Here is a 1,153,433-nt window from a genome sequence, read left to right on the forward strand (position 1 = left end):
CATTAATAGCAGTTTATAGTGTGTGTGTGTGTGTGTGTGTGTGTGTGATATAGTATATATGTCCTTGCTGTATATATGAGTGGTTGATCTATAGCAAATATTTTCCTTTCATTCCATTTCATTCTATTTCATTTCATATGGGCTCCCTCCTCCTTGACAGGTCAAAGTTACAGTATACTCTACATGGGTATAAATTAATTTCACTATCAGCTTTAGCAAAAATTTTTTAAAGGGTAAACATAAAAAAATTGCATTCTCTATATTCTTGCAATGTAATAAATATGACAAAATTCCTTTTTTTAATAAAGATTTATTTATTTGAGAGACAGCACAAGCAGGGGATAGGCAGAGGGAGAAGCAGACTCTCTGCTGAGCAGGGAGCCCTACATGGGGCTTGATCCCAGGACCAAGATCATGACCAGGGCATTTAACCACTCAGATGCCTCAATTAAAAAAAAATTCTTGGTTTGTGTGTGTATTTCTCTGACCCTCTCTCTGTTTGTCTCTCTATCCTTACAACACAGAGAGCCATCTATTTCACTGGAAAGAAGATAAATTACCACATAAAATAATATTTTATTCTAGTTCTGCTACTTTCTGACCATGTGGTTTAAGTATTTTGGCCTCCTGGCCTCAAAATTCTTTTTCTGTAGCTGTAAGTGAGAGGTCTATGGTGACAATTAACTGAAGTAGTGTATACATATAACCAATCAGTAATCCAATTGAAAATCCCTCATTTTTGCCAAAAGTTCATTGAAATTCACTGAACATATATCTTTCACAGTTTCAAAGAAAAACCAGTGTCTTTAAATGCAGCAAACTAAAATAAATAAATAAATAAATAAATAGATGCAGCAAACTACTAGATTAGTTAAATGGAATATATTTAAGATGTTGAATTTAGGAAGTGTCTGAACCTTAACAATTTTTCATCCAAAACAAATGTCAGGAAGTGATGTCAATAAGATGGCTGAGTAGGAAGTCCTAGACCCTCCTTCCTGCCACAAACACACCAGTTCAGCAACAATTCTTGGGAAATTTTCCTTTGCAAGAAATCCAGAAGCTATCTAAAGGGCTCCTGCATCCCAGGTGAATGTAAAACCAGACTCTCAAAAGCTGGTAGGAAGGGTCCCTTCCCCAGGTGCAGTGCCAATCAGGGAGACACCTCTCTCCCAGCTTTGCTCAGAGCAAGAATGGGGTTGGCTCTCATGTCCAACATCTTAACATTTCCCAGAAGACTCTACCCAGGACTGGCTTCTGTCTTGCCACTCTTGGAGCTCTGATGGACCCAGCAGGTTAGCCACCTGGGGGTGGCTGGGGCTGGTAGATACCATAGATTATCCCTTCTTCTCAGCAAAGAGTACGTGGATGAAAAAAATCCCTGCTTTCAGCTTTCTGTTGAGGAGGGAAAGAGTTGATCTAGGTGTCCTATGACCCAGTATCTCCAGGGCTATCTAAAGAACTGGCATCAGACTTCCATCTTAGATATGGTGTCTGAACTGGCATCTACAAGTTGTTAGGCATGGTGTAGACTAGTCATTTGAGGAAAAACAGATGGGGTCTTGGGGGAAACATAGATGGTGCTTTGAATAGGCAGATGCCATAGGCTCCCAACCTATGGATGATCACAAGACTGAACAGAAAAAACCACAGCTACCTGCTTCTTTCTTGGGAGGGAAAGAGCTCAGAGAAGCCCCCCACAATTTCTGTTAGGGCTGACTGGTGGAGATAGCCAGGCCATGATTGCTGACAGAGGTGCCTGCTTGGTCTAATATGCAGACACCAATGAAGAAAGTCGAGGAAATTGAAGAGTCAGTAAAAGATGTTACAAACAAAGGAACAAGATAAATCTGTAGAATCCTTCCCTAATGAAGCAGAGTTATATGATTTACCTGACAGGAATCTTGGTATTTTTCCAAAGAAGACAAAGAGATGGCAAAGAGACACATGAAAGGTGTTCAACATCACTTATCATACGGAAAATGCATATCAAAACCAGAGTGAGAGGTCACTTCACACAAGTTATAGTCCAAGACAGCAACATAAGACTATCCTAAAATCACGTCCTGCCATAAACATACAGAATCTAGTCATGGAATAATTCCCTCTGAGAGAAATCTAGAAACTACCTAAAGCAACAACTACATATCTGTTCAGTGAAAAAATACCACATCACCCACATGGAAATAGATAGGGAAAACTGAGATGCTCACCATTAAACCCCACTCCCAGCACATGCCATACAATTGAAAGTGAACTCCCAACTCCAAGCCTCTCTCTGAGGAGTTTGGACCTCACAGCTAGTGCCCCAAGTTCAAAAAATCCCATCTGAGGAAAAGGACCCCAAAACACTTAGCTCTGAATGCCAGTTGGTCTTACATTCAGGAGACTCACAGTATTATAGCAAACAAATTAAGGGTTTTTTAAATTTTATTTATTTGAGAGAGAGAGCATGAACAGGAGGGTGTGGGTGGAGAGGGAGAAGTGGGGCTCAATCCCAGGACCCTGGGATGATGACCTGAGCCGAGGGCAGATACTTAACCAAATGAGCCTCCCTGGTGCCCCACAAATGGACAGTTCTTAAAGGGCTCTCTGTGGCTGTCACCCCAAGGCTCAGAGGGAGCAAGCAAAAAACACCCACTCCCCAGTGTTTCCCTGAATACAGCTTATTTGCATCCCTTAAGTGCTGCCTGAGGGTCAGGCTTCTCATATGGCAGATACCTGAAGGCTAAGTGTGATACTCCCCAGAGACCAGGGAAGCCTGTGGACTCCTACCCTGCCCTCTCCATCTAGCCCATTCCAAGTCACCACTATCTCCCCAGAAGAAGCTTATACACACATCTGTTGCCCTAGCTTTTGTGGACATATACCCAGAAGTGAGATTATTGAATTGTTACGCTTACTGAAATAAGCCAGTGACAGAAAGACAAATACTCTGTGATTCCATTTATATGAGGTATCTAAAATAGTCAAATTTGTAGAAGCTGGGAGTAGAATGGTGTTTGTTCAGGGCTGAAGGAGGGGGGAATGGGAAGGTGCTATTCAAAGTTTATAAAGTTTCAGTTATAGAAGATGAGTAAATTCTAGAAATCTTGTGTATAACGTGCCTATACTTAGCAATAATGTATGTGCACTTAAATATTTGCTAAGGGAGGGGGTGGTCTTGAGATAAAACTCTGCACCCTTCTTGGTGCTCATCAGAGAATCTGCTTACAGATTCTCTCCCTCTGCCCCTACCCCTACTCGCATGGACACTCTCTCTAAATAAATCTTAAGAAAAAAAAAATCACTAAGAGGGTAGGGGCACCTGGCTGGCTCATTCAGAAGTGCATATGACTCTTGATTTCAGGGTCATGAGTTCAAGCCCTATGTTGGGTGTAGAGATTATTTAAATACAAACTTAAATACAAAACAAACCAAAAACAAACAAACAAACAAACAAGAAATGTGACTGAAGAAATGACAGCAATTATTTACGCCATTTATTCAGTTAAGGTTTTTATTGATCCCAAAAGTACCAACTGGAGGGCTAAAGTTCAGTGTGACTCATAAATCTGGAGAAAAGAGGGGGCATGGGAATGGATTTCAGGGTCAACCATGGAGGATGAGTCTTGGAAAAGACCCTAGACTTTTCACTGGAATCAGAAGTAATCCACTCTGAGATTAAGCGTATAAACCTCAAAGCTTCTCAATTCCTGATTGGGTTAATGTGATTTGAACCTCTGGCTCACCTCTCTAAGCTGGCTGCTCTAATGCATTATTTTTTTCCTGGCATTAAAAACTATTTCCAAGGTCACAAGTTACTTCCGGTGCTGTGGTTGGCTGTGCATTTCACTAGCCAAGCTCAGGAAATATTTCAAGTCTTAACCCATTACTAGACTGAAAACAAAAACTAAGGAGAGATATGTACAATCTTATCATTAGACATAGTTTTCTAATAAATTTGATATAGAGATGTGCAAAATTGTTAGAATTCAATTATTTAAAGTATACTGTTGATAATTACACTGACACATTCAGTGCTTATTGTGGTGTATTTTGTTTTGACATTTTTTATCTTATGGTGAGATGATTTCATCTTTCTTATTTAAGGAAAATTTAGTATTAACACTTATTCAACTTACTGAATTTATTTTATGTGTTTTTTTTAAACAAATTATTTATTTGAGAGAGAAAGAGAGAACAGGGGGCAGGGACAGAAGGAGAGAAAGACTCTCTAGCAGACTCCCCGCTGAGTGAGGAGCATATGTGGCTCCATCCCACAAACCCAAGGTGAAATCAAGAGTTGGACACTCAACCAACTAGGCCACACAGGCACCTCTCAACCTAATGAATTTAAATCTATTGTCTGAACTGAAACAGGAAATGTAATTAAGTAAAATTTGGCCTGTTGAATTTAAAGTATGTATATTTTAACATAAATGTTATCCAGTGACATGCATCTCTGGAGGGCTCAACTTATGATCATTGTGTGCTCAGCTCCAATGCAGAGAGCTTGTGGCTCTCTAAAAGCATAACTATATTCATTTCCCAGCTCTGTCACCATTTGTGCAAAGTTGAACAAGCACATTAAGATCTTTGAACCTCAGGGGGATCTGGGTGGCTCAGTTGGTTAAGTATCCAATTCTTGATTTCAGCTCAGGTCATGATCTCAGGGTTGTGGGATTGAGCCCCATCTCAGGCTCTATACTCAGCAAGGGGTCTGATTGTCTCTCTCCCCTTGCTTCACCCCCCCACCCCCATGCTCTCTCTCTCAAATAAATAAATAAATAAATTTTAAAAATCTACAAGCCTCAGTTCCATTTTCTATAAAATGGTAAGTTGCATTCCTACCTCCTACGGGTGCTGGGGCAATTTTGTGTGTGTGTATGTATAAAATACCTGCTGCAATGAAGATAACAGAATAGATAGTCAATAAGTATTGGCCAACATTAACGTATATGGATGAAGAAAATACAAGATTTAGTCACTGCTCACAAAGTTTATATAATCACACTGGGAAGGTACAATGGGTTGAAAAGTGACCCCCCCAAAAGATATACCCATGTCAAATTCTGGGAACCTGTGCATTTTACCCTATTTGGGAAAAGGGTAATTTGACGATGCAATTAATTTAAGGTCTTTAGATAAGGAGATCATCCTGGGTTATCCCTGTGGGTCTTTAATACTATGAAAGTCCTTATAAAAAATTTTGAGATAGAGGAGAAAACACGAAGAAGTGATAGAGACAGGGTGACCATGAGACAGAGATTAGGGCAATGGAGACACAACACAAGAAATGCCTACAGCTGGGGCACCTGGGTGGCTCACTGGGTTAAAGCCTCTGCCTTCGGCTCAGGTCATGATCTTGGGGTCCTGGGATGGAGCCCCATGTCGGGCTCTCTGCTCGGCAGGAAGCTTGTTTCCTCCTCTCTCTCTCTGCCTGCCTTTCTGCCTACTTGTGATCTCTATCAAGTAAATAAATAAAATCTTAAGAAAGAAAGAAAGAAAGAAAGAAAGAAAGAAAGAAAGAAAGAAAGAAAGAAAGAAAGAAAAGAAAGAAAGAAAGAAAAGAAAAGAAAAGAAATGCCTGCAGCTAACAGAAGCTGGAAGTGGCAAGAAATTCTCCCACAGAGCCTCCGGAGGGACTATGACCCCACTGAGCCCTTACTGCTGGCCTCTAGAACGGTGAGACAATAAATTCAGTTGTTTTGAGACACCCAGTTCGTGGTAATTTGTTACGGCAGCTCTAGGAAACTAATATAGGAGATGAGAGAAGGCTACGTTCCTAGTGGCAATTTATCAAAGAGTACCCATTATAATAAGTTATATCCTTATTTTCTTGCTTCAAATTGCAAAATAGTTCTACCCTTTAAAATTTCACAAATTAAGTCATTTATTCATGCATTTAGATGGTAATTACTTTGTTCTGATTATATGACAGATCAGTGCTACGGGAACAGATATGAATTATTATTATCTTGAAAGAGCTTATAAACTAGCAAAGGGCATTTTCATGGAATAAAATTAAATGCAGCATACAAATAATACCTAAGCCATTTGTGGACTTTGAAGTAGCAATAAATAATTGGGCAATTAATTTCAAAACACATAAAGTTGATTATTTTACTATAGTAATTGAATCACTCATGTGTGTATATACACACATACACATACATAGGTCTGTGTCTTTTCAAAAATAAATGCTAAAAGAGCACCTGCCAGCATTTTTTAAAAAGATTTTATTTATTTATTTGACAGACAGAGATCACAAGTAGGCAGAGAGGCAGGCAGAAAGAGAGAGAGGAGGAAACAGGCTCCCCGAAGAGCAGAGAGCCCGATGTGGGGCTCAATCCCAGGACACCGAGATCATGACTTAAGCTGAAGGTAGAGGCCTTAACCCACTGAGCCACCCAGGTGCCCCCACCTGTCAGCATTTTTAACTTAAATTCCTTCTTGTTCTACAAATGGGTGCTATGTGATCTTTGGAAAATTTAAGTGAAAATTAATTTTCATTATGGGAATTGGAAAGCTCAATTTTCTTGGTATGATCTCATTTGGTCCTATTTTTTGTTCTCAAAAAGTGAAATTTTTAAAAAGGTGAGGGCAAAAACAAAAATTTGGTAACTATTTAATTCAATATTCAATAAGGCTATTATTAGGCAGGAATCATTTTAATTTTTAACAAGGACCAGATATAAATGAACACATTAACATAATAAATGAAGAGTGGCCATTTCAGGTATAAATCAGAAGTAGTAATGGATGCAATTTAGAACAAGGGGATATTTGGACAATTATCATATCACATTACAGAAGTAACAAGACAGCTTTCACAATAAGGTGGTGACGGGAGAGATATTCAGAAAACATACCTTCAAAATGGCCATTACAGTTTGGTCGGTGGTTGTTTCAGAGGATCTATCTCCAGAGAACATGAATACTCAGCACATAAATAAATGAACAAATGGTCCATTTGACAACATTTAGTCAAAAATGACTACAGTAGTTATAGGAGGTATTAGAAGCATGGACTCATAAGATAAATGTACACTTAGAGAACTACAGTAAAATATTCAATGCTCATAATTACAAAGAAAGAAAAATAAAAATGTAAGATTTGAAACACTGCACAATGACTAATTTCCTAGTCAACCTAGCATACTTTGTAAAACTAGTATAGGAGTCAGCCTCCAAGGAAGTTGTCAATGGCCAGACAAATTAACAACTAAAATACAAAGCAATATGCCAGGATGACAAACATTGTCAACCATTTATTGCCCTAGCCATTAGTTCTAGTGTAATACTTTCACCACAGATCAGAGTAATTCATTCTACATCATGATCTAGTCCATATACACATACCTTTGAAAAAAAGTATCACTAAACAATTCCTAACCTTACTACATGTAATGTTCTCTGAGGTTTTTTGTTTTTTTGTTTTTGTTTTTTGTTTTGTTTCGGTTTTTTTTGTTTTTTTTTGTTTTTTTTTTTGTTTTTTGGTTTTTTGGTTTTTTGGTTTTTGTTTTGTTTTTGTTGTTTTAAACCTCACTACATGTAATGTTCTCCGAGGTTTTTTGTTTTTTTGTTTTGTTTTGTTTTTGTTTTCGGGTTTTTTTGTTTTGTTTTGTTTTTGTTCTTTTAAACCTTACTACATGTAATGTTCTCTGAGGTTTTTTGTTTTTTTGTTTTTGTTTTTTTGTTTTTGTTTTGTTTTTTTAAATTCTAGTTATTTATTTGTCAGAGAGAGAGAGCCCAAGCAGGGGGAGCAGCACACAGAGTAGGCAGAGGGAGAAGCAGGCTCCCTGCTGAGCAAGGAGCCCAATGTGGGACTGATCCCAAGATCCCGGGATCATGACCTAAGTTGAAGGCAGATGTTGGCCAAAAGCATATGAAAAGATGCTCAAAATGACTAGTCCTATGAGCAATGAAAATCAAAACCACAATGAGCTATCACCTCATACCCATGAGGGTGGCTACTATTGAGAGACAATAACAAATATTGGCAAAGATGTAGAAAAACTGGGACTCTTGTGCACTAATACTAAGAATGTAAAATGGTGCAGCCATTATGAAAAAAACTGAGGCTCCTGAAAAAAATTAAAACTTTTTTTGACCATATAAACCAACAATCCTACCTCTGGGTATATATCCAGAAGATATCCTAAAGGAGGATCTCAGAGGGATATTTGCACACTCATTTCATTGTATCACATGTCCATCAAGGGATGAATGAATAAAGATAATGTGGTATAGGGGCGCCTGGGTGGCTCAGTGGGTTAAGCCTCTGCCTTTGGCTCAGGTCATGATCCTGGGGTCCTGGGATCGAGCCCCACATTGGGCTCTCTGCTCAGCAGGGAGCCTGCTTCCCTTCCTCTCTCTCTGCCTGCCTCTCTGCCTACTTGTGATCCTTCTCTGTCAAATAAATAAATAAATAAAATTCTTTATAAAAAAAGGATAATGTGGTATATGCATACAATGGAATATTAAGTAGTCTTTGAAAAAGACAAAAATCCTGTCCTGTGCTACGTGACTAAACCACAAAGACATTATGCTGAGTGAAATAAGCCAGTCACAAAAGGACATATACCAAATGACTCCACTCATATGAAGTATCTAAAGTAGTTAAAATCGTATAAACTGAAAGTAGAAAGGTCATTGCCAAGGACTAGAGGAAGAAAATTAATATTTAATAGATACAGAGTTTCAGTTTTAGAAGAAAAATTCTAGAGATCTGTTGCATAACAATGTAAATAAACTTAAAAATACTGAACTGTATACTTGAAAATGGTTACAATGGATGCTATGTATTTGTCACATTTACAATTATTATGTGGAGCACAGGATGGCATATGGTGAGGTGTGGTTCAGTAATAAACTAAGAGAATTCAAAGAGACCTTTTTTCCTCACAGGTCCTGCAGGAAGGAACTGACCCACTCGTTAAGGCAGACTATAGACACACACTGGATGTGAATGGGGCACAGGCCTGAAGTATGGGTTCATAGGTAGAGAGCTTTGAGGATTTCCAGCTAAGACCAGACTGGCCAACTCAAACCAAAGGAGCAGGGTTTTGTAAGCCCCATGGGAGGGAATCTTGAACATGGGTCACATAAGAGGTAGACACTTGGAGGCAGGGGAGATCACAAGGATTGTTTGTAAATTTATACCAACAACTTCCATTTCCTTTGACTCAGCCAGCAGCTAACTAGGGCATGCACCTGCAAAAGGGGCAAGTGTCAGTTTAAGGTCCCCGAAGTCGGCTTGGCCAAAAAGAATGGATGCCAAGGCAATAATACCATGGAGTAACTTAACTAAATGCTCAACAGTGGTGATTATAATGTGTTTTTTACCAAACACACACACACACACATACATCCCAAAGCAAAACCCACTTTGAACTTCTAATTAAGCAAAATGAATATCTACAAAGTTAAAAAAATGTCAAACAGAGGTACCTGGTTGGCCCAGCCTGAAAGGCATGTGAAACTTGATCTTGGGGTCGTGAGTTCAAGCCCCACATTGGGTGTAGAGATTACTTAAATAAAATTTGTTTTTAAGGGGCACCTGGCTGGCTCAGTTGGTAGAGCATGTGACTCTTGATCTCAAGGTCGTGAGTTTGAGCCCCATGTTGGGCATGGAGCCTACTTAAAAAAAATTTTTTTGTTGTTTTTAAAAAAACCTTGAAAAATAAATAAATGCCAAACATACCTATACCATAAGAATAATTTCTAAATTATATAATTTAAATATTATTTTCTTCCAAGCTTAAATATGGGTATCTAAATCATATCTGTAAACCCCCCGCCAATTGGAAAGCCCAACACGGCGCTTGATATTGTGACCCTGAGATTGTGACATGAGCCAAAATCATGAGTCCGACACTTTACTGACTAAGCTACCCAGGTGTCCCGCTAAATCATATATTTAGACCATTTCTATATGAATAACTTTTATAATAAATATCCATCTGCCAAAATACTCTCACTTCAAAGCTAATTTACACAATTTGTTTCCTAACAATATTTTTAAGGCTAATAAAATAGATCCATTTTAAAACATTAGACTCAGTAAGTAAATAAACATTGCTATTGTTTGATGAGATGGCCAAAAATAGGTAGGTTCATTCTCAGAGCATCTCCCTTATGTTAACTGTATTATTCCAGAAATGCCTAAGTATCTGGAGCAAACAACACGCAAAATAAAATTTACAAACAAAAATCGTGTGTGAAAAGTTTATCTTGTTGTCTAAGGTATTCTGCCCCAATTCCATTTTATGATAAATGGTTATAACACAGGAAGTACAAGGATAAAGCCTTTTGAGTTTCTGTGAATAGTTCATATATAATATGTTCAAGTATTTGGCTAGTATCTGGCTTACCTTTGGCTCATTCTTCTGCTTTCATGGATGGACTTTTATTGTTAATTCATGTTTATTGTTATTTATGTCAATGATTTCCTGAAACACAGTGACTCCATAAAGTGTCTTTCATCTACACAAGGAGTCTTTTTGGTTCAATGGTAGAGAACATTCCTTTATAAAGTGTCCAATATTTTTCTCCTGCTTGTACCAAAGAATAGCTTACCAAGCAAAATATTCCAACACTCTATATGAAAGAATTTCTGCCTATTTAAAGAAATTGCTTCCATCTCTTGTAATATTTTGTGAAAGGACTGTACTATGTATATTTAATCTTGTTGAATAGGAGTACAGATTTTAAAATAAGGATATTTTAAAAATAAAGCCTGAAAAGATGCTGAAATTTAGAAAATTGAAAAAAAAAACAAAGACAAAGTAATCAAAAGACTGAGATAGTATTTTAAAGTATGAACAAACAGATGTATTGAATCCTATAAGCTATAAACCTTTTCAGGAGAAATGTAAAGATCTATACATTTTCAAACAATGTAAGGTATTTGTGCCAATTAAATATATAATGTTTATGTTCATTACCTTCTTACAATAGGAGAAACATTTGTCAGGTAGCAGACTCAGACTCCAGATGCATACTGAATTGAATTACTCAGCTACAATTCCAGGGAACAGTTTAGGAAATAGTGTCCAAGTATACCTATTAGAAAAAAAAAAGTTGAATTCATTTTAATGGAGAGAACTTTCAAGAAAATGACGTAACTTCAGTTCTTTCACATTGCAATTATGACGCACACAGCTCCAACTAGTTAATGATTTTATGTTTTCCAAATACCAGTGATACTGGTTTCTGGACTTATAGGGCTAGATGTTTTATTCCTTTTTCTAAAACAACTTTACCAATTAGAAGTAAAATTTTACTTCCCTTTGGAACAGTAGAATTAGGGCATGCTTTAACTGAGCTTCATGTTGCCTCTGTTCAGATACTGAAGTCTTCCTTTTAACTTTTAAAAAAGGTTTGTTTATTTATTTGAGAGAGAGCGCACGCACAAGCATGGGGCAGAAGGTCTGAGGGAGAGGGAAAGTCTCAAGCAGACTCTGTGCTGAGTGAGGAGCCCAAAACAGGGCTCGATCCCACAACCCCGAGATCAGGACCTTACCCAAAACCAAGATTCAATCACTCAACCGGCTATGACTCCTGGGAGCCGCTGAAGTCTCCCTTTTAAAAGTTGGCCAAGAGTATATGCTGTGCAAATCAGGAGCAATACAGAAAATGAATCATCAGTAATACAAAATAAAGAGAGTTCTAAAAACTAAAGCAAAAGTTTGGAGACAAATAAAAGAATCTGCACAGGAATCTCTTCATATACTATACATAAGCATTAATCAGTTATGTTTAAAATGAGTCTCTTTAGCCTTCAGTTTAGAGGACTGGTAGACATGTATAGAGTTTCATATAATAACCACGTAATTTAACTTCTTAAACCACTCCTCTCTCCAATTCTTACGTAACCTATGTGCAATTTAACCTATCTTCCATTCCCCAAGTTCATTCTATGGGGGAAAATATCCTTTAAGTCCTTTATGACACCAATCATAATAATCTATTGTGTGAAATTCAGTGAATTCTTTCCTAGCTCTACTTGACTGTAGACGTTCTAAATACTTCAGTTAACCTTAGGTATTCATGATTTTTTGGAATGAATTTGCTTATTGTGATCTTTTTGAGAATTCTGTGTCTATGTATGTATAACCACTGTTTCATATATTATTCATTTATGAGTGCATACAAACATTTGCACTTGACATTCCTGAGATCATATCAAACACATTACTTTTATCATGGAAACCCACTTTATTTTTTGCTTGTTTTTAGTTATTAATCTTCTCCATGCCATAAACCAAAACTCATACATCAACAGAGTACTTTTAATCCCCTTGCAGTGTGCTTTTAGTTCCATACCATGAACTAATATATACTTCCTATATATACTATACTAACTATATATATACTATACTATACTATACTATATATATACTATACTAACTATATATACTTCCTCTCTCTTTCACTACAGAATTTGTCAACACTAGAATACTTTTTTTTTTAAAGATTTTATTTATTTATTTGACAGAGAGAAATTACAAGTACACTGAGAGGCAGGCAGAGAGAGAGAGAAGGAAGCAGGCTCCCTGCTGAGCAGAGAGCCCGATGCGGGACTCGATCCCAGGACCCTGAGATCATGACCTGAGCCGAAGGCAGCGGCTTAACCCACTGAGCCACCCAGGCGCCCCCACTAGAATACTTTTTAATTGAACTTTTAATAAATTACAGATTGGCATGCAGTTGTAGAAATAGATCTAGATAATTCTTTACCAGTTTTTCCTCAATAGTAACATCTTGCAAAACTATGGTGCATTAAAAAAAAAAAAAAAAAAAACTATGGTGCATTATTAGAACCAGGCATTTACACTGATGTAATTCAACAAACTTATTATTCAAATTTCCTATTTTACTTGCAGGTTTATATGGCCCGTTTATAACTATACCCATGTCCTTCCCACCCCCAACCCCACAATTCCTGACAACTGACAGCTAATCAGTTCTTCATTTCTAAAATTATTTATTTGTGGGGGGGCTGCTGGGTGGCTTTCAGTGGGTTAAGCATCTGCCTTTGGCTCAGGTCATGATCTCAGGGTCCTGAGATAGAGCCCCACATCAGGTTTTCTACTCCTACTAATACTCTCTGTGTGTCAAATAAATAAATAAAATCTTTTAAAAAATTCTTTATTTTCAAAAATGTTAGATAAGTGAAATTGTAGAGTATCTAAACTGTTGGAATTGGATTTTTACACTCTGCATAATTCCCTTGATATTCATTCATACTGTTACATGTATTAATAGCTCATTCTTTTTATTCCTGAGTAATAACATGGTATGATTTATCATTATTTGTTTACTCATTCACCTGCCAAGGACACTGGATTGTTTCCACCTTTCAGCTACTACAAATAAAGCTGCTATGGAACATTCACGTACAGGTATTTGTGTGATACATATCAGATATTGAGGATAAGTGCTCAAGGGTGCAATTACTAGACTCTGTGGTAACTGCATTTTTAGTTTTTAAGAAATGACCAAACTGCTTTTCAGAGAGGTTGTAATATTTTGCATTCCAACCAGCAATGTATGAGTGGGCTGATTTTTTCCTATCATCACCAGCATTAGGTGCTCACACGATTGTTTTTTAATTTTAGTAATTTTAGTTGTTCTTATAGGTGTATAGTGAGATCTCATTATGGCTCTAATTTGTACTTCCCTAATGGATAACATGTTAAAATATATTTCCACGTGTGTATTTGCCATTTATAGATCTCATTCAGTGAAATATCTGTTCAGATTTTTTACTTTTTTTAATTACACTGTCTGATTTTTCATTGTTAAGTTTTAAAAGTTCTTTATATATTCCAGATACGTGGTTTGTAATTATTTTCTCTCAGTCTTTTTATACTCTCAACAGGGTCTTTCTGAGAACAAAACTTTAAAATTTTGTTGAGGTGGAGTTTATCAAACCATGCTTTTTGTGTGAAGTTTAGAACTCTGCCTATGCACAGATCCTGAACATCTTCTCCTATATTTTTTTTTTATCAAAGATTTTGTATTTTGGGATTTAATATTAAAGTTGATGATCTATTGATTTAATTTGTGTTTAAATGTAACACCTAGTTAGAGTCTCTCCTTCTCTTTTTTGTAAATTTCCAACTGCCCAAGCATCATTTTTTGAAAAAATAATTTTTCCTCCATTAGATTGGTTTTGCACCTTTGTCAAAAATCAGTTGAGTACATTTGTACAATCATTTATTAATGTTTATCTCTGTCTTATAATCTGAGCTGTAACAAGATCTTCCGAGTAAACTGAACATGGAACTTTAAGTCCCCAGATGTTAGAGCATCTTGGTAAATACCTTTGGCTTTTTTTTTTTTTTACTTACCTTAAGTAAGTAGAAAACCATTTGTGTGCAGGTTCATAGTGAGCAGCCTACTGGACTGCTTACTGGAACAAGAGCCAATATATTTCAGCTGAAGACAATGGAATGAGTTCTCTATTAGGTATTATTCAACCAAAATGGACCAGATACACAGAAATACATAAATGTTATAAAGAAAACTGTTCTCTACAATTAAGATCAAAACAGTAAGTAAAATCCAAACCCCAAAAGGTACAGATGTTAGAACTGGAAGAAAAAGTATTTTTGTAAACATACTAAATGAACTAATAGGACAGAAATTTTATAAAGGTTGGGACAGGTAAAGGAAATTACACTTATATAAGGTTATTAAATTTATGAAGTAATTTGTCAAATGACACTTGTAAAGTGGGAATTGAGAAGCGATACAGTAATGACTAATTAATAGTGAAAAATTGAAGGTTTCCCTTAAGATTAGAAATAAGACAAGCATATCCAAACTCAACATTTCTATTCAGTTTTGTAGCTAAGGTCCTCATGAGTACAGTAAGACAAAAAGAAAGAGAGAGGGGTGCCTGGGTGTCTCAGTTGAGTAAGCATCCGACTCTTGGTTTCAGCTCAGATCATGAGCTCAGGTCATGATATCATGGACCATGAGATCAATCCCAGGGTCAGGCTCTTCATGCCTGCTTCAAGATTCTCACCCCTGTCCACCCCCCTCCAATAAATAAATCTTAAAAAAGAAAAGAAAAGAAAAGAAAGAGACAGAATGGAGGGAGAGAAGAAGGAAAGCAGGAAGGGAGGAAGGTCAATGTATAAAAATCCATTCCATTTCTATATTTTAGCAACAACAAGCTTAAAATTAAATTTAAAATGTTCTTCAAAAAATATGTTCTTCATAATAGCCTCCAAAATTCTAAAATACTTCTAAAAAATTACGAGAAATATGCAGTACCTCTAAACTGGAAAGTACAACACACTGCTGAGAGAAATCTAAGATGTATAAAGATTGAGAAATATACCATGTTCTGTGAGCAGGAGACAATATTCCTAAAATGCTTATTCTCTCTATTTGACCTCTATATTCAATGTATCCCAGGCACAATATCAACAAACATTATTTTGTGGAAATCAATAAGCTGAAACTAAAAATTTTACAAAAATGAAAAAGATCCAAACTTTTTTAAAACTAAGCAGTTGAAGGGGGCGCCTGGGTGGCTCAGTGGGTTAAAGCCTCTGCTTTCGGCTCGGGTCGCGGTCTCAGGGTCCTGGGATCGAGCCCCGCATCGGGCTCTCTGCTCAGCGGGGAGCCTGCTTCCTCCTCTTTCTCTCTCTGCCTGCCTCTCTGCCTACTTGTGATCTGTCTGTCAAATAAATAAATAAAATCTTTAAAAAAAAAAAAAGAAAAGAAAAACTAAGCAGTTGAAGAAGTTACAATATCTGAATATGCTGTTTGAGAAAGTGCAATTACATGTACCACTCAATGGAACACCAGAAGCTATAGAATGAGACATATTTAGAGCCAATTGATTTTTGATAAAAATCAAATATAATTTAATAGGAAAAAGGTAGCCTTTTTTGACACATGGTATTAGAATAGCTGTCATGTAAAAAAAACATGCAAAACAACAAGAAAAATTAAGTTACTAACTTAAGCCATACAAACACACCCATATACACACAGAAAACCCACATGGATCAGATATAAATGTAAATGCTAAAACTGTAAAATACCTAAATGAGAAAATGAGCGTATCTTCACAGCCTTTCAGCTCACAAAGGTTTCTTTGATAGGACACCAAAAGCATTAACAATAAAATAAAAATATTAAAAATTGGCCTTGGGCACCTGGGTGGCTCAGTTGGTTAGGAGTCTGCCTTCAGCTCAGGTCATGATCCCAGGGTCAGGCTCCTTGCTCAGCGGGGAGTCTACTTCTCCCTCTGCCTGTCGCTCCCTTTGCTTGTGCTCTCTTTCTCTCTCTGACAGATAAATATATTTTTTTAAATTGGCCTTCATCAAAATTGCTAAAATGGACTTTATTAACCTCAAAAAGTTACTCTTTGAGAAGCATAATTAAGAAAACAAAAGTAGGGGCGCCTGGGTGACTCAGTGGGTTAAGCCGGTTCCTTTGGCTCAGGTCATGATCTCAGGGTCCTGGAATCAAGTCTCTGCTCAGCAGAGAGCCTGCTTCCCTCTCTCTCTCTCTCTTTCTGCCTATTTGTGATCTCTCTCTGTCAAATAAACAAAATTTTTTAAAAAAAGAAAGAAAAAGAAAACAAAAGTACATGCACAACATGTGAGAAAGCATTTACAATTTATGTAATCTGAAATGATAAATATGCAGATTACAAAAGAAAGGATGTATCGCTGTCATTTCTCACTTGAAATTCACAAGGTAAGTATTTGTCTTTGTTAGGCTCAAGATAAGAAAGCATCTGGGCCCAACACTTCCCCTGCAATGTGTATTCTTATGAAAAACTCCTGAAGAATAATAATGGCTAGAAACTGGAAACAATCCAAATGTGCAGCAACAGTAGAGTGGGTAAACAAACATCATATTCTTTTTAAAGATTTTATTTATTTTTTTTATGAGAGACCAGGAGGGAGAGGGAGAAGCAGGCTCCCTGCTGAGCAGGGAACCTGATTCGGGACTCCTTCCCAGGATGTTGGGATCATGACCTGAACCAAAGGCAGATGTGTAACCGACTGAGCCACCCAGGTGCCCCAAACATCATATTCTTAAAAGAGATTATTATACCGTAATGAAAATAAAAAAACTACAGCTACATATAATAGCATGGGGAGTCTTGCCAACATAGTGTTGATATAAAGATTCCAATTATATGAATTAAGAAAACATACAGAAGTATACGATATGATTTAGACATATATCATTTAGTCCTAAAATTATTTGAAAAGTAAATATATGGTTAACATAAAAGGCAGAATGAAGGCTATGGGGGCTCACGCATGGGGAAAAGACACCTGGGTAATGTTCTATTTCTTAGAGTCATGGTTAAATTATACATTTATGTTTTATATATGCTTTATGTATATTAGCTTATCTCTAACTATTTTGGAGGGGAAAAATAAGAGTCTAGGATTTTCCTAGCCAGACGAATTCTACTCTTCTTCTTTAACACTTCCAATACACTCCAGATGTACATGTTTTTGCTATGATTTGGTCTTATTTTACATTTCTGTCTTCCCCCAAGTATGAGCACTAGTGAAAGGGGCCTGGGTCTGTTGTTTCTCTCCATTGCGAAGAGTTAAATGCAAGAAATATTTACTGAAGTGAGCTGTATCAATACAAGCAAGTGTCTTGTAAGGAGACAGAATGGATGACGCGGTACCTGTGCTGTTTTCTCCTTTTGCAGTTGAGACCAAGGTCCAGAAGTCGTAAGTGCCATGTCAAGTTAGAGTCACATAATAACACAGTCACCTCAGGACAGAATGCCAGGCCTTACAGGTCTGTTTCTCCTTTTCCACTACTTCATGTCATCTAGGAGTGGGGCAATATCTACTTGGGCTAGCTCTGATGAATCCAATTTTCAAAACTTTTATGTATGAAAAAGTTGTATGCTCATGGTGACTGAAGGAACAATTTCAGTGACAAACTGGCAGCTTGAAGTTCCAAATTGGCTCTCAAATGGGTTTTAATTATGCTGCTTTTTTTTTTTTTTTTTTTTTTTTTGCCAGTGGGTGGATTTGGAATGACACTGGATGAACTTGGTGCTCTAGAGGTCCCTGAAGTCACCACCACTGCTTGGTATACTCTTAGCTCAAAGGCACATTTATACTGCCTTTTGGCTGAGCAATTGCAACCTGCTTTACGCGCCCCCGCCCTGTCCTTGTTAAATGAGGTGAATTCCAGACTATGAATGTGACTTAAAGACCACATAGGTTGTTAATGCTGCTGCCAGATTAAAACCCAAGTCCCTTTCCTCCCTGGCCAGAGATCTTTATGCTTCTCTACCTTGTTTAAAACTTTTGCACAAAGAATTCTAAATTGTTAGGTGAGCAGATTAGAATTTTCACCTGTGACAAAACTGTTTTTAATGTTTCTCGTGTATTTCCTCCTAGTTTACCCACTTTAGTAATTACATGTAAATTGCACTATGATGGGATGATAAATGTTATATAACCATGCTATGGACATGTAATAAATTATAATTGTTATTTTAGATATATTTCATTTGTTTCTTCAGTAAATATTTATTGAATGTATAACTGCACATGGTGGTATGATAACCATTCAGAATATGGCAAATAGACTGGACAGGCATGGCCCTGCGTTAGTGAAGCTTGCATACAACCAAAAGAAACACAATGGCTAGCTTAATTATAATTGTAATTATTTAACTGTAGCAGTGCTAAATTACAAAGTGCCTGCTGGCATGAGAGTGTAGAAGAGGGAATACTTGACGTAAGATGCTGGGAATTAGGGGCACCTGGGGGGCTCAGTCCTTAACCATCTTTGGTTCAGGTCATAATTCCAGGGTCCTGCGATCAAGCCCCACATTAGGTTCCCCGTTCAGTGAGGAGCCTGCTTCTCCCTCTTCCTCTCCCTCTGCCTGTTCCCCCTACTTGTGCTCACTCTCTGTCAAATCAATGAATAAACTCTGTAGAAAGAGAGGAAGAAACAGAGAAAAGAAAGAAAGAAAGAAAGAAAGAAAGAAAGAAAGAAAGAAAGAAAGAGACAGACAGACTGGTCTGCGGACACCGCCACAAAAAACAGATGCCACAATAAACAATAATAGATAACGGCAGTTATCAACATGGACTGCCTGAATATTAGACCTAGCTGGGGAATGTCATAGATGGTTACACCTCTCATTGAGATGCATAATACTGACAACGATTTTGGGAAAACAAGTAAAAGCTTATACAATAATGACTGTTTTAAAAGCAAGCTACAGAGACAAATTAAAGATGTAACTGATTTTCCTTTATTCATTTTGCTATGAAAATTCTAATCAAGAAGCATATTATAAGGCTGAATAAACTATATTCCATAATAGTCTTAGTTTTAAAAGGAGAATCTTTCTTCAAAAATTTCTGCTTGCTTAATATTCACTTCAACTAATTAAACTAAGAGGGTATTTGTTTTCTAAAAAAGAACCTAATCATTTTTACACTAAAAATATTATGTCTATTATTGTTATGAAATTAAACAGTTATATGAAACCCTATTAACCACTGATAATTTAACAATGACTTTAGAGGTCACTAGAAAAGTCATTTCTAATTAAAAATCACTTGTTTACAAAATTACGGCATAGGACACAAAGAAAAATTACAGCAACTTTTCAAAATATTTTGATTTTAAAAATGAATTTTCTACTATTTTATCGTTTAAGAGTTTCATAAATATTTTTCCCTTTCTGGGATGCCTGAGTGGCTCAGTTGGTTAAGCATCTGCCTTTGGCTCAGGTCATGATCCCAGTCCCTCACTAGGCTTCTTGCTCAGCCTGCTTCTCCCTCTGCCTGTGACTCCCCCTCCTTGTGCTCTGCTACTCTGACATATTATAAAATCTTGGAAAAAAAATGTTTTTCTTCCCTTTCTAAACATTTATTTTCCTTAAAAATTCCAGTGTATATTCAGATAAATGTATGTTATCCCTAAAATAGCCAAACTGCAACCTATAAATATTGGCTAAATACATAAAATGTATTTTTATACTTGTTTTTTTCTCCTAATAAAACAGCAACACAAAAGTCAGTCACAAAGCCCGCACGAACCAGTTTCCTGATACCTATCTTTCAGGAACATTAAAATGTACATATCTTTACAAAATATTAAATTGTATTATCCATCCAGATGATTGAAAGGAATTGTACTCACTTTACTGGCATTAGTACTAAACAATCAAAGAGCCATTATTCGCACTCTAAATTATCACCAACTTTCATAGCCATCAAAAAAAGTAGTTATCGGTTTAAGTTCAAACAACAGCAGGAAAATCCCTTTGATTTTTGCATGGGTGCCTTGGTATAGAACGTTGAGCCAATAAGCTGTGACTCTAAAAAAATTAACAGAACACCTACATTCATTACCTGTTTTGTCTTTTTTAATTGATAAAGATCAGTACTAAGGATATGCTGTTCAACACTGTAGCCATACGCTCTTCTGAAAGCAAGACAATAGGCCCAAACTCAAGTCACTTATAGGAAAGACCCATGTCACCAAACTGTAACTCATTTATGGTTTTGGCTCTTACAGAAATCGAATCTTACACCCATAAATCATGAACTGCCTGATCAGAGCTGGTCAGGTCTTATGCTTGATAGACCCCTGCCTTCGCCTAGAGAAAAGAAAATAACCTTGCAGTAACCAGTCTGATTTTCCCTAGTGTAACTTCTTGGTTCCCTTCTGCCTCTAAGTCTGATTTTTTACAACTCGCCAGAACTTCTTCCTATCTGCTGGATTGGCTGCTGCCTGGTTCAAATCAATTTTTGCTCAAATAAACTTAAAAACGTGAATATGCCTCAGTTTATCTCATAGCAGTACTTAGCACTTGAAATTTTTATTGTCTAAATTGAGATATAAGTCCAAATACACACTGAATTCCAGACTTAATATGAAATAGGAATGTACAACATCTCAAGAATAACTTTTAGAATTGGTCACATGAGGAAATAATATCTTTTAATGTTGGGTTAAATAAAATGTTATTGAATTCAATTTCACTGGTTAATTTTTACTTTTAAATGTAGCTACTAGAAAATTCAAAATTACAGATGTGGCTGCCATTATATTTTTCTTGAAAACTCTTCTAGAGGGCACCAAGAACAACAAAATGAGGCCCATACTTTACTTCAAGCTCTGTCTTATACATCACGACCAATTCGATGTTTGTACTAACACTCTTGGGGAGTTTATATTCATATATTCTAAAACTCTTAGAAGCACAATAAATGCTTACATGAATTATGTTAATACCTAGAGACTTTTTTTTAATAAAAATGGTTTCTTCAAATTTGTTTTAATCCTAACAACAATCCCAACAGTTCAACATTTTTTTTCCCCAATAGTTCAACATTTTATCTTTAGATAGCTCCTTGATTGGAGATGAGATGAAATGTCAGGCCTACTTTTTTTCTTAAGACTTATTTTAGGAGGGAGGGGCAGAGGGAGGGACAGAGACAGAAACAGAATCTCAAACTAATTCTGCACTGAGCATAGAATCCAATGTGGGACTGATCTCATGACTCTGAGATCATGACCTGAGCTGAAACTAAGAGTGGGGCCCTTAATCAACTGAGCCAATGTTTAATCAACTGAGCCACCCAGGTCACCCAAGCCTACTTCCTTTTTACATGTCAAAGCTTTACATATTAATAATTCAAGATAACCAGAAAGAATAGGACCAAATAAGAATTCTGAAAAATGAAGATAAGAGAAGAAAATACGTAGCTAATAAATTATTTGAACATGTATTCTAATTAGGAGCCTTTGTTATAGCTTTTCCACTGAAGACTTCATTTACTTTTATAAATAATATTATTTATTTTATTTTTTTCTGACTGTTGGGTAAATAAATACTTGGACAAAAAATGTGATGGTAGAAATGTATCTGAAATCTTTTTTTTTTTTTTAAAGATTTTATTTATTTATTTGACACAGAGAGATCACAAGTAGGCAGAGAGGCAGGCAGGCAGAGAGAGAGAGAGAGAGAGAGAGGAGGAAGCAGGCTCACCGCCGAGCAGAGAGCCCGATGCGGGACTTGATCCCAGGACCCCGAGATCATGACCTGAGCCGAAGGCAGCGGCTTAACCCACTGAGCCACCCAGGTGCCCCTGTATCTGAAATCTTATTTGTATTTATTTTACAGCAGAAATTCATATTTTGAAAAAGATAAAAATCCATACTGGTTTTGTTAACTGGAATATCTACAGGGACTAGCAGCATTTACTGACTAATTACATGTTATTTTCTTCTAGCAAGTTGCTCTCTAAAGAAGTAGGGTGTTACTGAAGGATATTATTCAGGGGGTAGAATCCACCCACCTGCATCACCTCCATAAAAATCCTTGCTCCAATTCCCCATGACTTCATGTCTCTCAGAAGTTACTGTTGGAGCGCCCGGGTGGCTCAGTGAGTTAAGCCTCTGCCTTTAGCTCAGGTCATGATCTCAGAGTCCTGGGATCCAGCCCCGCATCGGGCTCTCTGCTCAGCAGGGAGCCTGCTTCCCCCCTCCCTCTGCCTGCCTCTTGTGATCTCTCTCTCTGTCAATAAATAAATAAAATAATATTTGTTAAGAGAACATAAGCAGTTTATGAGCCTTTAGAGTTTATATATAAATCTAACTATTGAGAGGCACCTGGGTGGCTCAGTTGGCTAAGCGTCAGCTCTGGGTGTGATCTTGAGGTCCTGGAATTGAGCCCCATGAAGGGCTCTAGCTCAGCAGGGAGTCTGCTTGAGAGTCTCTCTTAAATCTTTTGGGATGCTGGGGTGCCTCAGTTGGTTAAGCATCTGCCTTTGTCTTAGGTTGTGATCCCAGGCTCCTTGCTGACCAGGGAGTGGGATTCTCCCTCTGTCTGCCACTCCCCCTGCTTGTGCTCCTCACTCTGGCTATCTCTCTCTGACAAATAAAATCTTTTTTTTTTTTAAGATTTTATTTATTTATTTATTTGACAGAAAGGGATCACAAGTAGGCAGAGAGACAGAGAAAGAGGAGGAAGCAGGCTCCCCGCTGAGCAGAGTCCGTTGCGGGGCTCGATACCAGGACCCTGGGATCATGATCTGAGCCGAAGGCAGAGGCTTTAACCCACTGAGCCACCCAGGCACCCTGACAAATAAAATCTTAAAGAATAAATAAATCTTTCTTAAGAATTTTAAAAAATAATCTAACTATTGATAGGCTTGATATTCTGGATAATTATAACTTCTAACTAAATAATAAAGTAAGCATATAGATAGAAATATGACTCAGGAGGAATTTAAAAATCTCAACCCAGGTTCCCCCCTGCTTGAATTTTTTGGGGTAAGGACAGCTACTTCAGGCAAAGCAAGATAGTGGGTTAACGTTATGACTTGGTTGCCAGTCACACCTTCTGCAAGCAGGACTGATTTAATTCATTCTATATTTGAGCTGAAAACCTCATCACTTCCTGCTTTCCCAGGATCAGAGTAAATAAAGATTATGTTTTTGTCTATACAGAGCATAATTTATTCAGTCAATGGCAATTCAATATACTAGCAGGAAATATTTTTCACTGTATCATCTCTCAGAAGATCATTCTGAGTTCACTCCAAAAGGATTATTTCTGAGATCCCAAACACACAATAATATTAAGACCTGTAATTGTGGAATCTTCTATTTTAATTTTATTCTGTTTAAAAACATTACTGAGTCAATAAACAAACAGTACCAAAGGATGTTTGTCAAGTATCATATAATTTGGAAGAAATAACTATAATCTGTCTCAGTGTGAGTGCCAGCAGTTCAGAACTCAGAGGAATCAGGTTTGTAATTGTAATTAGAAACACCACTGTCATCTCTCTGCTACTGCCATCTGCATGTCAGTGCCATCTACACCTACAGAAGTTATGCCTCCCACCACCCCCATCTCCAGTCCTCTGCCATCCAACCTGAGACATACAGAACACAGAGGTGCAATCAAGGTGGGTTGCTAACACCAGACTGGGCTGGTGTGGGGGGAGAGGAGGCATCAATCAGCACTGAAGAGCTGTGAAAGAGCTAGAAACTCCTCTAGGGTCTGTAGGTTTTGTTCATGCGTATTCAGCCATTTCCCATAACATTGGGGTGGGGGTGGGTGGTAAGAAAAAGCAGTCACAGATAGAAATACATCTAATTGCAGGGGTTTCTCCCTAGGAAGTACCTTCTTGCTTAGCTGTTGTTGACAGGGGCCATTGAGACACAAATGGCTCAAAATACTCATAAGTCCTCCCCTTACAAAATTCCCATAGCAGAGCATGGGTTTTAAAAAGCTTCCTTTAAAAAAAATAAAAAATAAATAAAAATAAAAGCCTCCCTTATACACTGTTTAAACAGTGATGTCTACTTTCCCTCAAGTGTGACAGCATAATTTGTCATACTAACTCAGACCCCTCTCCTCCTATTGCCCAGTGCCCTCTGCTGCCATCTGAAACTCTTCCTCTCCCTCTTATTGCCTCTCTCCCTCACACACACACACCAATTTCAAATTGCAGCCAAAGTTTTCTAAGCCCATTGGCCTGGGCAGGTGTCTGCTACCACCTGAATTGAAGAGAACTGTTCCAACATACCTTTTGTTTATAGTTTTATTTTGCATTGATCCTAATGTTCCGAGATAAACTTTGCTTTTAGAAGGACTTATACTTTATACAGAAGAAATTAAATTTTCCTCAGCTGGGGATAGTGAAAAAGAGAAGATACTTTTTCTGACACTTCAACTGCCTCATCAAGAAAAAAAATCCATCTCTGCTACTTCATAGACTTTTTCAGAGGCATTTAAGAAGTTTTGGGAATGCTCTCCAGAGCCTCTGTAGAACCATGGGAAATCAAGGCGGAGAGCACAGGCCATTCTCTAACAGAAGAAAGGGTTGAATAACTATGCTGAGGGAAGTACAGTATGCGATTTGGACTCCAGGAACACTTGGGATCAGAGAATCAAAGGCCAATAGGATACCGTCTCATAGTTTTGTTCCTTTGCATCTGTTTTCTTCTCTCTGTTCCTCTTCCCTCACTAATCCTCTTGCAGCTCTATTCTTTCTAAAATCAGCTCAACTTTGGGGTGCCTGGGTGGCTGTCAGTTAAGTGTCTGACTCTTGATTTTGGCTCAGGTCATGATCTCAGGGCTGTGGGATCAAGCCTCACACCAGGCTCCACACTGGGCATGGTACCCGCTTAAGATTCTGTCTCTACTTCTCCCTCTACCTCTTTCATCCTTCTCTCCCTCTCTTGAGAAAAAGAAAAAGAAGAAAAGGAAAGGAAAGGAAAGGAAGGGAAAGGGAAAAAAAAGTCAGCAGCTTCCATCATGGGATAGAGAAGATAGCAGTCAACTGATCCAACATTTTACATCCATGGCCAAAGAGGAACCCATTTTCTTTCTCAGTATTCGGTGTTGCAAATGCCAAGAAAGGATGCAAATGCCAAGAAAGGATGCTTATTGACTTAGCTATGGTCCCATATCCATCACTAAAACTAAATCAAGAGAGGGAAGAGGGCATGTAAAGAAAAAAAAAAATGACAAACACGTTATACTGGCAAAACAAAAATTATCTGTAATACAAAGGAAATGACACATAGTCTAGAAATTTAGGGACTGTCTAAGGATGTGAAGCAGAACTGCAGATAACCTACTACTCCAATACCATTATGAACTGAGGGGTTAATATCCAAAATACAGATCATGCAACTCAGTAGCAACAATCTGATTAAAAATGGGCAAAGGACTTAAATAGACATTTTCCCAAAGACCTACAAATGCTCAACAGATACATGAAAAGATATCTGACATCACTGAGCATCGTGAAAATGCAAATCAAAACCACAAGATTATCACTTCACACCTGATAGCATGGCCATTATCAAAAAGTCAAAGATAAGTACTGACCTCGCTGTGCAGAAAAGGAAACCTCTGTGCATTATTGGTGGTACAATAAACTGGTACAGTCATGGAAAACAGAATGTAGTTTCTTCAAAAAATTAAAAATGGAAGTACCACATGATTCAGCAATCTCAGTTCTGGGTACATATTCAAAGGAAATGAAATCACTTTCTTGAAATACTATCTTTACCCCATGTTCACTGCAGCATTGTTCACGGTAGGTAAGACATAGAAACAACATTATTTTCTGTCAACAGATGAATGAATTTTTTAAAAAATTTGATACACACATGAATACTATTGATTGAGCCTTAAAAAAGAGGGAGATCTTATCATTCATTACCTTTCGTGGATGAACCTGGAGGGCATTATGCTAAGTAAAATAAGCCAGACACAGAAGAGCAAATACATGATCTAACTTACATGCAAAATCTTAAAAAAGAAGGTCAAACTCCTAGGAAGAGAGAAATCTCTGTTCCAGATTACATATTGAGGACCAGCTTTACATAACAATCACTGTGCACTTTTTGGATGATTTTCTCCCAAAAAATTCACTGGTTCAAAGGAATTTAGGAATTTTAAGATCTTAAAACTTACTGGAAAACGATAACATTTAGAACAAAAGAGATGGCAAATAAGTTGTTCTTAATACCATACACATGTTTATAAATGATATACGTATGATTATATGCATATAAACATATACCGGTTATAGTTTTTTTATATAAATATATCATATCTTTATCAATGTTGCTGTGATGGGAGAGAAGAAAGTCTGATCCTGGAGTCAGAACTTTGACAGAGCTAGGATTCTACCAAATATTAATAACATGATCTTGGTCAATTTATTTGACCCACCTGAAACATTTCTTAGTTACTGTCTTTACCTCAACAGTACATGGCCTCTTTCCATGCAAAAATCAGGGGACTTTCCATGCAGGTAATGTTATCTGGGTATCTCAATTTTCGTAATGGAATGTCAAGCCTATATTTGGCATAAAATTCTTCAATAAGACAGAGAAGTCCCTATCAGGAAGTACCTTCTCAAATTCACTGCTACTTGGCTCCCATATAAAGCCTGAAGGAAGGTAAAACTTTGAGAATCTTATCTAAATAAGTACCACTTTTCAACTACATATATTTTATGAAGAAAACAGAAATTATTACTCATCGTTAATAGCATGCTTTAATACTGTTGATATCTATTGCTAGAATTATTAAACAAAAAAGTGTTGTCCCCTGGGAAGTTTTTAACCAAATTCACAGCCTGTAGTTTTACTCCTATTTACTACTGAAGGTTATTGTTAATATGCCAAAATGTATCATGGTAGGAAAGATTAGTAGGAGCTAGAATATTTTTTCTTTCTGACAATGATAAACCTTCTTCTGATATTGACGAATTTGGTGATTCATTATTTCTATTAACTATATAATTGAGTGATTCTGTTTTCTTTGACTCTTAGAAATATCAATACGAATTTGATATTCATAACTAAGTTTACTCTTAGGTTTGGTGGATGTTCCAAGTACCTATTGCTGCAAAACAAAGCACCCCAAAGCTTAGTGGTTGAAACATTATTTTTCAGCGTTCTGTGGGTTAATTTAGGATTGTTCATGCACCTACAGTCAAAAGGCTGGGCTGGAGCATCCAGAAGGCTCAGTTTGGCTAGGTATCAAAGATGGCTTCTTCACTGACACATCTGGCAACTTAGCTGGGATAGCTAGCCCAACTTTGGGCAAAGTAAGTGCAACTTTCTCTCCTCTCCAAGCTCCTCCCCCCTGCACCCTCTCCACATGATTTCGTCACAATATGGCAGAACTTCCTACAGGACTGCTGGCTTTACCTTGAGAAAATATCCCAAGGAAACTAGGGGATAGCCACAAGGTTTTTCTGACTTAGGCTCACAACACAGGCAGCATCAGTTTCACCACACTTTATTGGTCCAAAGCAATTTGCTGACTCAGCCCCAATTCCAGGAAAGGGAAAGCCAAGAACACATGCATACCAGGAGGTGTGATTTATTGTGGACCACCTTTAGGGATTATTTATCAAAGTATCAATAGATTTTCCTTTTTCTTATAGTAGGTTTTCTGTTTTATCACTTTTTTATATGTATTTTTTATTAGAAGGTACTTTTAATTTTTATGGAGAATCCAAATAACAATAGGTAATGTTTGTACCAATGGAATAATATGATAGAATACTAGGTATATTGAGAATTGCTTGTTAAAAAACATGTGAACAATTTTTTTATTAAGATCATATTATACTAATGATTAAGTATAAAAATAAAATTCCAGTTTTTGTTGGGCTTCTAAGGATTAGTGCTTCCAACCAGTGTTCTCAAGTCAATCAAATGCTCCAGGACTGAGACAAGAGAGAGACTTAGTGAACTGAATGCAGGTAAAGGGAATTATGTCACAGTAACATTTCTTAAAGTTCTCTACATAGTTCTATTAAAATGTCATCTGCAGAACCTATATAATAAACACTTTATTACTTAGAAATATCTCCTAATTAATACAACAACATATAAGTGTGCATTTCATTTCCACAGTTAGAATTTGATGAAAAGTGAGAGTAAACTAAATAATCAACAAGGTGTCTTTTTTGACTATGATTCTAAGATTCTTCTCTAAAGATTTGATTCTCCATTCCCACTCCCGGCCAATGCACAAAGTGTCACCAAAAAATTCACACTGAGGTCTCTTCCTCTGTATTTCTGTATCCCCTTCTATCATTCAATTTTTGTCACACGGTATAGTAAGGACTTTACCATGGTGTCCTTTGGTCACTTCTCTCTCTTTTTTTTTAAATTTATTTTTTATTTTCAGCATAACAGTATTCATTATTTTTGCACCACACCCAGTGCTCCATGCAATCCGTGCCCTCTTCTCTTAAAACTATTCCAGCTATTATTGTTCCTAGAAACCCTTCTCTTAACCAAAGGGCCCTTTATCCTACTGATTTTGAACTACCCAGCTCTTGGCTATATTTGGCAAGCTACAGTGCAACCCTCACATAAATTGTGCTCTCTCTGGCCTCTAAATCATTAAATATGCCATTTAATCTGCCCAGAATGTCATCCCCCCTCTGCAATGTCAAATTCTCTGCCTCGCTCATTAAAAACCTTCCCAAGGCCAATGATCCTAATTACACAATGCAACCTCTTTAGCTAGCCTTTTTACCAGTCTAAACACTTAGGCACTTAATGGGAACATCTATAATTGGCTTTATAACTCTTTTCTACATATGCATAATTTTCTTCAGTTCTTTTTTCTCTCATTAAATCAAACAACTGATTTCAGCAAACTTATCTTTTATTTTCCTTGAAACTCTTCACTGCATCCAGCCAAGGGTCAGCATTTAGTAGATCTCCAGCAAGTACGATGACTAAGAAAATCAGCACCAGACCTTGGTAAACTATTGCTTCCTGCACTTCAGATTTTTGCAGTTTACAGAAAGGAATATTATGAAGGTAATTTACCATTAGAGAAGTGTTTTGAAATCCTTGAACAGGGAATATTCTTCAACGATTGCATGAAATACTGCCACAATTATGATGATTTCTGGATGCCACTCTGCTATAAATCTGCCACCTAGAAACAAAAGAAATTGCCACGTGAAGAAAACCAGTTAACAAAGTGCTGTGCAAGGCCAGAGTCCTACCTATTCTACCTTACATCAAATGAGGGAGTTTGCTTTAATTTCTTGATACTAGAAAAAATACTTTTAAGGTAATTTCAGTTAAGGAAAACTCTGAGGAAATGAAAAGACCATCCAAAGAACAGCTCGGTTCCAGCCTAGCACGCCCATTTTCTTTTATCTACTTAACCTGATAGAATTCGGTTCTAGGAGATGGACTCTCTAATATCTATTTAAATAAATGGTCACTTAACACTATAGAAGTATGCAAAATTTTTTGAACTACTAGCTAGTTAAACATTCTGATCTAATGACATGGATATAATCAGAACATTTCATTATTAAATGCTCATAACTCAAAACTGAACAAATGATATAATGAGTACATTTGAATAAGAAAGCCAAAAATTTTATGAAAAAATGGGGCACCTGGGTGACTCATTTGCTTAAAGCATGAAACTCTTAATCTTGGGGTCATGAGTTCAAGACCCATGCTGGAAGCAGAGGTTACTTAAAAAGATAAATAATCATCATAATTGTACCATATATATTATATAATAGAGGATTGTTCCTTATTAAGTTATGTTGGACAACTGGAATCCCTTTCACAATATAGCTGGTAGTAATTGTAAGGACCAAGGGCAGGGTGTCCCAATATGGGCCCCTCTGGCATATTATTTGGAATAAGTTACTTAAAACACATCCTGTATAAGGACACTCAGATCCTCCTGTCCCCCTGAAAGTAGGAAATAAATCTCTCATATGAAACGTACCCTCCCTGTAAGTAAAGACATCCTTATCACCAGATAGGAACTTGAAAGCTGAGAAAGCTATAGAAGCAAATCTTGTTATTTTTCTAATCTACTAATTCAGCACAAATTCTGTTTAGAATTCCCTACCAAATAAAGTTCCCAAAGTTATCTTTGTCCAGATGATCCCTCAGATGGTGTCTTTGTTTAAAAAGTATAAAAAACTTCCCTGGTCATTTTTTTGGGTCTCAATTTCATAAGTGGGCCATGGTGTACATGTAGTAAAACTTTACTTTTTCCTTCTGCTAATCTATCTTATGTAAATTTAATTCTTAGTCCACCTGGGAGACCTTGAAAAGTAGAAAATAATTTTTCCTTCCTTTCAATGCTCTTTTCAAAATAAGAGAATATGAAAGCAATATATTTACAGTATTCAATTCTAAGATAGTTTCATTTAGGTTCAAAAAGCATATGGTCTGACATATATAAGGATTTCACTCAGTTGTTTACAAATGCATTAGTTCTAATTTGCTCATATTTTTATCTTAAAATTAATCAGTGCATTTACAAGAAAAATTTTTTAAAATATTTATTTATTTGTCAGAGATAGAGCATAAGCATGGGGAGTGGTAAGCTGAGGGATAAGCAGGCTTCCTGCTGAGCAAGGACCCTGATACTGGACTTGATCCCAGGACTTTGGGATCATGACACTTAACCAACTCAGCTACGAGGCATCGCTGTAAGAAAAACTCTTAAGCTCTGTACTAGTATAGACCTGTCCTGAAAGAGCAGCCCAAAGCCACACATGACTATTTAAATTTACTTCTGGGGCAGGGGGGAGGGGGAAAGATCAAGAAGGTAGTGGAGTAGACCTAAATATCATCAGGCTCCAGGAGTTCAGCTAGATAGTTATCAAACCATTCTGAACACCTACAAACTCAACAGGAGATAGAAGAGCAGCAATTCTATGTACAGAAAATCAACCACTTTCTGGAAGGTAGGACATGCAGAGAAGTGAATCCAAAGCCACGGGAAGATAGACTGCGGGGAGCAGGGGGTGGGGGTGGGGGGTGGCTCCTGGCAAGCATTGGAGCAGTGGAGCACAAAATCAGAACTTTTAGAAATCAGCTCCACTGAGGGATGTTGCTCCAGAGCCTAAATGGGGGTGGAGCACTCACAGGGACAGTGTGGTCTCAGGATCTGCAGGGTCACAGAAAGACCAGGAGTGTGGGAGTATGGCAGAGCTGCCAGGTATTGGAGCAGGGAAGCCAGTTACAGAGACAGAGCCGAGCAGTGGGCTCTCAACTCAGGATTACCTTAAACCATGATCCAAGTCACAGTTGAGCCACTGCTCTTCAAGCAGGGCCCCACAAGTGGAGATCTGGAGAGATTCCCCTCCTTCCTGCTCTGGGAAGGTGGTGCAGGAGTGCATGGCAGGAATCTGCTGGGTTTGGGCACTCCAGATGGGGCCATGCCCCAGAGATAAAAGCACTTGGTCACGGGCCAGGTGACCTCAGAGCACAGCCAGAGAACAGAGAGATGGGAGTGATTGAGCGCTTTTCTCTGAGGGCACACTGAGGAGTGGGGTCCCAAGCTGTCAGCTCCTCCAGGGCCAGAGACTGGGAGGCCACCATTTTCATTCCTGTCCTGCAGAACTCTATGAAAGCATTCAGGGAACAAAAGCTCCTGAGAGGGAACCTGAGCAGATTGTTTAGCCTGGCCCCTGGCAAGGGCAGCACGATTCTGGCTTGGGCAAAGACATTTGAGAATCATGATAACAGGCCCCTTCCCCAGATGATCAGCAAGAACAACCAGCCAAGACCAACTTCACTGATCAACAAGAACTACAGAACTCGAGAGTAAGGGGAAAGCAACACATAGAATTCATGGCTTTTTTCCCATGATCCTTTAGTCTTACCAAGTTATTTTGATTTTTTCTTATTCTATTTTTTAAAATTTACCCTCTTTCCTCTTTTAACATTTTTCAACTATTTTATCTTATCAGTATCTTTTTAAAAAAAATCTTTTTAATTTTTCTTGTTATAGTCATATTTTATCCCTTCATTGTATTTAACCTTATTTTTTGTATACATATAGGTTTTTTTTCCTTTAAAATTTTGGGATACAATTTCTTCTAATAGATCAAAATATACCCTAAATTTAGCTCCAGCCTGATCACTCTTTTTTTTTTTTCCTCTTTTTCCAACCAACTTATCTTATCAATTCCTTTTTTGGAATCTTTTTAAATTTTCATCTTTACAGTCATATTCCATCTCTTCATCATGTTTGCCCTTATTTTTGTATATATATAAGTTTTTCTTTCTTTAAAATTTTAGGAGGTAGTTTCTTCTAAGAGACCAGAATACACCCAAAATCAAGTGGGTGGCTCTGTTCTATTCATCAGTCATATATATATATATATAATTTTATTTTTATTTTTTTTCCCCTTTCTCCCCCTAGTTTCAGGTCTCTTCTGATTTGGTTAGCTTATATTTTTCCAGGGCCTTTGCCACCCTTTTAGTATATTACTTTCTCATTCATATATTCTTATCTGGATAAAATGACAAGGTGGAAAACTGCATCACAAAAAAAAAAAAAAAAAAAAAAAAGAACAAGAGGCAATACCAATGGCTAGGGACCGAATCAATATAGACATTGGTAATATGTCAGAACTAGAGTTCAGAATGGTGATTATCAAGGTGCTAGCTGGGCTCAAAAAAGGCATGGAAGATATTTGAAAAACCCTTTCTGGAGAAATAAAAGAACTAAAATCTAACCAAGTTGAAGTTTTAAAAAGCTATTAATGAGTTGCTATCAAAAATGGAGGCTCTTACTGCTAGGATAAATGAGGCAGAAGAGAGAATTAGTGATACAGAAGACCAAATGATGGAGAATAAAGAAGCTGAGAAAAAGAGAGGTAAACAACTACTGGACCATGAGGGGAGAATTTGAGAGATAAGTGATACCATAAGATGAAAGAATATTAGAATAATGGGGATCCCAGAAAAAGAAGAAAGAGAGGGGGGGAAGATATATTGGCATCTGAATCAGAAAGAAGTCAAACTCTCACTCTTTGCAGATGATATACTATATGTGGAAAACCCAAAAGACTCCAGTTCAAACTGATAGAACTCATACAGGAATTCAGTAAAGTGTCAGGATATAAAATCAATGCACAGAAATCAGTTGCATTTCTATACACCAACAACAAGACAGAAGAAAGAGACAGTAAGGAGTCAATCCCATTTACATGTACACCCCAAACCATAAGATACCTAGGAATAAATCTAACCGAAGAGGCAAAGAATCTGTACTCAGAAAACTATAAAGTACTTACGAAAGAAACTGAAGAAGACACAAAGAAATGGAAAACCATTCCATTCTCATGGAATGAAAGAACAAGTATTGTGAAAATGTCTATGCTACCTAGAGCAATCTACACATTTAATGCAATCAAAGTGCCATCAACTTTTTTCAAAGAAATGGAACAAATCAGTCTAAAACTTGAATGGAACAAGAAAAGATCCTGAATAGTGAGAGGAATGTTGAAAAAGAAAGCCAAAGTTGATGGTATCACAATTCCAGACTCAAGCTCTATTACAAAGCTGTAAGCATCAAAAGTATGGTACTGGCACAAAAAACAGACACACAGATCCATGGAACAGAAGAGAGAGCTTAGAAAGGGACCCTCAACTCTATGGTCAACTCATTTTCGACAAAGCTGGAAAGAATGTCCAATGGGAAAAAGACAGTCTCTCCTACAAATGTGTTGGGAAAATTGGACAACCACATGCAGAATGAAACGGGATCATTTCCTTCCACCACACACAAAAGTAGACTCAAAATGGATGAAAGACCTCAAAGTGAGACGTGAATCCATCAAAATTCTTGAGAAGAAAACAGGCAGCAACCTCTTCGACCTCACCCACAGCAACTTCTTCCTAGAAACATCGCCCAAGGCAAGGGAAGCAAGGGCAAAAATGAACTATTGGGACTTCATCAAGATCAAAAGCTTTTGCACAGCAAAGGAAACAGTCAACAAAACCAAAAGACAACTGACAGAATGGGAGCAGGTATTTGCAAATGACATAACAGATAAAGGGCTAGTATCCAAAATCTATAAAGAATTTACCAAACTCAATACCCAAAGAACAAATAATCCAATCAAGAAATGGGCAGAAGACATGAGCAGACATCTCTGCAAAGAAGACATCCAAATGACCATGAAAAAGTGCACAACATCACTTGCCATCAGTGAAATACAAATCAAAACCACAGTGAGATACCATCTCGCACCAGTCAGAATGGCTAAAATTAACCAGTCGGGAAATGACAGATGTTGGTGAGGATGCGGAGAAAGGGAAACTCTCTTACACTGTTGGTGGGAATGCAAGTTGGTGCAGCCACTCTGGAAAACAGTATGGATGTTCCTTAAAAAGTTGAAAATAGAGCTACCGGGCGCCTGGGTGGCTCAGTGGGTTAGGCCGCGGCCTTCGGCTCAGGTCATGATCTCAGGGTCCTGGGATCGAGTCCCGCATCGGGCTCCGGGCTCAGCAGGGATCCTGCTTCCTCCTCTTTCTCTCTCTACCTGCCTTTCTGCCTACTTGTGATCTCTCTCTGTCAAATAAATAAATAAAATCTTTAAAAAAAAATAGAGCTACCTTATGACCCAGCAATTACACTATTGGGTATTTACCCTAAAGATAAAAATGTAGTGATCTGAAGGGGCACGTGCACCCGAATGTTTATAGCAGCAATGTCCACAACAGCCAAATTATGGAAAGAGGCTAGATGTCCATCAACAGATGAATGGATAAAGGAGATGTGGGGTATATAAATATAATGGAATACAACATAGTCATCAAGAAAGATGAAATCTTGCCATTTGCAATGATGTGGATGGAACCAGAAGGTATTATGCTAAGCAAAATAAGTCAATCAGAGAAAGACAATTACCCTATGATCTCTCTGATATGAAGAATTTGAGATATGGGTAGGGGGTCGTGGGGGGCAGGGAGGGAAATAATGAAACAAGATGGTATCAGGAGGGATAAAAACCATAAGAGACTCTTAATCTCAGGAAACAAACTGAGGGTTGCTGAGAGGTGGGCAGGAGAGGGATAGGGTGGCTGGGTTATAGACATTGCGGAGAGTATGTTCTATGGTGAGTGCTGTGAATTGTGATTGATGATTCACAGATCTATACCCCTGAGGCAAATAATACAATGCATATTAATAAACACAATACATGTTAATAAAAAAAAATTTACTTCTGACACTAGCTATTCTTACAGAATTTCTTTATCCATTGGTGCCTATGGTTCTTGGTCATGCCACTTTGAAGAATGAAGAGGTAGACCAAGCAGACTGGTGGGCAGCAAAGCACAGTTCACTGAGTGACAACAAAGTGATGGTACAAAGCTCCCCAGGAGGGAGGGGACCCTGGAGGGTTGCCAGTGGAGTTTCTAAGTCTAAGGGCTTTTATGGGCTTGTTGGCAGGCTGTTTTCATCTGATGAACCCTCCTGGCACTGGTCATCCAATCAGGTTTTTGTCACCTATCTATCACAGGTGGAGGGCTCCTTCCAGGGTGGTGTAAAATCCTTTTAAGGGTGGTTTCCTCTTAGGGTGGAGGTTGAGGGGAGCCCTTGTCCCTACCTGCCTGCCTTCCAATTATCCTTCATCGGTACCAGAAGATAGCACCAGTGTCTACAGCTGAAGGGTTCAATTCTCCAACACCCATTCCCCTGGCCCCTTAGATGCAACTTGAAAGTCCACATTGTTACTTGTACTTCTGACAAAGTGACTCTAAGCCAGAGTTATCCCAACCCCCTCCTTGGGTTTGATTAATTTGCTAGACTGGCTTACAGAACTCAGAGAAACATTTTACTTACTAGATCACCAGATTATTATAAGAGGGTATAACTCAGGAAGAGCCAGATGGAAGAGATGGATAGGACAAGGTAGGAGGAAAGAGTGGGGAGCTTCCAGGTCCTCTCTGGATGTGCCATGATTCACAAATCTCCATGTTTTCACCAACCCAGAAGCTCTCCAAACCCCACCCTTTTAGGTTTCTAGGGAAGCCACATTACATTGACACAATCAATTAAATGTTTGGCTGTTGGTTGATTCAACCTCCAGCCCAACTCCACTCACCTGAGGTCTGGGAGTAGGACTGAAAATTCTAACCCTTGATTCTGGGTTGGTTCCCTTGGCAACCATTTGAGGTGCTTTCCTATAACCCACTAATTAACATAAACCCACTAATTAACATAAACCCAGTTGTGGTGGAAAAGAGGTTGTTATGAATAACAAGACACATATTTCTCACCTTTAAGGCTCTGCAGTGGTTTCTGGAACTGAGAACAGGAGACCAAATATGACAAAAGATACTCCCATTGCTCTGATTGGTCAGGAAATTCCAGGGTTTTGAGAGCTGTGAGCCAGGAATCAAACTGAGGACAAAGACCAAATACATATTTCTTATAAGTTAAAGTATGGCAATTGCAAAGTAGAGAATACAAAAATTTCCATTACTTGGGAAGTAAAATTTAATTTTATTAAATTATATAAGTTTTACACAAGCCCCTAATTAGTCATCAAACTTTGTTATAAATATTCTGGGAATCTGGATAAAATGTATTTATTCTTATAAATATATTTATTCCATCTTACATCTTTAAGAGGTTTAGGAAACTAGGTATGGTCTTTCCAAAGAAGTTAATCCATTTTTAGGACCTGTACCTACATAACCAAGGACGGCAATATCTCAGGTATGCAGAACTTTCAAGATACTAGTAAATCTGAAATCAGGAACTTTGCAAAAGCTTTACTAAAGCACAACCGTCCAAAGCTTCACTAAAAGTAACCTACTGTCATACATTAATTTGGATGATTTTATAGAATTACAGCCATAAAACTGATAAGTGGAAGGCTCCTGAGAACAAAACACAAACTGACACCAGGCAAACCACTCCCCCTCCCCCACTCCCAGGTGGGATGTGTGGTATTCCTCAGGCATTCCTGGAGGACTTACAGTCCAACAGGATCTGAGTCTTCCTCGGTTTACAGGTGTGTTAGTGATTTACAAGAAAAAAAGCATTCTTATCAATAACCTGACTTCCAGAAGGAAACTCCCAAGTGTCTTAATGTTAATGCTTTACCTGAGAGAGAAAAAGAACCTTAACTTGACAATGGGAAAGGCCTCTAGTATCTTGTTGGGTTCTCTTTAGTGTAAGAAAAAGTTCTTTTGAAAATCTCCCTTTCTCCTTACTGCAAACTCCCAAGTATATAATCAGCCACTCCTCACAACCCGAGGGTAGCAGCTTTTTCTGCTCAAGGTCCTATCCCTTTGACTTAATAAAACCACCATTTTAGACTAAAGACATCTCAAGAATTCTTTCTTGGCCATTGACTCTGGTCCCCACCAACTTCATCTATGTTGGGGTCCATTATCAAAGGAATGAGACTGAGACAAAGTGAAAGTTATGCAAAGCCTTATTCTATGCCAAGCATTAGAAGTCAGACTGACTGGCCAGGGCTGCCTCCAAAGAGAGCGACCCCCTCCCGATCTCACAGGCTGGTTTTATAAGGCATAACCGCAGACCCAAGGTATGTGGCTTCTATTGTTAAGGCCTTTACTCCCAGAATCAATACCCGGAACCATACCAGGAACTACTGGGGCATATATTCCCAGAATGAAGTCTGTGAACAACAATATGGCTACCTAGGCAATATGGAGTTGCTCTGGCTAAGCAGGCCCTAATAGTTAAACAAGTTTTAACATTAAACTGGCCCTAACAATCTACATTCCAAAAACTACATCAAAACCATAGTAATAAATATACTGGAAGTGTAGTGGTGAATAAGTTATATGGATCTGGAGAACAATAACAAAAATAAAATAAATATTTATTCTAGAAGACTGAAAGTAAAAAAGCAGATAGCTAGATGGCCAGTTTCCAAAATGTCTCATGAAATGTCTTCAGCTTGGTGAATCAACCAAAATATGATCTATGCCTCTTGTTTTTACAGAATATAAATGTTTAGATTCATTATAGAAATACTTAAAATCATTTAGATTTTTTAAAAATAAACAGGCCCAAAATAGTCACTAGCCTCCACAACAGCAAACTAAGACTTAATTGCGTTGCAGCCACTTCCAGGAATAGGACCTTTAACCAGCTGATCAGGACTAGCTTGATCAGCACTAGGGAGGTAAACTGCCAGATAGATCCCCACCCCTCCCCCAAGGAAGGTTACCTTGCCTGAAATAATCCTTGCTTTGGTTTATGACGTTCTTGTCCTACCCCTTCTTCTTTTTTTTTTTTTTAAAGGAAGTTTTATTTTTTATTCAAGATTTTATTTGGGAGAGAGACAGAGAGAATGAGAAAGAGGACACAAGCTGGGTGAAGCACAGAGGGAGAAACAGACTACCTGCTGAACAAAGAGCCCAATTCGGGGCCCGATCTCAGGACTCCAGGATCGTGACCTGAGCAGAGGGCAGATGCTTAACCAACTGAGCCACCCAGGTGCCCCTCCTTTCTGTCTCTAAAACCTGCCTTTTTTTTTTTTTAAGATTTTGTTTATTTGACACAGAGATCACAAGTAGGCAGAGAGGCAGGCAGAGAGAAAGAGGGGCAAGCAGGCTCCCCGCTGAGCAGATAGCCTGACGTGGGGCTCGATCCCAGCACTGAGATCATGACCTTGTTGGGTCCCCCCAAAACTGGGTACCCCAATAATGGGTCCATGATTAAAGGAGCGAGACTGATACAAAGCGAAGGTCAAGCAAAAATTTATTTCGCGCCAAGCATCGAGAATCAGACTGACCGTCAAACAGACCAGTTGGGGCTGCCCCTACAGAGAGGACGACCCCTCCATGCTTTCCAGACTAACTTTTATAGAGCAAAGGCCATGTGGTTGGGCCTGGCCACGCACAGGTAGCCAATGAGATTGTAACACACACAGGAAACTCCACAGTGATGCTAGGTGACCAATTGAATTACAATCTACCCTAGTAGACATTTGAGCCAGCCTATCACCTAGTTCAGAATTGGCGCCCAAAAGGTGCCCAAAGGGTGGGGCCCATACTCCTTGGTAGCTAGGATACAATATGCGCCCCCACTGATTGAATACCTCCACCTGGCTTGACTGACCCTTGTATTTGGACTTTGTTATTTGGGACTGGTTTCCTGGACTTGCTTTTAAGTAAGTTCCCCTGGGGGGGTGGGGAGTCAATTTAAGTTTTACAACACAATGGCAGTTCAACCAGAGTGGGGCCACTCTGGCTGAATAGGCCCTTACAACTTGAGCTGAAGGCAGAGGCTCAACCCACTGAGCCACCCAGGTGCCCCAAAACCTGCCATTTTATGCAGCTCCTCAGGTCCTCCTCATATTTATTACATGGGCTGCTGCCCAATTCATGAATCATTGCAATTAGGTCTTTGTTTACTCAGTTTAATTTTTTTTTTAAATAAAACTAAATTTGCTAAGAACACTCACAAGAGAATAATATTATGAGAAAGAAAAAGTTATCTACTATAACAGACTTCCATGAAACGATCAAATCAGCACATCCCCTCTCTTTAGATGGAAGGCAGTTGTGATCAGGAAAGGATCAAATGCAAGAGAGGCTAGTGGCTTGACACATGTTAAATGACATCAGACTCCTAGAATAACACACACATCTTCAATCAGACCACTGGATCCACTCGCTGGTGAGGGCACCATCTCCCTGTGCTTTGCTGAATGCTTAAATTAGGACCATCTGACTCTTGTCAGAGTTCTTGGCCTTTTAAAAGACAGTCTTTACTGTATGCATGTGAGCACTTTCTTTTACCTTGGTTTTCACCAGGAACACCTTTCCTTTTGCAGAACTTTTTCTATTGTTACGAAACCTGAACTGGATCCTGGCGGAAGAACAAAGTGGCACTCGGAGATTTTGAAGGATCAGGTTTTATTTACCACCAGTGAACTCAGAGGAGGTTGTTCTCCAAAGGTCTGACGGAGCCCAAGCACAAGCAGAGAGGGGAATTTATATCCTTCTACTTCCACATACTTGGTACTTTTGGCACATGGAGTAGGAAAGAAGAACCCAGAATGGCTTTGAGACAAGGACTGGAATTCTCTTGCTGGTTTGGTCAGCCATCTTAGAGTACAGTTTTTCCCTATTACTATCTCTGATTTGCTTGCATTATATATTGACTTGATGCTACCTCTCAGATAAACAAATGTGTAAAACCCCACTTGTGCTCTGCATACACATAAATCCAAATCCTACAAAGAAAATTATAATTAAAAAAATAAATGCTGCTCATAAGAGAGTTGTAATTATAGAATCAATATCAAATTATAAAATAGACACTTTCAAAAAATTTCCCTGAAATTTGGTATTTAAACTAAAATGAACAATCAGTATTTTCTTAAGTTAAATATAAAACTACATTACTGATGTTTACTCCATCACCTTTGATGAGGGAGCAGAAGCCTAGCTGAGGACAAAGCACAAGCTGACACCATTCCCCCTGCCCCTCTCCCGCCGTAACAACCCCCCCCCCCCATCCTGGGTGGGATCTGTGTGACATTCCTCAAGGAAGTTCCCAACTGTCTTTTTTTTTTTATCTTAATTTAATTTTATTTTTTCAGTGTTCCAAGATTCACTGTTTATGTACCAGACCCAGTGCTCCATGCAATACATGCCCTCCTTAATACCCACCACCAGGATCACCCATCCTTCTACCCTCCTCCCTCCCCAAATCCTCAGTTTGTTTCTCAGAGTCCATAGTCTCTCATGCTTCATCTCCTGCTCTGATTTCCACCAACTCACTCTTCCTTTCCTTCTCCTAACGTCCTCCAGGTTATTCCTTATGCTCCATAAGGAAGTGAAACCATATGATAATTGCCTTTGTCTGGCGAGGCTGCTGGGAACTCTGTAAGCAAGGTATCAGGCCAACAGTTCCAAGGGGCTTTATGGCTCCAGGTTTCATAAAGTCAACCTTAGTTCCTTAATGCTGTCTGGTCATATCTTGAGTCTTTTCAAATATGACATTCCAGTCAAAGCCTTGGTAAAATAACCAGTTTCCAATGCTATCCTGAGACATGCGTGGGAAGATCTGGAGTGGAAGGGGTGTTAGGTCCAGGGGCTGCTCTTCTTGCTCCTTGACAGTGAAGAGAGAAGGAGACATGGTGCACGATCTAGAGGCTAGTCATGCAGGCTGCATGCACGTTGGTGCAGAAACAGGAGAAGGGGAAAACAGAAGAAACAAAGTGCTGCCAGGAGGCAGAGAAAGGATTCCCAGTTTTAGAGCTCATAAGCCCCAACAGAGGAGCAGATGCCATGCTTTCCCACCAGCAAGGGGGGAGGGGTTAAGCAGTCCAAGTTGGGCCAGAGAAGACAGGGAAACTTCCCTGAAACAAAGAGAGTTTCGGCAGCTGCTTGGGAAAATTCCTTATGGTCTCTGTCTCGAGTTAGACTAACCCCAGTTGGCTCCAGTTATAGCCATTAACAAGGGAAGTGAGTGAAGGGAGAAGCCCCCACATCTATTAGGAGAAACAGAGAGAAATAAGGTCAGAGTCCCCTTTGCTAGGGATGGCCCAGCAACCTGGGTTTATCTGAAGTCCTACTAACATAATTATCATCCAGTAACTAGCTGACTCATTTGGGCAAACACATTCCGCAAAAGCCCCTTAGCTTGGGGTCCTGGTGTAGAGCAATGAAGGCCTAGGTATGAGCAGTGAAGGTATCCTAGGTCCATTTGCTGTGTTTCCTGCAGAGGAAATCTAACTGATAGATCCCACTGAGGCCATGCAGTGTTACAGGAGCTCAGTCCTTTCCTAAATTTTGCAATCCAAATTATTTCCAGTGGGTTAAAAGGCATCCTAAGGTGGAGTCCTTGGGAACTAAAGAAACTTACTGAGGCCATGCTCCCAGAAAAGTAAAGAAGGTCCATTACCAAATTCCCCCTGACTCCTGGGTGGCGTCCCACGCAGGATATGTCAGAGGTTCCAGTGTGTCAAAAGCGACCAGAGCCGTCCCTCTGATGAGGGAGCATGAGGCTGGCTGAGGACAAAGCAAAAGCTGGCGCCTTGTACCCCCCCCTCCATCCGCTTCCCCTCAGTCCTATGTGTAGCATCCCTCAGGCAGCCCCGACTGCCGCGAACAATAAGCAAATAGTTAACTTGCAGAGCTCACAATCCTGCTAGACAGGAGTCTCCCTTGGCTTGCAAATGTCCTAAAATCTCACTAAAAAAGACGATTGATAGCAGGATTGTGACATCCCACCAAAAAGTCTCCCAACTATCTTAATGTTAATGGCTGGTCTGAAGACAACATTGATCAAGCCGCAAGGGCAAGGCCTGCAACGGCCTCCGGTAGGCCTCTGATATCCTGGCACCTTGTAGGCCCTCTTTAGCATATGAAAACTCCCGTTGAAACCTCCCTTCCCCTCACCTTCCCCCAACCGCAGGGTATATAACATGCCTACCCTCACAACCCAGGGCAGCAGCTCTTCCTGCCCACGGGTCCTGTCCCCATGCTTTAATAAAGCACCATTTTGCACCAAAGATGTCTCAAGAATTCTTTCTTGGTCATCGGCTCCGGACCTCAGCCCACCGAACCTCACCTAGGTTCTAGAACTTCATACCTCAACAAATACCGCCTTTGATCACCATCCTGCCTTCCCTGAGAAGGCATTTCTGCCATAAAAGGCCCTGGAGGGGTGCCGGTGTCCCTCCTCTTCCCCATCGCATCCTACGCTGCCGATGGGTGCCTGGTGAATGGACCAAAACACTGTGCCATGCCATGCCATCTTCTGTCCTGAAGACTGCATACTGTTCTGCCATTTTAACCCATGGAAATACTAGAAAGGCTTTGCAAGGGGAAATTACCCAATTTCGTAGTTTTGAGCAGTTTGTAGAAGTCACTGACAAGAAACAGTAAAGACTGAAATCCATCATAGTCTATGCGACATTCCAACACATGTGGCCCTTACAGCCAACTTCCCTAGGAAATGGTCCCCATGGTCCCCGGCTGCATTTTAATTCAATCGAGTACTGGTTTCGGCCGGCTCCCAGTGGAGGTCTCTCGGCCAGAAGTGGCTAGACCAGGGATGTGGAGGGGATCACATTAGATCAATCAGGAGGAAATCTCACACGGGAGTCTTAAGATTGCCAGCCGTCCTGGTGCCTTAGGTGGCTGTCCCGTGCCCAAGAGAGACAACTTTGTATAAGAACAGGAATAAAGAGAAGCCATCAAGTTTCTGGGTCTTATTGCCATTCTGGCCAGGGTACTAACTTACAGCCAAAAGGCAGACGTTCTCCTCCCCGTAGAGTAGCCACGGGCTAGAGGATTACAGCATGAGCAGTTGACATGCAAGTGTTCCAATAAGACCATACTCCTTGAAAAGCCCTGAAATGAGAGTAAAGGAAAAGGAGAGAAAGTACTCACCAATTTTGCACCGAAGCTCAGAGTCCAAATGTAAAGACTCACAGCCCCACTTTCGGGCATCATATGATGAAGTTCTAGAACCTAGGTGAGGTTCAGTGGGCTGAGGTCCGGAGCCAATGACCAAGAAAGAATTCTTGAGACATATTTGGTGCAAAATGGTGCTTTATTAAAGCACTGGGACAGGACCCGTGTGCAGGAAGAGCTCCTGCCACTCCCAACTGTCTTAATGCTACTGCCTTGCTAGAGGGAAAAAACCTTAAGCTGACAATAGCAAGGTATTCAGTACCTTTTAGGTCCTCTTTAGCACATGAAAGTTCTTTTGAAAACCTTTCTTTTCCTTACCTCCCCCAACTCCCAAGTATAGAATCAGCCACCTCTCACAACCATGGGGGCAGCAGCTCTTTCTGCCCATGGGTCATATCCCCATGCTTTAATAAAGTACCATTTTGCACAAAAGACATCTCAAGAATTCTTTCTTGGCAGTCAGCTCTGGACCTCACCCCACCAAACTTCACCTATATTCCAAACTACATCATCATCATGATTAACATTTGTGAATATTTTATTTAAGAATATATTTTAAAATATAATATTTCCTTTAACCAAGGAGCTTATGTTGGCAGAGAAACATGTCAAAATCAATGAGAGAAGATGTTTATTGGATGGGTACTGGATTGGAAGCAAGGAAAAACAGTAACTTAAGCTCTCAGGGTTTCTGTTTCATTAGATGTAAAGTGAGAAAGTTGGGCTTTATTATTTTTGTCACAGCTTCTGAAATTATGATGTTATCACCCTAATAAAAAAATGAGGCAACCACAAAACACAAGGTTAGAAAATCAAACTCAAATCAATAAAATAAGTGTTACTGCACCATTAAATAATGGTGTTCCATCTTGGGGATTTTAGTCTTTGTAGTATCTCCGAAATAAATCCCAATAAATAAATAATGCTTCTCCCATACAAGCTAAGTGTTCTGTTCAGTATGTTAATCTTTTTTCAGAACTCTAGAGAATCATTTATTAAGGAAAATAATGTTCTAGGAGGATAAATGGTATTCTAGTGGCCTTAATTTGTATAAACAAATTTCTTTAATCTAGCCTAAATGTGGAAAAGTGTCATTGAGGCTTAGGAAAACAATTAGAGAAAGAATTTCTAAGGCGGAAAGCAATTTTTTTTATTCTTAAAAGAATATATAGAAAAGCTGTTGACAGAACAATAAAATATCTGGGTAGTTTATTTTAGAAAATCTAAATGCTTTGATTAGAATTTTGTGCAAACAAGAACACTGACACATGAAGGGGAGCAGAATCCACCACTCCATAAGTGTTACTTTTTGGCATATGGATTGTTTTAAGCTGAAGGCAGTTAAGACCCAGGACACTCGGGGAAAAGCTTTTTACCTCTCCCTAAGTGCCTGAGAGAATTGAGATGGGGAGCCTGAGCAGCAACAGAGCTACTACCAGAGAAAACTTTTTCTATCAGAAAAATTTGGCAGACCTGTCATGGCATCGCAAACACTGGTTTACCAAACACCGGCTCTTCTCATCTTCCTGTAAATTGTCTTCCTCCCCTTTGAAGCTCAGACCCCTACATAGGCCCCTTCTCTTTACCTCAGGTTGGTATGTAAGCCTCAACTGCCTGACTGCCTGGGAGTCTTTTCAAGGCTCCTTATATTTGGACTTAACTTTTGATTTCTCTCCTGATAATCTGTCTTATGTCAATTTAATGACTAGACCAGCCAAAGAAACTTGAAGCATCGAAGGGAAATTTTTTCCTCAACATATGTTATAAAATCCTCAGATCCTCTGGGGGCGAGGAAAGTTAATATGGAAAATAATTCCTTCTCACAGTTTGACCATTAGGCTGGCTCAGCACTAGAAACTAGAAAAATTCTTCCCTGACTGGCTGTACCAAATCCTAAGTCTGGTGGAGAATTTCACTAAACTATGAACTGGCCTAATATTTACATATTCTTTGGATGGACATTTTTGTTGTATCTCTCTGATTGGATGGAGCCCCCAAATGTGGAGCACCACTGGGTGGAAGGCGGCTGGGTGGGTGGTAAAAGAATTCACCTGAGACAGAACAAAAGAGATGGAAGTTTATTGAGTACACCAGAAAGGTGCAGCAGGCAGGATGGGCTTAGGAGAGGCTGTCTGCCAGGAAGCAGTGACAGGGTTTTTTTTTTTTTTTTTTTTTTAAGATTTTATTTATTTATTCATTCGAAAGAGAGAGATCACAAGTAGGCAGAGAGGCAGGCAGAGAGAGAGAGAGAGAGAGGAAGCAGGCTCCCTGACAAGCAGATGGCCTAATGCGGGAGTTGATCCCAGGACCCTGAGATCATGATCTAAGCCGAAGGCAGGGCTTAATTAACCCACTGAGCCACCCAGGCGCCCAAGAGGGGGTTGTTCCTAAAGGGGGAAGGTGAGGAGGTATGGGGATGGATGGCATTTTTCCTTTTTTGGTAACTGTGCCTGGTTGTAAGTAGCCCATTGGTTACTTGGGACCTAAGGCTATTTCGGGGTGGGATGGACCTGTCAGTATTCAGCCAGGGTGTGGCTCTGTGCCCTTTCCACATTCCCTAAAAGCCACCTCTGCAGTTATTCTCTGCTGGCTTTCCTTTTCTTTGTGATTCAACTTTCCAATGAAGAGCAGTACTCCAAAACCTCTTAGCTCTCATTGGTTCTCTTCGTTGTTTACAAAAGCCCTTCTAGGTCACACTGTCTCCTCATTGAAAGGACTGTGACAAGGACTTAAAAATCTTAAAAGGTGCATGAATGCATCCAGAGGCAACTGGGACCTAAACACTTAAATAGTCGTATAGAAACAGGGATGAAAAACAACCCTGAAAAGCATATTTTACAACCCTCATCTTCAGATTTATTCCTTTTCTTAAAAAATATTTTATTTATTTGAGAGAGAGAGAGACAGAGAAACAAACACCCTGCTAAGTAGGGAGCCTAACGTGGGATTCAAACCCAAGGCCCTGAGATCATGACCTGAGCCAAAGGCAAATGTTTAACCAACTGAGCTACCCAGGCAACACTTTAACCTTTATTTCTAGTGACTTTCTTGATATATGAGTTGTATGGCTGAGTGAGATTGGATTTGAAGGTTTTCAAGGCACTGCTAGTAGATAAAAAAGCTGACTTCTGACATCAGAGCCAAGTTTCCTAAGTTTGAATCCAGGCTTAGCCATTTCCCAGCTGTGTGACACTGATCAAGTCACTCATCTCCCTGTACCTAGTTTTCTCATCTGTGAAATGAGGGTAACAGTGTTACCTCAGAGGATTATCGTGAGAATTAATTGAAATACTCTTGGTGAAACATTTAGAATAGAGTTTGGCATACAGTTAACCCTGTATACTGCATATTCAATAAAAATTTTAAAATGGAAAAAATACACGAACATTTCCTTCTTTGAATATAACTTGAAATGGGGCAGAGTTTGATTTTGTGATGCCAAAAGGCATTGTGAGAACAGTAAAGCATCCTAAAATTGAGCGTGCCTAATATTGATTGCCTTTTATTGGATACCATAGAACATTAAAGGATGATGGCGGTAGAAAACCCAAGGTGGGGATTGAGGAAATGATTTGGTTTTATTAAAAATGTGTATTTTAGATTAGATAATATTTTTACAGAGAAAATAAATTTCACTCCAACACTTACAAGTTATCACAAAGCATAAATTGAGTCCAAATTAATGAGGTTTAGCTGAAAGGTTGAAGCCAGCAAGATCTGACACATTAAATTGAAATTATACATGGAATTAAAGCACACAGAACTCATTTGGGAAATGATTCATTCTTTTTTGTGTGTTGCCAAGGTTCTATTTAGCACATCAAAGAAGATTTTGCCACTTATTAGCTGTGTGACTTTGGGAGAATCACTCAGATTATCTAAAGACTCTTCCTCATTAGTAAAATGGAGTTGACAACAACTCCAGAACCTGTCCCCCACCCGCCACCGCAACCCACTTCCTTCTGGGACAACTGGAAGATGAAACAGTTTTGTATTCAGTAGAGCTATATGGATAACACTGAGTGTGTATCTTAGTTTGGGTTTCCCTGACAGTAGAGCGCATGGCAAGTGTTTGGAAATGGGGTATTTATTAGACAGGTTATCCATGGAAAGATAAAGGAGCAACTGGGAGTGTCCAACTGCAAAACCAGTAAGAAGCCAGTTTCCCCTCTGGACAAATAGGCTCAGTCTCTATGAACCGTATGAGGAACTGCACAGAATTCCCTGTGGAATTGGCTCCCCGCCATCCCCAAAGGGGAGGAGGCTGGAGCATTTCTCTAGACTGCCATCCTCCATTGGTTGATGTTCTTTTCTGAGTACAAGAAAACCCTGATTAGACCTATTCGCAGACAGGAGAAAGCCTTGAGATGGAAAACTATAGTGCCCTTAAATTGGCACCACGGGAGTGTGCAAGGTACTGTTCATGTTAGCTGTACTTGAGGTCGGAGGTGAACGGAGGAGGTGTGGCATAGACAGTAAGGCATAGGGAGTAATAATTCACTCTGGTCCATCAGTGCCTTTTTGTTCACTGGGCTGCGCTACAACAGAGTACTTACTCTATTCTTCAGAGCAACGCCTGACTTCTCTCATCAGCTCTCTGTAATCCTTTAATTCCCCTATTTTCCCAGCACAGATTCTTCCAGCTACACGGTGGGAGGCAGAATTTAACAAGTCTGCATCCGCCATTTGCCTTGCTCTGACCACCATTATTAAAATTGGCATTTTGTATTATGTATGTCCCTAGCTTTTCTCTGTTTTCATGTTTATCATATTCTGTTGTAAAGGTATTTGAATTTCTACCTTTTCTCTCCCTACCATGATTTATATCACACTGTAAACTACAAGTATGTAATATCAATTAATTTTCAATGCAAATGATTTAATTTTCTCCAACCTTCAGAACATTTTAAAAGTTTATATGGTGGTTAATTTTAACTATCAACTGGCAAGTGCCCAGATACTGAGTTAAACATTATTTCTGTGTGTGTGTGTGTGTGTGTGTGTGTGTATAGGTGGGTGGGGGGTTGTTCTGTATGGGATTAACATTTAAATCACTAAATCGAGTGGGGAGCCTGGGTGGCTCAGTGGGTTAAGCCTCTGCCTTCAGCTCAAGTCATGATCTCAGGGTCCTGGCATTGAGCTCTGCATTGGGCTCTCTGCTCAGCAAGGAGCCTGCTTCCCCCTCTCTCTCTGCCTGGCTCTCTTCCTACTTATGATCTCTATGTGCCAAATAAATAAATACAATCTTTAAAAAATAAAATAAAATAAAAAATAAATCAGTAGACCAAGCAAAGCAGAGTGCCTTCCCCAATGTGGATGAGCAGTATCCAATCCATTGAAGGCCTGAGTAGAAAAAAAAAAAGTGGAGTAAAAAAGAATTCTCTCTCTGCATGACTGTTCTTGAGCTGGGACATGGATCTTTTCCTGCACTGGGACCCATACTTGGACTCAGACTGAACTTACACTGTTAGCTCTCCAGGGACTGGAATTCTGAGCCTCCATAATCAAGTTAGCCAATTCCTCAAAAAAGAAAAAAATACACACACACACACACACACACACACACACACACACACACGGTTCCGGTTCTATTTCTCTGGAGAACGTGACAAATACAGTTTATTTTAGTTTCCAGTGAAATTTAATAAATTCCTCACTGGCTTATAATCTTTTATGGTTCTGGTTTCATTTCGTGGGGAAAAAAAAACCAACAACAACAACAACCCGAGGGTACTTTAAGTAACTCTGCTTGTATCAAAAGAAAAAAAGAGAGAGACTCCTTTGATTTTGTATTCTTTTTCCCCCTCAAAATAGCCCATCCAAAATAAATAGAGGGTTAGGGTTGCTCTTATACATTGCCTTAAACTCCCAGCTCACAACTTTATTTCTTTAAATAAATAAATACCTGGGGGACCTTTAGCAGGTAGATGCAGAATGTGTTCCTTCTTTTAATATTTTCATAGGAAGAAAATTTTTTTAAAGATTTTATTTATTTGAGAAAGAGGGGGAGAGAGAGAGAGAGCTAGAGCTTGAATGGGGGTAGGGGAAGAGGATAGGAGAGAAGCAGACAGCCCACTAAGCAGGGAGCCTAATCCCAGGACCCTGGGATCATGACCTGAGCTGAAGGCAGAGGCTTAACTGACTGAGTCACCAAGGTGCCCTGCACAATAGTCTATTTAAAAGGCATGTTAAAAAAAAATTTTTTTTTCAAACAAATAGTCTAAATTTTTAAAACTCATACTGTAAGTATGGATAGAATTACAATTTGGAAAATTACTAAATAAAATACAGTTATTGGTTGAAACTATTAACAGACATCTAAATAAAAGTAGGGGTACTAATTCATGTATTCATAAAAATGAGATTCCTAGATGGCGATTAAAGTGAGTTGAAGGAGAATTATGGATGATCAATGTCTTCTTTATCTAATTTCAATATCTGTATTACACATTTCAAAGTATTACAGAGAAGTAACGTATGTTAGGACCAAAATTATAAATATATTCCTGGAAATTAAATATCAGTTTCTCTTAAACAACAAATGTCATATTTTAAAAGCATCTTCAAGACACATGTTAATGATGAAGATCACAATATTAGCTATACCCAGTCAATAATTTTCCTTTGAAAAATTATCAGATATTTTAGAAAGTTTCATCAAAATAGTAAAAAAAATTCATCATCAAAATATAGCTAAAGGTAGAGCATGTTTTTAAGCTATCTTATCCTCCAACAGTTATGCAAAGTTTATAAACACTATAAAGTATAGATTATTCTTATCTTACTATAAACTATGATAATTTTAATAATTTTAAGCATATAAACATGAGTGAAAAGATGGATTAAAAACCACTAAAATACTATTATCATGGATGGTGAGGCAAGTAGAATAACATCCCCACAAATATGTCTCTGGCCTAATTCCCCAAACCTGTGAATATGCTCTTTTACATGGCAAACAGACTTTTCAGATATGATTAAGCAAAGGATCTTGAGATGGGAAAACTATTCTGATTATCTGACTGGCCCCAATGTGATCACAAGGGTCCTGAAAAGACGGAAGCAGAGGGTGCTTGGCTGGCTCAGTCAGTAGAACATGCCACTCTTTTGATGATCTCAGAATTGTGAGTTCAAGCCCCTTGTTGGGCATGGAGCCTACTTTAAAAAAGAGAGAGAGAGAGAGAGAAGCAGAAGAGTCAAAGTCGAAGAGGAGGGTGTGATGATGGAAGGAGAGACTGAAATGATATTGCCAAGACCTAGGAATGCAGGCAGGCTCCTGAAGCTGGAAGAGGCAAGGGAGAGAGTCTCCCCTAGGGTCTTTAAAAGCAATAAATCCTGCTGCCACCCTAATCTTAGCCCCATGAGACCCATTTTGACTTCTGACCTCCTGAGTAAAAGAATCAATTTCTTCTTTTTTTTTTTTTAAGATTTTATTTATTTATTTATTTGACAGAAAGAAATCACAAGTAGATGGAGAGGCAGGCAGAGAGAGAGGGAAGCAGGCTCCCCACTGAGCAGAGAGCCTGATGAGGGACTCGATCCCAGGACCCTGGGATCATGACCTGAGCAGAAGGCAGCGGCTTAACCCACTGAGCCACCCAGGCGCCCCTCTTCTTTTTTTTTTTTTAATTAACATATAGCATATTATTTGTTTCAGGGGTACAGGTCTGTGATTCATCAGTCTCACACAATTGACAGTGTTCACCATAGCTCATACCCTCCCCAATGTCCATCCCCTAGGCACCCCATTCCTCCCACCCACTTCCACAATTTTTATTGTTTTAAGTAACAAAGTATGTGATCCTTTGTTACAGCAGCAACATGAAACTAACACAGATGGATAAATTAGACCTCCTCTGTTATAATAGTACTTTTGCATACTTCTACAGATATCTTGCTTAGCTTAATTCAAATGCTGTGCAGATATGAAATATATAATTGGTATAATTCTAAGTAGCAATCACATGGTTATAAGAAACAAAAACTCACTCAAACTAGTTCAAGTAAGTAGAGAATTTATTTTATTCTCTAGTAGGAGGAGAATCTGACAGGGCCCAGCATTTGGAAGTGTAGCTGAATCTTACAGAAACTAGAAAACCATCAGGCATATGGTCTCTCGATTTCAATCTTTCACTCTCTGGCTCTTGTTCTTTTTTTTTTTTTTTTAAGTGTTTATCGTAGGGAAATTTCTTACTATTTTTTTTTTTTTAAGATTTCATTTATTTATTTGACAGATAGAGATCACAAGTAGGCAGAGAGGCAGGCAGAGAGAAAGGAGGAAGCAAGCTCCCTGCTGAGCAGAGAGCCCGATGTGGGGCTCGATCCCAAGACCCTGGGATCATGACCTGAGCAGAAGGCAGAGGCTTTAACCCACTGAGCCACCCAGGCACCCTTCTGACTCTTGTTCCTTGCTCTTATGCTCTCCAAACCCTCCCTCTCTCATTCACAGGGTGCCCTACATTTGTTTTTATTCTGCAAACCTACCCCAGCTTCCTTTCTGAATTTAATGTTCTCTGAAGATACTTAGGAGTTACTAACCCATAACTTTGATTTGTATAGAGCTTTAAACTTCTGGAGTGCCAAGTATAGCACTGATACATTAGGCATCAGATCAGCTATCTGCAAATACAGCCTAACATGTCCTTACTCCAATTCCCAAGAGAGGTGTTCTGATTGTCGAGTATCCACTCTTGATCCAGTCAGCCATAGCACAGGGAATAAAAGCATCTGCCCCCAGTATGGCCACCAGGCCCAAAGCAGAATCTCTTATAAAAGAATGAAACTGGAGCCAATGGCAGAAATTTGACCTATAGACATTTTATAAATATATTTACACGGCAACTATATTTTTATATGTCAATGTGTTCTGTGTTTTACTCAGTTACAGCTAATTCATTGAATCTTAATTATGTGAATTGATACTAAGTTCTTATGAAGAGCACCATGCACTGTACTGCCAAAAATAAAACAGCAGGGCTATAAATCTTTTACTACAGAAGCTAAACATGAAAACAATGGAGCAATTTTAATTGCTTATCACAGTACAAGCCATTCTAATTAGATGATCTTGTCAAAATGTCTTCAGTGGTAGTATGACATAAAGCTATTTTCTGGGACAGAGTTAAAAGAATTATTTGATAGCTTACAGAAAGCAAATCTTTGTTTCGACCTGGAAGTAGAGACATCCCAGCTCTACAGATAGAGAGTAATTATAAAATGACTCAGTAATTTTCCTCAATGGAAAGGATCTCTGGTAATAACAATACCCAAAATTCTCTACTTCACTGCCCATCATGGCTAGGAGCCAAATATTGGAATCCTCTATAAAATCTCTTTTAAAATTCTCAACTATTCATCAAGACAGCTATTTTTAATCCTCATTTTATAGAGAAGGAAACAAAGGCTCAGAGATAGAACAATTTGCTCAGAGTCAAATAAGGAAGAGGAAGAACCAGAGTTTGAACCAGATCTGTCTGATCCAATGCTAATATTCTATCCTCTGTATTAAACTACACCACGTTTTTCACTGTAGTGATGACAGCACAATAGATTCTCTTTGTCAGTTATAAACAATATATACAGCTTAAAATGTATACAGTGTCACTCAATGCTATTATAAACATATTATAAAATGGATAAAAGAAAAGAGCAAGGTCAATATTTTTACAAGCTTTATTATAGTATCTTTACATTCTTCACAAGTCACTTACTTGAATTGGAGACTTAACTACATCATCCCTCATTGCTTTCAGTCTAGGTCCATCTGTGTACCAGCAGTGTTGACAAAATAGCTATCTGATGAAAAAGCACAGTATGTATCTGGGTACATTGTCAGCTCTGTTTAAGAGGCTTCAGTATGCAGCAGATGTTACACCAAAGGCAAGACCGTTCTACTTGTGATATGAGGCACTTGTTCTGGAGTATGGGGGTCTTGAAGGTTACCTGATTTATACAGCTCATTAAGAGAAGAGAATATTAAATTAAAATTTAAAAATTAAAGGGGTGCCTGGGTGGCTCAACCAGTTGAGCATCTGACTCTTGATTTCAGCTCAGGTCATGATCTCAGGGTCCTGTGACCGAGCCCTGCTTCAGGATCCCTGCTGATGGGGGAGTCTGCTTGTCTTCCCTCTGCCCCTCCTTTTGCTTGTGAGCTCTCTCTCTCTCTCTCAAATAAATAAATAAGTAAATCTTTAAAAATAAATAAATAATAAAATTTAAAAATTAGGTTTGAAAAGGACTATTTATTGGGGGTTCTGGCTGGCTCAGTCAGTGGGACATGTGACTTTTGATCTCAGTCTCACACTGGGCATAGAGCTTATTTTTTTAGAAAAGATTAAATGAAAGAAAAGGACTATTTATTGAAAATGGGAAAAGAAATAATAACAAATTATAAATTTTGAGAGCTGATATATATGGTATGCACCAAAAGCTGGCATATTGAAAGGTATTTTGAAAGCTGGTATATACTGAAAGGTATATACTGTAAGCTCAAAAAAATCCAGGAAAAATATATAACTTAATTAATTGCTTGAGATATCTGTGAAACATTTTTATCCCTGATATTTCTTATCTGTATACTTTTCTATTCCCTTTACACATTGCAAGAATTTTATAGTACCATTTTCTATACATAAATCACTTTATGATGGTTAATTTTATGATGGACTAAGGGATGCCCAGATAGCTGGTGAAATATTATTTCTGGATGTGTCTGTAAAGGTATTTCCAGAAGATTAAAATTTGAATCGGTAGAATGAATGAAAGAAATCTCTTTCACCAGAAAGAGGTATGATCCAATCCACTGAGGGCCTGCAGAGAACTAAAAAGTGGAGAAAGAAATGGGCTCAGAAAGAAATGGGAGAGAGAAATGGTGGCTCAGTCGGTTAAGCATCTGACTTTTGATTTCAGCTCAGGTCATGATCTCAGGGTCATGATCTCAGGATTGTGAGCTGGAGCATGGTGTCAGGCTCTGTTCTGAGCATGAAGCCTCCTTAAGAATCACACCCCCCCCACCCCCCCACCCCTGCCAAAAGATTCTCTCTCCCTCTCCTTCTGTGCCACCTCCCCCCATTCTGCTCTCTTTATTCTTTCTCTTTCTCTCTCTCTTAAAAAAAAAAAAAAAAGAAAGAAAGAAAAAAGAAAAAAGAAAAGCAGAGGAAGAACGGATTTGCTCTGTGCTTGAGCTGGGATATTTTTCTTTCCTGCTCTCCAGTATCAATGTGCCTGGTTCTCTGGCCTTCCTCCAACTAGGGTTTACACCTTTGGCTCCTCTGGTTCTCAGGCATTTGGGTTTGGACTGAAACTCATCACCAGCTTTCCTGGGTCTCCATGCTGCAAATGGCAGGCCGTAGGATTTCTCAGCCTCCATAACTGCATGAGCCAATTCTTCATAATAAATTTCTTTCTATGGGCACCTGGGTGGCTCAGTTAGTTAAGTGTCTGCCTTCAGCTCAGATCATAATCCCAGAATCCTGGGACTGAGCTCCACATTGGGCTCCCTGCTCAGCAGGGAGCCCACTTTTCCCTCTCCTTCTGCTGCTCCCCCTGCTTGTGCTCCCTGTTTCTCTCTCTCTCTCTGTCAAATATATAAATAAAATCTTTTTAAAAAATAAAAAAATAAAAATACATAAATTTCTTTCTATAAATCTACATATATCTTATTGATTCTTCTTCTCTAGAGAACCGTGACTAACACATCAAGTATGTTTCACAAGTGTCGAATGCAATTGTACTCATCTATTTGGATCCATTGCACTGTGATAGTGGATTTCTAAGCTTTCATATAAAGCCTCTAGTTTTAAAGTTTCAGAATTGCTCAAGAATCTTCTCATCCTACTAATTCCAATAGGTTAGTTTAATTACTCACATATTAGGAAAGCAGTTGTGAAGGGTGCTTTGAACTTGAAATCGAGTTTCTAAAAAAATGCATGATGTATAAATAAATAGCTTATGATAAACTCCTCTATCTGAGATTCTTACATAAATGCCTTACATGAGAAAAGCTTGTCAAATCACCTTTTCATCTGAATATAAGTAACCACTGACAACATGCACAAATTCTTTCTGATTGCCCAAATAGGACACACACACAGACACACAGACACACAGACACACACACATGCACACATGCATGCATACACACAACGAATTTTATCTTCTCAATATAAATGCAAAATATATTCTGGTTGTTCAAAATTCAGATACAAAGACTTTAAACAAAATGTCAAGAGTGGTTTCATCAGCCACTAGAGCCTTCTTCCTAAAGCGACCTGAATTTATATTCAGTAGAGCATCTACAGCCTGTCTTGCACTGCCAGGAAGAACTAAGTCTCTAACACATAATCAAGAATGCAAATTAATGTTGTGCCAATTAAGTGTGGACTTAATGGTAAACGGTGGAGTTGCAAGAGCATCTTTTCCTCGGCCTGACAAGGTAGATACAGTTGTCAAATTTATGCTTTCCTTCAGTTGGTATATCTTCCTTGATAGTGTTCATGTTTAATTGCACTCCTATTATTATATCACTGAATACATTTTTTTTAAAGATTTTATTTATTTGTTTGACAGAGAGAGATCACAAGTAGGCAGAGAGGCAGGCAGAGAGAGAGGAAGGGAAGCAGGCCCTTGCTGAGCACAGAGCCCGATGCAGGACTCGATCCCAGGATCCTGAGATCGTGACCTGAGCCGAAGGCAGCGGCTTAACCCACTGAGCCACCCAGGTGCCCCTGAATACATCTTTTAATATTTAGAAACAATTTGGTTTTTGAAGGGTATTTCTTCCTCCACTCACTACTGACAGGATTCCTGCTGTTGTATGTCAGGTATTGGTCTGGAGGCCAATGCTGCCTGAGTAGGTAAAGGACAGATTGTCTTATGCAAAAACAGAAAATACAGAATACATCATTACTCACTGATTCACTAACATGAATGAATTTATCTAGCCCATCATCTGGGGCTACAATTAGAACATATCTTGGTGTATCTGGGTGGCTCAGATGGTTAAGAATCTACCTTCAGCTCAGGTCATGATGTCAAGAGTCCTGGGATTGAGCCCCACTTTGTGCTCCCGGCTCAGTGGATAATCTGCTTCTCCCTTTCCCTCTTCCTCTCCCCCTTCTTGTGCTCTCCCTGTCCCTCTCTCTCAAATGAATAAATAAAATCTTTTTTAAAAAATGAAATTCTCTTGATTTGAACGATGAGAGCAGGAAGAAAAGGTCAATCAGTCACCAGCCTTGGAGGGTAATATCATGAAGGTGGCTGGAGTTATCATGAACCATCAGAGCCACCTGGGGAAGCGGAGACGGAAAAAGCAAAAGCAAAGAGGAGAGTCCAAAGGACCATGACAAGACCCAAGCAAAACTACTCTCCTTTCTCTAAGTACCTCAAAGCCCTGATTTTGCAATTAATTCCTCTCCTCTAAAAGAGCAATGAAATGGTTTGTAGCAACCATTTGAGAAACTGAAAAACCTGGGGCCAGGGCACATGGTGGCTCAGTCAATTAAGTATCTGACTTTGGATCAGGTGATCATCCGAGGGTCCTGTGTTCAAGCCCCAAGTCGGGCCCTCTGCTCAGCGGGGAACTTGTTTCTGCCTCTCCCTCTGCTGCTCCCCCTGCTTGCGCTCTCTCACTCTTTCTCTCTGTCAAATAAATAAATAAAATCTTGAAAAACAAAGAGAAAGAAAAAACCAGTGACACCTGATTGGTTTTTATGCTTCTACATCTATGCAGCAGAGCACACTGGTGATTGGAACAGGACAACAAAATACAAATGCCATCTCAGACAAACTTACACTGTGCTTCCTGGCTTTCTCAGTGAGACAAACTAGAAGACGGTGGAAGACAGAGTCCAAAATCCACCATATACGCATATCATGTTAGAGAGTTCTCAAAAAAGGGATGTATAACCATCTGGCTATAATTTTTAGGCATTTGCCTGCCAAACTAAGAAGAGAACAGTGAGAAGAAAGAGAAGACAGAAAAAGCAAAAAGCTTACATTAGATAATACCTTAGCATTTTCTGTGATTCTATGGTCACAAAGAAACCTAGTTTTCCTTCTTTCTCTCTTCCTCCCTCCCTCGCTTCCTCTTTCTTTCTTTTCTTTCTCTTTTTCTAATGGTAGCACTAGGATTTTTTTTTTTAAGATTTTATTTATTCATTTGAGAGAGAGACAGAGAGAGCACAAGCAGGGGAAGAGGCAGAGGGAGAGGGAGAAGCAGACTCCCTGCTGAGTGGGGAGCTCCAAATGGTGCTGGATCCTAGGACCTGGAGATCATGACCTTAGTCAAAGGCAGACGCCCAGTCATCTGAGCCACCCAGGCACCCCAGCACTACAATTTATTAAGCTGTGTCTTAGCACAGGCCCTGGGCCTTGCCCCTGGTGCTCTTAATGTATAAAGCCCAGCCATTTTTCCAATTCTTCTTGAGAAATGACACCAGAAAATTGACAGCTAAGTGGATGTACACAAGCTCATCACCTATCATCTTTATGTGGCCAATGGCCACTGCCAGACACAGCACCTTCCTCATCTGGAATTTGATCATGGACTTCACTTCATCCACTTTGGCCACTATGTTCTCATTGTGGGTCAGCAAGGAAGGGAAATTGCCAGCCTTATTCAGGCCTGGGCCCACGATTCATGGGATCTGCTTGATCGGAGATTCTGAAGCCAAAAATGGCATCACAGCTTCTTGACTAATTTTTTATTCTTGGTGAGTTTCTTCAGCCTTTGATGTCCATGTGGGGACTATCCACAGCCTTGCCCTCATCACAGTGCTGCTGGTCCCCCAAAACACATATAGACAACTTGGGGCCAGGACTTAAGCCTGACAGTGCCTGAGAAAAGTTGATCCTTCTGAGGGACCAACCTGCAGCTCCACTGTCTCCAAAAACTTCTGGCACTTGCACTGGTTCCAGTGCAGGACTTCCCAAACAGTCTAACAGAGGGTGTCAGGGGAAACTCAGCTGTTCTTGTTGCCATGCCGCAATACCCACAAAAGAGCATCACTAGGTTTCTTTCAACATTGAAGAGAGACAGTATGGCACAGAAATACAAAGTTTTTCCAAAATATGAGGGTCAGAGATAGGGTGGAGATGGGAGTTAGCATATTAAATAAGAGTGACAAATATTAATTGAGCCCCTATTAGATAAGCACATTAAGCACATTTCATTTATTCTTATTTACTGCCCATGCCTATCCCAAAAAGTTAAATATTATCTATCTTGCAAATAAGAAACCAGATATTCAGTGAGGTTAAATAAATAACTCAAGGTTACACAACTGGACAATAATATAATTGAGACCTGAAGTCACATTTATCCAATTGCATAGCATAATGGGGAGACCTAATATTTATTTAGTACCTCTGCATGTTCTATGTTAGGAGCTTCACGCACTATCAACCACTGATGGCCCAACAGCCGATTATGTAGGGACTATTTATATTATCATTCCAAGGGTGAGGAAATTGAGGATGGGAGGGGTAGAGTAACCTGACCCAGATCTCAGAGACAAGAAGTGGTAGGTAGGAGATTCAGAGTCTGTTTCTCACATAACATGAGATTATAGGAATCAATCATATTTTGATGATGAGCTTTGATTTTTAAAAAATCATTTTTGAGAAAATATTACATATTCTTATGATACAGAAAATAAACTAAAACTAGTGCTTATGTAAAGTGATTCTCAGTTATTACAATATTGTTGGAAGCCCTGAAATAGCTGCACATCATTTAACTGACAAAAATGAAAGGATGGGTTGCTCAGTATGTAACATGTAGTTTGGCTTATATTCAAGAAGGAAGAGAAATCTCAAAGATGTCTCATTAAAAAGAAAGAGAAGGGGGTGCCTGGGGGCTCAGTCGGCTAAGCAGCAGACTCTTGATTTTGGCTCAGGTCATGACCTCAGGGTTCTGGATTCAAGCCCCCATCTAGGTTATGCTCAGCTGGGAGTCTGCTTCAGGATTCTCTCCCTGCACCGCCTGTCCCTCCCCGCCATCCCCACTTCTCTCTCTCTTTCTCTCCAAAATAAGTAAATAAACCTTTAAAAAGAAAGGAAAGGATTTCTCCATTTATTAAAATGTTAGAAAATAATATTTAAAATATATTTTATAGAATTTAAAATGGAATAAGCTTGTTATAAAAGCTTTATGTTTAAAAAAAAAATGTTTTTCCCAGGGGCACCTAGATAGCTCAGTCAGTTGAGCTTCCAACTCTTGATTTTGGCTCAGGTCATGCATGATCCCAAGGTGGTGGGATTGAGCCCTGCCTCTGTTTCCCTGCTCAGTGGTGAGTCTGCTTGTCCCTCTCCCTGTGCTTCTCCTCCCACTCATGCTCTCTCTTGCTCTATCTCTAAAATAAATAAGCAAATGAAATCATTTTAAAAAATGTTTTTCTCAGGTCAACTATTATGATTATAGGATATTGTCTTAAGAACAAGGATAATGCTAAAAATCAAGTGAAATACATAACTTTGCTTTACCTTGAAATGTTTTCAAAGGGATACTTTAAGGAAGCATTGAAAACCAAATTGTTTGGCTTCTGAATATGTTCTTTTTGCAATAGTAGTTAAATAGAAAATTGCAAAGTATGAGGCATGCCATTTTGCCATTACAATGTGGTGGGTAACATAAATATCCTTCCGAAAGTTAAATGAAAATACAAAATCAAATGGTAGTACTTTTGTTCGGCATCACTTTTTAAAAATGTACAGGGCAAGTGGCATTTCTCATTACACATAGTATTAGAAATCAAATTTTGAACTGAATTTGTCATTTTAAAGATGGCAACTGGTAATAAATATCTTTCTGGAAAGTGTATCATTTCAGAGAATGGCAGAATGTTGACTATAAAAACTATTTCCATCTTGCTTTAATGTAGGCCTAACATAAGAACAACTTTATTGTGCTCACATTAAACATTTTATTTAGACATTAAACAGAAGTTTTCTGATGTCAAGTCTTTACCAAAGCTGAATAAAAGCTTGTTTGCAATTGTTTGGATGAGGCTTTCTTGTGCCAATGTCATAATAGATCTCTTTCCAGTGTGCTAACTTCTGAATTGCAAATTTTCAGAAATGTGTTGTAGCTATAATTCACACTTGCGAGAACTAAATGAATACAATCACTTTTCAGCAAGTAAAAAACCACTTATAGCTCCTATTGAACAAAAATAGAAGGTATTTGTTGATTATGTTAAAATAGATCATTGTTACTTATTTTCTGGAGCTACAAGCTTAACTGACTGTTTCTATCAAAGGTCATGAATAATAGGATTGAATTTCAGACTACTGTTATTAAGGATGTTCAGGGTAGGGGCCCCTAGGTGGCTCAGTTGGTTAAGTGTCTCCCTTCAACTCAGGTCACGATACCAGAACCCTGGGTTGGAGCCCCATATCGGGCTCCCTTCAGGGGTAGTGTCGCAGCCAGTGCAATGAATCGACCAGGGAAACCGTAAGGGCTAAGAGGATGGTGAAAAGAAATTAAGAGACAAAGAGATGGGGGCAGGAGGGACACTGAGGATGATGTCCAACAGTGCCAATTTTATTCCACATCTTACAATCATTTATAAGGCAGACCAGAATAGGAGGAGCTAGTCAGATGACTGCAAGTTCCTATAACAAGTTTACATTAACTACAAGCAAACCTCGTGATGCCAGGTAGTTTCTGCTAAAGCCATTAGCAAGACAATCAACCAGGGAGTGGGTTATGGGAGGTACAGGCACATCAAGGACTAACTAAGAATTCAGGACCCTGGCCACATTGTTCCCTACTGTAGGGAGAGTGTGTGGGAAGTCACGTAGGCGAGCGCATGACACATAGCACAGACCCTTTCTCAGTGCACTCAACTTTCCCGTCCTTAACCTTGTCAAGGTGTCTGGACTTTGAAGGAGACACAAGTCAGGGCCTGGTTTGATCCTCGACTCCAACCGTGCTGTGGCCAAGGTCAACATATTAAATTTTCAACAGCATAATTTTTCCAAATAATCTACAGATTCAGTATAATCCCAATCAAACTCAATCAAGTTATTTTGTGGATATCGATGAACTGATTCCACTTTATGCAGAAAAGCAAAAGAGGGATGCCTGGCTGGCTCAGTGGTTGAACATGCAACTCTTGATCTTGGGGTAATGAGTTCAAGTTCAAGTTGAGCCTAGAGCTTACTTAAAAAAAGAAAAAAAATAGTGAAAGATACAGAATAGCCAATACACTATTGAAGGAGTAGAACAAATTTGAACGACTGACACTACCCAACTTCAAGACTTACTATCAAGCTATAGTAATTAAGACAGTGTGGCTTTGGTGAAAGAAAAGATAAATAGGTGGATCAGACAGAATGTAGAGCTTGGAAACAGACCCACATGAGTATCAACTGATCTCTGACAAAGGAGCAAAGGAAATATAATGCAACAAAGATAGTCTTTTCAAAAAAAAGTGTGCCAACAACTGGAAATCCACATGGGAAAAATGAATCTAGACACAGAACTTAACACTCTTCACAAACATGAACTCAAAATGGATCACAGACCAAAATGTAAAACTCAAAACAACAGCGAGAGAGTCACTATATACATATTAGAATGGCCCAAATTTGAAACACTGACACCACCAAAATACTGACAAGGATGTGGAGCAATGGGAGCTCTCATTCAGCTGGTGGAACAGCGAATGTTACAGTCACTTTGGAAGACATTTTGGCAAATTCTTTCTCTTTTTTTCCAGCTTTATTGAGACATCATTGACAAATAACACTGTATAAGTTTGAGGTGCACAACATGATGATTTGATGTGTATATTGCAGAACAATCGCCACAACAAGGTTAGTTAATACATCAATCTCCTCCCATAATTATTATTATTTATTTTTGTGGTAAGAATCTTTGAGGTTGGGCCCCTGGGTGGCTGAGTCAGTTAAGCGTCTGCCTTGGGCCCAGGTCATGATCCCAGGGTCCTGGGATTGAGTTCCTCATTGGGGTCCCTGCTAAGTGGGAGTCTGCTTCTCTCTCTGGCCCTCTCCCTGCTTATGCTCTTTCTCTCTCAAATAAATAAAATCTTGAAAAGGAAAAATATCTTTGAGATTTACTCTCTAGTAACCTCCACATATGTCAAACAGTATTGTTAACTCTAGTCGCCATGCTGTACATTCTGCCCCAGACTTGTTCATCTTATAACTGCTTACCTTATGAAACACTATACTAGTACTTTGTCCTCTGTGTTTAGGGGTCTTCTTTCACAAATTCTCTACTCCTCCTCCATGTAGCATTCCTCCAAAGGTTTGTTTTACCTCTCTGCTCTTCTCTGATACTGCACATCAGTATCTCACCATACTCATAACTCCATATAGCATCTTGTTACATATCATTCCCAGCCTAGATCTCCAGCTCAATCTCCCACCTTCAGATCAAAATGAACAAGTGTCCAGAGAGAGAAGCAGACTCCCACTTAGTGGGGACCCCAGTGAGGAACTCAATCCCAGGACTCTGGGATCATGACCTGGGCAAGGTCATTGCTTCAACCACTAAATCAAAGAAATAACATGTCTTCCTCAGGCATATCTAAACTTCTCATTTCTTTGCTTTTGTTTGTATTACAACAACTTTCCTATTTACCTCGCCAGGAAATATTATCAGTGAGAGTTTTGACACTTTATCCAAATTCCACATTAATCAAGTCCTGGTAATTCATCACACTGCCTCTTAATTCATTCTTCATTCTTAAGATCAGGACAGAGCCAGTGATAACTCATATTTCCTCCTTGTGTTTACTCAACCCTGGCCTCTGTTGCAAGCCATCTTGTTTACCACTAAGGGAGTTTTAAGGATAAACCCCTGCTTGGATCACACTGGCATATTATAAGAAGAGAATTGGAGGCTGAAAAATGTCTATGGATTCAAGTTTAAACATCTTGTTCTAAAATTTACATTCCTTCACCATCTAGCCTCATTTACATCAAAGGAATGCCCTCAAGGGGAGGATTTGAAATCGATGGTGCAGAGGGACCACTAGACTGACTTGTCAACACCAAATCCACCATGAGATGTGGCCCTAGCAGAAGGTAGTACAGCAGGGTCTGCCATTGCTTTCCAACCCAACATTCACAGTCTGCACCCCTGAGGTGCCCAGGTATAGGATTCAGAGGATTTGAAAGGAAAAAAATAACATTTATCTTTTCACTAACATCTCACTGAAACGTATCATTTTCTTCAAGTATGAATGTGGGCAACCTAACAAGGAAGAAGTATCTATGACTAGGTCACCAGTAAACATTCTGGGTATTCTGAAATCACGTAACAGTTACATCACACATCTTGAAATGATAAAAATTATGGGACCACTCTCTATATCATGTTGTTCATTGTGTTAAGGCGGACATATACTATACCACAAATGCATTTCATTTTTATTTTGATAGCACTGTTTCCAAATTATTGTTTTCCTTTGCTATTTATACATTTGTGTTTATATACAAACAGTATTCTGAGTCTGTATTTTTTAGACTGCGAAAGGGATCTGTGTCCAAAAAATAGGCTCAAAACAGCTACACTGTACACAGCAGGTTCCAGAAGTAGGGAACTGATAACACAGAAATGCGGTCCTGAAGGTGGCCCTATAAGTTTAAGCACTTACCTGCTTATTGTTATAAGAATTTTCCTTTCTAACGTATATTATTGCCCTGATACTCACAAGCTGAGGGCATCGAGCTGATAGGAGTAACATCCTCATAAGAAATTCAGAAGTGTCATGCCAGAGACACACATCTCAGACTTATGATCTACTAGAATATTAAAGAATAACCAGAGAAAATTATCAGAAAAATGATGTACTGGTTATACCACATTGTACAACCTCTAGCTGGTTAATTTTCATAATACTGCATTAGGAGTGAGCTCTCTCTATCTTATGAACATGCATCTTTTATAACCATCTTTAAATTACGTTTATGAATCATATTATGTCATTGCAATCAAAATAAATTTAAGGATTGCTGTTACTAAAGCACAAGTTAACCACTTAGGCCCAATCATATTCACTTAAATTTCTGTCTTGTGCAAAACAAACTTCTTCCTGACAAAAATGGAAATCTACTTGCGTATTTCACTACTTCAAGTGAGTAACGGGCCATAGTACTACATTTCTACAGTTTGTTCTGTATCAATTATGTAATAATGGATAGGAAAATAAGCTTTTCAAATTACAATTCATATCCACACCAGTGAGGTCACTTTATTTATCTTTATTCAAGAGAATCTTAACTTTTATCCTGTCTTAAAGTGTGATATCATTAACATCGTATCTGCCATGGCCTTAAGAAAAATGAACTTCACACACAGTGTTTGCTTGCTTGCTTTGATTTGCTTCTCTTTCTCTCATTGAGATAATGTGGTATTTGTGAAATTAGCTTTCATATTTTCATGTTGAGGACAACTTATTTAATATATTTTCATTTCCTGAAATGTGTTGTTAAAGAAAAAGTAATTTTGACCTCTGAATATTTTATTCAGAGGGGATTTAATCCTCTGAATTTTTTTTCCCTCTTTAAGTTAATGGTGTCACCTTCCTTAGGGTCTTTCAGCACCATTACCATATTTGGCTCTTTTTTCTCCCTCATCTTTCCCTATCCAATCATCATCAAATGTACCTGTGGTGGAAATTGTCAAGTAGCAACCAGGAATATTCCCCCAGCTGCTGGGGTCTTATGGGGTCCTTTTGGCTATAAACTTTCTCTCGGGTTTCCCTCAGCTGAAGAAAATGGCTTCTTCCAATATCATGCCTCCTTCCAAAGCAAACCAACTTCCAGTGACTGATCAACACAGGACTATAAAGACCTGACCCATTTGCCCTGACTGGAGCAGTTCTGGAGGGTGACCTCGGCTTTAGTGTTCCCCATGAGGCTGAGGCCTTTGTTGGGATTGTATCACAGCTCAACATGAAACTTTCCCACTTTTATTTCATACCCTTTTTGCACACCCCCCACACTTGATGATACCAACAGCAGTTTCTAATAAGCATCTTGCATGATAAACCCCATCTTCAAAACTGCTTTCTCTGGAACCTAACCTGTGACAGACCATTTTACCTTTTATTTCTTTTAAAACTGTCTTCCTGTTCCTCACAGACCTAGTTCCATCTACCATTAACTTTCATTTTGAGTACCCATTCTACTTTTATTCTATACCAAGTCAGCTTTAAAATAAATGTTCCTCCCACAGACATGTGGATCTTGATTGGAGGTCAGTGAAGGAACACATTTCACCTTCACCTTCTCTTAAAAAAGTTTCCTTACTGGGGCACCTGGGTGGCTCAGTGGGTTAAAGCCTCTGCCTTCGGCTCAGGTCATGATCCCAGGGTCCTGGGATCCAGCCCCACGTCGGGCTCTCTGCTCCACAGGGAACCTGCTTTCTCCCCTCTCTCTGCCTGCCTCTCTGCCTGCCTCTCTGCCTACTTGTGATTTCTCTCTCTCTGTCAAATAAATAAAATCTTAAAAAAAAAAAGTTTCCTTACTTACCTATACGCTGTGATACCCACTGAAGCACATAGTATTCCTAGCCCACCTGCTCTCCACAACGGTTCCCATACATACTGTTTTCCTGCATCTCTCTGTTTGAAGACATTCTTTGTCATGGGAGCATACGTAGCCTGTTTATGGCAGAAATATCTAGGGGATAATATCTCAAGAGAGTCCCTCAGATAATGAAGCATGAGATATAGTGAATACATATCCAGCTTCTTGACTCCACAGAGTGACAATTCTGAGGGGTATTCTACATAGTCTCTGATAATGCCCCTAGTGAGGTAGTCCAGATTTCAGGAGTAATCTGTTTCTAATATTGGCTTTCACTCTTCAGGGTCCTACTTGCCCACTTCAGAGTGTTTCCTAAGACCAGCTTCTGAATAAATTATATGCATTCAAATCCCTATCTCAGAGTTTGCTTTATGGGAAACTGAAAATAAGGTACTTACATTAATAACTGATGATCTAGAACAGGAGTCAACAGGCCTGTGTGCCAAAACTGGCTTGCCAACTGTTTTTGTAAATAAAGTTTCAGTGGAACACAGTCACTCACATTCACTTAGGTATTGTCCCTGGCTGCTTTCGTGCTATATAATAGGGGAGTTCAGCAGCTGTAACAGAGACCAGATGACCTGCGGGCATAAAACATTCACTCTCTGAACCTTTACAGGAAAGATTTTTGTTCCATGATCTAAATCGGTACAAAAAGCCTTTAGATGATCTCCCAGATTTAACTGCTATACCTCTCCCTGACCATGTGTTTTACATATTACCTCCAGATTTCTAAATTTATTGACTCATGCCTCTTGACTCCTGAATCTTCAAAGGCTCCCACTGCAATAAGAAGCTAAACAAAATCTCTGCCCTACAAATTCTGCCTGTATGTTATCCTACATTCCTTCCACACACCCTCCAAACATTCCTCTCTATTCATTATTTACAGAAATTGTCTCTTCTGTGTTTAAATTAGGGTTGTTTCACCTGCTGGAATGCCCTCCTGCACCCATATTGGCTGATAAATCCCAGATCATCCTTCAAGGTTTGAATAAAACCTTATATCTCCTAAGACCTCTCAGATCCACACTGCTGTGATTAATCTCTTTCCACCATGCTCCCCAGCACTTTGTTTAAATTTTCCATATATCAGAGTGTACCTTGCGCTGAGATGATTTATGGATATCTATTTCCACCACCAGATAAGAATTTCTGGGAGGCAGGAGCCATATCATATCTATCTTTCTACCCAGTAATAATATTAAATATAATTAATAAGTATAGATAAGAATATTTTTTATAAGATCTTATTTATCTATTTGAGAGAGAGCGCAAGAGAGAGTATGAGAGACAGAAAGCACAGACGGGGGAGGGGTAGAGGGGAGAAGCAGACTCCCTACCCAGCAGGAAGTGTGACACAGAGCTCGATCCCAGGACCCCAGGATCATGACCTGAGCCGAAAGCAGACACTTAACCAACTGAGCCACCCAGACCCATAGATAAAAGTTCTTACCAATCTGAAAGGATGCCTGAGCAAGGTTCTGAGGCCCCCTAATGCACTAGGTATTAACTCCTTAGTTGTTACCAGATTGCTGGGGGATCCAGAGGGTTCTGTGGGAGGGCCTGTGGTGCTTAGAGTGGGAAGGGTTATGCTACAGTAAAAGCAACTATTATAATAACAAGCAGAGCTTAGTTGGTTGAAGGTCAGCCTTATTCAGAACTACTGTGCTTATCAAGGTTTTCATAATTATAGAACCTCAGTAAATAACTGTTTTATACTTACGAACAATTGAAAATGACCACAACATTTTTTTTAAAGACTGTTGGTACGTGCAGACACATACACACACTCGCTGATACACATCTTTGAGGAGAATAGGGAGATTTTCATGTATTTGTCAAAAATTTATTGTCTAGTTTTCTTATGTCATATTAGTTAACAGCTGTTCAAAAAACAATTATACTTAGTGTTTAAAAATGTGTACAAGTCTTCCAATGGTAATATCAATAAAAATGGAATTAGTCTTTCCTTGACTAGCTCAATTTTTCCAGAGCATAATGACAACATTAATTTAACTGTAAAGGAAAACTCTGGGCAAAGCTATCATAATCATGTTTTGCAAATATTTTTCAAAATAATGAGACAGGCAAAGCCTCTTATGTAACCAGCAACATTTACGGTATTCTGCCCTCACTCTGCACTACACCCTGACTTGCCTTTACTCCCCTAAATTCCTTCTGAAATTTTCTACACAAATATGTCAAAAGAGCTTTTATTTGATTATTAGCATGTCTTGAAATGTACAGCCTTACAAATGCTAATGAGATGAATACAAAAAAGGCTATACAAAGGAAAAGCATATCAAGTGTAATTATTTAATTATTCTGTTCATTTCAACAGCTACTGGCCCAGGAGCTTCTTTCAAGGTTGTCATAAACATTCTTAATCAACAATGCACAGTTCACGGTGCCTCTCATATTCCTTCTCATAAGTAGCAGACTTTGCTGCCTTGTATACAGCAGGACACTGAGGTTCATTATGTTTTGTCTAAAAATAGTCATGCTAATTCTGAGGGACTTGGTGCTCTTCACAAAAAGAATAGTTCAATTGCAGAGCTGTCATTTGGTGATTAAAATTGAAATACAGGGACTCCTAGGTAGTTCAGTTGTTAAGCATCTGTCTTCAGCCTGGGTCATGATCCAGGGTCCTGGGATGGAGCCCTGCATTGGGTTCCTTGCTCAGCAGGAAGCCTGCTTCTCCCTCTCCCACTCCCCCTGCTTGTGTTCCCTCTCTTGCTGTGGCTTTCTCTGTTAAATAAATAATATCTTTAAAAAAAATAAAATTGAAATTATTTAATCAAATTACATCCCCAGATTACATGCGAAAATGGTGGCTGAAAGCTTTAGACTAGATTTATTATACTCTCTTGTGAATCCTCCCCCCTCAATGTTATAAAGTAAAAGAAAAGGAAAGCAATAGGTTACAAGTAGAACAAATAAGCCAGAATTCCAGATGAGGACACATTAAAGTGAGACTCAGGTAGTGTTCATAAAACACTCCTGCCAGCCGCTGTTGTTACTTTACCTCATAGAAGCCATAAACGAATTTTTGAGATGAATATTTCTATTCTCTTTTAGAATATGGAAACTGGAGATGAAAAATTTAAACATCTTGTCCCCAGAATGGGTATGAAACCTTAACTCAGGTTTTCCAAGACAAATACTCTATCATAACTGGGTTTTGGTGGAGGTTGGGGGGGATTGTGGAGATTTTTTTCATGTAATTTTTTTAAAAGACTTTTTTATTTATTTGAGAGAGACAGCATAAACAGGAGGGACAGAGGTAGAGGGAGAAGAGAATCCAAGCAGACTCCGTGCCAAGAGCAGAGCGGCTCAATCTCACAACCCTAAGATCATGACCCAAGCTGAAATCAAGAATAAGACGCTTCACCGATTATGCCACCAAGCACCCCTTTTTTTTCATAAATTCTTAATGGACTGTGTAAAACAAAATTCTTAACAGTTATGTTAAGTTCAGAAGATGTTAATGAGGGATTGGGAGGGAGACAAACCATAAGTGACTCTTAATCTCACAAAACAAACTGAGGGTTGCTGGGGGGAGGGGGTTTGGGAGAAGGGGGTGGGATTATGGACATTGGGGAGGGTATGTGCTTTGGTGAGTGCTGTGAAGTGTGTAAACCTGGCGATTCACAGACCTGTACCCCTGGGGATAAAATTATATGTTTATAAAAAATAAAAAATTAAAAAAAAAAGATGTTAATGACTACTGTGGTGGTGCCATTTGATGGGAAGCACACCAGAAGCTAAGGAGTAAGCCAGTGGACATTGCAGTGTGTTCTGTTAGAGTGGCAAAGGATGATGGAGTGAAGCAGAACTCCAACTTTATACCATGTTTAGGTCTTTTTAAAATTTCCCTCCCGCTCACTGATAATATTTGAATTAAGTCTACTATCTTTGCACTTCCTTCTTTGCTCTAGTTTTCTACACCTTCTGTGTATGGACCTTCCCATTGAACAATCTTTTGTTCTACCATTCTTACCCAGTCTAGTTCTTAATTCTCTGATGTCTTCCTGCCCATCCTACCCACTCTACCCCCTCACTGGTTTCAAATTCACCCATATCGTCCTACCTAAACTTGAACTGCTATTTCCTTTAACATTTTTTCAGTCATCTCCAAAAAAATGATCTGTTGTCTATTTCTCCAGACTCAAAAGAAGGCAAACAGGACATGAATAGAATATCAGAGATAATTTCAGACCAGTATTCTTCTACTGTCATTCATCATAACTTCATAACTTGAACTTGTCTCTCTGTATCATCTATTTACTTCTTGATCATCATGTTTTAATATTTTTTTAAAGATTTTTTATTTATTTGACACAGAGAGAGAAATCACAAGTAGGCAGAGAGGCAGGCAGAGAGAGAGAGAGGAGGAAGCAGGCTCCCCGCGGAGCAGAGAGCCCAACGCAGGGCTCGATCCCAGGACCCTGGGATCATGACCTGAGCCGAAGGCAGAGGCCCTAACCCACTGAGCCACCCAGGCGCCCCTCGATCATCATGTTTTAAATACAATATCCAGGGGCGCCTGGGTGGCTCAGTGGGTTAAGCCGCTGCCTTCGGCTCAGGTCATGATCTCGGGGTCCTGGGATCGAGTCCCGCATCGGGCTCTCTGCTCAGTGGGGAGCCTGCTTCCCTCTCTCTCTCTCTACCTGCCTCTCCATCTACTTGTGATTCCTCTCTGTCAAATAAATAAATAAAACCTTTAAAAAAAATAAATAAATACAATATACAATCCCAGAATCAAGTTTTTCTTTTACTTGTCTCTTGCCTTTATCCTCGGAAATTTAAGGTGATGTCTTAAAAATGTCTGACAGTCACCTTGGTAATTAGGATAGAGCTTATGGACAGTTATTCCCTTGACTCTCTTACTTATTTGACTTCCCAACTCTCGGAAGTTATCTATCCTAGGTTACCCTTACCCCTACTATGTATTTTTCATAATTCCTGCAAAAAGGTAAGGAAAGCACACATATGGGTTAGCCCTAAAATTTTGTGTGCTCTCACTGTCTTTTTTACCCTTGCCTTGCTGTACTTTCATCAATTTCATGTTTTCCTAACATGGCAGTTTCCAAAGGACTCTTCAGATCTTTCCAAGTACTTTAATTCCCAAGCCTCATCTCTTCTCCTTATGCTGAGTAGATGGCCTCCTTTCCTAGTCTCTGTGGTAATCAAAGAGATGCAAGATTTTGTATGTGAATGTTTACCTGGCCCCAGCTCTGGATGATTAATTTAAAGAACAGAACATACATACATACACATTTCCATGGGCTACACCCGATCTCATGCAGAATGGGTTGCATTGACCTCTAAGCTGATGGAGCCTTGAAAACTATGGAAACCTTGAGGAATTTTTTGCCTTCATATTTATATCCTGAACCCAGTCAATGCCATTTGCACTATTTAACTTATGGAAAAGCAAAACAAACTGGGTTTGAGTAATTATTTTGAGAGTCTTTGTAATTGGAGTAGTAGTGTTTGTATGCTGGCCTGGCATACAAGTCTTACCAAATATGCTTCGATTTTTCTTTTGCCTCTGCCCCTATCTGTCCATATCCATTCTTATCACTCTAGTTCATAACTTTGTCACTTAATGTCTAGACTACTGCAAATATCTACCAAATTGATTTCATAAACCTAAAATATTTTCTTTCATCTTAGACTGCCATAGTATTTTTCCAAAACTATCTTTATGTCATACTTTCACATGAAAATTTCCTACGACTCCCCACTATTCAGTGAATGATGCAAGAAATTACTGACATGAATATACCTTTACAGCCTCAAGTCCCCAGCTTTCCCAAAGGCTCAGTGTCCGAGTCAATTTGGAAAATTCCCTATTCTGAGAATTTGCTCTTGTCATCCACTTTCCCTGGATTTATAACCACCTCCAAGTTTACTTATAAATGCACTAGTCATTCTCCAAGCCTCAATTATAATGCTAGCTCCTATTGATTGCCTTTCCTTAATACCCTAGCTTAAAGGAATCCATCACTTTATGGATTCTTAACATTCATCAGTCCTATGGCATTTTCTTCCCTCTAGGGAGCAGCTTCCTGAGCTTGGAGAGAACAATGCTCCAAAGGACTTTGGCCATTTATACTGGTGCATAAAAACAGTATTTGGACTTTAACAGATGTTTAGGCAAGTGGGGATGAAGAAAAAGCACTCACTAGGATCCCAGAATTGCTGCTAGTTTTAGGTTTCTCACATGGCAAGTTTGACGCTATTAACTTTTACCAGCCTTTGATCCCTAAAGCTCTTTCTAGATTATATGTTTGTTTATTGCATTACTCAGATCAGTTAACCAACATGCTTTCCTCTGAAGCCATCACTGGTTTAAATCCAAAGGAAAGATGGACATTTTAAAATCTATATAAGCATGGTGGAAAAATGGATTTGTACAAAGACATTTTGGCACCACTGATGTCACACCATATAAGCAGATACCTACTTAAAACCAGCTGTACTGAGGTTGATGGGCAGGAAAAAACTCAGTCAATTTTGGCACTTGAACTTTCTGTTTAGAAATTTAGTGATATCTATTTACTGGAGCATTAACATCCCTGAGAAACTTGTTATATAGTTCTTCATTTAACATAGATAAAAATTTGCACCTACTATTGAAATATTCTGAGTCAACTCAACTACTGAAGCCTGGGGGGAAAGCCAGCTGTGAAACTGAGGCTAAGAGCGGTTAAGTAGATTGTTTCAAATTATATAATTAGTATTCAACTGCAAAGTCAGTGCTTTGTAGTTTTTGGGATGAATCAAATACAGCACAGCATATAAGTCTTCCCTTTCTTTTCCTTCCTTCCCTTTTCTTCCTTCCTTCCTTCCTTCCTTTCCTTCTTTCTTTCTTTTAAAGATTTTTATTTTGGGGTGCCTGGATGGCCCAGTCATTTAAGCATCCAACTCTTGTTTTCTGCTCAGATCATGGTCTCATGGTGCCTGAGATCCAGCCCTTGTGGGCTCCATGCTCACTCAGTGCAGAGTCGGCTTGAGTTTCTCTCTTCCTCTGCCTCTGCTTCTGCCCTCCATGTTCCCTAAATAAATAAATAAATAAAACCTTAAGAAAATTTTATTTTATTTTTATTTTTAAGTAATCTCTACGTTCAATGTGGAGCTCAAACTCAGAAACCCGAGATCACAAGTTGTATGCTCCACTGACTGAGACAGCCAGGTGCCGCTAGGTCATTTCTTTTTAGTCTAATGAATTAGTAATACAGTAAAAACAGTAATAACATTTAATTAGCATCTATCATGTTGCAGATACTGGCTTAAGTGCATTAAATATATCATCATACATTCTTCATTGAACAATATCTGTCCCAAAATGAGAAAACTGAGTTATAGAGCATTTTGGTGACTTGTCCCAGGGATAGTAAGAGCGGGTCCTAGGGTCTGAAAGTTTGCCTAGTTACACTGTACTATCTGTCAAGTAAAAGGACACTTTATTGCTGTTTGTTTTTATGAAGTTAATGTTCTCCTTGTTTGCTCTCTCATTACATTATAAGCTTGACCCAAATTTTAAATGAGAACAATTACATTACTAATATTGCAAATTTATTAGGTTTCACATATTAGGTTCAATTATCTTTGAAATAAATTACTTTGTTCTTTCATAAGGTCAAGATTAATGACCTGTTAATTTGTAAATTATTATTTTCTCTGTTTTTTTTTTTTTTTTTTGTCGAGCAAAATGTTACACCTACTGGGGAATATTATTGTTAAGTATGTCTTTTTTTGCATATAATTAATCTTAATTAAACAATTTACCTTTAACGAAAATTCATGAGTGTATTTTCAGTATACTTGCCTGTATTCAATTTCATCCAACTAGAGAAATACAGGAAATACTGAACATGAGCACTATGCTCAAATTCTGCCTTAATATGTGCATTTTATTTTAAAGAATATATTTATGACATTATGAAATTCACCATGCTATGATATTGCCCTGTGTTTAAAAATAAGCATAAAGGGGGCACCTGGGTGGCTCAGTGGGTTAGGCCTCTGCCTTTGGCTAAGGTCATGATCTCAGGGTCCTGGGATCAGGCCCCGCATCAGGCTCTCTGCTCTACAAGCAAGGAGCCTGCTTCTCCATCTCTCTCTGCCTGCCTCTCTGCATACTGATCTCTCTCTATCAAATAAATAAATAAAATCTTTGAAAAAAAAAAGGAGAAAAAATTAGCAAAAGTTGAATGTAGTCAAATAAGATTAAAAAAAAAACATGTTTCAGTAGAAGAGGAAAAAATAGAAAATATCATTAAGTAGGTACAATGCAAGGGGTTTTTAAAAACTCCAAATGACATTTCCTTCCTCTCCAAATATGAGCTTTCTTCTTCATAGTCACACTCGCATTTCTCGGTATTCTTCTACCTAAATGCAAGAGGCCCATCTCTCACCTGGCCATCCTCAGTCTTTAGTTCCTCCTTTCCCTCAAGAGAATATCTCTTCTCAAACTACCAAGAATGATTTCCTATCCTTTACTGCTCCTGGATTAAGCTCAAAGTTACATAATTTAGTTTCTTGAAAATGCCTGAATTTTAATATGTTTAATTTTTTTTCAAGATTGATTGATTGATTGATTGATTTATGGGGGGTGGGGCAGAGGGAAAGGAAGAGAGAAGGTCTCCAGCAGGGTCCCTGCTGAGCACAGAGCTGCATTTCACAACCCTGAGATCATGACCTGAGCCAAAATCATCTTAGCTTACTGAGACATCCAGGTGCCCCATCTAATTTATTTTTTTTTATCTCCCATGTACTGAAAATTAGTTATTTCCCTAACACAATTTCTGACTCCCATTATTAGTCTTCATTGTTCATTTTGTCACATCTACTGCCAAACACAGACTGGCACATATAAGGGCTCTCCAACATTAATTGAATGAATGAATAAATACTTGATTTTCAGTATTTTAGCATGAAATTCGGAGATTTCTACCCTCTGGTCTGATCTTCATGAAATAATTTTCTTTCTTTCTTTTTTTTTTTTTCATTATACAAATTTCTAATTTGGACTTTGGCCCCAGGGGATTCTTTAGCACCTATCAGGTAAAAGCTTCCTGTTATGTCCTAGTAACTTCAGCACTGATTTCTCCTTTACTGTCCTGTTTTATCCTCACCATAATATCTTAGGAGATCTTACTTTTTTTTGCCTCCAGACCCCTTTTCTCCCTCTTAAATCTGTGCAAATTATTTTTTTGAGGCTGGCACATAAATAATTTAAGATGCAGTTTTATCCAACTGAGAGAAGGAGACAAGAACAATTTAATGGTTTTTTTAAATTATTAAAATGTGTTATTAACTAGGGGGCCTGGATGTCTCAGTTGATTAAGATTTCAACTCTTGATTTCAGCTCAGGTCATGATATGAGGGTTGTGAGGTCAAACCCCATGTCAGGTTTCATGCTGGGCATGCAACGTGCTTAAAATTCTCTTTCTCACTCTTTTTCTGTCCCTCCCCCAGCTCTCTATCTCTAAAATAAATAAATAAAAATATGAAGCGTGCTCTTAATTTTTTTAAGGAGAAACTGTATCTTTAAATTCATTTCTAGACCACTCACAGGATATCCACCCTTTGTAAGAAATAAGTATATGTATTCTCTCCTGCAAATATATTTAAACAAATGCATAACTTATATCCAGTATATATCCAGAGATACCCATATAAACTTATTTCTTCCTCAATAGTTTTTGTATTTTGTATTATCTAATTCCACAATAAGTAAAGAAACTTTCCAAAAGTTTATGGCAAGAAGCCAATTAGCTTCCTCCATCAGAGTAACTGTTATTTACCATCCTGAAGCACTGAGTAACATGCCTATTTGTTAAACTCAGCTAAGCTCCTGAGCTGAAATATGTAAAATGTTGAACAAAAGAGAATGAAGCCTATAAATTTTGTCATAAAAAGTATCTTGTTCACTTTCCAGTTTTCTTGAAGTCTAGAATCTCTATTGTGGACTATCTGTCCGTCAGAGATTATTGAATAACAATCCCATTCCTTTAAACATGGGAGTTACTACACGGAGCAGGGCATGTTGCTCAAGAGGGTAGAAGGCACTGGGTGCCTGGGTGGCTCAGTCGGCTAAGCGTCCAACTCTAGATTTCAACTCAGGTCAGGATCTCAGAGTCAGAGTCGTGAGATCAAGCCCCTCACACAGAGCCTGGAGCCCGCTTGGGATTCTCTCACTCTCTCTGCCTCTCCCCCAGCTTGTGTGGGCATGCACATTCTCTCTCTCTCTCTCTCTCAAAAAAAAAAAAAAAAAAAGGTTAAAGGCGCAACAGCTAGATAACATAACCATAAAGAATTACCCTTGCTTTATTGAATATTTTTGTTACCTCGCTGTTTAGTCAGGGAAAGCTTTGCTATTTCTTCAAGGCCTCCCACTGGCTGGGCAGGCTATCCTTTCTTTCACTGATCTATACTGGTCTTCCTTTTGAGCAATGTCACTTTTCCTCAAAGGTAATAATTTTCATAATCCTAATGAGATCAGAGCATTGCTTTTTTTTTTTTTTTGAAGATTTTATTTATTTATTTGACAGAGAGAGAGATCACAAGTAGGCAGAGAGGCAAGCAGAGAGAGGGGGAAGCAGGCTCCCTGCTGAGCAGAGAGCCCGATGCAGGGCTTGATCCCAGGACCCTGAGATCATGACCTGAGCCGAAGGCACAGGCTTAACCCACTGAGCCACCCAGGCGCCCCAGAGCATTGTTTTAAATATCTTTTCAACCCTAAAGTAGGATACAGTATAAAAAACAGTACAGGGCGCCTGGGTGGCTCAGTGGGTTAAGCCGCTGCCTTCGGCTCAGGTCATGATCTCAGAGTCCTGGGATCGAGTCCCGCATCGGGCTCTCTGCTCAGCGGAGAGCCTGCTTCCCTCTCTCTCTCTGACTGCCTCTCCGTCTACTTGTGATTTCTCTCTGTCAAATTAATAAATAAAATCTTAAAAAAAAAAAAAAACAAAAAAAAAAACAGTACAAATGTCTGAAATTGTTGAATCACTGGGATGCCTGGGTGGCTTAATCAGTTGAGTGTCTGCCTTTGGCTCAGGTCATGATCTCAGGTTCCTGGGATCAAGTTCTACTTGATCCTCTCCCTCTGCCTGCTTCTCCCTCTGCACATGCTCTCTCTCTGACAAATAAATAAATCTTTAAAAAAAAAATAAAATTGTCGGATCACTACATTGTACACCTGAAACTTTGGATGTCAACTGTACTTAAATAATAAATTAAAAATAATAATACAAATTTAACCATTTTACTCTTCTTTCCATTTATTGCCAATATATGTAAATAATCAATAAACAACAAATGATAAAGTGTCCTAAGCCCCAACTCTATATAAGGAAAATCTCTGGAAAACTAGAAAAAAAGTCAAGCATATTGATCAGACAAGTATCCATGACAGTGAAACTGACTGGCTAGAATGTTAATTCACTCAGAGAAACATTTAACACATAAAATATTAAAGATGGCAATTTCGTTTTCAAATACACTGAAATCTAATCTATGAAAATCAGTTCTTCCTGCAGGAGTAGTAGCTGCTTCAAGTCCTTTGTAAAATAAATTGAGCTTTTGTATATGTTTATATTATGTACATGTACTATATTTTAAATAAAAAATATTATACATATTAATTATATATTATATAGCATATATTATGTTATATGCTGATATATGCCTATACCATATTATAATTTAATATTACATATTAACACAAACTGGCAATGAACCACTGTTGGAATCCTTACTCTGTCTAACTAAAGCCCCAGCATTCTCAGCTGGTCCATGGGGGAAACAAACAGTTACTCTCAAAGGCTGTCAAAATATTGCTATTTTTATTCCATCCTACTCAAGTACGAATATAATTTTATTTTATTTTTTTTTTTTTTTTTTTTTTTTTTTTTTTTTTTTTAATATTTTATTTATTTATTTGACAGAGAGATCACAAGGAGGCAGAGAGGCAGGCAGAGAGAGAGAGAGGAGGAAGCAGGCTCCTGGCTGAGCAGAGAGCCCGACGCGGGGCTCGATCCCAGGACCCCGAGACCATGACCCGAGCCGAAGGCAGAGGCTTTAACCCACTGAGCCACCCAGGCGCCCCATCAAGTACGAATATAATTTTAGAATATAATTTTCTCTTGGCAAAAAAGGACTCCAGGCACATTTTATCATCTTTGTTCATTGATTACTTTCATTCTGAGAGAAGTATCTGGGTTGTGGCAATCTCATTAGAGCAAATCAGGAGAAAGAATTATTTGATCAAAGTGTGTTGTTTTATTAACAGATATCCAGAAAAAACATGCCTGCTTTTGCTCGCACATAAACAGATTGAAGTGAAAATCTTTAGAATAGAAAATTTATGTAAAATGAAATGTTTAGAATGGAAAATTTAAACATCGCAATAGTAATTATTAATGTTATTGAAGATAAAGAATCGAGCTATTTTACAGTCAACAAAAGTGGAAAGACACAAGTTAAAGTATAAAGCTTCTGTCCAAAGCTTTATGCTATACACCATTCCCTTTTCCCTAAAACTATTTACCTCCTAATGATACTGAGTCTGAAAGTGAAAGCCAAGGACATTTGTAAGTGTACATTTTCCAACTCATGAAATGTTCATGAGTAAAGACCCTAAGGAATGCCCGGTGCCAGCCTCTCTCCTTTGCCAGTCCCAAAAGGAATCCATCATAACAGTGGAATTCATGGTAAGATAGTTTTATTTTTGAAGATGTACTGATGAAATAACATGTATCCTTTCTTAAACATCTCAAATCATTCCATCTGAGTAACAAACATAAATACTCCTATTATCATATATTATAGATAAGAAGCCACTTCCGGATTAAGAGATTCATCCATCTGTATCCACATCCCTTCAGATGTAAAATAGCAGAGGCAGAAACCATTATTATTTTTAGGAACTGGGAAATTTAACTGGCCACATTATGCCATCATACCATCATTCTCTTTTAGGGACATGTTTTCTCAAAGTCCTTTTCTATTCTAAATAGGCGCAGATGCCATCCATGCCCTGCCAGTTCTCCTGGGCATTTAAATACTCCCTGTAGGTCAATGGCTTTGTTGGAAAACTTGTTTCTCCTTGAGAGCTTTCTCATAGGAGAGTGCTCAGCCCTTGCACGGATCAGGCCAGAAGTGGCAGTTAAAGCCTGCAGGAGCAGTTCTCAACTGATAATGGATGGGAATTAGTAAAGAAATCACCCAGCTTCCTTGCCCTTTGGTTAGAATAATTCTGAGCTAAATTCTTCCAGAGGTCCTCAGCAGGATTAAGCCCCAATTGCCCACAGTGATACCCTGCTCTTTTAAAAAAATGTTTCTTTAAAAATTTTAAATTTTTTATTGAAGTATAGTTGACATATAATATTAGTTTCAGGTGTATAATAGAGTGATTCAACAATAATACACTACACAATGTTTACCACGATAAGGGTATTAACAGTATTTTTGACTGTGTTCTCTATGCTGTACTTTTTAAAACTGATAACACACTTACTTCATAACTGGACTTTTGCACTTCTTAATCCCCTTCATTGAAATACCCCAAATTGGTCTCCTCTCTTCACTGTCTCCCACTCCCCTATCTATACTTCGTGAGATCACTTACTAAATAAACTATTTGTGGGGGCACCTAAGTGGGCTCAGTCAGTTAAGCAACTGACTTCAGCTCAAGTCATGATCTCGGGATCCTGGCATCTAGCCCTGTAGTGGGCTCCCTACTCAACGGGGAGTCTGTTTGTCCTTCTGCCTCACCCTCTGCCCTCTCTCTCTCAAATAAATAAATAAAATCTTATGAAATAAATAAATAAACTATTTGTTCTCAATGCATAGTCTCAATATCTGCTTCTGGGGGTATACAACCTAAGACATCCTTTCAAAACAATCAGGTGAGATCCTCGTCCTAGGTCTCATGCTTGCCAGGGCCTCTGTCTACCCTTTTGTCTTTGCCACTCCCCACAGGGCAAGAAGTCCAAGGATCCAATGGAACATGTCCATCCCCACCCACATTTCAGGCACCTGTAATACAAAGATTCCTTACTAAATGGCCTGACCCTGCTTTCAGCACTCGCACAGGACTCTTCCTGATGGTAGACTCTTAGGCCCAAGAGCAAATGAAGGGAGGCCTGTTAGAGGGAGCATGTGAACTGAGTTAGAGCATGCTGACTAAGATACCCATATAATTCAACATCAGGTCCCCCACAAAATGGGTGAGACTCCATAGTATCCCTCAGGTCTCTGAATGTCTCTTTTGTAGTTTTCACTTATGTCTTCTTATGCTGAATTCTGGATACTTTACTCAAAACTTTGTTACAATTCTCCATTTCTGTCACCATCTGCAAATATCTGCAACTTATTACATTCATTGAATACTTAAAAAAAATCAGTGCCTATATTTTTCACTCAGAAATTTCCAATTCTTCCTGTTATTTTTTTTAAAGACTTTTATTTATTTACTTGAGAGAGAGAGAGTGAGAGAGCATGAGAGGGGAGAGGGTTAGGAGCAGAAGCAGACTCCCTGCTGAGCAGGGACTCCAGGATCATGACCTGAACTGAAGGCAGTGGCTTAACCAACTGAGCCACACAGGTGCCCTTCCTGTTATTTTTTTTTTTTTAAGTCTTACTGGTCTAAAGATTTTATTTATTTATTTTATTTTGAGAGAGAAAGAGAGAGAGAGAGAGAAAGCATGCATGCACAAGCATGTGAGCAGGGGGATGAGCAGAAGGGGAGGGGGTGAGAAGGAGAGATCTCCAAGCATGGAGCCCTTCACAGAGCTCCATCTTATGACCCTGAGATCACAATCTAAGCTGAAACCAAGAGTTAGACACTCAACCAACTGAACCACCTAGGTGCCCATTTCCTGTTTTTTTTTTTTAAAGATTTTATTTATTTATTTGATAGAGATGACAAGTAGGCAGAGAGGCAGGCAGAGAGACAGGAGGAAGCCAGCTCTCCAAGGAGCAGAGAGCCCGATGCGGGGCTCGATCCCAGGACCCTGGGATCATGACCTGAGTCAAAGGCAGAGGCTTTAACCCACTGAGCCACCCAGGCGCCCTCCTGTTATTTTTAATAGGGTCATTTTTCATTACTATTTTTTAAATTATCGTTTCAATTTCATTTTTTCATCGCTTCACCATTTTAAAAATGCTTATATTTTATCTCACATTTGTGTAATATTTGCTCATGTTATTTGGGCCCTACTCCTTCTGAACATTCGATCCATGATTCTTTCTTTTGATAGACTGTTTCTTTATGAGCTTTTGTGTTCATTTTTTCCCCCTCTGTACAGCGTGGATTGTATGAGCGCCTCTCTTGAATTATTTTATGTTTGTTTTTACCAGTAATCCTAGGGGATATAGCAGTCCCTAGACTAATTTCTATGTAAAGTCCTTAGCTTGGGGTTCCTGATCCATTCAAGTGGAATAATACAAACCAAGAGTGCATTGGATGAACATACTGCCCATGTTACCTCTTGGGAAATGCTTTTTCTCATCTAGTGGTCAGATAAAGATGCACAAAACAGAGTGCTTATAAACTTTTGTTGGATTTTATCTAATCAATTATTTCACAAAGGAATACCTATTTTAAAGTTCCAATTTTATGCATAGTTTTCAGTTACAACTTTCATTTTCCCATGAAACCCAAGACCTTATCTCATGTTCTCTCTGGTCATGAGGTAAGCCATTTGACTGCCAAAACAAATGCCACCTCTTCCTGAATCTCTGCCCTGCCTTAGACATGCTTCTCTTGTTTCTATCATCTCTATTTTATAAATTTTGTTTCAAATCGAATCAAATATCCACGATGACAATTTTAATTATTTCATGTGAATAATGCAAATATCATTATAGCAATACATGTTCTATTTATCCAGTGCTACAACAGTGCCTCAAATATTCTAAGAATGTTAGCAACTTGTTGTCATTATTGTGGAGCGATTTTCAAGTATTGCTTTCCTCACCATTGCCTGTAATATAGCCAACATAATTATTTTCTCCATTTTACAGATAGTGAATATAAGGCTTACATATATTTTGTTTCAATTTTCAGATCAATAAAGCACATCAGGATTGTTAAAGATGATGTGAGGAAGGTTTCTATTAACCTTGTAATATTGTAACCACACTAATGTGAGTTTGTTCCTTGGTGACTTACAGATAGAAACTACACTTGGTGTGCACTTGGTGGTGGAGTTATCATACAAAGAAAACTTTATTTGCAGCAAATAAGGGGTGCATGGGGAATAAATTCCAAAGCCTGACTCCCCAAGCAAGGGTGAATTGGTTCCTTTTATTTAAGGTTAGGATGAATATTTAGAAAGGGAAGACTTGTCATCATATGTAGATAGGCAGAAGGCAGAAGGTCACTCAGGTGCTTTAAGGAAACATGCCTAGACATACATTGTATGTTATATAAATGAGGCTGAGGCTCCTCCTTGCATGGAGATTTTAATATTATAGTGAGGTAAAGGTAATTGCACAGGTCACTCTATGGTCTGCCTGCACATGAATGAGCTGGGTGTTAAGTTCAACTTGCCCTGGTTGGTCTGGACCCAAAGGAGCTCCTCCTCTGGGCACTTACTGCCTGAGGGTCAGTTTCAGTTTCATCAAGGGATGCTATGCCCAGGAGACCTTTTGCCCAAGTTAAGAGATAAGCTGGACAGAAAAGTTTAAGGAAAAATGTGGGACAAAGATTGGTGAGAACAAGCAGGTGGGCAGTAAAGTCAGGTCTTGGGGTCTAATGACAATATTTTAAAATCTGATGTGGCATCTATCCACTCCTTCTTAATGCTTTCTGTGTGTGTGTGTGTGTGTGTGTGTGAGAGAGAGAGAGAGAGAGAGAGAGAGAGAGATTATTCTCTGACTTGCTTTCATATGAACTTTAAAACTTCTAACAAAAGTAATATTTTTAGGAAAATCTATAGACTTTTTTAATATATATGAAAATAGATAAGAAGTATTCCACTCAAAAAGCTAGAAAAGGACTAATGTCACCAAGACAGTGAAGTAAGACACCCACCCCTGTCCCCCAACAAAGATCCATGATTGGGCAGCTAACCCCAAACAAAAACAGCTCAGCTCTGGGAGAGCTCAGGAGTCAACTTAAGAATCTTCAGCACATAGTAGAACAAAAGACCATGAAAAAGGAAAAAAGGAAAGTGCTTCCTTTTGTCTGCCTAACCCCATGCCCAACCCAGCACAGCTCAGTCCCTAGAGGGAACTTCCTAGCTAGAAAGGGAGAGCTGGGTGAGTGACCAGCTTCCCCAGATTTCCCAATGCTACACAAAGGACTCCACTGAGCTTACCTGCAGCTAGCTTCTCCAACTGTGTACCCGTACTTCACCAGCTTGATTCCCATCACCAGCCTCCTCTGCTGCGCATGTGCCCAAGGCTAGAGCTTGCAGTCACAAGTCAGAAGGAGAAAGACAAATAGTGTATGTTCTCACTTATATGTGAAATCTAAAAAAGCTGAACTTAAAGAAACAGAGTAGAATAGTGATTGCCAGGGGCTGGAGGTGGTGGGGAAAAAGAGGAGATGTTGACTAAAGGGTACAAATTCCAGCTATAAGATGAATAAGATCCGGGGAGCTAATGTACAGCATGGTGACTGTAGTATATACTTGAACATTGTTAAGAGAGTATATTTTACTGTTTTGTTTTGTTTTGTTTTTTTAAGATTTTTATTTATTTATTTGACAGAAAGAGAGAGTGAGCGAGCACAAACAGAGGGGCATGGCAGACAGAAGGAGAGGGAGAAACAGGTTCCCCGTTGAGCAGGGAGCCCGATGTGGGATGTGGAGCTTGATCCCATCCTGGGACCATGATGTGAGCCAAAGGCAGATGCTTAACTGACTGGGTCAGCCAGGTGCCCCAAGACAGTAGATGTTAAATGTTATCAACACACACACGCACACACACTGGTAATTACATGAGGGGACGGAGGTGTTAGCCAAACTTCTTGCGGTAATAAGATTTTATAATATATACAGGTATCTAATCATCACACCGTACATCTTAAACTTACATATATCAAGTCGGTAACATCTCAATAAAGCTGAAAAAAAAACATTAAAAAATGAAAAGGAGGGTATCATTAAGAAACAAGTTGGGATAAGGCATGAGGAAGACTGAGGTTTTCAGTCAGTGATGTCTCAGTGTCACTCATGTCTGTTGTTAGCTCTTTTAAACATAACTGAGCCACGTAGGGACAATCAAGGCTAGACTAACTTTTTGACTCTCGTGACTCCTGGAAATGGAAATGCCTACATATTGTTTGGATTTCAGCTTTCACCTGTGGAATTCTAGAGTGGCTTCTAGAAAGGGATGTTCTTGGTCACAGGGTATAATCCATTCCTTTCCAGGACCTCCCACTGCCTTTAACTCACTTGTAAGGGTTATTCCAGTTAAGATTGCGGTCCATGCTGAACGTAGAGACCAAAATTCTGTTCTCATCTCTTTCCTTTCACCACAGGAGCACATGTGATGTGAGAGGGAGGAAAGGAGAGATCTGGGCTTGAGGTCCCTTCTACTCCCAGGTAAAGAGTATATACGGAACAAATGAGCTCTCTGATCAAATTGGACTTAACTTCTGCCAAAACATGAAGCAGAGCTTGTTTGCATATCATTTCCTAAGTGCTGTTTAAATAAAGCAGCTGTTTCAATTAGTGATGAACATTTTGGGATCAATAAAACTGCTCAAAGCATTAGCACACAAGATTAGAAGATGATACATTTGTTAATGAAAGTATGGGTGACCCCAGCTCAACCTCGATATTAAAAAATACATAAATGCTACCCTCTGTGAAAGAATTTCATTACAAAGGGAACTTCACTACTGTTAGAAATTAACCTGTATATACACAGCAAAGGAGTCACCCATGAATCTTCAATTTGTTTTTTATGGACTATGTAACAGTTCACACTACCAGGTGTAATGGAAAATTTGAACTGGGAAATAAAGGACTGTTTTATGTACTCATAAACTCCTCTTTCTGGTGGTTTGAAAACATGGCCACAAATCTTTTGACATTGCCTGGAATGTGGTGACATGGTGGGCCGGGTTTAGTGATTTCATCCTAATGTAGTATGCTAACATGCAGCAGAAGGGAAGTGATGTAATTTCTGACACTAGATCAAGAAGTTTTACAAAATTTATTGCTTCTTTCTCTGTCTTTTTGACTCATTTTCCTTTAGAACCAAACTGCCATCCTGTGAAATAGGCTGGGCCACATGCAGAGGCCATCTGTAGGTGTCTAGGTCAACAATTCCATTGTCCTGTCCATCATTCTACCCATCTTTTCTAAATCTTCAGTGATTTCATGAAACAAAATAAAGCTGTGTTCTCCTTATAATTTTAAACATGGTGATACTTGTCTCCTAAATAGGTTTAAACAGTTCAGAATAGACCAAAAGTAATATAAAAGCCATTTATCTAAATATATTCATTGTACAGGTAAGGAAACTAGGACTCGCAGTGAGAAGAAAGATGTGGGCAGAGTCCTCCAAAGTTTCATGAACAGGACAGGCTGAGGACCAGCCTTTGGGCCTCCCACTCTGCCACTAATCCCCAGGGCTTGGCATTCTGTCTACTGTCATAACCATCTTTTGTTGAATATTTCATTTACTAGTATACTACACACAAAAGTCAGAGATGAAGGGGTGCCTGGGTGGCTCAGTCAGTTAAGCATCTGACCCTTGATTTTGGCACAGGTCATGATTTCAGGGTTGTGAGATGGAGCACTGCATCGGATACCCTCTGCCCCTTCTCCTGCTCTCTTCTTTCTCTCTCTAAATATATATATATATATATATTTAGAGAGTAATATATATATATATATTAATTAATTAAAATAAAATAAAATAAAATCTTTAAAATACGTCTAGCATGAAGACAAATGAAAGCTTTTGCTTGAGGTACTAACAGGTTCTTAAGGCATTTGGGGAATGGCAATAACCCTCAGCATTATCACACTCAGGGCTACTTCCAGCATCACTGTCATAAGTAAAAAGGTAAATAACTGACGACACAAAACTCAGAACACTTCTTTGTCTTCACTAAATCGTACAGATTCTTAAAAATTATGGCTACCTACTTGATATGCAAAGACCACAGATGTATTTCATATATCATTTGACCTTTTATATTGTTTTAAAGTTTTAAAACATGAGAAAAATCCAAAAAGGAAATTCACAATCATTCATATTTCAACCACTCACGTTTTCAGTAAAATGATACATTTTCACTTTCAAACAATGACGAGAAGAATAAATTTGATAATGTAATAATGATGATGGTAATAATAATAATAAACCTAATAGAAAGACTCAAAAGTAGGTGGTCAAAAGTTAGGACTGAATAGATACTCTCTCCAAAAATGATGCTTTCTTTTCTTTTAATTAATTACTTTTCTATTAGCATATAATGTATTATTTGTTTCAGGGGTACAGGTCTGTGATTCATCAATCTTCATAGCACTCACCATAGCACATACCCTCCCCAGTATCCATAGCCCAGCCACCCCATCTCTCCCACCCTTCTTCCCTCTAGCAACCCTCAGTTTATTTCCTGAGATTAAGAGTCTCTTAGGTTTGTCTCCCTCTCTGGGTTCATCTTGTTTCATTTTTTCCCTCCCTTCCCCTATGATCCTCTATCTTGTTTCTCAAATACCTCATTATCAGTGAGATCATATGATAATTGTCTTTCTCTGAATGACTTAAAGTAATCTTTAAGCCCAATGTGGGGCTTGAACTTACAACCCCAGGATCGAGAGTCATATGCTCTTCTGACTGAGTCAGCTAGGTGCCCCCCAAAATGATACTTTCTTTTTTTTTTTTTAAGATTTTATTTATTGATCAGAGAGAGAGAGGGAGAGAGAGCGAGCACAGGCAGACAGAAAGGCAGGCAGAGGCAGAGGGAGAGGCAGGCTCCCTGCTGAGCAAGGAGCCCGATGTGGGACTCCATCCTAGGACGCTGGGATCATGACCTGAGCTGAAGGCAGCTGCTTAACCAACTGAGCCACCCAGGCGTCCCCAAAATGATACTTTATTGAAAAATTCTCTTCTATTAGCTTATGTTTTCCACATTTTTTTCCTCATAAAATTATAAGGAGTATTCTGCAGCTGTAAACTCTGGTTGCATTTCTGAAAATTAATTAACAGATAACAACCTTAATAGAAGCAGCTATATCCCTTAAAAGATTCTTTGGTTTTAGAATCCATCAACTCCAGCCAAATCACTCTTCTCTTAGTATTTGTGATTGCTTTGCTCAACAAGTTGTCAATTAATATTTGGCTGCTGAGGCACTGTTTACCTGATCTATTTTATGAAAAAAGAAAAATAAAGAGAGAAGATCTGCTTACTCAGACATCTACTTTTGCCTGTATTTGGTTTTGTATAAATATATTGGCTATTTCTAAGAAAAATTCTTTCCACAACAACTTCTCGTTTTCTCCATTTGATTTTTATGAATAACACCATCTTTTTGTACAACATTCTTAATGAGATTATATACCCCAACTCATATATTATTCAGTGCTTTACTTCTACTTGCTGAGATTTAGGTTGGCAGTTTAAATAATACCTTTTTTTAAAAAAATTAAAGAATAACACCTGCTTTATGTCACCCCCCCCACACACATACTTAAATGTATTTTGAGGGTTTGATGTACACTTTACTTCAAGGCTTTCATCAACATAACAGTAGGATATTTTTGCATTTGTAAGAAATTTATCATACACAAAGCAGACAGAACAAAAAAAGAATAAAGATATTCTCATATACACACCCAAGTGGCTATCTAAAGGGTAATAAAAATGGGATATTTGCTACATTTTGTACCACTTTGCCTCTGGGAAATTGAGTTATCTTAAGCAAGGGGCTCTAACCTGGGGTCCGAGAACAGAGTGGGTATGTGAAATCCCATCTTTATTTTCACTGACTCTTAACTGCAATATAGCACAAACCACAGTGATATTAGTTGTGCCTATAACTTGGTCACCCAGAACTATAGACGTGTTTATACCACATTTCAGTTGTTAAAGATATCTTGAAATATTGTCTATATTTATCACTACTTTTAAAGTATGACAGTTATATTAGCCCCACCATAAGATCTTATTATGCATTGTGTTAACGAAGAAGTACACATTTTAATGTATCATAACATTTTTACTTTTTGATAACCTACTGGAATATTATTAGTTTTTTCTTTAATCCTTGCATCCCCCCCCCTTACTTTAATTAAGTAGACTCCACTCCCAGCATGAAGCCCACTGCGGGCTTGAGCTCACGACCCCGGGTTCAGGACCTGAGCTGAGACTGAAATGGACACTTAACTGACTGAACCACTCAGGCATCCCTATAATTTTTATATCTTACCTTATTTATGGTTGAACAACTTATTCTGGGAAGAGGCATAGGCTTCACCAAACTGCCAAAGAGGCTGATGGCATAAAAAAAGTTAAGAAATTCCGAACCAGAGGAAGAGGATCAAAGCAAATTATTACAACTCCCTCTTAAAAAAAAAAAAAAAAAAGTTGACTTATTTGAGAGAGAGAGAGAGAGAGAGAAAGCGGGGCAGGGTTGAGCGCCCGTAGCAAGAGGCGGTGTGGGGGAGGGGTAAGCAGAAGAAGAGGGACAAGGAGACTTCCGCTAAGCGCAGGGCTCAACCTCCACAACCCTGAGATCATGGGCCCTGAACTCGCCACGGCACCTGAAACCAAGAGGCAGAGGCTCAACCCTTTGAGCCACCCAGGTGCTACTACAATCCCCTTTTATCTGCAGTTTTGTTTTAAGCAGTTTTGCTTCCCCAGTTTCGGTTACCTGCAGTCTACTGGGAAGCAGATGATCCTCTTTCTGACGAATCATCAGAAGTCAATAGTAAACTGCTGCTACGTCACGATGCCTGCGCCGTTTTCCTCAGGTCGCCTCTTCGCATAGGCATGTTATCATCTCGCACCATCACAAGAAGGGTGAGTACATATAATAAGGTATTTTGAGAGAGAAAGACCACATTCATATTACTTTTATTATAGCATTTTAAGGTGGTTTGATTTTATTACTAGTTTTTGTTGTTAACCTCTTACTGCGCCTAATTTATAAATGAAACTATCCCGGGCAGGTATGTATAGGAAAAACATAGTAATGGGGGTGGTGGGATACGTGAAAGAGATGAAGGGGATCAGAAGAGGTACAAACTTCCAGCTATAAAATAATGAAGTCGGGTGCCTGGGTGGCTCAGTGGGTTAGGCCGCTGCCTTCGGCTCGGGCCATGGTCTCGGGGTCCTGGGATCGAGTCCTGCATGGGGCTCTCTGCTCAGCAGGGAGCCTGCTTCCCTCTCTCTCTCTCTGCCTGCCTCTCTGTCTACTTGTGATTTCTCTCTGTCAAATAAATGAATAAAATCTTAAAAAAAATAATGAAGTCACAGGAATGAGAAGCATATGGAATGTAGTCAATATTGTAATAACCCTGTATAGGGACAGATGTTAACTATGGTGAGCATTTAGTAGTGTACATAATTGTGAAACCACTATGTGTTACTCCTGAAACTAATATATACCAACCATTCTTCAATTAAAAAACAAAGCAAAACATAGTGTATATAGGTTTCAGTACTATCCATGGTCCCAGGCATCCACTGCGGGGTCTTGGAACTTATCCCTGGCGGGTAAGAGGAGACTCCTGTACTTAGTGTGTGCACTTGGCCTGTGATCTGCTCTAGTTTCCTAAGAGACTTGCCTAATTCTAATTGCTAATTCAGTGCAGTAAATGAAATATTTTAAAATCATGGCTCTCCAGAATCCAGCTTTTAGTGAGCTTTTACTAAGGGTCAGGACCCACATAAAAATCTTCACTGTAGCATTCTTTCATTTGACTGACTATTCTGGGCCAAGCTACTTTGGGACATGGGATGAATGATGAAGCCCCTAAGCTCATGTACCATTTCTTCCATAAAATGCAGGCTTGCAAGAAATAATTACAATGCAGAATGATAAACACTTCAACACCTTTTCAGCCTTCATTCATAACTATCCTCTGCCAACCCTGTGGTCCATATGCACAAACATGGCTTGTGCTATGGCTTTGTTGTGTTCCCATTGCTTCTGTTATTCTCTCTGTGTTCCCTTTCCTTGAAAGGAACATCTTTCCCTTCTTCTGCCTGACCATTAAGATCTTATTCATTTTTCAAAGCCCCATTTGTATATGATAAATAAAAGCAAGAGAGTACAGTATATGCATGAAAAAAGGGTTTAGTACCTCATAACTCTCCTTAAATATATTTTCCTCTCCCATGAAGTTCTCTATAATATCTAGTGATAGTCTTCTTTTATCAACTCATAGATCACTTCTTTTTCAACTAACGTATAATACTGAAAGCACCCTGCCTTGTGCAACTGCAAACATTTGTGTATTTTTTTTTCTGCTTGATGGTGGGTTCCTTGAGGACCAGATATAACTGACTCATTACAGTATTCGTCAGTACAAAAAAATGCTTGAGATACCACCTAGTATGGATTTGTTGAATGAGTACATAAGTCAATATTGCTGGAAAGAAGAGCAAATCATATTAGTATAGAAAATTATTTTCAAAAGAGTCATTTCTGAGCATAGCTGATCCATTGATCAGTTTTAAATTGTGTCTAAAATGAGTCCTTACCAGCCAATTCTTTTGGGATTAATTAGAATAAGAACTTGTTAACTATTCTTGCTTATGTGAATGCTTCATATTCTCATAAAGTAAAATGTGTGATGAATATAAAGTCTACTTCCAACACTATTTAAATTTTTTAAAGTTTATTTATTTTTTAGTAATCTCTACACCCAACGTGGGGCTCAAACCCACAACTGGAGACTAAGACTTGTATGCTCTTCTGACTACATCAGCCAAGTGCTCTTAAATTTTTAAAATATTTATCTATCACTTATAAAGAACAGTTTATAAAGATGTTTTAATTTTTTAAATAATATTTTCTATTATATTTTTAACAACACCTAAAAGGTAATATCAGTAACATAAAGCTCATTTGAGAAAATATATCCTTTGGGACACATCATGTTTCAGCAACAAATAACATAGAAAATTAGTGGGTTCACTTAATAGTTTAATTCTTGCTCATAGTACATGTTCATCATAGATGGAGAATGTACACTCAGAAGGTACATCCATGCTGAAAAAGGATCAGTTGTATATGTGGCAGGGAAGGAAAATCTGAAAAAGCACCCAATGATACTTAATTTGGAAATAATGTACAGCACATTTTCTCACACATTTTTGGCCAAAGAAGTTATAGATTCACATATAACCTCAACATTGGTAAGAAAATACAGTATTACCATGTGCCTCAAAAGAGAAGAACATTAATTTTTTTTAAAAGTTCTAATAGCAATCCAGTCATTTTATGAGCATTTTTTTTAACCTTTTCTTATTTCTTAGTGTTACCTTGTCAGTTAAACCTAGAAACCAGAACAGGGGTTTTTGTTGAGACAATGTAATGTTACTACATTTTAGATTACATATAAAAGTTAAATGTAGAGATACCATACAGAACTTCCATTCTAGTTTTGATTTTAAATATGCAATCTTACCTCTATTTGTACCTGGAATTTTCTTCAAAGGCAAATAATAATAAGAGCTTTAAGAAAACTGTGATCTTGTAACATTACTATTATTTTATTAAGAAATATTTAAAGATTGAAAGGCCTCATTATGCCAATGAAAGTGGATTGATGAAATATTAGATAACTTTGTGCTGTTTGTGATAAAAACTCTTTTTGTGTGCCCTTATGAAGGAGACTGTTGATTGCTTACCCCAATAACCATTTGTCCTTTCCTCCTCACTGACAAAACTTTTATTTTATTTAGTCATGTGGGGAGGAAAGAGAGGTTTCCCAGTCTTGGTTCTAGCTAGGTTTAGTCATCTGATTAAGATTTGGGCCCTGAAAAAAGAAAAAAAAAACAACACTTGGGCCCTGGACTATAAGCAGAAATGCTGTGTTGAATCTTTGGGAAGCTTTTCAAAATGGAGAGGGCACACTCTTTCCACGGTCCTTTCTCTTTTTCTTCTGCTGTCTGGAGTGTGGTTATGATGGTTGGAGTTGTGGAAGTTTTCAGTAAGTGAGTAGGGATTTTCCCGCTGCCATGACTCAAAGCCTGGAGGTGTCATAAAGCAAATAGTCAGGATCCCAGAAAATGAAGAAACTCGACCATTTCAGAGAAATCAACCTTTTAGTGAACTTGTGATTATTCTGTCTTAATTCGTCATAGGATTTGGGGCTTAGCCATCTATGTCAGTCATAAGATGACACACCAAGGACTTTTATGAACTAATCAGTCCCTTTCCCTTGAGAAATTTTGTGGCTTTGCCTTTGTAAGTCCCACCTTTGCATTTGATCTGGGTGATAGTCTTCACAGAGGTATATGGAATAAATCCTTAATCCTTTAAACCAATGGCTCGGAGTTATTCTTTGGGGGTCAGTCAGCAGGAGATTGACTCCACTGTGTTGGATCATGTTCTTCCTGGCTCAATGCTGGATCATGACTCCCTCACTCGATGTTTCACCAACTTTATGTTTCTTTTATCACAGGGAGGGTTGAGAGAACTGAGAACGTTCAGTAATATAAATATAAATGGAAGAGACTATATGAGAAAAAATAATGCATCTTGAGACCATGGTAGACAAACTTCTTAAGCTTTACTTCATGCTGACTTGGCAGTTATTTTAGATGAGTACATCTAAGGTTTCCTTTCCTGCCCAAATGAAATTATAAATATTTTTAAACTCGTGAATTCCATTTTATTTTGGGCTTGGCAAATGTAACTTAACAAGAAAAATACCTTTATTGTAACTTTAGTGTCTATGGCTTCAGTAACTTGGAAACTTTGGATCTAGTCAAATACATTCCAGAACATTACATAAAGAAGTAAACATGGTAAAGTCTGCGAGACAGAATTCTTTTTTCTTCTTCTTTTTTAACTACTCTGCTACAGCTTTATTAAGGATATACCACTTTCAGGGGTGCCTGGGTGGCCCAGTGGGTTAAGCCTCTGCCTTCAGCCTCTGCCTTCAGCTCAGGTCAAGATTCCAGGGTCCCTGGATCAAGCCCCCCATTGCATGGGGCTCTCTGCTCAGTAGGGAGCCCACTCCATCCCCCCAACCTACTTGTGATCGCTCTCTGTCAAATAAATAAAATCCCTAAAAAAAAAAAAAAAAGGATATGCCACTTTCAGTGTTGAGACGGAATTCTTATATTGCACCCCAAATTGTGAAAGTAGACTTAATTTTGCTGTTCATTAAACTGAGTCAATATTTTGTTACTTATGCTTAAAGATACCTACAGCACTGCTTTGAAGTTTGATTCTAGTTTAATATGTGATACTATAAATTGTTCAAAATTACAAGTGAAGAAAATCTTTTTAAATGATTCCGGTGAAACTACATCATAAAGCAACCATTTAGTAAAGAAGATGCAGGACTGAAAAGTTAAGAGTTTTAGATGAACCGTGTACTAGAGTGGCAATAATAATATTTGATATCTACAAATAAATTAGCATAAGCTATCTAAAATCTCCTGGTATGATATGTTAGAGTGTGATATATACTGTGGTATGGTATGATATAGTATTAAAGCTAAACAATAATTCATATTTTACTATTTACTAAAGCCAAATGAGAAAGCAAGGCTTTGAATACCCTAGTTAAGCATAACGTGAGCATTCAATAAAGCAAATGCACGGAGAGCAAATGGTATCCTCTTTAACAACTTTTCTCACAGAACAGCCGATAGAGAAATCAAACATTTATACAATCAATCTTTAGAATTTCTTTAAAAATGTGCTTAAGTACAATTTACTTTTGCAAATTAAAATACACTAATTTTAATCTTAGCAAGATTGGCCCAAGCATTGTAATGATTTCAGATGACTTTAACACTGGGAAGTCCCATGTAATCAAAATTACCCCAACTTTTACCTATTGAGCCACTTTTACATCCAAAAGCATCACACAGACAGAAACAAAGGATGTAAAATATACTAACTGCATAGAGATAAAGGCTAATTATCAGTCCATTTCATTAATATAAATCTACATTATTTTCTTTTGCCTTGCCATTCCATAATAGTCATATCAATACTTCTTAAACTATTGCACCCTTGATAGTTTTCTGTAGTTTAAAAGATACTAGAATTATGGAGCACCGGAGTGGCTCAGCTAGTTAAGCATCTGCCTTGGGCTCAGGTCATGAACCCAGGGTCCTGGGATCAAGCCCCACATTGGACTCCCGGCTCAGGGGGGAGTCTGCTCCCTCTGCCCCCCTTCACCCCTGCTCATGCTCACTCACACTTTCTTTCTCTCAAACAAATAAAATCTTTTAAAAAAAGATAATAGAATTATAAAGTAATTTAAGTTTTTAAAACTCTACTTCCATATTCAGAATTCAGTGACTCTTTCTAAACTATGAACACTGACTTCACAAATTAGAAGTTTAAATATTAATGTTATCCGTGCATAGTTATTCAGTTACCATGAACATGAACCTAGTAACACAAACAGATATATTTGAATAAAAGTGTGAATAATATAAATTATTTGAATAAATTAAATTTGTACATTTAGATTAAATTTATTTGATGCAAATTATACTGAATTCCCTTTGATAATTAACAGTTTATAAAATAAAAATATTTACCAGTGGTTCATGTGGTTAATTGTCCAGATTCAGTTTATTGTTATGGTAAAGATACAAATGTTCAGGGGGCGCCTGGGTGGCTCAGTGGGTTAAGCCTCTGCCTTTGGCTCAGGTTATGATCTCAGCGTCCTGGGATCGAGCCCCCATGGGGCTCTCTGCTCAATGGGGAGCCTGCTTCCCTCTCTCTCTCTGCTTGCCTCTCTGCCTACTTGTGATCTCTCTCTGTCAAATAAATAAATAAAATCTTTAAAAAAAAAAGAAGATACAAATGTTCAGGATTCTACCGAAATGACACTGAAATAAATGAAACAAGAATTACTTAGAATTCTGCTGCACCAAAATCAACATGACCACAAAAAATTCTTCCTCTTTTCCCACTATTCATAAAAAATAATTATAATCAGAATTATACAATTTAAAGTCTAAGTTGTCTCCTTCTGCCATTCAGAATATTTATGTTCAAAGAGAAAACACAGACTCCCGGGCCCCTCCTTGTGGAGAGTGTGAATCAGTTGATGCTAAATGGGTCCCAGAAATCCATGTATTAAAATAAATATCCCAAGATAGCCTGATCAGAGAAGTTGAGAAGAAATGAGCTAGCCTAAGGAGGAGATTTGGGGAAAGCCCATAATCTACCAAAGGCCACTTCTGTGCCTCTGTCAATCACTCCTCATATTGCCTTGCCCACTCATGCCAGAAAAAGATCTTAGGGTAAGTGGAGAGATTTCTTCTTCCAGCCAACTTTTTCATAATCATTTTGGTATTCCTCAAACCAATATTCAAAAAAAAAAAAAAAGAGGGGGGAACCATAACATGTATATTCATGATGCTGTGTTATATATATATATCTTCTCTTTTATCATCTTTATGCCAAAGCTTAATTTAAATACTTTATTCCTTATATCAACATTTTGATTGGGCATTCTTTAATAGCTGTACTAGGAAAAATTTAAAATAAGCAATATAGGACAACTTATGAATGTAGAAAAATTTAATCAATAAAAAGCAGGTCAGTAGTAAGATTAAAGTTTTTTTTTTTTTTTTTTACTTTTTTAAAAGATTTCATTTATTTATTTGTCACAGAGAGAGTACAAGCAATGGGAGTAGCAGGCAGAGCAGGCAGAGGGAAAAGCAGGCTTCCTCCTGAATAGGGAGCCTGATGTGGAACTCGATCCCAGGGCCCTGGGATCGCGACCTGAGCTGAAGGCAGATGCTAAACCGGCTGACCCACCCAAGCATACCAATTGAAGGTTGTTTTTGTTTTTGTTTTTTTACACTTTTTGCACAAATAGGTGCACACCTACACACACACACCCACATTCACACACCCATAATATTTTGACACTTGAAAACTAGCATCAGATTTTCTCCTCTTTTTAAAAACTTTTTATATATTTATTTTATTATAATAATAATTATTTTTTTTAAGAGAGGCAGACTGGTGGGGAGAGTCAGAAGGAGGGAGAGAGAGAGAGAGAATCTTAAGCAGGCTCCAAGCCCAGTGTGGAACCCAATGTGGGGCTTGATCTCACAATCCTGAGATCATGATCTGAGCTGAAATCAAGACTCAGATGCTTAGCTAATTCATCCAGATGCCCTTTCAGTTTTTATTTAAATCACCCAGTGCTTGTAATGAAAAGTGCCCTCCTTAATCCCCATCACCTATTTCACCCATACTCTCTGGCTGCACCCATGTCCTCGCAAATGGCAAAATTTTATTCTTTTATATGTCTAATTAATATTCCATTGTACTTACACCACTTCTTCTTTATCCATTCATCAGTCAGTGGACACTTGGGCTACTTCCATATCTTGGCTATTGTAAATAATGCTGCTCTAAACATAGGGGTGCGTGTATTTCATTGAATTAGTGTTTTTGTAGTCTTTGGTTAAATACATAGTAAAGAGCCATTGCTGGATCCCAAGGTAGTTCTATTTTTAACTTTTTGAGGAACCTCCCTACTTATTTCCACAGTGGCTGCACCAGTTTGAATTCCCACCAATAGTGCAAGAAGGTTCCTCTTCCTCCACATCCTCACCCACACATATTATTTCTTGTGTTGTTGACTTTAGCTATTCTGACAGGTGTGAGGTGATATCTCATTGTGGTTTTGATTTGCATCTCTTTGGATAGTGAGCATCATTTCATGTGTGTCTTGGCCATCTGGATGTTTTCTTTGGAGAAATGTCTGTTCATGTGTTCTATGCATTGTATTATTTTAATTTTTTTTCTTCTGCCCATTTTATAATTGGATTATTTGTTTTTTGGGTGTTGAGTTGTAGAGTGCTTTATATATTTTAGATACTAACATTTTATTGGATATGTCATTTGCAAATATCTTCTCCCATTCCAAAGGTTGCCTCTTAGTTCTATTGATTGTTTCCTTCACTGTGCAGAAGGTTTTTATTTTGATGTACTCCCAGTAGTTTATTTGCTTTTGTTCTCCTTGGCTCAGGGGACCTATGTAGAAAAAAGTTGCTGTAACTGATGTCAGAAAAGTTACTGTTTGTGTTCTCTTCTAGGATTTTTATGGTTTCAGATCTCACATTTAGATTAGACAAGAATTTAGTTTTTTCCCAATTTATAACTGAATCTTTATCAAGCATCTCTCACACTCTTCTACAGGTTGCACAGTTATTTTTTCAAGGAGATTACAGTTATAAATTAAAGATCATTGGAACACACTTTTGAAGATCAGTATGAACACATTTTCAACATAAGAATGAAATTTTTTATCCTAATAAAAGCATGAATAAGAATACATAGAACGGTTCGAAGAAAAGGAATGAACATGAATCAGAGCAAAGTTGTAAAATACTTATACAAAATAAGGTTATATCAGCTCACAGTGTGCTGAGAAAAAAAAGAATGGGGAGACAGATCTGGTTAATGACTTTATGAAAACTAGTAGAAGGGATAATCTTAGATAAATATAAACAATTTAAAATTGTATGCTAGAAAATATTTCCTAGGTGCTAATAAAGAGCAAATAATTTGAAGAAAAATGAGTTTAATGTAGCCTGACAAGATGTAGATAAGAATAGAGACAGTATTTCCCTACTGAAGAAGATAGTTGCAAACACTGATGTAATTCTATGTAAGTGTTATCAGCAGCACACTCAAATTTTATTTTCAATTTCTTCTGCAAATTGATAAATATGCAATTATACTTTCAGCAATTCCACTGTATATAAAAACATTTACTGGGAATTAGGTGATCCTGATCAGGAGAATTTTCAATTTTACTCCCATTTCTGTATTCTCATTTGAAAAAAATCTAATTGTGTAAATGACTAAAGAAAAGCTGAACATATTCAGATCACTAGATTCTCTTAAAGTGTCAGTCCTTTCATGTGTGAAATGAGTCTCAAGTAGCCTGAAGGGGTAGGATTTTCAAAAGTACTTAACTCTCATTTTCTACCTCCTCAAACTCAATTAATTTCATAAATAAGAAAGGACTGTGACCCATTGAAAGTGGTTATTATTATTAAGTATAAAATATTTCTTTTGTGCATAAATTTTGGGCCTAAAAGGGGCACATTTGCTAAGTCACTCATTTTAATAAAATTATACAGATAATTGCTGTTATTTTGGGCTTATAAAGGATTTATCAAAAACTTAAGATAGGTGATTAACTCACATTTATTTTGGTCCCAAAGGTATTCATGGCTGTCTTAGCACAGTGTCATATACAGTACAATGAAAAGACATCACTGTCTTGGAGACATTCTTTAGGAATAATTCATACATGCGGTCAGAAAGCATGAGCATTGGGATTGGATTTGGGTCACAAATGTCAATGACCCACTTTCAAGGAAGAGAAATATATATTAGAATATATACAGATTATTAAAATATATAAAATGAGTTAAAACCGTACATTTTTTAAAGAAGTTATTGTCGATAGCACTGACATGTAAAAAGAGAATATAGGAAAATAAAAGCAAATCAGAAGAGTGTGCCCTTTGTGCTAAAAGATTACTTAGAATTACTAGAAGATAAATCAGTTGTGTTCTAAGTAAAACATAGAACTCATAGCTTCAAAACTCTATAACAACCAGTCAGAGCCCAGAGGAATACTAGAGGCTGGAAATGTCTAAAGTGATTAAGATATTATCCCTCTGTTATAGAATCATAAAATGCAGGAGAATTTAAATGACAAGTAGACAAATGAAAAAACGATAGCTAGAGCTTTGAATGAAAAACACTTTGGGGGAGGTTGCATTTTTAAGAGTGCTATGATTTTAAAAAAAAGTGCTATATATTGACTAGATTGTGTTTGGGGTAAGGAAGATGGTGTATTCTATCAGAAAGGAAGAGCTGTGTAAGCTACTATATAAAGATGTATGAAACTGTACACGCTATATAAAGCACTTTATGGAAGGAGATAAGTAACAAAATGACATTCAAGAAAGAAGAATAAGTACAACTTGGATCATGCCTGAGATAAGAGGGGACAAGTAGTGGGTGAAAAGACCGAGTCGTGTTCAGGGCCACATTGTGGAGATATTGTATATCAGAGTAAAGGACTTGGTGTGCAAGCAAGAAATGACACAACAGTCAGGTAGATCAAACAGAAGTAGTTGAGAAAAGTACTTTTTTCAGGAAAGACATAGTATATTAAGATAAGAAAGAATTATATTGATTAACAAGATAACTTAAAGATGAGAGGTAAGAATAAATTTGAGATAAAATTCAGAACTGTAGAGGAATAACAAACACCATGGTCAATAAATGTTGCCAAAATATAAGTTGGAGTCAAAAGTAGGCTGCAACCTATGGGAGGACCATGTTCAGAAAAAGGAGGGGCTCTTTCTGTCAGTTTATTTATTTATTTATTTGATGGGGAGAGAGAGCAAGAGATCACAAATAGGCAGAGAGGCAGGCAGAGAGAGAGGGAAGCAGGCTCCCCGCTGAGCAGAGAGCCGAACACGGGGCTCAATCCCAGGACCCTGAGATCATGACCTGAGCCAAAGGCAGAGGCTTAACCCACTGAGCCACCCAGGCACCCAGGCACACCTTCTTTCTGTCAGTTTAGATAGTGACTAAGATCTCCTAGAAAAGGGTGTAGGTAGTTGGGGAGAAATATTCATAGCAAAGGAGTATTGAGGTTAGTGTGAGGCAGAGATTAAAAGACACACTGACACCAAGTAAGCCATCATTTTTCTGCACTTCCAGGAAGTGAAAATTTGCTGTGTCTTAATGGCACATACTCAAGTTAGCAATCGAAAATGACCTGGGCCTGGCCTAGAAATGCAGCTGGTAAAATATTAGAAGAAACTTAAGGTGTCATGTGGAAGTAGGTGATGATATTTGGCAGCATTTATTGGAGAATAGCACTATCCCCTCTGATAATCCAAAGTCCACACTTCCTTATAAACTCCTCTCCTTGGGAAGAAGGAAAGTTTTTTTTTGTTGCGGTAGTTGTTTTGGATTTTTGTCAATAAGCAGTAAGGTTTACCAATAAAAGTGCCTTGGAAGAGGATTGTTAGCAAAAATTAGGATAGCTGGTTTGCCTCTGCAGGAAAATTGCCTATGATTATTATTTGAGGAAAATTAAGAAATATATCACGACACCAAAGTTTCTCATCAATATCTGTGATCTCACATTTTTTCAATAGAGAAAACATTAGACAGTAGACACAGGGAAATGATTTCAGAGATAAACAGAATAAAAACAAAATTAAAGAATTTGATTCTCAGGTTCACTTTTATAGCCTAAGGAGATAAATTTCAAAATGAAAAATACATCCCTATTTGACCCTGTGTATGATGGACCAGCTTGTGGGTGTGAGATAAGAATAATATAAAATAAAATAAAAATAAAAATAAATAAAATAAAAGTGCTAGCTAGGGTACAGGAAATGTGGTTGTTGTTGCAGTTTGTGTGTTTTGTTTTGTTTTGTTTTGTTTTGAGAATGGGGAAAACTAGTAGCAGAATGCTCTAGGCTCAAGTCTGGGGTTAATACAATTTTTTGAACCCTTTCCTAGCAGACATGATTTCAAATAGGAAACAGTATAAAAGTTATTTCAAAAACTAGTCTTTGAAAACATATATAGGAGTGTAAGTATTAATAATCTATTTGGCAAATGAAAAAATGTTTATCTCAAAGGAAAAATATATTTCATAATTAAGACAATACAGTGGGAAACCAGATAAAAATAAATGAAAGAATTTTCATGACTTTCCTTATGATACAGTTAAGTGAAAAAAGCAAAACAAATTATGCCTTGCCACTCTTACATTTAAAAAGTGTTCAAATAAATCAGATTTATTTAAAACAAGATTCATATGTTAAATATATTTCAAAGCATAACGATTCCTCTGTATCTGTCTAACCAAATGAACTTCAGTTGTTTAGAACTTTGATTTCTTTCTTCTGAGGATCGTTTTGGACTACTGGACTAGGAAAAGAGAATTTAACCAAGAAATGGGGGGAACCTTTTAATAGAAAGGATGCTGGAGCAGAAATCAGATAAACTAGCTGCAAGTCCTGCTGCTACAGAGTACTCTGACCTTGGATTGGATAGTATTGAATTAGATTGCCTGGGTCTCATTTTCCTCATTATTAACTAGAAGAGGGGAGATGATCATGAATTTAATGATGGATTTAATATGCTATGATTTCATGATTTCCCCAGCTTTCACACTAAAGTAGCAGTACCATTGATATACTGTAACCCTAGATAGAGCACTTTGTTGATTGCCTTCCTAACAGTGATTTTTCCTTTCATCTTCACTACTTGTCCCACTTTTTGTGAATGTACCATTCCCTTTACCAAAGACTGGTTTATCCACAAGCATGGTATACCATTCTCTGTTATCCAAAATATAGAAAGAATTCTTAAAGCTCAACAAGTAAATAAAAAACTCCACTAAAAATGGGCTAAAGTCCTAAATAGATACCTTACCAAAAATGATAGGCAGACAGGAGATACGGATATGAAAAAATGCTCCATATCCTGTTATTAGAGAAATAAAAATTAAAACAACAGTGAGATTCCACCACAGACCTGTCAGAATGGCCAAAATCCTAAACACTGCCAACATCAAATGCTGATGAGAATGTGGAATGACAGTAACTTTCCTACATCGCTGATGAGAATGCTAAATATTAAAACCACTTTGGAAGACAGTTTGTCAATTTCTTACAAAACTAAACATGCTCTTATATACTCTCATATACGTATGATACCACAGTCATGCATTTTGGTATCAACTCAAATGAGTTGAAAATTTATTTTTTTAAAGCCTTTTTGTTTTTTTAAGTAAGCTCTACACCCAACATGGAGCTTGAACTCACAAACCTGACATCAAGAGTCGCATGCTCTAGGGTCCTGGGTGGCTCACAGGGTTAAGCATCTGCCTTCTCTTCAGGTCATGATCTCAGGGTCCTGGGACTGAACTTCATGTTGAGCTACCTGCTCAGTGGGGAGCCTGCTTCTCCCAGTCCCTCTGCTCCTCCTCCCTGCTCATGCTCGCTCTCTCTCTCAAATAAATAAATAAATAAAATCTTTTAAAAAAAGAAATAAAGTATATTTTACTGGGGAAAATGACATGAAAAGGAGAATATATAATAACTATATATTCCTTCTGGCAGTGTTCTGCAACAGGACAGAACATTGGCAGAGCAACTCATCCAGAACATAAGAAAAAAATTAAATATTAATAAATGAGCACAGTGCTGTATTGCACAGTATATTACTGTGGTACAGTGCTAAATATTAGTAATAATTACCAGTGGAGACATCAATTTAGTGTTTACATTTTAAAATTTAACTCTCTTTACTACCACGTAATGCAGTCTGTAAATTCAGCTGATAAAATATTAGGGTATTGGGACTGACTGGTAGAAGCCTGATTATTATCCACCAAGTTAACTATTTCTCCATTCACCAAATCTTAGACATCTGTATGTTTCTACCAAAAATATGCTCAAATTTTCAAATGTAAATTTCTGGGGCTATGCAATAAAATAAATGTATCTTGAGTCAACATGTCTGTGGAAATTTTATAAAAAAAGAGAAGAAGTGAATCACATTGTATGATACTTGCGATGAGTTTTATATTCCTCTAAGGGACAGCTTATTATATCAACGCATTAAAACAAAGTTTAAAAAAGGTTTAAAATACAGTTAGTATACAAAATATTTTAGATGATTGCAGTTGTGGACTGGATGTGAAAGCCCAAATGGAATTATAACTCAAAGGTTAAAAAAAAAAAACCTGTATGCATACAATTCTGCTCCTTAAATTCATTCACAGTGTTCTGGTAATGAGTTGTTGCTGTTGTTATTGTTTTAACAAGATGTGCTCTGAGGACTAAGATGAAACTGAGATACAAAGAATGACCAAGGCAGGAAGCTTTTGTACATTTCAGACAAAGAGCACAAATCTGTGAAGAGTGTGCAGGACAATTATGTTCTTACATTCAGGAGCTATAATTAGTAAGGAGTTCTAAACAGGATTTGTATATGTGCTGCTGAAGTGAGCACTAAATGGGATTTGAACTGGGTAGTAAATTAGTGAAAGTAGCAAGGTTTGTTTATACAGAATTCTTGGCCCTGAATTCCCTATCACTGACAATGAGATGGTCTCTCTACCTTCTGGAGTATGAGCAGGTAATATTCATGTGTGGAATTTATTTCCTCCTTTCTGGAGACAAAGGAAAGTCTTAGTGTTCTTGCACTGGCCATTTCTTAAGTAACTTTAATTCAAAATAATCAGTATGTCACTGTGGAACATTTTGTGGTAGACAGTCCTAAGCCCCTACAGTTCCCTCCTCTGAAACTTCCTTGGAAGCTTCACATACTAAGGGCTGATTATTTGTTCTCTCTCATAGAAGGAATCATGGTCCTGACAATGGATTAGTTCTGTTAAGCTAATTTCAGGAGGTGGTGATGCAGGTGTATTTCCAAAGGTAGGCCTCTGGTTCACATTATCAGGTATTAAACAAGAGGCATTTCTATGGAAATAAAAGAAAAGCAATGGTTAATGAGTGGAGAAATGATAAACCATTGCAGTGGCAATTGGAGCTATTTTCTGGTTTGCGTTTGGAATCTTTGGTGATCTTTTTGAGTGACCCACACAGCAATAGGCTCAGACATTGTCCTTATATAAGCTTTGTGGTGATTTCCCTGAAGCTTGTGTCACATCATTCACATTCGGTTTGCAAGTCCTCAAGAAAAAGTAGCTTCAGCAGTTCTGGTAATATTAATAATGCACTCAAACTTCGTTCATGTGTTTTATGACACTTGGACCTTTCAACAGAATGACTTCCTTATTATTTACAGTTGGGTTACATACGTATATATATAATGTAGTAGATTTCTTTTTTCTTTTTGACATGCTTCCTATTTCAGAATATTTTATTTTAGTGATGTTGGTATTATCTGGAGATGAATGCAAATAACCTTCTTTCAATATTTTGAACTAGCAATATTTTCGGTAACAATTACCACTATACTTTGAGGTAAAAATTAAGGCACATTAATGTTGCAAGAATATAAATTAATAATTTTATGTCCTATTTTAAAGGCAAACATTTTAATTTTTTCTTAATTTTTTCTTTTTTATAAACATGTATTTTTATCCCCAGGGGTACAGGTCTGTGAATCGCCAGGTTTACACACTTCACAGCACTCACCAAAGCACATACCCTCCCCAATGTCCATAACCCCACCCCCCTTCTCCCAACCCCTCTCCCCCCAGCAACCCTCAGTTTGTTTTGTGAGATTAAGAGTCACTTATGGTTTGTCTCCCTCCCAGTCCCATCTTGTTTCATTGATTCTTCTCCTACCCACTTAAGCCCCCATGTTGCATCACCACTTCCTCATATCAGGGAGATCATATGATAGTTGTCTTTCTCTGCTTGACTTATTTCGCTAAGCATGATACACTCTAGTTCCATCCATGATGTCGCAAATGGCAAGATTTCATTTCTTTTGATGGCTGCATAGTATTCCATTGTGTATATATACCACTTCTTCTTGATCCATTCATCTGTTGATGGACATCTAGGTTCTTTCCATAGTTTGGCTATTGTGGACATTGCTGCTATAAACATTCGGGTGCACGTGCCCCTTTGGATCACTACGTTTGTATCTTTAGGGTAAATACCCAATAGTGCAATTGCTGGGTCATAGGGCAGTTCTATTTTCAACATTTTGAGGAACCTCCATGCTGTTTTCCAGAGTGGTTGCACCAGCTTGCATTCCCACCAACAGTGTAGGAGGGTTCCCCTTTCTCCGCATCCTCGCCAGCATCTGTCATTTCCGGACTTGTTGATTTTAGCCATTCTGACTGGTATGAGGTGAGATCTCATTGTGGTTTTGATTTGTATTTCCCTGATGCCGAGTGATATGGAGCACTTTTTCATGTGTCTGTTGGCCATCTGGATGTCTTCTTTGCAGAAATGTCTGTTCATGTCCTCTGCCCATTTCTTGTGGATTATTTGTTCTTTGGGTGTTGAGTTTGCTAAGTTCTTTATAGATTTTGGACACTAGTCCTTTATCTGATATGTCGTTTGCAAATATCTTCTCCCATTCTGTCAGTTGTCTTTTGATTTTGTTAACTGTTTCCTTTGCTGTGCAAAAGCTTTTGATCTTGATGAAATCCCTATAGTTCATTTTTACCCTTGCTTCCCTTGCCTTTGGCGATGTTCTTAGGAAGATGTTGCTGCAGCTGAAGTCGAAGAGGTTGCTGCCTGTGTTCTCCTCAAGGATTTGGATGGATTCCTTTCGCACATTGAGGTCCTTCATCCATTTTGAGTCTATTTTCATGTGTGGTGTAAGGAAATGGTCCAATTTCATTTTTCTGCATGTGGCTGTCCAATTTTCCCAACACCATTTATTGAAGAGGCTGTCCTTTTTCCATTGGACATTCTTTCCTGCTTTTTTGAAGATTAGTTGACCATAGAGTTGAGGGTCTATTTCTGGACTCTCTATTCTGTTCCATTGATCTATGTGTCTGTTTTTGTGCCAGTACCATGCTGTCTTGATGATGACAGCTTTGTAATAGAGCTTGAAGTCCGGAATTGTGATGCCACCAACTTTGGCTTTCTTTTTCAATATCCCTTTGGCTATTCGAGGTCTTTTCTGGTTCCATATAAATTTTAGAATTATTTGTTCCATTTTTTTGAAAAAGATGGATGGTACTTTGATAGGAATTGCATTAAATATGTAGATTGCTTTAGGTAGCATAGACATTTTCACAATATTTATTCTTCCAATCCAGGAGCATGGAACATTTTTCCATTTCTTTGTGTCTTCCTCAATTTCTTTCATGAGTACTTTATAGTTTTCTGAGTATAGATTCTGTGCCTCTTTGGTTAGGTTTATTCCTAGGTATCTTATGGTTTGGGGTACAATTGTAAATGGGATTGACTTCTTAATTTCTCTTTCTTCTGTAGATTTCTATGGAATCATATTTTAATATGTACACCATAGCTACATCCAATGAAGTCTGTTTCAATTCAGACTTTTACAACTTATATGCAGTGTATTACCATAAAGAAATAAAGAAGCAGAGGATACTCATAAAAAGTTTATAGACTGCATGATATAAAGACATACACCTATGTATCTATGTCAAAGTAAAGTTCACACTGGGCATTCACAGGGATAATACAATTGCATAGATACTGTTTAGGACAGTTCAGGCTTGTGCATATATCTATAAAATGAAAGTTGGGGAAATATAATACTGAATCCTTTCATAATAGAAGGAAATCGTTGCCCCATTAGCTTTATTTGTAGTTTAACAAAAAATATTTAAATGTTAACATTTAGGTCATGTTAGTATATTAAGTGCAAAATGCAACATAAATAAAGCATTGTTGGCAAATCAAATTCTGACGTTTGATTAAAATTAATAAATTAGTTTATAGAAATATTATTTCAAATTTCAACAATAAAGTGATTTGCAATAGAAATTCTGTATAAAAATGGCTCTTACCAAACGTGTGAACTGTGTTATAAAAGTTAGGCCATTAAAAAGGACTTTGCCAAAATTTGTTATCCACATGTCGTAGAAAATACACATATTCTGAAAAGAAGTGAGATAAAACAAGAATCAGTTTTGTTTTCTAAACATCAATCTTTCAGAAACTTAAAAAATAATTACAGAGAAAATTTGCTTCCTATTAAGAAATTATATACACCTATGCATGTCCATATATGAAAATAATAAATTGTGAATAGAACAAATGCAGTGTAATTTCTGCAACTGTAAAATCACAGAAGTTTAATATCATGAAAGATATCTGTAAGATTTTATAAGTAACTCTGAGCAATAACCTTTATTTTTATCTGAACCACTTTAAGCAGTACACTATCATATGGCAGTGGAAGGGAAATCCAATATTTCAAAATTACTTTCTGGTGAGTACTATAGAGTACAAATGATTCATCAATAATCATCAAAATGAGTAAGAACTCTCAGAAAGGACAAATTACCTACCTGTAACTTTAAAGTTTCAGTATTGACTTCCCTCTGTTGAGCAAATGTTCACATATGTAGAGCCTGTATATGGAAGGCTTCAAATGAATAATTTTTTTAAAGATTTATTTATTTATTTTAGAGAGAGAAAGAGAAAGAGATCACGCACGTGAGTGAGTATGGAGGTGGGCGGAGGGCAGAGAGAGAGGGAGGGAGGGAGAGAGAGAATCCTGAAGCAGACTCCCCACTGAACCAGACACCAGATTCAACATGGTGCTGATCCCAAGACCCTGAGATTATGACCTGAGCCAAAATCAAGAGACAACCGCTTAACCCACTGACCCACTCAGGTTCCCCTAAATAAGAAAAATGTTATGGCTTAAGGAAGACAGAATTATTTAACTTATAAAATATAAGGCAAGGTGAAGTAATCATAAAAGGAATTCTTAATTACTACATGTATCACTACATAGATTGGAATTAAAAAATGAATACTAAATAAATATCTGAAAGATTATCTTATTTGGGGGGACGTGGCAGTGTTTTTTTTTAAGATTTTATTTATTTATTTGACAGAGAGAGAGAAAGATCACAAGCAGGAAGAGAGGCAGGCAGAGAGCGAGGGGGACGCACACTTCCCGCTGGGCAGAGAGCCCAACTTGGGGCTCGATCCCAGGACCCTGAGATCATGACCTGAGCCGAAGGCAGTGGCTTAACCCACTGAGCCACCCAGGCGCCCCAGTGGCAGTGATTTAAATATTGGAAATTACTGCTGAGTTGAATGGATGCATCTCAGTAATTAGAGTTTCCAAATTAGCCTAGATTCTCAATGGGATGAGATGATTTCTTTTATGAATGTGATGGAGACAAATAGGTGATCTTAATAAATCCACACAAATCCTGTGAATCCCATTTGCTTTGAGGAAAAATAATGACTGAATATACCCATCCCATGTTGTGACATTTTGATTTATAGTAAGAAATATATATTTGGTCTTTGTCCACAGTTATATTCCCGGATCACAGCTTGGAACTTCCTGAGCAATAAGAGCGATGGGAGCATTTTTGTTATACTATTTGACCACTTGTCTTCGGTTTCTGAAAATGCTTCAGAGCCATGACAATGAAATGAGAGTCTTATTCATACGAAGCCCCTTTCCAGGGCATGTGGGTGCCTCAGTTCATTGAGTGTCTGCCTTCAGCTCAGGTCATGATTCCGGGGTCTTAGGATCATGCCCCACATTGGGCTCTCTGCTCAGCAGGGAGTCTGCTTCTCCCCTCTCCCTCTGTAGCTCTCTATCTCTCTTTCTGTCAATTATATAAATAAAATCTTAAACAAACAAACAAAAAAAGAAGATGAAGCCCTTTCCCCCACAACTGGGTTTATGTTAATGAGGTGACTTTTAGAAAGCACCTAAGAATGGGGCCTGGTGTCTAGGGGAACCAACCAAGAATAGAGGGTGGGAACACTCAGTTCTACCTCCCTAACCTCAGGGGAAGGGGAGATGGGCTGGAGGTTGAATCAATCACCAATGAATGGCCAATGATTTAATCAATCACACCAATGTAATGAAGCCTCCATTAAAACGCAAAAGGACAGGGTTTAGAGAACTTCCAGACTGGGGAACCAGAATGCTTCCATGTGCAACCGTGCTGGGTCCCAAGCTCCACAAGAACAGAAGTCCTTCAACCAGGACCTCACCCAGCTCTTTTTCTGACTGTTGATTCGTACCTTTTAATATCTTTTGTAACAAATTGAAAATCTGTTGGGTAAATGGGTTTCTTTGAGTTCTCTAAGCCCCTCTAACAAATTAGTCAAACCTGAGTAGAGGATCACAAGAAATTCCAATTTGTAGCCAGTGAGTCAGAGCATAGGTAACAGTATGGGCTTGCTGTGTCATCTGAAGCGGAAGGCAGTCTTGTGGGACTGAACCCATAGGATCTGACACTATCTTCAGGGAGGTAGTGTCAATTGAGTAGAATTGTAGGACACCCAGCTGGTGTCTGATAACTGTTGGTGTGAGAAGACATCCCCCACACATTGGAAATTGGATGATCAGAGCCCTTACATGTATATTCACTTCACAAACCAGGATTGTTTTACGCCTGAAAGTCAAAGACTTAGATTTCTCTGGAACCACAACTGTCTCAGATGCTTCCCAGAAATAGCTCCTGGTACTTTTTCAAAATCTGAGGTACCACACCCTTGAGTATATTCATAACATGTCATTATAGAATCAGTCTATCAAAATATCACTAGAAGTTTATAGCTAATATAAAATTAGTTGAAACTCTACAGGTTCTGTATTTTTAAAGTATTTTTTCCTGCTGGAAACCTATTAATATTTTTTAAGTCTAAAATGCAATTCAACCGAAGAGATGAATTTTTTAAAAAGATTTTATGGGGGCGCCTTGATGGCTCAGTGGGTTAGCCTCTGCCTTTTGCTCAGGTCATGATCTCAGGGTCCTGGGATCGAGCCCCGAATCGGGCTCTCTGATCAGCAGGGAGTCTGCTTCCCCCTCTCTCTCTGCCTGCCTCTCTGACTACTTATGACCTCTGTCTGTCAAATAAATACATAAAATCTTTTTTTTAAGATTTTAAGATTTAAGATGACAGAGAGTGAGCACAAACAGGGAGAAAGAAGCAGGCAGAAGGAGAGGAAGAAGCAGGCTCCCCACTATGCAGAGATTTCCAGTGTGGGGCTCCATCCCAGGACCCTAAGATCATGACCTGAGCCGAAGGTAGATGCTTAACCAACTGAGCCACACAGTTGCCCCATGAGAGATAAATTTTAACATCCTTATTTCTTCTTGGCCTAATATCTAAAAACTAATTTTGTTTCTTTTAACATGCAATCAACATCCATGGTGGGTTTTTTGTTGTTGTTGTTGTTTTGTGTTTTTTGTTTTTGTTTTTTTTTTTTTTTGTCAGAGAGAGAGGGAGGGAGAGAGCACAAGCAGGGGGAATGACAGGCAGAGGGAGAAGCAGGCTCCCTGCTCAGGGACTCTGGGATCATGACCTTAGCTGAAGAAGACACACAGTGAACTGAGTCACCCAGGTGCCCAATGTCAATAGTTTTTAATAACAGTTAAGGTTCTCACTGTGTACCCAACATTCATCTTCTATGTACTGAAAACCAAAATGCCTTTTGATTTGAAAACAGTTTACTAGCTTTACACTTTTTTCACAGTACCCTCTTCTTTAAGAAGAGTAATAGCAAATTAGTCAATTAGCAGTGAGTATAGTGTGTTCTGAAAATATACCATCCCTATTTGCTGTCATCATTTTGTGAACCTAAATAATACTGAACCCAATTTTGTTAAGATGAGATGTAGGTCTGTAGATACTAAGCGGTTTATCCTCTCTCTTTTTCTCTCTGTGTTATCTCTCTCTTTTCTGAAAAATTGTTCTGTAGTCCCATGCAGTTGTTCTCATTGTATATTGTGAAGAGATATATATTTATTTATTTGCCTCCACTAGTCTCACCTCAGAGGAATATTAGAAACTTGATTATAAAGCAATGAAGTTAATTTTCAGTTATTACGTAGTTACTGTTAATGTTTTTTAATTTTTCTTATTTTTTATATGTATTTATATATATATTTTTAAGATTATTTCTTTCTTTATTTGAGAGAGAGAGAAAGTAAGAGAGAGCACAGGTGGAGTGAGAGGGAGAAGCAGGATCCCCACTGAGCAGGGAGCCCCATGTGGGGCTCAAGCCCAGATGCTGAGATCATGACCTGCACGGAAGGCTGCTGCTTAACCAACTGAGACACCCGGGCATACCATGTTACTCTTATTGTTTTGAAGTCACATGTAGTGTATTAATGTTGGTTTCTTTCAACATGTGAATCCCAGATTTCAAGGATAGGAACTGGTGATTTAACCATTCTTTCCAGAACCAAATCTTATCCTTTTGGTAGGGTTTTTCCTAGTACCTTTCTATCACATCACTGTCATGATGACCTCATTAATATTCCTAATTTACCCCACCATAGTGATTAATACCCGACAAACATTTTTGAGTGCCTACTATATGTCAGGCACTGTATGAGGCTCTAGAATTATACCTAACACTCTCAGTCACTGAGTTGCATATAGACTAGTGAGGAAGGCAGGTAAGCAAAGAGTTGTGAGTAAATTCTAAATGATTGTATGGAAAGTCCCATGGGAGCAGAGTGGAGGCATGCCCGATCTTACCTGGAACTTACCTGTGTTAGTTATCTGTAGCTGTGTAAGAAATTAACACAAATTTAGGATCTTAAAACAATACACATTTATTATCTCACGGTTTCCTGTCAGGAGTCCAGACACCACTTGGATGGGTCATGTGCTTAGGGGCTCATACATTTTCAGTCAAAGCATCGGCCAAACTTACCTAGTATACACATAATCATTTATATATGAACAATAATAGAGCATATTAAATAGGTAAAGTACAGTTTAATTTTACACATAGAATTATACATATAATGATGTTGTATACTAATAGTAAATCTTGTTTCTTTTCCCAATAAGGGGACATTGGATTTAACTGAATTCTCCTATATAAAAATTTCTGAAAAATATAAAATGCAATGTGATCAGTGATCTAAGGAAATCCTCTGAGTCCCCTTGTACTAACTCATAATATAGCCTTAGAAAATGCTAATACTAATTTATAATAGCATATGACAAAGTCAATTTTATTCTTTTAGTTAGACAATGGGAATGTTAATGTTTTACTCCATAATTTTACATTAGTTACTCAAAATATAATTGCACTTAATTTGGCATCTCAGCTTACTAAAACATCACTTTTGATTGCATATACTTTGTTTTCTTAGAGAAAGTGTTAGGAAAAACCTACAATCATGAAATTATATTGCCATCAAGTAAATATTGCTCTCAATCTAATAGATTATATTGAATTACAAACGCTTATGTAGAAATGGATCTATTAATTCATGCATTCAATTATATTGGTAAGTGTATTGAAAAATGGAAGTAGACGCTTAAATATGTAATCAAATCAATCTCTAAGCCCAACTATTTGGCTCTTGTTCTAATTAAATGTGCATTAACTGGGGTTCCTGGGTGGCTCAGTCATTAACCATCTGCTTTCAGTTCAGGTCATGATCCCGGGCTCCTGGGATCAAGCCCCACATCAGGCTCCCTGCTCCACGAGCAGCCTGCTTCTCTCTCTCCCACTTGCCATGCTTGTGTTCCTTCTTGCGCTGTGTATCTCTCTGTTATATAAATAAGTAAAATCTTTAAAAAAAATAAATGTGCATTAACTTCTTTGCCATTAAGAACCACATGTTGAAACCTACGAAGTAATTAGGCCTTTGCTTGATGGCTTTACATCTGTACAATAAAAACATTTCTACTAACATTGTTCAAGGAAAGGCCATTTGTTTCATTTTAGTTACTCAATTTGAAGTTTCATATAAAAATGAAATGATTTACGTAAAAGCTCTATGGAAGTAGAAACAGTTCTACAGAACTTCTACTGAGATTTGTAAAGATCCTAAGATTAAGGTAAATCCTCCAAAAGCCCTGAAAATTCATGCTGTCAAATACTAGAATCCAAAGAAATTTCTCTTTTTGTGTAGACAGGGGCAGATTAAGTCATAGCCCAGTACAACAGAAAATGTGTCTTCTGGGAAGAGGAGATAACAGACCCCTACACAAAGCACACAAACAGTGCAAAGTACAAAACAACGTCTTGTCATAACCCTGGGGCTCTGTCTTCACTGGGATGCCCAGCATGTGAACATCAGCTCTGCATGGTCCTGGATTCCCAAGTAGGAAACCACCTAGCACTGCTTGGCTTATCTGCATGGGACAGAAAAGAGGATCAAGTGTGGGCATCAATTATTATCTGTATGCAGTGGGGAAGATGGAATCCTTGAGCTTGGGGCTGGGTTAAGAGAAGGTTCCAATTTCAGCCACTTGCTGTGTCATAATCATCCCTCTCCCACTAACCCTTATGCCATTTTTTGAGGCAAATCTAGACTCCTCCTTCCCCCAGATAGATTTACCTGATTTACCTTCCAAGTCTTTTTTGTCCTTTCTTCTTTTTTTTTTTTTTAAAGATTTATGTATTTATTTGAGAGAGTGTGTGTGTGCACGTGTCGGGGGAGAGGGGCAAAGGGAGAGAGAGAGAGAATGAATCTCAAGTAGACTCCCCACTGATGTGGAGCCGACTCCAGGCTTGATCTCATGACCCTGAGATCATGACCTGAGCCAAAATCAGGAGTCAGATGCCTAACAGACCGGGACATCCAGGTGCCCCTTTTTTTGTCCTTTTCTGTGGAACATCTTGGTCAGAAACAATAGAGACCAAAGTCCAGGTTTTGCTGAGTTAAGGAAGCTGGGAAGGGAATCCACATTCCTGACAATTTACACAAACTAGTTCAGTCCCACATCAGTGTTCCACATACCAAAGAGTTTCAGCTTCACCACTGCAAACAAAAAGTTGACAGGACATGGGTGCCCACTCCCAGTTAGAAGACCCTGCACGGCCTTCTTGTTAATTTACGTCCTATAACAATTTGGTCTAGGCTATACTGTACTAGTTGTTAAATACACTGAACGTATACCTTGGCCCTCATTCTTATGTTCATCCATGTTATAGCATGTATCAGTACTTCATTTATTTTTATGGCTAAATAATACTCAATTTTATGAATATACCACATTTTGCTATCCATTCATCATTGATGATCACATGGATTATTTCCAACTTTTTGTGATTAGTGCTGCTAAAAACATTCGGGTACAAGATTTTAACACTTTTTTAAAATTTTTTTGAGACTATAACCGGGAGTAGAATTGCTAGGTCATATGATAAGTCTTTGTTTTGGCTGCTCAAGCTCCCTTGAAATTTTACATGAATTTTAGGATCAGCTTTTCCATTTTTGCATAATAAGGATTCTGCATATTTGGATTTTGAGAGAGATTGCATTGAATGTGTGGATTGTATTGAGTAGTATTATCATCTTAAGAATATTAACTGTTCCAGTTAATGAACGCAGAATGTCTTTCTTTTATTTGGACCTTATTTAATTTCTTTCAGCACTGTTTGCAATTTGTAGTGTACCATTTTTGTTAAATGTATTCCTAGATATTTTATTCTTTTTCACATTATTGTAAATGGAATTTTTTTCTTAATTTCCTTCTCAATTGTTCATTATTAGTAGATAGATTACTATCAATATTTGAGTTGATTGTGTCTCTTGCAACTTTGCTGAATTCATCATTAGCTCAAATATTTCTTTATGAATTCTCTAGGATTTACTGTACATTAGATAATGTTATCTAGATTTTGGATTTGTTTTACTTCTTCCTTACAAATTTGGATGTTTTTAATTTATTTTTCTTGTCTACTTGCTCTAATGTTCTAAATCGAATGTTAAATAAAAGTGGCAGAAGTCCCTAATCTTGAGGAGAAAGCTTTCAATCTTTCATTATTGACTGTAATGTTAGATATAGCATTTTCTTAAATGTCCTTTATTAGGTTCAGGAAGTTTCATTCCATTTCTCATAGTTTGAATGTCTTCATGAAAGGCTGTTGGATTTTCTCTTTTGCATTTTTTTTTCATTAATTGAGACGATCATGTGGTTTTTCCTTCATGCTGTTAATGTGGTATATTACATTGATTGCTTTTCCTATGTTAAACAACCCTTGAATTCCTGGGACAAATTCCAGTTTGTCATCATATATAATTTTTTTAATTTACTGCTGGATTTGGTTTGCTAGTATTTTGTTTAGGAGTTGTGCATCCATTTGTAGTTTTGTTTTCATATGATTTCTTTGTCTGGCTTTGGTATCAGAGTAATACTGGTCTCATAGAAAGAGTTAGGAAGTGTTCCTTCCTTTTCTGTTTTTTAAAATCTCTTTATTTTTGTACGATTTATTCATTTATTTTAGAAGGAGTGAGAAAGAGTGTGAGAGTATGGGGAGGGGCAGAAGGAGAGAGCAGACTAACTGCTGAGCATGAGCTTGACTCAGGGCTCAGTTCCAAGAGTCTGATATCATAACCTGAGCTGAAATTAAGAGTTGGTTGATTAACCAACTGAACCACCCAGGGACCCCTTCCTTTTCTGTTTTTAGGAGAGTTTGAGCATCACTATTATAATATTTTTTTAAATTTATATTCTTTGTCTACCATTATTATCTACCATATTCTCTGACTACCAGTTATTTGTTCCTCTAGCTTACAGGTCATCTATTTTTCTGAAACAGCAGTAGCCAAAAAAAAAAAAAATTATTTATCTGTCTAGATATCCATCCATTCATCCATCCATCCTTCCATCCTCTATCACCTATACCTTCCATTCTTTGCAGATTCCGTCTGTGCTGGAAGACTCATTCAGAGCTTCACCATGTTTTTTTACAACTCTACCATAGCATTCAATTCCTTTTTTTTTTTTTTAAGATTTTATTTATTTACTTGTCAGAGAGAGAGAAGGAGCACAAGCAGGGGGAGCTGCAGGCAGAGGGAGAAGCAGGCTCCCTGCTGAGCAAGGAGACCAAGGCAGGACTCTATCCTAGGACTCTGGGATCAACCTGAGCTGAAGGCAGACACTTAACTGACTGAGCTACCCAGGCATACCCATTCAGTTCCTTCATGCATGGAGTAAAAGTATCAGCCAATAGTGGAAGGTTATGATCTTCTTAGGTATTTTCTGAGTATGCCTCTGGCCCTGGACATATACATACACTTCTAGATTTCCCAACACATGTGGGAACTTTTCAAAGTTTCAGTTGCTCCAAATATCTTCTTAACTAGCTTGTTTCTTACCAGGCTTTCATTCTGTCTATTGTTTATACAGATTTTTGTCCTTTACCTCAGGTGGCTTCTTTTATTACTTTTGCATTTAAGCTTGGCTTTCAACAAATGCTCAGAAATCAGATTCAGCCCTGGGAATACTATATGCAGGTGAAACAAATGCAAGCACTTAGTTGGACTTTCAGGGATCCTCCACAGTTGAAAACACACAACCACTTTTCTTTGAGAATGACATATATATTGCTCTCTCTGGTACCAGAAACTTTTACCAGAAATGCGAGCTTTTGTTTTCATGGCTGCTGCCGAGATAGGGAGTAGGTTATGGTAAACAGTTAAGCTAAAACACCAGAGCATTTTCTTACACAAACTCAACAGCTTCTTTTTCCACTGAGTTTCCAGATTTTTTTTTAATTAGATCCCAGAATTTTTTTAAAAAACTTGATATTGAGAGTAAAATGAGCATGTCCATTACTTTTGTGAGATGTCAAAATTTTGAAGTTTCAACTCTGCCCTTTGTGATTATTTATAAAAGTTATTTTTCTTATTTATATTATTTATTTTTAAGATAGATTTATTTTTTAGAGAGATAGCAGGGGAAGGGACAGAGAGAGAGAGAATCTCAAGAATCTAGACTCCCCTCTGAGTGTGGAGCCAGACCAGGGTTTGATCCTACCACCGTGAGATCATGACCTGAGCACAAATCAAGAGTTGGATGCTTAACCAATGCCCAGGTGCCCCTATAAAAATCTTAAAAAACAACAACAACAACAACAAAAAACTGATCTTTTTTTTAGGATTTTATTTATTCATTTGACAGAGAGAAACAGTGAGAGGAGAAACACAAGAAGGGGGTGTGGGAGAGGGAGAAGCAGGATTCCCGCTGAGCAGAGAGCCCAATGTGGGGCTCAATCCCAGGACCCCAGGTTCCCGACCCAGGCTGAAGGCAGACACCCAGGTGCCCCAAAAGTCATTTTTATATCTAAAGGAACTGAGTATTATTTGATGGTAGTTTCCCTTTCCATAATTTTTTAAATTTAATTTATTTATTTAGTACTTTTATTAACATATAATGTATTATTTGCCCCATGGGTACAGATCAGTAAATCATCAGGCTTACACACTTCACAGCACTCACTATTTCACATACCATTCCCAGTGTCCCTAATCCAAACACTTTCTCCATAACCCCCTCCCCCCAGCAACCCTCAGTTTGTTTTGTGAGATTAAGAGTCTCTTACGGTTTATCTACCTCCCAATGTTATCTTGTTTCATTTTTTTTTCCCTACCCCTCAAAAGCCCCACTCTGCCTCTTAAATTCCTCATATCATGGGAGATCATGTGATAATTGTCCTTCTCTCATTGACTTATTTCGCTCAGCATAATACCCTCTAGTTCCAGCCACGTCGTTGGAGAGAGCAAGATTTTATTTCTTTTGATGGCTGCATAGTATTCCATTGTATATGTATACCAGATCTTCTTTATCCATTCATCTGTTGATGGACATCTAGTCCCTTTCCATAGTTTGGCTATTATGGACATTGCTGCTACAAACATTCGGGTGCATGTGCCCCTTCGGATCACTACATTTGTATCTTTAGGGTAAATACCCAGTAGTGCGATTGCTGGGTCGTAGGGTAGCTCTATTTTCAACTTTTTAAGGAACGTCCATACTTATTTTCCAGAGTGGCTACATCAGCTTGCATTCCCACCAACAGTGTAGGAGGGTTCCCCTTTCTCCACATCCTTGCCAGCATCTGTCATTTCTTGACTTGTTAATTTTAGCCATTCTGACTGGTGTGAAGTGGTATCTCATTGTGGTTTTGATTTGTATTTCCCTGATGCCGAGTGATGTGGAGCACTTTTTCATGTGTCTGTTGGCCATCTGGATGTCTTCTTTGCAAAAATGTCTGTTCATGTCCTCTGCCCATTTCTTTTTTTTTTTTAATATTTTTTTAAAGATTTTATTTATCCATTTGACTGATAGAGATCACAAGTAGGCAGAGAGGCAGGCAGAGAGAGAGAGGAGGAGGAAGCAGGCTCCCCACTGAGCAGAGAGCCCCATGTGGGGCTCGATCCCAGGATCCTGGGATCATGACCGGAGCTGGAGGCCTCTGTCCATTTCTTGATTGGATTATTTATTCTTTGAGTGTTGAGTTTGATAAGTTCTTTATAGATTTGGGATACTAGCCCTTTATCTGATATGTCATTTGTGAATATTTTCTCCCATTCTTTCAGTTGTCTTTTGGTTTTGTTAGCTGTTTCCTTTGCTGTGCCAAAGCTTTTGATCTTGATGAAATCCCAATAGTTCATTTTTGCCCTTGCTTCCCTTGCCTTGGGCAATGTTTCTAAGAAGAAGTTGGCTGAGGCTGAAGTCAGAGAGTTTCCTGCCTGTGTTCTCCTCAAAGATTTTGATGGATTCCTTTCTCACATTGAGGTCCTTCATTTATTTTGAGTCTATTTTTGTGTTTGGTGAAAGGAAATGGTCCAGTTTCATTTTTCTGCATGTGGCTGTCCAATTTTCCCAACACCATTTGTTGTAGAGACTGTCTTTTTATGATTGGAGGTTCTTTCCTGCTTTGTCAAAGATTAATTGACCATAGAGTTGAGGGTCTATTTCTGGGCTCTCTATTCTGTTCCATTAAGCTATGTGTCTGTTTTTGTGCCAGTACCATACTGTCTTGATGATAACAGCTTTGTAATAGAACTTGAAGTCCAGAATTGTGATGCCACCAACTTTGGCTTTCTTTTTCAACATTCCTCTGGATATTTGGGGTCTTTTCTGATTCCGTATAAATTTTAGGATTATTTGTTCCATTCCTGTGGAAAAAATGGATGGGATTTTGATAGGGATTGCATTAAATGAGTAGATTGCTTTAGGTGGCATAGACATTTTCACAATATTTGTTCTTCCAATCCAGGAGCATGGAGCATATTTCCATTTCTTTGTGTCTTCCTCAATCTCTTTCATGAGTACTTTATAGTTTTCTGAGTATAGATTCTTTGCCTCTTTGGTTAGGTGTACTCCAAGGTATCTTATGGTTTGGGGTGCAATTGTAAATGGGATTGACTCCTTAATTTCTCTTTCTTCTGTCTTGTTGTTGGTGTATAGAAATGCAGCTGATTTCTGTGCATTGATTTTATATCCCGACACTTTACTGAATTCCTGGACAAGTTCTAGCAGATTTGGAGTGGAGTCTTTTGGGTTTTCCCCATAAAGTATGATATCATCTGCAAAGAGTGATAGTTTGACTTCTTCTTTGTCGATTTGGATACCTTTAATTTCCTTTTGTTGTCTGATTGCTGAGGCTAGGACTTCCAGTACTATGTTGAATAGCAGTGGTGATAACGGACATCCCTGCCATGTTCCTGACCTTAGTGGAAAAGCTTTCAGTTTTTCTCCATTGAGAATGATATTTGCGGTGGGTTTTTCATAGATGCCTTTGATGATATTGAGGTATGTGCCTGCTATCCCTGCACTTTGAAGAGTTTTGATCAGGAAGGGATGCTGTACTTTGTCAAATGCTTTTTCAGCATCTATTGAGAGTATCTTATGGCTCTTGTTCTTTCTTTTATCAATGTATTGTATCACATTGATTGATTTGTGGATGTTGAACCAACCTTGCAGCCCTGGAATAAATCCCACTTGGTCGTGGTGAATAATCCTTTGAATGTACAGTTGGATCCTATTGGCTAGTACTGTGGTGATAATTTTCACAATGTGTTCATCAGAGATATTGGTCTTTAATTCTCTTTTTTGATGGGGTCTTTGTCTGATTTTGGAATGAAGGTAATGCTGGCCTCATAAAGTGAGTTTGGAAGTTTTCCTTCCATTTCTGTTTTTTGGAACAATTTCAGGAGAATAGGTATTAATTCTTCTTTAAGTGTTTGGTAGAATTCACCTTGGAAGCCATCTGGCCCTGGACTCTTGTTTATTGGGAGATTTTTAATGACTGCTTCAATCTCCTTACTGGTTATGGGTCTGTTTAGGTTTTCTATTTCTTCCTAATTCAGTTTTAGTAATTTATATGTCTCTAGGAATGCAAACATTTCTTCCAGAGTATCCAATTTCCTGGTGTATAGTAGCTTATAATATGTTCTTATGCTTGTTTATATTTCTTTGGTGTTGGTTGTGGTCCCTCCTCTTTCATTCATGATTTTATTTATTTGTGTCTTTTCTCTTCTTTTTGATAAGTCTGGCCAGGGATTTGTCAATCTTATTAATTCTTTCAAAGAACCAGCTCCTAGTTTCATTGATTTGTTCTGCTGTTCTTTTGGTTTCTATTTCATTGATTTCTACTCTGATCTTTATTATTTCTCTTCTCCTGCTGGGTTTAGGCTTTCTTTGCTCTTCTTTCTCCAGCTCCTTTAGGTGTAGGCTTAGGTGTGTACTTGAGACCTTTCTTGTTTCTTGAGAAAGGCTTGTACGGCTATATACTTTCTTCTCAGGACGGCCTTTGCTGTGTCCCACCAATTTTGAACAGTTGTGTTTTCATTATCATTTGTCTCCATGAATTTTTTTCAATTCTTCTTTAGTTTCCTAGTTAATACATTCATTCTTCAGTAGGATGCTCTTTAGCCTCCATGTATTTGAGTTATTTCCAGCTTTCTTCTTGTGATTGAGTTCTGGCTTCAGAGCATTGTGGTCTGAAAATATGCAGGGGATGACCCCAAACTTTTCGTACCAGTTGAGACCTGATTTGTGACCCAGGATGTGATCTATTCTGGAGAATGTTCCATGTGCCCTATAGAAGAATGTGTATTCTGTTGCCTTGGGATGGAATGTTCTGAATGTATCTGTGATGTCCATCTGATCCAGTATGTCAGTTAAGGCCTTTATTTCCTTGTTGATCTTTTGCTTGGATGGTCTGTCAATGTCACTGAGGGGGATTTTAAAGTCCCCTACTATTATTGTATTATTGTTGATGTGTTTCTTTGATTTTGTTATTAATTGGTTTATATAGTTGGCTGCCCCCATGTTAGGGGCATAGATATTTAAAATTGTTAGATCTCCTTGTTAAAGAGACCCTTTAAGTATGATCTATTGTCCTTCCTCATCTCTTACTATAGTCTTTGGCTTAAAATCTAATTGATCTGATATAAGGATTGCCACCCCAACTTTCTTTGCATGTCCATTAACATGGTAAATTGTTTTCCACCCCCTCACTTTAAATCTGGAGGTATCTTTGGGTCTAAAATGAGTTTCTTGTAGGCAGCATATTGATGGGTTTTGTTTTATTATCCATCCTTACACCCTGTGTCTTTTGATTGGGGCATTTTGCCCATTTACATTCAGGGTAACTATTGAAAGATAAGAATTTAGTGCCATTATATTGCTGGTAAGATGAAAATTTTTAAAAAATTCTAAAAATGAAATTGATAAGTTGGTTTGGGGCACCTGGGTAGCTCAGTGGGTTAATCTTCTGCCTTAGGCTTAGGACATGATCTCATGGTCCTGGGATCGAGCCCCTCATCAGGTTCTCTGCTCAGCTGGGAGCCTGCTTCCCCTCTCTCTCTGTCTCCCTCTCTGCCTACTTGTGATCTTTCTCTGTCAAATAAATAAAAATATTTTAAGATAAGTTGGTTGGGAAAAAGAATAAAGAAAAAAAGGGGGGAGGCAGAGAATGTGCTCAGGCTGGAGACTAGAACAAAGCCCTGTGCTAGATTAATGTATATTTTGATCTATTAGAAGAAATTGTATCCCAAAATTTTTTAGAGAAAAAAAAACTCCTATATGTATACAAAAAATAAGGTTAAATACAATGGATAAAATATGACTACAATAATGACGGTTTAAAAAGATTTTTTTACATAGGTATTAAGATAAACTAGTTAAAAAACATTAAAAGAGGAAAAGTTAAAAAAACTAGAATAAGAAAAAAATAAAATTAAAAGACTTTAATTTAAGTTTGCAAGACTCAGTGATCATGGGGTGAAAGCCATGAATTCCATGCATTGCTTTCCCCTCCTCTGGAATTCCGCTGTTCTCCTTAAAGGTGAGCATGGTCTTAGCTGGATGTTCTTGCTGATCTTCTGGCAGAGGGGCCTGTTGCCATGATTCTCAAATGTCTTTGCCTAAAGTGGAATTGCATCACCCTTGCCAGGGGCCAGGATAAGAAATCTGCTTGGGGGGAGGGGGTCAAGATGGCGGAGAAGTAGCAGGCTGAGACAACATCAGGTAGCAGGAGATCAGCTAGATAGCTTATCTAAACATTGCGAACACCTAAAAGTCCAAAGGGAAATCGAGAAAATTGCAACAATTCTAGAAACAGAAAATCGACCACTTTCTGAAAGGTAGGGCTGGCCTAGAAGTGAGTCCGAAGCTACGGGAAGATAGACTGTGGGGGGAGGGGCCGGCTTCCGGCAACAGGCAGAGCAACAGAGCACAAAATCAGGACTTTTAAAAGTCTGCTCCACTAAAAAAAAAAAAAAAAAAGTCTGCTCCACTGAGGGACATTGTTCCAGAGGCTAAACTGGGGTGAAGCCCACGTGGGTCAGTGTAACCCCAGGTCCCGCAGGATCACAGAAGGATTGGGGGTGTCTGAGTGTCACAGAGCTCACAGGTATTAGAGTGGGGAAGGCAGCTGCAGAGACAAAGCCAAGGAGTGAGCTCTCAGCTCAGGGTTACCTTGAACTGGTCGCAGGCTGTGTGAGCTCAGAGCATGGCCAGAGGCCATGGAGAAGGAAGCGATGGAGCGGTTTTCTCCAGGCACAAGCGACCAGGTGCTTTTCTCCAGGTGCAAGTGACCCGGTGCTTTTCTCCAGGCACGAGCAACTGGGCACTTTACTCTGAACGCGACCAGAGGCCAGGGAAACGGGAGCAATTGGGTGCTTTTCTCTGGGGGCGCACTGAGGACCGGGACCCCGAGCTCTCTGCTTCTCTGGCTGGAGATCGGGAGGCCACCACTAGTATTCCCATCCTCCGGAACTCTACAGAAAGCGTTCAGGGAAGAAAAGCTCCAGAAAGCAAACCTGAGCGGATAACTTAGCCTGGCTCCTGATAATGGCAGTACAATCCTGCCTGGGGCAAAGACACTTGAGAATCACCACAACAGGCCCCTCCCCCAGGAGATCAACAAGAAACCCAGCCAAGACCAGCTTCCCTTACCAAGGAGAACAGCGGAATTCCAGAGGAAGAGAAAGCAAAGCAAGGAATTCACGGCATTCTCCCCATGATTCTGTAGTCCTGCAGTTAATATGATTTTTCTGCTTTTTTCTTCTGCTAATTTTTTTTTAACTTTTACCCTTTCCTCTTTTAACTTTTTTTCATTTTTAACTAGTTTATCTTAACAATACCTTACCAAAATAATAATAATAATGGTAATTTTTTGAACATTCATTATACTCATATTTTATCCTCCATTGTATCTAACTATATTTTTTGTATATACATATTTTCTTTTTTAAATATTTTTTCCTTCTTTTTTTTTTCTTGTTTATCCCCTTTCTCCCTCCCACAATTTGGGGTCCCTTCTGATTTGGTTAAAGCACATTTCCCTGGGGACTTTGCCACCCTTTTAAAATTTTATTTGCTCCTTTATATATTCTTAATTGTACAAAATGACAAGGGGAAAAACTCACCACAAAAAGTACAAGAAGCAGTACTGAAGGCTAGGGACCTAATCAATACTGACATTGGTAATATGATAGCTCTAGAGTTCAGAATGACGATTCTCAAGTTTCTAGCCAGGCTCAAAAAAGGCATGGAAGATATTAGAGAAACCCTATTGGGAGATATAAAAGCCCTTTCTGGAGAAATAAAAGAACTAAAATCTAACCAAACTGAAATTGAAAAAAGCTATTAATGAGGCACAATCAAAAATGGAAGCTCTTATTGCTTAGATAAATGAGGCAGAAGAAAGAATTAGTGACATAGAAGACCACATGACAGAGGATAAAGAAGCTGAACAAAAGAGAGAAAAACAACTACTGGACCAGAAGGAGAGAATTTGAGAGATAAGTGACACCATAAGACAACACAACATTAGAATAATTGGGATTCCAGAAGAAGAAGAAAGAGAGAGGGGAGCAGAAGATATATTGGAGAGAATTATTGTAGATAATTTCCCTAATATGGCAAAGGGACCAAACATCAAAATCCAGGAGATGCAAAGAACACCACTCAAAATCAATAAAAATAGGTCCACGCCCTATCACCTGATAGTAAATTTTACAAGTCTTAGCGACAAAGAGAAAATCCTGAAAGCAGCCCGGGAAAAGAAATCTGTAACATACAAGGGTAAAAACATTAGATTGCCTGTGCACTTATCCACAGAGACCTGGCAGGCCAGAAGGAACCGGTATGATATATTCAGAGCACTAAACAAGAAAAACATGCAGCCAAGAATACTATATCCAGCTAGGGTATCGATGAAAATAGAAGGAGAGATAAAAAAGCTTCCAGGACAAACAAAAACTGAAAGAATTTGCAAACACCAAACCAACTTTACAGGAAATATTGAAAGGGGTCCTCTAAGCAAAGAGGGATGCTAAAACTTGTAGATCAGAAAGGAACAGAGACAACATACAGTAACAGTCACCTTACAGGCAATACAATGGCACTAAATTCATATCTCTCAATATTTACCCTAAATGGTAATGGGCTAAATGCCCCAATCAAAAGACACAAGGTATCAGATTGGATAAAAAACCAAAACCCATCAATATGCTGTCTACAAGAAACTCATTTTAGACCTGAAGACACCCCCAGATTTAAAGTGAGGGGGTGGAAAACAATGTACCATGCTAATGGACATCAGAAGAAAGCTGGGTTGGCAATCCTTATATCAGTTCAATTAGATTTTAAGCCAAAGACTATAATTAGAGTTGAGGAAGGACACTGTATCATGCTCAAAGGATCTGTCCAACAAGAAGACCTAACAATTTTAAATATCTATGTCCCTAACAAGGGAGCAGCCAACTATATAAATCAATTAATAACAAAATCAAAGAAATGCATCAAGAATATTAAAATAATAGTAGGGGACTTTAACACTCCCCTCACTGAAATGGACAGATCATCCAAGCAAAAGATCAATAGGGAAATAAAGGCCTTGAATGACACACTGGACCAGATGGACATCACAGATATATTCAGAACATTCCATCCCAAGGCAACAGAATACACATTCTTCTCTAGTACACATGGAACATTCTCTAGAATAGACCTAAAGTCTATTCTGAGTCCTAAATCAGGTCTCAACCAGTATCAAAAGATTGGGATAATTTCCTGCATATTTTTAGACCACAATGCTCTGAAGCCAGAACTCAATCACAAGAGGAAATTTGGAAAGAACCCAAATACATGGAGCCTAAACACATCTTTCTAAAAAATGAATGGGTCAACCAGGAAATTAAAGAAGAATTGAAAAAATTCATGGCAACAAATGATAATGAAAACACAATGGTTCAAAATCTGTGGGACACAACAAAGGCAGTCCTGAGAGGAAAATATATAACAGTACAAGCCTTTCTCAAGAAACCAGAAAGGTCTTAAGTACACGACCTAATCCTTCACCTAAAGGAGCTGGAAAAAGAAAAACAAAGCCTAAACCCAGCAGGAGAAGAGAAATCATAAAGATCAGAGCAGAAATCAATGAAATAGAAACTAAAAAAAGAATAGAACAAATCAGTGAAACTAAGAGCGGGTTCTTCGAAAGAATTAATAAGATTGATAAGATTGATAAGTCTGGCCAGACTTATCAAAAAGAAAAGAGAAAGGACCCAAATAAATAAAATCATGAATGAAAGAGGAGAGATCACAACCAACACCAAAGAAATACAAAACTATAAGAACATACTATGAGCAACTCTACGCCAACAAATTCGACAATCTGGAAGAAATGGATACATTTCTAGAGACATATAAACTACCACAACTGAAACAGGAAGAAATAGAAAACCGGAACAGACCCATAACCAGTAGGAGATTGAAACAGTCATCAAAAATCTCCAAACAAACAAAAGTCCAGGGCCAGATGGCTTCCCAGGGAAATTCTACCAAACATTTAAAGAAGAATTAATTCCTATTCTCCTGAAACTGTTCCAAAAAATAGAAATGGGAGGAAAACTTCCAAACTCATTTTATGAGGCCAGCCTCACCTTGATCCCAAAACCAGACAAGTATCCCATCAAAAAAGAGAACTACAGACCAATATCCTTGATGAACACAGATGTGAAAATTCTCACAAAAATGCTAGCCAATAGAATCCAATAGTATATTAAAAGGATTATTCACCATGACCAAGTGGGACTTATTCCAGGGCTGCAAGGTTGGTTCAATATCCACAAATCAATCAATGTGATACAATACATTAATAAAAGAAAGAACAAGAACCATATGATACTCTCAACAGATGCTGATAAAGCACTTGACAAAGTGCAGCATCCCTTTCTGATTAAAACTCGTCAAAGTGCAGGGATAGAGGGCACGTACCTCAATATTATCAAAGCCATCTATGAAAAACACACTGCAAATATCATTCTCAATGGAGAAAAACTGAAAGTTTTTCCACTAAGGTCAGGAACACAGCAGGGATGTCCATTATCACCACTGCTATTCAACATAGTACTGGAATTCCTAGCCTCAGCAATCAGACAACAAAAAAAAGTAATTAAAGACATCCAAATAGGTAAAGAAGAAGTCAAACTATCACTCTTTGCAGATGATATGATACTATACGTGGAAAACCCAAAAGCCTCCACTCTAAAACTGCTAGAACTTGTCCAGGAATTCAGTAAAGTGTCAGGATATAAAGTCAATGCACAGAAATCAGTTGCATTTCTTTATGCTAACAACAAGACAGAAGAAAGAGAAATTAAGGAGTCAATCCCATTTACAATTGCACCCAAAACCATAAGATACCTAGGAATAAACCTAACCAAGGAGGCAAAGAATCTATACTCAGAAAACTATAAGGTACTCATGAATGAAATTGAGGAAGACACAAAGAAATGGAAAAATGTTCCATGCTCCTGGATTGGAAGAACAAATATTGTGAAAATGTCTATTCTACCTAAAGCAACCTACACATTTAATGCAGTCCCTACCCAAATCCCTTCCATTTTTTTTTCAAAGAAACAGAACAAATAATCTTATAATTTATATGGAACCAGAAAAGACCTCGAATAGCCAAAGGAATATTGAAAAAGAAAGCCAAAGTTGGTGGCATCAGAATTCCAGACTTCAAACTTTATTACAAAGCTGTCATCATAAACGCAGTATGGTACTGGCACAAAAACAGACACATAGATCAATGTAACAGAATAGAGAGCCCAGAAATAGACCCTCAACTTTATGGTCAACTAATCTTCAACAAAGAAGGAAAGAATGTCCAATGGAAAAAAGACAGCTGCTTCAAAAATGGTGCTGGGAAAATTGGACAGCCCCATGCATAAAAATGAAATTGGACTATTTCCTTACACCACACACGAATATAGACTAAAAAATGGATGAAGGACCTCAATGTGAGAAAGGAATCCATCAAAATACTTGAGGAGAATACAGGCAGCAACCTCTTCGACCTCAACCACAGCAACTTCTTCCTAGGAACATCGCTAAAGGCAAGGGAGGCAAGGGTAAAAATGAACTATTGGGATTTAATCAAGATGAAAAGCTTTTGCACAGCAAAGGAAGCATTTAACAAAACCAAAAGACAACTGACAGAATGGGAGAGGATATTTATAAACGACATATCAGATAAAGGGCTAGTATCCAAAATCTATAAAGAGTTTAGCAAACTCAACACCCAAAGAACAAATAATCCAATCAAGAAATGGGCAGAGGGCCTTCGGCACAGGTCATGGTCTCAGGGTCCTGGAATCGAGCCCCGCATGGGGCTCTCTGCTCAGGAGAGAGCCTGCTTCCTTCTCTCTGTCTGCCTCTCTGCCTACTTGTGATCTCTGTCTGTCAAATAAATAAATAAATCTTAAAAAAAAAAATAAGAAATGGCATAGTACATAAACAGACATTTCTGCAAAGAAGACATCCAGATGGCCAACAGACACATGAAAAAGTGCTCCACATCACTCGGCATCAGGGAAATACAAATCAAAACCACAATGAGATACCACCTCACACCAGTCAGAATGGCTAAAATTAACAAGTTTGGAAATGACAGATGCTGGCGAGGATATGGAGAGAGGGGAACCCTCCTACACTGCTTGTGGGAATGCAGGCTGGTGCAGACACTCTGGAAAACAGTGTGCAGGTTCCTCAAAAAACTGAAAATAGAGCTATCCTATGACCCAGCGTTTGCACTCTTGGGTATATATCCTAATGATACAAACGTCGTGCTCCAAAGGGGCATGTGCACCGAATGTTTATAGCAGCAATGTCCACAATAGCCAAACTATGGAAAGAACCTGGATGTCCATCAACAGAGGAATGGATAAAGAAGAAGTGGTATATATATTCAATGGAATACTATGCAGCCATCAAAAGAAATGAAACCGTGCCATTTGTGATGACCTGGATGGAACTAGAGGGTATTATGCTTAGCAAAGTGAGTCAGTCAGAGAAAGTCAACTATCATATGATCTCCCTGATATGAGGAAGTGGAGATGCAACATGGGGGGTTTGGGGGCATAGGAAAAGAAAAAATGAAAGAAGGTGGGATCAGGAGAGAGACAAACCATGAAAAACTCAGTCTCAAAAAACAGACTGAGTATTACTGGGGGGATTGGGGACAGGATAGGGTGGTGGGGAAATGGACATTGGGGAGGGTATGTGCTATGGTGAGTACTGTGAAATGTGTAAACCTGGCGAGTCCCAGACCTGTACCCCTGGGGATAAAAATACACTATATGTTCATTTAAAAATTAAAAAAAGAAAGAAAGAAAGGAAGGAAGGAAGGAAGGAAGGAGGGAAGGAATCAATCTGCTTGGGTTTGCTCTCAAGAGCTTTTGTTCCCTGAACACTTTCCCTAGAGCTCTGGAGGATGGGAATGAAAATGGTGGTCTCCCAATCTCCAGCCCAGAGGAGCCAAGGGCTCGGGATCCCATTCCTCAGTGTGCCTTTAGAGATAAGGTTTCAATCACTCCTGTCTCCCTGGTCTCCTGCAGTGCTCTGGGCTTATCCAGCCTGTGACTGAGAGTTTCTGTCTCTGACTCACAGCCCCGTTTGGCATCTCCAAAGCCAGCAGATTCCTGCCTCCAGGGGAGGAAGGTTAGTCTCCCTGGATTTGCTGCTTGTGGTGTCCCTGCTCAAAGAGCAGTGGTCCACCTGTGCCATAGATCACAGTTTAAGGTAACCCCGGGCTGAGAGCTCACTCCTTGGCTCTGTCTCTGTAGTTGGCTTCCCTGCTCTGATACCTGGGAGCTCTGCCCCACTCAGACACTCCCGATCTTTCAGTGACCCTGTGGGTCCTGAGACCACACTGTCCCCACAAGAGCTCCACCCCCCCTTAGTCTTTGGAGCCATATCCTTCAGTGGAGCAGACTTCTAAAAGTTCTGATTTTGTGCTCCACTGCTCCGCCACTTGTTGGGAGCTGGCCCCTCCCCTGCAGTCTATCTTCTCATCACCTCAGATTCACTTCTCCACACATCCTGCCTTTCAGAAAGTGGTCAATTTTCTGTTCCTAGAATTAGTGCTCTTCTTCTCTTCGATCTCCTGTTGAGTTTGTAGGTGTTCAGAATGGTTTGATAACTATCTAGCTGAACTCCTGCTACCTGATGTCATTTCAGTCTGCCAGTCTTCCGCCATCTTGCCTCTCTCCTCTCTTATTCCATAAATTTAATGATAATTCCCGATCTATCTGCTCTCTGATATTGATTCAGTTTATAATTACTGCTCTTTTATTTTGTAGCTACATTCCTCTCCACATGTCTAAACTAGTGAATTACCTGTGTAAAATAAAGAAGAAATCTCATCTGGCTACCACACACCTGAAAACAATTATTGATTTCATCGTGACTGCTAGAATTTGAGAGGAGGCTACATGAAAGCTAAAGTATTAAAGCAGTAAATATTCATAAAATTACACATAGTATAAATCCCTTCTCCATGAGGTAGCCTCTCCCACATCAGCCATCATTCTTCCCCTTTTACCATAACTTACCCCACAGTGAGCAACTGCATGCTTCTTGAACAATGTGAGAAGAAAATCTGGAAATGAGATTTGTACTTAATTGGCATTTAATTATCACTGGAGATTGTGTCTGAGTTCCTATCACTGGCCCTATTACTTAGTCTATAAGATGCCACATGCTTTGAGGGTACTAATATTATAGCACAAACGGACATCTCCTTAAATGCCTTTTACCAGATAAAGAAAGAGAAAGTCCTGTTTTCCAATGTTGATGATGTTAAAAAAAACAAAACAGGGGGTGCCTGGGTGGCTCAGTTGCTTAAGCATCTGCTTTCGGCTCAGGTTATGATCCCAGCTCCTGAGATCAAGTCCCTCATCAGTCTTCTTTCTCAGTGGGGAGTCTGCTTCTCCCTATCCCTCTTCTGCTTCTCCTGCTTGTACTCTCTCTCTCTCTCTCTCTCTCTCTCTGACAAAAAAATAAAAATCTTAAAAAATAAAAATTAAAAAAACCAGAAGAAAACCATAGGCCCAAAATGGAGTCATTTATGCTAGGCCATGTCACCAAACATGGGCTTACTGTCAAACCTAATTACAGGTTTTGGGGGTTTTGTTTGTTTTTTTTTTCAGCAGGGTCCATTCCCAGCACAGGGCTTGAACTCACAACCCTGAGATCAAGACCTGATCTGAAATCAAGAGTCAGGTGCTTAACTGCCTGAACCACTGGGGCACCCCAATCTAATTGCAGTTTTGACCTCTCCTGGAAATGCAGCTTTATCTAATCACTCAGGAATTTTTTGATCAGCACCAATTACGTAATCTGTCATATGGACCCTCTCCATCCTCTAAAGGAAGATGAGGTAGTCCACCTAATAAGACCCTTTTGTCGCCCAAAGAAGGTGACCTCACCTTAAATAATCCTTTTTTTTTTCCTTTTTATGACTTTCTTGTCCTACCTTTAGAAACCTTTCCCTTTTGTAACCTTTTGGAGCATCTCTCTACTTGCTAGATGGGATGATGCCCAATTCATGAATTAATTGATATAGCCATATAGATCTTTAAAATTAACTCGGTTTAATTTTTGTTCTTTAATGATGTTAATTGTATGGACCCACTTACTTTTTTTTTTTCCAAACCCACTTACTCTTGAAGTAAACTGTAGAATATAGAGAAAGACTATAATAAATTTTGAAGTTTGCCCCCCTCAAGCCTGAATGAATGGATAAGAAAAGCTTGCTGAGCATAGGTCACATTTGAAAGAATTAGAGAATGCATTTCTTGCTTCAGTGAGTGCAGCCTTGCACTAGAACAACTTTGCCCTCAATGAGATGCTTCTTCCAAAGCATAGTTTTTGCTAGTATACATTAATATATTATTATAATATATATAATTAATTAATTAGTATACACTAATTTCTGTAATCAATTTAGACATTCACTAACAATTTCTAGAGTAAAGAATACATTTTTATATGATGATAGAGACAGGAATAATTGGTTAGCCAAAAAGCCTGATCAAGGAAGATGAGTACACATTTGCCAATAAAATAATGAAATGGCAAGGGACAAATATGCTTCAGAGAAGACTGCAAGAAAAACAGCTAAGCATGAAATTTCATGGATACTTGAGTGGTCAATTTTGAGAATGGTTTGTAGAAGGTGACAAGAAATTAGTTGCATGGATAAAATAAAATGATACTGAGAAGTCCAGTACATTTTAAGTTGAATAACTTAGGTTTTATTTAATTGAAGGTAGGAACTCAAAGGAAGGTATTGATCACTGGTAAAATCTGATTTCATCTTTGTTTTAGAAAGGGTCTCTGGAGAGTACGTTAAGAGTTGGAGATAGAAACCAGAGTCAGGCATACTGGCTAAATAGCTCTGGCAACTCATCTCTACTGCTTTCTGGTTTTCCTTTGTAAGGGCCTATTTAGCCAGAGCAGACACACATCAGTTGAACCACCATTTTGTTGTTTATGCAGTAAAACTTAAATTGACCCTGCCCTTCTCTCCCCGCCCCAGGGAACTATTTAAAAGCAAGTCCGGGAAACCAGTCCCAGGTAACAAATCCCAAATACAAGGGTGGGTCAGGTCAGGTAGAGTTAAGAGTTGAAAGAATTGGGTCTTTCTTTCTTTCTTCTTTCTTCTTTCTTTATGCAGGGATGAGTCGGGTCAGGTGGAGGGATGAGTCGAGTCAGGTGGAGACATCCAATCAGTAAAGCACGCATACTGTCTCCCTAGCTGCCAAGGAGTGTGGGCCCCATTTTTGGGTGCCAATTCTCACCAAGCTGATAGGCTAGTTCAAATGTCTACTATAGGGTAAATTGTAATTCAATTGGTCACTTATGTGTGAGCTAGCATGACTGTGCAGCTTTCTCTGTGTGTTACAATCTCATTCGCCACCTGTGTGTGGCCAGGCCCAACCACATGGCCTTTGCTCTGTAAAAGTTAGTCTGTGAGGCAGGGATGGGTCACCCTCTCTGTAAGAGGCATGGCCCCAGCCAGTGGGTTTGATTCTTGATGCTTGGCGTGAAATAAAGCTTTGCTTGACCTTCGTTTTGTATCAGTCTTGCTCCTTTAATCATGGACCCATTATTGGGGGACCCAACATTGGGGACCCAACATCTTATGTGATTCTGGCAATGGATACCCTACAGCCAATATTTGATTACTAATATAGAAACAGAAAGAAGGATGTGGGAAGCAATAATGAAAAAAGAGGTGACAATATTGCACTTGAGGGAAGGAGTAGGAAGTAGGAGTGGGGGAGGGGAGAACAATTATGATGAATCTGGATGTAAAGATCAATATTGATGATGGTTTTGGTGATATTCACCAAAGAAAAGCAAATTCCAATTTATTTGCAGAGCAAATTGATGGCAAATCTTTGAAGAAAAACTTTTCCAAAAAGCATAGTAATGGTGGGGAGAAGTGTTCATTTTATTGCCACAGCTCTAGAGTTTAGGCACAGCTTCCTGGTATTTTCTGAGATAATGTCGTATAGCACATTATATTTGTTTAGCAATCCATTTATGGGGAACCTGGGTGGCTCAGTTGGTTAAGTGTCTGCCTTTGGCTCAGGTCACGATTGTGAAGTCCCAGGATCAAGCCCAGAGGTGTTGAGACTTTCTGCTCAGTGGGGTGTCTGCTTCTCCCTCTCCCTCTGCTCCTCCCTGTCCCCACCTCGAGCTTGCACAGGCTCAACTGTGCTCTCTGTATCTCTCACTTACATTCTTTCCCAAATGAATAAAATCTTTTTTTTAAAAAATCCATTTATATGTTATTCTATTTAAATATATATTAGCTTTTCAAAATGTCTGTGGCATAATCTCTCAGGTATAAACATAAGATTATTTTAAAATGACTAAAACTTTCAGGGCAAGCATACAAATCTTTGAGTTTTTAACCCTCGCTAAGTTTTCTAGCCTATCTCTCTGACTTAATTGCTATCAGTTAGTCAATTAAAAAAAATTTTTTTTCGGGGCACCTGGGTGGCTCAGTGGGTTAAAGCCTCTGCCTTCGGCTCAGGTCATGATCCCAGGGTCCTGGGATCGAGCCCCGCATCGGGCTCTCTGCTCAGCGGGGAGTCTGCTTCCCACTCTCTCTGTCTCTGCCTGCCTCTCTGCTTACTTGTGATCTCTGTCAAATAAAAAAAAAATTTTTTTTTTCAAAATAACCGCAATTATTCTGCCCTGATCAGGTTATTATATAATTTTTAAAAGTCAAGTAATCATCTTGAATGGTTAATGACCTCTTTCTAGGCTATGCAATTTAGCATTTTATAATTTCAGTTTTGCTCCCTTTTGGGCTATCTAGACTTCAAACTCATATAATTTGCCTATACAGTTTAAACAAACAATTTACAAAACCTAACAGTACCTAGGCTCAAGATAAGAGAATAAGTCACATTTAGGATCTAAAAGACAATACAGATATTATCTATCTAGGTCAACATCTCTTTATAAGATTGAGGTTATTTGTATCTAGAGGGCATCCACGACATGTCCAAGGTTACTCAACTAATTAGTTACAGAGCTGGGATTAGACCTTTCCTGCCAATTCAGTTTTGTGTCCTTCCTTTCTGGGTTATATGTAGTTGGTCTTTTTTACAAAGTTGCAAGCAACCTTGCTATTTGAGGAATATAATTATCCAGATACACAGAATGAAGAAAATATTTTTTATAAGTGTTCTTAGTTTAGCCCTGGAAAATCTAATTAAAATTAATCATGTGTGCTGAAAACATGGAATTAAAAACAGAAAGGAACTGGTTCAGGCGACTCTTAAGAACACCTCACAGTAAGTGTCTGCTATCTTTCAGAGAATTTCATTTCTCTGGTCACAACCTCTTGACTTGAAAGTTAAGGAATTTCTCTTTTTTTCCAGCTTTACTGACATATAATTGGTGTAATATTGAGTAGGTTTAAGATATACAGTGTGGTGATTTGATACACGTATATATTGTAAAATGATTAACATAATAAGGGTAACACATATAACATCTTACATAGTTAAAATTGTGTGTATCTGTGTGTAGAGAACTTTTAAGATCTACCCTCTTAGCAACTTTTAAATGTACAACACAGTATTAACTATAGTCATCATGCTGTATATTACTTCTCCAGGACTTAACTCATTTTATAAGTTACAACATTCCTTATTGCATTTGCATTCTTTTATTGGTCTGATTTTATTTCAAAAAATAGAGAAAAATAATTGCATTAGACTATATACTGCAGATTATAGTGTCCTGAATAAATTCTCTGACATAGGCGAAATAAGAATTATTTTTAGTATTGTTATGTAATCAATAAGAGAACATATTCAAAGAGAACAAGTTAGATAAAATAATTTTTAGTCAAATGGTAATATACTGTCAGGGAGGAATAATTTCCTCTGTCCTTCAAGGTCCTTCTAGCTGGACTAAGAATTAAATTGATAATGAGACAGATTAACAAGAGAAAATCAAGTGCACCTGGGTGGCTTAGTCATTAAGCAGCTGCCTTGGGCTCAGGTCCTGATCTGTCCTGGGATCCAGCAGGGCATCAAGCTCCCTGCTCAGCTGGAAGCCTGCTCCTCCCTCTCCTGTTCCCCCTGCTTGTATTCCCTCATTTACTGTCTCTTCTCTCTCTCTCTCTCTCTCTCTGTCAAATAAATAAGTAAAATCTTAAAAACAAAACAAAACAAAAAAACAAACAAGAGAAAATCAAAGTTAATAGCATACATACTGATGGGACTCCACACAGCTATGGACATTCCAAAGACAGTGAGGCAGCATGAAGATTATATGAAATAAGGAGAGGAATAGGGTCTGAGGATACAAGGGGGAAAAGACCTGTAGCAAGAAGGTAAAAGGAGATGTTGGGAGAACGAGTCTGCCCTACCTTATGCAGATAAACTTTTTAGATAAAGAGGAGTCTCTGTTAATAGCTCAATTCCTAGTTTAAAAAAAAAATGGCAGTTGAGGGCAGGTAAAGACCTTTTTCTGAATCTGCTGGGTTTGGATTGCTTTTAACTCATAATGTTCATGCCAAAGTGGCCCATCTTGGGGTGGCCTGCCCTTGGTCACTACAACACCATCTGTGTAAGATGTAGAAATAAATGGAATTGAAATGGAGAGTCATTTCCTGATACCTTAATAAAAATTAGCTAATCAATACAGGAGGTACTTTTTGTAATTTATATTAGAGACAGATATTTTGGCAAGTAGTTTTCTTTTATTTTTTTTTATTTTTATTTTTTAGAGAGAGAATTTTTTTAAAGATTTTATTTGTCTATTTGACAGAGTTCACAAGTAGGCAGAGAGGCAAGCAGAGAGAGAGGCAGAAGCAGGCTTCCGCTGAGCAGAGAGCTGGATGAGGGGCTTGACCCCAGGACCCTGAGATCATGACCTGAGCTGAAGGCAGAGGCTTTAACTCACTGAGCCACCCAGGTGCCCCCAGTTTTCTCCTTTTAGGCTCTCATGGCACAGTACTCGAACTTCAGTTCAGGTTTTCCTTTCAGCCACACACAAAAACACTGAAAATTGTGATGATATTATAATCACTGAGTCTAATTGCTTATGAATACTATATTTGGGAGTGAAAATAAGGGAATCTTAAATTAAAATAAGGATACCAAGACAATTTGAATACAACTAAAAAATGATTTCTTGTTTTCTCAAGCCTCTGCTTTGTTGAGCTGATGCATTTTGTCCTCTAATTACTTTTAAAAATTTTCCATCATTGGCATTGATCACTCAGCTGTTACTTGTACTAAAAAAGTGGGGTTTTTTTTGTTCCCTCAAAATGCATGACTGCTTAGGAAATATACTATATGCAAATTATATAAAATATTATTTATTTCTTGGAGTAACTGAACTGATGACAATTGTGTATCTTAATTAATAAAATTCAAGGAAACTTTATCCTATGGAAGCAGACCACCAAATGAATTATATTATAAACAAATACCAATTTGAGAATGTTAAGGCCAATTTAATGTTAAAACCTGTTTAACTATTAGGGCCTGCCTAGCCAGAGCAACTCCATATTGCCTAGGTAGCCATATTGTTGTTTAAATCCACAGACTTCATTCCGGGAATAAACGCCCCCGTAGTTCCTGTTATGGTTCCGGGTATCGATTCCAGGAGTAAAGGCCTTAACAATAGAAGCCACATACCTTGGGTCTGCGGTTATGCCCTCTAAAACCAGCCTGTGAGATCGGGAGGGGGTGGCTGTCTTTGGAGGTGGCCCTGGTCTGACTTCTAATGCTTGGCATAGAATAAAGCTCTACATAAATTTCACTTTGTCTCAGTCTCATTCCCCTGGCCGGTCAGTCTAACTTCTAATGCTTGGCATAGAATAACTTGGCATAACTTTCACTTTGCCTCAGTCTCATTCCTTTGATAATGGACCCCAACAGAGAAGAAGGTAATGAAACTAGGAACAATATGACCTTGCAAACAAATTACTTATTTCTACCTTGTTTTCCTATTTAATTTTCAATTTCTACCATTTCACTTTTTATCTAAGGTATTTATATTCTTTGGAATATTTTACACATGATCCATTTAAAAATTGGTTGCCTACTTAAAGTATCTGTCTTAATAATCTCTCAGGCATGCAGTTTATATTGTTTTAAGGTTGTGGGCACTTTAAACTGTTACATTTCTTCTTCAAAACTGAATTTGATACCTTTGGTTTTCTAGTAGTTACCTGCATGCCTGTCACAAGCCCATTCTGTTGCAAGATTCTCTGACCCAAACCCAAATTTTCCAGCCTTTGTTTTCATTGGTTCTCTCAAGTCTTGATCTCTCTGGGTCTTTTGTGTCAGAAGCTGAGTCTCACAAGATCCTCAGGTGATGTTTATGCTCATGATAGTATGAGAAGCCCTGTTCCCAAAGAATGGTCCCACCGCATTTAGATGGATCTTGTAAGTGCCTGATGTCAAGGAGCAAGAATTCCTGTCCCCTCAAAGGTCCCTCTAGCCAGCCTAAGAATTAAATTGACGTGGGACAGATTACTAGGAGAAAATCAAATTTAATAGTATACCTGCAGAGAATCTGTTACCAAACTGAAACTTATCTGTGAACCTGATGCACAGTAAGCCAATGTCTGAGACACTACTTTTATTTATTTTTTTTTAAAGGTTTATTTATTTATTTTAGAGAGACAAAGAGAGCAGGAAAGCACATGGGGTGGGAGGAGGGGGAGAGGGAGGGAAAGTCTTTAGCAGGCTCAGGGCTGAGCACAGGGAGCCCGATGTGAGACTCAATCTCATCACCCTGAGATCATGATCTGAGTCCAAACCAAGAGTCAGATGCTCCACTGACTGCACAACTGAAAGGCCCTGAGACACCACTTTTAAAACAAAGAAAACCTTATTATCAAAAAGACAGCCCAACAAGAAGATCATTGCCAAAGCTGTCTTACTCTGCTGAGCCTAGGGACAGCTTATATACACAAGAGGATGGTGAAGTGTTTCTTGAAGACTTGAGACAGGGCGAGCCGAGGGTGGGGTGGGGGAGTGTGGAAAACTTGAAACAATCTGGAGGTAAACATTCTTCCAGGGGATGAGGCATTGTTTGGAACCTGGTATGATTAGATACCTCAAGGCAAATTTTATCATCCAGTCCCCATTAGGGTTCTATAATCAGTGGGTAAGTTGGGAAGTAGAGGTAAAAAGACGAAGTTAATGGTTGGTCTTGCATGAGGTTAAGAGATGCATGAAACATAATGAAGTAGGGGACAAAACAGAATGTGGAGTTAAGTTACTGTAACTAATACAACTATAGTTCTGCTCATGCTTTTAAAACAGGTCCAGGGGGGTACCTGAGCCCCTCATTGGGTTGAGAGTCTGCCTTCTGCCCAAGTCTTGATCTCTGGGTCCTAGGATTAGAGTCTCCCATCCCCACCCCAGTGGGGCTTCCTGCTCAGTGGGAAGTCTGCTTCTTCCTCTGCCCCTCCCACCTGCCACCCCACCCCCACTTGTGCTTTCTGTCAAATAGACAAATAAAATCTTACACACACACACACACACACAGGTCCAGGAACCAAAAATCCGGCCTTAAATTGACGTAGACATGGAAAGTCCAAAAACAGGCAAAATGAGGTATATATGTCATCCTGAACTAAGGAGAAAGGTATAGGGGTCTGGGACTTCTGAGGGAGGGAATGCAATTTACAAGGCAATAAGAATAGGGGATGTTTGGTAGTTAGCTGTTTACCCTGTAGCTCAGATAAAATTTAACTCTGCTAATAACACTTATTCTGGGAAAGACCCCCAATTTAGATTCTTCTCTGTAGTTAAGGGAGGGGAAAAACCTCTTGAGCCCACAGGGTCTCCATTGCCTTCAGCTCAAAATAATCTGCATGCCAAAGTAGTACATTCTGAGGAGGAACCCCTTCACTGGTAACTGCCAGGCAAAGGGTTAGATTTTTGATGTGTTGCCTCATGTAGTCCACACCACACCCTTACTATCATTCTGTTTCTTAAGAATTAAAAGATTTTTTTAGTATGGAAAATATAAAATGCATACAATTATAGCAATAAACTAACAATAAATCCTCCTGTATCCTTCTCCCAGGGTCAATAGTGCATAGCCAATCATTTTTATGATTATTTCAAATCAAATCCCAATCATCATGTTGGGTCCCCCAATAATGGGTCCGTGATTAAAGGAGCGAGACTGATACAAAGCGAAGGTCAAGCAAAGCTTTATTTCGTGCCAAGCATCAGGAATCAGACCTACCGTCAAACAGACCGGTCAGGGCCGCCCCTCCAGAGAGGACAACCCCTCCCTGCTTTCCAGACTAACTTATAGAGCAAAGGCCATGTGGTTGGGCCTGGCCACACACAGGTGGCCAATGAGATTGTAACACACACAGGAAACTCCACAGTGATGCTAGGCGACCAACTGAATTACAATTTACCCTAAGTAGACATTTGAACCAGCCTATCACACCTTGGTTAGGATTGGCACCAAAAGGCTCCCAAAGGGTGGGGACCCATACTCCTTGGTAGCTAGGAGACAGTATGCACCCCCACTGATTGAATACCTCCACCTGGCCTGACCCACCCTTGTACTTGGACTTTGTTACCTGGGACGTGTTTCCCAGACTTGCTTTTAAATAAATTCCCCTGGTGGGGGGTGGGGGCAAGGTCAATTTAAGTTTTACAACAAAATGTCAGTTCAACTGGGGTGGGGCTGCTCTGGCTGAATAGGCCCTTACAATCATATCATTTTATCCTTAAACAGTTCAGTATTTCTAAAACAAGCAGACTTTTTTTTTTGACACAACCATAATGCCATTACTACTAAAAATATTTTTTAGGCTATTCCTTAATATCATCAAACATGCAGGCATTGTTCATATTTCCCTAATTGTCTCCTAATTGTGTGTTTGCCATTTCCAAGTACCTTTGTTTCAATTTGCATCTAAATAACATTCATCCATTATGATTGTATGATATATCTTTTGACAATCTCTCTCTGTAATACTGTGATTTATAAGTGCTAAAATACAAAATTTAACTGAGTATATGTAAAGATCTTAATGGCTTTATTCAATGAGTCATGAATCGGGCAGCATCCCATTCGTAAATAGGTGCCCAGAAGAGCTGTACAAAATGGAAGGATTTTATAGGCACAAACAGGGCGGGACATGGAGGGTATTAGTAAAAGAAAAGAAAGGATTATTTCAGTTAAGGTTAACTTCCCAAAGGGGAAGGCAAGGGGCTTTATCAGGCAGATTACCTCAGTAGTGTTGGCCAGGGTTGATTGGTTTAAAATTCCACTTCTGAGAAAGGTTGAAACTATAATTAAGTTTTAGTTTGTTGTCCTGGGGGATAAGTGACTCCACCTTGGCCTTGTTATTTCTTTTTGTCTTAACATAAGGAATATATATATTTAATCATTGGGATGATCAAGATATATTTCTCATATATATTTGGCCTTTGCCCCCCATTTCTGGATCACAGCTCCCCAAACTGTTGGAACTCTTGGGTCTGTAAGAGCAGTGAGTGAAAGGTCCCCCAATAATGGCTCCGTGATTAAAGGAGCAAAACTGATACAAAGCAAAGGTCAGGCAAAGCTTTATTCCACACTGAACATCAAGAATTAAACTGAACACTTGAGGCCGCACCTCTTACAGAAATGGCGACCTCTCTGTGCTTCACAGACTAGCTTTTTAAGGGCAAAGGCCATGTGCTTGGGCCTGGCCATGCACAGGTGGCAAATGAGATTGTAACACACAGAAAAAGCTGCACAGTCATGCTAGGTCACACATAAGTGACCAATTGAATTATAATTTACCTTAGTAAATATTTGAACTAGCCTATCACCTTGGTCAGAATTGGCACCCAAAAGGCGGGACCCACACTCCTTGGTAACTAGGGAGACAGTATGTGCCCCCACTGATGGGATTCCTCCACCTGGCCTGACCCACCCTTGTATTTGGGCTTTGCTACCTGGGACTGGTTTCCGGGACTTGTTTTTAAGTAAGTCCCCTGGGGGAAGGGGGGGCAGGGACAGTTTAAGTTTTACTGCATAAACAACAAAATGACTGTTTAATCCAAAATGGAATCCCTCTGGCTAAATAGGCCCTTATAGTAAGAGCATCTTTTGTCATAATATTTGGTCCCTTGTCTTCAGTGCCTGAAATTACTTCAGAGCCATAAATGTGAATGGGTGTCTTATTATTCCTAACAAGCCCTTTTCCAGTTTATTAACATAAACTGGGTTTATGTTAATGAGGTGACTTTAGATTATATAAGACTGAAGAATCACAGACCTGTACCTCTGAAACCAACAATACATTATATGTTAATTAAACAAACAAAAAAAAGTGTGCTGGGGCAAGTAGAGCTATAGGGCATGGATCACAGAAACTATCTGGGGACCTAAAATGACTTCTCTTGTGTCATGAAAGCTATGTCTCTGGTCATTCTTTTTCTGGGGACCCTAATTCTTTCTGCTTACAAGTTCACTCTCAGATATTGTCTTTGGCCATGCCTCATGGGCCCAGTGTTTTTCCAGTCCAGAGATTCTATTTGTTCACTCTGCGAAACATTCCAGCAAGGCAAAGAACACACTACCATTGAACTCTTCTTAATAAACTAGACTTACTATGTAAAAAAGAAGAAGAAGAAGAAGTAGAAGAAGAAGAAGGAAAGAAAGAAAAAGAAAGAAAGAAAGAAAGAAAGAAAGAAAGAAAGAAAGAAAGAAAGAGAAAGAAAGAAAGAAAATGAAGTGGCTTTAGAAAAGTATCTAAGGATGGGGTCTGGTCGCTAGGAGAACCAACCACATATCAGAGGTTTGGAATTTTCAGTCCCACTCCCTCCAGTCCCCCACCCCTGACCTCAGGGGAGGGGAGAGGGGCTGGAGGTTGAAAAATATCACCTATGTACTATCACCTCCATTAAAAAAAGAAGACGAAGAAGAAAGAAAAAGAAAAAGAAAGGGGTTTGGAGAACTGGTTCAATGAACACCTGGAGATTCATGAAGAGTGGCACACCCAGAAAGGGCATGGAAGCTCCCCACCCTTTCCCCTACTTTGCCCTTAGCATCTCTTCCGTCTGGCTGTTCCTGAGTTCTATCCTTTTATAATAAACTGGTGATCTAGTAAGTAAAATGTTTTCTGAGTTCTGTGAGCTGCTCTACCGAATTATTCAAGCCCAAAGAGGGCAGGTTATTGGACACTCAGATCTGCAGTTGGTCAGTCAGAAGTATAGGCGATGACCTGTGGGGTCTGATACTATGTCTACGTAGATAGTGGCAGAATAGAGCTAAACTGTAGAACACTCAGCTGGTGTCCTGATCATTGATTGGTGGCTTAGGGGAAACCCCCACCAGACACATACACTGGAATTGGGTGCCAAGCTAAATACTCTCCCTAAATCTCATTTAAACTCTAGGTTTCTGTAAATGAGTGTGTTGTTACTGCACTTTACAAAGGAGGGACCTGGAGCTCAGTATTTAAGTACATTTGTTGAGACTAGGTAGCTTGTAAATGGCAGTACCAGAATTAAAGCCAGGCCTGTCCACTTCCATTGATTGTTCTCTGTATCATGTTACTGCCCTTAGGTTGCCCCATTTTATTTCTTCACTTTCATTTAGTTCATTGACTTCTTGCCTTCCTATTCATTCTTAAAGATTTTTCATCTTCACATGTGTCTACTTGGAAAGCCCAAAATTAAACTCTTAGACCCCTGAGGAGTCAGATACACCCCCAAATGATGTCACTACCCTCCAAGAATAATTTACTGAATGAGGAGAAACAGTTTTTCTTGCCTTTCTTATTTGTTCATTAATTTTAAGATGGCATTCTTTTAAAGATTATATGTAGCTATAAGGATCAACTGTTGTCAGTGCCATCCTGGGACTTTCTGAGTCTATCCTCATGTTCCAGCTATTTGCAAAGTTTCCTCCACACTATGATAGGGCTATACTTATGTCTCAGCTTTTCTACCCATTTTGGGCCTGTGTTGTACAATGTAGGGATATTATTGTAGTATGCTTAGTCATCCTTGGCAACCATTTAGTTCTCCTTTTAATATGGAAACAGTTTTGTTTTATGATTTAACACAATTTTTATGAACTTTAATAAATTTTTTGTCATTACATTATATATTGCAGAATTAATATACATTGTGCAAAGAGCAAATATGATACCCCTGCCTCCACCTTCCTTCCAATAAATTCTTTAAATCCATTTAACTAATCAGTATTCAAGAATAAGTTAGAGTATATACACATTATATTTCATTTATAATGCTAAGAAATGGGGCTGTTCTTTATATAATCACCTAACTATCCTCATAGTAAATTTTCCACTAAGCAATTGGATTTTGGGAAGCACCCCTTTAACTTTATTATGTGAGCATGTATGTAATATAGCAACATATTACCAACTAAAATATTGATTATGGTGCTCTTTTAAAAGTTTAACTTTCAGTTTTGAGATTAATATCAAAATTTGGTATGCAAAATACTTAGCAAAATTTTCGTTTCTCAAATGATTTGGAAACCACTATACTTTCATAATCTATATATCACAATATGATATGGAATTCTGATGTTTTATTTTTTTGATCAATAATCACTAAAGAATTATTAAGTGGTAAAGTTGTGACCAAGTGTTCGGTATCACCCATTACATACACTTTCCTTAGCTTAACCAGCCGTTAGTCAGGATTTTCTCTGCCCTACAGACTCCTTAATTTTGGCTTGCCCTCAAGTTTGATTGAACATTAAAATGCAGAACATCCTCCTCTATCTTAGCATGTCATCCTGACAATTAACTGACCACAGTGAGAAATAGCTCTGATCATGCAGTCTGCTCACTCCCTCTCATTTGCCCAATTTCCCTTCAGAATTTCCTGCTAGCCCTACTTATGTCTTCCTTTATAAGAAAAACATTTTTATTATTTTTTTAAGATTTTATATTTATTTGAGAGAGACCGAGAGTGAGAGAGCACAAGCAGTGGGAAAGGGAGCAGCAGAAGGAGAGGGAGAAGCAGGCTCCTCTCTGAGCAGGGAGCACGATGCAGGGCTGGATTCCAGGACCCCAGGATGATGACCAGAGCTGACAGCAGACGTTTAACAGACTGAGCCATGCAGGCACCCTTAGAAAAGTGTCTCTGAATTTTATTTTGAGATACATTCAAATCCTAAGGTCAGAGCATTCTCCCAGTTTCAATACTATTTTTGAATAAAGTCTCTGCTTATCTAAGTCCAGATTTGTTTTTTTTTTTTTGAACTTGTTAGTTTCCTGACATGATATGTTTCTGTGTATTTGCTTCTATTTCCTTTGCCTTCTAATGCATAAGTATAATGACCACTAGGGTGTTTGAGCATGTTGCTGTTTCTTTGAGAGAAACATTTGATCAGAAGACATATTTGATATTATCAGTAAAATGCCTCTTCTTGAATTCTTCCTCAATCAGTGAATTAGAGCAAACAGAAATATGTTGTCCATTTATCTTACCCTGTTTAATGAACTTTATAATTGCAGTTTCATGTTGCGTGTCTTCCATGTCCATACTGGATAATAAGGACAAGGACATGAATGATCATGGCAGCCATAAACGTTTTGGCTTCTCCTGGTGTTTCTTGAGGAAGACTTAGTTCTGTATCTGGAGTGCAAGTTCCCTTAAATACTGAACACTGAGCTCAAATTGCTACTGACTAAGGGAGCCAAGGAAAAGACTTCTGCTTTTCAGCACAGCAACAGTCCTCTGACCGATGGGCAGTGACAGGCCTGTGGAGAGCAGTAGCAATGAATGGTCATTGCTCTCCTGAGGGTGACCAAGGTCCTGGTGGGAATGGAGGACAGATGATGTGCTTAAATTACTTTCTCTTGAAATTTGTACACAGCTGTCACTACTTAGTACCAATATTTGTCATAGAAAATGTTGGGGTTTGCACTGAAGGCTTTTTCCCCCCTGGAAAGATGTATCACGATTTCTGTTTGTTTTTGTTTGTTTTTTTAACTTCACTAAATAATACATTTGAAATGAAGTGTGCTGCTGTGTAATCTTAGGCATTGCTGTGTTGCCATGATCTCACAACAGCCCTCCATTCTGACTGCACAATAGAGTGCCCTGGAGAACTTCGAATAATGGTACATCTGGGCCCTACCCTCAAACACTTAAATAAGAATCTCTGCAAGGGGTAGGTGGGGACAAGTCTTAAAAGTTGCCTAGGATATTCTGCAGCACGTCCAGAGAGGATTGTCTCTGGAATTAGATTACCAGGCTGAAAATCCAAGACTCTCACACTATTCTGCTGGCTGACTATGGCTGGTTACCTAAAACACCTGAAGCCTCAATTTTTACACTTGTTTTACAAGACACTGGGCATTAGTGAAAACTAAGCGAAATAATTATGTAAAATGCTAGCATACGAGCTGGTATATAGTAAGTGCTTTCTATATGTATGGCATTGTTGTTATCATTATTACTATTACTGCAGACTCTATTATAGCTTGAACTCTATTTTATAATTTAATAAGTGGCCAAAGTGATTCTTCTAAAATGGAAACCTGCTCGTGTTGCACCTCTACAGGCTTTCCAGCTCATGTCAGAATAAAAAGTAACATTCTCAGGATGGTCTTTATGACCTTCCTGGTCAGTCTTATCCCCTTCCCTGGTTTCCAACATCTCCTCTGAAAACCTGTTCACTCACATCTCTCCCTCAGCCCAGGCCTATTTGCTTTTTTGCATATATGGTGGGCATACACCACCAGGGTCTTGCTCACTTCCTTTATTGCTTTTCCCTAGATATTAGAAGCTGCCTCCCTTAATTACTTCAGGTCCACTAGAATGGTACCAAGGAGGTTCTGCTTTATCAATTTAATTTTATTTTTTGACACCTCATGCTTCTATCAGCCATTCTCCAAACCCTAAATTTTCAACTTCCTTTAAAATTGTATTTACTTCCTGAAAGGAATGCATTTATTTGTTTACTCTTTGTCTCCAACAAGGGAATTTGTGAGAAGATACTTGTTCAGTTAACTGTTATACCACCAGTGCCCAGAAAAGTGTGCTGTGCCAATGGTAGTCACTAAATTTGTGTTCTGTGGAACACAGTGTAGGAATAATTTCTTTTGTATTTGTGGGAATGCTAGAATCAATACAGAGGGAAACAAAAGGCTTCTCAGCAATTAGTGATGCGTTTTTAAGGATGTCCTCAAGTTTTAAGTTTGTTTTTGCACCAAAACATCAAGGCCTGAGGTTCTGATGCCCTCTTGATCATCCACACTGTGCTCCTAAGAAGTTGGTGGCTCTTTGCAGCTTATCTCTTAGGGTGAGTGCTCTCATTTTAAATACATTTTATCCATTCTAGAGAGAGTGTGCATGCACAAGCAGGAGAAGGAGCAGAGGGAGAGGGAGATAAGAAGACTCCCCTGCTGAGCTGGGAGCCCCACATGGGGCTCGATCCCAGGACCCTCAGATCATGATCTGAGCTGAAATCAAGAGTCTGATGCTCAACTGACTGAGCCACCTAGGCACCTCTTTATTAATATTTTAAATTCTCAAAATAGCAGTTCTTTAAAATTCGAGTTGTTCTATATAATCATCTATATTAATTCTTAGTTTTATTTATAAACACATTCTATATAAATGACTCGCTCTCAACAGCACTTATCCAGTTATAAGAGCTACTTACCTATGAGACCACCAAAGGGAAAACTATTGCAATTTCATCTTTTGGCCTAAGGGAATTGATGTTCAATAACGTCCAGTGAATGGTGGAATAAGTGAATGGTTTGGACTGACAATTCTCTGGGTTTAAAATACACAAATCTGTCTCCGTTTACTTCAAATGGGATTACAGATCTGTCCCAGCGCACCTGGGTGGCTCAGTACGTTAAGTATCTGCTGTGGGCTTGGGTCATGATCCCAGGATGCTGGGATCGAGCCCTGCATTGGGCTCCCTGCTCAGCAGAGAACCTTCTCCCTCTCCCTCTGTTGTTCCCCCTGCTTGTGCTCTCTCTCTCTCGAATAAATAGTCTTTAAAAACAAATAACAATAACAACAACAAAAAACAAAGCTGCACCCCCAAGATTCACTTAAAATTTTAATAGTGCATTTATAGTTTCAGGTCTCACATTTTTGTCCTTAATTCATTTTGTGTTTATTTCTGTGTATGGTGAGAGAACAGTTCAGTTTCTTTCTTTTGCATGTTGCTGTCCAGTTTTTCCAACACCCTTTATTGAAGAGACTGTCTTTTTTCCACTGAATATTCTTTCCTGCTTTGTTGAAGATTAGTAAAAATTGTGGGTTCATTCCTGGGTCTTCTATTCTGTATCACTGATCTATTTGTGTATTTTTGTGCTGGTACCAGACTATTTTGATTACTACAGCTTTGTAATATAACTTGAAGCCTGTAATTGTGACGCCTCTAGCTTTGCTTTGCCTTTTCCAGATTGCTTTGGCTATTCCAGGTCTTTTGTAGTTCCATATACATTTTAGGATTGTTTGTTCTAGCTCTGTGAAAAATACTCCTGGTATTTTGGTAGGAATTACATTAACTGTAGGGTTCTTTGGGTATTGTAGACATTTTAATAATATTTGTTCTTCTAATCCATGAGCATGGAAATCCATTTATTTGTGTCACCTTCAGTTGCTTTCATTGGTGTTTGATAGCTTTCAGAGAATAGGTCTTTCGCCTCTTTGATTAGGATTATTCCAAAGAATCTAATTGTTTTTCATGCAATTATAAATGGGATTTATTTTTTAATTCCTCTTTCTGCTCCTTCTTTATTGGTATATAGAAATGCTACAAATTTCTGTACGTTGATTTTGTATCCTGGTGCTTTTGAATTAATTTATCAGTTCTAGAAATTTTTTGGCAGAGTCTTTAGGGATTTCTATATATAGTATCCTGTCATCTACAAATAGGGAAATTTTTACTTCTTCCTTACTCAATTGGATGACTTTTTTTTCTTTTCATTGTTTCATTACTGTGGCTAGGAATTCTAGTACTATGTTGAATAAAAGCGGTGAGAGTGTATATCCCTGTCTTGTTCCTGACCATAGAAGAAAAGCTCTTATTTTTTCTCCATCAAGGATGATATTAGCTGTGGGTTTCTAATATATGACCTTTAGTATGTTGAGGTATATTCCCTCTACATCTACTTTGTTGAGGGTTTTTATCATGAATCAATGTTGTACTTTGTCAAATGCTTTTTCTGCATCTATTGAAATGATCATATGATTCTTTTTCTTTTATTTATGTGATATATCATGTTGATTGAATGGATAAAGGAGATGTCATATATGTAGTATATTCATATATCTTCATATATATATGAATATTACTCAGCCATAAACAAGAACAAAATCTAGAGAATATTATGCTAAGTGAAATAATATATTTCAGAGAAAATCAAACAACATATGATTCCATTCATATGTGGAATTTAAGAAACAAAACAAATGACCAAAGAGGAAAAAAAGGAGAGAGAGAGAGAGAGAGAGAGAGAGAGAAGCAAACCAAGAATCAGACTTGTAACTACAGAGGACAAATTGATGGTTACCAGAGGGGAGGTGGGTGGGGTGACGAGTGAAACAAGCGATGGGAATTAGGGAGTGAACTTGTTGTTCACTGAGTGATGTATGTAATCATTGAATCATTGTATTATATATCTAAAACTAATATTAAACATATTTTAACTAACTAGAATTTAAATAAAAACAAAAAAGAAAAAGAAAAAAATTAATAGCACATTTAAAAAGATTCAGGTCACAAAGATCAAAACAAAAATAAAAACAAAGCCAACAAAAACCAGCTGAAGATGAGGGAATCCCAAACTGGCAGCTGGTAAGCCAAAATTGGCTCATAGTTGTTTGGCTGACAAAAGCTTTGAAATTTTCATTTTATTTGAATATTCAGTCAGGGCATCTACTTTCTAAGTTGCCATTTGCCCATAAATCATTCCTTCTGCTTATATTAGACCTATTTTTAACATCTTTCTTATCTACTTGGCCACTTAGCATTTGAATCTGTGATCCCACTTCTCTAGGAAGGTCATGTGAATGAAGCACGGTGTAACTTAGAATTTGTAATCCTTACTCTTCCAGACTTAAAATTTATACTGTGGTTGGGGCGCCTGGGTGGCTCAGATGGTTAAGCATCTGTCTTCAGCTCAGGTCTTGATCCCAGAGTTCTGGGATCGAGCCCACATGGAGCCCTGCACTGGGCTTTCTGCTCAGCAGGGAGCCTGCTTCTCACTCTATTCCACTTGTGCTCCCTCTCACTATCTGCCTGTGCTCTCTCTCTCACTATCTATGTCACTCTCTATCAAAATCTTTTAACAAATTATACTATGGTTAACAGAAATAACCAATGAAAATTTAACAAAACCAACTTTAGAAAAAATAAAAGGAAGGAAGAAAGAAAGAAAGAAAACCTTATAATCCATATATATCCATATATACTGACTGTACTATACATTCAAGGAATAGCCTAAAGAAGACATTACATTCCTATTGTTATGCAGCCATTTGGAAGGAACCATAAGAAAAGAGGAAGGTAATTTGGAGTAGTTCAAAATAATTAGTCTCCTTGTTTATGTGTTATCACTTGTATTTAACAATATAAGTGCATTAATATTTATTGGCTATTTATCTGGCTTATTTCCTCTTGATCACAAAAACAGAACAACCGGACGCCAGGAGTCTCATAAATACTCAAAAATATGGGCTTTATTTGCTGTGGGTTTTTCATAGATAGATTTTATGGAGTTCTGGAATGTTCCTTCTATCCCTATACTTTGAAGCATTTTAATCAGGAACGGATGCTGGATTTTGTCAAATGCTTTTTCTGCATCAATTGAGAGGACCATGTGGTTCTTCTCTCTTCTGTTATTGATTTGTTCTATCACATTGATTGATTTGTGAATGTTGAACCATCCTTGCAACCCAGGGATGAACCTCACCTGACTATGGTGAATAATCTTTTTAATTTGCTGTTGGATCCTATTTGCTAGGATCTTGTAGAGAATTTTAGCATCCATATTCATCAGGGATATTGGTCTGAAATTCTCCTTTTTGGTAGAGTCTTTGCCTGGTTTGGGGATCAGGGTAATGTTGGCTTTATAAAAAGAGTCTGGAAGTTTTCCTTCTGCTTCAATTTTTTGAAACAGCTTCAGGAGAATAGGTGTTATTTCTTCTTTGAAAGTCTGGTAGAATTCCTCAGGGAATCCGTCAGGTCCTGGGCTCTTGTTTTTTGGGAGGTTTTTGATCACTGCTTCAATCTTGTTACTAGATATCAGTCTATTCAGGTTGTCAATTTCTTACTGGTTCAATTTTGGGAGTTTATAGTTTTCCAGGAATGTATCCGTTTCATCTAGGTTGCTTAACTTCTTGGCATATAACTGTTGATAATAACTTCTGATTGTTTCTATTTCCTTGGTGTTAGTTGTGATCTCTCCCTTTTCATTCATAATTTTATTAATTTGAGTTTTCTCTCTTTTCTTCTGGATTAGTGTGGCCAGTGGTTTATCAATCTTATTGATTCTTTCAAAAAACCAGCTTCTAGTTTCATCGATATGTTCTACTGTATCTCTAGTTTCTATCTCATTGATCTCCGCTCTAATCTTGATTATTTTCCTTCTTGTGTGTGGAGTTGGTTTAATTTGTTGTTGATTCTCCAGTTCTTTAAGGTGCAGAGACAGCTGGTGTATTCTGGATTTTTCAGTTTTTTTGAGGGAGGCTTGGATGGCTATGTATTTCCCCATTAGGACCGCCTTTGCTGTATCCCATAGGTTTTGGACCGAAGTGTCTTCATTCTCCTTGGTTTCCATGAATTGTTTAAATTCTTCTTTGATCTCCTGGTTGATCCAAGCATTCTTAAGTAAGGTGGTCTTTAGCTTTCAGGTGTTTGAGTTCCTTCCAAACTTTTCCTTGTGATTGAACTCCAGTTTCAAAGCATTGTGATCTGAGAATATGCAGGGAATAATCTCAGACTTTGGTGTCGGTTGAGCCCTGATTTGTGACCCAGTATGTGGTCTGTTCTGGAGAAGGTTCCATGTGCACTTGAGAAGAATGAGTATTCTGTTGTTTTAGGGTGGAATGTTCTGTATATATCTATGAGGTCCATCTGGTCCAATGTGTCATTCAATGCTCTAGGTTCTTTATTGATTTTCTGCTTGGATGATCTATTACTGAGAAAGGCATGTTAAGATCTCCTACTATTAATGTATTCATATCAGTATGACTCTTTATCTTGATTAATAGTTTTCTTATGTAATTGGCTGCTCCCATATTGGGGGCATAGATAGTTACAATTGTTAAATCATCTTGGTGGATAGTCCCTTTAAGAATGATGTAGTGTCCAGGGCGCCTGGGTGGCTCAGTGGGTTAAAGCCTCTGCCTTCGGCTCGGGTCGTGATCCCAGGGTCCTGGGATCGAGCCCCGCATCGGGCTCTCTGCTCCGCAGGGAGCCTGCTTCCTCCCCTCTCTCTCTGCCTGCCTCTCTGCCTGCTTGTGATCTCTGTCTGTCAAATAAATAAATAAAATCTTAAAAAAAAAAAAAAGAATGATGTAGTGTCCTTATGTATCTTTAACTACAGTCTTTAGTTTGAAATCTAATGTATTGGATATGAGAATCACTACCCCGGCCTTCTTTTGAGGCCCATTGGCATGAAAGATGTTTCTCCATCCCTTCACTTTCAGTCTGGGTATATCCTTAGATTCGAAATGGGTCTCTTGTAGACAACATATGGATGGGTCCTGTTGTTTTCTCCAATCTGCAACCCTGTGTCGTTTTATGGGAGCATTTAGGCAAAAAAAAAAAAAAAGAAAAGAAAAAAGAAAAATACAGGCTTTAGTCCAAATCACAAATAAATTACTCATAAGATACATACTGTTCTCCTCTGATATGATTTGCCATCAATATCCCTTCTTTCCTTTATAGTCAGCCTGAGCCTTAACTCCAGCTCAACTTCTGTAACCCAAGTTCACTATCAAAGCAAGAGCTCCCCTTTCTCAAAGTGCATTTATTGTATTTATCAGATAACCACTCTTTAACAAAGACATGTCTGCAAATTTTAGTACCAGGATTCAGCACCCAAATTCAGTACATAATTTAGATTACTGTGATATAATATGTTGCTTATTTATAATGTAAAATATCATTTAGTATTCGGTATACATGTAGCCAAACCTCTCCTCAATTACAATATGAATACCTTATTAGTAAGGATACTCTATTTTTTAGTACTTTGTAGTGTTTGGGACAGTGTTAGATAGTGCAGTACACATGTTACTAATCATATGTTTTATTTGAAGTTTACCTTCTTCAGATTGAGTCAATGTAGCTTGAATTTCTAGAATCTGAGGAATGTAGATTTTCTTGGGGATTTCAAAATATCCTAGAAGGCTGTGTTCTTTTATATATAAAATAAAATTGGTCTTCTTCAACTTTTTTAAAAAATATTTTATTTATTTATTTAACAGACAGAGATCACAAGTAGGCAGAGAGGCAGGCAGAGAGAGAGGAAGAGAAGCAGGCTTCCTGCTGAGCAGAGAGCCCAATGTGGGACTTGATCCCAGGACCCTGGGATCATGACCTGAGATGAAGGCAGAGGCCTGAACCCACTGAGCCACCCAGGCACCCCGTCTTCTTCAACTTTTGTTTTAAGATTTTATTTATTTTCTTTGACAGAGAGAGATAGAGTGTGTGAGCACATGCTAGGGAAGCCACAGGTAGAGGCAGAGGCAGATCGTGACCTGAGCTAAAGGCAGATGCTTAACCCACTGAGCCACCCAGGCACCCCTTTCTTCAATTTTTTTTTCAGATTTTATTTTTAAGTAATCTCCACACCCAACATGGGGCTCAGTTCACAAGCCCAAGACTAAGAGTCACATGCTCCACTGACTGAGCCAGCCACGTGCCCTAGTCTTCTTCAACTTTGAGGTATTAAAGAGCATAAACCACTGAAAATCAATAGAGTAAAATAAAAAGATAATTATCTTAACTTTTACTTCCAAAACACAAAAGAGAGCATTATGTATTTAGACTTTATATTTGGGGAAAAAGCCACCAAGAGACTGAGTTTATTTCTTTAGCCAAATTTTTATTTAATTAGTCAAGGATAACACAAACACATCTGTTCTCATAAACAGTGGAATCAGCCTTTATTGAGGTGAGAGATGCTTAATGTCTCCTGCTATAATGTTTATAGTGTTGAAGAAATCATTGTCTTGGGAAGAAACCATTGCACTGTTGAATATCATTGAGAAAATGCTTTCTTCCTTGGGTTGAAACTTATACTCCCTACCATTGATCCATCAGATATTTTCTTTCTGTCTCTCTTTTTTAAAGATTTTATTTATTTATTTTAGAAAGAGGTAGTGAGAGCATGAACAGGGAGGAGAAAGGGAAGAAGACCTCCTGCTGGGCAAGGAGCCCAATGTGGGGCTCAATCCCAGGACCCTAAGGTCATGACCTGAGCCAAAGGCAGATGCTTAACCAACTGAGCCACCCAGGCACCCCTGATTGGTGCTTTAAATAATAACTGATAAACATTTAAATTGGAGCTAGATAATAAGAATGTACAGGTGTTCAGTTTAGCACAGCCCAAAGTTTCCAATTGGGTTATCCAGATTTCCTACTGTTATGGAACAGTGTAACCTAAAACTCATCATCACAGTGATAAATAGTTTCTTTTTTCATTTGTAATTCATTTCTACTTTTCCTTAGACAACAGTAAAAGTTCAACATCAGCCTTGGCACTGACATGGGAGTTGATCATGAGAGGACACAAGGAACTTCAGGTGTCACAGGACAACTGCTCCATGCCTTCTAATGGAAGCTGGCTCTTCTTAGAGAAGGTGGAGCTCAGTGGTCTTTTGAGGTTGGAGCTGTTTGCTGGAGTGGAGTGTTTGATGGAATATGAATGAGGCTTTTTGTTAAATTCCTGGTCAAGACTAGACATACTTCTCAGATGTATGGCCACTCCCATCTCTGATCCATCCATTGAGGGCCTTGAAATGTACATCTTTTTTCTAGACTGAGTCTATGAAGAAATATTGGGTGACGCAGGACCTAGCCTGTCCTCCAGTGAGGGAAGCAAAACATTCAGACTGAGAGACATGGGGGCTTGCAGTTGATCAGCAAGCCCTGTGTGAGTCTGGTAGCTGAAATTCCTTAGGTTAATACAATTTGGAAGCTCATTTTGAGTCTTTCCCTCTCTCTCTCTTTGTGAGATTTATTTATTTATTTGAGAGAGAGCATGCGTGGGGGAAGGGACAGAGGGAGATGGAGAGAGAGAATCCAAGCAGACTCCCTGCTCAGGGCAGAGCCCAGTATGGGGCTCAATCCCATGACACTGAGATTATGATCTGAGCCAAAATCAAGAGTTGGATGCTTAACCAATTGAGCCACCCAGGCGTCTCTTAAACACCATTCAAACTCTGCTCACCCATGTTGTAATCCCTCTTGTCCTGGAACCATAAAGACAAATCACATTTGTGTGTCTGACATCTTTAGAACCATTTCAGGGAACTTGTTCTTAAAGTAGATTAAGCGTGGAAGCTCACAGTTGAGGAGATTGAGGATGCAGTAAGAGTATAGTGGTCTTACTCTTCTCAGCCCAATGATTTGGATTCATTCCATAGTCTTAACATCATTATAGTACATTTTAGTTTCTGCACACGTGACTTGTGAGTCCTTGTGTAATCCCATAAGGTTGAAGCAAAGCAAATATGTGCCCTTACTGAACTCCACAAAACAAAGGGCATCAAAAGTTTATAGAGACAAGAACATAACTGAGGGGCAACTGGAATTTACTAATCTTAGGGATTGCTCATCTTCATGGATGCTCAAAAAAGAGAACTGAGAAGGAGAGACAACACAGAGCTAAATTTTTGAACATTGCCATCCACTGTACAGTTCTTGGAGCTATAGTTTCATTGAACTTTCTGTAAAAAATTTTTTGCTTTAATGATTTCATAGCAAAAGATCAGGCATTTCACTTCTATGGACAGGTTGAAGAACTCTTCCTAAGTGCTGAAGTTACAATGAATAGACAGACTTTTATTTCTGGGAGCTTGATATCAAAGCCCCCTTCTACCCTCTCAAAGGAAGAATATGGAAAAAAATGGAGCATGGTCCCAGCAATCCCAACTATTCCAATAACAGAAGATCCTTAATTTTCTCTTTGGGAACAAGTTCAGTATGGTACACTTTCTTATGACCAGTAGCTTAAATGATCACATCACAAGTAATCTCTATTAAATACAGTTGTTTATTTATTTTTCTTAAGGATTTTATTTATTAATTTACCAGAGAGAGAGCACAAGCAGAGGGAGTGGCAGGCAGAGGGAGAAGCAGGCTTCCCATGAGCAGGGAGCCAGATGGGGGACTTGATCCCAGGACCCCAGGATCATGTGGTGTCAATGGAACAGCAGCTGATCATTGCTGCAGCTGAGACGTGTCTTGGCCTTCTGGATTTATGGGCATGAAAATTCATGGGGACACTTCTGGGTAAATGCTTTGACAGGAAATAGCATTAGCACAAGTAATGATGTGGGAAGTTTTAGGGTAGAAATATATCTTTTTTTATTATTTTGCTTTTTTTTAATTTTTAAATTTTTTAATAAACATATAATGTACTTTTATCCCCAGGGGTACAGGTCTGTGAATCACCAGGTTTACACACTTCACAGCACTCATCATAGCACACACCCTCCCCAATGTCCATATTCCCACCACCCTCTCCCGTCCCCCCTCCCCCCAGCAACCCTCAGTCTGTTTTTTGAGATTGAGTTTTTTATGGTTTGTCTCCCTCCTGATCCCATCTTCTGCCATTTTTTCTTTTCCTACCCCCCAAACCCCCACATTGCATCTGAAGTTGCTCATATCAGGGAGATCATATGACAGTTGTCTTTCTCTGATTGACTTATTTCGCTAAGCATAATACCCTCTGGTTCCATCCACATCATCACAAATGGCAAGATTTCATTTCTTTTGATGGCTGCATTATATATATATATAGTTTGACTTCTTCTTTGCCAATTTGGATGACTTTAATTTCTTTTTGTTGTCTGATTGCTGAGGCTAGGACTTCTAGTACTATGTTGAATAGCAGTAGTGATAATGGACATCCCTGCCGTGTTCCTTACCTTAGCAGAAAAGTTTTCAGTTTTTCTCCATTGAGAATGATATTTGCAGTGGGTTTTTCATAGATGGCTTTGATAATATTGAGTTACATGCCCTCTATCCCTACACTTTGAAGAGTTTTAATCAGGAAGGGATGCTGCACTTTGTGAAGTGCTTTTTCAGCATCAATTGAGAGTATCATATGTTTCTCGTTCTTTCTTTTATTAATGTATTGTATCACATTGATTTGTGGATGTTGAACCAACCTTGCAGCCCTGGAATAAGTCCCACTTGGTCGTGGTGAATAATCCTTTTAATATACTGTTGGATCCTATTGGCCAGTATTTTGGTGAGAATTTTCACATCTGTGTATGATATAGTGTCCTTCCTCATCTCTTATTATAGTCTTTGGCTTAAAATCTAATTGATCTGATATAAGGATTGCCACTCCTGCTTTCTTCTGATGTCCATTAGCATGGTAAATTCTTTTCCACCCCCTCACTTTAAATCTGGAGGTGTCTTCAGGCTTAAAATGAGTTTCTTGGAGGCAACATATAGATGGGTTTTGTTTTTTTATCCATTCTGATACCCTGTGTCTTTTGACAGGGGCATTTAGCCCATTAACATTCAGGGTAACTATTGAGAGATATGAATTTAGTGCCATTGTATTGCCTGTAAGGTGACTGTTACTGTATATGGTCTCTGTTCCTTTCTGATCTACCACTTGTAGGCTCTCTCTTTTCTTAGAGGACCCCTTTCAATATTTCCTGTAGAGCTGGTTTGGTGTTTGCAAATTCTTTCAGTTTTTGTTTGTCCTGGAAGCTTTTAATCTCTCCTTCTATTTTCAATGATAGCCTAGCTGGATATAGTATTCTTGGGGGCATGTTTTTCTCGTTTAGTGCTCTGAAAATATCATGCCAGCTCTTTCTGGCCTGCCAGGTCTCTGTGGATAAGTCAGCTGCCAATCTAATATTTTTACCATTGTATGTTACAGACTTCTTTTCCCGGGCTGCTTTCAGGATTTTCTCTTTGTCACTGAGACTTGTAAATTTTACTATTAGGTGACGGGGTGTGGGCCTATTCTTATTGATTTTGAGGGGCGTTCTCTGAACCTCCTGAATTTTGATGCTCGTTCCCTTTGCCATATTGGAGAAATTCTTCCCAATAATTCTCTCCAGTATACCTTCTGCTCCCCTCTCTCTTTCTTCTTCTTCTGGAATCCCAATTATTCTTAATGTTGTTTCGTCTTATGGTGTCACTTATCTCTCCAATTCTCCCCTCGTGGTCCAGTAGCTGTTTGTCCCTCTTTTGCTCAGCTTCTTTATTCTCTGTCATTTGGTCTTCTATATCACTAATTCTTTCTTCTGCCTCATTTATCCTAGCAGTAAGAGCCTCCATTTTTGATTGCACCTCATTAATAGCTTTTTTGATTTCAACTTGGTTAGATTTTAGTTCTTTTATTTCTCCAGAAAGGGCTTTTATATCTCTCGAGAAGGTTTCTCTAATATCTTCCATGCCTTTTTTGAGCCCGGCTAGAACCTTGAGAATTGTCATTCTGAACTCTAGATCTGACATATTACCAATGTCTGTATTGATTAGGTCCCTAGCCTTCGGTACTGCCTCTTGTTCTTTTTTGTGTGTTGAATTTTTCCTTCTTGTCATTTTGTCCAGATAAGAGTATATGAAGGAGCAAGTAAAATACTAAAAGGGTGGCAACAACCCCAGGAAAATATGCTTTAACCAAATTAGCAGAGATCCCAAATCGTGAGGGGGGAGAAAGGAGATAAAAAGAGGTTCAAAAAGGAAGAAAGAAAAAAAGAGAAAAGAAAAGAAAAGAATTTAAAAAAAGAAAACAAATAATAAAAATATAAAAAAGAAAAAATATATATATTGGATAAACTAGTTAAAAAACGTTAAAAAAGAAAAAGGTAAAAGTAAAAAAAAAATTTACCAGAATGCGAGAAAAAAAACAAAAAATGAAAAAGAAAAAAATTAAATTAACTGCAAGACTAAAAAAAAAATCACAGGGAAAAAGCTATGAGTTCTGTGCTTTGCTTTCTCCTCCTCTGGAATTCTGCTGCTCTCCTTGGTATTGAAACTGCACTCCTTGGTAGGTGAACTTGGTCTCGGCTGGATTTCTTGTTGATCTTCTGGGGGAGGGGCCTGTTGTAGTGATTCTCAAGTGTCTTTGCCCCAGGTGGAATTGCACCGCCCTTAGCAGGGGCTGGGGTGAGTAATCCGCTCGGGTTTGCTTTCAGGAGCTTTTGTTCCCTGAGCGCTTTCCGTAGAGTTCCGGGAGACGGGGAATACAAATGGCGGCCTCCTGGTCTCCGGCCCAGAGGAGCCGAGAGCCCAGGGCCCCACTCCTCAGTGCGCCCTCAGAGAACAGCGCCAGTTACTCCCGTCTGCCTGACCTCCGGCCGCGCTCCGAGCTCACCGAGCCTGCGACCGGTTCAAGGTAACCCCGAGCTGTGAGCTTACTGTCGGCTCTGTCTCTGTAGCCGGCTTTCCCGTTCCAATAGCCGCAAGCTCTGCGACACTCAGACACCCCCGATCCTTCTGTGACCCTGCGGGACCTGAGGCCACACTGACCCCGCGTGGGCTTCGCTCCGGTTTAGCCTCTGGAGCGATGTCCCTCAGCGGAACAGACTTTTAAAAGTCCTGATTTTGTGCACCGTTGCTCTGCCGCTTGCCGGGAACCGGCCCCTCCCCCCGGGGTCTATCTTCCCGTCGCTTTGGATTCACTTCTCCGCCGGTCCTACCTTTCAGAAAGTGGTTGTTTTTCTTTTTCCAGAATTGCTGTTCTTCTTCTCTTCGATCTGCCGATGGATTTTCAGGTGTTGCAATCTTTAGATAAGCTATCTAGCTGATCTCCGGCTAGCTGAAGTAGTCTCAGCCTGCTACTTCTCCGCCATCTTGACTCCAACCCCTGTTTGGAGATTTTTGATGACTGTTTCAGTCTTCTTACTGGTTATGGGTCTGTTCAGGTTCTCTATTTCTTCCTGGTTCAGTTGTGGTAGTTTATATGTCTCTAGGAATGTATCCATTTCTCCCAGATTGTCAAATTTGTTGGCATAGAGTTGCTCATAGTATGTTTTTATAGTTGTTTCTATTTCTTTGGTGTTGGTTGTGATCTCTCCTCTTTCATTCATGATTTTATTTATTTGGGTCCTTTCTCTTTTTTTTTTTTTTTTTTTTTTTTGATAAGTCTGGCCAGGAGTTTGTCAATCTTATTAATTCTTTCAAAGAACCAGCTCCTAGTTTCGTTGATTTGTTCTATTGTTTTTTTGGTTTCTATTTCATTGATTTCTGCTCTGATCTTTATGATTTCTCTTCTCCTGCTGGGTTTAGGGTTTTTTTCTTGTTCTTTCTCCAGCTCCATTAGATGTAGGGTTAGGTTGTGTACTTGAGACCTTTCTTGTTTCTTGAGAAAGGTTTGTACCACTATATATTTTCCTCTCAGGACTGCCTTTGTTGTGTCCCACAGATTTTGAACCGTTGTGTTTTCATTATCATTTGTTTCCATGAATTTTTTCAATTCTTCTTTAATTTCCTGGTTGACCCATTCATTTCTTAGAAGGATGCTGTTTAGTCTTCATGTATTTGGGTTCTTTCCAAATTTCCTCTTGTGATTGAGTTCTAGCTTCAGAGCATTGTGGTCTGAAAATATGCAGGGAATTATCTCAATCTTTTGATACCAGTTGTGACCTGATTTATGACCCAGGATGTGGTCTATTCTGGAAAATGTTCCATGTGCACTAGAGAAGAATGTGTATTCTGTTATTTTGGGATGTAATGTTCTGAATATATCTGTGATGTCCATCTGGTCCAGTGTGTCATTCAAGGCCTTTATTTCCCTATTGATCTTTTGCTTGGATGATCTGTCCATTTCAGTGAGGGGAGTGTTAAAGTCCCCTACTATAATTTTAATATTCTTGATGCATTTCTTTGATTTTGTTATTAATTGATTTATATAGTTGGCTGCTCCCTTGTTAGGGACATAGATATTTAAAATTGTTAGGTCTTCTTGTTGGACAGATCCTTTGAGCATGATATAGTGTCCTTCCTCAACTCTAATTATAGTCTTTGGCTTAAAATCTAATTGAACTGATATAAGGATTGCCAACCCAGCTTTCTTCTGATGTCCATTAGCATGGTACATTGTTTTCCACCCCCTCACTTTAAATCTGGGGGTGTCTTCAGGTCTAAAATGAGTTTCTTGTAGACAGCATATTGATGGGTTTTGTTTTTTTATCCATTGTGATACCCTGTGTCTTTTTATTGGGGCATTTAGCCCATTACCATTCAGGGTAACTATTGAAAGATATGAATTTAGTGCCATTGTATTGCCTGTAAGGTGACTGTTACTGTATATTGTCTCTGTTTCTTTCTGATCTGCTTTAAGGGTCTCTCTTTGCTTAGAGGACCCCTTTCAATATTTCCTATAGAGCTGCTTTGGTGTTTGCAAATTCTTTCAGTTTTTGTTTGTCCTGGAAGGTTTTTATCTCTCCTATTTTCAGTGATAGCCTAGCTGGATATAGTATTCTTGGCTGCATGTTTTTCTTGTTTAGTGCTCTGAATATATCATGCCAGTTCTTTCTGGCCTGCCAGGTCTCTGTGGATAAGTCTACTGCCAATCTAATACTTTTACCCTTGTATCTTACAGACTTCTTTTCCTGGGCTGCTTTCAGGATTTTCTCTTTGTCGCTAAGACTTGTAAATTTTACTATCAGGTAATGGGGTGTGGACCTATTTTTACTGATTTTGAGGCGCGTTCTTTGCATCTCCTGGATTTTGATGTTTGTTCCCTTTGTCATATTAGAGAAATTCTCTACAATAATTCTCTCCAATATACCTTCTCCTCCTCTCTCTCTTTCTTCTTCTTCTGGAATCCCAATTATTCTAATGTTGTATCATCTTATGTTGTCACTTATCTCAAATTCTCTCCTCCAGGTCCAGTATTTGTTTGTCTCTCTTTTGTTCAGCTTCTTTATTTTCTGTCATTTGTTCTTCTATGTTACTAATTCTTTCTTCTGCCTCACTTATCCTAGCTTTAAGAGCTTCCATTTTTGATTGCACCTCATTAATAGCTTTTTTTTTTTCAGTTTGGTTAGATTTTACTTCTTTTATTTCTCCAGAAAACACTTTTATCTCTCCTTAGAGGGTTTCTCTAATATCTTCTATGCCTTTTTCGAGGCTGGCTAGAACCTTGAGAATCGTCATTCTGAACTCTAGATCTGTCATATTACCAATGTCCGTATTGATTAGGTCCCCAGACTTTGCTACTGCTTCTTGTTCTTTTTTTTGTTGTGAGTTTTTCCGCCTTGTCATTTTGTCCAGATAAGGTTTGCTTTCTCCTCCTCTAGAATTCTGCTGTTCTCCTTGGTGAGTACAGTTGGTCTTGGCTGGGTTTCTTGTTGATCTTCCGGGGGAGGGGCCTGTTGTAGTGATTCTCAAGTGTCTTTGCCGGAGGCAACATTGCACCGCCCTTACCAGGGGCTGGGCTAATTAATCTGCCTAGGTTTGCTTTCAGGAGCTTTTGTTTCCTGAGCTTTTTCCATAGAGTTCCGGAGGACAGGAATGAAAATGGCGGCCTCCCAATCTCTGGTCCAGAGGAGCTGAGAGCTCGGGGTCCTGCTCCTCAGTGCACCCTCAGAGAAAAACGCCCAACCAGCCCTGTCTCCCTGGCGTCTGGTCGCACTTGGAGAAAAGTGCTCAATTGCTCACTCTTGGAGAAAAGCGCTCGGTCACTTCTGCCTCCCTGGCCTCCAGCCACACGCTTGGAGAAAAGTACTCTGTCACTCCAACTCCCTGGCCTCCAGCCACACTCCAAGCTCACCCAGCCTGTGCCCCGTTCAAGGTAACCCCAAGTTTACAGCTCACTCCTTGGCTTTGTCGCTGTAGCCGGCTTCCCTGCTCTAATACCTGTGAGCTCTGCAATACTCAGACAGCCCCGGTCCTTCTGTGACCCTGTGGGACCTGGGGTTACACTGACCCTGCATGGGCTTCCCCCCAGTTTAGCCTCTGGAGTGATGTCCCTCAGTGGAGCAGACTTTTAAAAGTCCTGAATTTGTGCTCCATTGTTCTGCCGCTTGCGGGGAGCCAGCCCCTCCCCCTCGTGGTCTATCTTCCCGTCACTTTGGATTCACTTCTCCACAGGTGCTACCTTTCAGAAAGTGATTGATTTTCTGTTTCTAGAATTGTTGTTCTTCTTCTCTTCGATTTCCTATTGGATTTGTAGGTGTTTGCAATGGTTAAATAAGCTATCTAGCTGATCTCCTGTTACCTGATGTCATCTCAGCCTGCTACTTGTCCGCCATCTTGACTCCTCCGAAACATATCTTTCTGAGATTAGAGTAGATTTGGTTTCTCCTACTAATAGTCCTCTCTTTGCATATAACCTAATGAAGTACAAAAGTAAGTATTACTTAACTTTACCCTACTAATAGTTCCACATTGTAAAGTATATGGTCCCCAAATGACAGCAGAAAAAGAGAAATATTACTAGGCTATTTATCTTTTATACTCTCAACTAGTTCTTAGATGAAAGACACTAGATTGGAGATGAAGTGTTATAGCTAGCATAACATTTGCCATCTTCTAACTTTGTTTTAAAATTTTTTATTATCAGTTTTAGGTTTACAGAAGATTTTCAGAAATAGTACAGTTTGGGGGTACCTGCATGGCTCAGTAGGTTAAGCCTCTGCCTTTGGCTCAGGTCATGATCTCAGGGTCCTGAGATAGAGGGCCGCATCAGGCTCTATGCTCCTCAGGAAGCCTGCTACTCCCTCTCCCACTCCCCCTACTTGTGTTCTTTCTCTTGCTGTGTCTCTCTCTGTAAAATAAATAAATAAAATCTTAAAAAAAAAAGAAATAGTACAGTTTCTATATCACTCACACCCAGTTTCCCTTCTTATTAGCATCTGACATTATGATGGCACCTTTGTTGCAACTAAGACATATATATTGGTACCTTATTTTTAACTGAAGTTTACACTTTTTTAATATTTCCTTAGATTTGCCCTAATATTATGCTCTTTGAGGAGCCTATCCAGGATATCACATTAAATCTAGTTATCCTGTCTTCTTAGGTTCAACTTGGCCATGACTGTTTCTCAGACTCAACTCATAATTTGAGAACTTGTTAGGTATTTTGAACAGTGTTCCTCATTTTGGCTTTGTCTGATGTGTTTCTCGTGATTAGACTTGACTTATGCTGGTGTAGAAGCAGAAGACCACTGAGGTAAAATACCATTCTCATCACATTTTATCAAGGGAACATGGTATCATCAGGACCTATCACCGTTAATGTTAACGTTGCTCACTTACCTGAGATAAACTGTAAGATTTCTCTACTGAAGTTATACTTACTTCCCCCTTTCTATACTGTACTCTTTGGAATGAAGTCATTATGCTGTGACTTCACTTACGGAGTTGGAAGTTATATGCCACCTCTTCAAGGAGCTTAGGTATTCATGTGCATAAATTATTTGGAATTGTCTGTTTTCTTCAGTTTATTTTTATTTAGTCAATCATTTATTTATATTATTATGGATTTGGGGGTATTTATCTTAAACACTGCATTATAATCTCATACTACTTTATGTATTTTGGTGCTCAAATTGTTCCAGTTTTGGCTATTGGGAACTCATGCTGTTGGCTTCTTTGTCCCTTTAACAATTCCTCATCTTTGTGGGGTTTTTTTGAGAATATCCATACTCTCACTACAATATGCTTTACAGCTATCATATATATATATATATATATATATATATTCCTGTCCCAATCCTGGAATTGGCCATTTCTCTAAGAAGTCCTAGTGCTTTTATTAGAGAATGGTATCATCTATTGGAGAATGGGTGCCAAGTGTGCTCATTGCCACTGGGATGTCAATACTTCTGGGCCATCTCAGCTGACAGAGCAAGGAAATATATGTGTGTGTACTAACTCCTACCCATACAAATATGTATGGGTAGGAGTATACATCCGTATCTATATTATACTAAAACATGAGTTCTTTCTGATTATCTCCTGTTCTAATCCAATACCACATGGATCATTCTAACCTTTCCCCATTGTTTTTCTGTAACCTCCTGAACCAACAGTGAGGGACCTGTATCCATCATCTTCCATCTATTAAACTGTTAAATTTGGCTTACATGTTTAGTGCTTTTGGTATTGGTAACCTGCAACACCATGGGAACTGACTTTATCAACTATGTTTTTATTGCTAATACATGATCAGCCTACTAAGAAATTTGTATAAAATTATTTTTAAATTGTACAAATGCATTAATTATATAGCAAAACTTTGATGTTTTAGTGAATGTTAATCTACATATTGTGTTCTAAATGAAAATCCAATTAGAGATGCACAGCCAGAATAATAGCACAGGGGATGTTTGGTAGATGAGTTTGAATTAAACTCAGGGCTGCGGTTCCACTGACACACAGTTGGCATATATTTGCCAGTGGAAAAAATCTTGAGATACTTCTTTGTTAGATGGTAACTGGCTACTGTCTTTGCTGTCCACACCTGATGCCAGAACTGTCTACCAATGCTCTCTGGACCTCATAACCTATTCAAGATATAGTAAAGGTTAATGCCTGACACAGGATTCTTCAGGATCCTGTGCTATCTATCTATCTGTACTTCCCTTTTATATTGTAGGATTCATTAGCAATGGAAGCCAATTCTTCTGAATATCACCCTTTTTCCATATGAAACATGATGGTGTTTCCAAAAAACACTGTTATTATATATATATTTTTTAAAGATTTTATTTATTTGACAGACAGAGATCACAAGTAGGCAGAGAGGCAGGCAGAGAGAGAGGGGGGAAGTGGGCCCCCTGCTGAGCAGAGAGCCTCATGTGGGGCTTGATTCCAAGACCCTGGGATCATGACTTGAGCTGAAGGCTGGGGCTTTAACCCAGTGAGCCACTCAGGTGGCCCACTGTTATTATATTTTTAATGACATCAGGAGCAGTTATTTTTAATAACATCAGGAGCAATCTATTAGGATTGGCTGGTATTCAAAAACTTCAGTGACATTTACAGCAAAGCTGTCACTGAAATGTCTCCTCTATGAATTTCTGGGCACACAAACTCCTGCATTGTGTCTGATTTAGTTAACCACTCTAAGTTAATATTAATTAGTTCTTTTCTAATTAGAGATAATATATGTTTTAGCAGAATTTTTTGGCTTTTCTTAAAAATAATTGGGCACAATCCTGTTTATTTTGGTGTTTGCTAGGTTTAAAGTACTAGATTATATAAATTTTTTCACTTTAAAACACACATAAATGGAATTTCGCACATGTATTTTAATATGTTAAGTTAATAGGAAGATTAAAGGATAATTAAATATAATTTATACCTCATTTGTTAATATGATAAGCACTCTACTGTAACTTTTTAATTTTTTAAAAGATTTTATTTATTATTTTTAAATTTAAATTCAATTAATTAACATACAGTATATTATTAGTTTCAGGGATAGAATTCAGATAATACCCAGGGCTCATTACATCACCAGCTCTCCTTAATGTCCATCACCCAGGTACCCCATCCACCCAAGATTTTTTTATTTATTTGAGAAAGGTTGAGGGAGAGAACATGCACACTAGTGGAAGGGGAGAGAGGGGGTTGGGCAGAGGGAGAGAGAGAGAAGCAGACTCCATGCTGAGCAGGGAGCCTGAGGCCAGGCTTGTTCCTAGGACCCTGAGACCATGACCTGAGCCTAAGACAGTGCTCAACTGACTCTGCCACCCAAGTTCCCCTCTACTCTAACTTTAAAGCTGGAGCAATGCTGAGTCTTTATCATAAAATTATGGAATATTATGCTGGTGGAAAATATATTTTAAAGTGTGTAAGTCCAATATTAAAACTGAGCATGTAAAACTCTGAATTATGTTTACTGTTTTCTTATATAGCCATAACATTTTATCAACCTTGTTATGGAATCCTAAAACTTTTAGATGCATAATAAACGTTCTTATGCTTATTTCATTAACAAGACATTGCTATATAAGTGGAAATTATGCTTTTTATTTATTTTTATTTTTTTAAGATTTTATTTATTTACCTGAGAGAGAGCAAGGCAGAGAGAATGTGAGCAGAGGGGCAAAAGGAGAGGGAGAAGCAGACTCCCCTGCTATGCAGGGAGTCTGATATGGGGATCAATCCCAAGACCCTGAGGACACTGGGATCATGATCTGAGCTAAAGGCAGACAGTTAACCAACTGAGGCACCCAGGCTCCCCAAGGAAATTATGCTTTTTAAAAACTTGCAATGTATATACTATGGTGTTTGGGAAGGGTACATCTGGGAATGTTGGACTGGTTTCTAGTATTTATTAAAGAATTTTAAGCATGCCTCTTCCAGATACCTTATCTTTGTTTTTGAAGGAGATGGAAACCTGCATCACATAGAAAAGACCAGCAGGAAAATGAGTCAGACCCAGAATTAAACCATTTGGAATGCACTTATGTTGGCAATAGTTTAGTAACTATAATGTAGATAAATTAATATCTGGTCCTTATATGTTTTCCTAGGATGAATACATTAAATATATATTTTTAAAAATATATAAAGTGAGTTAAATATAAGTAACAATACCATATAGCTAGAAACAACTTTTGAGGTACTCAAAGCTCCCTAAATGATTAAGAAGGGTAGCACTCTAAGACATTTTCATCTTTTGGAAACTTCATATGTAGTGTGAACTAAGCATATGTTGAATTTTTAGATTTGATTTTTTTAAAAGATTTTATTTATTTATTTGACAGAGAGAGACATGGAGAGAGAGAACAAGCAGGGGTAGTGGGAGAGGGAGAAGCAGGCTTCCCGCCTAGTAGAGAGCCCAATGTGGAGCTCGATCCCAGGACCCTGGGATCATGACCTGAGCTGAAGGCAGATGCTAAACCAACTGAGCCACTCAGGCGCCCTAGATTTGCTTTTAAATATACACTGGCTTCAAGGTTTGTCTCATCTGAATTTCAAATTCCTCCAGACACATTACCTGGTAATGTTGATCTATTATTTTAAAAAGTTTTGTTCAGATAGTTTAGGCAGGCCATATTGGGTTTTTCCTCCACTGATTAGTGAGATTAGCTTTATGTTGTCTATGGCTTTTGATTATAATCTTGGTTTAGGGACAATGTAAGGATATATTTATGCTATAATTTCCACATTCTGAACACCCAGCAGTAATTTCATATTTGCAAAGATACTTCTAATCACTTCTAAATTTATAGTTAGTGGAAGTCATACCAATTTTAACTTTCTACAACAGTGGAGTTTGAATTAAGGGCATCTTGATTTATTGTCAGTTTATTGAATGATTTTTTTTTGCTTATTTTTAAGGTTTTTTTCCCCCTTGAAACAACATAGAGAAAATGACTTAAAATGTATTTGCTTATTTTAGCAAATTACTGCAAGTAAATGCTCCTGTATCTATAGCTCTTGTCAAGAAATAGAACACAACTGGCACTCCAGATGTCTGATGTATATCCTTTCCCAGCAAACACATATTATAAATTCTGTAATTATTGGTTATTATCAACTATTGTTTTCTATAATGTGGGGCATTTTATGTAAGAGAGGTAATGTATTAAACAGGGTTTTCCAGCAATGCAGAACCAGTAGAATGTGTGTATACAAAACAGGATGCAGTTATATATCTATGTATATCTATACACACACATACATAAAGAAATTGGCTTCCACAATTATGGAGGGTCTGGAGTTCCTGGGCACCATAATAATGGATACATGTCTTGTATTTGTCTAAACTCACACAATATATAACACCAAGAATAAACTCTTAAGATAAACTGTGGACTTTAGGTAACTATGGTCAAAATACATTTATCAAGTGCACTAAATGTACTTTCTGGTGTAGGACATTGATAATGGGGGGAGGTTCTATATGTGTGGAGGGAGAGGGTATATTAAAAACCTCTGTACCTTCCTTTGAATTTTTTTGTTTCTAGTTTTTTAATTTAATTTAATAATTTGATTTAATTATTTTATTTATTTTAATCCCAGTATAGTTAACACACAGTGTTATGTTATTTTCAGGTATACAACATAGTGATTCAACAATTCCATACATCAACCAGTGCTCAACACAAGTGCCCTTCTTAATCCCTGTCACCTATTTCACCCATCCCTATACCTAACTCCCCTCTGGTAACCATCAATTTTTTCTCAGTCATGACAAAGGTGTTTCTTGGTTTGTCTCTCTCTTTTATTCTCCCCTTTGCTTATTTGTTTTATTTCTTAAATTCCACATATGAGTAAATCATATGGTATTTGTTTTCTTCTCTGACTAAACTAACTTATTTCTCTAGCTCCATCCATGTCATTGCAAATAGCAGATTTCCTTCTTTTTTTATGGCTGAAGATCCTTTCAATTTTTGCTGTGAAGCTAAAACGTACTCTAAAAAATCATCAATCAAAAAAATCTCACTGGTATTTTTGTGCAGAAATAGAAAAAAAAATCCTTAAATATATACGGAATCTGAAAGGACCTTGAATAGCCAAAACAATCTTGAGAAAGAAGAAGAAAGCTGGAGGCCTCACATTTCTAATTTCAAAACATATGGGAAAGCTATCATAATCGAACTAGTGTGGTACTGATATAAGGTTAGATAAATAGACCAGTGGAACAGAGCTTGCATATATGACCAAATGATCTTTGAAAATAGTGACATTACTACCCAATTAGGAAAGGATAGTCTTTTTAACAAATGATATGGGGAACACTAGGTATACATGTAAAAGAATGAAGAGAGATACTTACTTTACATCATATACAAAAAATAACTCTAAATGGATTAAAAACTGTAAGAATGAAAACTATAAAACTCCTAAAAGAAAACATAGGAGAAAGCTTCATGGCATTGGCATGGACAGTGGTTTTTGAAATATGACTCTAAAACACATACAGTAGATGCAAAAGTAGACAAATGTGACTACATCAAACTTCAAAACTTCTGCACAGCAAAGGTAATAATCAACAGAGTGATTACTACAAATCACAAATTATAAAGTGGGAAAAAATACTCACAAACCATATATCAGATAAGGGGTTAATATACAGAAATATATAAAGAACTTCTATATCCCAACAACAATGAAAAACAACAACCCTGCCTGGGTCCCACTAACACCACAGAGAGCAAGGATAGCCCACAACAGGCAGAGAAGCAGTGTAGATGACTGCATTGGAAAGAAGTGACTCACACATAACACCAGGGTGTAAATAACACACAGGATACTCTCCTGAAGTGCCAGGTTCTGGTGAACAGGGGACCCTGCACTGCAGGGCTGCCCAAGACTTCTTCATAAAGTCACAACTTTCAAGAACAGAAGACACAGCTGATTTTCGGGGTTTTTTTTCTTTTTTTTAAAATTTCTCTTTTTTAATTTTTTTAAAAGATTTTATTTATTTGTTTAACAGACAGACATCACAAGTAGACAGAGAGGCAGGCAGAGAGAGGGGAAAGCAGGCTCCCTGCTGAGCAGAGACCCTGATGCAGGGCTTGATCCCAGGACCCTGGATTCATGAACTGAGCCAAAGGCAGAGGCTTAACCCACTGAGCCACCCAGGCACCCCACAGCTGATTTTCTTAACACAGAAAAACAAACACAGAGAGGCAAACAAAATGACGAGACAGAGAAATTTATCCCAATTGAAAGAACACGACAAGGCCACAGGCACATATCTAAGCAAAACAGATATAAGTAACATGCCTGATAGATAATTTAAAGCAGTGATCATAAGGGAACTCACTGGACTTGAGAAAAGAATGAAAGACCTGAGTGAGACCCTTAACACAGGGATAAGAAGTAACACCACAAAGATAAAAGGCTCAATAAATGAAATGAGAAACATGCTTAATGGAAATAAACAGAAGGATGGAAGAAGCAAAGGAACAAATTAGTGACCTAGAGAATGGATTAATAGAAAGTAATCAAGCTAAACAATAGAGAGAAAAAAGAATTATACAAAATGAGTATAGACTTAGGAAACTCAGGGACTGCATCAAATGTAATAACATTCATATTCTAGGAGTTCCAGAAGACAAAGAGAGACAAAAGGGAGCAGAAAATTTATTTCAATAAATAATAGCCAAAAGCTTCCCTAATCTGGGGAGGAAACGAACATCAAGATCTATGAGGCACAGAGAACTCTCATTAAAATCAACAAAAGCAGACTCACACCAAGAAATATTGTAATTAAATTTGCAAAATGTAGTAATAAAAAAAATCTTAAAAGCAGCAATACAAAAGATGTCAGTAACATACAAGGGAAAGCCCTAAAGGCTAGCAGGAGATTCTTTAACAAAAACTTTGCAAGCTAGAAGGTGTGGCATGGTATATTCAACATGCTGCATGGGAAAAATTGGCAGCCAAGCATACTCTGTCCAGCAAGGCTATTACTCTGAATAGAAAGAGAGTTAAGGAGTTTCCCAGACAAACAAAAACTAAAGGAATTTATGACCCCTAAAACAGCTCTGTAAGAAATATGAAAAAGGACACTGTGAGTGGAAAGGAGAGACCAAAAGTGACAGTATAGAGATAGGAAACACAAAAGTAGTAAAAAAAAAAAAAAAAAAGAATATTTCTGTAAAAGAAATTAGTCAAAGAACTCACACAAAAAAGGATATAAAATACAATAACATGTGGAGAGGAGAGGAGAAAAGAATGTGATGAAACTTAGATGACCATCAACTTAATATAGACTGCTATATGCAAAAGAGATTATATACAAATCTGATGGTAACCATAGGTCAAATCACTGATAAATATGCAAAGAATAAAGAGGAAGAAATCCAAATATATTGCTAAAGAAAATCACAAAACACAAAAGAAGGACAAGAAAAGATCAGAGAGGGGTGCCTGGGTGACTCAGTTGAGTGTCTGCCTTTGGCGTGGGTCATGATCCCAGGGTCCTGGGATCAAGCCCCACATCAAGCTCCCTGCTCCGAGGGGAGCCTACTTCTTCCTCTCCCTCTCTCTTTCTGTCTTTCATGAATAAATAAATAATATCTTTTTTTTAAAGGGAATTTCAGAGAAAATCTTCAGAAACAACAACAAAACAAATAATAAAATGGCAATAAATACATATCTATAAATAATTACTTTGAATGTAAATGGCCTAAATGCTCCAGTAAAAAGACATAGGATGACAGAATGGATAAAAAATAACCTATATATACGCTGCCTAAATGGGACCCATTTTAGATCTAAAGACACTTACGGATGAAAGTGAGAAGTTAGAGGAAAATCTATCACACAAATGGATGTCAGAAGAAAGCCAGAGTAGCAATACTTACATTGGACAAACTAGACTTTAAAACAAACACTATAACAGGACACAAAGAAGGACACTGTATAATCATAAAGGGGAAAATCCAATAAGGAGATATAGCAATTGTAAATAGTTATGGATCCGACATGGGAGTACCCAAATATATAAAACTATTAACAACGAACATAAGGGAAGTAATCATTAATAATACAATAGTAATAGGGGTCTTTAACACCCCACTGACATCAGTGGACAGATCATTTAAACAGAATATCAACAAGAAAACAGTGATTCTCAGTGACAAACTGATTCTCAGTTAACAGAACATTCTATCCTGAAACACACAGAATACATATTCTTTTCAGATGTACATGGAACATTCTCTAGAACGAATTACATCTTAGCCCACAAAACAAACCTCAACAAATTCAAGATCAAAATCATACCATGTGTATTTTCTGACCACAACTATATGAAACTAGAAGTCAACTATAAGAAAAAAACTGGAAAGACCACAAATACACGGGGATTAACTAACATGCTACTAAACAATGAATGGGTCAACCAGGAAATCAAAGAAGAAATATAAAAGTACCTGCAAGCAAATTAGAATGAAAACACAATTGTCCCAAACCTCTGCGATACAGCAAAAGTGGTTCTAAGAGGGAAGTATATAGCAATACAGGTTTACCTCAAGAGGTAAGAAAAAATCTAGAATAAATGACCTAATCTTACACCTAAAAGAACCAAAAAATAAAAACAAACAAAACCTAAAGCCAGTAGGGGGAAAGAAATAAAAAAGATCAGAGAAAAATAAGTGATATCAAAAGTTAAAAAACAATAAAACAGATCAATGAAACTAGGAGCTGTTTCTTTGAAAAAAAAAATCAATGAAATTGATAAATGTCTAGTCAAGCTTGTGAAGAAAAAAGGAGAAAGGACTCAAATAAATAAAATCACAAATAAGAGAAGAGAAATAACAACCAACATTACAGAAATACAAATAATCATATGAGAATATTATGAAAAACTATATACCAACAAAATTGGACAACCTAGAAGAAATCGATAAATTACCAGAAACATGAACTACCAAAACTGGGGGCTCCTGGGTGGCTCAGTCAGTTAAGTGTCTGCCTTCAGGTCAGGTCATGATCCCAGGGTTCTGGGATTGAGCCCCATGTGAGGTTCCCTGCTGAATAGGGAAGATGTGGTATATATACATGATAGAATATTATTCATCCATAAAGAAGAATGAGATCTTGCCATTTGCAATGATATGGATGGAGCTAGAGAGTATAATGCTAAGCAAAATAATACAGTCAGAGAAAGATAAATACTGTATGATTTCACTCATGGAATTTAAGAAACAAAACAAAGGGAAAAAAAAAGAGAGAGATCAAGAAACTGACTTAATTATAGAGAGCGAACTGATGGTTACTAGAGGGGAGGCAGGTGGGAAGATGGGTTAAATAGATGATGGGGATTGAGGAGGGAACTTGTGATGAGCACTGAGTGATATACGAAAGTGTTGGATCACTATATTGTGCTCTTGAAACTAATATAACACTATGTTAAGTAACTGGGATTAAAAGTTTAAAAAGTGTCTATTGATAGATGAACATATAAAGAAAACCTGGTATATAAATAGAATATTATTCAGCCTTAAAAAGGAAGAAATTCTATATCCTGGGTGAAACTGGAAGATATTATGCTAAATAAAATAAACCAATTAAAAAAGACAAATACTGTATGCATCCACTTCTATGAGATATCAAAAATAATTAAACTTCTAGTACCAGAACATAGAATAGTGATTGCCAGGGAATGGCAGAGGGGGAAATGGAGTTATCCAATGGGTATATAATTTAAGTAATGCAAGATGTGAAAATTTTAGGGAATCTATTATGCAATACTTTGCACAAAGTTAAAAATACTGTAGTGTATATGTGAAAATTGCTCAGGGTAAATTGAAATTATGTGTTTTTATCACAATATTTAAAAAGTGGATTGGGGCATCTGGGTGGCTCAGTTGGTTAAGCGACTGCCTTTGGCTCAGGTCATGATCCTGGAGTCCTGGGATCAAGTCCTACAGTGGGATCCCTGCGTGGCCGGGAGTCTGCCTCTCCCTCTGACCTCTCTCCTCTCATGCTCGCTCTCTCATTCTCTCTCTCTCTCTCAAAGTAAATAAAATCTTTTTTTTTTTTAAGTGGGGTGAGGGACGCCTGGATTGCCTCTGCCTTTGGTTCAGTTTATGATCCCAGGGCCCTGGGATCGAGCCCCATGTCAGACTCTCTGCTCGGTGGGGAGCCTGCTTCCTCCTTTCTCTGCCTGCCTCTCTGCCTACTTGTGATCTGTCAAATAAATAAATAAAATCTTAAAAAAAAAAAGTGGGGTGATTAGTGTACCTCTTAGTGCCTCTTTAATGTGTGGGACAAGCTACTCAGCCATGTGGAGAGTGATCAGCTGACTACCTCTATTTGTCACCTCCTATAACATTTCGGCCATCTGGCTTGAGGTTAATCCTACTCATGCAACCTCTTCTCACAATTAGGGATTGAATGTGGCACTTTAGGGATCCATGCTGATGACTACAAGGCAGTCTTTCCTGGTAGTTCAAATGTATCTTGAATGGGGATGTCACCCTCTCTCCATCCACCCATCCATATATGCATCTAATTCCATATATGCAGTCGAAACTTTGAAGTATCTTTTGTGTGCTGTGCGCTGGTCTTTCCCTTTAAGGCACTTCCAACCAGATGAAAGTGATAAGAAATTTGTGTGAAAGTGGCTGAGGAAGGAGAAAGGGCAGAAGTCCAGAGCAGTAAATAAATTACCAGACAGATGTATGAGGAGGTGAGATCTGCAGTGGTGGGAGTTGGAAAGAATAAAAAGGGATGGATGGGAAAAGAGTAATTTTGGATGGAATAAACAACATGATGTGCAAACTCAATGCAGTATGTGTGGCCTCTAAAATCTTTTGAAAGGAGGGGCACCTATCTGGCTCAGTCAGTTGAGCATCTGACTCTTGGTTTCGGCTCAGGTCATGATATTGGGGTCGTCAGATTGAGCCCCAAGTCGGTTCCCTGCTCTGCTGGGAGTCTGCTTCTCTCCCTCTTGCTCTGCCCGTTCCCCCACCTGTGCACCCTCTCTCTCTCTCTTTCTCTCTAAAATAAATAAATAAATAAATAAACCTTAAAAAGATCTTTTGAAAAGAAATAGGGAAGGCACCATGTATACATGTGAATAGGGCCTTGTGCAATCATAAACCAATCTCTGTAGCTTGCTCCAAACACCTAGAAAATTTAGTCATTAAAACAAAGTTAAAGCCTTGATAACAGAAGTCATATTCTGATTGTAACTAGTACACAGTTATAGAATGGCAGGATTTTTTTCTTGTTAGTTTGTTGTGATTAATAAAGTATTTATTTTATTTGTTAATAACATACCCTCTATGTTACTCAACTCCCGGATAGAATCTTTGCCGAGCTAGTAAAACCTCAAACCCAATTATTCAATTTATTGAAACGGGCATGCACATTGATTTGATTTTATATCCTTTTAGATGCCTCCCTTTCCTTCCCCCTACACTGTTAACTTCTTGATAACTGTTGAATTCATTGTTTATTATATTTTGAGGAATTATTTTCTTCCAGTTTTCCAGTCTAGCAGTAAATCTTAGCTCCACAATTTTAATAACCTAGTCCCTGTAACCATCAGAGTCAGTCTCCAGCTGGATTTTGTAGCCATTACATGGGTGTTTGTAAACATTCAAATGTGACCTTTTTCAGTGAATTGTTAGCCGCACTTTTTTCTTGTTACTATGGAAAAAGTCGACGAAAAGAAGCATTAAGATCATGAAGTTAAATTCATTTCTCCCCTGCTGAAGTGCAAAGGGTAGTTAAGAATTCTACTTTTGGGCTTAAAGCTACACCTGTTTTCCGTGTACTTTAAATGATCTTCATTTCAGTCTTGCATATGCTAATGGATCCTGGTGTGCTCTATTTTAGATTACATTCAAACTGAAGAACAGTGGTCTCATACTTTTGAGTACTGCAAATTCTTTGAACACCAAACCAATTACCAGACCCTCTACTTGAGTGTGCTTCTATTTTACTGGTGTGTGTGTGTGTGTGTGTGTGTGTTAAAATCTAAGTTTTACTCTAAGTTCAGCCACTTTTACTCTAAGTTTACTCTAAGTTCAGCCACTTTTTAAGGCAAAAAGTTTATTTTATTAACTATTAGAGCATTCACTAATGCCAAAAAGATCATGTTTAAAAACATGTTAGGCAAACTATTTGTCAGATTGTTTGGTGTACATAAGGCAATACAGAACCTGAGCTGTTTCCTAGGTTTCTGCTGCCCCTTAGCTATCTGTAGCCCAGAGATTAGGAACCATTTTCAGAGATACTGGAAATCTTCTGGTAATGTTATCCTCACAAGTCTATAACTGATACTCAATACAGGTGTGTACGATGAATTTCACTGGCCTTTTTTTTTGAAAAGGAACAAAACGCACTACAAATATAGTTTGTTTTCCTATCACCGGATGTATATCCAGTGGGAATATTCTAAAAAAGCTCATCTAACTTCGAAATATTACATGAGATAGGCTGCCTTACGCTATACTTTGTACACTATAGTTCCTGGTTAATTTTATTTTTTGCTTCCCTTCTGAGCCACTCCTAGATGGTCAGGAGTCCCCAGGTGATACTACACCATGCAACCACATTTCTCCTGAAAGTGATGCCAGACAATCTGCTGGCTTCCCAAGCTGCTATGGTGATTTCATTACAACCTAGTTGATCTCTAATATCTGTTCTCATACTAAGACATCAATATTTTACCCTCAAGCTACAAATTTATAATCAACACTTGTTCTTCAGCTTCTCTCTAATCAGAGACAGCACACATTTCATGGTGGTATTTCAAGCATCGGATTGCATTGTCAGGGAAATACATTTTAATAAGAGTTTCTATCAGAGAGATTTTTATCATGATACAGAATTGATGACCTCCTTTAATAAACTTGTAAGGCCAGCTCTGAGCTTAGTTTCTATCTGTTTATAAAAGCCTCTTCAATGGAATAGTTTAAGTCCAAGTATTTCAAGCATAACAATGCCTCCTTTTTGTTATGCTCATTTAAAAAAATTCTTAAAATCTTCCTAGAGATAAAATGGGAATAACTTATAAATATTACCTAGTCTATGTTTTAGCTAGATCATGGCTGCCTTAAATAAAATGCATTAATAAATTTGAAGGAACAATTTAATGAAAATGAGCTTACTGTGCTCATATGAGTTTCTGTCATCACAGTGGGAGTTTTAGCTTTTGGTTACCAGCAGGATGCAGATGTTGATTCACATAATATATTTAATGGCTTTGCCTCTTCTCAAAATTCATTGGAATTAACTATTAAAGATGTAAGGATGTATCATACAGTTTACAAATAATTTTTAGGCTCAGCTTTACTAGGTATTTTAAGGCTGATCACATTATCAGAGCAATCTACCATATATCACATTCCTACTCTTTGGGCATTTAGACAGTGCTATTTAGTACTGTGTTAAAGTACTATGCATATCTTTCTCAATACTTAAAGATTAAATTTTACCTTTATATCTCTTTGTATTGATAGTTATTTACATACATCTTTGTAAATATAAAAATTTGTAAGATTTGTAAATTTAGAATATATATATTTATATAATTTTGCCCAAACATAAATATGTTTAGGGATTGATAATTTCTCTTTTTTTGGCACAATTCATTCCTAAAGGGACATTTCAGACTTTGTTAAGAATAGACTATAATGTTTTCCTCTAGGAACACTCTTGAAAATTTATATTGGTATATACTAATTAAAGGTAATGTTTTAAAATACTGAAGATACCCCCTATCAGAGATATTCAGATTTCTCAGATGTTTTGTAGAAATCACAGTTTCTGCTTATTTTACCAGATTATTGGATATCTAGCAAGTGAGTTGATTCATGTAAAAATAACATAAATTTAAGTTATTGCTAAAAGAACATACGTTTCTATACTAAAGAGTTCTCTGCCTTGGGGGTACCTGGGGGGCCCAGTCTGTTGGACATCTGACTTTGGCTCAGGTCATGATCCCAGGGTCCCCAGGGTCTTGGGATCTAGCCCCACATTGGACTCTGTGCTTAGCAGGGAGCCTGCTTCTCCCTCTCCCTCTGCCTCTCGCCCTGCTTGTGTTGTCTCTCTCTCTCTGTCTCTCAAATAAATAAATAAAATCCTTAAAAAAAAAAGCATCTTAAAAAAAAAGAATTCTTTGCTCTTATTCTCCTATTGATGTAAATCAATGGAAAACATTCACATAAGCAAATATTCCTATGGACTTGGGAAATTTTGGATTCAACCGAAAACCTATTTTAGGGCGCTAAATTAGTTATAGTTTCTGGAATTACTAATTTTCATATTTCATATAAATAATATCACAATTTTACAGTATATAGCATATTTCAGTAGGCATTGACCATAAGTCCTGTGCTATTGGAAAGCAATAAAATACTGTAATTACAAAGCCCTTTTTCACAGATATTTACTATGAGGATTCAAAGTCGCAACCCCTCCATAACTCAGAAAGATGAGAATAATGATGGGGAAAGTCATATATGAGATTTGAGTGTTAAGATGACCCAGTTAACAACCAAGGTGATGAATGGTGAGACTGCACACCTTCTCTAATGTGTTATACATACTCTTCATGTCATTCAACTTCAAAATTATGGTGCTTAAAACCATCATTTGCATTTACTGGTTATTCTCGAGTGTGAATTTAAAACTTTTTGAGTGATTTACATTGATTTTTTTTATTAAAAGGAATTTTGGGGTTTTTTTTTCTTTCCCCTTTTATAGCAGAGAGTAACTTTCCCCCTATAATTTGGCAAAGAGGAGAAGTGGAAACTTGAATTAAGATAATAATGTGTGCCTGGACATGGTATTTGGTATTTATATTTGCATACAAGTCTGTGTGTATGTATGTATACAGTGTATTAGGGAGATGGATGTATTAGATGAATCCAATTAGATTGCCATTTTTGTACTTGGCAGTTTCATATGGTTCAACCCAATATTTAAAAATTCTTCTGATGGGGCGCCTGGGTGGCTCAGTGGATTAAAGCCTCTGCCTTCAGCTCAGGTCATGATCCTAGGGTCCTGGGATCGAGCCCCGCATCGGGCTCTCTGCTCGGCAGGGAGCCTGCTTCCTCCTTTCTCTGCCTGCCTCTCTGCCTTCTTGTGATCTCTGTCTGTCAAATAAATAAAATCTTAAAAAAAAAAATTCTTCTGATGCAACCAGTTTTAGTAATGATCTAATAAGTGCCACTACAGCTCCAGGCATATGCTATAATTACACTCACACTATCCAAAAGTTATCATTTTTTAATAAGAGGAAATAGAAGCCTAAAATAACATCATGCAGGTATTAATATACAAGTGAGAATTACATCATTATCAGGAAACCTTTGAGTCTACTTTAATTCAATAAAAATCAATCCATATTTCAAAAATTCTACTTTATTAGTGACTAAAAAAATGAATCACAATGCCATCACAAGAGACTGAGACATGCTTGACTGTTCCAACATCAAAAACTACTTATCTAGGATTAAACTGATATACTCACTGAAAGAAAATATTAGTATCTCTACATTAGGTTTGGTTAAAATTTACACAGACATTAGAATGATACATTAAATAAACAAATGAAATTTGTACAAATAAAATTGAAGTAAATACATTTCCATTTCCATAATAGTAATTTTAAATAATTTACTAATTTACATAGCTGTTACATTTGATTCAGAAACTGTTAATGAAGTTTTCTGATCTGAAACAAATATGAATTATCATTCTTTAATTACTTCCCTGATTATTTATGTAAAAGAAACAACAGAACTCTCTAATATACATGGAAATTATAAAAGCAGTGTCCATAATCCTAGTTTTCTGTATTTAGTAGGAGATTGAAAGCATCTGTGCTGTGAAAACATAGTCATTATAAATGTTTGTTTTTAGAATCATGTTATTAGAACTGTCATTGCAACTGTGAATCAGTGACATCTATTGTATAATGATTTATACCAGAGATCAACAGATTTTTGTCATAGACTACTTAGCAAAAGTCAGACAAATAATTTTATTGAATAAACTAACTTAAATCCTACAAAATGTGGACCAATAAAAAAGTAATACACTGTGTTTAGAAATTAAATTATGCAAAAAGGATGCATCATATTAGAGGTATTATCATAAGAATAATTGGTTTATACTGAATTAGATCAACTATCTTCCTAATTCATAGTTTCTTGTGGCTCTGAAAGACTTATTAATTCCTTAGTGGAATGTGAAAGAGTTTATTTCCTATAGTTCTCATCTTGTGGACTGCATGCATGCCTGAAGTTTGTACAGAGGGCAATAATTTCTGCCTGTGTTACTTGAAAGGAGATGTACTAATTCTGTAAATTTGTACCTATAGGATATAAAACAAATTTATACACTTATTTCCTCATACTGTTGCAAAAGGCATCTGGTTTCTTTTTCATCTTTTGTTGCCGCTGTCCTGCCCTGCACTTTTCAGTTTGGGGATCTAGCTCATAGTTTTTAGCCCTGAGTACTACTGACCTAGCTGCTTGGAGTGAGTCCCTGCAGAAGGCTTTACACAATGCAAATACAGGACCACTTAGGGCAAGCTTGATAAAGAAATGGGTGTTTACATGGTTTCCGAGTCTCATCTATGGATTACTTATTAATCACCAAGGGAGAAGGATAGATTTAACGTGAGAACATTTGGTGGATACCACCATAAGCAAATGACCAAACTCAGCATTACTATGTCTAGGCTCTCTGACCTGCTATGCTTCTTTTTTTTTTAATTTTTAATTTTTTTTTAATTTTCAGCATAACAGTATTCATTATTTTTGCACCACACCCAGTGCTCCATGCAATCTGTGCCCTCTGTAATACCCACCACCTGGTACCCCGACCTCCCACCCCACCGCTATGCTTCTTAATGGTTCTCTTCCTGAGAACTATACTGCAGTACATAGAAATTTTTCTTGCAGAAAAAAATGTAAACTCCTGAAATCATGAAAGGACAGCCAGAGATTTCAGATAGCTGGCCTTGACCCTTAAAGTATGTCAATGCCATGAAGGACCAAAGAGGGCTGTCCTAGATTAAAGGAGACTAAATTCAATGGGTGGTCCCAGTTTGGACTCTGACACTACCGGGACTCTTGTGTATGTCTACAAATTAGGTAATGTTGTTATAGAATTGTTAAATTTCTTGGCTGTAGTGATGGAATTACTGTTATATAGGAGAATTTTATTTCTTAGAAGAGGCATGCTAAATATTTAGGGGTGTGTCTTTGTGCACGTACACGCACGTGCATGCACATGCAAGCATATACCTTAAGAAAATACATTGCAAATAAAAGAACAAAAATAAGAGGAAGGTATTGTAGGGGCCAAGGGAAGGCTACCCCAAGATGGGCCACTTTGACATGAAGAATATTCAGAGGTGAAGGCAATTGAGATCCTAGGGGCTCAAGAGAAACTTTTGCCCCTCCCTTAACTACATAAAGAATCGTTGGTGCGGGGGGAGGGGAGAAGGCTTAATTGAGAGTTCTCTTCCAGAATAAGGACAGTTAGCAGAGGCAAATTTTTTCTGATTGACCCAACTATATGGCAGGGCAAACATCTAATTACATCTGCTTTTCTTCTTATTGCCTTGTGAGGTGCATTCCTTTTCTCTGAAGTTCCAAACTCTTACCCTTAGTTCAAGATGATTTTATATACCTCATTCTGCCTGTGTTTGGAATTTCCATGTCAGTGTGGATTCCCCATATGTACACTATTTGATCTTCTCTTGTTATTCTTGACCTTGAAAGACCTCAAAGGGGACAAGACATTCTCTTTCCCCAACAGGAGAAAGCAGCTATGGCAAAATGTTAATTGGTGAGCTAATGCAGGATGTATATGTGATTATTATTCTAGTCTTTAATTTGTATGCAAGTTTAGAATATTTTAAAGTATAGAGTTAGGGGCACTTGAGTGGCTCAGTTGGTTAAGCATCTGCCATTGGCTCAGATCATGATCCCAGAGTCCTGCGATCAAGCCCTGTCCAGCTCCCTGCTTGGTGAGGGGTCTGACTTCCTTTCTCCTTCTGCCCCTCCCCTGGTTTATGCTCTCTCTCTCTCACTCACTCTGTCTCTCAAGTAACTTAAATCTTTTAAAAAAATAGGGGTGCCTGGGTGGCTCAGTGGGTTAAAGCCTCTGCCTTCAGCTCAGGTCATGATCCCAGGGTGCTGGGATCAAGCCCCGCATCAAGCTCTCTGCTCAGCAGGGAGCCTGCTTTTCTTTTCTCTCTGCCTTCTTTCCCCTTCTTTTCTCTCTGCCTGCCTCTCTGTTTACTTGTGATCTCTGTCTGTCAAATAAATAAATAAAATCTTTAAAAAAAATGAAAAATAAAAAAATAGAGAGTTGGGGAGAAGAGAAGAAATCATTAAGAAATATTGAGTATATCTGAACATAAAGAGGATAAAAACTAAATAGTTCATTCCAGATTTGTCTCTCTATGCTTTATAGTATTTTTATTTTTATTTTATTTATTGCACTGGTATATCAAGAGTTTGTACATGAAAATGACATGTGAATCAGCATTTGATAGAAATTGCCTAGAATTTCTTTTCTGTTGTTTCATTTTATAGTGTTCCTTAAGATTCAAGAGTATCTTTTTTTTTTTTTCTGTACAAAACTTCAAACTTTCTGCCATTGTAAGAACTTATGTGCTCCATAAAAGTATTTGGTCAAGTCAATTTTGTAAGTATAGGTTATTCTTTCCTTTAGGGAGCATTTAAATCAGATGTGTTTTTTCCTGAGAACCAGGGGAATATTTATAGCTTCCAAAAAGGCTACTATTTGAACTACTTTCTACTTGTGAATATATACAATTGCACATTTTCAGAATGGCTGGAAATTACTAAGGTGTATGTTAATGATATAAGTGAGAAAGTAAGTTAGTGAAAAAAGGTTATAAATGCCTATACTTATCATTGTCTATATGATTTTACCCAAACTTCCTAAATTTAAGCATTCATGCAGCAAGACAGATCTGGAAGCTAACCACTCCCATTCAGTGACTAATAATGTAGCTTTGTTTCAGTCAGGTTAAACTTGAACTTGGCCCCACATTTTCTAATTGTGTGACTTTAAACAATTATGACTATCTCAAGGCCTTATTATAAACAAAGTCTGAGAAAGATAATAACATCTACCATATAAGAGTATTGAGAGGATTTATTGAAAAGAGATAATGCATATTAGGTGTTCAACACAGTACCTGACACAAATAGTACAAACCCATTACCATCACTTTCATCAAAATCCATACCAGATCATCCTTACTATTGTCACTAAGAATGTCCATCCTCATTTATGCCCAGTGGAAACATTCTAAATCATTAATGTCAGAAGAGTGTTATTTAAATCCCAGAATAGAGTTGAAATTCATGGTTTCCTGTGACTTTTCATTTTGCTGTCACTATACTGAGTATTTTTAGAATAAATTCCTTACCACTAACTGTTCCTCTCTTTGTAGATTGTCATAGGGAATCCATAATATTACCATTGTTTCCTGATTAGGTACTACAAATTGTCATATATTTCAGAAAATGTTTTATTAAAATAAACTATTTTACTTAAATTTAATTTTTAAAACTTTAATAGTATTTATTATTTATAATATGTTATGGCCTTATATGTAAAATAGTTATAAATGAATTACTATCAGGGGCATCTGGTTGGCTCATTTGGTTAAGTGTCCAACTCTTGATTTCAGCTCAGGTCATGATCTTGGGGTCGTGAGATCCAGCCCCACATGGGGTTCCACGCTTGGGATTCCCTCTCTCCCTCTTCCTCTTCTTCTGCCCTCCCCCACTCCCCACTTGAGCACACATTCTCTCCCTCTCTCCCTCTCTGTCAAAAAAAGTAGTATTAATATCAAGTTATAATTTACTTAAAATTAAAATATTGTCAGGAAGCAAGAATTTACAGTCCCCCACTAAAGTCCTAACTTTTTGGCATGATACAACTTAACAGGAGAAAATAAAATTTAATTTCATATGTATGGAAAAGCCACACAGACATAGAAATTCCAAACAGAGTCAAGCAAAGTGAGGTATCCATACAGTTAGGTCACTCAGATAAAATTTATCTCTGATAATAACCATTATTCTGGACCCCTCCCCCAAATAGTCCTTCCCCCATAGATGCTTTTATGTAGTTAAAGAGGAGAAGAAACTTTCTCTTGAGCCCACAAGGTCTCAGTTGCCTTCAGCTCAGAGTAATCTTCATGTCGAAGTCACCATCTATGGCAGTCTGCCCTCAGCTCCTACAGTTTCCTCCTCTGAGACTTTCCTGAAGTTTACACATTAAAAGTTGAGGTGGTAGGTTGTTTTATCTTGTTCACCAATTTCTTAGTCCTGACAATAGGTCAGTTTAGTCAAACTCATTTCAGGAGGCAATGATGCAGGTGTATTCTCAAAGTTAGGCCTGTTACCAAATCCCAAATTTGGCTGACTGTTGCTTGAAAGTCCAATATTCAAGAGACAAGTGTTAATTGGAAAGGAATCTGAGCTTTATTCAGGAAGCCAGCCACCTAAGGAGAAGGCAGAATCTTTTGAAAAGCCACCTCTGCGGTTTCTGCCTAGCCAAGAGGGTTTTAAAGAGACAGGGTTTGTTAATCACTGAGGGTGGTGCAGTGGCCTGTTAACATTTCCTGACTTTGCCTCGATTTAATGGTGTCTGTTTACAGTTTTTAGATGTTATCTCAGTGCTTGAAGGTTGTGCAAGAGGTCTAATAATTCCCGTTCTGTGACTTGTGAGGGCTTTCTTTTCTCCTTCTAGAAAACAATATAAGATTTATAGATTCACAGGGAGGGTTGGTAAATCAATCAATCAATCATATGAACTTAAGAACACCCTTAAAGATCACTGTGCTCGTTATAAAGATCAAGGTGGCCTCAATTTCCTACTGTCCCCAATATTACCATCCCGTATCTATGGGATTAAGGATGAAGGTCAATCTTCTATAGCTTCTTCATGCAGTGCATAGTCAGGACCTTGGAATGGAATATGTTAACATGGGTTTGAAGCATTGCTTTGGACACAACTGATATGGCTTGCTTGTGTAGTTTTGCTACACACCTTATAATGAGCTTAATTCCTGTATATACACACACAATACCCCTAGCTTGAGGGTGAGTCTTAATTTTAGAATGCCTTCTAATATGGACCTAAGTCCTGATAGTATCCAGGATCAGAGGTTCCTGAACCACTTGGATCCTCCCTGGAACAGGGGATGACAGTCTAGGGTTTGCTGCACCCAAGAGGCTTGCTGTGTGATTTTATCATACTGGTTTATACCTCCAAGGAGGTATTGATATATGTGTGGCAAGATGAATTAGCAGCAAAACAAACTCCCCCTTGCTCAGCTTGGATATAGTCTAGGGCCATATGGTTATTTAGGACAACTTCAGGAAAGGAAATGATTTTTATAAGTTAACTAAAGATTTGGCAGTTTCATTAGTCAGGGTGGTTAGAGTTTGGGACAAGTTGCAGAGCACATGTTGGTGGGCAGCAAGCCCCCACCAATGCAATAACATACAACCAAAGAAATATTTATCCCCATCGGAGATATTGCTTGAGAGGCCATGAGTTGGTCTGGCAAATAAAGTCAGGTAACTGGCCCAATGTTTCTGATCGGGGAATACATGCCTGTTTTCTGTCTTTGAAAATAATCTCTTAGTACAGTAATTAGAGGGACTGTTACATAGGTATAGAGGTGCCTCGTGATCATTTTGAGAGAATCTAGCTATTCTAACCCTATACATTATTATTTGGGCCTTAGAAACCAGTAAACTTTGAGGATTTCTGAGGTGTTATAAACAGTGTGAACCAAGGGGTCTCTATGGTCCAGCATTGATTGGGCTTTTGGATGACATATCCAGTAATTGACAGCACATGCAACTATAGCTGAAGTCTGTTACCTGTACTAATGCATTGTCTTTCCGACCAAGAAAGAGGGAAGACATGGTTAATATAGATTACAGAATGAATATAGTTATAATAGGTTTCCTTTCATAAATAGGTGTTTTAAATCCTGAATAGGATGGCTTTCCCAGCAGGTGGTTTTATTAGCCTTTTTGTCATAGGTGGAGCCCTCTTCACTCTGGTATGGTATATACATGGCTTTATTGCCCTTAGTTTTAGTCAGGTGAGTGGTTAATAAGATCTCATAAAGCCCCACCTATTTCTCAGCCAACTGATGATTGGGTCCTTAATTTTTCCAGGTCTTTAACAATACTCTGTCTTCAGGCCTGAAAAGATGTACTGGCTCATCTGAAGGCTATGTAGACCTGGAGAGGATAAAGCAGTATAACACAGTTAATATTTGACTCAAATGTTGTATGTATTGTTTAATCCTATTATCATTTTCTAAGTCTAAAGGTGGTACCCTCAAGCCAAGGCCAAAAAGAGTTTCCCATATATCATCCCAAAAGGGCTTAATTTTTTTTAAAGATTTTATTTATTTATTTGACAGACAGAGATCACAGGTAGGCAGAGAGGCAGGCAGAGAGAGAGAGAAGGAAGCAGGCTCCCTGTGGAGCAGAGAGCCCGATGTGGGGCTCGATCCCAGGACCCTGGGATCACGACCTGAGCCGAAGGCAGAGGCTTTAACCCACTGAGCCACCCAGGCTCCCCCCAAAAGGGCTTAATTTTAACCTACTTTTGGAAGCAACCCTAATGGGGAGCAGGGCAATAGGTAGAAACTTACCCCATTTGGGCTTTGATTTTAGCTGAAGTCTTTTTCAGTATATGATTCACTTTTCTGTCTTTCCTGTCGACTGAGGTCTCCAAGAAGCATTCCAGTTGATATGTAAAGCAGCACTTACTTTTACCCTACACCAGATACAAAGCCCAGTCCATTATTACTCTGAATATTGGATAAACCAAACCTAGGAGTAATTTCCTTTAGCAAGCGTGTTACCATGGATGAAAATTTTTCTATTTGGGTGGGGAAAGCTTCAACCCATCCCCAAAAGATGGCTATGAACACTAGTAAATATTTAAAATTCCCTGTAGCCCTAGACCTTTGGGTAAAGACTATCTGCCAATCCTCAAAAGGACATTCCTCTTTATATTATGGGTGTCTTTCTTTTTTTTTTTTAATTATTCTTTGTGCATATCAGGCATCTCTGGGTGACTTTATGGACCATTTTCTTTCTTCCTTTTTTTTTTAAAAGATTTTATTTATTTGACAGAGAGAGATCACAAGTAGGCAGAGGGGGAGGGGGAGGCAGGCCCCCCCACTGAGCAGAGAGCCCGATGTGGGGCTTGGATGCGGGGCTCAATCCCAGAACCCCAGGATCATGACCTGAGTGGAAGGCAGAGGCCTAACCCACTGAGCCACCCAGGCACCCCCTATGGACCATTTTCTGTAGATATAGCCTCTTCTTTGTTGTGTCTGACCCCAACTATAAAGGCTACTTCCTGGGCATTCCATGTCAGTTTTAGTATTCAAGTATTCAAGTATGTGGCCCCTGTGTCTACTAAAAAGTTCATCGGTTGAATTCCCACTGTCAGTTGTACCCGGGGCTCCTGTGGGAAAATGGTCAATGAGGTGGTAGGGAGCTCCAGGGCCTTTTCATTCATTTCTATTGTTTCTTTCTATTTTTGGAGCTTTCTCTTTATGTCAGGGGTGCTCTATCCAATGAATGCCATGTTTACCATGTGGATTTTTTCTGGGGTCTCTGGGTTCATATCTGTATATTTCCAATAGGCTTCATAAATTATTTATTTGACACAGAGAGAGATCACAAGTAGACAGAGAGGCAGGCAGAAAGAGAGGGAGAAGCAGGCTCCCCATTGAGCCCCATGGGGGAGCTTGATCCCAGGATCCTGAGATCATGACCTGAGCCAAAGGCAGAGGCTTAACCCACTGAGCCACCCAGGCACCCCTTAGGCTTGATAAATTCTTTCTAACCAGGCTGCTGGGTTTTCAGTTGCTTCTTGCCTCAGTTCCTAAATTTTGTTCAAACTGTGTTTCTCAGGTACCCCTTATTCAATCCTTCCAAGACACGTTATAGGTAATGCTCAAGCAAAGGTAAACGTCCTAGGTTTAGGTCTCAGTTAAATTCAACCAGTGGGATGGCAGTACCTGGGTTTAGGAACTCATGATGCAGATGCTGGGCTTCCTCATATGTTTTTACCAGTATTAGCCATCTTTCATTGACAGCTAATATCATATTCATTAAGACTTATATGCCCACCCAAGTCAGCTGATGGGTCACAAAAATCCTCAAAAAGAGTTCCACCATCTCTTGGGGGTCATCTCAATAAGAGGAGTTGGCATTTTTCTAATTAAGTCTGAAGTTGAAAAAGGAGTATATGTCCAATACTATCTGAGAGGCTGTCCCTGAGCACCAATGCCCCATACTGGGTATTATCTTAATGGACATTGCCCAGCCCCCACAGTGGGTACTCCTTGACCAAATTGGGAGCCTTGTTGGATGGTAAAGGAAGAGGCTGTTTCAGGATTAGTTTGTCCCCTCCCAAAGAATAATGAGACCAAAGCCCCAACAGGAGGATGAGGAGGTAGAGGTAAGAGCCCTGGAGGAGGAGGTGACAGAGCTAGATTTGCCATATATTCTTTTTCCTTCTCTCTTTGTTTTTCATTTGCATCATCAGGACAAATATTTGGTTGTTCTTCTTGTCTCTGCACCATTAACTTTCTCTTTCCCCACAGCATCTTCATTGTGTAAGGACATGTAGGCCTGAATATAGGATATCTCATCATCCTTTCCTGCCCTTAAACGAAAGAACTCTAATTGTAAAATGGTGTAGTAGTTTAAATATCCATCTGGGGGTCATCTCATCTGATTCTAGATGGGACATTGGGCAGGCAGTAATAGGAAATCATCTTTTTCTTAACTAGTTCCTGGCTATATTCGTTCCATTTATTCAAAATTTGACCGAATGAGTTAGTCACTAGGATAGAGGTAGAACCTCCCATTATACCAAAGATGAGAAACACAAACATCCACCCACACACACACCAAAGACTGATCTGCCCCAAATCCCAAAGCACTTGACTGTTATTCAAGTTCTTACTATCTCCCAAATGCTGTGACTCTTTGAGAAGGAAAAAGTACAGACAACAAAACACAAAAGCACCTAGCCCTTCCCAAAAGAGAAACTGTAGATGTGCCCTTTTGATAAACTTCTATACCCAGTGTAAAAACTCTGGCCCCAAATGCTCTTTTCCTTTCCATTTAAGTCAAAAAGTGAAACTGGAAGTGTCAGTAGGGAATCAACAGGGAATTTCCTCTAGACAAAAGAAGCCTCAGCAGCTGAAGGGACAGATCCCTCAGATTCCCTCAAGACCAACTAGTCCTGAACAGCTAACCTTCTGCAAGTTACTCTCCAAGTTACTAGCCTTGGAAACAAACTCATACTGCCATGGCCAGCTGCTTCCTCTGCCCAAATATGGGCAAGCCCTAGTGAGCTGCCTTGACCAACTGCTCCACTTTGCTGATTCTCAGGGTAGCCAGACCCCACAGGGGCATTGGCTGCTGGCTGGCTGGCCAGAATTTGTTACCGAATCCCAAGTTTGGTTGCCCCTCACCCAAAAGGACAATATTCAAGAGACAGGTGCTCATTCGAAAGGATTATGAGTTTTATTCTGGAGGCAGGCCACCTGGAGAGAGGGCAGGGTATTTTACAAAGCCAACTCTGCTTCTGTCTAGCCAAGAGGGCTTTAAAGGAACAGGGGGTCCACCCAAAGAACATATAATCCAATCAAGAAACGGGCAGAAGACATGAACAGACATTTCTGTAAAGAAAACATCCAGATGGCCGACAGACATATGAGAAAGTGCTCCGCATCACTCGGCATCAGGGAAATACAAATCAAAACCTCAATGAGATACCACCTCACACAAGTCAGAATGGCTAAAATTAACAAGTCAGGAAATGACAGATGCTGGCAAGGATGTGAAGAAAGGGGAACCCTCCTACACGGTTGGTGGGAATGCAAGCTGGTGCAACCACTCTGGAAAACAGCATGGAGGTTCCTCAAAATGTTGAAAATAGAACTGCCCTATGACCCAGCAATCGCACTACTGGCTGTTTACCCTAAAGATAGAAACGTAGTGATCCGAAAGGGCACGTGCACCCAAATGTTTATAGCAGCAATGTCTACGATAGCCAAACTATGGAAAGAACCTAGATGTCCATCAACAGATGGATGGTTAAAGAAGATGTGGTATATATATACAATGGAATACTATGCAACCATCAAAAGAAATGAAATCTTGCCATTTGTGATGACGTGGATGGAACTAGAGGGTATCGTGCTTAGTGAAATAAGTCAATTGGAGAAAGTCAATTGGAGAAATCTCCCTGACATAAGAAAGTGGAGATGCAACGTGGGGGGCTAGGGGGGTAGGAGAAGAATAAATGAATCAAGATGGGATCAGGAGGGAAACCAACCATAAGTGACACTTAATCTCATAAAACAAACTGAGGGTTGCTGGGGAGAGGGGGGTCGGGAGAGGGGGGTGGCGTGATGGACATTGGGGAGGGTATGTGCTATGGTGAGTGCTATGAAGTGTGTAAACCTGGTGATTCACAGACCTGTACCGCTAGGAATAAAAATACATTATATGTTTATTAAAAATAAATAAATAAATACCAAAAAAAAAAAAAAAGGAACAGGGAGTCATTTATCAGTGAGGGGGTGCAATGGCCTGTAACATTTCCTGACTCCATGTAGTTTCAATGGTGCCTATTTACAGCTTTTAGATGTTATCTCAGTGCTTGAGGCATGTACAAGAGGTCTAATTCCTGCTCTGTGACATGCATGGACTTACCGTTCTTCTAGAAAGGAATGTAAGATTTATACATCCACAAGAAAGGTTAGCAAATCAATCATATGAACTTAAGAATACCCATTAAACATCACCATGCTAGTTACGAAGATGAAGGCAGACTCAATACTGTGGTTTAAGTACTCAGTCATTCAGTAAGAAGCATTTCTATGAAAACAAAAGGAAAACTGTGGATTAATGTTTGCTTCAGATGTCAAGCCAGTTCTGAGAGTAACCAGTTGAGAAGACTTCTAGATGTCAGACTCAAAGCATCTTTAGGCAGAGTGAGGGCAGGTAATGGCAATCTCATAGATCTTCCTGGTTTGTAGTTCGAATGCCTCTGGTGTCTCTGAGTGGCTCACTAAGAAACAAACATGAAGATTGCCTGTATATGAGCTATCGTGAGGATTTCTCTGAAGTTTACATCAAGTCATTTATATTTAGGGCTTTAGGAAAAAAGGCAGTTTTAGTTTTCAAGATTCCAAGTTAGAAAGATGAGAGAAAAATCAAAATGTTAGTTTGGAGAGTCATAGCCTGGCATTGGAGCACACTAGCGGAAATGAGGGTCTAGTCCAGTTTATAATGAATAGAATTAAAATTGAATGTGTACAAAGATGTGTTATTGAAACATATTTTCTCTCCACAAATCATTCTCATTATTACTAAAGATACCTAAATTAATATTAATTTGTTTGCAAAATAAGACTAGTTTCAAAAAAAACTTGGCCTAATTATTTACATTGTGTGGCAAGAATAGTGATTCACCATACAGATTCTTTAAAACCTGCTTTGCTGAAACTTTTCATAAGAAATCTCTAGATTGAACTTTTAACTGTTTCTCAAGGCCAAAAGTCAAGCCAAATACTTGCCATCAGACTTTGTCTGCAATATGCCTAGAGATTTGGGTCAATTCCTCTGTTTTCAAGATCTCCCAAATACCCTAGGTTCCTGCATGTGCCGGAAAGTGACCTTCTTTGCTAACCTGGTAAAGGGTGCTGGGAACTCTGTGAGCAAGGTATCAGGCTGAGATTTCCAAGGTGCTTTATTGGCTCCCCAATTCAACCTTAGTTCCTTAAAGCTCTTTGGTCATATCTGAGCCCATACATGTTTTCCCTAGGTATCTAGTCAAAGCCTTGGTAATATAAACAGTATTTCCAATTGTGTCCTTTCATAAGGAGAAGAGATTCTTATTGAACTTATAGAAATAAATATATTGCTATAAAAATATGAACATACTCCCTGAGAGTTTCTGAATTTTGGAGGGTTTAGATAGGAAGAAAAGGTAAATGCTTCAATTTGTTCATAATAGTATGTTTTATCAAATTATTATAAGCCTATTAGCTTAAGAGAAAAAATTTATTAAATCTGAAAGAAAAATAAGACATATTTTTTAAAGTCAGCAATGTTTTAAATAAAAAGTCATAAAAAGTATAATTATCTTCCTCAGTCATTCAATCCCATGTTATTAATTCTTGTTCTGCTTGAATCTGATTTTTCCATTCACTTTGGAAGTTTTTATCTAGGTCAGTTTTATGATCTTAAGGTTATGAGAAACCTGTACTCAGAGTTTTTTTCCATGAGTCTCATTGAAGATGAAGATGAAGCAAACTTGGAGGGAAAAGTGTAACTGTCTATAAATGATAAAAGACTTAAAAATGGACATCATTAAATATCTGATTAGAATGCAGTTGACAAGGAAAGTTTGTTGTTTCTGTGACACACAAAATTGCAAGACAATAATGTACTAGGTAGGACATCACATTTCTAGGAGTTTCATATAACTTTTAGAACACTTAACTTAAATAACATATCTACATAAATATAGTCTAAAAGAGTTTAATATCACTTATTTGGCAGTGCTTTTATAGGGGTTTAGGGAAGGCTGCCCCACAGTCGGCGACTTTAGCAAGAACATTATTTTGAGTTAAAAGCAATCCAAACCCAAGAGATTCAGAAAAAACTCTTGCCTTCCCCTCAACTGCCTTCTTTTACCAGGAAGAGAGCTATTAACATACTCTTTTTTTTTTTAAAGATTTTATTTATTTATTTGACAGACAGAGATCACAAGTAGGCAGAGAGGCAGGCAGAGAGAGGAGGAAGCAGGCTCCCTGCTGAGCAGAGAGCCTGATGCAGGTCTTGATCCCAGGACCCTGAGATCAAGACCTGAGATCAAGACCCGAGCTCAAGGCAGAGGCTTAATCCACTGAGCCACCCAGGCACCCAGCATATTCTTTACCTCAGAAACCTATCCACATAATACAGAAACTTTGTTTTCCAAACATTTTTTACCTTCCTGCTAATAGTCTTTCTCTCCTTTGTATCCTCAGACCCCTAGACCTCTCCTTAACATCATGTTGCTTCCCTATCTTTGGAATTTCCATGTCTGTGTGAATTCCCTATAAGTACATATGCTACCAGATTTGATTTTCTCCTATTAATCTGTCTCATGTCAACTTGATTCTTAGTCCAGTTAGAAGGACCTTGAAGGGCATAGGAAATTCTCCTTCCCCAACACTGTCATACCAAATTAACATAAGCTCAATGTCTTAAAATAATACCACCTATTTCTTAGTTCCGTATATCAGATTCCAATGTGGTGTGGCAGGGTTCTCTGCTCAAGTCCCACAGGCTGAAATCAAGGTATCATCCAGACTACAGTGCTCATCTAAGTCTTGGTTAGCTCCTTTTCCAAACCCAATGGTTGTTACAAGAATTTGTTTCCTTATGCTTGTGAGACTGAGGCCCTGTTTTCTTGCTGGTTGTCAGCAGCTGGCAGCTGGCTGTTCACACTCACAAGCCATCCCACAACATGGTGCAACCAAACTAAAGTGAGTTTGTTACTTGGTGAGTTACAGATAGACACTATACCCAGCGGAGTTGTCAATACAAAGGAAACTTTATTTCCATAGTTAAGGAGATCATGGGGATTAGTTTTCAAAGCTGTGACTCCCAAAGCAGGCATGAGTGGTTTCTTTTCTTTTCTTTTAATTTTTTAATTTATTTAGGGTTAGGATGAATATTCAGAAAGGGAAGTTTTTTCATTGCTGTAGAGGTGAGTATAAGTTCACACGTACATACTTAGGAAACATGCCTATACATGCATTGTATATTACATTAATGAGGTTCATGCTCCTCCTTAGGCAGGGATTATAACTTTATAATGAGGTGGTGGTAGCTGTCTAGTATTCCATCGTCTGTCTGTGCAGGTGTGAATAGGTGGCCAAGCTCAAACTGGTCTAGGCCAGCCAGAGCTCTTCTTCTTGTTTGCCTCTAAAAGATAAGGTTACAGGGGGCAACTGGGTGGCTCAGTCAGTTAAGCATCTGCCTTCAGCTCAGGTCATGATGTCAGGGTCCTGGGATGGAGCCCCATGCTTGGCTCCCTGCTCAGTAGGGAGTCTGCTTCTCCCTCTCCCTCCACCCATCTCCCTGCTCACGCTCTTGTGAGTTCTCTCTCTCTTTCAAATGAATAAATTTTAAAAATCCTTAAAAAAATAAATAAAAGATGAGGTTAATGGCACCTGGACAGTGCAGTCAGTTAAGCATCCAACTCTTGGTTTTGGCTCAGGTTGTGATCTTAGGGTCCTGAAACTGAGCCCTGAGTTGAAGATTCTCTTTCCTTCTTCCTCTACCCCCTAGACTCACTCTCTCTCTCAAATAAAGAATTTAAAAAAAAAAAAAAGGATAATGTTAACATTCCTATGAAGACAAAAGGGGTCAGTGAAGGTCTTGCTGGTGATACTTTTAACCTCATTAAGTATACAGGGTATCGTTTCAATGGTTCTTTATTCCTTCTTCCTATAGGCCAGCAAGAGCTGATCCCTCTGACTTCTACACATCCAGAGAAACTCAACTGTTTAGCTTCTCACTTTATTGAGTCAGGCCCAGCATAACTTAAGGTAAACTGATAATCTCCATAAATTAAGGTAAACTGATCTGGAACTTTTGATTACATCTGTAAAATTTCTTCCTAGCTTAGTGTTTGATTGAATAAGTAGGGGGCTGGAACCTTGGAGGAACATTTCTAGAATTCTGCCCATGACAGTATGTAATGCAAATTAACATTCAACAGGGCTTTCCAATGTATGTGTTTAGGCTACAGTTAATAGAATGATTGGTTTAGGTAAATGGTTTGAAAAACAAAGCTAATATGTGTATTTTGCATAAAATTTTGAAGATTTTTAGATGATAAATATAAATGAATAATGCACTCTGCAAGGAAGAAAGAGTGCATGTAGGACCATGAAAAAAATAACAATTTATATAGAACAGATGTGTAGGCTTGATATTCTTGAGAAGTTCTTATATTTGAGCTGAAATATTTATCTTGATTCTGTGATAAGTGAGTTAGTATAGTGGTCAGAAACCAGTAAGTTTAATTTAGTCTTAAGATTAATTAATAAAGCAGGCACCTGGGTGGTTCAGTTGGTTAAGCCGTTGCCTTCAGCTCAGGTCATGATCCTGGAGTCCGGGGATTGAGTTCCGCATCGAACTCCTTGCTTAGCAGGGAGTTTGCTTCTCCCTCTGCCCCTCACCCCACTCTTGTGCTCTCTCTCACTCTCTTAAATAAATAAACTCTTTAAAAAAAAGTTTACATCATTTTCCTTCTGCATTATGTGCTGTGACTTCTTTCCTCTTTTCTGCTACAGACATGCACCATTCATATGTACATGTGCACACAAGATGTGGACGCATGCATATATTTGCATACATATGCATGCACTAAGTAGAACACAAAGGAAGTTTCTTAATACATCAATTACACAGCTATAACAAGGCATCCAGTTGTAAGATCATTCAGTGAACTATTCCAATAAATACAGTTGCTTCTTTGCTCAGTTATAAAATCCATCAACCAGTGCTTGGCATAATCCAGAACTGGAAAAATAGGTTATGCTCATGTAAGGAAACAGAGGAATGAGAGGAATCAAGGAAATGTTCTGGAGGAGCAATGTGAACAGAATTTGAAATTTTTTGTCATGGCAACAACAACATTGAAAATACTTGAAAATCCAATGATGCTTTTGAAGGGGAGTAGAATATGCTGCTTCAAAGTATGCCTCTTTGGCATAATGATTAATTTGAGCTGATGGCTTTGAGAAACTGTAGACATAAGAAAAGCTCTGAACAGAGAAGTTACCTCTTCGTAGGAAAAACTACATTTATAAAGGAAATTTATATTAGAAAGGGGTCCTTACCAAAGAGACAGCTATTACCAGAGATAACTTTTTTATGTGAGATATTTATTTGCATGGCAAGGTAACCTTTGTGTAGCAAGTATTTCCTCCTCTAACCTTTCCATGAATTCCCCCCACCCCCAGCATCTCTCTTTTGTCTTAAGCTGAGAATGGTATTTAAGGTGGTGACTTGGGTTATTTTGGGGGAGTTACTCAGTTTTCCTGGATCTCTCCCATGTATACAGTAAGTATATAGGTTATTAAACTTTTTTTTGCTTTACTCCTGTTACTTTGTCTTTTATTATAGGGTGGGGTGGGGGGGGGCAGGGGGCGTCTCACTCAAGGACCTAGAAGGGTAGAGAGAAAATAATTCAGCAAATACTTCATTCACCAAAGAATTTATCAGCTTTGTAAGGGAGGGATAAGTTATTCCTCCTACTCCTCTTGAGTTCTTTTGGTTCTTCTAATAATTAATTAAACTGACACAAACAGATTAATAGGAGAAAAAAATATTTAATTAGTATGTATGGAAGTCTTATAGACAGGACCTAAGAAGGGACCAAAGCAGTCAGCTTTTATACATTTTAGACAAATAAATAATACATTTTTGAGGAATTAACAAAAGAAGAAATGTAAGCTTGGGTATTCATTAGTAAAAATCTAAACAGGGGTTGTTTATATAGTCTTCTGAGCCCTGAATTCCTTATCTCAGGTGACAAGGAGTTCTCTCTACCTCCTGGTGCAGAGGGTACCTTTCACATTGGGGATATATTTCCTGCTTTCAGGCAGGCAAAAGGAAGGTCAGAATATTCTTTTTGCATGGCTGTTTCTCAGGTAATTCAAAATAATCAATAGGCCAAAGTGGCACATTCTTCAGCGGCCTTCCCTAAATCCCATTACCTATCATCCAAAGAGTATGGAGACTGGCATGGAATTTTACTCCAAAATAAAGACAAATAAATGGCAGGGAAGCAACCATCAGTTGCTTGGAGGAGGGCAATGAAAATCACTAAAATCTTAGTGAAATGTTTTGATCAAATAATTATAATGATGAGAATCGGCTTATGAATCCTGTTTCATAATGTAAATCAGTTAATAGACTAATTGCTGTAAAATTTGATGGACTGGTAGTAATTGGGGGCGTTTAGAGGACAAATGGTGAATCAAAGATCTAAGAAAACCTTTTAGAATTCAGTAAAGCTATAGAAGAGACTTGGAGTTGGATTGTTAAAGAAAGAGGAGGCCCTAGAAAAGAAATGACTGATTTGATCAATTGTGGAAGTCTCTGTTTCCATGATCCATCATATTAACTACATTTTTCTAACCAAATTATATTATCTCATAAAATAAAATACAAAGTTCTCATACATTATAGCTTCCTTAAAACAGCTAAAGTAAAGATAAAGCAAGGGTGGGTAAATTTAGTTGATGCTAAAACAAAAAAATTAGATGTCATACATGAAAAAGAAATAGATACTTTGTGATGTAATAGTATCCAAACGTTATGATAGCAAAGGTCAGGAAGAGTAGATTTTCAATTTCTGCATTAATTCTAAAATGAGCAGTGTTGATGAGCACTCAGTATCCTGCAGACAATTAAAACACCAAGAATGAGTTCAAATGAATGGGTTTCAATGATTAGAATGTCTCCATATCCATCCCAATGATCATTAAGAAAGAAAAATGTTTTTATGGAGTACATGAGGTTGACTGGTCATGTTTATTATCTGATGGATGACTTAGACTATTTATATATTTATATATTTCATTATTTTTTTAAAATATTTTATTTATTTATTTGACAGAGATCACAGGTAGGCAGAGAGGCAGGCAGAGAGAGAGGAGGAAGCAGGCTCCCCACTGAGCAGAGAGCCCGATGCGGGGCTCGATCCCAGGACCCTGGGATCATGACCTGAGCCAAAGGCAGAGGCTTCTGCCACCCAGGCGCCCCAACTTAGACTATTTAAATCATCAGGATCTTTGGAAACTAGAAGTATGCAAAGAAAAGTCAATTAGGGTAACCAAAAGTCACAAATAATTTATGGTTTATTTTATATTTAGAAATTCAAAATATAACTCATTCCCAGTGTAATTTAAAAGTTCATATAGACTTTTTCCACTTGGATGTCATTTATCATATATCTCTATGTAGTTAACATTTGTTATGTCTATGGTTTACCATTGTTACAAGTCCCCATTGTATGTCCCCAGTTCATAGTTTTGTTTTGTTTTTTTTAAGATTTTATTTATTTGACAGACAGGCATCACAGATAGACAGAAGGCAGGCAGAGAGAGGAGGAAACAGGCTCCCCACGGAGCAGAGAGCCCGATGTGGGGCTTGATCCGAGGACCCTGAGATCATGACTTGAGCCGAAGGCAGAGGCCTTAACACACTGAGCCACTCAGGTGCCCCCCCAGTTCATAGTTTTATTCTCAGCTTTGCATACCTTTCCTTCTACATCCATGACGTACTTGGTAGGAATCAGTTAATTAAGTTTTCTTGCCATAAATTACATGCCAGGGCCCATGAACCTTAAGAACTTCCTACAGATAGTTAAGTCAACAATTTTGCTAAATTATTGCCAAGTTTTCTGGGATATATTCAGGTGTATGTCTGTATACATGTGTATTTATGTGATGGTTACATGTCTAGTGTATGACAGACAGGCTAATCAGAGTGTCATTCTAAACCTCTACTCCAACACTTAGTTACCTAATAGCTGTGGATACTGGAATATTTTTTTTAATGTTTCTCTGCTTCAATATTTTTAAACATGAGAAGGCAAAAAAGTTTATAATGAAGATTAAATATGAAAATGTACATAAAATACATATTCTTAGCATCTGATATATACTAAATGTTAAATAATAGATATTAATATGTCTATGTAACATGTCATATATATGTGTATGTATATATATATATATACATGTAATAAACACAGACATGTATATATATTTTTTCCTTTTTCTTTTTTTTTTTTTTTTTATTTCCAGCATAACAGTATTCATTATTTTTGCACCACACCCCGTGCTCCATGCAATCCGTGCCCTCTATAATACCCACCACCTGGTACCCCAACCTCCCACCCCCCGTCCCTTCAAAACCCTCAGATTGTTTTTCAGAGTCCATAGTCTCTCATGGTTCACCTCCCCTTCCAATTTCCCCCAACTCCCTTCTCCACTCTAAGTCCCCATGTCCTCCATGCTATTTGTTATGCTCCACAAAGAAGTGAAACCATATGATAGTTGACTCTCTCTGCTTGACTTATTTCACTCAGCATAATCTCTTCCAGTCCCGTCCATGTTGCTACAAAAGTTGGGTATTCATCCTTTCTGATGGAGGCATAATACTCTATCCCCAGGGGTACAGGTCTGTGAATCACCAGGTTTACACACTTCACAGCACTCACCAAAGCACATACCCTCCCCAATGTCCATAATCCCACCCCCTTCTCCCAAACCCCCTCCCCCCAGCAACCCTCAGTTTGTTTTGTGAGATTAAAAGTCACTTATGGTTTGTCTCCCTCCCAATCCCATCTTGTTTCCTTTATTCTTCTCCTACCCACTTAAGCCCCCATGTTGCATCACCACTTCCTCATATCAAGGAGATCATATGATAGTTGTCTTTCTCTGCTTGACTTATTTCGCTAAGCATGATACGCTCTAGTTCCATCCATGTTGTCGCAAATGGCAAGATTTCATTTCTTTTGATGGCTGCATAGTATTCCATTGTGTATATATACCACTTCTTCTTGATCCATTCATCTGTTGATGGACATCTAGGTTCTTTCCATAGTTTGGCTATTGTGGACATTGCTGCTATAAACATTCGGGTACATGTGCCCCTTTGGATCACTACGTTTGTATCCTTAGGGTAAATACCCAATAGTGCAATTGCTGGGTCATAGGGCAGTTCTATTTTCAACATTTTGAGGAACCTCCATGCTGTTTTCCAGAGTGGCTGCACCAGCTTGCATTCCCACCAACAGTGTAGGAGGGTTCCCCTTTCTCCGCATCCTCGCCAGCATCTGTCATTTCCTGACTTGTTTATTTTAGCCATTCTGACTGGTGTGAGGTGATATCTCATTGTGGTTTTGGTTTGTATTTCCCTGATGCCGAGTGATATGGAGCACTTTTTCATGTGTCTGTTGGCCATCTGGAAGTCTTCTTTGCAGAAATGTGTGTTCATGTCCTCTGCCCATTTCTTGATTGGATTATTTGTTCTTTGGGTGTTGAGTTTGCTAAGTTCTTTATAGATTCTGGACACTAGTCCTTTATCTGATATGTCATTTGCAAATATCTTCTCCCATTCTGTCAGTTGTCTTTTGATTTTGTTAACTGTTTCCTTTGCTGTGCAAAAGCTTTTGATCTTGATGAAATCCCAATAGTTCATTTTTGCCCTTGCTTCCCTTGCCTTTTGCGTTGTTCCTAGGAAGATGTTGCTGCGGTTGAGGTCAAAGAGGTTGCTGCCTGTGTTCTCCTCAAGGATTTTGATGGATTCCTTTCGCACATTGAGGTCCTTCATCCATTTTGAGTCTATTTTTTTGTGTGGTGTAAGGAAATGGTCCAATTTCATTTTTCTGCATGTGGCTGTCCAATTTTCCCAGCACCATTTATTGAAGAGGCTGTCTTTTTGCCATTGGACATTCTTTCCTGCTTTGTCGAAGATCAGTTGACCATAGAGTTGAGGGTCTATTTCTGGGCTCTCTATTCTGTTCCATTGATCTATGTGTCTGTTTTTGTGCCAGTACCATGCTGTCTTGATGACGACAGCTTTGTAATAGAGCTTGAAGTCCGGAATTGTGATGCCACCAACGTTGGCTTTCTTTTTCAATATCCCTTTGGCTATTCGAGGTCTTTTCTGGTTCCATATAAATTTTAGCATTATTTGTTCCATTTCTTTGAAAAAGATGGATGGTACTTTGATAGGAATTGCATTAAATGTGTAGATTGCTTTAGGTAGCATAGACATTTTCACAATATTTATTCTTCCAATCCAGGAGCATGGAACATTTTTCCATTTCTTTGTGTCTTCCTCAATTTCTTTCATGCGTACTTTATAGTTTTCTGAGTATAGATTCTGTGTCTCTTTGGTTAGGTTTATTCCTAGGTATCTTATGGTTTTGGGTGCAATTGTAAATGGGATTGACTCCTTAATTTCTCTTTCTTCTGTCTTGCTGTTGGTGTAGAGAAATGCAACTGATTTCTGTGCATTGATTTTATATCCTGACACTTTACTGAATTCCTGTATAAGTTCTAGCAGTTTTGGAGTGGAGTCTTTTGGGTTTTCCACATATAGTATCATATCATCTGCGAAGAGTGATAATTTGACTTCTTCTTTGCCGATTTGGATGCCTTTAATTTCCTTTTGTTGTCTGATTGCTGAGGCTAGGACCTCTAGTACTATGTTGAATAGCAGTGGTGATAATGGACATCCCTGCCGTGTTCCTGACCTTAGCGGAAAAGCTTTCAGTTTTTCTCCATTGAGAATGATATTTGCGGTGGGTTTTTCATAGATGGCTTTGATGATATTGAGGTATGTGCCCTCTATCCCTACCCTTTGAAGAGTTTTGATCAGGAAGGGATGCTGTACTTTGTCAAATGCTTTTTCAGCATCTATTGAGAGTATCATATGGTTCTTGTTCTTTCTTTTATTGATGTGTTGTATCACATTGACTGATTTGCAGATGTTGAACCAACCTTGCAGCCCTGGAATAAATCCCACTTGGTCGTGGTGAACAATCTTTTTAATGTACTGTTGAATCCTATTGGCTAGTATTTTGTTGAGTATTTTCGCATCTGTGTTCATCAAGGATATCGGTCTATAGCTCTCTTTTTTGGTGGGATCCTTGTCTGGTTTTAGGATCAAGGTGATGCTGGCCTCATAAAATGAGTTTGGAAGTTTTCCTTCCATTTCTATTTTTTGGAACAGTTTCAGGAGAATAGGAATTAGTTCTTCTTTAAATGTTTGGTAGAATTCCCCCGGGAAGCCGTCTGGCCCTGGGCTTTTGTTTGTTTGGAGATTTTTAATGACTGTTTCAATCTCCTTACTGGTTATGGGTCTGTTCAGGCTTTCTATTTCTTCCTGGTTCAGTTGTGGTAGTTTATATGTTTCTAGGAATGCATCCATTTCTTCCAGATTGTCAAATTTATTGGCGTAGAGTTGCTCATAGTATGTTCTTATAATAGTTTGTATTTCTTTGGTGTTAGTTGTGATCTCTCCTCTTTCATTCATGATTTTATTTATTTGGGTCCTTTCTCTTTTCTTTTTGATAAGTCGGGCCAGGGGTTTATCAATTTTATTAATTCTTTCAAAGAACCAGCTCCTAGTTTCGTTAATTTGTTCTATTGTTTTTTTGGTTTCTATTTCGTTGATTTCTGCTCTGATCTTTATGATTTCTCTCCTCCTGCTGGGCTTAGGGTTTCTTTCTTGTTCTTTCTCCAGCTCCTTTAGGTGTAGGGTTAGGTTGTGTACCTGAGACCTTTCTTGTTTCTTGAGAAAGGCTTGTACCGCTATATATTTTCCTCTCAGGACTGCCTTTGTTGTGTCCCACAGATTTTGAACCGTTGTATTTTCATTATCATTTGTTTCCATGATTTTTTTCAATTCTTCTTTAATTTCCTGGTTGACCCATTCATTCTTTAGAAGGATGCTGTTTAGTCTCCATGTATTTGGGTTCTTTCCAAACTTCCTTTTGTGGTTGAGTTCTAGCTTTAGAGCATTGTGGTCTGAAAATATGCAGGGAATGATCCCAATCTTTTGATACCGGTTGAGTCCTGATTTAGGACCGAGGATGTGATCTATTCTGGAGAATGTTCCATGTGCACTAGAGAAGAATGTGTATTCTGTTGCTTTGGGATGAAATGTTCTGAATATATCTGTGATGTCCATCTGGTCCAGTGTGTCGTTTAAGGCCTTTATTTCCTTGCTGATCTTTTGCTTGGATGATCTGTCCATTTCAGTGAGGGGAGTGTTAAAGTCCCCCACTATTATTGTATTATTGTTGATGTGTTTCTTTGATTTTGTTATTAATTGGTTTATATAGTTGGCTGCTCCCACGTTGGGGGCATAGATATTTAAAATTGTTAAATCTTCTTGTTGGACAGACCCTTTGAGTATGATATAGTGTCCTTCCTCATCTCTTATTATAGTCTTTGGCTTAAAATCTAATTGATCTGATATAAGGATTGCCACTCCTGCTTTCTTCTGATGTGCATTAGCATGGTAAATTCTTTTCCACCCCCTCACTTTAAATCTGGAGGTGTCTTCGGGCTTAAAATGAGTTTCTTGGAGGCAACATATAGATGGGTTTTGTTTTTTTATCCATTCTGATACCCTGTGTCTTTTGACAGGGGCATTTAGCCCATTCACATTCAGGGTAACTATTGAGAGATATGAATTTAGTGCCATTGTATTGCCTGTAAGGTGACTGTTACTGTATATGGTCTCTGTTCCTTTCTGATCTACCACTTGTAGGCTCTCTCTTTGCTTAGAGGACCCCTTTCAATATTTCCTGTAGAGCTGGTTTGGTATTTGCAAATTCTTTCAGTTTTTGTTTGTCCTGGAAGCTTTTAATCTCTCCTTCTATTTTCAATGATAGCCTAGCTGGATATAGTATTCTTGGCTGCATGTTTTTCTCGTTTAGTGCTCTGAAAATATCATGCCAGCTCTTTCTGGCCTGCCAGGTCTCTGTGGATAAGTCAGCTGCCAATCTAATATTTTTACCATTGTATGTTACAGACTTCTTTTCCCGGGCTGCTTTCAGGATTTTCTCTTTGTCACTGAGACTTGTAAATTTTACTATTAGGTGACGGGGTGTGGGCCTATTCCTATTGATTTTGAGGGGCGTTCTCTGAACCTCCTGAATTTTGATGCTCGTTCCCTTTGCCATATTGGGGAAATTCTCCCCAATAATTCTCTCCAGTATACCTTCTGCTCCCCTCTCTCTTTCTTCTTCTTCTGGAATCCCAATTATTCTAATGTTGTTTCATCTTATGGTGTCACTTATCTCTCCAATTCTCCCCTCGTGGTCCAGTAGCTGTTTGTCCCTCTTTTGCTCAGCTTCTTTATTCTCTGTCATTTGGTCTTCTATATCACTAATTCTTTCTTCTGCCTCATTTATCCTAGCAGTGAGAGCCTCCATTTTTGATTGCACTTCATTAATAGCTTTTTTTATTTCAACTTGGTTAGATTTTAGTTCTTTTATTTCTCCAGAAAGGGCTTTTATATCTCTCGAGAGGGTTTCTCTAATATCTTCCATGCCTTTTGCGAGCCCGGCTAGAACCTTGAGAATTGTCATTCTGAACTCTAGATCTGACATATTACCAATGTCTGTATTGATTAGGTCCCTAGCCTTCGGTACTGCCTCTTGTTCTTTTTTTTGTGTTGAATTTTTCCGTCTTGTCATTTTGTCCAGATAAGAGTATATGAAGGGGCAAGTAAAATACTAAAAGGGTGGCAACAACCCCAGGAAAAAATGCTTTAACCAAATTAGAAGAGATCCAAAATCGTGAGGGGGGAAAAAGGGGATAAAAAGAGGTTCAAAAAGGAAGAAAGAAAAAAAAAGAAAAAAGAACAAAAAAAAGAAAAAAGAAAAGAAAAGAATTTAAAAAAAAAGGAAAACACCTTTCAGAAAGTGGTTGTTTTTCTGTTTCCAGAATTGCTGTTCTTCTTCTCTTCGATCTGCCGATGGATTTTCAGGTGTTTGCAATCTTTAGATAAGCTATCTAGCTGATCTCCGGCTAGCTGAAGCAGTCTCAGCCTGCTACTTCTCCGCCATCTTGACTCCTCCAGACATGTACATATTAAAAGATCAGAGAGAAATTTACCACTTGTGTTAAAATAACTGTGTTTCTCTGATGGGAGTTTGTATTTTTCTTTATACTTGGCTGCACATTTCAAATTTTCAGTTTTCAGGTGCCTGGGTGGTTCAGTGGGTTAAGGTTCTGCCTTCGACTTGGGTCATGATCTCAGGGTTCTGGGATCGAGCCCCACATTGGGCTCTCTGGTCACGGGGAACCTGCTTCCCCCTCTCTCTCTGTCTGCCTCTCTGCTTACTCGTGATCTCTCTTTCTGTCAAATAAATAAATCAAATCTTTTAAAAAATTCAGTTTCAAATTTGTAGTTATCACATTTGCAATGTAAAAATAAAGATAAATATTTGTTCACTTTGAAAAAGATGATCCTAAACTGGCATATCAGAGAATGTGGTTAGCAGGAATAATTTTTCATAATGACAGTTTTTAAATAATGGAATAGGCTACTGTGAACAATTATGTATAGATTTTCTTTGTGGACATAAGATTTCATTTTCTGGGATAAATAATCAGTTGTATAATTTCTAGTTCATATTGTGAATATATATTTAGTGTTTTGGGTTTTTGTTTTTTGTTTTTTGTTTTTTTTACTTTTCACTAATATGCAGAGTTGCTGTACCATTTTACATTCCCACCAACAATGTATGGGTCTTCTAGTTTCTCTGCATTGTTATCAACATTTGGTATTGTTACCATTTTTTTAAAATTTTAAGTGTTCTGATAAGTATATGGAAGTGTCTCAATGTCATCCTTATTTTACATTTTCCTGAAGTGTAGTGAAGTTGAACTTCTTTCCATGTGCTTCCTTGCTATCTGCATATCCTCTTCAGGAAAATGTCTCTTCATATCTGTATAGGAAAAAATTCAATTTTCTACTTTCTTCTGTAAGGAAAAATCCATTTCTTCCATACTATATATTTCTGTCCCATGTGTCTCCTTTACTAGATACACAGAACACTCATACTTCTGACAATTCTGGTCACCAGATATATGGACGGTTTTTTCTCCATAACAAACAATTCTCTGTGACACCAGCTGGGTATCCTACAATTTAACTCAGTTCTGACACTATCCACCCAAAGATGAGGGCTCCGTTCCACAACACTGTCACCATCCACCACCTTGTTCCCCAGCCCCAACACTTCCTCCTCCCCCAGCAACACACATTTAGAACACCAGTTGCAGGCCCAGGTTGTCACCTATGCTTCTAGCCAACTTCAGAGGTTCCCAAGACCCCCTTCTTGGGTTTGATTCATTTTCTAGAGCAACTCATAGAATTTATTAAATGATACGATGAACAATATAGATGAATAGCTGGATGAAGAGGTCCATAGGGTGAGATCTGTTATTTGCCCTACTGGAAGTTCTCCCGACCCACTATTGGGATTTTATGGTGGCTTCCTCAAGTAGACATGATCAATGCCCCTCTCTCCCCTCTGGATAATGGGGAGAGAGGCTGATATTTCCAAGCTTCTAATCATGGCTTGGTTGGCCTTTCTGGTGACCAGCCCCCATCCAGGAGTCATCCAGGAGTCCACCCAGAGTCACCTCATTAGAAAAAATTATGGCCCTAGTGCTCTCACCACTTAGGAAATCACAAGGGGTTTTGAATCCTTGTGTCAGGGATGGGGTCAAAGACAAATATTACAACAAGAGATGTGAGATATTCCTAATGTTCTTATCATTTAGGATTTTAGGGGCTCTGTTCCAGGAATGGGAGCAGAGACCACTATATGTATTTTTTATTTCACGATGTCTTTAACTTTTTTTTTTTTTTAAGATTTACTTGTTTTTGTGTTAAAGCAGGGAGAGGGGCAAAGAGAGAAGGAGAGAGCGAATCCTCAAGCAGACTCCTACTGAGCACAGAGCCCAATAGGGGCTCTCACAGCAGGGAGATCATAGCCCAACCTGAAATCAAGAGTCTGACAACCAACTGAGCCCCCCATGCACCCTGTCTATTTCCTAATTAAATTGTTTCCTTTTTTAAATATTGAGCTTTCAGAGATCTTTAGATATTCCACATATAAATCTTTTTTACATAGATGAATGCTTAAACCGACTGACCTACCCAAGCACCCTGTTACAACATTTCTTTAAAAAATTTCATAAATTTGGGGTGCCTGGGTGGCTCAGTGGGTTAAGCCGCTGCCTTCAGCTCAGGTCATGATCTCAGGTTCCTGGGATCAAGTCCCGCATCAGGCTCTCTGCTCAGCAGGGAGGCTGCTTCCTCCTCTCTCTCTGCCTGCCTCTCTGCCTACTTGTGATCTCTCTCTGTCAAATAAATAAAAATTAAAAAATCTAAAAAAAAATTTCATAACTTTACATTTTACATTTAAATCTGTTATATTTGAATTTATTATTATTATTTTTAAAGATTTTATTTATTTATTTGACAGAGATCACAAGTAGGCAGAGAGGCAGGCAGAGAGAGAGAGGAGGAAGCAGGCTCCCCACCGAGCAGAGAGTCCGATGCGGGGCTTGATCCCAGGACCCTGGGATCATGACCTGAGCCGAAGGCAGAGGCTTTAACCCACTGAGCCACCCAGGCGCCCCATATTTGAATTTATTTTTATGTAAGATATCAAGTTTAGGTCAAAGTTTGTTTTTTCCCTAATGAATGTTCAATTGCTCCAACATCCGTTTTAATAAAATCTATTCATCCTCCATCTAATTACTTTTGCAACATTGTTGAAAATCAGTTGTCCATAGTTATGTGGGGTTATTTCTACAGTCTCTATTCTGTTCCAATCATCTATATGTCCATCCAACCATCAATATCACAGAATCTTGATTACTATAGCTAAATAATGTCTCAAAATCTGATAAAGCAGTTCTTCTCATTTTACTTTTCTTTTTAAAAATTGTTTTAGCTATTCTAGTTCCTTTGCCTTTCTGTATAAATTTTTAGACAAGATTATGTATATAAAAAATATTGCTAACATTTTGATAGGAATTGTGTTAAACCTATTTATTAATAGGTTTAATTAATTAATTGATAAGAATTGATACCATTACTATGTTGATTCTTTTAATCTGTGAACATGCTAAAGCACTCCATTTATTTATATATTATTTCTGGGTGCCTGGTTGGCTCAGTTGGTTAAGCGTCTGCCTTTGGGTCAGGTCATGATCCTAGGGTTCAGGGATTGAGGTCCAAATTGGGCTCCCTGCTTAGCAGGGTTTCTGCTTCTCCTTCTCCATCTGCCTTTCCTCCTGACTTGTGCTTTCCCTCTCTCTCTCTCTCTCATATAAACAAAAAATTCAATCTTTTAAAAACTGTATTTGGGGGCACCTGGGTGGCTCAGTGGGTTAAAGCCTCTGCCTTCGGCTCAGGTCATGATCCCAGGGTCCTGGGATCGAGCCCCGCATTGGGCTCTCTGCTTAGCGGGGAGCCTGCTTCCCCCTCTCTCTGTCTCTGCCTGCCTCTCTGCCCACTTGTGGTCTCTGTCTATCAAATAAATAAATAAAATCTTTAAAAAAAAATGTATTTGATCTCTGGATTTTGTTCTTTTCAGTAAACAAGGTCTGATGTTTTCTTAGATCTATACCTTTGTATTTCAGATTTAGGGGTTTTTTTGAGCAATTGTCAATGGTATTGCATCTGTAGTTTCTATATGTTTATTGATAGTGTATTGAACTTAAACTACTGGTGCCTGGATGGCTCAGTTAGTTTGGTATCTCCCTTAGGCTCAGGTCATGATCTCAGGGTCCTGGGATTAAGTTCCAAATGGGGCTCTCTGCTCAACAGGGACCCATTTCTCCCTCTGCCTGTCCCTCCTCCTGCTATCTCTCTCTCTCTGTCAAATAAATAATAAAATCTTAAAAAAATACAACTGATGTTTGTATGTTGATCCTATAGCCTGCAACCATGCTGCAATCACTTATTAGGCCTAGGAGTTGTTTTATAGATTTCTTGGGATTTTTTATATGCACAGTCATGACATCTTCAAAGAGGCAGAGGATTATCTACTCATATGTAATCCTTATGACTTTTATTTTCTTTCTTGCCTTAATGGGCTGTCTAGGAATCTAGCAGCATGTTAAATAGCAGTGGTGAGAGTGGACGTCTTGACCTTGTTCTCTATCTTAAGGGGAAGTCATTGAGTCTTTCACCATTAAGTATAATGTCAAAATAGGGATTTTCATAGATGTTCATTATCAAGTTGAAGGAACTCCCCTCTATTATTTCCTAAGACTTTTGTCACAAACAGTTGCTGAATTTTTGTCAATGATAATAACTATACTCATTCTTATCATTATTATTATTATTTTCTGTCAGTATGATGTTCTGTTCCTTTCAGACTTTAGTAACTTTTTTCTTTTTTCTTTGTCAGTCTTACTAGAAGTTTATCAATGTTACTGATTCTTCCTTTAAAAAAGCCCACAAAAAACACCAACTCTTTGTTTCATTAATTGTCTCCTCTTTTTGTTGCTTGCTTATACTTTCATCAAGTTCTGCTCCTTGCCATTTTTTTCCTTCCCATGCTCTGGGTTTATTTTGCTCTTTCTTATTTAGGTTCTTGTGGTATGAGTTTAGATTACAGATTTGAGAATTTTCCACCTTCCCCGCCTCCACTTTTTAAAAGCACTATCTTACTGCTATAAATTTTACTCAGCACTGCTTTAGCTGTGCGCACACAAATTTTGAAATGTTATATTTTTATTTTAATTCAGTTTGTGCATTTTTAAATTTCTTTAGAGACTTCCTCTTTGACCCATGGTGTATTTAGAAGTGTGTTTTTTAGTTTGTAAATATTTGGTGTTTTCTTGTTCTTCTGTTAATTGATTTTAATATTGATTCCATTATGGTCAGAGAGCATACTCTGTTATGAATATAATTATTTTCAATTTGTTGAGGTTTCTTTTATCAATTAGGATATGGTCTATCTTGGTATATATTGCATAGGATCTTGAAAAGAATGTGCATTCCCCTGGTTTTGTGTAGAATGTTCATAAATATTTTTAGAGTCTGTTGGTTGATGGTTCTTTTAAATCCTTGTTGATTTTGTATCTTGTATGTGTTCTATCACTTGTTGAGAGAGGAGTGTTGAACACTCTTCTTATGTCTTTATAAAATTAACATTTGTTAAGTGGAGCACAAAGTGCTACATAGTAAGCTATGTAGTTCAACAACGTACCACAAAAGAAAATGAAATTGAGTTTACTACTTACAGATCTTGGAGGAAGTACATGCCTTGAGGGACCACATAGGGAGATCAAAGCTGAATGTAGAAAGAGGCAGGACATGGAACACATGTCTTTATTAGTGTTCCTGGGTGAGTCCCAGGCTAAGGCTGGATTGGTCAATTCAAACCAAAGAAGCAGAGTTTTGGTGAATTACACAGGGATCTTATCTAAGGGGTACATCAAAGAAAAGGTTCTGGGAGGGAGGGGAGAAACTTGATCAAAAGAGCTGTTGGTGAAGTTGTATCAGGAACTTAACATTTGCTTGTGAGTCTTCAGGATGCTACCTAGTGCATGCATTTGCAGGAGAGGTTAATGTCAGTTTAAGGTCCCTGCAGGCTGCTTGGCCAAACAAAATGAATGCCAAGGCAAAAATACCATGGAGTAGCTGAGCTAAACTCTCAGCAACTCCAAACATACTTATAGATTTATCTGTGTTTCTTTTCAATTCTATCAGCTTTGGTTTCACATATTTTTCAGTTCTTTTGTTTGGTGAATCCACAGTAAGCATTGCAATATTTTCTTGGTTGATTGACCCTAGAGCTTGTAGAAAGTACTACAGTCGTGGCAACACAATGACCTCATGTCAGACTTTGTACCTGTAGAATTGTAAAATAATACATTTTTGTTGTTTTAAGCTGCTAAATTGATGGTAATTTGTTAAGGCAGGAAGAGAAAACTGATACGCTAGGATAAGCAATTCGTGCTATAAATTTTTTTGAATTACTGCCTTACCTGCATTCCACAGATTTTGATTTACTGTATTTTATTTTTTCATTTATTTATTTGAACACAATTTTAAATTTACCTTGAGAAATACTCTTTGCCTATATATATTTTAGAGGTATGTTTAATTTCCAATGGTTTGGAGATTTCCCCATTACAGCTCTGTTTTTGATTTCTAGTTTCATTCCATTATATTCACAAAACACACTCTGTATCATTTCATTCTTTTGCCATTGTTGAGGTTCTTTTATTACTCATGATATGGTCTAACTTATTGAATATTCTGTGTGTGCTTGAAAACAACATGTGTTCTGTTGTGTTGGGTTGTGTTCTATAAATATCATTGTATCCTGTTGGATTGTGCTACTGTTCAGTTCTATACCTTTATCCTATATTTATAACCTCTAAATCCTTGATGAGTTCCTTTCTATTACTATTGCTGATCCCTTGGAGAGAGGCGTTTAAATCTCCAACGATAAGCATGGATTTGTCTATAAATCCATTCAGTTCTCTCAGATTTTATATTATGTCTTTAAAGCTCTTCTGTGTGAGCATGCATATTAAGATTGTTATGTTTTTCTTGGGGGGGTCGGATGGGTTTCAGAATTGTCAAGTGTAAATGTCATGAAACAAGGAAGTTTGAGGTTTTGGAAACTGCCACTTCTTCAATGGGAGGTAATTTTAAGTTTAATAGGGTGGTGGGCCAGATAAAGCTCTCGGAGTGGTAAACAAAGGCCAAACACTCGGATGATGTATCTTAGAGTTGAGAGACTAGGCCTGGAATGAAAAACTGCTCACAAAAATTACTTTGGTATCTTAGATAAACCAGAGAGAATTTCCCCCTGCAGCAGTACTGGAAGGAGTTGTGCACTCATTCCCAGGCAGTTGAGCTCAGTACACAAACTGGGTGTTTTAGGAGTATTATGTCCCAAGAGGTTCTGAGAAATAAGCTAGCTTTGTTTCTTATTTTCCAATCCAAATCTCTTTGATTTATTTCCATTAGTTCCCTATATAGGATCTTCATTAAAATATTGAGTAGAAATGGTGATAGCAGGCATCCTCATCTCCTTCCCAGTTTTAAAGGCTCTCAGTGAATTGACAGCAAGCATAATGTTTACTGTAGAGTTTTCCTAAGTATCCTTTATCTAATGAGATAAGACATCTTTTCATTATGAATGAATACTGATTTTTATAAATCAGTTTAGCAACTTAGGAATGATTTTTTTTCATTTAGTATGTTAATGTGGTATACCCTTCGCTTACGTGAGTATGAAAACTGTCAGAATAAAAAGGTTTAAAATGAGTTTTTAATCTGCTTAGAACTAGAATTTCTATTAAGTGTAAGGGAGGATTTTAGTCACATTTGTTTTTAATATGAATATCAAAATATACCAGTGTGATTTCTTATTAAAAAAACAATATTCTTTCCCCTACTTCTCTGAGTAGCTAAATTTAATACACCAGGACACAAGATATAGTGCATCTGTTTTGGAGCATGGTATTCACTTCTTTTGGTCTATTTGTCTATGCCAACACCTATACCACAAACTCTTATTACTACAGTATTTAATATCACATCTTTCTTTCCAAGAGTGTATTAGCTATTCGTAGCCATTTGCAAGCCAATTTAAATTTCAGAATTACTCCCCACTCATCCTGGAGTCTGCTTCTCCCTCTGACCTTCTCCCCTCTCATGCTCTCTCTCTCTCTCAAATAAATGAATAAAATCCTTAAAAAGAATAAATTTTAGAATTATCTTGTCAGCATTCACACAGAATTCACATATATATAAACATTTACAAGTAAAAGCTATGTGGCTTTATTGAGGATGAGGGATTATGGTCATTAATAGGTTAAATTCAAGGAAAATTAACATGTTTACATAATTGAAACTTCCATGTAAAAACATATTTTCCATTTACTTAAGTCTTTAGCAATTTCAATAAATAATAGTTATATAATTTTTCCATAGTTCTTATATTTTTATTATATATATTTTTAAGAATCAGGTATTTATTATGATAATTTACAAGATATTCTTTAATTCATTATCCTACGTTGCTACCAAAAAGAAAGTGTCTCTTTGTTTATTGACCTCATAGCCAGTAATTTTATTTAAAGGCATTTTTATTGATTTAATAGTTTAACATTAGTATATTTTCCTCATATACACTTTATTCATGTTAATTATACTGACATTGTTTCTTGTTTTCTGGTTTCTATCTCTGTGATTACTACTGTTTCCCGTTACTTTTTGTGTGTGTGTTTATTAAAATATAGACTACAAATGGTGAAAGCAGGCATTTTTCTCTTCTTCTCAATATTAAAAGGTTTCAAGTTTTCCACATGAAATATGATTTTTACTCTGGGGTCAATGTGCAGAAATCAGTGGCTTTCTTATACACTAACAATGAAAATACAGAAAGGAAAATTGGAGAATCGATTCCATTTACTATAGCACCAAGAACCATAAGATACCTGGGAATAAACCTAATCAAAAAGGTAAAGGATCTGTACTTGAGGAACTACAGAACACTAATGAAGGAAATTAAAGAAGACACAAAAAGATAGAAGACCATTCCATGCTCTTGGATCGGAAGAATAAACATTGTTAAAATGTCTATACTGCCTAGAGCAATCTATACTTTTAATGCCATTCCGATCAAAATTCCACCAGGATTCTTCAAAGAGCTGGAGCAGATAATCCAGAAATTTGTATGGAATCAGAAGAGACCCTGAATCACTAAGGAAATGTTGAAAAACAAAAATAAAACGAGGGCATCACGTTACCTGATTTCAAGCTTTATTACAAAGCTGTGATCACCAAGACAGCATGGTACTGGCATAAAAACAGACACATAGACCAGTGGAATAGAGTAGAGAGCCCAGATATGGACCCTCACCTCTATGATCAATTAATCTTCGACAAAACAGGAAAAAATATACAGTGGAAAAAAGACAGTCTCTTCAATAAATGGTGCTGGGAAAACTGGACAGCTATATGTAGAAGAATGAAATTCGACCATTCTCTTACACCGTACGCAAAGATAAACTCAAAATGGATAAAAGACCTCAACGTGAGACAGGAATGCATCAGAATCCTAGAGGAGAACATAGGCAGTAATCTCTTCGATATCAGCCACAGCAACTTCTTTCAAGATATGTCTCCAAAGGCAAAGGAAACAAAAGCGAAAATAAACTTTTGGGACTTCATCAAAATCAAAAGCTTCTGCACAACAAAGGAAACAGTAAAAAAAACAAAGAGGCAACCCATGGAATGGGAGAAGATATTTGCAAATGACAGTACAGACAAAAGGTTGATATCCAGGATCTATAATGAACTCCTCAAACTCAACACACACAAAACAGGCAATCATATAAAAAAATGGGCAGAAGACTTTTTGGTAGATATCCTTTGTCTACTTTGAAAACATACCTTCCCTCATGAAAGAATAATGATTATTTTTATGAAACACATTTCTCTATCAATTGAAATACATTTTTAAAATTGATCTGTTGATATGGTATGCCAGTCCTTAACCTATTTGGCTTCAGATTCATTCTTCAGTCTTGTCTGTTCTGCACTTTTCTAAACACAATTCGTGGGGTGCCTTGGTGGCTCAGTGGGTTAAAGCCCCTGCTTTTGGCTCAGGTCATGATCCCAGGGTCCTGGGATCGAGCCCCGCATCAGGCTCTCTGCTCAGCAGGGAGCCTGCGTCCTCCTCTCTCTCTGCCTGCTTTTCTGCCTACTTGTGATCTCCCTCTGTCAAATAAATAAATAAACAAAGTCTTAAAAAAATAACTAAACACAATTCGGAGGCGTCAGGATGGCGATTCAATTCAGCCAACAGGAGAACTCACAGGAGATTGGACCCGAGGAGGATGGGAGTGCCCCAAATGTCTGTCCTTCCTATTCATCAGGTAGCTTCTGGTTTAATTACTGTATCTTGATTCCAAGGGGCGCCTGGGTAGCTCAGCGGGCTAAACCCTCTGCCTTTGGCTCAGGTCATGATACCAGGGTCCTGGGATCAAGCCCAGCATGGAGCTCTCTGCTCTGGAGGAAGCCTGCTTCCCCACCCCACCCTACCCGCCTGCCTCTCTGACTACTTGTGATTTCTGTCTGTGAAATAAGTATATCTTGATTCCAGCCTTCATCTCTGATAGCCCACCATAGATCCCCGCCCCTGCCTGTTTTGCGTTCCAGCTTCATTTTACACTGAGGCTGGGACGTGACCCATTCCACACCCGGCAAGGGTTTCAGGAGGTAAAGTCACCAAGAGTTTGCCAAGCTACGGCATTTCCCAGAAAGCCTTAAGTCACAAGAAAGGAGCCAAAATGAGAACTCCTAGGAAGGAGGACAGAAGAGGCCAAAATCAGAGAATGACGGTGGGTCACACAGACATGGGCCAGTGCCTACTTTGAGCCCTGCTGACCCAGGCAGGGCTCTCCAACTGAAGCATCCGCTCGATTTCCTCTTGAGGGTTCCAGGGGCGGGAGGACATATGCTGAGAGGCATGACACAGGATCACGGGCGGGATTAATTCCAAGGCTACAAGAAGTCAGCAGGACTCTAATGAGGGACCAGCAGCAACCACCACCGTGAAAGAACCTGGCACGCACAGCCCTGCCCTTGCTATTGGCCCGGAAGACCCCAGGAAGGTGTAACCGGATGTGACGCCCCTGATTTCCTCTACAAGACTGTCTGGCTGTGCGGCGATCCGTCTGGGGCTGTACGGGATTCGACCTGAGGTGCGTGGAACCACATCAGCAGAGGGAGGATTCCCAGGGTCTGCTTGGAGTCAAGTAAGATTCCAAATGAGAGCTGAGGAGACCCCGTATCACAGAAATGAGGGGACACATGAGCCGAGAGCCGCGGTCCAACTCCGGGTAACCCCAACCCCGTCTATCAGGCTGGTCTACGACACACTTCCTGTTTGCGATCTGATCGAGGTGACAGCGTTTCTGTTGTTGACCTCTTGGTAGTCCAGAAAAGGCCTCCCGAGTGAGTCCTGAGGGGCTCATCGACCCCAGACAGTGGCGGACTCGGTGAGCCTCGGCCAGTCTGTGAGCCCCGGGAGGGCTCGGGCAGGGGCGGTGGAATATTGCTGACTTCAGCCTCCAGAGTCTGAGGGAAGTGAGAGCTTAGCCTGAGGCAGGCTAGAGGTTAGCCTGAGGCAGGCGGTGTCCTGTGGGAAAAGAAGGAGCCTCAGGCCCCACGGGGTCTCCAGTAGGAGTCCCGGCGATGACCCCGAGTGAGTGCTCATGTTTCCCCAGATCGCGGGTAGAGGTTGTGGCACAGCTTTAAACCCCTGTGGTCAGGTCTTCCCTGTCCGGCAGATGAGGTGTTGCCACACTTCCCTTCTGAGTGTCTTAGACACGTGGGGCCTTGATTGGAAGGTGGAACCCCAGGTAATCGATGGCAGCGGGCACATCACCTACCAGTATTGGACTAGCACTTGTGAGGATGGTGGGACCGACCAACTGATTGATGGCAGAGGGGCTGCACAGAGCCCCTCTCCTGTTGTCAGCCCTGAGAGGCCCAGGGAAGGGATGGCAGGCAGAGGGGACTTTTCCTTTCTTCCTCTGGGGCTCAGGAACTTAAAGCATTTGTTCAGTCAGGAGTCCTAGACCCTGGCAGTTTTCATTGAGTTACGTCTGAAGGGCAAAGGTCCCAGACAATGACGGTCAGGAGTCTTCTAGTTCACTTCCTGCGCTGGGCACCTAGGGGATTGGGACATAGTCAGATTCAGCAGTGGACAGGGTGACCAGGCGGTACTGGAGTCCATGTGGACATACAGAGTCAGAACTGAAAAGGATCCACCCCAAAACATAGGGTCATCAAAGAGACCCTGGATCTTTATCAGTCCAGAGAACTCTGCACAGAGACTACAGGAGAAGATCCCCCTTCTTTGGGGGGTTGGAGACAGCTGGGATCCTTGGTGTATGTACCTATATCATAAGAGGTCATCAAGGAAAGGGATCCAGATCCTCTCACAGGTCACAGTAGGAACTTGAGTGAGATCCCACAGGCAGATGTACCCACCCCGGAAAAGAGGGACCTTTACAGTTTCTACCTCCTTCTGTCAGTCCAGGAAACCCTTAAAAGAGGGGGAAAGGAACCGCCCTTCTTCACTTCCTTCTCAGGAAACTCGTGAGGATAAGGCATTCTTAAATACAGAAGGGTTGACATTACATGGAAGTGTCAGACCTGAGACCCCACCAGTTGCCAAGTCAAGAACCCAGAGTGAATACTGAGGGTCTGCTGACACCAGGAGAGTGCAGATCATGAGGAATCCTGCCCTGAGCTGTTGTCAGCACTGAGAGGCTATGGGAGAGGCTGTCAGTAGACATGTGCCCTAATTACTCTCTACGAATCAGAAAGTGGAGGCTTTGTTCTGAAGGGACAATGTTAGGTCAGCAAACGAAGGGATCCCAGGACCTGCCTGGATTCAAAGTAAGCCAACAAAGTGAGAAGTGGGGGGACCACCACCAGCAGTATAGATAGCTTCCACACAGTCTTGCTGGCTTCATCCTCAGGAGCATTCAGACTCCTTCCTTCATTGTTCTTCAGGGGCATAGCAACCAAATGGTTGGGAGACCTGTGAGGCCCTAGAAGAGTGTTCCCAGGAGAAGTCCACTGGAGGCAGTTTTATCAGAGCCACCCCAGTGGGGTTGAGCAGCTGAGGCCACTCACGTCTCCTTCTTCCTCTTAGGCCGTGATTCCCCTTTGCCCACTCTCCTCTCCTCACTCCTGTCTATTGCTACTCATAAAGGTCAGCATGCCTCAGCACCAAAAGAAGCCACAATGCTTATATGATCAGTGCTTTCAGACCTGCAGTGAGATCCAAGATATGGAGGTTGACCAGGTCTCCAAGACTCTGCAAGAGACCCATCTCTCCTCTTATCCTCTGATACCTGGCAGTTCCAAGGAGGCTCCTGATGCTGGTAAACCCAGTACCCCTGAGAGTCATCAGAGTTTCTGCTCATCTTCCATCGCCATGACAACCACCTCATCAGGTGAATTGAATGAGGGCGCCAGTGGCCAAGAAGAAGAGGTTGGCACCTCATGGGCTGGGCCCACCCCCAAGAATGTTCCCATACGTGCTCTAGATGAGAAAGTGATTTCATTGGTCAATTTCATGCTCTTCAAGTATCACATGAAAGAGCCCGTGACAGAGGCAGATATGAAGGTCGTCATCAAAGAGTATGAAGACCACTTCACCGAGATCTTCCTGAGAGCCTGTGAGCACATGGAGATGGTCTTTGGCCTTGATGTGAAGAGAGTGGATCCCACCAACCACTGTTATGGCCTCTTCATCAAATTGGGCCTCACCTATGATGGGGTGCTGGATGGTGAAGAGGGCATGCCGAAGACCGGCATCCTGATCTTTATCCTGGGTGTGATCTTCATGAAGGGCAACAGTGCCACCGAAGAGGAAGTGTGGGAAGTTCTGAATTTGACGGGGATATATGCCGGGCAGAAGCACGCCATCTTTGGGGAGCCCAGGGAGCTCATCACCAAAGATTTCGTGAAGGAAAAGTACCTGGAGTACCGGCAGGTGGCCGACAGTGATCCGGCACAGTTCGAATTCCTGTGGGGCCCGAGAGCCCACGCTGAAACCACCAAGATGAAAGTCCTGGAGTTTCTGGCCAAGGTTCATGGGACTGACCCGAGCTCTTTCCCATCTTCGTATGAGGAGGCTTTGCAAGATGAAGAAGAGAGTGCCCGAGCCAGAATTTCGGCCTGGTCCACTTCTACTTCTGGGGCCACTGGGCCTTCTAGGGCCAAGTCCCGTCATTTCTCTTGCTCCTAGAGAAAAACCTGAGGCAGGTTTTTCACTTTGTGTTTGGGAAAGGGCAGTTAGTCTTCATAGAACTTAGGTCTGGTTTGGGGCTGAAAGGAATACGGTAGATATGCCTATGTGTTCCCAAATTATTGTGTAACTTGAAAATTTATTCTTTTTTAACATAATGTATTTGTTCAAATATTGTTTCTTTAACATAGATTTAATTTAATTTAGATTTAATTAGCTTCGAAATCTACAAGTTTATGGATGACATTGGTCACACATTTAGTGTTATAATGAATTTTTTTTATTTTATTTTTTAAAAGATGTATTTATTTGAGAGAGAGAGAGACAGACAGACAATGAGTCAGGCAAGGAGGAGCAGAGAGAGAGGGAGAGAGAAACCTTAGCAGACTCTGTGCTCAGCCTGGAGCCTGATGCCAGGCTCGATGTCACAACCCTGAAGTCACAACCCGAGTGGATAGCAAGAGTTGGATGCTCAACCAAGTGAACCATCCTGGTGCCTCTGCTGTAATGAATTTTAATAGCAAGTTTTGTTTTGTAAAAGAAATTGTGTAGACATTTATCTTATTTTGTCATCTGGAAGAACATGGCATTGCTATAGGCTATTCCTTTAGAAATGTGAACAAAATCTATATTCCGATAATTGCAGTCAGGAGAAAAAAATCTAAAAGATATTCAGATGTTGGCATTCCTATACTTTTTAATTTCTTGTTATGTAAAATTAAATTATATATGCATGGATTTGCTTAGCTTTTTTAAGAATGTATAAGAAACAGTGCTTAATAAATTAGAACTCATGTTCACTGGATCCTTTATTCCCCAAACTTTTATTGAATACCTAGTCTTTGGAAAGCACTGCACTACTTCTGGGAATGCTAGTATAATGACTCAGTACCTGTCCATAGGATGTTAACATATATGAGCAATCATCCCTTAAGGACAATGTGGGATCTTCAAATACCTAAGGAAAAGTAAAATGGAGGGGTGCATAAGTATAGGTGGAAAGTCCAAATGAGACTTGTCAAAGTTTTAATGCAGTTACATATGGCAGTTTTGGGCTTCTGGAAACTTTCAGAACTGAACTTTCAGAAACTTTCAGAACTGAACTTTCTTTCAGTGGAAGTTAATTTTACATGAAGCTAGCTGATAGGCCAGATGAACCTGAAATTATCATGAGCACAGACAGTTCCCTGAAATGGTGTGCCTCAGAGTTAAAACCCAAATGTCTGGAGTGGCAAACCGCTATTAGGTGTTACTCTTGGATCATGAGTAAGCCAGAGAGAAATTCTGATCTGGAATGTGAATGGAAGGACTTCTGTATTCTTGTCCTAGCACAGTTGATAACAGTGCATGCACCGGGCATTTTATGCACATCATTTGTAAGGAATTTCTGGAAATATAGATGGTGCTCCATTGAGATTAAACACACAGAAGCCACTGAGCTGACACTGTGCCATGACCTAGCCATTGCCCACTTCATCCAAAGCAAAATTAATTAAGCTGTCTTCACTGTAATTTGTCAATATTCTGAATCTCTACGGTGAAACAGTGAGTGAGTGGAAGAGTTGTTCCTTCACACAAATTTTAGGAACTGTGAATTACATCCACCTGGAGGAGATATTCCTAAACCCAAATTAAATAACACAAAATTTGAGGGGAAATTTTTATAAAGTTTTACTTGCTGAGGAACATTTTTGTCTGATTGGCTATAGCATGTCCTATAGCACTTTATCTTTTCTGAGAAGACATGGGTGGGGGTGGCAGAATTTGATATCTACATAATGACAGCACTAACTCTCATTCACCCAAGTTCTGAGATATGCCAGGCAATGTGCCATGTGCTTTATATACTCCATACACTTTCCAAGAGTCCTAGCAGGCATGACTTATCAAACCAAATTCACAAATTAAGGGGCGCCTGGGTGGCTCAGTGGTTTAAGCCTCTGCCTTCAGCTCAGGTCATGATCTCGGGGTCCTGGGATCGAGCCCCACATTGGGCTCTCTGCTCAGCGGGGAGCCTGCTTCCCTTCCTCTCTCTCTGCCTGCCTCTCTGCCTACTTGTGATCTCTGTCAAATAAATAAATAAAATCTTTTAAAAAAAATTCACAAATTAATATCCTGAGGCTCAAAGAGCTTGTAACTGTATTGCATTTCACATGTTTAGTGTGGGAAAGAGATGACATTAGACCTCTTCTCTGAATTCATCTAGAATGTACTCTGTTCCATTCTTCCCAGCTTGAGTCAGGCCTTCCATCTCCTCATTTATTATTCTTCTCACTACTCCTTAATGCCTTTCACTATATAGAAAGAAGGTTATTGTAACAGGAACTGAAAGAAGGTTTAAAGAAGGAATGTTAAAATAAGAAACACAATTGGGGGAATACCTGGGGGCTTAATTTATCCAAGGTTTTCTACCCTCTCCTCAAGATTCTTTGATTGATGATTGTCTCCGGCTGGCATTTTTATTCAGCTCAGCTGTCTGCAATATGGTGACCTTCCCCTGGGTTTTCTCCAGTGTGTGCTCTTGTCCAGACTGGAACCTGACCTACTGGTCAGTTCTTTAACACCTCTTCTAAAAGCTGCACATTGCTTCCAGAGGAGCAAACGGTCAAAAATCACCTACTCTGTCCTTGATTTAGAACATTTCGACTTCCTGGTGGTCCCATTTCTCACCATATTATCCCTGTGATTCAGGTACTACTGAATGAAGAAGTACTGATGTGATAACATCCTGTTGTCTATAAAAGGTAATTTTGACATTGAAATTTAAATCTGGCCACCCATTTGGGCATCTCTATCACATTCTTAAAATATTTTCCCAAAGAGGTGGTGAGTATAGTCATGTTTGTCATAGAATCTACTAGTTTGGGGATAGTATCCTGAAGTTGGAGAAGGGGTTTTGAGACCACCATAGTATTTGCAATATAATTTTTTTTAAAGATTTTATTTATTTATTTGACAGAGAGAAATCACAAGTAGATGGAGAGGCGGGCAGAGAGAGAGAGAGGGAAGCAGGCTCCCTGCTGAGCAGAGAGCCCGATGCGGGACTCGATCCCAGGACCCTGAGATCATGACCTGAGCCGAAGGCAGCGGCTTAACCCACTGAGCCACCCAGGCGCCCCTGCAATATAATTTTAATGAGCTTTATTTTCACACTGACCAATAGAACTCTGTGTTTATCTATGTGGTAATAACCAAAGTCTCCCTCATAATTGGTAGTTGAGGAAAGACTCAAAGATCACAAAAATTAGTGCAGAGTAAGCATCTACTGAGGATTATTTTCCTAAAATTCCTGGAACCCTTATAGGAGGTGAAACATTGTTTGACAGACATGCTATCTTTGGTTAAAAAGATAAAAAACCCACTGTCAAAAAAAGGCCCCCCCAAATAAACAAACGAAATGTTCTCCTAGTGAGTCTTATCTAGCCACTTGACTGAGGAGAAAATCTTGGTTTTCCCTTGGCCTAATGGCACCTGTACAACTGTTCAAGGCATGTTCGTACATCTTGAAGGGGGCAGATACTCACCAGTTTTGACAGAGCATTAACAGGAAGAAGAGAATTCTCACCCTATTATGAGTTTAGAAGTTATTGCATCAGTACAAGAAGTGCAGTTCGACCAGTGAACCGGTGCAGAAAGGTACTACTGAATGAAGAAGGCAGAATATTTCTGCTGATATGTTATAGGGTCTTTTGGAAAATTTGATGTGAGCCTGTGTTTGGAAGCAACTGACATCTAGCAGAATCTCAAAAGAGTTGGGGGAATTTCAAGGAAATTTGGCCTCTTCAAAACTCCCAAGAAATAAAGAGGGTGGCTGTCCTAAAAATTCTACTAGTCCTATCATATTGAGCACCTACTATGTAACAATTTATGGGGAGTTTGCAAGTGCTCATCTATATCTTCTCCTTCCTGGGCTTATGGAGCCACTATAATACCCAGTGCACTTTTTTTTTTTTAAAGATTTTTAAAAGAGTATTTATTTGACAGAAGGAGAGAGAGAGAGAGCACAAGCAGGGGGAGCAGCAGAGGGAAAGGGAAAAGCAGGTTCTCTGCTGAGCAGGGAGTCTGATGCAGGGCTTGATCCCAGGACCAGGGGATCATGACCGGAGCCGAAGGCAGATGCTTAACCGACTGAGCCACCCAGGCACCCTACACAGTGCACTTATAGTGGAAAGGATCATGTAACCTTTGCCATTGGTGAGCAGAGACCATATTTGTCATTTCCAGGCTAAAGCATTTGATATTAGTTTGCTACTTTCCATGTATTTTTCTTACATTCATCAATAAATACAGAAAGCATGTGTTTGTGGGTGGACCTAGAAGAAGCAAGCAGCCTGGATCTCTATGTCACCTGTTAGCCCAGAATGTCTACCAATTCACATAGAGAAATAAACTTTTATTGTATTAAGCTGTTCTTATTTCGGATTTTGTATGTTCTGTCATTTAACAGTAACTTTCTGGCTAAAAGACAGCTACTTTTTCTGGTGTTAGGCTTATTTCATTTTAATTACTAAGATAACTGTGTGTATATTCTTTTTTAAAATTTAAATTCAATTAATTAACATATAGAGTATTATTGGTTTCAAAGTTAGAGTTTAGTGATTCATCAGTTGCATATAACACTCAGTGCTCATTACATCAAGTGGCCTCCTTAATGCTCAGTACCCAGTTACCCCATCCCCCTACCCACTCCCCTCCAGTAACCCTCAGTTTGTTTCCTATAGTTAAGAGTCCCTTATAGGGTTTACCTGGGTGGCTCAGTGGGTTAAGCGTCTGCCTTCAGCTCAGGTCATGATCCTGGGGTCCTGGGACTGAGCCCCATGTTGGGCTCCCTGCTCAGTTGAGAGCCTGCTTCTCTCTCTCCTCACCCCCTTATGCTCTTTCTCACTCTCTCTATCACACAAATAAATAAATTCTTAAAAAAAAAAAGAAGAGTCTCTTATGGTTTGCCTCCCTCTCTGATTTCATCTTATTTTATTTTTCTTTCCCTTCCCCTCTGGTCATCTGTTTTATTTCTTCAATTCAACATATGAGTGAAATTATATAATTGTCTTTTTCTGATTGACTTATTTCACTTAGCTTAGTTCCATCCATGTTGTTGCAAATGGTAAGAATTTTTTTTTTTTTGATGGCTGAGTACAGTGCATATATTCTTGTTGCAAGAAATTCTACCCAAACTGAGAAATCATAATTGTCCCCCTTTACAACTCAAAAATTCTGCCCCTTTCTCAAAGGTGAACATAATTAATATCTGGTATATATTATTTTAAAGCTGATTCTAGTTTTTCTCCTTATGTAGATTTAGTATAAAAATATGTTGTGCTATTTTTTATATACATGGGTTCACTAATTTTTTTAATTCCTTCACTGTTCCAATCCAATGTATAGTTTTATCTTAGACATTGTGGTTTTCTTTTTTTTTTTTAAGATTTTATTTATTTATTTGACAGATCACAAGTAGGTAGAGAGGCAGACAGAGAGTGAGAGAGGAGGAAGCAGGCTCCCCGCTAAGCAGAGAGCCCGATGTGGGGCTCGATTCCAGGACCCTGGGATCATGACCTGAGCCGAAGGCAGAGGCTTTAACCTACTGAGCCACCCAGGTGCCCCGACATTGTGGTTTTCACCTCTTAAGTTTCATTTTGGGTCTTTTGTATCTTCTATGAATCTAACCAATTTATTCTTTCTTTGTGTTTCTTGAACATATGATATACAGTTACAATAGCTCTTTTGATGTCCTTGTCTACTCCTCATACCATCTGTATAATTTCCATGTCAGTTTTGACTGATTATTTTCTCCTAATTATTGGTTATATATTCCTGCTTCTTTGCATGGCTGGTAATATTTGATCGGATGCCCAACATTATGAAATTGTGATTTTACCTTGTTCACACTTGTCCAGAACAAAAACAGATTTTTTTTAAAAGTGTCAATACATCAGTATTCTCAAGGTCTATTCTGTAACGTTACAAAGTTACTTAGAAACAAAATAATCAGGGTACCTGGGTGGCTCAGTCGTTAATTGCCTGCCTGTGGCTCAGGTCATGCTCCCAGGGTCCTGGGATTGAGCCCCGAATTGGGCTCCTTGCTCAATAGGAAGCCTGCTTCTCCCTCTACCACTCCCCTGCTTGTGGTCCCTCTCTCACTGTCTCTCTCTGTCAAATAAATAAATAAAAATCTTAAGAAAGAAAGAAAGAGAAGAATCCTTTCATGTTTGTCTTCAAGTTTTGTTAGTTAGGAAAAGAGTGAATTTCCTGTGGTTTACTTTGCCTTGCTGTGGTGCAGAACACTTCTGAGTACTGTCCCTGATGCCCCATGAATGATAACAGTTTATCAGTCTGCCACCAAGTGCTCTCAGCCCTGTGTGGGCTGCACACTTCTTTGCTGGTGCACTTCTTTCCTTACCGGTACTCTCTTTCTTCTACTTCAACTTCCTCCTTGTCCCCAGATTCTCAACTTCATCTAGTCAACTCAGGGAGAACCACGGCTCCACCGGAGCTCCAAGCAGCAAAATGGGGCAATTACAAAGTCACGTCTTTTGTTTTCCATCTCTAAATGACCACTGTCCCATATGGTCTGATGTCCCTATATTGAATATCATTGTCGTATATTTTATCCATTCTTTTAGTTGTTTTAGGCAATTGGGTAACTCTGGTCCCTCTTATTCCATCTTCACAGAAGTAGAAATTGTCTAAATCCTAAGTAAAATCTAAATTATTGTAGCATGCAACTATCTCAAAATAACAAATGAATATTTCAAATGCAAAATGAAAATTAAGAGTGGGTGACTATGGCAAACACAAATATACACATATATAACTTTGTCCTTTTTGAGAATTTTATATAGATGGAATCATACACAGGTGAGATTGACCTCAAGGTTGGCTTTTCTTCACTCAGCATTGTGACCACTGAAGTTGATCCAAGTTGTCACAGGTATCATTTGTTCTACTTTATTGCAGTATAGTATTCCATTGCATGGATCACAGAGTTTTGTCCATTCTTCACTGAAGGATATTTGGTTTGCTTCCAGTTTTGGGCTATTACAAATAAAGCTTCTTAAACATTCAGATTCAGGTTTGTTTTGTGCAAGATTAAGTTTTCATTTCTTTAGGAAAATACATAGTAGAGGCCTGTTCAAACATAAGTGCAAGTTAGCTACATTAAGAAGTTCCATATGGTTTTCCAGAAAGCCTGGACCATTTTGTGTACCCATAATCAATGTTTCAGATTCCTTTCACTCCATATCCTCACCAAGACTTGGTGCTTTTAATTTTTTTCTTTTCTTTTTAGCTATTCACCTAGTTATATAGTAGCATCTCATAGTGGTTTAAATTTACATTTCCTAAAAGGAAAATCATATTTAACATATATTCATCTGTTTTTCAGATATCCATAGATTCTCTCTGGCAAAACCTGTGTTCAAGTCTTATGCTGATTTCCTAATTGAACACTGTTTATTGTTGTTGAATTTAGAGGGTTCTTTTTTATTTAGGAAACAAGCCCTTTTTTGGATATATAATTTGCAAATAATCCTTTCATCTGTATATTTTAATTTTGATTAAGCCTAATACAGAGATTGTATTTTATGGATCTAGAATCAGATGTAACAACTTTTAATAGTGAGGGGAGGGGCATGCCATGGAGTTATGGTGAGTGTAATTTACAACAGAAGACAGACGACAAGATAGATTGCAGGGAACATTTTAAAATTCTCTTCTCAGTTATTCCAAGTGTGCCTTAGTATAATGGATTTCTATTGCTTCATTGTAGGAATTTGAGGCAGCACCTCAAACCATAACTGCCATTAAGTAGCAATGGAGTCATTTCACAAAAGCATAAAAATTTGTGTTGCTTGAGACGGTATGATTCCATAGGCTATAATAACCACCTGAAACTTTTTAATGGGTGAAAACTGGCTTTTTATAAATTTTTAATAGAACATAAAGAATAGACTAGAAGTAGAATAGAGATTATCAGAGAGAATCACACATAATAAGACTAGGTATTTTTTCATGAAATTGAGACAATACATATATACAAACATATGTACAAAAAACTCTTGGTAGATAATATTAAATATGTTATATATATTTATTTTATATATAATCTTATTATGAATGATGGTAAAAAAAAAAAGTCACTAGACAAAATTCTAGAAAATGTGAAAATTTTAGGGCCTAACAAAATCTTGTCTATCATCTAGTAAGTACATCTTGAAGTACAGAAGATCCTCAAAAGACTAATTCTATAGAGTGAGTGGAAGAAATAGAACAGTGTGGGTTTTTTTTCTTTTTTTTTTTTCCACCAGTCCTCCCCCATCCTACAGCTGTTGCCTTAGGCTGCAGATTTTTCATTGTGCCTGGGGCCCTGACCCATTCTGTGTAATGGTTGGATAAAAATCTCAGAGCATATAGGGAGGAAATATTATACAGAGAACTGATATCCGGAGCCAGAATTTCAAATACAGGTATAGATCACCAAGAGAGAGATCTGAAAGGACCACATGCCCCAGAATATGGATAGTGAGGGACAAAGATAAGCCCTGCTGTCAGTCTAGAGAGGCTATAGGCAGCTATGGCTGGATGGTGTTGAGGTGAGATCTAGGATCTGGGGAATTTTCAGACTACTATTGTAGCTGAGGAAGAGTTCCACTACTCCTTCTCTCCTCTTTTGAAAGGTATTCCCCAGACTTGCCTCTTATAGAGACAGCTAGCACTCTCCAGAGCTCTCAGAGAGTCCCATCCACCATTACTACTGCTGCGACCATATCATGCACAAGAAGTAGTCAAGGTGCCAACACAGCCATGGAAGAAAAAATTCAAGCATCACATAGACCCTGCCTGACTGTGAGTGCTTGTGCAGAGACCCTATAACTAAGAAAGTGGCTTTTTGTTGTCATTTCTGTTGCTCAAATATAAAATGAAAGAGCCCATCATGAAAGTACTCATGCTGAAGAGTGTGAACAAAAAGGACATGACCACATTTCTGAAATTAGGAGAACTTCTGAGCAGAAGGAGCTGGTTTTGGCCATAGACTTGAAGGAGGTTGACTGCACCAAGCACTTCTATGGCCTGGTCAGCAAAACGGTCCTCATCATCAAATGGGAAGCTAGGTAATGACAAGGACATGCCCAAGGCCAGTTGCTTGATGGCTGTCCTGGTTATGATCTTCAGGTAGGGCAACAGAGCCACAGAGGAGGAAATCTGGGAAGTGCTGAATATGATGAGGATATATCTTGAGAGCAGTCACTTTACTGTGAGCCCATGAAGCTCATCAACATAGATATGATGACAGAAAATACCTGAGGTACTGGTGGGTTCTCAGCAGTGATTCTGCATGTTGTAAATACATGTGGAGTTCAATAGCCCATGCTGAAACTAACATGATGAAAGTTCTAGAATTTTTCACCAGGGCCCATACTATAGTCCCCCTGGTATGAAAATCCTCTAAGAGATGAGGAACAGAAATCCAAGGCCAGAATTGTAGCCAGGGATGTCTCTAACATCATAGCCAGTGCACATACAGAGCCGAGTGAAACAGCTTCTGAGGCAGATTTTTCACTTTATGTTTGAAGATGACAGTTAATGTTCTCAGTAGTTGAGGTTCAGGATAGGGTGGGAGGGGAAAAGTGTTTATTGTCTTTGTATTCTTGATTATAAGTTGGAGCCCCTCCTTCCTTTCTTCCTTCTCTCCTTCCCCCATTCCTTCCTTCCTCTCTCCGTTCTTTTTTCATTATTTCTCAAAAGGTATTTCCTTTAATAGAAGCTTTAAGCCCTTTTAGACTCTATGCTTAAGAATGATTTGGTTACACATTTTTTACTGCTTTGTATCAAATTTGAGTAGGAGTTTTGCTATTCTTTAAAACAATGTTTTCAGTCTAGAAGAAGACAGTGTGGTATTGCAATACATGGGGGTTTTTGTTGTTGTTTTTCGTTTTTTGTGGTCTTTTTTTGTTTTCTTTTTGAAATTTGAAAGAACTCAGCAGTAAAATTGTTTGGTTCAAGAAACTGATATAAATTAATTAAGAGATGGTCAAGTCTTGGCTTTCCTAATTCTTTTTACTGTGTATTTTTGTAAAATAAAAAATATCTACTTGTATTTGCTTACCTTATAAAGAATGTCAGAGAAATTAAATCTTCATAAATTAGATACCAACCTCAGTGACTCATATATTTCTAAAACACTGAGCATTCTTTCTTTGAAAGACACTGTACTATCACTCAAGATGCTCATATTTTTGTGTCTAGAAGTTGGAACTATGTGCGATTGCATGGTAAATGAGAGGGACAATTTTTAAAGAGGAGCAATGAAGCATGCGTGAGTCCAGGTGAGCACAGTCATCTATAAATGTCCCAAGGCATGATATTTTTGCATTCAACAAGCTACATGTTGTTTAGTGAGACTGAAGTTTAAATTTATTTGTGGAGTGGGGAAATCAAAGGTGTTGAATTGTTCAATAAAGAATTGATCCCTCAGATTGTGTCTCAAAGTTGAGAAACTAAAGCCCAAAATGCAAATTGGGTCTTAGCATGTACTCTTGAATCCTGGATTAACTAGGGAGGAACTTTTGACTGACTGAAGTAGGGCAGGTGTTTTGGTTCCTTGTCTCAGTACATTTGATCACAGTTTGCAAAGTAATTGTTTTTTACATACTTAGTTGTAAACACATGCTAGCTCTCATTATAAAGGAAAGATAACTCCAAAGAGGAAACAAGAACCCAACTTTGAAAAATTATTTGAAGGCATTAAAATGTACCAAGGAATTAACAACATTGCCCCACAGGATTTCACAACCCCCTGACCTAGCGGCTGCATTTCCCTTCCATTTTTCCTGTTATTGAAATGGAATGTCTATAGTTGTTGTACTATACCTGTCCCACTATTATATATTAGGCAGGTTGGGGTCAGATAATTTGTTTCTGTTATTTTACAGGTCCATCAATAGAGAAGCATCCTGCCTCAGTTGATAAATTAACTATGTATTCTCTAAGAACTTCATCTACAGATGAGTCTTATTTAGATGACAAGATTTAGTTTTTGAATTGCTGTTATAGTGGATTCAGATATTTGGGGATCTTGGGAAAGGTTGAATGTATTTTAGATGAGGAGGAAACTTGGATCGTTGGGTTCACAGCATAAATTGTGGTAGACAAAGTCTAAACTAGTCACCTAGACCCTGATCTTTTGGTGTTCATGCATTGTTGCCATTTCTTTGTTACCATTTCATTTGTTTAGGCAGGGCTCATAACTTGATTTAATCAGTAGAAATGGCAAAATGGATGATACATCATGCCCACAGTTATATTGCATTATATGTCAAAGAAGATTGAACATCTTTTGACTATAGACACTATATTTGATTTTGTTTTACAAAAAAGACTTTTTGTCATACTTCTGCTATTACTGAAGGAGAAATCTGATATGTTGAGAAATTTTTATGGGTGGACCACCTGGTTTAAAACTGCAGGCTACCATTAAGAAACATTAAAACCAATTTTGCAAGAGTTAGGAAAAAAATTAAGATAGTAGTTCTACAGACAAGAAGAAATGAATTCTGCCAGCAAACTGAATGATCTGAGTAGATTTTTTTCTAGTCAAGACGTTAGACTGTAACACAGCACAGTTAACACCTTAATTTCAACCAGGAGAGACCCTGAAGTAGAGAAGGGAGTTGAGCGAGCTATGCTGGGACTCCTGACACACAAAAACTATGAGTTAATAAATTTTCATGTATTTTTTTAAGATCTTATTTATTTATTTGACAGACAGAGATCACAAGTAGGCAGAAAGGCAGGCAGAGAGAGAGGGAGGAAGCAGGCTCCCTGCTGAGCAGAGAGCCCAATGAGAGGCTCGATCCCAGGACCCTGGGATCATGACCTGAGCCGAAGGCAGAGGCTTAACCCACTGAGCCACCCCCTCATGTATTTTTTAATAGGTAAGTTTACATTAATTTGAAATTCAGTTGAAAACTGATGCATGGGGTGCCAGGGTGGCTCAGTTGATTAGGTGGCTGCCTTTGGCTCGGGTCATGATCCCAGGGTCCTGGGATTGAGTCCTGTGTCAGCCTCCCTACTCAGTGGGTGTCCTGCCTCTCCCTCTCCCTCTGCCTGCTGCTCCCTCTGCTTGTGCTCTTTCTCTCTGTCAAATAAATAAATAAAAATCTTTAAAAGAAAAAGAAAGAAAGAAAACTGATGCATGAAGAATAATCTACAATATTTTCCCAGATAGTAATAATTCCTTTTTCTTTCTTCATTCTTCTATCTCATGTTTCAAACCTAAAGTGGCTACTGTGTGACAAGCAGAAATAGGTTCAGTAATGTTTGAATAAATAGTTGTTGCTGTCACGGGTGAGGGCAGCTGGAATGACATATATGGAGAAGATACGGATGTGTGTCTTGCTCTAGGCTAGTATGTACCTGTGATTGCAAGATGAACAAGATGGTGCCCAACTTGTTCAAGTTTCCCCTCAGCGTATGATCCTGTGGGCCTATGTCTTGGAGTGCCCTTTGACATTTGAACACTGACTGTCAACCTAAAGTCTTTTTTTTTTTTTAAACCTAAAGTCTTTCAAACCAGGAGCCCAAATTACTATCTGGATGGTAGAAGTTCCTCATTTAGTCACCTCCAAGATACATCCTGCCAAAAGTGGTGATAATTTACTCTCTGGATGAGGAGGCCTTCCCTCTGGGTTACTAAGCTTTGCCTGCTCTCTATGGAATTAGCTCAGGGTTCCTGATTCCTGCCCTCTTTCCCGTGAGACTCTCCTTAATCAAAGCAAGTAGAAAGACCTGTCCATTTCCCATAGAGACACCAAACCTGTTCAGGGGACTCAGCAACAGGGTCTCTGCCAAACAGCAGAATCTGCAAGACGCTTTCACTTGGGCAAAAAAGTAGAGAGGCCAGTCCCCCAGTTTCCTAACTCCCAGAAGGAACACTCGTCTTGGTGGTACAATAGGTAGGATTCTATTCACATCACATCTGGACAAACTGCCATGGCACAGCATCTGCTCACAACGTTCTGTTGGTGCTTAGTATGTATATAATTAACAAAATATTCCCTGATAATTGTTCTCTAGAATAGCGCAATCCAGATTATAATTATAGGAGGTACAGAGCAACACAAGTCAGTATGGGAAAGATGTAGTGGGAGGTGAGATGAAAAAAATCATTGGCTTAGGTAACATTCTCACAATCCAGCACAAAGTCCCAGTTCCTACTTTTTTAAGTGAAGGCACAAAAAGGAAAACTGTGGAGCATGGAGGAACAGAGCTGCCATTTTTATACTCCCCTGCTCATAACATCTCAAGTCCCTCTGTTATTGACCTGATAGATGTCCCCAGACTCTTTCAGTCTTTCTCCTCCAGATTTATTGGTGACCTAATGACCATTGCAGCAGGCTCTCTAGTTAATAGGATATATGAAGGTTCTTTGTACTGTTTCATCTCTTGTATAAGATCTATGTGACAGGTAATTTTATAAGTATTATCAACAACAAAAGAAAGAAGCTCAAAAAAGTGATATTAGCTAAATAAGACTGTACAAAATATGGGTGCAGGGGACATAGGATAAGAAAACACTAGAAATACATTATAACAATACCTCAGGAAAAACAAATAACAAGGAAAAGATTTCCACCTATAGAAGCTTTTGAGGCAATAAATTCCAAGAAGAAATGAGAAAATGAGAGAATTACAATTCTACAGCCTTAAATGGGGGGGTAGTGGGGTATATAATCATTATAATTACCAGAGTGCCAAGATTATCAAAAAGAAGACACGCAGATAGTATGTATCTCCTAATTAAAATATAAAGCACCTCCGGAGTGGTCTTGCCAAAGAACAAAATATTGACCAAAAAATACTAATCCAATCAGGCTTCTGCTTATACCTACTAATGATTATTAGACTGAGTGTTAGGTAAACAGGGTTCATTACACTGTTTTCTGTACTATACTACATGTCTAAGAATTTCTATGAATAATGATTTTTTATAAATATACATTTATGTTTGAAAACCTAAGTTAAATGCTATTTTGTAAGCAAAGCATAAAATCCAAAGGACACCAATTTAAAAAAGAAAATTATACTCTATAGTTATGAACTGGAATTCTAGGCCAAAGTCACTTAGATCATATTAGGTTTGAAGGCCAGTTGCATCTTATACTCAGGTAAAAACTAATCAACATCTTAAGTAAACTTTTCCAAATCACACAAAAAATTTTGAAATTACTCCCCATATCTAATCAAGCTAGCTCTTCTTGATACAAAAAACCTATAGATGAAGAGACCCTTAGAAGAATATTTAAGCCAAGCCCACTCCATTGTTCAAAACTGGACTACAAATCACACTTGGAGCAGTAAGAATAGCAAGGATAAGAATAGCAAGTAAGAATAGTAAGGATGAAAAATGCAAAAGACAGATAATATTCATATTCCACTTATGATTTCTGCATATGCAATATTGAAAACCTAAAAAATCAGAGGCTTTTAAAAACATTCATTCCAGTGTCCTCTTGTAGGATGTAAATATTTTAGAACAGAATTTATGTAAGACACTAATTCTGACTACTGAAAGCAGAAATAGTGTGCTTTTTCTCTGATAGCCCACCAGAGATCCCGGCCACTGCCTGTTTTGCATTCCAGCTTCATTTCACACTGAGACTAGGACGTGACCCATTCCACACTCGGCAAGGGTTTCAGGAGGTAAAGTCACCAAGAGTTTGCCAAGCTACGGCATTTCCCAGAAAGCCTTAAGTCACAAGAAAGGAGCCAAAATGAGAACTCCCAGGAAGGAGGACAAAAGAGGCCAAAACCAGAGAATGACAGTGGGTCACACAGACATGGGCCAGTGCCTACTTTGAGCCCTGCTGACCCAGGCAGGGGTCTCCAACTGAAGCATCTGCTCGATTTCCTCTTGAGGGTTCCAGGGGCAGGAGGACACTGGCTGAGAGGCATGACACAGGATCACGGGCGGGATTAATTCCAAGGCTACAAGAAGTCAGCAGGACTCTAATGAGGGACCAGCAGCAACCACCACCGTGAAAGAGCCTGGCACGCACAGCCCTGCCCTTGCTATTGGCCCGGAAGACCCCAGGAAGGTGTAACCGGATGTGACGCCCCTGATTTCCTCTACAAGACCGTCTGGCTGTGCGGCGATCCGTCTGGGGCTGTACGGGATTCAACCTGAGGTGCGTGGAACCACATCAGCAGAGGGAGGATTCCCAGGGTCTGCTTGGAGTCAAGTAAGATTCCAAATGAGAGCTGAGGAGACCCCGTATCACAGAAATGAGGGGACACATTAGCCGAGAGCCGCGGTCCAACTCCGGGTAACCCCAGCCCCGTCTATCAGGCTGGTCTACGACACACTTCCTGTTTGCGATCTGATCGAGGTGACAGCGTTTCTGTTGTTGACCCCTTGGTAGTCCAGAAAAGGCCTCCCGAGTGAGTCCTGAGGGGCCCATCGACCCCAGACAGTGGCGGACTCGGTGAGCCTTGGCCAGTCTGTGAGCCCCGGGAGGGCTCGGGCAGGGGCGGCGGAATATTGCTGACTGACTTCAGCCTCCAGAGTCTGAGGGAGGTGAGAGCTTAGCCTGAGGCAGGTGAGAGCTTAGCCTGAGGCAGGCAAGAGGTTAGCCTGAGGCAGGCGGTGTCCTGTGGGAAAGGAAGGAGCCTCAGGCCCCACGGGGTCTCCAGTAGGAGTCCTGGCGAGGACCCTGAGTGAGTGCTCATGTTTCCCCAGATCGCGGGTAGAGGTTGTGGCACAGCTTTAAGCCCCTGTGGTCAGGTCTCCCCTGTCCGGCAGATGAGGTGTCGCCTAACTTCCCTTCTGGGTGTCTTAGACACGTGGGGCCTTGATTGGAAGGTGGAACCCCAGGAAATCGATGGCAGCGGGCACATCACCTACCAGTATTGGACTAGCACTTGTGAGGATGGTGGGACCGACCAACTGATTGATGGCAGAGAGGCTGCACAGAGCCCCTCCCCTGTTGTCAGCCCTGAGAGGCCCAGGGAAGGGATGGCAGGCAGAGGGGACTTTTCCTTTCCTCCTCTGGGGCTCAGGAAGTTAAAGCATTTGTTCAGTCAGGAGGAGTCCTAGACCCTGGCAGTTTTCATTGAGTTACATCTGAAGGGCAAAGGTCCCAGACAATGACGGTCAGGAGTCTTCTAGTTCACTTCCTGCACTGGGCACCTAGGGGATTGGGACATAGAAAGATTCAGCAGTGCACAGGGTGACCAGTCAGTACTGGAGTCCATGTGGACATAGAGTCAGAACTGAAAAGGATCCACCCCAAAACATAGGGTCATCAAAGAGACCCTGGATCTTTATCAGTCCAGAGAACTGTGCACAGAGACTACAGAAGAAGATCCCCCTTCATTGGGGGGTTGGAGACAGCTGGGATCGTTGGTGTATGTACCTATATCATAGGAGGTCATCAAGGAAAGGGATCCAGATCCTCTCACAGGTCACAGTAGGAACTTGAGTGAGATCCCACAGGCAGATGTACCCACCCCGGAAAAGAGGGACCTTTACAGTTTCTACCTCCTTCTGTCAGTCCAGGAAACCCTTAAAAGAGGGGGAAAGGAACTGCCCTTCTTCACTTCCTTCTCAGGTAACTCGTGAGGATAAGGCATTCTTAAATACAGAAGGGTTGACATTACATAGAAGGGTCAGACCTGAGACCCCACCAGTTGCCAAGTCAAGAACCCAGAGTGAATACTGAGGGTCCGCTGACACCAGGAGAGTGCAGATCATGAGGAATCCTGCCCTGAGCTGTTGTCAGCACTGAGAGGCTATGGGAGAGGCTGTCAGTAGACATGTGCCCTAATTACCCTCTATGAATCAGAAAGTGGAGGCTTTGTTCTGAAGGGACAATGTTAGGTCAGCAAACGAAGGGATCCCAGGACCTGGATTCAAAGTAAGCCAACAAAGTGAGAAGTGGGGGGACCACCACCAGCAGTGTAGATAGCCTCCACACAGTCTGGGTCCCACTGTCAGCCTTGGGATGTCCCAGGTAGGCCTTCTGGAAAAGGTACCTGCATCAGTTGTCTCAGGAGATGTGACTTTGGTCTTCAGGGGGCCATCCCATATTAGGATAGGGGAGGTACATCAGGTCCTATCGAAAGCCAAGGCAGCGCACCTGAGGGAGGAATGATGGGACCACCCTCTTCAGAACAGAAATGGCTGTCTAGAGCCCGACCACCCCCTGCTTTCTGCGGTCTCTGAGAATTCTCAGCCAGGGTTTGCTGGCTTCATCCTCAGGAGCATTCAGACTCCTTCCTTCATTGTTCTTCAGGGGCATAGCAACCAAATGGTTGGGAGACCTGTGAGGCCCTAGAAGAGTGCTCCCAGGAGAAGTCCACTGGAGGCAGTTTTATCAGAGCCACCCCAGTGGGGTTGAGCAGCCGAGCCCACTCACGTCTCCTTCTTCCTCTTAGGCCGTGATTCCCCTTTGCCCACTCTCCTCTCCTCACTCCTGTCTATTGCTACTCGTAAAGGTCAGCATGCCTCAGCACCAAAAGAAGCCACAATGCTTATATGATCAGTGCTTTCAGACCTGCAGTGAGATCCAAGATATGGAGGTTGACCAGGTCTCCAAGACTCTGCAAGGGACCCATCTCTCCTCTTATCCTCTGATACCTGGCAGTTCCAAGGAGGCTCCTGATGCTGGTAAACCCAGTACCCCTGAGAGTCATCAGAGTTTCTGCTCATCTTCCATCGCCATGACAACCACCTCATCAGGTGAATTGAATGAGGGCGCCAATGGCCAAGAAGAGGAGGTTGGCACCTCATGGGCTGGGCCCACCCCCAAGAATGTTCCCATACGTGCTCTAGATGAGAAAGTGATTTCATTGGTCAATTTCATGCTCTTCAAGTATCACATGAAAGAGCCCGTGACAGAGGCAGATATGAAGGTCGTCATCAAAGAGTATGAAGACCACTTCACCGAGATCTTCCTGAGAGCCTGTGAGCACATGGAGATGGTCTTTGGCCTTGATGTGAAGAGAGTGGATCCCACCAACCACTGTTATGGCCTCTTCATCAAATTGGGCCTCACCTATGATGGGGTGCTGGATGGTGAAGAGGGCATGCCGAAGACCGGCATCCTGATCTTTATCCTGGGTGTGATCTTCATGAAGGGCAACAGTGCCACCGAAGAGGAAGTGTGGGAAGTTCTGAATTTGACGGGGATATATGCCGGGCAGAAGCACGCCATCTTTGGGGAGCCCAGGGAGCTCATCACCAAAGATTTCGTGAAGGAAAAGTACCTGGAGTACCGGCAGGTGGCCGACAGTGATCCGGCACAGTTTGAATTCCTGTGGGGCCCGAGAGCCCACGCTGAAACCACCAAGATGAAAGTCCTGGAGTTTCTGGCCAAGGTTCATGGGACTGACCCGAGCTCTTTCCCATCTTCGTATGAGGAGGCTTTGCAAGATGAAGAAGAGAGTGCCCGAGCCAGAATTTCGGCCTGGTCCACTTCTACTTCTGGGGCCACTGGGCCTTCTAGGGCCAAGTCCCGTCATTTCTCTTGCTCCTAGAGAAAAACCTGAGGCAGATTTTTCACTTTGTGTTTGGGAAAGGGCAGTTAGTCTTCATAGAACTTAGGTCTGGTTTGGGGCTGAAAGGAATACGGTAGATATGCCTATGTGTTCCCAAATTATTGTGTAACTTGAAAATTTATTCTTTTTTAACATAATGTATTTGTTCAAATATTGTGTCTTTAATGTAGATTTAATTTAATTTAGATTTAATTAGCTTAAAATCTACGTGTTTGTGGATGACATTGGTCACACATTTAATATTATAATGAGGTTTAATAGTAAGAGCTTTATTATTTTGTGAAACTAATTTTGAAACCTTCTTATTTTGTCATCTAGAATAACATAACATGGAATTGCTATAGGCATTTACTGGAAATGTGAGATTGATCAGCTTTAAGGTGGTTGGGTTCACAAAAATAGAGAACAAATTAAAGATTGCCAATCTGTGGCCTTCTTTTACCTTTTACATTTTGTTTTATACAATTAAATTATATACAATTTAATATGCTTAATTTGTTTATGGATATATTAAAATAAATATCAATAAATTAGACCCTATGCTCACTGTTTCTTTTATTCCCTGAACCTTCATCGAACATTTGCTTTTTGGAAATCACCATGTTTGTCTTTGAAATTATAGCATGAGCAATACCTATAACTGCACTTACAAATTTTACTTATAGGATCAGCCATCCTATCATTACAGTGGGATGCCTTCTAATATCTTAGGGGCAAATACAAGATGGAGTTAGCAGGTTAGTGGGGGTATTCCATATGAGACTATCAAGTGTAAACGGCCAGGGACAAGGGATTTTGGACATTGGGAAAGCTGGAATTCCTGTAGGCAGGGTTAATTTTTAACTTAAATTTGGACTTAGGGCAAGCTGAGCCTGAGGGGGTGGTGATCAGAAATCAGACCTTCAGATTATGTGTCTCCCAGTTGAGACTCAAAAACCTTGGATGGAAAACTATTCTTTGTAGTTAATTAGGGGGTATGGTTTATTAGCACCACGCTCTAACCAACTGAGCTAACCGGCCAACCACTAGGGGGTATGGTTTAAAAAGGGAGAAATCTTTAGGGCAGGAATGGATGTTGTCCTGTGATGGTATCCTTGTGCCACAGAACATAATTCACAAACAAGTTTTTATACACATGGTCTTCAAAGACTTTTCAGAGATAACAGTGATATTTTATTGAGATGAGACTCTGAGAAACCGTTGGTTGCTCTGGCCTAGGAGGGTAAGAGGCTACTCCATTTAAGGCATATTTTAAATAAGCTATTTTCAGTATAACTTGGCATAGTTTAAGAAATGCTTATATTTTTAAGGGTGTGAAATAAATGAGAATAGGAGTGTTCTGAATAGAACAGAAGCTAGGGAGGCAAGGAATATGTCCTTGTCACAAATTCTAGGAGTTCTGAATTGCATCCAGGTGAGGAAGAAATTCCATATTCTTTTTTTAAAGATTTTATTTCCTTATTTATTTGAGGGGGGCCAGGGATGGAGCAGAGAGGGAGGGAGAAGAATGGGGAAAGAATCCCAAGCTGAGTCTGTGTTGAGTGCAGAGCTTGACCCAGGGCTGGACCCCATAATCCTGAGATCATGTCCTGAGCCCAAAACAAGAGGAGATGCTCAACCAACTGAGCCACCCATGTGCCCCATCTACAGTGTCTCAGTTTCTGTAAATTCTGGAGTCCTTCTAGGACTCCATTTACCTTTGGATAATAAGACTTCTAGGACTCTTATGACCTTTGGGTAATAGATGATAGAGATAGACAGATGATAGATAGATAGGTGATGGATGGATAGATAAATAGATAGGTGATAGATAGATGAAATAGATGGAATAGAAAGAATTTTGGTTTTCAGTGTGCATGATTTTATTTGTGCAGATGTCTGGTGTTTTCATTTAGGTGATAGATAGCAGAGAATCATGAGGTAAAGTTTTATCAATGCACCAAGAGTAAGAAAATTGTCAGTGTACTGTGATCATAGTGCTTATTGAAAAGGACAAAGTGTAATGGTGCTTTTGAAAAAGTGAAGTATGGCAAACACTTCCTGCAAAGATTTACAAGGTCCTTTTGAAAAATATATGTGACTCTATTGGAAAGCACTTGTTAAATAGTAAGATCTCATGAAGTTGGAGAATTGCCAAGAACATTTTGCCTCCTCAGAAACTCTACCAGGAAATGAGGAGGGTCATTGACTGAGTCTAGAGAGTTCTAGAGATTGCTCTCTACCAGACCCCTAGTATATAAGAGTTTATGGTGGGGACTACAAGTGTTCATCCGCAACTTGTCTTCCACTCTTTCCTGGGTACATGGGAAGACCACACTGTCCAGTTTGCTTATAGTTAGAAAGGATCTTATGACCAGCCCTTGCTACTGAAATATGAACAAAAAGGATGTTTCTCACAGGCCAAAGCATTTGAAAGCCAAGATGCCACCATAATGTCCTTCCTTCCATCCAGCAGCAAACATGGGGACCCTATGTTGAGTTGTGAAAGGACAGGATGGAGGCAGCTTAGGTCTCTGTGTTACATGGTAGCAAAGATTCCCTGCCAAATCAATCAGATTTTATGTGTGCAAGAAATATACTTTTGTTATGTTAAGCCATTCAGATTTCATGTGTTGTCTCTTCCATTGGCTAGCATAAACTTCAATTCATACACAGCTACTAGTTTAGGCTTATTTAAATATTTTAATGATAAAGCTGATAGTGCACATATTCTTGATGCAAAAATATTAAAAATACAGACAAATCACAATCTCCACCTTTACAATAGTCCTTCATAATTCAGCCACAGTCTCAGAGACAGCCACAATTAATCTATATATTATTTAGAGCTAATTGTAGGCCTTCTCATACATAACTGTGTTATAAAATTATCTTTCATTTTAAAATATAATGGGTCATGATATACATGTTATTCTGCCATAAGTCTCTCACCCTTAACATGAATGCAAGATCTTTCCGTGACAACACATACAGATCTGCTTTACTTTTATAACTGCTCCCATAGCATGTATGTGTCATGATTACTTTAAACATGTCCTTTAAAAAAAAAGAAGATTTTATTCATTTCTTTGAGAAAGAGACAGAGAGAACACAAACCAGGGGAAGGGCGAAGCAAAGGGACAACCAGACCCCCAATGAGCATGGAGCCTGGATGCAGGACTTGACCCAGAGACCTCAACCTCAAGACCACAACCTAACTGAAAATCAGATGCTTAACTGACTGAGCCACCCTGGTGCCCCTAACCATGGCCTTCCAACAGGCACATAATTTGTTTCCTATTTCTTCTTATGACTTATAGAACTGAAATAATTTGAACATGACTTATTGGGCTAAAGTTTATTGGTCTGACAGAAGGTAAAAATTAGGTTAAAGTGAAAAGTATCTGGGCATTGTAAATTTTTATAAATATTGCCAAAATGTCATCTCCAAAATACTCTACCAATTCATATTCTCACAAATTAATGCATGTTAATACCATAAACACTCACACGTGTATTATTTTATAAATCAAAAGTACTTAATTTGAGAAGTAATGATTCAAAATGACCAGTTGACTAGGAATGTAGATAGACAAGACACTTAGATTTAGTGACAGATGAATATCCAGAGAAAGAGCAATGTCCAAGGTCCATGAGAGAGACTACATGGAAATTCAAGTCCAGAGAACCCAGACCTGGTTGGTAGTCAAAGTTCTGAATCCAGAGTTCAGTGTAGGGAAGAACGAATGAGAAAAAGAGATAGTGAGGAATCCGCATGGAGGGCCCAAGGCAATACACATAGATGGGCTTGGAAAATCTCTGAATCACCATTAATAGCTGGAAACTATATGGTTATCTAAGTGGGGGAAGTTACTGGATGAAAGGACAGAAACATCCACCATTCTGTAGAAGTCCTGCATGTACTGTTAGGCCAAAGATAGCTGTCTTTTCTGCATCATCCAATAATGTTACTAGTGGATTCTGGGAAAGCTTCATGACTTGACTACTCTGATGGCCCACTGAACCTTTGCCTATGTATCAGGGCTGGGATCTGTCTTGGGATCTGCTGGCAAGAGGCATTTCATCCTCTGTGCACAGTGCATCCTCTCTATTGAGGTCCGGGCTACATAAATCTTAGTGAGTAATGATAGGCAGCTGAGACAGACCAGAAACACCAAGGAGCAGTGGGAGGCAGCAGGCAAGAACAACAAGGAGGAGATTTAAAGTGGGTACCTTAGTACTAATTTCCACAGTTGCTCTTCAGATAAAAGGCTAGCTGTGGACAAGTCTCCTAAAATAATCTAGATGGTGTCCCCAGCACAGACTGCTTCTCATGTTTCCTGAGTTTGTGGCATCCACCAGAGAGTGGGTATCTTGTGACTATGGTCACTGGCCTGCATTGCCAACAGATACTGGCTGACAGAGAGGGTTAACCTAAGGTGCAGAGATTTGCAGATTGGATTCAGAACCTATGGAGATTGTACTCTTCGTTTTTGAACTGACTTGTTTCTGGCGATGTGAGGAGCCCAGTGCAGGAAGCATCACATACCATCCCGTGTAAGCGTTCCTAACTCCAAGACAGTGTTTGAGCCAGGTTGCCCAAATACCTATAAATATCACTTATAATGAGGGCAGCATTTTTTCTTTTGTTCTTATGACATCATATCATTTTAATTCTCATCGGTAATAACAAGATTTAAGTTGCTGATTTCCATTTTTAGGAGGAAATTTTTTTAAATGACAGTAGACTCAATTTGAATTATTAGTTGATAGCCTGAAATTTCCCTAACCAGCCCTGATATCTTAAGGAATCCACTCAGTCTAATTATGTGAAATGACACAAAGACATTGAACACATCTGTTCCACGAAAGTTTAGTATTTCATGGAGTGCGTAGAGGCAGATAGGGGAGAAGGGAAACTGTTCAAGAGAAGGAAAACAAAAAATGTGGTCTCCGTTCCTCTTTTGCAGTGAAAGACATTTTTATTTTTAACTACCGGGCTTCTGTGTAAATTTTGTCTTAGAAAGAGAAGATATATATAACAGTTCAGTTTTTAGAAAACCAGTATCAAAACCACTGAACAACGTGATCGCTAGTTTTTTTTCTGGGGCCAGCATTTTATATTTCCATTAGTAATACATTTGTACAGAAATACTTTTTTCAAATATAATACCTACCTTTTGAGGTTTTTCTATATTCTAGAGGGTTGAAAGGTTTGGTAACGACATTGTATGACTTAGGCACTATCATTTCATGGTGTTGGCTCACAGGGGCAAACTGCCTAACACTTCAGTTAGCAATTTCCCAAAAAGGTTATTTTTTTTTTAATGGGATTTAAAGTCAAGAGGTGCTAAAACTGATGCTTTATATTACACTTATTTTTTAATTTTTAAATTTTATTTCAAAGAAACCTACTCTACATTTGTGAAAAGTAAAAGCTGTATCTGTATAATCTCATCTCAAAATATTTTTGAAGTTTTTATTTTAATTCCAGTTAGTTAACATACAGTGTCATGTCTGTTTCAGGTTTACAATATAGTGATTCAATACTTCGATACATCACCTAGTGCTCTCATCAATAGTCTTGAAACCTAAGCATTATTTCTAGTAAAAAGGTAAATGGGGATGGAAGCCATGTTTCCACTTAAATATGCTTTAATTTGATTTTTAACATCACAGTTAAAATTTAAGTTTAAACATTAGCTAGCATTACTATTAAATTTTTTTTAAAGATTTTATTTATGGGGCACCTGGGTGGCTTGGTGGGTTAAGGCCTCTGCCTTTAGCTCAGGTCATAATTCCAGCATCCTTGCGTAGAGCCCCAAGTTGGGCTCTTTGCTCAGCAGGGAGCCTTTTCCCCCCCGACGCTTGCTCTCTCTGTCTGCCTCTCTGCCTACTTGTGATCTCTGTCTGTCAAATAAATAAATAAAATCTTAAAGACACTTAATTGACTGAGCCACCCAGGCATCCCAATATTAAATATTTTAACGATATAAAGAAGTATAAATATGTAGATAGCAACAGAGAACTTATAATAAATTAGCTGTAATAATATTTAATTTCTTATGCTGATCAGTCATCTCCAGTCACTTGTACATTTAAGAGTACTTCTAGAGGCCCCTGGGTGGCTCAGTGGGTTAAGCCACTGTCTTTGGCTCAGGTCATCATCTCAGGGTCCTGGGATCGAGTCCCACATCGGGCTCTCAGCTCAACAGGAAGCCTGCTTCCCTCTCCCTCTCTCTCTGCCTGCCTCTCTGCCTACTTGTGATCTCTGTCAAATAAATAAATAAAACATTTTTAAAAAGAGAGAGAGAACTTCTAATTCTGGGGCAACTGGGGGACTTATTTGGTTAAGCATCTACCTTGGGCTCAGGTCCTAGGATTGAGCCCACATCTGGTGCCCTGCTCAACAGGGAGTCTGTTTCTCCCTCTCCCTCTGCTTGCTGCTCGCCCTGCTTGTGCTCTCTCCCTCTCTCCAACTCTCTCTCTCTCTCTCTCTCTCTCTCTGTCAAATAAATAAATAAATAAATAAGATCTTGAAAGAAAAAAAAAAAAAGAATGCTTCTAATTCTTCTGAAGCATTCGTTTCAAGTCCAAAGTCCTCTGCAATGTAATTAATTGCAGCTCTAGGCCAGTTAGCCTGAGGACCCAAAGCCCTTAAACAGCACAGCATTTAAAGAATTATCCCAGGAAATGCTGTTGGAAAAAAATTCAAATAAATACTATTTCTTTTCTTCAAACTAAAATGGAAAAATAATTCAATACAAGAAAATACATCTTAATGTTTACTAGCAGAAAATCAGAAGGCAGTTGCTTTCTTTTCCTAAAGCAAACCCTTTTGAGACAAGAATGTTTTCTTTTCCAATTTATAACTTAAAACTTGTAAACCCTTACTCACCACCTCACAGACACTGCATAATTATTTTTGAAGAAGATGACAATTACAAATCAAAGATCATCAGAAAAAAAATCAAGAAGTTTTGCAACAAAGGTGTGAAATTATTTTCTTCCCTATAAAATATGAGTAAGAACACACAACAAAGCCTGAAGGAAAGGAATAAACATAAATTATATTAATGTGGTAAATTAATTATTACACAGAATAAGGCTATATCAGCCCATTCTGTCCTGAGAAAGCAGTACAAAGAGACCTACACATGTGACTGATGACTTTATAAAAACTAGTGAAGGGACAGTTTTATATATACAATTAAAAATCATGCTAGAAAATATTTCATAGGTGCTAATAAGATACAAATGGTTGGAAAAAAATTGAGATCAGTGTTCCTTGACAAGATATTTTCCTTCCCAAGAGAACACCTATAAACATGAATATATTTAGATAGAAATATTATTACCACTCACAAATTATACTTTCAATTTCTTCTGTGAATTGAAAAGTATATTTCTACAGTTAGCAGTTCCAGCACCTATAAAAACCTTTAGTGGTTAATTAGCCCAGTTTAAGAGCACTTCCATTATTTCCCTTTTATGTCTTCAGTTGAATCAATCCATTTGGATGTATAAACTACTCCTCAAAGAAAAATTCAGATTCCATGTTTCTGCTACAGTGTCAGTCCTCTAATGCATGAAATGGATCTTGAGTGGTCTTGAAGGATGGAACTTTCAAAATCACTGAACATTGATCCCCTGTTTGCCCAAACCCATACATTTCATGCATGGAAATGAAAGGATGGTTAATTTCATTTCAGGTGATGATTCTTATTAAGTGAGACATCTTCTTTTATTGTCTTTTATTCTTTTTGTGATAAGAACATTTAACATGAGATCTACCCTCTTAACAGATGTTACCCACTTAACAGATGCACAATACCACCATATTGGTGTTCATGGGCACCGGGCTATACAACAGATCTTTGGAACTTATTCATCTAACACCACTGAAACTTTATACGTGCTGGCCGTGGGGTATGTACCTTGAATGTTGTGGTGATATCACAGGTTTTTGCATATGTCAAAACTCATGAAACTATACACACTATGCAAAGTTCTTTGTATGTCAATTATACCTCAGTAAAGCTTTTTAAAAAAATAAAGAAGAAAACTTTCTTTCACACTTCTAAACCTTTCACCTAGAAGGAGAATCTTCTAAGTACTTAGAGTGAATTTGGGCTTATAAGAAAAAAATATAAAACCACATGTGTCCTTAGGGCCACACAGCTATACCTGTATCAGCACAAAGGTGAGAAAGTAAAATGAAAGGCTTTTCTTCTTGGGAACGTGTATAGGGAAAATTTCATAAATGGAGACAAAAAGCATGAGCATCAGGATTGGATTTGGGTCATAGGTATCAGTGGCCTAGTTTCAAAAAAGAAAAATATAAACTAAGAAGATTAATTAAAATATATTAAGAGTTGAAACAGGGGTGCTTGGGTAGTTCAGCTGGTTGAGTGTCAGACTTAATTTTGGCTCAGGTCACAATCTCAGGGTCCTTGGATGGATCCTCACCCCCCCGAGGGCTCCGCACTCAGCAGGGTGTCTGCTTCTCTCCCTATCTCTCCCCCTCAGTCTGTTCACCTTCTCTCTCTCTAAAATAAATAAATAAATCTTAAAAAAAAATAAAGGGTTGAAACGTAGTTGAAACATTGCATTTCTTTAAAAAGTAAGTAACTGGCAATGACAGTGAAATGTAGACCCAGCAAACAGTAAATTTAGATCAATCACAAGACCTTAGCCTCAGTGTTAAAAGATAAATCAGAATGGTTAAAAAAATGAATTAAGGGTGTTCTAAAAATAACACTGACCTCAAAGTCTCAAAGACCCCATAAAAGCCAGTTAGATGTCAGAAAGAATACTATACTCTATAAATAATGATGAAAGTGACTAAGACATCATCTCTGCTTTAAAGAAATATGTAATTAAATAAAAGGACAATGACAAGTAGACAAACTACTGTGTTATTAAGTAAAAGATGACAAGGTTATTTAAGCAAAGCCCATAGGAGGCTTCCAAGGGAGGAAGTGACCTTTAAGATAAGCACTGGAAAATGCTAGAATTTTGAGTAATCTCTGTGCCCAACATGGGGCTCGAGCTCACGACCCCAAGATCAAGAGTTGCATGTTCTACCGACTGAGCCAGGTGCCCAGAATAAGAATGCTAGAATTTTGAAATAGTTGTGTTTGGGGCAAGGGAAAAGGTGTATTCTATTGGAAAGGGAATGCAATATAAGGCAAAGAGATAGTATTTATTCAGGGGAGAAGCACCCTTTGACTCATGCAAAAGAAACTAAGAGACAAGTGGGTGATGAGACGGAAGTCACATGTGAAAGGCTTTGATGCCAGCACAAGGGACTTTGCTTCTGAACAAGGGATAGTACGACAAGAGCAACAATTCAGGCAGATTATACAGAAGTGTTTGGGGAGGTCCTTTTCCCAGGAGAAATATTATAATAAGGCTGAAAAGGTAATTATACTGATAAACAAAGATAATTTATATAGGGGATTGGATTTGAGATAAATTTTTAAAATGTGGAGGAATAACATCAAGGACAATAAATAGCCAGAATGAAAATTGCAGTCAAAAAGAGGCCAGCTTCAGAAAAAGGAGGTGTTCTTTCCATCAGTTTAATAAAGTGCCTAGGATCTCCTAGGAAAGGGTGGAGCTGGTGGATGGTAATTATAGCAAAAAAGCTTTGGGATTGATGTGAAGCAGGGATTCAGAGACATACACTTCATCAACTCTGTCTTTGTTGACATACAGGGAGCTCTCTGCACTTCCATGAAATGAAGACCTGTTATACCTTAATGACACACAGTCAAGTTATAAATTGAAAATAATCTAGGCCTAGCTTTGGAAACACAAATGGTGCAAGAGCTGAGGAGACCTGAAGTGTCATGTCATATATAATTTTCTAATCCCAAACTTCAACAACTTATCCACACAATTTCCTAAATGTGTATCATTTGTGCACTGTCTATATTCTAGCCACACCATTCCCTGCTAGCAAACACCTTCTGTTAGGGTCCATGATCAAAGGAGCGAGGCTGATACAAAGCGAAGGTCAAGCAAAGCTTTATTTCTCGCCAAGCATAGAGAATCAAACCGACCGTTAGGGGCCACCTCTTACAGAAAGAGCGACCCCTCCCAGCCTCACAGACTAACATTTATAGAGCAAAGGTCCCGTGGTTGAGCCTGGCCACACACAGGTGGCCAATGAGATTGTAACACACAGAGAAAGTTTCACAGTCATGCTAGGTCACACATGGGTGGCCAATTGAATTACAATTGACCCCATAGTAGCTATTTGAACTAGCCTATCACCTTGGTCAGAATTGGCACCCAAAAGGTGCCCAAAAGGTGGGGCCCACATTCTTTAGGGAGATAGTGATTGGATGTCTCCACCTGGCCTGATTCATCCTAGCATTTGGGCTCTGTTATCTCCACCTGACCTGACCTGCCCTTGTATTTGGGCTCTGTTATCAGGGACTGGTCGACCATATTTTACTGGTTTCCCAGACTTGCTTCTAAGTAAATTCCTCTGGGGGTGGGAGGAGGCAGGGTCAGTTTAAGTTTTACTGCATAAACAACAAAATCACTGTTTAGCTGACATGAAATTGCTCTTGCTAAGTAGGCCCTTACACTTCTCTCTCTACTTCTTTTTTTTCTTTTAAGATTTTATTTATTTATTTGACAGAGAGAGACAGTGAGAGAGGGAATATAAGCATGGAAGGCAGGAGAGAGAGAAGCAGGCTTCCCGCTGAGCAGGAAGCCTGATGCGGGGCTGTATACCAGAACCCTAGGATCATGACCTGAGACAAAGATAGACACTTAATGACTAAGCCACCCAGGTCGCCCCCCCCACCCCCGCCTTTTACTAATCAATCTAATACATCCTTGAAGAACCCAAATAATTCCTGCCTCATCAAAGAGTCTTTGGTTGATAAATTTAGATTAAATTGATCTCTTCCCTTATCTTAATTCTACTCTTTCTTCTGCATGTCTCCCAATCATTCTATATATACTTCAAAGGCAGGAATCATTTTTACATCATCAGATTTCCCCCAAAGAGCAAAGTGCTCAAAATAGTAAGCATAAAAAACATTTTTGATAATTGCTCTTAGCAACTTGATGTGAAAGGCCAAGTAGAATTATAGCAAGGAGGCCCAAACACAAGGATATGTGCTATTACTATGGAGTCTGACACACATATACTTAATTAAAAACTGACAAAAGTGAAAAACTTTCCTTTTACTACTAAAATAGAAAATGGTAATACTGTATCTATATGAATGCCATTGTGCTTTTTAAATTTATTCTTACAGCATGAGTAATGCTAATAAAGTGCTCAACCTTCCTTCTCTTGGCTTATGAAACCCGGACCTCTCACTAAGACTACTTTCTAATTATGCACACTTGGATGCACATACTTCTACGTATTTTTAGAAATGCAGTAGTTTTATATGGAGCCATATTTTAGTTTCCACTCTGTAATAATATCCCATGAAAATTCTTTTTCCAATTCAGACATTAAAAATGTATGAACGAAGCAATAATACAAAGAGGTAAAGTAACAAAGATTATTCATAAGATGGTTATAGAATGCATGTTATAAAGGCACCCAATTGTATATTGCCATGCTAAATACAATTTCATGGAGAACTTTTATAATAACTTGTCAATTATGCAGCATTTTTCGGGATTGTTCAGTCATGCACACACACACACACACACACACACAGAAAATGGGAATAATACTTGCTATTGTGCTTTTAACAATCATCTTTATTAATTTCATCCTGAATGCTCAAATGACATGTTCTGGATCAGACACAGACTTATCATTCATTTAAAACACAAATTCACTTAAATGCAAGTAATAATCATATTGTTTGTCACACCCTGATTCTTACTCCTCAAGTGACCTGCTAAAAGCCAAGTCGAATGTCCTATGCTTAGAAATTTGAAGCTATCCTAATCAGTGAAGAATGGAGAAAAATGGATTTTTTTTTCCTGCTTGTATATAGGAGCAAGAAGCAGCTACCTTTCTTTCCCTCTTGAAATGATGGAGAAATACCTTTGCTCTATGGAAATGGGATTAGAAAAAAAAAAACCTGAGTCTTCAATCTGACCTTTAGAGGATAAATAAATCTTTCCCAGGGCCCAACAAGCTCTGATGTCCCAAGATTCTACAACCTAGAGATGTATCCAAGGTCTCATTTCTTGTTAAAATGCAAATACAGACCTCTGGATTTAGCTAAATCTTTCTGGAGTTCTAACTTCCTAAGTCTTGCTTTTATGCTAGGATCCCAAAAGTATGGAAATTGTTTTCTAAAATCTCTAACTCTGGCAGAAACATGTTTTCTCTACACCCTATACTTATAGTATATCATAATAAAAGTCATCAGTACTCTTAGGATATACAAACTTAAAAAAAAAACACTATAGCATAGAATATTTGTATTGAAATAATGTGTCTTAAAAGGTTGTATGAACGAAGCAATAAACTACAGCCAGCATTTCTGGGGGTCAAATTGGGATATGAAGAATCCTCTGCACAAAGTGGCAATTGGGGACTGACGTGAAATGGGCCCTAATGCTTGAACCCTGGGATAAGATTTTCTCAATGGCAGAGCAGCTGGGTGGCTCAGTATTAACTACTGGCTTGGGGTCCTGGGATCAAGCTCCGTATAGGGCTCCCTCTCCCACTCCCCCTGCTTGTATTCCTTCTCTCACTGTGTCTCTCTGTCAGATAAATAAATAAAATCTTTAAAAATATATATTTTCACCAGTCCAGTTCACCTTTACTTCCACCAAAGATGTTACTGTCCTCTCTGGAGAGGGAGTGAGAAACACAAACACACAAACAAGTAAATAGAAATCTCAAATTTGAATTGAATTGAAAATTGAATTACTAAAATTCAAGTTTCATGGAGACATATATTGAAACCCAGGAAACATTGAGCAATGATACTTACCTGAAATCTAGCTTCTTACCAAAGATACCATTTTCCCCACACCTCTCCTGAGTGTAGAGAAAGATACTGTACAATCTTACTTCTATGTGAAATCTAAAATAAAATGTCAAACTCATAGAAATAGAGAGCAAAACAGTGGTTACCAGGGGCTGGGAGATTGAGGAAATGGGAAGTAGATGGTCAAAGGGCACACACTTCCAGCTGTATGATAAAGAAGTGACTAGTGTTAACAATACTGTGTTAGATACTTAAAAATTGCTAAGAGATTAGATCTCAAATGGTCCCATCACACACACACACACACACACACACAGTTGTACTTATATGGTGGTACCTGGGTTAACCTCATTATGGTGATCATTTCACAACATATATGTGTGTCAAATTATCACACTCTACACTTTAAACTTACACAATGTTATATGTCAATTATATCTCAGTATGGCTAGAAAAAGGAAAATAAAAGGAAAATCCAAGTTTCTATCCATTCTCTCATCTACTGTATATAAGCGGAGGAAAGCCTGTAATGCTGTTCACTTAATATTAAAAGTTGATGAATCATGGGTGGTGAGATTTTTCACGCAGGGTGATTTTTTTTTTTTTTTTACTTTTCTGCCATCTTTGAATTGTAAATATTGAGTGTGCATTGTATTTTCAGAGTTATTGTTCCAGTTTTTAAAATCACCTCCCATATTTTGTTCCAAGTGAAAACAGGATTGTTGCAAGACCTTACATAACTAACTGCTAAATAGTTAAGACAATAAATGTTACAGAAGATCAAAGGGAAGAGGAGATCATTTGGGGCTGCCTTGATGGGTATATAATTTTGCCAAAATGATAACAAACATTTAGGTCTATGTACATCATGGGGAATTCATTAAAAAATGGTAATGATATCACATTACAAGTATAAAAGATATAAACTACATAATTTATAGCAGACTTAAGTTATAAGGCAACCTATTTGCCCAGGACAGTGGTTTGCTACCCTCACTGTGCATCAGAATTACCTGGACAGCTTTTGGAAGCTACAGATGCTGAGGATACCCCTACCAATCTCAGTTGGTTTGGGATGGGTCCCAGGCACCTGTAATTATTTAATCTCTCCAGGTGATTTTTATATGACCCAGGTTTGACAGAAACGCTTCTGTGGCTGCAACAGGAAGAGGGTTTGTGAGAACTTCAGAGTAGCTTGTTCTAGTTATTTTTATATGTTTTTGCTATTGAAGTAGTAATTTTTATTAAATTGCCTATTTATTGGTGACATATAGGAGAGTTATTGATTTTTACCAGTTTGTTTAACAAATGGCAATATCACTAAGCTCTCTTCTGAGTTCGAATGGGTATTCAGTGACTAGTTCTGGGTTTCCCAGGTAGACAAGCAAATAATTTGCAGACCATTATAATTTTGACTTATATTTTCCATTATTTATGCACGTAGTTCTTAAATTTTAAGATGTTTTCATATCTTAACATTATTAAATGGTTTTAATATTTTACTATTTTGAAATAGTAAAGTCTTCAAAAGCCTTCTTTATATAAACGCACATGTAAATTTGATATTGAGGTCATTGTACTTAAAATTATGGATGAAAGGAAAATATAAAATCTGTACATTTCTATTTATGCTTTATGTAATCAATAGCAACTTCCAGTAATATATTCAGCACACTCAGGTCCTAAATAAATATTAACAGAGTTGAATTATATTTCTATTACTTCTGAAGTAAAGAAAGGACCCTCTTTTCCCCTATTAATGACTAAAAGACTTGTCTGCAGCACAGTAAACTGTGCTGTTACTTAAATAGTGTGTTGTATCTTTCATAAATTAGTTTTTAGAATTTAAAAACTAGAAAATTCAGGATGGGTCAGAATTTACCTGAGTCAAAAATGAGGTAGGCAATATTAGTCAGTGATGTCTCTATTAATCTTTCTAAATCATCAAGGTCACATCATCGTGAGTTACATTGAATGGGTTATACTCATCAGAGTAAAATCAGAAAACCTTTTTCTTTTTCCACTTCCCTTTCAAACCTGCTCTGTGTACTGGTTCTCTCTCTGTCTTGTGGTAAAACTTCAGAAAGTCCCATAAAAGTTTTTGGTAACTCCTAAGTAACAGAATGCCCTTGAACACTTTCAATTCCTGGAAAATCCCACTTCAGTAATTAAATGTGCACTCTAGTGTAATAAACACATAAACCATGATCTTATCCTGTGGAAATAATTTTCCTTCTCCTGCTCAGTTCTGCCTAGATCCTGAGAGCCTGAAATCTAGAAGGATCTCCCCTTTATCCTTTACTAGCCCTTTACTTCCCCATTCACCTCACTCCATCTCGACAGAACCCCTCCTAGAGTGACTGACTCTAGGTCTTCAGAGTCAGAAAAATAAAGAGTAGAGACTGAAACCAAAACCAAAAAACAAAATTCATTTCTTGAGTAGTCTAGAGAGAATCCCAGGGTTATCTGCAATGGCTGTCTGCAGTGTTAAGTTTGCTTTCCTATGGGAGTTTTGTGGATTCCTCAGAAGCACCCATCAGAAACTTCCAGTTATATTTTTCAAAGTATGGACAATCCATTTTCACTACCTGATCTCTTAGCCCATCAACCCATAGCCCCTGCATATTGGGTAGTCTATGATATACTGATTTTATATTGGGGACTCCTTGCTTCTCCAGGCAGTTCTCTTGGGAGGGATCCAAACAGCATGACACCAGTTTTCTCTGACATTTTCCACATCTGAAAACCCACTCAGGCATCCTGGCCCTACCATTGCTGGAATGTTGTTGCCTCTCAAAGCAGTCCTCCTCCTTTCCCTTTACTAAACCCTTTCAGACCTTCTAGCTATTTTTTTCTGGATTCAGAGTCCAGAGTGCTAACCATTACACCATGGAACCCTACCTAGCTATTTTTTCTAATACCGGTATTTATGATCCCCAGGTTCTGAGGACTGTTATGGGTAAGGTTCCCTATGTTGTCTCTCAAAGCCTCTTCTCTCACTTGGCTTAAGGTGAAATGGATGCCCCCTCTCCCACCCCCCATGGCAGCCAGGCATAGACAACAGCACACTGATAACTCCCCAAGCAGTCACCCCCACTCATCAGCTACAATCTTTGTATACCTTTGGGATGTATGGCACAATTGCTTGGTTCTTGGCCTTTGGATCCCCAAAATAAGTTTAGTCAGAAAGCATCCCATTTCAGTATTTGGTTACATTATTGTTATATTCTCATGTCTTTTCCCTACTCTGTCCCTGGGTGAGGAATTAAGATGCAAGCTGCAATTATTGGCAAAATTTAATGTTGGGCACTTAATATTAATAAATAAAGCTGATAATGTTTTTCTAATAATAATAGAAGCTCTTATCTCTTTTATTTTAAAAACTTTATTTTTTAGAGCAGTTTTATGTTCCTAGTAAAATTAAGGGGAAGGTACAGAGATTTCTCATGTATCGACTGCCCTCTCATTTGTTTAAAAATTTTTAGCGTTTATTGATTCAGACAGACAAAGTCATAATTAGAGCCCTCAATTCATTCTAGTTGATGATAACAGGTAGGTATGAATGTAAGAGAGGGAATGGTACCTGGCAAGTGGTCTCCTTTATAGGACACATGATTATTGCCTTCTTCATCAGGGCTTGTGGCCCCATGTCAGCAGTCCACTGGAGATGGTTTGCGTTTCTGTTTGGACATTACTTTGTTTCCTTGGCACTTCTCTGAATTTAGTGCTGAGCTTCACACTAATTACAGCATCTACCTATTGACTGATGGTCACACTACAGAAATACAAATGTAAACATGATGTAACAATATCAGATTATTCTATTTCTATTGTCCATGTGCATTTCAAGCTTGCAACATCAATGATAAATATTTAATGCTGAAATTTAAAGAAATAATTTGTAACATCTGAAAGAAACACACATTCTGTAAATAATAATTCCTTGCTGATTCAATGAAATTGAAAATTAGACACACTGAAATAACTCAGTGCATATAGATTTAAGACTTGAGCACCACATTAATTTTAAGAATACATAAAGTTACTAAAAGGCTATCCAATGACCCAAACATTTATTAAATATTCTTTACCTTAGAAAACTATTATAAGATTAGCTCTTAAATTTCATTCAGGAAGTAAAGGGCCTCTTTAGATGGTAGGTAAAGTTAAAAAGAAATGTTACCAAATATAGTGAAGTCTGGGTTCCTCTCAAAAAAATAGCAAAACAGCAGCATCTTTCATTCATAAGAACTCCAGTTATTAATTCATCAGTAGTGTCTAAATAGGCATAAGGTAAATGGTAATACTTTGTAGAACAGTAGTTTTTTGAACAGATAGTTCAAAATGCCCCAATTGCTAGATTTTGCTAAGACTGTAGCCAAGTGGAAATATTTAATTCTGTTAGAAATTCTACTCAAGTTTACAAAATGATCAGTTGTTGCTCTCAGAACCACTAGGTGATTCCATGATGACAAAATTCCCATTAGCAGTTCAATGTAGTAATTGAAGCAAAATGTCCCAAGGAATCACACAGAAGACATATCATAGCCATGACCTGTTGCAAATGATACTATCACTAACATGTAAGAAAATATTAATCAATGAAAACTGTTAACTATAGAGTTACTATTGAAAGGGTTTATGCATACACAATGCAATGAGCTCCTGGGAATGGAAGGATAAGTATTCAAGAGCAAGAGCTGGCAAGCATTACAAAGGTACCTTATGCACACAAGCAGGTGTCTATTTATTAAATGGAAAACATTTTTTTACTTTCACCACATTTAAAACAAATCATCACATGTTATGAATTTTCAAATACAGACTCAGCTTTTTGCTTTTGTTTTTTTAACATGGCTCCCTGCAACCATGTGGTTAGGGAAAGAAATTTCTCCAAACTGTAATTGACTCTCTGGTATCTTGCGCTCTTGGGCAAGCACAGAAGGCTCAGACCAAAGACATTTCAGTCAGTTCTCAGTTCTGCTGCCAGATCAAACGTTGATGTTATGCAGTCCCCACTTCATCCATCTCTCATCACTATTTGAGGCCAACATTTTAACAATTGGTTTTCCTTGTATGCAAGTAAACAGTGTGCTTAAAAGAACTGTAGGTCTGTAGGTCTAGGTGTTGGTGTTGCTGTTTAACATTTCTAACTACCTTTTTTTTTTCCTGGTTTTTTTTTTTTTTTTTTTGGCTCTACTCCCCAACACTTTTAAGAGACATCCTCTAAGCTTTTCCATCCCTGTGGACCATCCCCGTTCTCTGGATTTCTTTAGCATTTTTCATTTCTGCCACTTGCTTTAGAGACTCAAATATATACCCTTAATTGATCACTTAACTGTTTACTATGTATAGTTAAGTCCCTGACTGGATTGCAGACAGCAGAGATTATATATTAAGGTATTTTTTTATCCATCTCTTGGTGTTACTCAAAATAAATCTGAGATCAGGATTTTTGATGTGTTGCTCAAAATAAATCTGAGATCAGGATTTTTGATGTGTTGCTCAAAATAAATCTGAGGTCAGGATTTTTGATGCAATTGTTTTTAATAGTCACCTTCCTCAGCCTGTCATCTTCTTTTTTTGACACATTATCTCTTTACTTAACTTCAATGAGACCCTAGTTTTACCATGTCATCTTTTCTTTTTTTCTTTTTTCTTTTTTTTTTTTTTTTTTGCTCCTTTTTGGAATTATCCTTTCCAACTTCTCATCTTGTATGTTCATCCAAGAGTCTTTCCTTGGCCGTCATCAAATGACTCAAACCCATCTCAATAACTTCAAACTCATTCCCACTTTTCAAAGTGTCAGTACATGGCTCCATCTCCAATTTAACATGGTCAAAATGGAGCTCATTATCTTGACCACCAAGTCAATTCCTTTTTTTTTTCACTCTTTACAGGGACTCAGTTCAGATACCTTAAACATATCTTTGATTATCCTTCGTATTCTGCATCCAGTCAGTGATGACGCTCCACAGATCTGGACTTAAAACTACGCCCACATTTGTTTTCTGTTCTCCATCTCCAGTGCCACCATGAGCCCCACATCAGTTTATGTTCACTTATTCAATAGTTGTTGGTCTAGTTACTATACTCCCCCCCCCCCATCTAAATTCTCCTTCAGAGAGCCAGTGGACTAGTTACTCTGAAGTGCGACTAATCCTATGCCTTCCTAATAAGTTGTTGAAAAAAAAAATGATTCCATGATCCAGTCTTCAATGATTTCCATAATCTCCATAATATTTAAAATCTTATCTTTCACTACTTCCCATATTTATGAAATATCCTAGTCTGTATTCTGAGCTGTCACTTAAATACGATGCAGTTTACTCACCTCTTGCTCTTTGCTTATATTGACTTTTCTGCCTCAAATGATTTCTATGTAATCTGCACAAAATCTGAAGCAGCTTTCCTTTGATTCTTGAATTCTTTGTCCCCTCCCTTTTGGCATTCATTGTATTTTCCCTGTATTATATTTTTCAGGCAAATAATTTATACTGGGTTTTTCTTTTTCTGATAGAAATGCTTGGGGACAGGGATAAAACTCACTCATTTTTTCTAGACCCTACAGAGCTTTGCATAATTCCTCATATTGGAAGATTTTATTATGTTGAAATACAGGATAGGGAAAATATACTAGAAAAAATGGATGATAAATATCCTGTACTTCAAAAGGGAAATAAAAGTCTTTTTTTCAGAAGGAAGAATCAGAGGGAGAAATCAGAAGATATAGGGATATAAAGTTGGAGAGTGTCACTTGACCTGCTAAATTTGACATGCAGCTAAAACAATTATACCAGTATGTATTTAAGGCAAGTGAGACCCTATAAGAGAATCATGTAGTAATAGTAGGTTTGCTAAATATGGATGGTGCTTGGCTCCTGAGAACACACGTGTGACCAAGTGTTCCTGAGTTTTTTATCATTACAATTATTCCTTCTAAGCAGTCATATCTTGCCGTACAGCTCTAATCCTGGCTGTTTCTAAGCAAAAGTAGGTTCCAGTCCAAAAAATTTCTGCTGAAAAGGATACCTCTGTAGTGTTTTGTCCCCTATGACCTTTGGGCAATTAGACTAGTGGTTTCAAGCAACCATTCTTCTCCTCGAGAACTGTGTGAATCTGAGTTCATTTAATAAGAGTATATCAATGAGCCCCTTATTTTAAAGGAACGTTTAAACTCATTCTTCTACAATTATTCTGGTAAGGAAAAATATTTCCCCTTCTGCCATGATTTTTTTTCCCCTAGGTACTGCCATGAATTTTGAAACATGACCACAGATTAAGATAGATTATCAGCAGCAGAACCACTGGTAATATTTTAGTGGCTGACTGAGAATGAGGAGGGCATGCTGGGAGACAGAGAGAAAGGTGGTGGGGAAATAGAGAAAGAGAATGAGAGACAGAATGAATGCTGCCACGTCTGGGGCAACAGTGGTTCTCAAGGTTGAATATGCAAGGCAGGGCTGCCTGTGTGGCACAGTCGGTTAAATGTCAGACTCTTGGTTTCAGTTTGGGCCGGGGGCCCGGATCTCAGGGTCAAGAGATCAAGTCCCAAACCCAGCCCGGTGCTCAACTTGGAGTCTACTTGAGATTCTTTCCATTCCCTACCCCTCTGTTCCTCCCCCTACTCATATTCTCTTTCTCTCTCTCAAATAAATAATTATATAAAATCTTAAAAAAAATGGGCAAAGTAATGCACTTATAAATTTGTTAAAGAGCTTAGCTAGTAATAAATAAGTCCAGGATTTCTAATTTAGGCCATTTTGGGTAAAGCCTCAAATTCCATTTCAACAGGAATTCTTAGGTGGTTCTATGCCTAAGGTTTGGGTTCATATATACATTTTTTTAAGATTTTTATTTATTTATATATTTATTTGAGAGAAAGAGAGTGTGAGCATGGGAAGGGGCTAAGGGAGAGGGAGAGAAAAAATCTTTTTTTTTTTTTAAGTTTTTAGTTATTTATTTGACAGACAGAGATCACAAGTAGGCAGAGAGGCAGGCAGAGAGAGAGAGAAGCAGGCCCCCTGCCTAGCAGAGAGCCCAATGCAGGACTCAATCCTAATACCTTGGGATCATGACCTGACCTGGAGGCAGAGGCTTTAACCCACTGAGCCACCCAGACACCCCAGAAGAGAGAGAATCTTAGGCAGGCTCCATTCCCAGTGCAAAGCCTGATGTGGGGCATTTTTCCACTCTGTGTTCATGACCTGAGCCAAAATCAAGAGTTGGATGCTTACGTGACTGAGCCACCCAGTTGCCCCTGGGTTCATATTTTAAGTTAAATATGTTCTGGCTTTGCACTAATCTCATATCAGCACGACTAAAGTCAATGAAGCATATGTAAATAACAGAAGCTATTCCATTTACATGAAGATATATCTTGGGTTTAGTTTTTTAAGCTAGACTTCACTGAATATGCTGATGCCATATATTAAAAATTCCCAAACTTCCGGGTTGGTAAACATATGCGAAACTGGGGATGGTGGAAAGTTCAAAGGCAGTGTGGAAACTGTGCCCTGCCCCATATATCTCACCCTGTGCATCTCTTCCAGCTGGCTCTTTCTGAGTTAAATCCTTTTATAATAAACTGGTGATCTGCTTAAAGAAATTCCCTTCATTTGTGTCTGCTAAAGTACCATCAGTTATTTTTAAAAGGTTCTATGTGGTTACACTCTGGAAAGTGACAGATATGGCTGGTGTTGGCCACAGACCTGATTTGGGGTCTTTTACTTTGTCACGGGGACTATATTTGGTTTTTGCTTATGGAGAAATGTTCATAAAGAACCAATTTTAATGTCATTCCATAACATTTTAAAGTGCCCACTAAACAAGAATTTTGAGCTGTCTAATCATTTTATTTTGTAATGTGATCCAGAGTGTCTCCAGCTGGCATCTGGCCAACATACCTGGGGTCTTTAATTAGTACATAGTTAAATCTATTTTAATGACACATATAATGAAGTTAATATTATAAAATGTAACTGCAACAGTTCTGGCTGTGAACAAATTTTACCTAATATATACTACATAGCCTTTGTCAAAATAAAGCATTTGACATGTGATAAATGAGAGGGAAAGAAAGAGAGAAAGAGAGATTAAGATTTGTTCAAACTCCTAAGAAAAGGTCAGAGTTATTTTATTTCTAGCTCTAGATGGTAAAGTATAGATTTACCTCTTATTACATGTACTTACTTTTCTGCAAAATTTGTAATGATTCCATTTTTGTGAGGATAGTCATATTGTAAATAAACAGAGATGCTGTCAATGGCTCTGATAATGATTAGTCATCCTAATTTTATGTTAGCTCTTTTTATATATAAATCCACATTTTCAATACCAACAGTTTAAAATCTGAACTTGTTTGCAATATTATCCCATATTTCCTGACATTTAAAGATATTCTTAACAATGATGAACTATAATTTCATCATGGTGATGACTCCTTCCAAATTTACCTGTAGGAATCCCTGATGGGTCATATGGCTTAGTGCAGCACAAGACATGTCAACTTTTACTCCAATTTCTCCTCATCAAAGACCCTGTGCTGGTGCAGTACCTTGACAAATAATCGCAACTGGTTTGATCCTTGTTATTCTCACGGTATTTTTTAAATGAGAGACCCCCCATGATATATGAAATTGGTCTTTAACATTCTCTCTCTCTTTGTTTATTGAGATAAAATTCACCTTGCTTAAATCCACTGTTTTAATCATTTTAAAGGGTAAGATTAGTGGATTTTAGTTGTGCAACCATCATTGCCATCCAATTCAAGAATATTTTCATCACCGAGAAAAAATAACCCATACTCATTCAATAGTCACTCCCCATTCCTCTGCTCCCCTCAGCTCCCTCCAACCACTAATCTGTATTCAATATCTATGAATTTGTCCCTTATGGTCATTTCATATAAATGAAATCATAAATTATGTGTCTTTTTGATGTTCTAGATTCTTTCACTTAGCATAATATTTCCAAGGTTGACTCATGCTGTGGTATCTTTCAGTACTTCATTCCTTTTTGTGGTGAAATAATATTCTACTATATGAATATGCCATGTTTTGTTTATCTGTTTATTATTTGGCTATTTCTACTATTTGGCTATTATGACCAATGCTGCTCTAAACATTTGTGTACAGCTTTTTGTTCAAATTCCTGTTTTTAATTCTCTTGAGTATATACCTAAGAGTGGAATTTCTCAGTCCTAAGATAATTCTATGGTTAACTTTCTGAGGAAATTCCAAAATTTATAAAGTACTTCATCATATTACATTCACACTGACAATGTAAGAGAACTCCAACTTCTCTACATCCTCACCAATACTTGTTACTTTTTGTTTTTAATTACTATAGCCATTTTTTTTTCTTTTTTTAAAGAGAGAGTGTGAGAGAGAACATGAGAGGGGAGAACGTCAGAGGGAGAAGCAGACTCCCAGTGGAGCTAGGAACCCCATGTGGGACTCGATCCCGGGACTCAAACCTGGGACTCCGGGATCATGACCCAAGCTGAAAGCAGTGGCTTACCTCACTGACCACCCAGGCGCCCCTACTGTAACCATTTTAATGGATGCGAAGTGGGATCTCATCGTGGTTTTGATTATTTGCTTTTCTCCAATGACAAATGCTGCTGAGCATCTTTTTATGGTTTGTTTTTGTTTTTGTTTTTTGCCAATTTGTATAGTTTCTTTGGAGAAATGTCTATTCAAGTCCCTTGTTCATTTTTAATTGGTATTTTTTTCTTTAAGAATATCTTTATTGGGGCTCCTGGGTGGCTGAGTGGGTTGAAGCCTCTGCCTTTGGCTCAGGTCGTGATCTCAGGGTCTTGGGATCGAGCCCCATATCCGGCTCTCTGCTTAGTGGGGAGCCTGCTTCCCCCACCCCCCTCTGCCTGCCTCTCTGCCTACCTGTGATCTCTGTCTGTCAATAAATAAATAAAATCTTTTTAAAAAATAAAGAATACCTTTATTGAGGTATAACTGATATACAAAACCCACAGATATTTAATGTTTACGATTTGATCAGTTTTGGCATACACCTACACCCATGACACCATCACCACAATCAAGGTAATAGATAAATCTATTAAAAATCACTTTGGGGTTTTTGGGTTTGAGGGGATTTTGTCAAAAGAAATTAACATGATACCCACCCCCTTAAAAAAGTCTTAAGTGCACAATACAATATTGTAGACTGTAGGATTGTGCTATACAGATCTTTGGAACTAATTTATCTTGCATAACTGAAACCTTTCACAGGCATACCTTGGGAGATATTGTGGATTTGGTTCCAGACCCTGCAATAAAGTGAGTATCAAAATAAAGTGAGTCAAATGAATTTTTTTGCTTTTTCAGTGCATATAAATTTATGTTTACACTATGCTATTGTCTACTAAGTGTACAGTGGCATTATGTTTAAAAAGACATTGTATGTATCTTAATTAAGAAATACTTTATCGCTAAAAAAAATGCTATAATCTGAGCTTTTAGTGAATTGTGATCACTGATCACAGATCATCACAACAAATATAAAAATAAGGAAGAAGTTTGAAATATTGAGAAAATTACTAAGTGTGATACAGAGACCTAAAGTGAGCAAATGATGTTGGAAAAATAAACTTGCTCTATGCATGGTAGCCACAAATCTTCAATTTGTAAAAGCAAAGTATCTACAAAGTGCAATAAAGCAAGGTATCACTGTAAAAATTGAAGAATAGTTATCCATTTCTCCCTCAGTTACTCTCTACCCCAGCCCTTGGTAATTTCATTATTCTAATTTCTGCTTGTGTGGATTTGACTACGTTGGAATCTCCTGTAAGTGGTTCATGTAATATTTGTCCCTTGGTGACTGGCCTTTATTGTTGAATTGGAGGTGGTATTTATATATTCTGAATACTAGATCATTACCATATATAATACTTGCAAATATTTTTCCTGTTCTGTGGATTGTCTTTTCATTCTCTTGATAAACATCTTTTAATACAAAAAAAGTTTGATTTTGATGAAATTTATCTTATCTATTTTTCTTCAGTTGACTATGCTTTTAGTGTAATATCTAAGAATGCTTTGTCATATCCTTTGCTATGAATGTTAACTTCTGTTCTTTAAGAGTTTAAGAGTTTTAGCTATTACATTTAGATCTTTAATTTAATTTTGTATATGGTGTGAGGTAAGGGTCCAACTTCATTCTTTTCCATGTGAATATCAGTTTTCTCAGAAACATTTATTAAAAAGGCTATTCTTTCCTCATTGAATTTTCTTGTCACTCTTGTTTAAAGTCAGCTGACCATAGATGTATGGCTTTATTTATGGACTCCCAATTTTATTCTATTGCTTTATATGTTTACCTTATGCCAGGACCACACTGTTTCAATTATTACAGCTTTGTGGTAGGTTTTCAAAGTATATGTCCTCCAACATTATTCTTCTTTCTAAAGATTATTTTGGCTATTCTGAATCCTGGGTAATTCCATTCAAAATTTTAGGATCAGCTTGTCCATGTCTGCTTAAAAAAAAAAAAAAAAAGCTGTTGAAATTTTCGTAGAGATTGCATTGAATCTGCAGGTAAATTTTGGAGTATATTACCATTTTAACAATATTAAGTCTTTTAATCCATGAATATGGGATGTCTTTCCATTTATTTAATTCCTTCAGTTCTTTCAATACTTTGTGCTTCTCAGAGTACTACTCTTACATCTTCACTGTGAATTTATTCCTAAGTGTTGTATTCTTCTTAATGTTATTTTAAATGGAATATTTTTCTTAATTTAATATTCAGTTTGTTAATTATTAAAGTATAGATATAGTATAGAAATAAATAGTATAGAAATAAAGCTAACTTTTGTATGTTGGTCTTACATACTGCAATATATTATGTGTGTTTTTCCATTATCTCTAAAAACTTTTTTTTATTATCTTTAATTTCTTTTCAGTGGACTCTATAGGATTTTTTTTCAAAGATTATATTGATTTACTTGAGAGAGAGAGAGAGAGACAGTGAATGAGACAGAGAGAGCAAGAGCCTGAGAGGGCGAGGGGCAGGGGGAGAGGGAGAAGCAGACTCCCTGATGAGCAGGGAGCCTGATTCAGGGCTCCGTCCCAGGAACATGGGATTATGACCTGAGCCAAAGGGAGACACTTAACAGACTTAGTCACCCAGGCAACCTGGATTTTCTTTATATAAGATCATGTAGTCTGCAAAAAAAGATAGTTTAACTTTTAACTTTCCAGTTTGGATGCCTTTTATTTCTTTTTCTTGGCTTATTTCCCTGCTGAGAATTTCTAGTATAATGCTGAATAGAAATGGCAAGAGTGGGTGTCATTGTCTTGATTCTGATATTAGAGGGAAAATGTTCTATCTTTTATCATTTAATATGTTGTTAGCCTTGGGCTTTTTATAGATACCTTTTATCCAATTGAGAATATTCCCTTTGTTAAACAACAAAATTCAACCAAGTAAATTTGAAGATCTAATTAGCTTTATTAAATGATTCATGAGTTAGGCAGCATCCCATCTAGCAAATAAAAAGGAACTCCACCGAGCTGCAGAAAAGGAAAGGTTTTCAAAGGTAGAGAGAGGATCGAAAAAAGGAAATTATTAGTAAAGAAACTATTATTTTTGGCAAGTTCTTACTCGTAAGGAGAATGGAAGAGCTCTATGGGTAAATTTCCTAGTGCTGACCAGGAAATTCCAAGTTGACTGATTAAAAGTTACATTTGGGGTAGGGGTTTGAAACTGCAGTTAGGTTAGATGTTAAGTCTTGATTTGCTGAGGTAAGGCTCTTAATAGGAGTAACTCCTTTTTGGGCCTCTGGTTTTCTTATTAATGTCTTCTATTATTTTTTTTTCTTATCAATAAAGCATGTTGAATTTCATCAAATATGTCTTCTGCATCAATTGAAATGATATTTTTTCCTCTATCATATTAATAAAGAATATTAAATTGATTGATTTTCATATATTGACCCACCCTTATATTGTAGAGTAAATCCCTTTTTATCATGGCACATAATCCTTTTAATATGATGCTACATTCAGTCCTAGTATTATGTGGAGAATGTTTGCATCTATATTCTTAAGGGATTTGGGTTTGGATTTTTTAAATGATGTCTTTGTTTGGCTTTTGTAACCGGGTATTACTAACCTCTTATATTACTGAAGTAAATATTCCACTACATTTTGAAAGAGTTTGAAAAGGATTGCGGTTAATTTCTCTATAAATTCTTGGTAGAGTTAACTTGTAAAGCCAATTATCTTGTCCTGGGCTTTTTTTTGTGGGAAATTATTTGAATGCTGATTTAATATCTTTGCTTATTATAGGTTTATTTATATTCAGTTTCTTCAGATTATAGCTCTATTGAGTGGAGAGATATATCCTTGGATTTCCCTATTCCTCCATATTTGGTGGCATAATGCAATGACAAATTTTTAAAGTTACTTTAAAAATCTGTTTTGTAGGGGTGCCTGCGTGGCTCAGTTGGTTCAGCATCTGCCTTCAGCTATAATGATGATAACTGGAGTCCTGAGATTGAGCTCCACATCAGGCTCCCTGCTCAGTGAGGAGCCTGCTTCTCCATCTCTCTCTGCTTGCTTCTCCCCCTGCTTGTGCTCTCTCTCTCACTGTGTCAAATACATAAATAAAATCTTTTTTAAAAAAATCTATTTTGTAAATAAGCAAAGGAAAAAGATGATTTTAATCTTTGTATCAATATAGATCTCCACCTTTATTTAGACTATTTAGATATGTTGAAGAATAAAAATTCAGCTAAGTAAATTTGAAGATCTAACTAGTTTTATTTAATGATTCATGAATCAGGCAGCGTCCCTTCTAGTAAATAAATAGGCATTCTGAGGAGTCGTGCAAAATGAAAGGTCTTTTTAGGCAAAGGGAAGGTGGGGTAAAGAAGTTATTACCAAAAGAAAAGATTGAAAAACAGGCCAGATCATCTTTTGGGGGGAAGCAAACAGCAGGGGTGTTATGCAGATTGCCTCACTAGTGCTGATCAGGAAATTTCAAATTGACTAAAGGTCACATTTCTGAGAGGGACTGAAATTAAAAATGAGTATTAGCTTGCTGTCATGGGGGCTAATGACTCCATTTGGGGCCCATTGTTTCTTTTCTAACAAATAGCTAGCTTGATTCTGTGGTATTATCTTGAATAGTCTTACTCTGACCGGAAGACAATGATTAATAGTCAGTTTGTGACCTTTCTTTCAGACTTAGGGATGCCTGAGGGCTTGACATTTGTTTGGAATCTCTTTACACCATTAACTCAAGGAATTTATGGTAGTATGCCAAATACAAGTTAATTGAGAATCCAGTTGAGGATTATGTGCTGGACCAAAGTACCCATTCCTCATTGTCAAGATTGTTTACCGAGTAATGGGTAATTACTCATTACTGTGAGAGTTATGCTTGACTTTATAAGAACAAAAACTGAAAGGATCTAAGACTTGAAGGCTTTCTTGAATTCAAATAATAGCTACCCACTCAGTCCCATCTCTTATGATAATTTCTGACTTAGGTGTGGAATGAGTTAGACAATGGAAACTAGGCCTTTAGTTACACGTCCCATTTTTCACTTATGCACTCAGTGTGGTTTCCTATTCCAAATGTTAGCACCATAGGTCACTTAATATGGGTTCAATAGCCACAAAATTGTCAATTTTGGTAATTAAAACAAGAGTCAATGTAATTTTAAATAATAGGAAAAAGCACTATTATATAAACAGTGATGACAATAATAATGGCTTCATAGCAACATAGCAGTGGGAGGAATGATATTGTTAGAGTCTTAAAACATATGTATTTATCTGCTTGAATACATTGAATTTATAGAGCACTCTACATTTTCTTTCTTTCTTTCTTTCTTTCTTTCTTTCTTTCTTTCTTTCTTTCTATGATTTATTTATTTTAGAGCAGGAGGAGGTGGGGAGGGGCAGAGGGAGAGGGAGTCTTACGTAGATTCCACCCTGAGTACAGAGCCCTATGTAGGACTCAGTCTCATGACACGGACATCATGACCTGAGCCAAAATCAAGAGTCAGATGCTTAACTAACTAAGCCACTGAGGTGCTCCAAGCATTCTACATTTTCAATTGTTGATTTTTACATACTCTCTTTCTACCTATCATGAGAAAATGTAATTTCATTTTTATGGGTCAACAAGAATGGTGATTCTCTAAGATAGTTCTGGATATTCAAGTGAAATATGAAGTGAGACATTCTATTTAGGTTTTTCATGAAAATCTACTGTCCAAACTCTCAGATGCTAAGCTCTCCTGACAAACTTATTACACTTAAAGCAAAAGATTAAAATGACTTAACTTGAGATAGAATGGCAAAGAAAAATAATTTTCAGTGTTATTCTAAGTATTTTCAGATTCTGTTACAAGAACTCACTAACCTATACTGAGCCTTTGTATAAATTTTAAAAATATGTCCTCCTCCCATAAGAAAGGCATAGTTTGGATGTATATGGTTTTATGTGATGGTATCTGTGTAAAGAAAAATTCATCTGTTTCTTTAGGCAGGTACTATTTTGTATATGTTTATTGACTTAGCAAGTAGTATGTGTTAGGTCCCCCAATAATGGGTCCATGATTAAAGGAGCAAGACTGATATAAAGCGAAGGTCAAGCAAAGCTTTATTTCACACCAAGAACCAAGAATCAAACCTAACGCTTGGGGCCACACCTCTTACAGAGAGGGAGACCTCTCTCTGCTTCACAGACTAGCTTTTAAGGGCAAAGGCCATGTGGTTGGGCCTGGCCACACACAGGTGGCCAATGAAATTGTAACACACAGAGAAAGCACAGTCATGTTAGGTCACACGTAAGTGACCAATTGAATTACAATTTACCCTAGTAGATATTTGAACCAGCCTATCACCTTGGTCAGAATTGGCGCCCAAAAGGTGCCCAAAGGGCAGGCCCATACTCCTTGGTAACTAGGGAGACGGTATGCACCCTCTCACTGATTGGATGTCTCCACCTGGCCTGACCCACCCTTGTATTTGGGCTTTGTTACCTGGGACTGGTTTCTGGGACTTGTTTTTAAGTAAGTCCCCTGGGGGAAAGGGGGCAGGGACAGTTTAAGTTTTAAGGAACAAAATTATTATTTAACCGGATGGAAGCACTCTGGCTAAATAGTTCCTTACAGTATGTAGGCTACCTAGCAACATTTATAACCTCACTTGTGACTGAATGACATACTGATAAATAACAGTTATGTCCATTCAACATTTAGAACTTACAGCTATTATCTTCAGAGAAAAAATAAAAATATATAACTCAGTAGCCATTGTTGAACAATATTTGCAATTTTATTATTTTATTAACATTGAATGGAGAGGATAAAATAAACTGCTCATATTTCCTTGTTCATAAGTTTCAGTTGCAACATCCTTTATTCACAGACATCTCTTCCTTACTATTCCCATGGCTAATGTTGTGTCATACTTATTTTGAAGTCTCTTGTTTGTATCGTGAATTAATTTTTAACTTAATGACCAAAATCTCTACTTTTCTATCATGGGCTTTTAGTAATAAAGAGAACAAAACGCTAACAGGTAATTCACTCACATATATGTACCACACACATATAAAGTTACTGATACATTCTCTTTCTGATGTTTTATCCAGTGAAATGATGAATTGTTCTTCCACATCATGGGTTATCCTACAGTGACATTTAAGAAAATGCTTTCACCAGTTTTGTCATCTCTACAATCATATTTTGGAACGGCTATTGTAAGCTCTTCTCTAATATAAAATCCACATATTAATATTATTTTGTTTCATTTTATTTCTGCTGTATTTTCATATACCTCTCCATATGTTTCTGTAGTTTTAGGTCTCATTCCCTTATGTTTAGCAACAAAAAACATCAATTTAATTTTAAAAAGCATAATTTAATACTCCTCTGAGGAAACCTCACTGGTTTACCAGAGGAATCCCAGTTCTTTGAAAATGTCACACTTTATGATGGAACTGTGACAATATTTGATAAAACTTTTTAACAGACCATACTTGGAAGAAATTAATTACCAATCCAATTAAACCTACTTTTCAGATATCTATTACTATACTTTCTACCACATTTTTCTTTTTTAACTTCTTCTGTAAAATCATTATATACACAAATCTTCTTTAGTCACATACAGATTTATCTTTTCTATTCATGTAATAGCTCTGTTTACATTTGCATTCTGAATTGGAGTGTTTCTGTTATCCTTTTTTCATTTCTCTTGTTTCAAAAAACAATTTTTCAGCCATGAATATATTTTTTTCTTGAATTTTGGAATATAATGCAAGACAATAGCTACAATTGAATGAACAAATTTAAGAAGCAAAAATAACAAAATGACACAAAATCAATTTGGGTGAGATAAGCTATATCCTGTTAATATAAACTATTAACCAAGAAGAACTGACAAAAGCATTCCTGGAGTGTATGCATGATTTCTGAGAATGAGGCAATTAGAGCCTAAAAGGATTTATATGAAACAAAATTCTATTTTTTTCTTAAAGCCACTTTATTGAAGTATGATTGCTACACAAAAATTGACATATTTAACATATACAGCTTGATGATTTTGAAATATACATCCTTGAAATCATCACTGCAATCTATGCCATAAATATACCCATCACCTCCAAAAGTTTCTTCCTGCCCTTTTTTATATTTGTGTGATGAAAACACCTAACATATGTCCTACCCTCTAGCAAGTTTGTAACTGTACAATACAATATTATTAACTATAAGCATTGTGTTGTACACGGAATATGTTCTCTAGGACTTTTTTCATTTTGCCTTACAAACTTTGTACCCTTTGCTTCTCCCCATTTTCCCTCCCCCCCTTCCAGGACCTGGCAACACCCATTCTACTCTCTGCTTCTGTGAGTTTACTACTTTAAATGCCTTGTATAAGTTCTCTGTGGAATATTTGTCTTTCTATATCTGGCTTATTTTATTTAGCACAATATCTTTAAGATTCATCAATATCATGAAAGTCAGAATTTCCCTTTTTGTGGCTGAATAGTATTCGTGTGTGTGTGTGTGTGTGTGTGTGTGTGTGTGTGTGTGTGTGTGTATCACATTTCTTTATTGATTCATCTGTCAGTGGACACTTAGATTATTTCCATGTTGGTTGGCTATTGTAAATTATGCTTCAATGAAAATGGGGGATGCAGATGTACTTTACAATTAGCGATTTTCTTCCCTCAGATAGATACCCAGAAGTGAAATTACTAGATCATATGCTAGTTCTAGTTTCAATTTTTTTTGAGAAACTTCATACCTTTTTCCATAGTGGCTACACCAATTTACATTCCTACTAACAGTGCATAAGTGTTCTCTTTTCTCCACATCTTTGCCAACACTTGTTATATTTGTCTTTTTGATAATAGTCATTCTAACAAGTATGAGGTCACCACTTATGGTTTTAATTAAGCATTTTATCTTATTTAAAAAAATTTTTTAAAGATTTATTTAGGGGCACCTTGGTGGCTCAGTCCATTAAGCATCTGCCTTCAGCTCAGGTCATGATGTCAGTGGGAACTCTGCTTCCCCCTCTCCCTCTGTCTCTCTCCCTGCTCATGCTCTCTCTCTCTTTCCCTCTCTCTCAAATAAATAAAATCTTTTAAAAAAATAAATAAAAGTGTTTTTGTTTTTGTTTTAGTTTCCTGAGAGAATAAGCAGATGGGGGGAGGGACAGAGTGAGCGGGGGAGACAGAACCCTTAAGGAGACTCTGCTGAGCAGAGAGTCCAACATGGGGCTGGATCCCAGGACCCTGAGACCATGACCTGATCTGAAACCAAGAGTCAAGATGTTCAACTGACTGAACCACCCAGATACCCCTTAATTAAACATTTTATATGATTGTTTTTTCTCTCCTTTTTAGCAAATCAATTATACTTACTGGTTTGTTTGTTTTTTTTTTGTTTTGTTTTGTTTTGTTTCGTGTTTGCCCTAGACTTTGCCATACACATTTACAATTAACCCAAGTCCACTTTCAGGTGACACCATACTGCTTCATATTTAGTGAAGTACATTATAATAACAAAATATTTCTAATTCTTCCCTCTCATCACCTGTCTTAGGTAAAAACACACACACATAAAACATAACTGCACAAAGAATAATTTTTTGAATGAGACAATAAGTCACAACTGCTGAATAATGAATTTTGAATGCCCAATGAATGGCTGTCCCCCAAATAAAAGTAATTTATTAAAATTTACCTAAAATAGGTGAAATTTTCAATTAATCAAAATAAAATTCAAGTTAGAATTAATTGCTGAAAATATTATCAGCTTAAAGTAATTTTATAATGAAGTCTTTAAACTTCCAAGCTATCTGCTGTATTAAATTTCTCACTATATAGAAATCTCAGATATTAACTAATAAATTCTATGGAGTTAGGTTTGTTTTATTTAAAAAAATGAAAAGAATAATAGGTAACATAAAATTAGTTCAGTCTAGCTTGCTCCTGAATATAGATGAAGAAATTCTGAATGTAGCTTTTCTATTTACAGTGATCAAGACTTGCCTCTATTGTATTAGGAAATTACCCTAGTGATGAAGCTGATGATAGAGAATTTCTGACAAAATGCCATACCTGCTATGTTGTAACTATCAACGGATAGTTACATTAACATTCTAGTTAAATTAACAACAAATATACATGACTTGATATGGCCAATGAGATTTAATTATTTTTGGCATGCTGAGTAATAAAACATCACACAAATGGAGTAAGGTAAATGTATTGTCAAAGATGAGATTGTGTCAAAGTAAAGCAACCTCTCCCTGTTCATTAATACTACTATGTGTCTACCTGATACAAGTGCTAGATCTAAGGTTGATATTTTATTTATATATAAATGCATAACTTCTAAATTTTGCATTTATAAATAGACTCTTTGCTATCATTCAACTTTCTCATTTCATGAGGGAACTCAAGCTCAGAGTTTTCAAGTGCTTGCCTAAACCATCAAATGTTTAGAAAAAATGAAAAGTACATGTACTAAACAATTTCTTTTAGCAGATTTTTGCTCTTATTAACAATCCCTTCATAATTTACAGTTTAAAATAAAATATTTAATCTATTTTAATTATAAAGAATGCATTATATTTTATTTTTACATAAAGCAAGAGATTTGGGAAAGATGTAATATTCACCTTCTTATTATATCTGGAACACATATTCTTTTATGGGGCCAAAGTAACTAATGCAGGACCGAGCTGCATTTACAAGCTTCCAAAAGAAACTGTATGCTTTTTTATTTTTTCTTCATTCCTTCGTGGATCCAACAGTTTCTTACTTTCATGATGTATTTTCCTTCAAATTCAAATTTTCATTTACTATATCCACACCAAGTACTCATAAATGTTGGTCACATAAAGTTTCTTGAATATTGTAAAATATTCTGTTATTACTGTTTACACTCAAGCAAATAGATCCCATTCTACTTAGTCTGTTCTCTAAGAAGGAATTCTGAGTCCATTAACTGTATCTTGAAAGGAGTATATTTCTTTTCTAAGATATAACAGAAATGCGCAGAACACAGATGAATTTCCACAAGCAAAACAGTTTAATTTTTCTTATCATCCAAATAGTATGTAGAAACATTCCCTTTGAAATACTTTATTTTCAATGCATTTGAAACATCTTGAAAAAAAAAATCTTGAAAATTCTTAGCATTCCTAAGTAGCCTAAATAAAACTTAAGCTGCAGACATGATAGAAGCAAAAATGGCTTCAGATTCAAAATAATTTGATATCCAAATGAAACACTTTGGTTTGAAACAGAGCATTTCTCATTAAACAGTATTTTCAAGACCAACATATATATTGCATCACAAAGTATACACACACATGGAGAGCCATCTCTTCATAAGACAGGCAGTCTTCTGTCCAGCTAGATCATAGCAGCTATAAGGATAACCTTCTCAAACTCTCTAGAATACAGTTTCTTAATCTGTAAGGTGGGCTCAATAAGGTTCTGTAATTCAGAGTTGTTGGGAGGATGAAATGAAATAATGAATGTAAGTCACATAGCACAGCACCATATACCAGGAAAATACCAAGTATATATTAGTGATTACTATTACACATATTTCTAAAGATATCTTAAATATTTTAAGATATCTTTAGAAATATACACATATTTATAATATATAAATATATAATATATAATATATATAATATTTAAGATATCTTTAGAAATATGTGTACATAATATATAAAATGTATATAATATATAAATATATGTAATATAATGATGCACATCATTAGAAATATTTCCCAAACGGATGCATTATTTTTAACCCATAAACTTCAATAATATAAGAAAAACACAGATTTTACTCATATTATAATACTATTTATTGTACTGCAATTCCTCATTTGTTTTTGTGAAATGGTCTTATGAAAAAAAGGAAAACCGAAAGAAAAAACCAATAATAATGATAGCAGCAATAAGAGTGAGAGTAATAATAACACCTTCCAGGTATTTATAGTCTATGTGTCCTCACAAAAGCTTTCAAATAAATAAAACAAACATTATTAATACCTTGTTGTCCACTCTACCAATGTACACATATTCTTTTAATTACAGATAAGAAATTTGAGGCTCTAAGAGATAAAGATAAAATTACATGGCAAACTGGTGAGGTTCACACATGAAATAAAATTTTCATCCAGATTCTGTGACTTTTCATCTACTGCTCTTACCACTATGTTATGCTATCTGAAATCTTCCTTCTTAGTATATTAGAATACATTAGGGTTATTTAGAAAATACTTTTAGTTTTGATAATTTTGAAAAACTGTGAAATATATAGATATAGGTTCTATAGATAAAATTCTTATCCTGAAGAAACAGAAAATTGGGACACACTCACCACCAACAGTAAAATTGAATCAGTAATCAAAAAATCCCAAAAAACAAAAGCCCAGGACTAGATGGCCACAGCAGTCAGACAAGAAAAAGAAATAAAAGGCGTCCAAATTAGCAAAGAAGAAGTAAAACTTTCACTATTTGCAGATGACATGATACTATGTATAGAAATCCAAAAGACTCCAATAAAAAAACTGCTAGAATTAATAAATTCAATAAGGTCACAAGATACAAAGTTAATGTACAGAAATCTCTTGCATTTCCACATACTAAAAATGAAGTGGCAGAAAGAGAAATTATGGATTGGGAAAACAAATATTGTTAAAATATCCATATTACCCAAAACAATCTATAGATTCATTGCAATCCCTATCAAAATAGCAATAGCACTTTTCACAGAGCTAGGAAATATAATCCTCACATTTGTGTAGAATCAGAAAAGACCCCAAATAGCCAAAGCAATCCTGAAAAGGAAGAATAAAACCAAGATTTCAAGATATACTACAAAGTTGTAGTAATCAACACAAAAAATAGACACATAGATCAATGGAATAGAATAGACCCCAGAAATAAACCCACAATTACACTGTCAATTTATCTTGTGATGGGAAAAATGGTAATCTGGACAGCAGAAGTATGAAAGTGGACCACTTCCTTATATTATACACAAAAATGAACTCCAGATGGATTAAGGAGATAAATGGGAGTCCTAAAATAAAGAAATCCTAGAAGAGAGCACAGAAGGTAATTTCTCTGACATTGGCTATAGCAACATTTTTCTAGAGTTGTCTCCTAAAACACAGAAACAAAAACAAAAATAAACTATTGCAACTACATCAAAATAAAAAGCTTCTTCACAACAAAGGAAACCGTCAAGAAAACAAAAAGACTATGTACCAAATGGCAGAAGATATTGGCAAATGATATATCTGATAATAGGTTAGTATCCAAAATATATAAAAAATTCACACAACTCAATGCCCCAAAAACACAAATAATCTAATTTAAAATGGGCAGAAGATATGAACAGACTATTTCCCCAAAGAAGACCTACAGACCGCAATTATACACATGAAAAGATGCTCAAATCACTCCTTATCAGGAAAATGCAAATCAAAATTATAATGAGATACCAACTCATACCTGTCAGAATGGCTAAGATCAAAAATATAAGAAGCAGTTGCTGGCAAGGATGTGGAGAAAAAGGAACCCTTGTGTGCTGTTGGTGGGAATGCAAACTGGTACAGCCACTGTGGAAAATAGTGTAGAGATTCCTCAAAAAATTAAAAATAGAATTGCATAGGATCCAATAATTCCACTACTGGGGATTTACCCAAGGAATATAAAAACACTATTTTTTTTTAAAGATTTTATTTATTTGACAGAGATCACAAGTAGGCAGAGAGGCAGGCAGAGAGAGAGGAAGGGAAGCAGGCTCCCCGCTGAGCAGAGAGCCTGATGCAGGGCTAGATCCCAGCACCCTGAGATCATGACCTGAGCCGAAGGAAGAGGCTTTAACCCACTGAGCCACCGAGGTGCCCCTAAAAACACTATTTTGAAAAAAATGTATACACCCCTGTGTTCACTGAACTTTATTTACAATAGCCAAATTACGGGAGCAACCCATGTGTCTATCAATAAACAAATAGATAAAGAACAAGTAGTATATATATACAATGGAATATGACTCAGCCATAAAAAAGAATGAGATCTTGACATTTGCAGTGATATAAATAGAAATATAAGAGAAATGAGTCACAGAAAGACAAATACCATATAATTTCACTTACATATGGAATTTAAAAGACAAAAAAAAAAAGACTCACAGACCCTCAACTATAGAGAACAAACTATTGGTTTCCAGTTTGAAATAGAAGAGTACAACTCTCATGATGAGCACTGAGTAATGTATAGAATTGTTGAACCACTATATATACATCTGAAACTAATATATCATTTTACATTAATTATATTGAAATGTTTAAAATATAAAATGTAATAAATTAACCCCTTATCTTAAAAAATAAAGTTCCCGACCTGTCAACAGGATTATACAATAAATTACTTTAAAACCAATTATTCATCACTCAGAATACACTGTTCCACATAAAATCTACTCCATTATAAAATTGTATTGTTCCACTATACCTTCATGATGGTTCATAATTCAGACTATTCATTTTATAGTATTGATTGAATACCTTTTATATGCTAGGCACTGTGCTAAGCACTGTGGATTCAAGGGTGTAAAGGATAGACATGATTCCCATTCTCACTGATCTTATAAATTTAACATTTAAAATTAATATGGATAATGGGAAGGCTGACTCACAGTGTGGTTAAGGGCCATGCCAGGAGAATTGCAGAACTATGAAGGTACACCAGCAAGACATAAAATCCCTACATGCAAAGGCATGAATCTCCTATATTGCAAAGGCATGAATCTCCTATATGTGTGTGGGTTGTAGTTGGTGAAAATGCCCCAGTTATAAAAAAAAGATCATCGGCAAAAATATAGATGCTGGAAGAATTGAAAGAAGTATAATGTGGCTTTGATATAATTGCAGTATAGAGGAAGGGAAGTGAATGGATTTGACAGATATTTAGGAGACAAAAAGGATAGGAATTGGGAGACTGGAAGTGGAGTGTAGGACAGAGAACTCTGTTCAGGATGGCACTCAGGTTTCTTGTTGTATCCCGGGATAGATGGTAGGTACAAACAGAGAGGGCATTTGGAAGAAGATGATTTCAGAAAGGGGAGTTCAGTTTGTGTCAAGCTGTTGAAGTACCTGTGGGAGTCCAGTGAAAGATATACAGAAGACAGCTGAATATAGTTTTTCTAAAACTCTGGATAGGATCTAGGTTGGAGATATAGCTCATAGATTATAGTTGAAACTATGAACGGGAGAGGAGATAAGGAGCTAGAAGATAATTCTCTTTGACTCCATGAATTTTAGAGGACAGGTAGAAGAAGTGGATCCCACGAAGGATGCTCAAAAGGAACAGTCATAGATGAGACCCAAGGCAGGGTAATATGTGGAAGCCCAGAGAGTCTGAAGAGAGAATAGTCACAGTATCAAATGCTGTTCTGAAGTCAAGTTACAAGTATAATGAAGAAATGGTTCTTTCTCACTTCTGACCTTCCCTTCCAGTTAGAGGGAGCTAAAGTAATTTGCCTAATTTCTTTGGCTAGTTTTCTTTCTCTTCCTGGGAAGTGGAGTGATTTATCTGATTGATAAATTGGGAAGAGTAGATTGGGTGTGTATAGCCTGAATCAGCCCATTTTCCTGGCTGGGAATGAGCCTGTCCACTGAGAGAATAAATTCACCTCTCTCTCTCTCCTTTCTACTGCCGTATCTGGACACTCTCCCAAAGAAGCCTGGAGGGAGGCAGAAGGTTAAGGTCAAGAGTAAGAAAGGACATTTGAAATGAGGCCCCTGGATAAAGGTATTCATTCCATTAGGAGAAGGAATGACCTAGGTTAATAGCCTCCTACTAAGTGGCAGGTGCCAAAGGACAGATCATGGGTTCCAACTCGTGTTTGGTACTTGGAAGTTGAGAGTCTTCCTGCCCAGTGGTCTCTGTTTGTTCTAAAATTTAGAAAAAGGGACATCCCCACCACGCCTAACCCCAAGCTTGAGGCAGAGGATGAAATAGATTTAATAAGAGTGGTAAAGAGGGGCGCCTAGGTGGTTCAGTTGATTAAGTGACTACCTTCCACTCAGGTCATGAATCCTGGAGTCCCAGGACGGAGTCATGCATTAGGCTCCCCACTCAGCAGGGAGTCTGCTCTCCCTCTGACCCTCCCCCCTCTTGCGCTCTCTCTCTCTCTCATTCTCTCTCTCTCTCTCTCAAATAAATAAAATCTTTTTAAAAAGTGGTAAAGAGTGGTAAAGATTTGAAGGAGCAAGTATAAGACAATCAAAGAAATCTGCCTAAGAATATAGAGACCTTCCATCAGCACTGGACATTAAGGCCTTGACAATCTATACATATGGAATTTTCTCTCATTCTCAGCAGCTGGGTGAAGATCTAGATTTGCAAAAATCCATGGGTGGGGCTTTTTCAATTGGTGAAAAAAGATTGTGAAGCGAGTGGTCTCAGGTACTGTCAAGAGAAACAGTAAAGTGATAGATAATTAAGTCTAAGTTGGCAGGAAATGGCATTAGAAGCAAGAAACTAATAGATCACAGAGCAGGTAAAATGTGATTCCCAAGTATGAGAGTGAGAGGACAAGTGTTTGAGGTCACAGAACAGGCATAGGAATGTTTAATGTCAGAAGTGGAACAGTCTGGGTGGAGACAGAGTCTATGATACAGCCATGGAATTGGTTGTCAAGTAGAACATAGAGACATTCACAGTTAAGAATTTGAGGAAATGTGTTTAGAGTCCTGAAAATTGCAGTCATCCAGGGTATGATAGGAATCAGCATGAACATAACAAAAGTGAATATGGAGCTAGTCATTCAATGAATGGAACAATGAGATGGAGTTGGTTGAATGCAGAAATGAGATTTGCAGAGGGCAATGGAGCCAGATGGCTTAAGAGCAAATGTAGCAGGACAATTTAGATAAAAATGGAGGTGGAATAGTCTAGAAGTGTCAATGGAGTTTGGAGAAAAAGCTAATCTCATCTCTTGACATAAGATATCTGGGGTATAGATGACAAAATATTCACCTTCTTAGAAGGTGGCATGCATTCTTGTAGAGGATCCTGGGGGGAGGGGGAGTGAATGGAAGGAACTTTGCATAAAAATTTCAATGAGCTGGTTTAGATACACAAGTATATTTTGAATTTTGGTGTCTGTGTGTACCCATGGGCACTGTATAGATAGATAAGCGTACACAGAAGATAAATACTAAAATATTAACAATAGATATCTTAGAAAAGTAGCATTATAATGAAATTGTCCTCTATAGTTTTCTGTAACTTCCAAATTGTTTACGGTGGGTATATACTACTTTTAAAACCAGAAAAGTAATGCCAATTTTTTTAAGATTATATTTATTAGTGTCCATAACAATGCCATGAACAAGACCAGTGACTTATTTTAACTAAATCAAAAGTAATTGATTTGCATGTAAACCACATAAGGGTATATGATAAATGCTGTCCATATAGAACATATTTATATATGCTTATAAATTACCCAGGGAATGTATTACATTTAGTATTTATAATTATAAAATAGCTAAAATTCTTTGCATTTTTGGTTAATCTATTCTTTTTCTTTGCATACGTCTAATTTCCAGAGTCCTTAATTATTTGAATATCCTAAGCCATCCTTCAGATAATAAACATGACCAGTCCACTATAAGTGTTTTGTCAAAACATCCTTCTTTTTTTATGATCATCAGGATGGAGATGGGGATCCTCTCTAATGAAAACCATTCATTTAAACTCAATCTACATTAAGTGTCTGCTGAGTATTGAGTGCTAATGAACCTAGCTTATTACAGAATTAACCCAGAAATTGAAAACTTGTTATTCCTGACCTTTGCTCTCATGGCATCTGGATCCTAGCATTTTTATCACAAATTCCCTATTCTCTTTTTCATGTATGACATCTATTTTTTTTTTCTTTTTGGGTCAACTGAATTATATCACTCTGGATTTACTTTTCCATGAAAATTTTTCTTTTTTGAAGGAAGCTATAATGCATTAAAATTTAAGTTTGTATTTTATAGTATAATATACCTTGGTTAGAAAAATATAATTAAACTAATGGCGCACAGAAAGAGACTTAACCACAACAGATCAAAATAGTCAATTATTTTCTAGCTTCCTCTTCTTTTATCAACTGAATTCTAATGTTAGGGAACCTAGACTAGATCCTGACAAAAGAACCAGGCGGCACTCAGAGACTTTGGAGGATCGGAGGTTTATTTAACACTGGTGGGCTCAGAGAAGTTTGCTCTCCAAAAGTCTAAGCCCCGAGTACAAGTAGAGAGGGGAATTTATACCCTTCTACTTCCACATACTTGGTACTTTTGGCTCACGCTGGAAATGGGGTAGGAAAGAAGAACCTGGAAGGGCTTTGAGACAGTGACTGGAATTCCCTTGCTCATTTGGTCAGCCATCTTAGAGCACAGTTTTTCCCTATCACTGAAACCTAACCCTTCCTCTTGTATCCCTAATTCAATATTGTTCTCAAATCCTCTCCAATTACTATCAGTCCACTGACTTTTACAAAAATTATTGTATTAACTAATTGACATTAAGACATAGACTTGGAAATTAGCCAAATTTTTCACCATCATAATTATTTGAAGGATGCAGTTCACTGAGATTTTAGTGATCTCATTGCCCTCCTCTTATTAATTGAAGATTACTTTCCCTGCCATTTGCTTGTCCTTTGTTTGGAGACAGGTTCTATTTCATTCCTCATATTTCTTTGGATGACAGCTAATAAAAGTTTTTTCTTGTTGAATAAAGCATCATTAAACTTTCAAATATTTTAGGAGACGTGGATGCTGTCATGATGAAAAATTTTAAATTCTGTTCACATTGAAAACATACTTTAAAGGACTTAATTTCCTCTTTCTCCTCATATAAGCATAATCTATTTTGCCAGTTTTGGAGTATATCAAACACTGGTTGATGGATTTTATAAGTGAACAGAAAAATGATGTATTTGTTAAAATGGTTCACTGAGTGATTTTGCAACTAGATGAATGCTGTAGCTGTGTAATTAATGGGCTAAGAATTTTTTTGTGTGTTTCAGTTAGTATACACGTATGTATGTGCAGATGTATGTATGTGTCCACATCTATATGTATACATGTACACACAATTGGTGTATGTCTGTGAAAGCAAGGGGAAGAGAGAGTTCAGTATACATAATACAGAAGGAAAGTTATTTAAATGTATTTTAACAATTAATTTTAAAACGAAATTAATCTCACTAACTTCCTACCATTACACAAATTCACCTATCACAGAACTAAGAAAAATATTTTAGTTCAAACATAAGTAGTTCTCAAGAACATCAAAAATGCATATATCCCATATAATTGAGTTGTTATTTCCTCCCTGTTCCTGCATATATTTCTTCCTTGTTGAACTCACTATCCATTTATTTTCACCCTTTCAGATTATTTAGACTCTTTGCAAAATCCACGTATTTGGTTTTCTTTTTTTAGCCGGCTATCCAAACCAAGCATTCTATTCACTACAGCCTAAACACATGCATCAGATTTCCTCATTGAATGTTAATTTGCATTTGTCTGCTGTCATCGGCAGAATCCTAAAGATGGTCTCCCAAGATTCCAGCCCCCTGCTTCTTCATTCAAACACTGGAAAGATATTTTATAGCTGTAAAGTCCCAAGTCAGGTTAATTTAAAGTAAGTTTATCTGGGTGGACCTGACTCATTCAGGTGAGAAGCAAATCAGTTGAGCTTCTCTGGATGTGCAGAGGTCAGAGGAATCTGCTCCTGTTGGCCTAAAGGAAGAAGGAATAAAGTACCATGTCATGGGATGGCATGGCTTATGAGTGTGAGGCCTTTAAGAGCTGACAGCTGCCCCTGCCTGACAGCTAGCAAGACAATGGGGCCTCAGTGCAACTCACAAGGAAACAAATTCTGGCAACACCCATTGTGTTTAGAAAAAGACCCAAGTCTCCCATGAGCACTGTGCAGACTGATACCTTGATCTCAGCCTGTGGGAGCAGAGCTGAAAACACTGCCTGCCACACTGGACTTCTGATATACAAAACTGTGAGACAGTAAGTGGTATTGTTTTAAGCCATTGCATTTGGGCTAATTGCTAAGGCAGCAAAAGAAAAATAACACGTATGTACAATTATTTAATGTTCTCTCTTATTTACAAATGAAACTTAAAATACCTAGACAGCAGGAATTATTGCTTAATAAATTTGTTTGTATGTCAAACAGAGTGATAGATCAAAAATTCTATTAACCGACCAAGTGTGTTTAAATATTACCTTGATTATATACAACATTTTATTCACAGACACCATCAGCATTGCTATCATAGAATCAAAAGTGTTATTTTGGTTTTAACAATGCTTTTAGGAGGAGGGGAAGAAGGAAAAAGAAAGATAGACAATTTTAACCTTTGGGTCCATGGTCAAAGGAGGGAGACTGATGCAAAGCGAAGGTCAAGCAAAGCTTTATTTCGCGCCAAGCATCGAGAATCAAACTGACCGGCCAGGGCCATCTCTTGCAAAGAGGTGACCCCTCCCAGCCTCACAGACTAACTTTTATAGAGTAAAGGCCATGTGGTTGAGCCTGGCCACACACAGGTGGCCAACTGAATTACAGTTCACCCCATAGTAGTTATTTGAACTAGCCTATCACTCTGGTCAGAATTGGTGCCCAAAAGGCAGGGCCCACATTCTTGGGTGTTTAGGGAGGTGCTTTCCTGATTGGATGTCTCCACCTGGCTTGACTCATCCTTGTATTCTGGGCTCTGTTACCTCCCCCTGACCTGACATGTCCTGGTATATGGGCTCTGTTATCAGGGGCTGGTCAGTCATATTTTTCTGGTTTCCCAGACTTGTTTCTAAGTAAGTTCCTCTGGGGGGGAAGGGTCAATCTAAGTTTACTGCGTAAACAACAAAATGGCTCGCTCTGGCTAAGCAGGCCCTTACATTAACAAAAAATTTGATGCCCTTCTTTAGACCCTCATCTCCTGGCATCCAATTTATTTATGCTGGGCTCCCATCTTCTGGGGGAGCATGTAGGGTAGCTCTAACTTTCTTTAGAGACCTGTTGGGCCACTGGGGCTGCTCAACACCAGAAGTGCTAGGAACTGATGTCCCCTGGGACAGGCCCAGAATCAATGGCAATGTTGGGCAGGAGTTTGAAGGCTCAGCTCCCTTTCCTCGAACAGAAAAAAAAAAAAAAAAATGAATGAAAAACACTGGTGTCATTTCGGCTCCAGAGAACATCATGGAATCAGACTGGGGTGAATAACATTGACTAAAATCCCACACTTATTTAAGATGACTGATTCACCGTTCCGCTTTCACTACCCCTTTACTAACTTTCCCCAAGCATTTCCTTAATTAGTCACACATATCACTGAATCCTCTCCTAAAAGATCAGCTTATGGACCTTCCCACTGTCATGTGCACACTACGAAGGCGCCACAATGTTGTGTCTTTCCACAGCGTCAGCTTTATTCAATCATAAAGCAAAGTTAAATCACAATGGTAAAGCAGGTTCAGGATTCCAAACTCAGTGACAGTTCACCATGTGATCCAACTTGGCTTCTTACATGGCACACAGAACAGAACATAAGACAAGCCATACAACAAATGAGATAACAGAAGGGGGTAGGAAGTTAATGAACCAAACCCCAAGTCGGTCTGTGGGGGCGCAGATGAGATAAGGCCTCAGTATGGTCTGGGTCAGCTCTCAGCACTTCTGCTTCTGACATTGAAGCTGCGAAGGCTCTCAGTTCTGTTCTGAGATCCATCAGGCAGAGCCTTCGGCCGCAGCTGCCTTTTTTAAGTGGTCAGACATAGAACAGTCATGTCTGGAGAGTCTGACAGTTTGCTGCCAAAATCCTTCCCTTTTTTTAAAGGGATTGAATCGGTTTTGGGTCTCTGCAGCCCTGCTCTGGTTCTGCTGGTTATCGGTTCTGGGGCATCAGCTGGCATTGGCCCCTGAGATATTTCCTAGCTGCAGTACCTTAACTGCTTGCATCATTGCTTGACTCAGGCTCCTGCTTGACATGAGAGACTCCATTTTGCTCTCTATACCCACTCAAGAAAAATATAAAATGAGCAAACAAAAGAAGCATTATCCATGCAATTACTTACAAATAGGTAAGGGATTTATGATAATAAAGATGCAGTAAAATTTTATTCCAGAGGATCAAATGGGAATAAATATATGATATGCTGGGTTTTTTTTTTGTTTTTTACAAAATCATTTTTTGACAGTGGTCACATTTGATTTCAGATTCCTCTCAGAGTAAAGATTAATGGACATAGACAAAATTGGTCACATTCTTCTATGAAGCACATGATACAGGAAACATAAATTATATAGCATGGCTATATGGGTACTTCATACATCGGTATCATTAGCATTAAAATATATTTAAACAAATGCAAGACAAATACCATATGATTTCATTTATATGTGGAATCTAAAAAACAAAACAATAAATAAACAAAAGGTAGAAACAGACCTATAAATACAGAGAACATACTGATGGTTGCCAGAGGGGAGGGCAGTAAGGGGATGGGCAAAATGGCTGAAGGAGAGTGGGAACACAGGCTTCTAGTTATGGAATGAGTAAGTCATGGGTATAAAAGGTGCAGCATAGGGAATATAGTCAATGGTATTGTAATAGTGCTGCAGGGTGGCAGATGGTAGTTATACTTGTGGTGAGCATAACATGACTATAAAGTTATTGAATCACTATGTTGTAAACCTGAAACTAATATAATACCATGTGTCAACTCTACTAAAATAGAGATAGATAGGTAGATATAGATGAACAGAAAAGTAACCTGTAGTTGATAATAGTAATATTCTGAATTTTAATAAAAAGATTCCCTGGAAAATACAATACCTCATTCAGAAAACAGTGGTAATATTAATGGTTCTCTATGTTAATCCAAACAGAATGGAACATTAGCAGTAGAATCTTTAAATACTCAGCTTAGGGTGACAGTGAAATAAGAACACGTTCTGATATGGATTTCAATATCGTTCTGGAATTTAAATATCAATCTCAGGCATTAATGATTTAGAATGGTTTCACTGGGCATAAATCAAGATGGACATGCCTGGTGACAAGAGGGTTAAGGATTTGACACAGATGTTAATGAAATTTGTGGAAATGGGCTTGAGTGATTCATGCCAGATACTGTATTGGTTTTTGGGGTGGCTGGTTCTTAGGGTCAAGAAATGCATTATTGGTTTTCAAAACTGACAAGCACAGTGCAGAACAGCTGCATCACAAGATGAAATATGATCTGAATGTTTTTTGCAGCATTATGAGGAAGTGAATTGTTAACTTGTAAAACAGTTAGAAATTATTATTGCCCTTTTTGACAAACTTGAGTCTATTTATGCAAACCTCTCCAACTTCTTTTACATTCCTCCAAAGAATTGCCTAAAAATAGTGGTCTTTTAGGACCATATAGCCTAAGAATTGTAGTGATAATTGATCTATTTCTATGCAAATCAATTATTCATATGTTAATGCTTTTACTATGATGCATCCTTTTTGTATAGCTTCACTTCCTAATATATTAATATTTTACTGGTTTGTGTTTTGTAGGATTCAAGTTAGTTCATCCCACCAAATCACCTAGATAACAGTCTCCTAAGACTCTAATGAAAGAATCTGTTGGTTTCTGGTGTAAATCAATATACAATAAATGCCATTGATGCACAGCTGGGATGACAGTTCTAATATCATGATTGCAAAAATTTACTTTTATAATGCCTAGGTTTTCACAGCATGGATGTTCTCAATCTCCTATGAAACCTGGAAAGTTAGAATTAATGGATGCTGCCTTTAGAGCTCCCATGCCTTAGATTATTTTTTTAACTTAAATAATGTAAGAAGAAATTAAAGCATAAAAATTAAAATATATTTCAAATCACATCAGTAACACATGGTTACTGAATGAAATTCAAAAGCTGTATAAGTCAGTAAGTCATTTTACACTGGTATTTTGAAATTCTGATTTATCTTTATCTATAGAACTTATCATTTTTAACATATTGTACTAATGTCTATGCAAACCTTAGCCAAAAATTGTGTATTGGTAAAAACAGGACAACAATCTTTAAAAAAAAAAAAACAACCCTGAAGACTCCATCAAAAAACTACTAGAACTAATAAATGAATTCAGTAAAGTTGCAGAATACAAAATTAATATACAGAAATACAGTGCATTACTATTACTATAAACTATCAGAAAGAGAACTTAAAAAAACAATTCCATTTACAATTGCTTCAAGAAGAATAAAATGCCTAGGAATAAATTTAATTAAGGAAGTGAAAGACCTATACTCTGAAATCTATAAGATATTCATGAAAATAATTGAAAATGACCCAATAAATGGAAAGATATACTGTGCTCATGGGTTGGAAGAATTAATATTGTTAAAATGCCCATACTACTCAAAGCAATCTACACATTCAGTGCAGTCACTTTCAAAATGTCAATGGCATTTTTCACAGAATTGGAACAAATAATCTTAAAATTTATATGGAATCACAAAAGACTACAAATGGCCAGAGCAATCTTGAGAAAGAAGAACAAAACTGAAGAGATCATGATCCTGTCAGTGGCATGTCCCATCCCCACTGCAAACCAGTCCCCGCCCAACCCTTGGTCCCCTTCCCCAGCTTGGTTCTTGAGTTCATCCAAGAAAGAATTCAGAGACAAACTCGCAAGTAAGCAAGAGTTTAATATCAGTAAAAGCAAAGGTCCACTTTCAAGATGGGAGCATAGGCAGACACAGAGACACTCCAGAGATGGCCTGGAGGAGGATGTTCCAGAGTGGTCTTTCCATTTTATGCTTGCAAGGGTTATGGATCATACCTAGGGTGGTCTCTTTTTTAAATATTTTATTCATCTATTTGACAGAGAAAGAGATAGCAAGAGAGGGAACACAAGCAGGGGGAGTAGAAGAGGGAGAAGCAGACTCTCCGCTGAGCAGGGACCCTGATGTGGGCTCTATCCCAGGAAACTGGGATCATGACCTGAGCCGAAGGCAGACACTTAAAGACTCAGCCACCCGGGTTCCCCTGAGCTGATTATTTTTGTGAAAAAGTAGACACAGTAGAATCTCTAAAAACAATAAAATTGACTGTTTTGTAAGAGACCTTTACACAAAGGAAGTCTCCATTTATGAAAGTGTCTCCCTTTGTACCAGGAAGAAAAGGATGACTCTGTATCTCTAGCAACTCATTATTTGAAAAGGAATAGCCTTAAATCTGCATTTTAATTTTTTTTTTTTAACTCTGCTTTGCCTAAAAACCTCCCATAACTGCTTTCCCAACCATCTGTCTTTTGTTTTTAACTGGAGGTGGTATTTAAGGTGGTGGCTCAGGCCATTTTGAGAGTTGCCTGTTTTACCTATGTACTCTTATAGTGTACTAGTGGTATATATGTTATTAAATTTCTATTTGTGTTAATCTGTCTATTATTCCAGGAGATCTCCGCCAAGAACAATGAAAGGTAGAAGGAAAATTATTTTTTCCTCCTATATGCTATATCTAAAATATTACAGAAAACATGTAAAGTCTCCTTATTCATCACTTCATTCATTACCAGAGGCAATTTTCAAATGTCTATGCCTTTTGGGACATAGAGCCCCCATAGAGCCCCTGTAGAGCCACCTGGGTGGCTTAGTTGGTTAAGCATCTGACTCTTGGTTTCAGCTCAGGTCATGGTCTCAATGTTGTGAGATTGAGCCCTGCATCAGGTTCTGTGCTCAGCGTGGAGCTGCTTCAGATTCTCTGACTACCTCTCCCTCTGTCCCTCTCCCTCCCCCTGTTCTCTAAACAAACAAACGAATGAATAAATAAATAAATCTTTTTTTTTTTAAAGTCTAGTCCTTTCTCCGTCATTAGTGAAAATAAAAGACTTTTATCCTTGTCTTCACAAATTATTTTAGGGATGGAATTTTGAATACTTACATTAAATTTCCTTGATAAATGGCATTTCCAGTGCCATATGAAATACTGTGATGTCATATTAACAATCTGTCCAGTACCATAAAATTATTTTGTTGTGTATATCTTTCCAATTCTAACTAAGTTTATATGCCTATGTGTATTATTGGAAAACAGACCTTGTTTTCAAAAAGCAGTCCAGTTGGGGCACCTGGGTGACTCAGTGGGTTAAGCCTCTGCCTTTGGCTCAGGTCATGATCTCAGGGTCCTGGAATCAAACTCCGCATTGTGCTCTCTGCTTAGAAGGGAGCCTGCTTCTCCCCCACCCCACCTCTGTTAAATAAATAAATAAATAAATAAAGCAGTTCTGTTGAAAATGGCTATAATTCATAGAAACTGAGGGGACATGGCAGGGTGTCGTGGTGTGGTTTCTAGGAGCAAGTCTCTCTGGTCTTAATACAATTACCTACCTAAACCTTACTTTTCAACTCAGGTAGACCAAAAGTTACATGTTGGCAGAATTGGCTATGGCTATGAAGGGTTAAAGAAAGAGTTTACTGCTAACACTGCTTTAGATTAATGATCTACAGCTCTATTTGTAGAGCTGAATAAAGTGAAAAACAGGAGAAAAAGAAGAAAAGATGGTGGGTCAGCCCTTTGAAATTACTACTCATTGTAAAAGAGTACTACCAGCATAACCATCTAAAACAAGTGCTTTTTACTCTCCATCTAGTTTTAAGTAAAGACTTAAAATCAATGGAATGAGTTTGAGTGACTTGTACTTGCTTCAGAGAAAGCTATTACAGAAAACAAACTTCATTCAGCAAGCTTTCTAATGCAGCTTGTACTATTTATACCTATCCATATTTCTTCATTTAATAACTGGTAATAAGATTATTTGTATCTAACCTTATTGACACAAATGATTTAATTATTTTGTTTATTTAAATACCTAATGTTTATTATAGCTAGTATATTTTTGTTGATTAGGTCAATCTATGGGACAAGCAAATGTTAATACTGGTGCTGTACTTTATATATTTATGATAATAAAGCTTGTCAGGAGCAAGAATTCCTGTCCCCTTCAAAGAGGACTATCTGGACTAAGAATCAAATTGACATGAGGCAGATTAAGAGGAGAAAATTAAATTTAATACCATTCATATGTACAGGGATTCCCCACAAACATGGAAATTCCTAAGACAGTCAGGCAAAATGATGTATATATGTCATCCTCAACTAAGAAGAAGGTAGGGGTCTGGGACATCAGAGGAAAGGAATGCAATTCACAAGGCAATAAGAAGAGCAGATATATGGTAATTAGATGTTTGCCCTGCCATAAGATGGGTCACTCAGATAAAATATATCTTTGCTAATAAAGCTTATTCTGGGAAAGACCTCCAATTTAGATTCTTCTATGTAGTTAAGGGAGGGGCAAAAGTTTGTCTTGTGTTGGTAGGGTCTTGATTGCCTTTAGCTCAGAATGATCTTCAGGCCAAAGTAGCCCATCTTGGGACAGCCTGCCCTTGACCCCTACAAGCTCATCCATTATGTTGGTACACAGGTGAATGTGTGAGGACATCAAAAGTTTGTTTTTTAATCATCGATAAACTTCTAGAGCTTCAAGTTATTGATTGATTGATTGATTTCTAACTAATCAAAGATATGAGGTTTCCTATCATCATATAACTGTTACTCATTGTGTTTCAATATCCTTAAGAAAGGGGAACAGGACTAGAGTTACAACTAATCTTCTGGGCATTGCAATAACACAGACTATGTGTTATCTCTAGTCCTAAATGTCACTGTATTTATGAATATGAATATTTCTAGACTAAATGTTATTGAATTAATTTTGTGTACTAAAATGGTTTTTAAGTTTGATCTAAGTATGCCTAAATCCCTGCAAGTGAGTATCTTCCAATGATTTTATTACATAGCAAGATAATATCTTAGGACTGTCTTCATACTATGTGAAAGTCCATAAATATTCAACATGTATAGAAACATATGTCCACTTATCAAAACCATAAATTTGTATAAATTATTTTCACATAAATCATTTCACTTGTTGGATAACCAATAATCTGGTAAGAGAAACAGAGAATTCAATTTCTATAAAGCATTTCAGGAATTACAAAATTTCTATTAGGGACTACTGTCACAATTTTGTTTTAAAGAATTTTTATTTATTTATTTGACAGAGAGAGATATCACAAGTAGGCAGAGAGGCAGGCAGAAAGAGGGGGAAGCAGGCTCCCTGCTGAGCAGAGAGCCTGAATCGGGGATCCATCTCAGGACCCTGAGACCATGACCTGAGCTGAAGGCAGAGGCTTGACCCGCTGAGCCACCCAGGTGCCCCTACTGTCACAATTTCACAATTTTAAATCATTACCCTTGAGGGATGCCTGGGTGGCTCAGTTGGTTAAACATCTGATTCTTGATTTCAGTTCAGGTCATGATCTCAGGATTATGGGATTGAGCCCCCTGCTGGACTCTGTGTTCAGCATGGAGTCTGCTTGAGATTCTCTCTCTCCCTCTCCCTCCAACCTTCCCACCTTGTGCTATAAATAAATAAATAAATAAATAAAATTTTTAAAAAATAAATCATTACCTATAATACCTATCAATATATATTTTCTTTCCAAGAGAGTATACCTATAGAAAAAAAAAAATCTGTAATCGATTGTTAAGCACAGTTTAAAATACTATTTCTAGGAATGAACTGTGACAAAATTGAAAAGAACCATTCCCTAAATCTACTTAAGTTCAGTCAAAATCCCATACATATATGTGTGTGTATGTATGTACACTTAAATTTATAAATGTTTTGGTTTAATGAATATATCTATAAATAACTCTGATTACAAAAATATACAAGTACAAAACATAAATATCCAGAAAGGTATGCAGATTACAGAATAATAAATTACAAAATAGTAAATAGCACCACTAACAACCAAAGAGTAAAACTTTTATAAATGACCAATTACTCTGGTAATGCAATTAGCCTTATAATGTCTAATAAAGCTGAGTCAAAAAGTTATTTGTAAACCATAGGAACCATTAGCTGTTCTTCTGTTTACATCTTTAATGCTTAATTCCAGAGAATTCTGAGCAGAGGCAATAGTCATTAAATATATTATGTGAATCAACATCCGCAACCTGCTGATAACCAAAAACTAAAACTCCCACAGTGATGGCATGAACTCATACAAAACAGCAAGTTCATTTTCATTAAACCATTCTTTAGAAATATGTAATGTACTTATTTTAGAAGATAGCTATGAACTAGCTAAAACACAAACTAGGTAATTTTTGTAGGTTATTTTCATTTTATTTCTTAGAAGATTTCAGGTTGTTTTTAATGAGCATAAAGAAAGAAGGGGTAGATATGTTCTGAAATACTGGAACCAATTTATTGTAATTCAGAGGTTTTTATAAACAGTAACAGAAACTAAGGTCAAAGCTGGTCATGCAAGTAATTAAAGGAGGCCATTGATACTGCGTAAAGATGGAATTACCTCTGATGGAATCCCTTTTTAAAATGTATTTCCTTGGGGCGCCTGGGTGGCTCAGTGGGTTAAGCCTCTGCCTTCAGCTCAGGTCATGATCTCGGGGTCCTGGGATCGAGTCCCACATGGGGCTCTCTCCTCAGTGGGGAGCCTGCTTCCTCCTCTTTCTCTCCCTGCCTCTCTGCCTACTTGTGATCTCTCTCTCTCTGTCAAGTAAATAAATAGAATCTTTAAAGAAAAAAAATGTATTTCCTTAATCATCTGGTCAAATCACCATGAAATGTATATTCTCGTTGGTTAGAGCAATGCTAAAAAAAAGAAATTTGTTGGATTATAAATTATTAGCTTGAAGGTTAAATATTGATGCCTAAGCAAGGGAACAACTAAGCCATGATGAAATGACCACAGAGGTATGGAAAACCAGAACGTGATCTGGCCTTACTTTCACACACATTATGGTTGCCGAGGGTGGGGTCAGCTGGGAACCGTTGATGATAGAGCAATGAATCAGAAAGCAAGGAAAAAAGTAAATTAATCAGGAACTATCATGTACCAAGTACAGCATAAGACAGGCTTCGCTTATTTAATACTTCAAAGTCACATGCTCTCTTTCAGAATATTCCCATTGTATGTAAGTCCAGCTATAGGAAAATAGACAACATTTATTTGTATTAGATTGTTTTGTACATTTTAAATAAGATGTCAGTGAAATCTCTCCAAAATATTTCTACTCAATATCAATCACAGTCTCGCAATGGTAAAATTACTCACAGGTTTCCATAATTTATAAATAGGAATCCCTAACTCTAGGCTGAGGAAGGAAATAGGAGGGACAGCAGAAACATAAGCAGTTGAGGCTCTGTATGTCCTTATGCACAACAAACAGAAAAATAATTTGCCGAATACATATTTTTAAACATGATCTTACAAATGTCTGCTCTAATAGTTAATACAGTGAACATTTATTTTGAAGTGTTGATTTAGAGTCATATATCCTATCTAGTAGTGGGAAAGCAGTATGTCCCGCAAAGCACTGGAAAAGGTCAGATTCCAATACCTATAAATACCCTTGTGCTGGCTCCAAAATGTAGCTGGAGACTGATCCTCACAGTTACAGGAAATATGTTTTTAAGATCGTGGAGCTAACATTTGCTATAGAAATTAAATATTAGAAGATAAATCCCTTAAAATATGACAGATCTTGAGGTATACCATTATCATTGTAGTTCTGTATCTCCTTACAGTATCAGTTGGTTTATTTGCCATCATTCTTGTTTATTTATTTACAGATCTTTCTACTACTGCCCTTTCCCCTTTCGTAGTCAACTTGCAGGTAAGTATCTTATCTCTTCCATCTGGTTGGAAGCCCCTTAAAGTCAAAGACCAGTACATAACACATGAAAGATATTTAAAACTTTTAAATGCATATGTGGCTCAAAGATAGATAGATGGATGGAAAGAGTCTGACACCATCATTCAAGATAAATTTGAACTACCAGAAAAGCTTACTTTGTAACTATCAGTAGGGACCCCAAAATTATAATATTCAACCCCTAATTGTCACAAATTGAGTTTGTTACAAGCAGATGTTCCAAGGTATAAGAGATATATTAGGGATCAATTTCTGTATAAGGAATGGAAAGGAAGCAGATTTGGGCAGAGTAAGAAGTAAAATAGCAGGGAACCTGAGTGGATCAGTCAGTTTCATGATCCCAGGTTCCTGGGGTCAAGACTCATGTTGGGCTCCCAGCTCAGCAGGAATCTGTTTCTCCCCCCTCACTTTATGTCCACACTCACTCTCTCTCTCTCTCAAATAAATGAATAAAATCTTTTTTAAAAAAGTAAATTAGCTCTACAGGCCCCATGAGACCTTGGTCAACATGACAAGGAAATCTGAATTGCCCTTCAGAATTTTTGGCATTAGTCTAGAATGTCTGAGCCACTAACCCCGACTCAGTCAGAGGATGCAGGTTTTCCTGGTGAGGTGCACTGTAGGGGCAGGTTGCTGAGATACACACTGTAGGAGTTGACACATAGAAGCAGTCACTTGACCAGTTATGACATGTTTGAGCAGTATGTTCTAACTCAAAGGGGCTTGAGGAGGTACAGTTCCATGTCTTCCACACTAATCAACACATTTTTATCTTGATTTGCAAATCAGGAAAATCTAACAGTGAGATGGCTATCTATTATTGTGTCGAGGAGGAAGAATTTCTTCTGCCCTTTAAGATCCCTCTAGCTGGACTAAGAACCAAATTGACATGAGACAGATTAACAGGAGAAAATAAAATTTAATAGTGGGCATATGGGGAATTCCCATGGACATGGAAATTCCAAAGACAGCGAGGCAACATGATGCTTCTATGTGCCAAGGAGAGAGGTAGGGGTAGGGGTCTGGAACATAGTCAAATAGCCTCCTGTTTAGCTCTTACTTTTTCAGTCAACCCTTCTGTATATGTCACATATTACTCAGCTATTACAGCAAGTATTATTTTGATACCTAGTGACTGACATGATCCAGTATGGTATTTAAAATTATGGTTTTATTAAATGGGAAGACAAGAATGCAAATATATAATACGTCCATTTTGAAGAGAAGGGCATGAATAAGTCCTCCAACTTCCTTTAAAATGATATTCATCTTTAAATAAAATCTAACCATTAATTAAGCAATGAATTTTAAGTAGTCTGCTGAAATTCTAAAGCACTTTTATTAAAGTAGTTTATATAGTGCTTTTGTTGGGGAGCAGGAATTCCTCTCCCCTCAAAGGTCCTTCCAGCTGGACTAAGAATCAAATTGATATGAGGCAGATTAGCAGGAGAAATCAAATTTAATATGATATGTATGTACAAAGAATCCACACAGATAAAGAAATTGCAAAGACAATCAGGCAAAATGAGCTATATATGTCATCCTGAACTAAAGAGAAGAGGGTCGGGGTCTGGGACTTCTGAGGAAAGGAATGCAGTTCACAGGGCAATAAGAAGAGCAGATGTTTGGTAATTAGATGTTTGCCTGGCCATACACATGGGTCACTCAGATAAATTTTATCTCTGCTAATAAAGTTTATTCTGGGAAAGACCCCAATTTAGTTTCTTCTATGTAGTTAAGGGAGGGGCAAAAGTTTGTCTTGTGTTGTAGGGTCTCAATTGCCTTTAGCTCAGAATGACCTTCAGGCCAAAGTGCCTCATCTTGGGGCAACCTGTCCTTGGCCCCTACAGTTTCTATTCAATTGGAATACTGAAAATGTTCTGTCTACAGGTAAAGGTGAAACAAACATAAGTACTGTTTTAAAATAAAATGAAAGCTATTAAGATAGGTCAACATATTTAATAAAAGTAATTGAAAGAAGAATGGAAAAGTACATTTAGTTTTATATTGAATAAAATTTTGTAAATAGAACAAAATATTTCCTTTAGTTGTATCATATTCTACCTTTATTTTTAACTTGAGGGAAATAAATGAATTTTTATTTCTTTTTACCCCTTAATAAGCATAAGAGTGTAAGGATGAGAGTAAAAATAATTTTCTATCTGCTCTTTTTATGTTCTTGACTGATACACACTTTAATAAAAGCTTAACAGGAGAAAAAAAATTGAAGTTTAACGACATGTGTACCTCCTGTATACATGGGAAAGACCAAGGAAAACTGAATAATTCCCCCAAAATGGCCCAAACCATCACCTTAAATATGTCCAGCCAAAGACGGAAGAAGATGCTGGGTGAAGTAGTGGTTGGGATCCAGCTGTGGAGGATTATCAGAAAAAGCAGACAAATCAGGGTAAGATTTTTGACAGATGCAAGTTGGTGCCTTCTCCACTGATAAAATTCTGTGATTTAGAGTCTTATCTTCCTGGTAGAGAGTGGGAAACACAATTACAATCTGAGATTTCCTTTGTAAATGTAAATATCCCTATGAAAAGTTAACTTTTCCTTGGTTTTCAGAACTTCTACTCTGTCTTCTGTTTCTCAAAACAATCAGCTCAAAATGATCCTTATGCCAAAGAAGGACATTTAGGGGTGGCATATTCTACTACCCTTCAAATTTAAAAGACAAATAATGGAAATCTGATGGGCTCAAAGAGCATATGAAAGAGGTGGCAACCCTTTTTCTCTTCATAAGTAAGCCTAACTATGAAGAGTAACAAGTTTTTATACCACAACTTGAAGTAGAGAAAACAGTCTGAAAATAGCAGTTAATATGCTTATTCTGGTATGGACTATAAACTGTTAAAGGACTAAGGCAAATGCTTTAAATCAAAGACGATACCAGTATATATGTTCTCAAAAAGAGGAAAAAAAATACCCTCGTTTTTCCCGGCTCCTTCCTATTGGTCCTTTTCTCTGGCTTGCTTAAAGAACCTAATTATCAATGTTCTGACATTGATTACAAGGAAAATCACTGTCTGACATTCATTACAATGAAAATTCTGTATCTTTATGTTGCAAGGTTTCTCAGCTTGAGACTTTTGAAAGCTATATGCACCATGGTTGTTTGGCTTGCCAAACATCAGGGCTATTTACATGAGAACTAAGAAGTTCTGAGAGAAGATTTCCAAGGACAGTTAGAGTCTAGCTACAGAAATGGAATTCAAGAGCGGTAGTTCATAGTCAGAAGGAGTGGACATTTGGATAGAACTCAGTGTGAATCACATATACTACCTAAGCCCAGAATTCTAATCCCTGTGGGAATCCAATGAAGGGGCAAGAGAGGGGGATTGAAAAGTAAAGCTCATCTCACTTAAACTCCTGAAAGCCCCAACAGTATAAGCAGCCTTGCTCAGTGGCCAGTATAAAGGTCAAGCCCAACTGGGGATAAATTATATCTTCCCTCATCTAAGGTAATATTAATGGCAAGCATTGAATCTACAAGACAAAGGAAATGGAAAGGGATATCAAAGCCCTGATCATTGTAACCAAACCAAACCAGAGTTTGTCTTCCTGATGTGTAATAAACCAATAAAAAACTGACACTGAGCATTTGTACTGAAGAAAAATGGGCCATTCACAGCTATGGTACCACCCTGGAGAACAGGGAGCTAATGCTCAGAAGTCTCAAATTCCCCAGTGGCTTGGAAGTGAGGGTTGTTTTTTTTGTTTGTTTGTTTTTTTAAGATTTATTTATTTGAGAGAGAGAGAGCATGCATGAGTGGGGGAAGGAGCAGAGGGAGAAAATCCTTAAGCAGTCTTCCCGCTGAGTTTGTTCCCCTGCCAAGGGACTTGACCCCACGATCCATGAGATCATGACTTGAGGCAAAACTAAGAGTTGGACACTAAACTGACTGAGTCACCCAGGTGCCCCCAAGTGAGGCATTTTAAGGGCAAAATTGAGGGCATGGATCTCCTAAGAAGTTGGGCACTATTGATTGGAGGACCATGAGGTCGTGTTAGTAACTTAATTTCTGGTGCTGCTTTGTCTGAACTCCCAGAGATCTGTTTCATCTCAAGAGACTTGGAATCTGAAGAAAAATATCTTTATTCTTTATATTAAATATTTCATTAAGTACATCTGGTGACTTTAGGGTAGTGCTGATTAATGACTTACATGCTAGTGGGGTTGCATTCCTCTCTGTTCTTTAAGTGATAAGCAAGCATTCCTATCTCTTGAGCCTAGGCCTTTGTGTTCCCCAGCTGGTCCAGCCATGCCTGGGGATGATATGAATTGACCTGATGGAGGGTGACTTCATCATGGGTGGGACAGGAGGTTCACATCACAGCCAAATTACAAGAATAAAAAATGGCAGAACAGAAGTGTAATTAGTCATCAGTGCATGCCAGAAGAAAATGACAGATACTATGAGGAAAGACCAAAGAACAGGGGTAAGACCCCACTGAGTATAATAGAAGGAATTTTAAGTCAGGTAGAAATGTACAGTCTTGGATTATAAGAGAAAGGGAGAAAGTAAACAAGCTCTTTTCTATGTTATTTATTATACTGTTTTTACTACCCTTACTTCTTGTGACCTGAAGGTGAAAAAACAAAGTTATAATATTACTAGAATCAAGATTGGAATATAAAGTTGGATACCATATTAAGGGGATGAGGATGGATAAGATTTAAGGGAACTAGAAAATCAAATTTTAATTTTAAAAAACAAAATGGTACTGGAAAGGTTATTAAGTAGAGAACTAGTCTAGTCTAAAAGTTTTGATTCTGTTTCCCAAAACAAACAACTGGAACATTTTTGATCCCCCTGAAGTATACTCAGACACAGAAATATTTCCGATTTCTGTACTTTTTGATTTTTTTCTGTACTTTAAAATAAAATATTTTATTTATTTATTTGTCAGAGAAAGAGAGAGAGAGAGCAAGCACACGAGCAAGAAGAGAAGCAGGCAGAGGGAGAAGCAGTGTCCCCACCAAGCAAGGAGCCCAATGCAGGACTTGATCCCAGGACCCTGGGACCTTGACCTGAGCCAAAAGCAGATGCTTAACCTACTGAGCCACACAGACATGCCTTTTTCTGCACTTTTAAAAGGTATCTTAGAAGGAAATCATTATAGGGCATCTGGGCAGTTCAGTCAGCTGAGCATCCAACTCTTGGTTGCCAGTTAGGTCATGATCTCAGGGTCATGGGATCAGTCCTACATTGGGCTCTGTACTGAGCATGGAGCCTGCTTTGGATTCTCTGTCTCTCCCTCTGCCCCTCACCCACCCCAGCTCACAATGCACTCTCTCTCCCCAAAAAGAAGAAGGAGGAGGAGGAGGAGGAGGAGGAGGAGGAGGAGGAGGAGGAGGATTGACATAAAATTTTTTAAAGATTTTAATTATTTATTTATTTGACAGAGATCACAAGTAGACAGAGAGACAGGCAGAGAGAGAGAGAGAGAGGAGGAAGCAGGCTCCCCACAGAGCAGAGAGCCTGATGTGGGGCTCAATCCCAGGAACCTGGGATCATGACCTGAGCCAAAGGCAGAGGCTTTAACCCACTGAGCTAACCAGGCCCCCCAATTGATACAATTTTTAATGTGAAAGATGATAGATCCATTTTTCAAAATCCTAAAGTGAGTGTAGGAATATGCTAAAAATAAAATTAATGTTGAAATTGTTAACCTATGGCAATACTACTGAGATTGGTGAGAAAAGGGGTCACATTGGTCACCCCATCATAACTGTAGGATGTATTCTTGCTTGCTTTTCCATCACTGTGGTAACCAGTATGGGAGCCAAGGACAGGCTACCCCAAGATGGACTGCTTTGCCATTAAGATTATTTTAAGTTAAAAACAATGGAAACACAGCAGAATCAGGAAAAACTCTTTACCTCTTACCCTCAATGTAAATTTACATTGAAAAGGAGAGCCTGTACCAAGAAGAGCTATTAACAGAAATTCCTCTTTACCTAAGAAACTTATCTGCATAACAGGGAAACCTTTGTTTTCCAAGCATCTCCTCTCACCTTCCTACTAATGATCTTCCTCCACTTTGTATCCCCAGACCCCATCCCTCTCCTTAGCTTAGAATGGCATATAAACCCCATGTTGTCTCACTAGCTTTGGAATTTACATGTCTGTGTGGATTTCCCATATATGTGAAACTAAATTTTATTGTCTCCTGTCAATCTGTCTCATGTCAATTTGATTATCAGCCCAGCCAGAATGAACTTTTTTTTAAAGATTATGTATTTATTTATTTATTTGACAGAAAGAGAGATCACAAGTAGGCAGAGAGGCAGGCAGAGAGAGAGAGGAGAAAGCAGGCTCCTTGCTGAGCAGACAACCCGATGCAGGGCTTGATCCCAGGACCCTGAGACCATGACCTGAGCTGAAGGCAGAGGCTTAACTCACTGAGTCACCCAGGTGCCCCAGAATGATCTTTTTTAAAAAAAAAAATCTTTAAAAATATTTTATTTTCTGGGCGCCTGGGTGGCTCAGTGGGTTAAGCCGCTGCCTTCGGCTCAGGTCATGATCTCAGAGTCCTGGGATCGAGTCCCGCATCGGGCTTTCTGCTCAGCGGAGAGCCTGCTTCCCTCTCTCTCTCTCTCTGCCTGCCTCTCCATCTACTTGTGATTTCTCTCTGTCAAATAAATAAATAAAATCTTTTTAAAAAAATAAATAAATAAAAATAAAAATATTGTATTTTCTTATTTTTAGAGAGAGAGAGAGCACAAGCAGAGGAAGGGGCAGAGGGAGAAGCAGTGAGCCTGATATAGGGCTCAATCCCAGGACCCTGGGACCATGACTTGATTTGGAGGCAGATGCTTAACTGCCTAAGCTACCCAGGTGCTCCCCAGCTAGAAGGATCTTAAAAAGCAGAGAAGACTTTTTCCTCCCCAACACCAACATAGCTTATTATAACAGCTTCCACCAGTGCACCTGCCACCCTGTTCTCCAGCATTTTACTACAAGACTAATTTCCTGAAAACATACCATAAATCTTTCAGTCTTTGGCTCAAGTATTTACAATGACTCCCTAGTACTTACTAATCAATTATGGCAATTAAGTGGCTCAATAATTCCTAATTAAATTTATTTCCCATTTCCCAGAACCTAATATTCATTACCACAAGTTCATTGCCAAGTTGCTTCTACCTATTCCACTTTAAGGACTGCTTAAAACTTACCTGACTTATTTTTTCCACATTCTAAATCCTATGCAAATTCTAAACTTTTTGGTAGGTCATTTCTGAGAAACTGAACTCTTTCTTCCCTCTATTGTTATGAGAAAATGCCACAGATAATAGCAACTAAGAATGGTGAATATTTCAAGTTATTTAGTTATACACCAGTTTATTTAAAAACAATTAGAGGAAAATGGACAAGGACTGTATCTTTTACATTTTTGGCAATCTATAGGAAATCCAATACAATACAAACTATTAGATCGAAGGGGAGTAGAATATGTTACCCAAACCCCTTTCCCCAATCAATGCTAGCCCTTAGGTAAACCCATTTTTAATCCCCCCTTATCTTAGGAAAGTTGAGTCCTTTAACAAAGATATCAAGATACATCCAAGAAGGGCGCCTGGGTGGCTCAGTGGGTTAAGCCGCTGCCTTCGGCTCAGGTCATGATCTCAGGGTCCTGGGATCGAGTCCCGCATCGGGCTCTCTGCTCAGCAGGGAGCCTGCTTCCCTCTCTCTCTCTCTCTCTCTGCCTGCCTCTCCATCTACTTGTGATTTCTCTCTGTCAAATAAATAAAATCTTTAAAAAAAAAAAAAAAAAAGATACATCCAAGAAGAATCAAAATAACCTTCCTCACCTACACTGAGAATTTATAACCACTCTCCCATCTTTTTCTTCCTCCAGTGTTTCTGTGTATTTGTGTTTGTCCTGGTAGTATAGAAATCTTATACTTGGGGTTCTTTATGACGAGGTTCTTCATTTTTAACTTTTATATATATTTTTTTCTCTTGCCATATTATTTTATCAGTCTTTTTGTTTGTGTTTTTGTTTGTATACTTCATAAATCTTACCTTGGGGCCCATTTGGGCTGAGCCTTCTCTTTTATCTTCCCTTTTTTTCCTGTCTCTCTCTATTTTTTTTTTCTTTTTCTTTTCTTTTTTCTCTCATTTGGGTGGGGAATCCTGATTGCTCAGAAGCGTTCCAGGGTGCACCTTGACTGCCCCACAGTCGATACATCCAGCTACATCCGTTCAGTCATCTCTCACCAAAATGACTAGGAGGAGGAATGCCCAACAGAAGAAAAATACAGCAGATAGGCCTTCTGCAACAGAGCTAATGGCTATCAACATAGACAAAATGTCAGAAAGGGAATTCAGGCTAACAATTATCCAGACAATAGCTAGGTTGGAGAAAACCATGGATGACCAAACAGAATTGATTAGGGCAGAACTAAAAGCCACCAGGGATGATGTTGAAAATGCTCTCAATGAGTTCCAATCTACTCTAAATTCTCTAAAAGCTAGGATAACTGAGACAGAAGATAGAATTAGTGATCTGGAGGACAAACAGATAGAGAGAAAGGATCAGGAGGAAGCCTGGAACAAACAGCTTAGAAGCCACAAAAACAGAATCAGGGAAATAAATGATGCCATGAAACGTTCCAGTGTCAGAATTATTGGAATCCCTGAAGGGGAGGAGAAAGAAAGAAGTCTAGAAGATATAATGGAACAAGTTGTCCATGAAAAATTTCCCAATCTCACAAATGGAACCAGCGTTCATATACTAGAGGCAGAATGGTTTTCCCCCAAGCTTATAGATTCTCAAAAGTCCTTGAGACACCTAATAGTAAGAATGAAGAATTATAATTGTAGGCAGACCTTCTTGAAAGCAGCTAGGACAAAGAAGCTCCTTACGTACAAAGGAAAGCCCATCAGAATAAGGTCAGACCTGTCCACAGAGACCTGGCAAGCCAGAAAGGGCTGAAAAGATATATTCAGGGCACTAAATGAGAAGAACATGCAGCCAAGAATACTTTATCCAGCAAGACTGACATTCAAAATGGATGGAGAGATAAAGAGTTTCTAAGACGAGCAAGGCTTAAAAGAGTATGCGACCACCAAGCCGACACTGCAGGAAATATTAAGGGGTGTTCTATAAAAGAGAAAAAATCCTAAAAATATCATTGAACAGAAATATAGAGACAATCTACAGAAAGAAAGACCGCAAAGGTAACACCATGTCAATAAAAACATATCTATCAATAATCACTCTCAATGTGAATGGCCTAAATGCACCCATAAAATGACACAGGGTTGGAGATTGGATAAAACGACAGGACCCATCCATATGTTGTCTACAAGAGACCCATTTTGAACCTAAGGATACATCCAGACTGAAAGTGAAGGGATGGAGAAGCATCTTTCATGCCAATGGGCCTCAAAAGAAGGCCGGGGTAGTGATTCTCATATCCAACAAGTTAGATTTCAAACTAAAGACTGTAGTCAGAGATACATAAGGACACTACATAATTCTTAAAGGGACTATCCACCAAGACAATCTAATAACTGTAAATATCTATGCCCCCAATATGGGAGCAGTCAATTACATAAGAAAACTATTAATCAAGATAAAGAGTCATATTGATATGAATACATTAATAGTAGGAGATCTTAACACGCCTCTCTCAGAAATGGACAAGTAATCAAAGCAGAAAATCAATAAAGAAACAAGAGCATTGAATGACACATTGGACCAGATGGGCCTCATAGGTATATATAGAACATTCCACCCTAAAACAACAGAATACTCATTCTTCTCAAGTGCACATGGAACCTTCTCCAGAATAGAGCACATACTGGGTCACAAATCAGGACTCAACCAATACCAAAGGGCTGACATTATTCCCTGCATATTCTCAGATCACAGTGCTTTGAAACTGGAGCTGAATCAAAAGGAAAAGTTCGGAAGGAACTCAAACACCTGGAAGCTAAAGACCACCTTGCTTAAGAATGCTTGGATCAACCAGGAGATCAAAGAAGAACTGAAACAATTCATGAAAACCAATGAGAATGAAGACACTTCGGTCCAAAACCTACGGGATATAGCAAAGGTGGTTCTAAGGGGGGAATATATAGCCATCCAAGCCTCCCTCAAAAAAATTGAAAAATCCAGAATACACCAGCTGTCTCTACACCTTAAAGAACTGGAGGATCAACAACAAATCAAACCAACTCCACACATAAGAAGGGAAATAATCAAGATTAGAGCAGAGATCAATGAGGTAGAAACCAGAGATACAGTACAATGTATCAATGAAACTGGAAGCTGGTTTTTTGAGAGAATCAATAAGATTGATAAACCATTGGCCACACTAATCCAAAAGAAAAGAGAGAGAGCCCGAATTAATAAAATTATGAATGAAAAGGGAGAGATCACAACTAACACCAAGGAAGTAGAAACAATCATCAGAAATTATTACCAACAATTATATGCCAATAAGCTAAGCAATCTAGATGAAATGGATGCATTCCTGGAAAACTATAAACTCCCAAAATTGAACCAGTAAGAAATTGACAACCTGAATAGACTGATATCTAGTAACGAGATTGAAGCAGTGATCAAAAACCTCCCAAGAAACGAGAGCCCAGGACCTGACGGAATCCCTGGGGAATTCTACCAAACTTTCAAAGAAGAAATAACACCTATTCTCCTGAAGCTGTTTCAAAAAATTGAAGCAGAAGGAAAACTTCCAGACTCTTTTTATGAAGCCAGCATTACCCTGATCCCCAAACCAGGAAAAGACCCTACCAAAAAGGAGAATTTCAGACCAATATCACTGATGAATATGGATGCTAAGATTCTCAACAAGATCCTAGCAAACAGGATCCAACAGCACATTAAAAAGATTATCCACCATGACCAGGTGGGATTCATCCCTGGGTTACAAGGATGGTTCAACATTGGCAAATCAATCAATGTGATAGAACAAATCAATAAAAGAAGAGAGAAGAACCGCATGGTCCTCTCAATTGATGCAGAAAAAGCATTTGACAAAATCCATCATCCGTTCCTGATTAAAATGCTTCAAAGTATATGGATAGAGGGAACATTCCTGAACTTCATAAAATCTATGAAAGACCCACAGCAAATATCATCCTCAATGGGAAAAAGCTTGCAGCCTTCCCGTTGAGATCAGGAACACAACAAGGATTCCCACTTCTCACCACTCTTGTTCAGCATAGTATTAGAAGTCCTAGCAACAGCAATCAGACAACAAAGAGAAATAAAAGGTATCCAAATTGGCAATGAAGAAGTGAAACTGTCTCTTCGCAGATGACATGATTCTTTATATGGAAAACCCAAAGACTCCACCCCCAAACTACTAGAACTCATACAGCAATTCAGTAACATGGCAGGATACAAAGTCAATGTACAGAAGTCAGTGGCCTTCTTATACACAAACAATGAAAATACAGAAAGGGAAATTAGAGAATCGATTCCATTGACTATAGCACCAAGAACCATAAGATACCTGGGAATAAACCTAACCAAAGAGGTAAAGGATCTGTACTCGAGGAACTACAGAGCACTCATGAAAGAAATTGAAGAAGACACAAAAAGATGGAAGACCATTCCATGCTCTTGGATCGGAAGAATAAACATTGTTAAAATGTCTATACCGCCTAAAGCAATCTATACTTTTAATGCCATTCCGATCAAAATTCCACCGGTATTTTTCAAAGAGCTGGAGCAAATAATCCTAAAATTTGTATGGAATCAGAAGAGACCCCGAATTGCTAAGGAAATGTTGAAAAACAAAAATAAAACTGGCAGCATCATGTTACCTGATTTCAAGCTTTACTACAAAGCTGTGATCACCAAGACAGCATGGTGCTGGCATAAAAACAGACACATAGGCCAGTGGAACAGAGTAGAGAGCCCAGATATGGACACTCAACTCTACGGTCAAATAATCTTTGACAAAACAGGAAAAAATACACAGTGGAAAAAAGACAGTCACTTCATTAAGTGGTGCTGGGAAAACTGGACAGCTCTATGTACAAGAATGAAACTTGACCATTCTCTTACACCATACACAAAGATAAACTCGAAATGGAGAAAAGACCTCAATGTGAGACAGGAATCCATCAGAATCCTAGAGGAGAACATAGGCAGTAACCTCTTCGATATCAGCCACAGCAACTTCTTTCAAGATATGTCTCCAAAGGCAAAGGAAACAAAAGCGAAAATGAACTTTTGAGACTTCATCAAGATCAAAAGCTTGTGCACAGCAAAGGAAACAGTCAACAAAAGAGGCAACCCACAGAATGGCAGAAGATATTTGCAAATGACAGTACAGACAAAAGGTTGATATCCACGATCTATAAAGAACTCCTCAAACTCAACACACACAAAACAGATAATCATATCAAAAAATGGGCAGAAGATCTGAACAGACACTTCTCCAATGAAGACATACAAATGGCTATCAGACACATGAAAAAATATTCATCATCACTAGCCATCAGGGAGATTCAAATTAAAACCACATTGAGATACCACCTTACACCAGTTAGAATGGCCAAAATTAGCAAGACAGGAAACAATGTGTGTTAGAGAGGATGTGGAGAAAGGGGAACCCTCTTACACTGTTGGTGGAAATGCAAGTTAGTGCAGCCACTTTGGAGAACAGTGTGGAGATTCCTCAAGAAATTAAAAATAGATCTTCCCTATGACCCTGCAATTGCACTACTGGGTGTTTACCCCAAAGATACAGATGTAGTGAAAAGAAGGGCCATCTGTACCCCAATGTTTATAGCAGCAATGGCCACGGTCACCAAACTGTGGAAAGAACCAAGATGCCCTTCAACAGACGAATGAATAAGGAAGATGTGGTCCATATACACTATGGAGTATTATGCCTCCATCAGAAAGAATGAATACCCAACTTTTGTATCAACATGGACGGGACTGGAAGAGATTATGCTGAGTGAAATAAGTCAAGCAGAGAGAGTCAATTATCATCTGGTTTCACTTATTTGTGGAGCATAACAAATAACATGGAGGACATGGGGAGATGGAGAGGAGAAGGGAGTTGAGGGAAATTGGAAGGGGAGGTGAACCATGAGAGACTATGGACTCTGAAAATCAACCTGAGAGTCTTGAAGGGGCGAGGGATGGGAGGTTGGGGGAACAAGTTGGTGGGTGTTAGGGAGGGCACGGATTGCATGGAGTACTGGGTGTGGTGCAAAAACAATGAATACTGTTACGCTGAAAAGAAAAAAAAAAAAGAATATGTTACCCAAAATAGGCCTCTTTGGCATAAGGATTATCATGATCTGATTATTTTTATGAAATAGATGACATAGGAGTAGCTCTGAAAACTGAAAAGTTACCCTTTTGAAGGCTACATTTACATTTTTATAAGGTAAATTGCTATTTGTAAGGTTGTCTCCCTCTGTGCACCAGGAAGAATGGGATGACTAAATCTTTAGAAACGCTTCATCAAGAGAGAAAGCATGGACTTAAATCTGCAAATCAGCCACACCCTTGGTTTCCTGGTAACCTCTCTCTCTTTTTTTTTTTTTTAAGATTTTATTTATTTATTTGACAGATCACAAGTAGGCAGAGAGGCAGGCAGAGAGAGAGGAGGAAGCAGGCTCCCCACTAAGCAGAGAGCCCGACTCGGGGCTCGATCCCAGGACCCTGAGATCATGACCTGAGCCGAAAGCAGAGGCTTTAACCCACTGAGCCACCCAGGCGCCCCTCCTGGTAACTTCTCTTAACTGTTCTTCCCCCATCCCCTGTCCTGAACTTCATTTCCCCCCAACATTTTGCTTTGTCTTTACTGAGAAATGGTTTTTAAGGTGCTAGCTTTGGTTCTTTATGCAGTTACTCTGTTTCTGTGGGTCTCTCCCTTGTATATAGGAGGTGTATGTGTTATTAAACTTCTGATTGTTTTCTCCTTTCTTTTATGATTTTATCTATTTATTTGGTAGAGAGAGAGAGACAGTGAAAGAGGAACACAAACAGGGGGAGTGGGAGAGGGAGAAGCAGGCTTCCCACTGAGCAGGGAACCTGATGCAGGGCTCAATCCCAGGACTCTAGGATCAGGATCTGATCCAAAGGCAGGTATCTAATGACTGAGCCACACAAGCACCCTTTGTTTTCTCCTGTTAATCTGATTTTTATCACAGGTGGTCTCAGCCAAAAACATAGAAGGATAGAGGGGAAATTATTTGTATCTCCAGACCCCTACCCCTCTCCTTAGCTTAGGATGTCATATAAACCCCATGTTGTCTCACTAGCTTTGGAATTTCCATGTCAGTGTGGATTTCCCACATATGTGAAACTAAATTTAGTTTAGTTATTTTTCTGGGCTGAAATCTTACCTGAATCTTAGCTTCTTCTCTTTTAGTCATGTTGTATCTCAAAGTTATAGTTACATCATGTTTAAAAATGGGCAGAAGAACTATTCTCATCTGAGGATGTATTGTGACACTATGCCTGACAAATAGTGAACTGTCAATAAACGTGCTGTTATTAGCCTATGGAGATACAACCAAAAGCATTAAAACAACAACAAAAACAACACCTTTAGTTCAGTAGTAGGTAAAAAGAGACTTTCACCACATCCCAACAATTGCATGCAATATGCGTAAACTGAGTTGCTGGAAGATACTATGGGGACAGAATTTGACAGGTGTAAGAGGAATGGAGGTGATCTTCCAGATATAATCTGATAACAGTCAACCCACTCCATTGAAAAATTTTGATTCTCACATCCAAACCCAGCTTGCCTTCCAAAGTTAGAGTCACTAATTAGTAGTAGCCGGGGATAAGATTTAGAAGGAATTTGCCATTGTTCAGGCCAAAGCTGTCAAGAACTGAAACCGTATATAGGAGGTAACATTAGGAGTAGACATAGGAATGGAACCAAGAAAGTCAATGAGGGAAGAAAGGACAGAATTTTTTATTCCAGAAATATTGGTTAGCAGAGCTAACAGATTAGTACTAAGCTAATGGAAATATTTCTTCTCTTGATTAGAAAATTTGAAAAGTTTCCGAGTGCTGGGTCCGTAATCAAAGGAGAGAGACTGATACAAAGCTAAGGTCAAGGAAAGCTTTATTTCGCGCCAAGCATCGAGAATCAAACTTACCAACCGGGGCCATCTCTTGCAAAGAGGCGACCTCTCTCTGCCTTACAGACTAGCTTTTAAGGGCAAAGGCCATGTGGTTGGGCCTGGCCATGCATAGGTGGCCAATGAGATTGTATCATACAGAAAAAGCTGCACAGTCATGCTAGGTCACACATAAGTAACCAATTGAATTACAATTTACCCTAGTAGATATTTGAACTAGCCTATCACCTTGGTCAGATTTGGCACCCAAAAGTCGGGACCCACACTCCTTGGTAGCTAGGGAGACAATATGTGTACCCCATTGACTGGATGTCTCCACCTGGCCTGACCCACCCTTGTTTTTGGGCTTTGTTACCTGGGACTGATTTCCGGGACTTGTTTTCAAGTAAGTCATCTGGGGGTGGGGGAGGCAGGGTCAGTTTAAGTTTTACTGCATAAACAAGAAAATCACTGTTTAACCGGATGCAATCTCTCTGGCTAAATAGGCCCTTACACCGAGAGTATTGTAACTTTCACATCTTAGTCTGTGTTCTGAAAACAAAGAACAGGGTTTAGAGCCATCACATAATGGTAATAAAAGTAGGTATTATTGAGCTTTTGCTCTCCTCCAAGTCTGTGCAATGTCTCTGAGTCCTTGCAATTGCTCTAAGATGTGTTCCCCACTATTACTCCCTATTACAAATGAAGAAACAGGGCTTGATCTAGAGAGATTTATAACTTTTCTTACAGTCACATAGCTGGTAAATATCAGAGCCAGGATTTGATTCTGGGTCAGTCCTACTCCAAAAGCCCATGCCATTATTACACTTCCCACATTGCTTCAGGTGATTGGCTCAAATGGATATGGTAATGCCCTATTCCTCACAGTTTTGAAGACAGATGCTTGGTTGCTGCATCTGTTTTGAAAGTATATGCTTTCAAAAATATTAGTTGTATTATCAACTTAGTTCCATGTTCTTTTTTACTCTCTATTATGTTTTACTCACCTCTTAACCTCATGCACGATCAATCATTAACTTTGCCTTTTTTACTCCTACACCCGGATTATCCACACACTGTAGAACCCTAATGGGGATCAGATGGTAGCATTTGTGTTGAAATTATCTGATGTATCTGATTGTATCAGGTCCCAAACAGTATCTTAGTGTCCAGAAGGATGCATACCTCCAGATTGTTTCAAACTCCCCATCTCAAGTTTTCAAGAAACCCCTTACCTTCCTCTCATGCATTCACCTTCTTCCCCAAACATATATAAGCTGTCCCTAAACTCAACAGGGCAAGGTAGCTTTGGGAATGATCCCCTGCCTTTTTATTGGACTGTCCTTCTGATAATAACCTTACTTTGCTTCAAAACCAGTGTCTCAGATATTGGTTTACCGTCTTTGGGTGCACAGACAAGTCTGAGTTCGGTAACAGTTTCTTCATTTCTTTCAACTTTATCTGTATGTGACTTTAAAGGCTTTACTTTCATGTGAACTTTTCACACAATGAAAACAACAAAGAGGGGTGCCTTGGTGGCTCAGTTGTTAAGCGTCTGCCTTCAGCTCAGGTTATGATCCCAGGGTCCTGGGATAGAGCCCCACATCAGGCTTCTTGCTCAGTTGGAAGCCTGAGTCTCCCTTTCCCACTTCCCTTGCTTGTGTTCCCTCTCTCGCTGTGTCTCTCTCTTTCAAATAATAAATAGTCTTTTTTTTTTTTTAAAGAAAGAAAACAACAGAAGATATTTTTTGAGTATTACTCTGTGCCAGTGAGAGTTACAGGTGCTTTTTCAGTGTTAGTTTATTTAATCTTCACAGTCATCCTCCAATGTAGGCATCATCAAACATTGCCATCGTCATTAGCATTCGCACTTAACAAATGAGGAAACTGATGCACAGAGGGGTGTCATTGTGAAGGACTCATTGTCAGTTCTTGGTGGCACTAGGATTCAAACCCTGGCAGGCTGATCACCAACCCTATACTGAAACACAGAAGGCAAAGATTATCTTCCCAGGATTTTGTCTGGTTTTCTGTAGTTTTGTTTTGTTTTGTTTTGCCTCGTTAGTTTCAGCCTATTATTCCAGTCCATCAGAAGCTTTGAATCTTGATTCTCTCATGCATCCATTATATTAGGTAGCCTGACCAGGTTTCTAGGATCTGAGGTTTGCTGTGGCAAAGAGTAGGCACTAAGATAGGCCACTTTCACATGAACATTATTTTGAGTTAAAAGCAATCCAAACCACTTTTTCTGATGCAGAAAAAGCTCTTTACCTCCCGCTCAACTGCCTGCTTGTGTCAAAAGAACTATTGGGCACCTGGGTGGCTCAGTTGGTTGAGCGTCTGCCTTTCGCTCAGGTCATGATCCCAGGGTGCTGGGATTGAGTCCCATATCTGGCTCCCTGCTCAGCGGGGAACCTGCCTCTCCCTCTCTCTCTGCCTCTTCTCGTGCTTACTCTCTCTAATGCTTTCTCTCTTTCAAATAAATAAATAAAATCTTAAAAAAAGAAGAAGAAGAAGAGAGCTATTAATAAAGATTCCTCTTTATCTGAGAAACTTATCTACATACTAGAGCGACTTTTGTTTTCCAAACATCTCCCTTCTCCTTCTTGCCAATGATCTTTCACATTTGTATCTTCACACCACTTTCTCCTTAGCTCATATAAGCATCATATTACCTGACTGATTTTGGAATTCCCGTGTTTCTGTGTATTCTCTGTACATTTGCTGTTAAAGCTGATTTTCTCCTCTTAATCTATCTCATGACTAGCTAGAAGGATATTGAAAAATATAGTAACTTTTTCTTCCTCATCAGATTAAAATTCTACTTCTTTTTGTTCTGATTTATTGAGGTATAATTGGCAGTTTAAAATTATATATTTTTAAGGTATACAATGTGATGATTTCAAAAACATTAGTAGCCCAGATGGCTGGCTCCATTGTTAGAACTTACAACTCTTGATCTCGAGGTCCTGAGTTCAAACCCTATGTTGGGGATAGTTTACTTAAAAAAAAAAAAAATTAAAAACCACCTCCAAGTAAAATTTTCTGTGGATTTTTTTTTTTTACAAAGAGTATAGGTGATTCATGCTTTTTACCAAAAATAATAAAATACCTATGTGTTATAAAACAACTACCACGTTAGGTTAATTAACACATCCTTCACCTCACATAATTACCATTTTTTTATGTGTGCGTGGTAAGAACACTTAAGATTTACTCTGCTAGGAAATTTCAAGTATATAGCACATTATTATTAGCTATAGCCATCCTACCCACCCTCCCAACCCAGCCATTTCCCCTTCCCTGTAGCCAGCCCTTGGTAACCACGATTTCAGTCCTTCCTTCTATGAGTTTGACTTTTTTAGATGTTACATGTAAATGAAATCAAACAGCATTTGTCTTTCTGTGACTGCCTTATTTCACTTAGTGTAATGTCTTCCAGGTTTATCCATGTTGTCACAACTGGCAGGATTTCCTTCTTTTTATGGCTATATAATAGTTCACGGTGTATATATAATACATACCAATGTTTTCTTTATTCATTCATCCACAAATGAACACTTAGGTTGAATGGTATTTTGTCTGCCTTGTAATAGAAATGAATTATGAACATTATTAAAGTTAAAATTCTCTTTCTCCCCTCTTTCTCTACAGATCCACCCCCTACATATACACACACCACTCAGACATTCATAGAAGTATACACATAAACTAAACAAGTTCCTGTATGGTAAAAGTAACTAAGATCTTGGATGATTTATCATTCACAATAATCACAAATTATTTGTAATTTATATTTATATCTGAAAAAAATCTGTATTGGAATCTAACAAATTTGGAATCTATCAGTTTGCTGATAGGTTCCAAAACTATTCAGGTATTGAGTTACTATGACACCTTATTCCCTAAAGCTATAAATATGTATCATATTTGACTTTTCCAGAACTAAAACACCTTCATTGCATCTCCACATATGTCATTAGATTTTTTCTAGTATCTGTGTGGTTTGGGCATTTGCTAAAGTATGTTAAAATAGAATCAAAATTGATAATGTTTAGTTTTTAACATATAATGATGCTCAAGTGGGAATTGCTATGACCTGAATATGTGAACAAGCAGTATGTTTTTATTTTTTAAATCTTCATTTTGAAATAATTATAAATATGCAGGAAGTTACAAAAATAATACAAAGATTTGTATACCCTTTCTCTAGTTCAACACAGTAATATCTTATATAATTAAAACACAATATCAAAACCAAAAAATTGACATTGGTACAATGCAATTAATGACACTACAATTTATTACAATTTCACCAGTTTTTACATGCATTGCTTTGCGATGTGTATATGTGTGTGTATGTGTATGTAGCTCTATGCATATTTCCAAATGTATGGATTGATGTAATCACCTTAACAATCAAGATACACGACAGCTCCATCATCGCAAAGAAATTTCTACGTACTACCCTGCATATGCCCCAATCCCTGGAAACCATTAATAAGTTCTTCATCCGCATAACGTTGTCATTTCAAGAATGTTATATAACTGTAGTCACACATTTCCCTGTGCCTGTTGGCATTTCCAAGATGTGAACTTCTCTAGCATCCAATTTGAGATACATAGGAGGCAAAAAGAAAACCTAAACCCAAAGAACTCACTGTCATGCTGTTTTTCAAGTCCCAGGGCCCCTAACAAATTTACCTCATTCTCCCCAACATTTTGGAAGGTCTTTGTTTTATGTACTGTGTTTGGGGGTTTACCTGTCTTTAGTAGGAATAACAGAGTGAAATCTATCCATTTTAACTTTTCCAGAATTGGAAGGCCAAATATGCTTTTAGAAAACAAATTATATTTGCCCTTTACCAACAGCTCATACACAGTCACAGATGCACACAGGGAGAGCTGTTAACAGAGCTTGTGTTAGAGTGGTAAGATCATTCTTCTATTTTATCAATATGCTGCCATGACATTTCTATTGCTCTTTGAAGATACAACTAAGTCCCTTTTTTAACTACTTTATTGGAGTGTAATTAATGTGCAGAAAGTTGCACATATTTTAGTGTATACAATGTGATGAGTTTGGAGATATGCGTAATATGCTTTAAAAGTGTGTTTTATTGTTTTTATTTATCTAAATGATCTTTTGCTGGACACAGATGTGCCTACTTTCCTACTACTCTAACTGCCAACTTCTTTACTTAGCAGATCACAGCTGACTTCTCTTTTGAGAAGGTAGACATTTTTACAGAAGTAAAACATTCTATCTTTGGCTGACTGTATCAGTCAAGGTCTGATTAGAGATATAGAAACAGTAGGAATTAATGCTAAGAGATTTGTTGCAAGGAGTTGGCTTACATGATTGAGGGGGCTGGCTGGACAAGTTCAAAATCAATAGGACTGGCCATCAGGAAGGGCAGACTGGAACTCTGGGGTGTGAACTGAAGCTATTGTACACAGCAGGATCTGTTTTTTGTGTTGTTTTTGTTTTAAGACTTATTTATTTATTTTAGAGAGAAAGAGAGAGAGTGTATGAGTTGGAGGAGGAGATAAGGAGAGAGTATCTCCAACAGACTCCCTGCTGATCAGGAAGGCCAATGCAGGCCTCAGTCTCACAATCCTGATATCACAACCTGAGCTTCATGAAGCAACTGTGCCACCCAGGTGTCCCATGGATTTCCTTCTCAAAGAGGCCTCAGCTATGCTTTTATGGTCATTGAACTGACGGGAGTCAGGACCACCCGAATTATCTTTGATAATCTACTTGATGTTAAAGCCAATTGATTGTGGACTTAAATCACATCTACAAAATAACTTTATAAGGATACCCAGATTAGTGTTTAAATAACTGGGATCATTACCCCAGCCAAGCTGACATAGCCAAAAGACAATACACTGAGGGGTGCCTGGGTGGCTCAGTGGGTTAAGGCCTCTGCCTTCAGCTCGGGTCATGATCCCAGAACCCTGGGATAGAGCCCTGCATCAGGGTCTCTGCTCAGTGGGGAGCCTGCTTCCTCCTCTCTCTCTGCCTGCCTTTCTGCCTACTTGTGATCTCTGTCTGTCAAATAAATAAATAAAATCTTTAAAAAAAAAAAAGACAATACACTGAGTAATCTAATATAAAATTGTATGCTATGACTAATAATATATTTCAAAGCAAAATATCAACATTGTAGCAGGGAATAAATTATATTCAAATATTGGTAGATAATTGTGTTTAATCATTATGAGAGTACAGAATAGGATAAGAACCAAATAGAATTCTGGGGCAACATATTACCTTATAGTTTTGAGATCTCTCTTATTTAAAAAAAAAAATTTATTTATTTATTTCAAAGAGAGAGACACAGTGAGAGAGAGAACAGAAGCAGGGGGAGTGGGAAAGGTAGAAGCAGTCTTCCTGCTGAGCAGGGAGCCCGATGCGGGGCTCCATCACAAGACCCTGGGATCATGACCTGAGCCCAAGGCAGAGGCTTTAACCCACTGAGCCATCCAGGAACCCCAAGGAAACATTTTTATAATAACATAATTTTGAGCTAAAAATACAGGATGCAAAATTATGTATGTATATGTTATAAATTGAATGATAATAATAATGTTAACAATTGCTATAAAACAATAATCAGTACTATATACTAGTCCCCTAGTATGGGTCAAATAATCTAAAAAGTATTTTAGATAAAATATATCTAATCCTCATAACAACTCTCTTAGGTATGTATTATCATTCTACTATTGCAGATGAGGAAATTGAAACTCCAAGAGTGAAAATAGCTTGCCAAAGTTAAATCTAATACATGTAGGGTAACAAGTATCACTAGAATTAGGCTTAAAATGCAGAGAAAGGAGTTTGGAGAATAATTTTGTAATCTTTAAGTGAGATAAACCCTTTTTAAACATTAAAACTTTCTATAAACCATAAAGAAAAAGCACATAATTCTGACAGTCTACAAATTTAACTTTTTCAAGGTGAAAAATCCTCCAAAACACGTTGTAGAACATGAACACACTGAAGGAAACTCTTTGCATTGTTAATCCTTGTGTTAGATATTTTGGTACCAATTAACAATTTATTACCTCTCAGCTCCAAATGTGCCATTTTAGACTGCTCTGTGAAAATTAATCTAGGCTCTTCAAATAGTATCCCTTTGCACCCTGATACACAGTCTTTGTCAATAGCGAATGTAGAGATATACTGCAGGTGGGAGTGTTTTGCTTCCTGGTTCAAGTGGGCTTGCCGGACTGACTCCTACAACTCACAAGGCTTTCTCCGACACAGGTAGCACAGGCAGTTTCTCCATTGCCCAGCTCTTGCAGTATGTGGTGGCCAACAATGGCCAGCAGTAACTTCCCCTCCCACCCATTCTCAAGTAGTTTTGTAGTGGAGTGTCTCTGGTGAGACCCTTCCCCGTAAACGACTTTTCTTCTCACCCCAGAAAGAAGATGTCCAGCAAGTTCTGCTGGTGTGGTATCACAACAGATTCTCTGCCATTCACTGAACTATGCTTTTGCCCTCTCCAGGAAGTCTGGATCATAGCCCTGTAGGTAGAGGCAGCTAACTGGTGTGCTCTACCTTAGCGTTAGTATAGTGGCTACTCCTCATATCAGCTATTTCTGTATTCTTTAGTTATCTTTTCTTCTTGCTAGCCAATTTGTCCTCATGCCTATCTCATTACTGTTAATGATTCTTGATGTTAATCTTTCCCAGTTCAAATTACTGTGTTGTTTCTTTCTCGGTTGGATCCAGACTAGTACATAACTGGTATTAGTAGTGACCCCAAGAGATAGACTCTCAAAGATAGGATTTTCATCTGGGCCTGCTCTTGGGCTTGGGAACAGCACTAAGCCCCTTGCCAGTGGGAAATGAAATGTTACTAAAACAGCATGTGATGACCTCATAATTAATCAATTTGATTGTGATGAAGTGCCGAATGAAACTTGTGCTTTGGGAGCCCAGGTGACTGTTGCACTTGATTATTGTGGCAGTAATGACAACTGAAAGGACCATGGTAATGGGACAGATTCTTTCCAGTTCAGTTGAGTGCTTACAAAGAGAAAATGACAAGCTGAAGATTGTTAAATCCCAGCTCAAATTATATTCCAAGAATCAGCGTCTCTCTGTCAGTCATAAAAGAAATTCTTATTTCTTGTAGTCAGAGGGCTGATGCTGCTGAAAATGAAATGCAAAATTTAAATATATGGGTTACTGAATTACAATGGCAGTTAAAGTCATGGCCTTGTCCAGTTTCTCATGTTAAAGTTTGGGCACTCATTAGAAAAGCATGAGATCTTGAAACTTGGAATGAAACCAGTTGGTTGGATCCACTTGAAATAGACCATTTCAAACCCAAGTCTTGGGCTTTCTAAAGCATTCATCACAAAAGCTGTGGACAAGAGCCAACACCAGGTTTAGATATGCCTATGATGAAAGGGACCTCAAGCTGTAGACTTCATTTACCTGTAGTGCCCCGGAACACATTCAGAGGTGTAAACGTTCTCCTTATAAGGTCAGTTATAGAAACCAGTCAGTGAATAAGAAAACTTTAAGAGATGACATCTCTTACAAAGAGAAAGGAGGCCTGTCCTCTGTAGGATTAATGAAGGAAGACCCTTGAGAAGAATGGAAAAAATGGGAGGAAGGAGTGTTCTTCCTTGGGGAAGTCCAGTTAGGAGGACATTTATAAATCACAGAAAGGGTCAATGGTGTCAAATAATGCAGTAAATGCCATTAGAAAAAAGAATGAAAAGTGTGTAATGGATTTGCCCTTGGCGAATTTGCAAGAGTGGTTTGAATAGAGTGGAATAGAGAGTGGATTGAGAGATGAGGAGGTAAGGAAATTAACTCAGCTGTAATAAATTACTCCCTGTGTGTTTGCAAAGTATTTCCTCAACTACCATAGTAGACACTATAAGCATTTACTTATAGGCGGGAATAAGGTTAGGATGGCTAACATCACCACAAGGTTTCAACATAATTCTGATGTTCTAACCATAAAAAAGGGAATGATGATGTATATATAAATGCTTGACATAAAGGAAAACATTTATCAGTTACCATTATATGAGACTGATAAACTATTTATTTAGAAAACCTTGAAGAACAAATGAAAATATGCGAGAAATGATCAGGGAAGTTGAGTAAGGGGACCAAATGCAAGACGAAATGGAAATAAATAATATTAGACTATCTTTTATACTACAATAACAATTTTTAAAAATTATTTTAGAGAGAGAGAGCAAGGGGAGGAACAGAGAGAGAGGGACTCGGCGTGGAGTGCAGAGCCCCATGCGGGGCTCCATCCCAGGACGCTGAGATTATGACCTGAGCCAAAATCAAGAGTTGGATGCCCAGCCAACTGAGCTACCCAGGTACCCCTTAAAAGAATAATGGGAAAATATTCTCATAGTACTGGAATACTGGAATACATAGTAATGGAAAAATGTTATATTTCTTTAATCAAAAAGCTCAATATTGGGGCACCTGGGTGGCTCAGTGGGTTAAGCCTCTGCCTTTGGCTCAGGGTCCTGAGATCGAGCCCCGCATCAGGCTCTCTGCTCCATGGGGAGTCTGCTTCCTCCTCTCTCTCTGCCTGCCTTTCTGCCTATTTTCGATCTCTGTCAAATAAATAAATAAATAAAATCTTAAAAAAAAAAAAAGATGAACTGGTTCTCAGATCTAATGCCCAGTTAACAACACTGGATTATGTATTTGAAAGTTGCTAAGAGGGGTGCCTGGGTGGCTCAGTGGGTTAAAGCCTCTGCCTTCAGCTCAGGTCGTCATTCCAGGGTCCTGGGATCAAGCCCCAAATCGGGCTCTCTGCTCAGAGGGGAGCCTGCTTCCCCCTCTCTCTCTCTGCCTGCCTCTCTTCATATTTGTGATCTCTGTCTTTCAAATAAATAAATAAAATCTTTTTAAAAAATCTCCATATTTTAAATGTATCAGTTTTCTCAAAATTATATATATAAGGTCATCCTAGTTCAAAATCATAGAGACTTTTTCTTTTCTTTTTAAGATTTTATTTATTTATTTGATAGAGCACAAGCAGGGGGAGCAGCAGGCAGAGGCAGAGGGAGAAGCAGGTTTCCTGCTGAGCTGGGAACCCTATGTGGGGCTCGCTCCTAGGACCCTGGGATCATACCAACTGAGCCACACAGGTGCCCTGAGACTTTTTCTTGAAGCAGGAAAAATTATTCTATAGTTTATCTGTTTCACCTGGATGAGTAAATGGGTGAGAAGAGTTAAGAAATCTGTGCAATGATGTCTTTGAAGACCTTTCTACCAAATAGCAAAGAGTGATATAAAGCTGTTGTAATTCAAAATGAGAAAAATTGAAATACCAGGATTTAAATGGAGTGATAGATCAAAAGCTCATAATTAATTCAGATAAAGGAGTCATTTTAAATCACTGCAGACAATGAATGTTATTCAATACATAGTGCTGGATTATCAGAGAAAATTGAAGGAGCAAATATTGCTATATCCCCACCCCACAACCTCCATAAGAATAGCTTTCAATATTTCTCACCAGTATAAATATATGCATATGATTTCCTGTAAGCCCTAAGAAATTAATTATAAGAAAAACACATAGACAAGTATGAAAATAAATGTCAAGAAAAAGCTATTGACTGTGGCACCAGTATAACACTAAATAGATGGAAAAGACCTAAATGTCCCAAGAGAGACTTGGTAAAAATGTATTAGGGTCTATCTATCAAACTGAATAATACAGAAACATCAAAAATGATGATTTAGACGTATATGTATAGTTCAAAGATGATCACTATGTATTGTTAAGGAAAAAATATTTAAAAACAGTATTAGAGTATGTTCACATTTTTATAAAAGTATGCATATTAATGTCTTTCTAGAAAAAATTCAGAATGCTAATAGTGACTTTATGCAGGTCTGATATATACTGTCTGTGATATTTGTTTGCTTCCTTTCTTATATTTTTTCAACATAACTTTGCACTCAGATGAAGTTACATCTATTTTATAGGGGATGATAATATATTGTATAGAAACCATTTTTGTCCATGAACAAAGGCTGCATTCAGATGATCTAAAACTGACATAATTATATTAGGATTGCTGCATAACATGTTATCATAAAACTTAATCGTTTAAAAAACAATCACTTTGGGGTGCCTGGGTGGCTCAGTGGGTTAAAGCCTCTGCCTTTGGCTCAGGTCATGATCCCAGGGTCCTGGGATTTAGCTCCGCCTGGACTGAGAGATCAAATTCTAAAGAGACTCACCCACATGGCTGGGCAGGTGGTGCTGGGTCCTGGAAAAAGACCTTCGTTCCTCTCCTCATGCAGATCTTCACAGGGCCCTTTGCATGTTTTCAGTATGTGCCTGCTAGCCTCTTATAAAAAGAATACTGAATCTACTTCTGTAAAATTTAAGGATTCATTTCTAAATGACAAATAATATATTTAAAATATGAGGTGCTCTCAGTCCACAGATTCTAACTGGAATTTTCCTCTGTCACTCCGGATCCTTTGAAGAATTAATAGGGGTGCCTGGGTGGCTCAGTCATTAGGCATCTGCCTTCGGCTCAGGTCATGATCCTAGGGTCTTGGGATCAGCTCCCTGCTCAGCAGGAAGCCTGCTTCTCCCTCTCTCCCTCTCTCCCTCCCCCTGTTGGTATTCCCTCCCTCTCTCTGTCAAATAAATAAATAAATTTTTTAAAAATAATTTAAAAGGGGAGGGCCTGGGTGGCTCAGTGGGTTAAAGCCTCTGCCTTCCACTCAGGTCATGAGCCCAAGGTCCTGGGATTGAGCCCAGCATCGCATCGGGCTCTCTGCTCAGCGGGGAGCCCGCTTCTTCTTCTCTGCCTGCCTTTCTGCCTACTTGTGATCTCTGTCAAATAAATTAATAAATAAATCTTTAAAAAAAATCTCAACCATGTTTTAAAAAGAAGAAGAAGAAGAATTAATAAATAATTGAAGAATTGGGCAGAGTTAAAACCAAAAAATAAAAAAATAAAAAACCAAAGTGCCTATTACTCTGCTTTCACACTGGAGACAAAGACAAAGGTATATATCCTTTCCTCTTCTCTGACTCCTATGTGATGAAACCATAGGACATCAGAGGGGTTCTAGTCCCAGATCTCAACTTTGGAAAGTAAATATTTACTAGACCCTGTATTCTAATGACCCACTTAATTATGCACGTCCTAATTCTATTTAAATGTAACAGTGTGAGATTATTTTAAAAATAAGTTTAGGGGCACCTGAGCGGCTCGGTGGGTTAAAGCCTCTGCCTTCAGCTTGGGTCATGATCCCAGGGTCCTAGGATGGAGCCCCACATCAGGCTCTCTGCTTGGCAGAGAGCCTGCTTTTTCTTCTCTCTCTCTCTGCCTACTTGTGATTTCTGTCAAATAAATAAATAAAATCTTTTTTTAAAAAAATAAGTTTAAAAAAGGGGTGCCTGGGTGGCTCAGTGGGTTAAGCCTCTGCCTTCGGCTCAGGTCATGATCTCAGGGTCCAGAGATCAACCCCCCGAGTCAGGCTCTCTGCTCAGCGGGGAGCCTGCTTCCCCCTTTCCCTCTGCCTGCCTCTCTGCCTACTCGTGATCTCTCTCTGTGTGTCAAATAAATAAATAAAATCTTAAAAAAAAAGAAGTTTAAAAAAATCAACTCTGTAACTTTTCCTCTGTGGTCCCTTGGTCAGTATCTAAAAGTAAGAGGAGGAAAATAAGAAGAGATGATGAATATATCAAGAGCAGGAAAAGGAGGCATAAAGGTTTCTCTGACACCCCTCAACCTCCACGATAATGATAAGCATTGATGGTTTCAGAGGTACATGTACCTAGTGTTACGCTATCCTTATAAATTCCATACTAACAGGCTAAAAGTCCTTAAAATCAATGAAGAGTTAAATAATATAAAGAGAACACTTTCAGCTCCAGTCATGTATATTGCCTTACGGGGCCAAACCTTTGAGTTTTAATTTTGTTTTTATTTTACATAAACTGTCATACCACTGTCAGTTCCTTCTCTTGTCATAGAACCTCTTAGAAAAAGCTTGTTCTCACAACTATTATAGAAGCATAAAATATCAACATTTATTACTGGTCACTTAGATCTTAAAATGTGGCTATTGTGATAGTGGAACTACATTTTTAATTTCACTTAATTGTAATGAATTTAAACTTTAATTTAAACAGTCCCCTGTAGCTAGTAGCTTCTATATAGGGAAACACAGTTTCTACACTGACCTGGAAGACATATGAGGGGCCCACAAGGAAAGGAGGGGCTCCAGTGACTTAGTGTAAACAACTCATCCAGCCAGGATACCAAATAGAACTGCGGTTGGCCACAAGCACTTTGGATTGTCCCCAGACCTGATCCAGCACAAGAATGGAAGGGTTGCAGCTCGAAATAAATCAAGCCCTTTATTGCTGATTTCACATTTTCCTGCTACACAGGTCAACCGAAAGAGCACCCACTGGCTATTTACATTTCCACAAAAAAACAACAGACAACTTACAGCTAGCTATAAATACAGTGGAGGACATCTGAAACGACTAGAAACCAGATAATCAATCTGCCTCGCTGGAACAAATTTAGTGAGCAAATTGTCACAGGGTGCGCTGTCTCTGCAGGATTTTATATGTTCTTCTCAGTGTCTGGCTGAATTACACTCCCATACACGAAGTAAATCTCACTTCAAGTGCACAGCAAAAATGGACTGATTTAGGATTTTGAGTAAAAGTGTGACATGCGCCATATAGAGTATTGTGAACAAACACAATGAGTTTTTGTTGTCACTGTTTTGCTTTTTTATTCCTAGATGTCATGTATACTTTGTCCAGATATCCCAATGGTAACATTTCGGGGAGTAGGGAATTTCATTAAAAATTTCTTACTTGAATTTTTGGTTATTTCATTGTATTTAAAATTTAAATTCTGTATTAAGATCAGTGTAGATTTACATGTGATTGTAAGAAATAATACAGAGCTGTCTCGTGTAATATTTTCCCAGTTTTCTTCAATGGTACCATTTCACAAAACTATAGTGAGTATCATAATCAGCATGTTGGCATTGATACAGTACATGATATTTTTCAGATTGCCAGTTTTACTGATACTTGTGTGTGTATGTGTGTGTGTGTTCAGTTCTATATTATTCTATTACCTCTGTAGGTTCATGTATTTATCACTATAGTCAAGATCTTGAACAGTTCCTGGGGCTCCTGGGTGGCTTAGTCAGTTAAGCGTCTGACTTCAGCTGAGGTCACGATTTTGGGGGGGGGGACTCTGTGCTCAGTGGGGAGTCTGCCTGTCCCTCTCCCTTTATCCCTTCCCCTACTCATGCTCTCTCTCTCTCAAATAAATAAATAAAATCTTAAAAATTCTCAAGAGATTTCAACACCACAAGGATCCCTCCTCTTGCCCTTTTAGAACCACACCCTTCTCTTCTGCCTCACTCTGTACTCAACCACTGATATGTCCTCCATCCCTAAAATGTTATCACTTGGGGCGCCTTGGTGTTTCAGTCCATTAAGCATCTACCTCAGGCTCAGGTTATGATCTCAGAGTCCTGGGATCAAGCCCTGCTTGGGCTCCCTGCTCACTGGGGAGTCTGTTTCTCTCCCTCCCTCTGCCCTTCCTCCTCCCCAACTTGTGTCCCCGCCCCCCAAATAAATAAATAAATAAATAAATAAATTTTTTTAATGTTATTACTTTAAATGTGTTATGTAAAGGAATCATACACTACGTAATCTTTTGGGATAAGCTTATTTCACTCACCATTATCCTCTGCTCTGGATATTTGCCCAAATTGTGTGCATCAAGAGTTTGTTCCGTTCATTGCTGAGTGATACCTCATAATAGGGGTATGCCACAGTTTAACTGCCTGTTCAAGGGCATTTGCAGTATTTCCAGTTTGGGGCTATTAAGAACAAAACTCCTATGAATACTTATTTTTTGTGTAGACATAAGTTTGCATTTCTCTAGGATGAATGTCCATGGGTATAATTGTTTAGTCATATGATAGTGATGTACTTAATTTAATAAGAAAATGCTAGGCAGGGGCACCTGGGTGGTTCAGTGGGTTAAAGCCTCTGCCTTCCGCTTGGGTCATGATCCCAGGGTCCTGGGATTGAGTTCCTCTTCAGGCTCCTTGCTCAGCGGGAGCCTACTTCTCCCTCTGCCTGCTGCTCCCCCTTCTTGCGCTCACTCTCTGTTCTCACGCTCGCTCTCTCTCTCTGACAAGTAACTAAATAAAAAAAACAAACAAACAAAGTTTGGGGCACCTGGGTGACTCAGTCGTTAAGCAGCTATCTTTAGCTCAGGTCATGATCCCAGGGTCTTGGGATCAAGACCCACATCAGGCTCCCTGCTCAGCGGGAAGCCTGCTTCTCCCTCTGACCACTCCCCCTACTTGTATTCCCTCTCTGTCTTTCTGTGTCAAATAAATAAATAAAATCTTAAAAAAGTAAATAAATAAAGTTTTATGGGAACACAGCAACATCCATTCTGTTACAACTGGAGTTGAATAGTTATAACAAAGACCATATGCCCTATGGGCCTAAAACATTTAATATCTGGTCACTAAGTTACAAGTTTGTGGGCATCTCTTCTAAGAGATTTTTTTTTTCATTTTTGTCTTCTAAATTCTCTCTTGAATTTCTCATCTCTGTGTTCATAGTTTCAACATCCATTAGTTCCATTTATAGTGTCCTGTTCTTAATTTGTGGCCATAATATTGCTGTTATTTTTCAGAAAATATAATCTTTTCCCTGTTTTTAAGATTTCATCATCCAGTATTATCTCTCTTTTAAGCTGTTTTTTACTCTTTTAAGTTGTTTTGACTTATTTCTTTGGTCTTTATAATATTAACATTTTTAATAAGATGATAAGAAACCATTGACCACCTGCTCATAGGTCACGTTCCTAGGGTCCTGGGATCAAGTCCTGTGTCAGGCTCCTTCTCACCAGGGAGCATGCTTCTCCCTCTTATACATTCTCTCTGTGTTCTCTATCTGTCAAAAAAATAAATAAATATTTTAAAGATTTTATTTATTTATTTGACAGAGAGAGATGCAGTGAGAGAAGGAACGCAAGCAGGGGGAGTGGGAGAGGGAGAAGCAGGCTTTCCACCGAGCAGGGAGCCCAATGTGGGGCTCAGTCCCAGAACCCTGAGATCATGACCTGAGGAGAAGGCAGCTAATTAATGACTAAGCCACCCAGGTGCCCCCCTTTTTAAAAGAATTTTTTAAATTCATTCATTTGACAGAGAAATAAAATCTTTTAAAAAAAAAAAATAAGTGAAATTTAGAAGAAATAAAAGAGAATATCAGTTCAACTAAAAGTTGATTATTTGAGTTGCTCAATAAAATAGGTAAATTTGTATTAAAAAAATAAAAATTTTAAAAAAATAGGTAAATTTGTACCCAGGCTGATCAGAAAAATAAAGACACAAATTTCCAATGTCAAGATTGGGAGAGGTGGCATCACTACCAACTCTACAGATATTAAAATAAGGGATTGTTATAATCAAATTCATGCTAATAAATTCAATGACTTACATGATTGTGTAAATTTCTGAAAAACAGAAACTACCAAAGCTCATGCAGGAAAAATGTAACTTGAATAATTCAATATCTATTTTTAAAATGGAATTTGTAGTCTTAAAAACTTCCCACAATGAAAACCCCAAGCTAATGTGCCTTCTCTGGTCAATTCAAACAAACATTTAAAGAAGAAATAAACCTAGTATCAATAATACCAATTATAGGGGCACCTGGGTGGCTCAGTGGCCTCTGCCTTCAGCTCAGGTCTGATCTCAGGGTCCTGGGATCAAGCCCTGCGTGGAGCCTGCATCAGGCTCTCCGCGAGCCTGCTTCCCTCTCTCTCTCTGCCTGCCTCTCTGCCTGCTTGTGATCTCTGTCAGTCAAATAATTAAACAAAATCTTTAAAAAAGAATATTTAAAATGATAATAATAATAATACCAATTATACAAAATTCCTTTTAGCAAATTGAAGAGGAGGAAATACTTCTCAACTAATTGTGTGAGGTCAGTACTACTCTGATACCAAACACCAGAAAAAAGTATTATAAGAAAAGAAAACTATAGACCATCATTTCCTTTTTTTTATTTTTAAGATTTTATTTATTTATTTGACAGAAAGACATCAAGAGAGGGAACACAAGCAGGGGAAGTGGGAGAGGGAGAAGCAGGCTTCCACAGAGCATGGAACCCAATGTGGGGCTCAATCCCAGGACCCTGGGATCATGACCCAAGCAGAAGGCAGTCACCTGATGACTGAGCCACCCAGGCACCCCTAGAGCAATATATCTTATGAATTTATTCATTCTTTAGCTCTCAGAAAAACATAAATCACCTCTTCAGGAGAGCCTTTGCTGACTTCCTTGACTAGTTAAATCTTAATTTAGACTCTTGTAGCAACACATACCTCTTCTTCATTAGACTTGTGCCACATATATTTATCTTATATTTATGTAATTAGTACATTCCTTCACATAAGATTATAAATTCTGTTAGCATGAGAATGTCCCTATCCTGCTTCTGAAAATTTTTCCCACAATTTTTTATCAGAGTATCAGGCACGTAGAAAGTGCTCAGTAATAATCAATGTGTATTTTTGAATACATAATAAATGATGAGTTTCTGATGGGATGCTATAGCCTGGTATTATGCATGGTGGTGATCTTGGGATGTGGGTAGAATGGAATGATTGTGGTGAGTAAGCTAGGGACATAGCTGGTTGCTTAACATTTTGCTAGTTGGATAATTAAAATCCATATTTGAGTGCCTGAGATCTCTTCGGTGGTATTGGTTGGATATGTTTTCTGGTACAAGTAACAGAAGTCCATAATAATAGGGGCTTAAACAAGTTAGTGTTGATTTTCTTACACTGCATGAACTCTTAAGGTAGGCCAAACTGGTATGGATGATTCCATTGAAGAGCCATGTAATTTCTTTCTTCTACCCCATACTTAGACTATTCATCCATTTTATTCATGCTTGTGGACTCATGGCTGAAAGATGGCTATTGTGTCTTTAGCCATTGCATTCCATCTCAAGGTAGGAAGGATGAAGGGTGGTACCATTCAAATTTGGCTTTTTCATAAGCAAAAGTTTCCCAGAGTCCTCTATACTTCTTCCAGACTTCGATGATATTGACCCAAACTGATTTAACAGATTAAGCTTAGAGGCAAGGTAGTCTGGCAAACTGGTGATCTAAAGAACAAATTTGCCATAGCTTCAGAACCTATGATGAATCATTAATCATTTCACAGGTTTAGGAAACTGTTGCCATGCAACTCTTCATCTGATTCCAAGAGATTTCCTAACTTTCACCTTGGTTGGATCATGGTAACTGGCAGACAAATATTTTATTCAAAAGTGGTTAGAGAAAAATAGATATATTCTTAATCTGGATTTCTGTGTATAAAATAAAGAAATGGCTTAGGTTACTCATGTCAATAAGTCATTTTTTAAGTATATGTAAGTATATGGTATATGTCCATATTAAAATATGATCTTAGGGATCAAGTAAGCTTGTTGTATATCATAAATAATGCTCAAAAATTACACATATTACATTTTATGATCTTTATCCAACATAGAAAGACATGATATATATAACATGTAACACAAGACAAAGAAATATAAGAAAAGGTCAGTAATATTTGAACACTACAAGCCCATGCTTTGATGGGTTTGAGCTTTACTATATTATAAACTTAAAATACCTGAGTAAACGGGCGCCTGGGTGGCTCAGTGGGTTAAAGCCTCTGCCTTCGGCTCAGGTCATGATCCCAGGGTCTTGGGATCGAGCCCCCCATCGGGCTCTCTGCTCAGCAGGGAGCCTGCTTCCCCCTCTCTCTCTCTACCTGCCTGTCTGCCTATTTGTGATCTCTGTCTGTCAAATAAATTTTTAAAATAAATAAATAAATAAATAAAGCTTTTTAAAGAAAAAAAAAATCTTAAAAAAAAATCATTGTCTAAAAAAAAATTTTAAAACAATTAAAAATAAAATAACTGAGTAGGAACAACAGCTATTATAATCAGGTTAAGTGGTCAAGAGTAGTATATATTTTAATGCAGAAAAAATAGATATTAAGAATTTATATTGATACATGCATTAGGAATATACTTAAGAACATATATTTGAATGCATATTATAGTGTGTGTGTGTGTGTGTGTGTGTGTGTATTATATATAAGACCATACTGACCTTTCCAACTGTTTTTTTTATATGCTAAATAGCTAGCCACTTACATAGCATGATTATGAGATTCTAATAGAATGTTCTTTCCCTGCTCTGGCATAATATTTATCCTATGGTAGGCAGCATAATGCTATTATATAACTATTATTATTATGGAAAACAAACTCTGGAGCCATACCATCCAGCTCCAAATCCTGGCTTTGCTACTTACTAGCAGTATAACCTGAAGCAATGTGTTTAACCTTTTTGTGCTTCAGTTTCCTCTTCTGTAATACAAGTATAATAAGAGTAACTCTATAGGGATTTATGGAAGATTAAAAGGATTATTTTTCATAAAGGACCTAAACACATGCCTTACTGTGTAGTAAAGACCATGTAAGTATTTGTTAAATGAAAAGAAAATTTAAATAATCAGTAACTAATAACTATTATTAAGGTATACAGTCAGTAATTGGGCCTCTCAGTTGAGTGCTTTCCCCATTACTCACCTGCAATTTGGGGTCAAATTCCAAATGGCAAAGCTAGCTTTTATAGGGTCCTAGCCTTAGTAAGATATAGTATATATTTTCCATTTATGTAGATTGCTTTTGGAATATATTTACAATTGAACTGCCAAAAGAACTGATTTCATCAACTGATTGCTTCCATCTGCAATAACCCATTAAAGAAGAGTTAAAAGAATATAGTGAACTCTTTTTCATGTCCTTCTAATACAGTGCATTTAAGTGGAATAATAAGTATTTTAGTCCATTGGAATCACACTTAGTAAACTGTTGTGGATGATCACCTTACTTATTACCAAGATATGAACTGAGTGGGGACACCTGGGTGGCTCAGTCCATTGGACGTCTGCCTTTAGCTCAGGTCATGATCCCAGGGTCCTGGCTTTGAGCCCCACATCAAGCCCCACAATGAGCCCCACATTGGGCTCCCTGCTCAGCAGGAAGCCTGCTTCTCCCTCTCCCACTCCCCCTGCTTCTGTTCCTTCTCTTGCTGTGTCTCTCTCTGTGAAATAAACAAAATCTTTAAAAAAAGAGAGAACAGATTCTTATTGAACTTATGCAAATAAATATATTTTCATAAAAATATAAGAGTACTCACTGAGAGTTTTTGAATTCTGGAAGGTTCAGGTAGGAGGAAAAGATAAATGTTTCAATTTGCTCACAAAGGTATGTTTTATCGAAGTGCTGTAAGTCAAATTAGCTTTAAGAGGAAAGGTTTTATTAAATCTGGGAAAAATAAGACATTTTTTAAAAGTCAGCAATGTTTCAAACAAGAAGTCATAAAAAGCACAATTATCTTCCTCAGTTCATTCAATCCTATGTTATTAATTCTTATTCTGCTTGAATCCAATTTTTCACTAGTTCCAGAAATTTTTATCTAGTTCAGTTTTATGATCTTAAGGTTATCAGAAACCTGTACTTGGAGTTTTTTCCTAGAGTCTCATTGAAGATGAATGAAAACACATTTGCAGAAAACTTATATAGAGGCTTCTGAGTAAAAGTATAACTGTCTATAAAAGATAAAAAACTTAAAAATGGCCATGGTTACAGATCTGATTAGAGTTCATTGTAATGCAATTGACAAGGAAATTTGGTTATTTTTTTACACACAGCACTTCAAGAGAATAACATACCAGGACATCAGATTGCTAGGAGTTTCAAGTAATGTTAGAACACTTATATAGAAAAAAAAGAAAACTTATTTTTATATCTGCACAAATATACTCTAAAGAGTTTAATATTACTTATTGGACAGTGTTTCCCATGTAATTTTACATACCCAATAAGTCTACTTAGTTTAATTTCTCACAAAATGTTTTTCTTGAAATGTTCCGGGGACCTGCTGGAAATTTCAGGTAGATTATGATCAAAAGACTTGATGTTAGAATTTGATTTGGGGAAATATGTAAAAAAATATCAAAAGTTTGAATAAGATGACAGATCATTATGGAACAATATTTAATCATCCACTTAACCACAGCAACAAAAAGGCATCATAGGCAAGTAAAGGAGTTTTGGTTGAATTTGATAGAGTACTCTTTGGTTACTGATCCATTTCCTCCCAGACTTTGTTTTCTTTTGTCTGTTTTTATGTTGTTTGTCATCAGTTGCTGAAGGACATCTTAGAAGCCAAAACTGCAAAAGTGGTGGGCACAAGTCAAGCATTTGAAAGCTGTTAGAGTCCTCACCTCTTCAAGAAGATGCCTGTGACAGGGCAAGTTGGTCGTCAAATGGGTTATAAGAAATGACACTAGGTTACCCACTAGAACATTTAGTGCAACAATGTACACTGTAAAACAGCACAGTCTCCAGCCCCATGGCACGTCCTTTTTTAGTATTAGTTTGGCTTCAAGAGAACCAAGGCTTAACCAGGGCTGATAATGTGCATAGGATTTCCTCACACCTTTTTCTGTATCCTAAGAGCTTGGCTTTGTGACTAATGAGAACATTCTCTATTGTCTCCACCATCCAGATGGTGCACTTATTGGGGTGTACCTTAGTGGCCAGTCCAACAGACTGGGAATCTGATTCTGACTCTGTCTTTCCCCTGCTCCCCCCATTCAAGCTGTGCCAGCTCTTACGGTTGTTTATCATAAGGTTCCAGCCTGTGGGAACCTTTGTCATCTCAACCTTCATTGCTTGATTAGTGCAGGAAAGTCCCATTCTGATATCACCTACCCAGTTTCCCAGATTAGCTCGGCTTTGACTGGAGGTGTCTCACATTTTTGTGGGAGACTAGAAACACTGTTTTCACTACACCATCCTTACCACCTGTGCAACAAAGGCTTCTACTTTCTTAGACTAATTTTGTGAGGAAACTTTTGGGCTGGGGGGGGCTTTATCATCTATGCCCCCCCTCCTTGGATGCCTCTTAGGTGTTTGGTTAAGCCATTAAAGTTTAGATCCTACTTGTCAATGGCCACAGGAGGGATCCTTTAAATTGCCTATATGTAAAAGAAAACCATCAACAGATGAATGGATCAAGAAGATGTGGTATATATACACAATGGAATACTATGCAGCCATCAAAAGAAAAGAAAACTATTTCTTATAGAGAGCTCTTAACTATCTTAATGTAATGGCTAGCCTTAGGGATTCCCTTGACAAGATAAAATCACAGAAATTAGACATAAGACTTAATAAATATCCAGATACAATGTAAATTCCCCCTTAAAATCCGCCTCATCTGTGTGTGTGTGTGTTTAAGGCACTTTTAAAAACAGATGTACTTATTTATTTCAGAGGGAGAGAGAGCAAGCAGGGGGGCAGGGGCAGAGGGAGAGAGAGAATCCTGAAGCAGGCTCCCTGCTGAGCAGAGAGTTTGACTCTGGGCTTGACATGGGGCTTGACCCTAGGACCCTGAGATCATGGCCTGAGCTGAAGGCAGATGCTTAACTGACTAAGCCACCCAGGTGCCCCTCATCTAACTGTTTTTTTTTTTTTTTTTTTATAAACATATAATATATTTTTATCCCCGGGGTACAGGTCTGTGAATCGCCAGGTTTACACACTTCATAGCACTCACCATAGCATATACCCTCCCCAATGTCCATAACCCCACCATCTAACTGTTTTAACTTACTTTTCCCTACAAGATTTACAGGGAACACTCAGACCTGTTCTCTAGGTTCATTGTATACTGGTTGCTCATGTAAAAGGTGATAGCCAGGAAATCAAAAGCACTTGAGACTGGCAATTAGGCTTACTTTGCTATTATTTGCAGGGATCTATAATCGGGCTCTGCCAACTTCAGGCGTTCCTTTTTTTTTTTCTTTTTTTTTCTTTTTTTAGCTTATTTATTCACAAGAGACAGAGAGAAAGAGAAAGAGGCTCCCTACTGAGCGGGGAGCAGGACTCCATCTAGGACCCTGGGATCATGACCTCAGCCAAAAGTAGATGCTTAAGGACTGAGCCAGCCAGGCTTTCCAGTTTCAGGCATTCTTATGCGATGCCCTTTGCAGGTGTATCCTAGACACTCCCTCCCTAGTGCAAAATAATTAAAGTCTCCTGGATATTAGCAAAATCTTTTAAATTACAAAGCCCTTTACCTTTACTCTGAAAACATCCTAATAAATTTAGAGAGAAATTTGAAAGGTTAATGACTATTCACTACCCCCCTTCACAGAGGAAATAAGACTAAAATTTCTTCTAAGTCCTCCTACAGAAGATCTGCAAAAGGCCAATATTCAGGGCATAATAGAAGCCAAGGTTGAATTGTGTATCCAGAAAGAAGGCTTTGGTTGAAATGCTTTATACAGACTTCACAAAGATAAAAAATCTTTTGATTCCAATTTTAGTTTAAAATATCCCTAATATAAAGAAGCAGGTTTAGTTAAAAAGGCAGGCCAGTCCCTTGATATTTAGGCTATAATCTAGCTCTTTGGGGAATCAGAAATATCTCTTTGTTTTACAAATCTCTACAAAACCAGAAATGCAACTCTAGGAACAAGTCGAGGCCACCTATCTTTACCAATCCCCCAACCATGCTTATTCCTTTTAAATAATGTTGTGGATATTATGCAAAATCAAAATATTGGGAAAAAATTGTTCGTATTAGGTGGGAACATGGTAAATTTTAAATTGCAATTACCCTAAAACGCTAAGGGAAAAAATTGTACTTTGTTCCTTAAAATTATGAATCTAATATCTTTGAAATATAAACAGTCCACCATTGTCTAAGACTGAAAAAAAAAATGGGGGAGAGAAGGATTTTTAGAAATATAAACTGCTAAAAGGGCTCTTATGCCCAAACACTAACATCCCCTATAAAAGACAGGTATGCACCAAATCTCCACCTTGGAGAAAATGTGGCTCTTTGTGCATTTGCAATGTAAATCCCCTTACCACCATCTTCTCTGGGACTTGAGAGCCATTCTTTGAAATACAAAGAATTAGGGAGAACTTAAAGATATTCAGAATGTTAAAAAAAAAAAAAAGAAAGAAAAAAGAAAAGGAGGGAAGTGCTAGAAATTGGCCCTTTAATGTCCTTCCCACAAATATCAGTAAAAACAAAAGCTATAAAAATTATTTGCATCTTGTCTGTGTGTGTATCTATATATATTATAAGTGTGTGATATTTTCTCTACCTCTGGATGGTATTGCTAAAATTCATTTGAAAAAGAGCCCTATTTAGTTGGTTTGAAGGCAAGCACTTAAAAGGGCATTCTGAAACTCAGAAAGATAAAAACTAACCCAAAGTTCACATGATCTGGGAATACATTTGGAACTGAAACTAAGTTAAGGTTGTTAGTTTAACTGAAATAAAGAATGTCCCTAGTGTTATGCATTAAGAGCAAGACCTTCATTCTACCTGTGTTTAATGAGTAGTCACATAAGTTCATGGCATCTCTGTTGCAAAGCTGTCAAAAAAAAAAAAAAAAAAAAAAAAAAAAAAAACCAGATTGGGGCGCCTGGGTGGCTGTCTTAGTGGGTTAAAGTCTCTGTCTTGGGCTCAGGTCATGATCTCAGGGTCCTGGGATCCGCCCCGCATTGGGCTCTGCTCAGCGGGCAGCCTGCTTCCTCCTCTCTCTGCCTGCTTCTCTGCCTACTTGTGATCTCTGTCTGTCAAATAATAAAATCTTACAAAAAAAAAAAAAAAAAGATTTCTCCCTCTCAAAAAAGAAAAGGATTTCTTCCTCTCTCTCTCTCTCTCTCTCTCTCTCTTCGCCACTACCCCTGCCCACAACACATGCATGCATGTGCTCTCTCAAAAAAAAAAATTCACTTTGTAGATATGTTGTTAAAATAATTGTTCTAGAAATTCTAGAAATATGATATGTCCTGATGTAATATTGAAGTGTTGTATGTTACATAAATAAGCAAATATCCTGGGGTGCCAGGGTGGCTCAGTGGGTTAAGCCTCTGCCTTCAGCTCAGGTCATGATCTCAGGGTCCTGGGATCAAGCCCCGCATTGGGCTCTCTGCTCAGCAGGGACCCTGCTTCCCCCCCCCTGCCTGCTTCTCTGCCTATTTGTAATCTCTCTCTGGCAAATAAATAAATAAAATCTTTAAAAAAAATAAGCAAATATCCTTGTCAGTAGCATCATAATAAACTCTAATCAGCTCTTTTTTAAAAAAGGAATTTATTTGGGGCCCGGGTGCCCAGGTCTCTCAGTGGGTTAAAGCCTCCTCCTTTGGCTCGGGTCATGATCCCAGGGTCCTGGGATCGAGCCCCACATCGGGCTCTCTGCTCAGGGAGGAGACTGCTTCCCTCTCTCTCTCTGCCTGCTTCTCTGCCTACTTGTGATCTCTGTCTGTCGAATAAATAAATAAAATCTTTTTTTAAAAAAGGAATTTATTTATTTATTTATGTATTTAGAGATAGAGAGCAGAGCTGGAGGAGTGGCAGAGGGAAGGGGAGAGGGGAGAGAAAATCTCAAGCAGACTCCAAGCTGACTGCAAAGCATGACATGGGGCTTGATCTCACGACTCTGAGATCATGACCTGAACCAAAATCAAGTCAGATGCTTAACTAACTGACTGAGCTACCCAGGTGCCCCTACCATGACCATTTTTAAGTCTTGCCATGTACAGGTATTGTTTTACTCTGGTGCTATTGCAAATATTTCATCTTCAGTAAGACTCAGTAAGACTCAGAACTTGTGAGTACAGGTTTCTGATAAACCGTGGGATTATAAAACTGAATTAGGTAAGAATTTCTAATCTGGATTCAAGCAAAACACAAATTAATAACTTGGGACTAAGTAAACTGAGGAAAATAATTATAATTTTTATAGCTTTTTGTTTAAACATTTCTGATTTTTTAAATGCTTTGTTTTTCTAGGTTTAAGGAAACTGTTTCTCTTAAGCTAATTTGTTACTGATTGATCTATAATGGCTGTTATCTCAGGAAAGGGACAGGTAAGCCCTGGTGCACTACGGTGGCCAAGTGCTCTGTCCCAGGAAATCCTAAGGGGGCTGGATAAATTGAGAGTACAACTCCTGACTGGGTTTACCAATACTGTTGCCAAACAAACTTGATAAAACCCATGGTAAGAGAAGCCATTAACTCAAGAAACAAGGTTTTGGAAAAGAGAAAGGGGAAATTTATTTTGGGTGCCATTAGTTAGGAAGAGATGGCAGCTTTAAGCCTTAACAACCAACCTCTCCACCTGCAAGATGGACAGAGTTTTATGGGTAGAGGTTCAGTGGGAAATGTGCAAGAGAACAGGCAGGGAGTGTGTGATCATGGGTGGGGTTTGGTGTACATTCAGTAGGTGATTATGGGCAGGGAAGGAGATATATGGGATGTGGTCTTCTAGGCATTCTGTTGGTATCAGGGCTTTTCTGGTCTGGTGGTTGGAATGTTCCAGTCATGAAAAATGTCTTCATCAATGCCTCAAGAACATGTGATAAGAAATAAGAACAATGGGTTTTAGTTAGAGACTGAATTAAGGTATCTTATCTATTTGTGGGTTTTAACTGTAGGGGTCTATACTTGAGCAAGAGGGCTCATTGACAAATCCTTGCTGTCAGTATTTCCTTCTGTTTCTGTAGGAGTATGCCCCCCTCACCTGCCATTCCCAGTCTGGCTATTTCTTACTGTACCATTGGAAAAGAAAGGGGTTTTTTGAGCGAATGGAATTTATCTGTTGCTATATTAATTGTTCCTGCCTAATTAATAACTTATTGACACGACAAGACGCGTCTGAATCTCAAATAGAACCCTGCTACTGAGAGTAGAAAAATCAGGTTCATTTTGATCATTCCTGTGAGGACAGACTTGATACTGGTTGATATCCATGAAAATAAATGTGAAAACCAATCTCTGATTCCCTCCCCTACTCCATCCATGAAAGAGATGTGCTGGTCCAAGGTTCGTTGTAACTATGTACCTTATTGTCTGATTTTCTTGATGCTAGTTTCTACCTTTGATGAGGTATTAATAGGAGTACATATAGTGAGATAAAGTAGCAACAATGCATAACTCCCTCTTATTCAGCTAGGATATATTCTAGGACCATATGTTTTTCCAGGACAACTTTAGCAAGGGAATCTAATGATTTTTTTAAGTTAGGCAAGGATCTGGCAGTTTTGTCAGGCAGGATGGTCAGAGTTTGGGACATATTGCAAAGCACATGTTACTGGACACAACAGCAACAACATATAACCAAAGAAATATTCATTCCCATCAGGGAATGTCAGGGGATGTCACCTGGGAGACCACAAATTCGTCTGGTAAATAATTTTAGGGAGCGAGTCCGATGTTTAGATTCATTAGCAGGGTGAAGGGAAAGGGGAATCACCAAGGTGGCCAGAGGACACTGTTCTGGGATGGAAGAATTTATAACACAGTCTGTGGCCCAGGGGACTCCATATAATTTACAAATAAAGACAAACCCATCCAGAGCACAAAGACGAAAGGTAGAGTCCCCTTCTGGTTTTAGGAAGAATCAGCCCACCAAAAGGACAGCTCATTCCATCTGGTCTCTGTCCACCTGAACTTGGCTCTGAATATGTCCATAGCTAAAAAAGAAACAGACTGTTGCGGTGCCCTAATGGCTCAGTTTTCAAGTATCTGCCTTCAGCTCAGATCATGATCCCAGGGTCCTAGGATCGAACCCTGAGTGGGCCTCCCCACTCAGCGGGGAGCCTGCTTCTCCCTCTTCCACTCCCCCTACTTAAGTTCCCATTCTTGCTGTCTCTGTCAAATAAATAAGAAATCTTTTTTTAAAAAAGATTTTAACCCAGGCACTCCAATAAATAAAATCTTGAAAGAAAGAAAGGGAGGGAAGGAGGGAAAGAGAGAGAGAATGAAAGAAAGGCAGGAAGAGAAAGAAAGAAAGAGAGAGAAACAGACTGTTGTTTACACAAAGAGAGTTGGTCCTTTTGGGGAAGGTGGCTCCATGTGGTATCTAGTTGGAGAGTGTACACCTGTTTTCCATCAGTTGAAAATTACTTTCTTTAGTATAGTGACTAAGAGGGAGTTTGAGGGGCGCTTGGGTGGCTCAGTGGGTTAAGCCTCTGCCTTTGGCTCAGGTCATGATCTCAGGGTCCTGGAATCGAGTTCCACATCGGGGTCTCTGCTCAGCAGGGAACCTGCTTCCTCCTCTCTCTCTGCCTGAGTCTCTGCCTACTTGTGATCTCTGTCTGTCAAATAAATAAATAAAATCTTAAAAAAAAAAAAAAGAGGGAGTTTGAGACATGGGAGTGCCTTATGATCATTTGGGAAAATCTAGTAATTCTAACCCTGTAAATTATTGGATGGACCTTAATGATTGGAAACTAATCACCTTCAGAAACACTCCTGAGGTGTTATAAATTGGATGGACCAAGGAGTCTCCATGGTCCAATACCCATGGGGCTTTTGGACAATGTATCCATCACTTGACAGCACCTGTAGTTGTGGCCCAAGTCTGAGTTACCCAAACTCGTGCATTGTCTTTCCAACCTAGCAAGAAAGAAGACATGGTTAATATTAGAGCACAGAATGAACATAGATGTTAAGGGTTCTTTTTTCTAAAGACATATTTTAAGTACTAAATAGGGTGGCTTTCATGGTGGGGGAATTCAGTGGTCTCTCCTTCTATCTCCTCCTTTTCTGTGTATGGGCACCATTTAATTCTTGTGTGATTTATCCATGGTTTTACTTTGTCCAATTATAAGAAGGAAAGGGTGGTTAGTACGATGGTGTAATGTCCAATCCATTTTTCAGTTAATTGTTGGCCAGGTCCATGTTCTTTCCAAGTTTTTAATAAGACTTTGTCCCCATGCAGGGTGCCTGGGTGGCTCAGTGGGTTAAAGCCTCTGCCTTCGGCTCAGGTCATGATCCCAGGGTCCTGGGATCAAGTCCCGCATTGGGCTCTCTGCTCAGCAGGGAGCCTTCTTCCCCCTCTCTCTCTCTGCCTGCCTGTCTGCCTACTTGTGACCTCTGTCAAGTAAAGAAATAAAATCTTTAAAAAAAAGATTTTATCTATTTATTTATTTGTGAGAGAGAAAGAGAGAGAAAACAGGAGGAGGGACAGAGGGAGAGAGAGAATCCCAAGCAGACTGTGTGCTGAGCATGGAGCCTGATGAGCTTGATCTCACAGCACTGAGATCATGACCCAAGCTGAAATTAAGAGTCAGACACTCAATGACTGAGCCACCAATGGGGGTTGGGGCACAAACCTTTTGTACTTGCATTCAATTGCTTAGAATAATGGGCAATGAGAGAACCTGATTGGCTCAGTTGGTTGAGCTACTGCCTTCAGCTTAGGTCATGGTCCCAGAGTCCTGGGATCGATTCCCACATAGGGCTCCCAGTGGAGAGTCTGCTCCTAACTCTGACCTTTTACCCTCTCATGCTCTCTCTCACTCTCTCTCTCAAATGGATAAATAAAATCTTTAAAAAAAAAAAAAGAAAGAAAGAAAGAAAGAAAAAGAAAATAGGCAATGAGTTTGGAGTATTCCCCAACACCTAGTCCTAGACTCTGTCTTTCATGAACATATAGCTTAAAAGCTTTATTTGGATTCATCAGGCCCAGAGCAGGTGCTGTCATCAGTTTTTCTTTTAATGAATTAAAAGCTTGTTGGCACCCAGATGTCTAAATCATAGGATCTGAGTCTGTTTCTTTAAGAGATTTATAAAGGAGCCTAAATATTAAGCCAAAATTACGTATCCAAATATGACAAAAACCTGCCATTCCTAAAAATCCACAGAATTGCCTCCAATTTGGGGGCAGTTTGATGTTAATAATGGCTTGTTTCTGATCCGTTATTAAGCTATGAATCACGTGACTTATCTGGAAGCCTAAGTAGGACACCTGTGGTTTACATATCCAGGCCTTTTGAAGAAATACTTTATACCCAGTTTGCCAGGTGGTTTAATATCAGGATTGTGTTTGAGAGACCATGTTCAAAATCAGGGCTGGTGATCATCCAATCATCCATGTACTGGAAGAGTATTCCTTGATATTCTTGTAGTGTTCTTAAATCTTTGGCTAGTACATTGCCAAATAAAGCAAATTCTTAAACACTTGAGGTAATATGGTCTAATGATATTGGGAAATGGTTTTAGTTTTGGGATCCTGTCATTCAAAGGCAAACAATAGCTGAGATCAGAATCCAATAGAACCCCCCAAAAGGCACTTTTAAGTCTATAACAGAAAACCAGCCACAATTTTCCAGTATGATGGTCAGGAGGACATACAGATTTAGTACAGTAGGGTGAATATTCTGCCCAGCATCATTAAATGTCTTAAGGTCCTGCACAAACTGATGCTTGTCTGTATAAGGCTTTTCAACCGGAAGTTTGGGTGTATTGTATAGGGATCAGCAGGATCTGATGAGACCATGTTTTAAAAACCTAGATAAGGGGTGCTGGATGGCTCAGTGGGTTAAAGCCTCTGCCTTTGGCTCAGGTCGTGATCCCAGGGTCCTGGGATTGAGCCCCACATCAGGTTCTCTGCTCAGCGGGGAGCCTGCTTCTTCCTCTCTCTCTGCCTGCCTCTCTGCCTACTTGTGTCTGTCAAATAAATAAATAAAATCTTTAATAAAAAATAAAATAAAAAATAAAAACCTAGATAAAATAGCTGGATAGTCTTCTGTGCTTCCATTTTTAAAAGGTGTTGTCTCTTACGGACTATTTTTGCATGTGATTTTGATTGTACATGGATGGGTAGCATTCTTTTCTTTTCGTGGTATTCCATCAGCCCACATGGCATTACTTACACTTTCATAGATTTTAGGTGGAAACAACTCTTCTTCATTTCTGTCCTGTTGAGTGAGGAGCACCTGGAAATGAAGAGCTTGCTCATGAGGCACCTGTAAGTAGAACTGCTGTTGTTTGGACAAGAATGTTATCTGGGCATTTAATTTGCATAGCAGGCCTCTCCCCTCCAGTGGGATGGGGCAATCATGTATATACCAGAAACTGTGTTTTAATGTCTCTTCTCCACCTTTTGACGTTCTAAGGATTACAACAGATGACATTGGGGCTGCCCGGTTATAACTATAACAGCTACAAAACTGCTGTTTTCCTTTGTCAACTTCCAATTTAAAACTGAATCAGTGGTGCCTGTATTGACTAGGAAGTCAACCAACTGGTTCCCCACTGTCAGTTGTACCCAGGGCTCCGGTGGAGAGATGGAAATCAGAGCCGTTCTAGACAGTAGAGGCGCTGGATGACCTCAGTCCTCATCCTTTTCTGGGACCCAAGAGGCCATCTACTTCTGTGGTCACCTTTAATCCATTTTCACCACTTTAAGTTTGGACACTCTCTTTTCCAGTGTGCTTGTGCCCTGTAGTAGATGTACTGATCAACGGGGGAGGGGGGGGTTCTCTTCCTCTGGGTTTGGCCCTTCTAGGGTGGTGGGGCTGTAAGAAACAGTGTAGCCTGTTTCGTATGCTTTTTATCCCTATAACTGAATATCTATTTTTTTAAAGTAGGTTCTGCACCAAGCATGGAGCCCAATGACAGTCTTGAACTCACCATCCTGAGATCAAGATCTGAGCTGAGATTAAGAGTCAGATGCTTAACCAACTGAGCCAACTAGGTGCCCCTAACTGAATACCTTAAAAGCAACGTCCACCAACTAAGAGTTCATACCAACTGCTCCCTTGACATTCTGTACCTTCTTTCCTATATCAGGGACACTTTCTCCAAGAAAGGGCATATTGACCATTCTCAGATTTTTGGGAGCCTCAGGATCCTCATCAGTATATTTTCAGTAAACTTGATAAATCCTCTCCAGACACTCAGAGGGATCTTCATTTTTTGTTGAATTTCCTGGACTTTATTAGGACTTTTTTTTTTTCAGACCCCTTGCCTCAATCCTACTAACATACACTTTGATAATGGTTCAAATGAACCAGTCCTTCAGCAATATTTGGGTCCCAACCAGTTTTGACCACTGGGATTGTCCTTCCCAGTAATGATGTATTACCTGGATTTTTATCATACAGATGCCAATCTCCTCACATGCTTTATCAATCACCAGGCATTGCTCATTGGCTGTAAGAAGAAAACAGTCAGGGCACCTGGGTGGCTCAGTAGATTAAGCCTCTGCCTTCAGCTCAGGTCATGATCTCAGGTCCTGGGATTGAACCCTGCATTGGGCTCCCTGCTCAGCAGGGAGCCTGATTCCTCCTCTTTCTCTGCCTGCCTCTCTGCCTACTTGTGATCTCTCTGTCAAATAAATAAATAAAATCTTTAAAAGAAGAAGAAAAAGAAGAAGAAACAGTCTACATATCTGCCCAAGTAAGCTTATGAGTGGCAAAAATAATAGTGAACAATTCAGACATTTTCTGAAGATCCCCTATAAGTAGGGTTTGAATTTTTCCAATGTAAAAGGTCTGAGTTAGAGAAAGGACTGTGTGTCCAATAATATCTGGCAGGCTATCGCTGGGGATTCTTCCCTAGAGGATATTGCTGCAAAGGAAATTGCCCTGTTCCAAATCAGGGTGTCTCCTGCCCAAATTAGGTGCTCTGGTGGGTCTTAAAAATGGAGACCATTCCTGGCCTGAGGATATAATGAGGTGGGGGAGAAACTAAGGCAGATGGGGCTCCGTGGTTATCTGTGGTTAGAGCCAGTAGAATTCATGGGGCAGGAGGTTTCAAAGATTGTAACAAGCTGAGTTCCTCATTTTATTTTTCCTCAGTAGGCCTACTATCCTCACATACTTTAACCTCTGGCTCTCTTTGGGTCATGAGCGTAGAGGCTTTCTCCACTGAATCTACTTTATATAACACAATAAAAGCCTGAGTATATGGAATTTTATCCCATTTACCAGATCTTTGACAGTATAATTCTAATTGAAGGGTAGTATGGCAATTTACAGACCCATTCAAAGGCTGTTTTTCTTCTGATTCTAGTAAATCCATGTGCCATGCAGTGTTGCAGTAAAAAAAAAAAAAAAAAATCATCTCTTTTTTAGTAATAGGATTATAAGCTATATGGAGACCATGCTGCCAAATGTGCCCCAAGGGACTGTTGGAAGGGATGAAAGTAGCATTTCCCATCCCGGAAAGAGAAGAACGGAATGAGTAGGAAATGAAAGAAACCAAACCAAATGGAGTACTTCTCCAAATTCTGGAAAAGAGAAGCCAAACTCCTCAGTCTTATACCATTATTTCACCTTACTTGGTACCAAGCATTAGAGGATTTAGCCCAAAAGTGGAAATCAGAGGATTCTGGCAAGCACACCAATACTATTTCCTAGGAAGAATGAAGCTGATGCTTCCCAAATCTGTTTCTTTTTTCAAACTGAATGCGAAGTGGCGGCTGCATCAGCAAGGGGAGGATAGGGAACTACCCCTTGGCCACCCCTGTGAGGCTGGGAGGGGTTGAGGCACTTTCCTGATCAGGAGTCTGTGAAGGTGGTTACTGCACCAAGCAGCATATCCTTCCAGGCTGGCTTGCCAAAAACTATGACCAATCAATCTATCATAGTCACTAACTCAGGATATGAATGGGTGAGCCCTGGCACACTTCCATGGCCAACTGCTCCATCCTGGGGAATTCTGAGGGGGCTGGAAAAATCAGAAGCATAGCTCCTGGCTGGGTTTGCCAACTCTGTTGCCAAACAAAGCTCAGATAAAACTTACTGGAAGAGAAGCCAATAACTCAAAAGATGAGGGGTTGGAAAAGAGAAAGAGAAAAATTTATTTTGGGTGCCAGCAGCCAGAAGAAGTAGCAGGCTCAAAACTTAACAACAAAATTCTCCACCAGCAAGATGGACACCTAGAGTTTTAAAAGTAGAGGTCAGTGATGGGTGTGTGTGCAAGAGAGCACATGGTCACGTGTGGGGTCATAGGTCTTCAGTGGTGATCATGAGCCAGGAAGAGGACATGTGGGATGTGATCTTCTAGGCATTCTGTTGCTGTTGGGCTTTTCTCATAGCAGTTGGAATATGCTGATCAATGCAAAGCATCTTCAGTGCCTCAAGACAGTGCAATAAGGAATAAGAGCAATGAATTTTAGTTAGAGCATGAGTTAAGTAGTCTGGTCCATCTCTGGTTTTAACTTTTGTGGTCTATAGTTGAACAAGAGGGCTCACTAACAAACTGACCTTATAGCCATTTGATATATTATATTGTAAGCAAAGCTGAAACTTTTCTTTCTCCCTACCTAAACCCTCCAGAATTCCAAAACTTGCAGTGAGTATTCTTATATTTTTTTAATGGCAATATATGTATTTGCATACATTCAATAAGAATTAGTTTACCTGGGGCGCCTGGGTGGCTCAGTGGGTTAAAGCTTCTGCCTTCGGCTCAGGTCATGATCACAGGGTCCTGTGATCGAGCCCTACATCAGGCTATCTGCTCAGCAGGGAGCCTGCTTCCCTTCCTCTCTCTCTGCCTGCCTCTCTGCCTACCTGTGATCTTTGTCTGTCAAATAAATAAATAAAATCTTAAAAAAAAAAATTAGTTCTCCTAATAGGATACAATTGGAAACATTGGCTGTATTTCCAAGGCTTTGACTAGAATGTCATATGTGGGAAAGACATGCATAGACTCAGATATGAGCTTAAAGGAACTAATGTTGACTTTATGGTGCCAATAAAGACCCTTGGAAATCTCAGCCTGATACCTTGCTTACAAAGTTCCCAGCTGCCTTAACAGGTGAGTAAAGAAAAGTCACTTCTTGGCAGATGCAAAAAGCTCAGAATATTTTGGGGATTTCAAGAAGAGAGGAGTTCACCCAAATCTACTGATATTGCAGGTGAAGTTTTTATGCAAGTATTTGGCTTGGCCTCTAACCTCAAGAGGCTTTTAAAATTTCAATCTAGAGATGCCTCGTGAAAAATTCCAGCAAAGCGGGTTTTATTTATTTATTTTTAAAGATTTTTATTTATTTATTTATTTGAGTGAGAGTGCGAACACAAGTGAGGTAGGGTGTGGAGGGGCAGAAGGAGAGAGAGAGAGAGAGAGGGAAGCAGGCTCCCCCCTGAATAGAGAGCCCGATGTGGCTCCATCCCAGGACCCTGAGATCATGACCTGCGCTGAAGGCAAAGGCTTAACCCACTGAGACACCCAGGCACCTCCCCCCACCCCACCCCATAAAACATGTTTTAAAGAGCCTGTATGGTGAACCACTATTCTTGTTCCACTCATCTATAGGATCAGGCCAAGTTTTTTTTTCTTTAAACTAGATATATTTTGTAAGCAAATGAATAATAATTTGTTTCTTTGGTAGGAAGGAGGGTGATTGTACAGAGAGAAAAATGTTTTAACAACACATCTGTGTAAATATTAGAATCGACTACCTTTTTTTTTTTTTTTTAAAGATTTTATTTATTTATTTATTTGACAGAGAGAGATCACAAGTAGGCAGAGAGGCAGGCAGAGAGAGAGAGGAGGAAGCAGACTCCCTGCTGAGCAGAGAGCCCGATGCGGGGCTCGATCCCAGGACCCTGAGATCATGACCTGAGCCGAAGGCAGCGGCTTAACCCACTGAGCCACCCAGGCGCCCCAAGAATCGACTACCGTTTATTATAAACTGGATTAGGCCCTGAGTTCTAGTTTCGTCCAATATATGACTACAACTCTTCAAACTGTTGTTCATTTTTCTCTCTCTTTTCTGAGTTGGATATATTTGAGAACCAAAATGGCTCTTTTCCCTAAAGTCCTGAAAACTAAATATGAAAATGTGATGTCAACTTCAGAAAGATCACAATAGGTCATGTATAAGACATTCGTCATGCCTGTTGCGGTGTGGGCCACTCAAAGATAACCAGCCACCTTTGAACCACAAACCAGGAAGATCAGTCAGATTGCTATTGTCTACTCTCACTCTATCTGAATATGCTTCAGAGTTTGACATCTAGAAGTCTCCACTGGCTATCCTCAGAACTCAGAAATTGATTTATATTTTGATTCAATCATCATCCATTGTTTTTCCTTGGTTTCCATAGAAATGTCTTTTCAATATTCAATTTCTTGAACCATGGGCCTCACTTTGAGAACTGCATCACTGTCCCTTAAATGAGTTAAACTGAATTGACTAAAAGACTGGTTCAATATGATGGAACAGAAAACCAATCTACTAGCTCAACATTTGATGTGTGAAACTTCATGTTTCAGGGGAGAGAACCGTAAGTATCAAAGCAGCCTCACGATGGGCTACTTTGGCATGAACTTGATTTTGAGTTAAAAGCAGTCAAAACCCCGGAAATCAGGAAAAGCTCTTTAAATCCTCCTCACCTTCTTGCCTGGACCAGGAAGAGAGTTATTAACAGAGATTCCTCTTTATCGAAGAAATCATCTACATAAAGCAACCTTTGTTTTCCAAACATCTCCTCGTACCTTCTTGCTAATAGGCTTTCTCCGCTTTGTATTCTCATACTCGACTCCTCTCCAGGCTTAGAAGCTTCCTGTTCCTTGTCTTTGGAATTTCCCTGTCCCTGTGGATTCTTCTCTAGTGCTGTTTCAGAACTTTTTTCTCTGTTGGTGCCCGAGGTTCTTGGTTACTCCACTTCAAAGAATGAAGAGGTAGACCAGGCAGACTGGTGGGCAGCAAAAGACTGGTTCACTGAGCGACAGCAAAGTGATAGTACAAAGCTCCTGAGGAGGAGGGAGGGGACCCTACAGGGTTGCCACCCAAGTTTCTAAGTCTAGGGTTTTTTATGGCCATGTTGGTGTTAGGTCCCCCAATAATGGGTCTGTGATTAAAGGAGTGAGACTGATATAAAGTGAAGGTCAAGCAAAGCTTTATTCCGTGCCAAGCATCAAGAATCAGACCGAACATTCGGGGCCGCACCTCTTACAGAGAGGGAGACCTCTCTCTGCTTCACAGACTAGCTTTTAAGGGCAAAGGCCATGTGGTTGGGCCTGGCCACACACAGGTGGCCAATGAAATTGTAACACACAGAGAAAGCTGCACAGTCATGTTAGGTCACACATAAGTGACCAATTGAATTACAATTTATCCTAGTAGATATTTGAACCAGCCTATCACCTTGGTCAGAATTGGTGCCCAAAAGGTGCCCAAAGGGCAGGGCCCATACTCCTTGGTAACTAGGAAGACAGTATGCCCCCCCATAGGATGTCTTCACCTGGCCTGACCCCCCCTTGTATTTGGGCTTTGTTACCTGGGACTGGTTTCTGGGACTTGTTTTTAAGTAAGTCCCCTGGGGGGAGGGGGGCAGGGACAATTTAAGTTTTAAACAACAAAATTATTGTTTAACCAGATGGAAGTGCTCTGGCTAAATAGGTCCTTAGGGGTGGCAGGCTGTTTTCATCTAATGAACTAATGACTGTCATCCAATCAGGTTTGTCACCTGAGGACGGAGGAGGAGGGCTCCTCCAGGGTGGTGTAAAATCCTTTTAAAGGTGGTTTCCTCTTGGGGGTGGGGGGGATTTCTTCCTGCCTGCCTGCCTTCCAGCTATCCATCAATAGGTACGCTTTTGAATTTGATTTTCTCCTATTATTCTGTCTCATGTCAATTTGATTCTTGGTCCAACTAGAAAGATCTTGAAGGGTAGAGAACATTCTCCCTCCCCAACAATGCACATGCAACACAATCACGCACACAAAAACAGATTTCTGTTGGATATATTGGCAAGTGAGTGAGAACTAAATTTTGAATCTTCAAAACCCAGCACTTTTTTTTTTAAGGTTTTATTTATTTATTTGACAGACAGAGATCACAAGTAGGCAGAGAGGCAGAGAGAAAGAGGGAAGCAGGGTCTCCGTGGAGCAGAGAGCCCGATGCGGGGCTCGATCCCAGGACTCTGGGATCATGACCTGAGCCAAAGGGATCATGACTCTGGGATCATGACCTCTGAGCCACCCAGGCGCCCCACCAAGCCCTTTTTTTTTTTTAAATCACAATTACATCAAGAATGTCTTGGTATCAGAATTTCTTTTTTTTTATTTCATTGATATAAAAGAAATACCTGTTATTTGTAAAAAAGGTGTGTAAATCTGTTTGCAAGAGAGTTTATTGCAGGTTAAGCTGAAATACATAGGAGATAAAGTGAAGAGGGAGTAGGAGTGCTGGAGATGAGGGAGACAAAGTAAGAATCTTTCAAAGTCTCCTTCAAGGAGGCAGGCATTGAAGATCGTTTCTGCTATATCCTTACAGGGTTGAGAAAGGCATTTTATGCAATATTGACTTATATAATGGAGATAGATAGACATCCAGTTATATTTTCTCCAACTATTAAATAGGACCAGCGCTTCCCCCTACCCCAAACACCCCCAGACCTGCCCTGAAAGCCGGAATTGCTAGAATTCCTGGCATACTTTAGTTTCAAAAAGTCAGTGTCCTTTTAAAGACTAGCTCTTTATAATGAAAAATCAGATACTTAAACTTATAGATAAGGAAAGCCCATGGTAAATGAATATATCAAATTATATATACATAGATATATATTTCTCTTAGAATCCGTAATTGGAAAGATTTTTTTCATTACCTGTTTTACAGGTTTTTCCTCCCCTTTGGTTACAGAATGGGTTTTTTAATTGCCTCATTTATTTTGCCAGTCTCAGAAGTCCTTTGGAAACAGATTTTTTATTCTGTTTCAAATAAGCAATACAAAAGAGGTTCTGGGATTCACTGGGGTCAAATAGGAAATGGAGTGCAGATAGGAAGATAAATGAATTGAGGATTGAAAGAGTCTTGAATCATTTGATGAACAATAGCTTTCATAATCACCGCTTTGGGCCTTTTTTCACATTGATTTCAGCCATCAACTGGTTACATTTATCAGGTCCTGATTTGATGGTGGTTGCATTTTATGATTCAATAGACATCAATATCTTATAGCCCAATAAAATTTGATACAGAGCCTTTACTACGAAACTAGCCCTGTCTGAAACACTGGTGTTATGTGGTTCACCAATCAAATACTGAACGCTTAAATAAATGCTAGAAAGAAATGGCTTTTTTTTTTTTTTTTTTTTTACTTCAACAAAAGCGTAAACCTAGAGAGAAATGAGGAAGGTGGAGTTAAAAAGTTTGGACAAAGGCAAAGGGCAAAAATGCAAAGCATGTTGAAATTGGGAAAAACTGTTGCAGGAGTCCCCACGTCCAGCTCCCAGTTCAGTGGGGAGTCTGCTTCTCCCTCTCCCTCTGCTTGTGCTCTCTCTCAAATAAATAAATAAAAATCTCAAAAAAAAAGAAAAAAAAAGAGGATTCTGGAGGGCAGTTGCTGAATCTACTCACCTTGCAACTGCCCATGACAAGCCTCAGAAGTTCCCTTGCTTGTTAAACCGGCTGCCTACTGGTCTGGAGTGGGCTGCTTCTTCCTTCCCTCTCGGCTTGCCCTCTCTGTACTTTGGGGGGGGGGGGGGGAGGGCGGGCAATTTCAAATTTCAGGTAGCAAACCAAAACCATTCTTCACTCACTGTTTGTCCAGGACCTCTCTCTCTTGGCCCTGTAATACCGTCCATTCCTCCTCATGTAGATCCCTCCATCTTCACAAGAGCTAGTGTGCCTTAAATTCTTTTTGTGCCTCCAATTCATTGTTTCACTTAGGAACCTCTAATTACTCAGAAACCCAAGGTATTACCTGCCACCGGGTGTCTGTGTCCAGTGGGCATGAGGGACCAAGCCAGAGTCACCACAATAGGTAGGAAGCGTTGGCAGGAGTTTCAGATGGCTAAAACAAGGTTTTGTCAAAATTACGATGTTCAAGCTGATGAGGTGGTATTATTGCAACTTGTCCCTTTTATGGGAATATGCTTTTCTCAGTTCCGGCCCTGTGTTGTTGTCTGTATTGACCAAGTTCAGCTTTTCTAAAGGGTGTTGTGCCCGAGTTTTCGCATCCAAGAGACCACCAAGGAGCCAACACCGATGTAAACACATGAGGGTTTATTCAGCAAGCTTAAGCTTGGGCCCAAGTATACCCAACATAGCGGAGTAGGGACTTGGACCCCGAACCAGACTATAGTCAGAGTTTTTAAAGGCAGAGTAGGGGTGGACTCATCGGTGGGTGAGGACAAAGGGGATGATGTTAGTCTCTAAGGAATTTTGGAAGCAAGGTCTCCAGGACCTAGAGGGGCTAGCTATTGTTGGGAGAAAGGTTATTTATTACTAGTAATAAAAATTTTCTCATGAGACCCTTTAGATGTATATCAGTGTGTCATATGCTTGGGAATGATCGCTGACACTATCTTGGAGGTTTAGAGATAAAGTTTCACATTTCTCCTATCAAGTGTCCTTGTTAGTGAGATTTAGGTTTAGAAGAAATTTAACTTTGTTTACATTTCCTTCTGCCTCAGCCTCCTTCAGTTTTATGGTGGGGAGGGCAACATTAGGGCTTGGGGAACTGAGTTATTTGCCTCTGGAAATTAGGCTATCGTTAAATCTCTAGGACATTTGTAAACCAAGGGAGAGATTCCTGTCTTCCAGGATTGTGATCTCTGCAAGTTAACTATTTGTTTTTCTTTTAGGGCAGCCAGGGGTGGCTGAGGAATGTCACACATACTACCAAGGGGAGGGGAGCGGGTGGAGTGGGAGTAGAAGGTGCCAGTTTTTGCTTTGTCAAGATGGCTGTACTTACGTCAGGGCTAGACTTGAGGTGGGTAGAGCCTTGTTTTTCTTGGCCTCCACAAGGGATTCAAACCAATAGTGAATAGTTAATAGTGAATTAAGATTTAGTTTTCTTTTTTAAATAATTTTAAAAAGAGAGACAGAGATAGAGATAGAGAAAGTACCAGTGGGGAAGAGAGAGGAAGCAGGCTCCTTGCTCCATCCCAGGACCCCTGGGACCATGACCTGAGCCAAAGGCAGACATTTCACTGACTGAGCCACCCAGGTGCCCCAAGTAAGATTTAGTTTTAATTCTCTCTCAAAAATCCCAGCAGGGCTGGTGGCTTTGCTATGCAGTTTTGTCAGGGCTCTGTCTCCCTCTGTATTCTTATCCTATCTTAAAGTAATCAGATGGCCCACTACAATATTTGCAGTGAGCCGGAAAAGCAGGATAAGAGGAAGAAGAAGGTATCTTTCATCATTTGAAGACACCACTTTAAGGATCCAATTCAGAAGTGCACACTGCAGTTCCACTAATACTCAGAACTTATTTGCATGGCCATGTCCAGCAGCAAAGGAAGCAGTGGAATGTTAAAAAAAAAAATGTAGTCTTAATCTGTACAGCCATATGCATGCTGAAAATTTCTACCATGATAGAAGGGGAAAATGAATTCTGGAGCACAATCAGCAATCTCTGAATAGATGTCTTTGTGTAGTAAGACATACTTCTTACTAACAATTGAGAAGTTCATATCCTGTGCTGGGATGTGTTGGTGGCTTTCTGTCATTCACTATATGCTGTGTGAAAAGAGTGGATTATTTTTCTCTTGGCTCATGTTGCTCCTGTTGGGGAACAAGATCTCCTGTCCCCTTCAAGGGTCCTTCTAGCCAGACTAAGAATCATATTGATATAAGACAGATTAATAGGGGGAAAACAAATTTAATAGCATACGTATGCATTATGTATGAAATAGCATGCATAATCCACACAGACATGGAAATTCCCTGTACATACACTAGTAAATTTGATTTTCTGCTGTTAATCTGTCTCATGTCAATTTAATTCTTAGTCCAGCTGCAAGGAATCTTGAAGGGGACAAGAATTCTTGCTCCCCAGCAGTTGGCACAGGTGGCAGTACTCTTTAACTCACTAAACACTGGTCAGCCAGGACACTGCTACAGCTGAGAGATCTTTGAGACAGCTGACACACAACAGGCAGAAAGTAAGATTTCTTACTATATCAACCTCCCAGAATCTCTGTCCGCAGAGTCTGATATAGCAAGAGCGGTAACAGTCTTTTTTCTCTCTTCCTAAATTTAGATTAGCAGGAGAAAATATTTGTGGAACAAGTTCCTTGAGCTAAGCAACTCTTTGGCTAAAATTTGGTAGAGTACTCCTTGGTTATCGCTCCATTTACCAGAGACAGGCTTTGTTTTCCTTTGTCTGTGTCTTTTCTGTTGTTTGGTCTCTGTTGCTAAGGGACATCTAGGAAGCCAAAGCCACACAATTGGTGGGCATGAGTTGAACACTTAAAAGCCACTGGAGCACTGCCCACCTCAAGAAGATACCTGTGTTAAGATAGATTGGTCACAGAACAGATTAGATTAACTGTCAGTCACCTACCAACAGTTACTAAACTTAAACTTATCTGTGCACATGATGTGCAGTGAGCCATTGTCTGAGACACCAGTTTTGAAGTCAAAAAAAGTTTATTATCAGAAAGACAGCCCAGCAAGAAGGAAGGAAATCATTTCTAGAGCTACCTTGCCCTGAGGAGCCTGGGGACATTTCAACAGTTCGCATATGTTTGGAGAAGGAGGTGAATATGTGAGAGGAGTGTGTGGCATCTCTTGAAACCTTGAGAGGGGGCCCTTGAAACAATCTGGAGCTACGCATTCTTTCGAATAATGAGGTGCCTTTGGGAACTTGGTACAATCAGGTCCATCTGATAATTTTTTAAGACAAATGTTACTGTCCAGTCCTCATTAGATTTCTACAATCGGCGGGTAAACAGGGAGTAGGGGCAAAGAAGGAAAAGTTAATGATTGCTCATAATTGAGGTTAATAGGTACATAAAACATAAGCGGGCAATGAGACAGAGCATGGAGCTAAATTAATAATTCAACTAATACAACTATAGTTCTGCTTATGCTTTCCAAACAGGTCTGGACACCAAGCATCCATCCAGCCTCACCAACCTCAAGAAACCTCTATGTACTGGGGTACATTGTGAAATAACAGAGTCCCCAACCTGGCAGCACATCCATCCTAGGTATTTGTGTGGCTTCAAGAGACCAAAGGCTTAGATAAAGCTGTTAGACTTTGCCTTTTGCCTTGTTCTGTATCCTAAGAGCTTGACTATGTGACCAATGAGAATATTCTCTTTGGTCGACACCATCCAGAGGGTGCACTTACTGAAATGCACATTGGTAACCAGTCAAATAGACTGGGGATCCAAGCAAGTGTCATCCTCTCTGTCTGATGGCACCAGGTCTCAGGGCTATTTCTCATGAGAGGTTCCAAACCATAGGAACCTTTGTCATCTCAACCTTTGTTGTTGTTAGTACTCGAATGTCCCAATCCAGAAATGCCTGCATTGTGTCACAGATCAGCGGGTCTGAGACTGGAGGTGTCTCGTGTTTTCAAGAGATAGCAGAGGCACCATTTTCACTACACCATCCTTACCACCTGTGCAACAATGGCTTTTGCTTTCTTAGCCTAATTTCAGGAGTAACCTGTTGGACCATGGGGACCGCATCTTCTATGCCCTCTCTGGTCATCTCTAGCATCTTGGGTTAAGCCATTAAAAGGCTTATTGGTTTAAGTCAGTATTTTTTTTTTATTTTTTATTTTTTATTTTTTTTAAAGATTTTATTTATTTATTTGACAGACAGAGATCACAAGCAGGCAGAGAGGCAGGCAGAGAGAGAGGAGGAAGCAGGCTCCCTGCTGAGCAGAGAGCCCGATGTGGGACTCGATCCCAGGACTCTGAGATCATGACCTGAGCCGAAGGCAGCGGCTTAACCCACTGAGCCACCCAGGCGCCCCTAAGTCAGTATTTTTTTATTAAAGATTTTATTTATTTATTTGACAGGCAGAGATCACAAGTAGGCAGAGAGGCAGGCAGAGGGTGGGGGGAGCAGGCTCCCTGCTGAGCAGAGAGCCCAATGCAGGACTTGATCCCCGGACCCTGGGACCATGACTTGAGCCGAAGGCAGAGGCCCAATCCACTGAGCCACCCAGGTGCCCCTTAAGTCACTATTAATAGATCCTACCTGTCAATGACCAGGTGATGATTCCTTGATATTTGCCATATATAGATATAGATATAGATATAGATATAGATCTATATATAAAACAAAGAGCTCACAATTACCTTACTAGTATAATGGCTAGCCTTAGGGACTCCCATGACAAGGTAAAAGACCAGAATGTATACATGAGACACAAAGAAATGTTCCCATCCAACATAAATTCCCCCTTTTTTTTTTTAATTTATTTATTTTCGGCATAACAGTATTCATTATTTTTGCACCACACCCAGTGCTTCATGCAATCCGTGCGCTCTACCTGGTACCCCAACCTCCCACCCCCCCGCCACTTCAAACCCCACAGATTGTTTTTCAGAGTCCATAGTCTCTCATGGTTCACCTCCCCTTCCAATTTCCCTCAACTCCCTTCTCCTCTCTAACTCCCCATGTCCTCCATGCTATTTGTTATGCTCCACAAATAAGTGAAACCATATGATATTTGACTCTCTCTGCTTGACTTATTTCACTCTCTCTGCTTGACTTATTTCACTCAGCATAATCTCTTCGAGTCCCCTTCTTAATGTCTGGTCACATATGCCTATTTTAACTTCCCTTTCACTATAAGACTGACAGAGATCACCCTAACCAAATCTCTAGGTTCAAAGTATACAGGTTGCTCATGTAAGTGCTGAAAGCTAGAAAATGAATTTAATAAAAGCACCCAAGACTGGCCATAGGCTTCTACTTACCAGGACTTTGTAATCAGGCTCTGGGAGACACAGGTTTTCCTATACAATGTCCTTTGCAGTAATATCCTAGATGGCACCCACTGCAAAAAAAATTCATGTCCTCTGGATAGCAGCAGTGGTTTTAAATTATAAAGACTTTTAAACCTCTCCTTTCAAAAGATCCTATGAATTTAGATGCTAATTAGATTATTTGACTGTATTTACAATCTTCACAGAGGATCTACATGACCAAAATTTTCCCTAGGCCTTCTTACGCATGATTTGCAAAAAGCCAATATTCAGAGGCTAATAGAAGCCAAGGTTAAGTTGTATACCCAGAAAAAAAGGCTTTTGTTAAAATGCTGTATACAGATTTTACAGACGCATAAAGCTTTCAGTTCCCATTTTAGTTAAAAATCCTCCCTGATATGAAGAAGCAAATTTAGTTAAAAAGATGAGCCACCTCCTTGGTATTTGGGCTATAATCCCCATCTCTGGGGAATTAGAAACAACTGTCTTTATTGTGCAAATCGCTACAAAACCAGAGCTATAGCTCTGGAAACAAATTCAAGCCCACCTACCTTCACCAATCGCGAAACTTCACCAATTCCTCTCAAAATGTTTGTGAATATTATAGAAGATCAGGATATTGGGAAAAAATTGTTTTATACTTTAAAAAAAAGGAGGAGACCGGAAAATGGCAGTGGAGTTGTATTCATCTCACGAATACAACTAGATAACTATCAAGTCATCCTAAATTCCCTAGAAATAGACCTGAAGACTGAAAACAAATCCCACAACTAAAGGGAGAGAGGAGGCCACATTAAAGGAGGTAGGAAGGGGGTGCCTGGGTGACTCAGATGGTTAAGGATTTACCTTTGGTTCAGGTCATGATCTCCAGGTACTGGGATTGAGTCCCATGTTGGGCTCCCAGCTCAGTAGGGAGTCTGCCTCTCCCTCTTTCACTGCCTGCAACTCCTGTTCGCTCTCTCTCTCTCAAATGAATAGATAAAATCTTTAAATAATAAATGAATGAATGAATGAATGAGGTAGGAAGTGCCAAGATATGGTTTAAGGGAGGAACTGATCCTGGCTGCTGCAGAGGGGAGGGAACCCTGATCCTAGAGAAGGGTGAAAGAGAGAGGAGCATATGGTACTCACAAGAATGTTTCCTCATAGCCATTGGCTTGGAAAAAAAGAGGGACTAAATTTCATGAGTTCTTGCAATCAGCCTGGAGTTTTAAATGTTAGCAGACTTGGCTGAGATAGAGCTCAGGGGGCACTGCCGAATTATGGCAGCAGCCCAAGTGTCCATTCACTGATGAATGAATAAAGGAGAAATACACACACACACACACACACACACACACACACACACACACACAAGAATATTACTTAGTCATTAAAAAGAATGAAATCTTTCCATTCACAATAACATGGATGGAGTTAGCATTATGCTAAGCAAAATAAGTTAATCATAGAATGACAAATACCATATCATTTAAAAAAAATATTTTATTTATTTATTTGGGAGAGAGAGAGCACAAGCAGGGGGGAGTGGCAGAGGGAGAGGAAGAAACAGGCTCCCCACTGAGGAGGGAACCCAGTGCACAGCTGGAGCCCAATGTGGGGCTTAATCCCAGGACCCTGAGATCACAACCAAGCTGAAGGCAAATACTTAACCAACTGAGCCACTTGAGTGCCTAGCTTGAGCCTCTGCCTTTGGCTCAGATCATGATCTCAGGGTCCTGGGATCAAAGCCTCTGCCTTTGGCTCAGATCATGATCTCAGGGTCCTGGGATCAAGCCCCATATTGGGCTCACTGCTCAGCAGAGAGCCTGCTTCTCCTCCTCTCTCTGCCTGCCTCTCTGCCTACTTGTGATCTCTCTCTCTGTCAAATAAATAAATAAAACCTTAAAAAAGAAAGAAAGAAAGAAAGGAAGGAAGGAAGGAAGAAAACAAATGAGCAAAGGTGAATAAAGAGAGAAAGAGGCAAATCAAGAAAACAGACTCTTGGGGTGTCTGGGTGGCTCAGTCATCACGCATCTGCCTTCAGCTCAGGTCGTGATCTCAGCATCCTGAGAGCCCCACATTGGTCCCTGCTCAGCAGGAAACCTGCTTTCCCTCTCCCACTCCCCCGGCTTGTGTTCCTGCTCATTCTCTCTCTTTCATTCTCTCTCTGTCTAATAAATAAATAAAATCTTAAGAAAAGAAAGAAACAAACCAACAAACGGACTTGACTCTGGAGAACAAACTGATGGTTATCAAAAGGGAGGTGAGCGGGGGGATAGGTGAAATGGGTGATGGAAATTAAGGAGTACACTTGTTGTGATGAACACTAGGTATCGTATGGAAGTGTTAAATCACTGTATTGTTCACCTGAAACTAATATTACACTGTATGTTAACTAATGAATTTGAATAAAACTAAAAAAAAGAAATTAATGTTGCTAAAAAATAGAGACATATATGCTTATAAAGGCATAGACTGGTCTGGCATGATAACAGAAACACGAGAAATGAGAGATGCTTCTATATTCTTTTTTGAATTTTGTAGCATGTATCTGTATTAGCTATTAAAAATTAATACAAAAAAGGTAGATTTTAAATAGCAATTACCCTAAAAGTCCAGAAAACATGTTTTTTTTTTTTTACATTCTTTCTCTGTCCCTTGAAATAATAAATCCTGTCATGTCTTTTAAATGTAAACAGAGGGCGCCTGGGTGGCTCAGTTTGTTAAGATTCTGACTCTTGATTTTGGCTTAGGTCCTGATTTTAGGGTTGGGAGACTAAGGTCCTCCTCAGGACTCTGGGCGCTATGCAGAATCTGCTTGTTTCCCTCCATACCCCCGGTTGTACTCTCTCTTTCTCTTAAATAAATAAGTAAATAAAAGCTTTTTAAAAAATAAAAATAAATGTATGCAGAGACCATAATCTCCTGAGACATGGGGAAAAAAACAGGAAAGAGCCTTTTAAAAATGCAAATTTCTGAATACAAATGGCTGAATTAAAATCTTCTGCCCAGATTCTAACACCTTTGATAACAGAGATATGCTCCAAATATCCACATTGAAAGAAAAAAAATTAGACAGTTTCCCTGTGCCTTTGTGATATAAATTTTCTTTTTTTTTTTTTAAAGATTTTATTTATTTATTTGACACAGAGAGATCACAGGTAGGCAGAGAGGCAGGAAGAGAGAGAGGAGGAGGAGGAAGCGGACTCCCTGCTGAGCAGAGAGCCCGATGCGGGGCTCGATCCCAGGACCCTGGGACCATGACCTGAGCCGAAAGCAGAGGCTTTAACCCACTGAGCCACCCAGGTGCCCCTGTGATATAAATTTTCTAACCCCATCTTCTCTAAGACCGAAGAGCCACTGTTTGACACTCAAAGTTTAGGAAAAAGTTTTTATTTTTTAATTTTAATTTTTTTAATTTATTTTTAAAGATTTTATTTATTTATTTGACAGGCAGAGATCACAAGTAGGTAGAGAGGCAGGCAGAGAGAGAGAGGAGGAAGCAGGCTCCCTGCCCAGCAGAGAGCCCAATGTGGGGCTCGATCCCAGGACCCTGGGACCATGACCTGAGCCGAAGGCAGAGGCTTTAACCCACTGAGCCACCCAGGTGCCCCTAATTTTTATTTTTTAAAAGAATTTATTTATTTATTTGACAGAGAGAGAGAGAGGGAACACAAGTAGAGGGACAGGGAGAAACAAGCTTCCCATGGAGCAGGGAGACCAAAGCGGGGCTGGATCCCAGGACCCTGGGACCATGACCTGAGCCAAAGACAGATGCTTAATGACTGAGCCCCCCAGGTGCTCCAGGAAAAGTTTTTAATGAAAACAAATAAATAGAGCAAAGTATTTAAAGTTGGGCCTATAATGTCCTCTCCACAAATATTAGTGACATCTTATTTTTATATTATTTCTGTGGGTGTGTCCATGTGTGTCGTAAATGTGAGACATTTTTCTATTTCCAGATGATATTGTTAAAAATAATTCATGAAAGAGTTCTATTTAGTTGGATTGAAGGCAAACACTTATAAGGATTGGGTATTCCAAAATTCAGATCTAAACTGATCTAAATGTTCTGTAAGTTCTCATGATCTGGGAAAACATTCAGTATAAAAGCTCATTTAAGGTTGTTGGCTTAATTAAAATAAACATGTCTTTAGAGTTATCAGCATTAAATATAAAACTTTTATTTGGCTTGTGCTTACTAGAGTTCATATAAGTTCATGGTATCTGTTGCAAAATCTGTCAGCAAAAAAAAAAAATCTTAGAAAAATATTTGACTTTAATGCCTTGTGAAGTTTTGTGGGTAGTCTGAGCATAATTGTTAAGGAGAAGTAAATTAAGGGAAAACTGAAGAGGAAGAAATCAGTGTAAGGACCTATTTAGCCAGAGCACTTCCATCCAGTTAAACAATAATTTTGTTGTTTAAAACTTAAACTGTCCCTGCCCCCCTGTCCCCCCAGGGGACTTGCTTAAAAACAAGTCCGGGAAACCAATCCCAGGTAACAAAGCCCAAATACAAGGGTGGGTCAGGCCAGGTGGAGACATCCTATGTGGGGCGGGGTGGGGGGGGGCATACTGTCTCCCTAGTTACCAAGGAGTATGGGCCCTGCCCTTTGGGCACCTTTTGGACACCAATTCTGACCAAGGTGATAGGCTGGTTCAAATATCTACTAGGGTAAATTGTAATTCAATTGGTCACTTACATGTGACCTAACATGACTGTGCAGCTTTCTCTGTGTGTTACAATTTCATTGGCCACTTGTGTGTGGCCAGGCCCAACCACATGGCCTTTGCCCTTAAAAGCTAGTCTGTGAAGCAGAGAGAAAAATTATTTCATTTCCTTACTACTTACAGCCCACTTACAAGTCCTTGAAACAGGCAGAGGGACAGTTATGCCTGAGTTTTTGCGTCTGAGAGACCACCAAGGAGCCAACACCGATGTAATCACACGAGGGTTTATTTGACAAACTTAAGCTTGGGCCCAAGTATACCCGAACGCAGCAGAGTAGGGACTTGGACCCTGTGGTGACATGCTTAAGCTTGGGCCCAAGTATACCCGATGTAGTGGAGCAGGGACTTGGACCCCGAACCAGATTATAGTCAGAGTTTTTAAAGGCAGAGTAGGGGTGGACTCGGCGGTGGGTGAGGACAAAGGGGATATTCAGAAGGGCTATCAGGGTAAAGAACACTGTCAGGATATTGGAGGCCTGGTTATTGTCAAGCCAAGGCCATTTTCCCCTGTGATGAGGCACTCACATGAAGACAGTTGAGAGTTTCCTGGTGGAATGTCATATTCTTCCTATCAAGCATCCTTGTTAGTGAGATTTAGCACTGGGACATTTGTTAACCAAGGGAGACTCCTGTCTTGCAGGATTGTGATTTCTACAAGTTAACTATTTGTTCACACATACTACCGAGGGGAGGGGAGCAGGTGGAGAGGGGGTGTAAGGTGCCAGCTTTTGCTTTGTCAAGATGGCTATACTTATGTCAGGGCTAGACTCGGGGTGGGTACAGCTTTGTTTTTATTGGCCTCCACAGGACTTTCCTCTAGGAACTCAGCTGCCTAGTTGTTAATACTTTGCTAAGGGCAAAAGACAATCTTAGGATCCTGTAAGTCTAATTAACATATAAAAATTCCTTTGGAAACTTCTTTTATCTCTACCCCCCAAGATACATGTTGGCAATCATCCTTCAAGCATATTACCCACCATTAAACATCTGAAGAGTCTCCTGACAGAGTTTTTACTCACCAGTAATAAATGACCTTTTCCTAACCATAACTGGCACCTTCAGGATCCTGGAAATCTTGTTTCCAAAATACCTAACCCTCTCCCAGCTTGAAAGTATATAATGGGTCCCTCCTCATGACCCCGTGCAGCTCTTTCCATCCAAGGGTCCTGTCCATGCTTTAGTAAAACCACCTTTTTGCACGAAAGATAGCTCAAGAATTCTTCTTGGCCATTGGCTTCGAAACCTAAAGTTTCGTTCCTACATCATAGAATATATTCATAAATTTGCCAGTTTAAAGAATTCTGGTATAACAAAGTTCACAATTGCATACTACTTAGTTTTTACTAGAAATTAAGGTTTCTAGGCATTAAGAATTTTAATATATGTAATGAAGACCACCAGAAATAATAAGGAAAGTAAGGTGTGTTTTTGGTAAGAAAAAATATGAGAAATAAAAACATATGCTAGTTGAGGGAAATGAGAATGATTTTGTGCTAAAATGACACTGGTTATTTAATTATTTAAAGATTTTATTTATTTATTTGTGAGAGAGAGAGAGAGAGCTTGAGCACAGGCAGACAGAGTGGCAGGCAGAGATAGAGAGAGAAGCAGGCTCCCTGCTGAGCAAGGAGCCCGATATGGAACTCCATGTGGAACTCGATACCAGGACACTGGGATCATGACTTTAGCTGAAGGCAGCCGCTTAACCAACTGAGCCACCGAGGCACCCTGACACTGGTTATTTAAAGAGTAAAGATTTAGGATGAAATCTGAATGTAGAAAAAGAAAGTTGTGGAAGGTTTGTGGAGAATGAAATCTTTGAAAGAAATTTTATGGGGGCGCCTGGTGGCTCAGTGGGTTAAGCCTCTGCCTTCGGCTCAGGTCACGGTCTTAGGTTCCTTCGATCGAGCCCATATTGGGCTCTCTGCTCAGCGGGGAGCCTGCTTCCCTCCCACCCCCGCCTGCCTGCCTCTCTGCCTACTTGTGATCTGTCTGTCAAACAAAAATAAATAAAATTAAAAAAAAAAAGAAATTTTATGTGTGATCAGTACTGGCTAAGATTAAGATAAATTTAAATAAGTAAATGTGTTTTAATTCCAAAAGTACACTGGGGCAAGGTTTTTGTTTTCTCTTCGTTAAATGTACTTAGTTTTTTTGAGATACTGATCTGCTCTTACTAGAGGCCAATGGTAGACAGCCTCAAAATAGACCACTTTGGCATGAACATTATTTTAAACTAAAAGTAATGAAAACCCAGCAGATTCAGGAAAAGCTCTTTACCTCTCCCGCCACTGCCTGCTTCTAACAGGAAGAGAGCAATTAACAGAGATTCCTATTTACCTAAGAAACTTATTTGCATAATAGGGCAAGCTTTGTTTTCCATGCATCTTCCATCTTCTCCCCTTTGTATCCTCAACCCATCCCCCTCTCCTTAGCTCATATAAGCTTCTTATTGCTGGTCTTTGGAATTTCCATGTTTGTGTGGATTCACTGTATGTATGTACACTATTAAATTTTTGTCCTGCTAATCTGTCTCATGTCAATTTGATTCTTAGTCCAACTAGAGGGACCTTGAAAGACAGTCTAAATTCTTCCTCCCTAAGAGCTCATAAGAAATTAGAAACAAAAGTTTTTCTTTACGTTATTTATTTATTTGTTTTTTGGGAAAGATTTTATTTACTTACTTGGCAGAGAGAGACACAGTGAGAGCAGGAACACAAGAAAGGGAGTGGGAGAGGGAAAGCAGGCTTCCTGCTGAGCAGCGAGCCTGATCTGGGGCTGGATCCCAGGACCCTGGGATCATGACCTGAGCCAAAGGCAGACCCCCAATGACTGAGCCACCCACGGGCCCCATTTTCTTTACCTCTTAAGTTATCTACCTAAAACGCAATAATTCTCTGTTTGCTGAAATGATTTCCTGTATTTTTCAGGTATTTGGTTACTGAAAATAACTGAGTCTGCATGTTAAAAGAGCAAAATTTGGTTCACGACCAGGTAACCTGTATTTACCTTTGATATCTTTTCTTGTCTCTTTGGTTAAATGGAAAATTAAATATTGTTCCATAATGATTTGTGATCCTATTCAATCAAATGTTCAAAACTGTTGATATTTTTTCACATACTTCCCAAAATAAAATTCTAAAGTGAAGTCTTTTGACCATAATCTAACTGAAAATTTCCAGTGGGCCACTGGAACATTTAAAATAAAAAAAAAGTAAGAAATTAAGCTAAATTGACTTATGGGGTATGTTAAGTTATATGGCAACATTGTCCAAGAAGTTATATTAAACCCTCTTAGATTATATTCATGTAGATATGGTATTAAAATAAATCTTCTAATAATTATGTGAAACTCCTAGCAATTTCATATCTTGGTATGTTATTATCTTGAAGTGATATGTATCACAAAAATAACCAAATTTCCTTGTCAACTGCATAGTAATGATGTGGATTCAGACCTGTAACCATGGCCATGTTTAAGTCTTTTATGGTTCACACTCAGTTAAACTTGTACTCAGATGTTTTCATAAAAACTCCCTGCAAGTTTGCTCCATCTTCAATAAGACTCATGGAAAAAAACTCTGAGCAAGTTTTCTGATAGCCTTAATATCATAAAACTGAACTAGGTAAAAATTTCTGGAACTAGTGGAAAAATTAGAGTCAAGCAGAACAAGAATTAATAACATGGGATTGAATGAACTGAGCAAGATGAGCAAGATAATTATAATTTTAATGACTTCTTGTTTGGAACATTGCTGACTTTTTAAAAATGTTTTATTTTTTCCAGATTTAAAAAAACCTTTTTTCTCTTAAGCTGACTTACAGCAATTTGATAAAACATACCTTTGTGAGCAAATTGAAACATTTACCTTTGGTCTCTACTTGAACCCTCCAGAATTCAGAAACTCTCAGTTCTTTTTTTTTTTTTTTTTTTAAGATCTTATTTATTTATTTGAGAGAGAGCGAGAGAGAGTGAGCAAGCTTGGGAGAGAGCACAAGCAGGGAAAGTGGCAGAGGGAGAGGGAGATGCAGGCTCCCCACTGAGCAGGGAGGCTGATGTGGGGCTCCATCCCAGGACCCTGAGATCATGACCTGAGCAGTAGGCAGACATTTAACCTACTGAGCCACCCATTGCCCCTCAGTGTGCATTCTTTCATTTTTATGGCAGTTTATTTATTTGCATAAATTCCAATTGACAATGGGAAACACAGGTTATTTCACCAAACCTTTGACTGGAATGTCATATCTGAGAAAGACATGCATAGACTCAGGTAATCAAACAGCTTTAAAGAACTAAGGTTGACTTTATGATGTCAGTAAAGCCCCTTAGATATCTCAGCCTGCTACCTTGCTTACAGACTTCCTAGCAGCCTTATTAGGTGAACAAAAAAGGTCACTTCCTGGCACATGCAGGAACCTTAAGATATTAGGGGGGCCTCCGAAAGAGGAATTCACCAAATCTATAGGTATTGTAGGCAAAGTCTGATGGCGAATACTTGGGATGGCTTTTGACCTTGAGAGATATTGAAATTTTAATCTAGAGATTCCTAATGAAACTTAACAGCAAAGCAGGTTTTAAAAAGCTTATATGGTAAATCACTGTTTTTGTTGCATTTATGTGAATAATTGGGCAATTTTTTTGTAAATAACCTATTATGCCTACAAATTAGTGTTAATTTGGCTGTCTTTGAGAAAAATGAGTGTGATTTATTTTAAAAAATCTTTTTAAAGATTTATTTATTTATTTTTGGAAGAGAGACACAGGGAGAGAGGGAATACAAGCAGGGGGAGTGGGGAGGTGTAGGGGGAGAGGCAGGCTTCCCGCTGCACAGGGAGTCTGATGCTGGCCTTGATTTCAGGACCCTGAGATCATGACCTGAGCCTAAGGCAGACACCCAACAACTGAGCCACCCAGTCACCCTGAGGGTGATTTGTGGAGAGAAAATATGTCTAACATTTTGATTTTTCTCCCATTTTTTTCCACTTAGACTCATTTGAGATATAAAACTGCCTTTTCCCCTAAGAGTCCCAAATGGCTTGATGTAAACTTCAAAGAAATTGTCACAATAGCTCATAAATTGACAATCTTCATGCCTGTTGCTCAATGAGCCACTCAGAGACCGCTGGAGACATTTCAACTACAAACCAAGAAGATCTGTAAGATTGCCACTACATGTCCTCACTCTATCTGAAGATGCTTTGGGCCTGCCATCTGGAAGTCTTCTCAACTGGCTACCCTCAGAACTCAGAAACTGGCTTAACACTTGATTCAATCAGTAACCATTATTTTTCTTTTATTTCCATAGAAACACCTCTTATTTAATACTTGATTGATTAGTCAAATCGTAGGCCTACTTTTGAGAGTATATCTGCATCACTGCCCCCTGAAATAAGTTTGACTAAATTGACCTATTGTTAGGACTAAGAGACAACCTACCAGCTCAATTTTTTTTAAAGATTTTATTCATTTATTCATGAGAGACAGAGAGAGAGGCAGAGGCAGATGGAGAAGCAGGCTCCCTGCTTGAGCAGCGAACCTGATATGGGACTCGATCCCAGGACACTGGGATCATGACCTGTGCCGAAGGCAGTTGCTTAGCCGCCTAAGCCACCCAGCACCCCCCTACTAGCTCAACTTTTAATGTATGAAACTTGAGGAATGTTTCAGAGGAAGGAACTATAGGGGCTGAGGGCTGAGTAACCCATGATGGCCATTTTGGCATGAAGATTATTCTGGACTGAAGGTAACTGAGCCCAGTGGGCTTGAGAGAAACCTTTGTCCCTCCCTTACTGACATAGAGGAATCTAAATGAGGGTCTTTCCAGAATAATGATTATTAGCAGAGATAAATTTTATCTGAGTGATCAATCTGTATGGCAAGAGAAACATCTAATTTCCAAACATCTGCCTTTTTTTTTTTTAAAGATTTTATTCATTTATTTGACAGGGAGAGATCACAAGTAGGCAGAGAGGCAGGCGGGGGGGGGGGGAGCAGGCTCCCCAATGAGCAGAGAGCCCTATGCAGGGCTCGATTCCAGGATCCTGGGCTCATGACCTGAGCTGAAGGCAGAGGCCTTAACCCACTGAGCCACCCAGGCACCCCAACATCTGCCCTTCTGATCAGGGTGGATGTTTGGTAGGAATGTGAGCTACATTCCTTCCTATTGAAGTCCCAGACCCCTACCCCTGTTCCTGAGTTCAGGATGACATATAGACCTCATTTTGCCTGACTGTCTTTGGAATTTCCATGTCTGGGTGGGTTCTCCGTATATATGCTTTAAATTTGATTGTCTCCTGCTAATTGGTCTCATGTCAATTTGATTCTTAGTCCAGCTAGGTGCACCTTGAAAGGGACAAGAATTCTTGGCCCTTGTCACTGCCATCCAATTTGTGCTATTCTATATTTGGACATTAGTGCCATCAGTTTATTTTTTGTTAGCATGGCTTTTCACCAACAGGATGAAATTTTAATCCTATGGAAGCTTAGTGAATTTCATTATTACTACCCACTTTCTAATTATTTTTTAAATACAACAGTTACTCTACTTTTATTTTTTATTTTTCTAAAGATTTATTTATTTGACAGACAGAGATCACAAGTAGGCAGAGAGGCAGGCAGAGAGAGAGGGAGAAGCAGGCTCCCCACAGAGCAGAGAGCCCGATTCGGGGTTTGATCCCAGGACCCTGAGATCACGACCTGAGCCTAAGGCAGTGGCTTAACCCACTGAGCCACCCAGGCACCCTGCATGTATCTTTCATGTGCTGTATACTGGTCTTTGCCTGTAAGGAGCTAGATGAAAGAGAGAAGATATTTATGTGTTGGGTGACTGTGAAAATACAAAGACCAGCTTAACCCACTGAGCCACCCAAGCACCCCTGATTACTATACTTTTAATACTCTTGTGTTTAATACTCTTGTGTTCAGAGAAGAGCTGTTTATCTTCTTTCAAAAGCTCTTGTTTCTAAGTCACTATTCTTACCACTATAATAGATTTTCTGGATTGCATTGACTCCTCTTTCAAAAAAAAGTTTTAGTCTTTCCCATAAGTGTTTTACAAGATTCCCACAGTACCAATAGGATAAATAAGTTACCCGACTTTATAATGAATGATGAACTGTTATGGAGACTTGGAGGTTAGGGAGAGATATTCTAAATGTTCATTGTAGACTTGACCATTCTTCTATTCTGTATTTAAGAGAAAGATGTAACTGCTATCTATTGATTCTACATTTTGCCATGTGAACTAGAAATCAGAAGTCTTACTTTATACTTAGCCAGTGGAAACTCTAATGGTGGGTAGAGTTTCTAAATACCAAGGAAAGGATAACGATGAGGAAGTAAGCAGTATGATCTCTAGTAGAATTTTTCGATATCTGCTTTGAGACCTATTTAAAGGACTGAAACAGTTGGTGAAAAAGGGACAACAGTGTTTTTGAAGGATAAATAACTGTTTGGCCAGCAGATGGAAAGGCCAGTCTTCTCAGAGTGAAAGTTATATACAGTAGCAAAGAGGACATGAAAATAGCAAATATATGTATATATATATACATATATATGCAATGTGAGTGTATTTATTTATATACATGTTTATATGTGAGAAAATATAAATGTATTTATTTATACTTATATATTTTTATAAATATAACATATATAATTACACGGTATATAAATAAATCTGCAGAGCTTGACTCCAAAATAATAAAGTTTCCTAGAAGCAGCATGTTGTAAAGTTATGATAAGAGGCAGATTTAAGGCAGGGAAATAGCACTTAACTAATGTGTTTTAAAACCCTAAGACTAGGGTGCTGGATGACTCAGTGGATTAAGCCTCTGCTTTTGCTCAGGTCATGATCTCAATATCCTGGAATTGAGCTCTGCATAGGGTTCTCTGCTCAGCAGGGAGCCTGCTTCCCCTCTCTCTGCCATCCTACTTGCGATGTCTCTATTAAATAAATAAATTATGTCTTTAAAAAAAAAAAAAAAAACAACCCTAAGACCATCACAGCAGACAAAGTATGAAGAGAGAGTAGGGATTGGTCAGTGTGAATTTGGGCTTGTTGGAAAGGTGCTCATCTAGCTAGAGATGAAGAGGTTTGATCTCAGTCTTCTGAGCAGCACCTTGGTTACAAATGAAGAAACTTAACACCCAGACTAGTTAACAAAACTAAAGCTTCTGTACTCAGCGTGTGGTCCCTGGAGCTGCATTGTTGAAATCACCTGGGACCTCGTTACAAAACAGATTCTTAGGCCCTGCAAATTAAACAGAATTTGCATTTTTACAAAGGACGGAGAAGATTGCTATTACAGTTTTAGTAATGACAGCCTTGAAGGCCAATGAGCAGGAGACACAGGGGGCCCTGACTCTGCTACCACTGAATTCCTCTGTTACTGTTACATTTTGTTGCTTTAATAGACTCCGTGGGCACATCATTTCCCCTACTCTTTAAGCTTTGCCTTAAGAGAGGTCCAGGAAAATGTCTACCCCCAATGCCATCTTAAAATCCTGCCGGGTGATGACAAAGGGAGAGGCCTCCGGGATTTGGGCTGTTGTAGAACGTTTTCCAATTTCTCTGCTGACACCTGCGATCCCTGTGTTCTTTCCGCAGAAGCCTGCATTCTCTGCTGGGGAAAGCAAACTCACAAAGTTTGGGCTGCACCAATAGGGGTGGAGCTTGAGGCAAGCACGCAGCGTCTGTCGGTTGCCTAGCGACGGCGTCCACGCTGGCCCTCAGTAGTTGAAGTCAGCTACGGTTTGCAGGCCACCTGGAGGGCAGCCATGGAGACCGAAAGGGGCTCCCCGGTCCCCCGGGAGGCAGAGACCCCAAAGAAGGAGGTGCAGCTGCGGGTGACACCTTCGGAGGTGAAATTCCTGGACACGCTGGCCGGGAGGGTGTACCGCCTCCCAATTACTGTACACAATCTCGGCCGTTGCAACCAGAAAATCCGGTTTCAGGAGCCCCTCAAACCACAGGTAATACACTCGGGGGTGCTGGAGCAGGACTTCAAGACCTTCAGGGCTCTGAGAACTCGTCTTCACCTGGGCGCCCGCTCTGTCCCGGAGAGTAGACACCCGGTGCCTCGGAAATGGGGGCTGGATTGACCTTGCCAGGGAGCAGAGATTTTGGTCTCTCAGTGTTTACATATGCTAGACTTTTTGTTTTGTTTTGTGTTTTTACTTTTTGCTTGGCTTTGGGAGACAAGGTGGGGAAAAGTAGATCCAGAACCTCACAACTTCTGGGTTTAGAAAGAAGGGAAAAGGGGTTCCATGTGTGTCTCCTAACAGCCCAGAATTTTTGCTTATATACTGTAGAATTACATCAACAAAATTCATATTCTAACAAACATTTGTTGAGCACCTACTGTGCAAAATTCATGTTTCAAGAGGCTGTCCCAATCTTCTGGTTTAAAAGTTGACAGAATTGTATCTCAGTGTCACTGTTATTTTAGATCAAGTGTGTGTATGGATTTTTACTATGATCACCAGTTAACAGGGAGACTTTTGATATAAGAAAAGTGATAAGAATTTTCGATACGTAAGTGATGAATAACCTGATTTTTTTTGTGGGACATTGCTAATGATAAATAATATTGAATGCAACTATACAGAAATAGAAAGGTATCTCTGTTTTTTTTGTTAAAATTATATATATTTGTATATACATAGAAAAATGATTGGTAGTAATTAGAAGGACAAAGAGAAAAAGACCTTTCGTGTTCTACTTTTTACACTTAAAAACATTGTTGTACTCTTTACCTACACTAAAGAGCACAAATCTCGGAAGTAAAGTTTGGTGAATTTTTATATATTTATACACCCATGTAGCCACCATTTGGGTCAAATTGTACAATATTATCACCACTCTAGAAAGTTCCCTTCAGTACCTGGAGTCATCACCCCATGGAGGTAACCACTGTACTAATTTCTAACACCACAGATTGATTTTGCTTTTTCTAGAGTTTCATATAAATGGAATCATGCTTTGTTCCTTTTCGTATTTGCATGTTTTGACAATAGTGATATGTATTTTGTGATACAATAGCACATCACAAGAGGCTCTTTGCTCTTTAAATCAAAAATGACCTGATTATTCCAAATACTGTAAAATTAGGGAAAAAGTTGATTATTTCACTACCTCACTATATATTTATTGAACAATTGAAAGTAGGTCTGAAAATCCCAGATGGGGGCAAACACCATTTTATGGTTGTCCAGGAGACACTTGTATAGGTGGTTTTTGTGCAGTAAGGAGAAAAGTGATATGATTAGTTTTTGTTTGTATCAAGAGTCATGAAGGAAAACTATTTAGATCATAGGCCTTGACATTGACAAGAGAATGACCAGGTAAGCTTCCTAGTTAGAAGCCACAGTCATGAACCCCATCAGTGTGACTTTCTCTTTGTTGCAAGACCATGATATGGACTCCTGGTCTTTCATAGACATAAAGGGAATGAAGAAAGAGATAGACTGGCAAACAATGTAGTAACTATCTTGTAGAGAAAATTAATAAAAACAAAGTACTCTGTAAAGAGCATTGTCATCACCACTGTTTATAATTATTTACAAAATGATGCTCCTCATAGACAGTAGTACTTGTTTTCCACCCTGGCTCAAGAGGCTGCATTGTCTTTATGTTCATAATAACCTATTATGAACCATATGCAGTGCTATGGGCCATCTACTGTGGGTCGCTGGTAGAAAATAAAGAAGACACAGACCTCATTTTAAGTGTTTTGCCAACTTGTGTGGCTGCTGGACCAGTCAGTCAGGCCAGTCTCACTTGTAATTGCCCCCTTTTACCCCCATGGCTCAGACTCCCTTTTCTCTCTTTCTTTATTTCTCCCTTTCTTTCTTTTTTAAGATTTTATTTATTTGAGAGAGAAAGTGTGTGTGCACAGAGGGAGAGGGAGAAGCAGACTCTCCACTGAGTGGAGAGCCTGATGTGGGACTCAATCCCAGGACCCTGAGATTGTGACCTGAGCCAAAAGCAGATACTTAATTGACAGAGTCTCCCTGAGCCCCAGATTCCTTTTTCTTTTGACCCCTGTTTTCGTTCCCATCTCCTGCAAGAATCACCCTTTTCCAAACTCCACCCATCTTTGAGGGTCAAAGTGAATTCTCTTTTGCTCTCTAAGTCTTTTTTTTTTTTTTTTAAAGATCTTATTTACTTGACAGAGATCACAAGTAGGCAGAGAGGCAGGCAGAGAGAGAAAGGAGGAAGCAGTCTCCCCTCTGAGCAGAGAGCCCAATGTGGCGCTCTATCACAGGATCCCTAGATCATGACCTGAGCTGAAGGCAGAGGCCTAACCTACTGAGCCACCCAGGCACCCCTTGCTCTCTAAGTCTTATCGTGTTATCTCCAAATTATTTCTTCCCTACTGGATACAAGTTGCATCAACAGACATTTATTATAATTTGGACTTGTGTCCTGATGACTCCTAGTAAATGTTGGTTTTACCTTGGTGGTCTGTCCATCAGCTCGTAGGTAGGGATGGTGCCTTACACACCTCTGCATACTGCTCAGAGGGCTTAGCAATGTGTAGTTTGACCAAAAGCACATACTGCTGAAGCCCTGGTTTTCCTTCTTTCTTTCTTTCTTTCTTTTTTTTTTTTTTAAAGATTTTATTTATTTATTTGAGAGAGAGTGTGCACAAGCTTGGAGAGGGGCAGAGGGAGAGGAAGAAGCACCCCCCAGTGAGCAGGGAGCCCAATGCAGAGCTGTATCCCAGAAATCTGGGGTCCTGAACCGATCCGAAGACAGATGCTTAACTGTCTGAGCCACCCAGCTGCCCCTTCCTGTTTTTCTTCTTAAAGATACAGCTTCTTTAAAGGACGGTAGTCACACGTGATATGTTACTTCTGACACCCACAGGCTTATGCAGGGAATAATTGACTGCTTGTTTTCTTACTGTTCTGTCATTGCAGAGGGATTGAGAGTTGGACTGTGATAGTTTTAAGGTATCAGAAGTTTACTGGAAGTGGGAAGCTTTCAGACCATTTGTATCAACAAATCACTCTCCTGCTCTATATCCTTCATTGCTGGAAAGTACTGTGTAGATTCAGCCTCGCATGAAAAGCCCTGAATAATTAATTTCAACACACCTCCGTCATTACTGATTGAAGCTCTTTGCCCAGCAAGGCTAGCTTATTAATTGCCTGCTGGGAGACTATTTTGCTTATCCTTTTCTCTGCTTGTGTCTGAGATAATCCTGCCCCTACAGGGAGCATCTTACTTGCTTGTTCACATTTTATGACCATTCTCTAGGCCTAGGCCAACTACTCTCCTTTCTGGCCCATAATCATGCTTTCTCATGGATTTTCATGATACTTATGTCTCCATGACTCAAAAGACACTTAATTAGTCTCCAGCGTGTATTATTTAACTTTCTAGGGGTGTATAGTCTGCTTCCTTAAGGAGATTATAAATTCAGGAGAGGGACACATTCCAATTGTGGGGAAAGAGCTTAATTTTAGAGTCAGATAGATGTGTGATTTCAATCCTCACTGTCACACAGACATTAGACATTAATTAACCTCTGCGAGTCCTAGTTTCCTCATCTGTATTCTGGTAACCTTAACATTGGCCTTACAGGACTCTCGAAATAAGAGGTGTAGAATGCTTGACACCTGGTGAGTGACCAGTACATAGTAGTTCTTCTCTTTCTCCCCTAGTATTTTTCCTGGAGTCTAGGAAATGGTTTACAAGAATAGAAGTATTTTTTCCCTCTTTATTCTATTCATTTTTTATATTCCTCTAAGTTATGAATTCTAAGTTTCCATGCAAAAACTATATAAAATGCTATATGTATGTGTATATACATACATATGTATATATGCATGTATGTGTGTATATATGTATATATATATGTGTTTATATATATATATATATATATATATATATATATATATATATATAGATGATTGAGCAAGATTTTTATTTGCATGCTCTCCCTTTTTTCCTCTAAGCATCTCATACTTCTCAAGAAGACTATGAGCATTTACATGTTTCTCAACTGACTGCATTGTCAGTTTCAGTTCAGGTACTGTTAAAAGCATATCTGAAGGATCTATACTGATACACATATGGTAATTAAGTCTTTGCCTTTAGGGAAGGGATATTGTCTATGTATTGACACAGCTCTTGAAATAATGTATACTTCTAAATACTTTCGCTCACATTATTTCCTTATTAGGAGTTACCATGTATCATTTGATTTTTTTTTCTTTTTTTCTCCCACTAAAGTTCAAACTGATTTTGACCAATCTGGATAAAGCACTTGCTTCTGGACTTCAGATGACAGCTATGGTGGAATACCATCCTGATAAAGATGAAGACACTTTTGACCAGCTACTTATTTCAATAGGAAATAAAACAATAGAGATCCCTCTAGTTGGGTATGTATTCTCTGTATTTTATGCTGACGTCTTCAGCACTCTTCAAATAAAAATAAGGATTAAAGTAATATTTTGTATTTTCTATTGGTAACAGGGCTTATTGTATCTATAGTTTCCTTACAGCTGAACTTAAAGTACAAATTTTTAGCAACCTGTGGGGTTTAAAAACAAACAGAAGTCTAGTTTTCTGGTATTTAAAATTTTTTAAAAACATTTTTTTTAAATTTTATTTATTTATTTAAAGATTTGTTTATTTGAGAGAGAGAGAGAAAGCGTGCAGGGAGGGGTTGTAAGGAAAGGGAGAGAGAGAATCTCCAGCAGATTCCCGCTGAGCATGGAGCCCACTATGTGGCTTGATCCCACGACCCTGAGATCATGATCTGAGCCAAAATCAAGAGTCAGATCCTTAACTGACCAAGGCACACAGAAACTCTGAGTTTTCTGGTATTTTTAATTAAAATAAAAACATCCAACAATTGTATATATTCCGTTCTTTTTTTCCCCCTTGACTCATATCATATTTTATTTCTACTTTTTTTTTTTGTACCTTTTGACAGCAAGACTCAGTAAAGAATGCTGTATTGCTGTCTTTATAGTCTCACATTCTACTCTCATTTCAAAACACTAGACAGGCTGTCTTTCTGAGCTTTCCAGTGAAATAGCTCTTGCATTTTGCCAATCTGTTGGTAATTCCTGTCTTTATCTTACACCATTTCTCAGCAGCATTTGACACTATTAACCATTATTACCTTCTTGTGCTACTTTATTCCCTTGACTTCCCTGGTACTGCACTTCTTCAATGGCTGCTCCTTCTCATCTTACTTTTCTTTGTTTTATTGAAATACAATTGACACATTACATTGTACAAGTTTGTAAGTTAGATAGCATGTGGATGTGATACATTTATATATTGCAATATCCAGTTTTTTAAAAAAAGATTTTATTTATTTATTTGAGAGAGACAGAGAGAAAGAGAAAACAGAGAAGGGAGGGTCGGAGGGAGAAACAGACTCCCCGCTGAGCAGGGAGCCCCATGCAGGAATTGATCCTGGAACTCCAGGATCATGACCTGAGCCAAAGGCAGGTGTTTAACCAACTGAGCCACCCAGGTGCCCTATATATTGCAATATGATTACCATTCTAGGGTGAGCTAATATCCCTATCACACTATATAATCACCATTTCTTTTCTGTGGTGGGAGCAATTAAGAACTAATATCTTAGTAACTTTGAAGTTTTATAGCACAGTGTTGTTGACCTGATCACTATGCTGTGCATTAACTCTCCAGGACTTATTCATTAACTAGTTCCCTATTTGTACCCTTAACCAACATCTCTCCAATTTCCCCACTCCCTTGGCTTTGGTAACCACCATCCTACTCTCTTTTTTTATGATGAATGTATTCTTAAATGGATTGTGAACCTGTATCTATATTTTAATATAATTATTATCATTATTATTTCACTGAATTTTAAATAATGAAGATGTTTGACTTCCAGAGAAATCTAAACTGTGCTCTTTTGAGATTGGTTGAAAAATGTGGACTAATATAATGAATAGAACACAGAACTAAGTATAGTTGACCCAAGAACAATGTAGGGGTTAGAGCTGCCAATGCTTGTGTAGTTGAAAAATTCATGTATTACTTTTGACTCTTCCTACTAAAAGTCTACTGGTAACTGGAAGCCTTACTGATGACATGAATAGTCAATTAACACATATTTTATATGTCGTATGTCTTACATACTGTAATTTTACAATAAAATAAGCTAGAGAAAAGAAATACTATTAAGAAAATCATAAGGGGGGGGTACCTTGGTGGCTCAGTGGGTTAAGCCTCTGCCTTCAGCTCAGATCATGATCTCAGGGTCCTGGGATCGAGTCCCGCATCGGGCTCTCTGCTCAGCGGCGAGCCTGCTTCCCCTTCTCTTTCTGCCTGCCTCTCTGCCTACTTGTGATCTCTGTCTGTCAAGTAAATAAATCAAATCTTAAAAATAAATAAATAAAAAATAAAATCTTAGAAAAAAAGAACGAAAATTGCAAGGAAGAGAAAATACATTTACAGTGCTGTATTAAAAAAAAAAAAAGTGCACTCACTTAGTTCAAACCTGTGTTGTCCAAGGGTCAACTATAACTGAGTTGCAGATTAACTTTGATATGGATTATTTATTTGACCAGGAAATTTGCCATTTTCATTTTATACTGAAAAAAGTATATTTTTGTACATGATAAAATTACCTATTGGGGTGCCTGGGTGGCTCAGTCATTGGGCATCTGCCTTTGCCTCGGGTCATGATCCCAGGGTTCTGGGATCAAGCCCCACATTGGGCTCCCTGCTCAATGGGAATCCTGTTTCTCCCTCTCCCACTCCCCCTGCTTGTGTTCCCTCTCTCGCTGTCTCTCTGTCAAATGAATAAATAAAATCTTTAAAAAATAAAAAAAAAAAATTACCTCTTAAGGCTAGTGTGAACATTTTTTTTTAAGATTTTATTTATTTATTTGACAGACAGAGATCATAAGTAGGCAGAGAGGCAGGCAGAGAGAGAGGAAGGGAAGCAGGCTCTCTGCTGAGCACAGAGTCTGATTCAGAGCTCTATCCCAGGACCCTGGGATCATGACCCGAGCTGAAGGCAGAGGCTTTAATCCACTGAGCCACCCAAGCGCCCTAGTGTGAATATTTTAAAGTGCTTTTTATTCATATACATGCACATATGGATCCTCCTTTCCCTTAGCAAGATGTCATTCTATAGATGTTATTCTTTTGTGTGTGTTTGCGTATCACCAGCAAAATTAATATTGGAATATTCATATTAATATTGGTATTTGACATGCCTTTTTATTATTTCTCTGGTATTTTTTTTTTATAAGCTGCATTTTGCCCTGCTGTGATTTGGTTCTCTGTATTGTTGAAAAGTTGATTAAGGACAGCATTGCATTCTATAAAGAAATCAAACAGTTGACACATGGTAGGGAAGGAATAAGCTATGAGTCTGTTATAAATAATTTACATTTTAAAATACATTTATTTATTTGGGGGAGAGAGAAAGAGAAAGCACACATGAGTTGAGGGGAGGGGCAAAGGGAGAAGGACAAGCAAAATCCCCGTTGGACAGGGAGCCTGATGCGGGGTTCGATCCCAGGACCCTGAGATCATGACCTGAGCCGAAGGCAGATGCTTAAGGACTGAGCCACCCAGCATTCCTTAATTCACATTTTATAATTTATTTTAAGTATGTCCATTTTTGGTCCATTCTGCACATTGATGTAACTATGAGTTGCACTTAGGTTTGCTTGTTTGTACTATATATGGAGAGTTGAAAATTCTTCTTTCTGCTTTTGAAGACAGGAATTTTTTCTTGGCCTCATAATGTAGGCACTCTCTCATCAGGTCAGCTGCTTATCACAGTTGCAACATAAAGACAGCACTGCCCTCTTAAAGTATGGTGGGAAGGGCTGAATGAAGCTATGTGTGTGTATCTTCGTGTGTGTGTGTGTGTTTTTTTTAAGATTTCATTTATCTGTTTGACAGAGATCACAAGTAGGCAGAGAGGCAGGCAGAGAGAGAGAGAAAGAGAGAGAGGGTAAGAGGGCCTGACACGGGGCTCGATCCCAGGACCCTGAGATCATGACCTGAGCTGAAGGCAGAGGCTTTAACCTACTGAGCCACCCAGGCGCCCTGTGTGTTAAATTTTTAAGTTCTGTACCATTACCTTACCTGTGTAGGATTTTGTATCCGCCACCATAGTCAAGATATTCAGCTGTTCCAATACCACAGGGATCTCTCCTATTACTTGTTTATAACGATACCCACCTCCCTTATGCTTCACACCTACTATCCCTAAACTGTGGAAACCACTATTCTGTCCCCCATTTCTAAAATTTTGCCACATGAAATATGTTATATAGTCTTTTGGGGTTGACTTTTTTTCACTCAGCAGAATTCTCTGGAGATTCAAGCAAGCTTTTGTTTATATGAATAGTTCACTCTTTTTCATTGTTGAGAAGTATTCATGGTATGTGTGTACCACAGTTTTTTCACCATTGGCCTATTGAACACTATCAGGCTGATTCCAGTTTTTGGCTGTTATAAATAACGTTGCTGTGAATATTCTTTGCTTGCTTCTTGCAGTATTGCTAGAGTTTATAGTTGCATTTAATGGGGATCAGCATGGGAAAATAGATTTATGAAATCTTGTCTGGAAACCAAAAGTTTGTATTATCTGTACTCTAGCAGAAATGATATAATCAGTGATTCTGAAAACTTTTTTTCATGTATCCATAAAAACTACATCCCTTTTGCACATTTAAAAATGTCTAAAGTTCTTCCTTATGAGCTTGAATAGTTGCAAAGATCTAATTGCTTATGCATAATAAATGTTACTATAAGATAATTACATGCTTTTTACAAATGTATGCAGTAAAGTGGATATACCATAGTAATTTGTTAAACAGTTTAAAAATTCACCTCTTCTTTTTTCCCCCCAGGTTTGTGCTTCCATTTCTTACCATAGCATCATATCCTAATGTATTCCATTTTTATAGTTAGATCTTTGCTGATCACCAACAATAAACTGTGTTGTATTTGTATGCAATTCGTGCGTATGTATATATGTACATATCAATATGTGTAGCCAGTATGTATACATATACAAATACGTATATACATTTACTTTAATCATAATTCTATACACGTTTTTAAAATTTCTTATTAATTATATATATATTTTGAAGGTTTTATTTATTTATTTGACAGAGAGGGAGAGAACACAAGCAGGGGGCTAGCAGGCAAAGGGATAGGGAGTAGCAGGCTACTTGCTGAGCAGGGAGCCCCAGGTGGGACATGATCCCAGAACCCTGGGATCATTACCTGAGCCATGTAGATGCCCCCACTTATGAATTATATTAATATAAATTTATTTTAACTTCCTATATAAATTACCAAGTTTCATATTTAATTTTTTTTCCTTTTTTTAATAATCAAGATACAATTGACATATAGCACTGGGTAAGTTTAAGCTGTACACTGTTGATTTAATACATTTATATGTTGCAATGTGATTACTGGTGTGGTGTTAGCTGACACCTCCATCATATCACATAACTATCATTTCATTTTGTGGTAAGAACATTTAAGATCTCATCTCTTAGCAACTTTCTTTCTTTTTTGTTTTTTTAAAGATTTTATATATTTATTTGACAGAGATCACAAGTAGGCAGAGAGGCAGGCAGAGAGAGAGGGGGAAGCAGGCTCCCCATGGAGCAGAGAGCCCAATGTGGGGCTCGATCCCAGCACCCTGGGATCATGACCTGAGCTGAAGGCAGGGGCCTTAACCCACTGAGCCACCCAGGTGCCCCCCAATTCATCTTCTAAGTATAAGCTTGTATCTTCTGATCAACATCTCATCGATTTTCCCATCTCTATCCCCTGGTAACTACCCTTCTCTTCTCTCTCTCTCTCTCTTTTTAAGCTTTTATTTATTTGAGAAAGAGAGCATGAGAGAGAGAGGAGAGAGAGCACAAGTGGTGGGGGGAGGGGCAGAAGGAGAAGCAGACTCCCCACTGAGCAGGGAGCCGGTGACATGGGGCTTCATCCCAGGACCCTGAGATCATGACCTGAGCAAAAGGCCGACACTTAATTGACGGAGTCACCCAGGCACCCCTTTCTCTTCTCTCTTAACATAAATTCTCTGTTAACATAAAAAGAAAAATGTTATTGACAAGGCTAGTTTTTAATTAGATGGAAGAGAAACCAACAGGAAAGCCAGAAAAACTGTTATAATATTACTGTATTACCAAGCTCTTAAGACACTTCTCTGCATCCAGCTGGAGAAATAGTTTGAAAAAATGTTTGGCTTCATATCTTATATTGTTTGTGTAATGAGTTCCTCTTTAGCATCCTGTAAACTCTTTATTAATCCAATGATGTACACTAAGGTCATTGATCTTTCCTTTTCCTATTACAAAATTACAATATCTTAATGAGAAGAACATGGATATTCCTTAAAGAAGCAGTACATACAGGACAGTCCTGGCTGATCTCTGGAATGTCTCTGCATATTCAATAATACACAAACATCCACAGAGGGAAGGAAGGCCCAGACCACCAGTGTATAAAGCAGTATTTGTAAATGTTTTGTCCAGGTACTTGTGTGTGTGTGTGTGTGTGTGTGTGTATTTTGGAAGTTGTATCCTATGTGAAGTAATTCATGAGTCTAGTACATAACCCAAGGACTCAATAAAGAGCAGGTATTATTCTGTTTATTATTGGTACTGTTATCATTGTTAGGTTTGTAAAGGTAATACACACAAAATCTAACAATAAATTTAAGTCTAAGTTCATCTATATTATATCCAAATACTTTCTCAAGTAAGACATTGAGGCTTTGAAGTCTTTGGCTTTTCATCTGTAACATAGCCATAATAGTATTTATTTCCCTTTCATGAAATTTTAAGTATCAAACAGGATAATATACCTGATGATGTTTATAAATCATAAATTATCCATACGTAAAATATATGTATCCTTATGAGATGTGTATCTAGGATTATAATGGATTTTTATTTTTATTTTATTTTTTTACTTTTTTAAAGGATTTTATTTATTTATTTGACAGACAGAGATCACAAGTAGGCAGAGAGATAGGCAGGGGGTAAGGGAGAAGCAGGCTCCCTGCTGAGCAGAGAGCTCGTTGAGGGGCTCAATTCCAGGACCCCGGTATCACGACCTGAGCCAAAGGCAGAGGCTTAACCCATTGAGCCACCCAGGTACCCCTATAATGGATTTTTAAAATGTGTTTGAACCATATGGTATAGATATGCCACAGTGAATCCTTTAAGTTAGAGTCGCATGTGAAAAATCAATTGTATCTTTTTGTGCTTAGACCTTGTTTCAGTTCCCAAATGGCATTTTATAGTATAGCACCTTCTCTTATTTCATCAGATTTGGATCATCCAAACTAGTTTGTTAAGATCAATTCCACCTTTTTTGAGGAGGGGCTAAAGAATGTATTATAGGCTTAGGTGGAGATTACAAAAATGCTTGGAGCAGCAAAAATACCAAGATAGGTGGGTAGCCCGTGAAGGTGAGTACTTCACAGCACGGGGTATACCGTATCCTTAGATGCTTAAAATCTTATTTCTTTGTTAAAAACATATCTCATCTTGTTTTCATGTCTTTATTTCACAGTTCCTTTTACTGACAGATATGCCATCAATAGACTTGTAAGGAAACATGAATGTCTTACAAGGAATTAATAAATGTGTCTCTGTATGTCCCCCTGTGGATTTAAGTATGAGAGTATAATTGTTTAATTATGTTGTCCTCTTTTCCCTTCCCTTAGGTTGATTCCATCCTGTCAATTGGAAATTGAGTCAGAAGTTAATTTTGGCACATTGGTTGCTGATAGTAAAGTATATTGTAAAGAGATTAATATTATTAACCGTGGCAGAGCTCCAGGTAAATACTTCCTGTCTTATAAATTAATTTACACTTTTGGAAGAATGTTGGTATTATTTAAAATGTATACTTTGTATAATTAATGGGTTCTCTGATTCAGTCCTCCTCTCCCTCCCCAAAAGAAGATGTCTGTCATTAGACATAGTTCAGAACTGAAGGCCCTTAAATAGGATAAATGTATAAGACTGATAGATAATAATTCAGGAAAGATGAGTCTGTTTCCTTATGATGCTGATTAACAGCTTGAATCCCAGATGACTGGTGATCTCACTGAGGACAGAAGGCAGGATGATGTTATGGGAGTGACTTAATCCTTAGAGCGAGCTATCCAGAGACAGAATCAGGGTACAATGCCATACCAGCTGTGTGATCTGGGCCAAGTATCTTTTAGGATGTTGAACTTGATATTTCTCATTTATCAGCTGTTATTAATAAAATGAACTATGGTTAATCATGTATATACTTAGGTTTGTAGGATGGTACTTGACTCATCATTGGTACTCAATAAATATTTGTTCTTTTTCTCTATCATATTCAACTTTGAATTTACATGATGGTCTCTAGAAAGCTCTTACTCACTTTTTGTTGAAGGAGTAAATGCTTTTCTCTAGACTGGATTATTTCTGAAGGTTTTTACTGTGACCTAAGAGTTTCCATAAAGGTGTGTATGTCTGTATGTGTGTGTGTATTCATGCACACTCTTCACTGATAGTATACAGTAGGTATTAAAATTCTTTATTCCTTCATTGTTCTGATTGGATGGTCATTATCTGGGCTGGCGAGGCTTCCATTTCTGCCGAGCTGACATGAGGACTGGCTCCACATAGGGAGGGCATTTTTTTCCCGAGACTGCTTGTCAGATACATAAAACTGGTCTTAATTCCAGTCCTGTTTGACACTAAGCAAGGATATTCTCTGGGGCTGCTTGACTGAGCAGTGGGAATTACTAAGACAAAGGCAGTTTGTCACTGTACTGATTTCTTCCTAGTGTTAAACAAATAAAACTGGTAATTGTTTCTCACCAAATGTTGCTCATTTCAATTTTCCATGCTTTGGTTTTTAAATGATTAAATTTCTGGTGCCGGTGGGATTGTACAACATTCAGCTTGTTTGTGGTCTGACTCCAATGTTAAGGATAGGGTCTCTCATGGCTAGTGATTATAGGCTGTATGGTCTTTTCGATTCTCAGTTTTTTAGAGCAGTGGTATTTAATTGAGAGAATTTTATTTTTATTATATATTTTCCAAAACCTCTCTTAACTCTTGTGCATTCTAAATCTTTCAAAGTTTTGATCATACCCTCTCTTCATTGTAAAATATGACCAAACTGTACAGTTTCATTACATATAAAAGCTCTTTGTAAGTAACAAGTATATGTGGTTTTAATTTTAAATGAATATTTAGATTATTTTACTTAATAAAATAAAATAAAACTAAGCCTCAGATCTAGACCCATTTGTTTTAGGAAAAGTAATCCACTTTGGGTCTTAGTATATTAATATTTTTCTTGTGCATTTATTTGTACTGAATACTACAATTTGTACATTATAATTGAGTAGCATTAAATGTTAATTAGTATTACCTTACAAACTGAAACAAATTGTTATCAATGAAACACATTTTCTTAGTGTTGACTTTGTTTCTCATTCTTAGACTTGAATGATATTATTTTTTCCACCATTAGCAAAATTGATACGATGTTTTATATTCACAGTAGCAAGTGCCTGTAAGGTGTCATAAAGTCCTTATTACCTACAAACACAGTATATAAATATTCATAAGAATAACAGTGTATTTTCATGAGGAAAAAGACTTATGCAGAAAATACGTTTAACAACCAAAGATGATTTTAATAAAATTTTTAAAATGGATTTTACATGACAAATATTTTATAGTTTTAGTGTCAAAGATCAAATGTTTATAAATTTATATGCATACTTAAGAGGACATTAGAAAGCCACACTCAGCAGCTTCATGGTATGTGCTTTGTTTTCTCTCTCTGGTGGTGACCCTGGGGTTATTAGTTGATCTATGTAACAACTTCATGATTTTTTATTTTAATGGCCCATTATAGAGTAATTATCCATGGATTTAGCCAAATATTGTTGAATATATTTTGTTTTCTTACCCTCTGTGTTTCCTGAGTTTACTCCTTACTGTGCAAAATAGTGCTTGTCTTTCCATTTTGAAGGCATGGCTCAGTTTTTAGATAAGTCTCTACTCTTAGTACTTTGTGAGCTGGTGAACTCCATGTTCTGTTTTATGATTTTATTGTTTCTCAGTTTTTATCTTTTAAAGAACATCATTGAAAAAGCATTATTATTTTAGCAGGCCTGGAACTGTAGTCATTTCCCTCTTCCCCTCAGTAACCTTGAATATCTGGGAAGACTTTTTCTACTAGAGTGTTATGATGTAGAACAGTCTTTAAAGTCCCTAGTGGGATCGTCACACATCATTTTTGTGTTTGAACAGTTACCTTAGAACTTATCAACATTTAGGTTTATTTGGGTTATTTTGCCCAAAATGTATGACCTTTCTCTTGCTCTTAATGGCCACTTTCCCCCTTTCCCTGATCATCAACATCATCTCTCTACTTCACAGTCTGGAAAAGCCTAGCGTCATCTAAGAACCAGGACGTTTGCTAAATTGGACCAAGTCCAGGACTCAGAGAAGCACCCGCTACTTATTCTCAATGTGTATTTTTTGTTTTCTTGGAAACTGCTGTCATGGACTCTCAATCCACGGTTCTTGCATAATACAATGCTGGCATATAGCAGACGTTCTCTAAACCTTTGTGTAATCGATTTGGCTCAGTGATCTCTCAGAGTTTCAGAAAAGAATCATTAATTTTATATCAACTGTACATGAATAAAAGAAAATTTCTAAAAATAATTTGACCAGAATATTACAAAAGAAGAAAATGATTTGTCATTTTAATACATTAAAAAAACAACAAAAAACAAACCAAAAAAAAAACCCAAAACATTAAGCTTTCAATGAAAGGTGATTGGACTTAGAAGTAATCTGTTAAATCCCATATGGGCATTCTGAAGAGTATCCAAATGAAAGTGAAGACTGATATACCCTCGGTATGCTTAGACTCAAGGAAACTTAAAAAAAAAAAGTGTACATAGAAAATAACAATGACCTTGGGTGTATGACTTTTGATTTTCAGTAGCATGCTATGAACTGCATACTGTTTGCCCTGACTTAACAGGGTGTGTGTGTGTGTGTGTGTGTGTGTGTGTGTGTTTTGTTTTGTTTTTTAGTTTCAGGCGTAGAATTTAGTGATTCATCAGTTGCGTACAACACCCAGTGCTCATTCCATCAAGTGCCCTCCTTAATGCCCAGCACCCAGTTACCCCATCCTCCCACTGACCTCCCCTCCAGCAACCCTCAGTTTGTTGCCTAGAGTTCAGTGTTCCTTATGATTTGCATGGAATTTAAGGAACACAGCAGGTGAACATAGGGGAAGGGAAGGAAAAAATAAAGTAAGATATTATAAATACTTCTACACAAAAATCTATCTCATAGTTTCTAAAAGAATTTTGGAAGAATAAAGTGAAGGTAACGATGTATATACTTCCATCACCCAATGCCTGAGCTACTTCTCTAGGGAAGGTAGAGCAACTCAGATTCCAAAAACATACAGGCTTGTGCAAAGGACGCTTTATCCCAACCACAGCTATGGGTAACCTCACGTGCCCTATGTTCTTCTAAATCTCATTAGTGGACAAGGCGAAGTGTTTATTTTACATGACCATTTACATTTAGTTAATAGCAACATTTGACACAGGTGACCACTGGTGGTATCTTGAGGAGGATAAAAGCCAAAAGTTTGGCTTCTGTGACTCTTCAGTGGCTTATATAAAATAGTGGCTCAGATTTGGAGTGAGGTCTTCCAGGACCCAAATCCTTATAACATTTACTGGCTGGGCAGACCCACTTCTGGAACATCCATTGTAGAGACAAACACAGTGCCTTCCTCCTCTAATTGTGATGGTGGTTAATAAAATGCTTAGCATACTCTCTGATATATAGTAAGTATTCAATAAATATTCACTATTGATGTTAGAATTATTCTTTTCTACTGCCTGCCTCCTCTTCAGTTCTCTTCTGTGGATTCCTGTCCCTTTTCAGGAGTTCCTTAAATGTGAGCATTTTTTAGAATTTGCCATGGACCCATATGTTTCCTTAGTCAACACTTTCATTCCTGTCACTTCACTGAGGTCTATACAGTCATTTGCATTTCCTTCAGGTTTCTCAAACTTAACATGTATTAAACTACGCTTCCCACATTTTTCCCTAAAACTTCTCCTTTTCTCTTTTTCATTAAAGATCACCACCATGTATTTGGGCAAGTCAGAAACTTGGCAAAATCCTTGACTTCTTCCTTTTTTCCCCTACCCTCCTACCCCCTTAGTCAATTATTAAATCCTGTCTGTTTAACTTCTTAATTATGTCAGTAATCCTCTTTTCTCTGTCCCATTGCCACTTCTCTATAGCAGGCCATCATCTTCTTTTGCTTTGTAATTACACCAACTAAAATTATTTCTCTGAAGTCCCTTATCTCCTTCTAGTTCATTCTCCAAACATCAACCAGTGTCAAATCTAAAGAGAAATGAAAATTTAATGACAAAAATGCCTTCTATAATATCCTTCCTTCAATGACACCTTTCCTTAGGATGATGTCCTTGCTTCTATTCTTAGTCATTTAAAAATAAAAGTCAAATATTTCATTATTACTAGTGGCATTAAAGTTATATAAGACACAGTAATGTTTGTGTAGTCACTGTTTTAATATATTTAGAAGATTGAATGTTCTTTTGGTTTTGGAGTTATTCTTAAATTTTTGATATATTCACTTAAATCCTTTTGTCAAATTACATCAAAATAATTACAGTATAGGAACTATCTCACTGGCTCAGTCTTAACTAGACTCACATAATTTTCCTTTTCTGGAGAATTGAGTCAATAATATTTATTTGAAACATATAATTTTATTTTATGACAAAAAAACCTCTTAAATATGTTATTAACACTTCCCCAAAATGATCAGATGAACAAATTTTGTTACTATGAATTTGTTTGATTTTTGTATTAGATTATCTCTGTACTTACAAAAGTCTTATTGCCTTTTTATACTTCCAGTACTTTTATTATGCTAATATTTTATTTTCCTAAGTGAAATGAATAATTTCAGAAAATTTCATCAAATATGATTTAAAATTGGTGAACTGAAATTTGCAAAGTTGTTTATATTGGCAGTGTGCTCATTTGTGTTTTCATTGCATAATGAGATTGAGGAAACTCATGATTGGCTGCTTCCATTTGTTGGACATATTTTGAGTAGCAGTTGGTGCTAAGCACTGTGTAGGGTACTGGGACCACAGAGATGAGGAAGATATAGTGTGTAATCTCAAGGAATGCATGCTGTAATATAGGCACTAAACAGGACCATCAATTACGAACCATTTCTGCTTTCAGAATAAGATTTTTTTTTAGCTTTCTTCTATGCTGTTTGATTCTAGAAACCAATTCCTTTTGCCCTTTCCCTGTGTGAGCTGCATTAATTCATTTATCAGGAAGTAATGGGGCTCCTGGCTGGATCAGTTGGTAGAACAGAACAGGCAACTCTTGATCTTGGTGTTGTGAGTTCCAACCCTCCATGGGGTGTAGAGACTACTTAAATAAATAAATCTTGTTTGTTTATTTATTTATTTATTTATTTATTTATATTTTGTTTCTTTGACAGAGAAAGAGAGATCATAAGTAGGTGGGGGAAGCAGGCTCCCTGCCAAGCATAGAGCCTGAGGCGGGGTTCTATCCCAGGACCCTGGGATCATGACCTGACCCGAAGGCAGAGGCTTAACCCACTGAGCCACCCAGGCACCCCATTTTTTTTTTTTTTTTAAGAAATGGTAGTGACTATCACTGTGAGCCCTTTGGTCAGAAACACGCAAGTGAAAACTCAGCCCTATTAGTTTCTAACTGTAGTAGTCAACTATTGCCATGTAACAAACTACTCCACAGTTCTGTATCTTAAAAAGGCAATTATTTTTTGTCAATTTTTATGCAGATTGGCTGGAACTTGATTGATCTAAGCTGGGCTCAGCTGGGTAGCTCTGCTTCAAACTTAGACTTTTGGGGGATGTTCTGTTACTCACTGCAGGTCTGTGAGTCAGCTGGAGGCTCTGTTCCATGTGTGCTCGTTCTGAAGCACAGGCCAAAGGACAGCAGCTACTCAAGAACTTTACGTGGGAGAAGTGCAAGAAGACATCTGGCATTGGAGCTGGCATGATGCCATTTCTACCCATGCTATTGGCCAAACAATATCATATGGTCAGGCTCCAACTCAAGGGATAGGAAAACATACTTCGTTCCTGGTAGCATCGTGACAAGATACAGGGAAGGGTGAAGAATTGGGGTCAACTGTGTAATCTACCACAATATCTGTGTGTCTTTGGACAAATTAACCATTCTAAGCTTTTTCCCCTTATTTATAAAATGGAGGTAATGATTGAACTTACAGAGTCACTCTGAGGATTATATAGACTAACATATATAACGCTCCTAGCATACATTCCTGAACAATGGAAAAAGATGGTATATCTTAACTATCAGTGAAGTCCTAACAATCAGTTCACGTTTGTTGGGTGACCCCAGAGACTAAACTTATAATCAAAGTTGTGATTCTTGGTCCACAATAGACCATATACAGTGTAATGTGTGTCTTGTACCCTATTAAGAATGTGACTATGACACTGTAAGGATCCAGATGTAAACCACTTTCTCTTGTTCTCTTTAGGTACATTTAAAGCAGAATACCAAGGCCAATTACCCATTGTCATTTTTCCAAGTAATGGTATTGTAGAACCCAAGTCATCAGTGATTGTTAAAGTGGATTTCTGTGCTGATGAGCCCAGAATTGTAAATGAAGGGGCAAAGTAAGCATATACTATGGTTCTTAATTCTAATGTAGTACTTAATACTTTCCTGTTTTACTCTTCAGATATGCCTGTTGTCTTGAATGTATATTAGCTTCTTTGTTCTTTCAGTCAGCATTCATTCTCTGAGTCTCTATTTGCCAAGCACTAGAGACTCAAAAATGGAAGAAGCAGAGGATGGTCTGTGGCATAACAGGAGCTTCTAGTTTAGATTTTGGGGGCTGAGGGAGTGGATCAAGAAAGGGCTCCATTAAGGAGGTGATAGTGTACCCAAACACTTATTGGTGAGTAAGAAGTAGCCAGGCAAAGAACAGTGGTGTGATTTGAGCTCTGTGTGTGTGTGTGTGTGTGTGTGTGCATAGGGAAGGTGGGTGTTGCTGTTGGGGGTGGGTTAGAAGAGTAATTTCAGGCAGAGCAAGTAGAAGACTTGAAATTCTGGAGATAAATAGACCGTGTTACACACTGAGAAAGCTGGGGCAATGTAGAGGCAAAAAGATGGAGGTACGGACATAGTGATGTGAGATGAGACTACAAACCCAGAACGGTGCAAGGTCTAGCAGAGAACTACCTAGGACAGCATTTTTTTCATGTACTGTGTCTCCATCCATTAGTGGGATGTGCATTCACTGTAATAGGCCTCTGCCAGCATCTAAACAGTGAAATAGATAATATCAAAATGCATCTCACATAGTAAGGGCAAATGCTTTGCAAAACTTGTTTTGTGTATGTGTGTGCATGTGCGTGCACTCGTGCCTGTGTATTTGTGTATGCATTTGTGTTCATGTGTAAATGAATTTCTTATTGAAGGCCACAGCCAAAATAATGTTTGAGAAACAGTTTGAGCCCTGATAGAAGCTTAGGGTTTTTTTTTTTGTTGTTGTTTTGTTTTGTTTTTTAATATCTTATTTGTTTATTTATTTGACAGAGAGAGAGATCACAAGCAGGCAAGCAGAGAGAAAGGGGGAAACAGGTTCCCTGCTGAGCAGATAGCCTGATGCCAGTCTCGATCCCAGGACCCTGAGATCATGATTTGAGCTGAAGGCAGAAGCTTAACCCTCTGAGCCACCTGGGTGCCTCAGAAGCTTAGGTTTTATTGTAAAGGCTGTGGAATCTTGGGAAGGTTCTAAGATGGGAGTGTCTTGATTAGTTTGCAGTTTAGACAGGTCGTGCTGATAGCAGTGGGCACAATAAATCAGAGAATACATATGTGGAAGGGTATCCTGCCTAGAAACTATTAGAGTAAAACAGAAGAGAAATGATGAAGGCTTCAGCTAAGGTGCAAATGGCGGGTATGGAGAGAAGTGTGCCAATTGGAGAAATATTATGAAGGCAGATTTAACTAGATGTAGTGACTGGTTATAGAAAGAGAAGGTTAAGAGGAAGGAAGGGCTGTGGGAGTGGATCTGGAGTTCAGTTTTAAACTGTTGGAATTGATTTGCTTTGCAGAATCCTGTGGAGCCTATTAGATTTCCTTATCTTGAGTCCCAGAAAAAAAAATCTGGTCTAGGTATATTGGCTTGAGTGTTGTCCATGGGTAAGTTGTAGATGAAGCATGAAGTATTGAAAATAACTTTGACAAGGAGGGCAGAGTGTAAAAGAGTAGGAGAAAGATACCATTATTCATGGAGTTTATAAAATATCCAAGCCACAGAAAAATGAGAATGTAGAATCTGAACAAGTTAGAAGGAAACCAGCAAAGTTTGGTGTCAAGGAAGCTCTAAGGGAATAGAGATGTATGTAGATGGTGTCAGCCATGCCCACTGTGACAGAGATGTAGTGTAAGATAAGGACTTAGGTGATAGTTGTGGAGTGATCAGTTATTTGTGGTATTTGATGGGGTGAGAGTCAAAAGGATTGCATTTACGCCACAGAGGGATAAATATGCATATGGGGGCAGTTTCAAAAGGGAATTGAAATTAGTATAGAAAGTGAAGCTTTATGGGGAGATCTTCTTTTCTGCAAACATGTGGGATTTTGCTGAGATACTACATAGGAAATTGGGTTATTAGGGTGGGGATGAGGTTGGCTCTTGGACTTGGGGGAGTGCAGTGAGTTAGAAAAGAATCTCAGAATTCTAGAGCTACAGGTTACCATCTATATAATCCCGTCTAATTCTAGTGTTTACAAAATAACTGGGGATACGGACCTAGCAATAAGTTCTTTTTGGAGTCAAACCATGTGATTGTTTTCCAACTTTTTTGTTTCTTGGGGACAATGTATTAGGTTGTACATATGCCATTCCACTGTGCAGATTTAGGTAGTCAGAAGGACATGATATTCTCTGATATGTATAAGAAAGGAACTGCTCTTAGGCCTTTGAATCTTAATTATAATGTGGTTTTATAAAATTTGTTTATTCAAATATTTAAGAGAAAAATTAAGTATACAGACTTCTAATTAAAATAATATGTATAATTCATTATCTTGTAGAGTGAGCTTACAAGGTCGTCCAGATGTACTCTTGAGTATCAAAGCTCATGTGGTCGAGCAGATTATTGAATTGTTAAACATGAGTAATGACAAAAAGTTGGAATGCATACACTTTGGTTCAGTTTTCTTCGGAACTTCAAAAATTGAACATGCACTTCTATACAATAATAGCCCGGAACCCATAAATTGGGTGGCCATAATGCAAAATGACGCAGTTGGAGAAGAACTGGTATGTAGATAGTGCAACAGGGGAAAATTGGGTACTGTGTTTTGAAACAGATGATTTTGAACTAATATCCAAAAAAAGCTGTTAACTTATTCCAAGTACGTTTTAACATGCAGATAGATATGATTCCCTTTCATGTGTCTTCAAGGGTAACCTCAAAAAATTCTATAAATTAAACTAACACTAATAGTGAGCTGTATCTGAAGTAAACCAGACAAATGCTTCTTATAGATTAGTAGCTACTTGTGGGGATTTCTGTTCTCATCAATTTTTCTTTTTTTTTTTTTTTTTAAAGATTTTATTTATTTATTTGACAGAGAGAGATCACAAGTAGGCAGAGAGGCAGGCAGAGAGAGAGAGAGAGGAGGAAGCAGGCTCCCCGCTGAGCAGAGAGCCCGATGCGGGACTCGATCCCAGGACCCTGAGATCATGACCTGAGCCGAAGGCAGCGGCTTAACCCACTGAGCCACCCAGGCGCCCCTGTTCTCAATCAATTTTTCAACAGTTCCTTTAATTTTATGATGTGCCTTGGTCAAATTTATGTATGTTTCTTTAAAGACATTCATATTCTTGATCTTCTAGACTAAAATTTCAACAATTATGTTATAATCTCCTCTTAAAATATTTTATTTTATTTGCGTTCTACCTTAATATTCTTTTTATTTCTGATTTTCTATTACAGGGTACAAATATTCAACAAAGAACAGATGTTGCTTTAAATAATCTCACCTACTTAAGCAAAATAAAGAACATGGATGTTACCACTTTTATTTCTTGTGTTCCTAACGAAGGGAGGTTACTACCTTATCAAAAGATTGTAATTACATTTTGTTTCAGCCCAAAGTAAGCAAAAATTCAATTATGGTGTTTTTTATTAATTGAAAGTATGTCAATCATACATTCATCAAACTGACTTTAACAGTAAGACTGTCAGAAGGCACCAATCAGATTTTTCTTATTACGGCTTTCAATATTTCTAACATGGTTAATATTATTTTGCATATTTTAAAATTTTGTTCTACATATTTCATGTTTGATTACAAATCACTTCAGACCTTGTAGAAGTGGAAGTCTTGTATGGTTTTGCATTGTGAGCCCAGATGATTCTGTGCAACAAGATCTTGTTGTCCCTGCAGAAATAGGGGATAGCTAGTGGCATGCAGGATATGTCGATCCCTCCAAAGAGGATGCGGGTCTCTGGCCACAGCAAGACACTTGTTTGCTAAGGAGCATGAAGAGTAAGTCTCTAGCAACTGCTGGGATCCACCGCCCTTGCTTGCTAAACTTCATACAGACTTGTAGGACTTTTGCTAATGTTTATTTTTCATAATTCTCTGTACTTGGTTTGGTTATTTAGTTTGAAAATATGTTTGGAAATGCTGTTTTAAATACATAGGAGCAACTTCAGCTGTACTTGAGAGGTGGCCGTGTATGGAGATAATCGATCCCACTATACAACCGTATGTTTACCTTTGGGAGGAGGCAGTGCTCAATGTACTTTTCTCTGAGGCAACTGGGTTGCTTGATGATGATACCGATTGGGGGAGACCGAATTGTATTTTAATTTAAGGACTGTAATAAATCAAGTAATTCTTCTATTTGTACAATCTTCAATTGCCTCATGAATCATATTTTCCCACAGGCAATTTTTTGGTCAATGTATAAGATTCTGTTTAACACATGATCTCTGAAATTATAAATATTCTTGTTCATGGTAGCATGTAAGCTTTTTCTGATGGTCTAGCACAAACTCATAGGTATGATTATGATTGGAAGCCTTAAATATATTTTCAACATGCTACTTGCATTCCTGTGTAATATTTCACATCAATTTTTTTTAATGTGTAACTGAGTACCCACTGCTAAAAAAGCTGACCTGTAGGCAAGCAAGTAAAATCCATCAATCTACAGGTCTAGAGATAACTCATCTCTGATGTTGTTCCTTCTTCCCTTTTCCCATCTTCCCTTTCCTTTTCTCCTTTGACAAGATTTGGCTATTGTCAAATCTTATTCTCCAAATTGCTTGTTCTCCTCTAAGAATATCATGAATGTGGGTAGCAATATGTGCTTAGTCTACAGGAGGTGACAGGTATGGAACATAGGTTTGCAGTTACACCCAGAGGTAAAAAGGACTATTGGAGAGAATTGAACAGAGCCCTTAACTAGCAATGAACTTGGCCTGGAAAGAAAATCTTAACATAGAAAGTAACAGTGGAGCTGGACCTTGACAACTTAGTATTTTTAAATTACTTTTGTCTTGCAAATGTTGTCATGAACCCATTTTTCTGAATCTTTACATTTTGTGGCCTTCTTTTGGCAAGTCTCTTTAGGCAATAATTTTGGAAAATGGTTCACAATTATATTTTTATTCCTGAACTTTCATCTGTTCACGTAGATTTAAGGATTGGGTTGATTCCTATTGAGAGGTAATAGAGTATATCATCTTTGCTTTCAAAATAATTGATTGTAATTTTTTACAGGCTAATGATTGATGGTAAAAAGAATAATGACCCTTCACATAGGCAGGACTATGCTCTCTTTTTGAGATTTGAGTCTGTGGGAAGTAAAGATGGATTTTTGAGGGATGATAACAGTAAAACCATGAAAAGTAAGTATGAAATAAACATGAGCATCAAATGTACAGCCGTTTAAATTATTTAAAAGTTTGGGGATCATATTTGTAGAGGCAATTTAATAAATGTGTATAATTACTGAATAGAACAAAAATGCAAACATTCAAGAGACTATAAAAATGTCTTTTGTGGCATGTTAAGAAAGAAGTCAACCCACAGGATCATTTACATAAAAATTTTACAAGTTAGAATTTAGGTGACTTCATTATTTTTAAATGACAGTAGATAAACATGATGATCTAGAACTAAAGAATGAAAAAAGAAAATAAAAAACCAATCTGTCTTCTTTTCCCTTTTAAGCCTATGTTTTCTCTTAGAGATTAATATGGAAACAAACCAACCTATTTCATCTCTACCAGACCTTTAGCTCTTAGAATCTTCATATGATAACAGTCAAAGGACAAGACCTAGAACTGGAGCCCTAGTAAAAAGGGTATAATATCCTCTTACAGGGTGTTGATAAGGACAATATGCCTCGGAGGCCGCGTGTCAAGACACTGCTTTTTAATATTCTCAGATAGTATTAGATGGGTTATAGTGAGGAAAAATGGAACAAGACATGGAGTTCAGCTTAGCCAGACAGATCAAAGAGAAAATAAAGATAGAGACGGGTGAGGACTGGATTTGGAAAGATGGGACATGGCAAGTCAAGGGTCAAAAAGATTTGTGTATCAGGATGAGTGATACCATTGAGCAGGCTTGCACCCTTTCCCTAGGACAGAAAATGAGTGCTCTGCTACTATTTGTATTACGGTTTGTGATTTGAGCTCTGTCTGCCAGTCATAGACAGAAGATTTGTTTGAGTCTTGCAAGTTAATCTGCTTTTGAATGGCCAGAGAAGGAGATGGTAGGTTTGCCTTAAAGGTAATTTAAAGTCCAGAGTTGGCTAGCAAGAGCCTCAGTGAAGAAATGCACAAAACTATAGTTTATAGTTCCTACCTTCTCTCTAGTGTCTCCAAAACTTCACGTTTATGTTATTGCCCAGCTTATATTCCTCTGTCCATTATTTTAATGACCCTTTTCCATGTACACTTGTTTCTTGGCCCATATTCCATAGTGACTGAGTGGTAAACCTCTAATCTGATTAAATTCAACTCTTAGCCTACCCTGGGTCTGCAACTAGGAAGCTAATTGTGCTGGGTAAAAGCACAAAACCATTTTTTTTTAAAATTTCACCTTTTCACTTTTTAATCTATTATTTCACTTTTTAATCTATAATCTATTATTTCACTTTTTAATCTGTAATCACTAACCCCAAGTGGGTCCTTTAAGATGGTTGACATTTCTACTGCATTCCTCCTTTCCGTCACTTTCTCACAGTATGAGATCAGTATCACACACCTTATCTTCCCTCACCTCAAACCTCCAAGACTTCCTCTTTCCTCTTCACTCTAAACTTGTAAATATATTAAGTGACCTAGCATACATTTCCACTTGGATACCTATTAGGCATTTCAAACTTAACATGTCCAGAAAAACCCTCCTGGTTTCCCCATAACCTGTCTTTCCTGTCTCAAGAAATGGCAATTCTATCACTTCTGTTGCTCAGGCTCAAGACCTTAGCTTCACCATTTATCATGTGTTCAATTTCCCATTTTATATCCAGTCCATCAGCAAATTTTGTTGAATCTCCTCTTAAAACTATAGGTTAAATCTGACCCTTTCTCACCCTTCTTTTACTACTCTTACTTAGCCATATTTGGTTCCTTAGGGTTTTGGGAACGTGCCAAGGAAATAATTACCTTAGAGTCTTTGTATTTGCTCTTCTTGCTCTTCTGTTTGGAATACACTTTTCCTGGATTTTCACATGATTTTCTTCCCGAGTTCCCATATATACATATGTGTGTGTGTGTGTGTGTGTATATATATATTTTTTAAGATTTTATTTATTTATTTGACAGAGAGAGAGAGAGAGAGATTACAAGTAGGCAGAGAGACACACAGAGAGGGGGAAGCAGGCTCCCAGCTGAGCAGAGAGCATGATCCCAGGACCCTGAGATCATGACCCAGGCCAGAGGCAGAGGCTTAATCCACTGAGCCACCCAGGCGCCCCCTGAGTTTCTTCATATTTTTGCTCAAAATTTTCCCAATCAAGAGAAATCTTTTTGGACTTTCCTACATGAAAGAACAGTTCCAAGATATTGTGTACTGTCTTACCCTTGTAGGAGAGGAAAAATAATTTTCCCTCTACCTCTCTAGGTTCTTGGTTGAGACCTCCCTTAAAAGACAACTTAAGAAGTGGGGGCACCTGGGTGTCTCAGTCGGTTAAGTGTCTGCCTTCGGCTCAGGTCATGATTCCAGAGTCCTAGGATCCAGCCCCACGTCAGACTGGCTGCTCAGTGGAAAGCCTGCTTCTTCCTCTCCCTGCTTTCTTTCTCGCTCTCTCTCTCTCACGTATGAAAAAAATTAAAAAAAAAAAGAAAGAAAGAAAAGAAAAGACAGATTAAGAGGGAAAACAAAGCAAACAAGTTTAATAACATGTATACCTCCTCTATACATGGGAGAGACCCAGGAAAACTGAGTAACTCCCCAAGTGGCTGGAAACTTCACTTTAAATACCATCTCCAGCTACAGACAAAAGATACTGGGGTGTGGCAGCAAGTTATGGGAGGTTTTCAGTTCATAGTAGGGGATGGTATGGTTGTGATGAAGACTTAAGTATCCGCCTTCTTTGATGAGAGTTTCCTCCTGGTAGTTTTCCAGAGCTTTTCCTGTGTCTGCTGTTACATAACAATAGTCTGCTTAAAATGATTCTTATGCCAGGTGTAAGGGCCTACTTGGTCAGTACTGGCTTCATCCCCATAGAATAACCATCCCCGATATATAGGTAGTGAACTTAGATTGAACCTGCCCCTTCCCCCAAGAAGAAAGCACTTAGAAACAGAACCAGTGAAATACCACCAGCTGGTGAAATACGGCCAAATAGCCCCAATAACAGAGCACAGATACCAGGACATGTCAGGCTGACCAGAGATAACGGAGTCCAGATACAAGGACGTGTCTGGCCAGATGGAAACGTCCAATCAAGGGAAAGCGCACATATTACCTCCCTACCTGCCAAGGACGTGTCTGGCCAGGTGGAAATGTCCAATCAAGGGAGAGTGCACGTATTACCCGCCAAGGAGCATGAGCCTTGCCTATCAGGCACCAGACAAAGGCGCCGATTCTAAGCCAAGGTCATAGGCTGAGTTTAATGACTATCATGGGGTAAAGTGTAATCTAATTGGCTGCTCTTACGAAACCTAGCGTAATTATGTAATGTTTTCTGTATGTTACATTCTCATTGGCCAGGCTCAACTATGTGGCTTTTACTCTATAAAAACTGGCCTATGAGAATAGAAGGTCATCACTTTCCTTTGTGAAAGGTGACCCCGAACGTTTGGTTCTGGTTTTTGGTGCTGGCGCGAAATAAAGCCCTGCTTAACTTTCGCTTTGTATCGGTCTGGTCCTTTTGTCCACGGACCCTTTCACCAGGGATGCCTGGGTGGCTCAGTCCATTAAGTGTCCACCTTCAGCTCAGGTCATGATCCCAGGGTCCTAGGATTGAGTCCCCACAGCCTTCTCCCTCTGCCTGCCACTCCCCTCTGTTTGTGCTCTCTCTCTCTCTAACAAATAAATAAATAAAATCTTAAAAAAAAAAAATCCTTATGCCAAAGAGGCATATGTTCGGGTGACAAATTGTGCTCCCCCTCACCCAACATTACTTTTCCCCATAGCACTTATCCTGTCTGAAATGCTATATATTTCCTTATTTTATTGTCAGCATCACCTCCCTAGAATATAAAGTCCATGAGAGCAGGAACAGTGTCTATTTTATTCACTGCTGTATCTCCACAGCCTAGAAGAGTACGTGGCATAGAGAAGGCACTTAATAATTTTGTTGAATGAAGACTGAATGAGCTACCCATGTCTCATCAGTTCTTTCAGATGACACTATTTGGACTGAGCAAATAATACGCTGGATTCCCAACACTTTTTATGTTAAAGAGCTATTATTGCTTTTACAGGTGATCGATTTCAGAAAGTGGAATTAGCACTGACAGGCACAGGACTTCCCATCTTACTACAGTTTGATCCAGGAAAGGTCCTTAATTTTGCACCATGTTTCATGGGTGAACATTCAGAGCTTCTGTGTATTATGCAAAATCGATCCAACTCACTTCCTGTGATGTACCGCTTTCAAAAAACTGCACATTTTAAAATTGATCCTGAAAGGGGCAAGATTGATGAAGGATGCATCCAGGTAAGATAATTATTTGATGCTTTCACATGCTTCAAATATTTTAAAATTTGCTAAAATGACATGCAGAGGATTAAAAACTTCATTTTATTCCACCGGTATTATAAATTTTATCTCTTCTGTGGCCTTGTGAATGCTTCAGTGTTGGCACTTACACAGTATCTGTAATTATTTGTTAAGTGCCTTTCGTGTGCCAGGAAAAGCATTTGACACTGAAGGGAATGTAAAGAAGGACAAAACATAGTTATTGCTTCCAAGCATTTTTGGGGGTGGGGGGCTCAGAGAGTATTTATTTATTATTGCTCCAGGAGGCAGGACTCTAAATTTAACTATCTAACATGGAGCCTTAGCCCTCCTTGTCTTGAGTGGGTGCAGGAATAGGTCCTAAAGGCTTTGTCTAGGACAGTGGCAGCCAGCAACCAGAGGAGGAATGCCCCTGAGCCAGTAGTTGCCCATAACTGCAAAAAGTAAAAAGGAGGTGGGAACCAGGCACTTGCCCCAGCCTCAGAGATGCTGAAGGAAGTGCAAGATGCTTTGGGACTCACCCCTAGACTGAAGATTGGCCAAGCTGGGATATACACATGTGGGACAAGCAGAAGTCCAGTGCCCCATGTTACTGTAGTGCCTGTAGTGCCCCATGCTACAGTTAACCCATGACAGAAGGGAGGGGGTTGGCAGTTTGGCCTCTGAGGGGTCCAGGCCTGACCCTCCTGTGAGGTGAGGTGGTATGGGGGAAAACTGCCACCATAGTCTTAACTACTTGCTGAGGGGTGAGTTTCTCAGCCTTTTGCCTAAGGGCATGCCCTTTACCCCCCAAATCTTAGTGGCTGATGGAAGGGCATCCTGCAGCCATGGTCGCGGGCAATATGTGTCCCGGGCACAGTGAGCTGTGGCGGGTGTAGGGTACGCTCGCAGCAGGAGTTTTGTCGTCATCAGATCAGCAGATAGGGTTAGCAGGTGTCTGAGTGTAAGGAGGACAACGGGTCCTGGCACAGGCTCGGGTCTCAGCACGGGTGCTTGTGATCCTGGAGTGACTCCACTGGTACATCAGTGACATATCCCGCCACAGAAGCCCCACCTTGCTCAGTCACTGGGCGGGACGGGAGGAGGAGGGGGCGGTTCCGCGTGGGTGGTGCTGGTGGCTGAGAAGGGCGGGACTGGGACGCAGGTGGCACCGCGCAGCTCCTTGCTGCGGCTGCGCCTGCGCCTGCGCCTGCGCCTGCTGTAGACTCACTTCCGCTGCCTCCTGGAGCCTGGCTGGCAGCGTGTAGACTGCGGAGGCTGCTTGGTAGTGGTGGCAGCCATGCTGGATACAACCTGCGTCACCCTCTACCTTGGCCTAGGGCAACCGGTTCCTGGTCTGCCTGTGCAGACAACGATGCCTCCTTTCCTCCAATGCTCCGCCCAGTAAGAATTTTTTTTTTAATGTACTAAGGAAGTGTAAAACATACGTACCAACTGCTATGGTTTAAGAAGAATGCAAAATGTGTTGAAAGAGATCTCTAAGAAGGTGATAGTGAAACCCAGAGGACTGTTTTTACTTCCAGCCAGGTAGCTAGGTCTGCCTATGATAGTAACGTGAGCCAGACCTTGAAGGTTGAGCAGAATTTTCAAATTTGAAACTAGTTGTTCTTAACTGGCCTAGGCCTCCAACTGCTGGTGTGCAGCAGGCAAGTTGAAGTCTGAGAGTCTCAGGCCAGCTTCTGTCTTTCTTACTACTCACATAACTCTTGTCCTTGTCCTCTAAACCAGGGTTGGCTGACTATGCTGCACAGGCCGAATCTGGCCTGCTGCCTGTTTATTTAAAGTAACAACTACTGTTGGAATGTAGCTGCTCTTATTGTCTGTTGTCTATGGCTGCATTTATGCTACAAAGGCAAAGTTGAATAGTTGTGAGAGAGCTGTGTTGATTAAAAATAAGATAGTTAAAGGGACACCTGAGTGGCTCAGTCAGTTAAGTGTCTGCCTTTGGCTCAGGTCATGATCCTGGAATCTGAGGATCGAGTCCCACCTGGGGCTCCCCACTCAGCTTCTTCCTCTGACCCTTCCCCCTCTCATGCTCTCTCTCTCAAATAAATAAATACATTCTTTAAGAAAAAAAAAGAAGAGTTATTTTATGAGACACCTGGGTGGCTCATTCATTAAATATATGCCTTTGGCTCAGGTCATGATCCCAGGGCCCTGGGATCGAGCCCCATGTTGGGCTCTCTGCCCAGCAGGAAGCCTGCTTTTCCCTCTCCTACTCCCCCTGCTTGTGTTCCTTCTGTTGCTGTGTTTCTCTCTGTCAAATAAACAATAAAAATCTTAAAAAAAAAAAAAAGATAGTTATTTTACCAGCAAAACTGGATTTACTTGAGAATAGCAGAGAACTGTAATTCGGGACAAACAAGCTATGGCAAAAATCATAGGCTTGTCCAGCAACCAAAGAGAGGAACGTTATTTCTGGAGAAGGAGAAAGAAGTTGGGAGTGGTTATTTTGAAGGAAAACCCACTGAAGAAGAGCAGGAGTTCAGGGTGATGCCTGTTTGTTGTTGACTGGGTGCTGGGGTAGTCGATTTCTTACAGGAGATGCAGTGTACATATTTTCTGGTTGGGACCTGTATCAGATGATTCTTTCCAAGCCACATTTCTTCTTGTAATTGAAGTCTACTGGCAGGACGTGAGAGCTCCTCCTTCTGGCCTCCCGATTCCATTTTAGTGAGGTTTCCCTTTATTAATTTTTACAGTTATATGGCCCATAAAGCCCAAAATATTTAATGTTTGGCCATTTACAGAAAAAGTTAGGAGCCTTGCTCTAAACAGTAGCAAGCGTGAATGCTTTCAGTTTCACCTCAGGTTCTTATGTTACCATCTTTTCTTCACTGCATTGTGATATGGCTCATAAAGTTATTGATGGAAGCTTTCTCCCAGTTGCAATCAGGAACTATTGTACACATGTTTAAATGCATACAGCTCATATTTATAACTCTTCCTGCTTCATTAGAATGACTCACTTCCGTCCCCCCAAATTTGGATAGATTTAATCAGTCTTTATAGAATAACAACTGATGTTAACTACATTATGGAAAACGTGTGCTTTTTAACTGCTTCCTAGACTTTCTTTAGTTCAGTCCTCTTAAATCTACCAACTCAGTTTATTTTCTCCAGTGACATGGACCTCTTTCAAAATGTGTCTGATAGCTAAGTTCCAAGTGTCATTTTTAACCCTCTGTGTTTCTGAGTTTCTCAAGGACTAATAACTTTCAGATTAATAAAAAGTAAATGTGGGAAGTGTGGGGGGTTTGCTGGAGACCTGTGGCTTACACAGGCTGGTCAAATCGTTTGTTAGAAGTGACATATTACTTGGAAGTGAGATGAGATTGTTCTTTTTAGTACTAGCTTACTGAGCTAGAATTCTCATATGATAAAATTCACACATTCAAAGAGTATAATTCAGTACTATTTAGTATATTCACAGAATTGTGGAACCATTAGCACTTATTCTACAACATTCTCATCACCCCAGGCAGAAGCTCTGCGTCCATGAGCAGTCACTCCCTCTTCTTATTCCTCAGCCTGTGGCAGCCACTAATCTCTTTTCTATGTCTAAATTTCCCTGTCCTTGACATTGCGTATAAATATAATCATAAAATATGAGGACTCTGTGATTGGTTTCTTTGATTCAGCATTGTATTTCCAAGTTGTGTCAGTGTTGGAAGAATGTGTCACTACCTCATTGCTTTTCATGGCCAGATTGTATTTCATTGTATGGATAGCCTACCTTTTGTTTATCCATTCATGGGTTGATGGGCATTTGAGTTGTTTCCATCTTTTGGCTCCTATGAATAATGCTGCTATAGTTATATTGTTATCACATTGTTACAATGTCCTTTTAATGGTGAGGACACTTAAGATCTACCATCTTATCAAATTTCAAGTGTACGATACAGTATTGTTAACTATGGTCACCATTTCCAGAAGTTACTCATTTTGGAGAACTGAAACTTTGTGCCCTTTGACTAACATCTTCCTATTTCCTGTTCCTTCCCACCCTTAGCAACCACCTTCTACTCTTCTGTTTGTTTAACTGTTTTAGATTCTGTGTGTAGGTAAGATAATGCAATATTTCTCTTTCTGTGTCTGACTTATTTCACTTAATATAACATTCTCTAAGTACATCATGTTGTCACAGATGTCAAGAATTCCTTCTTTCTTAAGGCTGAATAAAATTCTGTTATTCTTCTGCATGTGGATATCCAATTTCTCCAGCACAATTTATTAAAGAGACTGTCTTTTTTCTACTGTGTGTTTCTTGGCGTTCTTACTGCAGTCTAGTTGATTATAAAGGCACAGATTTATTTGTGGGCTCTCTATTCTGTTCATATGTTTATATATCTTTTTTATGCCGATACCTCCCTGTTTTGGTAACTGTAGTTTTGTATTATAGTTTGAAATTGGGAAATGGGATGCCTCCAGCTTTGTTCTTTTTGCTCAAAATTGCATGGGTCTTTTGTGTTTAAATTAGGAACAAAAAGAGTAAAATACTTAGGAATAAACTTAACCAAAGAGGCAAAAGACTTAAACACTGAAAATTGTGAAACATTGATGAAGGGAACTAAAGAAGGCACAAATAAAGAGAAAACAATCCTGTGTTCATGGTTAGGGAGAATTAATATTTTTAAATGTCTGTACTATCCAAAGTGATCTACAGGTTTATTACAATCCTTATCAAAATCCCAGTGGTGCTCTTTAAGAAACAGAAAAAAAATCTATGGACATGTTTTCAGTACTCTTCGGTATACACCAAAGAGTAGAATTGTTGAATCATGGACATGTTTTCAGTACTCTTCGGTATACACCAAAGAGTAGAATTGTTGAATCATGTGAAAACTCTGTTTAACCTTTTGAGAAACTATCATACTGTTTTCCAAAGATATTGCACTATTTCATAACTCTTACCAGCAATGAATATGTGTTTTAATGTTCTAATACCTCCACACCTTTGCCCATATTTGTTAATTTTCTTCTTTTTGATTATACCTATCCCAGTGGGTACAAAGTGGCTTCTCAATGCAGTTTTCATTTACATTTCCCCAGTGAATATTGATGTTGAATGCCCTTCCATATGCTTACTGTACATTGGTATATGTTGGTTAGAGAAGTATTTATTCATGTGTACTGTAGGCAGAATAATGACCACCTAAAAGCGTCCTTATCCTTATCCTAATCTCTGGAATTTGTGAATATGTGATGTTGCAATGAATTGCAATGGAGAATTTAGGTTTTAACTGGAAGTAATGTTGATAATCATTTGACCTTAAAATGGTGAGATTAACCTGGATTATCTGTGTGGGCCCAATATAATCACAGGGGTACTTAAACATAAAATTAGGAGGCAGAAAAATTGTCAGTGTCAGAGTGATATGATGTGAAAAATATTTGCATGTCTGTTACTGGCTTTGATAATGGAAGGGGAGGGTAATGAGCCAAAGGAACACGATGGCCTCTGGAAGGTAGGGAAAGATAAGTAAATAGATTCTCAAAAGGAAAAAAAAAAAAAAGGAAATAGATTCTCCACTAAACACCAGAAATGAACGTCGTGCTGCTGAAATCTTGGTTTTGGTTCATTGAGATTGGAGTCAGACTTTTGACCTACGGAAGTAGAAGAAACTGAGCTGTTGTAGCCCACAGAGTTGTTTGTAATTTGTTATTGTAAAAATAGGAAACTAATACAATATTCTTTACCCATTTTTAATTGGGATATTTATCCTTTTGTTGTTGAATTGCAAAAGTTCTTTATGTATTCTAGATACAAGTCCTTTATCAGATATGTGACTTACAAATATTTTCTCCCCTTCTGTGGGTTGTTTTCTCATTTTCTTTTTTTGTCCTTTGAAATGAAAACGTTTTAAACTTTTGATTAAGTCCAATGTATCTTTTTCTCCCCTTTTGTCACTTGTACTTTTAGTATCATGTCTTAGTAGTTATACAATATCCAAGGTCATTAAGATTTGTTCCTGTTTTCCTCTAGGAAATTTAGCTTATACATTTAAAATATATTATCCATTTTGAGATTTATCGTGTTATTTAGACGTCCAGATTCGTTCTTTTACATATAGATGTACAGTTATCTTGGAATCTAGGCATACTTATTGACAAAATACTTGATTATATATATTTTTTAAAGATTTTATTTATTTATTTGACAGAGAGAAATCACAAGTAGATGGAGAGGCAGGCAGAGAGAGAGAGAGAGGGAAGCAGGCTCCCTGTTGAGCAGAGAGCCCAATGCGGGACTCGATCCCAGGACCTCGAGATCATGACCTGAGCCGAAGGCAGCAGCTTAATCCACTGAGCCACCCAGGTGCCCCCAAAATACTTGATTATAAATGTAAGATTTTATGTACTCAACTCTTTTTTATTTATCTGTGTTTATCCTTGTGCCAGTATCACAGTATACTGATTAGTGTTGTAGTAATTTTTGAAATTGGGAAATGTCAGTCCTTCAGATTTGATCTTTTTAAGGAAATTTTTGACCAATTTGAGACCCTTGAAAATTCATATGAGTTTTAGAATTAGCTTACTAAGTTATATAAAAACAAAAACAACAAAACACCCCAGCAGCTGGGATTTTGATAGGAATTGTGTTGAAACTATAAATCTGTTTGAGAGTGTTTCTATCTTAATATTAAATCTTGCAATTTATGAAAATTGGATAGCTTCCCATTTATTTTTGTCTTTTAAAATTTCTTTCAGTAGTGGGGCTCCTGGGCAGCTCAGTGAGTTAAAGCCTCTGCCTTCGGCTCAGGTCATGATCTCAGGGTCCTGGAATCAAACCCTGTATCAGGCTCTCTGCTCCGCAGGAGCCTGCTTCCCTCTCACTCTCTGCCTACCTCTCTGCCAACTTGTGATCTCTGTCTGTCAAATAAATAAATAAAATCTTTAAAAAAAAAAGATTAATGTTATCTGTGAATAGAGACCATTTTTATACCTTCCTTTCCAATTTGGATGCATTGCATCCAAATGATGCTTTTCATCATTGCCTTGCCTAGAACCTCTACTATGGTATTAAATAGATGTGACGAGAGTATATTTTTCTTCTTCCTAATCTAAGTTTCATCATTAAGTATGATGTTAGTTGTAGGTGTTTCATAGATTGCATTTATAAACATGGGGAAGTTCTCTTCTACTTCAAGTGTTTTAGGTGTTTTTACTGTGAAAATGTATTTTCTCACGTACTTTTTCTGTGTCTATTACAGTGGTAATACGTTTTTTGCCCTTTATTGAGGTGGGGTATTACCTTAAGTGATATTCTTTTTTTTTAATATTTTATTCATTTATTTGACAGAGATCACAAGCAAGCAGAGAGGCAGGCAGAGAGAGAGGAGAAATCAGGCTCCCCGCTGAGCAGAGAGCCTGATATGGGGCTCGGTCCAGGACCCCAGGATCATGACCTGAGCCGAAGGCAGAGGCTCTAACCCACTGAGCCACCCAGGCGCCCCTTGAGTGATATTCTGATGTTAAACCTGGGATAATTCCCTGTTGTACAGATTGAAAATCCTTTGTACATATTTCTGGGTTCAGTTTGATAATATTTAGTTGAATTTTGCTTATATATTCATTAGGAACATTGACCCATAGTTTTCTTTTCTTAAACGTCTTTGGTTTTGACCGAGTAAAGCTGCTGTTATAGAGTAAGTTGGAAAGTGTTTTTTCAGTTTTTGGAATAGTTTATGAAGGGCTGGTGCTAATTCTCCTTTAAATGTTTGATTAAAAAAAAGGTTTGATAAGATTCACCATCAAAGCCATCATGTTCTGGGCTTTTCATTATCAGAGGGTTTTTTTTTAAAGATTTTATTTGTTTATTTGACAGACAGAGACCACAAATAGACAGAGAGGCAGGCAGAGTGAGAGAGAGAAGCAGGCTTCCTGCCAAGCAGAGAGCCTGATATGGGGCTCGGTCCAGGACCCCGGGATCATGACCTGAGCCGAAGGCAGAGGCTCTAACCCACTGAGCCACCCAGGCGCCCCTTGAGTGATATTCTGATGTTAAACCTGGGATAATTCCCTGTTGTACAGATTGAAAATCCTTTGTACATATTTCTGGGTTCAGTTTGATAATATTTAGTTGAATTTTGCTTATATATTCATTAGGAACATTGACCCATAGTTTTCTTTTTTTAAACGTCTTTGGTTTTGACCGAGTAAAGCTGCTGTTATAGAGTAAGTTGGAAAGTGTTTTTTCAGTTTTTGGAATAGTTTATGAAGGGCTGGTGCTAATTCTTCTTTAAATGTTTGATTAAAAAAAAGGTTTGATAAGATTCACCATCAAAGCCATCATGTTCTGGGCTTTTCATTATCAGAGGGTTTTTTTTTAAAGATTTTATTTGTTTATTTGACAGACAGAGACCACAAGTAGACAGAGAGGCAGGCAGAGAGAGAGAGAGAAGCAGGCTTCCTGCCAAGCAGAGAGCCGGATGTGGGACTCGATCCCCGGACCCTGGGATCATGACCCGAGCCGAAGGCAGCGGCTGAACCCACTGAGCCACCCAGGCGCCCCTATCAGAGGGTTTTGATTTCTAATCAATCTCTTATTAACCCAGGGCTATTCAGATTTTTTATTTCTTCTAGAAACAATTTTAGAAGTTTGCAACTGTCTAAGAATATGTCCATATCACCTAGGTTATCTAATTTGTGGTCATATACCTGTTCATCCTATTACCTCATACTTTGTTTTGTGTATGTATGTCAATTTTTGGTTTTCTGTTTATGGAAATCAACTACTTTGTTCACATGCATTTTATTTAAATAGCTTTTTTCTTTATTACATTTTTGAATTTTGATTCCAGTATAGTTAGTGTACAGTGTTATATTAGTTTCAGATGTACAATGCAGTGATTCAGCATTTCTATACACTACTCAGTGCTCATCATGATAAGTGCACTCCTTACTTCCCATCACCTGTTTCACTCACCCCGCCGCCCTCCTCCCCACTGGTTACCATCGGTTTGTTCTCTATAGTTAAATGTCTGTTTCTTCATTTGTCTCTCTCTTTTTTCCTTTGCTCACTTATTTCTTAAATTCCATAAGTAAAATCATGTGATATTTGTCTTTCTCTGACTGACTTATTTTGCTGAGCATTATACTCTCTGACTGACTTATTTTGCTGAGCATTATACTCTCTAGCTCCATCCATGTTGTTGCAAATGGTAAGATTTCATTCTTTTTAATGTCTCAGTAATATTCCAGTGTGTGTGTGTATGGCATGTATATATACATGGTGTGTGTGTGTGTGTGTGTGTGTGTATATATATATATATATATATATATATATGACATCTTTATCCATTCACATATTGATGGACACTTGGACTGCTTCCGTAGTCCATAATTTGGCTATAATGAATAATGCTGCAATAAACATAGAAGTGTATATATCCTTTTGAATTGGTGTTTTTGTATTTTCTGGGTAAATATCCAGTAGTGCCATTACTGGATCACAGGGAGGGTAGTTCTATTTTTAACTTTCTTTAAAAAAAATTTATTTTTGTTTATTTGACAGAGAGATTGAGAGAAAGAGAGAATGCATAGTCGGGGGAGTGGTGGGCAGAGGGAGAGGGAGAAGCAGGCTCCCACCTGAATATGGAGCATGATGTGGGGCTTGATTCCAGGACTCTGGGATCATGACCTGAGCTGAAGGCAGCTGCTTATTCAACTGAGCCACCCAGGTGCCCCTATTTTTAATTTTTTGAGGAACCTCCATACTATTTCCCACAGTGGCTGTATCAGTTTGCATTGCTACCAACAGTGCGAGAGGATCTCTTTCTCTGTACATCCTCACCTACACTTGTTTCTTGTGTTACTGATTTTAGCCATTCTGATAGGTGTGAGGTGATATCTTATTGTGATTTTTGGTTTGTATTTCCCTGATGATTAATGGTGTTGAGTATCTTTTCATGTCTGTTGGCCATCTGTATGTTTTATTTGGAAAAATGTCTGTTCATGTCTTCTGCCCATTTTTTATTAAAGATTTTATTTATTTATTTTCAGAGAAAGACACAGCAAGAGAGGGAACACAAGCAGAGGGAGTGGGAGGAGGAGAAGCAGGCTTCCTGCTGAGCAGGGAGCCTGATACAGGGCTTGATTCCAGGACTCTGAGATCATGATCTGAGCCAAAGGCAGATGCTTAATGACTGAGCCATGCAAGTGCCCCTTTCTGCCCATTTTTAATTGGATTATTATTTTTTTTGAGTTATGGTTTGTATAAGTTTTTCACATATTTTAGATACTAACCCTTTATCAGATATGTCATTTGCACATAGCTTCTCCTATTTAGTGGGTTGTCTTTTAATTTTCTCGATTGTTTTCTTCATTGTGCAGAAGCTTTTTATTTGAATGTTCCCTCAGTTTTTTTTAAAAAAAATATTTTATTTATTAATTTGACAGGGAGAGAGCACAAGCAGGGGTAGCAGCAGGCAGAGAGAGGGGGAAAAGCATGCTCCCAGCTGAGCAGGGAGCCTGATACCGGGCTGGATCCCAGGAGGATCAGGACCTAAGCTGAAGGCAAATGCTTCATCGACTGAGCCATCCAGGCACCCTGTTCCCTCACTTTTTATTGTTGATAGTGATAGTCTCTCTTTCATTCTCAATTGTAGCAAATGGTCTTTCTCTCTCTCTCTTTTTTTTTTATTGTTTTTTGTTTTTTGCTTGGTGAGTCTAGCTAATAATTTTCCATTACTGTTGATCATTTCAAAGACAGTTCCAGATTTGTAGATTGTCTCAATTGCTTTCAGTTCTCTATTTCATGTATTACTGCTTTTCTCTTTATTCCTTTTCTTCTCTTCAGTTTGGGCTTACTTTGTTCTTCTTTTTTCTATTTTCTAAGGTGGAAATTTTGGTTATGATTTAAAGACCTTTTAAATTTACTATTTTTAAAAAAGATTATTTATTTATTTATTTGACAAACAGAGATCACAAGTAGGCAGAAAGGCAGGCAGAGAGAGAGAGAGGAGGAAGCAGGCTCCTGCTGAGCAGAGAGCCCGATGTAGGGCTCGATCCCAGGACGCTGGGATCAAGACCTGAGCCAAAGGCAGAGGCTCTAACCCACTGAGCCACCCAGGCGCCCCTACTAATTTTTTTTTAAACTTAAAAAAATATCATTTATTTTTGACAGAGAGAGAGATATAGAGAGAGAGAAAGAAAGTACCTGAGCAGGTGTAGCACAAGTCAGGGGGGCAGACAGAGGGAGAAGCCGACTCCCCAGTGAGCATGGACCCTATTGGGGGACTTGATCCCAGGGCACTGGGATGGTGACTTGAGCCAAAGACAGATGCTTAACTGACTGAGCCACCCAGGTGCCCCTAAATTTACTTTAATCACAGCTTTTGCTGTATTTCATTAGTTTTGGTATGTTGTGTTATAGTTTTCCTTCATCTCAGGGTATTCTCTAATTTTCCCTGAGGTTTCTTTGACCCATTGGTTACTTAGAAGTATATTGTTTAATTTCTACATATTTGTGAGTTTTCCATATTTCGTTCTCTTTTGTTTTTTTTTAACAATTTCTATACTTTATTGATAGTCTCTATTTTGTGAGATGTTTTCTTTCTTTCTTTCTTTCTTTTTTTATTTTTAGATTTTTATGTAACACACTGAGAGTGTTCACAAGTAGGCAGAGGGGCAGGCAGAGAGAGAGGGGGAAGCAGGCTCCCCACTGAGCAGAGAGCCTAATGTGGGGCTCAGTCCCCAGACCTGGAGACCATGACCTGAGCTGAAGGCAGAGGCTTAACTCTGAGCCACCCAGGCACCCCTGTGAGATGTTTTCATACCTTTTCTAATTCTTTTCCTATTGATATATAATTAATAGATAGCATTAGTATAATGGTATTTGTAAATATTGGAAAATGATCACCATAATAAGTCTGTTTAATATCTATCACTATACATAGTTTTAGTTTTTTCTCATGATAAGAACTCTTAAGATTTACTCTTGTAGGGGTGCCTGGGTGGTTCAGAGTTAAGCCTCTGCCTTCGGCTCAGATCATGATCCCAGGGTCCTGGGATTGAGCCCCACATTAGTCTCTCTGCTCAGTGGGGAGCCCGCTTCCCCCTCTCTCTCTGCTGTCTCTCTGCCTACTTGTGATCTCTCTCTGTCAAATAAATAAATAAAATCTTAAAAAAAAAGATTTATTCTTGTAGCAACTTTCAAATATGTGATATTTGATATTAGTGTTATTAACTATAGTCACTATGCTGTACATTGTGTCCTCATGACTTATTTATTTTGTAACTGGAAATTTGTACCTTTTGACCCCCTTCATCCATTTCACCCATCTGCCTCCCCTTGTCCTTGCTACCACCAGTCTATACTGTGTATATATGAGCTTTTTTTTTAGATTCCACATATGAGTGAGTTCATATGGTATTTGTCTTTCTGTGTCTGACTTATTTAACTTAGCATAATGCCTTCAAAGTATATCCATGTTGTCAAAAATGGGAAGGTTTTGTTCTTATTGCTAAACACTTCATATTTCTTGTCTTTTTGATAATAGCCGTTTTGACAGGTGTACTGTGATACTTCATTGTGGTTTTGATTTGCATTTCCCAGATAATTAGTGATGTTGAGTATGATGATTAATGAGTCCTATTTTTTCCCATCTCATCAGTTACCTTTTCATTTTGTTGATGGTTTCTTTTGCTGTACAGAAGCTTTTTAATTTGATGAAGTCCCACTTTATTTGTTTATTTTTTACTTTTGTTTCCTTTGCTTTTGGTGTCTTCTTTTAATGCTTTGAACATATTTTCTGTTAGTCATTAAAGCATATTTATATTAGTCAACATATGTTTGTCTAATAAATTCAACATTTGGGTTTCTTTAGGCACAGTTTCTTTTCTTTTCTTTTTTTTTTTTTAGATTTCATTTATTTATCTGACAGAGAGAGAGGGAGCAAGAGACCCCAGGCAGGGGGAGCAGTAGAGGGAGAGGGAGAAGCAGGCTCCCCACTGAGCAGAGAGCCCAACAGTTCTCCATCCCAGGACCCTGGGATCATGACCTGAGCTGAAGGCATATGATTAACTGATTGAGCCACCCAGGCGCCCTGTCAGGCACAGTTTCTATTTATTGCATTTTTTTGTGTGTAGTGGCCATACTTTCCTCTTTCTTTTCACATCCCATAATTCTTTGTTGGAAACTGGGCATTTTAAATGGTATAATTTGGCAACTCTGAAATCAGATGGCTCCCAAGATTAGTTTCATTGCTATTTTTTTTAAGATTTTATTTATGTGTTTGACAGAGAGAGAGATCACAAGTAGGCAGAGAGGCAGGCAGAGTGGGGAAGCAGATTCCCCGCTAAGCAGAGAGCCCGATGTGTGGCTCCATCCCAGGACCCTGAGATCATGACTTGAGCTGAAGGCAGAGGCTTAACCCACTAAGCCACCTAGGCACTCCTGTTGTTCTTTTTCTTTAGTGACCTTTTAGACCAAGTCTGTAAATGTTTTCTTTGTTGTGTGCAGCCAATCAATGGTCTACTCAGTTAATTTAGGGGTCAGCTAATGATTGGGTAGAGCTTCTCTTAAATTTCTTGAATCAGTAAGGCTCAGCCTTTGCCAAGAGCCTTTGTGTAAGTGTACTTGGCTTAGGCATATCTTTATTGTTCTGTCAGGTAATTTATAGCTTTTTTTGGCCTTTAATTTCAGCTTGTACAGAGTCTCAAAGTCAGCCAGGTTTCAGAAATTAGAGCTTTCTCTAGTCTTTCCTGGGCATATACACTTTCATACATATGTGTGTGATGAGGTAGATTCCCAGGAGTATGTGAGAGCTTTTCAAATACCCTCTGAATATTTCTGTTTTAATTTTCCTTTTTTCTTTTTTGTTTTGTTTTGTTTTGCCTCTTATTGGCCTTAAATGGTAATGCTACTTCAAGTTGCTGTGATGTTTAGCAATTGCTGCTGATTTTTTGATGGGGGAGGAGAAGGGGGTACAAAACAGGGAAGAGAGTTTACAAAGAATGAGCCCTGAACCAGGTCAGTTAAAAATAATACCCTTATAGTAGGCTTTGTAGCTAGCTTCTAGACAGGACAAATAGGGACATTTCTCTGGGGATAGGATTTTTGGAGAGCTCCAAACCCAATCTTTTCCCTCCCTGGCTGCTAGGCTAATAGTTTTTACAGCTGCCATAGTTACAAGGCTGTCGTTTTCAAAAAGAGCTCAAAACTAGAACAGGAGGATGGGATGGCAGTTATTAAAATGACACAAAACCTCTTATCCTTCAGAGATTCAGCTATTTTTAAATTTTTATTTAAATTTAGTTAGCCAATATATAGTACATCAATAGTTTTTGATGTAGTGTTTAATGATTCATTAGTTGCATATAACACCCAATGCTCCTGGCATCACATGCCGTCCTTAATGCATATCACCTAGTTACCCCATCCCCCCGCCCCCAACCTACCTCCCTTTCCACAACCCTCAGTGTGTTTCCTGGAGTCAAGAGTTTCATGGTTTGTCTCCCTCTCTGATTTCTTCTCATTCAGTTTTCTCTCCCTTCCCCTATGATTTTTTTTAAAGATTTCATTTATTTATTTGATAGACAGAGATCACAAGTAGGCAGAGAGGCAGGCAGAGAGAGAGGAGAAGCAGGCTCCCCACTGAGCAGAGAGACTAATGTGGGCCTCAATCCCAGGACCCTGGGATCATGACCTGAGCTGAAGGCAGAGGCTTAACCCACTGAGCCACCCAGGCACCCCTCCCCTATGATCTTCAGCGCTATTCCTTATATTCTACATATGAGTGAAACATATGATTATTGTCTCTCTCTGCTTTATTTATTTCACTTAGCATAATCCCCTCCAGTTCCATCCATATCAGTGTACATGGTGGATATTCATCCTTTCTTATGGCTGATCAGCTATTTTTTTCTTAAATATTCCTTGGATTTTTATAAGCTTTGGGTAATTTTAGAATATGTATAAAGTTGATTTTGACAATTATTCCAGTGGTTTTTTTTCTCCTTTGGGGGAGTAGATATTTGGAAATCCTTGGTTTGCTATTCTGGAGGTGCTTCAATACCACTGTTCTTAATTTTTTCTTGAATACTTTTCCAGTAATATATATCTTAAAGGTCTGTCAATGTCATATATGGTATTTCTAAGCTTCTTTTATATTATGGTGATGGACTAGCTCTCCTTAAAAATTTTATAAAGTTCTTCTTATTTTTTTTAAAGATTTTATTTATTTGACAGAGAGAGATCACAAGTAGGCAGAGAGGTAGGCAAAGAGAGAGGGGTAAGCAGGCTCCCTGTTGAGCAGAGAGCCCAACGCAGGGCTTGATCCTAAGACCCTGAGATCAGGACCTGAGCCAAAGGCAGAGGCTTAACCCAGGTGCCCCTATAAACAGTTTTTTTGTTGCTTTTAATTTTTTCCCAACTTCCCAACAGTTTAATATTATTTTTGTAATCCATTTGGACTGCTGAAACAAAATACCATAGACTGAATGGTTTAAACAACAGAAATTTATTTCACACAGTACTGTAGGCTCGAAGTCTTAGATCAAGGTGCCAACTTGGTCAGGTAAGGGCCCTCCTCCTGGTTGTAGCCTTCTAATTGTTTTATTATATGGTAGAAGAGTCTAGGGAGCTTTGTGGGGCCTCTTTTATAAGAGCACTAATCCTATGACCTAATCGCATCCCAAAGGCCCTACTTATCCTAATTCCATCACATGGGCATTAAGTTTAAACATACGAGTTTATGGGATTTACAAACATTCAGCCTATAGCAACTTGTTACTTTTTCTTTTTTTAGAATGTGACATGTTCATTCATTCCACATCAAGTAGGAGTCTTTAAAGTGAAGCAACTGATAGAGATTATTGGCTCAGTGGCAGATGAAAATTTGCAGTCATCACTGAAACCTTTTCATCAAATATATTTAGATTTCAAGAGCGTCTGCAAACCTTCCACCAAGAAAGTTGTGATGAAAATGAATCCTGGTAAGCTAATGTGGACACACTTTTTCTTAAATAAAGTTTATATAGGATTATTTTAACACACTGATTGCTTAGTTATATATGTGAAATGTAGTCTTATCTTGTGGTTCTTACCTTATGAATGCATCAAAATCACATAGAAGGCTGGTTAAAATAGATTTCATTGGTCTATATCCCAGAATTGATTATTATATAAGACTTTGGTAGAACCCAAAGATTAGCATTTCTAACATGACCCTGACAGTAGTTGATGCTGCCATTTTGGGGATTACAGTTTGCATAGCATTGGTTTAGTGATCTATAAAATGTATTAAATATTTATTGGGTTTTATATGTTATTCTTCTGTATTTTTGCTTGAGTCTATAATATAAACTACTTTTGACCATTTCATGGATTATCTTGTGGCTGTAATACTCAATTATCTTTTATACATTGAGCCATATGAAATTGCTGATATTCAGCTCTCTCTGATCTATAAAATCTTATGTCACATAGGCTAACTCATTCCTTAGTTACTATGTTTTCTTTTTTATATGTGCAATATTTTATAAATTGTTTTGTGTATGTCCATTTATTAGATGAAATAGTTGTATTTTCTGAATTTGTTTAGGGATTTAGTTTTAAGTTAGAACCAATGGTGTAGTGTATTAATACATGGATATTAATTGGAAAGCTGAAATTAAAAAAACATTTAACTTAATATCCAATTCTATAAAAGGTATATCTCCTTTGGTCACTAATCCTACGGGACAGTTTGTGGTTAGAGACTTGCCTAAATACAAGGACCGTGCACCTGTTACAATGCTTCAATCAGCCATGACACGTCTTCACAATCATCGCATAAGTAAAGAGTCAATGAAGGGTGCACTGATAGCCTTTCCCAATGATCGAGCTACAAGTATCAGGTCTGGAGACCAGCATAAACTTTTCAGGTAACATGTTATATTAAAAACCAGAAATTTTGAAAGACACAATGACGAACATGATATGCAGGTCTTAGCAGATCCTGTTGTAGCAAACTAATGATGATGATAATAATAATAGTAATAAAATTTTACTTTATCTCTCATTTTGTTTTACATTGGAGTTGATGGTTATTGAATGCTACTATATTTGCTTTGTCCTACCTCTCATCACCTCTACTGTATACTTTACAGGAAGGGAATGCTTCACCAGATGATTATTAAAATATGCTGTTGACAAGTATAGAGTAATAGAAAAAAATCACGTTTAGAAATATATCAAGGGGCACCTGGGTTGCTCAGTGGGTTAAAGCCTCTGCCTTCGGCTCGGGTGGGAACTAGCCCTGCATCGGGCTCTCTGCTGAGCCCAGAGCCTGCTTCGCTTCCTCTCTCTCTGCCTGTCTCTCTGCCTAATTGTGATCTCTCTCTGTCAAATAAATAAATAAAATCTTTAAGGAAAGAAAAAGAAATATATCAGGTTCTCAGACTTGACTGTCATATTCATTAAGTATGGCTGACAGCTTGAATTTATCTAAGGTAAAAATAAACACAACTGTGAAAAACCGGTCATTGTCATCATCATCATTATCATCATCCTCATCACCTTTGTTCCCCTCAAAGTCACATTTCTCATAACTAATCCCAAACTGAACTAAGACCTCAACAATTAGGATCAAAAGTGATGTTAAACCTCAATTTATATCGATTGAAACCTCAAAGAAATCACTACCTTACAAGTGCTTAGTGAGAAGGAACCCAGGCATCCTGGTTTTTACACATTTGAGACTGAAACGAGTTTCTTTTCTGCCTGTTGGTGTGCTACTAGTACACCATCTAAACTTGATAATGTCCCTGGGATTTCTCTACTTTTCTCTTTACCTTTGGTGAGCTCACTTAATTTTATAGCTGTTTTCTTGCAATATCATTTGATATTAGGCCATAATTGTTTTATTATCCACAATTGGAAAATTCTGAGTCTTTTCATAGTATTATTTTATTTTAAAAATTTTATTCATACCAGCCTTTCTCTCTCTATTGTTTGACAAGTATCATGGAACATAGGAGTGCAGAAATCACTCAGATGCCATTTTAAATAATTATGTAGTATAAAAAAGGAAAACTTATTTCTCCCTCTGACTCATTGCACTCCCTCCCATACAGAAGTATCTTTTGGGAACAACTTTTTATGTATCCTTTTCAGTTCTTTCCTATGTTTATAAAAATATGTTTGTATAGACATATGTTAATTTAATATTAATATTTTTTCTGTCTTAATCAGTCTTAATCATATGATCTAAAAATGCCAGATTGAAAAAATATTCTTTATTTAAATTCAATTTAGGTAAAATGTAGTTCTGCCAGATTAAAAAAATTATTTTATTTAAATTCTATCAGTTAACATATAGTATATTACCAGTATCAGAAGTAGAGTTCAGTGATTCATCAGTTGCATATAATACCCAGTGCTCATTACATCACATGTCCTCCTTAATGCCCATCACCCACCCTTCCCCTAAGATCCTCTGTTTTGTTTCTTAAATTCCACATATTAGTGAAATCATACGATAATTATCTTCCTCTGATTGACTTTTTCCCTTAGCATAATACTCTCTAGTTCCAACCATATCGTTGCAAATGGCAAGATTTCAATTTTTTGATGGCTGACTAATATTCCATTGTGTATCTATCTCTTTATCCATTCATCTTTTGATGAACATCTGGGCTTTTGCCATAGTTTTGGCTATTGTGGACATTGCTGCTATAAACATTGGGGTGCATTTGTCCCTTTGAATCACTATGTTTGTATCCTTTGGGTAAATACGTAGTACTGTAATTGCTGGGTTGTAGGGTAGCTCTATTTTAGCAACCTCCTTACTGTTTTCCAGAGTGCCTCTACCAGCTTGCATTTCCACCAAGAGTGTAAGAGGGTTCCCCTTTCCCCACCTCCTCATTCTTGTTAATTTTAGCCTTTTTGACTAGTGTGAGGTGGTATCTCATTGTGGTTTTGATTTGTATTTCCCCCATGACAAGTGATGTGGAGCATTTTTTCATGTGTCTGTTGGCCATTTGTATGTCTTCTTTAGAGAAATGTCTGTTCATGTCTTCCGCCCATTTCTTTAGTGGATTATTTGTTTTTTGGGTGTTGAGTTTGATCAGCTCTTAAGCTCTTTATAGTTCTTGCCAGATTTTTTTTTTTTTTAGGAAAGCTAAAGATTTCCTATTTCTCTCATGGCCAAAATTATTTTTCTCAATTTACTCTTTTCCGTATTAATAGAGATACAAAATTTAGTTTTTTTCTGGTTAGCAATTAGTAACTTGAATGAAATTTTATGATGTATGAAATTGTTGGTAACTATAATTGTTATTTTGTTTCTTAATGCATTTCATTAATGATTTTGACAAGAAAGTAAAATAAGTTTGGAATTTTTGTCTAATTTTTGTGTACTACAGTATGTCCTGTGTTTAGAAGAGTGTCAGGCATATAATAGGCACTGGGTAAATATTTTTTAATAAATAAATGAAGAAAAGTATTTTATTTGCATAATAATCTTTGTCCCCTTGGGTGCCAGGTTGGCGCTGTCATTAAGCCTCTGCCTTCTGCTCAGGTCATGATCCCTGGGGTCCTGGGATCAAGCCCATATCGTGCTCCCTGCTCAGTGGGAAGCCAGCTTCTCCTTCTCCCACTGTTCCTGCTTGTATTCCCTCTCTCACTGTCTCTCTCTCTCTCTTTCTCTGTCAAATAAATAAATAAAATCCTTAAAAAAAGCTTTTAAAAAAATAATCTTTGACCCTTGTATTTTGAACATTAAAAAAAATCACCTACTCAAAGCTAAAGAGGTATTTCATGAAGTTTATTCTTTTTTTTTTTACATTATCCAGTTAGTTTATTATTATCTACAGAATATGTATATACCTATATTTTATGTAAGAAAAAATGTGGTTTCTCGGTCTTCACCATAACAACTACTCCATTTAGAAATAATAGTAGTCAACATTAAATACAACTCTATTTTTCTAACAACCGTGCATCTTTATATCAGACCATTCACAGGACATTGCTTCCTAATCAACCTAAATTTGCAGTAAAATAGGTTTCCAGAAATAAGTATTTATGACATTGACAAGCTAAAATAAGTTTGTAAGGCAAATAGCTATAAAATCTGGACAGAAACTTCCTTAGTTTCTCATCTTAAGAAGCAGCTTCTCAAATCATTTGGAAAATCAGCCTAGAGGTAAGCACAATAAACCACAGTTCCCATCCCTTCTTGAAGCCGATCTTTCTCGAGAATTGATCAAATAGCACCTGTTGATAGAAGATAGTAAAAAGGCCTGAACCTGATACTTAAGCTTTAATTCTGGATCAGTTTTCTGACTTGGTCTGGTCTGGAGTTACTTCCTTCAGAATCTTCATCAGTGAATACAAGTGAGTATGTGCTCACATTATCTTCTCTTTCAGCTCTGCAACTTTTTCTGGTAGAGACAAGCTGTGAATGTCCATCTCAGATGCATTTACTATGGCTTTTGTTTTTAACTGATAGCATTTTGTCACTGGAAAGGCAAAAGTGACCTCTCAAGGCAGCCAGAGCAGCATCGGTAGAATACAAATGGAAACCAGTGGGAATCCCACAGGAAGTACAGAATAAAAGGTTTTAAGTGCTGCCTTTGAGCGAACCATCAATTCCAACTAGGAAGGGAGCTTCCAAAACCACGTTATTTGTGACTCCTGTGTGTCCCACTCCATAGAAGTCGTACAAGAGTGTTTGTCAGTTGTTTTCTTCACGGCATCACAAAAATCACCCCCCGGAAGCTGTACGCATCGTGGATGAGGCTGCCGCGGCTGAGCTGCCATCTTTCCGCAGCCCCAGTTTATTCTTTTTTTAAAAATTTTTATTTCGGGGGCGCTTGGGTGGCTCCATGGGTTAAAGCCTCAGCCTTCCGCTCAGGTCATGATCCCGGGGTCCTGGGATCAAGCCCCACATCGGGCTCTCTGCTCAGCAGGGAGCCTGCTTCCCTCTCTGCCTGCCTCTCTGCCTACTTGTGATCTCTGTCAAATAAATAAATAAATCTTTAAAAGAAAAAAAAAAATTGTTCTCCAATCCAATAACATGGAATGTGTTTCCATTTCTCGGTGTCTTATTCAATTTCTTTCATCAGTGTTTTATAGTTTTCAGAGTATAACTCTTTCACCTCTTTGGTTTGGTTGGTTCCTAGGTATCTTATTATGTTGGGTACAATTGTAAATGTGATTATTTTCTTAATTCCTCTTTCTACCACTTTATTATTAAGTTAGAGAAATGCAACAGATTTCTGTAGATTGATTTTGTATCCTGCGTCTACTGAAATTGTGTATCAGTTCTAGCGATTTTTTGGTGAAGTCTTTCAGATTTTCTATATATAATAATCATGTTATCTGTAAATAATTAACATTTTACTTCTTCCTTACCTATTTGGATGCTTTTTATTTCTTCTTGTTGTTTGACTGCTGTGGCTAGGACTTCCTGTACTCTTTTGAATGGAAGTGGTGAGAGTGGACATTCTTGTCTTGTTCCTGGTCTTAGGGGAAAAGCTCTCAGTTTTCCCCATTGGGTATGATATTAGCTGTGGGTTTTTAGTTTATGGACTTTATTCTTTTGAGGTATGTTCCCTCTAAACGTATTTTGTTTAGGATTTTTATCATGAGTAGATGTTGTACTTTGTCAGATTCTTTTTCTGTGTCTATTGAAATGATCATATGGTTTTTATCCTTTCTCTTACTGATGTGAAGAATCATGTTGATTAATTTTCAAATTTTGAACCACTTTGCAACCTCGGAATAAATCCTAGTTGATCATGGTGAATGATTTTTTTCAATGTGTTGTTGAATTCAGTGTGCTAGCTTCATGAAGTTTTTTTCTTTATGGCGCTGATAAGCATTTAGGTATGTTAATAACCAGCTCTTTGTGACTCCAGGCATTTACTTTACTACTTCTTTCCATGTCTTTCCTTGACTTCTTTTTGCAGACCTCGGGACTTCAGTTATAGGAACCATTTCTAGATTCTAAATGTGGTTAAGGTTCCTCAAGCCTGAGGAAAATTTGAATTTCAGCAACAGTCTTTGTTTTCTTCTTCTTCTTTTTTTTTTTTTGCTTGCTTTAATTTTTTACTGAATTATAGTTGACATTGAAATATATTAGTTTCAGGTATATATCATATCGATTTGACAATTGTATACAGTAGACGGTTCTTATAAGTATAGCTATCATCTGTCATCTTACAATGTTGTTACAGTATTATTGACAATATTTTCTATGCTGTAGTTTTCATCTCTGTGACTTATTTATTTTATAACTAGCAATTTGTACCTCGTTTATCCCCTTCACCTATATTACCCATCCCCCTCACTCTCCTCTTCCCTGGCAACCACTAGTTGATCTCTATATTTGTATTTCTGTTTTTCTGTTTTGTTTTTTAGATTTTACATGTAAGTGAAATCATATGGCATTTATCTTTTGCTGTATGACTTATTTCCCTTAGCTTAATTCCCTCAGTCCATCCATGTTACAAATAGCAAGATTGTGTGTGTGTGTGTGTGTACATATATACACACATATATATGTATATATGTGTATGTATTATATCTTATTTATTCATGCATCTAGTCATAGACACTTAGATTTCTTCCATATTTGGCTATTGCACATATATTTTTGAATTAGTGTTTTTGTTTTCTTTGGGTAAATACCCAGAAGTGGAATTACTGGGTTGTATAGTATTTCTGTTTTTATGTTTTTGAGGAACTTCCATACCATTTTCCTCAGTGGCTGTACTAATTTACATTCACACCAAGAGTGCAGGATGGTTCCCTTTTTTCTACATCCTCATCAACACTTATTATCTCTTGTCTTTTTAATATTAGCCATCCTGATTTGTGTAAGGGGACATCTCATTGTGGTTTTGATTTTTATTTCCGTGATAGTAAGTGATGTTGGGCACATTTTCATGAGTCAGTTGGCCACATGTGTGTCTTCTCTGAAAAAATGTCTATTCTAGTCATCCTCCCATTTTTGAATTGGATTATTTGGGTTTTTTTTGGTGTTGAGATGTATAAGTTCTAAATAGATACCTATATTTTGGATATTAACCCCTCATTGCACATATCACTGCAAATATCTTCTCCCGTTCAGTAGGTTGCCTTTTCATTTCATTTTGCTGATGGTTTCCTTCATTGTGCAAAAGCTTTTTAGTTTATTGTAACCAAATAGTTTATTTTTACTTTTGTTTCCCTTGCCTGAGGAGACATAACCCGAAAAATATTTCTAAGACTGATGTCAAAGAGATTACTGCCTATGTTTTCTTTTAGGAGTTTTATGGCTTCAAGTCTCACATTTAGATATTTATTCCATTTTGAGTTTATTTTTGTCTGTGGTGTGAAAGTGGTCCAGTTTCATTCTTTTGCGTGTAGCTGTCCTGTTTCCCTAGCACCATTTATTGAAGAGACTGTCTTTTCCTCATTGTATGTTCTTGCCTCCTTTGCGGAAGATTAATTGACTGTATAAGCATGGGTTTATTTCTGAGTTTTCTATTTTTTATGTTGATCTGGGTTTCTATTTTTTGCCAGTACCATACTGTCTTGATTATTATAGCTTTGTAGTTTATCTTTAAATCTGAAATTGTATTACCTCCAGCTTTATTCTTCTCAAGATTGCTTTGGTTCTTGGGGGTCTTTTCAACAACTGTTTTTGAATAGCAGAACATTTATTTTTCTCTTATTGCCTTACTCTCATAAAGACTGTCATTCAGTTAAAGTTATCTTACATAACCATTTAGGACTTGTTGAAAACAGGGACAAATACTAAATTTCATTTGACCGTATAACTAATAAGATTTATATTGAGTTAATTATTGAGGGTAAGCGTCTTAATGATTGTTAAAATCTGTTGAGAATTAGGCAGACCAACATCAGAAGATCTGAATAATTATACATTGTTTTTATGGAGAATATGTGGCAAATGAAAGGAAGAACATGAACTCAGATGAGTGATCATGAGATATACATAGATGTACATTGTTTTTGGATTGGTTTCTCTCTATGCCATTGATGGTACTTGCATAAGCTTTGAGATACTAAAAAAATAATATGTTTAGCAAAAGGGTTTATAATTATGTATGTATTTTTCTAATTTTTTTCACAACAATCTTAAAGTAACTAACTCTTAGGAAACACTAACCTGATTCAGATCTAGTCCTGTGTGTAAATCTAGAACTCTCCGAATTGCTTACTTGATTAATTCCCTAAGAGTAGTTTTAGAGTAGGCACCATTGTATCCCAGTGACCTTAGGAATTTTCTCTAATTAGGTTAGGAAGAAAATTAGATCTTATTCTAGTTCTCTATGTCATAATGTCTTGCCATGTAAGAGGATATGAGGGAAAGGACTAGGACCTGCTCTCTTCGCCTTTCTGTGCTTAGCCGCTGGCATAGGAGACACTCAATAAAGACTGATTAAATCAATGCATATATATAAATATCGACATAACTTTCTCATCTTGTAGGACGATTTTCACAAAAATTCCAAGATACAACTATGTCGATCCTGATTATGCATATACTAAATTTGAAGAAATGGAAAAGCAAGCACATGAAAACTATTATGAAAGATACATTAAACATTTAAGAAGTGTGCGCCTACGGAAACGAGTAGAGAGGTAAAGTTCACTTCCTCAAACAGTATGAAATGGATCGTGGTGCCTTCAGGGCCAAATTTTTTTTTTTTTCTTTACTCCTTAGTTTCTTTTTAGTGATTTAAGGGACCTTTTCATATATGAACATAGCAACACCTTGAACTATTTTAACTGAGGTTATCTCTTTCCTTACTTTTGGTTTGGGAATGTCTTATGTTGGTTTTATCCCAGAAGCAATTCTTTTTTTTTTTTTTTAATAAGATTTTATTTATAGAGAGACACAGCAAAAGAGGGAACGCAAGCAGTGGGAGAGGGAGGGAGAGGGAGAAGCAGGGCCCTCGATGAGCAGGGAGCCTGATGCGGAGCTTGATCCTAGGACCCTGGGATCATGACCCGAGCTGAAGGTAGACGCTTAACCAACCGAGCTACCCAGGCACCCCCCAGGAGCAATTCTTGAGATGGATTCCTGCACAGTGCTCTTTTAGGAGAACAAGATGAGGGAAGCAGGATAGGGCAGGGGAGGGAACTGCAAAATGTTGTCTTTCAGGTGAGGCTTATACTCACCTTGAGGTCTCTTGAAGCATAAATTGTGCCTCATAGATGTTCCTACATTGAGCCAAAGGGGCGTCTCTCTCTTTTTTTTTTTTTTAAGGGCTTATCTTTTGTGCTGTGTATCAGCCTTCGATGGTGAGCTGTCCTTGGTTGTGGTGGGGTGGGCACGCCTTCCTTGGTGAGGTCTTTGAGAATGGGGTCTTCTCAGCAGAAGGTAATTTTGTGTAGATTAGTGCACCATTCTTTGTAAGTGGTTCTGAGTGTGGTAGCAGCAGCATGAGCTATGGGGAATGTTGGGGTTTGCCAGTATATTTTCTAAAACCTTTGGCCTCAATTAGATATTATTATGATTTTAATAGGGAATGCATGTATTCATATAATGATACAGACATAGGATTACAGCCAGCATCGGGTCTAAAGTCACCCTCACTCTCAGAAACGGAAATAGAAGAGGAATTGTGTTCAGGAAAGTGTCTGATCAAACCTAACCAATTACTAAATACCAGAAATATAGACTCCAAGGAGACGAAGGCTCTGAAAAGAAAGGCATGTGCAATATTTTATATTTCATTGAGTCATGAGAATTCTTAAAATATCTTTTGGTAACATTCAGAATTAATTTTGAAGTAACATTTTTCCACAGGTTCTCAAAGGACTTAAATCAGAACCATCCACGCCCCATGAAAAACATGATTGTAGCTTAATTTTGACGCCAAAGCAAATTCATCAAGTAATTGTTGGTAAGAATCTATAAAAAACTATTAAAGCCTTTGTTTTTTTTAACACAGGTTTATTGGAGCATGATTTATATTCCATAAAATTGACCTGTTTAAAGTATGCTAGTCAGTGAATTTTAGTAAGTTTATGGGATTATGCAACCATCATCATAATTCAATTTTAGAATGCTGCCATCACCCTCAGGACTGTATGTACTTACTCCCAAATCCCACCCCTAGCCCCAGGCAACTGGTAATCAATTTTCTCTCACTGTGGATTTGCCTCTTTAGAACATTTCATATAAAAGGAATTGTACAATATGTAGTCTCTCGTATATTGAAGCTTTTACTTAGCATAATGCTTTTGAGGTTCATCCAGTAGGTATAAATAGGTATAAATATTTTCTTTTTATGTCTAAATAGCATTTCATTTTATGGTAGTACCACATTTTGTTTATCCATTTACAAGTTGATGGACATGAGCTGCTTTCAGTTTGAGGCTATTGTGAATAATGTTGCTATAAATGTTCACATATAATTCTTCGAGTGAACATATGTTTTCATTTCTTTTGGTTAGATTCCTAGGAGTGGAATTGCTGAGTTGTATGGTAAGTTTCTGTCTAACATTTCAAGAAACTGCCAAAAACTTCCCAGAGTGTACCAAGTTACAGTCCCACCAACAGTGCACGAGAGTTACAATTACTCCAAGTTCTCACCAGATGTTATGTTCTGTCTTTCTTGATTATAGCCATCCTGGTGGTGTGAAATGTTCTCACTGTGGTTTTGATTTGCATTTTGCTCGTGACTAAGATGTAGAATATATTTTCATGCATTTAAATTGACATAAATGTATCTCTCCTTTGGAGGAGTCTTTCAAATTCTTAGCCCAATTTTTAATTTGAACATTTGCCTTCTTATTGTAGAGTTGTAAGTATTATTTATGTATTCTGGATACAAGTCCTTTATCAGATAATATGATTTCCAGAGTCTGTGGCTTGTTTTTGTTTTTTAGTTTTTAAATAGTGTTGTTTAAAGCCCAGAAGTTTTGGGGCATCTGGGTGGCTCAGTGTGTTAAAGCCTCTGCCTTCAGCTCAGGTCATGATCCCGGGGTCCTGGGATCAAGCCCCATATCGGGCTCTCTGATCCGCAGGGAGCCTGCTTCCCCCCTCTCTGCCTGCCTCTCTGCCTACTTGTGATTTCTGTCTGTCAAATAAATAAATAAAATCTTAAAAAAAAGGGTAGAAGTTTTTACTTGAAGTGAAATTGAATTTATCGATAAAAATTTTTTTATTATAATTTTTTTCTTTTGTAGATTATGCTTTTGATTTCATACCCAAGAAATCTGTAGCTAACTCAGTGTCACAAATACTTTCCCTTGTTTTCTTCTAAAATGTTTATAATTTTAGATCTCACATTGAGGACTACAATTCCTTTTGGATTAATTTTTATGTATATTGTGAGTTAAGAGTCTAAGTTCATACTGTTGTATGTGGCTGTTCAATTGTCCTAGCACCATTTGTTGAAAACATTGTCATTCCTTATTGAATTACCTTAACACCCTTGTTGAAAATCAGTCAACCATATATATCAGGGTTTGTTTCTAGAGTCTCCGTTCTGTTCCACTGATCTGTATGTCTGTCCTTATGACAGATCTACACTGTCTTTGATACTGTCTGTACCTTTAGAGTAAGTTTTGAAATCGGTTAAGTGTAAATCCTCCAAATTTGCTCTTCTTTTTCAAGATTGCTTTGGTTATTATGGGTATAAACTGGATTTTATTAAGACCCACTTTGTCTTGCTTCTGGATCTCTTGCTTGCCCCAACCAGTACTGAAACCTCAGGTCATGGTATTGACTGTCTCTGGATGTTTGTCATTGAGATAATTATTGTTTTGACAACAACCCTAGGCATGAGTTAAGAGACTAGTGACAGGGGTGCGTGGGTGTCTGTCTTTGGCACAGGTCGTAATCCCAGAGTTTGGGATCGAGCCCCACAGTGGGCTCCCTGTTCAGCAGGTAGTCTGCTTCTCCCTTTCCTTCTCCTCCTTCCCTGCTTGTGTTCCTGCTCTCTCACTCACTCTTTCTCTCAAATAAATAAATAAAATCTTAAAAAAAAAAAAAGGAAAAACAAGTGACAATTGCCTTGCAGCGGTGTTGAACAGTTTCCTTCCCTAGGTCATTTTCATCAAGCCTATTAAAGGATGATTATTGTTAAAGAAATAGTAGTCTGTACTAGTCTGAAGAGGAAGTTTCCATTTCATTCTAGGCAGGATTAATAGGTATGGATGTGCTGATTCTCCCTCTATTGGAGAACCCAATGCACAGAACACCAAATACCTATTCTTTTGTTATCTAGACTAAAGGCGATAGGCGAAGAGGTGCAAGGTCAGAGGAAACACAGTGCGAAGTGCTTAAATATCTGGGTGGTGATGGTTTGCTCTGGTTGGTCGGTGACCAAGTCTTAGATCAGCGAGGGCTGTGGGAAATGCCCAAACTAGGATCTGGTTCTGGGGAAAGTGACATGGACTGGCTTAAAGAGTTGGATTCTCCCACCAGAGCTAAACCTCCTTGCCACACAATGACAGTGGGGCCCTTGGGCTTGGCAGACTGGGAACTCATTAGTTCATTGCTTGTCTGGGGTTGTGGATGCAGTTCACTTCAGGTTAAATGTCATTTACTGTGCTTCTCTTGTGCCAGGCATGTGATAGGTACAGGGCTTTGTAGTCCCATGGACTTAGGTTTCATTATTGGGTGGTTCATGCTTTGTGTCTTCCTAATTGCTGACTGATTTAAATCAGATATGCAAATCTATACAAATTCAAAAGGAGCAAAGCTAGAAGGCTATGCCCAGTTTCTCTTCTACAAATCCTCTACCAGCTTCTTTCCCTTCTTCACCTGGTGTCCTGAGTATTTTAATAATGACCTTTTTCCTGGGGACAAGGCCCCTGTGTGAATTTACAAGGTCAACAACGGTGATGGTAGGAATTTTGTATCACTCTCGTTTTTATACCTTGGAGGTGTTTTTTGAACCTCTGCAGAGAACAGGGACTGGCACTATCAGTGGAGATTACAATTTCAGAAAATTTTGCTCTGTATTTATATTTTAGAAAGTGAAGTGGGGATCACTGGGGGTCTCAGTTCGTTAAGAATCTGACTCTTTAATTCACCTCAGGTTATGATGTCAGGGTCCTGAGGTCAAGCACCACATTGGGGTCCAATGCTGGGCTTAGACCCTGCTTTAGATTTTCTCTCTCCCTCTCTTTCTGCCCTTCCCCGGCTTCCTCTCTGTCTTTCAAAAAAAAGTGATTGTCAAGAGACACAGTAGAGGATTTGGAGATTAACTGAATCAGTTAGTGAAGACTGTTAAAGAGGGGTGCCTGTGTGGCTCGGTTGGGCAGCTGCCTTCAGCCTGGGTCATGATCTCAGGGTCCTGGTATCGAGCCCTGCATTGGGCTCCCTGCTTGGGGGGTTGGGGGGTCTGCTTCTCCCTTTGCCTCTGCAGCTCCCCCTCCTTGTGCTTTCTTGATTGGGCACGCATGTGCTCTCTTGATAAATAAATGCACTCTTTAAAAAAAAAGAGAAAAAGAGAAAACTGTTATACAGTTTGGGTTACATCGGATGTTGTGCAAAGAGTATTGTTGCTCACAGTTAAGTGTCTGCCTTTGTTATGATCCCTGGGTCCTAGGTTCCAGCCCCACATGGAGCACCCTGCTCAGCAGGGAGTCAGCTTCTCCCTCTCCCTCTGCCCATCCTGGACCCCTGCTTGTGTATGAACTCTCTCTCTCTCTCAAATAAATAATGAAAAAAAAACTTTTTAACGATTTTATTTATTTATTTGAGAGAGACACACACAGGGAGAGAGGGACCACAAGCAGAGGGAGAGGGAGAGGGAGAAGCAGGCTTCCCGCTGAGCAGAGAGCCCAGTGTGGGGCTCAATCCCAGGGCGCTGGGATCATGACCTGAGCCGAAGGCAGACACTTAACGACTGAGCAACCCAGGTGCCCCTGAATAAAATCTTTAAAAAAGAGAAAATGATAAGAAAGGGAAAATACATTTACAGTACAGTACAGTAGTAGAATGAGGCACCCATCGCCTTGTCTCCACCCGAAGTTCGCAAAGCTTGATCCTGGAGTGACACCAGCTTCTTGCTTCTCTACCCAGGAATATGGGAAGCCTCCTTCCAAGTGCAGAGAACCAGGGAAGGCAGATCACCTTTACCTATTTCTCTAGTCAGTTGTTCTACCTGAACCCTTTTATGGAGTTCTAACACAGTTTCAGGAAAAACACTGGCAAGTGCTGAGCTGCCAGTTACCTGACAGTATGAACTCCCCACCTGGAAGCACTTTCAGCACCATGTATAGGGCCCCTTTCCATTGTCCACTTCGAGCTTCTCCCTAGTGCTGTCCTGCCCTGCCCTTCCCACCCGCCCCAACATACATCCATGTTCTCCCAGATCCCTTTATCCAGGGGTGGGGGGAAGGTTATTATTCAGTGGTCCCTGGTCACCTCCCACTAGTGAAGGGCCCTGTTGCTTTGGCGAGAATCCCTTCCCAGAGCCATTCCTTTTTGCTCTTCATTTTTTTTTTTAAGATTTTATTTATTTATTTGACAGACAGAGATGACAAGTAGGCAGAGAGGCAGGCCAGGGGGGCAGGGGGAAGCAGGCTCCCTGTTGAGCAGAGAGCCTGATGCGGGGCTCGATCCCAGGACCCAGAGACCATGACCTGAGCTGAAGGCAGAGGCTTTAACCCACTGAGCCACCCAGGCGCCCCTTTGCTCTTCATTTCAAGACCTAAATGAACAAGTGTTGAGGTGGGGAGTGTCTGGATCAGAAAAGAGCCTTGCTGTTCCAGCTTTCTCTAGATCTTTCCCCAGCCTTCCCTTGGCTTCTAGTCATTTGGTGCTTCTTCCTTACTTTTAAATCAGAACACAAAATACATGTTTCTTGGAGGTGGTGGTGCATAAGTGGACCCATGTAGTTCAAACCCTTATTGTTCAAGGGTCAACTGTATTATCTAATTTTCCTTGAAACATTCTCTTTGGCTGACAAGTTATTTAGAAGCGTGTTATTTAAGGGCGCCTGGGTGGCTCAGTGGGTTAAGCCTCTGCCTTCGGTTCAGGTCATGATCCCAGGGTCCTGGGATTGAGCCCCCGCATCGGGCTCTCTGCTCAGCAGGGAGCCTGCTCCCCCCGCCCCATGGTCTCTTTGTCAAATAAATAAATAAAATATTAAAAAAAAAGAAGTGTGTTATTTAATTCCAAGATTTATTCTGCTATGGTTTTGTAGTTTGATTTCATTTAGTCAAAGTACACACATGTATGTATTTAATTCTTCTAGATTTTTGAAGATTTGTTAAGTGTGACCCTGGATGGTCCCTTTTGTTGAAGGTTCTTGTGACTTGAAAAGAAGTATTCTGCTATTGTTGGATGTAGTATTCTTTAAAAGTCAGTTATATCCCAATTAGTTAATGGTATTCATTTCTACTAAATCCTTATTGCTTTTTTGTCTAGACAGTCTGTCAGTTATTGACAAAGGTGATTGACATCCCAAGCTATAATTGTAGATTTTATTATTTATCCTTTTAATTCTGTCAATTTTGTTTCACTTATTTTGAAGCTCCCTTGCTTGGTGCATACAGGTTTAAGACTGTTAAGCTTTCTTGGTCCTCTTTGTCCCTGGTAATTTTCTTTGTTCTGAAGTATAGTTTGTCTGATACTGATCTAGCTATCAAAGCTTTCTTTTCTTTAGTCTTTGCATTGTTTATCTTTTTACTTGTTTCTACTTTTGACTTATCTATGTCACTGTACTTGAAGTAAGTTTCCTGTGGGCAACATATAGTACTTTTGCATGCATTCTCACAATCTGTGTTTTTTAATTGGTGCATTTGTGTCATTTACATTTGATATAAATGTTGTTATATCAAGACTTTGAAATGTTATTCAAGATTCTTTGTTTTTACTTTCACAAGTTTATCTTTAGTTCTCAAAAGTTTTCAAAGGTCTGGTCATGGTTTTGTTTGTTTGTTTGTTTGTTTTATTTGTTCTGTTTAGATCTCGCTGAGCTTCTAGTGTGTGAAAGTTTACTTTTTTTCTACATTTGGGCATTTTTCAGCTATTATTTTTTCCCAGATATTTTCCCAGTCCCCTCCACCCTTTACTTTCTCACTCTGGGGCTCCTTTTACATGATTTTTAAACCTTCTGCTTTTGTTACACAGGTGTCCAAGACTCTTAATTTTTTTCAGTCTGTTTTCTTTCTGTTTGTCAGGTTGGATAAATTCTGTTGATATTTCTTTAGGTTAACTTACTTTTCCTTCTGTCCTCTCATTCTGTTAATGAGCATATCTAAGAGGTTTCTATTTTACTTACTGTATTTTTTAATCTTAGAGTTTCTATTTAGTTCTTCTTTGGGTATTCACTTTCTTTGCTGAAACTTTTTCTTCTTATTTCAAGAGTAATCATAATTGCTTATTTGATCGTTTTTATAACACACAAAGGAGAAATAAACATGTAGAAAGATACATAATGTTGTTATTGTCATTAGGGAAACAGAATAAAACCACAACGAGATACTACTGTAAATCTATTAAAATGGCTAAAGTTAAAAACAAAACAAAACAAAAAAACTCAAAACAAAAACTCACCATTTGAGTTGTTGCCAAAGATGTGAGGGATCTGGGACTCTTATACATTGCCAGCAGAGTGGAAAATTATACAACCACTTGAAAAGAGTTAGGCAGTTTCTTACACGTCTGTACATGCATTTGCCGTATGATCTGTGCATTCCACTCCTAGATTTTTGTCCAAAAGAAATGAAATCATGAGTTCAAACAAATATTTGTGTACAAATATTTTAGCAGCTTTAATTGTAGTAGCCACTACCTACAAGCAATCCAAGTGTCATTCAACAAGTGAGGGAAGGGTCATTTGTAAAGGACTACCCCTTTGTAATATCAAAGAATGGATGACTGACACCTGAAACAACTTGAATGAATCTCCAGGGAATTTGTAGAGCGAAAGAAACCAGAGAAAACTGTACATGTTACGTTATTCCACTCTTAAAATTATAACTCTAAAACATGTGAACCGGTCTACCATGACATAATGTACATGAGTGGGGGTCTGGAAAGGGGGGTTAACTGAGAATTAAGGAAGAAGAGAATATAAAGGGGCACAAGAGAACTTTGGAGTGGTGGTTGTTCACTCTCTTCCTTGTGGTGATGGTTTCATAGGTGTATGCATGTCAACACTTAAATTCTACACTTTGGGGTGCCTGGGTGACTCACTCGTTAAGCATCTGCCTTCAGCTCTGGTCATGATTCCAGGGTCCTGGGATCAAGCCCCACATCGGGCTCCCTGCTCTGTAGGAAGCCTGCTTCCTCCCGCTCCCACTCCCCCTGCTTTTGTTTCCTCTCTTGCTATGTCTCTCTCTGTCAAATAAATAAAATCCTTGAAAAAAAAAAAGAAAAGAAATTCTACACTTTAAACATGGGCAGCTTATTGTATGTCATTTACTATCAAATCCGGTTGTTAAGAGACATAGAAGACTTATTAAAATTGTATGATATAAAAACTTCTGTCATTTTAAAGGGAAAACTTTAAACTCCCCTCATGCTCTCTCTCTCTCTAAAGAAAATAAATAAATCTTAAAAAAAAAAAAAGGGAAAACTTAAGTATTGAGCAACGGGAAAATTAGCATTTTCTGTAAATTCTGGATAGATGAACATAAATGTATTGATGGAAGTGGAGAAGGTGTTGGAGTATGCAGATTCGCATATTAAAATGAGTTATGAGTTTTAATAACTTTACAATACAATTTTCCATATAACTAGGATATATTTATATTGAATTTTAGCCAATAATCTCCAAATGCCAAATTATGGGCATTTAGGTAAAAATCTTGGTTAGTAACTTATGATATTATAAGAAATATTTTTCTAAGTTCCATTTTTTATAAATTAATTGGTGAAAATATAGTATGGAAATTTAAAATTACTGAATACATTAACCAAAACTAAACTTAATAATTTTTCATTTTTTCAGGGCCCTCTGTCCTTAACTTTGGTGATATTTGTGTGAACTCCACAAATACTCGTCTACTGCATGTTATTAATATGCTACCTATGCATATTTTGATCAACTTAGATATTAATTTGGAAGAACTTCAGAAAACGAACCAATTTTCATATGTGATTCCGCCTACAGCTAGTACTTATATATCGATGGTATTTGAATCTCCCACCGTTGGAAAATTTTGGAAGTAGGATTTATTTTTGAATTTCTGTATGCTAGAATCAAAATGCCCTTTTGTAGAGTATGTATTTTTTTAACTCAGTAATTGTTGAATATGTCATGTTTTGTCTGCAAACACAGAAACTATATGTGCATCAATTTGTAGATTTGTAGATTGATATTTCAGTGGTAGTCTGTCATAAATATTTTGATGTCTTTCTTACTAAGGATTAATTGTGGGCGTTAGTCAATAATATATGCTTTTTATATGTAACTGAATTCTGTAACTGCAGATAGCTATTGTCAATGAAGTTTGACTGCTTTTGCTGTGTTACAGGTCTTTCACCTTTACAGTGAACAATATACCTGGTGGCCATATCCTTGTAATGGCAGTTGTCATGCCAGTAAAGCTTGAGCTGTCTTCTAATGAGCTAGTATTGAGACCACAAGGCTTCTCCGTGAAAACACGTTTTATGGGGACAGTGGGGTTGTATAATCATCAGAATTATTTTGCCAAATTTGAATGGCAGCCAGTAATCACAAAAGGAGGAATGGCATTTTCCATTCGTCCAGCTAAAGGTAACAGTTTATCCTATTTGTTAGATTTAGATACTCATTTATTCATGTGCTCAGGCAGTACTCATTTATTGAGTATGAACTGTATAATGGTACTAAAAATAGAAGCAAATCAGACATGGTCATTGGGGCATATATATTTACATACCTAAATATGTAAATTTGATTTGAAAATATGGATCCTGTATCATGGCTTTCCAAAGAAATAGAAGCAATAGGAAATGTAGAGAGGGAGAGAGGGAAAGAGGGAGGGAGGAGATTAATTTTAAGGAATTGGCTCAGACAGTTGTGTGGGCACTCAGGTAGGCTGTCAGGCTGGAGACCCAGGAAGGGATTGATGTTGCCGACTTGAATCCAAAGGGACTTCAGTTTTTTCTCTTCAGGCCTTCAGTTTATTAGATGAGATCCTTTTACATTATAGGAGGTAATCTTTACTTAAAATCTACTGATTAAAATGTTCATCACATCTGAAAAATACCTTCACAGCAATATCTAGACAGACCAAAGAAGGGGGTACCATAGCTTGGCCAAGTATAGCCAAGTTGACAAAATAAATCTTCACAGATATTGATGAACAACACAGTATTGTCTTGATTAGTTTTAGTTTGATAGCGGTGACAGGATATGATTCAGAATAACTTATATTTTGTTGGATTGTGAATCATTTTAGAAGCATTCACAAATTCTTTATAGTCAATATTTAATATAGGTAATAAAATCCAGTTAATAAAATTAAAAACTTAAAACTGTCATTTAAGGGGCATCTGGGTGGCTTGGTCATTAAGCGGCTGCCTTCAACTCAGGTCATGATCCTGGGGTCCTGGGATCAAGCCCCAAATTGGACTGCCTGCTTAGCGGGAAGCCTGCTTCTTACTCTTCCACTACCCCTGCTTGTGTTCCCTCTCTCACTGTGTCTCTCTCTGTCAAGTAAATAAATAAAATCTTAAAAAAAAAACCCTGTCATTTGAATAAGTAATTTTTTAACTAATAGAAAATAATCTCTGATTTACTGTTTTTAGTGGTTCCAAATATTTGTTAAGTATCCTGTTAACCTTGTTTCAGCTGTTCCCCAGAATCTGTAATTCCACATTATGTGCCTGTGTCCTGGAAATTGCTAAAATGTTATCTAGTAGCCTGTCAAATTCTGCAGACATCATTGTGATGTGCTCTGAGGACCTCATGAGGACAGAAGCTATCGTTTAAAGAAATAAGGTGGCAAGTCAGAAGTTGAATGATGAAGGGGCATCTGGGTGGCACAGTGGGTTAGGTTCCCCACTCTTGATTTGGGCTTGGGTCGTGATCTCAGGGTCATGAGATTGAGCCCCATGTCAGAGCGTGGAGCTTGCTTGAGATGGTCTCCCTCTCCCTTTGTCCCTACTCCTCCACACCCCTGTCCCCCAAGCCCACTTGCATGAATTCTCTCTCTCAAAAAAAAAAAAAAAAACCCAAACAAGTTGAATGATCTATATAGTATCTTTATTTTATGTATATATACGTTATGCCTTTTCAGCTAGCTGGAAGGATCTATATTTTTGTATTGGCAGTGACTCATGTGGTGTTTTATAATCAGCTGAATTCTTTTTCTGCTTGAAAGGAAGTAAAACTTTTGGGTTAGATAAAACTGATTTCAAAGTTAGTCTTAGCTTCTTTGAGTTTTGTGATCTTGAGAAAAGTACTCTAAAAGCACTAGTTTCCTTATTTGTAAAATGGAGAGACTAATACATCTCATAAAGAAAGAGTAAATGTATGGAAAACTCCTTCTGTAAAGACTGGCAAAGAGTGGTTGTCAAAGAATTAGATAGTTACGTGGTTATGAAAATTTTCTAATTCTCTTTGGACTTTTTTCCTGAAAATGTCCTCAGAGTAGTGATAGCCTCATGTGCATCTAGCCAGCCATCCCCACTATCAATTACTTGTTCCCTGCTTCTAACCTTTCTTTTTCCTTCCCTCCTTCCTTCCCTATGCTCTTCCCTTCTTCCTTCCACTCTCTCCCTCTTTATTTCTAATTTAGGAATATTCATCATTTGGGGTCTAAATAGACTATATTTCCAATCACAGAGAAGTACTGGTTTATAGAAACCTTGCCATAGGTATATATTCTTTTGATTATCAGTCATTTCCAAATCGTGATTTTTATGTAAGTCCACTGGTGTTTGTAACAGGGAGTGTTACAAATGAGCTTCAGTGTTAATTTAAATTCATTTAATTTTAGTATGGATATATTCATGGATCTATACAGTGGTAAAGTAGTACTGTACCTTCATTGGGTTGGAAATCATTGGTACAGCCATACTTAATCTTTTTATTAATGTGTATTGATTTAAACAAATCCCAGATTATAATTTATTAAGCATTCAAGTTATACTTCCATCAGTTTCTGGCAGATTCATTTGACCAGACTCTTTTTTTATGATTAGCACGGGTAAGCCTGAGTCCTGCCTTGGTACTAGAGAAAAACTGAGTGAATAATCAGACAAGAGAGAGAATACTTCTGCACATTTCAGAGATTCTGGATAAACCTTCTCTAGTTGAAAATAGGCATCACGTTGTGGTAGTTACATTATCTACATTCGTTACAGGTTTGGTTAAACACATGATAAGGCACGGAGTGTGTCTGGAAAGCGTAGTGTTTGGCACTTTTCCTTGTATTTCTCCATCCTAACCAGGGCGGAATGGGTGGGGCTTTCCCCTGATGCCTGCTGTGGAAATGTAGTGATGATGCTTGATTTGACAAAAGAGAAGTGGACTCATAATTATGAACTTGAATGCTGGTTATGCTTCTCCTAATTGTTAGAATTCTTATTTTTATAGGGATGATTTTAGTGTTTCAATTTTTTTGGTGGCTTATGACATCTGCTGTATTTTTCAATCAAAGCACAAAACACAAAGGCATTTAATTCCAAATACAATGCTTTTGAGCAATACCATTAGGCTTTAAGTACTTTTGAATTTTTTTTAGGACACAAATAATAAAGTACTCAAATCTATTTCATGTAGTGTTGAAGAAAGTGTGCATAATTTATATTATATACATGGGTTTTTCTTATGTCATTTTCCTTTTGTTCAGAATATTCATGTAATTATTACTCAGTTTTGTTTTGCCTCTTTGTTAAAACAGAAAGTAACTTTTCCTTACGTTGCTTTTCTTATATCCCTTTTGCTATATTGGCATTACATTCTGAATAATATTTAATGCTGTCATTGTCTATATTTTTGTAAACTAAAGTGAGTAGTTCTAAATTAAATTTTATGTTGTGATTGTGCTTTCTTCCCGAGGTGTGATATATTTTGGATTTGGATTTGGGTCATGGATATTGTAGAGGGTGAGTTTAAGAGTGGGTTGGTTGCGCCTGGGGGGCTCAGTTGGTTAAGCATCTGCCTTCAGCTCAAGTCATGATCCCAGGATTCCGGGATCTAGTGCCAGGATCTAGTGCCGCATCAGGCTTCCTGCTCTGTGGGGAGCCTGCTTCTCCCTCTCCCTCTCTCTTTGTCCCTCAGGAATAAATAAGTAAGATCTTAAAAAAAAAAAAAAAAAAGAGTGCATTGTTGTTTTCTAAGATAGAATTGGGTTTCTTATTTGACTTTTTTGTTAGGTACTATTCATGTTTGTGCTTTTTGTGTTTTTTTCCGTGTTTTCTTTCATCTGACTGAGCTGTTGAATCCACTCAGTGCTCGCACTTGGCTTCAAGCAATTCGCTCTCACTGTCTTTTGGTGAAAGACCCTTGGCCATATAGAACCTGCCCTGCCAATCCCAGCCTTGCTCAGTGTGGCTGTTTGGTTTATTTCCCCTGTTTCCTGATAATATAATATTCCTGGAGAAAAATATATAGCCGTGCTGATGGAAGGGAAGATAATTACCTCAAGCTGACCCTTCCACATGGATCTATAATCCTGTGCTCCTCTCAACTCTTAGCATGCTTGGGTGTCTTTATAGATCGTATTGGATCTGCTTTCTCAAAGTTACTCCCAATCAAACTTTTTGATACACCATTCTCTTCCAGCATGGTCACTCAACTTTTATACTCCCCCAGGCTTTGTCCTTCTGCAGAGTTTCTGCTCATTTTTCACAGTTCAAATGCCATATTACATAATGAAGTTTCCTCCCCTTCCTTGGGCTAATTTAGGTTCCCCCTCCCTACTCTCACTGTGTCTTTGGTATGTCATCTATAGTTATTTGTTCATATCTGTATGCTATTGTAATAGATATTGCTAAGTCTATATCTGATATCCATTCCCCTAAGATGACCCCTTTTTTGGGGGGGGGGGACATTCATGTCTAGAAATCTCTTCCCCAGCTTTTCTTGACAATGAGATAGGGACAGCGGTTTCTTTTAGCTCTGTCTTCCTTCCTGGTGCCAGGCACTGTTTGAAATACTTCTTCATATATGAGCTTCTTTAATCCCTACAATTCTCTGAGTTACATACAGCTGTTATCCCCATTTATGTCTAAGGAGGCTCTGTGACATGTGTTAAATAAATTTTCCAAGGTCTCAGCTAGAAAATGGCAGAGCTGAAATTGGAACCATGGATTTTGACCTAGAATTTGTGTTTTTATTTATTTATTTAAAAGATTTTATTTATTCATCTGACACACAGAGAGATCACAAGTAGGCAGAGAGGCAGGCAGAGCGAAAGGGGGAAGCAGGCTCCCCGTTGAGCAGTGAGCTTGATGCAGGGCTCAGTTCCAGGACCCTGAGATCATGACCTAAGCTGAAGGCAGAGGCTTAACCTGCTGAGCCACCCACGCACCCTGAATTTGTGCTTCTATAACCGCTATTCTATGATACCTTCCTACATGGATGAAAGCCAACATAGTATGGAATGGTAGTAGGAAGCTAGAAGGATCATTGCTCCTTGAAGCCATCGTCATCCTGCTAAGGCAGTCCTGGAATACCAATCTGTGGCCTTCTGATGGCATAAGATGAATAAAATTTCTAAGTCATTCTTTCCATTAAGTATTATTTTCTTACTCCAAAGAAAATGATGAATTTAAACAGATGAAGCAGCTCACACCAAATATGCTTGATACTTCCTGGGTTCTCAATACATTTGAATTATAAAAATGTGTTAATTACTAATAGTTACATCAGAGGATATCAGAGGTGATATCTCCAAGGATGTGAACATTTTAAAACAAAAAAGCCTCTGATAATTGTAATTCCTTCCTCTGAAAACTGAATGAGTGATGTTAACAACTATGTCAGAGTGTTGGGAAACATAAGAGGGGGACATTTTGCTAAATATTGGCATACTTTTTATCAAATATTTTGTTCCGCCTTATAAAATTAGAAAATAAGGTATGTGTTATAGATTTTAATCAAACTCTTGTAGGTCTGTACTCACTTGATAATCTCCTGTAGCATTTCTGTATATTTTGAATTTAATATAAATAATTTTTTATAATGTCATTATATTCTTGTGCTGCTTCTTATTTTGGACATTGAAATGTATATAATTAAAATGTGGTCAATATCTGTTCTTTCTGAATTCTCTGTAGGCACGGTTGAACCATACTCTTCATTGGAATGTGAAGTAACGTGGCTGCCGGGTTTCAGTTCTCCAGAAAGGGGAGAATTTGTTCTTCACGTCAGTGAAGGAAACACACTGACACTAAAATGTGTTGCACATGTAATGATTTCCTTTAGATATGATTTTTATTTTGAGGGCTTTAAATTGGTTGGGTTTATATATATATGTGTGTGTATAGTTGAGTATATGTACTATGTTAGTAAAACTCATTCTGCTTGCAATATTAACTGAGTTACCATTTTCTTGGTGTCACTTCTCTATCATAAATGAAGACTTTGCTAAAAAAAAGTGTTACGTGACCTAAAATTAACTCACAAATCCAAGATTTTTGTGCCAGCAATACTAGATTTTCATTAGAGCCTCTATAAACATACAATACCATGGGGTCACCTGAAATGAAATTATTTTATTAACAGAAACCAAGGAAAAATAGAGAAAATTATATTTTTGTCCTATTGTATTGTTAGAATTCTAGTGGTAATTAATAATTCAGTATGAAATGGTCCACATAATTTACATAGCAAGGAGATATGGAAAATTCCAATTTTATAGAATATACTTCTTATAATAAAAATGAGTAAAGTTAAGGCTGCAGCATGTAATTTTAACTTTGTTTTTGTGGTAGAGCCCAGAAGGCCTTAACTTCATACTTCGTAATCACCAAGAATCCACTTTACTTGTGTATGAAATTTTCCTCCCAATATTCTCAGTAATTTAACTCAAGCCAGTGCTGTTTTACTGAATCTCATCTTTGTCTCCAGGCCATGATCATGCTTTTAAATCTTTCAGCTATGAAGGAGCTCATAGCCTTAAGAGATAAAAGATTCATCCACTTTAATGATGGCAGTAGGTTCATTCCTTTGCTCCAGACTTAAAACAAGCTGGACCCTACTGCTTTTCCTATGTTTAAATTACTTGCTCTTCTTTTTAAAAATTTCTACTGAAGTATAGGATACATACGGAAAAGATACATATTATGACTTCTGTATCATTCAGTCTTTATAGACTGATAGCATCTTTGTAATGCACACCCAGATCAACTAGATCAAGAAGCTGACTATGACTAGCATCACAAAAGAACCACTCTCCCCATCCCCACTTCCAGTCCCTCAGTTTCCCTCCCAGAGTTACCCGCATCCTTACTTCTAATGGCATAGATTGATTTTGGTTTTAAAATTTATATAAATGTAATCAAAGCTTGCTTGTTTTGTTCATCATACTGTTTGTGGACTTCGTCTATTCTGGTACACGTGGTAACAATATTCATTCTCATTCCTGAATAGTATTCCATTGTTTGGCTCTGCCATCATTTTTCCATTACACAGCTGATGGGGATTTGGATTGTTTCAGATTCTTAGCTACTATAATAATGCTTCTCTTAACATTCTTACAGCTGTATTTTGGTGAACGTGTGCACACTGTTCTTTAGTTCTTATGTAACTGTGTTTGATGAAGTTCGTAATATAAATCTGCCTACATACCTACCCGATGTGTATTCTTTTCTAACAAGTAGAAGATGAGCAATTTAGTAACTTAGACTTTGCATTAATAATAGATATCATTTATTAATTACTGTATATCAGGTGGGATGTTAGATGCTATTCATGCATTATCTAATTTAATCTTATAACAGCTCTGTAAGGCTGTACTAATAACTCAGTTGATGGGTGAGGAAATGGAGGATTAGAGTGAATGATTAACTAATACAAGTTCATACATGCAGTGAATGCCTTGGGTTGAATTTATATCTAGATCTATTTGCCTCCAGCATCTTTGCGGTTACTTAGTGATCAAATTTACTTTCTGCTTTCCCTATACTTGGATTGTTAAGAATTAAAGTCCAGGATATCAGAATAATGAATTGGATCATTTTATGGTAAATTTTTGAGGTCCTCTGAAGTTAAATGAACTGTGAAGTGTTTCTCTTACGAAAGTAAAGCTGGAGGAACGTGAAGTGATTAAATACAATGTTCATTTAATGTTTGTCCTTAATTTATGAAGGACTTACTTGACCATTTTGTCATCTTTTAGCTTTGTTTAGAAATTTATTGTTCTGATTACCCAAGTCGTGTTCTTCAAATAATTATAAGAATGTATTAAAACCTCCCAAGACAATAAATAATTTATCATAGATAAAGACAGCAGGGTCTGGTGTAAAGAGCACTGTATAAGGAATTGGAAAACTTGGGTTCTAGTTCCCCTTGGCTATTGTTTGCCTTACTGTGAAATGGGAGAAGTGGCTAATGTCAGTATTTTCAAAAAACTGTTTCATGACACAGTAGTTCTGTGAAGTGATTTGTGTGTAGGTATGGAGGAGGAGTCCGGCACCTAAGTAACTCTGAATCACAGTGAACCACCTCCCCATTCAGAGGAAAGCAAAGTGTGTATTATCAACACATTAAGTGTTAGAAGGCTAATAGTAAAAACAAGCCTAGATAATCTCATTTGACACAGTATTTCCCATGCTGGGGGACTCTTTCCTTGTGCATAACACACAGTCGAACCGTGTATGTAGTTGGATAGATGATCTCTAAGGTCTCCTACATGATTCTCAGTCCTGGATTTACTTCCTCCATAGGATTGTCTTATTCCCTTTGCCTTCCTCAGTTTAGGAGTACAGTTTAGTGTTCCATTCTATTTTCCTTTAAGTACATCATAACGTCTGATAACCTTTCATGTTTTAGAGATTTCCATGAGGCTGCTAAAATTTGAGTCATTTAGAAGGGGGCTAGAAATACTTTACTATTAATTCTATTGTATCTTCTCTCTTCTCCTTTTATTATTAGCTTGGTCACACTAAGGTCGTATTTTTGGAGCCAAGGATCCTCTTCAGTAATAGCCCTCAAGGTTTAACAACTTGGAGGAAAGCCATTCTTCACAACATAGGACAAAACCATGCTTATTTCAAGGTAATGTGGAATCTTGGAATCTTATTTGGATCAGATCACATTATATTTTATATATTTTTGGTGCCATGAGTGCTGTGGTATTAATACTTTAGTCTTTATAAATTGACTAATGCTAATATTTGGATATTTCATGCAATACTTAGCCAAGTACATTTCATCTACTTTGTCCTTTTAATTTCCTACAAAAATCATTTTTTCTTTCTTCTACCCTTAATCTCTCTTCTTACCCCTTTGTGTTTTCCTGTCATTTTGTCTTTTTGAAAAAAATAAATAATTTGGAAAAAAGAGCACTTTCAAAAATATCCATTGTTGCTATTACAACTCCATATTTGATGACATACTTTCCCTCTTCTTGTTTTTACTCTACCATCAGGAATTAACGGTAGAAACTGGGACCTAGAGCAAGATCCTTGTAAAGATATTCTATTTATAGTTGTTGCCCCTGATTTAAATTACAAGTGGTGATAGAATATTTTGCTGAAAAATATATTAAGATCTCCCAATAGTGAGAATAGATAGAGGTCAGTGTTTGAGATCTTTTATTCAAGCTTTATATCTACATGTCTTCTGCCCAAGCAGACAAATGCAGATACCCTTTCCTTCTCTTGCTTCAAAATCAGCTCTGAAGTCTGTTTGTTCCCTTATTCCCAAAATACCTTAACCAATTTTCCTTTAAATTGTTCTGGCTTAAAGCATGGTAGATAGTTCTAAACTAGCTCCTGAGAAACTACACCATAAATCCTTTGGTAAATTACTTACAACTTTTTTTTTTTAATTTTTTATTTTTTATAAACATATATTTTTATCCCCAGGGGTACAGGTCTGTGAATCACCATACTTACAACTTTTTAAAGGTCAAAATGATATCTTAGACAGTAGGCCATCAAGGAAATAATAAAGAACAGGGGGTTACTTTTTTTTTTAATAAAATTTTATTTATTTACTTGACAGAGAGAAAGTAGCAGAGGGAGAGGGAGAAGCAGACTCCTCCTGAGCAGGGAGCCCCCCAGGACCCTGGGACCATGACCTGAGTCCAAGGCAGACACTCAAACTACCAAGCCACACAGGCTCCCCCAGGAGGTTACTTCTTCATCATCTGCCTCCCCACTAACTTCGTTTTCAGTGTTTACTGTCAGGGAAATGGCAAACTACCAAAGTAGTATCTAGAATTTTATCATCTTTTCTAACAGATCTATCTCATCCTCGTAAGTTTTGCTAAGTCTTGGTAACACTTCAGACAGGAGACTTCATCACCCTATTTGAATTGGATGCCGGCACTACAAGTTCCTTTTGCTGGGTTAAGGGTACAAATCCCTGTTGAAGTTTTATTTGTGCGTCTGGTGTTGGGCAACATATTATGAAATCGTCTCATGCCCTGTGCCCAAGGGTCCTCTCTCTGGGTTGTAGTTGAAAGCTTTAGATCAGCAACGTTAAAGGATAATATAGCATTTCTGCAAACTTTCGATTACAGATTTGTGACCAGAGTCTTTTGCCTACTATAAATATTGTTCCATCACAAGGAGTAATTCCTTTCGGGGGGCTAACTGTTCTCAATATCTCCTGTACACCTACTGTAGCAGAAAAATTTGATACAAGAGCAAAGGTATGTTCATGCATATGTGTATTCATTCCTTATATTTATATATGTCTATGTAGATTTGTTTAGTTGTTTAGGAGATTTATAATAGTAAGTTTAATGCTATAAAATGGTATGTGTGTTTATTCTTAGAAAACTTCTTTTAAGAATTTCTTCAAATGGGAATGAGTTTTACTGTTATGATGCTAATGAATAATTTTTTAAATTTTGGTTACTTTGTTAGTGATTGAACTATCACTAAAGAAATGTAGTTTTTAGAGATTTATAGAATAAGCAACCTTACCTATATAATTTTGTAGAAATAGTTAGCAGAACCTAGAAAGAGGATTTGTAGAAAACATTTTTGGTGCAAGTTGGTAATGGAAGTTTCTACCAAGTTGAAATGGATACAGTTCATCAATATGAGGCATTCTTTGCGTGAAATTAGAATGATATTTGGCATCTCTGAGATGTGACAACTTCTCACTAGTCACAGAGGAAAGGATGACTTTTTTCATGGCATTAATTAGATATTTGATTTAATTAGATACCTTTGGAAAAATTAATTAATTTTGGAATGTTAATTCTAAATAGCTTCAATGACTATATGAATTATAGGCAAATTCTGTATGGTGTTAAGATCTATATTTTATAGCATGCATAGAATATTTTACTAGTTTATATTCTGGAAATTATATAATTAAAAAGACATTACCTTGATTTAAGGGGCTTTTCTAATTGTTCATTAAATAGAAGAAATAAAATGGAAGACTAATCTCATAAATTTTATTATAAACTAGAGGAATGGAATACTCTTGATTTTCAATCTCATGATCAGCTATGTACATTTACTCACAATAAGAAATAAATATGTATACTGTTTTTAAAACAAAATGAATAGTTTTAGATATATCCCCCATTTTATCCTTAATTTCCCACAATTCTTTTTTTCATAACAATTAATTCTTAAATAACATGTAGGTTAATGTGATAAACACCAATTTGCCCCAGATAAATAACCTAATGATTTTATCTTTTATGAAGACATACATACTGAAAGATAATTATAAATTATATATTATGGTACATGGTATGAGATTTGGGCAAAGTTTTTTTTTTTTTAAAGATTTTATTTATTTATTTGACAGAGAGAGATCATAAGTAGGCAGAGAGGGAGGCAGAGAGGGGTGGGAAGCAGGCTCACTGCCGAGCAGAGAGCCCAATGCGGGCAATCCCACAACCCTGGGATCATAAACTGAGCCGAAGGCAGAGGCTTTAACCCACTGAGCCACCCAGGCGCCCCTGGGCAGAGTTTTTTAATATAATATTCTAGAAAAAATAAAAAAATATGGCCAATAAAAATAGTTTCAGTAAAAGATTAGTTTCTGCTGTATTTTAGAAGAGTATGCTGTTTTTACAAAGCTTACTTTTAAACATAACATAATAATTCATTTATTCATCCAACACATATTTACTGGACACAAGTTTTACTTTAGATTCTGTTGTAGATTCAGTGGATGATCAATAATGGGGAGGTAGGTGAAAGCCAGCCGTGATGAGTTGAAACTTATATGTGGGATTCACCAAGGGGAAACATGTTGATTTGTCATTTCCTCTGAATCATCACATTCTGATTTTTATGATTTTAGTCAAGTATTTTATTTATGTACTATATATTCTTTAATTACAATGTGGAAATCACATAATACTGTGAATATAGTGATTTAGTTAATTAAATAACGTGTTACTTTCCCCAATAATTTTGAAAAAAAATGACAGTTTGGAGTTTTTGGTTTTTTTTCCTATGAACAGTGTCACTGACTTTCTATGTAAAGAGTGAAATACACTCCTATCTCTTTCTTAGATTGATATTTATATTTAAATCAGCCTTGATGCTCCCTGTTTGTATATAGGTGGGGATTTCAGTGAATGCTGTTTTTGTGCCTCTGAAATTTTGCTTAGACATGTATATGTTCAGATAATCTACAATTCTAATTTTGTAGGAATTATACAGCTAAATTCTTATTTCACCATCTTAATTTTCTCAGAGGCTGTTGAGTGTTCAGGCTGTCCTTGGTTTATATTTAACCACTGCTGGTTAAAAGACAAAATGCTCTGCCTCTTTGAGCCTCAGTTTTCCTCACTTGGCAATTAGGATATTAATATTGGTAACCTCACAGGATACTGAGGATTAAAAAGGAGACAATGTAATTAGCACTATACTTGGCCCATTTGCTCAGCAATTTTTTAGCCACTTTCATTATTATTATGGTCATTATGGATATTAGTTTATCTCTGTGGGAGGAAGTATGTTTGTACTCAGTTTCCTATCTGTTTTAATTTTGAATAATCCTTAAGATTAGGTAAATACAGAAGGGATATGGGGAGTGACAGTAATGTGTAGTTAAATGGGTAGAACTCTGCAGTCAAATTTATAAGCTATAAACTGGTCCCATTTGTGGTGGAGGTTTTTAAGAGTTGAACAGTCATTCCTCTTAGGAATATTAATTCTGCATAACAAGAAATGGGATGACAAATACCAGAATAAATCTTGTGACATTTATAATATGTTATTATTATTTAAATTTTAAAATATTGCCAAAAGCCAGGTAATACTTTAGTCGTATATGGGTAAATTTTAATGTAGTTTCTACAAGGCTTTGTATTTCTCTCAAATAAGGTTGCTATTCGCCGTGCAAATGTCATAGACCTCAGGATTGGTGGATCTGTTGAGATTGCCGATGTGGAAATTAATCCGGTGAGTATATTCATATGTTAACTATTTGTGTAATCAGTGTATGAGTGTGGTGACTTTTGTTACATGTCCCTGGTCAGCCCATTTATGTTTGAAAATATCTCATTATGTAGTACTTTGACATGTAGAATTTAATATGTATAATATAAATATGTGTTGAAGCAGATTATCAAATGGAGGTTTCAGAATTGACCAATTTAATTCTACCAGTACATTAAAGTCAACTGTAGGCTTCATCATGATCCTACTCCTCCTAAGAGGTAACCACTTCACTGAATTTTCTGATTATTCTCCCTTTACTTTTTCTAATCGGCCCATCACATATGTATGAATTCCTTAACCATTCATTATTTAGTTTCATTTGTTCATTTTGAGCTTCATGACTAACATGTACTGTGTGTAGTCTTTGGTGAGTCACTTTTAACTGAGTATTGTATTTCCAGAGTTGATCTAAGTTGTGTGTAGCTGTACTTTTTTTTTTCATTCCTACCACTGCTTAATATTCCATTGTGTAGACCTGTTGCAATTCAGAGACTCTGTTGTCCATTCAAATAGGTGTTTCTCTTTTGTTGTTATGACAAGCACTCCAGCAGGGAACATTTTGTGTACATATCTTGTGAGGTACAGGTGCTAGAGTTTCTCTCAGAGTAGAGTTGCTAACTCATAGAATATGTACATTTTTGGATTCACAAGATAGCTTCCATATTTTATCCTCAAGTTTCCATTGCTCTGCATTCAATTGCTCCGTCAGTTGTATTATAAGACTTAGTGTTTGCCAGTCTTTTAAGTATAAAATGATCATCTCACTGTGGTCTTGATTTGCATTTTCTGAACTATAGTTTTGTTTATTTTTAAAATTATTGTTCTGTATCCTGATAAAATTCTGTTCTATAGTTGATAGCCCACACATATATTTCTTTTCCTGGCAAGTCTTTCCGGAATCAAATCTGGTCTCATCTACCCAGAAATCTTACCCTGAAGGCGCCTGGGTGGTTTAGTTGGTCAAATGTCTACCTTCAGCTCAGGTCATGGTCCCAGAATCCTGGGATCAAGCCCCTTTTCATCATTGGTGGTAGGTGAGCAGGGAGTCTGCTTCTCCTCTCCTCCCTGCTTGTGTTCTCTCCTGCTCTCTCTCTCTCTCAAATAAATAAATAAAATCTTAAAAAAAAAATCAAGAAACAAAGAACTCACCCTGATCCTTTAATGCAGGCCCATATGCCCCTTCCATTGTGACATTCATACGATGGTACAAATATCTTAAACTCTGGAAACATCTTCATCATAACAATTGTCGTATTATTTTCAGGTTATCAGAACTTCTGTTTCTCTCTCCCACTAGTACTGCAGCGCCTATGCCATTCTGGTGCTGAATTAAATAGAGCAAACATGGGTGAGGCTGCCAGTGTCTCAGGTAGGGCCTCGTTACTAGTCTATACTTTAAGGGCTTCATCACAATTTTAGTTTTTGGCTTTGAGGTACAATTTTCTTATTTTTATTGGTGTTGAAGGCATGATAAGTCTAGACAGATTGACAGACACTAGGCTACCTTGTGTAAGACTGTGGTGATTTTGGAGATTAAAATCCCTGCAGTATCCAGAGTGCTTTCTCCTTTGCTATGGTGTTTGTCCTTGAACAATATTAGAAATGTATTTAGACTTTGACTACTTCATTTCCACACCCTAAAGGCATTTGTGGCATGCTTTGCATGTTATAGTACGATTGAGTAATTTATAAGACTTTGTATTAATATATATCAATATTCCCTGATTATGGGGCACCTGGGTGGTTTAGTCGTTTAGCATCTGCCTTTGGCTCAGGTCATGATCCCAGGGTCCTGGGATCGAGCCCCACATTGGGCTTCCTGCTTGGCAGGGGAACTGCTTCTCCTTTTCCCTTTGCTGCTCCCCTGCTTGTGTTTCCTGTCTCGCTGTGTCTCTCTCTCAAATAAATAAATAAAATCTTAAAAAAAAATTCCTTGATTATGTTGAATTTTAAACATAGCTGCCTTTTAAAAATAATAATAAAATTAATATTCTGGCATCATCAGTAAGACCTTTAATAACTGTATGGTGTTGAATATGTATCTTAATAACAGTTAGGACATTTTATCCAAATGAGCATATATACAAGGCCAGAATAGTATAAGAGGAATGATCTTTTGCATCAAGCTTTCATTACCCATATTGGATTTTACAGATTTACCCTGTAGAAATGGGTTGATATTTTAAGTGTGAGAAACAATGGCCAGTTGACCTTTATGTAATATTTCCCTCAACATTAGGATACTGTTGCCACTTTCTCTTTAGTCTTACATGTAATTCTTTTACTAAGTAACTGTAAGGCTATGAAGAGGAATTTTATAGAACTCTGTGATGTAGGCACATACCTGGCATATAAGATAGTTAAGATACATTCAGTAAACATTCCTTACATCTATTTAAGCGAGGCATCAGGTGCTAAAGATATAAAAATGAATCAGGCCTAAGGTCTGCTAGGAGAGACAGACTTGTAAACAAATAAACAGATTTTATGGTGTTGTAATGGTAAGTAAATATAAGGGACAGAAGTAGTTCCGAGCACAGTGTCATAAAATACGGTTTATCTAACTGGGGTTTGAAGGATAGCAATTATGAGTTAGAGGAAAGCTTTCCTAATAGAAGGGACACACTAATACAGACAGAGGAGAGTGAAGCATCAGGTATTGGTTGGAAAGGACAAGTCATACAGCTTGCTGAAGTACGAAGTCAGTGGGGGAAGAGTGAGTGGGGGAAGAGTTTATGAACCCTGCTGAGGAACTTGGACATTGTCTGGTAGTTGGAGGAGAATCATCACATTTTAAGATAAGAAGTACAGATTTTCAGTTAGTTTAATTGTGACTTTGTTGTGGAGAGGAGAATTGAAGAAAGTACAAATCTAGAAATGACCTAAAAAGTAATGCATTATTTACTTCATACAATTACATTAGGGATAAGAGGTAAAAGAGGCAGAATAAAAGGGATTTGGTAACCGATTGTGTATCAGAGGTACGGGAGAGGAAGGAAAATGTGGCCAGTTTTTATAGAGGATAGTAGTTAATAATGCCCTTAATGAAAAATAATGATACATTTTTTTTCAAGGCATAATGACATATAACATTATGTCCATTTTAGGTGTACCAAATAATGATTTTATATCTGTATGTATTGCAGAATGAGTTACCATCCATTACGAAACATAGTTATATTCTTTTTCTTGTGATGAGAGCTTTAAGGTCTACTCTTTTAAAGTGTAATTTTGGTTCATATTATTTTTATAAAATATTACTCTGCTTTCTAATTCTTTTTCTCTTTTTAAATTTTAGGACGTATTTAACTTCAGTGGTACCTATGTTGGTGCTACTCAGATTATTCCATTTATAATAAAAAACAAAGGTATAACACGTGCCAGAGTGGAGTTTAATCTACAAGACTTTGAATATTTTTCTTTGGATTTTAAAGATAAAACAGGTATAGCTCTTATACTATAATAATATTCTTGTAAAACAGTTTCAAGTTGTTTTAAGGTATAATGTTAAAAAATATGTCAAGGGCAGTTGTTCTGAAGTATTTTTAATTATTCAGTGCATGGTTTTATTTCTAGAAATATATCAGTATTAACATCAGGATACTTTGGTAACGCATAACGTATAACCAGGCTTGTTAGTTGATTTAATGTAGTTAAGAATGTTATGTATACGTTAAAAAAAAAGTTTTATGTATAAGTATATACTATAAATCAAAATGGAATTATTAATTGCTAATTTTAATTGCCCAAGAGTTTCAGGTAAATGTCTTTGGAGAGTCCTCTCTATATGTTTACTCATGTATTAAGTATCTTTATGTCACATTAAATTTAAAAGATAGGTACTTCGGGGTGCCTGGGTGGTTTAGTCATTAAGCTTCTGCCTTTGCCTCAGGTCATGATCCCAGTGTCGTAGGGTAAAGCCCCGCATCAGGCTCCTTCCTGTGCAGGAAGCTTGCTTCTCCCTCTCCCACTCCCCCTGCTTGTGTTCTTGCTCTTGCTCTCTCTCTCTCTCTGTCAAATAAATAAATAAAATCTTTAAAAAAATAATAAAATAAGAGATAGGCACTTCTACAAAGACATTTCATTTGTTTACTCTAGGGGTTGGCACCATAAGGTTTGTGGACTAAATCTGGCCTGATACATGTTTTTATAAATAAAGTTTTATTAGAGTACAGACACATTTATTTGTTTGTGTATTGTTTATGGCTGCTTGCATACTATAATGGCAGAGTTGAATAGTTGTGGAAGAAACCATATGGCTTGCAAAGCCTACAGAATTTAGTATATGGACCCTTACAGAAAAGGTTTGCCCCACCCATTGGTTTGGACCTTTCTTCTTCAATAAATATTTGTTGAATACCAATTATAGGCTAGATACTAGACTTTGAGTCTATAAAGACAGTATCATATTTTAACATGTTCTCAAGACATGAACACAAGTATATCCGTCAGGATCTCAGAAATTCACAGATGACTTGCTCAAAGGGTTTAACTGAAGAGAGTTTAATGAAGGAATTATCTGTGGAGGTGGGAGCTGGATGAAAAGAAATCAATGAGGGATGGAAGCTGCTACTACCTCGCACCTGAAGGAATAAGAGGAGACAACTTATTTCTGGAGCCCCATGATCAGTGAAACTTTGAAAGAGGGGCCAACTGATAAGAGCTTTAGCCGTGAAGGAATGCAGCCATTGCCAGAAGCGTAGCCAACGCAGTGAAGACATGAAGGCAGAAATCCCTCCTACCTTCTGATAACATACTGGTGTCTCCCTGTGGCTGAATGAAGCCAGAGCAAGGGGGCCTAGCTGAACTGACCTATAGGTCAGGACAGAGCATCAAAGAGAAAGGTGGCTGTGGAATCTAATGACAAGCAAAGAACACCTCTAACAGTGAGAGCTGAACAGAGAATCAGCTTATTATCAGAGAGCATGACAGATGCTGTAAGGCAGATGAGTACCTGGTGCTAAGGGAGCATATGTTAGGGAAAAGTAGTAATCAGCGTAAGGGAAGATTTCTTGGAGAAGTCAATGCCTAATCCTCATCTTGAAGAAGACGAGAAGATACACAAGAAAAGGGGATATATGAAAGAATGCAAGTAAAAGCCTAGCAATGAGTCAAGGTGGTAAGTAGTTCAGGATGCCCAGAGTGTAGAGGGACAGGATGGGGAGGGCAAGTGAGATCCATGTCACTAAGGAATCAGGCTTTGATCCTGGAGGTTAGGCGGCACCATTAAAGGATGTATATCCAGGCAGTGGTGTGATCAGACTCAAATTTTGCTCATTTTTCTTTTGGAGCAGAGTTGAGGATGGGCTGGGGGAACATGTAGGAATGGGAAGGGCAAGACCAGAGAGAGAAGGAGGTCAGCTAGGGGTTGTAGCCATCATCTGTATGATGAGAAGTGATCAAGCCTGAACACAGAAAGTGATGCTGGAAATGGAAAGGAAAGGAGTACAAAGGTGCCGAGACATAAGAAATGCTCTGACTTGCTTATCAAGTGGACCTGGGTCTTAGGGAGGAGGAGCAAGGCTCAAATCTCTCCTAGGTTTTGTTAATAAGAGGTAGGTGACTGGAGGTACAATTCATGGTTGAGGTGATACAGGGGGAGGATCAGGTTTAGGTGAGCATGGTATGAGAGGACACTGTGTACTAGCCCAGGAATGATTACAGCAGGCGGCTGGAAATACATATGAAATTTCTATTCTTTTTTTTGTTCCTAAGTCTGGATGCTGAAACTTTAGTTGCTTAACACTTTATTCTCACTGACTACCTCATTTACTGTCATTGTACCTTGTTCATTGGATCTCAGACTCCTCTTGGTTATTCTGCACAGCTAGTCCACAAAGTGCATATGTTTTCACAATTCTGCCTTAACCCTAGCACAAACCTCCCTCCTAGACCACTGCATCATCTTTTCAAATGCTTCCCATGCCTCCAAGCTTTTCTCCTCGGACCTGATCTGGAGAGTAGTCTTAAAGCCAGGATCTTATCACATCACTCCTCTGATCAAAAAGTTTTGTTTGTTTCATGTTACCAATAGCAGTGGTTCTTAGCGGCATGGCTGCTGACACAGTCCAGGAGGTACTTCCCTTGATCTTAATTATTATTAACAAATTGCAACAAAGTTTACACTTAAAATGTTCTGAAGATGTATCTTAGTGTAATAAGTATTTTAACACATAAATACCCTTCTGTGACAAATTAGACTTGGTTTTTCTTGTGATCATTTCAAGATTATTGGATAGATGAGTTGTTGGAGAGGCCATGTTGAGAGCCATTTGGGTATGACTCCACGTTGTCTTTCTAGTCGCCTTGTCCCCACTGCAGGCAGATTACGTTCCACGTTTCCTTCTAATGGCGCTGGAGTTCCCTTCTAGGATGGTTCTTCCTCTTCTGTTCCTGGTGTCTGCGATCCCACCCACTTTTATAAATTAGCTTAACCTCATGAGTCCCCATGGGTCATTAGCCCCATACCCACCCTTGTCCGGTTGGTTGAAATTATTTTTTAATCTTTACTCACTTAGGGCATTGTGTAAGTCTCATTTTAGTACTAACCATTTCTGTATCATATCAAAGAGAGCTGTGTACCTGTTTGGCTCCCCTGCTACACTGTTAGCTCCATGAGGTCAACGACTATGTGTGTAATTTTTGTTTTTGTTTTTGTTTTTTAAAGGTTTTTTTTTTTAAGATTTTATTTATTTGACAGAGATCACAAGGAGGCAGAGAGGCAGGCAGGCAGGAAGAGAGGGGGAAGCAGGCTCCCTGCTAAGCAGAGAGCCTGGTGCGGGGCTTGATCCCAGGACCCTGGGATCATGACCTGAGCCGAAGGCAGAGGCTTTAACCCACTGAGCCACCCAGGCATCCCTGATTTTTGTTTTCTACTAGAGTTGTCCATGATAGTGCTGTGTACATTACAGGCACTTAAGAAATATTGGGGCGCCTGGGTGGCTCAGTGGGTTAAATCCTCTGCCTTCAGCTCAGGTCATGATCCCAGGGTCCTGGGATCGAGCCCCACGTTGGGCTCTCTGCTCAGCAGGGAGCCTGCTTCCCCTTCTCTCTCTGCCTGCTTCTCGGCCTACTTGTGATCTCTGTCTGTCAAATAAATAAAATCTTAAAAAAAAAAAAGAAGTATTTACTGAAGCTGTCTTGGATTATTTCATTTCACAGACTATATGTTTACATATATTCCAAATATATTTGAGTATGTATCCATCTGTTTTTATTATATTTTCTAGGTATATACCCATTCTAAGTAGGTTTTCTTTGCTGTATAACATGTGTATCTTTCCCCAAACTACAAACAGCAGATTAATATATACTTAATGAGGTTTTTTGGTCATTTAATGGTTTTTCATCAAGGTGACTGAAATTGATTAAGTTGAAGGAGGGTGCAAATGAGTTATTCAAGTTCATTTCCACAAATGGGTGATAGAAATTATCATCATTCCTTGGATTAATCAGAAAATTTGGGGGAGAAGATAGGATTTTTAGAATTGTTTGGATGAGGGTGGAGGTTTTTTTTTTTTTAAATTTTATTTATTTATTTGACAGAGAGAGAGAGAGAGAGAGAGAGATCACAAGTAGGCAGAGAGAGAGGCAGAGAGAGAGGGGGAAGCAGGCTCCCTGCCAATCAGAGAGCCCAATGCGGGGCTTGATCCCAGGACCCTGAGATCATGACCTGACCCAAAGGCAGAGGCTCAACCCCTGAGCCACCCACGCACCCCCCGGAGGTTCTACTATAATAAACATTTGATCTTTCAGGAACTTTTCCTAGAAGTTTATTTAAGTGGTTATAATTTTTAACCTTGACATTTACATTATTATTTGACAATTTTTCTGTATCTTCACCTAATGCTTTTATATCTGGAGTGATTGTATTTTGTCAATAAGTGACCTTGTATAAAATTGTGTTTATTTTCTGTGTGGCTTCTTGGAGGCGTCAGAGGAGATCTGGGTCTTCCTTTCTCTGTCTTTGCTGGAGAGGGAGTCTCCCACTTTCTTGGACCTAAGATTCAGTCCCTTACTTGACTTTGACCTTCATTACTTTCTACATTCTTCTTCTGCATATGACTGTGATGCTTATCCTTGAACTTTGGAGATTTAAAAATAAATGGGCTTACTGTTTGTTTTGCTGACTGAATATATGTTTGATACATGTTTGAATATCAGTTTTGGTGACTGGAACCTTGGTATTAAGAGTCTTTCTTTAACCAGCAGCAACCTTATGCAGCCCTCCACAGCAATTGCTTTTTGATCATAATAGACAGGTTTATGAGGCTTCTCAAAGTTTCATTTCCATATTTAACAGTGGTATTATCGATATGTATCTGGCTTTTTAAAAAATAATATTTTTTTAATGTTTTATAGGGGAATTCACAGACCCTGCATTTCCTGACATATATTCTTTGGAGTTAGAGGAAGGGACATCTCTGGAATGTGGCATAGCATTTTCTCCCAAAGAAGTATGTTCGGCTTTCTATTATTCATATGATTGGAGAGTAGTGGTATTAAGATAATCCTAACTCAGAAGCTATCAGAGATCATCACTTAAGGTCTTTTTGTAGTGAGTCTTTTTCTAACTTGTGAGTGTGCCTGAGTGTACCTTTTAATTCAGTAAAATGATTCCTAGAAGTGTCTGGCTCACGCTTGCAAAATGTCTCGAGAGTTCTAGAGAACACACATAAGGAACCTGTGGTATCAGTTCTGCTCTCTAGAAAATTCAAGGTATAACACGTTATGAAACAAAGTTGATGCTAACTCAAAAATCACTTATATTTGAACCAGCATGTGCTTTATACTTATATTTAAGTGGTATATGTTTAATGCTCTTGGAATCAATACCAGAAATTATCAAAGATGTGCTCTGAGGATTTAAGACAGGTTGCTATGATACTGGTTCTTTTTATCGTGTTCCTTGATGTTTAGCAATTTTAAAACAACAAACAACAAAATCAAAGAAAATGTCTTTCCTGAAATATGCCCAGGAGCAAGGGGTACCACTTGACAAAGCTTTAGGGGCACCACTTGACAAAGCTTTAGGGGCCATTTCTCCTGTTTTTGCTTCTGAGATTTTGCAACATAAGTGCCAAGGGAAGAACTTCTTGCTACTTATGATGTGGAAAGTCATGTTGCTGCATCCTCCTAAACAAGAATCAAATTTCTCTATGATAATTGAAGGATAACATTCTTAGGCCAAACACTTCTCATATTCCAACATAACTAGTATGATGCCTTAAACCCAATAGGTGTAGAACAGAATGAGTTAAGTGAAAATAATTCATAATGCAATAAGAAAGTGTATTGAATGCCAGGTACTGTCTTTAATTATCCATTTTTAGTCATGTCACTGAAGTACAGTTTCCTGAACTGAAATCTTATTTTAGGAACAATGATAGCTGTTAGTTAGCTTTCAGGAGGAAAAAATAAAGGAAATTTAGGGACATGTTTAGATTTAAGAAAATGCTGAAGAGTAATTTTGCTTAAGTATAGTACATTAGTTGGAATATGTTTTATGGGTTTTGTGCACATGTGATTCACATGGAATGATGTAGTGTACAGAATTCACTCATGTCTCTTCTAGCTGTAGGCAAGCGTAGTGCATGAGTTAGCAAAAGTACTTTTCTGACATTAGAGAAAATGAAAATTCTCGTCTTATAGACAACATTAAGTATACTCAAGATATATATTATACTGTATTTAATTTCCATAGGTTTCATCTACATTAACGAACAGTTATATTTAGAACCTTTTAATTTTATTTATTTTTCTGGAAAAAATTTTTTTTAATTTGTTATTTTTTTAAAATTGAAGTATAATTAACATACAGGGTTATATTAACTTCAGGTATACCATATAATGATTCAACAATTCTTTACATTACTCAGTGTTCATCACTGTAAGTGTACTCTGAATCCCCATCATCTGTTTGACCCATCCCCCTCCCCACGTCCCCTCTGGTAACCTCTCTCCAGATAGATACTTTTTAGCAAGGTTACTAGGAAGAGAGAGAACATCTTTTCTTTTTTTGAAAATTATCTTGCAATATTTTTCTTTGGCTTACTTTTGGCTATCAGATAATATCAGAGTATAAATATTATTTAGATTTTCCTTTTACCTTTTCAGCAAAAGGACTTTGAAGTGCATGAAATATCGTCAGGGTATTTTTAATTTGTCTTTTTAATTCAGACAAAAGGCATAATAAACAAGTGATTTGAGGAGATTCAGAAGATGTTTCTGTTTTTAAGTTTTACAGTATTCTAATATCTCAAATCTCTTATACCCTGACCATTTGCAAATTTTGTTAGCATTAACTTAATATTTTAATCAAGTGTGTCAATGATAATCTCTTCCTGCTTATGAAGGTTTATTATTAAAGTTAAAATGAGTTTAGAAGAGCAGAAAGAAAAAATAAAATAAATAAATCCTAATCCTTGACAATGACCTCTGATTATATATGGGGTTCTCTCTGTTTTTCTTCCTCTCCCTCCTTATATTTCTATGCTTATTATATTACTATAATTGTAAAGAAGTAATACTTTATAAATTATTTTTCACCCACATTTTTATTCAGTGTATTAGTTAAAATGATAGCTTTTTGTGTTTTGAATTAAGTATTCTAAATATGCTTTAATTTTTAAAGGATGATCTATCCTATTATTTAATGGCTATATCATATTTATGGTCCGTTAACTAATCCTTCTTACTATGCATTTAAGATTCTTCCATTTTGGGGGCTTTATAAATGCTGTAGAAATCATACTTATACATAAATGTTTGCTTTCACATTATTTATTTTCATTATGTCTTTCTAGAAGGAGAATAGTTGGGTCAAACTCTATGTACTTATTTTAGGCTGTTGATATGAGTTGCCAAATTTCTCTCTAAAGAAGGTTATACCAGGAGCACCTGGGTGGCTGTGTCGGTAAGGTGTCTGCCTTCTGCTCAGGTCATGATCCCGGGGTCCTGGGAACCCATGCTCCTTTGGGCTCCCTGCTCAGCAGGGAGTCTGCTTCTCCCTCTCCCACTCTCCCTGCTTGTGCACTCTCTTTCTCTCAAATAAATAAATAAAATCTTTAAAAAAAGGTTATACCAATTATATTAAATGCCAGTACCAGTGTAAAATATTGCTTATAGTGTTTGTACAACTAGGTTTCATTGATTATATATGCATGCATATATAATATTCTGCCAATCCAATAGGTGAAAGATCATTTCAAATTGCATGTCTTGGATTCTTGTATAACAAAGTACCCTACAATAGTAGTGATTTAGTTGCTAACAATTTGGCCTGGTTGGTACTGTTAAAATTCTTTTAACTCTCTGGTAAGAGAAGTGGCCTCTGCTGTTTTCCTTTTACAATATTATTGGCCAGTTTTCTGTTTTATTTTTCCTGATAAACTTTGGAATCATTTTCTCAAGTTTATAGCTATAGATTCTATGGGGATTTTGATCTGTGTTACATTAAACTAAAGAAAAATTACAAGGAAGTGATTTCTTCTTTTTTTTTTAAACATTTTATTTATTTACTTGACAGAGAGAGATCACAAGTAGGCAGAGAGGCAGGCAGAGAGAGAGGAAGGGAAGCAGGCCCCCTGCTGAGCGGAGAGCCCGGTGCCGGACTCCATCCCAGGACCCTGAGACCATGACCCAAGCCAAAGGCAGTGGCCTAACCCACTGAGCCACCCAGGCGCCCAAGGAAGTGATTTCTATCTAAAATTCAGCTTCCTATTCAGGGACGCCTGGGTGGCTCAGTTGGTTAAGCAGCTGCCTTCGGCTTGGGTCATGATCCCAGCGTCCTGGGATCGAGTCCCACATCGGGCTCCTTGCTCAGCAGGGAGCCTGCTTCTCCCTCTGCCTCTGCCTGCCATATTTAGAAATAAGAAAAGGCTTTTATTTTATTAATTATTTTTAGAAGATTTATTTGAGAGAGAGAGGGCAGGAGCAGGGAGGGGGAGGGGCACAAGGAGAGACTCTTCAAGCCTGTCTAGGGGCTAAATCAGGACTGATGAGATCATGACTTGAGCTGAATACGAGTTGGATGCTCAATGGACTGAGCCACCAGGCACCCCAGGCCTTTTATTTTATTAAAGGATTTTATGCTATTCAGCAAAAATTTGGAATATTTTAAAATTATTTTTCTATGATCTTTTTTGCTGTGTAAATGTTTGTGTTTTATTTATTTTTTGCTCTTAAATTTTGAAAATAATGTTGGTGAAATATGTATAAAATTGTCTATCTTGGGGTACCTGGGTGGCTCAGTTAACTATCCGACTCTTGATCTCAGCTCAGGTCTTCATCTCAGGGGTTGAGTTCAAGGCCTGCATTGGGCTCCATTTTGGGCATGGGGCCAACCTAAGAAAGCAGAACAAAACATGGGTGTCTGGGTGTCTCAGTTGTTAAGCATCTGCCTTCAGCTCAGGTCATGATTGCAGGGTCCTGGGATCAATCCCTGCATCAGGCTCCCTGCTCAGCAGAGCGCCTGCTACTTCCACTTCCAATCCCTCTGCTTGTATTTCCTCTCTTACTATACCTCTCTATGTCAAATAAACAAAATCTTATATATTTTTTTAAAGATTTTATTTATTTGACAGAGAGAGATTACAAGTAGGTGGAGAGGCGGTCAGAAAGTGAGAGAGAGAGGAGGAAACAGGCTCCCTGCTGAGCAGAGAGCTCGATGTGGGGCTCAATCCCAGGACCCTGGGAACATGACCTGAGCCGAAGGCAGAGGCATTAATCCACTGAACCACCCAGGTGCCCCAAATAAACAAAATCTTAAACAAAACAAAACAAAACAAAACAAAACTGTCCATCTCACTTTAAACTTCAATTATTTTAAATTATCCTTCAATTTATTTTAGATTTTTCAGGAATATTGTAATAGACTACAAATACTGTTATTTGTTTCTTCCAATTAGATAATTATAATTTTTACCTATTTTTCTTATATTACATTGTTTAGAATTTTCAGAACAAGGTTACATTATTTTCTTGGTTTATCTGATTCCTAGTTTTCTGTGAAGTAACATAATGTTTTAAGCTCATGTTGGGAAATAATCTTTCTAGTACTAATTTAACACAAATTTTAATCTAAAATAGATATGGACTTTTTTATTTAGTCACATATCTTTATGCCATCAATCATATTATTATTCCAAGGGGGAAAATAGTTTAATATATAATTCAACATTATATTTGTAGCATTAGTATATTTTTGGCACCCATCAGGTGATCAGTAAGTATCAATTCAATAAGTAAATTAAAATGCAGCACATAGACCTGCACATTCATTTTTAAGAACTTTATTTTTCTTCTTTTGGATACTTAGAATTGAAATTAATGAGAGGGTATGTACATTTTAATTATTAGCACATATATCCACATTGCCACCATTAAACTTGTACCAATTTATATTTCCATTGATAATCGTCATTTGACAAATATTTATTGAGCACCTACTAGCTACCCTGCATTCTTCTGGACCTTGAGGTTATAGTAGAAATCTTACATTCTAGTGTGGTAGCACACTGTCTCTTCTTCACATTTTCTTTATATTGAGTATCATCATTTGCCAATGTAAAGCACATGTGTGACCAAAGTCCAATGTCATTTTTTTTTGGTCACTTTTGCTTATTGGTGTCATATCTAAGCTATTACATAACCCAAATCATAAAGATGTATGTTTGCTTCTAAGAGTTTTATAACATTACCTCTTGGGTTTAGTTCTATGACTCATTTTGAGTTATTTTTGTGTATGCTATAAGAATCTAGTTTCATCCTTTTGCATGGAATGTCCATTTGTTCCAGGAGAATTTATTGAAAACATTATTTTATCCCATTAAACTGCTTTAGCACCCTTAATCTAAAATCAGTTAAACATAAATATAAGTGGTTATCTCTGGAGTTTTATTTCTATTCCATTGATCTAGATGTCTTTCTTTATGTTAATAACACAATGTCTTGGTTAGTATAGTATATTTTGTAGTAATTTTTGAAATTAGAAAATATGAGTCGAGCAGTTTTGTTCTTCAGTGACATTTTTGGCTAATTTGTGTCTCATGCACTTCCATATGAATTTTAGGATTACCTTGCCAATTACTGCAAAATAAAATCCAGCTTGGATTTTGATAAGGATTGTGAAGAATGTGTAGATCAATTTGGGGAGTGTTGCCATCTTAACAATGTTAAATCTTCTAATCCATGAACATGAGATGTTTATGCATTTATTTAGGTTTTAATTTATTTCCACAATGTTTTGTAGTTTTCAGCATACAAAGTTCCCACTTCTTTAATTTTATGTCTAATAGTTCTAATGTTATTGTAAATGATATTGTTTTCTTAATCTCATTTGCAAATTGTTCATATTAAGTGTGTAGAAAAGCAACTGATTTTAGACATTGATCTCGTATTTTGTAACCTTGTTGAACTTATTCATAGTTCTAATAGTTTCTTAGTAGATTCTTTAGAATTTCCTATAAAAATATGCTTTCTGCAAATAGAGAAAATTTTAGTTCTCTATTTCCAATCTGGATGCCTTTTGTATTTTTTGCTCCCTGATTTCCAGAATCTCCAGTACAATATGGTTTAGAAGTGGTAAGAGCAAATATCTTAACTTGTTCCTGGTATTAGGCGGAAAGTATCCCTCTTTCATCTTTAAATATGATATTAGCAATTTTTTTTCAGTCCCTTTTTTCAGGTTGAGGAAGTTCTCTTCTATTCCTAGTTGAGTATTTTGGTCACAAAAGAAATTTGGATTTTGTCAGAAATTTTTGGCTTCGATTTTCGTGATCTTGATTTGTCCTCTGTTAATGTGGTGCATTATATTGATTGATTTCTATATGTTAAACCAGCCTTACATTCCTGGAATAAATCCTGCTTGATCATTATACCTGGAGTATAATTCTTTTTATCTATTGCTGCATTCAGTTTCCTAAGTATTTCCTTGAGGGATTTTGCATCCATGTTCATCAGGAATATTAATCTGTAGTTTCCTTCCTTCAACTGTCTTTGTTTGGTTTTAGTATCAGGGTAATATTGACTTTTTAGAATGAGTTGAGAAGTGTTCTCTCCTCTTCTATTTTTGGAAAAAAATTTGTGAAGGATTATATTGTAAATCTGCTTTAATTTAGTGATAGATTTCACCAGTGAAGTCATCTGTTCCTGGGCTTTCCTTTGTCATGTTTATCTTAAATTACTAATTCAATCTATTTGCTTGTTATAAATTTATATAAATTTTTTATTTTTAAAATTATGGTAGCAGTCTTTTAATTACTAATTATATAGTACTCAGAGTTTATAAGGTAGTCACATATCTAATATCAGTTTATTTCCACATGAATCCAATAAGACAGTCATTGAGACTTTAGATTTTTCCGCTTTTTCCAGTCATAGAAGCCAAAGTACAGCAAGGCTAAGTGACTTTTCAAGGCTACCTGCTGCTGAGCTGTAGAGCTTGAATAAAACAATGTTATGTCCTCATCCTCCTGACCCACTGGACCTTCATGATACCATGTTAGGAATCCAAACATGATGAATAGTACATATTCTTTTAGCCTATGGACACAAAACTTTCATATGTATTCCTTGGGTTTATTAACTTTTCCCCTAGTCATTAGCACTCAAAATCTTTAATTTCATAAAGTTACACTTATCAGAATGTCAATTGCCATTTCTATATAGTCTCTTTCATTTTCCATTTTCCATATTCATAGGAAGAAATTTGCAGTCACAATTACTTTCTGCTGGGATTAAGTTTATTTGGGGGATAATTTCTAGATGCTTAACTAATTATATATACAAGGGTAAATACAGAAGCAAATAAAATAAAAACCTATAATACAGTGGAAAAGAAGAAAAGAAATTGATACTTGTCAGGAATTCATAGAATATCAGGAAATGTTATCTTGACTTAAATATATATCTGTAGAAGACAATTAAAACATTAAGGCCACGTCATTGGAAGTGGCATGATTATATTATTTGATACAAAATATCTGTCATCCCAATTGTTAATTATGAGTAGTATTTCTTTGTCAGGTCAAATTATGGGCAGACTTTCAAAATACTTTTTGCATATATTCCTCTTTATCAAATTTATAGCTTCCAGAACAAAAGAAGGGTTTCTCTTGTTTCTCATTCTTCAGTTCTTTATTAGTATTGCCTGTTAGATTTCATGAGTTTCCTTTGACCTATGGTCCACTTTGGATGGAACCCATTGGATGTTGGTTTCATTCCGTATTGTTAATTCTGAAATGACGTGGTATTCTTTTTGTACTTATTTTTTCTCTCCTGGGAACTTTCTATTTTGCTGAAATCATTTCTCTGGCTTCCCTTCAGAAATTTCTCTGTCCTTCCCTAAGGACAATGGGTCTCCCCTACTTTCCCTCCCTCCTTTTGTCTATATCTTAATAGTTTTCTTTAATAGTTCTTTGAGGCAAGTTTCCCTGGTTCTATTTTTATTGATATATAATTGACAGATAATGTTTATTAGTTTCAGGTGTACGACATAATGATTTGATATGTGTATATATAAAGAAATGATTGCCACCGATAGGTTTAGTTAACATGTATCACCACATATAATTACAGGTTTTTTCTTATGATGAGAACGTTTAAGATCTACGATCTTAGGAACTTTCAAGTATAACAATACGGTATTATTAAGTGTAGTCACCATGCTGTACATTATATCCCCAGGACTTATAACTGGAAGTTTGTATTTTTGGTGGTCAAATCTTCTGTTTTGTCTTGAGAAATTTTATCAGAATGATCTAATTTGTTGGCATACAGTTGTTCATGGTGTTCTCTTATTTTTATTTCTGTACAATAGGTAATAATGTTTCTTCTTTCATTTCTGACTTTATTTTAAAATTGAGTCATCTCTCTTTTCATCTTGGTCAGCCTATCTAACAGTTTTGTTGATATTTTCAAGATTCAATTATTGATGTAGTTGATTTTCTGTAGTGTTTTTGGTTCTTTATTTCATATATTTCTACTTTATCCTTTACTGTCTACCAACTCTGCCTACTTTGAGTTTCCTTTCCTTGCTTATTGCTTATTTCTTGGTTTTTTTTTTTTTTTTTTGAAGGTGGAAGGTTAGGGTTTTGAGTTGGGAATCTTATTTTTTTTATATAGGTTTTAAAGCTATACATTTCCCTCTTAGCATTGTTTTACCCATCTTTCAAAAGTTTTGCTCTATTTTGTTTTTATTTCAGTTCATCAAAGTACAATTTCTTACATAAGTTTTTTTCTTTGATCCATTGGTTATTTAGGATGTGGTGTTTAACTTCCACATCTTCGTGAATTTACAAATTTCGTTCTGTTATTGACTTCTAGTATTATCCCATTGTGACTGGAGACTATACGTTGTATTATTTAAATAAGTTTAAATTTATTGAGGCTCATTTTATATTGCAGTCCATATAGATTATTTAGTATTTAGCTATGTTGAGGTAATTCTAAAACCACTAAGAGAGTTGAAAATGATTGCATCTGAATTTGTGTATATGTGTTTTTGTATGTATGTGTGTGTGTATGTGTGCAAGTATATGATGGTTGAGGGAATAGAATGCTAATTTTCAAAATAAGCTATGTGGGATTTTTTTTTATTTTTTCAAAACTGTACTCTTATAATTTTGATAAATACAATAAAAAGAAAATAATCCTTTTGTGACAGGTTAATATCTTGAAGCATTATGCCTTTCTCTTACTCAATGCCTGAATTTTGTATATGTGCAGAAGTATGCAAACACACACACACACACACACACACACACACACACACACACTCTTTGATAGGAAAGTAAGGGAAAGAAGAGAAAGAAACTAATAAGTTTGTGTAGTAATTTAGTATATATGTTTTTAAGTATGTTGAGATCAGTTTATATGTTTTCTTATTAAGTCTATGTTGTGACTTATATTCTTATATAGTGGAAATATATAACTGTGCTTTTAATGCCATCATTCATCCACAAAAGCATTTTAGCCTGGGGGTCACTAAAAATTAGAGAAAGTATGTAATCCAGTTTAAGTTTGTTACATGACTTTTTGGGAGGATTCATATGCAATTTGGTATTTTCATTTTTTGAGTTCGATTTACTGTTTAACATTGTCAACAATTAAAAATATATTAACCTATTTTTTAATGTTTAGATTGTGGCTCTCCTAGGTTTCTAAGAATTTGTTACAAAATTAAATTATATGTATTTAGTTCTCTGCAGTGTCACACATTCCTTAAGGTTTTGAATCATTCTGCATTTACTGGGTATTTTAAAGGGAGATTTACCTAGAATATCAAAATGTAATTCAGTCCAACAAGAGATGAACATAAAAAAAACAAAACCAGAAAACACTGCAGAGACAGTGTACCCCTGAGATTTTGTTCTATAAATTTGTGCCAGCAAGGCAGATGGATTAGCTGATTTCTAGTCATTTCACATATCCTCCACTCTGTTTATAGCTAGCTGTAAGTTATCTTTCTGTGTGTGTGTCTGTGTGTGTGTGTGTGTGGTGTGTGTGTGTGTGTAGATGTAAATAGTTAGTGGGTGCTCTCTTAGTTGACCTGTGTAGAAGGCAAATGTAAAATCATAAAGGGCTGGATTTCTTTCTAGTTGTAACCCTTCCTGTCCTATACTGCACTGGGTTTGCCTACAATTAAAAGTGATAGGCAATTACATGGTGGGCAATTATAGTTGTGTTTGGCATCCTTGACTGGAATGGTTTGTTTACATTGTCATTCAAGCCTTTCTTGTCCTTCTGGTCCACTCACTTGTCTTTTCAGCCAGTGTATAGAGTTGTGCTTCCTGATAGGGTAGCCAGTAGCCACGTGTGGGTATTTAAATTAAGCTTTAAAGTTAAATAAAATTAAAAAAAAATTTCCTTAGTCAAAATAGCCACATTTCAAGTTCTCAAGATCCATGCATGGCTTTTGGACAGTGCAGAACAGTTCATCATCACAGAAGGTTGTATTTGACATTTTTTCCTGCTGCTATGGCCCACGTTCCACTCTGTGGCACAGGCCAGTCAGTCTACAGTGGCTTGGTTGCTCTGAAGCTCTTATCAGTCCTGTTCTATAACTGCCCTAAAGCTCTTGAAAATGAGGGAGAATAGTCAAATTTTTTAACTTCTTACTTTTTTTCTACCAACTTTTGTCCTTCAAAGATATGTGACCTTCGCATTGCATAAATGCTTCTCAGGGGTTATGCTGGATTTACAACCATTCTTACAGGAAGGCAGGATGATCCTTCAAAGATTAAAAGAGAGGACATTTGAATGACACCTGCCGCATAAACATTTTTATCTCCCAGCACTGCCTAAGGGGACTGAAGTCTTCATCAGAATATCATTTTTCAGTTTGAGGTATTCCTCTGTTTGAATGACGACAACTAGGAAAGCACTTAAAGTGGCACACTTCACAAACTTTCCAAGATTTTCTCCTTCATGAGATAGCTCAGTGGTTTCACAGTGATAGCCCTCATTTCCTTTTCTCTCTCTGTATCACTGAGTTTCTGTGTAAGAGAGAAATCTTGTATCTTTCAGTTCCGTTGCGAGGATTAGATGTGGGTGGAGAAATCATGGAAGCTCTGAATTTTGTTTTCTGTGTAATTACAGGACAACCTCAGGTATAAACTCATTTTATATACATTGTCTGTGAAGATGTGATTTATGAGAAAGCAAGTCCAGTATAATTTCCCACATACACGCAATTGGCAGTTAAAGAAGGCAGGGGGAATGACTCTCAGATCTGTGGATACAACACATAGTGTTTTAGGAAATAGCTGTTTTGAGAGGGAAAAAGGTCCCATACTTAAAACGAAAGAGACAGTTAAGGCCTGAGATCAGTACACTGAATTATTTGACAATTACGAACATCATCATCATTTATGACATCAGATATTCTTGAGTGAAGCTGACAGTCATGCTCTGTGTTAAACCTCTCCTACCATTCCCGTCTTCTGCTTTTCTCTTCCCTGACTTTGAGCTCCAGCGCTAGACCCAGTGACAGTCAAGACTCAGTACTCAGTGACTGTCAGGATTTTAATCCATCATGATCACACTGAACCTCAGTCATTCCTCAAAGTGAGCGCTCTGTGAATAGATTCTCCAGCTAATAGCTCTGAGGTCACTCATACTTGGCTTTCTTTCCTTTCCTATCTGCTCTCTAGGATCCTTATATTTACATAAGTCTTCAGTGTTTTTTAGGGCTTCCTATCCCTTCATGGTGTCTTCTTATTATGAACATGGTTCTCTTGAGGGCAATGTTCCTTATATAGCCTTTCCTTTGGATCTGGATGTGGCTCTAGAGGTGATGCTTTCTGGAAGCCTTACTCCCTGGGTGGGTTTTTCTAGATGGTCTTTTTCTGCTAAAAATGGCTGCTGCTTTGAACTTCATATAATGAGTTTACTATATCCCTTATGCAGGATAGTAATCTCTGGACATTGCTACTAGCCAGTCTCTTCGTATATTCTATACTCTACTCCTCTAATTTTCTGAGTGATTTCAGTATTCATGTAGAGGTCCATCCAGAATCCTGGCTTCCCATTTCCTTGTCTTCACATTTCCAATGATCTCCTTCTCCATTCCTCTCAGCTTCTTCCATTGGGAATCGATCTCTATCCATCCCAATCAGATGAGGATGACAGTTTGGGACACATGCTTTTTGATACTATTTGACTTTGAAATATATATTTGTATTATATCAACAAAATCTAAAACTTAAAGAATAGGATAGTAACCTAAAAATAATATAAATACTGTTAAAATATATGATAGAAAATACTAATTTATATTAATACTCAATATAAGAATAAAAAGATAAACCAGAATAGGAAAAAAAGAAATGGGATAAAATATAACTAGTTGCTGAAGATTAATAATGATAAATACTAGGGGAAATAAGATCAAGCAAAATTGTTTTAAGGACTGACATAGGAAAGCAGGTAGTGTTTATACATGAAATATATCTTTATTTAATTCCTTGACATCTGTATTGGAGTCATTGCAGAAATGAAATATCCTGGGAATGAGTTGCTTGCTCTGATTTGTCAAAATAAAGAAACATTCATGAAAATAAAACATGCTATAGTATTTTTTGCTTATATAATTCTGTTACGAGAATAGTCTATTTATACAAGATTTTAATGACAAGAGATAGAATTGTCAGTGGTATGGCCAGTGCCTCAGTCTGTTCAGGTTCTATAACAAAATACCACAGACTGAGTAGTTTGTAAACAATACAAATTTATTTATCACAGTTCTGAAGGCTGGAAGTCCAGGATCATGGCACCGGCATGGTAGAGCCTGGGTCCTCTTCTGGGCTTTGGACTTCTTAATGTGTCCTCATGTGGTGGAAGGGGTTAGGGATTTCTGTGGACTCTCTTATAAGGCACTAATCCCAATCATGAGGGTTTTACCCTCCTGGGCTAAGCACCTCCCAAAGACCTTACCTTCTAATATTATCATCTTTGGGGGTTAAGATTTCAACATGAATTTTGAGGGGACGCTTTCAGACTGCAGCAGCCAACTAATGTTAAATAAAAACAAAGAGAAACACCCGCGTGGCTCAGTTAAGTGCCTGCCTTCAGCTCAAGTCATGATCCCAGGGTCCTGGGATCAAGTCCCACGACCCTGCTTCTCCCTCTCCCCACCCGGTTCCTTTTTTCTCTCTCTTTCTGTGTCAGATAAACAAACAAACAAAAAACCAAAAAGAAAACCTAAGTGTTTTGCCCAGTAGAGTGATATGCATGGCTGGAACTCTAAGTATAGCCTTTTTATTATTAACTATACATTTTACTTAAAATTTTCAGATTGTCTCATAAGCATGGGCTTTAGGAGTATAGCCAACCACCAGGTATATGTACCTCTGAAACCATCATTGCTTGTTGTCATGATCTTGGAAACTTAGAAACTTAGAAACTACCAATGATTGGTATCATTGATACCAATGATATCAGTGGTATCATTGTTATTCCCTTTCCTACATTTAAAACATTTGCCATTCTTTCCCATATATTCTGCCTTTCCACCTCCCAAAACATACAAGAAACCATAGAGCTATAGTTGCTGCAGAATCAATATTGTAAAAATTTTTGAAGCATAAAAACATAAATAATGTTAGATTTTAATAAAAAAATCAATATATGGTTAATAAATGGGACTTGAGAAAAAATGAATTTTGATCATTTTCATATTTTATAATTTAATTTAAAATGCATTAATAGTTTTCCCATGTGTAAATATTTTAGTGTTGACATTACTTCAGTTGTATTTTCAGTTCTTGTCTACATTAATTTTATTTTTTATAATTTTAAATTTTCTAATAAGTTATATAATTTATAAAATCTACAATTTGTTTTCCAAAGTTGATATTTGGAGCTGCAGCCACTTCTGAATCCTACACACACATCCTTACCCTGGTTCTTTAGTTTTTAACTAATGAGCTCACAGGGAAGAAATTACTAGTCAGAATTTAAAGGTTTAAGCCATTTAAATTTTCTGGTAAGCTGTTCATCAGAGACATCCATCTAAAAGACGAAGAATGTTAGGTAGGAAGAATAGTTAAGCTTTTTAATCTCAATAAACAGAATAGTCTCATGTAAGAAACAATACAGTCTCTCAGTCATTTTGCACAGACAGTTATTTTTACTTCTCTAGAAACTTGAGATCATCAGATGACAGGGGTCTGGGGAAATTCCTAGAAACCTTTGATTTAATTTATTTTTTTAAAGATTTTATGTATTTATTTGGCAGAGGGAGAGAGATCACAAGTAGGCAGAACACTAGGCAGGGTGTGTGTGTGTGTGGGTGGGGGCGGGAAGCAGTCTCCCTGCTAGGCAGAGAGCCCCATGCAGGGCTTGATCCCAGGACCCTGAGATCATGACCTGGGCTGAAGGCAGAGGCTTAACCCACTGAGCCACCGAGGCGCCCCAACTTTCTCCTTTATTTTTAAGAAATAATTTATTGACAGGAAATTTATATAACATGAAATGAACCATTTTAAAAGTAAACAGTTCAGTGGCATTTAGTGCCTTTACAATATGGTGTAACTGTTCCCTCTGTCCCATTTCAAAACATTTCAATCACTGCAAAGCAGTACCCTTTAAAGCAGTTTCTCCTCACCTCTGTTTCCATGAACCACTGGCAGCCACCAATCCGCATTCAGTCTCTATGAATCTGTCTCTTCTGGATTATTTCATATAAAAGGAATTATACAGTATGTGACCATTTGTGTCTGTGTTCTTGCACTTAGCATAGTGTTTTGAGTTTTCATTTTTATGTGGTAGAAAACATGTAACATAAAATTTGCCATCTTAAGACCATTTTAAGTGTTAAATTGTATTCACGTTGTTGTGAAACAGATTTCCAGAACTTTTTTATTTTACAGATCTGAAACTCTATTCCCATTGAAAAATACTACCCTTTTCCCCTCTCCCTCGAAATCTGGGCAACAACCATTCTACTTTGTGTTTCTATAAATTTGACTACTGTAGATACCTCATGTAAATGGAATTATATAGTATTTGTCTTTTGGTGACTGGATTATTTCTCTTAAAATAATGTCCTCAGAGATCGTTCATGTTGTAGCATGTGATAGGATTTCCTTTATTTTATTTATTTATTTATTTATTTATTAAAAGATTTTATTTATTTATTTGACAGAGAGAAATCACAAGTAGACAGAGAGGCAGGCAGAGAGAGAGAGAGAGAGAGAGAGAGGGAAGCAGGCTCCCTGCTGAGCAGAGAGCACGATGCGGGACTCTATCCCAGGACCCTGAGATCATGACCTGAGCCGAAGGCAGCGGCTTAACCCACTGAGCCACCCAGGCGCCCAGGATTTCCTTTATTTTTAAGCCTAAATAATATTTATGTCAGATTTTGTTTATCCATTCATCTGTCTCAGTTATTTTGAATAGTGCTATTACGGAGATAAATATACAAATATCTCTTCAAGACCCTGCTTTCAGATCGTTTGATTGCTGAATTAAATGGTAGTTCTATTTTTAATTTCTTGAGGAACCTCCATACCCTTTACATATTGCTAGCACCATTTTACTGTCCCACCAATACTGTACAAGGTTTCCAATTTCTCCACATTCACACCAACACTTATTATTTTCTGAATTTTTGGTCACAGCCATGATAATGGATGTGAGGTGATATCTTACTGTGATTTTGATTTGCATTCCTCTGATGATTAGTGTTGTCGAGTATCTTTTCATTTGCTTGTTGAATATCCATCCGTATATCCTCTTTGGGGAAATATCCACTTAAATCCTTTGCCTTTTTTAAAATTGAGTTAAGACTTTTGTTGCTGTTGAGCTGTAGTTCTTAGTATATTTTGGTTATTAATCCCTTATCAAATACATGGTTTGCAAACATTTTCTCTCATTTCATAAGTTGCCTTTCTGCTTTGTTGATATTTTACTTTCATGAACAGATATTTTTGGGTTTGATGTAATCCCATTTGCCATTATCACACTGGTTCAATAGCTAGCTTTATAATAAGTTTCAAAATTGAGAAATATGAGTTCTTTTACCCTTTTTCTTTTTTTCAGATTGTTTTGTCTATTTGGAGCTTTACTGTTACTTATGAATTTAATGGCTGGCCTACCCATTTTTTCAAAAATGGCCATTGGATTTCTGATAGGGATTGCCATGAGTTATAGATTGTTTGGTGTAGTACTGACATCTGAACAGTACTAAGCCTTCCAATCAGTGAACATTGGATGTCTTTCCATTTATGTAGAACTTTAATTTTGTTCAACAATGTGTTGTAGTTTTCATTGTACAAGTTTGTCACAACTTGCACACATTTATTTGTAGGAATTTTATTCTTTTGGATCTTACTATTGTTTAAAATTTATTTATTTATTTATTTTAGAGAGTGAAAGTGAGCAAATACCTATGAGCTGTGGGAGGGGCAGAGGGAGGAGAGAAGCAGACACCTCTTTGAGTGTGGAGCCCAACATGGGGCTTGATCTTACCACGTGAGATGAAATCAAGAGTTGGATGCTTGACTGAGCCACCCAGGGACCCCTTGAATATTTATTTATTTATTTAATTTTTTTGGACAGAGAGATCATAAGTAGGCAGAGAGGCAAGTAGAGAGGAGGAAGCAGGCTTCCGCTGAACAGAGAGCCTGATGTGGGCCTTGATCCCAGGACCCTGAGATCATAACCTGAGCCGAAGGCAGAGGCTTAACCCACTGAGCCACCCATGCGCCCCTTGAATTTTATTTTAAATGAAACTGTTTGCTTATTTTATTTTTCAGATTTCATTGCTACTGTGTAGAAACATTTGATTTTGTTTGTCGACCTTGTACATTGCAATTTTCCTGAATTCATTTATCAAGTCTAGCATTTTCTTTGTGGATTCTTTGTGGTTTTCTCTATACAGGATCATTTCATCTGCAAGTACATATAGTCTTACTGCTTTCTTTCCAATCTGAATGCCTTGTATCCCACCCTCTTTTTTTTTTTGTCCCGTTTGCTCTGACTAGAACTTTTAGTACATTATTCAATGACATTGGCAAAAAGAGGACATCCTTATATTGTTCCTGATCTCAGGTGGAAGGCTTTCAGTATTTTACCCCAAAACAGGGTGTTAACTGTGGGTTTTTCAAAGTGTTCCTTAGTGTATTCAGGAAGTTCTCTTCTGTTCTTAGTATTCTGAGTGCTTTTATTATGAAAGGATGTATTATTTTGTCAAAATTTTTTTCTGTATCAATTGGCATTACCATTTTTCTTCCTTCAATTAATGTGGAGTATTTTATTTATACACACACACACACGTACACATACAGTTTTAAATATGGAACACTTCATAAATTTTTGTGTTATCCTTGCACAAGGGTCACTCTAATCCTCTCTGAACCATTCCAACTCCATTGTATGTGCTGCTGAAGCAAGTACATTTATTGATTGATTTTTATATGTTGAACTACTTTGGGGTAAACCCCACTTTGTCATGGTATATAATGCTTTTGTAATATGCTGATAGATTTAGTTTGCTAGTATTTTCTTAAGGATTAGATTGTCTACATTCATGAGGGATATTGATCTATAATTTTATTTTTTTTTAAAAGATTTTATTTAAAAAAAAAAAATAAAATTACTATTTATTTATTTGTCAGATAAGAGAGAGAGAGAGCACAAGCAGGTAGAGTGGCAGGCAGAGGCAGAGAGAGAAGCAGGCTCCCTGCTGAGCAAGGAGCCCAATGTGAGACTCGATCCCAGGACCCTGAGATCATGACCTGAGCCAAAGGCAGCAGTTTAACCAACTGAGCCCTCAGGTGTCCCTGTAATTTTTTTTTTCTTGTAGTGTCTTCATGTCTTTGATATCACAATAATGTTGACCTTATAGAATAAGTGAGGAAGTTTTCTCCTATTTTCTATTTTTGGAAGAATTTGAGAAGTATTGGTGTTAATTCTTTAAATATATGTTAGGATTCACCAGTGGCACCATCTGGTCCTAAATTTCTCTTTTGGTGGGTCTTATTGATTCCTTATCCACTTCTATGGGTCTGTTCGTAATTTCTATTTCTTCTTGGGTCAATGTTGATAATTTATGTTTTTCTATGACTGTCAATTTCATCTGGATTATAGACTTTTGATACAAATTCTTGATAAAATTCTCTTGAATCCTTCTCTTCTTTTTGTATGGTTGATAGTAATATCCACATTCATTTTTTTTTAATTTTAGTTATTCATGTCTCAATTTTTGTTCCTTTTACTGTCTGGCTTAAAGTTTTATACTTTTTTTTAAAAGATTTTATTTATTTATTTGACAGTCAGAGATCACAAGTAGGCAGAGAGGCAGGCAGCAGGGGTGGGAGGAAGCAGGCTTGCCACTGAGCAGAGAGCCCAATGCAGGGCTTGATCCCAGGACCTTGAGCTCATGAGCTGAGCCGAAGGCAGAGGCTTAACCCACTGAGCCACCCAGGTGCCCCAGTTTTATATTTTGTATAGAAAATCTTCAAAGAACCAACTTTTACTTTCATTGATTTTTATTATTTCTATCTCTTTGTTGATATTCTCATTTTTTCCTGTATCATTTTCTTATTTTTCTATTGTTTAGCTCTATGAACAACTTTTTTTTTTTTAAGATTTTATTTATTTATTTTGACAGAGAGAGATCACAAGTAGGCAGAGAGGCAGGCAGAGAGAGAGGGGGAAGTAGGCTCTTCGCTGAGCAGAGAGCCCAATGTGGGGCTTGATCTCAGGACCCCGAGATCATGACCTGAGCCAAAGGCAGAGGCTTAGGCCCACTGAACCACCCAGGTTCCCCTGTATGAACAACTTTTTAAAAAGATTTTATTTATTTATTTGAGACAGAGAGAGCACAAATGAGCATGAGTCGGGGGGAGGGGCAGAGGTAGAGGGCAAAACATACTCCCTGCTGAGCTTAGTACCAGGACCCCAGGATCATGACCTGATCTGAAGGCAGATGCTTAACCGACTTAGCCACCCAAGTCCCTCATCTGTGAGCAGATTTAAGACAGTGGATTTAAAGTCTTTCTCTAGTAAGTCCAATGCCTGGACTTACTCTTTGATCGTTTCTGTTATTTAGTTTTTCCTTTGACTGGGTCATGCTTTCATATTTCTTGGTATACATTGTGGGGTTTTTTGTTGTTGTTGTTAATAAGTGGTTATTTGAATATTATAATGTGGTAACTCTAGAAATCAGATTTTATCTGTTCTTGATTGTTGAAGGCTGCAGTCATCCATTTGTTTAGTGACTTTTCCAAATAAGTTTTTACAAAGAATATTCCTTTTGTGTTTTTAACTTTGATAAAGTATAATTTAATCACTTTTTATTTTGTAGATGATTCGTTTTGTATTGTATTTTAGAAATCTTGCCTCACCAACGATTACGATTTTTCTTCTGAATGGTTTATAGTTTTAGGTTTTGTATTTAGGTCTTTGGTCTATTTTGAATCAATAAGAACTATTCTTTTTATTTTTTTAAGATTTTATTTATTTATTTGACAGACAAAGATCACAAGTAGGCATAGAGGCAGGCAGAGAGAGAGGGGGAAGCAGCCTTCCCGCAGAGCAGAGAGCCTGATGCGGGGCTCGATCCCAGGACCCTGGGAATCATGACCTGAGCCAAAGTCAGAGGCTTTGACGCACTGAGCCACCCAGGCGCCCCCAATAAGAACTATTCTTAAAATTAATTTTTATTTTTAAGAATTATTTTTAGACTTATGAAAAATAAACCAGGTCTTATTTCAAAAAAAGAAAAACAACTTTCAACATCACAAGATAATTTTCTTTTTGAAAATGCCTTTTTTTAAAACTGCTGTTTTGCCAAATCCATAATATCTCATTAGATCTCCAGGACTTATTCATCTTGAATAACTGAAACTTTGTACCCCTTGAGCAACATCTCCCCATATCTCACTCTCTCTAACCCCTAGTAACCACCCTTCTGTTTTCTGCTTCTATGAGTTTGACTGTTTTAGGTTCCACATATAAGTGAGATCATGTATTATTTGTCTTTCTGTGTCTGGTTTACTTCACTAATCGTAATGTCTTGCAGGTTCATCTGCATTTTTACAAATGGCTGAATTTCCTTCTATTTTTAAAGTTGAAAAATATTCCATTATATGTATATACCACATTTTCTTTATCCACTACCCCTTGGTTATTTCCATGTCTTGACTGTGTGAATAGTGCTGTAGTGATATAGGAGTGTAGGTTAAGTCTTTGAGATCCTTATTTCATTTCCTTTGGGTAAATACCCAGAGGTAAAATTGCTGTGTAATTTAGTAGTTCTGGTAACAATACTGTACTTCATCCCTGAAATTTATTAAGAGGGTGAATCCTATGTGTTCTCACAACAAGGTACAGGATAACTATGTGAAATGGATGGATATGTTAATTAGCCTGATTGTGGTGTTACTTAATTATGATATGTATATCAAATCTTCAAGTTGTACACTTTACATACAATTACAATAGTGTCACAAATTTCTTATAGCAAAAATAATCACAAGTGTAATGTATTTTTTTGTCTGTCAGGTGGCAACATATGACTTCAGCATTCAAGTTCAGATTAATTTCTTCAAGGCTTCAGAACTTTACACTCAATATCGTTTGTCAAATTCTCCTATGATTCCAAAGACAACACCACTTATTCGACCGTGTTATGTTCAAGCTACTGGTATGTAATGTGAAACATTCACTTGGTGTGTTCATATCAAACATTTACACTAAAACAGCTAAAAGTTTAAAAATTCAGAATATGATATTTACTTTTTAAAAATAGAAATATTAGAAAGTAAACTATAGTATGATTTCTATGTGTGTGACTTAAATTGTGCCTGTGAGAATGAATTTTGAGAAATAGTGTAACCAAACCAATGTGAAGTTCACTCCTTACTGAGTTACAGAAACCGCACCAGGTGATGTTGTCACACAAAGACAACTTTATTGAGGAGATCATGGGCAGTGGCTTCTAAAGCTGTGACTCCCTGACATCAGGTGAAGGGTTACCTTTTGTTTATGGTTAGATGAATATTTATTTATTTATATTTTTAATTTTTAATTAATTAATTTTTTGGAGAGAAAGAACGTGAGCAGTGGGGGCGGGACAGAGAGAAACTATTAAGCAGATTCCAAGCTCAGCATGGAGCCCCATGCAGGGCTGGATCTCACTACCCTGAGTTCATGACCCAAGTCGAAATCAAGAGTCAGTCGCTTAACTAAGTCACCCAGCTGGATCTAGGATGAATATTTAGCTAGGGAAACCTCCTTATCTTATGTAGAGGTGGCTGTAATGTCACACATGACCCTTAAGAAAACTAGGTTGTCTCTACATTTATGTTATGTAAATGAGGTTGAGGCCCCTCCTTGGCTAGAGATTTTAGTATTATAATGAGGCAAAGGTAATGATAGATTATTCCAAAGCTCAATCCATCGTCTGTGCAGATATGAATTGGAAGTTTAGCTCAAAAGTTCTGGGTAGGGTTGCCTGAGTTGCTCAGTGGATTAAGCCTCTGCCTTCGGCTCAGGTCATGATCTCAGGGTCCTGGGATCAAGTCCTGCATCGGGCTCTCTGCTAGGCAGGGAGCCTGCTTCCTCCCCTCTCTCTCTCTACTTGTGATCTCTCTCTGTCAAATAAATAAAAAAATCTTAAAAAAAAAAGTTCTGGGTAGTCTGGGGTGGGTGGGAGGTCTTGTCAGGGCAGTTGCTGCACCTATAGGGTGGTTTCCAGTGTCATTTGCCCGAGTTAAGAGGTAAGGTGGGAAGAAGAGCTTAAGCAAAAATGTAAGACACATGTTAGTGAGTTCAAGCAGGTGGGTAGTAAAGGTCAGGTCTTGGGGTCTAGCTGGTGACAACAGTGTGGACATAATCTCAGATCAGTGACACTTGTTTTAAAAAATTGGTTATAACTAAAAACAAAGGTCAGTTTAGTTATTTATTGTATTTATAGTTTTAAATGATTAAATCCAAATATAAGTTGTTAAAATAAAAGATGTTTGATTTATAATGAAATGATGTAAATTTTATTTAAGAAAGTTTTCCCCCAAAAGGAATGGGTTATTAAAGGACTAAGCTCATGTAAAGAAAGTTAAGTAAAACCAAATAAACAAAAGAAGGGTAAGTATATTAAGTTTTTAAGCATTATTTATTCATTTTCTCCAAATATTCAAATATAAAACCAATTGACTTTGTAAACCCTACTTTTGATAAGCTTTGGTTTTGCATTTTATTATATATGTTTAAGTATTTTTCATAAAAAGTTAAGTCTAGTTTATGCTTTATTGTGCAATATTTTGTTTTTATAATTCTGACATTAAGTTATTAATAATAAAATAGTGCTCAATTGATAATTATCCTTGGCACCTAGTAAGAGAAGCCTCATTAAAGTAGCACACAATATGGAAATTTATTTCTCTCCTGCTTAAAATACAGAACTAAGAATTCTGCAGCTGGTAGGGAGGCTCTATGGTTTTCCCCCTTATTTTAAAATAATCATTTTAAGGAAAAAATTATTGTCTAATTTTGTTTTCTGAATTAGTTAAGTTACTTACATGAAAAATAAAATTTACTTACTTGACAAATAAAAATTAATGCATCATCATTATGGAAAATTAGAAGATGTTAAAAACACAGAAATGTCATCTAGAATGCAAATATGTAGAGCATACTATTATTGATATCTTCGTATCTTACTCTTTTGTTCTATGCCTTTATTAGTTATTTTTTTTAACATAGTTGTGATCTTACTGCCTGTGTTCGGTTGAAATCTCTTCACTTTTAATAGAAACTTTTACTTGGATATTATAGACTCTTAATTATGTAACTTGACAGGGATAACTATTATAGATTATTTTATTCAGTAAGTGTCTTTTATAGATTATTTAAGCATAAGGATTTAGGTTTTTTCTTTTATTTTCTTACTCATATAAATATTGTAGTATTGAACATTTTTGTGTATAATAATTTTTCCCTGTTTAGATTTTCTTAAAAATGAGGTTCCCTGAATTGACTGCATTCCTTCTGAAGTATATACATGTTAGGGATGCCTGGGTGGTTTAGCCATTAAGCATCTGACTCTTGATATTCGTTCAGGTTAGGATCTCAGGGTGGTGAGGTTGGGCTCTGTGCTGGGCGTGGATCCTGCTTAAGATTTTCCTCTCTCTCTCCCTCCCTCCCTCCATCCCTTTGCCTCTTTCCCCCTCCTCCAGTGAGCACACACTCAGGCTTTCTCTCTCTCTTTCAAAAAAAAAATGTATCTACATATTAAAGCTCTTGATACATTTTGCAAAAGAGCTTTTGTAAAGACTTCTGCTGTTTTACTTCTCCTTCAGTATGAACTCTAACCAGCATTGAATTAAAGAAATTGGATATTTTTCTATGTGATTGAAAGTACATCATTTCAATTTCTTTGCTTACTTATGAGGATTAAAATTTTTCTATCTTTGCTAGTAATAATATATTTCATATGTAAATTATCTGCTCATGAATTTTATCTTTATCATTGTGGTGTATTTGTCTGATGTCAATGATTTCCTTATTTATTTATATTAAATTTTTTCATCTTTACTGTGAATTTTTTTAAGATTCGTTGCTTGGCATTAGTTTTATTTGTTATACAGTAAACACTTTATAGTGAAATTTAGCTATTATTTCCTCTATAATTTCTAACATTGTTTTAAAGATTAGACCGTCTTCCCCATGTTAGGATTTGGTATATATGTAATTCTGTTCTTCTTCCTAAATTTTTAATAACTTCATTTTATTTCATTTTATTATTTTATTATCTTTTTAAAGATTTTATTTATTTATTTGACAGAGAGAGACAGAGTGAGAGTGAGCACACAAATAGGCAGAGTGGGAGAGGGAGAAGCAGGCTTCCCTCTGAGCAGGGAGCCCGATGTGGGGCTCAATCCCAGGACCCTGAGCCCAAGGCAGATGTTTAATGACTGAGCTACCCAGGTGCCCCCTTTTTTCTATTTTTAATGGTTTAAAATTCATTCAACATTTTCTATACTTAGTTAATTTGTAATAAAACAATATTGCTGTATTTCTAGAAAGTATTGGAATGTCAAAGCAAACTTCACTTTATTATATAATTTATTGACCCCAAAGTTTACTAATGATTTAAATGATATGGGTATAATCAGGCAGGCATGTAACATTTCTTCATAAAGAAGTTGGCATCTATCAGACACAGCTTCCAAATTGTCCTTTTCTCCCTCCTTAAGATTCCTTTTGCCTTTGAATTAAAATGTAACTTTTGGATGTCATTTAGAAACTTGTTCCCAAAGCAAGCTGTTTTTGTTTGGAGCTTCCCATTTTTGTACTTTCAATAAGTTACGTAAGTAGGAAGCATCTAAGTGAGGAATTTTCATTCTCCTACCAGCAGTGCCTCATAAATCCATAAATTCTAGATACTTTTGAATGGCCATTTGGACAGGTAATATATGTCAGGGTTTGTTTTGTATTGTTTTGTATTGTTTTGTTTTGTTTTGTTTTGAATAGTCCACTGGTGAATTCCACTTTCATGTTTGCAAGGACGCTTGGTCAAGTCCGTTATTCCCTGACCTACCCCCTCAATAGAAGGATGATAGCTCAGTAGGAGGCTCACAAGCTTTCTGTTATCTCTCTTCTCCCAAATTACATGTATATATTTTAAAATTAAAATAGTGCTAATGCAGAATTGGAATCTATTATCTCCTTCTCAGGACTTATCCTGCATCCCAGAGGCAGTAACTTTTTTCATTAATTATCTAATGAAAACACTTACTTAATGACAAGCATCTTCACTCACTTGAAACATTAACTCCTGTTATCCATTTTATAATGTAATTATAGTTTAAATTTCAATTAAAATTTTTATCAGAGATTTGTTATAACAATATATTGTTCATTATTAAGCCAAGTAGTGTAACTGCATAGTTACTTTATTTATTTTCCTTCAACTTTTTTTTTATTACTGGAGTTATTAATTACTCAATTGTCCTTAGATATTTGACTAAATCCTCCCATGCCACAAAGCTCTCCTTTATATTATGCTTGTCTGGACAATGTTCCACATAGTCTAGTCTGTCACATAATAATGTCATATCTACTTAACGCTCTTGAAGTAATCTTCCTGGAGCACAGCAACCTCCTGCTTCAACATGGACTAGATACTTTCCCTGCAGCAGAACTTTTTTCTAAGATTTCCTATCACTATACTTGTGGATATTTTTTAAAAACTCTTTTCTGTTTTGAATCTCCTGTTTTTTCAATCTCTTGCCTTCCTGTTTCTTGGTTTACTGCATTGTTTAGGTAGATTGTATCTTCCAGGGGCTTCTAAAGAAAGGGCAAAAAGGATCTAATTTTTGAGAATTTCCATGTCTGAAAATATCATTGTTTTTCCTTTCACACTTGAAGGATAATTTGCTTTAGAATAAAATTCTGTTATTTCACACTGATAATTTTAGTGTGACTCTCTTGTTGCTCTCTTGTTGTATGTTCTTGTGGAACTTTTCAATAGAAATTCATGTCCTCCGGTTCTATAAAGTTTTCATAAACTATTTCCTTGAAAAGTTCTTCCCACCATTTTCTATATTTCTTTCTTTAAGGCTTTATTGGTTGTGTTTTGTACATCTTGGATTATGTCATATATTTCAATTATCTTATCTTTTCTCTCCTCTTGTCCTTTCCCTTATTTCTTTGTTGTACTTCTCAGGATATTTTTCTGACTTGATTATGTCTTGAGAAATTATTTTGGCAGTTTTAAACTAATGAGAGTTAACTTTTTTCCGATTGTTTCATTACTTATAGACTTCTGAAAGATAAAAACAACAATTTTTCTCTCTACTTGTATTATGATGATTCCTTTGACATTTTTTTCTGTTGCTACATTGTCTCATTTTTTGCTGAATTATTTCTCCTTCATGTTGATGAGTTCCTTAAATGTTTGTCTATTTTTGCCTGTTCTCTCATGATATTAGTGAATCTCACAATGCTGGCTTCGTTACCAACTATTATATCATTTCCTGACAATCTGGATCCCAGTGAATGTATAAGGAGGTCAAAATGTTAGTCTATAAGACTTTAATCTTGAGCATTTCAGTTTTTTTGGAAAATATTTCTTCAAATTAAAAGGATAATAGGTTAATATATCAACAACAATATGCATGCATATTTGATAACCAGATGAAATGGAGCAATTCCTTGAAAGACAAAATCTGCCAAAACTTACACAATAAGAAATAGTCTGGATAAGCCTCAGTATATTAAAGAAATTGAATCAATAATTGGTAACCTTCAAAAACAGAAGGCACCAGGCCCAGATGGGATCATTGGTGGACTCTATCAAACATTTAGAGAAGGGGCGCCTGGGTGGCTCAGTGGGTTAAAACCTCTGCCTTCGGATCAGGTCATGATCCCAGGTCCTGGGATCTAGCCCTGCATTGGGCTCGCTCCACAGCAAGGAGCCTGCTTCCTTCTCTTTCTCTCTCTCTACCTGCCTCTCTGCCTACTTATGATCTCTGCCTGTCAAATAAATAAAATCTTAAAAAAGAAACATTTAGAGAGGAAGTCATACCAATTATCTATAATCAATTCTCTACAATCTCTTTCAGAAGATAGAAACAGAAAGAATACGTTCTAACTCATCCCAACTCATTTTGAGGGCAATAGTACTCTAATACCAAACCAGACAAAAGCAATAAAAGAATAGAAAATGGCATACCAATATCTCTTCTCAGCATAGATACAGAAGTCCTTAACAAAATATTAGCAAATCAAATCCAACATTGTGTAAAAAGAATTATGTACCATGACCAAGTGAAATTTATCCCATGTGTGCAAGGTTGGTTTACATTCAGAAATCAATGCATTCCATTATATGAACACGACAGAGAAAAATAAAAAGTCACATGGCCATATCAGTAGATTCAGGGGAGATAAAACATTTTATAAAATCTAATACCCATTCATGAAAACAACTTAGTAAATGAGGACTGGAGCAGAACTTTCTCAACTTGATTTAAAAAATGTATACAAATACCCCACAGCTATTATCATTCTTAATGATGAGAAACTCATAGCTTTCTCATTAAAGTCAGAAACCAAGCTAGGATGTCCCTAGCTAATGCAATAGGACACAAAGAGGAATCAACAGATACACAGATTAGGAAAGATGAGTAACTCTGCATTCATTGATGACATGATCATTTATGTAGAAAACCCGAAAGATTTAGTTAAGAAAAACACTTAGGGAAATAATAAGCTAATATAGCAAGGTTGCAGGATACAAACTTAGAGTACAAAAGTCAGTTTTTTTCACATATACAAGCAATGAATAAATGGAATTTGAAATTAAATACAAAATACCATTTATATTATCACCCAACCAAAAGTGGAATACTTAAGTATATTGACAAGTATTGACAAGATCTATTTGGAGGAGGTGGTGAAATGAAAGGGTGCCTAACAGACTTTCTCCTGTCTCCCTGAGCCCTTCCTGAGACCTCAGTGGTGTCTTCTGTGCCATCTTGTTGCCAGCACTGCTGGGTGATGAAACTAAAACAAGATGCATTTTGTCTGGATTGTGGTTAATTCATCTATATATCCCCTCAACCACCTCTCACCAAAATGACTAGTAGAAGGAGGAATACCCAACAGAAGAAAAATTCAGAGACTGTGCCCTCTGTCACATAAGTATTGGATATGGACATAAACAGTATCTCGGAAAGAGAATTCAAAATAACAATTATCCAGGCAATGGCCAGGTTGGAGAAGACCATTATTGGCAACATAGAATCTCTAAGGGCAAAAGTGAGGCTGATCTGGCAGTACTAAAAAATGCTGTCAATGAGATCCGATCTAATCTAAATACTCTTAACAGCTTGGGTAACAGAGGGAGATGATCGAATTAGTGAACTAGAAGACAAACTGATAGAAAAGAAGGATCAGGTGGAGGCCTGGAACAAACAGCTTAGAAGCCATGAAAACAGAATTAGGGAAATAAATGATGCCATGAAATGTTCCAGTGTCAGAATTTTTGGGATCCCTGAGAGGGTGGAGAAAGAGAGAAGACTAGAAGATACAGGTGAACAAATTCTAGATGAAAATTTCCCCAATCTGGAAAATGGAACAAGTGTTTGTTCCCTAGAGGCAGAAAGGACCCCCCCCTGCCAATATCAACAAGTCTAGAAAGACCTCCAGACACTTAATTATGAAATTCACAAATCAGAATTTCAGACAGGTGGTCTTAAGGACAGCTTGGGGGAAGAGATTCTTTACGTACAGAGGAAGGACCATCAGAATAACTTCAGACCTGTCCACAGAAACCTGCAAGGCAGAGAGGACTGGCAAGTCATATTCAGGGCAATAAATGAGAATAACATGCAGCCAAGAATAATTTATCCAGCAAGGCTGTCACTCAGAATGGATGGAAAGATAAAGAGCTTCCAAGACTGGCAAGGTTTTAGTACCAAGTCAGTACTAAAAGAAATATTAAGGGAGGGAGGTTCTATAAAAGAAGAAAGAACCAAAGAGTGACATAGAACAGAAATTTACAGAGACAATTTATAGAAACAAGGACTTCACAGGCAACATCATGTCAATAAAAATGTATTTTTCAAGAATCACTGTTAGTGTGAATAGCTTAAATGCTCCCATAAAATGGCACAGGATTGCAGACTGGATAAAACGACAGGACCCGTCCATATGCTGTCTACAAAAGAAACATTTGGAACCTAAAAATACATGCAGACTGAAAGTGAAGGGATGGAGAAACATCTTTCATGCCGATGGGCCTCAAAAGAAAGCTGGGATAGTGATTTTCATATCAGATAAATTAGATTTTAAGCTAAAGACTGTAGTCAGACATACAGAAGGACACTACCTCATTGAGGTACCACCTTACACCATTTAGAATGGCCAAAATCAACAGGCAGGAAACAAGTGTTGGAGAGGATGTGGAGAAAGGGGAACCCTCTTATACTGTTGGTGGGAATGCAAGTTGGTGCAGCCACTTTGGAAAACAATGTGGAGATTCCTTAAGAAATTAAAAACAGAGCTACCCTATGACCCTGCAATTGCACTACTGGGTATGTACCCCAAAGATACAGATATAGTGAAAAAAAGGGCCATCTCTGCCCCAGTGTTCATAGCAGCAATGGCCAAAATTGCCAAACTGTGGAAAGAACCAACATGCCCTTCAATAAACCAATGGATAAAGAAGATATGATCCATATATGCAATGGAATATTATGCCTCCATCAGAAAGGATGAATTCCCAACTTTTATATCAACATGGATGGGTCTGGAGGAGAGTATGCTGAGTAGAAGTATGTCAAGCAGAGAAAATTAATTATCACATGGTTTCACTTACTTGTGGAGCATAAGGAATAACATGGAGGACGTGAGGAGGAGGAAAGGAAAAGTGAATTGGGGGAAATCAGAGGAGAAGATGAACAATGAGAGACTGTGGACTCTGAGAAACAAACTGAGGGTTTTGGAGGGAAGGGGATGGGGGGTTGGTGAGCTTGGTGGAGGGTATTAAGGGGCCACATATTACATAGAAAACTGGGTGTGGTGCATAAACAATGAGTTTTGGAACACTGAAAAAATAAAATTACTTAAAAAGAATATAGATAAAAAGATATATTTAAGGAAGGATATCAAATGATGAAATTTATCTGGTGAAAGATATCAAAGAAGAATTAAAGGGAGTGGTATTCGATGTTCATGCATAGGAAGTCTCAATATTGTTAAGATGGCACTTCTTCCCAACTTGATCTAGAGATTCAGTGCAATCTCAGTCAGAATCCCAGAATATTATTTTATAGGTGTTGCAAAATTGATTAAAAGTTTATATGGAAAGGGAAAAGACTCACAATAGCCCACACACTACCGAAGGAGAACAACAAAATTGGAGGACTGACACTGTCCAACTTCAAGACTTTCTACAAAAGTGCAATAATCATGAGACTTTGGTATTGGCAGAAATATAGACAAATAGGTAAGTGGAATAGAAAAGAGAGCCCAGAAATAGGCCAACATAAATGTAGTCAACTGATCTTTGACATGTGATTAGAGGCAGTAATGCTCAGAAAAGGTAGTTTTTTTCAAAAAATACTGTTGAACAACTGGATATAACAAGCAAAGATATGAATCTAGATACAGACTTTACACTCCTCACAAAAATGAACTTAAAATGGTTCACAGAACTAAATGTAAAATGCAAAATTAACAAAACTTTTGGGAGATAACAGAAGGTAAAATCTACAGGACTTGAGTTTGGTAATGACATTTTAGATATAATAACAGAGGCAAGATCTGTGAAAGAAGGACTGAGAAACTGCAGTTCATTAAAATTAAAAATTTATGCTCTCCAAAAGACACTGTCAAAAGACCAAAAAGGCAGACCACTTACTGGGAGAAAATATTTGCAAAAGGCAGTTTCTTTTCACTTCTGTGCTTCTGCATTTGTCAGCTCTATTATAAAGATCTTTTTAAACTATGTTTACTTTATTCTGAACTCAATATTTAATGTATTTTATGCTCTTAATATCTCAAGGGTAATTTTTTTATTGTACTTGTAATTAGTTACCATTGAAATACAAAACTGGAATTTTATAGATGTGATAAGCCACGATATTTTATAACAGTTTTAAAGTATGTCTTTGTTTTCTGTCTGGTTACATAAAAATAAAACATAATTTTATTATTTCTTATTTTGTATTGAAAAGTATGGTAATAATTATCTATAAGCTAATATCTCTTACTATTTTATCAGTATATTTACTTTCCTCTCGTAGTATTGCAAGCACCATTGAGATTATCCAACACTGATTTTGTATTTGAAATGCCATTGCATATTTTGGATTCTAATAACAAGGTCACAAAAACTCAGGTATGTATAAAGAATTGATGTAGTTTACAACCTTTTTTTTTACTATGGTTTTTAGTTTACTGAGTTGATTATTCTGAAGCACATATTGTAGGAATACTTTGTTTTAGAGAACTTACACATATAATATTTCTCAGAAGTAATTATCAAAGTATACAAATACTCATTTTTATATATACATTTTTAATGTATACATATATTTAATAAGATTATTCAAAATATTTTAAATAGAATTGAGTTACTAGTATCTTCTTATATAAATAGAAGCTATGATTAAATTAATGTGGCGTATGTTCCATTCAGGTAAGGAAATGTGGTGAAAGGTAATAATAAAAATTGGAAAGATCCAGGTATATAATAAGGTGACTTCTATAAAAATCTAGTCTTTTTTCTTACTAGATATCTCTGTCTCTCCTAATTATGAATCTACCTAGAAGAAAAAAAAAGACATGCATAAAGGAAGCTCATGCATATATATTAGAAATTTGTATTTATAGTAACTCTTTATTATGTTATATATTGCCTTTCCTACAATTAATTCTGAACCTCTTTAGCTTTGAAGAAAAATTGCATGGCAAAAATATTTAACATTGCATGTGTCAAATAATAGCTGAGTCCTATATGAAATTATAGTTAGAGAAGAACATAGGATCTCTTCTGAAATTAACATGTGACTGTTTCAAGTATAAAATATCAGTAAAACTTCTGACTCTAACATAACTTCAAGGATGCAGAAGACTTTGTATGTGGGGCTAGAAGGGAAGCTTTAGTGAGCTGAACTGGATTGAATCCAAAGGAAAAGCAGTCCCTTTATAAATGTGAGATTATTTTATATCATTGAAATTTTATTCATTTGGCATAATAAAAGACAATCTAGACAAGAGCCTTCTCTCTTGAGTGGCAAAAGAGTCACATTGGCCCCACAGAGAAAGAAATGTATCTATGATGCACTACTTGAATTTGCCATGGATATTTATATAGTCATAATAAAATATATAATACAGAGAAGTCTTAATATTTTATGGGGCAAAATTAAAATTTGATCATATATATTACGTGTGAAATGACAGATGTGTGATAGGTACAATGTGTATGTGAAGATTAAGTTGACAGAACGGTTGGGAATGGTAGAAGAAAGTGGAGTAAAATTCATTTTACCTAGTGGGTAATTAAAGGAGATTATCTAAAGTTATCAGAAGAACTAGCGTGAATAGTGAATAGCATGAATTCTTGTATTATAGAATATACTTTTCTGATGTGTCATGTGATGGAGATGATGGACCCTGATTAAGAGAAATGATGCTAGATTATCTAGGTGGTCCCAGTTGAATTACACGAGTGGTTAAAGCCAGAGAAACTTTTCTGTGCTCAGAAGGAAATGTGATGACAGAAGGGTAGAGAGATAAGATGTTGTTGTATTTGAAGATAGTGGAAGGAATCCATCAGCCAATGAATGTGTAGGCCTTCTAGAAACTGGGAATAGCAAAGAAATAGTCTTTTCTAGAGCCCTCCAGAAACTATCATAGTTCCTTCTAACACTTTGATCCTAGTCCAGTGATGTGCCTTTTGAACTTATAACCTACAAGACTGTAATTTTATAAATTTGTGTTCATTTAAACTATTAAGTTTGTGGTAATTTAAGGCAGCAATAAAAAAAAAAAAACTAAAGTAGACCATATCAACATTGTATTTAGAATCAGGGTATAAATAGAGAAAATCCAACATTTAGCTAAAATTAGTTGCTTCAGGGAAGCAGATTTCTTGATGAGGAGTTGAGTGGGTCATCTGTTTTTTGTTTGCTTGTCTTTTGGGGACAACTGTTCTCTTTTTTTAAAAAAGCACTTTTGAATTATTTGTGTAAGGTGTGTACATGTATCATTTTGATGAAGGTATTTAAAAACTAACAATACTATACGTACTAAACAATGTTTCCTTATAGATGACTGTATCAGTTTTGTTCTTGGGATAGGATTGAAAAGTGGGAGTATTTTTAGAGATCTAACATTTCCTCATTTCAGAATGAGTAAAATGAGGCATTCAGATGACTAGTACATCTCCATCTTCTGTTTTAAAAGTGTTTTTTTTTTCTTTATAAGATGCAAATATTAGACTTAAATAGATGTTTATGTACTGAGAGACTTTGGGAATAAAATTGACTCATTTTAAAATCCTGAATATTTTAAATCAATCATACTCTAGAAAGAGATGAAGTATACTATTTTGTTGTGTTGCCAGTTGTATGGATAATTCTATACTTTTCAAATTTTGAAGGGTAAAATTAAAACAATACCTAGTTGAGGGTTTTATTTTAATAGTATGTTGTACTGGATAGACAAGTCTGCACACAAGTCCTGCATATAGCTCCCAGATTTACCAGAACATTACAAACATAGTGCAAAGAGTTTATGTATTCTTTACACGACTTTCCCTATTATTAACACCTATACAGCATAAAATATTTTTCAGACTTAAGAAATTAACATTAGAGGGACGCCTGGGTGGCTCAGTTGGTTAAGCAGCTGCCTTCGGCTCAGGTCATGATCCCAGCGTCCTGGGATCGAGTCCCACATCGGGCTCCTTGCTCAGCAGGGAGCCTGCTTCTCCCTCTGCCTCTGCCTGCCATTCTGTCTGCCTGTGCTCGCTCTCTCCCCCTCTCTCTCTCTGATAAATAAATAAAAAATCTTTAAAAAAAAAAAAAGAAATTAACATTAGAACAAAATTATTAGTTAGACCATAGATTGTATTTGTTTTTCACCAGTTTTTCAGTAATGTCCTTTTACTGTTTCAAGGTTCAATTAAGGGTATCATGTTTCATTTAGTTTCCTCTAAATGATATATGACTGGCTCTCAGTCTTGCTCATTTTTTAATGACTTTGTTATATTTTAAGAGTACTGTTTTGGTACTGTTGCAGAATGTTCTTTAATTTTCACTGGTCTGATTTTTCCCACCTGATTCAGCTTCATTCTTATTTTTCATGGGTTTTGGGGCAGAATGTAACAGACGTGAATTGTCTTTTTTGTCACATCATGTGAAGGGAGTACATGATATCAGCATAACTTATTACTGGTGATATATGTCAGGAGAACTGAAAAAAAGTTGGATAAACTGCTTCTGTTTTTTCACACTCTGCATTTTATTTAATTTATTTATTTATAAAAGATTTCATTTATTTATTTAACACAGAGAGAGATCACAGGTAGGCAGAGAGGCAGGGAGGGGGGCGGGGGAAGCAGGCTTCTCTCTGAGCAGAAAGCCCGATGCAGGGCTCAATCCCAGGACCCTGAGATCATGACCTGAGCCAAAGGCAGAGGCTTAACCCACTGAGTCACTCAGGTGCCCCACACACTGCATTTTAGAAGTGAGTTGTCAGTTTCAACCCACACTCAAGGTGTTGGGGGTCAAGCTGTACCTTCTGGAGGGGGGATTTATATATATTATTTGGAATTTGTCTGCAAGGAAAATTTATTTATTTTATTAGTTATTTTATTACTCAATATGCCGTGTCACCTCACAAATATTTATACATTCAGTTACAATCAATATTACATTATTTATTTTGTTATTAAATTTGTTCCAGCTCTGGCCATTTGGAATTCTTTTAGATTGGTCTTTTGACATGCTTCCATCATTATGATTTTTTTAAAAAATATTTTCTTTATTTGTCGAGAGAGAGAGCATGCACACAAGCAGGCGGAGCAGCAGGCAGAGGGAGAAACAGGCTCCCTGCTCAGCAAGGAGCTGGATATGGGACTAGATCCCAGGCCCCTGGAATCATGCCCTGAGCTGAAGGCAGACGTTTAACTGACTGAGCCACCCAGGCATCCCCCATCATTATGATTTTTAGGCATTCTCATACTTTCTGGTGCTAAAAAATGGTCCATGTTTATCTTTTATTTTATTTTTTTCTAGCTCTAGAATCAATATTTTCTCCAAGAAACCCCACTGCCATTTTTGGAAGAATGGCATTTAGTAACCAAGAACTGTACACTAGGTGTGCTAACTGCTACTGGGGTGTCACATGTTCTAAGTCCTTTTTGCATATAGAATCAGGAAATATTTGTATACTAACTTGTAAATATAAATATATCTATAATTTATCTATCATTCTATTGTTATCATCCATCTATTTAGCTAACTAGCTAAAGATGAATTCGAACTGGTATTTCTGAATCTAATCTAATCTAACACAAAGTTTATTCTAGTATTTCTTCCTTCCTCATTTTTAACTACTTTCTCTGACAATAAGAAATGTGGCTCTCTTATTCATAATGTATTTGCTTACTTTTTAACTGTAGTGTAAGTAAGGAAGTTTCAGAATTTTTAACCTGTAGCTAGAATTGCTAACATATTTACCAACAGTGTTTATAAAGACTATTTTTTGGTCTTTAACTTTATAGCTTCCATTCAAAACATAGTTTTTCTGTTACTTAAGCCATTCCTCCTCACCCCCACTAACTTTGGTGATACTGTTTCATACATCTGTAATATAGTGTGTTGAATTCTACAATCCATCCTGGCATTCTCAACATGTTGTTTGATTGTTTTTAACATACATTTAAATCCATTCTTAGTAGTATACAGTTCTGTGGGTTTTGAAAAATACATAGAATAATTTGGTCTACCACTTCAATACATTACAGAACAGTTTCATGACACTGCAAATTCTCAGTGTAACCCCTTTGTAGTAAGCTATTACTCCTTCCACCAATACTTGGCAACCACTGATTCGTTTTTTTCCATCCATGCAATTTTGCATTTCCAGATTGACAGGTAATTTAATTATACAAAATTTAGCCATTTGGGTCTGGCATCTTTCACTTAGCAAGATATATTTAATATTCACTTATGTTTTTGTTGAATTAGTACTTCACTTACTTCATCACTGAATTTTAGCCCATTGTATGGAATGTTTATCCATTCATTATTTAAAGGAAATCTTGGGGTTTCTTCCTCCATTGTTTTGCAATGAACAAAGCTATTATAAACACTAACATACAGATTTTTATGTGAACATCGGTTTTCACTTCACTTAAGTAAATACTTAGGAGTGGTAATACTGCGTCATATGGTAGTCATATGTTTAACATTATAAGAAACTACTGAACTGTCTTCCAAAGTGACTATACCATTTTACAGTCTCACAACCATGAATGAGGATTGCAGCTTCTCTCCATCCTTGCTAGCTAGCATAGCTATGTTGATGTTTTTATTTTACCCCACTGTCCTTTGTGTATTTTTCATAGTTGTTAATAGGCAATGAACGCACTTGCATACCACTTTTTTGCCCAACATCACTTTTAAAATGATCTCTTCATGAATTCCACTTTTAATCATTTGATTTTGTACGTAGGTTCTTCAAGTTGGCATGGTAAAAGAAGCTAAATTTTATATTGCATATTGTAATTTTTCTAAATGTCTTATTTATTTAGTTATTTTGTTTGTAAACAGGATCTTGTCTTACATAATACTTCAAAACAAGATGTGGAATGGACTTTGGATATTAGTGGCACTGGGAAACTTTTCAAAGATGGCATATTCAAGATTAGTGTGCTGAGTGGGATTCTGCACCCACATGAAGAATGTAATATTTCCATAAGTTTCTGTCCAAGTAAGTACTTTTTTCCTGCATTTGTTATAGATATTTCAATTTGTCCCTCACATATTATTTAATTTTACCATGTACACAAAAGTTTAGGTTTTTTTTTTTAATGTGTTCTTAAAACAGTTCTAAGAAGTTTCGTACTAGAATTTTGTCCTCACCATTCCCCAATATTACTCCCAGTGATCCTCACCTCTTGGTATTCATGCCCTTATAGAGTCCCCTCCCACATCACATAAGGCTGATATATTACCCTTGGGATATTCCAGATATGGTGGTTTGCGACTTGCAGTGTAGGTCAGAAAAGGCATTGCCACATCTAGCTTGTACTCTTGGATTACTTGCTGTGGGGGAATCTGGTCAGCATGTCTATTTATCTATATGTCCACTTCTTTACTGGTGTTTTTTAATTAAACAACTTTATTGTACCTTTTTGTAATTGGTGTGACAAATTTTCTGTCATTACAAATCTGTTACAAAAATTCTTGGCCGTTCTTGCACGTTTACTTTTCTAAATGAACTATAAATTATTTTTTTTCCTGTTTCTAGAAAAAAGGCATACAATTGAGTTTTTCCCTTCAATGAATACCATGTTTTTCTAGTGATGAAATTTTATTTTATATGCATCATTATTTGAATGAGATTTTTTAAGTTACTCTTTTTAATTAGCTATCTATCTATCTATATATATATATATACAAGAATGTATTTGTAGTTTATCTGGCTCTTGGCTCCTATACTGAACTTCTGTGGTTAAATCTGGAAGTTTTTCAAAGATTATTCTCTTTGTTTTCTAAGTCAGTCAATACTTAATTCCTTTCTATTACCAGTAATTGTAAGGATATATCACATGTTCTCTGTGCATAGACATTCACTGTCTATTCAGTTGATGGACATTTGGATCATTTTTACTTTTTGACTCTTATGAATATAACAGCTATGAATATTCATGTACAGTTCTGTGAGGCTACATGTTTTCCTTTAATTGGTTATATATCATAGAGTGGTATTGGTTCATAGGATAATTTGATGTGTATTATATCTTTTTAAATATTTTATTTATTTATTTTTGCAAGAGAGAGAGAGAGAGAGAGAGAGCATGAGTGGGATGGGGGCAAAGGAAGAGGCAAACTCCCCGCTGAGCAGGGTGTTTGATATAGGACTCTATCCCAGCACCCTAAGATCATGACCTGAGCCGAAGGCAGACACTTAACTGACTGAGCCATCGAGGCGCCACTTGATGTTTAATATTTTAAGAAAGTGCCAAACTATTTCACAAAGTAACTGTAACAATTTAAAATCTTATCAGCAGTGAATGAGGGTTTCAGTTTCTCTACATCTTGCTAACTCTTCTTGTAATTTTTTAAATTCTAGCTATCCTAGCGAGTATGAAGTAGTAGGTCATCATAGTTACTATTTGCATTTCCCTGATGACTAAAGATGTTAAGTACCTTTACATGTGCTTATTGTCAGTTTGTACGTCATCTTTGGAGAAAGGTCTGTTTGAGTCATTTGTTGATTTTAAAATTTGGCTGTCTTTTTATTTTTGAGTTTTCATTGTACTTCATGTAGTCTGAATAAAATTATTTTATTACATATGCAATTTGAAAAATAATTCACTCTGAGATTTCTCTTTTCAACTAATGGAAGATAGCTCAATTTTGATGAAGTCTAATTTATCCAGTTCTTCTTTGTTACTTTGGCTTTTCAGAGTTATATATATATATATATATTTTTAGATTTTATTTATTTATTAAAGAGAGAGCATGAGCAGGGGGAGGGGTAGAGGGTGAGGGAAAAGTACATTCCCCGCTGAGCAGGGAGCCTGAGGCGGGGTTTGATTCCAGGACTTTCAGATCATGACCTGTGCCAAAGTCAGATTTCTTAACAACTTAGCCACACATGGACCCCTTCAGCACTATATCTATGAAAACGTTACATAACTTGAGGTCATGGTGAATTATTCTGATGTTTCCTCCTAAAATCATGTAATTTTACCTCTTACATTTAAGTCTATAGCTTATTTTGAGTTATTTTTTTTTAATGCAGTGTAAGGTAGGACTCCATCCTCATTCTTTTGCACGGGTATATTTACTTGTCCCAGCGTCATTTATTGAAAAGAATATTGTTTCCTCATTGAATTGTCTTGGTACCCTTATTAAAAAATCAAATGGCCATAAACAGAAGTGTTCATTTCTTTTACCATTGTCTTAGAGAATGTCTTGAAATGAAAGTATTCATGTACATACATATTAATAGAAAGATATTTATATAACCATAGATATTAATTCTTCTCAAAATGTTAGGAGACTTCACCAATGAGTACATTTGGGTTTTGGCTGTTATATGTGAGAAGTTTTTGGATTGCTGCTTCAGTTCACTGAAATTTTTACATGTTTAGATTAATTTTTTAAATTAAATTTTTAATTAAAATTTTAAAACTGAATTTTGAATGTTTTGGCCCTTATTTCTTCAAACAGTGTTTCCCCCTATATCTCTTCTCCATCCTAAGGGTTCTTATTTTGCATATATTAGTGTTCTTCATGATGCCCTACAGATTTCTGAGGCTCTGTTTATTTTTCATTCTTTTTTCTTTCTTTCTTGGAAAACAAACAAGTTTATTAACGTGTGTATTTCATGTATACATGTAAAGTTCATGTATACATGGGAGATAACTCAGGCGAAAATGAAAGTCTCAGAGGTGGCTTAGAATTCAGGCTTAAATACCATCTTCAGTTAAAGATAAATCAAAGCCTTTTTTCTTTCTATTCCTTAGACTGAATAAATTCAACTGACATTTTTTCATGTTGGCTGAATCTTTGTTTGCTAGTTCAAATCTGTTGAATCCCTCTAGTGAATTTTTCATTTTTCATTTCAGTCGTTGTATTTTTCAATTCTATAACACACACACACACACACATTTTTTAGGTATATTCATATGTATATATGTCCAATGCTTGAACTTTCTCAGGGGGTTTCTGTTGACAGATTTTTGTGTGTGTGTGTATGTTAATCATTTATTAACTTAGGATTTTTTCAAATTATATTGGTGAGATCTTGGCATTGTTCTTTGGGCTATCCTGTAGCCTAAATGTAGCATCTGCCATTTTCTTCTAGCAGGCATTAGAAACAGATTAAACTTTGCTTCTGTCCTTTTCTTCCCTTGTAATCTGACTGTGATAAGCCTCTTATCCCAAGCCATGGTAGGGGGGTGGGGTAGGCTTTATGTCTCATTCTGTTTTTTTTTCCGGCCATGGTAGGGGGGTGGGGGAGGCTTTATGTCTCATTTTGTTTTTTTTTTTTTTTCCTTTGGCTTATAGATGATGAAGTTCTAGAACCTAGGTGAGGTTTGGTGGGCTGAGGTCCGGAGCCGATGACCAAGAAAGAATTCTTGAGACATCTTTGGTGCAAAATGGTGGTTTATTAAAGCACAGGGACAGGACCTGTGGGCAGGAATAGCTGCTGCCCTGGGTTGTGAGGGATGGCAGGTTATATACCTTGCGGTTGGGGGAAGGTGAGGGGAAGGGAGGTTTCAACTGAGTTTTCATATGTTAAAGAGGGCCTACAAGGTGCCAGGAGGAGGCCTTGCCCTTGTGGCTTGATCAATGTCATCTTTAGGCCAGCCATTAACATCAAGATAGTTGGGAGATTCTTGATGGGGTGTTATGATCCTGCTATCATTTACATTCCCTTCTACCTCAGCCTCCCCCAGTTTCATTTATGATGGGGAGGGAGACATTAGGGCTTGAGGAACTGAGAGTTATTTGCCTCTGGAAATTTGTGCTATTGATAAGGTAACCTCCTTGTTTGTAGATCTCTAGGACATTTGTAGAGCAAGGGAGATTCCTGTCTTGCAGGATTGTGATCTCTGCAAGTTAACTATTTGTTTATCGTTTATGGCAGTCAGGGGTGCCTGAGGAATGCTGCACATATTACGGAGGGGAGCGGGTGGAGAGGGGGTGCAAGGCGCCAGCTTTTGCTTTGTCTTCAGCCAGCCTCCTGCTCCCTCATCATAGATGCATCCTTTGCCCTAAATATCACCTAAAGTAGGGTAGATCTACCTTACTCCACATGGCTAGACCACTAAGTAAGGCTGCCTTACACTGTCAGAGTTTTAGTGAGGTGGTTTTTACTTTTCTGTAAGGTTTTATAGGCAAGATAAACACGACACCAGGCAAAGTGGGCACAAGGCAAGATTTATTAAAGGCACTCTCTGGTGAAGTTTCGAGGCTCAGGAGAAGGGGAGCCAGGAAAGTCATGCCAGGAAGAGGTAGGCACCCTCTGGGGAGGTTCCTCGGCTCTGGAAAGGGGAGTGGGGGAAGTCACACTGGGAGGGAGTTGGGGGGGGTGTCTTTTATCTGTTTCCTGCATAGGTATCGGGTTACCTATAGAGAGGTGACCTGGGCATACATCCTTTTGGCGGGAGAGTCAAGGGAGAGAAAGGGGCGGGGAAAGGAGGCTGGAAGACAGTGGGACCTGGCGGTCATTTCCATTGTTCCTCCTGCACTCCCGGAGCCCACCAACCCAACATTTTCACTTCCCCTTTCTTATCTCTTCCTTGGACTGCCACAAGGACAGTGGCTGGGGCTGTGATAGAATATGTGACCCATAGTGAGCTCAAAGCAAATCTCCAATCCCATCTGAATCCAAACCACTGTTCTTGAATCTAATTTGAGTGGTTAGACTCTCACTTTCCTTGAATAAGATTGTTCTCAGTTCTCATGTAAATAGCCTCAAGGTTTCACAACCCAGGGGGCACATTCCCAACTTGAGAATCCCTGCTGCATAAAAAAATAGAATTTTTCTGGTAATGAGCTTCAGGAAGTGAGGGTATTAACAACCAACTTCTTTAAGCAGACTGAAGCAGAGGAACAGCAGGAAGATGCTTGGAAACACATCTTTTTCTCCTTTTTGAGGACCTCTATACTGGTATTTGTCTTTAATTTAAAGCATCTGCTTCAATACCTTTATAGTTCATATGCCATAACTAAAGAATCACACCAAATGCCATTTCCAGACTATTTTTTCTATTTAAAAGGGTGTTACAGTAGCTTACCTGTCATTCTTCTTAATTATTCTTACTTAAAAAGCAACATCAGAATTTCAGTCTTTGGTATGCTGTTTGGGCCTATCCAGATTCCCATTACTGGCTTTTTCGATCCATCTCTCAGTTGTGGGTATTGGCTTCTGACAGGTTATATCTGTCCCTTTCTCTAAAAGGTTCCCCTTGACGGAAGGAAGATGCTCCATGCAGAGGTGTCCAGGAGGGTGAGCTTTACCAGCTCTACTACCTCAGCTGGCCCAACTACCTCTCCCTCAGCAGGGCCAACCTCTCTGGTGACTTCCCATCCCATAGCTGACTGTGGGATCAGTCTGAATCTGGATTTTTAAACCACAACTTTTCCTATCTTCTTGTCCTCCTCTGTTTTGCTTCTGCCTTTACCTACAGGTTCTTCCTGAGGGCGTGCCCTCTGTAAATCACTCTGAGAATCTTTGGGATGGTACTGTTTTACATATCTAGAACAAACGTGGCAATCGAAAGAAAATACCAAGAACTAGCTACGTTATCAACAGAAAAGGCATGATAAGAACCTATTATGGCTTTTATGCTTTTTAGAGTTCATTCAGCTGTATATTTTCTCAGTAATATGCTATTAGCACTGTGTTGCCTTAGCTCAGTGTCCTGGTACATCTATTAGCATGACATCTTATTATTTTTTTTCAGTGTGGCATTTTATAATCATTTTAGTTCTATGTACAAGAAATAGTACATAGAGTACTGTGATTGATAGATTTGAAAAATGTTTCATCTTTTATTATCTCTGTTTAGAACTCTGAAAATATAATAGAAAAATCACATATACTCCTCATTCTGAAGCTTATTTTGTAAAAGTAATTAGGTTTCATTATGTATTTCTGTGTATTTCTTCTCAGTTTCTATTATGTAGTCCTGAAAGAAATTATAGGAAAGCCAGTCTATCCAAAGCCACCATGTGCATTTCTGTATAGAGCTTCTCTTTTACGTCTATATCAACATTTTTTATCTAGATGAAATAAAATAGATAATCTAGGAGGAAATAAGTAGTATTTCCATTTGGCTTTTCCTTCAGTATGGAGCTAAGCCTAAGCAGTCAAGTCTATGAGTTGCCCTCTTAGGATTTCAACCTTACTCTTAAGAAAAACATGTCTGTAACACATTTGTATAACTTACATCTCAGATGAGAGAGAAGACCCACCTGAGCTTAGAAAAATATGTTACTGAATCTCTAGTAGTCTTAGGTTACACAGGGAATGCCCTTCTCCATGACCCCAGAAACATTTACCTGGTGTGAAATGCAGAAATAAGCTCAAAATTGCCCATTCAAAATTCAGAATTCAGTATGTCCTAATTAAAACCTTGCCTATCTTCAGAAGTAATGAACTTGACTTTCATTCCCCCCAAATAATTTTTACAATATCAGATTTATTAAATGAAACCATCATTTTGATTAAGTTTTAGAACATAGGTGAGGTTCGGTGGGGTGAGGTCCGGAGCCAATGACCAAGAAAGAATTCTTGAGACATCTTTGGTGCAAAATGGTGGTTCATTAAAGCACGGGGACAGGAACCCTGGGCAGGAAGAGCTGCTGCCCAGAGGTTGTGAGGGATGGCAGGTTATATACCATGGAGTTGGGGGAAGTAAGGAAAAGGAAGTTTTCAATAGAACTTTCATATGCTAAAGAGGACTACAAAGATACTGGATACCAGAGGCCTTGCCATTGCCAAGGTTATTTGCCCTCTAGCAAGGTATTAACATTAAGATGGGTGGGAGATTCCTAAAGAATGTCACATATGTCCCACCCAGGAGTGGGGGTAGGGGGGAGGTTGCAAGGTGTCAGCCTTTTGCTTTGTCCTCAGCCGGCCTTCTGCTCCCTCACCAATTTCTCTCTAGATTTACAGGTTTCGGTTTGTTTGTTTGTTTGTTTGTTTGATTTACAGTGTTTTTAAACTCAAAAAATCTACTATAATTCATTTTCTCAGCTCAGGATATGGATCTAGTCTCTGGTGTTTTCACATAGTTTTTCTAGTGCTCATCTGTCATTGTTAGTAGGAAGTCATTAATTCACTTCCTCTCCAGCCACCTCTCCTCACACTGTATGAACAAGTAAGACTGATTGGACCAAGTGAAGGCAGCCAGCACAGAGAAATCTAGTGGGTATGATTAGTTCGCTGATTCCACTGTTTTTGTGTATGGTTCACAATGTGTTACCATTGAACATGCATCATAGAGAACTCATCATATGCTCTCGTGATCCTGATCTGTGCCAGGTCATTCCAGTGGCCCTGATCTGTGCCAGGTCATTCCAGTGTCCTGTGTTTGAATTCTAAGATTACCTTGAGTTTATTATACTCACCAGATCACATTTTCCTCTCTAGGAGACATTGTTTGGCATTTGAGTCTAAGAGGGCATTGGTAGCTTGCTGGGATGGGACCTGCTGTCTGGGACTAGCCTGCACCCCCACATGCTGAGCCCTTTTCTCCAACACAGATTACATTTCCTCATAGTGAGTTGCCACATGGGAATTTCCTGTCTTTTTCTTTTTCTTTTTTTTTTTTTAAAGATTTTATTTATTTATTTGACAGACAGAGATCACAAGTAGGCAGAGAGACAGGCAGAGAGAGAGAGCAAGGGAAGCAGGCTCCCTGCTGAGCAGAGAGCCTCATGCGGAGCTCCATCCTAGAATCCTGGGATCATGACCTGAGCTGGAGGCAGAGGCTTTAACCCACTGAGCCATCCACGCACCCCTTCCAATCTTTATCAGGTGAAATTAGCCAGCTGGTCAACGCTGGTAGCTTTCCATAAACTTAAAAATCTGGGAGGAACAACATTCCTTTCTTCTGGGCACAGCCATTTCTCAGTACTAGTCCCCTGAGATCCTTCTGGCAACTATCTCACCTCATGTTCACACTGCATATGATAAAGGGATGGGCCACTCCTGTTAAGGCACAGAAAACAATAAAAAAAAAGAAGTCCTGTTCCACTGTTTCTTCCAGGTATAGGTATTTTCCAATAATAATGAAAATTTGCTTTAAGGATACCTGCTCTATTTATAGGCATAGTGCACTTTAGAATATTTTTGATTCAGTGACACTTCGTTTTATGTTTTAAGTTCTGTGGCAGGATAATTCCAGTTTCTGGGTCATCTATCTTCCACTGAGCTGTAACTTCATAGCACATTTTAATATTTAATAAGGTTTAAACTAAGTATATGTTTTTTGGTATGTGAAAAAATCTAAGATATTTTTAAAATTGTTTTTTATTAGATCATCCTAGTAAATACACAGCTGATATTCCCATTCATCTAAATGATAATCCAGTTTGTTATCGAATGTTATGTTTGGTCGGAGAGGTGAAATCACCCATGTTGTTGTTTGACCCTCCGTTCATATTTTTCACTCCTGTTCCTCTGGGTGTAAAAACTGTGATGGATATCAACATTTTACCTCAAAACTATTTCAGGTAAATGCTTAATGTGAATTTACCACATTTTCATTATGTGCTTTTCTGTTTGTTTCTTTGTTATGTGAGTTTTTAGCAATGACTTGTTTCTATAGTTGGAATGAACTGTTGGAATATTTAACTGTACATTTAACTTAAAAATTCTTAAACCCCACTTAATTATTTCACAATTAGTCATTTTATTTTCTTGTAAAAAATTTTGATACATCTCTCTTTGTGGTACAAAAAGCAAGCTTCCTATTTCTGTGTGACAAACTACCACAAACTTAGTGCCATAAAACATCAGTTTGTTCTCTCATCGTTTCTTTGGGTCAGGAGTCCAGGTTCGTTTAGCTGCATCCACTGCTTATGGTCTCAGTAGGCAAAAGTCAAGGTGCAGACTATAGCAACTGTCTGATCTGAGGCTCAGTCCTCCTGCAGTCTTTCTGGTTGTTGGCAGGACTAATACATTTAGTTGTAGAACTAAGGTATCATTTTTTTGCTCACTGTTGGCTGAGACCACTCTCAGCTCTTAGAGGCCACCCTCAAATCCTAACCATGTCATTCCTCTACCCATCATGGGACTTTACTCATTGAAAGCCAGAAGTGTACCATCTGTCTGACTTATCTGACCTCCAGCCCTTCTTTTAAGATCTTACCTAATTAGGTCTAATCCACCCATGATAATGTCCCTTTTGCTTTACTTGAATTCATTTAATTTGGGATATTAATTACATATGGAAAGTCCCTTTACCATGGCTCTATAACACAGCTGATTCACCAAAGTGGTATGATATTTACACATTCTGCCACCCAAGGGGTGAGAATTATGCAGAGTTTGTATATACACTAAGGCTCTTGGGAACAATCTCAGAGTTCTGCCTATCACATGTACGTAGTATAGCAGAATGCAGTCTGTTTTCATTTTTTAAAAAATTTATCAACAGCCCAAACCCTAATAGCATATTGCCCTAGATACATTATGTACCCTTGCATTACAAAACAAGTAAATTATGTGTGTGTTTAATTAATTAATTAGGCAATTAATTAATTGCTGGCATCTGAGGAATATGGGAGGTCTCCAAAGGGTTCAAATCAGACTAGACCAAATCAGTACATACTTATAAGCAGAAACCAGAGTAGGAGTGGTGTGCTTTAATAATCTGCGAAATGTAGGCTTATTCTTAAAACCTGAGGCAACTTCTTCAAGGTAGGAAAACAATCTCAAATTCCTGGATTAATCCAGTGATGCTGGAGGAAGCTAAAATAGTTCACGTTGAGTAAATCCTTCCACCTTTCAGAAGAAGCAAGCAAATCTTTTCTAGATCAGTGGTTCTTAAATGTTGGTGTATATCAGCGTCACCTGAGACGCTTTATAAAACAAACATTGTTGCTTCCCATCCCCAGAATTTATTATTCAGGAAGCCTGGAATGGTATGTAATAATTTGTATTTCTAGGAAGTTTCCAGATGATACTTACACTGCCGATGCATGGACCACACTTTGTGAACCTCTCTTCTAAATGAAGCTGTCCTCAGTTTTGGCTCATATTTCAGTTTCCACAATTGCTGTCAACCAGACATGAGTGTAGTCTCAAGTATTGCAAAACTTATAAGGAGGGAAGATACCATCATTTAGAGTTACATTTAGAGTACAAACAACCATCTTGAAATTTATTTATTTATTTTTAAAAGGTTTTATTTATTTATTTGACAGACAGAGATCACAGGTAGGCAGAAAGGCAGGCAGAGTAAGAGGAGGAAGCAGGCTCCCTGCTGAGCAGCAGAGAGCCCGATGTGGGGCTTGATCCCAGGACCCTGAGATCATGACCTGAGCCCAAGGCAGAGGGTTTAAACCATTGAGCCACCCAGCTGCCCCCCATCTTGAAATTTAGACTCTTAAGTCATTCAGATATTGGAATTATCAGACACAGAATATGAATAATTTTGTAAAATAAGATAACGTTATAAAAATTAGTAATTAACATGGAAGTATATAACATAGACTTGGGGGCGCCTGGGTGGCTCAGTGGGTTAAGCCGCTGCCTTCGGCTCAGGTCATGATCTCAGGGTCCTGGGATCGAGTCCCACATCGAGCTCTTTGCTCAGCAGGGAGCCTGCTTCCCTTCCTCTCTCCCTCTGCCTGCCTCTCTGCCTACTTGTGATCTCTTTCTCTCTCTCTCTGTCAAAAAAATAAATAAATCTTAAAAAAAAAATAATAATAACATAGACTTGGAAATGAACCAAATATAACTTGCAGGAATTTTTTTTTTTTTGCATTAAATAAGGTGTCTTTTTTTTTTTTTCAGCGTAACAGTATTCATTATTTTTGCATCACACCCAGTGCTCCATGCAATCCATGCCCTCTCCAGTACCCACCACCTGGTTCCCCCAACCCCCCACCCACCGCCCCTTCAAACCCCTCAGATTGTTTTTCAGAGTCCATAGTCTCTCAGCTTGCAGGAATTTTTAAACAATGTATGTAGGATAAATTTTTAAGGACATCCACAAAACGTAAGATTGTATATAACTATACAAACACTACAGAAACCAACAGAATCATGGTTAATTTTGTAAGAGAGAAAAAGAGATGCATACTTTAAAAAGCAAGGAAAAACTGAAACAAAAATGATGGCAAAAACTCTTAAGCAGTTGAGTAAGACCATTAAATGTAAATAAGTTACTCTGACTAGTTAAAAGATAGAGAATGTTAGAGTAAATAAGAAAAAAATATACAACTATCTGTTAAAAGAAGTATATGTGAAACATAAGGACAAGAAAGAGTGAAGTAAAGCAGGGTTTCTCAACTTCAGAACTGTTGACATTTTGGGAAAGGTGCTTTTTTTTCACTGGAGGCTAATTTGTACATAGTAGGATGTTTAGCAGCTTTCCTGGTCTTTAACTAACAGCATCCTCCCCCAGTTATGACAGAAAAAAAATTGTCTCCACACATTGCTACATGTCCCCTGGGATGCAGAACCACTCCCAGCTGAGAACCACCAAACCGAAAAGTTAGGAGAAGTTACAGCAGATTAAACATAAGAAACCTGGATAACAGTATTAATTTTACATGTGATAACCTTATTTAAGAGGTAAAATGTATTTTTAATATTAAAACTACATTAATTATATAAGGTACAGCTTTTATATCAGAAACTATCAGAATTCTAAAATTATATGCACAACTAAAATATATAAACCCCAAATTAAAATAATACAGGGAAATTGACTAGTCCTTCATCACTATAGGATGTTTCAACACATATCTCAATTACTGATGAGTCCAAAAGACAAAAATACATGTATTGATAAAGAAAACTTGGAAATGGTGTTTTAAAAGTCTCATTCATTTAATACTAATATTATTAAAAATACTAAAAGTCGTATTAAAAATAGTGCTATAAAGTACCACACCCTGCAGTTACAGAGTAGACATTTTTCTCAACCGTATAGGAGGTATTTACAAAAATTGAGAGTGTATCATTCTATAGTTCTAATTTAACAATTAAAAAAAAAGATGATTTATTTTGTTGAGAGCATGAGCAGGATGGGGGGTAAGCAGAGGGAGATGGAGAGAGAATCCCAAGCAGACTCCCCACTGAGCATGGAGCCTGACTCAGGGCTCAATCCCACAACCCTGAGATCATGACCTGGGCTGAAACCAGGAGTTGGATGCTTAATCAAATGTGTCACCCAGGTGCCCCTAAAATGTAACACATTTTTTTTTTAATTGACATCATATATATACTATGTTTTCTGATAATAATTATAATTTTAAAATCATCAAAATATTAACAGATCTGCCATACATTTGGAACTTTAAAAAAACTCATTTTGTTTTTTTAATTTAATTTTAGAGAGAGAGAGAGAGAGCACACGCACACACACATGAGTTGCAGAGGGGCAGAGGGAGAATCTCAAGCAGACTCATGAGTGCAGAGTCTGACAGCGGGGCTCAATCTCATGACCCTGTGATTATAACCTGAGCCAAAATCAGGAGTCGGACACTCAACTGGCTGAGCCAGCCAGGGCCCCCTAAAAGAATCTACTATAGGGAACCAAAGAAGATATCATACTGAATTCTGCAAATAAATAATAATTAAAGTACCATACATCAAAGCACGATAACATTCCCTGATATAAATAGTGTTTGAGTATTAAATTTGAGAACTTAACTTGAAACACATAGTAACTTCTGTTGTTTTCTTTAGACAATTAGGCCTGCATCTGTGTTGAGTTAATTCCATCTGTTATATTAAATTCCAGTGGTTAAGCAATAAACGAATAAATACACTTACAGAATGCAGGAAAAATGGTACTTAGATGATGTGTAGTCTTAAATGCTGATAGTAGATAAAAAATGATTAGAAGTTTCAAGTGTTCAACTTAATAATAATAGATTAAACCTAAGGGATGTAGAATGTAGATAAAATGAAAAAGTAGAAATTAAAGGAATAGAAAACAAGTATATAGAAGATAGGCTCACTGAACTCAAAAGTTGGTTCTTTGAAAAACTAATATAGTGGGTACTGATACAGTGATACTGATAAGGAACAAAAAGACTGAAGATACAACTAAATGGTATTAAGAATAATGGGGCATATTATATATCCAGTGGAGACAAATGAGATAATGAAAATACTATGAATAAATTTATTCCAGCACCTTTGAAAACTTAAATGAAATGGGATGTTTGTAGAAAAAATGTAATCTTTTTTTTTTTAAGATTTTATTTATTTATTTGTCAGACAGAGACAGAGATCACAGGTAGGCAGAGAGGCAGGCAGAGAGAGAGAGGAGGAAGCAGGCTCCCTGCTGAGCAGAGCCTAATGGGGGCTCAATCCTAGGACCCTGGGATCATGACCCGAGCCAAAGGCAGAGGCTTTAACCCACTGAGCCACCCAGGAACCCCTGTAGAAAAAATATAATTTAGTAAAACCATACTGGTAATACATAGAAAGTTGAAAGACTTTGAATCAATATTTAAAATCTTCTTAGAAGGAAAATAACCATCTTCTGATATTTTTATGGGCAAGTTTTACTAAGCTTGCAAGAAACTGGTTTCTCAAACCTTGTAGAAATTCTAGACAAGTGTTAAAGATACGATGTACTCTAATTTATTTTATGAAGTCAAAATATTATTATGAAATCAGATAATTACAGTATGAGAAAGATAAATTATGGGCCAATCTCTTTTATGACTATAGATGCAATAATCCTTAGTGAATTAAACTATATATACTTATTGATATAATGTATATTACATACATAATACAAATCTCTTAATAAATCATGACATCCCAGTGGTTATATTGCAGTGCTATAAGATTTGTCTAACGTTAGTAAACCCAAAATACCTTTGTATTTCGTCTCCCACATTTACAAATTAAAGAGAATAATGACATGATCACTTCCATAGTTGCAGAAGAAAAACATTTGGTAAAATCCCAAAACCATTTATGATAAAACTCTTAATATCAGGAATAAAGGAGATATCCCTTAAATTGTTAAAATTTTCTATCGTGTATCTAGAAGAGACATTACCTTGGCTACTGGAACATAAATTAATTCCATTTAGATAAAAAAGAAAAGGCAAGGATGCCCATTATCACTGCCTCTCTAATACATTTTCCTGAAAAACATAGTCCGTGCATGAAGTTCAGAGAAATAAAATATGTAAAGATTAGAAGATTTTTCATATAGGAAATTAAAAGAATCTACAGGTAAAATTTTAAAGCTATGAAGGTTGTTCATCAAAATAGACACATATAGGTTCACTATTTAAAATACTTAGCCTTGGGGCACCTGGGTGGCTCAGTGGGTTGAGCCTCTGCCTTCGGCTCGGTGGTGATCTCAGGATCCTGGGATTGAGTCCCGCATCGGGCTCTCTGCTCAGTGGGGAGCCTGCTTCCCCCTCTCTTTCTGCCTGCCTCTCTGACTACTTGTGATCTCTGTCTGTCAAATAGATAAATGGAATCTTTAAAAAAATAAAAATAAAAATAAAAATAAAATACATAGCCCTGGGGTGCCTGGGTGGCTCAGTTGGTTAAGCCTCTGACTCTTGATCTCAGCTCAGGTCTTGAATTTTCAGGGTCGTGAGATCGAGCCTCACATTGGGCTCGGCACTCAACATCGAGTCTGCTTGGCACTCTCTCCCTCTCCCTCTGCCACTCCCCCCACTCTCCTGCTCTCCCTTGCCCCCCTCAAATAAATAAATAAGTCTTTGAAAAAAAAGAAAAAGAATAGCCAAGCCATTCCTGAAGAAGAATAAGATAAGAAGTGCTAACCTCACCAAATATCAAGATTAAACCAATATGGTAGTGGTGTGCCAATAGATAAAAATGATCAAAGAAATATAATAAAGAGACTTGCAGAAAGCCCATATATGAATAGGTAGTGAATATTTGATAAAAATGGTATTGACAGTCTGTGGAGAAAATGGGTTACTATCCAGTAAAGGGTGCTGAAACAATTGATTATCTGTGTGGACTATTTTAAACTGGATTTCTGTTTCACATAATACACAAAGATCCATTACAAATGGATTGATGTCTTAAATGTGAAAGGAAGAAATTTAAAAAATATTTTGGGAAACAATTTCAACATCTGTGGGTGGAGAAGTATTTCTTAAATAGGACTTGAAATCATGCTAAGAATAAAATAAATGACTGATAAAAATTAGTTAGAAACATATCAAATCACTCAAAAGAAATGTTGACAAAAAACTCCCGATAAGTACTTCACAGAAGAGGATTCATAAATGGATAATGAACATCTGAAAGCATATAACTGACTTTTTTGTAGATTTGGAAATGAAAATTAGAGACAAAAATAAGATAAACATTTTGCCTGTCATAGGTAGATAAACATTAAGAAGTCAGGTGCTAGTCACAATGTCAATGAGTTAGGACCACACTGGATAATAATACGCAAGTGTAATATCTTCATATTTCACAGCCCAGTAATTCCACTTCACAGTATATGCAAGAAAAACGTATGCATGCATGTACTGTATGTTTGAAATTATTTCATAGTAGCATTATTCAGAACAGCAAAACCTGGGAACTGCACAAATGTCCTGTGACCGGTGAAAGGATTATAGTTTGTGATATATGTGTACATGAATCTAGCTATAGCTGTGAAATGGGTGAACCTCAGCTCATGAGACATCTCAGAGCTCTTAGAAACAAACTATTGAGGTAAATTTTTTTTTGAAACTCAGGAAAGACTATGTGTATTGATATCCTTTATATAAAACAACAAAAAAGGAAAGCCAAAGTTATTTTATTTTATTAATTAGCCAAACTAATTTTTATTTAGACATATAAACCTATCTATAAAGATGTAGATATATAGAGTAGCTAGTTGACATGCTAAAGTGATACAAAATGTGAGGGTTTATACACCAGTGTAAATTGCCTGTAAGCATTATTTTCATCAACTTCTAGATCTTGTAGCTACCTCAGAGCTTCTTCATTCAGTCTCTTATTTTACAGTTAAATATTATGAGGTCCAGTGAAAAAAGTTCCAAGTGTGATGTGATGGTTGAAAATAAATGGATATCATTCAACTTGTGGAGCCCAAAGCAGCCTCTAGTTTCTAACATTTGGCCTGCAAGATGTGATGTTTGCTTACGTACACTTTAGAGCTTGCTCTGGATGCAATTTGGTGACAGGAGTATAGTTTCTCAACATTAACTAGACAACTTTGGGTTTCCCAGTTCTTTCAAGACCCTATCTTATAAGCAGATACTAGTCTTTGTCACTTAAACAGAAAATAGAAGTGGCTTGAATTATATTGTGCTAAAAAGTTTTCTTTTTTTAAATCAAGAAACATTGTCTAATAAGTGGATTAATGTTTTACTCTTTCAACTTTTGAATGAATGTATAAAGATACCAGTTTTAAAATGATCTCAAGTCAAAAGTTGGATCTTGAAAAATATGGTATAATGAAAAGAACATGTAATAGGGAATGCAGACATGATATGACCCAGTCTTCTCATTGTATGCACAATAAGATCAACAGCATTAATAACTTACCAAGTGACACATAGCTTATTAACAACAAAATTGGACGCAAACCTGATTTATAAATTACATTTTTAATTTTTTATGCAATGAACCGTATCAGTTTAAGTAATTGGAATTGAGATCTTTCTTTACTTTTTTTAGTTAATTAGCTGAATGATCATCATTGTAATTAACATAGTAGGGAAATATGATTCCCATTTGATAACACTTATTATTTGTTATAGGAGCCTACACATATAATAAAATTTTAAAAGTAATATAGCTAAATATTTACTGACAGCTAAAAGTTATCAAGTGTTAGATTTAAAGGTTAATTCTGCATACTGTGGTATTAGAAATCATGAACACTTTAGATTGGTTAAATAAATTATAGGTATATAATGAAATATGTGAAGATTAAGTGGAATTTTTTAGTTGTAATGATTAGAAACTATTCGTGACATGTATAGAAGTGCTTAATAGTATCCACATTAAAATTTTTTCTGTGTGTATATGCATCTCTGAGTATTATATTTAGTCTATATGCATTAAAGCTTTAGCTATCAAATTGGTAAGTTTTGGTAAATTTTTTAAAGGATATATTCAAGGACAATACTATTTATATCATGGCTATTGATAAAAGCACATATTTAATCAGGTGTTTTAATCCTCTTTTTTAATTCGTAGAAGTCAGAAGGAAGTTTGGATCATCTATGTGGTCACATTAATATATTATCGATCTTACTTATATTGTGACCAGAAAATAAGAGATGACGCAAAAATAGCTTTAATAATTGGGCATATTATTGCAAATATTTCTTGCTTAATTTTTCCAGTGATTCAAAAACCAGAGGAAGACACATTTAAAATTTTTTTTTTAATTTTATTTATTTCTTTGACAGAGACAGATCACAAGTAGGCAGAGAGGCAGGCAGAGAGAGGAGGAAGCAGGCTCCCTGCTGAGCAGAGAGCCTGATGCGGGACTCGATCCCAGGACCCTGAGATCATGACCTGAGCCGAAGGCAGAGGCTTTAACCCACTGAGCCACCCAGGTGCCCCCAGAGGAAGACACATTTAAATCCAGTTACTTGCATGTATTTTGAGTTTTTTTTTTTTAAATTTCAAACAGAGATTCAACGTTACGTGTCCAGATTCCCACAGCAAGACTTTTTGATGGCGACGAGGTTCATCCTCTTTCTGTGATGTTGCCAAAAGGCAGAGTCATCACAGGGTCTCCCAGTGGAATGAATGCAGCACTCACCTGCCACCTCAGCTTCAGATCATCTAAACCTGTGTCGTTTTTCACTGATATTCTTTTCTATGATAACAGAAATAACTGGTAAGATATTCTTTTGTATCTGACAGTGAAGAATGATAAGTTTATGTTTTACACTATTGTGATATATTGAAAGGGGTGACATCTGAAATAATGACTTTGGACATGACATTCTACATTAAAGTTCCAAATGTAGCATTGCTCCCGTGAGAAACAGCTTGACAGTGGTTAGCAGCATATCCTGCAGCTAGGCTGTGTGGGTTTGAATCCTGGCTCTCTTAACTGTGGTGAAGTTATCTTATCTTCTGAGAGCCTGTCCATTTTCTCCTCCATAAAATGGGGGTAATAACAGAACCTATCTCCTCTGTAATTATGGGAAATTCCCCGAGTGAGTAATCATTGAATAACTGGACAGGAACCGGAACCAAGGAAATGTAAAATAAATATTAAATGAAAATGAGAAATATCAGTATAACGAGTTTCCGAACAATGCAATTTTGTTGCATGTTGCTTTAGCAGACTTGGGGAAATTCAAATATACCCTGGTAAAAACATGTTTCTGGATTTCTTACCTTGTAGGATCAGAAATTCCACTTTTAGTTACACCCTGAGATGATTTGATTCCCCAGGTTGTAAGAGGCTAATGGGTCAAGCAATATAATTTGTTAAAAACGTTTGTAGTGAGAAGTAGCATTAGAGGGAATTGCACACTGAAGATGAGTGTCAGTGTATGTATTCAGTGTGATCATTTATTGACTTGTAGGGGGGTTGTTACTGTTTGGTATATTCGTAGTCAAAGGATTGATTTCTGTGTTATGAATTAGAAGGGGAGACAGATGCTATTGAAATATTACGTCCAGAGCAGAGTGTGGCCATATCTAGGACACAGCTCATGGAGTTCTCCAGAACTCCACTTTCTGTGTCTCTTGCATATATAGGTGGATAAAATCATCCAAGTTATCCCACTTGGACTCCCATTTTTCTCTTTTGATGCTAATGGTCTGTTTTTTGTTGATATTTAAAAACAAATTTTTAATGGTTTTGCTTTAGTCTCCTATCAAGCACTGAACTCTGTGCCTCTGTCCTGGGAGACACTCTGTCTTTCTGTACAGTACCAACCTTGTTCATAAAAGTTTAACTTTACTGCACTGCAGTCCACAAATTCACACTTAGCCCAAAGCACTATGTAAGGTGGACCTTTGAACTCACCTGTAAAAACCATGAATAATTTATCCATGAGTGTCTTAAAGCTAATGAAGCCTCAGACCACATTAACAGGGTAAGGAAGGAAATAGTTTGACTCAATACTAAGCGGACAAGATTGCTTCTGGGACAAAGGTACAAACGCCTCTAACAGGGGCATGAATAGATTTGACTGTGCCAGTGTTCACTTCTGATCAGCAAATAGGACAGTAAGGAGACCTGAAAACAGTCTCTAAAGGGGGGGTTGCTATATTTGATTATCTTTTTTTATCTTTTCTTGTTGTTGTGTGTTTCCTTTCGGCCTTGAGACTGGTTTCTCTTACCTGGATTTCCCCACCATTCATTCTTACCTTACTTTCTGCCAAGCTCCATTTCAACCTTCCGCAAGTTTGAGATAAACAGAGCTTTTAGAAGTAATTTAGAAACATTGAAAACCATAGTTGGGCTACAAAAGGCTCTCCCATGCACCCAGATGAACAAGAATCATAAGCACTCCATGGAACTTTAATTCTGATAAATCCCTTTACTGATGCATTCATTGTTATCTGTTTCCCATAGAGCATATGACCAGGTCTTCTGTCCCTTCTCAGCTCCATAGCTGTCTCTGCCTTTCTTTCTGTAGACTTTCCACCTTTGATGGTATTGAGATAAATGAAGTCTTCCACCAAGAAATTCCTCAAGAGTTTCTTTCTCGCTTCAGAATTTTTCTTTGGAATACATTTTATTCTTTTATTTGTTTTCATCTATTATATTTATTGTGGGTAATCCATGTGTGCTCCGCCCAATCTTTTGGGTAAGAAAAGATGAATTAGAAAGGGGCCCTTCCTTGATGGAGGTCAGTGTAGTAAGGGTAGACTTTAAATAAGTGTTTTTTATATACTCTTTGGTGCCAAGAAGTGAATACAGAAGGCAGTACAGTAGGAGCAGCAAATAATGTCTTGGGGCAGCGGGTAAATCGGGGATGGCTACATAGGTTCCCAAGTAAAATCTCAAAGGACAAATTGCACTTGTCAGGGATCATGCTAAATTGAATCCTTTTTTTTTTTTTTCTTTACCTTTTTGCATCCGATTTGTCCATATTGGAGCACATGGATTCAGTACAAAATAAAACACCCATTCCTTCATGCTTTGCTTTCTTTTACTCATGTAAGACCATTTCATACTTTGGTTCCCCTTAGGGCCTAAGAATGTGTTCTTACTTTGTTTCCTTCTTTAGACTTTGTCACATTTGGGTTGATTAGCTGGCCCAAGAGCTATAAATTATAGCCACTATTATTCCTGCTAATATGCTTGCTGCCATTAATAATGGCCCCCTCCACACTCATGTGTCTTCATGTCAGTGGTTGCACACCCTACTTGCCTTTTCTCTGAATTCCCCCACAAAATCTGGGAATGGAGGTTGTGTATCTATGGGAAGGGTGGTGATGTGGTCAAAGAGTATTATAGGTCTATAAAGATTTTTATTTATTTATTTATTTGACATACAGAGATCATAAATAGGCAGAGAGGCAGGCAGAGAGAGAGGAAGGGAAGCAGGCTTCCTGCCAAGCAGAGAGCCCGATGCTGGGCTTGATCCCAGGATCCTGGGATCATGACCTGAGCCGAAAGCAGAGGCTTTAACCCACTGAGCCACCCAGGGGCCCCAGAGTATTATAGGTCTAATAGTCTCAGATGCCTAATGACTAAGCCACCCAGGCTCCCCAGAACATATATAGGTCTTAAATAAGTTATATCTATAGAATTAGGGAGTAGATAAAGAAAAATCACCTGAATAGGATAACAGGAATTCCCTTACATAGGTATAAGATTTAAGGAAAGCATCCTAAGAAGTAATCTACCTTGAAGAGGAAGTATTAGCTGATTATTGGTAAAATTAGTGAATGTCTAAAATGTCTGTAGGTAGCCTCTAATCAGCAAACCATAAATATAAAATAAGTAAGGAGAAGATACAGTTTTAGAAATCATAATTACCTCTGTCTTGGGTGAGTGATAAACATTTAAATTGGAGCAGAGAAATAAGAATGTCTGGGTAATTCGGTGCAGCCCAGAGTCAGGAGTGGCCTTGAACAATCAAAGCAAGGTTCTGATCCAATCACCCAAATATTTTTAACACTATTATCAGTTAGCAGTCTGATATTATGAGTAATGACTGAGACATTCATTCACTTATTCCTTTATTCAGCAAATATTTACTGAATGTTCACCATGTACCAGACACCTACCAGACACTATTCTAAGCACTAGGGGGTTACTTCAGAGATCAGAACATGAGCCTGGAGTCTAGCAGGGGGAAAGAGACAATAATAAGGGTAGGTCTGGTGTGTGATTATTGATGGAGGCTATAGGAAAACAAAGAGCCAGGTCAGGTCCTGGGAGGTACCAGAGAGGGAGTGACTAGGTTTCAGTAAAATATAGAGTGATAAGGAGTGTTCCCCTTAAGAGGGTGAGATTTGAGAGATGTGAAGCAGAGGGTCAAGTTAGAAAGATACCTGGGAATATCCTTTCAGACCAAGGGAATAGCTGATGCACAGTCATCAAGGTGAATGCTTACAAAGAGACCTGTGTAGCCTAAGTAGAATGAGCCCAAGGGAGGCATTTATGAGAAAGAGTTGGGAAGGTAACAATAGCACTGGACCCAGTGGGGCCTTTGAGGTTATTGTATGGATTTGGACTTTTATCTTGAATGACATGAAGACCCATTGCTTGGTTCTGAGCCAGTGAAAAGAAGTAGTGGTCATGACTTTTGAGTGGCAATGAGGTCAGCTAGTCATTCCCTATCACCAAAATCTTGTGCTTCCAAAATTATCCCTTTTTTCATGAAAAGCCTTCTTGGTTCTCAAGTAGATTTTTTTTTCTCATTCATTCATTCAGTATTTACAAAGTAACAACAATAAGCCTGGTTTTTTTCTGGCCCTGAGGTCAGAACAAAGCTTCTGGCCTCATGGAGCTTCCATTGTACTGGAGGAGATAAAAATTGATAAATAATACCATGTCACAAACTAACAAGGAAACTATGATTTTAATGAGATAGAAAGTAAAGGATACCTCCATATATCAGACAGATAAAACATTTCTGAGGATGTGATATTTGAGCAGATGGTGATTATGAGAATTTAATGAGCAACTACTTATAAATTGCTTAGAACAGTCCCTGTGCCAGCATGTTGCAATAACTGAGTAAGTGTTCTAGAATTGGTACTAGTTTTAGTATATGCGCTGCCGAAGTGAGCTTGAATTGGTACTAGTTTTAAAATCAGTATTCTAGATCTCCAGAATGATCCCAGTGGCTACTACAGATACAGGGACTTTCTTCTATTAAAAGAGTGATTAGATCCACCCTGGGGTGAGGGAAAGAAGGATGGGGGCAGGACAGTTGTCATAAGGTTAAGAATTGCTTTGTAGAGTCTCCAAATCCCTTATATTGTGTTTCAGTATTGATGTTTGTTTTTGTGTTTGAAAATGTGTCTGATCTGGGAATTCACAAGGGGAACAAATTGATTAAGAGGTGCCAGAATGTTGTAATCCCTTATTTTGCACAACAGGTTGAGGAGAAGGGAAAGTTACATCTTGAAGGATCTTAAAATTATGAGAATGAAGTCTTGCCATTTTTTTGCTTTGTAAGTTCACCGTCTTACTGGCCTAGACCTTGCAAAGAATGAAAGTTATGGTTTTGGAGATTAATTTCAAAGAAATTCTAAGGAAGACAAAGAGAGCTTAATATTTTCCTATGAATAACTTCGAACAGCTTGTTTACTTCTGTAAATTCAAGAGTTGATTTCACTTGCATGTTTCAGGTAACCTGAAGGTTAACCTGAGTTAGTAGTGCCTCATTGTTAAAATAACAAACACAAACTGAAGGTTCATATTTAGGAATGTGTCATGTCAGGACTCTGAGGTACTCTATACATTTTTAAATTTATTATTTATTTATTTAAAGATTTTAATTTATTTATTTGACAGACAGAGATCACAAGCAGGCAGAGAGGCAGGCAGAGAGAGAGGGGGAAGCAGGCTCCCTGTAGAGCAAAGGGTGCAATGCGGGGCTCCATCCCAGGACCCTGAGATCATGACCTGAGCCGAAGGCAGAGGCTTAAACCACTGAGCCACCCAGGCGCCCCTATATATTTTTAAAAATCTCGTAAATACTTAACACATATCTATTTATACTCAAAACTGATTATATCTTTCCTAATTAGTACCCAAATTTAATTCAAATAACTTTAGAACAAAAAGAAACATTTAGCTGTTTTATGGGAAAGTTAACATGAGTAATTAAACATTCAAATTTAAGCCAAATGAAAGAAACCTCTAAATTCCTTATCTACCAAATGGATATGGTGGCGCCCCCCCACCCCATCCCCCAGAGCAGTGTTGCTCGTGACTGGAAACCAGAATCAGCTGGGAAGTTTTGTTTTGTTTTGTTTTTTAAAGATTTTATTTATTTATTTGAGATGGAGTGAGGGAGAGAGAAAGAAGGAGCAGGGGGCGCTGCAGAGAGAGAGGGAGAAGCAGACTCCCCACTGAGCAGGGAGCCCTTCGCAGAGCTTGATCCTGGGACTCCTAGATCATGTCCTGAGCTGAAGGCAGACACTTAAATGAATGAGCCACCCAGGTGCCCCTCACCTTGGAACTTTTCAAAAATATGCATGCCTCAGTCCAACCCATAGCCTATGATATAGTTTGTCTGGAGGGCCACTTAAGCACTGCAAATTTAAAAAACTTCCTGTGTGATTCTGATGGGAAGTCAAAGTTGAGAACCCTCACTGTAGAACCCCAGTTCTCAAACTTGACCGTACGTATGACTTACCCTGGAGGCTTGTTACAACAGATTCCAAGCCCCACGTCCAGAGTTCCTGATTTAGTAAGTCTTGGGTGCGGCTTGCGTATTTGCATGTCTAACAGGTTCCCCTGTGAGGCTGACGTTGCTAGTCCAGACTGACACGGAGCTGGTGTGAAAGGCAGAACTTCAGATCTCATTCTGGCTCTAAGGAACCAACATCTGTAGTTTTAAAGTATCCCCAGGTGATTCATGTGCAGTAAAATACATGAGGCAGTGGACCCAAAAAGACTAAATAAGGGAAAAATCTAGCAAGAAAGATTAAAGAGTGGAACACTTAATTATTTGTCAAGAAATAACATTAACACTAGAAAATGGTATTGCTGTGAGAATCTTTAAATGCCCATCTTTCTTTAAGAGTAGGTTTGCTTTATTTGCTAATACATTAACTAACTTAATCTGTTTAAGAGATCTACATTGTGAAGTAGAATTCTGAATTTATAGCAGAGGAAATTGAAGTACTACTATTTCTCTTTTTGACCCTCACCCAGCTATCTTGTGAAAGAACCTAGATTTGAGAACAGATCTCATTATGTCTATCGCACAACTTTGCTTCCCTTTAACTTTTCAAATCCTAGCATTTTATTGTTAAAACATTGCCAGTTTACCAAGAAGATTGAATAAAATTATTTCTAAGTTTTGATACATCATGTGGTATATAATCCATTACTTAAATAGGAAGATTTTGAGTTCTCAGGCAAGTTGAACCACATGTTATATTCTGAATGCAAGGCTGATTAGAAATATACAGGAAGGTTATATATACATATATATATATATATATACATTATATATATACATAAGGTTAAACTAAAAATCAGGGCTGCTGATTAGTTCGTGTACAGTGGTAAATCTTTACCAGTGAAATAATCAGCAACTGTCCTAGGTCCTCACACCCTTGACTGACCTGCCCTTAAACACTCCTTTTGTCTCTTGGACCCAATCGAGACTTAGTAATTTTTTTTTAAAGATTTTATTTATTTATTTGACAGAGGTCACAAGTAGGCAGAGAGGCAGGCAGAGAGAGAGAGGAGGAAGCAGGCTCCCTGCCGAGCAGAGCCTAATGGGGGGCTCAATCCTAGGACCCTGGGACCATGACCTGAGCCAATGGCAGAGGCTTTAACCCACTGAACCACCCAGGTGACCCAAGACTTAGTAATTTTTTTTTTTAGATTATTTATTTATTTGTTTGACAGAGAGAGAGAGAGAACACAAGTAGTCAGAGGGGGGGCGGGAAGCAGGCTCCTTGCTGAGCAGAGAGCTTGATGCGTGGCCCAATTCCAGGACCCTGAGATCATGACCTGAGCTGAAGGGAGAGGCTTTAATCCACTGAGCCACCCAGGTGCCCCAATTTTTTTTTTAAAGATTTTATTTGTGGGGCTCAGTGGGTTAAGCCTCTACCTACAGCTCAGGTCATGATCTCAGGGTCCTGGGATCAAGCCACACATCAAGCTCTCTGTTCAGCAGGGAGCCTGCACCCCCACCCCCTCCCCAGCCCTCTCTCTGCCTGCTTGTGATCTCTCTCTCTGTCAAATAAATAAATAAAATATTTTAAAAAAATAGATTTTATTTGTTTGTTAGAGAGAGAGAGAGAGCACGTGCAAGTGTAAGAGTAGGGGCAGGGGCAGAAAGAGAGGGAGGAGCCCTGAGGGGCCTCCATCCCTAGACCCTTAGAAAATGACTTGTGCTGAAGGCAGACGCTTAACCGCCAGAGCCACCCAGGTGCCCCAAGACTTAGTAATTAAAGGGTTTATGCCTATCGTAGCCAGAGTTCAAAGGATTCTGTACTATTTTTCTTTTGGATCAGTCTCACATTATCACTAGTGACTGTTGGCCAGGAATACTGGAAGCACTTGCCTATCCCTGTGCTATTTGTGGCAGGTCCCCACAGACATTTTCCCTTTCAGAGCCAATGTTGTGGCTGGACTGAGACCCTTCTGATCATTGTTATTGTAATTATGAGATGCACCCCAGCAACAACCATCAAGGAACTTTGAATAAACAAAGTTTATTACTCACATATTTTTAAGGGGCCACACAGTGAAGTTGCCAGTAGAAAGAGAGTGTACAAGCCTAGGGTCTCGGGTTCACAACTTATGAGTGAATTTAAAATATAAGAGCAGAAATTGAAATAAGGGAAGGGAAAAAAGCAAGCAGTTAGATGGTTAGTTACCTAAGTCAACCAGAGATCTCTAAAACAGGGAACTTCATGTCTGTGGCCTGGCTGTTTATCTGGTTTTGTAGGATGTTTATTTCAGATGCATGTCTTTGAAGTGTATGCCTCTGCAATCAGAAGCCTAACGTCAGGCACTTAACTTTACAATCAGAAAAACCGAATTGTCAGGTGCTTACACTACATATTTATATGCATCTCCCTTTTAGATTGTAGAATTCATTGCTATTCAAAGATAAATATTTTAATATCACCCTTTTACCATATGAAATGTGATTTTGTGTCCAAAACAACACAGTAATACAGTTCCAGTGACATCAGGAGAAGTCCCAAACTTTCAAGATTGGCTGGCATTTAGAAGCTTCAGTGTCATTAGCAGCAGAGCTGCCACTCAAGTGTTTGCTCTGTGAATTTCCTGGCACGGAAACTTCTGGGTTGTGCCCGATTGAGTTGCTCACTCTAAAGCAATACAAATTGGTAGTTCTCCTAATCATGAGCAAGATGTGGTTTTGCAAAATTTTTGAAAAATAGTCACAGTTTTCTTTGTTTTGCAGGTTGCTGGTTTTAAGGTACTGGGTTCTATATGTCTTCTGACATTAAAACAAGTAAAATAAGGACTTGGCATATGTAGGCAAATTAATGCATTGATAGGAAGCTTAAATGATAGATTGTAATTATATGTGTTAGTTGTCCCATTCTAAATTTAGAGATAAAGCCCATGGTCTTAATTATAAATATATTGAACATTTCGCTAGTGAGGAAATATATTTTAAAATGTGCAGGTCTTTTGTTTACAACTGAGGATGTACAGTGCTTAATTATATCTCTTTCTACATATAGTTGCATTTTATCAACATTGTATGGATTAAAAAACATTTTTGAGGCATAATAAAACTTGTTATGTTACTCTTATTAAAATAATAGGGCATTGACAATCACGTAAATTCAAATAATATTATTTTTAAAGCATTCAGTACAATAAAAAGGAAATGAAGAATAATGAAATGTGATTCTAATTATTGTTTTACTCAGTGCATAATTTGGTATTTGTGTAGTGTGCACCTGGCAATTTTGGTTCTGTTTCTAGTACTTCTTAGCATGCCTCTTCCAGACACCTTAGTGCTTTTGAAGGGGTGGGAACTTGCATCACATAAAGGAGATTAACAGAGAATGAATCAGCCACAGAGACAAACACATAGAGCATTAATACATTCAGGTTGCTAATATGACCTTAATAATTCTAATGTAAATTAATATCTGCTTTGTATGTGACTTTCTGGGATATTTGTATATTAAAATAAGCTTGTAAATATACACTTAAATGCACATTTAAATATTTAAAGTAAGTATATAAAATGAGACAGGAACCTTTATGGGACACTACCAGATAGCTAGAAGCAAGGGTATCAAAACGCCCCTTATGTATTAAGAAGACCAGTTATTTAGGACGTGTTCATCTTTCGGAGTCTCCATTCTTAGCACAAACTTGCTGCCTGTTAACAATGAGCCATCTAGAATTTTAGCATAATGGCTGCTGAAATGCAGGCAATGAGAAATCTCAAGAATATTTCCATAACCATCTAATAGATCATAACTAAAAACAGTGTTGGGATACTGCCCTGAAACATTGTCTGTCATGTTTTGGGGGGCTGGGTGCTATATAACACTGTGTGTTGTGTGTATAGATAGAATATGCAGTGAGCGGGGAGTAGAATTCATAAGCCGTGCTTTGTTCTGATGTAATTGTCTGTTCCTTATCCCTTGACCTTGCCCTGTGGAAGGCTGTTTGTAATGGCAACTTTTTTCTATGAAGAAAATTATTTTCATGGTAGACCTGTTAAGCCAGAGCATAGGATTATAGCAGAGTTTCAAATATAAAGTTGAGCGTTTATATGCATTTAACCAAAACATAGGATGCCAGTGTATTATAAAAAAACTCTCAACATGGGGCACCTGGGTGGCTCAGTGGATTAAAGCCTCTCCCTTCAGCTCAGGTCATGATCTCAGGGTCCTGGGATCGAGCCCCGCATCAGGCTCTCTGCTTGGCAGGGAGCCTGCTTCCTCTTCTCTCTCTGCCTGCCTCTCTGCCTACTTGTGATCTGTCTCTACCAAAGAAATAAATAAAATCTTTAAAAAAAAAACTCTCAACAGAAAAATTTCATAATTATGATTTTATTATCATTCACTTTTAGCAAAATGGCAATGCTTAAAATTTGTATAGAAATTTCAAAAGCCCAGAAACTTTTAATGTATTTGCCATTATTTAATAGCAATATTTAAATCATAGTGCTTTTAACACAGGTTAGAGGAAGAAAAGTTAACCACAGTCCTTTTTCCTTCTCTTTACCCCCATTCTCTTTGGAGCCAGTGATGGTTGGAGAGTCTCTGCCCTGCGCAGAGACTTTTCATTTTAGAGGAAATTCCAGTGTCTTTCCTTTTGTCTTTCCCTTAGTTGTTATGAGCCCCTGCCTGATTACTGGTCTTCATGGAGACCCTAGAAACTGGATCCGCATGCAGTTGGTTTCTACCTTGGGACCTACTGGTGCAGTCCTCTCCATCTCTCTTTCCTCAGATTCTGTCTTGCTACTCAGCTCTTTACCTATTTGTAAATATGAATTGATTAATCAAGAAAATACCTTAACAGGATTATAATATTTGATTGCTATTACATTGATAGCTTTTGCATAGAAAATCAGGCATTAAATAACTAAAAGGAATGCATGCTTTTTATAACAATTCAAACAATGCAAAAGTTGAAAATAATACTAATAGTTAGCTTCTCCACCTTTATTCCTACAATCATAACCACATATTGTATTAAAAATGCAGTGTCTTTTCATATATTATTTTTGGTCATACAAATATTTGCAAGCCTATGTGTGTATGTATGGACAAATATGTGTACATAGATAAAGGTTGTTTTTAAGATAATATTATGCCTAATTAGTTTGTGGGTTTGTCCTGCATATGTCGCACAACAGAATGAATTGGTGAGGTAATCCAGGGCTTGTGGGCTAGCTCCATTATCTTTAATGTACAGCTTCTGAAGTCTACTGCTGTTATCTCTAGACTGATGGAATAGAATGCTCAGAGCATAGGCCAGAAATTTTAAGGAGATGAACCCGAACAAGTACCCATCACCTTTGCCAATATGTCACTGACTCAAGCCTAGTACAAGAGTGTGCACCTACATGGCTATGTGTCCTGTCCACCCTTGGGAGGGGGATTCTGTGTCTGTAAATAAGAAGATAGATCCTGGGCAACAGGAGACTCCAACCCAAGTAGGAACAGCTCTTTCTCCTTCCAGTATTTTATTAAATTTTACATTCTATAAATTTATTAAATTTTATTCTATAAATCCTTCTTGGTGTTTTAATTGCATTTCATGCAGTTGAGCCTTTTAGGCAACTGGAGATTTGGCCTTCTCCACTGGAAGTTCTGCAAGACCTAAAAGGCCCTGACGTTGGTGCCCAACTTCTGCCAGCAGGCTTGGGCGTTGTCATTTCAGTAGGTGGAAGGAGGTGGCATGACTCTGCTCCCTAGCCCCGGCTTTCGGAAATGTTCCTTTAGGTGCTCAGATATGTTTATCTTTATGTGTTTGCCTTGAATCCTTGGATTTGTTTTTATTTATTCTATTTAAAAAAATTTTTTTTTAATTTTTTAAAGATTTCTTAGAGAGGGTGTGTGCCAGGGACAAAGGTGGGGGGGGGGGCGGACAGAGAGGAGGAGAAGAGAGAGGAGATCTCCAGTAGACTCCCCGCTGGGCACGGAGTCCATCACAGGGTCAGTCGCAGGACTCTGACAACATGACCTGAGCCCACATCAAGAGTAAGCCACTTAAAACTACTGAGCCACCCAGGTGCCCCCTTCGATTTGTTTTTAAACATATGCTGATTTTTGTGTTTGTCCATTCTGCATTTTCGATTCCTACAAACAAGCATATTGGTGTTGTTGACCTGTTATTAAGAAGAAGAGGTTTGGTCACATACTTCGTGATATGGCATATTGGGTTTTTCTCTTTTGACTACTAATGGTTGCTTCCTGCTGTCTTTCCTGATTATAACCTTGATTTGGAGATAATATGGGGGAGATGTTTGTGCTCACATTCCCAATTTCTAAATGCCAGCATCGATTCCACATTTGCAAAGAAATTTCCAATCACTTCGAACTTTGTAGTTAGTGCAAATGATATTTCCGTGGTGAGAATTTTCAACTACCACAGCAGTACCAGTTTGAGGGCATTTTGGTTTACAAGTTGCTTTTTTGATTGTTCGGGAAGGTTTTTTTTCTTCTTGAAAGAACATAGAGAAAACTATGTGAAATGAATTTGCATGTCTTAACAAATCATTGTAAACACACTTTTTAATTTTTTTTATTTTTTTAATTTTATTTTTTCAGTGTTCCAAAATTCATTGTTTATGCACCACACCCAGCATGCCCTCCTTAATACCCACCACCAGGCTCACCCAACCTTCCACCCCCTCCCCTCCAAAACCCTCAGTTTGTTTCTCAGAGTCTACAGTCTCTCGTAGTTTGCCTCCCCCTCTGATTTCCCCCACCTTTATCTACCACTCTGGTCTAGAAATAGAACATCACTGATGCTCCCAGAGATCTCTTGTGTATTTCTTTTGCATCACAATCTGGTTTAATTTCTGTGACCATTAGTTCTCTATAATTATTGCTCTCTCTAATTTTGAGCATTTCACATTAGATAGGTGCTATTTAAACTTATGCTTTATGTTTATAGAGGGTGTTATTAGAAGTCAAAATTCATTTATTTCCCTCAAGTTGAAACAAATGCAGAACATGGTACAACTGATTAAATTTTTTTTTGTTTATAAATTTGCATTCAACTTAAAACTAACAATATTGCTAACATTTCTTATTTTAATTTGTTGATTAAATGTATTGAACTGTCTTATTTTAATAAGCTTAATTTTATGTAATTTTACTATTTAAAATTTTTTGACCTCTACTTATAGTCTGAACACTTTTCAGTATTAAAACCAAATAGCAACTGATAAAGTGCCTTAATAATAGTGTTTCAGAATTTTAGTGGGCTTCTTAAAATTAACCATTTAAATGCTTGGGTTTTATTTGAAGATAAATATTATAATGAATCTTAGAGGACACAGTCATGCTCTTACTTTAAAAATAAGAGTATTGCCCACTTGCATTCAGTTGGTTCCCACTTGATGAAACCGTAACTTTGAATACCATACCATTGGCCATTAGATATTCAAATGAGACTTACTGCTGAAGATGAGTGCTATGTGACATATACAGTGAATTCATACTGAAGGATAAGGGCTGGGCATCGGGAAAATTGACCAAAAGGGCATTTCACATTTGTAGTCAGTAGAATTCTAACATGTGCCTCAAGACCCGTGTTCTCTGAAGCACTTCACGGATCTAGGGGAGGTACGAAGCCCTTGACTGGTCTCTCAGCCTCTCCTTACTTAGGCAGAGTTGCTTAAATTGACCGACACGTATCTCATCTGTTGTAAAACACACTGAGAGTTTTGGCTTAGCAGTTTGTCCACCTTGCTGTTCTGTATGATCATCTCACCTGGTAGATTTTTCTGATTCAGAAATCAAAATAAAGGTGAGTTGATTAGTATGGAATACATGGAACTGCACCTCTGTGTGGCCCTTCAAGGTAGAATTTGCTGTCCAACTGTATGGATTGAAGCTAGCTGACTACTTCCTTTTGTCAGCTCCTATAGAACCTGTCCTAGCTCCACTTGGCCTAAGGTTATCTATGCTCCAGCAGGCAGGCAACCTGCATTTCCTGACTGACTCAGGCAAGTTTAGGGGGCCAGACAGTTTAGCCCAATGCCAGAAGCTCTGAAGGGCAGTCCAAAGCTCCCTGCCCAGTCGACCAAGGCCTTACTTGGCTAATATGGCTGTTCTATATCATCCTGTTCTCCACACCTTGCAACCCATCTTCTTGCTCTTATTCTCCAACCTGCTTCCTCCTTCTTTCTTACATAGGTTTTGATTCTAATAAACTTCTTAAACCCCAGACTGTCTTCTTCTAGTAACCCCAGCCTATGATTAATTTGAGGTTAAATATTATACTTGTGGTTTCCCTCATGAGGGCTATGAAGTAATCTTTTCTCTTAGCTCAAATGGATCTTGAATGAGGATGTCAGTCACTCCATCCATCCATCTGTCTATCCATCCATCCATGTATGTAGTCACAACTTGCACATATCTTTTTTTTTTAAGATTATTTATTTATTTATTTGACAGAGAGAGAGAGATCACAAGTAGGCAGAGAGGCAGGCAGAGAGAGAGAGAGGGAAGCAGGCTCCCTGCTGAGCAGAAAGCCCGATGCGTGGCTCCATCCCAGGACCCTGAGATCATGACCTGAGCTGAAGGAAGTGGCTTAACCCACCAAGCCACCCAGACACCCCGCATGTATCTTTCATGTGCTGTATTGGTCTTTGCCTTTAAGGAGCTAGATGAAAGAGAGAAGATATTTGTGTGTTGGGAGACTGAAAATACAAAGACTAGAAATGGAGAGACCAATAAAGCAGCTATCCCAGACTGATGGCTTGAAGAGGTATAGGACTTCAGTGATGGTAGTAAAGCGGGGAATGGGAAAGAGTGATTTTGACTGAATCAATATAAGGACATGGTGACCAGTGGCAATGCCTGACATCAACAAACCTTTAAAATGGAATTAAATTTAAAAGTAGCATATATGAATATGAACTAGGTGCAAATTACATCAATTTTTGTAGCTTGCTGTAGTTTGTTTTATGCAACTGAAGATTACTTTTTATTTGAGAGAAAGAGAGAGTGCACAAGTTAGGGGGAGAGACAGAGATAGAGGGAGAAGCTTAACCCACTGAGCCACCCAGGCGCCCCAATGTGGCCTATTTTAGAGTATATTCAAGCTGAAGAACAATGGTTTTATGCGTTTCAAGTACTGCATTTACTAGACCCTCTATATGAGATACTTTACTCTGGTATTTTTTTGAGAAAACATATTACCAAGTTATTCTAAATTCAGTAATACTTTAAAGTTTATTTTTATTAACTATTAGAGGACATACTGAAATCTGTAAATTCAATTTTTAAAACCTGTGTTAGGCAAATTACTTTTCAGCGAATGCATACTCTAAGATGCTTTGTAAGAGTATGTGGCCTAAAAATCGGGAATGATTCTCATAGATTACGGGAACTTGTTGGTGTATTTACTGTTCTACATCTGTTTTGATTTTGAAGAGGTAACTTTGCATGCATTTCATATGTCTCTTTTTGGAAAGGAATAAAACCACACACAATTCAAATAAACCTTTTCTCTTTTCCTAACACTGGACACATGCAATGGGAATATTCTGAAAGATAGAATCTAACTTTGGGATATTAATGAAGTAAGAGTGTTTTATGCTGCATAGATCTCCCTCAAGTTATGATGAGGTTATGCCCCAGTAAACCCACAATTAATTGAAAATATCATAACTTGAAAACATTTAATATACCTAACTTGTCAAGCATCATAGCTCAGCCTAGCCTACCTTAAACTTGCTTAGAACAGTTACATTAGCCTACAGTTAAGCAAAGTTATCTAACACAAAGCCCATTTTATTATACAGTATTAAATATTTCATGTAATTTATTGAATGCTATACTTTAAGTGGTAAACATAATGGTTCTAACTATATTATCCCACCTGTCACTAGCCTGAGAAAGATCAAAATTCAAAAATTTGAAGTATGGTTTCTAATGAATGTGTATTACTTTGGCATCATCCTAAAATCTACAAATCATAAATCAAACCATCTAAGTCAGGGACCAGCTGTACTTCATACATGGTAATTCCTGGTTAATTTACTTTTCCCTTCCCCTCAGAACCACTTCTTTTTTGCCAGGACTTCCCAGCTTACCTTATCCTCTGCAGCCATATTCTCTCTGAAAGTGATGTCAGACCATCACGTGGTTCCCCAAACCCTTGTGGCTCATTTCATCATATCCTAGTTGCTCTGTAATAAGTGTTCCCTTGGGTGCCTGGGTGGCTCAGTGGGTTAGGCCTCTGCCTTCTGCTCAGGTCATGATCTCAGGGTCCTGGGATCGAGCCCCACATCAGGCTCTCTGCTCAGCAGGTAGCCTGCTTCGCCTTCTTTTTGCCTGCCTCTCTGCCTACTTGTGATCTCTCTCTCTCTCTGTGTCAAATAAATAAATAAAATCTTTAAAAAAATAAGTGTCCCCTTGCTTAGCTGTTAATCTTTAACCTTTAAGATACTAATTTCTAATCAACAGATATTCTGTATTGCATTGCTCTAGCCAACACCAATACATATTTCATGGTGGGATTTTAGGCCTTTGGTCAGATAGGGAAATGATTTTTCATAAGGAGGAGGTTCTATCATGACACAGAGCTGATGGCCTCCAACTCTGACCAGCTCTGATCTTAGTCTGTGTTATTGTTTATAAAACAAAACAAAACAAAACAAAAACTCTTCCTTACAATTTATTGAGCCTAGATCTTTCAAATTCTTATTTTTTTTAGGTTCATTAAAAATACACATGTATCCTGAAGTTTTCCAAGACTTGAAATGAAACTAACCTATAAAAATTACCTAGTTCATTTTAGCTAGATCATGGTTGTCTTCTAAAGTAATGTGCACTACAGCATTCCAGAAATAATTTAACGAGGGGTGCCTGGGTGGCTCAGTCAAGTAAGCATTTAACTCCTTCAGGTTGTAATGCCAGGGTTGTGGGATTGAGCCCCGCGAGGGGTTCTGTGCTCAGATTCTTTACCTCTGCCTGTCCTCCTCGCCCCCGCACCCCGCCCCCAGCTTATGTGTGCCCTCTCTCTCTTGAATAGATAAATTAATCTTAAAAAAAAGAAAGAATTTAATGAAAGTAAGCTTTTTGTTTTGTGTGACTTCGTGTTATCATGGAGATAGTTTTAGTGTACTAGCACCTAGTTACACATCAGTTACACAACTTGGTAAAATATTAAGAACTACTGAATTATATATCTTAATAAGATGGATTTCATGATATATAAATTATATATTTTAAATGTTGGTATAAAAAATGAGGGCATCTGATGGATATTATCATAACCAAATGACTAGACTCGGTATCACTAATGAGGAGGGACACAGACCTGCTCTACTTCCTGGTGGGATGAAATGAGAACCATGGGACAGCACATACGAAGTTTTTTTGGTCAGAAAGAAAACATTATCCAGTCAAGAGAGGATAATCAGAATATTTCAGACAACTGGCCTTGACTCTTAAAAATAATGTCAATGCCAGGAAGGACCATACAAGACTGGGAGATTGTCCTGGTTTAAATGAAAATAAATTCAATCCGTAATCTTAGTTTGGAATTTGGCATTTACTGGGACTCTTCAGCATGGATTGTAAACTAGAGAATACTCTTACACTGATGTTAAATTTGATGGTGGTGATGATACGATTATGGTGTTATAGAATAATGTTCTTGTTCTTAGCATATACAGGCTGAATATTTAGGGATAAATTTGTACATGCACATTTTAAGAAAATAAATTTTAAATAGAAGAAAGAAATGAATATGGCAAAATAGTAATTGCTGAACCGGGTGAAGGGTACATATATGTTTATTTTACTAGTCTTCCAATTCTGTGAATTTAGAAAAATGTGAAGTAAAATGTTGAGGTAGAGGAAAAATAAATCGTTAATGAGAAATTTCAGGTGAACCTGAAAATGACAAAGGATAAAAATAAATTGTGCACTCCATATTTGACTTTCCACATATTAAGGCATTTACTGATTGATTTATCATACTAAAGTGTTCATAGTTTGTGCATGGTGGTCGTATCTAAAACAGTGGGAGGTAGAAAGCAGCCAGAGTTTTCCTTATCCTCTCATTGTGCATTGTTCCCTAGGGTACAGCAATACCTTTTGTCTCCGTACCCAACTGCAAACTTACCACTTCTGTAAGAATTTTCATGTGTCCAACAGGAGAATTTATTTATGTCAGTTTTATAAGTGTTGCTTATGGTTTACTTAGGAGAGCATCTGAAATAAAATATTTCTCCCTTGTGGTCCCTGGGTAGCTCAGTCAGTTAAGCCTCTGCCCTTGGCTTGGGTCATGATCCTGGAGTCCCAGGATAGAGCCCCACATCAGACTTTCTGCTCAGCAGGGAGTCTGCTTCTCCCTCTATCATGCTCTCTCTTTCTCTCATGCTTTCTCTGTCTCAAATAAATGAATAAAATCTTTTAAAAAAATTTCTTCCATAGAATCCAGGAGAATATTCACAGCTTCCAGAAAAGGCTTTTATTTAAAACAGCTCCTTTTAAGAATTTATATAATTTAACATTATTAGAACAGCTAGAAGTATTAAAATGCATGCTGTTTAATGAGATAACTGATAAAAAATATTTCTTTTTTTTTGTTTATTCATAATCACATATATCATAATATATGTGACTCTATCCAAACTTGGTAACTTTGAGCATACGTGCAGCAAGCCAGATCTGGAAGCTAACCATTCATTCTTATGCAGTGGCCAAGAGCATAGCTTTGCTTCAGGTTTATTGAACTTGAATTTGGGCTCTCTATTTCTTTTTTTTTAAAGTATTTTATTTATTTATTTGAGAGAGAGACAGTGAGAGAGAGCATGAGCAAGGAGAAGGTCAGAGAAGAAGCAGACTCCCCGTGGAGCTGGGAGCCTGATGCGGCACTCGATCCCGGGAATCCAGGATCATGACCTGAGCCGAAGGTAGTCATCCAACCAACTGAGCCACCCAGGCGTCCCTGGGATCTCTATTTCTTAATTGTGTGACTCTAAACAATTGTTGACTTTTTCTGGACCTTGCTCTTGTAACTAAAGTCTGAGAAAGTTAATAATATGTATCCTCAAAGACTGTTGAGAAGATTTATGGAAATGAAATAATGCATTTTAAAAGCCTAGCACAGTAGTTGCCACAAATAGTTCAAGCCCATTTCTGTCACCACCAACATCTGCATCATATCGACTCTGTTGCCAGGAATGTCCATCCTGATTTTTACTCATTGGAACTCTTCCAAATCACCTATGCATGATGATTGCTATTTAAATCTCCAAATGGAACCAAAATCCATAATGTCAGAGTTACTTCACTGTTACTGTACAATGTTATAGTCATTTTACTGTTACTGTAGTTTTGAGTATTTTTAGAGTAAATTCTCTACCACTAATGGTTCCTGGCTATGTAGATTGGTATAGAGAATCCATAAATAATACCATTATTCTCTGATAAGGTACCCTATTTTCCCAGAGATACTTTTCTTAAAGTGTAGAGTATTAATATTATTGAATGTAAGTCCTGTTTCTGTTTTAATATTTCTTAAAGATTTTATTTATTTATTTGACAAAGATCACAAGTAGGCAGAGAGGCAGGCAGAGAGAGAGGAGGAAGCAGGCTCCCCGCCAAGCAGAGAGCCCGATGCGGGGCTCTATCCTTGGACCCTGGGACCATGACCTGAGCTGAAGGCAGAGGCTTTAGCCCACTGAGCCACCCAGGCACCCTGTTTTAATATATTTTTACTCATAATGATATTAATGTATAAAGTGTCCATATTCTTATGCTGTGCAATTTGTATAATTTCTGTATCATGTGCCCCATAGAAGAATGTAGTCAAATGAATTTTGTATACATTGGTTATACTTTATTCTGAGGAGTATCTGAAATCAATGTTATCATCTGCAACACACTAGTTTTATAAGAAGAAAAATTACAATATTTATTCCCATTTCATTGAATTTTACTTCACCCTCATTTTCTTTAGTTCTGTACCATTTTATAATTGTTTCAAATGATACTGCTTCTTTAAGCAGTATCATTCATTTAGTTCACTTGATTGTTGTCTTGGGTAGGGTTTGTCCACAAGCTGACTTTTAGATGAGGATTCATGGATATGTGGTTTATTAAGGAAGAACTGCCAGGAATAAACAAGGTAGGGGAAGCAGAACATGGAATCAGTCATCCCAAATAAAATGAAATTTAAGTCAGAGTCCCAACCTCAGCTTGATCCCATGGGATCCTCTAGAGATAAAGTTACACCACAGAGTTTTGTCCTATTTGAAACAAACAAACCAGCCTTTCAAATTCCTGAACCATATAGGTGCTGACTATGGCATTACTGAGGCGACCATAAACTCCCAAGGCAATTGAAGCTCTCAGCAGTTCTAGCAATCCAACATTGGTTCTTGAAGGTTACAGTTACCCAACTATACCCACCCAGAGGATGGGAGCAGACCACAAAGAAATTACATCCTCAGGGATAAGGACATAAGGGCAGAGTAGCCACAGCACTTGCTAGAGTAGTCATTTTTTTCCTTTCTGTTTTTTCTTTTCCTGTAGTCACTGTTAAAGCAGAAAGCATTTTGGGCTCTAAGGTAACAATGATAATGGTATCTTTGGATAACCTATGTTATTTAATCTGAAAAATATTAGTTAAAGTTGGGCAGTTAATGGAATTTTGATTGATCACTACATGTAGCATAAATACATAATATATAGAAGTAATGATTCATGCTATCAAGGAATTTTAAATTTCATTTTTAAAAAGGACATCCTATAGAAAAAAACAATTATGGAAATACAGTTTAATCCTGACTAGGGCAATCTGATACATGTGTTTAGGATGATGGAATGGAATGATTAGGGTAGGTCAAACAAGACAATGTTGAATATGTATAGTTTGCAATATTTTAATGCACATCAATAGGTAAAGAGAAAAATGTAATGCATTCCTTATGAGAAACTATGCAGAACTGAGGGGAAAATCAATTCCTTTACATGTAACGTATGTTTATTTTAATGTCCCTGACAGCTCATTATATTTCAGCTACAGAGTTTTTTTTCTTAGTCTCATCCTATCCTGTATTTATTTGTATCAACTTGGATTATAACCCAGATTTCATCATTTCATCTTTTCAGTGACCATACACTACATAGAAGGGCTAATATGATACATAGCAGATGCAAGAGTGAAATTATCTTGATAGTTGCTATAATACAGAAATTAAACCGATAATCCAGTATTATAGTGGTATAGATCTAAAATCTAGTACTTCTGTTAAAAGATTAGTTGGGGGTGTCTGATTGACTCCATTGGTAGAACTCCTGACTCATTAATCTCGGGCTTGTGAGTTCCGGCGCCCTGTTGGGCGTGGAACCTACTCTAAAAAAAAATTGGGCAAGGACAGAGTTGTTGCATAAATTGGACAGGCCCAATATAAGCTTAAGAGTGTTTTGTGGGTCTTATTAACAAGAAAGTTCACAATGCTTTTATAAAATAGATTAATAGTGTGTCCATTGTGGAAGAGATTAATACTCTAGTGGTTGAATAACTTTGGTAGTGTTGCTTTCAGTTCTCAGATACCTCTAAAGGACAAACACAAAATAAAATATCATCTGAAGAAAACAGATGGTATGTGAAATTTGTGGAGACCTTGTAGTTGAAAGAAATCTTGAATCCTCTAAATGTTTTCAATTTGAAGAAGAGAAAGACTAGAGAAAAAACAATAACTGTTTTTAAGTATTTGAAGGTATATAATGGGGATCAGCTCATAGATTTTGTTCTGTGTTGCCCTGAAACAAAAGGTCTGAAGTTAGAGCTCTCTGAATATGAAATGGGTTGGCCGTGAGGCGTGAGTGTCTCTTGGGTAGTGTCTCCCTAGTAGTGTCAGGAGGGCTAGATACTGTTTGTCAGGAATTCAATAAAAGAAGAAGGTGAGTAAATTAATTCTGAGGCTCCTTCAATTCTAAAACTTCCTGAATCTGTTTGTGAACCTTGTATAATTACAAGCGGAATTCTAGAGCACACTTGACAGTGAAGTTAACAATCTCCTTTAAAAGCTTTAAAAGTAAATAGTCTTAAACCATTAAAATAGTATAGTAGTTGGTTAAGAAAAACAAAACAGGTGGAAAGAAAAATGAATAATTCATGTCTTGATCGTTTAAACCATCCAGGATATTTAAAAAATATTTCATTGTATTTACTGTATCATACAATTTTATTTTATTGAAATGCAATGTTTTCACTTGTAGGTTTTTGCTTCCAGTTACTGCAACAGCAGAAAACTGTCTTCTTACCATTTATCCATATATGGCAACTCATCTTGATAAGCAAACAATTATCTTAAAGGATGGTAAGTTAGATATGACTATTGTCTCCTATTCTCACTGTATACATTCTTGTTATCCCAGGGCTGACACCTGGAAATAATATTACTTTAAAATTAACAGATAGGGGGCACCTGGGTTGTTTCAGTTAAGTGTCTGCTGTCTGCTCAGCTCATGATACCAGGGTCCTGGCCTGGAGCCCTGTGTCGGGCTTCCTGCTCAGTAGGGAGCCTGCTTCTCCCTCTCCCTCTACAACTCCCCCTGCTTGCTCTCGCAAAGCATGCTTTCTCTGTCAAATAAGTAAAATATTTTAAAAAAATTAACAGCTATTTATTAAACTCCTGCCATTTCTAAGAGCTGTAGTTAGCCTTGAGAGCAGAATATGGCACTGTCTCTTAATAGCAAAAGTTGAAAATCTAGCGGGTGCCTGGGTGGCTCAGTGGGTTAAAGCCTCTGCCTTCAGCTCAGGTCATGATCTCGGGGTCCTGGGATCGAGCCCCACATCAGGCTCTGTGCTCAGTGGTGAGCCTGTTTTCTCCTCTCTCTCTGCCTGCCTCTCTGCCTACTTGTGATTTCTGTCTGTCAAATAAATAAATAAAATCTTTAGAAGAAAAAAAAGTTGAAAATCTAGTGAAAGACACAAACACAAAGAAGATTGAAGTAAGAGCCCATTGTAATGTTGGAAGTGTGGGTGTGGTACAGAGGCTAATGCTGACTTTTGGTGCCTGGGGTAACTTTATAGAAGAGCTGACATCTCTGTAGAGTTTGACAAATGATCGTGAGCAGCATTATCTGGGCAAAGGGTAGTTTAGAGAAAGCATGGGGGTCTGATGGGCTGTACCTTTTATTCTGTAATAGTGGGAATCTTCTGTGATTTCTGAATATCAGTGATTTAGAAAGGAAATAACTGTTGGGATGAGAGCTGAATTAAAATGGAAAAGAGTGATCAGTAGGCTGGCTAGGAGTTGCTGCAGGGGAAATGGTGAGAGACTGAGAACAACAGGAAAGAAGCTACTGAGCTGAGAAATTTGAAATGCAAGGCACAGTGGCAAATGATTGATGGAGTAAATCTCAGAGGAGGAGAAAGGAATGAGGAGTGGGAAAACATTCTGTCTGCGTAGATTGTCAAGGCCTTGTTTCAGGGCTGAATTGGAGATCTTTTCCATGTTTGTAACCAGTTTTCCCCTGTTCTCCACTTGCTTCTTCAAATGTTTATCACTCTTATGAAATCTATTCAGTCCTGTTCTTCCTCAGTCTCAGGACGTGACCTTTTCTCTAATTTTCAGAAGAAATAAAGACCATCAGGCAGGAATACTCTGAATTTCCAAATACCAAGCATGCGTTCGAATCCATCATCTTTCCTGTCCAAGCTGGGAGTGACAGGACCCTCTCCTGATTTAGGCCATCCCTCCATCTGAATCCCTTCATCCAGTGACCTTGCCTTTCAAATCATGCCCCACTCTTAGCTGCTTTGGGGGCCTGTGCAGGATGATAACAAGGAAGAAAGAGATTATATCCTCTCATTGAATAGGCTCATTCTCAAAGAGAAAAAAGGTGAATCTAGGCCTTGTGTTCCTGATTTAATCTTTGCACATTTACCAGTCACATACAACACTTGATTTCCCAGACAGGGGGAGAAAAAAAAGGAAAAGAAGCAAAAGCAAAGGAAGCTAAATAATTAGAGCACCATAGCTTTCTTTACTGGGAAGGACATGTTAGGGGTGAGGCAGAACATTCTTCCATTATACTACTATTACCCCACTACTGAGCAGCAGCTTATACTATGGACAGCCCCTCCCCCCACCAACCTCTCATCAGACTCTCCCCGGACCTCCACATCATCTTCTCACCTCTCTGACTGTTCCTTCCGAATTTTATACACATTTTTATACACGTCCTCAAAATGTAAAAGATTTTCTGCCTGATCCTGATGTTATATTTTTATATTCTTCTAATGTACTAGGTGGGGGCAGATTTCAGATAATACAACATAATAGAAAGAGCAGTGGATGAAGTATCACAGAACCTGGGTGGAAATTCTATTTTGTGTTCTAATCTCACCATTTTGCCATTTGCTTTTATCATTAATTCTCAGATCCTCAAACATCTGTTATTTAACAAAATGTACACGGTAAGAGAATAATGGATGCTAACAGTATCTATTTCAAAAGGCTTTTGTGAGAACTCATGGAGTAAAAACCTGAAAATTATTATTATTACTATTATCATTTTTGTATTATTGTTATCACATCTGCATTATTATTGCTTGAACACTCTTATATTTTTCACAATGTCCTCCAAAAAATAATGAGGAGTTACTGTATAAAATATTGCTATTTCTTTAAGAGGAAAAATATGAATAGAATTTTAGTGCTTGTATGATGATTGAGTATGAAATCTGCAGATTAAAAACAATACATCAATTTCAATAAATATTACTATAGAAAGATGTGAGTTTTAAATATTCTAATATATCTTTAGAAATATCTAGAGTAAAATTTATAATATATATATATATTTTTAAAGATTTTATTTATTCATTTGACAGAGAGAGATCACAAGTAGGCAGAGCAGCAGGCAGAGAGAGAAGGGGGGAAGCAGGCTCCCTGCTGAGCAGAGAGCCCGATGAGGGTCTCTGTCCCAGGACCCTGAGATCATGACCTGAGCTGAAGGCAGAGACTTAACCCACTGAGGCACTCAGGTGCCCCTATAATATATATTTAATGCTTCCCAGGCTTAGGGTGCTCTGCTAAGTATGCGCCTTGTGTTTGTTATTTCATTTAGTGCCCCCAACAACTGAGTGTAATACTCTTATTAATTTCACTTGACAGATTAAGAAAATGAGTCATAAAGAGTTTGAGCAGCTTGCTCCAGGGAATTCCAACCAAATTTTTAAGACCTTGGAGTCTACACACTTATCTCCTGTGCTCTAGAGTATGATATGTTCAGTAAAGGTGAAATCTTAAAGCACATTAACTATTTTAAAAAGTAAAGGAGTATGATTTACTTGTTCTAGCTAATACGCTGAATACAAACTTTTATATCAATCATTACTTTTAGTTGAAGAGTACAGATGTGGGTTTCTACCCTATTAGAAAGTTTTTATTATTTGATGGTAAGTTGAAAAGATATTGCCTAATGCATCCACAGTGAATCATTCTGTCATTGAATTTTCTAAGGCTCATTTTTAGGAAGTCTATTGTGGTGTAGTATTGCAGAGATATGCACATTCTTTGGTAAATTCTGACTGAATTTGTATTGAAAAAATGGAAGGAACTTAGTATATGCCAGCTTACTTATCTGTGTTATTGCCTGTAAAGTAACCCTTAGAATAGATTCATGAACTCAGAACTTTAAGTGTCATTTTGTGGATAAAAACATGTTTCAGAGCACTTGTATAGCATCCCCATAGTTTAATAGCTCAGGAATTGTAGTGCCAAGATTTCAAATCAGAAATTTCTAACTGCAAAGGCTATGCTTTTCTGACAGAATTACATTATGTGTATTTGTATGTGCATATACATATACATATACATATACATATATGTGAATAGACAGAAAATAGATAGGTAGATACATAATCTGGCCTTAGTTCACATATACTATCTTTTCTTTATTTCCCTTTTATTTATTTATTTTATTATTATTGTTTTTTATTATGTTCAGTTAGTATATAGTATATAGTACGTCATAACTTTTTGATGTAGTGTTCAATGATTCATTAGTTGTAAATAATACCCAGTGCTCATCACCACATGTGCCCTCCCCAATACCCATCATCACCTGGTTACCCTATCCCCCCACCCTCCCTCCCCTCTGAAGCCCTCAGTTTGTTTCCTGGGGTCCAGGGTCTTTCATGGTCCATCTCCCTCTCTGATTTCTCCCCCCTTCTGTTTTCCCTCCCTTCAGCTATTGTCCTCTGCGCTATTGCTGATGTTCCACATATGGGTGAAACCGTATGATTGTCTTTCTCTGCTTGACTTATTTCACGTAACATAATACCCTCCATTTCCATCCATGTCCATGCAAATGATCAATATTCTTCCTTTCTGATGCCTGAGTAATATTCCATTCACTTATGCTGCCATTTCTTAACGTTGCCTTTAGTTTAGTTTGGTTGATTACCATGGTGGCAAATTCTAGTGTATATACAACAGTTCTAACTGGAATAGAGATTGAAAGCTGTGCAAAATGGTGTCAACTCAAAACCAAGCACTGATTTCATTCCAGAAAATTAACTAGGGAGAAATTGTGCTTCTTATATTAAATTTTGAGTACCATGTGTAATCCAAAAATTTTAGTGTAGAAATATTTAAAATGGTTTACATATCTTTATTTATCCTGAAGTTGAGCATTGGTCATTCTCCAAAACCTTTGATATGCCATAGTAATGGCCTTGTTGAATAAAATTAATTCAGTTCAGAAAACCATATCAGCTTCTAACAGTCTTTTCCTTGACATCTTATTTTAAGTATAATGGACATTTAGACTTAAATTTTTCTTTTACTCTGTGTGTGTGTGTATTTATTATATATAATATATATTATACAGAAAATTATGAAATTCAGGTTCAGTAATTTGAGAGTGAATTCACAAATGCTTGTTGGCTTACTGTGTTCCAATGTATCATTAGTAGATAAAGATGACAGTTCTGTGAAGAACAGAGACAATGTTTCGGTTCCCTCCCAAGAACCTGGTTTATCCTCTCCTGCTCCTACTAAATTTAATGATGCTGAGCCTGCAGAGAGAAGATTATTTATTGGTATGTAGCAAATGTATATCGTACCGAGCAAACCCAGTTCATAACATGATCTGTTTAGTATTATTGAAATGAAAACTAGGCTTTAGGTAAGAGAAGAAATCCATTTTTAGGTAAGAAGAAATCCATGAAGAAAAACATGAATTTTTCATTAGTTTTAAGTGGGTCATCTCCTTGGGGAACTCTCTCCAGTGATGTGGAACAGAGATTCTCTAATGTTTTCTGTTCACAGTATATTTAGTATCTCAGTACTTTTCACCCAGGTCAAAAGATGTACCGAGCAATTCCCTTTATTAAATGTTTTGGTTGAAAAACCTGAGAGTAGTAATTCATGTGCTATCCAGCATATGCAGTAATGATATTTAACTAAAATGTTAAATATCCTGTCGAGCCCCTCTAAATTTGTTGTGACATCCCAGGTACCATCTGCCAGATTATGGGTTTGTCTGCCAATTATTTGGCTGGATCCAGTATTACCTATCTTAGAAAGAGATGAACACATAAATAGATAAAGATATGAATTTGGTAGTATCTTTTATAATTAACTATTCAAATATTCCTTTCTCTAGATATGGGTAATACTAAACATTTTCCTATTTATTGAATGGACCAACCAAATTAAATATTGTGAGGTTTTTAAATGACTGTGTACTTGTGCCATTATGTAGATATTTGTGAAAAAAATATATAAAAATCATTTTATATCCTTGAAAATTTCTCTGCCTTGAAATGCTTTGTTTTATTAAAGTGTTTCACTTAGATAAAAAGTCATTTTGAATATGAAACCAGTATTTTAAACCAATATTAAGTCTCCCTTCTAAGGTTTAATTCTGTCTATTAAGTAGAACTGAAGAATGGTCAAAATATTCTACATGTGTAGTTAGAAATGAAACATTCAATTTTGGGGAGTGCTTTCACATACCATTATGGCAAGAAAAAAATTTGATGGTTTTTTAAATTGAAATTCAACAATTTTTAAAGTATTTCTGTTAGGTATCTGAAAATAAATCTATTTTCTTATTTTCAAGATACAATAAATTGACTCAGAATTTCTTTGTGAGCATAACATAATTTGTAAAATTTGCTTTATTTGTCTACATACAAATAGCAGTAGCCAACAGAATATTTTACTCTATGGTGATGTAACCCTTTTTTACAAACAAATGTGAATTTTAGGAATTGAAATAATACATGAAAATTTGAAGTCAGGCAAAAGTAAAACGTCAAAGAAATACAATTACAGAGCTATGGAAGAGGAGGAGAAAAATGAGCAATGGTTTTCTCCTGAAGAAGGAACAAAGGCATATGTCTTCTTTGAGAAGGTTGTAAATGCTGCTCAGACCTGGTTCAGTCTCTTCGGCTGGCCTGAAGGACCCCATTCTCTTTCTATTCCAGAAACAATAAGAAGGTAATAGCTATGTGTTTCTCTAAAACTTGCTTTATATCATGTAATAAAATGTAGTCTACTCATTGGGGTGGTTTTAGGTGAAACATAATGTTAAATGATTTATTCTACACTGGTAAATTAGGAGGAGGTGACTAAGAAAAGCATAAGGACACAACTATAAATACTTTGGTATAGTTATATATTTTTTAAAATAAAGATTTATTTATTTATTTGAGAAAGGGAGAGTTTATGTGCGTGTGCACGCGCACATGGGAGGAGGGGCAGAGGGAGAGGATCTCCAACAGACTGCCCTGAGCATGGAGCCACACTCGGGGCACCACTTGAAGCTCCAGGCCCGGCTCCACAGGGGTCGTGACCTGAGGACCCTGAGATCATGATCTGAGTGGAAACCAAGACTGAACCACAGATACTCCCCTGGTATAGGTATACTTTTTAAAATTTCTTCTAAACATCGTATGACTTGAGGTCAGTACTGAAAATCTCTGAACCTCGCTTTCCTCATCTGTCAAATGACAACGGGTAAACTATGGGTGAGAAAAGCCATTTTAAATCTGAAAACTTTGGAAATTCCACATGTATATATAAAGGAACTATCAGCCCTCCATCTAGAGTATGGTCAGGTAGACAGTATATTTACTTCCCTCTTTCATGTACTCTTTATTACTCAGCGTTTATATTCGGGAGTGAGTTAGGTTATGCTAAATCTATAGTTTTCCTATAAGTTATCTTTTTTTAGTTTTTTAAATTAATGGGATAATATCCGCTTCAGAGAATGAATATTTAATCTTTACCTATGCTGAGAAAAATGAATACAGAAGATATACTGAAAATTTACAGGCTTGATCATAAAATCATCTGACTCCAGGGAATTTTTTAGAGAAGTTATTCTGTTAACTTTTCAGTTTTCTGATTTGCTATTTGTTCTACTAAAAACCGTATGTATTTTGAGTAAATTTTAATGATTTATTTTCCTTTTAGGGGAGATCATTGATCATACATTTAAAATTCATTATCTGACAGTGACTACTAGTATTATTGATATGTTCATAGTCTCTTTCTCATTTATAACTTTATTTAATTTATTTATTTATTAATTTATTTAATTTTATGTCTCTTGTGATGAATAAATTTTGAAATCAATTTATCCATTTCTGTGTTTTCTAAACAATTTAATGTTGATTTTTTTTCTTTTTAATTCACTTCTTTAAACTTGTATGCTTAATTGTTTTCAGGTCTATACACTTACGTCTTTATTTCATGTTGGATGCATCCTAGAAATTTTGCTATTAAGTATTTTCATTTTTGTTGTTTTTTATAGAGCTTGTGATCTCAATTTTTATTTTCTGTGTAGTTTTACTGTAATGATTGCTAATTTGTTGTTTGTTATTGGATTTATGTATCTTTATATGCTTGCACATTCTCATTAATTTGGGGGTATTTACTTCTATTATTTTGTTCTGTATTTTCCTAATGTAAATGATGCCAGGATTCAATGTATCTGTTTGTAAGTAGTAGTAGATATTTCTAGATGTTACATAGTAAGTATTTCAGAGTAGGATCACTGGATCAGATAATATAAGGTTTTAAAAATCTATTTTATTTTTGGGTGAATTTCTAGTACTTTTCTATTTTATAACCTTACTAATGAGTTACATTGCTGTACCTTGCTATTTTGATAGGTGGGTATCCAATCACATCATTGGGTACTGCTTGGGGAAAGACAGTTCTAGAGGAATATGGGGACCTTTCTCTAGTCCTAGGAAGAAAGCTACCCCAAACCAAATACCTCTAAATAAATAAAAGCTGTTCAAGTAACAATGTTATTCACTGCTAATTATTTGGAATCTTTGAATCATGGACTCTCAAGCTAAGAGGATACTTTCATGGTAAACCCCCAAACTCAATGCTTCCTATATTACCCCATCATCAGGACTCAGTCAGTCTTTCTCATAAGTCTGATTTCATATTTTGTTCACTCTTTCAGAATTATTTCATGGTTCCCATTTCTTTGCTAATCTGCAATTTCTGAAATAAAATCTGAGTGTGGTAATATTTTATATCATTCAATCTACTTGCTATTCATTAGGCCCTTTCACTTAGAAAACGCATCTTTTGACTGTTCTCCCCTCCCTCCTCTTTCCTGCCATCTCTTTTTTGTTTTTCTCTATTCTTTGTTTCTTCATCATCATTAGAATGATGGTGCATCTTTTATACCACTTTCAATTTTGTCCTATGATTTTCATATTTTTCTGTATTTGCTTTCTTATATGTACACATATACAGATCTTCTTTTTAAAAATTTATTTATTTATTTATTTATTTGAGAGAGAGTGCATGCATGTGAGCACAAGCAGGGAGAGGAGTAGAGGGAGAGAGAATGAGGGAATCTCAAGCAGACTCCCTGTTGAGCTTGGAGCCCAATGTGGGGCTCAGTTCAATGACTCTGAGATCATGACCTGAGCTGAAACCAAGAGTTGGACACTTAACCGACTGAGCCTTTTAGGTGCTTCTTATGTATATAGATCTTCTTCGTTTGCTCTTTTAGTCCTCTATAAATTTTTTTTAACTTATTTTTTTTTCTTTAAAAGATTTTATTTATTTATTTGACAGTGAGAGAACAAGAGAGGGAACACAAACAGGGGTAGTGGGAGTGGGAGAAGCAGGCTTCCCACTGAGCAGGGAGCCTGATGTGGGGCTTGATCCCAGGACGCTGGGATCATGACCTGAGTCAAAGGCAGACGTTTAACGACTGAACCACCCAGGCACCCCGTTCTATAACATTTTTAAATTGGTGTTTTTCGTTTTGTTTTTTAGGAAGTCGGTGTTATTCATCCATCCTTCCTTCCTTCCTTCCATCTGTTTCTTTCATAATGGCATCCTGTTTTTGTGTTTTGGATGCATGCCTTCTCAAATATCTCTTCCAGATATAGTACTTGAATTAATCATCATGATTACTGTACTGAAGGTCACTTCCTTCCTCTGTATCTGCCAGGTGTAATCTTGGTGACTCTCTAATGTTCCTTTCAGAAAAATGATGTCCTTTTCCCCTGCAGCCTACTGGTGTACAGTCTATCATTTTAATTTATTCCTCAATATAATTCCATTCTTTGTTTTATAGATTTTCTTCAGAGTTGGTATACTAATGGTTCTTTTCCCAACTTTAGTGTTGTTACAGGTCTCTAGTCTTTCTGACATTTCAGCAATATTTTGAGTGGGAGAGAAGATAAGCAGGCATGTTCATTTTATCATCTTGAAGAGAAAGTTGATCTTCCTTCTCATAGTTTTCTATAGTTTTACTCTTCTACTGATCCCAGATTAATGACTATCATTTCTGTTATTGCTTTCATTATTGTGGTCTAGTAATCCATGCCCCACTGAAGTTGCTTGGCATTATGTCTCTTACCTTATTCCTTTAAAAATAATTTTGTGATGTTATTTTATTAACGATAATGGTTCATACATATTGGACTCTTACTATGAACAAAGCATAATTATATGTGCTTTGTGGATATTAATTCAGTTATTCTTTATAATGACCTTGTGAGATAGGTACTATTATTATTATCCCCATTTTACTGATGAGAAACTGAGGCAGAGAGAATTAGTAACTTTCCCAAGGTCACTCAGCTGATAAAGAGCAGAGTAAGGATTTGAATCCCAGCATTCTACCCCAGAGATAGTCCTTTTAAGCATTAATCCACTTGCTAATTATTACAGGATCAAATTAAGATTTGGGAAACTTTAACACTTGAAAGACATGAGCTTCACCATTTGGCATTTTTGCCTTTGTTTTTAGACTGGGTAATATAAGTACCTATGGTTATATATATCAGTTCAATAAGATTAAGAATACAATAGTCTAGAACTGAGGAGAGCTATGTAATCCTAATGTTTATAGGCTAAGTAAGTCTAGGATTTCAGATCAGGTGAAGCTCAAATTCCTGGGCAAGCCATGAATTCTAGTGAAGTCAGTCATGTTAATAGGGAAAGTGGAATTGCCTGGCCCTATATACAATAGATCCCCACTGGAGAGTCATCCATTACACTAGTCCTGAGAGCAGAAATCATTGTGAATTATGGTGTGGATATCAAAAACTTTTTGTTTTCCTTTTAACATTATTGAACATTTTTTGACATATTTATGCATCACCTTTCTTGAATCTGAAGATACAGGTTGTCAGAAATGCTGCTTTATTGGTGTATTATCCTAGGTAATTTCACCCTTTACAAACACCAATTTGCAGCAGACAGGCAATATGGCCCATTCCATTTGTTGATTTGAAAGATATTCAGGTGGAATAGCAGGAACCAATTATTTGAGGAGATTACCTTTATTGATTAGTAGTCTGTTTTCAACTCTTAGAGTCCCCTAAATATTATTTATTTTTATCCCTTCCCCAAATCACCAAAAGGTGGAAATAGCTATTGAAAAATATAAAAGAACACAATTTATGTTTCAGAAATCATTAGAGGAAATGTACTTAATATTATAGTCCACTCACTTCAAGTTGGATTAATTGTGGGAACTAACATTTTTTCCAAACACTACTGGGTAGATCTCTAAAGAGCTGATCACAGAAACATTTAAATCCTAGTGGCAATTCCACTGCATCTGGCAGAAGTGATTGCAGTACTTACCATTGCTAGTCCAAACTTCCACTCCAACATGTACCTCCTTCCAGCTGCCACACACCAAGAGCACATCTGGGAATACCAGTCAGGAAGCTTAGGGGACAGGGTTCAAATTGTTTCAAAGCTACATTTTATCCCAGAAGTTTGCATGTAGGGTGAGTATATAGAATCTCACAGGATTAATTAATGGAATGTTCTATCATTTATAATGAGAGCATGTAAAATAAAATAGTTACTCAGTGCCTCTGTTTCCTCACTTGTAAAAAGGAGGTAATTATAATGCCTATCTTATAGGGTTGTTGTGATACTTAGAAGAAGTAATATCTTTATTAGAACAGAGCATAGGACCTAGTAAGCATTCAATAAATATTAGCTGTTAATATTAAATTTAACTAGGATTATGTTAGTAGTGTTGTGCATTTCTGATATCATTCATTATATTTACCAGCTCTTCTGTTTGACAGTGGAAGATAAATATAAAATCCATCTTTTCTAAACACATACCAAATGATGTGTTATTGATATGAAATGATGTGGTAATGATAATGATATTTCATTAACAATATTTCTCCTTCCCTTGCACAGGATTTCCCCCCAGTTTGATAGGAAGTTCTGATGTTTTCTATAATGTGTGTGTGGGGGGGGTATGTTTTATCTTTGCCACTTTGAGCTGCTGGCAAGATTGCTGGTAAATTTAATAATATAAACATAAAGTTTCTCCATTTCTGAGCAGCCAGCCATGTCTAACACAGTCACAAAAATGTGTCTTTAGACATTCCTGTTAAAATAGAAGTGGTTAAATAACTGATTAGAGTTGGCTTCCTTGAGTACTTTCCATTGCTCCACATTGCTGTAAGAATAATGAATCATTTTACAATTCTTTTCAAGATAGTTTCCTTCTTTAACCATTTTACTACTTGCTGGCTGGTGATAGTGGTATGTGGTAAGTGGTTTTGTTACCTAGAAAGATAGATCTGACATAAGTACACTGAGACTTTTGCTTGTGCATATCTTTAATCTCCAAAGTAGGAGGCCTCTCATAATTGAATTAGAAACTTAAAATCATTTAATATCTTAATATATAAATAAGAGGAAAAGGAATATTATTAACAATTATTAAGCTTTTAAGATACAGAAAGTCCACATTTGTGGGATATGCATTCATATAGTTATTAAAGAAAAGACTATAGTTTATACATCATAATTTGTGTTCTCAATGGGCAATTCAGTTATTTACTAACAATGTCACCTTTTCCTTTAATCATCCTCTGAACAATAATTTTAACTAGCTAATTTCAGTCAGTGTTCATGTGCTAGAGGAACTTTGAAGACCCAAGCTGTTTCCTCATGACTTTTAATTTTTTATTATTTATTTATTTATGTAAAAGATTTAATTTATTTATTTGAAAGAGAGAGAGATATAGCAAGAGAACATGAGTGGGAAGGAGAGGGAGAAGCAGGCTCCCTGCAAACAGGAAGCCCGATGTGGGACTCAATCTAAGGACCCTGGGATCATAACCTGAGCTGAAGGCAGACACTTAACATACTGAGCTACCCAGGAGCCCTCCTTTTGATTTTTTTTTTTAGATTTTTTTTTAAATTTTTAAATTTATTTTCAGCGTAACAGTATTCATTGGTTTTGCACCACACCCAGTACTCCATGCAATCCGTGCCCTCTCCAATACCCACCACCTGGCTCCCCTGACCTCCCACCCCCCACCCCTTCAAAACCCTCAGATTGTTTTTCAGAGTCCATAGTCTCTCATGGTTCACGTCCCCTTCCAATTTCCCTCAACTCCCTTCTCCTCTCTAACTTCCCTTGTCCTCCATGCATTTGTTATGCTCCACAAATAAGTGAAACCATATGATAATTGACTCTCTCTGCTTGACTTATTTCACTCAGCATAATCTCTTCCAGTCCTGTCCATGTTGCTACAAAAGTTGGGTATTCATCCTTTCTGATGGAGGCATAATACTCCATAGTGTATATGGACCACATCTTCCTTATCCATTCGTCCGTTGAAGGGCATCTTGGTTCTTTCCACAGTTTGGCGACTGTGGCCATTTGACTTTTTAAATCATGAAATAAAACACATATAGAGAAAGGTTCACAAAGCAAGTGCAACAACCGCTCATTTTACTCCTAGAGCAAACCCCTATGCAGATGTCACTTTGACAGCACACCAGAGTCCTATTACCACCCACACAATCTACCAGATCTCTATAATTGAAAGGAGATTACTAGAGTGACTTTTATGGTAAAAAAAAGTACTTTTTTTGGCACTTTTAAGAAAAGTTTTATTATGTAAGCATAAATTGTAAACTCTAGAGCTTAAGGTTTCTTTGAATTTTTATCGTATTTGTCACCATGTAACATATAGAGAGAATTAGAACTTTGTGAACATGTGTGTAGCTAACACTTAGACCAGGAAATAGCTATTGCTAACATCTCTGAATCCTGCTCTTTCTAATTACCTTTCCATCTCCTAGAGAGGTCATCATTATTCTGAATTCTAACACCAAAGATTAGTTTTTTCTGTTTTTGAACTTGATGTAGGAAGAATCATATAGTTTGCATTTTTTTTGTAGCATCTGGATATTTTTGGTCATTATGTTAATGTGATTCATTTTAGCATTTCAGAGTTAATTATCAGTAATGTTGCACATGAGGCCATTGTATGAATATTCTGTTATTTAATCATTCTGTTCATAGACATTTCACTAGCTTCTGTATTTTTCTATTATGAGTAATGCTATTATGGAAATTTTAATATATGTCTTTTGGTTCATATTTTTGAAAGGCATATATGTTAGGAGTAAAATTGCCACATCATAAGATAGGAATATGATCACCTTTAGAGGTTACTTCTAAATAATTTTCTAAGGTGGCTGTACCAATTTCCACTCCTGCAGGTCATATATGAAAGTTCCAGTTGCTCTGCACTCTAAGAAACAGTTAATATTGTCATTCTCTTCAATATTACCTCTTTCTGATGGGTGTAGTTTGAACTGACATCTTACTGCTCTTGCTATTAAGAAAATTTTCACATGTTCTTGGTCATCTGGAAATGTTGTATCAAAAAGAGTCTGTTCTTTATAGCTGATCTTACTGGGATTCATTGTGATTCTTTCATGTATGGTTTGATTTTTTTGTTGTCAGTTTTGGAAAGTTCTCAGCTGATATCCTGATAGGCATTCTTTTAGGCTCTTCTCCTTCGCTCACTCTTCTATATTTTTCATCCTTCTGTCCCTCTCTGTTACAGTATAGATACAGTCCTACGGCCTACATTCCACTGCATTATTTCTTCACTTAATTTAGTCTGCTGTTAACTTCATCTATTGGTCTCTTAATTTTACTTACTGGATTTATTTCCATATTTTCCATTCAGTTATATACATATACTTTAAAAGATTTTATTTATTGAGAGGGAGAGAGCCCATGGAGGTAGGGGGAGAGGCAGAGACAGAGGGAGGCAGAGGGGCAGAGGTAGAGGGAGGGAGAGTCTCAAGCAGACTGCGCACTGAGCGCAGAACCCAATGCAGGGCTCGATTTCATGACCTTGAGATCATGACCCAAGCCAAAATCAAGGACTGGGTGCTTAACCACCTGAGCCACCCAGGGGCCCCTCTATTTAGTCATATTTTTATATAATTTATAGTTCAATGACAAAATTCTCAATCTTAATTGTAGTACATACAATTACTTTAAAAGCCGCTGCCTTCGGCTCGGGTCATGATCCCGGGGTCCTGGGATCGAGTTCCGCATCGGGTTCCTTGCTCAGCGGGGAGCCTGCTTCTCCCTCCGCCTCTGCCTGCCTCTCTGCCTGCTTGTGTGCTGTCTCTCCCTCTCTTCCTCTCTGACAAATAAATAAATAAATAAAATCTTAAAAAAATTTAAAAACAAACAAACAAAAAAACTATAATATGTGGGGACCCTGTGTGTCTGTTTATATTGTTTATTGTTTTTTTTATTTGTATTTAACTTGTTGCTTTTTCTCCTTTTTAAAGTTATTATCTAGTTATGTCTTAATTCTTTTTCTTTTTTAAAAGATTTCATTTATTCATTTGACAGATATTGAGCACAAGTAGGCAGAGCAGGAGGCAGAGGGAGAGGGAGAAGCAGGCTCTCCACTGAACAGGGAGTCTGATGCAGGGCTTGATCCCAGGACCCTGAGATCATGACACGAGCTGAAGGCAGACACCCAACCAGTGCCCCTAGTTATGTCTTAATTCTTTTTAGATTATCTCCCCTTTTCATAATTTTTTATGGAAATATTTTCAGTGTTAATTCTTTTCCATATAATATCTGTTTGCTTTGTTGGTACCTTCAGGATATACTGCTCTATTATGTACGTTACTAATGAGGAACTTGAGAAACAGATGAGTCAAGTAGCTTCCATAAAGCCACACAGTAAGAGGCAGAGCCATATTTGAGCAATGGTAGTCAGTCCCTTACCTAAGTCAATGTAATTTGTCCTGTGATATGCAATATAGACCTACTAGCTACCGTACTGGAGAACTGCCATTCAGAATGGCTCCTTGGACACTTTTTAATTTATCAGTCCAAGTTAGTTAAACATTTTGACTCTGATTGCTAGCAAATAAATAGACAGTATAGTATAGTATTAGATAATTGATAAACTATAGACAAGAAATGGTTGGATTTTTTTTTTAACTCCATTTAAAAATTAACACGCATTATAACTCAGTGTGGGAAGTATCAGAAATAGAGATTGTACTGTCTTATTTAAAGAACAGAGAAATATATATGAGCACTAGCTCTCTGGACTTATCTTTAAAATGTGAATGTCCACTTATGAGGCCAGTGTGCAGGATGTGCCCTTCTAATTATTAAAATAAAAAACTGAGAAAACATGTATAAATTTGTTTTTGTCTAAACATGTGTGATGTATGTTTGGCATCGATTTTTAAAACTACTATAGGCATTATTATCTCCAATTTAAATGGTATAAAATTTGAGTTCAGTGAGAGTTTGGATAACTTCTCAACCAGGTAATGGGTCCAGAGCACTTTACTGTTTCTCCAAAGCACTTGCATTTTGTAATCACAGTCCAATCTTCCAGACCTGACAATTGCAGCATTAGATAATAACGTGTGTTTAAAATAAAACAAGGTAATGAAAAGCTCCAGAGTTATCAAAACATCTAATTGGTACAACAAATTGTAGCTATATAACGTGAATTTTGTAATTTCTTATTTGATTTTAAATTGAACTTTATTTAGTCATTGAACATTTTTTTCATAACATAACATGTTGAGTTTTTTTTTTATTTTAAAATTGTTTCCTCATAGGGAAGTGTTTAAAATACAATTCTACTCATCACCCTCATCATCCAAAAAATTTTCCAGACAGAGTGACTTTTCTAAATATAATAAGACCATATACGATGTGATGCTCCACTTGAGTGGAAAAATGCCACCTGGAATTCATTCAAGTCAGTCCTCACCTAAGGATAATACTGAAAGGGTGACTCAACTTCATTTTCAACATTCATCAGTTCTTGAATTTCTCAAGTAAGAGCATGGATGTACTAATATAAACATGTTATTATGGCCTGGATAGATACATAAGTAGATGGGTAGATAGGTATATAGATTGATTTTGGTATTATTATCTTTTTATAATATATTTACTTAGTTTCCACTATATACATAATACTGTGAAATATATAAATAATAAAAAATAAGCTTTTCATGGGCCATTAAATTGATAATCTAAGGCATTCATTCTCAAGCTTTATCATCTATGCAAATCTTTGTGATAGCATTTTAAACAGGTTGCTGGCCCTTACCCACAGAGTTTATGATGTTAATTTGCATTTATAAGGATTTTCAGGTGATACTTATTTCTTCTGGTCCATGGTCTCATTTTGTGATTTCTCACCTAGACAAATACATTAATCCATGGAAGTACAAAGGGATGAAACCAATAAGTTTATTTCTCAGAATACTGTTAGTATAATCTCAAGATATACTATGAATTTTTAGTCTGCATAGTTAAGTCATTTAGTATTAAAATAATACACAGGTAAAAATTTCCATAAATGGTTGACAGAAAATATAAGAAAAATATTTGTCATTACAATGTCTGTGTTCCTCTGTAGAGATTAAATGATGAATGTTCAAGAAATGGAAAAGCAGTGTTCATTGAAAGTTTGAGGAGAGTACTGGTGAATTTATATTACTTCTTTTTCCTCTATTTGTAGTATCCTTATGCACTGGAACATCTGTAAGCCATGTTACTATTCCATTTAACCATCCTTCAGTACCATTAAAATAGCATTGTTGCTTGTAATTATTTATGCAATAAGTTCATGTATTTTGAAATATATTACTGTGTTTTTATATCATTACTTCTTTCTATATGGAATCTACTCCATAGCTGGCCAGAGATGTGTACCTACGTTAGTAGGGGTGGCAATGAAAGATAACAGGAGGAATCCTATAGCTGGAATGCAAATGAAAAATTCAAGTAGTTCAAGTTTTATTAATTTCCAGATCAGAATTTTTGAGTCCCTTGCATCCTATGGTCTTAAAAAATTAGACATAGTACAGAGAAACAGGAATATGATAGCAGAATAGGAGTACCCTAGACTCACCTTGTTACATGGACACAACCAGATAACTATCAAATCATCCTAAATACCCCAGAGATTGACCTGAAGACTGATAGAACTATACAACTAAAGGGAGAGAAGAGGCCATGTTGAAGAAGGTAGGAAGTGTGGTGATGTGGTTTAGGGGAGAAGTAGATCCCAGGTGCTGCAGAGGGGAGCAAGCCAGGGTCACTGAGAAGGGCAAGAGAGCAGGGAACACACAGGGGAACACAAAAGAAGATTGTTTCCTCATAGCCATTGGCTCAGAAAATGAGAGGGGCAGAATTTTATGAGTTCTTGAATTAAGTGGGACTCTAACCCTGCAGTTTTAAAGGCTAGTGGGCTTTCTGTGATACCATCTGGAAAGCACCGTGCTGCTCTAGCAGTGAAGGCAGACAAACAACTTGAGGGCATCTGGTATGGAAACAGTGAGCTCAAGAACAACTGAGGCACACACTGGGGAGATCTTTTGTTCTCAGTGTGTCACTGAGAAGCAACATTCACAGAGATACCTCTCCAGGAACAAAGGAGCTTTCTGGTGCCATTTTTCTCCCCTGCCCCTCACCATAAACACAGAGCCACCAGTGGGAAGTGGCATAGCAATGATGCTGGCTATCTCACTTGCTCATACTAAGCCTCCTGCCCTGCACTCCAGTGAGACTTCCCTTCTCAGTCATACTTGCATCAGTTCCAGCCCAGCAGATCTTACCTCCTGAAACCCAGCAGAAACCCCTGTCAATACCATTTCTCCTGACCAGATAGTTTTGCAAAACCTCAGCTCCAGTGGAGGTGGTGACAGGTCTCTTCACAAGTAGACCAAAGCATACCTAGTTAAAACTTGCCACATTCAGGCCAGGATCAAACATTTCCTGCAGCACGCAAGGAAAGCCTCTGCAGATGACTAGCCTGAAGGATAAAGTGGTCAGGACATAATGGCAGCACACATGCAGCACACATCAGAGACACTCCCCGAAGAGCCAGGTCCTGGGAACTATGTGACCTTTTCTTCATAAGGCTGTTAATTTCAGGAGTAGGAGAAATAATTGGCTTTTCTAATAGAAGAAGCAGGCAGAGACTTAAAGATCTAAGTGAAACAGAGATAAGTAATATGCCTGATGGAGAATGTAGAGCAATGATCATAAGGACACTCACTGTACTTGAGAGAAGAATAGAAAACATCAGGGAGACCCTTAACCACAGAGATAAAAGAATTTAAAAGAATCAGAGATGAAGACTGCAATAAATGGGATTAGAAACACACTTGATGCAATGACTACCAGGCTGGAAGAAGCAGAGACTGAATTAATGACCTTGAAGACAATGAGATGGAAAACAATGAAGCTGAACAAAAGAGAGAAGAAAGAATTAGGCAAAATGAGAACTTAGGGAATTCAGTGACCTTATCATGTGTAAAATATTGGTGTTATGGGAATCCCAGAAGAAGAAGAAGAGAGAAAAGGGGGCAGAAAATATATTTGAAGAAATAATAGCTGAAAACTTCCCTATTCTCAAGAAGGAAACAGACATCCCAATCCTGGAGGTACAGAGAAACCTCAACAAAATCAACAAAAGCAGGCCAACACCAAGACATACTCTAATTAAATTTGCTAAATATAGTGATAAAGAAAAAAAGCAACAAGACAAAAGAAGTCATTGACTTACAAGAGAAAACCCATAAGGCTAGCTCGGGATTCTTCAACAGAAACTTGGCAAGCCAGAAGGGAGTGGCATGATATATTCAATGGGCTGACTGGGAAAAATCTGAAGCCAAGAATACTCTATCTAGCAAGGCTATCATTCAGAATAGGGGAGATAAGCATTGCCCCAGGCAAACAAAAACTAAGGGAGTTTGTGACCACTAAACTAGCTCTGCAAGAAATATTAAAAGGGACTCTCTGAGTGGAAAGGAGAGACCAAAAGTGACAGTACAAATGCAAGAAACACAAAAGCAGGGGTGCCTGGGTGGCTCAGTTGGTTGGACGACTGCCTTCAGCTCAGGTCATGATCCTGGAGTCCCGGGATCGAGTCCTGCATCGGGCTCCCAGCTCCATGGGGAGTCTGCTTTTCCCTCTGACCTTCTCATCGCTCATGCTCTCTCTCATTGTTTCTCTCTCAAATAAATAAATAAAATCTTTAAAAAAAAACACAAAAGCAGTAAAAATGAACATTTCTGTAAAATAAGTCAACCAACTCACCAAAAAAAGATATAAAATATATTAATATATATATGAAACATGGAGAAGATAGAAAAGAACGGGTTTAAACTTAAATGACCATCAACTTAATATAGACTGCTATATTGCAGAAGAGGTTATATACAAACTTAATGGTAACCATATATGAAAAACCACTAATAAACATGCAAGAAATAAAGAGAAAGAAATCCAAATATATTGCTAAAAAATAAGCAAAACATGAAACAGAGAAAGAGAAGGGGTCAGAGAAAAATATCCAGAAACAACCACAAAACAAGTAGCAAAATGGTAATACATATCAATAATTACTTTGAATGTAAGTGGACTAAAGCCTCCAATCAAAAGATGTAGGGTCTCAGAATGGATGAAAAAAATAAGACCCAGCTATATGTTGCGTACAAAAGACTAATTTTAGACTTATTCACACCTGTAGATTGAAAGTGAAGGGATAGAGAAATATTTACATGTAAATGGATGTTAAAAGAAAGTCAGATTAGCAATACCTACATTGGACAAACTGGACTTTAAAATAAAGACTGTAACAAGAGACAAAGAAGGGCACTACATAACAAGAAAGGGACAATCCAACAAGAAGATATAACAATTGCAAATATTTATGTACCCAACGTGGGAGCACCCAAATATGTAAAGTAGTTAATAACAAACATCAAGGAGCTAATCAATAATAATACAATAATAGCTGGGGACTTTAACACCCTACTTACATCAATGGACAGATCATATAAACAGAAAATCAACAGGGAAAAATGGCTTTGAATGACATACTGGGCCAGATGGACTTAAGAGATGTATTCAGAACATTCCAATCTAAAACAGCAGAATTCATATTCTTTTCAAGTTCACTTGGAACATTCTCCAGAATACATCACACCTTAGGCCACAAAACAAACCTCAACAAATACAAGACTGAAGTCATACCATGCACCTTTTATGACCACAACACTAGGAAACTAGAAGGCAACCACAAGAAAAAAATTTGGGAAGACAACAAATACATAGAAGTTAAATAAAATGCTACTAAACTATGAATGAGTCAACGTGGAGATCAAAGAAGAGATTAAAAAATACATGAAAACAAATGAAAATGAAAACATAGTGGTCTCAAACCTTTGGGTTGCAGGAAAAGAGGTCCTAATATGGAAATATATAGCAATACAGGCGTACCTCAAGTTGCAAGAAAAATCTCAAACAACCTAACTTTCTACTTAAAGGAACTAGGAGAAAAAAAAAAAACAAATAAAACCTAAAGCCAACAGAAGGAAGGAAATAATAATTAGAGCATAATTTAAATGCTCTTAAAGCAGAACAAAAATGCTATCATCATTAGATGATATAGAAACAAAAGGAACAATAGAACACATGAATGAAACCAGGGGTTGGTATTTTGAAAAAATTAATAAAATTGATAAATCTGTAGCCAGACTTATTGAAAAGAAAATAGAAAGGACCCAAATAAATCAGAAATGAGAGAAAGAATAACAACCAACACTACAGAAATACAAAATTATAAGAGAATATTATGAAAAACTATATGCCAATAAATTGTACAACCTAAAAGAGAGGGATAAATTCCTAGAAACCTATAAATCAGCAAAACTGAATCAGAAAGAAATAAAAAATTTGAACAGACTGATAACAAGCAAAGAAGTTGAATCTGTAATCAAAAACTCCCAACAAACAAAAAAGTCCAGAAATGGACAGCTTCTCAAGTGAATTCTACCAAACAATTAATGAAGAGTTAGTACCTATTCTTTGCAAACTATATCAAAAAATAGAAATGGAAAAAAAAACACCCTTCCAAATTCATTCCTTGAGACCAGCATTACCCCGATACCAAAACCAGATAAAGATACCACAGAAAAAGAGAACTTCATCTCTGATGAAAATATATCCAAAAATCCTCAATAAAATACTGGCAAACCAAATTCAACAAAAATTTAAAAATAATTCACCACAATCAAGTGGGATTTATTCCTGGGTTGCAAGCTTAGTTCAACATTTGCTAATCAGTGTGTTACATCACATCAATAAGAGAAAATAAAAGGACTATATGATTCTTTTGGTAGATGCAGAAAAAGCATTTGACAAAGTACAACATCTATTCTTGGTTAAAAAAAAAAATCCCCCAATAAAGTAGGTTTAGAGGGAATATAGGTCAACATAATAAAGGCCATGTTTGAAAAACCCACAGCTAACATAATCCTAAGTGGGGAAAAACTGAGAGTTTTTCTTTTACAGTCAGGAACAAAACAGGAATGTCCATTTTCACTACTTCTATTCAACATTAATACTGGAAGTCCTAGTCACAGTAATCTGACAACAAAAAGAACTAAAAAGAACTAAAAAGCTACCAGATTGGCAAGGAAGAAGTAGAACTTACACTATTTGCAAATGACATGATGCTATATATAGAAAAACCTGATAGACCTTACCAAAAAACTGTTAGAACTGATACACAAATTCTGTAAAGTAGCAGGATACAAAATTAACATAGAGACATCTATTGCATTTCTATATACTAATAATGAAGCAGCAAAAACAGAAATTAAGGATCAGTCCTTTTGACAGTTGTACAAAAACCATTAAGATAACATAGGAATAAACCTAACCAAAGAGGTGAAAGCTTTGTACTCCAAAAACTATACAAGTTTAGTGAAAGAAATTGGAGACAAGGCAAACAAGTGGAAAGACATTCCATGCTCATGGATTGGAAGAAAAATTTTGTTAAAATATCTGTACTACTCAAAGCAGTCTATACTTTTGATGCAGCCCCTATCAAAACACTAACAACATTTTTCACAGATTTCACAGTTTTTCACATACAATCCTGAAATTTGTCCATAACCACAAAAGAACTTGAATAGCCAAAGCAATCTTGGAAAAGCAAAGCAAAGCTGGAGGCATCACAATTACAGACTTCAAGTTATATTACAAAGCTGTAATTATCAACAAACATAGTATGGTACTGGCACAAAAATAGACACGTCCATCAATGGAGCAGAATAAAAAATGCAGAAATAAGCCCACAATTATAAGGCCAATCTTTGAAAAAAAAAAAAACAGAAAAGAATATCTAATGGAAGAAAGACTATTTCTTCAACAAATGTTGGGAAAACTGGACAGCAACATGCAAATGAAAGAAACTCGACCAGTTTCTTACACAAGTCAGAAAATGAATTCAAAAGGGATTATAGACATAAATGTGTGACCTGAAAGCATAAAAAATCCTATAAGATAACATAGAACCTCTTCCAACCTCTTTGATATCAGGTATAGCAATTTCTTTTAGATATGTCTCTTGAAGCAAGGGGAATAAAAACAAAAATAAACTATTGGGACTACATCAAAATAGAAATCTCCTGCACAGCTAAGGAAACATTCAACAAGACTAAAATACAACCTGTTGCATAGTAGAAAATATTTTCAAATGGCCTGTCTTATAAAGATAAATATCCAAAATATATAAAGAACTTATACAACTCAACCCCCCCCAAAATAAATAATTAAATGAAAAAATGGCAAAAGTCATGAATAGACATTTTTCCAAGGAAGACATATAGATGGCCAATAAACACATGAAAAAGTCTTCAAATTCTCTGGTAATCATGGAAACACAAATCAAAACTACAATGAGGTATCACCTCACACCTAGCAGAATAGCTAAAATCAACACGAGAAACAACAGATATTGCTGAGGATGTGGAGAAAGGGGAACCCACTTGCACTGTTTTGGGGAATGTAAACTCTTACAGCCACTCTGAGAAACATGCAGATTCTTCAAAAAATTAAAGATAGAACTAACTACCCTACAATTCAGCAATCACACTACTAGCTATTTTCCCAAAGAATATAAAAATATGAATTCAGAAGGATGCATGCACCCTGCTGTTTATAGCTGCATTATTTACAATTATTTATTTGTCAAATTATGGAAATAGCCCAAGTGTCCATCAGTTGATGAATTGATACATAAATGGTGTACACACACACACACACACACACACTTTCTCTCTCTCTCTCTCTCTCTCTCTGTCTCAATGAAATATTACCCAGCCATAAAAAGGAAATCTAGTCATTTGCAGTAACATGGATGGAGCTAGTGAGTATAATGCAAAATGAATTAAGTCAAAGAAAGACAAATACCAATGATTTCACTCATATGTGGGATTTAAGAAATGAAACAAATGAGAAAGGGAAGAAAAAAAGAGGCAAACCAAGAAACATCTCTTAACTATAGTGAACAAACATGGTTACCAGATGGGTTTGGTTGGGAGATTGGTTATATAGGTGATGGGGATTAAGGACTGCACTTGTTGCAATGAGCACCCGGTGTTGTATGGAAGTGTTGAATCACTATCTTGTTCCCCTGAAACTATTATAACACTGTATATTAACTAACTCAAATTGAAATAAAAACTTAAATAAATTTAGTCATGGAACTGAGCCAATTATTCTATCTTAATTTCTTAGGCTCTACCACATGAATGGTCAAAACTGGCTTCTGTCTCTTGTGACTTTTAAGGAATCTAGAAGTTTCTAAGTCCCTAAAGGGGACTGAGTTAAGACCCAGGCAGCCTGTTATGGAAGTGAATTAAATGAGACAGATTCCACTGAAGAGGCAGAAGGATAGGATTGGGCGGTTCTGATGCCATAGTATGAAAGACAAATATATGAGGACCAGACTGTGGCTGAGGCAGTTAGGAGGGACCTTTTGGTTCTCAATCAGGTAGGACTAGAAATGCAAGATCCTCATATCAGACCCCAGCAGCAATTGCCCACATGGCATCTAGACTCTAGGCATTGATAGGGGGTATTGCCAAAGGGACTATTGATCCAGAAAAGTAATCACAAACCTGCTTTTAGAGGTACAAGGGTTCCTCTCACCTACTTTATATAAGCTTCATGTAGGGTTGATCTGAGAGGCCTTACAATTTGGAGATTCCTCCTTTATAAAATAATATCAAATTAAAAATACAAACTTTAGAAACATGGCTTTAGAAGAGACTCATGAAAGTGATGAAATCTGAAGTCAAAGCATCATTTACTACACAATAAATCTGCCTCTTCCCAGATGCCATTGTGTGGGGACATGGGGAGGTCTGAAATTTCGTTTGCTTATCCCAAAAAACATAGTTACTATAAGGAGACTGTTGAAGTTAGAGGACTTGAAAATATGTGAACATTCAAATCCGTGTTTTCTTCCTCTTTGTACCCAACCTGGTTGAGAGAATGAGAAAGATTATATCAGTTAAGGAAAAGAGCACAGCTGTGTATTACTTTGTAAATTATTTTTCAATACCACTGACTTATTCTTGAGTCAGTGTACCCCCCAGTTTGTGTGCATGTTGATGGTAGGAAGCACATCTCACTCATCTGGCATCTCTAACACACAGGATCCTTGATAGCACAGAATGGGGCCAATGTTCATTAAAATATTTATTTATTAACATTGTCTTTCACAGAGCTTTGTTTTCTGAGCTTGTGTGGCAAAAGGAATAAAACGTTGAAACTGGGTCTTAGGATAGTCATATAGAAATGGAGAAAATGTTGTGAAATATGAAGAATTAGGGATAAAAGAAGGAAAGGTAAAGCATTTGCATTCAAGGAGAGAAGGTTCAACTGGTGAGAGGATCAAGTTGGAAAAAAGTGGAGTATATACTATGAAAGTTACACATTGAACTTCATTGATAATTTTAGTTATAAATTCTTACTTTTTAAATAAAGATTTAATTTATTTATTTATTTGACAGAGATCACAAGTAGGCAGAGAGGCAGGCAGAGAGTGAGGGAGAAGTAGGCTCCCTGCGGAGCAGAGAGCCAGATGTGGGGCTCGATCCCGGGACCCTGAGATCATGACCTGAGCCGAAGGCAGAGGCTTTAACCCACTGAGCCACCCAGATGCCCCATGAATTCTTAAAAATAACTAATTATTAAGGCATTTATTCCTTCATGCCCATATCAGTTTGCTCTGGCTACCCTAACAAACTGGAAGGCTTAAACAACAAATTTATTTTCCTACAGTTCTGGAGGTTGGAAGTGTAAGATCAAGGTGTTAGCAGATGTTCTCTTCTGAGGCCTCTCTGCTTGGCTTACAGACGGCCATCTTCTCTCTGTGTCCTCTTCTGGTCTTTCCTCTGAGTGTACACACCCCTGGTGTCTCTCTGTGTATCCAAATTTCATCTTCATATAAGGATACCAGTTTTTTGTTTAGGGCCCATCATAATGGCCTCATTTTATTGTAATTGCCTCATTAAAGACCTTGACTCCAAATAGAGTGACATTCCAAAGTACCAAGTATAAGGGCTTCAACATATGACTTTTTGGGGCACATGGTTCAGCCCATAACAATGCCATATGTTTTAAAAACTTTTAAAAACAGGTATTATAGTTTGTAATAAAGTTCTTATTCCTGTATTTGAAATAATATGCTTAATGTTTCTTGTCATTTTTACCTGTTACAGAATGAATTGGGTCTCCCTCCAGTTCACATGTTGAAGCCCTAAGCCCCAATGAAACTGTATTTGGAAACAAGACCTTTAAGAATGTAATTATGGTTCATTAATTATAATTATATTCTTAAAGGTATTGTTTGATATCATATAGACGGGACCCTAAGCTGTCTGCAAGCCAAGAAATGAGAGCTCACAAGCAACCAGATTATCCACCATTTTGTTCTTGGACTTCTTGTCTCCACAAATATGAGAGAATAAATCTCTATTTGCGTACCCAACCTGTGGTACTCTGTTATGACAGACCGAGCAGGTTAACACACTGCCTAAAATCCTGTGATCTAATTTCACTTATTTATAACCAATAATCATTTTTATGATGTAATTAACTTTCACTGAAAAAATAAACTTTTTGATTGATAATTTCTGTACTCTAAAACTAAAACAGGGCGCCTGGGTGGCTTAGTGGGTTAATCCTCTGCCTTCAGCTCAGGTGATGATCTCAGGGTCCTGGGATCGAGCCTCACATCAGGCTCTCTGCTCAGTGGTGAGCTTGCTTCCCCCCCATCTCCCTGCCTCTCTGCCTACTTGTGATCTCTCTCTCTCTCTATCTCTGTCAAATAAATGAATAAAATCTTTAAAAATATAAAAAAATAAAACTAAAACAGCAGCAGAACAAAAGCACTATGTATCTTGCATTGAAACTGTAATGTAGGATATCACATAATATGAAACTATTAGAACTCTTATTTTCTAATACCATTGATTTTTTTAAAGATTTTATTTATTTATTTGGGAGAAAGAGACCATGAGTGGGGGGAGGGACAGAGGGAGATGGATAAGCAGACTCCCTGCTGAGCAGGGAGCCTGATATGGGGCTTGGTCCTAGGACCCTGGGATGATGACCTGAGCTGAAGGCAGAGGCTTAACCGAATAAGCCACCCAGATGCCCCAATACCATTGATTTTTAAATAAAATTTTCATTTACATAAATAAATATACTTAGGAAATCATTTAACTTTCCTTTATACTTAAATTTAATTCCATTTATGATTTCATTTCTTTATCATTAAAAACTTTATACCCTTCATACTTATCCATGACCATTATGGTATCTTATTTAAGGGAATTGCATCTAAGAATGAAAATATTTTAAAGTAGCAGTTTAAGAATGATTCTGGAAGAATTCACTGAATTTTGGTAAAAGAACATAGCTTTTGAATTAGGTAGATGCAGGCTTAAATTGGAGCTTTTCTGTATTCCTGTGACTTTGCTCAAGTTAATATGGTTAAGTTTCAATTTCAAAATCTGTAACGTTGATGATGATAATTCCCAGACATAGTTGATAATAGAGTTAAAAATAATAAAGTATGTATTATATGATGCACAGTATATGATGATGATGATAATGAATTTAAAGGCAATAAACTGATCTAAAGCTTCCATATGCTAAAAATGTTTCCTTAAGTTTCTTCAATATGATAGCCATTAGTGACGTACTGAAAACTGCGTTTTGTGATATCATCATCACTGAAATAGAATATCTTAAAAGTCTGTTGCTCTATTAGAAAGAAAAGTTTTATTGACATAAAATAACCAGAAAACCAATATTTATCAAGTGTGTCTTTATTAGATAAAATAGGAACTTTTAAAAGGTTTTTATAATTTCAAAATAGAAAGCACATAACTTTTGTTTTAATTTTACCATATCTGCTCTTTTTTTTTTTTAAGATTTTATTTATTTATTTGACAGACAGAGATCATAAGTAGGCAAAGAGGCAGGCAGAGAGAGAGGATCCCAGGACTCTGGAATCATGACCTGAGCCGAAGGTAGAGGCTTTAACCCCCTGAGCCACCCAGGCGCCCACCATATCTACTCTTGATCCTTGATGATTGATTTATTAAAGTAAATGCTTTAATTCAATAAGGCAAACATTCTAATACCATTTTTATTTTATAAAGTTGGTTGTGTTTATATCTTTCAGAAGTCTTTAGTTATAATTATTATTTCAAAAGAAAGCAGTGTTTTAATATCTAATGAAATATTAACTGTGAACTGATGAAAAAGTTTCAGACACTTAAATCTTTGTTGTTTGTGCATTATAGAAATGAAACAGTTTTCTGATAGCATCATTATATTTGATTACTTGGAATTGTCATGTTATTCTTGTAGCACTTTTGTTGGTATAGGTCTAAGTAGTGTTGACATTAATATGGGTGGTTTCTGTTTTGAAATTTTGTGGTATGAGTTTGCAAGTATGGAAGAATGATTTTGGAATTAATGCCAAGCCATTCAAATTTATTGCTCTTTTATCAGCAAATACATGCCTATGAGGATATGTTGGCTATGATAATATTCATGGATATTTGAATGTGGCAATATGGTTATTAAATTTGGGTCATTAATCCCAGATTCATGCATATGTTTCATCATGGAAACAAATGTATTAAATTCAAAGTAATCATAAATGTTATTAGCTCTCACATTGGAATTCGATGCCAGTGGATAAGGAATTTTATGTAAGTGAAATTATGTTGATTTTGTGCAATAAATGAGAAATTCAAAAATCTTTGCAGATCAAGTTGAGGATTTAGTAACTCATTACATCTAATTTTATTTTGTTCTACTTAGTGTAAACTTGGAAAAAATACACAAATGGAAAACCTAGCATGTTAAAGTGTAATTAAATCAATTAGGAAACTCAACTCTCTGTAAAACTACTGAGCAGACATAAAATCTATTGACAAAAGAGAATCGTAAATACTGTCTTAGGGACTGATGAAGTTAGGTCTTGGGATAAATTCAAAATGAAGAAAACTAGTCTCATGTAGGAGAGGAAAAATAATTTCCCCTCTACACTTCTAGGTTCTTAGCTGAGACCTACTCCCCTACACCCCATAATAAAAAGACAGGAGGAAAAAAATTGATTATGTATGTAAGTACAGTGGCCCCACAAAGATTTAAGATTCAAAAGACAGTCAAAAGATGAGGATTCTATACCATCCTAAGCTAAGGAAAATGATAGGGCTCTAGGGCTTTAGAGAGAGAAGGGGTCAAGACAGGGAGGAGGTAATTCAGAAAAGGTGAGAGGAAATATTTGTTACACAAAGGTAACCCTGTCACACATATACATCTGTCAGCAGAAAAAGTTACCTCCTGGAAGTAGGGTTCTTCCTGGTGGGGCCCCTTTGCTAATGTTAATTTCCTTGATAAATATCCTTACAAAAGGATGACATCTACTCTGTTTTTAGAGCTCCTGTCCTGCAGTTTCTCAAAATAATTGGTGTTCCAAAGAGGTATATTTTGGGGTGGAATATTCCGCTGTCCCTCACTTGATAACAATGTCTGTAAAATGCTGTGAAAGAACAAAATTCACCTGAGTAAATTTTAACTTTCATATCAGTTTTATTCAGCAATTTGAGACTTGGGCAGTATCCAATCTAGCAGATAGAAAGAAGCTCCAATGAGCTGTACAAGGCAAGAGGTTTTATATCCAGAAAGAAGCAAGAACAAGGAAGTTGTACTTGGGCAATAGGGGGAACAGTATATGCTATCCCAAAATGTACCACTTTGGCATGGGGATTATTTTGAGCTGAAGGCAATTGAGACTCAGCAGACGCAGGAAAAGTTTTTAACCTCTCTCTTAACTGTCTACAAGAATTTACACAGGGTCTTACACCAGGAAGGGTGCTATTGCCAGAGAGAACTTTTTATATCAGAAAGACTTAACTACCTGGCATGGCAAATGATTGTTTACCAAAGATTTGCTCTTCTCATATTCCTGTGAATTGCCTTCCTCCCCTTTGAAGACCCAAACCCCTACCCCCATCTCCTTAGCCTCAGCTGCCTGACCACCTCTCAAGCTTCATTACTTTGTGAGGCTCCCATAAAGTATGTAACTATATCTCATTGTTGTTTCCCCCACCTCTTAATTTGATTTATGTCAATTTGATTATTGGGCTAGCAAAAAACTTAGAAGGTAAGGAGGGAAAAGTTTTGTAATCTTACAGCAACAGAAGCAGATTGATTATTGCAAAGTTACTTTCTCTAGGAGGGATGGTAGGGGGTCTCTCAGGCAGATTACCTAACTAATGCTGTTCAGGCAATTCCAGATTAACTGGTTTAAGATTCCATTTCTGGGAGGTACAAAATCATTGTCAAGTTAAATCTCACTTTGGTGACATGGAGCTTAGCATAAATGACTCCATTTGGGGCCTGTTGTCTCCTGTTGTCTTTAATAATGCAAAAAATTCATTCTTCATTCTGAACATTTTACTGAAGGCCTCTTCTCTGCTGGACACTATGGAATATTCAAATGAATACCATGTGGTCTCCTTCTTCAAGAAGCTTTCAGTTTAATGCTTCCCTGATAATTTTTCTTAGGTTTTCAGTACCATTTAATAGAAGTTATTATTTCCTTCTGAAATCCCATATTTGCTTTGGATGCAAGGAAGTATTCCAGTTTCTATATATTTCTCTGAGCTTTCTGTCTTTGTTTTACCTCTATGATTTCAACTTAATGGACCATCATCTCATTTGAGTTCTTACAAATGCTCTAGGTTCAGCTACTCCTGTAAAGGAGTAGTGTTCCATTAAAATATTATAGATAATATTTAAATCTATAAGAATTCCAGTTTAGTGAAGATTCATAGGAGTGATGTAGATCCAGATGGGAAATACATGAAAATCAAAGAGAAGGGATGATATTTAACTGTCAAACAAAGGAGCTTTATGTGTGCAGCATGATTTCTTACACCAGCTTCCACTGGCCCATGGCCAAGTGAAACTTAACAATTCTAGAACTCTGCTCTCTGCTTCTACCCCCACAAGGGTTCCCTTCCTTATATCTTTTTTCTCATTCATTATGCTACCTTCAAGGTTTGAACTTTCAGAATCATGTTGAGGCTCCTTTCTGCCTTTTCTTTTTCTCCCATTTCAGTAGTGATAGGATTGCAAAATATGTAGAGAGTTGAGGACTAGATATGATATTCTCTGATAAATGCTTACTTATGGTGAGTGGCATTCTGTGCTCGCTGAATGAGTTCAACCTAAATGTTTAAATCTCCGCTAGGAAACACTCCTGCCAAAACTGTAAAACTGTATGAAGGTAGTTCTGGTGGTGATAGATGTGCATATGAAGACTTTGAATAAAAACATTTCAAGGAGTACCTGAATGACTTAGTCAGTTGAGCAACTGATTCTTGATTTCGACTCAGGTCATGATCTCAGGGTTGTGAGATCAGAGTCCTGCATCAGGCTCTACACTCAGCATGGAGCCTCCTGAGTGTAGAGCCTCTCTTGCCTCTTATCCCCCACTCACTCTCTCTCTCAGAAATATATCTTTAAAAAATAGTTCAAGAAATATGACAACAAAAAATATAATCTTGAATGTGATAGATTATATACATATGAATATATATGCTCTTAAATGTATAAAATAACAAATATGTGCTGCATCAGATATACTATTACAAGTTTATATTATCACAGAGGCCAGAATTTTTAGATATTCTTGGAAAAATAGGTGATGGATTATGTTATATTTGTGGTTTTCCATATTCAGCTGTGTGTTGTGATAGGCATTCACTGAGCATTGGGTGACTAATGATCTGTTAGATGGTTTATTGTATTCAAAGTTTTTCCAGATAGTTTTCAATTTTTTAATGTTATACAACAATAAAATGGTTAGCAAAGTCATGTAACTCTATATTCTGTTATCATATAAGGATAAATGTGGCTGATCGTAGGCATTTAGTAAGTTCTTTCTCATTATTAATTCTCTAAAGGAAACATCATATACACACTTCATTGTTAAGAGAAGTGTTAAAGCTAATTTTATAAATTTTAAATTTAAAAAATAAAATTCAATACATATATAAACTATGATATTGAAATAACTGAAGTTCAAATGCAGGTGATATACAAACTGGGAGTATTATACTATAATAATTTGGATTTTTCTCTTTTGATTTTAGTGCTCAAGGAGCATGTATTTCTCATGTACTGCCAGAATTTCTGCTTGAACCAGAAGATTATGAAAAGTGGATTGAAATTACAGTAAGGAAATACAATTTCTAGGGAATAATCTGCACAGTTATTGAATTGACTGATCTTTGGTATTTGTTAGAAAATTTTATTACAAAATCTTGGTATTTTATTTATGAAATGTCCTATGGATTATGCCTCTCTGGACAGCTTACTTACATGTTTGTGTGTATAAATATTTAAATGTATATATACACATATATGTAGATATTTTTATACACACACACACACACACACACGGTCACACACACACATTTTTATATCTGTCTAAAAATCTTTGTGGAGTTCCTTTTGTCAGGGAGCAAGAATATCCTGTCCTCTTCAAGGTCCTTCCAGCTAGACTAAGAATCAAATTGACATGAGACTGATTAACAGGAGAAAATCAAATTTAATAGTTTATGTAAGGGGAATTAACACAGACCTGGAAATTCCAAAGACAGGCAAAATGAGGTATTTATGTCATTCTGAACTAAGGAGAAGGGATAGGACGAGTCTGGGACTTCAAAGGGAAGGATTGTACCTCTCAGGGTACTACGAAGAGCAGGTGTTTGGTAATTCGATGTTTGTCCTGCTATACAGATGGGTCAGATAAAATGTTATCTCTGCTAATAAAGTTTATTCTGGGAAAGACCCTTTCTCCCTGCACCCCACTATTTTAGATTCTTTTCTGAGTTAAGGGAGGAGCAAAAGTTTCTCTTAAGCCCAGAGGGTCTCAGTTGCCTTCAGCTGAAAATAGGCCACATGCCAAAGTGATGTGTTTTGGGGGGACCCGTCCCAAACCCCTGCAACCAACTCCCTTTGTGCCAAAGTGATGTATCTTGGGGCAGCCTACCCTTGGCCCCTATGCTATACAGAAATTATTACATGGCCTTCTCAAATAAATAGGTAATTTCTTCTTTTATGGGGTCTAGAAATGAAGGATTGTGTGTGCTTATGTAAATGTTTTCTTAAAGTCAATTTTTAGACTATGTATCTTCCAACAAAAATATTGGTTTAATTTTCCCACCACTTGCCACATCCCTTCTTTAGTTAAAGGGGAGAATAGGCAGAAATTAGCAAGATTTGTATAGTTTTTTTCAAAGTATACAGTTCATTTTATGGAAGCATTTTGAGAAGGTGAATTGCTTATAGAAACTTTCAGGCTTTGAGGCAGCTCTACTTTAGTCATGGCTCTGTTACTATACTCACCACATGATGTAAACAGGAGAACCATGGGCTTGTCTTTTTTTTTTTTTTTTTAAGATTTATGTATTTGAGAGGGGGGGAGGGAGTGCGTGCTAGAGTTGGGGGAGGGGCAGAGGGAGGGAGAGAATCTCAAATAGACTCCCTGCTGAGTGTGGAGCCTGACATGGGCCTTGACCCCACCACTCCAGGGGCATGACTCTTGAAGCTCAACCAACTGAGCTACCCAGGGGCCCACTGGGGCCTGTTTTTTGATACTCTACTGAGTTCCAGTGGCTTAAACAAAAAATGTGTTTCTTTTTCGGACTCAGAGTTCAGAATAACTTTGCATCTTATTCTGCTACTTCTGCCACAGAATAAGCTGGTAGGGTCATTGAATGGATAAATCTTTGACCTCATTAAGGGGCTATGTATTCTAGGAAGTTACTTCTGTTGATAGTTTCTATTACTTGCACATGGGGAATTAGAGATCTTGATGAATGTATGCAGAAGTTTGTAAAAATAAAAAAAACACGTATAAGCTAAGTAGTTAAAACTTGGAATTTATATTTGCCTTGCATTTTAGTTAATGTTGTAATATTTTATTTATTAAATTCTTTTTTTAATTTTTATTAAATTCTTTCGCTACTACCTTGCCTGTGTGTTCCTGTATACCTAAGGAAAAGCCCTCTGTTGTTATAGACATGACTCAGTTTGAAGCCTGGAGTAAAAGGGCATGGACAGATGTATTCCTTCAGATATACAAGGTAACATTTCCACTCTTGTTCATTGCTGGTTGTTTCGGTTGATTTAGCTGAATCGTGTATTAGTTAAGGTGTAGATGGTGCTGCTGATTAAAGAATTAAAAAAATACAATGGCTCAAGATAAGATAGAGTTTTTATCTTTCTCATGGAACTGTTGAGAAGTAAGTGGTTAGGAGACGGCAGAGTATGTCTTCCACCCTCAGTCCTGGCCTTTTGTCTCTGTGTTAGTCTCTCAGAACAAGGAAGGAGTAGTGGAGGAAAAGTAAAATCTGTTTAAGGATGTCACCTAAAAAATGCATCATTTCCTTTGGGCAGAGTTTAGTCCTATGGTTGTACCTCACTGCAGGGTATGTTGAGAAATGTAGTGCCTAAAATAAGTAGCTACCAGTTGTATTCTGGTACTAAAAGGAAGGATTAAGGAATGGGTGATAGTGAAAATTATGGTTTCTACCTGTACCACATACTAAACCCTTGCTCTCCATGTCATTCTGAAGAGATATTCACTAGGAATCATATACCAGTAGGCGAGACCAAGTTTTGATGAAACTCTCCAGCTTACTCCATGCCAAATTGCGTATGTGGGTAGATTAACACATCATAAAATTATGCCTTCACATCCTGTCCCTTTTTTGCACAAACAAGTGCTGGTTTCAGTACTGAGCATTATTCCCTAGGGTTCTAAATGTGGCAGTACAGATCCTCCCCAGTAAGACCAGTGGAGGCTTTTGCTCTGTTTTCACACATTGAAAACACAGGTAGAGTGAGCTGTGGGACAACAGAGTTAAAATGAGGGAGAAGTTAAAGAAAAGTAACAATTAGTCACTGAAAAGAAAGGACAAAATTGGTGATTACACAGTGTATAGTTTATGTCAGACTCTTTGCCAGTAAAGGCTTTTTAAATGTGAGCTTATTTAATCTTCACAAGCAGTAATCTCCAGTGTAGACATGAAGAAACAAAGTTCCTCAGGCATGCATACTGTCTCCCCAGATCACCTGATACATAAAACCACCCAATGTAGATAAAGCTTATCTCTTCCTTGATCTCTGCTGGGGCCCAGAAGCCCAAGGACCCCTTCCTGCTGTCTGGTAGCCTGTGTCCTCCACTGCAGCCAGCTAACCATCCTACCCTCTAGAGAGTTCTTTCTACTGCTTAATTCCTACTTACTCCTTCTTTCCTCCTCTTCTTCCATCATCCTGCCCTGCTTTTTTTTTTTTTTTTTTTTTTTTGCCAGATGTCTAGGGGGTAGAAAACCTGCTTTTTCTTGAGTAATTCCCTGAAGAATGTATGAGGGTATTAATGACTCTCAGTCAAACTTGGATTTGGGAAAAGACATTTTCTACTTTGTTTCTTAACTCCAAGCTGTATCATCTATGATTTGCCCACTGATAGAGAAGAGCAACTCTAAAACAAAAGGGCAGCAAGTACCCTACTTAATGGACAAAGTAGTCCTAATTTCGGTTTGTGGGCTTTATTCACTCACTCGTTCATTTCTTCATTGATGCATGCATTGATGGATATGTTTATGTCATCTAATCTCTCCTTCCTATCCTAGAAGTCTATGAATTTAAAAATCAAGTATTACTTGTAAACTCAGAATCTGATAGTGTGTCAGCTACATCATATATGCTCAACAAATACTGGCTGAGTAAATTTACTTAACAACTATTATGGTATAGACACGGTAGTAAGCTCTGGGGTTTAAGATTAAACTTGATATAGTCTTTCTCTTCCAGGATTTTGTGTCCTGGAGTATATAAGTAATTACTCATATCTAATTACAAGACTTATAACCAATTCTATGTTAAGGTAAGCCCAAAAAACTAGTGGTAAATGCACATAGAGAGGAGCCTACTTTTTCTGTGCACTGGAGAAGGTTTCTAGGAAGAAAATCAATTCAGCCTGACCCTGAGAAATAAGTAGGAGTTTCCCAGGCAAGGTAAAGCAGTGGAGCATAGGTTAGAGAGGGAAAGAAAGAGTATAATTTGTGAGAAAGAGGTGGTAGGTGAGTTTTATTGGGGATCAAGACAATAACATTTGTCAAGACAAAGGGAATTCAATGTGGAAATGCCTGAGATTAGATACAACATGGTATGTTCTAAGGAAGAAGCACACTATGACTGGGGGTAGGAGGTGTGGACTGTGATCCTAGTCATAAATTAGAGCATGGTTGACTTCATAAGCCAAACCAAGGAATCTGGATTTTATGGACTTTAGCTCCTGAAGGATTTTAAACATGAGGCTGATATATCAGCTTTGCATCCTAGAGAAATCACTCTGGTACGATGTGGCATCTGTTTGGAAAGGTAGTGCCTGGTGCTAGGAATACTGGTGGTAGTGGGAAAGATGAGAAAGGGACTGCTTTCCTAAATATTAGGAATAGAATTCAGGACGACTTGGTGAATAACTAGATCTCAGTGGGTGAAGGAGATAAAGAGGTAAAAGATGACAGTGGGTCCTGCTGGGGTGACTGAATGGAATTTGATCCTAGTCCCTGAAATAACAAGACAAGCGATAATAATAGGATTTTGTTGGGGGTGGAGGGTGAGATAGAGTAAGAAGGCATAATAAATTAATTTTGGTTGTGGTGTATAATGGTGCCCAGTGTCATTATCAGGGGGATATACCCTTCAGTCAGGAAAGAGATCTGGGTGGCAACACGTGTGGGATTCTTCACTGATTGCATGATAAAGTCATAGGAATAGATAAGATGACCCAGTTAGGTCATCTGCAGAGCTGTATTTCTCCATGTATTGTGTCTAAAGCATGGGTGGCTCTAGGAGCTCTATTAAGTCAGAACCATATTGGCAATTTCTCTTGTGAAAGCAAGCAATGTTGAGATGAGTTTCATAGGTTGGAAAGAAAATGGTGATTTTCACACAAATCCCTTTAGGTTTTCTTTTTCTCCTTCCTAGAGCTCATGTGTGCCCTCAGGACTGCCTTTGTCAGTTCTTCTTGGCTAATAGTTTGGATAAAGGGTACAACTTGTCTCACCCAATTTGATTTTGTGTCATTTGGGTATTTTTGCCTGTTAAATTTCATATTTAATTGTTGCTGTTTTCTTGCATTATATTCCCAATTCACAAAAATATATTGATGACCAAAAAAACGGGTCATTGAAGCACAAAAGAGATGAAAAACAGTAACAGAAACACCCAAATTCAGAATGCTGTTTTAAATGTAAATATAAAGAGGGCTTTCATGTGCATATAAAACATGAATCTGTATGTAATGAAAGAGGTAAATGTGATATTTTTACTGAAGAATCTAGGCAAGAGAAAGATGATCAATAATAAATATCTGAATAATAAGTTTAGGTAAACTGTTGATCATTTGTTCCCAGTGTACTGTCTGTTATAAGGTTGTTGTTTTTTTTTTTTTAAATAGTGGCATGATTGTGTCAAATATTTTGATATTTTTAAATGAAGAGCAGTGATCTTTCTGGTTAATTAAATACATTTTTCCTCAAACCAATTCAAAATCTCTCTGTTATAAAATTGTGGAATATTTGCTGCTAAAAGTAGGCAAGACACCAGTTCTACTGAGGGCATTACTTTAGAATTTCATGCCTCTGTAGAAGACAAGTAAAGATAGTACAAGGTTTCATATTTGTGAGGAATACTTATTTATTTAATTTGTTTTTAAAGATATATTTATTTATTTTAGGGAGAGAGAGTGGGATGGAGGGGCAGAGGGAGAGGGAAAACTGCACTGACTGTGGGGCCCAACACATGGCTTGATTTCACAACCCTGAGATCACAATCTGAGGCGAAAGCAAGAGTCGGATGCTTGACCGACTATGTCCCCGAAGTGCCCCTGTAAGGAATATATAAAATGAGCTTCAATAAAACATGATTGGAAAGAAGGTAAACTTGGTGAAATTGTTTTATTAAATGGCTTTGCAGGATGTCCCCATGGCAGTGGAATGCAATGTGCATACAGTTATTCCCACAAGTGTTAGCAAATATTGCATGCTTTGGTTGGATCTAAAGGAATGTATGAACACATTTGCATATGTGTGATAAGTCTGTGTGAAGGAAAGAAATATATGATGACGTTTTATTCTCTTTATCAATGAAAGCCCATGCTCTTAGAGGAATAATTCTTTGTCATTATTTAAAGATTAATTTGTAATGTAGCCTGGAGAAAATCAGTTGGTGGTAGATATTGATAGACAATTGGTCATTGGTCACAAGAAAGGGTGAACCCTTATTCATAGGGAAATGTAGATGATTAAAAATAGGCTTCTATTGTGAATTCATTGTTAAATAGAAAAAAAAATGTAAATACTGTCAAAATAAGGCTACTGAGTTGCCTAATTGCGTTGTGATCTCTGTAAGTTCAGGATCTTTATTTCCAATTTTGAGATGCGCTGGTTATGAAGAGAAGGTCAGTCTCACGTGCATTTTTTCAACAGGAGTGAGATTTAAAATAGTGTGTTTCTAGCACTAATGTTTTTCCATATTTATCATTTTTATTTTAAGTGGCTAGCTCAAATATTCATCAGGTAACGTTTTCCGTCTTGGACATATACCTACAGGATTTGAATATCATGATTTTTAATGTGGCACAAAACACTAAAGCATCAAAAGTTTGGCTTTTTCCCAAGATTTTTTGGGGAAAAAATGTTTTGAGTTGTTGAATGGACAGAAAAACTGAATATGATCATGTAGTTTCTACACAGCTGAGTTGATGATTGGAAGCTGAAATCCAGCCTACGTGCTGCTCGCTAAGACTATAGACACTATTGGAAGCTGTGTCTCAACAAATTAGTTGCAGGGGGGCTTTTACTTTAATAAGGGTACCATCAGGTTAATAGTTTCTCAGAGAGTGTACCACATTCTTTAATTTGCACAAAGACACTGTATAAGTTTTTGAGCTCCTCGCAATGGAAGCCAAAGAAACTTTTCCCAAAGACGAATGCCACTGAAGAGTAGAGTACTATTATCTTTAATGCTATTTCCCAAGTTGAGTGTTTTTACTTTTGACTTTTGAGTGTGATTGGCTCATCAAGCAGCTTAGTATTTGGTTAGTATTTGAAAGTAGATGAAGTAGATTTTAATAAAAATCTCTATAATTTCTGGCTTTGTGTTGGGCCTGATTATCCATAACAATCAAACTGAACATTTATTCTGTTAACCTGTAAATATGAGGTAAGCTTTTCTCAATTAGTGGAAATACAGAATAAGAAATTACTGAATATATAAAGTGATGTAGAATTCAATACATTCATCGTCTAGGTAAATGTAGATAACTTGATAAAGACAGTAACTATCATTCATCTTACTGATATGAAGCTATAATTATTGTCATTACTACTACTAACATAACGTTCTAAATATTATGTTGAATCTTTATTTTTTAATTACAACAATTGGTGGTTTTTGTGGTTTCTTCATGCATATTTCGTGGTCTCTGGGAGATAAAATTGGGAGAAACACACCTAAAAACTTAAAAGAAAAGATTGCATCAGGGCACCTGGATGGCTCAGTCGTTAAGCGTCTTCCTTCGGCTCAAGTCATGATCCCAGGTTCCTGGGATCGAGCCCCACATGGGGCTCCCTGCTCAGTGGGAAGTCTGGTTCTCCCTCTCCCACTCCCCTTGCTTGTGTTCCCTCTCTCACTGTCTCTCTCTGTGTCAAATAAATAAATAAAATATTTTTTAAAAAAAGAAAGAAAAGATGGCATAGGTTAGAAACCTAGTGTCGTAGAAACCTAGCACTTAAATAGGTAAGGGAAGAGAATCCTGCAAATGAGCTCAAAATAGGCAAAAAGATAGCAGTAACACTGTATGGTACCATGAACAAGGAGGGAGGAAATCCTCTGAGGGAGGATGTATTATCAGATGAAATTGGGAGGTGGTATAAAGTAATGATTAAAAATTCCCTATTGTATTAGACAACAAAGATGCCAAAGGCACTTTCAGGGTATGAGGGTATGATGAATTGGTGGAAGGTTATTAGGTGGGCTTTGGTTTGATGAGCAAAAGGAATGAAAGTGGGGACAATGGGTTAGAAAACTCTTTCATGGGTTACACTGGTGGAGAGAACAGGTAAAACAATTGGGGAATCCAAGTTTGGGAGAGCTCTCTAAAAGCTGAGTATAAGTGATCATGTTTTGATATTGTTAAGAAGGAAGAGGTTAAAGATCCAAAAGCTAAAAAAGGCAAATGATGGAGGACTGTCCCAAAGATGATGTGTAATTTTGGTATCTAGTACAAGAGAAGGGATAGCTTACCCACTGTGGCTGTAGAGAAGGAGGAAAAGTGAGTATAGATGGTCACGTTGTAGGACAGACACTGCAGAATTCTCATCTAGGATGTCATTCCTTTGCTCTTTGAAGTAGTGATGATGGGTCTTCTGAAAAATGCTAGTGTATAGGCTGAGAAGGAAGGAGATCTGATAAGAGATGAATAAGGAGCCAGGAGCCCCTATAGGTAGTAGGAGTGAGAAGGCAAGGGAAAGAGGTCTCTGGGCTTGCAGGGCTTTATCTTTATTTAAATCAGTAGCAGGTGCATCTTGGGTTTCCTGGAACCCCTATAGTGACACCCTGGTATGCTGTGTGCTGTACCTTAGAGGTGAGGTCAGATTGCTGCTGTGCCTTCCATCACCAGGAAACTCCCCTATAGATTGAGCCTCTTCTTGGAGCTTTCTCTCTACCTCTTGTTTTTGTTTGTTTGTTTTTTTTTTGATTTTGAAAATTTATTTATTTTGAGAGAGAGTGAGTGAGCGCGAGAGCAAGCGAGTGAGAGATCATGAGCAGGAGGAAGGTCAAAGGGAGATGCAAACCCCCTGCTGAGCAGGGAGCCCAATGTGGGACTTGACCCCAGGACCCCAGGATCATGACCCAAGTGGAAGGCAACTGCTTAACCAACTAAGCCACCCATGTGCCTTCTACCTCCTGTCTTAACTGATGTTTCTGTCTTCACCCCCAGATCACTTGTAGGTGGTCCTCTTTGATAGGGCTTGTTGATAAACAAGCTTGAATGCTTCTTTTTATATTTTCTTCCTCTATTTTCCTTTTAAAAATTCTTACTTTATGAACTTAAATTATATTCTATTGACAACAAATTTATAATCTTGATAATATTTAGACTTAAATGACTGCAAGAAATTTTGTTAGGGTGATAAACTTTTATGGTATGTTTGAGCACTATTTGTTATATTCTACTTAATCTTATCAAAGGAAAGGTAACCTTCTAAAAGTTAAATCTGATTTGACTTTTTCTAATTCCTACTTAAATTAATTGTGCCTTTTTGGCATACATTTTGAGTTAAGATTTACTAGAATAACTTACACATAGTTTAGAACATTCTGTGAAATTGCAACTGTTTAGTAAAATTAAAATTTCACCTCATGTTATGATCTACATCTTATTCATGTTTTTGTTGGGGAAGGACATGACATTTTTTTCATTGCTGTTCCATTTATTCATTATGAGACCAGTCATTACTTTTAATATATTCTTTAAACACCGTCCAAAAATATAAGAGCTATTTCTTGGTAGAATAACAGCTTGAATTTTAAACAGAAACACTGACAAACAGGTATGGTATAACCTTGTTCTTGGAAACTTTGGAAAAGCAATGAACTTTGGTAGCATGTTTTAAATTGTTGTTCTGCCTTTTACACTTTACCTTTTAAAATATTTAAATATTTAAATGGTTGAAATTCAACCATTTCGGATTAAATATCTTTCTAAATATACTTTAGCTAAGGATTGCATCGTTTCGCTATCATACCACTATTTCCAAGCACAGTAACTAGTTTTGTATCATGCACTCAGTACATGATAATTGAATTAAGGAATAGATATAGACCTTCTTACCTCTTAACTAGAATTCAGTTTATGTTTAAAACAGTCCTATTGCTTCCATATCCAGTGCCGTGGTTACCACAGGATTCTCTATGGGCCTCTTTCTTCTCTAAATGGTACCTAAATTAAGTAGGAGAAAGTTTGTTTGCAGACTTTGAGACATCACAGATTGTATCTCACAATATGTACATATGCATTATGTGCTTGCTGGCCTATGTCCATGAGGATTTCAAACATAGCTGAGATTTGGATAGGTGAATTGTTATTGCCTATACTCTGACTTTCATCTTTATTGTGGGGGGTCTTCTGGTTTCTTTTACTCTTGTATGGATGCATTTGACCAGAAAATACTGATGTCTTCCTTTTTTTACTCTTCCAATATTGATTTTGTAATTTTACCATTCAAGTCTAATGAAGGTTCCCTCTTTTTCTCAATTTCAGGTTCTGGTACTGTCCCGGGTTGTACCACATTGCAGCAACAACCTGCCCCCCATACATGTGCAGAATTCACCAAAAGTCAATCCTTGTTTTTTATCCAGCAACATATATTCTAATCCTGAAAGGATTCTGCTTAGTTGGATGAACACAAATTATGAGAATGCCCGACATATTATATGGAAAAACTGTCACCATGGTGAGAATTTTTTTCTTTAAATAAATTATTGCTAATTTTCATGTGACAATGTAGAATTAGACCCAGAATCCATGGATTCTAGACCTGACTCTTTTCTGCAAAAAGGATCTCTTAACATCTTCGAGATCAGTTACCTTACATGTAACATGGAAATAATAAAAGTTGCTTCTTTAATGTATTTTGAAGAATAAGTGATAAAATTTATGAAGAGATGCTCTCCAAAAGACAGTCTTAATATCATTGCTGATATTTTCAGCTCTATAAAGTATTAAATTTTAGGTGACATGCTCGAATCTTGTGTGTACTTAGTTGATATCAAGTGAAATTTAACTAAAAAACATCTTACATGTCATTGTGACAGTCATGTTGGAAATCACTAAGTGCAGTAATGCTTCATGAATTTGGGGGGAGGTTGGTCATATTAGGTCCAAATACTGAGGCAAGTGGGTGTTCATTAAAGAGACCTTCAGTGTTCAGGTGGCCACTCCTGGTTCTGTCCTTGTGAAATGAGGCTCTATAAATTTTCATCCTACAAGCCTTCAATTTTTGTTTTTTTTTTTAAATTCCAGTTTGCTAGTCTAGTGCATTTTTTCCCTCTGTCATAACCACTGATTGTAGTGAGATGGATGGCACTGTGCATGCTGGTTGTTTCTGTGGCTTCAATTCGGGCCCCCTCTTCCAAGTACATACATACCTCTTCTGTTCAGAAGTGGTTGTGTTTAATTTATTATATTTATTTTTTATACTGAACCCTCAGAGTTTAATCTAAATTTTAGAAATAAGAAGAAGATTTAAGAGTGTGATTTTAAAATGAGACTTTGAATTACGGTTGTTTTAACTTAAAGGCATTCCTTCAACAAACATAGTGACATCAAGATTGAAACAGTTATATTGATATATTGGTATTAGGCAGCAGTAAACATAGAATATTTTAGTACCTTCTAATTGATGTACTGATAATGTCAAAATAATTTGACTTGAATCTGCAATTGAATAAGATTCATATTTTATAAAACTGTATTTGGCCCTTTCAAAAATATTTTAAAAACTGCAAATTATTAGATTACTGAGGAGTGACAATTTAACCAAAATAGTATAAAATAATGTACATATATTAGAAATTAGTATATTCATTTGTTGTAAAATTATTATGTTTCCGTTTTTATCAACAAAATGGTCCGTCCAAGTTAATTTCAAAGAGTTTGCTGCATTTTTAAATATAATACATTACAGGCACTGGCCTCTTTACTTTAAAAAAAAAACACTGGGGACGCCTGGGTGGCTCAGTTGGTTAAGCAGCTGCCTTCGGCTCGGGTCATGATCCCGGGGTCCTGGGATCGAGTCCCACATCGGGCTCCTTGCTCGGCGGGGAGCCTGCTTCTCCCTCTGCCTCTGCCTGCCTCTCTGTCTGCCTGTGCTCGCTCGCGCTCTCTCCCTCTGTCTCTGAAAAATAAATAAAATCTTTAAAAAAAAAAACAAAAAAACACTGAGTTTTATGCTTTTACAAAGTTTTTGCATTTTTCTCTGCTATCTTCTGCTTGGACTATTATTTTCCTATTAATCTTCGTGATGCTGTTTCTCACTTTATTCAGGTGTCTGCTCAAATATCACCTTATCTGACAACATTTCCCAGTACCCTCTAAAATAGCTTGTCCTTTCATCTTTCTCTTTATTGCTCTGTTCTTTTCAATAACATTTTTCCCAAAATTATATATATAAAATGGAGAGTCTGTTTCTTCCAATAGAATGTGAGCTTTTTAACAGGAATAGTCTTGTCTGTTTTGTTGTTCACTGGTGTGTTCTCAGAGCTAAGAACAGTGCCTAGAAGAAAACAGATATCAAAAATTGTTTGTGTATATAAATGAAGGAATATGGAGACACATTCAGGTTTTATATATTTTTCTATCCTATTCCAGACAATTGGATATATATTAGCTTACCCCTTTGTACCTTTTGTACAAATTTCAAGAGTTGGATTGAATGATTGAGGTAGAACGAGGCACTTTCCGCATTGAACATGTACCTGAGTACAGGTTGGTGGGCTTAGTAAGAGTGGAGGTCCATGAGGAGAATCTCTGTGAAAGATTTCTCTTGGGTTAACTTGGGCTGAAAAAAAGTCATACTCATTTCCCCAGATTTTTATCTGTCAAAATTGACACTTATTCTGCTTAGATTCTGCTTAGATTGGTAAAATTGGACCATCCTCACAACTTGGAGCAGTGGTTCTGTGGAGGGTAGAAGGGTAGGACTGCACGCAAAACCTTTCGATTAAGAAACTGTTGAGGGTGGGACCTAGCAATCTGTGTTTTATTAAATCCTCCATGTGATTCTGATGTACACTAAAGCTATAGCATCCCAGAAAGTAGTTTCCCTAGTGTTTTTAAATTGTTCACAGAATGATATTTGTTCACAGTTGTATTTCTGAAGAACCCCTCATTTAAATAACAATTCCTTTGATGTTGTAGTAGATGAAAATTTCCTAAAATTAATGTCAGGCATCAAACCACAGATCCAGGAAGATCAGGCAATACCAGGCAGGATGAATGTAAAAAAAAAAAAAAAAAAAGCTTTATAGCTAGGAATACTATATTTAAATTACAGAACATCAAATATAGAGAAAGAATTGTGAAAGAAGCCAGAGGGGGGAAAATACCTTGCCTATAGAGGAGTTGAGATTTATATCCAAGAATTATATCCAACGTCTCAGAAATCATGTAGTCAGGAAGATAGTGGAATATTTAAAGTGTTAAGAGTTAAAAAAAAAAAACTAACCTAGAATTCTGTAGCCAAGAAATTGTCTTCCAATAGTGAAGGAGAAAACATTGCAGAGAATAGACAGTGGAACTTGCTTATACATTTTTTTTTGATAAACTGATCAGTTGGCAGCTTGCAGAGTCATCTTTATGAACAATCTGTCCTTGATCAGCCTGATGGGGCAACAAAGAATTTTTTAGTTGTTTATGGCTTTTGCAGAAACTTGTTGGGTTAAGCAGTGATGTCAACACGATAGGTGGTTTCCATATTCCGTCTCTGCTGAGGCCTTTATATATTTCTCATTAGAATTTCATTGTAATGATGTAGGAACTAGGAAGGATGTGACAAGTAAGCGAGCCTTCCTCTGTGAAGGAGAGTATGGAGTGGTAAAGTTGGAATCAGTTGGTTCAGAGGCCTGGCCATCCAGGGCTTTGAATATCAGGACAATATTTTAGGACTTCATTCTGTTGCCTTGGAGAATAATGGGAGATGGCCAAGATGGCAACTGCTATGAAAAAATGGGTATTTGGTCTGGTGACCATAGTAAGTCTGTGGTTTGAAGTACACTGAGGTCACATACATTTGATCAGCATACCCCAAATTTAGCACTGAGACTGAGACTTCTTAACCCTGGACTTTGTATGATTTTGCTCAAGGGTATGTGGTGCCAGGTAGTCAAAGTTTGGGAGTTTCCTTTCCTAACTACATGTAGTTGCTGAGAGGTGCTGTTAAAAAGCAAACAAACAAAAATAAAAACAAGAATAAAAAAGTTATTTATCCTGTGTTTGAAAATTCATAATATGTGGTAATTTGTCCAAAGAGTGGTGAATGTCAAAAAAAAAATTTTTTTTTTCATGTAGTAAATGAACACCTGTTTCATGTAAGTAGGGGACCATTTTAGGGCTTGCTAGGAGGTACGTTTGCCCTTTTACACTTATACTCTCGTTCCTGCTAGCTCTTCATATTGTGTGTGCTTAAACCCTCTATCATTAATACAACAGTTAATGTTTTTCACTGATGAACCTTTTTTTATACCTTAGAGACAGCTGCTTCTTCAGTAGATTATGCTTATGATAAAGTATCTTCTTTGTTATTCTTTTGGACCATTTTATTCAATTGCTACATTCGATTGCTAATGGAAATTTCTCATCCTATAATCACCTGGTGATTTTGAGAACAGCAATAGACCATTTTTGTAACATAAAGTTTAATTTCTGAGAGGAATAATACTTTCATTTGACTGCACTTTTAACAAAATCCTGAAATTGGAGTATCTTGAACTGTCGGTTCAAAGGAGCTTTGTTCTACAAAATAATATCTATTATTTAACTGATGCTTATTTCAACATTTTTTTTCATGAAGTAACAATTGTAACTTTTATAATTGGAAAATACTGTTTTTATTCTATTTTTTTAGTGGCATAGAATCATAAATTATATTTGGCAACATCTATCTTTTATGTACTGTCTAAAAGTGTCCCTGGTTTGACTTATCATGGGATAGTTTGTTAAAGTAAACAACATTCAGTATACAATTGAGAAATTGTCCTGACCTTTTAATTCTATCTATTCTTAAAATTAATGTAGTGTTGAGGTCCTTCATTTGTATGCATTGGTTGTTTCACATGTGTCTAATGTTCAACTTGATTAAATCAGAAAATAGTCATTATTTACAAAAAACTCTATATTTTCCCCAGAAGTTCCAAATTATCCCTTTAATGTTTAACATTAAATATTTATCATCAGGGCACCTGGTGGCTGCATTGGTTTAGTATCTGCCTTCAGCTCAGGTCAGGATCCCAGGGTCCTGGGATCCAGCCCCACATTGGGCTCCCTGCTCAGTGGGGGGCTGGAGGGGGTAGTCTGCTTCTCCCTCTCCCACCTCCCCTGCTTGTGCTCTCTCTGACTAATAAAATCTTAAAAAAAATTTATCATCAGGATTGCAAGATTAAAATTTATCATCTACAGGTTGCATGTAGATAATAGAAATGGTATAATCTGATATTTTAATGTTACATTTAGAATATTTTGTATTGGGAATGTGACTGTCAGTCAATATGTAGAACATCATGATTAATGTGAAGTAATTAGTAACACTAAATCTGGAGAAATGCTAGGCAGTAATAAAAAAGTGAGAACAGAAAATTAAACCTTTTTTTTTCAGAGGAAATAACATTTTTTTCCTATTTATTTATTTATTTTTTATTTATTTTCAGCATAACAGTATTCATTATTTTTTCACCACACCCAGTACTCCATGCAATTTGTGCCCTCTATGATACCCACCACCTGGTACCCCAACCTCCCACCACCCCCACCACTTCAATCCCCTCAGATTGTTTTTTAGAGTCCATAGTCTCTCATGGTTCATCTCCCCTTCCAATTTCCCCCAACTCCCTTCTCCTCTCTATCTCCCCATGTCCTCCATGCTATTTGTTATGCTCCACAAATAAGTGAAACCAGATGATAATTGACTCTCTCTGCTTGACTTATTTCACTCAGCATAATCTCTTCCAGTCCCGTCCATGTTGCTACAAAAGTTGGGTATTCATCCTTTCTGGTGGAGGCATAATACTCCATAGTGTATATGGACCACATTTTCCTTATCCATTTGTCCATTGAAGGGCATCTTGGTTCTTTCCACAGTGGCGACCATGGCCATTGCTGCCATAAACATTGGGGTACAGATGGCTCTTCTTTTCATCACATCTGTATCTTTGGGGTAAATACCCAGTACTGCAATGGCAGGGTCATAGGGAAGTTCTATTTTTAATTTCTTGAGGAATCTGCACACTGTTCTCCAAAGAGGCTGCACCAACTTGCATTCCCACCAACAGTGGAAGAGGGTTCCCCTTTCTCCACATCCCCTCCAACTCCCATTTTTAATGGATTAGCATTGCAGTTCAATAAATCAGGGCAAACCAAGGCAATAGCCACATGTCCTGCAAAATGGAGGATGTAAAAATTCACCCACAATCAATTGACCACATTCTTTCTCTTTCATATTTATACCTACTCAGTGTCAGTGTGTTCTAGCCAGAGACCACTGGGAACATATCTATAGTTGAACAAATTCTTTTCAATGGGCGTTGCAGGGGGGGAGACCACACATTATGGAGAATCACGGAGTGCCTCACAGTAAAGGATATTATGGAAGACATTATGGGATTTGTGCATTGGCTCAGTAAATTGGGGGCAGGTTCAAGGAAATAGGGATTCACCTCGATTGTGTGCTATCGGGGGCAGTGGTAGTTCTATGAGTAAATTCATAAATCTTATTTAGAGGGAAGAGTACTATAATTGAGGCTAATCCTTTCATTAGTAGAGAAGCAGTGGTCACTTATACTAGCCAGGAGAGGGGGATGTTTGGTGTTGTCAACCATAAAAATAGAAGTTATTTTGTTAGGGAAATGAGTTTATTTGGGAGTAGCAGAGGAATGGCAATTCTGGACAAGCAAACTATGGCAAGCCATAAGCAAGTATGAAGAGACAAGGGGAAATTCCGCTTTCATTAGGTGTAGGTCAAAATTGGGGAGGGTTGTTTTGAACAGAAGCTCATAGGAGAGGTACCAGAGTTTGAGGATGTGATGGTTTCTCATTGGTTACAGGTATATTATTAATAGCTGGAGCAGAGAGGGGTCTTCCTTCTTTTTTCTTAAGAACAAGAAATAAAATGCTTCCTATTTCCTGCTAATTATGCCAGCTACAATGAATGGTAACCCCCTTCAGGGCTTCCTCAACTCAATTCTAAGTGAGGTTTTCTCTATTCATTTTCACATTATTTTATAGTATGCCAATTAAAGGACTACGAATTTTACATATAATGGCTTATTTAATCCTCAAACATGAACATCATGGTAACTGTTATGAGTGTTAACCAGAAAACTAAAATAGAGATGTTAATTTATTTTCCTAGGAAAATATGTGGCTGGATTTTGAATCTAAGCAGTTTGACCTCCAAAGCTCATGTTAAGTATCATTGTGTGATACTGCTCTTTCAAAATGTTAAATTCTTCTTTAGCTTAGATCTGTGCAATTCTTGCAGATTCTTTCCTAATGTCCAGAGAGATGTGTCATTTCCTTTTCCATCCACAAGAGTGGGTTTTCAAATCTGGATGCCCTTTTGTAATCACTTGGGAAATTTAAAAAATAAAAACTGATGCCCCACCCCAAGCCAACTGAAATAGAATCTGTGGGGGTATTGCCTTTATGTGGGCAGCTTTTAAAAGCTTTCTAGGTGGTTCTGATGCACAGTGAAGGTTGAAAACTCTAATATGTGCAAATTTAAGAATAAGGAATAAAGATTAAGTAGTGCAAATGAACCTTATAACATAAATATTTGTTTGCTCATAACTTCTCCCCTATAAGTGACTTGCTTTATTTGGCTCTAAACTTTTTTATATTCACAAACTGGGTGACTTATACAAGAGTATGAAAACTATTCAAAACATTTCTTTTATAAATTTGGTATGGGAGGTATTTTTTCTTTTTCTTTTGAAGTCAAAGATACTGGTTGAAACGGAGTCCTGAAGAGGCTCTTTCTTTTTTCTTTTTTTTTTTTTTTCTGTCTTTCTTTCTTTCTTAGAAAATGGTGCAATTGAATCTTTATTTACAAGACACTACAAGGTCTGTTTTTTTGTTTTGTTCTATTTTTAAAGAAAAGGGTGAAAAAATAGAGAAAAGGATGGGATGAAGAGGTTTCTTCTAATCTTTTATTTACATGGATGATCTTGTATTATACCTGAGCTTTTACATACTTAAGCAGAATGCAGTCAACATTTTGTCATTAATTATAATATTTACTATATGATTACTTTGTAGACTGTGTTCTGGAATTTATAACCTTTCAATTTTCCAGGAGGTTTTATAATGAATACTGCTTAATAATATATATTATATACAGTTGACCCTTGAATAACATGGTTTTGAACTGGGAAGGTCCACTTATATGTGGATTTTTTTAATAGTACAGTACTGTAACTGTATTTTCTCTTCCTTGTGATTCTCTTAATAACATTTTCTTTTTTCTAGCTTATGTTATTGTAAGAATACCATATATAATACTTATAACATACAAAATATGTGTTAATTGACTGGCTATGTTTTCAGTAAGGCTTTTAGTCAACAGGAGGCTATTAGTAGTTAAGTTTTGGAGGAGTCAAAAGTTCTACACAAGTTTTTCAGCATACAGGAGTTGGTGCCCCAAACCCCACATTGTTTAAGGGTCAACTATATATGTCTGTATCTCTCTTCCCATTTATCTCTCTCTTTCCCTATCTTACTATAGTATATTAAATTGATTTTTAAGTGTAAACTAACCTTACATTCCTGGCACAAATTTAAGTTTGTCATGGTAGCTAATCTTTTTTTAATACCATGCTTGATTAGTTTACTAATATTTTATTTTTTTGCTTTAGTTTACATGAATGATGACTTGTAATTATTCTCTGTACTTTTTAGGGTTTTTTTGGTTCTTGTTCTAGTTTTATGCAACCCTCAACAATTACTTGTAGGCTATTTCTTCGTTGTAGGCTTTGAAAGACTTTCTAGAAAAGTGAAATTGCTTGTATCTTAAATTTTGTAGAATTTACTAGTAAGATTATCTGGACCTCTTATTTCTTTAGTGGGATGACTTTTAATAATCTAATTAATTTTTTAATTGTTATAAGATCATTCTTATTTTCTTTTTTCCCTCCCCCTTCCCATTCTTATTTTCTGTTTCCCATTGAGTGAGATTTTGTAACACATGACAGTAATGAATTTCATCTAAATTCTGAAAATATTAGCATAATATTTTTCATTAGTTTATTGTATCTGTTCTGTCATATGTAACTACTGTGATTATTTTCTTTTGATTTCTTATACTTTATTTATTTAATAAAAATTTTATTTATTAATTTGACAGAAAGAGAGAGAGAGAGAACATAAGCACAGGGAGTGGGAGACAGAGAAGCTGGCTTTCTGAGAACAGGGAGCCAGGTGTGGGGCTCGATCCCAGAACCCTGGGATCATGACCTGAGTGGAAGGCAGACGCTTAACAACTAAGCCACCCAGGCACTTCTACTTCTTGTTTTTTAAATTGGTCTTTTTCTGTAGTGATTAATAACCTTAGTACACAAGACTCTTTATTTTCTTTCTAGTTTAATGAGGCACTTATATGGAAGTTCTACCAAATATTATATACATTACCTCAATCTCATGTGGCTGATCTTCTAATTGCCATTTTTGGTTGATCTTATAATTATTTAGAGTTCAAATAGAAACATGATTTCTGCATTAGAGTATGTATTACTTTGCATTTCCAAAGCCCTTTAAAATAATTAAAAATGTACTATGTTATCTGTTCTGAATGTGGGCACAAAAATCCTCAAAATGCTAGCAAACAGAATCCTGCAACATTTTAAGAGGATTAAAAAATTACTAGATGAGATTCATCCCAGGAGTGTAATACTGGTTTAACATAGGAATTCTGGGGTGCCTTGGTGGCTCAGTTGGTCAAGCCTCCAACTCTTGGCTTTGGCTCTGGTCGTGATTGCAGGGTCCTGAGATCAAACCCTGCACTGGGCTTAATGCTCAGCAGGGAGTCTGCTGGAGATTCTTTCCCTCTACCTCTGCCCTTTACCCTGCTCTCTCTCTCTCAAATAAGTAAATAAATCACTGAGAAGTAGTGGGAATTCCAATCAATGCAATACTCCATATTAATAGGATAAAAAGGAAAATAAAAGAGACCATCTCAAAGGACACAGCAGCAATGAAAATTTATATCTAGCAAGAGACTTATGCCAAGAATATATAAAAACACAACTCAAAAATAAAGCAACAATTAATGGAAGTAAAAAGAAAAAAAGGAGATAAATTATCAACGAGCACATGAAGAGACAATATAATATTAGTCATTAGGTAAGTGCAAAAGAAAAATACAATGAACTAGCACTTGATACCAACTTGGATAACTAAAATTTTTTTAAAAAGTGAAGAAATATTACAATTATTGGGAAAGATTTATAGAAACTGGAACCTTCTACATTGCTAGAGAGATTGTAAATGGTACACCCACTTTGGAAAACAGTTTAATGTTAAACAGTTTGACATTTCTCAAAATGTTAAAAGAATAGATTAATGATATAATTCAGCATTTCCACTCATTGGTTTATACTCAAAATATTTGAAAATACATATATTCTCACAAAAATTCTTAAATAAATGTTAATAGCAACATTATTCACAATAGTCAAAACATGAAGCAACCCAAATGCCAATAAACTGATAAATAGATAAATGAAATGTGGTTTATAGTATCACAAAATGGAATGTTGCTCATCTATAAAAGGAAGCGAAGCCCTAATACATGCTGTGGCATTGATGAAACTTGAAAACATTATGCTAAATAAACGAAGCCATAACACGAAAGGGCACATATTTTGATTCCATGTCTGTAACATGTTTAGAATAGGCAAGTCCATAGTGACCTAAAGTAGTTTAGTTATTTTCCAGTGGATGAGAGAAGAGGGAAATGGGAATGACAGCTATTGGGTATGGGGTTTCTTTATGTGTTGGAAAAAATTTTCTAAAATCAAGTAGTGGTGATGGTCACACAGCTCTGTAAATATATTAAATAATAATGAATTATACAGTTGAATTGGATAAAATGTATATGAGTTATATATCAATAAATCTGTTATAAAAATGTACTGTTTTAGGGGTGCCTGGGTGGCTCAGTGGGTTAAAGCCTCTGCCTTAGGCTCAGGTCATGGTCCCAGGGTCCTGGGATCGAGCCCCGCATCGGGCTCTCTGCTCAGCGGGGAGCCTGCTTCCTCCTCTTTCTCTCTGCCTGCCTCTCTGCCTACTTGTAATCTCTGCCTGTCAAATAAATAAATAAAATCTTTAAAAAAATGTACTGTTTTAATCATCTAAAATAATTTAAGTAATTATGATATTCATAAAAATAGTATGTGCACTTATTCCTTTAATGCATAAAATGATTCAGTTTTATGTTTAGCCGTCATATCTTCAATTCATAATACTATTTAGGACTATTTTAATATTTCTGAATATTTGAAGCAGTATATAAATAGGTAAGAATATAACTTACAAATCAAAATTTAAAAAAGTTTTAGAACATCCTTGAATTTTCTGTTTCCTGACAAATGAGAACTAGATTAGTTTACTTGTTCTCTCTCTAAAACAACCCTAGACCAACACTTCTCAGATGGTAACATGAATATAAATCTCCTGGAGATTTTGCTAAACTTTTTATGTTTCAGTAGGTTTTAAGTAGGGCCTGAAATTCTGTGTTCATAACAAGCTTCCAGTTGATAAAGGTGCCGCTGATTCTCATAGCACACTTTGGGTAGCAAAATCTTGGAGTATAGAAGAGCGTAGCCTCGATCAAAGCAATTAACAAAAAAGCAGAGAAAATCCTTGATATACCTAAGGCTGTGGTGAACTGGTGGGGGCTTGGCAGCAGCCTTCTTTCTGTATGAATGACAGGCTGTAGGCACAGGATCAGATCAGAGAAGGGAGGTTTTTACTTCTCAACACTATTCTGGAGGATTATTGCCATGCTCCTCTCACAGAGAGCCATGTTTGAACAGCAACAATTCATGCCAGCTGCTGTTGAAGAAATAATAACAAAAGAGTTCCAAAGTTGTGATGGGTTAAACAGAAATAGGTAGCTCTGATTTTCCTCTCAGGGAGGTAGAGGACTAGAAAGACCTTTTGTTCCCACCCTTAAATTTATAGCAAAAGCATAAACAAAACAACAGCAAAAACCATATAAATAACAAATTCCCAAATGTGTTAAGTTCCCCTAGGAAGATAAGGCAACAAAGTATCCTGAAGTCCAAGGAGAAGGAGGTGCTTTCAGGAAGAAATGGGGTAATAGCAATTGTCTGCTTGTGGTAGAGACAGCTAGACATGGATCGTGGTGAGTCAGGGTGGTGGTGAATTGGTAGAAACCAAGTATACACTAGTGAGAGAGCGTGAGATCCCTAGAGGCTACAGCAATAAGGAATGTCTGGATCCTTTTACAGGTTTTTACTCCACAGACTTCACTGTTTGCTCACAGATGACTGGAGAGTGAGTCTGTATGAGAATGTATCCTCCATAGTATAGATCTAGGGGAGGAGCAAACAATTTGTCTGCCTTCTCTATTACCTATAGAATACATGTGAGGAGAAGGACCACACATACAGTCATCTTTAGGGCTCTGATGAAAACTCATTGCATCTTAAAAAAGAAACTGGAAAATAATAATAAAAACAACAACAACACAAACCACCTCTACCCCTGAGAAATAGGCCGGAATAATATATAACAGTCAGGTAGGAAATCCCAAAGCAACCATGAAAAATCTTCTACAATTAGTATAGAGTTTGTCCTGGTTGTAGAATGGATACAAAATCAGTATTTAAAAGGGGCGCCTGGGTGGCTAAATGGGTTAAAGCCTCTGCCTTCAGCTCAGATCATGATCTCAGGGTCCTGGGATCTAGTCCCGCATTGGGCTCTCTGCTCAGCAGGGAGCCTGCTTTCCCCTCTCTCTCTCTGCCTGCCTCTCTGCCTACTTGTAATCTCTCTGTGTGTGTCAAATAATTAAATAAAGTCTTAAATCAGTATTTAAAAAAATTCTGATTTTATAATGGCAGTAAACAATTGGAATATGTAATTAAAATATATAATTTATCAGAGCAACTTAGAATAAAATGCTTAAGTATGAACCCAACAAAATATGTGCAGGATATACATACTGAACATTATGAAACACTGAAGAAAGAAATCAAAGAGAACCAAGTAAATAGAGAAATATACCATGCACGTGGAAGTGGAAGACATAAGAGTAAGATACTTTATTGTCAATATTGCCAAATTGATCTATAGATTCAATATAACCCTAGTGAAAAATCCTACTTCATTTTTTTTTTTTTTGTAGATATCTGTAAGTTGACTCTACAATACAAATGGGAATTTGGGGGGTGATGAAACTTCTCTGGAAGAAGTGTGATAAATACATGAAAATGTACCTCTCAAAGTCCTGGAAACATACAACACAGAATGAGTGTTAGTGCATTTATTTTTTTTTTAATCAGCTAAGATATAGAAGTAATTCAGGATGGAATGTGGGCTGTGACAAATGAATCTAACTGCATTGCTGGTGTTTGACAACCTCACTGAATATAATGGACAGGAAGGGTGCTACGTAAATTATCTTGTAAAAACAATCATGACTGCATACGGTAGACCTAAAGACAAAAGGATTGGTGCATGTACATGTTACTCTAGTTACTCTAGTTTCTTGCCAGGGTATGGGTTTGCAATTCTGAAATTGCTTGAAATGTATACTAAGGTTGAACAAATAAATAAATATGTTGTAGGTAATGAGAACCAGTTTTTTCTGTACTGAAGAGCTAAGTTAGAAATAAGGAAAAGTGGGTAGGTCATAATGTGTCCTGTGGTGCTGGACTGCAGTTTGTGGAGTTGGAAGTAAACGCATAAGACTTATTGTTATATTGTAATCTATCTGTCAGCTTCTAGTTAGGAGGTTTTTCATTAGTTGTTTTCCTGTTGTGGGTCTGATCCTCAACAAGATGATAAACACGTTTAGGGGAATTTCTGTCTCTTTAATGATACAAGATGACATTGGGATATTTAGAGATCATAGTCAGACAAATACTGTCTGATTCACTATCAACATGAAAGCCTAGTAAATTGCCTTTTTTAGATTAAAGTTAGAATTGCTTACAGTTCTTATTGGCTACAAAACTGAGACCCTTTGCTGTTATTAAAAGCCAGAGGTGGCACATATACATTAAGAGCAGCACATTTAGGTTATAAACATCCAGCCCACCAGAAATGTGCATTTTGAACTCATTACTTTGATTGTATCACATCATATATCAGATATAGTTATTTAAAGGTTTTTACCAGCAAAAAGTACTTTGAAATATACAGTCCAAAATGTTGTTTGCTATGTATTAGTTGAAAATTTCTAGGGATCTTTGTTTGCTAGGCTGATTTTGCAATATTAGGCTGTAGAGATTCTATAGAATTTTCAATGTTGTAGCATCTCAGATGAATAAATACCAGGTACTGTTTTTGTGAAGTATCTAGGATGTCTGTGGTTCCAGAGAAATTAGTCTTCCAGTACCAGAGGTAAAGCAATCTTTTTTATTTTTTATTTTTAGAGAGCGCATGGAGGAGAGAGTGTGCCCGTGAGCACATGTGAGCAGGGGGTGAAGGGTAGGAATAGGGGCACAGGGAGAGAGAGAGAATCTCTCAAGCAGGCCACACCCAGCGTGGAGCCCAACATGGGGCTGAATCTCACAGCCTGAGATCATGATCTGAGGCAAAATCAAGAGTTGCATGCTTAACTGACTGAGCCGCCCAGGCGCCCTAGATGTAAAGCAGTCTTGATTTGTGAAGTTAATATACATATCATGAACATCTCCCGTCATAGTTTCTTGTTTACAGAAAATGAGAGCCATTTGAGGGGATTTATGCAGATCACCAATTTACCCTTGTTTTCAGATAAGACATCATATCAGACCTTTAAGAATTTAGGCTCTTTTGGAAAATTTTGTTGTTTTTTCTTTCTGGTTTTGATTTCTTTTTAAGTTTTTATTTTAATTCCAGTTAACATACAGTGTTATAGTTTCAGGTATACAGCGTAGCAATTCAGCACTTCCATACATTACCAAGTATGCATCACACGTGCTCTCCTTAATCCCCATCAACTATTTACCTTAACCCCTGCCCCCCCACTGCCAACAACCACCAATTTGTTCTCTGTGATCAAGAATCTGCCTATTGGTTTGTCTCTCTCTTATTTTCCCCTTTGCACATTCATTTCTCAGATTCCACGTATTAGTGAAATTGCAAGGACCCATCCCTCTCTGACTGACCTATTTTGTTCAGCCTCATACTCTGCATCTCCATCCACACTGTTGCAAATGACAAAATTTAATTCTTTTTTCATGGCTGAATAAAATTCCATTGTATATATATACCACATCTTCTGTATCCATTCATCAATGGATGGACACTTGGGCTGCTTCCTTATTTTGCCTATTGCGTGTATTGCTGCTATCCATGTGGGGGTACACGTGTCCCTTTGGATTAGTGCTTTTGTATTCTTTGGGTAAATGCCCAGTAATGCAAATTCTGGATCTTAGGGTAGTTCTATTTTTAACTTTTTGAGGAAACTCTACTGTTTTCCACAGTGGCTGCACCAGTTTGCATTCCCACCATCAGTGCAAGAGCATTCCTTTTTTTCCACGTCATTGGCCAAAACTGTTTCTTTTGTTAGTGATTTTAGCCATTCTGACAGGTATGTATTATTGTAGTTTTGATTTGCATTTCCCTGATGGGGAGCGATGATGAACATCTTTTAAATGTGTCTGTTGGTCATCCATATGCCTTCTTTGGATAAATATCTATTCATGCCTTCTGCCCATTTTTTCAATTGGATTATTTGCCTTTTGGGTGTTGAGTTTTATAAGTTCTTTGTATATTTTGGATACTAACCTTTTATCAGATATGTCATTTGAAAATATCTTCTTCCATGAAGTAGGTTGCTTTTGGTTTTATTGATAGTTTCCTTTGTTGTGCAGAAGCTTTTTATTTTGATGTAGTTCCAGTAGTTTATTTTGGCTTTTGTTTCCTTTGCCTCAGGAGACATATCTAGAAAGAAATTGCTGTGGTCAGTGTCAAAGAGGATACTGTCTGCATTCTCTTCTAGGATTTTTGTGGCTTCAGGTCTCACATGTAGGTCTTCAATCCATTTTGAATTTGTTTTTATGTATGGAGTAAGAAAGTCATCCAGTTTCCTTCTTTTGCATGTTGCTAACCAGTTTTCTAATACCATAATTGGATGTTATTTCCTTCTTTGTCCAAGATTAACTGACCAAGTAGTTACGGGTTTATTTCTGGGTTTTCTGTTCTGTTCCATTGATCTGTGTGTCTCTCTTTGTGCCAGTACCATACTGTGTTGATAATTGCAACTTTGTAATATAACTTGAAGTTCAGAATTGTGATGCCTTCAGGTTTGCTTTTCTTTTTCAAGATTACTTTAGCTATTTGGGTCTTTTGTGGTTTTATTTAGGATTGCGTGTTCTACTCTGGAAAATGCTGTTGGTATTTTGATACGGACTGCATTAAATGTATAGGTTGCTTTGGCTAGTATAGACATTTTAACCATATTTGTTCTTCCAGTCCTTGAGCATGGAATGTCTTTCCATTTCTTTGTGTCATCTTAGAGTTCTTTCATCAGTGTTTTATAGTTTTCAGAGGAGAAGTCTTTTACCTCTTTGGACTCATTTATTCTTGGGTAGTTTATTTTTGGTGCAATTATAAATCAGACTGATGCCTTAATTTTTCTGTCTGCTACTTCATTATTTGTTTATAGAAATGCAACAGATTTCTTTAGATTGATTATGTATCCTACAAATTTACTGAATTCATTTATCAGTTCTAACAGGTTTTTTTGGTAGAGTCTTTTGGGTTTTCTATATATAGTATCATGACATCTGCAAGGATAATTTTGCTTCTTTTTTACTGATTCCTTTTTATTTCTTTTTGTTGTCTGATTGCTACGGCTAGGACTTCCAGTACTATGTTGAGTAGAAGTGGTGAGAGTGGATATCATTGTCTTATTCCTCACCCTTTGGGGAGAAGCTCTCCTTTTTTCCCCATTAAGGATCATGTTAGCTCTAGGTTTTTCATAGATGGCCTTTATTATGTTGGTGTATGTTTCCTCTAAACCTACCTTGTTGAGGGTTTTCATCATGAATGGATGTTGTACTTTGTCAGATGCTTTTTCTGCATCTATTGAAAGGATCATATGGTTCTTAGCCTTTCACTTATTGATGTGACCTATCACATTGATTGATTTGAGAATACTGAACCATAGGGCACCTGGGTGGTTTAGTGGGTCAAAGCCTCTGCCTTTGGCTCAGGTCATGGTCTCAAGGTCCTGGGATTGAGCCCCGCATCGGGCTCTCTGCTCAGCAGGGAGAGTGCTTCCCCCTCTCTCTGTCTGCCCCTCTGCCTACTTGTGATCTCTCTGTCTCTCTGTCTCTCTCTCTCTCTCTGTCAAATAAATAAATAAATAAATAACATCTTTAAGGAAAAAAAAATATTGAACCACCCTTGGAACCCAGGAATAAACCCCACTGGATTTTGATGAATGATTTCTTTAATGTACTGTTATCTTTGGTTTGCTACTATTTTATTGAGTATTTTTGCATCTGTGTATATTGGAGATATTGGCCTGTATTTCCCTTTTTCAGTGGTGTCTTTTTCTGGTTTGCTATTAGGGTAATGCTAGCCTCATAGAATAAATCTGGAAGTTTTCCTTCCTTTTCTATTTCTTCAAATAGTTTGGGAAGACTAGGTATTAAACTCTTCTTTAAATGTTTGGTGGAATTCACCCGTGAAGCCCTCTGATCCTGGACTTCTGTTCATTGGGAATTTTCTGATTAGTGATTCAGTTTCTTTGCGGGTTATCAGTCTGTTCAAATTTTCTGTTTTTCCTGATTCAGTTTTAGTGGTTTCTAGGTTTCTAGGAATTTATCCATTTCTTCTAGATAGCCCAATTTTTTGGCATATAGTTTTCATAATATTCTCTTATGATTGTTTGGAGGTTTAAATTTTGTTTTTATTTCCAAAATAATATGCTTTTGTAAAAAAATTTTTTTTGACTATTGTTGAAATTCCATAAGACATCCTTTTTCCTTTTTCTCTCGGTCTTTTTTTTTTTCATTTTTCTCATCGTCCATTATTCATCAATCCATTTTCCTTTCAAGGAATAGAAAATTATAGATCATTGCTTTGTTCTTTTGTATGTCACTTTGGAAGAAAGCCTATCAAGGATCAGTGTCCTTGAAAACCAGGGGAATAAAGCCAGGCATAGTTTCTGTTTTCCTTCACATTTGAACTGGGCACTAAATGTCTCCACAATAAGAATAATTTTAAAAGCATTTTTTTTTCTATAATGTCTGTCAATTTAAAATACCTTCTGTATTACATAGTGACAATATCAGAATACATTCAGACAGATACCATAAGGTAACTTTTTTAGAAAAAACTAATGTTATACTTACTCTTTTTTGGAACAGGAGTTATTCCCTCTGAGAGATGGATAGTAAATTTTGACAAAGATCTTTTAGATGGCCTTGTTTTTGCAACCCAGTTGGGAGCCTATTGTCCATTTTTGGTAAGAGTCTTTTTTATAAGGAATGGTCTTTTATTATTTGAAAGAACTTAGTAATTAAAATTCAAAGTATTTTTTATAAAGAGATTCTTTTCAGTGTTTTAATTTAAATCACATCTGAATCTGAATGACCAGCATTCCCTTTTTGTTTATTCTGGTATTCTGATTGTAATAATCTACTACTGACAGATGTTAACACTTAAATGATTCTTTGCTGAACTAAAGAGAACAGTTAAAAAGTAGTAATTTTTATTCCTTTACTAAAAGATTTGATTGTTCTCTTTTCAAGATTGAGTCTCATTTTGAAAAAATGTACACACAACCAAAAAGTTCTGAACAGTATCTGCACAATTGCCTGATTATTGTGAATGTACTTCGTGAAATTGGCTTTGACATGGACATACAGGTAGGTGGCTATATATCACATATTCCATAAATATTAATTTCTTCTTTTCATATTTTTTCTAGCTTCATTAGGTATGATTGGCAAATAAAAATTCTATTTAGTTTGTAAAATGTAATTTTCGTAGGTATACAATATGATGATTATATGTATACAATGTGAAATGATTACCAGAATCAAGTTAAATAGCACATCCATTACCTCACATAGTTGCCATTTTTTGCGTGTGTGTGTGTGTGTGTGTGTGTGGTGAGAACATTTACGATCCAACATCTCCTCATTTCCCCTATCCCTCTTCCATGGCAATTATCATTCTACTCTCAGGTTGCATGGGTTTTACTTTTTTAGATTCCACGTATAATTGAAATCGTAAAATACTTGCCTTACTGTGTCTGGTTTATTTTATTTAGCATAGTGTCCTCTGGATTCTTTCATGTTACCATAAGTAACAGAATTCTTTTTTTCTTTTTTTTAAGATTTTATTTGTTTATCTGACAGAAAGAGATCACAAGTGGGGCAGGGGGGCGGGGTGGGAAGGCTCCCTGCTGAGCAGAGAGCCTGATGCGGGGCTCGATCCCAGAACCCCAGGATCATGACCTGAGCCAAAGGCAGAGGCTTTAACCCACTGAGCCACCCAGGTGCCCCCCTTTCTTTTTTATGACTAAATATTCCATTGTGAGTATATACCACATTTTCTTTTTTTAAATTTTATTTTATTTAAATTCAGTTAGCCAACATATAGTACACCGTTAGTTTTTGGTGTAGTGTTCATTGATTTCTTGGTTGTGTATAACACCTAGTACTCATCAGGTCATGTGACCTTAATACCCATCCCCCAATTATTGCATCCTCCCAGTCACCTCCCTTCTGCAACCCTCAGTTTGTTTCCTGGAGTTAAAGGTCTCAAATGGTATGTCTCCTTCTCTGGTATCTTCCCATTCAGTTTTCCCTCCCTTCCCCTATGGTCCTCTGCTCTATTCCTTATATTCCACATATGAATAAAATTCTATGATAATTGTCTTTCTCTGACTTATTTCACTTAGCATAATACCCTCCAGTTCCATCCATGTCTATGCAAATGGTAGGTATTAATCCCTTCTGATGGCTCAGTAATATTCCATTATACATGTGAATCACATCTTCTTTCTCCATTTGTCTATTGAAGGACATCTCAGATCCTTCCACAGTTTGGCTATTGTGGACATTGTTGCTATGAACACTGGGGTGCAGGTGCCCCTTCTTTTCACTGCATCTGTATCTTTGTGGTTAATTCCCAGTAATGTAATTGCTGGGTCATAGTGTAGCTCTATTTTTAACATCTTGGGGAACCTTCATACTATTTTCCAGAGTGGCTGTACCATCTCTATTCCCACCAACAGTGTAAGACGGTTCCCCTTTCTCCACATCTTTGCCAGCATTTGTTGTTCCCTGTCTTGTCAATTTTAGCCATTCTGACTGATTTGAGGTGGTATCTCATTGTGGTTTTGATTTGTATTTCCCTGATGGCAAGTGATGTGGAGCATTTTTAATGTGTCTGTTGGCCATTTGTATGTCTTTGGAGAAATGTCTCCACATGTCTTCTATCCATTTCCTGAGTATATTATTTATTTCTTGGTTGTTGAGTTTGAGAAGTTCTTTATAGATCTTGGATACCATCCCTTTATCTGATAAGTCATTTGCAACTATCTTCTCCCATTCTGTAGGTTACCTTTTGGTTTTATTGACTCTTTCCTTTGCTGTGCAAAAGCTTTTTATCTTGATGAAGTCCTAAAAGTTCATTTTTGCTTTTGTTTCCCTTGCTTTTAGAGATGTAGCTTGCCTGAAGTTGCTGTGGCTGAGGTCCAAGAGGTTATTAACCTGTGTTCTCCTTTAGAATTCTGATGGATTCCTGTCTCGCATTTAGGACTTTCATCCATTTTGAGTTTATCTTTGTGTATGGTCCAGCTTCATTCTTCTGCATGTGGCTATTCAATTTTTCCAGCCTCATTTATTGAAGAGACTATCTTTTTTCCATTGGATATTCTTTCCTGCTTTGTAGGAGATCAGTTGACCATAGAGTTGAGGATTCATTTCTGGACTCTCTGTTCTGTTCCATTGATCTAGGTGTCTGTTTTTGTGTCAGTACCATGCTGTCTTGATGATTGCAGTTTGTAATCCAGCTTGATGTCAGGCATTTTGATGCCCCCAGCTTGGGCTTTCTTTTTCAACATTCCCCTCGTGATTAGGGGACTTTTCTGGTTCCATACACATTTTAGGATTATTTGTTCCAGTTTTGTCGAAAAATGTTGATGGCATTTTGATATGTATTCCATTGAATGTGTAGATTACTCTGAGCAGCATAGTCATTTTAACAGTCTCTATGCTTCCTATCCCTGAGCATGGAATGTTTTTCCATCTCTTTGTGTTTTCCTCAGTTTCTTTCATAAGTGTTCTGTTGTTCCTAGAGTACAGATCTCTTACCTTTTTGGTTAGGATTATTCTTAATTATCTTATATTTGTTTCTGTGTGTGTGTCTGTTAAAATTTTTTTTATTAACATATAATGTATTATTTGTTTCAGGGGTACAGATATGTGAAACATCAGTATTACACAATTTACAGCACTCTCCATAGCATATACCTTCCCCAGTGTCCATCACTCAGCCACCCCATTCCTCTTACCCCCTCCCCTCCAGCAGCCCTCAGTTTGTTTCCTGAGATTAAGAGTGTCTTACAGTTTTTCTCTCTCTGGTTCCATCTTGTGTCATTTTTCTCTCCCTTTCCCCCGTGACCCCCCTCACTGCCTCTCAAATTCTTCATATCAGAGAGATCATATGATAATTGTCTTTCTCTGGTTGACTTATTTCACTTAGCATAATACTCTCTAATTCCATCCATGTTGTTGCCAGTGACAAGATTTTGTTGTTGGTTTTTTTTTTTTGATGGCTACATACTATTCCTGTGTGTGTGTGTGTGTGTGTGTGTGTGTGTACCACATTTTCTTTATCCATTCATCTGTCAGAGGACATCTAGGCTCTTTCCATAGTTTGGCTGTTGTGGACATTGCTGCTATAAACATTCAGGTGCACCTGCCCCTTCAGATCATTACATTTGTATCTTTAGGGTAAATACCCAGTACTATGATTGCTGGTTTGTAGGGTAGCTCTATTTCCATCTTTTTTTTTTTAATTTTTTATTTTTTATAAACATATATTTTTATCCCCAGGGGTACAGGTCTGTGAATCACCAGGTTTACACACTTCACAGCACTCACCAAAGCACATACCCTCCCCAATGTCCATAACCCCACCCCCCTTCTCCCAACCCCCCTCCCCACAGCAACCCTCAGTTTGTTTTGTGAGATTAAGAGTCACTTATGGTTTGTCTCCCTCCCAATCCCATCTTGTTTCATTGATTCTTCTCCTGCCCACTTAAGCCCCCATGTTGCATCACCACTTCCTCATATCAGGGAGATCATATGATAGTTGTCTTTCTCTGCTTGACTTATTTCGCTAAGCATGATACGCTCTAGTTCCATCCATGTTGTCGCAAATGGCAAGATTTCATTTCTTTTGATGGCTGCATAGTATTCCATTGTGTATATATACCATATCTTCTTGATCCATTCATCTGTTGATGGACATCTAGGTTCTTTCCATAGTTTGGCTATTGTGGACATTGCTGCTATAAACATTCGGGTGCACGTGCCCCTTTGGATCACTACGTTTGTATCTTTAGGGTAAATACCCAGTTGTGCAATTGCTGGGTCATAGGGCAGTTCTATTTTCAACATTTTGAGGAACCTCCATGCTGTTTTCCAGAGTGGCTGCATCAGCTTGCATTCCCACCAACAGTGGAGGAGGGTTCCCCTTTCTCCGCATCCTTGCCAATGTCTGTCATTTCCAGACTGGTTAATTTTATCCATTCTGACTGGTGTGAGGTGGTATCTCATTGTGGTTTTGATTTGTATTTCCCTGATGACAAGTGATTTTGTGCACTTTATCATGTGTCTGTTGGCCATTTGGATGTCTTTGCAGAAATATCTGTTCTTGTCTTCTGCCCATTTATTAATTGGATTATTTGTTCTTTGGGTATTGAGTTTGATATGTTCTTTAGAGATTTTAGATACTAGCCCTTTATCTGATATGTAATTTGCAAATATCTTCTCCCATTCTGTTGTTTGTCTTTTGGTTTTGTTGACTGTTTCCTTTGTTGTGCAAAACCTTTTTATTTGGATGAAATCCCAATAGTTTATTTTTGCCTTTGTTTCCCTTGCCTTTGGCGATATTTCTAGGAAGAATTTGCTGTGGCTGAGGTGGAAGAGATTGCTGCCTATGTTCTCAAGAATTTGGATTGATTCCTGTCTCACCTTGAGGTCTTTCATCCATTTTGAGTCTGTTTTCGTGTGCAGTATAAGGAAATGATCCAGTTTCATTCTTCTGCATGTGGCTGTCCAATTTTCCCACCACCATTTATTGAAGAGACAGTCTTTTTTCCATTGAACATTCTTTCCTGCTTTGTTGAAGGTGATTTTCCCATAGAGTTGAGGGTTCATTTCTGGGTTCTCTATGCCACTGATTTATGTGGAACATAGATAGGAATTTGCTGAATTCCTTTTTTGTGCCAGTACCATACTGTCTTGGTGATGAAAGCTTTGTAATAGAGCTTAAAGTCTGGAATTCTGATGCTGCTGACTTTGGTTTTCTTTTTCAACATTCCCCTGGTGATTCAGGGTCTTTTCTGCTTCCATATTAATTTTAGGATTATTTGTTCCATTTCTTTGAAAAAAGTTGATGATATTTTGATAGGGATTGCATTAAATGTGTAGATTGTTGTAGTAGCATAGACATTTTCACAATATTTGTTCTTCTGATCCAATGAGTATGTTTTCCTCAATTTCTTTCATGAATACTTCATAGTTTTCTGAGTAAAGATTCTTTGCCTCTTTACTCAGAATCTTTAATAGATTTCTTTGTAGAAATCTTATGGTTTTGGGTGCAATTATGAATGGGATTGACTACTTAATTTCTCTTTCTTCTGTCTTGCTGTTGGTACATAGAAATGCAACTGATGTCTGTGCTTTGATTTTATATCCTGACAGTTTACTGAATTTCTGTATGAGTTCTAGCAGTTTTGGAGTAGAGTCTTTTGGTTTCCCACATAAAGTATCATATCATCTGCAAGGAGTGAGAGTTTGACTTCTTCTATGTCGATTCGAATGCCTTTTATTTCTTTTTGTTGTCTGATTGCTGAGGCTAGGACTTCTAGTACTATGTTGAATAGCAGTGGTAATAGTGGACAGCCCTGCTGTGTTCCTGACCTTAGGAGAAAAACTCACAGTTTTTGCCCAGTGAGAATGATATTTGCTGTGGGTTTTTCATAGATGTTTTTTTTTGATACTGAGGTATGTACTCTCTATCCCTACACTTTGAAGAATTTTGATCAAGAGAGGATGCTGTACTTTGTCAAATGGTGTTTCAGCATGATGTTTTTGTTCTTTCTTTTATTAATGTATTATATCACACTGATTGATTTACAGATGTTGAACCAACCTTTCAGCCTAGGAATAAATCCCACTTGGTCGTGATGAATAATCCTTTTAATGTATTGTTGTATCTTGTTGGCTAGTATTTTGGTGAGAATTTTTGCATCCATGTTCATTAAAGATATTGCTCTGTAGTTCTCTTGTTTGATGAGGTCTTTGGTTTTAGGATCAAGGTAATGCTGGCCTATAAAATGAGTTTGAAACTTTTCCTTCCATTTCTATGTTTTGGAATACTTTGGAGAATAGGTATTAATACTTCATCTAATGTTTGGTAGAACTTCCCTGGAAGCCATCTGGCCCTCAGCTCTTGTTTGTTGGGAGATTTTTGATGACTGCTTCAATTTTCTGGGTCTGCTCAGTTTTTCTATTCCTTCCCGGTTCAGTTTTGGTAGTTTATATGTCTCTAGAAACACATCCATTTCTTCCAGATTTTCAAATTTGCTGATGTATACTTGCTCATAATATGTTCTTTTTTTAAAAGATTTTATTTATTTATTTGGCAGAGAGAGGGAGATCATAAGTAGACAGAGACACAAGCGGTGGGGGGGATACAGGCTCCCAGCTGAGCAGAGAGCCCAACTCGGGACTCAATCCCAAGACCCTGAGATAATGACCCGAGCTGAAGGAAGAGGCCCCACCCACTGAGCCACCCAGGCACCCCATATCTGTTCTTCCAATTGTTTTTCTTTGGTGTTGGTTGTGATCTCTCCTCTTTCATTCATGATTTTAATAATTTGGGTCCTTTCTCTTTTCTTTTTGATAAGTCTGGCCAGGGGTTTATTAATCTTACTAATTCTTTCAAGGAACCAGCTCCTAGTTTCATTGATCTGTTCTACTATTCTTTTGGTTTCTATTTCCTTGATTTCTGCTCTGATCTTTACGATCTCTCTTCTCCTGGTGGGTTTAGGCTTTCTTTGCTGTTCTTTCTCCAGTTCCTTTAGGTGTAGGGTTAGGTTGTATATTTGAGACCTTTCTTGTTTCTTGAGAAAGGCTTCTCTAGCCATGTATTTTCCTCTCAGGACCACCTTTGCTGCATCCCAATGATTTTCAACAGTTGTGTTTTCATTTTTATTTGTTTCCATCAATTTTTTCAATTCTTTAATTTCCTGGTTGACACATTTATTCTTTAGTAGGATGCTCATTAGCCTACATGTATTTGAGTTCTTTCCAACTTTCCTCTTGTGGTTGAGTTCCAGTGTCAAAGGATTGTGGTCTGAAAATATGCAGGGAATGATCCCAGTCTTTTCATACCAGTTGAGCCCTGATTTGTGACCTAGGATGTGATCTATCCTAGAGAATATTCCATGTGCTCTAGAGAAGAATGTATATTCTGTTGCTTTGTGTTGGAATGTTCTTTCTGAATATATCTGTGATGTCTATCTGGTCCAGTGTGTCATTTATAGCCTCTCTTCCCTTGTTGATCTTTTACTTAGCTGATCTGTCTATTTCAGTGAGGGGGGGTATTAAAGTCCCCTCCTATTATTATATTATTCTCATTGTGTTTCTTTGATTTTGTTATGTATTGGTTTATATTATTGGCTGCTCCCATGTTAGAGTCATATATATTTAAAATTGTTAGATCTTCTTGTTGGACAGACCATTTAAGTATGATCTAGTGTCCTTCCTTATTTCTTATTATAGTCTTTAGCTTAAAATCTAAATTATTTGATATAAGTATTGCCACTTCAGCTTTCTTTGGATGTCCATTAGCATGGTAAATTGTTTTCCACCCCTTCACTTTCAACCTGAAGTCTAAAATAAGTCTGTTTCAGACAGAATATCGATGGTTCCTGTTTTTTTAATCCATTCTGATACCCTGTGTTTTTTGATTGGGACATTTAGCCTGCTTACATTTGGGGTAACTATTGAAAGATACAAATTTAGTGTCATTGCATTGACTGTAAGGTGACTGTTACTGTACATGGTCCCTGTTTCTTTCTAGTCTGTTACTTTTAGGCTCTCTCCTTGCTTGCAGGACCCCTTTCAGTATTTCCTATAGGGTTGGTTTGGTGTTTGCAAATTCTTTTAGTTTTTGTTTGTCCTGGAAGCTTTTTATCTCCTTTATTTTCAGTGACAGCCTAGGTAGATATAGTATCCTTAGATGCGTATTTTTCTCCTTTAGTGCTCTTAATATATCATGCCAGTCCTTTCTGCCCTGCCAGGTCTCTGTGGATAGGTCTGCTTCTAATTGAATATTTCTACCATTGTAGGTTATAGATATCTTGTCCCAGACTGCTTTCAGGATTTTGTCTTTGTTTTTGAGACTTGTAAGTTTTACTATTAAATGACGGGGTGTTGACCTATTTTATTTATTTTGAGGGAGGTTCTCTGTGCCTCCTAGATATTGATGGTTGTTTTCATCCACAAATTAGGGAAGTTCTCTGCTATAATAAGCTCTAGTACACCTTATGAACCCCTCTCTCTTTCTTCTTTCGGGGGGTCCCAATTATTCTAATATTGTTTCATCTTATGGTATCACTTATCTCTCAGATTCTTCTCTCCTGGTTCAGTAGTTCTCTCTCTTTTTCTTAGCTTCTCTGTCTTTTATCATTTTGTCTTCTATATCACGAATTCTCTCTTCTTCTTCATTTTTCCTAGCAGTAAGAGCCTCCATTTTTTATTGTACCTCATTAATAGCTTTTTAAAATTTCAACTTGGTGAGATTATAGTTCTTTTGTTTCTCCAGAAATGGATTTTATTTCTTCAGAAAGGGATTCTCTAGTATCTTCTATGCTTTTTTTCAAACCCATGTGGCATGTTTATAGCTGTTATTGTAACTCTATTTCTGGCTTCTTACTAATGTCCATATTGATTAGGTCCCTAGCTGTTGGTTCTGCCTCTTGTTCTTTTTTTTTTTTTTTTTTCAGGTGAAGTGTTCTGTCTTGTCATTTTATCCAGAGAAGAACTGAAGAATGAGAGAGCAAAATGCTAAATAGGTAGCAATGACTGCAGAAAAGTATTTACTAACCAAATCAGGAGAGACCTGAACCTGGGGGAGAAGAAAGGAGGGGGAAAAAATACATACACACACACTCACACATATATGTATATATGTATATATGTATGTGTGTGTGTGTGTGTGTGTGTGTATCTGTCTGTCTGTATAATTTGACTGGTGAATAGAATAGAGCCACACACTAGATTTTGGGTGTCTTTTTGTCTGTTAGAAAACTGCCTCCCAAAATTTTAAAGAAAGAATAACTTATATATATACACAAATATAAGGATAAACATGATGAAGAATGGACTATGACTTTAAAGATGAAAATTAATAAAGTTTTTTTTAAAGGAATTGATAAGCAGTTTGTTGAAAGAAGAAAAATAGAAAAAAAAGGAGAGATTGTGATCAGGCTGGAGAGTAGGACAAATCCATATGCTAGATTTAGGGTATTTTTTGGTCTGTTAGAAGAAACTGTATCCTGGGGCGCCTGGGTGGCTCAGTGGGTTAAAGCCTCTGCCTTTGGCTTGGGTCATGATCCCAGGATCCTGGGATCGAGCCCCGCATCGGGCTCTCTGCTCAGCAGGGAGCCTGCTTCCTCCTCTCTCTCTGCCTGCCTCTCCACCTACTGTGATCTCTGTCTGTCAAATAAATAAATAAAATATTAAAAAAAAAAGAAGAAACTGTATCCCAATATTTTAAAGGAAGAAAAACTTTTATGTATACAAAAAATAAGATTACATACAGTGAAGGGATGGAATATGACTCTAATGATGAAAATTAAAAAGGACTTTTAAAAAGGTTTTGATATGATACAACAGTTAAAATTGGTAAAATAGGAAAGATGAAGAATTCCAGAAAAAATAGCAAAACAAAAAATTGAATTAAAAAAAATTATGTTTCAGTGACTAAAGAATCATGGGACAAGAGCCATGAATTCTGTGTGGTGTATTTTCCTAGCTCTGGAGTTTTGTAGTTCTCAGTGTTTGGTGAAGTTGATCTTGGCTGGATGTTTTTGCTGGCCTTCTTGGGGGGGTGCCTGTTGAAGGGGGTGCCTTCTCAAAGTCTTTGCCGGAGATGGAATTGCTCCACCCTTGGCAGGAGCCAGGCTAAGTAATCTCTTCAGTTTTGTTCTTGGCAGCTTTTTTTCCTTGAACACTTTCCATATAGCTTTGGAAGACGGAAATGAAGATATCAGCCTCCCAATCTCCAGCCCTGGAGATGCTGAGAGTTCGGGGCCCCACTTCTCAGTGTGCCCTCAAAGAAAAGCAGTCTATCACTTCTCTCTCCCTGGTCTCTGGCCTTGCTCTGTGCTCACCCGGACTGTGAGTGAGCATTTCTATCTCTGGCACACAGCCCCATTTGGAGTCTCCAAACCCAGTAGATTCCTGCTGTGTGCTCCCGCGTCACTCCTCCCGGTGGAGGAAAGGGGAGGGTCTCCCGAGATCTGCCACTTGTTGGGTCCCTGCTCGAGGAACAGTGGTGTGACTGTGCGAGGGTTCATAGTTTATGGCAACCTGGAGGTGAAAGCCCCCTCCTTCCTTCTGTCTTTGCAGCCAGCTTCCCCACTCTGACACTAGGTAGCTCTGTCACACTCGTAGGCTTTCTGTGACCCCGAGGGACCCGATACCACACTGTCCTGTTGACGGCTCCATCCCCTGCTTAGCCTCTGGAGCTTCTTCCCTCAGTGGAGTAGACTTCTAAAAGTTCCAGTTCTGTGCTCCCCTCCTCTACTGCTTGCCAGGAGCTGCGTGCCCCCAACCCCCAATGGTCTATCTTCCTATATAGCACCTCAGATTCACTTCTCTGTGTGTCCTACCTTCGAGAATGTGGTTGCTTTTCTGTTCATAGAATTGTTACTATTATTTTCTTCAATCTCCTGTTGAGTTTGTAGATGTTCAGAATGGTTTGATAACTCTCAAGCTGAATTCCTGGAATCCAATGAAATTTAGGTCCCCGACTCCTCTGCCATTTTGCTCCTTCTCTATCTTATGGTTTTTGGTGTAGTTATAATTGGGATTGATTCTTTAATTTCTCTTCCTCTAGTCACATCATTGGTGGATAGAAAAGCAACTGATTTCTGTGGATGGTTTTGTATCCTGTATATATCTGTTGGTTATATACTCAGAAGTAGGGACGCTGGAGTATATGGTGGTTCTAGTTTTAATTTTTTAATTATTTTTTTAAAAGATTCATTTATTTATTTATTTGACAGACAGAAGTCACAACTAGGCAGAGAGGCAGGCAGAGAGCCCAAAGCGGGGCTCAATCCCAGGACCCTGGAATCATGACCTGAGCCAAAGGCAGAGACTTTAACCCACTGAGCCACCCAGGTGCCCCATCTAGTTTTAATTGTTAGAGGACACCCCCATACTGTTTTCCATAATGGTGTAACAATGTACTTTTCCAGCAATAGCATACAAAATTTCTCCTTTCTCTACATTCTTGCCAAAACTTTATTTCTCCTCTTTTTAATAATAGTCATTTTACCAGGTCTGAGGTAATATACTTCATTATGGTTTTGATTTACATTTCCCACATGGTCAGTGATGTTGAAAGCTTTTCATGTACCTGTTGGCCATTTGTATGTCTTCTTTGTAAAAATGTTAGCTGCCTCCTTTTAATATTGTTTTGTTCATACATTTTAAATCTAAATTGAGGCAGTCTTTTTGTAGGGTATTGCTAAAATGTTGAATTTGAAATATGACTTCATAGAAATCTACTGGATATTTCTAAATATATATAATAATGTATATGCAACTGTGCATGATAGGAAAGTAGTTCTAGTGAATTGTCCAGTTTTCTTAAACTCTAAAAATGAAGCTTTAGTGATTTAGTAGCATTACCCAAGTTCTAAGAGTGAATTAAAGGAGCAGAGTTGTTTGAATATGGATGTATTTTCATTTTTAAATTTAGTAGTTAAAAAGATAATTTTTCATTTTTTTAAAAGATTTTATTTATTTATTTGACAGACAGAGATCCCAAGTAGGCAAAGAGGCAGGCAGAGAGAGAGGAGGAAGCAGGCTCCCTGCTGAGCAGAGAGCCCGATGTGCGGCTCGATCCCAGGACCCTGAGACCATGACCTGAGCCAGAGGCAGAGGCTTTAACCCACTGAGCCACCCAGGCGCCCCAATTTTTCATTTTTTAAAAAATAAATATTTATGTAGAGATCAGAATGGCAATATACATTATTATATTTGGATCTCCACATTATAATTCCATCTGGCCTTTTATATCAAGTCCTCAGTAGCAATAATCAGATTATACGCTTAGTATATTTTGAGCCCTTTGTTAGAGTAATAAATTGTATAATGAATGATTTCTTGGGGTTCCTGGATGGGACAGTTGGTTTAGCATCCCACTGGGTTTTGGTTCTGGTTGTGATTCCTGTCATAAGATTGAGCCGTGCATAGGGCTCTGTGCTCTGCATGGAGTCTGCTTAAGTTTCTCCCTCTTCCTTTGTCCCTCCCTGCTCCCATCCCACTCTTTGTTGCTTGCTCTCTCTCTCAAATAAGTCTTTAAAAAATGATTTCTTCCTTTGAAGCATATACACAATCATTGAATTATCAAGATACATCCATGTTCAATGATAAATAACATTCTACGCATGTAATTGTCAGTTTATGCAAAGAACAAAGTTTAGGATTCAGATTAGGGAAGAGATGGATGTGATGTAGATTGATCCATCAAACACTGTAGAGAAGCAGGACTTATCTGGAGTCTTGAAGTGTGGATTGGATTTGGATTGGTAATTTTGAGTGAGGAAGTTGTTCACTCCGAGGGAATGATACAAACAATGCCAAATGGAATACATGATATACAGTAAAGAAGTTCTGTGAATAGGTTGCCTTCGTTGAATTTGGGGATTAGAAAAATCAATATAGGTATATATAGGGGTATTGCATATCAGCATAAAACGTCAGCAGTTTGCCATGTGGGTATTAAGGGATTAAATGTATTTGTTCATACATCTATAGTGGGAATAGATTCACAGGAACGGGACTGGAGACAGGGAGCACAGACCAACCAAAATATAATTTCAGTTGGTCAAGGAGTAAAGTATTTATTCATGTCATATGACTGGAAACTTAAAATAATAAGTTGATTCAGGAGATGTTTAAAGTTTGCTAGACCTTGTGAACAGTCACAAAAGAAGGACACAGGAGAAAGACCATTTCAACTTACTCTGAGTGTTCTGTTCCACGACACAAAAGACATTGACAATGCCACTGCCCACACATGGCTTGGTATAAAGTTGTTCCTCACACCTGCTGGAAAAATGACATTTCATAATGGCTTCCTTTTTCCTTGTATGAAAGTCACTTGCATGTTAAAGTCACTTTGTTTCAGGTCTGACATTTACATCCTTTTATATTGGTATAGTTGTTAAGAGAAGCTATATTCTAGGATTTGGGCGAGAGATTTCTTTTATAAGAGAGTTTTAAAGATAAACTCCAATGAAAGATTTGTTTTGGAAGAATAAAAATACTACAATTCTCATCAATTCAACAAATTGAATATCCTCCACGAAAGATACTGGATAGACCCTGTAAGGGGTACAGGTATGATTAAATCACAGTCATGCCTTCAAGGATATTATTAATAGTGACAAGTATAAGAAAAAGAGCTGATGCAATGTTGATAGTGAATGCCCTAGTATACATAGAAGCAGTGTGCTATGGGAATCAAAAGGGACAGAAATCATTTTGGTAAGGGAACCAGGAAGATTTACATGGGACATTTGGTGTTCAAGGTGGCCCCTGAGAATTTGGTCAGAGTTCATAAGAAACTTAAAATATTTTTGTTTAGAAAATATAAATCATCATACATTGTTATTCTCTCCTTTGCTTTTTTATTTCCTCAGATATGTTCACTCAAAATTTTTATTTTGTTGTGTAGCCAAAAAATATTTTAAAATGTGAGTCTCTAATACACAAAAATGTAGACAAAGTATCTAAGATCTGATGAATGGAGAAATTGACAGTTAACTGATAATTACCAAACTTTTACTAATCAGTTCCAATTCCTTACCATTTTTTAAATCAACCTGGATTTACCAACCACATTAAATGGCAAAGTTCAAAAATATTAAATTAACTTAGCTATAGTGAATTAATGCTGATGCTTATCACTGTTTTACATTTAAAACCAAGGAAATTTGCCTCCAGACTTATTTATTAATATTTAAGTTTCTTATTTATTATGTTCTTCTTTGCAACTGTGGAACTAGCTAGATAAGTTTCTGTGCCTATGTTATGTCCTGTTGTGGAATCTTGCCACCTGAAATATAACAGTTGTTTACATATTCTCCCTTTTGTGACATACTTTAAAGCAAAAATAAGGGAATTATTTGGACTCAGTATAGCATGTATTTTTATTCCTTCATGTAAAGAAATGTATATAAAAATAATAGGACATTTGTAGAGGTTGTACTACACCCAATTCGCTGAGTAGTGATGGAAGCTAAGGGTCAATAGATAATCTGACTTTTCTCTTAAAACTTCTTTTGGGGGGCTCCTGCATGGCTCAGTCTGTTCAGCATCTGACTCACATCCTGATTTCAGGGTTGTCGGATCCAGCCCTGAGTTGGGCTCAAGCATTTGGCATGGAGCCTGCTTGAAAGTCTCTTTCTCCCCCCTGCTCCTCCTTTCTCTCTCTCCCTCTAAAAGAAAAAAAGATTATTTTTATCAATTTTAGTGCTTTTAGTATTAAATAACAGAATTCACAAGTGAAAGTGCTTTCAAAATAAATTCGGTATTTTACATTAGATGAAGTTAAGCATTAGAGGATTATAAGCATACTCAGTCAGTTGCTTAATAAAGTTATTAAAGATTCATTTTTGATCAGCCCTTCTCAGCCTGCTGGCTTTATATTAGGCATGTGCACTAAGAACCACAATGTTTCTACTGAAATTCTCATGTAACATCCTTATATAGTTACTCTTGAGGCTGGTTGAGTAGCACCTCATCTTGCACTTCTCTTTTTCCATAAGGTAAATCTTTTCCAGTGGTTCACAGTGTATTTCCCATTACATGTCGTCATTGACCATAATTACATTCCCTGCTTGTAGCCAAACCTGTGCTTGATAAAAGTAATGAAACAGTCACAAAAATTGGGATTCTTAGGTGAGAAGAAAGGAGAAAATTGCTTTGGGGAATGTAATCAGCAATGTTCTCTGGAATTATAGTATGTCGGTCGGTACTGCTAGTCATGTTTGGTGTCCAGTATGAAAGCTGGTGATATCTTGAAGTCATTGCAAATTAAATCCTTCATGAAAGTCGATATTATTTCACCTTTTCTTGTTATTGATGAAAAAACTGAGGCCTTGCAAATCCAATTGATTTAGTTAAGATCATGGCACTGTGTAGTAGCAGGATGTGAATTTGGTTACCAGATTTCTACTCCAGCATTTTTCTCTATTGTGACTTTTTTTGTTTATTTTTTTGTCTTTCATTAGACTAGTTGAAAAATACTATCTTTGTGGGGAAAAATGGACCAATGCAGTTGAAGTTCTCTAGGATAGACCTATATAGAGAAAGTAATGATTATATCTTTGAAATATATTTCACATGAAACTTTTGTTTTAAATAAACAATGTAAAACAACAATAATAAAAATAAACAAACCTATATTAACTTTTGGATTTTTAAACCAAGAATTGGTGAAAGTGTAATTTTTAGGTGATTTTCGTTGAAATTTTTGGTAAGGAAAGGTAAGGGTGCTCTTTTCTCTCTCTCTCTCTCTCTCTCTCTCTCTCTTTTTAGTCTAATACATTAATCAAAGGTATTTTTCCCATTAAGATAAACATGTTTCTTTTTAATTTCCAAGTTATTTATTTTCATCCTATTATATGTTTTTCAAAGATGAGTATTGGGACAATTCTATATTGTTACTTATACATTTTATGCTGTAGTCACTAAAGAAGTGTTCAAAAGTCTTTCATTGAACTTAGACTTGAGCCTAGGATGTCCTGCCACTAGTCTATCCCTTCCCCCAAAAAACACATTTCCCATCACCTTAGACAACCTTCTCAAAAAAAAAAAAAAGATTTATTTATATGAGAGAGAGTGTGTGCACACACGTGTGTGGAAGTGGGGGAGAGGCAGAGGGAGAGGGAGAAAAAGAATCTCCAGCAGCAGACTCCTCGCTGAGTGCAGAGCCCAACTTGGGACTCGATCTCACAACCCTGAGATCATGACCTAAGCCAAAATCAGAAGACGGACACCTAACTGACAACCACCTAGGTGGCCCACAGCCCTCATTTAATCACAGTCATACTCAGGCTCATCCCAAAGGGCCCAGTAGTACCACATTCTTTACTTTGTGTATTTCTGTATTTATCTTTTTTTATTTTTTTAAGTTTTATTTATTTATTTTTTTATTTGACAGAGAGAGAGATCACAAGTAGGCAGAGAGAGAGGGGGGAAGCAGGCTCCCTGCTGCGCAGAGAGCCCGATGTGGGGCTCGATCCCAGGACCCTGAGATCATGACTCGAGCCGAAGGCAGTGGCTTAACCCACTGAGCCACCCAGGCGCCCCTGTATTTATCTTTTTAGTTTGTTCTTATCCTAAATAATTTTCCTTCATGCATTGACTGACATTGTCTTTCACATAGCAATGTATGACCACAGAATACTGATGAGAAACTTTGGAGTCTTGACGTATTTCTCAGTTTTCCACAAATCGAACTCACTAGCAGCTTTCTACCCTGCCAAGTCAGGCCAGATCCCCTATTTTTTTACTGAAAATCTCCTTCCCAGATACCTTTATTGGTTACTCTTACTGCATATTGGCAAAACAAGAAAAAACAAACTCTTCTCTTCTTCCAAAGAAGAAAAAGACCGTATTTGGGAATGTGTACCAGCAGGTGATCAAAGGAGCTGTTTTTATTTGCTGGTAACCGCTGCTGAACTTCAGAGTCAAACATGTTAGTTCCACATAATGCATTAGGTCTTCTTGGCTCCTGCACTCTTGCACTTTCAAGCCAGGTCTGGATCACATTCGGTTACTAACTTGAATGTGAGCCTTTAAGTCATAGGTAGATCTTCATTTTATGCAAGTGTAGAGGGCTCCCTTGTATGTTGACAATGACAGAATTGCATATCTATCAGTGGTGTTTTATATCTTTGAATCCTTGCTGTAGACCATTCTCAATACTTCTTTACTAAGATTAATTCTCCCCTATTACCTTCACATTTTTCTAGGATATCACAGGTAGTACACGATCTGATACAAAGAATCCTTCCTCCTACCCCTGACTCTACTTCTTGTCTTCAGTGTACGTTCAGGCTATGTTGATTGTCCCTGCTATTATTCCTTTGCAATTCTGGCTTTTATCTCAGATCTTTTCCACCAACCATCACTAATTTATCTTGGTTATCAGTATGACTACATTTTCTGATTATTATACTTTGTTCTGGGAAAGGTACTCCCTAACCATCCCCCTGCCTGATCTGCCTGATCTGCTTTTGTGTTATTCCTTGTTCAGAATTTAAGGTCCTTGGGGTGCCTGGGTGGCTCAGTGGGTTAAGCCTCTGCCTTCGGCTCAGGTCATGATCTCAGGGTCCTGGGATCGAGCCCCGCATCCGGCTCTCTGCTCAGCAGGGAGCCTGCTTCCTCCTCTCTCTCTGCCTGCCTCTCTGACTACTTGTGATCTCTGTCTGTCAAATAAATAAATAACAACTTAAAAAAATAAAAAAAAGAAATTAAGGTCCTTACCATGGCATCCACACCCTCCACAGTGTGGCCCTGGTGCTCCTTAGTCTTTTCACACAATGCTTGCCCTTCTTACCTTACACAGGATTCAAATTGTACTTCTTTAACAAATAAACACTGTATTTCCCTATATTCTTGCACTGTAGTGCTTTGCCTGTCTGATGGAATAGATCATTTTCTCCTTTCCTAACCCCCAAACACAACCTATTTGAGATCCAAACATTCTTCAAGGCCATCTCAAGGCTGCCTTCTCCCCTTGAGCTTTTGTTTGAAACTCTTGCTGCCTTTTACCTCAGTAGTTTGTTTACTTCTCTGTTTTCTTTTACTGCTGTTTATGGTACTCTAAATCAGGGATGATGTCTTAGTCACATTAGTCAATATTTCTAGTACATAATATTTTTATGACCTCTGATTAGCTTCTGCGGAGGCTTTGAGGCTGTGAGGTCACTGTTATACTGAAAATACATCTAATTTATCTTTTAACACTTAGGTAAAGCTCTTCTGATTCCTCACAATATTCTGTTTACTGTGTTTATAATTCAGTGTCATTGCCAATTAGTAACATTTTAAAAGGCTTTAATGTAATTCACCCATTGATGTACTATGCTTTAGTTCTCTTTATTTTATCTGTATATCCTCTAATTTATATTTCTTTTCATTGAAACTAGGCCACGGATATCTGTGACCCTAATCCAGTCCTGATGCTCATGCTTTGTGTCTACATGTATGAAAGGCTCCCTACATATCTCCCCAAAAAGGTGGTGCCTTTTCATTGTACTCTACATGACACTGTGCTGAGACAGGTAAGGACATATTTGGGGTCAAAACATGTGGAGTTAAACACTTCACAGGGGTTTTAGTTATTTCTTTTCTAACCCCAAATGTACAAAATATCATTATGATATAATTAAGCCTTAGCAATTTATACCAGCAATATCCACAATAGCCAAACTCTGAAACAAGCCCAGATGTCCATGACAGATGAACAGATAAAGAAGATGTGGTATATATATACAATGGAATACTACCCAGTCATCAAAAAAAAAATGAAATCTTGCCATTGCAATGGTGTGGATGGAACTAGAGGTTATCATCCTAAGCAAAATAAGTCAGTCAGAGAAAGACGATGATCATATGATTGCACTCATATGTTGGAATTTAAGAAACAAAACAGAATCATAAGGGAAGAGAAGAAAAAACAAAATAAGATGTAATCAGAGAGAGGGAGACAAAGCATAAGAGACTCTTAATCATAGGAAGTAAACAGGGTTGCTGGAGGGGAGAGGGCTAGGGGTAGGGGGTAACTTGGTGATGGACATTTAGGAGGACATGTGATCTAATGGGCAATGGGTATTACATAAGACTGATGAATCCCTGAACTCTACCTCTGAAACTAATAATATATTATATGTTAAGTAATTGAATTTAAATGAAAAAAAAAAAGTAAAAAAACACAGAAAAGGAGGGAGGCAGGCAGAAAATGAATGATGTTTTGATACTTCATTTTTGCACCTATAAAAATGTTTGCCATCCTGGGCACCTGGCTGGGTTAGTTGGAAAAGTATGTGACTCCTGATCACAGGGTTCTGAGTTCAAGCCCCACCTTGGGTGTAGAGATTATTAATAAAATAAATAAACTTAAAAAAATGGTCTTAGTAAATGTTGCTTCTTCTAAAGAAGAAGGTTTAGCAGACTGAAAGGGACAATTTTTGCTTAATAGTAACCATTACCTGCAATGAAATGATGATTCCTTGATTCATTTGATGAATGGGGTTTGGGGAGCTGGATAATGAAGGACACTTTGAAAGGCAAATTTTCTGACACTTGAGACCCATTTCATGTGTAAGGGGACTGACACCGTAAGGGCAAGCTTGTGTTCTGAGTGTATTCAGCTTTCCTTAAGGGAGCAGTTTACACATCCAGATGGATTTTATTCAGACAAGGATATAGAAAGGGAAATAAAAATAAAGGTGTTCCTGACCAGGGCCACCTGATTCCCAGTAAAGGTTATTATATATGCAAGAGGTGCTAAATGTGTAATGGCAGGTTCTTTAATTTGCAGAAAAAAATAAAAAATGAATTTTGAAGTCCTGTGACAATAACAGATCTCTATAAATATGTCCATATTTATGAAGTGTCCTCTTTGAGAAGTATCTTGTCAAGGACCATTGACCTCAGTTTGTTTTTCAAGCTGTTTGTTTCATATTTACATTTGTGAAGTATCTTCTAGCATATACTTTTAAATAGCTTATGCTTATTTAATATTGTTCCTTCTAGGGGCGCCTGGGTGGCTCAAAGGGTTAAGCCTTTGCCTTTGGCTCAGGTCATGGTCTCGGGGTCTTGGGATTGAGCCCTTCATTGGGCTCTCTGCTCGGCAGGGAGCCTGCTTCCCCCTCTCTCTGCCTGCTTCTCTGCCTGCTTGTGTGCTGTCTCTGTGTCAAATAAATAAATAGAATTTTTTAAAAAAGATTGTTCCTTCTACTAGTTTCATAAAAGCTTCAACTAAAGAAACAATCTCCTTGTTTCTTTCTGAGGACACTGTGGGCTGATAGAATCTTATTTCATACAAAAGTTACTTTATCTATTTAGTCAGATCATGTTTATTCCTTTTCTTCAGGCTGTTTTATGTATTCCTCCTCATATTTAGTTGGGAGGGTATAATTTTATATGTTTGATGAAGAACTTGTCCATATTTGCTCTTCAGAAGATATGTCTTCATGATCTTTGATTTATAATTGTAACCTCTGAGAAAATACATAGCCTCTGTGATTATATGTGTGATGGTTGGTAAGGATTCAGTGAAAAATCAGGGAAACCACAGGTTCTTGTCTCAACATGTAAAGGGCTCAGTTAGGGTAAGAACAGCCTCTACTGATTTTTTGTTAGCATACACATTGAGAAAGGATTCCTTTTTAGGAGTTTTTTTTTTCCTTTCTTTTTTACCAGGATAAAAAATATATAAAATTATTTAGAGGATTTTTTCAACAGTATTTACTCTGATAATTCCCTAAATGAAGTGATTCTCAAAGCCTGGAGCTGTAATTATATTGGAGAGGTCTTTTGACATCAAAATAAAATTTCTAACAAGTTAGAAATGTTTTGTTTAAGCCTCCAGAATCTAGGGGGAGTCTGAATTAGATTAAGCAGTGATTTATTACAGTTAGGTCTAATTCCAGATCTCTAATTCTGTCCATGTATTTGTAAATCTTTATGCCGTTTAATTGCCATTATTTTTTAAAAGTAGTTAACAACACTAATGTTTAAATATAAATTATAATTATGTTAAAAATCAAATTAAAGCATATTAAAATGGAAATAGTTCTTTCCACATTTAGCGCTTTGCTAGAAATAATGTTCATGTTTTAAGGTTATAGATGAGGGGTCCCTAGCTGGCTCAGTAGGTGGCACATCTAACTCTTGATCTCTGGGCCTTGAGTTCAAGCCCCACCTTGGGGATTGAGCCTGCCAACAAAGGAAAAAAGGAAAAAGAGAGATTATAGATGAAATTATGCATATATAACTTCTGTTTTTCTGAAATGTAGTGTATGTCTTTTGACGGTAACAAAAATTAAATATAAATGCAAGAAAATGTCAGTTATAACAAGCTTTAATTTTAAATTTAATTTAAGAAAAATCACTGATTTGGAAATAACTGAGAACATTTGGCATAGCCCCTATGCATCAACACCATAAATGACAGTGCTTAAGTTGTTGAATATCATTTTTACCAACCTTTTCATCACTCTAGAGTAAAGAAGGATTTTAAGAAATGGCTACCAGAATTAAAACAGTATTTGTGTGACTATATGTCAATATTAGAAACATAGAATCCTGGAACTGGTAAAAATAGAGTGATCAGTAAAAAAAAAAAAAAGTAGAGTGTGTGATTTTCTGAGACATTTTTAAATGTAGTTGAACTTTTCTTCTCCCTTTTTGAAACAGAATTTACACAAAAGCACAGTAGTTAAAGACAACTATTGAATAGTGAAAGATAAGGTATTCTCGCAAAAGGTGCACAGGGAGAATTGAGGCTCCAAATCTTGCTTTCCTCCCCTTGAGCAGATTTCCTTTGTCCCCGTTTACCACTTACCACCAAAACACGAAATCCTGGGTGGAATAATCTGACCACAAGTGAGCCAGCCCAGTGTCTTTGTGTCATATATAGGACATGACATAATGAGAGTGAGTGGCTACCTTAAGATCTCAGGGCTGGTTAGGGAAGTTCCAGGACTAAAAATCCGGAACAGTTCACAGATAATCCTCACAATTTTCTATATTTCCTTTCAGAAAACAGAAATTAGTTCTATGGAACTTAAAATTACTTGGTCTGTTAATTAATACTTCAAATTCATACATATATACATAAATAAAAAATAACATACTGGGTTGGTTTTGCCCCCTTATAACTGATGTGTATAAGTAGGTAAGCAACATGAGAACCCCAGTTCCTTGGTGTAACCAAAGACAGAAGAAACTCTTCAGCAACAGCATACTTGCCTTGGTAGTTACCAAAAATTCTCTTCGAAACATAAAACTAGTTAATATAATTATTTATTAATTAATTTTTTTTTTGAATCTTAGCAGAGAGAGGGAGCACCTGTGAGATGGGGGAGGGGCAGATAGATGGGGAGAGGCAGAGAATCTCAAGCACACCCCACACTGAGTGTGGAGCCTGACACAGGGCTTGATCTCATGATCCTAAGATCACAACCTGAGCCAAAACCTAGAGTTGAACACTTAACTGACTGAGCTACCCAGGTGCCCCTAGTTATTTAATCTTTAACAAATCTACCATTTTGTGTACAAATCACCATAATCACTATAAGTCACTATTATGACACACGGTGCTGTTAACTCTTCAGGTATCTGTGACTATACTTCCTGGGTTGCGTAAATTGCACTCACCTTGTTGTCACTCTAATTTGGCCAATCATGCATTTCCCCCATGTCATCTTCCTCCTCTGAGTCAGTACTTTCCATGATAACCTGGAGTCTTTCCAGTGTGTTTGGTTTTTTGTTTGTTTGTTTGTTTTGAATCCACATTATATTCTACATAAACACTTGGATATTCAGTTTTCATGAAATATTCTCTCTAAAAATGAAGTAACTTGTCCTCACATACCTTCCCTATCTTGGCATCAGAAAGGGACAGCCAGCCCCTTTATTATATTACTGCTTCGAGTCAAGGCCACCTTCAATTTCAGCCTGGGCATCTGTTTTTAAATGTACACTCCTTATAATTCTTTCTACACTGAGCAGCCTGAATCATCTTTTTGTAAATTGGACTATATAAATTCTCTGTTTAAAATTCTCTAAAGATTTTCCTTTGCAGTAAGAATAAAATCCAAGTTGCTAACTTTGGGTTTTAAATCTTTGATAATCAGGTGTTTTTACATCTGTCATTTGCTTGCTTGAAAGCTTGAAAACTCCTTCTCCTTGCCTCTTCTGCTGAAATAAATATATATATGTAAAATCTTTAAATACAAAGTCTGCTTTCCTCCAGTTAGTGCATATTAGGAATATTTGCATGATTAAAATGTGTAATTTGCTTTGATGAAAATAAGTGCTAAATTATATATTTTTAAAATTCATGATCTTATGCATACTCTCTTCTTCAATATAGATTCTACTGAAGAATCCAAGCTTGAAAAGCTTAGTATATAATGCTGTAATTGTTGGAAAAGATGCGTCTGACTTCTCTCTTTCCCAAACAGGGAACATTGTGACAATATCTCCAAAGTAAGTGTTTTTTTTTTCTTTTTTATTTCACTGAAAATATCAACCCTAGATATTTAATGTGTATTATAATTATAAAAGAGTGGCCTGGATTTGTTTTTAACTGGTATACATATAATGAAAAGATCATCACTCTGACATAGATAAATTATGTATATGTTGCTGAGATTCCTCACCAACTTTGTTAAAACAATTCTAGCGACATAAAACAGTTACTTATTACATATGCTTTTAATTTTAGTTTATTTTGCATGCATATGGCCCATAGAGATTAGACTATAAGTTGTTTGTTCATGTACCGTAGTTCAGTTTCCTATAGGAAACTTAAACCAGTGTGTGCTAAATTTACATCTATCTATATATATCTGTTATATATATTTATATTACTTATCTATATTTTATATAGGTTGTATATATCATATATATATAACTAGTATATATCATTTTGTTTATATGTTATATATGGTTGTTTCTGAGCAATGTGCTCATTGCAGAAAATTTAGAAACTATAGAAGTACAAAGAACAAAAAAAGTGGAAGACTGATCATCTTACCTCAAAGATACCCTCACTGTTGCCATTTTTCCCTATCCCTTCACTGTCATTGTGTTTATATGTGTGGATATATACATAGATAAGTATAAGCATACACTTATACACACACACACACTCCGAGATTATAGTGATTTTCTTTAAAGTTTCATTTCTATCTGATTCTGTTGTCATGATGCTTTTAATGTTTCTACTACCGTCCTACTTTCAAAAATAAGTACAAATGAAACCCCTGGAAAATGGTCTTGAGAAATTAAACATGAGCATAATATATGACTCTTTCCAGATCAACAAATCCTATTAGATATATCATTGGTTTTAATGATGGGAAATATTCTTATTACAAAATCCTAACATCCTTGTAATATTCTTATTACAAGGATGATAAGAGAACAGCCATGTTAATATCACAAGGGTACACAAATTTAATAACCACTAAATGACTTCAGCCAACTTGAATTTTAGTCATTGTCTTTGCATTCAATTATTTTTCCCAGTGCAAAGTGACAGATTGTAACTACTAAAGTTACCCCACCAGTTATCTTTTTGATTTTTAACTATATGTTAACTCGAGTTGCTTTTCACATTGTAATTATTATTACTTCTAGCATATCAAACACAGAAATAATTGGAAATAAAGGCCATTTTAATTGCATTTAAAGTACCAAGAAACCCAGATTTAACGGTGCCCTTGGCTTGTGTCATTAGACTGTGTTTGTTTTCTTCAGTTACTGCTCCATGCTAAGGAGTATGTAATTTATAAATTCTGAATATTCATGGTTGGTACTGCATCCAGATTGAACTGAGTGTGAGGAATACAATTCTCCACTCCCCTTTTTCTATATTATAAATTAAATGATTGGAATAAAACTCTTTATAAAAACAACCCAACCATTTTCTAAGTTATACTTATTACATGTCTGTTATAAAACACAACTTTAGTAATACAGGTTCATTTGAACATTGTCACAGTCCCATTTTTCTTCCCACAGGACTTTGATAATTGAAATCTGTTCTCTGCCTTTCAAAGAGGTTGATACAGTGAAAAGCATTTAGATTTCACTTTGTCTTTTTTTTTCTTATTCATAAACCCAGTAGCCTCTTCCAGTATTTCAAAGCTCTCATTAAGTGGAAATATTTCTTAACAACCACACTAAACCCCTGATATTTTAGCTTAAAATTACATTTCAGTTAACAAGATTAACATTTACCATTTTTATTATAAATGTGAAACCTCTACATTGTTAAAAATTTGTTACAGATAAGTATAAAGAAGAAACAAAATCACCTAGAACTCCATCAGATAAACACAGTTAATTCATCAGTTCATTTCTTTCTAGTCTTTGCATATGCACAAGTATATTTATTATAGCATATGCCTATTTAGATATATACAAATTATACAATATTATATAATTTTATGTATTATCTATAAATATAGGATATTTATACGTAAATATTGAAACAACTTAATGCTTATGAAACATTTGCTATGTAAAAAATCTATATAACATGCACTTTTTATACCCTTTCATATTTGATCATCCTAAGAGCCATATTAATGTCCTCATTTCTGAAAGAAAACATTGAGAAGAGACATTAAATCATTTGCCCAATTTTCCCCGCTATTAAATGGTAAAGCGTTAATTCACCATCAGCCAATCTAAATCCATTGGCTGGCACTTTTATTCAATTGACGCCTGTACATATTTGTGTGTGTGTGTGTGTGTGTGTGTGTGTGTGTATCACATGCATACAAACCCTTGGCATGCAATAAAATGTGGCTTTGACTATTTGTGAACAATTCTGAAGATTCATGAGGTGTAAGTGTATCAATTTTTGTTTCTCTAGGAGCTGGTTTGTGAGAATACTTCACTTGGGTAGACCCTTTAGGCTACTTCCTATTAACTTCTCAGCAGGGTGCATTTTTTCTTTTTTCACCATTGTACCACTTATGCTCTATATAAATATAGACATATTTATAAATAGTAGCTTCTTGAGGTTTTAATACATACCAAGTGAACATTAACCACCCATATTCATGTCTACCTACTCACACATTTAGTAATCATTGGTACATATATTCATATTTTGACCATATTACACATGTACCTGTATTCTTGTTTTCAACTTAGGTTGTTTTAATCAAAATTTAACTTATACATGTTTAACAAGTCAAATATGTGGAGGAGTTTAAAATGAAAAGCAAGGGTGCTTGGGTGGCTTAGTGGGTTAAGCCTCTGCCTTCAGCTCAGGTCATGATCCCAGGGTCCTGGGATGAAGCCCTGCATCAGGCTCTCTGTTCAGCAGGGAACCTGTTTCCCCCCCTCTCTCTGCCTGCCTCTCTGCCTACTTGTGACCTCTCTCTTTCTGTCAAATAAATAAATAAAATCTTAAAAAAAAAAGCAAGTCCTTCTCCCCTCAAATCTGTCTCTAGAAATCCACTTCATGAGCCACCTACTTTTCACTCCTTCATTTATGTCCCATTTTAGTTCTTCCAGTGGTTATCTCCAATATTGAAATAATCTATATTATCTTTGCCAGTATTTATATCAACTTAAGAAATAATCTGCTGATGTATAGCTATAATATCTAATGATCTAGTTTACTTGCTTCTCCAGATTAATTGCCCTCTCTTCAAACATCACTATTTTTATCTTCTTTTCCAAGAGTGAAAATCCATTTTATAAATGTTTCTTATACCACCAGTATAAAACGTATCTTTTGACTCCTTTTTTAAGTTGAGAAAATCAATAAATTCTAAAGAAGTGCATACACTCCTTGAAGTCTCTTTCCTTCAAGTATACCTTTTCTAGAGCACTTTGCCTTCTCCTATTAATTGGATTGATTGCTTTCCAGACCAACTGAAGAATGTCATTATTGGACTTTTAAAAAAAAGATTTTATTTATTGACTTGAGAGAGAGAGAGAGAGAGATAGCATGAGCAGGGGAAGAAGCAGAGGGAGGGAAAGAAGCAGACCCACTGAGCAGACAGCCTAATGTGGGGCTCAACCCCAGGATTCTGGGATCATGGCCTGAGCCAAAGGCAGACGCTTAACTGGCTGAGGCACCCTGGCCCCTCAGTACTGGATATTTTTTATTTCTCTTTGGATATAAACTAGTGTCTTTCTCTTTGTTAATCTACTTGCTGATTTACTTAAACATCCTTATGAAATGTAATAAAAAATATGAGAGGTAAATTTTCCAAGATTTTGCATTTTTAAGCATGTCTTTTTACTACCCGTACCTTTGATTTATATTTTGCTTGGTTTATTATGCTAAGTTGGAAAGATTTTTCCTCATAACTCTTATAATTGTTCTCCTGCTTCTTAGTATTCAGTATTTGTGATAAGAAAGTCTACTATAATTCTGTTTTCCAAAACCTCTAGAAGTTTTTAGGTTCTTCCATTGTATTCTTTTTTCCCCCCGTTGTGTTCTGATACTGTTCTAGACTGTGCAGGCGGGTCTTTTTTTATTCACCGTCTGGGTACACGGTGAGTCCTTTAACTATGAAGTTATTTTTCATAAGCCCTGGAAAGCTCTCATAAATTACTTCTTTCATAATTCTCTCCCCTTCATTTTCTCATTTTTCCTTTTCCAACTTGTAGTTGTTGGATATTGAGCATGTTCATTATATCCTTTATGTATCCTATATTATCACTAGTATTTTTTATATCATTGTTTTTTCCTCTATCAACAAGCCTTATTTTCCATGTGTTTCCATTAGGGCAGAGAAGCCAAAAGAGGGACAGAAAATGAGAATCTTCTATATATGTATGTTTGTAAGAGTACTTAAGATTTTTATTGTGTATGTCTTTTCATAGCGTCCTGTTCTTAAATTGGGGTTATCTTCATAAATGTTTCTGACCTTTTTTTTACTCACCTCTTACCTAAATATTTTAATTTTCTTTTAGGTCAATTTTTAATGTTTATTTTGTTTTCAGTGTTTCATGTTTAAGGATTTACTCTAATGCCTTGCGGTATTTATTAATTCATATGTAATAACATGGCAACAGAATACTATATTGTTTTTCTGTGGATACACACAAACCTCTACCTTAGGGTGAAAAACATTTTAGGCCCAGTTGCCCAGCATCGTGCACTGGCCTTGAAGACCATGAAGTTGTCTGAACCCCATCTTGCCCTCCATGCAAGTGGGCATTTCTAGAAATGCCCTGTCCAGTAGTCTACAGGCCCACTTCTTTTCCTTTACTAACCTCTGTTCAGATGCTCATTGATAGCTTCTTCTAACTAGCAGCTTTTTAAAAAATCTTTCTTATAATTTTAATGGGATTTCTCTTAGGTGATAAACCTGAGCTTCAGCAGCCATTGTGGTCTAGAACCCTACTGTTATGTCATTTAACAATTAAATGCTGGGCTTTGATACTGTCATGTACAGATTCTATGATCCAACCTCATTTTTCTTATTTAGAAAACGAGGGTTGGACACCTGGGTGGCTCAGTTGGTTAAGCATCCGACTCTTGGTTTTGTCTCAGATCATGATCTCAGGATTGTGAGATTAAGGTTTATGTCTGTCTCCCTTCTCAGTGTGGAGTCTGCTTGTCCCTTTCCCTCTGCTCCTCCTCCTTTCTCTCTCTCTCTCTCTCTCATAAATAAGAAATAAAAAAAGAAAATGAGGATTGAAATATTTACCCAAAGTTTTGTCAGTAATAAATTTAATTAAATAGGCAAAACACTTAATACTGTAACTGAAACATATAGGAAGCAATAAGTATTTGCACCCCCCATTCCAATTCGAAGCTCTGGTGAGTCATAGATGAAAATATATTAACACTACCCACCAGTGTTTGCAGTCTAGCAGAGTGTCCTACAAACAAATCCACAATGAGGATATAATTTGGTAATTGTTTTATTTGTGTTGTGTGTATAGAACTAGAGTAAAATGGAAAAAAGCACTTAAATATTCTTGTGTTTAACCATGGATGTGTTTCCAGAGAGACAATGCTTAATTCTCAACATATGGAAAGTAATTATTTCCTTTTTTAGATGTATTTTATTTTGTAGGCTTGAATACTATTATTTGATGGTTCTCTAAACATTTTTTTAGCTAGGCTAAGTAATCTCATAGTCTTTTGTTTTTACAAATAAGAGTTCAGAAAATGTTTTGTTTTCTTAAAAAAAACAGCAGCATTATCATTATCAGATATTATATAATTATCTGTGTGTACAACATCCTTAAAGTCTGTCTAAATCATGATTAATAATGGCTCTTTCTGGCAGATGTGGATTCAAATTCCAAGCAATATCATTTATGTAGGTAGGATTAAACAGCTATATCCATATGTAAACAAACATATTTACTTTTGCATCTAATTTGATGCTTAAATTTAGCTACAACCATAGAGTTACTGCATAAAAGTTAAAGTATACTTTTGGAAGAACATTGTTTCTTTTTTTTTTTTTTAAGATTTTATTTATTTATTTGGCACAGAGAGAGAGAGATCACAAGTAGGCAGAGAGGCAGGCAGAGAGAAAGGAGGAAGCAGGCTCCCTCCTGAGCAGAAAGCCCGATGTGGGGCTCAATCCCAGGATGCTGAGACCATGACCTGAGCCGAAGGCAGAGGCTTAACCCACTCAGCCACCCAGGCGCCCCTCTGTTCGTTTTTTTTTTTTTTTTAAATCATTATTCTCATTGAGCCATACGGGCACTGACATTGACTGATATGTTATAAATTATTCTCCATCTTTTCCCAAAGCCAAGTTAAAGTACCTTACAAGAGATATATAATATCAAGATATTCTTTTTTTACTGAGAGGGAGGAAATTGACACAAGAAGAAAAAAGGAAGAAAATTAAGATGAAGCCTATAATTATACGCATTTTTAGAGACCTAAGACATTTACCTAAGTGGACCACCCATTTGATTCTGAACTTTCTAACATATTCAAGAAGGAATCCCTGTCATTTACATACCTCAGTATAACTACAGAATTTCAAAAGGAACATCTATACTCAAGAAAGGCTCAAATCTTCATGGTCCTAAAACCAGCCATTGATCTCATAAAGAGGATATTTTATTTTAAATTGTGTTTCATAGGATTTAAGTATAGGTCTATACATTCATTTATTAAGTGCATGTTATTTAGATTGTGGTCATTCTCATAGACCTTTTTAAAATCAGCTTCCGGGGAGATCCAATCTGTTAGCAAGTCCTATTGATTTTACCAAATGTATCTTAAATTTGACATCTTTTATTTTTACCACCTATTCCACATCAAGTTTAATGTACCTTTATCTTTAAACTACACTGCCACAATAGACTACTGAAAGGTTTCTCTGCAGTCCATCCTCTATCTTCGAATGGCAACAATTTCTTTAAAATGCAGATTTGTTTATATTGGGGTACCTGGGTGTCTCAGTCAGTTAAGCGGCTGCCTTCGGCTCAGATCATGATCCCGGGATCCTGGGGTGGACCACATCAGCATCGGTGATTGGTGGGGAGCCTTTTCTCTCTCTCTCCCTCTGCCTGTTTGCCTGCCACTCCCCCACCTTGTTCTATCTCTCTCTCTCTCACTATCTCTTTCTCTGTGTCAGGTAAATTAATAAAATCTTTTAAAAAATTTGCTTATATCACTTCTCTGCTTAAAATATTCCCATAGCTTCCCATTACCATTAAGATAAAAGATGACTGTCTCAACATGTGGCCTTTCATAGCTGGCTTTTGGCTGTATTGGATCACTAACACTCTTGCTCTCTAAGCTTCAGCACCACTGGCCTTTGGTAAGTTCTTCGAACACTTAATTCTTCCTACCAGAGGCCTTGGCTACTTCTTTCCTCCCCTGCTCATTCTGGCTAACTCGTTCTCATCCTTTATATCCCACCCCTGACCCTTCAGACTCTACCACACTCCGTGTTAGATGTTCTCATACCATTTCCTAGCACATGCATAATTTGTAATTTCCACATTTATTTTGTGATGACATAATTAATGTTTGCCACGCCCTGTAGAACGTAAGATCCAGGAGATCAGGTATACTGTGGGTTTTTTTCTAATCACGCTATCCCCTAATTTATTTATTTAAGATTTTATTTATTTGGTAGGCAGAGAGACAGGCAGAGAAAGAGAGGAAGAAGCAGGCTCTCCACTGAGTAGAGAGCCCGATGCGGGGCTCCATTCCAGAACTCTGAGTTCATGACCTGAGCTGAAGGCAGAGGCCTTAACCCACTGTCCCACCCAGGCGCCCTCTATCCCCAAATTTAAAACAGTCCCTGGAACATTATAAATTCTCTAAATATCAATTGAATGAATGAATGATCGAATGAATGGCTTGATCTAATGATGAATTTTAGAATATCTAGAAAAATCTTAAGTCACTCACAGGTATCCTAACACAGAATTTGAGCCTGTATACCCTGAAAAAGATCTCAAGGTCAGATATTCTTTGTTCTTAATTAAATCCAAGTCTATGAGCTTTTCGTAATGACCAACAAAATATCCCTTTGCAAACTGAGATTAGTGATGACATATCTGAGTAAAAACCATCCCCATTCCTGGTACCTGGGAGTTGTAGTTTTCCCTAAAAAGCAATTTTGCAAATATTTCTCTTGATTTTGGAAGTCCTTAATTCCTTTAAAGTCCTTTACTTTTTGCTGCTCCATAGACTTACCCATTCAACATTAATTCCACAAGGATTTGGGGGAAGTTAAGTCAAAGTTGGACACTGAGAGAATCTATTCCCATCTCCATTTCCAAACACAAGCATCCTAAGAGAAGGCAGTAGGTGGTAGTTTGCACAAAGGACTAAAAGCCAAAGCAAAAGCAAAGGTAAAATTTCCCCATGATTTTTCACCCACAGCTGTGTCAAGGCAAGGCAAGGCTGAAAGATTAAGCCAGTTAAGAAACATTGAGCCCATTTATTTTTAAATTCGAGGACTGTATTACTTAATAAACAGTGAAAACAGAAGTTATCAAAAGGGCCTGATCCCTATGTCCCTCGTGCAGGCTAATACCACAACAAGAGGGCTTTTGTTGATGAATGCATTATGCCTGGTAAGACAGCGTGTTGCAGACAGCCAATGTTGTGCTACAGCTAAGCAGTTTTTTTTTTTTTTAAAGATTTTATTTGACAGACAGAGATCACAAGTAGGCAGAGAGGCAGGCAGAGAAAGAGGAGGAAGCAGGCTCCCCGCTGAGCAGAGAGCCCGATGCGGGGCTCGATCCCAGGACCCTGGGATCATGACCTGAGCCGAAGGCAGAGGCTTTAACCCACGGAGCCACCTAGGCACCCAGCTAAGCAGTTTTATAGCTTGAAGGGAGAGAACGTAGGAGATACCGAGAAACTGATGATACCCTCCCAGGGGAGGTGGGGAGGCAAGTGAGAAAGGTTCTTGTAGTAGCTCTTCATGTGCCTCTGTGCTCTTCTGTTAGGGGAGGATCACAAGCTTTCTGCCAGGACAGTTAAGTCTTGTCTCTGTGCCCTAGGTATGGCGTGCCAAGTTGCCAGGATGTAGACATTCCCCTACAAATGGGTGGCTGAAATCTCCTCCGAGTCCATAGACCTCTTACCATTTTACTGTGTTTTAGACTAGAAAGTTGAAGTTTAAGAGAGATGGATGTGGCTTTCTGTTTCCCTTCTTTTATTTATGTGTTTCTCTCAAAAATCCTGTTACTTATATACCATTATTTTGATTCCAGATTAAATTTTACTTTCAACCGTAGCTTTATTTTTTTGAATTCTTAGTCTTGCTCATTTTTTTTCTCTATGTGACAAAAACAAAATAAAATCCAAAAGCCAGTGATATGATTAAGAGTTCATCTAAACAGTAGCACAAAATGTCCTATGAATTTCACACAAAAATACCCACATGATTTCCTGCAGCTAACTGGAAATCCATTACTTGGTAAATTTTATGTACATTTGAAGGGAACTGTAGGTTTTACAGATCGGATCAAGATGTTTTAACGGATAACAATAACTGGATTGTATGGTTGCTGAAATCTGCAGAGGCCTTCAATTTTATTATAGAAGTGAGTATATTGCAGAGTGTAGGCCTTGGGCATGTGATCTACGCTGAAGAGTTAACTGTTGTGTCTTTTTCAGTAAGCTATTTCCTCTTTTCTCTTTTACTAAATAGAAACCAAATTAATATCACTCTGAAATTCACCAGTCGCTTCCTTCGTCCTGCTGAAGCTTCACTGCTATTAATCTCAAAACCTAAGTACGCAATAGGAGGCACTACGATGACTTTTGCTCTTAAGGGTGAAGTCCTCAATTTTAAAGCCATTGTAAGTAGATTTTACCTATTTTGTGTGTCTCATTCTCTTCTCAGGCCTTGGAATGTCCCAAGCACAGCTGTTCCTCCAAGTGTTCTCTCTGTATCGCTCCTGTTGTTTGAAATTCTGTGTACAGACACATGTGCCCATAATTACATTTGCACAGTTCTTGCCTTCTGCGTCTCTGATATTCTTGCTCTGATACTCTTTCTGTAGAATTAATTCTTCAATTTTATAAGAGAATTTGCTTGTATTGAGTGTTCCTTTTAAAGTCAGATTTTTAGGATTATATCTGTTGTTTTCATAATGGAGTCATTCACTATACACATAGCAATTTACATTCCCCTCTGCTGTGGAGATTTGTAATGTAAGGTAAAACTGTCCCTGGGCATCTGTCTATGTTTTTGTTTGAATTTAGGGTTGGTGGTTTATGCAGCAAAGAAGATGTTTCTCTTTTCTGATAGGAACATTCATCAATTTATCTTGAGTTTCCTGTGGATCAAATCCATTCATTCTATAAAGATAATGCTAAGACTGGCATTTACTGAGAGGTGATAACATTCCAGATAAAATTCTGTTTCTATCTCAAAAGATGGGGGAAAGGATTTTTAACTCTCTATAAAACGGTTGTGCTATTGCTATCATTGACTTTTGGTAGCTGTTATCTTGTCTAAATATTATACCATGGATGTATGGTAAAGAAGTAGTAAACTTGTTATGTCACCAGATTTCCACATGGATTATAAAGAATTTGTGGCGTGCAGTGGCATTACTCCAGTAATGGCCAGTTGTATGAGGAGAGCATTAAGTTGCTCATATGGGCAGACTGGTTTACAAGGTACAGACACCTAGAACAGGAAGTAGACATGTGATAATCATTGAGATGTGTGTCGTGATCTTCAGATTTCCTCTTGAATAATAAATTCTTACACTTCCCAATCTTCTCTCAGGAATTCTCCAAAATGAAACATTGCTTTACCATATGTATCTCTAGACATGGATGATTTTAGTTTGCCATTTACATGGTTCTCAGGCAAAAAAGCTGACACCTCAAGCTCATGCAGTCTGTTTACTTTTCCATCTGGCTGCTCATGGTTTTAGTGTCCAGTGGGCTGGATAATAATGGAGAAATAGAAAAAGATAATAACATGACCAGTCTAAAAATGTAGAATTCCTGGAACCTTATTTTCCATGAAAGTCCTTCAGGTAATTCAAAGTTTTAATTTTATATTTGTGCATTATTTGTACAGTACAAATAATGTCAGTGTAGCCACCACATTATAAACCCAGGCATGCCACACTCCTACACAGAAATTTATTCATTCACAGAGGTATGCATGTACACATACATAAACCCTGCTTCTTCCTTATGTCATATGTGTTAGGTATAGGTATGACTAATTAATTTTCAAATGTGAAATCATGCTCAGTCATTAACAAAAGCCATTTTAGGGAAACCAACTTAAGAGACACTGTTGTGACAATAATTCAGTGATGTGGTAAAATCTATTTCTGTCCTTCCCACCTAGATTTTTGCAGTACGATATTTGTGGGACAAGGGGAATTACATGAATTAATGTCCCTGTAATATTTCAGTGTACTGTTTTTTAGGTGCTTTAAGTTTATAATAATTTAGGTTATTCTTTTTCATTACTTACATATAGAATTATTGGTTTTTTTTTTTTTTTACTTTAGGAAATTATACGTTGTAAATCTCCATGTTATAAATGGAAAGAAATTAATGTGAATGTTAAAAATCCCTTCCATACTGCTGGGGACTTCAGGTATGTTAATATAACATTTTCATATAATTTGTTTGCTATTAGTTGTATCCAGTCTTAAGGTGAATACTTTTTTTCCAAAATGAACCTTTTTGAGGAGAAGTTTTATGTGTTTATATTACAATAAATTTATGAACATTATAGATAAAACAGAACAAATAAGAGAAATCAATTTTTCTTAAAGTGCTATTTGATCTATTTAAAGCTAAGACTGATCATACTAAATTTATGAATTTTGTCTATGCGCTTTCTGTATGTTGAGATATACTAATATTTGAATTTTTAAAAATATATAATTAATAGACTTTTTTACTTCTAATTTTATTCCATCTGTTAATTTCTGTACGTGAAATATCAGTTCAAGCAGAACATGCATTTTAACTTACGGCATCACGATTAATTAAAACAATACATTACCCATGCATTTGTGCATCTTGAGGATTAACAACAACAAAACAGATTTGAGATGAAAATAAAATGCTGAAGTATTATTTAAGGTCACAATAGACAAGTGTCTTTATAAACTTAGGTTTTGAGGGAGAAAATGGTCAGTGACACCCATGTATTGCTTCAATTATACACTGTCTCCGTCAGCTTTAGAGAGCAGATCTCCACAACAATACTTGTGTTGAGACTAGAAGCTGTATGTATGCTTATTATTTTAGTATTTGATAATATCCAGTTTTTAAAATTATTGTATTCCCAATCTTTTGGTAGTCTCCTCTTAATAATCACTTATTATTATTATTTTTTTTTTAAAGATTTTATTTATTTATTTGACAGACAGAGATTACAAGTAGGCAGAGAGGCAGGCAGAGAGAGAGAGAGGAGGAAGCAGGCTCCCTGCCCAGCAGAGAGCCGGATGCGGGACTCGATCCTAGGACTCTGAGATCATGACCTGAGCCGAAGGCAGAGGCTTAACCCACTGAGCCACCCAGGCGCCCAATAATCACTTATTATTGACAATACAAAATTTTTTGTTAAAATAGCTCTTGGTGAATTTATGGTTCCCATGTTCATGTGAGGGAGAGTTTTATTTACGGTAGTTCTATTAAAATGTTCTATCAGAATGCAAGGAACAATTTAAAAAAGTCAGAATATGTAGCTTTAATCCAGTATTAAACTATGCCCTTAAATGAACCAAATGACTGACTCCACTTCTTCCGAGGAATTCAAGATCAAACATAATTAGTCTTACATTCTAGAGGTAAAGCTGAAAGGAAATATCAAAGTTCCAGGAATTGGTCGGCTATTATAGTTGCTTGTCTTTCAAGAAATTGTAGCATTTTTAAAAATATTAATTTATTTATTTTCAGCATAACAGTATTCATTATTTTTTTTTTTATTGTTACTTTATGGTTTATCTCAGATTGAATTAAAATTCAGTCAGGGGTGGTAGAGGACAAGTCTCCTTCATCCTTTGTCTGAATGTGGCCCTCAATCTTAGGCAATGGGCATATAAACTCAAAATTTTAAAACCAATTACAAAATTTGTAATTGTAAAAATCAATATTTTACAATAGGCATGTATTTTAAAATTTTAAAATAATACAGTAGAAAAGAGGAAATTTGATTGCCAATTCTTCTGGAGACTTTTTTATGTTATAAATACCATACCAATAAGTGAACTAGCTTTTAATGTTACACTTAAAAAATGACAAGGATTTAATTATTAACAATCTAGTATAAAATATACTTTACAATAAAACAAAATTTCCTATAGATTTTCCCCAAAATTATATGCAGTGCAGTGACCAGATTTGGTCACTTTTTAATCAAAATTTAATACTGTTTTTAACAAAAATGGCAACCCAACCTAGATTTAACAGGGACAGGATTCGCCCACATGCCTCTGTCTACCAAATTAATGGTTCTCAAGTTCCTCTTTTGCAGAATGCAACTATATCTTGCTATACAATTTTTTATATGTTATAAGATTTGATTTCCTAGTATTTTGTTGAAGATTTTGCATTTATAATCATAAGATCTAATGGTGTAATTCCCTTTTCTAGTGACAGCTTTGTTTTTGTGTGTGTGTGTGTGTGTGATTAATGGTAGCCTCCAACAATGATTTGGGAACTGATTCCTTCTATTCTATTTTTTTGGAAGAGTTTAAGAAGAATTGCTATTCTTTTAATCTTCAGTAGAATTCACAACTAAAGCCATCTGGGTCTGAGCTTTGTTTCATGGGAAGTTTATTTCATTTCTAGTTCTCTATTTGTTATAGGCCTAATCAGGTATTCTGTTTCTTTTTAAGTCAGTTTTGGTAGTTCATGCAATTCTAGAAATCTGTACATTTCCTCCAAATTACCTGATGTGTTGGCACAGATGTTTTCATAATACTCTTATAACTCTTTTTTTTTTTGTTCCTGGAAAGTCAATAGTGATGGCCCTTCCTCCATCCCTTATTTTAACAATTTGATCCTCTTTTCTTTATTCTTGATCAGTCTAGGTAATCATTTATCAATGTTATTGATATTTCCATATTGATATTGATATATCTGGTCTTCTTGATATTCTCTATTGATTATTGAGGTAGGATTGACATATTTAAAAAACTGCACATTTAATGTATACAATTTGATGAGTTTGGACATATGCATGCAACTTACAATACTATCACCACAATTAAGGTAGTAAACATATCTGACACTTCCAAAAGTTTTCTTGTGTTACTTTTTTTTTTTGGTGGAAAGAGTGCTTTACATGAGACTTACCCTCTTAACAGATGTTTAAGCGCACAGTAGCATATTGTTAACCCTCTTGTATATCACATCTGTAGGACTTATTTATCTTGCATAACTGAAACGTTATATAACAACTCTCCATTTCATCCTATAACCACTTCCTAGCAACCACTGTTCTATTCTCTGCTTTTTGAGTTTGACTATTTTAGATAGCTCATGTAAATGGGATCATACAGTATTTGTCCTTCTGAGACTGGCTTATTTCACTTAGCATAATGTCCCCAAGTTCTGAATATGTTGTCACATATTGTAGGATTTCCTTCTTTTTTAAAGCCGACTAGTAATATATTCACTACATTTGCCTCACTCATTGATCTGTCGATGAACATTTGGGTTCTTTGGATTGTTTTCATATCTTGGCTCTTGTGAACAATGCTGAAATGACCGTGAGAGTAAAGATACCTTTTCGAGATCTGGATTTCAATTTCATTGGATAAAAACCCGAAGTGGAAGTGCTGGACCACATGATGATTCTAGTTTTACTTTTTGGAGGAGCCTCCCTACTGTTTTCCATAGTGGCTGCACCATTTTACATTCCTACCAATTCCCACCAACCACGTGCCAGTGTCCCCTTTCTCTAGATCATCACAACATTATTATCTCTTGTCTGGTTGGTTGGTGTTTTTTGTTTTGTTTTTAATAATAGCCATTCTGACAGTTATGAGGTGACATCTCACCCTGATTTTGAAAGGCATTTCCCTGATGAGTATGGAAGTTCAACATGTTTCCATATACATGTTGGCCATCTATATGTCTTTTTTGGAAAAATGTCTGTTCGTATTCTCTGGTCATTTTTTAATTGGATCTTTTATGGGTTGTTTTTTGTTTTTTTGTTTTGTTTTGTTTTTGCTTTTAAGTTATATGAGTTTTTTATCGATTTTGGATATTAATCCTTTATCTGTTATATGATTTGCAAATATTTTTTCTCATTTGGTAGGTTGCCTTTTCATTTTTATGTTCCTCTTATATAGCTCTATTCCAGTTCCCCCTTTTCTGTGGTATTTTTGTCAGACATATTGTATCAATGATGTTACAATAATCTGTAATGGTACTAACATTTTTGGGTATTTCTTTTTTTCATTTTGTGTAATTTTTGTGATCTTAAGAAAGATGAAAGAAGAAAGGACAGTGTACTATGTTAGGGTTCCCATAACAAAATACCAGAGACCCAGTGGCTTAAACAACAGAAACTTATTTTTTTCACATTTCTGGAGGCTAGACGTGCAAGATCAAGGTGTTGGCAGATTGGGTTTCTTCTGAGGCCTCTCTCCTCGGCTTACAGATGGCCACATTCTTGCTGTGCCCTCACATCTCTTCTCTGATGTGCATGGCCCTGGAGTCTCTTATGTGTCCATATTTCCTCTTGTAAGCACACCAGTCAGAATGAATTAGTGCCCACTTTAATGGCTACATTTTAGCCTAGTGCCCTTTTTAAAGGCCCTGTTTCCAAAGACAATCACACTGTGAGAATATTAGAGATTACGGCTTTAACATATGAAATTTAAGGGAGGATACAATTCAGCCCATAACAGAAAGGACACGTTGATAATTTTTATTACAGTGGCCTTGTTATTTATCATTTTTGGCTTATTTGTTTCTATGGATTCACGTTATCTTCTGGAATAACTTCCATGGCTCAGTTGAGCTTTGCTCTCAGCCACCTCAGTTATTAAACAATTTTTCTTTTATTTTCTCTCTGTCTTCTCCTTCTAGTGATTTATTACACATGTGTTAGTGCATTTAATGGTGCACCATATATGTATGAGACTCTATTTATTTTTCTTTATTTTCTCTCTGTTCTTCAGATGGCATTATCTCTATCTTTAGTTTTTAAATTTTTTTCCTGCCATTTCAAATCTACTGTTGATTCCCCCAGTGATAATTATTTTTCTATTTGTTTTTGTAGTTTCTAACTCCAGAATTTTTATTTTGTTCTTTTTAAAATTTCAGTCTCTTTTTTGATACTCTCTATTTGATATTACATTGTCATCATACCTTCCTTGACTTCTTTAGTCATACTTTCCTTAGTTTTTGAACGCATTGATAACAGCAATTTGGAATTAATATTCTGTTAAATCTGATAACTGGTCACTTTAACGTGCAGTTTCTGTTGCCCACTTCTTTTCACGTTTCATCATTTTTAAGGTTGAAAACTAGGCATTTTAGAATATATATTGTATCAGCTGAATACATTTCCCAAAATGTCATTAATGGTGTTGGTTAATTTTTTCACTGACTGGCTAGCTTATTTTAGCAATATCTACCTCCTCCCCACAAAAGACGCCACACATAAAGTGTGAAGCCTCTGGTGTTAATTCTCACAGGACAGAGCCGTGGGCATTCCCACAGTCAATCTGGGATGCCAGTGACTTTGGTAGGATTCCTTTTGACCATATCTTTCCACGTCCACACCCAGATACTAGATTCTGCTAATTCCAGTTCTTCAGGAGGCATAAATTGCTCCTCAGACCAATTTAGTCAAATATAGGCTCCTTAGAAGTAATAGTTCCTTAGGTCAATGTTTAAGATTTATTCTGTCCCCACAAGGGAGCCTCCCAGTTGTCCCTTTCCCCTGTGAATCTACCAGTCTACTCCAAATTGCCTTTGACCACAACTGCACTGTTTTTCACTGATCCCTTGGCTTGATCTTCTTCATGATTTGTTGAAAATGAAATCAGTTCCTTTGGGAGGAAATTAAGAGCTGTTTTAAGCCCAGCTAGCTTCTCCCTGCAGGCGAAATCTCTGAACTGGCTCTGTAACTGGAGGTGGGGATAGTGTTGCACTTTTCTCTGCTTACCACCGCACATTAGGAGCTAAGTGTGAGGTGAGATAGGGGCCATAGCTTTAGGTCTCCTTGGCTTGCTTCTGCCAGCACTGAGCGACCATTTTAAAGCTAAGGCAAGGACGATTTCACACCCATGTAGTGCCTCTGTCCTGTGAGTGGTTGCTGGACAGAAGACGGATCCCGCCTACTTTTCTCAGCTGCACTTGCCCAAAACTTAGTTTCAGCAGCATGTACTGGGGCAAGATGAGAAATATTGTTGTCCTACCCCTCCCAGAAAAGTATCTCTTCACCTGGGAGCTGGGTAAGTTGAGAGCCTTATATTCTTAGCTGTGCCAAATGAGGGCTAGGGTTTCCGTCTTACTGAGTGGGGAAGGAAGAGCGAGTGAGGGGTCTTGGTTCAGACACCACAGATTTCAGCCTTTCTTACTGAATTTAGTATTACTGAATAGATCTTTCTTCATTTGCTCTATGCCCTTAGGATAATTTCTAGAGAATTAAAATAGCTGATTTTTACAACTTTTATTCATTTTCCTGAGGGAGTGAGTCTCTGGAGCTCTCTTGTTGTCATGCTGGAACAATGTTTGCTTTAATTCTGTTTTGCCCATTATTACTATAGACACTGCAGGTCTGTGTTACCATTTGCATGGTATGTCTTTTGTGACCTTTTGTTCCCTATCTGTGTCTTTGAATTAATGTTATATTTTTTCCTAATCTGTTCGTATTCCTTTTGTCTGCCTCTGCCTTTTGAATGTAGTGTTTAATCCATTTAAAGTTCGTTTCATCTTTGATACAGTAGGATTTATATCTGCCATTTGGGTACCTGTTTTCTTTCTTCCTTCTTCCCTCCCTCCCTCCCTCTCTCTTGCTTGTCTGCTCGCTCTTTCTTTCTTTCTTTCTTTCACAGAGAGAGACACAGTGAGCGAGGGAACACAAGAAGGGGGAATGGGAGAGGGATAAGCAAAAGCAGGCTTCCCTCTGAGCAGGGAGCCCTATGTGGGGCTCAGTCCCAGGACCCTGGTAGGCGCTTAATGACTAAGCCACCCAGGTGCCCCTGGGTACCTGTTTTCTATGTCTTATGTCTTTGTTCCTCTATTTCTCTGTTACTTCTTGATTTTATATTGTATATTTACTTTTAATAAATTTTTTATTCCTTTTTCTATCTCCTAACTTATTTTTCTTATTTTCTTTGTTACCCTGGAGATTATAATTAGCATCCTAAATTAATGTAGTTCAGATTAATACCAACCTAATTTCAATGTAATTCAGAAATTTTGCTGCTGTATATATCACCTTTTCGTAGCCCCTTGTTAGTGCTATTTCTGTTATACCCATTACATCTTTACACATTATAAGCCCCTAACAGTTTTGTATTTATTGTCTCACTCTTTTCATTAAAATCAGAAAGTAGAATTTAAAAGTTTGCACAGGAAAAAAAAATATATATATATGTAATGTCATTGCCTTCTGACCTCTGGGGTTTCAGCTGGGAACTCTGCTGTTTAATTTTACTGCAGAGCGACATAGATGTTGGTCAATTTTTTCTTGTTGCTAACTGTGCCTTGGCTTGCTAACAGGCTGACTATTATTTTCTAGTTTTGGATTGCCTTGAGTTTATTCTGAATAAAATTTTTTTGACTTCTTCGTTGTGTAAATTAATATTTCTGTTCAAGCTTGGGAATTGTTCATCATTTATTTCTTTGCATTTTCTTGCTGCTTCTTTCTAATCTTTTCAGGATTCTTTTTTTTTTTTTTTTTTAAAGATTTTATTTATTTATTTGACAGAGAGAAATCACAAGTAGATGGAGAGGCAGGCAGAGAGAGAGAGAGAGAGAGGGAAGCAGGCTCCCTACTGAGCAGAGAGCCCAATGCGGGACTCGATCCCAGGACCCCGAGATCATGACCTGAGCCGAAGGCAGCGGCTTAACCCACTGAGCCACCCAGGCACCCTAATCTTTTCAGGATTCTGATGAAGCTTGTATTTATGTGCTTAATGGTATCTCACAGTTTTCCGAGGCTGTGTTAATTTTTTGTCATTATTTTCTCTTTCTGTCCTTTAGAGATAATCATTTCATCTGGCCCATTTTCAGGTACACTCGTTCTTTCTTTTGCCACTGCAAACCTGCTGTTCTGTCCCTCTGTTGATTTTTTATTTCATGTATCGTACTTCTTCCGTCTAAAACTTGTAATTGGTACTTTTGAATAACTTATCTCTTTATTAGTATTCTTTATTTGGTGGGACATCGTTGTCTCTCGTAGACAGGGTTGAAGACCTTTCACATAGTTTGGGGATCTAGCACGCTACTTCAGCCCCTCATATAGGCCTCTTGTTCCCCACATCTTCCTTTGATGTTTTGACAAGCTCTTGTTTGATCCAGCTGCTATAGGAATCGCAGGTACAACTGCTACTGATTGTTTTCAGCAAAATCCTGGATATTGCTGTTTCCCTTTGAGTCAGGTCAGTAAAGACAACACCTTGCAAACTCAATTTTTCGAGGGAGCTGTGAGACCCATGAAAAAGTAACAATGCTCAGGAATGGAACTTTTTTTAATGAGCTCCAGCCTCAGTCTGTGCCCTCATGTGGCTGGAAGCCTGCCAGATTTTACAACTACCTTAGTTGCAAGGCTGCTGGTTTTCAAAGCTACTACCAGAGCAGTGGAAAGATGGGAGTTACAGCATAATAAAAGTTACAAGACCACAAACTCTGCTGTTCTCATCAAGGTGTGGCAGTTTATTTTTAAATAAACACTACTCAAATTGTTGTAAGCCTTTCGTTAATTAACCAGAGCTCTGAAAATTTAATTTTTACAATCTTTCCTAGTGTTTTTTATTGCTTTTATAGGGTAGTGAATGTGCGATGATTCTAACTCTGCCATTCCTTGCCTTTCTTTTCCTGGTAACCTCGTTTTATTATTTGAAAAATAGTTTGTGTTTTAGATTAGACTCTTCCTTCTCAAAGTATGATCCTTGAACCAGCAAAATCAGCATCAACTGGGAGCTTGTTGGACAGATTCTCAGGCCCACAGCAATCCATTTGAGTCAGAATCTGCATTTGACATCTCCAGAGGATTTTTTGGTACATTAATGTTAGAGCATTGCTGGTCTAAGTCAAGATTGTTCAAAGTTTAATCTCTATATAAGCTCTTTAAAAAGCATCTGGAGAGCTTGCTTGTGTTTTTGTTTTTGTTTTTTTAAGATTTTATGAGAGCGAGAAAGAGAGAAAAAGAGAGAGCACGAGAAGGAAGAAAGTCAGAGGGAGAAGCAGACTGCCCATGGAGCTGGGACCCCGATGTGGTACTCGATCCCCAGACTCTGGGATCATGACCTGAGCCAAAGGCAGTCGCCAACCAACTGAGCCACCCAGGCACGCTGGAGAGCTTGTTTTAAATAGAAAGTTCTGGAACCCTTGCCAGACTTAACTAAGTCAGAATTCATGCAGATAGAATTTGGGAATATTCATTTTGACTAAGCACTGCAGATGTTTATCATACATACTGAAGTGTGAAAGCTGCCAATTTAGAAACTACAGTAATCAAATAGGATTTTTTCCCATTTTAATGGCAGTTTGTATTTCATTTTTATAAGTAATATTTCTATTTTAAGGAGGACATCTTCAATCTAATTAAGCAGAGACCTTTCAAATGCTATTTTATCTCAAAATGGTACATGCACAGTATGCAAAATACCTAATATTTACCTTATTGGTTTAGTCTTTTTATTTGTGTGTAAAATTGTATTATCCTTGTAACTGTTTTTTAGCCAGAACAAATTACGACCCAAATAAATTGCCCTGATGATTCACCTTGGATTTATAGAAATATAAAAAAATTATACATTTTTTTCTGCATCATAATTTTATGAGATTTGAATGAGGACTTAGTGCCTTAATTTAAATTGAAATTACCCTCCAGAGAGGAGTTCTTCCTACATTTGCTTAACTATAACTTTAAAATGATATAAGCAAATCTGGTAGTCTGGTACATGTCTTACATAGTTCATAGTTTACATTTTCCTATAGTTCATTTTGTCTGTTTAATAATTTTTAGTATTTAATATTAATATAATTCCTTACAATTTTTACTCTCACTACTACCAACTTAAAAGGACAGAAAATGACATTAACGTTGTCAGTGAGCAAGAATTCCTGTCCCTTTTAAGGGTCCTTCCAGCTGGACTAAGAAAAACATTGATATGAAACAGATTAACAGGAGAAAATCAAATTTAATAGTATAAGTATGGGGAATCCACCCAGACAAGGAAATTCCAGAAACAAGCAAAATGAGGTATATATGTCGTATTGAACTAAGGAGAAGGGGGTAGGAGTCTGGGATTTTAGAGGAGAGGAATGCACCTCACAGGGGGAACAGAAAAACAGATGTCTGGGGCCCCTGGATGGCTTAGCTGGTTAAGCGTCTGCCTTCAACTCAAGTCCTGATTCCAGGGTCCTGGGATCAAGTCCTGTGTCAGGCTCCTTGTTCAGAGGGGAACCTGCTTCTCCCTTCCACTTCCACTCTATTGTGTTCTCTCTCTCTCAAATAAATGATCTTTAAGAAAAAAAAAAAAAAGAAAGAAAAGAAAAGCAGATGTTTGATAATTAGACATTTGCCCTGTCATACAGATGGGTCACTCAGTTAAAATTTATTTCTGCTAATAACCCTTATTCTGGGAAAGACCCCCAATATAGATTCTTCTTTAGAATTAAGGGAGAAGCAAAAGTTTCTTTTGAGTCCACAGGGTCTTGATTACCTTCAGCTTAAAATAATCCATATGCCAAAGTGACACATACTGGGAGCAGAGGCTATCCTGAACCCCTTCAACATTGAAACATTAAGATGTATGAATGTGTTGCCTTTTAGTTTTGTGCACAGTTGTATGTGTGTTTGTGTTTCAATACTAAAACATTAGATTAATTTTATTATTGATCTGTTTTTTATTATAATGCTTATATTATGAAATTAATAACTATTACATAATAAAGGTTTATTTTCATGACTTTTTGGGGAAGGAAGAAATTTCTCTGGTCTTCAAGGCCCCTTTAGCTAAACTGAGAATCAAGTTGGCTGAGACAGATTAACAGAAGAAAATCAAATTTAGTTTCTTACATAAGGGGAATACTCACACACACGTGAAATGCCAAAGATAGTGAAGCAACATGAGACTTACATGTGCTAAGAAGGGAGACAGGGGTATAAGGATACAAAGGGGAGGAAGACAATTAGCAAGAAAGTGAGAGGAGGTATCTGGAACATAGAGGTTGTCCTATTATGGAGATATATTTCTTAGGTAAAGAGAAATCTCTGTTAATAGCTCTTTTCCTGGATAGATTTCTTTTCCAATGAAAATATTACTAAGTTGAGAGGAGGAGGAAGAGATTGACCTGAATCTGCTAGTTTGTTTTTTTTTTTTAAAGATTTTATTTATTTATTTGACAGAGAGAGATCACAAGCAGGTAGAGAGGCAGGCAGAGAGAGAGGAGGAAGCAGGCTCCCCGCCGAGCAGAGAGCCCGATGCGGGGCTCGATCCCAGGACCCTGAGATCATGACCCGAGCCGAAGGCAGCAGCCTAACCCACTGAGCCACCCAGGCGCCCCTGAATCTAGTTTTTTATTGCTTTTAACTCAAAATAATCTTCACACCAATGTGGCCCATCTTGGTGCAACCCATATTTGGCCCCTACAAAATCAAGCTTGAATAAATCTATTCTTAATATTATACAGATTCTCTTCAACTCTGCAGATAGAATAAGGCATCCTGGCATGACTCTTTGTGACATCTTTCATCCATATCTAGAGGATCATTTATCATTTCCACACTATCCTCCACTATAATGTGGGCAACCTAAGGTAGAGAGGATAATAGATTCATGCTTGTATTTCCAGCACCCAGTCCCACATATAACACATAATGGAGTCTCTGTAACTGTTTCCTGAATGAATGAGCATTATCTCATAAGACGGACTGAATTGCTAAATAATTCCTGAAGATGGCATAATTACTAATGCACTGATTAACTCTGTATCCACATCTTATATCCAGTCCTGAAAGAAATATTTTTCTTTTTTGAAAATAAGATTAAAAAGGAAATGTGTACAGCTCTGACAATACATTGAGACCAGTATATGATTCCATTTCTAGAATATAATTGGGCAGTGATTTATGTTCTAAATTTCTTTGCTATAAGAATTAATATTGCCGGGGTGCCTGGGTGGTTCAGTGAGTTAAGCCTCTGCCTTCGGCTCAGGTCATGATCCCAGGGTCCTGGGATCGAGCCCCACATCGGGCTCTCTGCTTGGCAGGGAGCCTGCTTCCTACTCTCTCTCTCTCTGCCTGCCTCTCTGCCTACTTGTGATCTCTACCTGTCAAATAAATAAATAAATCTTTGAAAAAAAGAATTAATATTGCCTTTCCATATAATAGAATATTATGTTTTGTATATTTCAATTCCAGATCTTTTTTTTTTCTTTTAAGTAATCTCTACACCCAGCATGTGGCTTGAATTCACAACCCTGAGATCAAGAGTTGCATGCTCTACAAACTGAACCAGCCAGGCACCCTGATCTTTCTCTTTTTAAAAACATACATGTTTTGAGATGCAGAATGAGAACATACAGATTTTTTAACTGAAATTTATTCTGATTCTATATTTTATGAATGATGGAAAAAAATTTAAAAGAATGTTTTGTGGTCATTTGAATTTTGTTATAGTAGAATTCAAAATAATCCTTTTTTCATTTATTTTAGTGTCAGTTTGGTGGAGTCCTCAACATTTATCTCTTTGCCATCTCAATTAACAGAATCTGGACAATTCATGAACCATGGGTAAATATGAATATATTTATGCTTATAATTTTCTCAGGAAAAATTCTGAGAAATTAGCATTCAACTGAACTTGTTATTAATTATACAGTAGTTTTTGTTTATTTGAAATATTTAATTTATATTATATATAAAATTTATATTATTCAGTTATTCTGTTCTCTCATGTGTTACTAGGCTATGTGCATGAAAATTGCATAAATATGCAATTGATTAAATACAGTGGATTCTCATTATTTGTGATAGTTATGTTCCATAAAATTGTGGCACTCAGTGAATGAATACTGTGCCATTATTCCCAGAAGAAATATATGTAATCACATAGAAGATAATTATACATCCTAAAAACAACTCATCCTGGTAGATTTTATTTTTACATAGAGAAAATAAAGTTCATCCATGTTAAATGACTTGTATAAGGCTGACCCACTAAATTGCCACAAATTGTTTCAAATCTTGTCCACCTGGCCCCAGAGGTGGGGCTTCTTGAACATTTTTCTTCTGTACTGCCTCCTACTGTCTCCCTCCTCTGGTCATCTGCATGTGAGAACTGAAGCAGAAAGGCCTAGTGTCACTTTTGTTGACTTTAGCTGGGAACTGTGTGACCATTGACTGGAACTTTTTGCCACTCTGCACATGTGCACAAACAACAGGGGAAGCTCCGTGAGTATGGATTTGGGGGTTACAAATCAATTTTAGTGAGGAGGCAAATTTGCAAATAACCAGAATTTGTAGATAGTGAGGATCAACTGTATTTAGGCTTACTCTACCTACATTATGAGATCCGTGTTTAGTTTAGAAAGAGACTTTGACTTTGGAGTAGAGAAGCAGAATTTTTAAAAGTTAGATTGCTTTATATTTCTGATCTATTTTGAATTACTAAATAACTATTCAATGTGAAATAGAATAAAACAACATTGTCAAGGTTAAAGAAAATCAGCTAGAAAGAAAATAATGCAAGTATATCTTAGTGAAATGCGTGCATATACTGACCATTACTATAACAACTACTTCATAGCTACTATGTTAGTTTATTTTCTACCCTTGTCTCTGTGTAATGCTTGATAACGACAGTGTCATCCTTTTAGATGCAAAACTGTGTCAGGAGTCAAGGATTTGGCAACTTTTAAACCATAGGAATAACCAATGTTGAAGTCCTCAGAAACTCTTAAAGTGATTTGTGCAGAACTTGCTAAGATTAAAAAGAATATAGTTTATTTTCCAAAAGTGAATTGTATTTAAGCCAATAGTTTTATTATGTTATAAGGATTACATTTATTATGCTTGACTTCTTCATTGGTTGGTCTTTGAGAAAAGTTGTTTTAGGAGCACACCATTTTTATCTCAGAGCATTTGTTTTGTTGAATGCTAATTACAGACTTAACTAAGGCATTCAAAATCTTACTTTTACATTTTTCTGTCATCAAGAAAATAATGAATTAATGCCTTGAATGATAAAGCATCATTAATCATAAGAATAGAGTATTGTAGGTAATTTTTGTTAATTTCTTTGTAGTATGAAGTGCTGGTATTGCTAAAAACTCTTCAGTAAATACTTCTCCTAAGTCTTTATCTTTTTAGTCTCTTCCTTCTTGATTAAGCAGCTGTCTGGCATTATAGATTTTTCCTGAATGGCCTTGAATTAGTTTTTCCACATTAATTGCAAATAATTTATAGTATCACATATTAAACTGGAGTCAGATCTCAAAGCAATGTTATAGGTATCTGTGAGAATAAGTAACTCAAAATTGGATCAGTTTAATGAACAGCAAAATTGAGTCTGCTTTCTCTCTCTTTTTAAAGATTTACTTATTTATTTTAGAGAGAGAAGGAGCATGCATGAACAAGGGAAGGGGCAGGGGGAGAGGGAAAAAGAATTTCCTAAGCAGACACCCAGGTGAGCATGGAGCCCAGTGTAGGGCTCAATCTCATGACCCTGAGACTGTGAGCTGAGCGAAATCAAGAGATGCTGAACTGACTAAGCCATCCAGGTGCTACAAGTCTATTTTGTTAATTTAGAATGCAGTTTAGGAATTCTATATCCCAAACTTCAACATGATTTTTCTTCATGTAATATTCTGGAATGGTTTTGATTAGCTCCAAAATTTCATAATTACTGAAGCTATAGGTAAAGATATCTTTTTTAATGTTATGCTTCTCAAATCTAAACCGTAATGGAAATAAACAAGTATTAAGACCTTTGTAATGTAATTTTTGGCTAGAAAGGACACTTTTCAAGTACTCATCCAAAATAATTACCAATTCAGCATGCAGTACCGCTGAAGAAGTATGTCTATCATGGTCTCAAACATTGATCATTCTTTCTCATATAGTCTCTTCCATTCATACTTAAAATATTTTACATTCTTAGTTCCCTGCTGAAAGCTTCCTGTGATAAAACTAACATAAAGATATGGTGATACTGAGTATTGGTCAGGGAGAATAGGATCTACTATAGAGTAGTTAGGCTTCTGTACATTAACTGTCAAAGAATGATTCAGAGCCCTTTGTTTAAAGAATTGGTGATTTACTCCTTTGCACCTCTGTGAAGACTGCCTATCAGATCAGAGGTGAGAGTGGGATTTGAAAAGGCAAAGGCTACAGTTTTTTAAGGAAAAGACATAGTCTCTGGTTTATCATGTCAGCACTGTTCTGAGCTGAATGGCCCCAAATTCATATTTTGGGTTGAAATAGAACAGTCTTAAGTTTACCCCAAAGGTTGTCTTTCTGACAGTTCTTAAGAGATTGATTAGAAGCACTTATTATGGCTCCTTTTTGGGGGTCCTAACTGCTTGCTGTATAACACCTCTAGGCTCTAATTCACATAGCAGGCAAATCTTTATTCACTTTCGCAAGGATTAGCTAAAGTATCCAGAACTCCAACAATCCAATCTACTTCATAGGCAGCAGAAAGGATGAAGCACAATAAGAGTGTGCCCTTTCTTTCTCTGTTAGGGAAACTTCCAGAAATAGCACACAGCACTTCTGCTTGTAGCCAGTTGGCCAAATCTAGCTGGAAGGAAGACTAAGAAAGGCCCTTCTCCACATACATATCACAGTAAAGTGAGGGGAGGGAAGGGCCCATGGATACTGGGATAGGCAATCAACAGGTTCCACCATGAGGGGACACAGAAGAGAGTTTTATTCCAACTAGCACAAAACTATCTAGTATTTCCTCAGTCTGGCTTCATTAGCATAATAAGACCTTTTGATCTTTAAATATGTCTTAATAAAATAATACTTAGCAATATTATACACCCGGTTTTTCTTAAAGCTCTCCCTAAATTTTTGTCTTGAATAGATTTCCAGATACAAATAAAACTTAAGAACGTGCATTTTGAATCATGACCAAAATGGAGGTCTGATCTAGTACCTCTATGATTAATAACTTCGGTATATAATATACCATACAATAAACATTACACTTTCTCAGTAACTCCCATTCTGGTCTCTAGGTCTAATCAGCAAGGTAACATAAGAGAACAAGAAAAGATTAAAAAAAATTACTCCATAAACTACCAGTAATCCCTTTTCAGAGCTCTTAACAAATATCCCTGTTCTATTCTTTTTAGGCATGTAGTAACATTACACTTACCCAGTTGAAGTTATTTATGAATATATAACTTAATCAGCCAGTGGCATGTGAGGAAAAGTACAAAATATTTTCTCCAAGGGTAGGTTTAAGATGCAGTGAACAATTTCTCTCATTCCCTTTCCTTGATACAGTTAAAGAAGTATATATAGAAATGGAGTTGTCTTCACCAAGGATCTTTGAGGCCATCCTCTCCACCTAGGAGAGACATGTAATGGGAGCCTGAAGTGAACTACTATGCTTAATCCACTGAGATGCGGGGTGTTATTGCAGCATGACCTAGCATATGCTAACTGAAACTCCTTCTCAAATCATTTCAGTCAGTATCTCCTCAAATAATAAATATTCTCTTCTCAAATGAGCAGTAAAGTGCTGAAATTATCTTTCATGTGGCATAAAAAAAAAGTCAAGTCTCCTATTTAAAATTTTTAAAATGCCTCTATAAACTGCTCTTCCTAAGCAACAGACACACATAAGACAGCACATTTGAAACCACATGGATGATAAAACTTCATATTCATCACACAGGAACATGATCCATGAGCATAAGCAAGAACCGCTAAGAACTTTTTTATTCTAATTAAATCCAAAGGATTACCAGAAAGGATCAGGACAGGACGCTGATTTTAGCCACAATTTAAAATTAAATGATAGGTCAATGGTGTTCAGAAGTGAGCACTATGTAAATAATTTCCTACAGTAATATGACTTGCTATTTTTTCAGCAGCATTGAATTATTTATCATTTAATAAATTCTTACTAAGTGGCCCCTTAAGCAGTGCTCTTAGTACCGGAGGCATATCAAATAAATAAGTCATAGATCTGGTTCTCAAGGAGCCAACCATCAAGTAGAGAAGAAAAAGAAAATCGTATACAAGTGGAGGCAATTGTCCAGGGCAGAATGCATTAGTAATATATGTTGTACCAAAAAAAAAAAAAAAAAGTTCATGAGCTCATTGGCAAGGAGTATCACTCTCTAGATATGGAGATCCTGGGTTTCATCTCCCTTCTCTTTTCTTTACATATATTGTTGGGGACTAGCTAATGAAAAGACCTTTTGAATAAATCAGAGTTGTCTTATCCTTAAAGAGACCCTCAAACCCAGAAAAACTGAGTTACCTATACTATTTATGGTAAAGATGGATAGAAAAGAATTGCACACCTAGAAAGAGAAGACATTTAAGGAGAATAATGAAGTACTATGCACGTTTTTCTCATGCATATGTTATACTCTGCTGTTCTTTATAATATACAAATCGGGATCGGAAATGTAAGATTTTGATGGCCCAAATCTAGAGCAGGGGAGAAGTTTCCTGTAAGTATAAAAGGAGCGTGGGAGGAAGGAATTGCTGCAACATTGGAAGAGGGGAGAGGCAAGGGGAAATATAAGACATATGCTTATGCATATGGATTGTGGGAAAATGTGAATGAAAGTTGAAAAGGTGTTGAAGTGTTTATCCTTCTGCTTTGTAATTATTCCTTGTAGACTTACTTAGTATGACAGACTATAATCTGTGAATTTAGGAGCTTTGTCTTTTATCCTTGTCTCTCAGAGTACCTTGGCCCAGAGTAGCTTTCACCCAAATGAAAGAAGTCCCTGATATTTTTCAGATATTTTTCTGAGTCTTGATTCTTGCTAAAAACCCAGAAAAGCTCAATTCTGCATGGCTATGATTTTAAGATATTTCATTTTACTACACTGAATAATTGGTGACACTTAGAATTAGGCAAATCTCCAAGGAAAACAGTGATTCAGAAGCCAGATGTAGGTACTAAGTGTCATAATCTGCCATGATCCTTTTGCTCTACAGGAGAGTTTCATACCTGTTTTTAATTTCTTCACGGCCTTTGCCAGTGTGATGAAGCCTATTCTACTTTACAGAATAATGTTTTATAAATATTAAACTAAGATATAAGAATTAGAGAGTATCTTAATCTTCCCAGGCTGCAGTAACAAAATAACATGGAAATGATGGCCTAAACAACAGAAATTTATTTCCCATAGCTCTGGAGTTTGGAAGTCCAAGATCAAGGTACAGGCAAGATAGTTTTCATTTGGAGGCCTCTTCTCTTGACTTGTTGGTAGCAGCTTTCTTGCTGTGGGCTTACTTGACCTCTTTGAGCATGCATAACAGTAAACTCACTGCTGGCTTTTCTTACAAGAACACTAATTCTGTTGTATCAGGGCCCCACCCTTATGACCTCATTTAACCTTGATCACCTTCTTATAGGCCCTATCTCCAAAATTAGTCATTTGGAGAATTGGGGCTTTAACATATGAATTTAATGGTGATGCAATTCAATCTATGGCATAGAGGAAACTCATACTCCAGCAGATAATAAAAATATTTTAAAATTGTAATGTGTTAAAATATATACTTAACATAATACACAATAAAATCTACTGGTGGACATAATAACTACCATACTTTAAAAGTAGTTATGATTGTAAATAATAGCTTAAGATATGTATAAGAATTGAAATGCAATATAAACATATCCATGATTATTTGGTGACCATTTCATATTACAGCTAATGCTACTGTGGCTTGATTTAAATTGCTATTAAGAGTTAGTGGGAGTGGAGCACCTGGGTGGCTCAGTGGGTTAAGCCTCTGCCTTCGGCTCAGGTCACGATCTCTGCGTCCTGGGATCGAGCCCTGCATCGGGCTCTCTGCTCAGTGGGGAGCCTGCTTCCCTCTCTCTCTCTCTGCCTGCCTCTCTGCCTACTTGTGATCTCTCTGTCAAATAAATAAATAAAATATTAAAAAAAAAAAAGAGTTAGTGGGAGTCAAGATGGAATTTTTCCCCATTTGAATTCACAGATCCACTCTGTCCTCGCATCCTGGGTTGGTACACCTTGCTTTACAGACTTCTCAGTCACTCAGGAGCCAAAGATGTACTAAAAACAGCAAGTATTCCATTTTTTAAAAAAGATTTTATTTATTTACTTGACAGAGATCACAAGTAGGCAGAGAGGCAGGCAGAGAGAGAGTGGGGGAAGCAGGCTCCCTGCTGAACAGAGAGCCCGATGTGGGGCTCAATCCCAGGACCCCGGGACCATGACCCAAACTGAAGGCAGAGGCTTTAACCCACTGAGCCACCCAGGCGCCCCAAGTATTTCATTTTTACTACCCTCCAGAGACCACTGGGTCCTTTTTTAAAGAAGCCCTAGGCGCATGGAGGATGGAGTGTATCTCAAAATTGATCCACTTACATTCCTTCCTGTGATGCATGAAAATTAGTCTTGAACCAGAAAATTTGTTCTTTGATTTGGACACAGCTGTGAATGCTGGCCCAGGAGTAGCTTCATGAAGGCTTATGTTAAAGATCTCTCCTCCCCAACTGAAAAGGTTTGAGTAGTAAGTCATTCTTGGGGCTGATTTATTCATGCTCTGAATAGAACCATTTTGGTCATTTTAGTTTGAAAAGAGCTGTGGGTCATCCCTGCAGAGAAAAAAGGAATGTCATCCCTTTACACCTCCTAAGTAGGCTTCACTCCCTGACTTCAGCCCACTACTAAATTAGTAGAAGATATTCCCTTGCTTGATCAACAGTATTATATATAATTTTAACCTCTTTTGATGCTATTTCTTCTTTAAGACCAGGGGTTTAAAAGTGCTCCCTCTGCCATAGCTTCAGCGGCAGTTGGTGAGCATTTAGGAAGATGATAGCAAACACTGAGGTGTGAGGTAGGATTGGTTTTCTGTTCTTTCTTTGATCAGCAAGATACTGGTTTTGTAAACAAGCTGGGTTTATCACTGAAGTTCTAGACTCAAGAATGTTGATCAGGGAAAATAGAATTTACCTGAACCAAATTACTTTATTAAATTATTTTCTGACATCTCTGAATTAATCATGATAATCACTAGTTTTATGAGCAAGATAATAACATTTCTAGGTCTGCAATTTTTTCCTATCTGTCTTTACCACAGGTAACTCAATTTTTGTACATTTGAGAGTCTCCTTTGAGGATAAGGCAACTCTGATTTATTCAAAAGGCACTTTCATTAGCTATTCTCCAAGAAAATACATAAAGAAAAGAAAAAGAAAAAGAAGCCCAAATTTCTCTGCTTTTCCATTCATTATGGAAAAAATGGCTAAAGGGCCAGATATTGCAAGGATTGAGCAAAATGAAGTTCTCAAATTATCTGAGGATTTTTTTTTTATTTTTATTTTTTATAAACATATATTTTTATCCCCAGGGGTACAGGTCTGTGAATCACCAGGTTTACACACTTCACAGCACTCACCAAAGCACATACCCTCCCCAATGTCCATAATCCCACCCCCTTCTCCCAAGCCCCCTCCCCCCAGCAACCCTCAGTCTGAGGATTTTAATCAGGCATTCTACCTACAGCTCCATTATAGAGATGGCTGTGGAAACAGGCATCGAGAAATAAACATTCTTTATTGTTTTTCCCACTCTCTGAATGGTCTCCCTTATAATTGCTAAAATGTCTAGTATGTCTCGATAGCCTTAAAGTGTCTATTAGTGTCCAAATTACATAAAATATTAAAACAGCTAATCAGAATGTCTGTGAGTTGAAGTAAAGCAGAGAGTACTTACAAGATGTGGTAAGCCTTATTAAGAATGTTGTATCAAGGGGCATCTGGGTGGCTCAGTGGGTTAAAGCCTCTGCCTTCGGCTCAGGCCATGATCTCAGGGTCCTGGGATTGAGCCCCACATCGGGCTCTCTGCTCAACAAGGAGCCTGTTTCCTCTCTCTCTGCCTGTTTCTCTGCCTACTTGTGATTGATCTCTGTCTGTCAAATAAATGAATAAAATCTTTAAAAAAAAAAAAGAGTGTTGTATCAAGAAAAGTCAGTGGAGAAAAGAAATCAATATGGCTAGAATTTTACTTGGAAATAGTCCATATATTTTTACAGCATCAAATTCAGGAAAACCAAGGGGCACCTGGATGGCTCAGTTGGTTATAGGCCTGCCTTTGGCTCAGGTCATGATCTCCTGGGTGCTGGGATGGAGCCTCCCCACCCCATCCCCTGTGCTGGTCTTCCTGCTCAGTGAGGAGTCTGCCTCTCTCTTTCTCCCTCTGCCCCTCTGCACTGTTCGTTCTCTCTTTCAAATTAATAAATAAAGTCTTTAATTAAAAAAAAAATTCATGCAAAAGCAAATGACAGGGTAAGAAAATACAGAGATTTTGTATTTTCAGAAAAAAATCAGGCAAACAATATCTGAGAGCTGAGATGCTAATTGCCAGCTTGTGGAGCAAAGTAATTATGAATATTGAGAAGAGCAGTTTGGGGAAAAATGGATGGGATCTGAAAGATATGGAATCTTTCAAGGGAGACAGTTGTTTCAGGCTGTGGTCTGCTAAATAATTTTCAGAAATGCAACCAGAGCTTAAGCAGCTGCCCATGTCTCTTCTCTTTATGAGAAAGAAGCAAATGCAGAAATAATAAACTGAAAGAAGAGAATCTTTGAAGAAATCAAGTTCTAGAACCACTTTTGTAGAGAACATATAGTCCTAAGTTGAGACCACTATTTTTGGGCCTCGGGATTTGGGTTTGTTTGTTTGCTTGTAATTATTATTAAATGTTTATTTCTCTGTAGTATTCATAAGTAAAAAGGAATTTTTTTAAATAAATTAAAAAAAATTTTTTTAATAAACATACAATGTATTATTAGCCCCAGGTGTACAGGTCTGTGAATCACCAGGTTTACACACTTCACAACACTCACCATAGCACATACCCTCCCCAATGTCCATAACCCCACCACTCTCCCCCACACCCCTCCCCCCGCAACCCTCAGTTAGTTTTGTGAGATTAAGAGTTTCTTATGGTTTGTCTCCCTCCCGCTCCCATCTTGTTTCATTTATTTAAAAAGGAATTGTTTTTACTAAATTGTATTAAACAGTGGTAGAAATATGGATGATTGTTAGTTTCCTTTTTGCATTTTTCTTTTAAAATTTCTGAAACAATATAAACATAAAGGAGATACAGGAAATACATCTGTGACCTTTGTATGTCATGTAGGTAGCCATAATTTTTAAGGATCTGTAAGATTTAATGAAGACAGAATTGTTTTGAGTTTCGTTTGTGTTGTTGATGTTGTTCTCCTATTTATTTATGACAGTGACGCTGGGAGTAGCCCTGAAAGTGTTAATTCGAAGAGTTTTTGCCAGTCTCCAAATGCCTTAAGAACCTGTGAGTACCTCATATAAAAGCTTTCATTTGTCTTCATGTCTGACTTTTATGTGCATAGTATACCTGTAAATGAAATACTCAACAAAGGATGGTTATGACAGTAGACAGAAGGGCAAACCCAGGGTCTGGTTCTCAGCTTTTCCTGTTCATGAACTTTTGCAGGACTCTACATCTTTCTCTTCACTGTGAGTCCTAGTTTCCTTATCCATAATGAATGGATTTAAATAAATGACTTTTATGTATCTTTTGGCTTATTCTAAACTGTTTAAACCTATTTAGGTGACAGGTATCATCATGTTTAAGATTACAAGAAAACACAGATTTACTTTGTTTAATGACATAACTGTACAAGAAAACACAGATTTACTTTGTTTAATGACATAACTGTAGATTTAGAAGATCTGTATAGGAGGTGGATAGGACAATGGATAGAGGAAGGTTCTGGTTTTCTCTAGCTACAGAACAAACCACCCCAAATGTAGTGCCATCAAACAGTAAAAGTAGATTAGCATTATTATCTCTCACACTTCTGGAGTGACTGGTCTCAGCTAGATGGTTTTTGCTCAGAGTCCCCATGCAGTTGCAGTCAGATAGAGGCTGGGGCCGGGGTCATCCCAAAGGCTTCCCAACTCACATGTCTGTTGGTTAATACCTTTTGGCTAGGACCTCGGGTGGGACTGTTGGTCTAGAAACTTCTATGTGGCTTTTCATGTGGCTTAGGCTTCTTCATAGGATGACAACTTGTCTCTAAAAGCAGGTGAGCCAAGAAAGGGATGATTAGGACGAAATCATATTAAATTGTTTGTTCTAGTGTCAGACGTCATACTGTTGCCTTCTAGCATACTATTCATTAGGATCAAGTCCCTAAGACTGCCCTACCATATCACCACGTTCAAGGCAGTGTTGAAGAACTTGTAAACATGTTTTAAAACCAACAAAAATAGTAGAAACAAACATATATATAAAACATTCCTCTATTTCCAGTTCAAGTTTTCCATTACACCCTGTTATGTGAACTATTACATAGTTGACAAAAAAAGTTGAAGATGCTTAGATGACCACTTTACTATTTATATATGTATATCTAGGCTAATTTAAACACTAGTGCAGTTCCCTTTTTAAGGACTCTTTAATAGAGGGCCATAATTACACGTTTTTTATGGCATTAGGCTGGAGCTGGGGTCACCCATGCTTTCATTAACAAATGCACGTGTCATCTAATTTGGTGTACTAATGCTTTGAACATTTTTTATTCATTTCAAAACTTGAAGCACTAATTGAAACAGCTGCTTTATTTGAACAGCACTTATGAAATGATATGTAAACAAGCTCTGCTTCGTGTTTTGGTAGCAATTAAGTCCAATTTCATCAGAGAGTTCTTCTGCTCCACACATACTCTTCACCTGGGAGTAAAAGGGACTTCAAGCCTGGAGCTCTTGTTTCTTCCCTTTGACATGCACACGCGCTACTGTGTCATCATCCTCAGCAACGAAAAGGTGAGAACTGAACAACTGAACGGTGGCTTGTGTTTTCATCATGGGCTGGCGCTTGAATGGAGTAACCAGTACAGGTGACTTGAAGGCAGCTGAAGACTCTAGTAGTGTAGATAACAACTTCAGCCTTCTAGTTGCTAAACACAGAGCTTATCCTCACAAATAAGCAAAGAGGTAGACTAGTTGTGGGTAGAGTTTATAATGGCTGCCTTAGAAAGTCCCATGGGAGCAGATGGGTAGCATATCTGACCTTGCTGCAGCTCTGGCTGTATTTACATTATGTAGCTGCACAACGAGTTACCTACCAAACACTGAGGGGCTGAAAAAATACACATTTATTATGCCATGTTTTCCATGGATCAGAGATCCGGGCATGACCTAGGTGGGTCTTCTGTTTAAGGTCTATTAAGTCTTCAGTCAAGGGACCTGCCAGTGCTGGATCTTCCTTAGAGACCCCACTGAGGAAGGAGCTGCTTCTCAGCTCTCTCAAGTTGTTGGCAGAATTAATTTTCTAGTGGGTGTGGCGTCCACGTTGCTTACTTCTTTAAAGCCAGCAAATGGGACGCCTGGGTGGCTCAGTTGGTTAAGCATCTGCCTTTGGCTCAGGTCATGATCCCAGGGTCCTGGGATCGAGCCCTGCATCAGGCTCCTTGCTCAGTGGGGAGTCTGCTTCTCCCTCTCCCTCTGCCTCTCCCTAGGCTTGTGCTCCTCTCTCTATCAGATAAATAAAATCTTTACATAAAAATAAATAAATAAAACCAGCAAAGGAAAGAGAAGGAAAGGAGGGATGGAAGAACAGAGAAAGGGAGGGAGGGAGGCAGAGAGAGAGAAAAAGACAGGCTAGAGGAAAGATTCTATGATATTGTCCCCTTCTGGAAAGAAACTGCCATGTGTTGACCTGAGGAGGGAATTTATAATGCCCAGAAGATAGTCCCAAATACATCAATTCTGTAGCAGTTATGTGCTATATTAACTGCCTATGCAATGAAATAATGGTAATTAGAAAGAGGTATTGTATCGATCTGGTATCAATAGGATTATTTACACACGAAAAGTAATATAGCCCATTAAATATGTAAAAAATAGTTTAACTTCACTTAAAATTGCCATTTAGGAGGGGAAAAATACCATTTTATAGTAATGCTAAATCTTGTTTTTTATTTCCCCTAAAGGAGCCCAAGATTTAACCAAATTCCTCTATATGAAAATTTGTGAAAAATAGTAATGGTAGTGTGACTAGTAGTTTAATCAAATACTTCATAGTTCCTTTTTATATTAAATTATAATATAGACCTAGAAAGTGCAAGGCTTAATTTTTAATAGCATAGTAAGGAGACCGATTTTATTATTTGAATTCAGCTATTGAAATATTAATATTTACTTCCATAAATTTTGTCTAAATTAATCCAAATATAATTATATCTTAACTATCCAAATATAATTATACTTAACTTGGAATCTCAACTCATTATGTCTTTTGATTATATATATTTTGTTACTGTCAGAAAAAATATTAAGAAAAACAGTAATCATAAAATTATATTGCTGTCAACAGAGAAATAATACACTTAATCTAAAGTATTGCATTGAATTACAATTACTTATGTGGGCAAACACATCTATTAATTTACACATTCAATTTATTGCTAATTATATTGAAAAATGCAATTACACGCTTAAATAGATAATCAAACATCTAAGTCCACCTAGTTAGCTTCTGTTCTTATTAAATGTGTGATAAGTGCTTTGCCATTAAGAACCACCTGTTGAAAACCATAAAGTAATTAGGCCTCCATTTGATAGCTTTCCATGTGTAAAACAGAAACATTTCTACTAACACTTCTATCAAGGAAAGGCCACTTGTTTCATTCTGGCTGTTCTATATGAACTTTGAAATTAAAAAAAAAAAATGAGATGACTTATGTAATAGCTGTTTGAGAGTATAAACAGTTTATAAAACTTCCTTCAACGTTCATAGAAAGTCTTAGCTTAGGTGAAGACCTACAAAATCCCTAAAAATTCATGCTGTCTAGTGCCAGAAGTCCAAAAGCCTTTCTGATCGTGTATGGATGGAGCAGACTAGTGGGGGACCCTGGAGTAGGAACATGACCCAGTGCTTAAGGAATGGAACTCTCCGGGAGGCGAGCTTGACAGACCCCCACACAAACACTGCAAGGTACAAATGATGTATTGACACAACCCTAGGAACTGTCTTTACTTTCATGCCTGTGTGACTCTCTGCTCTGTGTAGTCCTGGGCTCCCAGAAAAGAAACTGCCCGTCACTTCTGGGATCATTCATGCAAGTTGAGGCAAGGGCATCAAGCAGGGATCCTTGACATGGGGGAAACAGAGAAGATGAAACCCCATGTAGCCCATAAATACTTTGAAGCATTTATTAAACTTAAGATGCCTGCTGACAACATGGGAGCAGGTTAAGTGAATTTTAAACTCTAAATCAATGTGATAGATGTTCACAACGTTACACGTAGTTTGAGACCCCTCCGAGCTACAGGCCTTCTCCCCCTTCGCCCACCCTCCTTTCTGTGAAACCATCATCCTGCTATAAACACTGCAGCCTTTTTCAAGAAAAAATATGAGAAGAAAATTTGTTAAAGCGAATTTTGTACCCAATGGTAGTTATTTACTCTTGGTGGGTGGGGTGAGAGGACTTCCTCTGTCTTTCTTATCAATGATCCTAACAGTTAGTCTGTAAAGATTCCACATGCCTCTGGGATACCAATATTTTAGCTCCAGGGGATACCCTTTCAAATGACATATAGAATACAAGGGAACAGTAATTCCTATTTTTCTGAATCCATGTCCCTTTTATGGACCTTTTTTTAAAAATTGAGATATAACGGACAGGTAACATTGTATAAATTTTTATGTAATATGTCGGTTTGATACATTTGTGTATTGCAATGAGGTTACTCCAGTAGCATGAGCTAACACCTTTGTCACATCACACAATTATCATTTCTTTGTTGTGCTGAGAACAATTAAGATCTAGTCCCTTAGCAGCTTCAAAGTTTATAACTTAATATTGTTGACTATAATCACTAAGCTGTGCATTTGTTGTCCACAACTGATGTATCTGCTATTTGCGAGTCTGGAACTCTCTCATTCTCGAAGGAAACTGTAGAATATAGAGAATGACTCTTGAAAGTTTTAAAATTTAACAACCTCAGTAATTCCCTTTTATTATTGTGTTCACTTCTCCCAGCATAGATTCACCAACAGTATAAAGTCAGTTCTGTAGACATATAGAGAGTTAATACAGAGAAGGGACATGAAGTCTGTACTAAGGGGATTCACATTCTGTGGAGAAGGTACAGTTGCATAAGGCTCACCCAGCTCACATGGAAAGTTGTACTTTTTGGAAGCTGATGCTTCATACAGGTGGATGAAGCAAGCTTGCAGAATATATGGCACATTCCTAAGATTTATAAAAGTGCATTCCTGCCTTCCGTGGATGCCACATTGTGCTGGGACAGCTGTGCCCTCACAAGACATTAATCTTTCCTTTTGTACACGGTGTCCTGAAACATGTCCACTAATTCTATAACACAGCCAGCCTGATTCTGACCATGTCTAGAATAGAGGGAAGAGTGCTCACTTTGGCAGCACATATACTAGAATAGAGGGAAGAATGCATTTCTATATGATGGCAAAAGCAGGGATAATTGACTCAGAAAGGAGTTTGGTTAAGAGGGTGAGCGGAAATTTGCCAGTAAAGCAGAGTTTGGGCAAGGGGCAAGTGTGCTCAAGAAGATTCTGAGAACACGAAGCAAGCAGCCGAGCATAAAATTTTACTGACGCTTGAATTGCCAATTCTGAGAGAAGTTTGTTGTGACAGAAAATTGATCGGGTGGATAAGGCAGACTGATAATGAGGAGGGCAGTGAAATTTTTAGTTGAATAACTTTATTATATTAGGATAATTATTGTTATTGAAAGCAGGAAGATACTGAGCATAGGAATGACTTGATTTCATCTTTGTTTTAGAAAGCGTCTCTGTGGGTGCCTGGGCGGCTCAGTGGGTTAAAGCCTCTGCCTTTGGCTCAGGTCATGATCTCAGGGTCCTGGGATCGAGCCCCACATCGGGCTCTCTGCTCAGCAGGGAGCCCACTTCCTCCTCTCTCTGCCTGCCTCTCTGCCTACTTGTGATCTCTGTCAAAAAAATAAATAAAATCTTTAAAAATATATATATATATTTAAAGAAAAAAAAAAGAAAGAAAGAAAAGAAAGCGTCTCTAGAGCCAAAACGGAGACTAGATAAAGAGTTGGAGAAGGAGAGTGGAGACCAAGAGACTGGCTCAGAGATTCCCGCAATCTATTACACTACCCCACACACCTCCATTCTCTGCTGCCTTCTGCTTTTTGCATTCCATCAGTAAAGACAGAGAGAAGGATGTGGGAAGCAGTGGTGAAAGAAGAGGAGATCATATTGGATTTGGGGGAAGGAGCAAAGGGACGAGAGAGAACCACAAAGATGAATGTTGATATAAAGATCAATCTTAATGATAGTTTGCATGATGTTCACACTTGAAGCAAATTTTCATTTATATGCAGAGCAAATTGATGGCCAAAAATTGAATAGCAACTGTTCTGAGAAATACAGGGATGTAGACAGAGGGAGATTGTCAATATCATTGCCACAGTAACTTCTAGATTCTAGATTGAGCTTTCTGTGATTTGATGAGATGTTTTCCTACAATATGCTATATCTTTTTATTAAGTGATGAATATTTTATAGTATTTCTATATATGTTGCTTTCTCAAAATGTCTGTGGAATCATTTCTCAGGCATGCAATTAAGGTTGTGTTAGGGGCATCTGGGTGGCTCAGTCATTTAAGCAGCTGACTCTTGATTTCAGCTCAGAAAATAATCTCAGGGTCCTGGGATCAAACCTTGCTGTCCAGCTCCTTGCTCAGCGGGGAGTCTGCTTTAGGATTCTCTCTCTCTCTCTCTCTCTCTCTCTGCCCCTCCCCCTGCTTTCTTTCTCTTTTTCTCAAATAAATAAATAAATCTTATTAAAAAGACTGTGTGAAGAAAGTTGAACTTTTTAGTGCAAGCATACAAATCTCTTTATACATTTTCTTTTCACCCTTACTGAATCTCCTAGAACACTCACTCTATGAAAGATCATATTTTAAAAGAACAGCGATTATTCTTACTGGTCAGTTTTACATTATAATTATGGCAATGCCGAATGGCCACCTGCAGTGATTAATGATCTCTCTCTAGTGTATGGAATTTAACATTTTAGAATTTTAGCTTAGCTCTTACATGCCTGTTAACCATCACAATAATGTTATATTGTCCAGCCAGTTCAAACAAATAAATTACAAAATAAATTATAAAACATAGCAAAGTCTAGGCCCAAGATTAGAGAGTAAGTAGAATTTTAAGACCTATGAAACAACGTGGGGATTTTCTGTCTAAATGCCTTTTTTTTTTTTTTTTTTAAAGATTAAGATTGTTTGTGTCTGGAGGGCATCCATGACATGTCCAAGGTTACCCAGCTCATTAATAACAGAGCTGGGAATAAAACTTTTCTGCTGATTCATTGTTTGTGTTCCTCATTTCTGGGTCATTAACAGGTTGTCTTGTAAATCTGCATGCAACTGTGTTATTTGAGGACTACATTTAACTAGATACATAAGAAGAACAAAATGTTTTCATGAGGGTTTCTTAACAATAGGCAGTGTGCTGTGGGCTTTGGCATCTTTCTGGAAAATATAATAAAAATCCAAGTAAACACCCTGATTGCAAAATTTGAAATTAAGGTCAGAAGGGAAATTTAATAGACTATTAGAATTGCTCACATTGACAAGTGTCTGTGTTAGATAATTTTATTTCCTTTGTCACAGCCTCCACACTTGGAATGTAAGGGATTTCTCTGCTTTAAGGGAGTTCTTTACTGCATTTGTATTCCTTTCTTGGTCTGATTTTATTGCAAGAAAAGTAGAAAGAAATAATTAGCTGATACCATAGTTGATTTTCTGACACAGGCATTATTTTCAATTATATTAAGTTTCTTTTTAATAAAAAAAGAACACAAAGTGAACAAGTTAGACAAAATAATTTTTTGGGAAATGATAGTATATTGTTGGTGTAAGATGTAGAATTAAATGAAATTGAATAGAGTTTTAGTTACTGATATTTTAGTTGGCTAATCCATGATTAGGAGGCTTTTTATAATGTATACATAAGGGAAGTATTCTGGCAAATATCAGTTTGCTCCTTTTGTATCAACTTCCATGAATTGGTATTCATTTTCATTGAGAAGACAAGCTATAGATCAGGCACACACTTAAGAAAACATGTGCTTTGGTAATGCTATACTCACTGAGTCTTATTTCTTATGAAAATTATATTTTGGGTAAAATGTGTTTTTTTAGATAAAAATTATAGTGAGAAAAAAAGTAAAATTTAATATATTGTTTTCTCTGATCTCTGTTGAGCCTTTGTACTTCATTATCAGTGAAAATTTTATTTGATCACTTAGTTGTATTTGTAGCAAAACATGCACATGAAGAAAACACATTTCAGATGCTAGCTTGGATTTATGTTTGCAAGGTACCACATTGCTTGGGAAAAATTACTGTATGAAAGCTTTCTATAATGTACTGCTTATTACCAGTGCATGAAATTAAATGCTAAACAATTTATAACATTCAAAGTTTTCCAGATTTCTTTTTTCAACATGAACTAAAGGTAATTGTGAGTCATAATTAGTAAAATTCTATGGAACATTTTCATATGAAAGTAGATGTCAATTAATTTTATTGTAAATAAATCTCAGGGAGGGATTGTGAAGCTATAAATAAATTGACCTCACAATTGTTACATTGTTTCTAGATTAAGTTTGTGCCATTTCACGTGTTATCTAGGATATTTACAATATCTTGAAATATTTTTTAAAGATTTTATTTATTTATTTGACAGACAGAGATTACAAGTAGGCAGAGAGGCAGGTAGAGAGACAGAGGGGTAAGCAAGCTCCCCGCCAAGCCAAGCAAGGAGCGCGATGTGGGACTCCATCCCAGAACCCTGGGATCATGACCTGAGCCGAAACGAAGGTAGAGGCTTTAACCCACTGAGCCACTCAGGTGCTCCAAGGAATATGTGTTTTTATCGTGTAATCAGTTTCCTTTTATATCATTTATGTGTGCTGCCTGTAGAGTAGTCTGTCAAGCATATAATTAATATTGTTTTAAGTTGGTGGGACAGTTCAGACTAGTTACAGTCCCAGCCTGGAAGCTAATTTTGTTTGCTTTTGCTTTCCTAGTAGTTAGTTGCATGTCTGTCACAAGGTCATTCTGGCAGAAGATTCTCCACCATATGGCTTAGCCCTAAAATTGCCACTGCCCATTTTCATTGATCCTCTCAAGTCTTGGCCCTACTCCAGACTTCTTGAGTCAGACTTGCATTTTCATCATATCTTTAGGTGATTTATATGTCATGAATGTTTGGGAAGCCCTGCTCTCAAAAGATGGTCCCTTTCCATTTAGATGGGTCTCTTATGTCCCTGATAAGTGCCAGGTAAAGGGTTAGATTCCTCATATATGTTACCTCATTTAGTATTCACCACATCTTTACTATTATTCTACTTCTTAAGATGTAAGCATTTTTAAAAAGACTTTATTATGGGGAAAATATAAAATACAGTTCTAGAAATAAAACTGCGATGTATCTCCCCTGTACCTTTCTCCCAGCTTTAACAGGGCATGTCCGAACTTATTTCATCATTATAATGAAGAAAATCCCAATCATCACATAATTTTATCCATAAATAACTTAGTAAGCATCTCTACAAGAAAATAAAAACTGTTTTTTTACATAATCATGATAGTGCTATTATGAAAAATATTATAAAAATTTTTTTCTTGCATCAGACACAGGCATTTTTCATATTTCCCTGATTGTCCCATGATTATATGTACATTTTTTTCTGTTATTTCCTTTTAAGTGTCTTTGAATTGTAGGGGAGGAAAAAATAAATTTTCCTCTACCCTTCTGATTTATTAGCTGAGACTCCCGTAATAAAAGACAGAATAACAAGGAAAACCGCCTTTATTAACATGTATACTCCCTATATACATGAGAGGTACCCAAGGAAAAATGAGTAACTCCTCCAGGTGGCTTAGAATTCAGGCTCAGACACCATCTTAACAGGGAAAAGGGAGAAAGGGAAGTTGGCCGCTTGGAGGAGGGTGAATTATTTTCAGGAAAGATGAATGGGCTTTTAGAAGAATAGATGGGAGACATAATACTTTGTGACAAAGTGTTTCAGTATAAAATGTCAACTTCTATTCCTGATAAGAGTCAGTCCTTGGTTGATGAAATCCTCATGGAGGGAATTTATGGTACTTGAGTTTCTTTTGGAGGGTCTGTTTAGGCAGATAAGGCAAATTCAAAGAAAGTGTCTCCTTGCATTTACTGTCTTTAAAGTGCCTACAACTCAGATTTTCAAGCAAAGCAACATATTCTGGGTGACATTTTCTGCTTCCCTTCAGATCAAGATCTTATGTCTTTTGAGACTTCCTCTCTCCCCTTCCTTTTCATTCTTTCTATTTCTAAAATGAACTTATTTTTTTGGTCATCCCATTTTACGGAGGCCAGAAGTGAAAGTCAGAGATTTACTAAACTTGCCTGAGGCTTAGGAGGTCATAAGTAGCAGTACCAGAATTGAAACCAAGCCTGTCAACCTCTGTTAATCTTTCCCCATATCATGTTGCTGCCCTTGCATTGACCCCACTTTAATTTTCACTCTGTCTGTTTAGTCTTTTCTATTTCTGGCCCAATTACTTATTCTAAAAGAGCTGCAGACCTTCATGTGCTCATTTTGAAAATTTGCACTTTAAAATATAGACACTTGAGGACCCAGGCATCATGCAAAAGTGTTGTCACTCCCCTCCAACAATAAATTTCAGAATGAAGGAAAAAAAAGTCTTTCTTTCTTGATTGTTTATGTGATTTAAGTTAGCAATCTACCAAGGATATTTACAGCTACAAAGATCAAGGCTGTCTGTGCCATCCTGGGGCCTTCTTAATCCCCCTCCCTGCTCTGGTTGCATACAGATTCCCCTGCACTGTGGGAGGGCTGTATTTCAGACTTACCTTTCACTCCTCACTTAGGGCTTATAATTAGTTGCTTAGCAATGCACAATGCATGGATGTTGTTATAGTGTACAAATTTTTCTCGTAGCAGAAAGATCCTAATTTTTTCTGAGCTTTTGGAATTTAATATTATTGTGTGGTTGTGTTTTAGATTGGAGAATTAATTTACGTCGTCGAAGGAAAAGGTATGATCCCCTTGCCTTCCTCCTTTTTCCCAAAGGATTCTTCAACTCCACTTGACTACAGCACTTCTCCAGAGGAAGGTAGAGTATATGTGTGTTTGATTTCGTTTAAAATGTTGGAGGATGGGATTGCTCCTCATATAGCCATCCAAGCGTATTCATGGCAAGTTTTTCCAATAAAAACTTGGAAGGCTTTTGGAAGGCTCCCTTTTAACTTTATTATGTCAGCATCCATGGACTACTCCTCCAGTTTAACAAGTAAGAACATGTCAATTGTGATTTTTTAAAAAAAACCCTTATTTCTCATTCTTCAGATAAATATTAAAATTTGGCATTCAGAATATTTGCTCAGCAAATTTTCAGTTTCCCAAATAATTTGGAAATGGCTATACTCTCAAATTCTGTATATTGTAATATGTTACCTAAACTGGGACCCTACATTCTGAAGTGTAAGGTTGTTAGTGAAAGAAAATGACAGTTCTTACCAGTCCCTGACGAATGTCTTTACATTTATTTCTACTTCCCCTACCTTCTAATCACTGATAGCACAATGATCACTTAATGTTTGAACATGTTGATATTTCTATGAAAGAACCCTTGGAGTTCTTTTGCACATTCTTTGAGAATTCTTCTTAGAGAATACCAGCAAAATACCTTTAATTCATGAAGACTTCCTCTTGAATTACTAAACCAGGGCTACTAGAAATGAGTTACCCATGGTACTGTGGCTAAGAAAGGCTACAACTGCAGTTTTATATTTCAGACCTTCCAAGTCCATTCTGGATAACATTGTCCAGGGCAGAAATGATCATGGCAGTCATGAATGTTTTTGCTTCCTTTAGTGTTTAGTAAGGAAAATCCAGTTCTGTATTTGAAATGTGAGCTCCGTCATATCTTGGATGTGGACCTTACATTGCCACTGACTAATGAAGCCAAGGAAAGGGCTTTGGCTTTTGCAGCACAGCAGCAGATGTCGGACATAGAGTATGAGCGACGGTTCATCACAGGCACTCTGGAGAGCAGTAGTGTCCGCGTGGCCATCGCCCTCCTGGGGCTGACGAGGATTGAGGTGAGAATGCAGGACAGATGATGCACTTAGATTCTTTTTTAAAATTACACAGAGTTGTCACGTAATCATAACCTTTTTATGTGGTAAAATAACGAATGCTGGTTTTCCTCAGGAAGACAGCTCAATTGCTTTTTTTTCTTTCTACCTCATTAAATAATAAGTCTGAAACAAAGCGTTCTACTAATGTTAGCACAACTGCTAATTTTATTGGTGTAACTAAGTTAGTGGTAACTTAGCATGCTAAGTACATTTAAGCATTACAGTGTAGCCGCTGAATTCACGGTTGCCTCCACCTCTGACTACACATTAGAATGCCCTGGAGAACTTATATTAATAGCAGTACCCAGGCCCCGTTGTACAATAATTAAATACAAATCTCTGGAAGGGGGTGGGGAGGGACATGTTCTAAAAGCTGTGCAGGATAGTCTCTGCATCCAAAGAGACTCATCCCTGGGGTCAGTCTGCCTGGCTGAGCGTCCGGACGCTGACACTGTCTACCTGTGCGACTGTGGGCTGGTTACCTCAAAATCATCAATTTTTGATATTTGTATTTTTAATTTGAGAATGCTGGTAATTGATGGAAGCTAAGTGAGATAATTACATAAAATGCTTACCACTTTACCTGGTATATAAATAAGTGCTCTCAGGGTGCCTGGGTGGCTCTGTCGTTAAGTCTCTGCATTTGCCTCAGGTCATGATCCCTGGGTCCTGGGATCGAGCCCCGCATCATTCTCCCTGCTTGGAGGGGAGTCTGCTTCTCCCTCTGCTCCTCTCACTCTCTCTCTCTGTCAAATAAAAAATAATATATTTAAAAAAAAATAAGTGCTCTCTAGTTGTGTGGCATTATTGTCCTGTTGTTATTATGGACTCTATCCTTATCTTGAACTCTAGTGTATAAATGAAGTGACATACAGTCTAACCTCCAGAGAGCCACCGAAATGATTCCTTTAAAATATAAACCTGGTCATGTTGCTCCCCTGCACAGATTCCTCTGTTGGCTTTCCAACTCATTCCCAATAAAACCCAACATCCTTAGGACGGTCCTCATGACCCTTCCAGTCAGTTCCATCTCTTCTCTGATCTCACCTTCTCCACTGGAGCCCATGCATTCATGTCACTCCTTCAGCACAGGCTCATCTAAAAATCCCAAGGTGTGCTGCCCATGTCTTGTGCACTCTGTGGTTAATTTTCCCTAGGTATTAGACACTATTTCCCTCAATTACTTTAGGCCTGCTAGAATGCTACCAATGAGGTTATGCTTATATTTTTTTTTGTATTTTTTCAAATTATATATATATTTTTTAAAAAGCATTACTTACCTCTACAAGACACTTTGCAAATCCTGTATTTCCTTCAACTTTGTCTGTAGATAGCATTTGTCACCTGAGAATAATTGTTTACTCATTGTTTGTCTCCAGCAGGGGAATTTGTGAGAAAGTATTTGTTTAGTTACTGCTCATATCACCAGTGCCTAGAAAAGTGTACTATGCCGAAGGTAGTCACTAAATCTTTGATCAGTGTAGGAACAAATGGTAAATGTTTTCATCCTTGTTTGAGATTGACCTTCATATATTACCTTACATATGTTACAGCAAATACTCTGCATTGTAGGGATGATTTATTTTTTTTGTTAGAATGCGAGAATCTGTACAGTCTAAGCACAGATCCCTAACTTTTAATGATGATATTTTATGGATGAACTGGACTTATAAGTTCTGATTAGTTCAAAAATATTAAGGTCCAAGACTCTGATGCCTTCTGGACTGACCCATCTACTCTATGCATTCAGAAAGCTAACAGCTCTCTTTAGCTCATTCCAACATGCTTACTTCTGTGATGGAGCAATGAATTTGTGAAGGTTTTTGTTCAACTTTCAGTATAGTATTACAATAGAAATGTTTGATATGTAGCCTTTTCAAACTTTAACTGTGTCATAGTATACTCTCCATTCCTTTTAATTTTTTTCTTCAGGGGCACCTGGGCAGCTCAGTTGGTTAAACATTAGACTCTTGATTTTGGCTCAAGTTGTGATCTCAGGATCATGGGGTCGGGCTCCGTGCTCAGTGGGGAGTCTGCTGGAGATTCTCCGTCTCCCTCTCCCTTTGCCCCCCCACCCCCACTGCTCTCTCTTTCAAATAAATAAATAAATCTTAAAAATAATTAAAAATTTATTATCTCCATTCTTAGCCTTTATCAAAACATTTTATTTAAATGAGAAATGCTGGAGGGAGATGGATTTTGTCAGTGGATCCCCTTTCTATTATTTATGCATGTATACAGTTTCTATTTTTCTCCCTTCTTTTTAACTGTCTCTGGAATCCAGCACACTCTTTGTGTTTATTATTGTATTTACCAAATTATGTTTTGTATAATATTTGTCTTTATATTTCCCTGTTCCTCTAGGATTGTGAATGCCTAAAAATGACAAATCTTTGTTACGTGTTTTTTAGCCCTTATTGTCTTCTGTGTGACAGGTGCTCCGTCACTGTTTAATTGAATTGAACATGTGCCCGAACAAACAAATGACACTTTAAACCTGAGGTCTTCATGTCTATCCAGCTTGCCTCATAGCCTGATTTTTCACAGTCACAGTCGTCTTGTTTACTTATCCTTGTTTACCTCCCACATTTGCAGGATGGTTATCTGTATGTGTGTGTCTACTTCTTGACTGGTTGGTGGAAATAACAGCAACAAAAACAATCATCATCATAATTTATGAAAAAACCTTGGCTTCTTTAAAATTAAAATCGATATATTTTAAATAGTCTCCAAATTTTGAGATTATAAGTTTTTTTTTTACCTGAAGATGATTATTGTCTTTGAATTCTGTGAATATCGCACATTTTTTGATTTCAGCAAAAACTTCCCAAATACACGAAGTAACTATAGAGGGGTTGAACGTGCCCATTTAGGAAAACTAGTTGCAGCAAATCAGAACTCACAGATGCAACTTATTGTGCTCATATACATCTAATCGTAAAGGGTTCTTTTCAAGTGCAATTATCAATGTACTCTTGAAATACAGTAATGTTGATAATTTTTGTAACAGTAAACAAGATTAATTTTTAAAGTACTCTCTCCTTGGATAGTATTTTACACCATTTTTTCCAATGTGTTTTTAGGTGCACTTGTCCAAATTATTTCAGTGACCCCATGGAGAAATGTAGAGAAGGTAGAATTACACTTGTAATACAAAAAATGAAATGAGTGATTCATAAAAAAGACTTATGTCAAGGGGAGCAATTAGAGCCCAGATCATTGTAGAGACATCATTGTATTTTAAAGCTGAGAAAAGAAATCAGAGACACATAGTCCAACTTATTACACTTAGAGCCCTGTAAACCAAGACCCCAAAATAGTAAGATGATAGCCTAAGGTCACACAACTGATTTGTCACAGAATAGAGATGGACCCAGGTTTTTGCCCCCCTCATCCATTACTCTTTTCCTTCTCCTGCGTAGTCTTCAGACCATATGTTCCTCCTTAGTCTACTAACATGAAATTGTATAATGGAATAAATGAAAGTCTGGAATACTGAGTTATAGCATAAAATAACTATATAACAAAATCTAAAATCATCCTTGAAATCAATCTGATTGGATAAATGTAATCATTTTTCTATCAAAGAAAAATGACACATCTGAATAATTTTTTTTGTACACAACCATGTGGAATTTGAATTTTTAAAACATTTGTAGAGTAATAGCAATATGATGTATCTACTTTATACTGCAAGAGACAGGATCTTTTGTCAGGAGCATGGGTTTCAGACACTTCAGCACTTAGCACTCATTTACTGAATTCATATTCTTCTGGCCATTAATAAATCAACTCTAATGATATACTCAGTGATACTGGACAGATTCAGAACTTACAGGGTAGTTTCCTTCTATTTTCTGTTAACTTTTTCCAGTTTATGTTTTAAAAGCCATGCTATATATTCTGGTATAAATGATAGGAAAAATCATTGAAATTTTGAAACTTAATATGTTTAATAAAGGAAGCCTAAAAGATCTCCTTTGTGAGGCTTCAGAAGGGTAAAGAAAATGGTTTTTGTATTTGTATAATTTAAGTGCACTTTAAATCATGAAGCAATCCTATTGATACTGTTGAAGAGGAACAAAGCTGGATACAAGTTACAGCCATAAGGATTACCTTTATTCAGTAACTGTTGCCATAAGGAGAAGGATCCAGCATGAACTAAACTGGTATTTGTACAGGAGGAACCAGGCATTTTAAAAGGAGGATGAGAAAGTAAGGAGGAATAATGAACTGGGAACTTAAAAATAATGAACAGAATCAGGGAAGTGGACATTTTTAAGTGGGAGGAGGTGGGTTAGTGTGAGGATCTGGATTTGTTAATTGATGCTTATCTGCAGGAGAAACAAACTTCTGTGATCTTTATGATCAGAGGTAGTGATGCAAGTTAGAACAAGGAACCTACCTGCTGGGATCGTTATTTCCTTGAATGTCTGCATTCTGAGGTCCTTGAGAAGACATCTCTGTGTGGCAGAAAATGTACTCTTAAAAAGGAGAGAGAAAGAGGGGGAGGGTGGGTTGAGTGGGGGGTGGAAGGAAAAAAGCGGGGGAGAGAAAGGATTTATAATAGCAAGCTTCTAAAGTAATTGCTCTAATAAGAGGGAGTTTAGGGACCTATCTGCCTATCACTGGCTTTTGGCTGGAACAAACAGTACATTCTCTTGGCAGCATTGAGCTCTCTCAGGTAGACACTTTAAGGGGAACTTGAACCATCCTAGGGATATGGCCTTGAGCTGTTAGAAATTAAGTCAGCACTTGTTCAAGTCTCTTTGTGTGTGTGTGTGTGTGTGTGTGTGTGTGTGTGCGTGTGTGTGTGTGCGTGTGTGAAGGGGGTAGATAAAACCACTTGTGCTGAAAATCTGCAGTTACTGTAGGCCAAGGTTGAGGCTTCCTTGAAAAGAGGGCTTGGAGAAGCCTGACTAGAGTTTGGCCAAGAAGAGAGTCTATGTCAATATATCATGACATAATGACTTGGAGGATAAGAAGGCAGATCATATACATTTAGGTTAAAGAGGTGGTTGCTGATGTGAATAGATAATTTGTTCATAGTGACTAGAAAAATGAACCAAACACAAGCCATGATAAATGTAAATGAATTAATTTAAGTTTTTTAATTTATGTGATTTTAATTACCAAAATGAAGTAGTTGAAAAATGTTCCTTTGTGGAAAAAAATCATTTTGGATTTTGTGGATAACAAACCCAGTGAATGAGAAAATAATGGCACCAACATTTCTTTTTGTTGAGTAATGATACTGTGACCACAATCAAGATGATGATGACAGTGATTATATAATAGCCAACATTTATTGAGTACTCAAAATATGCTCCAAGGATCCGGATTTTGTTTTCACTTTAAATATTCAAACCACAGATTGGCAATGTATATGATTATTGCCCATATTTTACAAATGAAGACTTTGTAGCTTTGCTTAATACCCTGGCCAAGCTTACTTAGAGTTGGGTTATAAATGTGGGCCGTCTGCCTTCAAGAGTGCTTGGTCTAACCCTTGGGCTTTACTGTGTGGTTAGTGATAGAGCATCCAGCTAAAAATAAAAGATTTCCTACCTCTGTGCTTTGCATTGCTTGCTGCGCACTTGTTTCACACTTCACACTTTCTCTTCAGTGTTCCATTTTAAGAAGGTCAATATTAAACTGAATTATGTCATGCAAAGCAGTTGTATGGTGGTGAGTGGTTGTAACCCACACTAAGTAAGTAGTGGTTGAAGGGACTAAACGTATCAAACCTATTTAAAGGGTATGTTTGGGATGGAAGGAAGGAGAAAAAAAAAATTTTTTTAAATGAAAGGTACGTTTAGATGTCTATGGAAGGGCAGGACCTAATTTTATACATATAAATGTAAATATACATACACATACATTGTCATTAAAATTGTCATTTTCATTGTCACAAAATTGTCATTAGGAAAAGAGAGGAGACTCACTGTGCTTCTGATAAGAGCTGGAACTGATGGGTTAGATGTTGAGGAACACAGGGATCAGCTGAAGGAGGGAAGTACTTTCTCACTGCTATTTACCAGTGGAATTGGAATGAATTCCTCAGCACTGAAAGGATTACAGAATGGGATATTGAGCATCTGCTAATAAAGGATAATTCCACTGATTCTGTAAAAACATGTTAGTGCCATCTTCCACCAATCAAAATGTAATGTGTCTAAAGAAATGAACAAATTCAGTCCCTTGGTGGATTTTTTCCCAAATGTCAACTCTAAATACATAATAATGCTTTTTTACGTGTGTTTTGGGGGTAAAAGCTAAGAGAATTACATTCCAGTTTTACTCTTTGTTTATTTGCAGACTAGTACACTATTTAATACTTCAAAGCTAAAGAAGCCTAAGTCCATTTTATACACAGCAGAACTGAGCCTTCCAGAACATTTTGATATCCCCAAGAAAATCTACATTCCTCAGGTTCCAGAAACTCAAGCTAAATTGACCCCGTCGCAAGAAATTAAACCTGCAAATAAAAGAGGTAATCAGTAACATGTCAACTGCAATATCTAGCTTCCAGGCCCTGTGAAATACTAAAATTTGAAAGAGATTCTCTCTACTAATAGGATGTTTGTAATATAATTAAATGTTTGTAATATACTAAATGTATTAGTTCATTGTACATAAATATCAATTATTGAATATTTTGCATTATAAATAATCACCATACTGTAGCACAGTAATCTAAATTATATACTAAACTTAAGTGCTAAGTTACTGGTACTTGAATTTGCAGACCTGTTATTACTCCTTCTTAAAGAGTAGTTGTCTGATAAAGACTGTTAAGTGCTCTTTGAGAAAGGTAAGGTCTTGCTGTGACAGTGGAATTAGTTACAAAATTCTGCTGGAGTTGAGGTTCAGGCTAGCTTTAAAGGATAAGAGGGCTGTTGGTGGCAATAGCATATCAGAGGAGACAGTGTGTTATTTATGAGTAATTTATTTCCGATCTGGACTAGGGTCTTTAATATTTGAATACTTACTCTTCGTCTCCTGGTACCTTTTTATTCTGTGATTGTAAATAGGAAGGACTAACCCAGATTAAATGGAATATTAATAAATTTACAATGTCAAATATAAGCAATAAGATATAAACAATGTGACAAAATAATTTAAAGTATCCAAGATTAGTTTTCATTTCACTTCTTTCCAAGCTGATGGATAGCATTAGGATTGTAATTTCTTTGCTAAGGCTATTCCCACAATGTATCGTAACTCAAGCGGCATGGATTCTACTTTATATTGTTGCTAACTTACATTGTGTTACATCTTTCTGTGTTCTTTTCCTGAGGCTTTGTGTTAAACATATAGTTTCAGGGGCACCTGGGTGGCTCAGTCATTAAGTGTCTGCCTTTGGCTCAGGTCATGATCCCGGGATCCTGGGATAGAGTCCCGCAGCGGGCTCCCTGCTTGGTGGGGAGCCTGCTTCTCCCACTCCTACTCCCCATGCTTGTGTTCCCTCTCTCTCTCTCTCTCTGTCAAATAAATAAATAAAATCTTATATATATATATATATATATATATATATATATATATATATATATATAGTGTTTCTAAATCTGAATAGGTGGTTACAGATGATAAGGTTACAGGGTAATCTGTTCATTTTACCTTCGTAGGAGATCTGAGATCTGAGATTCAAATGCTAAGTGGCCAAGCAGGTAATAAGGATTTATGAATTAGATATGGTCTAAGGCAAGAAGGATGATGAAGCCTAGGACAAACTAGAGAGTAGGTGCCCTGTCTAAACACTCAAAATCAAAATAATAAACAGAAAAGCTTAAGTCTACCTAACAACTGTGAGGGTATATTTAACTCATCATCTGTCAAGCTGGTGACAGCTCTTACGTTGTTGTCTTTTTTTTTTTTTTTTAATCTTTATTGCCTCTGGCTTTTCATTATACATTACATGTTTAAATGAAGATTTTATAATGATAATTTTTTAACCCCTTTGAGATAACTGGATAAAGTTGTGTGTATTATAAGCCCAGCTAGGATTCCCAGTCCAAACAATTCACTTATTCAGCCGTTCACTTAACACTCTTGAGAATCAATTCCTTTGGGTAAAATGATTAAAATTGGCATATTAAGGTGCTCTTTAATTATAAATAAGTATGAAGTTATCTATATTGAAAAGTCTTCTGCTCAGATAATTTTCAAAGGCTAATATTTTTCTTTCATATCAATTGTGAACTCTCCATTTCAGTAAGAAGATTATTGTGAGAATTAAGAAAAATAGAGCTGTAAATTTTAAAAGATCATGCACAAAAGTTTTAAAATATAATTTGCATATCATGGTTCCTAACTTGATTTTCTATGCAGTTGACTTTATAGAAGAGTCTTGCAGCCCAGGTTTCTGTATCCACTTCCTTCAGCATACATTTAAATAAATTAAGTTTACAAAATCAGAATATTCTAACTCGGGATCGTAGCAGGTTACATAAAATATATAGCCTAAACAGTGCAGTGTACATTCTATTGTTAAGCAGTGGACTTGATTAATGAAAAGGAAAGGAACATATGCTATTTAAGTTTAATAAATAACATTCTATTGGAATTTGAGAGAAAGAATAGTAGAGTTAAGCATTTAAGAAGCTTATCTTTATGGGGAAAAAAAGCTTATCTTTGTGATAAAAACCACTTTGAAGAGAACCACAAATTCCTAGCAATCAATATAGTAACATAGGAATAAATTTTAGGGTCTTTTTTTTAAATTTTATTTTATTTATTTATTTGACAGAGAGAGATCACAAGTAGGCAGAGAGGCAGGCGGGGGGGGGGGGGGAAGCAAGCTCCCTGCTGAGCAGAGAGCGGGGCTGGATCCCAGGACCCTGGGATCATGACCTGAGCTGAAGGCAGAGGATTAACTCACCGAGCCACCCAGGTGCCCCTGGGGCCTTTTTAAAAAGTTTTTTTTAATCTCTACACCCTGTGTGGGGCTCAAACTCACAACCCCGAGATCGCAAGTCACATGCTCTACCACCCGTAAATATTTTTTCCTTTTTCCTTCCTTCCTTCCTTCCTTCCTTCCTTCCTTCCTTCCTTCCTTTCGTTCTTTTTCTCTATAGGTGGCATGGAGAGAGGAAGAAATGATAAGTATTTATCTGGAGAAGGAGATATAGCCCAGTATTCCTGCTAATTGCAAGAAAGGGGTGGAAGTGGGACATTCTTATAATCTATTGAAGTTCTAATGTCAGCAGAAGGCACTAGTTATGAGGTATTGAGAAGTGGCTGTCTTCTACCCATTCATACTAAAGTTGCCAATCAGTCTTTTTACCTTTTTGAAATTCCTAATGAAACTTTTACATTTCTGGTTAACCATAGCTATTACAATAATTATTTGAAATAATCTACTTAAATCTGTATTTATTTTAGCTCCATCATTTAGGAAGTTATTATCTTTTCCATCCCACCCTTTAACATTATAATGCTTTCAACAGAAGGAAATGAGGCTGTAGACAAAGTGCATGTGCACACAAGTAGCTGCATCTGTCTCCACAGATGTGCCAGATGTACACGCTGGACATTTTCCCAATGAAAAGACATTACTTGTCTTACCTCGTGTATCTCAAAGATTCTGTGACTCCTTTGTTGTTAATGGACTAGAGTAGGTCTAATATTTTTTGAGCACCAACAATATGCAAAGCACTGTGACAGCTGGTTTTATAGTTTTTCTCATTTAATTTTCCCAGTTCTGTCTGATTCTGTCTCAGACCCCATTGAGGCATCGATCCTTCTACTTGCTTATCCATGGACCCTTGCTTGGCTCACAGCAACCTTTCCACATGGTTTTTAGCCTTCTCAAACATCCTCTTTACTCCAGTTTTTTCCCATCTCCAACCTCCACCAGACAAATGACTTTGTCACCTCTGTCATGGAGGAGAGGGGGCTATGTGAGCACACACTCTTCCTTAACCTCCTTACCACCTCCCCCTCAATCTCCAAATAATAGGAGTCTACTCTATCAACCTTGTGGTGTGTATCCTTTATCTTATCCCAGAAAACCTCTTTGTTATTTATCACAGTTCCTTCTTCTTTTGGAGTAGTTCCTTCACTTTTGCCTCAAACTTCCTCAAGCTTCAGAAACTAAAGAATTTATACCTTTCTCATGACAAACATACTTCGGAGTAGGGCTATCTTCATTTGCAGTTTCTATTCCTGCATGACTAGTTCTCACCCTCTCAGATCTGGCTTTTGCTCTACCACTGTAGTAAAATGGCTAGTTGCTTTCTAATTGCCAAATCCAAGATCACCTTGTTGGATCTCTTTTGCATTTGACCTGGATGATTGGGCATCTACTCACAATTCTAAACATTTGAGACAGGGCTTTATATCCTTGTTCCCTGCATTTCTTCTCCATCCCCTTGATAAGATTTCTTCTTAATCTTTTCATGAGTTATTCTGTTTACTCTATCAATATGGAGTCTTCAAGGACCTACTTGTCTTACTGGGGCAAATATTACTTTTAATGTATCCCATAGGAGATTCTGTACACTCCCATAGTTAAAACTACCATTAACATCCCTAACTTTTATCCTTACTCCTACCCTTTTCCTTCTGTTTTCAACTTGATATTCAGGAGTATATGACATGCCTAACTATAGATATAGATATAGATACAGATATAGATATGCAGATAGGTATACAAATAGAGGGATTTATCCCTCAGATTAAAAATGAATGTTTTATTATTCTCCATTGATTTGTTCCTTATAATCTCTATCTTTCCATTTGGTGGGACATATATCCACCCTGTCTCTTATATTAGAAATATGGGCATACTGCTTGAAGCTTCACTCTTTTGAGCTCATACCTCAATTCATCTTGTAGTTTCAAATTTTCTGTAATTTATTTCCTTCTCTTCTCTACTCCCACTGTTAATGATTCAGGTCTTCATCAGTACTTCACAAATGGAAAAAGTAATCACATCTATTTCTTCTCAATGAGGTGCAAATTTAATGAGATAACATATGCTAAGAATTTAAATGCTATATGATATACCCAATAAACATTGGCTATTAATTATACTCTGGTCTTGTCACCCTTAAAGTACTTCACCTCTAGGCACTAGAACTATTAAATTTGACAGTGAAATATTACTGAAACATTTAGTGATTTCAGAGGCAGATTTACTATACTACCAAAGACACATAAATTTTATGATTCTTCACTTTTTTGACCTCCCCTTCTTAGTCTGTGTACCTAGATTTATATTTGTGATTTTATATTCTTTCTCTTGAAGAAGGTCCCTAAATTTTAAAAGCTTCAGGCCTCATAAAACTTAGACTTTTACCTGGTTGTAGGCCTGACTTAGAACTTCATCTGCTTGTGGTTCTGGGGATGTTGAAGTTTATGGACAGGAAGAGTTTTATGGACCTCAAATGGGTGTAGGTAAACAGGAAATCTCCTGTAGATCTAGTAGCACTTATTACCTCCCCAATATAGAGGATCCTTATGTTTTGTGTGCTCCATGAAAAATAGATACAAGAACACTCAAGCAGTGTGCTCTAGGCTGATTTTTTTCTGATAACTTACACAGAGCTCAAAACCTTCATTTCTAAGGGTATCTCTTCAGTTTCTAGTATTTTACATTGACCCAGGGTCTTATTCTCTCTCAAGGGATATGTGGCAGACATATTGGAAGTGTATATTGTAGGAACACTGTTCTCCTGTACCTTCTCCCATTTGATTCCAATTTTCTTAATTTTCTAATGTTTACTAATAATTACAGGTCTAAATAGGTGACAAATATTCACTAAATCTTTCCATGGCATCTATTTAATATGTAATGTGATTATAAACTATATGAAAAATTTATTATTAATAAATAAACTATCTTTGGTTCTATCCATTTTATAAGGATTAAATATATTATTGTAATAGCTAAATTATCCTTCAGTATGAAAATAAGACTCCACAATTATTACAAAAATACAAAAGTAAATTTTTGCTTAAAATTTATTAACTACTTTGACAAACCCTACATCTCTGAGTAACATCACATAGCCATAAATGCATTTCAAATTGAATAAAAGTAAATTTCATTTAACAGAGTACCAATTAAAATGTTGGGTTTAATGATTAAACTGAGTTAAGGGGTGCCTGGGTGGCTCAGTCGTTAAGCGTCTGTCTTTGGCTCGGGTCATGATCCCAGGGTCCTGGGATCGAGCCCTGCATCAGGCTCTCTGCTCAGTGGGAAGCCTGCTTCTCCCTCTCCCACTCCTTACTTGTATTCCCTCTCTTGTTGTCTCTCTCTGCCAAATAAATAAATAAAATATTTAAATAAACAGAGTTAAATTGAAGCAATCATCTATACTTTATTGTCCACATCATCAAATCACCTCATCCTAGAAATGTGCTGTTAGTTCATTTTTCTCGAAAGAAATATAGTTAAACTTGTAGTGATATATTTGTTACAGGGCTTTTTTTTTTTTTTGTAAAATCATTTTAAATTTGCAAAAGCTTTTTGAAATAGAATATCTTTAATTCACTTAGAAATGTAATTCAAATGCATTTTCATACAGGATTGCCACAACTGTAAACCATCAAGCCCAATTACATTGTATAAAAGAATGTTATTAAATTCCAGAAGGAAATCAGTAATCCATATACTACATTTAAATCTCGTAAGATCAAAAAGAACAAAAATTAGGAAAAGTAAAGAACGTATTCTCTATCTGTGATCTTTAAGTTTATATTTAATTATAAATGTAATAGTTTCTGTTATAGTCTACCTTTCAGGGATACTTGTAATCATAATCATAAAAGATAGTACTTGTCGGGCGCCTGGATGGCTCAGTGGGTTAAGCCATTGCCTTTGGCTCAGGTCATGATCTCAGGGTCCTGGGATCGAGTACCGCATCGGGCTCTCTGCTCAGCAGGGAGTCTGCTTCCCTCCCTCTCTCTCTGCCTGCCTCTCTGCCTACTTGTGATCTCTCTCTGTCAAATAAATAAATAAATAATCTGGAAAAAAAAGATAGTACTTGTCTTATAAATACCTGATATAAATTTGAATTTACATTAAGTGAAAAATGAGAGGATATTTATCTATATTCGTACTTAAAGCTTTATTCTTTTATTTATTTATGTATTTCATTTTTAATAACTTTAAGATGATCACATACCATGCAGTTTACCAATTTATTTAAAGAGTATAATTCAGTGGTTTCCTGTATATTGCTTAGATACATGTAACCATTACCACAGTCCATTTTAAAACATTTCTGTCACCCCAAAAGGAAACTCAGTACCCTTTATCTATCAACTCCCTATCACCCACCCCTCCCCCCAGCCTTAAGCAATCATTAATTTTTCTCTGTACATAGATTTGCATGTTCTGGAGATTTCATATGAAAAAATCATGTCATTTGTGGTATTTTTATAACTGGCTTCTTTCACTTAGCAGAAAGTTTTCATAGTTATCCACATTGTATCATGTATCTGTACTTCATGCCTTCTAATGGCCAGTTGTATTACTAATGCGTTTGGTTTTTCTGTTGATCAGTTGATGAACATTTGGGTTACTTCTGCCTTTTGCCTACTGTGAATAAACGTTTCTATGCAAGTTTTTGGGTGAACATATGTTTTCATTTTTCTTGGGTATACACAGCTGTAAGTAGAACTGTTGTGTCACATGTTTAACTATGTTTAAACATTTGAGGAACCACCAGACTGTTTTCCAAAGAGGGCTATACCATTTTACATTTCACCAGCAGTGTGCGAGGGTTCCAGTGTTCCCGCATCATTGACAGCACTCTTTATTATCTGACTTTTTAATTTTAGTTGTCCTGGTGGGTAGGAATGGTATCTTAAATGCTTTTGACTTGCATTTCCCTGGTGCCTCAGCATGCTGAGCTTCTTTCCATGTCTTTATTGGCTACTTATATATCATTTGTATAAATATCCATTCAGATCTTTTACCCATTTTTTAACTTGAGTTGCCTTTTTCTGATTGATTTGCAACTGTTTTATCTATATTCTAGATATAATACTTTATCACATATTTTTTTTTAAAGATTTTTTATTTATTTATTTATTTGAGAGAGAGAGACAGTGAGAGAGAGCATGAGCGAGGAGAAGGTCAGAGGGAGAAGCAGACTCCCCATGGAGCTGGGAGCCCGATGCGGAACTCGATCCCAGGACTCCGGGATCACGACCCGAGCCGAAGGCAGTCGTCCAACCAACTGAGCCACCCAGGCGTCCCTCACATATTTGATTTGCAAATATTTTCTTGCATTCTGTGGGTTGTCTTTTCACTCTCTTAAAAACTGTTCTTTGAAGCACAGTTCTTAATTTTAATTGATCTATTTTTGTTATTGATTATGATTCTTGCTTTTGATATCATATTTCAGAATCCATTGCCAAGTTTGAGGGCATGAAGATTTAGCTCTATTTTCTTCTCAGAATTTTATAGCTTTAGTCCTTACATTTAGGTCTTTTACCCATTTCGGTTAATATTTGCATATTGTTTGAGGTAAGGGTCTAACTTCATTCTTTTGAATGTAGCTGTCCCAGTGGTCTTGGAAACATTTGTTGAAAATACTGTTCTTGGGGCACCTGGTTGGCTCAGTCATTGGACATCTGCCTTTGGCTCAGGTCATGCTCCCAGGGTCCTGGGATCAAGCTTCGCCTGGACTCCCTACTCAGTGGGAAGCCTGCTTCTCACTCTCCCACTCCCCTTGCTTGTGTTCCCTCTCTCACTGTGTCTCTCTCTGTCAAAAATTAAATAAAATCTTTAAAACAAGAAAAAAAAAGATAATACTGTTCTTTTGGGGTGCCTGAGTGGCCCAGTCAGTTGACTCTTGGTTTTGGCTCAGGTTGTGATCTCACTGTCTCGAGAGTCAGCCTCACATCTCATTGGGCTCTGCGCTCAGTGGGGAGTCTGCTTCCCCTCTTGCTTCCTCTGACCCTCCCCTCACTTACTTGTTCATGCTCTCTCTCTTAAATAAATGGGTCTCTTTTTTTTTTTTTTTTTTTTTTTTGAGACATTGAGAGAGAGAGAGAGCAAGTAGGAGGAGCAGCAGAGGAAGAGGGAGAAGCAGGCTCTCTACTGAGCAGGGAGCCTCGTGTGGAGCTTGATCTCAGGACTTTGGAATCACAACCTGAGCTGAAGACAGATGCTCAACTGACTGAGCCACCCATGTACCCCATAAATAAATGGATCTTAAAAAAAAAGAAGAAGAAAAAGAAAATACTGTTCTTTCTGTGTTAAATTATCTTGACACCCTTGTTGAAAACCACTTGACCATAAATATATGGTTTATTTCAGGGTTTTCTATTTTATCCCATAGATCTATATGTCTCCTTAGGCCAGTACCACACTTTTCTGATTATTATGGCTTTGTAATAAGTTTTGAAATCAGAAAGTGTGAATCCTACTACATTGCTCTTTTTTAACCAGATTATTTGGCTGTTCTGTTATTCTCACAATTCCATATGGATTTTAGAACAAGCAAGCCAACTGTCCATCTGATAGGTATTACATTGAATCTATAAATCAATTTGGAGAGGATTATCATCTTAATTATACTAAGTCTTATGATTCATGACCATGTAATATTTTTCCATTTCATTAGATATTCTTTAATTTCTTTCAGCAGTATTTCATAGTTTTGAAAGTGTAAGTTTTGTATTTCTTTTGTTAAATACATTCCTAAATATTTTACTCTTTTTCATGATATTACAAATAGAATTATTTTCTTATTTCCATTTTCGGATTATTCATTGCAAATGTATAGAAATACAGTTGACTGCTGTATATTAAAATTATATCATCTGACCTTGATGGATTGATTATTTAAATTTTATTTTGCTGAATTCCTTAGAATTTTCCATATAAAATATGATGTTATATGCATATAGAGATGGTCTTACATCTTCCCTTGTGAAATGGATTCATTATGTTTCTTTTTCGTACCTAATTGATCTGGTTAATACCTGCAGTAGAATGTTAAATAGAAGCATTAAGAGGGGACATTTTTGTCTACTGGAATTTATGGAAAAAGAATCCAGTCTTTAATCATTAAGCATCATGATAGTTGTAGGTAGTTTATAGGTGCTCTCTATGAGGTTGAGGAAGTTCCCATCTCTTCCTAGTTTGTTGCATGTTTTTCTCATGAAAGCATATTGTATTTTTTTCAAATTATTTTCCTGCGTAATTGGAATAAACATGTAGATTTTGGTTTTTTTTTATTTTATTGTTACAGAATATCGTCTTCATTAATTTTTTCGGATGCTAAACCAACCTTCATCCCTGTGATAAATACTATTTGGTAATCATTATGGTTTGAATGTTTTTGGCCCCTCAGAATTCATATGTTGATAACCTATTGGCCAAGGTGATGTTATTAGGATGTATGGTCTTTGGGAGGTGATTAGGTCATGGGGACACAGCCCTCATGAATGTCATTGGTATCCTTTTAAAAGATGTCCCAAAGAGCTAGTTCACCTTATCTATTATGTGAGGATCCAACGATAAATCTGAAACCCAGAAGAGGATCCTCACCTGACTCTTCTGGCACCTCATTCTTAGACTTTCAGCCTCCAGAATTGTGATAAGTAAATGTGTTATTTATAAGATATCTAGTTTATCCAATTTTGTTAATGGCATCCCAAGCACATTAAAACAGTAATGCTGATAATTCTTCTATATGCTGCTGAATTCTACTTGCTAGCACTTCATTGGTTTTTGCTTTTGATATTAAATATCTTTACTTGTTATGTAGATCTATTTAGATTGTCTCTTTCTGAGTCAGTTTCAGTGGTGTCACTTAAATTGTGTAATTTTTGGCATACAATTGTTCATACCATTCTCTTACATCCCATATTTTTTCTGTATGGCAGAAGTAATGTCCCTACTTTCATTTCTAATTCGAATTTGAATATTTTCTTTTTTTTTTTTTTTCTTGTTCCATTTCGCTAAATGTTTGTCAGTTTTGTTGATCTTTTCAAAGAGCTAGCTTTTGGTTTTAGTAACTTTTCTCTGTTGTTTTCTCTATTTCATTGATTTCTCTTTCAATCTTTATTTTTTTCATTCAACTTTCTTTTAGTTCATGTTGCTCTTCTTTCTCCAGTATCTTAAAGTTAATGTTTAGATTATTGATTTCAGATCTCTTTTCTTCTTTATTGTAGGCATTTATAGTTACAAAATTCCATATAGGCATTTGCAACTATGAATTACTTCTTGAGCTTAATCCTACAAGTTTCTGTATGTTTTGTCTTTTTTTTCCATTAATCATAAATTATTTTCTGATTTCCCCAGGTTTTTCTCGACCCACGGATTATTTAAGAGTATATTAACAGTAACAATAGTTGTTTAGGGAGGGAGGTTGAAATATTATGAAACATCCAATATATAAATTAGGTAAATGGAAAGTTTCTCTGTTTGAAACCAGAGAAGATGCTTTAGAACTCAGTCTGCTTGTCCTCTGCAGACCTGTTATTATAACCCCAGCAATAGCTCATGAAGCACATTTTCACAAGGCTGGGGTTCTGATTTGAAAGCTACTGATTTAGCCCAAATTCCACATTTTATAGGTGAGGAAACAGACACAGAGAAGGTGAGCAAGTTAACTAGAATCAAGTAGATAGTGACATAATTGCATAATTTACTCTAGAAGGTATTATCTTTACCATCTTTGAACAGAGATACTAGATTATAGGATACTTTATTCAACAAATATTTATTGAGGGCTTACTCTGTATAAATAAGCAATGTTAAGGCACCTAAGATAGAGAAAATCCTTGTCTTTTAGAATTTGTTGTGGAAAATTGTCCCTAGTGTTTGCCATCCTTGGGACATATTCTGAGTGACATTTTCATTATTGGTAGTTGCTTTTCTGTGGCTTATTCTTTCATTCTATCTTGTGACTAAGAGTATTACTTCTTTGGATAACTAGCTAGTGAGATGTGCTGACAGTGGTTGTGGCATGGAGAAATAGGACTAGCCATATGAGAGCTTAACCCAAACTTTGTCTTCACTGTTTCAATAAAAATGGTCCAGCATCTGGTTTTCAGTTTCAAATGGTCTACAAATTATTGGTGACTAGATTGACATATTAGATATGTATAATTTTTAGCTCTGTTTATAACTTTCAGCCATTTCTATTTTATATCAGTTGTTTCTATCCATATAATACCTGACTGAAAATAATGACTTGTTCTTATCTCCCTGGTTGATCAATTTTTATTCTTATATTTGAAGATTCTGGTATAATAGTCATTCTTTTTTTCTTATGAAGGTGCAATTCTATTTGTAAATTCATTTTGTATTTTCATACATGGGGGTTCAGAAGTTATTTTAACTAAAGTATATTAAATTGAATGCACAGAACTTTACTAAAATTCAGAAGTCAGGAAAGTAGTTAGGTAAGTATACTTACATACTTTAGGAAATCGCAATTTTCTGTGTTGCTGCTTTATCGTTTTGTGTGTGTGTGTGTGTGTGTGTGTGTGTGTGAACAGAAGAAAGTTCATTTTTTAAAAATAAAAGTCAGAGGAAAAATAGTGCCTGAAATAGAATTTTCTTCTTAAGTTTATGGGCAATTATAGTACTATAAATTGTGCATTCATTGCACCAGTGACACATTCCATTGTAATATCATATATATGTGTAATAAAACATAATGAAGGTATGTAAAGTCAGCTTTTCAGTATTATGTCTATGATTATTTACCATTCCTATGTTTCACTATTTCTTTATTTTAATATTAAACATAGAATCTTAGAGAATTTTCATTTTGTCTTTTATGCTTAAAATATTTTGATCTTTGTCTTCTGTTTTAATAAGTTTAATAAGTTTTAATAAGTTTAATAATGTTTTAATAAGTGTCATGACAGCTGGTGTGATCACAGCTCTTGTGGAAGGAAATAATAATCTTGTCTTTTCTCAGAGAGGTGCCTTTTAACCATCTCTGGGATGTGGAGGGCTGTCCCAGGTGCACCTAACTGACTTTATGTAGAAGCATAGTTGTGATCTATCATTAGGAAAAGGGGGTCTGGTGATAGAGTGAAAGAAGAAAGGATGCAGCTTCAGTGGTCAGCAGGGGAGTGGGCACTAAAGAGGTAAACCTATTAACACTTTATATACAAATTTCAAGGTCTGACCATCGATATTTCTATTTTCTTGATTGTCCTGCTTTCTGGAATACTTTTTCTCCTAATGTGGGTCCCTGATATGCATCACCTTTGGGGAATGTGTTCATGTGGAGTAACTGAATCTTTTGAGCCTCTTCCCTAATCACACTTCTGGGTGCAGGGATCAGTCCTGTTGATCAGATATTTTCCTCAATTCATATCACTGCTCACAGATTCCTCAGCTGAGGCAGAAAAGTGGGTCATGTGCTCTTGTATTCTGGCCTCAGCCCAGGCCACCCTTAGGATGGGTAAGTGACTGAGCTGCTGTGAATGTTCACTCCTATCTCTTTCCGTTTCAGGGTATCTCTTCTTCAGTTTCATTCATTGCCTGACCTGTGGCAGGTTATAACTTAGTGTCTCCCTTTTATATAAACTGCCCTATAGAAATGTCATTTTTTAAAATTTTCTTTTTAGCCAACAACCTTGGTTTTTCTTAGAAAAAGAAATTTTATATTTACTGTTTGAGTGACTGACGGAAGTATACCTAACGCATGGTGTTATATTATTTTCATGTGTATGACATAGTGATTAGCCGAGTCTATGTATTATGCTGCATGTTTATGTTCACCAGAAGTGTGGCTCCCGTCTGTCACTGTACAATGCTGTTACAGTGTCACTGACTATATTCCTTATGCTGTGCCTTTCATCTCTGTGACTTATTCGTTCCATAACTGGAAGCCTGTATTTCCCACACCCCTCCGCCCATTTTGCCCATCCCCCCATTCTCTCCTCTCTGGCAACCATCAGTTTGTTCTGTGTATTTGAGGTTCTGTTTCTAGGTTTTTTTGTTTATTTGTTCTTTTTTTGTTCTTGTTTTTTAGATTCTACATATAAACTATCATATAATATTTGCCTTTCTCTGACTTAGGAAAGAGAGATCTTAGACTTGCAGTTGACATTGTGATTTTTGAGGTAGAAACTATACAGTAATATATAGATCTTTATCAGAACATTTGAGCTGTAATTGTGAGATTCAAATAAATCTTAATATGGACAGAAAGTACTGGAAATGCTTACTGGGAAAGTTAGGAAAGATTTTTTTGTGGAGAAAAAATTTAAAAAATAAAGAATTTCTGTGAAGAATTGATAGCTTGGATTGATTTTTCTGGGCATAGTATATGTTTTCTCATATAAATATTTTATATGAAAAATAAATAAACAAATAAAATATATGTTTTATCATATAAAAATGATTTTAAGGAATTAAAAAACTAATTCAATTAATAATATATATGTCCCTATCTAAGCTATGTTGAATTTTATTTAATTATTTGTCCCAAATTTATTGTTTAATTGTAATATTTGTACCTCTTCCATTCTTCATATTTTTTTTGACTTTTTAAAATCTATTTTTGTTAGAAACTTCATTATATTTTATTGAAGATTTAAAAGAGTTTCACTCATTCATTTGGATTTGTTTTAAGGGTATTCAAATGATGAGGAAATCATAAAAAGTTCCTGTCCTCAAGAAGCTTATAGACTAATAGAAATGACAGCAGTTGGGCACATGATAACCCTGATATACAATTCAAACTAATAAGTGCTTGTCTCCTTAGCTCTCTAGTCATTGGAATGTTTATTCACCTGGTTACAAAAATTGTTTCAGGACTTCAGTTGTCCACAGTTAATTCAGGGACTTTCAACTTTTAGACCTTTGCTGAAATTTTGGAAAAGGGGTTTTTCCCCCAGGTCTGCTAAGCTGGTAGGATATAAGTCTGGGGTAAGTGGGTAGAGCCTCCAGGAATGAGGTCAGCATAGAGAAAGAAGGATGACATGTTATAACTCCAGGTGTATCTCTGGAATCTGTCATTGTAAAAGTGGTTATTCCTTCTATACATACCAGTTAGTGGGGCAACAAATTACCTCTGTGGTTCCTGCTAGTTTTAGTTAGGTTTCTGACACAAATGGAAGAGATTTGGGAATTATATTATCCGAAGCCTGTGCTCCCCCAACTTTGATATTTGTTGCCAACCTTGGTTGTACATCAGTGACACCTGGATGCCTTTTACAAAATACAGTTTTCAGGCCCAAATCTAGATTTACTGAATCACTCTCAGGTTGGAAGAGGTCTAGGAACCTATATGTTAAGTTTCTGGGGTGCCTGGGTGGCTCAGTTGGTTAAGTGTCTGACTCTTGATTTCAGCTCTTGTCTTGTTCTCAGGGTTGTGAATTCAAGCCTCATATTGGACTCCACAGTGGGCATGGAGCCTACTTTATTTATTTTAACATCTTAATTTTATTTTTTTCATGTTCCAAGAGTCATTGTTTATGCTCCACACCCGGTGCTCCATGGAGCCTACTTAAAAAAAAAAAAATATATATATATATATATATATATGAAGTGGGGCGCCTGGGTGGTACAGTCAGTTGAGCATCAGACTCTTGGTTTCAGCTCAGATTGTGATCCCAGGGTTGTGAGACGGAGCCCTGCTTCAGGCTCTTTGCTTAGCCTGGAGTCTGCCTAAGACTCTCTCTCCCTCAGCCCTTCCCCTCCTCTCTAAAATAAGTAAATAAATGTATTTTTAAAAGTTTCCTTCCAAATCACTGTCATAGTTAATCCACATATTAGAGTTAGGGATCCATTGCTGTGTGGTGTAATGCCATCACTTTACATCTCCATTTTACAAATGAAGAAAGTCAAGCCCAGAAAATCAAAATCCCTTCAGGAGGCCATGTAAGATGTCACATCAAGTCTTTATTTTTTGTATAGTGATTATCTTAGTTTGAGTCCCCTAGACATTGAAGAGACTGGTGCAAGAATTAAATACTGATGCTTTACTTGGGAGGTGCAAACTCAGGGCAATGAGAGTGAGAGAAAAAGAAACAAGGAGGGGAAGCAGGGGAAACAAAACAATGAATGATGTTCTAGCTGCTAACTCAGTGCCCACTATTTACCTCCATGAATAGATGCAACAGTTTCCTCAACAGGTATCACTTTGAAAAACTATGTGAAGGGGAGCCTGGGTGGCTCAGTTGGCTAGGCATCTGCCTTTGGCTCAGATCATAGTCCCAGGGTCATGGGATCGAGCCCCATGTTAGCTCCTGGCTCAGTGGGGAGTCTACTTCTCCCTATCCTTCCTGCTTGTAATTTCACTCTCTGTCTCTCTTGCTCTCAAATAAATAAACGATATCTTAAAGAAAAGAAAAAAACAAAACAAAAAGAAAGAAAAACTATGTGAAAAGCATCCTGAGCAATCACTGTGAAAGAGGAAGGGAAATAATTTTGTCTTCATGTTTACCTCCTGTCTCCTATACCTATTGGCCAGATTTTACTCCATGGGAGTGAATGGACCTCGGCTTTGAGGTGGCCTTCCCTGGCCCCACAGAATGCCAGGTTCCTTGCCCTACCATGGCAAGAGGAGCCAGAAATTCTGAACTTGGGACTGATCTACTTGTCCATCAAGCAGTGGCCAAGGGGTTGGCTCCATTAGTTCTGAAGGAAGTTGCAGGTCATCCTCAGGCAGAGGAACATGGAGGCGGGACAAGTAGTGAGGTTGCCGGAGGTGGCAGAACCAAGGGAATCTCAGGAAGCAGGTAAAATGGATCCCATACTGCAATGTTGTCTTACTGTTAATATTTTAAGGAATTCTCATTCTACTGTCAGCAGCTTTCCTAGACTGTTCAGTTTCTTTCCCTTTTCCCTACCGTCTCTGCTCATGTACTTCATCCCAGGTCCTGAGACCTGGGATCTTGGCTCCCACCTGAGCTGTCCGTGGGTCTCCCCTTGTCATACCTGCCCTCTCTTGAGTACTACTGTAGTATGAATCTACAACCAGGCAACCCTGGCTCCTTCTTTCTATGCTCTCATCCTTGTGATGCATCTTCCTCTAACCCTCGTGTTTTAGTATCCTGGTGTAAGTTTCTACTCTATTTCTTAAAATCCAAACTAGTTGTTTGCAGACTCCCTCCCTAGGTACTGGTACACTCACTCGTCCTGCCATCTACTCCTCTTCTAAACAGCCCAAGTTCTCTTAAACAAGAATCTTGCCTCTGAACTCGGGATCCTGGGTCTTTCTTGACTATAGAACAGGTCTCTGACATCAATCAGACCTAGTTTTTCTTATCTCTGGTCCACATACTTGATTATAATGTCACTTCCGTTTTTGAAACTCCCAGTCACAAATGTTTGACTAATCCTCCTTTCTCATCTGGCTTCCCTTCCCATACCTGTCCTCTCAGAGTCAGAGTTTCCAGCCTGTTCAGTTAATCTGTGTCTTGTCCCAAACGTCTGGGGGTTCTGCCGGCCCCAGCTTCTTTCTTCCTCCCACCTTACATTCATGAAACAAGATTGTGGCTTATATGGTCAAAGAAAACATACTTTAAATCAAGTAAGTTGCTATAATCAAGTCTACATGATTATAATATCCACGACGGAGTATATAGTATTATCCTTATAGTTTTATTGTAGATACTTTCAGTTCTATTAGTGTCTCCCAGTTTGCCTTTTATTGTTTTATGTCTATGGACATAGAGCCTGCAAGCAAAAACAAATATGAACTTTAAACAGAAAGCATCTTTATGCATCTTGAAGCATCTTAATCTTTCTATTAGATCTTCAATAGTGAACATATGCTATGCCATAATACGTTTAGGAAGACATTTAATCAAAAATTGCATAAGCCTTTTCCCCTAGTTTAAGTCCTAGAGAATGAGTTGTTTATTAGCTTGCTAACAGCTTAAATTAATTTGCACTCTTAGTAAATCAATCTATAAGAACTTAAAAATCAACTCTATTTAAAACAGATTTTATTCTTAACACATGACAATTAGAGAAAGTTTATGGTATTCGAAACTGAAAAATGCAAAAGACAGTTAATTTACCATCAGTAATCCCTTGCTTCCTTCCTCTTGGAGGGGTTAATTAGAAATTTTATTTCAGTTCTTTTTTTTTTTGGAAATTTTATCTTAAAAATTTATATAGAAAGAAAGACGACTTCCTAGTTAAAATATTGGCAAGCTGCAACTCCATAATAAGCTCTCTTCTAATTTTCCATTAAATGATCCATGAATACATACAGAAATTCAAAAATTCAGTAGCAATGGAAAGGAAAGATAACAGCCACCCATTTACATAAGTCCTATGAGAAATTCCCAGTAATTACTGAGCTGATGTGGCCTGATTGAAAAACACATTTAATAGCTTCCACAGCTCATGCGTAATTAAAAGAAAATTTAGGTATAAAAAGGAAACAGTCTAGTCCCATAATCTGTCTTTTCCTCAGAAATTTATTATCTGCACCTACCAGAAAACTAGAAAGCTGCCTCCTCATTGCACCCCTTCTGGCCCATAGTAGGTGTTTTAAACCTTTTTTTTTTTCCTAATGAGTAAATGAATCTATGTGAAATATTTTCCAAGAGGGCCCTCTAGTAAGACTTCTTTTGCTGCATTCCTCTTGGAAATCCAAAGCCTCTGGAGTTAAAATGACTCCCGCTGCTGGGGAAAATGTGGAGGAACATCATTCTATCAAGGCTGTACAGAATCTAGCATGTAGGTCTGGGGGTGGTAGCAGAGATGGGAAGAGTCCAGGTGATTTGTGGTTCCTGTTACTGGTGACAGTAGACTTTATCCATTAATGGGAAAATAACACAACTTCCTAAAATGTCAATTTTCCCTAGATTATTTGAAAACTGCCAATGGGTGTAAGACCCTATCCTCCCTACATCTAATAGATGGATGCTTCTCTGCTACAGGAAATTGGCCCATGGGGAATGCATTGAGTTACCTCTCCACCGGCAGATCTAAGAAATCATGGCAAAGTGAACCCTGTACAAGTGACCACCTAGGAAAGAGACCCCTCTCCTTTTTATAGGAGCAAGCAAGAAAAGAAAAGGCAGAAATGACTTCTTTTAATGCTAGAAGATAAGAGAGTGACACCTAAATTCACACTTAAATGGGTTATAATGAAACCATAGAGGGGTAAAGGAGAAATTCTGAAAAGCAACAAGACAAAAAGATATGATTTTCAAAGGAACAAAAATTATAGCAAAGGTAGAATTCCCAACAGTAAGAATAGAAGCCAGAAGACAGTGGAATTACAGTGCTGAAGCAAATTAACTGTCAGCCTAGAATTTTAAATCCCAATAAACTATCACTCAAGAGTAAGGATGAAATAAAAATATTTTCAATCCAACAATGAGGTTGAGACAATTTAAAACTCACAGATATTTGCTAAAAGAACAAATGGAGGACCTACTTAGGAATGAAGGAAATTTAATTCAGAAAAAAGAATTAGGATCCAGTAACAGTGGTTATTAAAATCATCAATAAGTGTGTGTAAATCTCAGTGAGGATTGACTATGGAAATAATAATGAATAATTCAGTGTTCTAAAAGCAAAGTGAACTCCATTACTAGATAATAACTGTATTGGGGGATGGGTATTACCATTAGACATATAAGGTTCTTGTATTGAGGGGAAGAAGTTTGAACTATTTTAATATATTTTTTATAAAGTGTAAATTTTGAAAACTTGGGACAACCAAAAAATATAGAGATTTGATATATAATTTCTTTATTTTTAAGATGTATTTATTTATTTTGGGGGGGGAGACAGAGAGTCATTTTTTAAGCAGACTCGGCACTGAAGCAGAGTCTAACCAATGGCTCGATCCCACCACCCTAAGAGACCCTAAGATCATGACCTGAGCCTAAACTGAGACACCCAAGTGACTGCACCACCCAGGCGCCCCATTTTTTTTTTTTTTTAAGCAGGCTTCATATCCAGCATGGAGCCCAGCACTGGGCTTGACCTCACGTCTCTGAGAGGGAAAGTCAGACACTTAACCAACTGAGCCATCTGGGCACCTGGGCACCTCAGTTAACCAAACAACAGTTAACCAACTGAGCCACCTGGGCACCCCAGCATAATTTCTGAACCAGCAGTGGCATAAAAGGAAATAAAGAACACTTTGATGAGTCCAATAGAATGCAAGAATAGAGAAGAACTGAAGGAAGCATGTAGTACAGAAATGTACTGTATGAGATGTTCCACACAAATATATCCTTAATCATGATAAATAGAAACAGACAAAACTGTGAAAGTTGATATTTTCAGAATAGAAAGTGAAGTGCAACTTTATGCTGTTGACAAAATTAATTGGTAAGATATCTAGAAATGTACATACCTAGTAATGTATATACTAATCAAGAATTAGCTGGCATAAATATATTAGAATAAGTAGACTTTAAAGCAAATAAATACATTAATTTCAAAAAATCATCCAGTGTGGGTGCCTGGGTGGCTCAGTGGTTAAGTCTGCCTTTGGCTCAGGTCATGATCCCAAGGTCCTGGGATTGAGCCCCACATTGGATTCCCTGCATCAGGCTCTCTGCTGGGCAGGAGGACTGCTTCTTCCTCTCCCACTCCCCCTGCCTGTGTTCCCTCTTGCAGTGTTTGTCTCTGTCAAATAAATAAAATCTTTTTTAAAACATCATCCAATGTAGAGAAAAATTCCAAACTTAGTTCTACCTAACCACATAATCTCAAAATGTGTAAAGAAATATTTGACAAATATGGAAGAAGAAATGAACAAACCCTCAGAGTGGGAGATTTTATTATACTTCTTTAAATAATTGAAAGATCAAGCTGACGGGACTTTAGTAAAGGCCTACTAGACTTGACCAACACAATTAATGGGATTAGGCTCTCTTCTGCCAGTTAAGCCTACCGTAGCTCTGCTGCAAATAATTGTCATTTTTTGCCATTTAGTTATTACTGCACTTTGATCTTTCTGTCTGGAATTCTTCCTCTGCTTTAGGGCACCTGTGAGGATGTTCAAATATTGGCTTTCAGCAAAATCAGACCAGAATTGCGTACCAGTCTTTCCTGGTTACAGATACTTAAAGAACTTCCTGGGGAAATAAGTCCAGTGCTCTCAGCCATTTAGAATTGGTTAGGAAAATAAAGGTCATGTGCCATTGTCTTAGCATCCCCCCAAACTTTCTTTTTCCTTCTTTGATTCCTGCTTCCGTCTCTTCTTTATAATTATCCTCCTTCCTTCTTGCTTTCTTCCCTTTCCCCTTTTTCTCTTTTTATCCCTCTGTTTTCACTCTTAAATGTTATATTTATTTGAGATCTTCCTGGTGATAGAAAAGCAAAAGTAGTTGAGTCTCTTTTGAAGTGATAAAATCCATTTTAACCAATATTTCAAAAAGTGAATTTGTTCATAAATATATAGGTCTTTATCATTTTAAATTGCTGTTACTTTATTGGATAGTATAATAAATTTAACAATTTAAGCAGCAAGCCATTTCAGAAAACAGTTTTTCCTGAGTGAATGGTACTAAACTAGACTTCTACTAACAAAAATATTTGGGGCACCTCAGCAGGTTAAATGTCTGCCTTTGGCTCAGGTCCTGATCTCAAGGTCCTGGGCGCTCTACTGAGCAGGGAGTCTACTTCTCCCTCCCCCTCTGCCTCTTGCCCCCTACTAATGCTCTGTCTCTGTCTCTCTTTCAAATAAAGAAATAAAATCTTTAAAAAAAAGAAAACATTTTACAAAATAATTCAAACAGATCTAAAATTTGTAATTGCTGAATCCTTTTCTTGTTTATATGAAGTCTACAGCATACTTTCAGTATTTTGGTATTTTGGCATTTTTGGTATTTTTTTAAAATTTTATTTCATTAATTAACTAATTATTTATTTATTTATTTTTTAATTGACATATAATGTATCATTAGCCCCAGGGGTACAGGTCTGTGAATTCGTTTTTGGTATTAAATGAAGAAGGTCAGTAATGAGTACTCATTAGCACACAGTGAATCTATCACTGACTTTATCTGAGTATTTGTGAAGGCAGATGCTCATGTGACAATAAAAACACAATAGTAACTAAAATGGGTAAAATTCCAACTAGCATGTGATTTGATCTTTTTATTTGTAGGATAGAAAAAAATGTATGCTGAAACTTTCTGGTAGTAGATGGAAGTGGGATTAGCAAATAGGTCAAAAATTTCTCTGAAAATGTAATTACTCATGCATTAATTTATAACAAATAAATATTTATTATAAATTCATTTTTATAAATTAGTTTATATCATAAATATAGTAATTCTCTAGGTACTTCATTTTCTGAGTTAAGATATGCTTGCTAATAATATACCTAAATAATTAAGTATAGAAGATAATAACCATTTTACTGTATTACTCAGTCTCTTCCAAATTTCTGCTGTACTTTCATCTAATCATGAAATAGCAAGGCAGAAAGAAACCTAATAGAGGTGAGTGAATCAAATTACATTCTGTAGAGCCCTGACATTCTTTTAAAGTGCTTTTGTTTGTCTGTAGGGGGGCTGTGGAAATGAATGGAGTCTTCTAGCTTCTCATCTTAACTTCAACCAGATCAACTCTAGGTTACTTTGCTTTATATTTATATGTTGAGATTCTGTCATAGGTATTTTTCAGACACAGTAACCCCCCCAAGCAAAAAAAAAAAAAATGTTTAAAAGCCACTGATTAAATCTTATTCCTTAATTTAACCAGATTAAGAATTTATGTGCTAAAAAAAAAAAAAGACTCTTTAAATTATTTGCCCAAGGTCACACAATATAGGAAAGAGAGCTAAAACTAGAAAATGGAATTTTTAACTCTCTCACCTTATCAGTTTTATACATGTCTCTTTGCAGTTAAGACATGGTAGAATGTTTCAGTAAAGCTTAAATGGATCAAATCTGCCTGTACATATGTATTATGTAGTCTCCCCTTCCTTGTTGACCCTGGTCTTGGCCTGTGGCTTGCTTTGGCCAGTGGTTTACTAAGGGTGAAAGTAGCAGATATATGATAACCATTTAAACACTAGGGCCTTCTTTTGCAGCTAGTAATTTTCATGAAGTGTATGAACATATTTGATTCATCTCGTAGATTAGAGAGCTCTTGGCCAGAATTCTTAGTTGAGGTCCCAAATCATGAGTGAGCCCAGCTAATACCACATTAAGTAGGTAAGCTTTCCCAAATGAGGTCAGGCCCCAGAACCATGAGCAAATAGATGGTTGTTTCTTAAACCACTAAGTTTTGAGGTAGTTTCTTTTTGCAGTAATAGCTGACCAAAAAAAAACCAGTATTGACTTATTCTGCCAAACATGACCCTTCTAGGATCTGAGCACAGTATATTTTTATGGGTTATTTCAAAAACTATAGATCACACTGACTTCTTCTAGTAGCTAATGTTAACATAAAATTATGTATTCTTTCACTAGAGAGAGTCTGTCTTTATTTCCTTTATTTCCTTCAGTACCTGTAATTTGGTAAATTTAGATATATTTGGTTATCTTTAATCATAGAACCCTGGGAACTGGCTACAGTTACCAGGATCATCTGTCAAGTCAAGGCACCAGGTGAGCTCCATCTAAATAGAGTAGGGGATGAAAAGGATGGGTCCAGATTGTTCAGAACATATGTGATACCATGTCAAAAGTACAGATGCAAGCCCATATATCATATGTCTAAAATTTTTAAGTAGTAAATCAAAATAACAAATTTTTAAATAGACTATATTCTGTTATTCCACCTTGACAAATATAAACCAACCTGTAAGACCACGTTTGAATTTAGAATTTTTGGCCACCTTGGAGTTTTGCACTAGAATATGATAGCACAGAATAGCTGGGCTCTGGCCAGGTGCCTACTCTGTTCTCTCCCTTCCTTTACCTTCAACAGCGTGTACCATAAGGGGTCTCGTGTACAAATTTGTGGATGCCTCAGCCCATGTAATTAATTTTGGTCTACATCTTCCCCTTGATAGCCACACCTTAAGCTTCAATTCCAGGAGTGTTCTGATGAGAGGACTGTCAAAGTGAAGAGTCCTGTGCAAGCCCTGAAAATTGGATCCAACAGTTTAGATTGTGAATGATGGCATCACATGAACTGGAAACTTGGATGGGGCTGGTTCCCTATAGGCCTGCCCCAATGAGCCCATGTACTTCTTGCATGGGCAGGGAGACAATGACAGAGGAGACACAAAGGCCCTAGAAAGCATGAGGCCCTGGATAGGAAGCTCTCTTTCCTGGGCCTAAGGGTGTGTATTTGGTTGGGGGATCCCCAGCAGCAAACCCTGAAACCGGGTGGGTACTTTGAGATCACAGGAAACATCAGTAGTAGTGTGAGAGTGAGAGACAGCAAGGAAAAGCCAATTCAGGTAGTGTTGATGAGCAGTTGCCACTGTTAATAATTTAGGCTCAGTTGCACTGGGGATCTCTAGGAGTTCATGTAGAATTCACCTCAGAGTTATTCCTACCAATGGTCGAAGACCCTGGATTATTTTTCTACCAATTTCATACATTATTTGTTGAGGACTACAAATGCCGGCAATGAACTATCACTTCTGGCCTGATCCATAAGAGGGCTGAGTACCTTCCTATGCCAGGAGAAAGCCCTCAGAGAGAAAGGCAGTTTTCTATAAAGCTATTTGCCTGCAGGAAGAATTTAAATGCCCAGGGATCTAGCAGGGTATGGATGGCATCTGCTCTGGTGCAGAATTGGAAAGGACTTTGAGAAAACATGTCCCTAAAAGAGAATGATAGTTTGATGGCATAATGTGGCCAGTAAAATTCCCAAATTTAAAAAAAATCAAAATCATTTCTACTTCCGCTATTTTACATCCAAGGGAATATGGACCTGGCTGATGAGTGCCTTAATCCAGAAGCATGGATTATCCTACTTACGTTTCTGGCATGAATCAATTACATTACTTCAGATGTTTAAGAAAATAAACAAATATTGTTATATCAATATATCTTCAGAAATAAAGCCGTCATTTTTCTGAATTCCACTGTTATGATGGATTCCTTTTGGGACTGGCAAAGGAGAGAGGCTGGCACCGGGCATTCCTTGTGGTCTTTACTCATGAACATTTCATGAGTTGGAAAATGTACACTTACAAATGTCCTTGGCTTTCACTTTCAGACTCAGTATCATTAGGAAGTGGATATTTTTAGGGAAAGGGAAAGAGTGTATAACATAAAACCTCCGATAGAAGTTTTATACTGGGACTTGTACATTCCAATTATTGTTTACTATTAAATGGCTAGTTATTCTTTATCTTTGATGAGAATAGTAATTACTGTTGAGTTGCTTAAGCTTCCTCTTCTAAGCAGTTTAACTTTATTTAAATTACTTAATCTAAATATTTTCATTTCAGTCTGTTTGTGAAAGAGAACAATGAGGTTTCTTTATTTCTGTTAATGAATGAACAATTTTGATCAAGTGATTATCTGACCTGGTTTGTTTTAATGATGTTGCCACATCTCAAATAATTTGCTCAGAATGAAAACAGTCAATGAAAATCTGTACTTGAATAGGATAAAATAAAAATAACAACATTCTGACAGCCTTTATTTTCTCTTTAGACCAGCTGATAATCTTGAACTTTGGTTAGATGTAATAGATTTCAAATGTGATGCACTGTCAGTGTTTTTTAATATACAATATATAATACTAACATTATATATAGTATAAAATATATGACATATAACAATATACAATATGCAACATTCTGTATAATATGTAATTAATATGTTTTGTAATATATGACACCTAACAGGTAACACAAATACAAATCACAATTTGATTTTAAAATGATTTAAGGCAATTAATATTCTTGCAGATGTGACTGGTTTTCTTGACATACACTTGTGTATTTGAAAAACATGTTTGCCATTTTTAACATTTGAGGTGCTAAATGAGAGTGAATTAAAATTATAGCTAATTAATGTCATAATAGTTGTCTGGTCCATTGGTTGATAGGCTTGTTTTCTTGGTTTCAAAGAACTTCCTCATATAGAATTAGGCTTTGAACATTTTCTTGCATTTGTTTTTTATCTATTACTTAAATACTTTGCCATTATCAATGAAATTTGCTTGAGACTTGAGACTTTTATGCTACATCCAATTTTAGCATTGAGAGATTTTTATAATGGTTTTCTCGTTTCATGGACAATAAGAAAATGGTGACCTTCCGAGAAAAAAATCAGTGTTGCTTAGAAGGAAAAGGCCAACATAGATAGTCTGCCTACTGTAAGAATTGATATTAGCTGTTGCCTTAAGGTAAACGGTATAATAAGGTGATACAAGAAGTATTAATTGGGCATACCTCTAACTGCTTCCCTTGGTTTTTAACTATGGAAAAATTATTTCCATCTGTTGCTCAAGCTGCAAATTATTTTGATTACCAGAGGACAGAGTACCCCTAAGTCATAGAAATGGAGCAAACAATAACGCTTACCAAATATTCCATATATGTGTCTCATTCTCAGCCCTCATTCAGTTAGCTAAAGCCATGAGGTTGGTTCTGGCTAATTATATGTACACTTGGCACTTGGACATTACAGGTGGTAGGAGCACCTACCCCTTGCATAGTCAAAAATCCCTATTTAACTTTTGACTCCCTCAGAACTTAACTATTAATAGCCTACTCTTGACCAGAAGCCTTATCAATAGCATTAACAGTTGGCTAACACATAGCTTGTATGCTGTCTTCTTACAATGTTTCATATACTGTTTTGTACACTGTATTGTATACTGTTCTGTGCATTGTATTCTTACAATAAAGTAAGTTAGAGGAAAGAAAATATTAAGAAAATCCTAAGGAAGAGATAATGCATTTCTAGTACTATACTATGTTTATTGAAAAAAAGTCCACGTATAAGTGGACCTGTGTGGTTCAAATCTGTATTGTTTGAGGGTCATCTGTAATGCATATTACTTTAATGTTGAGCACTGAAAAGCCCTTGAGCAAGCTTCTAGCCACTTTTCTTCCCTTGACGTGTCAAGAAAGGAAGAGAGGTGTCCCTAATGGTACACCTGTAAGATAGTGGTATCATTCACAACATGGGTCCCTGAGTGACTTTATGTACAAGATATATTCTGTCATTGATAAATAAACTTGATGGTTATGCCCTGGTGATTTAGAGGTAATGTGTTACTTCAGGATAAGCTAATCTCTTCTAGATTATAAAATATAATTAAATATAATAGTATTAAACATTACTTTACTCCAAAATGAATTTTACGATTTATGCCACCAAAAATGACTAAGCTATTTAAAATTTTCTTTTTAAAAGTTGCAGATGGATCTGTTCTAGTTCCTTTACGATTTGTTCCTCTCAGTCCTGGACGCTACCCTTGTAAAATTTTGCTGATATCACGGTATGATGTGCGTGTCTATTGCATTGAAGGTGTGGTAAATGAAGAACGTCCAGAGGCCAGGTTTGAATTTGAAACACCAGCATTTGAAGCCCTTACCCAGCATATTCCAGTCGTAAGTGGTACTTATACTTAATTAGTTTTTTGGTACTTTTCTCAATTCCCATTACCACTGTCTCAATTAAAGTCCTCGAAACCTCTCATCTTGAACTATTAGAATTTCTAATTCTAGAAATTATCTGCTGCCATTTGTTTCTCCACATTGAGGACAGAGCTTATTCTTCAATATAAATGTTACCATGTTATGTACCTCACTAATCACTTCTGTTGGATCTCTTTCCTTCAAAAAGTAACTCCAACTTCTTTAAGTTATCATCACATTCCCACTCAAAAGGGAATTCCTTTCCCTTTTGATCTCTCCCTTATGGTCTTTCCAATCTCTGCTTCAAATTCAGTTGTGATCTTCACAATTAAGATGGGTTCATGGGCTCTAAGAACAATGACTGGCTGTAGCTTGGCTCTCAAAGTGACATTACAGCATAGAAAAAGGTAATATATTTGTAAGGAATGTTGAATATTCTAGACTAGAAATTGGTTTTGTTTCTTTAATTATTAAAGATGTAAGAAAAGTCTGCTCAAAGCATGAAAATTTGCTCTGATGAGATGTAAAAGCTTTGCTATCTGAGCAATTTACCAGATAGATCGCCCATAATTAGGAGTAGAATGTGTAATTCTAAGACCGTTTTATAATTTTCACAGTAATTAATAAGTCAAACAAATATTTCTTTAAATATTAAATAATCTATGGGTCAACCTGTTAGGCTGTTAGGCAGTGCTCCAGTACAACAATGAAAGCATACATAGTCACCCTTATGCTAAATATTCACATTGTTGATAGTTGTTCTTAACAACTATGACTTTCAAAGCCTGAAATGTAATTTAAAATACAATATATAATTTTATTAAAAGTACCAAGAATTAATACATAATTCAGATTTATCAACATCACCCTTCTGATATTTTTCTACATTTTTTTTCATGCTTTAGAGTAATAAGACAAAGAATGAATGGAAATGTCAAGTTACTATAGAAGGAGAATGGTTTTTTGGACCTTCTATTTTATATGTTGGACCAGGAGAAACTGTGCAGTATCCCCTTACATTCAAACCTATTTTGGAATGTGAGATTATGGTATGAACTCATTGATTTTTTTCCTAGTATTAATTTGTCAATGAACTGTTATATGATATTAACCTTTGTAATTTATTATAAACTTTTTTGGAAAAAAGTTATATACTATATGCTTTTGATTATTAGTATTCACTCTGCTTGAAACTTTAATAAATCTTTTAATTTGAGGGACAAAATCTCAAATTTACAATGCCATTGGCTGCCAGTACTTATATCTAGACTATTTTTACATAACACGCTTAACAAAGTAAAATCATTGTTCCTTTATTTTTATTCATTAAGATAGTTGATACTTCAGAGGATATTTTCTTAAGACATATTTCTTTGACAAGGACATAAAAATGCATATACTTGCTATGTATGAGAATGCCAATATAAACTCTGTCATTTAGAGAAAGAAAAGAGAAATACAGAGCTTTTCACAGGAAATTAATCTTTATCCATTCAGTAGAAGTATTTATACATAAACCAGAAAAGTCAATGACTGACACCTCCTTGAAAGCTCATTTCATTAATCAGATTCAAAGTTAATAGGATAGCAGAGATTGTTTGAGATCCAACTGTGACTCCTATAGAGCTGAAATTTGGCTGATTTGTCACAGGGCAGACTTACTCTACAAAATGAAGTAGATGGTATGGAGTATGTCTTTGACATAAAAGGGATTGGGAAAAAACCCCTGGCCTTGGAACATATCACTATAGACTGTCAAGTAGGGAAGACGACAAATAAACCCATAATGGTACCCAATTATACGAAGACCATTCAAACATTTAAGGTAAGATTTTTTTTTTTTTAAGGATGAAAGTGTTTTAAGAAGGAGTATATTGAATTATGTGAAATTTTAAAAAGATTTAATTTTACTTAACTAGGAGAAGTACCACATAAGGAAATGTTTAGAATTCTACTTTTTATTAGGCCAACAGCTATCAAAGTTCATTTCAATTATAATGTTGAAATAGCACCAAACAAGTTTTCTATCTAAGTATTAGTATATGATCATAAAGCACATTAAAAGCTGCTTATTTGAATCATGTATTTTCACCCAAATAAGTTATATATGATAATAAAAGATATTTTCAAAAGTATTTTTGAGAGCTCTTAAAAATTTTTTTTAAGATTTATTTATTTGACAGACAGAGATCACAAGTAGGCAGAGAGGCAGGCAGAGACAAGCAGGCTCCCAGCTGAGCAGAGAGCCCAATGCAGGGCTTGATCCCAGGACCCTGGGGCCATGACCTGAGCTGAGGGCAGAGGCTTTAGGCCACCGAGCCACCCAGGCGCCCCTCTTATCCACATTTTTATACCCAGCGTGGATTATAGTGTCAAGTACCTAATAGTTTTTCAAGGGAGAGTTTCCATATTTTTATATTTAAAGGGCTTCAACAATTATAAAAGAACTGAAGAGTATTTAAGATTTAAGAAACATTTGTTCCTAGAAATATTATCCATAGGTACAATATCTCCTTTCTTAATTTGAAATTTACCATTGTTTTTAATCAACACAGAATAATGAGCAATATGAATTTGCCCTTTCATTTAATTTAATTTAATACAAAATTTAATACATAATACAAGATGCTTGTTTGCATTTCAGTAGAAATTCTATTGAGGAACAACTGAGGTAGCACCAAGGAGAAGGACTGGGCTGAGAATCTTTGCTTTATACTTTCAGCTTTCAGCATACTCTTGATTTAGTAGCACTGAAATGCTTCTGATTCTCCATCTTCATTCCTCCGTCTGTGAAATGAAATTTACCTCAGTGCACTCAAGACTGATTCACATTCTTTCCCCCTGCTCTTTCACTCTCAGTATCTTCATCTTTGTGGGATTATTTCCCTTAATGTATATTCTCAAATTTTTCCATTGCCAGAGAAAACTTGTCTGTATACTACTTCTTCTTCAACTATTATCATCTTTATTGTCCACAATTGCTAAACTTTTTGAAAAAACGATGGTTGCATGATCACTTCTTAATTTACGGTGGACGATTTAAAGCTTTTCTACTGTGCTGTGAAATTGCTGCCACAGCAATTACCTTTGACTTTGGGTCAAGAAAAATCACTTATTTTGCCAATGTATCTGCCTCAAAACTCCTGCGGTGTTTGACAGTGTCGATCTGCCTTCTTAAAACTCCTCACCTTTTATTTTATATCATTGTGTATTTCTCATTTCCTTGCCATTTCTTGATTATTTACTTATTTGGTTCTTTTATCCCTCTAACCTCCTGATGTCTTTTCAAGTTTCCATTTTCCAAAGTATTCCTATGTCTTTACAACATCTCACCTGGACATTTCTTCACTTCAAGCTGTCATCAAGTTACAAGTGCCACACCTGCACTGTTACTCGAGCGGTATGTGTTAAGTCAGTTCCTCATTCTTGACTGCTTGCTGTTCACCTGCATTTTGACAATCTGCTAACAATTCAAACTCAATATATTCTTCTCATATCTTTTCTTTGTTCTATTTTTCATTGCTGTACTTGTCCTTTTTTTTAAAGAAAGAGAGAAAGGGTGTGAGCCGGGGGTGGGGGGTGGGGGAAGAGAGAGAATCTTAAGTAAGCTCCCCGCCCAGTGTGGAGCCTAAATGGGGCTCCATCTCATGACGCCAAGGTCATGACCTGAGCCAAAACCAAGAACCCAATGCTCACATTGAACCACCCAGGCACTACAGCTACTAGACATTTTTATACCTTTTTAAAAAGGCCTTTAAGTTATAGTTCATCTTACTGCTGTAAGAATAGTTTTCTATAGAAGGTTGGGACTTCCTCAGTATGGAAGAGAAAATAAAAAATCAGAGAACATAATTGAGATACAGGTAAAATGCTGTGGTATTTTACCCAAGTGGTTAAGTAGTAGAAAATAGTTAAGCAGTAAGGAAAACAGCAGATACGGACCTTCCAAAATGGTAGAGCAGGGAGTTGTGTACATCTGTTCCTCCTCAAAAATAATAAAACACTGGCAAAAATTGTCAAAAATGAAAATTTTCTGACCTTGAAATTAAACAAAAACTTAAAACAATATGAAGAATATTTACTCAAGAAAAACTTAGGGGGCCAAAAAAAACCTTGGGGGGCAGAAATTAAAGTCCTTTGCTAAGCAGGCATCTGATTAGAAGACCAGGCATCTGGACAGAGCCACCAGGCTCCCTGAAACATACAGAATTTAAATAGACAGCTTCTGGGTGCCCAGGTGGCTCAGTCAGTTAAGCATCTGCCTTAGGCTCAGGTCATGATCCCAGAGTCCTGGGATCAAGTCCAGCATCGGGCTCCCTGCTCCACAGGGAGTCTGCTTCTCCCTCTGCCCCTCCTCCCACTTGTCCTCTCAATTTCTCTCTCTCTCAAATAAATAAATATAATCTTTAAAAATAGATAAATAAGGGGCGCCTGGGTGGCTCAGTGGGTTAAAGCCTCTGCCTTCGGCTCAGGTCATGATCCCAGGGTTCTGGGATCGAGCCCCGCATCGGGCTCTCTGCTCAGCAGGGAGCCTGCTTCCTCCTCTCTCTCTCTCTCTGCCTGCCTCTCTGCCTACTTGTGATCTCTGTCTGTCAAATAAATAAATAAAATCTTTAAAAAAATAGATAAATAAATAGACAGTTCCCCAGGGCGGACATGCACATGAGCAGTAAGCACATGAAAAGATAGTCAACTTATTAGCCATTAGAAAAATGCAAATCAAAATCCCAGTGAGATACTACTTCAAACTTACTAAGAAGGCTATAATCAAAATGACAGTAAAAACTATGAGAGAAGATGTAGAGAAATAGGAGCCATTATGCCCTTTTGGTAGAAAAGAAAATGGTACAGTCACTTTGACAGACAGTTTGGGAAGCAGTAACTCTGAAGGTTAAATATTGAGTTATCATTTGCTTCAGCAATTCCACTCCTAGATATATCTATGTCCATGACAAATGAGCATCTATGTCCACTTCAAATCTCGTAGATGTTTTCATGGAAGAATTGGTCATAGTAGACAAAAGTGGAAGCAAACGGAATTTCCACATTTGTGGATACATGAAATACGGCATATCATACAATTTAGTATCATTTGTCAATGAAATGATATAGTGATATATACCACAATACAGATGAACCTTGAAAACATTATGCTGGGTGCCTGGGTGGCTCAGTGGGTTAAGCCGCTGCCTTCGGCTCAGGTCATGATCTCAGGGTCCTGGGATCGAGTCCCGCATCGGGCTCTCTGCTCAGCAGGGAGCCTGCTTCCTCCTCTCTCTCTCTCTCTGCCTGCCTCTCTGCCTACTTGTGATGTCTCTCTGTCAAATAAATAAATAAAATCTTTAAAAAAAAAAAAAGAAAAAAGAAAAAAAAAAGAAAACATTATGCTAAGTGAAAAAAGCTAGTCACAAATGACCACATGTTACATGATTTCTATGAATTGTTCAGACACAAAGTAGATTAGTGTTTGCCTAGGCAGTGGGGGTTAGTGAGATATAGTATTCAGTGATCTGAAAGTTGGATTTAACCAGAGTTATGGTCAAATGCTACTTAAATATTCTTTATTTGCTGTATTAATATTGATATAAAATTCATTGAAATGGTTCATCTCTTACACATCAAGTTGTTATGCATGGCCTATAAAAGATACTCAAGTTGTCTAAGCATCAGTATTCTTGCTACAAGAAGCAACAGAAAATAAGCATCTTTCTTTTTGTAAGAGTCATTTTCTTTGTTCTATTTTTTCAGAGATCTCCTCAGATTTTTCTTTTACTGTAATGTTTTCTGGTTTGCTTTTCATTTAATGATGAACAGTTTTAATGGAAGTATTTAAGTTTTCAGTTTTTTCTATGCTTTAGCTTGTTACATGAATTTCATATAAATATTGACATTGTGTAATTCTTTGAAATCTCTTTTCTAGGTAACTTCAGATCTTCCAATAGTGTGGGGAAATCCAAAAATCACCATAGACCCTGATAATGCGGTTCCATATATTCTACATGTGTCCCCTAGGAAACGTGGTATATTCAAAGGTAACAAAACCATTAGTAAAATATTATTAACCACCACACTAGGACAGATACAGGATGAGAAGAAATTTTAAAAATATCGTTTATATTTCCCTTTTCTAATAAATGACACAGAGGGAAATTTGGTTTTCTACTTCAGTCATTAGCTTTGTGAATAATTGGAGCTTTGGAACATACCTTTTCTATCTTGAGCTATACTCTTTTGGCCATTTATTTGAATGTATGCATTGGACAAATTTCTAGAAGTAGAAATATTTAGTTAAGGGTATTTACATTTAAAATTGTGATAAATACTTCTAAATACTTAAACCAATTTGTGTGCCAGGCAGCGTCTTATGAGAATGTTTGTTTATGGGAATAGGTATTATAAAACAAGCATATGCACTGAATTAATACATGAAAAAATAGGCTAAAGTCTTTGGTGTGTGAATTTTCCTTCCTTCGTCTCTAATGAAGCATTCATTTATACAAATTGCCCTGATGGTTCCTGAACAGAATTGCTTGCCTGGGAACAGTGCTGAGGGTTATTCTATAAACTTTTGAAGGGAGGGTGCTTGAGAAATTCGAAGAGTCATAGGGAAGAACTGAGGAACTGATTCGTTGAAGAAGTAAGCTGTCCTGTTTGAGAGAGAATTACATGCCCCACGATGGTTGGATCCTGATGAGAAAATCATCATATATAGGTAAATGGATATAATTTAGAAGTATAGTAAGTACACACCTAGTAGCAATCTTATGCTCCGTGGAAGAATTAGTGTCTCAACCCTGTTTGCCTCAACAAAAAATGTTTTAGGAAAGGGTCTATAGTTAGCATAGAAGGGACTATACCTAGTATGCCAGTGCTATTAATAAGTAGAAGGGAAACTTCAGAATGGCAAACAGAGTGATCCATTCAATACTACTAGAACAAAATGTGCTGCAAAGCAAGACCCAACTTGCCCAACCCCACTGTCTGCTTCTAGTGAACTTGACCTCACATATTACTAGGGTCATAGTTATCAGCATCTTCCAAAATTCTCCCACCACTTTTCAGACATTTATTTGGCTTTGCAAAGCCAATTAATAATTCTCCATGTGATGGGTAGATTTTAAGCTATAGTGAACCTATTCCTAGCATTTCAATAAAGTAGCATATTTTGTTATTTTATGTAATTCAGAAGAATTGATTTTTAGAAATCTAAAGTTCACTTCTCATTTTAATAGTCAAATGGCAGCCCTGCTAGTGGATTTCCCTTAGTTTTGGAATGTTAGCTAGTCTTTTGTAAAGGGCAGTGAATCATTCAGATTTGCCATTATTTTTGATAAACATATTAAATCTCAGTTTCCTCTTCTACAAAAGGGAGTGAGTTCTGCTATGTATGAGAAAGAACATATGAGGAACCTCAAACTGCACAACACTGTTGTATCAGAAATGTGTATGACTTCCTTAAACAAACAAAACTCCTTATCTATGAATCAGAATCTTAAAGTTATGGAAATGGAGCTAAGAATAATTAAGAAATCATATTTAATATATCTTTCCTTCCTATAGTCGTTTTTTGTTAGTTTTGGCAGCTTTCAGAGACCATAAAATTTCAATACATAGTTTCAGTGAACAAGATATGAACTCATTTAACATGCTGGTTTGAAGGACTTTTGAAGGAATTTGAGGAAGTTAAAAGTGACTCCAGGTACATCATTAAGTGGGGATGAATTAGTAACTCTTGCTAGCTACACAAGAGGTTTTGTAGGCTTCATAATTTTGAAAAATATTTGCAAGACACTGTCATGTCTGCTCTTTCCAGGGCAGTCCCTTAGAGGTGAATGACTGTTGATAGGATTTGGAGAAGGTGACAAGGCGAAGTCCATCTTAATGATATTATTGTAAGAAAACTTATACAGTACTTGAAGCAGTATAAATGTAATTGCTTCTGAATAGTTGTTAATCTAATGTAATTAAAAAACACACTCTAACATTTCCATATGTATATTAGAATATTATTTACAAAAGGCCTATAACTTGGGAAGCCTTTATAAGTATAATAGTTGTAAACAAAGCTGACATCCAGCTAATTATGCCCTATTTGTTAAAATATTGTAACAGATGCTTTTCCATATATGTTGGCCTATACCCAACTGTTTGAGCACCACTGTAGTAAAACCTTGCCACTATAGCACCATAACTCCTCCCTCAGGCCCCCCAGGACTTCCCAACAAGGCAGCAGCAAATAAACGGTTAAAATATAACTCACCAGGGTGCCCCAGGATTTTTATCCCGTGTCCTTTCTCAATGGCCAAATTAGAATATAGAGTTGTTAATTATTTCAAATATTAGCCATGGATGCAAAGATGGGTATCATGCCTCCTGCCTACTAGGAATTCATATCTGGTGGTAGAAATACATATCCATAAGTCATCTTAGTAAAACGTACACTTTGATATACCAAAATGACAATATATGGCACTGGGGAGCATGAGAGCAGGAGATATTAACCCTAACACTGGGGGTATGAGAGGTCTTTTTAGGGGATAATCAGTTTGATTTGGACCACAAAGGATAAGCTGTGATTTATTTGCCAATATGGCGGGGTCCTTACAGCAGAGGGAGCAATCTTACTGAAAGCACAAACAAGATGCTTCATGTCAGTAATGAGTTGAGGAGTATGTCTGCTGTGTGTTTGTGGTAGGAAATGCAGTTAGAAATACAGGCCAAATTTGATGGGCAGAGTTTTGTTTTACTTCTTATTGCAGTGGGAGTCACTGAGGATTTCTAAGGAGTGTGAGTCAACAGAATTTTAGAAAGAAAATTCTAGAGGTAAAATATAAAACAGATAGGAAGGGCAAGAGAGGGCAATTAGATCTGAAGGATCCTTTAGGAGCCTTTAGTAATATTCTAGTTGATCAGTTCTCAATATTTGTGCTTCTTCTCTTAAAAGAAGACCCTGGAAAAGAGTTTAATTGCAAAGAGTTTAGGTGAGAGTTGATCACAATAAGTACTCTGAAAGAATGGGAAGGTAAGATGCTAAAAGGAGAAAGTCAATAAAAAGTAAGCTAGGTATCAGACTACTGCTGAGACCTGAGTAAGCTCACCGGGAACCTTTAGACAGAATTGTCATGCCAGAGAACGAGCAAACTGTGGTAGTGATCCACTAACTCCAATACATCACTGGCTAAAGTTTGCTCTTAGGGCAGATTCTCATGGCAATGAATCATTCCCCACTGGAAAACTCCTAGGAAACCAATGCTGTATATGGAAGCTGTCTGCAGAGGTGATTTTCGTGGGACACCAAGAGCATATACCACAATAGGTATTATGTCATACTGTTTGGTAGGTAGAAATTTTGAAAAATGGACAGATTTGGAATTTTTGCAGCACCTTCAGTGAGCCACAATCATGTTTAAAGTGGGTGTTATAGAGACTTGAATTTGAATGCCTCTCTGGCCTTGGAACGAATAGTGAAGATTGACCATTTTAGATGAAAATTAAGGGTAGGGGCACCTGGGTGGTTCAGGTGGTTTAACATCCAACTCTTTATTTCAGCTCAGGTTATGATCTCAGAATCATGAGATTGAGCCCTGTGTCAGGCTCTGTGCTCAGTGAGGATTCTGCTTGAGATTCTCTTTCTCTTCTCCCTCTGCTTTTCACCCCCTTTGCCCCCCACCGCTTGCTCTCTCTCAATCTCTCAATCTCTCAATCTTAAAAAAGAAAAGAAAGAAAAACAAAGTTAAGGGCAGACTGAACTAGACCAGTGATAGTGGATTAAAGAATAGAGGAACAGTTTTAAAATAAATAAAAATGGGAAATGATGCTATAACAGCTTGGGTTTCCAGGGATTCAAATTCTGAGATGGGGGATTGGCAGGACATTTATTAGGAGGTGTATTATGATCAACATTTGTGAAAAGAAAGATAAGAAGGTATATTGACCAGGAGGAGAAGGAAGTTGGGCTTCTAGATAAGTCCAGTCAAGGGTTTTAGTCAATTTATTGGGGCCTCTTAAGCTAGGATGGTCTTTTGGAGTTGTCCCAAGTTAGGAGAGGGGAACTGGGCCTTTATGCTACTGTATTGATCAGTCACTGAAAGCAGACTGCATGTGAAAGTAGGTTTGACCTTGGATAAGGCTTTTTTTCAAGCTAAGACAATGCCCAGAGAGGGCTGACCTAATTTTTATCTTCCAGTATCATTCCCTGTAGCTACAAAAATAAGTCCTTCATTCCCGATTAAGAATGTGATTGATGTTGTATAGTGTCCACCACAGTTACATCTGATGGAAATAGGATGTGGAGAGATAAAGGAGAAAGGGGAGTCCAATGTAATTCTGATAGTAAACAACACTAAGGAAGGTTATATAATTAACTGGGAGATATGTCAGCTATACTTCCTTTAATTTTTTTTTTTTTTTTACTTAGCATAATACCCTCTGGTACCATCTATGTCAATGTAAATGGTACATATTCATCCTTTCTGATGGCCAAGTAATATTCCATTATACATATGAACCCCATCTTCTTTATCCATTCATCTGTTGAAGGATATTTGGCTCCTTCTACAGTTTGGCTATTGTGGACATTGCTGCTATGAACACTGGGGTGCAGATGCCCCTTCTTTTCACTGCATCTGTATCTTTGGGGTTAAATAACCCATAGTGCAATTGCTGGTTCCTAGGTTTGCTCTATTTTTAAGGTCCTGAGGAATATCCATACCATTTTCCAGAGTGGTTGTACCAGATTTCATTCCCACCAATAATGTAAGATGGTTCTCCTTTCTCCACATCCTCTCCAACATTTGTTGTTTCCTGTCTTGTCAATTTTAGCCATTCTAACTGGTTTGAGGTGGTTTGAGCTATCTCATTGTGGTTTTGATTTGTGTTTCCTTGATGGCAAGTGATGTGGAGCATTTTTAATGTGTCTGTTGGCCGTTTGTATGTCTTCTTTGGAGAAGTGTCTCTGCATGTCCTCTGCCCATTTCCTGACTGGATAATTTGTTCTTTGGGTGTTGCATTTGAGAAGTTCTTTATAGATCTTGGATACCAGCCCTTTATCTGTTAAGTCATTTGGAAATATCTTCTCCCATTCCAGAGTGAAATAAGTCATTCTGAGAAACACAATTATCTTATGGTTTCACTCATATGTGAAACATAAGGAATAGTGCAGAGGATAATAGGGGAAGGGAGGGAAAGTTGATAAGAAACCATAGAGGAAGACAAACCTCTTGACTCCTTGAAAGAAACTTAGGGTTGGGAAAGGGAAGTGGGTTGGGGAATGGGTAACTGGGTGATGGGAATTAAAGAGGGCACGTGATATGATGAGCACTGGATGTTATATTCAACTAATGAATCATTGAATATTTTAGCAAAAACTAATGATGTACTGTATCTTGGCTAATTGAATTTAAATTAAAAATTTTTTTATTAAAAATTAAAAACATTCACCATGATCAAGTGGGACTTACTCCTGGGATGTAAGTATGGTTCAGTATTCGCAAATCAATCACTGTTGGAAAAGAAAAGATAAAAACCATATGATCATTTCAATAGATGCAGAAAAAGCTTTGACCATGTACAACATTCATTTATGATTAAAAAAAAAAAAAACCCCTCCCTCCCCCTGCTCAGCAGGAAGCATGCTTCTCCCTCTCCCACTTCTCCTGCTTGTGTTGCCTGTCTCACTGTGTCTCTCTGTCAAATAAATAAAATCTTAAAACTCTCCACAAAGTAGGTTTTGAGTGAGCATACCTCAACATAATAAAGGCCTTCTATGAAAAACCCACAGCTAACAGCTAACATCATGCTTAATTAAGAAAAACTGAGAGATTTTTTCACTAAGGTCAGGAACAAGACAAGGATGTCTACAATATAGTACTGAAAGTCTTAGCCACAGCAATCAGACAACAAAAAGAAGTAAAAGGCATCCAATCAAAGTACAACTTTCACTACTCAGACGACATGATACTCAGTGTAGAGAACCTGAAACACTCCACCAAAAAACTACTAGAACTGATAAATGAATTCATTAAAGTTACAGGATACAAAGTCAACATAGAGAAATCTGCTGCATTTCTATATAATAATAACAAAGCAGCAGAAAGAGAAATTAAGAAATCAACCCCATTAACAATTGCACTGAGAATAGTAAAGTACCTAGGAATAAACTTAATCAAAGAGTCTTAAAAACTGTACTCTGAAAACTATAAAACACAATGAAAGAAATTGAAGATGACACAAAGAAGTGAAAAGACATTCTGTGCTCATGGATTAGAAGCACAAATATCGTTAAATGTCTGTATTACCCAAAGCAATCTACACATTTAATGCAGTTCCTACCGAGATAACCAAGAGCATTTTTTCCTCTTTGTTCATTTTTTTGTTTTTTAAATTCCACATATGAGTGAAATCATATGGTATTTGTCTTTCTCTGATTTTTTTCACTTAGCATTATAATCTCTAGCCCCATCCACATCATGGGAAAAGGTAAGATTTCATTCTTTTTTATGCCTGAATAATATTCTGTTAGATATATATTTCTCTATATTTAAGAACACTCAAGGGGTAATATGTATGGATATATATATACACACACACATATATATATATATCTAAGAACAAATGAAGTTCAAAATTTGATATATGCCTATGTATATCTAAGGACATTCAAAGGGTAATAACCATATATTCAAGTCAACCATTAAGTAAAGATTCAAAACCAGGCTGAAATAATTTAATATGTTGATATTATAGAGAAGACAATCCCTAAATATACTTTTAAAGATTTTATTTATTTATGTATTATTTATTTGAGAGAGAGAGAAGGAGAGAGAGAGCACTAGTGGAGGCACGGACAGAGGGAGAGGGATGGAGAGAACCCAGGCAGACTCCCAGCTAAGTGCGGGCCAGAGCCAATTGCCGGGTGTTGATCTCATGACCCTGAGATCATGATCTGTACCGAAATCAAGAGTTGGATGCTTAACTGACTGAGCTACCTAGATTTTATCTGTCTACTAGATAAACGGCAGCTTTTGTCTAACTGTTAATTAGTACAGTTGATTTTATTAAGCTAAGTATAAGATTTGATAATTATCTCTTATGAACTCTTACTTTTGAGCAACAAACATACTTTCATCTCCAAAGAAAAGGTCTTTAGAAATTCTTATAATCATTAATGACATTTATTTGTGACCAAAGAAAGGGGTGGGGTGAACTTGAGTAGTTGAATATCTTAGATTTTTCCAAAGAGTTGACACATGTACAGAAGAGATAGGCAGTGACAAGGATCACTTAATAAATTATAAGACATTTATATGTATGAGCAAAAATCCAGCTGAAAGAATATAATGTCTTGATCATAGCATGTTGGCCTAAAATGATTTCCAGACATTGAACAACAAGAATTTTTTTACACTTAAAACTAATGCAATGTTATATGTCTATTATATCTCAGGTAAAAAATTAAGAATTAACAAAATTAAGGAATATTTTCATATAACATTTACTTACACTATCAAGGCTTTAGATGGTACAGAACGTTACATGGACATAGTAAAGAGCTCTCACCAGGGTGCTTTCGTTATTTATTCCACATTACAAAACCAAATATTGAGGATCCATGTTTAAGATGGTTTCTTGTCATTTTAGTAAATTTAGTCTCTACCTTGAATATTCATGATAGAGTAGTCTAAAATGACCCTTGATAATATGGTAGCTCCTGAACATAGGTAGCAATGATCAGTTGTGATGGTGCCAATAATTACCTTGTAGTTTTTCAATAGCAGCTGAAAGTGGTCTTTTACTTGCTGAAAAATGATTGTATTCATTCAGTTCAACACAACTGTAAATTACAGCTAAGATTCATTTCTACAAATTTGCAGTTCAGAAGTTCTTATACTAGAATGAAATCTGTTATGACACTGTCACAAGAAAGCCTTGTCCAAACAATTGCAAGTAAGCTTTTAGTCAGCATTGCTGAAGACTAATGTTTTTTCCTCATAAACTTTTGTTCAGTGTCAAAACAAAATGTTTACTGCGTGCACAATAAAGTTCTTATGTTGGGCCTATGTTTAAACAAGATAACAATTGTTTTTATATTTAGCATTCTGCTATTCTCTGAAATTATACACTATCCAGCAAGATGTATACTACCAGTTGCCATCTTTAAAATACAAATGAAGTTCAAAATTTGATTTCTGATATTGTATGTGATGAGAAGCACTGCCTGTCACATGTATTTTCAGAGTGTGAAGCTGAGCAAAACTAGGCTATTTAAATTTACATTTTTCATTTAAAGCTTGGGCATTATATTCATGCTAGCCACCACATTGCTGTGGTAACATTGCATATCTTTAACTTTACTCTTTCTTATTTTATTGTTATTGTGTTGTAAAGGAATACATTTAGAAGTCAAACATGACTTCGATCTCCAGTTATTCATTCTCTGGTTGTATGACCCTGACCTCACTGAATGTCAGGTTTCTTACATGTAAAATATTGATAGCTTAATCTTTCAGGGAGGTCATGGCCATTATGGGAATATATAGAACATGCTCATCTAATAGGTGCTCAAATAATGTGTAGCACACTTACTTAATATACTAACATTTTTTTAAATTCCCTGATACAATATGGAATTGCAGGGGGCTTTGCAGCTTCTTTAACCCTCTCTCTGTCCTAATTTGTCTCAATAAAAATGACAGAAACTTGGCTGAAACCGAATTTGGATCTTACTGTCGTGTTCCCTTCACCATTATGGACCGGAGCATAGTTGTGGAGGCATGAAAACCAGTTGGATTCCACGGTCTTCAAAACAAATGTTGGTTGCTCTAAAGCATTTTTCTTGCTTCTTTAGGTGAAAGAAATGTTTTGCAAAAGCAGGGCCTTGGGCCATTGCGGAGGGAATGAACTGAGTTTGCTTGGATCCCCTCATGCTCCTTTGGGCTCCTCTCTTTGCTTTTATCATCCGTGCTTTCCCGCTCTGATGTTTCAAGACAGCTTTGCCATCTGTGTGGCATTACCTTTCAGGGTTTGTGAGCACTAAACTTCTACCTGCCCCTTTCCCCAAAATCAAAATAAGTATTCTAGGGATGCCTGGGTGGCTCAATTGGTTAAGCATCTGCCTTCAGCTCAGATCATGATCCCAGGGTCCTGGGGTTGAGCCCCACACCAGGCTCCCTGCTCAGCGGGGAGTCTGCTTCTCCCTCTCCCACTCCCCCATCTCGGGCTCGCTCTCTCACTCACTCTCTGAAATAAATGAATAAAATCTTTTTTAAAAAAGACTTTTGCTTAGGAATCTCAGATACATGGATTTATTATAAATATTTTTTTCATACATTTTTATGAAAATGTTTAAATTCTAATCAACCTTCAAGGATGCTTTCCTAATATGTGACGAATTACACATAACCAGTTGAGATTAGTAGTAGATCATTCAGAAATCATTCAGATTAGAAGATCATTCAAAAATCCTGAAACTAGGGGCGCCTGGGTGGCTCAATTGATAAAGTGTTCAACTCTTGATTTCAGTTCAGGTCATGATCTCACGGGTCTTGAGATCAAGCTCTGTCTTGGGCTCTGTGGTGGGCGTGGAGCCTGCTTCAGATTCTTTCGGTCTCTCTCTTCCTCAAGCCCGCACCTCCTTAAAAAAATTCTGAATCTAAAACTTCTTTTTTTGGGGGGGGGCATTTTATCTTAACATGGATCTTCCAGAAATTTTAAAAATACTTGTGAACATTTGCCTCTTACCATTCAGCATTTCTATGAAAAACAGTCTCCCCCATTTTATTGCTCAGATGGAATCTAAGGATTCTTTTTTAATAAAAGAATTCATTTTTCATTCAGAAATTACTCATAGAAATAAGTTTAAAATAAAATTAACAATATAGGGGCACGTGGGTGGCCCAGTCCATTAGGTGTCTGCCTTCGGCTCAGGTCATGATCCCAGGGTCCTGGAATCGAGCCCCGCATCAAGCTCCCTGCTCAGCAGGGAGCCTGCTTCTCCCTCTCCTGCTCCCCCTGCTTGTGCTTTCTGTCTCACTCTCTCTCTCTGTCAAATAAATAAAATCTTTAAAGGAAAAAAAAAAATAAATGAAGGCTTTACATGGAGGCCTAAGAAGCCACCTTCACAGTGCGGTGAATCCAAACAAATGAGCAAACAGTTGCATTCAGTATCAGGGAAACATATATGAATTTGTGGAACTGAGAGATGTTAATGAATAGAAGTGATAAGTAAATGAGAGATAGATTTATAGTGAAGATTTCAATATGGCTTATTAATTATCCTGCATTAATTATCTCATACATGATATTACTTACTCTGGAAAGATACGTATAATTGGATGTGAACTTCACTTACACATCCTGCTTATACATTGCATTGAGTTTGGGGTGACAGTTCTCAGATCTTGTTGTTATGCTGCTCAGCAGTGGTGACTATAATATCTGAAATACCAAGTGTGCTTTTTAAACAGTTTTATTGTGGTATAATTGTCATGCAATAAGCTGTGCATATTTAAAGTATATAGTTTGAGAAGTTTTAACACATGCTTACAACCATGAATCCATTGTCACAAATGAAATAACGAATATATGTCACCCTAAAAAGGTTCCCTTTTTAATCCTTCGCCTTCCCTTCCCCTCATGCCACAAACTACCCTTGCCCTAGGCGACCAGTTATCTGGGTTTTCTAGTCACTTTGTGTGCATTTGCTAGCACTGTATACAAATGAAATCATACAGTGTACACCCTTTTGAGGGGTTGTTTTCATTTATGCAACATAACTGTTTTAAGATCCATCTATGTAGTACATGTTTCAATAGTTTATTCCTTTTATTGTAGTAGTAGTCCATGAGATAGATATACCACAATTTGTTCATCTATTTACCTTTTGATGGGCATTTGGAATTTTCCATTTTGGGGGGGCAATTATGAGTAAAGCTGATAGGAGAATTCATATATAATCTTTGCATGGGCGTATACTTTCATTCATCTTGGGTAAATGCTTATATGTGGGATGGCTGGATAATATGGTAGTTGAATTTATAATGTTTAAAGAAATACCTGCCAACAGTTTCTCAAAGACATTGTTCCTTTTTCCATTCTCACCTGCACTGCATGAAAGTTCCAGTTTCTCTGTATCCTTTGACCGTACTTAGTAGGGCTCACCATTTCACTTTTATCCATTTTAACCCTTGTGCAGTATAGTTGCAGTGTGGTTTTAATCTACATTTCTGCAATTGAGTAATAGTGTTGAGCATCTTTTCTTCTCCTTCTCTGTCATCTCTGAAATGCTTTTCCAAATCTTTTGCTTGTCCCTCCCCCTACATTTGGTTGGTTGTTTTCTTATTGCTGAATTTTTAATATTTTTTTGAAATTTATTCTGGTTAGGGGCACCTGGGTGGCTCAGTGGGTTGGGCCTCTGCCTTCGGTTTGGGTTGTGATCTCGGGGTCCTGGGATCGAGCCCCGCATCGGGCTCTCTGCTGGGCGGGGGGCCTGCTTCCTCCTCTCTCTCCGCCTGCCTCTCTGCCTACTTGTGATCTCTCTCTCTGTCAAATAAATAAATAAAATCTTTAAAAAAAATTTATTCTGGTTACATTTTTTATCATGCTTTAAAATTTTTTCTTCCAGTCTGTGGTATTCATTTTAATTTTCTTAATACTGTCTATTATTGAGTAGCAGAAGTTATTTTTTTCCCAGCATTATTGACAAATAAAACTTGTGTATATTGAAGATGCACAGTGTGACATTTTGATATATGTATACGTTGTGAAAGATTACACAGATTCTTGATTTTGATGAAATGCCACATATCATTTTTTTCTTATGTGAATCAGGAAGAAACATGCAGTTTTAATGGCAACCTATGTTATTAGTGCTTTAACATATTGCCCCAGTAATGAAAGCATAAGTTCTTCCTATGGTAAAACATAATCAGCCATCCTCTATAACAGAAATCTGAATCTTATAGACTTTATTAATCCTTTCCTGTTGTCTATAATGTCTTCTGTTATACACATTTCAAAAATGTGTTATAGAAAGAAAAAATAGTATAATACCACAAACAAATGGAGGCTAAAAGACTACAGTTGGGTGCTAGACTGCTACACATTTTATCATAAAAATTAAGATCTTAAAAGGAATAGAAGACAAGAGCTGTATTATACACAAAATAAAAGCAGATTTGGCCCCAGCACTGGGTTTCTTTTATTAGCCACCAAATTTTGTTTTTCCACTTTGCCTTTTGGTCCACTAAAGACGGAAAATAAAACAAAAGAAAATGAGTTAGAAATGTGGTTAAAATGAAGTAAAAAAAAAAAAAAAGAAAGAAAAAGAGAAGAAGGAAGAGGGTTAGCAGAGATATCCTTTGGCTTTCATCTTTAGTCTGCTACTGACTTTTTGGGGTAGTGTATTAGAGACACAAGACACTTAAAATTCATTCACTCATTTGTAGTGTACTGTGCATAGAGTAGGTATTTATGAAAACACTTATTGACAGAATTAATGTACCTGCAAGAAATTCACAAGGTGATAAAAGCCCAGCCATACAGAAATTTTCCTTAACCACAGTATTCGTCATTAATGATAGGGAGTGGTGAAGCATGAAGCCAGTGGAGAGAGCAAGATGGGTGTGGGGTGACCAAGAGCAAAAGGGCAAAGACTTTGCCAGGTTTAACTGTTGCCATAGAAACTTGCTTTAGGAAGTTTTCTAAGTTTTCTAAATGCTTGAGATAATCAGTGAACATTATCTGAAACCTATTGCTTTAGGTCAGAATAAACGTTTCTTGAGTATGTGAGTTATTTTGCTACCTTTCTATTCAAAAGCCCTTTTATTCTATGGTATATTCAGTGATATTTAGACATAATGTACCATTTTCCCCATTCTATGTCAGGCAAATGTATATGCCTTTGTCACCTACTAACTGTGTAACGTGGAATGAGTTAGCCAACCTTCTGTGCAGTCCAGGTTGCTCAGCTTTAAAAAGAGTCTAATGAGGAATTAATTTTTATGTTTATTGAAGGGGTTCAGTAGATAACAAATGAGAGGCATTCAGCATATGCCCAACACAGAGTAAGCATTCAATAAATGGTTTTACATTATTTTCAAAAGATTAACCATTGATATAAAATTACATCGCTCAGGCTTTAAACTTGAGTCTGATATTGACATTTTACAAGCTAGTATAAAATTAGAGAAAAACTATGCCTAATGGAAAGCAAACTATATACTAGGAAATGTTTGTTCTTACTGTTAGAAATGCATTTTGAAGAAGTCAAATGTAGACTGTTTAGCAGAGAAAAAAATCCATTTGTCAAAATAAAAGCTTGAGCTATTGAAAATATAATAGCTGTAATTACAATTCCTATAAGATTTTTTTTAGTAACATTCATTTCAGACAAACTGAAAGCCTCCATTAAGTAGTGATGATGTACCTTAGAGAGTTGCTTTGTACACCACTATTACTTCTGTTATACCTAGTTTTTCCAAAACAGTCTTACATTTTTCCTATCACTCTGATAAACTGGAGTACCAACAAACAACTTTTTATTTACTTTTGTTTCCCTTTGGATTGGTTGGCCTTAGCCCAAACAGAGGAATATAGGAGGCAAAGTAATCACACGTGCATAGTGTGGAAAAATGTTATCATCTTTTGAAACACATATTTTCATAATCATTATTTACTGCATTTAGTTCAAAGGTTCATTGCCAATATAGTCAGTTGCTGAGTCTAATATTACTCTTTGTAATAAGCTTATAAGAATTTGACTGCTCATCTCTTCTAACATAGCTAATTCATAACCAAAAATAAAGATGCAATTTTAAAAATGTAATTGTTTAGAAATAAAATTGAAATTAAATTGCCAAGAAAAAGGTTTTTTTACTGGGAAAAACATTGAGTATAAATTTGTGGCATAATTTTAAGATACATTGTTTTAAAGTATTCTTTCCTTTTTTTATTGTGTTATGTTAGTCTCCATAAAATACATCATTAGTTTTTGATGCAGTGTTCCAAGATTCATTGTGTATGTACAACACCCAGTGCTCTATAAAGTATTCTTTCAATTAAAACATAAGCTGCTAAATAGACCTATATAATTCCATCATTATCTTCATTTATTTCTAATTTTTGAGATACTTAATTTCTCATGCTGATATATACGGTCTTGTTGTACTCATGTAGGGCTTTTGAATTGTTTTACAAATGATTGTTCAATTTCTTTTTGTTAAGGGAGAATAAAACTGTAATAATGTTTAGATGGGTATGTTGAAGGAAGAAAAAATATGCCAAGTATATAAATAGGCTAAAATGAGGAAGAATGGAGGATGTGCTTTTAATTCTCGAGAGTATTTCATAATATTTGAAATATTGATTAGGTTTCCTTATTAATCAGCACAAACATATTGTTTAACATAATGTAGGCTTATCCAAATAATGGTTTTTATCTAACTGAATTGTTTTTCTTAAAAGTTTCCTTTTCAAATTGTTCATTGCTAGTATATAGAAACTTAATTGCTTTTGTTTGTTGATTTTGTATCCTGCACATCTACTGAATGCATTTATTAGGTCTAACATTTTTTATGTGTGCAGTCATTTAGGTTAATGAGATTGTGTCATCTGCAAACGTAATTTTGTTTCTTCCTTTTCCCTTTGGATACTTTTACTACTTTTTCTTGCATAATTGCTCCGGCTAGAAATTCTAGTATTATGTTGAATAGAAGTGACTAAACCAACATCCTTCTCTTGTTTCTGATCTTAAAGGAAAAGATTTTAGTCTTTACCACTCAATATAATATTAGCTGTGGTTTTTGTATGTGGCTATTTGAGGAAATTCTGTCCCTAATTTATTTTTATCATGAAATGTTGTTGAATTTTGCCAAATACTTTTTATCCACCAATCAAGATGGTCATGGTTGTTTTTTTCTGTTCTGTTTATGTGGTATATTACACTAATTGATTTGTGTATATTGAACCCCACCCTTCATCCATTCATCCATTCATTCTTGGAATGAATCCCACTTGACAATGCTATCTATATAATCTTTTTCATATGTTACTGAATTTGATTTGCTAGTATTTTGTTAAAAAGTTTTATATCAATGTTCATCAACAATATTGGATTTTAGTTTTCTTTTCTTGTCCTATCTTTGTCTGCTTTTGTATCAGGGTATTGCTGGCCTCCTAGAATGAGTTAAGTTGTTTTCCATCCTCTTCAATTTTTAAGTGTTTAAGAAAAAAAAATATTAATTCTTCTTTAAATATTTGATAGAATTCAACAGTGAAGCCATCTTTTCCTGGGCTTTTCTTTGTAGTAAGTGTTTGATTACTGATATAATCTCCTTACTAGTTTTATGTCTATTCAGCTTATCTCTTATTCATGAGCAGTTTTAGTAGATTGTGTATTTCTAGAAAATTGGCCATTTCATCTAAGTTATCCAATTTGGGGGGCATATAATTGTTCATAGTATTCTCTTATAATGCTTTTTTATTTTGGTGAAAACAATGTATTGTCCCCACTTTATTTCTGATTTTATTAATTTGACTCTTCATTCCCTTTTTCTTAACTACTTTTAAGCTCTGCCAGTTGTGGTAATCTTTTCAAAGAGCCAACCAATACTTTTATTTTCTCTATTGTTTCTCTCTTCTCTCTTTTATTTATCTACATTCTGATCTTTATTATTTCTTCCTTCTGCTAGCTTTAGATCCAGTTTGCTCTTCTTTTTCTAGTTTCATAGCAGTGTGCAATGAAGTTACTGGTTTTATTATTTACTTATTTAAATTTTTTTTGTGGAGCTTGAACTCACAACCCTGAGATCAAGACCTGAACTGAAATCAAGAGTCAGATGCTTAATCTGCTGAGCCACCCAAACACCACAGGTTGTTGATTTTAGACTATTCTTTTTAATGTATGCTTTTGCTACTATGAATTGTCCTCTTAGTGCTGCTCTCATTGCATCACATCAATTTTGTGTACTGTGTTTTCCTTTTCAATTGTCTGATATTTTCTAATTTCCTTTGTGACTTTTTTTCAAACTTTGCTACAAAGAACAAAACAGTATATACTTTAGGTTTTGTAGGGCCTTATAATTTTTTTATTATGTTCAATTAGCCAACATAGAGTACATCATTAGTTTGTTGGTTTGTTGTTGTTTTTTTTTTTTTAAGATTTTATTTATTTATTTAACCGACAGAGATCACAAGTAGGCAGAGAGGCAGGCAGAGGGGGGCGGAGAAGCAGGCTCCCTGCCGAGCAGAGAGAGGGATGCAGGACTCCCTCCCAGGACCCTGAGATCATGACCCGAGCCGAAGGCAGAGGCTTCAACCCATTGAGCCACCCAGGCGCCCCTACATCTTTAGGTTTTGATGTTGTGTTCATTGATTCATTAGTTGGCTATAACGCCCAGTACTCATCACCACATGTGCCTTCCTTAATGCCCATCATCCAGCTCCCAGAGTCCAGAGTTTCTTGTAATTTGTCTCCCTCTCTGATTTTATTCATATGTGGAACATAAGGAATAATACCGAGGACCACAGGGGAAGAGAGGGAAAACCGAATGGGAAAAAATCAGAGAGATAGACAATCCATTGTGATTTCTTCTTTGAAATATTGGTTAAGACTTTGTTGTTTAGTCTTCAAATTTGCGTCCATCTTTTTTTCCATTGTTGATTTGTACTTTCATTTCATTGTGATGAGAAAAGATGCTTTGTATGATTTAAATCGTTTAACATTTATTAAGATATGTTTTGTGACTTCACATGTAATTTGTCCTGGACTGTGTTCCATGTCGATTTAAGAAGAATGTGTATTCTACTATTGTTGGGTGGAATGTTCTATATAATCCAATTAAGTCTAGTGGTTTTACAGAGGTGTTCACAGTCTCTATTTTTTTTTTTTTAACATTTTATTTATTTGACAGAGACACAGTGAGAGAGGGAACACAAGCAGGGGGAGTGGAGAGGGAAAAGTAGGCTTCCTGTGTGCAGGGAGCCTGATGCAGGGCTTGATCCCAGGACCCAGTGATTATGACCTGAGCCAAAGGAGACACTTAATGACTGAGCCACCCAGGCACCCCCACAGTCTTTCTTTATTTGTCTTCTGTCCAGTTCTCTCCATTAATGAAACTGAGGTATTGAAGGTTCTAGCTCTTATTGTAGACTTGTTTATTTCTTCTTCCAGTTCTGTCAGTTTTTGTTTCAAATATTGTTGGCCTCTGTTTTTAGGTGTGTATATATCTACAATTTTTATATAATCTTGCTGAATTGAATTTTTTATTTGATGCTTTGTATATATTGCAAGTAATCATCATGTAAGTCTAGTTAATATCTGCCACTATACATAGCTACAAAATTCTTTTATCTTGTGATGAAAACTTAAGATCTGCTCTCTTAGCAACTTTTAAATATGTAATACAGTATTATCAACTATAATTGCCATGCTGTACATTACGTCCACCACCTCTGGCAACCACCAATCTAGTCTTTGTATGTATGAGCTTAAGAGTTTTTGTTGTTTTGGTGAATTGAATCTTTATCAACATAGAGTGTCTTTATCTCTCTCTTATAAACTTTTTTTTTTAAGATTTTATTTATTTATTTGACAGAGATCACAAGTAGGTAGAGAGGCAGGCATAGAGAGATTAGGAAGCAGGATCCCTGCTGAGCAGAGAGCCGGATGCAGGGCTCGATCCTAGGACCCTGGGATTATGACCTGAGCTGAAGGCAGAGCCTTTAGCCCCCTGAGCCACCCAGGCACCCCTCATGAACTTTTGAACATCTAATACATGAATGGGTATCCAAAATATATTTTAGGGGCGCCTGGGTGGCTCAGTTGGTTGGGTGTCTGCCTTGGGCTTGGGTCATGATCCCTGGATCCTAGGACCGAGCCCCATGTCACACTTGCTCAGCAGGGAGCCTGCTTCTCCCTCTCCTTCTGCCCCTCCCCTCACTTGTGCTCTCTCACTCACTCTCCCTCTGTGTCAAATAAATAAATAAAATATTAATTTTTTAAAAACCACATATATATATACATATATGTGTATATATGTATATGTGTATATATCTATATCTATATCTATATATATATTTTAATCTCAAAGTAGGAATTCAAAGGGATAAATGCACCCTGATATCTATAGCAGAATTTTCTACAATAGCCAAATTATGGAAACAGACTAAGTGTCCATCAACTGATGAATGGATAAGGAAGATGTGTGTTTATAGCGTGGAATATTACTCAGGCATAAAAAAATGAAATCTTGCCATTAGCGATGACATAGGTGGAACTAGAGAGTATTATGCTAGGTGAAACAAGTCAGAGAAAGAAAAATACCATATGATTTCACTCATAAGTAGAATTTAAGAAAGAAAACAAGTGAGCAAAGGGAAAAAGAGAAAATGAGACAAACGAAGAAACAGACTCTTAACTATAGAAAACAAACTGGTGGTTACCAGAAGGGAGGTGAGCAGGGGGATAGATTAAATAGGTGATGGTATTAAGGAGAGCTCTTGGTATGATAAGCAGCAGGTGTTGTATGGAAGTGTGGAATCACCATATTGTACACCTGAAACTAATATTACACTGTATGTTAACTAACTGGAATTTAAATAAAAACTTTAAAAAAAAGGAAAATCTTAAAACTCAACAATAGGATAACAAACAACCCAATTCTAAAAATTGTCAAAAGAGCTGAAGAGACACATCACCAAGGAAAATATTCTGATAGCAAATAAGTGTATAAATCATGTCTCTAGGGAACTGCAAATTAAAATAAGATACTACTACCTGCCAATTAGGATGGCTAAATTCAAAAGACTTGAAAACACCAAGTGCTGATGTGGAACAATAGGAAATTTCATTCTTTGATGGTGGGAATACAAAATGATAGAATGTCACAACCATTTTGAAAATAGTTTGGCAGTATCTGACAAAACTAAACATACTCATAACATGATATAGCAGTAATATACCTTCATATTTACCCAAATGAGTTCAAAAATTTTGTCCATCCAAAATTCTGCTCATGAATGTTTATAACAGCTTTATTCATAGTTGCCAAATTGTACAAATTGTAGATGTCCTAAAATAGGTGAATGGATAAACAGTGGTATATCCATACAATGGGATATTTTTCATTGATAAAAATAAATGGCCTGGGGTGTCTGAGTGGTGCAGTTGGTTAAGTGTCCAACTCTTGACTTCACCTCAGGTCTCAGGGTCATGGGATCAAGCCCCACATTGGGCTCTATACTCAGCACAGTGTCTGCTTAAGATTGTCTCTCCCTCTCCCTCTGCCCCCCTCCTCTCTCTCTGAAATAAATTTGTAAATCTTTTTAAAAAATGGCCTATCAAGCCACATACATTAAGGAAGCTTAAATGTATATTGCTAAGTGAAAGAAGTCAATCTGAAAAGACCACATGCTGTATGATTCCAACTATATGACATTTTGGAAGAGGTAAAAGATCAGTGATTGCCATTTCTTTAGAGGTTGGGAGGAAGGGATGAATGAATGGGGTACAGGGGATTTATAGGTCAGTGAAACTATTCTGCATGATAGTGTAGTGGTAGACACATGAAATTACATATTTGCCAAAGACATAGAATGTACAATAGAAAAAGTTAGCCGAAATGTAAGTGATGGAATTTCGTTAGTAATGGTGTATCATTATTGGCTTATCAATTGCAAGTAATGTATTACAATAATGCAGGATGCTTATGATACCTGCAACAAGGCGGATATATAGGAACTCTGTACTTTACACTCATTTTTTTGTAAACCTAAAACTTTTCAAAAAATTAAATTTATTAATTAAGTAAAAAATAGTATGAACTTTGAAGCAGAATGCATGTTTTTATATTCCAGCTGTATTATTATGAGCTGATTGACCTTGGGCAAGTTGCTGAACTTGCTTGTGTCCGTTTCCCTTATTTAAAATGAAAATAATACATCATACTTGATGGTGAAAAACAGAGATTTTATGCTAAGGTCAGGAACAATGCAAGAATATCTACTCTTACTTCTTTTCTTCAATATAGTACTAGAAGTCCTAACCACAGCAATCAGACAACATAAAGAAATGAAAGGTGTCCAAACTGATGAAGAAGAAGTAGAACTCTCACTATTTGCAGATCACATGATACTCTATATAGAAAACCCCAAAGACCACCAAAAAACTACTAGGACTGATAAGTGAAATCAATAAAGTTGCAAGATACAAGATCAACATAGAGAAATGTGTTGCATTTCTATGTACTAATAATGAAGCAGCAGAAAGAAACTAAGAAAACAATCTAATTTACAGTTGCACCAAAAACAGTGACATATCCAATAAAGGGTTGGTATCCAAAATATATAAAGAACTAAGCATTGTCAATACCCCCAAAATAAATAATCCATTTGAAAAGTGGGCAGAATACATGAACAGATACTTCTCAAAGAAGACATTCAGTTAGTCAGCAGACACATGAAAAGATATTTACTCTCACTCATCATGACGGAATACAAATCAAAACTATAATCGATATCACCTCATACCTGTCAGAATGCTTGAAATCAAAAGGCAAGAAACAACAAGTGTTGGCAAGGATGTGGAGAAAAAGGGACAGTCATGCATTGTTGGTGGGAATGCAAACTGTTGCAGCCACTGTGGAAACCAGTATGACAATTCCTCAATAAGTTAATATAATATAACTATATATATATATATATATACACACACACGCACATATATATATATATATCCTACATATTAATACATGTAAATCACCTAGAACAATGTCTGTCATATAGTAAGTCCTACATTAACATAAACCACAATCATTAATCTTCAAAACAGCTAGCACCATTTTACAGATGAGGTAAATAACATGTTAAAGGCTAAATTAGTAGTGGCAGAACAAGTGTTTGAGTTTGCGTTCCGTCCAAAGCCTGTGTTCTTTCCACTATGTACCCTGTCTTTTTATAATGTGTTTGTAAACTCCTATGTAAAATAAGAAAACTGTGTTTATAATAGGATAGGAAATTTAACCTGAAACTTAAGTGACTTTATGATATTTCAAAACAAAGAAATTAAAAATGATAAGATAGGAGTGACATCCGCAAGATGGCAATATAGGAAATCCACCACCTGTATTCAGCAATAGTAACTTGAAAACCATCCACAGCACAAGTGCCTTTGGGGGAGTTGTGGGATCTTCGTGGGATATTATGAAACCCCAATGGAATCCAAGACTGAGGAGGGCCATTTTGAAAAGGCAGGCTTGTTGCTCATGTGGTGGATTTACCAACCGTGGCCCTGGTTACAGATTGAGAAACAGCCCTGTCCCCCTGTGGACTCAGTTATCATCCCATTGGGCTTGAGTGCTGCCGCCAGCACTTTATGATAAGGAGCTGGCAGGAATCATTGACTGTCCATGTCCTGTGTAACAAGCCCATGGAATTTAGTCCCATTTGTGGACCCTGAAGTGGCTCATGGCCCAGCTTCAGGCCATCTCAGCCATGGTTCCTGCCCATCTAGCACCTTGGGGAAGACACACTGTTCTGTGCACCTGAGGCACGCCCTCCAGTTTAGTTCAACTGCAGATCCTGAAATGGTCCTGTAACTTGGCCAGCCACTCCCAGTCATGGTCTGGGAACAATCATCTTGGGAGACATGCTATGCCCCAGAAGTGTGCCCATTGACTATGATCTGTGCTTATATCTGGGATCAGCCCCCCACAATCCAGTTTTTTAGCCCCTCATAGCTACAGTCTAGAAGCAGTCCTGCCTGCCCAGGGACTCAGAGGGAGACACGTCCATCCATGTTCTGTGGTCACGCCTGCCAACCTCAATCCGACTGTAGATCCTGAAACAGTCTGACCTGCTTCCACCCCTCTCAGTCACAGTCTGGGGCCTATCCTTCTCACTCCTCTGAGAGTGGTGAGTAGCTGGTGAACTATTAGGAACACTCCCAGATACTCAGAGGGAGCCAGTGTAATACCAGGGACACTTCGTAATATGTGATGTCACCAGCTGCTACCAGTGTCACCTCTGTTTCATATCTGTGCAAACCGAGGCACATAGCTGGTGATGGACATCCCCATTTGTGAAACCAGGTATTACACTGCTCATTTTAATTAAAAACTGATTATCTCTTATACTTAAAACAAATATTAATGAACTCTGTGTTAAATTGTTCTGTACCAACATCAGGTTTAAATGTGATATTAAGGCCTAGGATTGTATTTGGCTTTATTTTTATTAGTTTCAAGCTAAAGCATCTTTAGTACCTAAAAACTGACCTTTCATTTTAGAAAAACAATCCTTGGTTAATTTGGCATCTTGGACTTATATGTTCTAGGTGCAATTTCATTTTCTGTTAAACACAGACAAGATGATGACTCTCAGGAAGATTCAGATCAAGATCGAGGTCGAGTACCCTCCTTTCAGAAATCATTATCGGAACTATTCCACCAGATTAATGAGGAAGACTCAGGTAAATTGATGATTAAGGAAAGTTTCATGATCACTTTTCAATCATTCACTTTTAAATGGATAAATATTTTACATTCATAATGTATGTACAAGTGAGTGTTGCATATATCTGTAAGAATTTTATTGTATTATTTCAGGATTAACTTTATGTATTTACTTTATGGATTTGTACAGTTTTAACATTAATAAATTATAATACTTCAGCTTGAAGGCTGTCTACTCTTTCATAAGTGAAAAACTTTACATATACTTGTTATTCAACAAAAAATTGCAGTGTATTTCTGATAAAATGTTAATGATATGTAATTTTTTAAAAGATTTTATTTATTTATTTGAGTAAGAGACAGAGAGAGCATGAGAGGCATGGGGAGGGGCAGAGGGAGAGGAAGAAGCAGTCTCTCTGTGGAGCAAGGAGCCGGATGTGGGACCCGATCCCAGGACCCTGGGATCATGACCTGAGCCAAAGGCAGACACTTAACTGACTGAGCCACCCAGGCGCCCTAATGAGTATATAATTTTAACAAGATAATGTGCTTTTCTTCAGCATAGTAGATGATAACAATCTTCCTCATATGCTGAAGAAAGCCAGTGCTATTTTTTTCCTTCCTATGTTTTAAAGCTTTATTTGAATGTTGTTAAACATATCTTTTTAGTAGAAATTCAAAGGAAATAGCAATAATGGAGAACTGGAAGGCACGGGGCAGATTTCCTAGAAAATGAGTGATTGAATTCTCTTATGTGTGCGTAGCAGGGACATCTTAAGAGGCCATTAGAGAACAGTGGGTCAACTGAAGCAAAGCTGTGGAGACAATGAGGTATATCAAAGAAGAAATCTTTATTGAATGATTTTGTGTTTAGTCAGGATTCTTCAGTAAAACAGACACTACCATAATATAATGTAATATAAATCGAGAAAGAAAGAAAGATGGAGAGACAGATGTTGAAATTTTTTTTAAAAAGATTTTATTTATTTGACAGAGAGAGTCCATGTGCACGTGCATATGCAGGGAGAACAGCAGGCAGAGGCAGAGGGAGAAGCAGGCTCCCCGCTGAGCAGAGGGCCCATGTGGGCCTTGATCCCAGGATCCTGGGATCATGACCTGAGCCAAAGGCAGACACTTAACCAACTGAGCCACCCAGGTGTCCTGAGATGTTGAAATTTTTTTTTTTTAAATAGCTGACATTATTGTGGGGACTGGCAAGTTGAAAATCTGTAGGTCAAGCAATCAGTGCAGAAAATTAGGTAAGAGCTGCTGTTGTGATCTTGGGCCTAAATTCCTGAAGCAGGGCAGGCAGGTTGCAAGCTGAGGCAGCTTCTCTTTAAGTCTTGAGTAAGAATTGCTTCTTCTTCAGATAACATCAGTATTTACTCTTAGGGCCTCCAACTGATTGCAGGACGTGTACCCACATTATGCAGGCAATCTGCTTCACTCAGACTCCACTGTGGGGGGGTCCACTGTGGGGGGGGTCCACTGTGGTCCAGCCAAGTTGACACATAAAATTAACCATCACAGAATACATGGATTAAGAGTGTTTATTTATACACTATTCAAAATGGTTTGGAAAGGGAACAGCAGTCGGGGCCAGCTAGGCAGTACACTAGGACAGCAAACTGGCTTTGAAGTGAAGAGAACAATGTATTTTTATGGTGGCATGGGGATAGAGATACCATTAAAAAAGGAAAATATTTCAGAGACCAGAATTAGATGACTCTCTCTCTCTCTCTTCCTCTCTCTTTTTTTTTTTTTTAAATATTTTATTTATTTATTTGACAGAGAGTCACAGTGAAAGAGGGAACACAAGCAGGGGGAGTGGGAGAGGGAGAAGCAGACTCCCCACAGAGCAGGGAGCCCGATGCAGGGCTCAATCCCAGGACCCTGGGATCATGACCTGAGCCAAAGGCAGATGCTTAACCAACTGAACCACCCAGACTCCCCTAGATGACTCTTTTAAGAGAGGAGTTGGAAAGAGAGGATTGATTCTAAAAATGAACAAAGTTTGTTTGTATCTTGGTGAATAGAAAAATATCAAGGTATTAATTTAGAAGTGTTGGGACTTTGTTAAAATGACATTTGTTAAGTAGACCCTTGGGGTGTCAGATGGTGTGTCAAGGTTCAACAAAAGACCACAAGGGAAAGTGAACTAGAGTTTATTACTCTAGTTTGAGGTCCTGAAGGATTACTTCACTCCTTGAGAGGCCACATGGACAAGTCAAGGCAAGGGTGCACAGGGGGAAGAAGGACCTGAGCACATGCCTTAATTACAGTTGTCAGGAAGAATGATTTGGGGTTCCTGGGCTGAGACCAGATAGGTTAATTCAAACCAAAAAGAATAGGGTTTTGGTAAGCATCAAGGGGGTCTCATCTAAGGGCTGCACAAGGGGAAGTCCTGGGAGGCAGAGGAGAGAGCTTATCACAAGAGTGTTTGGGGAGTCATACCAGAAATTCACACTGACTTGTGACTGTAAAGACTTGTTATCTAGTGTGTGCACTCTATAGAGGGGTTACTGTCAGTTCAAGGCCCATCAGTCCACTTGTCCACGCAAAACAGATGAGGAGACAGCAATACGATGGAGTAGTTTAGTTGTTGAACTATCAACAAGAAGAAATAAAAAGTCTGGGAGATTATAATACTTGACACAGTTTTGTGCTTGCTGATTTTGAGGTGACAGCAAGACATTTATGTAGCGATATGCAGTCATCAATTGAACATTTGGAGCTGAGGCCAGATGAAAAAGTAAAAGCAGGTTGTAAAGCTTTAGTGTTTCTTTAGTTGAAATGCAGGTGAGCTCAAAGAGTAAATGACTGTTGCAGATGGATTATGCTAAGTGAAAACCCCATCGAAATCTAAGGCAGACGAACCATGAAGGAAAGCCAGGTAAACGTCTGAAAGAAAATCAGAATATTAAGGTATCATGTTAATGGAATAAAAGGGAGTGGTGATACCTAATAAGAAAATGTGCATGATGTAATGACAGGTTTCAAGATAGATTAAAAGCTAGGAAAAATGCATCTAATAATATTACAAGTATCCCCAGTTCTTCAAAGTGGTTTTCTTATATCATACAGGATTAACCTTTCCATCTCCTATAAGAACATGGAACTTCTTCCTACTGACTGCTCAGCAGTGTATCTCTTTTCAGTTAGGGAAGTTTTAGTTAGGTAAAATGAATAAATTTTGGAGAACTAATTAATGTACAACAACATGATTATAGTTAATAATACAGTAGGTTGTACTTGAGATTTCCTTAGAAGGTAGATCTTAAGTGTCTTCACCACCCCCACCAAAAATCCGTAATTATGTGAGATGATGGATGTGTTAATTAGCTTAATTGTAGTGAGTATTTTATAATGCATACTGTATCAAATCAAGTTGTACCTTAAATATATATAATTTTTAATAGTTGTACTTCAACAAAGCTGGGGGGAAAAAGAAATGAAGACAACTAAAGATTTTTTTAACCTTTTACAAATTGAAAAATTTGAAAAATATTAGTTAACACTCAGTTTTGATGAGGATTATATTGAAAGAGACAACCTTATGCATTATAATGGTTATTTGAGACCGTTTCCTTAAATGCTTAATTTAATATGCTTAAAACTCTTTTCTTTTTAGATTTTATTTTTAAGTAATCTCTATGCCCAATGTCAGGTTCGAACTTATACCCTGAGATTGAGATTCACATGCTCTACCAACTGAGCCAGCCCAGCACCCCTAAAACTTTTAAGATTTTTTATCCCCTTTGATCCAGTTATTTCATTCTAAGAAATTAGTTTGAATAAAATAATCAGAGATCTGCACATATATTTTTCTATAAGAATTTTCCTTATGTGATCTATTTTTTTGAATAATTGACACTTAAATATGTTAGCTTTATAATTTTATTTAAAATAGTTTTGAATATGTATTACTTGCACAAAAGTTTTTTTTTCCATTCTTATTGAAAAATAGTTGACATACATTACTGTGTAAGTTTAAGGTACACAACATGATGGTTTGCTTTACATATATTGTGAAAAGATTACCACAGTAAGTCCTGCTAGTTTTATCATCTCATATAGATCCAGTAAAAAGAAAAGAAAGGGAAAAAAATTTCCTTATGATAAGAACTCTTAGGATTTACACTCTCAACAACTGTCCTATATATCATACAGCAGTGTTCGCTATAGTCATGATGTTGTAATTACATTATAGTCCTTATTTCTCTTATAACTGAAAGTTTGTATATTTTGACGACCTTTCTCCCTTTCTACCTCTCTCTCTTGTTCTACCTTTGATAACCACAAGTCTAATCTCTTTTCTGAGTTTTCTTAAAGATACCACACTTAAGTGAGGTCATATAGTGTTTTTCTTTCACTTTCTGATTTATTTCACTTTAGCATAATGCCTTCAAGGTATGTCCTTGTTGTAAATGATAGGATTTTCCTTTTTTTTTGTTTTTGTTTTTGTTTTTGTTTTTTTAAGTGGCTGAATAATAATCGATTCTATATATATATATTTCACAACTTCTTTATCCATTCATCCCATGATGAACACTTAGGTTGTTTCTGTATCTTGGCTATTATAAATAATGCTCTAATAAACGTGGGGTGGATACATCTTTTCCAAGTAAATATTTTTATTTTCTTCAGATAAATACCCAAATGTGGGCATGGAAATTTTATTTTAAAATTTTGGAGGATTGTCCATACTGTTTTCCATAGTGGTATAACTGTACCTAACAATAGTTCATCTGTCCAATGTGCAGCAAGCCAATTAAAAAAAAAAAAAAAAACCTGAGCTTTTGCACTGAAGAAAGATAGCTATTTACGGTGTGGCACCACCCCAGAGAACAGGGAAGTAAGGTTCAAAATCCTGAATTTTTGATGACTTGCAAGTGAGTGTTTTAGTGCAGAAATCAAGGGTAAAGGGCTTGGAATTTGGGGTCCTTCACCCTGAACGCGCCCGATCTCGTCTGATTGGTCAGGATTGGGTAAACTTAAAGACTGATTAACTGGTGCCAAGTCACCTGTTTCTTCAAGGTTGTGGTTGGGTGGTCATTTCATTCGCTGGTCTAGTTCTGCAAAAATTTTAACAATGTGTGTCAGTGATGAAATCTTTGTTAGCAAAAACTGAGGCTATACACCTTGTGACTATGATGTCAGCACAGGCTATTTAATTTCCTGTTCCCTTGGGCTAAATTTTCATTATCTTTTTTTTTTTAACTTTATTTATTTATTTGAGTTTTCTCCATGCCTATCATGGTCCTCAAACTCACAACCCCAAGATCAAGAGTCGCATGTTCCTCCGACTGAGCTAGCCAGGCACCCCTACATTTTTCTTATCTTAAAGCATATTCTAAGTTCCTTCCCGGTGTTTTTCCCAATGGTCTTTAACTATGGGTGACTTGCCTTTAATTACTTATTTACTTAATTCTGTTGGCGGTTTCAGTGGGTCCACTAATTTGTATTTGCTACCAACAGAGCACAAGGTTACCTTTTCTACATATCCCACCAGCACTTGCAGTTGTCTGTTCTTTAGATAGTAGCCATCCTAACGGTTGTGAGGCGATAGCTCATTGTGGTTTTTGATTTGCATTTTCCTAATGATTAGGGATAAAACTCAAGTTCTAATAGCAAATGTTGTCTGAAGGATAAAAATGTGTTTACACACACAAACACACACATGCATATGGATATACCAATTTTATATAATTTGTATACGCCAGTGTATTTATACCTTTGTGTCTATATTGACATATCAAACCTGGAGTTTTATATAAGAAAAATAAGTATTTACTCTTAGTCATGAGGTAATGAATAAATTTCATCTTTAGGCTTTTCAGGAATTTCTAAAACTCACTATAGTGAATGTTACTGATTTTATAATCAGCAAAAAGTTTTAATGTGTTTAAGTCCTGTGGTTAAACAATGTTTAATAATTATTACTTTTGTTCTCGCTAATAAACCATCTTTTTTTTTTTTTTTTTTTAAAGATTTTGTTTATTTATTTGACAGGCAGAGATCACAAGTAGGCAGAGAGGCAGGCAGAGAGAGAGGAGGAAGCAGGCTCCCCGCTGAGCAGAGAGCCCCATGTGGGGCTCAATCCCAGAACCCTGGGATCATGACCTGAGCCGAAGACAGAGGCTTTAACCCACTGAGCCACCCAGGTGCCCCTAATAAACCATCTTTAATCTTATACTAACCAATAAACTCATACTGTTCATTTTTATCACTGCTGGAATTAAATCAGCTACATCACAACAGTGCCTTATGTGATCATCACAGCAATCACAAATATTAACTGTTATTGTTTCTGTGATTGCTAATTTTATGTGCCAACCTAGCTAGGTTATTGTGCCCAGATAATAGTAAAACATTTTTCTGGATGTTTCTGTGAAGGTGATTTTGGACGAGAATTATATTTAAATCTGTGGCCTTTGAATAAAGAAGATGGACCTCCATAGTGTGGGTAGGTCTCATCTAATCAGTTGAATATTTTAACAGAACCAAAACCGACCTCTCAGAACAAAAAAGAATTTTGTTCCCCAGAACAGAAAAGAATTCTACCCATGGACTACTTTTGGGTTTGCACTGCAATTCTTTCCTGGGTCTACAGCCTGGTGACCTAACCTGCAGATTTTGGATCTATCAAGTCAATTGCATGAGCCGTTTTCTTAAAATCAGTCTCTCTCAGCTTCTGTTTCTCTGTCTCTTTTTATGTATACACATATCCTATTGGTTCTCTTTCTCTGGAGAACCTTGACTAAGACAGTCTCTATTCCATAGATGAGCAGACTGTTTTATTTTTTCTTTGTGCCAACCCAGAATTGTAGGGCATTCAGTCTTTATAGTCACGAAGCCCTTTCTCTCCAGAATTATTTTCCCTGTGAGTTCACTGTGGATTAAAGCATAGGAAAAGCCAGTGGAATATACATGAGCAACCTAGAAGGGGAAACATTTTTCATTTTAACAACTTTGGTTTATTTTGAGATGTCACATTTAAACATCATAAAAGCATTTAAAGCACTGTCATAGAATTGAAGGAGCAGCCAATACAAAAGTGAACACAGGTTTCCTCAGTAACCAAACATCCACATAAAGCTGGTAACTTATTCTCTGTGCATTAATGGTTCCAAGGTAATTAGTTGGTGTCTATAAAATAAATAAGCACAGAAGGCAATTCAAAATACGGAGGTAAAATCACCCTTAAGAACTTCTCACAAGTACTTGGAAGAATTCACATGGGCCTTGTCTGTCTCCCTCTCATTAGCTAATTGTTCTGAATGTCTGGATTGTTCTTAGATCCACTAATTTGATAAATACTTCTTAATAGCTAAAGTATTAGAGTAGAGTGGCATACAATACAATATAATATAATATGGTATGAAGTAATGCATTGCAGTACAATAAGATACAATGTTCCCGGTAGGGGGGAATAATTAAAAAAAAAACAAAAGGTCAGTTACCATGTGGGATATTTGGGTGGCTCATTCAGTTAAACATTCCATTCTTGACTTCGGTTCAGGTCATGATCTCAGGGTCCTGGGATTGAGCACCGTGTGGTGCTCTGGTGGGTTGTGGAGCTTGCTTTGACCCTCATTTTCCCTTCCCTCTGACCTTCCCCGCCACCCCCCCCCCCCAGAAAAAGTATACCTCTTGCATACTTGGGAGAGACCCAGGAAGAATGAGTAACTCCTTGGAATGGCCCAAGCCCTTACCTTAAAATACAGTCTCCAGTTAAAGACAAAAAGGATGTTGGGGGATGGAGAACCAATAATGCAAAGTTAACAGGAAAGCACAGTAAACAAGAGTAACATTGTTTTGCAGATTTAGGTCACTGTCCTCCACTGATGGGAGTTTCTAGAGATTGAGTCTTCCCAGCTTCTTAGTACAGAGAGGAGACACCCTTACAAATGCAGATTTCCTTTAGAAATGTAAATGTCTCTTATAAAAGAGTAACTTTTACTCAGTTTTCAGAGCTTCTGTATCCACTTTTTAAAAAAATAATCTGTTTAAGGGGTGCCTGGGTGGCTTAGTGTGTTAAGCCTTTGCCCTTGGCTCAAGTCCTGGTCTCAGAGTCCTGGGATAGAACTTCCCAGCAGGTTCTCTGCTCAGCAGGGAGCCTGCTTCCCCCTCTCTCTAGGTGCCTCTCTGCCTATTTGTGATCTCTCTCTGTCAAATAAATAAATAAAATATTTAAAAAATAATAATAAGCTCAAAAAGTCCTTATACCAAAGACATATTTTGGGGTGGCAAATTCTACTCCCCTTCACCATGCAATACAGTTCCATACAACACAATATAGTGCAATGCACAACACTCTTGTTCAGAAGCGAGAATTCCACTGGTCTGGGCCCCTTCTTTCAGATGAGGAAACTGAGGCCCAAAGAGGGTAATGATTCACCTAAGTAAGTTAGGCAAACAGAGCAGTACCCGGAATCTTTAAAACATGCCAATACTGATTTCAATATGCATATGAATACCTGAAATTGGAGGACATCTTAAACCATATACTAACTCAACACTGGAGAACAAAGAGTATCAAAGTAGAAGCTGAACAGATCACGTTAAACAAATGGCAAACTTGAGATTGAGTAAAAAAAAAAAAAAAAAATCTAGAACCGTGATGTAAACATTAATTTCTCACCATGTAGTTCGTTCCCAATCCAGCTTCCTTAAGGCTGAATTGCTAGCATCCTTTTTCACACTTCAAGAAAAGAAAAAATCTTATCAACTATTCCTGATTTTGTCCTTAGACTAGAATCTTAGAGTGCTGAAAATGTACCACTGTGATCTATAATATAATACTTAGATAGTTCTGATGAAGTTTGAGAATATAGGTGAGGTTCAGTGGGGTAGAGTCCAGAGCCAACAACCAAGAAAGAATTGTTGAGATGTCTTTGGTGCAAAATGGTGTTTTATTAAAGCACAGGGACCGGACCGTGGGCAGAAAGAGCTGCTGCCCCTGGGGTTGTGAGGGGTGGTCCATTATATACTTGCAAGTTGGGAGGGGGTCAGGAATAGCCTAAGTCTCTAAGGAATTTTGGAAGCAAAGTTTCAGGGACCTTGAGGGGCTAGCTGTTGTTGGGAAAAGGTCATTTATTACCGTCTAATAAAACGTTAGTCATGAGACCCTTCAGATGTTTATCAGTGGGCCATATGCTTGGGAATGATTGCCAGCACATATCTTGGAGAGTTTAGAGATAAAGGAAATTTCCAAATGAATTTTTATATGTTAAAGTAGACTACAGGATCCTGGTTGGGGGTGGGGGGGCAGTCAGGCTAGGATTCCCTTTTGCCCATAGCAAAATATTAAGGTGGAGGCAGTGGAGTCCCTAGAGGAATGTCACTCTGCCTGTTTCAAGGACTTGTCAGTGAGCCCTAGGTAGAAAGGAAATTTAGTAACTATTCTTCTGCCTTTGTTTTCCACATCCGTTCTATAGATAATATGTGAATGTTTGGGCAATTAGGGGGAGAAATGATTGGTTATTTCTTTGGAAATACCAATTTTTTTTTTAAAGATTTTATTTATTTATTTGACAGAGAGAGATCACAAGTAGGCAGAGAGTTAGGCAGAGAGAGAAGGGGAAGCAGGCTCCCCGCTGAGCAGAGAGCCAGATGCAGGGCTAGATCCCAGGACACTGAGATCATGACCTGAGCCAAAGGCAGCGGCTTAATCCACTGAGCCACCCAGGCGCCCCGGAAATATCAATTCTTAACTTAGAAGTAAAACATTCTTATTTTAGTGGTGAATATAATGAAGACATGGGGAAGGTGAAGAGCTTTTATAGGGCAAGGTCATGGCCATGCAGGATGGTGCTTCTCTTTGCACTTACAAATTGTAATGCAATCAGCTTTGCACCCTCCACTGCCCTCTCATAACAAATGAGTTCACCAAAGAGTTTGAAAACGGTATGTACTGAGGTTTCTCAAAGTTTTATGTTAAGTATGATATTCAGAAACCTACATTAAGAGATGTTTGTTTGTTGTTTTTTGTTTTTCAGATAATAGTTTTAGCAATTTCCATGTCTGGTATCATCTCGAGATCCATAGCTCTCCGGGACCACCAGTAAACATTATTGAAATGAAATGCCTTGCTCTGGTAAGAACCCCTTAAATGTTTTAGACTATTTTTTTGCAAACAGAGCTTTTGTTGTACACTTAAATTGCGATCCCTTAAAAACATCCATATTAAATGAGCACATTAGAATAAATTGTTCAAATTATAGCATTTTTTTAAAATTATAGCCGTTTTATTTTAAATTCGGTAATATGGACCTTAAGTACTTATGGAAAACATCTTTTAGCTCTATGGTATCTTATAGTAGCTTTACTGATTAGAATTCTACTTGCATATTTCAAGAGTTGCCAAGAGGGAAAAAAAAAAAAAAGAGTTACCAAGAGCAAACTTAAACTTAGCGTACTTACCCTCACACATATGGTAAAAGCACGATTATGCTTTGTCAGGGATCAGGACTATCCTGTCCCCTCAAGGTCTTTCTGACTGGACTAAGAATCAAATTGACGTGAGACAGATTAACAGGAAAAAAAATCAAATTTAGTAGTGTATGTTGGGAATGCACATAGACACGGAAACTACAAAGATAGGCAAAATGAGGTATATATGTCATTTTCAATTAAGGAGAGGGTGGTAGGGGTCTGAGACTTCAAAGGGAAGAAATGCAATTTACATAAAGATGAAAAAGGATAAATATTTAGTAAGCAAATGTTGCTGGGCCTCTTGGAAACAAAGGGATACAGAGAACTTTGATCAATCAGGCCTTGCTAGGTTCCTCCCTGCCCAGTTCCTAGTGTAATGTAGCTATCTGTGGTGATAGCTCTCTTTCCCGAGCAGGGCTTCTGTCTAAATCCTTTTTATGCAGTTGAGGAGATAAGTAAAGAGCTTTTCCTGAATTTGCTGGGTTTTGATTGCTTTTTAACTCAAAATCATCTTCCTGCCAAAGTGGCAAATTTTTTTTTAAAGATTTTATTTATTTGACAGGGAGAGATCACAAGTAGGCAGAGAGGCAAGCAGAGGGAAAGAGAGAGAGAGAGGAAGCAGGCTTCCTGCCTAGCAGAGAGCCCGATGTGAGACTCTATCCCAGGACCCTGAAATCATGACCTGAGCTGAAGGCAGAGGCTTAACCCACTGAGCCACCCAGGCAGCCCCCAAAGTGGCAAATTTTTGAGGAGACCTGTCTTTGGTTCCTGCAGTCTCTTGACTCTTTCAGTACTGATTCTTCTTGGTTTCTACATTAGGCCTTTCACTTTAAAACACATTTGGAGGGGCACCTGGGTGGCTCAGTGAATTAAAGCCTCTGCCTTCGGCTCAGGTCATGGTCTCACGGTCCTGGGATCGAGCCCCGCATGGGGCTCTCTGCTCAGCAGGGAGCCTGCCTCCCCCTCTCTCTCTGCCTGCCTCTCTGCCTATTTGTGATCTCTGTCTGTCAAATAAATAAATAAAATCTTTAAAAAAAAACACACACACATTTGGAGTAACAGGGATAGATTTGGCATTTTAAGTAATACTGACTAAGAATAGGAGTGTTTTATGTTACTTATTAAAGCGTTACTAAATCCATGTTCATTATTATTATTTAATAAAGTTAAATATTGAATCTTGTTGTTGTTGTTGTTTTTAAGACTTTATTTACTTATTTGAGAGACAGGGAGAGCATAGCAGGGGAGAGAGGGTCAGGGGGAGAGGGTAAAGCAGATTTCCTGTTGAACTTGGAGCCTAGCGCTGACCCCGATCTGAGGACTCCGAGATCATGACTTAGGCTGAAGTCAGACACTTAACCAACTGAGCCACCCAGGTGCCCCAAATTGAGTTTTGGTTTAAATGAAACATGAAATCGGTATTAATTGCTCTTAACCATGTTTTAATTTGATTTAATTTTCTTATTGTTAGTATTCAGATATTTAAATTGATGGTAAAGATTACTTTCATTTTTAAACATGCAGATATAGTTTTCATAAAATTGATTATTTAGAACCTTGAACTTATGCTCCAACAAATAAAAAAATTTAAAAAGACTAAAATAGTTTAAATCTGTAAATCAATTACTTGCCCACTTGATTTCTGGGTAAATCTCCACTGAGACATAGAAAATGGGTGGTTAAACTATTGAGATGCACTCAAATGGAGCTTGCAAAAGCATTCTCTTCTAAGTGGAAAATGATTTAATATGATCATGGTAGGGTCATTTCACTCAATGAAAATGTCTCATTTCTGTGATCCTGTTATCACTACAGAATAAAATCTTTCTTATGCGTTATTTTAAAATGATATAACTTTACATAACCACTTGCTGTGGAAAATGATTACTGGATTAGCACAAATCTCTTTCAGGACACAGGAGAAAAAAAACATTTTAAATGGGTCCAGGAGAAATTGGAACCATGAGGTGGCACCTCAAAAAATATAGACATTGGCTCCCTTGTTAATTATATGTTTAAAATAGGTATAGAGATGAGTAGAGACCTGCAACTCAAAGTAACAAAAAAAGATTTAATTGTAAAATACTAGTAGACAAACAATGGTTTACATCTTCTCATGAAATGGTATATAATGTGCCCCCGTTTTGGAAAGAGTTGTTAACCCTTCAAGCAAAACTGATAGAAATAGAAATTAAGATTTTTTAACTCTCAACTTTGAATGTTAAAGATTGTTATACTGACTGAGAAAATATACCATCAGGGTACATTAGTGGATAAGTAAGAAGACTGAGCAAAAAGAAAACACCATCTGTTTCTTTTAATGTGCTTCAAATATGTTTTCATTTTTAAAATTAATATTTGCATATACACTTTTCGGGAACACATTATTTTCATAAATAATGTATTTTCAAACAACGGCCCTTGTCCATTTTCCATAAAAGACTTGCCCCTCCCTATGTAATAAATTTCATTATTATTGTGTGTTAAATAAAAATACGACCAAGTGGGGCGCCTGGGTGGTGTAGTCGGTTAATTGCATCCAACTCTTGGTTTCGGATCAGGTCATGATCTCAGGGTCCTGAGACAGAGCCTCACATTGGGCTCCTCGCCCAGCTTGGAATCTGCTTGAGATTCTCTTTCTCCATCTTCTATCCCTCCCTCTCATTCTGTCTCTCTCTCTCTCTGAAACAAATAAATACATTCTTAAAAAAAAAAGTACAGCCAAGTATATTAGAAGATCTAACTGGCTTTATTAAATCAGCGTCCCATCTAGCTAGTAGAGGGGAGCACCATGGAGTTGTACAAAATGAAAGGATTTTATAGATGGAGGGTAGGGCAAGAAATTTATTAGGGAAAAAAAAAAGATTGTTCCAGACAAAGTAACTTTTAGTCATGGTAAAGAGCAAGGGGTCTTAGCCTGCCGATTAGTTCATTTTCCTTTGAGGGATGGAGAAGGTATATACAGATTCATTGGCACCCATCAGAAAATTCCTGACTGACCAATTAAGGCTACATTATATAGCCTATATATATAAGGCTATTTGTGTGTGTGTGTGTGTGTGTGTGTGTGTGTGTGTGTGTGTGTTCACATCAGCTTTATTTAAAACATTCATAGGCTTTGGGCTCCTACTCATAGTTTAGACAGAGAAGGTGACTGGCATGCAAATAATAACCATTGGACACTTGCTGAGTGTCAACCATTGCTCTGTTTTGCAAGTATGAACTCATTTAATTCTTACTATAACCGTGTGATCTAGGAACTAATACTTTTCCCTTTATAAAGATGAACAAACTGGGATCCAGAAACTTGCTCCAGCTTAAATAATAAGCCAGGGTCAGCACTGGAACTCAGGTGGCCTGGGGCTTAGTGACCCTCTCAGGGCAGAATGTGAGCAGGCACTTCCTCCAAGGTTCCAGAGGCCCAGCTCGCTCCCCCCCCCCACCCCCATACCTAAGATCACAGTGAAGCCAGATGGAGCCACTGTCTGGGTAGTTCTAGGCTACTGTTGACAGGCAACTTCGTGACCCAGGAGGCTCATGTAAAATCTACATCAATATTTTTATGGCAGTTTGAAATTGAAACTGCAATTAAAATATGTGTTATGCCTCTACTTTGGGGATTTGGCCTAAGTGATGCCATTTGGGGCCTGTGGTTACTTTTAATTTGGTTTGGTTTGGTTTGTTTTTTTAAGTTTGTTTATTTTTATTTTTTTGGTAATCTCCACACCCAACATGGGGCTCGAACCCACAACCCTGAGATCAAGAGTCATGTGTTCTTCCAACTGGGCCAGCAAGGCTCCAAATTTTTGTTTTTGTTTTTGTTTTTGTTTTTAACACATGTAATTCTCATTCAGTTTGTGTTGATTTCCTGTCAGTTTTTACTTTAAACCTTTCCTGGTTTTGGTACCACAATGTAATACCTATAACTCATCTTGTTTACGTATGTTCTTCTGATTATTACCAATTTCACCATTGCTCTTATTTTTCATTAGGTATAGTTAACATAGTTATTTTATAAAGATATTTAGTAATTTATATCCAAGGTCTACATAGATAAAAATGCAACTCCTGAGCCTCCGTTCCATTTAGCAGTACAGGAGTAGAACTTAGCGCCATGAATTGCTAAATTGCTGTTTGTCACTACAGGTAGGTATATTGTACTAAGCAATCACTTTCAGCTGAAGTTGATACCAGAGGGGAGTCTTTTTTGAGTACCTCAATCCAGTTAGGCTGCTAAATGACAGTGATGTTGTCTCCTAGTTATTGTTTTCCCACCTTTCTAGTAGTAATTGCCTAAGGTAAAAATGAATGTACTCTTTAACTCCCAGACATGATGGTTCAGTTGGTGGAGATCATATGGATTCTTTTAGATAATCCCATCACATAAATCTTTGTGCACTTCTTGAAGAAGTTTTCCAAATACTTTCAAAAGTATGCTAAAATTGTTGTCCTTACCTATAAACTGTTAGCTAATAGTTTTTAATGCATTCGCTATTTTGCCAAGCTTTTGAGATGTATTTTATTTAAACCTTAGATCATCAGATGTAGCAATGGAGCTTTCAAATTACTAAGCCATCTCTGATTTTCCATCTGTATCTCAGCTTTTGTTACATTCAACCAGTTTTCACATCTTCCTTAAAGATGGTCAGAATCTCTCTAAAATAGCATTCATGTAAGAAATGTTTATACCCTTAAGGCACATAAATTTGGTTACTTCTTCAGAGTAAGTTCCAAAAATCAGGTTATATTCACAGTAAACAATAAGTGGTTGTTAGCAGTCCATTATCTCTTGGTGTAAATTATTTAGTATTCTCTTGGAATTTTTAACATGTGATATCTGCTATTCCATTTTGTTTGACCTTAGAAATCTCTTATATGTCTTATAGTTTGACTGTGTGAGAATAATGAGAGCGATTCTTTATCTTCCTACTGACAATAATTTCAATGTACAGTAATGAGTTACAAATGTGTTCTGAAAACAAAACTTAAGTGTGTGGATAAAACCTATGCTTTAAGCTTTAAATCAGTCATAGCCTCCATAATATTTGTTCTGTTGTCAGTGACAATTGAATGACTAATTTTTTTCATTTTATAATCAATCTTTAATGAAATTCACTGTATTATTAATAGTGAGACCCAGAAGTCTCTCTGCAAGTTAGTGAGAGAAGAATGTTGGGGAGGGAAACATTTATTATACCTTTGAAGGTTTTTTTGCCTGGTCTAAGAATTAAATTGACATGAGACAAATTAACAGGAGAAAATCAAACAGAAGTTTAATAACATGTATATCTCCTTCCTGTATACATGGGAGAGACCCGGGAAACTGAATAACTCCTCAAAATGACAGAAGCCTTCATCTTAAATACTAAATACTATCTTCAGCTAAAGACAAAGCAAAATGTTGGGGGTGGGGAGTCAGTTTTATTGGAGGTGACCAGGAAAAGCATTGTAAACAAGGGTAATGTTGCTGTGCCGATTTATGCTTTGCCTTTTCTATTGATAAGAGTCTCTAGGGATTTAGAGTCATTCCCCCATCCCCCCAGCCCCCAGTGAGGGAGATGCTATTACAAAAGCAGATTTCCCTTATGAATGTAAATGTCTATTATAAAAGAGTAACTCCTACTTAGTTTTTCCAAGGAGCTTAGTGTTTGTGTTTGTTGCTTCCTAAAAATAATCAGTTTTCCTAAAAATAATCAGTATGACAAAGAGACATATCTTTGGATGGTGGCATTTTCTCCCTTTCAGGAGCATAGTTAAAAACACTATTATTTTCTTCTTCTTGATTTTTTTTTGTATTTTTATATTCTATATTTTTTTGGGGGGGTGAAAGATCATATATCATGGCTATTGTACATGATACTGAAATTTTTCTTCCTCGTGAGGTCTTGATGTAAAAAATTAATTTTCTGCTTTGAATTTATCTTGAGAAAATAAAATATAGACTATATGTGTATATGTACATGTATGTAAATACATATATACAAGCCATGAGCAGGCTATGAAGGCACATACATGAGTTTTGTCTTCCCACAATGTCAGCCTTATTCAGTCATGAAGCAAAGTTAAATCACAATGATAAAGCAGGTTCAGGATTCCAAACTCAATGACAGTTCACCATGTGATCCAACTTGGCTTCTTACATGGCACACAGAACAGAACAGAAGACAAGCCACACAACAAACACGATAACAGAAGGGGGTAGGAAGTTAACGAACCAAACCCGAAGTCAGTCTGTGGGCGCACAGTTGGAGGTGAGGCCTGGGTCCTGTCCGAGTCAACTTTGGACTCTTATCTTTTATTATATTCAAACAGTGAAGGATCTCAGCTTTCGGAGATCCATCGCACAGAGTTTCAGCCGCAGTTGCCTTTTTTTAGTGGTCAGACATAGAGAGGTCATGTCTGAAGAGTCTTAAGAGTTTGCTGCCGAAGTCCTCCCCCTTTTTTTTTTTTTTTAGATTTTATTTATTTATTTGACAGACAGAGATCACAAGTAGACAGAGAGGTAGACAGAGAGGAAGGGAAGCAGGCTCCCCACTGAGCAGAGAGCCAGATGCGGGACTCCATCCCAGGACCCTGGGATCATGACCTGAGCTGAAGGCAGCGGCTTTAACCCACTGAGCCACCCAGGCGCTCCAGTCCTCCCCTTTTTAAAGGGATTGAATCAGTCTTGGGCCGCTGCAGACCTGCTCTGGTTCTCCTTGTTACCAGTGCTGAGGCATCAGCTGATGCTGGTCCTGGTGATATCTTGTAGCTGCAGTACCTTTAACTACTTGCGTCATTGCTTGACATAGGCCCCTGCTTGACATGAGAGGCTCCATTTTGCGCTCTACATATATACATACATATGTGTGTATACAGAGAGCAGAGGGAGAGAGACCTTATCTTAAACAGTTAAGCAGGAGGCTAATTCCTAGGGATCAGTCCCTACAACCAGATATATTTCTTTTTTTTTTTTTTTTTAAGATTTTATTTACTTATTTGACAGAGATCACAAGTAGGCAGAGAGGCAGGCAGAAAGAGAGGAGGAAGCAGGCTCCCTGCGGAGCAGAGAGCCCGATGCGGAGCTCGATCCCAGGACCCTGGGATCACGACCTGAGCCAAAGACAGAGGCTTTAACCCATTGAGCCACCCAGGTGCCCCTCAGATATATTTTTATTTGTCACAGCTTCTAATAGCTGCTGCACCCCCACTCCCGCCCCTGAGGTGATGGTAAGTATCTGAATACACACAACAAACCTATACACTCTTCAGGAGTTTCTGACTTTTTCACAGGTTCTCAGTGCCCGTCGAGTACATGCTCACTCGCACATCATCTGCCGGTCTGGCCCTGGCAACACACCTTGATTGCACGTCTGCATTCTGTATGTCTCAGGCTGGGTGGGGAAGTGTGAAGCATGACTTTCTTAGGTATAGGGGCCATGCGGGTGGCAGTAGCAGAGGAATGTCAAGGGCATTTCTAGTTTTCAGCTGTCTGCCTGTTTCCTCTGAGTTCTGAACTGTTGGGACTAACTTTTCAATTTAGGAAAATCCCTGAGACAGACTGTAGTTATCACTTCTTTCGAATTACATGGTACATTTTAAAACACCCTGGTACAGTTTGTTAACTGACTTGGTGATGTTTGTAAATGGAATAAAATTAAAATTGAAAATTTCCTCAATAATATGCCTCACTTACATTAATATTGTGTGTTTTGGACCTCAGAAATAACCCCTTTAATTTTTTTTTTTTTAATTAAGTGGGCTCTGTGCCCAACATGGGGCTTGAATCCATGACCCTGAGATCAAGAGTTACATGCTTTAGTGACTGAATCAGCCAGGCACCTCAGAAATAATCCCTTTAAAAGGAACTCATGGGGACGCCTGGGTGGCTCAGTCGGTTGAGCGTCTGCCTTTGGCTCAGGTCACGATTCCAGGGTCCTGGAATTGAGCCCCATGTTGGGTTCCATGCTCAGCAGGGAGCCTGCTTCTCCCTCTCTCCCCTTGCTTGTGCTCGCTCTCCCTATCTCTCTCTCTCTCAAATAAATAAGTAAAATCTTTAAATAAAAAAAGAATAAAATAAAATGAAGTGAACTCATGATTATCTTCTGGGAGAAGGTATGGTGGGAAATATATCCTGCTAGTGCATGTTGAATTGTCATTGACTCCATTAGGCTTTTATGGGCAAAAAAACATAATCTTGATTTACTCTGACCCAGTTAGAGTAGGAAGTGATGAGGTTTTCAGTGCAAATATTCAGTGGGTTAAATTTTCCCTATTCGGAGAAGGTGTGAACTGGCAACCAAATGATAAATTCAACCCACTGTCTTTCTCAGAGCTGTCCTTATCAATAACGTTCATGAAAGGAGGTAGCCTAGGTTTACTTGATACTTTTAAACTCTTCCTGAGTAAGATCTTATCAGTGGTTGCTGTATTATTTAGTTCAAAGTATCCAGACTATTAGACATATTAACCATTAGGTTTATATACAAACACTAACATGTCTTACAAATTGCACATTTATTCTTTAGCGAGTATTTAATGCCTCTGGTATCCTTCTCACTATTCTAGATGCTGAGGAACAGTGATGAATATTACAAACAAGGCCCCTATTTACATGGAGCTAACATTATAGTGGAGTAAGACAGAAGACAAAAATAACATTGAAATAAGATATTTTATGGGAAGTTTTTCTGTTGTCTTATATTTTCAACTAAAGACAAACCTGGGAGCCATTGATAATTTTCGTTCCGTGTTATGAAAGCTGCTTCATAAAGTCCTTTATAAAGGACTCACTAAATGTTTTAGTTACGGTGTTTTAGCTGACATGATCAACTCCACAATTTCAGTGGCCTAACACAATAAAAGTTCTTAATACTTGTAACATTCTGGTGCACTTGTTCCCAGTTGGTGGCTGATATCCAGCGTCCTCCCATATAAAAGTTCCATCAACCTTTAGGAACTAAGCAGTTCCTGTGTGCATATATATATATGGAGAAAGAAAGAGGAAACAGAAAAGAATTTCCGCTGGTTTCTCAATCATGTCATCGCAGAGGCAGTACACATCACCTCTACCCATATGCTATTAGAACTAGTAACATGGGTATGCCTGGGTGCAGGAGAGTTTGGGAAATGTTACCTCTGGTTGGGCAGCTCCTGCTCAGCGATCTCTTCATATTATGAAGGGGAGCACAAAATTTTCCTGGAGGGATAATATTTTTGCCATGTCAAGAAAGATGAGACATCTTTAGCCTATCACCCATGTCTAGCCTCTGTGTATGTTGGCCAGAACACAAAAATGAGGTGTGGCTTCTTTAAAGAGTGGAAACTGACAGTTTAATGCTCATTGGATTTTGGTGAGTTCTTGCTAAAAGACTGGACCGTGGATGGAGGGGAAGTGCCTAGAGAGATAGCAGCGGCACGTTCACTGGCACATGACAAGATCTTGTAGATCAAAGTGGATTCTACTCCATGTCAGGTGGGCTAATTTAAAAGGATCTGCTCAACATGCATTCTGCCAGGGTGAGAAGAACCCAGGAAAAAAAGTCTGTATGGGGTAGTGCTAGAAAGAGGAAAAGAGAAGGACCTAGAAAGTCAACTGGAAAAGATCAATCAGTATCAGTTGAGTAAGTGGCTTTTGTTTTTTTACCTCTCATCCCATCTTCATCCTGTAGCCTTGAAGATGCCATATTAACATAGTGATTACAGGAGAGGAAATTAGAGTGGAGGCTTGAAAAGAGCAGGTCACATCTACCTGCTTCCTCACAAGCAGTCTGAAAAATTACTACGTATCTTGGGGGTAGGGAGGGAGTACCAGGAGGAAAGATCAGGGAAAACATTCACTGGACATGAAATGAAAATGTTGATTGATTTTATACCTCTCTAAAGATCTGACAACCAGACTGCTCTGGCATTAGGAACTATTCTGAGAAAACAACAAGGTGGAGATAGGGAGATCCTGCCAGGTTTGGAGATCAGTAGTGGAAGAGAAACCGTTTTCAGTTCTCTACCGAATTTAGTCTATTCAGTTTTTCTGTTACCATGACAATAAATACCTAAGCTAAATTTAGTGATAATTTTGCCAACAAAAATAGTCCAGAGTTTCGTCAACTGTGGCGTGAAGACTGAGGAAATGCACCCAGGTGGAGCAACTGACAAATATCCCGGCCCTCGGAACAAAATGAGCTTGGTGAGACGGGAGGTAGTAGGTAGGAGCCCAGACATTCCAGGAACAGAAATGATGCCTGTGAGGCTGGAGCTTGGACAGAAATGGCAGTGGGTTGGGGATTGCGGGGGGCAGGGGGGCGGTTCTTCCAGTCAGAGGTGCCGTCAGGGCCGCGTCTTGCAGGGCCTCTGAGGGTAAGACGAGATTTTATTCCACGTGCAACTAGAAGCCACTTGAGAGTGTAAAGAGGGGAATGACCTGACCTGTTTTAAAATCTCTCAAAATGTTTTTTCTATTTTAAGAAAATAATGAACATATAAATTATATTTAGATGCCAAAAATATCTTTAAAGATTTATTTATTTATTTATTTATTCATGAGAGAGGGAGAGAGAAAGGAAGAGCACAAGGTGGGGAGGGGCAGAGGGAGAGGGACAAGCAGACTCTCTGCTGAGCACGGAGCCCCATGAGGGGCCTGATCCCAGGACCCCAACCAAGATCATGACTGAGTGAAGTCAGATGCTTAACAGATTGAGCCACCCAGGTGTCCCTGAAAATATTTTATATTTGTTTTAAAGTGAATATGGTGGGTGAGGGGTCCTGGGAGGCTCAGTCATTTAAGCATCTGACCCTTGATTTCAGCTCAGATCATGATCTCAGGGTCATGAGACTGAGCCCCGAATCGGGATCTGCACTGGGAGTGGAGCCTGCTTAAGAGTCTCTCTCTGCCCCTCCCCATCTACCCCCTCTCCTCCTCTCTCTCCCTTTCAAATAAATAAATACATTTTAAAAATGAAAATGAATATAAGTAATCAAAGTTCCTCTGAAAACGTTTATAATTTGCAAAATTCAATACATCTGTTTGTACGTATTTTAAACCTATTCCAATTTCAGCTGAGTGAGTTTTTTCAGTGTTCTAAATTTCAACATCTTTTTTTTTTTTTTTTTTTAATTTATTTTTATTTCCAGCATAACAGTATTCATTATTTTTGCACCACACCCCGTGCTCCATACAATCCGTGCCCTCTATAATACCCACCACCTGGTACCCCAACCTCCCACCCCCCGTCCCTTCAAAACCCTCAGATTGTTTTTCAGAGTCCATAGTCTCTCATGGTTCACCTCCCCTTCCAATTTCCCCCAACTCCCTTCTCCACTCTAAGTCCCCATGTCCTCCATGCTATTTGTTATGCTCCACAAATAAGTGAAACCATATGATAGTTGACTCTCTCTGCTTGACTTATTTCACTCAGCTATGAAGGTCTCCATGCTCTAAAATCTTTACTTATATGCCACAGGATTAAATATACATAATTTATTGCTTTTACAAAAGGATGATGAAAAATGAAACCAATTTCTTTAAGCAGTCATTATGTTAGCTAAAATATTGCTTAAGTACAATCCAGAGAAAAATACTGAACACCTTATAAAGGAATGCTATCATTGCACCCAAAAGAGGCCATGTAAAGACAAAAGACAAAAAAAAAGTCACTATTTCACTTGAATTTCCAAAACCAAAATCAGTCCAAATTGATATATATTTAATTCTAAAAAACTTATAAAACCACTCATCAAAGTGGGAGAATATGCCATTGGCAAGACATACACTAGCCAAATATTTCACACCATTTATATAGAGAGCGTAATCACAGAAATTCAGCTGTCTTTATATTTCCTATTGAGTGAGAGTTATTTGTCATAAAATGGAATGGGGGTGGCAGGATGCCTTAGACAATAAGACTATTAACCATTTTTGCAAATGACTTCTTTATACATTATTTTTCTGACGTTGAAAATAGTTATGTATTTTTGGATTATGTAGCTAACACAAAGGAGGTATTTCAAGAATAAACTTACAAACCTGGATCATCTCATCAAATGATGAATGACAAAAATCACTTTAACTTATTGAGCACATGAAATATTTAAAGAAATATCTAATTTTTATGGCCTTAAGAAATACAGTTAGAAAATTAATCTTGTCTAAATTAATTTTGACAGTATTTTGGCAGATGTATATTTAAAAGAGATTATTCATACAATACTATATTTTAAAGGTGTAATTTAGGGCTTTTTATCGATTTAAACTTGAAAAGAAAATATTCAAGTTATAATGAACGTTGAAATTATTTTTTATAATGCTGTAGTTAAATTTGACACGAATTTTACCAGACTAGAAATACAGCACTCTTAATTAATTGGATACTTAAAGCTTTTTACTATAATGAAACATTCGTTTCTATTGAGTCTCGTGCTGGTTTTGAGGCCCCAGAGAATTACAATGCAGGCTTTCCCTAGAGACTGCCGTACTGCTGTAGTGCAGGTGGTTCGAAGCAATTAACGATTGCTCTCTGGAAGGCTGCTCAATTTTGAGGGGGTGTCCAGACCTACTGGATAAGAGTGAAGTGATCAAGTAGTGGTATTTGCCATGGATGTGTGAAAAAGAGGCTCTTACACACGTGCCCCAGAGCTGCCATCCTCATTTGCATCTCTAAAGATTCGTCCAAGGTTAGAATGTCCTAACACGTTTGTATCACTAGGGCGTGCTTCTGTTTCATGGCTTGTCATTCACAGCCATTGCAGTAGATTGAAAGTGGTTTTGTTCTACTTTGTGTTCAGAGTCTAAATGTGATGAGACATAAAGCCATCTGATATTCCAGTACTTCATTCCTCTTTAGACCAGAGTTTTTCAATGTACGGTCTCAAAAAAATGTGAGTGTGTCAAAACAAGCATTTGGGGGGGGGGTATAATAGAATACAAGAGAATAGAAAGCATCAGAGAATGTCACATGTGGAAAGAGCAGGGATCATTTTGTGAATCTTTTTTTTCAGTGGTATGTGTATGTGGGCCACGTTGTGATGTAAAATGAATTATTCTAGGTTGTGATGAGAACATTTTGAAAATCACTGGTTTAGATCCTAGTATTTTTACTTCTGTGAAGAAGAAGCTAAAGCATTGTTTTAAACTGACACTGACCTTGTCTGAGAAATATCTGAGTAATAGACCAGGACAAATGTCTAGTCCAAAGCTGTCTCATTTCAGTTTTCTGCCTAAGGAGCTGGGCAAAGTTTCTAGGCCAATATATAGTTGGTATTTGTTATCCTGGCATATGGCCTAGTCGTTGATTTGTGTGACCCTTAGAAACTTCCTTAGGAGGCTGAATTCTATAACAGTCTCATGAAATACTTCAGAGTGCCTAGAAAATGATAAACTCAATGACATAATGTCATTATTGGGTTTTTTTCCATTTTATATTTTTAATTATCTTTCTTTATAATCATGAGCTTAGTTACTTTACTACAGCAATTTAAATGCCCATATATTTTAAGAATCCATGATTCTAATATCTCCTGAAACTATTATGGATAGCCATTTTCCCATGCATTTATAATTAGATCTGATTTGTAATAAATGATATCCTGATTTAATTGTAAATTTGTATATATTCTTGTTTTTCATCTCTCCTTACCAGATGATGTTCACCACACTCAATGCTGTTTCCATTCCCCTAAAACATAACATTTATCCACTCATTTATTTATATATTGGTAATTAAGCAAGTGTTCATTCTTTGGGTGAAGCTGTAATGTTTATCTTGAAGATATGTGTTGTAAATAACTCTCTCCCCGTCACCACCTGTCCCTACCAGCTTAGTATCAAGGTTGTTTTAGCCATTCTGTAATGTGATAAGTTTCAAAATAATTCCAAGTCCTAAAGTACGCCCATTGCCAAGCTTTGAATTATGACTGAAAGGCGTGACATTTTCCATTTCATTAGGGTAAGACATTATAGACAACTCATCCTTGTTCAGAATTGAGATATGTCCTGTCTATTGATTCCCTTTAACATTTTTGTTTCAATTAATGGCTTTTTACTATTACTATAGTATAGTGGAGATTGTGGCTGTAATGGGATGAAATATAAGTCATTAGAATGGTCAGAATGGGGATCAAGAAATATCTTAGAACCTGAACAGTACCTTCCAGGGCTAAGTGGGTGTAGCTAGAGGGACAGGATAGGAGAAACCAGAATGGAAGGAAAGACTCTAAACAAGAAGGTAATTGTATTATCAGCATGATTTGTCTTCTTCAGATTTTCCTTAGTACTTGATGCTGATGTAGAGAGATACTTAAAGTGTGTCCTCTGTATCAGCAGAACTTTTTAGAAATATATATTATCAGACCCACATCCCAGAGTGACTGAATCAGATTCTTTGGGGGCAGTGGGGGCCAGTAATCTATGTTTTAGCAATCTCTGCAGATGATTCTTATGCATGCTAAAGTTTGAGTACCACAGCTAGAGAAAACATTGACAAATGGACCTCATGGTCATAATGGTATCGAAGAAAACGATATTTTATTTTTTTTAAAGATTTTGTTTATTTATTTGACAGACGGAGATCACAGAGAAGCAGGCAGAGAGAGAGGAAGAATCAGGTTCCCTGCTGAGCAGAGAGCCCAATGTGGGGCTTGATCCCAGGACCCTGAGATCATGACCTAAGCTGAAGGCAGAGGCTTTAACCCACTGAGCCACCCAGGGGCCTGAAAACTATATTTTAAATGTAATTTTATCCTTTCCATAGCATTTAGCTAGATGGATGTCTTAGAGTATTTGTTGTTGAAAAAAATACCATTTACCAAGACTAGTCAAGAAAAACATATAAGAGATTAAAAGTGAGATATATTTAATAGTGGATCAAGGAGAAAAATAAAATAAATGGCCTTATGTTATATAAAAGTTTTCTTTGCATTTGCTTTTATAGAACAATGACTCACTCTATGCGGACACTAAAAGCTGATTATTATATATTTGTTCTGTATTTCTAGGAGAGCATTTGCATGGAAATACCTCTCTCTAATCCAAAAGAGAGAATCATTCACATAGATGTGCAGTTATCCAGTGCTGCCCTTAATGGACTCAAGCAACTTACTCTGCATCCACGAGAGTATATGAACTATGTCGTACAGTATTCTCCAGCAACTACAGGCTGTAGAGATGAAAGGTATGGTTTGAGTGTGGCATTTTATTGTTGATCCTTTGAAATAAAGACTTCAAAAGGATTTTAAGTGACTTATTCATCTACTCAAATAAAAGATGACAGAGTTGACATACCAGCCCAGTTATAATTTTATTTATTTATTGTTTCCAGTTAATACTTTCAGACAGTCACAGGTTCTGTTTCTGTTTCCCCAGAAGGGAGCACATGCTGATAATACAGAAAGGTCTCCAGAGTTGCGTATCACTTAATAGCCTTCATACAAAAATATACAGGTGTTTAAATCAATGAACCAAATTGGATTTAATTACAGAAAGCAGGACTTCTCTTGTTATTGCTCCTGCAAGACATTTGACTTCATTAATGTTTAAATATTTTTCATTCATTCAACAGACATTTATTAAATAGATCTTAATGATGACACCTTTTTCTGAATAATGAAGTGATCTTCTCATGAAAAGGAAACATTTAAAAATAGATCTACAACAACAGTAGAATGTGTCACAAAGCAGTTGTCAAATATTGTATTTGAAACCACCTATTTAGGATATTTTCTGCCAATTTTATTACACAAACTAAAACCACTGATAAGATTTTGTATATTTTTCTCCACCAGCATTGTTTTTCAGCCAGATGTGACTCTCGAGTTCTGGTATTTACTGAGATTAACTACTGAATTGCCGAAACCAGTCACAATACCAGAAATACAATGTGACCTTGGGAAGTAAGTTCCATTTCATAGATAAAATTGTTTCGTGGAAGGAGAAAAGTTTATCTAAAAGAATATTGTTGTAATTTACTTAATCTTTTTGGTAAGACATAAATACATTTTATTTTTTTTAAATTTTTATTTATTTTTGTTATTTTTTATTTTTATTTTTTATAAACATATAATATATTTTTATTCCCAGGGGTACAGGTCTGTGAATCACCAGGTTTACACATTTCACAGTACTCACCCCAGCACATACCCTCCCCAATGTCCATAACCCCACCCCCCACTCCCAACCCCCTCCCCCCAGCAACCCTCAGTTTGTTTTGTGATACTACGAGTCACTTATGGTTTGTCTCCCTCCCAATCCCATCTTGTTTCATTGATTCTTCTCCTACCCACTTAAGCCCCCATGTTGCATCTCCACTCCCTCATATCAGGGAGATCATATGATAGTTGTCTTTCTCCGATTGACTTACTTCACTAAGCATGATACCCTCTAGTTCCATCCACGTTGTTGCAAATAGCAAGATTTCATTTCTTTTGATGACTGCATAGTATTCCATTGTGTATATATACCACTTCTTCTTTATCCATTCATCTGTTGATGGACATCTAGGTTCTTTACATAGCTTGGCTATTGTAGACATTGCTGCTATAAACATTCGGGTGCACGTGCCCTTCGGATCACGACGTTTGTATCTTTAGGGTAAATACCCAGTAGTGCAATTGCTGGGTCATATGGTAGTGCTATTTTCAATATTTTGAGGAACCTCCATGCTGTTTTTCAGAGTGGTTGCACCAGCTTGCATTCCCACCAAAGTGTAGGGGGGTTCCCCTTTCTCCACATCCTCGCCAGCATCTGTCATTTCCTGACTTGTTAATTTTAGTCATTCTGACTGGTGTGAGGTGATATCTCATTGTGGTTTTGATTTGTATTTCCCTGATGCCGAGTGATATGGAGCACTTTTTCATGTGTCTGTTGGCCATCTGGATGTCTTCTTTGCCGAAATGTCTGTTCATGTCCTCTGCCTATTTCTTGATTGGATTATTTGTTCTTTGGGTGTTGAGTTTGCTAAGTTCTTTATAGATTTTAGACACTAGCCCTTTATTTGATATATCGTTTGCAAATATCTTCTCCCATTCTGTCAGTTGTCTTTTGGTTTTGTTGATGGTTTCCTTTGCTATGCAAAACTTTTTGATCTTGATGAAATCCCAATAGTTCATTTTTGCCCTTGCTTCCCTTGCCTTTGGCGATGTTCCTAGGAAGATGTTGCTGCGGCTGAGGTCGAAGAGGTTGCTGCCTGTGTTCTCCTCAAGGATTTTGATGGATTCCTTTCTCACATTGAGGTCCTTTATCGATTTTGAGTCTATTTTCATGTGTGGTGTAAGGAAATGGTCCAATTTCATTTTTCTGCATGTGGCTGTCCAATTTTCCCAATACCATTTGTTGAAGAGGCTGTCTTTTTTCCATTGGACATTCTTTCCTGCTTTGTCGAAGATTAGTTGACCATACCGTTGAGGGTCTACTTCTGGGCTCTCTATTCTGTTCCATTGATCTATGTGTCTGTTTTTGTGCCAGTACCATGCTGTCTTGATGATGCCAGCTTTATAATAGAGCTTGAAGTCCGGAATTGTGATGCCACCAACTATGGCTTTCTTTTTCAATATTCCTTTGGCTATTTGAGGTCTTTTCTGGTTCCATATAAATTTTAGAATTATTTGTTCCATTTCTTTGAAAAAAATGGATGGTATTTTGATAGGAATTGCATTAAATGTGTAGATTGCTTTAGCTAGCATAGACATTTTCACAATATTTATTCTTCCAATCCAGGAGCATGGAACATTTTTCCATTTCTTTGTGTCTTCCTCAATTTCTTTCATGAATACTTTATAGTTTTCTGAGTACAGGTTCTTAGCCTCTTTGGTTAGGTTTATTCCTAGGTATCTTATAGTTTTGGGTGCAATTGTAAATGGAATGGACTCCTTAATTTCTCTTTCTTCTGTCTTGTTGTTGGTGTAGAGAAATGCAACTGATTTCTGTGCATTGATTTTATATCCTTACACTTTACTGAATTCCTGTACAAGTTCCAGCAGTTTTAGAGTGGAGTCTTTTGGGTTTTCCACATATAGTATCATATCATCTGCAGAGTGAGAGTTTGACTTCTTCTTCGCCAATTTGGATGCCTTTAATTTCCTTTTGTTGTCTGATTGCTCAGGCTAGGACTTCTAGTACTATGTTGAATATCAGTGGTGATAATGGACATCCCTGCTGTGTTCCTCACCTTAGCGGAAAAGCTTTCAGTTTTTCTCCATTGAGAATGATACTTGCGGTGGGTTTTTCATAGATGGCTTTGATAATATTGAGGTATGTACCCTCTATCTCTACACTTTGAAGAGTTTTGATCAGGAAGGGATGCTGAACTTTGTCAAAGGCTTTTTCAGCATCTATTGAGAGTATCATATGGTTCTCGTTCTCTCTTTTATTAATGTGTTGTATCACATTGATTGATTTGCAGATGTTGAACCAACCTTGCAGCCCTGGAATAAATCCCACTTGGTTGTGGTGAATAATCCTTTTAATGTACTGTTGAATCCTATTGGCTAGTATTTTGGTGAGAATTTTCGCATCTGTGTTCATCAAGGATATTGGTATGTAGTTCTCTGTTTTGATGGGATCCTTGTCTGGTTTTGGGATCAAGGTGATGCTGGCCTCATAAAATGAGTTTGGAAGTTTTCCTTCCATTTCTATTTTTTGGAACAATTTCAGGAGAATAAGAATTAGTTCTTCTTTAAATGTTTGGTAGAATTCCCCCAGGAAGCCATCTGGCCCTTGGTTTTTGTTTGTTTGGAGATTTTTGATGACTGTTTCAATCTCCTTACTGGTTATGGGTCTGTTCAGGTTTTCTATTTCTTCCTGGTTCAGTTGTGGTAGTTTATATGTCTCTAGGAATGCATCCATTTCTTTCAGATTGTCAAATTTGTTGGTGTAGAGTTGCTCATAGTATGTTCTTATAATCGTCTGTATTTCTTTGGTGGTAGTTGTGATCTCTCCTCTTTCATTCATGATTTTATTTATTTGGGTCCTTTCTCTTTTCTTTTTGATAAGTCTGGCCAGGGGTTTATCAATCTTATTAATTCTTTCAATGAACCAGCTCCTAGTTTCGTTGATTTGTTCTATTGTTTTTTTGGTTTCTATTTCATTGTTTTCTACTCTGATCTTTATTATTTCTCTTTTCCTGCTGCGTTTAGGGTTTCTTTCTTGTTCTTTCTCCAGCTCCTTTAGGTGTAGGGTTAGGTTGTGTACTTGAGACCTTTCTTGTTTCTTGAGAAAGGCATGTACCGCTATATATTTTCCTCTTAGCACTGCCTTTGTTGTGTCCTACAGATTTTGAACCATTGTGTTTTCTTTATCATTTGTTTCCATGAATTTTTTCAATTCTTCTTTAATTTCCTGGTTGACCCATCCATTCTTTAGAAGGATGCTGTTTAGTCTCCATGTATTTGGGTTCTTTTCAAATTTCCTCTTGTGATTGAGTTCTAGCTTCAGAGCATTGTGGTCTGAAAATATGCAGGGAATGATCCCAATCTTTTGATACCGGTTGAGTCCTGATTTAGGACCGAGGATGTGATCTATTCTGGAGAATGTTCCATGTGCACTAGAGAAGAATGTGTATTTTGTTGCTTTGGGATGAAATGTTCTGAATATATCTGTGATGTCCATCTGGTCCAGTGTGTCATTTAAGGCCTTTATTTCCTTGTTGATCTTTTGCTTGGATGATCTGTCCATTTCAGTGAGGGGGGTGTTAAAGTCCCTTACTATTATTGTATTATTGTTGTGTTTCTTTGATTTTGTTATTAATTGGTTTATATAGTTGGCTGCTCCCACGTTAGGGGCATAGGTATTTAAAATTGTTAGATCTTCTTGTTGGACAGATCCCTTGAGTATGATATAGTGTCCTTCCTCATCTCTTATTATAGTCTTTGGCTTAAAATCTATTTGATCTGATATAAGGATTGCCACCCCTGCTTTCTTCTGATGTCCATTAGCATGGTAAATTGTTTTCCACCCCCTCACTTTACATCTAGAGATGTCTTCGGGTCTAAAATGAGTTTCTTGTAGGCAACATATAGATGGATTTTGTTTTTTTATCCATTCTGATACCCTGTGTCTTTTGATTGGGGCATTTAGCCCATTTACATTCAGGGTAACTATTGAGAGATATGAATTTAGTGCCATTGAATTGCCTGTAAAGGCACTGTTACTGTATGTTGTCTCTATTCCTTTGTGATCTACTACTTTTAGGCTTTCTCTTTGCTTAGAGAACCCCTTTCAATATTTCCTGTAGAGCTGATTTGGTGTTTGCAAATTCTTTCAGTTTTTGTTTGTCCTGGAAGGTTTTTATCTCTCCGTCTATTTTCAATGATAGCCTAGCTGGATATAGTATTCTTGGCTGCATGTTTTTCTTGTTTAGTGCTCTGAAAATATCATGCCAGCTCTTTCTGGCCTGCCAGGTCTCTGTGGATAAGTCTGCTGCCAATCTAATATTTTTACCATTGTATGTTACAGACTTCTTTTCCCGGGCTGCTTTCAGGATTTTCTCTTTGTCACTAAGACTTGTAAATTTTACTATTAGGTGACAGGTTGTGGGCCTGTTCTTATTGATTTTGAGGGGGGTTCTATGCACCTCCTGGATTTTAACGCTTGTTCCCTTTGCCATATTAGGGAAATTCTCTCCAATAATTCTTTCCAATATACCCTCTGCTCCCTTCTCTCTTTCTTCTTCTTCTGGAATCCCAAGTATTCTAATGTTGTTTCATCTTATAGTGTCACTTATCTCTCGAATTCTCCCCTCGTGGTCCAGTAGCTGTTTGTCCCTCCTTTGCTTAGCTTCTTTATTCTCTGCCATTTGGTTTTCTATATTGCTAATTCTTCTGCCTCATTTATCCTAGCAGTGATAACCTCCATTTTTTATTGCACCTCATTAATAGCTTTTTTGATTTCAACTTGGTTAGATTTTAGTTCTTTTATTTCTCCAGAAAGGGCTTTTATATCTCCCCGGAGGATTTCTCTGATATCTTCCATGCCTTTTTGAGCCCAGTTAGAACCTTGAGAATCATCATTCTGAACTCTGTATCTGACATATTACCAATGTCTGTATTGATTAGGTCCCTAGCCTTTGGTACTGCCTCTTGTTCTTTTTTTTGTGGTGAATTTTTCCGCCTTGTCATTTTGTCCAGATAAGAGTATATGAATGAGCAAGTAAAGTACTAAAAGGGTGGCAAAGACCCCAGGAAAATACGCTTTAACCAAATCAGAAAGATCCTAAATTGTTGGGGGGGGGGAAAGGGGTAAAAAGAGGTTCAGAGGAAAAAAAAAAAAGAAAAAAAAAGAAACAATTAAAAAAGAAAACGAATAAAGAAAAAATATAAAAAAGAAAATATATATATATTAGATAAACTAGTTTAAAAAGTTAAAAAAGTAAAGGATAAAAGTTAAAAAAGTAAGCAGAAGAAGAAAAAAATTGAAAAAAAGAAAGAAAAAAATTTAATTAACTGCAAGACTAAGCAATCATGGGAAGAAAGCCATGAGTTCATTGCTTTGCTTTCCCCTCCTCTGGAATTCCGCCGCTCTCCTTGGTATTGAACCTGCACTCCTTGGTAGGTGATCTTGGTCCTGGCTGGATTTCTTTTTGATCTTCTGTGGGAGGGGCCTGTTGTAGTGATTCTCAACTGTCCTTTCCCCAGGCGGAATTGCCTGCCCTTACCAGGGGCCGGGCAGAGTAATCAGCTCGGGTTCGCTTTCAGGAGCTTTTGTTCCCTGAAGGTTTTCTGTAGAGTTCCGAGGACAGGAATGAAAATGGCGGCCTCCCGGTCTCCGGCCCAGAGGAGCCAAGAGCCTGGGGCCCCACTCCTCAGTGCACCCTCAGAGAACAGCGCCCAATTACTCCCATCTGCCTAGCCTCCGGCCACGCTCTGAGCTCACCGAGCCTGCGACCGGTTCAAGGTAACCCCGAGCTGGGAGCTCACTCCTCGGCTCTGTCTCTGTAGCCGGCTTCCCTGTTCTAATACCTGTGAGCTCTGCGACACGCAGACACCCCCGATCCTTCTGTGACCCTGCGGGACCTGAGGCCACGCTGACCCCACATTGGCTTCACCCCTGTTTAGCCTCTGGAGCAATGTCCCTCAGCGGAACAGACTTTTAAAAGTCCTGATTTTGTGCTCCGTTGCTCCGCCGCTTGCCGGGAACTGGCACCTCCCCCCGCGGTCTATCTTCCCGTCGCTTTGGATTCACTTCTCCACCAGTCGTACCTTTCAGAAAGTGTTTGATTTTCTGTTTCTAGAATTGCTGTTCTTCTTCTCTTCGATCTCCCGTTGGATTTGCAGGTGTTTGCAATCTTTAGATAAGCTATCTAGCTGATCTCCTGCTACCTGAAGTAGTCTCAGCCTGCTACTTCTCCGCCATCTTCATAAATACATTTTTAGTCCTTGATTTTCTTTTCCAGGGAAGAATTTATATTTAAACTAACCCATGGAAAATTTATGTGAAAGAAAAACAAATTGGGACTTAGTAAGGAGAGGCTTTACTCAGAATCATTATTGCAAGGGAGAGAAAGGGACTACTGAAATAGTTGGAGATGCATATCTCAGAAATCTGAAAGCATCTCAAAATCAAACAGGAAAGGGTAAAGGTGGAACAAGAATAGATAAGCAAACTCTTTGGGGGGAAATCTGGCAAGGAAAGGAGAATGACTGGTGGCAATTGATAGGAAAAGAACTACCCTGTGATAAACTGACTCCCAGGAGAAGCCAAGGAAGGAGGTATATTTCACTTTATTTGTGCTTGCTCAGGCTTGGGGACAAACAGAGCTCATGGCCCCATAAGAAACATAGAAGGCTGAGTAAAGTTTGGTCAAAGCAAAGCAGAGGGTCAGCAATAGACAGCGGAGAATACTTGGTCACGTGGCTAATAGCATGTGCCCTTGACATATGACCATTTATATTTACATGGTTGAGCTCTTATTATGTCTGGTACCAGGTTTGATGCTGGTATGTTGGGTAATCAAATCACAATTCCTACTTTTATTATTTTTTAAGAGGTATTTATTTGAGAGAGAGTGAGAGAGAGAGCACGAACAGGGGGAGCAACAGAGGGAGAGGAAGAGAAGACCACTCCTTACCGAGCACAAAGCCTGACGTGGGGCTCAGTGTCAAGACCCTGAGATCTCGACCTGAGCTGAAACTAAGAGCCAGATGCTTAACCAGCTGAGCCATGCAGGGGGGTCCCTACTTTGAAAAAAAATTTTATTTCTTATTTTTATTATTATTTTTTAAATTCTTATTTTTTTTAAAGATTTTATTTATTTATTTGACAGGCAGAAATCACAAGTAAGCACAGAGACAGGCAGAGAGAGAGGAGGGGAAGCAGGCTCTCTGCTGAGCAGAGAGCCTGACGTGGGGCTCAATCCCAGGACCCTGAGATCATGACCTGAGCCAAAGGCAGAGGCTTAACTCACTCAGCCACCCAGGCACACCCCTACTTTTATTTTTATTTATTTTTAATAATTCTATAAATATTACTTTTTATTAAGAAATGGAAATCCAATATGAAACAAATAGAATTATGGTATTAATGAGTTCTAAATAGTTTATGGGTCTCAGGTCAGACTTATACAAAGCTCAAGGTGACATTTATTTACGTCATATTTTAGGGGTCAGTTTTGATTATGTCAGATACAATTGAAAACGTGCTTCCATAAATTACTATGCAATAATTCCATATAAAGTTGAGGTAATCCCTCATAGCTTAATAGTAAAGATCCTTTTCAAATCTAATATTCTTGGAATCATTTTGGTTTCTAGTATGTGTAAAATACATTCATTATTATCATCTCAGGATCACAATTTTTTTCATTCAGGATGAGGATTTTTTGAGCCATATCATCTTGAAAGGAAGTTTAAGACCTAAAAGTTACTATATTGTTCACAGATATAAACTACATGAATATTTTTTAAGACTAATATGCCTATTAGGGGGATTTGCCTTGGTTTCAAATGGGGTAAGTGAGGTTTACAGATGCTAAGTGATTTGCCCTAGGTCACTCAATGTAGAAAAGAGACTAAGGAGAATGTTCTTGTATATAATTTTCCAAATTCAAACTAGTGGATCTACATAGAAAATCCAGTGGAAATCCAAAGATTTGCCCTACAAACCTTTGAAAGATAATAGTCTCTAAACAAATAAATAACATCTGTGAATATAAAAACGTGCCAAAATCTCTACATTCTCTAGCAGAGATGTCCTTTGGCCTCTTTCCTGCTTCATATTATAGTATCATACATGATTGTATTAACAATACTTAACAAAGGATGATTAGGAAATACGTGAATCTGCAAGAGGATTTGGTGCAATTTTGCTTCAAACAAAATACAGCGTGTTAGGCCTGAAGGCAAACCTAAAATACCCTGGAAGTAGCATATGTAAAAGAAACAGCATCCATGTGAAATAACATAAAGGGCTTTTAATTAAATCTAACTTACAGTATTGGGCTGATTTTAATGGCACAGTAGATCCTCCAGTATTGTTTTTGTTACCATTCCAAGTTGTCTTTCCTGCATTTCAATCACCGCTGATAGATGAAACTTTAGGTCTCAGATTTTTTTTTCTGTCCAAAGGACAATACACAATTCATGCTTTTAAAGAGCATGTGCACTAATGGACAAATCAGTACCTCTTTGTTAATTTATCTCCCTTAGCACTCCAGCAGTGCTCCTTAGCTCCTCCCAGTGCCAGATCTGTACCTGATAAATCCTTAGCAAGTCCTTTGTTAAGGAAGTGGTCCCAGTAAGAACAATCAGTAAGAGAATAGGGGAAGCAGGATAAGAAAGGGGAAGAAGCTAAGCAAGGGTGTGATGGCAGGTGTAGCCCCAGACTATCTGATCCTGCAGAGAGCTCTGTAGCATAAATTACACCTCAGAGTTGGTCCTGTCTTAATGCAAAGATGCTTGACTTTTGAACTCCCTTACTAGTCACTATAAGCTTCCTTGGGAAGAGGTAAAAACTCCCAAGCAATTCTACTGCCTGTAGAGTTGAGGAGACAGCAGGACCCATCGGCAATAATCTGGTCTCAGATGGAGATAAACAGCCAGTATGTAGAAGTTGGGATCTGAGGGAAGAGTACTGGTAAAAATCTTTCAGGGGAACTGGGTGGGGTGCCGGCAATGTCTGCTTTTACTTACTAACAAACTTATTTCTAGTTTTCTATTTTTTCTTGCTTTAAAAATAAATGAATGTATGAAAACTATAAACATACATAAAAGTATTAGTAAATGTAATACACTTAATGTGAAAATATTTAGCACAGCAAGTTTTACAATCATGGATTTTTTCTTTATTACACTGAAAGGTGCTCACCTTTTCTCTTTCTTTTTGAATTCTTGTTACTTTTGGTCATGTTGTTCTAAAGCATAATTTCTTTTTATCTAAGTTATACTGTATATAATTAGAAGTTGCAAAATAATAATAGATGTTTGAGAGTAACTTTTTTTAGCTAGCCTTATTCTGGATCCTTCTCCTCTTTGGAAATTTGCATGTCCATTAATTGTATCCAGTGTCTTTAAAATGTTTAATAAATCAGTGTGGCTTTATTTTCATACACTTTTCTAGGCAGTTGGGTGTCTCTTTCAATATGGAAATACATGACTTTCAGTTTCTGGAAGTCTCAAATTATGCCATCTATTTTCTCTCTTCTTATAACACCTTTGTTTTAGTTTTAGAGCTTGGGGGCTATTTTAATTTTCTTATTTTTTGGTCTTTTTTTTTAACCAGCATCTGTGCTTTTGCATTCAGTTACATTTACCTGAATTTATCTTCTATTCTTTCTGTTGAATTTTTGTGTCAGCCGTCAACATCCAGCACCATTTTTGTTGTTGTTGTTTGGATATTTCTTTTACATATTTCTGGGTTTTTAAAAATTATAACGTTCTGTTCTTATTTCATGTTGATAATATTTTTTCTGATATGCTTAAGATATGAATGTTCATTTTAAGAGGTCTTGGTCTTTGTCTTTAGTTATAAATTTTCTTCTTCTTTTTCCCTACTCAAAAATTTCCCTGATACTTGTGTTACCCATATTTAAAGATCTATTTATTTAATTGAGTGTGAGAAAGAAAGTAGGGGGAGCAGAGGGAAACAGAATCCCAGGCAGACTCCCTGCTGAGTGCAGAGCCCAAAGCCAAGCTCAAACTCAGGACCTTTCGATCATGACCGGAGCCAAAATCAAGAGTTGGATGCTTAACCCGCCTAGTTACCCAGGCTCCCCTTGCTGATATTTAAATGTGAGGCTCTAAAATAATGGTCAGGACTTACCCATTTGTGTTGTTCTGTGTACCATGCTTGATTGATTTTCTTTGCTGCAAAAGAATTTTTTATTGTTTATAAACTTTTGGGGTTTTTCCCCCCAATTTGGTATATTATGAAACATATTGTTTATAACATTGTATATGCTTTTGTTGCACATATATGCTCATTTCTATTGGGTAGAAACATAGAAATGCAATATCACTTTAATTTAGTGGGTAACAATAAAAAGTTCAAAATCGGTTGTATGTATTTACACTCCACTGGCCATATATGAATGATAGTTGTTTTACATCCTCAAGAACATGGGTATTGTAAGACGAATTTTAACCATTGTGCTGTGTGTAAAGTAGGACGTCAATGTACTTCTATTTTTTTTTAAGATTTTAAAAAAAGATTTATTTATTTATTTGTTTGTTTGTTTATTTATCCGAGGGGCTGAGGGTGAGAACAGGGAAAGGACAGAGGGATAGAGAGAGAAAGAATCTCAACAGACTCCACATTGAGCCCAGAGCCCAATGCAGAGCTTGTTCCCATGACCCTGAGTTCCCATGACCTGAACTGAAATCAAGAGTCAGAGCCTAACTGAGCCACCCAGGCACCCCTTCAGACTTTTTTTTTTCTTAAGTGATCTCTACATCCAGCATAGGGCTTGAACTCACAACCTTGTGATCAAGAGTCCCACCCTCTTCTGACTGAGTCAGCCAGGCACCCCTATGTCAATGCACTTTTAATTTACATTTCTCTCATGACTAATGAGGTTGAGCACCTGCCATATGTTTTATCTTTTTTGAAATTTTTCTTCTTGCCCTTTGATCATTTTACTATTAGTTTGTCTGTATTTTCCTTTATATCTTATAGTTCTTTATATATAGTGGCTACAAACCTTTGTGGGTTATATATGTTGCAAATACCTTTTCTTATCTTGTGAATTTCCTTTTCAGCCTCTTAGTGGAGTCTTTTAGTGAAATTAAATTCTGAATTTTAATGTAGTTTATAAGCCTTTTTGTTTTCTCCAATTCTTCCATATTCTAACATCACTAAGAACATCACTGTCATCGTATATAGTTCTCATGGTTAGGTCCACAATGTACCTGGAGTTGATATCTGCATGTGATATGAGAGAAACATAAGATAGGAGGTCATTACACTAATTCAGGACCAAGATGATAGCAGGTTGGACCAAAGGATTGCCAGTGATTGTGGAGAGAAGTGTTCAGTTATGGTTTATTTTTTAAAGTAGAGCTAATGACTTTTGTTCACTAGAAATATTTGAGGCATAAGGAAAACAGGAGGGCATGGATGACACTAAAGTTTTTGACCTGAGCAACTGAAACTAAAGATGTGACATTAACTGAGATAGAGGAGACTATAAGAAAACCTGGTTTGAGGGTCAGGATCAAGAGCTCAGCTTGGGACCTGTAAATTTGAAGTTTCTATTAAACACCTGAATGATGATTAGGAAGTTTGAGAAAAAGCCTGGAGTACAATGGAAGTATTCTTGTTGCAGATACACTATTTACTTGTTCCCAGGTTTATGTCAAGCATAAGCAGAGGCGAATGGAGTAAGTTGTAGGACTCAGCACTTTTAAGTCAGAGACAGCCTCAATTATAATCTATGATTTGCCTTATAGATTATTATTAATGAATTTCAGAATGATAGTGGTCACTTACTAAATAATTTGCAAAATGAAATTAATTGAATTCAGTCACCCCAGGAACCTTTACATATTGGAGGCATTTTTTGTTTTATCCTTCTATGGTAAGTGCATTCTTCTTAGGAGTTCATGATATTTTCTCATCACTGGTGTTTTTATTTTTTTTTTAAGATTTTATTTACTTAGAGAGAGAGAGCATGTGTTGGGGGAAGTTCAGAGGGAGAAGAAGAGAGAATCTCAAGCAGACTTCCCACTCACTGTGGAGCCTGATGTTGGGTTTGATCTCACAACCCTGATTTTGAGTTGATTTTTAAAAAAATTTTTAGAGAGAGATAGAGCTGGGGGGAAGGAAGGAGTAGAGAATCTGAAGCAGACACCTCACTGACCATGGAGCCCAAAAAAGGGCTTGATCCCGGGACCTTCAGATCAGGACCTGAGCTGAAATCAAGAGTCAGACACTTAACTGACTGAGCCACCCAGGTGCCCCGGCACTGTGGTTTTTGTTTTGTTTTGTTTGTTTTTTTGTTTTTAGTTTCTTCTTATTTTGAAAAAGTTTAAGACTCAAAAGAAGTTGAAAAAATAATTCAGAGTTCACAGATACACTTCATCCTGGAAATGGTTTTTAAGGTGCTACCACTTGGTTCTCATTAAAATTACCTTCTTGGTGCATCTGGGTGGCTCAGTTGGGTAAGTGGCCATTTCTTGATTTCAACTCAGGTCACGATCTCAGGACCCTGGGATCAAGCCCAGCATGGGACTCCATACTAGCGGGAAATCTGCTTCAGGATACTTCTCTTTCCCTCAGCCCCTCTACATGCTTGCTTGCTCACTCTCTCTCTCACTCTAAAAATAAATAAATACATATTTTAAAAATTACCTTCTTATTTTTCATTGATTTGAAAAGTAATATTATTTTAATTTTCCATCTTATTCTGTATTAATAAGTTTGAAACAGTCTTGATGAAAAAATATTTTATTGTGACTGTTTAGAAATGAGTAACCCAAGGAAAAAGTATAACATTTTAAACTCGAGCAATTTAATTTTGTCCCTAAATAATAAATATGTGTATCAACAATCCTCAGTATACACATTTGTAATTACAAATTTCATTTCTCATTATTGGGAAAACTAGCAATTAAAGAAAAGATTTATTAGATTCAATTCAATCAAAAAACTTTTTCCGGATGAACAATGAATCAAGTACCTCTTCAGTCTGTATGTTTTGCTCCTTGGTCCAGTGACAAACACAAGCTACATACACTTCTTATTTTTCTGTCTTTGCCCATTTCAAATGTCATCAAGTTATATTAATCTTTGCCATGAAATTGATTTTAATTTCCACAGAACGTACACTATTTTTTACTTTTTTATATTCCACACATAAATGAGATCACACAGTATTTGTCTTTCTCTGAGCTATTTCACTTAACATAATGTCCTCTAAGTTCATCCATGCTGTTGCAAATGTCAAGATTTCCTTCTTTTTTAAGTTTGAATAATACTTCATTGTATAGTTCACATTTGTGGAAGAACATATCTTGGCCACTGTAAATAATGCTATAATTAACGTGGGAGTGCAGTTACATCTTGGAGATACTGATTTCATTTATTTTGGATATATATCCAATAGTTGGTATATACTCAATAGTTGGGATCCAATTGTTGGATCATATAGTACTACTTTTTTTTTTTTAAGATTTTATTTATTCATTTGACAGAGAGAGATCACAAGTAGGCAGAGAGGCAGGCAGAGAGAGAAGAAGGGAAGCAGGCCCCCCCCGCCGAGCAGGGAGCCCGATGCGGGACTCGATCCCAGGACCCTGAGATCATGACCTGAGCCGAAGGCAGTGGCTTAACCCACTGAGCCACCCAGGCGCCCCATATAGTACTACTTTTTTTTTTAATTTATTTTTTATTTATTTTCAGCATAACAGTATTCATTATTATTTCACCACACCCAGAGCTCCATGCAATCCGTGCCCTCTATAATAATACCCACCACCTGGTACCCCAACCTCCCACACCCCCGCCACTTCAAATCCCTCAGATTGTTTTTTAGAGTCCATAGTCTCTCATGGTTCACCTCCCCTTCCAATTTACCCCAACTCCCTTCTCCTCTCTAACTCCCCATGTCCTCCATGCTATTTGTTATGCTCCACAAATAAGTGAAACCATATGATAATTGACTCTCTCTGCTTGATTTATTTCCTCAGCATAATCTCTTCCAGTCCCATCCATGTTGCTACAAAAGTTGGGTATTCGTCCTTTCTGATGGAGGCATAATCCTCCATAGTGTATATGGACTACATCTTCCTTATCCATTCGTCCATTGAAGGGCCTCTTGGTTCTTTCCACAGTTTGGCGACCATGGCCATTGCTGCTATAAACATTGGGGTACAGATGGCCCTTCTTTTCACGACATCTGTATCTTTGGGGTAAATACCCAGGAGTGCAATTGCGGGGTCATAGGGAAGTTCTATTTTTAAATTTCTTGAGGAATCTCCACACTGTTCTCCAAAGAGGCTGCACCAACTTGCATTCCCACCAACAGTGTAAGAGGGTTCCCCTTTCTCCACATCCCCTCCAACACATGTTGTTTCCTGTCTTGTTAATTTTGGCCATTCTAACTGGTGTAAGGTGATATCTCAATGTGGTTTTAATTTGAATCTCCCTGATGGATAGTGATGAGAACATTTTTTCATGTGTCTGATAGCCATTTGTATGTCTTCATTGGAGAAGTCTCTGTTCATATCTTCTTCCCATTTTTTGATATGATTGCCTGTTTTGTATTTGTTGAGTTTGAGGAGTTCATTATAGATCCTGGATATCAACCTTTTGTCTGTACTGTCATTTGCAAATATCTTCTCCCATTCCGTGGGTGGCCTCTTTGTTTTTTTGACTGTTTCCTTTGCTGTGCAGAAGCTTTTGATTTTGATGAAGTGCCAAAAGTTTATTTTCACTTTTGTTTCCTTTGCCTTTGGAGACATATCTTGAAAGAAGTTGCTGTGGCTGATATCAAAGAGGTTACTGCCTATGTTCTCCTCTAGGATTCTGATGGATTCCTGTCTCACGTTGAGGTCTTTTATCCATTTTGAGTTTATCTTTGTATACGGTGTAAGAGAATGGTCATTTCATTCTTCTACATATAGCTGTACAGTTTTCCCAGCACCATTTATTGAAGAGACTGTCTTTTTTCCACTGTATATTGTTTCCTGCTTTGTCGAAGATTATTTTCCCATAGAGTTGAGGGTCCATATCTGGGCTCTCTACTCTGTTCCACTGGTCTATGTGTCTGTTTTTATGCCAGTACCATGCTGTCTTGGTGATCACAGCTTTGTAATAAAGCTTGAAATCAGGTAACGTGATGCCCCCAGTTTTATTGTTGTTTTTCAACATTTCCTTAGCGATTCGGGGTCTCTTCTGATTCCATACAAATTTTTGGATTATTTGCTCCAGCTCTTTGAAGATTACCAGTGGAATTTTGATCGGAATGGCATTAAAAGTATAGATTGCTCTAGACAGTATAGACATTTTAACAATGTTTATTCTTCCGATCCAAGAGCATGGAATGGTCTTCCATCTTTTTGTGTCTTCTTCAGTTTCTTTCATGAGTGCTCTGTAGTTCCTCGAGTACAGATCCTTTACCTCTTTGGTTAGGTTTATTCCCAGTTATCTTATGGTTCTTGGTGCCATAGTAAATGGAACCAATTCTCTAATGTCCCTTTCTGTATTTTCATTGTTAGTGTATAAGAAAGCCACTTATTTCTGCACATTGACTTTGTATCCTGCCATGTTACTGAATTGCTGTATGAGTTCTAGTAGTTTGGGGGTGGAGTCTTTTGGGTTTTCCATATAAAGAATCATGTCATCTGCGAAGAGAGAGAGTTTGACTTCTTCATTGCCAATTTGGCTACCTTTTATTTCTCTTGGTTGTCTGATTGCTGTTGCTAGGACTTCTAATACTATGCTGAACAAGAGTGGTGAACATCCTGTTGTTCAACGGGAAGGCTGCAAGCTTTTTTCCATTGAAGATGATATTTGCTGTGGGTCTTCCATAGATAGCTTTTATGAAGTTCAGGAATGTTCCCTCTATCCCTATACTTTGAAGCGTTTTAATCAGGAACGGATGCTGGATTTTGTCAAATGCCTTTTCTGCATCAATTGAGAGGACCATCTGCTTCTTCTCTCTTCTTATATTAATTTATTCTATCACATTAATTTGCAAATGTTGTACCATCCTTGTAGCCCAGGGATGAATCCCACCTGGTCATGGTGGATAATCTTTTTAATGTGCTGTTGGATCCTGTTTGCTAGGATCTTGTTGAGAATCTTAGCATCCATATTCATCAGTGATATTGGTCTGAAATTCTCCTTTTTGGTAGGGTCTTTGCCTGGTTTGGGGATCAGGGTAATGCTGGCTTCATAGAAAGTGTCTAGAAGTTTTCCTTCTGCTTCAATTTTTTGAAACAGCTTCAGGAGTATAGATGTTATTTCTTCTTTGAAAGTTTGGTAGAATTCCCCAGGGAATCCATCAGGTCCTGGGCTCTTGTGTTTTGGGAGGTTTTTGATCACCACTTCAATCTCATTACTAGATATCGGTCTATTCAAATTGTCAGTTTCTTCCTGGTTCAATTTTGGGAGTTTATAGTTTTCCAGGAATGCATCCATTTCATCTAGGTTACTTAGCTTATTGGCATGTAACTGTTGATAATAACTTCTGATGATTGTTTCTACTTCCTTGGTGTTCATTGTGATCTCTCCCTTTTCATTCATAATTTTATGAATTTGGGCTTTCTCTCTTTTCTTTTTGGATTAGTGTGGCCAATCGTTTATTGATCTTATTGATTCTTTCAAAAAACCAGCTTCTAGTTTCATTGATACATTCTACTGTATCTCTGGTTCTACCTCATTGATCTCAGCTCTAATCGTGATTATTTCCCTTCTTATGTATGGAGTTGGTTTGATTTGTTGTTGATCCTCCAGTTCTTTAAGGTTGTAGAGACAGCTGCTGTATTCTGGACTTTTCAATTTTTTTGAGGGAGACTTGGAGGGCTATATATTTCCCCCTTAGGACTGCCTTTGCTGTATCCCATAGGTTTTGGACCAAAGTGTCTTTATTCTCATTGGTTTCCATGAATTTTTTCAGTTCTTCTTTGATCTCCTTGTTGATCCAAGCATTCTTAAGTAAGGTGGTCTTTAGCTTCCAGGTGTTTGAGTTCCTTCGGAAATTTTTCTTGTGATTGAGCTCCAGTTTCAAAGCGTTGTGATCTGAGAATATGCAAGGAATAATCTCAGTCTTTTGGTATTGGTTGAGTTCTGATTTGTGACCCAGTATGTGGTCTATTCTTGAGAAGGTTCCATGTGCACTTGAGAAGAATGAGTGTTCTGTTGTTTTAGGGTGGAATGTTCTGTATATATCTATGAGGTCCATCTGGTCCAGTGTGTCATTCAATGCTCTTGTTTCTTTATTGATTTTCTGATTCGATGATCTAAGAGAGGCGTGTTAAGATATCTTATTACTAATGTATTCATATCAATATGATTCTTTATCTTGATTAACAGTTTTCTTATGTAGTTGGCTGCTCCCATATTGGGGGCATAGATATTTACAATTGTTATATCATCTTTGTGGATAGTCCCTTTAAGAATGATGTAGTGTCCTTCTGTATCTCTGACTACAGTCTTTAGTTTAAAATCTAATTTATCTGAAATGAGAATCGCTACCCCAGCCTTCTTTTGAGGCCCATTGGCATGAAAGATGCTTCTCCATCCCTTCACTTTCAGTCTGGGTGTATCTTTAGGTTCAGAATGGGTCTCTTGTAGACAACATATGGATGGGTCCTGTCGTTTTATCCAATCTGCAACCCTGTGCCATTTTATGGGTGCATTTATGCCATTCACATTGAGAGTGATTATTGATAGATATGTTTTTATTGACATCGTGTTACCTTTGAAGTCTTTCTTTCTGTAGATTGTCTCTGTATTTCTGTTCAATGCTATTCTTAGGATTTTTCCTCTTTTATAAAACCCCCCTTAATATTTCCTGCAGTGTTGGCTTCGTGGTTGCATAGTCTTTTAAGCCTTGCCGGTCTTGGAATCTCTTTATCTCTCCATCCATTTTGAATGTCAGTCTTGCTGGATAAAGTATTCTTGGCTGCATGTTCTTCTCATTTAATGCCCTGAATTTGTCTTGCCAGCCCTTTCTGGCTTGCCAGGTCTCTGTGGATAGGTCTGACGTTATTCTGATGGGCTTTCCTCTGTAAGTAAGGAGCCTCTTAGTCCTAGCAGCTTTCAAGAGATTATACCTACAATTATGATTCCTCAATTTGACTATCAGGTGCCTTGGTGTTTTTTTGGAATCTATAATCTTGGGTGGAGACCTCTCAGCCTCTAGTACATGAACGCTGGTTCCATTCACGAGATTGGGAAAATTTTCATGAAGAACTTGTTCCGCTATATCTTCTAGTCTTCTTTCTTTCTCATCTCCTCCAGGTATTCCAATAATTCTGACATTGGAACGTTTCATGGTATCATTTATTTCCCTGATTCTTTTTTCATGGTTTCTAAGCTGTTTGTTCCAGGCTTCCTCCTGATCCTTTCTCTCTGTTTGTCCTCCAGATCACTAAATCTACCTTCTGTCTCAGTTACCCTAGCTTTGAGAGAATTTAGATTAGATTGGAACTCATTGAGAGCATTGTGAAACTCATCCCTGGTAGCTTTCCACTCAGCCCTAACATTGTGAGCATCCTGTCTGGTCGCTTTCAGTTCGGCCCTAATTAGTTCCGTTCAGTCATCCATGGCTTTCTCCAACCTAGCTATTGCCTGGATAATTGTTAGCCTGAATTCTCTTTCCGACATATTGTCTATGTTGATAGCCGTTAGCTCTGTTGCAGAAGGTCCATCCTCTGTGTTTTTCTTCTGTTGGGCATTCCTCCTCCTAGTCATTTTGGTGAGAGATGACTGAACAGATGTAGCTGGATGTATTGACCGTGGTGCAGTCAAGGTGCACTCTGGAATGCTTCTGAGCAATCAGGATTCCCCACCCAAACGAAAGACAAAAGAAAAGAAAAAGAAAAAAAGAGAGAGAGAGGAAAGAAAGGGAAGATGAAAGAGAAGGTTCAGCCCCAATGGGCCCCAATGTACGATTTATGAAGTATACAAAAACACTGATAAAAGTATATGACACAAGAAAAAAATATATATACGCAAATAAAGGAAGAACCTCGTCAAAAAGAACCCAAGTATAAGATTTATATACTTCAGGACAAACACAAAAACACAGAAACAGTGGTGGAAGAAAAAGATGGGAGAGTGGTTATAAATTCTCAGTGTGGGCGAGGAAGGTTGTTTTGGTTCTTCCTAGATATCTTGATATCTTTGTTAAAGGACTCAACTTTCCTAGGATAAAGCGGGATTAAAAATTGGTTTACCTATAGGGGTAGTATTGATTGGGGAAAGGGGATTACTTTGAAGTTTAACTCTATATGAATATTAGAAAAGAAAAATAAAAAGGAATAAACTAGACTAAACTAAAATTTAAAAAAAAGAAATTCAAAATATAGAAATGTAAAAGAAAAACACAGGTGTATGTATCAAAATGTTCAGGTTAGAAGGTTATTATTGAATTTGATGTACTGGACAGCTCACTGTGATGGTAAGTAGGTTAAAAAATTATCTATATAAAAAAAATGAACCAGAATAGTGGGAATGAGTTAAAAATAAAAATTGTCCTATGAAGTAGTGGTAGTTGTTCTCTTGCAGTCTTTTTTTTTTTTTCTTCCTTTCTTGGTTTGTTTCCTGGGGGAGGGGCCTGCCACGTGGGTTTCCAGTCTTTGATGTTCCCTGAGTTAAGTCATCCTGCCCCCCCTCAAGGGGGTGGGCTCTGAGGAAACTGGTTTTTTTCAGGCTTTTGTTCTCTGGCGGTTTTTTATGTTTGTTCACTTTTTTTTTTTTCTCTCACCTTGACCGCTTTTGATGGTTTTTGTAGTTTTAGAGGAAATCAAACTGTACCCTGACCTCCCTCTCAGAGAGAAGCCTCAGTTTGGCTGCAGAGCCCAAATAAGTTCCCCCTTGGCCACTGGCAGAGCAGGTTCTGAGTCGCGGTCCCTGGGGACGCAGGATCTTTTGCTTGTACCCAAAGCAGTGGCGGCTGTCTGGGAGCTCCAGACCTCCAGAGAGGTTCCAAGCAGCGATCGCACACTGAGATTTTCCCGCTGGCCCGGGCTGGGAGCGCCTGGTCTTTCTGGGTCTAAGAGTGCCCGGCTTGTGCGCATCTCTTTCAGGGGAGGCTGTGGGTCGCGCGCGGGTCTCAGGCTCTGAGAACGGGGCGCAGGTCCAAAAGCACCGGGCTGGGCTTTTGCGTACCTCTGTCAGGGGAGAGATTAGGGCGCACGTCTTAGGCTCTGAAACAATGGCGTGGGTCAAAAGAGCAGTGGCTGGGCCTTTGTACCTCTCTTAGGGGAGGATGAGGGACGCCTGTATCTCAGACTTTGTAGTAGGGCTCGCGCGTTCTGCCATCCCCTCACAGGAGCCAGAACCCACGCGTTCTCGGGTGCGCTGGCGGATTAGGGACCAAGACCTGGTTTCTCTGCCGCACTCTCTCTGGCTCAGCGCCAGAGGTGGCTGTCCTGGGACCAGGGACTTAAGCCCCTGTCCCTAGCTGCCCCAGTTCCCACAATTCCCCGCCCCCTGCGATCCTTTGCTCTTTTTGAGTGCTTTCAGCCAGTCTCCAAGTTAATACTGGTCCCCAGATGCAGGACACTCTCAGATTGGGGTATTACTTTCCAACCGGTCACCTCTGGAGGCTCCCTCCCCCTTTTGTTTATCTTCCAATATCAGTCCGATATTCCCACTCCGCTTTACCTGCCCACTGGCCTCTTCTGCCCCTGTAGAGATCCAGACGTGTATAATTCTGATCTCAGGCTGATTACATGGGTGATTGCAGTTCTTTGGTAGGTAATCAACTCACTTTAGGGTACATGTTTCAAAGGCGCCTCCTCCTACTTCCCTGCCATCTTGTCCTCCACCTATAGTACTACTTTTTAAATTTTTTTGAGGAACCCTCCTATTGTTTGCCAAAGTAGCTGTTCCAGTTTATATTTCCATCAGTGGGGTACCAGTGTTCCATTTTCTCCACATCCTTGCCAACACTTATTTTTTTTTAAATGACACCATCCTAACAGGTGTGAGGTGGTATCTCAGTGTGGTTTTATACTGCATTTCTGTAGGATAACAGTTTTCATGCTATACATCAAAAGGTATTAGAAATGATGGTAAAGTAAGAATTACGAATCCTCTTGATTAGTCTTTGCTCTGAAAATAAATACCAGCCATATTTTTTTTTTTTCTGTATTTACTCATCATTGGTTTGGATCTTTCCAATGTAATGGACAGAACTTATGAATTTATTACTCATTATTATTATTTTTAGACTATGTTAACCTTTTTGCTTGAATTTAATAGTTACAAAATAGTGAGTAAATATTGCTCCAAAAACAGTGTGGAATAACATTTGGTCTCAGAAGTAGAAAATCAAGGACTAATTTAGCAAAGTACCATTAGTGCATACATGATTATTCTTATTTTGAAACTCATACAAGTCATTGTATTAGTTTCCTAGATCTGTCATAACAAATATCACACACTGGGTGGATTAAAACAACAGAAACATATTGTCTAACAGTTCCAGAGGCTAGAAATTTGAAGTCAGGGTTTCAGCAGGACCATGCTCCCTCTGAAACCAATAAGGGAGAATCCTTCCTTTCCTCTTGTGGCTTCTAGTGCTTACCAGCAATCCTTGGTATTCCTTGATTTATAGGTGCATCTTTTCAGTCTCCTCCTCCATTGCCATATGGTCATCTTGTCATGTGTCTTCACATTATCTTATAAGAACACCAGTCATAACGGATTAAGAGCCACTCTATTCCAGTATGATCCCATCTTAGCAAGTTATATCTACACTGACCCTCTTTCCAAATAAGGTCACATTCTGAGATATTGGGAGTTAGAACTTAAATATATATTTTTTGGGTATGCAGTTCAACCCATGATAGTCATCAAATTTATAAAATTATCATTGAACAAGTTTATGAACAAGTTTACTTACTTCATTTTTCTTTCCAGGCATGCCACTCAGATCATTCCTTTAGTTAATCCTACACATGAGACCTTAGAATTGCAAGCAACAAACAGTAATCCTGAAAATTTTGTCTTGGATGTTAACAGATCATCAGTAAGTATATTTGGAAATCCAAGTAACCTGCCACTATTGGAGCATTTTTCAATACTGATTTTGGAGTACACTGTGGGGTATTATCATTTGTTTTATTAATAAGGTTTCAAATGCTTCAAATTTAAAAATAGAATTTATATACATACATATTTACCCCCATTTTAATTGATCAAAAAAGCCAATATTGTGTTCATATAAATTTTTAAAGTTCTATATGCCAGTGTCATACTCATTATCACTGGACTCTCAGTAAACTGGCTGTGCTTTATTGCTGACCATTTTAGTAATCACATTTGGAAACCATTTTCCAGTAGTATGATACTGACTCAGCAATTTTTCTATGTTTCCAGGGTTCTGAGAGGCTAGTTCCTTCTAGCACTTGAGTTTCTGCCCATCACCTGTCCTCCACTTCCAAACAATGTGAACAGCTCTGACCCTCTCTCCTTTCTCTCCACCATTTCTCACTCCTTGGTCCCGTAGCAGAGACTAGTACCAGTCAATGAGCCCAATCACTTATCTCCTCCCACAAGTAACAAAACAAGATCTGAAGGTTTAGCATCAATAGCTTTATTTCCAAGCATATGATACCAAATATGCCCAATGAATACCAAAACCATGTTTTCAGGTAAACTTCAAAATGATAATTTTTTTTTAAAATATTCCATCCACCCATTTGACAGTGATCAGAAGTATACAGAGAGGCAGGCAGAGAGAGAGGAAGAAGCAGTCTCCTTGTGGAGCACAGAGCCCAATGTGGGGCTCGATCCCAGGACCCTGATATCATGACCTGAGCCAAAGGCAAAGGCTTTAACCCACTGAGCCACCCAGGTGCCCCCAAAATGATAATTTTGATAGATTTTTTTCTTCGGAGGATCTCACAGTAAATCATGAAACTGTGTTAGATATAATATTTAAATAAAGGCTTTTACTATTTGCTACTTAGTGATTAAGAAATCTACAGCATGATTTCATTTGTATCTTAATACCTATCTCTTATCAATGAGTGGTTGCCAATTTATAGTATCATGATATGAAATTAGTTCTTAACTGCCATGATATGTCAGATTAGGTATCACTAATTATTATATTGCTAAAATTGCATATATAGGTTATCTTAGAATAACTATACTAAAATGTACACACATGCTTGTATTACTTAACACTGTATTTTCCATAAATTAAACAGAATATGGTGGTCAGGATATGGTTTATAAATACCTGAAATACCTCAATAGAAAGTGGTGTTTTTATATTCTTTATATCACCACTTTTACAGAAGAATATGAACTGTGGTCTAAGAGAAAACAAATGTGGTATATTTCAGGTATCATCTTATATTACATAATGAAGAATATGGACTCTGCTTTAACATTTTAACCATGGTTTCTTGTCCATTCATTCCTTTATACATTTGTCATACATACTTTTGAGCTCTGAGTATGCATTTAACTTGAATATTGGAAAACAACTCAAAAATAAATTTATAGATGAGAAAAATACTATTATATATTAGAGAACAAATAGGAGCACACATTAGTGATAATGATAATAAATGGAAAGACTATATATATATACACACTCATACTTATATAATTTTATATATGTATACACACATACATGTATAATTTTATTCTTGGCTTTGTTGTATAGTGTTCATGTTTACATAGGTAAGGATTTTAAAACATTGATGTTTACTCATAAATCCTTCAATAAGTAAGCATAGACTGATTATCAAGGAAAATAATGATATAAAAGATGTGCTTCCCATCAACTATATACTATGGAAAATTTCAAACAGATGCAGAAGTTGAAAGAATAGTATAGTGCACAAACTTATACCTTCTATCTTGGTTCTTATGTTCATGATTTGCTACATTTGTTTTCTTTCTCTTATATTTCTTACTGTTCAGTCTGAAGGTGAGTTATAGGCATCATGCTATTTCAACACTAAGTACTTCAGATTATATTTCATAATAGCATAATTAATCTCCCACATCATCTAGTATCCGTCCAAATTTAACTTTACTCAGCTGTTCCGATAATCTTCCTCTCTTCAGCTAAGATCCAGTGTAAACTCACATATTGGAATTGGCTATTATGATGACACTTGCTTGTAATTAAATGTTTGCAAGTTTCCAACAGGTCCTATATTTAACATAGTATTTATATGCCGTTACACTAAACCAGTACATTTGCTACAGATAAATTGCAACCAATAGAGTTTATCTTCCTTTCCTTGAAACCGTGGGATTTTTCAGTGAATTTTAGGTGAAAATAAAGGAATTTTATTGAGTTACTGTTCGGCTATATACACTACCTCAATCTGCACCATATGCTTCTGACATATATTTAGAGAAGAGGAATTTGAGGCCAGAGAAGCTAAAATACTTAAACCACATGGTTAGTAAGTGGTAGAAATAGAATTAAAATCCAAGTTAATGTAGTAGTATGTAGTTTTTCTAATGAAGCAGATGATTTCTTTATATCTATCTATCTATATAGAGAACTTTTTTCATATTTGCTAAATTGAAAGAATATATGAAATACAACGTTTTTTGCTAAGGTTGATATTAAAATTAATTTGTACTCCTTATTTATACATAAACTTAAGTGATTAACTCTCAGAGTGAGAGCCAGCCTGAGATAAAAATATTTGCTATAGAATAACCACACATATATAGAGTAAGGAGGTGACTGTTATAACAATAAATTGTGTTTGTATTCCATGGTCATTATCAGAGCATTATTATTAAACACTAAGTGCTACATTCTACAAGGATTCGAATGACACTACTGTATTGCAGTTTTATATTTTCAAAAGTTATTGTGAAAAATACAGTAGTGAAAAAAATTAACTTTTAAGACATATGCCTTTTCATTTTATCATTCTTTTTTTAAAAAAATATTTTATTTATTTATTTGACAGACAGAGATCACAAGTGGGCAGAGAGGCAGGTAGAGAGAGAGGAGGAAGCAGGCTCCCCACTGAGCAGAGAGCCCGATGTGGGGCTCCATCCCAGCACCCTGGGATCATGACCTGAAGGCAGAGGCTTTAACCTACTGAGCCATCCAGGTGCCCCTCATTTTATCATTCTGTAAGAGCTGATTATATTATTCGCAGTATAGCATTTTGATGGAGTTGCTGGCTTCTTTCATAATCTCTAGAAAGGTAACCCATTCTAATACTGCTCAGACTCAAGTTATTCTAACAGGTCACACCTTGAGTGTGTGTGTGATCAGACAAAAAGGAACACTTCAATGTATACTAAAGAAACCTTCCTGGGGTTCCTGGGTGGCTCAGTGGGTTAAGCATCTTTCTTTGGATTGGGTCATGGTCTCAGGGTCCTGGGATCGAGCCCTGCATCGGGCTCTCTGCTCAGCGGGGAGTCTGCTTGCCCTTCTCTTTCTCTGCTTGCCTCTGTGCCTACTTGTGATCTCTGTCTGTCAAATAAATAAATAAAATCTTAAAAAAGAAAAAGAAACCTTCCTTACATCTATGCTTACACTATGCTTACAATCAGTTCATCTCTTTTGACATCATCAGGGCTAAAAGTTAGGTTCTCGGTGGTTTCACATGTATCTTGGGATTTATAAGCTATAGGTTCTTAAAAAAACGTGCTTATTTCTGTTACTTGGGGTTCTTACTCAGCTTATATGGGGTTCTTACTCAGCTCTAAAGATTCATCCTGATTTCCTTTTATAAAGCGAGTAACTCCATGTGGTCATTGCCTGGAGGAAGAACATGGGGTAAACACTACTAAACACTGTTTACTGTGGCCATTATACCAGTCTTCACCAAGCAGACATACTAAGAATGGGTAGCACATACAAGGCAACACACTAATCACACGAAAATCAACCTGCCATATACCTAGCATGCAAAGATCCTGGCTCAAACAAAAGCATTGATTTTTTTTTCTCTCTGAATTTACATAGCTGACCGTCTCTCCTTACTCCATTAAAGAGGTATCAGTTCACTTTTTTCCTTCGGCTCTTGGAAGAACTGGTCATCAAGTTTCTATCACCTTCTGCTGTACTCAGGTATAATAGACTATTCTTGGACCAAGTCAAGTTCATTAAATTTCAGAATCAATAAATAAGGCTAATTCATTCACTTGACGTATTTTGCAAGCAAAACAACTTCATTGTAAATTATTAATTAAATCAACTTTTGGAAATGCAGTATACATTGTGCATGTGGAGGCATCTAAAGAAGGCATTTTTAAATCCTTAGATTACTTGAGTGAAGGTGAACATACAACCAGATTTAAAATATAGGTATTTTAATGGAAATGCCATTTTGTTAGCATTTATGTTAATTTCCTGACTTAATGTTTATTCATATTTTCATGAACTTAAATATGAAACTGTAGAAAATGTGATCTTACAAATACTGTATTATTCTTTCATAGTATTTTATCTGTACAGTGTTACTGATTAATAATAATTTTTTAAAAGCAATAATAGTTAAGGGGCAACTGGGTGACTCAGTTAAGCATCCAACTCTTGGTTTTGGCTCAGGTCATGATCTCAGGGTCCTAAGACCAGGCCCCACATTGGGCTCCACACTCTGCACAGAGTCTGCTTGAGATTCTCTCCCTTTGCCCCTCATCCTGTTCACACACGCTCTCTGCCAAATAAATAACTTTTAAAAAATAAACAAAAAACAAAAATAATAATAATTAATAATTTTTTAAGCATCTCTAAACTTGCTACATGCCATTCTAAGAATTTTATCAACTCATTCTCACCACAGTCCTGTGGTAGAACTATCAATTCATTTTATGAATCAGGAAACAGACACAAGGAAATTAAGGTCAGGCAGCTAGTAAGAGGTTTAACTTGGACCTGAACCCAGGACATGTGACTTCAGCCTGTCTTCTTGACTGTTTTTTGCAGCTACCTACAGACTTTTATAACTCTCTTACCGCTGATGAAAATTTTACATAACTTTTGACAATTATTATTACTTTTTATTTCTTCAAGTGTTATGAGGAGGAATGTAAATGGAGATATGTGCTTTAAATCCTACAGGACACCAATGAGCTTACAAAACATGCCACCTGAGAGGCAATGGAATCAAATATAATATAGGGGACCCCATGTCAGTACAAGACCTGTGGGTGACTGGAGTATCCTCCTTTCCAAGAAAATGTGTAATTTGCCTTCAGAAGAAAAAATCTGAGGCTATTAAATTTCTTACATGATGACTGACTTTTACATAAACTGAAGCAATGTTCTGGAAGTATGCTTGAGTCTCATAAATATTAAAAATAAAAACAACGATCCTTTTCATACAGAAGAAGGAAAGTATAGTAGAGTTTATTTCTTCTACAAAAATACTTTTAATAAGGCAGAAATATTTTTTAAAACATTTATTTATATATTTTAGAGAGAGAGAGAGCATGCAAGCAGGGGTGGGGACAGAGGGAGACTGAGAGAATCTCAAGCAGACTCCTCACTGAGTGCGGAGCCCACTATGGGGCTCCACTGGGGTCCTCACAGCACTGAGATCATGACCTGAGCTGAAGTCAAGAGTTGGAGGCTTAACTGACTGAGACACCCAGGCACCCTGGAATCGGATATTTAAAGGTTGTGCTGTGTCTTCTTTCAAAAAAGTTTGAGATAAATATGGGCGAAAACATTATTATTTTTTTAATGCACATGATTGTTTGGATACTTTTTTTAATTCCCCTCTCTGAACCCAGGGATAATTTAAGCAATGCCAGGGCAGTTGTTGGATACTAGTGTTCAATAATAGTGGGATGTGGTTTAATTTAGAAGCTCCAATATTCCAGGCCACTTGGTGAAACCTGAAAACATGGCCTTCTTGTTTTTGTAGTTCAGCTTATTCCCAGTGGCTTAAAGTAACTTCATTGCTGTCATCCAGGATTGATTTTTATTAAGTAGCCAAAATAAGTAATTAATGTAAAAAAAAGTTGTGAATATAATTGAACCCTGTTGCTTGATTCCGGTCATTCTATTGTGTGGAGTCAGGACATTGTAAGTGAAAATATATTGCACTTGTATTCTGCTAGTAGAATCTCTAACTAAAAGAAGTGCAGGCATTTGAAGATACGTACAGATAAAATTTACCTTTAATCCTTCCTATGCGGAGACAGCATTTTATGGGTTTACTGTCACCAACTGTCCTAGTTTGAAACAGTCTTAAATGTTTCCCTTTTTATTGGAGGCTTGGACACATCTACGTAGTTTAAGAAATTATAAACTAGGTTATTGTTTCTTGGTTTTCATTTTGTGACCTCTTTATTCATCTGGAACATTAGCAAAGTATTCAGTGCAGAACAGAGTCACAGTCTGTTGTGCTCTCAGGACTTTTATTCTAAATGAACACAAAGAAACATTTTCAAACACTGTTCTGCAGGTTTATGAAACCCAGATAAGAACAATAGCTACAAGCAATCTCCTTCATGTAATTTTTGAGCCATTCTTCCTTGTCATGTCATAACAGAACATACACTGTCCTAGGCAGTAGGGATAAATACTGTGGCGTGCAGGTATGCATGCTTCCTTTTTTTTTATCTTTAAGATTTTATTTATTTATTTATTTGACACAGAGAGAGAGTTCACAAGTAGGCAGAGAAGCAGGCAGAGAGAGAGAGGGAAGCAGGCTCCCCGCTGAGCAGAGCCCGATGCAGGACTCAATCCCAGGACCCTGAGATCATGACCTGAGCCGAAGGCAGAGGCTTTAACCCACTGAGCCACCCAGGCACCCCTGCATACTTCCTTTTAATGGGACTTCAATCTGTGCCTCACCCTCTCATCCTTCATGTGATAACCATCTGAATTTCATTTGAAAATCACTCTAGGATTTTGGAAACTTCATGCAGTGTTTACTTTCCAGTTTGCTAGACAAACTGATTTTTTTTTAAAAAACCCTGAGTATAAATACAAGGTTTACATTAGGATTTCTCTTTGATATTGCTATAAGTAACCTCTTATGCATAGAAAGGTGTTCCATAGTTGAGTATTAATAATCTTTTGCCCTCTTTTTTTAGTGCAGAAATACATTGAATATTCAATAAAATCAAAAGGAATTTGGAAAAGAAAAAATATATAATGATGCAGATTAAATATTAACAACAAAGTTTTTTTTTTAATATAAAGATTCATTTATTTATTTTAGAGAGCACATGAGCAGGGGGGAGGGGCAAAGAGAAAGAGAGAAGCAAACTCTCCACTGAGTGGAGCCCAACATGGGACTCCAACTGAAGACCCTGAGTTCACAACCTGAGCTGAAATCAAGAGTCAACTGACTGAGCCACCCAGGCACCCTGCAATATTTCTTATCTACCAAGGTTTTTATGCATATTACATTTATTAAGTGTTGCAAATAAAATGTATGTAATTAGGATATATATGTCATGCATGTTTATCTTTAAACAGTTTAAAGAATGGATATTCTACCTCTCTGGAGTAGGACTGTTCCCCCAGCCTATAGACGTAGAAAAAGTAACTACATACCTCCGTCTTCATTCATCTATTGTTATACCTTTCCAAAATCCCACCAAAGAAGATGTTTTGGTCAATATTATACTAACAAGTAAGTTGGATTTTTTAAAATACATTTTATATATGTTATTTTGTAATCAGTCAAACTTATTTTATCACAAAATCCAACCATATTAGGGGTAATGGACAATTTAGAGATCCATTAGCTATTTCAATAGCATTACTTTATAAAAGAGAAAACAAGGTATGAGAGATGAAATATCTTGGCTGAAATCACAACTTATAAATGGTGGAGCTAGAATCAGAAATTAGAAATCTATGTACCAAGTCAAGTTCTTCCAATTTATCTGTAAAGCCAAATATGTAAGGTAGTAGATTTGTAAGATTTTTATGACATGACCCAAATATGCCAATGCTTATTCCTTCAAAGTTTTTAGGAATTCTAGTATTCTGGTTCTTTTTTTTTTTAAGTTTTAATTCTCTTACAGCTAACATACAGTGTTGTATTAGTTTCAGGTGTACAATATAGAAATTTAATAATTTCACACATCACCCAGTATCGTCATCATATAAACATAGGGGTGCATGTGTATCCCTTTGAATTTGTGTTTTTGTATATTTTTTAAATATTTTATTTATTTATTTATTTATTTAGTCAGAGGGAGAAAGAGAGTGCTAGCACAAGCAGGCAAAGTAGCAGGCAGAGGCAGAGAGAGAAGCAGGCTCCCCACTAAGCAAGGATCCCGACAGGGGACTCGATCCCAGGATCCTGGGATCATGACCTAAGCCAAAGGCAGTGGCTTAACCAACTGAGCCACCCAGGCATCCCAGTATTTTTGTATTTTTGTGGTAAACACCCAGTCGTGTGATTACTGGATAGTAGGGTACTTCTAATTTTAGCTTTATGATTAACATTCATACTGTTATCCACAGTGGATGCACCCTCTTTTCTTCATAAATAACATATTTGGATTAAATTTCAGTTGTAAAAAACTTGGGTTTTTTTTTCATGTCATATTGAAGATACATGTTTTTAAATTAGATTATGTGGGGTTTCTGATCACTTTTTATTAAAAGACCAAATAACGAAAGTCTGAAAATCAACTCATTACAAGTTTTCTGAAACACATTTTAAATCTAATATTAGACATTACTAATTTTATCTTTTCAAATGTTATTACTACATCTACTAAAACTACTACTACTACTACCACCACAATTCATTGTATATAGCTCAATTGTTGGGCCAGAAGAAATGCATGCATGTTAAGGTTTTTGATATAAATAACCAACTTGCTCTCCAGGATGGTTACACTATTGCAATTTGTGCTGCTCTCAAGAGTATATTACAGACAGTACTTCTGCCTATAAACTCTGACCAGTACCATTCTCCATAATCTTCATCATCTGATGGAGGCAAAATCGTATTTTATCATGATTGCAAATGACTGTTTTTTTGATTAATGCTGAAACCGAATGCTGTCATTTACCTGTTGATATTTTCATCTTTCCTAATCGTCTCCTCCTGCTCTTAGTATGAAATAATTAAGTAAAAATTAAGAATATAATGTCATCTATTGTATAATTCCCTTGTGAAAACTTCGGTGGTGATGAGAGACATGCCAGTATTTACTAAAAGTTGATTGTAGACTCAAGGAAGTCAGCATTTTAATATGGAAAAGATGTGAGCATATGTAGAGTCAGAAAGAAGCAGCCAGGCTTGAGCAGAAGTTAAAGCAGTAAAGGAGTTGGGGCTTAACTGATTGATGGGTAAGGCTCTGGGAGGACTAAGCTCAGGCTTCAGGTGAAGGAGGGACATTTCTCCCTCTGGACAGGTAGAGATAGGATAAAACAAATGTGACTGTAGATAAATTGTTAGGTCTCAGAGGCACTTGGGAATTAAGTGCAGTTTTGCTTGTGTTTTTATCTGCTGGGAAAAGGGGATAGAGTAAGAGATTTGATGAGTGGCCCAGTGGTTTGAAATAATTGTTGGAGGGAATGGAGGATGGAGCTGACAGAATAAAAATATGAAATGTATTGTATTTGGTTAGGATTGGAAACCACAAATTTAGAGAGGCACCAAGAAAATATGTGTTTGTGAAGTTTGTACCACTTCCGGGGCTCAGAATTTCTGGTATGGGAACAGCACACAAGGCTGATAAATAGATCTGTTCAAGGAATAGAATTGTCAAGACAATTGCAGCCAAATCACTCCTTAACTATGAGAATGTTATAAAAACATATTGGATCAAGATTATTAACATTAGAAATAAATTATGAAGTAATTTGTGGCTTCTTGATTTTCTTTAATTGGTCTAAAATGCTCTTGCTATGTAACAGGAAAAAACAGTAAGCTTGACAATGAAAGATTTATTAGTCTTTCATATTTTAAAACAGTCTCTTTTTTTTTTTTTTTTAAAAACAGTCTCTTTTAAGTAAACTCTTTCTCTCTTGAGTAAAAGTTCAGACCCTCAGGTTCTCCGCCTGCCTTCAACCTGAGGAGAAAGAAGACAACAACCTCTGTTATCTTCTTTTCCTTCACTTTCTCCTCTTCCTTTATGAAAATATTTCTCTTTTCCTTTTCTTGATAATGAAGTTTCTCTTTTTCTCTCTGTCATAACCTCCTCCCTCTTTCTTTTGTGGGTTCAGTTTTTTCTAGCTACCATGTTCTTCTCTTCTTGCATTCGTATTCCTTGTTGAGTGGGCCTCAAAATTTGGCCTGAATTGTTGAAGGGCCATAAGGAAGCATGACTAACAAAAGACAAAAAAATTCAACCCGTATGCCAAATATACTTATTTTAAAAGGTACAAAATTAATAGCTTCTTATTTAAATATTTACAAATGTCTTAAAATTACTTCATGATATACAATCCCTTGCTATCTTTCAAAAGATGTCGGTGTTTCTGCAGATACTACACAATTCACAGAATCCCCTTAGGGAGGTTGATAGCAAGACTTCATAATACAGCGCCAAGCTGGTGGTCGCTCAGTGAGAGAGGTCTCACAGTATTTCAGATCCTGCATTCCTGATTTTTCTTTCAATAGACAGATGGATAGATAAGATATATATGAAAAGATAGCTTTCAAAATGTGCTATTTTTCCAAGAAGGCAACATTTTTAGAATTGCAGACTCATTCTCAAACTTTTATATTGCCAGTTCTCTAATGTCTTTTCTTTTGCTGATATATAGCTGTTTCTATTTTAATCACTTATCTCAGAAATGTTGCCTTTGACATTTTCAAGGATCTTTTAATTCTATTTAATTAAATTCATTAATTCTATTGTATGTTGTCTCTTAGTTCTTTCAGTTGAACATTACACAAGGCAAAGTATTGAAAAGATTGTATTTCAAGGGTCTGTTCATATCTTAATTCATGCCACCTTTAAATGATAAAAGAGGTAGATGACTAGAGAGGAGATGGCCTAAATGCTCAGAGAATGGTCGAGACTTCTCCGAAGGAGACCATTAATGAGTCCCATGAGGAGCAGGATGCTACACAAAACCTTCAGATAGCCTGGGAAACTTGCGTTCATTGTACACTCACTTGGTACCACGTTTGAACTCTGTAAATGTGACTATACTCAAATCTTTTAAAAAAAAACTCTGAGGGGCACCTGGGTGGCTCGTGGGTTAATCCACTGCCTTCGACTCAGGTCATGGTCTCAGGGTCCTGGGATCGAGCCCCGCATCGGACTCTCTGCTCGGCGGAGGCCTGTTTCCCCCTATCTCTCTGCCTGCCTCTCTGCCTGCCTCTCTGCCTGCTTGTGATCTCTCTCTCTCTGTGTCAAATAAATAAATAAATAAATCTTTAAAAAAATAAAAATAAAAAAAACTCTGAGAGGCTTCTCAGATGTGGAATCTGAGGCTTAGAATTCTCCCAAAGCCATAGAGTGAGTTAGTGATGGAACATTGTCTTGAACTCATCACATCCAGCTGTCTTCTCCAGGGCCACCTAACTGACATTCTAACTTGTCTGCTAACAGATGGTGCTTATAAATCCCCATAGCGATAAGGCTCTAAAGAATGGTGCTTGCCTCTCTGCTTGCTTCCTGCCCTAAGATCTCAGGGAAAGAGACCTCCCTTTCTCCAATCAAAGGACCTCAGGAAATACCTCTGACTCCCATTCCTTTTGCATTTTCTCAGCTCTTCAGGTCCCTCCTTTCTTTTTTTGACTCTGCCATCAAACCCTGGCTCTGCCTCCTCAACACATGCTTGGATTTCTTGTCTTGACCTCCTTGTTCAGCCTGGACATGTACCCTTGTTCAATGACTGCTGTCAATGGACTCAGTTCCCACAGTCCTCTCTTTTCAGTAATTTTGCTGTCCCCCCGAATCCGTGCTCTCAAATTTTCTACTCTACTTAGCCAGAAATAAAGATGGAAAAAGGAAAGGTATCCAGGAACTGATCTGAGTCAAAATGTTCAAAATTAGGACCTGATGAATTTAGGAACTTAAGGACACATCTCCATTATATATATGTGTGTGCCCTTGCTCATCTACCCACAGTCCAAACCTGCTAATCTGTGCTCAGTAATGGCGGAGGTTACATTAACTCATAGCTTTATTCTTAACTAAATGAGTGTTTCAAATTTGGCATATTTGTTGGTAGAGCAGGAATTGAATCTTTAGTCACTATTATGTGTATTGACATTCTGTTTTATGCTGAAAACTGTCATACACACATTTCAAAATGACTATATCTGCAATATACATACACACATACATGTATACATTGTATTCTGATCTCATGTGATACTCTGTTTGTGAAATCTCACTATGGGTTTTATACCTAAAAGTTACATATATGAATGAAGCACTAACTAATGCATGTGAAGTAGCAGTTTTCATTTCTTTTGTACTAAAATAGCTGTAGTCTTGAGATTATTCACTCTCTCTACTGAATTCAAATTTAAATGCAGTATTAGTGATTTGATTCAAATGTATAAGTGTAAGTGGATTCTTTTCCAGACATTAATAGCTTTATTGAAGTACAAAACAAAATAACATAGGGATAAAAGTGTACCTACCAATTATCATATTAGTTTTACAAATTTCAGCTTCCATTTTTGAAGGTTGATTGATGTAAACAAAGTACTGTGTTGAGTTGTTGTTGACTCAAGGTTAATTATGACCATCATGTTCACCAGCAGTAAAGGAATAAGGCACACAATGTAGCATAGTTATGACCTGTTAATGATACTTATAGGACGGGGAGAGGCAATGTCTAGTGCATTTGATTTGACATGTTAGAATTAGTTTATGAAAATCTTGTCCCTGGAGGCCCTCTTATCTAACGTACCTCCAGAGTTGAATACATATTTATGTTCATTATGTAGTGATCATTGTATATTGCCAGAGTATGCATAGCTTTATGTATACATAAAAAGAGAGAGAAATAGGTATAAGAAAAACTCCCACACTCTCAAATTCTCTCCCTAATTAAGACAATGTACTAAGTATTTCAATCAATAAATAAATATTATTGGGAAACTTGAGATTGGTGGGCAGTTGGAGTGTCAGATATGCAACAATCTCTTCATACCTTGGTTTAATTGGATTGTTTTAGTTTGCTTTGCTTGTAGCAAATAACTAATGGTTTTTTTGTATGGAAAGTTAGATACAAAATTATTGTTGTAGCTGCTTAGCAGAAAAGTAATATGAGATTCAACTTGCTTATAATTAATTTTTTTACTTTAGACACTTTTTGGGAGACTTGATATTTAGAACTCCTTTTTTCTTGTTTAGTAGATCTTAAAAGTCAGTAACTAATAATTGGGAACTTACCAAATTTATATTCCCAGGTCCACACTAGGTTATTCTGATTCATTATGTCTGGGTTAAGACCCTACCAGCATAATTTATTCCAGTGTAGATTGTTAGAAGACTATACTTTCAGAAGCATTGCTCTTTACACAAAGGTCTCAAAATATATTTTAAAATCATATACCTCAATTAATAAATATTTCTCAAATACACTTCAATGTGCATATATTTACTTATGAAATATATACATGTAGCATTATCATCTCATATACTTAATGTCAGTAGAGCTTATTTCCTTTTCATAGAGAATTAAGTACAATTTATGTTTTTTTAATGCCCCAATAGTTCCTTTTACACAAATTCCATTTTCTTTTTCTTTTTTTTAATATCTTAATTTTATTTTATTGTTTCAATGTTTCAAGATTCATTGTTTATGCACCACACCCAGTGCTTCATGCAATACATGCCCTCCTTGATACCCACCACCAGGCTCACCCAACCCCCTACGCTCTCCCTTCCAAAACTCTGTTTGTTTCTCAGAGTCCACAGTCTCAAGCTTCATCTCTCCCTCTGATTTCCCCCAATTCATTTTTCCTTTCCTTCTCCTGTTGTCTTCCATGTTATTCCTTATGTTCCACAAATAAGTGAAACCATATAATTGACTCTCTCTGCTTGATTTATTTCACTCAGCATAATCTCTTCCAATCCTGTGCATGTTGATACAAAACTTGGGTATTCATCCTTTCTGATGGAGGCATAATACTCCATTGTATATATGGACCATATCTTCTTTATCTATTTGTCCGTTGAAGGGCATCTTGGTTCTTTCCACAGTTTGGCGACTGTAGCCATTGCTGCTATGAACACTGGGGTACAGATGGCCCTTCTTTTCACATCTGTATCTTTGGGGTAAATACCCAGTAGTGCAATTGTAGGGTCTAGGGTAGCTCTATTTTTAATTTCTTAAGGAATCTCTACACTTTTTTCCAAAGTGGCTGCACCAACTTGCATTCCCACCAACAGTGTAAGAGGGTTCCCCTTTCTCCACATCCTCTTCAACACTTGTTTCCTGTCCTGTTGATTTTGGCCATTCTAACTGGTGTAACGTGGTATCTCAGTGTGGTTTGAACAAATCCATTATAAAGATAATAAAATGTGCTTTCATTAAAGCTATAGGACTGTATTTTTAACTTTATTTTTTTGCCATTTGGTCTTCAATTTTGTCCCAAGATACAACTTTTTTTTTTTTTTAAGACACAACTTTTTACTTTGGAAAATTTTATAACTATAGAAGAACACAGTACAATGAAAAGTTCTATAGCTTTCATATACATTCCTCTGCTTTGTCAATTGTTAATTTAGGGAGGAATTTGCTTTATACCCCATCTCTGTCTACCTATAGTTATATAATTTCATCTCTAAGGCATCTATGGCCTTAGAGAAAGGACTTTCTCTGGCATAACTACAAAGCCACATCATACACATAGATTTAATACAGATATATTAATATTTAATATATATTCCACAGTAAAATTTCTCCAGTTGTCTCAAAAATGTTCCTTATAACTGAAAAATTTTATCTTTTTTCCAATCTGGGACCTGATTAAGAGCTGTGCATTGCATTTGGTTATCAGCACGGGAGTTTTGATCTGCTCCATTCCTGACCTGGGCTGGTTCACTCCTCCTGGGGCAACCTGGTGGTCTCCTGCTCCTGGGACATCACCATATTGATGCCGAACTTAGTGTGCACACCTGATTGGCATACCACACTACAGCCCAGAATTCCTGGGCTCAAGCGATCCTCATGCCTCAGTTTCCCAAGTAGCTGAGGCTACAGTTGCGCACTACCAGATCTCTTAAGTCTCCCTTAAACTAAAAATTTCCTCCCACCTTGTTCTATCTCTTATAATATTGGCATTTTGAAGAGTCCAAGCCAGTTGTTTTATAGAATATTGTACATTGTGGATTTCTTCCCTTTTTTGTACAAAAAGTTCTGTTTCATAATTTCATATTACATAATTTGGAGATTATTCCATGTTAGGACATACAGAACTACCTAAATATAACAGCTTTGTAATATTACATTGCATTGATATACTTTTATTTTGTCTTTGTTTCTTCATTACTCAATTCTGACTAACATTTTGGGAAGAAGATCACGTACTGTGTCCTTATTACAATACATCACAAAGTCCCATCATTGGGACTAAGTGTAACCACTTGGTTAAGGTTGTGTCTGCCAGATTTGTATATTGTAATGGTCCCCCCTTATAACTAATAAATAATTTGGGAGGGTAATAATTTGAAGCAATGCCAATAACCCCTTCCCTTACAACCTTTCTGTTGTTGAAACATTTTAGTATCCCTACTAGTATCAGTCACATCTATCATCCTTGCTGTTTTTTTATTAGCTGGAGATTCTTGTATTAAAGGAAAAAATCTTTTCCTCTGCTTACCTCCACCCCTCCTTTGATTTTTAAGTGTGGGTACAACTTCATAGATTTTTTTTTTTTTTTTTTGCTTTTACAGCTCAGCTTTTTTTTTAAAGATTTTATTTATTTATTTGACAGACAGAGATCACAAGTAGGCAGAGAGGCAGGCAGAGAGAGAGAGAGAGGAGGAAGCAGGTTCCCTGCTGAACAGAGAGCCCGATGCGGGGCTCGATCCCAGGACCCTAGGATCATGACCTGAGCCAAAGGCAGAGGCTTTAACCCACTGAGCCACCCAGGTGCCCCTACAGCTCAGCTTTTATTATTTTCAAATCCCCATCACATCATATCACATTTATTCACAGAATATTTAATGTATAAAAGCATATGGGGATCTAAATTCAAACGACATAAGCTGTGTGACCTTGGGCAAAGAACTTTTTTTATTTTGCTTCTGTATCTTCTAACACACTAGGAAATGCACCAGATAATCTCTAAATTTGGTTTTAACTAGTGATTTTGTGATTCTTTGGCTACTGAACATGTCTTGTCTGATGGCCCACACTTTATTCAGGGGAGGCTGCTTGATCTCTTTGTTTAAAACAGTGTCGTTACCATTTCATTTCTAAGTAATTTCCCTGAGTCTGGGAAAACAAAAACAACAGATGTTAACAGAATTGTTCTTGAAACCTATCTCTTTCTTCTCTGGATTTCTCTGTATCCAGATCTCCAATAGGACCTTATGGCTTTTAAGAGCAATCAAAAACAAACAAACAAACAAAACACAAAACCACCTTAGTGGTTTTTTTGCTTCTGCATCTTCTAACACACTGGGGAATGCACCAGATAATAGTCAGTTAAGCATCCGAGTCTTGATTTTGGCTCAGGTCATGATCTCAGGGTCATGAAATCGAGCCCCTCATCAGGCTTCATGCTTGGCGCAATATCTGTTTGGATTTTCTCTCTCTGCCCCATTCTCTCTCTCTCTCTCTCTCTCTCTCTCTCCTTCTTTCTGTCTCAAGTAAATAAATACATTAAAAAAAAACACTCCCTAAAGCTTATGTTTGTACAAACCCATAGCTCTTATATCAATAGGAAAAAAAATATCTCTTACTGCTTTGCCCTTTTCCTCTTGTGTTGAGGACTGTTGAACTTGTTTACTGAGTTTTTTGAATTACAACACATTTTTATTGGTTTTGAGAAGACATTCAGAGTGGTGCCAGGGCAGACTAGAAAAGGGCAGTGTAAGACCCTCTTTTTTTCCCGCCTCCCTTTTTCTTTCCATTATTGATTTCCTCCAGTCAAAAGAACATAATCTGTATGATTTAGCTTATTTTCAATTTGTTGAAGTTTGTTTTATGACTCAGGATATGGTCTGTCTTAGTGTATGTCCCATAGGAGCTTGAAACAAATAGGTATTCTGCTGTTGTTTTATGGAATGTTCTACATATGTCATTTAAATTCTGTCAATTAATTTTGTTATTTGAGTCCTCTGTATCCTTGCTGATTTTCTGACTAGTGGTTCTGTCAGTTGCTGAGAGAGGGATGTTAAAGCACCCAGCTATAATGGTGCATTTGTTTATTTCTTTTTTCAGCTCTATCAATTTTTGCTTCATGTAAGTTAAGGCTCTGTTATCTGTTATAAACATGTTAGGATTATATATCTCGTCATGTATCAGTATTTTATATTATGCAATGCCTCTCTTTGTCTCAAGTAATTTAATTTTCTCTGAAATTTACTTTATATGATGTTACCATAACCATTCCTATTTAATTAACATTTGCAGGATACATCTTTTTCTATCTTTTTTCTTTCAAACTACCAATGTCCCTAAATTTGAAGAAGTTTCTTGTGGACAGAATATTGTCAAACCATTTTTATTCATCCATCCATGCATTCATTCATTTGTTTAGATAAACTCCACCCAGGCTCCCCTTTCTCTCAGTGTGCTACCCAGTAAGAGAATCAGAGTGCTGCCTGTGCCTATGAGCAGGAGCTAGAAGATCAGCTTCCCTCCTCTTTTTTTTTTTCTTTTTTGTCTACCCCTCTTAGCTGATCTGGGTTCAACGGTTCTGCAGTGTCTTGTCTAGTGTATGTACCAGGCAATATAGAAACCAGGAACTTGGGGCACCTGGATGGCTCGTTCGGTTAAACATCCAACTCTTGATCTCAGCTCAGGTCTTTATCTCAGGGTCACGAATCCAAGCCCTGCATAGCCTCCTTTAAAGAAAAAAAAGAAAGAAAGAAAGAAAGAAAAGAAAAGAAACCAGGAACTCACCACCATGCTGTTCCTCAGGTTACCTTTTTTCTTCCCATGCACTCAAAGTCTCCCCAGGCTTGTCTGTTATGTCACGTCTGACAAGTTTTAGTTGTAAGATGGAGATCCTAGAAGGAGTGGATCTACTTTGTCTTCTTAGGTTGTTGGTTTTTTTTTTTAATTATTAGTAGTAGTTATTATTCTTTTTTTTAAAGATTTTATTTATTTATTTGACAGACAGAGATCACAAGGAGGCAGAGAGAGAGGAGGAAGCAGGCTTCCTGCTGAGCAGAGAGCCTGATGTGGGGCTCGATCCCAGGACCCTGAGATCATGACCTGAGCCGAAGGCAGAGGCTTTAACCCACTGAGTCACCCAGGCACCCCAGTTTTATTCTTTTCTAAAAAACATTTTATTTATTTGCCAGAGAGATTACAAGTAGACAAAGAGGCAGGCAGAAAGAGAGGGGGAATCAGGCTCCCAGCCGAGCAGAGAGCCTGATGCGGGGCTCGATCCCAGGACCCTGAGACCATGACCTGAGCGGAAGGCAGAGGCTTAACCCACTGAGCACCCAGGAGCCCCATTTTTAGTTATTATTCTTTTGGATACCTCCCAGTTTGGCCAGCAGGATCCTTTGCAAGTTAATCCCTAGGTCCTTTAAATTGTTTCTATCAGTTTTTGAACATTTTGTTATTTCTGGCACAAGATGTTCTAGTTTCAACACTTAACTAATTTTAAAGCTAGAATTAGACACTTTTCTAAGGTTTGCATTATAAGGACAAGGTATTTAGTGTCCAAGAAATGGGCAGTAGGTGTGTTCACTATTGCTGGGATGTCCCTGGTTCTTCCTCAATTTACCTCACTCTCTCTCCCTTCTTCCACATGAGAAACCTGGTTCTCAACACAACAGTGTAGTTCATTTGCTCTATCATAGTCAATATTTTGGCTAGTGTTGTCAAAATTACTATATTCTTACTACTACAAAAAAAGAAAAGGGAAAAAAAGAAAAAGGAATGGAAACTTACTAAATAGAGTTAAAGCTCTCTTTATAATTACTTTTTCCACCAAAAATATATTGTACTACAGTTTAGTAGTCAGAGAAATATGGCTAAAATATTCTTTGATTAATCCTTTATTCCATGTAGTTTTTTGTCAATTCATACAAAGATGGATTCATGATTTTTTTACTTAAATTCAGTTTTCAGGGTTGCTTTTTTTTTTTTTTAAAGATTTTTATTTATTTGACAGAGATCACAAGTAGGCAGAGAAGCAGGCAGAGAGAGAGGAAGGGGAGCAGGCTCCCCGCTGAGTTGAGAGCCCAACATGGGGCTTAATCCCAGGACCCTGAGACCATGACCCGAGCCAAAGGCAGAGGCCTTAACACACACTAAGCCACCCAGGCGCCCCACAGGGTTGCTTTTTGAGACTTCTTAAATTCTACTGTATTTTCGAATTTGTGAAACATGTATTGTTCACAACTCAAAGCTATATAAAAAGTTCTACTGAAAGAAATTTCATTCCTAGTCCTATACCATCTACCGCATTCTCAACCATTTTTATCTTCATTTGATTCTGATTTGTCCATACTGTGTTTGGTTTTGCAAAAATGAGCGTGTATAACTAAGTGCATATATACGTACTAGTCCCATGTCACCCTCTATCTCATGCAAAGTCAATACTATGTCATTTCTTTTGCACTTTGTTAATTTCACCTAACAATATGTATACATCTGGAATCCCAGTTAAAATAGTTAATGGACCCTTTTCCCATTGATTTTTATGACTTGTTAGTACCTCAGTTTTTGCTACATTACTGTTTATATACAACTAGTCACCAATACATGGACCTTCTCATTATTTCTAATAACTTTCTTTTTTTTAATTTATTTGACAGAGAGAGAGATCACAAGTAGGCAGAGAGGCAAGCAGAGAGAGAGGAGGAAGCAGGCTTCCCGCTGAGCAGATAGCCCCATGTGGGACTTGATCCCAGGACCCTGAGATCATGACCTGAGCTGAAGGCAGAGGCTTAATACACTGAACCACCGAGGCGCCCCTATTTCTAATAATTTTCTACATAAATAATGCCCCAATGCATATTGCTATACAAATAATGCCCTTGCATGTATATTGTTTCATGTTTGAGGTGTATATTTAATGTGTATTTCTACAAGCAGTATTCATAGACAAAATAGTAAATATATATTAAATTTTACCATATGTTACAAAAATCCCTTTCATAAGGGTTGTAACATGCACTCCCATTCATTTCAAAAGACCGTGTCAGCTGATATTTAGTTCAATGTACTTAAAATTATAAATGCCTTTGCTGACAGATATTTTTGTGCTACATAGTAGCACTAAAAGCAAATACATGTTATGTAGCCATTTTGGGTAATTGATTTTGTATTTATTGGTTTAAATTATTGTCAGTGCATATACATTTAAACATATGTAAATATTAACTACTGGGATCCATTTTTAAACAGGGGGCTCAAACAGGCTCTCAGTAATACCTGTTATTTTAGTAGTTCACATTAAGTTCTAAGAATTTATGAGTTGATTTTATAATATTTTTAATATTATAGAGAAAACCTTTATAATGCTGCATATGTTCTTCAAAAATGGCATTTAAATCTCATCTTAATATGTACTTTGAAAAATAATCATCTGAGAAATTTCCTGTTAGAAGAGAGTTTTGATTCTCTCTCAATCTCCACCCCTATTTTTCCTCTTGAATATGACATTGAGAAATAATATCTCTTATATTTTTATTAGGTAAGGAAAAACCCAGGCATCTCATCATTGACCATTACTGGGATAGCTTCTTTCATGAGACTTCTGCCTTCAAGTTTACCGGTTTGAGTCACACACAAGGTATGGATTTCAGCTTTATATTCTGTCATTCTGTATGCTTTTATATTTCAGAGATGATGACATTATATATCTGTGGTCTTAATACATGTTTAATAACAATTACACTTCTAAATACTTGGATACAAATTTTAGTAAGTTGATAGAAAAACATGGATAGTATAATCTTTATATATGTTCATTATATATATATATATTTTCACTCTTTTTCATTCCATAGCTTTTAAGTGCAACTTGTAAAATATTTTTTCTTTGAGATTTTGAATGTTCGAAAGTGATTTCACCCACTTAATAGTTCAGTGTGTGATGGGTGCCTGGCTGGCTCAGTCAGTAGAGTGTACGACTCTTGATCTCCCATTTGTGAGTTTGAGCCCCACACTGGGTGCAGAGATTACTTAAAAATAAAATCTTTTAAAAAAATATATACTTAAATGTGTAAGTCATGGACAATTTTGGAAAATTAAAAATAAATATGCTAAAAAATAATACACTAAAGTTATTGATAGGCATGAAAAATAATTGTATCTTTACAAAGCTAATGATTCCCTGAAAATTTATTAGAGGGTGTACATCTATTTTTACTGTGTATTAATCATCCCACCTGCATATTGATGAATAGGAGGAAATCTAAGGCCTAAGAAATAATGAAGTTGCTTGAAAATCTAAAGCTCAAAAAATATGTTGAAAATAATATTTTTACATTAAATTAATCATAATGGTTATGGAAATATGTGCTAAAATATGAATTATCTTAACGTAATACAAAAATGCTAACTGGAATTGGCAACCACTACTAGCATCCCAATACAAATGGATTCATGACTTTTTTCTATTTATTATGCTATCTATATATATCAGCATTCTAAATCTCATTATTTTATTTCATTTGCTACAACTCCATAGTGTAGATGTTATTATTACTCTTACTGAACCAAGGAGATTGCAATTCAGAAAAATTAACTTACATAAAATCTTGACAGTTGCTGAATGGTAAAGCTAAACCTCCTTGTGTATGACTTCAAAGTCTTAGTTTTCAGTTTCTTCGAAACACATTAAAAAGAGTGTAAGCAGCAGTTCACAGAAGAGTAAGTGCAGATGGTCAAAGAATGATTAAGAATATGTTCACAGTCACTAATATTCAAGTAGATGTTGATCTAAATGATAGCCACGGAATTTTTTTTTCCTTTTTTATCTTTGCTTTTGTATTCCTCAAAACCATGATGAAATTTGAACAAGTACTGCTTTGGGGAATGTAAATCACAACATACCTTCTGAAAAGCACTTTGTGTAATGCATGTAAAGAAACTTAGAAACTATCACCCTTTAGACCCAGTAGTTGCAATTTTGCTGAGATCATTTTTTTAAAGATTATTTTTTTTATTTTATGGGGTGGTGGACAGAGGGAGAGGGAGAGACAGTCTTAAGAAGACCACGCTGAGAACAGAGCCCAACAAGGGGCTCTGTCTCATGACCCTGAGATGACAACCTGAGCCAAAAACCAAGAGTTCAGTACTTGACTGTCTGAGCCACCCAGGTGCCCCTCTGCTGAGATCATTTGAAGAACCAAAATACTGCACTGTTTATAATAGCAAAAAGTTGGAAACCATCTGAATGCCAAATAACAACCTTATTATATTTGTATTATTTATTTACATGTCTGCTTATATTTTAATTTCACTTACCCATTGAGACATTTACTTACCATATGAGACCTTTTCTTTTTAAAAATTTTTTTCCATTGGTTCTGCATTTTCAGTCTCTCCACATTGTGAAATCCATAAAAAAAAACACCTGCATTTTCTTTTTCTTCTTCTTTGTAATGGGAAAGGAGTTACATGTAAATAGGCAGCTTTTTCATTTACTCCTTTAATTCACCTAGGTTTGCTTTTTTGCTATGTAATTGTAATCTAATTTGATCCCCCTCATTTAATTAGCAAGTTTCCCAGCTTTTCATTTGATAATAATAATCATCTTGTAGCTATTTAATTTTGCAGCCTGTATTCAGGTTGTATTTATCCTGTTTTGTTTCAGGTCTTGCTCTAGTGCCATGGAGTTAAAATCCTATAATTTTATGTTTTCTTCTTCTTTTTTTTAATGTTTTCTTATTCTGTTTCTTTCTTTTCAGGATCTTTTTTCCCCCAAGATTTTATTTATTTATTTGAGAGAGAGAGAGTGAGAGGGAGCATGAGAGGGGAGAAGGTCAGAGGGAGAAGCAGACTCCGGTGGAGCTGAGAGCCCCATGTGGGACTCGATCCTGTGACTCCAGGATCATGACCTGAGTCGAGGGCAGTTGCTTAACCAACTGAGCCACCCAGGCATCCTTCATGATCTCTTAAATAATTTATTTCCAGGTTGCCTGGGTGGTTCAGTCAGTTAAGAATTCAACTCCCAGTTTCAGCTCCGTTCACGATCTCAGGGTTGTGAATGTGAGCCCTGCATCATGCGCTCCGCATGGAGTCTGCTTGAGATTCTTTTCCTCTTCCTCTACTCTTCTCACTAGTGTGCACTCTCTCTCTCAAATAAATAAATCAATCTTTTAAGAAAATGAATTAAAGACATAAATAATTTGTTTCCTTTTATCACCTATTTATCCTTATAGAAAGAATTTAGAATGACTTTTTGTCAAGTTTCAAAGAAGTCCCAAAAAAAGTTTGATTGCAATTACATTAAACCTGTAGACAAATTTGAGAACATCTTTACAATAATCTGCTTCTCCACGACCATTTATTTTCAAGCATAGTGTTTATAAGTGTCAATAAAGTTCATTTTTTGCATGACAAAAACATAAAGCTTCTAGTACCCGTACTTTTATTTAAATAATCCAAATAATGGGTGAAAGGGGACAAAAGGTACAAAATAAATACATAAATAAAAATAAAATGCCGGGGGGGGGGCGCCTGGGTGGCTCAGTGGGTTAAGCCGCTGCCTTCGGCTCAGGTCATGATCTCAGGGTCCTGGGATCGAGCCCCGCATCGGGCTTTCTGCTCAGCAGGGAGTCTGCTTCCCTCTCTCTCTCTCTCTCTCTCTGCCTGCCTCCCCATCTACTTGTGATTTCTCTCTGTAAAATAAATAAATAAAATCTTTAAAAAAAAAAATAAAAAAAAAATAAAATGCCAGGGAATTGTCTACTCTAAACATGGAGTTGTGTATAGGAATTATGGAAATTGTTTCTTTTACCAAAGTTAACAGCCTTATTGCATTAGTTTACAAACCTTTTATCTTTGTTTATTAATTTTGAACTGCTCATATATCGAAATGACTTTCTTGGTTTTGTTTTGTTTTTTTTTTTTTTTGGATTCCTAGTTCTTTATTTTTCAGCAAGTGCTTTTTAATATAGTTCCAAATTTAAATAAATAAGTAATCCAGTTAGTAATTATATATAATGTAATTTCTATGCAACACAGACCAACATTGTGTGTTCCAATTTTAAATTTTCTAATTTCAAAAAAAGAGATTCTGAAAGTACTTTCTCAATTATAATTCATATTGTTATAATTGCCTTCACATCATTTTCAAATTTAATCTGGTGTTCTCCTGCATTCTGTATTGATTTCTCTAGTGTCTTCTGTGACTTGTTTTTTCAATAAACAGTGTATACCCTGCCTATGTGGTGGGTTGACAGTTCAATATGTACTCCCTGCTGCTCTATATAATAAAATCTCCAAATTATTTTCTTTAATTAGAGAAAGGGGAAGCTTTCTCTAGAAACTTCTTGTTTGCTCTGGTGTTCTTATGTGGTATTAGTATTATGGGTATTCTTGATGATTTGGGGAATATAAACATTAAGGATGCAACCAAAATGGGTGCTCTGTTTCTTATATTGCTATGGACATTTTTAGAGACGTTGGGGTACACTGGTCATACTGTAAAAATTACCTGTAGGTATAATCTCATATGCCATGTAAAGCATTTATAACCTTAAAATTCTTTCCACCTCTATATGGAACATTTCCTTGGTGAATACTTGAGAACTATAAAGATTATCTTATTTTTTTTTTGTTAAGATTTCTTTCATTTATTTGACAGAGGGAGACACAGGGAGAGAGGGAACACAAGCAAGGGGAGTGGGAGAGGGAGAAGCAGGCCTCCCGCCAAGCAAGGAACCTGACGAGGGGCTTGATCCCAGGACCCTGGGATCATGACCTGATCTGAAGACAGACACTTGACGTCTGAGCCAGCCAGGTGCCCCAGATTATCTTATTCTAGACCAGCGTTTACCTATGTGTGTAGAGTGAAATACTAATTTCAAGAGATAGAAAAAAGTATGATATAAGTGAAAAAAAGAAAAACTAAGTTCTGTGCTTTAAGTAACTGGAAAATACCAGCCTAAACAAAATTTTTTTTATGACAGGGTTTCCTAGGACTTTTTTTTTCTAATGCCATCTATATTTCCATATAGAGGAAATAACATGCTTTTGGAATGTATATCTGGCTAAGAAACATACTTTTGTAAATATTGCTCTCAGATAAACTGAGTTAGCAAAGAGGTTCTAAACTCCTGCCCTCCAGTTTGCTATATCCTGTGACATTGCATTCAATTCAATTCAGGGAAGGGCTCAGCATTAAAGGGAGACCAACTGACAGCTGCTGAGACGGGGGTATGTTTCTCAGTGCGAGTGCTGCTGCTTCATTTCATGCTAAACTCTATGCCACATCCCAGTCTCAACCTGACTTCAGCAACATTTTGGTCTATATGTGACAAAAGGGCATAGATAAAAGTAGTTTCTCCAAACATTTTCATATTAACTTCTTTCTGAAACTTAAGTTCCTTTGTATTTATAAAATCATATAATAAAATCGCATTGATATATATGAAGATATGAACACCACTTTTTTCACATTGGAAAAGGACATTCGCATCCATTTTATTCCTCTACAGAAACTTTTTTTTCCCTAGAATTTTTCTTCCTTAGAATGAGTTCCATGCCATGGTGTAGATAGCTCAATATTTCATTTTGTTTTTAATAAGTTCAGTGCCCTTTTTGTTATCTTTCTCTCAAAATTGGTGACAGGAACTAGACAGGAGGGAGGGGGGAAAGGGGCTATTCCTGTCAGTGAAGAATGTTAACCTGCCAGGCTTTCACTTTGAAGCTCATTCTTGTCTACACATCTAATTAGGTAGAGTAACCAAGAATGAGATAAGAGTAGAGGTGAATTGTGATCGTGAAAGACATCCTGCTACAAAGCTGATACATTTATAAGACTTGAAGGTTCTTTTTCTCCTTCACCAGGAAGTAATCAAATGTCACTGAAGCAAAATCAAGATTAAACCCTTGAGAAAAAAATCTTAGCTGTAACATTTTTCTGGGTCCTCTGATTGTGACATTTTAAAAAACAGGGCCGAGTTGCGGGGAGAGGTTAGTTTTATTTTATATCATACTGTAGCTCTAGAGAATACATTGCTAATTCCTAGGACCCTAGGAAGAGATCTAAGTTACAGGGACTGGCATTAGACTTGTAGTGTGAGAATCTGCTGTGTTCTAGTTTTGACTGTAACCTAGAAAGTTGTTTTAGCTTGAGCTAGTTTCTCTGTGCTCTAGATCCTAATCTGGACATCATAAAAAATGAAAATTGGTTTTACTGACTGACACACACTCATGCCTCTGCTAGGATTTGTATTTGAATTATATCGAAATTATGCATTCATTGGAGGGTAACTGGCATCTTAGAAATATTGAGTGATTGAGATTTTTTAAATATAAGAATATGGTTTTCCCCTTCATCTATTTCTTCAAATTTTATCTAAAAGCCCATGTTGTCTGTACTGATTTGATACACCAGCTTATCATAGACTACGCTGCCATGTGTACTTGGTTTCTTTCTGGGTTATAACTACTATTCCACTGATCTTTCTCTGAGAGCCAAAACTGTGCTGTTTTAATTGAAGAGGCTTTATAATGTGCTTTAATATATGTTGAGGATAGCTTTCTCACATTATTTTTCCCTTTCAGAGTTATACTGGCAATTCTTCTTTATGTAACCATATGACCTTTATCATAAATTTTATCTCCAGAGAAAACCTGATAGAATATTGAAATTATTTTAAATTTCTCCATTTAAAATTTTAACTTTATACCTGTAGGAAATAATGACATTTCTGTGATTCTGAATCTTTGTATCAATGTCCATTTTGTATATTTTCATTGTTCACCAACTTTGTGTCTTCAGAAATGTTTAAATTTTATTTTTTATGTATTTTTCATATTTTTGCATTTGTCGAATGGAAAAGTCATGCTCAAAACCATTTTAGATCAGCTTTTAAAAATAGCAAGAGTATTAACAATGTGTCTCATTTTTGTGATATTAGAGTAATGGTAAATATGTAATTTGTTGTCATATAAGATAAGCTACTTCTATGTTTGTTTATACTTAATACTTTATTACTGATTTTAAATATAACAGCTAACTATTTCTTTTCTCCTATTGCTTCTTAGAAAACATAAAGGCTTTACTTAAAACAATAACAGTATTATTTGCTCAAGAATAGAAAATCTTTAATCATTTTCATGAGAAAGATTAATATAATTGAATATTATTATATAATGACTGTTATATCACTTTTGTGCTCTTGGTATTCCCCAATGCAGTGGTAAAATGATTAGCACACTATTCAAAACATTTCACACAATGTTAATTAATCTCTGTAAGGGCTAATTAAATTTTATCTTTAACTTAAAGAAAAGATTTAGAGTCTCAGTTTTGGTTGTTGTCATGGCAGTAATCACAGTATTAAGAAATCCTACTTCTGGTTACGTAAATATTCCTGGCAGGAAAACACATAGGGAAGATACGTTTAACCATGTTGCTCTGCTCCACTTAATTTTTTTTTCTTTAAAAAAATCAGGCCTTTATTTTCTCACATAATTTTCTACAGATAAATAAAACTAACCAGATACAATTTTAGTTAATGTCATTTTCATGTAACTTTAAAATTTTTCAGTATTCTATTTTAGCTTTATTTAAGCATAGATATATAGGCAGAGAGGTAAATGAAGTAACATCGCTCTTTCTTCTTTGAGAATTAATGCCTATCTTGTCAACATGAAACCATTTCGTTGGCCAATATAAGAAGTTCTTTGGGTTCCAGGAAGCAGAGCTTGCAGATCTAATTTGCTCTTTGCATTTGGCTTTTTGTCAATTGTATTTGCATAACTTTTCCTCATTTTAAATGTTTTTACCTCTGCTATTAATTTGTAAGACTTTCTCGTATTATCCATTGAAAAACACTTTGATATCTCCTTGAGATATATTTCTTCCAATGTATTATTTGTTGTCTTCAAATTATAGAATTTTTCCCATAATTTTTTTTGCAATTTATGGTAAAATCGTCCTGTCTTTGTATCCTCTGGGTCACCTGTCTTGTTTAGAAAGATTTTCTTCTTCAAACAATGTGAAAATAAACTACTAAACTTTTTTCAAGACTTTTAAAATTTTAAAAAATATTTACATATATAGTTCATCTAGATTCATCTTTGAATTTTGTATGCAAAATTTTCCATTTGTTTTTCCTTTAGCCAGATAGCAAGTTGTGATTGTATCATTTGTGAAATAAGCCAGCTCTTCCGCTGAATGCAAACATCATTAATGTAATTATCATATAAATAATACATTGTTGATTATTATAATTAATATAACCAATAATAATTTATAACTTGATTTATATGAAAATATATTATGATTATATAATATGGTGATGCATAATATATTGTTTAGTACCTTCAGTATTATTAATATATTAATTAATTGATGGATATGTTAATAAGATAATATCTTTATATACACACTCTACAATTGATTTTATGGTCATTTTCTGGGTTGTTTCATTAATTAACTAGTCTGCAACTAGCTTGTATCTTTAAAAATTGTGATTTAAAAAATGTTAATTCCAATATAATTAACATACAAAATTACATTAGCTTCAGGTGTATAATATAGTGATTCAGAACTCTGCTCATTACTCAGTACTCATGATAAGTGTACTTTTTTTAATAAAGATTTTATTTTTATTTATTTATTCATGAGTGACAGAGAGAGAGAGGCAGAGGGAGAAATGCAGGACTTGATCCCAGGAGCCTGGGATCATGACCTGAGCTGAAGGCAGATGCTTAACAGACTGGGCCACCCAGGTGCCCCGATATCTATACTCTTAATCCTCTTTACCTGTTTCACCCACCCCCCTACCCACCTCTCCTCTGGTAACTGTCAGTTATCGATCATTAAGAGCCTGATTTTTTGTTGTTGTTTGTCTCTTTTTTGCTTTGTTCATTTGTTTTATTCCTTAAATTCTACCTGCAAGTGAAATCATATGGCATTTGTCTTTCTCTAACTTATTTCACTTAGCATAATACTGTCTTATTCCACGTTGCAAGAGAGTGACCCTATATGAGGTACACTACAAGGGCAAGACCTACAGCTAAGAGTAGAACAGACATTAAGAAAAGCACTGTGGCAAACTAGCCCCAACACTAAACAGAATTATACCACTTCCAACTAAAAAATTATGAGACATAAAAACAAGGGGAAAATAACACTTTCTCAAGAGAAAAATCAATTATTAGGACCAAAGTGGGACATGGCACAGATGCTCAAACTATCTGAAAGGGCATACAGATTACTCTGTTTAAGCTTTGAATGGAAAAACTGGACAAAATAACAGATTAGATTAATTTAAACAATGAGATGGTAGTTATAAAAAAAGAATCAAACAAATGCTCAAAATGAAAACAAAGAAAAAGTATAAATAATGTCTTTGATGGACTTATCAATAGATTTGACACAGCCAAGGGAAAAAAATCCATGATCTTTAAATTAGGTTGGTAGAAATTGTACTGCTGTAAAGATTAAAAAGAAAATAAGGCATAAAAACAGAGAGCATTGAAGAGTTATAGAGCAGTATCAAGCAGTCTCACATATTTGTAATGGCAGTTCCAGAAGGCAGAAAGATAGAACACCAGAGATGAAAAGAAGAAATATTTGCAAAGATAATAACTGAGGTTGTTGTTTTGTTTTTGTTTTTTTAGAAAACCTAGGCAAATGATATTTAAACTGCAGAAAGCAAGCAACAAAAAGAAACTATTGAAGGTAGCCAGATTTTTAAAATCTTTTTATTATTTTTACATTTTATTTAGTTATTGGGGCACCTGGGTGGCTCAGTGGGTTAAAGCCTCTGCCTTCAGCTCGGATCATGGTCTCAGGGTCCTGGGATCGAACCCCACATCAGGCTCTCTGCTCAGCAGGAAGCCTGCTTCCCCTTCTCTTGCTGCCTGCCTCTCTGCCTACTTGTGATCTCTCTCTGTCAAAATAAAATTTTAAAAATTTTATTTATTTTTTTTTTAAGTAGGGGCTCAAACTCACAACCTTGAGATCAAGATATGAGCTGAAATCAAAAGTCAGAGACTAAACGAACAAGCCACCCAAACACTACAAGTAGCCAGATTTTTTTTAAAAGACACATTACACACAGAAGAATAAGGACTTCTCTTCATGTTCCATGCAAGCTGGGTGGTAATAGAGTGACATTTGTAATGATGCAAGGAAAAAAGTACTGTCAATCTATAATTCTATACTCCCAAAATACTCTTTACAATGTAGGATTAACCACTTCTTCAAGTCAGTATATAAAACCCAATTGCATTTCTGTATACTGGTAATAGACAATTTGAGTATGACATTAAAAATATCATTTTAATAACAACAAAAACCCCTGCAGTTCATAGGTGAATATCTAACAAAATATGTACAGTATCTTTATACCAAATAGTAGAAAACACTGATGGAAGAAAATAAATAAATAGAGATGTGTCATGCTCATTGACTGAAAACCAAATACAGTTAAAATGCCAATGCTCTCCAATTTGATATATAGATCCAGTGCATTTCCAGTCTATTTATCATGAGACTATTTTTGCACATATTGATAAACTGATTGTAGAATATATGTGAAAGGACAAAAGATTTAGAATTTCCCAAAAAAATGAGGAAGAATAAAATTGGAAAGCTTACACCAACAGATTTTATGATGTACAGGCATACCTTAGAGATACGGCAAGTTTGGTTCCAAACCCCTGCAGTAAAATGAGTATTACAGTAAAATGAGTCAAACGAATTTTTTGGTTTCCTAGTGCATATAGAAGTCATGTTTATACTATACTGTAGTCTATTAAGTGTACAATAGCATTATTCCTAAAAAAACAATGTGCATACCTTAATTAAAAATATGCTATCACTAAAAAATGTTAACCATCATTTGAACTTTCAGTGAGTCAGAATTACTGATCAAAGATCACTTTAACAAATATAATAAGACTGAAAAAGTTCGAAATGTATGATTACCAAAATGTGACCCAGAGACACAGTGTGAGCAAATGCTGTTAGAAGAATGGTGCCAAGAGACTTGCTTGATACAGGGTTGCCACAAACCTTCAACTTGTAAAAAAGAAAAAAAGGAAAAAAAGCATTATCTGAGAAGCTTAATAAAGTGAAGCATGACAAAATGAGATATGCCTGCACCTAAAATCTGCATTATTTTGTATTGACTAAACAGACATACAGCCAATTTGTCCTGACCAAAGATGGGCATGAAGAGCAAATGAACAGTAGAGAAAACTCAGATTCAGACCCACACAAATATAGTCAACTGAATATTTTGGGGTCTGGAGAAATACTAAACACATAACTGATACAAGCAAGGTCCACTGATAGGTGATCAAATTAGATGGCAAAAGTTCAAAGAGAAGGAATATTTGCATAATTTCAAAGTATTTCCACCAGATATATATTAAATAGTATGAGAAAAAGAACCTGGCAGGGGCACCTGGGTGGCTCAGTGGGTTAAGCCTCTGCCTTTGGCTCAGATCATGATCTCAGTGTCCTGGAATCAAGCCCTGCATCAGGCTTTCTGCTCAGCGGGGAGCCTTCTTCCCTCATTCTCTCTCTGCCTGCCTCTCTGCCTACTTGTGATCTCTATCTGTCAAATAAATTTAAAAAAGAAAACCTGGCAGATACCACCTCAACCAAACAATAAAGATTAACATGACTAATAATAAAGTATATCAATATCATGTATCCTCTGATAATTAGAAGAAGAAATCATCTCTCTAGTATTATTCCCCAAAATATATATCCTCAGTCTTTTGAGAAAACATCAGAGAAATTCAAACTGAAGGGTGTTCTATAAAATAACTTACCAGTACACTTTAAAGTATCATAAAAGATCGTAAAAGACAAGGAAGGGCTGAGTCACAGCCTAAAGGATAAGCAAGGGACATGCCATCTAAATGCAAAGCAGAATCTTGGCTTGGATCACGTGATATAAAATAACATTAGTAGAATAGTTAATATCTGAATAAGGCATATAGGTTAGTTAATCATATTGTACCAATGTTACCTTCTTAGTTTTGATAATTCTATATTTTCAAATAGTCTGTTAGGAAATATTATCTCTGGAATGATTCCAAACACCAACTATTTTTGAATATTATTATTAAAAGTCCATAGCACGATTTATAATTTCTGTAAGAATTTGTGAGTCTTTCTTTGTGTAAAGTAAATTTAGAATGGCATTGTGATGATAAATTTAGTTTGGGTTGCTGCAATACAAGGAGTAGAACAAGGAGGATTCCAATGCTAGCCAGTGAGTTCATGTTAACTCCTTAAAAAATTAATTGATATATCATTAAAATCATGTAGAATGCTTATAATGAAAACAAACATGAATAGTAATAATAGCATGAATAGATTAAGAGCAAATTCTTTTTTTAAAGATTTTATTTATTTATTTAACAAAGATCACACGTAGGCAGAGAAGCAGGCAGAGAGAGGAAGGGAAGCAGGCTCCCTGCTGATCAGAGAGCCCGATGTGGGGCTCGATCCCTGGACCCTGGGATCACAACCTGAGCCGAAGGCAGATGCCTCAACCCACTGAGCCACCCAGGTGCCCCAAGAGCAAATTCTATCACTTTAACCTAGTTTTGCAGATCTTCCTTGATGTATGATGGGGTTATGTCCCAATAGAGCCATTTTAAGTTGAAAATACCGTGTCGAAAATGTATTTAATACACCTAGCCTACCAAACATCAAAGCACAGCATAGTCTACATTAAACCTGCTCAGAACATTCACAGTGGGGCAGAGTCATCTAAGACAAAGCCTATTTTATATAAGGTGTATAATATCTTGTGGACTTTGTTGAATACTGTAGTGAAAGTGAAAAACACAATGGTTTTAAGTGTATCGATTATTTACCCTTGTGATCAGGTAGCTGACTGGGAGTTGCGGAACACTGCCACTGCCCAGCATAATGGGAGAGTATCATACACCATATCACTACCCCAGGAAAATATAAAAATTCAGAATTCAAAGTACAATTTCCACTGAATGTGTATTGCTTTTACCCTACCATAAGGGACTATCTATATTTTGCTAAACTCCCAGATCTTGGAAAATACGTAATAATTATGTTCTTTGTTTTCTACAAGGCATTGGACAAATTCCGTCATGAGATCTTGGGATACAGATATGTGCATTCTACTATATTGAACATTTATATCCAAAACTTCTGATAAATGGTCATTTACTCTGTCATGATAGTCACTCTCTTCCTTATGCTTTCACCTTCCTTGTTTATCTTCCTTCTTCTACTCACTAAGTAAACCCACAACCAAGGTGAATTAGTCAGTAATTGCTGCATCAATACTGCATAACTACCTCATAATTTCAATGTTTTATAACCAGAAATATTCATTTTTCTTGCTTGTGAATCTTGTTTAGCTTTCATATCAGTTTCAGAACTGTTCTGTGTGTTTATTCATTCTGGGATACACCGAAAACATGTCCTTTTCATTGTGTCTGGAAGAACAAGAAGAGGGCAAGAGATGTTCTAAGACATCAACTTGGATACTGTACCCATACACACATTCCACTGGTCAAATCAAGTCATACTTAGTAACAATGGAGATATAGTCTGTCTGCCGTAACAAGGGAAATGTCAAAGTCAAATCACAATTAAACCATGGCCATGATTATATAATTATAATAAAGAGGACTGAAGTATGAGAAAAAGTGGTCCAGTCTACTACAGCAGACACAGACTAACTGTCCTTTCTACACTTGCACACACATAGCTGAATATGGCTGGGAGACAAAAAGAAACAAAACAAAACAAAAAAAGAAAAACTTCTGACTTTCATTACTATGGCCACCTGGTTTGTATGCCTGTCACAAACCTGCCCCTCCACTTGGATCCCAGATTTTACCTCTTCTGATTTATTCAACAGACTTTCCGCCCAGTTATCCTCATCTTACCTCTATCTACAGTGTTTGCGTTGACTGGATGATTCCCAGCACAATATCAATATATGTTAGATTAACACCTTGATCCAATGGCCTCTGCAGCCCCCAAACCACTTCTCTCTTTTTCTTTGAAGAAAAAGTCCTGGAAAAAGTTATCTGTCCTCACTGTTTCTGCTTCTTTATCTCTATTATCAATGCTCTTATTCACTTCAGTGAGAATTTAATCTTAACAGCTTAACTAAAATTAGTTTTGTCAAGGAAATTGTGCTTTCATGTTGCAGAGTCTACAGGTCAATGCTGTGTCCTTATCTTTATATCTCAGTAGTATCTGACATAGTGGACCTTTCTTCCTCGAAATGTTATATTAACTTGACTTCTGGTTTTTCTCATGTGTCGTTGTTCAGCCCTTGTGAGTCGTCTTTTCTGTTTTTTATCTGCTATCAGAACTCAAGATGTTGGCCTGATTTGAGGCTCAGTCCTGTCTCTTTTCCAGCTGTATTATTTCCTGGTCAATTCTTTGGGGTTTGTGGATCCTGTCTATTCACCATGAACTCCTAATTTATATCTCCAACTCCAGAATTTCTCTTTGAGTTTCAGCTGCTTATTTCCTTCTTCACATACGCATCTAGTAGGTATCTCTTACTAAATATTACCCTTGATATATCTGTCCCCTCACTGTCATGCTTATTTCTTCCTCAAAGTTTTTTCCATCTCAGTGACACCATTATTTTTCTAGTTCATCTTGCCAAACACCTAGGAGTCATACTTGATTCCTTTTTTGTTCTCAGCACAAATTCCCTGCCCATCAGTGAATACAGATCACAAAGCCATGAGTATATATGTCATTTCTGGCCCCTCTTTACCTCCTCCATCATTTTTACCCTAGTCTATACCACCTGAACTGCTACAATTGCTTCCTTAATTTCTATCTCGCACCCTAAATTCTGATCTCCGCACAGAAGACAGAGGGATCTATTGTAAATTGAGTTATATCACTCTGCTTTTTTTAAACCTCCCTATGTTATCCAGTTCAGGTTTAGGAGTTGTGAGGTCAGAAAGTCTCCACCTCCCTCATCTGGTCCATGCTTTTTTCATTTATTTTCTTTCTTTTTTTTTTTTTTTCTTTTCCCCTGACCTCACCTCTCATCTCTCCCATCCTTCATTGAGCTGCTGTAACATCCTGAGCCAATCCTATTAGTTTAAATTGCTCACCCTCCTGCTTGGAACCCTCTTACCCCAGCTTCTCGCTTACCTTCCTCTGAATTCTTTAAATGCCTCCACTTGGTGTCACTTCTTTAGAGAAGTTTTCCCTGAAAACAGCCTTCACCAATTCTCTCTTCCTAATTAATTAACTTACAACCTATTATGTAGTTATCTACCAATTTATTCCTCTTTTTTCATCCACTGTCTATTAAAGTTCCACAGCACAAATGATGTTTTCCCTCATTTCCTATGGTCTTCCCAGTAACTAAAATAGTTCCTGGCTCCACCATTCTCATACGAATATTTGTTGAGAGCTACAATATGCTAAGATCCTGTTCTAAATTCTGTAGATATAGCAGGGAGCTAAACAGGCAAATATATCTCCCCTCCTGGGATTTACATGCTAGTAGGAAAAGACAGACAATAATCAAATAGGATGGGGAAAGAAAATGGGTACCAGAGGGGAATAAGGAAAGTCATAGTGTTGAAGATGCAGTTTTGAAGAGGGTGTCTAGAAAAGCCCTTACTGAGGACAACATGAATGAATGAATTAGCCTACAGAGATGACTATAATAAATGCCTGATAGAGTCTCATCTGAGTCCATACCATCTATGTCTTGTGTAAAAACAGATCGTATTGAGCAATTTGATGTATCACAAAAAGCAGGAAGAGAAAGCCAATATGCTAGAATGAATGCTAAATGGATATTTAGTCTCACTATTCTGTAATGTTTAGCTGAAGTCTTCAAGGCAAAGTATTTTTTTTAATTTTTTTTAAAGATTTTATTTATTTATTTGACAGAAAGATCACAAGTAGGCACAGAGACAGGCAGAGAGAGAGAGGAAAGCAGGCTCTCAACTGAGCAGAGACCCCGATGTGGGGCTCAATCCCAGGACCCTGAGATCATGACCGGAGCTGAAGGCAGAGGCTTAACCCACTGAGCCACCCAGGCGCCCCTTCAAGGCAAAGTATTAAGGAAAAAATAGAATGTCTGACACACGAGTGCAAAAGATCAGTAACATAAATTGAATATTGTGGTGTTCAGCTTGCGAGCACATTTTTTGTTTTTTTCTTACTTAATTCTTGATAACAAACTTTGTAGTCAGATTATCTAAAAATTTAAAGTAAATTTGAGCCATAATAGTAAAATTGCTTTTTGCAGGTGTAAGAATATAGGTAATTGTTCCAAATTGCTTTGCACTAATTACATCTTCCCTGGATAATTTGGGTCAATTAAACATGCTAAATATTAAGACACTGGAAAATTAAATACTTCTTTGCATGAATATTGAGGGATAAAGGATCTTTTGTCATATCTTGGGAAATGGCTTGTAAATACCTGATAAATGGCTAGACAACTTTACTTATAACCAAAATCTCCAGTGAGACATATTGATCAAATTTACATTGATGCTGAGGAAATCACACATAGTTATATTTGTTAGGAAAGAGTGAAATCAGAAATTTGGAAAATCTTACATTATGAATAAGTCAACATGTTATAACTTAGGTAGAAATGGTGATATCCCAATGGGAAGGTAGTCCATGGGGACAGGGATTCAAGGACAGTATTTGGAGATCCAGGAAATCATTCATCATAGGTGGAAATATAACACATAGATGACCTTATTGGTTTGGGTTTGCCTCTTTTAAAAAAATTTATTTATGTACTTCAGAAAGAGAGAGAGAGAGAGAGAGAGGATGGGGGAGGGACAGAGGAAGAAAATCCCCAAGCAGACACCCCACTGAGTAGAAATCCCAATGTGGGGCTCCATCTCATAACCCTGAGATCATGATCTAAGCCAAAACCAGGAGCTGGACACTTAACTGACTGTGCCACGCAAGTGCCCCTTGGGTTGCCTCTTAAAGCACCTAGCAGAGACAGTCAAGACAGTCAAAGTCTTAAATCATTGGATTTAAATAATTAGCAAGACATGACAAATATAGAGCTATGTGTAGTGCTTGAGGGCCTCTCTGAATGTGGAAGATGGAGTTCAATTTTCTGTATTGCTGCTGACAGCAGAACTTCAACTAGAGCCTGGTAGCTCTAAGCCGTGGAACCAGGGCCTAAAACAATGAGAAACCTTCCGATTTCATTTCATGAAGGAGCTGAATACCTTAAGAAATAAGAATTCCTGGGGCACCTGGGTGGCTCAGTCAGTTAAGCATCTTTCTTCAGCTTGGGTCATGATCCTAGGGTCCTGGGATCGAGCCTCGCATCAGGCTCCCTGCTCAGCAGGAAGCCCGCTTCTCCCACTCCCTCTGCCTGCTGCTCCTCCTGCTTGTGCTCTTTCTCAGTGTCAAATAAATAAATAAAATATTAAAAAAGAAAAGAAAAAGGAATTCCTCATCAGAGAATGAGTTTAAGTGGTTGCTATGGGGCCATCTTCCTAATACTTTGTTAGACTATATTCCTGTATTCCCTGGGAGGTTATATGTGAGGACCATTAAATTAAAACCCAAGATTCTGTCATTCTATGTTAATGACATTAATAAACACAGATCTATATAGGTTTGTTTGCATTTGGAATAGTTATTCTAATTTTGATGTTAAATTTACAATATTTTCTCGTTCTTAAAAAATGGAACACTTTTTTTCTTAGGTGCTAGAAAAGACATAAGAAAGAAGAATTTGCAATAGAAGTGCTCAGATAGTTAAGTGAAAAGCAAGGCAACTTATATGCTTTTTGACTACTTTAGGACTCAAACAAGGTGTGAGTTTGAGAGTAAAATTATGTTTTGTAAGATGAAATATACTCTTTCAAGTTTTATTGGCCTAATAATGTTTTTATTATATTGGGATCAAGAATCAAGTGCCTGTTTGGGGAGAAACAGAATAAAACATGCTTAAAATTGAGTATTTATCTATCCACATATATGTGAGAGAGAAGAAACCAGGGCAGAAATACTGAAGGTCACTGGCACAGAATCAGGTATGAAAAAACATACACTGCGTTTGCTTCTGTGCAAGAGCCTCAAGAGATAAAAGCTATAAAGAAAGTGTTGAGAGATAGTAAAAGTGGTGACAGCTTTAGCACTTTGGGGTCACTTTTGAGAAGCTTAATGCAGTTGTATAGACTTTGCATTTTTGTTTTAACTCTTAGACTTTGATAAGTGAGAACATGTTCTAAGCCATGTCTTCTGACACTCTAAAACCCCAAATTTCTGCCTTATGCTACACAAATATAACATTTTTCATTGTTTTTGTATGAAAAAATATATACGATCAGACTCCAGTTCCAGGATAGGTGTTAAATTCAGTCAGTGCGGTTAATTAAAATTTTCTATCACTTCAAACCTTTATTTAATTCCAAGGAAAAAAATTCCAGAAATAACAAAGTATGTTGGATCAGAAGAGTTTAAAATGAAAATCAATATGCATCTGTCAAATGTAATCAGAGCTCTATCTGATATGTCAAAAATCCAATTACACCTGAATGGAAATTGTTATCATTTTTTTCTTCTTCTTCGTTTAGCTGACAATCCTATGTATATTTAAGGCTGAAAGTAAGATCAAATGCATATAAGTTGTCATGGTCTCCATGAGTGGGAAATAAGTACACAACTGAAACTCTCTACTGTCACCAGTTCTGTGGGCAAGTCAAAATTTAATCTTACAGAAGGGATTAGATTTATATTTTTTCAGTATCTCATAAAGGGGCTGTGATAAATGCATTTTATGAAAACATTCACTGTAGGATTTCTCTATTCTGACTTGGCACAAGCACTCATTACCTTTTGCCACTTTTATTCTTACCAAATTCCCGTAGCTATAAAGGATTGTAATGTATTGGAGTCCAGAATGTATTGGAGTCCCTGACCCCTTGTAGGAACAGAAGAAGTCATCGTTACACGTTATCCATTTTATTATCATATGTAAATGGTACTGTGATCTTTATCACAACTTCTATCAGGAAGAAAACTGATATCAGAAGTAAAAGGTAAATGGTCAGACACTTACCTTGCAGAGGGGCCCTCGGTCCCTGAGTTCATTAGCAAACTCTCCATATTTGACATTAAAGCTGACCCTTGAACAACATGAATTTGAACTGCTCAGGTCTCCTATATGTGGGTTTTTATAGTGCAGTATTAGAAATGTGTTTTCTCTTCCTTATGATTTTCTTAACATTTTCTTTTCTGTAGCTTACTTTATTGTAAGAATACAGTATATAATACATTTAACATAAAACTATATGTTCATTGACTGTTTATGTTACCAGTAAGAATTCCAGCCAACAGTAGGCTCTTAGTAGTTAAGGCTTTAGGGGTCAAAAGTTATATGCAGATTTTTGACTTTGCATGGGAGTTGGCACCCCTAACTCTCAACATTGCCCGAGGGTTCACTTGTAGTTTGTTGCTTGTGAGGGCTGAGTTTTGAGATAGCTGAGCTCATATATAGCAAAACATATGCATGTGTTTAGGTAGTGAGAAAGAGTTAAATAATTGGTCAGTTATTTTCAAGCCATTAGTAAATCCTTACGTGTAATGTATATGTGCTAAGTTATCCAATCTTTCCTGCCTCCTAGGTTTCATCCCCAGAGGTAGTGGAAATGTGAGACCTTATCACCACAATTTGTCTTTCTTCCATGTGGAAGTGTGTAATAATACAGTTATCCCTCTTTATATCTGTTACCGTATGAACCCCAGTTCTTCTGGTTCATCCCTCATTGTCAGCATTAATATCCTCAAGAGCAGTACATGCACTTTTTAAAAATTTTTATTTAAATTTCTGTTACTTAATATACAGTGTAATATTAGTTTCAGGTGTACAATATAGTGATTCAACACTTGGTGCTGAACCAGGTGCATCACCTGGTGCTCATTGATACATTCACTTTTTTAATCATAACTTCCTCTCTTTTCCAGACTCTAAGACTTTATTTACCACACATTCCTCTGGAATTCTCGATTGTCATAGTGAAAATCCTCTATCCCCAAATCAACCAATCTGACTGTTTCCTGTACCTTCTTGAAACCTGACTCTAACCTGAGAAGACATTGTTTCCCTGTAATTAGAAAAATCCTTATCACCACTTTGAAATACACTATTATTATTGTTAGTTGCATTAAATATTCTAATTAATTTTTTATATTCCTTGATTTTTACATTTTAATGTAATATTTTTTATTCCAAAAGAAATCATAGGACTAAGAAAATCATAATATAAAAAAAGATGTCTTGGATTATCTATAAATATTGGAAACAATTCATATTTGCCAGAATATTTTTAAAATACTCCTATTTTTGGGGCTTCTGGTTTCACCAAGATGGCGTAGGCCTTTTCTTCCTACCCTACTCTAGACAAACAGTGGGAAAATCACATGTCCCCTGCTCCAATAGTCTCAGTAGGGCCAAGGAGATCATTGATTTTGCATCCTTCCATCCTCATGTCTCTTAAGCAGCACAGTTTGATTCCCCTTGCCTATCTCTGTTGATGGGGCCAAGCAGCAAAACTAATCTGTTATTCTCCCAGCTGAAGTAGGCAGTGCTCCAGTTCCCTTGCTTCAACAGAGTTGGTGGAGCCAAGAGTAGAGTTTAATTTCTATTTCTTCCCTGGCAGAAACAGGTAGAGCTCATAGTACCCCACCAGGAAGGTGTCAACAGTGCTGTTTTAAGCTGAAAGCTCATCCTCACCCAGGAATAATGAGACTTAAGGAGCTGGTGCCTCGAGGAGCTACCTCTACCTACACCTGTTGTCAGTGAGACAGCAAATTGGTGCATGTTGGGCTAGTAAGCAGTCTACTTTTCTTCCCTTTCTGGTGTCAGCAAGATCCATTAGGGAGTAAACCAGGGCCATTAGCCACTCCTATTCCATCCCATTCCTTGGAGTCAGTGAGATCCAGTGGGGACCACAGTCTACACCCCAGCAAGCATCAACAAGGTAAAATGAAGTGATCTGAGGCAGGATGGTTGGCTTTCTGAACCCTTCTCTCTATATGTGAGCCGGGACCAGTGGAAAACTGAGCCTCCAACCCCACCTAGCATCAGTGAGGTAGAATGAAGTGGTGACTGGTAGAGCTAGCTGGCACTCTGCTTCTTCCTGTCTTGTTCATTTCTCTTGGGCCCATCAGGGAACAGACCTTCCACACCACCCTTCTGCAATGAGGCAGTGTAAATCCATGTCCCACATTCTACTTCAACAAATAATTTTGAATTCTCATTGAACAAATTGAAAAAGGGAATCTGAGAAAAAATGTAAGTTAAAGAACCAAATTGAAGTACTTGTACTGGTAAAATATGTTAAGTTAAATAAATATCTCACTGGATACCATCAAGAAGAGAATGGAAATGATGGAGAATAGAACCCGTGAATGTGAGGAAAAATTAGAATCATCACAGACTGAGCAACAGAGAGAAGATAAACTGAAAAATAAAAAAAGCACAGAGTTTCAGGGACCTGTTGGAAAATAACAAAAAGATAAAAGTCACATCAGAGCCCCAGAGGGAGAAGAGAGTCTGTGACTGAAACATTATTCAAAGATATAATATCTGAAAACTTGTGATGAAATACGTAAATTTAAGATTCAAGAGACTAGTAAATGCCAAGTAGTTTAAAGCAACAGGAAAGCATAGCAAAACACATCATAATTAAACTTCAGTGAACAAAAGACAGAAAGCAGCCAGAGAGAAATGGTGTGTTACAGGGAAACAGCAATTCAGATATCAAGAGCGTTCTCATCTGAAACCATGGAGGCCAGAAAAGGAAGAACTGTGAACTGCAAATTTTATATCCTGAGAATATATCCTTCATGAATGTAGGGGAAATAGACATCCTTAGATGAGGGAAAAGGAAGACGATTTTTTAAAAAGATTTCATTTATTTATTTGACACAGAGAGAGAGAGATCACAAGCAGGCAGACTGGCAAACAGAGAGTGGGGGGAGGCAGGCTCCCCGCCGAGCAGAGAGCCCTATGTGGGGTTCGATTCCAGGACCCTGAGATCATGACATGAGCCGAAGGCAGAGGCTTACCCACTGAGCCACCCAAGCACCCCTGCCTTATGTTTGAGATTCTGGAATTAGAATTTCTGTAAGCCAATTCAAACCAGTCCTTAAAGAATGGATGAGGAGGGGCACCTGGGTGGCTCAGTGGGTTAAAGCCTCTGCCTTCCGCTCGGGTCATGATCCCAGGGTCCTGGGATCGAGCCCCTATCGGGCTGTCTGCTCCGCGGAGAGCCTGCTTCCTCCTCCTCTCTCTCTCTGCCTGCCTCTCTGCCTACTTGTGATCTCTGTCTGTCAAATAAATAAATAAAATCTTAAAAAAAAAAAAAAGAAATGGATGAGGAACACTAGGTGTGGTACATAAACAATGAACTTTGGAACACTGAAAAGAAATTAAATTAAAAAAAAAAGAATAGATGAGAAGTACTCTCTAAACAGATAGGAAATGAAAACATAAGAAGAATTAGAACTTCAGAAAGTGAAGAACATTGAAATGGGTAAGATAAATATTAGTAGACTCTCTAACTTCTATTGAGTTCCTTAAATCATATTTGCTGATTGAAGCAAAAACTCCACTTCGTGTTATGGAGTCTATTTATATATCTCTATCTATCTAGAGAGAGAAAAAAAGTCTTAAGATAATTATATTTGAAATATGGAGCAGATAAAGTGACCTAAATGGAAACATATATTAATTGTATTTTCCTAATTTCTATATTTTTGATGCTCTGGTACCTGGGACCTTGTTGGGAACTGTCTCTCCCAGGGTTAGCTAATTCCCAGAGATAGCAAATGACTCATTTGTGAGCACCTTTTGTAGTCAAACTAACAAATTTAGAATCCACACCTCCCACACCTCTTCTGTTAGGCTTTTACATTCTAGACCAACATCCTCCTACCCTTATTACCCGGGGCTAGGAACACTTACTCTCTAAAGCCTACTGAAATTTTTCGAACTAGCCAATCCTAAACCTGTTTAGCCAATTTACCCTATCTTGCTCATTCCTTCCCATGAAAACCACAATAAAGACTTTTGCCTTTTCTCCCATCTCATGACCTACTCTGGTGCTTCTCCCTGTGGCCCTGAATGGCATGGCATGCCTCCTGTTTCTAGAGGTACATGAGTATAGAAACTTCTTCATGACAGTCACTTCTGTGTCTGTATGTTACCACATGTGATTAAAACAAATCCTGAGTACATTTTAAAATATAAGGTATATACACTTCATTCAAAGTAGCTAAATATTGATACCTGTGGACAGCAGTAGGTTACATGTGTATATTGAATTATCATTTAAAACAACTAAGAAAGTTACATGAAGAAATATACTAAAAAACATTATAAATCAGTTAGAATCCTAAAATATGCTCAAGTAGCTCATGGCAGTACCACTACACATAACCCTAAGATATTAGAGAAATAAAGCAGTGTTACAGACAGCTCTAAACATATAAATACAACAATGTAGGAGAAAATACTTCATTTCTAGTAAATTTCAAACTACCAGTATTCATCAACAATGAAATAGATAATATGAATAGTCCTATAACTATTAAAGAAATTGAATTCATAATTGAAAAACTTCCAAAAAGAAATTTTCAGGCTCACATGGCCTCAGTGGAAAATTCTATCAGATATTTACAGAATTAACATAAGTCCTTCTCAAACTCTTCCCCAAAAAAGAAGGGGAAAGAACACTATATAACCTATTCTGTGACCAGCATTACCCTGAAAACAAACCCCAGAAAATCACAATAAAGAAAAACTACAAACTAATATTATTCATGAAATTAGACATAAAATGTCAATAAATTGAATCCATCACTATATAACAAAAAATACACCCACAACCAAATGGGGTTTATTCTAGAAGTAAAGACTGGTTCTGTATTTGAAACTGCATTAATATAATCCACCCTGTTAGAAAGATTAAGGGGGAAGAATCACATGTCAATCAATATGGAAAAAGCATTAGAATAAACCCAACATCCATTTCTTAGAAAACTCTTTATGACCTAGGAATAAAAGGGAATTTCCTCAACCTGATAAAGAGCTGACTTGAAAAAACTACAGCTAATATCGGGTTCAATTATGAAACAAAGTACTTTCTCTCTAAAATAGGCAGGGACATAAGGATGCCATTCTCATCACTTATTTAAAGTGATTTAAAGGAAGTCCTAGTGAATACAAAATGGCAAGCAAAGGAAGCAAAGGCAAATAGAATGGAAAGGAAGAAAACAATCCCAGTTTTCATATCACATGATGGTCTATCAGAAAATCCGAAGAGATCTTAAAAAAAAAGTCTGTGGGAGTATTGAGTTCAGGAATGCTACAGTAAATAAGAACAATATACAAATCATATTTATATACACTAGCAGTGAGAACATGGAAACAGAGTTTAAAAACATAATACCATTTACAACCTTTCCAAATAAATGAAATACTTAGAAATAAATCTAACAAAACCTGTAGAGGACCTATATACAAAAATGATAAAATCAAACAACTTATAAATAGAGATAACACTGTATTCATGTGGTGCAAAACTCAATATAGTAAAGATGTCAGTCCTACCCAAATTGATCCATAGGTTTAATGCAATTCCTGTCAAGATGCTCACCCCTTGGGGTGCCCGAGTAGTTCAGTCGATTAAGTATCTGACTCTATTTCAGCTCAGGTCATGATCTCGGGGTCTTGAAATTGAACCCTAAGTTTGACTCCGTAGTCAGCACAGAGTCTACTTGGGATTCTCTCTCTCCCTCTCCCTCTGTCCCAACCCCCCCACTTACATACACACTCTCTCTCTCTCTCTCGAAAGTAAATAAATAAAATCTTAAAAAAAAAGATGATCATAACTTATGCAAATTTAACCTAAAACAATGCTAAGCAAATAGTTCTTATATTTCACTAATAGCAAATTCCATAAGAGGAAAAATTAATAAATTGGGCATCATTAAACTAAAATATTTTGCTATGTAAAAGCCCAAGAGAAGATAATGAAATGGAAAGCTACAGACTGGGTGAAAATATTTGCAAAACATGATAAAGGTTTGGTATCTAAAACATAAAAAGTACAGAAAACTCACTAATAAAAATACAATTAAAGTAGAATATGATCAAAGAACATGAACAGACATTTCACCAAGGAAGATATACTGGTGACTAATAAGCACATGAAAAGGTGTTCAATATAATTAGTCTTTAGGGAAATGCAAAATAAAACCATAATGAAATTTTACTACAAACACATTAGAATGGTTAAACTTAAAAAATACTAACAACATAAAGTGTTGGGAAAGATGTAGAGAAGTGATTGCTCATACACCGCTGGAGGGAATGAAAAGGGATAGAGCCATTCTGGAAAACTGGTAGTTTTTTGTAAAGGCAGACATGCGACTCTTTGTCATCCAATAGTTTCACTCCTGGGAATTTATCCCAGAAAAATGAAAGTTTATTTCTCCATAAAAACATGTGCATGAATGTTCATGGCAGATTTATCCATATAGTAGCCCAAATCTGCAAACTACCTAGTTGCCTGTCAGTAGGTGAATAAAAAGCAAACTGGTCCATCCATAACACGAACTACAGCAGTAGAAAAGAATGAAACACTAATAAGCACAACTTGATCAAATGTCCAGGGACTTAACACTAAATGAAAAGGCCAATTTCAAAAATTTACTTACAATATGATTCCACTTATTTAACATTCTTGATGTGACAAATTTCTAGAAATGGAGCATGGATTAGTGGTTGTAATGATTCAAGGATGGAGTAGGGATCGAGTAGGGGTGTCTGTAAAGGGTCAACCAGAGGGATCCTTGTGGTGATGAAAATTTCCTATATCTTGACTATATCAATATAAATATCCTGGGTCCCCCCCTTTTTTCCTTTATTAAAAATTTATTTATTTTAGAGAGAGCACTCGAGGGAAGATGCATTGGGGAAGGGCAGAGGGAGAGACATAATCTCAAGCAGACTCCCCAGTGAACCCAACATGGGGCCTGATCCTACAACCCTGAGATCATGACCTGAGCTGAAATCAAGTCAGATGCTTAACCAAGTGAGCCACCCAGGTGCCCTTAAATATTTCTGGTTTTTATATTGTTTTATAGTTTTACAGGATGTTACCATGGAAGATAGCTGGGTAAAGGGTATATGGGATCTCTCTTTCATTTCTTAAAACTGCATACTTATAATTGTTTCAAATATTTTTGTATTGTATATGGGTGATATTATAAGAGAATAATCTAAAGGATAAATATATATACTGTGTTTGGTATCTGTAGTATCTACTGCTTAAAAGATATACTATGCATCACTTATATTTATATGATTGCTAATAATCAGAGCTAAATAAGCAGAGTTCTAGCATTAGCATTTAGTAAGGAGACATTTTTGTTTGTTTGTTTAAAGATTTTATTTATTTATTTGATAGAGACACAGCGAGAAAGGGAACACAAGCAGGAGCGTGGGAGAGGGAGAAGCAGGTTTCCTGCGGAGCAGGGAGCCCGATGTGGGGCTCAATCCCGGGACCCTGGGATCATGACCTGAGCCGAAGGCAAACGCTTAATGACTGAGCCACACAGGTGCCCCTGGTTTTTCCCTTATAAGAGATCATTGATATGTTTCATGTTGATTTTAGTTAACATATATCATGTAATTTGACAATCAATAATAAAAATGTTATTTGATAAAGTAGTATGTTTTTGATACCAAATATTGCTATTTGTGAATTGGAGGACATCTTTAAGACCTCAGTGTTTAGGGGTTCCTGGTGGCTCCCTCAGTTAAGCATCCATCTCTGATTTTGCCCCAGGTCATGATCTCAGGGTCATGGGATTGATGTCGTTGTCAAGGGATTGAACCTGGCTCAGTGCTCAGCATGGAGTCTGCTAAAGATTCTCTCCCCCTTTCCATCTGCCCCTCTTCCTGTTCTCTCTCTCAGTCTCTCTCTGTAAAAATATAATAAATAAAATCCTTAAAAAAAAAAAGAGCTCAGTGTTTAGTGACATTTACCATGCGAGCTGCTGCCTAACGTAAAGTATGCCCAGGTCTCCAGATAATTGTCATGAATGTTTATTAAATTATGTCTGCTGCTGAGCATGATTTCACATTTTTAATAAAAATTCTCCTCCTATTATGTCAAATGACCAATTTAACACACAAATAAGCACAGGTTCTAATCACATAGATTTGTAATTATGATTTATAGCGTAAAGCAGGTGGATTTCTTAACTAGTCAGTGAAGCTACTGATTTTATTACAAGACACAAAGCTACAGCTTTTCTTATGCAAAGATGTCTGGTTGCCTGCCTTTTAGAAAAGCCTCTATAACCTGAAATTTAGACCCACATACACCACTAGAGTATTTCTACTCAGAGAACAGAAATTGAATTATTAAAATAGTTTATATAATGTCTGGGCTTGTAAAATGGAGCCCAAGGCACCGTGCCCCCCCCTCATTTTAAAAATGCAATTTTCCTAGTTGCAGAAATAAAGGTGAAAGATACTCTAACAAAGAGAAGACTAATATCTGCTTAGGCATTATAGGCCTTTAAGACAGGTAGAATGGTTGATAGATGTATAGATGAGTAGATGGAGAGAAGGGAAAGCAGAGAAATAAGTAAATTTTAAATGGTGAACTTTTGGTGGGACATGATTTTCCTTTAGTAAAATCTGCCTATAGTAAAATTTCCTACAGTAAATCGAAACTTGGTAACTACTACTGACCTCCAGCATTTCCTCTTCTTCTCACATCTGATATTCTTCCTGTTTCATTGAGAATAGACTCAAATCAGAGTCTAATTATCTGGTTCTTCCATTATACCAACCAGCCTAATTCTATTTTTCACCCCTATGTCTTATATCCCCTCCCATTATATCGGAAAAGTTCTCTGTACCCTTGTAGCCATCCCTCTACTTGTTCGCTGAATCCATTAACTACATGGAACTCTCCAGAAGTTTCTCCTTTTGTCTTCTCTATAATAATTCTTATTGTATTATTCCTAGCAACATACACATGCTATAATAATAGCTCCTGATGTTCAAAGACATATCTCTTTTTACCCCTTATCCTTGCCAGCTACAATCTCATTTCTCTGATTGCAGAACATGGTAGAAGCTTGTCTATATTTACGGTCCTCACTTCTTATACCATTATCTTTTTCACCTAGTCTGGCTGTATGGCCCATCTGTCCATGGGTACTCCTTTTAAGTTCGTCAGTAACCTAACACTGCCAGATCTAATCATCTGTATGCAGTCCTTGTCTTGTCCAGCTCATGATCTTTACTCAACACAGCTGGTCTCTGACTGTTTTGGAAACAACTGGCTTCCAGGACTTCATTCACCTTTGATTCTCCTTCTCTCTCTCTGAAGTCCTCCTCATTCTCTTTTGCTTGCTTCTCCCTTATTCCCATCCCTGTGACTTCCTGGAGGCCCAAGGCTCAGTCTTCTTTTAATTTCTAGCCACATTCCTTCCCTATGAGGTCTCCTCATTCAGCCACATATGAGATTATAAGAACTTCTAAATTGGGGCGCCTGGGTGGCTCAGTGGGTTAAAGCCTCTGCCTTCGGCTCGGGTCATGATCCCAGCGAGCCCCGCATCAGGCTCTCTGCTCAGCAGGGAGCCTGCTTCCTCCTCTCTCTCTCTGCCTGCCTCTCTGCCTACTTGTGATCTCTGTCTGTCAAATAAATAAATAAACAAAATCTTAAAAAAAAAAAAAAGAACTTCTAAATTGATAGGCCCAGCTTCAGCCTCTCCTTAAATCCACTTCTTATAGCCACTTGCTCTCTCCACAGTCCGTGCCATGGATGTCTACAAGGCTTCTCAAACTTCCTTGGGTGCTCTGTGCAAATGACACCTTATCAGAGAAGCCTTCCAACCACCCTATGTTAACATCCACATGACTCTCTAACCCTTTATTGTTTTATTTACACCTTGCATACAAATACATTTTTTTATTGCTTGACTCCTACCCTCGCCCCCTAATGCATACTGGAATGCATGACTCAGGAAAGCAGGGGATACATTTTTTTCACTGTTTCATTCCCAGTGCTTATTATAGTGCATGGCACATAGCATTTTCTGAATGAGGAAGTGAGGTATAAAACAGTAGAGAAACAGTGTTCTACTGTACAAAATGGGATTATGTGGATGGAACTGGAGTACTACCTTTGCCATAGCAAAATCTTGATTATGTATATTATATTCACTTTTTCGTAAAGGAAAAATCTCATTTAGAAATATAAATAATTTTCGGGTGGCTCAGTCTCTGCCTTCAGCTCAGGTCATGATCCCAGGGTCCTGGGATTGAGTCCCACATCGGGCTCTCTGCTCAGCAGGGAGCCTGCTTCCTCCTCTCTCTCTGCCTGCGTCTCTGCCTACTTGTGATCTGTCAAATAAATAAATAAAATCTTTAAAAAAAAAGAAATATAAATAATTTTCTCCGTGCTAATAACAGAGCAAAGATTTAAGCTTCTAAAGGTCATGCTCTACACTGTATCATAGAGTATTCCTATAAGTAGAGAGATCTCACATGCATATACATATACACATGTGTTTACGTGTGTGCACGCATGTGTGCACACACACACACACATGCTACTTAGTATGATGCAGGGGTAAGGAAGGCATGGTAGTTGATCAATAAAGTATATTAGTTGTAGTACTAGACATTATTTTATCTTAGAATTTTCTGTGGGTGATCTTAATTGAAATTAAAATTAGCTACTTTCCAAGAAAATGTTCAATTCCCTGAACTTAATTTTTTGAATCCTATTTATCTTTTCTATTTGTGAGGAAAAAATGTTATCACAGGATATTAGAGCTGGAAGGAACACTAAGGTAGTCTATTCTAAACACACAGGTAAACCTCAAAACCCTTCTTTCATCATTGTCAGGACTTATGCAGCATGTATTTGATGGCCTTTAATCATAGCAAACTCTCTCCTTCACTGTGCATCTGGTCAGGAGGCTCTGATTTTTTTTTTGCATTTTATTTTTATTTACTTTTATTATTGTTAGTCACCATACTTTACATCTTTGTCTTTGATGCAGTGTTCCCCAATCCATTGTTTGCATTTAACACCTAGTGCTCCAAGCAATACGTGCCCTCCTTAATACCCATCACCAGGCTGACCCATCCCCCACTCCCTTCCCCTCTGAAACCCTCAGTTTGATTCCTGGAGTCCAGTCTCTTGTGGTTCGTCTCCCCCAACAATCCCCCTCCCACCCCGCCACCTCACTTTTCCTTTCCTTCTCCTAATGTCCTCCATGTTATTCCTTATGTTCCACAAGTAAGTGAATAATTTACTTTCTCTGCTTGCCTTACTTCACTTAGAGTAAAACGCAATCCCTGAAATGTCCTTTTTGCTCTTCATTAGATGCCCCCATTCAGTTGCGTCAAGATACAAGTAGGAAAGGAAGAATCCTTCATCCCTAGCTTATCCATGATCGTGGCTGCCAAATAGCAATCAGAATCAAGTTTCTTTATCTGTCCTATGTTTTTTTTTTTTTAAAGAGGTCTTTTAAAAAAATATTTAATTGATTTATTTATTTGAGAGAGAGAAACAGAGATAGAGGGAGAGACAGAGATAGTAAGAGAAAGCACAGGCAGGGAGAAGAGGGATAGGCAAGCTCCCCGCTGAGCAGGGAGCCCAACACAGGGCTCCATTCCAGGACCTTGGGATCATGACCCGAGCTGAAGGCAGGTGCTCAACCCACTGAGCCACCCAAGCACCCCTGCCTTATGTTTGAGATTCTGGAATTAGAATTTCTGTAAGCCAATTCAATGGCATCCCATACTTCAGCCTCTAACATAAGAAAAGATAATTTCATGAATTAGATTTGCTAGAGTTATAATAACTAAATACTAGACTAGGTATTAAAACTGGCTTAAACAAAATAAATTTGTTTTCTCGAGCTAATTTGTTTTGCAAGCTAGAAGTTTAAGATCAAGGAATTGGGAGGTTTGGTTTCTTCCAAGGTGTCTCTCTTTGGCTTGTAGATGGTTGCCTTCTCATCATGTCCTCACATCATCTTTCCTTTGGGGTATGCACATTCCTGGTGTGTGTTTGTGTAACTGAATTTCCTCTTTTTATAAGGACACCCGTCATATTGAACTAGAGCCCACCTTAGCAGTCTTATTTTAACTTAACCGCATCTGCAAAGGCCCTAACTCTGAATACAGTCACATTCTAAGATACAGGAGATCAGGGCTTCATCATATCAATAGTGGCCAGGGAACAGTGGCCACACATAATCCACCTCCTCAGGAACCAATGAAAGAACTCTTCTCCAAACCACTACATTAACAATTCTGTTCCTTTTTTTTTTTTAGTCATAGTTTAAAAATTTTTGAAATCAGTTTTTCAAAAAATAAAGTATCCAAGTAGAAAGTGAATAGATTTCATGTTTGAAACTGGTTGATGACAAGTCCTGTTCATCTCGTACTCTTATTTAAAATTAAATTTTAAAATTTGTACTCATTTAAAATAAAGCATGATAACCAAAATAATAGCATGACTTAGGGTGTTAATATGTTTCTTAGTATCTCTTTGATTACCTGACATGGGCCGTTCCTACGGCCATGCTAAATATTAGAAATTATGCTGTGGGAAGCAGTAATGTCATACCACTCAAGTGATTAAAAATGAATCTCCCAGGATGAAATACTTTTATTGCTAAAATGAGGATTATGCTCATTTTACTCTCTTGAGAAGATTTTCTTCTAAGAAGGCAGGAAACCTCATAGCCATTAAAGCATTGTATAATTTCTGTATTTCAAATGAGAGATCAGTGCATAAATATTTCTAACACCTTTAATCAAAAGAGCAATCAAAATAGCAGTTTTAAAATGCACTGAATAAAATTTGAATGCTAAGTGCAACAAGACCATAGGAGATTTCAAAGGCAAAATAGTAATATCACACTTTGTAATGTTTCTCAGATAGTAAGCACAAAGTATTATCAGGGTTTTGAAAATTCTTTAAATAATGTATATCTCTCATAAAATATATAAGTCCATAAAATTAATTGTGTAAAATAAAATGTGCATATCCCGATGTTTATTAGGGTTTTGACCTTGAGGAATGATAGCTGTAATAGAAAAAAAGTAAATATATGTGTGGTTATTTTGTGTGGTTACCATATGGAAGTGGGATAAAACAGAAAGAGATAAGCTCAGCAAATGTTTTGAGTTTAGAATGTTTATCAACCTAATGAGTATCATCATAGTAGCCGGATTTCCTTGTCAGAAGATAGAAAAAAACTTATATGGTTTCTCTCAGCTTTCTGCTAAATTCCTATGAAGATGCTGAAATAAGCCTCTGGCAAGACTGAAAATTAAAACTGGCCACAAACCTATTCCAAGAATTTAGATGCACCTAATACAATGCCCAGATGAGAAATATAAAATACAGGCCTTGGGGCGCCTGGGTAGCTTAGTCCTTAAGCATCTGCTTTCCACGGGAAGCCTGCTTCTCCCTCTCCCACTCCCCCTGCTTGTATTCTCTCTCTTGCTTTCTCTCTGTCTGTCAAATAAATAAATAAAATCTTAAAAAAAATAAAAATAAAGGCCATATGCTTGCTCCTGGATAGATCATGAATAGGCAAAAATGTCAGCTATCCCAAAAGTATAAATGTAGGATTATTCTATTAAATGTAGTGTTTGCCACCCCATCCATTTCCTGGAGCTAACTGTTCATTCCAAATGTAGGAAAATTCTTTTAAAAAATGAGCTGGAGGAGGAGGCACTTAGTCCCACTAGAAAGTAAAACCTGTAATTACAGCAATGTGACATGTACAAATGAAGAGAAAAAAAGACTGACAACATCTAAGAAATCCAGAAAAAGAGTAAAATATGTATGGACATGCCATGAAGGTAGCATTTCAAGTCAGTGAATTTTTTTTTTAACAAGTGGTTTTGTATAATTAGCCCCATATAGAAAATCAGTAACATTAGATACATTCTTCTTCATTTCATATATATGGATAAATTACAAATCGATCCAATCACTATAAAAATGAGAGCAGATAGGTATTAGAAGAAAACACGGGTAGATTTTTTGTATGGTAGAAGTGAGGACAGCTTTCCTGTCTCTATTCAAAGTGTTCCACAGGATAATGGGAAAACCACAGGAAATAAAACTCATTTGTGAGATACAAAATGAACTCGATAAATTCTCGAAGTTCTTTTTGATGTTAAATTTCAGTGATTTCATGGAAGTGAATAGTAGCACAGTGATTCTTACTGTACAAAGATGGAATAACAGTGAAGGAGGCTTATGATCACTTCGGCAGAGAACTAGCTCTACTTGTAGACCGGTAAAACGTTACAGCCACAAATAGGCTACTGGAATTTTAAGTAAATGAACTTATCATTGCATTGTCTTTCCATAGTTTCGATTCAAAGATTATAAGAAAGCATGATGTTGAAAATGAATTACCCTTTTCGTATCTTTGTCTGGGCTCCTTACACCATCTAAATGTGTAGGTTTTACTTTTAGTCACACTAAAAGCTATTTTTAGTGATAACATAGAATTTTATAAGGGTAAATGATCCTTTCTAAACTTGATTTCCCTGGGGATACGTGGATGGTTTATTCCACCAGCTCTTTCTCTTTTTATTTTTATTCCAACTCTTTATCCTATCCTCTTGCTACTTTTATCCATTTGAATGCAATGATTCATTAAACCTCTAGAGTTCATGAAGACAAAGTTGAAGATGGCAGACACTGTTTAGATATCTTAAGCAACACTGTCTTCTTTGACCAGTTTTTGCACCAAATTGTCTCACTTGCTCCACCTCTAAAATGAGAAACATAGTAGCGTGTAATTTGCAGTGATTTTCCGAGATTGAAGTGGGGTATTGTGTGAAAAATACTTAGCACAGTGCCTGGCATGGAACAAATACTCAATACTTATTAAATAGTATTCATATTAATTATTAACTATGATTAACTATGCTATGAGACAGAACATTTTCATTTCCTGAAGGAGTAAAATTTAAAATTTAAAAACATAAGAATTTTGAGTCAGGATATTTTTGCACAGGGGCCATTTTCTAATCTTCTCTTAATGTTCTTAATGGTTTAGTACAGTGTTCTTAGCTGAGAAAAAATAGCTTCAAAAATCATTGATTTTTATAACAAAGAATTTAAATAACCAGAATATAGTCAATAATCTCTTCTTTTCTTATAAAGAAATAGTGTTACTCTTCAAAATAAAGGAAGACATCCTTCCCTCAGAAATCCTCACTGCTTTAAATAGCCAGAAGCTCACCATGCTTCCAGCCTCTCAATACTTGTCCAATAGGAAGGACACATTGTTTTTCAAAGTGTGGCTGCATGACCATGTGCTTCTAGAACGAATAAGGAGCTACGTAAACATGCAGCTTTTGGGCCCCAGCGCAGACTGAATAAGTAAGAATGTATAGATGGAGCTTAGCAGGCTTCTGTCTAACAAGTTTTGTAGGTGATTCTTATGTTAACAGTTGAAAATTTTCAATTTTATTAGAACACAAGAAGATGCTGTCAGTTTTTCTGTCTTCTGGGGTTTAAAACCTGGAGTAGATCCCCCTTTCTTTCACAAATAGTCTTTGGCTTCCCTCCTGGATCAATTGAAAAAATGAACACTTTACTGGTAACAATTTTGGTACTACTCCAAGCTGAAACCTGGAGCTGTTATTGTCTAGAAAAAAAAAAATACTAAGTATTAAAAGGGTCAAAAATTGCTGTACTTTGGCTTTTGCAAAATGTAGCTGAAGACTTGGGGGGCACCTGGGTGGCTCAGTTGTTTAAGCATCTGCCTTCTAGCGTAGCCTGGGGCTCCCTGCTCAACCTGGAGTCTGCTATTCCCTCTCCCTTTGCCCCTCCCCCATCTCATGCTCCCTTGTGTGCTTTCTCTCTCTCTCTCTCAAATAAATAAATAAATAAAATCTTCTAAAAAATGTAGTAAGACTTGGAAAGACTCATGGGTTTTATGGTTCTTTTATCACTCTGGGAAACCCAAGCCATCACTTCTCAACATTTCCTCATCCCTTCCAGCCTCATCAGGAGAAGCTTCTTGCCTCAGGATAAAATGTGTTTTTAATAGGGTTGTTGGCATTTAAGGAAAATTAGTGAAGCCAGTGAAGTGCGCTTATAATTTAGCATGAAGCATTTTCTTGCTCAGAAGTGATTTTGAAAAACTGATAATAAAGGAATTAGGAGATTATATTCAGCTGTTAAAATTATATTTGTATAGGACTAATGAATCATAGACCTGTACCCCTGAAACATAATATATGTTAATTTAAAAAAAGAAAGGAAAAGAAAAAAATTATATTCTGAAAATGTTTACCACATTAAAAAAATTTTTGTGTGTTTTTTACAGGAATCGCATTGCCTCCTAAAGGAACTATAGATATCCCAGTGTTATTTATGCCCCACATTATGAAATTACAGAGAACAATGGTCATTGTTCAAATGATGAGGGCGAACAGAGAAAGTTGGCCTATTGACAATTTTGATGAATTGAGCACAGAGATGAAAAGGTAACTTTTAAACAAGGACATTGAATGAAAATGATTCTGACTGGCGCTGACATGATCCCTTTCTTTTCTATGTTATGCAATGTAAAGTTCATGATTTTATATTCTCTGAAGTGTTGAAATTTATATGTTCAGAAGAGGAAAATACATTCGTTATATGGGTATAATACATATCGTTTGACGTTCAGAGGGATTTGAAGTTCAGAGTGATGAACTAGTCAACCTTAAGTATCAGGTCAATGAATCAGAATCAGAGACAGGCAAAGGGACTCCTTCTGACTGGGAAAATAGCTCCTGCTGAGGCAACAAATAATGAATCTCCAGAGAACAACCTGAAGCAGCCTATCGTGGCAAAGTATAGGACTGGTAATGCTGGCTTTCACCAAGTGATGGCCCTGTGCCAGGTGGGGTGACGCCCTGAGGAAACGCCGCCATGACTACTGCCATTAACTGTGTCCCTACCAGGATGTGCTTCACTGAAATTTAAGCAAACTCCGATGATACAAAATGTATTTGTTTTCTCTGCTTTTATAGTTTCATTAAATAATGATAAAGAAGTCTTAATTTAAAAGGAATTCTTACTGGGCGCCTGGGTGGCTCAGTGGGTTAAGCCGCTGCCTTCAGCTCAGGTCATGATCTCAGGATCCTGGGATCGAGTCCCGCATTGGGATCTCTGCTCAGCAGGGAGCCTGCTTCCCTCTCTCTCTCTCTGCCTGCCTATCTGTCTACTGTGAACTCTCTCTGTCAAATAAATAAATAAAATCTTAAAAAAAAAAAAAAAAGAAAAGGAATTCTTACTTTGTCCTATGTGTGGATATTTCTTCTCCACATTTAAAACAATTCTGTGAGCCCCCTGGTGTCCGTTCTGCCATGATGTTCACCATTCGGACAGTCAAGACTGACTATGATTTGTGGGTCCCAGTGTAAAATGAAAGTGACGGAGCCGTTGTTCAAAAATGGTTGAGAGTTTCAAGACAGTTACAGTGGTGCATTAAACAAGCATGGAACAATTCTATATGTGGGGTCCTTGTGCTGTTCGTTGCACAAGTAGTGTGCTCATGAAGCTAGTCATGCCTACTGTGTCTTAGGTTTCATTTTTAACAAGGAAGGTCCATTTTCAACAATGACCAGACCCATTTTGTACCATTGCTCTTGTCTTGATGGTATATGATAGACTTAGAATATTTTGACAAGCTCCCTCTTTCTTTTACTGATATCCCCCAAAAGTAAATTCTTTGTCACTGTACTTAACAGTATTTTTTGTCTTTTGCATTTTGCCTGTCCAATTTAGAATATAACCCATATGAACTGCATTACCTCTGATAAATCACATTTTAGTCTCATCAATAAATGCCAGTACGGGGGCACCTGGGTGGCTCAGTGGGTTAAGCCACTGCCTTCGGCTCAGGTCATGATTTCAGGGTCCTGGGATCGAGTCCCACATCAGGCGCTCTGCTCAGCAGGGAGCCTGCTTCCCTCTCTGTCTCTGCCTGCCTCTCAGTCTACTTGTGATTTCTCTCTGTCAAATAAATAAATAAAATCTTAAAAAAAATAAATAAATAAAAATAAATGCCAATACGAACTTTTAAAAGCAGGGGAGAAGTTCTTTATTTTTCACTCACATCTCAGGATCATTGTGTTACATTTTTGTTTGTGAATAATTTCCCAGGGCTTGCTTTGAAATGTTCATAACATTTACAGAAGATGTTTTGTATTTCATAGTTTCTCTCTATGAAAGTTTAAATTTATGAGCTCTGCTAAAATACCAGTAAGTTAATAATGAATATTCTCTTTCATGCTAATATTGAAAGTGTTCCTGTTTTTGTTTACTCTTCCTAATTTAATTTCTCATTAGAACCATGGGAATAGAAAGTGGAGAAATCCAAGAAATACACTGGAAATACCCTATCCTTGGGCTTCCACAGGCAGTAAGCCCTAAATTCCCACAAGGTACGTACATTTTGGAGTTAGAGAACAGGAAGATTCTAAGTGATCTTAGAGGCTCCTTTAATCCCATCTTTTCTTGTACAAGGAAGAGAACTAAAGTCCAGAGGAAGTAAGTCATGAAGTGACAGAGGAGGTAGGAGCGCCAGGACTGAATCTGGTCTCCTAATCATAAGTCCAGTGATCTTTCCATCAAACCACACCATTTCATGTTGTTCTTCCCATTGGTGAAAACCTCAAAATCAGCTAAGATAGAAATATCAGGGATGCCTGGGTGGCTCAGTGGGTTAAAGCCTCTGCCTTTGGCTCAGGTCATGATCTCGGGGTCCAGGAATGGAGCCCCGCGTTGAGCTCTCTGCTCAGCAGGGAGCCTGCTTCCCCCCTCTCTCTGCCTGCCTCTCTGCCTACTTGTGATCTCTGTCTGTCAAATAGATAAATAAAATCCTTTAAAAAAAAGATAGAAATATCATTAACATCATACCCCTTCATCCCTCATTCTGTGAGGCCCTTATTGAACTGCTCTAGGTCTGTAAGATTCCCAGGTACTTTGGTTCTTAGATCACACTTATTTGCCAGATTCCAGCTTCTGTGTAACTCTAAATCTCATCCAAGAACTACCCTATGGGGACACTGTTGTCCCAGACACTAAACGTGTATGATGTCCTTCAGAAACCAGTCAGAATGTACTGAAGTTTTCACAGAGGTTCACTTCACTACCATACACAAAACGTAAAATCCCTACTCTTAAAATGCCTTTCTTTTTCTCAGCGACCCCTCTTTTTCTTTCCCCGATTCCAAACTTCTCTCAAGTGTCTATGTGTTCTCTTTCCTCAGTACTCTTCTCACTTCTCCTGCCTTCCTTGACTTTCCCATTTTCTTCCCAGAGTAAGCCTGAGAAATACAATTCCTCTTGGCTATCCATAAAGCTACCTCCTACCAGGCCTTACGCATAGCTCTTCATAACTGAGGAACGCTGAATTGCTCAGCCCCACAAAGAGATAATCACTTTGGAGCCCCTCTCCTAAGCAATACAGATGACCTGAAAGAAGTCTTGAAATTTTGAATTTTTTCTTCTCCTTCCAGTACCAGTGTTTGGTAGTGAAGCAGAGTTAGTCTTTTACTGGCATATATTGTGTCACCACACCTCAAAAGGAGAGAAAAATAGTAAGTTTGACTCATGGATAACAGCATTTCCCCAGATCCACTGAAGGCCAAGGTTACATATCGCTTTACGTCATTTGATTTGAAAATCCACATACTAGCTGTACTTTTGACAGTAAATGTCATTTGTCTTACTTGAAGTATTTTTGCTCTTAAGTTAAAAAATTATCAACACATAAATGTTTCAAATATACTAAATTATCTTCTGAATGCCTCACAAACATGCCAAAATGATTATTTTATTTCCTTCTGGAAGATAATTGTTTGTATACTTTCCATAGAGCCGAACGGTTCAAAATTTATAATACAGTCATCTGATCAGAGTGATATAATAAACCCTAGACGTTACTCTGTTGAAATACTAACAGCAACATTGCTCATGCAGACACAGTTTTGTTTTTCCCAGATTAAAGATTTAAAGCAGATTTTTTTTCCCGTCCGAAACAAAGCCCATGGAAACAAAAAACGTAAATTTCTTGCGGCATTTTCTTCAAAGAAAGTTAAACATGCTGCAGAAACAAAAAGCCATTTTCTATCAAATCACGTCTCTTGGTAATTATTCAATTTTTAAATTAAGTGTGAGTTCTGTAAATAGCCTGTGTTGCTTTAGCACAATCGAGTAATAACATCAGTGTTCTGAAACAGATTGTGTACTAGTTATTAAATCATTTTAGCAAAAGTCTAAAGCCTATCCTAGTAATTATTTTTGCCTACAAATGCCCTTGAGAAAAAAATGAGTACAATTATATAAATACATATCGCTTTCCTTCTGTACAGTCCATCCTTCATTCTTACGAACACATCAGAGAGAACCTATTGCTTTCCCTGCTTCACTGCATCACCTTTGATGCTTACTGTTTCTCTTCTGCTTTTCTGTGTCTTTCACTCAGGTTATTCTTAAACCCAGGGTACTTGTTGTTCTGTGAGCCACCTTTTCTTTGTGTGTATTCCTATCTGCTCCTATCCGTTGGGGCAGATAATTGGAAAAGGACTCTACTACTCTCACACTATGAAGACAATGGAATGTGAATCCATTGTAATTGAGTAATCCGTGCATTGCCAGGGCACTAATTTCCGAAGGACTTAGAGGACAAGACTAGTGACATGATACTAATTGTAACTTTGATCACACTAATTTCCAATTTAATGCTTTAAGACTGAAGCTAATTAAAACCAGAGAAGCCTGTACATTTTCCTCAATCATTTCAACCCTCTTAATTTACATCTTGTATCTCACTACTTACTCTAAGTTCAAAATGTTCAATATCAACCTGTAAGTTTTAGAATTAAAAATAAATTTATGTTAGATATTTGTAAGTGTGGTGCATAATTAGAAAAAACATAAATCTGAGGTCATTATCTAGTTGTGCAGTTTAGATGAATATATTATTATTGATGTCACCACAGTACAGTATAATACATTTTAAAAGCTTTTTTATATTGATTTTCCTTTTATCCCCCATTAAATATATATTTTATGTGCATTTGAATTGATAAAAATATAACATCTAACATATATGTGTGTGTGTATATATATATATATATATAAAAATATATATACACGCTTTTTAAAAGATTTATTTATTATTTTTTTAGAGGGGAGGAGGGGCAGAGGAAGAAGGAAAGAGAGAGTCTCAAGCAGACTCCCTGCTGAGCGTGGAGCCGGACATGGGGCTCCATCTCATGACCATGAGATCATGGCCTGAGCCAAAAATCAAGAGTCAGACGCTTAACTGACTGAGCCATCCAGGTGCCCCAAGAATCTAATGTATTTTTGCGAAAAATTATATTTATTCATGTGGGCTCTAGTGTACTTGGCGCATGATATTATAGAGCTAATGCCAAAGGAATTCATTGATAACTCGTTTGTATTTAGAATTTTTATAGAAATGATATTTTGGTTTCTCACAAGATCACTGACAACTTCTTCTGTACTTAATATAAGAAAACATTGAAATTTAATATATATGTAAAAATATATAAAGGTTCAGGGGCACCTGGGTGGCTCAGTCAATTGAGCATCCAGTTTTTGGTTTTAGCTCAGGACATGATCCTAAGATCAAGCCCTGCAGTGGGCTCCAGCCTTGCATGGGACTCCCCGCTCAGCACGGAATATTCTTGAAGAGTATCTCACTCTGACCCTTCCCCCACTTGTGCTTTCTCTCTCTCAAATAAATAAATAACTCTTTAAAAATATATATAAAGTTTTAATGCTGTATATTAAATTAATATTATAATCAAATTTTAACATTAATTTTAAATAATTCATTACAATTTTACTTTTAACTGTTAGTGTACTTTGTAAATTTAAAAGCAATTTACAAAAGAAAATCAAAATATTCTACTGAGATATTTTAAATATGAATTTTAAAGTGCATGTGAATAAAGAATAGGAAATATTTTTGAAGTGTTACTACAAAATAAATGTTACAGAACTTATTTTTTTTAATTATTTGAAAGTATTTGCTGTAGTATTACTGTGTAAGTAGAGTTTGGTATTTGCCACAATGAAAATAAAACAGAGAGCTGAAAAACTCATGTGTTCCTGACCACCAGTTGAATTATTGATATGACTGACTAGGTGAGTTCCTAAATCAAATTTTACATCCTAATATAATCTTCTGTAATCTAGTATATATCTTATGGGTTAATCTCTGTCATGCTTTTTTTTACATGTTATTCAATATTATTTGTTTCCAAATGTCAATGTATATAGATACTGCATGAGTGTGTGTGTGTGTGTTATGCAGACACAGTAAGTCAAAGTATGTGAAAGATTATTTTTCATGACATAATTCATTTTCTTCCATCTTAACTGGAAATATTTCTCTCCTGCAGTTGTCATAAAATGTCAGTCCAGGAAGCGAGTAGAACAGGAGGTGGAAGTCATGCTGGCTGGTCATTTTTTTGGAGAAAATCCTATCTTAGATGCGACAGATTTTGTAGTGATTCCAAAAAAATACTCATGTGATTCTTACGAAGGTATTGATGGTAAGAGAACCACAGTCATGGATTTAAAAAATGATAATAAATAAAAACTTAATTCCCTTAAATTGCAAGTTGCTGATTCTTCAGTTACACAAAAAGTCCACACTCAATATGTTTCAGCCACAATATATGCTAAAGATAGAGCTCAACAAGTGTTCAGTGATGTTTGTTCTCTTCATATAGTGATTATTTCCAAAAGGAAGACAACTGTAGTTGTTAATGGATTTGTGAGAATAGGTTATGATCCTGTCATCAGTGAGGAGAGAAAAAGCTGTAGTAACTCATTTCCACATCCCTTCGCTTTTAATCTCTTCCTTTATTCTCTCTTTCTGATTTAAGGAATATGATTGAAACCATGTCTTGCAGCTTTAAATTCAGAAACACAATCTTGAATAAAATGTTCCTTATTTAAAGAAATTGAAAAAGTGACATAAATTAGAAGCAGTCCCCAAATAAATTCTGTATAATAATCCCTCTGGCATTTAAAGTTTTAAAACTTGTCAACAAGTTAATATGAAGACCTGGCAAAATCAAATCCCGGCAATGCAAGGTTTAGTTTTCACCTGTCTTCCAGATGAACTGAGGTAGAATGGTCCTATTTCACATTGAAAGGGAAATTTCCTATGGCAGTGTTTTATTAAAACCCAAGGGTAAGAATCAATGTTTATGTGTTATTTAAAAAAACAAATGGACCACAAAATTAAGTATGAAATTCCTGCAGAAACAAAGTTTCTTCCCTAGTTTTCTCATTCATAAATATAGTTTTTTTACCTTGATCTTAGTATTATTATCTTTGTGTCCAATTTAATTATTTCAGTGATAAAAGAATATAAATGAGATATAACTGAAGAGAGAGACAGAATATATAAGTATAGAAAGAGTATATAAGAGTAAAATAGTTAATTTTTTTATAATATTGGCTATTTCTATTAAATAAGAAATGCTCATTTTAAACAATTCCAGAAATTTCTGAAGTGATACAGATAGCCACCCTCAACTCAAGTCAGTCTTATTTGGATGGTTGTTACAACTTAATAAATTTGATATATAGTCTTGTGCTTCCAGCCACACCTGAGGGGTGGAAACATGCTAGAAATTTAACCAGCTATTTTAATCCAAACCAAATAATCATGATAAGCAAGACAGGCTTATTTCTCATTCTTTCTTTTCTTTGTTTCTTTCTTTTTTCTTTTTAATATTTTATTTATTTGAGAGAGAGAGTGAGTGAGAGCACGAACAGGGGGACCAGGGGGAACAGAGAGAGCAGACCCCCCGCTAAGCTGGGAGCCCAAAAAAGCACTCAATCGCAGGACCCTGGGATCATGACCTGAGCCCAAGGCTGACACTTAACCGACTGAGCCACCCAGGTGCCCTTCGTTTCTCTTTTACGTGAAAGCCTGGATTTGTAAGTCCAAGGAGTGTGGTGCCCGTGTTCCTTAGACCATCCAGGGACGCAGGTTCCTTTTCTCTTGTTGCTCCACCATGCCCTGTGCTGTCTTCATCTGCCTGTCAGTTGAGGACTCACATCTGCCATGGAGAGCAGGCGGGCTCTCTTTAAAGCCATGACCTGAAGATGCACCCATCATTTCTACTTGCATCTCATTGGTCAGAACTCAGTCACATGGACACGTCTAACTGCAGTTGAAGCTGGGAAATGTAATCTCTTTATCCAGGCCCAGATTAAATTTGGGGACTTTCTATTACCAAAAAAGAAGAAAGGAAAAAAATAAATATTGGGAAGGCAGTGAGCAGTCTCTGCCGTGTTTTATGTACTGTGGACTGATAAAATCTATCCATGGTCAAGCCATCTAAGAGGACTTACTAAAAACTTATTATACATTAAATATTTTTCTGGGCCTGAAAACTAATATCCCCCATATCTCTCCTACCATGAAACTCATGTCCCCACTCTAAGATAGAGTTTCAGTCACTCTCTGGGCAGCACTCCAATCTCCCTCTTTCTCTTCATTTGTTGAAGCTGTAATATGTAAAGCTGGGGGGTATTTTGTTTGTTTATTTGCCTTTCTCTGCATGCCTGCTTTTCTCTGCATGCCTGCTTTTCTCTCTCTGCATGCTTGCTTTTCTCTCTTTTCCAGCCCACTTTCTCTGCCTACTCATCAACTTAGACACATGGCTCAGTCATGACTTTTCTGGACACCCCTCTGTGTCTTCCAAAATAGATCATTCAAACTAGGGTTTTGTTTCTGCAAGCAAGCATTCTGAAAGTAAATACAGAAGAGGATGTGGAAATAATAAATATTCCTTAAATGAATTATAAGAATGTCAGAACAAGCTCCCCCATACATTCTCCTTATATGATGTGGAAGGTAATATTTTAAAAACTGGAGATGGAATTATGAAATGAATACCTATGTTACATGTATCCAATATACTTCACAAAATCTTTGGAATTACCAAAAACATGGTTCACACTAATTATTGTCTTTTTATTGACTAGCTCGATATTGATGATATGAATTGTGTGAGTTAAGGAAATATTATTAAGTTGCACAGTGAGATATTTCATTTTTAATTATGTTAACTTATTCTTTCTTTTTTCTCTTTGATTGAATTTTGGTTTGTAATTGCATAAATGCCAACTTAATCATAGACTGCTTAAATTGATAAAAAATGAAATAAACTTATGTGTGGAGAGGGGAATTCTATTGTAGCTCTGTTCGATTATTCTTTATTTTAAAGAATATCTGTTCATAATGAAATCAGACTGATGGAAACCATCTCCATTTGTCTCCAAAATGTTATTATGAGTTTAATACAGATTTTACTTCAGTGAATCATGTAGTAGTGTTAGAGAAATGTAGGAATTATAATTTTTAAGTAAATGAAACCCTGCCAACTTTCTTTGCTTCAACCAATAGACAATACTAAAGGGAATTCTGATTGTCTATGCAGATCACAGATAAAAATATCAGTGTAGATTAACCTCAGAGTTCAAATGTATAATACAACTGTCAATTTCCAGTGATAAATAAATGTAAGCACTTTTTATTGAAATGGAACGTATTTTCATAAGCAGCCAACTTACAGTAAATGTTCCCCACTAAATGTCCAGTACCTTTCTGAAATGAAATAATTGTTTTGTGTGTCATCCTGCTGTGCTTAAGTGAGTTGTAATAACTGAGTGTTCAAACCTTGATTTCTATTTGAAATCTATCCTGTTGAAGGGAAAATGATGTTTCTGTGACATTGTAAAGGAAGATTTTTTAAAAAAGCTCATATATAGGAACCATTTTAATATGTTCTTGCTACATTAATTTTCTTATACCTTTGTTAGGTTGCAAGCTAAAGAAATTATAATTGTGATAATAGAAATTGATTGAATGTATTACCAGAAAAAAAGTCCACTTCCTTCTAGATAAGCAGGGTCTAAAAGGAATCTGCCAGTAGTATTTTGGGAGGTTTGAAAAACATGTTAAGAAAATAGCTCTTGAAAATACACCTTTTGATATGGCTCATAATTCACTGCTTCATTACTTTTTATGATGAGAAATAACAATAATATTGAAAAGAACAATTTGGAAGGTTTGCAGGCTTCTGACTTCCAGTGATTCCCTCTAAAATAGCTTTTCTGTGCTCAGTGCTATCAAACTCAAGAAGTTTATCTACTTTTTGGCTAAAGACATTTTAATTTGTGAATGTTTCTGTTCTGAAGCATGTCCTATATAGAAGTAGATTTGTTCAGTCCCCTCCCAAACTCAATGTATTTCTCTTTCTTTATGGTACCTGAATATTTGAAAAATCCATTAACCTCTCCTTTGACTAGGCTCCTTAAAGGCACCTATTAACTTGATTCTTTTCCCTACCCATATTCCCTTCTCAACTATTTCTTTAGGGACACGTCTGACCACAAAGTCTGAATACTAGTTTAGTTTTCAGCATATGCAAAGGCAAACCAGCTCTCTTTCCCCGTGTGTGTAATTTAATTATAGTTTACCCAACATGTTAAATAGTGTTCAAAGAGTCATGTTGTTCCTGCCAGTTTTGCCTTCCTATGGTCCCTTAAATCCATTTTGGTGAAAATTAAAGTCTCTTAAATCCATTATGGTAGAAATTAAAAAACTCCCTGGCTTGGACTGTGATGGGGTTTTAGGTGCGATCACTAATTAAACCCTTACATTCCCTCATCTAGGTTTATGACCAAATGAGAAGCAGATTAGAAGTAAGGCAGATGGGAATCAAAAGGCTACCTCTATTAATTATAAAGGCGAACTGAAAAGTGATTTGGTAGTATGGACTCATTTGGGCTTATTAGTACCTTCCACTAAAATGAAGTGCGTTCACCCCAGACTAGCCAGTTTTAGACTCTTGGCAGGAACAAAGAATGTACACATGAAGGAAGAGGAGAAAGTGCGCATTCTGGATTCAAGACATTAGGAAAGAAACAGGTCTGCTCATCTGCTCACATTTCATTCCTTCACCCATGTTCACAGATCAGGCGTGTTGCGGCCCCTTCCCCTTATGGCAAGTCATAATTGAGGAGGCAGATTGATGCTGAGGTTTTTTCCCTCCTATCCTTTTCCTTTCTTGAGTATGCCCCCCCTGTGTAAACATGCTAAGTAGGAGATCACAATCCCAACACTCCCTTCCCGTCAGTCTCCCTTTATCTTCATCATCTTTCCCCGAGGCCAAAAACCCTTACCAAGCCTCATTCGGTGATAATGCCAGGACCTCTCTGGACTGCTTCCACCCTGACTCCTCACACACACCATTGAGTTAACCAGGATTGATCACCTTGCGATTCTTTTCATTCAACAACAATCTTGCGAGCATCTTTGCTGCCAGATATTTTGCTTAGCCCCAGAGATAGCAAAATGACTAAGACACGCAGACTGTCGTCAAGGAATTCAAAGAACATCTGTCCAGTGTGTCAGATTCATGCACCAGCAGTATGTAAATCAATTGGTATTGCAACACTGGAATAATATTATATGAGGGTATTTAGACTGTATTTTGCAATGTCCCTTCTATAAGATTACGAAGTATTCTGTGTGGATATAATCTCCCCCATAATGGTATTTACTTCTCCCTATGTAGCTTTTAGTCTATGCATTCTTTGTGCCTTCCTGGGGATTAGTGTAGTGACTATCTCTATGAGACTTTTTCTATGGGAGTAGTTTTATTGTTTAACTGCGTATCAGATTCATGCCTCTTCCTTTTATTTTCCAGATGTTCTATAACTTGAGGCCATTGTTCATTGATTAATCTGTTATCTTTTCTGTGTGTCTGGTTTGCTAATTTACCTGTCACACTGGTCTCTTTTCCGTCATCTTGCTGTATGTTGTTTGCATGTCATATGTAAATTCTCCTGCCCTGTTTGGTCTGTAGTCACAAACAGCTCCTAAAAAACCTGTCATTGGTCCTTCCATGATCCTACCTTGGCCTCCAGATTTGACCCTTTCCTCTGCTTTTGTTCACTTTACTTTCTTTGCTCAACTCACCCTGCTAAGGCTTCTATCTTAACTGTTCTAACGAGACCACCCTGGACAAGACCGCCTTCAACCAGTATGCATAATCCTGTGGTCAGATTTGTATCCTCAGGGAGCCCTCAGCCTGTCCGTAGCATTAACCTTTTGACCCAGTTGATGGACTTCCTGCTCTTATCTTTCATGACTAGTCTCATTATTTATGATCTCGTTGCTTGTTTCTCTTCCATTTCTCCTGTTGAGTCCTCTTCTTCTGACCCAGATCTAAATGTTTTAGTGACCAAGGACTCTGCCTTGAGGGCCACCACACCATTGTGCCGGTTATATCCTGCACGTTTCCGGAGGCTGCTGCGAATGGTATCTTCTCAGCAGTTGTGCCACGTGACCAGCCTCATATCCTAGGTTGTGCAGTATAAACCCAGAAACCTAGGGTCCTTTCACTTGATCTTTTTAGGGCCTTGAGAAAATTACTTTACCTCTCTATATACTTAGTTTCTTCAACTGTAACATGGAGATAATAATGGTATCTACTTCATAGGATATTTCTGAGGATTAAACGTGTAAATGCATGGAATCCTTAGAAAGCGTATGGTTCTCAGGATGTGTTCCATGAGTGTTAGACCTTATTGACATTCAAAGCTCTAGTTGGGTATTTTGTGACAGTGATGTATTAGGATGCCCATCTTCAGTCACTGACAAATGATGTTTTATAATGGAAACATGGTCCTCTCAATGTCATTCAGTGGGTTTTCTCATTAATACACAAAAGAATGTTCTATGAAAAAGAAAGTACAAAAATGTGGTGCCTGAATATTGGATGGAGACTGAAATTGGAATTTAATCTAATTGCTAAAAGTTCAAATCAAATATTCATGTTACAAGAAATCCCTTTATCTTTTCTTTTTGGTATCTTGTTTCAAATAAAATGTGTAAAAAGAGCACCAGATGTGAGGCCACTTTCTTCCTTTAATTTTTCATTTTGTAGTTTACTGTACTTATAGTCATAGCAGAAGAACATGCAGTTATTTTAAATTAATCAAAATGTCTGTTCTGTTAAATGACCTTATAAAACTGCAGTAAAAACATGTCAGTGAAATGCCCTTTCAGAAAGTTTGCAGCTTTATTTATTTATTTTTTATTTTTTTAAGGTTTGCAACTTTATTAAAAAAAAAAATAGTAAGAGTGCTTCATTCTTCATTACCTGTTCAAAGAAAATAGCTCTAGTGAGTTTATCCAGCCTTCCCTGTTTCCCTGGAATAGTTTGCCGTCTTCGTCTATATCAGATTTGTCTCCAGCATTCCATTCATTCCGTATGTGATTATGATATTCTAACAAATGCGCATGACTGTTAGTGAAGGGAGAACTGCAGAAATTTAGGGAAAGAACATGAATAACAATGTTAATTATTCTTTGATAGTCATTTCTCTATAATTGAGACCTTTTTGCTGTGTTTGCCTTGACATGTGTTTTACAGATTAAAATGTATATGATATAATAGTAAATAATTTCAAAGTATATTTTGTAAATTAGTTTGTTATAATTCAGTACTTTTTGATTATCATATGTAGTCAGGTGTTCTACCTTTTTTTTTAAAAATGACTGATATTCTTCCACATTGAATAAAATTCAGTCATTGGCCTGAGAAAATTCACCTTAGTAACGAACCACTGGCCAACGTAGCTCCCATGCGTGATTTATTGTCACTATGATACAGGCATTAGGTTGAATGATAATTATGCAGGGACACTGTCTGGATGGGAGATATGCCCCTTCTGTTCAATAAATGACTCTGCTGCCATACCCAAATGATTATCACCACTATTCTTTGGTGACACAATAGATAGATATGGATATGGATATAGATAGATATAGATATCATACTATGAAATTCTCTGAAACCTGTTTGATTAGGTATTTTGTATATATGTAAAGGGTATGAATACAGGACAGAAGTGATAAGCTGGTGATTCTAATTGCCAGTCATGCCTGCTCACATATCTCCCACTTTATACAGAGCAGGACATTATTTGATTTTAATCTACATCTTCCTCTCACCCTTGGTCAAGACACCACCTGGCCTAAACTACCGTAGAAACTTCTTTAAGTTCTCTTCTAATCCCCTTTTGCTCAACTTGCCATTAAAAGAGCATGTTACTGACATATTTAAAACATTCAGTGGTCTCCCGTTATTCTTAAAAAGTCCCAATTCCTCACCATGACCTGTATAGTCTTACCTACTTTGCCTACTTTACATCTTTTGACAAATTCTTGCCACTTCCTCTGCTTCATCCGTGTAAGTTCTTTCTCAAATGCATGAAGGTGGTTTCCGCCCTGGAAAGCTCCCCCATGCTGCTCTCATGATGTCTAGGAGGCACTTTCTTTATTTCTAACCTTGAATCACTGGTCATTTCAAGGAAAACTTTTTACATACTGGTAAAACACAATTGAAGTCAAATATATATTTATCCTGTTAGTTTCATGAATGTAAGTGCCTTTTTAAGGGTTTGCTTAAAAACAGTAGGATTTTCCCTCAGTGTTGAAAAATTTTTTACGGTAGTCTTGAGGACTGTTGACTTGTAACTTTGAAATTGTATGTATATGAAGGGAAACTACATTTACTTAGATACTCTTTTTTAGAAGTGTGCAGGCATTCTTTTAGAATTATGAGCTATGTTTGTCATGAGAGATTAATTTTATCTAACGATCACATAATTAATTTATCCTGGCCTCACTGACTTAGTGCTTATCCACCCCAATACTGCATAGTTTCTCTCCAAATTAAGAGTATAACAAAAGCCATGTTTCCCACTTGGTAATATGACTTTCCAAATAAAATGCAGAGACTCTAACAGATTATTTTTAAGATATAATACTGAATGTCATTTTATTGTGATTTTGTTCAGCTTTCTTCTTTCCCTCTCCTTTATGGGCTCAGAGCAATATTTTCCAGCTACAGGCAAGGGGGATATGTGTAGTTTGAAAAATATATTCATATTGTTTCTACTTATCTCACCTCCTGTCCTTTAGCTGATAATCATGTCTCTATTTTGTACCAGTGGATCTTCTTATGATTACAATTATAACATCCATAGTAACAGATTCTCCACAGGGGGGTTCAATGCTTCTGAAACTAAATTTAGCTTCTCATTTCTTGTCTTCATTCTGACACAAGAATTCCCATAAAGACTTTAGTAATTAAGAAGAAACAGATGTGGAGCTCAACTACATACAGTATTTGCTTTAAAAATATTATGTTATTTGAATGCAATGGAAATTTTATCTCCCATTAACCACTCTAAAATTCTTAAATGCTCTTTCTTTGTATGGATTATGGCTTCCTATGGACCATTTCCATATCTCATTCCCAGAACAAATAGACACGTTATATGTAGACACATTGATTTTGCTATAGCAAAGACAGGTTATTGATAGGTACAATGATTGCCGATTTTGCCAACAGGATAAAAATCAGCAATTCAGGAGATCAGAAATACACTTTCACATGTGGAAAAAGAAAAAAAGGGAACTTGTAAAGGTGTGGGTCAACCAGTTGTTTTACATGAATAAGGTTTGCTGGATAATCATTAAATGTGACTTGGGCTTGTTACAGCCATGCTGTTTTTTAGAGTTCTACAGCATACATTATAATCAACTACTTCTTAAAGGTGGTCTGTTTTCTGTTTGGATTGCTTTAAGAAAGGTGGCTATCAGTTCTGTGAATCCAAGGATCACGTTTACCGTTATACAGTAGAGACAAACTTTAGAAATTACCTCAGCTGTGGACCAGGTCAAGTTATGGTTTCCTGACATCTTTTCTATGATCCATATGCAACAAATTCTCAATTTGGCATTTGGGCTTCTTACATGTATGTGGAGAGTTAGATGTTTGTGCTTCTCTTGTACATGCCAGAACCCTGCTATAACTTTCCTCTGGCAACCTACTGGTTAAGAAAGTATGGTTAACTAGGTTGTCTCTAAAACCCTAGACTAAAACATGAAGAACTCTCTCTTTTATTAAAATATACCAGACCTTGAAAATTGTGCTCAAATTAATTGGGATGCTGTTTTAATATTATTTAAACTTAATTCAAATCTTTCTTTATAAATTACAAGTCTATAAACTTTTAATATATTTATAAAAGACTAAAGACTAGGCTGTTTTATTTATATTTTATGGTAAATATGGAATGTTAATTTCCATCTGGCTATTTCTTGCTTCATAAATCTGAATTTTAAAGATTTAAGGTAGTGGGAGTTGTCTTCTTCATTTATTTTTTTATTCACTTGTCTATTTACCTTTTAACAAAAGCATAACTGAGTACTATTATATACATAGTAATGCACTAGGTATTATGAACACAAAGGTATATGACATAAACCCTCTCCTTCCCTTTAAATACCTGTGCATGATTAGTGTTGACACATAATTGATTCTCAGTCTATATATGTTTAGTTAAGTTGAAATCATTTCAATCTTTATTTTCATAGATACGCCTGTGAAACGTGAATTTGAATATGAAATTCAATTTGAATCCGAAGTTATGAAGTCTAGCTTAGAATCCTGTGTAGCTTTATACATCATGAAAAAGTCTTATCATGTCGAAACTGAAACGATAACATTGTTCTTCAATGTGGTATTTGCACCGAAGAAACCATTGAGGTAAATCTCTTTTCTTTAAATAATATTACTTTTTGAAACTACATATTATTACTCTATTAAACAAAATAATGTTGATTTTTCTTTCCATCTTTTATGTTTGGATTGTATTACTTTGTGATGCTGTTGAAGTCAATATTTTGGGCTACATTATCTCTAGCTATCAAACTCTGAAAAGTGTTCTGATGAGAAAAAATAGTCAAAATGATTAGAAATCTAAGATATCCTTCACAAATTGTGACCTCCCAGAGATCATTAGGGTATGATACTCACAAAATAGCAGAGCACTTTGTAAAATTTTTAAAAATATTACTGACTTGGTGCTGTGCATTAAGAACGTGATGTTTCCTTTTTTTTTCTTTTTAACTAATTTATTTATTTGAGAGAGCAAGTCAGGACAGGGGTTGGGCAGAGGGACAGAATCCTCAAGCAGACTTGCCACTGAGCACAGAGTCTGGTGCGGGGCTCAATCTTGTGATCCTTAAGATCATGACCTGAACCAAAATCACTAGTCGGACACTTGTATTGAGCCACTCAGACACCCCAACATCATGTTTCTTGATACTACTTCAGAGAACCAGTTCAAATGATAAAAAATGCCTCAGCTGTGGTCTACTTCGTAGTTGCTGTCATTTCCATTTTACCACCAAAACTCTATAATTGCACATCCTTTGGTCAGGTTTAAGATCATACTGGAATCTGTGAGAATAGTGATTGAATGTCTTCTGTGAAACCTCATCCAGTGTGTTTATATTTACTTCTCAGGCAACTGGTACTTAGCACATAAAAATGCTGTATGATAGGTCACGTCTGAAATAGGGCTTTCTTTATGTCTTAATACAGAGATACCGATCAGTACCACAATACACACAAAGTACAAAATACAGCCTCGCAATGAAAAGACAGCTGAAATATTACCTGTTCTTATAATCTTTTCTATAGTTTAACTAGGTATTTGATGTAGCCATGTGCCCTGACTATATAGTTCAATAACTAAAAGATACCAGGGTCATCTTCAGGAAACAGTAGTAAAACCAAGCTGCAAGAAGGTAGAATACTATAAACATTTATCTTCTCTTCCGTTTTGATAGCTTTTTGTGTTTGTTTCATAGTACTTATTTTTTCACATTTAGGTTAGGGTTATGTTGATTTAGTGATATGGAAATTACGAGCAACAACCAGAAGGGGAGAATGTTATCATTCGTGAATATGAACACAACCAGTATGAATTTATACCCCTTCAACATTTTGTGGATTTAGAGCTTCTTGGTGAATGTTTGCAAAACTGATTTAGGATAACTTGTATGCATGATTCATAAATTTTTGTGAGTGCTATGTGATATTTTGATCTAGTTTAATAATTCTGTTTTGTGTATATATGTATATATTCATTTACATTTGTCATTCCTTCTTCCCTATTTATTTGGGATGGTTTGCTGGAAGACATGCAGTTAAATGAGAAAAACCAAAATGAACCCAATAGCTCTAAATTATGAAAAAGAACAAGAAAATAATTATACCTAAACCAAGCTTTACCTAGATAAGTAAAATAAGTATTAAATTCAGTTATTTTCTTCCTGTTTGGCTAAGTAAAAAAAAAAAAAAGCCAAAATTTTCGTTTTGATGAAAAGAAAATATAACATTATTTCACAACAGTTAATACAAGGTGATTTTTCACATTCCTCTTTTCACAGAATAGTGTATGTAATAATAAAAAAAATAATGATCAGGGCCCTAACTGATGGTTTTTACAAAAACAAACAAGATTATTTCTACAGGTCTTGACCTTTTCTTTCAGTAAAAATCAAGGGTCTAATACAAAAATTTGACAGATTAATAGTTAGTATTATGGTCATGAATCAGCCTAATGATTCTAATTTAACACAGGTCTAAACATTTTTTAATAAATAAATGATCAATATCATTTGTCTTAGGGTTTCTTAAGAAATAATAATTATCTTAGCTCAACTTTCTCCTGGAACTCTTGACCTGCTGTTCTTTCTGAAAGTTTTATGTAAAAGGATTGGGATTTCTTTTTCCAATCTGACATACAATATTGCAGTTACACCATTACATGTTTGCATTGCTTCCACCCTAAGCAAGCAAACAAACAAGTAATCATTCCTCAGTTTCACCTGCTGCCCTATGTTTCCACTCTCCTTCATAGCCAAATGCTTAGAAAGACGATCTCGACTCACTTTATTAATTCAGCTGCCACTTAATTATAAGTTATTATGTAAAGTGTTTGTGGCCTTTTAATTTCAGTTAAAATTACAATTTTATTTTTAAAATCTTTAAGTCAATTTTATGAGCTTTGTAAGTGTCCAGGAAATATAATTTTTTCTACATGAAATAAGAATTTAAAAAACTTTCTCACAATGTTTCCTTTTGAACAAAATTTCCATGCAGACCTATCTGTATAACACCTGGGTCCCTTTGCCAACCTAGCCTTGGATTCTTAAATGTTACCTACGATATTCTGTGCTGGTTACAGAAAATTTGCAGTCAATTCTTCATATTTTACTGGTTCTTAGTAAATAACTAGGGCATAGTTAAGATGTGCTACAAAATAATTATCTCACAAGGAGATTGATAACATAATCAAAGACCTAAAATTTATTCCTAAAATGTAATTCACAGTCCCCTGCTTTTTTGTTTGTTTGTTTGTTTGTTAAGAATTCAAAGTCCTGGGGGTGCCTGGGTGGCTTAGATGGTTAAGCATCTGCCTTCAGCTCAGGTCATGTACTCCCAGTCCTGGGATGGAGCCCCACATGGAGCCCCTCTCTGGGCTCCCAGCCAAGCAAGGAGTCTGCTTCTCCCTCTCCCTCTTTCTTTTCCCACTGCTTGTGTTCTCTCTGTATCTCTCTCTCTCAAATGAATAAATAAAATCTTTTAAAAAACAAAAATAAATAAAAAATTAAAAAAGAATTAAAAGTCCAAGTATTTTTTACTAAAACCACAAGGTTTGCTTACATTTTCACCCTAGATATTGGTCTGCTATATTGTATTCTCTTTTTGCTTGTTTTCCTGGAGTATCCTTTGTAATCTCTTTTTCTGTTTAAGGACTCAAATTACACTGAAAGTAGAGTGCATAACAGATGGGATTTGGAAGTTTCCCATAACGTTGGTTGCTACTGAGCCTGATGTGGATGATGTCATTGATATTGAAGGCATTGGTTTATTTAAGGAATCTGTTGTTGACTTCAGGCTGACAAGTCAGACGAGGTAATATATCAAGCAAAAGTATGTAACTGGTTTTGTGAATTTAACTTACACTGAATTGAGAAAAAAATTTAAGATGGAAAATTCTGTTATGTCATCTTTCACTGTTTAAGCCAGAGAACTATTGCTTCTATGAATCTGATTAATATATTTCATCATTTTTAATTAAACATTGGAAAAATAGTCTGCAAAGTGAAGACCAATAAAACAAGAAACAAAAGTAAATAGAAACTGAAATTTAGGATGATATTTCTATTTGTTTTTCTTTTTTCTTTAAGATTTTATTTATTTATTTGAGAGAGAGAGAGAAAGAGAGCACATGAGCATGGGCAGAGGGAGAGAGAGAATTTCAAGCAGACTCTGCGCTGAGTGTGGAGCCTGATGAGGGACTCGATCTTAGGACCCTGAGATCATGACCTGAACTGAAATCAAGAGTTGGACACTTAACTGACTCAGCCACCCAGGCACCCCTTTATTTGTTTTTCAGAGACTGTTATTAATGTATTTTTATAGCCCACTCTCATTAGGTTTTTTTAACCTTAATTCTAGTAAAGTGAACATACAATGTTATATTAGTTTGGGGCATAAAGTATAGTGATCAACAATTCTGTACATTACTCAGTGCTCTTGATAATAAGTGTACTCTTGATCCCTGTCACCTATTTTATCCTTACCCCCCACCCTTCCCATCTGGTAACCATCAGTTTGTTCTCTGTAGTTAAGAGTCCATTTCTTGGTTTGCCTCTCTCTTTTTTTTTTCTTTGTTTGTTTTGTTTCTTAAATTCCACATGTGAGTAAAATCATATGGTATTTGTCCTTCTCTGACTAATTTCACTTTGCATAATAGTCTCTCCCTCCCTCCTTGCTATTGCAAATAGCAAAATTTCAATTTTTCTTATGGCTGAAGCATGTGTGTGTGTGTGTGTGTGTGTGTCTGTATGTGTTCCATTTCTTCTTTATACATTTATCTATCAGTGGATACTTGGGCTGCTTCCGTAATTCAGCTATTGTAAATCATGCTGCAATAAACAAACATAGGGCTACGTATATCCTTTTGGATTAGTGTTTTGTGTTCTTTGGGCAAATACCCAGGAGTGTGATTGCTGGATCATAGGGTAGCTCTGTGTTCAACTTTCTTTTTTTTAAAGATTTTATTTATTCATTTGACAGAGAGAGATCACAAGTAGACAGAGAGGCAAGCAGAGAGAGGGAGAAGCAGACTCCCCACTGAGCAGAGGGCCCGATGTGGGGCTTGATCCCAGGACCCTGAGATCATGACCTGAGCTGAAGGCAGAGGCTTTAACCCACTGAGCCACCCAGACACCCCATGTGTTTAACTTTTTGAGAAACCTCTGTACTGTCTTCTACGGTGGCTACAGTGATTTGTATTCTCACCAACAGTGCACGAGGGTTCCTTTTCCTCCACATCCTCACCAATACCTGTTGTTTCTTGTGTTTTTGATTTTAGCCATTCTGACAGGTGTAAGGTAATAGCTCACTGTAGTTTTTTTTTTCAAGTTTTTATTAAATTCCAGTCAACATACAGTGTATATATTAATTTCAGCTGTAAAATATAGTGATTCAGCACTTCCTCATAATACCTGGTGCTCATCACAACAAGTGCCTTTTTAATCCCCATCACCTATCCTATCCTCCACCCATCTCCCCTCCAGTAACCCTTAGTTTTTTCTGTAGTTAGGAGTCTTTTTCCTGGTTTGCCTCTTTTTGTTTCCCCCATAAATTCCATAAAAGGGTGAGGTCATATGGTTTTTGACTTTCTCTGACTGACTCATTTCACTTAGCATAATGTTCTCTAGCTCCATCCACATCTTTGCAAATTCCAAGATTTAATTCTTTTTGATGGCTGAGTAATACCCTGTTGTATACATAGACCACCCCCCCCCCCATCTTCTTCATCCATTCTTCTGTCAGTGGACATTTGGGCTCTTTCCCTAACTTGGCTATTGTTGATAATGCTGCCATAAATATCAGGATTCATGTGTCTCTCTGAATCAGTATTTTTGTCACCTTTGGGTACATACTTAGAAGTGCAATTGCTGGATCATAGGGTAGTTCAATTTTTAACTTTTTAAAAAGATTTTATTTATTTATTTTAGAGAGAGAGAGCACACATGCACACAGGTGGGGAGAGGGGCAGAGACAGGGGGAGAGTAAAAGAGAGAGAATCTCAAGCAGACCCTACGGTGAGTGTGGAGCCTGACATGGGGTTCCCTCTTACAACCCAGAGATCATGACCTGAGCTGAAACAGAAGTTGGATGCTTACCCAACTGAGCCACCCAAGCACCCCTTATTTTTAACTTTTTGGGGGGACCTTTATACTGTTTTCCAGAGTGACTGCACCAGTTTGCATTCCCAACAGTGAAAGAGATTTCCCTTTTCTCTGCATCCTCATCAATACCTGTTGTTTCCTGTGTTGGTAATTTTAGCCATTCTGACAGGTGTGAAGTAATATCTCATTGGAGTTTTGATCTGCATTTCCCTAAAGCTGAGCATCTTTCCATGTGTCTGTTGGCCATCTGTATGTCTTCTTTGGAGAAATGTCTGTTCATAACTTTGCCCATTTTTAAATTAGATTATATGGTTTTGGGGTGTTGAATTGTATTTTTTTTATAGATTTTGGATACTAACCTTTATTAGATATGTCATTTGCAAATACCATCTCCCATTCAGTAGATTGTCTTTTAGTTTTGTTGATTGTTTCTTTCTCTATGCAGAACTTTTTATTCTGATGTAGTCCCAATAATTTATTTTTTGCTTTTATTTCCCTTACCTCAGGAGACATATCTAGAAAATATTTTAAAGGTCAATGGATTATTTTTCAGTAAACTTTAATGGTTTGGAGTTATGAAGTGGTTTAACTAAGCAGAGATGATCAGGTGACCTATATTGATTCTATTTTCTGTATTATTATTCTGTTCCACCATAGCTATCTTTGTTATACTTGTGATAGCATAGGCAGAATGAGCATAATACTTTTACCTATCTCACATGTACAATATATTTTCCACCTGTTTTTAAGATATAACAAACATGTCATAAAATTTCATTATAAGTATACATTTCAATAATTTCTTTGAAAAATTGTAGAATTTGCAATCATAACCACATTCCAGGTTTAGAACTCTCCCATTTCTCCCAAAATACCCCTCAAGTCCCTTTGCATTCAACTCCTGCTCCCACCCCCAGTCTCCAGCAACCAGTGATTTGCTTTCTGTGTCTATAATCGTGCCTTTTTTTGGATATTATATATAAATAAAATCACCCAGTATGTAGTCTTTAAAAAAAACCTGTTTTTTAAACAGTATTAGGTTTATGACAGAATTTGAGAAGGTGCAGAGATTTCTCCTACACCTCCTGCCCTCACTCATGCATAGCCTTCCTGATTGTCAATTTCACCCACTAGAATGGTACATATTTTTATCTAGGGTGAACCTACATTGACCCATCAAATTCACCAAAAGTCCATAGTTTACCTTGGGATTGATTCACTCTTGGTGTTATACCTTCTATGAATTTAGAAAGAACAACAATGACATGCGTGCATCTAATGATACAGAGTATTTTCCCTTCACTAAAAACTCTTCAGTGCTCTTCCTATTCATCTCTCTCTCCTACCCCTGGAAACCTAGTCTCCTAGTTTAGACTTTTTCAAATGCTATATAATTGGAATCATAGAGTATGTAGTCTTTTCATACTTGCTTCTTTACTTAGTGAAATGCATGTGAAGTTTATCCATGTCTTTTCATGACTTGATAGCTCATTTTTTTAAAGCATTGAGTAATATTCTACTGTTTGGATATACCACAGCTTATTTACCCATTCACCTGCTAAAGGATGTCTTGGTTGCTTCCACGTTTTGGTAATTGTGAACAAAGCTGCTATAAACATATGGGTACAGGTTTTACTGTGGAAATAAGTTTTTCAGATCTTTGGGGGTAGACACCCAGGAGCATGATTGCTGGATCTTATGGCAAGGGTATGTTTAGTTTTGTAAGAAATTACCTGTCTTCCTAAATGTCTGTGCCAGTTTGTACTCTCACCAATTGTGAATGACAGTTCCTGTTGCTCTATACCCTCATCAGCATATGATGCTATCAGTGTTCTGGATTTGGGCCATTTTAAAAGAAATGTAGTGGTATCTCATTGCAGTTTTAGTTTGCATTTCCCTAATGACATGGTGCACAATACACCTTTTCAAATGCTTACTTGACATGTGTATACCTTCTTTGGTGAGGTGTGTGATAAAGTCTTTGGCCCATTTTTAAGTTGGGTTGTTTGGGGTTTTTTATGTCGAGTTTTAAGAGTTCTTTACATATAATGCATAATACTCCATTATCAAATGTGTCTCTCACAAATACTTTCTCCCAGTCTGTAGCTTGTGTTCTAATTCTCTTGATATTGTCCATCACAGAGGAGAAGTTTTTGATGTTAATAGGATTCAACTTACCAATTTTTCTTTCATGACTTGTGTCTTTGCTCTAATATCTAATAAGGCATCACCATACTCAAGGTTATCTAGGTTTTCTTTTATGTTATCTTATACTAGCTTCATGGATTTGTGTTTTGAATTTGGGTTTATGATCTATTTTGAGTTAACTTTTGTAGTGGGTATAAAGTATGTGTCTAGATTTTTTTTTTTTGCATGCAGATGTCCAGTTGTTCCAGCACCACTTGTTGAAGAGAATTTCTTTGCTCCATTGTATTTCCTTTGCCCTTTGTCAAAGATCAGTTGACTATATATGTGTGTGTCTATTTCTAGACTCTGTTCTGTTCCACTGATCTATCTGACTGTTCTTTGGCCAATACCACACTGTCTTGATTACTGTAGCTTTATAGTAAGTCTTGAAGTTGGGTAGTCTTATTCTACAACTTCCAAAGATATTTCAAATTATTAGATATTTTTGTTTAAATGTAAATATATTTAATACATTCAAAAAGCTTTTCAAGACTATGGAAATGGTTTCAACTGATTTTATCATAACCAATATTTTTTCAAATGCAATATTAGCAAAAAAGAAAAAGTTGGAAATTAGCTCCCTAAATTGTATTTTTCAATTATACCCAGTGATGATTACCCTTTGCTAGTTATATATATATTTTAGCTCAGTAATAGTTCAGATGGTTTTTCCTTTATGTTTGAGCAATAGAAATCATCTCATTGGATTCTCTGTCTGTCGTCCCTTTCATTCCAATCTACTTTATACATTGCACTAAAACCAATCTTCTTAAAACAATGTTATTAACATGTGACTTCCCTTGTCAAAAGCATCTGATGCTTTCCTGTTGCTTACACAAAGCAGCATCTAAATTATGCATGCTGTTCATGGTCCTAGCTCTCTCTGACCTTTCTGATTTCTTCCTTCCGCTGTCTAAAACAGATCTCATGCTTCAGTCTTAAGGAAAACAAAGTCACTATTCTCAGAGTGTCTTATCCATTACTTCTCACCTGTCTTCTCTTTCTGTCTGCTTCTAAAATGCCCTTCCTATCTCCTCTCCACTTGTTTCTAAATTCTACTCATTTTTCTTCTCAGCACAATATAATCTTACTTGACCATTTATGTGTATATATATATGTCTGTACATATATATACACACATACAAATACACACACATTTATGTATATATATATGTATGTACATATATATATACATATAAATACACACGCACAATTATGTATATTTTCCATAGGCATAATATATAAAATGGTTTTTTTTTGTTTGTTTTTTGGGTTTTTTTTTTTTGCAATTTCTCCTGTGTCTTTTGTATTTGCAGTACTAGGCTTTGTTCAGAATTAATTCCTATTAGGTATCTAGTAATGAATCAAACTTCGGAAGATAATTTAGAATTACTCATTTTATTCATTCAACAAAATCTCCAAAGATCAATATTCCAGTTAGGCCAGTATAATACAGGTGTTGTCTTAGAAAAATTACTGTTGTATGCAAGAGAACAAACTGACAGTCTACCTTAATATCAAAATATAAACCCAATATGAAATTCATAGTATGGTCATTTATTTTGGAGGACTATAATATTCCTAATGTGCTTTTCTCCTGCAAATGCTTGAATCAAAGTTAGCATTCAATAAATATTAAGTTAATTGTAAAATCAACTGAAAGGACCCAAGCTTATTCCTGCAGGCAAATTCAAAGAACATAGAGCTTTATAATTATTGCATATAATTAGGGAATAAGCATATGGAAAGGTGATGTTTTATTCCAATTATATTTTACTCTATAGAAAGTGAGATCCCAGGGCACCTGGGTGGCTCAGTGGGTTAAAGCCTCTGCCTTCAGCTCAGGTCATGACCCCAAGGTCCTGGGATCAAGCCCCGCATTGGACTCAGCTTGGCTGGGACCCTGCTTCCTCTCTCTCTCTCTCTGCCTGCCTCTCTGCCTACTTGTGATCTCTGTCTGTCAAATAAACAAAAATATTTTTAAAAAAAGAAAAGAAAGGAAGGAAGGAAGGAAGTGAGATCCCCATGGGACCATGTTTTATTCATTTCTGTAAACTTACTACCTAGGTGCACAATAAATTATTTCCATCAACAGGTATTTTAAACTGAATCTTTAAGGTTAAGTTGTCATTTGCAATGCAGATTAGGGAAGGGAGTGAAGGAGTTCCAGGAGGAGGATATTATATGTACAGAGTTCTAGAGGGATGAGACCGTGGTTCTACTGAAAGAACTGAAAGTGGTTAGAATGGCTGGAGTTAAGAGTATCATGGGTAGACTGGGAGCAGGTAACATAGAACTGGCATCCATTCAGAAGTACTTAACTAGAGAACCATAGGGCTCCTGGATTCTATTATTCTATTCATCAACATGCCTGAGGGAAAGAGCAAAATAATGTGGTGACCATTTCTAATTCATTAATAGTTATTGCACATCTCCCTTGTTCTATTCATCTGTGCTCATAAGTCTGTTGTGTGGTCAACAATTAGAGTAAATATTTGATTATCTTCTTTATCTCTCATTCTTCAAGAACATGAGATTCTAGAGCACAAAAATCACCATTTAGTAAGTGTTTTATACATTGTAGGGCTTCAGTAAATATTGTTTAGTGAGTAAAAGACTAAATTCATGAAATTAGAATAAAGAGAAAGATCTTGAGAATTTACCTAGTCAGTTATTCAGAAATCACAAAAGTTAGAAGAAAAAGTATTAAATAGCTATATATGGATTGTATCTTATTGTGTCATTATTTTAATTTTCTGTTCCATATAGAGTTTTGATGTCTATATTAGTACTTACTGATAAATATATATATATATCATACTTCTATATAATATCTTATTTTCCTTAATTAAAAATTAACATGGCCATTTAAAACACTTTGTGAATGCATGTGACATCAAGATGTTGCAAATCTTGATAGCACAATTCACAAGTGATCAATTTTAAAATATATGCTTTTGGGTGAAGAGCTTAAAAAAAATTTATCTGAAAGAAATGTAACTTGCTAATGGAAGTTTCATAGACATGCAGAGCCATAATGTTCCTTCAAAATGTAGTCATTGAGATTAGTTAAGAGAAAAAAAAAGAAGGGGGAGGGATCATGATGTGAAATTTTCAGATCTTGGGCCAAAAAATATCCTTTACCTGTTTCATAACAATCCAAAGATATTACTGTTTCTCTACATTAAAGAAAGGAATATAAATATTACTTTATGTTAAAGCAGCAGTTTTGTTAATAGTTTAAAATGTACTTTGAATAGATTTATAGTATATGTGGCAAATAAGACCTTATATCACAAGATGATAATGAATAATATTTAGAGGAGATTTAATCAGTAAATTACACAATTTTTGTGGTCATAGAGCTAAACTCATTTGGATCAGGAAATGAGTAAAGCAATTATATTTTTCAATTCTTCCAAAAAATTATCAAGCTAAGTAATTCAGTGTTTATGAATAAAGAATAAAGATCTGTTTCTTCACAGCATGCAGTATGGAATTGCTAAGGGTCTTATATGTACAGTAGTGCAAAATGGCCAATTCTTTTTTTTTTTCCAAGAGAATTTAAAGATTTTATTTATTTATTTATTTGATAGAGAGAGATCACAAGTAAATGGAGAGGCAGGCAGAGAGAGAGAGAGAGAGAGATGGAAGCAGGCTCCCTGCTGAGCAAAGAGCCCGATGCGGGACTCGATCCCAGGACCCCGAGATCATGACCCGAGCCAAAGGCAGCGACTTAACCCACTGAGCCACCCAGGCGCCCCAAAATGGCCAATTCTTAAGAGCAGCCCCTGCACTACAGGAAAGGACAATGGACTGTAGTCTGTGCCAGGAAATTCATGACAAGTAGTATAGTAACTTACTTATGAACCGGTACCCCATAAATATTAATTGAAGGAGGGGCACCTGGATGGCTCAGTTGGTTAAGGGTCTGACTCTGGATTTCAGCTCAGGTCATGATCTCTGGGTCCTGGGATCAAGCCCCATGTTGGACTCCATGCTCAGCAGGGAGTCTGCCTCAGGATTCTCTCTATCCCACTGTCCCTCTCCCCACTTACACACTCTCTCTCTCTCAAATAAATAAATCTTTAAAAAGGGGGGTGAAGCCTTAGTTTTAAAAAAAGTAAAAAAAAGGGGGGGTGCCTGGGTGGCTCAGTGGGTTAAAACCTCTCCCTTCAGCTCAGGTCATGATCCCAAGGTCCTGGAATTGAGCCCTGCATCGGGCTCTCTGCTCAGCAGGGAGCCTACTTCCTCCTCTCTCTCTGCCTGCTTCTCTGCCTACTTGTGATCTCCGTCTGCCAAATAAATAAATAAAATCTTTAAAAAAAATAAATAAGAAAAAATATTAACTGAAGGAATAAGATTAAGAAGGAAAATTATTAGAAACAATATTCATGTCTTCAGCTGCATAGTATAACCATACAGAACATATAGAGAACAAGCAAAGTATTTTCTTTACTGTGAGGAGGCAGAAATTTATTGTAATACCATTGAGGTTTGGTGGGAATAGACAATATCGAACCATACATTTTTTAATAAGACTTCATTTTTAGAGCCATATTTTTAAGTATACAGAAAACTTGCACATAAAGTATGGGGAGTTCCTGTATACCCCTTCCCAAACCCCAACACAGTTTCCCCTCTTAACACCTTGCATCAATGTGTCATATTTGTTACAAGTAACAAACCCATATGATATGTTATTATTAACTAAAGACCATAGTTTAATTTTCGTGTTATATAGTTATGTGGATTTTGACAAATGTATGTTCAGCATACAGTATCATACAAAATAATCTTCACTGCCATAAAATCCCCCCATCTTTCACCTTTTTATCCCTCCTACTTTCTTAGTCCTTGGAAGCCACTGATCTTTTTATTTTTATCCAGAGTATCATGTGGCTGGGATCATACATTACATAGCTTTCTCAGACTGGCTTCTTTCACTACCAATATGCATTAAAGGTTGGTCTGTATCTTTTTGTAGCTTCCTACCTCATTTCTTTTTTTAGCTGAATAATGGACATCTTGGTAGATTCTAGTTTTGGGGAAATATGAAAAAATTGCTTGAACATTTGCTTAGGTTTTTGCATGGATATATGTTTTCAAATCATTTGGATAAACACCTAGTATTATAGATGCTGGATTGTATAGTAAGCATATGGTTAGGTATGTAAGAAACTGCCAAAATATCCTCTAAAGTGGCTGTCGCATTTTGCATCCCCAGCAGCAGTGAATGAGATCTCCTGTTGTTCTACATCTTCACCAGCATTTGGCGATGTCAGGTTTTTTGGATTGTAGCCATTCTAATAGTGGCATCTTATTGTTTTAATTTGTAGTTTCCTAATGTTAATGATGATGAGCATGTTATACACTTATTTGGAATTTGTATATTTTTGTTGATGAGTAGTTTATTAAGAACTTTTACCTGTATTTTAATTGGATTTTTGGTTTTGTTCTTGTTGAGCTTGGATAATCATTTGTAAATTTTGGATATAAATCCTTTACAGGTACTTGTTCTGAAAAAAATATTCTCTCCATCTGTAGTTTGTGTTTTTATGCACTTAACAGTGCCTTTCACAGAGAAAAATTTTTTAATCTTAATAAAGTCTAACTAATCAATTTTTCTTTCATGGATTATGCTTTTGGTGTTATATCTAAAAACTCATTACCAAATGCAAAGTTGCCTTTATTTTTTGTATGTTCTCTTCTAGATATCTTATAGTTTTGCCATTTACATTTAACTCTATCATCACATTGACTTAATTTTTCTGAAAGGTGTAAAGTTTGAATGTAGGTTCTTTTTTTTTTTTTTAAGATTTTATTTATTTATTTGTCAGAGAGAGAGAGAGAGCAAGAGCGAGCACAGGCAGAGTGGCAGGCAGAGTCAGAGGGAGAAGCAGGCTCCCTGCGGAGCAAGGAGCCCGATGTGGGACTCGATCCCAGGATGCTGGGATCATGACCTGAGCCGAAGGCAGCTGCTTAACCAACTGAGCCACCCAGGCGTCCCTGAATGTAGGTTCTTGATTGATGGATTGATTAATTTCATATTGGTTTCCAGCTTGTACAGCACCATTTGTTGAACGACTTCTTTCTCCATTAAATTACCTTTACTCCTTTGTCAAAGAACAGTTGCCTGTATTTATGCACACCTGGGTTATCTACTCTGTTCCATTGATGTATGTGTGAATTTTTTCACCTACACTATACCACTTTTATAGTAAGATCTGAAATCAGGTAATGTGCATCCTACAACTTTCTTTTTCATTACTGTGTTAACTATTTTAGTTTTTTTACTTTTTTATATATACTTTAGAATCAGCTTGTACATGTCTCAAAATAACTTTCTTATATTTTTATTGAGATTGAATTAAATCTACAGATAAAGTTTAGAGGAATTGATATCATAAAAATATTGAGAGTTCTTACTCATGAACATGGAATCTTTCTCCATTTATTTGGTTCTTTTGTTTCTTTATCAGAATATTATAGTTTTCCTCATGTAGATATTATTAGATTTATATCTGTTTACTTAATTTTTTAGTGCTGATGTAATAGTGTTGTGTGTTCAATTTCAAATTCCAGTTGTTTGTTGCTGGTACATAGGAAAGTGGTTAATTTTTGTAATTTTGTATCCTGCAACTTTGCTATTATTGCTTAGTAGATCCAGGCAGTTTTTTGGTCAGTTCTTTAGAATTTGTTACATAGGTAATTATGTCACCTACAACCAAGGACAGTTTTTATTTCTTTCTTTCTGATCTGCATACCTTTTATATCCTTTTCATGCTTTACTATACTATCGAGGACTTTTGGTATGAAGTTGCATAGGAGTGGTGAGAGGGAACATCCTCTTCTTGTTTTCATTGTTAGGGAGGAGATCCCTAGTTTTTCATCATTAAGTTTGATTTTAGCTCTAGGCTTTTATACATATATTTTTAAATATTTTATTTATTTATTTGACAGATAAAGACACAGTGAAAGAGGGAACACAAGAAGGGGGAGTGGGAGAGGAGAAACAGGCTTTCCACTAAGCAGGGAGCCCAGTACGGGGCTCAATCCCAGGACCCTGGGATCGTGACTTGAGCCAAAGGTAGATGCTTAACCATCTGAGCCATCCAATTGCCCCTTTATAGATGATTTTTAATAAAATTGAAGAATTTCACTTTTATTCCTAGTTTGCTGAGAGTTTTTATCATGAATGGGTACTAGATTTTGCTAATGCTTTGTATCTGTTAAAATAGTCATTTGATTTATCTTCTTAGACTATTGATGTGATAAATTAAATTAATTGATTTTCAAGCATTAAGGCAGCATTGCATACCTGGAATAAATCCCACTTGGTTATGGTGTATAATTCTTTTTATATGTTGCTGGATTTGATTTGCTGATATTTTGTTGAAGAATTTCGCATCTGTGTTTATGAGAGATATTGGTCTTTAATTTTAATGTCTTACGAAGTATGTATCCTGCTTTGGTATTAAGATAATGCTAGCCTCCTAAATGAATTAGGAAATATTTCCTTTGCTTCTATTTTTAGAAGAGATTGTATAGAGTTGATGTTACTTCTTATTCAAATAGTTCATAGAATTTGCCAGTAAGAAGCATGTGTTTTTTTTTTCCCCCAGAAGAAGTATCTAAGACAAAGTGCAAAGACATACACATACACACACACATATATACATATATACATATCTGGTATATATTCCCCTGTGAAAATCTAGGAACATAAATGTTGAGACATCATGTTGAACTTTGGATTGAGGTTTAAAGAAAAGAGAATGGAAAGAAGATTATAGGTCATATAGAAGGATAGTGACCATGGAAGATAACTTTCTTATGCTGATGATAAAAATGGCAAAGAAGCAAGATAGAGTCAACTACTATCCATTTATCTTCTTTTGGTATCTTTGATAAGAATTTTTAAGTAACCTGTCTTACTTATTGGTCTACTATCCAAAGGGATAATATGCTCTGCAATTAGTTTTAACTTTATGGGGATAACTCTTTAATACTATAGCGATCATGGGTATGAGAAATTATTATAATCATAAGGAAGGGAAATCTGGACATTTTGAGGTATAATTCTATGGTGCAGCTTCTTAGAGAAGCAAAATAACATATCCATTCTGACTTTCGGATTGTAAGAACATCACTAAAAGTCTCAAGGGTATTTGGAAGTATGAGAAAAACAGGATGCGGAGATCTCCTAAACTCTCTCACCAAGGTTCTAGAAAATAAAAGATAACAAATAAACTTACCCTATGGGAACTTAAGAGAAACAAGGTCCTTATCTGAAAAAATAGTTTCATCACTCAAACCAATAATAGGACCTATTACTTTCAGTCATTCATTCCTTTATTTTTATTATTCATTTATTCAGTGGATATGTTTATCACACAAACATTTAGACAAATATAAAAGCGTATCTGTTGTGACAAGAATGAAGGGTGTTCCAAATCCATATAATGAGGAAATCTGACTAAGTGATGTAGAGGAGGGAAACTTCTCTGGGGAAAGGTTTGAAGGTTTATAGGAGGTAAGAAGGTGAGGGGGAAAGGAAGAACATTGGAGGCATTAAAATAAAAAATATGGGCAAAGATTCTTTATTGCAAGAGAGCTAGATATGAACAGGTGACCAAGGAATACAGGAGTGGATGAGAAAACAGGTATAAGAGGGTTTCGAGGATAGGGAGATGCTGGAGAGGTCCTTTGGAGCCAGACAATACAAGGCAGTTTAGATAGAATGGCCACAAAATTCACCGTGCAAACTAGAATGAAAGACTCAATTAATAATTAGGCTTGGCAACAAAGTGAGCTGGGGCAGATGTGAGCAAACCAGCACTTACAGTTAGAGTTCTTATTGGCCATGGTAAGAAGTTTGTTCTTGATCCAAAGAATAATGGAAAGTCATTAAAGTATTACAGTCATAGAAGCTATGTATTTGGAAAAAGAACACCTTAGCTGAAATGTATATAAAGGATAAATATGAATGGAGGTAGACCATTTAGTTAGTTGGCTATTGCTGTTGTCTAGGCAATAAGGGATTGGTTGCGTATTTTGGAGGAGAAGTAGAAAGGGGATGTGTATAGATTAGGGAGGCGTCATAGAGTTACAATCTGTGAATGTAGTAATGGATTTAGAGATCAAGATGTTACATCTTGTTAGAGATCATTCAGTCATGAGCCCTAGGACTACCTATCAGGTAGAAGGCATCTTAATATTGGATGGACATTGGACTATATGACCTGTGATTTTGGAGTGATGGTAAAAGGTACACTGTTTTTAATTTGTCTCCAAAAGTTTATTGCTAATATATAGAAGTACAATTGATACAATGTGTTTATCTCATGTCCTCTGAATTTGCTGAAAGGTGTTTGTTCTACAAGCTCTGTTTTTTGATTCCTTGGAATTTTCTTTTCTTCTTTTTTTTTTTTTTAAATATTTAATTTATTTATTTGTCAGAGAAAGAGCACAAGCAGGGGGAGAAGCAGTCTCAGAGCCCGATGTGGGACTCAATCCCAGGACCCTGGGCATGACCTGAGCCAAAGGCAGAGGCCTAACCCATTAAGCCACCCAGGCATCCCATCCTTGGCATTTTCTATATAGACATCGTGTGTTTTATAAATAGGGGCAGTTACATTTCTTCATTTCCAGTCAGTAAGACTTTATTTCATTTTATGCTTTCTTTCACTGGCTAGGACTTCCAGTGCTATACTGAATGAGAATGATGAGTGGACGTTGCTGTCTTTTTTTCCAAACTTAAATGGAAAGCATCCAGTCATTTGTCATTACATATGATATAAGCTGTGGGATTTTTACAGAGAATTCTCGTCAAGTTCAGAAAGTTGTTTCCCCTCTGCTGTAGTTTCCTAGAGCTGCTGTAACAAATTATCACAGTCTTGGTGGCTTTAAACATTAGAAATTTATTCTGTCACATCTCTGGAGATTAGAAGTCCAAAATCAAGGTGTTGGCAGGACTCTATGCCCTAGGAGAGAATTGGATCCATCTCTTTTTCTTTGCTTGTGGGGCTTGACTGTAAACCTTGAGCTTCTTTGGTTTGCAGACACATCAGTCCAATTCTGCTGCCATGTCACATGGCATCCTCTTTGTGTGTCTTTCTCTGCGTCTCTTCTCATAATGATATCTGTCATATTGGATTAGAGCCCACCCTAACTCAGAATGTCCCCATCTTGACTTGATTACATATGCAATGACCCTACTTTCAATTAAGGTCATATTGACAGGCACTGGGGGTTAAGATTTCAACATGCATCTTGTGGAAGACACGTCCTAATTTCCCTACTCTGATTTTCTAAGAGCCTTTATCAAGAATGGTTGTTGAATTTTGCCAAATGATTTTTCTGCACCAATTGATATTACATTGCCATCTTTCTTCTTTGGCTTGTTGATGTGGTGGATTACATTGATCAAATTTCATACTGAACTAAATTTACATTGCTGGAATAAGACCAACTTGGTATCTATTTCTTTTTATGCATTGCTGGGTTAAATTTGCTATGATTTGTTCATGATTTTTGTGCCTAAGTTTATGAGAAATATTGGATTATAGTTTATAAATTATTATGATTATTTTCATTACTTTTATTATGATTAGTGTGGTGTCTCTGTCTCATTTTACTAAATGGGTAATGTCGTACTCAAAAAAATGAGTTTCAGAAATGTTCCTTCCTCTCCTATTTTTTGTGAGATACTATTTACAAGTTGGCTGTAATTCTCCTTTAAATAATTGGTAAAATTATCCAGTGAGATCATGTGGGCCTGGAAATTTCTCTTTCACAAGTTTTTTAAAATTACTGATTTAATTGCTTTCATAGTTGTATATGTATTTGTGCTATTTATTTCTCATTGTGAGTTTTAGTGGCTTGTGCTCCTTAATTATTTGTTCCTTTTCTTCTAAATTGCCAGATATTTGTGTAGTTATTCATACTATTCCTTTGTTTTTCTTTTGATATCTGTAGTGCCTATGTGATGGCCCCTCTTCTACTTCTTAGACGGTCATTTGCAGCATCTCTTTTATCATTATGAGTTCTGCTAACAGTTTGTCCGTTTTATTGACCTTTTTAAAAGAATCAGCTTTTTGTTTCATTGCTTTCCTGATTTGATTTTACTTGATTTCTGCTCTTGTTTTTGTTTTCTTCTTTTACTTGCTGTGAGTTTACTTTGATCTTTTTTTTTTAATTGTGGTTAGAGCATTCAAGATCTGTTCTATTAGCAACTTTTAAGTATATGTTACGATATTCTTTACTATAGTCACAACATTACATTAGATCCTCAGAACTCACTCATCTTTTAACTGGAAGTTGTACTGTCGCTCTCGACCCGCAAGAACGACCCGTAGGCTAGGTGAGTGGCAAACTTCTTTATTCACAATCTTCAGCCGGGGACCCCCCCCAGTCTAAGACCCCCAAGTATATCTCCACCAAGTGCGAACTATATCCAATCAGAGTATACCACGACCAACAAAACTACCAATCAGAAGGACTATCTATGTGCACGCATCGTGCTCGTGAGCACGTATGTGACTCCATAGGTTTTCTTTGTTCTACAGATCATGCGCCTTTCCCTTGACTCCTGGTATCTATCAAACGTCACCCGCGAATGCACTCACAGTCCTTGGGTTAATCTCTCACTCCTCCCACTCTTCTGGCCTCGCTTAGTACGTGACTCCCTGCATCTGCTCGCATTCCTTAGGCAAACTATCTACAGCCTTGGCCTCTCATGCCTTGCTTAGTACGTGACTCCTTGCTCCTGCTGCATGGCTCTCCACATTGTACCCTTTGACCAGCATCTTCCATTTTTCCTCTGTCTGCCAACTCCTCACAACCAGCATTCTACTCTCTGTTTCCAAGTTCAGCTTTTTTAGATTTCACATGTAAGTGAGATCATACAGTATTTGTCTTTCTCTAACTTAATTTAGAATAATGCCCTCAGGGTATATCCATGTTGTTGAAAATGGCAGGATTTCTTCTTTTCTTTATCCATTCATCTGTCAATAGATACTTAGTTATATCCCTGTATTAGATTTTGAGAGTAATGCTACAGTGAAGATGGGAATACAAATATCTCTTCTAGTAGTCATTTCATCTATTTATGTTATATATCCAGAAGTGAAATTGCTGGATCATATAATAGTTCTATTTTTAATTTTTTGAGACACCTTTATACTGTTTTCCATAATGGATACAATAATTTACATTCCCACCAACAGTGTTCAAAGGTTCCCTATCTCCACATCCTCACCAACACTTGCTGTCTCTTGTCTTTTTGTCAAGACTGACAAGTGCAAGGTGATAATCTCATTGCCTTTTTGACTTGCTTTTTCCGCATCTTAGTAATCATCATGTTTTCATGTATGTGCTTGCCATTTGTATGTCTTCATTGGAAAAATGCCTATTCTGGTTCTCTGCCCTTATTTTAACTAGATTTTTTTTGCTATTGAGTCATATGTGTTCCTTATATATTTTGGTGATTAAACCTTTAAAGATAGGTGGTTTGCAAATATTTTCTCCAGTTCCACAAGTTGCCTGCTCATTTTGTTGATTGTTTATTTTGCTGTGCAGATACTTTGTAGTTTGCATTAGCCCCACTTCCTTGTTTTTGTGTTCTTTGCTTGTGCTTTTGGTGTCATATTGAAAGAATCTTTCCCAGGACAGATGTCAAGGAGCTTTATCTCCATATTTTCTTTCAGGAGTTTTATAGTTTCAGGTCTTAAATTAAGTCTCTAATCCATTTTTTAAACATTTTTCATGAACGGTATAAGTGTCCAGTTTCATTCTTTTACATGTAATTTATCCAGTTTTCCCAGAATCATTTATTTTACTCCATTTATGGAGTATTCTTGGTTCATTCATCAAATATTAGTTGACGACATATGTGAGTTTATTTCTGGGCTCTCAATCCTGTTCTGTTGTGGTATATGTCTGTCTTTATGCCAGAGCTGTACTGTTTTAATTACTATAACTTTGTAATATTGCTTGAAATCAAAAAGTGGTATTCTTCCAGTTTGTTCTACTCAAGATTGCTTTGTCTATTCAAGGTCTCTTGTGGTTCCATATAAATTTTAGGATTCACTTTTTTCTATCCCTATAAGAAATGCCATTGGGATTTTGATAGAGTTTGCATGGACTCTATAGATGGCTTTGGTTATATGGATATTTTAACACTATTAATTCCTCTGACGCCCGAACACAGTATCCCTATTTGTTTGTCTCTAGTTTTTTTCATCAAAATCTTAGAGTTTTCAGTGTACAAATTTTTAACTTCCTAGGTTAAATTTTTACTAAGTATTTTATTCTTTAAGATGCTATTGTAAAATGGACCGTTTTCTTTACCTATTTTTCAGATAGTTTGTTGTTGGTATATGGAAATGGAACTGATTTTTGTATGTTGGTTTTGTGTCCTATAACCTTAAAATTCTTTTTATTGGTTCTAACAGTTTTTTGGTGTAGTTCTTGGTATTTTCTGTATGTAAGATCATATCATCTGTAAGAAAAGATACAATTTTACTTCTTCTTTTCTGATTTGGATGCCTTTTATTTCTTTGTCTTATCTGTTTACTCTGGCATGGACTTTCAGTGCTGTGTTGAGTAGAAGCAGTGAGAATTGGTACATTTGTCTTGTTCTTGATCTTAGAGGAAAGGCTATCAGCCTTTCCTCATTGAGTATGATATTGGCTGTGGGCTTGTCATATATGGTCTTTATTATATTGAGGTATGTTCCTTCTAAATCTGATTTGTTGAGAGTTTTTATCCTGAAAGGATGTTGAATTTTTCAAATGCTTTTTTGTATTTGTCTAAATGATAATATAAATTTTATCTTCCACACTGCTAGTGTGATCGGTCATATTTTTAATTTGTTTATTTGAACCATCTTTGCATCGTAGAGATAAATCCCACTTGATTGTGGCATATAAAACTTCTAATGTACTGTTGAACTCAGTTTGCTAATCTTTTGTTGAGAATTTTTGTACCTATATTTATCAGGGATATTTTCTTGCCTTATAGTGTATTTATCTGGCTTTGCCGTCAGAGTAATGCTGATCTCATAAAATAAGTTGGGGGATATTCCTTTCTCTTCAATATTTTGCAAGAATTTAAGAAAGATTGCTATTAGTTCTTTTTAAAATACTTGATAGAAACCAGTGAAACCACCTGGTCCTGGGCTTTGATTTGTTGGCAGGGTTTTAGCCATTGATTCAGTCTCCTTACTTGCGTTGCTGTCCGCATTTCAAGTAGCAGCCCTTCTGCAGTCTTTGCTGAGTGGTTTCGGGAAAGAAATGCCTCTTTCAGTCCTACTTGGGATTCTGAGTCTTTCTCAGTACTTCTCTCTCTGTGGCTGCTCCACACCTCTTACTCTAATCTTGTGACTGAATTCTGCTCATCTTGTCAAGCCACTCTGAGAGCTGACAGCCTCCTTTTAGCTTTCCCTAGGGCAGTGCTGAATGGTTGACTTTCTGGTTTCCTGTAGAAGCACAGTAGTGGGGAGCACACACAGGGAAATAGCCATGGGGTGTGAGACTGTGTGGGCATGAGGCACCCAGAGTGCTAGGGATGCTTGTGGGCTAGCTGGGACATCTGCAGGTGAAGCGTCCCCATTGGCTTTTGGGTGGACTTCTTGACAGAATCTGTGACATAGTAGGATCCATGTCCCTTTAATGTCCTCTGAGAGTCCTGTGTTCAGTTCTTCTAGCTGCTCCTTTCTCTGACAAGGGCAATCCTCAGGTAGGAAGCTGTTTCCTTGCCTGTAGCCATGACCATAGTAAGCAAGTCAGTCACCAGGATATGGAACTGCATTCTCAAAATGGCTGCCCTAGGTTTTAGACTGCACCAGAGTTTCATTCAAAATTTCTACCTGGATCCTGAAGCTCCCGTAAAGGTACTTTTGTCTGTGGATGGACACCAAATTATTATTGCTATGGAATATAGGAGCAAGGGAGAACTTACTCAGTCATCTATCTGGCTGACGTTGCTCCTATTTTGATCATTTTTTGTTTCTTGAAGTGTGACCTTAGATTATTGATTTGAGATCTTCCTTTGTTCTATTTCAAGCATTTAAGCCCGATGCAGGACTTGATCCCAGGACCCTGAGATCATGACCTGAGCCGAAGGCAGCGGCTTAACCCACTGAGCCACCCAGGTGCCCCCAGTTCTAAATATTTTGTATTTCCTTTGGACTTCCCCTTTTATTTAGAAAAGTAGTGTTTAATTTACAAATATTTTAGAAGATTACTATTCTCTTTCTATTATTGATTTCTGGTTTGATTCTATTATGGTCAGAGAACATACTCTGATTTAAATCAGTTTTATATTTATTGAAAAGAATGAACATTTTTCTTTTGTTGGATGGAGTGTCCTGTAAATATCTATTAGAGCTTATAGGTTAACCATATTGTTCAATTCTTTGTTTCATTGATGATTCTTTGCTCCATAGTTCGAAACATTGATGAGGGGGCAGTGCTGAAATCTCTAGACATTATTGTAGATTTATCTATTTGGTTTTGTTTTTAGATTCTTATTTATTTATTTATTTATTTGAGAGAGAGAGAAGGGGGAGAAACAGAAGGAGAGAGACAAGCAGACTCTGTGCTGAGTGCAGATCCCATGACCCTGAAATCATGACCAGAGGCAAAATCAAGAGTCAGATGCTCAACACACTGAAGTACTCAAGCATCCCGTTATCTATTTGTTTTTTAAACTCACTTTTGATATATACATTTTAAAAGTTCTGATATTTAGTGCATGCAAATACAGGATTTTTGGTATATTTACTCTTTATCATGATATATCTCTCTTTGGTAAATGTATTGCTTTGAAGTCTATTTTATCTGATATTCATATAGTCACTACTACTTTACTCCTGCTTTTTAATATAAATATCTGCATGGTGTAATGTTTTTTATCCTTTTATTTTTAATCTACCTAAATCGTTAATTTGAAGTGTATTCCTTGTAGATAGCACATAGTTTGATCATTTGTTTTCAATTCATTTTGCCAATCTCTTCTCTTCCATTGGTGTGATTTTACATTACTAATATCTAAAGTAGCATTGAATATACTAGATTTATTTCTGCCATTTTATTGTTTATTCAGTTTGTTCATTTTATTTCTTATGTTTACCTCTTTGGCCTTTTTATTGGTAATCTCAACTGTTTTTAGAATCCATTGTCATTTACCTACAGCTTTTTAAAAAATGTGTCCTTTAATAATTTGTTTTTAGTAATTAATGTCAATATTACCATATACATGTACAACAAATCAGAGTCTGTTAGACATTTTGCTACCTCAAGATAAATCAATAAACTTCACTTCTGTTGGTTCCTTTACCCTCCTCACTTTTTACATGTAAAAGATATTTAAAAATATCTTTAATATTTTCACTACATATATTGAGTACCATGTCTGATAATGGTGTGATTTTTGCTTCAATTTGTAAAATATAATTATAATAATTCATGAAGGGCACCCAGGTGAATCAGTAGGTTAAGCATCTGCCTTCAGCTCTGGTCATGATCTCAAAAGTCCTGGGATTTAGACCTGTGTTCAGCTCCCTGCTCAGCAGGGAGTCTGCTTCTCTCTTCCCCACTGCCCCTCCCTCCACTCATTTTCTCTCTCTCTCTCTCAAATACATAAATAAAATATAAAAAAAAAAAACTCATGAGGATAGTCTATTATACTTACCCCTGTTTTTACCCATTCCGTTGTCTTTCTTTCCCCCTGAAGTACAAGTGTCCTTCGATTTTCACTTCTTTTTGTTGAGAGAACTTCTTTAGCTGTTCTATAAGTTTAGCTCTGCTAGTGACATAGTCTCTTAGCTTTCCTTAATTTCATGTTGCCTTTATTCCCCCTCCATTATTGAACAATATTTTTGGTTGATATAGAATGCATGGCTCGGAGTTCTTTTCTCTCATCAGTTGAAAAATATTGTGTCACTTTCTTCTGGCTTGCATGGTTTCTGAGGAAAAATGAGCTGTCATTAGAATTGTTCCCCTATAGGTAATCATTTTCTCCAGTCTCTTTCAGGATGTTTTCTTTGACTTTAGTTTTCAGAAGTTTATGAGTCTTGTCATGTAATGTCTGCTGTCTCCATTAGCTTGAGTTCAATGAAGACAGGGACTAAGACCGTCATGGTCAGCGCCAGATATTTAAGAGATGCTTAATAAGTATGCTCTGAAAGAATCAAAATCCCCAAGTGCCTTGGTTTCCATAACAATAAGTAACAGTGATTATTTAATATAAATTTGCCTTGAAATGTACTTTGGGACAAAACAAAAGCTTGATGTATTTCTTAGGTTTCTGGTGAATACTAGCATATATATTTGTGATTTCTATTGAGAAATTTTGTAAAACTCCTTTAAAAACATTTTTTAAAGTTCATTCATAGTTCTTCAAAGTATATATTTGTGTTCTTATTTACTACATACAACTGTTATGTCAGTATATTCAGAGTCTTTTCGAGGTAAATTGTTTATTGCAATCAGCAGAATTTTTCTACTGGATTAATCAGCTACAAATAAACAATTATTGGCATGATTAGAACTCTGCTCTTCTAATAACTTATTAAATATTCTTTACTGGCTGTCCTGTATAACCTCCTCTGGGATAATCAGGATTGCAAAAAATGACTTTCTGTTTATTGGCTGGCAAAAATTTTAATATCATCCTTGTTTACTCTGAGAAAAATTGCTTCTTGAGCAGGAAATCAATTCTCCATCATCCAGTTTTATATGTACCTCTGGCCCACACAACATTTGGGCTTTGCCTACAGTCTTTGTTATTGCAGGTCTGTTTTAGGTCATCTACAACATGTTTCCCTTATAGGTGAAAATGAACTAAAGAGATGTAAGAGTTGCTACCTAAAATATGAGAAAGTGAACTGATTTCATAACCTGTATGGGCCTTTAATGAGTAAAATTATCTTTATTCTTTCCTAGTTGCAGGAAATAAATAATTCATACAGTTCAGAGTATCTGAGCCATTGTATTCTGTCCTTGTTAATTAATCATTGTGTAATATTACCCTGTATTTAATTTAATGAAAACATTGGAATTAAAACATTTGAATTCAAAATAACACAAATTCCATCCTTCATTGCCTCATTTGAGACCGCTTTTGACAGATACATTATATAATTCAATCATCAGTTAGATTACAGTTTTAAAAGTCTGAAAATTTTGGATGTACTCATGAATAAAAACACTCAAAAAGATATAAAATGAAATGTATCAGCTTTCTGCAAGAATATCATCATGATTATTTCTGTCTAAATTGAAAAATTACTTCATTGGTCTACTTTCTCTCCAAATCTAATTGAAACCCCCCTGCACTTACTTAGTTAATTGGAGACATTAACCAAGGCCCATGTTTACTGTCAAGAGTAAAGAACATGCATGTTACATCCTACTGAATATCCATTTTTTAAAAAAAGATTTTATTTATTTATTTGAGAAAGAGATAGAGAGAGCACAAGCAGGAGGCAGGGAGAAGGAGAAGCAGTTCCTTTCTAGGCAGGGAGCCCAGTGCGGGGCTCTATCCCAGGGTACCAGGATCATGACCTGAGCCCAAGGCAGACTCTTAACTGACTGAGCCACCAAGGTCCCCACTGAATATCCATTTTAATTCAGATTCCAATATTCAGATTCCCAATATCTTGAGTAATATCCTAATTTATATGGGCTCTGACTGTAATAATGCTAATGTTAATATTTTACAGACATGCTGAACATGATACTGTTTATGTTAAAAGTTCAAGATTGCAACTGTGTCTCACTCAGCCTTCTCAAAGTAATAAATTAGGGGCTCAGTTCTCACTTTCTTGATTTCTTTACATTTGTTAATTTTTTTCAATTGAATCCCAATTGATTTCGAACATACCTTCATATTTTCAGTAGGTGTCTGGAAGAAAATAAGAAAGTTACAAAATCAATTTCTTCAAAATGCCATTCAATTTATTTTTGTGTTTTCACTGGGCATCTTGATTTTTTGGTAATATCCTGAGGTTATTTTTTATGGCTATAACCAGAAAATACATGGCATATGATTCGTTTTCTAAAATAATAAGATCTGATTCCTTATGCCTTGGCATACTTTTTAAGTTTAAAAAAAAAGAAAGAAAGAAGCAATTATGACAATATATTTGTGTAAAAAAAGGAAAAGGGAAAAGCAATCACTCTGCTTCGTAAGAACCACAATTTTCTGAGTTCATTTTAAATTAATATTACAAATACTCTTTCAGGTGTTTTATTTAAAGTAACAAGCAGCTAATGTCTTTTATTTTGATGTATTTCTGAAAGCATTAAGTTCAAAGAGTCTCAACAAATCTTAAATATAACTATACTTCTATAGATTTCAATAAACATTTTCCTGATGGATGATTACATTTATCAGAAATTTTAGGATATATAGTCATATATGTCAAATGAATTCAAAATGTGAAATAAAATTTGATTCTTGTGTCCTGAACTCTAATAGCCCTCTTATATTGAGAAAGTGAATTAAAATTACTGAAATATCAAAAATGCCACAGAATACTTTCTAAAGTATATATTTTAACTTTTTTCAGTTTTAGTTCTGAGGATGTAATAATGCACCACGTATATTACTGACAGTGGAGGATTTTTTTTTTTTGAAGATTCAACAGAATATAGAATTATCCTCATTAAGTGCATCTCATGTGCTGGTTCAGGGTGCATTTTTGATACATTTTAATGATTGAGTCTCCCTCATAAGGCTGCAATTACATGTTGGCCATATCCATAGTCATCTGAAGGCATGACTGAGTTAGCTGATCAAAACAGTTAACTCTTACAATTGGCTGTTAATGCTAGCTGTTGGCTAATAGGCTATTATTGGCAGTTAGTGCCTATACATAGTCTCTATATCATGTGTGTCTCAAGTAGTTGGATTTTGCACATGGTGACTTGTTCCTCACAGTGTGTATTCCAAAAGAACTGCATGTCATTTTCTGACATAGACCTAGAAGTTATGCAGCATCACTTCAACCACATTCTGTTGGGTATAAAAGAGGCACTGTGTTGGCTTGGATTTATGAAAGGGAACATGGGCCCCACATTTCAATAGCAAAAATATTAAAGAATGTGTAAGTATGCTATGTTGGAATCTACTCGCTTGAGTATTTTAAGCCTCTTCTAAGTCAGTAAACTCTCTCCAGATTCCTCCTGTATATTTTCACCAGCAGGAATACTTTTTGAATGGCAAGGCTCAGATCATGGTAGGCAACATATCAAGCAGCAGAAGGGGGTGCATTTATTTTCTCTTCATTGGTCAATTTTCTTTTTTTTAAATAATTTTTTATTATGTTATGTTAGTTGCCATACAGTATATCATTAGTTTGGGGTTTTTTGTTTGTTTGTTTGTTTAGTGTTTTTTAAAAGATTTTATTTATTTATTTGACAGGGAGAAACAAGGCAGAAAGAGGAACACATACAGGGGGAATGGGAGAGGGAGAAGCAGGCTTCCTGCTGAGCAGGGAGCCCGATGTGGAGCACCGTCCCAGGACCCTGGGATCATGACCTGAGCCGAAGGCAGAGGCTTAATGACTGAGCCTCCCAGGTGCCCATATTGCATCTTTAGTACTGTTCCATGAGTCATTGTTTGCATATAACACCCAGTTCTTCATGCAATACTTGCCCTCCTTAATACCCATCACCAGGCCAACCCATCCTCCTACCCTCTTCCCTCTAAAACCCTCAGTTTGATTCCTGCAGTCCATAGTCTTTCATGGTTCATCTCCCCCTCTGACTCTCCCCCTTCATTTTTCCCTTCCTTCTCCTAATGTCCTCCATGCTTTTCCTTATGTTCCACAAATAAGCGAAACCATATGATAAGTGTCTTTCTCTGTTGACTTACTTCACTTAGCACAGTCTCCTGCCTCACATTTGTTGATGCAAATGTGAGGTATTCATCCTTTCTGATGGCTAATATTCCATTGTGTAAATGGACCACATCTTCTTTATCCATTCATCTGTTGAAGGGCATCTCCACTTCTTCCACAGTTTGGCTGTTGTGGACATTGCTGTTATGAACATTGGGGTGCATATGGCCCTTCTTTTCACTACATCTGTATCTTTGGGGTAAATACCCAGTAGTGCAATTGCTGGGTCATAGGGTAGCTCTATTTTTAACTTTTTGAGGAACCACCACACTTTTCCAAAGTGGCTGTACCAACTTGCATTCCCACCAGCAGTGTAAGAGGGTTCCCCTTTTTCCACAGCCTCTTCAACATTTGTTGTTTCTTATCTTGTCAGTTTTTGCCATTCTAACTGGTGTAAGGTGGTATCTCAATGTGGTATAGTTTGAATTTCCCTGATGGTTAATGATGTTGAATATTTTTTCATGTGCCTGTTAGCCATTTGTATGTCTTCTTTTGAGAAGTGCCTGTTAATATCTTCTGCCCATTTTTTGAATTATTTGTTTTTTTGGGTGTTGAGTTTGAGAAGTTCTTTATAGATCTTGGATACCAGCCCTTTAACTGTAGGGTCATTTGTAAATATCTTCTCCCTCTCTATGGCTTGTCTTTTTGTTTTGTTGACTGTTTACTTGGCTGTGCAGAAGCTTTTTATCTTGAGGAGTTCTCAAAAGTTCATTTTTGCGTTTGTTTCCCTTGCCTTTAGAGATGTGTTTTGAATCAGTTTTCTAGGGCAGTTGAAAACTATCTTATACCAAGTCTTTCTTTTTTAAGATTTATTTATTTATTTGAGAGAGAGAGAGAGAAAGAGTCCTTGAGCAGACTCCCTGCTAAGCATGGACACACACCCCCCACCCCCCGCCCGCAACATGAGGATCGATCCCGGGATCTCAAGATCACAACCTGAGCCAAAATCAAGAGTTAGGCACTTAACCAACTGTGCCAGCCAGGTCCCCCCATACCAGCTCTGTCTTCAAATTCATTTTAGGGGTGCCTGGGTGACTCGGTTGAGCATCTGACTCTTGGTTTTTGGCTCAGGTCACAATCTCAGGGTCATGATCTGGGAGTTGCGAACTTGAGAGCTGTGTTGAGCTCTGCACTCAGGGCAGAATCTGCTCGAGTCTCTGTCACCCTCTCCCTCTTCTTCTCTCCTCCTCACACTCACTTCTGCTCTCTCTTTCATGTAAATAGATAAATCATTAAAAAGGAAAAAAAAAAATTAGATGACTCAATGATGTAAATAAGCTACTGAATATATCCAGTTTACTTTCTATCTCTGGGGAGACTATACCCAGTTAGATATTGGAAATCTCAAGTCTTTCAGAAGATCTATGAAACTAGTGGGGAACATACGAAAAAGAAACAAAATGGGTCAGGAGGACAGATTGACCTAATCATATTCAGCATTTGACCGGCTTCTCCACAAACCAATTCAACATCTCTTTTTTTCTTTTTTCAGTGATCAAGAGTAAAATAAGTTTTTTTTGAAGATTTTATTTATTTATTTGATAGTGAGAGGAAATACAAGCAAGGGGAGTGGGAGAGGGAGAAGCAGGCTCCCCACTGAACAGCGAGCTTGATGCAGGGCTTGATCCCAGGAACCTGGGATCATGACCTGAGGTGGAGGCAGACACTTAATGACTGAACCACCCAGGCACCCCAGTAAAATAAGTTCTAAAGATAAATGACTCTATACTCAAATAACCTTCATTTATGTATTTGTATGTTTGTTTGTTTGTTTGTTTGTTTATTTATTTATTCATCCTGAGCATTCAGGAAGGGGGAAGGAGGAGGAAAAAACTACATTGCAAGCCATGAAGTGGTAGGTAGCTCTTATGTCTCCTAAATTAAGTAATCTCTAGGGTGCCTGGGTGGCTCAGGCAGTTAAGCATCTACCTTCAGCTCAGGTCATGAACCCAGAGTCTTGGGATCACATCCGACATTGGACTCCCTACAACAGGGAGTCTGTTTCTCCCTCTGCCCCTCCCCTACTGCTTCTGTATGCTCGCTTGCTCCTTCTCTCTAGCTTGCAAAAATAAATAAATAGAATTTTTTTTTAAAGATTTTATTTATTCATTTGACAGACAGCGATCACAAGTAGGCAGAGAGGCAGGCAGAGAGAGAGGAGGAAGCAGGCTCTGCACTGAGCAGAGAGTCCGATGCGGGGCTTGATCCCAGGACCCTGGGATCATGACCTGAGCCGAAGGCAGAGACTTAACCCATTGAGCCACACAGGCACCCCATAAATAGAATCTTAAAAAAAAAAATCTCTTAAACATTAGAGTCTCTAGAAGAGGAGAGAAGAGAAGGGGCCAAGAAACTTTATATTTTTCCTTACTTAAAGGGACGATAGTCTGAGATGCCTGGGTAGCTCAATCTAGTAAGCATCTGTCTTCAGTTCAGGTCATGATCTCAACGTTCTGGGATTGAACCCTGCATCAGGGTCTCTGCTCAGCGGAACACCTGCTTCTCCCTCCCTCTGCCCCTCACCTCCGCTCATGCCCTCACTCACATTCTCTCTCTCAAATAAACAAAATATTAAAAAAAAAAAAAGACCATAGTTTGTTGAGGAATTTTAGACATGATGATTTAGGGTTGCAGAGGGTTCTGAAGAGTTAGGAGAAACACATAATAGAATTCAGAGTATCAAAATGTAAGGGGAATTGCTATTATGGGTGGGTGTGTTTCCAGATTGTTCTTTCATTGTGGTATTTTTCTGTCCTTGCAACCATTATATTTACATCATTGAGTAAGTATTAGTACGGGGTAGGATAAGTGTCCAGGGCATGTATTCCTCTAACAGTTTTTCTTTGCTCTTTTGCTTCTTTTCCCAATTTAAAAAAATAAATTAATGTTCAAGTAAAAAAAAAAAAGAATTCAGAGTATCAGAACAGCTCATCAATTGTTCTTAGTGATATTGTTATTAAAACACTGAAAATAAAGTGTTTCCATTAAAGATCAGAGCTGGGTTAGGACAATATGAGCCCACTTAAGTGATTATTCATTATCATTCCATTTTTTCTTATTCCTGTATTTGCCTTACTTAAGAACAACATAATAAAATGGTCAATATTTGTTTCATTCCTACTAATATTTAGCACATATAGAATTATTTAATTTAATTTTTAAGATGCTACTAAATATGTATCACTGTATCCAATTTACCTAAATACACACACCCACAAACACACAAGCACACATCTTTACACAATCATTGCGAAAAACAAAACAAATTGCCAGCTTTAGTAGTGTTTAGTAGGCAGGGTGTCCATTTAAATAAGATGCTTCACTTCCTGTCTCCTCTCCTCCAATCCCGTCTCACCAGAGAAACCCTCGTTCACATCCTTATTCCAGCTTGGTATCCCTTGAACCTCAGATCAGACCATTCTGAATTGTGGTAGGCTAGAGAACGCGTCAAACCTCTGAGATGTATTTTCAGTATCATTAGCCCCGGGAACACTGATAAACATTTCTGTTCCTTTAGAGGGTTAAATCTAGCAGTAACTTTGGCAAATGTAAGCAGAAGAGGGACCCTGCCAGGCAGTATAATTTAACAAATGCCACATAACTGAAGTGATAATTTCTGTAAATATCTGTCATAACTGGAGTTTAAAATTTTTCTATGAGATGCTTACCCTTTTCCATTAAGGTTGTTATTTTTAAAATTTATTTTTTAACTTTTTCCAGCTTCACTTAGTTATGATTCACAAGTAAACACTGTATATGTTTAAGGTGTACAACTCAATAATTTGATATACATACATATTGTAAAATGATTCTCCCAGTCACGGTAATTAGCCTACTCGTGACCTCACATAGTTACCCTTTTTGTGTGTGGTAAAAACACTAATGATTCACTCTCTTAGAAAATTTCAAGTATACAATACATTAACTATTGTCTCCATGCTGTACATTAGATCTTTAGAACTTACCTTAAACTGAAAATTTGTACCCTTTGACCCAAATCCTCCCATTTCTTCTAATCCCCAGCCCCTGGCAATCACTCTTTTATTCTCTGCTTTTATGAGTTCTACTTTTTTTAGATTCCACTTGTAAATGAGATCATGGAAAATTGGTTTTTCTGTGTCTGGTTTATTTTATTTAGTGTGTGTATATATATATATATATAGTGTATTATTGTAATATAAATACTAAAATATTAATATATTGATATTAATATATTAATTATATATTTATATATAGTATATATAATTATATATTTATATATAGCATATATAGTGTATTAGTGTGATATAATATATTATATGTTATATATTATATGTCATATGTTATATATTATATAATATATAACATATAATATATTATATTACACTAATACACTATATATGCTATATATAAATAAAAATATATAAATATATAAAATATATATAAATAGAAAATATATAAATATACAAAATATATATAATATATTACATAATATAGAATATATATTACACTAATATACTATATATACATATATAAATATATATAGTGTAATATATATATTACACTAATACACTATATATATACACTATATATTAGTGTAATATAGTATATTACACTATACTACATTGTATTGTACTATACTATATATGTATTACACTAATATATAGTGTATTAGTGTAATATACTATATATATATATAGAGAGAGAGAGAGAGAGAGAAAGAAAATACGTTTTCTTTATCCACTCATCTATTGTTGGACACTTAGGTTATTTCTGTATCTTGGCTTTTGTGACTTATGCTGCAGTAAACATGGAAATACAGATATATCTTTCAGATACTGATTTCATTTCCTTTAGATATTTACCCAGAAGTGGGATTGCTGGATCATATGATAATTCAGTTTTACTTTTTATGAGAAAAATTCGTATTATTTTCCAAAACAGCTGTGCCAATTTAAAATCCTATGGTCCTATGCCCATTTTTAAAATAGGGTTATTTGAGTACTTTTCTATTTACTTGCATTATTAGTTCCTTATATATTTTGGATATTATCCCCCATCAGATATACAGTTTACAGATATTTTCTTCAATTCCATAGGTTGCCTTTTCATTTTGTTGATTTTTTTCCTTTGCTGTGCAGAAATATTTTCTTTTGGTATAGTACCACTTTTTTATTTTTGCTTTTGTTGCCAGTGCTTTTGATATCATGTCCAAAATATCATTTCCAAGACAAGGAGCTTTCTTGTGTTTTCTTCTAGAGTTTTTACATGTTTTTATGGGACTCAGGTCTTATATTTATGTCTCTAATTCATTTTGGTTTGATTTTTATGGGTGGAATAAGATAAGGACCCAGTTTCATTCTTTTGCATGTGGTTATCCAGTTTTTCCAGCCACATTTATTGATGAAACTATTTTTTTTTTTTTGCTATTGAGGATACTTAGACATTAAATATGAATTTTATAATTTTTTTCCTATTTCTTTAAAAAATGCCATTGTGATTTCGATGAGGATTGCATTGATTCTGTTGATTTCTTTGGGTACTATGGACATTTTAAAAATAATAATTGTCCCTGTCCATGAATATGAGACATCTTTCCATTTATTATCTTCTTCAGTTTCTTTCATCATTGTCATGGTTTTCAGTGTACAGTACTTTAAACTCTTTAAATTTATTTCTAAGTATTCTTTCTCATGCTATTTAAAATGGGATGGTTTGGGGCACCTGCATGGCTCAGTGGGTTAAAGCCTCTGCCTTCGGCTCAGGTCGTGATCCCAGGGTTCTGGGATCGAGCCCCACATCCAGCTCTCTGCTCAGGGGGGAGCCTGCTTCCTCCTCTCTCTGCCTGCCTGCCTCTCTGCCTACTTGTGATCGCTGTCTGTCAAATAAATAAAATAAAATAGGATGTTTTTTTAAATTTCTTTTTCAAATAGCTCATTGCTATTGTATAAAATACAACTGATTTTTGTATGTTGACTTTATATCCTGAAATTTCACTGAATTTATTTATTAGTCCTAATAGGTTTTTTGTGTAATCATTCTACATTTAAGAATGTCATGTATCTGCTATATCGTCTTCTAACATAAAGATAGTGGTTTTAGAGGAAAAGCTTCAACTTTTCAATATTGAGTATGATGTTAGCTATGGGCTTTTCATATGTGGCCTTTATTATGTTGAAGTAATTGCCTTCTGTTCCTAGATTTTATCATAGAAGGCTGATGAATTTTGTGAAATGTTTTTTCTGCATAAATTGAGACTGTTAGGTATTTTTCATCCTCCATCCTGTGAAAGTGGTAGATCATATTGATTGACTTTCTTATATTGAACCTTCCTTACATCCTAAGAATAAACCTGTTTGGACATGGTATATGATCCTATTAATGTGCAGTTGAATTTCATTTGTTAGTATTTGTTGAGGATTTTTGCATCTATATTCATCAGGGATATTGGCCTGTAGTTTTCTTTTCTTGTGTCTTTTTCTGGCTTTAGAATCAGGATAATACTGATATAAATAAATGAAGTTTGGAAGTATTCCCTGCTCTACAATATTTTGGAAGAGTTCGAAGTAGGTTGCTGTTAATTCTTCTGTAAATATTTGTTAGAATTCACCATCTGGTCCTGGACTTTTCTTTGTTTGGAGAATTCCGATTACTGATTCAGTCTCCTTAATATTTATAGCTCTGTTCAGATTTTTTATTTCTTCATGATTCAGTCTTGGTAGATTGCATTTTTCTAGGAATTTATTCATTTCTTCTAGGTCGTATAATTATTTTGGTGTATAATTTTTCATAGCAGTCTCTTATGATTGTTTTTATTTCTAGGGTATCAGTTATAACATCCCCTTTCTCAATTATGATTTTATTTGAGTATTCTCTCTTGTTTTCTCAGTCTAGCTCAACATCAATTGTGTTGGTCTTTTCGAAAAACCTACTTAGTTTGAATCTTAGTTGATTTTTTAAAGATTCTGTATTTAATTTATTTCTGCTCTCATCTTTATTATTTCCTTCTTTATGCTAACTTTGTGTTGAGTTTGTTCTTTTTTTCTACTTTCTTGAGGTGTAGAATTAGGTTGTTTATTTGAGATCTTTCTTAATGTAGGCTTTTATCACTATGAAATTCCCTCTAAGTACTACTTTTGCTACATTCTATAAGCTTTGATATGTTGTTTTCATTTTTGTTTGTCTCAGATATTTTCTAATATCTCTTTAATTTCTTCTTTGATTTATTGGTTATTTAGGAGTTTGGTATTTAATTTCTGTATTTTTATTTATTTCCCAGGTTTCCTTCTGCTGTTGTTCTAGTTTTATTCCATTGTGGTGGGAAAAGACAGCAGTATGATTTCAGTCTTCTTAAGCTTATTCAGACTTGATTTGTGACCTAACCTCCAATCCATCCTAGAGGTCATTCCATGTGCACCTGAAAAAAATGTAATTGCTTTTACTGTTGAGTGGAATGTTCTGAATGTATCTATGAGATCCCTTTGGTCTATAGTGTTGTTCCTGTCTTTTTTTTTTTTTTTCTTACTGATCTTCTGTCTGAAATGAAATGAAAGCAGAGTATTAAAATCTGCTAGTATTTATTATTCTATTGCTATCTATTTCTCCCTGTCAACCTTTGGTACATACATTTAGGTGCTCTGCTGCTAAATTGATCTTTTATCATTATATAATGTCCTTCTTTGTTTCCTGTTACATTTTGTTATTAGTCCACTTTGTCTAATATAAGTAAGGCTATCCATGCTCTCTTTTGTTTGCCATTTCATGGAATATCTCTTTCCTTCCTTTAACTTTCCGCCTACTTATATCTTTAAGTCTAAAGTTAATCTCTTCACAAAGAAATGGAAGAACCTTCCATTCTCATGGATTAGAAGAAAAATATTGTTAAAATGTCTATGCTACCTAGAGCAGTTTATACATTCAGTGCAATTCCTATCAAAGGACCACCAACTTTTTTCAGAGTTGAAATAAATAATCCTAAAATTTGTATGGAGCCAGAAAAGACCCCGAATAGCCAAAGGAATGTTGAAAAAGAAAACCAAAGCTGGTGACATCACAATGCCAGACTTCAGGCTCTATTACAAAGCTGTAATCATCAAAACAATATGGTATTAGCATAAAAACTGTCATATAGATCAGTGAAACAGTATAAAGAATCCAGAAATAGATACTCAACTCTATGGTATGCTAATCTTATCCCATGGAAAAAAGACAGTCTCTTCAATAAATGGTGTTGGGAAAATTGGACAACATCATGCAAAAGAATATAGCTGGACCATTTTCTTACATCAGACTCAAAAAATAGATTGAAAATGGAAGAAAGACCTAAATGTGAGACAGGAATCCATCAAAATCCTAGAGAACACAGGCTGCAACCTCTGTGACCTCAGCTGCAGCAACTTCTTGCTAGACACATCTCCAAAGGCAAGGGAAACAAAGGCAAAAATGAACTATTGGAACTTCATGAAGATAAATATCTTTTGCACAGCAAAGGAAACAGTCGACAAAACCAAAAATCAACCAACAGAATGGGAGAAGATATTTGCAAATGTTTTATCAGATAAAGGGCTAGTATCCAAAATCTATAAAGAACTTATCCAACTCAACACGCAAAGAACAAATAATCCAGTCAATAAATGGGCAGAAGACATGTATGGACATTTCTCCAAAGAAGACATCCAAATGGACAACAAACACACAAAAAAAATGCTCCACATCACTTGCCATCAAGGAAATCACAACTACAATGAGTTACCACCTCACACCAGTCACAATGGTTAAAATTAACCAGTCAGGAAACGACAGATATTGGTGAGGGTGCAGAGAGAGGGGTACCCTCCCACACTGTTGGTGGGAATGCCAGCTGGTGAAGCCAGTCTGGAAAGCAGTACAGAGTTTCCTTAGAAAGTTGATAATAGAGCCATCTTTTGACCCAGCAATTGCACTGCTAGGTTTTTACCGCAAAGTTACAAATGTAGTGATCTGAAGGGGCACCTCTACTCAATGTCTATAGCAGCAGTGTCCACAATTGCCAAACTATGAAAAGAGCCCAGATGTCCATTGACAGATGAATGGATAAAGAAGATGCAGTATAGATTTATACATTGGAATATTACTCAGCCATCTAAAAATGAAATCTTGCCATTGGCAACGATGTAGATGGAACTAGAGGGTATTAGGCTAAGCAAATAACTCAATCAGAGAAAGACAGTTATCATATGCTCTCACTGATATGTGGAATTTAAGAAACAAAACAGAACATCATAAGGAAAGGGATGAAAAAATGAAACAAGATGATATCAGAGAGATAGACAAACCATAAGAGACTCTTCATCATAGGAAACAAACTGAGGATTGCTGGAGGGTAGGGAAGTGGGGGATGGAATAACTGGGTGGTAGACATTGAGGGGCATGTGATGTAATGAGCACTGGGTATTACATAAGACTGACGAATCACTGAACTCTATCCCTGTAACTAATGATGTAGTATATGTTAGCTGAACTTAAATTTAAAAAATATAGTCTCTTATAGACAGTGTACACTTGGATCTTGTTTTTCATCCAATCAGCTACTGTGTCTTGTGACTAGGAATCTGATTGCTTTACATTTGAAGTAATTATTGATAGCGAAGGATTTAATGTTGCCATTTTGTTGTTTTCTGTATGTCTTATAGCTCTTTTGTCCATCTTTTCCTTTCTTGCTGTCTTCCTTTGTGTAGTATTGATGTTTTTCATAGTAACCCACTTTGATTTCCTTCTCATTTTCTTTTGAGTATCTTCTGTAGGTGTTTGTGGTTACTATGAAGCTTACATAAAATAACTTACAAGCTAAATTTATTTTAAGCTGATAACAACTTTAATTGCATACAAAATCTCTATACTTTGTTAGTGATGTACAGATTACATATTTTTATATTGTGTATCCATTAATACATATTATAATTTAGTTATTTTTATACTTTTATCTTTTAACTTTTATGCCACAATTAAAAAATGATTTAGGTACCCCATTACAGTATTCAGTGTTGTGTATTTTTCTGTGTATTTACCTTTAACAGTGAACTTTTACTTTCAAATACTTTTGTGTTGCTGTCTGACATATTTTCATTTCAGTTCCAAGGGCTCCCTTTAGTATGTGTTGTAAGACTGCTTTTGTTTATCAGGGAAAGCCTTTATCTTCATTTTTGAAGGACAGTTTTGCTAGATGCAGTATTTTTCATTGGCAGTTTGTTTTTAGCACTTTGAACCCATTATTCTGCTCACTTCAGGCTTGCAGGGCTTCTACAAGGAATCTGCTAATTGTCTTACAAGGGTGACCTTGCATATGAGGGGTCATTTTTTCTTGCTGCTTTCAAAATTCTCTTTTTGTCTTTAACTGTTGGTGTTTTGATTATGTGTCTCATTGTGGAGTTCTTTAGTTTCATCCTATTTGGAATATGTTGGACTTCACACATCTGTGTGTCACTTTCCTTCCTCAGATTCGGGGATTTTCTAGCCATTTCTCTAAGTAAGTTTTCTGCTTCTATTTCTCCCTTCGAGACTCATTATGTATATATTGGCAACTTGATGTTGCTATCTAAGTCCTTTAGATTTTCTTTACTCTGTTTCATTTCTTTTTCCTTTTGCTCCTCTAATTGGATGATTTCAAATGACTAATCTTTGGGCTCCCTGATTAATTCTTCTTGATCAAGTCCATTGCTGAATACCTCTAGTGAGTTTTTCAGTTCAGTTATTGCCTTTTTCAGCTCTGAAATTTGTTTGGCCTTTTTTTTATATCTTCTTTTTGTTGTTGTTGTTGTTGTTGTTCATGCATTATTTTCCTCATAGTATTGAGCATCTGCATGATAGTTATTTTGAAAAATTGGTCAGTAATCCCTATACTTCCATTTCTTTATGGTGTGTTTCTAGAGATTTCTTTTGTTCCTTTAACTGTATAATTTTTTCCTGTCTTCATGGTCTTTGTAACTTTGTGTTGATATCCACACATTTGAAAAAAAAGAGCCACCTCTCTCAGTCTTCATAGACTAGCTTCATGCAAGGAAAGATCTTCACCACTCAGACCAACTAGAGATCCTGGACACCTCAGGTCCCTTTTTTTTGAGTTTATCTGTCTGAACTGGTATATGAAGATTACTAATTAGAGGGGTTTACTGGTTTCTATTTTTTCAGGAGTTCCCAACTGCTTGCTCTCTTTGCTGTGTTCTGTGCCCTGGCACTCTGAAGCAACAGTACACCAATCAGATTTTTTCCCCCCTCAGTAGCCTTTATGTATCTAGATTTTGCCAAGTTCTGTCAGTTCTCTGAGACAGGATGGACATAAACCAGAATATTGAACAGCCTAACTAAAAAGCCAGAAATTTCGATACATGTTCCATTCTTCTTTTTCCATACTTAGGGAGAGGCTTCTGAGCTTTATCAATCTGCTGGGACATCTGGAGCACCAGCCCCTGCCCAGCTTGTTCTTAGAAGCCACCATGCATCAACAGTATGTCAGGTCCCATCAGTACTTCAAGACAAGCAGGACAGAAGCCAGTCCCTCAGGCAGCACCCCTTCACATTCCAACCAGAAGTCCCATTGTTGGGTACTCGATCTACTCTTCTCTTTCCTTCCCTAGGGAAAAATGGAAACTGAGAATTTCCTCCCAGTCATGTGCTCTTGCACTGGTGTGGAGGGCGGACTGTGGTAAGAGTGTGCCACAAATGTTCCTACTGACTTCAAAAAGCTGATTTTGTGCTCACCTGGAAGGCAAAAGTCTCTTAACTGGTTTCTGAATTTCTCACAATGGGAATTGGTCTTTGTATTGTTGTTCCTTGGGAGACAAGAGGGTCTGGGTCTTCCTGTTCCACCAGAACCCCTGGGTTTTCTTTTTTATGCATTTTTTTTAATCTTTGTTCTGTTATATATTTTTTAAATTTATTTTTTATTTTCAGCATAACAGTATTCATTATTTTTGCACCACACCCAGTGCTCCATGCAATCCGTGCCCTCTATTATACCCCCCACCTGGTACCCCGACCTCCCACCCCCCACCGCTTCAAAACCTTCAGATTGTTTTTCAGAGTCCATAGTCTCTCATGGTTCACCTCCCCTTCCAATTTCCCCCAACTCCCTTCTCCTCTCCATCTCCCCATGCATTTTTAAAATTTATTGCATCATGCATCATTGCCTGGTAATAAGCACTGGTAATAAGATGTTTTAAAACAACAACTATCATAATAATGATTATATTAATATTGATTAATCCTTATAGAGCACTTCCCACATATCAGGTACTGATCTAACGGCTTTATAGAGGTTATTAAATTCATTTAAAAGTACAAAACTTGGGGCACCTGGGTGGCTCAGTGGGTTAAAGCCTCTGCCTTCAGCTCAGGTCATGATCCCAGGGTCCTGGGATCGAGCCCCACAACGGGCTCTCTGCTCGGTGGGGAGCCTACTTCCTCCTCTCTCTCTCTGCCTGCCTCTCTGCCTACTTATGATCTCTGTCTGTCAAATAAATAAATAAAATCTTTAAAAAAAAAGTACAAAACTTGAGGTAGGAAAAAGTAAATTTCTCTAAAGTTATGCACCTACATGGAGCTGGGACTCCAATCCAGGCCATCCATATCCATAGTCCACATTCTCAAAACCTCTGAGATGATACTCAATGTATTTGCTGAGTGGATCACTGAGTCCCAACCTGAATCTCCCATCTCCTTTTTTATGACTCACTGTTGGATCTGTTCTAGGAAACTATTCTTTACTTTCTACTTGCATCTCCCCAGAAATTTGGGGTTTAAAATTCCTCATGTACAACTTCCCATGCAGTGTACTCCTCCCCTCTTTAATTCTATGGAAGGAATTCTTCAACTTCTCTTACCATCTTCTTCTCAAATGTAATCAACCTTGACATGAAAATGGTCACTTGAATCCTAAATGCCACTCAGTTCACTTCAGACCATAACAACCGATCTTCAGGCTCAAGAATCTTTAATGAACTTGCAAAGTACTTTCATCTCACTTCACAAGTGCAAAGGTAAAGGACAGTGAGCAATCACATTGGAATAGTAATAAAAACAAAGGCTTCATGTAGTTGTTCTAGCCATGCATTTTAGATATGAATTTATTTATAAATGGCTGCATTTTAATTTAGGACATTGAGTTCTTCAATTTTTTATAGGTGCAGCATTTTATTCTTTGTACACTAAAAACATAAGGCATAATTTTAAAGATCCTTAAGATTCCATTTTGTCACCCTGGGAAGAATGACACTCTTTAGTAATTTTTAGAAGACCTCCTCACTATGCTAAAGTAACAAGCATTAGGCTTACAGCTGCATGGCAGCATTAAAGTTTACCTGTAGTCCTAGGCAACAGGATATAAATTCTACTCTTCAAGGTTTCACAAAGAGCAATGATAAAATTTACATGTTGACATTTATATTTTTGTTCTAGAAATCCTGAGCCATTCACTGCATACTTCCTACCTGGCAGTGATCCTGAGTTTTCTGTAAAACCTCAGGTTGGAGAACTTCCTCCTTTTGATACTGAAGGAACGGTCCTCCTTGTGGGCTTCAAACCCCAAATGTACAGTAGGAAATACAAAGCAACATTAGCAATACAGGTGAGTTTTATAAAGGTAATGGTCAGGGATGTTTGATTTCACTAAAGACAGAAGAAAAAGTTTCGCTGAACTGAAGAATAGCAACATTACCTTGCAAAAGCCAACGAATTTAACTACTCTGTCTTGTTTTAATTTCCATTTGCCCAATAAAGAACTTATAAATATGGAATATAACAAAAAAGTCATCATCACCAGTGGGAAGTAAGAAATTCTTTCTCTTCCATATTAAGAAAATGCAGAAGAGACAAATATTGATTATAAAGTGATTTGTATATTCACATATTGCTACCTGTAATAACCTATTCAAGGGCTTCAGGTGATTTGAAACAGAGATTTGGAATCTTTAATTAAGGCACAAGGTATTGTCAAAATGTTAAAGTCTAAAATGAAGAAAATGAGGTAGAAGGTAAAACTGATTTTGAATTGAGAAAAACACAATGTAGTTAGCCATTAATATTAAAGTCTGCTTGAGTGATCATCTTATTAAAAGTTAAGGTAAACACAATTTTGAAAATTGATGCAGTAAGCAAAATTTCTCCATCAGATTTCACATATGTATCTTACTAATAGCTTTTAGGCTAAAGACAACTTTCAAATTATTTATGAAAAGATGCCTATTGCCAGTGTCTAGTTTCAGTGGCACAGACACAAAGGACATATAGTTATGTTTCAAGACACAACCACTGGTGCCAAAGTGATTACTAGACTTCTAAATCAGACACTAATTAGGCAGTGCCATGGGCAGAAAAATGTGTTGTTACTGTTTTAATGAATAGCAAAAAGAATATGTTGAATATGTCCCAAGAAAATTATTTATATTTTTCATATTTCTGGGAATTCTTACAACCCAGCTAATAAAAATATAAAGCCTCAGGAGCCTTGCTGCATATGGCCCTTTGCTATATAGATGCTTGATTTAAAATGATCATGTTGTATTTTCTCCTTAAGAAGCAAGGACATACTCTTAGTCTAAGGGGATTAAATGACATATTTAAAATCAGGTTTACAAATAAAAATGATGTTTATTTTACCTGATGCCCAGTGAACATTTCTGAGATTAACTATGTTGGAGGCTTTCCCAAAAAAAATCTGTGCCTGTTTCCCTATGTTGATTTGACAATTAAATTACAGCAGAATTGAAGGGTTTCTGTGAGAGAATAAGTTGACATATGGGATCAAATGAAAATGCGAAATTTTTATTTAGTCTGAAGTGGTACAGTTTGGTAAAGCTTATGTGGGAAAAACTGAGATTGCAATGTGTTTAAGAAATCACTATTTTGTTGATTCTATTTTTATTTTGGAAAATTCCAAGTGTGAGTAGAAATAGAGGGAATAATTAATCTGCATACACTCATCATCTAGTACGAACACTTAATCAAATCATGGCCAGTTCAAGTATATTCCCATCCCCTTCCCCATATTCCATGTTATTTTGAAGAAAATCCAAGACATCCTATTATCTTCAACTATTTCCTATTAATCTCTAAAAGACCAAAATCATAACCATGATACCATTATCACATCTAAAAATTTACAATAATTCCTTAATATCACGACATACCAAATATCCATTTAGTGCTCAAATTTCCAATTGACTCATAAATCTCATATTTTTTGACTTAAAAAAAGTATTAACTCATAAGAAGTTGCACAATTAGTATACAGAGTCCTGTGAATCCTTCTTCCAGCTTCTCCCAATGGTGAGGTTTTACAGAGCTATAGTAATGTATTTACAGAAGAAAATTGTCATTGACGAAATACCGTTAACTAACCTAGAGACCTTATTTCATTTTTAGCATTTTTCACGTGTGTGTGTGTGGTTCTAAGCAATTTGAACCCATGTATAGATCTGTAGAACTACAGTCACAACTGAGATACAGAGCTCTTCCAACACAACTGTGGGAACTGCTTAACAGTATGGTCACATCCAGGACTGTAACTCCTTCTTTACCCTGGAAACCACTAATCTTTTCTCCATCTCTATGATTTTCTAATTCCTAGAATATTATGTTAAGTGGGATCATACTCTGCAACCTTTTGAGACTGGCTTTTTATATGAGTATATTGGCTTTGCGATTCATGAAAGTTATTTCGTGTATCAGATCAATGATTTTGATATTATGTTTCAAGCATTGTCTGATTCTAAAATCCTGCTCTTAATGACAACACCATGATGTCTCACATGATAAAAGTGAAGAATTTTAAAAGTTAATTCATTATCTATATAAAAATTACTGTGTATGGTATTATCTTTTTAAACTGTTGATTTTAAACATTAAATTAATACTTAAATATGAAACATATGACCTTCATTGTGCCTTACCTAGAAATAAAAATGAGGATCTTTAAGAATATTTCAGTTAAATATTAGCCTACAAAAACTTCAACTACTACGTTAGCAAGCTTCATGGGTTCCCTTTCAATTAAACCATATTTAGAATAATTAAAAACTTCTTTTTCCCTACTATTAAACAAGGCATGTAGCACTAGCTTTGAGAGATTTAAGTTAACTTGGTAAGATTGCTACACAAAGCAATGTTACTCAAAGAGAATAAATAGGCCACTCAGCTTTCCATGGTGGACATGATAAATCTTAAATAGTTTATACAAAAATATGAAAGCTATCAGGACTATCCAAGGTAAAACATACAGTGCTTGTACAAAAGTAATGTTGGTGGATCTGTTATAACCAGAGACATAATCATACTTAAGTTACATGTATCTAAATGCATTGCTTTTAAGAGAATAACTCATAGTCATGAAACTGTAAGAAATGTCATTTTATTTATATATTTAAATCTTGGCTTATATTTTCTCTTAAGCAGACCTGAAATAGGGATTCAAATCCAAGTAGCATATTTCCTATGTGATCTCAAGAAACCAGTACGGGAAAACCAGAATATGAGACAGAAAAGGCATGGAAATCATTAAAAGGGGCTTTATTAAGGCAATTACCACAGGGGACAACTGGTATTTAATCCCATGGGATTTCTGTGGAAAATAGTGTGGTACACACACTGCAGAATATTTACACCTGATGGGGCTAGAGAGTTGGCGGGGTTTTGTTGTGTTTTGTTTTGACAATGGAAATACCTAAGGGATGTGGGTCCACACAGCCCACATCTGCTAACGGGCTGTTGCCATTCATAAGAACATGTCCTTTAAAGCATAGCTTTGGGCGTTCATTACATGAGGTCTTTGGCTTTGACTGATCCCTTTTTATACTAGAAATATTTTACTGAAATAGGGAAATTTCATCTGTTTAAAAAATAGTTGTTTTTTTAAATTTCTTTAAATAAGTAGCTGAGGAGTATAATTGTCAATTTGACATCCTTTTGCAAAAACCAACTGATTCTCAAAGGCACTAGGGACATGGAGGTATTGGTTTATTCTTATTTTAACTTAAGATTTTTAATTTATATTTTTAAAGGGAGATTCAGAGTGGAAGATATAGGGCTATATCTTTAAAGTGTTTTCAAAAACATAATGAGTCATTATATTTATTTATAACTTGAAGAAGAAAGTTAACTATAGAAATGAGAAGTATAATATTTAATTTTTATAAAATAAATGTATTACCATATAGAGTGTTGGAATACAGGTCATAAATGACTTCTTACAAATTTATTTTATATTTGGTTTATATATTTATGAATATATAAATTAAAAATATGTATGCACACACACACACACACACACTCAGCATCACTTATGGCAAAATTATTTGTATCTTAATTGAAATACATACAATAACATTAGGATTTTTAAAATAGGGTCCTTACAGATAATTATTTTCAAAGGGTCTTGGAGATGGGTCAGGTGAAGGTACAAATCCCTACATGTCATTCCCATCTGTACCTACTACATCCCCAATAGGAGAGTACATTCCTTCATGCAGCTCACTCCTGAGCTCCACTGAGGGTTGGGCATAGGGGCAGGTCCCTCCAAGTACCTCACACATATGTGCTCATGAAGTGGGTCACTTGTAATGTAAAAATTTGCAATGACATATGTTCCATCACCAAACTACAGCTTTGTTTTTCAAATCAAACATCCTATGTGAAGTAGAATGTTATTTAACCTACTTATAGTATCGTCCTTGGTTTGTTCTGCTTTTGACTCCCTGATTCAGAATACACAATTACTATGAACACTGGACAGAAGGGCCAGTTCTGATTAAAATATGGTCATTCCAGATGTGTTAGAAAGTCCTGCACTTAACATTCTCCAAGTGATATCACATTACCCCTTAAGCCCTGACTGATGTTATTGCAATATTCACTTAGCCTGGATTTATCCTAAATGAGTTTTCTGAACATACATGGTTCAAATCTTCTCGTGGGGAAGAAGACCTAGATAAACGCAACACCGGAAATTCTGCAAGAGCAGTGGGATTTAAGTATGAATATAAACATGCAGAAAATGCTAGACTGTGTAATCCAGTATTGCCATCCTGTGCATATATGCAGGAAAAAAAATGATCGATTTTTAAATAAATCCCTTGAATTTAGATTATAACTATCATTAATGATTTTACACAATGCTTAGTAATTTCAAATGGTTCAATTAATTATGGAGTTTCATAATCTGAAAAACAGAAGCTCAACATATTTTACCAGTTGGTTGTATGACCATGCTTAAATTGTCATGGGTAAGTTCTTGTAAAGTATGGTTTCGGTTAGTTACATAGTGCATGCTGGGCAACAGTTTCATGCAAAGAAAATAGTTTCTCCTTAGATCTGATGGATGCTTATTTCATCCACAGAGCGGACTTCTAACTTTAAGAGACTTTTTAATGAATGGTTCTTAATTCATAAAGCTAAATATTTCTTGAATTTATTTCCCATGTTAATTATTACTGGCACCCTTTCAGTTTTGTACATTTCCTATGCCTTGCATGGAGAAGAGAGACCATATTAACTCAGTAAACTTTTTCCTGTAGGTTTCTCAGTCCCTGAATATTTCATGTAAAATCTCTCCTCTCTTTGTTTCCAGACACCAGACATGTACTGGCTGTATGATATCAATGGGTTACCTCCAGTTACCATGCCACCGATGAATGTAAAAGCCAAAATTAAGACTACAAATAAGAGGTTTCAGAGCAAGCCAGTTCGTCGACGCAATTTTATCTGTGAAAATGCTAAACTCATAAGGACAGGGGTGTCCTCTACCATCAAGGGTGCACCTTTGATGTTGAAGAATAAATAAATGCTTTTTTCCAAAATATTTCTTGGCCTTAAGTAGAATTGAATATATTTTCATGATTGTTCTTCCATCTTTTGGACTATTTCTGACAAGTAATGTTTCAATTATAACAGGACTTCTCTATTTTATTTTTTGAACTCTGACTAAATCTATTCTTTGAATATGTTGCACCTGATTTCTGTTACATCTGTCTTTTAAAATGGACTGGTTGGAGTTTTGGGGATTGGGTCATTTTTAAGGTACAGGGGTACATTTGTAGTAAAAAAAAAAATTATTTCAGCTTAAAAATCGATGCATGTAAGTATAGATAGTCCTCCACTCCTATACTGAGTCTTTAATATAGACATATTTCAAAATGATCCTGAGGAAAATTCATTTTCTCTAAGTAAAGGAGAATATTTTGCTCAGTACTTATCATTTGGGAAAAATATAATAATAAATAGCCAATATGGACCATCTTGAAGAGAATTTGGCACAGAATGACTGGCTTTGCCACAGATTATTCATTCACATGATTTTAAGGAAATCTCTCACCCTTTTTGTGCCCTGTTTTCTTATGTGCAAAACAAAAGAACTATATTAGGACAAGAAAAACTATAGATCTAGTCTACTACCTATTTTTATATACCCACTAACAGATAAGGATTTTTACATTTTTAAATGATTGAAAATAGAATATCAAGTAACAAGAAAATTGCATAAAGTTCAGATTTCAGGGGCGCCCTGTGGCTCAGTCGGTGAAGCATCTGACTCTCAATTTCAGCTCAGGTCATGATCTCAGGGTCCTGGGATCAAGTTCCACATTGGGCTCTCTGCTCAGAGAAGAGTCTGCTTGGGATTCTTGCTCTTCTCTTCTCCCCCACTCCATGTGTGCTCACTCTCTCTCTAAAATAGTAAGTAAGTAAATAAATAAATCTTTTTTTAAAATTCCAGTTTCAGACTGGAAGAGATTATGCTGAGTGAAATAAGTCAAGCAGAGAGAGTCAATTATCATATGGTTTCACTTATTTGTGGAGCATAACAAATAGCATGGAGGACATGGGGAGTTAGAGAGGAGAAGGGAGTTGGGGGAAATTGGAAGGGGAGGTGAACCATGAGAGACTATGGACTCTGAAAAACAATCTGAGGGTTTTGAAGGGACGGGGGGTGGGAGGTTGGGGTACCAGGTGGTGGGTATTATAGAGGGCACGGATTGCATGGAGCACGGGTGTGGTACAAAAATAATGAATACTGTTATGCTGGAAATTAAAAAAAAATAATAAAAATAATAAAAAGAAATAAAAAATTAAAAACAAAAAAAAAACACAAAACAACAACAACAAAAAATTCCAGTTTCATTGTCTGTGGCTGCTTTCGTGCTGTAACCACGAGTTCCAATGGATGGAAACCATGTTGCCACAAAATTTTAAATATTTACTCTCTGGTACTTTACAGAAGATATTTGGCAACCCTGTACTAGAGTAGGAATGGCCTTTAGGAACCACTGTAGGCTGATTATAATTTCTTCCCAAGGTGTTAAGTGGAATTCTAGGGATAGATCGATGGAATCAATTAGTCTTGCCTACAGGTATTGAAGTAGAGGAGAGTAGAGGCCCATGTACCCTAGATTTGCCATCCCTAGAAAGGACAAAAGCTAAAATTCTGTGAATCTCCAAAAGGCTTTCTAATTCGCTGGCTCTCTAAAGATATTTCGTTGAGTCAAGTCATAGGTTATTTGTCCTTTCCTCTGCTGCACTGTGTGTGTGAGAAGAGCTTTGGTCAGTCTCTGAGTATATTTCTCACAAAGCCTTTATAAAAGTTCCCCCAATCCTTAGGAAAGTAAAATCATATTTGCCATGAACATATGGTGTTTATATTTGTGTTTTTATATTTTGGTCTTTATGATAATGCATATATTTAAATAATCTTAAGCCTCTTATGTTGAGCCTTCACAGTTGCTCTCCTATCTGAAATTTTCCAATAAATTGAAACTGTTGCACTATATACTTTCCACTATTTCTTAGTCTGGCACTTGTGAATATCAATGGACCCTAAGACCAAAGGCACCAAATTAATTCAGAGACTAGAGCAGTTACATAGGGTGTAGGGCAAGTAAATAGAAAGAGGTCTAACAATGTCCACAAACTTCTTCCTTATCTCTAGAGGACAAAGAACATATAGTGTGCTAATGTTTATGTCCTCATATTTAAAAAGGAGTCTGAAGAAACAGCAGAAGGTTTTACTTGGAGTTTCTTATTTGAGGACCACAATTTGCTCATTAGCAAGTGAATTTCTTACAGAATGAAAGATAAGATTTTTCTGGGAATCTAAAAGTTCCATGTGGGGCACCTGGGTGGCTCAGTTGGTTAAGCAACTGCCTTTGACTCAGGACATGATCCTGGAGTCCCGGGATCCAGTTGCACATCAGGCTCCCTGCTCAGCAGGGAGTCTGCTTCTCCCACTGACCTCTCCCCTCTCATGCTCTCTCTGTCTCATTCTCTCTCTCAAATAAATAAATAAAATCTTTACAAAAATTAAAAGTTCCATGTGTGCTATGGCTGCACATTCTTAAATATATGTATGCTGATTTGGAATTTGATTATAGATTCTTTAAACCTTGATCAAATATCTATTAATTCACTCATGTGTTTATACCCTTACTTATTAAACAGGTGTTAAGTACTGCTCCAAGCTACTCAGCCTTGATATAAAAACAATGGACCCTGATCAGACCTTTCCTGCAAGTGTCCCCGACTAATGGAGAAGACAGGTGTGAAGCAGGAAGTTTTCAGACCATACGAAAGGTGTTGTGATTGAGATCTTGGTATAAAAACACAGAGGCGGGGACCTGGCTAGGGAGTGAGAAGGGGCCTCAGGGAAGATATAAGATTTGACGAGGATATTAGCGGAGTTCATATTCCCCTTCCAGGTATAGAAGGGGAATATGAACTCTCAGACTGGGAGGAGGAACACTTTCCAAAGCACACAAATGTGACAGAACATAGCATGTCCAGAGACAAGTAAGCAGAGGTTGGAGCTTAGGATAAGTGATCTGGGGAATGATAGAAAATGTGGGAACAAACAAAGGTGGGAACAGACGAGCTCAAAGTATCTAACATTCTTAGTTTAGAGACTACATAAAATGAAGAGGTAAGAAAATGGGTTCAAGTTAGGATGTACTACTTTAGGTGAATGTAGACTATGTATATCGAAATGGCCAGTTAGTAGGTAGATATAGTCATATAGAACTTAGAACATGGGTTTGATTCTGATACAAATTTTGTGACTTATTTATGAATTGGTATAAGTCAAAAGCAAAGCTGTACATGGTCATGCTTATAGAAAACGTGTAAGAGCAGTTGTTTTCTCAAACTCTAGTATGCATTACAATTATCTAAGTTGACTGCTCAAAATGCTAAGTGTGAACAGAAACATTTGAAAGGGGGCGCCTGGGTGGCTCAGTTGGTTAAGCCTCTGCCTTTGGCTCAGGTTATGATACCCCCCTTCTTGGATTGGGATCAAGCCCTGCATCAGGCTCCCTGCGCAGCTTCTCCTTCTCCCTCTGCCCTTCCCCCTGCTCATGCTCGAGCTTGCTCTCTCGTTCTCTTGCTTTCTCTCAAATAAACAAAGTCTTCAAAAAAAGAGAGAGAGAGAGAAACATTTGAAAGAAAGTAGGAATGTCAAGGGGCCCTAAAACAGAGCTGGGAGACCCCTTGGGATGCTGGTCTTACATACATTGACACCTGCATGAAACATGGAGCTTTTAGATTGTGCCAACCACAAATTGCCACAGCCTGTTGGAATTCTCAGAATGAGGCTTGTTTTTCTTTACTACAACCAGGCAACTAGCAAAGTAATCTATTGTGTATATATACACCAAAGCTAATTATTTTTGCCTCTGTAAACTTTGTCTTTCTCCTCCCTCCTTGGAGCACATTTCAGGCTTCTCCTAAATCTGTGTCTCCCGTATTTGAATTCCTAAAGACCCCAAATAAACTTTTGGTTTGCTTTGCAACCTCCATTCTTTCTTGTTTGGCAAGAGTTCTAAGGGTCACTTTTCTTCATTTTGATTCGGTATATTCGGGGTACATGCAAGACCCTGCATTTTAATATGTGTTTATCTAAGATCTGCACATTAAGATGCAATATTGAGGAAGAAAAGAAGGGCATGGATAAAACTCGGAAAAACATTTAAAGAGTAGCAAGCAGAGAAAAGAGGCAGTGGTGTAAACTGAGAAGACACTGGCTAAAGAAAGAAGAAATATCTAGACCCTGCTCCTGACTTTGGGGTACACCAGTCAGGAGTCTTGTGCCCACTGAGCCAACCAACCGTATAGCACAGTTCCTGGAGAACAGCCAGGACAACATGGGGTATTTACCACTGGGAAGGAAAGGGTTAAAGAGGGTTGTAAGAAGCCTGGAGAAAGTTTTGAGTCCTTTCCAACCTCCCTGTAAACAGATTGTTGAAACATACTTGCAGGGAGAAAAAAGTGTTATTCATTTAGGGTCTTTTTTTTTCTGACCAAAATCAATATTGTAAGGTTTTGTTTGTAACAATTGTTGACTGAGGAAAGAGCCAGAGCTGAAGTAAAAGCATTTATTTGGTGTCTTAGAATTGCAGTTCGGGGAGCACAGATTTGGACAGCAGCCCAAATCTTGTCCCCTCAAGGAACAAAAGTGAAAAGTTTTAAAGACAAAGAGGGTGATGGTATATGCTATTTACAGTGAATTTTGATTGGTTTCGGTGGCAGGAAACTAATCTTGGGCTGAATTTAATTGGTTGCTAAGGCTATCACTAAGCAAATGTGCATTATTGTAGGAAAGCTGCAGGTGTTTGCTCCGCGTCCTTGGAGCATTTGCTGTTTGGCCCAGTTCAAAAGTTGACAGTTCCACCCAGTGAGGACGTGCGTGAGGCCCACCACCTCAGTGGCCTCCCAGCTCCATTTTAAAAACCCTGGACATAAGTGACCCCATTTCATTTCACCTTTCACACAACTTCTTTCAGTCTTTGTATTTCTAAAAATGTCTTCATTTTGTCCTTTTGAATTACACTTTTTCTTGGTATAGAATTCTGAGTTCGTAATTATTTTCTCCCCAGCGCTTTGAAGCTATAACCTCAGCACTTTGAAGCTATTTTCTTTTTTTTTTAAGTTTATCTATTTTTTTTTTAGTAAGCTCTACACCCAACACGGGGCTCAAATTCACAACCCCAAGATCAAGACTCTCAGGCTTTTCCAACTGAGCCAGCCAGGCGCCCCTGAAGCTATTTTCTATGGCCTTCCTTGTTTATAATGAGAAGTCTGTTGTATGTCAAGTTGTTAACTTTTAGGTAAACTGACATTTCTTTTCACCTTTAAGATTTTTTCTTTCGTGCTTGATTTCCTAAAAGTGTCTCTATTGTATATCTAGCTATTGCTAGATACAGATTTATCATGTCATTATTTTGTTGTTGTTATTTTTACACTTGGTACTCAAAGTATACTATCAGAATATTCAGAATGTTCAAGGGTGAATAAGAAAATATTCAATAATAAGTTACATATATTAAAAAGGTAAATATATAAAACTCACTAAATATGAGAAATAATAACTATTGGAGTGGATACAAAACCCAATAGATTAAGTATTCAGTGCTATCAGCAATGTTCTGTTTAGAGTTTATCCTATTGGTTTTTGTGTCTATTCTGATCATTAAGTTTTTATTTCTTTGAGTATCTCAGCTGCGCTTACTATAAAACATTTCCCAAGTGTGAAAGAAAAACCCTTCAGCAGAAATTTGTGATGGGGCAGGGTTGTCAGGTACTGCACAATGAGTGTTAAGAATATGGGAGACATAGGGATTATGGACACTGGGGAGAGTATGTGCTTTGGTGAGTGCTGTGAAGTGTGTAAACCTGGTGATTCACAGACCTGTACCCCTGGGGATAAAAACGTATGTTTATAAAAAATAAAAAATAAAAAATAAAAAAATAAAAAGAATATAGGAGACATACCAAGAGGAACTGTTGAATCATCCCATCCTCTAGTACTGATGGAGGAACTTTTGACATCTGTATAACAGATAAGGTCATCCTCACTACATGCGCAGGTGAGCAGTCTTTGTCAGACTGCAAGATAGTGTTCATCCAAAGTTATCTGCTTCATTCCTGCCTATAATTCTCTGTTACCAATAGTTTCATGTTGCACATCATCTCTTTCAAAAAACAGATATCACTGGACGCTAGATCTGAGTCCTCAATACCCATATTTATCCTCCCACATGACCCCACAGTCAGTTGGTTAAAGAGTAAGAAACTGGTCTGGGAAAAACCATCAGATTTCCTCTCTAGGAATCTGGCATTGGGGTGGGAGAGGTTCTTTTGGTCTCAGTTATTTGGTTCAGTAAACTTGGGAGCTGAGGGGTGGCAATGTCTGCAGCAGGCAAGACCCAACTTCAGAGAGAGAATAAGTTAAATGGACACAGAGAGACAAACTGCAGCTGCTGTGATGTGTCCTGCTTACTAATACCATTCCAGTGGCTTGTTCATATCACTGGGGAGGCCTGTCTGTATTGCTTATCTTTGAATTACACCTGAATCCTGGCAGCCCCTTTACACTTAAAATTCAGGCACTAATTCTTTACTCTAAATGAGTTTACCAAAAGATTTCCTTCTGGATCTGTTTAAAGAGGTAGCACAAGAATACTAATACATGGAATAAGGGATATACGATGTTGATGGCTTCTGCATTTTACTGGGTCAGACCAAGTTGGGGTGAGGGAGGTAAGTGTATAGCTAGATACAGAAATAAAGACCATGGGATACCTTATTTATTTATCTGAGGGAAGTACTTCTTTTCATCTTAACATTTTTGTGTGTATGTGTAAAATATGCATAAAATTAACCATTTTAGCCCTTAAGTATACAGTTCAGCAGACTTAACTATATTCACATTGTTGTTTAACCATTACAACATCTCTCCCAGAACACCTACCATCTGCCCAGCTGCACACTCATTAAACAGTAACTCCTCATTCTCCCCTCCTTACAGCCATGGCAACCAGCATTCTACTTCTGACTCTGGGAATTTGACTGCTCTAGATTCCTCACATAAGTAGAATCATTTAGCATTTATCATTTTATGACTTGCTTATTTCACTCAGCATAATGTCCTCCAGGTTCACTCATGTTGTAGCATATGAGAGAATTTCCTTCATTTTAAAGCTGAATAATATTCCATTATATGTATATGCCATATTTCCTTAATCCAGTCATCCACCAGTGGATACTTGGGTTGGTTCCACATTTGGGCTGTTGTGAATAGTGCCGCTATGAACCTGGGTGTGTAGATATTTGTATACAAATTTTTGTATGAATATTTGGGTCCTTGTTTTCAGTTATTGGGTATCTACCTAGAAGGGGGATTGTTGGATCATATGGTGATTCTGTTCCTAATTTTTTGAGAGACCATCGTGCTCTTCTCCATTGTGCTTGCACCAGTTTACATTTGCGACAGCAATGCAGTTTTGATTTATGCTCATCCTTACCGACTGAGTTGGTGAATGTATATATGCAGACACTTTTTGCATTATTCCCTTGTTAACCTTCTGATGCTTGTAGGATCTGTAATGATATAACTTGTTCCTTTCCTACTGTTAAAAAAATGCTAGTTTTCTCCCTACCTTTCCTCTTCATTTTATTTTAAAATCTTTCTTTGTTTACTCAACTTTTTGTTCATCTGTTTACTTTCCTGTCCTACTATGGATTACTTATATATTTTTTAAATGCCATTTTGAATAATCTAAAGTGTTTTCAAGAGTACCTCTTTGTATAAGTTTGTTATGATAGCTTTCTTATTATATATTCATAACTTACCACAGTTTGCTGGTATCATCGATTTATCACTTTGAGTCAAGTGCAGCATACTTAACTCCCTTTATAAAATTTTTAAAGTATTTTCTCTACATATATTTGGAACCATATAAGATGATGTTATAATTTTCTCTTTTTTTATTATGTTGTCATCCAACATCAACCATAATTTAGAAAATAAGAGAAGGAAAGTGTTTAATATTTACCCATAAGTTTGTGCACTGTATTCTTTCTTCCCTTCTTATGTTCCAATGTTCCTTCTTTTATAACATCCTTTCTGCTTAGAGAAATTTCCTTCACTTTTATTTTAGAGTAGGTCTCTTGGTAAATTCCACTAATTTTCCTTGTCTAAGAATATCTGGACTGCTTCTTCCTTTCTGAACAATATTTTCACTGGATATGGGACTCTAGGTTGACAGGTCTTTCCTTTCAGCACTTAAAAAATGTGCCACTTCCTCTGTGCCACTTCATTTTCCATGATTTCTAATGAAAAATTCATGGTCATTGTCATTGTTTACCCCCTCCAGGTAAGGTGTCGTTTCTCTGTAGATGCTAGCAAGACTTTTCTTTTATTTTCATTTTTCAGAAGTGTGGCTCTGATGTGTGTTGGTATGGATTGCTTTGGATTTTTCCTGTTTAGAATTTTTTTTTCTTTTTTTTTTAATTTAAATTAATTTTTTATTTTTTATAAACATATATTTTTATCCCCAGGGGTACAGGTCTGTGAATCACCAGGTTTACACACTTCACAGCACTCACCAAAGCACAAGATCCTGTTTAGAATTTTATCAACTTCTTCAATCTGCAGTTGCCACATTTGGGGAGTTGTCCTCCATTATTTCTTCAAGCACATTTTCAGCCCTTCATTTTTTCTCCTCTTGTTCTGATGACATGAATATTAGATTTCTGTCCCTGAGGCTCTTTTCACTTTTTTCTAATTCTCCTTTTCTCTGGTATTCAGATTAGAGTCAGTAGTCTTTTTTCTGTCCCCTCCCTTGTCCTGTTGAGCTCACACAGTGGGTTTTTAAAAATTCATTTTTTGTGTTTTTCACTTCTAAAATTTGATTCTTCCCTCTATCATTCATATCTTTGATGAGACTTTCTATTTCTTTACTGATATTCTCTGTTGTTTCAAACATGCTCATATTGCTTATTCAAGCTTTTATTTTATTTTTTATTGAAGATGGCTGCTTTAAAAGCTTTGATTGTTCTAACATATCCCTGTCACCTCAATGTTGGCATTTATTGATTATCTTTTTTTCATTCAAATATCTTCCTGGTTATTTTTTTAAAAGGTTTTATTTATTTATTTGAGAGAGAGACAGTGAGAGAGAACATGAGTGAGGAGAAGGTCAGAGGGAGAAGCAGACTCCCCATGGTGCTGGGAGCCCGATGTGGGACTTGATCCCGGGACTCCAGGATCACGACCCAAGCCGAAGGCAGTTGTCCAACCAACTGAGCCACCCAGGCGCCCCTTCCTGGTTATTTTTATGAAGAAGGATTTTCATTCGAAAATCCTTGTGCTTTTTGGGTATTATGTTATGAGATCCTGAGTCTTATTTCAACCTTCTGCTTAAGTTGGGTTCATATGACAGCATTCCAGCAGGGGAAGGTAGTACGCCAACTTGTTACTGCCAGATGAGAGCAGAAGTACAGGTTTCCTACTCAGCCTCCAGTGACACTCAAGGGATGGAGGACTTCTTAACTCCTGGGTGTACTTAACTCCTGAGAGTACTTCCTTTCCACTTGGCTTCCCCTGATACCTCTCTGGCAGGAAGGGCTAGCCTTCATTTGGCCTTTATTGGTGAGGATGAGTGTGAGGCCATTTTTTCTATGGTTTTTGGCTAAAGAAGTTATTGTCATTTGTGAGCCCTGACCTCCAGCTTCTGCAAGATTCCCCAGCATTTGAGGTTGCCTTTCTTCATGTCTTGCAGTGCCCTGTCCCACACCACAGGCTTGGGAACCCACAAAGATCATCTCCTATCCCCTTTGCACAATAGCTCTGAGCACTTGTTATTGAAGTTACTGTTGTGAACTTTGAAATATGTTAGCTTTACTGTTCTTTCAAAATCATTTCATCTTTCCTGATCATAAACTTATGGACAAAATGAAACAGCCAAATGCTTTGATTAAATGAAGCAGAGACTCAAGCATAAAGTCCATAATTCTATAAGAAAAATGACCTAATTTTGCCTCAGTATTTATTTGCCCCTTAGATATTCAATATTTGCATTTTTTGTGAAGTGACTTCTTGTACTAAAATAAATGACTGAGGAATGTCTTATTGCTGACACAGATCACAGTTTGTTGCTAATGGAATGTTAACTGCTTTTTAAGTAACTCTGAATAAACCTGCTGATCCATAAAAGAGTCATCTAAAAGGAATCCAATTCATTTTCTAGCTCTACCACTTCCACTGATGTGAAAAATCTTCCATATTCTACTTTGTTTCAGCCACTGCAGTGCTGAGAATGCCACCTGGCTTATACAAGGATATTTTAATTGGAAAAGGTGACACATTTAATAATATGCCAAGGTTACCACTTAAGCAACAGTCCCCCAAAGAAAAACGATATTCAAGCATAGTCTCTGGTGTAAAAAATCATCTCCAGAGTATGAGGCTTTGCTCCATTTCAAAGATCGGAAAGGCAGTGCTGAAAAGAATTCTGAAATTTCCAAAGACAAAACCTGTGACTTCAGCTTCATCCCTGTGTGATATTATATCTGGGACAACCATTCACAGAGGACCTAATAAAATTTAAGCAAAAGCAAAAGTCAACACCTCGGCAGAAGTCTTAGAGGCTTCAATTTTCTCAGTGTCCACAGCACCTTCCTGCCTCGTGTGCCATTGTAGGATAGTACAGCTCAGGTAGAAAAGTGACCCATCCAGAGTATGATTTGGAAATGTAGGCCGGTGCTTGCTTCGGCAGCACATATACTAAAATTGGAAATGTGGGCTGTACCTTTCTTCCAGGTCTGCGTACTGTTTATCAGTCTTTGAAATGTTGATATATTATGTATGAAAATAAGATGTATATGAAAAAAATAGGAAATAAGATATATATAAGGCATTCCTTTTTATAAACCTCAAAAAATGATAAATATTTTATTAAGCAAAGCTCTTAGACTTATACCACAGTCCTGCAAAAATAGATATACCTTGTCCTTACTTAAACAGTAGCTTACAAGGAGTTACGTAAGTTGTGCTGGCTACATAGATGTGTGCAGGCTATAAATTGTTTTTAAGCTGTTAACTTCTGTGTTTAAGAATAGAAAATGATGAATCATATGACTGAGTGGCATTTCATGATAGAAATGATACTAAATCTATATTTCAGCATCACCGGCTCCTAAGCACAGCATTTAAATTATACTGCCCATGGAGAATTTCCAGAAATAAGGCCACTCTGGGACCAAGGCTGAGTGCTTGGAAATCAGTCAGTCCAGAAGTGTCATTTCAACAGGGCCTTCCTACAATTCTGAATATATAATCTTATATCTATTAAAAATATTTTAGTAGGTAAACAGATCTCAAGTGTAAAGCTCAATAAATTTTGACGTGTATACACCTATGATACCAGTACCCAGATCAAGATGTGGAACATAACCAGTTGTCAGGAAAGCTCCACATTAGATGAAGATATCATATGTATTTACACTTTCATCTGTGGATGGACCTTTCATCCCAGGTTTGGGTCATTATGTACAAAGCTGCTAAGAACGTTCTAGACCATGTTATTTGTTTCATGGGTGTATACATTTCTATTGTGTATATAGCCAAGAGTGGAATTGTTGAATTCTAAGGGTTTTTTGTTTTTGTTTTTGTTTTTGTTTTATAACCTTACTGGTTGTTATCAAAGAGTTTTCCAATGTGGTTTTACCAGTTTGCCCTCCAACCAACCATGCGTGAGAATTTCAGTTACTTCATATTCTTGCCAGCATGCGGTATTGTTACTCTTCTGGTGGTGGTCTCCTGATACCCTGCTGAGGTTTGAACTTGCATTTCCTCATGGCTAATTACGTTTAGCACATTTTCATATACTAATTAGCAATTTGAATTGGAAGCAAGCTCCTTTAAGATTTAAAAAAAAAAAAAAGGTATCATTAATGCCCAGAAGGTCCATCCATGTTGTCTTTTGAGGGCAGTATGCTAGGTGAGATAAGTCACACTGAGGCAAATACTGTCTATCACTCATATGTAGAATCTAAAAAGAAAACTGAACTTGCAAAAACATAGTTAGAATGAGGGTAGGGGAATTGAGGACATGTTTAAGGTCACAGCCTTGCAGCTAGTAGATAAATAAGGTGTGATGATCTAGTGTAAAACATAGTGATTATAATCAATGATATTGTATTATAAACTTCAGGGTTGCCAAAAGACTACCTCCTAACTGTTAAGACAAAAAGATAGTTATGTGATGTGATGAAAGTGTTAGCTAATGCTACTGTAGTAATCAACATTGTAATATATAAATGTATCAAACCAACACATATACCTTAAACTTATATAATGTTATATGCCAGTTATATCTCAATAGTAGTGAATCATAAATTAGATATTTTCATTTTTCTTTATAGAAAAATAAAATTGGATAAAAACAACTGTTATTTCACAAATTCCCTGAAACCATTCATTATTATTTCAGTTTTAAAAAGTTGAAGGAATGAACCCAGAATCACATAACAAAACCATAGGCCAGTGGCAAGAAAGGACTATAACTGCCAAGCTTTATCTCAGAGCTGGTCCAACATTTCACTTTTTGTTCTGTTCTAATCATAGTATGTCCAGAGCACAATGTCCATCACAAATAATCAGAGAGACATATGGTTACACTGACTAAATCAATTATGTCTGAAAGGTAATAAATATTAAAGCATTACGAAGGTTAGGAGTTTAGGATAAGATTTCACAAGACATAATTAGTGGCATTTTGACACACAGCTGTTTTGTAATTTTCTGAGTACTGAGTCATAAATGCATATGTGTGTGAATATGTGAGTGCAACACACATGCTATTATGAACGAGCATTCGTCTAAAAGGCTCATAATAGTTCACGAAGCCTCACAAGTTGCCTGAGGCACATAAATGATGAAAACTATGCACATTTCTGAAAAGAAGAGGCGAGAGTTCCAGGGAGACTCTGGTCCTGAATAAACGAAGATCTCCTTACTCTGGTGTGAAGTTTGAGCTGGGTGGTGATATCTAGATCCTAATAGCCATTAATTACACCAGGAATCTGACTGAAAATGCAGCCACCTCTACTCTGCTGGAAGCTCTGCATCTCCCTGGGCCACCAACCACAGAACACTTGGCCACAAGTGCTAAGTTGCATCACAAGTGCTAATTACTGGCTCCACATATGAATAGAAGAACAGCCAGAGTTGTGCTGTTGCCTTCAAAGCGGATGAGTTTGACTTGACTTGAATGATGGAATCATTATGTCTGTTAAGATGCGTTCTGGAAGATGGAGTTTGGAGTCAAACTTCAGTGTGAGCCCTGGGTGAGTTGCTTAATAATCATCTGAGCCTCCATTTCCCTCATGGTAACATGGAAGCTGAGTTGCAGAAATAGTACACAGTTAACAAGGCAAACTGAAAATTAATAGAATAAGAACAGAAAGCAAATTTTTCATTAGAGTTTTAGAACTCACGAGAGTCCCTGTCTCCCAAGAGAAAAAAAAATAATAAAGTGGCTTTTTTCTTTTTTTAAAATTTAAATTCAATTAGGCAACATATAGTAAATCATTAGTTTCAGATGTAGAGTTCAATAATTCACCAGTTGCATGTAACACCCAGCACTCATCACATGAAAGTGGCTTTTTTAAGAAGCTCTTAAGATTGCCTGTAGTTAGATAGTTTCCAGTGCTTGAAAGAAAGATTTGTGAGGATTCCTTATGCACTTCACTCCACTATTGTTTATGTTCAAAATTCTCCAAAATAAGAAGTTAAAAAAAGAAATTCTTTAAAAAGGATGAAACTACCTTGGTGCTGTGGTTTTCAAAGAGCGGTCGGTCCCTGGGACCAGCAGCATCAGCAGCTATGTAGGATCTTATTTGAAATGCAAATTCCTGAGCTCTCATCTCAGGAAAACTGATTCCAGAACTCTAAGGGTGAAGCCCAGCAGTCTGTGTTTCAACATGACCTCCAGGTGATTCTGATACACCTCTAACATGTGAAAATCACCAACGTCGTGAAGATAGTATTTGTCCGTGTTGGAGGAGGTCATTGAGAGGACATGACCCCTGGTTCACCCTCCTGCTGAACCTAGACAGAGACTCCTTACCCCAACCCCAACCCCACCCCCATCCCAGGAGCTACTTCAAGGATGCAGCCTTGAGAGAGTCATGTGTTATTGAAATCATATGATGGTATACAGGCAACTGAATCTTGTTAAGCCCTCTATATAACTCTTAAGATTGTGAGGGGCAGGTGCAGAGATTTTGTCTTCTGGCAGCTCAGTGACAGTCCGCATAGAGGGGCCAGTTTGAAATTTCAGCCAGGGGAACTACTGGCATTTCCAACCAACAGTCCAGTGAATTTTAGTCCAGGGTCAACTGACTTTATAATCTTAGACAAGCCACGCACCTTTTCTGAGCATCATTTTCCTCATCTCCAAAAGAAGTCTGAATCTTATGGCTTCCTTCCTGGACGCTTTCTAGTTCAGCCTTCTAGGATGACTCTGATTCATACAACTTAGGTAAGAAAATACTCTTCAGAGCTTGGAAAATTATGGGGCTTAGTTGCCTCTGCAGACTGCTAATAATTAAATAATTGTCTTTAGTGGTTTTTTTGTATATAGCTAGAAGAGGGTTCACTTTCATCTCTAAATACGGTTAGAAAATGTAAATACTGCTTCACAAATAGAAAGGATTTCATGGTTTTCATTATTATAGTCATTGGTGTTACTTTTAAGCATAGATGACTAGGGGTGATTTACTCGTGTTTTTATAGCCCTGTATTCTGTTTGATGCAGAGTAGGTAGTTCTAGTTCCTATAACATATTTAAGAAACTAATACTTTTGCTCTTAATTATAGCTATTTATAGATAAAAGTTTATTGTGTACTTAAAAGGTTTTTTAAGAACTTTTAAAAAGATTTTATTTACTTATTTGACAAAGAGATCACAAATAGGCAGAGAGGCAAACACAGAGAGAGGTGGGGGGAAGCAGGCTCACCACTGAGCAGAGAGCCCGATGTCGGACTCAATCCCAGGACCCTGAGATCATGACCTGAGCCGAAGGCAGGGGCTTAACCCATTGAGCCACCCAGGCACCCCATAAGGACTTTTAAGCACCGAACTCTGTCAAGTGTATGTGCAAGCCCACCACAGTCCTCTGGTTCACAAAAAGATGTTAAAAATTCAGCGGGCTACCTGGGTGGCTCATTCAGCTGTCTGACTCTTAGTTTCAGCTTGGGTCATGGTCTCAGAGTTGTGGGATCGAGCCCCACATTGGTCTCTGGGCTCACTTCCTCTCCCTCTGCCCCCCATTTGCTCACGCACATGCTCATTCTCTCTCTCTCAAAAGTAAATCTTTAAGGGGCACCTGGGTGGCTCAGTGGATTGAGCCTCTGCCTTTGGCTCAGGGCATGATCCCAGGGTCCTGGGATGGAGCCCTACATCGGGCTCTCTGCTCAGCGGGGAGCCTGCTTCCCTCTCTCTGTGTCTGCCTTTCTGCCTACTTGTGATCTCTCTCTGTCAAATAAATAAAATCTTTAAAAAAAATCTTTAAAAAAAGATGTTAAAAATTCAAAGTATCATGAATTGTTGGCCATTCTAAATTATTCTTAGGAAGGGCAGAGAATCCATAAACTGGAGGTTGGGCTAAGAATAAGGTCTATGAACTTCATCATTAATTGCTAGGATCTCACCGAGGTTGAGCATTTGAAAATAAGGCAAAGCAAGGAGGAATATAAGGTGTGTTGGACCTGGAGGGGTGTAAACAAAGGCATTTGGAAGTAGAGTGGCCAGGAGCTCATTTTCTTCTCCGTTGTGACAGAGCTTCAAGGACAAAGGCTTGATCTTCCTTTGTTTATTGCACAGTGCAACCTTCCCAGTGCTGTTCTTCAGGGGCCTCTGACTGTTGATGCTTACTCCTTTCAGTCACTATTAAAGAGCAATGTAATGGGAGACCAGGAAAGTGTCAAGATGCTGGGACCGTTGGGTTTGGAGAATGCAAATATCCAGTCCTGAGAAACAGGCTCTGTCCTCCATAACAAGCCCCAGGAAGCACCTTCCATCCCTATGGATTGTAATTGTCTTATGGATAAAGGAGACACTTAAAAATAAATATTTAGTAATTGGGGCACCTGGGTGACTCAGTGGGTTAAAGCCTCTGCCTTCGGCTCAGGTCATGATCTCAGGGTCCTGGGATCGAGTCCCGCGTCAGGCTCTCTGCTCTGCAGGGAGCCTGCTTCCCTTCCTCTCTCTCTGCCTCCCTGTGATCTCTGTCTGTCAAATAAATAAATAAAATCTTTTAAAAAAATAAAACAAAAAAATATATTTAGTAATTGCAAATACTAACAGTAATAGGCTAGAATTAAGTCGCTCAAAGAACAGGATATAAGACCACAACTGTGGGGATTTGGAACAAAGGCACAGACAGGTGTTATGTGCGCCTTAAAGCAAGGTAAACCTCCCCCCACCCCATGGATGCACAAAGGAACAAAAAGAAACAGGGCTAGGTGTGGAAGCTGGTCAGAGTCTCTAGGCAGGTACGTATTTAGCGAGTAAATTAAAAAAAAAAAAGAACAGTCAAGTGGGGACTGAATCTGATGCTTATTTTATTCTCATTAGTGCTGAGGATATAGTGATATAAAGAAGAGGGTCACCAAAAAAAAGTATCTAATCCTGACACATCTGAAAAAAGCTTATTTGATTTGATCCTTATCTGTTGGAAAGGTCTGGGGTGTCGCAGTCTGCCCTTACTTCTGCCTGTTGGCCGGTCATTACATTCAAAGAACAGAGCAGCAGACTTCCAGTTCCAGGCAAGATGGTGAGACCCCTTTCTTCCTCTAGGTCTTCAGACTTACAACTAAAAGCCCTGAACCTAACACACCAAGCGTGGGAAGACTGAAAAGAGAAAAACAATAAAATGAGTAGTGACTTGGGGACTTGAGGCATAATCTACAGTGACTTGGGGACTTGGACTTGAGTAGTGACTTGGGGACAATGAGTTCATTGGTGTCTTAGTCTCTTCGGGCCACCGTAACAAAATACCACAGACTGGTGGGGGGCTTAAACAACAAATCCATTTTCTCACATTTCTGGAGGCTGCAAGTCCAAGATCAAGCTGCCAGCAAGGTTGGTTTCTTTTTATTAATTTTATTGCATGCGGTTAGAATGCTTAATGTGTAATATAAGAACTTAAGAACACTTAACAAATCATATTGTACAATACGGTATTTTACTCTGTAGACACAATATTGTATAGCAGATTCCTACAAGTTATTCATCTTGCCTAACTGAAGTTTTAGAACTGCATTCTTCCGTGAGTTTAGCTCTTTAAGATATCTCCTATAAGGGGAGTCGTGCAATATTTGTCCTGCTGTAACTAGCTTATTTCAAATAGCATAGGTTCATCCATGTTGCCCTATATTGGAGAATTTCTTTTTTTTTTTATGTTGGGTGATATTCTGTTGTATGTGCACACCATATTGTCCATATTTTCTTTACCCATTAATCTGCTGATGGACACTTAGGTTATTTCCCCATTTTGGTTATTGTGAATAGTGCTACAATGGGAGTGCTAATACCTTTTTGATACCCTGATTGCCATTTTGCATGGTTAAATACCCAGAAGTGGAACAGCTAGATAATAGGATTATTCTGTTTTTAATTTTTCGAGGGACTTTTAGATTATTTTCAATAGTCACTGCACTATTTTGCATTCCCACTAACAGTGTAAAAGGGTTTCAAGTTATCTACAACCTCAGCAACATCTGCTATCTTGAGTTTTTGTTTGAGAATAGTTATCCTCACAAGCATGAGGGGATATGTCATTGTGGTTTGATTAGCATTTCCTTAGTAAGTGAGGTTGAGCATCTTTTCATATAGATGTTGGCCATTTGCATGTTTTCTTTAGAAAAATGTTTAGGTAATGGTCCTTTTTTTTTTTTTTAAGATTTTATTTAGGGGCGCCTGGGTGGCTCAGTGGGTTAAAGCCTCTGCCTTCGGCTCAGGTCATGATCTCAGGGTCCTGGGATCGAGCCCCGCATCAGGCTCTTTGCTCAGCCAGGGAGCCTGCTTCCTCCTCTCTCTCTCTCTGCCTGCCTCTCTGCCTACTTGTGATCTTTGTCTGTCAAATAAATAAAAATAAAATCTTTAAAAAAAAAGATTTTATTTATTTTAGGGAGCACACAAGGTGAAAGGGGGAAGGAGGGGCAGAGGAGGAGGAAAAGAGAGAAAGGGAGAGAATCTTAAGCATATTCTGTGCTGAGCAGAGCCTGATGCGGAGCTCAATCTCTTGACCGTAAAATCCTAACTTGAGCCAAAACCAAGAGTTGGTTGCTTAACTGACTGAACCATCCAGGCACCCCAGGTCTTGAGTCCAATTTTAAATTAAGGTGATTCGTTTTGCTAATAAATCCTAGGAGTTTCTGATATACTTTGGAAATTAACCCTTGATCAGGTAAGTTTCACAAATATTTTCTCCAATTCCCTAAGTTGCCTTTTTATTCTGTTGATTGTTTTATTTGTTATGTAGAAGCTTTTCAGTTTGTAGTCCAATTTGTCTTTTGGTTTTTGCTGCCTGTGCTTAGTGTCCTAGCCACAAAATCACTGAAGACCAAAGTTACTAGTATTTTCCCTTGTTTCCTTCTAAAAATCTAAGTTCACATCTTGTATTGAAATAATCCATTTTGAGTAGATTTTTGTGTATGGTATAAGGGTCGCGTTTTATTCATTTGCATGTGGATATCCAATTTTCCGATCACCAATTGTTGTAGATGAGTCTTTCCCAGTGTATATTTTTGGCACACTTGTCAAAGATCAGTTGAGTATATATACATGTGGATTTGTTTCTGAGCTCTCTGTTCCATTGATCTATGTGTATCTAGGCCTGTACCACACCAGTTTTATTACTGTATCTTTGTAATATATGTAGAAATGAGGACTATAATGACTTGAGCTTGATTGATCTTTTTAAAGGTTATTTAACTCTTTGGGGTCTTTTGTGCTTCCATACGAATTCTGGAATTGTTCTATTTCTGGAAAAAATGCCACTGGAATATTAATAGGTAGTACATTGAATCTGTAAATCAACTAGGGTAATATGGGCGTTTTAATACTCTTTCAATCCATGAGCACAGATGATTTCCATTTGCAAGTACTTTCATTGTTTTCATTAATGTGTTAATGTTTTTTAGTGTCCCTTGTACAAGTGCTCCACTTCCTTAGTTACTTTATTACTATTTTATTCTTTGTACTGTTATAAAATGGGGTCATACTCCTAATTGCCTTTTCAAATATTATTATTAATGTATGAAAGCATGATTGATTTTGTATTTTGACTTTGTGTTCTGAAACTTTTGTGAATTCATTTTCAGTTTCTAACAGGCTTTATTGTTTTTTTGTTGTTTTTTTTTTTTTTTGGTTCTTTTTACAGTCTCTAGAGTCTTCTATATGATCATGTCATCCATAAACAGGGTCAGTTTGACTTTTTCACTTCCACTTTAGATGCCTTTTATTTTTCTTTCTTGCCTAATTGTTCTGGCTAGGATTTTCAGTACTACTTTGAATCAAAGTGACAGAAATGGGCATTCTTACCTTGTTCCAGATCTTGGAGGAAGAGCTTCCAGTTTTTCACCACTGAGTACAGTGTTGGCTGTGGGCCTTTTGTTAAAGAGTAAGATCCTTCTATACCTGATTTGTTGAGATTTTTTAGTCATAAAAACGTGTTAATTTTATCATGTTGCTTCCACATTTGTTGATATTATCATGTAATTATATCCTTTTTTATGTTAATGTGTATACCACATAATTTTTTTTTTGTATTTTGAACCATATTTTCATCCAAGATGTGTGTAATCCTTTTAATGTGCTGTTGAGTTCACTTTGCTAGTATTTCGTTGAGACTTTTTGAAATTATGTTCATTAGGGATATTGGCCTCTAGTTTTCTTGTGGTTTCTTTGTTTGGTTTTGGTATCAGTGTACTGATGCTGGCCTCATAAAATGAGTTTGGAAGTGTTCCCTCCTCTTCAATGTTTTGGAAAATTTGAAAAGGATTGGCTTTCATTCTTTATTCTCCAGATTTTTAAAGGTATAATTGACTGAAAAAGCATATATTTAAGGTGTACAACATGATTTTGATACATGAGTATATTGTGAAACAGTTACCACAATCAAGTTCATTAACACATCCATTGCATCACATAGTGGGCTTTTTTTTTTTTTTTTTAGATGTGGTGAGAACACTTAAGATCTACTTTCTTAGCAAATTCAGGTACACAATATAGCATTATAACTGTAGTAATTCCCATTCAGATATTAGTATTAGCCAGTGAAGCCACCCAGTACTGGGCTTTTATGGATGGGAGGTTTTTGAATACTGATTCAGCCTCTGTAACAATTATAGGTCAGTTTAGATTTTTCATTTCTTTATGATTCAGTCTAGGTAGGTTGTGTATTTCTGGAATTTATTCATTTCTTCCAGGTTGTCCATTTTGTTGGCATATAATCATTTATAGTATTCTCTTATGAGCCTTTCTATTTCTGTGGGATTAGTGGTAATGTTTGTCTTCTTTCATTTCTACTTCCATTAATTTGAGTCTTCTCTCCTTTTGTAGTCTAGCTAAAATTTCCTTCAGAAAATAATACCAGATACCATCTGATCCATCCCTTTATATGTTACAGTAGAAATCTGTCCAGAGAAGTGGACTTGCCCACTGCCAGACACTGAAGGGGCATACACTTTCACATCTTCACCTGGTCTTGGCTTTCCTACACCAGAACTGATATTCTTAAACAGCTCAGCAGCAGTAGCCAACAGGCACAGATCTTTATTCCCAAAGTGTTTCCCTCAGAACTTTGCATGGGAATTGATCTGTGGCAGTGTGAGTGGGTACAGACTTCTCCATATATTTTGTTATGTCAATCACATGTGACCATATATTAAAAGTCCTTCATTTTGAGATTGGCACATACTTGGTGCTCAGTATATGCTGTTCCCTTGCATGTGTGTGTTCAGGTTTTTGCCACCAGCTACTCAGCCTGTGGCTGTGGATAATCATTCATACAGTTGATGATTGATAGCGGTGAATGCCTTTAGTTTGTACACCATAAACATTGTGTTGTAGCCCTATTTCTATTGCGTGGACCCCCGCCATCCATCATCACATACGTTTTGCTCTACAAGTACCACACTACTTTTAGATTTTTCAAACCCCCATACCTTCCTATGCCAGTATGGTTTTGCAAATGCAATTCCCCCTGCCAGAAATGCCCTTTATCCTTGCCTTGCTAATGAGCTGGAACTTCTAGACTCAGCTCAAACTTCACCACCTCAATGAAAATTTTGATTGTCCTTCTCCAGAAGAGTTAGCTTTCTCCCTCTATGTTTTTATTTACATCTTATTTTCTCATCTCCATCAGTGCATTGTAAGATCATTGAGCTGAGACCTAACATCTCCCTCATTCTTTCTTATATCCTGTGACTCTAGTAATTGTCAACAGATACATTTTTAAAGAATTTCCTTTAACTAAATTAATCCCTTCCACTGAAAGTCAAATATATCTGATTGGGTGATTGGGAAAATCATGATATGGATAGTTAAGATAGAAAAAAAATCTATTTGTGAAGAATTCAAGGATTCACCAGTACCTCCATGGCTACAGTAAAAAATAAAAAAATCTGAATAATTCTGAATACAGTGCTGTTCAAAGAAAGGCAAGAAGATGAATATATCAGAGTTAAAATAATACTAGTTTATAGCTACCTTAAATCCTCAGAGGCTTATGAGGGAGGTACCATCTTTAGATAAAGGGACTGAGACCCAAAGTCACACTGCTCCATGTCTCACACTCAGAAAAGGACAAAACAAGAATTTAATCACGATCTCTCTGACTCCAGAACAATATGCTAATGTAATACACTGTTTCAGTCCATTTAGATTTCTACAACAAAAATGCCATAGACTGGGTGGCTTAAACAACAAATTACTTCGCAGTCTGGGAGGAAGTCCAAAATATAAGGAGTCCAAGATTAAGGCACCAGCAAATTTAGTGTCAAGGGCTTCTTTATGGTTCATAAGCGGCCATCTTTTTGCTGTGTATTCACATAGTGGATTTTGGAAGTACACAAACATTTAGTTCACAGCCTATTCTAACCCATAAAGAACTGTGTCAGAAAGTACTAAAGCAGCATCACATAAAATGTACAGAAAACCTAAGTTCAGACAAAAAAAAATCTTCGATAAATTGAAAGTTATTCTGATGGATCAGCTTACTTAGCTAAACACGTGATTCTCCTTAAGGATGCAAATTAATGATAACATTTATGAATCATTCATAATTTCCTTCTATCATTCAGAATTTTGCTGAAACAAACATAAGCAATGATCTGTCTATGAAAACTGTTTTGTTCTAAATGAACTTCCTGCCATGAGTTTGGGTTAGGACCTGGATTGAACCATGAACTCCATGGGCTCTGCACCTCTCATTCTTAGAAACACTACATCATGGAGTAATGAGGCCAGGAACAGTGAGTGGCCAGGAACAGAGGGTTTCTTATTCTTGTCAGCAGTGGTAAATCTTAAAACTATTGTCTAAGCTTGCACACTTGAAAATGGAAACTGGCTTGAGGACCCTATTGAAATCCCATTTGCTAGTTAACTGTGTTGCCAGGAACTTGCTAAAGTAGTTTTGTTTCTGTAGTCCCTATATAGCTTTAAGCCACTCACCTAATGTGTTTAATGTTATAATTAAAACCAGAAAATGTTATCACCAACATAAAGAGCACAGTACTGCTCTCATTTGCTTGAAGTCACACTCTCCAAGGTGTCATATTTATTGAAAGTTCTCCACAGGGTTCTTGTTAACCTTAGCAACGAGTGCATTGATGCAGAACATTGAGTAAATCCCACTCACTGCTTGGAAATTCCCAACAAGCTCCTAATGCCCATTGACCATATGGCTTTGATGTCACTCTGATCTTTTGTGTTCTTAGCCAAAGACCCCACACTAGCCAGGGAACACCATTCCTTTTATTCTAAAAAATTCATAGCATGGAAATACACAGTGTACCTTTACTACAGATGAGGCTGGTATTAATGGAAGAAGTCAAGTTAGAGCATGCCAATGGCATGATCCCATGTTCTCTACCCTAGCTCTTGTCATCTGAGGATAATGGTAGGTCCTTTCCTTTGTATATATTAAGTGGTTTTCCGTGAAATCTTTTCTCTAAACCAACATTAAATAGAACGAGGCACAGTGTTGCAAACTCTTAAAGCAATAGTAGAATCAACTAAGAGAGAAAGATCATGCTACAACTGCTGGGAAAACATGATCAGAACAGAGGGCTAACTCACTTGATTCATTATATTTACCCCAAATCTTAGGGAAATACCTTGGTTGCTCCCTTTCTATCTTCTATATCAGAAAAATACTCTTCTGACAATTTATTATTATTTATAAGAAATGCTGCAAAGATAATATTTTAATAGATTGAGGAAACAGTTCCTCACTTGAATATGCTGTAACCAATCAAAGCTTCCAATGCTAAGTCCTTACATGATGCAGTAGAAACCTAAGAAAATGATTTAAACTTGATTGATTCAAGCCTTCATTTTAGAATAAAGTATCAGCTTTGGTCTTAAGTTTATAGATCATTTCTTCAATTTTATATTTCACTATACATATGTACCTTAGCACAGAATATTTATAGTGTAATTTTAAATGCACTGCATTATTTCATGTATGTGTATCCTTTCTCTCTCTCTCTCTCTCTCTCTCCCTCCCCACCACCCCACTAGCCCCTTATCTGCTACTGTTACCTGAAAGTTGGGGGATCCTCAGTGTTACCTGTAACCAATATCTCTCTTCTGAGTTGTGAAACTACAGGACTAGGTATGCAAGTTAAGTTTCACTCCATCTGGATGTCTGCATGAAAATCTCAAATTCCTCATGTCCAAAATTAAACTCTAAGTATGCATGAATACACACACACACACACACACACACACACACACATATCCTGAGAAAAACACACTAATTTTTTTTTACAAGATTTCACACATGTAAGTTAATGTCTAATGTTTTTTTTTTTTTTAAAGATTTTATTTATTTATTTGAGAGAGAGACAGTGAGAGAGAACATGAGCAAGGAGAAGGTCAGAGGGAGAAGCAGACTTCCCATGGAGCTGGGAGCCTGATGTGGGACTCGATCCCGGGACTCCGGGATCATGACCTGAGCCGAAGGCAGTCGTCCAACCAACTGAGCCACCCAGGCATCCCAATGTCTAATGTTTTAGAGGAAGCAACTCCAGGAGAGAATAAAAGGGGAACACAAATAGGGAAAAGATAAAAATTAAATGCACAGGAGAGGTGCCATTCACAGATGGGGAATGTCAGTGCATTTTTTTTTAATTTTTTATTTTTTATAAACATATATTTTTATCCCCAGGGGTACAGGTCTGTGAATCACCAGGTTTACACACTTCACAGCACTCACCAAAGCACATACCCTCCCCAATGTTCATAATCCCACCCCCTTCTCCCAAACCCCCTCCTCCCAACAACCCTCAGTTTGTTTTGTGAGATTAAGAGTCACTTATGTCAGTGCATTTTAACCACTCATCTTTCCATATCTGAGATCTGTGCTGCTGAAGAGTCAGTAAATACTCTGAATAAAATGGTTAGATGTCTGGCATTGCATAGGACAACATGTATATCAACAGGATTTTGTTGTGGGTCCATAACTGACCTTGAAACTAAACTCCTGATCTCCTAAGTTATGCAAAACAGAGTCTGGTCTTTGACACAGTAATTGTTAAGGCTCCCAGGTATTCTCTTGGTCTCTGTCCAATCAAACCCAAACTCTGTGCATACTATTCCAGAGATGGTATAGATGCAATTTGCAAGTAAGTTGAAATGAAACAATCAGCAACATGAAGTATGTGTTGTTCAGGGTAGCTTAGTGGTATGTATGCTGGAACTGTGCACTCACAGGTGAATATTGTGTCCTTGCTGTCTGCCTTTTACCAGCTCAGAAGGTACCAAAAAAATCTTGAACTTTGAGGAATCTTTGTCTCTTCACCTGGACTGTTTTCAGTTTGGGGGAAATTGAGGCAGCTTACAAGCCCATCCTCCACTAAAATTGTACCCAGAGCTGAGTATTTAAAAAAGAGATTTTCTCTCCATTGCATGTAATTATACCTTAGAGTTTTCTTTCCTTATTTTTTCTTCCTTCTTCTTCTTAGTTTCTTAATTCATAGTATTAATGTGAAATATCTAAAGTACATTTAGGTTCCAGTCATTGCTGTTAATATGCTCAGAATGTCTTACTTTTTAATGTTTTCTGTCTCAGTTGCTGCTTTCCTGTCAAACTTGACTACTCTTTGGTCTGTGTGGAAGTAATACTATGAATAAGACAGCTAGTTTAAATTGATATTTTTAAGGGAATTGGACAACTTGTTTATAGGATCTGAAGTTTTAGACTCAGTGAATCCATTGTCCATTATTTACTGAACTGTCTGAAATCAGATGTTTCAATTATGTTCCTTACATCTAGAGACATTTGGAGAAACTTCTATCAAACAATGATTCAATAAGCCTATTGATACAGACTGTATCTTCATGATAGAAGAGCTTCCAAATGTCACCTGAAGTAATTAGCTGTTGTTAATTCACATAAAGTTGAGGTGAATGAAGAGGACTCAGAAAGCTAAATAGTTAACCTCCCATTCAAGAAATTTATAATGGTACCACCACAAAAATAACCGAATATTATGCACAGAATTGTACTTGGGAAAATCGTATACATACATGATACATATACATAAGTATCTATGTGTCTATTTCTCTCTCTCTCTCTCTCTATATATATATATAGTGTGTGTACATATATGTATATATGTGTATCTATATGTATATATATATAGAAGGAGAACTGATTTTACTCATTAAACAACATAACAAACTTAGTATTTTATAATATCCTTAACTGGAAATAAGCTCTGTAAAAGCTGAATACTAATTTGATTTATAGATGTAGCAAGCATTAGTTTAAGCACATGGGTTGAATTGTGTCCACCCCTGCCCCCCAAAAAAGTCCATATTTTTAAGTCTTAACCCCCAGTACCTCAAACTGTGATCTTATCTGGAAGTAGGTTTGCTGCAGATGTAACAAGTTAATATGAAATCCTATTGGAGTAAGGTGGGCTTTTAATCCAATGTGGCAGTGTCCTTGTAAAAAGAAAGCCATGTGAAGACAGGTATGCCTGCACATAGGAAGACTACCATGGGCAGATGGGAGTTCTGTTGGCACAAGCCAAGGAAATATCAAAAATTAGAAGAAAAGCCAGAACTATGAGACAAATTTCTTTGGTTGGAGCAACTGAGTTTGTGGTACTTTGTTCTAGCTAATAGAACACATTTTTATTTCCCAACTGTATTGGTTTTGAAAGTGATGTTCAGATGAATATTTACCTAAAAGATTATTCTCCTCCATGTATTTTATTTTACAAAATAAACTTTATTAAAATAAAAATTCAAATATGTGTGCACCCATTTTATGGATACATTTTGAACTTCAAAAAAAGGTATATGCCATTTTAACCAGTATTTTATTCAAAATATAATACTTTTCCATTACCCAAGAAAGCTTACCTATGTTCCATGTAGTCAACCCTTCCTACCTCCTGACCCAGATAATATCTTCTGATTCCTTTTTTCTTCATTTTTATTTTTAAAATTCTAATTAGCTAACATACAGTGTTATATTAGTTTCAGGCGTACAATATAGTGGTTCAACAATTCCATCAATCCCCTGATGCTCATAATCTACTTAACCCTTCTGCCAAGCTTGCTTTGGTTTCTTTATAAATTACCTTTGCCCTTTCTAAAGACATATACATGAAATTAGATAGTCTGGGTTTTTGTTTGTTGTTGGGGAGTATGTGTGTGTGCTTCTTTCCAGTAAACCTGTTTCTGAAATCCATCCATGTTGTTGTGTGTATCGGTAGTTTATTGCTTTTTATGGCTGAGTAGTTTTTCATTGAATGAATATAATACAGTCCTTTTATCCATGTATCCGTTGATTGACATACAGTTTGCCTCCAGATTTTGGACATTAAGAATAGGGGTGCTAAGAATATTTATGTTCAAGATTTCTATGTGGACATATGCTTTCATTTTTCTTGTATAAATAACTGGGAGTGGAATGGCTGGGTCATAGTATATTTTTAATGTTCAAGAAAACTGCTAAATTGTTATCCAAAGTGGTTGCCTCTAGTGAAGTATGAGAATTCCCATTGCTCTACACCCACACCAACAGTTGGTCTTCTGGGAGATGTATATCACATAGTGGTTTTAAATCGCATTTCCCTGATGACTCATGATGTTGATCATTACATGTGCTTATTGGCCATTCCTTTATGTTCTTTTTTGAGGTATTTCTTCAAATTTCCCCCAATTTTCACTTGTGTCATTTGTCTTATTATTGAATTGTAAAACACAAATTTATTATATATATTTAACTAAATACATTTATATTTCTATTGTTTACTTTAGTCCTCTGTCAAATGAGTGCTTGGGGAATAATTTTATTTAGGTTATGGTTTTATTAGTTTCCATAATACTTTCTACTAATGAACTGAGGTTTTCAATTTTGATGCAGTTAATTTTGAGTAAGCTCTTTGCCCAGTGTGGAGCTTGAACTCAGGACCCTGAGATCAAGAGTCGCATGTTTTTCTGACTGAGCCAGCCAGGAGCCCCTACTACAGTTTATTTTCTATTTTATAGTTTGTGTTTTTGTATTCTGCATATCTGAAGGTCACAAAAATCACTCAGGATCAGAGTTTCTCCCCCTGACAAATGTTAACAGTTTTAGTTTTTATGTTAGGTCCAATCTACTAGGAATTTTCTTTTCTTTTCTTTTTTTTTTTTTTTTTTTGGTATGGTATGGTATGATGAGTTAAGATTTATTTTTCCCCTTCTAGGTATCTAACTCTTCAAGCACCTTAGTACCATTTCCAATTGAAATATATCAACACATCTGTTGAAAATGAATTGGACATGTATGTGTGGGTATATCTCTGGACTGTGTACTCTGTTGTATTGATCTGTGTTTCTATTTTATGCCAACACTGCACTGTCATGTTACTCCGGATTTATACTAGCTCTTGAATCAGATACTAAAGATATTTTTATTTTTCCCCTTGTTTTGCATAATTGTCCTGGCTATTCTAGTCTTGTACAATTCTGTATAATCTTAGAACAAGCTTGTACATTTCTATAATTAGAATGCTGGTATTTTTACTACAGTTGTGTTGAAACTGTAGATGAATTTAGGGAGCCTGGACATCTTAGCAGTAGTGCATCTTCATGTTCCATTTCTTGCCCATATTTGTTGGTGTTATTTGTAATTTTTAAAAAGATCTAGTTGTTTGCTAGTTTATAATAATATATTGGCCTTTTTATTTACTACATTTCTTATGACTTCCAAATCCATCAATCCTAATTATTTGTGTAATTTTCTTACAGTTCTCTAGGCAATTGTGTCAAATGCAGATAGATTATACTGTTTCTTGCCTTACTGTACCCGGTAGCACCTCTAGTATAACAATGAAAAGACATAGCAAGAATGGTTATCATTTGTTTCTTCCTGTGCTTAGTGAGAAAGCATATATTTTTTCACCAATAAGAACATTGTAGACATCTTCTTTTTTCTTTTTAGGATTTTATTTGTAAGTAATCTCTATACCCAGCGTGGGGCTCTAACTCATGACCCCAAGATCAAGAGTTGCATGCTGTTCCAACTGAACCAGCCAGGCACCCCATATGTAGATTGTTTTATAGATGTCTTGGATCAATTTGTGAAATTCCTGGTATTCCTGGTTTGCAAGAGCATTTCAGTGATTTTAATCATTGATGGGTATTGAATTCTTTTAACTTTTTTTATGCCTATTGAAGTGATTTATGGTATTTTATTCTGCTTTCATAGTGAATTTTAAATGTTGCATTATTTGTATGAAATCTTGATTGTGACTTTTTGTACATCTTAGCTCTTCAGTTCACTCGTATATTATTAAGGGTATTTTATCTGTATTTATGAGGGATGCTGGTCTGTGGTTTTTATAAAGCCTTTGTCAGGTTTTAGTATCAAGGATTTTCTGGCTTCATCATAGGGTCTCATAGCACTTCCTCTAGGTTTTCACACTTCCTCCTTTCTATTCTAAATGATAGTGCAACTAGATCTTCCCATAATTATATGGGTATTACCAAATTCAGTTAGTCATAAATTATGACAGGCACAAAAACTAACCATTGTATACGGGGTTAGAAACAGACTGAAGTAGGCCTAAAGGTAAAAGCAGACTATATAAGCATAGGGCCAAGACTACCATATCACCTAATTCTATTGCACTGATTTCTCTTCTAAATTTATTCCTATGACCGCATAGGGAATTCAGTACAATCAAGTGGTGAATAAAAAAGGACTTTGACCTTGCTTCACAGATGCATCAGCGCGAAACTACACTGCTGTTTTACTGGAGTCCTATGCAGGGATAATCCTAGGGATAGTCCTACAATGTAGTAGTGAACACAGTTCTTCCAAGTGGTGCATCTGTGAATAGTTTGCTTGCTCATTTACTTCATATGAAATGAGAGGCAGCCTTAGGAATGGGAACATGGACTCCAGGAGAATGGAAAATGCCCTAGTTTGGTCAGAGTTATGGAAGGGACAAGACTGCACTATGGACAGAAGAGTTCTGGGAAAGCCATTTGCGTGTGCCTATGTAAGTAGGCGCAATGTTTTCAGACTATTCTATTTCACTTTAATCCTCATCAGAGGGCCTTCATATCACTGGATACTCTCAATAACCACACGGAGAGGGTGAATGATGCTATGTAGAGATCAGAAAGCTTCTCTCTGAGTACTCCAGTACTCCTGCAGTGGGCCTAATAAGAGTGTACATTCTGGTAGAGAAGGAAACTACCACGTGGGCCCGAAACGAGGCTTGTCTAGATAATGCCAATGCTTGATATCCATACTTGCCTTTATTGTGCTCAGAATAAAGACAAGTGAAAAATTATTTATTTATATCCAGATATTATCATATTATTTGATTTTTAGGAGTTTACAGGTCTATCAGTATGCCTGTTTCTTCATGTATGAAGAGAGAGAGAGAACTATTTAAAAAAAACCACTTATTTCTATTCTTCTGGTGATAGTTTGTATCATAGTGTCTTGCCCTTGATGACTAAACATTTTCAACATAATACCAAAGTCATGTTAGTACTTGCAATCATGAAACTGAACTTTCTCCAGTAAACCAAAAAAGTGATTGAATGTGTCTTATTCTCACCCTTGTTTGGATTACAATATAAAATTCTTAGTTCTATATATAATTATAAACAAGCATGTGCTTTACAATTCTATAAAAAGGGTTGGATTTCTAGAGTGGCAGAGTGAGGAACTCCATAAATCCATCCCCCCATAAAAACATTGAAACATTGGGCAAAAAAATGTCAATCATCTTTTTCATAACTGGAAATTCACCAAAGGTTGGAAAAATCTATGTAGCATTTATTCAAGAAAAAAACTGGAACCTTGGTAAAAGCATCAGGTTTTGTTAAGCATCACTCAGTTAAGCATCTGCCTTTGGCCCAGCTCATGATCGCAGGGTCCTGGAATTGAGCCCCACATCAGGCTCTCTGCTCAGTAGGGTGTGTACTTCTCCCTCTCCCCTGTTCCCCCCTGCTTGTGCTCTCTCTGTCAAAACAATTTTTTTTAATCTTAAAAATAAAGCTATCACAAGTAGAAAAACCTACAGACCAATATCCTTGGTGAATGTAGCCTTTAAAATCTTCAAGAAAATACTAGTATGTGCATTTAGCCTTAAACATAAAGGATTATATACCATGACCCGGGGGTGGAAGTTATCTCAGGAAAGCAAATTTGTTTAACATCTGAAAATCAAGCAATGTAACACACCATATTAATAGAATAAGTAACAAAAAGCACATGGTCCTTTCAGTACATGAAGAAAAATTATTTGAATAAATCTAATACAATTTCACGATGATAAAGGGTAAACAAACTAGGAATAGAAGGGACATTCTCTTAACCATGTAAAAGGAATCTATAAAACCCACAGCTAACATCATACTCTATTATGAAAAACTAATGATTTCCCCTCTATGCTCAGGAACAAAACCAGGGTGTCCGCTCTGTTCACTTTCACTAAGCAATGTATTGGAGGTTCAATCAAGGCAGTTAAAGAAGAAAAAAAAAATAAAGGCATCCATGTTGAAAAGTAAGAAAATCTATTCACAGATAATAAGATCTTGAATGTAGAAAATCCAAAAGAAGCCATCAATAACAATTAGAACTAATTGGTTAAGAAAGAATAAAGGATACAATATCAATACAAAATTCACTTGCAGTTTTATATACTAGCAATGAAGAATCCAAAAATAATCATACATTTTCATGTCAAGTCACAGCAAAGATAATAGGGATTTTTGTCAAGTGCAAGTCTTGTATACTGAGCACTGCAAAATGTTGAAAAACCTAAAATAGAGGTAAAAAAATGGTCCTTGCTATGATCAGAAGATTAATATTTTTAAGATTGCAATATTTGCCAAGGTAATCAGTAATTCATTATAATCCCTATGAAGAGCTCACATGCATTCTTAATAGAAATTGACAAGCTGATCCTCAGGTTGATATGGAAATGCAAAATCCTCTCAGAATAACAAACATCATTGAGGCGAGGGGAGTTGAAGGATTAACACTTTTATGATTTTTGGAACTCACTACAAAGCTACATGAATCAAAATAGTGTGGTACCAGGGCGCCTGGGTAGCTCAGTGGGTTAAGTCACTGCCTTTGGCTCAGGTCATGATCTCAGTGTCCTGGGATCAAGCCCTGCATTGGGCTCTCTGCTCAGCAGGGAGCCTGCTTCCCCCTCTCTTTCTGCCTGCCTCTCTGCCTACTTGTGATCTCTCTCTCTCTGTGTCAAATAAATAAATAAAATCTTAAAAAAAAAAGGTAGTGTGGTACTGGCATAATGACAAATGCGTAGAACAATGGAGTCAGATTGAGAATGCAGAAATAAAACCTTACAGTTGCAGTTAATTGATTTTGAAGAGTGCCAGGACCACTCACTGGGGAGATCATTTTCTTCTCAAAAAATGGTGCTGGGACAACTGGATATGAATACACAAAAGAGTAAAGTTAGATCCCAGGCCCATGTAAAAATTAACCCAAAATGGATTATATACCTAAATATATGAGAAACTGGGACACTCATAAACTGATAATGGAATTGTAAAATGGTGCAGCTGCTTTAGAAAAGAGTTTGCACATTCTTCAAAATGTTAAATATAGTTACCATGTAATCCAGCAATTGCACTGCTACCCTTACACCCGAGAGAAATGAAAACCTACCCCTACACGTACACGCCCATATATTCAAATGTCCATAACACTACTCATAATAGTCTCAAAGTGAAAGCAGTCTCAGTGTCCATCAAAAGATGAATAGATAAATAAGATGAAGTCTATCCAAGCAAGGGTATATTATTTGGCAAAAATAAAGAGGAAGTGATTATATAATAATATGGGTGAATTTTAAAAACATTACACTAAGTGAAAGAAGTCAATCACGGGAACCACATACTGCAAAATTCTATTGATATGCGCAGTCCAGAATAGGCACATTCATAGAAATAGAGTACCATGGCATGGACAGAGAGGGTAATTGTGAATGATTGCTACAGGGTGTTCTTCTGGGGTGAAGGGAATATCTTAAAATTGATTATCCTCATAAATGTGCAATTCTGAATATACTAAAAAACCACTGAATCTTACAAATTTAAATGGGTGAATTTTATAATCTGTGAATTACATTAAATAAAAGAAAAACTGAGAAAATAATAATCCTATTCTCACTGAAAAGAAAGGGGAAATTTTACCCTCTATGGGAAAAAATAAAAGACTGCATGCATATCTAGACGAAGTTGATGGCAATAAAAAACATTTGGTGGTGATAAATGAGGGAGACTCTGGGAGAAAAATGCAGTATTAAAAACACGAGATTTAACATCAAGTGATTAGCAGAATTTCATAGAGGTAGAATTAGATGCTTGAGAACTGAAGTTAGGAATTTGGTATAATTGATGAACGGAACACAATATCCGCAATTACAGAGCATTCAGTGCCTATTTAAAAACAGCAAACACTGAGTCATAATAAGGGCCTGGCTGAAGTTGGAGGCATTGCTTTGATTTGGAGCAAGTTTACTTTTGTAACTTCCTTCATGGACGCATAGTGCTGTGAATGCAATCATAGGAAGACGGATTAGGAGGGTGAACTACAGTTAGACTTATCAGCAGAAATTCTGAGTGAGGAATTCTTAGGCTGTAGCCGCACTGAAATGGATGAACTCAGTGTCGAAGTTTGTTTTTATAGTCCTCCACCAGAAGATTTGGAGAACAAGGTGAGGAAAGAGAATAATTTAATAGATGCTCTATTAGTTTGTTAGAGCTGCCATAACAAAATATCACAAACTGGGTGGGTTAAAACAAACAACAGAAAGTTATCCCCTCAAGGTTAGGAAGGAATATTGGGTGTGGTACATAAACAATGAATTCTGGTACACTGAAAAAGAAATTAAAAAAAAAAAAAAAGGTTAGGGAGTTTTGAAATCCAAAACCAAGATGTCGGCAGGGCCACTCTCCCTCTGAACACTCTAGGGAAGAATCCTTTCTTGACTCTTCCTAGCTGGTTGTGGCCGGCAGCCAGTCCTTGGTGTGTTTCTTGTGTTTCTTACAAAATGGGTGACTGTAACCTCTGCCTCCATCATCACGTGGCGGTCTTTTCCTGTGCCTCTGACTTAAATCCTGTAAGGCCTGTCCTCATCCGGTATAACCTCATCTTCACTGGATTATAATTGGAAAGATCCTATTTCCAACTAAAGCCCCATTCTCAGGTAGTTGGGGTTAGGATTTGAATATATTCTGGTGGTGGGGGTTGGAGGGGGATAAACAATTCGATCTGAAATCAATGCGGGAAAATTGGAAATTCTTGTTAGATTTATAGAGCAGAAAGGAAATAGGCAAATGAGAGAACTGTGTTGCATTTTACATAAGTGAAAGGAGCAACCTGGGTCAGATCTCTAGGATGAACCTTTCACATTAGGTGTTTTGTTTTTTGGTTTTGTTTCTTTTGAGTAACCTCTACACCCAACAGGGAGCTCAAACTTACGACTCCAAGATAAGGAGTCACACACTCTACCGACTGAGCCAGCCAGGTGGCCCACATTAGGTGTTTAGGAAGGCTTCTACTGGTTCTCCAGCTTATGCCATCTGAACTTGTGAAGGTTCTTTCTGATTTAGGCATGATATTTTTTTTACCTTTTTCATATCAGTCACATTTTCTTAATTTTTAAAATGTCATTGTTCAGTGTGACCATCTCCACGATTAAATGCCAGTATTCTTCCTTTGAATATTAAGTGTTTGTATGAGACTTGTTGCCTGTGACCATTTTGTTTTTTATGATAATTGTGCTGATATTTAAAGAGCTAGTGCAGCTGTTGTGTTCGCCAAAGAAATACAACCCCTTGTCTGCTTCAGAGAAGTGGGGGAGGGTTTGATTTGGGGTTATAGATTCACAGAAGCACCCTAGGATTATTCCATTCCATGCCTTTATTAAAGTATTATTTAGATCTTGCTCTGAAAGTGTGGATCCCCCTACATTCCCAATATTATTTCCTTCAGACCATCCACCAATGCAGAATGCTATAAATAATGTTAGACTAATGTTATCAATTAATATTGCTGGCATGGTCTTTATGTTGTAATTATCTGTAGGCAGAAACAATGTACTGTGGGGAAAGTAGGGATAATATTGCTGGCATGGTCTTTATGTTGTAAATATCTGTAGGCAGAAACAATGTACTGTGGGGTAAGTGGGGATGTATTTCTTGGGTTTTTCCTCCCTGTCTCAAACTGCTATATATTCAACTGTAAGACTAAATGACTTCAGAGTAGCAGAGAGGAAGCCAATAAGGACCCTATGTATGGCAAACACTCATTAAGTTTCTATCCATGTTCCTTCCAATTTAATATACCAACTTGAGACGTGCTTGGAACTAGAGGGTATTATGCTAAGAGAAATAGGGCAAACAGAGAAAGACAATTATCATATGAGCTCTCTGATATGATGAATTTGAGAGGCAGGGCGGGGGGTTCTTGGGGAAGGCAGGGAAAAAAATGAAACAAGATGGGACTGGGGAGGGAGACAAACCATAACAAACTCTTAATCTCAGGAAACAAACTGAGGGTTGCTGGAGGGGAGGGAGTGGGAGGAATGGGGTGGCTGGTTGATGGATATTGGGGAGGGTGTGTGCTATGGTGAGTGCTGTGAATTGTGTAAGCCTGATGATTCACAGACCTGTACTCCTGAGGCAAATAATACATTATATGTTAATAAAAAAGATTAATAAAAGATATACTAAGTTGAACCAACACTTGGTACCAACATGCTTATTAACAAGGCTTACTTTTGTGATCAGCAATGTTTCTGTGTTTTTATTCCATCTTCATCAATTTAATTTTCTCAAACCTGTTTAGATATCTGGGCTCAGAGATTAGTTTTAAAAAAATGTAAAAGGTTTAAGATACCATAAAATTGATGTTCTTCCAATCCATGAAAAAATGTTCATCATCATTAGCCATCAGAGAGATTCAAATCAAAACCACATTGAGATACCACCTTACACCAGTCAGAATGGCCAAAATCAACAAGGCAGAAAACAACAAGTGTTGGAGAGGATGTGGAGAAAGGGGAACCCTCTTACACTGTTGGTGGGAATGCAAGTTGGTGCAGCCACTTTGGAAAACAGTGTGGAGATTCCTTAAGAAATTAAAAATAGAGCTACCCGGGGTGCCTGGGTGGCTCAGTTGGTTAAGCAGCTGCCTTCGGCTCAGGTCATGATCCCAGCATCCTGGGATGGAGTCCCACATCAGGCTCCTTGCTCAGCAGGGAGCCTGCTTCTCCCTCTGCCTCTGCCTGCCATTCTGTCTGCCTGTGCTCGCTCTCTCCCCCTCTCTCTCTCTGATAAATAAATAAAATCTTAAAAAAATAAATAGAGCTACCCTATGACCTTGCAGTTGCACTACTGGGTATTTACCCCAAAGATACAGATGTAGTGAAAAGAAGGACCATCTGTACTTCAGTGTTCATAGCAGCAATGGCCATGGTCTCCAAACTATGGAAAGAACCAAGATGCCCTTCAACGAACGAATGGATAAAGAAGATATGGTCCATATATACAAAGGAGTATTATGCCTCCATCAGAAAGAATTAATACCCAACTTTTGTATCAACATGGATGGGACTAGAAGAGATTATGCTGAATGAAATAAGTCAAGCAGAGAGAGTCAAGTATCATATGGTTTCACTTACTTGTGGGGCATAAGGAATAACATGGAGGATATTGGGAGTTGAAGAGGAGAAGTGAGTTGGGGGAAATCTGAGGGAGAGACGAACCATGAGAGACTGTGGACTCTGAGAAACCAACTGAGGGTTTTGGAGGGGAGGGGAGTGGGGGATTGGGTGAGCCTGGTGGTGGGTATTATGGAGGGCACATATTTGCACGGAGCACCGGGTGTGGTACATAAAAAATGAATTTTGGAACACTGAAAATAAAAATGGGAAAAAAATTGCTTGATGTTTTGTTTTTTGAATTTTATTTTTTTCCAGTGTTCCAAAATGTCATAAGATACGGGTAAATTCAGCATCTTTTAAGCATGACAGTTTTTAACACTATGTATTGAATATTCTCCTAGAGAAATTTATCAGCAAACTAAGAGGTAGATTAATGATGAAAATTCAAAAAAATGTTTACCCAAAAAGCACTATTGTGGGCTGAGTGTGAGACATGGAGGATAAGAGGATGGACACTTGCACTTTGAAGGCAAAATGCTTCAATTTGAATCCCCACTGCACCAGACTGGAACTATCTAACCTTCGACAAGTAACTTAACTACCTTGCCTTAGTTTCCCCATCTATTAAATGGGTGTGACCAGTACCTATGTCCTGAGAATATCATGAAGATTAAATGAGTCATGGCATGGAAATAATTCATAGTGGTTTAAATGCCTTGGAATTTTTTTTATTTATTACATATTTTGCCATTATCAATATTATACTCATTAAAACTAAAATCTTTTGAGACAAGTTTCCAGCCTTCAATATGAAAAAAGAATGTGATCTAGCCATTTAAGATGATGTAGAATAATCTGGCTACACCATCTTGAAGAGAATTTTTTTTTCCAGATTCCTTGGAGCCAATGAGTTATGAATGGGAAAGAAAATACATTAATTAATTCACAGATTTTTTTAATCCAATTAGGACAAAACCTTAAATACATGATGTGAACGATAATTTAGGATTGAGAGTACCTAAATATAAGAAAAAAAGACTTGCCCTGATTTTGCCTTTACCTTAGGCAAGTCACCATTTCTTTTTTTTTTTTTAAGATTTTATTTATTTGACAGAGATCACAAGTAGGCAGAGAGGCAGGCAGAGGTGGGGGGGGAGCGGAAAGCAGGCTCCCTGCTGAGCAGAGACCCTGATGAGGAGCTCGATCCCAGGACCCTAAGATCATGACCTGAGCCGAAGGCAGAGGCTTTAACCCACTGAGCCACCCAGGTGCCCCGCAAGTCACCATTTCTAAGGTTTCTCACTGATTCCTCACACTGTCGAGCGAGGAAGCTGCCAATAGCAAAGACAAATGCTGAGAATTCAAAATGGCGCCAGGTGAGGGAGAAAGAAATGATTTACCTACCAGGTGGCAGATTGATTACAGTTAATCCCTTACATCCTTGAGAGCTCTGCTGCTTTAGAGGATTAGTTCCACCAGAACCATAATTCTCCCAGTAATGCGAAAATTGAAATTGCCAAGTGGCCCATTTAGGATTCGGCACGCCAGTTAATTAACAGGCAAAATATTACTCTATTTCCTATGCTCATTGACACTGATTATTGAGAGAAAGTAGGGTTGTTGCATCACAGTGGGGTCAAAGTGAATGTGTGTTGAGTATGGAATTCAAGTGATTCTCTGGGGGACATTTTTGTGCTTCTGTGTCTAATGTTAAACACTGATGGAATACTTAGCAACCTAAGGTAGACAGGATCTTGAAGGACTGACATCTTTTTGGAATAAAGATAAACCATGATCAGCTGTGCGCAAAGGAAAACTTAGGTAATAGAAGGCAGTTATAAACATTGACATTGTGAACAAGTATAAAACATCAAGATTTTAAATGTTTAAGCTCTTCTCTCCTGCTTGCTTTGTCATATACTCATCTATATTAACCAGTTTATGGTCCCATCTTCTCTTGAAGTTCTATTTTCTATAATGTGTATCCGAGGTCATTAACCTTAAAATTTAGTAGTAAGATTACAGGACCTCAAAAAGAATTACGACTGAAACAGAAGAATGAATATCACAGAATAATAAAGGAATAATTGGAGTTTAGGGTTTCATATTGGGGGTAGAAAGTGAGCGTGTCTTATTTATATCAGAAATAGGCATGCTTTTGAGTGCAAGTAGGATTTTGTTGCCATTTTTGCCCTTTGAAAGTTAACTATGCTATGTATAGGTGTTGACTTGTCAAAGGGACAGTAGGTGCCACATTGTGTCAAATCAACATGATCCAGACCCTGATTTACACTTGCTTCTCTATCACAGTGGGGAAGCTTCAAAATTACATTTTTAAGACTCTACTGCCAGCAGAGTTCTGAGTTAAATTTGGCCAGTAAGAAGCATCTATGTCAGATTTGAAAGGCAGAAGAGCAATAGAAGCTGTTATCACCCAGTGGCATTAAAAAGAAACTCTTGGGAAGTTGCAGATGAGTTTGCAGAAGGCTCGGAGTGAGCTCTTGTGGATCACTTGCTTTCGTCCTGCAGACAGCTGAGGCCATCATCAGTGGCTTGCACAAATTATGACACTTCCAGATTTCCTGAAATTCTAGTGTCATTTCTCTGACTTTTACTTCTCTAGTGCATTCACTGATTGATTCCCTATATTAAATCCCTTGCTACTTGAGATGCTTAGGGTAGCATCTGTCATGCAGACTGATTTCTGATGGATAATCGTGGATCCATATCTTATGCCAAGCAAGAAGTGTTTGGAGAGTTAGGAACAAAAATCATTACGTTAAGTCAAAATCATGCTTGAAAATTCCTTAGGAAGGTGACACATTAGCACCTTAAAAATTTACCTAAAGAAACCAACACATGAGCTGTTTCCTAAACATGGAAGTAGGTTGTTGTCCTCTAGCCCCAAATGAAGTGACCAGCTGGCTTTTAGGAGCCATGTTAAATGAAAAGCACACAAATGTAGGGGCATCTGGGTGGCTCAGTTGGTAAGTGTCTACCTTTGGCTCAGGTCATGATCCCAGGGTTCTGGGATCGAGCCCCACATTGGGCTCCTGCTGAGGAGGGATGCCTGCTTCTTCCTCTCTCTCCCTCCTCCTCCCTCCCCACTTGTGCTCTATCTCTGTCTCTCTCAAATAATTTTTTTTTAAAGCACACAAATTGAAACAGTAGAATCATACTCCAAACAAACAGCTGCATGCTTTGAGAGGCCTGACTGCATCGGTACCAGCCAAAGCAACAGTATATTCATACTTCTCACCTTATTTTTCCTCTAGGATATGTTTACTGGAGGGGTAGACTGAATTGCTCCCATCATTTGAACTTTCTCAAACTCCACTTCCCTACCCCAGTGTTTGTCACTTTCATTATCACTCTCCTAAAAACAAAAAATTGAATTTCCCTGAACTAAATGGGCCTATAATTTGCATACACCAAATTTCCTTAATTGCCCTTTTATTTGTCTCCTTGAATTATTTCTAGTTATCTATATGAACATGTTATAAATCTCAACTCAAGTTTTCTCAGGAAATTTTTTGCGTGTGACCTAAACTTGTCCCTTATTCTCAGTTTCATGATTTAGTTCAGGTAACAGAAAATTCTACACCATCATAAGTAAATCTCTGGTAGAATTATGTGTAATATATGTCTTGGGTTTTTGGTGAGTAATCAATTTTTGTCAACCACAGGAAAATACCCTAAGGTGAAAACCCTAGATCACTAATGTGCTTCTGTTTGAGCTTGGGCTCGAGTTTCTACCTAGGCTATGTCAACAACTATGAGAGGTCTCAGAATTTACACTACTTACAAACTAGTAAATTAGTCTGCTTTGAAGATATTGTCAGAAAACACAAGACTCCTGTGTCAGAGAAACATTATTATTCACAGCAAGCAGCATGTGTATCAGAATATTTGCATAAGTTTCCTTTGCCCCACGTTCTATAGGGCCAACAAATGGGTCTACATAGATGTCGGCACAAACACTGGGCTGCATTTCAGAAGAATATCCCTAAGATCAAAGAATCTCCACCATTTTATAATGGCCAATAAGCATGTCTTCCCTTTGATCTGGAGGGAAATACCGTGTTAATTACAGGACAGCAGGTGAACTTGCCCTTTGTTCCAGAGATACTAACTCTATCTTCCAAGATTGTTCATTATACAAACATCCTTTAAAGATAGTCTAAAACAAAGGCACCTAGAGTCTCCGTTCGTAAGATGTGCCGGAAGTACATGAGACCTACGGAGAATTGGGTGCTGGCAGACTTCCTTCACAGTCTGAGCTTGATCTCTTTTTTATGACTTATTTTCCACCTTTGGGATGTGTGTTAACAATATATTACCCCCTGGAATGGTTTAATTATATCTCATCAGAGACCTATAAAAAAGGAACCTCACTGTTTTCAGTACAAACTCTCATAAACAAATACACTACGGGAGCAGCTGTTCTCACATTCGCTTTCCTGATGCAAAACCATAATGGAGGGAAAAAGTTTAGTCAAACTCACTTTGTATGACCTCTGGTCAAATACTCATCATCAGTTTATAACAGAAGTGCCTGAAAGAACCAACTTTCTTGTGCTCTTCCCACATTTACCTTTTAAGAATCCAGTCTAAGGGGTGCCTGGGTGGCTCAGTGGGTTAAAGCCGCTGCCTTCGGCTCAGGTCATGATCTCGGGGTCCTGGGATGGAGTCCCGCATCGGGCTCTCTGCTCGGCAGAGAGCCTGCTTCCTCCTCTCTCTCTCTGCCTGCCTCTCTGCCTACTTGTGATCTCTCTCTGTCAAGTAAATAAATAAAATCTTAAAAAAAAAAAGAAAGAAAGAAAAAAGAAACCAGTCTAGGTCCCCTTGACCTCTTGGAGCTCACTTGACCTCTCTTGGGGCTGATTCCTTCGGGGCACACATTCAGGATACCTCCGACCCTTACTTCCCAGGAATTGGGTTTAGGATCCCATTCAACTGGCCTTTCTTGGATTTTTGTTTTCAGAGAGCACAGATGCAGGCCCCTCCCTGCCCTTTCCACTTAGAAATTCTGTGTAGGATTCCCCTTCAGTTGGCTTTCTCTTGGGGCTAATTCCTGAGTGCACACATGCAGGCCTCTTCCTACACTTTTCTTTAGGAAGCAACCTTAGGACTCCCTTGCACTTGACCCTCTTTTGGAACTGATTCACTGAGCACCCACGTATGGGACACTTCTCATCCTTACTTCTCGGGCACCTAAGTTAGGACCAAGTGAAAGCGCTTGCCCTTTTCTCTTTTCTCTTGAGAGCACACATGCTGACATTCTGTTATGTTTTAGTAATCCGGCATAGACTTTTTTTCACTTGGACTTCTCTCCCGTCTGATGCCCGAGTGCAGACAGGCAGGAGCCTTTCCTGCCTTCAGTTTTAGGGATCCTGCAGCAGATGCCCCTTTGCCAGGCTTTCTCTCATTTATGACTCCTTGAATGCACATAAGTGGGCCACTTTCTCTTCGTTCCTCTTAGGAAACCAGCATGGGACTCCCTCTCACTTGGCCCTCACTTGAGGCTCATTCCCGGAAAGCATATATGTAGAACCCATCCTGACTTTCTTCTTAGGAAACCTGTATAGGACTCTCTCACCTGGGCCTCTCTAGAACCAGACTCAAGGAGTTCACATATGTTGCTGAGCCTCACCTCCATGGCTTATGTGCTAAGACAGAACCTGGAGTACAATCAGTGCCTTCCTGTTTTACCATACACTAGAATTCTTTAGAAGGTATATCTTGGTGGCTTTTAGCACAGGGTGTAGCCCCAGTGTGCCCCTTTTTCCCCCTTTCTTGCATTCCTGATATTTGTTTGGATTTGTGATAAAACTGTTTTCATTCTTAAAAGAAGCTTACTTTACCCACGAGGTATTGCAGGCCAGGCTGTGGGGAACCTAGTAATTAAATGTAATACCCATTAGGATCTCGTCTTGAAAATTTGAGATTTGGATGTCCCTTGCTTGGCTAATATTTGCCAACTTCCTCTCTCTGCCTTAGGAATATTTCTGAAATACAATGCAAATTCAAATTCTAGATGCCAAATCTTGATTCTACATGGTTTACATCTACTAATGCCAAGTCTCAGAAGTCAGAAACAAGGAATAGTTTATTATAATAAATCAGTGCAGTCTCTTGAGGATCTATGGACTAATGAGTGATATGGTTTGGTGTAATGGGAATGGAGAATATCCTGCTCAAAGTCAAGAGTTAATAGCCTGGTCTAGAATACAAAGTGTGGAACCAAGGGCATAAGCATTAGAGTTGAAGGAGCCCTTATGGGTCGGCCTTTTCTCCAGGTGCACTGAGCCCAAATAGAATACCTTGTAATCACTGTGAAAAAACACAAGTAAGAAATTTGAGGAAAATAAAAAGCAGGATATGAATGAAATGAAAACTGACCTTGGTCAGATTTATTCTGGGAGACCATTGGCTTACCATTCTTCTATCACGTGGCCCTGGCAACCTTGCAAGATAATCAAAAGAAAACGGAAGAACATGAAACAGGGCCTCCAGCATTCAGGGCGTACACCGTGCTATCGTGAATTCAAACTTCTTGGTTCAGGGCATTTTTTAACCTTTTTTTTTTCCCCCTCTCCTCTTCTACAATGGGTATTTTTAGAGCAGATGGATAGCTTATTTTGATAGGAAATGGAATCATTCCCCTGCCAGCTTACAGCAATGTTCCAGGTCAGCTTCTTTCTGAGTAAAGTCAAGTTGTCCCGTGCAGACATCTATGTGCTGCTTCAGAGAGCTCACAAGTTATGGGGTAATGAAAGCTATGCCAAGTAGACATGCAAACTGTGGAAATGTGCTGCTGTATCACTCTGGTGGTAAAATGCGGGTATATTTTACAGTGATCAATTTCATTCTCCCCATAACAGGCAGCAATAAAATTTTTCCAATTCTAACTGTAACTGATAGAGCCCTTTTCATATGCTTGGGTGCATGTGCGGTCACAGTGGTTTTAGTGAAGTCAGCATTTCCACGAGGTCCCTCCTGTATCTGCACCGCGGACTATCCACCTCTCTTCCCATAGGCTCATCACCAGCATCATTCCACTCCTGGCTGATGGGTGAGAGACCACTTTCTGGAATATTGTATTCTACGGGACTTACTTCATGTCTGCCGTTGAAACCCAATTAGAAGCTGAGCACTTGTGTGCCCCGCCCCCAAACCACGGAAGCAGGTGACAGGTAGCTCACAGTGAAGCCCAAGTCTAATGCTCATGCAGAGAAATCTGGGGCAACTGTTCCCAAACTTCTATAGCTTTTGCCGAGATGACTCACTGTGACCAAGATCCACAGAGCCGGATTTGATTCCACACCACCCCTACCGGGCAGTGTCACCTCGTGGATGGTTGCAGCAGTTCCGTGTCATTCCTGTGTACTGATATAGTAATACCTTTGCAGGTACAGGTGTTCTTTTGGTTCCTGTTGTCGTCTGGGGTGTTGAGAAGTGGGGAGGACATGAGAAAGTGGAGAGAAAAATGCTCTCTCTGCTCCCATTGTCACGGTCGGCGGTGGCTGCCACATACATACATGTAGGTTACATGCATACATACATATATAACATGTATGTATGCTACATACATAACATGTAGGTTATTGAAAACAATATTATAAATGACATTATAACCTGTTCTTTTACCATTAATATGCAGCCATTAATCTCAAAACCATCCCATAGTGTTTGAGTTGTTCAGTCATGGGAAGTTTTCAGGTTCAGGTTTCAGGTTTTCAGGTTCAGGTGATACTTATAACCCTACACATCACAGCCACTGAATGGTTGTTTACCCAACCCCTTTCCTTTTATTCATACGCACGCTGTCTGACCTGCCTTGCAGCAGATGGGCCACGTGGATAGAAGTGGGGGCCATATAGGTTCTCTTCCTGGATATCTTTCTTCTATATCCAACCTAACAAAGTATCTTTTAAACTATCCTCCACTCTCTTTTGGCAGACAGAAAGAGAAAAACCAGCAAGAGAGCCTGAAGTCCTATGAGGTAGTAGTGTTACAAGGGGGAGGAACCTGATTTCTGCACCCTTCCATTGAAGGCCACCCACCAAGCACCCATGCGGAACCATGAGCTAGCACTACTTTTGAATTATATTAAACTGTTAAGATTTGGGGATTGATAGTCACAGTGGTTAACTTACCTAGTCTAATACTTCCTCATAGTTTGAGATCGGATTTAAACCTTAGTTATCATTCCAAATTCCTTCCTACTGCTCTCTGACATGGTTCCTTTATAAAAGGTTTTCAAAGAATGTGGGATCACCAAATGGAAAGTAGTCAGATCCCATACTGATCTTTTTCTGGAGAATAGTTGACCGCTTTGCTAATTTGTCTGCTGCGTTTTTTCAGACAAACTGTCTCTTCCTCCGAAAGTATGGGAACTAGAATTCTCACAAGTCTCGTGGCAGAATACATCATTAATTAGCAGAAGTAAAGGAAATGATCTCTGAAAGATTTTACTTTAAACTCCAAAAATGACTTCAGTTTAAATTCTCTGATAAATGCCACAGTGAAACAACCACGGACATACACATACAAAGTTCCTTGAAAGAATGTTGACAAAAAGATTCACAACGTCCACAGATACTGGACATTATCAGACAGAGTGGCATTATTTTTAAAGAAAGAAAAAGAGTATAAAGAGTATCAAAATTGTAACTATGATAAAATATACTATTTTACGGGGCACTTGGGTGGCTCAGTCATTAAGTGTCTGCCTTCGGCTCAGGTCATGATCCCAGGGTCCTGGGATCAGGTCCCACATTGGGCTCCCTGCTCAGCGGGAAGCCTGCTTCTCCCTCTCCCACTCACCCTGCTTGTGTTTCCTCTCTCACTGTGTCTCTTTCTCTCAAATAAATAAAATCTTTAAAAAAATACATATATACTATTTTTCAGTAAGTATTTATCTACTACCCGGATCTCCTTGAGAGGAGTATACCTGCTCTTCCCCAGTCTACTGATGCTTATCTTTCCCCACGTGCCCTGCTTTGGCCAATAGGATGGTTTAAAGTGACAGTTTGCCTGTTCCAAACCTAGGCATTGTGTGTCTCCCCCCACCTCTCTGGAAAATTTAAATTTCTGCAGTGAGAAGAATAATGCCCTAGGTAGTAGCTAATGCCCTTTGAGCCTGCATTTTAGTTGGAGACCTGTGGGAATCCCTGTTTTTTCCAGCTTTGAGCTGTAATTAACATATAATATTGTATGTGTGCAAAATGTCCATTCAATATATTTGTATATTCCAAAATGATTACCACCAGCAATAGCTGATACTTTCATCACATAATTACCATTTCACTTTTTTGTGTTGAGAACATTTATGATCTACTCTCAGCAACTTTCAAGTATATAATACAGTATTAATAGCTATAATCACTATGCTGTACATCAGATCCCCAGAACTTGTTAATCATTTAACTACAAATTTTTAGCTTTTGACCAACATCTCCCCATTACTCCCCAGCCCCCCAATCCCTGTTAATCACCATTCTACCATTTCTCTGAGTTTGGATTTTTTAGATTCCACATACAAATGAGATCATACAGCATTTGTTTTTCTCTGACTCCTTTTATGTAGCATAATACCTTCAAGTTTCATCCAAATTGTTGCAAATGACAGGATTTCCTTCTTTTTTTGTGGCCAAGTAATAGTCCACTGTAGATATACTACCTCTTCTTTATTCATTCATCCATTGATGGATAGGCTGGTTTCATATCATGGCTATTGTGAGTAATGCTGTAACAATATGGGGGTACAGATATCGCAACAAGATTCTGGTTTCAATCCTTTGGATAATTACCTAGAAATGGGATTGCCAGATCGTATGGTAGTTCTATTTTTAAGGAGTTCTTTTGTTTGTTTGGGTTTTATTTTGAGGAACCTCCATATTCTCCAGAGTGGCTGCACGAATTTATATTACCACCAACAGTGCACAGGGGTCCCTCTATCTCCACACCCTCACCAACACTTGTTTTTTCTTCTCTTGCCGATACTAGTCATTCTAACATGTGTGAGATAATAGCTTACCCTGTTTTGACTTGCATTTCCCTCATGATTAGTGATGTTGAGAATCCTTGTCATGTACTTATTGACCATATAGAGATATAGAGATACAGATCTATCAGTCTATTTATAATTTAACTTCAGTCACATACAAAAACTATGCTTTTGCTCTTCTATTTTATGTTTATGATGTCACCATTTACATCTTTTTGTATTTCGTATCCATTAAGAAATTGTCATTATTTTTAATATTTTGGTTCTTTAAACTTTATACTGGAGTTAAAAAGCGCCCACAAAAACCTTTATACTGGAGTTAGATAACACACCACCACATTGCAGTCTTAGGGTTTTCTGAATCTGACTATCTATTTACCTTTACCAGTGTGTTGTGTTTTGTCATATGTTTTCATTTTACTATTTGTTGACCCTTTGCTTCAGCTTGGAGAACTACTTTTGGCACTTCTTGTAAGGCAAATTTAGTAGTGATGAATTCCCTCTGTTTGTTTATTAGGGAAAGTCTATTTGGCCTTGAGTTCTAAAAGGTAACTTTGGGTAGAATACTCTTGGCTGGCAGTATCTTTCTTCCAGCACTTAGAATATAGCAGCCCATTCTTTTCTGGCCTGCAAGGTCTCTGCTGAAAAATTTTCTGGTAGCTTTTTTGAGATTACCTTCCACGAGGGATTTTTTTTTTCCTTTTGCTGCTTTTAAAGTTTTCTATGTCTTTGGGCTTTAGACAGTTTTATTATTGTGACTTGGAGAGGATCACATTGGATAGAATTTTGAAGTGACTTGTTATCCTCATGAACTTGGATATCCAAATCTGTCCCCAGATTTGGGAATTTCTAAGCCATTATTTTTGAAAAGGATTCTTCACCCTTCTCCCTGTCTTGGAACTGCAGTGATGTGTTCATTATTTCTTCTGCTGATGTCCCATAAGTTCCAAAGACTTTCATCATTTCTTTTTACCATTTTTCCTTTTTTTTTCCATCTCGGATTGTGTAAGTCAGTTGATCTGCTTGTAACTCACTGATTCTGTCTTCTGCTTATTTAAGTTGGTTGTTGAAGCTCTATATTGAATTCTGTGGTTCAATCATTATATTCTTCAGCTCCAAAATTTTTGTTTGGTTCTTTTTTATGTTTTCTGTTTCTTTATGGAACTTTTCCTTTTGTTCTTAAATTGTTTTCTGATGTCAATAAATTGCTCTTTGAGCATCCATAGAATAATTATTTTGATTTCTTTATTGGATAATTCCTGAATCTCCATTTCTTTTGGGCTAATTGCTGGAGGTCTGCCATATTGCTTTGATGGAGACATATTTCCCATTGTGATTCTTCATAATTTCTGTAGCCTTGGGTAAGCGTCTGCACATTTGAAAAAGTAACCATCTTTTTGAAACTTTATGGACTGAATTCAATAAGGGAGGCCTTCCACCTGTGGATGAGAACATGATGGCTTGTGGTGTAAGCCTGGGTTTAGTGCTGTAGGGTGCCAAGTATGGAGGCACATCATGAGACCAGGTCAAAGAAGAGTAAGGCCTCTTCCGTTCAGGTCACTGCAGTTCATAGCTTTGACAACTCTGCAGTCCTAGGTGAGCACCGTAGAAGATGATAATGGCTGAAAGGCTGTTGGGGTCCTAATATGTGTCTTAGGTCTGGTATCTAGGGACCAGAGAAGGCAGTGGTGGTGGCCAGAGCCAATGGTTTGCAGATACTCATCTGTGGGGGGCGCCTGCAGCTGCCTGTGTAGAGGCAGAAGCCAGTTGCAGACATATTGATAGCAATGGGGGCAGGGCAGGTAGCAAGGGCCAGGGCCCACTATGGGCTCACTGGCAGCTTATGGAGGCCCTGTCTGTTGGCATGCTTTCCTGTGGATGCACAGTATCCCGTTGGGGATGCCCACTACCGTGGAGTCCAATTACGAAGATTTGGCTGGGGGTGTACAAGTGCACATCTGGAGGGCCTAGCTCTACATAAGCACATTGATGTCAACCAGGGTAAAAAGAAGCACCCAATTTCAGCCCCAAAGCAGCTGCCCAGGCCATGGTTGTCAATGTGCTCTCCTGTGGCTATACATTCTCCCCCCAGGCATTCACACTGGAGGCTAATGGCTGGCATCAGGCAGGTGGCATGCAGAAATACAGCTGGATGTGCTAGCCTTGAGGACAAACCCAATAGTGGGGTTAAGCCAGAGGCTCCTAGGCTGGTGTCTTCAGCGTCATAAGTGCAGAAGCCAGATCTGGCTATAAGTGTGACTACCAAGCTGTAGTAGGAATGAGGAGGGACCCAGGTGCCTGGCATCAACAAAAGTGAAAACCTGGGGTGCCTGGGTGGCTCAGTGGGTTAAGGCCTCTGCCTTCGGCTCAGGTCATGACCTCAGGGTCCTGGGATCGAGCCCCGCATCGGGCTCTCTGCTCAGCAGGGAGCCTGCTTCCTCCCCTCCTTTCTCTACCTGCCTCTCTGCCTACTTGTGATTTCTATCTGTCAAATAAATAAATAAAAATTAAAAAAAAAAGTGAAAACCTGTTGGGTGAGATCTAGAGAGATGTTCAGGGATCTGCAACGGCTACTCTGGCCTTTAGCTTCATAAGTGGCAAATTCTGCTGAGTTTGAAGACCAGGATTGTGCAAATCATGATTGCCCCCATTGTAGGCTAAAAACAGCCTCTGCTGCTGTTCCTAGCTGTCTCAATCCTATCTCCAAGAATTCTAAAGGACATAAAGGTGCTCACTGAAATCAGGAGAACAATGCATAAACAGTGTGTGTGTGTGTGTGTGTGTGTGTAACTCTTACCAAGGACTCTGATTTTTAGTTAAGATTAATAAATTTTGCATTAGTATTTTCACAACCTCAGTTGTGTAATATATTCAGTAATAAGGAAGGTCGGATGTTGAAACTGTGGTAATTAAGGGCCAAACTTAATTGTTCTTTACTTGTATTTACTTATGTGATGATCACAACAACTCAGGTGAATTCTGTTATTCTTGTTTTATATATAAGGAAGCTAAGGCACACCATTATTAATTTTTCTAGCATAACAGAACTAAGAAGGTGTGTGTGGGCTTAACTGCAACATTTTACTCCTTCCAGCTACAGGAACAACGAATGGGTATGTAACATTTGTGATGTGGTGGTCTTCAGCTATAAATGCTTTTCTTTCACTGTGGAAGACCACTCATTTCACCTATTATAGTAGTTTCAAGAGCATGTGGCTGGAAGTGTATTGGCTTTTGGATTTCATGTTCATATGCTTTCTAGGAAAACTCCAGCTTGTGTACTAACTAAGACACAGCTCTGTCTGCTTTAGTTTCATTTTTTTCTTTTGCTGTTAGTGTTTGTTCTTCATGAGTTCAGGAACCATGTCTTCTATTGCCTCTCAATCTTCTAGAATCATGGCATGGTGCTAGGCTCGTAAGAAGGGAATAACAAATGTTAGTTTTTTCATTGCTACTTTTTTATCCACAAACCACAACTGGCAGCTGTCATAATTTGCATAAAGAACAATTCCTTCAAACAGGATTTATTGAGAGCCCATTTTGTAATACGGACACATCAAGAATAAAACGTAGTTCTGCTGCCATTGAGGAACTTCAGGAACAACAGGAATAGTCATATGTAAGTAAATTATGTAGTGATGCTATGTAGAGCAGTTGTTAGGATTCAATAAATGTGTGATGAGTAAGTGAACTTCAGAGGGGATGGAGAAATCTAATCCTGATTTTGGTAATAAATATTGGGCACGTGCACTATTAGAACTGAAAGAAACTCTTAGGGATTATTTTATCTAATCCCTCATTTACTAGGTAAGAACCTGGAGTACTGGGAAGTTGAGTCAAGTACAAACTTGACTATGAAGCAAAATTTGGGGTTTAAGAAAAGAAAAGGAAAAAAGGAAGAAGATACTATGAATCCATTTAATCTCAATAGGGCTTTTCTATGAGCACCATCTTCTCAAAGGCCAAGACATAGAAATGGGAGGAAGAAGAGTCCTCATGCTTGACAATTTTGAGAGCATGAGAAGTGCCCAAACAAAGGCTCCTCCTTTCCCTCTCCAAGATATTCTTCCTAAATCCAAGTGGTCATAATGATGGGTTTGTTCTAAGAGAATCCCTTGTAAGTTGTGGCTGAGCCTTCAAGAAGGGATAAACTGGGTTCTTTTTTCTACTTTCTCATCTGGATGTTCTGGTACCACAGTCTAAAGTGGAGTGATCAGGGTTTTGGGAGTAGTTTGACAGGTATTCTGTGGAAAGTCATGACATCATGAATAGAAGGATCAATATCAATGCTACTTTCTTATCTAGACAGTTCTGAGGATGAGGATCCCACTGAAGTAGTTTAGACCAGTAAGACTTTAGAGATTATGGTATAGGAGGGCTTGGAAAAAATACAGAGGTATCTTCATCCTGTTCCAGTTTTTCATAGTCCTTGGAGAAGGGGACAACAGTGTTCCTGTAGCTCCAGGAGAAGCTCCAGTATTTCTCATGCCACTGGCTGACTAAACATTGGGATATTCAAATCAGAGAGGTATTGGAAGTATGGAGTATTGGCAGGGGGCCAGAGGGAGATAGTACATTACTGCTGTGTGGAGGTCCTTGGTGCTGGAGTGTTGCGAAGTAAAGCTGAGGTCTGCCACACCACTATATAGCAGTAGCCCCAGACAGAATTAGACCAAATCAGAGTGAGACATCAGGCTCCAAAAGGCAACAGTTATATATGAGTATTTCTGTGCCCCTGATTTTCTTCCTTGTTCCCAAATACATAGAAGCTACATATATAAGAGCAATGTAGAAGAAATATCCCAGACTCCGCCAACACAGACACATAACGTACTACATTAAGAGAAATAAAAGTGAGAAGAGGAACAGACTACAAACCTGTTATCTCTCCAGTTCCCTTGACTTAAAGACTCAATGTTAACTGTAGGATCTTTAAAATAATAAATGGGATATTAGAATCTAAATAGGACAAAAACCTAATATCCCAAAAGAAAAAATTTACCAAATTTTTTTAACAAACTGGAAAAGGGACAATCTGAGATTTCATAGGGAAAAGTAGTTAGACTAATTCACATTTATAATTTAACCAATTTACAGTGGTATACCAAGGTGGGAGGAGGGAGGCGTGGGAGCATTCTACCCTGACAGAGAAAACTATTTTGTCACTGATATTTTAAAATATCACTTGTCACATACTGAAAATAAATGCATACAAACTTTTAGTAGACTTTATTATTCTAGAAACATTGCAGTCCCTGTATTTAGTCCCAAACCTCCTTCTTGTTACACAATTGCCACTTGAGACTCCCCTCCACCCCAAAGACCTTTATACTGCCTTAGTGATGTGCCCAAAGAAACAAAATTTCTTTTCAGGTTAAAGTCTCTGCCTTCAGCTCAGGTCATGATCCCAGGCTCCTGGGATCAAGCCCTGCATCGGGCTCTCTGCTCAGCGAGGAGCCTGCTTCCCTTCCTCTCTCCCTGTCCACCTCTCTGCCTACTTGTGATTTCTGTCTGTCAAATAAATAAAATTAAAAAAAATTCTTTTCACAGGAAAAGAAGATTTATTAGGGCAAGTAGAGAATTTTTCAGACATTTTACAGTCTCTGAACTTGATGTAAAATTATATTTTTCTTTAAATTTGTTACAGATGGGACACCTGAGTGGCTCAGTCTCTTAAGTCTGCCTTCAGCTCAGGTCATGATCCCAGGGTCCTGGGATCAAGCCCCATATTGGATTCCCTGTTCAATGGAGATCCTGCTTCTTCTCCTTCCCCCTTGCTTGTGCTCTCTTACGCACACATGCTCTCTCTCAAGTAAATAAATAAAACCTTTAAAAAGAAATAAACAAATGAGTTTCAAGTGTAGACAGACACAATGAGTCATTGGGATCCATTGAGAAGCCAACATGGAGACAGTTTATAGCACAAGAAGATTATTGTGGAATAATGCTGGAGAAAGATAAAGGGGAAGGAAACAGAATTGGGCAGGGGGACCTCTGTCCATGATGCATATTGGACAAAGTCTCAGCCAGCTCAAGGAGCTGAAAAACAAGAATTGATTGTTAGATTTTCCTTGTGTTGGCCAGGAGTGGCCAGGTCTTAGTAATCCCACTTTGCACAGCCATTGACTAAGGGCTGCTAGAAAGAGCACGGCAGCAGCTGAAATGATGTCATGGTCAGTTTGGGTTGTTAACAAATACACAATAGGCTGAGTGGTTTAAAAAACACACACTTATTTCTCATGGTTCTGGAGACTGGGAAGTTCAAGATCAAGATGCTGGCAGATTCGGTGTGTGGTGAGGGCCTTCTTCCTCATTTGAAAATGGTGATCTTACTATATTCTCATATGGAGGACCGCAGAGAGAGAGGAAATAATCCATCATGTCTTTTTTTTTTTTTTTAAAGATTTTATTTATTTATTTGACAGAGGGAGATCACAAGTAGACAGAGAGGCAGGCAGAGAGAGAGAGGGAAGCAGGCTCCCCGCTGAGCAGAGAGCCCGATGCGGGACTCGATCCCAGGATCCTGAGATCATGACCTGAGCCGAAGGCAGCGGTTTAACCCACTGAGCCCCCCAGGTGCCCTATCATGTCTCCTCTTATCAGAGTACTAATTCCATTCATAAGGGCTCCTCCCTCATGACCTAATTACCTCCCAAATGCCTCACCTCCTAATACGTCAAACTGAAGATTACAATTTCAGCATATGAATTTAAGGATACGAACATTGGGTCTGTAACCCTTCAGGTATATCAGGTATATCCTGAAGGTGAGGCAGCTAGAGGCTGTCAGCCAACAGCATGTCTTATAGCTAAACAAGTTCTTACCTGACAGGACATATATGCCAGACACATCCCACACCTGATGACATATTAAATTCCTTTTTTAAAATTTAAATTTTAGTTGGTGAATATAGAGTGCAGTATTAGTTTCTGGAATAGAATCCAGTGATTCGTCACTTATATACAATACCCAGGGCTCATCACAACAAGTGCCCTCTTTAATCCCCATCACCCTCTAGCCCATCCCCAACTCCCCTCCCTCCATCAACCCTCAGTTTGTTCTCTGTTGTTGAGTGTCTTCAATGGTTTGTTTCCCTCTCCTTTTTTTCTTTTCCTCCTTTCCATATGTTCATCTGTTTTCTTTCTTAAATTCCACATATGCGTAGGATCATACAGTATTTGTCTTTCTCTGACTGGCTTATTTTACTTAGCATAATACCCTCTAGCTCCATTCATGTCATTGCAAATGGCAAGGTGTCATTTTTTGATGGCTGAGTACCACTCCGGGGTGTGTGTGTGTGTGTGTGTGTGTGTGTACCACATCTTCTTTATCCATTCCTCAGTCAGTGGACATTTGAGCACTCTCCATAGTTTGGCTATTGTCGATAAAGCTGTTAGAAACATCTGGGGGCATGTACCCCTTAGAATCTGTATTTTTCTATCCTTTGGGTAAATACCTAGCAATGTGATGGCTGGATCATAGGATAGTTTTATTTTTAACTTTTGGAGGAACCTCCATACTGTTCTCCAGAGTGGCTACACTGGTTTGCATTCCCACCCACAGTGGAAGAACATTCCCCTTTCTCTGCATCCTCGCCAACACCTGTAATTTCCTGTGTCATTAGCATTAGCCGTTCTGACCAGTGTGAGGTGATATCTCATTGTGGTTTTGATGTGTGTTTCCCTGCTGATGAGTGATGTTGAGCATCTTTTCATGTGTCTGTTAGCCATCTGGATGTCTTCTTTGGAAAAGTGTCTATTTGTGTCTTCTGCCCATTTCGTAACTGGATTGTTTATCTTGGGGATTTTGAGTTTGATAAGTTTTTTGTAGATTTTGGATACTAACCCTTTATCAGATACATTGTCATTTGCAAATATCTTCATCCATTTCACAGAATGGCCTTTTACTTTTGCTGATTGCTTATTTCTTTGTTCAGATGGTTTTTATCTTGATGGAGTCCCAATAGTTCATTTATGGTTTTGTTTCCCTTGCCTCTGACAACGTGTCTAGTAAGACGTTGCTACAGCTGAGGTCAAAAAGGTTTCTGCCTGTGTTTTCCTGTGGGAGTTTGGTTGTTTCCTGTCTCACATTAAGGTCTTGCATCCACTTCAAATCTATTTTTTGTGTGTGCTATAAGGAGATGGTCCAGCTTCATTCTTTTGCATGTTGCTGTCCAGTTTTCCCAACACCATTTGTTGAAGAGACTGTCTTTTTTCCATTGGATATTATTCCTGCTTTGTTGAAGATGAGTTGATATACTTGTGAATGCATTTCTGGGTTCTCTGCTCTGTTCCACTGATTAGTCTGTTTTTGTACCAGTACCATACTGTGTTGATGAATACAGCTTTGTAATACAGCTTGAAATTCAAAATCGTGACGCCTCCAGTTTTGTTTTTCTTTTTCACAATTACTTTGGCTATTGGGGGTCTTTTCTGGTTCAGTACAAATTTTAGAATTGTTTGTGCTACTCTGTGGAAAATGCTGGTGTTATTTTGATAAGGATTGCATTGAATATGTAGATTACATTGGGTAGTATGGACATTTAAACAATATTTGTTCTTCCAATCCATGAAAATAGCATGCTTTCCATTTCTTTGTGTCCTCTTGAATTTCTTTCATCAATGATCCATAGTTTTCAGAGTACAGGTCTTTTACCTCTTTAGTTAGGTTTATTCCTAGGTATCTTATTGTTTTTGGTACAATTGTAAATGAGATTGATTCCTTAATTTCTCCTTCCACTGCTTTGCTATTGGTGTAAAGAAATGAAATGATTTCTGCACCTTGATTTTATATCCTGCAATTTTGCTGAATTCATGTATGTGTTCTAGCAACTTTTTGGTGGAGTAATCTGCAAATAGTGAAAGTCTGACTTCTTCCTTGCCAATTTGGATGCCTTTTATTTCTTTTTGTTGTCTGATCACTGAGGCTAGGACTTCTAGTAGTATGTTAAATGGTAATGGTGAGAGTAGAAATCCTTGTCTTGTTCCTAACCATAGAGGAAAGGCTCTCAGTTTTTCCCCATTGAGAATGGATATTAGCTGTGGGTCTCTCATAGATGGCCTTTATGATTTTGAGGTATGTTCCATCTATTCCTACTTTGCTGAGGGTTATTATCAAGAACAAATTCTGTACTCTGTCAAATATTTTTTTTTCCTGAACCTATTGACAGGATCTTGTGATTCTTGTCCTTTCTTTTGTTAATGTGGTGTATCACATTGATTTGCAAGTATTGAACTACGCCTGCAGCTCAGGAATAAATCCCACTTGATTGTGGTAAATAATTCTTTAAACGTACTGTTGGATGTGATTTGCTAGTATTAAGAATTTTTGCATGCATGTTCATCAAGGGTATTGGTTTGTCATTCTCCTTTTTAGTGGGGTCTTTGGTTTTGGAATCAAGGTAATGCTAGCTTTGTAGAATGAGTTTGGAAGTTTGCCTTCCATTTCTATTTTTTGGAAGAGTTTGAGAAGAACAGGTATTAACTTCTTTAAATGTCTGGTAGAGGGGTGCCTGGGTGGCTCAGTCATGATCCCAGGGTCCTCAGATTGAGCCCCACATCAGGCTCTTTGCTTGGCAGGAATCCTGCTTCTCCCTCTCCCCCCCCCCGCCCCCCTCTTGTGTTCCCTCTCTCACTGTGTCTCTCTCTGTCAAATGAATAAGTAAAATCTTTAAAATTAAAAAATAATATGTATCTATCATCTATCTATCTCTGGTAGAATTCTCCTGGGAAGCCATCTGGACCAGGATTTTTGTTTCTCAGGAGATATTTGATTACTGATTCAATTTCTTTGCTGACTATGGGTCTGTCCAAATTTTCCATTTCTTCCTGTTGTAGTTTTGGTAGTTTGTAGGTTTCTAGGAATCTGTCCATTTCTTCCAGGTTGCCCAGTTTGTTGACATACAATTTTCTCATAGTATTTTCTTATAATTATCTGTATTTCTATGGTGTTGGAAAATCTCATTTGAGATTTTATCTAATTAGGTCCTTTCTCTTTTTGATAAGTCTGGCTACAGGGTTATCAATTTTATTAATTCTTTTGAAGAACCAGGTCTTTGTTTTGTTAATCTGTTCTATGGTTTTTTATTTCTATATTGTTTATTTCTGCTCTCATCTTTATCATTTCCCTTCTTCTGCTGGTTTTAGGCTTTATTTGCTGTTCATTTTCTAGCTCCTTTAGGTGTATGGTTAGGTTGAATAGTTGAGACTCATCTTGTTTATTGAGGAAGGCCTGTACTGCAATATACTTCTCTCTTAGGACTTCCTTTACTGCATCCCAAAAGTTTTATACTGTCATTTTTCACTTTCACTTGCTTGCATGTATTTTTTAAAAATTTCTTTAATTTCCTGGCTAACCCATTCATTCTTTAATAGGATGTTCTTTAACCTCCATATACTTGAGGTCTTTCCAAATTTTATCTTGTGGTTGAATTTTAGTTTCATAGTGTTGTACTCTAAAAATAGGCATAGTATGATCTCTTTTTATACTGGTTGAAGGCTGATTTGTGACCCAATATGTGATCTATTCTGGAGAATGTTCTGTGTGCACTTAACAAGAACATGTATTAGATTATTTCCTTGTTGATTTTCTGCTCAGATGATCTGTCCATTGTTGTGAGTGGGTATTAAAGTCCCCTACTATGATTGTATTATTATCAGTGAGTTTCTTTATATTTAATATGAATTGATTTATATATTTGGTGCTCCCAAGTCGGAAGCATAAATATTTACAATTCTAAGAACTTCCTGATGGATAGACCCCTTAATTATGATAATTATGACATATAATTTTATATAGTTATGACCCCTTCTTCATCTCTTGCTACAGTCTTTATTTTAAAAATCTAGTTTGCCTGCAGAGCAGGCTGGGTGGCTCAGTTGGTTGGATATCTGACTCTTGATTTTGGTCCAGGTTGTGATCTCAGGGTTGTGGAATTGAACCCCTTATTGGGCTCCATGCTAAGCGTGGAGTCTGTTTTTCCCTCATCTTCTGCTTCTCTCCCAACTCTCACTCATGCTCACTCTCACTCTCTCTCTCCCTCTAGTAAATAAGTAAATAAAATCTTTTACAAAAATAAAAATAAATTAAAAATTAAACAATAAAATCTAGGGTACCTGGGTGGCTCAGTTGATTAAATGTCTGCCTTTGTCTCAAGTCATGATTCAAGGGTCCTGGGATTCAGCACAGCATAGGGCTTCCTGGTCAGTGGGGAGTCTGCTTCTCTCTCTACCTGACTCCCCTCTTGTGCTTGCTCACTCTCTCTCTTTCTCTCAAAAATAAATAAAATCTTTAAAAAAATAAAATAAAACCTAGTTTGCCTGATATAAGTATGCCTATTCTGGCTTTCATTTGACATCCATTAGCATGATAGATGCTTCTCCAACCCCTCACTTTTAATCTGCAGGTGACTTTAGGTCTAAAATGAGTCTCTTATAAGTAGCATAAAGATGCCTCTTTTTTTTAATCCTTTCTGATACCCTATGTCTTTTGATTGGAGCATGTAGTCCATTTACATTTCATGTGATTATTGAAAAGATATGAATTTTGTGCCATTGTGTTCCTTTAGGGTTGGTATTTCTAGTGATGCTCTCTGGCCCTTTTAGTTTTTGTTGCTTTGATCTTTTTTTTTTTTTCTTTACTTAAAAGTCTCCCTTAAAAGTTCTTGCAGGCCTGGTTTGGTGGTCATGAACTCCTTTAGTTTTTGTTTGTCTGGAAAACTTTTTATTTCCCCTTCTATTCTTAATGACAGCCTTATTGGATAAGAATTCTTGGCTGCATATTTTTCCCGTTTAGCTCATTGAATATTTCCTGCCACTGTCTTCTGGCCTGTTAAATTTCTGTAGACAGATCTGATGCAAACCTGATCTACCTTCCCTTATAAGGACTTATTTTCCCCTTGCTGCTTTTAAGATGCTTTCCTTATCTCTGTTTTGTAAATTTGACTATGGTATGCCTTGGGGATGGTCAGCTTTTTTTTAATTAAATGGGCATTCTCTAGGCTTCTTGGATTTTGATGACTGTGTTCTTCCCCAGATTATGGAAGTTTCAGCTGCAATTTGTTCAAATAAACCTTCTGCCCCTTTTTCTCTCTCTTCATCTTCTGGGTCTTCTATGATACGAATGTTACTATATTTTATTAAGTCACTGATTTCCCTAAATCTACATTCGTGGTCCATTACCTTTCTTTCCCTCTTTAGCTTCATTAATTTCGATAATATTATCTTCTGTATCACTGATTTGCTACTCTGCTTCATCCATTCTCATTTTTATGGTCTCCACTTGAAATTACATCTCAGTTACAGGGTTTTTAAATTGGGCATAACTAGATTTTAGTTCTTTTATCTTTGCAGTAAGGGATTCTTTATATAGTGTCTTCTATGCATTTTTAAAACTCATCGAGTATCCTTATAATTATTGTTTTAAATTCTAGTTCAGACATCTTACTTATATCTGTATTGATTGAATCTGTGGTTATGAGTTCTACTTCCTGTTTGTTCTTTTGGGGTGAGTTTCTCTGTCATGATTTTATCTGAAAAGGAAAAAGAGAAAGAAAACAAAGACAACCCCCCCCCCCAAAAAAACAAAAAAGCTAGATCTTCGGTGTGTTTTGGTCTACTTGTTAAAGGCATCTAGATCCCCAAATAAAATTTTTTTAAAAGATAAGAAAAAACCCTGAAAATAAAAAATAAATGTATGTGAATACGTGTGTGTGTGTGTGTGTGTGTGTGTGTGTGTGTGTGTGTGTATAATAAAAAGGAATTGAAAAAAATACGAAAATAGGGGGCCTGCTGTGCTGATTCTCAGGCTGACATGTTTCAGTGAAAATGGGCCTCCAGGGAGCAAGCTGGGACAGTGTTTTGTCTAAGCAGCCTGGCCTCCACTGTGTGGTGCTGTTTTGCTCCCTGAAGGCTTTCAACGCTGTTGGGCCCAATGAATATGGTGGTGCCCTGCTCTCTGGCCCCAGACTTGAAAGTTCTCATACCCCACTCTTCAGTGAGGCTTCACCAAGGACTCAATCAGTAATCACCCCACTTGTGTCCCTGGTGTCCATCTGAACCCTGCATTCATCCTGCCTGTGTCTGAGGGTTTTTGTTGTTGTTGTTTATCTCATGCATGCAACTGAGTTTCAAAACTCCAAATTTTAGGGATTCCCATAGGGTGGACCTGTGCTTTTACTCCAGGGTTTTGCTGTGCTTTTTGCCATTTGCCAACCAGTGCCAGGAAAGTGGTTGCACAACTACACAACAGTTCGCAGTTTATGACAAAACAGAGCAGAAAGCCAGCATCCAGACCCACTGCTCTCAGCCAGTTTCCCTGCTCCTATGCCTGGGAACAGTGCAGCACGTTGCCACCACCAGTTCTTCTTGTGATCCAGGAGCTCCTCAGACCACATTGTGACTCCTGGGATTCCGCCTAGCTTGGGCACCTGAGCACCTTTCAGCTAGGTGCATCCCCCATGGTAGCAGACTTCTGAAAGTTCAAATTTTGCATTCTACTGCTTTTAATACTTTGTGATTGCTTCTGTAAGCAGGCTCCTTCCTCACCACCATATCCACAACTGTATCTCCCCCAATTCAATTCTCTGTACCTCCTACCTTCCAAAAGATGGTTGCTTTACTACTTGTAGACTTGCAGTTTTTGTTCTCTTAGACCTCTGATTTCTTGGGTGTTCAGAATGATTTGATAACCATCTTGCTGTGTACCAGACAAGCTTAGGGTCTCCCTACTCCTCTGTTATCTTAACTCCACCCCATATTAAATTTCTGTATCCCCAGCTTTTCTGTTTATTTTACAAGTGTAATAAATGCTTTGTGATGCCTCATTAGATACTCATCAACCACTTCTTTGCAGCCAAAGAATGTCTGGCTGCCCAGCATGTTCAGCTCCTAAGAAGAGTCACTTTAGTAAACATGGAACTGGAGTCATTGCAAAACTTGACTCAGTTCTGTGTTACAGTTCATCTTCCATTTAATCAAATAAAGTGTGGATTCCATGACAAAAAGGAGTATCTTTTATTCATATTTATGCTTCCTCATTCTTTTATCACCCCCTCCCCACCCCTACACAGAAAAATACAGAACCCGGCAGGGCACCTACTTCCCAGGAAGATCACAGAAAATGTTGTGTTTAATAAGGTAACTGATTGTAGAATGTTCTACCTTCTTCCCTTCACTTAATTGTCACTGCAAATGGCCTTTGTGTTACTTGCTATTACTGGCGGTTCCGATTCTGGTTTTGTAATCAATTGATTTTCTCTATTTTCTTCTTGATGAAGGGAATATATTCCCTTATAGTAAGAGATGATAAAAGAAATACTGAGAAGAAAAAAGGCAGTATTTTTTATACCATACTTTGGGACCTGACAGGGATATCTCCAGAAAGGTAATCTGTCCAGCACCCCACAGTAATGGCTGGGAGCAATATATGTTACAGACAGAGATCCAAGCATTCACATGTCAACACAAATTTAGGAAGGAAAGAGAAAAGGGCAGGGGAGAAGAAGGGAAAAAAGGAGGAAGGTTATAGAGAGTAATTGTTCACCAAATTTTGGAGGTTGGGGGCCTTCTGTGAGCAAATTTACTAACAACTTTCATTTTGTCAGTGGACTGAGGATAATTGTATGATCGTGGGTGGCTTCCTTCCAGGATCAGGACACCTAAATACAATGGTGAGGTCTAGCTGATAGCTGGGATGAAACTTGAATGTCAGGAACACTTAGCTGCCAAGGAAGGACCTGTCCTTTGTAAGCTTTGGGAAATGGAACGAATGGTCACTGTCAGTCTGTAGCATCCCCTGGTGGCCATCCACAGGGTAAGTCTGGCAAGTCAGAAGGATGCCATTAAGCCTAAATAAGTAAATCAAAATCAGTTGTGTCAGAGGATATGGCTTCATTTGCAAAGTTGTGCCTGACAGATGCCTTTCCCAGGTAGGAGACAGTCATTGACTCCTGACTTCCTGAAGGTACCTGGGGAGAGCTGCAAATGGGAAAGCTGAAACAAAGCCATATGGGGCTTCCCGAAGACTCTTTGATGCAACTGATTATGATGTTCTGCTGGATAATTTACTTGTTTCAAGTGCATGATTAATGAAATTATTATTCATAATTAGGAAATGCCCGGAGAGCCAAGAAAACAAACAAGGCTCTGACTAGCTATCAGTAATTGTCAGGCTCACACTAATAATGCCCAGGAAATGAAAAGGTGCTGCCATTTTTCTTTAATTTTACTAAGAATGCCATTTCCTAATAATGAACTAGTGCTGTGGGCAGTGTGTATTTGGCAGATTATGTTACCTCAAAGTACCATTCTTCATGGCATTCCCTGCAAAGTATACAGATGAGGCCTGTCGGATACTATTGCTTAATTAATTAGGGCCTTTCCAGTAGGAAACTTTGTAAGCAATATCCCCCTCTTCCTCTTCCTCCTCCTTTCTTACTCAAATCACACATATTGCTGGTCCCTTAAGGAGACACTGTATTGGAGGAACAGAATTGGTAGTTACCACTTTAGCCTCTAATAAGAAAGCTTTATAGGGCCACTCAACTCAGTTTTATTAAAATGGCTTCTCTTCTTATAGTAGGGAGAGAAAAGTCTTAGTTATTTTCCTACTGTACAAACTGCTCCATCGTTTTTTGGTCTTCTTTGCTACAACTAAGGAAAATACTGTCATACTCACCATTGCAGAGTATTGCAAACTGCAATGAGCCATAGAAAGACTGGTCTGAGTGAAGAACCATTTGTAGAGACAGTCACCAACATCTGCAGTGGAATACCTTTTGGACTAAAGTAATCCAAAAAGTCTGGGTTCCCCTGGGCAACAGTTCATAGAAATTAAACAAGGATGAGAAGCACATGGGTGGCTCAGACATTTAAGTGATCAACTAATGATCTCAGCTCAGGTCATGATCTCAGGGTCATAACATCCAAGCCCAGTACTGGGCTCCATGCTCAACATGGAGTCTGCTTGAGATTCCCACTACACACACACACACACACACACACACACACACACACACACCATAGTGTATGCATTCTCTCTTTCTCCCTGAAATAAATAAATAAAATATTAAACAAAACAAAATAAAAGCAGGGATGAAAGAAGACAGATGGCAGGCCTCGAAAACATTTCACAGTTTGTTTCTACTTCTGTGTGTGCTTTATAGGATTTTCGAAACAATGTGTGGCTGCCATGCTGGATGCAAGTATTTGAGTTCTTTGCAGGTCTGAGAACAAGAAATGGAGGAGACAGAGAGTTCACTGGTGTGGGTCAATTCAAAGTAAACAAAATGCAGAAAGATAAGTGTGGCACTTCAGGCTGTAGGAAAAGATAGCCCAACTTTTGTGCAAAACTCACAAAAAATGATTGTACCTGGTTTTTAGAGAACCTAAAACTATAGTTGAACTCCACAATTTTATCCCAAAGTTGGTCACTTGTACTCATGCTAAAGCACAAAATGAAAAGTGATAAAGGTTAAGGTAACCTGTTCTTACCAGGGCTTTGAGTAGAATAAATTAGTTCCTTCAGTGTGTCTAACCCCTCACTATTCAGTGTGGCACATCCCCAGGAACTCATTAGGAATGCAGAATCTTGGGTCTCACAACAGAATCACTAAGTCAGAATCTGCATGTTACCAAGAGAGCCAGGGGATTTCTACGCACATTACAGTTTGGAAAGCCCTGGTCTAGGGCACTTGCTGAAGTTATGTAGAAGTTATTTAGAATGGAAGAAGATGCATACTGGGCTATATGAAAAGTGAGAATAGGGGCACCTGGGTGGCTCAGTGGGTTAAAGCCTCTGCCTTCGGCTCGGGTCTTGATCCCAGGGTCCTGGGATCGAGCCCCACATCCAGCTCTCTGCCAGGCAGGGAGCCTGTTTCCTCCTCTCTCTCTGCCTGCCTCTCTGCCTACTTGTGATCTGTCTGTCAAATAAATAAATAAACAAAATCTTGGGGGAAAAATGAAAAATGAAAAGAAAAAGTTGATTTAATGTCTTATTTAACCTTCTTTCTATAGAGAATTACTTTCTTTTAAAAACAGCTTAATTCCCAAACTTTTTAAAAGATAGGTTGAAATATTTTTCTCTGGGAATGTCAGATTTTTTTCCATAGCTGGGTAATATTTTTAGTAAGCAATGGCCTGTTTGCAGAGCAAATGTTCTATTATTAGCCCCAAAGTTATATGAAGTATTATAAATAGTAGGATTCCTTTTTCTTGGGGGGGGCAGCAAACAGACAAATTCATGGGTGTTGCCTATTTTATCCCACAGGCCTCTGAACACATTTTTTTTTTTAAAAAAGATTTTATTTATTTATTTGACACACACACACAGAGAGAAAGAGATCACAAGTAGGCAAAGAGGCAGGCAGAGAGAGGGTGAAGCAGGCTCCCTGCTGAGCAGAGAGCCTGATGCGGGGCTTGATCCCAGGACCCTGAGACCATGACCTGAGCCAAAGGCAGAAGCTTAACCCACTGAGTCAACCTCTGAACACTTTTGAAGAGGCTCCCCCTCTGAACACTTTTTTGATCAAGTTAAGGAAAAATGGTCATTAATACAAAGCAGATTCTCTTTTAAATGATGGGTATGGTATGCCGGGTAGTATAAACAGTCTCCAGGAGCCAAATATTAAGGGGAAAATATTAAAGCACCGTTCATCCACCAGCAGCTGACTACCCTTTCTTCTGAAAGACACCTAGAATATTCTCCAGTGTGTATCATATATTAAGTCACAAAACAAGTCTTAACAAATGTAAGAAGATTGAAATTTCACCAACTACCTTTTCTGACCTTGGTGGTATGGAACTAAATTCAATAACAAGGGGAAAGCTGGAAAATTGACAAATATGTGGAAAAACACTCCTGAACAACCAATGTGTCAAAGGAGAAATGAGAAGAGAGATCAAGGGACACGTGTGTGGCTCAGTTGGCTAAGGGTTCAACTCTTGATCTCAGGGTCATGAGTTCAGGCCAGGCTGTATGCTGGGTGTGGAGCCTACTTAAAAAATATATCAAAAATATTTGAGATAAAAATGAACACGCAACATAACAAACTTCAAGGGTTATTGCAAAACCGGTTCTAGAGGGAAGTTTATAGACATAAATGGCTAACGATAAAGATCTCAAAGAACCTGAATCTATACCTGAAAGAACTAAAAAAAAATCCCAAGGTTAGAAAGAAGGAAATACAGATCAAAACAGAAATAAATAAAATAGAGACCATGAAAAACAATACCAAGGATCAATACAACTAAGAGCTGTTTTTTTTAAAGATGAACAAAATCAATGAACCTGTAGTGAGATAAACTAAAAAAAAGACAAGACTCAAAATTAGAAAAGAGAATAGATATTACAACTGATACTGCAGAAATACAAAAAATCATAGATACTACTATGAACAATTCTACACCTTTCTCTAAGCTGGAGGAAATAGATAAATTCCTAGAAACATATAACATATATAACATTATATTATATATAACATATACAAATATATAACCTAATAAGACTGAACCTGAAAATAGAAAATCTGAATAGTTTTATAACTAATAAAGATATTGAATCAGTAATCAAAAATTTGCAAGAAGGAAAAGTCCAGGGCTAGATGACTTCATTGGTGAATTCTACCAAACATTTAAAGAAAAATTAACAACAGTCCTTCTCAAACTCTTCCAAAAATCTGAAGAGGAGGGAACACTTCCAGCCTCATTTTACAAGGCCAGTGTTAACCTGGTACCAAATCCAGGCAAGGATAATTCGAGAGAAGAAAATGAAAGGCCAATATCCCTGATGAATATAAATGCAAAAATCTTTGACAACATACACTAGCAAACCCAATTCCACAGCATATTAAAAGGATCATACACCAAGGTCAAGTAGGATTTATCCCTAACATACAAGAATGGTTCAACAAATGCAAGTAAAATGTGAAAGACCACATTAACAGAATGTGGGATAAAAATCATTGCAATAGATACAGGTAAAGGATTTGACAAAATATAACATGTTTTCATGATAAAACTCTCAACAAATCAGGTATAGCAGGAATGTACCTGAACAAAATAAAGAACATATATGACAAGTCCACAGATAACCTTATACCTCAAGATGGAAAGATAAAAGCTTTTTCTTTAAGCAAAGAAAAGGAAGACCATTCTCTCTACTTTCATTCACAGTAGTAATTGGAAATCCTAACCAAAGAAGTTAGGCAAGAAAAAGAAAAAAGGCATGCAAATTGGAAATGAAGAAGTAAAATTATCTCTATTTGCAGGTTAATTGGATCTTATATATAAAAAATCCTCAAGGCTCCACCAAAACATTATTAGAACTGAGACAGAAATGTAGTAAACTTGCAAGATACAAATCAACATGTAAAAATCCACCTAAATTCTATACAATAGCAACAATCTATCTTACAAGAGAAATTAAGAAGTGATAGTAGCATCAAATACAGTAAAATGTTTAGGAATACATTTAGCCAAGTTGATGAAAGACCTGTACAATGAAATCTAAGACACTGATAAAAGAAATTGAAGGAGACACAAATAAATAGGAAAGATATCTTGTGTTCTTGGATTGGAAGAATTAATATTGTTAAAATGACCATGCTGTTGAAAGGGATCTACAGAGTCCATGCAATCCCAATCAAAATTCCTGTAGCATTTTTTACAGAAATATAAAAATCTCTCAAACCCCCCCAAAATTTGATTTGTGGTTTTCTTCAACAGGAATGAATCCTGAACAAACTTCTGACCTTCAGAAAACAAACAAACAAACAAACAAACAAAACCTTCCTTTTACTTACCATTGTTCATTTTTAAATGTTTATCTTTATATTAACTATAAAGAAATCTCCTTCATACACTAATAAAACTGTAACTAGCATTATTAAAAAGAATAATGTGCTCTCAAAGTCTAATATTTAGAAAGAATATCAAGTAATAACCATACATGCTACACAACTGCAAGGAGAGAAGAGATTTTTCTTACTGGTAGCTTGTACCTCTGCCTCTAAATTTGTATCTTAAATTGAGCAGAAATTAAGTGAGCAACAAGCCTCATATGGTAGAAATGGGGTCAATGCAGCTCTCTCTTTTCAATAAAATGGTGTGGGATGGGCATGCATTACTAGGCTTTCCTACATGCTTTCCCTGAAGACATACTCACCCTGTTTAGTCCTCTCCATTAAAGAGCCAGGCTGAGTTCACACCAAGCTTTTTATTGCTCAGGAAAGCAACACTTGAGCCCTCAAATAAAATCAGTTTTTAAAAGACCATGAAGAATCAGGTTGCAATTTTTAAAGAAATTATTATCCTTGCCATTGGTTCAGTAAATACACACTGAACAAACGCAATTTGCCATGTAGTCTGATAAATAGTGATTCTTTGAACCAAAATTACGATGGAATGTTTTCACTTAAGGTCCATGAGAAATAAATGCTATGGAGAAATGGCTGTGGGGAATTCAAGAGGTGACTGATAAACAGGCAGTTGTGAGTTAATCCTAAGTAGAAGATTCCTCACTTCTACAGTCATTACTCACCTATTTTCTTGTGTTCAAAATATCATTAATGAGATATAAAACTTTCCATTACATAATTAAGAACTTTGCATTACATAATTAAGGAGAATTCTCATAATTAAGAGAATTCTCTTAGGAGAGCTAATGCAACTAATTTGTAAGTAATTTAAGTCAAGATTCCTCCTGACAACGGATCCCAGTGAAGATGAAGTAGGAAAGAAAGATGGTACTTGATTGAGGGGATCATGAATTGTCAAAGAATAGGAGGTCATGGGCTCCGGCACATACTTTTTCTGTTTCAGAATTTTGTCTGGGACTCCCTGGTCATCAAGGAGTGCTAGAGACGTATTTATCAGAATGAGAAAGGCATGACTTCGAAAAAAGCACCCATGGGATTTTTTTCCAAAAGCACCAATGCAAATCCAAAAGGCTTAAAATTCATCAGCGGCAATAAAGTTAGGTGGAGAGGAAGAAGCATGTCTGCAAAACCTGAGGAATCTAAACACAGGGAATGTTGCCTTTCCTAATTCTCTCCCACACATCTGTATTCATTCCTTTGCTCTTGGCTCACACTCCTTCCCAGAACATGCCACTCTCAACTTCTCAAGGGAAGCCATTCAAGTGTTTTCCCAAGGCTTAAGAATGTTGATTGGTAAAGATCTTGTCTTATCTGGGTATATATTAAAGAATCCAGTGAAGAAATTATTCAAGGAGTACAAAGGCCAAGGCCAAGAAAATGAAAAAAAAAATGTTCCTGCAAGAGGTACTTAATATACTGGGGTTCACCTATATAAATCTATAGTGTATCTGATAAGAGATGACCACCATACTGCTAGCAAGCCAAAGCAGGGAGAACTTCAGCCTTTCAAAAAATTTTTAGGCTGCATACCTGTTTTGTAAGATTCTTAAGGGACATAGTTCATGTTTACTAAAAAAATAATTTTACCCATAAAAAGATATATATGATTTACTCTGGGTTTAATGATCTCGAGGGATGTTTATTCCCATCTAAAGAACTTCAAAAATTTTTCATCGGAAGTCTGTGTTTGTGTGGGGTCCCCTAAAAGGCAGAACCTGAGACAAATATCTTCTCTGCAGGTTAATCTCTTCAAACTCTTTAGGAGACAGCAAAGAGAGACAAGAAAGGGAGGGAGGCATAAATGGTGTGTTAGTAAGATAACTATGACTGCAAACAAGCAGAGCTTAGATCCACTGGAAACCTGCCTGCCCGTTGTTTCTTGAGAACTGCTTTTTTTTTTTTAAAGATTTCATCCATTTATTTGATAGAGATCACAAGATCACAAGGCAGAGAGGCAGGCAGAGAAAGAGAAGAGGGGAAGCAGGCTCCCTGCGGAGCAGAGAGCCCGATGCAGGACTTGATCCCAGGACCCTGAGATCATGACCTGAGCCAAAGGCAGAGGCTTAACCCACTGAGCCACCCTGGTGCCCTTGAGAACTGCTTCTTGAGGTACTAAATCTCCTGGCCACTTTGGTCTGCCCACTACAGAGACTGCTCCAGCTTCAAACAAGTGTTTGCAGGAGGCAGCCTTTAATATGTTGAGGTAAATGCCAAAAGTAGAGAGATAGGGCACTAATAGCAACAGATAAGGGGCCCACATAAGCTGAAAAAAACATTAACTTCCATTTCCTATGCAGAACAATCTAGATTGTCATGATGGAAATCTTTGAATGCCTCTCTTCTTCTGCAAGGCCATTCAGCATGCCAACTCTTTCCCTGCGGCAATATCACAGAGAATGAAGATGGAGGCCAGATACAATGTTGTGCACAATGTGGGGGCCTTTTTACACACCATGACAATTGCACACCCATTTAGGAAATTTGCTGCTCGTTAAGCATCCTAGTGACTTCTCATGGGCTTTCTGGGGGTTTCCAGTGCAGGACATTTCCTGAGTGGTATGTTTACTGCATAGTAGAAGGGTATGGCTGTATATCATGGTCCACTGCTTAATGCAGTCTGTCAACAGCCAGAAGGATGGTTCTCTCCCCTGCTGAGTCTCTCAGATGAGAAACTTTCTCAGTATTATTGTTATTGTCTCTGCAAGTTGATTTTCCATCAGAGTTAGAACTTTGGGGAAAATAGGGTCTAGCTTTTTCCCCCCAGATGAATCTCAGTAGTGATATTAACACATTCAACTCAAATAAAAAACACTCTGGTCTTATTGCTGCAAACTGGGCCATCTGCAATATATGTAAACATTTTCTCTGCAGTTTGAGGGCTCCTTTTCGAATCTACAGACATTTCTGTAACTGGTTTACTAACATTTCAGTTGCTTAAAATGTGAGTTTTATTTCAGCATTGTTTTATGAAGGGAGAACACTTAATTATGTCATGGCAGGGGCACTAGCCTTCCTTTATTGTTTGTGAGTCTTATGAAATGCTAAGCTCTGAGTTATGGTCATTTCGAAACTTTTGAATTATGACATTCAGTACAACTTATGAGAATGAAATCTCTTATTGTTCACTTCCTGCCTGAATTTACTAAGAATAAGGACATTTGATTCCATGACTGTAATGCAGTTATCGACTTCAGATCAGAAAACGGAGGCTTAGAAAATTAAGTGAGTTGTTCAAGGTCACAACTTTTCTTATCTGTAAAAAGAGGATGACAGTGGAGCTTTGTAAGTTTGTTATAAACTTAAATTTGTAATACTGAGAAAGCACTGATAAAGTTTTATATAGTTTTTTTTAAAATAAAATACCTAAATCATCTTCCTTTCTCTTATTTTTTTTTCTTTCTGTTCATATTAGATGCAAAAAGGAGCTATGAAGTTTTCTACAAAGTTATTCTATAAATTGAAGGACATTTTTACCTAAATTATATACTTTATGACATCATTAGAATCTTCTAGGTACTGGCTGGTGTGTTAAGTTGAATTTGAATACTGCCCTATCTCAGTAGCTGGTTCTGTGAAATGGAGCTTTGCAGATTCTCATTCACATTGTCTGTCTTTAAATGCAGCCAAGTGCTTAAATGGAAAGAATACTAGATGATGACCTTTAGTTAGTCCTGTTCAGTCTGGAGTTGGCCTGAGGACATCAGGAATTCTGTCTCTCTCTGTTTCTGTAGTTTCTGTGGAACTCTGCAAGTTACCTATAAAATGAACTGATAAATCCACAAAGATTCCTTCTAGCTCCAGTATTTTAATGTTTTATACCTGTAAGTTTTTGTGTTTTGTTTTTGTTTCTGTGTTAGTCGACTCAAGCTGTGATAACAAAATGCCATAGACTACTTCAACAACAGAAATTTATTTCTCCTGGTTCTGTAGTCTGGTGAAGTCAAAGGTCAGTGTGCTGGCAAGGTAGAATCATCTTTTCTTGGCTTGCAAGCAGCTACCATCTCTCTTTGTGCTCATATGACCTATTCTTTGTGCATACACACACACACAGAGCAAGCTTGCTGATGTCAGTTCTTATAAAGGCACTAATCGGGGCATGAGGGATCCATCATCGAACTTTAATTATCTCCCAAAGGCCCCATCTCCAAGTACCATTACATTTCGGGTTAGGGCTTCAACATATGAATTTTAGAGTGACATAAATTTTCAGGCCGTAGCAATCTCTTATATGATTGATTCTGCACCCAGTTTATAAGCCTCCTCCACCTTTTTAAAAGTCAGTTTCAATTTACACCTCAATGGATTTGATAGCACCCAATTAATGATGAGCAGTTCAAGTCTCTTGGTCACTTCACATCTAGGTACTCAGTCTTTACAGGGGCCTAGTAGTACACCAGGAGATCGTTTAGGGGGGTTATTTTGAGGACTAGTTCTTTGTAATATAGAATATAGTATATTTTCAGAACTCTAGGGCTCTTCTCTGCAACTTTCCTACTGGGGCTTGCCAGAGACTTGACACAGTATCATCACCTGTACTGGATACCTCTAGCATCATCAGATCTAAGACTCTATGACAGAAGTGTTACTCCAACATGTTCCTCACATTGAACTTGATGAAGAGCCCTCTTTCAAAATGGACCCCACTCAAAACAGATATGAGTCATCACATACATGGATAGTAGCAGTGTCCCCAAGTCACATACATGCTGAAGCAATAACATACTTTGAGGGCTTTGTCCTCAGTAGCTAGAATACACAGTAAGTAGCATTGGCCCATTTCGCCATCACTTTCACCGATCTACTTGTGGAATCTTTAACTTTGCCAGATGAGAAGTCCTAGTTTCTGGGGTGTGTGGGGGGGAGATAAACTAACAGGGACATTTGAATAATTCCCCTGAATTGAAGGGTGCAACTACCCCATGTCAACTTGGGACTCCTTCTATCAGAGGGAAAGCAAACAAACTAGGTGATGGAGTATACTTTGATGACTAGGAAGAGTAAGGATGCTACTTTGATAGGGGCAAAGAGGAGTGCAGTTTGTACCCAGGTTTTTCACTGGGGCATTTCTTGTTGCTTCCATTCAAAGAATTGCTATAAATGGGCAGTATTAGCAATCCACAAGCTCAGCAAGTGAAAGACTACTTAGGGCATAGACCCATTGGAAATCAAGTTTTGGTTCACCCTTCTGGGAAAGCAACCAAGACAAGGCTAAGTACTGGCGGGTGATGATGGCAATCTCAAGTTCCAGTGAAACAAAAGATGATGTATGTCTGTTACAGTCTCAAGATCAGGTACAACAATAATCATTAAAGTATATTTTTAGGAAATTACAGACAAGGATTGGATTTTCACCTTCATGGCACAACTAGATTGAAGGGGTACAACTGAGCACCCCATTTTTTGCACTTCCCCAGGTCCTCTGGGGCCTATATGACCCCACAACCACTACTTAAAGACTTTCTCACCTGCAAGACACGTGGACACGTGTCTTGACACTGCCAGCTGTCTCAGCCTCTCGGGATGATACTAGGCTTCCCCATGGTCCCAGAGCAAGAGCCCCCACAGCTCAGACACCCCAGGGCTACAACCCAGGGAAGCTATTGCCCATCTCTTTTTGTAGTTTATGTGATGGCCTGTATCACGGGATGGGGGAGGGGTTAATTTCCTAGTGCTTGCCTGGAAGAGCTCAGTAACACGTCCTGGAGGTTTGGGAAATTAATGTTCTGGGTGGAGGCTTGAATCCGTGTGATATAGTAAACAAGGTTTTGTTAATTCCTATGGATTTTCCTCTTTGCACATATTCTTCTGAGGTAAAATGGCTTTATATAGGCTCTCAGGAGCTGGCCCATGAGATCAAGCAAACAGCTACATTTTCTTATAATACTGAGGCCAGCTTGATAATATAGCCTCTTACGTTTATGTTCTTTCCTTTTTGTGTGTGTCTTTTCCTTTTTGCCTCAGTTCCTCCCCTGTCACCTCACTTGCTTCTCTGGGACTTGACACTCCTCCTAGCCCTCCTGCAATGAAACATTAGAATTTAAATTTGTTAGAAATTGTTTTTTAAGGAACTTGGACTCGGATGTTTAATGATTCAGCACATGCCTGCAGTGGGTTGTGTGGAAAAGGAAATTCTAAGAAGATGAGGCAGGCTTCTTGTCATCAACAGGAACAGGAGGTCAATTGTAAGGAAAATCACAAAGAGAAATGAGGCACTGTGAGATGTATGAAACAGGAGAAGAACACAGAAGCCTGAACATCATGAATGAGCGGAATTGCCAGATTTAAACATTAAGCTTCCCTTGAGGCTTTTCTTGGGGGCACGGAAGGGTAATAAATTTGAAATATGAAATGAAGAGTCTTGTTGACCGAGAACAAATTTGAATTCTCAGGAGAGAGCAGCCTGTCCGCAATCTGTCTTCCTTCTTGCCCTTGAAGATTTTTGGGAAAAGAATTCCATGCAGATGTTTATATTACAATCAATACTGTTACATGTTGAGATAAAACAGATAGGGGCATGGCTTGGTTATTGTAAAGTGATCAGAAAGCAAAAATTCTCAAGGAAATCAAAGAATATTAAAAGCATCATGCAAATGGTCTTGTGGTCTTGACTCTTTTAGGGGTTTTCTCTACAAGTCCGGATCCTGGTTTAGGGATAATAAATAAACTGATTTCCAAAGTTTTATTCAGGGCCAAATCAAGTTGAAATGTTCTCTAGGGCCAGAGCACAAATCTAAATGTCTATTTTCTTCTGTATCATTGATTCTCAAACTTAGTAAGTATCTAAATTGTGGATCTATTAAAATACAGGTTGCTGGATCCCACAACCAGAGTTTCTAATTCAGTAGTTCTAAGGTGATGCTGAGAATGTGAAATTCTAAGATGTTTCTAGGAGATACTTACGTTGCCAAACTAGGAGCCAAATATTGGAGGGTGGTATTTTTTCTGAACCTAAGACATCATTTTAAGACCTAGGATAACAAGGAAAAAAGTAAGGAATTTTCTTACTGAATATTCATGGAACACTATCAGAAGAAAAATGTGAAGTTTAGAACAAAGACTGTTCTAGAAAGATTTACAATGGAATGCTAAAAAGAATTTCCCTCTTTGTTTCTTTGAACATTTGAAAATTAAATTTTTAAATGGGTGTTTCATAAATAGCTAACAGTTACATTATGATTCTCTATAAAAGGTCCATACTATAGCATTTTTCTGTTACATGGCATCAAGTAAATCTCTCTGGAAAACTCTCTGTGTGGATTAGCTGAAATATTTTTTAAACAGCTTTATTGAGTATAATCAGTATATAAATCTACACATTTAATGTATACAACTTGACATGTTTGGAGCTATGCATATACCGTGAAATCATCACCACAATCTAAGTAACATATCTATCTTTTTGTTTCCTTCTGTTCCATGGAGGAGGAAAAAGATGCTAAAGCATGTATGTAACTTTTTTTTTCCATAAGATGAATCTGATGCCCTCAAGCATTTCTCTGAATATCTGTTGTGAGAAATCAAAGAGGCATTGAAAAATTGCTGTTTGGAATTATCAAAGTAATAGCAGCTGTACTGTAGGATTGAATTTGTCTTAAAATATAGACTACATATGTTATGAGGCAAATAGTTCTTCTATGATTCAAGGGTGTTAGGTGAAAATGGACTAAGCCAATGGTGTGCATCTTTAAAAAAAAAAGATTTTTTTTATTTATTTGACAGAGATCATAAGTAGGCAGAGAGGCAGGCAGAGAGAGAGGAGGAAGCAGGCTCCCTGCTGAGCAGAGAGCCCAATGTGGGGCTTGATCCCAGGACCCTGAGACTGTGACCTGAGCTGAAGGCAGAGGCTTTAACCCACTGAGCCACCCAGGCGTCCCTAATGGTGTGTATCTTGACTGCGTGTTAGGGCTTTTAAAAACTCTAAAATCCCGGCCTCATTCCAAATCACTTATGTCAGTCTGGGGATGAGACCCAGGCACTGGAGTTTTTAAAAAGCCCCCAGTGATTCCTATGAGCAGACAGACTGAGAGTTATTTATCAAAAAAGAAAATAGGTCTGTTTCTGGGGCATCTGGGTGGCTCAGTCAGTTAAGCAGTTGCCTTTGGCTCAGGTCATGATCCCAGAGTCCTGGGATCAATAGAGCCCCTTATTGGGCTCCTTCTCAGCAGGGGATCTGCTGCTCCCTCTCCTTCTCCCTCTGCTGCTCCCCACTCATGCTCACTCACTCTCTCCCAAATAAATGAGTAAAAATGTTTAAAAAAAAAAAGTGTTTCTAGCAGGACCAGAGTGCCATTTTACATGAAGTAAGACAAACTTAGACTCTTTTTGAAGAGAAAATTTGTTTCCTTACATTAAAACAGCTTCATTTTTCATTGGGTGTCTGCCTTTGACGTAGGTCAGGATCCCAGGGTCCTGGGATTGAGCCCTGTGTCGGGCTCCCTGCTTGGAGAGAAGCCTGCTTCTCCCTCTCCCACTCCCCCTGCTTGTGTTTCCTCTCTCATTGTCTCTCTCTGTCAAATAAATAAGTCTTTTTTAAAAAAAGAAAGCTTCACAGGGCACCTGGGTGGCTCAGTGGGTTAAGCCTCTGCCTTTGACTTGGATCATGATCTCGGGGTCCTGGAATCAAGCCCTGCCTTGAGCTCTCTGCTCAGTTGGGAGCCTGCTTCCTCCTCTCTCTCTCTCTGCCTGCCCCTCTGCCTCCTTGTGATCTCTCTCTCTGTCAAATAAAATCTTAAAAAAAAAAATAAGCTTCACCAAACTTGTTGAAAAACCTGAAAAACACTGAATATGTGTTTTCATAATGACCCATGGGCAGTGGAAAGATGTGTAAGACCTAGGGAAGTGGTGAGGCTCTATGTTCAGGCTTGTAGGACTTCCTCAGGATTGGGGAATAAAATAACTAATAGGAGAAAAGTTGTGATACAGAGATCAGTGGAGATTTGGAGAAACAGGTAGACCCTTGGACAAACTGTCTAAGAGTGAATGGTCACAATACTGAGGCATTGTTAAATTCCATAGGAACTTTGTTGAAACTGGGTCTTCAGCACCCCCTGCCAAGCCCCTAATTTTAAGGCACCTTACGTTGCTTGGGCCCCGGGGGCTGAACAAGCATCTGAGGAGAACTCCTTTTCATAACAGACATCACTTCCCCTAAAGATCCCCAGTAGAAGTGACACGTGTTTATGCTCTTAATCTTCTCGTGGGCCACATCCCAATTCCCTGCTATGGATACTCCCATTGAAACCAATCAGAAATCTATTTCCTAGAACAAGAAAATGAGTCTTTTGCTTAACTGACAGGACATCATGATGGAAGAGAGACCCCAGGCCCTATATTTCAAGCCCCCTATGATGTATGGAGGCAGACAGAGAATCCCCTAACTCAGGCAAAATCAAAGCATGATCATTTTCCCTTTTCCTTTGCAAACCCTCTGCTTTCCAAAGAAGAAAGATCTGAAGTGGATTATTGGCTGGATGGTATATGCGAGAGTTCCTGAGTGAAAGAGCAGAAATTCGAGGATCTTACACCAAAAGTTAGACTCAAATAAAATATAAAAACCAAAAAAAGAAGGAGGGGAGAGGAAAGCTGATGTTGGGGGTTCCAGGATGGTGCAGCGCTGGGGCCAGGGTTGACAGAGGAGGCTGCATAGAGGGAACAGTGGGACCCTGCGCTTGGTGATGTGGCTGGCTTCCAAAAAGGAATACTGTGTCAGAAAAAATGATTTTTATGGGTATAAAGGACATTGTTTCCTGGGTGATCTGCCATTTTAAGCAGTGTTGGGATCTCCCTTCTCTTTCTTCATAGCAGAACCTAATATCATAAAGGACTTCATCAGTTGTTAAAATTGAGTGGGGTTTTAATCTCAAAATGCTGGCTCTGTGAAGACTATGTGCATTATATCTTAAAATTACAGAGGGAAAGCTTCAACTGTTTTAAAGCAATTTTAGTTGCTAATACACACTAGAAATTAATTTTGAGAGAAAAAGAGAAAATTTCCCAAACATCCATTACATTTCTGATCAGTTAAGAAGTTGTATGGATTAATTTTTAAAAATTATTACAAGGGTATCTGGGTGGCTCCGCTGGCTAAGCATTTGACTCTTGGTTTCAGCTCAGGTCAGGATCTCAGGGTCCTGGGATCAAGGCCTATGTCAGGCTCCACGCTTAGCAGGGAATCTGCTTGTCCCTCTCCCTCACCCTCTGTTCCTTCCTCTTAGCCCCTCCCCTCACTCGCCCACTCTCTCTCTGAAATAAAAACCTCTTAAAAATAAAATAAAAATTATTATTATATGTTAAAGAAGACTCATAATCTCAGGACTATATGTAGAAAATAGAGGCAGTAGAAAAGAGTGCAACCATAGGAATAGCATCAGGTCAATTAACATCTATAATATATGAAGGCTTGAGAAAGAAATGTGGACAAGAGTAACCGACTTGTGAATTCTATTTACAGTAAGTAGGATAAGGAAAAAGAAGGGCCGACGTTATGATAATAGATGACCTCATCTCATGTTCCTTATGGCTTTTTTTCCCCCATCAGGTGGAGTGATTATTAGAAAGAAAGTTACGGGACAAACATAGGAGTTAAAAAGAAATTTCAGGCCGCAAGTTGGTGAAGTGTTTCCAGGAGAAGAGTTCCCGGTTAAGGAGGAATATGTTTTTAGAGTGCTTGATGGATATTTCCAAATATAGGTTTCTTGATACACAGTGAAATCTGGGTGGACAGCCTGCCTGTTCCTCTCCTAGTGTTCTCCTGCCAAGTTGTCAAATTAAAAATGCACCTAAAGACTTAAAAGTAGTTCTTTTTTTTTTTAAGATTTTATTTACTCACTTGACAGAGAGAGAGAGAGAGATCACAAGTAGGCAGAGAGGCAGGCAGAGACAGAGCGGGAAGCAGGCTCCCTGCTGAGCAGAGAGCCCGATGCGGGGCTCGATCCCAGGACCCTGAGATCATGACCTGAGCCGAAGGCAGAGGCTTAACTGACTGTGCCACCCAGGTGTCCCTCATTTGTGTTTTTTTTTTTTTAAGATTTTATTTATTTATTTGAGAGAGAGACAGTGAGAGAGAACATGAGCGAGGAGAAGGTCAGAGGGAGAAGCAGACTCCCCATGGAGCTGGGAGCCCGATGTGGGACTCGATCCCGGGACTCCAGGATCATGACCTGAGCCAAAGGCAGTCGTCCAACCAACTGAGCCACCCAGGTGCCCCCCTCATTTGTGTTTTTAAGTAAACTCTACACCCACTGTGGGGCTTGAAATCACAATCCGGAGATCAAGAGTCGCATGTTCCACGGAGTGAGCCAGCCAGGTGCCCTTCATGTTTTTGTTTTTTAATTCTACAGAGAAGTAGTTAACCCTTGAGGTCAGAACTGATTAAGGGTAGAATGACTTGCCCAGAGAAGTAGTGAGTTCTCTGGCATTAGCTGAAGTGTAGTTTGATTAAATCCAGATAGTGGTGATAAGAAAAATCAAGGAGTAACAACATGGCTTAATTAGCAGGCTCTTCCCACTTTTGAGAATGTTCAGTATTTCTTAAGTGCCTATCACGAGTAGATCATTACTTCCATAGTAGTGAATTCAAATTAGCATAGAGCCTAGGCCTTTAAATATCTCACCGTCGAGCTATTCTACCAGTGTTCCCTTCAGAAGATACCCAGCATCTTCACCAGCCTGGTCCAAGCTCCTCTCTGGTCTGAATTCCTGTCCCTGAACAGAGTTCTCCACTTCTTCCTTGTCCCCTTCAGTCTGCTCTCAATAGGACAGCTTCTTTGCTATTCCTCAAGCATGCTGAGCAAACTCCCAACTCAGGACCTTTGCCTTTCACTGTTTGCTTTACCTGAAATGTTCTGCCAGATACCCTCATGGCTCTGTCATTGTTTCTTTTGTGTCTCGACCCAAAGTCCCACCTCAGTGAACAGAGCCTTATCTGTCCACCTGGACTCTCCATATTGACACTGAACACCTCCTCTCTGATTTATTTTTCTCTTAAACACTTAAATTTTATATTAATTTAAAATCCTACCTGTGCACACCCCCATCAGCATGTAAGTGCCATGATTTTTTATCTGTTTTGTTTTCTGCTCTATTCCCAGTGTTTATAAAACCATACCCAGCAGAGCTGACAATCAATGCATATTTATCAAGGGAATGGAAGAAATGATAAAAGTCCATAATGGGAACAGCCATGTTTATTAAGCTGTCATTAAGGCCTGGCACAGAGCTAAGCACTCTGTATGCTAATGCAGCCCTGAATTCTCATGAGGACTGAGTCTCTGGTAACCAAGACTTTTTTTTTCTTGGAAAGGAAACCAAGGTTCAGAGAAGTCAGGTAACTTGTTCAAGGTCACACAGCTGGTCAGTGCTGGGCCAAGATAATATTCAGGGGTCCACAGCCTCATCATCGGCCAGCTCACTCAATCAAAAGCATGTCTTGCCTTATGCTTCTCCTCACCCTCAACTTAGAGGGGTGAGGCACGAGTCTTCCAGCGAGAACAGGCTGTTGACCTTGATTCTTTTACAGGGGAAGATTGAAGGCATTTTCCAGCATGGATTTAGTAGATTTTACTTAGTGCTGCATCTTGGGGAGGTGAGGACCTTTTGGTTGCCATGGTAACTGAGAGCAGGTGCTTGTAAACTCATTTCTTGTGGAGTGATGATCCTTCTCCTTAACTTTAGCGGGGAACAAATCTGGTAACTTGTTATGATGTTACGATGTGTCTCTCGCCGGTGCTGCTTGTTCTGTGTAGACCTATGTCTGCTTTTTTTCTTTTGTCTTTTTTTATTTTGAAAGTTAATTAACCACAGGACAGAAAATTCGGAAAAAATAAAGAGAAAATTCGTAATCCCTCAACCCAAAACTACCTCATCATCATTCATTCTTCCTTTTATTATTGAGATATAATTCATAGGCCATAAAATTCATCATTTTAAAGTATGCAAGTGAGCACCTTTTAGTAAATTCAATGTATTTCTACAAGGTTCTGCGGAACATTTTCACCACCCCAGTGAGAAACTCTGTACACACTAGCAGCCACTCCTCAGTCCTCCCTTCCTGAAGCCCCTGGCAGCTGTGAATCTGTTTTCTGTGTCTATAGATTTGTCTATTCTGGACATTTCACATAGATGGAATCCTACACCCTCTGGTATTTTGTGACCAGTTTCCTTAGCGTCATGTTTTAAGGGTTCATTTATGTTGAAGCTTGTGTCGGTACTTCATTCCTTTCAACTGCCAAATAATATTCCATTATATGGATACACCACACTGTTAACCATTCCTCAGTTGACAGACATTTGGGTTCTGTCATTCATTCTGATGTTCATTTTTTTAGAGAGAAACTCTGACTTTGCCATCTATTAGTGCTTTGGCATTGGGAAAATATCTTCATGTTTATAAGACAAAAGAAATCTCTTCTGGGCACCTGGGTGGCTCACTGGGTTGAAGCCTCTGCCTTCGGCTCGGGTCATGATCCCAGGGTCCTGGGATCGAGCCCCACATCGGGCTCTCTCCTATACAAGGAGCCTGCTTCCTCCTCTCTCTCTCTCTCTCTCTCTGCCTGCCTCTCTGCCTACTTGTGATCTGTGTCAAATGAATTAAAAAAAAAAAAGAAAAAGAAAAGAAAGCTCTTCAACTCTTAATGATACTAATCCTAGTTTTATAAGATTTTTTAAAACTTTTTCTACTTTTTGCTTTTCTTTGAGGATTAAATGAAACAAAGTATGCAGACCGTTGAGTGTGCAGCGGATTCCCAGGAATATTTGTGTCCTCTCCCCGTACATTGTCTTCTTTTCCATTATGTTGTTCTCTGCCCTGACACCCAACAAATTTCACCCCTGTTCCTAGTGAGCTCTCTCAGAGATACCTTGAATTTTTAAAAATTTCACAAGATAATATGTGATCAATAGAAGGGCAGCACTGGTATACAAAAACTGAAACTCTGCCCATGACCCTGGCTTACCCAATTGCCATTCTCTTATAAAACCTCTGCCTCTCTGCATTGTTGGTGCTGAGGCCACAGGGCGTCTCTGTGTCTCAGAGCCGAAGCACCACCTGAAGATCGTGAGCCCATCTTGCCTACCTACACTAAATTCAGAATCACTCTTCCCTAGAACTCACTTGCATACACAGTTCTTCATGTCCTCTACTCTGTTCAGTCTCTTCAAAAGCTCTGAAGCTAGCATCTCAGCTCTGTCTCTTATTATCTGTAGGAACTTCAATCTCTTTTCCTCATCTTTAAAGTTTAGATAATGATTGTAAGTTCATAGCTGTTGTTAGGATTAAATGAGATAATACACAGAAGTGCTCCACAGCATAGTTGACAAACTATGCAAAGAATGAACACCTAAAGCCTCAAGAGAGAACAGAAGGAAAATCTTAATTGCCCTCTGTCACGATTCACCCTTGTTTCCTTTCACTTACAGACTAGTTTGCCTGCTTCTATTCTTCTTTATTTTTCTTCACAGAAAAGGAAGCACATTCTCCATTTTTAGACTCTCCATTTAGAACATTCTCCATTTTTAGTCTCTGGTCATTTCCTGTATTCTGTCATACACTCATACACACACACCCTATCTGGCATCTTATTTTATGCTATTTGATAATTTCCCCTAAGTTTGGTTTGTTTTAAGAAAATCTGTTCCTTGGAGCACCTGGGTGGCTCAGTCAGTCAAGCATCTGACTCTTGATTTTGGCTCAGGTCATGATCTCTGTGTCAGGAGACCGAGCCTCACATTGGGCTCCACGCTCGACGGGGAGTCTGCTTGAGATTCTCTGTCCCCCTCTGCCCCTACCCCCCACTCTTTCTCTCTCAAATAAATAAATAAGTCTTAAAACTATTCCTATTCATTCTTATTTAACCAATCATCTTTTGTTGAATAGTTTAATTTTATAAATGTTATTATGAGGAACAACCTTGTAGCTAAAGTTTATGCACATATATAATTATCTACTGAGACTAAATTGTCAGATTCTAAGTTTCTTAATCAAAGGGCACATGTATTTTTAAGTCTTTTGATAACACACTGAATTGCCTTTCAGAGAATTTGTACCAATGATCGACAAATAAGACATTGTAACACCTGTCTCGTTCATCACCCACCAAAAGGGAGCAAAGAGGTATTTGCTGTCTTTATAGGCAAATGTAATCAATTGTGATCGTATTCTATCCTTCATAATTAAGACTGAACATATCTTCATATGCTGATTAGGCATTTTCATTTATTCTGTGAGGAATCGCCCAACATTTTAAAACCCATTTTTCAATGGAGATATTTTCTCTATCCCTTTTTTTTCTAATATATGTTAAAGATACTGAACACTGAACTCCTTGTTGGCTATCATGCTGGCTTCTCTAGAAGTATCAGAGAATCAATATGCTGAAGATTGACTGACTGCCTTCTTTCTAGGGATTGCAGATAAGTTGTTCGCAGGACAAGGTAGAGTATGTGTGAAGCTCTTGCTGGTCAATCATTTTAGATCTGGAAGGAAAATGTTTGTTAACAACACAAAGCAAGATAACATATAATTTCAAGCAATATTTTTTTATATGAGTGAATTTTGACTTCATTCTCTTATACCAAAAGCACTAAACACCTTGTAGGTTGCCATACACAGCTCCTGGCACTGGTTGACTTTAAAAACATCAGTCAAGCTCCATCCATTTTTTGAAGCTTAATTCTGGTAGATGCCCAGAGTCCTCAGGGCTCACATACTTCCTGCTCTGCATCCTGCCCCAGTTTACTGATGTCACTCTCCCTTGGGTCACATCCTCATTGGATTTTTCTTTTCTTCGAAGGTTTTATTTATTTATTTATTTATTTGAGATAGAACGAGCAGAAGGAGGAGGAGAGACAGAGGCAGAGGGAAAAGCAGGCTCCCTGCTGAACATCGAGCCCGAAGCGGGGTTCAGTCTCAGCACCCTGAGATCGTGATCCAAGCCAAAGGCAGGGGCTTAACCGACTGAGCCACCCAGCTGCAACGTGTTTCTTAATGATCTTGAACTCAACACTGAATCCAAACTATAACATGCTTAATGCTAAGAGTGTTGCCATTTCAAAAGTTCATTCAGCAAATATTTATTGGGCCCCTGCTGTTTTCCAGTCTCTATGTTATCCTCTCTTTTTACCATGTATTTATTCCCACAGGGCCATCTACCAAATTGTTAACCAGAGGACATCGGTTGAACACTTAAGGCAGGCTGGTAAAAGATACTCAGATCATGCAATGAGGAAAGCAGAGGAAGGTAAATTTTTTACAATTGTGTTTTAAAACCTCCTTACTTGGCATTACTCTATTTCACAGTGGATTTCATAGCCCCTGATGCCATATGCCTTTTTGAGCTAGAGGGCATGATGATCTCTGCATGATGATCAGTGACAGAGGAAGCAAATGAAATGATGGTTTCTAAAGTCAAAGAGGATTATGCCATCCCAAAAGAAACAGGAGATCCAAAACATTCACATGGCATTTGTTTAAACTATGATGTTTGCCTAGTGTACAAAAAAGGAAGTTGTTGCCAGTAGGGTTATTAATTCCTTGCCTGAGACATTAACTTGAGGAATCATACTGTTACCAATCAAGTATCCATCTTGAAAATGTCTTCCCTGTACTGAAATGGTGGTGTATAACACTGCAGGCTAAACTAATTCTCCTGGCATTTGGGGTTCTGAAATCGTCCAAACTGTAAAGACTCGATCCCAGTTTCCAGCCTCATTGGAGAGCTGATGAACCAGGAGCTTTTCTAATAATAGGGAATGCCACATAAATGGAGGATTCCCAACACAAGTTCTATTGTGAATAGGAGAAAATCACCCTGGGTAAATAAAACTCTTACCATTGGTGCTCAAGAACTATCTACCTCTTTTACATGGTGAGGCTTTAGTAAATTTGTCTTGCTTCCAACTTATGTGGAATGCTTTCCTGAGAGTAAAAATGTTGTACAGCATCCAGATTTTTTCTAACAACATGTGAGTTTTGGCAGATTGTGAAAACGCATGATATTTGTCTTTCTCTGATTTATTTCACTTAGCATTATACTCTCTAGCTCATCCATGTCTTGGGAAATGGCAAGCTTACATTCTCTTTTAATGGCTGAAAAATGTTCCATTACACAGACATGCACACACATGTCCATATATACCACACATGCTTTATCCCTTCATCCACTCATGGATGCTAAGGCTGTTTCCACATCTTGGCTGTTGTAAGTAATGTTGCAATGAACATGTGGGTGCATTGATCTTTTCAAATTGTGTTTTCATTTCTTCAGATAAACACCCAGAAGTGGAATTGCTAGAATATACGGCAGTTCTATTTTTAATTTTTTGAGGAACTTCCACACTCTTTTCCATACCAGCCATACCAATTTACATTCCTACCAACAGTGCTCAGTTTCTCTTTTCTCCATATTCCTGGCAATACTTTTATTTGTTTTCTTTTTGCTGATAGCCATTCCAACAGATTTGAGGTGATATTTCATTGTGATTTTTTAAAAAATATTTTATTTATTTATTTGACAGAGAGAGAGAGAGAGAGAGACAGTGGGCACAAGCAGCAGAGGGGCAGGCAGAGGGAGAAGCAGGCTCCCCACTAAGCAGAGAGCCCTACTCAGGGCTTGATCCCAGGACCCTGGGATCATGACCTGAGTTGAAGGCAGATGCTTAACCCACTGAGCCACCCAAGTGCCCCCCTCATTGTGGTTTTGATTCATATTTCACTATTTGGTGATGCTAAGCATCTTTACATATACCTGCTGACCATGTGTATGTCTTCTTTAGAAAAATGTCTATCCAAGTCCTCTGTCCACTTTTTAATTGAATTGTTTTTCCCATCCCTTTACTTTTAATCTATATGTGTCTTACCATTTATAAAGTTGTTTTCTTGGGACGTCTCAGTGACTCAGTTAGTTAAAGCATCTGCCTTCAGATCAGGTCATGATCCCAGGGTCCTGGGATCGAGTCCTGCATCAGGGTCCTTCCTCAGAGGGGAGCCTACTTCTTCCTCTGCCGCCGCTCCCTCTGCTTGTGCTCTCTCTCTCTCTCTCTAATAAATATATAAAATAAAATCTTAAAAATAAGTGGCTTTCTTATAGACAACATATAGGTAGGTCTTATTTTTTGATCCACTCTCACAGTCTCTGTCTTAACTGATGTATACTTGGATTAATATCTATCCTATCACTGCTTCTATTTGTTGGCTTCTTTTTGTCTTCCATGTTTTTCTGCTTTTGCGGTTTTAATTGAGCATTTTATGTGATTCCATCTTCTTTCTTAACATGCAGATTATACTTTTTTACTGTCTTTAGTCATTGCCCTAGTGTTTGTTGTATATATTTACAATTAATACAGGTATACTTCAGTTACACTGCTTACATGTAAAACAAAATATTCTTGGAGCGTCTGGGTGGCTAGTTAGTTACAAGTCAACTTTTGGCTTTGGCTTAAGTCATGATCTCCTGAGTTGTGAGATAGAGCCCTGCATGAAGTCCCATGTTGGGGGGGGGGTCCGCACGCTGGGGAGTCTGCTCGGGATTCACTCCCTCTGCCCCTCCCCACATGCACACATGCTCATGCTCTCTCTCTAAAATAAATGTTCAAAAAGAAAAAAAAATTCTTTTTAAATAACGGATCAGTTATTTAATTAGATTCTTTGTAAGAGATTTAGAAAACCAATTTGTGAGGGTAAACTCCGTTTGGGAGAGAAAACACAGAGCACAACAGCCCTGGAGCCAAGGGAGAGCTTTGATTTTGGGCAGGATTTGCGAGACTGCAGATTTGGGATCAACCTTGCCCTGCTCTGTAATCTCTTTTTCCTCTTTCCCTGTGAGGAAGATCTCAATTTTCCCGGTGTCCGGGTTTCTGCATCTTCTTGAAGTGAGAAGGGTCGGTGAGAACTCTGGGGATCTTCACAGCCCCGGTACAATTTTGGTGGAGGTGGCAATGACAGATTGATGTTGTGTTCCGCACGGAGGAGCTCTGCTGCGGCCAGAGGTCCGATCGCAAGCAGCGCGCCCCTGCTCAGCGGCTTCTGGAAAACAACCCGCTTGCCTCTGTGGCGCCCAGTCGGAATGATCACACTGGCCCCAGGAGTGATGCCATTTCCAGTTTTCCCACGTGCTAACGAGGAGGTCTTTTTGCCGAGGATCAACAGCTTTCGAGACACAACTTGAGTAGGATCAAACCTTGGCATTTTGTGAAGTTTAACCATTCAGGTTCCACCGTTCTTGTCGCCACCAACTGGTTTTGTGACAGTAGCAAGAACGAGATTAATCCTGGATTTAGCTCCTGAATACTTCCTCTTGTACGGGACCTTTCTAGAATACATATCTGATGGGGAAAATCTGCCAATTTCTCTGACTGGGACAGGGATTGGGCTGCTGTTCCTTGGTGTTTAAGCCTTGGGGTTACCCTTTTTAACCTTGCCACCTATGTCAGCTTTCTTGGTTTCAGGTTTCCTCTCCTTGGTATCTGACTTCTCAACTTCCTCACCTGCCACCTTGCAAGATGGGAAGGAAAATGAAATATTGTTAATGCCTCCCTCCAGTTCTTTGTGTAGTTGGAGTCATTTCATTTCACCTGTATACAAGTTTACATAAGAATATTTGTGTCTATATGCATGCAGGGTCAAATACACTATTGCTATTATTATTTTTAACTGTTTTTCCAAAGATCAGAAGAATTTTTTTAAATAAAAGTTTTTATTTTACATCGAGGAGCTGCCAAAGTGTTTTCTGTAGTTGTTGTATCATTTTACATTCTCACTGGCAATGCATAAGTCTTCTGATTTCTCTACAATCTCACCAGCATTTGAAGTTTTCTTCTTCTTCTTTCTTCTTTCTTCTTCTCTTTTTTTTTCTTTTTTGGTATAATAGCCATCCTAATGGATATGAAGTGGTATATCATTGTGGTTTTGATTTGCATTTCCCTGATGACTACTGGTGCTGATTTAAGCATGTTTTCACCTGCACATTGGCCCTCTGCATATCTTCTTTGGAAAAATGTCTGTTTAAATCCTTCATCAATGGGGACCCTGGGTGGCTCAGCCAGTTAAGCATCTGCCTTCAGCTCAGGTCATCATCCCAGGGTCCTGGGATCGAGCCCTGCATTGGGCTCCTTGCTCAGCGGGGAGCCTGCTTCTCCCTTTCCCTCTGCCTGTTGCTTCCCCTGCTTGTGTGCTCTTTCACTCTCTCTGTCTCTATCAAATACATACATATATACATACATAAAATCTTCAAAAAAATAAAAAATAAATAAATCATCAGGCTTTTAGTTGGGCATTTTGTTTGTTTGTTTGTTTTTGAATTGTAGGAATTCTTTGTATATTCTATTAATTCCTTATGAGATATATTGTTTGCCAATATTTTTCCCGTTTTGTGACTTTTTCCTGTTTTGTGACTCTCTTGACATTGTCCTTTGCTATACAGTAATAGTTGTTCACTTTGATTGAGTCCAATTTATTTATTCTTTTTTAAAAACCTGTGCTTTGAATGTCCTAATCAAGCAAATCTATACCAAATCCTGTTTCATGAAATTTTCTCCCACTTTCTTCTTTTTATGTTTTATAATTTTGTGTTATGTTTAGGTCTTTGACCCATTTTGAGTCTATTTTAGTATATGATGTAAGATAAGAGTACCACTTTTTTTTTTTTTTGCATGTCAATATCCAGTTATCCCAGCAGCATTTTGTTAAGACTGTCTTTTCACCCATTTAATGGTCTTAGCAGCCTTGCCAAAAATCATTTGACCATATATGAGAAGGTTTATTTCTAGGTTTTCTATTACATTAATATATATGTCTTTATGCCAGTACTGCTACTGAACAATCTATTACAGTTGTGAACTCAGGAAATGAACCGGTAAGCCCTGGTGCACCTCTATAGCCAACTGGTGCATCCTGGGAAAGCCCCAGTAGGCTGGACAAATTGAAAGCATTTCTCCTGGCCAGGCTTGCCAACGCTGCTGCCTAAAAACTCAGATAAACTTACCACAAGAGAAGCCAATAACTCAAGAAATAAGAATTTGGAAAAAAGAAAGGGAGAAATTTATTTTGGGTGCCAAGGTCTAGAAAAAGTGGCAGGCTCAAGCCTTAACAACAGACCTTTCTACCCACAAGATGCACACCTTACGTTTTATAGATGGGCTTGGGTGGGAACATGCAAGGGAGCATGTGGAGAGTGCATGATCATGGGTGGGGGTCACTATGTGTTCAGAGGTGATCATGGGCAAGGGAGGGGATATGTGGGATATGACCTAGGCATTCCATTACTACCAGGGCTTTTCCAGTCTGGTGCTGGTATATTCTAGTCATTGTCAACACCTCCAAAAACTCTGGTAAGAGATAACTGTTGGGATCTATAGTCAAGCAACAGGGCTCACTGATGGTATCATACTATTTTGATTACTATAGCTCTTCATTAAGTTTTGAAATTAGGAAGGCTAAGTTCTTCAAATTTTTTATTTTCAACATTGTTTTGGTTATTCATGTTCCTTGAGATTGCACATACATTTTAGAATGGGGTTTTCTGTTTTTTTTGCAAAAATATCATGGGGATGTCAGTAAAGACACCATTGAATCTGTAGATCTCTTTGGGTAGGTACTATTGTCATCTCAACAGTTTACATCTTCGAATCCATGGGCATAGAATATCATTCCATTCATTTAAGTTGTCTTCAGTTTCTTTCAGAATTTTTGGTAGTTTTCAGGATATAAATCTTTAGCTTCTTTGATTAAATTTATTCCTAAGTATTTCGTCCTTTTTGTTGTATTTTCAGTGGAATTTTCTCCTTAATTTCCTCTTCAAGTTGTTTGTTGTTAGTATATAGAAACACATCTGATTTTTGTTTGTTGATTTTGTGTTCTGAATTTGTTTATTAGCTCTAATGGTTTTCTGTGGAATATTTAAGATTTTCTACATATAAGATCATGTCATTTATAAAGAGAGATAATTTTACTTCATCCTTTAGAATTTAAATGCCTTTTATTTCTTGCCTTTTTTTCTGTAGCTAGAACTTCTAATTATATGTTGAATACAAGTGACATAAGCTGAACATCTTTGTTTTGTTCTTAATCTTAGGGGGAATCTTTTTGTCTTTCATTGTAGAGTATTTTAGCTCTGGGTTTGTTTTTTTATTCATACATGGCCTTTAGCATTTTGAAGAAATTTTTTTCTATCTCTGTTTTTTGAATGTTTTTACCATGAAATGGCATTGAGTTTTGACAAATTTTTTTCTGTTTCTGTTGAGATGATTATGTGGGCTTTTTTTCCTCCTTTAACCTGTGTGGTATTGAATTTTTATATGTGGAACTATTCTTGCATTCTAGAAGTAATAATTGGTCATGGTGTACATTCCTTTAATATGGTAGTAAATTCTGTTTCATAGTATTTTGATAATTATCTTTGCATTAGCATTTTTTATTAAAGTATAGTTAACACACAGTGGTGTTACATTAGGTTCATGGACACAACATGGTGATTCAACAATTTCATGCGTTGCACTCACCACAATAAATGTAGTCACCATTTGTCACCAAAGTTACTATGGTATTATTGACTATATTCCTTATACTGTACTTTGAGCTCAGTGATTTATATATTTTATAACTGGAAGTGTGTACCTCTTAATCCCCTTTACCTATTTTGTGCATCTTCCCACCTCTCTCCCCTCTGGCAACCACCTGCTTATTTTCTGTATTTGAGTCCATTTCTGTTGTTTATCTTTGTTAACAGAAATGCTTTACAAAAAAACAAAATAGAAGTAGGCTTCTGGAAGTAGACTCTGTCCCAAAATTCTCATAGAGAACCTGAAATATTTAGCATGAACCATAAAAATTATTGTACTTGAATGATTTTAACCTAACAAATGGCTGTTTCTTATGATTGAATCTAATCCATTTCATCTCTTTTCAAAACTTTAAAAAATAGTTCCAATTCTACCATTTCCAATGTTCTTCATAATACTTACTATTTTAGAAAGCACAATAAAAAAATGGGCTTTGCCTGAGATGTGAGATCCCAAGCTGGAAAAGAATGAATTAACATATTTTATAGGCCTGTGTGTGTTAGGATATGGATAATTTAATGACATAGTGTGCTTTTAAAATAAATATCCCAAATTCCAGTTGGACAAACTTATATTGCTTTGAATCATCTACTGCTTGAATATGACTTTAAACATGTGAATTTTAACAGTTAGAAAACTAGCAAGATTCAATTCAAAACAACATAACCATCTAAACGTCAGTTTTTAAATGAGAAAATGGTTACAGTCATACCTGGACTTCGTACTGACTTTTTTGAAAATATGAAATCCATCCATTCCTTTTCTTATAAGCAAGTGGGTTCCTTAAGACAGTTTTGTGGGAGGGGAAACACAATTTTCCCTCTATCCTTCTAGGTTCTTGGCTGAGCCCCTCCCCCACCCACCAACACACACACACACACACACACACACACACAGTAATAAAATGACAGCTTAGTAGGAGAAAATAACAGAAGTTGATTATCTCCTTTATGCCTGGGTGAGACTCAGGGAAACTGAGTAACTCCCTGAAATGGGCCAAGACACCCCCTTAAATACCATCTCCAGCTAAAGACAGATGTTGGGTGTAGGGAGTCCATTATGGGAGGCTATCAGGAAAAGTATAGTAATCAAGGGTAAGGTTGTTACACTGATTTAGGTTCCTGCCTTTTTTTATTGATAGGAGTTGCTGGAGTTGGAGTGGTTCTTCTCTTCTGGGTTCAGAGAGGGAGATGCCCTTCCAATTGCAGGTTTCTCTCGTACATGTCTCTTGCAAAAGATTAACTTCTACTCAGTTTTCTCTAAGCTTTTGCTGTGTCTGCTGTTTCTTAAAAATAATCAGCCTAGGTGGCTCAGTTGGTTAAGCATCTGCCTTGGCCTCAGGTCATGATCCCAGGGTCCCGGGATCAAGCCCTGCATTGGGATCCCTGTTCAGCCAGAAGCCTGCTTCTCCCTCTCCTTCTGTCCTGCTCATTCTCTCTCTCTCTCTCCTTCTCTCTCTCTCTCTCTCAAATAAATGAATAAAATCTTTTTTTAAGGAAATCTTTTTTTGACAAAAAGATTTTATTCATTATTTGAGAGACAGTGAGAAAGAACATAAGCAGGGCGAGTGGGAGAGGGAGAAGCAGGCTTTCTGTGGAGCAGAGAGCCCGATGAGGGACTCGATCCCAGGACCCTGAGATCATGTCCTGACCCAAAGGCAGATGCTTAATGACTGAACCACCCAGGCATCACAATAAATAAAAACTTAAAAAAAAAAAATCAGCCTAAAACGATCGTAACTCCAAAGAGGAATATTGTAGTGTGGCAGTTTGGCAGTTTCTACTCACCTTTCATTTCTTCCTTTTTTTTCCTACACAGGTATGTGAAAACAGTCTATTCTCAAAGAAGTGTCATGTCTCAACTATATTCATTTAAACATCTACAGAACTAAGCTCTGACCGAGTCCACGTGGAGTCAGGTAAGCACCGCTTTCTCCTGGAAGCTAAGGGTCCCTCTGTATCACCTTGTTGACAGAATTTTGTGACTCTCCATCCCCTGGTGTCCGCTGTTGGTGAGAGATCACACTCTCTTCCCGTAGTGAGCTTACTGCCCTTGATACACCCTTCCCTTCCACATTCACATAAGGCTTTGGCTTAGTGGTCTCTCAGAACTAGAGACTGTGTCTGTAGTTACCATCCTCTCCCTGGATAGTTCAAAATACCCAGTTCTGTCCTGCACAGCTCGCTCAAAAAACCCATATGGAATCTTATTTCTGGTTGTAAGCGTGAGAGCAGATTTGATTTATCAGAGGGAAGAGGACGAGAAGCATAAAATGGTACGGTCAGTCAGTCGGAGCGCCATGATTCCTGCATATTCACTAAATGCAAAGTGGGGGTAAGGATTTAACACAACCTTATCCCCTGCTACCTAGTGTGCTCTTTGGAATTTTGTAAATTTTTACTAAAACATTATGAGGTTGTTATGTTCATGCTGGTTTTACGATTGAAAAATCTGGGGCTTAGAATTCCAAGTACCAGAGGGGCATGAAAAAGCATTCTTGAGGTTATTGATTTGTTCATTATCTGGACTGTGATGTGCTTTCATGGAAATACAAATGTGTGGAAACTTCTCAAATTGCTTTAAACACGTGTAGTTTATTTTATGTCAGTTACACCTCATTAAAATCAGAACAGACAGGGGTGCCTGGGTGGCTCAGTGGGTTAAGCCTCTGCCTTCTGCTCAGGTCATGATCTCAGGGTCCTGGGATCGAGCCCGGCATCGGGCTCTCTGCTCAGTGGGGAGCCTTCTTCCTCCTCTCTCTCTGCCTGCCTCTCTGCCTACTTGTGATCTCTGTCAAATAAATAAATAAAATCTTTGAAAAAAAAATCAGAACAGACAGAATACTACATAGAATGTCGAATGTAGCTCAAACAGGAAACAGTGGTGTCTTCTTACCTCTGAAGCCTGTTGGTACTCAGCCATGCTGCTGAGTCCTCTGGGAGGAAGTCATTACTTAGCTGGCATGAAAGGAGATGGAATGAAGGAAGATAACAGGAGTTTTGGTGGTTCTTAGAAGCTTAGCATCTCATCCTGATGTGCAACCCAACTTAAAGAGAAAATGGAGCCCACAGTATGGTATTTTGATTCCAAGTTGCCCAGGTCGCTCTTCCCTGTCACTGTTTCTGGGGGTAGAGGTGCCAGCAGCACTGGCAGGTTCTCCCACGACCCCATAGATCTCTCAAAGGGAAAATTTTGTGCCACAGCCTCAGGTCACACCTTTAGTGTGGAGGCAGCTGTTAGTCAAAGGAGACTGGCCTGACTGTCGGACTTAGAAAAATAGAGAAATAGTGCAAACTCAAAACCACTAAGGTGTACCCTCTGTTGGGGCTCTGGTTGTGAATGTCTTCCAGTTCTTAATCCCATGTGGCAGAAAGAAGATGCTCCATGATTAGCTTTGGAATGAATGATTGAATGACTTGCCAATTCTAATAATTAAATCCAAGTCGCTCTTTTATCACTATATTTAGATTCCAAAGTTATAACACTATACACAGGGTAAAATATTTCATTTGGAAAAAACTATAAATGAATACTTAAAATGTGGAAATGATCTAAAGACTTCAATTACCTTTGCTTCCCCGGTGAGATAAATTGTATCATTTACATCACAACAACGATTATCTGCAACTGCACTCTGCAATAAAACTCTGACTTTTATTAGGGACAGATTTATCTGCATTAGCAGAAAAAACGGCATCATATTAGCTTTTAGGTTTTTCTGGTTCCTTTCCCACAAAACTGAGCTTATCGTATCTCACCTAAAGAAATATTATTCCCATTTTTGTAAATATTCATGATTATTGTAAATAATTTTGTAAATATTCATGATTCATATTGACTGAAGAATAGTGGAAGTTTTAGACAGGCTAGCTACATTATGTTATAGGACATGAATTAAGTAAATGATGAGGTATGCCAATATAATTTCAAAAATAGTAAGAAAATTCTATTTTCTATTCTCCCAGTTAAAACTGTTAGTTTAAATTAAAAGAAGAATCATTTTATTCCTTAATGATGGAGACTTAGAGAAATGTAAACACTATTTATTTTCAGCAAAAGGCCCCATTTTTTTCTTGTGACTTCTCCAGGCCACACCATGTTTGTTTGATAGATAATATAAATTGACTGGGTTTGGAGATTTAAAGCTGTTAACTTTCAAAACCTCTCTCTTGGCGAACAAGTTCAATAAGTGTAGCGAGCACAATGAGGCATGGAATTGTTATGTTGCATTATGCAGTGACATAATTTATCCCTCAAAACACCTAAAAATGAACAAATGCTTTCTACGGCACAAGAATATGTATTCTACTTTGTAGGCTAAGATGAATTTAGCATGACCAATAAGGTTTCAAAGTCACATTGGGAAAGTGCACCTGTCTAGATGGCTCTGGTGTGGTTTATGATACCGTGAGGGAGTAGAGGATAGTCCACAGAAGGTAGCACAACTGGGACCGAAATCGAGAATTTCATGGTAAGGAACCCATTGCTATAAAACCATTGAGCCCCTTTTCTTTTCTGTCTGTGCCGGGGAGATTCTGCCATTCCCTGAATTCTTTTGTTTTAGAAATGTACTGATGGTAGAGTTTGAACTTTTGATTATTAAACAAACAAACAAATGAACAGAAAACCTCGCTAATTGGATTGCAAAAATCCATCAAATTGCTTCTAAACTCCTTTGAAGAAAGGCTTAAGCTCTGTTTTCTTTGTTGTCTCTGTTGAATGTAACAATATTAGGCTTCTTGATTTTTTTTCCTTTACCATTTTCCTACAGTGAGATTCTTTCCAACTTAATCCTCTAATCTGTAATTAGCAGTGGATAACGACATCTTGATTCCCTCTCTCTTGGTTTGTTTTGCATACACGAAGTGATGTGATTAGCAATATGCATTTAGTAATCCATTTAGAAAAATGTGGGTTGAGGGATCCTGCGTGTCTCAGTCATTAAGCATCTGCCTTCATCTCGGGTTGTGATCCCAGGGTCCTGGGAGGGAGCCCTGCGTTGGGCTCCCTGCTCAGCGGGGAGCCTGCTTCTCCCTCTTCCACTCCCCCTGCTTGTGTTCCCTCTCTTGCGCATGCTCTCTCTCTCTCTCTCTCTCTCTCTCTGTGTCAAATAAATAAAATGTTAAAAAAAAAAAAAAGAAAGAATAATGTGGATTTTGGAAGAATTTGGTTTATTGTCCTGCCTGGTTTCCCTATACGAATCCTCTGACCTCTTACCAAAGGGGGAAACTAAGGCAAAGATAATTCACTTTTGATCCTGAAGGGGCCAGACTGTGTACCGTGCAACGCAGTTTAAGGTCTTCGGCGGACATAGATGAAGCCACGGAAATGAGAAGGAAGGCGGGAAGGGAAAGGCGAGGAGGAGAACCCGCCTTGGGAGTCCCGTGCTCGGAGGGTGTTTAGGGTCCTGGGTGTCGGAGTCAGCGAGAGGTCGGTGGAGAATGTGCGCGAGCGAGTGGACGGACACAGCATGGGATGCTGATGAGAGAGTGACCGGCGGAGATGCTGATGAGAGAGTGAGCCGGCGGAGAGGTCCCGACGGCCGAGGACAGACGGACAGCCACCGTGCAGAAATGCGCAAACGCGCGGGCAGCGCCGCGAGCCCCTCTCCGCAGGCCGCGGCACAGAGACTCGGGGGACTCGGCCCCGCTCCAGCCTTTCGGTCGGGTCTGGAAGCCTAATCTGGGAAACCACACGCCGCCACCGTCGCATCCTTCCCTCGGGAACTGCTTCCGCGGCATGAGCGCAGCGCAGTCACCCTCGATGAGCCTCGACGAGCGCGGGGGCCAGGCCGGCGGCGCAGCCTCTCGCCCGACGGCTGCTTCCGCGCTCACGCGCTTGTTTCGGGCGGCAGGTCCCACGCGGCCGGGGGCGAGGGCTGCCTGCGGGGTGCGGAGGGCGCCGTCCCGCCTTCGCGCCCTCCCCGTGCCGCCGCGCCACGTCCTGCCCGTCCGGACCGCGGGGCGCCCGTCGTACAGCGGCTTCAGGGTCCGAGTCGGCCACGCTGGGGACGCCTGGAGGGAGGTTGGAGGCGCCCCGGGCGCGGCTTCCGCATGTGGAAAGGGAGGGGTTTGCCTCCCGCCCCGGGGAGAGTCTTCACTAGACATCAGGACACCTGCTCCAGTGTCCTTCTGTCCCCGGGCGCCCCCGGGGGGATCTTCTGCCAAGTCCAGTCCGCGGCTCCGCGCTCACCCCTTTCCGCGGGTTTGCTTAGCACACGGCTTCGGAATTCATAGTGCCATTGATGCTTCCAAGTCTCACGGGGGGCTCTAGGATTTTAAATCTTTTTATTTGGCTTTCTCTCCCTACTGAAAAAAGAAATTGTCTATTGAAATAAGAATTACACCAAGTATGAAAATATTAGATCTATGCATGAGACATAATATATGTATATATTCCATATTATGACGTATTTAGAATATATATATATATATACACACACACACATACCTACAATACATATATATGAAAGTCCCACTGTATGAAAAGACCTTTGGTAGGTATTCCAGATAAAATTAAAACACGTGATAGTCTTCCTCTTTCTTGAAGGAGTGTAGAATTTATCTGGAAATCTACTTAAATACTTAAAGTAAGAATTATGTGATAGGGTAGTATTAGAATAGTATTATTCTAATTATTATTATTATTATTATTAGAATAGTATACATTTTTCTTTATAAATTACCTTTGCTTATTTCCATGCATATATTGTTAACAGACTACTCCTTTCTTAAAGGAGTACAGTGGCCATGATTACCTTGTGAGTTATTTCTAGTCTTATTTAACAAGAACAAAAAAGCAAATCAAAATAAAGACGCCTCTTGTCCCTTGCAAATGGATGTAAAACCTTCTCAACGAACCCATCACTTTAGTGAACACAGGCTATCTCTTCTTCTCTAGTCATCTGAAGTGAAAGTTCTAATCTTTAAACATCAGAACCTACACAGGATCATAAAAAGAAGATCTTGCATCCTTGTGGGACAATACACTTGGCAGGTTACCATAAACTCCTACAAGAAGACAGCAAGAATGAGGGAAAGAGAAGGCATTCCTCAATGTAGTTGCTACATTCTGGGAAAAGCTAAGGAATGAAATGATTGGGTCTCAAGCATGGAAGTAAGGAGCCATCAGTAAGGGAGCAGGTCGTCAAGAGTGTTCTTATTACCTTGGTGACTCTGAGGCTGTGGCAGTAAGAAGAGGGGAGACGTTCATTCTTGAGGTGTGGTGCATCAACACAAGGAAGCATAAGAAATTTTCTTGCAACCCTTGTGAGCCATGTCCTCACAGAGGGCATGCTAGGCTTCTCAAAGGAAAAATGGTATTTTAGAGAAGGGATGAAAACAGTGATAATTAAGGAGATCGGTACTCCTAAATATTTGTATTGTGCATAACATGTAGCTGGTTTATGAAGCTGCTTTGTTGTTGTTGTTCTAAATCACGAGTTCTTGTAAGAGTCATTAAACTTTAAAAACCAAGGTCTCCAGGATATTTTCCAGAAGAAAACCTGCTTCTTGCTAAAGGGGAAAAAATTACCAGTAAGCAGGGAAAGGGGTATAACAGCTGTGTATAACCTGGAAGGGCAGAAACTAGAAGATAGAACTGACCCTGTCCTGAGTTGGCTTGCTATGAGAACAGCCAAGGACCAGAAGGTGGGATCCAATGGGGGCTGTGATCATTGTCTCCTGGAGTAACTTGATTTGCCTTAAAGAGAGAACAAGTAGTCATAAGTAAACATTGGAAGGGGTTTATATTACAAACAAGTCCTATTCCTGTACTATTGTAGGTGATCCATTTATTTTTTTTATATTGACGATTAGTAAGGACTATTGATCATTTGACTCCCAAAAAGCATAATTTAGAATTTGCCTGTAACATTTTTCCAGCTAGTAAAATATAGGAAATCTTTAATTTTTTAAAAGACTTTACTTATTTATTTATTTCACAGAGAGAGGGAGAGAGACAGAGAGAGCGAGCGCGAGCACACAAGCAGGGGGAGTGGCAGGTAGAGGGAGAAGCAGGCTCCCCGCTGAACAAGGAGGCCAATGTTAGACTCAATCCCAGAACCCTAGGATCATGACCTGAGTCAAAGGCAGACACTTAACCAACTGAGCCACCCAGGTGCTCCTGAAATCTTTAATTTTTATATAGTACTGAGTAGGTATTCATAATAGTACATGAAAATCTAGAAAGTCCTCCATCTAATATTCTATTTAGAGTAGACTTGGTTAAAGAAAACATAGCGATGTAAATTGATAGACCACAGACTTAGGCATTAGGTGACAGAATGTAATTTTTGTCTTTCCACAAATTACTCTCTATCACAGCACACTCTACCCCAGCCCCTTGTGCTCTCTGATGGAATGATGATGATATTGTCATCACTAGGATCTTATTGTGTCATGCAAATAAGCCTAGTTACTTTGGTGAGTTCTCATTTAGGTTTTAAGGCAAATTTGGGGTTTAGACTCCAACTCTTTGGGTTTGATGTCTCATCTCCTGGCTCACACATATGCTACTCTGTCATTGGTGGGGAGACAGCATTTTTATCTCCATCTTGTTCTATGTTGGTCCCCTGCTGGCATCTAAAGTGTTAAAACTTACTCAGTATTGTCTTTAAGTTTGTTTCTTCTCACCTTGCCATCAGGAGAAATTCACAAACTCAGTTGAATCCCAAAGCAAGTCCAAAATGCACCTTCTGTTACATTATTCCCTTGAACTTGCTTTGACATCTACAGATCTCCCAGTAGTTTCTCTCTCAGATAATGTGCATGTTCTCTTGGGGTACCAGTTGAGCTTTTGAATGTTGTCTATTATCTGTTTGGAACCATGGACCATTAAGAAGGAAAGAAGAGAGTCATTGCCCCTTAAACCCGGAACATTCCACACTGCCATTTCTTTTTTTTTTTTTTTTAAAGATTTTATTTATTCATTTGACACAGAGAGATCACAAGTAGGCAGAGAGGCAGGCAGGGAGAGAGAGAGGAGGAAGCAGGCTCCCCGCGGAGCAGAGAACCCGATGCGGGACTTGATCCCAGGACCCTGAGATCATGACCTGAGCCGAAGGCAGCTGCTTAACCCACTGAGCCACCCAGGCGCCCCACACTGCCATTTCTAATCTTGTGTTGCATCTCATGATTCTTCAGGCAAATGTCTACAAGGATGTTAAGTATATTTTTATACACATCTTGACCATTTGAATATCTTCTTTGGAAAAATATCTATTCAGGTTCTCTGCATATTTTCAGTCAGATTGTTTTGTTTTGTTTGTTTTGATTTTAAGTTGTAGGAGTTTCTTGTATATTAATCCTTTATCTAATACATGGTATGTAAGTATTTTCTTCCATTCCATGGGTTCCATTTTCATTTTGTTTCATTTGTTATGCAGAAGCTTTCTGGTTTGACATGGTCCTACTTGTTTGTTTTTGCTTTTTGTTGCTTGTGCTTTTTGTGTCACATCCAAAACGTCATTGCCAAGACCAATATCAAGGATCTTTTCCCCTATGTTCACTTCTTGAAGTTTTATGGTTTCACATCTTAGATTTAAGTCTTTAATCCATTTCAAGTTAATTTTTGTGACAGATGTAAGATATGGGTCCAATTTCATTCTACTACATGTGAATATCCAGTTTTCCCAGCATCATTAATTGAAAAGACTGTCCTTTTCCCATTGAGTATTACTGGCTTCTTTCTCAAATATTAGTTGACCATATATGCAAGTGTTTATTTCCAGAATCTCAATTCTGTGACATTGGTCAGTGTCTATTTTTTTTTAAGATTTTATTTATTTCACTTGAGAATGAGAGAAAGCATGAGCATGAGCATGAGTTAGGGGAGGGGCAGAGGGAGAGGGAGAAGCAGACTCCTCATTGAGTGTGGAGCCTGATTCGGGGCTGGGTCCCAGGACACCAAGACCATGACCTGAGCCAAAAATCAGAAGCTTAACCCATTGAGCCACCATGCATCCTGGTCCCTATTTTTTATGCCAGTACCACACTCTTGTGATTATTGTATCTTTGTAACATATTTTGAAATCAGGGAGTTCAGTGTTTCCAGCATTTTTGTTCTTTCTCAATATTGCTCTGGCTTTTCAGGGTCTTTTGTAGTTTCATAGGAATATTGGGATTGTTTCTCTTTCTGTGAAAAATGCCTTTGGAATTTTGTTAGAGGCTACATTGAATCTGTAGATGGCTTTGGGTAATATGAACATTTTAACAATATTAATTTTCTGAATCATGAACATGGGCCAATTTGTGTCTTTTTAAACCTCTTTCCTCAGTGTCTTATTTTCATTGTATGGATTTTTTTTTTTACATCCTTGGTTAACTTTGTTCCTATGTATTATATTAGTTTTGCTGCTATTACAGTTAAGATTGCTTTCTTTATTTTTTTCCAGATATTTTAATGTATAGAAATGCATCTTATTTTGTATGGTCATTTTCCTGAATGCTTTGCAAGAGAAATACCTTCCTTTAACTCTGTTAGGGATTCTGAGGCTTTCTCAGATCTTTACTATGGATATACCTGCTCTACACTTCTTATATTAGAAATACTATTGAGGTTTTATACCTTTTATCACTCCTGCAAAGCCAGGCTGGGTGCTGATAGCCTCCTGGTTGCTCACTTCTCAGGCATGTTATTATTATATCATGGACCACCTCATGATATATTTGGATGGGAAGTCTTCTGCTTCCCCCAGTGGACATGAACTCTTTTAAATTTGGCTTTTGTATTCTTCATCTTCATACTTTATTTTTGGACAAGTCCTGGCACATTATAACAGCTGATCTATAATTATTGGTGAAATAAATAAAATGAAGATTCAGAGTTATAACCAGCCTCAAACCCACAGATGCATTATCATATGGGGATTTTTCAAGAAAACCTGGTCTGTGGCATATGTTCATTCCTAATGGAGTACATATTGATGTTAATTTTCTGGAATTTAGTTTTGGAGTATATATGAAGAACTGTGAAATATTATTATTCTTTTAGCCGTAAAGTCTGCCCTAAAAAAGCAGCCTTCAAGAGGAAATCATTAGGGGCACCTGGCTGTTTCAGTCAGTGGAGCATGTGGTTCTCTATCTCAGGATTGTGAGTTCAGGCCCCATGTTGAGTGTAGAGATTACTTAAAAATAAAATCTTTAGTGGTGCCTGGGTGGCTCAGTTGTTAAATGTCTGCCTTTGGCTCTGATCATGATCCCAGGATCCTGGGATCAAGCCCCGCATCACGTTCCCTACTCAGCAAAAAGTGTGCTTCTCCCTCTCCCACTCCCCCTGCTTCTCTTACCTCTCTCCTGCTTCTGTTTCCTCTCTTGCTGTGTCTCCCTCTGTCAAATAAAAAAATAAAATCTTTAAAAAATAATAAATAAATAAAATCTTTAAAAAAAAATCACGAGATACCAAAATAAGTTTTTTCAGTTTTAAGTGATGATTACCCAACTCTAAATAATTCAAGCAAAGAGTGGAAATGTGGCTGCTCCTAAAGTTATAAAGACTACTGAGGAAGTTCACAAGATTGAAGGAAGAGTTGCAACACCCAGGGCCCAAGCTCAGGCAGTAATAACCAGAATATGCCAGGACTGTCCTGGACTCCATCTATCATTTCACTCGACTTCATTCTTCAGATGGGTTTCCTCTTAAGAAGAAAACATGGCCCCCAATAGCTGCAGAGTTCCACCCTCTCTGCTTTAGCAACTCCAGAGGTAAAAGAGCATTTCTTCTCTTATTCTCCTAGCATCTGTCAAACCACAAAATGTCTTAGATTAACCTACTGAGGTAATGATAACACCCTTTGCCTAATCACTGTTTCTTTTCTTTTTTTTTTTTTAAGATTTATTTATTTATTTGACCGAGAGAGTTCACAAGTAGACAGAGAGGCAGGCAGAGAGAGAGAGAGAGAGAGAGAGAGAGAGAGAGAGAAGCAGGCTCCCTGCTGAGCAGAGAGCCCGATGCAGGGCTTGATCCCAGGACCCTGAGATCATGACCTGAGCCGAAGGCAGTGGCTTAACCCACTGAGCCACTCAGGCACCCCTAATCACTGTTTCTAAGAGAGTATGATGGAGACTGTTGGTGAGCCAAGACAAGGATAGTAGATGACTAAAAAGATAAATATATTAATAAAGCATATATCTGCTGTGAATCAGAAAATTATGTTGCAGTACATGCACCGCATTATAATATTAAAAAATGTTAAAAAGAGCTTTGTAACTAAAGCGAGATGGTTAAATAAATTATGTATTGCTAGAATACAATAAAACATTATATAAACATTAAACTTGATTTTATGGTCAAGGTAACATAGTGAAGACAAAATACATTAAATATTTGTAGTAAACACACAAAAATAAAGTTCTCTAGAAAATATAGAACTCTAGGTTATTTTACTTCTTTATCATTTTCTCAATTTTCTATACTAATCATCAATTTTACAGTAAAAGTATTTTAAAATCCATGATAAGTATCAGGAAATAGAGTTTCCTGGCTGATCTTAGAGCTGTAAATTAAGAGTTTGTAGGCCTGGTAGAGAAGCCATATGAAAATACAGTAGTGTTGGTTTTACTACCATTTTTTCTTATAGTTCCAAAGTAGTGCTTGAAGCTTAGGGTTATAGGAGCTTTATGTTTGTGTTTCTTATTAGAATCTATCATAAGAGGGTATCTGGGTGGCTCAGTTAGTTAAGCACCCAGCTCTTGATTTTGGCTCAGGTCATGGTGTCAGGGTGGTGGGATTGAGCCCCGCCTCGGGCTCCTCACTCAGCAGGGAGTCTGCAGGCAAGATTTTCTCCCCGGGCTCATGCTCCTATGCTCCCTCTCTCTCTCTCTCTCTCAAAATAAATAAGTAAATCTTAAAAAAAAAATAAAAGGAGAATCTGTTATAAGAGCAGGTTGAGTGTTTCCAGAAGTTCTTCTGGAAATGAACTTTTAGCTAAGTTATCCAGGAATTAATATTTTGCTGGTAACCTGTTCAAAATCAAAGCAAAATTATTTTGGCAGTGCATGTTGAAGCAAACTTTAACATTCAAATACATTGCGTAGCTAGTGACATAGCAATCCTGGATCTCATTAGCAAATGGGAACATTATGAAGCGCTGAACACTTACTTTATCCTAGTTTTAGTGAGATATAATTGACAAATGAAAATTATATCTATTCAAGGTGTATAACGTGATAGTTTGATATTCCTATACATTGTGAAATAATCACCACAATCAAGCTAATTAACATATTCATTACCTCACATACTTACCATTTTTTATGTGTGGTATGAACACTTAAAATCTACTCTCTTGGCGGGGGGCACCTGGGTGGCTCTATGGGTTAAGCCTCTGCCTTTGGCTCAGATCATGATCTCAAGTTCTAGGATTGAGCCTTACATTAGGCTCTCTGCTCAGCAGGGAGCCTGCTTTCCCCCACCCTCTGCCTGCCTACTTGTGATGTCTCTATCAAATAAATAAATAAAAATCTTAAAAAGTAATCTACCCTTTCAGTGAATTTCAAATATACGATATAGTATTATTAGCTTCAGGCACCATGCTGTACATTAGATCCCCAGAACTTACTCATCTTATAATTGAAAGTTTGTATTCTTTGACCAGCGTCTCTCCATTTTCCTTACCCCTCCCCCAGCTCCTAGCAACCCACTGTTCTACTGTGATTCTACAAGTTTGACTTTAAGATTCTACATACAAGTGAGATTATGTAGTATTTGCTTTGCCAAGTGTGCCAAGAATACACAATGGGGAAAGAATAGTCTCTTCAATAAATGGTGTTGGGAAAATGGGATATCCACATGCAAAAGAATGAAATTAGATCCTTAACACTGTATACAAAAATCAACTCAGAATGTGTTAAAGACTTAAATTTAAGACTTGAAACCACAGAACTCCTACCAAAGAACATAGAGGAAAATCTCCTTGACTTTGATCTTAGCAAAGAAGTTTTGAATATGATACCAAAGCCAGGTAACAAAAGCAAAAATGAAGAGTGGGACTATTTCAAACTAAAAAGTTTCTGCTCAGTGAAGGAAACAGTCGACAAAATGAAAAGGCAACCTACAGAATGGGCGAAAATATTTGCAAACCATGTATCCGATAAGCAGTCAACATTTTAAATATCAGGCTCTTTTCTATGTAAGTCTTTTCTATTTTCCATTGGGAGAAATAATATAAAACCTCACAGGATGATACTGTAAGGTTAAAGGTATGAAAGGAGGTCAAAGAAATTAAGTTAGTCTTTAGGCAAACTCCAGAGAGAACTAAAGGTGTTCTTAGTAGATCCCCTAACTATAAATTACTGATCGTAACTCTTGACAACCACAAGAAATTCAAATTGCCTGACACTGATATCTCCGTGAATTATAGTGACTTTAGGGAAGGAAGATTTTGTTAAGTTCCTCAACTATCTAGTTGAAAGGTTTTTTGAAGCTGTGAAAGTAAGTCTTAGTCATAAACACGCCTTATTTCACTAGAAGCTTGGCAAAAATCCCAGCTATAAATGAGGAAACTAATGTCATAAAGATGGGAGAGCATTTAGTGGGAGGGAGTGCCTGTGTGCTTATGCTAAAAGTAAGGGGTGTGTGTGTGTGTGTGTGTGTGTGTGTGTGTGTGTGTGTGTGTGTGAATATTTAAATAACGTTACTAGCTCGTGAAATTACTTTCTTCCTACTGAGGTCGCTGATAATGCTAAGAAGAAAATCCTCCAAACACAGACAAATAACTACTTCTTAGACATCTGCTTTTCAACTCTACTATGAAAAATTGAAGACGTACTGGGATTCAGGCTGAGTTATTTACTACCTCAACTCAGTGGACAATTTGCACTCCTCCACAGCAGTCTGGGTTATAAAGATCCGGTATAAGATAAAATGAAATACAGCTCAGCAACTTTCTAGGGAAAATGTGTTCGTTTTAGCATTCAGCTCCTTTGACTTGAACTCCCTTGCAGAACTCGTATCCCCTTTAAAGTACAGCTCCCACTGGTCAGTGTATAATTTTTTAAAAATGCCTCTTTCCTCAAAAACTTATAGAAATGAGAGTTAGTGTTTTGAAAATCTTCAGCATGGGTGACCACGAAAACAATCTAAAACCATCTACATGTCACAATGGAGAGAAATTGGGGAATATTGTCTGATGTCAAATAAAACACACTGTTTTGAAAAAAAAAAATTCCTCTTTCCTGGTCCTGATCTCCTGATCTTTGGGCTATAAATTGCACTGTATTTAGGGCCTCTCCATCTCACCTTTAAATGTGGAGCATGTGTCTGGGCAAAACCAGATACAAAACAGGCAAAAATGAAAAAGTAAAACCCAAACTAAAGCATCACCCTTCCTTGGTCTTTACAGTCTTGGCTGGTCTAAGTGTTTCCTCTAATAGCGCATGACCTGTCCCATCTCCCAGCACTTGAAATCTGTTGCCACTTCTTAATCATATTTACCCCACCCACCTCCTCAGTAGTTTGGTTGACCAGTTTCTTCTCCCAGTCTCATTGCATGATGCCTTGAACACTAGTTTTTCATGTGTTTTGGCCAGTGTTGAAGCGTGGGTGGTGGTGGTTGTGGTGGTGGTGGTGGTTTGGTTGGAGGGCTTTGTTTATTTGTTTTTTGGTTTGTTGTTATTGTTGTTTTAGCTTTCTGTGCAAGTGTCCTTATTAAATGATCTTGGTTGGAAGTATGTGTATGATGCCATTTAAAAAAATTCCATCCTTTACCCCTCTCATGTCACCAGAAGTCAGGCTGCTATATTTTATTTAAGATTCTCCGAGGATCATTCCCTCCTTTCTCAAGCCCTCAATTAAAAGTCTAAGTTCAACCCACCTACAGCAGAGCAACGTTCTCTTCACTGACTCTCCCATCATTGCTATTTCCCTTTGCCAACGTGCCTTCAACAATATGGCCCCAGTCAACAATTCTAGTCCCTGGGAGTTGCAGTGGTCACAGTGGAAGCCATGAGCATGGAGGACATGCTAGGGGACAAAGATGTCTCTCTCAGATTTGGGGTTGGGTCTGTTTATGTCAAGCCAGATGGAAAGTGGAAGAAATCATGCACCCATTTCAAGTCAAGAAAATATAATAGCCTCTATTTGTTGTATATTTCAAATAAACAGTGTTTGATTTCAATAGTATAGAATTGCTTCATTGTTCCATTTCTAGCTCACTTGTGGGAAGAGAGAAAGCCTCATGTTCTCCTTGTTCAAGTTCACCTATGTTCCTTACAGGGTGCTTACCAAACATAATGTCTTTACCTACTTTGATTTTTTTCAGATTTAAATAACATAAACTGAATAATGGGGAATGAGGTGGGGAAGAGCCAAATATATAATTTTGTATGAGTAAAAGTTCTTGATATCTAATAATCCCTGGGAATTATCTAGCACATTAAACTAGTGTCTAGAATTTGCTATGACAAACATATGTTAGTTCTCAGTTGACTGTGTCTTTCTTGAACATATAGAAGCTGTTTTCAACATTTGCATTTCTGATCACACATTGGACATTGGGCTTCAGATGATCAGTGGATGCCAAATGAAAGAATAAGTGGATCATTTGTTCCCATCTTTCCTGTGGCTTTCAAGACTAGAGGGATTTTTCAGCAGTATGTTACCCATAATCCATCCATTCATTTATTTATTCTCACAAGAAAATACTAGAATGACCAAGAGAACATTTGGTATTTTTAGCCTCTGCTTTTTTCTTGTGTTCCCTCTTCCAAAAACTTTTTAATGATAAAATCACTCAGATGGAGACAGTTTACTCTAAGTCTTTAGGCTAACATTTCTTTTTTTTTTTTCCAATGATTTTATTTATTTGACAGACAGAGATCACAAGTAGACATAGAGACAGGCGGAGAGAGAGGGGGAAGCAGGCTCCCGGCTAAGCAGAGAGCCAGATGCGGGGCTCTATCCCAGGACCCTGGGATCATGACCTGAGCCTAAAGTATAGGCTTAACCCACTGAGCCACGCAGATGCCCCTAGGCTAACATCTCTTAAGCATGCTTCAAATCTACCTCAAATAAGCCCCATTGGACCTAGTGGGAATGTGTAGACATAGATATTGGCAGCTCTGATCCCCCACAGAACAGGAGCAATTCCACTGCAGAACTTGGACCATTCCTGCCTCCACCAGTCTGCTCTCACTTGGGGAGACCTGCCCTCACTTCTCCAAGGAAGAACAGATGATATGGTTAGCTCATCTGACACAGGAGATACTTGATAAGGCCATAAAGACCTAGAACTACAGGGTTTCATTTTCATAATTACCAAGAAATTCCCTTTAAAAAGGAAGAGAACAATGTCTCTCTGCAACTGGGCAAGTAAAGACTTATTTTCTCATCTTTTACTGTCTCTAGTGTTCTTACCAATGGAGAGATGGAGCTCAAGTGTGACAGCCTTGAACTTTGACTATAGCCAAGGTCAGCCTTGGTCCCAGCTGTAATTACACTTGCTAGCCAGCCAGTGCGTGCAGGGCAAGGCTAAGGGCTCCCCTTGGAAACCACTCAAGTTTCATGTTGTAGCATTTAGAAAGGGGAATCTAGAAATACAGAGACTTTTTTTTTTTAATAAAGGCTGTATAGTTTGCTCTTCTTTCTTTATTTGACAGAGAGAGAGAGAGAGAGAGAGATCACAAGTAGGCAGAAAGGCAGGCAGAGAGAGAGAGGAGGAAGCAGGCTCCCCGCCGAGCAGAGAACCCAATGCGGGGCTCAATCCCAGGATCCTGAGATCATGACCTGAGCCGAAGGCAGAGGCTTAACCCACTGAGCCACCCAGGCGCCCTGATACAGAGACATTTTAAAGGCCATTAAAGATAGCGAGAGGAATACAGTGTGTCAAGAATTGTAAGAACCTTTTGTCCTCTTAAATTTTGCACTTTTTAATGAAAGAGCAGTGAGAGAGGGCAGGAAAGAACACTGCTTGTTTGGCAGCAGGACTGGGTGTGAAAGCTGAGTCAGAAATACCACTGCTTATATTCTGAAGGGGACTCTGGTAAGTCTTCCACTTGGGCCCATTATCTCTCAGTCTTTTTTGGTTGTTCATTTAGTGAAAAAGAACAAGTGGTAGTCCCCTAAAGAATAAAAATAAGATGTTATTTTTCTTTTTTATTTTTATTTTTTCCCTTTTATCTTTATATCTTTTTGTGGTGAAAAATTTAGATTTAGATTTAGCAGGCTGGTCTCAGCTTAGATGATTCCAGTTTTGTTGACAACATCCAAAGCATTCTGGCCAGGTGCCAGTTGAATGTGTGCCTTCTCTTCATCAGGCCTGTTTAAGATGTTGATCTTGAATATATTAAAAAAAAAAAAAAGATGTTGATCTTGGCCACATCAATGTCACAGAACTTCACAGCCTGTTTGATCTGGTGCTTGTTGGCCTTGACATCCACAATTAACACAAGTGTGTTGTTGTTTTCTCTTTTCTTCATGGCTGACTTGGTAGTCAAGGGGGGACTTGATGATGCATAGTGGTCAAGCTTATTTTTCCTGGGGCCACGTTTTCAGGGATATTTGGGCTGCCTTTGGAGAGGCAGCATCTTGGGCTATGGGGATGTAGGTGATGTGTGGATCTTCTGTTTTTCTGTGACTGTGGATGCCCTTCAGCACCACTTTCTTGGCCTTCAAAGCCTTTGCTTTGGCTTCAGCTTTGGGAGGGGCCAGGGCTTCCTTCTTCACCTCCAGTGCCATCTTCATGAAAGGGGTATTGTTTTCCATTTCAAATTATGGTAGTACTGGGGTGCCTGGCTGGCTCAGTCAGAAGATTATGTGACTCTTGATCTTAAGAGTCCCGAGTTCTAGCCCCATATTGGGAGTAGAGATTACCTAATAAGTAAATTTTAAAAAGTACTTTTAAAAAAAATTTTTTTTATTTAATTGACAGAGAGAGAGACACAGTGAGAGAGGAAACATAAGCAGGAGAAGTGGGGGAGGGAGAAGCAGACTTCCTTTTTTTACATTTATTTTTATTTTTTAAATTTATTTTTTCAGTGTTCTAAGATTCATTGTTTATGCACCACACCCAGTGCTCCATGCAATACACGCCCTCCTTAATACCCATCACCAGGCCTTCCCAACCCCCACCCCTCTAAAACCCTCAGTTTATTTCTCAGAGTCCACAGTCTCTCATGGTTCATCTCCCTGTCTGATTTCCCCCAACTCACTTGGCTTCTTGCTGAGCAGGGAGCCTGATGTGAGGCTCCATCCCAGGACCCTGGGATCACGACCTGAGCCAAAGGCAGACGCTTAACAACTGAGCCACCCAGGTACCCAAATTTTAAAAAATATTTTAAAAAGTTATGGTAGGGGATGCCTAGGTGGTTCAGCTGGCTCAGCATCTGCCTTCAGATCAGGTCATAAACCCAGGGTCCTGGGATCAACTCCGGCATTGGCCTCCTTGTTCAGTGGGAGACTGTTTCTCTCTTTGCCTGCCACTTCCCCTGTTTGTGCACTCTCTCTCTTTGACAAATACACAAATAAAATCTTAAAATAAAATTAACTTAACAAAGAAATATCCATTGTAAAAATAACTAAATAAAAAATAAAAAAAATTATGGTAGTACTAAAGTATTTTCTTTTAGGCTCTAGTCTTCCTCAGCCTTTTACAGACTATAAAACCAAGAAATACTGTTGTTAAGTTTTCCAGAAAAATCAGAAACCTTGTGTGGTGTATAAGTGAGCTTTATATATTGTGTTCAAGGTGAGGGTATGAGAAAAGGAAAAATTCGGGGAGCATAAGAAGAACGAGTTTTATTAAGTGGCCTGAAAGCTCAGAGTTTTAGCATTTTTTTGTAAGCAAGTGGTCTGTCTGTGTTGTCAAAATACAAAGGATCCACATATTAATTCCTGCCTAGCCAAGGAGGACAATAAGGGAAATAAGTGAGTACCAACTTCAGAAACCAAAAAATTAATAAATATTTTGAAGAATAGTACAGAGATTTCCTTCTGCCTTGGTACCATGGAGCCTGCTGACTTAATGCAAATCACAGAAGGTTGCTAGGCAATGCAGGTCCTGGTGCCTATCAGGTGACTCTGTTATTCTTTATAGAGTGCCTGTCTCTGCTTTCTGAGACGAAAGATTGCGTTTTGTTTTTCAAGGATGCAATAATAGTTTTTGTTTTGTTTTGCCCATTTTAAGGCTGTGATCTCTCAATCCATGTACTTTTCTTGAGAATTACATGTGTATTCCTATCAAAAACTAGACCTTAAGAAGATAGGGAAATGTTAATATTAGAGATGTTTTTCACTGAGTTGATGAGGGAAATGGGGATTAACCCTGATGTTAATGTAATTTATGTGCAGAACTCCTTCTAACATATGTCCCTGACATCTTCCAAAGTCACATGGTCTGCAGGGAACAAACACCGTTACTGAGAACATTTTCAAGTGCTTAGAACTAAATGAATGCATGGAAAATTGACCCTGAAATTGCATGGAAATGAATGCATGGAAAATTGACCCTGAAATTGCATTTTTATATTGAGCATCATCTTACTTTTCCTGTAATATCATGCTTATATTTCTTTATAGCCTATATTCTTTATTTGCTGGTCTATCTATACCTGAATGTCAGTTCCCTGAGTCTGGTGGAGCACAGTGACATTTTCACACACAGTCTAAAGCATATAAATGTTTGCTGGAACCAAAGTCACACAGACACAATTATAGTGGCTTAAGTTTAGTGCAAGTGTACTTTTGCCTTATGTGTTCTCAGACATAAAACTTTCTTCCTAAAAGCATTTTAACTTTGAATATTAATTTTGTGAACAGACTAGAATAAGACATATTTTATATTTGACTTTCATAGAAAAAAGTATCCTAGTCTATACATAGAAATGTTTGCCCTTTGTTGCTCTTATTCTTATGAGAATAAACTGGATAAACTGAAAATTAATGACTTTTCTTGGGCCTGTCAGAGGACTAAGATCACAGAGCAAACTGCTACCTCAAAATCTGAATAGACAAGCATATCCAGAGAGACACATCCAAGATTTGTTTACCTGGAGAAGAAGTTAATGGAACCATGACTGGTAGGCACATGTAAATAGCAACTTTGACGAACAGCAGGGGCTGGGTGTGGATTAGCATGAGGGTGAGAAATTCTTGGAGGGCCACAGTCTTAGGACACTCTCTACACTTTTATGGTCTTTGTCTCTAAGAGCCTTATCAGACTGTCATGGTGAGATTCAATAACCATCCCCTCCTGTCTCTGGCAAGGAAAAGAGAAGAGTAACCATTGCAAAATCTATTCTAAGCCTTCTTCATAACAAAATTCTACAGGGAAGGGGACTTTCCAAAGACTTACCCCAGCTAAGAAGAGGGAATTACTCTCATCCCACCTTCTTCCACTCTTCCTTGTCATAGAAGGCATTTGAGGAGATGGGGACAAGAGAGCACAGTCAACAAGATTCAGGGCTTCAAGGAAATAGGTGAGGATGATGCAACCAAGGAAGGCAATATGAAGCTGAGTGGGTGAGTGGAAAGCTATACCACTGGAGAAACTCTTGCAAAGGCCACAATACACAGGGTCACTCAAAGACTTAGATTTAAGCAAAAAAAAACTGTAGAATAGGGCTCCCATTCCCATATGTTACTGCTTCCCCAACAGAGCTCCAGTATGATAAGAGTGGATAACAGTTGAAAGAGCCACAAGACAGACTCCCCCTGAGAAGGTATACTCAAGGAAACCAAAATTCAAGAAGAGGAAAAAAAGAAGCTATAAGAGTTAGAAATGTCTCGCGACTACAGCTACACCAAACATTAAGCACAGGCATACCCCTAGCAAGATTAACATAAAAACACACTAATTGCAAACAAAAAGCAAAATGCACGTGTGTGCGCGCACACACACACACGTATACACCCTAAATGCCTGTTTACCTTAGTTTCCATTACCTGATACAACGTGTCCAAATGTCAACACAAAATGGAAAGGCTTGATAAAAGGTAAGGGAAAACAGTCTGAAGAAATAAAACAAATATCAGGATGAGAATTACATATGGCACAGATATTGGAATTATTAGAAAGGAAATTTAAAATAAGTATGATTAATATGTTAACAGTGGTAGTGGGGGAACATGACAATATGAAAGAATGGATGGAGATGGGTAGAGTAAGCAAAATGATGAAAATGCTAAGAAAAAATCAAAAGAAAATTCTAGAAACAAACAAAAAACAGTATCAGAAATGAAGAAAACCTGCAGGGACACCTGGCTAGCTCAGTTGGAAGAGTATGAAACTCTTGATCTCAGGGTTGTAAGTTTGAGCCCCATGTTGCTTGTACAGATTAGTTTAAATAAATAAAATTTTAAAAAGTAAAAAAGGGAGGGTGCCTAGATGGTGCAGTCGGTTATGCATTTGACTCTTGGTTTCGGCTCAGGTTGTAATCTCAGGGTCCTGGAGTCAAGCTCCACATCCAGTTCCCTGCTCAGCATGGAGTCTACTTGAGATTCTCTCTCCCTCTCCCCCTCCCACCTGCACTCGCTCTCTCTCTCAAATAAATACATCTTAAAAAACAAGAACAAAAAGAAAAGAAGAAAATCTTTAGTGGCTTATCTATAGATAGTTGATACCTCTCAAACTTAAATTCAAAGAGAAAAATAAACTCAGCATCTAAGAACAGACATACAATATCAAAATGTGTAAATTATGTGTAACTGGAGTGTCAAAAGCAGGAAGAAGTACAGAACAAAAAATATTTCAAGTATTCATGGCTTAGAACTTGCCAAAGTTATTGACAGACACCAAACCACAAATCCAGGAAGCTCAGAAAACATGAGTCAGGATAAACATGAGAAAGAAAACAAAAACAAAATAAAACAACAACCATTGGCAATTTATTACAGGCATGAAGGGCTGGTTCACATTTGAAAATCATCAGTGTTAATCACCATACCGATAGGTTAAGGAATAAAACTTGTACAGTCATATCAATTTCTGCAGAAAAAGCATATAACAAAATATGACATGCATTCACAATAAAAAATCTTAGCAAATTAAGAATAGATAACTTTTCTCACTTTTATAAAGAATATCTAGGGGTACCTGGCTAGCTCAGTCGGTAGAGCATGTGACTCCTGGTCTCCAGGTTGTGAGTTCAAGCCCCATGTTGGGTATAGAGATCACTTAAAATTAAAAATTGTTGAGGCGCCTGGGTGGCTCAGTGGGTTAAAGCCTCTGCCTTCGGCTCAGCTCATGGTCCCAGGGGTCCTGGGATCGAGTCCCGCATCGGGCTCCCCTCCGCAGGGAGCCTGCTTCCTCCTCTGTCTCTGCCTGTCTCTATGCCTTCCTGTGATCTCTTTCTGTCAAATAAATAAATAAATCTTTGGGGAGAAAAGATTTTTAAAAATTTAAAAATTCTTAGAAGAGTATTTCCAAAATTTATAGTTAATAGGTGAGAAATGTGGTGCTTCCCCCCATAGTAAGGAATAAAGAAAAGGTATCCTCTCTTACACTCCTTCTTAACATCATTCTGGAAGTTCAAGCTAGTGCAATAAAATAGGTAAAAGAAATAAAAAGCTATTCAGATTATAAAGGAAAAAATAATACTGTTCTTATTTACATATTTTTAAAAAAGAATTTATTTGAGAGAGAGAGAGAGAGCACAAGCAAGGGGCAGGGGCAGAGGGAAAAGCAGATTCCCTGTTGAGCAGGGAGCCTGATACGAGACTCAATCCCAGGACCCTGAAAGCACTACCCAAGCCAAAGGCCCATGCCCAACTGACTGAGACACCCAGGCACCCCTCAGAGATGTTTATCTAGAAAATCCTCAGTCTTCTGGGAAACTCTTAGGAAAAAAAAAAAAATTCTGGAACTCCTGAGCAAATAAAACAAGGTTTCAGGATACCAGGTCAGTATACAAAAATCAATAAGCAATGAAAAATTAAAATCTGAACTTTAAAAAAATATATATTGTTTATAATGGCACCAAATAAATAAGTATGTATGTAGAAGACTAACAAAATATGTACAGGAATTCTATGCAGAAAACTATTTAGCATTGGTGAAAAATAAAAACAAGATCCAAATGAGAGCTGATCCATGTTCATGATTTTTTTTTAAAGATTTTATTTATTTCTTTGGCAGAGACAGATCACAAGTAGGCAGAGAGGCAGGCAGAGGGAGAGGAGGAAGCAGGCTCCCTGCCGAGCAGAGAGCCCAATGCGGGGCTTGATCCCAGGACCTGAGATCATGACCTGAGCCAAAGGCAGAGGCTTTAACCCACTGAGCCACCCAGGTGCCCCCATGATCATGATTTAGAAGAGTCAGTATTGTTACAATATCCATTATTCTTAACTCAATCCATTCAATCTCACCCAAAATCCCAACAAGCAATTTTGTAGGTATTGGCAAACTGATTCTGAAGTTTATGTGGAAAGGTGAAACACCTAGATTAGCCAATATAATTCTGAAGAAGGGCACAGTTGGAAAATTCACACTACTTCATTTCAAAATCTGACATAAAGTTATAATGATCAAGATAGTCTATGGTACTAGAAAAGAACAGCTCTATAGAGCAATGGAATGGAAGCGATTAGAAAGCCCAGAAATTGATAACCACAAATATAGTCAACTGGACTTTGACAAAGAGGTAAAAGATAATCTCTCCAACAAATGGTTCTGGAACATCTGGACATCCACATGCAAAAAATGGAATCTAGATACAAATGTTGTAATTTCAAAAATTAATTCAAAATGGATCATGACCTACATTTAAAATGCAAAATAATATAGAAAATCCAGGTGACCTTGGGATGACCGGGACTTTCTAGATACAATACCAAAAGCATGACTCAGGAAAAAACAGTTGCCCTTATTTAAAATGTAAAACTGCTCTGTGAAAGATAATATTAGCAGATGAAAAGCCACACACTTGGGATGTTTGCAAAACATTTGTAAGATAAAACATCTAAAATATACAAGGAATTTTAAAATCTCAGTAAGAAAACAAAACCTGATTAACAAAATAGGCAAAAAATCTGAATAGACACCTCATCAAAAGAAGATATACAAGTTGCATAAATCCTATAAAAATATGCTCTAAATTGTGCGACAACTCTACTTGAATAAAATACATTCTAAAAACATGCTCAGCATCATGTCCTTAGGAAATTGCTAATTAAAACACCACATACCTTTTACAATGACTAACATCCAAAATAATCACAACACCAAGTACTGGTAAAGAGATGGAGCAACAGGAATTTTCATTCATTGCTGATGGGAGTACAAAGAGGTACAGTCAGTTTGGATGGTTTTTACAAAAATAAGTGTAGTTTAAGCATAAGATCTAGCAAAAATTCTTCTTGGTGTTTTCCCAATTGAGCTGAAATCTTAGGTGCACATAAAAACCAGCATATGGATCTATATGGCAACTTTATTCATAATTGCCACATCTTGGAAGCAACCAAAATGTGCTTCAACAGGTGTAAACTGTGGTACATCCACACAATGGCATATTATTCATTGCTAAAAAGAAATGAGCCATCAAGGGGCACCTGGGTGGCTCAGTTGGTTAAGCGTCTACCTTCAGCTCAGGTCATGATCTCAGGGTCCTGGGATCGAGCCCCTCATCATGCTCTCTGCTCAGTGGGGAGTCTGCTTTCCTCTTCCCTCTCCCCACTCAGGCTTGCATGTGTGCATGCAGGTACACATTCTGTCTCTGAAATAAAATCTTTTGGGAAAAAAATGAACAATCAGGCCACAAAAAGAATGGAGGAAACTTAAATGCATATTGCTAAGTGAAAGTAACTAATCTGAAAAGGCTACATACTGAATGATTCCAACTAATGACATTCTGAAAATAGCGAAACTGTGGAGACAGTAGAAAGATCACTGGTTGTTGCGGGGGGGGGGGTTCATTCATAGGGAGAGAGAGAGGGCTAATAGGTAGAGCATAGGCAATTTTTTTTTTAAGATTTTATTTATTTGTCAGAGAGAGGGAGAGAGAGCAAGCACAGGCAGACAGAATGGCAGGCAGAGGCAGAGGGAGAAGCAGGCTCCCTGCCGAGCAAGGAGCCTGATGTGGGACTCGATCCCAGGACGCTGGGATCATGACCTGAGCCGAAGGCAGCTGCTTAACCAACTGAGCCACCCAGGCATCCCGAGCATAGACAATTTTTTAAAAATATTTTATATATTTATTTGAGAGAGAGAGAGAATGAGAACCAGCAAGCATGAGAGGGAGAAGGTCAGAAGGAGAAACAGACCCCCATGCCTCCCTCCCGTTGAGCAGGGAACCCCGATGCAGGGCTCGATCCCAGGACTCCAGGATCATGACCTGAGCCGAAGGCAGTTGCTCAACCAACTGAGCCACCCAGGAGCCCAGCATAGGCAATTTTTAAAAGCAGTGGAATTATTGTTCTGTATGGTACTGTAATGCTGGATCCATGTCATTATGCATTTTTCAAAACCCGCAGAGTATAAAACATAACAAAAGAATCCTGATATAAATTACGGACTTTAGTTTTTAAAAAATGTATCAGTACCAACACCTCATCTCAGCTGGTCCACCCGAGACCCCCTGAGCACCAACCCCATTCCCCCTGTGGTATCCCATTTCCACTCCAACAAGATGAAAGTAACTACCATGAACCAAGATAAACTCCAAACTGCAAGCACAAGTGTGCATTGGTGGGAAAGAAACTGCTCGCCTGAAGAAGGTGGTTCATAGAACAGCTACAGTGGATGATAAAAAAAAAAACTTCAGTTCTCCTTAAAGAAGTTAGGGGTAAACAGTATGTCTGGTGTTGAAGAAGTGAGTATGTTCACAGGCCAAGGAACAGCCATCCACTCTCACAACCCCAAAGTTCAGGCATCGCCAGTGACGAACACTTTCACCATTTTGGGCCATGCTGAGACAAAGCAGCTGACAGAAACGCTACCCACTGTCTTAAACCAAATTGGTGCAGACAGTCTGACTAGCTGAAGAAGACTGGCTGAAGTTCTGCCCACACAGTCTGTGGACGGAAAAGCCCCACTTGCTGCCGGAGAGGAGGAAGGTGATGACGTTCCAGATCTTGTGGAGAATCGTGATGAAGCTTCCAAGAATGAAGCAAACTGAATTGAGTCAGGTTCTGAAGAAGATAAAACTTGAAAAAGTTTCTGGGAGCTGCTAGTTTATACATGGCTCCTTTTTATATTAATTATTTTTATTAACATATAATGTATTATTTGCCCCACAAGTACAGGTCTGTGAATCGTTAGGTTTACACACTTCACAGCCCTCACCATATCACATGCCCTTCCCAATGTCCATAACCCAACCACACTCTCCATACCCCCTCCCCCCGGCAACCCTCAGTTTGTTTTGTGAGATTAAGAGTCTCTTATGGTTTGTCTCCCTCTGGATCCCATCTTGTTTCATTTTTTCCTTCCCTACCCCCTCCCAAGGCCCTCATCCTGCCTCTCAAATTCCTCATATCAGGGGGTTCATATGATAATTGTCTTTCTCTGATTGACTTACTTCGTTCAGCATAATACCCTCTAGTTCCATCCATTTCATTGCAAATGGCAAGATTCCATTTCTTTTGATGGCTGCATAATATACCATTGTGTATGTGTGTATGTATGTGTATATATATATATATATATATCTCACATCTTCTTTAGCCATTCATCTGTTGATGGACATCTAGGTTCTTTCCATAGTTTGGCTATTGTGAACACTGCTGCTATAAACATTCAGGTGCACGTGCCCCTTCAGATCACTACATTTGTATCTTTAGGGTAAATACCCAGTAGTGTGATTGCTGGGTCATAAGGTAGCTCTATTTTCAACTTCTTGAGGAAACTCTATGCTGTTTTCCAGAGTATTATGCCTGCTTTTTAAAATTTTGTTCATGAGTCTGACAAAATCTAGATCTCTAATATTTTTAAGCCCAAGGCGTGCAGCTCTTTTCAGTTTTTGCTTATACACAATTCATTCTCTGCAGTTAATTAAGCTGAAGAAGCCTGGGAACACAGTTTGAAATAAGGTTAATAAAGTTCTTTGCCTAAGGGGGAAAAAAAAGTATCAATGCCAAAATGAGCCGTCAAGGGGCTCAACATCAAGGGTATCAATACCAACTCATCAATTGTACAAAATGTACTATACTAATGCAAGACTTTAATAGGGAAACTGTTGTGGGGGGAGGGAGGTTGAAGAGATATGTGGGAACTTCTGTCTTTTGTGCTCCATTTTTCTGTAAACTAAAACTGCTCTTAATAATTTTTAAAAATAAGAAGAATTGTCAAGTCATACAGAGACATTTAAGACTCTTAAATGCACACTGCTAGGAGAAAGAAGCCAGTTGAAAGACTACATGTGGATGGTTTGTATCTATATGGCACTCTGGAAAAAGTAAAACTATAGAAAAGGTAAATCAGGATTACCAGTAGTTCAGGGCATGGTGAGGATTAAATATGTGAAGCAAAGGGCATTTGAGGGGGCAAGGAAACTCTTTTGTATGATTCTGTAATGGTGGGCACATCACATTATTAATTTGTCAAAACCCATGGAACTTTGCAATAGAAAGCGGGAGCCTTTCCGGGTGTAGTGAATGAATGAGGGTAGTGTTGCTTGCTGCTTTTTGTAACACTGCTTCTATGAGTGAACATACTGAATAAAACAGCTAACTTAGAAATGGAGTTTGGGGATTTAATGTATTTTTAAGTTGGAGTCTGTCTATATTTGGATTTTTCATGGAGTATTGGGGTTAACATAGACAGCAGTATAAATGTGCAGCACTTCAAAGGAATTTTGATAGCAGTAGTAATAAAAAAAGAAGCCGCCGTGTAAAGATTTAGGACAAGAGGGGCTTAAAAATTGCCCCTCTATCTCAGTCGTCAACTTGTTCCATCTGTCTCTAGATTTATGCCTATATAAAGGCAGTGACATGCTTCGTTCTGTTTGTTTTTCTCCTGTTTGATGCTCGTGTTCAGGAGAGAAGTGTTTTCATGTGCCTTGTTTTCTGTGGAATGATCTCCTGGGCCCTGGAAACATTTGAACACCGTATTGAGGCAGGGGACCTCTAAGGTCGCAGACTCCTCTTCCAGGGTGTCTCCCCCCACCACATGCTACGCGTGTGTGAACATGCACATGCGCGTGCACGCGCACATACATCACTTACTTCCCATTCACTGTCTGTATTCAGTTCTTTCAGGGCTGAAAGCCCTCAGACCTCCGAGTATTTGGCCATGCTATTCCACCTGTTAGGATTTCGTTTCCTCCTCTGCCTGGAGGCCTATCTTTCTGGCTAATCCTTACCAGTCACTCAAGAATCCGCTAGCTCGGGGCTCAGCCTTCCTCACAGACACCTCCCTGTCCTCTGGCTGACTCGGAGACGCTGGGTTTTCATCCCATCCAACAGCGCTGCAGGCTCTGGTTTTCCTCCGCGTGTCCTCTTCCCTCTGCTGGGCATCGTGCAAGTCAGCGGTGCTCGGTAACTGGTGTAAGTTGTACTAAATGAGGGCGGGACCCCGTGATGCTGCACGAGGGTCTCTGGGTGAAGAAGGGTGAGGAAAACTTTCAGAGTGCTCCTGGAATGAAGGCATAGAAAGAACAAGAAGAAAAAAGCCAGGAAACTAATAATTGTGCTTGAGATAGTCCACTAAATTTCTACACACTTTTCAGGGGGAAAAAAAGGAGTGGGGGGAGGCTTGATGACACAAAAGCATAAATTGCTAGAATTGATGGGCCCAGATCCCATTTTATTCCCCTGAAATAGAATGTTAAATTTCTTTGGGAGAAAAGCAGTGGGGAGCCCTATCTGCTGGTCATATTTATGACTAGGTTTTTGCAGAGATGTTCTTATGACTTATCATTTATCAGTTGCTTCTTATGAGCAAGCAATTCCCACCCTAACCGGGAGTCAAGAGCCTGGTGGTTGGCAGCTGCAGATACGGCCACATCTACAAGTCTGAGAAGGAAATGCGCTGTTTGTCCGTAGGGCCACCCAGACATCTGATACCAGGGCTGCTGTACCTGGTGTGTGGTGATCAGTAAACCTCGCACTGAAGTCATGAGCGATGTGTCCTCATGGCACTCACAAATGACTCCTCTTTTCACCACCACCTGTAGCAAATCAAGGGTAAGCTAACAGCCTCACTGGCAAAGCCACTTAGGATGACCAGGGAGAAGGGGGTCCCCTGGGCTGCAGGAGATTCTACTTTGAGAGGGCAGAGTTGAAAATGAAAAAGGCGTTTGCAGATTCGGCCTGTGTGGCATTGTTTTATCCGCGCAAGCTCCTTGATGATGTTTCCAGGATGTAGAAATCAGTATCTCGAGTAACATTAGCTCTTGATGTCCTGGGTCAAACACCTGTCCTGAGGTGTATGCGTGCACAGTATTGTCATGCAAACCACTGGCTTGCAACCGCACTCCCGTGTCTGTGCAGCTCACCATTTCAGATCGTCCCCCTCCTGGTCAAATAAACAAAAATGCTAAGTCTGGGATATTTTTCCCCACCATCAAGATTTCTCTCACCTTCTGCTATGTTCTTCAGTGGTATTTTAATTGTTTTTGAGTCAATGGAAAATATTTCTGATTTAGGTTTTTAGGGTTTTTGTTTTTTTTTTTTAGATTTTTGTTTTTAACTCATCTGTACATCTAATGTGGGGCTCGAACTTACAACCCCAAGATCAAGAGTCATGTGCTCTACTGACTGAGCCAGCCAGGTGCCCCCAGGATGTAATTCTTTTGAAATGGTACCTGTAAATGTTCACATTTTGCTTTAGCACCAAAGTGACATTATATAAGAAGAGAGATATCTGCAATCCATCATATGAAGGAAGATTAAAATGAATGCTGTATAAAACCTTCTATAAAATGAGATAAAATCCTCCCATGTTCCAGGAGGGGATGTGGTTTTCTCCTTCCTGTGGAGAAATAAGTTAACAAAATTTACTTGAATAGATGCCGAGACATAAAATATCTCAAGCAAAATTCAACCGTGTATTGGAAAGAGGATTAGGAGGAGGAGAAAATGACAGGATACAGGCAGTAATTTTAAACCCAGGACTCATAGATGTATAGTGTTTCAAGGAAAACATGATCATTTCCAGATAGAAAACTAAGTATTTACTCCAAACGAGGCCGTTTTAAACTTTCTCTTTGAAGGAAATAATACGTGGGTGAAAAATGCCTGTCAGAAATGCCACATGGAATAATATTAGAATCCATCCCCACTTTTTTGTTTCACTTAACTAGTAAGCCCTAGGAAGAGAGACTTTTTTCCAAATTTATTTTGATCGAACAAAATACTTACTCAAGCATATGCCCACACTTCAGTCATTTGCACTTCCACGGGAACAAAGGGATTCTAGTGGAGGCTGCCGGTCCCAGCTGTGCACCTTCTGAGACCCAATGGCGGGTGTAGACCCAGTGGCAGGCAGTCAGAGTGCTTCTCTGGGCCTTCAGCTCTGCTCAGTCCCTCTTCGATGGTGAAGCTGTGAGGACAAGAGCCATCCATCGGAGCCAGACTGAAATGAAGTGAAATCCTTTTTTGTTGTGTTATAAAGCACATAAAAAATTAAAAATCTAGGGGCACCTGGGTGGCTCAGTCAGCTAAGCATCTGACTCTTGATTTCTGCTCAAGTCATGAACTCAGGTTTGTGAGATCAAGCCCCACATTGGGCTCCATGCCCAGCACAGTGTCTCCTTAAGATTTTCTCTCTCCTCCCTCTGCTTTCCCCCTACTCGCACATGCACTCTTTCTCTACATAAATAAATCTTTAAAAAAATTAAAATTTTAGGGGCACCTGGGTGGCTCAGTGGGTTAAAGCCTCTGCCTTCAGCTCAGGTCATGATCTCAGGGTCCTGGGATCGAGCCCCGCATCAGGCTCTCTGCCAACAGGGAGCCTGCTTCCCCTCTCTCTCTCTCTGCCTGCCTCTCTGCCTGCTTGTGATCTCTGTCTGTCAAATAAATAAATAAAAATCTTTTTAAAAAATTAAAATTTTAACCAGTTTTAAGTATACAGTATAGTAGTGTTAACTGTAAGTACATTGCTGGACAAGAGATCTCTAGAAATTTTTCATTTTACAAACTAGAAATCTATACTCTTTGAAAGGCAATGCCCCTTCTCTCTTTCCCTGTAGCTCCTGGCAGCTACTGTTCCATTTTGTATTTCTCAGAGATTAACTAATTTTGATACCACCTATAAGTAGAATCATGCACTAACTAGCCTTTTGTGACTAGCTTCTTTCACTTAATGTCTTCAAGTTTCGTCCATATTGTAGCACATAACAGGATTTCTACCCCTTTTAAGGGTAAATATTTCATTGTTTGTATATACCACATTTTCTTTATCCATTCGCTTGTGATGGATATTTAGCTTGCTTCCACCTCATGGTGGTTGAGAATAATGCTACAATGAACATGGGTATGCAAATATCTCTTGGAGATCCTGTTTTCAGTTCTTTTAAATATATACCTACAAGTGGGATTCCTAGATCATATGATCATTCTGTTTTTAATTATTAGTGGGCCTTCCATATTGTTTTCCATAGCAGCTGGCCCATTTTACGTTTCCACCAACAGTGTATAAGGGTTCTGATTTCTCTACATTCTCACCATCACATGCCATTGTCTGGCTTTTTCTTTTTTTCTTTTCTTTTCTTTTTTTTTTTTTTATTGAAACTCGTTTAGCTTCTGTAAGATCATTATTTCAATTCTTTGTCAGTTAATTCATAGAAGTCTGTTTCTTCAGGGTCAATTTCTGGAGATTTATTTTGTTTCCTTGAGCTATATTTCTGAGTCTTTATATGCCTCATTATTTTTGTGTGTGTGTGCTGACATTTGAGTATTTGAAAAAACATCTACCTCTTCCAGGCTTTATGGACTGGCTTTGTACACAAGACTGGCTAGGGATTCTAGGGGCTCTCAGACATTTTCTGAGGATGTGTTTTCTCTGTGTTTGCTCATGTCGTTTCCCAACCATACAGATTTTCCAATTACTTTTTCAGGAGCTTAGAATTTTTTGTTCCTTCTGGTGTCTGTTATGGTTCTGTAGGTTTTTCAGTGCTGCAACAGGCCACCGAGGTCGTCTTTGCTCTCAGTGGTCCCCAGTCTTGGAAAGTCAGCTTCTTCCACACGGGCACTCTGAGTCACGTGTGACAGGATCCAGTCCCTGCTGGAACATTGGATGTATGCTCCTTTCTTCTCTTTCGCTTCCAAGAAAGAAGTACTGAGTTGAGTGTTTTCTTCTAGTCACAACAAGCTGTGTTGGCTTTGGGGAAGGACCATGATGGGTGAAATGCAGTAATTTTTTTTTTTTTACCCATTTCCATAAGGCTGCTCCTGGCTTTGTCTTTTCCTGGAGTGCTGAGTCATCTTACCTGGTTTCTGGAACTCTCACAAAGGCTCTCTGGACCATATATTGTTGTTAAGTCAGTGTCTCTGTGGGGAATAAGGTCGGAGGTTTCCTATTCTACCATCATGCTGACTTCACCTATGAATCTCCATTCATGTTTTATGATAAGGATCAATCACTGGGAGAAGAGAAATAAGTTTTATATACTGAATAATTATAGTAGCTAACCTTTAATGTCTTTAATGTTTTCTACAGGTTTGACACTATGCTTATTAGGAGCTATGAAATTCTCACAACCATATCAACAAGGAGTCCAAATATCACTTCTCTCTCCTAATTTACCAAATAAGAAAACTGAAGGAGTTTATTTAACAAGGTGGCCTAAGAATGTCTTTCTAGTCAGTAGTAGGAGAGAGATGCACAAAGCAGTATAAGCCCAAGGTCTATGGTTTAACAAGTTGCTTCAAAGTCTTTAGTATTTGAAACTGAAGGATTTGATAAAAACCAAAAACAAATAAATAAGCAAACAGAATCCAGAAGTGATTTGGTATCGAGTTAACGTGAACTGCATTGCTTAACATTATAGGAAACCAATAAAGGAATTTTGAACCAATATAACAAATTATAGGAAACTAATAAAGAATTAAATAACACAATACGACAACATACAGTATATTTAGAAGTTCTTACTTTAGAGGAGGAAGAATGTTTAGCTTCAAGTTGATCTAAGCCTGGTAAGTGTACCTTTCAGAGAGAAATGGATTTCCACTAGTTTCTGCATGGGATTATAGTTCTGCCTCTGGAGGTAATGCTGCATGCACATTAGGAAAGCCCGGATTAAAGTGTATTAACAAGCCCTAGATCTGTTTAGTCAAAGGAAACCTCCATTCATGCTCCAGGTGTCATTTTTCCGTGCCCAGTCCGATGGAGAGATTTATGACAAAGTAGCTCCCCTGGGGAGGTCATGTTAGACTCCCAGAAAACCAGCAAAACCCTAGAAACTGATTCCATCCACCCCTCACTAATATCTTTTTTTTTTTTTTAAGATTTTATTTGTTTATTTGACAGACAGAGATCACAAGTAGACAGAGAGGCAGGCAGAGAGAGAGGGAGGGAAGCAGGCTCCCTGCTAAGCAGAGAGCCCAACGCCGGACTCGATCCCAGGATCCTGGGATCATGACCTGAGCCGAAGGCACCGGCTTAACCCACTGAGCCACCCAGGCGCCCCCGCTCACTAATATCTTGTTCAACTTTCCCATGATGCACGATTCGTAGAATATCTTCTAACACCTTCCAGTCTGCGGAGCTTCTCTCCTGATACTCAAGGTTCAACTTTGATATAGTATCTTTATTGCAAGTAATGTGAACAATTTCTAAAGGTGGTTTATGCCAATAAATTGTCTTCAGGTACCTACTTTTTCTGTATTGCTCATTTTGCTTTCTCTTTTCGTTGTCTTTCTCTTTTCTCTTTTTGTTGTTGTATTTGTAGTCAACACTTTCTATCAGACAGAGAAGACTGAAGGACATGGGCCAGATATTTTCATCAGATATAATTTTTGTTCTAAAATTCTGGAAGTTAGGAAATAATAGCTAATATTTTAGAAAATGTCACTGATGTTTTAGAAAATACTGATGCTTTTTAAAAGCCCATAAGGGGTGCCTGGGCGGCTCAGTTATTTAAGTGTTTGACTCTTGGTTTCAGCTCAGGTCATGATCTCGGGGTCATGGGATTGAACCCTGTGTCAGTTCTGTGCATGCTTCAGATTCTTCTCCCTCCTTCTGCCCCTCTCCTCTAAAATAAATAAATAAATCTTTTAAAAGAAAGCAGACAAATGGGGCACCTGGGTGGCTCAGTTGTTAAGCCTCTGCCTTTGGTTCAGGTCATGGTCCCGGGGTCCTGGGATCAAGCCCCACATCAGGCCCTCTGCCGGGCGGGAGGCCTGCTTCTCCCTCTCCCACTTTCCATGCATGTGTTCCCTCTCTTGCTGTGTCTCTCTGTCAAATAAATAAATAAAATCTTAAAAAAAAAAAAAAGAAAAGAGGGGGTGCGCCTGGGTGGTTCAGTGTGTTAAGCATTTGCCTTTGGCTCAGGTCATTTTCCCAGGGTCCTGGGATCTAACCCCACACTGGAGTCCCTGCTCAGCAAGGAGTCTGCTTCTCCCTCTCCCTCTGCCCTCCCTGCCCTCCATTGCCACTCACTCTTCTCTCTCTCTCTCTCTTAAAATCTTAAAGAAAGAAATAAAAAGGAAAGAAGGAATGCAGGAAGGAAGCCACTAAAGACTAATACTGGGTCAGAATTTTTAAAAACAATATTATGTGTCTTGTTTATAAATTAAGACTTTCTCAATTATCACTCACCAAGGACTTAGCTGATTCACAAGCTAGTGGCCTCCAAATTAACCCTCTCTGCCTACAGCTTCTTCCCTTCCAATCCTTTAAATTAAATTATCAAGTAGTAATTGTTGCTAAAGGTAAAATAATAAAAAATTAAAACACGTTCCCTAAAGCACACTTTCTAATACATGCGGCATATATAAGAAAGTAAATTTAAATGAAAGGTACAAATGCAAAAGAAAAACAATCAGCAGTATGGCACAATTTGAGTAGAACTTCAGATGTTATTATTCACTATTGCCACTGTCAGGGCTCATTAGTTCTAGAGAAAAGTAAGAATATGCATGAGGGAAAATAGAGTTGGTCACTTCCTCATACCGCTTCCTATTTCCTCAGCAAATATTGCCAATTCTCTCCACTTAAATGGATAATGCTTTGTATTGGTCCTTGAAAAACTCCCCTTATGCATTGAATGTCACTTAATTTGCCCTCATTACTTCTGTGAAATACTATAGGGGTATTTATTATTCGTTTTGATATTCCTGAGCAGGACTGTAGCTAAGGAACTTGTTTCCAGGTTCCTTGAGAGTATTCCCGTCTTCTCTGAAATAATCACTTGGCAATACAAAAAACGAAATGATAACCGCGGCTATGTCTACGTGATAGCAAAATAATCCTGATTTATCTGAAAAAACTATAAGTGCATTTCTGGAGCTATATACTCAAATATGAACTGACAGGTTTTTCATATTCTCATTCTAAATTGGTATTGTAAAGATAGAGCTGAAGTGTGACAAAGTCCAAGATCATAGCTGAAATTCAGAGCAGTCAATTTTAGAAATAATCCGTACATACTGTAATTTTTGACACATATTAGCAGAATTTGTTGCCTGTCAATCACGTCCGTCCTTTTAGTGGCATTTCCACTGTTAGGCATTTCCTCTGCCTGAGATACAGCAGAGTGTGAAAGGCCACTCGTTTCTTTAGATGTGTTACTTTCAGAGCAACGAGTAGAGCATAACAAGATCTTCATCTGGTGTCATGGTGACAGCTTGGCTCTCTTCCGTTGCACGAAAATCTAAACTAGGGCGAGCATTTGTGATGTAGTGAAGAGACACCTGGCTTGGGTGACAAAAGAAGTCGTCTGTGACCCAGATCTGCCACCAGCTTAGGGGAGGAACTTGGAAAGGTCCTCTCTAGCCCCTTTTGGCCTCCCTGCTCTCAGCTTGAGAAGAAGGGGGAGAGAGAGAGAGGAAGAAGGGGAAGGAAGCGGGGGAGGAAATGAATCAGGGGAGAAGAAAGAAGTATGGCCAGCAAAGGGAAGGGAAGGAAATAAGGAAGTAACGGCGAGAGGAAGGAAACGATAAATGAGAAAGGGAAACAATTTTAGAAACATGAGTGTTATTATATATGCCCAAAGAATTCGCATCTCATCTCCTGGCCTCCTTCTGTGCTTCCGTTTAAACAGACATTTTTGTTGTGTTCATTCTTTCAACAAATGTGTATTAAACATCTACCATTCGTAAGTGTTACACTTTGTGCAAGGGATAGAACAATAAATATCACCTCATGCCTCCATTCACAGTTTGCGGGTGCTGTTAGGGTAATATGCAAAAAAGACAATTACATCGCTGTCACTTCCCTGAATAAAATCAGTCCCAGTGAGGATGGTATTTTCTCCATCAGAACGTGTTTTTTGTTTGTTCTGTTCTGTTTTGTTTCCTTTCCGTGCTCTTCAGGTATCACTTCTACGTTTTCTGACAACCCCACTCTTTTTGGGCTTTCCTGGCTCTAGAACAGACAGCAAAGCAAATCAGGAGGTAGGCTCTCCTTGACTGACATAGGATTTTATTCGTGTTTTGCCAAGATCAGACTGAATTTTGCAACTTCATCTTCCAGTTCTTTTTCTACTTTATTTCCCCTGTTTTCCTCCACCCTCTCTCAGGTTTTCCACCCATTGTATGTCAGTCTGGTGGTAAGAGGGTTGCCCTAATGATTGTCCTGAAAGGGCCATTTCTCCTAAAACCTCTCAACCTGCTTTGTCTGGTGGACCAGGACCAGGGGCTGGGGCTTACCACACAGATTTGAGCGCACCTGTCTTCCTACTCCCAGGAATTCATGCAAAGAGCCAAGAAGAGATGGTTTAGGCCAATAACTAGGTTCATCCTACTATTAGATCCAGTGTGATACATCTATCTCTTGTTTTACCTGCAAAATAATTAAAGTGGAAACAAATTCTCTAGGTCATCAGAGCTTTTAAGGTCCAAACACTCTTGCCATCTGAGTTCCCTGGAAATTATTGGGTGACAGATTGTGTTTGGCTGGCGTTCTCTGTTCTCCTAACAGGTATTTAACAACAAGTTCAGTACTTTCAAAGTCAACACTTAGTAAACATCACAGCTCATTTTATAGGTGTGGAAGGATGTTGGTATTTCTATGGGCAGGCTCAGAAATACTTTGGGAAATGTCTTCATGTGCTTTCCTGCCAAACTCCCAAGTAGACAAGTATGCTCACTTCCCACTCATTGCCAAGCTGTGTTCCACAGGCAGGGCCAGGATACAGACTGTTTGCAGCCTCCAAAGGAAGGAGGGTTTGACTATTAGAAGGCAAACACTGGGGTTAATAAGCCCTATGATCTAAATCAACTTGGCCACGCATGTTTATTGAGTTATTTTTGGTAGATATATAAGAGCAGTCAAAGAATTTAAGATGAATAGGGCCCCAAAGCCTCCTGGTTATAACAACCCAGCTTCAGACCAAATTCTAGCATATACCCATTTATTAATTATCTTTTATTAAGGGTTCATAAAGCAATTCATGCAACTTGGGAGTGGCATCTGATAATTACATATTTAACAGGTATCCTAGAGGATCCTGAAGCACACAGATGTTAAAACCACTGTGACAAGCTGTGCATACATCAGGGTTGATGCCTGCATTAGGTGCCTCCCATTTGGTCTTTGGGGGCTGGAGGAGATCAGGAAAAAGCTCTTGGAAGGATGCCCAGGGATGGCAACATTTGAGGCTGATTGTATGTGCATTACATATGCTCTTCAGCTCTTTTTTATTTTATAAAGCATAGAAATTATCTGTGTATAAATACATACAGAGGTGTGGAACCCAATACAGACCTGGTGGATCCACACGCTTGCTATGGGGGAGTCCCTGTGCATTTTGCAAAAGCTCCATGGTTGAGTCTAATGGACAGCCAGGTTTGTCGATCACTGATATTGAGCTAGTTGGAAGCCACTTTCTATTTCTCCAAATCAAGTTTAGAATTTCCAGCAACAGAAAAATACCACACTTTCTGTACCCAGAGCTGCTATTAATGATCACTGTGATCTCAGACATGTCACTTAACATATGAGAACTTCAGTTTTCTCACATCTGTAACAGCTAATACAGATAAATACAGATATCCTGATAAAATGTCATCCCACACCCAGCCGTCCAATTAGCCACAGGTCCTTGTTACAAGTATAGCAGGAGGCAATATTTTGATAATAACCAAGGTTTTCTTTCTCCCATTATTTTTGATGATCTTGTGTACTCCATCCATTGACTTAGTGGCATTCCTTGAGTCAGGGGAGGACTTGCTTGGCTGAGAGTAGATAAATCAAATGTGTTCCTGAGTAGATTTTTTAAACTCCTAGACACACAAAAGTTGTAAAAACCTGGCTTCCAGTAAACTCAACTTCGAAGGAAGCAAACCTAGAGTTTATGCCATATGCATTTAACTCTAAAGGCCATATGTGGATGTGACAACAATTTCCTGCCCCTGGGCATGTAAAGAACCCATGTATTTGCTTTAGGGAAAGCGAAATATTTCACAGAGGTGATCAAAGCAGTCAAATTGTACATAAAATGCCCGAGGATCATGTTCTAAGGTTTGGCGTGGGATAGAAACGCTATCTATCCTGATAGATAGGATTAGTGGGACCCAAACATAAAGAAGGATTTGTGAAAGTTCCCTGGAAAATTTCCAAAGCCAGTTTGGCCTCTGAAATCTAGAATACCAAGTTGTAAGTGCACATCCCTCAAAGTGATTGGAGGGGGAACATCCAAAAGTGGCCTATTCCCTTCAGAGGGATTTAACATGACTGAAAATGGGCTAGAAGCTCAAAGAGCCCTCAAGGGGCACCTGGGTGGCTCAGTCAGTTAAGCGTCTGCCTTCAGCTTAGGTCATGATTCCAGGTTCTGGAATGGAGCCTGCTCCCCGTCAGGCTCCCTGCTCAGCGGGGAATCTGCTTCTCCCGCTCCCTCTGCCCCTCCCCGCCTCCTGCTCTCTTTCTCTCTCCCTGTCTCTCTCTCAAATAAATCTTTAAAAAAAAAATCCCTCAAAATGATAGGAAAATGAAGACACATTAGTTTGCAATAAACTGCGTATCAGAGAGCAGAAAGGACATGGGCATTTGAGGCACAGAAGTAGTATATAGATGTCAGTCAATAAAATCAGTTAAGATTATACATGTCAGGGGTGCCTGAATGGCTCAGTGCATGGGGAATGCAACTCTTGATTTCAGGGTCATGAGTTAGAGCCCGACTTTGGGCATAGAGATTCCTTAAAAACTTTTTTTAATTAAAAAAAAAAAAAAGATAGAGGGGCGCCTGTGTAGCTCAGTGGGTTAAGCCTCTGCCTTTGGCTCAGGTCATGATCCCAGGGTCCTGGGATGGAGCCCCGCATCGGGCTTTCTGCTCAATGGGGAGCCTGCTTTCCCCTCTCTCTCTCTGCCTGCCTCTCTGCCTGCTTGTGATCTCTGTCAAATAAATAAAAAATCTTAGGGGCACCTGGGTGGCTCAGTGGATTAAGCCGCTGCCTTCGGCTCAGGTCACGGTCTCGGGGTCCTGGGATCGAGTCCCGCATCGGGCTCTCTGCTCAGCAGGGAGCCTGCTCCCTCCTCTCTCTCTCTCTGCCTGCCTCTCTGCCTACTTGTGATCTCTGCCTGTCAAATAAATAAATAAAATCTTTAAAAAAAATCTTTAAAAAAAGATACATATCAAAGCTAACACAGGTTCTTGGTTCCAATGTGAAGTTATACATTATCAATCTGTCTCATCCATTCATCTGTCCATCCATCCTAAATGTCAATGATTTGTAAATCCTCCCAGAACAGGACAGACAGAAGTGTTGGGAAGGGGGAAATTCCCTCACTCCCCTCCCAGGGTTCTCCTAGCTGGTTAGGTCAATTAAATTAATACGAGACAGATTAATAAGAGAAAAAGCCACAACTTTATTACATGTACATGGAGGCCCCAAAATGAAGTTGAGTCCCAAAGAAATGACTCAGGCAGGTTTTATACATTCTAGACAAAGAGATAATAACTCCGTGAGCACTTGCCAAGATAAAGAAAACAGGTATTTGGGAGCTTTAATTAGTAAAGGAATTCTAAACAGAACTGGGGCTGAAGTAGTAGATTAGTGACAAAGTAACAAGGTTTATTTTTATAGCCTTCTCAACTTTGAAGTCCCTGTCTCTGGTGAAAAGATGATCTTTTTTACTTCTTAGGAAAGGGAGGGTGCCTTTCATACGGGAGATTTGTTTCCTGCTGTCAAGGAGACAGAGCAGGGTCTCAGTGTCCTTGCACCGATTATTTTCCAGGTATCTTCGATTCAAAAGAACCAGTATGCCATTGTGTTATATTCTGGGGCGGTCTGCCCTGGACCACTATAGAAGGAGAGAAGTGAAAGGAAATTCCTGAATTAAGAGAGTGCTACTTTAAACGATTGAATTTCAAAGCAGAACTTAATGAATGTACCTTCAATTTGGAAGATTAAATTTTTCACGACTGAGCTGAAATGAAAATTCAAGATCAAAATGTGGTTACAGAGGCAAAAGATAAGGACTTGTTTGCCCTCCTGTGGTTGGTGCCTGTATCCAATATTTCTCAACCTAGGACAGTTTTGCTTTCCTGATTAGAAACAAACTATTTACATATTACCTAATATCTCTCTCCTTTGATGAATACAGTCATTAAGTCTCTCTCCAGAATTTAGCCTCCTAAAATAGTGACTGTCTTTTTCTTTTTTTTTAAAGATTTTATTTATTTATTTGACAGGCGGAGATTACAAGTAGGCTGAGAGGCAGGCAGAGAGAAGGAAGAAGCAGGCTCCCTGCTGAGCAGAGAGCCCGACTCGGGGCTCGATCCCAGGACCCTAGGATCACGACCTGAGCCGAAGGCAGAGGCTTTAACCCACTGAGCCACCCAGGTGCCCCAAATAGTGACTGTCTTACACAAAGCTGCTCATGGTTGGGTGGGTAGCAAATTACATATGCAGTGCCCGCTATTATCTGACTTAGGCCCAGATGGTCTCACATAATCCTTAATTTTTGATAAACAGTGCTCCCCAAAAGTTGGAAGTGGGGAAGGGTAGTTGCTTCTCTATAAACATCTCTGTCAGGATAAATTAAATCTTAGAACAAATACTGACACATACACAGACTTAGATTAATCAAACCCTGATTATGAAGCAGACCCGCAACAGTTCATATAACCTATTCATGGGGCTCTTTGAAGACCAGGTTTCTATCTCTTTAGATGCCTCGGCTACCTCCTTGCACCAGAGGTCACTCTAGATAGATCCAAAGCTATTACAGAATCTGGAATCTGCAAACATCATAACTGCCGCTATATATCCTCTCAAACTAGTGGTTTTCAACCGTGAGCTTTGAAAACCACTAATGCTTTGCCTGGTCCCCCAGGGATTCTCGTTTTATTGTCCTGAAGAGTGGCTTCAGCATTTGCAGCTCCTAAAGCATTCCAGGTCTATCTGATGTGCAGCCAAGTTTAAGAACTGTATCCCTAAAGCAGGTTCAGGCCACACGACTGTTTATGAATCAAGCCTTGGTCTCCATTGCGAAGGAGGAAGTCTACCAACCTCATTTGATTCTTTTTTTTTTAAGATTTTATTTATTTATTTGACAGAGAGATCACAAGTAGGGAGAGAGAGAGGGGGAAGCAGGCTCCCTGCTGAGCAGAGAGCCAGATATGGGGCTCCATCCCAGGACCCTATGATCATGACCTGAGCCGAAGGCAGAGGCTTAACCCACTGAGCCACCCAGGTGCCCCTCATTCGATTCTTAAAACCTCTTGGTGCAGAGGTGGGCAGTACCTCTTACACTAGGTTCATCCAGTCCATAAACCTTAACTGCTTTCGACTTCTCTGTGAGAGTCCAATTACAAAAATCGTTGCTATAGTCAACACACTTATTTCACCAATAATAATCCATCTTTGGCATTTAATATGTTAATCTGCAAAGCCTAGCTTGCTGATTGAAAGACAAGGAACAGAAGCACTTTCAGTAGCTGTCTCCGGAGTTCCAACGTGAGCGCCAGCCGACCATGCTTAAGCTGTGCCTTGTTCTTTAGTGTGGTATGGGGACCAAGCTGGTGCTCGAAATAACTATTAAAACATGAGAGATGTTATATATGGGCGTACATCTGTGTGTGCTGTGTGTCCATACAATTTTAAATATAGACCGCAGGACACCCTTGCTCACTGCTATCAAGTGGGTAACCCGGATCCTGGGTCCTATTTTCTTTTTCTTTTCTTTTTTCTTTTTTTTTTTTTTTTTTAAAGATTTTGTTTATTTATTTGACATAGAAAGATCACAAGTAGGCAGAGAGGCAGGCAGAGAGAGAGGGGGAAGCAGGCACTCCACTGAGCAGAGAGCCCGATGTGGGACTTGATCCCAGGACCCTGAGATCATGACCTGAGCCAAAGGCAGAGGCTTAACCCACTGAGCCACCCAGGTGCCCCCTGGGTCCCATTTTCAGCTCCTTCTGTTGGAGAATCTGTTCTCCACTTCTTCCATTGGGAGAATGGAAGAACTTATGTATGAACTTTACATATTACCTAATATCTCTCCCCTTTGATGAATACAGTGAGAATGGAGAACTTCTCCCAGAAGTCTGCATCCTCTCTGCACCTGCTCTGTCTTCCCCTTACCTCCACAAAGCAATTTTAATCCTGGTGATAGTAGTGGTCCATCTTAAATAAATCGTAGCAGCCATAGCGTAGACAGTGTAGAGTGTTGTCTTTGTTTGGAAAGTCACAAAAAATGATCTGATTCCACAAAACAAACCTCTGACCATGCTTTCTTGTTTAGAGAAAAGTCATGGTTTGTCTTTCGGCATTAACTAGCTCCAAAGAAACACAGGTGAGGCTAATCCTCAGGCTCTCTCAGTAATAGGGTGACCCTACTCCTGAAATCTTTTGGGCCTCAGCAACCTCCTAATCCTGCCTCACCTTCCATATTACTGGCCATGTTTTCTTAATGGTTGTAGTTTATTACATGATTTTTTGGTTTTGCTTTAAATTATTAAAAAAAAAAACAGAATTCTTGTGTTACAATGAGGGCTACAGCTGTCATGGAAATGCTCTAACTCCTGTAATACTGTAATTCATAATAAATATGTATATTTGGTCTTCCTCCTATTTCTAGCATAGAGCTCCTCAAACCCTAGGAATCTTCTAAGTGGTGAGAGCCAGATGGGTGTCTTTTGTTATGTTAACGAGGCAACTGAAAAGCCCCTACGTAGTAGGCCTGGTTGCCAGGGGAACCATCCCGGTTTTGGAAGGTTGGAACTTTGTTGCTCACTGACCTTTCTCCCCTCACTGACCTCCAGGGAGGGAAGAGTGACTGGAGGTTGAAATCAGTCACCAGTGGCCAGTGAGTGAATCAACAGCCTACACAAAGAAGCCTCCATAAAAACCCAAAAGCACAGGATTCAGAGGGCTTCAGATTCATAAACACATGGAGATGTGGCAGGCCTGGAGAGGGCACGGAAGCCCCACACCCTTCCCACATACCTTGCCCTGTGCATCTCTTCCATCTGCCTGCTCCTGCGTTCTGTGCTTTTATAATAAACCGGTGATCTTGTAAGTAAACTGTTTCTCTGAGTTCTGTGAGCCACGCTGGCAAATAAAATGAACCCAAGGAAGTTCTGGAAAACTCCAGTCTATAGCAGGTCAGTCCACATTATCCGGACTTGCAACTCGCATCTGAAGTGAACTGGGGGAAATCTTATAGGGCTGACCCCTTCACCTGTGGGATCTGACGCGCTCCCCAGGTAGATAGTGTCAGAGTTCAGTTAAATTGTGGGGCCCTCAGGTGATGCCTGAGAATTGCTTGTTGGTGTGGGGAACCTCCCAGCGGACACACACCCACACACTGGGTTGGTAACCAGAACCTTTAACTCCCTACCCCCCCGAGGCTGATTTGGCATTTTAGCTCAGGTGTGGACTCCCACTTCCCAGAAAGCCCAGATTGTTAGACGCACTTACTCATACCCTGAGCTGAATTGCCTCTTCCTCACTCAGAAGTTTATTACTTGCAGGAACAGCTCAGAGTTCACATAGAAGCGTTCATATTTTTCCATGGCCATCCATAACTGTTCTTCCTTATGCGGACCTTCCCGTGTCAGCCCAGGGGATGTGATGGATTATGCAATATTCTTACACTCAGCCTCTCAGTCTCATTACAATCCATTGTTTGCAAGTCAGCAAGGACTTCTAGAAGTCCATCTCCTCTCTCTTGCAAGGTCAGAGGTGACTTATCCCTCTTCTCATCCAGAGTTAGTGTTAGTCCTTGAAGCAGGTAGACACTGCACAAAAATTCTTCAGAAACTCTGACGAGACCCCGTTTAGCGGGCTGCAGTCACTGAAGCTACGTAATCTCATGTACAAACACATAATGTGTTACATTTTAGCAAACTTGACTCTCTATTTCCCAGTTTGCTGAGGAACGAAATAAACACTTCTGGTAAACTCAGCCACTTCTTGATTTCTCTCAGTATCATTTAGTAAGTAAATTCTGGATTTCCACTTTTATCATCTCTTTCCCTCTGAGTTACTTTTCCTGTGAATGGTGAAGAAGGGAGTAGGATTTGCCATCTGAAAATATGTGTCTTTGACATAAGAATTATTTTAGGCTGATTTTATTTTTAAAAATAAATTTATTTATTTATTTATTTATTTATTTATTTATTTATTTATTTATTTGACAGAGATCACAAGTAAGCAGAGAGGCAGGCAGAGAGAGAGAAGAGGAAGCAGGCTCCCCACTGAGCAGAGAACCTGATGTAGGGCTTGATCCCAGGACCTTGACCTAAGCCGAAGGCAGAGGCTTTAATTCACTGAGCCACCCAGGCGCCCCTAGGCTGATTTTTAAAAATTTTATTTATTTATCAGAGAGAGAGAGAAAGAGCACAAGCAGGGAGAGGGGCAGGAAGAGATAGAAGCAGGCTCCCCTCTGAGCAAGGAGCCCTACACAGGACTAGAACCCAGGACCATGGGTTCATGACCTGAGCCAGCCAAAGGCAGATACCCTACACACTGGCATCGCTACATCCTACCCTACATCCTGGCATCCCTAGGCTGATTATTTTTAAGGGACAGACAAAAGAAAAGTTCTAAAACCTGAGAAGTTACACTTTTGTAAAATAAATTTACACATATAAGGGAAATTTCCATTTGTAACAGTGTCTCCCTCTCCGCACCAGAAAGAGAATGACTCAGTCTCTAGAAACTTTTATCAGTGGAGAAGACATGGACTTAAATCTGCACAACCAGCTTTCCCTTGATTAATGCGCTTTCCTCACAACCTCCCATAACTATCTCCACACTCCCCAGGCAACATCTCTTGTCTTTTTTTTTTTTAAGATTTTATTTATTTATTTGACAGACAGAGATCACAAGTAGGCAGAGAGGCGGCAGAGAGAGAGAGAGAGGGAAGCAGGCTCCCTGCTGAGCAGAGAGCCCGATGCGGGACTCGATCCCAGGACCCTGAGATCATGACCTGAGCCGAAGGGCAGAAGCTTAAACCACTGAGCCACCCAGGCGCCCAACATCTCTTGTCTTTAACTGGAGATAGTATTTAAGATGATGGTTCGGGCCATTTGGAGAGTTACTCATTTTCCTGGGTATCTCCCATGTATACTGGAGGTATACATGTAATTAAACCTCTGTTTGTTTTTCTCCCGGTAATCTGTCTCATATTACAGGTGTCTCAGTCAAGAACATAGAATGGTAGAGGGAAAATTTTTCTTCCTCCCCTATAGTGGAATACTTTATAGGTGCCATACTAGGTTTTATATTTTGTCCACAGAACTTTCTGCACACAATGGTCATCAATCCCAGGATGAGACAATGATGTTTGCCCTGTGATGCCAGATCTGCACAATCTGATGCCAGATCTTCCTCATCTGAAACACTGAGTCCCAGTGTGCCTACATCAATGACTCTTTCTGTCTCCCAGTTCTCTCTTCTCTTCCAAGAGAGAATGGATTATATCTGCTTGGCTACAGAAAATGCTAAGACTTTTGTGTCAGTAGTCACTTTAGCTGGTGCCTGTGATGCACATTGCAGTTTGGTTTATTGCATATTCATGATAAAACTATTGTCTTTTTCTTCTTTTGTGGAGAGGTTTTCTGGATTGGCAAGAAATACTGTTTCTAATCACTTCCTCAATACAAAGAGCCCACCTCATATGGTCAGAAGCCTTCTATATCAAGAATATTTTAATAGAATTTTTAAATTCCACAGAAAAGGAGCTAATTTTTCTTTTGTTTCATACAAAAAGTTCTGTAACTATTTAGACGAATCTTCCCACTAAAAACAACTCAAAACTTGGATAAAAATTTAAAAACATCACATTAAAAAACATCAAAGAGCAGATAAGACTCTGGCGAAAAAAGTCCAGGCCAAACTTGTACTCTAAAACAAGAACTAAAAAAATAATAATAATAATAAAATCTAAAAAAATCAAATAAATAAATAAATAAATAAAATGAGAACTAAAAGGGTGCTTAGCAAGGATGCCTGGCTGGCTCAGTTGGAAGAGCATGTGACCTTGTGGACCTCAGTTGGAAGAGCATGTGATCTTGGGGTTGTGAGTTCGAGCCCCATGTTGGATGCAGAGCTCATTTAAATAAATAAGCTTAAAAAAATAAAAATAAATTAAACGGAGCTTAGCAGAACTCAGGACAACCAATTGTACCTTCCAGTCCTTCACACTCAAAGACTGAGCTTCTTTGATTTTGGAGGTCTAGATTTTCTTGGGCAGAAGAATTGTCCCTTCTAGGTTCTTTAGTCTAATAATGAAATTGATATAGCATAGACTAAAGGAGAAAAATAAATTTAATTACATATGTACAAGAGCCCCACAGACCCCTGGGCAGTCAAGGCATTGAGGTTTCTATACCATCCTGAGATAAGGAGAAGGGGGTAAGGATCTGGGCTTCAAAGAGGAGGAAGACAATGGGCAGGAAGATGGAAGAGCACATATTTTGTGTTCAGATATTTGCCAACCCATGCAGATAAGTCTTTTTGATGGGGCACCTAGGTGGCTCACTCAGTTAAGCATCTGACTCTTGATTTCAGATCAGGTCATGATCTCAGAGTCATGAGATAGAGCTCTGCATGGGACTCTCCTGAGTATGGAGCCTGCTTAGGATTCTCTCTCTCCCTCTGCCCCTCCCCTGATTGCAAGTTCTTCCTCTCTTAAAAAAAAAAAAGAAAGAAAGAAAGAAAGAAAAATTCTTTTTGATATAAAAAGTTATCGCTGGGGCTCCTGGGTGGCTCAGTCAGTTAAGCATCTGCCTTCAGCTCAGGTCATGATCCCAGGATCCTGGGATCATACCCCACACTGGGTTCCTTGCTCAGTGGGGAGCCTGCTTCTCCCTCTCCCTCTACCTGCTGCTCCTGCTGCTTGTGCGCTCTCTCTCTTGCTATCTCTCTCTCTCTCTCTCTGTGTGTCAAAGAAATAAATAAAATCTTAAAAAAACATGTTATCTCTTCCTGGTACTGGACCCCGATCTAAATTCTTTTACATAGTTAAGGGGGAGGTAATAACTTCTCCTGAGTCTACTGGGTCTTATTTGCCTTCAGCTCAAAACAATCCACATGGCAAAGTAACACATTTGGAAATGGCATGTTCTGCTTCCCATCATGGAAAAGACGGAAGGAGGACTACAGAAGTCAAGACCCAGGGCCTACCTCCAGCAGAAAAGTCCAGAATCCAAAAGGGTTACAACCTTAGTGTTAAAGTAAACCAGAATTAATCTCATCTCAGGGTTGCAGGAAAATCATTTTGGTGTTGAGTGGAGTGGGAGAAAAAGGGAAAGAAAAACACATCATAACCCCGGGGTGCCTGGCCTGCTCATTCAGTAGAACATATGACTCTTAATCTCAGGGTTCTCAGGGTCATGAATTGGAGACTGCGTTGGGTGTAGAGATAACTTAAACAAACAAACAAACAAAAAATGGCCATGAAGCAGTTCTACTATAAATTAGGACAAAAAAAATTTACTAGAGATGAAGAGAATCGGTTTGTAAAGATGAAAGGCTTATTTCAGTAAGGAGATAAAACAGACTAGATTGAAGGATTGGTCAGTTAACAGATGGATCAATAGATCCAAAAAATGTAAAATTACAACAAGAAATAAACACTGTAAGCATTGTGGGAGATTTTAGCATATCTGTTTTCTGGTAATCACCATGCAAAAAAATCAATTAGCCATAGAAGATTGGAACACCATTAACAAACATGGCTTAATGGTTATACATGTATGTGTGTGTAAGTATGTAAGTTATTTCACTCAAATGTAAGTTATTTCACCCAACAACACAGTACACATTATTTTGATCATATGTAGATTACTTACAAATATTGACCATAAAATGGACATAATTATTATAGCAGCAAAAAAAGGAAGTGATTACCGTGAAAGAGAAAGCTTTATACTGATAGGGGAAGTTGGGTTGGGGGAAGAGGTTGTGCCCAATAGGTAAATGGGACGGTTATACAGGTATTCATTCCTCATATTCCATTAAATTATGCTTTGATGTTTACAGATATTCTATATTTTCTTACATTTAACAATACAGTTAATTTAAAAATAAGGACAATTCTTTTACCATCTTCCTAGATAATATCTTATGCACTTTAATTAATCTCATCCCAACATATGATGCTGCCTTGCATTTAAATCTATTTATAAACCTATTAGACATTATTAGTATTTGAACACAGTCGGTTTTCCTCCCTTCTTTCATTTTGGACCTTCCACCAGGAAGCTTTTTCCTTCTGGCAAAAGATACTTAGAGTGTAACTGTTCTGGTAGTGTTCCAGTTTTGACCAGATGTTTGCATTTTAGTTATTTGTTAAAATTTACGTTTATGTACTTTTTAATATGATAATAAAATTAAGAATATTTTTATAAACTTAAATATTTTTAAAAGAATAATTTCAGGGGGTGCCTGGATCAGTGGGTTAAGCCTCTGCCTTCAGCTGAGGTCATGATCTCAGGGTCCTGGGATCGAGTCCGATGTTGGGCTCTATGCTTGGCAGGGAGCCTGCTTCCTGCTCTCTCTCTCTGCCTGCCTCTCTGCCTACTTGTGATTTCTCTCTGTCAAATAAATAAATAAAATCTTTAAAAAAAAAGAATAAGTTCAGATTTTATGCCAAATATTTTTGGCTATACTGGTTTTACTCTGGTTCCATGGCTGGCTGAGTATACCATACATATTTTCCTGCAGACTTCCTCTCTAGTGTGTACTTTGTCTCACAATGAAAAGAAGTTGTTAACAACTTATGATGCTTTCCTTAGACACCACAATATCCAAGAAAATGTTATGTGTTTCTGAGGATCATGGATTTGGAATTGAAATTTCAGGCTCAGATCTGGATACTACCATTTTAGAAGCTGTCTCACTTTATCAAAAGGTCCTTATTTATTCTCATTTTCAAGTAAGTCATTGACAAATGGAGAAAATAAGACCATTTTGCCCTTTTCACAGGACTACTGAGAAATACTAAGGGAATAAAATATGGGAATAGGCTTTATAAAATGGATAAGTAACCTATGACTTTAAACTAATATTATTTATGTAGATATGGAGAGGAAAAAATAAAAGTTAAAATGTTCAGTATAAAATGAAAATGAGGATATATTTAGGTATGTGGTAAAGCATTATGGTACAATAGAAATAGTAGGGTGTTTAGACTCAGATACGATTATTTGGAATTATTTAAGTTTCTACTCTGCTGCCCATTAGCTTTAGAATCTCCTGCAAGTTACCTTTCCTGAGTCTTGGTTTCTTCACCTGTAAAATGGAAATAATAACACATCACTGATGCCTCATTTACTGTGAGGCTCGAATAGAACACTATGTCTGTAGCACCTGGAACTTAGTAAGTGTACCATCAGTGTCAGTCTCTACAGTGCAAATTCAGTAGACAGAATGATGAGAATAAGGGTGCTTGGGTGACAGAGTTGGTTAAGCATCCAGCTCTTGGTTTTGGCTCAGGTCACAATCTCAGGGTCTTGAAATGGAGCCCCATGTCCGGCTCCACACTCAGCATGGAGTTTGCTTCTCTCTCCCTCTGCCCCTCCACCTTCTCCTCTCTGTTCCTGCCCCCCACTTCAAATAAATAAGTAAGTGTTAAATAAAAAATGAAGAAGAAGAATGATGAGAACAGAGTGTGATTATGGTGTTGGTAGAAAGTGTTCTATTGGGATAGAGATTGAGCCCCACATCGGGTTCCTTCGCTCAGCAGGAAGCCTGCTTCTCCCTGTCTCATTTCCCCTGCTTGTGTTCCCTCTCTGGCTGTCTCTCTCTCTGTCAAGTTGATGAAGTCCCAGAACCTAAGTCAGGTTCGGTGGGGTGAGGAGGTTCGGAGCCGACGACTAAAGAAAGAATTCTTAAGACGTCGTTGGTGCAAAATGGTGGTTTATTAGAGCACGGGGACAGGGCCCGTGGGCAGGCAGAGATGTGGCTGCCCCGGGTTGTGAAGGTGGGCATGTTATATACCCCACGGTTGGCGGGGAGGTGGTGAAGGAATGGGAGATTTCCACAGAGTTCTCACATGCTAGGGAGGGTCTACAAGGTGCCGGGGGGAGTCTTTGCCCTTATGGCTTGATCAATGTCGTCTTTAGGTCAGGCACTAACATCAAGATAATGGGGGATTCTTGGTGGGGCATTATGATCTGGCTATCATTTACATTCCTTTATACTCCAGTCTCCTCCAGTTTATGGTGGGAGGCGGACATTAGGGCTTCAGGAACCAAGAGTTATTTGCCTCTGGAAATTTGTGCTATTGATAAGGTAACCTCCCTGTTTAGGTCTCTAGGACATCTTGTAGGGCAAGGGAGATTCCTGTTCTGCAGGATTGCGATCCCTGCAAGTTAACTATTTACCATTTTATGGCAGTCAGGGGTGCCTGAGGAATGCTACACATATGGAGGGGAATGGGTGAAGAGGGGGTGCAAGGCGCCAGCTTTTGCTTTGTCCTCAGCCAGCCTCCTGCTCCCTCATCAAAGTAAGTAAAAATCTTTAAAAAAAAATGTTGTCTATTCAGCTGAGATTCTCCCCCAGAAGTCAAAGGGAACAGATAAGACTGAATTTCCAAATAATAGAACAGTAAACTACAAAAGTCATTGGGAGTTTTTAAAATACTGTCCCTAAGCCCATCTCTGACCTTTGCTGAAATTTGATTAACAGCTTGGTCTAAGATTAATTTCCTTTTCTTTCCTCTGGCTCCCCCTGGCTTGGCAGGAAACATCACTACCCATAGATTCCGCCTAGAGAAGTTTACACTTGAGCTCACAGGGGAAGAAGTGATGAGGAGGTGCGTTGTTTGCAGGCAGCACCTACCTCCAGGGGTGCGAATGCCCCATAGTCACAGATCTGAGTGCAGAACCCAATCTGGGACTAAGAGATCCAGAGGCTGCTTCTACCTCACAGCCTTCTGGGAATGCCCCCTTTTGACTCTGCTCCACTCCACCTCTCATTTGTATAAGGGGAAAATTGTCCATGAAAACAAATACACAAAACCCACAAATTTCCTTCATCATGTATGTTTTCCATTAGTTTTTTCAACCACACCCTCCCAACCTTTCATGCCCAGCTCCTCCTTGAAAAAGCAAACCTATAAACAGTTGAAACAAACAAGCAACAGCAAAAGTATCATGAGATCTGCAAGCCTCACAAGTGTTAGGCAAAAAGGAGTTTTCTTTCATGGGGAGGAATAAATAAGGCTAGAAATAATTGGGTGCAGGGAAGTGGGTTGAAAGGAAAATTTGGAAATTCCATCCGAGGAATTTTTAGTCTGAGACCACACTGTTGACAAGGAGGCATTATGTGTTGGTTCATGGTGAGGTGGGTCAAGGTTCAGGGACTGGGGAAGGTAGAGAAGCTAAACTAAAGTCTGATTAAAGAGCATTTTGTTCCTATTGACCAGCAGGAACAAGCCGATCAGCTCATCTTTTATGAGAAAAAGAATGGGAATTGGAAGGGTGAGTGTCTGGCTTTGTCTTAGGTAAGCTGAGCATCTAAGTCTTTTCTAAATGATATGGAAAAGAGTGTTTCTTTGCAGTAAGCCATTTCCTTTGTCAGCCTAAAATTGTCAGGAGGCAATAACTAAGCAAAACAGTTTGTTTGGGATCTAAGAATTGCAATTCAGGGTGCACAGATTTGGGCAGCAACCCAAATAGTGTCCCAGTACGAAGTAAAAATCAGAGGTTTCCAAAGAAAAATATAAATATAAATATATATATATGAGATAGATTACAAATATATACCCAAAAATACAATATGTATATATGGTATTTTTATATACATAATCAGAATTTATATACATAATCAGAATTCTTTGTAATCTATCATCTATGATAGATTACAATAGATAATCTATGATAGATTACAAAGATATAGGAAGTATATATACACACACACACACACACATACACACACACACACACACATATATATATATGTATGACATAGATATATGAGATAGATTACGAAGAATTCTGATTATAAGTTATTGGTGGCAGAAAACTAAGTATTTGCGGTCTGGCCTAGTCCGAAAGTTCATAGTTCTGCCTGATGAGGAAGTGCATAAGGTCCACCTCCTTAATGGCGTCCCAGTTCTGTCTTAAAACCCCTTGACACAGGGACCTCTTTTTATTTCTTCTCTCACACCTTAAACACAAGTGGGTGGAAGAGATTCCTTTAACTATTGTTACCTTTAATTATTCAGGTAAAATTCAACGTAATTAAAACCAAAACAAACTATTCAGGTAAAATTCAACGTAATTAAAACCAAAACAAACTATTCGGGTAAAATTCAACGTAATTGAAACCAAAACAAAAAAGTAAAAGAGAAAGAAAGTGCAGGAATTTCTTTGTTTCTTCTTCTCCGCACTGAGCTACTCCAAGGCCGGGTGTCAGGGAAGCCGACTGGCCCAGGAGGGAGACGGAGAGGAGCGGGAGGCTCCCCAGCTCGAAGGAGCGTCCCTTCGGGCTCGCGGAGACCGCAGCGTCGTCCCCTGTGACGAGGGAGGGAGAAGAGCCCCGGGCCCCCCGAGGGACGTGGAGAGAGGGGCCGGTCGGAACCAGGGCCTGCTCTGTGGTCTGCGACGGTGACCTCGTGCAGGGTGACGGCGGGCCCGGCCCCCGGGACACTTCACCCTGTTGGCGCGTCTTCGTCCCTCCGGCGTCGTCGTACTTTCAAAGCATCATTTTGCAGGCGGGTCCACGAGGCCGGACGAGGCTGCCTGACTTGTGGGGGCTTCAGGGGCGAGGGCTCCGGCCTCTCCGAGCCAGGTCGGGCTTGCGGGGGGTGGGGGTGGGGGTGGGAGACGGGGGTGGGGGCAGGAGCGGGTTCCCAGAGGAGCCGTGGGTTTCTCCTTCCTCAGGTGCACGCATCATTTTCTGTGTCCTGATGATGAGATTTGCTCAAAAACGAGCAAGTTTAAGTCCGTTTTCCGTAAATACATTAGAACTTACAGAGCTTCCGGGCTCCTGGGGGGCCCCATCCTGAAGGGTCTGCCTTCGGCTCAGGTCATGATCCCGGGGTCCTGGGATCGAGCCCCAATCAGGGAGTCTGCTTCTCCCTCTCCCTCTGCTGCTCCCCCTGCCTGCGTTCCCTCTCCCACTGCGTGTCTGCCAAATAAATAAACAAAATCTTAAAAAAAAAAAAACCTAAAAACTTACAGAACTTCTTCATAAAGCAATACCTAGAGAAAATAGAAAATAGAAAAGAAATCTGCCTAGAGCACTAGTGATGGGAACTTAATGTTTTCCGTAATTTAGCCTTCATTTGCTGAAGTAGGACACTCAAGTCATGGTCTCTCTGTTCTATTTGTTAGCCTGTGGTTTTGAGCTCTGTGTGTGTGTGTGTGTGTGTGTGTGTGTGTGCATTCACTCTTTAATTATAGTTTCTTCGTGTCACAATTGAACTCTGCTTATTCCCAGTAGTGAGGATAAAAGGAAGTAGCAAATTCGCCGGAGTTTCTCTTTATCTTTCTTTTCCCAAGGCTAGCCAGTTCCTCAACTGACCTTGATGCCATTAGCTAGGATGATCCTGATGCTTAAAAGGAAAAACAGCACCAAGTCCCTGATTCAAACTGCAGGACTCTGCATTCACTTTTATTCACCATGGGATATAATCAAGGCACAATGTTGTCAAAAACCAACCTCTGTGCTCCAAAGCGGAAATGTTACAGGAAGACAGCATGGACGGATAAAGAAGAAGGTAGTTTATTACTTTGCCAGGCAAAGGAGGCTGCTGCCGGCTCCTGCCCCCAAGAGGGCAAGCCCGCCCAGGGTAAAAGACTGAGAAGTTTTATACGAAAATACAGGATCGGGGCCATTTAGATAGGAATCTGCTACGAACTGCCAGCTGCGTTTATCACATCCTCAAGGTGATGTTGCGACTAGCACTGGCCTCTGGCACCCAAGTCTCCTTAGGAAGTATATATCAAGAGCAGTGAGATCTCCATATTGATACTGAGTTCCTAGAACAAAAATTCTACAGAAAAACAAATGAATGGGAGGAGGAGGCTTTGAGAATAAGGAAGAGAAGAATGTGTTCAGTTTAAAGTCAAGCCTTGCTGAAACACTAGTGTGCCCATCTTAATTTCCAACCATCTTTACGTTTCTGTAGTGGTTTCAGTGTAACAAAAACCAGTGGTCAGTTGTCTTTTCTTTGGCAGACAAGGGCCGAAGAAATCTTGTAAAAGGCCTTGTTCAGAGATGTGGACAGAGTGGGAAGCAGTGGGACTTGGGGAGGACTCTCACCAGGTGGCCATAAGTTTGGGTTTCTGGCCAGGATACCAGTATTTAGTGACAGAAGTAACAAGAGCCCCAAATTCTATGAGGGCCCTCAGTATTTGTAGGCAGTCTTACAGGAAGGTAGAGCCCAGGAATAAGACAAAAGCCCAGGTGCCGGCAGGACAGTTAACTTGATTCTGAGCCCTGGCGTGTTAAACTTTGTTTTCCCCTAAGAGGAGGCAGAGTGACTCCACTTCTGTTATTCTAATGGCTTTAGAGTGGTTGTCAGACAGTGGAAGTAACAAGGTAGAACTCATCTTTTGTACCTACCATTGTAGAAAAATCTCTGTGTTTTCAGTACAAATGAATTTGTTAGAGTCACAAATTTATTTTTTGAGAACGGCCATGAACGGACCAATTTAAAATTAAAAAGCTTACTTGTGGACAAGTAAATCTATGTCCCACATAGGAGATGGGTTATGACATTAAGCAAGGACAAACGGATATTGAGCCAAACATCAGAAGGCTAGTGTGCGCTTTACAGTTTTTGGTGAATAAATCCAATTTCCTGTAATAAATGCTTCAGCAGACAGCATTTTCTACAGAAAGCAGAGATAGCAACCTCCTTATTGTAATTATAATCTTGAGGTTAAGGATTATATTGCACTAGGGATAAAAATAAAACCCTGTAAATGAAAACAGAATGTCATAAGAGAATTTCTTCCATTTACAACAGACTTGTCCCCAAATCAACTTGACAACAACAGGATAAATAATATAGAGAGATTAAGTTAAATGAGTGTGAAATTAATGCTTTTTGTACCTTATGCCTCAATGATAATTTGTAAATATTTTCCTAACTTCTTGATTATCTTTTCAATAAGGATTAACAGAGAACCTTGTATCTTGCATCCTCAAAAGCCCTTGTACCAAGTTTTCTTATTAAAGAAATAAGACGGACAGCAACAGTTGGTGTATGGTTTTATTTCAACCAAAGTGAGTCACCACATTTGGTAGTTGAACATTTTCAATTCCACATTATACTCTAGAGAGTTTGCTTAAATATTTGTCAAGCATTATTTTATTTGACCTTCCTTAACATTTTATGAACGAGGTATTGTTGTTTGCATTTTCCAAGTCAAGAAACTGAGGGTTAGTTCTCAGGTAGCATGTGATGAAGAGGGACTAGAACCCAGACCCTCTGCTTCCAAAACCCTCTGTCAGGCAGGGGACCATGGGCCAAGACAGCATGATGGTAAAGTCTGAGGCCCAATTTGCAAAAGTGCTTCCATTGCATGAGGCTGCACACATAAGTAGATACATGTTGAATAATGTGGCAGTGCCACCTATGGACAGATGACCAAATCCAGTCCAAGTGGATTTGGGGATTACCTGGTGGTGAATGACTGATTTTGCAGGTGAAATTTTTCCTGGTGCTTTTGTGAGTTGACTTTCAACATGTAAGGAACGGATGGCACCAGATTTTTGAGTAGCCTGCTTCTTTTTTTTGCAGAAGTATATCTACACTGATCTTTCGCTGTGAAAAATCCCAGTGGGGGGGTGTTGGGAGGGACTCCTACTACATAATGACTCATTGGGCTGAAATGAATCTTAGACAATTGAGGCAATTCATAAGCATCTTTTTTTTTAGATAATTTTTTTAAAGATTTTATTTATTTATTTGACAGAGAGAGATCACAAGTAGGCAGAGAGGCAGGCAGAGAGAGAGAGAGAGAAGGAAGCAGGCTCCCTACTGAGCAGAGAGCCCGATGCGGGACACGATCCCAGGACCCTGAGATCATGACCTGAGCCGAAGGCAGCGGCTTAACCCACTGAGCCACCCAGGCGCCCCTCATAAGCATCTTTTAATGATACTGTTCTTTCAAAGATGATAATGAGGTTTCTTTATTTTTTTAATTCTTAATTTTTAAAAAATAATCTCTACACCCAGCATGGGTCTCAGACTCATGACCCTGAGATCAAGATCAAGAGTCAGATGCTCTACAGAGTGAGCCAGCCAGGTGCCCCAGTTTCTTTATTTTAGAATGCATTTTTGCTGACAAATTATATCGCATTTTCTTTTGAATATTCCCATAATATAAAAGAATGTTTGTGTCAAGATATAATAATATCCCATTTAAGAATGAAGCTCACTTTCATTTATTTAAAGAGAAAGATGATAATTTGGGGATGGCATTTGAGTAATGCTCTCATTTACTATATGTCAGTGTCTCCAGGAGTTAATAAAGTCCATGCAGAACACAATAGTGCTGTCCACCCAAAGAACAGGGGCACTACAGGATCTTTGAGAGCCCCTCAGAGCCTCTTATTTTATGATTATTTAAAGAAAACGTGGTCATATAGGGGTACCCACAGGAGAGCAGGGGTAGGAACACAGTGCTGGGAATTTAGGAGCTAATACTCTAATTCCAGGATTTTTTGTAAATTGAGGACTCAGAAGCAAACCATACCCTCATTTGACCTGAGTCTCCTATATTCAATATGAAAAGCATGAAATAAATCATTTCTAAGGTGAATTTAGACTACAAAATTCCACAAATTTAATGCATTTGAGTTTTGTGGCATTAAGATAATTGCAGAGCACTTCTAAGTGTATAGTTTTAAGTTTCAGACCAATAATGTAAAGAAAATATAGAAATAAGTTCTTTTTAAAGACAATTTTCAAACTTCCACACCTGATCTGTGAATAGAATTCCAGTCTGTACTTATAGAAAAATATAATTTGGGCAACCAACGAGGTATAAAAATGCATTTATACAATGAATAAACTCATAGTACATGCCATCTGGAAACTGTATTTATATGAAGATGCCAGTAGTCTGGGGAAAAGAAAACATCCAGTATGAATATGAAGAGTATATCTTCCTTCCTCCTAGAAGAAAACACCATAAATGGCTAGGAGTTTTCATCCATATTATTGGGGGATATAAGGAAATATTTGAATGGTTCAAATAGTACCCTGCACAAGTTATTTGGTATTCTAACATGTGGCTTCAGATTTCTGAAAAATGTCACAAATTAGAGCACATACACTTACGGATGCCAGCTTTCAGGATGTTTCCCCAACATCTGGTCGTCATGATCTGCTCACATTGCCAGGGTCTTGTTTGATTGCCTCGAGGAAAATCTAAGCCACCCCCCTCCCCGCCACTGGACATGGAGAGCACCATGTAAACAATACTATGACATGGTTACCAGCACTTTCCTGTCCTTTCAACCGAGGTGTGGCATTAGTTTCTATACATCTCACTTAGTTCAAGGAGGGAGCAAACGGGCTTAGACCCTGGCATAGAAATTCACATTTTAAAGTAAGAATTCACAAAATATTTCCTAAATCTACTAATCTGTTGTTATTGACTAGAATAACCACATTTTTCTCTAAGTCACTTCATATAGAATATCTTGCCTCCCCATTTTGTCTGTATGGCAAATTCCTATTTACCATTCCATACATATGTTACCTCCTACAGGAAGTCTGCCACATATCCTCGGTTCGATCAGTTACCTACTCTCTTGTCAGTGTATAGCATTTGGCCCCTGGGTCCCTTCGAACGTTCACATGCTGCATACGGATGTGCTTCTCTCTGCCCAGAATTTGATCAAGGAATGGTCCTGTCAAGGCACATTTCTGAAGGATGTCAAGGCATGAGGGAGTAACAAAACAACACTAAAATAAATTGGATTTGGATTGGTACTTTATTCAGGCTTGCCAAAAACTATTTGCACTAATAATGGTATGGTAGACTATACTTTCAGGCAGAAATTTAAAAAGCCACATCGGTGGCTTAGTCAGTTAAATGTTTGACTTCAGCTCCGGTTGTGACCTTGGGGTCCTGGGATCGAGCCCCATGTCAGGCTCCCTGCCCAGTGGGGAGTCTGCTTTTCCTTCTCTCTCTGCCTGCTTCTCCCTCTACTCATATTCTCTCTCTCTCCCCATCAAGTAAATTAATAAAATTTTCAAAAAATAAAAATAAAAAAAGAGGAGAAATGGAAGAAAGAAGGAAAGGATGGAGGGAGGAAGGGCAGAAAAAAGGGGGAGGGCAGACAGGAACTCATTGTCAGTTTTTAATCATTACATTGGGTATCATTCATATGTGACTTCATGGTATAGCTGGGTGCCATTTCACCAGCCCAGATATAGGAAGCTAGTTGCAGTAGTAAGCATATTATTGTCACATAGGATAAAATTATCTTATATGAACATAGTTGCAAGATCTTGATACAAGGGGTTTAAAAGTTTTTTGTCTTATTTTTCTATTTGGCAATATACTTCTAAAGTTACCATAGATTTTCTGATCTCCAGTTCTCTATTTTTTTTTCTTTACTTTTATTTCTTGGTTTTATTGAACTGGACACTTTCAAAACACATTACAAGATTTTCGAGAAAGTAATAAAGTAAGTCACTCATTCACAGTGGGGAAAAAAGGGACCTTATTTTGTATTACTTAATTTCTGAATTTTTGTTTTTGATGACCCCACCTTGGTAGAGAAGTTCGGTATTTCATAGATTCAGTGGAGCATGGGATTGGGATGGAAATAAATGTTATTGTGATAACAGCTCAGAAAAGCAAGCAACAAAGTATAATTTTGCAGTGGGACAAATAAAACACTTTATGAAGCTCTGGGTTTTAATTTGTATAAAAGAGACATATTTCAAAGTAATCCTGTCATTTATCTTCCTCTGTAAGGTTAGTCCTTTCTGTTGCATTCTCGCATGCATCATTTTGCCATTCTACTTAGTAGTCTGAATGGAGTTTTTCCCCAGCAATAACTTTTGGGTTGACTTTCACCTTTTCCGGCTTCATAATATATTGTAGACATATCGAGACAAGGATATTGCAACATTTTTATCCGTGTTTCCTCTATGATATGTGTAGTTTCCTGGTAAAACTGACAATGAGGGCTTAGGGAGGCAGTCTGTTAACTCTTCTGATTAATGATGCTCTCCCCACCCCCGGTTTTATTCATTTCTTACTGTATTACATCAGTTTTGATGTGAAGTTTGACAGGCACATTGAACTACTCTGCCTGATTTTCCTGAGTGGGCTTCTCCCTTTCTGCAAACTCCCAGATGTTGGCTTTGTTTCTAACCGAGGCTGACATTAATGCAGACATTCATGATAATCCTTGGTGCTTTCTGCACGATTTAATTTAACAATGGAGGGACAGTGCCGTATCCAGTGGGAGGAAGGTGGTACCTATTAGAGAACAAAGGGAATTATTCTCACTCAGAGGGCAGACCTTACTGTTAATACCCCCCCACCCCCGCATAGAATAATTGGTGTTATACATTTCAGTTTATGAAGGGGTAAGTAATCTGTTTCATCATGTCACATTTCCATATTTGAGTTTGATTTAAGATTACACTTTGTTGGCTTCATAGCAGAACTCAGATGTGGCTGCGAAGATTCTCTCAAGGCTGGAGAGAATGTTTTGGCCTCTCAGGTGGCTGAATGTGGTGTCAGGAATCTTTCTTTTTTTAATTAAATAATATATTTTATTCCATCAAACGCATCTAAAATATCATTTTGGTATATAATCAATATAAATACCATTGAGTTTTTTTCTCATTTACATTCTGTTTTATTTTTTTAATTAACATATAATGTATTATTTGTTTCAGAGGTACAGGTCTATGATTCATCAGTCTTACACAATTCACAACACTCACCATAGCAAATACCTTTCACAACGTCCTCCGCCCACCCACCCTATCCCTCCCATCCCCCTCCCCTCCAGCAATCCTCAGTTTGTTTCCTGAGATTAAGAGTCTCTTATGGTTTATCTCTGTCTCTGGTTTCCTCTTGTTTCACTTTTCCCTCCCTTCACCTATGATCCTCTGTCTCATATCAGTGAAATCCTCATATCAGTGAGATCATATAATAATTGTCTTTCTCTGATTGACTTATTTTACTTAGCATAAAAGACTCTAGTTCCATCTATGTCGTTGCCAGTGGCAAGATTTCTTTTGATGGCTGCATAACATTCCACTGTGTATTTATATACCACTTCTTCCTTATCCATTCCTCTGTTGTTGGACATCTAGGCTCTTTCCATAGTTTGGTTATTGTGGACACTGCTGCCATAAACATTGGGGTGCATGTGCCCCTTTGGATCACTACATTTGTATCTTTGGGGTAAATACCCAGTAGTGCAATTGCTGGGTTGTAGGGTAGCTCTATTTTCAACTTTTTGAAGAACTTCCATACTGTTTTCCAGAGTGGCTGCTTTCCCACTAATAGTGTAGAAGGGTTCCCCTTTCACTGCATCCTCACCAATATCTGTTGTTTCCTGACTTGCTAATTTTAACCATTCTGTCTGATGTGAGGTGGCATCTCACTGCGGTTTTGATTGGTAGTTCCCTGATGCTGAGTGATGTTGAGCACTTTTTCATGTGTCTGTTGTCCATTTGGATGTCTTCTTTTCAGAAATGTCTGTTCGTGTCCTCTGCCCATTTCTTGATTGAATTATATGTTCTTTGGGTGTTGAGTTTGATAAGTTCTTTATAGGTTTTGGACACTAGCCCTTTATCTGATATGTCCTTTGCAAATATCTTCTCCCATTCTGTCAGTTGTCTTTTGATTTTGTTGACTGTTTCCTTTGCTGAGCAAAACCTTTTTATCTTGATAAAGTCCCAGTAGTTCATTTTTGCCCTTGCCTCCCTTGCCTTTGGTGATGTTCCTAGGAAGATGTTGCTGCAGCTGAGGTGGAAGAAGTTGCAGCCTGTGTTCTCCTCAAGGATTTGTATGGATTCCTGTCTCACATTGAGGCCTTTCATCTGTTTTAGTCTGTTTGTTTATGTGGTGTAAGGAAATCGTCCAGTTTCATTTTTCCGCATGTGGCTGTCCGGTTTCCCCAAAACCATTTGTTGAAGAGACTGTCTTTTTTCCATTGGATATTCTTTCCTGCTTTGTCAAAGATGAGTTGACCATAGAGCTGAAGGTTCATTTCTGGGCTCTCTGTTTTACTCCATTGATCTATGTGTCTTTTTTTGTGCCAGTACCATACTGTCTTGATGATTATAGCTTTGTAATAGAGCTTGAAGTCTGGAATTGTGATGTCACCAGCTTTGGTTTTCTTTTTCAATATTCCTCTATTAAGGGTCTTTTCTGGTTCCATACAAATTTTAGGATTATTTGTTCCATTTCTTTGAAGAAAGTTGAGGGTATTTTGATAGGGATTGCATTAATGTGTAGATTGTTCTAGGTAGCATAGACATTTTCACAATATTTGAGCTTCCAATCCATGAGCATGGAATGTTTTTCTGTTTCTTTGTGCCTTCCTCAATTTCTTCACGAGTACTTCATAGTTTTCTGAGTACAGATTCTTTGCCTCTTTGGTTAGGTTTATTCCTAGGTATCTTACGCTTTTGGGTACAATTGTAAAAATGGGATGGATTCCTTAATTTCTCTTTCTTCTGTCTTGCTGTTGGTGTATAGAAATGCAACTGATTTCTATACATTGATTTTATATCCTGACACTTTACTGAATTCTTGCATGAGTTCTAGCAGTTTTGGAGTAGAGTCTTTTGTGTTTTTCACATAAAGTATCATATCTGCAAAGAGTGAGAATTTGACTTCTTTGCTGATTTGGATGCCTTTTATTTCTTTTTGTTGTCTGATTGCTGAGGCTAGAACTTCTAGTACTATGTTGAATAGTGTGGTGATAGTGGACATCCTGCTGAGTTCCAACCTTAGGGAAAAGGTCTCAGTTTTTCCCCATTGAGAATGATATTCTCTGTGGATTTTTCATAGATAGATTTTATGATACTGAGGTATATACAGTTTATCCCTATACTGTGAAGAGTTTTGATCGAGAAAGGATGCTATACTTTGTCAGATGCTTTTTCTGCATCTATTGAGAGTATTATACGGTTCTTGTTCTTTCTTTTATTAGTGTATTGTATCAGATTGATTGATTTGCAGATGTTGAACTAACCTTGCAGCCCAGGAATAAATTCCACTTGGTTGTGGTGAATAATCCTTTAAATGTACTGTTGGATCCTACTAGCTTGTATTTTGGTGAGAATTTTTGCATTCAAATGTTAATCAAGGATATTGATCTGTAATTCTCTTTTTCTATGGGATCATTGTTGGTTTGGGGATCAAGATAATGCTGGCCTCCTAAAATGAGTTTGGAGGTTTTCCTTCCATTTCTATTTTTAGGAAGAGTTTCAGGAGAATAGGTATTAATTCTTTAAATGTTTGGTAGAACTTCTCTGGGAAGTCATGTGGCCCTGGGCTCTCGTTTGTTGGGAGACTTTGGATGATTGATTCAGTTTCCTTACTGGTTACAGGTCTGTTCAGGTTTTCTATCTCTTCCTGGCTCAATTTTGGTAGTTTATAGTCTAGGAATACATCCATTTCTTCCAGATTGTTTGATTTGCTGGTGTATAGTTGCTCATAATATGTTCTTATAATTGTATTTCTTTGGTGTTGGTTGTGATCTCTTCTCTTTCATTCATGATTTTATTTATTTGGGTCCTTTCTCTTTTCTTTTTGATAAGTCTGGCCAGGGGTTTATCAATCTTATTCTTTCAAAGAACCAGCTCCTGTTTTCATTGATCTGTTGTACTGTTCTTCTGGTTTCTATTTCATTGATTTCTGTTTATTATTTCTCTTCTCCTGCTTGGTTTAGGCTTTAAATGCTATTCTTTCTCCAGCTCCTTTAGGTGTAGGGTTAGGTTGTATATTTGAGACCCTTCTTGTTTCTTGAGAAAGACTTATATTGCTATATATTTTCCTCTTAGGACTGTCTTTGCTGCATCCCTACTGTTGTGTTTTCATTTTCATTTTTTTCCATGATTTTTAAAAATTCTTCTTTAATTTCCTGGTTGACCCATTCATTTTTTAGTAGGATGCTCTTTAGCCTCCATGTACTTGAGTTCTTTCCAACTTTCCTCTTGTGGTTGAGTTCTAGTTTCAAAGCACTGTGGTCCGATAATATGCAGGGAATGATCCCAGTCTTTTGGTACTATTGAGACCTGATTTGTGATCCAGGATGTGATCTATCCTGGAGAATATTCCATGTGCCCTAGAGAAGAATGTGTGTTCTGTTCCTTTGGGGTGGAATGTTCTGAATATATCTGTGATGTTCATGTGGTCCAGTGTGTCATTTAAAGCCTTTATTTACTTGTTGATCTTTTGCTTAGATGATCTGTCCATTTCAGTGAGGGGGGTGTTAACATCCCCTACTATTATTGTATCATTGTCAATGTGTTTCTTTGATTTTGTTATTCGTTGACTTATATAATTGGCTGCTCCCATGTTAGGGGCATGGATATTTAAAATTGTTAGATCTTCTTGTTGGATAGACCATTTAAGTATGATATATTTTTCTTCCTCATCTCTTATTATAGTCTTTGGCTTAAAATCTAATTTGTCTGATATAAGCATTGCCACCCTAGCTATCTTTTGATGTCCATTAGCATGGTAAATTGTTTTCCACCCCCTCACCTTAAATCTGGAGGTGTCTTTGGGTCTAAAATGAGTCTCTTGCAGACAGTATACCAATGGGTCTTGTTTTTGTTTGTTTGTTTGTTTAATACATTATGATATCCTGTGTCTTTTGATTGGGACATTTAGCCCATTTACGTTTAGGGTAACTATTGAAGGATGTGAATTTAGTGCCATTGTATTGCCTGTCAGATGACTGTTACTGTGTATTGTTTCGGTTCCTTTCTGGTCTATGTTACTTTGAGGCTCTCTCTTTGCTTAGAGGACCCCTTTCAATATTTCCTGGAGGGCTGGTTTGGTATTGGCAAATTCTTTTAGCTTTTGTTTGTCCTGGAAGCTAATTATCTCTCCTTCCATTTTCAGTGACAGCCTACCTGGATATAGTATTCTTGGCTGCATATTTTTCTCATTAATGCTCTGAATATCTCATGCCAATCCTTTCTGACCTGCCAGGTCTCTGTGGATAGGTCTGCTGTCAGTCTTATATTTCTACCATTGTAGGTCAGCAGACCAAGCTGCTTTCAGGATTTTCTCTTTGTCTCTGATACTTGTAAGTTTAACTATTAGATGATGTGGTGTGGACCTATTTTTAATTGATTTTGAGGGGGTTCTCTATGCCTCCTGAATTTTGATGCCTGTTTCCTTCCCCAAATTAGGGAAGTTCTCTGCTATAACTTGCTCCAGTATACTTTCTGCCCCTCTCTCTCTTTCTTCTTCTTATGGGATCCCAATTTTTTTAACATTGTTTCATATGACTTATCTCTCATATTCTCTCCTCATGATCCAGTAGTTCTTTATCTCTCTTTTTCTCAGCTTCTTTATTCTCCATCATTTGGTCTTCTATATCACTAATTCTTTCTTCTGCCTCATTTATCCTAGCAGTTACAGCCTCCAGTTTTGATTGTTTTTTGTTTTTTTTATTTCAACTTGGTTAGATTTTGGTTCTTTTGTTTCTCCTGAAAGGGCTTCTCTAGTACCTTCTATGCTTTTTTCAAGCTCAGCTAGTATCTTTATAATCATCATTTTAAACTCTAGTTCTGATATCTTACTAATGTCCATATTGATTAGGTCCCTAGCAGTTGGTACTGCTTCTTGTTCTTTTTTGTTTGTTTTTGAGGCCAGTTTTTCCACTTTGTCATTTTATTCAGAGAAGACTAGATGAATGAGAGAACAAAATGCTTAAAGGGTAACAACAACCCCAGAAAAATATACACTAAACAAATCAGAAGAACCCCAAAACTAGGGAGAAAAGAAAGGAAAATTACATATTATATATATATATATATATATATATATATAAAATTACATATTATATATATATATAAGAAAGGAAAATTACATATTATTTATATATATATATAAAATTACATATTTTATATATATATATAATATGTAATTTTCCTTTCTTGTGTGTATATACACATACATATGTGTGTGTGTGTGTATATATATATATATATATGATCACACTAGTGGATAGAACAAAGTCACACTCTTGATTTTGGGTGTATTTTGGGCTGTTAGAAGAAACTGCCTCCCAAAATTTTAGGGAAAGAAAAACTTATATATATATATATATATATATATATATATATATATATATACACACACACACACACAAAAGTATGAGTAAATATGATGAAGGGTTGGAGTATGACTATAAAGGTGAAAATTTAAAAAGATTTTAAAAAAGGAATTGATAAGTTGGCTGAAAAAAGGGAAAAAAATTTTAAAAGGGGGGTAGAGTATGTGATCAGGTGGGACACTCAACAAAGCCATACACTAGATTTAGGGTATATTTTGGTCTGTTAGAAGAAACTATCCCAAAATTTAAAAGACAGAAATTCACTTCTCTGCATGTCCAACCTTCCAGAAAGTAGTCGCTTCTCTGTTCCTAGAATTCCTGCTGTTCTTTTCTTTGATCTCCTTTTGAGTTTGTAGGTGTTCAGAATGGTTTGAAAACTATCTAGCTGAATAGTTCTAGCTGAACTCCTCAGACCAGATAAAAGTTAGGTCTCCTACTCCTCCACCAACTTGGTCCTTCCCTCTGTTGTCAGGAATCTTCACAGCAAAGAGCATTCCAAGCAAAGCTTTTGCCCTTTCATATCTAAACTGAGAGCTAAAGTGGAAGCTGAAGTACCAACATCCAGAGTGGGGGAGTCAGGGGGCCACTTCTGCCCCCCACTGCTGCTTCTGATGGATGCCATTACTGATGTCCTATGATCATTGAAGGACAATGGCATGTTATGGGGGCTTGGTAGCTTCTTAGTTGTGACATTGAACACCTCATTTACACCACTTAGGACCTCAAATTCATCATGTGTAAAACATGACCTAAAAGCCCTGCCTTTTTTTTTTTAAAGTTTATGTGTGTATATATGTATGTATGTAATCTCTACACCCACCATGGAGCTCAAACTCATGACACTGAGATCAAGAGCTGCATGCTCTTCTGACTGAGCCAGGTGCACCGTCCCTACCTTTTTACATGAGTATTGTGAAGAATAAATGCAGTGATAATGCAAATGTATTTTAAAAGCAGTAAAACATTTCATATGTGTGTGTGTATACACACACACATACATACATACACACATACACACATATACATATATAATTTTTTTTAAAGGTTGTATTTATTCATTTGAGAGAGAAAACCCATGTGTAAAGAGGGGGAGGGGCAGAGGGAAAGAAAGAGAGAGAATATCAAGCAGACTCCTAGTTGAACATGGAGCCCAACTCAGGGCTCGATCTCAGGACCCTGAGATCATGACCTGAACTGAAATTAAGAGTTGAACACTAAACCAACATGGCCACCCAGGTACACAGAAGCAGTAAGTAATGTAAAAATAAAGTTTATTGTTACCCATTCACTCATTCCTCACCTATTCAGTATTTACTGAGTATCCATCATGTGCCTCTGGAGTTGACCCACTTGGTTTTGTGAATAGAATGGATGGAAATGAGGGCAGCTGACAAAAGAATACTTGAGGATTTCATCTGTGATGAGTACAAATAGGTTCCAGAACTGGAGCCAAGCATAATGTGCACTTCTAGTGGGTGAAGATTGTTAATATCCAGACTTTAATAACGTCCTTGAAGGTCTTAAAGCAGGAAGCACACTCTGGAGGATACTGAATAGTCTGGTGTCTCTGGTTCATGCGGGAGTGCCTATTTCCCTCATGTTAGTCTTACTTCACATGAAAAGGGGTTTTGCAGGGTGCCTGGGTAGATCAGTCAGTTAAGCAGTTAAGCTTCTGCCTTTGACTCAGGTCCTGATCCCAGTGTCCTGCTCAGCAGGGAGTCTGCTTCTCTCTCCTTCTGCCCCTCCATGCTGCTTGTGCTCTCTCTCTCAAATAAATAAATAAAATCTTTAAAAAAGGGGGGGATTTACATGATAAATTTAGACAAAGATACATTTTATAAGTTCTGTGGGGGGAACACAGCTCAAATAGTTTAAGATGAACCTCTCACTTATGAAGAAGGAAACATGACTTTTTCTGTTATGGAAATTTTATACATTTTTATCTTTTAATTCTGCCACTTCTATCTATTATATGTTACATACCATGAGAATTCTTACTAAAGTACTAGCAAAGTCAAAAATAGTGGTGGGTACTTGTACTTTGCTGGTCATTAAATGAATTTAGGAATATCATTTTGTGGGTGACTCAATTAATTGCATCAACATTCTGTATTCATAAGTGAAAGATGGACCTATTATATAAGCTCTTTCTTATCACAGAATGGCCCATTTTGCAAGATTCCAAAAAGTGAGAAATGTCCTTAATTAAAAACATTTTCACACTGCTTTTAACACTGAATTAGGGTAGATCCACGAGGAAGCAATTTGGGAATTAAGCTGGCTTTTTCTGTTATATTAATAAAGCTGTGAGACTTTATGTATTTATTTAAGCATTTAAAATTTCCTCTTTGACAGGATGATGTGATTCATTGCATGCAGGAAAGAGCAGAATGAGCTTATACATACTTAATTATTTTTAAAGAAAATTTGAGATTTTTCACTAACATACATTTTGTTTGTTTATCTATTTTTTTTTAAAGTAGGCTCCACACTGGCTGTGGAGCCTACTTGGTCTTGATGTGGGTCTTGAACTCATGACTCTGAGATCAAGATCTGAGTTGAGATCAAGAGTCAGATGCTTAACCAACTGAGCCACTTAAGTCCTCCCACTAACGTATATCTTAATTCTCTTTTGTGAGATAAGTAATACCTTACATATTGCTTATAATTTTTAAAAAAATAGGTCTATAGCTTTTCTCCTACCCTGTTCCTAGTCATATTACCCCACGCATTACTCTTGGTCATCAAAAGCAGCAAATGTCAGTTTCTTCCACAGTTATATCTATACCAGGGGCGCGGTGTGTGTGTGTGTGTGTGTGTGTGTGTGTGTGTGTGTGTATTACATACACATATATGATATACCCATATATTACCCATCCATTTTTTCCCACATTTTTCCTTTTTTACCTAAAACAAGTTGGAGATTGCTTCATATAAGTACATGATGACTTACTTCATTCTTTTCAATAATACTTTCTTTATGAATGCACAGTAATTTACAGAGCCAATCCCCTATTTATGAACAGTTGTCTCCAGATTGCTATTGCAAATTATGCTGCAAGAATAATCTTGCGCATGTATGATTTCCCATGAATGCATGCAAGTATATCTTCAGAATAAATTCCTAAATGTAGAATTGCTGGTTCCAAGGAAATGTACTTTTGCAATTTTGATAGTTTTTGTCAGATTTATATTCCCTTCAGTAAGTATGAAAGCGCCTTACCCCACGACATAATCACAGAAACATTCACCAATTTATTCTTAACCAATATATTCCATTTTACTTCCATTTCAAGTGTGCATAGCTAATTGACATTGATGTGAAACTTTCATTTTTTAACATATACGTTTGAATAATTATATGGATTACAAGTGGTTCATTTATATATAGTTCATTTGTAATGCCAACACAGTTAATTGAAAAGTGAAAACAAAATTCAGTAAAACATTCTGTAAAAAATAAAGGAAGACATCTGAGAACCTGTTCTAGTAGCTAGTGTTCCTTACCAAATCAATTAGTTGAATCAGAGATCATTTTAGTTTGCCTATTGAAGTAACTCAAATATTTTTGTGGAGTATAAAACATTTACTTGATGAAATTTTAGTACCTCTTACTTTTATTAAATCAGTGATTTATTTTCTCTGACTGCTTTTATTCCTACTATATGTAATAGATATTTATATATGAAGTAAATATATACAAAAACATTTTCCCTAAGCAATCTGAATTTGAACCCTCTATGTTGACAATATTTGAAATTAATTGCTTCAGTAATTAAATTGGATCAAGTTCCACATTAGGCTCCTTGTTCAGCGGGGAGCCTAGTTCTCCCTCTGCCTACTGCTCCTCCTTCTTGTGCTCTCTCTCACTATCAAATAAATAAATAAAATCTTTAAAATAAATAAATAGTTACTTAAAGGTTTATTTTTTTGTTTTTTTGTTTTTTAATTCAGCATCCCCAAAACACCTTTCTTATATGTTGAGATATCTTAAAACAAAAGAAAACCCAACAACTGCTTTAAACATATTGGGACACATTTAAAAAAAAAAAAAAGATTTTGCTTGTTTGTTTATTTGACAGAGAAAGAGAGCACAAGCAGGGGGAGTAGCAGTCAGAGGGAGAGGAAAAAGCAGACTCCCCGCTGAGTAGGGAGCCTGGCACAGGGCTCAATCCCAGGAGCCTGCCATTATGACCTGAGCCAAAGGTAGACACTTAACTGACTGAGCCACCCAGGCACCCCAACACTGAAACATATTTTTATCAGCTAACTTGTTGGGAGGTAGATTGCGTAATAGATTGTCTTCAGGGGATCGTGGCTCATTCTTCCTTCCCTCTCCATTATCCTTCGCTCATATTTCTGGCATGAAGCAGGAAGAAGACCCAAAATCTTTTCCTTCCCAAAGCTTTTCATTTTCTCTCCTTTTCCAAGACTTTATATACATCTCACTGATCACTAAAATTGCCTCTCATCTTGCTACTCTTGCTGAAATAGAGGCAAACCAGTGACTAATGCAACTTCGCAGTCTCTTTAGTGTTAAGGAAGGCAAGGGAGGAGGGGTTGTAAATAGCTTTCCACAATATCTGCAGTCCTTTGTTCACCTATTAGAGCAAGTTCAAAGCACTTCAAATAAATATTTTGAGAAATCCTAGTGCCTTTGGGAAAATTGTACAGTAGCAAAATCTTTTAATATACTGTGTGATCTGGACCCAGAAAAGATTTTCATGTGATTTTGCTACCCTTTTGCGACAGAAAGGTGAGAAAATTCTCTGGCTCAGATCCTGAATTCTGTCAGGCTTTACACTAAGGCAATTTGTACCATAAGTGTGTATTTTTGTTTTTTAACTATTTTTGTATTTTAACTAAGGGTATAGATCACCCATAATGCCACTCTTTTCAATGAAGCAAAGATAGTTCATCTGAAATATGGAGGTCATTTAAGACTTTCTATCTTAGACAATTAGAGTGTGATTCTGTGAAAGGAATTCACACTTTCACAATACTGGTACTTTGTGAAGAAAGGCCTAAATTAATTGTCATTCATTACTTTAGCAATGAAATAAAAAATGAATTTAACCAACAGTTTTCTGAGGCCTTACAGTTTATTTTTTTCCCAAAGAACCATTCATTTTTTTCCTTTCAATTTTGTCTGCTAACTATGTCAGGATATGAGATGCTGGCCTTGTATCTCCCATTGTATTATATGATGTTACCCAACAGAAGGTCTGCATTACTGTGTTGTACTTCCCCTTGGATATGGCAAACCTGTGACATTAATTTATTCTTTGGAAATCATGACTTCAAGGGCAAATGGGCCTGTATGTCCAAGATACACATATATACCACCCTCTATCCCCACCGCACACACACTGACACGTGTGGAAATCAGTGAGTTATTAGAAAGCATTTGAAGCAGTATTTTCAGGGGTGTCTGGGTGTCTTAGTGGGTTAAGCACCCAACTCTTGATTTTGGCTCTTCTCATGATATTGGGGTGGTGGGATCAAGCCTTGCATCTGGCTCTGTGCTCAGTGGGAAGTCTGCTTGGGATTCTCTCCATTTCCCTCTGCCTCCCTCCGCTCATACTCTATCTCTCTAAAATAAATAAATCTTTTAAAAAAATATGTATTTTATTTATTTTGTTGAGAGAGTGATTGCACACAGGGAGGAGCAAAGGGAGAGAGAAACTTTAGCAGACTCCTTGCTGAGTGTGCAACCTGACATGGGGCTTGATCTTATGACCCTGAGTTTATGACCTGAAGCAAAGGAAGTAAAGGAGCCCAGAGTTCAGAGGGAAGGCTGCAGAGAGCCATGAGGGTGTCAGACAGAATGCTGGACCTTCTCAGTGCATCCTGTCAATACGAGGAGGGGCAGCAGTGTTGTACCACAGGATGGACGGAATGATTTCTACTGCTGGGTTTGTCACCAGAAAGGCCAAATCCTTGACTGTGAGATTTATCCCTGGGTTTACCATGTTAAGTGTCTGAGACTGAAAACAGAACCAGAGGGAGATGGGTTTTGTCCTGAATGTGAAAAGATTATGGTAACAGAAGGCGTTGAGGCTCAGAGTAAAGCCATGACAATGCTCACCATCAAACAGTTATCCTACCTGTTCAAGTTTGCCATTCAGAAAATGAAACAACCAGGGACAGATGCATTCCAGAAGCCTGTTCCATTGGAACAGCATCCTGACTACATGAAATACATCTTCCATTCTGTGGACCCTCATACGTTGGAAAAGAAAGCGAAGAAGAAAATGTAGGGCTGCATAGAAGCTTTCCTGCCTGATCCAAAGTGGATTTTGCACAATGCATCATTTAAATGGAAGAAATCACAAACTGACATGGCAAAAGTACTGATCAAAGTCTCTGAGTATGGGATGAATGAAATCAAAGTATGTCCACTAAATATCTAGCTGTTTGTCAAAAATGAGATAACTGGTTTTATGAATCTTGTAGCAGTCCAAATCCTTTGGTCTGGGCAAAACTGAAGGGGTTTTCATTCTGGCCTATAGAAGATCTGAGGGATAAAGATGGGTAGCATGATGTACATTTATTTGGGCAACAAGACAGGCCTGGGTTCCAATAAATAATTGCCACCTCATGTCTAAAAAGAAATTCCTTTTTTCTATGAAAAATACAAAAATCATCTTCAATGGTGCAATGAGAAAGATGGAGGTGTAGGTGAAGAACATCTGCAGGAAGATTAGGGGTCTTAATTACTCTCCCATTGGGAAACCATACACACCAAACATCCAGTGCCAAATGCTGCTTGACCCCAGCAACCCCAGAGCTGGCACTGCCCAGCTAGACAAGCAGGAAAAGGTCAAGCTCAGCTTTGACATGACAGTGTTCCCCAAGATCCTGATGGCAAGCCCATGCTGAGCAGGGGCTGGGGTTGCAGGATTTCCTTGTCACATATGCCAAGCTCTCCCACAAGTACAAACTCTTCCATGCCAACAGGTTCTGACATGGAGCAGAATGTCAAGAAGGCCACATTGAGCCACTTCAGGGCCAGCAAGGAGTCCATGGACTTCCTGGACAAGAGCACAGCTTCATCAGCCTTGGCAAACATGGGACAAGCAGGCACTTTATCCAGTTGTCCTGAAACTTTCTCTCCTCAAGCATCCATGCCAATCATGACAAAAACGAACAAAATGTCCACCACTGGAAGCATCCCGAATCCTAACCTGGATTGTTGAAGCAAGGCCAAGATAGACCTAAGGGAGCTAAGCGAGTTGGTCCAGCAGCAGGTGGTACATTTCTTCTCATCTCACCCAACTGGCAGAGTCACACCAGGTTCCAGATAAATCTTGACAAGATGATAAAGACTTTCAAAGCACAACTAGGCATAAATGAAATCTCAGATGATGTTTACACAGCTGTAGAGCCCAGTGATCTTGAAGATACTGAGAAGTCAGATAGGAGTGATAGTATCAGTGGCAATAAGTGGAAGTCTAAGAATGAGCCAGAAGATGCAGAAGACAAAGAAGGCAGTTGGATGGATGAAGAGCCATCTACTGTCAAACAAAACAAAACTCAAATTGTCAAACCCAGTGGAAACTAGGAGGAACTGAAAAGCGCATGGCCAACCAGAGAGAAAGCAGATCCAAGCTTCAAGAAAAGGCAAGTTCCCAGCCTAAGAAGGACTTTTTAGAAAAAGTGAAAGCCTTTTCTCCTCCCACAAAAGATAAACTGAAGGGAAAAGATATAGATTCTCCCAAAGTACATATGGGCCTGGACTCTGATTCAGAAAGTGAACTTGTCATGGGTTTAGGAGAAGACCAGTTGGGACAAAAGGGTCAAAATAATAAGGAACCCAAAGAAGCATCTCTGAAGCAGAATGAAAGAATCTGTAACAGATTGACAAGAATTTATAACCATGAAACAAAATGAAAATAAGGAAGTCTAAAAGATGAAGGTAGAATAATAAGAGGTCTGGGAAAGTTTATGCATAGAAATACATACTGTTTCAGCCTTCAGAGTTAGCAAGTTTGGGCTTCCATTTTGCCTGTGAGCTTCCTAGCAGCCAAATAAAAAAAGGGAAATACAGTCCCTTAAAATATCTAACATTTTTCCAAAAAATAAAACATTCAAGCTAGAAAAAAAATAAGATACGTTTTTGAGTCTTTGCAAGTTCAGAGCTTGGTCAAGGATGCATAAATGTGACCGTATAAATATGTAATAAATAGAACTAAGTTCTATAATGTAGGTAGAAGCAATATCATCAGCCCTAGTGGGCTGGGTCTAGACAAAATGAGCACAGGTATCACTTATCTTCATGATTAATAGCCTGTGTCTCAAAATCCTGTGTATCAATTACTTTGTACTAATAGTATTAAAAAAAAAAAAACAAGGATCAAAGAAAGTCATTCAGACATCTAGACAGTGAGTTACAGAAGTTAGGTTACCATTTCCCCAAGTTGAGGGAAGTACCTAGAAGAATGTGAGTTAAAGATCATCAAAGAGAATGAAAATAGTACACAAAAAATCCATCAATTTGTCTTTAAGGAAAGGAGACTGTGATACAAAAGTTATAAAAGAAGCACTATTATTGTCTCAATTAAATTCGCTCATTTTTTCTGGAGGCATTGTGTCTATATCCTGGTCAAATCTTTGTTTTGCTCTATGGAAAATTTTAAAATAAATTCTAATGAGCGTTTGTGTGTTGTTTTACCCTGTACAAGTGGCTCTTTCTCACCCTTTCTCATGCATGTCTCACAATAATTCTGTGAGATGGGTATGGGAAGTACTCACTTCACAGACAAGAAAGCTGAGTCTCAGCAAGGACTGGTAGTTAGTCCAAGTTAACCAAGTCTAGTGCATAGTGAACCAAATCCTGCCCCATGGGCTGTGCTCTTCTTATATCATCACTCAAGTCCTCAAACACTAGCTGGGGAAACAAGCTGTCAGTAGTTGTATGACAGGGTTTTGACCTAGCCTCTCCAGCAACCCAAAAGTGAATGAGAGGGGATTTCTAGTATAATCTAAGAAACTGTATCCTTGAAGGAAGTCCCCTGGAATAGCGTTAAGAATCCATCGGGCAAGTCTTGTCCAGCCAGACATTTCTTCTCTCTCGTGAGGGTTTGAGGAGAGTAGCTGCCCCTTCCTTCCTCCCCACCTTGTCCTCATCTTCCTGCTCAGCACTAATTCTGGACGCCATTGCCATTCTGGGGACTCCAGGAGGCTGCCAAATGTGTTATTCTTCCCCCAAACTGCCCATTAGTTTATCAGACTTAATTTATGTAGGGACTATGTCTTGTGAAATGGCTCTAAGATGTATTCCTTTCCTGATATTCTCCAGGAAAAGACAAAATGTAATTCACACGGTGCAATGGATTGCTTTCATGAAGCTGCCACGTCTTTGAAGGACTCCAGTGGGCGGCATCCTGAGATAGGAGAGAACAATACCAACCAGTGACAAAGGGAACCATACAAATGTCCTTCCGGAGGCTTTCACTTATCAGTCAGTACCCACCACCAGATACAATGCCGTTCAACACAGTAAAATGCATAAATCCCCCGTACAACATATTGTTGGTGAGAACATTTCTCAAAGGTGTTTGGTATTGCTTATTTTTTAGTATGTCATCTCCTCACTGTCTTCCTTTGAGGAAAGGGTTGACATCAGGCAATTTCTTCTAAGCCAGTGCCATAAAGTTGAGGCTCAGGCTTAGGTCAGCTTTCCTGTAACCATGGATGGTCCCACCTTCCTTCCAGCTGGCTCATTCTGAAGCCACCTGCAGTTTTCCTGAACCAATCACTACTCTTCTGCAACTTCCAGCAAATGATTTAGGAGCTGTGTTCACAAGGAGACACCAAATCAAGCAGAATGACTAATTGTGGAATGTATCTGAAGGCCGTGTGACCTGCGCAGGCAACATGATGAGAGCAAGGGGAAAACAACCCATGTTCCAATTTCTCAGTCATACAACCTCTCTGGCCTGTATTTTCGTGTGTGTAGGTCCCCATTTTATTTTATGCGTAGAGAAAAGTATTTCATTTTGGAACTAGAGGCCCTCATTTCTCTCCTTGCATTCCCATCCTTCTCATGGCCATTTCCAAGGGCAACATGTGAACTAAGTGGGACTGAGTTATTTTAACTGCTATTTCCAAATTCATCTCAGATTCCTGTGGAATTTCCTTCTGTTAGGCTTTGGTTAGTAAATGAGATATCCTGGCTGCATCTATTGACTCTCACTTAAGAGTGGGGACAAGCCATCACTGTTGGGTGGAAAATTGCTTATGGAACCTGGAAAATCAGTTTAAAAGTACAAGGATGGGATATTTTAGCTCTTATCTATGCCTGATGCACTTGAATGGAATGAATAGCCTAAAACCGTGATGACTTACATAAGTAGATCAGCACTGGCTTTCCTATGACCAGGTTATCTCTCACCATAGGCTCTGTATAGCTCTCATTTGGTCACTTTATAAGATGAACATTCCATTAGCTATAATCTCCAAGGGATCTACAGATCTTTTGTGGTTTTTTGTGGAGTGGAGGGAATGGGGAAACTATGTCCTATAACACTAAATGCACTATAATAAGAAATAGGCGGGGGAGGGGGTGTGATGCCTGGATGGCTCAGTCAGCTAAACATCCGCTCAGCAGCTCAGGCCCTGATCCCAGAGTCCTGGGATTGAGTCCTGCACTGGGATCCTTGCTCAGTGGATATCCTGCTTCTCCCTCTGTCTGTCACTTCCCCTGCTTGTGTTTTCTCTCTTTCTGACAAATAAATGAATTAAATCTTAAAAAAAAAAAAAAAGGAAAAGAAATAGGTAGGGGCACCTGACTGACTTGGTGGGAGGAGCATGTGACTCTTGATCCAAGGGTTGTGAGTTCCAGCCCCATGTTGGGTATAGAGATTATTTAACTAAATAAATATTTAAAAAATTTAAAAAGAAATAGGCATTTGATAATTATTTATTAATTTGTCTTTATTTTACTAAGGTTTCAGGGAGAACATTTTTCTCTCCATCTGCCCCCCCATCTTCTTTTTCAAAATTCTGTACTGATGGTTTTGTTTAAAAAAGATTTTTATTTATTTATTTGACAGACAGAGAGAGATCACAAATAGGCAGAGAGGCAGGTAGAGAGAGAAGGGGAAGCAGGCTCCCTGCTGAGCAGAGAGCCTAACGTGGGACTCGATCCCAGGACCCTGAGATGGTGACCTGAGCCGAAAGCAGAGGCTTAATCCACTGAGCCACCCAGGCACACAGATGTTTTTGGTTTAATTAATTTTTTCATTTTTTAAAAGATTTTTTAAAAATTTATTTCTTTTCGGGCGCCTGGGTGGCTCAGTTGGTTAAGCAACTGCCTTCGGCTCAGGTCACGGTCCCGGAATCCCGGGATCGAGTCCCGCATCAGGCTCCCAACTCCATGGGGAGTCTGTTTCTCTCTCTGACGTTCTCGCCTCTCATGCTCTCTCTCTCAAATCTTTAAAAAAAAAAAAAAAACAAAGAAAAAACTTTAAACATTTAAAAAAAAATTTATTTCTTTTCAGTGTAACAGAATTCATTGTTTATGCACCACACCCAGTGCTCCATGCAATACATGCCCTCCGTAATACCCACCAACTGGCTCCCCTAACCTTACACCCCCCCGCCCCTTCAAAACCCTCAGATTGTTTTTCATAGTCCATAGTCCCTCATGGTTCCACTCCCCTTCCAATTTCCCTCAACTCACTTCTCCTCTCCATCTCCCCATGTCCTCCATGTTATTTGTTATGCTCCACAATTAGTGAAACCATATGATAATTGACTCTCTCTGCTTGACTTATTTCACTCAGCCTTGTCTCTTCCAATCCTGTCCATGTCACTACAAAAATTGGGTATTCATCCTTTCTGATGGAGGCATAATACTCCATAGTGTATATGGACCACATCTTCCTTATCCATTCGTCCGTTGAAGGGCATCTTGGTTCTTTCCACAGTTTGGTGACCGTGGCCATTGCTGCTATAAACATTGGGGTACAGATGGCCCTTCTTTTCATGACATCTATATCTTTGGGGTAAATACCCAGGAGTGCAATGGCAGGGTCATAGGGAAGTTCTATTTTTAATTTCTTGAGGAATCTCCACACTGTTTTCCAAAGTGGCTGCACCAACTTGCATTCCCACCAACAGTGTAAAAGGGTTCCCCTTTCTCCACATCCTCTCCAACACATGTTGCTTCCTGTCTTGCTAATTTTGGCCATTCTAACTGGTGTAAGGTGGTATCTCAATGTAGTTTTAATTTGAATCTCACTGATGGCTAGTGATGATGAACATTTTTTCATGTGTCTGATAGCCATTTGTATGTCTTCATTGGAGAAGTGTCTGTTCATGTCTTCTGCCAATTTTTTGACATGATTAATTTTTTTGTGTGTTTTGAGTTTGAGAAGTTCTTTATAGATCCTGGATATCAACCTTTTTTCTGTACTGTCATTTGTGAATATCTTCTCCCATTCTGTGGGTTGTCTCTTTGTTTTGTTGACTGTTTGGTTGGCTGTGCAGAAGCTTCTGATCTTGATGAAGTCCTAAAAGTTCATTTTCACTTTTGTTTCCTTTGCCTTTGGAGACATATCTTGAAAGAAGTTGCTGTGACTGATATCAAAGAGGTTACTGCCTATGTTCTCCTCTAGGATTCTGATGGATTCCTGTCTAACGTTGAGGTCTTTCATCCATTTCAGGTTTATCTTTGTGTGTGGTGTAAGAGAATGGTCGAGTTTCATTCTTCTACATAAAGCTGTCCAATTTTCCCAGCACCATTTATTGAAGAGACTGTGTTTTTTCCACTGTATATTTTTTCCTGTTTTGTCGAAGATTATTTGACCATAGAGTTGAGGATCCATATCTGGGCTCTCTACTCTGTTCCACTGGTCTATGTGTCTGTTTTTATGCCAGTACTATGCTGTCTTGGTGATCACAGCTTTGTAGTAAAGCTTGAAATCAGGTAATGTGATGCCCCCAGTTTTGTTTTTCTTTTTCAACATTTCCTTAGCAATTCGGGGGTCTCTTCTGATTCCATACAAATTTTAGGATTATTTGCCCCAGCTCTTTGAAAAATACCAGTGGAATTTTGATTGGAATGGCATTAAAAGTATAGATTTCTCTAGGCAGTAGAGACATTTTAACAATGTTTATTCTTCTGATCCAAGAGCAAGGAATGGTCTTCCATCTTTTTGTGTCTTCTTCAATTTCTTTCATGAGTGTTCTGTAGTTCCTCAAGTACAGATCCTTTACCTCTTTGGTTAGGTTTATTCCCAGGTATCTTATGGTTCTTGGTGCTATAGTAAATGGAATCAATTCTCTAAATTCCCTTTCTGTGTTTTCATTGTTAGTGTACAAGAAAGCAACTGATTTCTGTACATTGACTTTGTATCCTGCCACATTACTGAATTGCTGTATGAGTTGTAGTAGTTTGGGGGTAGAGACTTTTGGGTTTTCCATATAAAGTATCATGTCATCTGTGAACAGAGAGAGTTTGATGTCTTCATTGCCAATTTGGATACCTTTTATTTCTCTTTGTTGACTGATTGCTGTTGCTAGGACTTCTAATACTATGTTGAACAAGAGTAGTGAGAGTGGGCATCCTTGTTGTGTGAGCTTTTCCCCATTGAGGATGATATTTGCTGTGGGTTTTTCATAGATTTTATGAAGTTCTGGAATGTTCCCTCTATCCCTATACATTGAAGCATTTTAATCAGGAATGGATGCTGGATTTTGTCAAATGCTTTTTCTGCATCAGTTGAGAGGACCATGTGGTTCTTCTCTCTTCTCTTATTGATTTGTTCTATCACATTGATTGATTTGTGAATGTTGAACGATCCTTGTAACCCAGGGATGAACCCCACCTGGCCATGGTGGATAATCTTTTTAATGTGTTGTTGGATCCTATTTGTTAGGATCTTGTAGAGAATCTTAGCATCCATATTCATCAGTGATATTGGTCTGAAATTCTCCTTTTTGGTAGGGTCTTTGCCTGGTTTGGGTATCAGGATAATGCTGCCTTCATAAAAAGAATCTGGAAGTTTTCCTTCTGCTTCAATTTTATGAAACAGCTTCAGGAGAATAGGTGTTTTTTCTTCTTTGAAAGTCTGGTAGAGCTTTGCGCAGTGGCAGTATCGTAGCCAATGAGGTTTATCCGAGGCGCGATTATTGCTAATTGAAAGTCTGGTAGAATTCCCCAGGGAATCTGTCACATCCTGGGCTCTTGTTTTTTGGGAGGTTTTTGATCACTGCTTCAATCTCGTTCCTAGATATCAGTTTATTCAGGTTGTCAATTTCTTCCTGGTTCAATTTTGGGAGTTTCTAGTTTTCCAGGAATGTATCCATTTCATCTAAGTTGCTTAACTTATTGGCATATAACTGTTGATAATAATTTCTGATGATTGTTTCTACTTCCTTGGTGTTAGTTGTGATCTATCCCTTTTCATTCATAATTTTATTAATTTGAGACTTCTCTCTTTTCTTCTGGATTAGTGTGGCCAATGGTTTATTGATCTGATTCTTTCAAAAGACCAGCTTCCAGTTTCATTGATACGTTCTACTGTATCTCTACTTTCTATCTCATTGATCTCTGTTCTAATCTTATTTTCCCTTGTGTGTGGAGCTGGCTTAATTTGTTGTTGATTCTCCAGTTCTTTAAGGTGCAGAGACAGCTGGTGTATTCTGGATTTTTCAATTTTTTTGAGGGAGGCTTGGATGGCTATGTATTTCCCCCATAGGACTGCCTTTGCTGTATCCCATAGATCTTGGGCCAAAGTGTCTTCATTCTCATTGGCTTCCATGAATTGTGTAAGTTCTTCTTTGATCTCCTGGTTGATCCAAGCATTCTTAAGCAAGGTGGTCTTTAGCTTCCAAGTGTATGAGTTCCTTCCAAACTTTCCCTTGTGATTGAGCTCCAGTTTCAAAGCATTGTGATCTGAGAATATGCAGGGAATAATCTCAGTCTTTTGGTATTGGTTGAGCCCTGATTTGTGACCCAGTATGTGGTCTATTCTTGAGAAGGTTCCATGTGCACTTGAGAAGAATTAGTATTCTGTTGTTTTAGAGTGGAATGTTCTGTATATATCTATGAGGTCCATCTGGTCCAATGTGTCATTCAATGCTCTTGTTTCTTTATTGATTTTCTGTTTGGATGATCTATTACTGAGAGAGGCATGTTGAGATCTCCTACTATTAATGTATTCATATCAATATGACTCTTTATCTTGATTAATAGTTTTCTTATGTAATTGGCTGCTCCCATATTGGGGACATAGATATTTACAATTGTTAAATCATCTTGGTGGATAGTCCCTTTAAGAATTATGTAGTGTCCTTCTGTATCTCTGACTACAGACTTTAGTTTGAAATCGAATTTATCTGATATGAGAATCGCTACCCTGGCCTTCTTTTGAAGCCCCTTGGCATGAAAGATGCTTCTCCATCCCTTCACTTTCAGTCTGGGTGTATCCTTAGGTTCAAAATGGGTCTCTTGTAGACAACATATGGATGGGTCCTGTCGTTTTATCCAATCTGCAACCCTGTGTTGTTTTATGGGCACATTTAGGCCATTCACATTGAGATTATTGATAGATACGTTTTTATTGACATCGTGTTATCTTTGAAGTCTTTCTTTCTGTAGATTGTCTCCATACTTCTGTTCAATGATATTCTTAGGATTTTTCCTCTTTTATAGAACCCCCCCTTAATATTTCCTGCAGTGTCGGCTTGGTGGCTGCATAGTCTTTTAAGCATTGCCGGTCTTGGAAACTCTCCATCCATTTTGAATGTCGGTCTTGCTGGATAAAATATTCTTGGCTGCATGTTCTTCTCATTTAGCGCCCTGAATATATCTTGCCAGCCCTTTCTGGCTTGCCAGGTCTCTGTGGACAGGTCTGACGTTATTCTGATGGGTTTTCCTCTGTACGTAAGGAGCCTCTTTGTCCTAGCTGCTTTCAGGAGATTGTGTCTACAATTATGATTCCTCAATTTTACTATCAGGTGCCTTGATGTTTTTTTAGATTCTATAATCTTGGGGGGAGACCGTTCTACCTCTAGTACATGAACGCTTGCTCCATTCGTGAGATTGGGAAAATTTTCATGGAGAATTTGTTCTACTATATCTTCTAGACTTCTTTCTTTCTCCTCCCCTTCAGGGATTCCAATAATTCTGACATTGGAACGTTTCATGGCATCATTTATTTCCCTAATTCTGTTTTTGTGGTTTCTAAGCTGTTTGTTCCAGGCTTCTTCCTGATCCTTTCTCTCTATCTGTTTGTCCTCCAGATCACTAATTGTATATTCTGTCTCAGTTACCCTAGCTTTTAGAGAATTTAGATTGATTGGAACTCATTGAGAACATTGTGAATATCATCCCTGGTGGCTTTCAGTTCTGCCCTAACATTATGAACATCATCCTTGGTGGCTTTGTGTTCTGTCCTAATCAATTCCATTTTGTCATCCATGGCTTTCTCCAACCCAGCTATTGCCTGGATAATTGTTAGCCTGAATTCCCTTTCTGACATATTGTCTATGTTGATAGCCATTCGCTCTGCTGCAGAAGGCCCAGCCTCTGAATTTTTCTTCTGTTGGACATTCCTCCTCTTAGTCATTTTGGTGAGAGAAGACTGAACAGATGTAGGTGGATGTATCGACCATGGTTAAGTCGAGGTGCACCCTGGAATACTTCTGAGCAATCAAGAGTCCCCACCCAAAAGAAAGATAAAAGAAAGAGAGAAAAAAGAAAAAAAAAGGAGAGAGAGAGGGGGACAGAGAGACAGAGAGACAGGGAAAAAAAGAAAGATAAAATAAAAGAGAAGGCCCAGCCAAAGTGGGCCTCAAGGTAAGATTTATGAGGTATACAAACAAAAACAGACAAACAAAAGACTGACAAAAGTAGATGACAAGAGAAAAAAAAAATATATATATATATATAAGCAAAACCAAAAAAGAACCTCGTCAAAAAGAACCCCAAGTATAAAATTTGTATACTACCAGGACAAACACAAACACACAGAAACACTGGCAGAAGAAAAAGATGGGAGAGTGGTTATAAATTCTCAGTGTGGGGGAAGAAGGTTATTTTGATTCTTCCTGGATATATCTTGATATCTTTGTTAAGGGACTCAACTTTCCTAAGATAATGGGAGATTAAAAATTGGTTTGCCTATAGAATAGCATTGATTGGGGAAAGGGGACTACCTTGAAGTTTAACTCTATATGAATATTAAAAAATAAAAATAAAAAAAGAATAAACTAAAGTAAAATAAAATAAAACTTAAAAAAATAAAAAAAATAGAAAAGCAAAAGAAAAACGGGTATATGTGTCAAAAAGTTCAGGTTAAAAGGTTATTATGGAATTTGATGTACTGGACATCTTATTGTGGTGGTAAATAGGCTAAAAAATTATCTATTAAAAAATGAACCAGAATTGTGGGAACGAATTAAACATAAAAGTTGTATCTATGAAGTAGTGGTGGTTGTTCCCTTGTCTTTTTTTTTTTTTTTTCCCGGTTGGCTTTCTGGGGGAGGGGCCTGCCACGTGGGTTTTCAGGCAGTGTTCCCTGAGTTAAGTCCTCCCACCCGCCCTGAACTGGGTGGGCTCTGAGGAAACTGGTTTTTCAGGCTTTTATCCTCTGGAGGTTTTTTTGTTTGTTCCTTTGTTTTCTCTCGCCTTGACAGCTTTTGATGGTTTTTGGAGGTTTAGAGGAAAGCAAACTGCACCCGAACCTCCCTCTCAGAGAGAAGCCTCAGTCTGTTCCCCTCTGGGTGCTCCAGAGCACATAAATTCCCCCTCAGCCGCTGGAAGAGCACGTTCCCAGTCGAGGTCCCTGAGGACACAGGAACTCCTGCTTGTACCCAAAACCATGGCAGTGGCGGCTGTCTGGGCAGCTCCAAACCGCCAGAGAGGTTCCAAGCAGCGATCGCACACTGAGATTTTTCCTGCTGGCCCAGGCTGGGAGTGTTCAGACTTTCTGGGTCTGAGTGCGCCAGGCTGGCACCTGCATGCACTCTCTCAGGGGAGGGTGTGGGACGCGACTCAGACTCTGGTAGTGCGGTGTGGCACAGGCATGGAGAGTGCAAAAAGGCTGTGCTTCTACTGGCTGGCGAGGCTCCCAGCCCCTCACGGGAGCCGCACCCAACGCGCTCTCAGACAAGCTCAAGGTTCAGGGACCAACACCTGGCTTCTTTGCCGCACTCTCTCTGGCTCAGCACCAGGGGTGGCTGTCCTGGGTCCAGGGACTTAAGCCCCTGTCCCTAACTGCCCCAATTCCCACAATTTCCACCCATGATCCTTTGCTCTTTTTGAGTGCTTTCAACCAGACTCCAAGTTAATGCTGGTCCCCAGACGCAGGGTACTCTCGTACTGGGGTATTACTTTCCAGTGGGTCACTTCTGGTGGCTCCCTCCCCCTTTTGTTTATCTTCCGATATCAGTCCAACTTTCCCACTCTGCTTTACCTGCCTACTGGCGTCTTCTGCCCCCGTAGAGATCCAGACGTGTATAATTCTGATCTCAGGCTGATTTCATGGGTGATCGGAGTTCTTTGGTAGGTAATCAACTCACTTTAGGGTACAGGTTGAAAAGGCGCCTCCTCCTAGTTCTCCGCCATCTTGTCTCTCAAGAATATATCCATTTAAAAAAAAAGATTTATTTATTTTAGAGAGAGAGAGAGCGTGTGCTTGTGAGTGGGGGGAGGGGCAGAGGGTGAGAATCTTCAAGAAGTCTCCACTCTGAGTACAGACCAGCCATAGGGCTCCATCAAAGGACCCATGAGATAGTGACCATAGCTGAAAGCCAAGAGTGGGTGCTCCACTGACTGACCCCTCAGGCGCCCCTTTTGTTTTCCTTTTTAGAACACAAAAACATTGTGTTTGATATCATTTTCATGTCATTTTTAACAGTCCTGTAACATTTTGAAATTATAAATCATACACTTATTGTCTCATGATATGACATATGTGGCTTGCGTGAAATATTGTCTGCGACAATTAAACTGTACTTAGCAAATGCCCATGTTTATATTTTACCCCAAAAGTTACCACTAGCTCTTGACCCTCACTTCAAGGTCATTTGTCAACACTGTACAAACTTTATTCTAGGAAACAGTTCCACTGAATCCTAATATAAGCCCACAGCTCTGAAACCCCAAAAGTTCTGAAATTGAAATTACTTCCTTAGAAATATTGGCACATAATTCTTTGATGTATAAACTTAAAGAAGTGTGAAGCTATCTATTTTTTTGTTGTTTATCCCAGGGTGAAACTTTTTATAAAAAATTGCAAAAGTACTCCTGTGTTTGATTTCCTGTTCGTGGTTGGTGGAATTACATAAAATATGCACCATCCACGTCATTGTCTCTCTGAAGTCTGAAATATTCTGGTTTACAAATTACATATGACCCAAAGGGCTTCATATAAGAGATTGTGGGGCCTTATGCACACACACACACACACACACACACACACACACGTGTGTACACTTTGTAGGACAGGAGTTTAAGAATTTCTAGATGAAGTAAACAGGTCTGTTTTTTCATTTCTTATGTTTTTGTTTATTTTCATTTTGACTTATAACATGGGAGGTAGAATGCTGTGTTTCTAGACATATTCAAATGAATAACTTCCTTATCAAGGAGCTTCCTCATGCCAAGTCAAAAAAACTGTTTTAGAAAAACCACATAAGAAAGGAAAGATGAATTATTCCAGATTTGGCCCATTGCACAATGTTCTCATCTCCAACACTCACAAAAGTGCATTTCCAAAGTTATCTACTATGCCTGCATTGCCAAATCCAATGGCCATTATTCAATCCCCATCTTTCCTCTTAGTATTTGACATGGTTGCTCACATCCTTCTTGGAACATTATTTGACATCCAGGACACCACACGATCCTGTTTTATTCCACTACTTCATTTTGCTGCTGTTTCTGTCTCCTTTGTTGGAACAACATCCTCTTAATCTGCAAATGTTGGAATGCCTCAAAGTTGACGTCTCTAGATTTGTTCTTTTTCTGTGTTTATTCCTTACATAATCCAATTCCCAGGTCCCTAACTTTAAATCTTCATCCATATCTAAAAACCCCCAAAGGGGCCTATCTCCCTTAAACCTCTCTACTGATACTCAACTTCCTCTACTTTGAAGTTTATTAGGCATCTCGAATTTACCATGTCTACAAATTGAACTTCTGATTGCTCCTCTATCCAAATCTAATCCATTCCCCAGTGTTCTCCCTCTCAGCACATTTAATTTACTAACGATGCCAACCAGCTCTTTGAGGGAGTGCTTGATTCACTGCAAAATTCATTTGCAAAATGCAAATCGTTGTACTTTTAACTTTGCAAATGTTCAGTCTTCATTTTGAGTCCCCATTCAAAAAATTGAACTCAGTCATTCCCATTATAGAATTGTCTTAGTCAAATCAAATTTAAACGCGGGCGGTTAAAGATTTTTGCATATCCCTCTTTCTCTTAGGGTAGCCAATATATTCAAGGGTTCATGTAGAATAATGGCATTTTAGAAAACCTCTGAAACTGGGTTGTCAGCAGAAGTCCTGTGATAGGGGCTTGACTCCCCTTTGGTCCCTGGCAGCTCTTCATGTTGGCAGTCCGGTACCATTTGTGCCATCACGCCCAGGATGTGGAAGTCCATCTACCCACACTGTGTGCTGTTTCTCTCAGGCACGAGGCCCTTTACCATCTCTCAGCGCTTCCACACCACCTTATTGGGGGATAGGGTAAAGCTAGGGAAACTTGCAGATACTGTTTGAGGAGAAAGTTTCTGGGTGTGGTAGGCTGTTTCAGTCCCGATCTCCTGTGCTGCCATTTCTCTTCTGTGTGCTATATTTCAAACCATTCTTTGAAACACACACACATACACACACACAGTCTTTCCCCTGAGAAGGAACAGGAGAAATTTCAGAGCCCCCTCCAAGAGATTCACACCGTCTAACAATTCTGTACCTTTCTCTGACTCTTTCTTACTCTGGCTGAATTAACTTTGTCTAATGTCTAGGTTAGGGAAATTTGTATAATCATGCATACTCTATTTGTAAATACATATTATAAATTATTTCAGGCATTTAAAATATAGGCTTTCCAGCTTGGGTGTGAAGCTTTCCAGCTGGATATAAAGCACTATAGATTGAATTGAAGCCATCTGTACCAGTTTGAATAAGTTAGCAACAAACAATGGCCAAGTCTCAGCAGCTCAAAACAGCAAAAGTTTATGTCTCTTTCACACCAAATGTTCTATATGGATTGGCAGGGATGGTGTTTCAGGGAGGTTATCCAGGACTCCTTGCTGATGCAGGCTTCATCTTGACATATGGGCTATTGTATCTATGCAGAAAAATCAGTCTGCTTTTTGCCTTCCCATCCTTACACTTCTTGTCTCTGCATTTCCTAAAGTTGCAAATATAGTATTAAAGTTTAGCAGAGCTGGTGGACATGGTTTCCTGTTCCTCACTTCAAAAGCGATGGTCTTAGTCAGTCACCATTAAGTATAAACTTCTGTTGTGGTTGATGGCATCTTGGGTAACTTTCTCCTTCTTTCTCTGAACTATGGCTTAAGCCTAAAATGTACTTCTTGATTATTTTAGAGATTTTCTTTTAATACCCAACACCAGGAATGCCTGGGTGACTCAGCTGGTTAAGTGTCTGACTCTTGATTTTGGCTTACGTTATGATCCCGGGATCATGAACTTGGGGTCGTGAGATAGAGCCTACCCTGTGTTGAGCTTTGTGCTGAGTACCAAGTCTGTTTGAGATTCTTTCTTCCTCTCCCTCTGCCCCTCCCACCACTTGCTCACTTTTTTTTAAATTTATTTTTTATTTTCAGCATAACAGTATTCATTATTTTTGCACCACACCCAGTGCTCCATGCAATCCATGCCCTCTATAATACCCACCACCTGGTACCCCGACCTCCCACCCCCCGCCCCTTCAAAACCCTCAGATTGTTTTTCAGAGTCCATAGTCTCTCATGGTTCACCTCCCCTTCCAATTTCCCCCAACTCCCTTCTCCTCTCTAACTCCCCATGTCCTCCATGCTATTTGTTATGCTCCACAAATAAGTGAAACCATATGATAATTGACTCTCTCTGCTTGACTTATTTCACTCAGCATAATCTCTTCCAGTCCCGTTCATGTTGCTACAAAAGTTGGGTATTCATCCTTTCTGATGGAGGCATAATACTCCATAGTGTATATGGACCACATCTTCCTTATCCATTCATCCGTCGAAGGGCATCTTGGTTCTTTCCACAGATTGGTGACCATGGTCATTGCTGCTATAAACATTGGGGTACAGATGGCCCTTCTTTTCACGACATCTGTATCTTTGGGGTAAATACCCAGGAGTGCAATGGCAGGGTCATAGGAAAGTTCTATTTTTATTTCTTGAGGAATCTCCACACTGTTCTCCAAACTGGCTGCACCAGCTTGCATTCCCACCAACAGTGTAAGAGGGTTCCCCTTTCTCCACATCCTCTCCAACATATGTTGTTTCCTTTCTTGCTAATTTTGGCCATTCTAACCCGTGTAAGGTGATATCTCAATGTGGTTTTAATTTGAATCTCCCTGATGGATAGTGATGAGAACATTTTTTCATGTGTCTGATAGCCATTTGTATGTCTTTATTAGAGAAGTGTCTGTCCATATCTTCTGCCCATTTTTTGATATGATTGTCTGTTTTGTGTGTGTTGAGTTTGAGGAGTTCATTATAGATACTGGATATCAACCTTTTGTCTGTACTGTCATTTGCAAATATCTTCTCCCATTCCGTGGGTTGCCTCTTTGTTTTCTTGACTGTTTCCTTGGCTGTGCAGAAGCTTTTGATTTTGATGAAGTCCCAAAAGATCGTCCTCTCTTTTGTTTCCTTTGCCTTTGGAGACATATCTTGAAAGAAGTTGCTGTGGCTGATATCGAAGAGATTACTGCCTATGTTCTCCTCTAGGATTCTGATGGATTCCTGTCTCACACTGAGGTCTTTTATCCATTTTGAGTTTATCTTTGTGTACGGTGTAAGAGAATGGTTGAGTTGCATTCTTCTACATATAGCTGCCCAATTTTCCCAGCACGATTTATTGAAGAGACTGTGTTTTTTCCACTGTATATTTTTTCCTGTTTTGTTGAAGATTATTTGACCATAGAGTTGAGGATCCATATCTGGGCTCTCTACTCTGTTCCACTGGTCAATGTGTCTGTTTTTATGCCAGTACTATGCTGTCTTGGTGATCACAGCTTTGTAGTAAAGCTTGAAATCAGGTAACGTGATGCCCCCAGTTTTATTTTTGTTTTTCAACATTTCCTTAGCAATTTGGGGTCTCTTCTGATTCCATACAAATTTTAGGATTATTTGCTCCAGCTCTTTGAAGAATACCGGTGGAATTTTGATCGGAAGAGCATTAAAAGTATAGATTGCTCTAGGCAGTATAGACATTTTAACAATGTTTATTCTTCCGATCCAAGAGCATGGAATGGTCTTCCATCTTTTTGTGTCTTCTTTAATTTCTTTCATGAGTGTTCTGTAGTTCCTCGAGTACAGATCCTTTACCTCTTTGGTTAGGTTTGTTCCCAGGTATCTTATGGTTCTTGGTGCTATAGTAAGTGGAATCGATTCTCTAATTTCCCTTTCTGTATTTTCATTATTAGTGTATAAGATTACACTTGTGTATTAGTGTACACTGATTTCTGTACATTGACTTTGTATCCTGCCATGTTGCTGAATTGCTGTATGAGTTCTAGTAGTTTGGGGGTGGAGTCTTTTGGGTTTTCCATATAAAGAATCATGTCATCTGTAACGAGAGAGAGTTTGACTTCTTCATTACCAATTTGGATACATTTTATTTCTCTTTGTTGTCTGATTGTTGTTGCTAGGACTTCTAATACTATGTTGAACAAGAGTGGTGAGAGTGGGCATCCTTGTCGTGTTCCTGATCTCAGCGGGAAGGACGCAAGCTTTTTCCCATTGAGGATGATATTTGCTGTGGGTCTTTCATAGATAGATTTGATGGAGTTCAGGAATGTTCCCTCTATCCCTATTCTTTGAGGCGTTTTAATCAGGAACGGATGCTGGATTTTGTCAAATGCGTTTTCTGCATCAATTGAGAGGACCATGTGGTTCTTCTCTCTTCTCTTATTAATTTGTTCTATCACATTGATTGATTTGCGAATGTTGAACCATCCTTGTAGCCCAGGGATGAATCCCACCTGGTCATGGTGGATAACCTTTTTAATGTGCTGTTGGATCCTGTTTGCTAGGATCTTGTTGAGAATCTTAGCATCCATATTCATCAGTGATATTGGTCTGAAATTCTCCTTTTTGGTGGGGTCTTTGCCTGGTTTGGGGATCAGGGTAATGCTGGCTTCATAGAAAGAGTCAGAAAGTTTTCCTTCTGCTTCAATTTTTTGAAACAGCTTCAGGAGAATAGGTGTTATTTCTTCTTTGAAAGTTTGGTAGAATTCCCCAGGGAATCCATCAGGTCCTGGGCTCTTGTTTTTTGGGAGCCTCCTCCTGCTTCCCCGCATTCTTGTCTCCCACCACTTGCTCTCTTAATCAATCAATCTTTTTTTAAAAACACTCGACATCAAATTGATGGTACTTGAAGGGGAGCAGAATATGTAACCCCCAAAATACGCCACTTGGGCATATGAGTTATTTTGAACTGAAGGCAATCAGGACCCAGAAGACTTAAGAAACAACTTATTGAATTTCTCTTACTGACCTAGAAAAATGTAGACAGTGACCTGTTTCACAGAGAGTTACTGCCAGAGATAACTTTTATCCCAATGACCCATCTGTATGGTAGGGATGGGGGGGTCCCTGGCAGGCTGCCCCAAGATGGGCCACTCTGGCATAAAGATTATTTTGAGTTAAAAGTCCTTTCCAGCAGATGCAGGAAAAGCTGTTGGCCTCCCCCTGAACTACCTAAATTTACACTGGAAAGGAGAGGCTGTACCAGGAAGAGAGCTACTACCAGATACTCCCATGTTCTCAAGAACACAACTTTTGTTATTCAAAACATCCCCTTTCACCTTCAGGCTAATGGTCTTTCTCCCCTTTGCTCCTTAGCTCCTATAAGCATCCTGTTGCCTCACTGTCTTTGGGATTTTCATGTTTGTGTGGAGTCCCTGTATCTAGCCCTATTAAATTTTATTTTTTCCTATGAATCTGTGGGATGTCAATATCATTCTGAGTCTAGCTAGAAGGAGCATAGGGCAGAGGAAGGTCTTCTTCCCTGACACAAGAAAAATATCTAATTATCAAACATGTGTTCCTATTACTGTCTTATGAATTACCCTCCTCTCTGAAGGCCCTATTTGATTCCTTATCTCAGGACATCATGTAACCCCAACTCCCTGATTGCCCACGGATCTCACATTTTTATGGAGTTCTCATATGTATGAAATCAAATTTGTCTTTCTTCTGTTAATTTGTCTTATGTTGATTTAACTATTAGACCAGCCACAGAATCTTGATGAATAAAAGAAAATTTTTCGTCCCCTATGTACAAAACGAATTTTAATCTGTGCCTCAGCATTTTGCTGTATGTTGCTATTCTTGGGTAAGAAACATGGAACCACAACCTCCTAGTCTTGTTTTAATGGGGAAGGATTGTGTGGTACAAATAAAAAGAATGGTGAGAAATGACAGAAAAATCAGTTATTATCCCAAGATTTTATTTCCCAACATGACACCTTCTGGGATTAGTTTTGGTTTTTTGTTGCTGTTGTTGTTGTTTTGTTGTTGTTGTTCAAAACTGCACTGCTTACATTCATTCTTACTGCCTACAGCTGCTTTTCCGTCATTTATATGTTCTATATATCCATTCTGCTGCTGATAGTTGTTTTCAGGTTTTTATGACTAAGGGTTTCTATGAACATTCTTGTTATCTTCTGATGGTAGTGGTGATGGTGGTGATGGAGGAGAAAGAGGATATGTGCAAAAGTTTCTTTTGGGTATATGACTAGCAGGGAAATTGCTGGCCTGTATGGTATGGGAACGTTCATCTTTGCAAGATATTGCCAGCTGCTTTCCAAAGTGGTTGTAGTAATCAATACTTCTTCTAGCAATGTGTGAAATTTCACAATAATCCAGATCTTCTCCAATACTTCGTATTATCAGATTTTTTCACTTTCACCCATAAAATGGGTACAAAGTGGCATGTCATTCTGGTATTGATTTGCATTGCCTTGCTCACTAATGCAGCTGACCACTTTTTCACAATTTTTCCTCGCTGTATGTTTCTTCCTCTGGGAAATACCTGTTCATGTCTTTATATCTTCTATTGATTATTTGCCCTTTTTAAAAAAAAAAAGTTTTATTTAAGTAATCTCTAATGCCAACATGGGGCTTGAACTCACAACACTAAAATCAAGATCTGTGTGCTCTTTTGACTGAGTCAGCCAGGTGTCCCTGGTCTTTTTTTCAAAGAAGAAATATTGGAATGCCTGTGTGGATGAGTTAAGCATCTGCCTTCGGCTCAGGTCATGAACCTGCTGCCCTGGGGTTGAATCCCCCATTGGGCTCTTGGCTCAGCAGGGAGTCTGCTTCCTCTGCTTGTGTTTTCTCTCTCTCTCTCTCTCTGACAAGTAAATACATAAAATCTTTTAAAAAAATAAATAAAATTTAAAAAGAAAAAAATAAATAACCCATTAGCTGATGAAAAATCAAGTATCAAAATCTCCCTCCCACAATTTCAACTTTATTTTTCTTCTACTACCTAAAGCAAATATTAATAGACCTTTTTCTGATTAAGTAGGAAATGAAGCCATTTAAGTTTTATGATCTTGTTTGATAAATATTGATTTTATCATCTTTGGCTGGAAGGTATTTTATTTCCTTCTGAGGTTCCAGCTTCTTTTCTATCCTCCTTTTGTCTACTGAATGTTGTTAAATTTGTAGAATTCAAAAAGATGAAAATAGTAACATAAAATCTACTTCTGTTTTATATCCATCCTTTCCCTCCTGATGGATGTTCACTTATTTGCTTTCTTCAAGCATATACACTCACTATTTTAGACTTCTACTGAGACTCAGTCAAGCTCCTCCATAAATATGTGTGTTATATTTAAATTTTTATAAGAGCAGCATGATACTTTGTTCAGAGGAGAATTTTAGAAATCAGATTTACTTATTTGCTGAGCACTTATTTTCATCTGCATTCTCCCTGACTTGTAATAATGGAAATTGAAAACTACACACTAAAATTCCAAGGCAGGCTGTGTATAAATCCAGCAAAATAAACCAAAGAAGCAGCAAGTCAGAGATTATGATATTTCTGTTAGACCCCAGGATAATTCTGGAGGTAAAGCCTTCAAGGAGATCTCTATTAAGATATATAACATACAACTCACCTTCATATTTTTCTTAACTTTGTCCACATCTATGTCAATTGTACTTTTATTAAATATCCTGAAGGTGATAACAGAAGGAGTGAGAAACCCAGAAATAGAGATTGACTGGTAGCATCCTGTGTGAAGCCTGTCTCCCAATTTTGCCAATCCCTGACCTCTCTACCTCAGCAGCAAAATAACTTTCCAGCCACTCTGTCCTCTTAGTATCAAGCAAAGGTTTCGGATTTGGACTCAGATAGGAGCTAAATGTTGAGAATAAATTCTTTGAAAACAAACAAACCAACCTCAGTCTAATCTTTAAGCCACAGTTCAGCTTAGCATCACTTGACCAATAGCTACTAAAGCTAAAGGGACTATTTATTCTTTGAAATTGAGATCTTTAGGGTGCCTGGGTGGCTCCGTTGGTTAAGCAACTGCCTTCGGCTCAGGTCATGATCCTGGAGTCCCAGGATGGAATCCTGCATCGGGCTCTCAGCTCCATGGGGAGTCTGCTTCTCCCTCTGACCTTCTCCCCTCTCATGCTCTCTCTCTCTCTCAAATATATAAATAAAATCTTAAAAAAATAAGTAATTGAGATCTTTCTGTTTGACCTCAATAGTTGTCTTCCTTTTTTGAAGTGGAGCAGAGGGAAAAGGAAGGAGAGTGTGGAGACTGAGGCCAGGCTTGACATGGGTGGGGCTCACAAGGGCAGGGCTGGATCCCAGGACTCTGAGATGATAACCTGAGCGGAAGTCAGACACTTAACCTTCTGAGCCACCTAGGCTCCCCAGCCAACAGGATATTTCCAAGAACAAGAGAGAGCAAGTCAAAGCAATAGAGTTATAGATGTGTGTGAATTTTTGATTTATAATAAATATATATTTGGTCTTTGTCCAGTTTCTGGCATAGAACTTCTAAAGTTTTTGGAATTTTCTAAGTGGTAAGAGCAATAAAAATGTTTTTTGTTATTTATAACAAGCACCTTTCAACTACACCTGAGTTTATGTTAATGAGGGGACTTTTGGAAGCATCTAAAGATGGGGGCGGGTTGCCAAGGAAACCAACCACCTGATTAGAGGTTTGGGCCTTTTAGTCCTACCCTCTGATTTCTAGGAAGGGGAGTGGGACTGGAGATTGAATCAGTCACCAGTGGCCAATAATTTAATCACTCTTGCTTATGTAATAAAGCCCCCATAAAAATCTCAAAGGATGGTGTTCAGGGAGCTTCTGGGTTAGTGAACACATGGAGATTTGTGAAGAGTCAAGCTCCTGGATAGGGCATGGAAGCTTCAGTCCTTTCCTCATACTTTGCCCTGTGCATCTCTTCCATCTGGATATTCCTGAGGTATATCATCTTATTATAAACTAGAAATCTAATAAGTACAGTTGACCCTTGAACTGTGGGTCTGGAGCACCTTGGTGGCTCAGTTCGTTGAGCGTCTGCCTTCGGCTCAGGTCATGATCCCAGGGTCCTGGGATAGAGCCCTGCATTGGGCTCTCTGCTCAGCAGGGAGCCTGCTTCCTCCTCTCTCTCTCTGCCTGCTTCTCTGCCTACTTGTGATCTCTGTCTATCAAATAAATAAATAAAATCTTTGAAAAAAAAAAAAAGAAACATAGGTGAAAACCTGGGTTTGTGATTGGCATCTGAAGTTAAGGTGGAGGCAACCTTGTAGGACAGCCCTCAACCTGTGGAATCTGATGCTATCTCCTGGTAGATAGTGTTTGAGAATTAATTAATTATTAATTAATCATTAATTAATTGCTGGTATAGGGGGAATCCACACTGCACCTTGTAGTTGGGCAAGCAGAACCCAAATAACTTGCTGGGAAAATGTGAAAGAATGGAAAATTATACTTTATAGTAGAAAACCAACTGCTAGATGTACAAAAAAATAAATTTGGTAATCATCATGGCAAAAATTAATCCATGCAAGAATCATAAATAGACTCTAAAACTAGTGATTGAAAATCTACAGGTAGTGACATCATTCAAAAGAGTCTTCCTCAAGAGAGAAAGAAAAATATAACTACAATGGAGAACCTAGGAAGGTAGCACTTTAACCAAGGGATCAAAAAGTAAATTACCAGTCATATGCTTCCTGATATGATGCACCAAAAAAGGACACATCACTATTGTAATCTTCCTGAAAAAAATGCATATCATAACCTAATGATGGGGAAAAAAGTAATAGAAGTTCTACACAATAACTGGACTGTATTTACTAAAAATATCTATGTCATAAAATCAGAAACTGCTTTTTGAAATACATACAATTCTGTATTGTAGATGGTAGAGTCTTACTCCAGAACACTAGGAATCTGTCATGAGTCATTCACTGGGGTTTGCCATAAAATCTAGCTGGCATCTTTTAGAGAGAGACAAACCAAGAAACAGACTCTTAATTATACAGAACAAACAGATGGTTACCAGAGGGGAGGTGGGTGGGGATATGGGTAAAATAGGTGATGGGAATTGAGGAGCACACTAGTTGTGATGAGCACTGGGTGATGTATGGAAGTGTTGAAAAACTGCATTGTATACCAGAAACTAATACAACACTGTATTTTAACTAACTGGAATTAAAGTCCTCAAAAAAAAACCAAAAACATATTATGAGACATGCCTGACTGGCCCAGTTGGTAGAGCATGTGACTCTTGATCTTGGGGTTGTGAGTTCAAGCCCCAAATTGGGATTGGAGACTACTTAAAAAAATAATAATAATAAATTGTGTCTTTTGTCAACCTTGAGACATATAGTAACATAGAGTCTCCTGGATGATATGAGACAAGCAGTAGGAATATTTGCTTTGCAGCCTCTTCCTGATGAAGAGCCCTTTCTTGCTCTGGGCACTACTCAAAGCTGAGACCACTTTATGTCACTCAGTCTATGGGCTATAACCATATGGCCAGTTATGGATTATGCTTTGTGACAAATCCCAGAGGGCTTTCCAGGAATTGTGCTTTTTTCTTTGTAGAGGAATATTTGAGATGCAATAATGTGCCCTTTACCATGGAGGAGATACACTGGCATGTCTCAGACCACTGGACCATTAACATTTTTACCAGTGTTGTGGGCCCCTCTCTTTGGAGTACATGTACCTTTCCAGGACTTTCAATGTTTTTGCTGCTTCTTACAGGTCTAGTTAGCAACTTATAGTCAATATGTTAGAAATTTTTGATGTTCTGCAGAATGTCCAGACAGTTCAGATGTCTTCAGAGTATATGATGTCAGAGGGGAGAGGATTTAATATAGATCTAGGACAGGACTATAAACATATATTGTTATGTCCTCTCAGTAAATGCAAACTATTTATAATCCTCCCTTTTGATAGAAACAGAAAAATATGCATTTGCCAGATCAATAACTGCTTGTCATATACTTTGGTTGTGTTAATCTGCTCTATCAGAAACACCACATCTGGCACAGTAGCTGCAGTTGGGAATATTAACTGTTTGAGTTTGCAGTAGTCCACTAATACAGTATGGAATGTGTTTGGATTTTGAAAGTGCAAGACTAATAAATCAAAGGGAGATATGATGGTGAGCACCAATTCAGCATTCTTTAGGTGCTGCTAACCTTGGAATGTGGGACTGATTTTTCTTTACATTCTTGGTTGAAAAAGGGGGTAGTTTCAGGGCACCTGAGCGGCTCAGTTTGTTAAACAACTGCCTCTGGCTCAGGTCGTGATCCTGGAGTCCTGGGATTGAGTCCCACATTGGGCTCCCTGCTCCATGGGAAGTCTACTTCTCCTTCTGACTTCTCCCCTCTCATGCTCTCTCTGTCTCTTAAATAAATAAAATTTAAAAATGGGGGTAGTTTCTAACGTTTTTATGGCCTTCTACTTTATTATATCTCTTACCCTACAGGCCAAGGAACCAACATGGGGTTCTGCCAACTACAAACATAATCTATTCTGTTGAATATTTTGCACAGTGTTCCTAAAGGATTAACTGCGAGTTGGCCCGGGTCAGAACCCCATTTATTCATTCATTTATTCATTCATTCACTGAACTTAAGCTCTATACCTAAATGGGGCTTGAACTCATGACCCCATTATCAAGAATCACATACTCTACTGATTGAGCCAATCAGGTGCCCTAGGACTCCATTTATCACCTGGTTATTATATGTCCTAAATCTGACAGGAGTCTGTGTGGTACTTGGAATTTTTGGATTCCAGCATCAGTTTGGACCCTGTGTCAATAGTCCTTGAGATGTATGTATATTTATGTAGCCCAGGGAACAGCTACTTAAGTAAATGATCATAGTTTTAATAGGGAAAGCACCGAAAGAATTATTGCATATACTTCTCAACTTTGACATCATCTTCAAACAAGGGAATAGGGCTAGCCACTAATAGATAAGAGTGGGCCACTTCTTTATTTTTTTTTAAAGATTTTATTTATTTATTTGACAGACAGAGATCACAAGTAGGCAGAGAGGCGGGCAGAGAGAGAGGAAGGGAAGCAGGCTCCCCGCTGAGCAGAGAGCCCGATGCGGGGCTCGATCCCAGGACCCTGAGACCATGACCTGAGCTGAAGGCAGAGGCTTTAACCCACTGAGCCACCCAGGCGTGAGTGGGCCACTTCTATAGGCTCAGAGAATTCAGGGAAATTGGAAGATTCAAGAATATGGGGTGAATTAACCCAAACATCTCTAGGTTAAAAGTTTCTGTTTTCTAATATTTTATGTAGGATTTTTGTGTCTGTGTTTGTGAGAAAGACTGACCCATATTTTTCCTTTATTGTAATGTCTTTTTTAATTTTTTTAAAAGATTTTATTTGAGAGAGAAAGAGAGAACACAAGCAGGGGGAGGGGCAGAGGGAGAAGAAGAAGCAGACTCCCCTCTGAGCAGGAGCCCAACACAGGGCTCTATCCCAGGACCCTGGGATCATGACCTGAGCCAAAGACAGATGCTTAACCGACTGAGCCACCCAGGTACCCTTGTAATGCCTTTTTTCATTTTTGGCATCAAGATTATACTACACTAATAAATGACTTGGAAATATTTCTCATCTTTTTTTACAGTATTATTGTTATTTTTTCCTTTAATATTTGGTAGAATTCATGGGTAAACTACCTAGGGATAGACAGTATCTTCTGGGGATGGAGGTGGAAGTGAAGAGATGTTAAATTACAAATTCAACTTATTTAAAAGATAAGATTATTTGGTTCTCTATTTATACTTTTCTCACTTTTGCTAATTGGTGTTTCTCTACATTTTTAAAATCTAATATAAATTTTTAAATATAGTGCTAAGAAGCTATTTATATGTCTTTTTATATTTTTAAATATTTTTATTTATTATATATAATTACATATATTTTATTTATTATATATTATATTTTATATTTATATATTATATATTTTATTTTTTATATTTATATGTCTTTTATATGCTTTTAATGCCTTCAGGGTTTGCATTGATGTTCTTTTTCTTAAATCTCTGATATTGATAATTTTATGTCTTATCATGAAAAACCATGTTTGGTGTTAATTAATGTCAGATATTCCAAAAGATGAATTTTTCCTTTTATTCTCCATTATATGTTTATCTTCTATTTAGCTAAATTCTACCTCTTTAGTACTACTTATAAAATAACATTTTTTCTTTTTTTTTTAACTTTATATACATATTTTTAGTAATCTTTACACCCAACATGGGGTCAAACTCATGACCCCAAGATCAAGAGTCACATGCTCTTCCAACTGAGCAAACCAGGTGCCCCAATAATGCATGTTTTCCTTATCTTCTAGTGTCTATTAAACAATATAATCTTTGAGATAGAGTTCTTTCTTATTTGTAATATATTTCAAGCAGTTATATTAATATATACTTTAATCCTCTGTTCATGTGTCTTTCAAATTTTCTAAGTAGCTGTATGCACACATGTGCAGAAGCAGAGTAGTGAGCATCTATCATAGAGCTAGAGAATCCTCAGTTTGGACTCTAACTGGATTTCTTTTTTTTTTTAAGATTTTATTTATTTATTTGACAGAGAGAGAGAGCAGGAGTGGGGACAGAGAGGCAGAAAGAATCTGAAGCAGACTCCACACTAAGCATGGAGCCTGACACATGACTCCTTCCCAGGATCATGATATCATGACTTGAGCCAAAACTAAGAGTCAGACCCATAAATGACTAAGCCACCCATGTGCCCCTAACTGGATTTCTCAATAGTTATATTAATATGAACAAATTAGCATATTTCAACATCATTTTCCTTGTCTGCAAAATGGAGATGTGATATATTCCTGTTGGGATTATTGAGAGAATTAAGGGAGGGAACCTACCTAAAACTCAGCCTTTTCTAGATTCATTGTAAATGTTGGTCTCATTCCTTTTTTATTTTTTTGCTTTATTTTGTTTTATTTTGTAAATATATTGTAGGGGAGTAAAAATAATTTTCCCTCTATCTCTCTAGGTTCTTGGCTGAGATACCCTATAATAAAAGACAGGGTAAAAAGAGAAAAACAAACACATAGTTTAATAATATGTATACCTCCTATGTATATGGGAGAGGAACGGGAAAGCTGAGTAATTCCCAGAGATGGCCCAAGCCACTGTCTTTTTTAAAAAAAATTTTTATTTATTTGTCAGAGAGCATATGCAATCACACACAACCAGGGGGAGCATCAGAGGGAGAGGGAGAAGCAGACTCCACACTGAACAGGGAGCCTGATGTGCGGCTTCATCCCAGGACCAGGGATCATGACCTGAGCCAAAGGCAGATGCTCAGCCAACTAAGCCACTCAGGTTCCCAAGCCACTGCCTTAAATATCATCTAAAAATGAAAGATGTTGAAAGATGAAAGATGAAAGCTAAAAATGAAAGATGTTGAGGGGAGGGTGACCAGTTATGGGAGGTTATCAGGCAAAGCACAGTAATCAAGGGTATGGTTCTTATGCAGGTTTATGTCCATGTCTTCTCCACTGATAAGTTTCTAGAGATTCAATCATCCTGGTACAGAATAAGAAGCATCATTATAAATGTAAATGTCTCTTATTAAAGGATAACTTCTACTTGTTTTAAAATTTTAAGTAAGCTCTATGTCCAACATGGGACTTGAACACGTAATCCTGAGATCAAGAGTCACATGCTCTAGTGACTACACTAGCCAGATGCCCCTCTACTCAGTTTTTAGAGCTCCCTCTATGTCTGCTCTTTCTTAAAAATAATCAGTCTGAAATAATCCTTATGCCAAAGAGACTTATTCTGTGGACAAATTCAGCTCCCCTTCAATAGAAATTGAAATGCAGAAGTTAATAGCCCCTACAAGGTAATACGTAAATTAGCAATTAAACAAGACTGTAAATCAGACTTCCTAACTCATTGTTGAGATAAAATATTCCCACTGGAAAATTATTTATTAAAGAAGAAAAAAGCAATTAGCCATTTTTAGTGTTTGCTTAGAAGTTATATAAAGGTTAGTTTTCACCTTTAAATAGTTTTTGTAAAACAAATATTTTTCCCTGTTTACACATCATTTTGTCAAAGCCAGACTTGCTTTTTTATATTGCATTGATCTTTAATCCATTTACCCTTGATTTCAGCTATAAAATTATCTAGGTCATGATGATCCATTCCATTAAGCAAAACACAAGTGCCTTACAAAAAAATGAGATAAGAAAGTCAGATTTATAAATGTCACCCAAGTCAAGTTGCAGTTCTCTTTAGCAAAATTACATTTGCAGTTGTCCACATCTGTATGCCCCTTCTTTAGCTGCTAGGCATTATTTTAGGAAGGACATGTTTTGATTCTAAAATACATTAGAAGGATAAGAAAAGAGTAATATCAGTGTTTTGCTGCCTGGGTTTTGCATTTTGTGTTAGGGATTCTTTTTTTTAAAGATTTTATTTATTATTTATTTGAGAGTGAGAGCACATGCATGGGTGGGGGGCAGGGAGGGGCAGAAGGAGAGGGGGAAGGGCAGAAGGAGAAGGAGAAGCAGACTCCCCACCAAGCAGGAAGCCCTGTGAAGCCCATCCCAGGACCCCAAGATCATGACCTGAGCCAAAGGCAGATGCTGAACCAGCTGAGCCACCCATGTGGCCCTGTATTAGGGATTCTGTAAATGTTTGACTGAGGGGCATCTGGGTGGCTCAGTTAAGCATCTGCCTTGGGCTAAGGTGGTGATTCCAGGGCCTGGGATCAAGCCCCACATAGGTCTTCCTGCTCAGTGGGGAGTCTCTTTCTCCCTCTTTCTCTGCCCCTCACTGTTGTTTGTGCTCTCTCTCAAATAAATAAATAAAATCTTTTAAAAAAAAAGATTGAGTTATAAATTTTAACATGATATTAAAAGATTTTAAAATGGTAATAAAGACAAAATACATTAATTAAATGTATTAAAATTTTAACGCATTGGATTCTGTCATATCTTGCGCTGACATAATAACTGATTTTGGGTTCATACCTTAGACCCTCTTATTTTTTGTAATTGTGTATTGATTATGACATTTTTAGATTTGCAGTTCTTTTTAATAGGAAGGGAGGGAAACCAGAGAATATGAAGACATTGTGATTATATATAGTGGAGTGCAGAATAATTCCTTGATGGAAAATAGAAAAGCTCTAACCAGAGAAAGTAGATATGAATGCTGACCGTGAAAATAGCACTTAAAACTACTATAAATTAATAATAGAAAAAAAATTAGTTGGACCCATCAGTATAACCTCAGAGAAAATCACTTTGGTTATCTGTGAACCAGGACATTAAGAAGTTTTGGGAAGGGCACCTGGCTGGCTCAGTTTATAGAGCATGTGGCTCTTGATCTTGGGGTTGTGAGTTTGAGCCCCATGTTGGGTTTAGACATTATATAAAATTTTTATATTATTTAATTTATTTAATATTATTTATTTAATATTTATTTAATATTATTTTATTTATTTACCTTATTTATTTATTTGAGGGAGAGAGCAGGAGCAGAGGGAGGAGCAGAGAGAGAAGCAGATTCCTCATTGTGCAGGAAGCCCAACCTGGGGCTCAATCCCAGGACCCTGAGACCATGACCTGAGCCGAAGGCAGACTCTTAACATACTGAGCCATCCAGGTGCCCCAAAAATAAAATCTTAAAAAGAAAGCTGAAAGGAACTTATTTGTAAACATATTTAGGTTTTTTGTTGTTGTTGTTTTAGATTTTATTTATTTACTTGTCAGAGAGAGAGAGCACAAACGGAGAGGAGTGGGTGGCAGAGGGAGAAGCAGGTTCCAGAGGCAGGACTCGATCCCAGGACTCTGGGATCATAACCTGAGCTGAAGGCAGGTGCTTAAGCGACTGAGCCATGCAGGCAGCCTTTCATCAAGAATTCTAATGAAATTTTATGATGAAATTATGGATAATGTGGCAAAGATGCTGGCAGAAAGAACAACACATCTAAGTAAACTAAAGACTGTCTGAATATCCAGATCCCTAAATCATTGCACCTATTACATATTTTATATCCCCCGATTGTTGCTTTTTTTATGAATTAAAAAAGAAAAGAAAAAGCCCTCCGAGCACTGTTTTAGTTGTAAAGCACCAGCAGGACTTGGAGAATCTGAAATGTAGTTTTTTGGAACATGTTCTATCTACTTAACATTTCAGGCTTGTAGTTAATACAATAAATAGGTGTTTGTCCTTGAAAAAAAGGGGGGGGGGGCGCCTGGGTGGCTCAGTGGGTTAAGCCGCTGCCTTCAGCTCAGGTCATGATCTCAGGGTCCTGGGATTGAGTCCCGCATCAGGCTCTCTGCTCGGCGGGGAGTCTGCTTCCTCCTCTCTCTCTGCCTGCCTCTCCATCTACTTGTGATTTCTCTCTGTCAAATAAATAAATAAAATCTCAGGATGGAGAAATGTTCACGAAGGTATATTCACCTACTGAAGAGGGAGCAGAAGGCAAGCAGAGGGCAAAACACAAGGTGACACCCCTTGACCTCCCTCTCTACTCCCAGGTGGGGTATATGTGACATTCCTTAGGCACACCTGGCTGCCCTAAAACTATAGGAAGAGAAAAAGCAAATGGTTATAACTAACAGAGATCACAGTCCTGCAGGATCTGAGTCTCCCTCAGTTTACAGATGTCTTAGTGATTAACAAGGAAAAAGCAATCTTACCAATAGCCTAACTTTCAGAGATCCATAACTTAATTTCCTGAAGTCCTAACATCACCCTCCCTTCCTTAGTGATGTAGGAAACAAAGGCAGAAGGAAATGCAAATAAAATTAAATTTCCTTGTAACCTGCAGCCCATTGGCAAATACTTGAGATAGGCAGAGTATAACATTCTAAGGACAAACAACCTTGACCTCCAGTATCCAGAAACTTCTTTAGCATATGAAAGTCCTTTTGGAAACCTCCCTTTGTCCTTACCTCCCCCCAACTTCAAAGTATATAATCAGCCATTCCTCACAACCCCAGTGCAGCAGCATTTTTTTGCCATGGGTCCTGTCCCTGTGCTTTAATAAAATCAACTTTTGCACCAAAGACACCTCAAGAATTCTTTCTTGGTTGTCAGCTCTGAACCCCAACAACAACACTGCTCAAAACTACATCAGTACTACATATCCCTGAAATAGTTTTGTTTTTGCTTTCCTAAAGATTTTATTTCGAAGTAATCTCTGCACCCAACGTGGTGATCAAACTCAGCAACACCCAGATCAAGAATCGTGCGCTCCACTGACTGAGCCAGCCAGGTGCCTCCCACCTGAAATAGTTTTTATTTATTTTTAATTTTATTTTTTGACAATTTTTTAAGGATATCATTTATTTATTGGAGACAGAGAGGTACAGAAAGAGAAAGCATGAGCAGGGGGAGAGGCAGAGGGAGAAGCATATTCTCCATTGAGCCAGAACCTGGATGTGGGGCTCAATCCTAGGATGCTGGGATCATGACTGAGCTGAAGGCTAACACTTAACCAACTAAGCCACCCAGGTGCTACAAAAATTGTTTGGTTGGTTATTTATTTATAAAAATATTTTTATTTATTTGGCAGGGAGAGACACAGTGAGAGAGGAAACAGAAGCAGGGAGAATGGGAGAGGGAGAAGCACCTTCCCACTGAACAGGAGCCCAATGTAGAGCTGGATCCCAGGACCCTGGGATCATGTCCTGAGCCGAAGACAGACACTTAATGACTGAGCCACCTAGTTGCCTTCCTTAAGTAATTTTTTAAAATTTTTTAAAGTTTATTTTATATATTTGACAGAGAGAGAGAGAGGTCAAAAGTAGGCAGAGGCAGGCAGAGAGAGAGGGGGGAAGCAGGCTCCCCGCTGAGCAGAGAGCCCGATACAGGGCCGATCCCAGGACCCTGGGATCATGACCTGAGCCGAAGGCAGAGGCTTTAACCCACTGAGCCACCCAGGTGCCCCTCCTTAAGTAATTTTTTAAAAGACAGTTTGCACCATAGTTTCAAGAGCAACCACAGGGGAGATACTTGGCAGTGACTATCACTGGTCTGAGATTCTAGCCTACTGGCAAGCTAACAAGTTAGTCTGTCACATTTTAATGGATTCTGGCAGGAGTTGTAGTACTCCAGGATCAAAGGCAAAGGTCTTTGCTTCTCACAAGACAGCAAGCAGGCAGCATGAGCTTCATATTTGCATCTGTTCCCCTTGTCCCTCAAGTTCTGTAGAACTGGTATGAAGCAACAGTGCACAGTATGGATGTATGTCACAAATGAGGAACCTTGAACTTAAGAACAAGGTTCTTCACAGAAGACTTCCAACAAACCTGCCTAACCTTTGCCTCAAGGAAGACATTATCTTTATGGTCCTATAGAGTTAAAAAAAAAAAGTCTTTATTCTGACATCCAGTTGTAAACTGTTTCTGTTTACCCAGCTGTAAACATCCTTGAAAATGTACAATGTTGGGGGTCAGGAGCAAACAGTCCAGAAAGAATTCTTGAGATGCCTGAAGTGCAAAAAAAGGTGGTTTTTGTTAAAGCACAGGGACAGGACCCACAGGCAGAAAGAACTGCACTGGGATTGTGAGGAGTGACTGATAACATACTTTCAAGTTGGGAGGGGGTTAGGGATAGCACAAGTCTCTAAGGAATTTGGAAGCAAGGTATTCAGGGCCTTGAGGGGTTAGCTGCTGTTAAGGTCATTTACTGGGGTACCTGGCTGGCTTAGTCAGAAGACCATGTAACTCTTAATCTTGGGGTTGTGAGTTTGAACCCCATGTTGGGTATAGAGATTAATAAAATTTTGCTTTTTTATTTTTTTTAAAGATTGTATTTATTTATTTGACAGACAGAGATCACAAGTAGGCAGAGAAGCAGGCAGAGAGAGAGAAGGAAGCAGGCTCCATGCCGAGCAGAAAGCCCCATGCGGGGCTCAATCCCAGGATCCTGGGATCATGACCTGAGCCGAAGGCAGAGGCTTTAACCCACTGAGCCACCCAGGCGCCCCAAATTTTGCTTTTTTAAATTGTGCTATGTCATATATAAAACAAATAAACAAACAGTAAGTCATTTACTACTGTCTAGTAAAACATTAGCCAGGAGACCCTTTATATGTAAGTCAGTGGGCCATATGTTTGGAGGATGATTACTGACGTATATCTTGAGGGGGGGGATGGGTAAGAGATAAAAGGGATAAAGATAAAGAGATAAAAGTGATTTTTAGATGTTAAAGTGATGGGTCCGTAATCAAAGGAGAGAGACTGATACAAAGTGAAGGTCAAGCAAAGCTTTATTTTGCTTCAAGCATCGAGAATCAAACTGACTGGTCAGAGCCGCCTCTTACAGAGAGGGTGATCCCTCCCTGCCTTACCGACTAACTTTTAAAGGGCAAGGGCCATGTGGTTGAGCCTGGCCACACACAGGTGGCCAATGAGATTGTAACACACAGAGAAGGCACAGTCATGCTAGGTCACACACGGGTGGCCAACTGAATTACAATTCACCCCATAGTAGCTATTTGAACTAGCCTATCACCTTGGTCAGAATTGGCGTCCAAAAGGCGGGGCCCACACTCCTTGGTAGCTAGGGAGACAGTATTATCCATGCCCCACTGATTGGATGTCTCCACCTGGCCTGACCCGCCCTTGTATTTGGGCTTTGTTACCTGGGACTGGCTTCCTGGACTTGCTTTTAAGTAAGTCCCCTGGCGGGGGGGGAGACGCGAGTGGGGCAGGGTCAGTTTAAGTTTTACTGTATAAACAACAAAATCACTGTTTAACCGGATGGAATCGCTCTGGCTAAATAGGCCCTTACCAAAGGAGACTTACAGGATCCTGGACGTCAAGCTAAGTTTACCTTTTGCATCTAGCAAAGTATTACTATTAAGGCAGTTGAGTTCCTTGAGGAAGGTCACTCTGCCTGTCTCAAGTATTTGTCAACGGGCTGCAAGCTGTCAGGCGATTTAAGTTTTCTACATATCTTTTGCCTTTGTTCTCCACATCATAGAGGAAAAGTTTTCAATGCCTTTATTCAAAAGGCATGTAGAAATTTGAGAGATCCGTGGAAAATTTTTTCCCAACAGGTGGCTGTGCCATCAGTCATTCATGAATGTGCACAGATTGTTCCAAACAATCTTGCCCTAAGGACAGCTTCTCAACTTTGCTGGGCCAGAAGAGGGGATGTGACAGCTGGTCCTTGCTTACAGGAGCACTCATCTAAAAATGATGACCCTTAAATCCTACATGTTACCTCCCAAGTCCTCACAAAACCCCTTACAAAACTTCCAATGTACATGCCCCTCATGCCTCCAGATTTTTCATCTGTACCAGTAAGAACAAGAAAAGGAGGAAAAAAGAACTTTATGATAGTCTTTTTGTGGTCCAGTGGTTTTAGGGTCTTCCTTCCAGGACTTCATCTGGCTTCAAAGATGAAGCTGGGGTTTGCCACATGGAGTTCCACATTGGGCAGCTTCCAGTAGGAGGGAGAGAAATGACCCCTTTCTCTCCCTGTGGGGTCTCAGGTGACAGGATGTGAGACCAGGAGGTCAGATAACCACATTAGCCACTGTCCCTTTTTACCGGGTTGAACCGTCAGTTTACCCAGTTAGAGCTTTCCTCTGGTTGCTTATCTGTGCAGGGAGGTAGCAGAGGCAACACCATAACGAGCACGGTCTCCTCAAAATAGCTAGGAAATCAGCCCCCACTACAATCAGCAACAAAAGACTTAGAACAAATCAGAACTAGTGGGAATTCAGAGTTTGAAATAAATATACCATCCTTGAGATAGGCGCTTATAAAGAAGTATCCAGGCTACTTTCTGATTTCTGATTCAATGAGAATTCCTATTTGCCCCCTGCCTAAGGGGCAATTAGCATGTTTAAGACCCTGTTGGTTTCCTACTTAATTATTGAGAATTCACATTCATAAAAAGCTACTTGGTTCCTGATGGCATTTTTAGTTCTTAAGAACTGTGTGCTTGTTAGTATAAAATATTAACAAACGAGGAAATATTTTATTTGATTTTTATCTTTTAATGGAGTATAACATCAAGCAAGGATCTAGCTGAAAGTCCTGTCTTTCCTACTTCGTCACTATCCCTCAGTGAGGGCATGCTTAAATTTTCCTTGCAACATAAAAAGCAGATAGGGATATTGAAACTCTGGAAGAAATACTTCTACACCAAGTGATGTTAGTTTTTCATTTAAATTGGGCATTTTAGGCAGAATCTAAGTTCTGATTTGACATATTTCTGGAAGATTTTATTTTAAATGACAAGCAAGACCTTTGAAGATGTGGGAGAGGAAAAATAATTTTCCCTCTATCTTTCTAGACTCTTAGCTGAGACACCCCCTGTAATAAGAAAAACAGATTAATAGGAAAAAACAAAGTTTAATAACTTGTATACCTGGGAGAGAGCCAGGAAAATTGAGTAACTCTCAGAAATGGCCCAAGCCACTACCTTAAATAATATTTCTAACTAAAGACGAAGGAGATGTTGGGGGATGAGGAGTCCTGGAGTGGGAGGTCACCAGGAAAAGCCAGGTAAAACAAGGATAAGGTCATTATGCAGATTTAAATCTTTGCCTTCTCTGTTGATTAGTTTTTAGAGATTCAGTGATCCTGGTAAGGAGAGGGAGCCTCCTGCACAAATGGGGATTTCCCTTATAAATTAAAATGTCTCTTACAAAAGAGTAACTTCATTTTTCAGAGCTTTTTCACTGCTTGCTGCTTCTTAGAAATAATCAGCCTAAAATAACCCTTATGCCAAAGTGAAATATTTGGGGGGCAAATTCTGCTCTCCTTTGGAGAATTTTTTTTCTTGTTGTGATATTGTGATCGATAAGAAATAGATTTGTTCTTTGTCCAAGGTTTCTGGACCATGGCTCCCCAAACCATTGGAATTTCCTGAGCTAAAAGAGCAGTGGAAGGTGTTATTCAGAACAAACTCCTTTCCAGCACAGCTGGGTTTATGTTCATGGAGTAACCTTTGGAAAGCATCCACAGGTGGGAGCTGGTTGCCAGGGAAACCAATCATGAATAGAGGGTTGGAATTCTCCTTCCCAACACCCTGACCTCAATGGAGGGGAGGGGGGTTTGGAGGTTGAGTCAATCAGCAATGGCCAACAATTTAATCAATCATGCCTTTGTAATGAAGCCTCCCTAAAAACCCAAAAGAACAGGGGTTGGAGAGCTTCTGGTTCTGTAAACACATGGAGATTTGTGAAGAGTGGCACACATGGAGAGGGCATAGAAGTCCATGCCTTTCTTCTCTGTTTTGCCCTGTGCATCTCTTCCATCTGGCTGTTCATGAGTTCTTTCCTTTTATAACAAACTGGTGATCTAGGAAGTAAAATTTCATCCGAGTTCCATAAACTGCTCTAGCAAATTCAGCAAACTGAACAACAGGACCTTTAGAACCTTGGTTGGTCAGAAGCAGAGCTTAAAGGCCTGGACTTGCCACCTACATCAGTAGTGGTGGGGGTTGGGTAGGAACCTTGGGGTAGATAGTATCAGAATTCATTTGAATTGAGGACATCCAGCTGCTGTTTGGAGGATTGGTTATTGGTGTGAGGTTATCCCCCTCATCTCCCTGTGTTGGAATGGATCACAACACCTTTACCTTTATTGATGTAAGCTTTGACTTCGTACTTGTACATACAGCCTTCAGAATGACAATAACCTATTTGCAAAAGATGAATGTTCTTCATAATAAACCAGTTAATCTTGCTTAAAATCTTTTTTACATGTGAAGATGGAGTATATTTCATAGTTTCCAAAGAGAGACTAGAGCTAAGCATTTACTCCAAGTTACAAACTGAATTTTTGGGAATTCTTTAAAAGCTGTTTTCCAACTAATTTTTAATGATTCATCTTTGCACATAATCATACACCCTTGTTTGTGCCTTATATTACCAACATGCTGGATAAACTAGAAATGGAGGAAATAAGGTAGAACTATGTTCTCATTTTTTCGTCAAATGCTAACATTCCGGAATACATTGTTGGACTGAAGCAGATTTCCTGTGGTTCTGAGCAACTTCTTTGTCTTGTTAATTGCCCCCACCCACCAGCTTAAACCGCTCTACTGAATTTGGAACTTGAGGCTGGGCCTTCCCAATGTTTTGTTGCCAGACCTACATCAAAATATATAGTGCGCTAAAACTCCTACCTAAACGCACGGATTTCTAAAGGGTAATGATTAATAACCTTGGAGTTTACATAAGAAATCTGATATAAGGTTATCCAAAGGTTATTGAAGGGCACCTGACTGGCTCAGTGGGTAGATCCTGTGATTCGATCTCAGGTTGTAAGTTTGAGCCCCATGTTAGGTGTAGACATTACTTAAAAATATATCTATAGGAGTGCCTGGGTGGCTCAGTGGGTTAAGCCTCTGTGTTGTCTCAGGTCATGTCTCAGGGTCGTGGGATTGAGCCCAGCATCAGGCTCTTTGCTCGGCGGGGAACCTGCTTCTCCCTCTCTCTCTCTCTCTGCCTACCTCTCTACCTACTTGTGATCTCTGTCTGTCAAATAAATAAATAAAATATTTAAATATATATATATATGTTTTATATATATATATATATATATATATATAACATATACATATATAAAAGTTATTGAAATGTCAACTTATCTTCCAAAAGACATAACCATGAGATAAATGCAAATTAAGTTGAAATTCCAAATAGAGTGACAAAGAACGGGTTTAGAAATCTCTGCTGTGTTAGGTATGTTTTGTTTTGTGTGTGTGTGTGTGTGTGTGTGCTCTGTTCTGTTTTTTGTTTTAATGTATGATTATGTGAATAGCCGAATGAGCTTCAGCTGGATTAGGGATTTGTTTACTTTACTTTGCTTAGCTGAAATCTTTGCTGAGACAGATATTACCTGTATTTTCTGTGCCAATAGACTCGTTTACAACTCATCTATTTTGTATTATTCCATTTCTAAAAATTCATGTGACACCAGTTTACTTAAAAGGGAGGGAAGATGGATGACTATTTGTCTTCACAAATGTTTGCTAAAAAAATTTGTGTGTGTGTGGTTTTTTTTTTTAATGTTTGAGGGGTTGGTGATATGCCCAAGATTACACAATCATTCCGAGTAAAAATCTAGATTCTCTCAAGGGTCTCACTACCTCCAAAGCCTGTTCTCTTTCTGCTGTCCTCATCTGCCAAATGTTCTGCTTATCTGAGCTGCCTCTTCCCTCTCTCTGCTCAACCATGGTTCCTGCTCAGAAAAATCATAAGAGAGGTTTTTATGAAAAATAGCTTCAAGGCACATTGCTTTTGTGTTTCTTTTTTTAAACTCACTTGACATGTTCCAGTCTTTTATCCTTTATCTTTTCCCCAAATTTATTTCAGATGTATAATTTCAAACCTCAATTTGCCCTATAGATAAAAAGGAAAGGAGATGCTTACTGACTTTTTAAAATCTAAACACTGCATTTTTATTTACTACTAAAATGCTATCGCAGTGGTGTAGTAACCAACTTGAAGTCAACAACCAGAAAAATCAGAAGGTATAATCTCTTACTTGTGCAGCTCTGATCTTGTTCTTCTGCCCATATTGCTCTGCTCTTGTCCTTAGGGTGGGGAGAGCAGAGGAGACATTAGGGGGAATCAATGGGTGTTATAGGGTGTTCTGCAAAGGAACTGACACTTGATGCCTCATTTATTGAAGAGTTGAAAATTGACTGCAAGCCAGAGGATTCCAAGATGTGGTCTCAGTTAGATTCAAAAACCTTCTAACCCCTCAGAATATCATTAACCAGGCTAGTACTGTGTAAATACTTACTGAGCACCTACTGGGGAGAAGCTGGAGGTGGATACTAGGTTGACAAGTTTAGTCCCTACCCTTGAAGATCTTATGATGAATCTTGTGATAAAAGCTTGTTCCTTCAAGCCTAAGGCTTACACAGCTGAGCTTTAAAGACATATACAGCAGAGAAAGAAAATGGAGAGGCAAAGGGGTCAAATCTATGTGAGAAAAAATGTCACTAAATTGGGGGAAAAATAAGAGCAGCTAATGTATCAGTCCTGGATGCTTTTCTATAAATGTGGAATACTTCTAATGTCCCCAATTTGTACTTTTATTCTAAAGCTCTGTGTTTCTAAAACAGTGCTGTCAACCCATGACTCACTGGTGGTCACACCACAGCCCCTCTGGATCAGAATCTGAAAGGAGTCAGGGAAGCTCCAGTATTACCAGTTCAGTTTCTATGGGTGACTTTACAGGAAGTTGAGGAGACATTGCTGTAACTGGTGCCTGCAACCACCATGGGAGTTTCTCTCTTTGGTTGAGCAATAGATCTCAAACTTCAGTTTGTGCAAAAAAAAAAAAAAAAAATCTCTATTTGAACTTAATCCTTTTAGTTTGACAGATCCTCCCAAAGGGAATATTCCTGCTAAGAATGTTAAAGTTCCTGCAGCCCACCCTCAAAGAGTTTCATTGCATGGACCTGCCGTGAAGCCCATCGATCTTTGTTTGACTAGCATCTTAAGAGATTCTGATGAAGTTCATCCTTGGAAGGTATTTTGAGAAATACTGATTTAATTGGGATTTATTCTTCCTAAGAATAAACATTTCACTCTAACTTTGGTGTTAAAGAAGAATTTGAGAACTGGATTTAATTCTGGGCCATAAATTCACTAGAATATAAACTCTGAGAGGATAGGAATATATATATATATATACATATATATTGTTCTGTTTTGTTCCTGAATGTATTGCCAGCACCTGCAAGAGTGGCTGCCATGTTTCAGATGCACACAAACTATTTGTTGACTGACTGAATGAATTCGAGGGGTAAAGGTGTCCTGTCTCTCACTCTTGCATTCCTCCCGTATCTCCTGATGCTATGTTATAACCAGAAAGCACTTGCAAGTGAATTCACAGAGAGCAGGAGGGTGGTGGCTGGGGTAGAGGCGATGGGCACATGGGAATTTGAGAAGGGAGAAAAAAGGGTCAACAAAGAGAGGGAAGGATGAATAGAGTCACCCACAGCTCTGCTGACCTCACAGACTATTGGGGGATCCTAGTCTTCATCACAGTCTTAGTGTCCTATGGCTGCGCTAACAAAGTGTCACAAACTGGATGGCTTAAACAACACAAATTTATTGTCTCATGGTTCTGTAAGCTTTAAGTCCAAGATCAAGGTGTTGACAGAGTTGGCTCCTTCTGAAAGCTGTGAGGAAGAATCTGCCTTATAGCTCTCCCAGTTCCTGTGGCTTGCTGGCAGTCTTTGGCATTCCTTAGCTGGTAGATTCATCACCCTGACTGCCTTTCTTCCTTCTGAGTCTACAAAGACCCTATTTTCTAGTAAGTTTACATTCATAGGCATCCATCACAGGAGGCTTTATGTTGCTCCCTCTGATAAGAAAAGACATTGCTGGAGCTGGAGCATGGTGATTCCAGAGGGTAAGATGATGTTCTGATGATGTAATATACATGTAACAAGATTGTACCTTTCTCCTCTTATTTTCTGAGCTTTCCCTGTGTACCTTGGGAATTATAATTCATTTGGCAATGTAAGTACAGATGTTCAAGTTAAGATGAGATCACAAAAGTGGGTTGTAATTGGATATGATTATCCCCTTATTAAAAAAAGGGGATAATAAAACACAGATACAAACACAAGGTATAGGAAGTTAGGCCTTTTCCCAAGGGAATATTCTATAATGAAATCAGTTATAAGCAACTCTTAGTCATTTTTGTAAAGAAATGATGAGGTTGATTCTAGCTGAAAAGGGCTTTAACTGGTGGGGAGATGGTGTGCAATCTGGTAAAAGTAATCTGCTGTCTTGTGCTTAACTGTTAATTGAACACTTAAAAGTGACAGACATAAATTATACAGTTTTAATCCTTAATCTATGAAGTAGGTATTCTTGTTTCATAGTAAAACTAATGAAGAGAGAATAAATAGCTTGCTTGAAGTGATGGGGTTAAGCTTCAAATCTAGGATTGCTTGAGCCACAGACTGATGGTTTTATCCACCTACTCTACTTCATTTTTTTAAAAGACTTTATTTATTTATTTGACAGAGAGAGATACAGCGAGACAGGGAACACAAGAAAGAGAAGTGGGAGAGGGAGAAGCAGACTCCCCGCTGAGCAGGGAGCCCACTGTGGGGCTCAATCCCGGGACCCTGGGATCATGACCTGAGCTGAAGGCAGACACCCAATGACTGAGCCACTCAGGTGTCCCTCCACCTTCTCTAGTTCAGTACGTGAGGCTACTTCCACCTCAAGCTTCCAGCCTCAATCTCCAAACCCCCAAAATCATTGAGGAGGAATCTACACCTGATCCATTTTTTGGGGGTCATATTTGTTTCACTTGATTTTTTAAAAAGATGTATTTATTTATTTGAGAGAGAGAGAGAGCATGCAAGCAGAGTGAGGGGCAAAGGGAGAGGGAGAGAGAGAATCTTAAGCAGGCTCCACATTCAGTACAGAGCCCAATGTGGGGCTTGATCTCTTGACTTTCAGATCATGACCTGAACCAAAATCAAGATTCATATACTTAACAGACTGAGCCACCCAGATATCCCTGTTTCACTTAATTTCTATACATTGGGTACTCAATATTTGATGGTCAAATGAATGAATTAATAAATTTTATAAAACAGAACCAAATCAGTCTTGATATTTGCTAGAGGCTTTGACATAAAAAGGGGGGGGGGAAGCCCAAAATAAAAGCAAAGTCTCTTTGTTCTTTGTCAGTAATGTTTTAATAATTATTAATGAAAAGGGAAATCATTAATTCGGTGATGAATCTGTACAGCAAATGTGATAGCTGAATGACAGTCTAAAATGCTTCAGCCCTTCCTGCGTCTACTGCTTTATGGTTACCTCATCAGGAAAAAAAGTAGCTTGGCCAGCTGCTTTGAGCTTGGCCAGCCTGCTTCTGTCATGTAGGTGGAAGTGATCTAGATTCATTTCTAAATCTAGACCCTGTAAGGCCTCATTTATTTCTGCTCACCCTCTTGTACTTTTTAGGCATCACTGTGAAAAAGATTTCCCCACCCTGAGACCCAAATGAGTAATGTGGAGTAAAGATCAACCAGGCCCACCCTAGCTTGTTCAACTTCCAGTCGTGTGAACCTTACTATCCATTTGCAGATCCGGTGAAATAAAAATTTCTGTCAAAGCCACTGAGTGTTGTGGTAATAGCTAATGAATACAGGAGATATTCCCATTGCTTTTAGAGTTAAATGTCAGGGGCTCTAGGTCAGCAATATACTATAATCACAGAAAATGGTTTGCTCTGTGTCTCTCACCTTTTGATTCTTTAAAGACAATTAAACCTCAGACATGGCCCAGGGTTGAGAAGCTAGGAAAGAGTCAGTCAAATGAACATGTGCAAGCATTCCCCAATTTTTTAAGAAGAGCAGCCTCCCTGTGCTAACTCCTGGATATAGAGATTAGTGTTAGCAAGTTATACTTGGATGTTTATTGGAAAATTTCTAGTATTGTCTGCAATTCACTTTTTTTTTTTTTGAGAACATATGTGTGCTCCCACAAGAAGGGAGGAGGGCTGAGGGAGAGGGAGAGAGAGAGAATCTCAAGCAGACTTCCTGCGGAGCATGAAGCCTGAGCTTAAGACCCTGAGATCATGGCCTGAGCCAAAATCAAGAGTTGGACACTTAACCGACTGAGCCACCCAGGTGCTCCTGTAAGTTAAACTATGTTTTATGTGTGTGGAGCAGAGGGCTTTCAGTCCACACACTAAAAATCATTAAATGAGGGGCACCTGGGTGCCTCAGAGGGTCAAGCCTCTGCCTTCAGCTCAGGGTCCTGGGATCAAGCCCCATATCAGGCTCTCTGCAGGGGGCCTGCTTCCTCTCTTTCTGCCTGCCTCTCTGCCTACTTGTGATCTCTCTCTCGCTCTGTCAAATAAATAAATAAAATCTTAAAAAAAAAAAAAAAGAAATCACTAAAAGAGGATTTGAGTCTCCTAATCAAGAGTGTACACTACTGGGCTTTTTAACCCAGTGTTTCAGAATCTGTATTCAGAAATTCAGGTTCCATGGGTGCCCTTTGACTATCTTTATCTCTGATCAGCACCAGCTGGTTTGTTAATCAGTAAAATTTAAAGAATGATTTTTAAATGCTGACTTGAGTGGTTTTAACATATGTGGATTGGCTAGAAATATTCTCTGCATTTCTGCCTTGCATGAAGTGAAGTAAGAGATCTAGAGAAGCCAGGATCCTGCACCTTTTAGACTGGTTTTCTGGGTCTGTGATTATGTCTGGTTTTTATATGTAGCCATTTTGGAGGATTTCTGAATGGTGCCAGTCTGTCATAGATGGAAATTTGCAGCAGAATGTTTTCTGAAATGCTTGAACGGGCAAGGTATGTCCACTTTTTCTCATAAATGTAGCTCACATAGCAGAATGGTGTTTATGACTTGTAGCATACCATTTGGTAGTGAGAACCCAGGAGAGGAGACTTGGAGACCCTTTTCTATCTCTTTGAGAGGTTACCAGTATCCACCAAAACTGTCTCATAATCGAGTATAACCAAATTCTCTTTGCTTAGTTTACAGTTGCTTCTTAAAGAGATTGAGTTAAAATCTGATTATAAGTGTAATGGAGAAATTAATGGGTGACATATTCCTATAATGAAATTCTATTCAGCGACATAAAAAATATTGCTATATGTAATATAACCAATACAGCCAGACGCTCAAGTCATAAAGACAGATTTTATTTGGTAATAACTTTTGTAATAGGGGACTGAGTGTTACCTGGACCCAAATCCACTGAAACAAAAGGCAGACTTTTTACAGGCTGAGGTGTGCTAAAGGAAAGGCACTGAGAGCATTAATGGCAGGTCAATGTTGGTCCTTGTGACTAGGCCGTATTGACTTGCTAAGCAGTGCTTATCTGGAGGGGAAACAAATAAATTTATATATATTTATATATATATATAAATTCTCAGTAACAAGTAGAGAGAGATCTCAAAATTTTTTTTGTTGAGTTGTATATTTCATATTATGGCATTTCACTGTATTTACTAGCTCAGTTGGAAGAGCATGTGACTCTTGATCTTGGAGTTGTGAGTTTGAGCCCCATGCTGGGTATAGAGATTTCTAAAAAAAAAAATAATAATAATAAACCTTAACAAAAAATGACTAATCATGAGAAAGATGTCAAGATAATGAATGGAGCCACTGCATGCTGGGAGTTGTTCTACCTCTTTAGAATGGTGACCCTTGTCCAGAAATTCTTTTCAAGCAAATTCTTGAATCCAGGCTGCAACTTTCTCATTTTTCTCCTCATTTCCTATTTGAAGCCCATAGGAATTTGATTATTTCATCTAGATGGGAATATATTTGCGCCACAGGTGGCATCATTCACCTAGATTAGGAAGTAAAGCGTTCCTGCTGGAGATTTGCCATGACAGCTGGCACATTCTCACATAACCACCCTGGAGCTGGCTCACATTGGTAAAGTGATTTGGGTAAAGTCACATCTACAGCTAATCACAGCACATGACTTGTAGCTAGAACTCTTTTTGCTTACAATACAATGTAGCATTAAATTTCCATACATATTTGGATATTGGGTGAAGACAAACAGATTTCTTTAGTATTTCACAATGTAAATTCAATTTATTTATATTGAAGAAAATGTATTCCTTTTTTCAAGTATATGAGAACTCAGATAAGTAAATTCTTAGGCATTTTACAATAGTGTTATTTCAACTTTGAGCTCTGAAATACTCAACAAATGAAAAATTGATCTAACTTCTATCTGTTCCATGCTTTTAACAGTTTAGCCAGCCCTTTCCGTGCTTAGCCTTTGTGTTTACTGCAACTTTCCTATTATAATCTACTTTCATTGGAGCTTTAGAATTCTGAGGTTTCCTCCTTCATCAACCCTCTCATTAGAACTTACGCAGCCTCAGCCTGGGTCAAAGTGTGCTGAATATTGCTGTTAGTCATGTGAACTTTCGGAGGCCGAAAGCTGAGGTTGAGTTGCATGCCAGCTGGATCAATATGGGACAGCCAAAAGGGGGTATTTGGTGAAAGAAATCGGACACTTAGTGAGATTATGTTTTAGAGAAACTGGATCTTTTCCTCTTTGAATTTCAAGTTCCACACATCAGCAAGTGGCTCAGATGCAATTTACAATTCTGCTTTGAAAAGTGAAGAGTATAAAATACTGTCCTCTGTAGCATGTACTACATTCAGAGCCTTTCTTGTCTTGGTCCCTGTTCACATTGCTGTTTCTTAGGCAGCCAAGCATACTTGGATGCAAATAATCACTTCTAGTTTCACTCTCTTTTCTTCAGAATTGCATATTGGGAGGTGAAATCTTTGAATAAATCCAGAAGAGGGAATAGATGAAAGAAGGGAGAAGAGAGGACTATGATTAGTTCATAGTTTGGTTCTCTTATGGTGGGGAAAAGAGATTTATTTTTCTGGCCACTGTAGCTTGGAAGCCTAGAATTAGGCTCATGCCATCTTCAGGGATATTTGCCTTGTTCTAGTTTAGAGAATATGCTTCTCAATTCATCCTCCCTGGTAATGTAGTCAGTGAAATTTTTTCTTAAAGATTATTTATATATATATATATATGTATTTTAAAGATTTTATTTATTTGTCAGAGAGAGCGAGCACAGGCAGACAGAATGGCAGGCAGAGGCAGAGGGAGAAGCAGGCTCCCTGCAGAGCAAGGAGCCCGATGTGGGACTCGATCCCAGGACGCTGGGATCATGACCTGAGCCGAAGGCAGCTGCTTAACCAACTGAGCCACCCAGGCGTCCTGATATATATATATTTTTATTTCAGAGAGAGAGAGAGAGAGAATGAGCAGGGGGAGGGACAGCGGGAGAAGCAGACTCCCCACTGAGCAGGGAGCCCAATGTGGAGCTCAATCCTAGGACCCTGGGATCAGGGCAGATGAGCTGAGGGCAGATGCTTAACCAACTGAGCCATCCAGATGTCCCCTTAGTTAGTGAAAATTGAACCTTGAACATATTTCAATATCTTCTCTCCTCTTTGGTTTACAGTGCTCTTGCCTTGTAGGGTATTGCCCTTGGTATCAGAGGAGGGTGAGGGCATCAACTCCAAAGACCACACCCTCTGCCTCAATGAAGACACTTAACCAAAAATCCATGTTTTTTTGAAGATTTATCTATTTATTTGAGAGAGGGAGAGAGTGGGGGGAGGGTCAGAGGGAGAAAGAGAATCTAAGGCAGACTCCCCGCTGAGCACCGAGCCAGATGCGGGGCTTAATCTCACAACCCCTAGATCATGACCTGAGCTGAAATCAAGAGTGGGGCACAACCTACTGAGCCACCCAAGTATCCCACCAGGAATCCATTTTAAGGGGAAAAAAGGGACAGAGGAAGCTGAGCAACTGAAATAGTTGAATCCAAATGAAACATGGAGTAATAACTAAAATGTATAAATTATTTAAATCAGATAAGTTTAAACTGAATTATATACACACACATACATATATGTACAATAAATATGTGTGTATATATATGTATATGTGCATATACATTTCATATACGTATATTTATGTTTTTATGTGTATATATGTATGTGTGTGTATGTATATAAGTATATGTATATATGAATGTATTCTACCACCTAGGAAGCCGTTGTAGCTTGGAAAAAGACCAGATTAGTTACAAAATAAAAGATAAAGAAACTCCATTTCTCTACCCATTAGATTTATTGTATAAAATTTGCAACCCACCTGTGTTTTCTATCTTGGCTTACTCTTTAATTGCCTTTAATTATGTCCCCTCTTAGATTAAAATCTCAGTGAAAGTTTTAGTTTCTAGAAAAATCAAATGTACACAGTGTATGTTCACTAATTAATTTCTGGATGAATTACTAATTAAGATTAATTATCTCAATTTCCTGAACATGGGAGAACTGAGTTAAAATGCAATTTTACTCTCACATGGAGGCACCATGATAAAAATACTTCTATGATTTTCCTTTTATATTATGAATAATGGAAGCCTTGGGAGGGAAGGAAACATTTTTACTCTTATGTGTGATCTCACCATTTGTTTTTAAAAGATTTTATTTATTTATTTCTGCAAGAGAGAGAGAGAGAGAAGGAGCATGCACACGCACATGCACGTGAGTTGGGGGAGGGTGAGAGAGAGAAGCAGACTCTCTGCTGTGCAGGGAGCCTGATGCAGGGCTCAATTTTGGGACTCCAGGATTATGACGAGCCAAAGGCAGACACTTACCTGAGTGAGCCACCCAGGTGCCTGTGATTTCACTCTTAAGAGGCATTGTCTCAAAGTGAGAGATGCTTCCTCAGACTCAGAGAGCAACTCAAGATAAAGCATGCAAGCCCAGTAGTCAGAGCCTTGATTTCACACTCTGAGAACCCCTTGGAGTTCTGAGATGAAGCAACCATTGTGAAATTTTCATCTTTTTCCCCCCAATATTTTCTATGAAGGTGTAATTGACATGTAACATTATATTAGTTTCAGATGTACAACATAATGATTCAGTATTTGTATATGTTATGAAGTGATCACCCCAATAAGTCTCATTAACATTCATCACTATATGTAGTTAACAAAAATTTTTTTCTTGTGATGAGGACTTTTAAGATTTAATCTCTTAGAAAATTTCACATATTCAATACAGTGTTATACAAATGCAATGCAGTGTTTTACATATGCAACAATGTTGCTAACTTTAGTCACCATGTTGTACATTGCATCCCTAGGGCTTATTTAATTTATAACTGAAAGTTTGTACCTTTTAACCACCTTTACCCAATTCTCCCACCTCCTGTCCCCCGCCTCTGGCAAACACCAATCTGTTTTCTATATCTATGAGCTTAGTTCCTGTTTTTTTTTTTTAATTTTAGATTACACATATAAGTGAGATGATCTGGTACTTTTTTTCTTTTTTTCCCTGGCTTTATTTCACTTAGCGTAATGCCCTCAAAGTCCATCCATGTTGTTGCAAATGGCTAAATTCCATTTGTTTTAATGGCTGAGTAGTAATTTACAATTTTTATCTTCAGTGAGGAAACATGCATTGGTATCCAGCAGTGCACCAAGCACTTAGATTGGCTGCAGGCCTATGAGTGAGTTAGGCTCAAGAGCTTGGCTATCCTTGCATAAAACACCTTTCAAGAAAATGCTTGTCAAGAAATGTAATCACACTCCTCTCCCTTCACACAATTATCAGAGGCGGAATAGAGTTTTAGTAAGAACATGACAGCTGTAAGTTTTATTGTTTATTAAACATGCAATCAATCATCAGGAATTTTCATAGAGAGGAATCCAAGAATATGTCAGAAAATTTCATTCATTGAAATTAATCTTGATGTATCTTTGCAAGAGATTTGAAGGCAATGATTGTATTTTATTACAGAAAAGTGTGTGATTTATATGTATGAACTTAACTCGGCTGAGCACTTGAATCAGGCTCCTTTCTTCCTGTGGGAAGCTAAAGATCCTTTGACATTTTTCAAAGAGAATGGACCTTCCACCTGGATTCTATACACTAGCTGATTGCTATAACTCTTGAGTGTTCAGCCATTTCATTATTAGATTCTAATTTGTTCTCCTATAAATCACTTTAAGGGAGGCGTACTGAATAGGAAAAACTAATAATCCTTTCAGATATCTGTCAAGACTTTAGTGCTTAATACATATGGCCTCCAGCTAGGAGAGTATCACTACATTGTCAAGGACACCATCATTAAGTGAGAGGAGAGACTAGGTAGCTAGGGAGAAAGTGCTAATCGACTACAAGCGGCTGGGTTTGATGTCTTCAGTAGTCTGCGTGACGACGAGCTTGCGGACTTGTTGAATGGCACTGTGGTAAGTCAGGAGGCTTTTATCAATCTTGAAAAACAATTTCACATGATTTACCAGAAACGAAAGCAAGAGCTGTACCAAAAGTGCATCCTACTGGCAAAACTGGCAAAACAGATTTTGATGACATTAATATCTTTAAGTCTATCTTTGGGGCAAAGCATGGTTTATTTGGGGTGAGAGGGTGCATATCATCCTAAGAGTTCTGCCAAAACAATGAACAATTTCTCTATTTGACAAATATTTTCAGGGTGACATTACTTTTACAAACTTTCCCTTAGAGACAGCCTCTCCTCTGCTGTACTGCCTGCTACTTTTTTGCGGTATATTCAGTAAACTTCTATCTCCTTAAAAAGAAAAAAGAAAAAAAAAGAAGGGCGCCTGGGTGGCTCAGTGGGTTAAAGCTTCTGCCTTCAGCTCAGGTCGTGGTCCCAGGGTCCTGGGATCGAGCCCCACATCGGGCTCTCAGCTCAGCAGGGAGCCTGCTTCCCCTCACCCTCTCTCTGCCTGCCTCTCTGCCTACTTGTGATCTCTGTCTGTCAAATAAATAAAATAAAATCTTAAAAAAAAAAGAGGGGTACCTGGGTGGCTCAGTCAGTTAAGCATCAGCCTTTGGCTCAGGTCATGGTCTCCAGGTCCTGGGCTCCAGACCTTAGCTGGGCTTCTTGCTCAGCAGGGAGTCTGCTTCTCTTTCTTCCCCTCCCTGCCACCTCAGTCATGCTCTCCCACTCATTTACTCACTCTCTCTCAAATAAATAAATAAAACCTTTAAGGAAAAGAAGAAAGAAAACTTCCCTTAATCAATCTTGCAAACAATGTCTTCTAAAAGAGTGTACAAAATTTGTTCCATGTCTTTATAGATTTTAGGGTATCAGAAACCTGTAAAGACCATAGGGATCCATGTAATCCTGCATTTTTAAAGTTAAAGAAAACAAAACAGAATTTAAATGACCTGATTAATGTCATTAGTTTGGTGGAAGCAACAGCTGAGGACAGGAAGCACTCACTGAGCTTTTATTATGTGGTAGTCACTCTTCCATGTGATTCCCCTGTTATATAGGAAACTATTTATATTTATATATAAAACTTTTATAGATTACAAAACCATATCAGGCAGGTATTGTCATCATCCTCATGGTACAAACGAGGAAAGTGAAGTAGAAAGAGTAAGTGATTTGCCCAAGATCACATAACCAGTGAATGGCAAGACCAAGCTTCAAACCCAGACAGTTTGGTTCCAGATTTTATGCTCTGAACAATGAGGCTATCATACTAACTTGTTGTGATTAATATTTTTATTTGAGGGGTTGAGACATTAACTTTTTAATCAGTTTTATTGAGGTATGTATTTATATATAGGATATAGTCCACCCATTTTATATGTGATTCAATGAGTGTTGACAAACATATACAGTATAACCACCATGACAATGAAGCTATTAAAATTTTTCATTACTTCTCTAAATCCCCTTATGCTATATCGCCATCAATTCCTTCACTCTGTCCCTGGCCACTAGCAATCAGTGAACAGCTGTCACTGTGTGCGCTTTTCCTAGAATTACATATAGAAGTACATCTTTTTTTTAAGAGTTATTTTTAATTTTTTAAAGATTTTTAAAAATTTTATTATTTATTTGAGAGAGAGAGCAAGAGCGAGAGACAGAGATAGCAAGAGAGAGCACAAGCAGGGAAGAGAGGGAGAAGTAGGCTCCCCCCGAGCAGGGGCCCAATGCAGGGCTCAATTCCAGGACCTGGGATCATGACCTGGGCTGAAGCAGACATTTAACCCGCTGAGTCACCTAGGCACCCCCAGATTTATTTGTTTATTTTAGAGAAGGAAAGAGAACACGAGCAGGGAAGGGGGAGAGGGAGAGATAATATTCAAGCAGACTCTACACTGAGCAAGAAGCCAACATAGGGCTCATGCCCCTGAGATCAGGACCTGAGCCCAAACCAAGAATCACAAAGAGTTAGAGGCTTAACTGACTGTGCCACCCATATGCCCCTCTTGTGTCTGTCTTTTAATTAGTGTAATGCTATTAAGATTCATCAGTCTTGTTGTAACAATAGTTCTTTCCTTTTTTTAAGTTTTAATTTTTTATCCCTGGACAGGGGCTTGGGGAGGAGGAGCAGAGAGGGAGGGACAGGTGGACTCAGTGCTGAGTGTGAAGCCCAAAGTGGGGCTGGATTCCCGGACCCTGAGATCATGATCTGAGCCAAAACCAAGAGTCAGATGCTTAACCGATTGAGCCACCCAGGCGCTCCAATAGTTCCTTCAGTTTTATTGCTAAATAGTATACCATAGTATGAATAAATCACGATTTATCTATTCACTAGTTGTTGGACACTTGGTGTATTACCAGTTTTTAACTGTTATGGGTAAATCTGTGAATGCTTCTATAATTTTTTTGTATGAACATGTGTTTCAGTTTCTCTTGGGCATATACCTAGCAGTGGGATTGCTGTGTCCTTTAATGAGTAGATGTTTAACTTTGTAAGACAATGCCAAAGTGTTTCCCAAACTGGCTATAGAGAGAAACACATGAAAGTGCCATTGCTCCACATCCTCACCAACAGTTACATTTTTAGTTTTAGCTGTTCTGATGGATATATAATGGTATTTGCTTTGGCTTAAATTTGTATTTCTCTGATGGTTAATGACATTTGTCTTTTTATGTACTTAATGGTGTTTTGTATGTTTTCTTTTTCAAAATAAACACTTCACTCATTTTTGAATCAAGGTGTTTGTCTCTTGCTGTGTTGTTCTGGAAACAAGTCAATTGAACTGTCAATAAGTCAAGAATTTTCAGGAAAATTCCTTGCAAATACTTTTCTCTCAGTAGGTTTTCAATAGATGCCCATTTTCAGTCCCTCTATTTTTATTTTGCTGAGAATTTTTAAACATGATTTACTATTAGAATTCTGTCATTTTTTTCTATGTCTATTTAGAAGATTATACAAAATTTTATTTATAACCTGTTAATAAGGTGAAATACATTGATTTTCAAATGTTAAGCCAACATTGAATTCTTGTATATACCCAAATTGGTCATGATTTATTATTACTTTTGTATCTACCTGAATTCACTGGATTTTGGCATCACTGTTCATGAGATAAGTTAATTTTTAGTTTTTTTCTTTAATGCCTTTTTCTGGCTTTGGTATAAAGGGAAAGCTGTTCTTTTAAAATGAGTTAATAAGTGTTCACTCTTTTTTTTAAGTTTTGGGGTTGGAGTTTGATTTTTGGGAAGTTTGAGAATTACATTCTTTAATACATAAAGTTCTATTCAGATTATCTATTTTTATTGCATGAGCTTTGATAAATGTCTTTCAAGGAATTTGTCCATTTTGTTTCAGTTTGCAAGTGTATGGCACTAGTTAATATTTCCTTGTTCTCATTTTAATTACCTTAGGATCTGTATTGATAGCCCCTTTTTTTGCTTACACTGTTAATTGGGTATTCTCTCTAATTTTTTGGTCAGTTACACTTGAGATTTATTAATTTATAGATTCAAATATTTTTTGATTTATTTTTCTCTATTATACATCACTGTTCTATTTCATTTATTTCAGTAATTGTCTTTATCATTCCTTTTTTTAAAAGGTTTTATTTATTTATTTGACAGAGACACAGTGAGAGAGGGAACACAAGCAGGGGGAGTGGGAGAGGCAGAAGCAGGCTTCCTGCTGGGCAGGGAGCCCAATGCAGGGCTTGATTCCAGGACCCTGGGATAATGACCTGAGCTGAAGGCAGATGCTTAATGACTGAGCCACCCAGGCGCCCCTCATTCCTTTCTTCTCCTTATTTTAGTTTTATATTCCTCTGCTTTTCCTAGTCTTAAGGTGGAAACCTAGACCATTGACTCAAAACCTTTCTTTTTTTCCTGATATAAACATTTGATTCTGCATTTTCCCTCTTAACATGGCTTTCTCTATATCCCACACTTTTTTCCCTTAAGATTTCACCTATTTGTTAGAGAGAGAAAGCACAAGCAGGAGGAGTGGCAAGGAGAGGGAGAAGCCGGCTCCCACTGACCGGAGAGCCCGACGTGGAGCTTGATCCCAGGACCCTGGGATCATGACCTGAGCTGAAGGCAGATGCTTAACCCACTGAGCCACCCAGGTGCCCCTGCATGCCACAGATTTTGATACCTAGTATATTCATTTTCATTTACTTCAAAATGCCCTCTCATTTCCATTGTACTTTGATATTTAACACATAGGTTATTTAGAATTGTGGCATTTAATGTCTAATGATTTGTAGATTTTCCATGTAGCTTTCTGTTACTGATTTTAATTACAACTCTACTGTGGTAAGAGAGTATACTTTGCTTTCAAACTTTTCACATTCATTAGGATACTTTATTGCATAGCGTATGGTGTAACTTTGTGAATATTGTGTGTGCACTTAAAAATAGTATATTCATCTGTGGTTGGGTAGTGTTCTATATCATGCGGTTAGGTTGAGCTAGTTGACAATGTTGTTCTGGTCTGATATTCTCTGCATTATTATCTGTCATTCTATCTGTTACCAAAAGGAGTATTATAGTCTTCAACTGTTATCACGGATTTTTAAAATTCCCTTTTCAATTCTATTAGTTTTTGCTTCATATATTTTGAAGCTTTCTAATGGAGTACATTAATATTTAGGATTATTTTGTTCTCTTAATGAAATATGCCTTTTATCATTAAATAATATCTATCTTTACCCATGGCAATCTGTTCTAAAGTCAGTATGGTCTTATATAGCCACTACAACTTCCTTTTGATTAGTATTTTCATTTGTTCTTCATACTTTTTTATCCCATGTCTTTACATTTAAACAATTTACTTTTAGACAGCATGTAGTTGGTTCACACTGTTTTATCTCATCTGACAATTTTTGCCTTTTATTTGTGGGTATCTAGACAAGTTATAATTATTATAAATATTGATATGATTTGGTTAAAAGTACCATTTAACTATATAGTATTACTTGTCAGTTTTGTTACTTATTTTCTTATTTTCTGCTTTCTTTTGGATTTATAGAACTGTTTTTTATGATTTCATTTTATTTCCACTATTACCTTTTTAACTATAGTACTTTGTTTTATTATTTTTAAAATTTCCTTCTTATTATATTTTACTTTTTTTTTAATCCACTTCCTTGGGATTCAGAATGTATATTTTTCACTTATCACAGTCCACCATCAAATATCCTACAACTTCACATGTAGTATTATGTTTCCATGTCTTTCCTGTGGCCTTTGTGCTGTTGGTATGTATTTGTCACATATACCATTTCTGGTTCTCTCCTTTACTTTGTGTAGATCCAAATTATTATCAGTTATTATGTTTATGTTTCTGCTAAAGAATTTTTTTTAAGAGAGAGAGAGAGTGCACATGCATGTGAACGCATAGGTTGGGGGAGGAGGCAGTGGGAGAGGAAGAGAGAATCAAGCAGGCTCCACATCCAGCAAGGAGCCAGAGGCAGGGTGTGATCTCACAACCCTGAGATCATGACCTGAGCTGAAATCAAGAGGTGGTTGCTTAACTGACTGAGCCACCCAGGTGCCCTCTTCTGAAGATCTCACATTAACTCTGAAGATCTCAGAGTTCGGGCTCAGTGATAAATTCTCTATTTTTATTTGTCTAAAAAGTTACATATTTTGCCTTCATTTTCAAAAGACATTTTTACTAGGCAAGGAATCCTATACTGACTTTTTTCTTTCAGTACTTAATGGAGTTTGCTCCCTTGTCCTCTGGGTTGCTTGCAGAGTTGATAAGTATGGTCTCATTCTCATCTTTATCTCCGTACATAAGAGGTTTCTCCTGCTTTTAAGAGTTTTTGTTTATCACTGACTCAACAACGTGATTATAATGTGTCTGCATATGAGCAAGTAAGTGTGTGTGTGTGTGTGTGTGTGTGTTAGGATTATTTTGGTATTCTTGCGAATGCAGGTATATGGTTTTCATTAAATTTCAAAAAATGTCTGGGGCACCTGGGTGGCTCAGTCAGTTAGGCATCTGCCTTCGGCTCAGGTCATGATCCCAGGGTCTTGGGATTGAGCCCTGCTAGGCTCCTTGATCAGCGGAGAGCCTGTTTCTCTCTCTCCCTCTGTCACCCCCCACCCCCATTTGTGCTTTCTTTCTCTGTGTCAAATAAATAAATAAAATCTTTAAAAATTTTTTTTCAAAAATCTCTGGCTGTTATTTCTTCAACTATCCCCCTGTTCTGGGACACCAATTTCTGGGTCATTGGTTCTGCTATTTTTTCTTTCTGTATTTCACTTTGGAATTTTTCTTTTGCTTTCTTTAAGTTCATAACTCTTTTCCAATATCTAAAATGTAGTTGATACCAGATTACTTTTTCCTTTTCAGACATTGCATTATCATTAGTAAACAGTCACACTTGGATCATATGAGTCTTCCATTTCTCCCCTCATCAGGTCCAGATTTTTTTCTGTGTTCTTGAGCATCTGGAACATAATTATAATAGCAAGTTGAAAGGTCCTTTTTGGTCAGTTCCATCATTTCTATAATTTCTGGGTTTACTTCTACACAATGATTATTTCTTCTGATTATGGGTCATATTATTTTTTTAAAGATTTTATTTAGTTATTTGACAGAGACATATAAAGAGAGAGGGAACACAGGCAGGGGAAGTGGGAGAGGGAGAAGCAGACTTCCCATCAAGATAGCAGCCTGGTGCAGAGCTCAATCCCAGGAACCTGGGATCATGACCTGAGCTGAAGGCAGACACCCAACAACTGAGCCACCCAGGTGCCCCATGATTATGGGTCAATTATTTGAGAATAATTGACATACAGTGTTACAATTATGACAATTTCTGATTAGATGCTGGTTTTTATTTTTATTTTCTTGTGTTCTGGATATGGCTGTAGTATTTAAAGAGTATTGAACTTTGTTCTAATGTGCAGAAATTTAGGGTCAACATTATCTCAAGGCCTGATACTAAATTAAGTTCAGGAAAAAATGTATTTATGTTAGGGCTATTTAATGTCACTATTAAGGTGATAGTTTTCTGCAGACTGTATCAGATGCTACCTTTATTACAAAATCTCTACACTGGCTGATGAAAATGCAAAATGGTCTTTGCCTTCTGTGACCTGGGAATTTTTTGGCTTACTGCTGCTTTCCAGTGATTCTTTCCTCACCCTCGTGAAGATTTTTTCCCTGTATGCACAGATCAGTACTCAGCAAAGATTCAAGGGGTATTTTCTGTAGTTCAAAGGATGAGCTAATCACAACAGAGCAGAAACCTCCCTCTTTTCTCCTTCCTCCTCTTTCGTACTTTGCTGTTTAAATTCTAGATTACTCAGACTCTCTGAACTCAGAGTTTTGTCTTCTCAACTTAGTAAGATCACTGGGATCTCTTTCCTTCCCCTTCCTTGTACTTCAAACTACCTGGTGTTAAAAAAAAAAAAAAATTCAACTGAGTAGATTTTAGAGATTGTATTGGCTTTTATTGAATAATTCATGAATTGGGCTGCATTCCATCTAGCAGACAGAAAGGAGTTCCAAAGAGCTGTACATAATGAGAGACTTTAATAGGCAGAAGGGGGATGGAGACTAAGTTAGGTTTAAGGCTTGGTTTGGTGATGTGGGCTTAGCACAACTGACTCCATTTTGAGCATATTGTCTCTTTCTAAACACTGGAAAATGACTGTACACTAGCTGGAACATAGAGCACAATTTACCATGCATCCCTTCTCTCATAGATTACTCTTGTACCGCCCATGGACCAATGTCTGTGTCGGGGAGGAAAACAATTTTTCTTCTACCCGTCTAGGTTTTTGGCTGAGACCTCACTGTAATAAAAGATAGATCAACAGGAGAAAAACAAAAATTGAATAAGATGTGTACCTCCTGTATTCATGGGAGATACCCAGGAAAACTTCCAAGCCATCGCCTTAAATACCATCTCCAGCTAAAGACAAAAGAAGATGTTGGGGATGGGGATCTATTATTTTTATATTTTATATATTAATTTTTAAAATTTTATTATTATAGAATCATTTGAAAAAAATAATATCAAGTAAGTAGAGAACTTAGCTCAGTGCCTGGCATTATCTTGGAGTCCAATAAATGGTAGCTTAACTTTTTTTTTAAGATTTTGTGTATTTATTTGAGAGAGAGCACAAGGAGGGGGAGGTGCAGAGGGAGACGGAGAAGCAGATTCCCCACTAATTGGGGAGCCTGATGTGAGGCTCAATCCAAGGACCCTGGGATCAAGACCTGAGCTGAAGGCAGACGCTTAACTGATTGAGCCACCCAGGTACCCCAGCTTAAATCTTTTTTAATATAATTTTAGAAAACTGGCTATATTATAAAATGGCTCACTTTGCATTCAGAATGTTACAAGAAAGGATATTAGAGTTTATTATACTACCTCATAATTTTTTGACGTAATTTATTACTTGCAGTATGCACTTTAGGGATTAGAGAGTTTATTTACATAAGGCTGCCATTTCAACAAATATTTATTGAAAGCTTCTTATATGTGAAACACTGTACTGGGCACATGGAATAAGAAAACATTGCAATATACCATCCATGTCATCAAATATCTTACAATCTAACAGTCACTTCTACATTGAAAGAGTTCCTCTATTTACACAAGTATATACCTAGCTTAATGTAGTCTAGACTAAGACCTTTAATATCATTCTTTAAAAATACTTCAAATTTTTATGGTGATTTTCTTTTCTTTTTTTTAAAAGATTTTATTTATTTATTTATTTGTTAGAGAGAGTGAGGGCACAAGCAGGGGGGAATGGCAGGCAGAGAGAGAAGCAGGCTCCCCACTGAGCAAGGAGCCTAATGTGGGACTTGATCCGAGGACTCTGGGATCATGACCTGAGCCCAAGCCAAACACTTAACCAACTGAGCCACCCAGGTATCCCTGATGTTTTTATTTTCACCTGAAGTGTCCCTGCCCCTATTCTTTTATCTGTGGATTTGTTTGTTTATTTATTTTCATGACTAATGTAACCTCCAGAAAAGAGAGATCTTTTCTTCCTGCCCTGTGCATCTTTGTCCTGATCCAAGCTACCTCTTATAGCAGTACATTTTATCTATCCCCAGCATAAAGCCAATAATATTTTTGCCTTTTTAAATTATCTTTGTTCTCAATTCCAACCCCTACTGAGCTTATCACTGATTTTTCATAAATTTCATCCAAGGAAAATATGTCAGGATCTCTGTGAAAGTCCAAATAACACATGATGAAGTGACCACGCTTTTGGTAACAACCCACCCTTCCAAGTTAGTTCCTGAAGTTTATGATCAATGGCAAAGAGCTAAATAGGCATCATATTTCTATGAAAGGGAAGGGAAAGTCACTCAGTACTAAAGTTGACATAAAAACAAACTAATTTAAAAACAAACATTATGGGGGCACCTGGGTTGCTCAGTGGGTTAAAGCCTTTGCCTTTGGCTTAGGTCATGGTCTCAGGGCCCTGGGATGGAGCCCTGCATCAGGCTCTCTGCTCAGCAGGGAGCCTGCTTCCTCCTCTCTCCCTGCCTGCCTCTCTGACTACTTGTAATTTCTGTTTATCAAATAAATAAATAAAATCTTTTAAAAATTATGCTTTTAGCTAATCTAAAACTAATTCCCCAGAGAAATTTCTGAAAATTTGAGCATACTTTGTCCCTGTGATGATTTTTCTCTGTCATGCTTATCCACATCCACTCCCAGCTCTCTGAGATTTGTAAGCTGTTCCAGAGGAATTCCTGAAACTTGACACATGGCAGGATGAGTATCTTGGTGTGACATATTCTCTAGGCTTTTCTGTCTGTTGAAAGCATAAGTTCCCATAACATACACCATGTTATAATGTGGTGCTTCTGTTGTTAAATTGCACTTTGGTTGAAATTACATGTTTGCTACTGTTGTTTTATTGAACTTTCTTCCATCTCTTACTTTGTCCTCTTTTATACCTAACGCTGCTCTGGAGTCATGATTTGCCTCTTTTCTTCCCCTATGACCCAGTGTTCATATGATACTGAAAATTTGACTCCCTGTACTTGTCACTATAGCGCTTATTAGTGAAAGGGCATAGAATGAGTGCTCGGATACAGTATGTGTTGTTCTTACAAAAACAGGCGTTGGGATTAATTACTGTATTGCTTTGCCTGGACCAAAAAATATGGACCCATCAATGAAAGGGCAGGACAGATCGCCCAAATCTATTTACAGAGACACACAAGTCAAAAGAACAACCAAACAGAATTCCTAAATGAGGAAGTTTTTAAACCAGCAGATTAGTTGCTATCCATTTTCCTTCAGAGAAGCTATGTAGCTTATCTTTGACATGTAAGTTCTGCGATTTGCTCTCCCTAGCTTAGCATGAAGAACATATTTCTAGGAGAGTGGAAAAATTAGCATAGTAATGCTTACAGGTTTTCTGATTCACTTGGTACTTTGTGGAGGATTTCTTATAACCATTCATTCAGATGATGCTTAAGTACCATGTTCTCTATAAAGCCGTTCCTATTGGTTAGAGGAGTGGTATATATCACACTCATTTCATTGTGTATCAGAAGGGTTCTTGTAGTCCTTGCCATTCTCAGTAGGCACTCCTTGAGGACACTCATTGCTTATTTCATTGTTACTCCAATGTCAGTTTCAGCAACGATTTAAACTCATAATCTAATGGAGCGCGCTCTGTTGGTAGGGTGTGGGATTCTTGATCTCAGGGTCATGTTCAAACCCCATGTTGGGTATAGAGCTTACTTAAAAAAAGTAAAATAAATGAACATAAACTTTTTAATGCTGTGACTTTGGAGGCACTAAATCCTTACTAGTGAACCTGTTTGTGTTACTTACTATTAAACTACCTGCTATTTCCAAGCTATCCAAATTGCACCATCCAGTGCATCTTTGGAAGGACTAAATGAAATAGTGTGAGTAGCTCATTGTCGAGAATGTATGTTTCAACAAAAGTCAGTTCTTTCCTTCCTTTCTTAGTAAATATTTACTGAAAAAGCAGATGACATGACTATTCAAGCATTTAGTGTTTCAATCGGAAGCATTGAACAAATTTCCTTTTCCTTTGATAAAAAGGAGAAACCATATTATTCCCTTATCTTTGTCTTGTTAAAAGAGAGAGAGCTATATGATAGGTCATCAGGGAAAGACACTTGGCTTGGTTCTTTATACATGATGCCAGTTCAAATTCTTTATACATGTGCAAGTTCAAATTCTGGACTATAAGATCTTTAAGGTCCTTTAGAATTTTCAAAATATTTATCAACCAAAAAAAATTCCCTTTTATTGAATCTGACTTTGAAGGCCTATCAAACTTGGAGAGCTGATATTCATGGAACACTGGTAAATTTAATGAATTGAGTATTAGAAGAGCATGTCTACCAAGTGTAGCCCTTTGTGAGGCACTGTGGTCTGATGCAGTGTGGACTGCTGATGTTGTCATCTGTCTTTGTCTTTTGTGTTACTGTAAGCTTTATATAATAGACATGAATCACTTCCTCCAGAAGCCTGAAGAGCTTTTTCCTTCATCTCTACTGCCTATTCATTTGTAGAGGAAGAAACTTAGGACCTTTCTGGAACCACCTCTACAGATCTGAAATACTCTGCTTTTGGTAATGGAATATTCTATTCACCTTCTGTAATAAAACCGTTTTATTTGTCCCCCAGAGCACGTAATGGTGTTTGGCACCATAGTAAAAATAAGATAAATGGGTAAGATAAATGAAATAAAAAACCAGTTAAGCAGTAAAGACCTGAATTGGTTAACTCAGTCCCAGAGGCATACATTTATTTGCAGAGGGGCTCTTTGTATAGAGCATGTAAGTGCACATAAAGAAAGGAGCATTTAAATGATGGAGCATATTCCCCAGAAAGTAATACATGTCTTTCTAAAATACAGAAGCATGTATAAGCCCTCAGACTGCAAATGCCCTAGTCTTTGAAGTTATGCATTGAGTAGATTTGAACAACATTACTTATAAATAAATGTAGAAATAGCCAAAATGGTAAAACATAGTTGCTGAACTTTAGGAAGCAGAATATCTGGACAGTAAAGACTAAGAAGTCTGTGATTACTATTTCAATTATTATTTCTGTTACTATTATGATTACTATTTCATTTATGATTACTATTTCAATTATGAAAGTTAGGAGGGTCTAGTCTTGCACAAAGGAGTGTGTGATGTAGAATTTGAAAAATCCTGTTACCAAAAAGGGAGATGCAGAATCAAGGCAATGAAAAAAGAAGATCCAGAGGAAATTTGGGATGAAGGGGCTACTTTCATCACTCCCAATAATCAAGGTTGGTAGCACAGCCATGATTAATTTAAAATTTTGTCTGAATTTGTAATTTCCTGCTTGGCTGTTGGTTAATAGAATATAGCTCAATTCACTCCTTTGTTTTCATACCTTTACTCTGAACATTTTGTCTATAAAATCCTAAGAAAGAACTTATTTGGGAATTATTAAGGAGAGACATTTAATTGGTGTATCAAACCAAAATCATAGTCATGTTATCATTTTTTTTTTAATTTCAGAAGCCAGGCTATTTTAATTATGAAATTAGTGCCCTAAGGTAGAGAAGCTCCATTTGGATTATTATTCTCTTTTAGAATGGTCTCTGAATTGGGATAAGCCTGGGATAAAGGGCAAGTCTAGGTCAAGTCCCTCTTTTTATATATCATATTTTGTAAAACTGAAAAACCTTTCCTCCAAAGCTTTATTCAATGTTTTTCCCTTGATTTAAAGATCTGAAAATTTAGAGGGGCATACAGATACAAACATTCCTTACTACTTCACCGATGTAATGGAAGGGAAGTAATGATTTCCTCTCCAAATAGTGCCTTCCTCACAACTCTGAAAAGCAGTAATAATAAACAGTACATCCCTCTGGTGAAATTTGCTTATTGATGAATGGAGGCCTTGCTATTGACTTTTCAGTGGTTATTTAGCTCTCTATTTCATCATAAGCTACTTCTGTATATATTTTATTAAACAAATGTCTGTATCCATATTCAGCTGGCTAATACAGCATATACATCTTGCATGAATCTGGCTAGTTTGGTGGGAGAAATCCTATTCTATGGGAGTGGTAACTTGAGTTGAAGTAGTAATTGAATCCTTAAAGGGTATGAAGCAACTCTACTGTCCAAATAAGACAGTGGTAAGATGAGCAGAAAGACAGGGATGGAAGAGTTTGCAGAGGCTCAGCAGGATCCTAAAGGCACATCAGCGAATAACACTGCTAGAGAAAAAGGAAAGCTAAAGCATCAGGAAGAAGAGTCATTGGGGTAAGGCTGAAAACCCACTAGAAGATTGTAAGCAACCCCTGCAATGACTTTAGATTTGGTAGTCTTACTCAGTGGGGGAAAGAGTTGAAATATTCCTGAGAAGGAGAAAAATATTATTTGAGTTAAGCTTTCCAAAAATAATTCTGGAAATGCTGTTTCATAGAGGGTCCACTAGAAACAGGAGACTAAGTTGGAAGCTCATACCAGGGTTAAGGAAAGACTTGTTATGAGCCAAAGAATTCTAGGTGGTCAAGATTCAAAGAATCTACACAAGAAGGGACAGGACATTTTTTTTTTCCAGGTATCCTACCTTGAGTTCAGCTGTGGAGGAGAGAAATTCACTGAGCAGGCGATCAACAGCAAATATCTAAAGACAGGAGTCTCAGGCAGGCATGGAGGACCTGAAAGACTTAGGGTGAAAAGAAATGGCTAAGTCATAACGGAACAAGTCTGGAATCCTTGTCCAAGGTCTTACTTCATTCATTACTGAGACTCAGGTTAGCCCCTCATACAAAGATGACAACCAATGAGTGTTGGTCATGAGAGAGACTAATTGAACTTAGTTGCTATTTTTCGTTTAAAGATGTCAAAGATCAGGATAATATGAAAAATGAAAAAAGGAATCATAAAATTTGTATGGTAAACAGGAAAAAATATTACTAGCAAAAAATTAACTGTTATGTTTCATGATTATTGTAGTGGCAGAAAGCAGTATTGCTGTTTGTGACAACCTGTGATGGAAATAGATAAACAAATACCATATGATATACCTTTCATGTGGAATCTAAAGAAAAAAGGAAAAAAAAAACCAAGCCTATAGTTATAGAGAACAGATTTGTAGTTGCCAAAGGGAAGGACTGGGGGTGAGCAGCAGAATGGGTGAAGGGAGTCAAAAGTTTCATCCATTTATTTTTTTATATATATTTTAACATTTTATTATATATTTGACAGAGAGAGAGAGAGATAGAAAGCAAGAGAGCATAGGCAGGGGGAGCAGCAGAGGGAGAGGGAGAAGCAGGCTCCCAGCTGAGCAGGGAGCCCAATATAGGGCTTGATCCCAGGCCCCTGAGATTATGACCTGAGCCAAAGGCAGATGCTCAACCAACTGAACCACCCAGGTACCCCAAGGTACATCCATTTATAAAATAATTCCTGGGGATGTAATATACATCATAGTGACTATAGTTAAAAATACTGTATTGCATGTTTGAAAGTTGCTAATGTTAACTGAATTTACTGGACTTATTTCTCAGTATATACAAATATTGAATCATGTGTACACCTGAAACTAACATAATGTATGTCAATTGTACCTCTATCTTAAAAGAGAGATACCTCCCACACTCCAAAACAAACAAAAAAACCAAGAGAGGCTAAGTCTATATTACAGTGATGACTTGTTCTCAGATCATGGTAAATAGATAGATATGGACTTCTGGTGAGAAAAGAAAGGTCACTAGAGAGTAAATTAATTCCAAGGTGAGCCATAGAAGGTTGATTATTATTTCTTTTAGTCATACAATGAAAGAATATATTGCAAGCAGCAAAGAAGAGGGGAGGTGGGATAGGAGAGCAATGTAAGTGGGAGTTTAAGAGTAAAAACACAAGCAGTAATATTCTGGGGGTTTTGCTAGTGATTTTTAGAAAAGTATTAACGTGCCTCTTAGTAGTCTATAATCTTCCTTCACTGCCCCAGACTTTTAGTAAAAAGACTTTTCTACTACTCTTCTCTAATACTTTTCTACTATAAACAGCAGCTTTTTAACAAATTGGGAGAATGAAGGGAAATTGATGAGGTCCAGCATAGGCTTAGGTAGGTCAAGAAGAGAACAGCAATTGGAAGAAGCAATTGAAAATGCTGCAGGAAGAAGAAATAGGAACAAAAGAGATGAAGGAAAGTGCTGCTCTCCCTGCCCCCTCCCTGTAAGGGAACCCTTAGAAATAGAGACTCCTAGGATTTCCTTCAGTATCTGGGATGAGGACTTGAACCATTGTATTTGGCTATGAAGGAAAGTGTGAGGGTAACCTCAGCAAACTTGAGACCTTGGGAGACACAGCAGACATCGGAGGTATATTTACAGTTGTATAGGACAATATCAGAGTAACTAATGAGGTTTCTTTTTTTTTTAAGATTTATTTATGTATTTTAGAGAGAGAGAGAAGGTGAGGAAGGGCAGAGAGAGAGGAAGAGAGAAACTCAAGCAGACTCCACACTGAATGAGGAGCCTGACACTTGATGTGGTGCTCAATCTCCCAACTTAGATCATGACCTGAGCCAAACCAAGAATCAGACCCTTACCTGACTGTACCACCCAGGTGCCCCTGATGAGATTTCTTTTAACTGAAGTGAAAATTGACACAGAATAGTCAAAAGACTTTTTTTTTTTTTTAATTCACAAAGCCAGTACTGGAATTGGGTCACTAAATGCCTACTCTATGGCCTTCTTTTTTTTCCCTACTGCAAAATTTTTGTGCTAGGCCTAAAGGAAAATTTAGAAAACATGCACTAGTTTTAAGATGGGTTCTAAAACAAGCAAATCCTGATCATTATAACTATTATATTGGTCATTCTGACTCTGTATTTTTCATGTGTTTAGGTTTAAAAAAAAAACAAAACAAGCAAATAGAATATATAACTATAGAATTTGAAAGATACTATAAATTAATTAACTAAAAATACAGTCTTTACCCTTATAAAATTTCCCCTAAACTATAAAACAGGTTTATGCTCAAAGAAAACAGAAGAAAATGTATTTTGTCAACTATGTGACAGTTCCTCAGTGGGTCGGTTGATTACTTAGGAATCCGCTGCCAACATGTGTTTCAACTATAGTTCAATTTTTTCTTAAGATTTTATTTATCTGGGGCGCCTGGGTGGCTCAGTGGGTTGAGCCGCTGCCTTCGGCTCAGGTCATGATCTCAGGGTCCTGGGATCGAGTCCCGCATCAGGCTCTCTGCTCAGCAGGGAGCCTGCTTCCTTCTCTCTCCCTCTCTGCCTGCCTCTCTGTGTACTTGTAATTTCTCTCTGTCAAATAAATAAATAAAATCTTTAAAAAAAAAGATTTTATTTATCTGAGGGAGAACAAGCACAAGTCAGGGGCAGAGGGAGAAGAAGAAGCAGACTCCCTGCTGAGCAGAGAGCCCAACATGAGGCTTGATCCCAGGACCATGAGATCATGACCTGAGCCAAAGGCAGACACTTAACCAACTGAGCCACCCAGGTGCCCCAGTCAACTGTAGTTCAATTACAAAAAAAAAAAAAAAAATCTACTGCCTTAAGAGGTGGTGCAGTTTCAATGCAGAGCTAGAGAATATATAAAAATAAATATTCTTATTAAGTATTGAGTTATAGGTCAAATAAGTTGGCTAGTTATGTATTCATCTGGCATACTTCAATACATCATAGAGGGATTTAATCACTTGCAAGATCTACAATTTTGCATGTCTCACACACTGGTACTGATTCCTTTGCTTTTATTTAAAAATAAATTAATTTCAACTTAGTAAATATTCTGTGTCCACTACAAAGAGGTCACCATGCTAAGTACTTTAGGAGATATCAAGTAGAGTAGTATAGGATTCTTGGCCTAAAGGAAAAAGGACCAGAATTTTATAACGTGAGAGAGGGAGCTCCATAAGACAAGTACTGTGTTCTGTGGAAAATCAGAAGAGGCAGAAAGATTATCTAGGTTGACCTCAGAAATGGCTCCAAGAAAGAAACATTTGATCTGTTCTTTGATAATCCAAGATGGATAGAGAGAGACTGTGTAAGGATGGAATAGCATAAACAAAGACAACCTGGCAGGATTTATGGTCACTTTGGCCATGTCTTGGTCAAACACATGTCAACATGGCACCAAAGCAGCAAAATATGATCACATGTAGGGGTGCCAGCCTGGCTCAGTTGGTATAGTACATGACTCTTGATCTTGGAGTTGTGAGTTCAAGCCCCACACTGTATGTAGAGATTACTTTAGAAAAAAAAAAAACATAAAATATAAGGCCTTTACATATCAATAAAAAACTGAGTATCAATTTTGGAAATGAATGGGCGGCTCTTTAAAGCTTTTGATCAGGGGAGTGAAATAGAACTGTAATTTCAGCACATTATTTTTCTTTTCACTCCCCCCCCCCCCCCACATTACATCCCTAGGACTTATTTATTTATTTATTTATTTTATAACTGGAAGTTTGTACCTTTTGACGTTAACTTGCCTTATCAGCACATTATTTTGACTGTGTTGTTGCATTACCACTTGAGGAACACATGTAATAGTGTACTGAAGGATTCATAGGTTCTGAATTGTAATGAGAGAATTGGGGAAGAGGGGCTGATATGAACTATGAAAGTAGACTTTTTTTTGAGAATTATTTATTTATTTTAGAACACAAGCATGAGCCAGGAGGAGGGGGAGTGGGGAAGGAGAAAGAATTTCAAGTAGATTCCATGCTTGACTCATTAGATGGTGGTAAGTGGTGTGTGTAACAGATTGCTCCTGAAATTTATTGATATAAAGAATAAGTATTATGTCTTAACATTTCCTGAGAGCAAGAATTTGGGAGTGATTTGACTTGGTGATTCTGTCTTGGATTACCTCCCAAGGTTGTGGACAGTATCCTGAAGACTTGAACTAGGTTGGATACCAATACCTAGTATCCTAGGTTGAATACCAATACCCTGCAGTATTACTTGACATAGCTGGCAAGTTGGTGCTGGCTGTTAGCGGGAGACTTTGGCGCCTCTTCAGACATTCCATAGGGCCGTTTGAGAATTCTCTCAACATGGTAGCTTGTATCCTCTTGAGGGAGCGATTCAGGAGTCTAAAGTGAAAGCTGCATTGTTTTTTACAACCTAGCTTCAAAAGTCTTATCATTTCTACAGAACTCTATTAAAATCACATAGTCAGCCCTAAATTGAAATGGGAGGGGAGAATGCAGGGAAAAGGTATAGGTACCAGGAGAAGAGGATTGGGGAACATCTTGGTGGCTGTGTGCCTAGTGTAATTTTCTTCAGGGGAAGGAATCCTCTACTTTATCTCCTAATATCCTAGCCCAGTTCATTACTGAACTGAAAAATGAAAGATGACTTTGAGCTTTTGAGCTTGTATAATTGGGGTATTTTAGCTCTACATTTTATACAACTAGAGATAAAGAAGCTTAAGAGGAAATATATATATATAACTTGGATTTATTTCTACATATTTTCTTTGAGGAGTGAAATGTATTTAATTTTAATCTCTAAAATTTCAAAGGTTAATTGAAAGAGACAAAATTCAGCACACTTTTCTATATTCAATTCTTTCCAAGTAGATGAACTACATTGTGAATAACGAATGTCAAGGGGGCACCTGGCTGGCTCAGTCAGTAGAGCATATGACTCTTGATCTCGGGGTTATGAGCTCAAGCTTGTATTAAAAAAAAAAAAGAAATACCATGCATCATTGCTTCATTTTAGATGGAACCTTATACTTTTCAGTAGATATTGAAATATTGAGGATAATTAGAAAATTTTCGGAAGAGCTTCTTAAAAAAATGTAGTTCTCGTGGAGATATAAAAGGGTAAAAGAGATTATTTCACTTGCTGTACTATACAAAAGCTGGCAAATTCCAAAAGAAATCATAATAGACTTGTAGTTTATACAGATGGATTTTTCTTTGTCATAAACCCAAATGCCTAATCTCTGACATCATTTTGTAATTATAGCTGGTAATATGACTTCATGTGTCTAATCACACAGAGCCAGATCCATTTAGTAACACAGTCTTAGGGCTATTTTTGGCCCTGCTGAATCCCTGTGGGTGCTATTCTTACATTGTGGATTTAAGGCTTCATTATTCCTTTCATTACTTAAGCACCGAAATGGAGATTTTTTTTCTTCAAATGGAGATTTTTAAATGCAAGTATCAGTGTACAGGGAAGGGAGGATATCCTAGTTTTCTCATATATCTCATTCATTGGAAACTGTCATGCCACAGTGGTAGTGTAGCAGATGCGTACATGCTCATTAATACATTATTTTTGAGAGTTGCAAGATAGTTTGCCCTAAACATTCCACCATCAACAGTAAAATAAAACTCCTTAGGGGCTCATTTCCTACCACTCTCCCTCCTGGACTAAATATCAAAATGATTGATTGCACTATAATATCTATGAAGGGAGGTTTTTTAATACATATAGAAATGAGCTACATCTTTAGAATATAACTGAAGAATTGTCTGCTTTCCGTTTTTTACTCTAATTTACGTAGAGAAATATTTCTTGGGGGCACCTGGGGGGCTCGGTCAATTGAGCAGCCAACTGTTGATTTCTGCTTGGGTCGAGTCAGGGTCCCCGGGTGGTGGGACTGAGTTCCAAGTCTGGCTTGTGCTCAGTGTGGAGTCTCTTTGTCCCTCACCCTCTGCTCTTCTCCCTGCTTGTGTTCACACATGCGTTTGCTCGCTCTCTCGTTCTCTCTCAAATAAATAAAATATTTTTAAAAGATTTTATTTATTTATTTGACAGAGAGAGATCAAAAGTAGGTGGAGAGGCAGGCAGAGAGAGAGACGAGGAAGCAGGCTCCCCGCTGAGAAGACAGCCTGATGCAGGGCTTGATCCCAGGACCCTGGGATCATGACCTGAGCCGAAGGCAGAGGCTTTAACCCACTGAGCCATCCAGGCGCCCCTCAAATAAATAAAATATTTTAAAAAAATATTTCTTGGATGGTCCATTTTAGCACTGGATTGATTTCATTTATTTTGGCCAATGATTAAGAATAATGCTGTTACCACCTTCCCAGTTTGCCACTGGAAATAGTAAGTGACACCAAAGACTCTTCTAAGTACTGAGTACCTGAACTGGGATACAACCAAGCAGTGGGGCATTCAGGAAGTGGTTAACACAGGGGCCGTTTTATCTGAGAGGAAAAGACAAAAACATTGCTGTAGGCAATAAGCATAGGGATATTTGGTTTTTTGAAGTCTTTTCTTTTCTCTGCACTTAAATATCCAATTTTTTTTTAAAGATTTTATTTATTTATTTGACAGACAGAGATCACAAGTAGGCAGAGAGGCAGGCAGAGAGAGAGGAGGAAGCAGGCTTCCCGCTGAGCAGAGAACCTGACACGGGGCTCGATACCAGGACCCTGGGATCATGACCTGAGCCGAAGGCAGAGGCTTTAATCCACTGAGCCACCCAGGCGCCCCTAAATATCCAATTTAATGTGTCCTTTTAAGAAGTCCATTTTAAACAAAACTCACATTGGAACCATGCAATTAAGAAAGAAGTGTTGCGGGCGCCTGGGTGGCTCAGTGGTTTAAGCCGCTGCCTTCGGCTCAGGTCATGATCTCAGGGTCCTGGGATCGGGTCCCGCATCGGGCTCTCTGCTCGGCAGAGAGCCTGCTTCCCTCTCTCTCTCTCTGCCTGTCTCTCCATTTACTTGTGATTTCTCTCTGTCAAATAAATAAATAAAATCTTTAAAAAAAAAAAAAAAAGAAGAAAGAAGTGTTGCTGCCCACACACAGTAGTTATTGGTGATTCATGATCCAAGGTGTGTAAAGACTTGCCAGAAGACGTGTGGGAATCTTCCAATAGGAACTGCGCAAATACTTCTGGAGACAGAGCAGGACGTGTTTTGAAAGAAGTGTGCTTCTCAAGCAGCGAAGTTGTGGTGAGGATCTTGTCTGGCTCCTGTCCACCATTAGCATCTCTCCAAGATCTGTCTGTGACTCCGACAGGGAAATGTGAGCCACAATTTGGGAAAAGTGATCCAGCTTTTATCCTTTTGATGGTTGTGGTTAATGTTAAGGCTGTCAAGGGGCACCTGGCTGGTTCGTGAGAAGAGCATGTGACTCTTTTGAGTTTGAGCCCCATGCTTGGGTGTAGAGATTACTTAAATAAATAAAACTTAAAAAAAATCAAGACAAATTTTAAATTAGTTTTCTTGATAGATTATGCTTCTTCTAAGAAATCTCTCCCTAACTTAACATCTCAAATATATATCCAGCATTTCTTCAGATTTTTTTTTAATTCATGTTTAAATCCACTTGGAACTGCTTTATGGGTTAGGTATAATGATTCCAATTTAATTTTTTTACGTTTGGATAATTAATTTCATATAGATAAATAACCCTTGTCCCACTGATAAATCATTCTGTCTCTGTCATGTGTACAGATCTTATTTATTTTTGTGTAAGCTTCTGTGATCTTGTATTCTTTGTTGTCTGTTTTTCTGTCCCTTTGCTAAAACCTCACTTTTTGAACCACAATGAATTTTTTGTAATGTGTTGCAATATGGTTCAAAATGGTTTTCATTATATTATATTATTAGTCACTTTTCCAAATGAGTTTTGAATAATATTCTTAAATTTCATGGAAAAAACGGAGAACTAGTGTGATTTTTATTTGAACTGTCAAAATTATGGTTTGGGGGATAATGATATCTTCACAATATGGTGTCTTCTCATTTTAGAATACGAGAAGTTATTAAATTCAAGTGATTAAATTCTTCTTAGAATCTTAGAAATGTTTGGTAATTTCACCCATTCAATTCTTATGTATCATTTGTTGGAGTTATTTATACCTTTTACATTTTTCTGATGTTGGGAGCTGATTCCTTCTACAGCGTCATCAGTAATAAAACTTAATTTTTTTTCTCTGTTAGATTTCTTTGCTTGTCACTAAGTTAGTTTCTTACTTAGGTGAAAGGAACAGGAGTGCTATTCATCTACCCCAGTCTTGGATCATTGACTGGAAACTTTGAACTGGTATTAGAGGAAGAAAAGATTCATGCTCTGACAGCCTGGGCCAGAGTCATCAGGTTTCAGTGCTTTCCTAAGTCATGTGGGTTTTTTGACCTTGGTGGTTTTTAACTGGCTCGGGCAGGACAAGCCTCAGTAAGCATAGATGGCAGAGCTTCAGGCTGACTTCACCCTGACCCATGTCAGCTTAGCCTTTTTAACCAAACGGGGTCTGCTGACGTAAGGATTAACCGTCCAAAGGAAAAAGCCATTTAGTCCTCCTTAAGGCCCATATGGAAACAAGCTCAGCCTTCCAAGTGTTTGAGCTTTCCAAGCATTTGTGGGTTAGGGAAAAGGGAAAAAAGAAAACTTTTTGTGGTTTTCCCAGCTGGATATACATGCTGAAGTTTTTAAACTTCCAGTAGCAGAAAGAGTCATGAGAGATACAGACCAAAGGTGTGTGTGTTTTGTGCCGGACATAAATAGTTAATGCTCATTCAGAAAGCTCAGAACCTCTTAATGCTTTTGCTGTATTCAGGCCTAATCGTTTATTGTAGTAGCAAGAAGTGAATTCTAGAAAATGTTAGCAAGATCAGAACCTAGGTTTGTTCTATTGGATGTTCTCTTGAGACACTGAATCTTTTAGTGAATGATCAAATATGTGGAGGTAATATTCATTAGAATTACTCTTGTAATGTGCTGTTCTTGCTTCCATTCCATTTTTTTGTTATTTTAAATAATTTTTAAAGATTTAAAAATTTTTTAAAGTAAACACTATACCCAGTGTGGGGCTTGAACTTACAGCCCTGAGATCTAGAGTCACATGCTCCAACAACTGAGCCAGCCAGGTGACTCTCCATTAAAATGCTGGGCAGGACTCACAGATTCTCAAGTCTCACTCTAAGTCCTGACCTGAAGTGTGAAAAACACTGGACTAGACTGTTAGTGATATAGGATTTATTTTTTTCAAAATGATTTTTTTTTAAAGTAATCTCTGCACCCAACATGGGGCTTAAACTCATGACCTGGAGATCAAGAGTCACATGCTCTACCAACTGAGCCAGCAAGGTACCCCTGTGATATAGGATTTCTGATGTAGGTTTTCTAGGTTATTCCTCAGAAGTTACCTACTTACCTTTCTTTTCAGATACTGCTGCTGTCAATTCTGTGAGCTCTGCATGAAATGCTGTTAAATTACCTTGCGATCTCAGTTAGTCCAACTCAGTTTCTGCTTATAACTCCGAACTCAAGGTGGTTCATAACTTTAAATAGAATAGTGTTATGAGAATGGAAACACAATTGACACTTTGATAAATTTTCCCCCTAAGAGTTTAAATTATTTTTGCTACCACACAACTTGGAGAGAGGGGCCGGTGATGGGTTTGTGGCAGTCTGGTTTGTGCTGTGCAGTTCAAGAAGTGAAAGACACATTTGTTAATCTGTGAAGTTATTACTACAATTAAATCATAGCAAAATCCTTATGAAAAAAGATCTTCAGAAAATAGATTATGGGAGCACCTGGGTGGCTTAGTCGTTAAGCATCTGCCTTCAGCTTGGATCATGATCTGGAGGTCCTGGGGTCGAGCCCCGTGTCAGGCTCCCTGCTCAGCGGGAAGCCTGCTTCTCCCTCTGCCACTCCCCCTGCCTGTGTTCCCTCTCTTGCTCATCTTTCTCTGTCAAGTAAATAAATAAAATCTTTTAAAAAATAGATTACAGGGAAAATTGTTGAAGTAACAGTCTTATTTTTCTGCCTTAAATATGAATATTTAATAAACTTTTAATTTGTAATTCTTTCTTAATGCCATTGTATCAGTTATATGTGTAATATATCTCTCATTCATATCTATATGCATATATGCATATAAACACATATTGATTGCTTAGTAACTAATTTAATGATGGCTATGATTTATTTAGTATCATTTATGTGACACATACTTATTATGACCAAGTCTAACAACAAGGTGGACATTCTCCTCTCCATTCACATCAGTACATCAGATATTTTAGAATCTCACAGCTATTAAAGTATGAGAGCTAGGGTTTGCTATGAGGTCTATTTAATTGTAACACCTGAATTCTCTCTATCAATTCTCACTGTCTCTGGAGCAATAGGAAGAGGGGGTTGAAGATCTGTAAAAAATTTATTGATGCATCTATTAATTCTCTGTTGTCAACCACTTACAAATTCCCTTTGCATTTGTATATTCTTTTTCACAATAAGTAATACAAAGCTGGTTTCCTGTATGTCGCCTCTCTCCATCTATGCCTCTCTAACTTCAGCTCCCTCTCCTTCAAAGTAGAAGTTTCATTGCCCACCTGGTTCAGAATCCCATGTAGCTCCAATTTTATTTGTACCCAGATTTACATCAAGAACTAAGTCTCTGAGGCTTTCTGACAAGTCCACTACTATTTCTTTGTACAAGTAGCTGCATCATAGAAAATGGAAGTGGGGTGTTGAATAAATGTAGTAGAAACTCTGTTATATGGCTTCTAGTGAATATATAATGAGAAATAAGTATGAAAGAAAATGGATCTGGGATGCATTATGATAGGCAGATTTAACATTAAACTGATGAAGCCCAATCTTCAGGGCCTTAACTTGAGCGGGCCACTTCCAGACTCTGACTCATTATAATAATGTCATATCCTTTTTCTTCAAGGATCCCCCCACACCAAAAATATATGAGCTTTCTGTTCTACAACATCTAGATTCTCTGCTAAGAAATAGGGACAAGATATAGGTATCTCTGGCTCAAATAAGGATCAAGAAAAAGAAAGAATAATAAGGGAATTACTATAGGAAAATAGGAGGAATAAAGGGCAAAATGACAGAGTTGGTTAGGAAAAGAAAGTTTGCAGGTAATTGAGAAATCTCTTGGTATTGTTAAAAGAAGCCTAGGGAACATAGGATTAGAGGCTGAAGAAATATTTGTTTTCTCTTTTCCTTTGGAAGCATTCTTTGTCAATAAAACTCCCATATCAATCCCTATTACAACAGGCTTCACATACATTTCAATTTGTTATTAGAAAGATTGTACAAAACCTTTAAGCATGAATTGTTCACCTTCTTGTAATTCTTGGAAACTTACGCAGAAGCTAAACTCAGTGTGTGAGTCCAGGACACATCATAGGTAAATAACAAAGTAAAATACATCAGATAATGCTAGAAAAGTAGTCTTCATTAGATCAGAAGAGATCCATTAAAGAAAATGTTGACTCATCTGAGTTCTGACATTGTTTCCTGTTCTTTTTCCTCTTTACTGAAATCGGAATGACTGGAAATAAAGAAACAACAGAATGACTGCCTTTTACCAAAAACATAATCTTTTGTTTTGTTCTGATTTGTAGTACTATTTTGGTTCTTTGTTATTTTCTGTGATGCTTGTTTATTTCTGTGTACATATCATCTCTCTGCTGTTGCTGTAGCTTTCTCTAGTTTTGTCAGTTCCTAAGGGCCTTTGAAAAAACAACAGAAGTACATGAAGATATAATTAATAGTATTTACCGTACCAAAAATAAAAGCCCTTTTTGAACTGAAAAATTTTCATACGATCCAAGATCTTGGATATTTAATGAATCACCTTTCAAAGCAGGAGAGAAAGATTGGATTGGAGAGCAGTTCATAAATCAGGAGTAGATTTATCAGAAGAGAAAAGAAAACAAATCACAGACAGCCTATATATCTTTATGAGATAGAAAGGGTTTGGAAGAGTACAGTGAATTTATGAGCATATCAAAGGGAAGATTAATTTTCTCAAAATTGCAGAAAGTGCTTAGAACAAGTGTAATGAAGAGCCTGAAACTGTTGAGTTTGCGGTTGAAAATGTTGAGAATTTTGAGAATGCAGTTACACATCATGGGGGGAAGTTGGAGACCCCCATCACCTCTGCAGGAGAGCTGCATAACAAGGCTTTGTATAGACGAGAATTACACCATTATTGTGTTTAACCCCTCAAGATTTGTTTGTGACAAAAACTAATGTTAACCACCCAGATTTTGCCATCACAAGTAAAAGGTTGCCTCCCTAATACACTGGGTGTTCTTCCTTGACTAGTTCTCTCTCTCTCGAAATGAAACTTGAGGGCTTATCTGAAGACTTTAGCAGAGGCACATACATAACCATAAATCCTGGACCCCCCCGCCCCCCCATCCCAAAGTTCTTTTCTTGCTGGGATGGTGGTACTCCTTCGATACGTTAGCCACTTCAGTGAAGAAAGAGCTAGAGAATAGGAGGCGCTGGATTGGTCACAACACTTTTTGTTGATTTATCCTAGGAAATGAGTGACAGGTATTAAAAAGGAGGGGAGATTGAGAAAAAGATTTTAAAAAGTCACTTGAGTGAACGTCCCCTCAAGGAAGCTTAAGTCCAGGAGTTGGATCACCTGATGGCTTAGCTCAGCTTTATCACCTTCCATTAACTTTTCAACCCACTGAAACGTTGCTTTCTTCAGAGCATTGACATAATTCTGCTCCCACTAGTATTATCAGTGATTTCTAATTGGCAGATCCTAATGGCACTTTTCAGTCTTAACACATCTTCTCTGCTGTGTTGGTCAACTGCTGACAATCCCTTTCATCTTCAAACTCTCCCATTTTCCACTCTTTCATTTGTTCCAGATTTTTGGTCAGATATCAGATATGTCCTTCTCAAGGTCATTCAAAAACAGCTTTCTCCTCCAGCCACTCAAATGGCCAGTTTAGCTAGAGTGAATTCTTTTTAAGATTATATTTATTTATTTGACAGATAGAGACACATTAAGAGAGGGAACACAAGTAGGAGGAGTGGGAGAAGGGGAAGCAGGCTTCCCACTGAGCAGGAAACCCAATGTGGGGCTCAATCCCAGGACCCCAGTATCACGAACTGAACTGAAGGCAGATGCTTAATGATTGAGCCATCCAGGTGCCCCTAGAGTGAATTCTTAATCCCCATCTGCATACAAGTCCATGTTTTAAATTTCTACCTATAAGCCAATACCCCTCAAATGTTTCTCTCCAGCCAACACTGCTCTCTGTAGCCCTACACCCTAACACTGACTACTTCAGATAAATCTACACATTTCACTTTCATCAATTGGAGAGATCACAAACTACCATTTTCTAAACTTCATGTATTATTTTGCTCTCCCCAAACTGTCTTGACTTTATAACCCGGGCCAAAAGGGCTGAAATCTTAACCAGAACCAACTGGTCACCAGTATATCCATTTTACCATCATAATATATCTCATATCTGTCCCTTCGGTCTTGATTCACACCCTCACCTCACTTAACACCAGCACTAAGCTCTTTCATTCATGGCTGGAGCTATTGCAAAAGTATCTTTATATATATATATATATATATATATATATATATATATATATATATATATATATATTTAGGTTGTATTTATTTATTAGAGTGCATGAGCAGGATACAGGAAGTGGGGCAGAGGGAGAGGGAGAAGTGAACTCATGCTGAGCAGAGAGCCTAATGTGGGGCTGGTTCCTAGGACCCTGAGATTATGACCTAAGCTAAAGGCTGATACTTAACCTATTGGACCACCCAGGCGCCCCTATATATATCCTTTATGCTGTTTTCAGCGAACACGAAATCAAATTCTACACAATTTAGAAGAGAAACAGGTTTAACATGCAAATATAATCATATGCAAATATAATTATATGATGATAACTTGCTTAAAATACTTTTATCCCATGCTGATAAACCCAGACTTCTCAATGTGTCAAATACCCCTTTTTTCTATAGCATTCTTGAATCTTGTAAATCAGTGGGTCTCAGATTTTTTTCCAGTATGAGGCACTTTCATGAGTGACATATTCCCTTTTCCATGCCCAGAACTTAATGAAACCTCCCCAAAAATATTTGGCAGAAGATTTTTTTAAGGATCATTTTAAATACATCATGTATTTTTTAAAATACATCAGTTACTATACTTTTATTTTTTTTATTTTTTAAAAGATTTATTTATTTATTTATTTGACAGACAGAGATCACAAGTAAGCATAGAGGCAGGCAGAGAGAGAGGGGGAAGCAGGCTCCCTGCTGAGCACAGAACCCAATGTGGGGCTTAATCCCAGGACCCTGAGATCATGACCTAAACCAAAGGCAGAGGCTTAACCCACTGAGCCACCCAGTGGCCACCCAGCCCCTTGCAGGAGATTCTTTAAAAAAGATTTTATTTAAGTATTTGAAAGAGAGAGAACAAGCAGGGCATACTGGCAGGCAGAGGGAGAAGCAGTTTCCCTGCTGAGGAAGGAACCTAATGCAAGATTCGGTCCCAGGACCCTGGGATCATGATCTGAGCTAAAAGCAGCCATTTAACCGAATGAGCCACCCAGGCGTCCCTATTTTGCAGAAGATTAAAGAATATATAATCACAGATTGTTTTTTAGTCACACTTGCTTTTCTCCTGATAAAAATTTATTATAAAATCTATTATTGTTATAAGAAAGTGGGGGCTTCTCCCGCTGCCTGCTGTTCCCCCTGCTTATGCATTCTCACTCTCTCTCTGTCAAATAATTAAATAAAATCTTTAAAAAAAGATGATTAAAAAATAATAAAGGGGGAAGTAAGTAACATAACGACTTTGGAGTTACTATTAAAATACTCTTGGCTATTAGAGTACTTCTTTCTAACAGTGACATAAAGAAGGATGAATAATAGTTCTGTGCAGTCCCTTCCAGCTCTAATACCATTTCATTTTTCCCGCTCAAGAAAAACACCGAAGGCACACAAATCCAAGTAAAGACAGAAAAATAAATTTAAATCCATTCTAAAATTTAGCAAGTGGAAATCACTCACAGATGTTGCTGACGGTGATTTTTCTTTCCTTTCTTTGTTGTTGGTTTTTTTTTTTTTTTTTTTTTTTTTGGCAAATTACTGAATGACACTTCGGGAACAGATGAGGTAATGGAAAAATGTCGATGACCTGCAAACCAGGCTTTCTCTCCTCCCTTTGTCATCCCTTTACAGCCCCTGTAGATATCACTTAACTTCAGCATATGGTGGAGGTACCTGGCTGGCTCTGTTAGTAGAGTATGTGATTCTTGCTCTCGGGGTCATGGGTTCAAGTTCTGCATTGGTCATAGAGATTACTTAAAAAAATAAATTAAAAAAAGTTAACACGTGGTATTCAAATAATTTGTTGACACAACTGTCTTTTGTTAATTTACATATTACAGGCTCTTTTAGAATAAGAATGATGTATGGTATTTTTCTCTGGTTTCTAGGAAATTGTACAGAACATGGAAATATCTTACAATGGATGAACAAACAGATACTTTACAATATTTTTCAGTGGTATTTTTATTTTTACTACTCTTATTTTCCTTTTTTTAAAAAAAATAATCCATGAAAACATCAGATTTATTGGCAGCAACAGTGTCTGGAACTTAACTCTAGTTTTTGTCATAGACAACTTCATATGGTGAAACCCTGCAAGGCGTCACAAGGCAGCAATCTGAAAAGGTTGAACTAACAGGAGACCTTGGAGTTAAGTGACCTTTCTCCTGATACTTTCTTACTTCATGTGTAGGTTACATTTCTTTGGAGGTCCTTTAAGAAGACAAATGAGCCCTGGATTCCTCCTGAGTGGTAGGGTCTTGATGGTTAAGATCGTTAGGGCATTAAGGAGCTAGCCTTATGGCAACTCTGAGCACATCTTCTATGGATGAAGCCAGTACGTTTACTTACTGATATAAGCCAGGTCAGTTTGCTCTCAACCTCTTCAGAAACCGTCATTTTCTAAATATTAGTATAGCTTACCAGTATCCTATGCACTTCCAGGTTTTCAGTTAACTCTAAATGGTGCTAACAGCAATTCTCAATACTCCCTCCTATTTTTGTTCTGAAAAGTAGGATATGGTAACACTCGATTGCTGCGCAAATTGTTTTTAATCGACCTCCATTCTCTTGTGTGACTCGTTGCAACTCCTCAGAAATTTAAAAACAAAAGGCTACATTTTTCTTCTTTTCCTCTGTCTGTATTTGGCACTGAATATCTCCTGTTCTATGGAAAGGCTGACCTGGAGCCCCTGATAAGGACCACAGTTGATGTTTGAACTCATTTCAATGACAACAGAGCATATTGCAGCTTTTTTTGTTTTGTTTTGTTTTGTTTAATAGAAAAGCAACAATGTCCACGCTAAATTTAGAATCATTTACATTTAGTTCTATCTAGTATAAATTCCTGTATTTATGTACCATTAAATATCATAATTATTTAATTTTTTAAATACTAGCAGGGAGAGTTTAATTTCTCCTTAAAGCTGAAACAAATATATATGCTTGTAGATGTGCGCGCGCACACACACACACACACACACACATTTTACTACACATTTAAGCAGTAGGCACAAAGGCAGCACAGAGGCTGGAAATGACTAGGAAGCACAATGTCTAGTCAGCTATTAGATCAGTTTGATAGGAATAAATTAGTGCCCACCCTCCAACCTGGGAGATAAGGTGGAGATTAGCTGTTTCTATGTAGTTTGGGTAAAAAAAAAAAATCCCTGCAATTCTCAGATGAGAAAAATAGAGAAAAGAGTATAAAAGAAGGAATACTAGGATAATCCAATGCGATACTCATTTTTGCCTCAGTGATGTTTCTGGCTCATCCAGTTCTGTCCAGTGACTTGCTTTCATGCTCGCTCGCTCAGCCCTTCTCTCCTTGATGAAGACTGGTTGTCTGGTACCGAGGATGATTATGTAGTAATTCTGACAGTTAGTCTCTAGAGTTGTCTCCTTTGTGTCAGAGACGACAAGAAATAGCAGGGAGGCTTCCTGAGGATTGGAGTAGGGGGAATAAATAAGATGGATTTGAACAGAAAACGGGAAAAAGGAGAGAGCAGTATTAAAGAAAAAAAAAAAAAAAGGACTCTTAGAACGTTAAAGATTGAGGGGTTTTACGGATCACTGAGTGCTAGCCCTTTGTCTGCATGTGTGGAAACTGAGACTCAAAAGTGCTGAAGGGATTGCTGAAGGCCACATGAATTTCTGGATGTGATACATTTTCATTTTTCTAAGCTGCCCATAAAACTGGTAGAGAACTACTGGGGTGATCCCAGGTGTTTCCATTTAGCCAGCAATTTTATCACTGAGCGGAAGTTTCACTCTCAAGAATATTTTTCCTGTGTTCATTCAAGTGTTCTTTCTCCAACTCTCAGTGATCCATTTTGAGTCATTCTGTGTAATAGCGCTACCATTCTAATGGATTGCTGTTGCTTAAGGCACCAGAATGTTACAAAAATACCTCATTCCTTATCTTTATTTTACTCTTCTAGACTTGAGAAAAAGCCATTTGAAACAAATAATATAGTTGTGATTTTTTGTGTGTGGTTTTTGGCTCTCAGAACAGAGCCAAAATTTAATCTCTTTCAAGCGTAAGAGCACTACTGCTGGAAAACCAGATATATATGAATTCCTGTCAGGGCTCAACCTCAGGCATCTGCACTACCACAATCATTTCTTATAGTGAGGGACACAAAACTGGACAGAATTAAATACTGGAATTGTCCAGGCAGGTCCCATTGTACATGACTTCCCAGTCTTTGTGTGCCTGGTTTCATGGGAACATGGAGTCTTTCCAGTGTCTCTCTGAACTCTTTGATCCTTTTTCTTTTTTTAATTTTTAAATTTTTTATTTTTTATAAACATATAATATATTTTTATCCCCAGGGCTACAGGTCTGTGAACCACCAGGTTTACACACTTCACAGCACTCACCAAAGCACATACCCTCCCCAATGTCCATAACCCCACCCCCCTTCGCCCAACCCCCCTCCCCCCAGCAATCCTCACTCTTTGATCTTTTCTAATAATGACAGTCTAATAACTTTCCTATGCCCACTGGTTATGGAATTCTAGTAAAACTCCTGGATGCTTTTCTGCCTCTGGTTCTAATAAAGATTTTCAAAATGTCTTGTTTGTTTGATCCTGTCACTGGCATTCCCCACCTTGATATTGGCACTTGTCGTCTTTTGCCTTTCTTGGGTGGTACATTTCTGTGAAAAGGTCAATATGCTTTTTCTTTTTATTTATTTATTTTTTTAAGAGTTTTTATTTATTTATTTATTTATTTGACAGAGAGAGATCACAAGTAGGCAGAGAGGCAGGCAGAGAGAGAGGAGGAAGCAGGCTTCCTGCTGAGCAGAGAGCCCAATGCGGGGCTCGATCTCAGGATCCTGAGATCATGACCTCAGCCGAAGGCAGAGGCTTAATCCACTGAGCCACCCAGGCGCCCCTGCTTTTTCTTTTTAAACTAAGATCCTTTAGGACTAGCATTTTTTTTCTTTTTTTTTTTTTAATATTTTTATTTATTTGAGAGACAGTGAGAGAGAGCAGAGAGCACAAGTAGGGAGGAGGGTAAAGAGGGAGGGAGGGATGGAAAGGGAGAGGCAGACTCCCCACTGAGCAGGGAGCCTGATGCAGGACTTAATCCCAGGACCCTGAGATCAAGACCTGAGCTGAAGGCAGAGGCTTAACTGACTGAGCCACCCAGGCATCCCAACTGTTAGTTTTGATTCAGGTCATGATCTCACGGTTGTGAGATCCAGCTCTACATTGGGCTCTACACTCAGTGGGATATCTGTTTGAGATTCTCCCCCTCTCCCTTGGCCACGTACCTCCTATGTGTGGGCATATAGATGCACAAGCTATCTATCAAATAAAGAAATCTTTATTAAAAAAACACATTAAAAACTTCTTAAACTATGTTGATGGAATTTTTCACTTCAAACTTGGCCCTACTATTCTTTAATTGCAAAATAGGAAGCTCCAGTATTGCACTATAATTATAGATACTATGTTCTTGACAGATTTGTTAAGGCATTGGGTTTAATTAAAGTAATTGGTTCCTGGTCTTATAATAAAGCGTTATTCAAAGTGTTCTGACACCATCCATTTTCTACCTGTAAAGGAAGAACAGACAGGCATACCTGCATTTTCAGGATGAAATATGAGCTTCAAATTATATAGTACTAAAACATTCACTCACTTCTAATTTGGTTATTTATTTCACTAAATAATTGTTTTAATAGAATGAACTATTGAAAATTACTAGAGCACAGAGCATCTTAGATTGTTTTTCTTCAAACAAATGGATTATCTAAACAGTAAATAATAGTATTATGGATACAGAATAACAGCCTATACTATATAATTACAATGATTATAACTAAAACAGAAAGCTAAGATTTTTTTTTTAAAGATTTAATTTATGTATGTAACAGAGAGGGAGAGAGATCACAAGTAGGCAGAGAGGCAGGCAGAGAGAGGAGGGAAGCAGGGTCCCTGCTGAGCAGAGAGCCCGATTTGGGGCTCGATCCCACAACCCTGAGATCATGACCTGAACCAAAGGCAGAGGCTTTAATGCACTGAGCCACACAGGCGAGAGCTAAGATTTACTCTTACTATGTTTTGTTTCTTGAAGATAAGAGATATTTGAAAATTTTGCATTCAGGAATCTTTTGCACTTTAGTGAATAATTAATTGCTTAAAATTTTTGGGAAGGTGTAAACTTTGAGGTAATCTTCCACCATGAAGCCAAAGCTTTTAATATTCTATTACAACCTTCAGTATCACAATCTTACAGCACCAAGGAGAAAATTGCAGTGCACATGGCCCAGTTGGGTAAGGTAATTTGTGAAATGATGACACTGTGAAAAAATGACACCTTTGTTCTCTGAAATGGAATCATGATTCCTCTTAAAGATAGCTGAATTGTATAAAATAAAGGGTAGTTATGGAAGTACACTTTTTTAAATCAACAAAAAAAATACAATTGAATATACAAAGTATAATGATAGAAAGTACTGGGCTCAGGAGTGACAGACCCACAAGGAAAGCATTCTAATATCTGTAGAGTAGGGGAAAAGAAAAACTTTAACTGAAAGAAGTTGGTTTTTTGTTTGTTTGTTTTGTTCTGTTTTTTTACTTTGGACCACTATATTTACCCATTTTTCTGGCTTAATGTTTTTCAAAATGGTGACTTTGAAAATTATATATTTATTTTATTGTCCATTAATTTTAAAATTGTCAAAATCTAAAATAGGTCAAGTCCCATAATAGACAATATAAATATAAAATGAATATATCATGGTTCATTCACATCTATGAGGAGTTCATATTTTAAGGGAAGAGGAAGCTATGTGAATAGACAAATTTATAATACATAAGTACTGTCGAAAGGCTTCTGTAGCAAGTGCTGTTTGCCCATCCATCAGATAACCTCTCTTTACCTCTTTTTTGTGACTAAATGCTGACTCATCGAGTATTAAGCAGGGATGCCGGGATCTCAGGTTAAGGGTCAAATCTAGAATCTAGGGATAGCATATATATTAGTCCCCTAGTGCAGCTGTAACAAGTTGCAGATTTAGTAGCTTAAATACAAAGTTGTTATCTTACAGTTCTGGAAGTCAGAGGTCTGACACAGATGCCATCAAGATACTGACTTCCGTTCTTTTGTATGTATCCCCATCAGCGGGATTTCTGGATCATACTGGAGTTCTGGTTTTAATTATTTAAGGAACCACCATAATCTTTTCCATAACGGCTTTATCGGTTTACATTCTTACTAGCAAGGGATATGTTTACCCCAAATCCTCATCCATACTTATCTTTTGTCTTTTTGATAATAGTCATTCTAGGAGATGTGAGGGACATCATTGTGGCTTTGATTTACACTTCCCTAATGATTAGTTAAGTTGAGAACCATTTTGTAAACCTTTTGACTGTTAGTATGTCTTCTATAGAGAAATGTCTATTCCGTTCCTTTGCACATTTTAAAATCAGGATATTTATGTTCTTGTTATTGAGTTGCATGAATTCCTTATATATTTTGGAAATTAATCTCTTTTCAGGTGTAGGATTTGCAAATACTTTCTCACATTCGGTAGGCTGCCTTTTCATTCTGTGGATCTTTTTTCCCTTTGCTGTGCAGAAACTTTTTAGTTTGATGCAGTCCCAGTTACTTATTTTTGCTTTTGTTGCCTGTACTTTTGGTGTCATTAAAAAAAAAAAATCATGGCCCAAGCTACTGTCAAGAAGTTTTTCTTCTAACAGCTTTACAGTTTCAGGTCTGTATGTATGTCTTTAATCCATTTTGAGTTTATTTTCTTTTAAAGATTTTATTTTTATGTAATCTGTACACCTAATGTAGGGCACAAACTTATAGCTACAAGATCAAGGGTCACAGGCTCTACTGACTAAGCCAGCCAGGTGCCCCCATTTTGAGTTGATTTTTGCATATGGTATGAGGTAATTGTCCTGTTGCATTCTTCTGCATGTGTACATCCAGGTTTTCCAACACCATTTATTAAAGACACTGTCCTTTCCCCATTGTGTGTTGTTTCCCCGCCATCAAAGATTTATTTCTGGGTTCTTCTGTTCTGTTGGTCTATATGTCTGTTTATATGTCACTGCCATACTGTTTTGATTACTAATCTTTGCAATATAGTTTGGAATCAGGAAGTGTGATGCCTCCAGATTTGTTCTGTCTCTGGAGAACACTGGCTATTCAGGATCTTTTGTGGTTCCATATAGATTTAGTGGTTGTTAGATAAATAGAACAATATCTATAGATAGATAGATAGAACAATAGATTGTTCTATTTCTCTGAAAAATGCCAATGAATTTTTATATAGTTTTTTTAAAATCTGTAGATAGCTTTGGATAATATGGATATTTTAACAATATGAACTCTTGCAGTCTATGAATATGGATTATCTTTCCATTTATTTGCTTCTTCAATATCTTTCATCACAGTCTTATCATTTTAAGTGTATGATTTTCTCTGGTTAAATTTATTCCTAAGTATTGTACTGTTTTTGATATTATTGTGAATTGGATTGTTTATTTCTCTTTCAGGTGTTTCATTGTTAGTATATAGAAACACAACTGATTTTTGCATGATGATTTTGTTTCCTGCAACTTTACTAAATTAGTTTATTAGTTCTCTAACAACTTTTTGTTATTGTTGGGTCTTTAGGGTTTTTTACATATATAATCATATAATGTGCATAGAGAGATAATTTTACTTCTTCCTTTCCAATTTAGATACCTTACATTTTTTTTTCTTGTCTCATTGATCTGGCTAGGACTTCCAGTACTATGTTGAATAGACATGGTAAGAGCACATATCTTTGTCTAGTCCAGATCATAGGGTAAAGCTTTCCATTTTCCCTCATTGGTCATGATGTTAGCTGTGGGATTTTCATATATAACCTTTATGGAGTTGAGGTGAGTTCCTTCCATACTTACTTTATTGAAAGATGTAGTCATGAAGGAATGTTGATTTTTGTCAAATATTTCTTCTGCACTGACTGAGATGATCATGTGTTTTTCCCCTTTTATTTTATTAGTGTGTGGTGTATTACACTGATTTGTCTGTGTTCAATCATCTTTGCATCCCAGGAATAAATCCCACTAGGTCAAGCTTTTTTAATGTGCTGTTTAATTCAGTTTGCTAGTATTTTTTTGGGGGGGTGAGTATTTTAGCATCTAGGTCCATTAGAGATACTGGCCCAAAGTTTCTTTCTATTATGGTGTCTCTGTCTGGTTTTGGTATTATCAAGTGAGTTTGGTAGTATTCTCTCTCCTATTTTTTGAAAGAGTTTAAGGATTGATATTAGTTCTTCTTTGAATGTTTGGAAGAATGCACCAATGAAGCTGTTTTGTCCTGGGCTTTTCCTTATTGGGAGGTTTTGATTTTTGATTCATTTTCTTTGTTATTGGTCTATTTAGGCTTTATATTTCTTCTCAGTTCAGTTTTTATGGGTTGTGTATTTCATTTCTTCAAGTTTATTCAATTTGTTGGCATATTATTATTCAGAATAGTCCCTATGACCCCTTTTATTTCTGAGGTATTTGTTGTAATGTCTTCCTTTTCATTTCTGATTTTATTTATTTAGGTTTCTCTTTTCCTCTGTTTTCTTATTTAATCTAGCTAAGGGTTTATTGCTTTTTATTTTTCAAAATAAATCAACTCTTCATTTTTTTCCCTTTGTCTTCAGATACTTTTTAAATTCCCTTTTGATTTCTTCTCTGACTCACTGGTTGTTCAAGAGTATGTTTAGTTTCTACATATTTGTGAATTTCAAAAAAAAATTTTATTGTTGATTTCTACTTTCATTCTATTTTGGGACAGTTTTAACCTTAAATTTGTGAAGACTTGTCCTATGACCTAACATATAATTTATCCTGGAGAATGTTCAGTGTGCACTTGAGAACAACATGTATTCTTATGTTGCTGAATGAAAAATTCTGTATGTCATGTTTATTTGGTTTATAGTATTGCTCAAGTCAACTGTTTCTTACTAATTTTCTATCTGAATGTTCTATCCGTAATTGGAAGTCTCCTTCTGTTTTTGTATTACTGTCAGCTGTAATCCTGTTGTGTTGGTGTAAATGCAGAGGCAGTAGCGCCACAGAGAGGAATGCGTGTGTGGGGTAGTTCCAGCTGGAGGAGGTTGCAGAGGTGTGGACTCTAGGCAGCTCCATAAGGTGGAGTCAACACCAACAAAGATGGGGTGGGGTGGATCTTCTTTGCAGAAGCTCTAAGTGTCCATAGCACTGAGGGTGCTGAATTTTTTGGTGGTAAGGGGGCCAGGGTCCTCCTGTCCTCTGTTTCCTCCATGGGGAGAGATTGTGGTCAGTGGGATGCTTCTTGGCCATAAACTGTGCTGGGCTGGGGGATGGGATAACCTAGGTAAAATGTTTTCTACACATTTCATTGTAGCCATCTTCAGTTTTTGTTCTCCTTGGGTTGCTGCAGCTTCTGCATTGTACTGCAGAGCTCTCCCAGAGCTATTTCACTGTTAAATTGGTGGGTAATTGTTAAATTGTTTTTGTGGAGGGACAAGAGCTGGGAAGTCCTACTCTGCCAATCTCGCTGACATCACACAATCTGTAGTTTTAAAATGTGCTTTGTTTTTAGCTGAAGATATTCAGATTCTCATTTGTAATCTTGTTGCCTTTTCTTCTGAGCTGTCTTTCTCCATTGGGTCACAATAGCTCTTTACTGATGTCAGATTCATCTTTCAAAATGGAGAAACTGACCATGCCTTAACATGCAGTGATTTCCCAGAAGAATGACATTCAGCCTCCTTAGCCTGAGTTTCAGTGCCCTGGGTCTTTCTCACCTGCAAGAGCCCAGCTTTCATTTGAGGGTTGAGTCCCTGCCAGCTTCCCCATGTTGTTTGTGACTGCAAACATGTGCTTTATCTCTTCCTGAAATTCCCTCATTCTTTTCTTTCCTGTGTACTGCCTCCATTTCAAAAGTCAACTCAAATATAATTGTATCAACACAGATATTGCTGAGTAGCTCAGAAAAGTGTTGGCATATCTTTTGCTGTGGTCCCATAGCATCCTCAGACATAGAGGCACTGCAGTCCTAACTGAGTGTACACTTGACCCTTGAACAACACAGGTTTGAATTGTGTGGGTCGACTTATATGTAGATTTTTAGTGATCAGTATAACGCAGAAGTGCCAATGTATTTTCTCCTCCTTATGATTCTTTTAAAAAACATTTTCTCTAGCTTACTTTACTGGAAACATACAGTATATAATACACACAACATACAAAAATATGTGTTAATCAACTGTGTTATTGGTAAGGCTTCTAGTTCAGAAATAGGCTGTTTAGCAGTTAAGTTTTTGGAGATTCAAAAGTTAAATGTGGGGGGCACCTGGGTGGCTCAGTGGGTTAAAGCCTCTGCCTTCAGCTCAGGTCATGATCCCAGGGTCCTGGGATCGAGCCCCGCATCGGGCTCTCTGCTCAGCAGAGAGCCTGCTTCCTCCTCTCTCTCTGCCTGCCTCTCCACGTACTTGTGATCTCTGCCTGTCAAAAAAAAAAAAAAAGTTAAATGTGGATTTTTGACTGTGCAGGGGGTTGGTGCCGCTAAGCCCCACCTTGTTCAAGGGTCAACCATACATTATTTCATCTCCCTGTCTTGGCTCTCTATACCCCTAAAACTGACTTAAAGAAGTGAAAAGTAAAGGATAAAGAGCAAAATAGTGGGAAATTAGCTTGGCAAAATAAGCACCTGGGGTGATTCAGTGTTTCATCTCAAGTTATGCAGATTTCAGAAGTGTATAAATTTAGAAAATAAAGATTATACAGGAGAAGTACTCAGGTTCTTAAAGAGTATAACTGAACTCTTATTTAGTAAGTAATAAGTGACATACATCACCCCATCAGCATTTGGAAATATAAAACTGGGACCAGCTACAACACCAATATTATAAAGCATGAAAGCCACATTGATGGGTTTGGAGAGCTCTTAAAAGACAGCTGTGGCGTCCTATCAACTTACCATGGAATGCAAATCAATAGGAAATGACATTTCAGCTTGCACTCTAGTGAATATTAAATATCAAATGCTTCTCAATGCTGGCAGTAAGTGGGCCGCATTGATTTCCACCCCCGCCCCCCGGCTCTACTGATATCCTGCTAATGAAGCCTGCCTCTGTGGGCTTTTACTATATATGCTAATAGGCGCCAAGGGAAGAACACATCATATCAGAACCCCTAGCCCTGTGAGAGCAGTTTGTGGATAAAGTACATTTGCTCTTAGAACCACAGCCCATATTAAAACATCTGACTTAGGAAAATATTGCACCTGCCACACATTTATATCTTCTCAGAATGAGTATTTTTAGAGGTCTACATTATGTCAGATCTATGTCCTCTATAGAAACACAAACCTCCTGCAATGGTTTTCCTCTAATTGTAAACTACTACGTGAAGCACTGATTCTCAAACTTGGCTGAACATTGGAATCACCTGGAGAGTTTATAAACTATGGCTGACTGGACCCAACCCTCAGTGATGCCCAATTCATGGTGTGGGCTGTGGTCTTAGCATCCAGATTTTTAACTACTTTCAAAGTGATTGTATATGGGTTGTCAAGGTTGAGCACTACTGATATAAAGAATATGTGCTATAGTTCAAGTTTAAAGAAGGCATTTTTCCATTGACTTAGTCACTGATCACGATTATAGTTGTTTGTGCTCTGGTTCACCCACATAATTCATATGCTTGATATGCTTACCCAGCTTCTGGTAGTAATAATGTGTGTGCATACACATGTGTATCTTTGGTGGGAGGGATGCACACTTCCAGAAATTGGGGAAGGAGCTTGTTACTTTATTTTTTTTAAAGATTTTATTTATTTATTTGACACAGAGAGATCACAAGTAGGCAGAGAGGCAGGCAGAGAGAGAGAGGAGGAAGCAGGCTCCCTGCTGAGCAGAGAGCCCGATGTGGGACTCGATCCCAGTACCCTGAGATCATGATCTGAGCCGAAGGCAGCGGCTTAACCCACCGAGCCACCCAGGCGCCCCTGTTACTTTATTTTTTGTTGTTCATACTTCACTTGCTAATATTTTTCTGGAAACCTAAAATAAGCATAGAATTTCTCAGCAGATGTTGGCAACAGATGGTCATCACCTTTGTCTCTTTATTATAAAACTGCAGTTGATTATCAGGTTGAACAGTGAATAGGCTCATTTAAAATAAACAGTTGGAATAGCACGAGGTCCTTGATCTAACTCCTGGAATTCACAACCTGGGTGCTCAGCAGACCACAAAGGAAGATGGCCTTGAAGGGTAGAGAGACCCTTCCTACCTATATCCAATGTTATCAAGCCTTTTTTTCCCAGAATTAAAATATATTGCCAACTCAACTGACGTTGTAGGAGGGGTTGCAGTTGAATCAAATGAACTGTTTCATTGATCAAATGAAACAAATGTTTCAGCACCAAATAGATTGGGGTGGGGTGCAGGTGGGGAGAGAATGTAACAATCTAGCAACAGTCCTTGTATCACAGGGACACACCACACTGTCTGGGTCATTGTGAGCCATGGGTCATAGAGGATAGTGTACTCCAGGGACACCCCTTAGGCCACCTTGAACATGTACCAAATTGTTCCTTGATGCTCCTAACTTGCTCGTTGTAACTCCTTTGCCAAGTCTTCTCATTCAACAATGAGCTTTTTATGCTTTCACTTGCCCTCAAACTCCAAGTACTATATCCGGTAAGCAGAGCCAGCCATGGAGCATTATTGACATTTGAGGACATTCCTGACCCATTTTCATTTAATTAAATTACTAATAATTGGATTATAATTATATATGTGTATAGGAGGGAAAAAGTGAAGAGAACACTATATGAAATCAATCTATTCAAAACAATAAAATCAAACTGTTCAAAACAACCTTTCCATAAATGAAGACTTTATGGAGAAAATCCACTGATTTTGAAAGAAAGCAGCAGTCATTTTCTTATCTATAGTACATGCAGTATATAGTGTAATCCCCTCTATGAAAAAAAATGGATATAAGAATGTTACTGAGTTGCTGATTAGCTAATATTGGGAAAGCTAAAAAAGAGTGAAGCATAAACCAAATTATCTATACTTACAAGATACTAACCACGAAGCCTGAATTTATGATTCCGTCTTAATGGAAAGATTTGATCAAAATGTCTCCTCTAAAAATAACTCAGACACTGGTGAAATATCTGTTGCTACAATTCCTGTATACTATCAGTTATTTGCAACACATTTCTGAAAAGGTGTCTGAAATGAGCTCCACTGAGATTAAGGAAATGGCCAATAGGAAGCATCTGACATGCGATTGTTGTGACTCCTATCAACATAAGCCATAATCCCTGACATTCACACATTGCACAAAATTTAGGCAGAAATATAACAACAAATTATTAAGGATGTTCTGAGATAGATTGTTGGCCACTAACACTTGCTGATTTCTCATTTCATGTTTTACCCTATGCATCAGTTCTAATAACTGGCACTGGATCTCAAAGTTAGCCTCAATCATACCTTCCTAGCTTCTGTTGAGGAGTTATGAAAAGTAAATTTTATTGAAATAAGCCTTAATTTATCTTCTTCACTAACTTGAATCATAAGAATTAAATCTTCTGTAGGAACAATGAAGCAAGATAAGCAGACACTTTAATTTTTGAATGTTGGGAGTAAGTAACCTATAGGGAACATAAGTAGAACAGAGTATGTTTGGGACCTGGCCTAGGTGATATTATGTAGAGGTGTTATGACTGCGTCACACATTAATGGAAGGATGAAAGTGAATATAAAAAACAGATGATGTCACATCCAAGAAATTTGGGCGCACATATAAGAAAACAAACACTAATAAAAAAAACTGATGATATAATAAAAAAATGAGTTGTTTAGGCAAAAGAAGTAAAAACTATGGAGTTAGGAGTGAAGTAGAAACAGATAAGAAAATTGTTTGCTCATTTAACCCTTGATATTATTCTATTTCAACCTCTGTATTAGGTATTGAGAAAAGCCAATGAAGAATAAAGTTATGGTCTCTGTCCACAAATCCTTGGGTGAGTCTTTTATTTGGGCTCCTTCTTAGAGCATCTCCTGAAATCCAATCTGGACAATACATTAGAGTCACAAGACATGCTTCTTTCAAGAGACAAAATGTCTTGGCTCACTATGCAAGAACTTCTCAAAAAATGAATTGGCAATAGTAGTCCCATTGGTGACATCCCTTCTAGAATCATTAGACTTCTTTTTTTGTTGTGGTATTTGCTGTTGATTTTATATACCTCTAGAGAATTCACCAGGTAAAAAAGTAGAGGAAGCAATTTTCTTTACTATACTACTGTATCCCAGGGGAATTCTGATACAATTCTCAGACAATCTTGCAAAAGGAATCTCCTTAGTTGGAAAAAATACTATATTAAATAAGAAAAACAGATACTACATACCTTCTAAACTATAGTGCTCAGATCTCCCTAGAAGGTTGGTCCTTGTGAGGTCCTATTGTTCCCCATTTTAATAATTTTAAGGAAGCCGAGAAGCTAGTATGAGACATATGGAAAGAATAAAACACTACATTTGTTAGTCTTATTCCTTCATCCATTCCTTCAACTTTTTTTTCTTTAAGCAAGTCAAAACAGTGCTCTACTTGAAAACAAATTCCCAGGATGAAGTGCAGCTCTTGGAAAAATTCAGCAAATCTAGAGTATTGGTGGTTTTATGTGGGTAGGGTAGTTGGCCAGTCACTATCGGGGTATTTAGACTTCCATTGCATGAATAGATAACACTAGATGGTCCAATTTCTTCCCTCACTAAAACCACCCAAATTCTTTGCAAAGACAGACACTTGGTATCCTCAAGCTTGACGTACCAAAAGACAAAGTGTGAGATGAGAGTAGAAGAAACAAGAATGGAAAATTCAGTTCATGGTGTATTTCTTAAGTCACCCAAAAACGGAGAGTTTGCATCATGATTATATTGGTGGTACTCATGTATTTTATCAGTGAATATTGACCAATAATCATTTATTTTGTGCTCCTCAATTTAATAGCGGGTGTTTACCCCATCTTACCAGAATTTCACTAGGCTACACACACTGATACTGCTCAAATCATAGGCTCAGTCACGTCTAGCTCCTGATCTTGACTACATCTTGACTAAGGCTGGTAACATTAATCTCATACCCAGATCTGGCAAATATCTCATTTCTCTAATCCTTCCATCTGATGTGCCAAGGGCTTGCCAAGCTTCAAGCCTCCCTATTTTTGAGTTTTATAGACAAAAGGTAGCTTCTGCTCTGCTTTCTTGTTTTGCATGCTACTTAGTCTTTCTTTAGTTAAGCCCTGATGGACCTTAATTTTCATTTTTCACAGATGGTTGTTCAGCCATGCTCCTATTCACAGCCCGCTTACCTCACTCATTAATGAGGAGATGCTGAGGCACATGAAGGGATGCTTAGGCTGTTCTGGACTCTTGAGGTTTTTCTGCAATGTCCCATGGGGCAGCAACCTAAAGGCCCCCTCCAGCAGTCTTTCAGTGGACAGATATGAAGAAGCATTGATACAGAGGCATCTCACAGAAGAGCCAGACAGAAGGACAGCCCTTTTCCAGCCCCACCCTCAGTCTATGGAGCACACAGGGCAGTACACAGGGTTGAAGATTTTCTGCACTGCACATAATTTGCTTCATTTCCTCATTGCCAAGTCTTTCCCTTCTGCTTTTCCCTGCCTCTGCTTAACTCCAAGATATAGTCATGATCTTTTTTGGTTGTATGTCCAAATTTCTATTCCCCTGATTCCTCAACTTCTGCCCATTTCTTCCATTACAGCACTTTTGGAATTAGAACTACTAGTAGTGACTCTCTGGCAAGCTCTACTTCCTCCTCTTATTCCTACCATCAAAGCCAGTTTCCTGCACAGAGAGCTTGTTAGCAAACTGTTGGCAGAGACACAATTCTACTGGTTGGAAAAATGGAAGTTTCATTGGGGCAAGCTTGATGGAAAAATTATAAAATGTTAATGGCTGGGCTAAAGTATTGTTAATTCTTCCAAAGGATACTAGATTCTATAATTCTAAGTACAGGATTCTGAAAAAAAAAAAATAGAGAAAATGTTTTCCAGGAATAAATCTAGAGTTGTACCTATAAATCTGGGATGATTATTTCAGTGTTGAGGATATACATGTTCTTAACACTGAATTTTTGGTAGATATGTTGAAGGTTAGTCAGAAATTTATATCCAACTCTGGGGTGTTGCTGAATTGCTGTGAGTAGCAGCATACAGTATCTGAAATGGGAAATAGAAAATGGTTTAAAATTCGAGATCTGCCATGCTTTGGTTTAGAGATAATCAGTCCAGAAGACTTAGACAAGGGGGTTGGCTTAAAATCTAGCATTGTCACAAGGAAAGATGACTAGATACAGCAATTGGCCTTTAATGTGGGCGGGAAGAATTTAAATGTAAAGATGATATCAGGCCTTCAGAATTTAAGATATGTCATTGTAGGTGATCCCTTGAAGATAGAGTAAGGATTAGGTAGATGGGAGATTCTGAATCTACTCCTTTATTTGAAAAAATTTCCTCTAAATATATTTAATGTGTTCTCTGTGTTATAGTTATTAGTGAATATCTTAAAATCTGTATTCTAATAATAGCTCAATTTATATAGCTTATGATGTCTATTTGCCTACCTATTTGCTTCGGATTAATAACACTGTCAGATAGGCTCTGAGAAGGAGAGAAAGCCTCTCTTAAAAGGTGAAATTGCCTATAATGAGATATCCCCACATACCGCTTAGGATGGCCACTTTCAAAATAAATAACAAATAGTAAGTGATGGTAAGGCTGTAGATAAATAGGAACACTTGTGTACTATTAATGGGAATAGCATTTGTATAATTAAAAGTATGAAAATGCATAAAATATTAGTTAACTGAATAATGAAGTGAAGAGTTATAGGTACATCTCTTAATTCTGTTTTTATGCTTCTAGCTTATCTAAATTCCTTAATTTGTCTATATAATCTTGAAAAAATCAATGTGTTACTTTTTTAAGGTACTAATCATTTTAAGTCATTAAATGGTGAGCCCCTCTTGGACCCAAATGATAGCACCTAAGAGATACTGAATAATCATTTTTAAAGTGTTGAATATTTGAATAATTTCCCCATTGTTAAATGTGTAGAACTTACAAAGAAAATTATAAAGACCACAAAATCCAAAGACTGACCCCACTACATTGTTGTGAAGTCAGCTGTGTGCTCAACATGGGGCTTAAACTCATGACTCCAAGTCAAGTGCTTACCAACTGAGCGTCAGGCACCTCCATACTGCTACATTTTTGTGGTCATGTAATTGAAAGAGGCTCCTGAGGGCCACACATGCCTGGGTTAAGTGTGGTGGTGACTACATGGGGGCAATTCTGCCACCTCAGGACTTTTCCAGCAACATCTTCCAGAAGTCGCTCATGTAAGACTTTACCAGTAACACAGTGATAGACTCTCCAGGCAGAGGGAAATTCTTTCATTCCACCCCTCTCTCAGACTTCTCTTTTTCCAATCACATTTTCCTAATTCCACTTTCCCTCCTTCCCTCCCTCGCTGACCTTGATCTCTCCGTCTTAAAAAATAATAATCAATTAATTGTGAATCAAAGTATGATTAACATACAGTGTTACATTAGTTTCAGGTGTACAATATAATGATTTAATAATTTCATACATTGCTCAGTATTCATCACAGTAAGTGCTGATCTCTCCATCTCTAGATCTTTCTGTTTCTTAATTTCTTGCCTTTTTCTCCCTCCAAGCTACAGGAACAAGAACCTATTATTAAGTAACAGAATTCTCTTCCGGGCATTATTTGAATTAAATTTGAAAATTGTTAATACAATATAGCATTTACAGGTGTGGTTGTATGAGGGAATTCAGAGGATTATAGGGAAACTACTATTTATTGGTCAGAAAAACTGGAAAGAATTGAAGAGATTGCTTCTCAAGTATAGACTTCATAGTTCAGACCTTTTGAAAACTCTGTTCTCTATTATAGTGATATAAAGTGCTACCCTAGAAGTGTTAGAATGTAAAACCTGAAAATACTGGAAGAGGTGACTAGCTTGCTACAGGTCAGGTCAGAGAAGGGACAAGATGCCGCTATACTTTTTTTTTTTTTAAGATTTTATTTATTTATTTGACAGAGATCACAAGTAGGCAGAGAGGCAGGTAGAGAGAGAGAGGAGGAGGCAGGATCCCTGCTGAGCAGAGACCCCCCCCCCCCAATGTGGGGATCAATCCCAGGACCCTGGGATCATGACCAGAGCTGAAGGCAGAGGCCCCAACCCACTGAGCCACCCAGGTGCCCTTATATTTCTAATGAACCTCTGGAGAGTGTCCTGTTCTCTGAAGCCAGAGTCATAGCTTCTCTCTACCAACAGTAAAAATGTATAAGAATTCACATTTACAAAGAGGAAGAAGGGAAAATGCATTAGCGCTGCACTGCTTCAAAAGGCAGAAAAGTCATTTGATCAGATGATTGATTCTCCTCTGTCATGAAAAGCTTTTTTATAGAGAAAAAAAGAATCTCACTATGTTTCTAATAGTAAAATGGCTGATTCTCATTTCCTCCCTAATGAATTATTTACATACTCCACCCAAGGCCATTTATACTCAATCTGCTGTTAGGCAATGCTCCAGAAGACGGTGCCCTCATTTATAAGAGGATCTTCTCTGAATTCAATATATTCTCTTCATTTAGTCTGTGAAAATGTTGGTGTCCTCAGCCACAGACACAAAGATCCATGTTTTGATATATCTGTTCTCCTAATATCACAGAGCAATGGGGCTAGTGAATTTTCCATTGATCAATGGAAACAGACAAAATAGATAATTCAGGGCCAAGTAGGAAGGACCCATTGTTACTCTAAGGCATGGTCCAGCCCCTTATCCAGTATGTCTTGGAGTCCTGTTGCCATTTCCCAACTCTCCCCCACATTTCTATTCTGACCAGCTCCTGCACTTGTAAGCACTTAAACTAGTGCATGTTCTAGGGGAGAGAGCAGCTTCTAAGCTGAGAATGGTGCTTATATTAATTAATTAATAATGTTTTTTAAAAAAGATTTTATTTATTTGACAGAGAGAGACACAGTGAGAGAAGGAGCACAAGCAAGGGGAGCAGAAGAAGGAGAATCAGGGGCAATGTGGGGCTTTATCCCAGGACTCTGGGCTCATGACCTGAGCCAAAGGCAGAGGCTTAACGACTGAGCCACCCAGGTGCGCCAGTACTTTTAATATCTTAGGAAACTTTCTAAGTAACAGATTAGTTTGTTGTTTTAGGTCTCCTTCTCTCCTAAGGCATGTATTGACAATACCTAGCTCATTCATATATAGAGTACAGCTATTCTGAAAGATGTGTCATGAAAGCCCTGCAAACTCCAGTGCTCTGCTCTTTATTCCAGAGAGAGACTGGGTGTTAGGGTCCGTAATCAAAGGAGCGAGACTGATACAAAGCGAAGGTCAAGCAAAGCTTTATTTCGCACCAAGCATCGAGAATCAAACTGACCAGTCAGGGCTGCCTCTTACAGAGAGAGTGACGACTCCCAGTCTCACAGACTAACTTTTATAGAGCAAAGGCCGTGTGGTTGAGCCTGGCCACACACAGGTGGCCAATAAGATTGCAACACACAGAGAAAGCTGCACAGTCATGCTACGTCACACACGGGTGACCAATTGAATTACAATTCACCCCATAGTAGCTATTTGAACTAGCCTATCACCTTGGTCAGAATTGGTGCCCAAAAGGTGGGGCCCACACTCCTTGGTAGCTAGGGAGACAGTATCCGTGCCCCACTGATTGGATGTCTCCACCTGGCCCGACTCATCCCTGCATTCGGGCTCTGTTATCTGCACGTGCCCTGCCCTGCCCTTGTATTTGGGCTCTGTTATCAGGGACTGGTAGACCATATTTTACTGGTTTTCTGGACTTGCTTTTAAGTAAGTTCCCCTGGAGTGGGGACAGGGTCAGTTTAAGTTTTACTGCATAAACAACAAAATCACTGTTTAACCGAGATGGAAATCACTCTGGCTAAGTAGGTTCTTACACTAGGAACCTTAAAATAGAGTAGTGGTGGCAGACGGGTCTCTGGCCACAGGTCCCAGTGCAACAAGGGTAAATACATATGAAATGGAGACCAGCTGTGTCTCAAAATGCTCAGGATGTATTATGTTTCTTATTTAACATTATCAGCAATGTTAATTTCCCCTAACACATCAACTGAAAAATGTATTTTTAGCTACTCAAGCAACTGCTTTTGGACGGCTTTCCTAATTTTAGAGTGACATATCACTTCCAGTATCGGTTTCATATAGGCACTGAAATAGAATGCATCTCTGTGGGGCATAAAGATGTGATAGTGACGCTAACAGAAATATGGCAGCAGCATGAATACTTAGCTGAATTAACGCACTGCAGTGATGAATTATAGTTCATTATAATTTCCTAAGACCAGGATCTCGTTAGAAGTAAAGTTGGGCACATTTAAATGTCCAAGAATGCTAGCTCTCTTTTGATGATTTTATTTTAAAATTTGCCATTTCATTGTCAAAAATGGCCTCTAACTTATTAATTCTGTGGTCTTCTAGCACTAAATATTTTCCAAATAATAACCAAGTTTTGAGATTGTGTCCATAAAGTTTTGCTTTTTTTAAAAAAGATTTTATTTATTTGAGAGAGAGAGAGAATGACACAGGGCATAAGAGGGGAGAAGGTCAGAAGGAGAAGCAGACTCCCCGTGTAGCGGGACTTGATCCTAGGACTCTGAGATCATGACCTGAGCCAAAAGCAGTGGCTTAACCAACTGAGCCACCCAGGTGCCCTAAAGTTTTGCTTTTTATTATCAATAGTCAGCTGGGTAATTTTGAAAAATCTCACTTTTAGACCTCCTGGAATGTATGAGATAACTTTAAAATTACATATTTTAATAATATATATCGAAATACATAATATTCATATAGAAAATGCATATATGTACAGTTTTAAGAATAATTATAAAGTAGAAAATAGTGTAAATCCCTTCGAAGAAGACAGAACACCAATTAACACATCTCTCTCTTTCTGCTTGAGTTAACCTCTGACTCTTGAGTTCTCTCCTTGCTTTTCCTTATGGTTTTACCACATACTTATGAAACCATAAAGAATATGCTGTTTAATTTAGCCTGAACTTTATATAAGCAGAATAGAGCTGGATGTATCCTTTTCTGTCTTGCTATCTTTGAAAAACGAACTGAATCATTTCTAATTTCCTATGTGTATGATGTACCATTGACATAAAAGAAAAATATTAAAAGGAACATACTTATAAAAACTGTTGTTTATCTATTATCTATGTTATATATCTCTTTCACTAATTCTATTTCCCTGATTGTTTGCCTCTTTAACAATTTCTTGTTTTACTAAGTTTGTTTGTAAAATTCCTTGTGGTTACAGGTTTCTTAACACCGTAGCATAGCTTCTACACTGGTTGCCATAAATTTATTGTATAATGAGAGCATGCAGTCAGTGTTACGCATTGTCAGCCCATATACAAAACACGTATTGGCATAAAGTTAACAACTCTGAGAACTTTTCTTGATATAATCATGACATTTGCTTTTCCATTCTTTGAGATTATGTTGTACCAATCGATCAACAAATTTTTGCATTGTTGTCTATTGACAGAACATTGTCATCATTTCTTGAATTCCTTTCTTTAACATTAAACATGAAGATTTCAGTTGTTCCCATGCTGGAAGAGTATATAGTAATATCTGTGTGAAAGAATAAAATTCTTCTATTAAATCCATAGCAGAATATAGTCACAGCGAGTACAATAATAATTTTCCACTTCTAGTCAGGATAATTTCTTTCCTATTCATGAGTAATGTTGTCCCTTTTAAAAAAGCCTTGATACTTAAAGGGATGAAGTTTTTGTCAATTATTTTTTTACACGTTCAACAAGTTCCTTTAAACAATTGAGCGCTTCAATAACCCTGCTCTTCTTTCACTTTGCAAAATCCTCTTATAAGAGAGATATTGAAAACCATGAATGAGAAATAAGTAGGCTTCACTCAATGGATAATTTAAATTTTTTTCAATGGATAATTTTAGAAGTCAAGAAAAATTTGGGGGGTATTTTCTTCAGTATTTCAATAAACTGAAGAGGTGTTTAACCATAATTGTTAAGGAAAGCCAATGGCTTTCGGAATGGGAGAGGGCTAAAGAATATTGGATGCCAATAAAATCATGAAAATGATCTTTTAAGCATAAGCCATATGAATGCTGAAGTAAAAGGACAATTTTACGCCAATTACTTTAATGTTGACAGAAAAGACATCAGATGTGCTTTGAGTAGAATCAGGTAGAGTACAAGAAGTACAGCCAATGTTTTCCATAGAATCATTCATGTTCTGCTTCTATTTTTCATAAACTTTATACCTATATACAATTTTGCAACAAAATTTGTACTTGTTTTATCTCTACAAAAAGCAGTAAATTTTCCTCATTCACTCCTAACTTAAAAAGAATCTGCAAAAATCTTCAGTTTCTGAAGTTTCATCTGGAAGGGATTTTATTCATAATGGCAAGCTTTTTTCATATGAAAACTATCATTCAAGCCAAGGAAAAAAGTTTTCCTGAAGTGTTATCACTTGGATCTATAGTTGTGTGATAAAAAGGTTTAGATATTTTAGTGTGTATGATTTAGAATTAACATTCTGATCTTTGATAATCTCTGCGACAGTAAATGGAATTATTACATTTTTAAAATAATTTCTCTTTGGTACTTAGAAATTTGCTTGCAATTTTGGAATCAGAAAATACTTCCGGTAGTAGTACATTCAAACAGTCATTTGAGCTGAAAGACTGGTGTCTTTTATATGTAGTGTAGAAGGCCATTACAACTTCTGCTGTGACTATTTTATCTTCCTGTGAATTTCTTAATAAAAAAAGTAATTTTTTTTCACTGTCTTTGGTACCAATCAAGGAAATCCTGCATCTCCCATGCTCAGCTCTTAGTGTATACCAGTTTATATCTGGCTTTCCATCACTTTCTATATTGAATGAAGAGTTGCATACTGCACAAAAAGCTTTGAAGGGACTTGTTCCTCATTTAATAAATGTCCACCGTTCATAAAATTTGTTACAACATTTACACTTGTGTTGGGCATTTTGAGGTTCCAACATACACAAATAAAAACATATAAACAAGCATTGCAGGAAATGAAAAGGCTGAATTTGCACCTCTCTCTGCCACATTAGTCAGTGTGCCTGTCATGAACCAAGTCTGTAAACAGGGGTTGAATGAAGGTCAGAAGAGTTTTGACCTTGTGAACTAAGAACAACTAGAACTCACTGTTTGATCCAAAAAAGGTGAACTACCCGTTTGGCTGAAGGGAAAACTGTACTTGTAAGGCGCAGTCTTTCTGAACAAAGTCACAGGTGACCCTCTGTGGGGTTTGGCTATGTTGGGGGGTTCAAGGATTGGCTAACATTCAGGAGCAGAGAGCTTAGAGACCGACAGACATTGAGGGTGTTCCTGTGGTCGCTAGAGTAAGGCTGCTGCTACCTAGAGGCTGACTTTCAGAAGCATGGCCCCTGATTGGATGCCGTCTGGAATGTGAGGTTGTCACTGATTGGCTGACTTTCAGAGTTGGGCGTATCACTGATTGGCTGAGTTTCAGAAGCCTGGAACTGTCATTGACTTGCTGCCTTGCAGAATTTTAGTTCCCACGGGAGAGGCAGTCGTGGACAGTCTCATTATACAGGTCGGAAGTTACATGTCGTTAATGGTGGTTGATTGTTCACGACTTGGGACTATGGCCAAAAAATATATATACTTTCTTGAATATTTCCTTCAATTCTAAGTCCACCCTCTTTGAACTTCCTTTAGCCAAAAATGTGGAGACACCAAATCTTTATGTGTGGAGGTACGATTTTTAATTAGTAATCACCAATTACTATGATTTAACCACCAACTACTGTGGTTAAAAACTAGCTCTAACTGCTGAACTTTTGCAACTTACTGAAAAAAAGCTGAATACGGGACCTTTAGGGTGTCCTTACAGTCACTATAGAACGCAAGACAAAAGTCACAAAGACTACATGTTCTATGTGTTCAGGCTGGCTGTAAACCCTAGATGAAGCCCATGTCTGAGGCAGGGTCTTCCTGAACTAAGCTTCCCCAGCAGTGGTCTGAGGGCACCCCAGAGTTCTGTGGGCATCAAGACCGACTGCCACCAGAAGAAAGAAGGGGCTGAGTGGACAGGACTCTGGGCTTGCTCTCCCCGTTTTACTCAGATTGCTCAGTTTTCCTTATGTTCATGGATTGGATTTATGGGGAAAGCTGCAGTTGAAATAATCAGTCACATGTCTAAAGTTTTGACAATCACTATGACTATATATGTATATATATTAGATTAATGCAAACTGATTGCAGCACATTCTATTAATTTATTTTTCATTTTAGTCCATACTGTTTCATCAGTATTTTGTTTTCCATGTGCCCTTCCATTCTTATTCAATTTCTATTAGGTTAATGCCTAGAAGAGGAAATGTAGTATCAAATGGGTTTCATGTTTGTAACTTTAAATATATCTTGTCAAATTTTCATCTGTCAGTATGTTATGAATTTAAAAGTCCATGTAATAGTATAGGAGAGAGCTTGGTTTCTGTTAACACTTTAAAACCTAAGTAAACATTCAAAAATGATATATTTTTCTCAATGTGAATAACTGTATTTTTCTGAAAAGTGTATATTCATTGAAAACAGTCAGAAAATAATGAAGTCATCTTCCAGAATTTTCTTTTTGTTTGAGTACACACATACATATATACCATCTAAGCAGGAGCGAAGGCAAAGAGGAAGAAGGCATTGAAGAAATACTAATAGACTTTAAAAGAGAGTCTTCCTTAGAATAAAGTTTGAGATTTTAGAGGTTATCTGGATCAGTAAGTGAAAGAAAAGTATTTTCTTTCTTTCACATGACCTCATTTAAAGATATATAGATATATAGATATATAGATATATATATATGCATATTAATAGGTATCTTCTTATATATTTTCTATATAAGGAGAAATATATACAAAATTTCTATACTTACAGAAATGTAAGGAAATTTTTATATATAAAAATATTTTTAGGGACACCTGGGTAGTGCTGTTGGTTAAGCATCAGACTCTTGGTTCCAGCTCAGGTCATGATCTCAGGATCAAGAGAATGAACCCCACATCGGGCTTTGTTGCACTGAGCACAGAGTTTGCTTGGATTTCTCTCTCTCCCTCCCTCTGCTCCTCCCCCCGGCACGCACACACACGCACACACACACACTCTTTCTCTCTCTCAAATAAATAAATAAATAAACAAATAAATCTTAAAAAAAGAAATTTTATTTATTTATATTTCTGTGTATGTGCATTTATAAAATATTTATATAAAATTATAAAGAAAAGTTTATTTTTACAATAGATCTTTATATATTTTTTAAATATATATGTATTTTAAAGATTTATTTATTTATTTTAGAGAGAGAGAGGGTGAGAGCACAGAAGCAGAGGGAGAGACAGAGGGAGAGAGAGAAAGGCAGACTCCTCACTGGGCACGGAGCCCACCAAGGGGCTTGATCACAGGACCCTGAGATCATGACCTCAGTGGAAATGAAGAGTGGGAGGCTTAACCAACTGAGCCATCCAGGTACCCCAAAGAAAATTTCCATAAAAATATGCATGTAAGGATAAATCTATTGTAATTTCTATATTTATCTATTTCTTTAAATGAGGGCATGGAGAAATGGATGCATTTTAGTTATTAGTAAATCAAGGTCATAACTAAGGCCTGGAAATATCCAGAAAGGAGGAAATTATAGATACCAGAGAGTAAACAGAATTGATACCCCAGAGGAATACTGGGTCTATGAAACTGGTGAGAGTTGGCCTCTAGAGGTAATGGAATGTTTACGAGAAAAGTTGCAGTTTATTCACCTAAATGACTAATGCAACCACACGGGTTACAGCAATCAACTTGGTCAGAACAGAATCACCAATTTCCCTTGTCTCCCCAGTCTGCTCTTCCATTGAGCAAGTTTTCCCTATTGCAGAAGTGGCATCACTATTCACCCAGATTATCTGGCCAAATTTTAGGAGTCGTCATTGATGGTTGTTCTTCCCTCATGACCTTGCAGCCATTCAAATTTTACCAGCTGAGGACCCAGATAGGAAGAGACAAGCCCTGTCTAAATTCCAGATGTATAGAATCTATGAGCATAATAAAATAGCATTTCACAACACCAAGTTAGAGAGCAGAAGCTGATTGCAGCACATTCTATTAATTTATTTTTCATTTTAGTCCATACTGTTTCATCAGTATTTTGTTTTCCATGTGCCCTTCCATTCTTATTCAATTTCTATTTCATCCTTCAAAACCTTATATTCTATATTTCATTCCAAATTCCATTCCATCTATTTCTTTTCCATCTGTTTTCAAATCTGTAGTGCATGTGTCATTGTCCATTTATTTCATGTCATTGCATTTTCAGTTCCATCCTATATTCCTTCCTATAGCATTTTCCTTCTTTTTCTTTAAAACTTTATTTCACTCTATATTCCATTCTATTCATTTTCTCATACGACATTATCTTTTCTATTCTGTGTGCCATTAGATACTTATTTTCATCCCTTTCCATTCCATTTTCCCATTATATTCCATTCAATATCCATCCTCTTCAGTTTTCCATTTTGTATCCTGTTCAAGTCCATATTCTATGCCACATTTTATTCCAGTTTCCTCTGCAACCAGTTTTTCATCCCACTCTGCATTACATTTAAAATCCATTTTCTATTCCTTATTATTTAACAGTCCAGGTACCATTCCATTCTGTTTTGTATCATATTTCCAGCTGGTCATCCATTCCACCAAATTTCTTATTCCATTTTGTCAAAATTGTTATGACAATGACTTTCGGGAGATCTGCTTGCCAACATTTTTACCAAAGAATTAGAAATGTGCCTGGCCTTATACCAAGAATTTCCATTTCTTGGAATTTATCTATAACAAGGATAAACTTAGGATATGAACATATTTTAGCAAGAAGGATGTGACTCACAGTGATAGAGTACAAAGTTGAAAACAAGATAAATGTTGGCAATCTAAGAATGTTTGAAATTGTAGGCCTCCTCTATAAATGGAATGTTTTCTAGTTACAAAATGGTCTGGTTTATTTGTTTACACGGAAAGTGTGTTTTCTGGATCTAAAACAGAGGTTACAAAACTGTATGGATAAATCCATTTTTGTAAAACAAAATAACTATAAATACATGTAAATGGCCATTCTGCCAGTATATAATTTTCAGTAGTTACCTATGGTGTGTGTATGGGTGTGTGAAAAAAAATTATTTTCCTATGGGTGTGTGAAAATTTAAGTGCAGTTTTTTTTGTGTGTTTTTTTTGTTTTATTTTTTAGTATTTCCTTTTCTGTTTTGGGTACTGAACATGCAACCCTTTTGTAATAATGACTAAAATGTCCAAATACTAAACTTCAAATCTATGCACCATAACATAATGATATTAGCAGAAATTAGACATCTGTAGCTAAGAATGAAGACTAGATCAAATTAAGTACAATGCATTCATTACTAGATTACTGTGTACCTTACACAAATATTAATGTTTATGTTATTAAGGGAATATATATTATTAATGTTAAGGGCAGTACCTCTATTTTTTAAAAATTTTATTTATTTATTTGATAGACAGAGGGAGAGAGGGAACACAAGCAGGGGGAGTGGGAGAGGGAGAAGCAGGCTTCCCGCAGAGCAGGGAGCCGGATGCGGGGCTGGATCCCAGGACCCCGGGATCATGACCTGAGCTAAAGGCAGATGCTTAAGGACTAAGCCACCCAGGAGACCTGGGGCAGTACCACTCTTAATCCTATGAAATTCTTGCCTGTGCCCCTTGGCGTAGGGTGATTCAGATGTGTGGAGGGGTCCCTTCTGGGGTAATCCATGCACCCAGTGGCTTGACCTAGATTCCATAATGTTGACCTAACTAGGAGATTATCTCTTTCTGACCAGTGTGGTGTTTCTTTCAAGTGATTTTTCGTGAATCACCATGAGAATGGTGCTGACACACTGATTTGGGTCATTCATGTTGTTTATTATATAGAGTCTCACCATCTGATACACACACAGTTGTAAAGGGCTGTGTTTAAAGTTGAGGAACTTGACATTATCAACCAGCCCTCAGCCCACTGCAGAGGGTCGGGGAACACCCTCTTGTTTCCTGCCACAGGTCTTGGGTTGGGCCGCTCAGGAAGATGAGGGGGGTCATGTGATACCCAGCCCACCAATCAGAAGTGAAGATTTTATCAAGCTCCACCCACCTTCCCTTGTTCGTCTCTTCCCACCTCTACTTGAGGTAGTGTTTGCGGCGGCGTTTCTCTTCGTGAGAAACTTACTTGCCTTTTGGCAACCCAGTCATACTCAGAGGAGGAAGAGAGAAGCAGCAGCGGTTTGAATCCGTGCAGGGCGACGTAGCCGGGGGTGGGGGCCTAAGAACGAAGTCGCCTTTACCACTATCGATTCCAGCAAGACTGGAAACCGAGATGCTGCTGCGCAGGTGTCCCTTCTTGAGCGACCCCGGCAGCACCGAGCCCTTCAGGTTTGCACCGAAGCTTCCTTTCCGATAGTTGATGAGGGCCCTGACTTGCCCGGCATAAACTGTGCTGCCAAAGAGGCATGCTGACCTCCCAGGCTTCCGGGGTTACCATTCAGACCTTAACATCTGTAGTGGCTGAGTAGCAAGAGAATCAAGATGGTGCACTCTGGCAGCTAGCCGCCCTGGGACAACCCACAAGGGGGCATTGGCACGATCAGTGGATGATTTCAGACCGACGCTTGGAAAACAACAAGCCCCAAAGCCACCCCAGTCGGAAAAGTCTGCCTAGACACACGCTTCTCCGTGGGCTGTTTTCTAGAGCTTCCAGGACTCCGAGGTCTGAGTCTTTGCTGCCATCTTCTACAAAGCCGTAGCCCGGCAGCAGGCTCTAGGCGCCATCTGCAGGCTTCTGTCTGGAACCCAGTATCATGGCCAGGCCCTGCTCTCCAGAGCCAGGGATTTCTGCTGGGCCCTGCTGGTGGCAGCCACACCCCTTAGGCCGGCTCTGCTTTTGGCCTCAGCAACAGCAAATCCAGGCCCATTCCATGGAAGCCATGCATCCTCACCAGGCCCAGCCCTTCTCTGTCGCCACCGCATGCCAGGCCTGATCCTCCCAAGCCATACCACGCAGGTAAGAAGGGCGCTCCGCTGCTATCCGGCTCCACCTGAGCCCACTGGCCTTCGTCCTGCTTCCCCACCTAGGTTCATCTCAGAAAGGCTTGGCTCCCACAGTCCTTCAAACTCCCAA

At 37.8% G+C, this 1,153,433-nt stretch overlaps 3 protein-coding genes, 1 long non-coding RNA gene, 1 other non-coding gene and 5 pseudogenes across 11 annotated transcripts; 7 read left to right on the top strand and 3 right to left on the bottom strand.

Moving 5' to 3' along the window:
- Nucleotides 1-58,085: 58,085 nt before the first annotated feature.
- On the bottom strand, nucleotides 58,086-65,806 carry LOC116582223 (annotated as a pseudogene).
- A 149,401-nt stretch (nucleotides 65,807-215,207) lies between these two features.
- On the top strand, nucleotides 215,208-218,477 carry LOC116583231 (melanoma-associated antigen B16-like). 4 transcript variants are annotated; one of them, XM_032331269.1, is made up of 2 exons: nucleotides 215,208-215,282; nucleotides 217,247-218,477. In XM_032331269.1, the coding sequence occupies exon 2, from the start codon at nucleotides 217,313-217,315 to the stop codon at nucleotides 218,345-218,347; it is 1,035 nt and encodes a 344-aa protein (XP_032187160.1). In that variant the 5' UTR covers nucleotides 215,208-215,282; nucleotides 217,247-217,312; the 3' UTR covers nucleotides 218,348-218,477. The 4 variants fall into 4 exon arrangements, with proteins under 4 accessions (XP_032187160.1, XP_032187159.1, XP_032187161.1 ...); XM_032331268.1 differs by having other exon boundaries at nucleotides 215,273-215,336; XM_032331270.1 differs by lacking the exon at nucleotides 215,208-215,282 and adding an exon at nucleotides 215,502-215,579.
- Nucleotides 218,478-235,846: 17,369 nt separating this feature from the next.
- On the top strand, nucleotides 235,847-236,881 carry LOC116583244 (melanoma-associated antigen B16-like). The gene has a single exon (XM_032331306.1). The coding sequence runs from the start codon at nucleotides 235,847-235,849 to the stop codon at nucleotides 236,879-236,881; it is 1,035 nt and encodes a 344-aa protein (XP_032187197.1).
- Nucleotides 236,882-364,351: 127,470 nt separating this feature from the next.
- Nucleotides 364,352-885,376, top strand: CFAP47 (cilia and flagella associated protein 47). 4 transcript variants are annotated; one of them, XM_032330937.1, is made up of 64 exons: nucleotides 364,352-364,610; nucleotides 368,881-369,032; nucleotides 376,373-376,488; nucleotides 383,296-383,434; nucleotides 385,865-386,093; nucleotides 386,773-386,933; nucleotides 388,571-388,698; nucleotides 392,731-392,966; nucleotides 408,740-408,926; nucleotides 409,643-409,856; nucleotides 417,418-417,570; nucleotides 418,458-418,644; nucleotides 418,742-418,838; nucleotides 426,855-427,071; nucleotides 427,381-427,622; nucleotides 433,118-433,248; nucleotides 435,936-436,058; nucleotides 437,530-437,661; nucleotides 440,315-440,392; nucleotides 443,730-443,874; nucleotides 448,793-448,887; nucleotides 469,442-469,583; nucleotides 479,692-479,786; nucleotides 485,233-485,392; nucleotides 493,689-493,884; nucleotides 503,001-503,210; nucleotides 525,407-525,507; nucleotides 530,115-530,243; nucleotides 531,417-531,648; nucleotides 541,594-541,815; nucleotides 557,539-557,620; nucleotides 559,450-559,536; nucleotides 567,789-567,981; nucleotides 585,845-585,942; nucleotides 586,229-586,345; nucleotides 604,186-604,320; nucleotides 609,141-609,256; nucleotides 618,901-619,051; nucleotides 620,735-620,823; nucleotides 633,091-633,168; nucleotides 642,857-642,927; nucleotides 644,278-644,423; nucleotides 653,699-653,810; nucleotides 654,572-654,798; nucleotides 661,156-661,330; nucleotides 688,039-688,235; nucleotides 689,168-689,311; nucleotides 689,914-690,087; nucleotides 694,183-694,294; nucleotides 716,590-716,724; nucleotides 726,709-726,806; nucleotides 742,112-742,287; nucleotides 742,898-743,005; nucleotides 765,135-765,243; nucleotides 769,180-769,284; nucleotides 772,651-772,807; nucleotides 785,942-786,040; nucleotides 820,847-821,006; nucleotides 822,859-822,953; nucleotides 826,947-827,099; nucleotides 837,029-837,200; nucleotides 840,261-840,422; nucleotides 879,219-879,387; nucleotides 884,383-885,376. In XM_032330937.1, exons 1-64 carry the CDS (start codon nucleotides 364,416-364,418, stop codon nucleotides 884,593-884,595), a joined length of 9,459 nt encoding a protein of 3,152 aa, XP_032186828.1. In that variant the 5' UTR covers nucleotides 364,352-364,415; the 3' UTR covers nucleotides 884,596-885,376. The 4 variants fall into 4 exon arrangements, with proteins under 4 accessions (XP_032186828.1, XP_032186829.1, XP_032186830.1 ...); XM_032330938.1 differs by lacking the exons at nucleotides 530,115-530,243; nucleotides 531,417-531,648; nucleotides 541,594-541,815; ... (31 more) ...; nucleotides 879,219-879,387; nucleotides 884,383-885,376 and having other exon boundaries at nucleotides 567,789-567,976; XM_032330939.1 differs by lacking the exons at nucleotides 530,115-530,243; nucleotides 531,417-531,648; nucleotides 541,594-541,815; ... (32 more) ...; nucleotides 879,219-879,387; nucleotides 884,383-885,376 and adding an exon at nucleotides 528,313-528,400.
- On the bottom strand, nucleotides 466,224-466,330 carry LOC116583795. Its single transcript, XR_004282903.1, has one exon. It is a non-coding gene; the product is annotated as a U6 spliceosomal RNA (small nuclear RNA).
- An 84,158-nt stretch (nucleotides 885,377-969,534) lies between the features above and the next one.
- Nucleotides 969,535-970,248, bottom strand: LOC116583381 (annotated as a pseudogene).
- A 29,776-nt stretch (nucleotides 970,249-1,000,024) lies between these two features.
- Nucleotides 1,000,025-1,000,513, top strand: LOC116582092 (annotated as a pseudogene).
- Nucleotides 1,000,514-1,017,408: 16,895 nt separating this feature from the next.
- On the top strand, nucleotides 1,017,409-1,039,226 carry LOC116582096. The gene is made up of 3 exons (XR_004282379.1): nucleotides 1,017,409-1,017,421; nucleotides 1,025,289-1,025,294; nucleotides 1,039,126-1,039,226. It is a non-coding gene; the product is annotated as an uncharacterized LOC116582096 (long non-coding RNA).
- A 6,955-nt stretch (nucleotides 1,039,227-1,046,181) lies between these two features.
- Nucleotides 1,046,182-1,048,088, top strand: LOC116582224 (annotated as a pseudogene).
- Nucleotides 1,048,089-1,054,280: 6,192 nt separating this feature from the next.
- Nucleotides 1,054,281-1,054,443, top strand: LOC116583870 (annotated as a pseudogene).
- The last annotated feature ends 98,990 nt before the right edge of the window (nucleotides 1,054,444-1,153,433 follow it).

The sequence above is a fragment of the Mustela erminea genome, chromosome X (genome assembly GCF_009829155.1).
Source record: "Mustela erminea isolate mMusErm1 chromosome X, mMusErm1.Pri, whole genome shotgun sequence".
Taxonomy (NCBI): domain Eukaryota; kingdom Metazoa; phylum Chordata; class Mammalia; order Carnivora; family Mustelidae; genus Mustela; species Mustela erminea.

Excerpts from the sequence above, each read along its gene's own strand:
- LOC116583231 (XM_032331269.1), top strand. The coding sequence starts at position 217,313 with ATGCCTCAGCACCAAAAGAAGCCACAATGCTTATATGATCAGTGCTTT.
- LOC116583244 (XM_032331306.1), top strand. The coding sequence starts at position 235,847 with ATGCCTCAGCACCAAAAGAAGCCACAATGCTTATATGATCAGTGCTTT.
- CFAP47 (XM_032330937.1), top strand. The coding sequence starts at position 364,416 with ATGGAGACCGAAAGGGGCTCCCCGGTCCCCCGGGAGGCAGAGACCCCA. Across the intron at positions 620,824-633,090 it reads CATACTGCTGGGGACTTCAG|TGTCAGTTTGGTGGAGTCCT; the intron begins GTATGTTAATAT and ends CATTTATTTTAG. Across the intron at positions 726,807-742,111 it reads AAATGAAATGCCTTGCTCTG|GAGAGCATTTGCATGGAAAT; the intron begins GTAAGAACCCCT and ends CTGTATTTCTAG.